General features: G+C 38.6%; 13 protein-coding genes and 4 long non-coding RNA genes across 47 annotated transcripts; 8 read left to right on the top strand and 9 right to left on the bottom strand.

Moving 5' to 3' along the window:
* Window positions 1-31550: 31550 nt before the first annotated feature.
* LOC130156725 (vitellogenin-1-like) lies at window positions 31551-74845 on the top strand. The gene is made up of 36 exons (XM_056355448.1): window positions 31551-31590; window positions 31908-31928; window positions 32154-32305; window positions 34775-35026; window positions 37179-37340; window positions 38029-38180; window positions 40932-41082; window positions 41178-41335; window positions 41449-41614; window positions 42695-42817; window positions 44391-44609; window positions 46692-46909; window positions 46987-47084; window positions 51223-51347; window positions 51434-51535; window positions 51622-51741; window positions 52000-52189; window positions 52291-52384; window positions 52495-52680; window positions 57703-57847; window positions 59440-59659; window positions 60542-60711; window positions 61338-61779; window positions 61972-62234; window positions 62318-62374; window positions 63233-63457; window positions 64511-64717; window positions 65756-65898; window positions 66408-66546; window positions 67749-67884; window positions 68578-68764; window positions 69199-69296; window positions 69879-69973; window positions 70079-70238; window positions 71434-71595; window positions 74536-74845. The coding sequence occupies exons 1-36, from the start codon at window positions 31551-31553 to the stop codon at window positions 74652-74654; spliced, it is 5697 nt and encodes a 1898-aa protein (XP_056211423.1). The 3' UTR covers window positions 74655-74845.
* On the bottom strand, window positions 44949-147546 carry LOC130156726 (uncharacterized). Its single transcript, XR_008824575.1, has 6 exons — window positions 147298-147546; window positions 88236-88379; window positions 79814-79962; window positions 77320-77566; window positions 46866-46933; window positions 44949-46092 (listed from the first exon to the last, which is right to left on the bottom strand). It is a non-coding gene; the product is annotated as an uncharacterized LOC130156726 (long non-coding RNA).
* Window positions 147547-149987: 2441 nt separating this feature from the next.
* Window positions 149988-172102, bottom strand: PTGFR (prostaglandin F receptor). Of its 3 annotated transcripts, none has more exons than XM_056355442.1 (3): window positions 171995-172102; window positions 170065-170912; window positions 149988-152211 (listed from the first exon to the last, which is right to left on the bottom strand). In XM_056355442.1, exons 2-3 carry the CDS (start codon window positions 170851-170853, stop codon window positions 151906-151908), a joined length of 1095 nt encoding a protein of 364 aa, XP_056211417.1. In that variant the 5' UTR covers window positions 170854-170912; window positions 171995-172102; the 3' UTR covers window positions 149988-151905. The 3 variants fall into 3 exon arrangements, with proteins under 3 accessions (XP_056211417.1, XP_056211416.1, XP_056211418.1); XM_056355441.1 differs by lacking the exon at window positions 171995-172102 and adding an exon at window positions 171558-171732; XM_056355443.1 differs by lacking the exon at window positions 171995-172102 and adding an exon at window positions 171558-171732 and having other exon boundaries at window positions 170386-170912.
* Window positions 172103-276013: 103911 nt separating this feature from the next.
* Window positions 276014-303599, bottom strand: GIPC2 (GIPC PDZ domain containing family member 2). The gene is made up of 6 exons (XM_056355447.1): window positions 303245-303599; window positions 295273-295458; window positions 291464-291644; window positions 286685-286794; window positions 285859-285940; window positions 276014-277496 (listed from the first exon to the last, which is right to left on the bottom strand). Exons 1-6 carry the CDS (start codon window positions 303479-303481, stop codon window positions 277342-277344), a joined length of 951 nt encoding a protein of 316 aa, XP_056211422.1. The 5' UTR covers window positions 303482-303599; the 3' UTR covers window positions 276014-277341.
* Window positions 303600-305851: 2252 nt separating this feature from the next.
* Window positions 305852-337942, bottom strand: DNAJB4 (DnaJ heat shock protein family (Hsp40) member B4). 2 transcript variants are annotated; one of them, XM_056355445.1, is made up of 4 exons: window positions 337782-337942; window positions 319500-319787; window positions 316056-316630; window positions 305852-314462 (listed from the first exon to the last, which is right to left on the bottom strand). In XM_056355445.1, the coding sequence occupies exons 2-4, from the start codon at window positions 319708-319710 to the stop codon at window positions 314229-314231; spliced, it is 1020 nt and encodes a 339-aa protein (XP_056211420.1). In that variant the 5' UTR covers window positions 319711-319787; window positions 337782-337942; the 3' UTR covers window positions 305852-314228. The 2 variants fall into 2 exon arrangements, with proteins under 2 accessions (XP_056211420.1, XP_056211421.1); XM_056355446.1 differs by lacking the exon at window positions 337782-337942 and adding an exon at window positions 319865-320089.
* Window positions 337943-338173: 231 nt separating this feature from the next.
* FUBP1 (far upstream element binding protein 1) lies at window positions 338174-378023 on the top strand. 6 transcript variants are annotated; one of them, XM_056355437.1, is made up of 21 exons: window positions 338187-338395; window positions 339569-339659; window positions 340611-340673; window positions 341513-341551; window positions 341894-341933; window positions 342755-342804; window positions 342897-342968; window positions 343251-343308; window positions 344991-345153; window positions 345233-345331; window positions 345414-345467; window positions 346156-346258; window positions 346343-346443; window positions 347036-347177; window positions 348332-348492; window positions 349306-349460; window positions 349548-349627; window positions 352538-352666; window positions 353347-353421; window positions 358698-358843; window positions 373864-378023. In XM_056355437.1, the coding sequence occupies exons 1-21, from the start codon at window positions 338282-338284 to the stop codon at window positions 373879-373881; spliced, it is 1953 nt and encodes a 650-aa protein (XP_056211412.1). In that variant the 5' UTR covers window positions 338187-338281; the 3' UTR covers window positions 373882-378023. The 6 variants fall into 6 exon arrangements, with proteins under 6 accessions (XP_056211414.1, XP_056211413.1, XP_056211415.1 ...); XM_056355435.1 differs by having other exon boundaries at window positions 345414-345515; XM_056355436.1 differs by lacking the exon at window positions 373864-378023 and adding an exon at window positions 359224-359576 and having other exon boundaries at window positions 338188-338395; window positions 345414-345515.
* On the bottom strand, window positions 363467-387517 carry NEXN (nexilin F-actin binding protein). 13 transcript variants are annotated; one of them, XM_056355424.1, is made up of 14 exons: window positions 387340-387517; window positions 380237-380318; window positions 379007-379198; window positions 378785-378866; window positions 378550-378698; window positions 377150-377191; window positions 375841-376035; window positions 375586-375759; window positions 373159-373344; window positions 368897-369097; window positions 367446-367667; window positions 366164-366349; window positions 365358-365718; window positions 363467-365252 (listed from the first exon to the last, which is right to left on the bottom strand). In XM_056355424.1, exons 2-14 carry the CDS (start codon window positions 380261-380263, stop codon window positions 365239-365241), a joined length of 2031 nt encoding a protein of 676 aa, XP_056211399.1. In that variant the 5' UTR covers window positions 380264-380318; window positions 387340-387517; the 3' UTR covers window positions 363467-365238. The 13 variants fall into 13 exon arrangements, with proteins under 13 accessions (XP_056211399.1, XP_056211400.1, XP_056211401.1 ...); XM_056355425.1 differs by lacking the exon at window positions 387340-387517 and adding an exon at window positions 386665-386749; XM_056355426.1 differs by lacking the exon at window positions 387340-387517 and adding an exon at window positions 381795-382033.
* Window positions 387518-389158: 1641 nt separating this feature from the next.
* On the bottom strand, window positions 389159-429986 carry MIGA1 (mitoguardin 1). Of its 2 annotated transcripts, XM_056355900.1 has the most exons (17): window positions 429811-429986; window positions 428768-428938; window positions 425831-426008; window positions 425173-425309; window positions 424784-424910; window positions 424149-424285; window positions 423258-423381; window positions 405329-405429; window positions 396398-396516; window positions 396145-396217; window positions 395728-395814; window positions 395506-395604; window positions 395052-395186; window positions 393557-393610; window positions 392793-392909; window positions 392302-392463; window positions 389159-391334 (listed from the first exon to the last, which is right to left on the bottom strand). In XM_056355900.1, exons 2-17 carry the CDS (start codon window positions 428864-428866, stop codon window positions 391275-391277), a joined length of 1809 nt encoding a protein of 602 aa, XP_056211875.1. In that variant the 5' UTR covers window positions 428867-428938; window positions 429811-429986; the 3' UTR covers window positions 389159-391274. The 2 variants fall into 2 exon arrangements, with proteins under 2 accessions (XP_056211875.1, XP_056211874.1); XM_056355899.1 differs by having other exon boundaries at window positions 389159-392463; window positions 429811-429982.
* Window positions 429987-430206: 220 nt separating this feature from the next.
* Window positions 430207-472450, top strand: USP33 (ubiquitin specific peptidase 33). 3 transcript variants are annotated; one of them, XM_056355892.1, is made up of 25 exons: window positions 430209-430424; window positions 435452-435515; window positions 436048-436185; window positions 437232-437285; window positions 439326-439388; window positions 441905-442057; window positions 444285-444384; window positions 446889-446958; window positions 448271-448384; window positions 449083-449161; window positions 451324-451744; window positions 452170-452310; window positions 455139-455251; window positions 456355-456527; window positions 456639-456733; window positions 457318-457351; window positions 458175-458220; window positions 458958-459138; window positions 460405-460531; window positions 462514-462683; window positions 464115-464196; window positions 466585-466693; window positions 468592-468694; window positions 469460-469528; window positions 471504-472450. In XM_056355892.1, exons 3-25 carry the CDS (start codon window positions 436105-436107, stop codon window positions 471659-471661), a joined length of 2736 nt encoding a protein of 911 aa, XP_056211867.1. In that variant the 5' UTR covers window positions 430209-430424; window positions 435452-435515; window positions 436048-436104; the 3' UTR covers window positions 471662-472450. The 3 variants fall into 3 exon arrangements, 2 of the variants coding, with proteins under 2 accessions (XP_056211867.1, XP_056211868.1); XM_056355893.1 differs by having other exon boundaries at window positions 430210-430424; window positions 456663-456733; XR_008824638.1 differs by lacking the exons at window positions 469460-469528; window positions 471504-472450 and having other exon boundaries at window positions 430207-430424; window positions 456663-456733; window positions 466585-466779; window positions 468592-468687.
* Window positions 472451-485021: 12571 nt separating this feature from the next.
* On the top strand, window positions 485022-549120 carry ZZZ3 (zinc finger ZZ-type containing 3). Of its 3 annotated transcripts, none has more exons than XM_056355898.1 (13): window positions 485022-485164; window positions 513190-513346; window positions 515739-517300; window positions 532571-532709; window positions 534143-534290; window positions 534376-534491; window positions 534797-534868; window positions 535055-535156; window positions 536490-536585; window positions 540979-541131; window positions 544589-544723; window positions 547316-547416; window positions 547788-549120. In XM_056355898.1, exons 3-13 carry the CDS (start codon window positions 515790-515792, stop codon window positions 547930-547932), a joined length of 2718 nt encoding a protein of 905 aa, XP_056211873.1. In that variant the 5' UTR covers window positions 485022-485164; window positions 513190-513346; window positions 515739-515789; the 3' UTR covers window positions 547933-549120. The 3 variants fall into 3 exon arrangements, with proteins under 3 accessions (XP_056211873.1, XP_056211871.1, XP_056211872.1); XM_056355896.1 differs by having other exon boundaries at window positions 485023-485164; window positions 534373-534491; XM_056355897.1 differs by lacking the exon at window positions 485022-485164 and adding an exon at window positions 485544-485669 and having other exon boundaries at window positions 534373-534491.
* An 878-nt stretch (window positions 549121-549998) lies between these two features.
* AK5 (adenylate kinase 5) lies at window positions 549999-649976 on the bottom strand. Its single transcript, XM_056355901.1, has 14 exons — window positions 649490-649976; window positions 647504-647690; window positions 646357-646524; window positions 639802-639971; window positions 639571-639684; window positions 625080-625271; window positions 598175-598265; window positions 591579-591655; window positions 577555-577597; window positions 576420-576464; window positions 566974-567137; window positions 565816-565932; window positions 561667-561855; window positions 549999-552421 (listed from the first exon to the last, which is right to left on the bottom strand). The coding sequence occupies exons 1-14, from the start codon at window positions 649547-649549 to the stop codon at window positions 552311-552313; spliced, it is 1728 nt and encodes a 575-aa protein (XP_056211876.1). The 5' UTR covers window positions 649550-649976; the 3' UTR covers window positions 549999-552310.
* A 16347-nt stretch (window positions 649977-666323) lies between these two features.
* Window positions 666324-734625, top strand: PIGK (phosphatidylinositol glycan anchor biosynthesis class K). Its single transcript, XM_056355917.1, has 11 exons — window positions 666324-666453; window positions 668104-668157; window positions 670394-670485; window positions 673217-673352; window positions 674616-674727; window positions 675085-675181; window positions 675523-675640; window positions 676418-676528; window positions 681278-681450; window positions 711620-711695; window positions 734013-734625. Exons 1-11 carry the CDS (start codon window positions 666364-666366, stop codon window positions 734127-734129), a joined length of 1176 nt encoding a protein of 391 aa, XP_056211892.1. The 5' UTR covers window positions 666324-666363; the 3' UTR covers window positions 734130-734625.
* Window positions 734626-737755: 3130 nt separating this feature from the next.
* Window positions 737756-750251, top strand: LOC130156911 (uncharacterized). Its single transcript, XR_008824642.1, has 3 exons — window positions 737756-738992; window positions 739404-740317; window positions 748681-750251. It is a non-coding gene; the product is annotated as an uncharacterized LOC130156911 (long non-coding RNA).
* ST6GALNAC5 (ST6 N-acetylgalactosaminide alpha-2,6-sialyltransferase 5) lies at window positions 740348-814576 on the bottom strand. 3 transcript variants are annotated; one of them, XM_056355918.1, is made up of 5 exons: window positions 814280-814576; window positions 813417-813638; window positions 755768-756177; window positions 750262-750369; window positions 740350-742879 (listed from the first exon to the last, which is right to left on the bottom strand). In XM_056355918.1, exons 1-5 carry the CDS (start codon window positions 814343-814345, stop codon window positions 742648-742650), a joined length of 1038 nt encoding a protein of 345 aa, XP_056211893.1. In that variant the 5' UTR covers window positions 814346-814576; the 3' UTR covers window positions 740350-742647. The 3 variants fall into 3 exon arrangements, with proteins under 3 accessions (XP_056211894.1, XP_056211893.1, XP_056211895.1); XM_056355919.1 differs by lacking the exon at window positions 750262-750369 and having other exon boundaries at window positions 740348-742879; XM_056355920.1 differs by lacking the exon at window positions 813417-813638.
* LOC130156912 (uncharacterized) lies at window positions 750368-755385 on the top strand. Its single transcript, XR_008824643.1, has 2 exons — window positions 750368-754648; window positions 754860-755385. It is a non-coding gene; the product is annotated as an uncharacterized LOC130156912 (long non-coding RNA).
* Window positions 764373-772835, top strand: LOC130156910 (uncharacterized). 3 transcript variants are annotated; one of them, XR_008824641.1, is made up of 4 exons: window positions 764373-764633; window positions 766063-766199; window positions 771056-771388; window positions 771559-772835. It is a non-coding gene; the product is annotated as an uncharacterized LOC130156910 (long non-coding RNA). The 3 variants fall into 3 exon arrangements; XR_008824639.1 differs by having other exon boundaries at window positions 764375-764633; window positions 766089-766199; XR_008824640.1 differs by lacking the exon at window positions 766063-766199 and having other exon boundaries at window positions 764381-764633.
* A 61594-nt stretch (window positions 814577-876170) lies between the features above and the next one.
* ST6GALNAC3 (ST6 N-acetylgalactosaminide alpha-2,6-sialyltransferase 3) lies at window positions 876171-1104630 on the bottom strand. Of its 2 annotated transcripts, none has more exons than XM_056356408.1 (5): window positions 1104385-1104630; window positions 1000018-1000212; window positions 955181-955590; window positions 885436-885543; window positions 876171-883805 (listed from the first exon to the last, which is right to left on the bottom strand). In XM_056356408.1, exons 1-5 carry the CDS (start codon window positions 1104400-1104402, stop codon window positions 883619-883621), a joined length of 918 nt encoding a protein of 305 aa, XP_056212383.1. In that variant the 5' UTR covers window positions 1104403-1104630; the 3' UTR covers window positions 876171-883618. The 2 variants fall into 2 exon arrangements, with proteins under 2 accessions (XP_056212383.1, XP_056212384.1); XM_056356409.1 differs by lacking the exon at window positions 1104385-1104630 and adding an exon at window positions 1032201-1032338.
* Between the last annotated feature and the right edge of the window lie 24142 nt (window positions 1104631-1128772).

The raw sequence follows: 1128772 nt of genomic DNA, 5'->3' as shown, positions 1-1128772 counted from the left end.
TTCATCAGGTTTCATAACATAAGAGAGCTATTCTCTTTTCTGAAGCATTGCTGAATATTCTAATTAAAAGTAGCTGTAAGACTAGCCATCAGTCCTCACTGCAGAGCAATAGGCGCCTCCCTCCAATGTAAGCCTTTGTATTTATTGCAGCTATTTATATAAATGCTGCAGTCAGCTCTGAATCTACGTAAACCTAACACCATTTAAATTAATTTTGTAAGACTTTTTGAGATACTGCTGAATAATTTAGTCAAGCCCAAGCTGATTATAAACTAAGTTTGAAATCTGTATTTCTAAGAGGCAATCCAGTTTATCTTGCAAAATATGATGGGAAATACTATGTCTCCACTACCCATAATCAGTTATATTCTAAGCTGGGCAGTGTTGTTTTCCATCTGCGTTTGGCCCACTGTTATCGGGCCTAATGGACTGACTTAAAGGCAGCAATCTGCAAAATGCCACTCCTCTCTCTCTTTGAATGTGTCTGCACTAAACAGACTTCTGGCACCACCTTGGCTTCTGATGGGTTTCAGAAATAATTGTTGATGATACAGTAAATTTGTTTTCTAACCCTTGTGTTTAAATCCCAGTCTTACAAAAATTCATGCATTTGTTCAGTTTTACGCACGACTAAGTCTTTGGCGTTAATGAGACTGCTCATGTGCACAAAGTTAAGCATATGTGCAAGTGTTGTATGATCAAGGTCTTAGGATGCCAATTTGCAGTAATAACAGATTTACATAAACTCATGATCCCAAGCACTGGGTTCCCTGCTCATTATCAATAGTGAAACTCATTTAGCTGGTTTTCGTTTAGTGACCTTATGAGCCTTTTCCTTTTGTTAAGGTGCTGTTAAAGTTGCTTTCTTGCCACCCCTGAGCCATTGTTAATTTAATTTCTGTCTTTCTTAACATACATGGGATTTTTCCCTCCTGTTGACACACTTATAAATGCCCACCTTAACCATGTTAGTATCAGCTCATTTTGTTAGCAATGAAAGTTCAGGTCACACTCCTTGAGCTGAAAATATTTTCCTTGTTGTGTAGGAGAGCTGCAGAAATACCATGTGCAAATACCCAGCTAGGACTCATCAAACTCCTGTGCACAAGTCATGGCTTCTGTCATCATGGGGTTAGGCCCTAAATTAGTAGCAGCTGTAACCCATTTAGCAAAGATGCCAGCTAAGGGAGAGACAGCTTATACACCTCTTCAGCAGGTGGGTCACATGAAAGCAAAGCAAAGCACGTCCTCACTGAAATTACAGTGCACGTCATAGTGAAGGATAATCTTCCTTCTTATGCTGAGCTCTGGTTTGTCTTTGTTACGATCGGCACTTAATCCCTATAACATAACTCCTAAAGACTGGGGTTTGGTTTCTTGTTCTCAGAAGTAGTGTTCCATACGGTCCCTCTCTAAGTGGATGGGCCAAGGCCATGTATCCACCCTCCTCTGGCAGGTACTAACGCAGGTGTACCCATTCAAAGACCCTCCCCTCTGCAGCATACCCAGTACCCGCAGCCCACCTGCAGTTGCTTTCCAGCCCCCAGTCTCACTGCATGACTGAGGAGGCTGGAGTGCAACATTTGGCTTTGCAGTAAGGGATCTACAGGTGCAGCAACAGGAGGCAGAAAGAGAGAGAACTGAGATGCAAAGGTCAAAGCAGTGATACTTGGTGAGTAACAAACAAAGGCATGAGTGTGTGCTAACCCAAGTATGTAAAGTTTTCAAAGGGGGTGGGGAGAATAAATGCTAGGATGAAATGGATGGTTGAGAGCTATTGTCTAGAGCATCACAAGCTTCCCTGTCTGAATAACTGTACTTGACAAAAGAAAAGGGTAATAGCAATGGGGAAGAGGATGAGTAGCATTTAAAGGAGAGGCGGAGGGGGGGACGGGGACACGGGCACAACCAGATTTATGGATTATTGGGAAAATGAGAGATGTATCAAATGGTAACAGTTTGCAAGGATGTCTCCTCTGAAGCTAAATGAAAGTGGAAAAAAAACCAACTGAATCTTAAAGCAACTCCCAATGATATCCTATATGCTACCTTTTTAATGAATGATTTGTATGCAACATTTCTAGGCTAAAAATATTACAGGCTAGTGAATCAGACAGCATAATCCTGCAGAAACAGTAGAAAAAGTTTACAGTAAGAGAAGGAAAAGGGAAAGATCCTGTGGTTCTGATCAGCTTCCATGAAACCATGGAAGCCTATGAGATCTGCTTACACTTGGCTGGAAGTCTTGCTTGTTTGGCTTTTATCATTTAAAACTATTGCTTTCTTCAGAAAGATATTGTGTGCATGGAATACAGATGCTGTAAGCTGCAATTAAGTTGAGGTCCTTCTGGATCTGACAGCCTTAGGGTGCATCCATCTCGGAGATGCTCTGCACATGTTGCATGTCTATGCTGAGAAGGATGAACAGAAATATACTCTGTACTTATACATAGTGTACAACTGTTACATAAAACCATTTTTTGAAGTAAGCTGTCCTTCCAAGTGGTCAATGTTATCTTAACTACCTGTATGACCAAAAAGTTAGACTCTCTTTACTAGGTACCATTGACTTGGAGCCCATTCAGAAATGATCACGTGTTGCACGGCTGTTTTAGGCCTCCTCCCCCAGATCAAAATTCAAGCAACTCTAATGGAGGATGTTACAAGTGACAGTTACACCGTGTGTCTTCTGCATACAAGAGCTGCTGTGAAGGGCTGTATGTAATGACAATGAAGCAACAGTATCTCCTCCGGGCCTTGTACAGTGCCAATGCAAGCTGACCTTGGAGGCTTTACCTGTCAGGTTCTGCAGATGAGTGTTATGGGCTGGTTGCCAAAGCAAACATCCTCTCCGGGAGTGCAGCCACATTTCGGATCTCCCCTTTCTATAGCAGAAAGAAAGGAAGGGAATTTGTAATGAAAGCATGTGGTTCTCCAGCACGCTGCATGGAGGTAATGAAAAAATCTGTCTGCTTTCGTGACAAAAGCAGTAGTTGAGATGGGTTCTGGTTCAGGTTACTTTAGGTGCTGGTTGAAATAAATGTACAGAAATACAGGCTGATACAGTACGGAACTAGTGCGTGGCTCTGGCTGTATAAGGAAGCGAGCACCGGAGGCAGGAGGCTAATGCTCTGCCCTCGGGGATGGTGGCAGGCGTGCAAGACTGGGCGCAGGAGAAAGCTCTGCCAGGCCCCTTACTGGTGTGGTGTGCCCACTGTGGCGAGCCCCCGAGCTGTGAGACTCTGGGGGCTGCCGCTTTAAGCGAGCAGCAAAAAGCCAAGCAGGAGGCTCCCAGGGAAGGCTGCACTGGAAGTGTGAGATAAAGTGGAAGGAGGAAAAGGAAAGTGATGTTGTTGGTAATAAAGTCTCTTGTTCAGCCTTACGTGAGAGCACGTCTTCTGTGATCTGTACCACTGGCGCATTTTAAGAGTTTCTGTGGGTTCCTGGGATTTCACAATGCTTTACTTTAGTGAACCTAAATTTCAAATTATAACTCCCACATCTGTCACTAATGAGGGCAGCAAAACTTTAGTTTTCTGAAAGCCATCTGGAGCCACAGAGAGCAAAATCTCTGGAGGGTAGTCCAGGAGGAAGGTATTAACCCTCTCGGTGCTGATGGAAAAGCAGGAAAGCCAGTTAATATTACTAAATAAATGAGCCTGTATTTCAAAGCCTTACTGCAATTATTTTCAGCACAGCACGCTTTCTTTGCCAGCCCAGGGTCCTTGAAAGCATAATCATAAGAGGAGCGCACAAAGAGGCTTCATTGCCTCTTTGCACGTGTTGCGGACTGGAGCCACCTGAGGGTATCAAGTACAGGTCTGCAAGGGGTGGGGATGGCAGCAGGGAGCATCCCACTGTGTCCCGCCTTTTGAAAGGCAGGAGCTCCCTATCCTTAAACAGCTCTGTTCCCCTACCAGGGGCTGCTCTTGAAAGCTGCATCCACTTATAACTTCCAAGCTCTGGCTCGGTTCTTGTGGACGATATTCCTGTGACAGACAAGCTGCTCCTCTGCCACTTATTTGTTTAAATGGGTTCAAAAGTTCTCGGCTTCCTGACAACTTTTTTCCCCCTTTTGTTTTATACCAATCGGTTAATTTGCTAACATCACTTTCCCTATCTTCTGATCTTAGGCAAGCTGGCTGGGTTTACTGGTGCCTTTATCACCACATTACAGCCAGCAGTGAGGAATGCAGGTCAGAAGGGAAATAAGGAGGGACGGCTCTTTTGAAATGGGGAGGAACAAGGTCAGGGCCATGGGGCAGACAGGAGAGGGTAGAAGTGCAGAAAAGGGATGTACTTTAAAAACAAACTCATGCTGCACTAATCCAACTGCTATTCAGCTTTATCCCGCTTTACTTATACATTGCTAGAAATCTCTCTTTATCTTCCTTTGTTGCTTTTTCTCTTTCTTATTCTGCCTGTTATAAAGTCTTCAGGACACAACCCTGGTTTTCTTACATGTTTTATGAAGTGCTCTGTGTATTTCATATGATATGTTTCTATTAACTTCTGATCAAGGAATCAGTTTCAAATGGAAACATTAGAACTGATCAGAAATGGGAACATTTTTCACAAAAGGTGATGGCTGTTGCTTTACTTTTTAGTCAGAATTCCTGTCCTAACCAACAACAGAGCTTTTTTAGCTCTCTTCCAGTTACTCCAGATTTATGGGAGTGTGAGTGAAAACAGACTGTAACTTTTGTCTTCATTACAAAAGGGACAGAGATTTAGAAGCAAAAGATTTACTGAGCAGTTTTATTAGAATAAAATGATGCTGTTTGGCTTTGGTAGCTTTGTGCTTGTTTAAATCAATAGAATGATCAGAGATGCTCATATTTATTTTTTCCACTGGTCTGCATGTCCTAGGTGAACAGGGTAGTCCTGCTTTATCTCTCACAATGTTCTTCCAGATCATGGTTGAGTACAGAGGCATGACCATGGGAAACTTGCCTTTACTTCTGCCAGCTGTATACCAGTCGATAAAGAGAAATACATTTTCTTTCTACCTAGCACTAGAGTGGAAGAAGAAAGGGTGTCTCTACTTTTTTTTGTGTGTATGTGTGTGCACACAGCAAAGCAAACAAAAGTTTAAAGTAAACTTTTTCAAATAACTCTTTTTCCTGGCAGAACTTTCTCTGCCTTCTGCTGGCTGAAGGGCATTGTAATTCATGCAATAAAAAGGGAGAAGATCTGCTGGTAGAGACTGTTTACTTTAAACTTTGTTTGTTTTGCCTCCACTCTAGGAAAGAACGCAATATTTCTGTGAAGCTTCCTTAATTTATTATTTTTTTCTCTCTTTGACTGACTTGAGCACTGGTGAAGGCACCCAATCAACAAGCAGCAAACCAAAGTCGTTTCAGTCCCTGTAGGACAGAGATAGCATGAACTGTTGCACTGCAGGCTTCTTTTAACTGATCCTTTTTGTGAGTGAATAGCTGTTACCTGGTAATAACCCATGTACTTGGGCCAAAATTTTCAAACCAGTCTCCTAAGCTCAAACACTGGCACTGAAATCAATGCTGCAGTTACCAAACCACTTCAGATTAATTTTAAAATAGAATAAGGTCTACAAGTGCCAAACTATGGGTTTAATCAGTTGGTTAACTGTATGTGGAAATACTGCCACTTTGAAGAACTGTATTACAGATCCAGTTTCCAGACCGACAGACCAGACATGCTGATCTGGGAGGTGGTCTCTGCAGGGGGATTCAGGTCCCTGGGAGGTGAAAGCCCTGCAGCTGTTGCAAGCCAGTAGCATCTGTTTGTGGTGCCTCATCACTTTATGGGCAGAAGTTCATGAATTTTCCACCCTAAAGTGGCTGGAAACTGAGTTTCCAATACGGTTTTCCTTGTCACCTGCTCTGGGTCATGTGTATGGCTGAGTGTGTGTGTGTGCGCGCTTTTCTCCTTACTGAAAGAGGCTGAAGACGAGAACATACAAAGGGTCATATGGATAAAATGCTCAGTCCAGAGTGCTGTCTTTCAGGGTGGTGTGGGTTCTGACATCTGGTACTATTTTCTCATATAGAAGAACAAGGTTGACAAAGGAGGAGCATGGGGATATTCTGTCCTCTCAGTGCAGAGATGATTGCTAGGAAGGCAACTGCTGTCATACGTGCTGGTTCCGGCGTTTCTGGGAGATGTTGCCTAACAACAGAGCAAGGGTTGTTTTTTCCCCTCTTAATTCATAGCCAACAGCAATGCTGACACTGATCCACTTACACCTAAGTGCCTAGTAGCTGGGAACAGTGGATCTGGGTAGGGTATGCTCCAGCTCCTCTGCATCTCTTACTTGTTGGGAGCATCTGCCAGACACCCACCCAGGAGCTGGGTTTTGGCAGACTAGAAGCACGTTTTCCTGACAGATCTTGTTTAGTGAAAAAATCCTGGGGCCAAGAGAGACCTGAATGTCTCTCTCCCTGTGGAAGTGCACTGAGCCAGGAGGTGGAAGCCTGTGCTCTGAAAGCCCCTTCCAAGACTTCCCTCCACACCCCACACACACACCCTTTACATTGTCCAGCTGCCAGGTATGAACAGGAAAAGAGCAGGAAGAGCAAGAGAACAGAAATAGCCCTGAGACTAGAGACCAGAAATCAGGACTCCTCCCTGCCACTGTCTCAGCTGTGTGGCTTTACTGCCAGAGTCAAGTGCTCCAGATTTCTTATCCGCAAAGATGTGTCAGGAAAGGGAGAAGCAACTGTTCTCTTTCCCTCTCTCATTATGTCAGGAGAGCAAAGTTGACACTATGGTGGTTTTGAGGCACTCTGCCTTGATGGTCATAGGTATTCACTGGCCTCCCCCACACAGAGCTGGCTTGGGTGCCCCTCAGGCACTATATCACCACAAATCCCCATGTACTTGCTACACGCTGCAAAAGCACGGGCAGAGCTGGAGGTGCCTGCACAGCTTGGAGTCAGGCAGGGAGATATGGGGGTTGCAGGAGAGATGCTGAGAGCAGATGTGGGGGTCCTGATTTTGGCAGCTGGCCTTTAAAAAGCTTCTTGATGTTCCTTGAGCTTCTATAAGATCTGACCCTAAATATTGATCTAGAAAGTGTTAAGATTTATTTTGGCAATATGAGCTCTGTTCCCAGGATGTTCAGGAACATAGATCTTCAGAGCCAGAAGGGATTAAAAACTTCACCTCCTGTGTAACAAAAAACTAAGAACCTTATCCGAAAATGTCTGCCTCGAGCTCATAGCTTGTGATGAGATATTGCAAGACTTAAAATTCCAGGATCTCAAGAATTCTTGCCCATTCAGCCCCTTTTCCTTTCTTGAGTCTGCCGCAGTTCTTGAATAAAAAGCTCCTGAAAATATGTATGTAAATGCACAGCATTTTACAACATGCTTGCAAGGCAGGCAAATGGGTTAGGCCTTTGAGGAAGTATGAATAGGTTAGGATTATAATTCATTGTAATGTCATGGCAGGCTGCAATTTCAAAGGCATAAGTCCTCCATTTTGTAGCAAATAAAAAATTTAAAGGGACAAAAACCCGATTTGCTTTATAATTGATAAAATGTACAATTTCTTTATCTTATTAGAAGAGGCTGTCGGTTGCAGTCAACCATTGTCAACAGGCCATTTGATCTATCAGTGAAACAAATCATTACAAGGAACACAGTGCTGCTGCTGTGGCTTTTGCGGTGTTTTTAATGAGGGCTGGCAATACTTCTATTCCATTACAAGATTCGAAAGTGAATTTGTTGGAATCACACCCAGGCTTCAAGTAGGAGACTGGGGTTTAAAAATAATTAACTGCACTATTCCAAATAACTCAATAGATTTAAGGAATCATTCAGAATAAAGGAACTCCCCTCTGTCTCTGAATGGTATTTAAATCTAGGGTCGCCTTATGTGCTGGTCTGCTTCAGCCTAACCTCGGGACTGCACAGGATTAAAGGGTACACATGGCTGCTCTCAAGCAGGCTAATCAAGGGGAACGAAGAGTCTGGGCACTGGTATGGGAAGAGTCAGGAAGGAGGAGAAAATACTCCCACTCGGTTGTAAGTGAGGGGCTGTTTGGCAGGTGTTCCCCACCACGCTTGTGGCAGTCCGTGTACACCGTGGCCCTAAAGTTCATGCTGGCACCCAGCACCATTGCACCCCTGCAGTGGGTTAAGTTGGACACCTCTGGAAAGGGGACCCCTCTGTGCCATGCACATACTGCTGCCTTAGGCCCTACACACCGGCCATCTAATCTTTCATGTCCCCTTAGGCGCTGGGCCACATAATAAGGTGATGAAGGTGGCACAGGGCAGGCTGAAGCCATGGTCATGGCTTCTCCAGACCTGTTTCCCCACTAGGAAACCCCAACCCCACAGCTTCCCCCTGCAGCACCGTGGCTATTCACTCAATGCAGCTGCTGCCACAAGCGGATCAAGACAGGGTTTCATTCTGCCAGTCTTGAGGGAAAATGTGCAGCCTTGAGAGGCGGGATACCCTGGGATTAAGTCTGATCTGAGGCTGAGATTATAAATGTGGGACAAAAGCTCCCCTGAAAGGCACCTTCCTAATTCAAAGGTGATGCTAATAGAAGACGTGTTCTTAGGTCACATAATTCCTGAAATAAACTACAGAGTAGGCCAGTAAGTCTGAGCGAGCTGATTTGCAGCTCCTCCTCCACCTCAGCCTGTGTCTTAGGCACTTAGCTCATATGAAAAAATCTCATCCACCTGGCAAAATACAGGGGGCTGGGAACAGCAGCACCTCTGCTGAGTCTCGCCCGTCACTTTTGCTTTAGGGTGAGGGTGTGCTGGGCAGAACAGGTAACTGCCCCTGGGACAGTGTGGCCCTGGGAAGTGGCCGGGGACAGTCAGCCTTGCCCTGGCCACATCTCCCTGAAAAGCTGGGCTTGCTGTCCCCTCTGTGGCCTTTGGGGCCGCGTCAGAAGCTGCTTGAAGCTGGATAGGACCCAGAATTGTCAACAAGCTGAGTAGCCTCTCGCAGTCCTGCTGCGAACTGATTATCACATCTAACAAAATAATTTGCTGGAACAAGTAACACTTCAGGCTCTGTTGTTTCAGGTGAAACTTGGTCCTAGTAAGTATAAATTTACAGTAACAGCCACAGCATTATGAGTTTCCCAACAGTCGGGCTTAATTCAAACGCGGATTTCATACTGTTATAGGGACACGCTCATCTTTGTATGCTGGAATTTGGGGATTGACACACATAACTCCCATTAATGCTAACAGGAGTTACAGTATGCACATATATTCCCCTCCTGACGCAGAGATTTCCCCCTGAGGATAACAGCTACGTTTTGAATTCCCCTTCTGAGACGTCTGCTGTGATATATGCTCAGCCGGCCCCTCAGGTGCACACCCGCCTCAGGCCGGCCCTGGCAGCAGCTTCCCCTCACGACACGAACGCCGCCCAGCCCCCCCTGCGCGGGAAGGGCCGCCGGCCGCCGCCCCAGCGACGGAGCAGGCGCCCACAGAGCCGCGGGGCACCCGCCCCTCTCGGCTCGCTGCTGCCTGCAGGCCCGGCCGGGATGGCGGCGCTGGCGGCGGAGCCCGAGTGCCACCTGCCGGGGGCCGCCCGGGCCCGCCGCCGCGGCTGGGAACGGCGGGGTGCAGCGCTCCCGGCGGAACGGCCCCGCCCGCGGTGAAGGGGCGGTGGGAAAAGCTGAGCCAGCGCATGGCGGGACGTGTCGCTTGGCGGGAAAGGGAAATACTTTCCTCTAAGTGCACACAGGATTCATGTCTGAAGAAAAAGAGGGAGGGTTCATAGGGTGGTCTGCTGAAAAAGAAAGAAAATGAGAACTGACTTCTTTCTGTTTCCTGTCATATTTATTTTTTTTATTTTTTTTTTTTTTTTTTAGCCATTAAGAGCACTGCTGAAAAACTTCTGTAAGGCACTTCACTTAAACAGGGTTTGACCTGATGTTTAAATGAGCTGCCCAGTCAAGGTCTGGAGGGTGCTAGAATATCCTCTCTGGAAGTGCACTCATTAGACTTCGTTGCATTTGTAATGTTTTGCAAATGCCTGCTTGCCTAACGAGGTCTACTTACATAAAATGCATTTGCAGCATAACTGTAGTGGGGGGAAAAAAGCTAATAAATATTGTATCGTGCCTGACCAAAACCTACTCGTTGTGTCCCGTTCCCTTTTTAGTGAGTCTGAAGTTGACCCTGTTGAAATTAATGGGCTGATGCTTTTACAAGGCTTGTGTGACAGGTAGATCCGATTATATAGAGGTTGACAGGGCGGTCACTTTTGAGAGAGATTTTTGGGTTTGGAATTTTGATGCCGATACTCAATGCACTCAATACTTGCAGTGATATTGAGTGATATTCAAATTGAGTGATTCTCAATGCACTGGCAGCTGCGGTGCTGCCCTGACAGACTCGCTATGTCGTTAGAATCGGAGTAGGCTGTACTCAGCTTGCACAGCACAGCAGAGCTGAAGGCTGAGTGTCACTGGTCCAGACAGCCCCACATTGCACTGGAGCTGAGATATACCTCCCATATTCCTCTGATTGCTGAACTAGTCCTAGCCATAATTCTTCCACAAACTCAGAACTAAATCTGTTTTATTCATTTCATAAGAATTTATTCCTTTGTTTATTTAATAAGAATTTGCTGTCATGCTGTATGTAGAAGGCAGGACCCAAATTTATCTAGCAAACGAATGTGGAATGCCCAAATCGCCTTTTTTTAACAGCTGTGTTTCAGCCTAAACTGGAATGTAAAGCCACAACCATTTTGTCAGGTTTTTCCAGTTCATTCACTGATCTGTCCTCTTAAAACTACCAAGAGGTGCATGGAAACAGTGTGTTCCCGTGCGCATGCACACACGAGAGTCCATCCCTTCTTCATACATTAACTTCACTGCCTCATGGAAGCTAAGAATTTGGCCTTCTGCATATTTCTGTATCTGCAAACAGAAAATCTTTGTTAATAAATCTCTTCTATGTGCTGTGAAATGCTGGAGGATCTCCCAGCTCTTTGCAATTATGTGTATTTTAGATCAGAGAGGTGATGGCTTATACTTGGAGGCTCTGCAGAGAGTGTTGCATGTTATGCTAGCGACACAGCTTTGGCTGCAGGCCCTGATCCAAAGCCAGTTGCAATCAAATAGTCATAGGTCATGTCTACACAGCATAAAGAAATTGTAATTGTAGCTTGTCCTAGAATTACCCTTGGTAGTTTAAGCCAGCTTGCATGAGAAATAATAATACAAGCAAATGTATAGTTGAGAGCTACCAGAGTACAGAGGTCTCTAATATTGGTTGGTGGGGCCTCCTGGAACCCATACACATGCAGAAACAGACCAAGTCTGTGTCACGTTTGTGGCCAGCACTGGGCCATCAGCGTGCCCTGACACCTCCATTGCCCATGTGGCAGCCCTGGTCAGAGGGGCCACAGGCCCTCCAGCCACCACCCTGATGCTGGGATGCTGTGACCAGCTCTGATGTTGGGACACTGTGGCCAGGACCTGCCTCCTCCCTGCCCCAGCTCCTGCTGCAATCCCCTGTGAATCACACGAGGCCACGAGTGCCAGAACAGGTTCCCAACTGCCCCTTGTCCCCTGATCAGGATAAGGCAGTCCACATACCAGCTAAAAAAGGCCAGCTGCTGGAAAGCAATGATTGCAGCATGGCGCCAGCTGCCATTAGAGGGGAGAAAAGTCTAATCTTCATAGGCTGGGGGAGGGCAAAAGCTTGAGTACATGAATGAATTTTCAGGAAGAGACAGGAGGTACTTAAAAAGAATAAAAGGAATGTATTATTAATTTAAAGAGATATATGTCATAAATTTAGATGTCTCTATAAGTATTTTGCAGTGTTTGCATGATTTTTTTTAAGCTACACTCCATATTTTACTGCTCTGGGGTATGTCTTCAAAGCGTGTACCTTGTTTTAGCAGCATGGGATCTCTTCATGCAATAGTGAGAAGCAGAAAGTTGGTGAACTGGACTCCTCCCATTCCAGTGTCCAACCTTTTTGTCTTAGTGGAAAGTTACTCATTGCCACATCTCTAAGAAGTTGCCGTTCAGTGTGTATTTTATTGTAATTTTCAATACAGTGGCTATGGCTTTTTATATCATTATGCAAAAGCAAGGGGATCTCATACTACTACATAAAAAGATACAGAAAGGATCATATATTTCTGCAACACCTGCCTTAAAGATGAAGGGGTTTGCCATGAACAAAGTCATTGGTTATTTTATCTCAATATCTGTGAATGCTGTTGGGTCACCCTGAGATTTAGGCGGGTAGAAGAAAAGAAAGGAGAAAGAAGCTTTACGTTGCTGACCTTTCTTGAAGGCAGACTTTCAGCAGATCACTCTGACCTGTCTCCTGTCTACCTCTCAAAACGATTATTTGTTCTTTCACAGTGCCTAGATCAATTGCAGAGTAAGGGTTTGTTTACCCCTTTACATCATATTGAAATAATTTACTTTTATAATTGTGAACAGCTGGAAAAGAAGTTAGGGAATAAGATAGGAGCAAAAATTAAGAGAACTGGAGAGAAGGTGAAGGATTTTAAGACAGGGCACCAACCGGTTTTAATGCTTGAGATCACATAACAGTCTCTTATTGAACACCAAAGGCTACCATATAACTTCTGTAGCTGAAAAGTAAATCCCTGTTTTAATCAAATGCCATTCTCTCACTAAAACAGTAATAAACATGAACAGATATGTTTATCTTTTTCCACACTTCTATCAGAATCAAAAACTTGGAGGAGGGAAGGAGTTACTATCATCTGTCCCTGATGTAAGACACGTATCTATTTAGTAAACATCTGAATAGCTCTATCAAAATGCCCTGGTCTCTGCTGTTAGCTATTTTGTGTGTTCAGTCCCATGTAAACTTGCAAAGCAAAACATAATACCCTGCCAGATTTTCAAAATGAACAAGAGCTCTTTTGCAAAATGTCCTCTCCATTTCCCAGAGCTGTTTTTTTTTAAAGCCAGTTTTTTACCTCTGTGTATACTACCATTGTTTTTATCTTGTTGCATTGTTTTTTAGCAGAAGAATATTTTAAGAACAATAACATAACATTTAGGAATAATGACCCTACTGCTTTCATGTTGGCACCGCTACTCTTACTCACAAAGCTACACGTCCTGTCTGTGAGAATAGCTTAAAGACAATACCTACAAATGAGCTTCAGAAAATAACAAATAATAGGATATGTTCTCAGTGTTGCCACGGGGCACTGGGTCTTTTTTGGTCCAAGCGTGATAGCTCTGTATTTGTTTCAGAAGATTTTCAATTAGTCATGTAAATTTTTCAATAGCCAGGGCACTTTGTGCTTAATGATACATTCAGTAAAGAAGAATCTCCTTTTATTTTCAGACTGCTGCTTGCACTTTTGTTTGATTTGCCCCAGTTTTCTTATTAGAATACAAAGTGAGAAATTGTTTCCACTTGCTACCTAATCTTTTCATAATTAAAAAGTAATCAGACCAGTTTATGGTTTTACTTTTTATAGGAAAACCAAAATCGCCCCATAATATACTTACGAATATTTTACCCAGAGAACTTTTTCACAAATTCCTTTGCAAATATAGGTATAGCTGGGATATATACTTATATTTGAACACCTGTCTATAATGCCTCTTTAATTTAATCAGAATTACATCCTCACTAAGGTCCAGCACCAGAGAGTGCAACACTAACATGTGCCAAACTAATCTGTCGAGATTTTTTTCTAAGTGTTCATTCCTATTTGAGTTGATTTTCCTTTTCCTCCACCCAGAGGAGAGGACATTGCAGTTTTTCTGCATGCAGTGCTGCTTGTCAGTAGTCCCTTCCTTCTAGCTCCCAACACGTTCCAATTTCTGGTCAGGCCCTTCAAAACATATCATAAAAGTCTCTGCAAAAATTTCATTTTATTCACAGAGCAGGTGTATGAGAACACTAAAGCTATGTGCCCTTATTGATTGGGTTTTAGTGAAATCAGAGTAGAAATTCATGTACCAGATGATTTTCAGACAGCCACTACCACAGAACATTTCACTGATGGATGTCACCAAACAGGAGGTCACACCACAGCATATGCACTCAATTGTGCTGTGGAGTGACTTCATTTGTATGCAGCAAGGACGGTGGAGCGTGGGGCTGCCTCTGGAGGGAACAGCCAACCCCGCAAACATTTATGACACTGCAAACTGATCTGGGGAAGCTTACCTTGCCCTTGTCCGTGTGAAATGTTTTGTCAATCAAGGTTATCTGGTCAGAGCTTTCCTGGAATCTCAGCACTACTAGTTCATGGAGCAAAGGGGTAGAAGGACATGACTGTTTATAGCGTGTCTTGTGGAATATTTTTAAGAAAAGACACTGGAGCAGGGATTGGGATTTCTGACCTCAGTTTCCAGGGGTTTAAACATGAAACCTTTAGCCTTTCCGTGTAATGCCACAGCTTAAGAACAAGATGCAGATCTTCTCTCTCCATTATGAAGTAAGGTCATCTCTTTAACGCTGTTTGGTGTACACGGCACCCCGATTTCACCTCGCCTCTATAGGCATTATTTTGTAACATGTTGGATACTGAACATCTAATCAAAATCTTACTGAATTTGTTTTGTCTGAATAAATTACATGAGGATAGGAAAGGAGAGCTAGATTAATGTCTGTACTGCGGCTTTGGTAGAGATGAAATCTGAGCCAGGTTTTCCACATCCCAGACCTTGTTCCTGTTCCATTTTGTGAAAGGCACCATCACTACTTGTTCTCTTTCTTCAATTTTAGCAGTGTTGCTTGTCTCTTTGTTTTCAAGTTATTCTTATTTTATTCTTTTGCAGTCTCAGAAAAGACCTCAAATCAAAGTTGAAAAACAATTCAGATGAAATTAAACATTTTTCTTTAGCCCCAAGCAATTTTTATTTCAATTGTGGATAATTGGGGGGTGGGGGTAGGGGGGATATAAGATCAGGTGGGCATCAAATTACTTGGGGATTTTTAAGAAATGTCAGTGGTGAATCAGAAAATCAATTGTTTCCACAGGTCTTTTCTTAGCTCTTTATTCATACAACCTGCATGCCTGTCATTCCCTTCTTTGCCTCTCTTTTTTTTTTTTTTTTTCTTTTTTTGTGCCTGTTCCTCTTCTCCCAAGATCATTTGTAAGAAAAGTCATCTCAGGTTTGTATTTTCAGATGTACTGTTTGTTATCTTACAATCTGCAAACAAATAAAAATCTTTTGTATTTCCTGTATCCCAAGGAGGTCAAAACTGAAGCCACAGCTCCTTCTCTTAAATATACTTTCAGTGTCAAGGGTGGACTACTTATTTGTGTCTTCATTTGTTGTTTTTCTGAGGAAACAAAGTAAAAGTTAATTAAGTTTTATTGGGTTTTGGTCACAAAAAAAGTGTTTTTTCTAATGAAAGATATTCAGATATTTATCTTTATCTTTTTGTAACCCAGCAGTATATTTTTTTGCTGTACAGACATAACGAGCCATACCAAGTACCATGGTGAAACTGAGCTAGAAGTAAGTCTCTGATGAGAAGAGTTAACAGCATGTATAGGGAAATACAGAAAAACAGTGAAAATTATTATGAAAAATTATAAATAGGTTGTGTGTGTGTATATATGTGTGTCCCTTTTTAAAGACACACACTAATTCAGAGTCTACTACAAACCTCGTAGAAATGAGCTGAAAATCAGCCCCACGTTTTAGAAGCAACCTCTAGCGATGTTTTGCCTAGTATGTAGATGTGCTTAGGTGTCCATAAAGTCGAAGGGGTTACTGCTGGGTGAAGCCTGCTTTAGCACGACCTGGGGTGTGCAGACCAGCAATGTCCCAGTGCAGGAGCTGTAGGTGGGTCTGTGGGGGTGAGTCGCAGCATGCAGAGACAACAGATTTGGCTGGAGAGGAGCCACAACAGAAAAAACATACAACATGCACATGCTTATGTGGAGACTGAGCCAAAAAAAAAACTGGTAAAGGAGAAAAATGTGCTTAAGGACAGATGGCTTTCAAGAGAGGAGTCAGCAGCAACAAGGAGAGGGACATGCCAGAGCTAAATTTTACCACAGTGACTCAAAGCTGGCCATTACACCACACTTTGATTAGTTTACCTCCACAACAGCTCTGTCTTCACAAGTTAGGCTGAGGTCCACATTCACAGCTTCCATTTTCTACATAGGAGTTTTGTAGGCACATGGTTGCACTAAGTCTGGGCATTTGGATGTCTGCCTGCCCAACATCATGTGTTTATTTCTCTTTTGGGAATAGAAGCACTGGGTTTGCTCATGGAAAGAAGTGAATGAACTCATTTGCAGGTGCAGTCTTAATGTATTCTTAAACTGCTGGCCTCTTTGCCTTTTGCAATCCAGTTTTATAGTGCCATTTTGAAGCTAGGTTTTTTGTGTTTGGTTGTTGGGTTTTTTTTAAATTAGTCCAAAATGTCTCTTAACTGCAATCTCTTTAATCTCCCAGAATCCTCTTAACTGGGCTTGCCCAACACTTACCAATGGCAGGGAGAGGGAGAGAGCAGTGAAGAAACATGCACAAGGATTATTTGACCGTCGCATTTGCTTCCGAGCCTCAGAGTAAATGCCTGTATTCTTTGTTCTTTCTAGTAATGTAACTTTCCAATCATGTAAAGTACAGCATGCCAGGAAACTTTGTAACAGTTAATTCATTTTTGTGCAGTTCCCAACTGCCAGAAGTCAAGGGAGCAAACGAGAACACAGTGTAAGCCACAGTTCACATGGCTATGCTACAGACCACGAAGACCGTTGATTGATGCAGTGTGAGTTTACCCTCCAGGATACAGCTGAGGTTATTGGTGGGACAAGGAACTGAAGATTGTGTTGCAGCTATTGGCTTCATTCATGAATTGTTAATGCAGAAGAATAAAAGAATTCACTCAAGGCAATCAATTTCCCTTTAAAAATACAACAATTCACCCCAAAAGAGTGAAAGAAGGCTTAAGTGATAAATTGCAGGAATATTGCTTTCACATTTGGCACCCATTAGCCCTGTTTTATATTGGGAAAATAGTATCATTAAGCAAAGTAGACGGTGCTTTACAAGTATTAGCTTATGAAAAGATTCAGCTACTACATAAAGATAACTTATTAAATAGGAACATTTTGCAAAGCCTTTAAAGGATAAGAAGCAAAAAAAAGTTGTCTTTGCTAGTGTAGGTCTTTTTCAACATGCTTTCACAAAAAAAGCACGTCTCTCATCTTTAAGACAGAACAATCGGAGCTATTTGAGTTGAGAGGCACTTAATGGGAAGCTAGATTCCCTTAGCAATAAATGCGTATGCCTGTATAAACAGAAGGAAGTTGCTGTCCTCCTCCGAAAGCACAAGTGAAGTGATTACTGTGTACTGAATTCCCACGGTGAAATGGTAGCAACTATTGATCTGTCCCAGGAGAAGCCGTGGAACAGATGTAGGGTGGTCAGTGTCCAGTTCTCCAGGGTTAACGGCCAGGCTAGATAGTGCCTTCTTCATCCTTGCCAGCCTTTTCAGACATAAACTGAAATCACTTTCACCAGCAACTTTCATCCCACAGTCCTTTCCCAATACAGGCCATAAACACTCACTTAATCTTATAATACACTATCTTGTAAGCTGTTGAACAAAAAATATGTGGCTGAGTTTCAAAACTCCTGCCAAACAAACCTTCCTCCTAATCTCCAGAAACTGCTGTCTTTTCTATCTCCATGTCTTATTTGAGGCAGATAAAACCAATTTCTCACCATGCTTTACCCATCTGTAACGTGTCTTCCCACCACATTATACCCAAAATGTCCCTTAGAAAAGGAAGGGTATAAGGCTGATAGAAAGGGGGCAGTTCATGTTCTAACCTATGCCCTCTGCGCTCTGAGCAAAAAGCATATGTGCCTATTGAAACCATTAGCCCTCATCCCATGTGCCAGGGCATGTCCTAAAGCAAGGCGCAGCAGTATGGCAGATGCAGGGATTTGTGAAAGGGAAGGATGAGAGAAGTAGGATGGTGAGGACTGCATGAAGCATCAAACACAGGAACAAAGGGAAGAGAATTCAGATCAAGGGTTAGTTTTTACACTGAGCACTGGCTAGAAAAAAAAATTATATCCTTGCTGCTTCTTATACTTTGTACATGCTTTCTGAACTGTGAATACGTGACTGTATAATCAGGTTTTTTTCCTTTTAATCATTACGCCTATGTTTGGTTTATTTTGGAGGTGAAAACAACATTTTCTAACTTGCTGAGAACTTTCTGTTCTAGCTAGTGCCAGACTATGTAGTGGAAATCACTTGGGATAAGCTCTGTTCCTTACTGACACAAAGCAAAAAAGACCTGGAAAGCCCTTGTTACTAGCTTGTAAATGTGTCGACAAGGAAATGCCTTTTATACAACATATGTGATTCACATGAGCCTTTGTTTCTGTTTTGCCTGCACCCTGTCTTCTGTTTCAACAGCATTAGTTCAACCATCACTTGCCCAAAGATCTTCCCTGGTCTCAACAGTGGTCTTCAGGAGCAACTGCTTTTCACCAACTGCCAACAAGAATATCTTCTTCAGTTCATTTTCTTACATCAGTTCCTCCTTTTTCCTGTTTTCCCTCACGTCTCTGGTCCGTTTTCTTCTTTGCCAGCCTTCCTGATCATCAGCAAAGGCCGCCTGCCTACAGCATCACAACAAAGCTAAGTGCAAAAGAAAATCTGTGTACCCAATCTCACATCTGAGATAAACTCCAGCAACCAGGAGAGGCTGGGAAAAGACAGCAATATTTGTTTTTGTTATTGATCAGTATTTCTAATACAGGAATACTTCAGCCTCTTAGTCAAGATAGATATTTCTATGCCGAGTCTTCACCTAGTGAGAGATTCTCCCTGCCTTAAAACTTTTATAGTCCAATAGGCATGACATACTGCCCACATTTTGTATTAAACATGATTTGCTCCAAGAGCAACATGGAACCATAAATTGAAAACAGTTCTTCTCAGGCTGTATCCACTGCCTCAACCACAAAACCAAGTTTTCTGATTCCTGCAGGCTATAGCAATTGGAACTCAGAAATATTTCAGAGTCTCTTTTTCTTAGTACCTGTAAATTGGGTCTTACTGAAGCCAAAAGGGTTGTTTCATTCTAGTGATGTCTGTAACTTTGCTGTGTTTTGTCATGTTTGAATTCAAGCTTATATACTGCCACAGCTTTCCTGTGCTAGATAAGAATGCCCTTTTTCCTCAATGCTAAACTGTTAAAAATGTTTTAAAGATCGGGTCCAGAAGTAAGTGTGCTCTTCCTTAAAGTGTACTGCACCAATTAACTCAAACATACTTTGCTTGCCTCCTCTTCTTCATACCTGCATCAGAAAAGTTAGTGCATCGTACATTATGATTGCTGACAGGTATTCTCAAGCATATCATTGTTTTGTACGAAGCTTTGTACTAGAGCTTCCTGGTAATCAGGAAAGGTGCTACCGGGACTTTCAGATACCTGCTATATGCATATCTAAGTGACCCAAATCCTATCTCTGTATATTACAGTTATGCTCAATGTCATTATTCTACTCCACATATTTCACTCTGGCTACTTATCAAGTGAATGAACAGCATGTTTTCTCCAGCCAGGCATTCATACAGTTGTGCTCTAAATTCAGACTCATGTCATTTCCTCCTACATCTCACCCAAGTTTCATTCAAGTTATCTACAGATCATTCTATTCTTCCCAGATCAAGAGCATATATTGTATTTGCAGTTGCAATTTGATTGGCAGCAAGGTTACTATTAGGTGTTAAACAATCTGAAAAAGTAGGTTACATAAATTTGTAAAGTGTAGTTTGCTGAATACCTGTGGAGATCTACATGTAGCAGATTGTATGGATTTCTTCTGAGCATCTTTTGCCCATGTTGTGCTTTAGAATGATGTGGTGGATGGGAATGTTCTTCTAGAAAAGCATTCTCCACACTTTTTATAGGACTATCCTGATGCTGGAGCTACTGCTTCTTGAAATTTGAGCATGAGCTGAGAACTGAGGGTAAATGGAAGGAAGTGACCTGAGGGCCAAGAATATCATAAAAATTATGGAAACAGATACAGAAAAAGAAATTATTTCAGACATAATTTATGCAGCTTTTTGTCAAATATAGTTAAGTGGAAGCCAGGAGAAATGCTTTCATCTCATCCTCTAAATTCTTCCATAGTCCTCACAGTGCATTGATGTGAGCAGAGGGCCAAACTAAGCCCCAGCCCAACACCACTGATGTAACTCCAAATTACCAGGTTAGATAGAGGCCACATTGTGGAAAAAATCTATAGCCTGGTTTACTGAAGCCCCTAGTTTAGGTAACATAATGCTCTCTTTTGGCCTGTGAACCTTTGAAATGATCATTATCCTTTTTAAATAAGACTCTTAAGCATCTTGAGGTATTGCATTGGATTACAATTGCAGCTACAAAAATGACCAGTAACAAACCAAATACATTTCTCTTTTCTGAAGCATGCTTCTTATGTTGCAGACACTGCTTCTCTCACTCATTATAGTGAGATCCCTTATTGCCCAGTATTGTACTAACTCTGTCTGGTCTATTGTATTGTGGTAACACTCCTTTGCCCATTGTATCAGGTTAGCACCTCCTTGGCTATAATAAGTATGAAAAAAATTCAAGGTTTAACTTGTCAAATGGAACTTTTCAGTGACTTATTAAAAGAACCCCTGCGGTATTACAAAATGCAGGTTTTCTGTCATCTAACTAAAAGATCCCTTTAGAAACCTTCATTTTTTATGTGTATAAAGACAATTTCTTCTAGTGAAACTGTTTGATTCTTGCCTGAATGAAATCAAGTGTTTTAAAACTTTTTGAGGTGCCCCAAAGGCTCACTTCTATACTATGGAACGTGAAAGACTATGAACCTCTCACATAGTCGTCACATACACTTTGCAGTGTGCTCCTGGCAGCGATCGTTCATTCCATACTACAGGCTTTCATAAAAAAAAAAAACCAAAAAACAAAACAACTCCAAAACAAAACCCAAACCTGTATAAAATCGGGGAAAAGAAAACTGAACTGTGCCTTTCTTGATCGTGAAGGCTGGAGAGAAAGTTGTTGTCAGAGATGGTTAATGAGGTTAAGATAAACTGTCGCTGGAGAGGTCTTATCTAATGAAATAGAGTAAGAAACAGAAATTAGAGATGGAATTCTTGTTAACCTCCTTCAAGCAGATATACCTTAAGTGTTGTTGTCTCCTGTACTTCACAAGCAAACAGTAACATACATTTGCATGAGTGGAGCTCGTAAGTCAGCATTCTCTTCTCTCGCCTTACATCCCTGCTTGGAGCACCTTTTTCCCACCACAGCACATGAACTAATGTCAACAAAGTAATTTTCTGCAAGTGAATCAGGTCCTTAGACTGACTTCTTACATATTTTCTGTTTCTCCCTTTCTCTTTATTCCTTGTACTGAGATGCTGAGGTGAAGCTGGGCTTTTTTCCCTTTTAGCATCCCTATGGCAGCCATTAACAGACATGCTAATCAGCGTAGCATACACACAAGGAAGGCAGAGAACATTTTGCACAAATAACTCTGTTTTGATCTTTTTAGGTTGCGTGGCTGGGGTTTGGGGGGAGAGGGGGGTGTTGTGTGTTATTTGTTTATTATCAGTGCCTGTGGTAAACACAAGACCGGTTTTGTGAGTTCTTTGGGAAGACAGTGCCTCCCACATCTTTGTGTGGGTGCACAAAGGAGGGATGGGAGGGGGCAAGGTCAGTGTCTAACTTGCTGTCCCTACGGTGGCATAGTCAGGGCACCACAGGAGGAGGCAGCAGCACCTAAGGGATGGTTTAAGTGGAGCTCCCCTTCCATTCTCTGGACAGTTAAGAGAAGTACTCATATCTCCCCGGTTTTATTCAGTCTTCTTTGTAGTTAGTACAATTTAAGTCCCTGTGAAGCAATGTAAATTGGTGAGAGGTTTAGAGAACTGCAGCATGGGCTGTTTAAGAGATCAAGGACCCATCTGAGGGGTATTGTTGCACTGTGCTTCTCATTCAGCTTTGAGTTTGGGACAGTCACTGTGTCTGTAGCGCCGCGAAGCAAGAGACAGGCTGAAAATGGGGCGAGATGTTAGAGTAACTTTTCTAGAGAAGAAAGAAAAGCCAGCTGGGGAAAACAGAATATATGAAATTCGGGGGTCTTCCAGAAGTGCATGACTAAGAAAAAGAAACTACCTGAAGCTCTCACATTGTTCTGAAGGATCCAGGGAGGGATCAAAGAGAAAAAAAAAAAAATCCAACTTACTTTTTGGTACTTTTTTCTGCATTGTACATTTGCTCCTGGCTTCAGATAAGAGACTGAAGTAGACACCTTTTTCCAGCCTTCTCATCTGAAGAATTTTAAATGGGCTTCAAAATAGAAAAGTAGAATTTTGTATTTTATATATATATATTTTTTTTTTTTATTGTGTAACTTCAAATTATTTTCATTTGTTTCCAGAGTAGTTTCTAATGTGTATTTATTTAAACTCTTTAAAACCTCTCTGTCTTCTTTTGTTTACAAGGGCAAACCAAATCTTTTTTCCCCAAGACAGAGAGCTCCTTATTGGTGAGGTAATAAAATGGACAAAATGCCACCTGTGTTTTTCAGTTTAAATCCCTTTTTCCCTCATGTTATTTCAATCTGCCTATTGAGGAGACCTAAGAGTTTCTCTGTAAAAACAATAGGTTTCCAATTATGTATCATTAGTGGTACAAAACCACATGTTTTGGGTCAAAGATCTTACAAGGCTCCAGAGCAAAATGAGTGACAGTGAGGGCAAAGTGCTATGATGAGAAATTGAACGGCTCCCTCCCTGGATGTCCAGCATCTCTTCCCGCTCTCCAGATCAATCTGAAGCTGTTGTCGGCTTCTTGCATGCCTCATGCTCTTTAACAAAATACACTCTCCTTATCTCTCAGCAGCGGGGAATACCCTCATGAAAAACCTGGCTGGTTCCCTGAACCTGCCCTTTCATGCAGTTGCTAGAAGTCTTCTCCTCACCCTTTGTAGCATCTTTCATTACAGGCAGCTCAAGCCCATTCAGTGATGATTCCTCCCACTGTTTCTGAAGAAGCACACTGCCTCATTTGTTTTTGGCTGTGCTCCTTGGCATCTTATTCTCACAGCCGGAGGTCCACGGGCTCAGTCCAGGACCATTTTGAACATCTTTCCACAGGTCTCACTCTTCCCATGAGGAAGAGGCAGTTTACTCGTTAAATGGCAACAATCTCCTGTTTGCTGTAGCTTTAGGATGAAAAGGCAGACTGTTTCAAGCTCATCACTAAACTGCACCATGGAGTCAGAGGAATGTCTCTAGACATACCTTTAATGGTCTTCATTTCAACATACTTTGAACCTGCTGCTTCAGTAATTACCTTCTTCAGTGCCAAGGTTGGCTCACATTCCTGTGGTTCCGTGTGTAGTGTAGCAGTTAGATAATTCTAGAGCCTATTAACCACTAACTTACAAGGCTATGGTAGTTTTACTGAATGTTTTGTGAGGCTTGAGCTGATAGCCTATTTGCTTGGTTTTCTTTTCCTGTTTTCCAGGTGACTGGCCTGGCTTTTCAAAGTGTACTGTGAGATTGGTTTCTTCTCCATGCTTCATTAAGACAGAGCATTTGTTACCCTCTCCTCAGACATTGCCTAAGTCTTGGTACATGCACTGCTGTCATTCCCTTTTATCTTTTTCTATACATTTCCCAACATGTTGGGTGAGTAGAAATTTACAGATGGAGCTGCTGATGTGCTTTCATGTAGAGCATATTTTCTTTTACAGCTGTATGTCTCATATTTTAATTTCCCTTTGTTGTTACCAGCAGTTACTTTTATGCCTGGAAGACGAGCTGTTCCCACACTCCTCCATAGCTTCTCCTAGCAACATTTCTTTGTAGATTGGTTGGTGAGGAGAACTGAAAGGTTATAGGGCTGCTACCTTCCAGAAAGGCACTGAATTATTTAGTATCAACACTTCTATCAAAAATGATAGCGTCTTTTCACTCCCAAGTTCAACAATGGCACTGCCATCATCTATTAGAACAATGACTAGAGCACGCTGCTGCTACAGAAAGCTCAGGAGGTGTCTGAAGAGCCTAAACATGGACACATTTCAAAAAATCTTTAATTCTTACGAGTAATAATTACACTGAGAAAGATTTGAGCTTTATGAACACAAAAATCTTTTGTTAAAGAGTCTTGGCTGTGTTAATAGGCAATTCTACTGTAACTCTGCATGAGACGGCAGCCACAGGAACCTGCTCTGAGAAGTAGATGCCTGTGGTGGCTAGACCAAGAGTGCAAGAGGTAGAGAATGTTTGTATAACTAGTTTGGAGGTAAAATAAATATATATGTGTTTAAATATATTTATTGTAGCTTATAGGGTTATATGCTGCATGTGTTTATAAGTGCAAAGTACAGAAATGGAGCGGCAAAGGTGACGTTCACCTCGGAAAACTCATAGAGGTATGAATCCTAATAGTTTTATTGGCTGTGGGAAAGGTCTTAAATTAATCTTTAAATGAAGAGGATGCCAAATTTCCATTAACTTTTACTTCTTCCACTCTTCATTTTAAGTGTCACAGTGGCCAGAAATTCTGGAAAATTCATAAGAATGTTTGAATTGTGTGCTAGATAATACTTACGTTTTCTTGGCGTTCTGCAGCGTAAGTACACAGTTGTGCTGTTCATGCACTAATAAGTAGTTCAAAGGAATTTAGTTGTTGTTAGAAAGCCTCTAGAAAAATTAAGAAGGTAGCATCAGCTAACAGGTTCCTATGTTCAAAATTTTAAAATACTGGGTTTCATACCCAGCTGGGGTAAACTGACCCAATTCCATGTAATTTGACCGAGCTATGTAAGTTTACCCCAGAAGAAATTTAGCTTGTGAATGTATCACAACTAAATTGTTAGAGGAGAAAGAAGAGACAACAAGACACAACTGTAGAAAATGTCCATGGAATCTCTCTGGCTTCAATCCATTGCCTTCCCTGAAGAGTTAAAGAAATGGATAATTATGCCCAATTTCAGTTTTGAGACCTACATTATTCGTTGATCACTGCAGGAATTCCTTGAAAATTAAATTCAGAAGTTGTTTTCCCAGTCATTTGCCTTTGAACACCAAGAAAATAACAATCTTCCTAGTGTTTTCTCCAGAGATAAGCAAAATGAAATGAATTTAGATATTACTATAAAAAAAAAGAAATAAAGAAATTGTTAAGAAACTGTATTGTTTCTGAAATAAAGTCTTAAAGAACTTCTTAAAATGTTCTGAGAGGTACTCATGATAGAGCAGATTTTCAAGCCCTATTCATATTGAGAACTGTTTTATTCCTTGAGTGCACTGAAGTTACAGTGATTACTCAAAGAGCAAATTAGTGTCAGTATATGCTAGATACAGCTCCAGTTAAACGCCATGAACAGATACCAGTAACTTCAGTACAGGGTAGACAGTGCAGTGAGCCAGTCTGCCTTTAACTTTTGCCTGTATTTATACTAAAAAGCCTTGAAAGTAATATTGGACCATTTAAACATTAAGGCTGCATGTGCCATGCTGTTGAGTGGGATTTGTAGTGTTCTGGCCATGTTAAAGTCTTCCTGCAGCAACAGACTTTATCATAAGACTGCTAGAATTTTTCCCAGTCAAATGGTAGGAAATTTTCTGCAAGGTGAGAAAAAATGCAATTGTGTAAGACATCAGTCAGCTGAAAATTGCAGGCCTGGATCTGCATCCAGGTCTTACATCTGCTGGATATAAGAATTTGTTCAGCCTTCATTCTTTATATTAGGGCGAAGAAATTAATTTTTCATAGTCTCAGCCAAAGGTGTGTTCAAGAGGTTGTTGTCTGATGTTTATGGGCAATTTGGAATCATAGCATTATAGTCGTTGATAAGCAGAAGCAGATATGAACATCAGTGCTCCATTTAATATTTTAAACTGTAATTGTCTTATATAGAAAATGGGATTATGATTAATACATGCTGTAGTGGGAATAATCATGTAGCAACTTTCTTTCAAAGTAATGAAACATATGGTGCTCAATTTGTTACTATTTGAACTAACTTTCACAGTAACTTAACAAAATTGTGTTCTTCTTTTTATATGATTAGACCTTTTAATCTTTGGAAGTCATTGTCATTGGGTAAATACTGGTAGTGATTTTGATTTTGCTTTGTGGGTTTTTTGTTGGGGTTTTTTTTTTTGGAGGATAAAGTCAATGCCTGTTGTTTGAACTGGCAGAGTATTATCTGCTTCTGCCTTAGGAATAATACACTGCTTATCTTATCTGACCCATGACCTAATGTCACAGTGACCCAGGGCTGTGAAGCTAAGGTATCACATACCTCATATATTCTGTACCAAGAGTAAGTTCATACTGAGCTTCCTCCTGATACCATAAACTTATTTGATACTCTGCCACTAGAAAGTGAGGATCCAGATCCATCATGTTCTTGCAGTGGTTCTGTGATAGAAGCAAATAAATCAGTAAGGTGAAGGTCTATGAAACAGAAGAATAATCATCAATATACCTGAGAATATTAGCTTCTAGGGAAAAAAGTCAGTGCTTTCCCTTTCATAAAGAATCTTACACATTCTGGGCATAACCACAAAATAAGTAGCAATTTTAAGAATTCATTATATATTTGTACAAATCCACACTTAAAAAAAAAAAATAATAAGCCAAATTTCTTTCTTAGTAGGGACTGAAGTTTTGCAGCCCTAATACACTCAGCCTGGTATAAAGAAAAAGATAGACCTGAGAATATTATTCTTTCTAAGATTCTCCCACCAATGGCTCAGGTCTTGTTCCTCCAAGAACAGAAAAGTATCCTCATGCAGGACTGCAGAGGATCGTAGGTCTTTTTCTAAAGTGGAAACTTTTTTATGTGCTCACGGAGCCTCCTGCAAAAGAGTTGTTGAAGCAGACTGCTAAACTGGGTATGCTGCCTCTTCCTGCTGTCCATCCTAAGGCACATGGGATAGTCCTCACCTCCCTGCGGCAGTGCCCACATTTATACAGTCTGAATACATCAGAATAAACATTACACGGGTATTTTTCCCTCTGGAGAAGTTACTAGCCATAGCTCTAAGCAAGCGTGCAATTACAAGCAGTACGTCAGCCCACAGAACAGCGTTCAATGCAGTGCACAGAGCTCTCCGATGTTCTATATTTTTGCAGTCACCAATTCATCCCCAAACTGACTGAGGTCGAGACATGACAAGGCTAAATTTCAGGGCTACCTGAATTCCCATCTGCACCAAAGCCACAGCAGTTAATCACACTGTGACCATGAAGTCTAAGTTAGGGTTAAGATAAACTTGGAGAAGTTATCTTTTGGTGCAATAGAATTACATAGCAAACACCAGTCCTCAAATATGACATGACTTCAAATCTCAGATGGCAAGTTGTCTAACATTTAACCCTACTGAATGACTTAGGAAATAGCATATACTGGAAGGTGGGGGGGGTGGGGGATGGGGGGTGTGTTGGGGGTGGATCCTCAAGCCACTTAATCAGTATGCTAGGTGCTGAGCCAGTGATGATAGGGACGACAGTGAACTGTTAGGCTTCAGAATGTGTTTTCTGTATTTTGTGAAAACAAACCCCTTTGAGCATCTCAGTAAAGCTAAGTTGTATCAAAACAATCTGTTTTCAGATTGAGAATGTCAAAGTTTGATTACACACTCTTCTTTTTCTTACCTTCATTCCTTTTTCTGCAAATTATAGGCAAATCCATGCTAAGCATCAGGAACAGTCCCACGGACAACTTCACTGAAGTACACAAAGACGTGGCTTTGGTTTAAGAGCATATGTTAATGAAAAACAAATCTATCAAAACAAAATTCTGCAACTATACTGTAAATCTAGACCAGCAGCATCTTGCAAACCATGCACACACCAAAAGCATGACAAAATATAAATGGGATTTCTACCTCTTTCATTTTACAAACCTTGCATCCAGTCCTCATAGTTATCACTCCATTGGTCGTGTGCCAGCATCCAACTGGGGAACAGCAGGGAATTGGGCCTGTTGGTTTCTTTATAGTAAAAGGAATGGAAGTAAAAAAAAAAAAAAAAAAAAAAAGCAAGTTAATGTAACAAAATCCCTTTGTGCATGTACTAGAACCAGCATATGGCAATGTAGCCCAACCCAGAACACATTCTTACTCATTAGACATTGACCAGAGTCTCTGGAGAAAATACCAAACATTATCTTGGAGGCTATGTTACAACAGCAAATGCTGAATATTTTGACAAAAAAAAATCAAGGAGTCAATGTTAAATATGAAACAACTGTGGGGTTTTTTTTAATATTTTTTTAAGTAAGTTTTCTTCATCTTTAGAAACGAGGAAAACTGAAGGCTAAAAATCACTTCGCTTAGCCAACTGTTTATATCTATTTTAACCTGCTAAGGTTGCTTGGGAGTTGTTTTGCTAATCCCTGCTATGTTGTTAGGCTATATATTAGCAGGATGGAAATGGCATCACTGCACCGTAATTCAGCAATGTGAATACAGAACAAGGAGAGTGCAGAGCTATCGGCAGCAGTACAACAGCAGATAATAAGACTCTGTTACTCAGGCAGAATGTGTTATGTAAAGACAATTGCAGTGTAGAAGCAATAGCTCTAATCAGGTTAATTAGGCTGTATTCATGTTTCATTTATGGTGCAAGTGCCCTGTAAATTCAAAGCAGTCTACCTCATCTTACTGCACTCCTTATACAGCCATCATGCTCTCTGTAACACTCAACACCATATATTTTCTTCCTTAAAAAAAAAAAAAATAATAATCCCAAGATATTTCCCATTGCTTTCCAATAATTCCTTTTCTTCATTGCATATGGCTAAAAAAAATGAAAAAGGAAAAGATCCAAGCTGTATATAAGGCCCATGCCCATATTAAAGTTCCTTCCTCCACAACCACATTAAGCACTTGGAAGTTGTTTGTGGGCACCTGTTTAATTGCATTTTATTTATTTTTCATGTATTTTCTTTTTCACTAACATGGCATGTTGAATGTTCAAGAAATATCATATTGGCTTGAAAAAGTGTGGCTCTCACCTTTCCTCCTTTTATCCATTTCCTTAAAGTGATAGATTGCCTGTTTATTCCCTCAGAGCTAGCTGGAAGGATGTGTCTGCTTTGCAGAAAGGATTATAGCCCAGTGCTGTGACCCTCAAACCCTAGCCATGTCTCCTCTCCACTTACCAAATTTATTAGGTTGTCCCTTTAAAGTAACAATGGGTACAACAATTCTGAGATCACTTTCTCCTCACCCCTAAGACAACAAGCCTGGGTAGAGAGGAGCTATTAAAAAGAGAAGGTATGCTGCAGATGAAGAGAACATGGCAGCCTGCACAATCTTAATTATTTTAGCTAACTGTCTAGCAGTCAGGTGTCTACATGCTGATTGTAAGTTTAGACTCAGTGTTCCCCATTAAAAAAAAAACAAAACACAAATGCAGTAATGTCACTCTCCAGTTAGAACAAATCTATTCATGTTACAACTTAATTATAAAGCCTTTTATTAAACTTGAAAAATGTTATTGCTCCATTTTGATATGTACATGTATCATAGACATCATTTCAATATGCTGTTAATAACAATGTTGAAATTAATAGTCTCGCTTATATAGTTCTGTATATAATATGTATATTGTCTTACCTTTTCTGCCCTGTGGAAATGTGGCTAGTTGAGCACAATAACCCAACATCACTGCAGAGGTCAGGCTGTGGCACTGATGAGCAGGGTGACCGAAGCAGGAGAGTGTTGCATGTTCCCACTTAGAGTATTACACTGCTGCTGTGCATTTACTTCCATTCTGGCTGCAAAAAGTGTGACTATTTGTAAGGCATTTCTAACTACATTTGACAGTGCATATGTGCCAGGCAAGGTATGCCACTGAATTTCACAGGGCCCACTAATGTGGTGCATCTTGTCATATCTCACAAGTTAGCACCCTGGAAGAAGACATCAGGGAAAATCCGTGCGCACTTAACTTTTCACCAGCTGAACCCACACCGAGCAAACAGCCCAGTTACTCGTGTTCTGTAACAGTTCATATGTGCATCCTATATTTGAAAATACTTTACTAGACACATTTCATTTTGAGGAAGGTCTGACCACTCATCCAATTCCATATCTTTCCCTTTGTGAAAGAAAGCTGCGATTTTAAAATCTCCAGCATTTCTGGAGGTATCAGTAGCGAAGGTCTCCTAACGTGACAGCTCTCGTTGGATTTCTGGCTCTCCCTGGAGTGGGGGCAGCACCGTGGGGCTGCACAGCTACAGCCCCCACTGCAGCTCAGGTGCACTAGCACCACTATAATGAACTTCATTATTTCTCAGGCAGGTGGCATCACTCCAAGTAAATGAAGTAATCGTGTAAAGGGACTGTTTGATGGGGCCTGCAGTAAATATATTCTCAGGCCCGGTGGTAGAGACCTCAGGACCTGTGCTCAGGTTTCACCTTTTTCCTCCCTAATGGATAGCAACGGCCGAGAAAACCTTGTTCTCTTCCTGGAGGACAGAGTTTTGCTGCCTGTTTGCATTACTTGCAAGTACGTTGTACCTTTCACAGCCTCAAAGAAACAGCAGATAGACATTCCTGAGCTCTCCTTCCTCCCCCCCTCAGCAACTCTTGTACCCAGGTGGGGTTTTTTACATGATCTTTAATTTACCATTTGGCCAAAAGACAAGATTAAATTCAAAGTAAATGTTAAATGCTTGCAGAAAACTTATGCAATTGATGTTATGGAGCAAGCTCCCTCCTGACTTAGTTTTGCTAGGGATTGGTCTTAATATTATTACTACAAGTGGAAAATTCTGGATTAATTTTCCCAAGAGTGGCAGCAGTCAAAGCCCCATGAGAACCCACTGAGAAGGACCTGATGCTCCCAAGTCACTGCGGTCTTTCTGGAAATTTAACTCTGTTTTATAAACAAAGAAATTAATTTCCCTCCTGTGTTCACAGTATAAACTTTGACCATTAACCATAAGATAATGTGAAGGTCATGCTGACAAGATTTGCCTTCACAGGTAACAAGATAGGCTTGCAAAGACAGCCATGGTAGATGGCCACATGGAAAGACAGTTTCTCATTGCATGTCTATGAGCTCTAAAGTATCTCAATCCTAGATCTATGAAATCAATCACCAGTTCTTCTCTAAAAGTGGAGTTGCAGAGAGACAGAGCAAGGTATGTCTCCAAAGCTGTGGCCCTCAGCAAGAGCAAATTATCAGGAGATTGAAGACATGATTGTAGAAAAGCTAAATTATTTAAAATATGATTGAGGAACTATTTATATTTAAGTTTAAATTTAAGTTTAAATTATTGTTTTACTATATAACTACTATATGGAGAAATGGGGAAAATTAGCAAGGTATATATTTTGAAAGTCAAATCTCTGTCACATAAAAAGCAAGGTAATTGAAATCAGTTGATTTGAAGTTGTCAGCATTCATGACTGCAGAAATGTTTATTTTTTGATTGATCAATACGTATTCTAAAATACACTTATTTGTCAAACTAACATGCCAAAAGAAACATGTGATATCACATGCCTTTATAAAAGAGAACCCAGCATGTTCACCTTTACTTCATCCCCATCATGAAGGGCTTGATATTAGCCCTGGTTTTAACCCTGGTGGGTAAGTAAGTAACCTATCTGCTTTGATGAATTTAAAATAATAGCTTCAGGTAAAGGTTTCAGAATCTAAATATATATCACTTACAAACATGAACTTTAACATTTTATAGAAAAAAATATTTTATGACAATTTGCTTGTTGTTTAGGGAAAAAAGCTTTTTGGCTATGTGCTGAACTAGAAGTTAATTAGAAAGAGTTATGCCATACGTGCAAGATGAGTTATAGCCTTTCATACTAAAGTCCATTAACATTTGGGGGGGGGGGGGGGGGTTTGCTTTGTCATTTCATTTTTATTAATTTTTTTTCCTTCTTTTTCAGGGAGCCAGCATCTTAATTACCGTAAGTAATTTTCCTATCAGCTAATATAATTATAATGAGTGAAATTCAAAATAGAATCTGAAAAGTATATCAATGTTTAATATAATTTTACAACAGCTAATTTTGTTCAAGTGCAATACAAAAATAAACAAATTCATCTTTTTTTCTTCCATGCATTCTAATACAAGTACTTGAAAATGTTCTGTACAGTCTCTATGATGTTTTATGGGAACCATTTCTTTGCAGAACCCGATTTCAGTGAAAACAAGGTTTATACATTTAATTATGAAAGCATGCTTCTCAGTGGACTTCCGGAGAAAGGACTTGCAAGAGCTGGAATAAGAATAAAAAGTAAAGTGGAAGTTAGTGGTATTGGGCCAAAACTTTGCCTTATTAGGGTAAGAAAATGTATTCAATTTGAAAGGTAAAATTCTCTTCATACTTTACTTCTTTTTTAAGCTTTTTGGAAGTAATTAAGTTTCATCATGTGTTATGCTTACTCAGGGAGAATGTAACTAACACTATTATTTTTTATGCAGTGCCCTAAATTCTATTTGCACTTTGCCAGGTAATTCTCAGCTCAAGCCAACCTTGGGCTTGAAGGATTTCTTCTGCTTTCTGGTCAGGGAGACAATGGAATATAATTTGAAATGCACAACAATTTATTACTGGATCAATCCAATTGTTCCAAACTGTATAACCTAGGATTATTTAATCAACTGATTTTGTAACCAGCAAACGAAGGGCAATAAAACATGCAACATTAGCTGGATGTGATTCAATATTTAGCATAATTAATGTCATCTGGTAGCTTCTTTTTCTGCAGGGTCCCAAATGACATTCTTTGTCATCCTCAACTGTATATTTTTACTGCATGCTGAGTAATTACTGAGAGTTTTGATTACGTGGAAAACACTTCTGTCTTTAACAGAAGCCTATACATGCTTCTAATGAGTATTAAAATGCACCCCTCAATTGCTTTACACAAGCTCCACTTAGTCTTCTGTATACGTGGAAGAAAAATGATCTTTTTAAAAGCTTTTATTTGGCAAATTGAAAGCTGCAGATTAAAAACACTGGTGACTGTCTGATAAATGCTTACAAATGCTGTAGCCTTCCAGCCTGAATTAGCCTTTTCTTACTAGGTATCTTGGTAAGTTCACGTTTTAATAGATCTAGATGGGAAATATTGCTTTTCCATGACCCTTTGCAAATGGCTGGATTTTTTGGAAAAAAAAACCCAAAACATAAGGAAATAAGAGCCACACATCTGCACAGGCGAGTAGAAGGCTTCCCCGGCAGAGGGGAGGCAGAAGCAGTCTTGTTCTTACCCCATGTCCTTTCCCATTCCTCCTGAAACAGCCCTTGGTGTGTCACGGTGAGTCTTCACCAAGAATTGACTCCTGTTCCTTAAAACCTTCCAAAACCATTTCACCTGCCTTAGTGCATTTGGCAGAAAGTTTCCATTTCAAAAATAAATACAGAAATAATTTCAGGCAAGGAAAAAAAAAAAAAGGAGAAAAGAAAAAATATCACAAGATTCTGGGGCAAGTTTTAAGTTAAAGGTAACAACACATTTATTCCCTTCTGCTCTGGGAAAGTTTATTTTGCTGCTGTTATATTTAAATTAGTTTGGAGGGATGGTTCAGGGAATTGATCTTTCATCTGTAGCCTACTAGTTCACATTCAGCCCAAGCAAAAAGCTGTGTTCCCTGGGCAGTTTCCAGCTGACAATTTTTTCATCGCAAACCCACAAGTAAGAATTGCCAGCTGTGTTCAAAACCTAGCAGACAGCGCAAGTCCTGAGTGGGCCCCGAGGGCTGGGGAAAAGTACCTCACCCTGACCCTGCAGAGCAGTCCCCAGCCTGCCCATGTGCAATGTGCCAGAAGCATGTCCAAGAGGCAGCATGAGGGATTTGCTCCGTAAGAGCCTCCTCTGTAAGCTTCACTTACTGAGGTTGGCAGTGATCTCCACCAACAATAACAAAAATAAATATGAAAGCGCGGTCTCCAGTGATTTGCTGTATGAGCATTTAGTCTGTGTGGCTTTTTGAGAAATTAATCCGCATCGTGCATCACATTGCCAGCCTGAGGTGTCAGAGAAAAGTCTCTTTAAATTGTCAGACTATACAGAAGGGAAGGGTTCTTTGAGAAACTAAGCTAAACATGTCCCATTCCCATGGGGGCAGGAATCATCCCAGTTTTTTGTACTTTAGCACAACTTTCTACTTGCTCGGCTGTGCCCCAGGTTGAGACAGGAGTGCAGAGTAGAAAGCGGGGCTGGGGCCATGCCTGAGCTGTCTCTTCTGCAGCAAAACGTGTAGGGAAGGACAATTTTTGTAATCTGCTCTCCACTGCTCCAACTAATTATGACTATCTGGCTGGCCCAGCAGCCATGTTGTTATTAGTTTCTGACGGCTGCCTGTGCTCTGTGACCCCAGCAAGGGAGACGGCAGAGTTCACGGTGGGAGTTAATGATGCTTTATGCAACATTAACTTTCTCCTGCAAATTCCAGCAGATCTGCCATGCTACTTCTGGGTAGCAACCCGCTTCATGCGGCTCCTCTCTGGCTCATTTCTTCATACCAGTCAACCTTCGGCAATATGGATTATCTATGACACAGAACAGAGTGCAATGACTGTGGAAATATCGCAGTCATTTGCATGCCTCTCTTTCCTTTTACATATGGAAATATGTATATGGATACTAGCCATGTTAAATGACAGCTTTTACGTTTTTCCTTTGAAGAGGCTTCGTGTAACTTAAAAGTGTATTTTTGATGCAAGTAAAGCTCTAGATGCTTATGTGCATTGCAATAAGTTAACTGAAAAAATTAAAGAGGAATTATATTCCCCCTTTGTTCTAGGTTCACTCAATCGAAGCAGCGGAGTACAATGGTGTCTGGCCCACAAGCTCGTTCTCGCGATCGCTCAAACTGACCCAGGTACTAACTGGGCAACTTAGTAATCCCATCAAGTTTGAGTATAGCAATGGCCATGTTGGAAACCTTATGGCTCCTGATTCTGTCTCGGATGATGGTCTGAACATCTACAGAGGGATTCTGAATGTGCTGGAGCTAAATATAAAGAAGATGCAGCATTCATACAGCTTACAAGAGGTGAGCTTTTTGTTTTGGCTGTTGTGGTCACTTTGTAAATACATAAGCTTTCTCTTCAGATTCTTCTACTGCATTTTCTACATTCCCTCTTGACATAAACTTCACTAACCAGAAACACCTAAGATTGGGAAATCACGATTAAGTTTTTCTTATGGGACAACATTTGATGGAGCTGTAGCTCAACAGGACAACAGAATAGCAGATTTTTAATGGGGCTGATCAAGATATTTCAGAAGATGCATTTGCAGCATTAGACCCTTAGAAAATCTGGCTTGTGGCTTTAGAGAAAGTAAACTGTGAAAGCTGAAGCCTACATAAAATTTGAATAGTGTATTAGAGCAAACTTACACAGCACAAGATTAAAGCTAAAATAACAGTCATTTGACTTTTTTACCAATCATATATACTTTAATCTTTTCTAGCTCCTTTTTTAGGAAGAAAATAGTATATATGCCATGACATTACTGTAATAGCTTTGACAGTTGCAGTTGATGCTCTGTTGGAATTTCCACTGTTTTTCAGATTTTAATATCTCAGTCAACATAAATCATCTGATATTACTATTCACCACAGAAATTGCAATGTTTAGTTTTTGTGAAACCATATTTACATTGATTAGACTACATTCAATTCAGAGATCAGCAAAAACCTTGAAATTATTATACTTTCATGTTACTCTTATTGAAAATGCAGACCAGAGTAACTTTAATTTTTTTAAAATTTATTTTTATGTAAGTAGAGTTGTTTCTGGAAAGGAACTACTTGATTTAATACTTTCACGCTGTTTGTTGCACATAAAAATCCGGGTAGTAGTGTCGCATATTCTGCAGCCCTGTTTTCTCATATCTAGTTTTACATCATCATTCTTTCTAATTCAGTTAGCAATATGTCCTACCCTCGCTGCTGAGCAATATATGTGACTTCACCTCCTAGAATTGTTTCCAAGTTTTCTCTGCTTTTCTCAGACAACAACTGATTAATGAGCATTGGCACCCTTGCTTGAGAATCCCAAGTCACTCTGTAAAGGAAGATAAACGTTACTAGTTGCAAAATCTGAGCTGCAGAGAGGTTTAAAGGACTAACCTGGGAAAGTCTATATCACGTCTTGCAGGGTGTAGGGTAAGGGAATCTGAGCTAGCTGTGAACTGCACACAGCTAGAAAGTCCAGCTAGGCAGAAGGCTGTTTCACCCCACGGAGCCCAGTGGGCTGGACATTCCCATTTAAAGTCTAGATGTTTGCAGAGGAGACCCACGCCTGTATTCGCAGAGTACAGGTCTTTCAGAAAGCTTAGGCAATTCTTATTTCTAGTCCTTACCGAAGCAGCAGTGTCTTCAGGAATACCATTAAGCTAAAGATGAAGTGGGTACGTCTTGCTCCTAATCACCACATGACCATTTTGCTGTTCTGACATAGCCCAGAGCTGCTCTCTGGAGTGGCTATGCTATCAATAACAATAAAAAATCATGGAAATATCCCTTCCTTCTAAAATGCAATCAAATATTTTCCTCTCCAAAAATGTCCTTACTGACTGAGGAGATTTAAGAGCTCTTATAAATATATATGCTTGAAATATTATTGAAGATCTGAGCTAAAACTGCAAACTTGAGAAAACCCACAATCAAAACTCTGCTATCCTGAAATTCTTTTTAATTATTGCTGTTCGTATTGTGACAGATCATCTGATATTGCAAGGTCTGTTCCATGGACATTTATAAGCTGTCTATAAAAGCAAATTTTAAGGGCAGAATGTCATCTCCAAGCTTAAAATACTTTTCTGTTGAGATTTTATTCTGACTGATCAAGGGGTTTTTGCACTTTTTATTAATATTCCTCAAATCATATTTCATAATAAACAGCTCCAACTTTAAATTGTTACTTACCTTTTCTGAGGCTCCAAATCTTTTCTCAGTGAAATGAGATTTTTTTTCTCTCAGTGAAACTCTGATTTGGCTTACTGGAAACGTGTACACGTGAAAAAGCGATGAAAGTAGCGGTCATCCTGAATTTGCTTCTGGAGAGTAGCATGATTTAAAAAGCATCCATTTCTATCAAGAATTTTCAAAATACAGAATTAAACAGGAACACCCATGTGGAGAATTAATGAAGCTTGCATAAGAGTGAATTTCTCTTGACCATTTCTCATTTTTCCAGGCTGGGATTGGAGGTATTTGTAACACAACATATGCAATTCAGGAAAACAAGAGAGCAAGCCTACTCTATGTGACCAAATCTAAGGACCTGAACAGCTGTGAAGAGAAAGTTCAGATGGTCACAGGTTCGGCATACACCTATCCTTGCCAGACCTGCCAGCAGGTAAATTTGAGTGCTATTATGTATGCATACTTTATATTCTTATACAGAGAACCATTTGGCAACCATGCCATCTCTTGCATTGTAGCGCTTAAAATGATACGGCAGATCCAACTCTTCTCTCTAGTTATCCACGTTTTCTTTCTGTATGAAAATTAGACCCACAGAGCAGCAGTGGTCTGTGCTGCCGACTGTTAGGTACTGTAGGTGCACTTCAACTAGCTCAAACTAGCTGGCTTGGAAACTGTTAATTATCAGCATGAGTTAATTCACCTACTCTCTTGAGTAAAAAAGATAGTTACAGTGTCCAGTTTCTGCTATTCTGGATAGGTACTGCTGCATCTTATTATAATGCTGTCTTTGAAATCAGAAATCATGTGGCTTATACTGCTGGTCTCCTCAGAATATGTGTCTCCTTCCCAAGGAAGTAACCAATTAGTTCTACTTGGGAAAGGGAAAAACCAGCTAATACTTCTTAACAGTAAAAGTGACAGAACCAGGCAGCGTGCCTGACCTCTCCCATGGAAGTGTGTGCTCAGAATTCACACAGACCGCCCCTATGGCCAGTGAACAGGACAGCCCTGGAAAATAAGTGGGTTGAAGTGGGTGATGCAATAGCTTCTAGCTGCAGAATTTAGAAATTCAGTGACTTTCTATTTTCTTTGTTTCTTTGCTTTTTTGTATTGTAAAGAGAAACAAGAATTCCCAGGCAACTGCTACTTACAATTACAAAATTAAATATACACGTAATGAAGCTGTAATTACACAAGCTGATGTTGAGGAAGTCCACCAGTTTGCACCCTTCAACGAGATAACAGGAGGAAATGCTATAGTAGAAGCAAGGTACTGTACATACACCTTTAATTCAGCAACTAACTCAGCATCTCTGTAATCTGGTCAGACTCCATAACTTGAAATAAACCCTTTACTTCCACAGCTTATTGTTTGCCAGTCTTTAATTACATAAAATCCCAAACAGTTCATAAAAAACAATCTTCGCTGTTAGTTGTAAATCTGAAACGTGCACATCGCTATCCAAATTCTGTTAGCTAAACTTGGCAGGTTTTGACTATTTTATTTCTCAGGGATATTTGATTTATGTCATAAAAGCCAAAACAAATGTAATTCCACCTGAAAAATCGTGAACTAATATATTTGCAGTAAAATACTTTGAAAGACAGTTACTCACTGAAAGAGAGTTCCCTAGAAAATAATAATAGAGTAAGAGACCCTGGAGACTAGTTCATAAGAAACATAGATAGGACTTAGGATTCCAATGTGCTTCCTAAGTAGAGTGGGCTGCTTGCAAATCTCCCATCAAAACTGTTTCTTGATAGGAAATCGGGGTTTATTGCAAAAAGATTGAGCACATGGCATGTAAAATATATTTGCTTCTCCACAGCAAATTTTGCATATTTCTTAAATAAATTTGAGCAAAATAAAAATATGTTTGTCTGAGAAATTATACCCCTGCTCATTTTTAGCTCAAGCCCTCAAACTTTTAGTGTTCAAAATCTTTTTCATCTGCATCAAAATCATGTATTGAAGACATTTTTAATTACCTGCCTTAGTGATGGACTCTGCAGACAGGAGTGCCCTACTGAAGAGGGAGGTTTTTTGCAGAAAGGTCCCTGTACAGAATATATAACTCAGTCCCACTCTTCAGCTGCTGTAATTTTGTATTGCTCCATCAGCTTCTTCAGGAATCTATTGGTATAATATACAGTTGTGGAAACTGCAACATCTGAAAGTTCATGTCAATAAATCACTGATCAACTTCATTAACATGATGAACACGTTCAGTTTGGTTAATCAAAAAAAAAAAACGCCCAAAGTAAAGTTGAAAGTAGCTTCATGCAATCATGGTGAAGATAGATACAACTGTAGTGCTTTTAGCAAATTATAGGTTGTTGTGAGTATTAGTCTGGAGCCAATGGACTTTTGCTGATTTAAACTGTCCTTCTGCAAACCTGCATAGACTGCCTTCCTTACCGTTCTTCCTCAGGTATTGAGCCCCCAAAAAACTTTTCCTGTTGTGTCTGGATCTTTTGCATTGCCCAGCAGAAGGGGCCAAATACAAGGGAGCTGGGAAGATGTGGGTATGTCACCCAAGTGTTCAGAAGTTATATCTACAATGCATTTTCTGTGTTAAAAAAAAAAAAAAAAGAAAAAAAAAAAAAAGAAAAAGGTAATCTCATAACAAGGACTTAAAACATTTGAAGCTGTGTTTTCAGACCTGTTCAGCATAAGCCTCTTGTAGCACCTTTCAAAACCAAGAGAGGTTTTACTATTGTTTCACCATTTTAATCCTGTCTTTAGTATTCATTTGCTCTTCTCCTCAGAGTATAACATTTTTCCATCTATTCTAGGCAGATACATCACAAAATGATGAAGATGAAGACATAATAGATTCATCATGTTCTGGAAGGGGGAGTTAAATCTGTCCAAGTGTACCTGATGTTATACTTTCTGACCCAAATGCCCTTTCAATAATATTGTCTAAAATTTCAAGAGAGAAAAAATCTCTGCTGATTCTGTAGCGATTTCTATTCAAATTCCAGTGGCTTGTCTGTAAAGCAGTTATATGCTATTTTCTGCAGCAGTTCTCTGCAATCCATATGGAAGGAGGGGATAGAAATGATACAGAAGATCATCGTAGAGATTCCAAAATAAACACGCCAATTTTCTACAGAGATTTTGAGATACTGTGTAGTACAGCAATATTGCTTTTGGAATGTTTTCTGTTGTTCAATACAAATGCCTAACTTTATTATAGAGTCCTAAATGACCTATTTCAAACATAATTGGTGGGATAGGATGCATCCCTTTAGCTGAAAATGTAGCAAAGATAGCAAATATTTACAAAGACAGTCTCTCATTGGTATTATTCTTAATAACAAAGGCTGAAGGTTTGGTGCTCCTTGAAAAGTTTCCAAAAACTTGAGTACTTTTCCAAAGACTAATCCTGAATTTATATGTTTCCCTTTTTGTTTGGGAAACCCAATTTGAAACTTTGTGAGAACCTTTTATCTTCTGCAGTCCCCAAGACATTCAGCTTGTCAGGCAAAATGGGGAGGGAATTATAACAGTGTAAGTAACAAGACTGTTGCATTTCTTATTGTATCTAACGATTTTCAACTCCTTTCAAAGCTTCCAGGAGGCACAGATACTTAAGAGCTTTTATGAACTTCTTAAAAGGTTTAAATTAAGTGATAATTTCTGTAAAAGTTCCCCATCAGTTATTTTTTTATAATCCTTAATTTACTCCTTAAGGCACAACACACAGTTCCTGTGATCTCCTTCAGGCCATAGCTTCTCACCTCCCTCCTCTTCCTTAAACTCTCAAGCCAGGTTATTCCCAAAGGAAGGCAAAGGCTGACTGATCTAAGCCCTGCTGTGTAAGTGCATACCAGAGTATGGTTCTGAGCATCATGTCCAAATGTATCTGTACAAAATATCATTGCCCCTCAATAACAAAAACCTTTTGAAACAACTGTAGTTGCATTGCAATGCAGGAGGCAGAATTATTGTTTTCTTTTCCATTTGTACCCTGCATCCTATGATGTTCTCTCTGCCTGGGTTTCTCCATTCCAGGCAGAAACTTACTTTGACTGATGTGCAGAAGGACATGGCAGAAGTCCCACCGAAAGAATTCCAGAATCGTGGGTCACTTCAGTACCAGTTTGGCAGTGAATTGCTTCAGCTTCCTGTCCACTTATTCAGAATAAAAAATGTGGAGAGCCAGGTAAAGCTTAGCCACCGGGCAGAGTCTGTTGGAGGTTGGAATCTGTGCATGTGGGAAACTGCGTGTGAGCTTCCTGCATTTTAACCTTCCTGCAGATCGAGGAAAGCCTGCAAGACCTAGTAGAGACCACGTCTGAACAGCTTCCCAGCGATGCACCAGCAAAAGCCCTCAAGCTTATGCACCTCTTCCGTGCAGCGAGTGAGGAGAATTATGAGTCGGTGTGGAAGCAGTTCTCCAGTCGGCCAGCATACAGGTAAAATCAATACAAGTGGTGATGCTTCTGCTGATAAACTCTGTTGGAGACCAGCTGGAATGACTATGTTCAAATGTGGATCTGGAAAATGGTCCTTGCTTTTCCTATTACAGGCGCTATATTTTGGATATAATTCCTGCAGTCGCCAGTCACCATGCACTCAGATTCTTGAGGTATAAGATGGAAAGGCAAGAACTCACCACCTGGGAAGCAGCTCAGACAGTGCTCGTGGCTCTGCACTCAAGCACGCCAACTCAAGATGTGATGGAAGAAGCAACGGTAGGATTCTCTAAACACTCTCAAATTGCTCTTTACTGATTTTAGCATCTGTTGTATTTATTCCTTTGATAGGATGGCAAATGCTTTGAAAATACAAAGGTTTTACATCCTCTAGTGAGGTTGAAAGGAGTTTGTTTCCTGACTGTCTTAAGGGGAGGAGAATGCAAATCAAAAGGGCAAAAATGAATCCAGAGTGAAACAGAAAATAAAGAGTAAAATACCCCTCAGAGACAGAGGTTATTGCTGAAAACAGTGGTTTCTAGTCTCCCTTTGTCCACATGTACTTTATAGTTACATCAGATTAGATCTCTAACTGAGTGTCTACAAAGACTAGGGAGGAAGAAATATATATTTGTTATATCCATGTTTTCATCTTGATTGACCTAGCAGGATGGGTATAAATCAGAGCAGATCTATCAAAATCAAGAGAATTGTGCCAACATGGAGCCCATGTAGGAGAAAGCCTAATGGTTTTTACAATTTTTTCCCCTTCTGCAGGTTAGTTCTAGCCTCAGATGCAGGAACTTATCTCTGCCTACCCTAGGCAGAGACCACAAATCTCAGGCTAAAGTTTTGCCCTCCGTAAAACCCGTGACAGCCTGGCTGTTACTGTGCAGTAATGCTCTGCTTCCCACTCAAGGAAACAGTGGGCTGGTGCCTCCTGTCAGCTCCTGTGTTTATACGAAATATTCCTGTCTGCCCAAAGTACTGAGGTCCATTCACAATGTATCTGCAGTTATTTTGTACCTATGGCTAAAGCAATTATTGAACAATGATGAATGTTTCTTGAATAATGCGTGGGTTTCCATTCCATAAGTGGGTGATTTCCTCCATGCGGATTGTAGCCTATACCAAATTTAAATCTGAACCACTATAAAAGCAACAGATCTGCCTTCCAGATGTTGCCTGGAATTAGTTTATGCCTGCACTGTCCAATACAGTAATATCCACTGATTAACTATAAAACCATCAATACAAAAATATCAAAAGCCTGGTTTTGCCTTGCATTTGGCAGAAACATATTCTTTAATATTGTTGCTCTTCATTAGTGGTGGTAACAACCAACTGCTTTCTCCCCAGCTCATTGTGAAAAAACATTGTCCACGCTCAAGTACTGTGCTCGGAAAGGTTTGCCATCTCAGCTACGCGTCACTGTGCCACAAACAGTGCTCTTCATCAGACTCCTGTTCTGAATGTCTCCAGGTAATCACATTGTTATTTATCGTTTAAAAGAAAAATTAATCCTTGAGTTCTTTCTTCATTATTCAGAAACCTGTATTTCACTTCCCTACAGTGTTTCCTTTGGGACAAGGAACCCCAGTTGGTTAAATACAGCATTTTTATCTTTAGATTAACACACGAAAGAGAGTGAGAGGAAGAAGCATATAATTCATAGCACTTTCTATCTGAGTATCTCTGAGTGCTTTATTGCCAATTATTAATGAAGTCCCATGGCACTGCTCTGGAATACTTTAAATATAGGTACTTATATATACTTATAAATAAACTAAGTGACACAAAAGCCCAGGTTTTTTGCCCAAAGTCATGTAGCCCATCCATTTGTCAGCCAGAAGCAGAGCCCAGTCCTCTACATAGACTATAAGCTTTTGATAATAGTAATGCCCTCCCTGTTCTGCACCGCTTTTAATCAGTGGGCCTGCAAGCAATTTAAATAGGCAGTAGATAGCATTTCCTAGCTCTAGAGATGCATGTCATGTTTTACAGGGATCAGCCACTCAGCCAGAGTAATAGAGAGAGAAAAAGAAATAGGTGTTTGCAGTCTTCAACACTGGTCAGTCTGCCACCTCCAGTAAGAGCAGGATGTTCCCAATACATTGTGTGCCCGGCATGATTTTTTTTCATGTGGTATACAGGCATGGCCAATATTCCTTCATGCATCTCTTGTTACGATTGCCACCAATGCTCTTGAGCTAATTAAATCGGAGAAGCCCAGTGCCAGGGAATGGAAATTCTTTCCCAAAGCAAATGATTGTATAGGCTTATTCAATGCATTTCAAATGTCCATTCACTTAATTAGTAATAGCAAATGGAATGTTTCTGTACCATCAATGTATCTCAAATATAATATTTTAAAGCATGTGAACTGTATTGAAATTATTCTATAACATCTCAGTTTCTTTTTTAGAGGCTTTTGTTAGCACTAAAACCAGTTATCTGCTAGGATTTAGTTCTTTTCTCATATTCAGCCTTCAGACAACTACTTCTAATCTTGCCATGTGAATGTACTGTGATCCAGTTGCTTACAATAAGGGCTGTAAAATGACCTGATGATCTCATTGTCCGTTATTAATCTGCACTAAAATGTGGCTGTCATCACTGAAGTTAAGGGCACCACCACTAGCCATACCTTCAGGAATCTGATTTAAGGGTCTCAAGAATTTAACTGTATCTGCATTTTTGCACCTGTCTTCAACCACGAGAAAGAGATAGTCAACCAGTGTTGTTACAGGGTTTCCAACTCACCCTGAAAAGCAGTGGGAACTAGCTCTTAGCCACTATTTTTTTCCTTTAAAAATTTTACTTGATAGCTTTAAGGCATAGTGATGAAGAAGCTGTTCATTGCAGCTTTCTTGGCTATGCTTGTCCTATGAATAAAATGTCGTATTCATGAGGACAAAAAGAATTTGAAAATATTTAAAATAAGTGAATTGAACAAACTGAAATTATCAAAGTCAAACCTCAGAATATGCTGGAGGATGGGATATAGATAAGACCTGGAATTGAACTCAACGGAAGATTTATTTTCTTTTTTCAGTTGCTGCATGGCTTTGCAGGAGAGGCATTGAGCGAGTCTAACACTGAAGAAATTTCGCTGGCTTTGAAAGCCCTTGGGAATGTAGGACATCCAGCCAGCATCAAGCACATCAAGAAATTTTTGCCAGGCTATGCAGCTAGCGCCTCAGATTTGCCACTCAAGGTACACGCGACTGCTGTGATGGCCCTGAAAAACATAGGCATGAAAGATCCAAAAATGGTAAGGAAACAAAGCTGCCTCCTTTGCACTTACCATAACCCAGCACAAGGCTGCTAATCGATGATGGGTGATGAGGGGAAAGCAGACCTTTTTTTTCAAACATAACTGTAAGATCTTTTTTTTTCTTTTTAGATACTTAACCATTCCTCACTTGGCATGTCTTATTCGTTTTGACATTAACCTCTTGTAACTGCAACAAAAATCCCATTAAAAGCATACATACATTACCCTGTTGTTGAAGACAAATCAGTATTTCCATTGCAAACGTTTATTTTCCAAGGACATGAGACAGAAAGCTAAATTATTGACCAAAATATGTTTAGTGCTACTTCAACTTTGGTATGTGAGAGAACCACAAAACAAGGTTTTCAGAGAATTGACATTTAATACTGAGTGTCACATCTAATCGTAATTCAAGACCAGATCTTATTGTAAATAGATACTAGAGGTTTGCATCCTAATTACAAATTTACAGACATTGTGTGGGTTTGTCATAAGCAGAACATTTACTAAATGTGACTTTTGTCCCTGAACAAGATAATGATTATATATCACATACAATGGTTACACAGGCATACTCTCATCCGCCACAGACATCACTTTACAATCATTTTCACCTTAAAGCAACCTGCTTCTAAAAGAAAACCTTGTATTTTCAAGATTTTTTTTTCTGATATTGAGGTTTTTTGTTTTATATGTCTATTCTTAATATAAAAAGTAAAAAGCTTTCATTAACTATTCTCCTACTAATCTGTATCAGTTTTTCCATTATACTCATTTTTTTGCATATGACTCCCAGTTTGAGTGCACATATTGATCCACAGACAATAGTGTGCCAGGGTACGCTTTTAAGCAAAAGAATAAAGAAACAATTTACTAGAGTGCAGGAGCTAGATGGGGAAAAGCAGGGGGGGGAGGAAAGAATAGCAAGGGTAGGAGTTAGAGTATTTGCTGGGGAAGAAAAAAAGTCAATTTGCTGTTTGAAAACAGTGCTGTGTCTCTGATTGCCCTTTGGTCTGGCTTCGCACATGTGACCCAGACCACTGTTTAGTTATATTTTCTATGCATTTTCTTTGGAGAAAATTGATCTGGAGCAAGTTAATGACTGTGACCGGATTTTTCATTATTCAAAAACCAGTTTAATGCCTGGTTTGCAGCTAGCTACCCACCCATATTTACATTAAACAGACTTAATATATGGTCTGTCATTTTTATTGCTTAATTTGAAAAGCTAGTTACATTTAAAAAGAGCCCACTTCATCCTTGTCACCATTTTTACCTTGGTATTTGATAATCAACATATTCAAATAAAACCAATTATGGTGTTTCCAAAGCTTGTTGAAGTTTTCTGAATCAGACTTTTCATTAGAGAGCATGGATGTGTGCTGTCCCAGGCAGGACAGGACTGTGCAGGGGGATGCTGTTACACCATCCACATCCAAGTTGAAGTTGGGGCCAAAAGCTTCAGTGCAGGTCATGGAAACTGCAAAGATCCCAATACAAAATTAGGTTTTGATACTGAATATTGCTGAGGTCAAACACATTAGTCAGAAGTAGTACTGTGGAAATTACATTTGTTGCATAAACTTTCAGTTTTAAGCTGCCTGTATAGCATAGAGATTTCTGGTAGTAAACTGGGTTTTATTAATTTCATATTTAATCTATTATTTAGCAGAAAGGGACCCAGGAGATAAAATTATTAGAAATAAGGCATACCTTTATGGGCAGGGATAAGTGATCACTGAAACCACTTCTCAGGTATGTAATGGATCCATGAAATCTCTTTTACCTGGAGTGGTTATGCTATAGATATATTTTGCTATAGCTCAAAAAGGGATAAAGACTTGATGTAAAAGTTATCCAGCAAAGTTCCTTGGCTGTGATTGTGTAGGAAGTCAGGCTACATTACCATAATTCCTCTTCCAGCCCTCAGACTATGAAACCAGGTACACTGTTGTCATAATAATTAAATAATACAAATATTTACTGTACTAGTGATGAAGAGATTATACACCAGTGATGACTGATTATTTGCAGAATGTTCAAACATACTGTAAATTTGAATGTATCTATTATTTTCAGGTCCAGGCTATTACCCTTGAGATTTTCTTGAATTACAAAATTCATCCTCGGGTCCGAATGTTAGCTGCAGTGGTTTTACTTGAAACGAAGCCAGGTCTTCCAATACTGATGACAATAGCCAATGCTGTGCTGAAGGAACCTAGCATGCAAGTGGCAAGTTTCATCTATTCTTACCTGAGGGCCCTGGGCAGAAGCACAGCTCCAGATCTTCAAGTGATGTAAGGAAAATCTGGATCCCTTCCCTAGATGAAATAAAACAAACTGAGGTGTTAATGTGCTCACCGAATTTTTTCAGGGCTTCTGCCTGCAGAATGGCTATCAGAGTATTAAGTCCCAAATTCGACAGATCTGGCTATCAGTTCAGCAAGGTTTTCCGCTTCAGTATGTTTAAAGGTAAGGTTCAGAAGGTTTTGTAAAGAAATATATACATGTTAATGTGTGAAAAAAATTATGGAGTATGAGAACTCAATTCTCCTAGCCAGCTGGTTAGCTGCATGTTGTTCCTCCATATATTCTCCTATGTTCAGTGGAAAAAAAAGTATTAAAATCTCAGGCTCTCCATTTGGAGAGTGTTTAGGTCCCTGTGTGTTTTGCATTCTACACTGCCAGCATGAAATTACCAGAGGGCTTGTGGGGCTCTAACCCTCCATTTTCATTAGCCAGTGAAGCACATGCTCCTGTATCAAATGCCATAGTCTCAGTGGTGCTTAACAATTTCATACCATTGTTCAGCACCAAACAAACAGAAGGGACCTAAATTACTGCTGAAGTGGATTAATTTCTACCAGTGCTGAACGCCTACAACTCTTGCTGAATTCAAATGTGATGCTAAATACTCCTCACCCCAACAGTAGTGCCCAGTGAAACAGCAAACTGAAAACATTCAGGTGTGGCAGTTCATCGCACCCATAAACAACTAAGGCTTAGTGCCTAAAGATTTTTCTTGCACCTTCCTACCAGGATTCTTCGCCGGAATGAGACATCCACATCTGGGATCTAGAGGCTAACCAGTTACATCACTGGGAGTTGCACATAAAAATCTAGTCAAAGCAGGGAGGACCAGATTAGAAGACAGGTCTTGCTGACCAAGTTATATCTACTTCTATTTTCCATGTATGTTATTTTTCTCAGCAGAGATTTTTTAAGCAACTCCTCTATGTAAATGACCGTGACAGCCTCAGTGATTTGGCATATGTAGCTGGCAGACTGGGGAGATTATATCTACAAACACAGTCTCCTTACACATGCTGTTTATCTAGGAGGACTTGGATGTTTTTAGCATTTTTGTTATTCACTGGTACATGTAAAGATTCTTTTCAAAGTAATCAACAGAAAAAGAGACTCTGAAACATATGAAAACCACAGTGCTAAGTGTACAAGTACTTTTGCCGCCTTCTTGGGGGCTGGGGGAGTGGTTTGAAAGACTTTTGTTGCCCTGACCCTGTTTTTTGGTTTTTACATGACCATTTAATCTGCTCTATCATAAAAATATATATAATGCGTATCACAACAACCACAGTAATATACGATACACATGCTTGCTGCCTCAGAGATGGAGACAGAGATTGCCCAAAGAAATACAGTCACTAATATGCACTGTGTGAACTTTTGTACCATTTAAAATGCATTTAGGGAGAGAGACATTTTCCAGAAAGAGGCAGATACCGGTTTCTAGTTTTAGGTATTCATTTCCTCCTCTTATTTTTGCTTTTAAAAGGAAGCTATCTGAATTTTTGTACAGTGAGAAAGAAGGGTGCAGTATGCATGAGGGTAGCTGGCAGAGGACTATGTCAAATGGATTACTGTGTTCTGGCTGTCGCCTGGAAATGCAGTGCATCAGTGAATTGCTGTTACTTCTTGGTGAAGACCAGTGTCAGAAATTTGGTTACCATGCATATGTGATATTTAAACCTCTCATCCTGAAGAATAAGGATCAAAATCCTTTTCTCACACATGCTAATCTTAGTCTTGGATAACTCAGTTTGCTAAATGAAGTCAGTCCTCTATTACAGTGGTGTGGGAGGAGGATCCATCCTCCAGCTTTCTGATTTGATTTGTCACTACTAGCCACAGGTGAAATGTGTTTCACTGAGTCCATTCTGGAAGAGTTACCATAGTGACGGCTGTAATGCAGTACCTATTTCCTCGCTAAAAACAAAAATCTGCCCTCAGCATCACAGATCTTTGTGGTGCTAGATGCTGAATTTTTAATGACAGGCAATAATGCCAGCTGAATCTGTCTCTAATCTGGAATCCGTCACACACGGCCACCACAAATAGCGCTTCATGCTCTACACACTGCCAGTGAAATCAAAGGGATGACCCAGGTTCTGCTCAGTGTTAGGACTGACAGAATCTGACTCTCAGTATGCACAGATTTATATAATTACATCTGTACTAATGTTTATAGGTATGAAAGACTGCTTTCTTTGATCACCAGTTTTTCTTTCCCTCTTCCCTGGGGCAAGGCATTTAGTCAGATATATGCAGGTGCCATCGTACCCTCATAGTGAAGTGGCTACAGTGCATCATCTGACTGTGTCAGTAGGATTTTCCATTGGTAAATATTTTCTTAGAACATTAGTGCTATGCAGTGCCTGAGGTATGGAAAATATCCCTGCGCTTTTCAAGTCAATGAATTCTGTATAATCACTTAATCATTTATGAGCAACACTTATTATCAAGTATCAGTAAGTACCGTGGGGTTTTTTAACTGTTTTAGTGGGTTAAGATACAAAAAAAGAGCTTTATCAAATTTACTAAAAGTACCATGCCTCATTCTAGTGTCCAGTCTACATAATACCTAGGTCTGCTCTGGCTAAGCTCATCCCGAGAAAAACTAGTCTTCACGTTTCCAAGTCTCAAGTCATCTTATTAGTAGTGTCCCGGTGTGGCATCACATTGCTTTTTGTTTTCTATAGGATGAGCATTGAAATTTGAGCTTTTGTCATGTCTCCTTGCTATCTGCTAAAGGTTCTCCACTGATTCCTCTGCCATCAACAGGGTGACATAAATACCTGTATTTTGACTGTAGGAGCTGTTCTTGAACCACACGTATGTTGTAGGTAGGCAGTGTCTAGCACTTTGGGTAGCACAGGAGCTTCATACAGCAGAACAGTGGAGGTAATGAAGTGAAATAATGGTTCATGCATATTTAGTAGACTAAGTGGATTGCTTTTCCAACAAACTGTTTCTCAAATATATTAAAAGTTGAAATCTGTCCTGAGAAATTAGGAATCAAAATTAGTCCAAGCAATCTGATACAAAACAACTTAGCGTGAGGAGTAAACGAGGGTAAAGGACCATCCAGATCCCTGTCTGCATACACAGATTTAGAAGAGCATGGAAAATGTTGATTTACAAGTGACATGTTGGTTGAAACACAGAGAGTGGCACTAAAGTAATATGGGCATGAGTATTCATAACACCCCACATTTCTGAACCAAGCAATATTTTCCTTAACTGTAGGCTAAATAATTTTTGAGAATTTAGGCACTCCTGTTCTGGAAAGAGGTCAAAGACTCACTCCCTCTCATAATGTTTGAAAATATATTTCCTACAATTCATCAATAGTTTCTGTACAGGGACTGAAATTATTGCTCTGGGTCTTCCAGGGCGTTACAATTATCCTGGCTGTACTGGATTTTCAAAGCTGATTTCTGGTGGTGCTGGGATGCAATCAATGTATAATGCCATTGTCTAACATAAGGATAGCAGAAATTTAACACAGGGGCTCCTAAAATACTTCCCTGTCCTCCAGCTAGTGTGGGAAGAGAAGACAGATGAGGACTGGAGGAAAGGAAACATGTCAGCCTTGTTCTTTTTGAAACATAAGGAAACTTAGAAAAACCTTGGGATAACTTTAACTTAGGTAAGGGGACCGTGCCAAGAGTGGGAAGAATACATGACTCTGCTCTGCAGTGATTATCTGTATCTAAGAACATTATGGATGATAAAACAGAAGTAGAGACAATGAATAGACACAAATTATGTTCACTCAATAGTTAACAATTACTTATCAATTAATGCATTTCATGTAAGGAGTTAGAGCATTTGGAAGTAGATGTATTAAAATGCCTCTGAGTCATTTGAGAGACAAATCTAAACCTCACCATCTGTCCTGATAGGACGTATATATCACTTTCCCTAAACTATTAGTAAAGGATGGCAAATCTGTTTTCATTTCTGATCCCCTTTGTCAAGTTGCCCTAAATGACGTCTCGTAAAAGCATTTCATAAGCTGACGTTACGGAATCCAACCGGATGTAAATGATATAGCAGAAGCAATTGGAAAAATAACATAACCACCATGCAATGAGCAGGAGGCTTGTAATTTTGCCCATTAATAGTTTAAAAATGCAGAATATTCTGTTTATGACTGTTTTATAACACGAGTTTTATAGCTTGGTTTTCTGGCCTTTCTCATATCATGCTTTATCAGTTGAACTACACAATTAGTAAATTGATACGATCTGCACGCTGTGGCTTTAAAAACTAACTGTGCTGTGTTTTACTGCCCACTTCTGTTCAGAGGTCCTTATGAGTGGACTTGCAGCTAAATATTTGGTATTGAATAATGCGGGGAGCTTAATTCCAATGATGGCGATGTCCCAGCTACGGACGCATTTCCTTGGAAGAGTGGCTGATCCTTTGGAGGTAATTGGGTCTACCCACAGTTTGCCCTCACATCCCTTCTTATGACCATCATCCAATTGGTATTTACACCTTACTTCTTTCCACAGGTGGGAATAATGGTGGAAGGGCTGCAGGAGATGTTTGCTAAAGGTTACTCTCCTGATGGGGAATGGGAGACTGACTATAACTTCAAGGATATCCTGAAAATGGTAAATTCTCGATGAAAAGAAAATCTCTAAGGTATTGCTTCCCCAAATGTTATGCAGAATCAGACTTTCTTCCTCTTCTCACACAGCTGTCTGACTGGAAGGCATTCTCCAGTGACAAACCTTTTGCATCAGGCTACTTGAAATTGTTTGGCCAAGAGCTGTTCTTTGGTGGACTTGATAAAGACGCCATCCAAAATGCACTGCAGGTATCATTTCGAAAACACCACCACCTAAGCATCAAAAGCTTTAAAATACTGTTTCTTTCAGACATTGTCTCCCTTTTTTTAACTTTTAATTCAAAAGGGGGTTTTGTCTTTAGTATTAATCAAGGCAAATAAGGTCAAACTTTGATCAGGATTAGCTATAATAGTTTCTGGCAGAGTTTCCCCTGAGGCATAGTTAATGACATGGATCATGATATTAAAGTTCTGCTTATTTAGACAAGTTGAACTCTATAATTGCAGGCATGGTATGGACCTGATGAAAAAAACCCTTCGATAAGAAGAATAATCAGTAGCCTTCAAAGTGGGGTGGGGAGGCAGTGGACCAAGGCTTTACTGTCTTCCGAGATCCGTCGTATCGTGCCCACCTGCACTGGGTTCCCGACAGAGACCAGCTTCTATTACTCTTCTGTTACAAAAGTGGCAGGAAATGGTAATGTATTTCAATACCTAAGCGATATAAGCATGCTTGTTAGAATTGGAGGGGATTTAAAACGCTTTTTTTTTTTTTTTTTTTTGCTTTCTTTGTAATAGTTCAAGCACAGGTTGCACCTTCTCCAAAGTCTGATTTCAGATTGACTGAGTTACTAAATGCCAACATCAAGCTGCGATCCAAAATGAGTCTAAGGTAAATATTTACTATAAAATAAAAGAATAATATTTCCAAGTGACAGACCATAAAAATTTAACAGCTGTTTGCTTTCTGAAAATAATTTTATCCTCATTCTACCTTTTCAGCATGGCTAAGGAGATGACCTTTGTAATGGGGATCAACACACGCACTATCCAGGCAGGGCTGGAAGCACACACTAAAATGAATGCTCATGTACCTGTGAATGTTGTTGCTACTGTCTATATGAAGGACAAAAACATCAAAATTGAAATACCACCATGTAAAGATGAGACTAACATAATTACTGTAAGGTAAGACAAAGCACTTATTATCTTTCCATGTAGCAATGCAGTCTTTCCAGATGAAACTGAGCATTTGCTTAGAGATCTTGTCTTTGACTGTCAGCTTGGGTAACTGCCAACAATTGGTGTAGTTTATTTATTTTAATTGAAGTGACATAAATCAAAGTTTTGCTTGAAAACATGCATTGCTTCCTGTGATCTTCACCTGAAAATCCTCTTTAGGACCATTTCTCAGCTGTTGAGACCCATAAGCTATATGAATCACAAATGGCATAAAATTTCTATCTAATAACTATAATCGGACTGGAGATACTAGGTAAAATGTAAGCCAGCTGAATCTTATCTGTTATAACAGATAATCCATCTATATTTTGCATGTGATGCCTTGAAGCATAGAGGATTTGGGGTTTCTTGTGTTTTTACCTTGTTTCCTTGTGGTTGCCGTTTGGTTTTCTTACCTGTTAGGTCTACTTGATTTATTATCAGTGCATGCAATTACAATGCACTCTGGAAAACTGTTGTAGCCAGATGCCAAAAAATGAAAACAGATGGAAATACAAGCACAAAGAGAGGGAGGAAACAGAAAGAGTATGTCCAAGGAATCAAAGCAGTAGACCAAAGCCTAGAAAACCTTCACACACACACACACACATGAAAAAACACTGAGAAAGACAAGCCAAAAATTCATCACAAAGGAAAAAGCATCACTGACAACAGAAACCAGCTATTATACAATCCGCAGAAATGTTAACAAGTTTCTGCTCTAGGAATACAGCCGCAACAAAAGAGCTCAGTTACTTGATCCAGCTGCAATTAGCATTCATGGCTGCTGGCCCAGAGAAGCTCTGCAGGTCTCCTCCATTTAGGGCAATCATTATTCTCCCTTGTCCTTCAATGGTCACAGACCATCCTAGTAGGCATTTGACATCATGTCCTACTCCCTGTGATGATTCCTCCATTCCATCAAATGTGATCCTAATCAGGTTCTCCATGCAGAGGAGGGAGGGTTTCAGCAGTTCACAGAGCAAAAGTTAGCTGCATGTTTTGTTTTGTTCAGTTTCTTGTGGAGACCAGGACACTCTGCTCCCAAGGTCACCAAGGACAGCAGGCACCTGCTCTCACTAGCTGTCACTGTTGGAGAGGCTGAGGATATTAATGAACTCAATAAGGATGCTGAACTGAAATGAGAATATTGGACACTGATACAGAGTTTAGAGCCTTAAGCAGAGCTGCAAATGTTAGCAGAAGGATCCTCCCTGCAAAGTAATTTTCCTCCTTTGACCTAAGGGGAAATCAAATCAGACACCGAAAGGGTTAAATGCATTGCCAGAAAGCATAAAGCAAGCCAGTATCAGACACGAGGGATTACAGCGGAGTCCATGAGTTCCAGCCCAAGCTCTGCTCTAGACCCTGCAGCATTATCATTTATACAGTGCAGTAGTCTCTCAGAAATAGCTCTATAATGCCAAGTATATGAGAAAGCTAGTACTCACTAGCTAACTTTTAGCACCATCAATTTTTCTCCAAAAAGCATTCCTGTTCACTGTTACAAAACAAATGGTCAGTGGAAACCACACAGAGAAATGAAGCGGCAATGAGTACAAGTGAAGGCAAAGCAATAAGTAGAGAATGTAGCATTGAACAACGTCACTGAGGTCGAAAATCAAGCAAAGTAAAATCTTAAAGGTATGAAGAGAAACAAGCAGGATGATAGAAAGAGAAAGGATACATATCTATTCTATATAGAATAAGTCAAAAATTTTAGTTTAACATAGACTTTCTCTTCCTTTTGCACAGATCCACCAAAGAATATAGAACCTATTGAATTCAATATTTTAGAGATATTCTGACACCTTCCCTTGTTAGTTTAAAATCCCCCATTTAAAGAAATGGTTCTGGAAAGCTATTGCGCTTTTATTTGTTTGTGAGCTCGGTTCAAAATATCTTAGTATTGGGCACTTTGTCTTGATGGTCAGTAGATTACCTTTTATAGTACCATGTCATTAAAGCTAGTCGGGATGTGATATTATTTTCCCCTTCATCTTTCACATTCAGACACAGGAACCAAACAGTCTTCAGTAGCATTAAGTTCAGTTATATCCTGCACACCATATAGGTTATAACCTGTCACAGCTGTGGGATTCATATAAATTTTCAGGAGGTGTAGAGAAACTCAGGTGAACAATCACAGACTCTAAAGAAAAAAAAAATAATGAAAACTTTGGTGATGGAGAGATTGCATTCCCAAGACAAATCAGTGCATTACAGACTCAACTTTCTTTATAGCAAAAATCAGAGCAAAATAATTAATCACACCACGGAGAGAATATGTAGCATGTGTTTCAATTCAATCCTATCAAAGTTAAATTTAATTAAAAATAATAGTTATTTTTAAGGCTCTTTTAACATAATTATTTAGTATACTACAGATGGCTACTTAAACATACTTTCAAATGAAATTTACAGGAAGAAGTAAAAATCAAATAAATTTCAGGGAAAATTAGAGCCCTGTGATTAAAGTATATGGAGAACTGCCAGAGAATGCACTTTGCAAATATATCACATATTCATAATGACAGGCTACTGAAGTATATACATAATCTTGAATAGAGCTTGTATCATAGGGCTTTTTTGCCTCTTTTAACTGTAGGTTAAGCAGAAATGCTTCACATAGGCATCTTATTTATAAGATTAATTACGAAATTACAGCACTGTGTACAATATGTACACAGCGTGTGTAGCAGCAAATGCAGAAGCAGCAGCGTACGCTGCAAGCTCGCAAGGCAGCGCAGTGTGCTTGGGGGCAGAGAAGGGAAATAAGTGACTGATGCCCTGAGTCCCCATTTTTCTAACACCTTTGCACCAAGGTCAGAAGGTTGATGTGTAGGAAAGGCAGAAATTTTCATTTCACCATAGCAGAAAGACAGCTAAAATCTGGTTGGAGGATTGTCTCTTGCTTCTCATTTCTTTAGATACGATGTCATGCTGTGTTATAAAACCTGGGAAAATATTTTTTGTTGATTTTGTTGTTGTTGTTTTAAACAGATGTTGAGCTCTTCTGTCCCCGTGTTAGGACTGTATGTAAGGGCACACTCACTGAAACATCAGTGGACCCAACAGAGCTGAATTGCTTGTCCCTTACCCCTGCAGTGAATTTGGCTTATACTATAGCACAGCTTCTTGTCTCATCCAAAAAATACACTAATACATATTGGAAAATCTCCTTTTTAGGTTTTTTTTTTTTCTGTTGTGTGGGATCAGAGAGAACAGATTCTTTCATACCATAGCTTTAGGCCTTCTTTGTGACTGTTTTTCTTGTTAAAGCACCAGAGCTGACTCTTGTAGCCTATTTTTACTGTGCCGTGTGATTCTGCAGACATTGACATGTGTCACCTGTGATGCAGCTACATTTGTCGGCTCTCTGTGCTCAACAGGGAGGAATCGATCCTCTACTTTCATTAGGTGGCAGGAGTAGACTATTGGCATAAAAAAATGCTAAAAAAAATTGGAAAGAAACCCCAGGGCTTTCTGCTTGGAGACCCAGCCTGCAGTTCAGTGGTCATTTGAATTATTGAATGGGATTAAAATAAAAACCATTTCCCTTTTTGTCTCTTTACTCAGATGAGCCATCTGAAATGCAAGTTGATTTCTATTTTCTTTTATCCCCTCAGCTTGTTAGGGAGAATATTTTATTTCAGATTCCATTCTTCAAGGTTCTCCTATCACCCAGCGTGGAGCGTTGCTGTCATGTCCTTATCTAAAAAAAGAGAGAAATGGGAAAGAAAACAAAGCCCACAGGTGACACACGTTTTATTGAGGTGTTCCACATGAAGAGCAATTGTGTGCTTTACAGTGCACACAGCATGGTAGGAGCATTCAAGAGGAAGACAGGGCTATCAAATGAATATAAATTCATCTTTCAGATAGGTGAGATTGGAATTTCTCAGGCTAGTACAGTGTGGGCCATACTAAAATAGAGACCATTTTGCAGACCACCTTTCCATTCACCATCACAAAGGCTACCACAAAAGCCCCAGGACTAGTAGATCAACTTCATACCTGAGAAACAGCACATGGGGAATTTTAAGCTGAGTGTTAGCATGAATAAACGGCTAATAAGGTAGAGTTAGCATAATGCTAATAGCTGAGGGAAATAGGTTTTCATCTCTCAAAAGTGTTCAGCATTCAAGATATTTCTCTGACCCAAAATGAAACTCATAGTTGCCACAGTACTATAACAGCTTCCATGAAAACGTGGGGTATGGAGCCAGAGGGTCAGGATATTTAGCCATGAGAGTCTCAGTCTCATGCTGCACTTGATATCAGTCATTCTGGATCCTTACGAGTACTCTTAGAGTCCACAACACTGGAAATAATGTACTAAAGACATTTACTTGAACAGGCTCTTAACCTTCCTACACATCTCTCTGTGATGTCTGGCCGAGCCATAAGTACCAGTGAAAGTAGATCAAACTAGAAACACTTACTTTGATGATTCCAGGGTCCTTTAATTCTGCTCTAACAAAAGTTGCACGGGATATAGCATTCAGTAGCCACCAGTGCCCAGGTTGTTTTTTGAAGTTATGCCAGTATTTCCCCAAATACGATGTCAAAGGAAATGAGAACTAAGTTTGGCAGTGAGCACAGAGAAGATGAGTTGAAAACTTTAAAAGTCCAGAAAATCAAAATAGGAGACTCAAAAATTTAATAGTGTAATACGCAGCCAGGCTTCTAAGTAAGTTGGCTGTTCTTCAAGGTATTAGGCATACGGAGAGCCCATCAACTGCAATGCTTTTAACCTGTACACATGATTCTAAAAGACTAACTGAGCTATCTGCCCTGAGATTGGTCCGTGCTTGTATTCACTCTTAGCAGTCCTTGAAAATACAACAGAAAAGATGCTGTAAATATCTGCTAAGCAATTTGCAGGGTACGGTACTTGTTGCAGCATACCTGCTAGAAGGCATTATTCAGGGCTTTTCCTCAGCAGTCCTTCATCGATACTGGTTTCCTCTAATGTTTATTCTGCAGGTCTAAGACATTTGCTGTAACACGGAATATTGGGGATTTGGCTGCTAGTAAGATGACTCCAGTTCTTCTAGCTGAAGCAGTGCCTGATATAATGAAGATGTCCTTCGATTCAGATTCTACATCAGGCGAGACTGATAACATCAGGGTAAGCAATGTAGTGTCTGACTACTCTTTTTTAGGCTTTTAATCAGTGGGAGACCATTTCTTTTTTCCATAGGAAAATGTACAATTCATCTCCGACCAATGCTATTTCACTCAAATCAAGTCAGGTTCAACCTAGTAACATGAATGGACCTACAGTAACATTATTTTAAAATCTGGAGTGTAATACATCAGACTTGAACACTTTTTCAAAAGCAAAAGCATTTTCTTTGGTAATTAATTTTACACTGCCATCTACAGGACAGCCCACAATCTTTAAAATACTTTGCAACCATTGTGCAAGCATCACACTCCTGGGGCAGCCACAAATGTTCCATAAGTTGCTCCATTGCTCAACTTGTAGAGCCAAATGTAATACTTATAAGCATCTTGATTCAAGGATGGATGGCCATTTGTGTGTCAAGTCAAATGACTTCCCAAGCTCCAGTTTTCCATAAAAATCAGTACAGGCTTTCTATGATGGGCAGCATTGTGAAGGCATCACTGTGCAATTTGTTCAGTGAAAGACTGACAGAGGTGAGGAATACACTGTCCTGTTTTGGTTTCATTGTTGTCCTGCAACTCTGAAGGGTTTTCAGATAATATAAAAGATGAACAGAGGATGAGTACAGCACTTTCCTGTGGAGAAGTCAATAGGCAAACATACCATCAGTGAGAGCAGTTTCCAATGTCCTGGAACAAGCAAAGTTGTTCTGCTTTGTGCCTCTGTGCTGCCCTTCCTGAAAATTCAGTATTCTGCAGTTATTCTTAAATGAACAGCAACTGAAAAGTGGCAGTAACTGGAGCATTTCCCAGTTTCATTAGAGTTTCCTTTGGAAAGAAAATATTACTATTAAAATTCCAGTTTTTCAGTGGGGTTCACACAAGTTTGGAATCTTGTGAAACATGATAAACTGAGTAAAAAATTAATTGCAGACCTGTATTACATGTGAAATGAAAGCTTATGATTACGTGTCTTTAGCTATTTGCTTCGTTGCTCTGGGAAATCGTACTTTTCATTTCATGGATTTGATTCCAATTTTAATTAATTTTAATTTGTTCTTCTGCAAGCGTTGCTTAGCACATGTAAATTACATAGTTTTGAGTGGAAATTTCTACCATCTGATATGCTTTGACCATCTAGTCTATATAGTCTCACATTCATGTCAGACCTCAACAGAGACAGAATTTTCATGGACATAGACGAAGGGGCTGTTGTTCGACCCAATGAAAAATCAAAGGAAAGAACTCTAGCCAGTCTAGAGCATATTCAGATTTATCAAGAACATGTTAACACTGTTTAATACTCCAAGAAAACAAAGTTAATTATTCAGAATTAATTTGTGATATAATTTTCCATTCTTATAGCCTGAAGCTCTTTTTACCCTGGATAGTCTAATCAAGCCATTTAGCTGATAATTTTGTCCAATTGAAAACTAAGTTGTCCTATGTCATGCCCTTGTCTTGCTATTTCAAATAAACTGTTTGATTTTTTCCTGCAGAATACATATAACTGTTGCCAAAACAGGACTCATAACATGCAAGTATTCCTCTTACTGTTGGCCATTTTAACTTGACACGTGTATTATCTAATAGGGCAGACAGGCTGCAGATGACGTTTCATCAGGAAATGCCTTTTCCTTTGGACAGTCTTCTTCCCAAAAAGAGCCATTTGTTCAGTCCATGTGCTCCAATGCAAGTACATTCGGGGTTCAAGTGTGCGTTGAGAGGAAAAGCATACATGCAGCATTTATCAAAAATGTGCCTCTTTATTACCTAGTTGGAGAGCACACCCTAAGAGTGAGCTTCAAGCCAGGTAAATACAACTGTGCACAAAAAAGAAAGTAATTGGCGGGTGGGTAGGGGCGTGTGTATATACATGTATATATTTGTATATGTTCATATATATCTTTTGTATCTTAAGTACCACTAAAACTACCATTAGACCTACCAGCCCTGCCAGTACCAGCAACAGACTATGCTTGTAGCAGGAATCCGTTTCTCCCACACTCATCCGAGCAGCGATTTCCCAGCTCTCCCAGCAATGCCACTCGGCATGGTCAGCGTCACGCGGAGCTGATCTGTGCCGGCAGAGCATGTCTGATGCATCCTGAATCATTGGATTTGGGATGCAAGCACAGAGCAATTGGACATGGGCAACAGATCTGATGCAGTGTCCTGTAGCTACACTCTAAAAACCCAGACTCTTAAAGGGAATTATGGATTAACCCTGCTAGGATCTAGTCCTTAATGTCTTAATCCATGATCATAGGAAGTAAAAGCACAGCAGGCCACCGAGTCTAGGTCTCCTAAGTGTCAGACTAATGGCCTAACCATCGGGCCATTCTTTACAATTCAGGAGTTGAGCCTCAGTTCACTCTCTGATGCCTAATTCACTATCCCACAGTGTTATCTAGTTAAGCAATCCAATTCATGTGACTTAAATCTGCTGATCATTCTGTTTATTGACTTGAAAAGAATCTAGTATCATGCTAATATTTTAGAATTTGGTTATTGCCAGTATGTGCTTTAGCTGTTACAGAATTTTTTTAGCGCAGTTGCTCAATACCAAAATAATCAATAAGCATTTTTATTTTCATTTGGGGAGGAATGGCTAAATAAATCACAGGAAAAATTGGCTTATTCTGTCATTCAGTTGCTAATAATAACAGTAATACTAATTGTCATGCAATTTCAGTTTACACAGAGGCACCTATTGAAAAAATACAAGTCACAATTCAAGCAGGAGACCAAGCTCCTATGAAAGTGGTACGTTTAGTAACATTTGAAGATCCAGAGGCACAAGTGTCTTCCAACAAAGGAGTAGTTAAAAGAGTGAAGAAAATCCTTGATGATACTGATGGCCAGGTACTGCTGCAAAAATCCATTTCTCAATTTGTGGGAGACGTTGCACAAAGCTTAATTATTTATATTTCTCTTACTAAGTACCTTCCTTTGTTTAGATAGTATATAAAATAGGATGATAAAGACAGGCTTTTGGGTACACAAGTCTTTCTGTGTGTCTTTGGTTTGCATTCATCTCTTCTCCAGCTCAAGGACATGAGAAAGAGCAGATTTTGCAGGTTTTTCTGAAAATGTCTCGTAAGACACAAAATAGCTGTTGTGTGCCCAAAAGATAGTCTGTTCTTTCTGGCTATTACAACTGTAGCAAAAAAGTATGACACCTACCTACACAACTTGCCCTGAGATAGCCACAGCACTATTACCAACATTACATTTAATTGTATGATCAACAATTTCTACACATGTTCAATATCACAAAAGTGTTCGGGGTATTGTTCTACATATGTGTGGGTTTAATACAATTTTATTAATTTGCCTTATTGTGATGTATTGCAAGAATGCTATCAGGCCTGCAGCTTGTCTTCTAAGGCAGCACAGAGATTCATAGCTCTCTGTATCTGATTTTACTTACAGCCTTCTGCAGGAACACAGAAAAATAATTTTGTTTTTCCAATGGTACCATTGACTAGGGGACGAGAAAATCCAGAAGTTCATCCTCCAGTGCCAGCAGCACCAGTGGAACTTCCGAAAGTACAACGAGCAGCACCTCCAGCAGCGACTCTGACAACAGAGCATCAGAGGGAGGCACCAAGATAAATCTGAAAGCAAGACTGACCAAAGCCAAAGGAAAGAAATTCTACCCCTTTGGGGACAGCAGTGGTAGCAGCAGCAGTGGTAGCAGCAAAAGCAGCAGTAGTAGCAGCAAAAGCAGCAGTAGTAGCAGCAAAAGCAGCAGTAGCAGCGGTAGTAGCGGTAGTAGCAGCAGTAGCAGCGGTAGTAGCAGCAAAAGCAGCAGTAGCAGCAGTAGTAGCAGCAAAAGCAGCAGTAGCAGCGGTAGTAGCAGCAAAAGCAGCGGTAGTAGCAGCGGTAGTAGCAGCAAAAGCAGCGGTAGTAGCAGCAAAAGCAGCAGTAGTAGCAGCAAAAGCAGCAGTAGCAGCGGTAGTAGCAGCAAAAGCAGCAGTAGCAGCAAAAGCAGCAGTAGCAGCGGTAGTAGCAGCAAAAGCAGCAGTAGCAGCGGTAGTAGTAGTGATAGTAGTAGTCCTAAGAGCAGCAGTGGCAGCACAGGGAACAGCAACAGCAGCAGCAGCAACAGCAGTAGCAAAGCATCTGGTATAAAGCATAAGGCTAAGAAGCAGTCCAAGACCACACAATTTCCACATGCCAGTGCTGCTGAAGGAAAGACAAGTGGCCGTGAGCAGAAGCCTAAAACACAGAGTAGCAGCAGAAGTACCAGCAGTGGCACCAGCAGCAGCAGTGAAAGCACTGGTGCTTCCCATCGCCACAGCAAATATGACAAACAAGCTGAGACAAAACACGTTAAGTCCCAGTTTAACAGTCATGGTAGTTACGACGTTTCTACAAAATGGGTAAAATTTTCTAATGCTTTGACTTCTGCTAGGATGTGATCCTTACTGAGCTGTAGGTAACAACTTATTTTGGAATTTTGCAGGAATATCACCTTCCAAAAGTATATCGGCTCCGCTTCAGGTCTGCTCGCATCCGTTGGGTAGGTCCCTAATTCAAGTGCACATTCCCATGGTGGCTACAGTTGATATGATCAGGCATATTACTGAAGGGCTTGCTTTGGTTCCTTTCACTTGAGCATTCCATACTGTCTGCTGTCAACACTGACGATGGCCAAAATAACCAGATTTTTTATGAAGATACTGACTGTTACACTACATCCTTCTGTTGTTGCAGCACTTGGAATCCTCAGATTTGGGTCAGAACTCCTTTGGGCTAGGTGCTGTACAATGCAGCTAAAGCTAAGTTAACAAAGACCGTGGGGGAATTACAAAACAGCAGGATCTTCCAATGGGAATAGCTGTGTCCACATTTTTTAGGCAATCATGGCAAAATCATCAGGTATGTAGATTGTATCAGAAACCAGGTTCAGCATGCATTATGGCACAGTGGTGTTTTAAGTAGCTATCAGAAGGATGATAATATAGTGGCTTTTGTAGGTGCTACTTGTAAAGCTGTTATGCATCCTGCCTGTAAAAGAGGAAGATGATATACAGGGGTTTTAATTACATTGCAATCTCTTTTTTTTTTTTTATTTTCCCCTAAAAAAATGGACATGTTTGACCACTTCTTAAGTGTCATTTTCCCTAACATTAGAGCTGGACAATATGATGTTGCCATTTGCAATCACTGTCTACACAAGCCTTCCTATCAGCAGAGAGGTCCAGGTGGATCCGAGGCACGTTCCTACCCAACATGTTTCATGTCTGCACATGATAACTAAAATAACGGTAGATATGTCTAAGTCTGTGCATTCCCTATAGAGGGAGGCAGACAGCTCTACGCTGTAAAACTAGAGGTCACTTCTTGGCTAGCTTTTTAACTTATTTTTGTTTCATAGCATCCAGATCGGGAGATATCAAGCACCTCATCGTCATCTTCCTCTGAACTGGGAAGCAGCCACAGCAACAGCAGCAGCAGTGGCAGCAGGAGCAGTCGCCCGAGTGGCAGCAGCAGCAGCAGCAGCCACCGCCATGGAGAAGATGCTGGCCGCAGCTCAAGGAGAAGCCACACGAGCGGAGAGGTCAGCGTCCACCACAGCCATGGTTCCAGCCTCACGCGTGAGGTACGACTGCGTGGCACGAAGGAGCAGCCGGGCTTTGCGTGCCGCTGGGCAGGAGCTGTAGAGGCGCTGGCGCTCGGACCAGCTGAGGGGCCGGGCTCAGTGAGCACGCTGCCAGTCACATCTGTACATTGAAAGTCAAAGTCTGTTGAGACATTTTCCCCCCGTGAAAACATTTTTTCCAAACTCCCTTGGTTTTGAGGTTTTTGTTTGCAGGTTTCTTGGGTTATATTTTCCTTCATTTCCAAAGGCGTTTGCAATAAGTGAAAGCCTGGATTTGGAAATTATAAAAATGGAAGGGAATGGAGTTGTAAGTTAAAGGGGAAAGAATTTTCTTTTTCCTATGAAAGCCCAAAATGCAAAATAAATTGCATTAAGATAAAAATGGGGAGGAAACAAGTAAGTTTTATTTAAAGATTTTTTTTAACTTAAGTCTGATTATTTTTAGATGTAGACCTGAGGTTATGACTGCATGCAGCGTCTAACTAAAATCAGAGTCTGCATGGTCATAACTGATTGCTAAATGTAAAGTCCCATTAAGCACATATCATCTTTATCTTTATTACACACTTAGCATTCTATAATTGTACTAAGTACAATTCTATAAAATAGAATAAATAGCTCTGCAAATGTAGGTAATGTCTATGGGAACTCTGCCACTAAGAAGGATTTGAAAATAATCAATTGGTTTGAAGGAGCTGTAGCATAGTAAAATATGTTGTGAAGGAAGCTATCTAGTGTATATTGTAGGCAGCTATTTAAAAGATTTTAAAAATGAACAAAATCTTACTACTTCCATAAAGATAGTTTGGAAGAGTCTTGGAATCCCTCCTGTCAAAACAATCGTGTCTTTGAAAATTCCTGGTGGTAATGAAATAATCAAGATTCCAGCCAGATTTATCATTAAATATTGGGGATATAGAAATACGATCTGCAAACTAAACTGATGAAGGACGAGGGCTGCTTCCTACTATCAGTGCACATACACCGGACTGTAGGCTCTCCAGTGAACACACAGAAGTACTTAAGCACAGATGGTTGGGGGTTGTTTTTCAGCGCAACTTCCTGGGAGATGTAATTCCACCTGGCATTACGATTGTGGCACAGGCAGTAAGGAGTGACAACAGAAATCAAGGTTATCAAGCTACAGCATATGTTCGTTCTGATGCTGCCAAAGTTGATGTGCAACTAGTTGTGGTTCAGCTGGCTGAAACCAATTGGAAAGCGTGTGCTGATGCTGTAGTACTGCCTCTGAAAGCACAGGTAAGCTTCGCCCCCAGAGACATCTAAAAAGCCCGGAGTTTTTTGAATAAGCACAGAGCACCTGCTGACTGGGAGAACTAAACAGGAAAACATACATATTTTGAAATGTTTCATGAAGTTTGTGAAATTTCAGAAAATGTTCCTATCTTTCACTATTCTTCTGAATGAAACAAATAAAAATAAAAATCAGCCACTTCAAAATCTGGCAAAAAAAGATATTGACTTTCAAGATACATCAAAATATGACCAGCAGAAGTATAACAAATGTTTGAAAAATTGACTTCTTCATTACTACCTATTTATAATTTGCTGTACTGTCAGTTTGCTTGTCTGGTAATCTGGCTGTTTTTCTCTATATAATTCTTTTCAGAAGACTCGTAACCCAAATGCATTTGAAATGTTTTATTTCTTAGGAATTATATGAAAAGAAAAGGTGGGTAATGGGTTGATGCCTGAGAGAGCATCGTAAATGACAGAACAGGTCTTGTCTTTTTTTTTCACATCTCCCTGTGCTGCACTTTTAATGCAAGATATCTTTGTGTAACAATTTACAAACCTCTGCTTTTCAGAGCTGCAATTAACAAAATCAGCATGATATTTCAGTATTGGAAGGGGGAGGGGGTGTTCAAGCCAAGAGGTATTGGTGAAGGCTAAAAACAATTATTGTGCAGTCATCTTCTAGGAAAAAAATACATATAGATTATGAAGTTACCAAGTCTAACGAAATCTCAGGAAATTATGACAAACCTGATGTTTCAGGGGCTGCTTTGAGACAGGAACATGTACCAGTAGTTCTGTACAGCCTAGCAAGCTTTTTTTCTATTATGCCTCAGATTTTTCCGGATGTAGTCAAAATTTCTCTGTGAGCATTATTGATAGAAGAAAAAAAAAAAAAAAAAAAAGAAAGAAAAAGACTAGGAAACATTAAAAATCAATGTGAAGTTTCAGGAAAGAAGAAAAACTTGCATTTTTAAATGGTCAAGTGTGTTTCTATGATTCTTTCCTGAAATTTGGGTGACTGTTTCCCTGTTTGTAAAGGCCAGGCTAAGGTGGGGCAAGGAGTGCCGGGACTACAGGATAGCAGCTGTGGCTACCACAGGCCAACTGGCAAGGAAGCCGGCCGTGCAGCTGAAGGTGCAATGGGGAAGTCTTCCATCCTGGATAAAAAAGACAAGCACAGCGTATGTTATTTGTTCTTTCCAAAGTTGTTCTTTTGCCTTTCTTATAGAATCACTGAAAGGAATGGATGAGATTTTTCAATCCAAATATGTTTGTGGGTTTTTTGGATGCAAAATACAAGTTCAGTGGCGTGAAAGTATTTTGTAAATGTGTTCTACTTTCTCCACATATTTCATAATAAAAGATATCCCCCAAATATTTAAAAAACTTTACATGTTTCATTTCACTTTCCATATTAAATGATTTGGTATTTCAGTTCAAAATACCTCCTTTTCGTTTTGAAATATTCTTCTATTCGGTCCCAAAAAATATCCAGTTCAAATGAGAAAAATAAAGCAAATGTGTTTCCTCTGGGTAAAATCAACCCTTTAATTTGACCCAAAGTATTATTTCTTTGACTTTTCAGTTCTTCCATTGTTTCCCTGATTTTTTCAGTACTGCCAGTAGTCCTCATCCTCCCATGTCTGCTTTTGCTCATGTACCCGATTTTGTCACATCTTGTTATCTCTAGACTCATGCAATACGTTCCTGGTGCAGCACTCGTATTGGGCTTCTCAGAAGCACATCAGAGAAATCCATCTCATGAATTTATAGTAAGGGCAGCTGCAACATCTCCACGAACAATTGATACAGTAATTAAAGCTCCTGGGGTATGTGTCAATTTTTATTTTCTTTTTCCTTACCTTGAATGGAATTTCAACTAATAACATTTTGATACTTAATGTAAAAAAAAAAAAAAAAAAAAAAAAGCAAAACATTATTCCCTTTTAGAGAAGCTGCTTTATTCCTGACTGTATTATATGGATCTTGAAATAAATACAGGAGTACTTTTGATTTTGTGCTGCTTTGGTGCAATGCAGCAGTAAGTTGAAAATCAGACTCGGTAGTCAAATGCTGCCTTTCCACGCTGAGAACAGCAGTTAGGCCCAAATTGTCTGAAGTATGACTGCTCCTCACTCACAACTTTGTTCATTTTTCCCAGCGTGACTAGTTCTGTGGGACGTATACGGGTCTCAGAGCAGGTAATGGAGGCCTTGAGACCACCTTGCACTCTATTGCAACCACGTACAGCATCTATCTGCGCTGGCGCATGGGTGTCACATCTGCAGTAACTGTGCTTGATGAGATAGGTGCGAGCAAGTTAGGACAGCCACAAATACAACGCTGCTTTAACCAAACTGGAGCGGTTAGTTACACTCTCAGAGCAGTCTGCACAGGCTGGATCTGCAGAATCCCACTGATTAATTGGTCCTTGTCCAACAAATCCCTATGCACCGCTTTGAAAAATTTCCCCTATGGTTCTCTGGCAAATTAATAACAGCTAGCTTTTCATACACAGAGAAATTAGTGTGTCTTTAACCTTCTGTGGTGTTTCAGCATTGCAGGATCTTTAATATATGATAATGAAGAAGTAGGCACACTAGGCATTAATTTGATTCTCTTGGTAAATGTAATTTGTAGCTACAGTGAGGGATCCTACCCCAATGCTCATCATGCCAGTTTTCAGCCTGTAATGGATGCTGTTCAATTTTCCAAACGCATCCATCAACTTAGTTACTTGCTACTTTATTTTTTAAGAAGTCACTTAATTATCACTTCATATATGTCATTTACTTTCCAATGTCCTTAATTTCTCAAAAAGTCAGTAAGTATGACTAGAAGAGAAGACAATGATTCCTCAAAAAAGCTTAAGGTTTTGGTGCATCCTGGAGAGACAAATACAACTGCAATTGTATAAATGCATCTTCAAGGTATTATTTTTTTTAAGATAAGAGTCTTTTTTTGTTTGCAGTCACATATTGAGCAATATAGTTCAATTTATCATAATGTATTTTCATTTCTGCTTTTTCAGGTAACACTTTACTATCAGGCACTCCGAATGCCATTCACTCTGCCCTTAGGCCCATCTCCACCTTACGAGACTCGAGATATCACTGCCTGGAACTTATTTCCTGAAATAGCTTCACAAATAGCACAAGAAGATCAATGTAAATATTACTTATATGCTTTTCTCATGAATAAGCAATGTTTGTAGATCCGTTCTCTGCCATGACTGGGACTTGCCTTTCCTTGTAGTGGTCTTACAGGGAGGCATAGCGTCTCTAACCCTGCTTTCTCAACAGCTTGTTCCTTCACTTAGAAGCATATTTGTTGGCAGGTGAATGAAGAGACTTCAAACTGATGTAAATATTCAGAGTTCAGGAATTGCTCCTGTCTGCAGGGACTAGAGGTTGTCTTTTGACCCCCACATAAAGATGCCATCTCTGCATTGAGAGGCATCAGAGAATGGGTACAAGACAGATCATGTATTTTCTGGCCAGTTAATTTTCTTCAAAAAGGATTCATGCGAGTCTTAGATGGTTGGTGTCTAGCATTTCTGTGGGAAATGTGAACTACTTCTTATCATGGTCAGTTACTGGTTTTAGTTTCTCAAGAATATGGTACATTTTAGTTCCTGTTTGCTCGACTGTGTAAGCAAAACCAATACAAGTATGGTCTATATCTGGTAGTTACTCTGTAGTGCTATCCTGTCCTTACAGACTCTGGCAGCATTGAAAGCTTCTGCCAAGGAGATGATAAGTTTCTTTCCTGTTTGTGGGGTAGTTCAATCTTTCAAAACTTTGCAGGAACAGGTATGCCATTGTCACATCTACCATTTCTTTTCTGGTTTTGTTTTGCAGCCACATGTGAAGTCAGAGAGGGAGATTTCAAAACATTTGATCGTGTGAGCCATACATATTCTTTCAATAAAAGCTGCAACCTGATAGTGGTCCAGGACTGTACTGAACACCCAAAATTCATCATTACTACAAGAAAGGTTGATTCTCAGTCTTTCTCAAGAGAGGTTCACATAAATACCACTTCAGCGTAAGTGTGGTTCATCCTGAGGGCTCAGGAATTATGTATAAAGTTTCAGGGAGTTAGTCTGGGGATGGGAGATGTCTAACTCCTAGGTGAAAGTGGTTTTCAATTGGATATTTGAGGCAAAACAGGGTTTCCAGAAGGAATCTTCATCTGAGACTCTTTGGTTTAGTTACTCATGTCTTCAGTTTCACAGCCAGTATTTTCTGATAAGATGCTCATTAAGTCCCCACACTGTCTTTTCTTTAAAGGTTGGCTCTCAAAATTCAAAGTTCCAATTAATTTTGCACTTCAGAAAGAAAACAGCTCATTCATTCATTCAAAAATCAGATATTCAGATTGGTTCTCTGTTAGATTTAGTCACAAATATCTTTACTTTTCACACTTTAAATTAACCACTAGTTTCTTCCTTTTTTTTTTTTTTTTTTTTTTTTCTGAAGGAACATTGCAATCTCTCCTGCCAGAAATTCATCTCCCCTTGTGACGTGCAATGAAGAACCAGTTCTATCACAAAGTGGAGTTTCTGAGTATGAGAAAGGTAAGCTGAGATACCCACTTTTCAAGGGCTAACGTGGAAACTAAATATCTTTAAGATTTTTCTATAAATTCCACAGAAAAATCTCAATGTAAAGAAACCACGAGTGGGATTAATGCAAAGAAAAAAACAGAGACTTTACTTTCTTCAGATTTGTATTGACTTAACTCCTGTTTTTGTACAGTGTATGTATATACCCTTATTTCCTCCAGTATAACTGACAGGTTATATATATATATATATATATACACAGAATGTCGAGGTTGGTGATTGTTTAGAAAAAAAAGTTCTTGTAGTCACAGTTAGATGCTTTGGTTCAGACACTTAGCTGGAGCCCCACCAACGTCATAATATTTTCAAGATTTAGCAGACTGGATACAAAATTCAGTTTCAACTATAGGGAACAGAAATAGAGTATTTTCACAAATAAAGAGATAATTTCTTCTATTTTTGCTTTCTCTCTCCACAAAAAAAAAAAAATAATCAACTGTAGCAGCAAAATTACTGTGAAGGAAAATTTGTTACGGTTGCATTATGGTGTATTTTGTGCTACTCATCACCTTACAATTCATCATCTTTTTACAGACAATGTTAAAATTTCCAAAAGTGGAACAACAGTTGTTGTGGAAGTTCCAACACACGGACTGAAGAATGTGACCTTTGATGGTGTGGTCCTTAAGGTATTGGGCTGGCTTTCAAGGTTACTGCTTTCTTTCTGTTTAGTACCTTGGCAATGTAACAGACCAACACTTCAGTATTCACCACAAATACGTGCTATTTTACAGGTTACTGTTGCTTCATGGATGAGAGGAAAGACCTGTGGAGTTTGTGGAAATAATGACAGAGAAAAGCACAATGAACTCCTAATGCCAAATCATAAGCTGGCACAGAGCTGTTCTGCTTTTGTTCATTCATGGGTACTGCTAGAAGAAACCTGCTCTGGTGGTGAGTAGATCTGAAAACACTTTATGCTGGGGGAAAATACAATTTCACTTTTCCTCTGCCAATAGCTAGAAAACATTTTTATTTTTTTTAAATCAGCCAATATCTTTTATTTAGAAAAGACAATAACAATATATACCCATTTTAACTTCATTAACCACTGACTGTTTAAAACACTGCCTGCGAAAATAGAGAGTACATGCTATGGCAAAAGTCTTTGCCTTATGTGTAGTTCAATGTTAAATAATTGATTCTACTATAATTTGTTACACTGTGTAGCTTGTTAGGCAAAATCAGGCCTAATCTTGCTCCTGCTGAAAGAAGTGTGATTTTCACCACTGAATCAAAGAAGTTTCAGCTGTTGTCTGCAGACTCGATTGATTAAAATAAGTTGCAGACTATGAATGCAGTGTCAGGTCTTAAGTTTATGTAAGTTTTCAGAGTACACAAAATTTTGTTTTTGTTCTGTGCAATCTAAGGGTGCAATCTCAAGGAAATATTTAGAAATCCTGCTACAGTAAAAGAGCTTCCTCTCACACAGAGCTGGAAAAATAATGATGGTCTCCCATAATATCAATACAGTTTTGTTCTGTAGGTCTCCATTTACCTTGGACCTGAGATAACTTTTCTGAAGTTAATGGTTCTTTTCTCCTTGACTTCAGTGGTAGCAGAATTGTACTTATCTGTGTGTCAGGAAACGGAGTCATAGCTGGGATCCTGTTAAGTTTCATTATACCTTTCTAGTGAGATAATTGCAGCATTATAAAAATCATCCAATACAAAAATTATCCTTGATGTTATTATATAAATGCTGCCTTTTTTTTTTATCCATTCACTACAGTTGACATTTTTCCTAATGCAATGAAGTAGCCATTGTGCTTGCCATATCTATTCTTAATAGCTTTCAGACATGAGAGGTTATTTTCTGTGTATTATGTAGTTCTAAAAAACTGGGTATACATTATTCCATTTGGGTTATATTGTGCAATTAGATTTTAAAAACAGCTCCCCTTTCAGACTCTTTCCTCTATCCCCCAACTTATTATCATCCTATCTCGATAACCTTGCTACTGCGAAAATGGTTTGTCAGGCAACTCTGTTTTAATAAAAGCTGAAGAGAAAATATAGACCTTTATTATTGCAAGGATCGATTGGGATTTATTTCTACAATTTTAACTACCTTTCCTTTTCCTCTTAGGGTGCAAACTGCAGCGCAGTTACGTGAAGCTGAATCGAAATCCTACTGTTGATGGAGAGGAATCTACGTGCTACTCTGTTGACCCAGTACTGAAATGTATGAAAGAGTGTACTCCAATCGAAAAAACTTCGGTTAAGGTTGGCTTCCACTGTTTCCCAAAAGGTACGATATTTTTCTCTCTCTGTGTCACGTACTGTAGGAGTTCTGTCAGAGCACTTGAAAGAACAAAACACAGCACAGCCACGCGCAGACCTGTATTCCTCTGGCTCCTCTCTGAGCTGCTGTTTTTAATCCCCTTAGTATTTGCTCTAACCACTGACAGTACTGGCCAGCTAAAAGCTAGTTTAGACGATGGCAGGTAGCATCATCTGAGGAAAAAATTTGAGGTGGTAAAAGGGGCAGCAGTGATCAATAAATTTTTTTTCACATTTTCAGGATCTTCATAAATTTGAGATAAGCAACACTGAGTCCTTTTATGCTCATTACAGCCTGCAATTTTGTGTGGACCAGGGCAAGCAAGGCAATTGAAAGTCAGTCAAGTAGTGTGACATGACTGCTGTGATTAGGCTGCCACACTATGCCACTGTGCAATACATCAGCAAAAAACACACTGCTGAAATGTTCTCTAGATTATTCCAAACATGGTTTTGTTTTGAAGGTACTTTTACACACACACACTCATGCCCCAGATGCCAGGCCTTCTTCTCCTTTCCCTTACACTAATTTGTCATGGATGCGATGCGTTGTCTAACACAGGTCCAGGCTGAAGTTGTATAAGCAAGGGAGTATAATCCAGCGTGGAACCTACAGATATTTCTGGTGCATTCCTTCCTAAATCTTTTAATGAATTACACAGTACATATACACCTTAGAGGGAAACCTACCATTAGGGAGTATCTACTGAAGTGGTCTCTTCTCAGTGTTAACCATTGTTGGCCAAATGCATTGTTAGCTGGGATAATCCAGAGTAGTTTCACTGAAGACAACGGACCCCTGTGTTGAGTAATACTGGAGAGGAACAGAGTCTTTTATGTCCAATTTTGAACAACATCTGTGTAGAACTTTGCACTTTGCTCATGTTATTAATATCTGCAATGTGCTGAATCAGCCCATAAAAGCAATGAGTATCTCTGTAATAGTCAACTATCTACAATAGCCTATTCAACAAGTAGCACAAAGAGAGTGCTAATAGTTTTCTGACAGCTCCCTGAGATGTGAATAGATGCATCCTTTTATGAAAAGAAAAACCCACCCTCAACAAAAAAAAACTTCCCAAATCTTGTCATATCCATGTTTCACAGATTTCTTTTGTGTGTCCAAGTCTCTGTCTCTGAAATGTCATCACCCCAGGCCACTCACTGCCTCAGAATATTAAGCTATAATAAAGCTGTCTCATTCTCTCACAAAAATGTGTGAGAAAAGAGGAAAATCATAAAAAAAGATATGTTAGTTGTCGCAGCTAGTGCTGCTTTTACAGCAACTGCAGGCTTCTCTGGTTCATTTACTGAACCAGAGACTGAGAAGTCTGCTAGCAGCACTCCTAATCAAGGACTTTTTTTTATTTCTTTATCCTGAGGAGGAGGAGGAAGGAAAAGGTTGCCACGTGTGGTTTTTTAGCAAGACAATTGCTTTTCCTCAGGCTAAGGATCAATAGAAATATAAGGCCAGCCTTTAAAAACTATTCTTTTTCTTTCTTTGTTCGATAACTTGGAGAAGCAATAGAAACAAAATCCTCATCTTTCTCAGGCTGAGAACCTGTATTTGCATATACCAGACAAAGACCTTTTCTCCCCTCTTTGTATGAGAGCTCAGACCTGATAGCCTGCTGTTTCAAAAGAGAGGGACCCCATCCCTGTCACCAATGTAGCAAGGATAAAATGAAGTACAAGGAAGGAGAATTTCCCCTGTTGTCCTCAAATCAGTGAGACTGTAGTCTTAGGAACTTGACTAAGGCAGACATCACTCCAAGTTTAAGTCCACATATTGGTTTACATTTCAAACACGCCACAAGCCCTGACCACCGGGATCGCAGTTACTCAGCGACAACCCAGTTTGCCTAAGGAACTACCACCTACATGTGATCAGGCCCACAGTGTGTCCGAGGGTAAAGAGACATAACAAAAATTAATGTATTTCAAAAACAGACCTCAAACATTTTATAACATTTCTCATTTTGCAGTCTGAAAATACATATTTTTTAAAAGCATCTCCAGCATCTTTCTGGGAAATATTTATTAACCAGTTTATTATGCAAAACATGTGCTTCAGGTTGGACAGTAATATAGCCAAGGAGAGTGTTAGCATTTCAGGAGATAAGTGACTGATACAACCTGAACCCACACAGCAGTCTCCAGCTTTCCCTGTGATGAGAGATGGCAGGTTATAAATGTATTGTCCAACTCGGGGATAAAACAAATGGAGGTAAAATTATGAAAGCTTTACCCATTCTCATTATACAAACTTAATCTAAACGGATATCCTAATATTCTTGCAGATGCAATAATAAACCTCCAACTAGCTAAGAATATTTATTGGGAAGATGAATATCATTATTCCGTTTAGATTATTTCAGCATTAAGGGATATGGCTTATTCAAGCTGCTGTTGATAAAGCAGTGTGGTAAGGTTAATAGTGCAACTGACAATGCTCTGCCAGATTTCACAATATATGGGAAACTTTAATTAGAAGTTTATGAACCTCTGAAAATTCTCCAAAGGGCTTATCCTTCTGAATGAACTTCGGCAAATAGTCAGCTGAAATACGCAGTGATATAGAGCGCTAACATAAAAAGAGATTGCCGATGTGTATTGGTACGTGGTGGTCTTACACTGGTGGTGGCTACCTCCAGCACTTTTACAGCCTCCTGCCTGTTGTCTTTGTGCTTCATGAAATGTTACTCATTTTGGTTTTAGGGAAGTATTATAGTAATTATACCATGGATGAAAATCCTGCTCCAAGTCAGTGAGTCAGTTAGATGTCAGTTGTGGGGGCAGGATTTCATTCTTTACTTGATGAGGGAGTTGGCAGCCATCAAAACAGTATTTCCTTGAAATGTGTTAATTTGCTTGATGCTAGTTAACAATGGCTTCACTCTTCTGACAGATACTGCTGCAAGCCTGCTGGAATGGCAGAGGAGCAGGGATAAGAGATCTGCATCTGAGGATGTTGTGGAGTCTGTGGATGCTGACATTGATTGTACCTGCACTGGTGACTGTAGTTAAGCTAAATGCTTTAGTGTTGTGCTATAGACATACTATACAAATAATTGAATAGCTGGACAGATAAGAAGGGAACATAATAGCTGTAGCAAAATATTAAGAAAGGTGCTTGAAGAAAATAAGCCTACTGCATTGCATCCAAAGTCAAATGCGTTATGTACAGTCTGCACTGCTTAATAAATATGTTGTGCATTAAATAAGTATTCATGTGCTCTCTCTCTTTATTTTTCCCAATCAACAAAACAGTCAGACCAACTGTAATATTATCCAGATATGCTGCTTCCTTTTATCTGAAATATAATTACAACAGTCCTCTCTTAAAATTATGTTCACTAGGTGATGAAAGGAAAACATGATTACGGCTACTGCTAACATTCCATTGTGCAAAGAAGTTCATATTTAGCATACTAAAGAAACAGTAAACATTTGTTTTCTTTCATGTTTTCTGGTAAAGAGCAAAGTCTGTTCTTGGAACCATTCTGCAAAAAAATACATTTTACTCCCAGCAAGACCATTAGCCTTAGTACATTCTACAAAAGAATGAATTGGACTGCTAGACTCCCACTGTAGCTTTCCAGAGAGCTATAGTGTGTGACACAGTCCCCATTTTCATTTGAATTTCAATGGATCTGCTGTTGCATCATAAACTAAAAGTATGAATAGGAACTTTCTCTTTTTGGTTTACCATCTCCTATTGTGTATCTATGAAAATGACGGCTTCAAAAACTTCAGGGAACAGTAATACATCAGGTAGCATTCCAAATACTCCAAAAAAAGTAATATAGAAAAACATTTAAGATCCAATGTAAGCATTGGGAAGCTAAAATACAGCACAAGCAGGACAGTTAGACTGTGTTTAACCAGCGGAGTGTCAGTCAGCTGGCTTTCACTAGGCCTATGCAGAAAGGCAATTCCCTCCTACCCCAGGGGGGACCAGGGATAGGTGACACCTTCAAACTCAGAGCAACAACACAGTATCTCTTCACCTTGTGCACAAATCAGCCAGGCAGTGAGCCACGATATATTTTCCATAACAAGCAATAGCAGCCAGCATGCCCTTCCAGGAGAAGCCTTAGCATGGACAAGGTGCTGTCAGGAAACTGTCATTAAAGAAAATACTTTTCTTTCTAACTAAAAACTGAGCTATCAGAAAGACAATTGAAGACTAAATAGCTGAACAATTACAATTACAGAACAGCATTTCTCAGTGCTCTTCCTTCAAGAGCAGACACGAATAATGTATAGTACTCCTCTCGCTCTCTCAAGCTGCAGCTTGCCACCTTGAACTTGAAATTAGAAAAGACCCAGCTTTTCTCAGTGTACTGCACTTCCTTACTTCATTACTTCCAGAAGAAGGTAAGCCATTATGAGTTTGCTCACACCAGGGCTCGGTAGACTGAGCCCTGCTACCTGCCTCTCTCCTGAAGATAACCTACAGACGGAAAAAGGGAGGTACCTGCCTCTTTCCCTTCCCCCAGCCTTAATTTAGTCTGTAACACTGTGTTTGAGAACCTTCATGTGTACTGGGTGTATATACAGATAGCCAGCACTTTATTCAACAGCTTTTCTTTACGCAAGTACGTTCAAACTAAGACCAGTAACATGAGTTCTCGCACTGTTTCTATTTGTAATAAAGCAGTCACAAATCCCCTCTACAAATGCCGTGTTTTGCTAACTCATGAGAAGTGCTACACTGCAAAAAGAGTAACCCCAAACAAGAGGGGAAATGAAGAATACTGCATCCGCTTTCCTTAAAAAGCACACTAATATTACACCTGGAGAGCCCTTTTCTTCCTGCTATTGTTTTCACTGTGGCTTATGGGAGGTTTGCCATTGACTTTCGTAGGATCAGACTGTCATCTTTAATCCAACACCTTTCCTTTTTAATCCACTTGTTTACAAAAGAGAAACTTTTGACAGTCAACCACTTCAGATAAGACAAGGGTAGTGAAGAGGTGTAGTGAGAGAAGAAAAATGAGCTTTCATGCTCAACTACTATAGCAGGAATTCAGTAACAGCAAAAAGCCATTAGTAAGAGAAGTAATTCTGCTCGCAGTAAAACACAGTCATCTACACGGAAGCATGACACTAATTAACAATGATCAAGCTGGGATGTACAGTACCAAAAAAATACAAGCAGCTCATAAAGGCAAACGCCTTCTCCCAGAAACAATTTACAGACTGTTAAAGTCATTGGAAAAAAACTGGAAGGCAAAGACTGATCAGCAATCCTATATTAGTTTATCCTACAATGATGATACATAATAATACACACTGTACGGTGGTAAAAAGTAATAAGCATGCCAGGCCAGGCCTGTCCCTGCTAAAGCCCAGCTTTGGATCCTGCACCAGCATCTCTGGCTCCCCAGTTAAAGGGAGCCCCAGAACAGAACGTCTCTTTCTGCTAAACTGTTGTGGCTAGGAAAAAGTATCCTGCCAGTCCTGAAATCACACGTGTGCCTTTCCGCTAGCAAAAGCTCCTCTGTTGGCACTTTCCACTGGTTGTGGCGGTCATGGGCAATAACGCTCCCAACAGCAAGATGCTGCGTGTAACGGCTTGAGCCCAAAAGTCCTAAAGAGCCTCCTAGCTCATGCACTGTTCCGGACACAAGGAAAGAAAGGTGGAAATGCCCCACAACATCAGACAGCGGCCAAGGAATCCACTTACCATTCCTCTACCACTGCCGCAGCCTGGGCTGGGGCGCAGGCACGGGCAGCGGGGAAGGCAGGCGCCAGCAAAACCCAGGGATGCTCCTTTCACTGGTCTGTGGAGGGCACGGGTGAGGCACAGTGCTTATTGTTTCCATTTCAAAGGGGCAGCTTTCATTCCTGTCCAGTCCCTGTTTGTCAGTGCCCTCTTGCTGAGACAGCTGAATGCCTTCGACTGACTGAAAGACTCCACTGATGTTGCAGCTCTAAAATCCAAATATAATGAAAGTTAGTAAAGCCTGGGGCTGGCAGTGGGCACAGCAAAGCGAAAGACATAGAACCAGCTCATTTTGCCAAAAGAATTAAAAGCATTAGCAGTACAAGTGTGAAAAAGCCCTTCTGGAGTTTCTAATGCACCACACAGACATTTCCAACCCATCTGGGAGGATATCTGCAGTCCAGATTTAAACTTCATTTGGAAATCACGCCTGTCCTACCTTACAAAGCAAAGCGAAGTTATATCACCTACCAAGTATTAAAATGCATACTTCGCAGTCTGAGCTTTTATGCACTCTACTTTTCATTCCTAGTGCTTCTCAATGATATGAATTAATGAACTCTGGACTCTACAGTAGTAATCAAGGAATATGACCTTGCAATTACAGTACTCCAGTATTGTTTAAAACAATGCACCAGAAAAAAAGACGCAGGCCTAAGTATCGAGTCCTAATCCTGTCTTTGCACTTCTGTAATGCAGTTTTGCACGAGGCCAGGGATTTCTGTGCCTCATTTTCTGCATCTGAAGGATATGACTACTTGCCTACTTGATGGAGTCAGAAATGCTTATGAATTTATAGTCCCGTATGTCTTTTGCAAGTTCTTCAGTGATTCTAGAGATGAAAAGTAAATTTTTCCACTAGATCGCCTAACCACATGAGTATATTTTATTGTTAAGGAAGTTGAAGGTTTTCATTTTCAGATTCATCCAACTGTAAAATAACTATACATTTGGAAAAAATCAAAACAAGGTACTTAATTTGTTCCCGGTCAGCTTTGGTTAAACCCTAGCGGATTATTCGTAAAAGCCTAGAATTGGATCCTGCTATTACAGTGAGATAGGCAAAAGGCTGTTGGAGCCACAGTCTTTTGTATCCTAGACAAAGACAACAAACCTCTTGTCCATCAGACCTGGCTCTTTTGATTCACTAATTTTAAATGACACAGTGACTCTCGGGAAAGCATGGTCATTCTGCTCCAGAGAAAGGAGCTGCAGCATGATAGGAAAGGACAAAACTGTTAATATCAGATCCCTCCTGGAAATGAAATGCCTGCTCCACAGCATGAGCATTAAAAAAAGTAACGTGTGCAATTCTAACCCCACTGAAGTCAATGGTTAAACTCAACAGAGCTAGGCTTTTACTCAGCATGTTTGAATGAGTTATTAAACAAACTTTAGTAGTCCCTAAAAATAAATGTACTGTGTGGATCTAAGTGCAGCTGATGAATACGAAACCTCAGGAATCTAGCAAATACAGTAGTTAAGGCTAAAACCAGAGACAGCACAGAAGGTTGCAGGGAAGTAGCTATTAGTGGCCATCTGAGCTTTATGTAGAATCTCAAGGTCTCTCGTGCCATCTACTGGCTTTTTTGTTTACTAACAATGGTCTAAATCTTTTTCCACCAGATTTATTTAAAGGTCTGATACATTCCAGGCAGTTTTATATAAATTCCAATCAAAGTTTGGTGTGGGGGTTTTTTTCCCTCTAACCTCCACACTGATTACTATTGTGGGTTTTTTTTTTCCTGTAAGTACATTACAATTCCGTACCTTTCTGAACACCATTTCACATTGTCTCCGGAGGAAAAAGACATTGCCTAAGACATTCTCATTTCTGTTATTGCTGGATAGGCAGTAATTACATTGCAAGCGGGGCTGGGAGAACAGTTTACTAAGAAACTCCAAAGCTGTTCAAAAATAGCACTTAAGGTTCTTCCTCTATCAGTGTGAGAAGGTTGTTATTTTGGTACCTGAAAATGCTTTAATGTGCTAAAAAAAATAAAAGATGGTTTTCCCTCTTTTTCCCCGTGCAGCTCACTTAGCTGTAATTCACAGTGAACACTTATATGTCCTAATATTGTTAAATTCACTATCAATCAGATGGGGTTTGGGAAGCAGGAATTATCTCTAGATAGTTCTGATCACAGCCCTTCCCTTCATTATGTGTAGCCTGTTCCTGATGTCCCAGTTTCCCTTCCCTATTTACCTGCGTCCACTGACATGTTCAGCTTCGCTCTGCAAAACCAAGGTGGCACCTCAGCGTGCCCTGGCCCCGCTCCTGGGGAGCAGGCAGCCCCGCCGCTGTGCACCCTGCCCCTCCAGAAACTATTCAGGCACAGTCAAAATTCACATTGTAGCCCACGTTAAAACATCAGCCTGCCGAAGCTTTTGGAGCTTTACAAACTTGCTCTCTCTCTCCTCTCTGTGCTTTCCTTCTCCAGTATCTTTCACTCACCTATGACTGCAAACAGGCTAAGGGCCAGAGACCTGTGTGACACAGCAGGTGGTGTAAAGCTGGGTTGCTGATGTTAGGCAAGGTTGTCCCAGAAGGAGTTTGAACATCCAAGACCTCCACGGATTATTCTGGACTACTCCAATTGCCATCTGCAGAATAGAGGCAAAGTTAAATCAAAACCTTTACAGCAGCAGCAAAGTGGGCTTCATCAGGTTGTGCATACATTTAGTCCAAGTAAACCTGGGTCCTGATATTGGGTAGCCACATTCTCCACCATCTTTGATGCATTTTGCCTCTAGGTAAATTGTGAGTGCGTTGGAGACAAATACCAACTTGGAGACTTGCACCATCAAACCGCAAGTCCTGCATGAAGTCTGCAAGGGTCACTATAACAAATATAGTCCTAAACTAAGGTGCTGAAATAACAGTCCTCAGGCTTTTGCCACATCTTTGGTTTGTCTCACTGGGAAAATGGATCACAGCCCCTTTTGGTTCTGAAGCTTCAGGGCACTTTCATGACTCTTAAAACCTTCTCAGTAATGAAATTAATTTCAAAACACTGTAAGTGGCGACAAACACATGAAATGTTGGGACTAGCTCCCCTCGAACCTATCTCCATTATTTTTTTACACTGTTTCCTCCATGTATCATCTTAACCTTCACAAAGAGAAGTAACACAGCATTCTTTATAGACATTACGTGAAACAATATTTAATTGTCTTGTTTAATAGTGGTCATAGCTGCCTCTCATGCAGTCGAGAATTTACTCTATCTAGAGCTGCTTTGATGCTTTGTTTCCTTGCCAGCTGATAAAGAGATAATTATAGCAAAAGAAAGAGAGCCAAGAATTTGGGCCGAATAAGCTAATATGATAGAATTCTACTTATATGGAATCCTGCTTATGTGGTCAAAACAGAACTATTAATATTCAAGAGCTGTTCGCGACCGTGAGACTCGGGGCACGATACACAGATTAGATTCACTATGGGCATAAGAGACTGACACAGGCTCAGGCTGGGGCTAGAACTGGCAGACAGATCTGTGTCTCACTGTGACCCTAACCTGCCTACATTACTTCAGGCTCAGCGCAGATACCTTGGGATCTCCGCGTGGTGTTTCACCTCTGTGAAATGTGGCTATACCACTTCCACTTGGTGCTAACTTGGACATCTCTGCACCGTGAGCCAGTGTCCCCATTGCCTCGGATATTACAAGACCTGACTTTCACGTGTCTGAAACCAGAGCACAATCTTCTCGCCAGAGCAATGTACTAAATTCCGTACAAAGGAGAGTTAAGCACTTTAAGGTGGGATCTGAGGTATCTTCCCCCTCCGGCCTGACAGCTACCTAGACTACTCCCCAGGAAATGCTGAAGAGGTGGTTATACGCACCCCATTTCCCAGGGCCCTGAGCTCCCTGGGAACAGTTTTCCATACGTGAAATCATCTTCTAGGTTCTGGCAGCTACGTTGCCCCTTCTGAAACACAGCTGGCAGGTGGTGGGGAGGGGAAGAAGACTTACATCTCCAGTGGCTGTCCAACGCATTAAGTCACTGCATGAAAATAGTTGGAAACCGCAGTTCTATCATCGAATGAGCATAATCACAGATACCATGCTGTTGTGGGGCTTACTGATAGAGATTAAGGGGTGTAGAGGGAAGAAGACCTTGTGTGAGGCTTTTCACGCCCTACGTGTGAGAAGGGGCTGCGTCTCATGGGTTTCCCAGCACTTCTGAGCAAAGGCTGTTCTTTAGAGTGCTGGAGAGCTGCACAGATTGTGAAAATTAGGCATCAATAGACTTTGTTATTTGAGGGTATAAGAGGGAGTATTAAGGATTTCAGTCCTGTATATAAGCACCTACATCGTATCTAAGTCTTTTACTTTTCTCCGTGAAGCTGGGCATCAGTCTCTACCATGCTGCAGCTTCACATTGGAAAATCCTGATGCGACCAAGCTGAAATGCTCCAGAGGAACTAATTGGTGACCTTGCCTGACAGACCAAAATAAATCTGGCAGGCAGGTTGCCCGCTTTGCCAAGTCCTCAGATCCCCAGCTGCAGCCGTGCGGATTACACAGCTTCCTGGGCTGGGTAAGGTTGCCAGCTCCAAGTTCAGCAACCAGCCAGCTCCCCCACGCTGCCTCCTGCCTTCGGCTTGGCTCTGCAGGCTCCCAAGCTTGCCCAGGGCCAGCTGGTTAGCACCAGGCAGACAGGGAACCTGGCACTCTCCCCACCTTTTGGCCAGCTGGTGGATCAACAAAATGGATTGCTCCACTCATGAGAAATGCTGGGATGCCGACGCCTGCCTCCTGCGCAGAGCGAGACGCGATGTGACAGCCTGGCACTCCCCGGCCTCGCAGCTCCGTCCCGCAGCGCTCTGCCTCCCCTCCTCGCCCATGCAGGGGGCAGAGGAGCTTTTCGGGTATGGTGTGATGAGGTTATTTCATTTACATTTCTGAAAGGTTCTGAAGCCAAAACACTAATTTTTTTGTACATTGTTCAGCAGCCCAAAGCACTAATTTTTTGTTCAGCATCCCATTCCAGCTTTCTCTTGATGGGTAGTCCCAGGTCAGCTGAATTAAAGGTCAAAATTTAGGTTACTGGCACAGGCAAAGCTTGTGCTTTGTGTGCTGCTCAGTCTTACCAAACCTGCAGCTTTACAAAAGCACCTACAGGGAGAACCCTGAACTGGCCAAGGCAGAGGCATAGCTCAGAATATAGTATTGATTTATATGATGTCAATATAAATATAAGTGTAATTAAGAAGGATTTCTCATTTCTTTCAAAGCTTCTAACACTAATTCTAAGGCTAAATCCTTTATGGTACAAACATTTGAATTGTCACCTTCACTCACTTGCTGCACGTTTTCAAGATGGCACTGAAGAGCAGTTAGTTGTAATAAGTTTTTGCTCCTCTTGAACTCCTGCCTTATCACTAGCATCCTTTTGGACAACAGTCCTTCCTTAAATGTCTCTGATCACCATTTATGTATGTAACCGGTTTGTTTTGAGATTAGGTGATGAGGACTGTATGCCTGAACTGCCTTATATATAGCAGCAATATGAATATTTTCTGTAATAGTCTCCACCACTGTTCCAGACATCAAGTCCCCTTCGAACTGCAGCTCCATACGAAGCATGAGACGAGCATTACACTGCCACAGCAGCTTACATTTGCATAATCTCTGATAACCTCTGTGCTGTAGACAATGCGAGATTTTCACTACTGCTAGCTGTAGATATACTTGCTTATCCAAGCTGCCCAAAACTCATCTTTTAGCTCAAGAAGTCCTCCATCCACTAAGGCTCTCATTACACTTCTACTGTTCTACAAGCACTTCATCCTAAGGCAATCAAGATGGTAAAAAATAGTACTTTTTAAAAAACCAATGGCCTTGAGTGAGGGGGTGTTTGGAATACAGATGAAGGGGGATCACCCAGGGTCGGCCCCTCAGGAAGACACCTGATAATTTGCACATTACATAATTCTTGAATTTTAATAATTTCCTCAATAGTTGCACTAATAGCACTGAAACCTTTGAACCTCACCATTTTCCTCCACATCAACACGCAATCTACAGGGGAAAAAAAAAAGTTTCTTCTGCTGCAAAAATTTTGGTCAATCTTTATAAACACTGTATGAGAAATAAAATATGTGGCATAGTCTGCCATACTATTTCAATGCCTCAAGTCTGAAACCTGCAATAATTTTTCTGAATGACAGGTGGAGAGGTTGCTTACTTGGTTATCACACAGCAATTTCACAGCTACTGGGTTTCATTACCCCCTTCCCTCCCCAAAAGATTTCCTTTTTATGAAAAGACCTTTCCTACTTTAGGTTGTTCTCTTTGCCCGAATTCTTCATTATGCTGTTCGTAGGGCTTATTTTTCCCTTGTTAGGCAGAAAACAGAGTCATAATGAAAGCGCTACATAATCAAGTGTGCCTCAACAAGCTGAACAGATTCCTGCAGCAAAGCCCCAGGAAACCTCGCTGCAGCCCCCCTCTGCTCCTACCAGCTGCTGCTGCCCTGATCTTCTAGATAAGAGACTTTGTGATCCCTGCTATGGCCTTGCCTTTGAGGGAACGGAGCAGCAGGAAAGCAGGCTTACTCACACTTCACTCTACCTCTAGGTGAGAAGAAGCCTCCTCTGAACCGATACATGCTCACATCAGAAGCCGATAAATAGGCCCAAACAGTAAATCAAACAACAGAGTTAAATAAGATCCATTAGCCGTGTTCCCTGCAGCGCGCCCTTCTTCTCTGGCTCCCAGGGGTCCATCGTTTGCAAACTCACTGCCACTAGCGAGCAAACATGGCCAAGCCATTTAACAAAAGAAATCTCTACATTGATATGCAATCGTTTTTAATTATGGCTTCCTGTGTGAGAAGGAGCCTATTCTATATCTAACTGTACTGTCAGGAAAGATGCAGTAGTATCTTTTAACAGCCACACGAATATCAGCCACACTAAAAGTGTTCACAGTTGCAGCTGTGAGAAACCACATTGCCACTTCATTACATGTGTCCCTAAATACTTTATAAATATGCAAGTCAAACACTCTTCTCAAATATTCGGGTAGAAATCTGGTATACACCGATATGATTCAAACAAGTGCAAGTGAAAAACAAACTAGATACTTTCACCCTGTGGAAAAGAATTATTTTGAAAAATGTATTCACAGTCATCAGTCGAAAGGTTTACCAGAAAACCATTGAGATCCCACTCTGGGAATCTCCTATTAAAGGAGGCGGCGATACAATGAAACATCCAGACTGACTCCCTCTACAAGGCACTTGCCTGGCTTTCATCTCATTCTGAATGAGCACGTTGGCAGTTCAAGTCTCATTCAATAGCTCTTTATAATGGCTTCAGGTCTGTTTCTGGAGTTAGTCGTTATCACATAATATGGGCATTTAGCTGTTCAGCAGTAGGGTACAGAAGGTAGTTTCTAGTGTAACAAAGTGAAATGAAGAAAGTAAAGAACACACACAATGCATAAGGAATAACTCAAGATGCAATTTAAACTATGAGGAGGAAATTTTTTATTTTTTTTTTTTATAATTCCTTGAAACCTTTGTGGAGGTGATTTCCCTACTGGAAAGAAATGATAGGCTTGGAAAGATCCTGCAGTCATACAAGCCTGCGGAATTGGTATCAAAGCTCAGAAGCTGATGAGAGTCTGTTCTCCCCTTAATGTAAGCATAGTGATATTTTTCTTCAAAGGGAGGTCCAGCTTCATAACTGCAATGAGATACAATTCCACTGATGTCTCTGGAGTTGCATCTGCTTCTGGTAGCAGTAAGTGTGACAACCCCCAGCATCAGGATTTTCTAAAGATTAGCCCAGCAAGCACATAAAATATCAAAAGCTACAGGAAATTTTCAGCATTTTCCTTCAGCTCCTCAGAAGGGAAGTTGTCAAAGTAGCTGTCTGCTAAACATATCATCTGCCTTACTATAGAAAGAAGGATGTCAACACTGCATGTCAAATCCAACCCTGAGATATATTTTTTAACGGGCAGGATCTGACTTAGACAGATCCCAAATCTCTCTGCAATTACCTGCATCTGTAGGAAAGGCACAAAAGGATTTATCTTAAAGAGCTCTCAAACTATTTTCCAGTCTTGCTTTTTGTGACAGAAGCAAAGTAAAAATCTTAGGAAAATATTTTCAAAGGTATTGTTTGAGGAGATTGTATGTTTTAGTTGCTCCCAAGCCTTCACACCAGCAATAGTGGCACCCAGGTGGCCAGTGACAGTTTGCTCTCAGTCACCACCTCTCCTGGGGCTCTGGTGACCCTTCCATTAACTCCAGCCCTCTGTCAGCACCCAGACACCATGATACATGATGGCTTCCAGGGAAGAGCCTCCTCAGAACTGGGCTGGTGCCACCAGAACTATTCATCTACTACTACAGCCTCTTACCTTCAGAAAAAGTGTTTGGAATGATGCAACGTCAATTGCGATGACTATCTATCTGAAAACCTTTCCTAAGCCAATGACCCTTCAACCACAGGAAGGAAGAGCACAGAAACACAAGCATATTAAGAGAAAGATAGACATTTACAAGATTTTTCAGCTTGACCAGTATAATGCATCGAGTATTCTGGCAGTCCCCTGACACGGCCATCAGGGGACATGCCATGGCCGTGGGAACTGACACCGCTTCCTGAAGGCAGTGCTCACACGGGCACAAGAGGCAAATTAATTCATTCCTGACAACACGGACTATCACCTTTTCCCTGCTAGTCTTTCTTCCCACTCAAAGCATATTTCAAACACAGGCAGCAATGTGACCTACAGCCCAAACTCTGCTACAAAATCTCTAGCTTCCAGCAGCACTTCCCACAGGTGAAGGGAAGTCACGTCAGCCAGTTGTGAGAGTCACCACTGGTTTCCCAGGTTTGTTTTTCACATCCCACTGCAGATGGTCACTTCAGAGCTGTATCCAACTATTATAACTAACTACTTACACTGTATTAGCCCAAGAACAAGTCTACAGATGCAAATTAGTAATGATGACACTTCAGAATCATGACATCTGATCCTTCGCATCCTTTTGTGTGTGTGTGTGTGTCATTTTTGTACCTACACAAGGTATGTACAGCACCCTAATGTGTCTTTTCACAAAAAAAATCATGAACGTTCACAGAGTGGGGGAAAAAAAAGAAGCAAGTCTTTATGGTTAAAGGAATTTTTTTTGCCTTTGTAACTAACCTTTGTTCTCTAGAGCCTCAACATTAAGCATACAAAAATGTGCTTCGGTGGGCCAGGGAAGTAAATCTCTGGACAGGTTTTGCAAGTGCCCCTACGGATTCATTCCTAAGCAGAGCACTGAGGAGCTGTTCATCATTAAGCCAGCAGTGTGCAAGTATTAAGGAATGAGACAGCACATCAGCTGCCTAGCCAGCACACCTCAGTTCCTTCCTTTCTCCTTCTTCCCCTATCTAGACATGTGAATACAAAACGAAAGAAAATAAACGTGAGTGCTGTAGAAGGTGATTGTCTGAAACTGTCTGAACAAGTTTTTCTCCCTTCTAGGGGAACTCTCAGCTGGGTGGGTAAACTCCTGCCATTCTGGATTGGGCTGGATGCAGCAAGTCATCCACGTTTCCTAAGTTTCTGGTATCTTTCTCTGTTACCATCAGCCAATTTATTCTTTAAAGGATATGTATAATTACAGCATGTCTTAAATTTTTAGAATGGGAAAAAAGACTCTGAAGTGTAACATGAAATACGTTTTCAGAGTGTGGTGGTCCCTAAGTATGGCAGACAAAAATATGGCAGAAATGGAGCACCACTGCCTTCCGCTTCTCAGCTGATGTGCCTGCATGCCTGGCCTGAGCACCTTCCTCAAAAGAAGGAAGCGTTTTCTTCGTTCTAGAGGAAAGGATGTTCCAGTGCCAGACAAATGGGCAACCCTCTAGGAACTGCTCCCCAAGCAGCCTTTCTGCAATTGCTTCTGGTTGAAGACAGCAGAAGAATTCAGTTTTTCACAAAGGCATTAGGTAGAAAAGCTTTAATTATTAAAAGAGTGTGAATTAAGCAGATACTGTGCTGCACCTACAGTGCCTTGGTGAGAAGGCGCTCTGTAAACAGAATTATTATTTCATCAACGCAGTAGACTCCTCACTTAATGGCTCACTAACTGGGCCAGAGATGAGATTCAATGTGAAGAAATCAATGACTCAAAGCAAGAGATTCAGCAAATATGAAACACCTAGCGCTTAGCTCTTAGGATTGCATATTGTCTCCTGTGGAAGTGACTCGTATCATGCAGGGAGAAAATAACACTCCTGCTGCTGCGTCCAACTGTATCCGTAGGAGATAAGACTGAACTGGTGCTTGCTAACACTAGACTCCCATACTTTAGGGGTTTTTTTATTTGCTTTTTGGCTTTCTCCTTCTGTGCTATAGCTGCTAAATAAATAAGCATTGCTACTTCATATTTCCAAAATGGTCTTAGTGCCCTTTTTTTTTTCTTTTGTAATTCATTATATCAAAGCCAGTATTTCTCAGTAGTGATAGCCTTATTTTGGTGTCCACTAGATGCATACATCAATCAGGATGACTCTGCTCTACCACAGAGCAAAAGCACCAAAGGGCATCCTGCAAAATTAAATGGTGAGAATAATAAAGTCCTTCACAATTCCTCTCTGTTCTAACCATTGCAACAACTCGAGAGAGCAGAGAAGATATTTTCAACGTGTGGCTATAGGTGCATGACTCTTCTTCAGACAGCTGGCTAGAGGGTAAATGGCAAGAGCAATAAGTATCTATCTTTCCTCCCCGGGAGTGAGCATGATTCATGGATGAAGAATACTTTATTTTCCTACTCACCAGCATACTGAGGCTTTACTGTGAAATTACTTCTTAAGTTTTCCCCTTCTCTTCAGTGCTAATTTAGAGATAGAAAACTCACCGAGCTGGCTCACTTTTCACTGAAGTGATTTCAGCTTCTCTTCCAGATTCTCATGGAAAATCTCAGCTTTACATTCATCAGCTCCTAATGCAAAACAGCAGATCTGACTCTGCAGCGAAAGGTTCCTGATGTAGTCGGGAGTATCTGCACAAAGCAGGAGAGGCAAGATAAATTGCAGAGGAAATCCTTCATTAATAGTGCCAAAGGACTGTACAAAACCTAACTAACTCTCTGAAAGAAGGAAGGATTAATATCCCATTTTACAGGGAGGAAAGTGAGATAACAGAGCAAACACCCAGGAAAATTAACAGCCAGCATCACTGTGGCTTCAGTTCCACATCCATTCCCACGGGTGGAGAGCCAAATTTGGGCAGAATCTCTTCCATCAGTGTGGTAGTTCATTAATTTGCTGCTATAGAAGGAAGAGCCCAGCAAAATTTCTCTCAAGCGATTTCCTTCAAAACATCCTGTTGCTTCTTATTTGGATTTTTTTTTCCTATCAACATGCATCTTTACCAAATCAGACAGTTTACAGTCAACGTGATGGAAAACAATTATAAATTACACAGAACTGTGTTGAAACCAGACTGCTGCTTTTCATGCATTTTTGAAGATCATCTGTCTTTCTGACACACCTTTCTGGCTGCTTTTCGTCAGGGGGAATAATACAGCACAGAAATACACTGCTGAAAAATGGCAGCTTCCAATGCCTTCCCCCAAAAAAGCAATAACCTCTTTCTACATGTAATTGCACTAAATTCACCAAAAGCACATAATGGACAGGAATACAAAATGAATCACAGCATTTCTATATGAAACAGCTGTTCCATGAACTGGCCGTGATGATTTTTGACTATATGACTGCATTTGTAGTTTGGAAACAATTAGTCAGAAGCAATTATTTATCTTGAGTTGTCACACTTGTTTTATCAGCTCTTTAGGGGGTTCTCGTGTAATCACAGAACTTGCAGAGCTGAAAAAGCAGGATTTTCCTGCTCCAGTTGGACCAAGAAATAAAATGCAAATCAATGACAGTGTGTTTAAATAAAATTTGTACGATCCAATTTCATCCATCATTTTCTTCCTTTCCTTGTTAAGACAAAAATATTACATGCTCTCAAAGACTCAGGAGACCTCAAAATGTATTTAGTAGTCACACCAGTATACTGGAATCGGGAGAATGCAAATAAATCCCATCCTTCATTGCCTCATACTTTCCACTCCTCTAATTTGCAGTGGTAAATTTGAAATCTGAATAGTCTCATTTTTCAGAAAGCACTGAGCACTCCCCAGTGCCTTTCGGAGCCGCTGGGACACGCAGCTGTGACATTCAACACCTATGCAAATCTGGGCCGAGTTATCTGCAGTGAGACAACTAACGCAGCTACGAGAAAGAGTTGCTTGGCTATCTCACAAGGGAACAAAATCTCTGTAGTGAGCTGCCGGCTGTGTTAGAGGTAACTCTACAACATTACAGTAATGTAAGCAGCCTTAGTAATAGGCTAAAAGTCATTAGGAGGTTGGTTTTCAGAGCATATCAGGAGACGATATATGGCACTGTCATGCATTCAGGAAATCATGTTCAGGTTTTATAAACCACAAATGCAAATAAGGCCTGGCAAGCTTTATACTGTGAGCACATAAATAGATTTAGCATATGTAAGCCATTGTGTAGCTCAACCAGAGAGCTGATACTGTCCAGGAAAAGGTATGCCAGCGTAGTAAGAAGTTTCTGCGTAGCATGAGGTAAACACTACCCAGAACAGACATGTCAAGCTTTCTAATTCCACATTTCTGAAACAAGAACCAAGACACAAACGTCTCACCTATGCTGTTGACATTAGACATCGTTTCCCAGGACATGCTGAGCAGTCAGCCAAGTGCAGCACAGCCGCACTAAAAACTTGCTTTTGCTTGTTGTTAGGTTATCTGGCTGCTCAGGTACGGGCCACAGCCCCCAGACAGTGACTCTGAGCACTCCGCTTGCAAGCAATAAGCATCGCTTGTGGGGAAACTGGTAAGGTTCAAACGTTAACTGCTCCATTATGTATGAAACGGCTATTTCCTAGCCAGTTCTTTTTTAAATTAACGTCTTTATTTCGCCTACAAACTTTTCCTCCTTGTCTCTCAGAAGCAGCGTTTGAACACTCCAGCGGACTGGGGATCTGCGTGGATCCCTGGGTCCTGCGCACTGCCAGGCTCTTGCCCTGCGCCAGCACCGCTCGGCTGGCACTGCGCTCCTGCTTCCCCAGCACAAACCCTTTCACAGCAGAGGGGCGCTGGGCCCGGCTGCGATAGGTGCACAGGACAGGCACAGAGCTGAAACGCGCCTCATCCGGAATGCCGAACACGAACGCTCTGCCTCACAGCTCTGGGGGTAATGAAAACTGAAGACACAAAGGGATTTTGCACTAGATTTCTGAAAAATCCAAGCTGAGCTGACAATCTAAGCACTTCTCTGTCAACAAAGGCTGCTTGGGATTTACAAACTAGCTGTCCCTCCTGAAGAGTCTGATTTATTTGGTAGGCTTTGAACAATCTTAATGCATGCCAAGTTTTTATTCACAGCCATGGCGTTTTGCATAATGCCCAAGTAGAGTATTTGCTTAGGAAGTGGTAGACCTGGATTCCAGGCTTTTCCCTGCTGAGGAGGGCTGAAAGTACAGCTTCCACCTCCTGTGGGAAAACACAGGAGGGACTGGCCAGGCAGAGCCTACAAAGCAGCACAAACCCGGAGCCGAGTGGAAGAGACCTGGGACCCAGTTTCTGCTCCCTGGGATGTTCAAACATCTAACATTAGATGGCAACTGGGTGAAAAAACAAATACAAGCCAGAAATAATCAAGGACATAGAGACAGGGACCAAGAATACATCATTCTTGGCCAAGCTCCATGATCACTACGTTAGCTAACGATGCCAGTTCTCTTGGCAGGCTTTATCTGCAGCGTGCTGATGCAGCTATATTATTTCAGTTCTGCAGCAGCCTGAATGCCACAAGGTGTCTGTCTCTGTAGTGCCCCTCCATGGCACAGTGCAGACATAATTTCTGCTCTGTTATTGGAGCAGTTTGGTACAAACTACCTTGCCATTCCCTGGGGCAGAGAGAAGCTGTGTGTAGTAGTCAGTATCATTAATGTAACTACTACTGCTTCACTGTTATCATGCATTTCTAAATTGTGGCTGTACATATCCTTGGTATCCATGGTACCACCTGCACCTGGAGCAGAAGTCTTTCCCATTTAATTTAAAAGATGTTCCATGATTACAGCAGTCATCCATTTAATTGGGCCATCGCTCCCCTGTTTCAAGTAAGATTTAGTTAGGTTGCAGAAAAAGAAAAGCAAAATCAAGAATCCCACACCCAGGGATGAATACCATAAAGGATTTTAGAATAAATATCCTTGAGGATTTTAGAGTTAAGATGACTTGAAAAGGAGTAGTAAGATGTTCTAATTCATCTGCCCTTGTCTTTATTAACACGGCTCACCCTCCCACAACAGGGATGGGATTTGCTGGACAGCTGCATTTCCAGGTCAGCACCCTAAGATGAAGGAGCGTTCACAAAGCCTTCTGCCTGCAGCCCGGAGTGAAGTGCCTGTTGGATGGAAAGGGCCTTTCCCCCGGCCTGCTGAAATGGCCCCAAGCATAGCAGCTTTCCTGGATCCCACCCTTTAGCCCTATTGATCCTACGGGGTATGAGGGCACCCAAAAGTTAGTCCTTGACTCCAAGCATAAAATGTACTGTACCTCCTTAGATAATCAGCCCTCAGTTTCACTCTGTGCAATTTCCTATCTAACTGAAGCAGTTTGGGCCTAGGTGCATTCAAACCTGCAAGGCATTCAGATTTCATAGGGATGGAGAAAAACCTGAGATTCAAGAATCAAAGACAACTAGATGACCTCCTAGGAGAACATGAGTCTACTTTAGCTAGTTCTCAAGATGAGCCACTCGCTCAACAATAGTCATGGGTAGTTGTTGCAAGGGTTAACTCCCATGTAATTTGTCTCAGTAGAAATGTCAGACATTTGCAAATAACCAGGAGATATAGTAGTGCAATATTAGAAGTAGGTCACCACAGTTTCCACAATAAACACATCTTTTTTTGACATTAACCTGCCTTTTGTCTCACAGTCCACAGAAGTTAGATCATTTCCAAGTAAGTCTGCCACACTGAATGTGCAGTTTTTAAAACCTGATGTCATGGCTGTGCTATTATTGTGCAGCATGCGTTGCTTGCACAGCAAGATTAGAGATCCATTTCCAAAATTAGGGTCAAATTTATAAACCCACACACAGTGCATTGTCTCTTATTGTAATGGGATTTTTTTTTCTTCATACTCTTTCCTGTTTAATGCAAAGTGAAATTCCATTTCATCTTTAGTAAACCTTTCAGCTGAAATATAATTTTGACTGATAAAACCTCCATAAACACAATCACTTTTATTATTTATGATTGCAACAGTCAGACCTTGATAATAACACTTGGCACTGGCAGCAATGTAACCATGGACACTGCTTTTCTAAAGAAGAGATAAAAAATTATATCCCAGTAATTTGGAGACACTTTTTTTCTCTTGAAAGGGAAAATGAAAAAAAATATATATTTACAGATATATTCCGTTGTCAGATGCCATGTTTATTAGCAGTAACATTAATATTGTTATAAATTTAACTGTGGTGCTTGGAAACACCAGCCTGAGGTCAGAGAGCTGCCTGAACAGAAATGATGGTCCTCTGCCGTCGAGGCTCAGAGTCAGAAGAAACAAGACAAGCAAAAGTAGAAGAAAATGCCTTTTACCTTCATTTTTCAGATAAAGAAAAATAAGCATAAGAAGATAAATTTTTAACTAGTATAAATCAGTACAGATTCATGGACTTTGCCATCCTTGGAGTGACTGTTTTTCTGTATCTATTCAGCATAGTAAAGGCCATCAAAAAGCATTGGACTAGGCACTCCCATGCAAGCAAAACTCTATCCACACCCCCACCAATCTTTTGCATTGCTTATAAATTTTTTATAAATATATTTTGGATATCAGTTTCTATAAACACCGATCATAAGGCAGACCATTTTTCTGACATTTTTATTGTCTACAAAAACCTCTCGAGCTCTCAAATTCCAGCAAATTGCATCACTGCAAAGAGCACATCCATTTTATCTATGCATTTTCCTAGCCAACGTCACTTCTCCTCTTTTTGTATAGGTGTCATAAACTGGTATTTGGATTGACCCAACTCAAACCAGCTGTTGGTTTTCTTGTTTGAATTATTTTTCTCTCACACCCTGCTTGGGCCCTTTGGCTTTCTCCACACTGACAGCTTTGCCAGACTAAATCTTTGCTGTTCAGCCAGATGCGAAAACAGCCTGCCAACAAGGTCGGTGCCCTTTTTTGGTTAGGTATGCTGAGCCCAGGCTGCGGCATCCTGGGTGGTGTCAGACCGTTTTCACATTTCCTACTCTGTGTTACCAAAAGGTGGCTTTGAATCATCAGGTCGCCTACCCGTAAATAAGCCAAAATTTTGATAATGACGATAAAAAAATAAATCTGCATGTGGCACGATGTGTATATTTTGCCTCAAGTATGTACAACATTATCTCCTCTCATTCCCAGATAATTTAGAAGAACGTTTTCTAGATTTCCTGGGTAATCTGAATCCAGGCAGATTCAAAATGGTACAAGAGATATAAAAAGCAATAAATCTGTAGATCACCATAGCCCGTGGAGCATTCCCTAACGCTTGTTTTGTAACTACTTCTGTTGCAGCGGCGAGCGAGTGTCTGCACTTTCAACAAAGTCTGAATTATCACCTCTGCTGTCAAGGGGATGTTTTAATTTCTTGCATTATAGTCACTTGGAAGTTCATCACCTAGCCTGCAGATGGAGAGAGAGGGCTTTGGTTAACTCGCTCACTGGCATTCCCCACATACATACATGCCTGAACTTTATCTGAAACTCAGCACTGCAGCTCTCACAGATAAAGCAGGACGGGACTAGCAGTGTGGCATACACATAACTGAACCAGTATTTCCAAAGGGGTATTCTCGTTTCAGCCCTACAGTTGTAACTTGGGAATATAGAATTGATTTTCTCAAATTATTCTTGCTAGAAGAGCGTGAGACCAGGAACTTCTTACCTGATGAGAACTGAGTGTTGATGCCATTGAATGAAGGAATTTGGAAAAGGAAGTTATTTTCTTTTGGTTAGTGACTGATAGCACCCCAATGTTTTTACAGCACTGAAAGCCTGCTCACTATCTCTGACACTTTTGTCATTTCTAAGGCCTTAGTCAGGTGGCCAAGACATGCATGTTAAAAAAAGAACTTAATTTTACTTTCAATTTTCTGATCACTTATAATGTTGAACATAAATATTGATCCAACAAAGCTATCATCAGAAGAAAGGAAAGAGGTTTTTTACACACAATTAGAAAGGATTTATACACTAGGCCTTCAAATGATTTTTTTCCAAAGAATTAAGTGATAAAATGTGTATCTGTATATAGGAAGAGGGATAACGAGCTTTAAGTATCGGTTTATTACTCTTACTTCAAAAGTGCTTTTATAGAGAATGATTATTCTGTAAGAAAGAGAAACAAGTGAACTCAATGCATTGACAGAATAATGTAAGAGGTAAGTAGCATGCCCTGGCTTGTTGAAGTTTTCTTCATGTTACGCTCGGAGAAAAAAAATTGGAAAGCACTGCTCTGAACTGAAGACATTGGCTCCACTGACGTTCTCCTACTGGTAGCAGAAATTCATCCTGCAAATACCAACGAGTGCATCTTTACCCGGCCCCAGTCCTGTTACCACCCAACACCCCTCAGTGCCTTTGGCACGACACTGAATTGCTCAATTAGGGATGTATTCAAAGTCTCATTGCCTTAGCTTTAATTTGAGTAACTTCCTAAGCAATTTTATAGCATTTTTTCCACCTTGCTGAGATTTTAACGAAAGAAACGAACATATTCCTATCTTAGGGATGCTTTGACACAACGACCAGACCACCATCACTGGTGCAGTCCTGCCCTGCGCTTGACAAGCGACACCCACAAGTTCTTCGGGACATGGCACACTATTTAAAATGAGGGGATTATAAACTTTTCCTTCAAAAAACAAGGAAATCATTTTCAAAGTTCTTTAGGCATGTTTGCTATTCCGTCCTTGTCACTAAACCGATACATACAAACGTTTAGTTATATTACTGTGGAAGACCAACTGATCAACAAAACCAAAAAACACTAGGAAAAAAAATTACGAGAAACTATTCTTTTGTTTTCTGTAAACAGCTGCTGTGCAGAATAAGTAGCTTTCTGTGTACTTATGCATTTGGTAGCACTGCTACAATCCTATAGAAAGAGAAGTATTTTGAATTAAGAAGGCGGCAGTAACTGCTCAGAATGAAAAACATCAGGCTTATCACAGATGCTGTAAATACCTTCTACAAACATGATTTCATAAATACAATACTATTCAATGATAAACCTCACTGTGTGTTTCTTGATAATGTTCCTTTTAAGGGGTATTTCTTTGGAAAATTATGTTTTTTCATGCAATATTTGCATCTGATGCAATAATGCAATACATCATACAATATTTTTCCACTCTGAGTAAACTGGGGTCATTATGTCCCTTCTTAAAACTATCACTGGAGAAAGGATGGGATTTCAATAAGACTGTAGCTGATCAGAGAATGGGTTGTAGAAAAACCCTCTGTGAGACAACTGAAAGGGTCTAGCAGTAATGTTAAGGATCCAGTCACAAGTTCTATGCATATATGTACACATTAAAACATAGAAGTAGGTTTTGAACCAACAGAAGTCAAGGGTTCAGAGCCCATTGTTGTGTATTTTTAACAGCATTTAACCAGTATGAAATTTAAACCCAACCTTTTCCACATCTATATGGTATCTATATAGACATGGCTCATCCTTTCAGTTTTTAGGGACATGAGATTTGCTGAGACTCACTTGGTTTTCCTCTTACATACACCTTACAGTTCCTATTTCATTTAGCGTATCCTCTTCAGAAAGAGTTATATGAAGTTTCTCTGGACACCACTTGCTTTATTCCATCTCTGTGTCAAAAAACATGTACACCTCTAAGGATGCTTCCTTCCCCATCTGAGCTGCATCTCTGGACTGTGAGGCAATCAGGGTTTTATATTTTTGTCACGGGGTAGTTTTCCCCCTGCAGGGGCTTACATTTCCTTAAACCCCAAATCTACAGCATTATAGCATTTACCTATACCTTTGAAAGAGCAGGAGTGAGTTTGGGAGTGCTGGGGTCTAGTATGGACTTCCCTATGGTCTGTAACTTTTGTTTCAACAGGGAAATAAAAATGCCAGCAGCTTGAAGGGGCAGAGAACAGCAGAATGAATAACGGATTCCCAAAACGAGATGGCTTTCACTGTTAGCAGTTGCAAAGAAAGAACACCTGGTTCAGCAGTTTGGTAGCTGGGTGATACATACTGGTTTACATACAGCCCAATCCGGATGGGTAACATGATAAATGTTATAGAGGGCAACATCTTATTTCAGTAGCTCAGACCTGTAAGAATGTACCTTCACAGTATATGCAGGCTTCACAAACATAACAGCGTGACTGAATGTTTGTACCGATTCTTTTACTGGCACAGTGCTACTGTGTACCTTGGGTTCTTTAAATAGATATTAGTATTATTTGTCCAGTCATTTCATAATAAACCATGTGCCATAGCAAATCTTCTCAGGTTGTGTAAGAAAACATTAAATTACATCACCAAGCATACCTGGTACTAAGAAACGTCTGGTTTCTTCTTAGCAATATAATTAAATATATACAGAATGCAGGTATTTCCTTTACACGTTAATTAACACCTCACTTACAAATATGTAACTATATGAGCATAGGTAGCACAGTACTAACACTTCCAAAGTCAAGAGGCCCTCAGGAGGATGGAGAGAGAAGCCCCATCCATTCAGACTGCATCTCTCCCACCAAAGGGGACAGACAGTATCTGGATAACAACAGATCAGCAAATGGGCAAATTAAACACTGATGTGACATTCAAACTGCTCACAGTTCTTGATGTTTTGCTGCAGTTGTGGGCTCACCAACAAATACATCCTTGTCCTTGTCCTCTGCTAGTGCTTTGTTCCCATAAAACAACTCTTGTTGCAACAGGGCTCAGGGATCAGAGATCACAATCTTTTGTCTTCCCAAACTAACATTCAAGGCGGTGAAAAAAAAAAAACCAAAAAAAAAACCAACACACCAAAAATCCCACTTTATGCCAATGCAGTCTGTGGAATTCAATGCCACAGGACATCAACAAACCGAAATACTGCATATAGGCCCACTGCTTACAGTGTGCAAGCAAAAGCTAATTAGAATTTGTGCCTCACAATGTAAAACCTCAGGGATGAGAAAATGAGCTTTCTTTGTTTTCTGTAGTGTGGTGATAAGTGCAGTGCTTGGCACAAGAAAGCTGCTTACCCCGAAGTGCACTGCAGCAGTCACCTTCCAAAGATGTTACCAGGTCAGTGGTTTGAATAGGCACAGTAGCTCCTGCTTCTGTGCTCTACCAGCTCTCCAAAACCAGACACATTAGTGATATAAATTTTAAGTTACAAATACTCGTTCCTAAAAATTTGCTTTAGTTTCCACTATGTTCCATTCAAGTATTTTACATTAAGGATTGTACTGCACGTCGCTAATTTTTATATTTTTTTTCTTTTTTGGAGTATGTCTTTTACCCAAAATACATGAAAGAAACATTGCCATTAATAGATTGTGAACCACTAATGCACTTAATTTAAGCAGCAGCAAAAAATAGAATCAATTCTTTTTAAAGCTACACTGATGCACTCGTATGTACTACTAGAAAGAATAGCATTGCTTCCTGCATCTTTTAACAAAATGACTTAGAACTTCACTTTTCTAATTCTTACTAATTTAAAGGGGGGGGGGGAACCCTAGCAGATTCAAAATGCTGAAAATTATGCTTTACAATATTTTCATTGTCTTCAAGGCACTACAATTCTAGTTTAGGTAATGTTATTCTCCTAAACTTTAGGTTGTGCTAATTTTTTCTCTCTCCACTTCCGTATTATTTCCCCAGGTACAGATCATGCATCTCCCCCTTCTTTTGCTTCTACTTCAAGTCTGATTTTTCCTAGGGACAGCTTTGTTCAGCAGCAAGCAGGTAATCATTTTAGCTTCTTTATTCCCCTTACCCCCCATTCTCAGTTATATTCTGTATTTTGTGGATATAAAGGATGCACCTAGGGTGAGTTGAGATGCTATTCGTAAGATCTCTCTGCCCACCCCCACCCCAATAGCAATAATCAGAGACAAGGTGTCCTTGTGCTTTCCTTGCTACCGGAACATTCAGGATTGACAACTCTATACCAGGTTGCTCAGTTAATCATACATGTTCTGGTGAAAATTATTACCTTTATTACAAAGCTGTGTATAGATAGAACTAAATGCTCATCTTTGCAATAAAGAATGTGCTCTTCTGTAAAATAATTACTCCATTATCAGGTGTGCTTTAAGTATTGTGAAGTTGCTAGTAATTTTTCCTGTTCTGTGAGGATTATAAAAAAGAACTTGAATTTCCACAGTACAGGATTTAAGACTATCAATTATTTCCTTCATGGGTCCCTCCCTTTCCAAAAGAAAACAATCTCCTCTGAAGAAGGTGTCATTCTTATGACAACAGAAAGAGTGCAATATCACACATTCAGTGAGAACATTAGACCTGATTCAAAGTCCAAAAATTCGAAGTACATGGAAAATATCCTATTAACATCAGCAAGCTGTTCATCAGCTCACCGAACAAAGGTCCTGCCGATAGCCATCAGGCCCTCGAAAGTTTTGACATCCTGGTTCTAGTTACATCAGCTCCCAGAGTAAGATTTATACAGCTTTTCTGCTTGTCATTACTCCTTAGTATGTTCAAGCCCTCCTTCCTTGCTTCAGAAGCATGTTTTATATAGCTTAACTCTTAGATATTCACTTCAGCTTGTTAAAATGACAAGCATTATAGGGACCACGCCAGCAACAATAACCAAACGAAATCACATCCCCTTTAAGACACATAGATTTTTGAAACCTGAGAGTTTCCCCCATGCCTTGCGATCCATGCGAGACTGAAACTTGAAAGAAACGGCTGTTGTGTAATTATCATTTTCTGCAAAAGACAACCACTAAAATAACTTACAGCTCTGATTCTTAGATGTAGCTGAACTCATTCATGCTTTCAGAAACATCAGGAAGTTTTTTGAGTTGATAAATACTCTCGAGAACCAATGGGCTAAACAAGGCTTCCCTGCCAGGTGTCCTCTTTTATAAAATAAAGCATCACAGGAGCATGTCAGAAAGAAACAAAATTAAGACACTTACAAGCACCAGGTGTAGTCAGAAGAGAAATAAATACCCCAGCACAAGAACACAAAACAGGAAATCCAGCCAGGAAAATGACACCTATGTAACAGGCCTTGCAAGCACAGCAGATAAAGAAAATGAGATATATAGGTTGTCAAGGAAGGTGCCTTACATCCAATCCCCCTCAATCCAACCCAACTACTTCATTTTATTATTTTTTTTTGCATTCAGAATCATCGTTGTAGAGGTTTTTGGTTTAGAAAAGGAAGCTAAATGGAAATCAGAGCTGAACACAGAACTGCACTAGAAAACATCCCAGTCCGAGTATTGAATATTTATCCCCCAGAGGGGAAAAAAGGCCTTAATCAAGACTAGTCCCAAACCCACAAACTTTCAATCCTCTCTGCTCAAAGGCAGCAAAGAGCAATAGCTCAGCCTGTGTGAACCAAAGCTGAAATACTTTCTCTGCCTGTGTCCAAAAAGAAGAATCATGGTGAGAGATAACCCAGCATTTTCACTAGGGACTGATTTTTGTTTTACTAGATCTGTAAGCAACGCTTCCCTCCGCAACCCTCACACCTGCGGCAGCACTACAGAAACACAATCAGAGTGAGGATCCAGTGGGTAGTGTCAGGTGAGCCCAGGAAAGCCATTTCCTTGCCCAAGCAGCAACAGCTGCAGCATCCTTCCCCGAATCCCTACTCCCCAAACAGGCCTGCTGCCCTCGCCAGTGCAATGGGTTAGCCCGTGCCATCACGGTGAGACCACTCCCAGCTTTTGTGTTCCCTGGCATTGCACAGAGGAGCAATGTAGTATGTTGGCATGACATTGCAGTCAGCAGGAAACAACCCCATGACGTGGCGCAAGGGGTCTTTCCGGACGCGTTGGCTATAGCATTTTCTGGATAGTCACCGTTAGTTGAAGGACACACAGATACGTTGATCCCAGATGAATGCATTCTGCTCCTCCAGCTCATTAATGCTAATCTCTTCTACAATAAATAAGCTCAGTAGCTGGTCTTCACTGGCCTCTCCTGGATGATTTATGTCATCAGCTTGCAGTAAGTCATGCTGAAGTTTCCCTGCCCTAGATTCACTCCAACATTGTGACTAGTTTGGTGACTTCTTTCCAGTCTTTCAAATCCATTATTCAGCAAGCCAGTGCTGATGATGCACTTTCAGCCAGGTTGTTTTTATCTTTCATTTTATTAAATGCAAATTGGATTTGAAAATGAAGGTGGACACTGCTGTAATCATACCGGCAGGTAACAGTGTTATTCAGCTGTCAACAGAATTCAGCCTAAATAGATCACGGCACAAGAAAGAAATCGTATCAATGACTTTGTTTTGCTTGTATTTAAATATTACATCAAACCTACACTGTCACAGGGGACAAAAAGTGAGCACAAGTTGCAAACATAGCATTCTTATTGTACATCCTTTCTCTTTTCCCTTTCTCTTGCTCCTTAGTAAGTCCAATGGGAGTTCTTACAGCTCAAAATTGCCAAAAAAGGTAGCAGGATGATAATAAACCAGATAGCACCAGTGCCACAGGGTCTCACTTTATATTACTGGTTTAGATAAACTAATTAATTAAAATGTTAAGGGCATGCTTTACACATGAATACCTTTTAGTTCCAGAGAGCTAAAAGTAAATTAATAGAAAACACTAGATACAGATAAATACCATTGACAATTACTTGCTGGTTTGTTTGTTACCAGTAATAAACATCATGATGGTCTCCTTTCATCAAACTATTAGTAATTAGTCAATTGTATTAACCATTTCTGAACTATATGTGATTATGTCCTTATGTAAAATATGAGCCAGCAGCAGTGCAGTCAAAAATACCAATGAGTATTAACCAGATTTTAACAATTACTTTGATGAGGCCCTGTTCATGAAAAGGACAGTGCTAATTTTTCCTATTTTTGCTAACATTTTAATACTAAGGAACATGTCAGTGCTTAGTGTTCTTTATTTTTAATATGAAAATATGCCAAGGTTTTCATTAGAGTGTGTAGTAGAGAAATGTTTGTATTTTTTTGCAAAGGGGCAATTACTCCCTGCAAGGAGGAAGGCAATGCAGCTACTATCCCTCCAAAGAGCAGACTAAACTCCCTGAGACATCTCGCCACAGGAAACAGCATTTAGCAAGTCACAAATGCAAAAAAACCTTGTTTTTTCTTTAAGTGGTGACATTTTATTAACAAGTGCTAATGCCGTAAGAAGATGGGTGGGTTAAACATCTGGCCTGAGGTCTGCCAAGATGCATCCAACTCTGGCTACAGCATCAGAATCATTCCTGACATGTCTTATTTATTCTGTTCTTCTGTGCAAGCACCAAAGTCTGCTGTCAGGTGTCTAATTGTCTCATCTCGATTACAGCAAGCAGCTTTCTCAGCCCCTAAAGAGCTATAATTTTGTGCACTCGCCACTTACTACAAATGCTGTCAGAAATGGAAATAAACAAGTGTGAGAAATACTTAAATCCTGCCACCCTTCCAGCAAAAGGAAAAAGCAGAAGGGAGTAGCTAGTCCTGTTGGTGCAGTCAGAAAAGGGGGCTCGGCCTCTTGCCTTGCCTCTCTCCTAGCCCAAACAGAAAACTCAGCAGCACAGCCCATGGACAGCAGGGTCCCTCCACACCCAAAGGGTTTCAGGGGTGGCTGCTGCCCTAAGCCAGGCCACTGATTTCTCCATTCCTCTGCACAGGTTCCCTGAGAAAACTGAAATCAGGTTTCTTCCGTGTGCCCGAGAGAAGTCCAACTAGATAGACAAAAGTCAAAGTCAGCATGAACCCAAGTCCTGCAAACAGACATGGGACACAAGTATCTCTACCCCTCCAAAAGCTGCAGAAGGATGTCAAAATGCCCCTTCAGGTTCTCACACACACCTATACTGACAGTCCCAAGCAAGTTTGGACCCAGGTGTTTTGCAGTTCAAGGATCTTTATTGTTTCAGGTGGAAAGCAAAGAATTGATAGCACTTTGCATATATGCATACATATATATATGTGTGTGCTTTCATTTGAAAAGGTTTATTAGAAGCAATTCTAATCTTATTTTCTTAAGGGTTTATTTTATTTTTATTTCTTACTGGACCATTTAAGAACATAAGAAAGTGTGCTGTGTACACTAATTATGTATGTGTATCTGGTGTGCTTTCTGCCAGACCGTGTTCCATCTCTAACGGAGCGCCTCTGTGTTCCAGTGTCGCAGGAAAACTCACCGATATCTCTATTAAGGATTCTAATACTTGTATAGTCTGACAGATGGGGGTAAGAACATTTTTTTAAAATACAGATTCTTAAATATGCTTCAATGCCACAACTCACTCAGCTCACAATCCCTTTACTGTGTTAGGGATTCCTTTGTGCATAGGCATACTTCAGTGTTGGGGACCGACCTGTGGAGGAATACCTACCTTCCCAACTGACGCACAGCAGCAGATGGAGAGCTCTGCTGTGATTTAAACCATGAGCCTTCAGCAGAGGGCACTGTGAAAGCACCATATGCCACAGCCCTGCACAGAAAGAGCTGGAAAGAAGTTACATCACCCCCCCAGGGGGACACGTGTGCGTCTTTTCCTGATGCATCTCTCATTTCCCTTCCTGGAAAGGTGGCAGCGGTTCGCTGTCTGAGCAGGTATCCAGGAGGCAGGCTGCTCTATCACACCATGCTCCTAACAACAAGGCCAACTGAGTGTTTACTGAATAGCTGCTGGCACTCGGAAGGGTGAGGGAAACCTCTCATGGGCTGCTTCATGGCTGGTGTAGGCAGCCCATCTCTCCAGACCCTGCAGCTGGTAGCAGTGCTGAGAAGGTGGACGGAGAGCTGTAAAAGCGTAAGTCTGGGAATCAGTACACACACACCAGTGTATATGCCTGGTCCATAAAGTCTGCTCGCGACTTTGCTGGCTTAACTTCAAAAGGTCCCTGGGAGAGACAATGTCATTAAAATATGTGTTTTATAATCAGTCATTTTCATTTGGAAGCTGAAGGCAACTCACCCCGGCTCTACTTTTATATGCTGCACTATCAGATATTCCCAAACACCCTACAATGAGCCTAAGCCTGCAGAGCTGAGATAGTGAATATTTACAGCAGTGCTCAGCAGCCTGCATCTCTGAATCTATCAACAGCTCCTTGCAGGAGGGATCAACCCTGTCTTTCTCCATCTGCACAAGTACTTTATAGAATAATTTTAGAAAGCAAATGAACCATTGCAGAGCCATTAAAAGAATTAAATAATCCATAAGTAGCAGTAAAATGGCACAATAAGGAACACTTAATGATATTAGAAAAGTCAGTTGTGTGTGGACAAAGGCTGGTTGACAAATGAGAACAGTATTTGTTCACTGTGACTGATCTACAGCAGACCTACAGCCAACGGTGCCAGATGGTAGGGCTGCTTTTTTGTAAACACACCTCTTCTAGAACCAAAAAACCCAGTTAATCGACCATGGATCATGGTCCTATAAACTAAGCAAAGCTGTGCCTGCCCAACACTGTTGGCTGATGGTTCCTATTAGGGAAGCAGTAAAGAAAAGTTCCTTGTTCTTCGGGAGGCATCTGGATTCGTTGGAAAGCACACACACACACAAAAAAAAAAAAAAAAAGGGAAATAGAGTAATTCTGGCTGTGGGTCAGATGATACAGAAGAATATTGTATTCAACTTCCCATGTCTGTGACGGAGACTATATTTGATTTGAATGGGCAGGCTTCACTTTTAAGTCAGTATTTTTAGTCTTTCCCCCAGAACACAGAGGTATGGAGCTAAAGAGCTGTGCAGCTGAGAACCTATCTCACAGATAGTGGTTTCGTTGGATGATAACCGTGGAAAGGATGTTGATTCTTGGTTTGAACTGTTACTTGGCAATAGCTAATAGTTTTCTTAACTCTGTTGGTATTTAATCCATGGATTTCAAAGAGCTTTTCTGCCATATAGAGATTTTGAAAGAAATTTCCAAAGCAAATAGGCACAAAATATTAATTAGGGGAAAACTCTGACTCTGGTTATTAGTCTGCAACAGCCTTCCCAACTCGTGGAGCACATTGTTTTATTCACTGGTGCAGCATCACAGCTAACCCTGGTGTCAGCCACATGAGGATTAATAACCCGCAGCAGAGCAGGTCTATTCTGTACAACAGGTCAAAATCAATTTCTAATTTTGACATGCTGGATGGAAGGAATGCCATCCAGAGGGACTTTGACAGGCCTGAGAGGTAGACTCATGCGAACCTCATGAAGTTCAACAAGGCCAAACGCACAAATGCAGGGTGGGCAGAGAATGGATTGAGACCAGCCCTGAGAAGGACTTGGAGGTGTTGGTGGATGAGAAGCTCAACATGACCCAGCAATGTGTTCTTGCAGCCCAGAAAATCAACTGTATCCTGGGCTGCATCAAAAGAAGTGTGGCCAGCAGGCTGAAGGAAGCGATTCTCCCCCTCTACTCCATTCTTGTGGGACTCCACCTGGAGTACTGCGTCCAGCTCTGGAGCCCCCAGCATAAGGACGTGGACCTGTTGGAGCAAGTCCAGAGGAGGCCCATGAAGATGGTGGGCTGGAGCACCTCTCTTATGAAAACAGGCTGAGAGAGTTGAGATTGCTCAGCCTGGAGAAGAGAAGGCTCCAGGAGACCTTATAGTGTCCTTCCAGTACCTAAAGGGGCCTACAGGAAAGCTGGAGAAGGACTTTTTACAAGGGCATGTAGTGATAGGATAAGGGGGAATGGCTTTAAATTGAAAGAGGGTAGATTAGATATATGGAAGAAATTCTATACTGTGAGGGCAGTGAGACCCTGGCACAGGTTTCCCGGAGAAGCTGTGGCTGCCCCATCCCTGGCAGTGCTCAAGGCCAGGCTGGATGGGGCTTGGAGCAGCCTGGTCTAGTGGAAGGCGTCCCTGCCCATGGCAGGGGGCTTGGACCTACATGATCTTTAAGGTTCCTTTCAACCCAAACTATATTATGATTATAAGAATTACAGTCTAGCTGACAGGATCTTCAGGTATAGAATAAATTTCCGGGGATATTTTCTTTTCCTATGCCGACAGAGAATAAACTTTCTCTGACCACAAGATGGCCCTCATAGTATATTGTCTGGCTATGGTATACATATATATATATCCTTGCCTTGTTTATGACACACAGCTTGTAATATAATGCCTTCAGTTTTCTTTACATATATATATACAAAGTCTATTTCTCCTCTGTTACTCTTTGTTAGCGGAAGACAAAGCAAAAATCCTGAATCTGTCAGATTAATTCACAGGTTCTCGGGGAGTCATGTTGCCTCAGGCTGAGTTTGTGGCTTTGTTGTCCTGGGGCACAGGACCTTGCACACTGGCCCCAGCATCTCCACAAGCACCCATTGTAGCTGCCCATTACAACCTCTGCACGACCACAGATCCCGCAGTACAAACTGCACACCTATGGCCACTGTGAAAGAGTCGGCTGTGTGTATCTGCAGAAAGGTCTTTTCCCCATCACAAGGACTGGCTGCCACCAGGTCAGATGTTGGGCAAGCAGAGCTCCTCCTTGCTCTCCCATCAGGATGTTTTGCATCTCCTGCTTGTCATTGTTTTCTCAAGGATTCTTGGTATTGCTCCTGCAGGCGTATTCAACCTGGCGTTGTTTCATTTCCTGTGTTTTCCCCCCCAGTAGCCTTATGATCATGCACAGTGACATCAAGCAAGAAAACTAAATTGTTTCTTTCAGTCTCTGGCTTATGCTGGAGCCTTTAGCTGCAGTGACAGGGCTCAGTGTCTCGTTTTTAAGGCTCATGCCAGTCTAGAATTGGGGAATGTCATGAAAGCACTTCCTAAAAGTTTAGCTCAAGATGATTCAAAGCAGACCAAGGAATTAAAGACCTATATAGTATTCTGCCTAGAAATCTAGTTTCCTGCCTGAATGTCTTCACAATTTTAAAATGGAAGGGCTACAACAAGGAGTGCCAGCAGGAGGAAGGACAACCCTGTCTCAGCCAAAATAATGAAAACTTGGGATCATTTCATGACAATGTGATGCTGGTTGTAAAACGTGGGGCTATGCCAGAACAGCACAGGGTACCAATCACACTCCAAATGTGTCTCTGGAATAAAAGAACAGCAATAATTTATGCTCAAAATATTAGCCAGGTATGCCTGTTTCCTGTGGACTTCCAATGCTCCAAAATGGTGACAATGAAAATAAAATTAAAATAAAAAATAATAGTAAAAAAATCACAAATTTCAGTGGAGAATGTTTTGTAGTTTCTAATTCCACACTGTGAGGGCAAACTTTAGGACTTCTCTGTTTCCCATGGCAAGAAAAGAAGCTGAAGGCCTTTCCATCCTTTCTAGATGTGTAGGGCTTAATAGGGGAAATGAATGTGAGCACTGATGGTTTGGAGACACCAAACTTGCCAGCTTCACCCTTTCCAACTTCAGTCTGTCACATCTAATCTGTGCTTGCAAGCTGAAAAGAAGATCATTCAGCCAGCAATGCTAACCTTAAGCAATATATTTATTCACAACTTCTGTGTAGCTGGTTACTGATCATATATTATTCAGTACAAAGAAAAGCTTATACGAGGTATTAGAAAAGGCCCAATAACAAGGCAGTTCTTGAAAGGATGAATGATGCACCCTTGAACAGTTCCAGAAAACTTAGAGAAAGCATTGAACACACACTGAAACAATTATTTCTTGATTATCACCCCAACACATTATTTGAATACAAAAGGAAAGCACTGTATTCTATTAAAGAGCAATAAATCTTGGATCTGTAAAACCAGAAATAATTCTTTGTAGATAGATAACCTGCCAAAACCAGTTAATAGCACAGTTATCATTTAATGCAATCAGTGTGTTTTATATCCCCTTTAAACTGCTGAAGATGTTGACTAATGCTTTAATGCAAATTAAGAGTTCCCCATAAGGAATGAAATCCAATTCTCTCCTTCCCTAAGAAAAAAAAAAAGATATTATTTGTACAGCTTTGAGGAACAAACCCATGATATTTTCATGGCTTATCATTTCCTAAATTTCTGACCTATAGAAGAGTTTGGGATATGAAAACACAAGAATTAAACAATGGCCATATATCAGACCAAAGTGAGTTTAGCACTGTATTATCCCTTGATTTAGTCACTATGCAGCAAAGGCTAGCAAGAAGAGAGGGCATCCTCTCCTGCAGTTCTCTCCCACCATTATTATGGCTGCTACTGGACCTATGGAACTCTGCCAGTACTGAATTCAAAACCAAAGGCTGCGCATTTCTATTAGCATAATTAACTAACACACACACACCAGTAGTAGGCTTCCACAGCCCTAAGCAGAGGATGGTCATTGACTTATAAAGTGCAAAATCCCCTAGGAAATCTAGATCTAAAAGAAATTTCCCTGGATTTCTTGACAAATAGGAAATGAATCTTGGGTTTTCTCATTCATTTTCATTTAATAAAAAAGTTCTTGAAGCTCTTGCATGGATTTTTAAGTCACAATGAACCAAGCTGTGTGAGTATTTGAGCAAACTCAAATGCAGCACCTTCACACACTTACAGGCAGTAACCTGGCTTCACGTCTGTTTGACCTTTTAGGTCTGTCTGAATGCAAACCACAGAGAGGGCAAAATTCAGAACAAAACAAAGAAAATCAGCAAATCCCTACAGAAGCTGTGCTTCACTGGTTCATTCCAGTGTCAGCAAGATATTTCTGGTTCTAGACCTGAACTGGGCTTATTCACTATTGCAAAGACAATTTATCGATTACACTCTCTCACTGCCCCCTGTGCAGTGGATACACTCGACCCCTTAGCCAAACTAGCGACAGTTGGGTACAGGCTCCAAAGGAGGTGAAGGCCTGAGCCGCAGCTGGGCCAAGAACTCCTTTAGGAAACCCACAAAGGAGCAGAGTGACACAGCGAGCACTGATGCGTGCGAGCTTGGAACACCCATCACGCGACCAACACATGAATAGTGGGTGGCTTTTCCAAGACTCATTTATCCAGGAAGAAAGTTGTGGGTACAAGGAGTCTCATGCGTACCTTTCCCATTGTATGCCATTTGACCACAAGCCAAACCCTTTATCCCATAAATACGACAGCCTGAGCGAGCCTTCTCCGAGCTCTCCCTGCGAGGCAGCATGGCTGCACGGCGGTGACCTCCCCTTGAGCCGGGATGCCTCTCACGGCTGCTCCTTGAGCAGAGAAAGGCCTTCTGCTAACGACAGATCTTTGGATGAGCCTGCTTTGAGTTCTCCGTAAGTTGCAGCTGGACTGTTCACCAGGTGACTCTCCCCTTGGGCAGGGACACCTCTCAAGGTTTTAGATTCCTTATCTGAGACTAAGGGGTCCTTCCTTACCAAGGGTGGAGAGACCCCTTACAACAAATCCTTGGAAAGTGTCTGATAGCACGCTAAATCAATACTAATGAAATCCATGTAACTAATTCCATTAGATATAAACCACTTCCAAGTCTGAGACTAAGATTGGACTTAACCACAGCCAGGTTCCATAAGTAGTTTAGAAGGCAAGTAGATCCACTCTGAACCTCCTGACTCAATTGGAGGGTCCTTCTTTACCCTTTGTATTTCTTCCATTAGACATAAAGCATTGCCCAGCTCTGTGACTAAGACTGGACCTAGGTGCATCTAAGCTCCATGAGCAGTCTAGAAAGCAAGGGGGTCCACTCTGAACCTCATGACTTAACGGGACGGGCTTCCTTACCCTTTTGTGTCTCCAGTCTCTGTGTAAATCATTCTGGCTCGATTCTAACTCAATTTACCTTTCTATGTTTCTTCTACGTAGAAAGTAAGAGAGTAAACATTGCTGTTGAACTTTGTTAAGTTGTGCTTTTACACCACCATATTAAAACCACTTTTGCTAATACTTTTGACAGTGATTATTTAGGTGATCTAAATCTCTCATTTGCAACAAATTGGCATAGTTGGCAGGACCCTAAATCAGGATACGTGATATCGCACACACATTCTGTTCTTCCTCTCTAAATAATTTTTTTCTTTTAAATTGGCTCCCTATTTACCCTTCCTTCATCCTCTTGAGGGGGAATCCCCTTGAATGAAGTTTGCTTTACTGTGAAGTTCTATGGGCTTTATGTATTTGCAGTTGTGGACATATAAAACAATATTTTTAGCATTGCTGTCTATATGATTTCTCTAAAACTAACTGTTAAGCAAACTCTTTGGTGTTAGACTTCATGTAAGCTTGAAAACAGGTATCACAGAGGAAAAAGCTTTAGGTGTGAACCACAAGAAAAGCCCTCGCACAGTAACATATCAAAGGCTATGAAGCAGCTGGGCAGATGTGCCCTTACTGCTTCTGGCAACCCAAGTGGGGTAGGAGGAGAAAGGAGGAAAAGGGTGTCCAGCAGCTTTAAGGAGCATATCAATTTTTTCTTTCTCCTGGGAGAAATGAATACTTAGAAGTTTTTCCAAGGAACCATCCATCATGCTGCAAAATTTGGTTGAAAGATCTTTTGTGAAAGAAAAAAAAACAACCAACAAACCAAAACAAAAAAACTCAAACTACTTTTATCAGATTGTTTATCTTCTGCCCAGAATGGGACCAAAGAAATAAGACTGAAAAGCATGAGACTGTTAGTGGGAAGAGATTTCCACTCTTCAAACCATTGATACACTAGATGCAGAAATCAGGATTGTTGGGGTTTTTTTTATTTTGATGTCCATTAAGCAACATTGCAGTCTCCATAATGCAAAAGAGGAGCCTGGGTGTCACTGAAAAAAACTTGTTGACTGAAAAAAACTGCTCTTATGCACAGTAAGTCCCTGTGAAATACATCCAGACCAATTTATGTCACTGGGCTGCCTCTGCTGCTTGGCTGCAGAGGCAGGTGTGTTAAAGATAGAACTTTGGCTTTATCTGCTCTTCATTATTTCCCAGCCATCTGCTAAGAGGCAAAATAAATGGGCTCAGTTTCTGCATGCAGAATCAAGCAGTAAAGGTGGGAAAATAATTTTATAGAAAATAATTTTATAGAAAAGTACTTAACTAAAATTAATATGAGTGTGTCTGACTGTCTCTGGGAATCACAGTGCCCAAACCAGACAATAAACCAAAGGAGGCCAAGGACAAGTGTAACATTGAGGGAAAATAGAAACTGGTGCCACATAATTTTTACCTGGCTTTAGAAAGAAAAGATGCAATTAAATCACTTCAGACTTTTTTGAGACTGATATCCATAAAGGTACCAGTTACAGGAAATAAACACCTGTACTTTAAAATGCATTATTTTTTCTTTAAAATGCATTATTTTTTCTGTAAAAGAAAAAGATACTTTCAAACTTCAATTTAACACAAGGTAAGATTCGGTTTTCAATGGCAAAGTAGGATGATCTGAAAGAACAACTTGTTTAGGGAACCTATTACATTATTTCCAACCTGTTTAAGATGTGAGTTTCAGACATAAAATAAATTTACTTCCCAGGAACTTTGATTTTTTAAAAAATAAAATCCCAGAAATCTTTAGGACAGCCTGTGCCATTGCTAACAGCTTTCAGTACCCCAGCTCCCACAGCTTTCTTCTGCTGTTGAAATCAGACCATGAGTTATTCAAGATGTTTGCTTTGCACTGGCAGCCAGACCTAACATTTCCTTTAAGCTACTGAAGCTAAAACCTTTTCATGATGACTTGAATGATACAAGACAGTGTATCATATTGCACAAATCAATATTTTGAAGATTTTTTCTCTTAATGCTGATGGTTTTATCACAGGTCTTCTACTGAGAAGAATAAATACCAACACAGCATCTCTCTATACCAACAGAGAATCACAGCACAGTACAAGGCAGAAGCAGAGAGGAAGGAGCTGGAGAATGTCCCGAATGTACATCCTGCCCCAGAGTACAGGTCAACAGGGAGAAACAAGAGTATAGCAGAATACCCTTTCATCCTTGATTAACGTTAAATGAAAACATTTTTTGATCCATTATTCATAATACACTATCTCTCCTTACACTTACGATAATACAAGTTGAGAGTAATGCCACGAAAATTAATAAAAGTACACAAAAACTAGCATAAGTTGGTGAAAATCAGAATGAAAACTAAATTGGCTGAATCTTCAGTGAAGTTGAGCCCATCTGAATATTATGACATCAATTACTATTGTCTTGTTCTGCTGTAATTATTTTATTTTCCTGAGAAAAATATCACAGCTTTTCATAAACACTGGAATGTGTTGAAATTATAGTCTGCCTTTTAAGAATCCACATCTTCACAATTTTACTCATCCAACTGGCCAGTTTGAAACAATACTTCTTTGTGAACGTCTTTAAGCTATTCAGGGTATTCTCCTTGAAATGTATTTGCACTGTTGTTACCATATTCACTTCTTTTGGGAAATGCTATATATATATATACACTCACATGCATGTGTATATATATTTATACACACATCCCCATACTCTGGCTTTGTACCATGGTCCTTTGTGGCTTGTGTCCATGGAAATGAACAGTTGCATTTTTTTCTGCAACACCCATCACAGAAGTCCTTCTTGATGCTGTGAACAAGTAAACAGCACCAGCTCTCAGCTACTCTGCCCTGGCACGTGGCACAGGTGTGGGAAGACAGCTGACAGTAGCAGCTACACAATTTATACTCTCCCTGTACACGGGCCATAAGAGCCTCCTTAAAACCTGTACCACAAGCAAGCAAAGCTTAGGCACTGCTGGTGTTCTTTAGGCTCAGGTCTGAGGGTTTCAAACAAAACTGGGGACAAATTTTGTTGTTTGTTGGAACAGTTTGATCCACCAAGCCCCAGAAAGGTGGTGCTCAGGGAAAGGCAGGAGGAAACATGCCATGGTAGGAAGGTACAGGTCTAGAGCACATAGAGCATCCTCCTGCAGAAATGTCCTTCTCACCCAGAGGAAATGTCCTCTTGAGACCAGCCACCCCTCAGAGCTGCCAGTCACGAGCCCTCGACTATCGCATATTAACAATGATAGTGCAAAAAAGCCTGCACCAAGCATGAGCTTAGGTCAAAATTTAAAATTTGGAGATATATGCATTTCTCCATTAAAAATACCCTCTTTTTCAATATTCCGTCAGTGCATATACTTATCCGTTATTTCCCTAATCTGTGCCTTAAAAACACAGCCATACAGCTTCTCTGTAGCCCTAACACCATTTTCCATTTCACTGAGCATCAGCTTTTTGCTGCGCTGGTGAATCTATCATTCTGCAGTGCTATCAGAGATGCTGCCTGGTGACAGACCAGTTTTGTTCCTGCTTTGATGCTACCAGGCCATCAGAGCAGATCACACACTTCCCTGGGAGCATAACTTCACCTGCTGACCACATATAATTGGTAATGAAATAGAAGAACATGATTCAACTTCCAGGGCCAAAAATGAACTCGCTGGGCTGTCAGTTATAGGAAAAAAAACCCACAGAATTTTCATTGATATACTGAAGATGTTTATCCTTAGTTCCTGGCACATAATTTGAATAGACATCTGAAACACATTTGAGATTGAAAACAGTCTTTAATGTAGATCAAATATGGGAGACAGGGAACCCTCCGGCTTCAATATTTCAAAGATATCCCTCCTAAAATGCAATACATGTCCCTGCTGTCTTTCCAGACAGGGTTCTTACACTAACCTATTTAGCCTCTCCCCTCAGACAGTGATTAGATAAAAGGCATCATTTTTTTTGTGAATGTTTGATTTCAACAAACTTTTCGGGCAATCTCCTTTGCCAAGCACTTCAGGAAAGGTGAGAGTAAAACCCTGTAGAGCTCAAAGTCCAAGGACTCACAGCAGGTCTTCCCAGGGCATGCTAAGCATTTCTTCCTTGCGGTTGAGGGAATCAAAGAAAATCCCTGCACATCACCATGCAGTTTTGATTGTTAGTATTGAGAAGTGAGAATATGAACCAGACCAGTTTCAACAGTGGAGAAAACATGCCAAAAGTGGGCTCAGGATGACTTCTTGGGTAGTCTGAATTAGTGGGGCTAAAAGAGTAAGACTGTGGCCACGATGCTTGAAACTCATTTCTAGTGTTACATCTGTTTAATGTGTGAGGTCCCTGAGACCTATCTATATAAAAGGCCGCTATCTGCTCATCTTCGAAGACTGAAGGCAAAGATTAACTGACAGGAATCAGGGAAAAGATTAAGGGAAAAATTATTCCCCTTGCCAAACACAAGGTTCAATTTCAAACTGCTTTTTACACTGTACAATAAATTCATAGTCAGGAAGACTGAAAGACATTGAACTTGAACAAGACATCAGAGTCACAGCATACTAAAAATAATAATAAAAAAAATAAAAAGGGTATAACATTATTAATTGTGTTAGGAACGTTTAGTGGAAACCCCAGTGTTGCCATGTTTTATTTTGCTGGTTCCAATATTCATAGTACAACGTACAGCACCTCCCTGTATTTTTACACTTACATCATATTTTTAGAAAGTAAGCTTCTCACTGGAGAAAAATGACTTAATTACACCAGAAAACAAAAAGGATTTTGAAGATCCAATAGCATGAACCATGCAGCTGCTGTTTCCAGTTCTGACTTCCTTACAGTTAGAGACCAGAATTTTGAAGAGAAATGTTTTGGGGTCAATATTTGGAGAAGCACATACCTCTACTCCTGGCTCACTTTTCAAGTATATCCTGTACCATTCCTCACAGCTAAACAGCTGCCTAAGAAGAATCAACATTACATCTGTTTAAGCACTGCTTGCAAAAACATATACTTTCCAGATAACTTATGGAACAAAGAATTTCAGAACAAGTTCTCAAAGTCTCTTCTCTAACTGTCAATTCCATAGATTTCTTCCTGAACTTTCCAAACTACCTAATAGCAAATCTTTTTATAAATGATAGTCTAACTAGGCTGCAGCCTTGTACCCAGTTCCTCCTCACCTCCTCAAGGATTTGTGGATTTTCTAGTGACAGAAAACAGACATCTTCAGAACAGCAGCAGAGTTTTTAGGGCATTTCCCTACAGGGACCGCACAGGAACTTTGAACAAGAGACTCATTCTATTGTCTATTACCTCAAACAAGAGGCAACTGTACAGACCTATTTAAACAGAGAGACCTTAAGCCTTTAAACTGAACTGTGTGACCTACACATTTACCCAGAGCAGTGCTGGATACCAGAGCAATCGAGTTTGCATTTTGCTTCCAGTGCCAACGTTGTTTTTACCACCTGGCACTGAAACTGCCTAAAGAGGCAGCAACCTGTTCCGCAGAGGCTATCCGTTTTCTGGACACATGGGCAATTCAGCAGTTTAATTTAAAGCATAAAATCTCAGGGCTTAAAATGGAACTGCGTCTAATTTGGTTTTAGTTTTATTTCCCTTTTGAATTATTTCTATGCAGAACAGTAATTTGAAATTTTGATGAAACCATTTGCTTTTGCCCTAAGCCCTCACAGAAGCTATCTTTTGGAAGAGTGCTCAAGCGGAGCAGCAATTCCACACTTGCATAGGGTGTTTTAGGCATTACTTTTCCTTTGTGTACTGACCAGTAAGTGTTACAATGCCAGTCCCAGCAAGCTGGTTTTCCTCTTTACCTTCATTTTCCTAGTTCTACTTTTTTTGTGATGTTCCCTGATATCGACCAATGTGTTGCCCACCACATGCACAGGGAAATCATCCCTCTTCCCTGCTCAGCATACATTTTAGTACTATATTAAATTCTATTAGTTTCTCTCTCAGAGATAATACAAAGAGCCCATTCACCCTTTCTCCTTAAGGTGCAGAGAGGAACTGCTTCATGAGCACATCTCAGCCCCAAACATTTTGAAGATGACAGGGGAGTTTATGGTTTCTTTTTTCTTATTTAAACATTTTAAGAAGGGCCATAGGTTACATTGGCATTAAGGTCTCTTTGGAAACACTCTGGTTCTTACAGGAAGCACAATGGCTCCCATGACTTAATCCTGCCTCAAAAACTATCTAGTAAATGATCACAGAATACCTGAATAGCTTTTCAGTGATCAAACTGAGTCTCTTACCAGACAGGGCCTAACTTATGCAGCTTTCTTTTGTGTGTGAAAAATCCTATTTTTCTTTGTTCATTTAACAGTAAAAGTCACCAGTCCCAGCTTGTTACCGAGGCTGTTATTACATGCTTTAGATTTAGAGCAGTGCTTTTAATACTGAAAAACTGACCTACCTCAAAAAGCTTTCCCATTTTCCTAAGAAGGGCCAAAGAAATTGTGTGTGTGTGTGTGGGGGGGGGGGGGGGGGGGCGGAGGGAAGAGAAGAGAAGAGAAAACAACTACAGCTGGCCAGTGACAAGCATATAATTCACTGTGGATTTAAGGTATTGATATTTTGATGTCAAACCCCTTTTCATAAGAGAAATTCCTTATAAAGCAGATTTATATAATCCACGTGGTAATTTGTCCACATAGAGTGAAAGAGATCCACATTTAAGAGCCTACCCTGCTCTTTAGGACTGGAATCTCATTCCTGCATAAATTACATAGCTGTCCCCTTAGAGGGACTTTGGCATCTCTCTCTGCTCTCTAAAAATTATGGACTATCCCCATCAAGCCTTTCCATGGAACATATTTTCATCTATTTATGTGTGTACACATAAAATCAGGCTATATAAGTACAACAACATTCCAAATAACAGAAACTTAATTAAAAGGAGGAGGGGGCAAAGAGTAGAGGCAGGTTACTTGGCTTGCTGAATACTTCTAATTGAAAATTTGGCAAAAACAAGAACAAAAAAAAAGCACATTTCCAGATGAATCCGCTCTTCCTAAATCTTGTTTGGGAGTGAGCCAGCCAGAAAGAGAAATTAGGAAAGCAATATGACTACACATTTCCCACAATACAGGTCACAATAAAATCGAATGAGCTTCCTGATATTAGATGCTCATTCCCATTCGTCACTGCACTCTGATGATATAAAGCCCTCCCAGGAGGAAAAATGTGGAGAAAGACTGTTTCCACAGAACCCTGCCCACTGTTAAAAAGATATGAGAAAATAAAATTGATTTGGTTTACCTTTGAAACTCACATCTTTTTTTCCTCAGATATATCATATGAGTTTGAAAGAATAGAGATATCACAATATATATATTATTTTTTTAAATTAAATTCTGTGTCTGAAGTTGTTCTGTCATCTTTTCCTTTATAGCAACATAGAAGTGCTGTATCAACATTTCCAAGGTGTAATCATTTACCCTAATTCTTCTATAAGAGGTATATAATCATAGCTTAGTTTTGCATTAATACAAATCTACAGTAACTTAACAAAAATAGACATATTTAATCCAAATACACTATACGTGACTTCCATATACACTAGTACTCATATAGTTAAAATGTGTGTTAAAGCAATTTTAGATGTGTAAATTTAATCAGCAGAAATAATCTCTGAATAGACCATTCAGCTGTGTTAGACTTTTTTTTTTTTTCAGGACGTAGAATAACTGCACTGAAATCTGTACAGACATGTGCACAACTAGTATACATTATAAAACAAAACATCCCAGTGGGTTTTACTTTTAAATTATTCTATGCCAGTGTCCTACTATTCCATCCATTTAACCTTATTTATGAGGTTAATTTCTGACTGTGAAAAAGGCAGACATATTAGGATGCTCTCCAACAAATCAAAGTTATAACAAGATCCCACTGAAACTGAAGTCACCAAAGTTCAAACATAAAATAGAATGCACAGTTGTATTGAGAAGTACTTAAAACTGAATTCTCACAATAATCTGGTATCAGTGGACGACACAGCCGCAACACTGGTGAACTCTTAGTGATGAACTGATTCAATACTGATTGTTCCTTTACAGGAAAACATCCCTCATTTGAGCCCTGAGCAACACTTTGTCATGCCTTTCAAGGTTGCACAGCTATGAAAATCCGGCTCTTTTCTGAGGGCTGTCCCAAGCCAAAGGTTTATTACATAAATCTCAGTTCTAGGGACCATCTGAAAGTTGGGCCTAATGTATTTTAGCTTAAACACTTTCATGCTTAAGTCCTGCATCACAGAAATCAAGCAGCTTTTTACCAGTGGTGTTAAAATTTCCATCCTTAAGGATAATCAGAATTTGACTGTGCAAAGCTCTGAGCAACCTGATCTGAAGTTAGAGCTACTTAGACTGGTGGTTTGTATCAAATGACCTCCTGAGGTCTCTTCCCACCTGAATTATTCTGTGATTCTCTAGGAAAAAAATCAGTAGGTAAAATGAAAAACTGCAGAAGCAGAACATGAGAGGTTTTTCACAGTGACTACAACAGAATTGTTCCCTAATAACGCTAGAAACAAGATTTTGAAGCGGTGACAGAAATAACAGCTGAAAAATATTTTGTTGAAGAGTTACTCAAGAGTTACTTAAAATAGTCAAGCGAGCCCTTCAACACACATGATAGCACAGTGTTTATGTACATCAATGCTCCACCTTCCCCAGCATTTTAAAACAGCTGTTTGAACATTCTGCTTTTTCCTTTTCCACAGATAAGGGGGAAAGGATTGCTTAGAAGTTAACCCACTCAGATAATCTTTTTGGGGTTTTTTTTTGTTTGGGGTTTTTTTTTTTGCTTTAATCAAACAGCAAAACATTTGAAGGGTACATCACAAATACTTTGAACTCAGGTAGAGTTGAAAGCACCAGGAGACACTAAGTACATCTCATGCTTAGCTGAGCACTAGGATGTGCGCAACAATTTAAGAGCTGAACTGAAAATTCAGAGTTTACCAGGGTATGGTAAGGAAAGTACAAGGAAACTTCTGGTTTAAGTATGTCAGACTCAGCACTTCCACTGACAAGTACAACAAACAGCAATACCATAAAACACACTTCCACACAGAGCAGCACCTGCAAGCCTCAAAACAGAAAACATTAAAATGTTTACCTGCATGGCATATTAAGCTCTAAAGCACATAGTTAAGGATAATTTTACCTGTCAGTATAAGAGCAATATATTTTCAGGATCTGCCAGTGAGAATTTTTACTTATGGGGGGGAAAAGAAAAAAACTCTGTTGAAGACTTAGGTGTGAACCGAAAGAAAACAGCTAGCAGTAATTGGGAAATTAAATTGCATTGTAGAAGTTCTGATTACAGAGACAGGCTGAAAATTGTATGCTTTCTACAGAAATCCAGCTCTTCTGGAACAAAAAAGCTGAACTGAGAATGTAAGATGAAAGGGATAAGAACTTCCTTTTCACCTTTCATTTTTGGCAAGCTACTTTTGCTCTTTTGTGTCAGAGTAGTTTCCTGGCTCATTAGAAGATTTAAACTGGTTGATTTTTTCATGCTCCATTCTGTGCCACGGAGATTTTGTGTTCAGACGTTATCGTGATGCAGAATCCAATTGGCAAGGGAAGCAAGGGCTAAAACACTTGAGATGTATGAAAGTTGGATTGACCCTTCAAAAGTTTTTTCGTTGGCAGCTATATGCACCATTTACTGAACTGTGGGTGTTTACTGTTGATTTACTGGTGGGAAATGTTTTCAAACTTTTGATCCCTAGTGAGGCTAAGGGCAGCAGATCACTTTGCTTCTATAGTACAGTGCAAGGGAAGACGACTTTGTGGTGAAAAAAGGTGAAAAGCTGGAAATAGTACTGCAGCAACTGTCTGAACTATCTTCTCTACCATCTATCTGACTTGTACCTGGGAAACCACTAGGGCTGGACCAGCAAAGAGAATATTGCAAACATCTCTCAAAAGCAAGTCCACTAAACACAGCTCTTTTACCTCTCTATTAGTTTGCCCAAACAAGAGCTTTCTTTTTCTGTTTTCTGAGAAAGAAGCCTTTCCCAAGGCATGTCAGTTTATCTAGAGTCGCAGCTCCCAATATATTTGGGCTAACATCCCTTTACCACCACTCCTCCTTGCAAATGCTGCCAGCTCAGGAACAGTATGAGGGAACGGGATTATGAACAGGACTCACACCACTTGCAAGACCAAATCTTGCCATCTGTTAGATGTGCACCACCAATGTTTAAGAAGGAGGAAAAAAAAGAATACATTGATTTTAAGAACATGCATTGAAGGACAGGCCAAAGAAAAAGCCCAACTTGTTTTAGATGTAAACTACTGTCACTAAAAAAAAAAAAATCAATAAATATAGATGTTTCTTGACCTCTTTGCATTGGTTTTCTGTACTGTACTACATTTCTGAAGTACCAGCCTGAGCCTAAGACCAGTCACAGAAATCAGTTAGACTGACACTTCTGGGTAAAAAAATAAACCATTGCATAAGGAACTAGGAAGTTGAAAAAATTTAACAGATGTATCCACTTGAAATGTTCTTTGAGATAAATTACTACTCTGGAAATATCCCTTCTTAAAAGTGTGGTTCCAAAGTAGTAAAATCAAATAACACTAGTCATAAAAAAAAAAAAAAAAGAAAACCACACAAAACAAAAACCAAAAATAACCACCAAACAAAAAATATTAAAATCAGTTATACAGCAATAAGGATTCATAGTAACACTATTATTGCAATCAAAGAAAGCAGGTGGTTAATGGGTTCAGTAACTGGAGCATCCTGTGGTTTGGAAATGCTCACAGACACGTTTAGAAGCTGATCACACAGTGCTGCCAAAGCAAAGTCCGCTGCCAAAGCAGCACCTTGCTCTCTCAGGCTCCAGAAACCCCCCAGCAAACACCTGAGCAGCACAACCAGAAACAGTAAAAGTCTCGGCTATACTCAAATTTAAGTAGACGCAACCACAGGCAAAAGGGAGATAGAGCAATGCCATGACTTTGACTTTTGGTTACAGTGACAATCTTAACCAGAATGGAAAATGAAACACACAGAAACAAGGACAAGATCTATGCCTTGGATATTCCCCACGAGGCAGAATGGAGTCTCGCAGCAGATCCTTACTGACTTGTGTGAGGGGGCTGGGTGCTCCCCACTCATGCAGCCCCCCCGCACACACCTCTGACTTCAGAGTCAGCCAAACAAACCCCTCTCTCCCTTCACTCCCAGCCACCTTATTAGCTGAAATTCCTGATCTAGAATTGCCCTTGGATGGCAGATTGTAGCCCAGAGCTCAGATACATTCTCTGCTTGCTTGCTTGCTTGGAGGAAGGAACAGTAACATCTCAAGACACACCACCTATTTGCCCAGTGAATACGAAGTCCTTACACCTGCTCAAATATAACAAGTTACAGTCATCCTTTAGGACTTTGACATGACTTTAGAGCCTTTCAGAATGAAAAAAAAAACCTAATACAGAAGAAAACCCAAAGGGCCTTCCTTTGACAAAAATAAAAACATCACTATGAAATTAAACAATCAACTGATACTACCATGCCACTACTTTTAATCATGTACTTCAAGCAGGTTTCTAAAAATATTTTCAGGTTAAAAGGGAATTCCCTACCCAAGTAACAAAAAACACTGCACTGGCTTATGAGTTCACTAAACATTCATATATTAGAAAGCAGAAAAATGACATATTCCATTTCCAAAGATCAAGCCTAGCAGCAATATCACCTGAAAGAGAGCATGCCCCCACAGCAAATACAAATCAAACATGTTCCACCAAGATCTTCAGGCCAGAGTTCATGGCAATACGTTTGTTTACTCTTAGACCCTTATACCTTTTGCCACATCTTACTATCAGCTCCTGAACACAACATAGGAACTACACCACCCCCCTGGTTCCTTTGCAGGAAGTATCCCAAACCCTTCCACACTATAACAAGCAATCCAAATACCACACTGGTTATTTTTTCCACCTTACCTCTAAAGGATTTTACAAAAACAGAGAGATGGAATCTGTAGGCACCATCTTTGGCCTTACCTACAGCTGAATCTGTATGTACAGGTTGATACTCCTTGTGAAATACACAGACTCAGCTCTCTGAAAAATATCATGTTAGCCACTGGGGCCAGTTACTGAACAGAGGATGTAAATAAATCACCAAGAAAGCAGGACAGAAGTGATCTGTGCCTGTCCATACTATGTGACTCATAAATGAGGTTATTTTAACAGCTTTTCCTTAAAAATTGTGCATGCATTCAAACATATTTATAAACAACACATTCCCAAATTTATAAAATAAACATCACATATCTTGTTTAAATTAAGCAGTCAGAACAGAACAATGCAAATCCTTTATAATCATGTTTTTTTCAGATTAACAGTCACAGTAGAACAGGGGAGAGCTCACCATGCCCTGTTTCCACAATGGCTCAAGCTGACTTCAGAAGAACTGAGAGCCCTTACAATACACAGCCTATCCTCCAAGGAAGTTTTCTGCTTCAGATCCTGTGTAGACCATTACCCCAATGTAGAGGAATGAGGGCAGTGGGTTGATTAGCATTGATAACATGCAGCTGTGGCCTTGCTAGGAAGGCAGTGGGTTGATTGACATGGATGATGTGCAGCTGTAGCTCATTCCAATAAGTAGTTAAATAGCACTGAGGAGTATGGGGGAGGTGGTTGGGTAGAGTAGTGTGGTCTGACCTCTGGAGGAAAAAGAAACAGCACTGACAGTGGAATCTGACCAATAGTAAAGCCTTGTTGCAGCACGGTAGCTTGTTTGTGCTGCAACACCCCAGCTACCACCATAGCTGAAGGTTTAAAGGTCTCCTCTGCACCTGTGTGGAAATCCTACCATGTTCCTTGCTTAGTGTGGCATGCAAGTATGTCATAGCATGTATAGTTGGGTAAAAGAAAAAACAAACTTTTTAAAAGACATCTTTGCAGAAATTAAAGTTAAGATTTCTTTATTGCATTTTGATAAGCTGCATTTGCAGTGTATTTAAGAAAGGATAAGGAAAACACAAATTATCAGATTTACTGTGAGAGGTTTGATAGATGATTTAATAGCTGATGAAGATGTTAGAGTTGTGGGGATTATTAGTTTTCTTTGGATTCCTTCAAGATTTTCCTAAGGCTCTGCACAGGTGCCCAGAAACCATTCCTGCTCCATCTTCTTATGCAAATGACAGCACAGCAGAGAACTGGGGAACATTCTGTAGTCCTCCTTCCTGAGGATGCACATGAAACAAGACAGCTTTCCTGTTCAAAATCTGTGTCTCAGTTTTCAGAATTAAAGACATCTGGGTTTCCTATGTCAACTCATGACATTTTGAAACTATTCTGAAATAAATGAAAGATCATTTTTCCACAGGTGAATATTCTGAACAAAGCTATAGAGTAATTTTACAGCAATTGGAAAAAAACCCCAACATTATTGATCTTAAAAAAAGAATTCAAAAGGGAATTTTTTATGAATTCAAAACGTTTTTCAGCAGCGATACATGACATTAGTTTCAGTAATCTTTCCAGAAAAGGTCAGACATCTCAGCGTAATTGGGCTATTTCTGCCCAGAGAACAGGACTGGGCCTCAGCAGAACCATGTCCTATTGCACATTTACTGTTACTGACCTTCAGCACATCAGTCTCTCTCTGTGGACCAGGGATGGCTTGCAAAGGGCTTTGTGATATGCAGGTGGAAAGCACTTTATGAACTCTTAGTGTAATCCTTACTAATTAATGACAGAATAATTGGTTTGATCTTATTGCTTGTTAGGTTTTGATGTGTTAAATTGGTTTATTCTAATAGCTTTATTGAATAGACCACTTCCATGAGATGAATTTCCAGGCAATGATTAATACAAAAAAGTGTTTTCTTACAACCATTTAAAGCATGTAAAGGCTATATAACACAGGCTTCACGAGTATAGTCTGAAGTTCCAGAAAGCCTAAATTAATCTGCATCTAGTTAGCTCTTTCAGAGACCAGATGTGTGAACCTCGTTATCTCAATTCATTGACAGAGGTGTCTCCAGCCATAACAAAAGCTATCTTCCATTTCTTGAGCAAGTAATAAAGCAGCGAATTCAGTAAATGAGCCTAGTTTCTTTACCATGAGTTCTTTGAATCCTGCTTGAAACTCTGTTGTAAAATTTTCCTCTTGTATAACTGATCTTAAACAAATGTTATGCAAAGATGTAGGAATTTGCTTCCCAACTTGTAACAGAAAAAAAAAAATGTGTCAGCTACAGAAACTGTTATTTTACTAATAAATTAATAGCTTTTTTCAAAATTATTTAAAAATAATTATTTTTTGTCCTGCTCTGATCCTGAGGAACAGAATATAAACAGTGAAAAATGATATATCCTCCAGGTGAATCCCCTTTCTGAAATGATTCACTATTCACTGTTTTTAAAGGGGCATCAGATATGACTCAAGGTGTTAAGATACACTCTTTGTCAGAGACTTTAAGGAACAAGAGATACAATCTAATTTCTATTCAGCTTGAGATTATGCAGACAGATTTGTGTATGAGAAATAGGCTGCTCCTTTGGTCCTAAGTAAGCAAATGATGGTACAGTAGACAGGGCTGAGAAGAGTAATTTTTCAATTCCAAACGAATGCTGTTCTTCCTTCGAACGATTGTGCTTTGTCCGTCTCCCCGCATCAGTCAGCACACAGTCAGTGTCGAAGCCAAAGCACCAGAGCTCCCTCAATCCTTGCCCTCCCACCACAGCCCTGGCACGACTTTCTTCGCTTCCCTATAGTCCTTCCCCAGCCTCAGCTCATAACGGGTAAGGACAGAATTAGCTGTCACGGTGAAAGCACATGGTTATATTTATACTGGATCCTTTGATGCCCTCTGATTCTCAGCAATACATACGTTTCTCTCTCATATTCTACTCTATTTTTCATTACTACAACAGTTAGACACCAGAATCTCATAAATTAATTTTTTTGTGTTTGCTCCCTACTTGCCTTACTAGCAGTTCAAGTAGACTGGTGTCAGTTCTGGAAGATTTCTCCAAACAATTTTTTTTTTGCCTGTGTAATCCTGAATGTCTTCCAATTCCTTTTAATTCATAGGAAAGAGAAAAGATCACTCCATGTTCTTGGAGACATTTTGAAGCAACTTTCATTCATTTTAGAAGTTATCTACCATAACATATTGAATCACTGCCAGGCCAGAGCATCAAAATCAGAGATTAAAAACCAAAATTACTCATGCTTTTTCCTCATAATTCGAAGGAAGCATTTATATTGCCCCATATTATCTATTACAGCATTACCATAAACACTGTTAGAAGTAACAAACACACCAGTAACTAGTTAATTATAGTAAATGTATTATTAATTATAAGACATAATGCATAGGAATTATGCCCAAATAGCATGAAGAAATGAAAGCCATATACCACTAAAGAAAAAAGCAACTTGTTGTAAACACTAAGACCCAGAGTGTGTACTAAGACCCAGGGAAACACGTGAACCTGGATCAAAGCAGAGCGAGAGCGAGAACCAACCATCAATCTCCCTCCTTTATACTGAGGAAGAGTATCTGACTAGTGAGTGCACATATTAAACGTAAATATGTGGTATCAAACTGTTGAAAGCCCACTCTGTCTTCTGTATTTATGTAATATGGATATTATTTTTTCTTACTCCTGCTCTGATCCTGAGAAAGAGAATATACAAAGTGAAAAATTAAACATGTATATATAAAAAAGAGTTATACCATCTTTTTCCTCCTTCTGTGGCTGTCCTTTGGTCCTGAAGCACAATACCTTCATACCTTTTACTATAACACCTAAGAAGGGGAAATGAAGATGAAGCAGGGAAGAGGTGAGAGAGAGACTTGAAGAGGAGAAAAGGGATAATAAGAGGAGAAATGAAGTTAAACAAAGAGAAGAAAAATAATTTGTCTTGATGTGTTTGTCAGTGCACTTTCATTCTGGTCCCTAGCATGAGACAGTTGCTAGCTGTGGAGAGAAGAGAGAGGCTAGTGTGTTCACAGCTGATTGGCATAAGGATTAGCTAGGTTTAGTTTACAAAGAGGATCAAATATGCTTACTGAACCAGCCACAACAAACGTGAAATTTGCTATTGAAAAAAGTCACATAGTGGAACTACTGGCATAGAGAAGCTCTCAAGAGAGATCTATGAAACTACTTGCACAAAATACAAATCCTATCACCACAACAAAGCAAGAAAAGGGCAATTGTTCCAAACACCTGCATTCTGCTCATCAGTTCTCTGATCGCTCACTTGTGATTCAATTTTGTTAGAAACCTGATGAGCTCCATGACAGCCATTCATTAAGCAGTAAAACCTCCACACCCAAATGTGTTAAGGTGTTATATTCATGCATTAGAAAGCATATGGCATAAATTTGTAATTTGAGTTTCATGCCTTTGCTATTGCTATTAGAGGCCACCTTACGCCTCTAACCTCAAAAGAAGAAGTAAATACAGACTCAGTAATTTCCTGTTGGGCTTGCCTTGTTATGGTTTTACTAATTTATTTTGCCAAGTAAACACTTTCACAGACGTGTCTAATGACCTCCTCTATTTTCATCATACGCCTTTTCCCAACAGCAGATTACTTGTGCTGAGGATGGCTTGCTTGAGGTGAACGTCTGTTCCTTTTTGCATGGAGCACTCACAAATGTTGAGGTTATAAATTTCTGTCTAAAAGGTCAAGTTTTCTCCCTGTCAACCCATGTCACCCTATCTCCTCTGCACATTAAACAAAACCAAAATCACAAGCAGAAAACAAAACAGAAGACCAAAGCAGCAGAATATCAAGACAGCAATGATAAAGGGCCATCATTCACAGAGCAGCAGAAGTTCAATGAAGTGAAAGTGAATTTGTAAGCTCATTTCTTAGATGGGACAGCTATTTGGAATCAGGGACAGGACTAAACTCCACCTTCTGTCCCTGCTAGACCACTAGGCAAATGGATCTCACTACATCATGACCTGAACAAACATGGCAAAACAGCATTACCTATTTTCTTACAGTTTAAACTGCTTATTTATTCTTAAAAATAAAGGACAGCTTGTGATCCATCTGATCAAGTTGCCATACACTATGAATTGGTTATCAGAGATTGCAACTAGAATGCAGTATTTTATTTAATTCTTCTACATAAAGCTTCTGAAAGAAGGGAAAATGAGAGCTAGCTTTACCTCCAGAATGACCATTATCATTTATTTAGATAAATATTGGCAAATTAATATAATCAAATGACTATGTCTGCATCAGGCACCATTCAATAGATTTGAGAATGGCATGTGCATCTTCCAAAAGGGGTGAGCCAGATGTTCAGCTTCTCTGTTCATAGAACTTACTAAATAAAGATTGATAAGAGAAAATGGCATGAGGCAGCTGGGACCAGTTATGAAGATGACAGTTGCTCAAGTGATACAGGAACTTAAAGAAGTTGAAGCAACCTCCATCAGACCTGTGTGAAACAATGGGAAAACATATCGCAGTAGGCAAAAGCAAGCTGAGACTTTTCTTTAAAAAAGTCCCAGCAGCATTCATGTACCAGTAAATCTGGGGACAGCAAAATCAGAGATTGTACCAGCAAGCAATGGGAGTGAGCAAGAAGGAAGACAAGTACAAGGGAGTTTTATTTCTGGATATTTCTAGTTCTGGAACAGTTTTCACTAGGCATTGGTCTAGTTAGACAAGTAACTACAGTACTGTATACTGACATATGACATCTACTCAAAATTACAAGAGAATTTTGGACAAAGTATGGAAAGGAAGTAGAGTTTGTAAATATTTAAAAAGGAAAGGCTTAGTCTTCTGGAGCTGAGCTCTTTCATATTGTATTACAGTTTGTGTCTACAATAGCACATTCAAAAGGACTCGAAAACTTCAAGATTACTTGTTGGCAAGCAAAAGTTAGTCAAGTTTGAAGGCTGAGTGGTATCCTGACACCAAGAACAAGAAAAAATTCATAATAATGTGGGAGATAAAGGCAGAAATGTGAACTTCAATCTTCAAGACTTTAAAACAGAAGTGTAACGTCACTAAAAAAATTCCTATATTTGGGGAAAGATGGAAAAACTTCAAAGGATTCTAGTGCCTTGCAAGAATTTGGGAATATCAACAGAGTTTTCACAGCATAAACAGAGAGGATAACGAAGAGTAACAGCACCTCCAAGGAATTTTTTAAAGAACTGGTGAATAATATTACAGCAGAAGATAAATGGACTACATCTGAAAGGCATACATTCTTGGCTTCACATTAAGTGAACTCAAATGCCCAAGCCAAAGGAATATTACAGTGCTAAAAAGTTTCCTTATCATGGCTGACCTTTGCACATCTCTATCACCTCTGGTTATCTGGAATTCATAATATTGTTCCTGCACAATAAATATAAACAATTAAGTTGTCCACCAATACATTCTAGCAGATGTTTATTTAAATCACTTTACAGCCTCAGTTAAAAACAGATTCAAACCTGGAAGACGCTACAACAAAGTACTTGCCAGATCTGGTAGCACACCATCATTTAACAGGATGAATTTAAGCAGTTTTCAGCAAAGTATGATCTGAGACACATTACTCCAGTCCTCTGACTGAATTAGTTGAACTGTCTTTATCAACCTGCTAAAGCACACAGCTTTACAAACTGCAAAAGCTACAAAGCTTTGTCCTAAAGCAAACAGTGTCATTGGCTAAAGTCTTATTTAACTACAAACTTAAACCAGGAATGTACTGTTTGAGAAGTCTAGTCACATTACGGAGAAAATGCAAATACAGAGGAAAAGGAATGCACAAATAAAATCCAAATGATGGAAGTCTGCACTTTAAGCTAATAATACTGTATTGGATCTACAATAGCAAACACTTTTGAATGCAGACAGTAGCATAAGGTCCAGATAGACACAAGAAGCTCAAAATTAGTTTTATACCCAGAACTGAGAAGGAGGAAGGAATTGTTACTGATTTGGAGGTGGTGATCTCGAATGAGAACACACAGCACACTTAAACAACTGAGCAGGAAAACTAGTGTATTTATCTTCTTCTGACAGCTCTGAGGCTGTTTTAGGGACATCACAGTTCCTCCCACAAGACAAGGCATCATAGACCGTAACAGTACATTAGCTGGTAATCTAGGTAATGGAGTGATTATAGAAATTCAGAATTGTGCCTTTAACTCTTGCTAGCATCATGCATACCTAGAAAACAAAAGAGGTGAAGAAACCCCTCCTTGAAAGAACTGCTGGTGGGGAGCTGTGGGGCTGGCTATGGTGGGAGAACGTGCATGCTAGCAAAGCACTAAAACACTGTGTAAGCGCATACTGTTTCTGAGTTACTACTGAACACCATCCATCAGTATAACTCATTAGAAAAGTGGAAAATAAACAAGATTTTTAAAACATTTACTTCTATGAATAATTTTTACTCATAACACATGTAAGGAAAATAAATAACACTTCAAAAAGAAACAGAAGCCCCTGAAAATATCCCTTCGAATGCCATAGAGCTTCTTTAAATTACAAATGCTTTAGAAGGGTAGAAGTACACTCAGGTGTTCCAAGTGAGGCATTTTGTCAAATGTTTCATATTCTTCAAACTAGAAAATGTGATGCCTTTGCTTGTGGTAAACTATTGGCTTTACAAACATATATTGCATGTCTCACCTACTTATGGACCTCGTTATCCCTAAAAGAGGAAAAAGTATTGAAAGTCAGTAACACTACATGGTCTTCCTTAACTCCTAATGCCAATAGGCAGAAATATCAGACCCCACAGCACATGAATTATACAGGAATCCATGGAAATCATAATTCTATGCTTTGTTTCATGTATACTTTTCATTCTGGTTCTTCATTGTCCTTAAGTAATAAAGCTACTATATGTGAAACTTGATCATGAGAAGGTATTTGGGTTAAGGTAGAAATTATTTTTAATCACAGAATCACAGTTTTTATTGTCTCTTCTTTGCTAGTAAAAAATTCAAACTTATTCTCTCTCTTCTCCTTTCTTACAATCTTATGTTAAAAACCCACAATAAAACTGTTTCTTTTCAGAACATCAACAATTAAAGTTGCTCATTTATAGATATATAATAAGATACAAAATTAAAAGCTATTTGTACAGCATACAGACAGATCAATGTAATGGACCACATTGGCCCAATATTTTCTAATACACCTAACATTATATTCCTTGACTTTTAAACTCACATTTAAAAATTTAAACTACCTAGTCTGTGAACAAAATCAAGCAGTTATTTCCCAGATGGTAAAACTTCCATGTGGTGTTGCATGTGCAATTATTAGGGTATAATATATACCCGAGAACACTTCAAAGACGAACCTTTTATACTTTATTTCACAAAATATTATAGAGATTACACTGAAATTCAGCTGCAGAGTATTTCCAAATGCCTAACTTTTGCACCAACACACCTGTACTTCACATACCACAGAGAACATCCACATTCAAGAAATCAGAGAGAGAAAGAGAGAAACAAGAAAAGGCATGTGACATTTGCCAATCAGATTTGCTCAGTAATATTTGCGACTGGAATAACCCTCTAAAATGTCAAATTTGAAGAGATACACATTCAGCAAAGTTTTAGGTATTACACCCTACTCTTTTTGGTATTTGTCAGGAACATTGTTATACAGATATTATACAAAGGCTACATTGTGTTGGATACATAGTTTCCAGACTACACAAAAATGGGAAAATAAAACTAGGTCAAAGCAATTTCCCATCGGATTTTCCCAATCTCTTTCAAAAGGGAAGTATTTCCTTATAGCTGCCGTGGCACAACTCTGTTCACATCTTATGTCAAGTTTCCAAACCTCACTTAATTTGATTTGTTGACACAATGTCCAGTAAAATATTCTGGATCATTAGCCAGGCCTAAATATTATTTTCTTTTTTGTTTTACATAAACATGTAGCGGGTTGGGGTTTTTTAATACAGAACTTTTCAGTCATCCTACAAATGATATGATGTGCTTAAGGAACACTTGAGGATAATTTAGTGAAGGGGGATTTTCCTATTTTACACAATAAAACCGTGGATCAGATGGAAAGTATGACCAACAGCTTGTTTTATTGTTTTGCTCTAGACCCTTTCAGGATTTTGGAAAAAGAAGATGATTTTCTCTTTTTAGCTATCTGAAACAGAGAGCACATCCCCATCTGTTCCAGGCATCACCCAGGCAGGCTGCGGCTGCTCCTCTCCACATCAGGAATTTTACCACTGAAGCAAAACAAACAAGATGGCCCCGCAAGACCGGCAATTTGTGATTCCATCTTTCTTCATGGGTAACAGCTTTCCACCCCCTCTCTACAGTTACCCACTGGGCTCTGGCTTCATAAGCCCTTGTGTCTTCCTTGCACAGAGCTGGGCTCTAAGCACCCTGTCATAATCTCAAAATCTAACAGATGTAGTGGTAGTTTGTACTCACTCCATCTGTTCAGCTATTAACTTCTTCCTGCCGGGACTGTAAATACAGATGGGAAAGTATATTACACTTAATTGTTTTGGGTTTTGAATGGGTTTTTTTCAGCCATACAATCTCCTGGAAGCTGAAATACAAAACAACAAAAAAACTCCAAAAGACAAAACCCCAAAGCAAACAGACAGCAAAATTATTGCCGTCTAGGTCAAATAAATCTAAGGAGATAATGCACTTATGATAGTCTTGTGATGTAGAATTTCAAAGGGAAAATACTGGAAACCATTAGTGGATGAAAGCTATAACAAATGTGTAGTAAGTAAAATAGATCAACCAAAAGATGTCATCTGCCATAAACATATGCACCAAGTAGTTTTTTTCTGTGCTTCTTCATGTCTTTAGACAAAATCCTTTAGATTTCATAAACAAAGTTCTGACATCGATGAAAGAAAAGTAATTATTACTATGACAAGTCCATTACTAAGACAGCTCAGTTAATGTCTAGCTCATAGGAATTCCACCCCCACTTTCTCACTCAGCCAGAAATTTAAAATGTGTTAATAAATCTGACTGAACCCCTTAAATAACTGATCGAGTCTTATAATTATAGAAGCTCTAATAACAGCACTACTGAAAATTATTACTACTTCTATACCCTTACAAGCATAAACCAATTTCAGTCACAGCATGAAGTACGTTTCAGGAATGTACTTTGTAATACATTTGTCAGCGTAACACTAAAGACTTGTGCAGCTCATCATATAAGCAAAAGCGTCTGAAGCAAAGGGTCCTGTCTGGTGACCTTGGTTATACACCAAGCCCCAAAAGCCCCAGGTACCTGCTGAGCAAAAGAAGAGCAGCAGCTTGGATTTAAAGCTCTTCTCCACAGAGTAAATTGTGTGGGAGTAGGGATCAGTTTACTGGAGCAGGACAGAAACGAAACCCAGCACACAGGCTCTCTGCAGAGTACTTGCATAATTTTGAGAAGCATTTTACTCTGCCCTGTGGGCAGACTGAATATTGGCCTGTGTAGCATCAATACAGCCCATGAATTTAATGATGCAGGCAGGAAATAGAGTGCTATTTGCCAATAGTTTTATACACCTCTGCTTTCTGTTGCTAAGCTGGGTGCAATCCTGGCCAAGAATTGCATCTGTCTGTTCTCGGAAATTGTCATATTTGTCCTTACAGAAGGGCAAAGACTTTCAGGAGTCCCTTTGAACGACTACATAGAGATCCAGAAATGGATTTCTGTCATACAAATACAATGTCACAATCCTCAAAACCCCTTCACAAGCATCTTATTACTCCAAGGACACCCACAAGCATCTCAGCTTTGGAAGAAAGATCTCTTTGGCCTGCAGCTGGTGAATAAAGCTGATCAAGTTTCAAAGCCCAGGCATTTTGCTACTCATGTCCCTCTCTGATCCCCTATGCAGTTTTACAGTATGCTTAATACAGAGGGACAGGATCAAACACCATGTGGGTATCAGTGGCTGTTTCAACTTTCTTGATACAACTCGAAGGAAAAGCTTCTTCTTCGCTTAGCCCATATTCCATTATACAATCACCTCCATAGTGCAGCCGTCACCTAAGGTGGGGGAAACCCATCTTCATTCCCTTCTCTGCCTGAGCAGACCCAAGTACGTTTCCTGGTGATATGGATTCTCCTCAGGAAGGTGGAGGCATTAAGTTGGGAGCCTCTCAATCAAAGCACTTGAGGACAAGCTTTGACCTTGGCAGGTGAACTCCCTTCAAGGTCCTTCGGGATCCCTCAGCAGAGAGCTGGACACACCAGTGCCCTGCTAGTTGGTCCTAAAGTTCTCAAAACTTTAATGGCAAACCAATGCCATCTGATTAGAGGAAGCTACAAATTTATCAAATTAAAAAATATTGATTCAGAAAGAAAAAGAAAAAATAATAATTTTAATAAAATCTTTTTCAGGAAAAAAGAATGATTGTGAAATGATGATCCCTCCTGTCAGAAAATAGGCAACACATATTAAAACACAGCTCCAAGGGCAAGTTATTTATATACAGAATTACCTGTAAAAGAACAATAATCTGAAGGACTTACACAGTTACACACAATGATTCAAAACTAATCAAAATTCCTATAAGACAAAGGCTTGGTGTTAGCTGCAGCATTTTAAGGTTGTTTGGTAGGGGTTTTTTTCTGATAGTAAACAGCAAAATGGAAGACAAACAACATCCTTTAGAAATAACAATAACAAAATTAATAAAGATCAGATTGAAGAAAAGAATAAACATATTATCATGTTTTCGTGTTTTAAAACTGACAGACCACTATAATGCCTTGCAACGTGATGGGTAATGATTTTAATGTGGTAGTAAGAAATGTAAAGCATCACATTTTCCCATGTGGTTTCCTAATTTTAGCTGAGTAGTATGATGATCAATATTGCACACAGTTAAATGATGAATTAGGTGAATTAAAATCAGTGCAGAGTTAAAGCAATCTTCCAAGATGAACTTACAACATCAGTAATAAAAGTATTTCAGATGAGCATAATAATATGTCAAGCTAAAATCATGAAAATAATGATCCTTTTTACAGAGGATAGAAATTCATTGTTCTTCTACAATAAGAGTACCAGTGTGACTTTTATATTGAATAGTTGTACTTTATTTACACAGATTATTTTCACACAATTAACTACTGCACAAAGAATTTCTTCCTTCTCTTGATATACAAGCCATTTAAATAATTATAAAGGGAAGTAGAAGGCTTGGAGCTTTCTTCAGTTCTTATAAATTAAAACCTTTATGCTGTGCTATACATACGTATGCACATCTGTTTATGTACAGCCACACTCCCAGCAGAAAAATAACATTTAAATAATTCGACTACTTCAATATTGCAGTTATGTTTTCACATTGCGTATTCATTATTATTTGGTACATGATCCCAAGCAACCATCTATTTCTGTGACAAAAATATGGACATCCACAAATAGTTAAACAGATAGAACTAGCTTATTGCTAGCAGTTGCAAGACTAGCAGTACCTTTTGTGAAAGCAGATAACGTTATGAGTTTCTTTTTAGTTTGAAACAATGTTGTTGTTTCTAAAATTGAAGATTTCTATATATTCTTAGATTTTTATATATATAATCTGGCTAAACAAGTTCAGTAAAAGTAGAAAATGGAGGAATCAGGAAATCTGAATTATTTTTTAAAAGCTGATAAATCTTTCCTCTCCAACAAAAAATGTTAGAAGTTTTATGAGGTTTTCTTAGCCTTTTGTGCTCAAAAGTAAGTCTTATTTCCAAAAAAACAAATTTTATTTTTGTCTTAATTTTTTTTTTCCCCTAAAAGTTAGAAACCAGTTTAACCCTTCATCATAACTGCTCCAGTAGAACAACTCAGTGATGGAGGTTCTCCTGTTAGCTGCTATCATTCTTCAGTGTTGTAAGAAAAGGTATTTTTCCACCACAGTCAGGAAGTTCAGGCTTCCAGCAAGCAGCACTCCAAGGACCAGGATCTGGATGCAGCTCTTTAACCTCTGCTCCACACCACCTCATTCCCACATGACACCTTCATGCTTTCTCCCACAACCTGTCCATTTCACAGGACCTTCATATACCGTTCCCTTCTTCAAAGATACAAATGTGTTGCAATTCCAGAGAAATTCAGAATGGATACAGCCCAAAGAAAGACTATCTACTTTCTGGCTGGTAGAACACCTTCTCAATTTATTTCTGATGGGGTTTTATACTAATCAAGGTTCTTATAAGGCAAGATTCTCTATCACATATACAACTAATAAAAATTTCCATTAAAGTTATGAAGGTTTCAAAGTACTCAGAAGTTAGAAAATGCCTAAATTAGCGTTCACTTTGCAGCCAGAGTTTACACTGCACTTACATATGCACCACAAAACAATCCTTTCCCACCGGCTGTGAGCCAAATAACATATCATTCCCCAGAACCATATCCACAGATAGCTGAACTGCTTGAATTGTTCCCAAAAAGACTCCCTTCAGGAAGACATCCAACATGACTTTTCCAAGCAAAAGGTTAATGTTTCAAACTTCAGCAAAAGCAACCAGTGTTCTCATGCAGTCTCACAGATGGTCCCATAGACAAGGCTGCTACTTCTTTGCAAACATGTATATAGACAACAAACATCCTTCTTGAGGATTCAGGGATACAGAATTCATCAGAAGAGAAAAGGGTCCAGCTGTTGCCCAACTCACCCATCCTCTCCTGCCATACAAGCAGGAAAGGGATTATGAACATTACACTTGGACCGCAAAGTTATTTCAGGAATGAGATCACATTGCATGAACCTGATCCATGCAGCTGCTCATGACACCACTTTGAATGACTGTCACCCTACCTGCCCATTCGGAGATCTGACTCAGACACTACGAATGCCCATTCAGTTGTGCCAACCTGTCCTGCTGTGTCCTGTTTCCCACCTGATCTCAGAACAGAATGCATGTATCTGCACAGCAAGCCTGGCTGCCACTATTTTATAACCTGTATTTCTGCTTGCTCTTTCCTTCCAGGTCGAGCATTCAACATTTTACTACTTTTCATATTTATAGCAAACTAATAACCAAAGACAGGCAGGTTTCTTCAGCCATTTAATCTAGGAACATGACCTAAATTCCTGCCCCACGTAACACAGCCTAACAAGAGGTCTATATTAGATTACATGAAAAGGACTTGCAAGCAAATCTTATCTCTCTTGCAATTATTAAATATACTACTAAGTAATATGATTGTGTATCATTTGTATGACATGACTTTGATGTGTGATTACATATAACTCCAGCTTTTTAATTCCACTAGAATATAGAACCAAATTGGCCAATTTCACTGTATACTTCTTTCTTTCATGTTCATTTGAACCATGTGCATTTATTATGAGCCAATTTCCTGAATGAATGCAAGGCCATCTCTTGGATTCCATTACAACATGTGTGCCTGCTTTGCAAAGCTTCACACTGTACTGACACTGTTTCTGATATTCCTGCAACATTATTGGAATTTAGATAAGGTATCACTCCACTGCACACTAAAACATGAAGTGTTTGCATATCCTTAATTTTTTTGGGGTGGTTTTCTTTTTCTATTAGATGCTTTCTATTTCCATCACTGTGAGAACAGAACCAAATCCAAGACTGAAATCTTTCTGCAGATTTAATCACACTTCCCTTGTTTTGACTGCAATTTAAAAGCATATTAATACCTATCTACATACCTATCTTTATTGTACCAGCTCAAATTAAGTGATTTCTTGCCTTCAACAAATTATTTCAAAGCAGATAAAAAAAGTGTAAGTCAATGCTTTAGAAAGCACAGCTGTGGCTGATGTGTATGTACACTGCTGGCAAGTCAGACAGCATTTTGCTAATGACATCCAGATAAGGGATTCTCTTTTAGCACCGTATAGTTTTCACTATTTGGACTCTGAACTTTTACAGACTGCTGTTACACAAACTGGGCTCTCCCTCCCAAGAAACCACAGCTTAAGGAATGGAGATACAGGTCTAAAATATATTCAACAGTTTTACCTTCAAGGCACAAACGTTACTCTACTCCCCATGCGTGCTTGCTGTGTAGCACACAATTGCCACAGCTTGTGACAGTAAGGAGACGGCTAGCTTACTTTGATGGAAATTGGATGTCAAAAGAGTTATCTCACCTTTGGAGCCTTAAAAATACAGTCCTCCATTCTCTGAGGGCTTTCGCATTTCAGCTATAAAAGCTCATTGGGCTTTTTGTGACTGAGTTTGAATCATATGTAAAAAATGAAAAACACGTGAGCCTCTTTGTCTATTTTTACTGCTGTACCATTAAACATCTGTAGATTGTCCTAAGTGGGTTTACTGATATATGATTGAAACCTTATCTTCTCACCAAGAATCATGACATTAAGCTGAGATGATCATCATTAAAAATTATCTCCATGGCTTCAGTGCCCAAATATATTCCTGAGCATTCAAGAGAATCAAAAATCCTGTTCCTTTGCACAATTAAAAAAAAAAAAAAAAAGGGAAGAAAAAAAAAAGGGGGGGAAGGGGGGAGTGGAAAAAAACAAAACCATGGTAGCAACACAAGGGACAGTACTTGAATTTCCATACCAAATAAGTGGAAAAATAAAATAAACTTTCTTCCAGCCATCTTCGACTCCTGAATTGTAATGGGAATTCGGACTTCACATAAATCTTTATCACATCTTTCAGGTTATTTCAAGAAACTTTTTTCTATATAATTCTATATAAAATATAATACAAGTAAATGAGAACTAGGTGTTAGTAAAATGAAATCATTCAAAGGAATTCTCACTAGTACCTGGTGTCTTCTGAACTCTGTCTCATTCTACTTCTACCGAGAATCCCATAAGGAAAAAATGTGGGTAGTTAGGGAACATCCTGCACTTGGCATTTTACCCTGAGAGCTACACTGCTGCAATGAACAAGTTCTATAACCACTAAAACCAGTAATAAATAGAAGGTTTTCAGCTTCCAGTGAACACAGACACTTATGTACTACTCAATTGCGACTGATTAATTTATGCTCATTACTAATATTTCAAAAATAACCAAAGTTTGGTTTTCAATAAAAACGTTAACTTTCATTATATTTCAAATTCTGTTAGGCTGCCCAAAAAAATCCTCGTTCTGCCTTGATTTTTCTAACCAGTCTGCAATCCCAGCTTTTCCATTCTGCTTAGAGTGCCATGAAACTTTTAACTGGAATAATTAAAGTCCGTTATGTTTATCACACAAAGAGTTTTGAATAAATTGGAAAGATATGCAGTCTGGAGAAATGGAGCTGGCTGGAAGCTTTGCATGTTGGCATAACAACATCTAGTTTTGACACTAGAGAAGGCATCTGTGTTTCTCTGTTGTGTGAAAGATAATACAGCCTTCTGATGGGCTAATTTATAGCCTTGGGATATTTTTAAAGAACCAAGTAGCTATTTTTATGTTTTGTCGTGTCTCAAGAAGACATTTGTCAGGTTAGCCCTTTAATGCATCAGGAATTTTGTTTACATATTAATAAGTTTAGAGTAACTGCAAAGATTTTGATAAACATTTGTCAAGTGTCTGTGGCTATAGGGAATTTTAAAATATAAACATTACATAAATATAAATAAATTAAGTTTTATCCAGTCAGACAAACTGGGCAGAGTCAAACAAAAAGGGCAGAGCTTCAAACTGCAAATGTACAATTTAATGGCACACAAAGGAAAAACCAGAAAAGCATGGAGCCTGTGCACTGTGGCAACATTTTTTCCTGAAACCCCCTTATCATTTCAGTACAGTTTGTTAAAAGGAGGCATATTGCCTCACGTATGTTGCCTCACACACAGTTATTAGCTGACAGTGAACAAGTTTTGCACAAAATAATATACCTGGAGGGGTAGGGGGGAATTTACTTGTTCATCTTCCATAGCTGGAATAGATTCCCAACTAGCAAAAATGAGGGTCTCTTGGGCAAGAAGAATTAACCTGAACACTCCTTTCCTCTTTATGGTAGAATTTGAACATACTGTTTTCAGCATAAAAGGCATTACTGAGTGCCATTGTTTTAATCCTACTCACACATCTATTTTTATCTTAGGTGGGCTGTGTGTTTGTGGACTGTCACGTTTACTTGAGGCATTAGGGTAGGACTAGAGGACACACTGCACTCATGAAAAACTGCAACATGAATCACCACTGCTTAGTAGCCGTGGAATCATCCACCGCAGCTCACAGTACGTATAACTCATCTCCAAATCAGAACAAGCCACTCTAAACTGGCAGAAGAGTTTATGGCCATTTGAAAAGACATTGGAGAACCAAAATCTAGAGAGTGACCACTATAATTTCTTATTTTCTTTGCAAGCAGTACAAAACATTTGTTAATACTGGAGGGTGTGTGTGTGGGTGTGGGTGTGGGTGTGGGTGTGTGTGCGAGAACTGGCAAGCACAGTGCATAAAAGTCATTAAATCAGCACAGTTCTAGGTTCCCCTCATGTTCTTGCTGTTGTTCCTTGCAGAGAAAGATGGTAAGACGCAGCAAAGCTGGTTGATTCCCTTGGCCAAGCAGACCCTCCTAGTGAGACGATGGGCACTGCAGACATTGTTCATGTCCCCCCAGCACAGTCAATTCTGTTCAGCACGTGCCCTCCAATCAGAAATTTTCTCAAAAAGGTGACAGTTACACCACCTGTCCTTATACTTGATTTGCACAGCAGACAGGCTGAGAGGATGGCGACTGTGGATCTGCAGTATGAAGAGCACAGTGTATTGCACTATACTTAGTCCTCTGCCACATTTACTGATAGGACTTCTCACTTTGTTTATTCTGTTGGAACTCAATATTTTTGCATCACTTCTTATTCTGAAAGATATTGTACATTGATTTTGCTGATAACTACTTATGAACAAAACAGTGGAGGAGATGAGCATTTTGCAGTCCTGAAGATAAGCAGCAGAGATGGACAGCTGAGGGAAAGAACTATGATATAAAAGCATACCAGAATTGTAACAGTGTAAGATCTCATTACATCTACCATGAATCCCCACCAACAACATAGAAAATACAAAGCAATTAGAAAGGGGAAGAAAAAGGCAGAAAAACTAGAGGAAAAAATGAAAAATAAACATTACAAGAGAGTTTGGCAATAAGAATGCTGATTAAAGTGCCGGGGTACCTTACCCTCTCTCAATTGGTTTGTTTTCCTAAGTTTTTTCTGTAGTAGGCTAGGACTACACGTTAGGTTGTTTTTCCATGTGTGTAAAAATAATTCATTCAGTCTCAATGTGGACACTGTTTAAATTTAATAAATCTGAATCTGAAGGGCCACTGTTACTATATTGGGATTTATAGAACCCAGACCTGGGGTCTTCTCAGCAGAGTCCCACTTTCACACCAAATGAAATGAAAAAGTTTCTCCCATATTCATAGCAGAACATAACAACAGAAATACCAGCAAAATAAATCACCTAGCCCTGCTTTCGTCTTCCAATTCACAAAAGTAGCAATACTGCTTGCCACAGAAAATGCTAACGTCCCTTGAACTTCTTTGGACTTCTTACTCCTCTGTCCTCACCTCCTTCTGAGACTGCTACACACTAGGTGCACCCCTTGACACAGAATCACTGACAACATTGCAAGTTGATTTTATTAAGTCAGCCAGGGCAGGAAACTCAAGTGTCTCAAGCAAACAAGGAATCCCTGTTCTGTTCCTGAGCGCTGTACCCGCCTTCCACACAGGCTTGTTCGAGAGATTTCCTTGCTCTGACTACACATCGTCAGTAAGGCCTGAGGTAAGTGGGAAAATTTATAATTAGTTATTGCTCAGGTGACCTCAATCTCCTTGAGGAATAAAGGTCCCAGGAACAGTGCCTTATTAGAGCTGCCCTCTGGGTAGCATGTTCTCACAGAACTGTATTTCAGGTGAAATGTTTTAATACTAAAAATATAATCTACTGCGGGATTGATTATTTTTTTTTTTACCTTTTACACAATGAAAAGAATCCATATTCATTTCACCATCCCAACTTCAGATCAACCTTTCTTGTACTGGCCAGAATAGAAATAACAGATTTCATCTACCCCAGAGATTCCCAGTGGATTTGCTGGTTCTGGAGGCTTGCAGGGCTTTCGGCCACTCCACCCAGCCTCCTTGGGGACGCCTGCACGTCACAAGCAGCTGGGCTCAGCAATGTCCCCACCGCCCCAGGGCTTCCACGGGTCAGCTGCTGCCACTGCTGAAGCATCACCTCCAAACCACAGAAGCGTCACCCAGAAGAACACGGGGTGTGTTGACAAGTGGGATTTATCCGGGGTCTTTCTGGAGCATCCTGCAGCATAAAACAGATGGGGAAACATTGCGGCATTGTCTTGTCTCCTGGCAAGAGCACGATTGCGAGTGACTCCTCTGGCTGGAATTCCACTGGCATGTGTATGACACTATCATTTAACCCACTTCATACACTTTTCCTTGTCTCCAGCCAAGTTTATTCTTTGTTTGGAGATATGGATTAAGATATGGAGATATGGACTAAGCTTACCCATTCAGGTCATGGCACTGGTCTCTGTCAAAAGCTATTTTGAAATCCAAGGCTACATCTGTAACTTCTCCCATCTGTTCTTTGCATAATTTCTCTGAAAATAAGTATACCAGACAACATCTCACTTGAGATTTTTACCTTTTATGAAGTTATATTGGCTTGGTTTTGTCATCCAGGATTTTTCCAGATGTTCTGTGATCTCACTTATAATTAACATATCCAGCACACTAGCACTGAGACCAGACTCACACACGTACTTACAATAGTCTAACATCATTCTTGAATTAATTTTATTTACATCTCCCAAGCTTTTTCGATGGAAGAAAATAAAAAATACATGCAAGTAACAACTCTGAATATCATCAGCAATTCCTCATAATCTATTTTGTATTACTGCTTTATTATATTTCAGTGCTGAACATTCACACTGCAAAATGATTGTAATTCTGTATTTCTATGGAAAACATGCGGTGCACAGATGCGTACACCCTGGCCCCTGTTATTCACTTCACAGCTCTGAAATTAAAGTGGCATTTCAAATTTTCTTAGCTGAGAAAGCAAAATGAATGAAGCAAAATGTGGCAGCATGTATGACCATACAACACTAATTACTACACTGCAAGGAGCCACCAGCACTCACATATAACCTTAACAAGGCTTTGACTCAGAATGGGGTTTTTTGATGTTTTTGTTTGGGTTTTTTTAGCACATTACCACCCTAAACTCTATCCACTTTCATGAACTGCTGACATTTTAGTGCAAGCAGGACTACACACAGCACAAACCACTGACCAAAGATGAACGTATAGTTTATTGACGTAGTAGGTGATATTCCATTTTTGGGATATCAGTATTGCAATAATTCATTTGAGCCTTTTTTTTCCCCCTTTATCGAAATATCATATTTTTAAATTAGTTACAGTGAGTTGGATAATTATTAATAAAGAAGAGGTACGCAAGTTGGAAGAATCATCCCGGCTCTATTACAGCAAAAAGCATAGTTTCTGATTGATGACCTGAAGTGCTTTAAAAAGGAAAGTAACTTTTTCTATATGAATGATGCTAACTTTCACTTGGCAATTGCTTTTCCTTTGTTTGAAAACAGAAATATTTGAAATAGTTTGCAAAAGTTTAGAGGAGAAACCTGGTTCTATATGCATTTGCAAATCATCCAGTGCATTCCTTGCACATCACTGAGAGCATATAAACTATTTCTTAGGCAATAAACTATTTCCCAAGAAGACACTCAAGTGAGCAGAAATATACCATGGTGAAATGTGAACAGTTATTTGGGAGTGAAATGAAGCAGTGAGTTATATTTCGTGGGATTAACTCGTGTCAAGTTGCGAGTTATTTGGTAGAAGGAAGTAATTTAAAAATATATCAGTATTCCTTCAAGTACTGAATTATTTACTCTAGCTCTGTCAAATCTTCTAGAACTGAAAACTGTTCCATCAAAGGCAATGTGTCTGCCAGTGAATTCAAGAGGAACAGGCTTGCAGCAAGCATACCAAATAAAATGCAATATTAAACACTGCAAATACTTTAAAAATCATTTTACTGGTTCTGTCATACTGAACCAACAAAACACCACAGCAACAATTATAGTCTCCCACTAAAGTGGATTAACGATTTCTTGGGAGAGGAGATTACTGAAAAGATAAGTACAATGACTGACATTTCTGTATAAAAATGTATACATTTCCCAAGAATCCTTGCCATTTGTGCAACACGAGCCCTTGCATGACGGTTACATAAAAGCAGGAGGCGGAAGATCACTGAAGTGGTAAGTTGTCATTTATATCATCAGATTGAGGCACCTTAGACTTCTTAACTAAAGTGGCAGAGGAATTTTTTTGTGGTTATTTTCTAAAGCTCTCAGTAAGAAGAAAATGTGGAGGTTTTTATTCCAGCATTTTCCCCAAAAAAAATTTTTACTGTTGCCCTTCCCTGCACTATTAGTCTGTGAGTTTCTGATTCTATGGACTGTAGCACAGCAGTAAAAATTATCTCCTGGTTAAATGTATTCACAGAGAATCATATAACAAGTTAGTACATTTGGAAGAGAAAAATCTGAATGAGATATTTTATTTTATGTGACATAAAATTTTATACTACCATCACATTCCCTTAAAAATCATCACTTTCTCTTCTAGAAAATGATGTAAAACCATAAAGGAGCAATTTTAATGTCCTCTGTTAAATTTTAAGAGCCAGGATGTGCCATCAAAGAGAGTATCTGTTTTGTATTGCTTAAAGCTGAAATTAAAGAGTATCACTGCTGCTCTCCCACAGTATCGGGCAACATGAGCTGGAAGAGGGGTAATTACAAGAACTTCAGATATCAGTAGCGTTCACCAAAGATTTTGTCAGAAGGCACAAGTCTGTTGACAGAGTAAGCCCAGAGATACTGTTTCATCAGCCACAAATACTGATACACAAAGATGAGAGAATCAATTGCACTGATGATAAGCCTGACTTGGGACACATGGCTGAGAAATTGTGCAAGAAACATGAAATAATTGAGGTTGGAAGTGATCCTGGAGGTCATGTCCAACGACCTGTTCAGAACTAGACAAGATTTGAAGGTGGGTATCACCTTAGGCTTTTGGAACTTGATGGTACAGCTTCCTGGAGTCTGTCACCATGGCGATCATAGAATCACTTAAGTTGGAAAACATATCGTCAAGTCCAACCATTAATCCAGGACTGCCAAGTGCCATCACTAAACTATGTCCTTAAGCACCATGTATACATGTTTTTAAAATACCTCCAGGAATGGTGATTCCACCACCTCCCTGGACAGCCTGTTCCAATGCTTCACCATCTTCCCAGTGGAAAACATTTTCCTAGTATCCAATCTAAACCTCTCCTGGCATAACTTGAGCCCATTTCCTCTTATACTGTGGCTAGTTATCTGGTAGAAGAGACCTACCCCCACCTGCCTACAGCTTCCTTTCAGGGAGCTGTAAAGAGCGATAAGATTCCCCCTGAGCCTCCTCCACTTGAGACTAAACACCCCCAGTTCCATCAGTTGCTCCTCACAAGACTTGTGCTTTAGATCCTTCACCAGCTTCATTGCCCTTCTCTGGACACACTCCAGCACCTCAGTGTCCCTCTTACAGTGAGGGGCCCAAAACTGAAAACAGGATTCAAAGTGCAGCCTCACCAGTGCCAAGTACAAGGGGACAATCACTGCCCTTGTCCTGCTGGTCACGCTGTTTCAGATACAAGCCAGGATGCTGTTGGCTGCCTTGGCCACCTGGGCACACTGCTGGCTCATGTTCAGTCAGCTGTCAACCAACACTCCCATTACATCTTTTTCCACCCACTCTTCACCAGGCCTGTAGCGTTGCAAAATAGGGTTGCTGTGACCCAAGTGCAGGACTCAGCACTTCTCCTCGAACCTCATACAGTTGGCCTTGGCCCATCAGTCCAGTCTGCCCAGATCCCCCTGCAGAACCTTTCTGCCCTTAAGTGGATAAACATACCTGCCCAACTTGGTGTCATCTGCAAACTTACTGAGGGTGCACTCAATCCCCTCGCCCAGACCATCAGTAAAGACATTAAACTGGACTGGCCCCAACACTGGGCCCTGGGGAACACCACTTGTGACCAGTCACCAGCTGGATGTAACTCCACTCACCACCACTCTTTGGGCTCAGCCACCCAGCCAGATTTTTACCCAGTATAGAGTACACCCATCCAAGCCATGAGCAGCCAGTTTCCTCACAAGAATGCTGTGGGGGAAGATGTTAAAGGCTTTACTAAGGTCCAGGTAGACAACATCTGGTTGTATACCACCACCCCGCCGCCTGGACTGTGGAGACTTCATTCTGCTCCTCCTTATCCCCGTCTCCCAGCTCAGGGGGCTGGGTACCCTGAGGGTAGCTGGCCTTGCTATTAGACTGAGGCAAAGAAAGTATTAAGCACCTGGGCCTTTTCCTCAGCCTTTGTGGCAATGTTCCCTGTTGCATCCAATAAAGGATGAAGATTATCCTTGGTACACCTTTTGTTTCTAATGTATTTGAAAAAACATTTTTTTTTATCTTTTACAGTAGTGGCCAGCCTGAGTTCTAGCTGGGCTTTCACCTCTCTGATCTTCGCCCTGCATAACCTTGTGACATCTTTATAGTCCTCCAGAGCTGCCTGCTCCTTCTTCCAAAGGTGGTAAACTCCTTTTTGCCACGTTCCAGCCAAAGCTCTCTGTTTGGCCAGGCTGGTCTTCTCCCCCACCAGCTCATCTTTTGGCGCATGGTGACAGCCTCCCCCTGCACCTTTCAGACTTCCTTTCTGAAGAAATGTCCCGCCTTCCTGGACCCTTGGCCCTTCAGAACTGCCTCCCAAGGGACTCTGTCAACCAGGTGCTTCAACAGGTCAAAGGCTGCCCTCCAGAAGTCCAAGGCAGCTGTTCTGCTGACCCCCTCTTCTTCTCTGAGAATCAAAAACTCTAACATCTCATGATCACTCTGCCTAAGACATCCTCCGGCCACTACATCACCCACCAGTCCTTCCCTGTTTGTAAACAGCAAAACCAGAAATCTTGCCCACCACAAAGGGGCTGATAACAGCCAAGGGCTTTAGATATTGTCACCACTGCACTGGAAAAGTACCAGAGAAAGGAAAGGGAAAACAACAGAGAGGGTCACATCACCCACATACCAGACGCATGCATCAAATTCAAAGCCTCATGCTCACAAAGGGACTTGGTTGTCATGAGTTAAGCAATAATTGGTCCTCAGGGCTCAGCAGTTTTCTGTTGAGGGGTGAACACTCCAAACACATGTTGCAGAGTCATGGTCCTTCCCTGCTGGGGGGTCAGTCACGCTGGTTTTTGCAAACCAGAATATCTTCAACATAGTCAATGGATGTCAAATTACTGTTTTAGGAAGCAGGGGGTTAATTGCTTCAAGCTATCATGGATTAAAATTCTATCTCCTTCATCTCCTTCTTCATGACTGTGTTATGTAGACCAGAAGGAGCTGCAGATAGCATGATAGTGTTTTAGGCATCTGGAGAGTTTAATGGATGAAGATTAAGGCACCTTAGAAATTACCAGAAGTCACTGCTCGTGAGGGATTATAAAAAAAAAATAATCTGAATCCTGAAATGTAATTTAGACTTTATCACTTGTCCAAGTGGCATTGCAAAAGTTTCACTCTAGGCTACCAGGCTGCTTTGGCATGGACTGTTTTAAGTTTTCCTGCTACAGCCCTCACTTCCACACAGCTCTGCCTCCAGTGTGTCTGAAGCAAAAATAGGGCTGAAACATGCAATCCAATGAAGAAATTGCTTCAGACTACAAATATCTAAATTTATAACTGATAAGTGCTATGTAAAGTATTTTTCTTCAGCTGGCTTCAGATGAAAGCAAATACACATACACAAACTTTTGCTGGGAATGGTAGCTACTTGGTAGCAATGTTTTACTGAGAACAATTTTTTTCCTCAAGTATTCTAACTTGTCAACCTCCTCCTGGCAGTAGATTTAAAAAAAAAAAAATTACATGGATTTATCTTTGCAAACTCCTGTAGAAGTATTTATTTTGCAACCATGGTGCTGAAATTAAACAGATAGATAGATAGATGTTTATATTCCTGCAGCCACAGGACTATTTTTTAAAGACTCCATGAATATGTTGCTAAGAAACGAAGTCTTTAGTATATCTATGTCACTCTTTAACTTATACTAATTATAAACAATTTTTTTTAAATTGCATCTGAAATTATATTTTTAATATTTAGTCATTTTCCAATCACTATAGATGTCATCTTCTTTACAGGAGGCAGTAGAAAAAAAAGGAAAAGTGAGATAAATAGGTTTGTTCTTAAAGTATCATTTGGAGGTGCTGAAATGTTCACAGGAAGCTTTTTTCCCCACAGAAGGAGAGCCAGATGTATTACAGCAAACAGTTGTCATTGACTAGCTGTCTGGTATTTTTGTGTTATTAATTCCTCCTGTAACTTGCAAATTTTCAGGATCTCTGAACAAATCTCTAGGTTTCCACCAATAGATATATTCCTCAACTGCACTGCCTCCTCCTTCTAAATATGTCACCTCTGAAAAGTAATCAGACTACTACGTTTCTCATTTCTCTAGAGCTGGGTGGGACTTTTTCCTATGGTATTTCTCTAAAAAGAAGTCGACAGTTAGATGGAAAAAGGAAGACCTTTCTTTTGGTACTGGCAGGAGCATGGAGAACAGTCGGAAATACTCATAGACGCCTGTGTTCTGCTGTGCTGCTAGGGCTGGATGCTTTCTGCACACTGCCTCGCTCAGATCTCGGAAGGGGAAGCCTGCTCATCAGAACTTGTACTCAGCTGTAGCATTTCAGGTCACTTGAGCCAGAAACTGTGGGTCACAGATGTATCTATCTGCATAACAGCAGAGCATGAGCTACATGTGTCAGACTGCAAATCTGTTTTGATTTGTCAGACACTATTGAAGTGAAAACAAGAAAAAGTATGGATTACTACTTACCAGAGAAGAACAGATGACAGAGAAAAACCTGCAACAGCCACTGCCTTTTTCAGCCTTCACCAAAAAAGCCTGTGACCTAATAAATTTAAATAACTGGGAAAGCTTGGAAAATCCTGAAAAAAGTATGAGTTAATGAATTTGTGAGGTACACTTCAGAATCCTGTAACAAGAAGCAAGTCTAGGTCCTGCTCACGAGCCTGATCTCCTCCCGCCAAGGGCATGGGTTCAAAAAACAGCTGAATAAAATTAATAGTTCCTGTGTGAGGGAGGTCTCATTGCCCTTCCCTCTGCTGATGCACTTCCCCTGATGCTCCCTTTGCTTCATCCTTGCAAAATTTCTGGCACTGCAACATAATTTGTTGCATTATGCCTGTAAACAGCCACTCCCTTTTTCACTGCAATTTTTTTTTTTTTTCGCAAGTTCAGTCAACTCACAATGCATTCAAATGCCAAAACCAGTGCAAAGGAAGCAGGAAGACCACATGGACAAACACGTCATCCTCCCAGCTGTGGTTCAGCGAGCTTGCTTCAAAAGCACCCCAGCAGCCGATGTAACAGCAGCTGGCAAACACTTTGGTACAGAGGGGATCATTTGCTTGACAGTCTGAATTGTATTTACAACAGAAAAAGGTCTCCTTCCAAAGCATTCAACAGGATGTACTAATGGTCACAAGAAAGTGAGCTGTGATAGTGGTTGTTCCATGTAAAGAATCAAATACGGTATTTTTCCCCTTCTTTGCCCAGCTCCAGCGTCTGAGACAAGCAGCTGCGAGACACACAATACCTGTCACCACCGCTTCCCACATTGCTGCATCCACTGGTAAGGAGCAACCTACCTTTCAGAAGTCATTTATATGAGAATAAAAAGCATGTTTTTACTGAACCAATCAACACAGCACTAAATATTTTCTATCTGAGAAACACACCTGATACTATCTGATGGCCAATACATACTGGAACTCATAACTTTTTCTTTTCCTTGGTGCTATTCCTCATCACAAAGTAGTAAACCCAGGGATATCTCAAGAAAGCAAAACACAGCTACTTATATTAACTAGCCCCTCTTTTATCTGACCTTTGAAACAGCATTACACTCTTAGTACTTAAGATTTCCCAGTAAGTATTAAAATTAACTCACATTCAACAGAAAAACCTTGGCTGTTCAAGGTGTAAATACCTTTCTCAATATAATGCAGTAAGACTGAATTGAAAGTCATTGACCATTGTTTGGTTACTGAAATCAAAGACCAGTTTTGCCATTTTTAATGGTGGCAGAAGTTTAAATTGAAAAGCATCTGGGGTTTTTTTTAGGAAGCAAAAAGCATCACAATAGGTGATGTAAATTCCCTTAGGATTTGAGTGCTTTTCCCAGGACCCAAGTGTTGAGAATTAAATCTCATGTCAATCTATGCAATTAATCAGCAGTGTGTTGTGTTACCAGTTAAATCCTGGAGGAATGTATCAGCAAGCAAGGCACATCTGAAAGGTCTCAACATCTTGTCCTAAAGGATCACCATGGCTACAGAACTGGTACATACTGTTGCTCCTGAAATTGTTCCTAAACATCAGACCAATAAAAACACTTATGTACAAATATCAGAAATAAACACAGAAGGTGGACACTTTGCCTCAAGATTTAAATCAAAAGACCTTGAACCTTGCTCTCCATCTTTGTATCTAGGTAAGAAACCACAAATATTTTCCTAATCCCCATGATGAATGACTCGCTAGGGAGGCTTTCCTTGCTTCAGGAGGTTGATTCAGGCTGGGCTAGAACCTTGGTTTAAGATAATGTGCTTCCTTACATAGCCTGCCACTGTTTAAGATCCCAATTAGATTAAATATTCTCCCATCCTGAGGATTCCTTGGTTATTAGTCAGAAATGAGATTCACTTTCTTCCCACCAGAACACTTACTGCCCCTGCCTGCTCTGGAGACACTAATTACTGCCTAGTAGTAAATAGGCAGCTCATGACTGCTCACATCATTAGCCAACCTCTAAAAAGATCATCAGCCCATTGCTAAGCAGACTGCCCTTTTTTCCTTGCCTGGGCAATACTCAGATCCTAGTGTGAAGCTGTCCCATTTTTTATTATTATTATTATTATTATTATCTCATATTCCATAAAACCTATCATTCGCTAATCATACAACACAGCCTGTTGCTGGCTCTCCTGTGAGATGAAACACAGTGATAATCGAGTCAGTTTCAGCGGTAACAGATCCTTGGGTGACTATCCTGAGCTGCCTCTGCAGGCTACCACATCCCTAGACAAACCAAAACATTAACAGCAAAACTCACATTTTTTCCAGGATTCATAGTGTAGGTGAGACTAATCAGAGTCTGTGTAACATGTTGGCAGATATTTGGATAAAAACACTTTGATCCCAAACACCATCCTCCCCCAGTTCCACTTTTATTTACATTTTCTAAGCATGGATCATCAGGACTTGACCTTGTCTGCATTAGACCTCCGGCTGTACTGGGCTGCTCATGTGACAATGAAGTGCACGAACACTGGCACCTCCTATCTGAATTCTCCCTGTCCTGCTCTCTGCCTTCACAACTGATAACACACGTGTGAATGGCAGTGGCTGGCTTGAGTCCAGCATGAGGTTTTTTGTCATAAGGGTTATTTTTAACAACTTCAAGTAGCTTTTGTTACACAGAAATATCATAGCACTCAAGATACAGTTTGATAACTTTAATAAGGCTTTGCAATTTACAGTCAATATGTATTAGTACACAAAATATAAGAAATCACATATACATATAAACTTCTGTCTGTTTGTTTTACAAGTCAACCAGTACGAACTACACAAGCTACATTTATTCACATAACAAAATAGAACATTGATGAGCTTCACTCACGATCAAATTTCTCAACAATTTACAGACAAATATTTTTGCAGCTGCAGAAACAACAATCTTCCATAAAGAACGAATAATTTATGTCAACAGATACACTGGCATTGTATTCCATGAAATGAAAGACCCAAACTGAGCACTGACTGAAAGCTTCCAGATTTCAGCAGAACCCACCTGAAGCAACAGTGCGGAGCTTATACCAGCCTCAACTCTGTCCACGGTTTATCAGCTTTCTGACTGAGAAAATAAATCACACACAGAAATTCTTTAGGGTAAATGAAGCCATTTCATTTCATTACAGGGTTATTTAACCCATTTATTTTTCAACCTTTTTAAAACAAAAAGGAAATAGCTTTTAAAACAATAAAACCAAAGATTTAAACCTTTGGGGGTTTTATTTTCTGACTTAAACTATTCTCACATACAACGTGAACTTGCAGCTTGTGAATAGTTTTGGTCCCTCAGACTATCTTCTTGGTGAATCAGTTTTTAACTACTTTGACCAAATATACCAACAATTCACTAATGTAGTTATTTGAAGTAGGTAAAAATAACATAGACATTTCTATCTTACAACGATCCCTTTGCTACAAAGTCTGTGATACCCTCCTTCTTGCTTCTGAACAGTATACAGTCACAAAAAACAAAGTTTCTTTTAGCAGCATTAAAGGGGCTCTGTAGAGTCCTGGAAAATTTCTGATACCATCAAATATACTGAATGTCCTCAGCTTTTCAGACATGGACCCTGCAAAAACCAAGGGGCAGTTTGCTTTCAGAAATAAAACCACACTGCCAGTGCAGCTCCCTGCAGAGATGCTCAGTTGGTCACACACATTTTTCATGAGACATGTATGACCTTTAACAAATGAAGCAGATGTACCCCATGAGCATTTCAGTATATGCATCAGTGGAATGATTCAGATTTCCTTCGATCTAGGGGCAAAAAAACCCCAAACTATTCCTCTTAGAGACTCACCACAGATTTATGCCTGTTAGCTGCAACAAAATTTGTTGAAAGGACTAGAAACTCACCAATAGATCTGAAAATGTAACCGAAAGCAAGCTGAACTGATCTGCTTCTGTGTTTTTACAGGAAACCTCATGTTTTGTCAGTGATTTGAAAGGAACGCTTACACTGATGAAGTTTCAGCTCTCCCAAAAATTCATGGAACAGTAAATGATTAAGAGGTCAAGTCAATGAACCAAGCAAACTGGATCACTTCATAAGCTGGGCACAAGCAAAATGTCTTTTATATACCCAACTGGAAAAATCAGTGCCTAGAAGCAAGGAATACCCTTATGGAAAGGATGGTGGACCTTATTCTAGGAAGCAGTGACTCTGCAAAGGATCTGGGGTTATCACTAGTACAGAAAATCTACCCCTTTTAAAAATCACCTTGGAGATCACTTTTGCACTTGTACGTGTTCTTAAGAAGCCTGCTAAGGTAAAGGATTTGGTGGGGACTATTACAAAGAACCCTGTTCACTTTATTACCTGGAAGGGAGAAATACAGGATGATTTGTCATCATACTACCAGTTTTGGAGGGGATGTATTCCAAAGGGAATTAAAACATTCAAGTGCATCTTTTGGAGTAGCAATATCAAACTGGTAGGCAATAAGAACAAACCACTCACAATTTAAAACAAATGCCAAACCACTGAGCCTTGGAATTAATTTCAAGGTACTGCCCGTGTATGAGCGTTGCCTCCATCATCTCTTCATACACTGTGTTTAACTTTATTGCCCTGTAGAGCTGAGCGGCTGTAGGTTTATTTGTTTGGAACTTACTGGTGACTCAGATATTGCTGCAACCTTCAAAGAATTCTTGATGGAGCTGAGTTCCCACATGTGTAAGTTTACGATGTGCATGCCACAACATCCCCTTGTGATCTTGTACAGGTTTTTAAGTACAGCTTTCCGGAGAAGGATGTACACCCAGGGATCTAAAATCTGATTCCATGTTGCCATTCGGAGAGCAAAAAGTATTGTTTCACAGGTCTCCTTTGAACGACTCTCATTTATCCCAATTCTGGCCATTGTCAACTGAAAATGGAAGATTTTAAAATTATACATTGAAAAAATACACCAAGAGAGCATGTAAATGAGTGAAATCATTTCAACATTATCTCTAATCTCTATACCTTCACAGCATCAATGTATCCTAATTGAAAAGTAAATAATTTCAGGCATATAACATTTATAATCCTAGGAATCCTCTAAAGTGTTACATAGGACATACATGTGTCTCTGCTGAATTACGGAACAAGCAGAGGATGGCAACCAGGCAGAGAATACCCTCTGAAACCAGGGACTGATTTGAGCAAGGAATAAAAACTTACACAGAATTTGAGCTAATAAAACATGCCAAGACTGTTCCAGGGATGGATTCTTTCAAGGATAGAGGCCAGAACACTTTTATAAAAGGTATTTATTTTTTCACGTTTTCCAAATTAAAGTCTGTATAACAAATACAGCACCTTGATTTCATCAAGAAGCTTCACATGTTTTAAGCTGCAACAGAACACAATTTATTGACACTAGAAGTTTAGAAGTTTCTAGGAAAATTTAAGCCATGATGACATAGGACACAGATACCCTTCTTCTTGCCAGTGGAGACACAGAGAGTTTCATTCACCTGTGGAGGTGCTACACATGGAGAGAACTCCACCAGCAACAACACTGCCAGAGCTATGGTTTCACATGGGTGGAGGCATTAGTCTTCCAGTCTAGCTCAGAGCAGGACTGCTTCTGGCAGAGGATACCCAAGAGCTACACAGCCCAGAAAGTTGTGGCAGCCCCCTGCCAGCTTTGCAGAGCTCCAACCTAGGCTCAGAAACACCAGCCCTAGTGAAACACACTGCTGGGGCTCCTGCCCTGCAGAGCGCTCCTTTACAGGCTTTCTGCCACTGATGTTTTGTAACCTGCGTTCCTGTGTGAAGAAAGCCTGACTTGGCAAAGCCAGGAATCTGCCAGAGGACAGTAAATTCTCTCTCTCTATTATTAATGTTACAAGTACATGAAGACTTTTTTGGTAGAAAGATGAAACACTGTAAGGCTTTCATTTCCAAAGCCTTTGAAGCAATACAGTTATTTAACTAGAAAACGGGATATTTTACAACTGATGCTATGAGCACACTGATTTATTGGGCAATGACCCTACCTCTCATTGCCCAATAAATCAGTGTGCTCATAGTACCAGTTTGTCTGAGTGCAGAGGGTTGTATTTTCACAAAGATGCAGTGTAAAAAAATCATTATTTAGTTTAGGTAAAAACCTAAACTAAATAATAATAATGAATGAAGAGCGAAAACTACCACTCAAGATTCCAGAAAACCTATTTTACTCCTTTTAAAATGCTTCTCTGTATTCATAGGCCCTATCTATAGTTTGCAGGTCACCACATCTGAGTATAAACTTGAGTGGAACAGAGTGAATGCATAAAAGGAGACTCTACTGGCTTGATCAAGCATTTGATCACTTGATATGGGAGCAGCGAAGAGAGCCCCTAGGAACATTCCTAAGGATGCTGGTAAGACTGGCAGAAGCACAGCTGGGAACCGGTGCAAGGAGGAGGAATGTCTGAGCATGGAGCCAACACAAACACTTATAAGTCAGTTCCCTGAATCTGCTTTTCACCCTATAACCACTGGGCACATTCCTCTTCGACATCAGCAGCCCACCCAAACTTGGACAATTCCTTTGGGTCCTGCACGGGATGTTTTCTCAGGACAGTCTTATATTTCATTTATTAGAGGTCCAATACCACAAGCCAAATTCTGACCGATTAATCCTTACTCATGCAAGTAGGACCGAGCAGTAAATGACAGCACAACAGAGCTCACAGAGCAATGTCCTTTTCCAATATACTGTATGCTTGACCTAATACAGATATATAGCTTCCCAATCTGCTTCTTAATGTACTTCAAAATACTGTTCATTGTTCTTCTCTCCCACTCTGCAAAGTTAATAAATGCCAAATCCAATGCAACTTCGTGCCCAGAAGAGGAAGCAGTAGATGTCTTCTAGGAAAAGTAGCTCCATCCAGATTTGTAAAACTATTATTTTCTCACGTTACCTAGCAAACTTGTGCAAGTCCCTTCCATTTAGTAGTAATCACCTCTAAGTGAATCCATTTGTTTGCTGTTCAACTTGCTGGCTCAACATAAAGTACCTCTGATTTGATTATGGATTTACATAAAGTAAATCAGGACAACAAAGAAATTTGATGCATAATTTTATGGATTCTGATACTTGGAGAAGCTGCAACTGGAACACTTAAGTTACCTCTTCTGAATACTAGATGCATAAAAAATAATATATCTGAACTCACAAGTAGCAAGTAGAGCTTATGTACATAGCTAAATGCTTAAGCAACTCAGCTGTGAATCCCTGTATTGGAAATAATGAAGATAAAATCTACATTATCTACAAATTTTGTTTCATAAAATGAGAATCTTCTAGACATATGACATATTACTTGGGAGTGTTATGCATAAATTAAAAAATGTTTCCTCTCTTGTGTCCCTAAAACCAACATAAAATGATATCTCAACTTTCTGAAGTTCTGAGTGGCTGAGATTTCTGAAGCTCAGTCCAACTCCAAGCACGAGCATTTTTATGCTAAAACGCCTGTGGCAGAGCATTGGGAGTGACAGACATGTTACCTACCATTGCATTGCCTCTCAGTATGAAGTGAGAGAGCTTCTCACTCCTCTAAAGAGCCTGCACTGTACTGGGAGCTCTTCCACGTCTGAGAAAACACGTAAGAAAACTGCACGTAACTGAAGCCAACTGCATACAAAGACAGGACAAAAAGTAGGCCATATCCTGGCTACTGGAGCCTTTCCAAAGTCATTTGATGATTTCTAGAACAAGACCCTAAATCCCAGCTGAAGAGGGGTAGAATGGAGTGAGACCAATATAAATTATTATTTCTATCACACGTTCATGGTCATTTTTTTTTTAAAATTAGTATTTTTAAAATACTAATCAAAAGTCAGGTTGAAATCGTATATGACAAAGAGGCCTAATATGCTACCAGCTGTTTAATAAAGGATTCTATTGAAGCAAAACATGCAGCTAGTCTGTATTTTCTGCCTAGGTGTGAGAAAGTCTTATCACTGAACTGGCACCAGCTCAGAAACTCCAGCCAGAGCTTACTGCAGCACTAAGCTGATTTCTGAGAGCAGGACCTCCTCTGCAGATGCAGAAAGGACACTTCTTTTCCTCTTATTTGACTAATACTGTTCAATAATTAGTTCAAAGTCAAGAAACTAATTCAAAGACTGACTTTTCCTTCCTTGTAGGTCTATCAGATTAGTATGACGAAGGAATTCTGTCCTCTGTAGCCAGCAGTACATGGGGAAGCAGGAAGAGGCAATAACATTGCCTCACTATCTAGTTGCTTTTGATCCCCACAACTGAATGTAATATTTGTGCAGATTCAGCAATATGACTCAAAAAATTAACCCCCAGCTGGTAAATAAACATAACTCATGACTAACATATTTAGAAGTGTAAAAATTAGGTAGCATTTTGCTGAGTTATACAATGTTTATGGGGACACAGTTGTACGTCTCCCTGGTTTGTAAAAAAATGGAAGTATCACATTATGTAACCAATACAATTCAAACTTCCTTTAGGAAAGTAATTAAAAAAACATAACTAAGTTACTTTTTAAACCAAGGCTTCCTTCTTCTGAGATAAAAAGCTATTCTGACTCATATTAGCCTTTGATAGTTTAAGGAAAGACCTGAGAATTCCCTGTCCCTAAGAATAAATACAGAGGAAACAAATCTGTGTCACATAAGGACTTGACCCAATACGTAAAACTTCTCCATCCTTTTTATTCCATCAATTTTAGGCTTCCCTAAAACCAAAGCTCACTTCGCAACATCCAGAAAGTCTGACAGAAAAGTTTTAAAATAATTTTGAAATCGTCGACTTTACAATTCTGCATCTAGCTGATAGCTTCAGAGAATTGCCATTTCCCTTAGGGACAAAGCTCAGTGCAACGAACTGAAAAAAATTGCTCCAAAGCTTCACACCACTCTCCAAATATAAACAGCATGACTGTAATTTCCATTCCAATTGGATCTCAATTATATGAGAACAATTAATAAGCTAAATGGCAGTGCTGCTTGGTCACATTCCTGTTAGTACTCAAGGACAGCCAGTCAAAACAAGCAGCAGGCTTTACAGCTAGTTAGGAAATAAGACAAACTGTAATGCTACTTTGATGCATTTCAGCACACAGGCTTTAAATCTGGGTTCTATCCTTGACTTCAGGAAACTGGATAAAAACTAGTCACCAAGAGACTGATATGGAAAGCAGAGCAGACAAATATCAGAAATTCTCTTCCTCTGTAGCTCAGCCTTCAGGCTACACTTTGCTGTGGGAACCTTGCAGACCCTCCCAAACCTCATCCTCTTCCTTTTGATTTCATTACAAGCAGTTCTGAGAACCTCCATTAATGGAAGAAAGTCCATGATTGCTTCGGTATTTGCAGAGTACTTCTATTCTGCCACTGATGCTTATGTCAAGTCCAGAGGTGCATATCCCCTTCTCCTAAACCACACAGGACTCAAGGTCGTATTCTACTGATTATGTCCCACTCCATGGAAATAAAAAATACATAATTATTTTGAATCTCCAGAAGGTTTTGGAACTTCCATTATACATCCTACAAAGAAGCTGCAGTCTGTTGTAGGCAAGAGCTGATAGAAGATGATACTTTGTAGTGCTCTATAAACAAAACTTTAAGAAAAAAGTCAACAAAAGAGAGGGAGAGAGAAATCAAAATACATCTTCAAATTTTATGTACCATTTTATATCTCCTAAGAACACATTAGAAAAGAAACACTGACAGCAAATAGCCTGTATCATTGCTATATAGATACTGCGGTATATAAACCAAGCATTCATTGCAACAAAGCTGAGCATGCTTCATTTAATTTTTTTATGTGGTTCTATATAAGTCAATTTAAAAGCAAGGGCTTCCAAGAAAAATGTGCAGTGCACAGTGCACCACTTCTGCCATTAAAATGTTAGTACACACACTGTACTACTTATGCCACATAACGCTTTTTATGTTATAGATCTGCAACACGTTTTTCCCCCGTTTTCCTTTCCCTTTTTAAAAGAAAAACATGAACCATACCTTCAACTTTTATACACCAGATGATCATTTGGCCTAGCAAGTAAATTTTAACTGAGCATAGGGTTTTATAAAAAATGTGTATTTAAAAAGGAATTGGAGGAGACAAAATGCATTTCCTCCACATTACAGTCCACAGAGTATTTCTAAGGGGATGCATAATACTTCCACGTGTGAAGTTTTGCAGATCAGCTAGACAAGTAGCAGCAAAATAAGGGAATCCTCTTTTCTCTCATGTATAATTCTGTGAAAAAAAATAATAATGCCACTAAAAAGTAACAATGGATCCACTGGCTCACTATTCAGTTAGGGGGAAATCTGTGTCTACCTCCCAAAATCAAGTTCTAGTCCAAAAAAGGTATCAAAGGGTGGTAACTACTGCCTGCCATGATATGCATCCTTAAACATGCAAGTTTACTTACTACCCTGTTGAAAGCAGCTACTCTGAGAAAGACCTTTCCACTATCAGAGTTGCAGTCTCTCTTAGGAAACATAGAACCCAAATGAGAAACAGCTCCTTAAAATGAAACTGTATAAACCTTTCAGAGGTATTGTAAAGCTAAAGGCACTCAGAGCTCAGAGGCGTTCCCAAAGCACTACTGCTGTGATAATAGTCAAAAAGGTACAGACAAAACAGGAAAACACAACATTTTCCACAAAGCAAAGCAGAACAGTTTCCAGTATTCCTTTCTCAGACATAGCTGATTTTGTGACCAGGCAATTTCTTGCCAGCTGATGATGCTGTTTCATGAACATGGTACCATTCAGGACACCCGCCTTTCCTCAGGCTGGCAAGATCAAAGCTGTGAAACAGTATGTCCCAGTACCCTTCCGAACTGGTAGGGCAGATGTCACACCAACTGAATGCCAAAGAAAGGAGTGCAGCGTAGCAGCAAATATACGTCACTGCAGTCATGACATCAAATTAAGGCTCTGTGGGTTTTTGGCACTCACAGCTCAGCTCTGTCTGACCTCACCACGTGATCCCTCCTCGCTGGGGCTGTTCAGTTCTTCTGAGCTTTCCTCACTCCTCGTGCAGGCTCAGGTCTGCAGAGGACTCAGTCTATTGCACTCCATTACCGTGCCATCAGAGTCAACTGTGACGTTTTCACCATCTGTGTTTTTACAGCTTTATGCAAAATATTTACGGATGGCAACACACTTTCTAAACAAACATTTGGAAATGTCATTTGAAATGAGGCTTTAATGTATGCAAGAATTTGTCAAAATTACTGAAAAAAAATGTAAAGTGCCACAACATTATGCTATTTATATTTTATTAACTGCCTTTGGCATTATCATGCTTTATATAAGGCAGCAAAGCAATTATGAAGCAAGCCTCATAAACAGAAGGATTTTTTTGTGCACATAAACTCACAAATATTGACTGAAAGTGAAGTTTTATTTTCCGTGAGCTTTCCCCTTAGACACTACCTATTTGCATCTCCTTTGCAGTAACATAAATTCAGGTTGGGCTTGAATGAAGCATTCCAGGTCACCTCTGTTTCACTGACTGAATCCTGGTATTTCTATCTTGGATTGACAAGTCTTTTTTTGCTCTCTCCTTTCCTCCCCCTCAAAATTAGAAATAATTTGTTTCAACTAGCTGGCAATGTAATTACTCTCACAGGTTAATTAACTCATTTGAAAGGAAAGCAGAACGGATATGGACAGAGAAGATTTTAGCATTGAAAACAGTAGATGAATCACTTCATAATGAAAAGACATAGTGTCCATACCAAAGTCAAATAAACAACCTGTTTCCTGAGCTACGTGTTTTAAAGTTACAAGAAAGCCTGCTTCCATGGAGCGAGGAATGTATTGCTACCTAACAACAAAGCCTGTAAAAAAAATCTCTTGCACAAAAAAAATAATTTTACAGATAGAATTAAATTATTATTTACTCAGCAAATGCTGAGATAAACTTTACAGGACAACTGCTAGACTTCTTCGGACCAGAAAACCATAGAGGATTTCTAATAGTGCATAACAAGGACCATCCTGAGAAACACAAACACATCAAGTAAGTATTTAGAAATGTAAGTACTATATGTATGCAGGATCCATTTAATCTCTTCCATTAGGGTCAGTTGGGTAAAGCTTCAAAACCTGGAAATGGCCTATTTACTTCTCTTATTGCTTTGCTTTTTCAGGTTTTCACCCTCATCTGGAAAACAATTACATTTTTATTGGTTAAATAAATGTTCTCATTGATTTAGGAGCAACAGAACTTCTCTCACTAACACCCTACAAATACCAAAGAAAGAATCACAAACACATAATATCGGGGAAGAAGAGAAATGTCTGAATATGGGGGAGGGGGGGGGGGGGGATGCCGGAAAGAAAGAAACAATATACAGACCATCTGGAGGAAAATGGAGCTGCAAAGGTCCATAATTACAGAATGAATTCAGCATTTACTGTTATGCACAGGATCAAATCAAAAGCTTAGATGTGAACTGTCTTTCCAAACATCACCACGTTCATGCTGCTTCATTACTAAAGTCATCCTCCACTGTATTTACATGTCCGAGGAGAGATAGAATATAGATTCAGCAACCAGAGGCAAATCTTCCACTTAATCTTTGACAGCAAGAAAACGCTCTTCTACAGGGCATGCAGGATCTGTCAGTTCTTACCTGGTCATTTTTTTAATTCTCAGATTTTTCACTTCTGTCTAAGAATCCAAGAATTAGGCTGAATTCTCTAATGGTTCCTTGGACAGGTCACTCCCTGATTTCAGAGGAATGGCACATACATGCAGGGTTTCAGGGCAAATACCACCAAATCCAGAGATATCCATACAAGATATCATAACAAGCATTAAAAGAAGGGAGGAAAATTTCACAGAGAGTCAGTCATGATATACAGTTGCCTTTTCACCTCTTCTAGAGTTCAGGAAAGCAGATGGCTTTGATGTGTGACCAAGTCTGCAAGACCTCAGCTAACAACAGGCCTAAAAAAAGTAAGGAGCCTACTCTACTGTCTATCAATGGAGTCAGACCTTCAGTTTAATTATCTGAGAAATCATTGTGTTTATTACTTGGGTGTAGGGGAAAATAAGGAGGGGGGGGAAAATATATATATTCATTTGTAGTTATATTTTACATATGTTTACTATGTACAGAACACAGACACTAGAGGGAAATACATCTTTTCAAAGATAGATTGGAGTCACAGTCACCTAATGACTTGGTGCTATCTGATTTGCAGTATTTATAATCTGGCTGAGGCAAAGAAAGATGTGATGTGTTCCTTTACAAAAAAAACAAGACACCTTTATTTTATATATCGTTCTGGAGAAATACCAAGGCTAATGAGTTAGCAATGTATTTACCAAGTTGGAATATATAATTTGCAATTACTTTTTTCTTTAATGTTGGCAAATGAATTAAAATGGATGGCTGTGCACCTGGATCACTTTTTAGGTCGAGGAGGGAAGAGAAAAATAAAACTCCCTTTAAGAGTGATGTATTTCTCAACTTCTGCAAATGCAGGGTCCTGGTAAAAAGTGTATTCAGTTTTATTTCCAACTCACTAATGAACTGTAATTCCTAAACCAAATTGCTACCACTTACATGGATCATCTTCTTCCTGCATCACCTTGTTTTAACACCTTTCCATGCAGTGAGGCTGACGGGAACACAGCTGGCCAGATCCTCCAGCCAGCACAAGTCTTCCTCCCCCATGTCCTGATGTTGGCCATAACATGGGTGACAAGGTTGCTCATGAGCAGACTCACTACATCCTTTACATCCTCCCTCGCTCCTATAACTTCGGGGTGGCTGTGCAGCCCATGCCCAGCTTACGCTGGTTTCAAGCCACCTGAGGCAGCTGGCAGCACACAGGTCCAGGACAGCAAGTAGGGGACCAGCCGGAGATCAGTCGTTAACTTCTGCTTCTCCAATGACAAAGTAATCTTTGGTTTCTGTGAGTTTAGTATTGAGGTTTAGTTGCCTTTAAAATGTCAGTTCATGACATCCCTTACACAAAGACTCATTTTCAGCCTTCTTTGGGAAATCATGCAGAAATACAACTCCAAAGCCATTCAAACCCTCCCTTTCACACATGTCCTCAAATGTCTTCACACAACTTATTAAAAAGAGGACCTTAGAGCAAGCTTACGAGCTCCTCTCCACTCCCTTCTCTCTCTGGAATAGGTAAGAGCAATCCTTCATCAAGAGACAGTATATTCCTATAACGCGGCTCTGGTTCATTCAGCTACTCAGCTATTTCATCTCATCCAACACGAGAATGGATCCGAGGAATGAGTGGCAGTTACTAAAACTTTACTGTAACTCCTGGTGTAAAACCTTTCTATTTCTAAAAGCACATTCTCAGAACCCACAACGGGCTCATACTCCTGTTCTGCTGGGCACTGCACATGCACACAGCAAACAGGCACCTTTCTTCCTCAGGGAGCTTGTAACCCGAATTGCAATTGAGCAATTTCTGAACACTTTAATCTAACATTTAAAATGTAAAATTTAAGCCTTAAAAGCACATGAAATAAGAATTATTGCTCTGTTTTAAATCTAAACAGCATTTTTCCCCAGAAGAGGAACCCAATATTGCACTCTTTCAGACATGAACTGATCCTACACTACTACTGAGACACGTAACTTCTACTAGAAAGCATTTACAATCACCATGCAAAACTTAAGATTGTAAATCAACACCATAATAAATATCTCACAGGACATATGAATGTATATCACACCCTGATGTCTGTCATGTTAAACCTGGTGAGGATGAAGAACTTCTTAAGAGCTATTCCAAGTGAAACTTTCAGCAACAAGTTTACTATTTAAAGTCTTTAGATAGTCAGGAAAGAGAGCTTTCCTAAAATAACCATCCAAAAATGGCTATGCCATGTATAACACTTTCCAGAAATGGTTATGCAGTGTACGATATTTTCAAGCAAGAAAGGCCTGGATAAGGGTAATATCTAAGAAACTGGAAAAATTCTCTTCTATCAAACAAAACTGGAATACATGTCAAATTGAATTACTTTTTAATATCAGGCACAAAATCCAAAAACTTTATCAATTAAATAAATAAGGGGAGGTTATGAATGGCAAATTTACTAGGCTGAAGTTTTCCGAACTTGATTTTTTGAGATAGCAACTTCAAAATTGAAATCAAAATTTTCTGTGAAAGTCGCTGACATCTATTTGGAACAAAATATTGTGTTTCAATTTATAGATATTTATGGTAATGTACATTTTTAAAATATATTAATAGTTATTAAGAATAATTATTATATTAATATATTATCAGTTTTGTGTGGTATCTATCATTAATGTATTGATATTATAAATATTAGCATATTAATATATACTAATTATTATAGTTAATTATAATAAGCAGTAAGCAGTTCTAAAAGAAAAACAGGATGACATTGTTTTGAAAATTTCCTCACGTGACTGGAAACCTGCCTTCCCTACTTTTACTCTCCAAAACAAACCAATCTCATTGCATTCTGATGGCACTGCATTTTCAGAAAAAGGCTTTACGTAAGTTTTTCCAAACAGTACAAGTAAATATAGAGAACAAAAACTATAATTATGCTTCCCCAAAAGCCTCCAGTAAAGGACAATCTGTCAATCTCAGCTCTTCTTCCTTCCCTGGTTCACATTGTTACTGCAGGGAAATATGCTGACCACTGTTCATCTCTTCTCCAGAACTTCTTTCTTGCTGAGGGACTACCTCAGCTGCTCAGCTCCCTGACTTCTGTGAGAGGGTGGTAAACACTTAAATTACAAATACAGCCACAATCAACAGTGTTTCTAAGCACTCTATGATAAACTACACCCTGGCCAACACTTAAAAACATTTTTTTAAAATGATTCATATTTCTCAGAAAGGCTAAGGCCTGTAAGATCTCCACAAACTGTAAAAGATGAAAATAGGAACAGACCAATTCTGAACATTGAAACAGTACCTTTGAAATTCAGTATCATTTTAGGTGGGTATACTCTACAGTGAAGCTCATTCCATTTCCCATCTAACCCAGCAGAAATTTGCCACCTGTGCCTCTTAAGAATCCAAAAGAAAAGAAAGATGTCTACAGCCAATACTAAAAAAAAAAAAAAAAAAAAAAAAAAAAAAAAGGCATGAACATCTTACCCTTATTCCACAGGAAACTAGGCTAAAAAGACACTGCTGTCTTGAGACTAACAAAAACTTCAGACGAAATGAGTGTTCTCTTTCCTCTTAATCCCTAAAATCAGCTGTTGATTCCAAAATATCTTTTGGGCCATAATATTAGGAACAACACTAACGCTTCAGCAATTTAACCTTGAAGATCAGAAGCTCATTCAGAGGAACCCAAGCAACAACAGTAATTGCATTTGCACAGTGCTAACAGATATATTGAGGAACTCGGCACACAACTAAAAGGCCATGATACAACGGAAAGGGAGAGCCCTCTTTGTAGTGTAGCTTTAAAGACAAGCCAACCCATAGGAGGTGGGTTTTTTCTCTTTCCAGAGGAACTCAGGGAGCATTTTATTCTGTCAAACAACCACTCCTGATCTGACCCCTGCCAGGCCTCGCTGTGTCAGAAGAGAAATAACCACCCGCAGTCAACAACAACTGTTACAGCACTGACGCCTCAGACTAGAGATAGAGATATCTATGTGGCAGGCTTTCCACTAGCAAAAAGCTTTTTCCTTTCCCTGTAAAACTGGTTCCTTTATTAACACATGGCAGAAGTGGGCTCCTGAGAGGGGTTTGCATCCACCTGGCCCGAGAGGCAGTGGCAGCATGCCGTGGGTGCTGCCGGGGGCCCTGCAGCAGACTGCCTCCCCCAGGCCCCACCACCCAGGCCCAGCTCAAACTTGTCTTTACGTGTCAACAGACAACCCTTCTAGCAAAACAAGGCAGGAATCCAATGACCAAAGCCAGCAGAAGCATAGTGATTATCCTTGATTATCTTTAAAATCTGCATCTTGAAAGACAGTGTGTTTTTCCCTTGTGCAAGTAACTTTTCCAACAGCACTGAAAGCTGCAAGGTTAGCTAAACGTGTTTATAAGAGTATCTCTTTCAGGCTTTGGAAACAGATGACTGAAAATTGAAAGCCTGCTTTATACTTTTTCAAAAGGAAAGATCACTCTCGCTGTTGACAGTGCCTACGCAGGCACAACACGCTGCGGAGCTCACGGAGGCCACAGCTGTGGCCAGCACTGTAGTTTGCGGGTGTGAGAGAACAGGCTCTGCCCGGCAGCCACCCCTGACAGACACGGCCACCACGGCCTCACCGGGAAAGCGTGGACCTGCGTCTCAGGATGTCTGGTGCCTGTTTCTTCTCAGCTGTGTTTTCTGGTTATGAAATCACCAGTCACGAGAGCACAAGAGAAGGGACAAATCTGTAAGTAGCTATTGAGTTGCAGGGACAATACAGCCAGTAGTATTTGAAGGCATACAAACAGCACTAATAAAGCAACAAGCTCATATACATGATTCTCGTTGCACATATAAGATAGTATAAAAGAAATTTAAGCTGCCAGCTAATTAAAGAATACAGACAACAGGAACGGAGGGAGATGCTTCAAGGGTAACATGAGTATGAACACCTGGCAAGGTGTCACTGCACATGTATGTACATAACTACATATACAAAACCACTAAAATGAGATGCATAGAGGATTGCCTTGCACAGCAAAATACCTTATGTTGTATGCGACTACATGGCCTAGAATTTCGTTTAGTGTAAAACCCACAACCCACTGACCTCGTTCAGCATAGCCTTTGGAAACAGATGACTGAAAATTGAATTGTGAGCCTGTCTCAGCACCTGCATACCTGGTGGAGCAACCAGGGCGGGCTGGGCTAAGGCTATTCCACCGAGAGCCTCCCTGATAGTGCACTGCTGCTCCCCTCACCTCCTCCGGCAGCATATTCACTGAAAGGACCACTCAGACCAGCTCCAGCAGCTTCTAGGTTGCATTGATTCAGCAAACGGTAAGCTAAATGCTGCCCTGGGTGCACGAAAACCAACCATCAAGCCTCGCTGCATGAGATAATCTGAGGACAAGAACAAGTCAGAACGAGTTCAGAGAGACACAATTAGCATAACAAATTGGAACAGGAAGAAGTGACATGAGAAGAGACTGCTAGAAATTAATCTAGCCAGTAAAAAGGCAACTGAATAAGAGCTGATTTAATGACATGAAATAAACAGCTGAGATCTTTCAGGAGTGGCTATTTTCTGCAGTAGAGGGGAGGTAAAACTGGAAGGAAAGTAATCAGATAACTGCATGGAAAAAGATCTTAACAAGAATAATTTGAATGTAAAAATATTTTTCTCAGGCTAAGACTGTATTCCACAAATGAAAAAGATTAGATGTTTCTTCATATCATAATTTGTTCCCATAGATAAATTCACTCTGAAATAAACCCCTCCTGTCCATAACTACCAGGAGTTCACTTTGCTACTCCAAAACAAACTAAAATATGTTTATCGCTTGAGCCCTGCAGAATTTGACATACTGAAGTCAGAACCCACTCATACGAACAAAGTTCCAAAACCATGCCATTTCATGACAGGCCAGATGCCAAGTCACAGCCAAAAAACAGCTTTATATAACAATCTTATTTCTTCAGACATGCTTGTCACAAAATGCTCCAGCCCAATTATTTGCTTTGGGAATTCAACCCCTAGGGACCAAATTTATCCAACAAAACTTGCATATCCCTAGCAAAGAGCTAAGTCTCCAGCAAGGATGAAAAAAGATGACTTGATGTTACTATCTTCAGAACGTATTTTCCTGGAATTACCCATCACAAAGCAAAATTATTTGGACTGCCAGAACAAATGTGCCCCTGCAAATCATTGACTACACAGATTACCGGAAAACCCATTAATTTCACTTGTTGCTTTTTTTGCAGATTCCCTCCTCTCAGCTCCTCAAAAGGAGATAAATGTTCCCCCATAAGGGAAGATGCAGGGATCACCCCTCATTCTGGTAATTTATTAAGGAAAGATACTCACACAATGGCAGAAAATTTGAAAAAGCTGTTCATTTCTGACAAAGAGATGAAATGGAGCTTCAGGAAAGAAATCAGAAGGAAGCAAAGAAAATCAGAAGGAAGCAAAGAAAATCAGAAGGAAGCAAAGAAAATCAGAAGGAAGCAAAGAAAATCAGAAGGAAGCAAAGAAAATCAGAAGGAAGCAAAGAAAATCAGAAGGAAGCAAAGAAAATCAGAAGGAAGCAAAGAAAATCAGAAGGAAGCAAAGAAAATCAGAAGGAAGCAAAGAAAATCAGAAGGAAGCAAAGAAAATCAGAAGGAAGCAAAGAAAATCAGAAGGAAGCAAAGAAAATCAGAAGGAAGTTCCTGTCCAACAGCCCCAGGCAGAGCTCCACATGAGCCAGGCATGGGCTCTGCTTCTGAAAAAAATCCAGGAGTCTTAAAATAGAGGTGGTGATGGATTATAATATTATATATTATTATATGTAATATTAAATGTTAGAGATATATATACATTTACACACATATATAAAGGCACCAAAACAAGTTCACTACCACTGAGCAGGTGCAGAAGTCAAGTTCAGTTCCACACTAGACACCATAAAGGACGACCCAGGGTCTTGTGCCTCTAATGTCATCTAAAGGGGATTTTGCACAGGACAGTGACTGAATATAACTCCACTTGGAAAAAAAAACAGAAATAAGTAAAACTTAATAGTGAAATAAATCTGCGGTTGGATTACAGTATTGGGTAGACTTGATTTTGGTAGCCATGTATATATGACAACTGAGGTAACACAAGACTAGATTAAAAAACAGAAGAAAAATAAAGAAAGTAATCCCCCCATCAGATGGAGAAACACAGCAAATAAATCCAAATTCTTGTATCTGCAAACCACATGTGGCATAAATGGCATCGCTTTCCTCTGCTTTCTTTTGCAAAGGTTTGTTTGGTTTCTAATTAGTTTGGTTTATATCAAGGCAATTCCCTCTTGCACAACATTTTGGTTTGTGTACTCTTTGGGACAGAGAACATGGGTGAAACTCACAATTCAAAGACAGACACTGACTACTAGTTTTAGCTTTGCGACAAAATTAAACAAGCACATGATTGCAAAACAACCATGTATTTAGCTACTTTGCCAAATAATTTCACCTATGAACATCTGCTCGCGTATTTCAGGAAATACTTGGTGTTTTGGTGTATGCTGATATGTTATAGAATGTAAACGATTCGTTCCACAAATTAAAAGCCCTGAGCTTTCAGCTAAATTGGACAAGTAGATTTGGATTGGCACTTCATTATAAATCATACACCTTGATAAACTCTGGATGTCTTTACTGTAACAGTCTAGCAGTACGTTCCTCACAAAGCTTTATTCCACTGCGTCTGCATGCTTCACGGCAGTCCAACAAAGCTTGCTAAATTAACACTGCACTCATAATTCTGTTTGTATTCATTGAACAGATGTGATCAAAACAAAGATTGGGTAACTCAGAGAATTAACTTTGATGTAAACTCTATTATCCTAATAGCTAAGAAAGGTAATACTAATATCTACCAAGGACCCCATCCTATTGCATTTCCCAGACTATCAAACTCTCTGGCTAAAGGACTAATTGTTCACTTCGTTGAAACAATGTTTCAAGAACTAAATCCTACCTTACACTAAACTTTTTTTTTTTTAACTTCTTGTTTATAATATAAATTTATCCGTATTGCAGAACTATTTTCCATACTGCCAGGCTAATTTTGGTGATAGCTTGGCTCATGTAATTTCAAAAGAGATCCATAAGTTAAGTGTCCTAAGCCCAGAACACACAGAGAGCACAGGCAGATTTGCCACCCAATGAATCGGAATTGTTTGTGTATCACCTTCCTCTGCAACACAGTCCCAAAAACTGTCAAATACAAAATTAAGCAAGAATTCACTGGTTTGTATCACCAGCTGATGGAGATGCCAAACTCTGAAAAGGCTCTGAAAAAAAGAAATTGCTGCTGGAATAATAATTTATCATCAATTACAACTTAGATGAAGTTTAATGAAACCAGAGTGCTACTTTTGTATTTAAGATTGTCAATTTTTAAGATTATGTTCTCATAATTAATGAAAATTGAAAGGCACAACAAAACTACCAACACTGAAAACAGTTGCAGTTGCAATTTTGTGTTCCTTTGTATGTTGAATATATGAAGTGTCTTTCGAATTAAAAAAGTCTATAGCTATTTTTAACACTTAAAGGCTTTTTAAAAATCAGATTAATTCCAACCTTTAAGGACAGTTGTTTTATCTGAAAATAAATGTCACCATAGGACAACATACTGTTTTTCATTAAAAGCAAAACCATCATTTGGGTGGCTTTTCTTGAAAACCATTCCGTGGCTTGCCCCAGACAACTTTCAGAAGGTGTCTGAAAGCAACTGGAAGTTGACTACGGAAGCTTGCTATATTGTTCTGATGACTTTGTTTATGCTCTGTGCACTACAGCCGTGACACTTGACAAAAGCCAACATGAATTTATGCTATGCTGCAGAGCAAGCCTAGAAAAATTCTCTGCATGTTGAACAAAAGTGCAAGATGTTTTGTGCATTTCAGTGATGCAGAGATTTATATCCAGACTCTCTCCTTGAAGTCTGCGGTACTAGATTAATTACATGCTACCTGCCAGATACATCCAACGCTGCAGCTAGGCGAATATTAGTATCTAATGTAGAACTACTTCAGGTAACTCCATATGCCTATACCATAGGCAGTGAGTTGATGAGCTATAGCTGGATTTGAATCAGATCTCAGAATTAAACTTCTATATTTGCAAGCCTAAACCAAAATTGCTCCTCATTCACATCAGCGAAAAACTACAGGACCTTGTTTCTAGGAAGCAAATTAAGATTTCATATTATTTGTGACTTAAGCTCTCTCACCCTAGTAAAAAAATAATTTCTCTTCAGTAAGGTTTATTACAGTAAAGAGTCACAGCATCCACTTTATAATGCCATCATACAACAGGAGCCATCAAATTCTTTTCCATATCACAATCCCGCTTCCTTTGACGCTGCCCACTGCCAGAGCACACACCAACATGAGCTACACTTACCGCTTTGGAAGTCACAGCGGTTTCCAGCAGGCAGTCCTAAGTTAGAGCTGGCACAGCTGAGAAAGGGAGCTGATTGCACAGGGCAGCTTTGCTAGTCATCTGTCCAGATTACAAACCGAGCTTGTCTAGGTCTAAACCAAATTTTTATTTTAATCCACTGCCGACCACTGTTTTTTAACACAAGGATTTTTATGTTCCTAACTGTCACCTTAAGTAACACAGTTCACAAGCAGCAGTAAACTGTAATAAATAACAAGAAACAAACTACCATAAATGAAAAATTGTATGAACCACAGTACAGACTAAACAGACTTGCCCCTCCGAGATTTCACTGAATTTTTGGACAAGCTCAATATTTGCTCTGATTCATTCTAGCCACCATTCTGCTACCAGTGTCTGCTTCACATCATGGGAAATACAGTCCTCACAGTCCCTATATCTTTAGCTTACTCAATGTATTTTGCTTAGGCTCAGAAATAGAGAATAATTACCATTTTTGTTACAGATGCATAGGTACATACATTATGGGCTTTATGCTGTGAAATTAGTACACTGAAGAGTGGATACAGCTGTTATAACAACTAAAGCACCTTAAAACCTGGAGATAAAAAAGTATAACTTTTATACAGTGATGTGCATTAAAAATTGGCAAACACATTAGGCTCTTACCAGGAATGGACTCCAGCAAATGCAAGAAACACACATTATAGCCAAGAGCTGAATGATCATTTCAAAATGATGAGATCTGCCTTGTCTTTGTTGACTTTTAAATTTGACTCTTAAGAGCGTAATTCCTGTGACAGCATTGCACAAGAATGAAATAGCAAGGGCCAGTAACCCAAGGCAAGAAAAAAGTAAGAGATAAAATCTGTCTTCCCAGTCCTCAACATGTTCTGTTTTATAGAAGCACCAGGTCCTTGATGCTTGAATTTGATAGGCTCTAAACCTAAGAACAGGCAGCAAAGCTATAAGAACAGCAAACAGACATACCATAGTCAACATCATTTTCACATGTTTAGAAGTCATTTTTGTAGAGTGAAATATTGGCTTAGTGACTCCAATGCAGCGTTCAACAGCCATCACGCTGCCCAGGAAGAGTGGGCACAAACCAAAGAAAACCATGCAGATGCCAAAAACACTGCAAAGAATGTTGGACTGGTTAAATCGAATCCAGTCTTTGTCCGATGCATACACAAACACTGCAATGGCTCCATTGATGAGGTGGCCGAAGAGATCTGTGACAACCAAACCACTAGCAAGAAGCAAAAAGGAGGCTTTTGATTTCTGCCTAAATCTCTGATACGCCTTCAGGAGAATCACTATTGCAAGACTGTTGGACAAAATTCCCACTGTCATGAAGATTATTGAAAAGAAAACCGAAATCTTCTTCTCCGTGTGGCAGGTAGTGTTTTTCAAGATTTCAAATCCAGCCAGCCCCGGTGATTTTGAACTGTTCATGGTTAGGAAAGGAGAGGCAGCCCTCAAAACATTTCAGCAGTCTTGCAATCAAAAGGCATCTGCAGTATTAAAAACACACATACACACACTGTAAAAGGCATACAACTGTTCAAATGGCATTTGAAGCAGAAATTCCATAATATTAGTCTGTGGCACAAATCTAATTTTCCGGTTTTCTGAGTGATACGATATGGCATCATATTTTAAGTGCATCAGTCACAGGATAAAACAATTATCCGCATGCATTATACAGTGCAAATATAGCATACAGCATCTTTATAATCTCTGCACACGTAAGATATACGAAATAACGCATAAAATATATAACGCTCACGTACATACCATCAGAGAAACCATACAAAACACTCCAATGGTTAAACTATGTATGTAATCAAATGTTTTTGCAACATGCTCCTAGAATGAAAGTATTTATCAGCCCAGCCACAGGCAAAAGTCAAATACTCAAGCTGGAATATTTTGAGAGGATAATTACACTCTACCTCCCCTCCCACTGTTAAGCGTTATTTTCAAAACAATGTCCTAACATCTTCCAAGTAATTCTCCTCTCACAACTCAATGTTTTAAAGCTTTAACCTAACCAGCACTGAAGCCTCCAGCTCCCCAGCTCCCTCACTGAAGCACAAACTCGTATTCAGACACTCCCTTGCCCCGAAGCCCACCCCGCCAGCGGCTCCACGCGTTACCCCCGACTCTGCTCCCGGGACATTCCTGCCGGCAAAACTTCGCGAGCAGCGAAAGGCGCCGGCGGCCGCGGCGCACGCTACACCGCGGCGCTCCGGTCCTTGCGTTACTGAGCCAGAGCCGAAACCGGGCACGCCGGGGCCAGGGCTCTCCCCGCCGCTCAGGACCGCTAACCGGGAGCGCACTGCCGCCCGACGGCGTCCCCGCTCCGGGACCGGGCCAGCGCGCCCGCACGTGGGCAGCGCCCCGCAGCCCCCGGTGCCGCCGGCAGCGCCCTTATGTGCGCGTGGTGCCGCCGCCGGGGGCGGGGCGAGCCCGCCGCGCCGGGCACAAGTGCCACCCGCCGCCGGTAGCGGCCCCGGCCCGCCCGGCGTCCCTGTGCCGTCGCGCCCCGCAGCGCTCCCGCCGCTCGGCCCCGCCGTCGCGCCCCGCTCCTTACCGGCCTGGGTGCCGGCCGCCGCCGCCCACCTCCGCCTCGCTCCGCGGCGCCGGGATGAGGCGCGGCGGCGCAGCGCGGTGCCCCGCCGCCCGCCACCGCCGCCCGCCCAGAGCCGCCCGCCTCCTGACCGCCCTCCGCCTTCCCGACCGCCCTCCCTCGCCGACCGCCACCCCCGGCCCGGGCCCGGCCACCCCGCGGCCCCGTCTGCCCGGGAGCGCCGCGCCGTGCCGTGCCGTGCCGTGCCGTGCCGTGCCGTCGCGGCGCGGGGGTGGCTGCTGACCCCCGGCGGGGGACGGGGCGGGTGCGCCCGGGCTGCGGTACCTGCGCCCCCAGCGCCCCCAGCCCCAGAGCCCCTTCGCCCGGCCCTTCTGGAGGGGGCTGCGGGCAGCCCCGGGGGTGCCCCCGAGCTCGGGCCGCCCCCGCCGCAGGAGCTCGTCCCTCGCACACCGGCGTGGAGCCTCCTGCCGTGCCGTGCCGGGGCGCCAGGCTGCCGTGTCACTTCACAGCCCCAGGCGACAGCGGCACCCCAGCCAGGCAGGGTGAGCTCACGCCCACGGTGCTGCAGCCACAGCAGCGGCAAGTCACAGGGCAACCAAGAGCCCACACCTGTCCTCAGGTGCAGGCAACCAAGAGCCCCTTCCCCTCTGCCCAGCCACCCTCTCCACCAGCAGCGGGGAGCTCGGGGGGAGGCAGCCCCCAAAAACACTGCCATGGGGCACACACCCCATGCGCCTACCAGACCGTGCCGAGGTGACTGTGCTCCTTGAACCGTTTCTCCATGGGAGCAATATAACGAGAACTCGGCCTGACGAGGAGTTAATGATACTACACTTAAGAGTGGGGATCCAAAGGTTCTTCATCTCCTATCCCATGCTCAGGCTGCTACAACTTGAAGCTACAGATAACTTTTAAGTTCTGTCATCCATCACTGTCCAGGACTACCAAGCAGGCCTGAATGGGAATTTTTGTCAAATACTCTTACTACAGAAATAAGCCAAAATATAAAATCAAACTGTAAAATATCACAGGATCTGTCATGGGCAAGGACAGTGGAGAACTTGTATTTGTTCCCATTGACACACAGCCTTGAGCTGTACTACTTCTAGCTCTCCAAGGTAGTTACTTAGAAACTAAAATCCTCAAACTTGTTACAGTTTTTGCTTGCCTTAGTATCTTGTATACTGTGGATACAATTTGCCCCTCCCTAATCCATCACTGAGGTAATACAGGCCGGCTAAATCCATTCTTTCAAAGAGTAGCTCAAGTCACACACGTAAACAGCTAAAAGCACTGTGCAATGTCCTTCTTCCTCAAAAAGCTTGTTCAATTTTGGCATCTTATCATATGAGCAGAAATGGTCAATTTGGTCTGATTGAGACCTATAAATTCCCAGAAATCCTTTTTTTAAGACAACAATAAAATACAAAAGCATCTCAAAATACATTATTGCCAATTAAAGTTCAGAAGGAAAGAGTTTATGTTTCCCTGCCCAGAAATAAATTGAGATCTCAAACTACAAAGAGCTTGCACCGTTTTGTCCTTTCCTAGCCAGATTTCTTCACCCATGCCTTCTGAAATGGGGGCCAATTCTGTTTGAAAAGAAGCAATGGCATTGGTACTTCAAGACTGCAGTGTGGGAGGTTGAAGCTAACACACCATTATCAGGTAGATCGAGCCAAAGAGAAGAACAGAAAAATCCCAAGACAGATGTTTATGTGTGCTTGTAAAAATGTGGTTAGAGTAAGGAAGGAAAACACAGGCTCATAGAGTGCCTCCTGGGAAAAGCAGTGGTCTGCCAAAAGGAGGGAGAGTGACGTTGCAATTGCTACAGAGATGGGGAAAGGAGAGGAAGGAATAGTGTTAGGAAAGCAAATATATAAATTTGCATCTCTCTTTTCAGACAACAGGTATAGAAGAGTGCTCCTGTAGGTGTACAGCTTGAAGAGCACAAATTTAGCAAAACAGCAGGCACGTTAAGAGTCGACATTAGCAGGACAGATATGTCTGCAGCTCAGCCCTGTACACATTTGTGTGCTCCTGATACAAGAATAACTGAGGAATAGGGTGATTTTGTGGGGTTATGGCTAAGTAGGATGGTGACTTCAGAAGGTGTTGGAGGAGTGAAAACTGGCAGTGACACCAGCAGCACTGTTTTTCATACTGGGGAGTATGAAAAAGCCACTGCTTTTGCATATGTAAAAATATGTTTAAAAAGTATGAAAGCCACAGCAGGGAGCCATCTCTTCACAGGTCATACACCTGAGCCGGAGCTGTAGGAAGGGAGAGGAAGGACTAATGTCATCTTCATCAGGGCAGTGGCTTTTCCTCTCATCAATGGTTTGCCAATCAACAATATGGAGCTGGGCTTGATGGAGTCCCTTATATGACAGAAAACAAAAGCTGTAGGTGCAGGAGTCACATGGGAGTGTTTCTTAGAGGCTCTGTTGCTCTGGCAGTTCAAAGGCTGCAAAGGACTGAAGAACTGAAGTAGTGCCATTGGCTTGGCTCACTGACCAGCATTTCTAAACGTGTTTTGGAGCCTGTGTGTGTTGTGAAACCCTGGACTCCTGGATACTCTGAGAATCATGAAGATAAATACTCTTTTGGCCTCAGGTTTCAACCTCAATGACGGAATTGGCATTCCCCACTCATGTTCAATGGGTTTAAATTCAGAAGCACTGGTACAATACATATGCAGATAAAAAGACAGTCTCCACTTCCATGTGATATAATTTCAATCCACCCATTGATTACCAAACTCCAAACAGTGGGAGGAAAATGTAAAAAAACCTCTGCTGGATGGGGAAGCATGTTGCTGGTTGGCAAATGAAGTGTACAGTAACCAAATCCTCAAAGCCTCCTGCGACAAATCCACAAGCAAACTCAAGTGTTGCACTGATTTTTCACTAAAGACCAACTCCAGACAACCTTTCTGTAAATAAATAGGTAGGCATTTCAGTAGCAGCATCAAAGGTGGTAGAATGCAAATGAAAACAGTATCTCTTCCTCTTTTGTCATCTTTTCTTAAATTACTTGTGCAGCCTTCAGTGACAGTTCCTATATATTTTTGTTCCTTTTTTCACAATTCTTGCTGTGAAACATTGGGAAACTTTTTTTTCTTTGTAAGTGACAACAGTAAATGTCATCTTTCCAGCTAATCACATGTAGTGAAATATCAATGATATAAAAGTCTTTATATTTAGAAGACGAAAGTAGTAAATCAAAATAACTATAGGTGGAAATGGATAAAACAGGATCAGATTTGGGGCACCTCAGTAAAATAAAACTGTCAGTGAAAATCCTTCTGTTAAATGCCACGTTGTGTGGCCCGTAATCATTTGAGACAAAAAAGGCTTCTAAGGTCACAAGACATTGACAGTGAGCCCTACAGCACCCGTTTTCATGAAAGGTTAGAGTTACTGTCTTTCATTTCTTTGAAATTAGTAGTCCCTCAGGACCTCCTCCTCTGGAATTAGTGTTATCTCTGCCACCCCCAAGAAGCAACTTCTATCAAAGATCCAACTACACAAGATGAATGAGCTGTTCAATTGAAAAAGCAGATGAACAGGTTAAGGTAAGAAAGGAGATTTAGAGCAGAAGGGCAAAATTGTACTTATATCAGGCAATATTGTACTTTTTTTTATGCATACATACTACTCTAAATATTATATGGCTGAGGAAAAAAAATGAAATGAAGGCAAGTGATGAGTTTCAAGAGGCCAGTAAACAATACTGACAGGTGAGTTGAGCAGAGACGTGCTCTGTTCTGAAGCTAATGATAGGTAGACAGCAGAAACATGGAGATGAAAAACTGCGGTCTTGGAAGTGAGTCACCCCCTAAGAACACCAGCATTACTAATTCTTCATGTATTTTTAGTGGCATTATACAGTATTCTCATTATTAGGAAAATGAGGAATAATTTACATGTCTGTTTGGAGGTTGTTCACCTGGTTTTACAGCAGGTTTTCAAAGAGATGGTGATTTTAAGTCACATATAAGTGAAGGACAATTCTCAATATCATTTCATGAAACACTTAAGACTGACCAGGCAGATTTTACTTTATAAGTTAATTATACCTCATGTCTGGAACATAGAGGCGGAAAATGAGGTCAGTAATATGGAAGGTGATTATATACACAGTAAAATGGTAGTAAGTGCTCAATAAAGGATACCACCAATTCTTAAGTGTTTGAAGGCTCATATAAATTTAACAAATAAAGTTTTCTTAAAAGCATTATGTGACTGTTGTGTCCCCTTTCAGAATCAGGTATAGTTTCTGATTTAGCCAAGTCTTGGATTCATAGTGTTAAGATACAGCTGTAAATTCCTACCCTAGCTAAAAACCAGATGTTTTATAAGAATACATGCGCTATCATATTGGTGTGCAGTTAGATAACGTAGGTACCTGAAGGTTTGCTTGATTCTTGAGGCAAGTGGATAAAATACATAATTCCAGTATCCTGGCATATTCAAAACACTCATTTTAAAATACGTTGAAACACTTGTCCAAGTAAAAAAAGTATGGTTCAGCAGAATGTGCTGAACAGCTCATCCATGGCTTTGTCATTCAGAGAAGTGCCACTCTGACCTTCATGCCTCACCATAATAAAGCAGTCACAAATTCTGGCGTACACACTGCCTCAGCTGGGACACTGGCCAATGCAGTGAAAGGAGGAAATTCCTAGGTAGTTAAATATAAATAACTGCTGTTTTGTAACAATCCCCACATCAGCTCAGGAGGTTAAAAACATCAAGATGCCAGTAGGCATTCACTATCAAAGTGCAATAAAACCAAGAAAGGTCATAAGAAATCATAACAACAAACACGCATCCTTCTGCTGGGATTTCCACTGGGATGGCTAAAAAGGGACCGTTTGCTCTGTGGGTAATGGGGGTTTATTTCCTAAGCATCTCTGTCAGCAAGAAAGTTCGATTCTGTGTTTCTTGATAGTGAGACATGCCTCCTGGCAGATGAGGTAAGAGTTGCTGTAGACAGAACAAAGGTGAAATATTTAGTTTCCCTGGTGAAGCTGAGGCGGGGGTGGGCAGGGGGATTGACACCTGGAGGTTTGCTATAATTTGTGACATTCATATTTGCATTGCAGTTCTTTTCACTAGAAAGAGCAAAGACAGATTTTCTGTTTTAATGTAGGTCTTGATCCTGTCACAAGAAGAGTCCAAGAGGAGGGCCACAAAGGTGCTCAGAGGGCTGGAGCACCTCTCTTATGAAAACAGGCTGAGAGAGTTGGGGTTGTTCAGCCTGGAGAAGAGAAGGCTCCAGGGAGACGTTATAGCGACCTTCCAGTACCTGACAGGGACTTATACAAAAGCTGGAGAAGGACTTTTTACAAGGGCATGTAATGATAGGACAAGGGGGGATGGCTTTAAACTGCAAGAGGGTAGGTTTAGATTAGGTATAGGGAAGAAACTCTTTCCTGTGAGGGCAGTGAGACCCTGGCACAGGTTGCCCAGAGCAGCTGTGACTGCCCCATCCCTGGCAGTGTTCAAGGCCAGGCTGGATGGGGCTTGGAGAAACCTGGTCTAGTGGAAGGTGTCCCTGCCCATGGCAGGAGGCTTGGACCTACACGATCTTTAAGGTTCCTTTCAACCCAACCTTTTTATGATTCCAAGTCCATTCAGGGGCATTCCTTTAGCCAAGGAATCTGGTCATCAAATGGCTGATGGGCCTACTGGTACCAAATAAATAGATTGTTTCTGAGATGCCAGCAGACCTGCAAAGCAGTTCCTTGATAAGCAGGCCAAGAACATAAGCTAAACTTCTGAAACAGCTGAATTTGACCTAGTCACCAAACCATGTTAGCAGAGAAAGAGAGAGCTCAAGCATCCATCATCCATCTATCAAACACACAGACAGAACTTGAAGCAGAAAAAATGACTAAACAAAGAAGTTTCCAGTCTAAGTCAGAATATCTGCAGTACACCAGGATATGCAATACAACACACACACAAAATTATTTTTTACTGTCTTACTCACATTTTTTCTTAGCCGTGTTTTCATAAACATAAAAATGAAGATGCTGCTTATTGGTCAAAAGACTCACTAACAGATCACGCCAATCAATGCTAAATATTAGAAGTGGCTACTGAAACCTTTCATTACATCAGTTTATTGATTTGCATTTGTCTCTACTTAGAGATACTCTTTCATCTTAATCACATACTGTCACTCTAAAATTATTTGATTACTACAAACAGTGCCTAACTTGATTATAACAGAAAGAACTGGAGGCAGTAATTTCCCTTCTTTTTTCTTCATTTGCAAACTTTGTGTATCTGGTACTTTCTTTATACCTTTTTTTTTCTGTTATGTCACTACAAAGCATACATGGAAGATGGTTAGAATCCTTCTGTGTGTAATTTGATTCTTATATACAGTTTTATGCAGTACTTTATACAAGTATGCCCCTTAGAAAGGAGGAAAGAGGAACAATATAATAGCAAGGTGATTATATAGCAGGTGTGTCACTGAAACATCTTTTAACTACTTTTTAAATCTTGACTATGAAATAATCGGAGGATGTTCTTCCTATAAACCCACAAATTTGCAAGTATTCCCTTCAAGAATTTCTAGGAATCTTCATGTAGAAAATCTGTACCCATTTGACTGGCTGTAATGGATGGTAGATTTAACAGTCAGAAATACATTTTTTGTAGTTCAGTGTGAGGTTTCAGAATCAAGGGTTGTCTCCTTTACAATTACATAAAGTATACATTTTTTGTGCTACCATAGACCCAAATCTTTAAATGGCCAGTAGAGACATGTATTGCCACTACTGACATGATTCTTGCCTGTTCAGGCTGGGGTAATTTGTACTGAGTGGGCTTAATCAAGACTCGAAGTCCTGTTCTACCCATAACAATAACAGTATAATTTTCTTTTGTTCATTTTAAATATGTGGGACAAAATGTTCTCTCTTATGACTCACCTCTTCAATATTCTGAAACATAAGAACAAACAATCTACAAAGTGATACTAAACACTGAGCTGTATTAACTCCTTTTCTCTTCTTCCCTTCTCTAGAATGGAGACACTGCAAAGCCAAGTCAAAAGAAATCTTTCATCAGGTATTCTTTTCAATCATTCTGCTCAGGTCAAATGAAATAAAGAAATCATATCCTTCAAACTCTCCTAACCTATTATATTATGCCATGTGACATAATGGCCAAAATAAGTCCATTACATGAATAAATTTCATTAAGAGTATGCCTGCTGTATGCCTTCAAGTTACATGGTATTATTCATTTGGTTTATTTGCCTGTACATGTTTAAGGATTTAATATATGAAGGTTTGATAGATTAAACACTGCTAAAGTATATTTTTAAACTAAAGGGTCATATTGTTCTATTGGTTGCGAACAGAAATTCCACAGTGACTTCAAACAAATAAATTACTCAAAATCAAGTTCACTGCATTCGTTAGAAGTTCTAGTAATTACCTCATGACTTAGTTTCTGGTCTAGATGACAGGGAGAGAACTACCTCTTCGGACTTTATCAGTTTCACAAACAATAAAAAAACCACATTCTCTCAATACTTCAATAAATAGTTAAAGAATTAAACCCCCAAACAATAAATGCAGTAGTTATGATCAGCAGTTTTAGAGAGACATTCTTCATTTCTCTTTTTATGGAAGGTATGGTTTATGTATTGCTTTGAATTGTGGCTCAAGAAGTGTGAAATGCTGTTGAATGTAACAACTTCATTTAATGAATATGGTAAAGGGTGATGATATTGATAAAAGTAACTTATCAAATTAGTGACTAATCCAGGAGACTTATAATTTAAAAGTTCATTAAGAAGAGAGGCAAATCAAATTTAAAGTACTACTTTATGATTTTATGTATTTTTCTTTAAAAGGGGGAATTCTAAACCATTTTTGTGCTGATTAACTTTGGCAGAAGAGTGGAAGGAAAACCTATTTATTGCTAGGCAGGTTCTGTGGCCTGTAGCACTTTCAACAGAGGTTTTAGCAGCCTCAGCCCTACAGAAGGCGCAGCTGAAGGTCATGAAAGGACTGTATGACTCCTCAAGAGCTATGATCATGCCCCACACCTACTTGCATGTGAAGTAGTCTGCATATTAGAACCTATGTAATGCTCCATCTGAAGTTCATTACTCACCGCTACCGCAGAGAGGCTGAAGGATATGGGGGAGGAGGCAGAGGATGGATGCAGGTAACAGGAGGAAGCTCCACAGCATTGCCATGATCCTATTTCACAGCCAGGGCATAGTCAGGATGGTATGGACAGCCACAGGATTGACTTTGCTCCCTTGAAGGGTTTGTAATCTACATAAATAAACAGAAACATAAAAGCTACCCTTGCCAAGTGTCATCTTCCAGTATGCTGTGCTGGGCCCTGACGAGCATTTCTTTCAGGCAATTAAGATGAAAGATGATGCTTTCAGTTTCAGATGCATCTATTCCAATTCATGCAAGAATAAAAGTATATTTGAAACCGATAACAGTGAAGAAAAGAAAAATGTGATCTGTTGTTTCCTATGAGCAGATAGATACTGATAGGATAATCAAAGCTGTGGCCAAGTGAAATTCTTTCTTTCTGTTTAATAACCTGTAATTAATGCTGCTGTTTGCAAAACATACGTGCTTTTCCAGACTCCAGTTCTCTTTCAAAATCACAATCAGATTAATATTTGTTTCTCCTGATTATCAAAAGTATCGGGAAACAGAACACAGCTGCATTTAAGGACAAAACCAAAAGTATCTTTAATGTAGAACCCTTTTGCATTTGCAGATGTGAAGGGGAACAAACTAATGGAGCTCTGTGGGTTAATAATTTCATCACTTATCCTATGAGCTTTTTAATCATGCATTTTGTAGTCTATGAAGATTTTCCAACTTTTCCACCTGCTATCTGCGATCCTGAAATCCTGTATCCTCTATTCAAAGGCTTTGCCTTTGAATTTATGCTCTAGAAATATGTTACCATTTCTTCCACATCAAAGAAGGCAAACATTCCATTTAATACATCAAATGTGGAAGAGAATTAAAGGATACTTGTAATTGTGAATCCATGAATTAATAAGTTTTCATTTCTGAGACATAATTGAAAGCTGACAGTTGCAAATGTAACATTGCCAATTAAATATGCTTTTCTTTTATAATTGTTTGGGGAGTAATATAATGGGTTAAAATAAAGTAGTGTGAAACAAGCATGTCTGAAAAAGGTCATCCCATTGTAAAGTCATTTTCCAGATAGAGAAAATAAAATTGTGGTCATAACTGGAAAATTCCTATAAAAGCCTGCAAAAATGATGGAATTAATCAGCATTATAATCTTTACATTTTTATACCATTATCTAAACTATTTTATCCTCTTACTTCCAAAATTCAAATTTAACAAATATTTGGAATGGTGAAAGAATTATTTACATTTTAATAATGGGAAAAAAAGGGTTCTATCAAAGTAAGTATTACTCATCTGTTTTATAGTGCACAACACTGAGCTTCCTGGCAGCAGGTAATTGGCAACATCTGCAGCTTCTGCAAACCTTAGTGAAAGAGACTTCAACAACTTTACTTTCCTTAAGAAAATGGGAAGGTGGTAACAACCCAAAAATATGACTTCTTAACCGATGTAAGTTCTCACCAAGACAATTTTCATTGAACTACAAAGCAGTACTTTTATATTATTATTTTTATAAAAGATATTAACATAATCCCTTCAATTTTAAAATAAACTCAGTAAAGTCAGGATGCTGTTATTTAACATTATCCATGTAGTGGCATATTCAGAACCCTTTTTCTCTGTTGTAACAGTGAAGAATGCATTTCACTATAAATGACAAAATCTTTCAAAAGAGCTTCTAATTATCAATGAAAATGTCCCAAATAAGAATAGGAAGCATTTCTTTACCATGAGGGTGGTCAAACACTGGGACAGGCTTCCTGGAGAGGTGGTCGATGCCCCAAGCCTGTCAGTGTTTAAGAGGTATTTGGACAGTGCCAGTAATAACGTGCTTTGACTCGGTCAGCCCTGAAGTGGTCCAGCAGTTGGATTAGGTGATCATCGTAGGTCCCTTCCAACTGAAATTATCTACTCTGTTCTATTGTATTCTACTCTAATATATACTAGCAAGTAGGCAAGTACATTTTGATTTTCTGGGGGTTTTTCCTCTGATTCTCCTCCTACCATTTTTCATATTTTGAGGTAAAAATACTTCAGTGTTATTTTTAAGTATATCATATTTACAAATCCAAAGTCCATTGAAAAGCAATAGGAAGACTTCAGTTAACATCAGAGGGCTTTGGGTTACAAACAACATAAATGCCAGCTGATTAGCAGAAAAAGGAACCCTAGAATATTACATTCCAGAAACACAGTTCCCTCCCTGAGCCATCCCACCATAGCTAGAGATCAACAGAGACACAGGAATACAGGACTGATGCAGATAAAAAGTTATGTCTATATCTTATGTAAAAGTAAGTAGAAATATATTCTTTTTTACTATACACCAAAGTAAACTAAATGAAATTAGAATAAGGCAACAGCTTAGGCAAGCAAATCTCATTTTAGAAAAAGCTTCATGTTTTCACAACTTTCTTTTTCTAGAATCACTAGTATGTTAAAGCAAAGTGTGGTCTTTAGACTTTAGACTCAACAGCAAACCACAACCAGAAGTGGGAACTCAGCCTCGAGGCTTCTGACTAAATGAAAGTGTTTGGGTTTCCTGGCAGAAGATGATTTTTGATGAAGAAATAAATTCATGTTAATGAAAAAAAAAAAAGAAAAAGCATTTATGATGTGGAGAGGTCTCTCTGTGGAGCTATTTAATTAAGAATGATCTAATTGTTTTTGTGAGTAATTCTCACAGTATTGGCTTACCTCAGGTAATATCTCTGGTAAAAAAAGGTAGTAAACAAGTTTATATCCTTAATTTGAACAAATTTCATTTTCAGTGTGATAGGCAGCCAGGTAACCATTCGGCTCTTACTAGATCAATACAATCTGTATAGATACAGCCTTAAACCAAATAGACAATACATCTCTGAAATCTCAATAAACCAGTTGCTCTTGATAAACAGTACGATATGATAAACAGTGGGTCAATGAAATATAATAATTTCAGTAACAGCATTAGTGGAGTTTCACTGGAGAGAAGAGAAAAGAACAAGAAGGTGTTTGGAGAGGAACTAGGCCATCAAAGCCTGACAGCATATTATAAAGGAAGAGAGCAAGAGAAATTCACATCTAATACATGTCAACACACTGGTTTTCTTTGGCTTTGTTTTCTGAAGTGTAGAGGATTGGATTTCTAGGACAAAGGAAGTATTCAAGTTTGGTAACAGACCTCTGCATGACCAGATTGACCAAGCAAATCTCAGATGCAAGGATTTAGTAACCAGATGGGGCCATGTGCATCTAAAGACACAGCAGCAGAGGCAAAGCATCTGTGAATTGCAGTTTTACAACCACACTGCCCAGGTACTGGTGCTTGATCAGAAAGTCTAGCTTTACATAATCTAAACAGAACCATGTCCAGAAGCGTCATAAAGGTTCTTAGAGGCCAGCCACACGCATTAACATAAATATATTAGATCACCTATGTGAGTGCAAGCACAGAAATAGTGAGTCTGATTTCTGATGTTTAAAGGACTAAAAACTCCGGACTTTCTTCAGCAGCTTGTGAGTCCATTCATAATGCTACAGGTTGTAAAAACATAAGGATATTTTTTTTAAATCTTTAATTAGTAACAAAGCAATTAGTAGCATTTTAACATTCTGATTATCTGAGGTCAAAGCTAGTTAATATTAACTCCAGAAATTGTGTATCAGACATCTACTTTCCAGCTTGGGAAACTGGAGTAGGCACAGAGCTGTTTATTTAGTAGAAGCAAAACAGATGAAAAATAAGGAAAAATTAAGGAAACAGAAAAAAAAGGCACAAAACTAATCCATAATACTAGCACTATGTAGCACTGCAGTGAAAACAAGACAGCCTTTGGGTAGCCCAATTTAGGTTAGGAAAGTGCTAAACAGGGATGAGTCTGTAAGGCTGCTGGAGAAGGACCATTTCTGTTGAAACTTGACTAACTAATCAAATATCAGGACATTTATAAGAGGATATTTATAAGAGGACATTTAATCTCATCCTGAGTAACAGCTTTGACTCTTCTACTTTCACTTTTAACATTAAGTAATTGGTCAGTATGAGGTCGGATTTATTTCCTTCTGAGAATTACTTAGTCTTTAGGATGAAGCACAAATAGGTTCTTATCTCTTCAGGTCCTAGTGTACTTGAGCTGTACTAAGGAGTAAAAAATGCCAGTGAATTTCCATGTTTCCATTCTGGATGGCTTCTAGCCCTTTGATTTATTTTTCAAGAGGATCAGTCTTTCCTACTATTTTTTCTTAGATTTCATAGCTAATTATCCACTCTCTTCTGAGGTCCTCAAGATCTTCCATGATGTCTGATAAAAGCTGACTGGCAGAAGAACTAACCAGGAAAGTATGTTAATGTTTCCTCATAGTTAGAAAACATTTAGATTGCTCTATTCTGCTACCATAGATGACCAAGAGTTTGGAATTAATTAAATAAGTGGAAGGATTAAAGGGTTGGAATGACAAATGTAAGCTTTGCGGAAATACTGTAAATAAATCACAGGCTGGCTAAACAGAAATTAAGTGGAAAAAGTGATTATGTTCTACATAAGCATAAATACCAAAGACAAAAAAGAGGAAAAGGAACTGTTTAGGGCAAAGCCCAAGGAGACAAAATTAGTACTAACCAGGCTAGATTGGGCAATGGAAAATATCAGGAGAATGTACTAAAGGTGAGAGGTGGGTGTTTGTGAAGTGTTCAGGTAAGGGCACAGGTGCAACCCTGAACAGGATAGCCAAACCTGACAGCCTGGTTCAACCACATAATTTTATTCATTGGGATTTAAACTTATTTATTTATAAAATTTTTACATTTTAAGAGGGTTTGGGGTTTTTTTCATTTTTCTTTGTTTTGCCTTTATATGATTATTTTTATCTTAAAGGACAGAAAAGACGCAAATTATTGCAGGCAAGATTAGCATGAGTAGATTTTTTTCATACGAGAACAGAAAGCTAATATTCATAGAAAGGCAGCATGGTTCATGGTGATAACACAGGCCACTGGGTCTTTTGGAAAGATACTAACAAGCTATGAAAGGCAAGAGAATAAATTCCAATGTGTGAAAAAAGAAAAGATTTTTACTTAATGTTTCCCATTTTCTAATAGTAAACACTATCAGTTTTTTAAAGATTTATATCCTAAATAGTAATAGCTACATCCTAAGTGTGAAATACAGTGTGCAGAAACATAGACCTCAATTAGGAATATAGAAATCACCGATATTTATACTACATTTTTAGACTGATTACAGAACTTGTATTTTTCTCTAGGAGTATCAATGTAAGATTGGCTATTTATGGCTTATTAAGTGTCCTATGGGTAATATTTTTCCTTTGCAGCTGTACTTTTCAGATGTATTGATTGATCAGCATGAATGAAATTATGGTTTTTTATTTTTACCGCACTATTAAGTTCTGACTTAATCAGGGACTGTACATCCCATGATAACATCATACTTCATACAGATAAATGTTCAATAATTACTTTTGAAAATTCCATACCTGAATGAAAAAAAAAAAAATTTGGAACTTGTGGCTGCATGGAATTGCTGCCTTTTCCACGACACCTTCAGAGTTAGAAGGCCAGAAAAAGTAACTGTTTTAAAACCTCAAGTTTCCATGTTTCACTTTAAAAATATTTTTCTTCATAATTAGAATGTGGAAACAGCATATTCCAGCTACCCCAGTAACCTCAGTAAATGCCACAGGCAGAGGAGCACGTATCACAGGCAATATATGGTATTAAAAAACAATAGGTCAAAGTGACTCAAAGGTTTGTAAGAGTACAGAGCACAGCATCCTCTCTTTGCCAGAATCTACTCTTTGACAAAATTCAGTGTGATCGGATATTTTTCATAAGCTGTGAACAGCAAGTAACATTTAATGTTTTGCTTAAGTTGTCTGTCCTCACATTTGCTGAGGTACATTGACAACTGGAGATAAATTGCTGATGCCCTAATTAGCTATGTAGCGATTAGCTATGTTCAGAGTTACCTGTGGATGGAAGGATGGAATGCATCAATATCCATGAGTTTTTAATATCTCTGTATTATGTATGTTATCTTTCTGGGGAATATATAAACTTTAGATGAATACAAAAAGAGAAAAGTGTTTCTAAATGACCCAACATTAAAAGAAAAAAAAAGAAAAAAAAAGCCTAAAACCCCCCTAAAACAACAACAAAAAACCTAATAGTACCAGGTTATGGGACAATCTTCTTTTTACAAATTCAGATAGAAAAAAGTTAAAGTTAAGAAAGAACTAATGACCCAAAACATAGTTGTCATGCTATTGCTTCCTCACCTTGAGCAAACAGCAAAGTCTGCACTTCCTATCAGCAGTGCCTACTGAGGTCTTTGGAGGTCCAAGCAGTGACAAGCTTCTTTTGTGCATGGCACAACCCTCTTGTTTACAAACTGTCACACTGTCATGCTGCTGACTCAGGTTTTCAGGTTAAGCACAGCAGTTTTAAACATGCTAATAGGGAAAAATAGGAGAAATATTAAAAATGTTAAAAATCTGTTAAAGAATTGTTTTCCTTAGAATTAGTGGCTTTCTGATTCAAAAGGAAAATTAGTTACAGCTTGGAACATGGAATATAACCACACATGGTCCCATTACAGACCCCTGAGGAACCACATGCTCTTATGATGTACCTAAAGGGAATCTCCAAGGAAGCTGGAGAGGGACTTTTTACAAGGGCGTGTAGTGATAGGATAAGGGGGAATGGTTTTAAATTGAAAGAGGGCAGATTTAGATTAGATATATGGGGAGAAATTCTTTCCTGTGAGGGTGGTGAGGCACTGGAACAGGTTGCCCATCAAACCAGGGCTTCCCCATCCCTGGCAGTGCTCAAGGCCAGGCTGGATGGGGCTTGGAGCAACCTGGTCTGGTCGAAGGTGTCCCTGCCCAGGGCAAGGGGGGGTTTGAACTACATGATCTTTAAGGTTCCTTCCAACCCAAACCATTCTTTGATTCTGTGATCTAGAATGGCTAGTTGAATCAGGGAAATTAAACCATTGCTTTAAAATAATAAAAAATTGATTGCCCCTCCAAATCTAAAAATGTTCTTCTTTTTAATGAAACCTATATAGTTTTTTTGGATGATCAGAGAAATGGTACAGTTTAAGAGCTACTGTAGCCTTTTTTAGAATTCAGTTCATTCTGCTATTAACTTTTCTGTCTCCCTAAGTGGTAACCTAATTCTGCTAAGAGTTGATGTTTATCTTCTGTAAAATTATTTCTGATCAGGAAAAGTTCTTTAAAAAAAATGGGAGACGATAACGAAATATTTAACAACAGCCTCAGTGGAGCCTCTGTTCCCATGAAGGTTCTTTAAAGTCCAAAAGAATACACAACTACTGAGACATCACCTTCAAACTGCCTGTCCTATGGTGCAGATTCCTTGTGACTTTCTTTGGCAATCATTTCTAGATTCCTGATGTGTTAACATAGGTCTTCCAGGAGGACATAATCCAAAATGACTACTCACTGTCTACCTGAAACCTGTGCACCGGGAGATTTTGAAAGATTAGCCATGAGCTCAGCCTATCTTATATTATACCTCAGCAGAATGCCCATTTCTCCATCAGCATCACAGGACCAAGGAAAAGACACAAAATCTCCAAACCAGTCTTACCAGAAAAATTGAAAGAAAGCTCATTTTCAAAAGTGGTCAAGTAAAACAAAAACCTTATTTTCATTATAATTTATAGCAATAAAGCAGTGAAATAATTTAAACACTTCTACTATTTTACGGTCCCCATTCTAGAGAGCTCAATCATATCTATTTATCAAAACAGCTTTCAATATGTGCCCACATTCCCTCTATTCCTAATTCTGAGAAGTCAAATTGCAATACATTGTATGGGAACCCACTGAGCTAAAGAGCACATGGGGTGGGATAAAGATACTTTGCTACCCAAGAAAAATTGTAGTTTTCCAATTCCAGCCCAAACTGTTTGCAGCCAGCGTTGCTTTACAGGTTTTCCTGCCATGCAGCAGGACTCTTGTATGAGCTGAGGTTTCCTGTCACAACTGAAAACAGATTACGCATTACAACGTCAGCATCTTGGTTGATAATTAATCTTTGCAATGAGCATCGGTTTTGCCTGTATCAGCAAATTAGAGAAAGATCTGATGTAAGAAAAGGATGGAGACTGGACTTAGTTTTGGGTTGGCTGGGTTTTTTTCCACTGACAAAGGCACACTATTTTCACCCAGACATTAGAATTATCACCTTTAAACACAGCAGAAGACTCATCTTGACAGATGCAGCAACACTGTAAATTGAGACATTTATTGGGAAGATTTATATAAAACAAGATGATGGATAAAATTGAGAAATAATGTTCAGGTATTGGAGCCTATTTTAGTCTTGGAGATGGATGATACATGTCCAGAATTATTATTCTTTGTTGAAGGGCTGAGAGAGAGAGAAATTGTGCAAGTACCAAAGCTGTAGATAAGGAAACAGGGAAAACAGCCGACCCAGAATAATCACTGCTTACCTGCCAGAAGACAAAACAGTACATTCCTTGGCCCAATACATCATGCTGCCTTCCCCAGGATTTGTAGCAAAAGCTTTAGGATACTGTTCTCCTGTGATATGTTCTGTTGAAATAAATAAATAAATAAAATTATATGGGGCCAAAAGCCTGGCAAAGAAAAAAAATTTGCCCAACAAAACAGAAGAGGCTGTTAAGAGTAAGTGGATACACTAATAGGATAGGAGGGAAGTGTGTGGTATTTAATTGAAGAGTAACAGACCATACAGAAATATTTTGGTGAGAGGAATGTGAGGGCAGTAACTAAACAGCACACCCAATACAGCATATGTTGTGGGGGGAAAAGTTAAAGAAAGCAGATTTCTTCTTCAGGAAATGCAGGTATCAGCCCATGGTGCTGCAAAACAAAATGGATTAGAAACAACTGGGCTAATGAGGAGAAGACAAGACAATCTACACATATTTTTATGCTAATAACTTTATATGAGTTACTGAGCAACGGGAAGCAAACAAAAATCTTCAGGTAAACTCTAAAAAACAGTATGCCTACAGAGCAGCTGGGAATCCAGCTACAGTCTGGTTAGCACAGGCACCAGCGGGCCAACATTAGTGTGGTCCTGGCTTTGCCAGGGGGAGCACAGGAAAGCAGACTGTTGTGGGGGCCTTACTACAGAGCTGTTTGCTCATTCCCCCTCCCCACCCCCAGCAGGATGGGGACTAGAATCAAAGCAAAAAAGGTAAAGCTCAAAGGTTGAGATAAGAACAATTTAATAATTGAAATAAAATCTAATAATAATAATAATGAAGAAGAGAGAAGGAGAGACGAATAAAAGCCAAATGGAAGGGAAATACAAATCAAGTGATGCACAAATCAACTGCTCACCATCTGCTGACTGATGCCCAGCCAGTCCCCGAGCAGGGATCAGCTGGCCCTGGCCAACTCCCCCTGGTTTATATACTCAGCATGATGCTCTGTGGTATGGAATGTCCCTCTGGCTGGTTTGGGTCAGCTGTTCCGACTATGTCCCCTCCCAATTTCTTGTGCCCCTCCAGGCTTCTCACTGGCAGGGCCTGAGAAACTGAAAAGTCCTTGACTTAGTATAAACATTACCCAGCAACAAGTAAAAACATCAGTGTGTTATCAACATTACTCTCACACCAAATCCAAAACACAGCACTGCACCAGCTACTACGAAGAAAATTATCTCTATCCCAGCTAAAACCAGGACAACTGCTCAAGCTCTCTAGCCCTAAAGATGCTTACAGGCATCATATCTCCCCTTCCTAATATAGACTTATGGCAAGTTCCAGCATTGGGTAGAAAGGAATGTGTGCATGAGTAGAATAAGTTTTATATCTGTAATTTCCTGATAGACATTAAACAAGCATTTAATGTTCTTCTGGGAAGCAAGAGAAATTCATACATTTATTTTATAAAAGACACATGTTTTCATGACAATAAGATAGCAGAAAAGGCCATGGTGAAGTACTTTCACCCATTTCTCTATACCTGGATTTTGGCTGCTGAATATTAGTCCTAAATAATACAAAAAAGTTGAACAAGAAAACCTGTAAAATGTTTAAATGAAGAGTATTACCTTCCATTGTTGCCAAGTTATGAACAAATCCTGCGTTTGGCCACATGTATGTGACTACCATTGACATCCACAAGACACATTCCCCTGTCTCGTCACATCAGCCGATCTGACTGTATTACCAGTGGCACCAGCTTTGCAAACACATTTAGCCAAATCCTTAGGCTTTAGCTGTGGTCACTGGGAGCTTTCTGACAGTCATCTGAGGCACAGGCTGAGAGTCAAATTTCCTGGAAGTCAAAGACAGAACCCAGATCGATTCCAGCAGGGCCAGGACTGCACTAAGCCAAGCTCAGTCAAAGAAATGAATGGCTGTTCACTCACAGTCGGAATACAGACCAGACTGTCTGTCTGTCATTAGAGCAAGAGCCATGGAAGGAATAATACGGTCAATATGCAGACCTAAATCTAGTGCAGCTAGAAAAACCTTCATTAAAAAATGAGGAAAAACCCCAAAATATTTTGAAAGGTATGATAACTGGAGTATATAAGTACCTAAGAAAAAAAGAAGACAGAAGTGCAGTTACCATACCAAAACCATAATGTGACTTAGGTCCAGCAACAATAATAGACACACAAACACAGAGCTGTTTGTCCTGGAGCTGAGATGCAGAATGCACTGTCTCCCCAAAAACGAAGAGCATCACTACAATGTATTCAAGGTGTTAAGCGATACTTATAATCTAGTAAGGATCCATAGTGCTCAGCCAAAACAGTTTTGTTTCCTTTGTTTCTCAAGCACAGTTATTTTCCATTGATGACTTAAGCATCCTTTGTGGAGGATAGCTGCTAAGCGACAGATGGCTCTTGCAACAGTATGATCTCCATAAGTTTAAGAGCATTGCACAAAAGGGTTTTTTTTCTTTTTCCTTTTTCTTTTTTTATTTCTTCTATTTTTTTTAAGAAAGAACTGGAAAATTAGTCAATTTTTTAACACTGGCAGATTGTTTTCCTTTATGTAAACAGCCTCAGGGGATTTGTTGAGACAGAGCAGTCAAACAGGCAGATTTTATTTCATAATAAATAAGCTTTAAAATTATTCTGGCATATTCAATCACACAAACAAGTTTTCCCAACTCAGAAAAACTTCTCAGAGTTTTTTCAGTTCTTTTTCATTACATCAGCAAATAACCTTGCTTTTCTCCTCAGATAACTCTTACTTGGGTTTTTTTCCCTGAATCTTGCAACCTCGTTTTCATTTACATCACCAGCCAATCCTATCATTAGGATTTAGAGATTTACTAAACATTTCATGGTAATCTTGATAATGTATTTGTGATGTATTGAATCCAATCCTAATAAAGGTTTGTTTTAGAGAAATGTAAACAAGAGGGACTCGTTCTCATCTAACGCAATTTGGCAGCAGAAACTCCCGTAAGGAGGAAATGAGCTGTCCCATGGTTAGCGTACTGGTCTGGAACTCAGAAATTCCTGGTTTAGTTCCCTGTTCTGCCATAGACTTCCTGGATGGCCTTAAATAAATCTCTCTCTGCCTCTGATCCCCATGTGTAAAATGAAATACCTGTTTCCTGGTTAACAGACGAAGGAAAATGAAACACAGCTGAGAAGAGCTCAATGCCTGTCAGCTGAGTTGAGCCACTCTTACTCAGATTGTGGATTTGCTGTTGCTGCTACCTTAGTTCTATCTGCAGTTTTCTTGTATGAACAGACCTTTAACCGTTCAACAAATGCCTTTTCTGTCCTTTTTTCACCCCAGTGTTCTTTTCCTGTCTTTCCTCTATTCTCTGTACATCCTTGATTGCCTTGTCCCTGCCTGTTGCATGTGTCTTCTTTCACCCTTGAAGCAGCCCCCATTATTGACACCTGTTTTCAGGTACAAACACAGGTAATCTTATAGTCTAATACAGGCAAAAGATTCCTCTTCATAAGCTTCTGGGAACTATAACATGTATAAAATAAAATTAAACTCTTTAAACCACCCTCATAAATTCTACCTAACCTAATGCACTTTTCATCCTGGATGCTAGAACTGGGCTGTTCTTTCAGAGGCAGCCCCAGACAGAGTACTTAGAAATCTGCAGCTGATAATGTGCCATGATTAAATGTAAACTACAGAACTTTTGCGCTTTAGAGTGATGTTTTTCAAACACCATTAATCATATGTGTTCTACTAATAAATATAGGACATTCTGTAACATAAAAAGAAATCATATAAAATGTCAACACTGAGAAAAAATGGAAGAAATATCTGGGCTAATTAGCACTTTCAAAAGTATTCTTTGAAAGAAATCAAAGGAGCTTTGATAGTTCAAACTACTGAAAACCAGACTGTTGATTTAAACAAAAAATAATAATATGTACCATTATAACCAGATGTAAAGCTGTTCTTTATAAACCTGGCTACTTTCATTCTGAGATTACTAGGGAAATAAACCACAGATTCTCCAATACCTATTTTGTAACAAACAAACGGAAATCTAGACTCAGGAGACAGGTATTTTGTTCTAATCTAGACTTTGATCCATGTCCACGTATAACTAGGTTTTGGGGTGTTTTTTACACTCCTAATCCCAGCTTCAAAGTCACTGTGTCTGCTAGATCTGTTAGCCAAGTATGTACCAAAGATCGTACGTATAGTTACTGCCAATGGAGTTCAGAATTATAGTGGAAAGTGACAACTCAGACCAATGGTTAAAATTTCTAACAATCCTACTGTACTACGTTAATATATTCCAATTTTTTATCTCATCATTTAGACTTATATATATAACATCATTTTTACAATATATTCTTGATGAGAAAAATCCATCTTTTTTCTTTTTTTAAGTGAAAGCTTAAAGATAATACTTGCCAGAGTTTCAACAGTTACATTTAGAAGTGTGAATATAAAGAAACATAGCTTACCAAGAGTCTGTTACAATCTTACTGTTCTTATTTGCCTGCATTGTAAGGGCACATTAAGTTTTCATGTTGCATTTTCCATAAGACTTACATATGTAATAATTCTGTATGTCCATTTTGAAGTCATAGTCGTACTAATCTATTGGACATCATCACCCACCTTTTTTTGATAAATGTGGTTCAGCACGGAGTGTCATCCAGAAAACTTCCAAGGACCCTATATCAAGTCTTCATTGAATCAGTATGAAAAAGAACAACTTCAGCTGCCTTATCTGGAGTGATTAAACACACAAAAAAAGTCTCTGATCATTCCCTGTGCAAAAAGACATCAATTCTATTCTTAATCTCTCAATTTCCTGACCAAAATCCCACTGTGCATATTTTGCATAGCTCACTATAGTAGGCAGGAAGCTTATATTTGGATCCACACTATTCTTCTCAAAGCAACACTTATCATTAGTTTCTATTTTAGCATAGGAATAAAAGTTTGCTTCAGGAGGCAAAGTTTTTAAAGGAAACTATCCACAGTCAATTAAAACTATTAGATAATTATTTATATTGCTTGCCCTTTAAGATATTACCTGGTTTAGACAGGTTGGAAATTGGAAATTGGATTAATTATGAAGCTAGAAATTTATTCTGTTTTCTGTTCTATACACTAAGATTAAAATCCTCTCACAAGATGGAAAAGTTTTGACAGAATAGTCAAATTATTGTCTTGACTTTTTGTGAAGAAGAATATTGAAACTTAAAGAAAAGATACTGCAAGTATACTGAAAAATAAAATCCCATATATTTATTCCCAGTACATCATGCTTGGCCTCTTAATCATGACTTCACTGTTGTTTAACAGTGAAAATAGGAAATAAAGCAGAAACTGACAGACATCGTTGAGTTACAGTAGCATGACTGTAGGGGAAAAAAAATTGCAAACTAATCATGTAATTTACTTTGAGGGTAGACAGTTTGGGAATTAGGACTGGGTAAATCATAACCAAGTAAAAGGTGAGGAGCTGCCCCACTGCCCTGCTAGTGTATTCTAATTCTGATCTGATCAGCTGCAGAGATGGGAGCTCAGTCCCATCCTTGCTATCTTTTGTAAAAATAACAGTAAAGGTGTTAGTTACAATACTAGTGAAGATTATTGGCTGTTGAAAACCACAATAATCAAATGGAGGCCAGTATGTTACATTCATATCCCAACTGTTGTTGGCTTTACCATTATAAAATCAAACGAAGTATTGCCAGGAGGGGGAAAACTTCACAACTTCACAAATAACTGATTCAACTTTTTCCCAACAATTTCTTTTTTTTTAGTTCTCTTTACATAGTGATTTCTCATCTACTAAGCACTAGAGAAATTAATCTATATAGTACATATAGAAAGAGTTATGTGACATTTGGTGAGCTAGCCTTTCTTTTTTTTTCTTTTCTTTTTTAATAAAACTGTTTTCAGAGGAGAGTCTAACAGAAAAACTTTGAGAAAAATCATCAAATCAAGCTCTTAAGACAACTTTTTCTCTGTAATAAATAGCTTACAGTATAAATCTTCAGTGGGGATTAATCTGCAGGCAGTTTCAGAGAAGAAAAAGAAGTTGCAGCTTCCTCTCCCCATGTCTTCAAGTATCACTGTTGCAGCATCAATTTGTATCAAAAGTATGGGAATGGGAAGGCGGATGGAAGCGGATAATGTGTCAGGACCTCATATCTTTGAGACTAAGAAATATATACAAAGTTGGAATTAAGGCTGCGAAACCGAACTTTGCAAAAGTTTCAGCTCTGTACCCAGAGAGCAAACCCATCAGGGACAGCCAGCGCAGAGCGATGGGACACAGCCCCGCACTCAGAGCAAATGTTGGCCTCTAGCAGTACCTTCAAGCATTTCACTATGGTCATCAAATCAGCACCACAAAGACCCACTTGTTAGAGAAATTTCATTTCTCTACAGTATAAGATTCTCTTAGCTGACTAATTTCGCCCTTTTTTTTTTTTTTTATGAAAGGTTTCCCAGAAAACGTGGCTACTGACTCACTCACTGTTTTCCACAGCCATTGTGTATCAGGTTTTGGTTTCTTTCAATTACATTCCAAGCCCTCCTTGCTGTTTAGAAAACCTGAATGTGATCTGACACTGGACTTGGAGGCGGACATAAGTGGGTCTGATGGGAAGCCTATATTATATCTTGCAGTGCTTAAAAAGTGGAATTCAGACTCAGATTTTTCAGTCTGTCCTTTTCAAAGATATGCAGCATCCAGTTATGACTTTTGGCTGCAATTCCTGTATACTAAAAAAAAAAAAAAAAAAAAATCTATAAAGATAGTAATATACAATATTGATCATCCATCAAAAATGAGCCCTGGACTGACCCTAATGACATATCTAGCCTACCCAAAACATCACCTTATAACTTTACTTCACATTCTTTAGCACATTATTCTTCATATGAGCTAGTCTTGGCAGGTATGTTCCTACTAACCCGAACTGAATTTACTGGGTAACCACTTACACATTGTTCCTGTGACTACCATGCGAAATAACAGTATTTGTATGCATTTATTTCAGTTGCCAACATATCAAGTGATACCTTGAGATAGTGGAGGGCTTGAAAAGGAGGAGAAAGAAGAGAGGATGAATGCATCCGTAACCAGCACCTAAGCAAGCTATTTCCATCTCTCCAATGCCACAGCAGATAAAGCAAATTGCAGTTATTTAATTTGTGCTTGGACAAAGCAGAATGGATATTTTTTTTAATTTCTGTTTTCCAGATGGGAATCACCCACTTCAGAAGTAAATGCACCATAAAGGGCAGAAGAAACCGCAGCCTCTGCTTGGCTCCACAGGAGAGGCGACATGGGTTTTCCATCACGCGTCTGACTCCTTTCTGCAACAAGATACAGCCAAAGCTCTCATTCATCTCCCTAAATCATGTTTGTGTTGGATAGTTTCTAACAGTGTTATATCCATTCCTGTTCTCTACTACATTATTGTAGGACAAGCATGAAAAATTATTTGTGTCTTTCATCCTGTCTCCTTCTCTACATTATGTTTTACCTTCACTAGAGGTGTACCTGATCTGGAAATCCCAGTTGAAGACAGAGAAGCTCACACTGGCTGGAAGTTGTAACTGATGCCAACTAAAAAATATGAAGCTCTGGTCCAAAAAACTGCTGCCTCTCAACAAGTTTAAAATGTGTCACAATGTTCTTATCTAAACTTGCTGCTCATAGTATTTAATGACAAACGAACACTATCCTGAACCAGAATGTGTGCATCACCTAAAACCAGACTAGGTTTGATATCCAGAACTGGCCTTCCAGCTTTAATTCTGCCCTCAATCACAGAAAACCCTCAGTCCCAAGTAGTGTCAACTTTTAAGAGACTCTGATATGAATTCAGGTTGAACACAAATTTATTAGAAAGGAAGAAATACATATAACCCAGCAAAATACCTTTTCTATCTCGGTTGCTTCTCTGAGCTTGTTTAAATTTTGATCCATAGCATCACATTTCACACTGATTTTCAGATTCAAACAAAGGTCTAATCCTCCCAAGTTCCTCTGAAGCTGATGTTAGAACAGAAACCATGTAAATAATTGAATTTTTTTGGTTCAGTAGCCAGCAGGGAAAAAAAAAGTTAGCAGTTATTGTTTTGGATTCATCCCAAACTGAAATGTTTCCACATACTCAGCCAATTAAGACAGATCATTTGAGATTAAACAAAACATTTCATTCAAGCAGAAACAAATCAGGCACACTTAACAATGCCAGCAAGCCAGAGTCAGAAAGAAACCAAGACAAAAACCCAAAAGCACTTGGTGCCCCCGACCCTGTGTACTAGAGGTGTTGATGCTGTTGCTCTTGGTTCACGGATGCCACACCGTCCTGAATTCGGCTTAGCAGCCAGCTGGGGCTGAACTGCGGCACACGCAGGCGGTCCCCACACCACACCGCTCCTGTGCCAGACCTGGTACTGAGGGAGCTGGGCTGGCTTTTGTGGGACAGCCGGCTGTGCCCCCTGGACCCTTCTTTAGGAGAAGAAAGGAACCAGCTGTGGCCAGCACTGCTTGCCTGGATCAGTGACAAGTGACATGTTCGGCCGCAGGGAACTGCTGTCAGCTCCTGCCTGTGAACTTCTTTCAGAATTTCCTCTCCTTGGCTTCTGAGTTACAGCATTTTGCTCCTTCATTATGTGAAACAAGGAACACAGCTCACAATGAAACTTTTCACCTTCTCCTTTTGGAAAATCATCCAAAATATGAGTGACTTGAGCATTAATACTGCCCTGCTCACTCCAAGAAGAAATGGCACTGTAGGTCTTCATCCCACAGGTAAGAGCAAAGTGGACCAGGACATCATAAGACCAAATCCTGTTCCGCAGACTTTGGTCTTACAAATGTCATCCAAATCTCTTCATTAATCAAATTCAGATATCATACATATTTTTGGAATATTACAATAGTTTCCTGTAACATATTTTTCTCCATCTCATATTGTCTCAAATTAGTACATTTTGAGAAGCAAATTGTTCACCAAAAAAACAGTGTTAGTCAAAGCGATTTCTAAAAAAATCACATCTGCTCCTAATTCTGACGGGGTTTAATGTAAACTAGTGTGATAGTCCAGGTTTTGTCAAATGTTTTCAGAAGATATTTAAATTTCTAAATAAATTCATGGGTTTGGGGTTTTTTGGAAAAAAAAAAAAATTGAATGATTGTGTTGAAACACCTCCTGAAAAAATAGAGTAAAAAAATCTTTAAGCTGAAGTATGAGACTGACCCTTTTCCTATACAACTTTTTCTTTGAGAAGAAAAGCCTTTAATCTTAGCATATAAATTCATGACCACAAAGACAAAAAGTAAATGCAGTCAGTAAGACTGGTAATGGAATCACCAGCCACACGAAGTATACATAAAAAAAGAAAAAGGTTAGTACGCTGCATTTTCAATATAATAAAAGACACCATTTCTTATTGGTCACTCGTTTTAGAAGTACTGCTGATGGCCAAGCTTTGTCAAGCTGTTGAATTTAATGAACACACGGGAAATTGCAAGTTCACTTAACGCAAACTCACCACAAATATAAAAATTTTGTTTATTTAACAAAGAGCTTGAGGAGTTCATGTGCCTTGCCTGGAGTCACGCTGAATGCTCCTTTCTGAAACTACTTCAACTCATGTCAAACTCTCCTGGCTTGTAAATTTGGCTTGACACCGACTGCACTGCACTGATGGAGAGGATGACTGTGGGGCTGCAGGGCTGCGACTGAACCAAGGTACTCCTTCACATCCACAGGCAGCAGCTGCCTGAAAAATAACAGCAGTGAGATGAAGGAAAGAACTAGAATTTCTGCAGGAGGTTAAACCTTCTTTAGCTGGTACAAAGAGTAAATTCATTTTCCCCTTTCTGAAATAAAAGTCAGTAGAGACTCAAAGTCCTATAATTAGAAATATTTAATGTCAGGGTAAGGTAAAAGGCACAAAAAAAGGTGACAGCTGTAAAAAAAGCAGGCAAACTTTCCATGGTGTTTCACTTACTGGAGCCTTTATGGCCCTTTTCTCCTGTAGCTTTTCTCTTAAAACCTTATGTAGGAAAAAGCCAGTCCTACCCACCCTGCTTCCTTTGCATAAACTGCTTCTGTTCTGAAGCCAAAAGTATACAAATTGCACATTGCGCTTGTTTATTTACTCCCCATGTCTATCTTCAGCCTGGAAGCTTGAGCTACCAAAAATAAACACCAAGTCAGAGGAAAATACAAGTGGGATTTTCATTATTTAAAATAAATGAATAAATGGTCCTTGATCAGGACAGCCTTCACCTACCCAAAGTGTTTCTGCAGTGTGTACCACACGGGTTGAATATCAGGCCTCAGACCTGCTGAAATAGATTAAAAACATTAACAAGGTGATAATGCCACTTCACAGCTGTGAAGATCAGTTACCAGGATCCTGTTCCTAATTCATATTCACCTTGCAAAGCAGTAGCCTTACCCAGTTACAGCAGCAAGTGAATGCACACTGGAGCACTGCAAGCTTTTGGTTTTGCTTTGCACATAATGGAAATGTTGCTTAAGAGTTGTTGAGCAATCTCCTGTAAGGAAGTCTGTGATTATGAGAAACCTGTTCCTAAGGGATTTTCTATGTTTTGGAAGATGTTATGTGCGTTGATTTGTGAGGTGTTTGAACTTGAAAATGCTTGGGGGTGGGGGTAAAGGCTTTTTTTGATTGAGCGCTTGGTTATTTTCGGTTTGTTGTTTGGGAATTTTTCTGTACTATAAGCCAGATAAACAGTTATTTCTCTACATTTTTCTTATCCCCAAAGAGAGTTAGCTTCTGCTTTGTTATTGCCTCCTTGATTGCACTGATAATCCAAAACCCAGCATAAGGTGCATTTTTGTACATTGCACAATTGCAGGCACTTTTGGGATGCCACCAGACTGCAGCTGATTCAGAAACAGACGAAGTCACCAGAAACCTGTTCCCTGACCTCACAGGGCTTTGGGAAGGCCTGTGAAGATCATTTCACTAATATAGTGGTTTCCCTTGTGAACATCACCAGGAAAGTTGAAGATATTAAGATCACACTACTAGAGATAATGACAACTTCACTGTTAAAGGATAAGGAAACATGTCTCAGATGTGTTTGGTCCCCTCTTCAGTTCCTCACGTTCTGGGAAGCTAATTCTCTTTATTGAGGGTTGATTGGGTCTTTTTGTCACTATAGGGTGAAGTCCCATCTGGGAGTTGTCCAGCATTAAAGTGTTTAAAACAACACACTCCTACTTGGTCTCCAAGTGCCTCCTCGCAGTGTGTTTTATCCTCTGCTGGCTGCACCCTAGAGACAGGGTCCAATTAATAGCAGTTCAATAAACATAAGATTGCAGTTATGTTTACACAAAAACTGCAAGGCGTTTTTTGTCTTTCAAATGGTTTTAATTACTTCCTTTCCAATAGAAAATAGCATCCATACCATTCTTCCTTTGCAATAGCACAGCAGAGCCCATGAAACGGTAAATGAACTCAGTCTCTTGTCTACTTGGTAGAAAAAAATATTGGACTGCCACCTTCCAGTTACACTCTATAATAATTGGCATCAATTAGAGGTTGTTTTCCAAACTAAACACAGGAATAAAGTATTCTCAAGATGTTTATGAGTCTGTTGTAATAAAGGTAATTTTCTAGATAAATACAAATCCAGGAACATTTTCTCTGTAGTACCTAAACTTTCAGAAGCAACTTCAGTGTATTTGTGCAAGGATCTACAGGATGGTCTGCTAGAGGCAACAGAATTTCAGGACGCTAGTAGAGTAGATTTTGGATTTTTAGTTTAATTACAGATACATAACTAGATAATTTTGATCCTTCTCTTTGCATTTCATTCTTTGTTTTGCGACACTATTTTATATTTCACCACTTCCATGAATACATAACTGTATTTTGTGAAGTCTTTACCAATCTGTCCTTAAGATGTGTGGGACTTAATATGGCCCCTTATGGATCTGAATTATCAGAAGCCTTGCATGCTCACTTCTCTGATCTATCCAAGTTAAATGGCAGCACGTGGGCAGAGTTAGAGACTATAGGGAGAGTAAGCACATGCACCCCATTGGTTTTGCCTTTACGTTAGCTGATGAGCAATGACTAAAACTGCAAGCTTTTATCACTAGTGCAGCTTTCTTCAACTGTAAATACATCCACAGCTGTTTCATTTAGGAGACCAGAACACAACTGATGCAAGGAATACAGTTTACAAATAATTTAGCAGCTGAATGAGTATAGCTCACAAATTATCATGCCAGCTGGAGTGTTTCAGAAAGTGTTCAGGAAGATGTACACAAAACTACTTCTCTTGATTTCAGTGAGAAATCAGGATGAGAGCCCCCTAATTCTTGGCAGCCCTTTGAGAAACAGCAGAAGAGATAAAAAAAAAAAAGACATTACTGCAAAAAGTTGTGGTTTCTTGAGATTCTGTGATAATTCCTCTAGTCCACACTATCTGCAGCTGGAATTTCACAATGTAGGGATAGAACATATCTTTTCATGCTCAAGGTGCACAATATTTTCCACATAGCCTTTAGCAATATATAGCCCACCATGCACCCAGCAGATAGCTCTGATTCACCTAGAAAGATATGTGTATGTGGTACGTAGTATATCCCAGTTAGCTAGCTAAGATGGTCTTGACTCCAGTTAAACGTAGGCACACATTTACACGTGATACATCTTTTGCACGCAAAATCAGCAGGAGGACAAGTAAGTTAACACCATTCAATGCATAAAACCATTTATAACATTATGGGGCAGTTCAAAAGAACTGATCAATGCCAAAAGCATTTCAAATCTACTTTTTTAGTGTGCCTGGAATATGATGCAATTAGTTTTATTACTGTTATTAAATATAGATGTTAAGTTAGTGCCCAAAGTACTAATCTAATCAGTAGTGGAGATGCTTGGGTTTGGTAGTGCATAAACACAGGTTACCTCTATCCTGGCAGGCTTACAGTCCATTTGATCAGGACATTATTATTTCATTCATGAAGCTATAAAATGCGATGTATTAACCAAACCCTTATATCACTGATGGGGAACCTGTGGCACACAGGTCAGAAATTACAAACAGTGCTACAGTCAATGGTATGCAAGCACAAAAGAAATGGCCATTCAAAAAATGTTGAATAACTTCTGGACACCAAAAGGAACAAAGGTAAAGAGGGTGACCTAGACTAGGGTAAAAGGCAGGGGAATGTTTTGCATGGACATAAAAAGTCTTCTCCATCAGCGACTAATTCTCTTCCATCTATCTGGAAGCTTTCCCAAAACTGACATTTAATTTCAAGGCTCAGAAAATGTGTTCCTTTTTAGGCAATTACTTTCCCTAGTAATAAATTTAGTAGTAATAAAGTTAAATACAGCAAAAGATCTTTAAATATGCCAAAAAGTAGGAAGCAGGCTTTCATATATGGTTCTAGATACAAAGCACTGCATGGAGGCACAGAACTCACTCAAAGATAGGTGTTGCACAGAAAATGTCAGCATGTCTTTTGGAAAACATAAATTGAAAATATTTGCAATATATATTATGTTATATATAATATGTTAGTTGTACTTATTCCAGTGTATATAAACTCAGATATTTAAAATAGATACGCTACCTGGCCTATTTGGTGGCTGCACCGAGCACACACGCAACATGCCTCAGTCGGACCAAGGTGGTGCTGGTGACACACAAACAGGAGCGAACGCCAGACCCAGATGTCCCGGCTCAGTGGTGACACCAGCTGATAGAAAATAATGTCTTTACCCTTATGAACTGGGCAAAATACGTTGTATAATGATCAAGGACATGAAATAAAGACATTTGCAGTGGAGTTTTCAGTGTCGCTTCTCAGGATATAACTGTGCTTTATATAGTTGAAAATAGTTCTACCAGGGAAAGAACAGAAGTCTAGTATAGCAGCTTGTGACTCTACAAAGGAATGAACAGTTTGCGCTCGCTGTCAGGCTGTGGTGTGTTGTTACAGCACACCACACACGCAGAGCTGAAAGCAGGTTCGCTGGTAAATTCAAACTTAAAAGAAAGACGAGCTGAGTTTCCCTTAACAGGGAATGAAAGTTATAATGATGATTTTCCTCTTTTATTTCAAGGTCCTGGGAGAGACTTCTATGAATTTTCATAGAAAACAGAAGAGGCCTTCAAAGCATTATTTAATTTAAATTATCCTCATTTATATTATAAAATATAGCATTATAAATAGCCAGCCAGCATTGCAGAGATTTCATTTGCTTTAATGTGTGTATGAATTTACCAGATTGTACTGCGTGTTCCCTCATAGTGCACACCCGCAAGCCTCACGATGGCCACAGCCGATGCAATGGACTGTGCCTTCAGCATGGAAATGAGCTTGATGTATGATGAATACTAGAAATTGGACAGTTTGTAATACAATTTACACTACTTCAGACTGTTCAAGTATTGCCTATGACATCTCCATAGGTCTATAATCGGTCACTGAACTGACAAAACAAAATGGTTCTGTGGCACATCTCCAAACACAGCAGGCTTAACCCTTTGTTACTGCTGAGGAAAAGCCACCCCGGTGCACAGCTGCAGGAAATGCTGGACAGAGCTTAGGGTAAAATGGGGAAAACAAACGAGCTGTTTGCAGGTCTTAAATCTTTAATGTGGTCTACAGCCTGATTTGGAGTAGGGGGCACATTCCTCTCCTCTGCCTTACCCACAGATCCCAGCCCGAGATGAGGAGATAGATGGTTTAGGGCAAATTACTTTTGTTATTATTGTGTTAACTACCTGTTACCCCAGCTGAGAGGACCTGCCAACTTTCCAGACCTTAGTGGTACAAAAGGATTGGCTGGGGCTCCCAAGCACACATCAGGAATTCATAAAACAAACAAAAGCAAAGGAAAACATACAAATAGACAGCATTATCCTTCTCAGTATCTCCTATATTCATACCAGCTTGACCAAAAATGGAGATCTAGACATACATGCACTGCTGCAAATAGTGATTTTTGGTGTACTACTAACCCACGGTTTTCCTGCCAGTGACTGATCTAGTATAATCTGCTTGGCTTAGCTGACACATAAGCACTAGTTCAGCTCCTTCCCCACCTCACTTTCCTCCCTCTACATCTAGACTTCACAGAAGCCCTTGAGGATTTTGGCTCATTTCCCTACATTTATAACAGAGCAAATAGAAACGGGCACCAGTTACATGTATTTCAAATGAGAAATTCTCTTGCAAAGGGCATTTGAACCTGTAAAGTCTGAGTTCCTGGTAGAAACTCTCTTCTCAAATAAAGGAAGTTCAAAGTAAGAGCAAGGCTTGCCTCTTTGTAGGCTGGGATATTGGAGGTGGTTTCTTTCAGTTTTACTCTTTTGCACTGACCTGAAACAAGTAAGAAGCAGCTTCAGAATCTAACCCAGCCTGCAGCAGTGTACAGCCGCAGAGCATAACTGCTCCTGTTGGTTGGTGGCCAAGAATACAAATGAAAATGGGAATTACTCCACCTATGTCCCTCAGAGTACTTAGGCTTTGTGGAAACCTTTCCTGTATGAGATGCCTTTTTCTGTTTTACTGAGAGTAACGACGTGCATCAGCAAAGTGATTTGTGTCATGCTATGAAATCATAGCAATATACAATGGTGTAGGAACAAAAAACTGTCTAGGAACAAAACCCTAGAGCTTCAGAGCTCTTTCTGACCACAAGTGAAAACCTACATCTTTTACTGGCGACAGCAGTGTTGTGCACCTGTACCTACAGAAATGTGTAACAAACGACCGTCAAACTTGACTGACATTGAAGCAAACACCTCCAAATATAGGGGGTGGGAGGGAAGAGAGGGCAGGAAAAATCAAAACATCTTTAACTGTTGAAAGTACCGAAAAAAATGCAGTTCTACATCCTCCTGAAATATATATCTCAGTTAACAGAAAAAAAGACAGGGAACGGAACTTAGGAGGACCACAAGCAGTTGCCTAGACCTTCACCCTGTGCACCAGCTCCATGGTGACTTTTAGTGGTGTGTCTCATCTAGCAACATTTTCTAGCACATCCTGGAAGAGACAGCTACTTCCTAAAGATATCCCAGTGATACCCTAATCAGTTCTGAGCTTGCTAATTCTAAGATATTTTTGACTGAATTATTGAGCTATAAAAAGTAGAAATGCAGCCATGAGCTGAATTATACCTACCTCCACCAGGCAATTCACTTTTTTTCAATCTTCTATCTTATAAAAGGTGAGGGCTTGCCAAGCTCTGGAAACCAGTTATGTCAGAAAAAATAGGAATGAAACCCCAAGAGTGCTAGTGAGCACAGCATGCAGCCCTTTCACAGAGCCAGGGTTGTTTCTTGTACAACCTGAGTGAATGACAGGGAGGTTTAACATAATCCTGTAATATACTGACAAATTCAAAATATCACAGAGAATGCCACTGTATCTAAAGGATGTCATTAATATGGCACTACAAGAGTAAAAGAAAAGAAAGAAATGAAGAAATAAAACTGCAAAGCAAAACCCAAAGGCATATGGAAGAAAATTACTGTCAGAGGATGAAGCATTCTTATTAGTAGATCATGTTCATTTCCACTTGCTTCTCAGCGAAGCAAAATCTCCTGTGCTCTTTTCCAGCAGCATCTCCAGAACAGCAGTGCATTTGCCAGAGCCAGGCTCCTTGGAGCTGTTCAATGTTTTGGGTGGGAACAGAACGCAACAGAAGGCAAAGGTGGGGATCACGGGAGATGACCAAGCACCCTGCACCACGGCAGATGAAGACCTCTGAGCAACCCCAGGCTAAGCTTTCAGGTAACTCAGACCAAAGGCTGCAGCAGCCTCTGGAGCAGAATACAGGCAGTCAGAAACACCATGATTTTATTGTTGTAGTAAAGAATTATCCCACGTCTTCCAAAAGCATATTTGGGGCTACTGCTCCCTCGTACGAACTCTCTCTCAGCACTGTGTAACAGACCTTCACTGGTAATGCACCAAGAAAGGAAACTGCTCCAAAGACAGAACGTTGCCCAACAACACTCCACTTATGTGGTACCGATAAGATGCCAATGACGTATTATTGAGTATTGTGTTTGGATAGTAAATCGGCCAGACTCAGCTAAAATAACACAGCTTGTTTTACTAAGTCTTTATGTAAATAAAACTATTGTACTATTCCTATTCTATACTTAGTGCTTCTCCCTATGGGCCAGATTCTGCCTCTCCTCTAGTCAGTAGAAACCAATTTCATACATTTTTCATTAGTTTCACAATGTACATTTCACAACATACAATAGTCACAAATTTGACCTTTCCCCAGCCAATTTCTGCAAAAGTTCTCTCATTCTTTGTGAGATAGAATCATTTCTTCATCACTTTCCCTGAAGGCAGAATAAAAAAGACACAGATCATATGTCATTTACTTCTGGATATACAAAATGTTTCCCCAACTTCTAAATGCAATGCCATGGAACATCAAGGATCCAGAACGACTAGCAATGCTGTTGTGGTCTATCAAAGTGCAAATTAGAGCCCGAAGTCAGTGTATAGATACATAACATACCAACCTACTTTGTAACTAAACAATAAACACCAATGGAAAACAAAATCCAAATAAATTTAGGAAGTCACTCACTGGGAGCTATTACCAAGCCAATAAGGTTCTCATACATTCCCAAAAAAATAAACAGGCATGTACTAATCATTTTCTCCAAATCTTGACTGAAAAATTAGCATAGCTGGCTTTTTGGAGGGGCTGCCTTTATTTACACAGGTCAATAGTTTGGATCAGCACAGAACATATCTTTTGACCAGGAGACTTGCCTGTGCAGACGTCAGTACCCACAGCCAGTTAAGAAAGCATGCATTATCTTTGCAGAACTATGAAAGTATTCAAGGAACACAGTGTAAAGAAATCTTAACATCAACTAACTGCAACACCGTAACTCAAATCACATAGTCTGCACACCCCATAACTGTAAGGATTTTGCAAGTACAAATATTTTAAAAATATGGGTTGAAGAGACATAGGAGAAATAAATAGACATTGGAGAAACTGTTTGCATTTGTCTTGCAGCATACGGAGCGTTACTGAACATGTACCTACCTAGTGACTTTGATAACTTTTCATTTGTGTACACCGTTGTGGCAATAGACAGTTGGTTTCTCACTGTGTGGGCACTGCTTTCCAAAGTGAAAGTTTCCTTTAAAGTGTCTGATGATGGAAATGCAGGAGATTGATCACAAAACATACAGCAAAATCCATCAGCATAGGCATAAACTCGAAACTGTGAACCAAGTGACCACTAGGAAGTGAGTGGGACTTGGCAAGAGTGATATTTACAGCTGTGATGTCAAATTAGACCTCAGGCAGACTCTGCTTCATATCAAGAATCATTTGTCCCAATTTTCCACTGACAAAATTTGGAACATAAGAATCGCATTAGGCTCACAGTCTACTTGTAAATCTCATGATATATGAAAAATTGAAACAATCATATTTAGTCAAAATACTTGCCATTTGAGAGGTATATTAGAGTGTCTCTAATACACCCTTGGAGGTACTCTTCAAACAGAAACATGGCTATACATCCTGCATAAATATTGTTAGTGAACAGTAGTGGAATCGCCCCCAAAACAGTCAATACACAAAGCTAGTCAGACATTGGAGAGGTGTGCAGAAAAGGAAGAGATGAAGAAAACAAATGCCCGTATGCTTTAAAATACCCATTTCCAGATCATCGTGCATCAGTTCAGATTGACCATTACTAGATGAAATGTTACTTTAATGCCTATTCCTTTAATGTCTCTGCCTCAAACACTTCCCCCTTTCCCGACCACCAAGTCTCCAGTTAGTTCACTTTCAAACTCCTCCATATAATCACTTTTCAATTCATTTTCCATATCATTATTTTTTACTTCTATTCACCAGCCTTTGATTTCTTTTTTCCATGCTCCTCTTGTATTTTGTCTTGCATTACAAAAAATTACAGTATGCCACTTGTAAGACAGTAAACACATCATTCAAATGCAACTTGGAATAAACAATTTTCAGCATGTTTTAGAATTAACCTTTTAGAAAAACAAACTTCCCTGAGAATGCTTTGCATTATGAGACAGATCTTTAGGTCCCAGGCAAAGACCTTAAATGTGTGACTCTCTTCAAGTCCAATTTATATCAAGCTAGGATCTTGCATTATACTCAGGTGCACTTTGCTACAGCTTTTGTATATACAGCAATACTGACAGAGAAAGCATAATGATTCTCCATTTCACTCATGCTATGACAGGTAAAGAGACTGTCTTCTGTAGAGCTGCTCGCAGTCCTAGAGCAATTACAGCAGTTCAAAATGAGCAATAATTGATGTATTTTAAACTGTTCTTAGTGCCATTTGGCACTTAAGAATGATTTCCAGGTCATCTCAGGGATTTCAGATAGACCCATTTAATTCTGGGTTGCTGCTAGAGATTTCAGTGTATCCCATACTCAGATGTAGTATTTCTAGCAAAGATGATGAAACATTCCATTTTAAAATATGATATTTCTGCATTTTGGATATTACTTGGTAATCTGAACCACATTAAAGCAGAATATATGTTTTATAGAGAATTGACATGCTTGTCTCAAGAAGTGTAAATACTCATACATCTTTTGAAGTCTTTCAATGGACAATGAAGAGAATGGTTGTTCCAAACTTCAGAATGAAAAATGAGAAAAAATGATAAAACAAAGTAACAGAAAGGTCAAATTTAAATGTATCTAAAGAGAAGTCAAAAGAAACCTTTAACAGCCATTTATGGCTACTGGATGTAAGTGATTAAAATGGCAAAGCACAGGATACATTGGTAGATGCTAGGGAATAATTTCTCCCTGTAAATACTCACTCACCGCTACGCAACTGGAATTACACTTGTTTCCTGACACAGCATCCTGAGTAGATACAGCAAATAGCTTCTATCTGAAGTTTAATCAAAACTGTGCTACATATTACAGAGGCTTAAGCATCTGGAAATATCTGCTGTCTCCTGTATGCTGTATCAAAAGTCTTATTCCAGAAGCCTACAGAGCACTGGATAAGTCAACTGAGAGTGGAGTCAACATTTGCTGCAGGCAGCTACAGCATGGACCTCAGTGGGCACCACATCTACTACATTGCTCAGAAACCTGGTGGCCAAGACTTTCTGGAGGTGGAAACAGGGGTGAAGAAATAATGTTTGTAGCTTCAACTGGTACACACTGAGACCACCTGTGAAGGATCTTGTGAAGAGACATTGGCTGATGGTAGCGAAAGGGTTGAACTGGAAGGCAGTAAAATAGCACAGGGCACTACTGTATTGCCCAACTTCCAGACAGTTTTACTAAGCTTCTGCAGTGATTAGAAACTCATATTGTAGACCTAGGCAAAGAATTCCATTAGTGTTTGGAAAGGATATCTGTCCTTTAAATATGTTTTCATTTTGTTTGACAAATGTAATCCTCCTGCGCTGTTTTGTTGTAATGCACAAATGAAACTGGTGAAGCAGAAGGAGGATCTTTTCATTAGGAAACATGGAAAAAATTTCACTTGGGGAAAAAAAAAAAAAAAGTCATTCAGACAGCATAGTGAACAGAGTGGCTGTGTGGTACTTAGTTGCTAGCTGGGGTTAAACCACGACAAATCAAGAAACAGAAAAGGTTAAATGGTGTTAAAACCAAGCAGGAAAATTCAGCATCTCTACCTTTAGGATGTGTATTAAATATATAGATATTCAAATACATTTTTAATGGATTATAATAATTGTATATGGGGACATTTATTGAAATTTTTTTAGAGTAGAAGCATTTGTAAACAAAATTCCAGACTCAGCAAAAAATCCATCTGGATCCCATGCTCCGCAAAGCTGGAGCTAGATGTTCATGGTTGTGTAGGTTTGCACAGAACAGAAGACACTGCCAGACAGCAGTTATATTCCTCAATTGACCTTCTCAAATTAGACATTTGCTTTTAATCACAACTGTCAAGCTGTAATAAAAGGAGAAAAATAAGACCTTTTAAACAATGCAGTGCAGCCATGTAAAAATTTTTTTTTACTTACAGAGCCTTGCCCTCAAATCCTCCCAGGTAAGGAAAAGGAACTAGGACATCTGGAGTTTCTAGGCGTCTCTCAGAATAACCAGTTGTGCAATTTTTCTGCCATGCAAGTAATTTTTTTATTTGTGCCTCTGTTCCCCAAGCTGTAACATCCTCCCATAACATTTGTAACAGATCCGATGGGTTTCATTAGCTTTGTGTTCCTGTGTGCTGAAAAGTTTAGAGAGTTGGATTTGAACAATGGAGAAGAGGCACAAGAGCAACAAGTTCTATCCATACCCAGCAAGAGCAGGATGCAGCAGTAAATGGAGCGCTTTCATGGCCATGAAGAAGTACAGACCAATTAAAAGGAAACTATAACTTCAAACTGAGCTATGCTTTTTCTTTGCACATCTCTTGCGATGAAAACAAGTGTAGCTTGGGACCTTGCCATTCTGTCACCCTCTAAGAAGAAAGAAAACAAAGCACAAAATTATGTAAAGGTAATTCAAATATCAGGTGCAGAACTGAGAAAAAGCATAGTGAGATTTCTTCAGAAAGACACTTGTAGCAGAGGAGAAGCCAGACTGCAGTCCATTTGCTTTGCCTTGTGCTGCTCACTTTCGTGGCTTATAATGGTAGAAGAATTCATTCCACCAGGTACACATCCTAGTACATGCAACTTCTCACAATATCCTCACTGCAGCCACCTGAGGAATAAATAACAACTTACTTGAACATGGAACAATTGTAAATTAACATATAGTAGCCAAGCACGGCAGTAACACACTAATAACTCTCTGTTTCCTTGTCCCAGTTACTGAATTCCTGAGGGCAAGCAAAATAGCTTACAGCTGATGGAGGTCTGAAAGCTGTATGTGAATCATTCCCTGTCTCTTGAGCATCCTGAGTCATCTTCATTGTGAACAAAACAATGTTATTTATTTATTGGCCATCACTGTAGCGTCTGGGTGCCATGCAGAGTTTAAAATCAATATGCTGGCAGGCAGAGCAGTACAGCACAGGCTCTAGACTATGTCAGATGGTTGTTAGATGTCATTGTTGTTAGCACCAGCTTTTTTTGCTTTGCTTTGTCTTTTTCTTCTGCTGCTGTCGCTCTGGCAGTGGCAGTAAGTTGCTGAATTTGTCCTTCCTTTCCCATTGTCTGAGATTCTGGACGAACACAGCGACTATGCAGAGCTGAGAGCTCAGCCTTGCAGATAAGCAGAAAGCAAGAGCTGTGGAAAATGGTATGGGATATGTTGGTAACATAGCTTCAAATGGTCATATTATTTGCTACCATTTTTATATCATCAAAGCCAGTTTCTAGTTTCTTTTGTTTCTAGGTGTATCATTCATATGTATTTTAATGAGAACTGAGTTTTCAGGCAGTGATTTCCAATGCATTTACCTTTCACCAGATAATCCTGTTATGCACTTAGTCTTTCACATGATTATGTGAGTAGTTAAGAGAGCTGCTTCTTCTCTAAACAAATCCTTCTGCATTTCCTTTGGCAATGCTTCTCTCCTACGTAAACAAAGAAAACCACGCAAAGAACATTTTACTTACTAAAAAAATGCAACACACCATACTAAGAATGGATTTCAGGGCATTTGCCCAGTTTGACATCTTATTAAGTTTTGTTTGTTGGATGTAAGCTTTGCAACCTTCAGATTTCAAGTCAGTTAAGATATATTCTTCAAGGTAGAGATGTCTTTAAAAAACCATGCTAAGTATCTGCAAAAAACAAAACAGGCAGCAAAGAACAATAGGAATCATAGAATCATTTAAGTTGGAAAAGACCTTTAGGATCATTGAGTCCAACTGTTAACCTAGCACTGCCAAGTCCGCCACTAAACCATGTCCCTGAGCACCACATCTACGCATTGTTTAAATGCCTCCAGGCGTGGTGACTCAACCACTTCCCTCAGCAGCCAGGACCCTGTTCCAATGCTTGATAAACCTTTTGGTGATTTTTTTTTTTTTACTAATATCCAATCTAAACCTCCCATGGCATAACTTGTGGACATTTCCTCTATCCTATTGCTTGTTATTGGGGAGAAGAGACAGACCCCCACATGACTACAACCTCCTTTCAGGTAGTTGCAGAGAGCAATAAGGTCTCCCCTCAGCCTCCTCTTCCCCAGGCTTAACAACCCCAGCTCCCTCAACTGCTCCTCACAAGACCTGTGCTCCAGACCCTTCACCAGTTTCGTTGCCCTTCTCTGGACATGCTCCAGTGTCCCTCTTGCAGTAAGGGGCCCAAAACCGAACACAGTATTTGAGGTACAGCCTCACCAGTGCCCAGTGCAGGGGGACAATCACTGCCCTGGTCCTAATGGCCACACTGTTTCAGATACAAGCCAGGATGCTGCTGGCCTTCTCGGCCACCTGGGCACACTGCTGGTTCATGTTTAGCCGGCTGCTGACCACCACCTCCAGGTCCTTTCCCACCGGGCAGTTTCCAGCCGCTCTTCCCCAGGCCTGTAGCGCTGGTGGGGCTGGTGTGACCCCAGTGCAGGACCCGGCACTTCTCCTTGTGGAACCTCATACAGTTGGCCTCGGCCCATCAGTCCGGCCTGTCCAGATCCCTCTGCAGAGCCTTCCTACCCTGCAGCAGATCAACATTCCCACTCAACTTGTGTCATCTGCAAACTTACTGAGGGTGCACTCAATCCCCTCACGCAGATGGTAACCTGTACAGCATTTCGAATAGTTCTAGCAAGTCTGAAAAGTAATAATCTCACCAACTTTCAGTAGCTCACATACTTGGTGTGTCTGAATTTTTAAGTGCTCTACATGAATATTTATTACTTGTTTCTAGAACTGCTCAGTCCTGCTGAGTTCAATGGAAGCCCAGAAGAATTACATTCAGATATGTCAACACATATCCCAGTTATTCAAACATATACACATTAAAAATCTCAGTACACTCCAGACCAGAGGATATTCAAAAAATTTGGATGTAAAGTCATCGAGTCCTCAGAAGAGACACTGACAACCCACAAATATGAGACCATTGGAAATGCTGTATGTGCAAGTAACGATGCCCCACATAGAAGATGCAAGAAATCTTACTGACTATTCTCTGTGATTTTGAAGCCTGGAAATCAAACAACTATTTAAAACTGTTGAGCAAAACCAAAATTTCAACAACAAAAGAAAGAATCCTGTGAGATTCACAACAGGAATTTTTTGCATTTTTTTTCTTTTAATTTTCTTTTCTCCTTACTTCCTTGCTTTAAACAGCATGGCCCCCATTCTCATACGATTTATTACAAAAAATTAAGAGCCAAAAGGTTATTCTGGTTATCTTGGTTAAGAGATTTGAAAGGGCACCCAGAAAAATCACAGCTGGAGGAGCCCTGAAATTCCTGTGGAGAAATGGCAGCAATTTGGAAAGGGACTACATTGGCAGATAGCTCCATTAAATTTCAGATTTCTGTTCCCCCATGAACACATCATTGTTTAATCTCTCCCACAGAGGGGAGTACAGGGCCCTAGTTGTAGGATTTGTTTTAACAATGGCTTCTGTCTGCATTTCATTATGTTGGCACACAAAATACACTATCACCTGAAGAAAACTGTCACCATATCTGTTGGTCCTAAAAGCAATGTAGGAATAACCAGTTGGAAATTAGTTTTTTGTAACAAGCTATTAGGCAGGGACATGAGAAATAGAGATTTCTCAAGAGTACTGTTACATTATACAGTTTCTTCCATCCTTTCATCAATGTGTCTCACACGAAGGTAAAACAATACATGCAGAGCACATCAAATGCGTATAATTTCAGAAGAGCCTTCCGACTTGCAGCCAGCCGTTTCACACAGTGAGTTCTCACTTATTGTCAGGCACCAAAGCAAGGGATACCACTGTGACCCTAATGCCAGATGAGTAATGTCAGCAAGAAAAACATTGTCAGTATGTTAAAAAATTAAGTCATTCAAACTTCCATCAAGGGACATGGAGAGAGTGGAACTCTCTGATCTCTGTACTTAACATACAACCATTCCATGTTCCCTCGCTCCAAAGGTTGCCTAAGGAACTGAGGGCACTGGACGAGTTAGAAAGCACGGTAACATAATATGTAAGTAAAGAAAGAATAAGCTACATTTTCCTTAATGATTCCACCAACCCTGTCGGCATTCCCTTTCTACACACAGCACAGTGTTGTTCCTTTGCACATCTCCATCCACCAACTCCTTCCCTCCTATCCAGGTGCTTGCAGCTTGGACCAACAGCGACCAACACAGTTCAAGGGCTTCTTTGCAGCTGGGATCCAGTTCACAAGGGGCTGTATGGATCAGTGCTACCACATCATCCAGTTTCAAAGTTCATTAAGGAGCTGTGCAGACACAAAATCTCTAGAATATCCTCATTTGTGCTGCTCTCTCATCCATTATCTCTCAGGCTGGAGTGGGTCTAAACCACTCCTCCCCCAGTCCAAAACAAAAACAAAACCAAAGGAATCGAACATGCTTAGGGCCCTTCTGCAGAATCTGACCATTTCAAAAAGACCACTTCATCACTTCCTTCAGCCTCTGTAGTGCTCCAAGGGAACACTATCCTCGAAATCCGAGTCCATTAGATGCTCCCACCAGAGGACTGTGCCTAGGCACGTGCAGCTCACCATGGCTGTGCCGGGCTGTCAGCCGTTCATGCTGGTAACCCACACAACACAGGTTTCAGGTCAGTCCTTGAAATCTACCATGAAGATGGGATCCAAAAAGAGCCAGCCACCTTTGGCCAACTTCAGCTTCTCACATGTGGTGGGTGGATTAACAGAGACAGAGAAAAACCTCAGAATGAACACCTAACATCTGAGCAGCAGTAAGAAATTACTGCCTGGAAGATCTCTCATCCAGACCTCTCTCTGCAAGGGCTGCTCTCTGTGCCCCTGCAAAGTCAACCATCACCCACAACTCAAGCCAGAAGCGAGAATTTACACAGCCAATTTCTTTGCAGCCTTTCAGCTATGAATCAATGCCCCTAACTCAGACATATGCCCAATATATGCCTGACGCTTTGGACCAAACAACAACTGGCCGGGAAGATTTCTGACCACAATTCATGGTCCCACTTCACAATTCAATTTAAAGGCAAACTTGCAATGGAAGTTGAACCTGTAGCTATGCTTTGTACTTTTCAGTAGGAGGAAGACTGAATCCCCTCCCATTCAAGTCACTAGCAAAATTCAGAAGAAATCTGACAAATTATTATGTTATTTGCTGGAGTGTCATTTTTCTTCTCTTAATATACCTTGAATTTTTTCTTGACTATTTGTACATCATATTTTGAGTATAAAAACATTACAGTGCACAGAATTAAAAAAAAAAATCATAGGTACCACAATTTAAATATAACCATTAAGTCACTATAGTTTCAGAGCTATATCACATTCTATTATATATACAGTAGCAGATAAAACTTGAACCCCGTGATTCTGTGTAGTCATCAGCCACCTAAAAAAAATAGTAGGTGGCTCAAACCAATAATTCAAAATTTGTTTTCCATCAGGTTCAGGTTTCCATCAGGTTTCATAAGGAAACGTCTATTAGGTTTCACTATTAGGGACATCACAAAGTAAATTTTATTCTTGCTGAGGAAAGAACTTCCTGCACATGTTAAAATATGCCAGACCTCTAGTAACTCATATATCCTGTTCCTGCAGTTTGGGGAAATTTTTTCTTGCTGTCATTTAGGAATGTATTTTCTTTCAATTGTTTAATTATATCCAGAGTAACCACATTTTAGCAATTTTAATTCCCTGGTTCCTGGAGTAGTTTCTTATAGGGCATACCAAAGGAGAGGAAAATATTAAAATTTTTAAAAACACAAAACGCACCATTACCTGATGGAAGTTAATGCATAGAAAAGGGAAATAATTGCTGCTGTGTGTGCATATAAGTTAACTCAACCAAAGACACAGACAGGGAAGTTAATGAGACATTATTAAAAAGGGTAAATGGTCCTTGAGAGCTTAAAAATAGTTGGCTGCTCTTGCTGAGCTGAAGTGAATCTTCAACTGAAGCTTTATTGAGCAGTTTCTCAGTGAAATTTTTCCAATGGCCAGCTAGAGAAGGTACAGCTTTTATGCTGATTTCTGAAGATAAACCAATGATTGTCCAGAATAGTAATTTTCCAATCATGTGAAACATGCTAAAGTATCCCTAGAAGATACAAAGATGCAAAACAATTGTATTATTTCACAGAACAATATTTTAAAGTTTTCAGTTTCATTTTCATCTATTTTTATGTGGTAATAAATTCTATTCCTCTTAACTAACAAAAACAAATCTAGAATTTCCATTTCAGAAATGTTAAAAAGGTGGCAAGCAGCTACATTTCAAACTGTGAGTGACACAGGATTTTTAATTGCATGTAAATAAATGCAAAAATACCTCATTATCTGCACCTCTGAATAAAGTGCGCAGTTTCAGGGGTTACATATGTGTGGTAACCACAACAGAAATGATCAAAGAGCTTAAGAGCTCTAGGGTAGGGTGCTCAGTTACTCACCGAGTAAGTGTGATGTAAATTGGGCTGTGTGAGCCAAATGTACCAAGAGCTTGGCTCAGAGCACATCTCCTGTTCAGGCACTGTTTGTATGGAAACAGAATTAGTTTGTTATACCATTCATCTTCTAAACATTGTGTGACTGTTCCAGTTATGACCTCTTCACTCAGTGTTCTCTCATCTGTTGTGCTCTTGTTCTTTATTACCAAGTCCTGAGCACTCTATTTCACCTGTCAACACCAAGTATTATTTGTGTTATGCAAACCATAAAGGCAGGTTCAGTCCTTTCTGCATTCACTGTCTGTATTCACCTCATGATCTATGGATCTACTCAGAAGTAAATTACTATTGAATAGGTTAGTGGTTTGTGCTATAGCTCCAACGTTATCTTTCAGGGTATCTGGATGGATATGTCGGTATGTAATTTGCAAACATATATTATGATAAATTATATAAGATAAACACTTTTTTTAAAAAAAGGAATTTAAAGGAAGGTTATTCAAATTAAAAGAAAGTATATAAACAGGCTATTTATATTTTAGCCACTAATGGACAAATAAAAAAATTTAAGCATATGGTGCTAGAAATGTTTTATACATAGAATTTCAGTATTTTCTGTAAAATGTCATGTTATTATAGGATGTCACTTCAAGTCCCTTAGAAAGTTTAAATCTTTTTCTAAAAAATAAAAATCAAAATTATTGTCATTTCCTTTGCTTTCATATGAAGAAAACAAAGTCTGACATAGTAACACATTAAAAACTTGATGGAAGACTTAGTAATGTGAAAGAAAGCAGGCTCAGGAGTCTGTAATTCTTCTTTATCTTTAATACTATAGATATGAAGGCACCAAATCACTTAAAACAAAACCTCAGCAAACAAAATAGAGTAGTAGGTATAGAAAAAAAAGTAATTCAAGGTCACATTTCCACTTGATTTATTCAGACCATCTTTAAAGTCACTTGACTTTCAGTTAATGAGAGTAGGCAGGGTACGCTCACTTGATCGCACAGTAGCTAAGTAGATTAGCATTAGCAGTATTTGATTGTGAAATCAAGTCATGAAATAGCATTTGGCCTTGTTATGTGTTCTTAAAGAAGAACAGTGGATAAACAGGTAGTTTAGCAACAATGCAAATGCTGCCAGACAGAACCCAGACAAAAATTTCCATAGTTCATCATCAGCCATTATAATACAAGGACTGTGCTATCAGGGAAGAGTAGCTAGTAATGACAACAAACAGTAAGTAAAAGTATATATTCCTACACAAAACTGTTCTGCAGCATCTGTTTAGACATCTGCAAATAAAAGTCAAAAAGTCATGAATAGTTGCTGCAAGGATATTTATCAAGTTTGCCTGGAGCTGGTGCCTCAGTAGTTGAGGTGGCAAAGGCAACCAAGAAAGCAATGAAAAAGGCAATGCATGCATTTAGAAAGTGTATTAAAATTAAAATGATTAATTAAAAACCTGAGGCTTCTCTATACATTTCCCAATTCAGTCAGAATTTATAATAAAGGGCCATCTTCTGTATTACTATCTCCTGGTAGTTAAAGGTTGCAAATAACACTGATACTGTTGTCCATCCTCTGCTTCATTTTTCATTATTATTTCAGTTTGAATACACAAGTTATTACCATATGCAGTAATACTAAAAAGATGCCTCTAAACTGTAAGGTAAGTTTCCCTTTAATAGAAAAATTCCACCTTCAACTCTAGCAAACCACACGATAAAGGCAGCTGCCCTGCAGCACCCTCTCCAGCCAGTTAGCACATCTTGCTCTTACTCATGCTTGCTGGTAATTGATTAAGCTTTTTTATCTGATGCAAAGACTGCTCCAGCACTCGGCAGGCATTCCTGCAAACCCGCTTCTGTTATAGGAAAGGGAGCAAGCCTTGCTTTTTGTGCTGATCTTCTACCACTCCAGGCTGCTCTAAGATCAGTGTGCACAGCTCTCCCACTGGTGACTCCCACGTGCTGCTACACAGCACCCCCAAGCCCTTCCTCAGGGCTGGTTCCCCAAATTCTGGCACTACCTTGGTGCAGGCGAGTACAGCAAACCAGTGCTGAATGCTGCAGTGGCCAGAGAATTAGACACAGTCAAGCTGAATACACCTGCAAAGACAGCTGCATGCAGAAAAGAATAAATCTACAGCTGAGGATCCAGATGAGGACCTGTACCAACTATGACCCAGCTCCCAGTACGATTAGGACCAGTATGGTATAGCTGATAGGATGCCTACAGAACCTATGAGGATTTCTCCCTCACGAGTACCAACCCACAGCCAAACATTTGAATATGGACAAACTTCAGAAAGGAATTAAATCCAGAGACTATGAAGGATGAACAATTACAGATTTGTTGGCTATTCGCAGTATTCTGCATCCAGGAATTCTCTGCAGGAATAGATAATTTAAAACAGTGTTTTCATGAGTAACACTGAACACAAGGAAAGCAAAACAAAACCACAAGATGGATAGAAATCCTTTGCTAGCTTAAAATTGTACGTGTCCCTGACTGATTGGTTAAAGCTTCTTATTCTTAGCTTCTGGTGTCTTTTCAAATGACAACACATCAGTCTTTTTGTGTTATAAGCAGGGCTGTCAGCAGGAGAAGCCAACCTCAGATTCATTCTTACAATCAGTTTTGGACAGAGTACATTTCTGTAGCATGTTCTAACAGCATTGAGTAAAGCTGGGTAAATGCCAAGATGCTTGCTAATGAAAATTAATTTCATACTGTATTCTGTACTCATAGCATCATTTCACTTAGGGAAAATATTTTCAATGAAGATACCAACTTCTACAGAGTCTTTTTGAACATAATTTCAGCAACTGCATTTCAGTGGTCTGTTGTAGGCTTTTTTCTTTCTTAACTTGAGGAGGTATGATCTCTCCTAGCTTACAGTGCTCGACTATGGACCTGCCATGTTTCTCCAAGTGCTCAGACCACTTTTTCCAGAAAGACATACCTTCAACCCAAGTGGGCTAAGCAAATCTTGGACATAAATTTCTTCACTTGCACCAACTCATGCAGCACCCACTCTTAATCATGCCAGAGGAGGAAAGCAGTGCAAATGCAGAGAGCTGAGCAGCTTAGCTGGGGCTGCATCAAACCATTAGAGAATCAGCCCAGTGAAGAAGCTAAAGGTGGGCTTGTACTTTATTTCCAATCCAACGAGGGTGGTATGAGAGATAACTGCTCCAGCTGCCTGTTGGAGCAGTGGGTTCTGCAGTGGGGGAGAAGCTTGCCTCCAGGTCCTCCACGATTAGTGTCAAGCAGAATCAGTAGTGGTAACAGTTACCTTGTCGTGTTTGCTTTAATAAGATAAGACAACAATTACATCACCAGCTCAACTAGCAGAGTTGAATCAAGAATGAAGAGCTAGGGGCCAGCGAGTTCTTTCATTGACACAGCTGGATCAAGAAAAGAAGATTGTCTTATGCAGGTGTAGAGATGCCTTTGATGCCTTCAGCGTTGCTTCTTTTGTGTTAGACGGATCATAAATCTCATTTAAACTTAACAACTTTACCACTATTCAAACTGAAGTCTGAAATCCACTGTCTGAAAGCAAGTAGTAGGTTGCAGATGTATCACAAGGCAAACTAGGATTCAGCAAGTAGATGAGGCTCTGTCAGCCCTGGAAACTACCTTTGTTCTACCTGTGACAAACATGCAATTAGTGAATTAGCAATGGACAACTCAACCCTATATAAATGTATGTATAATATATGTAATCTATTACAGATATTTATGTGTGTGCAGTTATTATTTTGATAACACTTTATCATCAAGATCCTTTTTAAAAACGCCTTCTTGGCCAGCTTTCAAATACTGTTGTATGGTAAATAATTCATCATTTCTTATCAACCATATTAATTTTAATTTATTTTTATAAATAGCTCTCTAATATATTACTAACCTACTACTTAGCTACTAATAAAGGAACACTGTGTTCTATAGCTCTGCCCCACAGCGTAAAATGAAATTTAAATAACGCAAAAAATAGTTGAAAATAGTGAATCTGAGCCAAGAAAAGTATTGCTGCTATGGAGACAAATAGAGACTTATCATTTTGCTTTTTAAAATCCTTTTTCTCAAAATATATTGGAAAAAGGAATATGCTAAACTAATGTAGAATTCACAGTGAGAGACCAAATGAAAGAAGTAATTCTTTCTATTCTCAGAAGGGACAGCGTATGAGACAAAACCAGATACAGAAAGACATTTAGGTGGGACTTACAGCAGGAGAATTGATATGCATTTAAAATGAAGTTTCGGGGGTGGACTTTATTTTCAGAAGGAGGAAGAATAATTCATCTTCTCATTTATTCTTTGCTAAGAATTAGGGTAATCAGAGTAATAATGACACATTTTTAGTAGAAGCAAAGAATAGGTATTGTGTGCAAAAGGGACAGCGTCCTGGAGACTTTTGTACCATGAGTGACAGCATTAAAAAAAAACCAACTGCCTAAGCCTGTGGTTGCAAAGTAAACTTCCAAAATGCAAATAATAACGTGGACTTGAAACAATGATTCAGGACCAGTTCCTCATAGCAGTGTCCACAGAGAAATTGTTTCTTTCTTTACTGAGTAAAACATACACAAAAGGAGAGGAACAACCCCTTTGTGTTGGTCTGTCCTGCCTGCTGTGATTAGAATCCCACAATGGTGTCAAGAGCAAACAGAGCTCAGTTTATTTAGAACAGGAAAGTACAGTTTGTTTTATTATTTCAAAGTTGGTCCATGGTCAGAGCAGTAGAAAATTGCGGTGTCCCTACCTGTCATGTTTATAGTGAGACTAGGACTAGGGATCAGGTGGTTCTTGGCCTTATACTTCAGATCACAAAAGCATAACCCTTTGAATTCAGTTGGTGACCTGGTACCTTTTATCATGGCAAGTGAGTGCCTGTCTTTGCTTGAAACTTTAAACAATTAAAGTAGTTTTAAGCATATTTCAAAATGGCACATACAAGATGGAATGCTACAATGATTATGGAAAAAAGCCACTGACTGGATTTTCAACCACACATATAGCAAAAATTGGCATCACAGAATCGTTCCAAAATATTAGCATAAAACCCACACAGCAATGAATATAATTCAAGCCATGTGAAATCACAGGAGTAAACCACAAGAGATCATACACCATATAAAAAATTTCAAAGCATTCTATTGGCTTCATCACTACTCAGGAAAACATCGCTGACTTTCTTAGAATTGCTTAATCTGTCACATCCCTGAAGATGTAGCCACTGACATCAACATGTGCCAGCAATTCTTAGACAATATAAGCTCTCCAAGTGTATTGAATCCATAACCTCAGTACTGACAAGTGGCAACACATGGGTAACCACCTCTCTGCTCGTACTTTGTAAGCCATGCTAATTAGATGAAACTACTTTGTGTACACAAAGCCTATTTACCTCACAGCATTGTTTTACTGGGTAGACTCAGACTGATTATCCGTGGTCACACTGCCTGAAACAGTCACACCACTGGCCACTCCTTCCTTATTGCCTGTAACAGATCCCAGATATACTCCTGGTATTATTAACATTGTCCCTACTAACAGCAACAAGGAGGACAGGGTTTGCAGGATGAGCAAGGACAGTGGAAAATGACCAAGCTGTTTGCTATTGTATCTCAACAAGGATTTGTTGGCTCTGTTCGCATTGTAAAAAAAGAGAATTGCCTGATCCACACATGAGATGTCACTATTTTGTTTTATGCACAAGCTGCGGATGCCAGCGAATCAAAGAGGTTTGCAGACCCCAACCAGAACCACCATCTGATCAGAGCAGTTCAGTCCTTCTGGACAACTTCACAATGCTTGGCACCAAGACAACAAAAGTTAAAGATTTTACATGCCACATTTTGGTCACATTAACAAGTCTTTAAAGTGACAGATTCAGCTTTACCTGCAAATGACAGTCTGGAAATGGAACAGGTGTAGTTTTACCACTTTATAATGTGTCTGGGAGAAGGATGATAACAGAGACATTTGCACTGCACAGTTGCCACCTCCTGTAACAGAAGGACAATGATGGGATGGTAATCACTAGGCTAATACGGGTTCCATGAAGTCCATTAACAGATAACAGCTACCAGTGCAGGCACCTTTAGGAGGGACTGCACTGGTTTCTGGAAGAGCTACGTATAAACTGTGGGGTGAATTCAACTGTCCTCAGAGTAATATGAAATTTCATACGCATCAGTTTTCCAGCAATATCATTCAGTATTTCTTATTCTTTTCTCACCTTTGTAGATGATTCTTTTGAAGTCTGGACACTTTGCCTGTCTAGGTACAAATCAGATTACATCTCACTTCCACATTAAGTTCCCATCCCCTACCCAAAGGAAATAATAATTTGTAATTTGACAACACAAATGTTTAAAACTCTTAGAGAAACATCTGTCTTTGATGCCTGAAAATTCATGTCATAGAACAGCACCCACCTTTTCTGGACAAAGACAAGGTGGTTGTCTGAAAAGAAATCCTGCAAACATGACACTTAGAAAATACAAAATAATAATTTGTAATTTGACAACACAAATATTTAAAACTCTTAGAGAAACATCTGTCTTTGATGCCTGAAAATTCATGTCATAGAACAGCACCCACCTTTTCTGGACAAAGACAAGGTGGCTGTCTGAAAAGAAATCCTGCAAACATGACACTTAGAAAATACAAAATAATATTAACTTCTGCAGCTGCTGGATCAATGAGTTGCAGAAAAATAATGCTTGCTTAAGGTCATAAACTTCAGCATGATCCCAGCAATCACCCCGGGAGGCACTATGACTCAGAGATGCTCCTATGACTCAAATCACCTCCTTGGCTTCCTTTTGCTCAGGCATATGGTCATTTACTTTTAGCCCATCACCATCATCCTGCATTTTCTTAGGTCTTTGGTCAGTGAATTGAAAGACAGGGGTCATCTCAGCTCACATCCTTGAAAAACAGCGGTGTTCTTTAGCACATACATCATCACCTTATTAAAGATTTAATACCATAAATACTAAGTCTTATCAAGGGCCTGCTGAATTTTATAGGACTGTAGCTATTGGCCTATCTGGATCTTGGGTGCAACTCCAGGGTCTGTGCAGCTCCCCAATACAATAACTCAGTACTACATGTGGGAGAATATAAAGTCAATGCAATTATTGTAAGGTCCAGAAATCAATGAGTAAGTCTTTCCAGGAGGGAACAACGCTATGAGAGCTGTTCCACAAGCCAGAGTGTGATAGGATCTGTAAGGCTGATAGCGGTTAAACACACTAAAAGCATCACTTGCTCATTGAAATAAGCATCTGTGACTGGGAATGCTCACAGCAAATAGAAAAACCATGCAGCCTTTCACAGACACTTTTCAGAGCAGATGAAAAATTATGGAGTCCATACTCTATCTACTTCTACTCTTACACAGCAGTATCCTACATGTCTGGGAAAATCCACAACTACTATAGCAATAGAGACATATCTTGTGATTCTTGCTATCCTCAGATTTTCTTTCTCTTGCCTCTGACAAAAGGCTTTTTTTGACCAATGTGAATAATGACTTAAATTGGCCAGTCAGCTGACTTGCCACTATTCAAACTTCTTTCCTTATGCCAGTGAATGAAAACTGGTGTTGTTCCTTTTCAGAGATTCACACAACTTTTCTGCTTCCCGGTGTAAGTTAGGCAGTACAAATTCACGTTTCAGCAGTGCAACTTTCAATACAGTCAGAGATTTGAAATGGCAAGATAAGGACACCACATCAAACTGTAACTAACTACACAGCCTCAGTGAGCCGTACACAGTTTAGATCTAGTACACAGCAAACCCTAAGCAATTAAAAACTAGGTCCAGATTAATTTCCCTATTTTGTAAGCCTAGAAGTTCTTTTCAACAATTGTGATCTGACTCTGGAAATCATTTCAAAAAGCCCACCTTCTTGTTTCCTTAAACACACTTTGACACAGTTCATTCTAATGGCATTCTCATGGCATATTAGACATTCAAACCAGCATTAAAGTCTCCAACCGAAATCTCTGCATTCCAAACGGATTAAACTACATGGCACTACATGTAACTACTAAAGTTACAGAGTCTTTGTAATGAAATTATATTGAATAATTCTACTGTTTGTCAGTTATCAGCATTTCTTATAATGTCTGTTGTTTGTGCCTTCTGAAACTCCCTCAGTGCAGAGCACATCCTGTAGCCAGGCTTCTCCACCTGAAATTCCAATTAGGAAAAATAAAGTAAAATTTAAAAAGAGTTTACAGATCTGGATTCTGACAGACTGAGGACAGAATCTGTAGGGACTCTATAGGAGTTTTTCAACCAGCTCCTTGCTGCCTCAGACCAGGGAAGCTCCGAATCCCCATTTCCTCTTGCCAGTGGATCACTCCTGCCATTACTTCGACGAACATATCCTGCACGGCTATCGGAAATACCGCGTGCCAGGTTTCCTAAGGAATTCCTGAAGCCGCATTTCTTCCTCAGTCCCTCCCTTTTCTTCACATAGCAAGGGAAGTGCTTAGCCTCTTTGGGGTTATGATTCGTATTTAAATTATCGCATATTGCGATAACTTTTTTTTTCCCTGAAGCCATAATCAAAATATACCTCATTACTGGCTGTCCTGGTTTCAGCTGGGATAATTTTCTTCCTGGTGGCTAGTGCGGGGCTGTGTTTGGATTTGGAGTGGGAACAGTGTGGTTGGGGACTTCTTGGTTTCTCAGGCCTTGCCGGTGGGAGGGCTGGATGGGCACAGGAGACTGGGAGGGGACACAGCTGGGACAGCTGACCTGAACTAGCCAAAGGGGTATTCCATACCACGGGATGGCATGCTCGGTATATAAACTGGGGGGAGGGGGGCTGTGGCCTGGGCTGTTGATCATTGCTCTGGGACCTGGGCATCGATCAGCAGGTGGTGAACGGTTGTATCAGTGCATCACTAGTTTTCTTTTCTCCCTTCCCTTTGGATTTCATTCCTCTCCTTCTTCCCTTTCATTATAACTGTTATTGGCTTTTTGGTTTTATTTCAATTATTAAATTGTTTTTATCTCAACCCTCAGGTTTTACATTCTTTTCTGGAATTCCCTGGCTGAGAGGGGTTGAGCGAGCGGCTGCATGGCATGTCATTACCAGCTAGGGTTAAACCATGATGCTAGTCTACAACATTCCCCACAAAAGCTGTGCGGTCTCTTGTGGTCTCTCTCAACTTCCTACTACTTCATTTTGCCATCAGGTTCATTAACGATTCAACAATGATTTCTGTGGCACACCTTGAATTGCATCCTCTCCCCTCTTCTTCAAAATGTCTCATGCTATGCAAATTTTAGAGACTGTACATTTCCCCCTCCTTGAACAGCTGTGATGCCTTGGACAATGGAAAAAATCCTTTATGGAAGATTTGTCACCACCTGTATTTCATAGCTTGATCTTCTGTTTCTGCTCTTCTTTTTTTCCCATCAATTCCTCTTTCTGTATATCTTTCTTATTACAGACCCCTTTGATTTGAGATCTTGGCAAATCACTCACACTCCAAGCTGGTATCTCCTCCTCCCACCTCCTGGCCTGCCACCACCCCAGCTCTGCACTAACAGTAACAGGAGCATGAAACAACTAGGTAACATACTAATGTTAAGAATATAATGAAAAGCTATGAAGAAGTTTCAGTTGGCTTCCTTCCCAGTTTTTAACAGCAAATCAGTACATTTTAGTTATGAAAATAATATATTGCCTGTTCTTAAGAGAGAGAAGTGCTTAGCTAAAATAAAACCATAGCCACAAGGATATTAACACAACCATTTGACCATGCACAACACATTTGTTATTCACAAAATTGTCATGCCGTGAAGAAATGCAGTGGATGAAAAATAGATGAAATTCTAATATCTTCTGTATGGTAACACAGGTAACTAAGAATTATTTGATCATTATGTAAAATGAAAGCATGATATACTACACACCTTTATTTTTCTTTCTAAAGATTATTATTTTTTCTGTGAACTGTTGAAAACTGACTTAGGCTAGAAAATGAAGACCAGCATCATATTAAGATGAAAGCGTAGAGCCTTCTTAGCTGTACTAATACTTATCACGTTAACAACGGTGCTTTGAAATTTCAATTTTGGCAGAGGTCTCCGACTACTTTGATACCAATAAATAAAAGAGGCCAGAGATGAGAACTGAGCCCCTACCCACAATCACTCGCACTATTGAATTCCTAGTATGCCCCCAACAGAGTTTTGATCTTCACAGATTAGCAACTTCCTAGACAGTACAAGAGTGCAAGACCAGCCAAAGCCCGTGTCAGGGTCCACTTCCAGTTTCTGCATCCCAGGTGGATGCTGCCACCCTGTTCTGAGATGGAAGTCAAATTAAACGCGACGTGATCTGTGCCGTGCCAGCGGGTCTCAAAGAATGGTTGAATTTTCCCTCTTAGAAAGAGAGTTTGCTGTGTTAGGTAAGATACATGCACAGACCAAGAGATCACTAGGAGAGCTGACAACTTAAATGCAGAAACCTCAGAATTAATTAGAAAGAAGTATAAACTGCCTGATTTCTGGCCCAGTGTTTTAATGGTGGAACAATCATCTTTGATTTGTCTCATGCTTTCCATTGCTTGCAACTCTGTCAATGTACCAGATTTTCCAATTTCTGTGTTTGACTTGGGCTTTTATATTTTTTATGTATATCTACACGCCTATACACACACAAACGCATATATTTCCTTTCTATGTAATATATTTGTGGTTGATCCTACCAATCACAAATCAAAAACACAATCCATGAAATCAAGGTTATCACAAAACACCACTGAAATAAATAGAGGTACAATACCTAGAACTAAGTCACATACTTGGTGTGAAGTAGACTCAGCTGCAAGGGTTTTATTTTGTTTTCTGTGCTACTGAAATACAAAATACAGCACTGGAAAAAATTTCATCTCATTTGGTTGTAGCTGTCATTAACACATTATTTAACACCTTTCAATGTTAATGAGGACATCTTAGGTAAAAAAGACAGGGAATACATAATCAGAAGGCACAACAGCTCCCCTCATAAGAGATAAGCTGTAATTAAAGACTGGTTTATATTAAATTAAACTAAATTTAAAAAGCCATATTCCATTGCCAAGACTTTGATATACAAAGGATGGCTCTGAATTTGCAATCAGCCATTAGCTTGCCTATCTGCACAAGGAAAAACTTCCACATTGAGACCTATTTGATTTATTTTTGTAGGAAATTATTAAAACATGAATTTCATTGTTTTTTAATCCACTCTAGGATATACCATTCTTTAGGTATGGCCCAGTTACTACCATGTGAGGTGGGCCTCACAGCATTTCTTTGTATGCAATTTTTTTAGGGTCGCCAACCATATATCATAGAATTATTCCAACATGTGGTATTATTGTGGAAATTTTGCTAGGAAAAATAACTATGATAGGACTGCCTTCCTCTATAGCAGCAGAGGGAAATATATTTAGCAGAAGCTATGACTTTCAAATAGAAATGCATAGCAATGGCCATTTAACAATGTTAATTACTAATTATTTAGCAACACAGAACTATCAAACTGAATATATAAATTTAAATTATACTAATATAGAATTATCAATGTTTGAAATTTAGCAAAATTTAAAAAAATGAAGTTATGAAAATGACTGATTTGTGGTTCACTGGCTAAAGCAAAGAGAAAAAAGCTATTTTTCAGAATCAGTCTGACGAGAAAAACATTTTTTTGAGGTTAATCAAATTTAATTCTGTTCAAATTCTTTCTTTTTCTTGTGTTTAAGCCACTATTAAGCTTTGCAATTTTTCAAATAGTATGCCGTTTCAAAACTATTAAATACAGAAACATTTTGACACATCTTAGCTAGGGTTTCTTCCCACACATACTCTGAAGAAAACTATTCATAACATTCAACCTCAAACCGTAAATAACTGTATCTTAGAAAACCATGACAATTCAAAGAATTTAGGAAACTCCTTATAGGGCTGAAAAGTTAAATGATGACATGGGTTTATTAACAGTGAAGAGTTTCAGAGAGAAACTTCTAAATTGAAGGAAGTAAAGAAATTTTGAGGAGCACTGACCTTTGCCCATGTCTCCCACTACCAGGTTGTACCTTAACCACTAATCTATATCTATGCTTCTTTGCTACATTAATATTTATACACACATATTTTTTGTTCCCCCCAAAAAGCAGCTCACCTTTGTAGAAAAACTAACTTTCTTACAACCTTTTCCTGGGAAGCTGTTGGTTCAGTTCCCTTCAGTCAAGAGAAAGAACTAAATCTATCACTTTTTTTTTTTTTTTTATTAGCTGTTTGGCACTGTACTAAAGTACATTTTCAGTATCAGCAGCAGCTGGATGCACTATAAATACTCAGAAGAAGCAAGTCAGTCATTCAAATAGCACTTGCACACTGTTTTTAAGTAGCTGGCATTACAGTACAGCACTTTGTTGCAATCCTGCACAATCTTATCATGCAGGATATTTTCAAAGACTGTTAGTAAGAAAGCCTCAGAAATTATGCTACTTTTCATCAGTTGACAACTTCACCTACATAGCTAGTTAATCTTGCATGGTGTAATAATAAGTCTTAAATTTTCAGAAACAGGTTAAAGTGAAATATCAGACTGTATATGGAATATCAACAGAATATATTTATTATCACAGACTGGAAGTCTAGACAGCAGTAAAGATAGATTGAAATAGTACCTCTCAAAGAATAAAAATAGCAGTGTGCTCATAAAACCTATGCAAGCAAGGAACAAGAGTCTCTGAGTTACAAAAGGTAGCAACCCATGAATTTCACAGGAACTGCAAAAAAGAACAAGATTCAAACCACTATAATCACTAAAATTAACAAGATAAAGAATTGCAACTGTAGTCTCTTCTCAAGGAAAATTGCCACTTAAATCAGTGGAAACTTTCTCTAGGGAAAAACTTCAAGTACTGGAACAAATTGAGTACATATTTTTGAAAAGCTCATTGAGAAAGCAAGAAGAAATTATTTGGTATTTTCAAGGTACCAACAGAATTGTTTTGAAAGCTTCAAATTACTTTTTTGTTCTCTCTCCTCTTTGCAGAGTTTGCATAAGTACTTAGCAAAATGAAGGCCATAATGACTAATTAAGCGAAGATGGAAGAATAAAAACAGGCTGCAAAAACCTTCTATTTTAAAATAAGGACTCATCCCTGAATTCAACTGTTGTTAAGGTAAAGTGAGGGCATTCCCCTGAAGCTTTAAAATAAATTTGGCCCTGAAGAAGAGTTGTGAAAGTAAATTGAGTATTTCTGTGGAATCCAGGCTGCTGGAGCAGGAGCGCAGGAACAGCGGGCGGCCAGTACTGGGACGCTTCTCCAGCTCTATGCCCGTCAGCCCCACGGCTCAGTAACCTCAGCTAACCCATCTCGTCGTTACTAGGTGGAGGCAAGGCAAAGGTTTCCGTCTGTTTTGAGGAAAGTGGCTGTTTACCAAATGTGCCAGAAGCAGGGAACTAAAGGCAGTTACATAGTCATCCCTGCTGGAAGCCGCTGCCCCAGCTACGCCTGCAGCAGGAGATCCTGTCTCGCCCCCAGAGTCGCCAGCTGCACCTCTTTCAGTCTCCAAGCTGGAAATTTCAAGCGTTTAAGCTGCACAAGCTATAAAAAGCAAAACATTTGCCATACATGGCTAAAGGAGCCTACAGAAAGGGGCACTCTCCTCACTCCTTTTATTTTCTTGATTCACAGGAACTCCAGTGATGACCGTTACTTGGATTTTGTTTGAAAGAGTAGTTACTCACGGTGCTCTTTATCCACTCACTCCAACAACAGTCGTGGTAGAATTCCCACTTTAACACAGACAAACAATTGCCCTGCATATTGAGTCTATTTTTCCTTTATGGTTTGGCCTTCAAGACTGCAAAAGGACAGGCCAGCACAATAAAAATTGTTAATAATTTTGTTCCAAATTCCTATTCTTGACACAAAGCAACAAAATGAAATCTAGATGCCTGGCATTAATTTTCTATTGAATACCCAGGAAACCTAACAAAGAAAAACGTAATTCTCTGATATCTTACTGACCTCTCCATGTGTCTTCACCAAGACTGAACCATTGCCACAAACCCAGGTAAATCCAAAGCTAAATAACTGCAACCAATAATAAATTCAAGCACTGAAAGTGGACCATTCCCTCTCAATTCAACACATTTAGATATGAAAATAGGAGATTTATGTTCATGTGTATGTTACAGAAAAGCAAAAGAGAAAATCTTGCAGGAGCAAAACAAAGTGATGAGGATATGAAATGCAGAGAATCCACCTCTAACTTGCTGGTAATCATAGCCTAACCACAAAATAAGCTCCAACTTTTATTTTACACATGGCACAATTTTCTTGTGTAACTAACCTCTGTAAGGCATCCTAAAGAGATAAATAAGGCACATCAGTACTTTAGTAAGGTACATGAAGTGAAAGCATCAAGAACAGCCACTGCTAAAGAGAATAAAAAGATTACAAAGTCATCCTTAAGTCTTTGAGACATACCTTGAATGAAATGTCCCATGTGCAGCACTTGACTCATGGGATGTCAGTGTGATGAAACCATGATTTTTTATCTGCTTCAGTAAGTTATTTTTTTAATTGAAGTCTTTCCTATTTTTCTATTAAAATCCCCATGGAAACAAGAACTGTAAGTGTTTACAAAGTTGCTTATCTTCAAGCTATTAAAATCAGTTCCTTATATGCCCAAGGTTAAACATATACAAACATGTACAAAATATTTGCAGGATTAGGGATTTATAGAATCACTGCACAGCTTTAAAGATTGTTTTAGCACTTAGAGAAAAATTAACTTAACAACAAGGTGAAAAGGAATATTCGAGATAAGGGCTTGCTTTTTTCAAATAAGAGATGATAATTCCCACTATAATTTTATGAGACAATGATCTGATTTTTGCGAGCATGGCTTGACATTCTAAATCTGTATCATAAAGTCTCACTGCTACAGCTGAGAATTTGCTTTCACTTTTGTTCCATTCCCATGGTTTTTTTAAAGAGAAAAGATTCTTACTTTACCAAAATGGCTACAATATAAACCCAAAAATGTTTAGCTACTAGACCATTACCAGCAAGTAATTTTTTATCTTTTAATTTTTCCATGGAGCTGCAGTTTGATGGATGCAGATTTTTTCTCCTGGGACATTTCAGAAGTATCAGTGGAAAGAATTACTGAATTCTTCAAGAACTTAATAAATACTTTGTGAATTCCGTTTTTAAATAGTGACCTATCCAGACCATCTGCTCCAGCTGAGACAAATAACATCTTCTCGGGTCTAGTTATGAACATTCAAAATTACATTTTAACTACATTATAATCACCCAGTATTTGAGCTGTAAAATTCATATTCTTATTCTCATTACTTACCATGAACAAATATTTCATCAGTCCATTACAATAAATGGATATAGTTCACACGTGGAGACATTTTAATCACAAAGTTATGAAACAATATAAACAGTACATAAGTCCATAAATGAAAAAAGGTATTTGTACCAATTTTAAAAATAGATATCCGATACATACATTACACAAGTATAGCTATAATTAAAACATACTTCCATAGTCAATACTAAAAAAAAACCCCAACCCCCACAAACAACAAACCACAAAACAAAACCCAGAAGTCAAGTATCTGTCTATGAAGCTAATTAAAGCAATTGAGGATATTGCCCCAAGCTAGACTCCCACCTAGCACCTCCCGAGCTACAATAGCAGACTGGGTGAGCACTTTTTATCTGCTTCCCTGCAAAGACACCAGAGCTTAAACAACTACCAGCTGAACTCTAAAGGCTGATGAAGAGAAATTTAAGCAAATCCAACTAAATTTCCACAGTAACAGGTGAGAAGCTTTCACACAATCCCCTTGCTGAGGTCCCCTTAATAAGTGTGGTGATCTCCATCTGGCCATTTTATACCATGACAGATGCATGTAAGCAATTGCTTTTTCTAGTTCCCTTTTACAAGCTTACACCAAAATACTGTAACTACAGCAGTTATAATTTATACATTCTGTTTTCCCAGTGCAAGTCTGCAGATAAACATTTAGTTCAGATTAACCTTTTCCAGTCCTTGTCCAGTATAGTTGAGCATATTCAAAAACTAAATCATTACAGAATCAGATAGTATACACAAACTTAGCCCAAAATAAGAAAATGTATGAATAATAACTGAATACATTAATCTAGTACAAGTTTTTAAGGAGGACAATTACAAACTTGTAAGACAGTGATGCTGGGAACAGTAAAAACCAGCAACAGCTTCAAGATACCACTCTACCCCTTCTTCAGACATTGATCTGCTTCTCTTTGAGTTCATCATCACGGCTGAAGATCTGCTAGACAAGGAGTGCGCACACAAAGCATCCTTCTTCAGCACAGACAGTGAAATTAGATAGTTTAGGCTGATCATCTATTCCATACTCAGCTATTGCTGCAGCAATCATGTTTTCCCAGGTCACTTGGACAAATTTTAAGCTTTGCATAACATTCTTGCAAAAAGTCATTCTACAGTGTAATGGTAAAAAGCAGCACAAAAAAAAAAATGTACGCATTGATTAATTTAACTGAATCCATAGCTAGCAGTAAATAGATACAAAGCTAAGTATCAATACATGTTAATATGTTCACTATCCCAGATAAGACACATACTAGGATCGTTGCCTGGCTAGCAAACACTGCCAGGTGGGGAAGGACATGACACTGACTTTCCTTTGGACAGGGTGGTCCTCCTGGTTGCAGAATCATTGATCTCACTCTCTGCTTTCTTCCCAAAAAGGAAGAAAGCAGAGAAATCTTCCTTTCTTCTTAAAAATGAGTTTTATTGCATTTTCATGTCAGATCTTCTCCTCTTGAATCCTTGACCTGTTATCTATGATAGCTCCAAAATTACACTTACAAATTCTTGTTTTTCTTACTTTGTGTGACTTTTTCTCACTCCTTAACAAGAATTTTCCCGTTGTTACTGATCTGGGTTCACACGGCTGAGCTGGACTAAAAAGCTTTGAATCCCATCAGAACCCCAAGGCTGAGGGTGGAGGAGCTGGGAAGCGGACCCAAAAACCTTTCTAGGAGGAGACCTAAAAGCTAATTCAGATCGCTGAAATATTTATGTCCCTTGCTGGTATCACCTGTGACTTTAGGAAGACATATTCAGTTCCCCTAGCCTCTGCATCACAATGAATCAGAGTAACGATATTTAAGATCTCAAGCTGGAAAACACAGCTGAAGCCCTGCTACTGATCCGTGCCATTCCTCACAATGTGAATTCAAAATTTCCTTGAGTAGCTTCATCTTCAAATATTTGGGTTTATACACACTAGTGAAAAAACAATTATATTACTGAAACTGAAAGCTTTGATGAACAAAGGCATCACTAATCATCTCTGAGCTTTTTCAAGATCAAATGAACTTTTACTAGAAAAAAGCTCACTCTCAGAACTGAAAAGTGCAATTACATCTGTAGGAAACTGAGTTGGTCCAGCGTCATTCCCCTCCTCCTATCTGTTTGCAATACCAGATGGAGATTTATTAGAGATGAAGGGATAGGGAGGGTGGTGGACAAGCTAAGGAGAAAGCAGGTAAAATTCAGTACATTTTTTAATACTGATAACATAGCTGCAGGCTGAACAGCTTATATGAAACAACAGTAAAAGCAGAATACAGTAGAAAAATAGGCAACATGCATTTCTCCACATAACAGTTTTGTTGTTGAAAAGAAACTACATGTTTCAGAAGAGTGTTTCCCCTCAGTGGAATTGAATTCAAACTTCCAGAACACACAGACCAAACTGCAGGCCTGATCTAGCCAGAAGTGTGCAATTAATCATTGTGGTAATAACTATATCATTGAATCTCCTTTGCAGAGTTTGTTAAGTTCCAAAAACTGAGGTCTGATAATATTATAAATAATGCTAGTAATGAAACTTCTGCTTCTTTTGTATTAACCATAGGCCAACTCTTTTCCTTATCCAACTGTATAGCCATAATTCATGTTTCCCAGTCTCTCAATTATTTCATAAATAAAAGACAACAACTAATAGTCTCACTGGCCACAGTTGTACCTCTGACGTCTCCTCTGACATCTTGCTGCCCCATCCCAGCGTTGTGGGGCTCTCATTATTTCACGCTCAGCACCTGTGGTACCCAAGCTGTCTTTCCGTGGCTACAGAGGCATAGGAGGGCAGGGGATGGATGGCTTGATGTGGGTGCAGAACGTTCCTCAACACAAGAGCAGAGACAGCAAAACAGTGGCCACCCAAGCCCAGAAGATAAACACATCAAATGGGGGGACCACTACACTTCTTGTCAGAGCTAATATGTGTTTTCATGGGTCTTTCTCCATCAAAAAGCATCAAGTATGTATTCAAGACAGTCAAGAGTAATTATGATGAATTAAATTTATAACACATAAAACAAGACTTTGGGACACTGCACCCCAAGTTATCTTTCAAAGCTCCTTCCACAATCATGGAAAGAATTAGGCCCATCAGAGTAGATCCAAAACAACCAACAAACTGTGGAACTGGCTTCTTGTGTAGCCAGGAGGCATTCCAGGAAAGCGCCTCCAGACAAACTCCCCACACATGGGCTGGATAATAAAATCCATTAGAAGGAAAGGAATTCCTAGGAACTGATAGTATTAAGAGCTCCAAGACTCAGACTTTCGGAAAACAGCATAAGGAGGTGCAGACAGATCCATCTGCTTTCAGAACACCCCTATCTCTCCTCCGACGCCGTCACTGAAGACAAGGTGCAACCAGGAGGGCTGTGCCAGGGCACGGTGCAGGCAGTGACTGAGAAGGAATAAATTGTGCTGAGAAAGCAGTGGCTGTCACCCACTGAGGAGGACAAGAGGAAGAGGAGGTGCAGCAGGGGAAGGCAGAGGTGGCTGCTGGTCTGAGGAGAACAGCAGCACACAAGGAGCATGGTCCTTTCGCACCCTCAGTTTTCTGTCAGACAGACATCAGCTTTGGTAAATTCTCCCAGAAGCTGGCCCAAATCAAATTCCAGGACATATCAGTAATGTCCTGCACTTGGTGCAGCCAGAGTCCCTTGGAACCATGCCCTGAAGTTACTCCACATGCTATCTAACAAGTTTCATATCCTGGAGGAGAAAGTGCTACTTTATCTGTGGCTAATCAAAGAAATCGGTTCCAGAAATGACAGTCACCAGAAATGGATCTAATGCAGAGTGGCTGATACCTCCTGTCTGATCAACAAACCTGTGAAAGGAAGACATTTAAAAATGCAGGTTTAAACATCTGCAGGGCTCTGAAGTAGGCACATAGATTCCACCCCCATCGCATTTTAGGAAGACACACCTCTGTGGGGACTCATCTGCATTCCCTAACAGATCATACAATATATGTGGTATTTCCCAGCACCAACTGAATCAGTAGGAATGTTCAGTCAAGCTTCTCCCAGCCAAAAGTGAGTCATCTTGATTTGGTGGCATGAAAACACTGAACACATTTGTGCAGAGAGTCTTCCCTCCAAATCAGTACACTGCAGACCCAGGTAGAACATCAGCGTTGTCCAGATGTGTGAAAATATTAGGTATTTGACACGAAATCATCATATTTCTGTATCCTAAACAGTGCTTTACAAAAACAGTGGGTTTATACATTTTCTTTCAGCAGAGCTTGGATATAAGCTGTACTGCAGCAGGACAACATGCATACTAACTTGGGACTGGTTTCCAATCAGCCATGAAATTACCAGAAATATAGTTCATCTCAAAGAAAGTTGAATCATGATTATAAAACACTATTTTAAACTAAAAGGCTCGAGGGGAAAACTTTCCAGAAATGCTTTACTGAACCTGAAAGTTTTCATGTGCAAACATACACAGTAGATGTAACAGGGGCCGGTTACAGGTCCCAGGAGCTAAACCCCAGGCTCTCGGCAGCGCTCTCCCTCTCCCCATAGCTCTTGGACTAGATTAAGTTCCAGCAGCACTCAGATTACAACATGGTGGCTAAGCAAATGCCTCACTATACCTTCTTCCAGGAGGTCAGGGATTGCCCCATTTAATTACTCAACATTTTGGCTAAACATCTCTTCACCAGACAACTGTAATCTTCCCCTACCACTCAGATGTATTTGTCATCTAAGACAGCATCTAGGTTTTACAGCACAACGTCACTGAGGTCATAGCTGATAGAAACCCCTGCTAGCTCCTTTAAGTTCTCCATGCTGGCTTCAAACAGAATGTAAGTCCAGAAATGTATTTTAATCATTAATACAAAATCATTTTTGAAATGCAGAGGTTATTCTGGAATAGCTACATCTCAGAATAATTTGCCTACCTTCATTCAGCAATGTATTTTCTTTCTGAAACAAACCTCAAGAATAAAGAAGCAATGCAGCAAAAACCAGCTTGGGGTGGGGTGTGGGGGCGGAGAGAACAGGTTTTACTAAGTCATTTTGCTAAGATCTGAAATAAAAGGAATAATTATCACCACATTAATTTTAATAATTTACCTTGCTCAGAGGTACTGACAGGGACCAGACCCCTCTCTTGTAACTCCTTTACTGTGTGAAGCTTACTGCTCAGTGATATGAAAATGGTTTTCAACAGCTGTTCTGGTAATGCAGTGACAGAGAGCCACTTTAATTAACTCTGTTCTTTAATTAACTTTGTTGTCCAAGGATTTTGCTTTCTTTATCTGAGCCAAAACAACAGGATCTCAAGCAGTCCTGCACTTCCTAATACTCTTCTGCTATAGCAACCAACCCGTATGCAGTAAATGCAGGACCATTCTTCAAAGCATTTCGTTTCACCCCAAGACCATTTAATTTGTGAGCTTTGGCTCAATCTTCATGGCAAAAGGATAAACAATAAATCCTGAAAAAAAAACTAAAGTCCTGAAGGAGCAGTAGATGCTTTGTAGATTTGTAAACACTCTGTTCAAAATCAGCTGATTAGGTAAATGTAGATTCACATGGACACCAGAAGAGAAGTCATTTAAGTGATGTACTGTTCTTTCCATCCTATTTGAGGAAAAAAGCACTCCACCATGTTTGGCAGCATCAATCCAAAGAAATTCAACCTGTCAAACCACAGAGGGCTGGCACTTACAAAAACAGATGGACATCCAAATACGTGTTTTGCCGAGCAGCTTTGCAGCACTAACCACTCACTAAGGGCTGAACAAGTCTTGCTCACTTCTCCCTCTGAAATGCAAACATTTTCTTCTGCTTATAGAGACATGCCAAAACAACACAACCTCCATTAATATTTTTTTTTAAAAGTCCCTTTCTTATTAGTGGTATGTCAGCACTAGTTAGCTTTTGGCAGCTGCCATTGGCTACCTTTGAAATAGGTACCTCCTCCCATGATGATCTGGAAATGTCAAAACAGAATCCTAAATGTAAAACCCAACAAGAATATATAGAAAACCAGAGATAGCAGAATAGTTGCTTTTCTACTGTATTTTTCTTCAAGAAAATATTTTTTTTCCCATGATTAGGAAAATAGAAGAGCTCTATCTATCTTCCAGTGTTCACTAAACAGATAGGAAGTCTCTTCCCTACAGAGATACCGGAGAATGAAAGGAATGACACACCTGTGAAGCTGCAGCACTGACTTTACCATAGCCCTTAGTTCTGCTGATCCCTTCTCCAGCTCCTGCCAGCTAACCCACAGCCACAGGGAGGACATTTCTGAAGTGCTGGGCTCTGGCACACCTGAGCATGAATACCAGAACCCTTTATCTCTCCTCTCTCTTACCTGTCTCTGTCCTAGAAGGGACTTAGTTCTCGGATGCAGACTAGGTCCCCAGAGGATGAGGGGAAAGATTTTCCCTTGGGATTACCCTTCCTGCAAGTCGTTATCTTGCTGAAAATTTTGAAGCTGAAACCATGCACCTTTCTTCATTCCCAGATGCCTCACATACACAATTTAATGAAAGAACCAACAATCTACCACATTGCACATTTCTGATCTGCTTTTTCTTAAAAGAAAGTAAAAGGCACATACTGCGGCTTTCAGGAACAAAGGAAGCTGTCAGTAACAGCCATGCATGGTGTTATATCCAAGGATTAGACCATCTGAGGCTTTATCAGGAAACTACACAGTAATTAATTGGCCACAACACTGAGTTTTGAAACAGAGGTTGGGTCATGTTACAAGAAGGGAAGCAGAATTAGTTACTGCTCCAGAGAGCTCTTAAGTCAGTAGGAGACTTTAGATCCTTATTCCTTTAACATAAAACTGATTTCCCACAAGTTGTATATAAAGACTGTCCCGTGAAATTAGTGGTCAGACAGTATTTATATGTCACACTGATGTTTTCCAGATGTAGACTTTGATATTCCCAAGGAAAAAGAAAAAAAAAAACCAACAGCTAATTCAGGGGATCCTCAAAGTAAACCTCAGTGCTGTTTATTTTCTAATGTTGTATTCCCTTTGGCAATCTAACTTAAACTCATAAACAATAGGTTTGTATCCCAAAGAATGCAGCATGCCCTCAACCACAACTGAAAGCAATAGGAGCGGGGCATGCTGAGCACCTGGCAGGAAAAGTCCTTAATTAGCTCCATTTGGAAAGCCATAATATGAGATCACTCACTCTTGGCTCCTAAGAAAGAATATGAGGTAGTCCAGAACGGAAAATGTACCCAAATCAAACACATGTGTTGACATATACCATTATCCTGCTGATTTTAATAAAAAGGGTAGGAATTTATTCTTAAAACCATTCCAGAATTGTCCTGTATTTTAGCTATAGTTCATGTTTACCTATTAGCACAGATCCTGTGCAAACTAATCATGTTTGGTTGTATGGATTAGAACTGTGACAAAAATCAATAACGGTCTCATTCTAAAAAAGCCATACTTAATTTGACATGACTGTCCTTTTAAAGTTAATGGCACTGTTTACACTCTTATGCAAATAAGAGCAAGAAATACAGAATCATTTGCAGAGTCACTCTTTGCATAAATGAAATTACCCTTTCATGTTAAAAAAAGAAAAACAATTTGAAAGGAAGAAACAATTTGAGGTAAACCATAAACAGACAACATCTAGAATTTAATTCTTGTCATCAGTTTATAATCAAAAACTTCATAAACGTGACAGGCTGCCTCTGTTCTGAAGAAACCTCCTTCTCCTCTCTAGTACATGGTATATAATTCAGTGACAGCAAATACCTTTGACAGGCTCAGACCCTCTCTTCTGCCACTTCTTTGCATTTTGTTTGCCTTGAGTAACCACTTTCCATCCTTTTGCTGAGACTTGTTTATCTCTCCTTTTAGTCAGAGCTCAACTTCTTCCCCAGGAAAGCGGCAGAGCACAGCACAGAAGTTACATGCAAGCACTCACCATGCCAGTTTACGTGTCCAGTGTTCAGTTCTAGTCCAGAAATTCATTTTCATTCTATTGGTTAATGCATGCATGTTGTATGAAAAATTATTAATATTTCTTCAAGGCTAGGAAAACTTAAGTGATTCCAAAATCATGGAACAGAAATAAAACATGCTGTGATTACCTACGGCTTTAAAAAAGAATAATTAATTTGCAGTACTTGTAATTAATAACATCTCTCACTGACATAAAAAAGGAAGGGTTTATTTAGAAAAAAATTTCATAGAGTTTTTTTATCAAATTATGTATTCTAAAAGGAATAGAGGACAAAACAAAGTGAGTCTAGTGGCAACTTTGTCTTCCTTAAACCTTCCACACAACCATTCTACTGTGCCATGTTCATGATTTCTACTATGACCACCACCATCATGTGAATACTAAAATAATTTTACTTGAAGTAATGTCATAATCTTTTCAGTATTTTTGATCACAGACTGCAGTAGAGCCAGTTCCTCTGTAGGCTACATGATGGCTGGTTTTGTGCAACGATTCACTGGGTCTCTCTTCCTGAAGCAGTTAAATAAAAAAAAAATTCATTTGTCAAAATAGCTTTTTCTACGCCATGTATGATGTTTCATATTACCATGTTAAGATTATAAATCTGGCAAAGGGCATTGGCCATCTTGTCTAGATGCAGCCAATTCTCCTGCTTAGAAATGTTGTCTTGCAGCTTCACACACCGCAACAGAATCAGCAGATCCAACCTCACACTTAAGTTTTTCTCAGCTTTTCTAACTCGCATTGCCCAATGTCCATTTTGTTGCTAATACTATGAAAAGACAATGTGAACACACACAGGGTCATCTTTCAAAATAAAAATGCAAGTACAGGTAAGTCAGTTCAGCAAACCATCATTTCAAAGTATAAAATGTAACAATCCTAACAAGAAGCCTGCTCCTGTAAAACCCTCAGTTTATTCAGTCTCCAGGACACCACCACTAAAAAATGCCTTGTTAAGGATGCCAGCAAGAGGGTCCACTCTCCTATTGGGGGGGAGTTTCTTTATGTCACTTAGGGTTTTTTTTTAAAAAAAAACAACTTGTCAATAACCAAACATAACATGATTCCAATTCCAGTCAAAATACTGTTCTCATTGAATCCAGTCTGGGAATGTACTTTTCATAAAAATACTTTCAACCTTATTTATCATTGCCTTATTCACTAAGTCCATGGACATCTACTGCATCAACTAACGCAAAAACAGGATTAAATGGCACTTCTAACATCATCATCTTGGAAATCTCCATACTGCTTCATTGACTTACTACCATGAACTAGTCACAGACCTATCTAAGACTCAGCAAAATACTGAACGTCCTAGGACACAGCAGTAACAAACTAGACTTAATTCTGAAGACCATGTAAGGATGAGGAAAAGGGGGAGAATGGTACACATCAAAACTTACATAATGAAAGAAAACAGTTACCAGATCTATAAAGTGATCTTATTGGAGTAGCAAGGATATGCTGTGTTTACTTGATCTCTTCCACAGGAAGAGTATGATGAATGGAAATAGAGTAAATAACTGGTTGACAAGAATTTTTCTCATTACTCTTGAAGTTAAAAAATACTAAAAATGCAGATAGTGGAAGAGCTGTGAATGGTAGAGAACTTTTGGGTATTACAGTTATGCATGACTTATCCAGGATTCTCCAGGCTATTTACTGAGCAATCCATTAACTGCTTCTAATTTTCATCTTGCAACTAAATTATTTTCTTATATAAAACAGAGAGGCAGTTGTGCTTAGCACTGGAAAGACTAACACACACACACACATTCCAGTTGGCTCTGTTAGTTTTTTAATTACGTGACCTACATGATCCTGACATTACTGTCACGGCATTCCCCCACATGAGGACCTCCCCAGACTGTTTCCACCCTCATACTCGGTATTCCACTCTCAGTCATCGCACTGGGGCCTTTCCCAGTATGAGAAGGGAGAATTATCACGCCATGAGATCATGGTAACACAGCCACAAAGCAATGCCAGCACTCCTCCACTGTTAAGACATCTTAGGCTAGGATGGATGTTTCAGATTTCAGAACTATGGGCACTCAAGTCAACTGGCCAGATGTTTCGTGATTCCTTTTGGATAAACTCCCAGATCAAACCTAAGCAGCCTAAAAGAAGAAAACTTTTTTTTTCCCCCCGCTTTTTTTAAGTGGAATGCCTGTTACCAGTGTATCCCCTTTCATAATTGGCTTTCTAATTATAAAAGTATCTGATCATAGTGTATACAAACTCTGATTTAAAACATCCCAGCTATTTTAACCAAGTTGAACTTTATGAGAACTCTGCAAAGTTGACAAAATAAACCAAAAAAATTGTATTTTTATTGACAAGGTAGTTATTGATCAGCCTTGTGTGGCAGAACGTATATATTATGCTAAAATTTGAAACACTTGGAGCTCTAGCAAGAATGAAAAGATGCCGCTGCACAACCACATTGTTGTAAAATAAAACAGGCCACAAAGCCACAAGGAAAGTGGAAGTATGTAAGGATATGGAACCAAAAACATCAGAAAATTCAATATAAGAAAAACCCTTCAGAGCTTGCTTTTGCTGAATGCAAAGACAAAACTCTAAAACACAACTAGAAGGGTCATAAGAGAGAATACCTCAGGTAGCACAGGATGGGCTTTTCTCTCAGCCAAGCGCAGACACAAAATACAGTGCGCTGGAACCTGTAGGTAGATGTAGATCAGGCAGCTCTTGTCTTCAAAGCAAAAAGCAAGAAGAAAGGAACTAAAAACCTTTGCAGAGTTTTACTCAAAAGGCAGTAGGGCCAAATCTTGATTTTCTGCTTCATTTGAAAGATCTTGTATTTAGTTTGAGAGAAAACACACGAGAGATTTAACAGGAATGAACAGAATACTATTGCATGAAAGCTAGAGGAGAGCACAAGTTAAAATTAAATTAACTAGCAAGCATTATCATCTTCAAACCTTCTTTCCCTTAGTTCTTGATTCCGTAAGTAAGTTTCTTCACTTGATTACAAATAGACAAAGTTGTTATAGAGGTAGAAATCAAGTGAATGCATCTTTTAGCACAGTTATAACACTTTGAAAACCACATGCTTCAAAACGAGGAAATTTTTGTCAGGAGCTGCCAGGTAAGCCAGAAGTTACAGCAAACAGCATTGGTACAAAAAAAAAAAAAAAAATCCATAAAACTAAGTGGAAAAGAAATAATGTTTTTAGTTGCTAGAGTGTGAAATAATTCTGTGATTTCATATTTAATTTCCATCTACTGACCTTTTCCTACGAAGGGAGCACAATCCAGTTTCTCTTTATCTATGAAACATCTTCAGACACTTTATATTTAGCACCTGTCTTGTAGAGATCTTTTCCGATTGGAATAATTTCATTAAAGAGAACATTCAGCTTATAGCCAGGAAACCCAGACACTATGCCTTAACTTCAGTTTGCTCTTTGGCAAATAATGAAAACTTGACAGCTTCAGCTATCCAGCTGTAAAAAAGATTTTTTTTGAGGCCTTAGAGAAGCACAAGATGTTGATTGTGTATATTGATTTTTATCAGCTAAAAATTGGAGTAGAATCCCTCCATTGAGCAAAACAGCTTGTTTCCCCTACCTATCGAAAGGACTATTACCTTCTCTCCACCAATTCCCTCTTTCCATCCTGTACCTCTTCAACATCTGGAGGATTCATCCATTCTCATTTGCTCATTCTTCTGCCCTCCTTTCTATAACAGTGAACAGTGATTACGACATTTGCATCTTTAAATGAGGACCAATGGAAGGTGCCTGCTGGGAATAATCTAGTCCATATCTGCATGCATAGTATTTCTGTCCTCGGTTTTCACCCAAAAATCATTTTTTCCGAAAACTCAGTCATCTTCCACAGGTGCCACTGAATTTGTGCCTTCCTCCAGAGCAGAAATCTCTCTTTTCAATATATTCAGACAATCTCATGCAACAACTTGGAACCTGTCATGTTTCATAACACAAGGCAAATGTATTTTCACTAACTTTATGGGAATCTCTGCTAAAGGTGCTCGGAGTGAGCCTTCCTAGGGCAAATAGAAAGCTTTGTGGAAAATTAACAAGTTGACCTTTAAAACCATATATAGAAAGCAAGACAGCTTTTGAAATAAATTTGGTCTAATTACACTGTGATTTATTTAGCGGTATAACCTTGCAGCACTGAACTGTATCCACTAGAATTGTCTACATCTTTTCAGATGTAATTGATAGGACTTTTCCTTCACTTTGCTGATGAATGTCCACTTCACGGCAGCTTTGCACTAACACCTTAATGATGTAAGTCAGGTCTTCATTTTTTTTATTTCTTAATAAAATTTTCTAATTCCAGACCACTTTTCTGTAAAAAATAGATGCAAAACAAAGCAACTCCTCATATACAAGTCATCTAACATGACTCAGGCTCTCTTAAGTATCTTCAGGTCACCTTCCACAATCCCTAAGTCTGTTTGGCGTCATCCATTGTTTTTGCTGTGTCTGGAAATACACACCGAAAAAAAGCAGTGGGCGGAAGCACAACAATGAAGCCCCCTCAATGGCACAGTGTAAGAATTTGCACTTTGGTATTTGCTGTTGACGCAGGTTTGCTGCTGTCATTGTAAAGATGAGCAGGTGTCAATCAAGAGAACAGGAGAAGAAAGGATGGAGCCTCAGAGAAGTGATATTTTTCCCTTAAACCAAAGCTGCTAGGGAAATCCTCAGGATCCATTTCTTTCTGCTACTTGAGAATTAAATTGGAGATGCTGTGGCAGAAACTAGTTGTTCCAGATTTCACCCCTCTGCAAAGTATATGGCACTGAAACACCTTCGCAAGTAGTGAAACAAAGCAAATTATACAAAGAGAGAATTAAAATGCACCATTTGAAAAAATGTTGTGCCTTTGTTGCTGTAGTTTTAATGCCTTAATACTGATGAACACTCAACTTCCCTAGTAACAGACTTGCCATTGCGTATAGTACAGCACTTCTATTTGTGAGTGTGGACCCCCGGATTCCCCCACGATAGACGTGATTTCCATACAAGAGCTGGAGCTGCTGCCTGGCCTGTGCTGCGGATGCGATGGGCAGGATGTGCGGGGCTGGGCTGACCCCACCCTGGCTGGGTGCAGGTGCCCACCAGAGCCGCTCTGTCACCCCCCTCAACCGGGCAGGGGAGAGAAAAGATAGCAAAAGGCTCGTGGGCGAGATAAGGATGGGGAGATCACTCAGCAGTTACTGTCATGGGCAAAACAGACTCGACTCGGGGAAAATTAGTTTAATTTATTGCCCTTCAAATCAGAAAAAAACACCTTCCCCCACCCCTCCCTTCTTCCCAGGCTTCACTTAATTCCCGATTTCTCTCCCTTCTCCCCCTGAGCAGCGCAGGGGGACGGGGAAGGGGGTTACGGCCAGTCCATCACGCGCCGTCTCTGCCGCTCCTTCCCCCTCACACTGTCCCCCTGCCCCAGCCAGGGTCCCCCCCAGGGGTGCCGTCCCTCAGGCACAGGCCGCTCCAGCCGGGGTCCCCCCCGGGGCCACAGGCCCTGCCAGGACCCTGCCCCAGCGCGGGCTGCCCACGGGGTCACAGCCTCCTTCGGGCACCCCCTGCTCCAGCGTGGGGTCCCCCCCGGCTGCAGTGGGGATCTGCCCCACCGTGAAGCACAGAAGCCACCTCTGAAGCTCCCCCACCCCCCCGCACCCTTACCAAAACCTTACCACGCAAACGCATTATATGTGAAAGCAAAACATTCTTCCTAGGCATTCAACCACCCTGTCAACTCTTCCAAACTCATTGCATTAAACTCTCCACGGTTTTTGACCTGGACAAGACCGTCTATAAAACTTGTGCATATATGAAGAGCAGAAAAACAACCCAATGACTTCAGAAACATTTGCATTGATTTTAGAGAGCAAGAGACTGTGCATGTGAGACGGAATAAGCACATAACAATATGTTATAATACAAGGTGTATTTCAGAATAGGACTAAAAATACAGATCAGACAATAAGTTGCACCACAGACAGAAGAAATTCTCTAAAAGGCAGAATTAATAATAATTGTAATACCTGGTATTATAAGACTTTCCTTAAGATGTGAGAGCATTTTAAAATAAGAATCTTGTTTCATTTTTTATTGTTATTGCTAAGTGGCAGAGAAATAGGCACTGTACAGATTATGAAATCGAATAGAATTGGCAGTTCCATGCCTCAAAAACAAGCTCAGTGGAAACAGTTCATATAAAATTAAGTTTCTTCCCATAATCAAAAATACATTTTACTTCTCATAAGAAAGTTAAGTTTACTCCTGGGCAATTTTCATTTTCTTCAGCCCTACCAACAGAGCCTCTGTGGTACCTGCTATAAACAGATAACCACATAACATAAACCTATCCATAAATTCAACCTCTGTCTCCACAGCTGGCCCACATATTCCTGCTCATATTCTCCCACCACCCCTGTGCCCAGGAGGAGGTTTCAGCCATCTCTTCCTGCATGGATCTTTTCTATTCTGTTTCAGCTGTTCTGCCATCCTGGAACTGCGACTGTTCCAAAACACTTGAACAGAGCAGTCATACCCCCACTTCACCCTCACTTGCTATCCAAACAGCTTGAAGGCTTTTAGTACAGTTCATCAAATAGTGACTCTTTTCCTGTAATCCAGTCCCAGTTTGAATGAATCTTTCTTAAGCAACAGCTATAAAAGCAGCAGATACCATTGTTATGTATTAACTGACATGTACAACAACTTGCATATTTCCTTGCCTTCACCAGTAATACTTCTCTTGATATTTCCAAGAAAGACTTTTGCTTTTTCATGGCTCTATTACATCCTTGGTTGAGTAACTTTGTGAGTGAGGAACAGTCAGGTTTTCCTTTTCCTCTGCCACAAGTGTGTCCGGCTATTCTCACTTTATAGAGGACAATCAAGTACAGAAACTTTTGCTTTGCTCTCTTAGATTTCTTCCTGTCTTTATTATCCTCATGCTAAATGACAATCAGCTCTTTCATAATATTAATGCTTTCATACATCTATCTCCTTCTGACTTCTCTTGGCTTTCAAAACTAATTTTAAAACATGCACCAAAATAACAGAAATGTGTCAGTAGTTGTCTTAGGTACCTTCTGTCCTTATAAACCGTAGGTCATATCTCTGCTATATTTTAGCTCTAGTTTAGCAGATTTATTTGAGAACCAGCAGATGTGCATCATGACATGCCAGTTTTCCCCTTGTGCTCAGGAAGAGCTGGGATCACTATGCCTTTCCTATAGATGAGCCTAAGGTTAGGGTTAGGAGAAAGAGAGTATGTAGTTAGAAAGTAAAACTCTAAGCAAACCAAGGGATGATGTTTATGCTTCCTCTGACCAGTATTTAATCTCTCAGCAGAATGTGGTCCCTGGCCTGTAAATCAGCTTAGAGCTCACAGGCTGAAAAAAAATAAGTGAAAGTCCAGAGCTACATTTGTAATTGCGGATGGGAATGTGCTGCAAAATGAAACTGAGCTGCAGAAGTTATTCTGTGAAGAGAGACTGCCTGTTTCCTTTGAAGACACTAACTCTGTATATTAAATTTATACCTTGCTTACAGCTGCAGTAGCATCTATACTCTTTATTTTTGTCTTTTTCAACAACGGCATTCACTCTTTCGGCAGAGCTAATGTAACTATCCCATCTTTATGATTTATGACCACGCTTGAGTATTAAGTCCCTTAGTCACATCCTAAGTGGATTCAACCAATGCAGTTTACTTGGGCATAAAGCCATCACTCGTAGCAAACCTTAGCTGGCAGAGGACACTGCTCAGCTGGTCTCCTCAACAACTGAAGCAATAGCAGCCTATTCTTCACAACCTGCACTCATTTGTCATAGAACAGAGGGACAAATTCAAGACTTGAGCTCTTCTATTCCAGGCACTTGGTTTTCAAAAATAGCACAACTAAAATCTTACTGAACATCTTTGAAAAGATGTTTGAAAACTGTTACTCCAGCTCCTCATTTGAAGATACTACTTAGAAATAAATGGCCCTTTCCTGAGGCCAGTCCATACCTGGAACCAAAAGCTGTCACAACCCTCACTATTCCTTACTCCAGTGCAAAGTATATGTCTCCAACTGACAGTCTCTAAAAAATACTCAGCAAAGTTATATTAAAAAACTACAGATATTATCCCTCAAAGAGGTGGCAGGAGAGAAAGAAAAAAAACCCTTTGCAACAGCTTAGCCATGTCATTTAACAGGCTGCTATAGAAATATTTTGTTACAGTGGTAGTCACTTGATTAGTTACACAGCTAAAAAAGAATCATTGTTCTTCCTTAAAAGAATGTAGCCAAATTTAAGTGTATATGCACAAAATCACCTTCATCTTTTTGACTACAGTGGTCCATACCAAATCCTTCAAAGCCAGTGGGAAGACACCCGCTTTAATCAGTTTAACTTTTCCCTGGACTTTTCTTCCACAGTTTGTAAGTGCATGGAAAACAGATGAATACAAATCACATGGTTGTACTAAGTACTAAGTAAGCTTCCAAGTCAAAATAAAAAGCTGTCTGTAATTAAATAAAAGCAACAGATAAACTGGAATTTTTTTGGAGTCTGGAGGCTCCAAAATAGCAAGGCAAAGATGCCTGGGGCATTAGAGAAAGCAGCCTAAACAGATTTAAAACTGTTCTTTCTGGACCAAGAATGCTAGGCAGAGCTTATAAACCTCTCCAAGTCATTTTCTCACAGGACTGCCAATGCAGGCTAGGAGTTTGGGTTCTTTTTTTCTTCTTTTTTTTTTTTTTCCCCAACTGTAGGCAGATTAAGAAAAAGATTTCTCTCAGTGTATTTTATTGAAGAAAAACAAACAATTCTTCTTAATATACTAACTTTTGGTATTTGAGTAACAAATCAGTAATTTTAGAAAAATTAAGTAAGAAATCTTATTTCATAGTACAAAAGTGCAGAGTAATGAAACTGTGCAGAACTCCTGGGATAGGAAGCCACTTGCTTTCAGAAGCAACTCAACCACAGTGCTGTGCTGAATGGATTTTTGTCTCTGGAAACAATCTTGCATGACACAAGTTAACCCTTGCCCTAGACCATTTCTCCTTCTCGTACTTCCGTGTAGGACATTACTAATACAGCTACCAAACAACTCGAGCATGGCAGCGCCCAGAAGTTTTGTTTGGATTAGGCAATGGTAAGGTCTGAAAGTTTCAGATATCATGCAGGTTCTCCGCTGGCATGCACATAAATCTTAACTCAAAAATGGACACACAGCAATTTTTTCCAACTGAGAATTCAAAAAACAAATGTTAGTTTGCATTTAATCTTCAGAACATGTTTGTTAACAGAAGCATCACGACAGAAATTAGCTGAGAGCATTGGATGCAAGTCAGTAAACACAAGGTATAGAAGTGAAAAAGGACAATGTAGACACAAGCATTTTATGCTGGATGTTATTGTAATTTAGCTCCTCTTTACTGCAGTTGGATTTACTGGAAAGAACCCTGATCTTCATTCAGGATAAACATCCTTTGTACCATAGTTATCTTCCTTGCTAGGTGACAAAAGTAGATGAGCTACACACAGAGAAGAAACATTACTGAGGTTGCAAGGCCAAACTCCCAAAAGTTAAGAAATGCCAGATTTAAGGTTGCCTAATGCAGCTTCGGTATTATGATACAAGCTTTAACTATGCAAATACATTTTTCCCCAGACCTCACGCACTGCACAGGATGGGTAGTTCCTCTGTCAGAATGTCTTCGATATTATGTTTTATACATTTTTTCAAATGTCTTACCTTACAACTTTACTCGGTTATAAGGCCTTCAAATGTTTCATGAAATAAGCTTTACTGCACTCTAAAAAGAGAGATGTCATTTTATGATGACAGACACATTGAGAAAGGAAAGCAGAAAGGTTGAACAGCAAGAGCTAGACCTGCAAAGTGATTTTACTCCTTTAAATAGATGGGAATTTAAGCAAGGAAAGTAAGCAACTCAAAATTTAATTAAGAAATTATTTATAAAAATAAATTAAAAAAAAACCACAAAAAAAAAAGAGTATTTGGAGACAAAAATTAAATTTGAGATCTATGCTGTTACTTAAGGTGATTTATTTTAGCACATTTCTGGAAGAGAAGCCATGTTATCTTGCTTTTAAGAGAGATGTATAAGAGCTGCCTTCCCAGCACAATTCAGTGCACAGGAGTAACATCATTAGTTTTGTCTCTGGCCTGCTTCTGAGGGCTGCTTCCCCTCTGTTTTGTCAGAAAAGTGACAGGTCTGAAGTATGAGGCAAGTTTAACGTGTGTTTTTCAGGCAGACCAAATGGCCCAGCGGCAGAATAGAAACCACATGGCTTTTTAGGTGAGATTTTGAATTTCCTTTCTTTTTTTTTTTTCCAATAGTCAAATGTAGCCATATCTTGAACACTGCTTTGCACCTTCAGCATTTAAATCTCTGTAGCCTTTAAAGACAAAGCCCGATGGGGCAGGCAGGAAGCCACTATGAGCCATTTGTTGATCTAGTGCTTCTGGCTGAGACAGCCCAGCTGATCAAACGCTGCACAAGTGGAGCCAGAGCGAGTGGGATGAGGCAGCAACGCATTTGTCTCCTGAATAAGCACATTAGACCCTGTCTCCATCCATCATTTTGAGATCCATCTTACTTTTCACTTTAAAAAGCTTAGCAGAAGCGATTAAATACTATTATGTCAAGTATTTACAGTGAAAAAATAAGCCTTCAGAAAGTTATGCCACCTGCCAAGTTCTGATCTTTTCACTGGTTGTGCAAGGTGAAGCAATGACAGAAGCTGGTGTTCTTGCGAAGGTAAATGGCTCATTCGCCTGTTGCAGTAGAGGCTCCCAAGGTAACCATGTCTGAAGTTTTGCTTTCAGTTCTAAAGGCTTTATATCTTATCAACAAATCAAGGAAATGGAATAAAACAAGAAAACGTAACTGGGAAATTTATAATTTGGAAGCATATCAGATGATAATTTGTGGGTATGCTCTGCTCTTGCAGGAATAAAAACAGAGATAGTTCTGCCATTGCAGTACTGTATGCATGGGGGGAAAATGAGAAAAATGGCTTCTGTTTGAAACAGTCAGCAGCTCTACTGGTTACTGATCCGACACTGGCTGATCAGTCTGTTGCCTGTAAATGAGAGCCAGCCTGGGCCAGAAGGATGCTGCAGCACTGAGCATGCACCCAGCAAGCAATGTACTCTTCAGCCCAGAGGTCACAGGGCAGGACAGCAGGCTGTCGACAGCTTTTTCCAGGGTCTGAAGTGTGGTGGGTTGCAATGACCACAGCTCCAGAGAGCAGGAAAACACCCACTAAGGCTGGAGGATATTAAACAGCTGTTATACAAAGCATTCTCCAAGCAGTCAGGTCCCACCATTTCTACCAAGCTATTGAGATTTTTTTGATCTGGAATATGACCAGCCTGGATGGCAGAGGTCACTCTCTCAAGAGCGCCACATATAAGCAATAGTAAAGTAAGATCTTTTTCTTCAATCCAATATTAACTCTACTACTAAGCACCACAGCAAAAAGTTATCCTTGCCTTACTGTGTAGAGCTCCTGCCCATTGACGCAAGCACACTCTGCATCTTCTTGAGTTCAGCAGCAACAAATTCTGCAATGTCTCACAACTGCCTTACGCTGAAGAACTGGAAGAGAATTTCCCGAGGGTAATGCACCTCCTTAGCAGTTCTACCTGGGCCCCCACACAGCCTCCTGAAGAGGGGGACAGTCCGGACGGGGAGCTGGCAGGGCAAGTGCGCGCGGGGAGCTCCTCCAGGATGCTGCTGCAGGAGTGAAACACAGAAGTATCATGAAGATAGCCTAACGGGCAACCTGGCTCTTCCAAGTTAATGGGTTAATGTCTCAATAATGATTTCTTACTGTATCTGTATGGATAAAGACAGATATGAAAAAACAGCCTGCCAAGTCATGGTTACAGTGTTGCTTGTCAGTTCACACTGTTTAGCTAAATGTGACAGCCATTTAGCCTGACTAATTAGCAATGAGATCCTACCTGAGTACCAAATTGGGCATTTACACGACCTTGTGCTTCCTTGGAAAAGTTTCAAAACCGTATCTACATAAAATGAGATAATAACCACCAGTGCAAAGATGGTGCAGGGCTTTTTTTTCTGGTAGCAAATACAATTTAAAACCACTGAAACAATGAACAAAAATAACGTGGCTTTGCCAGGTCTTAGCTAAAAAATAAGAAACCCACTAATAAAAATCCTTTTGAATTAAAGCCCATCCAGTGAGGGCAAGAGGGCCTCACAGACCTATAAAATAGAAATTTATATCCCTCCGTTTAGCAATCTCTTCCTGCTAATTGTAGTGAGTCAGCCCATCCACCTCTCTGTGTCACTTTAATTATTTATATTATAAATAATCCTCTTCTTTGCTCTTCAGATAAGAAAAGTATATTTGCACACCTAACTAAAAACGAAGGTCTGATTTATTGACTTTGTTGCTACATGAACATGTAGCACCGTTAGAAGAGGGAACTGAGAAAGTTAAGAAAAGAAGAGCTATAATAAGAACAAGGAAGTTTCAGAGATATAAGCAAGGCCATTTTCTCTATACTAGCAAATTTTGTGCTGTATTTAAAGGATGTGACATTGTGATTCAATATCATTGCCAAACTGGGATGATTATGCCTGTGAATCACCCATTTCAAAACATAATCCCTACTTACCTTGAAATGGAAAGAATGGAAAAACTAAACAAATAAGGGTATGTGGTTTCCTGGTATTTTTCCATAACATGCAATGCATTGGCAATCAAAGACATGACAAAGCACAGGGACACAGAATTTAACAGTGCCTAAGAGAAACAGATTTCAAACAGGCATGGAGGGTGCAAAATCTGCCAGTTATAACCCCTTAGGAGAACAAACGACCTTAGCACAAAACCTCTGAGACCCAGATATAACGGAGAACAGCAAAGTGTAAGAAAACTCTCCTGCTCTGCAAAAGAATAGGCTGCTGTTAAGAGGGAAGGAAAGGCTGTTTGTTGTGTCACTCAGAAGAGATGGACTAACAGCTGGCAGAGGACTGTTTTAAGACAACACCTCTACAGATTACAGATCATCCGAATTGTGGAAGGCACCCTGAGACTCAGGAGAGCAAAAAATGTTGCTCACCCTGGCATCAAAAAAAAAAAAAAACATCTGCACTGCAGGAGTGGCTGATTCATCATATATTTCCTCTGAATCTGCTTGGATGTTTTTTAATTATTATTTTATCTACTGGATGTCCAATTTGAAATTTATAGTCCTAGGAGTTAAGCCAGGATTCCTGCTTTTCCCTTGTCAACATCCCTAATCGCTAGTGAACTAAACTCTCTTTTCCTTAAAGGTTGAGAAAAAAAAACTAATTCAACAATTTGTTCTTCATAAAAAAAGTCATCTTTAACATAAAAAAAAGTCTTCAGAAAAAAGAATCCACTCAAAAAATACACTGAGAGTAACTTTAAGAGGCTCTACTTCATTTTTTAAAGACTAATTTCTGCATCTCCTTGATGCACCAGGATCAGTATTTCATTCTTTTCCAAGTTTCTTTTTTTCCCAGTTAACTTTCCATCATTTAACCTTATATCCACTTGAAAATTCATTTTCAACGCCTTCGTGTAATTGAACATCAAAGTTGCAGTGGGTTGTTTTCTTAATAAAACAAAAATAAAATAAAAAGAGAACTGAAACAGACTGTCCAGAGAGCCTGTGGAGTCTCCTCTGGAGATATTAAAAACCTGCCCAGACATGATCCTGTGTGAATCTGCTTTAGCAGGGGGTTGGACTAGATGATCTCCAGAGGTCCTCTCCATCCCCAATCATTCTGTGATTCTGTGACCATACTGAAATTAAAAAATGGCATGAAAATTATTTCTGCTAAATCTAAGCACAGCTGAATAGAAGGGCAACACGAAGACAAATGAAAGCCAGTAATGGTAAATGCAAAGAGCTGTAGGTGAGGAAGAATTCTCCCAATTACTTCTGCATGTTGTCAAGTTCTACACCGATCATAAGTGCATAGGCAGAAGATGAGGTAAATCACTGTGCACAGATTAAAGTATCTGCTCAGCTTGTACCAGGTATAGAATGCAAAAAAAAATTAGGGTTCATAAGAAATGAGATAGCAATTACTATTTTTAATATTGTAGCACTGTTCCATAAACTCTTTATATTAATTATATACACCACTATGCGAAATATTAGGATGCATTGTCATCTAGCACCTAAGCTGGGTTGCTCGAATTGGAAGATCAGGTTCTCTAAGTGAGTTCTCTGTTTGAAATGAGCCTTAATAAGGTTCAGAAAGAATAGATGTTTACCACGAGCACAGGAACAGAGTAATATAAGGCACGGCAGAAAACAGAAGAAATAACAAACCCTCACATCTTGTTCAAATTGCAGTGAAAGTAATGAACAAAGTTCTTTCCTTTCAGTGACATTAGGACCAAGATGCAAAGCATAAATGAGTCACCACTAACTGACAGAGGACAGGAAGAACATCCCTGACTTCCCCCCCGCCCTGTCCCACACCAAAGACACCTGTTGTTCATTACTGGTTTCTTGTACAAAAGTGATGCATAGCTTTTAAAAAACAAACACAGGGCAAATTAGGGCATTCGCCTGATCCACTAAATCAATACTGTGTTTCATATGACTGATTCTGTCTACTAATAATAAAAACTTCAACCCATATTCAAGACTAATACTTTTATTTGAGCTTGTGGTTGACCAACCACGTTGTTCAGTGTTTCTCTGTGTCCTGGGTCTAGCCAGAAATAATCTGCAGAAACGCAGAACCTTAATAAAGGTTATTCCCATCGATTATCTTTAAATCTAGTTGATGGAAAATGCAATGTCCCAAGGGGAAAAAAAAGCCTCTAGGGAATGTTATTTAAAGAATTTCAGTCAAATGTTGACTGCTGCTCCACAGAAGAAAGAACATACCCAGGACACATTCACACAGCAGAGCCTCTGCATAGTTTGGTCCTGTCAGAAAGTTCCCTGGGAAAGACAGAGCATACATGGTCATACCACCTCCCCCAGTCAGCCAAAAATAAAAATCTGAATAACTGCAGCTCCAGTTCAAACTGATCTTTTTAGTTCTGGACATTATCTGATTGCAGATTGAAAAAATTTTTAGCACCTTATAAATCGGCAATTTCTTTAAATTTGTGTTTTATCAGAGGTATGAAGTCTGAAAAGGATCAATATGCAGAACTTAAATATTGTCACTGTCTGGCCTGCTCCACCTAGAAAAAACAAACAAGCCCCAAATTTCATAAACTAAATCTCTGCTCCATTTAGGAAAAAAATTATAATCTGTAAGAAATATAAATTAAATCCAACATCCCTTGACAATGTGTGAACAAATTTAGTGGGAACAATACTACCGAACTCTTTCATCTTCCCATGTTTACTTTTGTTTGTTTTAACATCTAACAGCTTTTATTAAATTCACCTCTAACTGCTGTGCTTTTCATGATAGCATTTGTTTTCACTTGGAGTTAGCATAATAGAAATCAGCAAATATTAGGTATTTCTAACCAAACCACGTGCGTGACAATCACACTTACCAAGCAAAGGGCCAAGTGGCAGATCCTACAGTCTGGTGCCACTAAAACAGTGACTTGGACATGCTGATCCAGTCTAATTCCACAACATTTGGCTTTCTAGAATTAGTGATGTTCAATTCACGTTTCAGATAGCCTCAACTCACTAAGGAGGCATAAAGTCATTTTTATTGACTATAAAACTTGCTAAAAGGGGTCAGGAATTGCTCTTTCCTTCTTATTGCCACATAATTGCCTTAAGATGTATGTGCAACATTAAAAAACATTACTATCCATTGGATTTATTAACTAATTCACATAGACCACAATTAAAATAAATCGAATATATTTCTAGAAACCTAGGTTTCCTGCTGCTTTTCTTTATGAAAACTAGAGTCATAGTTTGAAGAATGTTCAAAAGATCCATATTGAAACTTATATACCTTATGTCTGGTAAATAAACTAATTCATAAGAACTACCAGAGAACAGTTGCAAAGCAATCTCTATAAAGGGACAAGGAGATGTCCCTGCACTTATTCTTCTTTCACGCAGAATATTTCTTTTAAAACATTGGTTTTAAATTCCAGTCTGGATTTTAAAATGTAGAAGGGAGAATCAACCAATGACTTTTTATGCTCTAAGTGGTTAATTAACCTCAAAACCACCAAGATATATTTTTCTTTGACTCTGAATTGACTTTGATTAACTTCATTCTTCCCTCATTAAAAATTTTTATGTATGTTTTATCAAATCTAGACTAGCAAATCTTTGTTTTCTTTGTGATCAAATTAAAGGGTCTTCACTTCCTCTTTGATCTGAGGAGTAGCAGTTCCTAAACCTTTTAAACAGAATATTGGAAGACAGACACTGCTCTCAGGTATTTGCCAATCTAATGTATTGAGAAAAGTAAACATATAGTCCATGAATAATTTAACATTTCTTTTCAAAAGGAGCTAAAGATTACCTAAACAGAAATAAATTATTCAATGAAAAATTTCTTCTTGCCAGCAATTGCAAATACTGCAAACCTAGAGCATGTACATGCATTTAGTTCTCAGGAAACCTGTCAATTTATGGTAACATGAACAGTTAGATCCAACTGGCAGCATTTTAATAAACTCATAAAAAACACCTCTTCAGGCTCTCACACTTTGTAGTCTTTATAGGTCATGGATTTACAAGCAACTAGTATAACAACAATCTAAAATCTCTTTGCATATCATACCAGATAAAATGCAAATAACTGGATCAATATCATATTTTGTGTGACTCCAATATACACAGAAATCGCTCCTGCTGCTTCATTAGGACAAAGTTTAAGGAGCAGGTGGGTACTCCAGCACGCATAGAGGACATCCAGAGGACCTAGGCAGTTTCAGTCTTAGACTGGACCTGACTTCACTGAACACCGTAGGACTGATCTTTCAACTCAGTTCAACACAACATAACAAAGAGTACCGTCACACAACCTGCTGTAGAGATGTCAGCACCTGGGGTTAGCGGTCTGCTTTATTTAGGGAGTACAGGCTTTGAGCTTTGCTGTGTACCAAAATTAGCCATGTAAAGCTGGACCATCAAACCAATGACCCCATAAGGAACAGGCATGGAATAGCTGGACTGATATACCATCTGTCACATCTGAGATTATTCGTATATTCTTTATAAGAAGCTTATGTTTAGGTCTAAATAAATGTTACAAAAGGGGCAGGTAAGGAACGTACCTAATCAAGGACAAAGCCTGTAGTCAGGAATAAAGAAACAGGGCATCTAGTTGCAATAAAACAGAAAGCAGCAGCATCTCCAGCAGCTGCAGAAAAAGGTAACCTTCATCTGAAAAAATTCAAGGGTGCAGAGAAGACATGAAGAAAGAGACACAGAGAAGACCGAAGAAACGGCCTTCTGGTACTACAACCGCAAAAATGTGAGCAGGGAGGAAACTGTTTTCTTGGGGGAGAAATTAAGAGAATTCCCTCTAGCTGTGAAATGCCTGGCAGCAATGTCTCCTACACGCTGAAACATCTCATTCAGAAAGTCTGGGAATATGCAAATGAGAGTCAATAAGATTAAATAGTCGTTCTTAAGGCAACACAGGATAATGCTAATCTTTAGGAATTGCACTATACTGTGCTTGGAGTATCAAATGGAAGATATTTCAAGTAACTAAATTATGTGTATCTTTAACCATTAACCTGTTCTAAATTAAATTTCTCCAATTAAATTGTTTTTAACATTTATTTAGCATAATCATCTCTTTCCCAAATTTGCCACGGTTTTCTCAGTTTTGAGGAAGTTTCTCATAATATCATCTTTATTCGAACTCTGAGATAGAACAGCTTTTTTCTAATGGCAATCTGGTTCTTATTTTCCAATAGAGCAGAGAAACCAAGCAGAGAGGAGCAGCAATGCATTAACAAAGGGTGAAATACCATGAACTTTTGCATTCTGCTAGATAACCCGCAGCAGCGACCTGTGCTTTCCCTATTACTTAGCAGTATCTGGAGGTAGCTTGCGCAGGAAAAGCATACAGACCATCAGTTACCAATACTCAGAAATCAGCTGTATGAAGCCACGTTTGTATTGCCTCAAGTCAAAAGCACAATAAACCCACTGACGTGGACTTTTAAAATTGCAAAATGAATCTAGTAATTGCCTTTTTCATTATTGCCTCATACTGGCTCATGATATACGAGCAACTTTAAACACAGTATCAGCTCTTAGCCTTATTAACCAATTCAATACAATAAAAACAAAAGAGTTAGAGCCACCATTCCTTTCAGTACAAAAGCTAGAATCACAAAAGAGGACTTGAGAGCTCTTTGTTAAATTGATATACTTTGGGTCTGCTGAAGAAATAATCTTTTCACACGACAAAAGTGCACAGACCAACCACTGAGCAATTTTTTGCACAATAGAACGATAGAATGGATTGTTATAATCTTGCAGACTGACCTCCTGAATAAATTGAGCCATAAGACTTTTATGTATTCATCTTGTCTGAATTGGAGCATTTCCTTCAGAAAAGCACCCAGTTCAGATTTTAAGATGTCCAATAAGGGAGAATTTATTACAATCTTTATTAAATCACTCCACTGGCAAATCACTCACAGTGTTTAAGATGTGCCTGCTTGGAATCTAAATCACCTGAACTTAAATTTAATTGCGCAGATCTCATTATACCTCTGCCAGCCAGACAGGAGAGCTGCTGTTACCCAATCTCTGCTTCACATATGGTCAAGCTGCTCCTTTATCTTCTCGTTAATAAACATTGCTGGATCGCATTGCAAAGAAAGGCTTCTAAATCTCAGCGTTCCTCTCTTAGAGCTCCCTGATTAATAAACTTCCAGACCTGCACGTGATATTCCAGTAACCGTTGTACTGTGGGTAATTACAGGTTGAACAATTTCCTATTCCTCTGTTCAGACAGGGGAGGGGAAAAAACCCAACCTCAAGCAAAAAAAAACCCTTTATAATGTTGCACTGGGAGCTGCCTCTCCCCAGAGTCCTCTTCTGAGTCATTGCTTCCCAAGACAGCCTTCTCTCATAGAAAAACTGCCCTGTTTTGTTTCCAGCAGCACAGGTTTAGCCCTAACCACATTAACACACATATTGTTTGGTTATACCCCGGGCAAAATGCAATTGTTACTTGACCGTGAGGAGCAACAGGCCTGGCTGTACAGCCACACGCACATTAACCTGTATCTGGGAGCACACATCACACTGAGTGGTGGAGAAGCTTCTCAGAAAAGCCATGCAAGGATAACGCCGCATCACCAAATAGCCCACATCATCCCAAACACCCACCTCTCCTGTACTCACCGTACTTTCAAGCTTTGTGTAACCTCTGTTCATTATTTGTGATGTTTTCTACCTAATCACTCACGAAACACTAGAACCGAGGACTAAGAAGCATCTTTGGACTCCCACAGGCAGTCTCTGGCAGCAGCCCGCTACCAGGCACATGCCGAGAGCAACCAGCCAGCTCTTTATCCTCCTAGCCTGTGCTGGGCTGAGCTTACCTTTGGCTCCTGCGGAAGGGGTGACTATATTGCATCAAGTAATTTCCCTTGATCAGATTTAGAGATGAAAATCTGCTGCACAAGAAAAGCAAGGGATACACCAAAAATGACGTGAGGAGCATGTCTTCTGTTGGCTGGTCCCACACCACATCAGACCTGAAGCTTCATAACCCTGCACCCAGGGACCCAGCAGCCTGCGCGGGAGAAGAGGGGGGCTCCGGGGGAGTGGGGCAGGCAGAGGGCTGTAACATCACACCTGTGGGAAATATGCTTCTCCCAAGCCTTTCCCTAATGCTTTGGTGTAACCCCAGCAGAAGGGAAAGTTCAGAGGGCTGGAAAATTCTGTCGAGTATAATGAGCCCACGAGTGTAATTCATGACTGGAAACAGTATCTCATACAATTGGTGTATCTTATACAGTGCTTCCCGAGCGGAATTGATGGTCCTGACAATGCTGTACTGATACAAGATGATTTAGAAACAGCTGAAAAGCATTTACTAAACATAAAGCCAAAACAAATAATTAACTAAAGCATGAGCTCACCAAGCTTTGTCTTCACAATTACAATCTTTAAAATGTAGTCAACCGAAATGTGTTTCTGAAAATATGAGAAAATTGGGGGGTGGGGGGTGGTATGGGGGGTGTGTGAGAGGAAGAATTTGAAAAGAAATCGACGTATCTGCAGTACATACTGGCTGGCATTTCTGTTGATTACTTACTAAATCTCAACTTAAGATACTGATTCCAGAGATTCAAATGTGTTCCGATTAATGAATTAACACAAAGAACATAGTCTTGATGTATTTATGAAATAGCCAAATACCCAGTCTTTCCATTTAATTAATGGGCAGTATACTTGCTGTTAAATGTAAAGCTACACTGCATGTTAATGTATTTATATGTAGTTTTCCCTGTTAACATATCATTAAAAAAGAAGAGAAAAAAAAAGATTTAAAATATTGTATTGAAACATAAAGCAGGGATATATAAAATGGGCTTGAGAAGTAATCAGAAATCTCTGCAGATTGAAATGCCCGGAAGACGAAAAGACTCTCGATCTCCACCACCATTAAAATTAGCTTTTGTACGTATTCATTGTGTTGTAGATATCCACAACATAATTTTAAAGCCTGACAAATACTGAGACCTAAAACACTCTTCGTAAGTAATAGAAATCATTCTGTGGAACAGAAACACAGCTCTAATAATATTTTTAATGTTCTTTAAATTTTTTAAGTGTTGATTCTGATAGAAAGTGTTTAAAATATGTAGTCTTGGGAAAAAAATAACAGGGATATGCATATCTGCGAGTATCTCTTGTGAGGCCAGAGACGGGGGGGTCATATCCATGGTAAAGAGAACAGCTGTGGCCTTGAAATGATCACATGAAAATGTACACTGGGACATACCTCCTCCAGCAGAAGTCTCCAGGTGGCAAGGAGGCTGTGGATAGCTAAGCAGCACTGTATTCAAGCACGCTGCTCTCCAGTCTCTCCCAGTACACATCCTTCAGATGCAGAGCATTGTTTTGGCCCTCCTGTTTTCCTCAGTGCCAGGAGGAATAATGGGGAACACTCAGAACGAGGATCAGTCATTTTTCCCAAATATAATCTCGCAGCTAGAAAAAAAAAAATTATGAGATCAATTCACTTTAACTCTTCAGAGACATAAACCCCGTTTTGCCAAAGAAATGTACTGACTAATGACTATAAACAAAGAGGATCTGAATGCATCCAAGGGAAACTGCTGTTCAGCAGCCATGCCTGAATCAAGAGCTTCCTCTAAGCATCACTTGGCTGTTTTCCTTCTGATTTTTTATTTAAGTTTGGATTGTTTGGATTATTTAAACAGGGCCAAGAAGAACGGCATAATATAACCATCAGATACAGTTAGAAATGTTTAGTACACATGTCTGTTGAAAGCAGTTGTAGTTATACTTCTGGGATACAGGAACAGGTGTACGTAAGGGTAAGGCACCAAAATAGAAGCATTATCCCCTGTAAATCATGGGACTTACACCAGCTTATGTAGGACAATCAGACTGGGGAAGACATTTCTCATACCTGAAAGAGCCACAAGGAAGTTTACGGTTAGGTCTAGAAATGGCACTCTTGTTTAAGGTACTTTTTTAACTGAAGAGAACTGACCCATTAAAGCGTATTGCCTGGCAACATAGTAGATCCTTCATCTCCTGAAGCCCTTTATATCACTATCCAAACATTTCAGAGACATGCTACGAGCTCAGACAGAAATTATGAGATGGCTGTAGGAATTAGCAGATCAGTACAAAGATGTTATGCAAGAGGCTAGAATTACCCAACTTCCAAAAATGACTGAAAGTCATTTTATTGCTTTGACTGGATCATTGGTAGTATTTCTGTTAAGCTGGCACATTCAACGAACCAAACTGGAAAAAATAGACTTGTTTTCCATTTCTTTTTTCTTTACATTTTGGCAGGCTCTCTGCTGTAATAAAAAACACACCTTTATACAAACATTTCTCTCACAGAAGTTAATACAGATTATTCTGTATGGCAACTGCTCAACTTACCCAGCCCCATCATTAAATTTGTATGTGGTTCACTTTTATGCACTTGGCAGATTGTCTTTTTCCAGGCCATATTTTTCTAATCATCCTTTATGCTTTTGATGCTTCATATCTTTCTAATCTTTCTCCTATTTTCCTTTTCCTTATTCAATGGTTTGGGTCCTAGCCTCTGGTTGCAGCATGTTCCCAAAGCTGTTTCTCGGAAGATATCCTGACATACTCCTGGGCTTTTGCCCACACAGTCCGCTCACACGGCTTTATAATAAGAGCTGGGTACGAAACTGTGTCCAAAAAAAGAGAAATCAAAATTTTAATATTATTTCTACTCTAAATAAAAATAAAAATTTAAAAAAAAACAAAACCAAAAACAAGATGTTACAAGGGAGACAATCACATTTTCTACCAATTGCTGGGGGGTATTTACCAGGATTATGACCAACCTGCCCCCAGGCCCTCTTTTCCCCAGTTATCGTTACGGAACTGAATCTCATTTTTCCACTTTGGTTAAGCGCACATCTTAAATCATTAGGTCTCCTAAGTAGATCAAGCTATCCTGCTTTTTACAAGTAATAAAGTATTTATTTCATCAGCTTGACTGTGCCCCTTGCAATGAAGTGCTTGGCTATTCCCTGCCGGAAGGAGTGCATAATTCCCTGTACAAATAGATTATCTTCAGCTATCAAACTGAATCAAATGGTTTTAGAAAAAGTTTTGATTTTGACAAATCATATTTTTCAGCTTAAAAAAAAAAAGTATCAGATCAGATTTACTAAAAGAGTAAATCTAGCTTACTTGTAACCACCTCAACCATTACCAGTTCAGATAGGGTATACTGCAGCACTTAAGCATGTTTCAGATATCTTTCTAACTATGTATTGCCATTTAAGAATATGGGGAATTTCACTTACAGTACACAGTAGTTATCTGCTTGCATTTGAAATATTCTGCTGCCTTCACATTCATAATCCATTTCTATCTCATTTTGTTTTCCTATTTCTACCAGTATATTAACAATTTGGCAATAAAAATGCATGTTTTACCTGCAAAGTGGCTTTGCCTCTGATTCACTTCGATTGCCTCTGTGAGATCGTTAGCAGGCCATTTACTCCACCGCTGCCTCAGCTGCATGATGTGTAGAATAACAATAGTGTATAGCAGGCTTTACTACAGAAAAGGACTTTAAAATTTAAAAGCAAAAACATTATAGAGGGCAAATTGTATGGGGTATGAATTTACATAACCCAGCATTAAACGATGCATTTGTATACAGCATGTAAAATATTTGGTTGATACTGCATTCATTCAGTGATATGAGAGACAGACGAGAAAGCATTCCCTGCCACATCAAAAAATGCTATTTTAAATTTCATGTGAAAAATCCTGTTGATCTACAGCCACAAGGCACTGCCAGAGAGCAGACCACACCAGAAAAGACTGACACAAAGAGGACGGGGAGCACCTCAGCCTTTCTCACACCCTCCATCAGCAGGCACTGCCCGCAGCCCTGCCCTCCCTCAGGAGCAAGGGCAAGGTCTGCAAGCCAGTCACTCCAGCGCCACAAGGTACCACCTTCTGGAGCCCACCATCATCGCCTTCTGGAGCCCACCATCACCATCTTCTGGAGCTCGCCATCACCATCTTCTGGAGCTCGCCATCACCACTGCATGGAGACGATGGGTCCCCAGCGGTGCCCCAGGCTCCCAGCCTGCCTTTTCACATCAACTGCTGCATTAGCTGCCCAGCCCCTGCTTGCACACCCCGTGCACAGCTCTCTGGTGCAGGTGGTGGTGAACAGTAAGCGGGACACAAACCTCCTCTCTACCCGTCCCGCACTCCGATCACCTTCCCAGCTGGCTCTCGGTTCCCAGAGGCAACAGACTCGCTGCAAGCACGGTGACGTGGCGGCACGCTCCTTTCTCCAGCACCATGCAGGAGCAAGGCAAAAGCCCCACATTCACCCTGGTTTTGCCACATTAATATTTACCCTCAAAACCATCACAGAGAATCAAACACATTACGTATTTTTATCAGAAGCTGCCCCTCCTCACCACTGCTCTAAGACCCTCACACCTGCATGACAGCACCTTCCCCCAGGCAAGGCATTATAATGCTACCTCATGCTTATCAGGCCACCCGAGAGCTGGAACCACATCAGTTGGGAGTTTCCTTGTGAAAAAAGTACTCCAAAAGGTCTCTATTGTGCACATCAACCTAGTATAGAAGACTTGAGATTATTTTTTTTGCCTCCAGAAACACAGATGCCATTGGCTTTTTGGTTTCATCAGCCATATTTAAAATACATTCTGGCAAAGAGGTAAAAAGGCTTTACTCTTCCGAGAACGAACCCTTAAAGAAATAAGTAAATCCACAGAGAAACTAGAAGTAGGACTGGTCTCTAGGAAAGGCAAGTAAGTGCAAATCAGGACACTGTGGAAGACACTGATGCCTCTTGCACTGAGGCTAAAGCTCAGAGGAAGCGCTCATACAGCAGCGTACCTTGTTTTAACTATCTGAGTACTTTGTCATACCGGCTGGTTGAAAAAAAAAAAAAAAGCCTGCTTTTTTTCTTTCTTATTTGCATTTAATAATGTTGTTTTACTCCTTTACTCTGCCCGGAAGCAAGACAGATATTTCACTGTGAAAAACAGGACATTAAAAAAAAAAAAAGAGGCAAGAAACCAGATGGAGGTTAAAATAAATGAGGCCCAGCAACATCAGTGGAGACACTAGCCAAGTGATAACTGCAAATCAGCTCTAATGAACTATTTTTTCCTGCAGGGTATGAGTTACTCTGTGAGTCAAAGGAATATTTTTAAGTGACAAATAAAATGCCACAGAGGAATTAATTGTTGCATTGTTAACTACTGATTACTCATACATATCACAATATGTGGTTGAGTGATGTCATCTTTTAAACTCCCACCCCACAGGAACATAATGAGGATGTAATTACAAGAAGCTGGCTGGAAGTAATCTGAGGGAAGAGGCACGAAGCAGTAACCGCTGAAAAGGTTGCATTCATCTTGACAGAGGAGGAAATGTCATTTCACATTTTCCAGGAAAAATTATCTTACCTGTATCTCCGTGAACTTTGGCAAAGCAGAGCTCATTTCATTATTCCCCTATGTTTGTAAGCAAATACAACAGTTTTTTTCTTGTACATCATACTAAGAGTTGATCATACAGAACTGAGGGAAAACAGCCTAGGGGATCTCAGGGTGAAGGCAGATCTGAGTTGTGCAGCTCACTCTGTCCGACATGTCCTGGGACACATGGGAAAATGTTCAAAATTCTCATTCCCTGAGGCATTTGAAAAAAATCCCCTGTTAATTTCTAGTTTTCAGTTCCCTAGATATTTTGCATTATGCCTTTGTCTATACATAGCTAGCCTCAGCATAGATTACATGCTTTTCAGGACAGATGCTTGAGAGCAGATCTATGTATTTCCTCAGACAATGGAAACCTGATATGAAAATCCAGGTCTACTATCCTATAAACGATAAAGAAAAATTCTTTTGCCAGATAAAGTAAATACGCTCCTGTTCCATAAATTGAAGGGTTTGAATATAAATATTTTTTTCTGCTTACTTAACACTATCATCACCCATCACCCCCTTATAAATAATTTATGGTGACGGACTGTAGAAAATAAACTTCTCAAGTTCATAAAATCTCATCGTCTGTCCACTTAAATGTATCACAGGACGTGTTTTCTACCTGCACAGTGACGGTATCAGGTATAAAGAACTTGTTTGGGTTTTGATGCTTTTGAGCCAGTTGCCATGGATTCTAAGGTACATTCTGTGACAATTTTTGAGGCTAATGTTTTGAGAACTATTTATGACAGATGAGGATCTCTTGCAACAATTCAACACACCAGTTCTTCTAAATTTTTTGGCAATTTTTTCTACATGATTTAAGAAGATAACGATTTTAGAAGATGCATAAAGCAACAGTACAAAATCCTAACTGACTGTAATAACCAAATTTCTGTTATCCACCTCTGTTACTATGTCAACTAGCAAACACCAGTGTAGTGGGTTTGCATGGCAAGGGTTTGGGGCAGGGGGGGGTCTGCAGGGGTGGCTTCTGTGAGAAGGTGCCAGAAGCTTCCCCCGTGCCCGATGGAGCCGACGCCAGCCGCTCCGAGATGGACCCGCCGCTGGCCGAGGCCGAGCCCACCAGCAACAGTGGCGGCGCCTCGGGGACAGCGCGGTGAGGAGGGGGGAAACGTGCAACAACGGCAGCCGGAGAGAGGAGCGAGGCTGTGTGAGACACCAGCCCTGCAGACACCAGGGCCAGCGCAGGGGGCCGGGGGGGCTCCAGTGGAGCAGAGATTCCCCCCGGCCCGTGGTGCAGCCCCCGGCCAGGCCGGCTGTGCCCCTCGGCGGTTCACGGTGGGGCAGATCCCCACTGCAGCCGGGGGGGACCCCACGCCGGAGCAGGGGGTGCCCGAAGGAGGCTGTGACCCCGCGGGCAGCCCGCGCCGGGGCAGGGTCCTGGCAGGGCCTGTGGCCCCGGGGGGGACCCCGGCTGGAGCGGCCTGTGCCTGAGGGACGGCACCCCTGGGGGGGACCCTGGCTGGGGCAGGGGGACAGTGTGAGGGGGAAGGAGCGGCAGAGACGGCGCGTGATGGACTGGCCGTAACCCCCTTCCCCGTCCCCCTGCGCTGCTCAGGGGGAGAAGGGAGAGAAATCGGGAATTAAGTGAAGCCTGGGAAGAAGGGAGGGGTGGGGGAAGGTGTTTTTTTCTGATTTGAAGGGCAATAAATTAAACTAATTTTCCCCGAGTCGAGTCTGTTTTGCCCATGACAGTAACTGCTGAGTGATCTCCCCATCCTTATCTCGCCCACGAGCCTTTTGCTATCTTTTCTCTCCCCTGCCCGGTTGAGGGGGGTGACAGAGCGGCTCTGGTGGGCACCTGCACCCAGCCAGGTTCAAACCACCACAACCAGTTTGGTAAACAGGAAAGCCAAGAAGGGATCTTGGATGTGAGATCATGGGAGATGGAGTGTCACTGGGAAGAAGACTGCAATCCTACTATGAAGTTCACCATTGAAATGGTTCAAGGTTATTCATTATTTTATTCATTCATTTATTCAAGTGTTTCATGTATTCTCAGTAACAGAAAATTCAATTCTTTCTGCAGTAAACCAACTCAATAAAAGGAATTTAGTGCTAAGAGTAAAATGAAGGAATTACACACATAATACTACATGTCTCATGCTAATCCTAGCTAGCTTTTTTGCTATTAGGCTTTATTACTTACTGTGGATATTGGCATGAAGATTTAATAAAACTTCCCAAACTCCTACTTCCCTTAGAGCTGAAGCAGATAATACAGCTGGATAGTAATTAGTATGTTTTTAATCAGCCAACTTCCATGCTGCAATATAGAGATGACTTTTCCCATGGCGTTTGTTATGGTGCAAATATTAATAGATACTAGGCAGCCTATCGTTCACGTGCAAGTAACAGCATCTGTAAAAATAGTGTGATAAGACCATTCTTTCAGACTCGTTGGCAGGAACAGTGAGAACCCAAGTACAAGATATGGCTGGAAAGAATAGAAAAATGAGGTGCAGTGCAAAATCTGACAAAAGCTAAGCTGGGTGGACAAAGCAATTCCCCTATTGTTCAGTGGGTTTGGGCAAGCTTAGAGGCACAAAGGAGAAGAATGAAAGCTGTAACCAAATGAAACTGTCAAAGGCATAATTCTGACATGGAGCAAAGATGAAGAAAATAAAGCATGTTAGAGAAAGCAGCTTGAAAACAATGAGCAAAACAACTACTCCCACCCTCAAACCATCGAAATAAACCAGGAATTTACACACACCACTCATGCCATCAGCATGTCTTTTAAAAACAATGCAACAAAGCTGTAAATATGCATTCAGGCCCTTCACTGAACATTAACCACCTTCTTACTAAAACCAGTACTGACTACAGGCTTGTTCATCAAGCTTATAAAGCCATATTTTTATGCAATGAAAATTATCATCATTAAGAAATATTGCAAAATGGTCAGGTTGATTATCACACATTCCACCTGCAAGCAATAAAGCAGCATGCCTACAACTCCACTCTCACATTTCCAAATGCCGTATAAACAAGACATAATAATGATTTGCAACAAATATTGAAAAATATCCTCTTCCCTGTAAATACTATTGAGACAGGCTATTTTCTTGCTTATGTATTAATGTATTTAATTGAAAACCTAAGGCAGCTGCTACACTGCTATTCATTTTATTATAGCCATAAAAATAATGGATGTTCAACACACAGCTGAATACAGATTACAGCCAAAACTATTAATTCCTTTTCTCCCGATCGTTCAAGTGACTACCCGCAAATCTGAAAGGCCAGAAATACAGGGGAAGAGCATACTGTAGTGAGTTTAGCAGGACACATTCTTGTATTTACTAAGGACTAGACATCTAGACAATGAAGAAAATAGCGTCCCAAGCAACAGTCTGCAGCATAACCACAGAAAACTATGCTGTCCTCACCCTTTCTTCATTCAGCCATAGCCAGAAGCTAAAAGAAATTAGCTCTTCCCCCTCACATGAGCTGAGCAATTCAGTGCCTACACCTGAGTATTGCACTGAAGACCAGAATTTCTCTCAGCTGTTCCTGGGGATAGGATGAAACCTTGACAGACAACTCCTCTGCACTCAAAAGTTGTAGAGCTGGCTTTAAGCATAGGTCTAGGACAGCAAAACAACTGTACTACACCAAATCCATACAAAAATGGAGATCCAGCCACTAACACCAAAGGAAACGTCAGTAGGACTAGTAGCTATTGGTGGAAGTGATTCATCCTGAGCCCCAGCAGGATTAGCAAGCTCAACATTCCAGAGGCATGTCCTTCCCCTTCCCTGACACTGCTCCCCATCTTTTGGCACACAGTGGGAAAGCCTTGGCTTAGCTATCTCCCTCCACCCCTTTGGAGCAGCAAAAATCACCTATCCTGCCGAGAGACCTCAAACAGACTTTGGCCCTGCACTTCAGTCAAAAAGGCAAGGTACTTCAGTCTTAAAAGATTCTATATAATCCTACCTGCTTTTTTCAGATCTGTCCATGTTATAATAAACCTGGGAAAGTTCGAAACACCTGGTAATCCAACTACAGCCAAAACTATTCTTGGGACTGGAAAGACCCTACTGGGGGAATCACATCTTGCTTGCTGGTACTCCAGCAACTGTATCATATAACCTCCCTTCACAGGGGTTAAAGTTCTGCCCTAAAACCAGCCTGGGTTTTGTCCCCATACTACTCCATTGCGCTGCTTCATTTTTGATTAAAAATCCTCCTTAGCGTTTCCAGACTGAAAACAGTTCATGGCCACATAATACACACCCATGGTTTTGGCAGTGCAGTTGGTTAGCTTGACAAACTTCTCTCCAAGATTTTTGCCATCCTAACACACTTTTTTGTTGTTTCTACAGTGCCAAAGAATGCAGGTTCTTCACGATCACCTTATCAGGTCTTTTTTCTAAATCTGTCCAATGTTTAAACAGAGGAAGCCTGCATTGGGCACATTGTGGCAGATAAAAATCTCACCATTGCCCTCCAAAACACTACTTCCCAGCTTCTCCTGGTTTTCCTCCCCGTGATGCACTCCACAGTCATTTTTTAACCCAGATGCAGCCCCCTGGTGGGTTACAGTCCTTCCATGAATAACTAGTGCATCAAGGTAGTTTTCATCTATTGTCTGAAATGAAGAACTTCCTTCAGTTACTAGTCCCCGAAGTTATGAACTTTCATTTTAAACTATTAAAACCCTATTAGTCAAGTTTTAAAGGTCATCTTCTTGGATAATACTCCGCTATTCTTTTTAGTCATGTCATCTTTCCCAGTTTGTGTCATCAGCAATCTCATTAACCTAAGCCTATTCTTTGTGCCAAGGACTTCTTTTTTATTTCTTTTAAAAAATTAGTCCCAAGATCAATTCTTGAGAAAGTCTTCTGGTAAACTCTTTAGCTCAATAGTTTGATGATTAGCACAACTCAAGAGGAGTTGTATCGCTCTCGGGCAATGCTTTAGCTGTCTTGGACCTTAAGGAACCAAACAACAATCTGAACTGAGTGACATGAATCTTTCCTTGGTGGCAATTCACTACAGCCAAGAACTTTGCCAAAAACATTGCACATTCAATAGATAGTACACAGTTCACTATATTTGAACAGATAAGTAACATTAAAATTATATTCACTTATCTGTTACACCGAAAGGTAAGTATCACCTTACTCTTTACCAAACGAAAAAGCATTTGTACTGGTACCATGTTTATCTAGAGCTTCATCTCAATTCATAATGCTTCTGGTCCTGGAAAGAGGTCGTACCTGTAACTTTGGAACATCTCTTTCCATCATAGTTGTTCCCTTTCTTTCCTGGTTCACTTTACAGCTAACGAAAACATACCAACCACAAAACAACATGCTATTTTGTTTTGTTAACATAGAAAGGATAAAGTTAACCTCTACTTTTGTAGTCCTACAATTAGAATTTGTTTACTACCAAGTTTTTTTCATACTAATGACAAACATCCATTAGGCATTTCAGGTATTTTTACCAACAGAACTGAAATTTATGTCATTCTGTTGATCAGTTTCTGTATCTGATAATTTAAAAATTAGCTTACCTAGAGATACTTCAAAAAAGGCTTACTGGTTTCAAACCTTAAGTTCAGCAATTGAAATTATCTGTAAAAATACTCATTGGAAACAAAGTCTGGATTCTGAAAATAAAGAAGTTTGGAAAGGATTTGACAGAGATTTCAGTATTATCAACGCCTGGAGGATATGACTAGCAATGAATTTACCATGCTTTCTTTCCCATTTCAAGCCAGAGAGAGTTTATATGTATGAAGAACAAGTTGGTGCCTTTACAGGAAGATTTGTCAAGTGAAAGGATTAGACAAATTGTTCATAGATCATCTGTTACAAGCAGAATTTGTAACCCTAAGTCTGTCATTAAAAGCTTTTTCCACTAAGCTAAAATTTTTCCTCCCTGGCCCTTTACCATTCTGTAAGCTTATTTCCTTATTAAAAGGACAAAGATTTGGGAATACTTAATAAAACAATCTTTTTAGTAAGCAGAAACTTGCATTCTTAGATATTGACAAGTATTGTGGTGCAATATGCTTCTCCAATTAGAGCTGATCTACAATTCAAATACCTTATGCCTTTTACGTAGTTAATTAATGCAGTTCATGCTCCAAAAAGAAACATTAATAATAAAATATTTAACTATTCATCTTAAAAGATGACAGGAAAAAACGAGTCAATATAAAGCATATCTAGTAATCAAAAATGCGATTATTATAGTGAATCTTGTTTTCATTCTTTCTGCCTCTGTGAAAAGTTCAGGCATGCAATGGCTAAAGAAATACAACAGAAAAGCTTTGAGGACCGTTTTTTGTAACCTTTAGGTTCACACCTCCAGAGAAAAAAAATTTCAGCTAATTTCCAAGATAGAACACCCAGGCTTAAAAGCTCATTAGGCATTAATTCATACGCTACATTCATGAGCCCACAAGCCTAGTAAACATTAACGTGGCAGGACAGTGGGCGCAGTGCACCTTGGCAAGGAGTCAAGAAGAGGTCTGCGACCACAACTGTTGGGGCTGAGTACCCAACAGCCACACTACACCTGTGTCAGGGATCTACTTTGAACTAACTCCAGTCTGATCCAGAGTCACCCCCCCTTAGCAGATGGAAAGATGGAAACTGAAGTATCTCCAGCCAGTGCTCTCTCATCTTTACTCATTCATTTATACCCCAGCCAGCCTGCTGCGTACTTTAGGAAACTGGGGAGAAGGAAGACAGGACCAGTTCCTCACATGTACCAACAAGTTATTATCCTCATAACTGCCATGGCACAGCACTTCATCCAAGGTGGCGAAGCTCTTTCCTCTCCTGAGCCACTACCCTGTCTCCCCTGCTGTGAGCTCCTGTGCTTTGCACATGGTTTTATGTATCAGTCTCCAGGGATCATACTCAGCAAACACGACTAGGATAGCAAGCTCAAGGGAAGTGAGATGAAAATTTGGGAAGAAAGGTTTGGATTTGCTCCTGTGGTCAGTCACGTTATCCATCTGAGCTCTTGGAAAACTACCTTATGCCACAAGCTGGAGTTACCTGTTGAGCTTCTGAATAGCAGTTACTCTCTTTTCCACAGTAATGATTTCCTAACAATTTAGAAAGCATTCTTACTATGCGGTGATTGTTTTGACATAATTTTCAAACAAAAGATGTTACTAGGTATCACCTTCCCGGTTACTCTTCAGCACCCTACACAGAGGTCACTGCGACAGCAATGCTGGTGTAACGACTCTAGAAAGTGGAACTGCCAGACACCCCTTCATTTCAAAGAGAAGCAGACATTTATTTCTCCCTGATTTTTTTCTCTTTTAAATACTATATGGTAAAATCAAGTTTGTAGCAACTTGAAAATCTGCATTAGTTCTCAGGGAACTGGGAGAACCCCACAGACTAACGATTCAGCTACAAAACCAACAGCTACGTTTTTCTGAAAGAGCTCTGACATAGCAAGAGAGATACAGGTAAGGGCTGCCCTTATTTAAAGAAAACCGAAAAAGCTGTTCACGACCTCTCTGTTAACAAGCGACGGGAGCTGAGAGATAGGGCAGCCTAAACACACCAGGAGATTGCTCCTCTTCAATCTATGGACCCTGCGTTGTTCTATTTAAAGCCAGGGCACGTGTTTCAACAAAGAGATACTTTCTGTAAATTTATGCTGTCTCAATCTTTTTCTTCTTTCTAACTGTCATTGCCTGAATCTCACACATTGAATACACCTTTGCTGAGGACAAAGTCTGTACTGCAGGCTCATATTTTTTAACCAAAAAGCCTTACTATTTACAAGTATCTTCAAGAAATGTTGAGGATTTTCCTCGTCTTTGACTTCCGAGCCTGTAAATTTGTTCATATTCTCATAAACTAAATCACAGATCTTTCAAAGTATAACAGCATCTAAAGGCAAAATGGCCTCACGAATGTAAGTCAGAGAACTGGAAAAGAAAACAATACTGAATATAAATTTCAGTTTAAGCTCTCATTGCTAGAGTGAAGTTCTGAAGTATGTGGCAAATATGCATTTGATTTCAAAAGGGCAAATAGTCAACACCCTGACTTCTAATTGTTCTGAAACATCTCCTGGCAGAAAGAAAACTAAGAGTAATATATCATTTTACTGCAATATTCAGAGTTTGGAATAGAAATTCTCAGAGCTGTTCTCATGAAAAACAGTATAAAATTTGAAAAGTAGCAGAAGTTCACATTAAAAAGCAGACAAAAAATCTTCAATTTGCTTTTTTGTCATCACAGACAACACTTTAAAAGTTTTATACTCAGCTTTACATCTTGTCTGATAGCTTTTCCTTAACAAAATATTATATTAGCTTAACTTTAAGAAAAAATATTTTGCTCCCAAATACAAAGAAAAAAGATTTTCAGCTTGATATTACATTTGTCTGAAAAAACGGGAAATAAACAAGTTGTGAAGAAAATCATATACAGAAATAAGAATATATGCATTATTCAAATCAAGGTGCAAATCTGAATAGCAGATGAGATTTTCCCAAATACACTGATTATATTAATAGCTATTTGAATAACTGTATTATGAATAGGGTTGCATAAAATCAAGTTTAACTGAAGCAGCATCTGGCACATTAAAGGTGTCGTAAAAGACAGATCTGTAATTTGCAAAATTAATTCCTTTAAAAGTGTGAAATATTCATCACTCATCATATCTTTAAGATTATGAGCTCAGAACTTTATGAACACCAGATTTCATTAAATCCCCTTGTTGCATCTAAAGACTATTGCTTACAGAAAAAAAACAGTGGTGTATCCATCATCTTGAATATAGCAGTAAGTCTGGAAGTAATGGCACAAAAAATTGCATTAAACTGCCAGCTCCCTGCAAACTGTGTACAAAATTATAACAATAAGGAATCAGTTACTTTTAGAATAGGATTCAGGCTGAGTTACTACTACCTTGTCTCATTCCACCTCAGATTTTGAGAGGGCTGTTCACCAACATTCACCTCCACCTGCAACACACACTAACAAGATGTTTAAAGTCCTACTCTGATCAGGACTTACCTGTGAATTTGGGAGATTTTTGTAGTGACATTTAATGACATTTTCACCCTACAAAGCATGCAAAGGCTTTAGTGTTGTTATTGACTAGGCTTTAAAGGGATTTGCAGGCTGTATTTCATTAGTAAAACGTTAATTTACCACATAAATCATTACAAAGAGCAAGAAGTATTTATCAGACTTCGTAAGGCAGTGTGACTTTCACGAGACAACTTACTCATGCATAACTGCAAAATGCAAATAATCTACTAAATTGGACAGTGGTACCATTATGTCTTATGTGCTGAAAATAGCGTATGTGTAAATGAGAACTCAGAAAAATCATTAAGATATATTGACATACTTTAATTGCTGTAAATGCTAGTAAAACTGCAATCACTATTTAAATCTTAGTTCTGAGATAAACGCCACAAAGACAAGCCACTATTAAGAGACAGCTCTGCAGAATTAGAGCTTCAGAGGTGATTTTTACCACACTATTTTATCAGTGTAATGAGACAAATTATCCTCTGAGCGTAAATCGATTGAAAAATACTAATTTCTCAAAATAAAATGAACAGCCAAAATGTTTTCCCCAAATCAGGGTTCTTCATCCAGTGTGCAAAACCTGACCAACACACAGAGTCGAGATATCTGTTTATTTCATGTCTGTGCAGAGATGGGTGCTAGATGGTAAATCCACAAAGCTAGCACAGCTTTTCCTGCCTGTAGGAGGTTTATATACCGTTCAACAACAAACCGGGAATGTAGCCATCGTACAGCATGATTGGATGAAACTCTTTACATAATATTATATACAATATGCATACGTCGGGCGGAGGGGGGGAGGCTACCTTTTCAAAGTTTCTGCTTCAAGCAAAGTTACTTTTACTATTATAACTACATTACAATGAGGATAGGTTAACTTTGAGTAGTTTGTCTTAGCAACAAGTGGGTCTGCAAATGTTTTCTTTACCTTAATTCCATAACACTGACTCTTCAGGGTCACTATATCTGCCTTCTGTCTGCATTCTGTTTGCCTTATCAGTTCCTTGGATTATTTCACATTCCTCCTTCAGCCATTTGGCACCAAAACCACGAGGGGTTATCTGCTACAGGCAACATTTCATGTATTATTTTATAATATGACTCTTCCATAGTACTTTATTTTCACTGTTTAAGAAGGAATTCTTCACTTTGATTTTATAATCAATGGCATGTTGGTTACTAACATTAGCATACATGAACATTTCCACAACCTTTGATATTTGACTTTGACAAAAAACAATTTAAAACCAACAGGGAATTCCTGACATTTCATTTTTTCCTTTTTTTCTAAAAGAAGTTTAAAAAATAAATTATATGGCCCACAATAGTTCAACTCTTCGTTACCAAGACTACATTAGTTAAAGTAGCCCTGTGCAAGACAGACAGCGTGCTCAACTGCAAGGGAAGATTGTGGGCTCAGGATTGCAATTTTAAATACAGAGAAACGCTATCTATCTTGTTCTCTCCGTCATAAAACTACACTCCTTTCTCAAAATAATACATCCTCAAGACCTTAGTTGAGCAATGGGATGTATAAAATTTAACCACTTCCTTACAAAGTGTCTTTAATTTTCAAGTTTTACTAAAATTTAAGTTTCCTTGTAGAATTACATATTTTCACTTTCCATAACTTGCGAATAGCCTAAATTTATCTATATGTGTTTCTACATATAGAAATTTATAATGATCACACCTGTTTTGAAGATGCATATAGATTTTGACCCACACTGGTGATGACGTACTGGTACGATCAAGCAAAATTTTGACACCTTTGAACTTCTTAACTGCAAGAAAACATATAACCTCCATACTGCTCTGTACTACTCATTTCATAAAAGGAGTATATCATGTGAAAGATTGTCCTTAAATCAGAGATACAAAAGCAAAATATTCACAGCAGCATTTATAAAATTGGAGATTATCCCCAATGAAAGCACTAAACAGTATTTACATGACTTCATGCAATACATTTCATAACTAGATAAAATATTTGCTTATTATGAGATGTGCAAACCACTGAAGTGGAGTTTAGGAGCCTTCCTAAATAACATAGTAAAGAGAATCAGGACCTGTTCTTTCAATGATACTTCACAGTGTCATGATTTTAGACCTAAAAAAATCAACATAGAACATGTAAAATTACTGGCATAGTCTTTATTTTAAAGAGATCTCTGCAAGACAGTTAAAGACATTAACCTCAGAAGAAAAGTAACTACACAGTAGATACAGAAAAAACTTTTCTAATACCTATTATTTTATATGCTTATGCAAATATAAAAATCTAAAAAACTATGACACCTTCCCAGGTGAGGTCCCACATGTTTAATTTCATTTTCAATTATCTGAGATTTATTAGTAAAATACTATCAGTTATAAACTATGTTTATGTATGATATAATTGGAAATCCTTAACGCCTAAAATTATTTTAATCTATTATTTCAGGCTTTAGGCATACATTTTCAATCAAACTGTGATTGCGACTTTACAATAGTATCTTCCAGGTCTGAACACCTTCAATGTTTCTCCTATGTTGCCATGTAAAAAAAAACCCCAACCAACCAACCAACCAAAAAGAAAAACCCAAAAAAGCAGACAAGAGGGGAACTCCATAGGACCTCAGCAAATCATTTAGCATATGCAAAGATCAATTAAGCACTTAGTCATACACTAGTCTCCAGTGCCAGATCACAAATATTATTCAAATACATGACCAGTAGTCAAAATTAACATTTGTTTCTTTCTATGCAGTTCCTACTGCAATAATATGGCATCTGAATAAAGCAGCAGCTTCCTGGTTTAAGTGTTTCTGCTGTACTTACTCATTTCAGTAATACCCATGACTCAAATGAAAGCAAGTATTTTTCATTCAAAGAGTTCTCATGTTTCCGAGGAATATGTTTTTTCCTGAACTCAGGTTCTTGAGAAAAAGGGTAGCTTCTTCCCAGCTCTGTCTACAAAGAAGACTATGTCCCGGCCAAACTGTAAGAAAGGTTTTCTACAGCTCTTTGTGTACACACATGAATACATAAAGGACAATAGAAGACCAGGGAACTGCAATGGGTAGCTAGGTAGTTTTTCAACAAGTTTATAAACCTTTCTGAAGAAGAGATAAAATAATCCAAACTCTTGGTTACATATGTCTAACACTCTTCAGACTATTGATATCAAAGTGTACGTACAATAAAAAATATCTAAATTTCATAAAATCTGTATAAATATATCTCCTTGACACACTCCTCACAGTGATTTCTATATGTAAATTAAATGTTTGTTTTAAATATGCAGTTGTCAGAACTTTGGGTTTACCTTCATCTTCATATTTCTATTAGAAACCTTCCTTTGCAAAAGGAAGTCTAGATAAGAATACTTATACAGAGCACCCTAGATTCATATCAATAAAAGTATTAAAATTCTGATGTACGCATTTGAAAATCATTTTGTATTTTTTAACTGCACAATCCTCATTCCAGTCGTCCTTGCTTAGCATCACCTATTGCTCCCCATACATCAAAGACAAATTCATCTGGAAATGCAAAGTCTCCAAGAGTTTCATCCAATGCCACTGCAAATTCATCTGGATTTTTCTTGTCTCTCCCAGCTTCCACCATTGTTGCAGCTAAAAAGCAACAAAACAAAATAATGTAATTATCATGAAAGTGACAGCTAACGTATATGGTCAAGATAGTTTTTGAAGGTCTGCTTTCCAAACCAGGTAAGGTCAGTTTAGGGACATGTAAAGCTTACCTACTGAATTTAGGAATCAATAGGAATTATGTACTTAAATCCCCACACAGCAGTTACATTCTGCTCTGATAAACAGGAGAACTCCCTTGGAGTGCTTGTTATATATTCTTCTGTTTGTTTGGCAGAGGTTTAATTTTTGATTCAATGAACCTTCATTTTAAATTATTAAATTAATTATTAATTTAATAATGTAATTGCATTATTAGTTTAATTATTAAATTAACTATAAATTGCTAAATTATATTCTGAATTCCTTACTGAAGGCACAGGAAGCATGGGTCTAAAAACAAGGTTAAGCACAACTCTTCTGCAGTAACAGGACCCCTGCCAGTTCACCACCAGCTTCACTGAGTTTGCTATGAGCTTACTGATCTAAACCAGAAGATCAAAATGCAAACCTGAATGCTTTTTTCCTCTAAACAAAAAGAAAAGATCTCAGCAAGTCAGAGTTTAAAGAGGCCAAGTTGTTCACAGAAAACCATAAGGCATAGGGTTTGAACATGGAAAACGACATCCAGCCTCCATCACAGGTACATGCAACCACGCTAGTGTGGGTTTGCTAGCAACAACCTGGTTTAGGAGTTCAAATGTTGAGTATGACCTGCATTTGAAAAGGAATAATGATAAATAGGCCTAGAGAAAGCACTCAAATACCCTATTTTAGGAAGATTTCAAATACTAGGGTCAACTACTGTGTTGTATAAAACACAGAGAAAATTAAAATCTGATTTGTTAGGTATTGGACACAGTAGGTTTGCAACTGCCTGAAAGAAGTTGTCCTCTCAAGAAACTGCCATATGACCTCAAACAGATTTGCTTAATTTTTCAGCTTAATTATATTTAATTTTGATTAACTTTAGTGCATTTTTTTAACACCAAACACACCTCCAGGCAGTAAACAGACAGAGGAATTTATTGTGAGCCACATTATTCTTCTGCTTGGATCTACATTTTTTTCCATACCACCCGAACTACACAAGTAACTAATTTCAGTGCATGGGTTTGCTTTGGTTACTATTAACTCCAGCTCTGAAAAGCAAATCTTTAATTTACAGCACCCTCAAGGCTGGGAAAGGTTGCGTTTATGCCACTAGGAAGTGATGAAGAAGACAAAAGTTATTTCTGGAAGTGTCAGCCACGTGGTTCAAACTGTGCAAGAGCAAGGGAAAGGCCTTGCTGTGCACAACAAACTGGAGCCACCAAAGACTAGGAACGTCTTGGTACTCAGGAGAGTTGAAGCAGAGAGCTCTGATACAAAAGAGGTAGACTATGCTATCTTATACATCCATGCTGTCCAGCGTTTTCTTATTTAACACCCAAGTATCAGAATTTATCAAGTTTTAGACTTTAGTTTGGAAACAGCTACACTGGGGTTGCTGCTCAGTCCTTAGCTGCCGTGCATATCCCTCACCTTCAGCCACTGCACAGTTTTGCAGATTCTAACAAATTCCAAGTCTATTCCAAACACTGGATGTTGGCAACCCATGGATTATTGGAGCAAATGAAAACTGTGAGGGCTCAAACCTGTCTCGGCCATGGCACCTGCACCTCCCTGAAGGATGAGAAGTGTCAGCACAGGAGTTGCTCCCAGTTAAGCCAGGCCAGCAGAACTACTGGCACCAGGCTATCATGGTTTGAGGGATGCACAAGATTCTGTAAAACAGACTCAGCACAAACAGCACTGCTGAATGCAGTTTATTTTCTGCATTGTATCTCTGCTCCACAGCCTCTGTTCATAATCACAAGAAATGGTACTGTACAATAGATGAAGCCCTCAGTCTCCTTCATTTCGCTATCACTTTACACACCTGCCTTAAACTGCAAGATGTCTTCCATCTTTTATTACACTTTTGATATATTTTCTTGATGATCATATCAAATTCAAGCATCACACTGAAGGACTTGATTGCTTTTAGCCTTTTCTCAGAGGGATAGCTGAGTGGGAAACATGTGCCCAAGAAAGGGAAGGAAGCTCCGAAGCCACGGAAGACCAGCTTCGCTGGGACAGTGCTGCCCACGACATGGCAAAATCTCTCTGATAAAAAGGAAAATAAAATTCCCCTGCTTTGAAGTTTTATTAAATGTATTTAATATTACTTCGTTGACCTGAAACTTGGCTCAAGTTTATTGACAGTTATGAACTCTGGCAAACAGTGTTTGCTGTTACGCAAACTTGTAACAAGCTGTGAGCAAACTTGAGCCATATTCCACACTGCAGACGTCAGCAACAGTACTTCTGAAGAAATTTGACGTTTTGGTTTTAACTGTGTTCAGACATGAGGCTCTGAACAGGATCGCAGTGTGCCAAACTACACAAAGCAGTCCAAGGAAAAATGATGTAAATTTTGACAAACAAACTGCTGCGATCCAGAGAGACAGTTCAAGTGTAACCCAGCTACCCGGGCACCACTGGGGGGTTCTCCAGAACTCTCAAGACCGGCTTCCCTGCCAGAAGAACCCTACCCCTGATGCTTTTGTGTCCCCTGGGAAGTTCCTGGGACACTGACTCAGAGGAGTCTGGATGGGAAATAGGCATTAAACAGGGGACCTTTCTTTGTTCCTGACAAGCAGAAGACAAATATTTGCCTGATCAACACCACTCTATATCCCCTCACACTGTGGCATAAGAAGGTGCTTACAGAGGAGCAACCCTGGAGGTAACGAGGTAAAGGGTGTAATTTAAGCCACCGATTTCTGGATATGAGCCAGGATATGAAGTTATTCTGTATGGACACTGGGAAGGGGCTGGAGGGAGAAGAGTTGTGCAAGGTGAGACAAGAGCAAACATGTCTAGACATAGTTAAGATATTTTTTAAAATTTGCTATCAGAGCAAGGATCTACACAAGTGTTCCAGCAGAAAGAGTGGGAATACCAGGAATTTAGCCAGTTTTAAGACAAATTGGTCAAGATACATGGAAGAGCCATACACAGACAGCAGAGATGAAAAACAAAACAACACATCACTATAGCACAGTCCAGCCGCCCTAGTTGAAACCTCAGAATTACACAGCAATGAACTCTGTCATTAACAGAAAATATTACTACACATGCCATTTTCTTTAAAGATTGGGCCTCCCAAATTTTGAAACAGAACCCTAAAAATAATTATAGATTTACCAAATTTGAAAACAAAATCCACTAAACTTAGATAATCAAGACAATTTGCAAGCCAGTCAAGCAGGACTCAGCACATCACCACCGTGCTCAAGCAGCAGCCTCAGATAAAAGTGTTTTCATCCGCATTGAGCAACTGCAGTCAGCGCTGCCAGGGTGCACTTCACGTGTACACTGCATTTGCTAAAGCACATTCCCCTTCCCATTCACCTGGTGTAAGGAAACGGGCTCCCGGGGGAGCTGGCGGGGTGCCCAGGGCCGGGGCAGGGCTTTCGGCAGCTGCCTGCTGCCCCCTGGCGCCGGCCGGGCTGTACTGCCGCACCACCGCGCCCCGCGCCACCCGGCGCTCACGCCGATGCGGTGCCCCCGCGGCACAGGGCCCGGCAGAGCGCAGCCCTGCTCCCCGGGTCTCACCCCTACAGACACCCCGCAGGCCTCCTCTGTCGCCCCCCGCACGTATCCTCATCCCCCAGGCAGCCTGCGCCCGCAGCGCTGGGATGGCATCCCCTGGGCAGCACAGCTGGGCGAAACACAAGCGGTGACAAAAGGACACCTGCCACGCGTAATTCCCGAGGCAAATCAAAACCTACAGATCGCCAAGGCATCCAGCAGATACCTGCCAGCTTAAAGCAAACTTTTCTCCGAGGGCGACAGCTCCGTGCCGAATCACCTCCACTCCCCCTCCCTTTCCCCCACTGCTTCTTGTAACTGCTGCACAGTGAGTGATCACAGGAATTTTATTCCAATAAAATACTTCTCCACATTCCAGATAGCCCTGTTTTCAGATTATCATTTTTTTTTAATCTCACTTCAGGCAATGCTCATACCTGAGGGATTTTTACATAAAATGTGAAAAGTTCAGCAAATTTAAGAGTGATGAAAGGAATTAGAATTCTTCTCAACTTTAACAGAGAAGCTCGATATCAGGCTTCCCAGAACACTAACAAAGACGTATGCTGGCTTCTTAAACACAGTCCCTTTAAAATAACGTCAAAAGATCTTTCACAAAACTCTTATTTTCCCTTTTGACAGACACAAGCCGCACAAGCCATGAAAGCTACAATCTGCCTGCCATTACCTACCTTACATAGTGGTTTTGCTACCTATACCCTATCCTGTAATTTCTAAAAAAAAACTTTTTCAGAAGACTTAACAGAAGCTTCAGTATTTACTTAGCTGTAATGCTATCAGAAGCTTTGCCTTCATCAAAAGGTAACAAATATTATTATTCTGGCCTGATAATTTAAGACAGCTAAAATTCACTTTCAGCTTCCTTACGACATGACAGAAAATGAAGTGTGTTGTTGCAGTTTCCAGCATTTAACATTACTTGGTTACAGTTTCATGTTGAACATCGTCAGATCTGGCACTCAACGAACCATTAGAAATTATTATTATTATTAAGAAACCTTACTCAGTACTAGCTCTTCTTGAAGTGGAGAAGTTTTCTTGTTTAACCAGACTTGCCACCTTTCCCTTTTTCACAGAGGTCCCATTATTGTTTCAGAGTAAATAAACGGTACAGTCATAAACAATATACGCCAGCATGTATACAATAAAATCCTTGGGGAAAGGAAGACTGGTAACAAAAGGAGCAGAAAACAACAGATTCAAGGAGAGTATCACTTTAGTCTAAGCATTTCAAGATAAAAACATCTATCCAATATTGCTGGGTTGGATTTGTGAGCCAAGAGAAGAGGCTTGGGTGACAAAAAGTTTAAACCTGTTAGGACATTTTGACTAGGCAGTGAGTTTGAAAAATAAAGTGTGGAGAAGTAGATTTGAAATTCTTCTAAAAAGAGATGGAGAATATGCAAAAAGATATCATGTCTGACATTATCATAGGGAACAACAAAAAGGAAATAATGAAGTGTAAAAATAGAACAAAATAGGACAAAATATCAGCAGATGAAGAGCTAGCCAAAAGATGCTGAAAGACAAAATTTGGACAGGAAGACCTTTTAGCCATCATTTATCCATTGGTAGCATTCTGGGGTTGGATCCCATAGATCCAAGCTTCCCCCACCCAGAATCTTTGGGAACAAATACAGTAAATAACAATTTAAGCCTCACTGATTTAAAAAAATAAATGTCACCAGTATTTTTCATTACTACTGCTTCCTGACTCCCTCCTATTAATCAGCTGTGCAAGTTCCTTTACCAGAAGGCACTGACAGGATTTAAAATAACTTGAATTATCTCTCAATTGTGCATTTACCTTTTAAAGAAGGCTGAAGTCAAGCCTTGGCCTAATTTCTAATGTACCCATAAAATGGCTGAGGAATACATTTCCAGAGCCAAGTGTCCCTTCTGCAGATTAAGTGCAGCTTTCAGTAAAATAAAGAGGTGAAAAGGTAAAAGTGCATTCAAAAGGCAGGTACGTAAATCTCAAGAGCATTTAGATCTCTGAAAATAACTAACTGTGCCAAAGAAAAAAAGGTACATGTACACATTTTCATTAAATTATTTCCAAGCATTTTGCTCCAACTTAGGGATTTGTGTGCAGATTTAGTCAGCCATTCTTGAAACTGTCAAGATACTTAACTATGCAAAAATTAAGGGCTTTATCTCATCTTTAATTCTGTCTGTAATTTTATATTCTTTCCTTTCTTTCTAACTTTTGGCTTAAAACTGGGGCACTGTTTTAGAATTCAATCACACCATGCAAGTGTCACTTGAATGGAGATGAAAGAGCAGTATTAACTGACATCCAAAGCTTCTGACAAACAGAACTGCACGGGAGTGAGCAATGATTGAGATCTTAATCACTTGTCGGTTGTCACATTGTGATGACTTGCATTTTCAACTAATCTGGCTTGAGTAATGAGTGAAATTTCTAGCTGAGTGGTGATTGGCATTCTCTGAATGAATCCTTTCCTCATATTTCATTTTCATGGGTGACTGATCACATCCAGTATATGAAAAACTGACATGTGTTAATTGAACAGATTTGTGACAGGTGATTAGCTCTCCTTTCCTAAAGAGTCCTAGAGCTGTTTAATTGTTTAAAAAGGATAAAACTTTTTTTTTTTTCTTTTGTCATCACCATTGGCCCTTGACTTCAAGATCTGAACTTTAGGAAATGGTTTCAAAGGTGTAAACTAAAGCTACATGAACCCTGTAGTATCCTGTTCCTGACAGTTTCTCTGCCTTTTTAGGAGGAAGAGAATGAAGAGGTGAAGAGCAAAACAACAACCCAGTTGGGAAGAAAAGAGTATCTGAAGACAAAGAACACTTCCTTTTTTGAGAGTTCTTTTAAGACATTCTTTGACACTTTCCAAACTACATACTGAAGAAAGATGAAGGACATTAGATCAAGAAATTAATGGGAAAACCACCAGGTGCTTGGCTATCAGCTCAGCCATACGTGCTGAAAGCAGAACTCCTCAGTCTACTGCACAAGAGCCATCCCGTTACAGTACGGAGAGCCCACAGGGAACACCACTTCCCACAGGAACTTGCTTCCCTGTCCCAGAGCAGAGCATAGCACACCTCAAAATCCCAAGAAACCATGCTCTAGCCTAGGACCTCAGGGTTGCGGGCTATGGACACCAAAACCAGAGCACCTACAGCCACCTAATTCCTGTAAGGCCAGGTGCCTGAGGACCTCGGAGGTAACCTGCAAGGACAGGAACCCACGGGGGCCCGGCTTGAGCTGGGACTGCAACAGCTGCAGGACAAAAGCAGCTCCCAGAGAGGTGGCTGGCACAAGGCTAGGAGCTTTGGAGCTTGAGCCAGAGACAGACAGCAGCAGGGGCTGCAGGAGAGCAACAGAACATGGGATCTTCCCTAACCTAAAGAGAGGGTCAGCACCACACAGGGCTCCCAGGAGCATATTACAGGGCAGGGGCATCATATATTGGAGTTGTTGGGAAGGGAATTTTTGAGAATTTTTAGTTTTCTGGGAACTGGGAAGTTTAGGTATTAGCTACAAAACAGAATTCACAAGTTCCGTTCTCTCTTCTATGCCAGGAAGCCCACCTCTACCTTAGGCTGGGGGACAAATAATACTTTACCTACAATTTTTCCTGTGAGAAAACTAGTAGAAGCTGCCAGTCAGACGCTTGCTGGTAGGAGCAGCCAACAAAGGACTTCTGGGTATTCGGATAATCTCCTGTTGTTCTCATTCCTTTGTGCTAACTGCTGCCTGTCCAACCCTCCTCCTCTACCCTTAGCTTCATGCCAGACCTATTTTCTCTTCTGCTTTGCCTCTTCCACTTCTCTCTCATAAAAGCTTTCTTTTCAAGATTGCTTTCTATTTAGCTTATCCTTTCCTAATTCTTGGCTGATTTTTTTTTAGCTACTACCATAACAATAAATACCTTCCTTTTTGTTTCGGTATTAGCAGATCCACAAGACTGTATGAGGACTAGGCCAGTCACAGCCAGCTACACAGCGGCACTTCTTGCTCAGCTACACTGCAGCTTCTTCCCATACAAACAGAAGCTCCTATTTAGTTGTCAGATTAACAGAGAAGTTTGGTGCAGTTTTAAGGAACTTTTGTAACTAGGATTGAATGGTTTCTTTCATTATTTATTTATAATTCAATTATAAATTGATTATTGTGATAGCTAGTAAATATCCTGGGAAATTTCCCATGCTCTTCAGAACCCAGGTCTTAGAGGATTCATTAAATTTGTGCAATTACCTTGTCAGATTCCTTTGCTAAATAGTTGCCCTTTCACTGATGAAGGTCTCACATTCAAACTTTAGTGATCAACTTGGATGTGTCTAAGCCAAGAGGCAAAAGAGCAAAAAACCAAATAGACGTGCTTATCCTTAATGACTCTTAAATGTGGTACACACAAGCTCCACTAGAAAACATATGCCAGAAAGAATACAGTGATGACAGTTAATGGCAAACTACTAAATAATTCATGCAATATTGTACAGATAACATGCAGGAAGAATAGAGGATTAATTAATTACATCAAAAGAATCTCTTAGCACAAGCCTTATATCAGACACACACATTTGCAGAAATACAGGCAAGTTTTTTAGACTGCATGTTGGACAAATTTTGCTTTACTTACATCCAGAGACTAAAGTACTTACATTTTAGACTACAGAAAATGAGAAATTATTTAATCTTGTAGTAATGTATGTGTTAAAAACTCACCTAATTCAATATCTCTTATCCCCATGTACGTTTCAAGAAGCTCATCCACTTTTTTAATTGCTTTTTCTTCAACTTCAGTTGGCTTTGTTGAAAAAGGGAGAAAAAAAGCAGAATTACAACTATATCCACACACATTTCAAAATAACAAGCAATTTGCCACTGATTGTCCTTACTCCTTTCTGGACCACCTGGACTTACAAACCTACAAGTAAAACACATTATGCCACACTGTCTCCCTTATCACAAACCTGAGCCTATCTCCTAACATCAAGCTACACAGCTCACATCCAAACTGAACAGGTGCTTTACATCTCCTGATGGCAGATCTCCATCAAATCCTCATCAGCTTTAGAGGAAACCAGTATAAATAACATTACTTTTTCCAAACCTTAATCCAGGTTTTAGACACATTCATGTCAATGTATGTTATTAGCCTCTCCTCACAACAACCCTTACACCAGTCAGTGCACTTTGCAGGGTGAGAAACAAACCCAGCTCTTCAACTATCCTCCCCTTCAAAAAAGAAGAAAAAATCTCCTTCCCTCTTTTCAACACTTCATGGTCTAATCTACCTTAAAGTCATCCATGTAACCCATGACATCTAAACATAGGCTCTCTCTTTCCAGATTCCTCAGCCCCATCCTATCCCTGCTAGCCTTCAACTTTAACGTAAGCATTTCTCCATACAGAAGGCAGTCATCGTCATAAGTCCTGCAAACTTTGTAACATCCACATTTTTCCTTCCTACTTTACATTATCAGCTTTGGGGAAGAATAAATCAGCTGCTAGATGATTAAACTATTGACGGGCCCTAAAATAACCATACCATTTCCTCCACAGTAGCAGGGCCTTTGGTTCTCAGCCGAAGTGTTTCTCTCCCTCTGGAGATTTTAGCCTCTGGCAGACTTCCAGCTTTGGACCTTGGTTCCAGCTTTTCTGAAAACAAAACAAGCAACAACAAGAACTGCATGGGTAATGGTTTTTAACTAAAAAAGGGTAGATTTGGATTAGGTATTAGGAAGAAATTCTTTACTGTGAGAATGGTGAGGCACTAACTAGCACAGTTGCCCAGAGAAGCTGTGGCTGCCCCATCCCTGGCAGTGCTCAAGGCCAGGCTGGATGGGGCTTGGAACAACCTAGTGTGGTGGAAGGTGTCCCTGCCCAGGGCAGGGGGCTTGGAACTACATGATCTTTAAGGTCCCTTCCAACCCAAACTATTCTATAAAAAATCTTACAAAAAGAAAAAAGTACCAAACAAAAGTAAGTATATAGTAGGTTAGAATACGACATATCTGCTGTAGTTATTACATTACTTTCACTTTTTATTCTAATCAAGATCTGAACATATGTAAAATTATAAATTAACTGTATTCTAAGCATAGTTTCACTGACAATTTCTTGTCTTCAGACTTTGATAATCTGCTTGACTGCGCCGAAGCTAGGACTTCCATTGACCGATACATCTATGCAGGCCTACTGCACTCAACTTCATATATGCACATTGTATAATCTTAGTTCCCTATTCCACAGAAAAGTAAAAGTATTTATTACTAATATTAGATAATGGATGAAGTCACCAGTAAAATGCTGATTTACCCCCATCTTTAGAGGCAGGCTGTGTAGCAGCTTTAGCATTGCAACATTTCCGTCTTTCACTGATGCAATGGTACAAACACTACAGCTGAACAACTCATGATGAGCCACACTGCGCTAACAATTTGATTGCTAGCAGTCACATAGGTGAAATGTCCACAAGATCTTCAGGAGTTTATCTGCAGGTAAGATCCCCTCTCAGTCTTCTCTTCTGCAGGCTAAACAGGCCCAGCTCTCTCAGCCTTTCCTCAGAAGGGAGATGCTGCAGTCCTCTAGTCATCTTCATAGCCCTCCACTGGACCCTCTTCAGTAGTTCCCTGTTTCTCTCAAACTGGGGAGCCCAGAACTGGGCACAGAAGAAGGGCAGACCAGAAGGGGAGGACAGCCTCCCTCGACCTGCTGGCCACGCTCCTCCTGATGCACCCCAGGGTCCCACTGGCTGCCTTGGCCACCAGGACACACTGCTGGCCCATGGGCAACTTGCTGTCCACCAGCACTCCCAGGGCCTTCTCCGCAGAGCTGCCCCCCAGCAGGTCAGCCCCAGCATGTACTGGTGCTTGGGGCTGTTCCTCCCTGGTGCAGGACCTTACACTTGCCTTTGTTGAACCTCATGAGGTTCCTCTCCGCCCAGCTCTCCAGCCTGTCCAGGTCTTGCTGAAGGGCAGCACAGCCTCTGGTGTATCAGCCACTCCTCCCAGTTTGGTATCGTCAGCAATCCTGCTGAGGGTACTCTCTGTGCCTTCATCCAGGTCATTGATGGAAAAGCTGAGCAGGACCGGGCCCAGCACTGACCCCTGGGAACACCGCTCGCTGCAGGCCTGTGGCGAGACTGCGCCATTGATCACAGCCCTCTGAGCTCTGCCATCCAGCCAGTTCTCAATCCACATCACTGCCCGCTCATCTAACCCACGCTGTCTGAGCTTGCCCATGAGGATGTTGTGTGAGACAGTGTCAAAAGCCTCTCTAAAATCAAGGTAGACAACATCCACTGCTCTCCCCTCATCTACCCAGGCAGTTGTTCCATCACAGATGGCTATCAGTTGGTCAGGCATGATTTCCTCTTGATGAATCCATGTTGACTACTCCTGATAACCTTCTTTTCCTCCACATGCTTAGAGATGTCCTCCAGGATGAGCTGTTCCATCACCTTTCCAGGGATGGAGGTGAGGCAGAGCGGCCTCTAGTTTCCTGGGTGGAGAATGGCTTAGCAATAACATCTACCAGCTCCCTCAGCACTCGGGCGTGCATCCCATCAGGGCCCATGGATTTGTGGATGTCAGGTTTGCTTAAGTGATCTCTAATGTGATCCTCCTTGACCAGGGGAAAGCTGTCCTTTCTCCAGACTTCCTCTCTTGCCTCTGGGGTCTGGGAAACCTGAGGGGTGGCCTTGGCAGTGAAGACTGAAGTACAGAATGCATACAGTAACTCCACCTTCTCCGTGTCCTTCATCACCAGGGCAGCCACCTCATTCAGGAGCAGGCCCACACTTTCCCTAGTCATCTTTTTTCCTGCTGATGTACTTGAAGCCCTTTTTGTTGTCCTTGACATCCCCCACCAATTTAAATCCAAACAGACTTTAGCCTTCCCCATCGCCTCCCTGCATGTTCTGACCACATTCCTATATTCCTCCTATATTCCTGTCCCTTTTCCCACAACCTGTAAACATCCTTCTTCTGAGTTTTGCCAGAAGCTTCTTGCTCATCCATGCAGCTCTCCTGCCCCATTTGCTTGACTGCTTACTCATAGGGATGCACCTGTCTTGAGCTTGGAGGAAGTGATGCTTGAATGTCAGCCAGCTCTCTTGGAGCCTGCTACCTTCTAGAGCCCAAATCCATGGGATTCCTCCAAGTAGGTCCCTGAAGAGGCCAAAGTTAGCTCTCCTGAAGTCCAGGGTTGCAATCCTATTTACTGCTTATTTCTGCTAGACTTGTTTCAAAAATTCATTCCTGACAAAACATACAACTTTTTCTGGTTCTGTCACCATTAGCACCTTGAATCTCCTGATTTGGCCTAACCTTTATTTGCAATACTTCAGACCAAATCTCCCTGGCCATCACATAAACTATTTTTCATATTCACATAATTTAAATGTAGAGTTTGTGTTATGCTGCCTTTACTTTGTTTCTATTTTTTCACCAGTTCACAGAGGGCCAGCTTGTGACTTGTAAGGACCAATCTTAATAAGACAAGTCTTCAATTCTGTGCTACAAGCCTTGCCTAGAGTAGCTGAAGCAGCCTGTATGCACATGGCAGAAAGAGATCCAACCAGCAAATTATCCTTATTTCACATTCAGCTGAGAGGAAATAAAATAAAAGTTAGTAATTGCACACAGTCTTGTCTCTTATTTCTATACCCTTACAAATTTGTGTTGAAACCAACAGGAATTCAGCACCTACTTGTCCAGCAGGATCTAGATCTTGTTTGTCATTTCCTCTGGGGCTACTCTCAGCATGCTGCAGCTTAAACACTACCTTGAATAAAACCGTGTTTGAAGCCCAACTGTACCGAAGGCTAGAGGTGGGACCTTCTAACCTATTAGGCACTGCAACTTGTGAATTAATTTATGTAGGTTAAAAAATAATGTGCATCTTCCAAAAATCTGTCCAAAAAGCTCTGATTGCCTCTTAATTCAGTGTCAGATAAAAGGTATTGCTGTGGAATTAGCAGGTTCCGTTCTCCACATCACAGGCAGACTAAAAGGTATCTTAAATCACCTGACTAAAGTAATTACTATTAAACAATGGCTGAAGTCAATCAAATGCTGATTTACCCTGGTCTTTACAAACAATGTAATGCATTTTGCACTGAATACAAATTACAGACCCATATTAAACAGGTATTGCAGTATTACCAATAGCAATACTATACATATGTAATACTACTTTAGTGTAATGTATAACATACACATTTACTTAACTGGAGTATCAACTTATATCCAAATGCCTTCGAGATTAACTCATAATCTTCATTCTTCACAGAAGCACCAAAAGCAAAAAGAAATCTTCACATTTCTCTCATTTTCAATTTCTGCTGCTATTCTGACACCAAGTGTCAAGATTGGTGTATGACAGCAGTTGTAAACTACTAACAGGTAAAAAAAGATTTGAAAAATAAAAATTTCAAACTTCTGCTGCTGTGATGAAGATGGTGATTTTGAACTTGCTGTCAGTGCGGGTATGCACAAGGAAGGACTCATATACACTTAAAATTTAGCAGTATTTTGAAGTTTTTATTACAGAAAAATGCTACATAGTTAGGAAGGCAGGGATATAAAGAAATCAAGAATAAAACTCAGTCTCTGTTTTGACTCTCTGAACTAAACCTACTTTTTTGTTGTTGTTTACCACATTGATAAAATTAATATGCATAAGGATTAGCAGTAGGTATGCATTCCTCTTATATAAGTATCACTTTGTCAGAGCATGCAAGCGGTAGGTAGAGACAGAGCTTTGCCATACTGCTTTCTTCCATTTCTGAGTACCTGCTGTATGATTAGAAATCCACAAAAAAAGTTGAGGAGAGGGAAAGCAGGCAGGCATGCAGCAAAAGAGGTGCTCTAGGGAATCCCAGACAGTGTTTTCTGCAGCATCCTTCTGCATTAGAGAGTGCAGTCCCCAGTAAAGGGTACAGAAATAGAAAAATCTCACACACAGGTGAACAGGGATTACGTATCAATACAGAAAGAGGAGAGGTTCGAGGATCAGCATGTTAGTGAAGTGATCCATGCTTTAAAACTATCTATGAAACAATTCCTCTGCTTCTTTTGCATCATCATGTAGTGGCAAAAGAATTGAGCAACAGACTTAGGCTGAGCCAAGATGACTGCTAGAGAAAGCAAGATGGAAGAAAATCCATTAAATTTCCCCACTTCAAAGAAAAAAACAAAGGTACTTTCTTGCAGCAGTTCTATTACCTTAGGTGGACACCTGGCTGCAACCTGAAAAAAAAACCTTACAATGCAAGGCTGAATTTCAATATCTACTGAACAAGGTGGACAGTCAGGTCACTCACCAAATGCTTTCATGGGCTCTATCAACTGCAGCTTAAACATCTGACCTTTCTCCAGATCTTTTAGCATTTTGGCAACTTCATAATGCCGACAATCTGACACATTTTTTCCATTTATAGTTTCTATGTGATCTCCCACGCAGATAGTTTTCATTTGGTCCATAAGGCTACCTTCTTTGATTCGCTGTTGATTAAAAGAAAAGAGAGAGAGGGAGACAGAATTAGAAACACTTCTTTAAAAGGTGAAGAGGTGACACCACAGAGTTTCAAGAATGACAGTTAACAACATTAATGCTACTGAGCTTATTATACCAGCATCATGCTTTGTCTGCAAGATTTTCGTAAAACATACTTTGGAAACCATTATTTTTCAAATAAAGTGTTTTAATAAGCATTTAATATAAAATCAACCGCAGAAAAAAAAGAATGCAATCACACTTTAGAAATTAAGGCTTCTGAATAGGCTAATGTTTCTGTGCCTTAAAACTGAACCTAAACATGTCAGTAATGTTACTGTTTAATTGAGTTTTGGGGGTTTATTTTGATAGCTAGACAAGCATAGGAACAGAATTTTTCTCAAGTATGGTCTAGGGGCATTAAAAAAAAAAGTGTGTGATACACTAAAAAAATAACTAATATAAAGGGCTAGTCTTATATAAGACCTATTTATGGTGATAAAACTTCTACCATTTTCCTCATCAAGCTATATAGCTGCATATTAAAGTATTTCCTCTGAAATAACAATAAAGAATAAGAAATTCCTCTAAATGTCATCTCATGGAATACAAATGCAAATGGTCTAAAGGTCATAAAATGTAACAGAAATTAGTATTTATAGTTTCTGCGAAGTGGAATGTAAAAAGCAAGGAAAAAAAAATCTTTAAAAGACCTCTATGTTTTAGCAAGTCAATTAAAGGACACAACATTTCAGTGATTCTGTTTATTGTTTTTATATGCTGTCATATTTGTTTATCATGCACCTAAGTCATGCAAGCCATTATACTATGGCTATTTAATAGAAAAACTATGACATAGTAGAGTATCTTGTATTTTGTAGAGATACTAGTTTAATTCTAATAGTTTCCTACTTTTTAATAAAGATTGATGTTCAGACTAACTTTGAGTGAGATACCAGTGAGGCATAAACATATTTCCACCTACTACCATGACACCTAGCCTAGCTGTATAACTATCTCAGAAACCTGCTTCTAGTTTCTGTGCGCATGTCTGAGCCCACATATGTGCCTCCATCTGAGAGAGTCAGTGGGAAGTGTGATAGTGCTCAGTGTCCTATAACATACTGCAATAATTTTTACCTTCAGGCTGAGTTTAACTCTTTCTAGCACCTTTTTCTTTAACCTAGACTAAAACCAAAAAGAAACCTCATGGTGAATGAAGGGGGGGGGGGGGGGGGGGAGGGTATCATAAACACACCAGAAACCAGGTCCCAAATGCACTTCTGTTACCAGGGACCAGGATTCAAAAGCATGCTTACCAGACTTCAATTAACATTTAGTCTATGTGTTGAATTAATTTTCTCCTTCACTGGGATCCTAACACCAAAACTGCTTAAGCAATATTCACTGGCTATGTTACTTGTGTCACACCAAACTTCTTTTTTTCATATGACTCAGTTTTTATCATCATTCCAAATTAACTGACCAGAGACAGTCAAACTACATTGTCACAGTGATTAAGATGCAATTGATGTGCCTGTATTTCAAGTGCTCTACAGTCCCTTTAGAACCTAGGATCTTGTATTTCCTATGCAATGCCTAAAATTAATTGCATCACCCATTTTATAATGTCTCCTTATGCACCAGTCAGTCATGCTTCAAGTTCTACTGTTATTCTTTGAATGGTGAATTTAATTCCATAATGTATCTTCTCAGCTGGCTATGTACCCAGAAAACAAATTCGTTACAGCAGAATGACACAAAGTTTTGTTCTTAGTAAGGCAAAACAACATTAGCTTTCATAGAAAAAGAACCCGCAGTTCGGAACATCAGGTTTAAAAACTGGCCAGGCTGTATATCAAACTTAGAAACTGCCCTATAATTCAAAATACAATAAAATTACAACAGCCCATAACAGCCCATACAATAAAATTACAACAAAATTTTCAACAACCCACAGATAGGTAAATTTAACATTAAATTATAATTAATAATAGAACATAGTAACAATTTCTCAAGGAAAGGAAATATAAAACCAAAACGGAATCTATCAAACTTTAAAGTCTCCACGTATCTTCCTAGACAACCAAGTATAAAAAAGATACAGCTTTTACTTTTGCATATGTATTTTCTATGCTGTTTTCAAAACTCCATCAGCTAAGTATGCAAGAGCTACAAAGCAAGGTCCTAGAAACTCCTTTAAATTGATGCATCCCCCTGAAGACCGCACCATTTTCAGAATAATGCTGATTATTAGACTAGTACAAGGACAATGATGTATTCGTTCAGACAAGTTTTATACAATTACATTTCGTGATTTTGGAAATTACAGCTTGTCTTGCTAATGTGGTGAGGGTTTTCCAACCTGCCCCAATTATGCAGTAGTCTACATGATGGCTGTTCTCTCTCTCTGTATTACCAACCAAGCACAGAGAGAGTAACGCTCTGTACAGTGCTGCACACGTGAACTTTAATCACTGAAGCACTGCTTTCAATGCCTTCTTTTAAAATGCCACATAAGCAGCAGTGTGACAATGTCACAGGCTGCATGGATGCTGCCACTAGAAAGAAATTCAGAGTTCTGTGTCTATAAACACAAAACCAAGGCTATGACTTTACCAAAATGCTTACTGAAACCTCTGCCTCATCTCGACTTTCTCAAGTGCGATCTCAATCACGTTTTTCCACAACAAAGACAAGCAAAGCTGTTTCTAAACCACATCTTATTTTATATCCATGGTAGCTAAGGAATGAATAAAGAATACAGCCTCTCTATACAAGAAGCTCTGTTTGCAATAGCAATGAGGATAGCGACTGGGAAAGCAGTAATTGAACATAATTGCCAATGCCTCACTAATAATGGATAATTGGAGTAGATTAGAGCAAAGCATCTAAAAAAAGGCAGAAAATGTGTTTAAGGTTCCTAATACGTAGTCTAGCAAGAAGGACAGCATCATTTCCTCAGCCTCTACTTGTCTCAAAACACAGTATTCTGGAGGTCAAATAGAAGATGAGGAGGAAAGCAGTTATGATTAATATATTGTACATGTTACTGCCCATAGTTGCTACTCAAGTTAATTGTGGTTAATTGTGTTAATCCATATCCTTAGCACCTCTTAATTCACCCTATCTATCTTCTACAGCAACAATATTGGAAAGCTGAAAAATCACTGCACTTGCACCTATTCTTATACAGCACAAAGGTTTCTGCCCTGTGAACAGTCATGAAGACTGAAAGAACATGATCTCATCATCACATGAGTGACTCAAGTTCTATAAGCACCTAATCAATGACATCAGAAATTCACTTGAAAAAATGCAGGGGGCAGATATAAGCAGTATCTAACACCTACCACCTCAGGGTAGGTCAGAAAATACAATGTTCACATTGTAAAGCTGATAGGCATTACAGAAGCAATGAATCTATGAACTACTTTTGAATGACATGCAGTACAGAAATAGCTGAACTAATTTTGAATGAGGTATCTAAAGAAAAGCAACTGTATTTTTTACTTACCATATATATAAGATAATAAAATATTGTATAGTTCTAAAGGATCATTAAACCAATAATTAACCTGTTATAGTAACAGAAGCTTCTACAGAACAAAGTATTTCACTGGTAATTAAATTTACCTTTATAAATGCACAGCCAGTTCCATTGTCTGTAATGGTCAGCCCAAGCACGTCATCAGTTTTAATAACTTCTACTTCTTTTCGTTGTCCTTTTACATGGGCAAATATGAAATCTTCGAGGCCAATTTGTGCACCTAAGAGTTTGTCCATATCAGCTTTGTGAGTGTTCAAAGTGCAAAACATGATCTGTGCAGGAGGAAAGCAAACTCATTAAGTTTAACAGTGTATTAGGTTTGGTGAACTTCATAGGACGACAAAAGGAGAGCATAGTTCTGGCCTCTCTGACAGATCCATAGGTGAAATGATGATAACTCTCCTTCTCCAGCTGCCCTGGGAGAGGTGACAGTCTCTATCCACGCACATAACATGAAGCATCAACAGCTCAAACTCTGCAGATAAGAGCTGACAGAGAGCAAGGGAGAGAGACACATCTGTGTGAGCAGCCTCTCACGGCCTGCCTCAGCACACCAACTCTGACACAGGCATCCTGAGCTAGAACAGCTTGTTCCAGAGGTTAAAGCAAGCAAACTGAAGAGGCACCACCGCCTTTTGTTTCATCGTGCACCCACCTCAAATTCCACAGGATTGTGACTGCTTCAAAACATAACTGCTTGAAAGCGGTTTTGGGCCCGGGGCGGGGGAAGAGTTTATCAAAACAGAAGCATCATGAGACAGCATGAAATGTTTTACATTGCTCCACGTGTTCCCCCACTAGCTCAGAGCACACTGCCTCCGATGGGTTTGCTTAGTTTCCCAGCCCCCCTCCAGCACGAGCAGGGGTCATCTCTGTTCCAGCTTAGTAGAAGCAAGGCTTAAGAGAAAGGCCAAATTAATTCAGCCTTTCTGAGGGATTTCCCTTCAGCACTGGGTATTAGGCACTCCTTTTTCTCCCTACATTTTTGCTAGTGGTGCTCTAACAGGGAGGTTTATCGTCCCGGCCATAGGCAGGACCAGCTGCACTGCCCGGGGACAGAGACGATGCTTTTGCCCACCATGGTGCTGCACAGGTGAATGTGGTTGGTCCAGGCAGGCTTTGGCCTTTCTGTTCTTTGAGTATAGGCTATATTGAACAGCCTAGCCAAAAGAGAAAAAAAATAAACCCAACACTCCCCCTCACACCTGGAGTAACCACACCAGCCCGACTCCTGGCCAAGCTGCCGCTGGAGGGGAGCGAGGGCTGAGGCAGGCCCCGCACCGCCTCCCGGGCAGCAGCCAAGACAGACAAAGTCAAAGCTCCATGAGAAACTTGGAGAATCCCTAAAATCTACTTCACTGAGGCAAAGAGCACCCCTAAAGACCATCTTTCATTTGCAGCTGGAAGCAGGGAAGGAGGAGGCTTGCCACCCCATGTTGCCCTCCAGCACAGGTGGCAAAGCACCATGCCGGGGCTCTGCTGCCAGCAGCACGCCCGGGGCTCTGACAGGGCAAGGACAGAAGCAGATACTTTTCTACCCCCTGACTACACCTGCTGGGTATTATTTTCCTTCAGAGCACACCTCAGACCCCCTCACAGCCCACTGCCCACACCAGCTCCCAACTGGGTAGGGGAAAAAGCAGTGCCAACAAGTACCCCAGGAGCCAGCCCAGCCTCCAAGAGAAGCAGCAGCAGGATCCTGCTGTGCCCTTCAGCCTTGCCGTGGTGGCAGCCCCCGGGAGGCAGCGGGCCGGCCAGCTGCCCCACAGCCCAGGCACAGACCCCTGCCCGCGGCCCGCCGAACCCTCCGGTGCTTCACCACGGCTGGAGGGTCTCCTGCCTTCGCCACACTTCCCAGAGCGACAGGGTTTTCTGCAGCAGAACCTTTCAAACACCTTTTCTTTCCTTCTGGCATCACTGGATGACAGCAGAAAAACTGAAACGAAAGGAACCAACCTCCTCATATCTATTCCAGGTCAAATGAGGGGTGAATACTTTTCCTAACGTATTTCACAGAGGGCATTTAAGTTTCTGAAGCTATCTAGAACTTAAGATTCTTTAACTATGGGAGTTTTGGTTTTAAAAAACCTGAAAGTTTAGTAGCAGGATGGCATTTCTTGATGAGGGAGTCTTGTTTAGTTGATTTTTTTTAAAAAAAACCAAACAAACAGAAAACTAAACAGCCCTACTGCAAAGGCCAATTGCTTATCTCCTATAATCCATCAAACACCCACTGCAATCTAACACCCACTTCAACAATGAGAGTCGTAACAGCACACCCTTAACAGACATCAGTTTTATTCTCTCAGGTAATGCAAAGGTTTTCAGTTAACCAATACTCAAGCTGTAACATCACCTAGAGAAATTCAGCTGGTTTTAAGTAGAAAATTAGATTTTATTACACGAATGATCAACATCTCTAATCATCAACATTTTTTTAACCAAGATGGTTTAATCCAAACAGACTACATACAGTTCACGCACACATTTTCACTCTCTCAGGCTAGTAACTTAGCCAGTTTACAACTGCAGCTCAGTTCTTGTTCCCACAATGAACGACAAGCACTATGTCTTTACATTTTAGACATTAGCATCCTTCATCTGACCTTGTCAAACAGACAATCATCTAGTGACTACTGTCACACCTTTGAATAGATAAAATTGGCAACAGAACAGAAATGTGATATTTAGAAACTCGATCTAGAGCTTCCCTTTTTAGACCTTCGTCTGGATGGCATTCCTACTACAGCCTATAAGTCTGTAGAATTTTCTGTGAGTCAGTTCTGTGCTAACCACAAGGCTGAGAGCATCAGCCAGTCAAAAATAAAACTTAAATCATTCTTTATCCTCTTTAGTGAACAACTGCTTTTTCTCAGAACAGTTATATGCAGACTAATGTACTAAAGATGTATCTACTCAGGATAATATACCATTACACCATCTATCAGGTACAGTACAGCTCTATTGTACATGACTGAAACCTAAGAATTCAAAAATTATATTTTTTTTGTAGATTTTATGTAAATTTAATATAGGTACCTCACAACGACTTATATACTTGAAAAACAGCTACTCTAGTCCACCTTCCACTCACTCAGAGTTCGGTATATCTTTGATAGAAATTTTCTTACTCAGAAATCAAGCAAGAAAAAAATTAAATGTGCAATTTTCATTGTTGTCTTTTCTCTCTCTTCTTACCCTCAACCTTCATATGCATTTGATCTTTAACTCAGCATACCATTGTTGCGACACTTCATGCCAACTTTAGCAAGATATTATAAATCATAACTGTTACATCAGTCACGAAGTATCTAGGATACCTCCCTTCACTGAGAGATTTATCTTGTGCGGCACACATAACAAGGAAATTCCATTCAGCTGGCAGGGACTGGGGGCTTATGCATAACCTTATAAAATAGATGTTTTCAGATAAGATTACTAAGAGATTATTCCCTGCCTCAGTATTTTCAAGAGAGACTACATTAGCTAATAAAAACAGAGTTACACGGGGTGTTCTATAAAGAAAACTGTATGAGCTAAGATAAAAAGGGTTACACTATGTGTTATATAAAGTATACTGCAATACTACATTGCATAACCTATATACTAATTACATTCTCAACTTCCATATTAAGCCTACACCTTGAGAAGAACTCAAAAATAAAGTTGACTGATAGATGACATATTCAGAAGCTATTAAAAGTGCTTTTAAAATCAGTAGATCTGAGATAACTTTACAGAGGAGATCATAATCATTTTCTCTCTCTAAGAGGTAGGGAAACGAGAGTTCTACTTCTGAGCAAGACATAACACCCACTGACGTATTTCCCTATATATGTACTGATCATTACACCAGGAAATCATCAACACATTTTCTAGGTACCTCCCTTTATTCTCCCTGGGGAAAATGTCGTAGCCTTGACTAGCTGCAGCAACAGGAAGAGTAATCATGTCCTCCAAGTTCTAGTAGAGCTTTTGATACTCTATCAGGTATGCAAGTTTGCCTCCCCAAATACATTCAAAGTACTATAAAATAAGCATTCAGTTTTGGGTTTTGTTTTGTTTTTTAACCCAGAGCACACAAGAACTACAGTGTAAGTTCTTCCATACAGTTTAAAAGTATTTGGTCATTAACACAGCAAACATCACACCTAGGGGAACAGCAAGCAAACAATTGTTGCCATAGGGTTGGAAGGAGGTGGTTTGTTGGGAGTGTTGACTTTTTTCATTTGAAGTCTTCAATCTGTAGGCAAGATTGTGAACAATTTGTGTCAGCAGATAAGCATATAATCTTAAGACTTCGAACAATTTGGTGAAGGTGATAAGGATTTCACAAGCTGACCCTTTTCTCTAACCTCCTAAAATATGCCTCCGATTTTTTCTTGTTATAAGGTCACTTTTACTCAGAAGCCTAAGTTTCAGCAGTGGCTTATTTTTCAGTATTCTTTCATAAAAGTCCAAACTGAACAGGCTTACATCAAATATGTCTACGAAAGCCTAATGTGGCACAGCCTCACAGTATACTTAACTGTTTAGCAGAGGCAAGGCCCACGGAACAACAGCCCAGGCAAGCTCAGCAGCTGAATTCTTATTTACTGAAGAGATGGAGGGAGCTGCATTTTACCTGGCCTTGGTGCTATCAGTAAGGTCTCCCTTTTCCTGTATTCCCCTTAATGAAGTTAAATTCCTTTTGCTGTGAAAGAAACCCCAACCTCCATGGGCTTTTTGCAGACACACCCTCTGAGCACGCAACTTACCTCACCAGCCCCACCATACTTCACCTTCTAAATCAAATAAAATAATCAAAAGTGCAAATTATGAGTACACAAACCAAAAGTCCATATAGCTTCTGTTGTTTACTGTTCCATTCTCATCTGATCAAGAAATAGCCCTGCTACAGTCGGACTTTAATATCCACATTCCCAGTGCCCGATTAGCTACTTTGAATACTTTAAAGCCCTACCATGTGCTCTCACAGGAGCACACCACCACCAAATGCTTTAACAGACTCACATTGTCCTTTGGTCAGTGCTCATTTATTCATCATATAGGCTGTACATAGCACTTTCACCCTTATGAGGAACCTAACATTCCCTGCTACATCTCCCAACAGTCACAGAGGAATCGCAAACGTAAATGGCCAAGACCATACAGAAACACTTTTTCCAACTTCATCCTCTATAGAAAAAAATGGGGCAGATATTTGTATTATTTATCCAACTAGAAACATACACATAACTGTGGATGGGTTGTTGTTAAGTATTGCATATATTTATATGGGGTTTTAGTTCTGTTGAAACCCTGTTGAAAAAATCAAGTTAAAAGTCAAGAACAATGCAATCTACCTCAAAAAGCAAGTACTTGTACTAATAATATAGGCAACCCATTGCTAGAAGCCATCTTCACTCCTCTTCCCTGTGGAAAGAACATCCTAGAACAGGAAAACAAGAAATGCTGGTCATGGTAAAAGTCAGAGAGGTAGGCAGAAATGCAGGCTGGAAGTCAGGTTCAAAAGGGATAACTGAGATACATATTCACGGAGGAAGATGGATGAAGAATAGAAGACCTAGCTACAGAAGGATGAGTACAGGAAAAGCCTCAGAAAGCTGCTGTTACAGCTCACTCCTTTGTAGATGCCCGGCAAACATCATAGGAGTGAAGGAGTGTCCCCTTTGAAGCTATACCTGTCTTGTTGTGTCCCAGTCCTACCCCTACTCAGGATCCAGGTCTGTACAGAAGTTTTTGTCAGTGTCTGTCCAACAAATACTGTGTTTTATACAAGCTTCTCTTTATCACTATTAGCAGTAAATCACAGATCCTGGTCAGGATTCTCCAGCAGAAGCTAAACTCAGCTGGTCCTGCAAGATACCATACAAAAAGGAAATGAGGTGCTGGAACCATGAGGAGTCAAAAGGAGAAGTGACAGATCACAAGTACAGCTCATCCTGAACTCCACTAAAACACCCCAGTAGGAACTTACCCAGCAATCCATACCCTTGCCTACGCTGCAGTAAACTCACATATCATACTAAACACATTCACTACTGCAACAGTTATCCAAATGCTCTCTACACTGAGCTCTTCCCCTCACCCCCCCCCCCATTTTCCACCCCAGTCACTACGGTGCAGAGATCTCTGTGGTGATAGCACCTGTTTCCGAAGGCATTCAGGTATCACGCTGCCTGTAGGCTTCAGCATCGCTGGGTCACGCAGAAACTTTCCTAGACAGATAACAGCCACAAATGGCATCTGAGCACCTCAGTGTCTTTCAGTTTGATGAGGTGCAGGTTCCGGCATTATTCTTTACACCAGACTGTCTGTCCAACAGCAGCTTTAATTAACAGAAAATACCATTTAAATTGTCCAGTCTTTCCTTACTTCCAGCAAGCTCACCAGTTCTTAATAAATTCACATTCATGGCACCCCTTGCTATTCTCTGATCCATCCTTTTTTATCTTGTGCATCTAAAATTTTGTTAAGAGTCTCTCGTCTTGGTTCTTCACTTTGCTATACCACTTTTACACCAGGAAATATTTCTGATCACTACTTTCATTTCATACAACTTAGTTTCTTAAAGCAAATGGAATTTCTTGAGCAAAAGATTCTAAGTTCAGTGCCTCCAGCATTTTTACCAATAATGTCCGTTAAACAAAAAAATGGCCTCAAAACTAAATATGAATGGCATAGTAGAGAGAGAAAAGAAGCAGCTCATCTAGTGTAGCACAAGGCTGGCAATAGATGGCCATGAAACATGCAGTGCTTCCTCCAAAACCTTTGGGCGTGTCAGGTTATACAACTAGCAGGAGAAATGGGGGAGCACCATTCATTCAAAATTGCATTTCCCGATGAACGCTGTTCTTTCCCAAGTCAGTAGAGCCAAAAGATCAGTAACAAAAGTTCAACAGTGAAAGGAAGAAAACTAAAATAGAGAATCATCTGGCAATTACGGGAACTTGAGAGTAAAAGATACAACTGGAGACGGAACAGAACAAAAGGGGAACAGCAGCTCAGCACGGAAAGAAAACAGAGAAGCAGAAGGTCAGAAAGTAGCTGGAAAGGTCTAGGACATAGGTGCACTGGCTGGCAACGGCACTGGTACTTAATTACTTAATGCAACAGTGACTGGTTAAACCGTACTCACTGCTCCTGCCACTCTTCTTTTACAATTTACTGTGTGAAACGCTGCTAGGTCAGGCCACAGCAGACTCTCGGAACAAAGTCTGTAGTAGCCTCTGCTGCTTTAAAAGAGCCAGCTACAAATAAGAAAATAAGTCAAGCCGCATGGCTATGGGCAAGCACAGCGACATGGGCAGGCACAGCGACATGTCGGTGCTTCTCGGTGTCAACTTGCCACTCAGAGGTTAAGGTTCACAGAACCAGTAGGAAGAACTCGATATGGCCGCTACCTTTTAACCAGGGGAAAACAATGCATTTACAAACACAAACGAATCATTATCCAAACAAACGTTTCAGACTTGGCTCAGAAGAAAAGATCAAAGAGGCAGCACAGTTTAAAAAAAAAAATATCCTGTTAACAGATTTATATAACCTAACTTAAAAGAGTAGGCCTTTTAAAAGTAATCAGCTAGCAAAGCGGAAAACTTCCGAAACACCACACGTTCAGTTGGAGGTTTTTAAGATGCAGTCAAGATTTAAAGCATTTACATGTGCCATCCCCTTCATTCTGGGTATTTACCCTCACGGACACACTTATTTATTTATTTATGGACCCATTTAATAGGTTATTTATTTATGGAGCCGTTTATTTATGGACCCATTTATTTGTTTATTTATTTAACCGGAACGAATCGCTACAGTCAGTAATCCCTGCACTGGAAATGTACCAGGGGCCGGCCCCAACGCCCAGAGCCGCGCTGAGCGGTGGCCGGCACCAGGTCACCGGGCCCTGGGGACATTCCGCGCCAGGGCACCGGCGTCCTCCCGTGCAGCACTTCAACGCGGCCCCGCCGCGCCGCTCCCCGCACGGCGCCCCCCGCACGGCAGGCGGCACCTCTCGCCCCGAAAGGCGGGAACCCCCGCGGCCCGGCCCGGCCCTACCTCGGCGGGGTCGATGCGGAAGGCGGCGCCGATCTTGGCGTAGAGCTCGCGGGCGCTGCCGAAGCCCTCCACGCGGCCCGTGGGGCTGCCGTGCGCCAGCTGCGTGTGGAACTGCAGCCGCGCCGGGGCCGCCGCCGCGGGGACCGGGACCGGGACCGGGGCCGCCGCCTCGCTCTCCACCAGCTTGTGGGTCTCCTTGGGCCTCTCCTTCTTCTTGCTCCTCAGCCCCAGCGGCATCTTCCGCGCCTGCAACGGGCTCCTGCCGCAGCCGCCCGCCCGCGCTGGACTCTGCCCCCGGCGCCGCCCCGGCCCCGCTCGGCCATGCCGCCAGGTGAGGCCCGAGCCCGCCGGCCGCCCCGCCCCGCCCCGGCTGCGCCGAGCCCCGGCCGCCCGCCCCGCAGCCGCCCCGAGCCTGCGGGAGGCGCTGGGTGCGGGAGGGCCCGGCCGCGCCGCGCCGCCCCCCGGGCCGCTCCCTCCTCCGCTGCCCCGGGAGGGGACCGGCGCTCTGCCCCGCCGTGCCCACAGCCCCGCAGCCTGGGCCGCCGCGGGGCCGGGCACCGAGGCCCCCTGCCGCTGCCCGCCGTAGCAGCCGTAACTCAAGCAAGGGAGCGCGGAGCTGGGCCAGGAGCTACTCACAGCCACCGGTAACCCCTCCCGCCCGCGGGTCCGGGCCGGCAGCGTCCGGGGGCTCCTCTCGATGGCAGCCAGGGACACCTGGAGCTGGGCCCGCCGGGGGCCGGGGCCCGCCGCTCGCTGCCTGTTGCGAGGGCATCGCTGCTGCTTTCTCCGTAACGGTGCATTAGAGACGGTGTGTAGCGTAGAGTGTGCTCACCTCACCTGAAGGTCTCCCAACATCATACGCAAATCTGGACTGTAAAAAGTTTACCATCTTTCCACTCGCTGGTTCAGGAATTTCTACTAATAACAAAGTACTGAATGTTATTCAGAATAGGTTTATATTCAGGATATAGAAGAAAACATTAAGTATACAAGGACTTCAGCCAACTCTTGCTTATTTACCACAATCATACTTCGTGTACCTATAAACCCCTCTAACGATTCATAAAGAAATAGCTGTATAAGCAAAGTTTCAGAGGCTTCCTATTGAACTGGACAACAGCTTCAAAACACTGAGATGTAACATATAGATACTTGAAAAGTATTTTCCAACATTTAGTAGATTTAACATGTTCCTTTCTCCATCATGGAATAGAGAAATGTACTCTACAGAACGAGTTAGATGATCATGTGTTGTAAGAGACATACATCATCTGTGCTCCTGTGGAACTACACTCACCTGAGCGCAAGTTGCTCCATTTCCACTGGTGTTCTGAATCCACTCAAGGTGTGAAGAGCGGAAATTTCACAAGGCAACACCCAGCACTCCTAAAGGAATTTTCTCTAAAGCTGCAAAGAAGCAGCATTGCCTTACTGCATCTTCTGACTCAGAATAAAAAAGACAAATCACTGGGGAGGGGGGGAAGGGAAAAAAAAGGGGGGGGGGGGGGCAATTCTGGCACACAGGAGTCAGACTAGGTAGGCACAGAAAAGTGAATTAGTAGGAGCCAGCCTGGAGTCAAAAGTTCTTAGCATAGCAAATCAGAAAGTCCGCAGAACATCTCAGAAAAGACATGTAACTTTTAAACTGCTCATGTTGTGGGGAAAAAAAAAGTGAAGCCAGCCAGATTTCAGTCATTCCAGATGGCTTGTGGTAGATTTAACTGAACACTCAAAAATACTTCACTTTTATCCAATTCTAATCGAAGACAATTCAATTCAAGATTGTTATGAATTTTCTAGTCATTTCCACCAATTAAAAGAAACCCACAGAACAAACTTGCCATCATACTTTAATAGGTGACTTTTCAGTCTAGTTTAAAACCAGGAAACTTACCATTTCTCTGAACTTGGAGAACTCTGTGTATTTTTTTCCCCCGTTACTGCAATGCATTTCAGACAAGATGTTGGCATAAATTGGATGAGATTGCAGTGAGATGAAAGAGATGGATTAAATAACAGTGCCAAACTGTTCACATTCGTTCTGATATTTAGGGGGGTTTGCTGTTTTGCAATTTTAAATGGGCGGTTTCTTTTAAGACGTGCCCTTTCCATTTACTAAAATGTATTACAAAGGAATTGGTGACATTCACAAGTATTTACGTCCTGTCTCTACCAATCTTGATCTCCACCAACTCATTCCTTATCTTCTGAAAAGATAATTAAATCAATGAATTTAAAAAATTCATTTTTTTATGAAGTGAATGTGAAATGAAATGAAATATGCAAAAGTGAATACTGTTTGCAGTCATTATTTAATTATTGATGTTAATAATTTAATGTAAATTAAACCAGCCAAGTTTCTATACAGTGACATACAGAGGTTGTGAAGATTTATTTTAAAAACTCATGGATGTTGACAGCCCTAATTTAGGTATTCATTGCAAATCTTTCTTCAGTGAAAGTGTTAATGTTTCCACATTTCATATGGGGAGATGGAAAAAGACAGCTGAAGTTGTGCAAGAACTACACTGACCCTACTTACAGCTTCAAGCAGCAGCAGCAGCAGCTTTTAAGTACTGAAAGAAGAGACCAACAGAGCTGACCAAATAAACTGAAGATCATATTGTACTGTTTAATACAAACAGTATGAAGCATATATATGCTATCATAATTTATACAGTGTAACAGGTGACATTGTTGTCATTTAAATCTGAGGAAGGTAACGTTGCACATATGCTAAATTAGTCTCAAAAGGCAAACCTAGAAGAGCATCTACATGAAATTGGCACAGCAAGAAACTGCAAAGAAGCATTCAACACTCACTTTCACCTGTCCATTATTGCTACACGTGCTTATTTTTTGCTAAGCTGCAAATTCTATTTATTAATATTGCTCTGATCATGTATTAGCAGTTCCAACCACTTGGATTTAATCAGCATAACAGTGTTGACTGAGTGATCTGTAGAGCTAGAAATGAGTCAGACTGCTGAGAAGCTTAAAGAATAAAAGCCTGTAATGGGTACACGGCATTTTCTCCATTTACAACCAGTCCTGGTCTCAGGCTTCCTTGAACATGTATCCACACTAGGGAAATATCTGGCAACATTAACTAACGCACATCAAAACTAGGTCATGAATTCAAACAAGCCTCAAGCAATTCAGGATAGCTGGGATCCAAAAGTTACTTAGATTTCACTTCTTGTAAATTATATTGTTGGAGAGTTAACCATTTAAATAGAAGTTAATAATCCATTATTAGCCTTAGCTTTAGAAGAAAAAATAAGCTATTTACTAAGAGAAAAAAAAAAGGAAAAATGGGTTTCAGTTCTTTTATTCTATATCTCACACTGCAGTTTATTACATTTTTCAGTTTCTCAGCTACAGCACTTAAGATGCCAGAATTGTGGCATGCAACAGGCATAAAGTTTGTGGATAAAGTATCTGGAATAGAACAGTGATGTTACTGGATATGAAATGCACAGTGCTATACTGAAAACTGTCAGTACATAAAGTTGTTTCACTACACATAAAATCTCTATATATATTGATATCCACCTATATGTGACTTAGGCAGTTCTTACCTGCAGCATATTATATCTTTCTGGTTATCCATGTTCCAAACAAAGCAACTGCTTAAAAGAATTACTAGTATGGCAAGAGAACAAAGAGTTTCTTGTAAGGTATTTTAGGACCTTATCTTGTTTAGTCTAATTAAAATAAGACCGAGAAGAAACATACCTGGTGTTTGTAAGTATCTGTGATAGCATTAAGTGGATATAAACTATCTAAATAAAAGAATATTGATAAAAATAGAACCGAAATCTCCTACTCATAAATAATGTTCACAACTATTTTTAAACCATCAGAGGATACTGCAAAACAAGGCTTTAAGATTTTATTTCCTCCTCAATTTTAAGACAGGAGTTCAAATAGGACTGCCTGTGAGAGGAGGGGACCAAACTCCATTACCAAAACTTAATGATCTTCTGAGAGTTTGTCCATATTACATTAAGTATTGATGTTTTCCGTGTGTCAAAGGCAAAATATGAACTAGCAAAACCATCCTCTGAAAGTTTGTGCAGCAGCAATGAACTCAGTTTGCACACCAGCTTCAGTTTTGGAATTGTGACTTGATAGGGAGCACAAGGGGATCCTAGGAATTTTTATCCTGCTTCCTACTACTTTTAAAATCAGTTTGTTGGTATATGAGGAAAATAAAAATATGTGGTTTTCCTGGATTGCTCTCAGAAGTGTTTTTAGGTCCTTACTACACTTAGCCATAGCTTTTGTGGCAAGGTCTGCTTCTCGTTGAACCCAGTTTATCCACCTTTCTTTGGATACAAATACAAGCAGTTGAGACATTTCTGCGGAGCATGCCATAAAGTACTAATCAGAGAAGTGCTATATGGTATTTCAGGAACTGGCTGGGTAGGGATTTTGTTTTTTTAATTATGTAAGGCAACAGGAATGTGAAGATGATAATTTGCCCTTGATACAGCAATCAGGCATGACTAACAAGATTGTCAAAGCTCCTCCCTTGGGTAACCAGTAATTCCAGGGGAACAAAACAAGCACAGGACAGTTATACATTCTAGATCTAAGGGGAGGAACAGCAGACATCTACTTTCACTTTTTAAATAATAGAACAATTAACTGGAGGAGTCTGAAGGAAACAACTCATGCTACCTGATAGTCTGTTGCTGAGCATTTTGACAAATGAAGAGCTGAGATTCTGTACTTGCTGAGATTGGTACTGCCATCTGCCCACTTTGCATGCCAAACAGTAAGTGATTATATGAATACCCTGGTTCTATGGGATTTGTTCAGTAAGCAACGTAGTAAAAACTATTAATGTCAGCTGCAAATGAGGACTAGCATTTACTGACTGGAAAATTGTCTCTTAATGATATTTACAGTAATACGTCCACATATTCTTTAGCTCTAGCATATGAATTCAAGCACATAGAATTTCACCCTGAGTCATAGCAAATTTCACTGGTGGAGTAAAATCTATTCTACCCCCAAAGTATGTTACCAGCGAGTCAGACTAGCACATAAAATGCACACACCAGAAAGGAATAGAGGGCATTTAGTTTGTCAGTTGTCTAGTCACCTCAAGGCTTTTCTTAGAAGCTTCATCAACTATCTGTCAGCATGAGAGCTGCCATACCCACTATGACTTAGAGCTCTCTAAGTGGATCCCTATGGGATTGATGCTGTTGAAGTCAAGGGAAGTGACTCCGGATCTGGCAGGGAGTGCTCCTCATATGCAAGACTGACCAGATCTTCACAAACATACTTCTGTTCTCCACAATCATCTGAGTTTACTGTCTTTCCCTTCCATTGATAGTACAGATGGCATTCAGTCACACACATCATTCTCTCAAACCCCTGTCTATGAAGCACTTGCTTCTGGATAGTTCTGTCAGCCAGACATACAGGTCACCATCAAGTATGCAAGTGCCTAAAGCAGTGAAATAACACAGTTTGGCATGACAGGATAAGAGACATGATTAACAAGCCTTGCACTATTTAAAATCAGTCAGTTGTCCATGAACAGAGTAAAGCCCTTACAAAGGCTACAGACTTCACTCCTTTAGCTCAGTAGCACCCCAGATACACAGCTCCTAGAACCACATTTGAAGACCGCGTCATCACATTAGTGAGGCCAAATCGTCCAAGATTGGCAAAAGCATCTTAAGGGCTTAAGGGTTTGGGAGTTTTCTAGGGTTAAATATTTTGAGAGACTCAAGGGTTATAAGGTAAGAATAATAATAATAAAAAAAAGATGTATGTCTAGGCTCATACAGCTTTAACTAAAGGCCAAGGAAGAACCACAATTATTTTCCTCTCTCAACAAAAACTAAATGCCAGCCAGTTGCACCCAGTATGTCTAAAAAGAAAAAAAAAAACCAAAAAAAACCCCAAACACCAAAAAACCCACCACAAAGCATGACTCATTAATAGGGAAAGTTTAGTTCATGCAAGCATAGGGCTAGTGGCACTTACCAAGAAGTAGAACTGATTCTTGGCCAAATACAACTCCCTTTCCAGAATGTTGATTTATTTTGGAATGGGCCCTTCAAAAAAAAAAAATAAAAATCCAGAACTCATAGCAGATTATCCAAACAGGACAATGGTCTTCTCCAGTCTCTCAGCAAAACTATGCAAAGTCAAGAATTTCATGGTGTACTGATGCCTGTGTACAGTTCAACCAGGGTCTTTAAAACCAAGCCAGCTACAGACATGACCTTCACCTATGCTTTGGCTCTGCATCAGTCCGATGGACATCTCCTCCTGCTTGGATTTTTGAGAATCAGACATGGATACCATTTTGAGTGTTTACTAAAAATACTAGGACTATCACATCTGAGAATTAGAACACCGGTAATCTCATTTGACTGATCATCATAATACTTATTGCTCATCTTCAGCACTGTTTGTGAGGTTTGGACCAAAGGTCATATTGAAAATAGGGATGAATACTAGAAGAGGACTTACAAATGAAGAGGAGCTCTCACCTCATGAAAGGCACATGGAAGTGAGAACACACAAAGTTACAAGACGAAGGTGGTAAGAACAACAGTGGAGACCCAACCACAGTCCGAAAGTCTGCTACTTCCATAACAAAGTAAACAGGTTGGGACTCAAAACCAATCCAAATCTGCATCATCTGTTCAAGACACCACAAAAAGGCTTCAACAAGTTTTCACCATTGATAATACAAAAGAGTGGAAGAGTAAAATACTAATATCCTCATGACATCAGAAAGCCTGCTCTAGAGCAATCACAGAGTGATACTGCATGGCAGAATGGAGAAATGGTTGTAATGTAGCATGCCCTACTCTTGCAACAGCTTGATGTTGGGGAGATTAAAAAAGGTTAGAAGTAGAGGTTTTCATAGACTTGTTGAATGAACTCCTCTGAAGTAACCAAATGACTTCTACTTTCTATGGCACCTAAGCAAGCTTCAGGAAATCAAAATATCCTTCTTGCCCCAACTTCACGAATGTCCATGTTATTTCCATGTATTTCAGCAGTTAAGAGATAACACTAGGTGACTGTATTTGACTCCTTCTCCCAAGTAGCCTTTATTAAATAATCAAGTGTTTTTTAAAACATAGCTTTTAAGCACATTTTTTGATTAGAAAAGTATTAATTTTTGAGAATCCTGGATTAGATAGATATTAATGTTCCCTCTCTTATTTTGAAGTAATTCCACATGCTATTTTCTGAAACATATGCTTTGTTACTTCTCCGTAAGAAAAGAAATACAAGCATTTCATACCAGTCCTATAGTTCTGTATTTTGAGCATGAAAACAGTTGGAAAAATTTAGTTTGCTATACATATATATCTCTAAATACACAAGATACTGCAATTCCTCAATTTAACACTACTCCTCTTACCCAAGGATGGTTACAAAAAATAATTCTAGTTGCTGTAACCTTTTTTTTTACAAGTTGGACTATAGTTACAAGATCCTGAATTACAAAATGCTCAATTCCATTAGCTTTTCAACCAACAAACAGGTATTTTAGGATGATATGCTTTTAAAGTTGTGTAGCTTACAGCATCTGCCATCATAACAAAAGATAAAAGTAAGTTAAAAACCAACTTTATACTTTTTACTTAAAAACCATATAAGAAATGCAATACGGAACATACTGAAATGGGAATTTTTTGAACAAATATATAGTGTTAACAATAAGCGTAAAGCACTAAGCAGCAAATTTTTCCCTTTGTGATACTGCTCCAATAATTGTTTAGTTCCTTGTAGATTCAGGACTACAGCTAACTGACACTGTATGAAGAGATCTGAAGTTGAAAAATTGACTTGAACAGTATCTCCCAGAAGTTCTATTCCTTTGAGTAACAGAAATGGGATTATTCTTGTGCTCATTAAAAAGTTACTGTAAATTAAATTCCACTTCCACATGACTTACTCTCCAGCAGAAAATCGCATACATGAAGATAACACTGCTATTTCTTAAGCCACCTAGCAGAGCAGGTAACTACTACATTTCCACAGGCAAAAGGCTGACAGCAAATCTTACATATTTTCTTATGAAGAAAAAAAAAACCCCAAAAAACAAAAAAAAAAAAACCTTAGAAAGTGTTGTTAAAGCACTGTATTACGGTTTTAAACTCAAGTAATAAAGCACACCTGCAAGGTATTTCTTTCAATAAAATCATGCTGCAATCAAGGGAACCAGCCCTATTACTGTGTTATAAAACTATAGACTATTACAGAAGGCTCTCCATTTCCCTATGCACCTTCTAACTCTAAAGACAAGTAACTCATATTTCTATTCAAACAAGACTCAAGCATATGAAAGCTTATTGGCAACCCCTATTCCACCTTGTATCTTAAGCAAACTTTCCTTTAGCTAGGACCTGGGCTTTTCCTTCTTCACGGGAGTAAAGCTCAGCCTTTGAAAATAATGAATACTTGAGATCAGCATGATCTTTAAATACCTGCACTAGCCAAATGCTTTTACAGTGTTCTTTGTGCATCTTTCTACGCAGATACAGACCTGCTCCCTAGGGATTCAAGCTGTCACATCAATACCACCCATCTTTGGGCTACACCTCATTTGCAGAGCACAGCCCATATCTCTGTCTAGTGAAAAGTGCTAAATCCAAGTTCACAGAATCATTCAGGTTGGAAGGAACATCTTGGGATCATGTAGTCCAACATCCCTGCTCAAGCATGGTCAGCTACAGCAGGTTGCCCAGGACCATGCCCAGTCAGGTTCTGTGTATCTCTAGGGATGGTGACTCCTCAGCCTCTCGGGGCAACCTGTTCCAGTGTCTGACGACCCTCACAGTAAAAAGGTGTTTCCTTATGTTCAGATGGAATCCCCTGTGTTTTAACTTGTGTCCACTGCCTCTTAGTCCTACCACTGAGAGCTAGTGAGAAAAGCCTGGCTCCCCCCATCTCCATTCCCTCCCATTAGGTATTTATATTTAAAAGATCCCCCCCAACGCCTTTTCTTCTACATGCTGAAGAGCTCCAGCTCTCTCAGCCGCTCCTACATGGCCCTGTGCTAGTTCTGTTCCAGTAAGTTTGTATCCTCGTTGTACTGGGGAGCCCAGAACTGGACACGGTACTCCAGATGCATCCTCATCAGTGCTGAGTAGAGAAAGGATTGTCTCCCTCAGCCTGCCAGCAAAGCTTTGGCCTGTGTCACCACAAGGGTGCATTGTGGGCTCATGGTCAGTTTGTTATCCGCCCAGACCCCAAGGTCCTTCTCAGCAAAACTGCTTTCCAGCCACTCAGCTCCCAGGGTGTACTACTACTGCCTTGGGTTATTCCTCAGGGAGCAAGACTTCACATTCCCCCTTGTTGAACTCTGTGAGAGTCCAGTTCTCCAACCCACTTAGGTCCCTTTCAAAGGTGGTACATCATCTAGGGTTACCAGCCACTCCTCCCAGTTTCGTGATTTGCAAACTGACTGAGGATGCACCCCACCCCATCCCATAATCCAGGTCATTAATGAAGATTCTGAATAGTATTGGCCCCAGTATTGAGCCATAGGGTACACCACTACTGCCTTGCCTCCTACTGGACTTTGTGCCACTGACTACACCCACCCTGTGCCCACTCATTTGGCCAGGTTTTACTCCACCTCACTTTCCACTTATCTAACCTGTACTTTATCAGTCTGTTTACTAAGGTCAAAGGTAAACAACATGGACTGTTCTCTGGTCATCCACAAAGCTAGTCACCTCACTGTAGAGGGCAACGAGGTTGGTCAAGCACAACTTCCCTTTTGTAAAGCTATGCTAACTACTCCTGATCACCTTGTCCTTCTGTTTGGAAATGCTTTCCAGGAAGATTTTCTCCATCACCTTCCCAAGGACTGAGGTGAATGAAGCTGACTGGCCTGTAGCTCCCCAAATCTTCCTTCCTGCTTTTCTTGAAGACAGGAGTGATATTTGCTCTTTTCCAGTCTACCAGAACATCTCCCAATCTCCACGACCATTCAAAGATAACTGAGTGGCCTTGCAATGGCATTAGCCAGCTCCCTCAGCACTTAGACATGCCACCTGTCAGGCTCATGGACTTCCAGTTTAGGTGCACCCTAATCTGCTCTTCCATCACTGAGGTTCCAGAATTCCCCTCTGGTCTCAGGGGTCTGGAATTCCTGAAGGCTTGTTTTACTGGTAGAGACTGATGCAAAGAAGGCACCGAGTACCTCAGCCTTCTCCATGTCATTTGTCATCAAGCTTGCCTGCTCCGTTTGACAGAAGGCCCACCATTTTCTGTTTATGTACTTGTTGAAACCCTTCTTGCTGTTCTGCCTGAAGGCTGAGGAACTATCCCATAGCAAATGGCTACTCTTGCTCCTCAAGCCACATGCCCTTTGCTAGACTCACAATGCAGTCCTCACACATTCTCTGAGGCAATAAAGAAAATGCTTTCATTCCACTGGGGGATGGTTCAGGAGTCTAAGCCAATTTTCCCAGCCTATGCTTTGTGCAGTGGAAGGCAACATACCAGAATGATATCTTTCATGTTTTGCTCTTTATATTATTTATACATTTGCATATTTCTACTACTATGTCCAATTTCTGTACAAATGGGTAATGTTATAGATAGGGTAGGGATATAAGAAATAAAGTACTTGGAGGCTCAAATACTGTATCAGAAATATGTACTGACTTTGTAAAAACCGACTACATTTTACATTAGGCAAAATAATGAATAACTTTTTTTGATTAGGAAGATCTAAAATAAAATGAGTGGTTTTCCTGTAAATTTTACTGCAAAAGTCACCTGTATGACTTATATTTAACCTTTTTCTTCTCATGCAGCATTACAGTATTTCCCCCCCATCCCACAAAACAAAAAAAAAACAAAAAAAAAAAACCCAAATATTCCACTAGTTGTTACAGATTGCACTTTTAAAAGCACAGACTTGCCAGTCTTCTGCATTTCCAGTGTCCTGTTTAAACTGTTAACATACACAGTCTTCATTTTATGAAACTGGAAGATTTCGCCTAAGTACTTCTTTTGATGCTGGAGAAATGTTATCTGGGAAAATTACTTCAAACTCTATAATTAAGTCTCCACGTTGGTCAGGATTTTTGGGAAATGGCAAACCATATCCTATAATTCTTCTTCTCATTCCAGGCTTTACAACTTCATTTACTGTCATGGGTATGGTTCTTCCTTCTATCGTTGGCACGTTGATAGAGCTGCCACACAAAGCCTAAAGAAAGATTGTATCATGAGAAAAAGAAATTGGTCAGAACTTTATCTGTACCTGTAACTGAATTTGGATTATTTAGAAAAGACTAGCATTCTGAACAGTATTTCCACTGTGCACTATTGAGATGTCAAAATTCAAATACAGTGTTCCTCTCTTAAAAACGGAAGACTTCAATTTTTCATTGAGTATCATGGAATTTGCCAATCTTACACAATGGCCACTGGAGGGTAATTGAGCTTATATATCCTTCAGAGCCTTTATCAAATAATGAGCTAGGTGGGCACAGAGTGAACTCTTCACTCGTACTTCTCTAGAGATGTCTAGCTTCTCTGTTTCCATTGGAAATTTAGAGTCCTGTTCCACTTTTTATTTACATTGTACAGGCGTTTACTCCAATATACTATCAACCTATACTATACCAAACTGCAAAACAACATTTAAGTGTCTGTAAGCAAAGGCATATCAAATTTCACAGCCATCTTGGGTAAGCATTCATGATGCTCAAAGAAAAGGAAACAACTGTTTTGGTGCACCAAAATTAGAAGATCACAGACCGCCTCCTGCTTTATCCAATAGTTTGTTTTCATTACTAGGATCTCAGATAACAACATTTTGATTCCTCCAACTTCACCTGATTCAGCACACTTAGTCTATACTGATTATGTCCAACTTACATAACAATGCGTCTAAACAGGCTTTTATCTATGATGGAACTAAATTACTCACATCAACATTAAATGTTGTCTTTTCTCCCTCCCTCATCTTATTTTAGGTGTTTTACCTCACTTCCCATGTATTTTTAGTTAAGAATCCTTTAAGAAGGGAGCTCATAATGTACACAAAGAGCTTTAACACAAGCAAGAGTTTATTGCTCCACCTCATGCTAATTAAGGAGAAAAAAACCAACATACACGCTCATCTACATTATCATTTAAATTATGACCCTGTCGAGGCTTCAGACCCTTCAGAACTCTGCTGAGGTGTTTTTCTGATATTTCTTTTTGAAAGCCAATGTGTTTTGACCTGGAACAGAATTTTAAAAAGCTATACCATTTTTGTTGTTATATATAGCTTCTGTAACACCTGTTCACAATAATTTATAATCATGAAATCAATCTCTACGTACTTTGAAATCACACTCAAATAAGTTAGGACATAAAAAGGCAGACTTAGAATTTGTTCGCAGTGAAAGTATTTAAAACATTTCTACTTTGTCCTACAGAAGTAGCAATCACATCACAGCAGTAAGGAGCATACTATATTGGATGTATTCTTTAACTGTTTGTGTTTGTTACTTCAGCCTAATATATATTTATCTAGAAAGTTAAAGTACAAAGATTTAAGACATACCAACTTTTACTCTCACCCTCATACTCTTCCACCTCTAATAGTAAACAGCTTAAAATAATACTCCATTTTTATCAAAATGGCTATTGCTACCGCTATAAATAACTGTGCTTTGCAGCCACATATTGACTTTACAAGAGTGAAACTTAACTAAAAAACAAAATCAAAAACTTTACTGCTGCCATAGAGCTTGTGCAGCAGAGCCACTGTATCATACTGTAATGTTCTACCAAAAGAGAAACTTACCTCCCTTAAGCTGATCTTAACAGGATAGATAATATTTGATCCATCTCTCTTGAAGTGAGCGTGAGGTTTATCTTTAATGATAAAAACAATATCAGCTGGAATTGTGTTGGGTGTTTCATCACCTTCTTTTGGAAAAGTGATTTTGGTGCCTTCTTTCCATCCTCTTTTTATCTCAATAGTAAGAATTTTGTCCTCTGTTCGGACACTTCTACCATCTGGGTTAAGCCTTTTACGTGAAATCCTCATCCTTTTTGTGCAGCCATGATAAATCTCTTCCAATGACACTTTAAGTTCATGGATTACAGGGGGATCTTGTTTACGACGTAATTGGCTACCAACTGTATTCCTTTCCCTTGGAAAACCATTCATACTAAAACTAGTGAAGGACCCAAATGGATCACCATCCACTTCCATGTCTTCAGTGTCTCTGCCACCAGGCATCCTCCTTCCAAAGAAGATCTCAAAAGGATTTGTGCCACCAAAGAAAGCTGCAAATGTAGCATGTGGGTCGCCATGGAATGAGTACCGGAAGGTACCACCCTGTCCGTCTGGTCCTCCAGCTCCTCCTTTCAGACCTAAATAATACAAATAAGCAAAGTTAAAAACAAATTCAGTATTAGTATAAGATTCCCTATTGTAGAATGTAATGATATCAGAACTGATGAGTCAAAAAGGTCTTTGCAGTAGAGTGAAAGGTCTCCTTTACAAAGAGGACTCAACATCAGACTATGCAGTACCAACTAGTAATTCAATAGCCACAAAGTTTCTGAAGCTCTGGAATGAATTCTACTTCAGAAGAGCATGTATTCTGACAGTGCCAATTTTATTTCATGTGATTGAAGCCAGTTATTCAAAGAACTCGTATCTTAAAACAGAAGACAGGTCTACTTGACTTGATCTTTTCTTGTTCTGCAAAATCTGTTGGGAGTTGCACCCCTCTACAAGATCACTTGTGGGGAAAATTATGCAGTATCATATGCAACATTTTCCATGGTTTCTGTAGCTCAGCTTTAACTGAGTGTTAATTAGTTTTACCTCTGTTTTCCTGCAATTCAGTCTGAGTAAAAGGTAACACGCCAATAGTCAAGCAGCCATATGCTTCCTTAATGTTCAATTTATAATCCCAAACCTATCAGAGTTTGTGTTCCTATGATACAAAATAGGTAAGAAACCTGGGAACCCTTTTTCAATGCAGCCACAAATAAAAATAGCATGGAAGTTCCTAAGATCCATTTGGGTTCAAAAATCTTGTATATAACGTCACAGTCTCCGTGCAAAAAATCAGAATGTTCTCAAACAGAATGTTCTTTCTTTTCTATATGCCAGGAGGAGAGACCTACATCTAATTTCTTCCCGATAAGTCTTCCCTCAGTTCTCACTGGACAGTCCCTTGTACTTCCTGCTCTCTCATTCCAAATCCAGCTAAAATCACTTTCCTTAAATGCCTCTGTCCCAATAGGTGATCTCTAAGTATTTCCTCGTAATAGTGCTCTCCTGCACTGACTATTTTAGGATATCTTCTCAAATCTTTAAGATGAAAGACTGAAAGTCTTCTTAAGAAACTTTTATTTCTAAACTTGTAATGTATCTCACAGCAGCTCAGCACTACGGCTGCTATTCTACTTTCATAGCCATAAAAGTGTGAAGACTTACGTTAGTAAAGTATGCATTCCCTAAATCTGAAAGAGGGGGTTGGTGGGGTTTTTTGGATCACTCTTTTAGACCTTCTGTGCATAAGCTTAATACTGGTTATCAACAGTAACCAAGCAAGACATTAGAATGAGAATGCTTTCCCCATCTCAATACCAGAACATATTAAAAGTACTTAGCAACATGTACTAGTACACCCTTCTGTCACAGAACTGTTAATGTCAAGCAAGCAGATCAGTGGATTCAGTCTGTGGTAGTAGAAGAACACCTTCTGAAACAGCAAGCCAAAAGTTACTGAAGGTCCATCCAGTTCCTGGCTGTAAAAACACTGAGGTTTCCTCCTTCCATCCTCCCACCCCACCCACTGCCTTTCCTTCACAACTAGTTACACTCACAGATGCAACTGAAGAGCTTAAGAGCAACTGAGGCATCGGGAGGTATTTCCAGCTTCACCGTTATAAAAATTATACTTTGGTTTAATATTATGCCTCAAATAAACAGAAATTATGTTTTGAACCTCTGGCTTCAAGTATGCAATACCAGAATGCCAAAGGCTTTATATGCTTTACTTTAAACTCTTTGGTAAAAGTGACTAAAATGATATTTTGGGAAAGTAGATAGGCATGAGTTGCTGCACAGGAATCTAAAATGCAAATGAATCCACAGAGTAAACAGGTTTACAATGACATACAGAAAGAAGGCAGGGGGTAAGAAGGAAGAAGTGCAAGAAGGCAAAAGACCCAAGAGGCAACAAAGGCCCCTGGTATCTACATAAACACTTTTTTCCTAGAATGTTCCAGTAACAGCACTAAAGCTTTGAATACATGCAATGTAACAAAAGACAAAAAAACCCTACATCCTCTGTAGAAGCTGAAGGTCTTCTACATGAATTTATGGATGTTAACAATTGTATTAAGTCCTACAGATGACAGAGGATCAAATTTTATTATGTATTCATAAGAACCCAAAATTTCCCCAAAGTACTGCTATTTAAGTGTCCTCCTTCATATCAGCAAAAACCATGGCCCTAAGTGAATAGCAATAAGTGAGTGACCTACTGGTCATAATGGAAGTAATTATTTCATGTAGAATTTTGATACCATACAGTTAAGGGGAGGGATGTTAATGACTTCCTCTGTTGCTCAATCAAAAGACTGAAAGCCATATTGGTCAAAAATAAATAAAAAGTCATTCTCTCCAGATAACCATTTTAGGATAAATATGACATTTCTGAGGCCTCATTCTCTTGGCATGTTATCACTGTTTACAATTAAAGCTAAAAAAATTGTTCTGGTATTTCATGACATCAGCCAAATTCTTTCCTCTCCAGGCAAGAAGCCAAGGACAACTACAGACTGGACACCTGGGCTTCTGCTCAGAAGGACTGCCCTGTTTAGATCAAGCAGACAACCCTTTAGCAAAAATTTAAGAAAAGAATACATCTATTTTCAACTGCACCTCAAAAAGTGCTATAGCAAGGGAAGACAGCAGTAAAAGATCCCAGAAAGTTATTTATGGGTCACAGAAATTTTTTCAGTTCAGTAACTTTTTGCCTGTCAAGTATCTGGGATTCAAAAAACCCCATAAAAATACATTAAAACAAGAAATAAAAACTAGATCAGCATTAAAGCTCTGCATTACATTTTACATTAAAAAGCTCATGAGTGAAACTTCAAGCAGTACAAATACGTTGCCTAAAAATCAACACATACCGTGACTTTTTCTGTCATCTATGTTTATTTTGCTTCAACTTAATGAGAGTGACTGATCAGAGTGTAACAGACACATACATACCTTCCTCCCCAAACTGATCATAAATGTCTCTCTTTTTGGGATCACTCAGCACTTCGTAAGCTTCTGCAACCTCCTTGAATTTTTCCTCTGCGTGAGGGGATTTGTTCTTATCTGGATGCCATTTAAGCGCTTGTTTTCTGTAAGCCTTTTTGATGTCTTCTTCAGAAGCCCCTTTTTCAATTCCCAGGATAGAATAATAATCTTTCCCCATCCCGAGTGTTGGAGGAATTCAGATTTTTATCTTGCTATAAGGAAAGCAGTGTCCAGTGTCTTAGCAACGTCGAGGCGCTAGAGAAGGAAAAATAAAAATCAAATATGGAATTGAAACAAACAGAACTGTTATAAATCAACAAACTCTCAAATACATTGAAGAAACACTAGACAGCTGCTCCGTATTTCATTCCTTCCCCCGTTGCTCATTTGTAAATAATTATACACACTGGACAAGACACAGCCCTCTTTAGAGTCCTCCCATCTACAGTACGTGTCTCCGCTCTTTCTAGAACGACAAATAATACAGGACGTCACTTCCCTGACTGCCCCAGCTGAACAGTCTGCACAGCTTTCACTCTCATACACACGCATGCGCACGCACACACACACATACAGAGAAAATGCTAAACTTCTATTTTTCTTCCCTTCTGAAGCAACTAGAAAGTTTAAAGGTTTAGCAGTGTGATACAGTGCCTTTCACCGCCAGGGCTGAATCCAGTCAGCTCTAAAGAGAGAGCTGTCCCAACAGAAATGCAGTAGAGCCCATATAAAGTAATTATAGCATTTTACTTCACAGTTTCTATAGAGACAGCTGTACATATAACTGTTTTCCAAATATTTCAGCATGGATTTGTACCCTTTCCAGCAAAGGCTACAGAAGTATTTTACACCTAAGTTAACTACAAATCTTCAGAAAGCATAACTTCATTTCTTTAAAAATAAAATTAAGCCACCCTCAATCACAGTTGCCTGCAGCCACGTACTACTATCAAGCAGTAAGAAATCGATCCTGAGCAAAAAGTACCACTCAGTTTACCGCAACTAAAGGCACTTGGTTAAAACGGACCAAAACTGTTACCCCTCAGTCCCAGCCTCATTCTACACTAAAGGCAATATCAAGACTATTATACAAGTACGGCGATATATCAAGCCAATCGATTTCATCTGATATTTCTGTTAATAGACAGAAATGTGGTTCCTACACATCTGTTTTACAATATATAGTGGAAATTTTACTACTGCTGTATTTCTCATGCTCTCTAGAAAGAATGGTATGAAGTTTCAACCTGCAAGATTTCTTTTGGATCTTAGTTAATTAAGAGCTATAGGGCAAGAAATTATCCCTACTTGCCAGAATGGCAATAAACTTCAAGTCTGATTGGCATAGCTTGAAAAACAGCTCCTCCCTGGAACAAAGTATTGAAATACAGCAGTTTTGGTCCTACCTAGAAGTTATCGGTATGAAAACATTTCTAGGCTCAATTATGAAGTTACTTGTATGAAGACAACTAGGCTCAACTGCCTTCCTTTCAATGATGAAAAAGTTTAAGAAAGGTAGCATATAGCAGTCAAGGAACCATGCAAATATGACAAATCACCATCCAAACCCAACAGCTACGATACTCTGAACTTCAGCAAACAAACTTCATCACTATTGACAGAATAAGATTTAAAGCAGCCTTGAATTCTCTTGCAAAACTAGCAGTATAAGGAGTTGTTATGCTCAGCTGTGCTTCCATGGTATGGTTTGAGCAACGTCTGGTGGGGACATAACTTACATCACTTGAAGTACTCCCACCAGTGAGTGTCAGAGAAGGACTCCATGATGTTTGTGTCACTGTATTGTCATATAATAAAACTGTCAAAACAGCAATAGCTCAGACTAGTTTTAGGACTGTATTTTTCACTACGTTTTCACAACTTCTAGTTGAGCAAAGTAGCAGTGGGTGCATATGCTAGTTTAAAAAATAAAGTATGTGTAAGAATTAACACTTATAACGTCTCCTCTTAAATATTAAAATAATAGTACAGGAGCTGCAATTAGCAAGGCTTAGTGCTTCCTTCCCCTCCCCTCCCTTTTGTAAAATATAGCAATTCATTTCTCAAGCTTCTTTAAAAGACCCAATCATCAGGATTTCCTCTTAAATCAGAATTTTCTTCCCCTTGAATGTCAAAACTTACAGGAATAAATCTGGTAACAACAAAACTTACAATGTGACTTTTTGTTACAATCACAGTGAGTAACTGTTCAGGCATCCTTTCTCTCCCTACAGAGGAGAACATGCTATTCTGGCATAACTGCCAAATTATACCCTAATTAGGTAAAATACTCCCTAAAAACAAAATTATTCAAGATTCTGAGCGAGATATACAGCCATAACTACATTACTTCTACTTCCTGCCCTGCATGAGATCTTCATGTCAGAGTAAAATTTACAATCTGAAATCTATCTTCTAAGACCTGATAGATAACTGGAGCACCTCCTTCCAGAAAGCACATTCCTCCTCCTTCTCCATGCAGAGACCTTCCTTTTATCATATGACCTGAGATCTTTTTGAAATACTAGTAGACTGCAGTTTCTCTCACATGCTTATCAAGTTCTTTAAACAATTTGTAACAGATTGAGAGATATGACTCCCTTACAATTAGTGATTTTTTTATTTTTATAATTATTGTTGTTGTTATTATTATTAAAAGACTAGCGTGCACAAGAATAACACCTAGTGATCATGCTAATGATCATTTGGGTACATGCAATCATACCAGTACTTCAGACAGTGAACTCCATCTGGTAATGTGGCAAGTTTTTATACCTTCCAATCTTCTAGTGTTAGTGCAGTTTCAAGGACAGATAATTAATCACAGCTACTAGATTTTTAGAACTCTGAATATCTGATCTTTGCACCTCTTTTATTGTTCATTCTGTTGTTTTATCCCATATTCCTCTTCAGAATTATTAAGAAAAGAAAATAAAGGAAACATCTTCATGTACTCACCACAAGGACTTCTGGCATTGCAGTCCCTTCAAATAAGCACAAATAGACAGAAAGCAAAACAGCTTTTTTGGTAAAAAAAAAAAAACTAAATATTACTTTTACTGCTATAGTCCTATCTTCCTTATTACCATATACACCTAGAAGTGGAAGTATTTTTAAAAAAGCACTTTTCTATACCGTGAAAAGATACCACTTCCAATATGTTTAAATAAGGTTTTTATTTTTTGTTTAAATGCTTGAATAAGTGTCCCCTACAAAAACAGGCAAGGTCATCACTAGTGTGCAACAGATGAACTCATTTATGGGATTTTGTTCTTTACAAGTTTCTGTATTCCTACCTTAAGGCCTTCCCCTTTTGTAGTAGAACTTAGTAACATCACAGGGCATTCTGTCAGTAAACCCATTTCCCAGAGTCCTTGTATTTCAGCCACCTCTTCAGAGGTTAACACCTTGTGTCCAAGTACCAAAAGGCACCTGCAATATACGCACACTTCCTCATGCACAGTTTTAATTGGGGCATACAGGGATGCATGCTCACCCCCCATTGGGACTTCCACCTTTTACTTAAAGGAGGGGTGGTTGCTCTTAACTGGATTTGCTTATGGAGCATTAACAGGGCAAAACAGGTAGCCAGGGCTGGCCTCAGCTGTGACAAACCAGCAGCAGTGCATCTTGCAACTTACTCAAGCCTCCCAGGAGCAAGCCACTAAACTACTTATCTATAAAATTACTAAGGCTATAATCTAAGACTTTGATTAAGAGTACTCCTGAATGAGTGCAATTTCTCAGACACACAAATCCAGTAATGCACTTGGATGTGACACCACCTCAAAACCATAATAGATAAATTGACACCAATTAGCTACATCTCTTCCTCATTCTACCACATCACTATTTTCTGACTGATACATCACACTATGAATCAATTAACCATCTATATCATCGGTTCTTGGCTTACACAGTCTTCAAATACAACAGCTGCGTTCCGTTTCAGGCATACAGAGAAAAAACTTTTTATCATCACTGTAGTATCAAACGGTATCTAAGAAGCTTTTGCTTATAGTCAATTCTATAAACCAATTTTCTGTCAAACTAGGCAGTCTCAGACATGTCCCCCTGTTCTTATAAGTTACTTTAGAGTACTCTTATTATGCACTGTGAAAATCAGCAGACTGTGTTTGTTCACCGCTTCCTTATATCAGCGGTATTTGTTACAGTCCAAATCACAAAACAAATACATAAAATGGCAATTTCAGCTCAAACTTTTTCAAAGTTGACTGGCTGAAAAAAAAATGGTGTCTTGAACTGTAACAAATTACTAAAGAGCAGGATACACAATTTATTTTAAAAATGTATTAATTCTCATGAATACTTAATACAATTTTGAAACCATACAGAACTTTCCTAATACAAACACACTCTAATCTACAGGATTTCCTGTGTTCTTTGGTCACAACCGAGAAAGTGACATTCACTTTTGTAACACAAGATTTTGTTTAATCTAAAAATATTTATGAAATACACACTAAGAAACTGATAATAGTTCCTTCGGCAGTTCACCTTCACTTCTGAGACAGTTTGACTACTCTTATTCAGTACTCAAGTAAGTATTTCAGTGAAATAATTATTGCTTTAAAATATCTTTCCCATTATTCTCTCTGAACAACCACAGTTTAAATCACATACACATGGACAAATGTTACACATCATAAATTTAGCAGAACAGTGGCTGCAAGGTCACACTTCCAGCTCTTAGAAAAGCTGCATTAATAATATTAACCTTGAATTAGTTGCTTTCTTTAAAGAAGCCTTCATAAGAACAACAGAAATCAAGGAAATATTCACAATAATAGTTACCCTGAACTCAAATTCTAGATTAATCATAAATTAGCACCAATATAAGGTTATTTTAAGGAAAAGCTTCTAAGCAGAACAGTGTCATTATTCCCGGAAGTATCTGAAGGTGAGTAAGAATGCTTATTATTTCCTTTAAATTAAGTCATTTCTTCTGTATTCCTCACCTATTAAAAACCTCAGAAACAAAACTGAAAAAGACAGGACTAGATCACAGAACAAGTTAAAGAGCAAACAAAACCACAGAGGCAAATTCCAGACAGATCACATCTATAAATATACATGTGCACGTAAATGTCAAGGCAGAGGAGCCAAATCCCTCCCCAGATTAAGCTCTTTCACAATTAAGTATTATGATATTTGCAAACGCACATTAATTAATGGAATAAATTGTCATTTGTCCACAATGGTTTGAAGAAAGCACATCCATACACAATAGTAAAATTTCCTGTAAGATCATCCATTATTTTCCCAGAGAAAAAAAAATTGGACAATTACTTGTCTCCTCCTCATCTTTTAACTGTATGTAGTTGACTGAGCTACATTTACACTTTTGGACTATGAATAAGACCTGTGTACAGGTAAACCCATTCATGATTTCATTAAATAGTTTCACTACTCAGTAGATCTCATATACATAAATAAATTCTAGAATTCACAACAGAAGCAACATATACTTGAATTTTTTCTTATATATCTAACACAAAATACAAAGCGAGTGCAACAGTTCTTTCTGATCACACAGTGGCCTAAAAGAAAAGCTTCATCTATTAGTCAAGTACTTCATACCAAACTAACTACCCAAATTTATCAAATTTTTAGTTCAGATCTCTGCAGAAACATGTTACTGCGATGGAAGTAAAAAGGTCATTGTCCATAATGATTCTAGGGCTGATTTTAAGTCTAAATAAATAACCATAAAAGAAAGTGAAACACACATAAAAGCTTTCAAAAATGAATAAATACAGTGACATTTAATTTGTAAAAAAGCATACTTACTTTATACTTTCATATTACACATTGCCTTTGAGAGATTTTACTTGTAAGATTCAAACTGAAAAGCACCCTGAAGTATTTACCAGTTTGCATACTACATACATCATAATTTCTTCCTGAAGCAAATGCAACAGTGCAATTTAATGCAATTCACTGACAATTGAAGCTTACATTAAAAGCTGTTGACTTTTGATCTCACAGATGAAAAAGGAAGAAATGTAGTGGGATAGGTATAGTCATGCTTTACAAATATATCTGGCTTCCATTAGAGATATCTCCAAGTCACTGTGAAACAGTACTTCACAGGACACAAATTTAGTATACTTTCTATATTTACAAAGTCCATAGTATTGCCTGGAAAAATCTCGTCTGATTATTTTTGGTTCAAGAGGAGATATTTAAAAACCCTGCAGCATACAAAGTTAGCCAAGACAATTAAATCCATTATATTCAAGTTACACCAGCCCTAGCATCAACAAAAATATCTTCCATTTTATACTGGCAGTACCTGCTTCAAAATAATGTTTATAATGTTACTGGAATATACGGAAATTATGCTCCTGCCAACAGGCCAAAGGACATGTTTTTAAGATCTTCTGTGGGAAAATTTACTTTCAATATACATCCCAGAGTCAACATGAATTTACAGCTCAAGTGCAAATGTTAAATCTCAAAACGCACACTGCTATCACCCAGAGATATACTTTTACCACTTCTGAGCTTTCAAAATCAATTTTTAAGCCTGTGATTCATGCACCCTTCAATTGTATTCAGAAAATCTACATGACAGCAGGCACTGTCAGTAGATTTTTTTAATTAGTTTTATTGTTCTTGTTACTTTTGCAACAGTAGAGCAAAAGCTAGAAATGCTATACACAACTGAAAATGGCCATCATGTTTATTAATCACATTAAATCTTACTACTGTTTATTTAGTTATGGGGTTGGGTTCTTCAGAAAATTATGATCCCCCCTATATATATTAGGACCTATGTAGAAGTACACACATTAATAGAAAAAGAAACAAAACTTAGATCTAAGTCTGAAGTTGATTTTATTTTAAAGACTATTACAACCGTCACCAAAATCCGGGAATAAAGCTCCCTAACCCCAATGCAGTATTAAGAAGCAGGCATTTATTGTGGTGCAGGGTGCATGAGGGATCGTTCCACCTAACATGCATGCAGAACTATTTTGCCGGTCCCACTTTATGTTGTCAGTTATACATACTCATTACATTTCTCAGAATTATTTGCATATGTATGAGTCTTCATGCCAGGGCAGTTATGCCCCTTCACCCCGCTGTTTGCCTCGTGACTCCACCTAAGTTCTTGCACATATCCCTTACTTTGCACTGCTTCACAAACTCCAGAGCCAGCTTGGGCTGCTTTTTCTGCTGCAGACCCCCTCTTACCATTAGCTGTTCTTTGTTTCACGAAAATTGACTCCCCTGACTAGAAGTCCTTTCAGTCATCCGGTTTGACGACTTGAGAAGGTGGGTACTAGAGCATTAACGACTGGAGAGGGTGGGTCGGCTTGACCTAAACTTTGTGCACATTCTTGTTTAACTAAATCAGAATTTGGTAACTGGGGAGTTTAAGCAACGCAACTATCTTCAAAAACATGACTAAGACACTAGTAACACATGCACACTGATGCCACATCACAACATAGCAAACTTATATGTCATTAACATAAAGAATTGCTTTCTCATACCTGATTCCTGTCTACTAAGTCACAACCTCTACGATAGCTGAAGAACAAAAATACACTTGGAAGAATTTTCCACATTTAACTTTCCGCACCGAGTGGTAATGAAACATCTTCTTGCAAGTAGGCAGACTTCTTAGGACTCAGCTATGATGTATTACATGGATGAAAACACAACTAACCACACACCCACCCACTCCCCACCCCCTTACTTCAGAAGAGTGTAACTACTTCAATCAAAAAAACGAACGGAAACAAAAAGAAAACCAAAAGGAAGCATCCGAAGTATGGTCACACGAAGTAACGCACAAAGTAACTCAAGAAGTTTTGCATCTACAGTGACGTGCGGAATCGAGCTCTACAACTCGAGGAGAGTTACAAAGCAGGTATGTTTACTGCGGCGCCAGGTGCAAGGGGGATCGCTCCTCCCGACTTGCACACCGTTTCAACAAGCGGTCCGATATTTATTATACAAATTCATAATCTCCTCCCTCTGGCGCCTCTTCCAGATATACTTTTCATCTGCTTGGGCAGTTACCTGAAGTTCTTGTTTATCTTTGCATATATTAGAAGTCTTTGTTATTTAGTTTCTGTTATCTTAAAACACCTGCTAGCTAACGATTAGTCCTTCCTTATTGCCCACTCTAACGTGTCAACCTAATACGTGCCCACCCGGCTGGTTTTAATCTGTATCAGCATGACCCCCGGGCGGAGGATCCACCTTCTTTGGGGTGGGGGCCATTTGAGTAGGAAGTCGCTGATCTATTACTATCACAATTATTTTACCCTAGTTTGTTTTCTTTTAGCAGTTAGCACGTCCACATCAGAAGGCTCGCTATTTACATTCTTGTTGAGCTCATCTACATCGGTACTACCTATCCCTTCTCCAAATGCTAAGCGCTAAGCTCCCGCCCTTCCTTCTTTCTCGGGTGTTAATGTTTCTGTTATCTATGCAGTTTCGGTCTGCAGCAGAGTTTTAGGTTTTTTACACTATATCAAGAGGTTAAGCCTTCCCTCTTCTGAAAGAACAGATTCCACAAGTGCTTTTCAATTCCTGACTTAGATTCAACCACTGCTTCAGTTTCCACCCACACAAATTCCTGCCAAAGGACCCTTTTTCAAAACAAGTTGATTGGTCAACCGGGAAAAATACCAATAATGCAAAACACTGAACAGGTTCCCTCACATCACTGACTAGCCTTCAAGTAGTTAATGACATTGATGCCATACATACTTTTGTAAACATATATATGAAAACGTGTATTGTGTTGGTAAAAAGAAATAGCTTCTCACTGTTGCCACAAAAAAATCAAATTCATAAGGAAGCTGAAGTTGTGTTTCCTCCCAGAAAATGTTCTGTTTTGACACGTTCTGCACAATTTACTCATTAAGTTACCAGCTCGGAGCAAAGAAAGAAAAAAAAAAAACCAAACCCAAAACAGTAGTCAAAGTTCCTACTTTCAATTTTACATATACTAAGCCTGGGGTTTTGTCCAAAGGACTGCTGACCCTGCTATCACTCAGGAAATTATTCAGGCCTCAAGGAATTCTGTACTGAAACAGCCCATATACAAATTAAGTTAGACTTAAATCACACATTTATTACACTGTACCAGTCAGGTTTGTGACTCCATGCCATCAACCTTCCCGTGTTGGTTATATAACAAAATATTAAATATAATGAACAGTTTAATACTTTGTAATTGTTCAGTGCTTCTTCCCTCCAATACTAGTTGTTTCTTAAAGCAGTTAGTGGAAAGGATGTAAAAGTTAATCAAATAAAAAGCATCACACTCCTGCAATACAAGTCTTTCAGATCCTCAAGTGCTAACATACTCAGACCCTGAATACATATTCAATATTGTCACATAGGAGTATTTTATTCGTTATACATATGCTTCATATGTATGCCACAGACTTCCATGCTAGTTTTCTCAGCATAAATATTACACCACATAACAAAATGCATACTGTTTATAAAAGGTAAAAACCCACTACTGATTAATTCTGATCAGTGTCAACAAAAATATAATATCGCTAGATAGCCAGGAAAAAAAGCAAATAAAGTCTTACGAGGTGCTAGGAAAGGAACAGAGAAAAAAACCCAGAAAAACCTATTATTGTATCATATGAACAATATAGTACCAATAGTACCTCTACACCATAACACTGTGCAGTTCTGTTCCCCTCAACTCCCCAAAACCAAGTATAATGTTCTTTTTGTAAAAAAATGTTCAGAAAAGGATCATGAAAGACGATCAAAGATATAGTAATGATTCCATGTGAGAAACAATTGAGGCAACATGAGTTCTTCAGTCTAAAAAAAAAAAATTCAATCACAGAGGCCTACAAATGATGGCTAAAGGAGGAGGCAGAGGAGGCATGGACTGTTCATGGACTACTCCTACCTAAGCCAGAGCCACCATGTGAAACTAGCAGAAGCCAGTTTCTACCATAAAATTAAGAAGTTCTACAAGCCATAGAATTCTCTGCCAAAGGACACTGGAAACTCAAAAGTTGTTTCAGCGGGACATTGAAAAAATACTATATAAGAGATCCACTGCACGTTTCTTGACAGAGCAGGAATTCTAGGAAGGTAGAAAAGAGGATCAAGTGTTTGCTTTATTCTAACTTTCCCTGAAGCATCTACTTATGGCCACTTTTGAATGCAAATTACTGAGCTAAACAGAACACTTACTGGACATAAGCACCCTCATTAAAGTAATTAGAATCTCAATATAATGCAACTCAGCCACTTTCACCTTCTAAAGAATGAACACTCTTTAAAAAACACAGAAGCTTAAAATGCAACCATTGGCACTATGCAATCAACCTCAGTGACACAAAGATGTTGCCCAAACTCAGCCAACTCAGAACTCAAGTTCAGCCAACTGCTAGAGGTCTGCTCCAACTAACATGTTAGTTCTAGCATGCTTCCTTGTCATACAACTGCAGTATCGTTTTTGTGTGTTTCCAAAAAAACATTGAACATACTGATTAGCACTTACAAGAACGGTTGGTGGGAGCTTTTTTGGTTTGTGTTTATTGGAGGTTAATGTTTTGTTGGTATGTTTTTTGTGTTGGTTTGTTGGTTTTTTTAAGTGTACCTACACTAGAGGCATGTTACTTAAAATTGACTTGAAAGTACAAGCTATGGTACCACTTGCAACCATGCTCTCTCTCTCGTACCACCTCTTCATCTGTTCCTATGACACAAACTATCAGTTGCTTGTATGCTCTCGCACAATTCACACACACCAAAAAAAAACCCTGAAAAGATGCGTCGACATCTACCCTCATTTCCCTACCTGCAGATTTATAATACAAAACTTGGAAAATAAGCAATGAATATTAAGTTCATCTGTACTGTTTTCCACATAAGTCAAATTAAGAGGGGTGCTGTTTATAATAAACAGACTTTTTAAAAACAGCTATTTAGTAACACTTGTAAAGATGTTTCTAATATTCCTGTTTTCAGTAAAAGTGATGCTTAACAATAACATTCAATGGATTCAGCCCCAATCTTGCAGCAAAGAAGGGGCAAAAATCTCCCTAAAACTATAGAGAAAGAATAGCCAGCTCATATGCTACTCCTCCTGCATCCAGCATTCACCCCACGGACCCGGGCCAGCTGGCACAAACCAAAGTAACATTTGCTCTGGGCTCCCTGAGAGCGGACACAAGGCCAGCTCAGACTCTGGGAACCATGACTGGCTCCCTGCCATTCTTCCACCAAATGAATTCTGGTGTTAAAGAACTTCTGTGACCTAATAGTAGTGCTATGTACTGATTAACAGGAAAAGGACAATGGAAAAATAGTGCTAGTTTCCACAATAACCCTTGCTGACTTTCCTTCAAGAAATTGAAACGAAAAAAAAATTTTTAAAAGGCTTTTTAAACGCATTTATTTCAATACCTTATATAAAGTTAGTTATCACAACTGCCTATCACCCAGGAAACATTAGGATGTGCAGACTATTTGTTTCAACAGAAGCAGCATACAACAGCTCCTCTTTTAGCCTTTCACCTGTAGAAAAGGGAGGGTATCCACCACCTATGACAATTTACTGGCATTTACCTTAAGTATGGTAGTAATTCCTTCACTCAAATTCCTTCACACACACAGCAAAGGAATTTTAAGGAGTTTCTTCCACCAAATAATATAATTAACAACCTGCTGTCTCAGCAAAGAGACAGCAGCCGAGAACTCAGGGCTCCTGTAGAACAAAGATAGTCCTTACAGGTTAGCTCTTGCTAAAAACCTCTGGGAAGCTGGCACTGGCATGACTCATGTAACCTATCTAAACCTGAAGTCTTTCTTTTCAATGATCCTCAGCATATCACTATGTATTTGGATCCATTCTATTTAAAAAAAAAAAAGTCCCCAACACACTGCCAGTTTGGAACATTCATCAGTGGAACATAACACATTATAGAAATATTTTGCTAAAGGTGAAGATTATACAGGTTTATACTGAAGACTGATAGGCTTATGTAGAGTTGTAGCACTACTTCAGTCATGTTCCATAATTAAGAAAAAGACACAAGTCATGTTTGTACATTATATTTTCTTCTTGCAAAAGTATTAGTGGTTTTTTTCCCCCCTGACATAATTAAAAAGCTATCGGTAAACAGAACAGTTGAGAGAAAAAAAACTGAATAAACATGATCATGGTTATGGGCCACATGTAAGAGGAGGAAAAGTGAAGGGTAGGTGGAAGATGCCTGCACAATCCCTATCAATGCTCTACTTTTTTCCTGTAATAATGAGAAAAATTAATAGTTTCCAGTAGAAAATAAACTATTTTCTCAGTCTTGATGCAAAGAAAAAATGCAAAATAAATAAATCTACTTGGAAAAGTGACTCAGCTACATTATATTGTGTTTAATTGCTGTTGTACTCAAACAAGATGAAGGTTATTGATGCATTACTAAATAAGGAACTGCACACATTTTTGCTATGAACATGTGATCACACTGTTCTTACATAAGCAAAAGGAGATGGTCACACTAGATGCTTTTTCCAGAGTGTACTCGTCAAAATCCCACCCAACTGCTCTGATTCACGCAGATAGTTTTACTTGCAAGGCTGAAAACACAAGCTGAACTGTTGGACAAAGACATTTGAAAAGGAGATGTTAGAACAACTCTAACCTGAAAGAACACATGTCAATAAGAACGTACTTCTGTTCACCTACAGAAGACAAAAACAGGCAGCCCTAGCTATATTTACAAGAGTCAGCTGTAACAGAAGTCAAAAATAGTTGCTCATTAGTCTTTCAAATGTTTCAACCATATCCCATAGCTCAAATCAGGTTTCTTATGTGTTGTTAGTTACCCCCGAGTCAACCTGTGAGAGTTTTGGGAAAAGAAGAGGGAAGTGGGCAGTTTAGTAGACCTATTTTGCAGTTCATCACTTAAATTACTTTATTCCTCTAGATTAAATGATGCATGCCTAATTAAAAGGTAAAGAAGGTACAACAAGGAAAGATGAACAATTAAGCAGAAAATGTCTAGGTTTTCTAAAGTGGTAATATTTTTTAAAGCAATAGCAAATTTCAGCAGCTACTGTACTAACAGACTATAGAAATTCTAGTTTCATGAAAAATTTCACTCAAACTCATAACAAAAGTTCAACCTTTGCATGGCAGCATGTTCTAGAAAGACATTTCACTGTACAAAGCAACATTTTCAACCTTCTCCTTGCCCCTCCTGAAAAAATGCAGTACAAAGAACAGCGATGAAGTAGAGGCCACCTGCAAATAAAAATTGCCATTTCCGTGACTATTTAATGAAAACATTACACAGCATCAGTTCACTGACAGGATTCCTAACAGGTAACAATCTGTACAAACAAAGTAAAAGACCTCCTCTTCACATTCTCTACAGAAAATACCGATATACCAATCCATAGGTTTACAGGTGTATTTTTTTTTTGTTTAAACTTCCAGAACCTCCTGTTTTCTTGCTCTTCACATCAAGCCATATCATGACGTCCACATCAATGATTTTTTTTTTAAGTGATATCTGAGATTAAGCCAGCAACATTCATCTCTTTCCAAGTCTATGCAGCGCTGTTGAGAGCTCATTTTTCAACACAGCTGGGCTTTTGATGGTTACACCAAGATACTTTTAACCACAAATAGATACGGAAAGAACAGTTAGACTAGAGCTTTCTCTAAGGTGCCTTTGGATACTGATTTCTTAAAGAGAAAAATACCCTTACACATTCATAAACTTCACTGCAAACTTTTATTTTTCCCAAAACATGCATGGAACCCCTACAATAAAGTTTAGATTAGCTTGTCATAATCATGGGTTTGTGGAATGAAGGGATTAGTCATTTGGAGCTTTTAACCCATCTCTTCCATTTTTCATTACTCACCCTCACAAAAGATTTATCTTTTATGCTTGTCTTCTTAATTGACACTATAATATAGGCACAATCTGGTTTAAAAAAAAGGTGCTCTGAGTCACAAAGTAACAAATATAGTTGTTAGCTGCAATTAAACAGTATCAGAAAGAATACTACCAGGAATTGGGCCTACATAATAGGGAAATACACCGATTTCTTGAAACTAATCAGTCTTTTCCCACTTCCAAGATGAAAATTTTGAACATCACTGCCTTAATTCAACAAGCTATGTAATTTACACACTTATTAACAGGACCTGAATGCACATTGTTCAGTGCTTTGCTGACAGACTGATACATTAAGCACTTCTAGCCTCTACAGCTACTGCATTAATTATTTGTTCTCTCTTTCAAAGTCCCTCAGTCCCCATCTCTGCCTTTCTTAATCCCTATTCACATCAACTTCCATGCCTAGCTCCACTAAACCACTTATTTCAAGCAAGGCTTTTCACACTTTTTCTCCCCCTCATTCTCCCCCATCTTTGAGGTGTTTTGCAGATGTTAACAGCAAACAAACTATCTGCACTCTCAAAGCCTTCCTTCCCATGACATCCACACAAAAACATCCAACCCCCTTGAACAACTCTGACACTGAAGACTGATGACCACATTATCACGCTGACTAATATTATCCAGCTGCCTTTTTGCACTACATTCTTTCTATATGGTGATCTGTGCTGCCTCACTGCATACTGCGGCTGTATTTAAGGAAGAAGTGCATGTTCTGATTTATCCTTCTGTACCTGTGACACACCTAATGCAATGGTGGCCTAATGCAATTTGATAGCCTTCTTTAAGCTAGTCAAAATTCTAGAGGCTAGGTCGTAATAATCTTTTATTGCTCAACTGCCCCCAAGCCCAAAATCAAATTTGCTGGTAGACCTCAACAGAAACCTTGGGGCTAAGACCCCTTCTTCCCTTTTAAGTTTTACTATTAAATTTCCTTTCAGCAGCTCCATCCCACTTCTAACTTTAAATCAAATCCATTTGAAATAAGATTCACAAGAGTAAAATGTGCAAGACAGGTATTCTAAAGAATCTACAATAGCTACACAGCTTTTCTTCAAATACTTGATACAGTAAAACTTTTTTGCTAAGAAAAGCAGCACAACTAAATGCAAGCCAAAACTCCCCACAGATCTGCATTTTTTGGAAACTTAATATATAAAAGTTGGTTCACAAGGGCCTAGCTATGGGCTTAGGGAGCAAATTCACTCCTGCCCTTCCCCCAAAAGCCAAGACGAAAGCTGCATTAGCATCACCGAAGGAAAGGCAGATGTGACAGCAGCTGCAGCAGAGCAGACTGCTGTTCCTCTCCCACACTCTCATCCTCTCCCACAAATAAGTTTTCTTAACCCCTCTAATTTCTCTGTAGCAACCTATGCTTCTGCATTTGTCTGGAACGAAGCATAATAGGAGTATGTGTTGGCTAGGAAGACACAGCTATCACTTGGATCATCTTAGGCTGGTGAATTCTACACAGTAATCTTACTGTTTCAGTACTAAAAACTGTTCCCCTTGACCTCATCTCTCTCATAAGAAAACTTAATTATGAGCATTGTATAGATTGTAGACAGTTTAAGTTATGCTTTAGTATTATGATTTCCCCACCAGCATGTTCTCTTTCAGATCCAAATTGTGGATCTGAAATTATTAATTTTTACTTCAGTGCACATGTAGTAAATATGAAAGCTCATAAAAAACCAGCATATACAGAGCACATGATTAATCTTCTCTTCAGTAGTTAGTTAAGGGAATTTTTTACTGATAATATTGCAGATCCTGGACACTCTTTGCCAGTGCAGGAGCACCAGCTGACAGTTAGGATCTGAATCAGTTGACCTCTATCTCCCAAAGTGATGAAATCATCAGAAACCAATTGCAAATTGCCCATTTCCCCACACCAGCAATGACTTGCAGAAAGCATAGCAGGCAGATTTAAAAAGATCACAATGGTTATTCTTCTCTGATAGTTAAAAGACTGTAATCAGTTTTCCTGTACAGGTATTTAGACACTAAGGCAAAGCTAAACAAAACACACTACCCAGAGAGTTGCAGAATCAACTTTACAAGAAATGTAATCCTTTATAACCCTGTACAAGGTCCTTACTTGTAATAGCTAACCACTTCCTTCACAACTGCCTTATTCTTTGCTCTGGTCACCACAGACCAAAGTTGGAGTCAATTATTAAAGGGAAAGAAACAACTGAAAAGAAAATGCAAGCATGTACTGAAGTGCCTCAGCTTAGACAGAGTCAGTTCCACACTTTTACATCTATGTTTTCGCAATACCCTAAACTAGCTTATATTTAGAAGTACCCTGAATACCTTTTGGCAGAAGAACAAACTCCCTCGTAAACACAGTATCTGATTAAAAAAAAATATTAAAAATATAACTGTGGTTTGTTTGTGCGTCCACGGCATTATAACTGCTTTAAAATATCATCAGTGTTATACAGCTACCGGCTTGTCTCACAGAACTTAGCAAAGAATCATTAGCCCATTTTGTAACAATAAAAAGCAAAGTACATAGATGCTCCACATCTTTAGTAAGTGAAGAGCCATAAAAGACATAGCCAGTAGCCAGCATTAGCATAGATGCATCATAGTCAACTACTGTTGCGTAACAAGCCTGGTATACATAGCCAAATTCTCAGCAACAAAGGAAATGAAAAAAAATAGTTCAAGGTCAAATTATTGTTTAGAAATAGCACAGTCAAGCATAAAAATTAAGTTTCCACTTTCCAAACCTATTTTTGCTTCCCCCTCCACCACTAATACAGCTACATTAATGGAAAGTATATGCTAGTTCTTCTGAACAGGCTTTTTCAGCAGAAGTATCACAGCAGCAAGTTTCACCTACCTCTAATTATACACTGCAATCTGCCTAGAAGCATGGAGGAATTTTAATGTTCTGGAATATATTAATCTTAAAACTCTTTTGAGCTATACTACTTCAAAAGTTTTATAGAAGGGAAAAAAAATCTAGCACACGTTTTCAGCCTCCTTTGCTAGCGTTATCTGGACTGGAGGTGCAGGGTAACCCGACCTCAGCAGCAGCACTGTGTCTTAAGGTCTGCTGGAATGATCCCATTTATAAACAGCCAGAACTGAAGGGACTAAGGAGAAACCAGGAACTCCTTAAGGCAGCATGGAACTACAGGGCTCGCCAAGGCACATTTTCTTCTACAACTTCAACAGTTTCTCACTTACTGCGCGTAGTCCAAAAGTAGGCAAAGTCCAAAACAACCGTCCCTTAATTAAAAGTACTGACAACAGAGAAACAGAGACTCATTTAGGTTGGAAAAGACCTCCTACACTTCATTTAAAAAACAAGTATATTTAAAAAAAAAATATGGAAGAGCCCACAAAGAAGCTACAGATCGACACGTATAAATAAACTCTTAAAAATCTGCAAAGCCTGCCCTCAAAGCAATACAGAAAGTAGTCGTAGTGCTTAGCTCCCCTTCAGTATTATCTAGTCCGTACTGCTATGACAGCTAAGTAGATATTCTATGACCTTATCTAGATGCAAAGCCTTTGCAACAGTTATCCATATTCAGCATGACAGTTCATCCCCACCAGGTCACAGGACCTAAACAGGGCCTAGATTAAAGCATTACTAGCTCCAATTGTTCGTTAAAGCTTGTGCTTGCGCAGCGAAGAAAAAAATCCCCGCAACTGTAAAAACTGTACAGGAACAGCGCCCATTTTCAACTAAGAAATAAACAATCGCGGACGCTGCAGGAAGAGACCAGCGAAGCTCCCCGAAAGGTGCAACGAAAAGGCAGGCCCCGTCCCGCGGGGCGGTGCAGGGCCGAAAAGCCGTTCCGAACGGGCGCCCGAGGGGACGCGGCGGTGACAGGCCAGCCCGGGGCGGGGAGGCGCGGCGCCCGCTCTGCCCCCCGGCTCCGCGGCTCTGCCTCTCCGCGGGGCTCGGCAACAAGCCCGACCAGGCGGCCCTGGGCTCTCCCGCTCCCGTTAAGCCTCCAGCACTAGGCGCCAAGGCTGCTCCCCCGGAAATGGAGCCTGGTTATTTTCCATAGCGGGGACACTGGCAGCGCCAGGCGGCCGCACAACGCCAGGCGCCACGGCACGGCGTTACGGGGAGCCCCTCCACAGGGCACCGCCGCGCTGAGGCGGGAAACAGCCCGGCTGTCTGCTCCGCTCGGGGCTCAGGGCAGTATCCCACCAGCCCAGGAACCAGCCGGGAAGGCACAGAGCCTCCCCAGGCGCAGCCTAGCGCGGGCAGGCGGCCAAGCCGCAGCAGCGCCGGTCGCCCTGGGGCCCCCTCCCATTACCTCCCTCACGCACTCACCCAACTGTCACCGCCTCAGACGCCCCCCGGGCCAAGCTCGCTCCCGGCAGCCTCCGCGCCCCAGGCACAGCTCCCACTCGCGCACCCACGGTCCGAAACCAAGTCACGCGAGATCCGCCCGCAGCGCCGCGAGCAGGGCGCAGCGCTCCCCCGCCCCCGCCTTCCCCTCGTACCACGTGACGCCCCGAGCCCTATCACCGGGCTTCTCTAACCACTCGTACCGCTACGGAAACATCGCGAGCTCGCCGCCCCCTTCCCCACCCCGCCGCAGGGCACGCCCCGGCGCTCGGCCGAAACGCCGCGAGGTTTCTCCGCTGTTCTCCGGCTCCCCGATGAAATCTCGCCCGACATCTCGCGAGGTCACGCCGCTTTCCCTCCCCCCCCCCCCCCCCCCCCCCGAGCACGATGCCGCGCAGGAATGTGAAAGGCTCCCGCCCGCCGCCATTTTCTTTCTTTCTTGGCAGGCAGCGAGTGGGGCAGGAAGCGGTGGCTGAGCGAGTATGGCGGACTATTCCACGGTGCCCCCTCCTGCTTCGGGCGCTCCCGGGGGAGGCGGCGGTGGAGGTGGAGGAGTGAACGATGCCTTTAAAGATGCGCTGCAGAGGGCTAGGCAGGTGTGTGCGTAACGTGGCTCTGTCAAATCAATGGGCGCTCGACTCCGGGGGCCTGGAGGCGGCCGCTGACCAGGCCGCCGTGCCTGAGCCGCGGGAGGAGTCAGCGGGCGGCGCCCTGAGCACGCTGGGCCCCGGGGAGACCTGAGGAGGGGTCCCCTCCGCCAAGATGTGTCTGCCGAGTGGGTGGGGGGGGAGCTTTGTCCCGGCCCCTCGCCCCCCTCCGCGCACGCCGCGGCGAGCGCCCCCGCCGCCCGCTTTCCTTGCGCCGTGAAGGGTTTTTCCGGCCAGTTCCCGGCCGCCTGCGCTCCGCCATCGCCGGCTGGCAGGGCTGGCAGGCCGGGCGGCCGCAGCGCCCCGGCTCGGCCTGCAGCCACTCGCGTCTTCGCGGGGCGGCATGGTGAGGGGAGCGGCGCTGTGGGGCCCCCGGCTGCCGGCCTGCGCGGAGGTGAAATCTCAGCCGGCGGCCAGCGGCGGCTGCCGGGGGCGCGGCGCCTTGCTGGGCCGCTCGGGCGGCCGGGGGGCAAGAGGGCGGGCGGCCCCGCCCGCGGCCCGTATTGTGTTCCCCGAGGCGCCCGCCGTGGCCGCCAGCCTGCTCAGACCGGTTGGGAAGTGCCGCGGCCTGCGGAGTGAAGGCGGCGAGGGCTGGCTTTTAGCGTGTTCTTTAACCCGGAGTTTTATTTGTAGCGTTTGCACCACGGGCGATGTTTTCATTATTTCTCAGGGGGAGTTTTTGCTTTGTCCGGTAATAGCCAGTCGCGGTTATAGCAGTATTTGAAGACCCGGTGTTTTCGGGACTGCAAGGGTTTGGAATAGTTTTAGCGGTCAGGCTGCCTGGGAGATACCGCAGTGTTTCGTGAAGAATGGGTAGAAAAGGAAAAGCCCGTTTCGTACAAAAGTTTTTTGTTGCTTGACGGGTAGTCAAGTGGTTTTTTTCAACCCATGAAGAAATCATAGGAAGCTTTGCTGTTGAAGCATAAGCACAGGTCTCCTTTAAGACGTGAAAATAAAATTCTGTGAGCCGAACTGTTTCTAGCAGCAGTCTCCTATTTACTTGTTTGGGATCGTTTTAATACGCGTTTTGTCTAAATGGCTCAAAACTGTTCAGAAGACCTGCACTATATGAGGCCTGCCTGGATTATTTTTTTCCCCTCACAATTTCTGCCTTTTGTTTAGATTGCAGCAAAAATTGGAGGAGATGCTGGCACATCAATGAATTCAAACGACTACGGTTATGGAGGACAAAAAAGACCTCTTGAGGATGGAGGTATGCATTCGTTGCTGCTGCCTTTATTTTTGTTTGGTATGGCCACGGTGCCAGAAAGATACAGGTGGTTTTTTTTGTTTGTGAGGTTTTTTCCCATAGTATAGCATAAAAACATTTTGTTCCCTTTATAGATCATGACATGCTTTTTCATTTTCAGTTTAATGGGGAAATTTGTTTTAAACCATTGTGCTCTAACCTGAAGTGAATGTAAGCCTGTTCTAAAAAATCTTAAACCTGGTTTAAATGCTCTAAAAGGGAAAATATATGTGGGGGGGGTGGGCAGATAAATCAATGGTTGAGAAACACACAGGTATGTCATTTAAGTCTTATGTTGTTGTGTAGGACTGATTAGTTTGTAAACTACAAGCAGATAAGGAAGTGCTCACTCCTTAAATTTGATGTTTCAAGTAAAAGTATTAATGCATTTCATTGTAAAAGCATAGGACTTTAAAAAAAGACAGGAAAGAAAATTTTCTACCTTGTAGACACTTGCCTAGTCTAATATTTAAGCCAATAGCATGTGTGAACCCTGATAAGATCATACTTGAATCTTCGAACTTGTTGCAGCTTTTTGGATTTGTCTTACACTGCAGTAAAGTTTTCTTCTGAGATGTGTGTGTGTCATCTTCTGTCTCTTACTAAGTAGCCAGTTTGAACTTAACAGGGTTTGATATGGTTAATATACACGAAAAATCCTGGCTAAATTGTGGAAAAAAATCTCTGAGCTTGTTGAAATGTTTTCATAGGTCTCACAAAAGAGCAATGCCTTTTTTTCCTTTAAGAGGATTGAAACTCAGTCTACAGAATGTAACTAAGGCTTTATATCAGGAGTTCTTGTGTCCTGTAATAAAAGGGTTTTTTTCTATTAAAGGTGAGGTTTTTAATATACAAAAATGAGCTAATGATGCTTCAGATGATATATGTAATGTATTCTTTTTATTTTATGTGTAGATGGCTCTTGGACAAGTCCGAGCAGTACAACACACTGGGAGGGAATGCCCTCTCCTTTTAAAGGCAGGAATTTTTATTTATTACCTGTGTTTAGTATGTAAACATGACATAAACTAGTGGATCTTTCTGGATTGACACAAATATTTCTTGGAATATGTGTCTGAGTTTTTGCTGCACATAAATTATGGTGGTTCATATAACCTTTATTTTGGGGTGGGAAGGAAGCATCTGAAGTCTTATCTTTTCAGATACAGGTTGATTATGCCTTTTGTTCCTTTACTGTACAGAAAGGATTTGGATGATAGTGATGTAGTTGCTTTGAATCTGCTTTTTTTTGAAGTTTTATGCTATGAAATGCTTGATATTTGGATAGGAATTTCATATTCGACATCCAGAATTAGATTGCATTGCCATGTGATACTGTTGTATTTTCAGATGTTTGATCTAGATTTGTGGTCATTGTCAGAATTTTTTTTTCTTTAAATCATTGTTGATTTTTGTATGGATTTGGTTTTCTTTTTCTTTTTTTACAATAGAAGCATCATTAGCTTGAGCAATCAACAGAGCTAAACTTTGTTCCTTGTCTTAGTTAAGTTTCAGTGGCTGGGTATCTGAGCAACCTACAGTGTGTTCTGAAAACTGCCTTTTGTTAAACTACTGAATAGATACATGGAAAAACCTAACATCTTTTCAGCTATACTAACCAAGTGCTGAGTGTTCGTGAGACTCTCTTCTTTTATTCAGATGGTCAACTCCCTGAAATTGGAGGAAAAAAAAGAAAGAAAAAGGAAAAAAAAGGAAAGGGGGACTAAAATACACTGGAAAGTTACAATTCACACTAAAAGGTGTAAACATTTCTTGAATTTCTTGGCAGAAAAATTAAAAAAATCTTAATTTTGCAGATCAACCAGATGCTAAGAAAGTTGCTCCTCAGAATGACTGTAAGTAATTTTTACTTTGTTGCCAAAAAAAAACTAAACAAGTGTAACATTGTCAGAACAAGAAACAGTGTTCTGGTAGGTGATAACTTGAATCAGTAAGATCAAAGTAATGGCTGGGGGTTTATGTCTTACTTTCTTGAAGCAGTGTGAGTCTGCTTTGTAAAACTGACAAAGTTGTTAGGAACAGTTGAGAGTCTTTTTAGCTGTTTCTAAATCTCTTGATAACTTCTTAAAAAGTCCACTGAGACAAAAGTTCATACAGTTAAGTTTTATTATCAAAGGAGAAGTTTAGCTGTAAATTAAACCACTTGTTTGAATTTAATTTTAACTATTTATTTATAGCTTTTGGGAATCAGCTACCACCGATGCATCAGCAGCAAAGGTAAGAATTACACAGCCTCTTAAATAGTTTTCCTTTTTACTGAAAGAAAGTAGTTTCAAGAAATTTTTCTGAAAAGGGGGTATCGATGCATAAAGCAATTACTCTGTCTGTGTGATATGTTGAAATTTTAGCTTCACATCCAAAGCCAAACACTTAGAATGCATCTATATTGCTGTCTCAATTCTTTTTCTTCGCAGCCTAGGCTGTGCATCAAGCTTAGTAAAAGGAAAATGTGTTGTTGGTTTTTAGTACCTGAGTGTAGGTAGCATTACCAAAGTTGGAAGGAAGTCTGAAGGGGAAAAGGTTGATGCTATTTTGTAAACAGAAAGGAAAGCTACTGACTTTTGAAAAACCAACCAACAGACTTAGCACAACATATTACAACGTAGCTACATTTGCTACTACTTAGTAGTTTTCTCTGCTTATTTCTTTAAACAACACATCCAACTATCATTCTTATGCATTGGCTGGTTTTGATAGATGAGATGTGAAATTGGTGTATCTTCAGCACACTTTGGATATACAGATGAAACTGAAAATGCTACAGTGGCCTCTGTACGCCACATCTGGTAGTGGAGAGGACTAAGGAAAACTTTGATTCCTATTATACTTGAACATTTTGTGGTTACTTTTGTGTTTCACCAGTTTACTTAGTACTGCGCTTGCATGACTACGTGGTAAAGTTAATGGGATGCAAGTAAGCCAAGGTGATAGAGGGAGCAGTAGCATTCTTTAGTTTAATGGGAGGATATATCTAAATTCAATGCCAGTATGGTCTCTGAATGGCAGTTGTCTTTTGTTTGATTTAACATTCTCTGTAGATCTGTGATGACAGAGGAGTACAAAGTTCCAGATGGAATGGTTGGATTCAGTAAGTAGTATGGATGTGGTGTTGTAGTATAGTGAGGGATGTTAGCAGAAGCTGTTAATATAAATAATTTTTCTGTATTTTCTTTCTTCAAGTAATTGGCAGAGGTGGAGAGCAGATCTCACGCATACAGCAGGAGTCTGGCTGTAAAATACAGATTGCACCTGGTAACTATGTGTGGGGTTTTTTTTCTTTGTTTATTTTGGTGGGGGGTTTTGGTAGAAAGTTCAGAAGGCTGATAACTTGCTTCTAATTGGTTGCATCATTATTTAAGGTATATTTTAATGCTTTGTACTAATTGCAATTGCCACAGTCTAAAGAAACACGTGTTGTGATGCACTGATTTTTCTACTTCAGTGAAGTTCCAGTAGTTTGCATATTATGTTTAATTTAATGATCTCTTTCTGACTTAACACTGCTGATAAATTGGTTTTATTTTATGATTGTAGATAGTGGAGGCCTGCCTGAAAGGTCATGTATGCTAACTGGAACACCAGAGTCTGTTCAGTAAGTAAACCAAATTTTGCGTGTTCGTATGTAACAGCAACACACTTAATTTCTTAGATCTAAATACAGTATCTGGATAGTATGCTTATAATATTATGCATTTTATTCTATTGAAGAGGCAGTCTGGTGACAATTATATGTATATATGAAAAAAAGCCCTGAACCTGCAGTCAGATCTCTCGGCATACCGGAGTTTTAAGACAAAAATATGGAACTTCAACTTTGTCAAGTCCAAATCTTGTTGTAGATAGATGTTAACCATGTGCTGTTATCAGCTTGAGAATGAAATATGTGAATATATACTAAAAAGAAATGTATGCTGAAAAGAAACTCATTATTAACCAGAAATCGGAAGATAACAGGGAAAATGTGGGAAATCAGTAATATGTAACAATAGGAGTTACTATAAAGCCCAGCCCATCAGAGTTCTTAAATGTCTTTGATATAATGAATGTATAAAACAAGGTAACCAAAAGTTACAAAAATTATGTCTATGTAATACCTATCAGCAAAGTAACTTTTCCCTTCCCATGTTTAGGGAAGAGGATGATAGCAATCAAAATGTTTGGGTGGGCTTTTTTTTTAAAAAAAAAAATATTTTGCTGGCACAGAGGTGTTGTAACCACCTGAAGATCAGCTTACCCTGGCTTTGCTAGGAAAGAGCTTAGGTGTAGTGTATTTGTATTACATTACCTCATTTGTGTTAGCTGCTCCCACTTCATGTTTGCAGGTAAGGCCTGCAGCTACATTTTTTCCTTTGGGAAAGTAACGTGGCATTCTCCTCTTATGTTGCAGCCAAGCAGGCTGCTGTTCATGAAGTCATCCCTTTATGGGAATTTTCTAATTATAGTTTATTCTGCTTACATATTAGAGGGAAGAGTTTTTAACTGGTGTTAGTGCTGTAATCATGATTTAACTCACGGCAACTTATTTACATGTGTGGTGAATATATATATACTTGCTTTTGTCCACTGTTGTAACAGTTACAAGTACAAATGTCATTACTTTGCATGCTGAATCAAGCAGCAGCTATCATGGTACGTGGTGTTAAAGCTATAGGTTTATTTTACAGTCTGGGTTGTGTTGCCTTTTTATAAAACTTAACATAAAATAGATCTGCCTTAAGATTGGCTGTTAGTAAAGAAAAATTACTGTCGAATGAGAGGTTACATGAATTACTACTGAAATTAAGCAAAGTTAGAAAAAGCTTTCTGTCTGGTGATTTTTTTTTTTAATATTTTTTTGTTAATACACAAAAAAGGTACATTTTAATGATTCCAAATCTTCTCACTAATGTGGATTTTTTATATATATATATATATTATTTTAAAGGACCAGGTTTCCATCTTCTGTTCTGGATGAAGGTTTAATCAATGTAACAATTCAGGGATGATGGTCATGATTGAGGAGGTAGCTTTTACTTAACACGTGTTTGGTAAAGAACCACCTTTTGTATTCTGACATGGGGGTGTTTTTAGGTTTACTACATTATCTTGCAGTTAGTCCCTTGAGTTACTGTTACAGATTTACTGAGTTTGCCTCATATTTCTTAGTGATAGTAATTATATTTCTTCTGCAGAAACTTTTGAAATCAAAAAGATAAAAATTTCCAAGCAGAAAAGATTGGGCAAGTGATACTTGTGGCAATAAGTGTGTTTATAAATGTATATATTCCTTCACAGATCAGCAAAAAGATTACTTGATCAGATAGTTGAAAAGGGAAGACCTGCACCTGGCTTTCATCATGGTGATGGACCTGGAAATGCAGTCCAAGAAATTATGATTCCAGCAAGTAAAGCAGGATTAGTTATTGGAAAAGGTGGAGAGACAATTAAACAGTTACAGGTATATATGTATCTTCTTTTAAATGTGGCAATACCAAATTTGGATTTGAGTGGGTATTAACCTCCCTTCTGTCAAACAGGAGCGGGCAGGTGTCAAAATGGTCATGATTCAAGACGGTCCACAGAACACTGGTGCAGACAAGCCCCTTAGGATAACTGGAGATCCTTATAAAGTTCAAGTAAGGAGTCTGTCAGAACTCGGAGCATTTTTAATCTATTCTGATGTTGCAGTACCTAAATGAACTTTCCTTTTTCTTTTAGCAAGCCAAGGAAATGGTGCTGGAGTTAATTCGTGATCAAGGTGGCTTTAGAGAGGTGCGCAACGAATATGGGTCAAGAATAGGAGGAAATGAAGGGATAGACGTAAGCATGGTTGAAAAACTTGTTCACTGTATTTTGAGATGTTAACATTAAAATGTTAAGCTGGGTAATACCACTGAGAGCTCTTAACCAGATTCCAAAAGTGATTGTGGCATGTAAGTATTACTTGGTCATTACTGAAATCACGGCTAAATGGTGTGCCGTATTCACTTTACATTACCAGCTGTTCTGAACAGTTTCAGCTAGCTGGGAGTTTTTTATCAAATAAGAAATAAACTTTATGACTAAGTATATAATGTTGTTATAGAAATTGGAGTTTGGCCGTTACAGAAGGATATTTAAGTCCACTTACTATGCAAGTCATGAGCTCTTAACTGTTCATCAGAGGTGAGGCTGAATGTTTCATCTGCTGGAATCCACATTTTAGCCATTTTTGATTGTGAGAAGCATAATATCCACTGGAATTGCTGCCGCTATGAGAACTTGCAGTGCACTGGATCTCTGGTTCTGTTGCTTTCCAGTATTTGCTAGGCTTGTGACTTGATACTAAAAAATTCACGCTTCAAAAAGCCTGAAGTGGCATAGGGCTGTCCCTGGTTTGCCATTCTAATGTGATCCTTTAATTGTGTGAATTTGGTAGGAATATTTGCATCATTGACATCTTGAAATGTTTTTTTTTAAGGTTCCAATACCAAGATTTGCTGTAGGTATTGTTATTGGAAGAAATGGAGAGATGATAAAAAAGATACAGAATGATGCTGGTGTTAGGATCCAATTTAAGCCAGGTTGGTAATATGTCCATAAGTTTCTGTGAATTGAGTGTAAATGTACTGGATTACATATACTGGAATAGTTCATTTTTATTCCAGATGATGGAACAACTCCAGATAGAATAGCCCAAATCACAGGGCCTCCTGACAGATGTCAGCATGCTGCAGAAATTATTACAGATCTCCTTCGAAGTGTTCAGGTTGGGTAATATGTTGTTTACCATCTAACATTAAATCTAAGAATGAATGTGTAACTAAACTTCATGGTTCTATTTGAATCTATTTCAATGTTCAGTCTGGAATATGAATGTTTCCTTTTACAGTTACGGTTTTGCAAGTGTCAAGACAATAATGATAATACTGATTCGAAGTCATGGCAGTTCTTGATCTGGCTGGTTTTAGAGCTGCTTATTCTGTGGTCTTATATTAGTAGCTGATAACGCTGTTACTTTTGGTTGTAATCGGTGTTTAAGAGATGGGTTAAATGCTCTGTTGTGAGATGAGCACCACTGCTGCATTTACACAAGGCAGACAAATTATCTTTGTATGTGTGAAACTTCCTGCTTTTTTTCTATATTCTTCATCTTTCACATGCAGAGCTGTACAGAAGATCTTTTAAAATGTAATTTTGGTCTTCTGGAAGAAAGACTACTTTAACTATCAGAACTATCTGAGTAGTGATTAATTTTTTAATTTTTTTCCTAACAAATGATGTGATGTAACCACTTGGCATTAATAATTTGTTTGCAATAATTTTTATAGAACATGCTGATTTGTTGCTTTTTTTTTTAGGCTGGTAACCCTGGTGGGCCAGGACCTGGTGGTCGAGGAAGGGGTAGAGGCCAAGGCAACTGGAACATGGGGCCTCCGGGTGGATTACAGGAATTCAATTTTATTGTTCCCACGGGCAAAACTGGATTAATCATTGGCAAAGGCAATATATCTTACATATATGTATCTATATGTAGTTTCAGCTTTTCTGTTTGTACAAATAGCTACACTAGAGAGATGTTTCAAGAGAAGGCTTTGCAAATAGTTTCATGTATGGTAGGGCATAGTACGGCTAAATCGTAATACTCCTAATACTCTTTTCAGAATTTCCTCACCAAAACACATACACTGGTAGCTAAAAGTCAAGAACCAAATAACTTGTCTAACCCATTTTTAAAAATAAGTACTGAGTTACATTGGTAGTGTGTGTTAGGTTCTTGGGTGATGTATCTTCTCATTAACTTCCGGTTGACAGTACTTGATTATCCTAGTGTTATTGCATCTGTAACTCACTTTTAAAACAGTTTTCACATACTCCAGTGAAGATCTTTTACTGTGGAATCCTGTAACAATTTCTTGTGTGTGTGTTAAAATAATTCTCAAAGAATTTTTTTTTTCCAAAAAAATAACTAAATGAAACATTTGAGTTATTTTAATCTTTTGTTTGTAGTGTGTTTTCCAGACACAACAAATAGGCTGATGTAGTACAGTTCTTGACCTGGGAAACGGATTTTATTGTTTGGGGTGTTTTTTAAATGTCAAATGATTGTTGTTTTGCAAATTTTGTGCCTACTAATGATACACGTAACTTCTCAGGATACTATAAGAGGAGGAACTAGTTTAGGGAATTTAACTTTCTGGTTTTAGTGCACTACAAAAAATGTGGACTTCACCATCTGGTCAGCTTCTGGGGTTTTTTATCATGTTTGCCTACTACTTTATAGGGAGGTTAGGCTTTAAGGTTGCATTCACGGATAACTGTGGATATCAGTTGTTGTTCATGGCTAATTTTATGTCTTTACATGAATGGAAAAAAAACAGACAACACTGTAGGAATTCTCTGTTCTTTCTGAGTAGCAATACTGTGGTCTTGAATTTAAAAAATAATTTATTTTTACTAGTTCACTGCAATCAAAGCTCTATACTGCAAAGAGGAGGAGGTTTGGTTTTTTTAACTGGTGTTAGAATGTTCTTGTGTGGCTCGTAAGAATAGGTGTCTTTCCACTTTTTTATCTTCAGCATCCGTGACTTTCTCTGATTTGGATCTTGGTATTTTCACTTTAATGCATGTCACAAAAGCTATTTGTTGCATTGTAGGTGGTGAAACTATTAAAAGTATAAGCCAGCAATCTGGTGCTAGAATAGAACTTCAGAGAAATCCTCCACCTAATGCGGATCCAAACATGAAGATGTTTACTATCCGTGGAACACCCCAGCAAATAGATTATGCACGACAACTTATAGAAGAAAAGATTGGAGTGAGTGTATAACTGTATTTTGGTTTACTATGATAATTAAACAGAATAGGAAGCAAGTCTCCTTTGTGGAGACTTTTCTTGCATTTCACTTCCAAATTACTTAATCAGGTAACAAATTGATAATAAATAGTAATCTAGGTTTAAAGTAATGTAAACATAATTTGATATGTACCAAAAGAAGCAGAAACCTGAAACAGAAAGAAACAGTTGCTATCTTCAATGTAATACAGTCTGTTTTTTAATGATGTGTTGTTGAACATGCCCACTTTGTGCGTAATGAAAAATTTGAAAACTTCGAAGATATCCTTGATATTCTTAAAGCTATGAAACTGTTGCTTGGTTTTTCGGTTTCAGTATGTTTTTAGGTGGAGTTCTAATGCAAGTTTATACCCTTTAATTCACTGCACTTTTGTTTGCATGCATATGCATGTAACAAAATTTACTACCCATTTCTTCTACCTGATCTTATACACAGGTTTTTATTTTGAAATACTGATAGTCTTGGTTTAGTTTGTGGTTTTTATTGCGACTTGTGGAAGAAATTCATGTGTATTCGTAAAATTCTTTATTTTCTCAAGAAAGAACTGAAATGCAGCTTTTTAGTTGTTGCTACTACCATGGATGTTTTTAAATCTCTTCTTTAACCAGCCAAAAGCCTAATTAATCTTCAAAAAGACTGTTTTCTCCAGGGAAATGTCTGTATTAAAACAATCAAACCTTTTAGGTTATATTCTAAAGTGTTTATGCTTCTAAACTGCTAAAAAGTACAGAACTTAAAGGATTATTTTCATCTGTGTGCTGCTCTTGTTACAGGGTCCAGTAAATCCATTGGGTCCACCTGTTCCCCATGGACCCCATGGTGTTGTTCCTGGCCCACATGGACCTCCTGGGCCACCAGGTCCTGGTGCTCCCATGGGACCATATAATCCAGCTCCTTATAACCCAGGGCCTCCTGGCCCTGCACCTCAGTAAGTATTGCTTCATCTAACTTCCTTTTTTGTAAGGTGAATCTGGGACTGGCTTTCATTGTGTGTGTACAACATGATCTTTTGTAGTGGTCCCCCAGCTCCATATGCTCCACAAGGATGGGGAAATGCTTATCCACACTGGCAGCCACCAAATCCACCAGATCCAGGTAAGAAATGTCACCTTTGTACTGTAGTGTGTGTATACTTGAGTAGATCAATTTTGTCCTTACCAAGTATATACGCTTCACAGTGTGTTTGTGTTAACACTGGTAAATCTGAAAAAGCTGTTCTTCAGGCTTCTCTTCACTGATTGTCAGTTTATGTATGTTTTACCCTTCCCACATGCTGCTTGTGAGATGCTGAAATTCCGTTACAGTTGGAATATGCTTCTTACTAAACGTTACTGATACTGCATCCCAATTTGATACTTTTTGCAAGATTCTCGGTTAACTGATCTTGTGCAAATCGGTTAATTTTTCTTGCAGTGCATGTTTTTACATTAAGTTCTTTACTGAGGATGTGTTTTAAGTCAATGACCTTGTATTTTGTTCTAGATGATACCCCTTTAAAATCTCAGTGATTCTGACTTTGCAGGTTTTATGCTATTTTATATATTTTTAGCTTTTTTTGACCTATATGAGCATTGCTTTTCATAGTTTGAAACAAACACATTTTGTTTAGTCCTTCTTGAGGGATAAAGCTTCGGTTGAACTGTTTTTTACAGTAAAACTAGTTAGGATTGTGTATTTTGAGCTTTTGCTTACTATAGTTTTGTATTTTCTTCTGAAACCCATCTTTGTAGAATATGTTTCTTCTGTTTGTTTATCTTTGTCAAGACTGGGAGTTTTTGCTTAACTACAACTTCCCAAAGTTGTAGTATCCTGCTTTTCTTTAAGTTACATCCTTTGGTTGGACTAGAGCATATGGGGAAGCAGAACTGCAGTCACAAAAAGCATGGTAAGGCTAGATGCTCGGGTCAGTTCTGCCTCATTTGTTTGAGGTAGACTTTCTTCAGAATTTCAGCCAAAAGATCTCAATTTCATTCTTGTTATAAATGGAATAAATATTTTCTGATAGTGACTGGTCCTGACACAAGCTTTATTAGTGAAAAAAGGGAGGGCTTTGGAGGATGTTAAAAAAACCTACAGAGAATTCTATTCATGTTCAGCTCTTCTATATATCCTTTCTTGGCAAAGAACCATCTCTGGTTTCATTTCCCAGACTTGTATAAAAGGTAGCTCTGCATGCATTCAGTTAATTACTTAAAAATGCTTATTGTCATTATTTATAAATACAGTGATTCAAAGTGACTTGACTTGAAATCTCATCATACCAGAAGTGTCATTTAATCCAAAACCACTGCCAAAATGTTGCAGCCTCTTTCATGCCACCTTTTTTTTTTTTTTTTTTTTTTTTTAATAAAAGTGACTTACCTGCCTAGAGATCTGTAAGGAAAGTGGCACTCATCTTGATGTCATCTTGGTGATGATTTTATAAGCATTTTTCAAATAAGTGTTCCTTTTTAAAACCTGATTACGTTTCCCTATGTGCAGTTGAAGTTGGGTATTTCTTTTGATTAACATTTATTTGATGCATTTTGTGCAGTTTTCCGCTTAGTTGCTCATTTCAGTGTTAATAAATGGGTTATTTTAGTATTTTTTTCAGAGGTGCTTTCTCCAGAACCATGCTTGCCTCTTGTCACGTGAAAGTGGAGCTAGTTACTACAGTCAGATTTCTTTGGAAATTTAATGAATCCTGCTGTGTGCTCTTCTATTCTAAAGAAGTAGCTTCTAAGGGGAAGGAGGGGGGGAACCAAGCAATGGCTTATTTGGTATTTGAAGGTAACCTTAGAATATAGTACGTGCTAGTTTAAATCCACTGTTGTTGATGGAAGTAGTGTAATTTAAAAAGGGAACAGTGTGTTAAAATCGATTTCTGTATGCTGGTACTACTGTGTGCATTTTAAATGGCTACATCCAACTTTAATGCTAGATGAAATACTGCAAGAAATTTGTGGTGGTGTGCATTTCTTCTCCCTGACTGCCTTTTTCAGGGGATTTCATTTTTCTCTTCCATTAGTCACTGCCTTACCTATTTTGGGGAGAGAGGTGGGAATATACTTCCATTCCCGTGTATAATTATTCTAAAGTATCAGTTTTGTCTGTCCTTAACTGAAGTTTTCTTCCGAGTTGGCTGTATTTATTTGCAGATGTTTTTATTCTTAAAGGATGCAAATAATATTAAGGGATGCTGGTTGTGGTATAGAACATTATGTTCTCCAATAGTAGATGTGCAGTTTTTGTGTGTTGCTGATCTGGTAATATAATCAATCTCTGTTATCCAGCAAGAATAAGCCATTCCTAAAGGCTATGTGTGGAAAAACAGATAAATGAGGCTCTAGGAAGCAGCATTGCTGGCCTTCCTAGATGTAGTTAAAAATAAGGAAAGCATGGAAATAGCTGCAGAAGATGCAAATGTTGCTGCTATTTGTTATACTAAAAAATTGTAAGTAAACAGTGATGCTTTGTAGCCATGTATGGGGATTCAGGTTCTTTAAAATACATGTGTTTCTGTATTCTACCGTTACCTTAAAGTTTAACTGACAAGCGTTGCAAGTACATAGTAAGATATTTATTCTTCTATTTCAGAAATACGTATTTGGCATGCCTCCTTCACCTGTACCAGTGTCACTAGTGTGAGGTTATAACAAAAGTAAAACCACTGAAATTGTTTGGTGCTAGAATGATTCATTGTTGCTACTGTTTAGTAACGTGACTGTTTAAGTAAACTTGAAAATCTGTTTCTTTTTGTCACATTTAAAAATTGGTAAATGGCATTGTGGTAAGGGTTCTAGAATGATATTCTCATCAGCTCAATGGAAGTATACTTTGTACAGTGCACTTGTCTGAAACCTGATTGAAAGTTTGTGCTGGGAAGGAAAGATACTTAGAGGGTGTACATGGTTATTTGCTTTAGATTTTTCCTTGGAGAAAAATATAAGTGCTTAGAACACAGTTAATTGAGGACAGCATTCTGTTCATAGTACTTCTATAAACACTTCTGTTTTGTTTCTATAGGTAAGCCAGGAACAGATCCCAATTCAGCAGCGTGGGCAGCTTATTATGCTCACTACTATCAGCAGCAAGCACAGCCACCACCTGCAGCCCCTCCTGGTGGACCAGCTACAACCCAAACTAATGGACAAGGTAGCTATCCAATAAAAATTCAAAGTAAAACTTAACAAAGAAAAAGTTATAAATTTCTCATTGCTGGTGGTGGGGATGCCCCATTTTTTTGTTGTTGTTGTTGTCTTCATATATTGGGTAAATTTTTAAAGCAGCTAGTTTTCTTGGTAAAATATTGCTTACAGCCTTTAACATTGCTTTTCCTAATTTCAGTAGTAATAAGGGTAAATTATTTGTCATATACACCACAGAGAATTTTGCTTCAATGTGGGCTGATTTAATTAACATCTACATAGTGCAGTCATAAGTAAAAATAAAATGAGCCAAATTGTTGACTGTCGTTTGCTTAAACAGTTGCATCACTGCTAGTGGTTTTAGGGCAATTGTAGTTGTATTTGTATAATTGTTGTGCCTGGATCATGCTTACCACTTAAATTTAGGTAGTATTTTGTACTGTGAGTGGTAGTGGTGTGCATTTATAGGATCTTGAAAACATGATAAACATTTATTTGTTTCTTCATGGTGTCTTTTAGTAATAGTTTATATTTGTAGTACCTTCTACCACAGAGGTTTATAGTGTCAGATTGAGTGATGTCATTTGGGATTGTTGCTGAAAAATTAATTTGATTTTTTGTAAATTGTTCTGTGTATGAAACTAAAAAACCTGTAGTTATATTTTGACTATTTTTAATACAATTCAGGAGATCAGCCAAATCCAGCACCAGCAGGGCAGGTTGACTATACCAAGGCCTGGGAGGAGTACTACAAAAAAATGGGTACGTGTGTAGGCTTTTCTGTTGTTCCATAGTAGAATGTTTTAGGAGACTTGGCATATCTCAATATCTCATTTGGTGAGATGGGGTTTTTACCCCCCAAAAAATAAAAATGCATAATCTATGTGTCTTCTGAACCATTTACTGCTAAAGGCCCTGAACTCTGCAGAAAAACAAACTTTAAAAATTGTGTATAAGGCATTTACTTGTACTCATGCTAGTAATCAGCTTTGCAAAAATACCTCATACTCAATATATCTGGTCATCGGGAAACAACATCTTCTAAATATTTTAGTCTGAGTATTTCTGAAGTATATTTTTAAAGTATCTTTAGTAAGTTCTAGAGTTCAGCTTCGATCTGCTTTACGAAGCTGTGTTGTTCAATATTTGTTTCATAATGCTCTTAAGATTACTTTTTTTTCTTACAACTTGCTTTTGGTGTTCCAAGTTATTAAAGCATCGTAACTAGCTTTCAGTTATACCACACCCTTTTTTAAATAGTATTTGCTTTGCAGCACTTAAGAACTGTGTTTAAACTGCAGGTTATACGTTGTTGCTAGCTTTTTCAAAATACTTTGCTTGAGCTGACTTACCAAACTGAAATGTATTTGCTTGTTAAGTTGATGGCTTCATCCTTTCCTGAATAAGGAGAGAATATGTTGTCTTGACACACTGGCAGAAGGTGCCTGTATCTTTTAAATCACAGTAATGTCTTGCCAGGACAGTGTTTTGTCCACAGTGTTCTCCCATGGATATTATAGTTGATTTAAATGAGTATACTGAGGACTAGTGGGCTTCTTGCTTTCTCTGGTATCTGTTTGACCAGACATATAGCAGCATCCAGTTTGTATTTTTTGTTGGTTGGTGTGGGTGGGAGTGTTTGGTCAGGTTTTTTCCCCTCTTCCAACTGCATCCTGTTTTCTTCATGGAATATTAAAAAGCATTTGGAGTTAAGATGAATAGCATATTTAATTTCTTAATCTTATCAGCCTTCTACCAGGTTGATCTCAAATTATTTGCCAAGACATCATTACCTTTACTCTTCTTCATTTTGGCACAGCATAAGTGATGAAATGAAACAGAAAATATATAATAATGATTTACTTCAAGGATTGTGTATCAGACTAAGAAAATTGCAACAGCATGTCAAACACACGATTTTTAAGATGCTGATAGGCCTTCCAATTTATCCTCTTCATGTTTCATGTAACTACTTGTTTTCAGTTTACTGTCTCTGTTAGTTCAGCTACCATTCTTCAGTGCAAAATTGTAGAGGGTTTTCACTGCCTTTTTAAGAATAATGCAATTTGTTTGCAGGGACTTTGCTGTCTTTCTAATTTTCTGTCTCTGGGAAGCAAAGTCTGGCTTGCACTACTTTTTGTATTTGCTCTGACTAAATAATAGCTATTTATAAGGTGTCAGGATAGAGTTTCTGGGAGCAAGTTCAAGAGTGTGAACCCAAAAAAAAAAAACATTGGGAGATGTCAGGATTGCTCTTAAAATGCAAAATTACAAAAAAAAAAAAAAGATAAAAATCAAGTAAGAAGAAAAAGAAAAGGGAAGTTCTGATATTCATTCCTTTTTCTAGTTCAAATCCAGTTCTTCGCCTGCAGGAGAACTGTTGATGTCTGGACCTGTATAATTTGACTGTGTAAATCACGAGAACTTTTTGCTTCTACAGAAGATCCACTTAGAAAAGAACTGACCAAGTGAGGCTGAAGAGCAGAGAATTCACTTGGAGTTGATTTAGTGCTAAATGAGGTGGTTTTTCCCAACCTCCTTAACAACATTAGAAAGTAGTAGAAGATCAGATGAATACTAAGGCTGTCCATCAACAAGTTATTGTGGTCTCCAGGTGTTCAAATACAGCTACTACTGTTCATGCTTCGTACAGTAATGTAATGCTTCTGTTCCCATTAACTTGTGCAAAAGGGGAAAGGTAGGAATTGCAAGTCACTCATTCTGACTTTTTTTCAGATTTTTCACAGCACAGATGATTGCACAAACAGCTGTGTTACAGAGCTGAACTGAAACTTGGGACTTGCTGAGCCCAAGCAGTTTTATTTTTACTGCTGAAGAAAACTACTTTGATAATCTGTGGCAAGCTTACAAGGGTGACAGTACTGAGCTGAATAAATGTGATACTGCAGTTGGTGCTCTGGATTTTCTCACACATTGTTAACTATGAGTGCACTGAAAAATTGCGTGGTCTGAAAACTAAAGGACAATCCTCAGTATTCCCATCAAAACCATAATACTGTATTCCAAACTGGCTTCCTACTGGTGCGATATGACTTGGCATATTATCACAGAGAACATTTCCCGATTTTTTTTTTATTATTTTTTTTTTTCAGTGTATAGAACAGTCACTTGAAAATAACGTGTTTTCCAACTTGCAAATAATAGTGGCAAAGTCAGTCTCCCTTTTCAGACTTGTTTTGGTCAGGGGCTGTGGCTTTAAGTAGCAAATACCATTAAAAATAAGACCAAAAAGCTAGTAAAATACTCCTGCACACTGGTACGTTACTGTACATGGATCTTGTAGGTGACCAGACCATCTTATTTGCTGGGTACCCTACTTTGTAAAGACAGAAAACTTGTTTTAAATGTCCCTTGAATATTACCAGTTAACAAGACAGTTTAGCTTTTGAAGACATATAGATGCTGTTATCTTGCATTGGCAACAGAGTCTTTTTATGTTTATTTTTACCAACAAGAGCTGAAATAAAGATTTGCATAACTGGGCCCTAAAAATCTCCCAAGGGTAGGGGTTCCTTCTAAACATGAAGTCATATCTTAGTAAATTATTTTTACGTAACCATAGGAGTTTGTAAATTGATAATTTGAAATCAGGTAATATATTGCGGTCTTGATTTATACGTAAGGAATTCCATAATAAATATTGGAACTGTTCTTTAAGGATTCCTCAGCTTTGTAATGAGAAAAAGGACAAAGAACAGTTTTCTCTTACTAGAATCACCATTGATAATTTGAGTAGTGGAAGAACTGTATAAAAATATGGCGTTCTCTTTCTTAGCCTTCCTGAATGAGGAGGTATTCTGTGTTTCTTGTATTTCCTTTGTTTATACGTAGTTTATCAATCTTGTTAGTGTTCCAGTTGAATCTGGATATCGATGAGCATGTAGCGTTTCATGCAGTTCTGTACACTGAAAGGAAGTTTTGACTAAACTGCTGAATTCCATGTGTAGGTTCAGAATTACTTGCAGTACTTAGTAAGGGAATGACGCAGCTGAAATACTTTGAATTTTTACTAACATGTTTCAGGACAGAAGTCCAGTTTGACATCTTTCAGTAGATGTTAAACTTCCTATATTTGATTTATCATTTGAATTTCAACACTGCCTTGGGATAGCTGGCTGAATGTCAGAATAATCTTGGGTTATAATGCACAAAAAAATGCCCTAGCTCTTCCACTCAGCTGTACTGACAGCTATAATACAGCTAAATAATTTGGAAGTAGAATTAGTATCTCATAAATTAATAGCAAACTTGCAAAAAGTGTATCCTGGGATAATTTGTAACCATACTAAAAGTCATTTTGGTTAAACTAATTGATCAGAAGTGTAAATTCAGCTTTTAAGATTAGAAGACATTTAAGTAAGTTTATCTAGGAAAAACAATTGCTTTACTGTATAACACAAAAAGCGATGGAGAGGTTCTTTTTAATGTATCTCCAGTGTAAGTGGAAAAACTATCTAAGTTGTATAGAGGGTTGGAAGGTGAACGATTGTATTTTGAAGAAGTCTAGGATAGTGCTTTGCCAAATGTTCAGATTCTCTGCTCACACTTAATGTTTTTGAGAGCATTGGGAGATTATGTACGTAAGAGGAGTGTGGATAGCTAATACTCTTTGTGTGGATTTTCTGTGTTAAATAAAGTATTTGACAAACAAAACCAACCTTCCATCTGATCCCCTAGACAGTTCATTAGAATCTTTAATACTCATGTTCCCCAGAAGGTTGTGCAGTGGTCTTGTATCCAAATAAAAGGTGAGGTGGTTTCAAGTAGGATTGAAAGCTTTTAAGCCCTCACCGTGTAGAAGCTGCCCCTTTTTTGTGATAGCAGAACAGAAAATCAGGCGCATGTGGAATTGTACAGGGCGTAGGCTTGTATTTTGCTTGGATTTTTTTGGTATGGTATGATTGGATGTGCTGGTTTGTTTTGGTTTTTTTTCTCTAGGATACTAGAATCTTGGAAGAGTGATAGTTTTTTGATAGTGTTATAATTCTGACTGTAAAACTTTAATTTGAGAAAATAACTCTTAATGTAGATCATAATGTATCACAGTAGTATTGTTTCTGTTTTGGAAGTTCAAGAAACTTGAAGCACTTCATATAAAACTCTTCTGTCTGGATGCATGCAGGTATGAGGACAGATGACTGGATAGAGGATAGAGTGTTGTTCTGCTGTGATAGGAACATTCTGCTGTGATAACTGCAAAAATACCTTTCACATAAGATTGTGAAGATGATAGTGATAATAAGTGGAGTGTTTGTTTCTGAAATAAGAGAAGGGGAAAAAGAAGCTGTCTGTCACAAACCTTTGGAAGAACAGCATGACTGAGGTCCTACAAAGTTGGCTGTAATTATTTTTTTTTATATACACTAAAGATTCCTTGTGTGTTAGTCTATCACCTTTCTAGAGTTTTTAAGCTGCAAGTTGATTTTCTTGGAAAGACTGGTTGTTCCCGGCTGTAAATCTGGGAGTGTGTGTACACACATGTATATACATGCTGTTTTTTCTAGAGGAGTGGAACTTAAGCAGAAGTTGAAAGGAGAGGTTTCAGCACTCTGTTCTGTGGTGGAGTAAATGTTGACAGAAATCATGCTGGTTTTGAAAAATGTAATCTGCAGTAGCCTAGCAACTATATTAAGGAGGCCAGAACTGGGAGAGAGATAAAGTCAGTCAGTCTAGGTGGAGTACAAGAAGTAATCTTGCTTGTTGACCTGTGTTTTAAATTTAAGTGATACCGGTTGTTAGGTCAGTTTAGGTCAGCAGGCTTTGAAGACTTTTGCTCTGGAACATAATTCAAGAGGTGGAAAAAACATTCTTTGTGGTTCCTCAGTTTTGTGTTACATGGGAATTATTACATTAAAATAATAGTATAAGTGGTTAGGTAAAAAAAGCAGCCACAAGATTATTCAACAGCTTTGTTAGGGATACTGCAAGAAGCTAGGTGAGTTTCTTAGGCAGTGCGATTTTGAAATTTTCTCATTTCTATTGCAACAACAAAGCTGTGTAATTCTAATTACTTGTAGGTCAAGCAGTTCCTGCCCCTGCTGGGGCTCCGCCAGGTGGTCAGCCGGATTACAGTGCAGCATGGGCTGAGTACTACAGGCAGCAGGCAGCATATTATGCCCAGACAAGTCCACAGGGAATGCCACAACATCCTCCGGCACCACAGGTATAAAGTTTAAGTGATTTTTGGCTGGCTTCCATTTCAGTGGTTACAGATAGTTTTTTTGCATGTCTCCTGCCTTCTTACCTTTGGAGTATGCATCTTTTTTCTAGCGAAATAACTATCACAATAATTAATAGATGACTTTGTTTACCTGATAACTTGAGTTCTGTTATCTATCCATATGTTTGGTGATTATGGTTTTTTTAAAAAAAAAAACAAAAACAAAAAACTTTCTCCTCCCAGGGTTTTGAAAACCATGCAAGAAGCCACCACCATTTACATTAACCAATTTTTCTTTCTTAAAGGCTTCACTCCTGAGTTAGCTCGGTTTAAAGGATTTTCTTTAACTTTTTGTGTATCTCTTATGTATCTCTTCTGCACAGGGCCAATAATAAGAAGTGGACAATACAGTATTTGCTTCATTGTGTGGGGGAAAAAACCTTTGTTAAATGTATGGATGCAGACGCCTTGATGAAGATCTTAATTTTGTTTGGTTAAAAAAAATAGTGTTTTTGAAAATGTACAAAATATCTATCACTACTGATAGGAGGTAATATTTCTGTGTAGAAATGAAAAATGGTTTGTTTTTAGTATTAGTGTAGATGTACACATTCCAGCAAATGTATTTGCAATTATGTGGTCAATGCTTTGTGATATAAATGTACTTTTTCAATGTATACTTTATCACTTTTAAAATGCTTGTTTTGTGCTTTACAATAAATAATATGAAACCTCCTGTGTCGGTAAGTTGGATATGTGGGTATGTAAAGAATTATAGGAATGATTTACAACGCTGAATCAAGGTACCTGTACACAAATGAGACTTTTTTTTTTTTCCCCCATGAAACCTTGTTGAGTTTAAAAACTTGTCGTTAGCATGTTTTTCCCCTCTTGCAGAATAGTTGTAGATGGAGGATCTCTTTCATTCATTGTATTTTGCTGCCTAGCACCAGTAATCTTGATACCTTAATTTTCTTTCTATTTGATTAAAACTGCATGTGTTTAAGAAGGTGATCTTTTGGCATACTTCCATTGCATTAACAGTGAAATTTCCTTTTACGTGACCACTGTTTCAGACCTGTGCAGCTGCTATAACAGATAACTTTTGTTCTTAATTGAGTACTTCAAAACTGTTCCTGTGTAACTTCTTTATGGATTTTTTCAGACTAGTCCTAAGACTTATTTTAAGTGTAATGTGCTTAAGCCTTCAGTTTAAAGTAGTCCACTTCAAAATTTAGTGTAGAAAAGTTTGATGTGGTATGCATAGTAGTTACAAAAATTGCATCTGTCCTTAAAACGCTGTTTTGTTTGAGTGGTGGGGAGTGGTTGAGAACTTCCTGTAGAGCAGATAACTTCTGGTTTTGTAAATACTCAAGTATTTGAATCAATTGATTATTTTTTTATATATATACTTGAAACTTCTTATTGCTCTAATGCTCATACTAAAAATCTGATTCTCTTGAAATCCTGTGTTTGCTCTTTGCATATTTATTGGCTCTTTGCATATATTAGACTACATGCAATACAGTCTGTCTTGCCATTGTCTGTTGAAGTGCAGGTTTGATCCAGCCAGTATAGAACTAGCTCTATAGGGGTGAGGAGGACTGTGCTGTGTATCATCCTTGATTGTTCCTTCAAGGAGCATTGCACTGTAAGTACATCAGAATGACAAATTGATGAACTGCAACAGTATCTTTTTGTCAATGTTCCACATAATGAAAATGCCGTACTTGTGTGACTATTATGTTGGAATACAGTGCTGGTATCTTAGGAAATCATAATTGCTTCTTAATTCAGAAACATAGGTTTGCATATACTTATACATACACATAATATGATTTTTTCGGTAAGTATTCCTGAAACGTTTAGCAATAGCTAAAGAAAATCATGTTTCTGTTTATCTGAGTAATAGTTCTTTTCATTAGTACTCCTGAGACAGCTGTATCAGTGTTTTAAAGTGTGCATATCGTAACATTGAAGTCTTTGGAACCACTTGTTAGACAGAAGTTGTCTTTGTCTTCAGATAGTTTGCAGTTATGTAGTGATGTAGGTATGTTTTAAATAATTCTATAACTGTTATTTGCTTTATCTTTTGGGACACCGTATTGTTGCTTTGAGAATAAATTTTTTAGGGTGGCTGCACAGAGGAGTAAAAGGTTAAGGCTTGAAAACTGAAGTAGTTTATTCAGGTAATTAGCAATGTATGTTATTGTGCTGTAGAAATAGAAGGAATTATTTTTATCCCTTTTAAAATTAGGAATTATTCTGGTAGCTTAAAGGCTAGGACAGTGTTTGCTGTCTTTAGTGTAGGGTATGAAGTTTAATAGTTCAGATATTTTGCATGGTATTTGTAGATAACCTTATAGAATGGTGCATTTATTATGTACTAAACTGAGCAAAATTAAAGTCACTGGATTCTTTATCATTCACAAAATGGAGGCTGTTGATTTTGATTCATTTAAAGTATAAAATCTTTATTAATTGCAAACAGTGCAATTATTTATACTTCACAGTGCCTTCCCAGACCTTCCACCTTAGGTTCTGCTGCAAAAAAGCAACAGGTAAGCACAACCTAAGGAAGTATATAAATTAATATATTTCAGTACATTAATGTTGTCCCTGTGAGATCTTTGTGGTTGTGTATTGAAAAGCAATCTGCTGCTTCCCCAAATGCATTGTTATTCACGGTTCCATTTCAGTGGAAAGTCTTTAAGTTTTTAAACAACTGTTTATATTTCTAGGTAAACATGTATTTTCTTTCTTTTTTCTTTTTTTTTTTAAGAACAGATGAGTAGATTGCAGTAATTACACTTGATCAGAATAAGTGATTTTTATTATTTTTCTTCATAGCTAATTGTTGCAATTTAAAGAATCAAAACCTTTTAAATATGCAGGAATTACTTTGGTTAGAAACGTCAACAGCCTTCACAAATGTTTTTTTATAATAGGGCACTATTCCTACTTAAACCCATGAGACCTAAATATAAAGAATATGACTTCTTGTTGTTATCACTGAACTTGATAACTTGTCTTACAGTTACAGTCTGTTAGTGGAATTTTTAGATAACTAACTTTGCTGATTCCTACTTGACCTGGTAGGAAGAAATTCTGGAATTTCAGAGATTAGTATGTTTTAACTGAAAAAGCATGTGCACCAATTAAATGTTAACAGTACAGCAAATAATATTTTATCTATATAGCAGTCAGTGTATCCTGTTTTCTTGATACTTTAACTGAATTGCTGTATATTTTGATAGTTTAAAATGTTTGTATGTCTTATAGATGGTCTGGTACAGGTTTTTGTTTCAGGTTTTTGTTGGGGTTTTTTTGCTTAACATAAAGCAGCATCTATTTGATTTTTGTTGATTATTCTGTTTCTAAAATGTGCTGCTCCTCTTTCAAAAGTCCTGCTTATCTGTACATCAAAGAAAAATATTCAAAAATACTGCCTTCATTTTCACACACAGTGCTGAAGATGCTGCAAGCACCAAATCATAGCTCATAGAATCAGGTCCTGAGATAGTTACTACCAGTAAAGAGGAATCCTTTGAGTGTATGCCATTGGTGAGCCGATGAGCATGGACCATAGAAGGGCTCCATGTAGAAGGTAAAATTGGCAAAAACATAACAGATTTGAAATGTATCCCATACATGATGGTGTAGGGTATGATTTTTGTTTTGATCACTTTTCATTCTTTAAAGTATAATTTGTTTGACCATAAATGTTCCATAATCTGTTAAGTTTTTTAAACTGTGATTTAATAATATAAACCATCTAAGTTATATTCTAAACAGTCAAGCTTAGATATATTGAATTTTTGAACTAAATTAGCAGTTGTGCTTCAGTTTCTCAAGGCGCTTAATATTTCATCTGTAGTGTATTATGTAACTTCATTTTTGATGTGAGAAAAGGTTAGGTGTGTACCATTTGGATTTTGATACTGTGAATTTAGTGTTGGGCAAGTCATTTGTTCAATTCCTTTTACCTGACTCTTCTTCTTCAACTGTTGTTCCTAAAATGTCTTGAGTAGTCTTTCAGTAAATTTAGCCAGTGGGAGGAGATAGAAGCCAGTTTATTGGAATGTTGCTAGAGTGTGGACGATGAGATGTTCTTGTGTGTAGCATTTGAGGTGTATTGACTTCCAGCTTTCTCACTGCTGGGTTTACAGGCATGCTGTTTTGTGCTAAGCATAGTGTTTATTTGTCAACCCTGTCTCCAAAGTCATAGTTCTTGGGAGAAGAGAAAATAGACTATTGGAGTTACCCTGATGCAAAATGATAACTGGACTGCCTTAGAAATGTAATGCACTTGTCCAAAAGGTGTCTTCCTGTTTCCTGCTTTTTCTTTTCCCCTCCCCTTAGAGTCCATTCAAATTAAGCAGAATGTGAAGAGTATGAGAAGTGTAAAAAGGAAGCATAATGTTCAAAGTAGGAAAAGCATTTTCATATCTCTCTCTGCAGCCTATTCTTTAATAGGACACAAAATAAAATGTCAGGTGGATAATCTTCAGTCTACCTTGATCAAAAGTCATCTATTTAAGTTGTCTGGGCAGACAGGATCATTATTCACTTGCACAGCCTGTCTTGAAGTATTTAATCTTTTTACTAGTAGTATTTTATTGGATGATGGAAACTGTTTCTTCCCTGTTCTCTTCCAAAGTAATGTTTAAGTTTCCCATTGCATGCTAAAAACTTCTTATTTTGCTTTTTTTTCTGGAAGTGGGGGGAGGAAGGGAGGACTGGGCTTTTTCAGCAAGCATACAGTTGACAGGATTCCCTCTTCCCTAGTAATAGCTTATAAAACTCCTATGTATGCACAAATATTTCTCTTACGTGCATGTGAAATGCCTTTTCGTCCTGAGAAAAGTGTTCTCTGCAGAAACTACCCGTGTGTAAAAAGAAGATTGGCTTTAAAAGGCAACTGTGATGGGAACAGTGTCTTAGGGAGATGCAGCTTGGACTTGAGGTAAATTGAATGCTTTACAAAAATGTGGTTTTGAGCTTGCATTGACATTGTATGTAATATGGGTACACGTTAACTGTATAATGTTTTTTGTATGGTTTTTCTCAATAAATGTAAACTGATGGATAATAATAGCAATGTTTTTGTCTTTTTTTATGCTTCTATCCCTGCCTTCGTTAGTTTGAAATAACAGCTTCAGAGGAAAGATACTGCAGCAACTAGTACTTCTGTGAATGAACATCACCCACATGAAATGAAGCAGAATATATCGTTATTAGGATAGATAATAATTCAAAACATCAGGCAGCCTATTACCATTCTTTTCAAGAGGTTTCTGAATTTCTAACTTTTATTGAGGCAAAAGTGACTTTCAATAGATAACTGTACAAGGAGCAGTCAGCAGATTAAACCACAGGAAATTTTTTTAAGTGCATCAATTCATTTGCTGCAGCTTACCTTATCTTTATATTAAGACTTAAGATTAAGTGTTCTATAAAATGTGACTCTTGTAAAATTACTCCTGCTGAAGCTAAACAGTTCAGATGGTGTTAGCACAATGGCATTGGTGTTGATGTCAAGAGGTCTTAGAGAAAAATAGTACAGTAGCATTAAGAAGACAGATGTTTAGAGGTGCAGTAATAAATTTATTGCATTGAGAGAACAAAGGTTGAGAAGTTAGGCACTTCCTGAAAATACTTTTCTTAAAGCTTGCTTCCTGTCAACTCAAAATAAGAGCCTATTGTAGCTGTCACCAGCTGTTCTGATTTTTTCATTGCTTAAGCGATACAGGAAGCTTTACAAGCAAATGTTGGTACTCTAAAGGCTACTACAAGCCTTAATGAGGTTGTTCTACTTTTGGGTTATCAACTGCATAGGTTGGTAAGAGCATAACAGTTTAAATGCAAGCCCATTTAAAACAAAAGAACTAATGCTCTTTGAAACAAAACAACAGAAGTGAGCAGTTATGTCATCTTTTATTCTTTAAAAATAGTACACTGGGGGTTTTGAAAGTCATCAGTAAGTATTACCTTTTGCCAGTTTAGTGCCTCTGGGATAAAGTAAAACAGCTTAAATATTCAGTGTTCATGCAAAATATACTGATAGATTTACACTACTACACAAGTTTCCAGATTGTGTATTTAGCTTTATACTATTACACAACAGTTGGTCTTCAAATGTGGGAGCCAGTAATTATAATTCAGTGTTTTCTTTGAGCTGATCTTTCATACATTGATTCCTTTTTTTAGCCTTTTAACACTAATTTTTTATTTGATCAAGGAACTCGGGACACTCACAATTTGAAGGTTACTCTTATCTGATGCAGGAATGATAAATCAATGCATATCCTTGCTTTCTTTAGTTGGCCCCATCAGAGAAAGAGATGATGTAATAAGAAAGTTTGGAGGGGAAGAAAGATTCCAGCTAAAGTAGAGCATTAGTAGTCATCAGCTAGAAAATAAAAGGGTTAAGAGAAACAGATAATTAGATTTTCATAATAGGAAAGATGCAAGAAGAGTATTTGAGAATCAAGCGAATTAAAATGCTAACTCTTACTTTCAATGGTGAGAATACAGGTGCTAGCAGACGTGCCTCTGTTGTTGACTGCTTTACACATATATTCCCCTTCATCTTCTGGGAAGGTTTCTGGCAAGTAAAGGCAGTAGGTTTCTCCTCTTTCAATGTATTGATAGTCCTCAGAGTCCTGCAACATTTCCCCCTCAAACCACCATGTAACTTCAGGTTTTGGTTCTCCAGTAATTTTAACTGTAAATCTCACTGGCTCGCCATCAACAACTGATGTGTTTTTCAGTGATTTCTTGAACCAGGGAGCTCCAGATCGAGCCTGATCCTCCTCATCTTCGCAAGTAGAACCGTTGATAATACTTCCCTCCTCTTCTTCTTCATCTTCCCTTTTCTGTTAAAATAAGTCCATTTAGAGCACTTGAAAAGGCATTAGCAGTGTGACTGCTAAGGATACGTATTTGATCACAGAAGAACTGCCGCATTCCTGAGAAGGGGGAACGTAACGCCTGCCCTCACTAGATTAACATAACGCACTGAATCTGGATATGGAACAGGCAGTAAAATGGACTTTAATGAGGCTGAAATCTTGGGGTAGAACATAGTTATGAACATAGATTCCATTGCCAGACTAATCAAAGGATTTGATGAACTTTCATACTCTTCAAGAATATGTGAGAACCCCAAAGGCAGTTTTACATTCCTGCAGCAATTGACAGCAGCTGTTAAAACAAGTATAATGTTCCTTTTATACCTCTGGCGGTGTCGCCATCAGTGGTAATCAGAAGCTAGGTTAAATGACACTTAGGACTCAGGAAAAGGTACTTTGTAATTTATACCTTCTGTAATGCCGCATCAATTTCTTTTTGTTCAAACTGCATGCGTAGTAATTTTTGTTCTTCAATTCTCCTCTGCTCCTCTTCTTCCCTGGCTCTTGCCATTTGTTCAAAACGAGCCTTCATGTTTACTTTATGAGTAAATGGAGCCTCAGATTTCTTGGCTGGTCTCACATCTACCTCATCGTCCTCGGGGGGGGGGAAATTAAAAAATAGGACTTAATGCATTTATTACCTTTTAAATGTGTATGACGATAAAAGCAGTTTGGTAGAACTGTAGTTTTTAATTGAGCAAAGCCACAAGTCCTGTTTTTCTTAGAGGTTTGTTTAACGCTGGGTTTAAGATTGTCTTGTAATAGTTTATCCCAGGGATAGGGTGAAATACTTGCAAAAGTCATTTCAAAAATGTTAAATATAAAATAACTCCTCAAGATATATTTTCATATGGAAGTAGAACACTGTCTTGTGGCAATAGTAAATCCTTAGTGACTTGACTTCTATGCCATGTTAGGGTAGCTGCAGCACCTACCACAGGTTGACCTTACAGAAACAACTAGAGTGACAGTTACTAAGTTAAAAGCTCAAAAATAAGGCTTTTGAGCTGATACTGAAGTGACTAACTACTGTGGATAGGAACCTCAACAAGGCTCAGATGAGGCTGACCACTGTTAAAAAAGGTTTCATGCATTGCCACGTGTTTATGTCATGGAAGCTCACGTCTGTGTTTTGGATGACAGAGCACAGTGTTGATTTATTGGTTAGACTGATAGCTTCACTTCTTATTTCTGCCCCCTGAAAAAATGCGATAGTTTCCAGCCTGAAGCATAGTTAATTAGGTATCTTTTTCTGCTCTACCCTGAGAAATGAGTAAAGATGATAAAAAGACTTGGTCTTAAAATGGTATTGTTTGGGTTTGTGTTGGTTTGTTGTGGTGTGGTTTTTTTAATACCAATTAAAAGCAATTCATGTGGTGATCTAATAAATTCTCAAATATGAATGTTTCAGACCTTCAGGCTGGCAGGTTTCACATTAAAATGCTGAATTGAGGACCTTGAGCAGAAAAAAAGATCTCTGCTTGGCCAGATAACTCATTAATAAACTGGTGCCGTTTAAGAAAACGGGGATGCTGAGGCAAGACTTCCTCGTGCATCCAAAGAAGGGAACAGGAAAGAAGGGAGAAAATATTTTTGGAAATACAGCAAGCTTTGAATGCAGCAGCACTGTCCGCTCCTGGGTCATTAGTGTGCTAGTCAAGTATAGCATTAACATACAGAACGTAACTTACCTCTTGAAATTTTTCAGCTTCCCTTTCTCTTATTTCTTCATCCATTGCTCTTCTCTTTGCTCGCTCTTCTTCAATCTTCTTCTGTATTTCTTCTTGAGACAATTGTCCTATTTTTTCAAACTTGCTTTTTAAGCTCTTTGCCTGAATAGAGCCACTTCTTTTTAGCTTTATTAATTCTTCATATTCTTTGCTTAGCTCAAAAGTTTCGGACTCTTCTTCCAGCTGTTCAGAAATCACAGAATGTGTAAAGATGGAAAATGCCTTAGTTATTTTTACTACCTGTTTTCCCCACAGATAGGTGTAACTTACTACACCTAATTACTGCATTTGTATCATGTCTAAACTAGATACAGATTTTAAAAATACTTTGCTTGAATATACCCTTTGTTATTGCTGTCAATAAACCACCCTTCACAGACTCGGAGAACCAGACACCTAGCAATACAAAAAAATGATACTGGATCCTTAATTTACCTATCTGACTTAATTGTAATATGGTAAGAAATAATTTCCTGGAATACAGCTAATTTGTTAAGATTACTTTTGCTTTTAATTCAGCAAATGAGATTTCAGAATGTCATGACTGGAAAAGAAATAGCATTTCTAGATCCTGTAATCAAAACTTGTCTGAAGCTGCAATTGTTGTTATTTTACTCCTTCCTTTTATGACCCCTGACTGACAGTAAAGATGTATATGCATTTTAGTTGGATGTCCCTGTCTCTTCTTTCCCAGGATGTAATACAAAATTTACTTGAAAGTTTCGCAAGCTAGAGCCTTTATTACTCGCTCTAGCTTTGCTTAACAAAAATAAATAACTAAATGTAGTCCATTTGACATTCAAAAAGGAATAGTAAAGAACTGGCACCCACAACGAAATCAAACTGAAGTGTAAAGTTCATGAACAATGTTTTATACATTTGGTATGCAAAGCGAATTTTGTGTGTGATTTTTAAAATCAGCTGTGACTGTCTTCAAAGCATTGATATGCTGAAGTTCAGGCCACTAATTCTTTCCTAATTAGTTATCACGGCATTCCCTTGAGGAAAAGCAAGAACTTTGCTCTTACCTACTTTAATTTTTGTATTTTCATTTGGGAACTAGGTGTTTCTGTTCTCCCAACATTGTAAATACTACATAATCATTTTAGCAATACTGTAGATTTTTCAGAAGTGAGTGTAAAATATAATTAACAAACTTGAAAATAGGTTTTTAGTTTAAGGGTGGCAAGGGATAAAAGCATTTTCCTGTGATTGGTGATAAAAAATTGTGTTGTACAATGTTTTAAAAATACTTTTATCTATTTTTCATTCTTTTCACAGAATACGCTATATACAATTCCTTTTAAAGGAATTTTCAGTTAGTTTCAAAGTTTGAGATTTTAGTAATTAACTTAAATGATCCATCTTATTTTTATTCAGAGCATGCTTAATATATCTTTGGATATACAAACCTCTCCCATTTCTTGTCTTAACTGTTGAAATTCTTGCTTTTCCATTTCCAACTTTTGCCTACGCTCTTCTTCTGTGCGCCTCTTTTCTTCTTCCATCTTTTGCCTCAGCAACTCCTCAAAATTAATTTCCAGTTTACCAGGTATGAGAGATTCTTGAGAAACTGTTTTAAACATTTCTGGTGAGTCGTCATCCAGCACCTGCTGAAAATTCAGAGCATTAATGATATCTGTGATGAAATGACACCGTTGCTCAGACACTTCTAGTACATGAAGATAACAAAGTACTTTGCAGTATCTGCCACAGTACAGTAAGATGCAATATGACAACGTTCCTCTGATGTTTTGGGATGGGGGAGCGTGTTTGCCTTTAGCTCTTTATTATTGCAACGCTAAACTTTTATGATGAAGGTGCTTATTAAAATGTAGTCTTTTTTGCAAGATGATGGAGATGTCAGAGTGCAGCTTTGGGACCTGAAACAATTAATTCCTATTTATTTCATAGACTATAATTAGGCAGAGTGCTTGTGTGTAAATGTCATTGCTCTTAATGCTGAAGTACGTTTACCTGTAATCTTTTTCTAAGCAAACTGAATTATATTCCTGTTCTTAAGCAATATTAGTATTTCCAGTAAGGAAAACTGAACAGAATTTTCTACAAGAAATTCTTCTTGTGCGGGAATTGGTTATACTAAGTTACTTTGCCAGTTCACTGGTTTGTACAACCCAACAGCAAGGGTTTCCTCCTCCCCTTGTCCTTTTCTGAGACTTCAGAGTAGGGTTAGGCTTCAGTGGTCATTCACGAGCAGGTTGCTGATTTTGTAGACTTAATTAATAAGAAGATGACAGGGCCTAGGAAAGGTGATTTTCATTACTGCCGGAATTGGGAAGTGTAAAAACAAGTATTTGTTATCAGACTGAATTTCTTGAAGCAAAGCATTGCTAAAGTGTGAAGCTGTATACTACAAAAATGGCCAGTGACTTATGCAGGAAGATTTTTTAAATAACTTATCGATAAAACCTATATAAATGTATATTTGTGCATTTAACTATGTAAACTTATTAACAGAGATTGTCTCGACATGAATGTTCTGTGGATAAATGTGAGATGAGGTCAAGTACTGATCCAGAACTGTGTGGCGATGTGGCTTTTGGCACTAATTAATTGGCACGATTTGAAAAGCCTTGTGGCAAACGTGGAAGAGCCCAACGTGCCCAAACTGTAGACAGTCCCAACAGTAGTAATCAGGCAAATGCTAGAAAGAGCTAAAGGAGCAAAATTTCCATTTCAGAAAGTGTTTTGACTAGTTTTGTAAAGAAACAGAAAATAACCATTTTTCAAAAGGGAGTGCCAAACAATCTTTTCTCTTTATTGATATTTACTGCCATTGAAACTTAGACCTTTCACTGCTGTTTGTGCCTCTTAGTTTGTACCACTGCCTTGACCTGCTCTGCCCCTATCCTTTTTATTTTTCACAGCTTGCTCAGTAGTTTTTTAGCCTAAACCCACTCAAATACTGCTCTTTGCTATAGATGTCCTTTAGATTTTCCATCTGAGCAAGCTTGCGGTTGGACTTCAGCCCCACCATTCCTTCCATTCTTGATTTGTTTTGCATAATACGAGCATATTTGTGGAAATTTTGTTACAGAGAAGCGGAGTCAAAAAACAAAGCTGTAAACTATTTCCTTTAATGAAAACAATGCATAGCCACATCGTTTTCAGAGGCTAACCACAGCTAAATTAGCAAAGAAATGAGTCTCTTGCTTGTGATGCATTAGTTCATATGCTCATCACTTCAGAAAATACAGAACCTAAGTGAATAGAAGCATTAATTCAAAATTTACCAACACGTGTACGTATAAACTTTTGAAAGCTGTGCATGTGAGCAAACACTAGCAGCTGTCTGCTCTGTGTTTGCAAGTCCTAATTTATGAAAAGACAGTAAGCTGGCAATCCTGGTTAAAAAAACACAGGAAAAAAAAATCAGCTGAATTGTGTGATGTACAAAACTTGTGGTTAGTTCAGTAAATATCTTAGCCATATTTTGTAATGTGAGACCATACTTTTTTTTTCCTGCAGAGTGGGAACAGATGGCCGTAAGAAACAGAAACAGTCCTGTAAGAACCATAATTTGCAGCACAGTCAACCTATTTTCAATGGGCAAACAGTGACTGATGGAACTTTTTTTTCGTTCATGTTAAGACAGGTTCTTTATGCGGTCTCTAATAAAAAGAGTGGGATAGGGGTGAAAGATGAATGCTTCAGTCTGAACATGAGCGTGCTGATGGTGGGAAACACGGAAGTATAAATGTAGCACAAGTAAATGTGAAATAGGGAGAACCTTCCAAAAGGAGGTGGCGTTTGTGTTTTCCAGCAACAATATTACTACTACTCTGTGTGTATACTTTCAAAACAAAGTGAACATGAATAAATATGAAAGAGGTTCTAAAATAACTACTTAATTTAAATGCTTAAATAAAAATCGAATGTGAAGTTTTACTACTTGGGAAAGAGATGACCGATAGGTTCTTAAAATGTTTAAAAGCATGCCTGCGTTGCTGCTACAGTGTGTAGCTATGGAAGACAGGGAAAGCATGGGCATGTATCTTCTAAGTAACAGGAAATGTGGTGTTCATATTCTGGATGCTAATTAACAGAAAACTTGCAAATATGTGTAGGCTGAAAATACACTTCCAGTAATTTTTTATTATTTTTTTTTTTAAAATACTGAATGTCTTCACTGTCTGCAGTTACAGCGCAGTCAGACTCTGTGCTGTTTAATGGATTAAACTCTGTTTGATCAACGAGATTTTTCTTGCCTGGACACATATCTTAGGTTCTTACTACGCTGAGGCAGAAAAAAGATTCTCAAGAAAGCAGGAAAAAACAGAAGACAGTACATAATTTCTTTGCCTTCCTTTTGTTGTCTGCTTGCTTTTCATAAAAATTGGAATGACAGAAGTCCAATACCACTCATTTATTTCTTTTCTAGTGGCTTTAGTTTGTTTGCTCTCTTTGGAGGTATGGACCGACACTGTTTTCCGTAATTGCTTACCAATACAACATCAAATATAAATTTACGTTGTAGTTTCTCTAGGTAGTCTTTCGGCATATAGGTCTTGTCTTTGGCCCAATTTCCAGGCAGAGGGAGCACTGCTTGCAGTATTAGTAGTCATACAAAGCGTTGCCTCACAAGCATTGCTTTGAATGATGAGGAACATTTAATTAGGCATGCAGTTGGTCTTTCCCAATAAAACCACAGAAGGGAATGTAGGTAAGTGGGTTGTTCCACAGTTCTATATGGCAAGTCTTGTCCTTCCTTTTGAAACAAACAATGCTTGGTTTTAGTTGGTATTTGTGTTATTTAATACTTTATTTGCTAACATCCACCAATAAGTAACTGGCTTATACTCAACAGCCTGCTGAAATGTGAAGTTGTTGGAGTAAGTGTTAAGAATACAGTGAAAAGCACTATGCTAGTTATTTTTTATAAAAAATGTTGTTGCCACCCTCTGGAATTGGGTGTCTTTCTCTGCTTTCAGGTAGTGTCAGTATGTCAATCCTAGGTCTCTGAAAGCTTGTCTTCAATATAGCCTTAATTCAAATTTCAGAAGTCATGGCATATCAGATTAATTGTAATATAAAACTTGCTTAGACAAATAGAAGTTGTTCTAATGGTAAATGTCACAAGTTACTTTTTCTGTTTCTCTGAACAAGCAATTAAATACAATAAAAATACCAGTTAGCTGAGTTCAGCCTTCTTAATTTTTCCTTGCTGAACAGCCACAGATGACTTGTACTTACAGTGAGCATTTCTCTAGTGTGCTCTTAGTTGCGGTTTGGCTAGTAAGAACTGATGGTGGACAGCCTGTAAGGGCAGAGATAAACCTGGAGAAGTAAAAGGAACTGCTCTTCCTCCCGCAAGAGACTATCAAACCCTCTTTGTGAAAAGATTTTGCTTTCCAAGTCTGTTGTGTCTAGCATAATAATGTCCGTTGGACACAACATCTCGTTTGGACTAAATTACTGGAAACCCTTTCTAGGCTTGCTGTGATGAGGGCTTGTTCCGTGGTGATTTTTGGTATTGAACTTGATTAGTTTATCCCACTACCTTCTGTAAGTAGCGAGGTGAACTAATTAATGATGTAGTTGAAGTATGCATTCCTTAACTGTATTTAAAGCTTTTTTTTTCCCCAGAGCTCCTTTCCAGTTCATTTGAGACTTAAGTAAAAATTAAACTATATACTAAACAAAAATGCCATACCATGTTCTTCCTTGCTTCAGCAAATGCTCTTTTCTCTTCTTCTATGCGTCGTCTTGCATCCTCTTCAGCTTTCCTCTTTTCCTCTTCTCTCCTCTGTCTCTCTATCTCCTCAAAACTGAGTCTCAGTTTACCAGGACGGAATTCTTTAACGGAACTTTCAGATTCTTCATCGCCACCTTCATTTATCTTCAGAGAAGAGGGAGAGGAAAAAATAGAAAAGAGTTATCCAAACATACTCCACTTATTCCTTTCTGATCTTTTATAAATGTGTTGGGGTTTTTTTCTCCTTGGGGGAAAAAATACATCAGGAGTTGGGTTTATGTAAGAAATGTTCTAGGCTTGGTTTTAGCCAGGGAGGGAGAGAAAAGAAACATATTGCACTATCGAATATGTAGGTTGTATAATTTCTATAAATCTCAGTGTGTAATTCAAAGAACAACGTGTTATCAGGAAAAGGCTGAACAATTAAGTACATATTTTATGGTCTCAGGGTTGGATCATTTACTGTAAACCACTCCCTATTCACCTTCTTTACGTCATTTTCATAGACCTTTATACCATCAAGTCTTTTTGTTTGCATATAAATTGTTTTTAACGATACACTGACTAGTTAAAAAAATGCTGTAGAGTTTTATAGCAAAACTAAATCAATTAACATTTTGTTACTACTCCAGACTGAGATTTTTGTTTTTCTTTTCTTTTTAGACATTTAATCATCACTGAAGAAAGGGAATTGAGATACTCTGATCTCTTCACTATTGCTTGTCTCCAGTGAGCACTTACCTGCTAAGAGAAGCCTGTGGTTTGCAAACTGCAATCAAGAACAAAAGAATGAGCCATCTTCAGAAGGCACCTCTGAGTACTTTATTTGTTAATGGAGGAAATGGACTGGTAACTCTCAGAGTACTGATAATCCAGGTTTCTGTATACTGCAGGCAGCCCTGGGACTGTTACGCAGGGTAGCCAGTTAAGGGAATTACAGAAATCTTTTACTTGAAATTCATAAGGGAAGAAAGAAAGAATTGAAGGAAATTAACTGCTGAACTCTTTTAAGAAAACTTTGGACGTCAGATTTCAACAATCACTGATACCAGATGAAAGTGCGTGTTAGAAAGCGTCTTTTGAAGTAGAGAATTTGTAAATTACTGTATATTACTGGGTTAATAAATGCATATATGTAAGGGTGGGAAATGTTAACAAAACTTCAGTTAGAACGGCTAATGACTTTGTGAAGTCCTCTCTCCATTTTCTTCCCTCTTCTCCTTCACTAGTAGCCCCTGCCCAAATAAATACCAAATGTTACTGTGTGGAAAGGTTAAGTGGTTTATTGGAGGTGCAGGTGGAGGAGTAAACTACGGTTTGGGTAACTGCCTAAACCTAGAACCCTCACAATCTGGATCAGTTGGTAATTTCAGTGTTTCAGTTTTCTGGAGATTCTATGGGTTTTTTTCCTGGAGAATGTAAGTTTCTTGAATGGTTTTGAAATATAGTCATCTTGAGCTGTTTATCCAAGAATGTTCATTCGTAATTATACTCTTAAGTTAGCAAATTCCTAGAAATAATGTTTTAAGATATTTCATGAAAGATTAAAACCTCATTTCTCGTTAATCATCTTTGTATGTGAATTAGCAAGTCCTAATGATCATGATTGTACAGGGAAAAGATATTTAAATGCAGAACTTAAAAAATGCTTTTGCAAACGGAGTATGGTAAAGTAAGGAAATGTAGAACTATGTGAATACGAAGCATATAATTCCTTTATTATGACCAAAGAACAAACTATAGTGAGGTCTGTTTATGGTTAATCTGTCTGGTTTATGATAAAGAACGCATATGGAGGCAGTTTTGCGAGTAATGTAAAGCAGGAATTGTGAGCTATATTACTCACAATTTGGTGCTTAATCTAATAATTTCTAGTGTATTGTTGTCTTATGCCAGTACATACAAGAGAGCTGACCTGTCTTTTTTTCCCTTTCTTCTTAAGAGGAAAGTTCTAATTGATGTATTTATCTATCATATGTATAAGTAAATACAGGAATAAGAAATAGCATTCTAATACTACAGAATGTTTTCATCAAAAACTGGTTACTGAAACATCTGAAGCACTACTTAAGAACAAAACAAGACAACTAATTATCTTCTTGACAACGTAGAGCTTAAGTTACTACAAAGTGTAGATATAAAATCTGCTAAGATTGCTGGCAAATTTAAAAAACATACATTTCCTGGTTTTACCGAAAGAATGTCTAAAGCATTATGCCAGTGTGGTTACTAAGTTTGAGGTAAGATCAAAAATAAATATTTCAAAAGTAATTTTCAGACTTTTAACAGCTTGAAAATATACTTAAGGATTAAGAGAAGAATCAGATACAGGGAAGACTAGAAAAGTATATCCTATGTTAAAATATGAACAGAACATGTATTTACCATTTGCTGTCTAGCTTCTTCGAAGGCACGCTTTTCCTCTTCTAAACGCTGCCTTGCTTCTTCCTCTGCTTGCCGCCTTTGATTTTCCTGTCTTTGTCTTTCAAGTTCTTCAAATGTAACTTTCAGCTTACCAGGAGACAGAGGCTCTTGGGTTTCCTTGTCTTCATTTTCACCCTGTGTAAGAGAAGTGAAATACTTACATCTTAAATAATAGGTACTTATTTCTTAGGTATTTTTAGATTTACCTTGGTTTACCTTGACAAATGAAAGGCCCTTGGTTTCCTTAAGGAATTGGTTTTGTTTCTCATATTTTAGCTTCATTTCTTCATCCTGTCTCTGTCTTTGTTCAGCTCTCTCCTTTCCTGTGTTCTCAAAGTTTATTTTCATCTTCCCAGGTGTTTTGGTGGGTTTTACAGGCACTACTGTAACTAGCAGAGAATCATCCCCTTCCTGTCCAAAAATAATTTATTATATTTTCATAATACAAATTGAAAATACAGAGTTCTACATTAAACTAATTTCTTAATGAAATTTTTGTTTTACCTGTGTGCACCAAAGCTTCCAAAAAAATTACTTGTATTGAGTATTAACCACAAGAATAAACCTGTGGCAGTCAAAATTTTTCTTCTAGTATCTGAAGAGCATCAAGACTGAATGATATTTTAAACATAACTACTGGCAAACTCCTTAATTCCTTTACATATTTTCATTAACTGTTAATAGTAAATATTCATGGTTTGGAGAAGAGCAGGTGAAATTTTCAACACATAGCAATTGTAGCCACACTCTACTTCCAGTCTTATATTTATTACATAAAGGATATACTGTTGCTGGAGTAAGCTAGTAGTTCTAGACAGCAATATGTAATTTGTCAGGCAGAGTAATTTTTTTGAAGGATGTTGCTGCTTCAAAGCACACTTTGCTTGCCAAAATATCTTCTACCTGAGTTTCTTCACAACATACCATGATTATCAGGGATACTTTCAAAGAACTTAAAACTAATGGTTTTTGGGGTGGGTAGGGTTTTTTTTCCTTTCCAAAACAGTACTAAGAATGTGATTTTCTTGTGTTAGTGAAAGACAATAGGACCTTTGGGTCTAGCTTTTTGAAATTAAACATTTATTTGCAAGACTTAAAATCCAAACCCGTATGGTAAATTAGTCAAAAAAAATTTAACTGAGTAAGGAGTTCAAACATCTGTATATTCATAGAATCGCCTTTTAATTTCAACTTTAAGGCAAAGAGCTTTTAAGATGATGCTTTCCAAAGCCAGAAGACTTAAGAGTATCATTGCCAGTATACCTCAAATCATTCTGGTGGCTTTCGATATTTATATTTTAGGTGTTTTTAACTAACCACAAAGTATTCACAGTGCAGACTATTTCAAACTTACATAAATTGACTTCAAGTACAGACATACAGTTCTGTATACCTTAAAAATGTGTTAGCTCCTTGGTTGAATTTTAATTGTGCATTTGTGTGCCATTTTCCCAGCCCAAATTACAACCATAAAACAAAGTGAATAAAAGTGTAGGTGAACATTTCTTTAAAAAAATCTGATTACCTCAGCTGCTGATTCAGTTCCCGTATTGTTAAAGTCATCAATCTATTAAATGAGAATTTCATATGATTACATTACTTTAGCTCTTTGCCTTAGATTTGCAAACATAGAACTGGAAATTCTTTTTGTATCGGTGATATGTACGTAGCACTTAAATTCATGGAGATGATAATGATTGAGCCTTTGTTGTAATACTTCAGATAGGTTACCTTGTTGAGGAAGAGGGAATGTAACATAAAACATCATACAAAAAGTATGCTAAAGCATTCTTAACATTTCAGTGATGAACTGAGTACTTAAGATGTCCATTCTTCATTTAAGTATTCCAGAACTGTGTAAAAAGGAAAAAGCTAAAGCAAGCTCATCGGTTATTTCTGATTCAAGTGACATAGTCTTCCCCGCAACTACTGCAAAAAGCCCATTACTGTATTTGCTTCATATGGTGTCTTTATATGTTACTGTCTAAAACAAACATACTTTCAAAAATTCTACATCATACGTACTTCTGCCTTTCAGAGTACATTAAATATTACTAGATACATTCCCAGAAAAGTACAGTTTTAACAATGTTAAGAGTCTTAGTAGAAAATAGTATCCTAGTCATTGTTGAAAACTGACTCCTATTGCACCGGGTGTTTTTTTCTTATAACAAAAACAAACCTAAAGTAATTACTACTATCTTTTGGTTAAATAAAATTTCGCATGTTGTTCTGTCTATCGTTTAGATGTTCACTCTCACTGCAGTATTTGCAGCACTGATGAAAACTCAGAAAGGGAATTAAATGTGATACCTCAATGTAAAATTCTATGAAAGACAATTTGCTTTACTGGCATCAACAAAAGTTGGAGTCTGTTTGTTTATATATATATATATATATGTAATAAAAGAGTCACAAAGTGGCAAAGGAATAAAACGTGATCTGTAGCTTCATGATTTATGATTTTTACTGCATTAGTATCTAGTTAATTTTGCCTGCCAATGGCATTTTCTTAATTGCTTTTGCTTGACTTAGTTCATGTATCACTGAACTGTATTTACTAACGTGTAGGCAAAAATTGTCTAAAATAAAGGTTGGTAAAATATAACAAACATTTTCAAATTATTTTAGTAAATTCTGTGAACTCTTGCATGCATATGACACCACAGTTTGTGCCAGATTCATATTCCTACCAGCTTTATGCCTGCCTGGTTTCATCTGTAACTCAAGTTTAGTGCTTGAAAAAAATTGTTACTGAAAAGAACTGAAGACAAACATTCTCTGAATATTATTCCCCACTTCCACCGATTGCACATCTCATGTAAATCACTACCATCAGAAATCTTAAGATTGAATCTTTTCTGATCAATGCAAAACTTTTTTCTTGTGTTGTTTATAACTGTATCCTGATTGTTGTGAACATACCTCCTGTGCTTTTTTTGCTAATTCCCTTTGAATTTTTCTTTTCTCAATCATATCTTGTTCAATTCTGCGCTTTCTTTCTTCTTCCATTCTTTTTCTTTCTTCTTCTTGCCTTTGCTTCTCCATTTCTGCAAACTTGCCTTTAACGGTTCCTGTGGAGATGAAACACACGGTTCAGTAGGTACATCTAATACTTACCTAGTGAATTATGTGGACTTTAAAATCAGGGCCCTCTTACCTATTAGCTTTGGAACATAACCTTTTTCTATTTTAGATAATTTTGCATCATCATCTTCATCAGATCCAAGGAGTTCTTTCATCTAGTTGATGAAACACAGAAAGTAAACAGTCTTTATAACTTAAATAAAATTGCAATATTACTGTCTTAAAATAATGTGAAAAGGTTTTCACATACAATATTGAATATTAAATAACACAAAATATTTGCAAAGAAAATAACCTCCTGCTTTCTCCTGTTCCATTCTCTCTCTCTAACATATTGTTCTTTTCTTCTTTGCTTTTCATCTCTAGATCTCCTTTGATTTCTTTCTTCCCTTGCTTTCTGCATAGCTTCAAATTTATCCTTTACATCGCCCTTGTGAAGCTTGGGCACATAGGATTTTTGGACGGGTTTAGATGAAGAAAGCAGAATCTTGGTGAAGATATAGAAGAAATGAAGATAAGAAAAAGAAAGTTGAAACAGGTGGACAGAAACATTCTGATGGATTAGAAAGAATGCAAGAACATAAAAGAGAAATGCATTTAAGATTATGAACTTTGTGTCACTAACCATCATCAATTAAGCGTCATTGTATTTGTTAACAACTAATAACAAATAATCAACTAATAATAAATAATATATCTAACAACATTTAGCATTGTATTAAACATAGGCTATAAGCAATTGTAATGAATAGCTACATAACTAAGTATATGAACTATGTGAATATACATTTTCAATTATTAGGGCTTTAAAAATTAGGCACAGATTTATATCGTTGCTTTCAATCATAAGCAGTCACCAAAGAGCCTCTCTAACATAGCCCCTAACATTTAAAATAGATATAAAGACATAGACCTATAACACAATAGGTATGCTTTCCTCTGCAACCTTCTACAGCCATGTATGTTTTTTTAAATAAAAAATAGTATTATTTGTTCATTTAAAACTTCCAATGCACTGTATACTACTTTAGTGTTTAGAGAAACTCAGAAGTCCAGTGATTTTATGTTGTAAAACGTGAAGATCACAGACACTTTGCCGATGCCTGACCCTGCGTGGGTCTGAACTAATAAAAGTTCCCACTTTTCAGAACTACTGTGAAGTTCTCTCTCTTTTTACTGTAATGACTAGAGGAATGCTCCCAGTACAGTAATGCTAAAAACTGGCTGAAAACATCGCATGTTTCACATTTCCCACCTAAACCAATAGGGTTTGTTCCTGCTTTTGTTCTTGTGCCAAGTGAATCTATGTAGAAGAAATATTTGAAGTAGCCCAGTGTTTACATTTGAGAATTAGAAGTGAATGTTGCCCTGAGTTTCCCCACACACACACTTTCGTTGCCTTAAAACAACAGCAATACCAGCAGACTTCCGATATAATTTTTTGTCTCTTGCAATTGTTTGTAATTACTTTTTGCAAGCATCAGTTGTAAATTACTACATTAATTACTTTAAAATTGGTACATACCTCAGTTTTCTGTGCAATGTCATTCATGGCTTACTGTATTGTGCTCTGCACCTGGTATGTTAAGATTGCTTTCAGTTTCTACCTGAAAGAAACAGTTGTAGTTATATTCCTTTCTTTTCCTTTTAAATGATGCTTTAACCATCGTCCCGTAAATAAGTTTGCAACAGCTGAAATTGATATATCACATTTTCATTTGGTCCTTTGAGGCTTTTGAAGACATGAATAGGTTCTAAGTATGCAACAGTAATTAAAAGAACAAGCTTATGATTCACTATTCATGCTCATAACTTCTCTATATAGTCCGAGATATTGGGTTTTAATTTCCATTTGAAAAAAAAAAAAAACAAAAACCAAAAAACAACAAACCAACACCCACCCTTGGAGCCAAGCTCGGGCTGCCCTGGCGGGTGCGTTGTGAAGCTGCTCTCCTCCACGCTCAGGACAGCAGAAGGCCAAGTGCCCTCTGCCGCCCCAGCCCCAGGTGGGAGCCATCAGCTCAGGTTCCATGAAGTTTGCCCAGCCCCCCACAGACACCGCTTCGCCTTCGTGCGGCTGGCAGGGGAGCAGCCCCATGGCGGGGGGACCCACCTGCCTGTCCCCAGACCCCCTCCCTGGGCGAATGTCCCCCCCAGCCTCAGCCGGGCCGGCAGCTCCCTCAGCTCCTCAGCCAAGACAGGAATAAAAAATAACGCCTTCCTTTCTCCATGGGCTATTCTAGGAAAAACTAGTGCTAAAACCTATGAAATGAGTCAGGTAAGCCACATACACCTTGGAGAAAGTATTTATATCATTTAATTTTGTGCTGGAAATTGCACCGCATTTTTCCAGGGAAAAATGTTACAGATTTTATATTACACTGTCCTTATTAGGAACCTAATGGAAAAAGCGCTTCAAGTTCAGGGCAAGCCTTTTCCTCCCCCCACCCCACCTATTTTTTTTAAATCATCAGGTCTGTCCGAGCTTGTGGGAGGAAGGAAACCGTGACACAGCTCCAGCGCCACGGCTGCGGGGACCGTACCAGTGCCGAGCCCCAGGCAAGCCTAAGACATCAGTGTGCCAAACGCGGTGCGAACACATGGACTCGCAGGCTCAAAGCAAAACGGCTGGGAAGGCAGCGTACTGCTGGGGGGGACTTCTCACTCCCGGTTTAAAGGAACTGAAGCCAGAGCATTTCCTGACATGGGAAGTTAAGTTCTCCAATTCTTAATTGCAAACAGATTACACAGGAATTTTTGTGTGGCATTAAAAATAATGAACATTATGAGTTGTTTTCATATAAGCCCTTCAAAAACACACCAATGTCATCAGCGCTCACTGGTGCTGCCATAGCTACACAGATTGAATGAGGTTCTGAGGTATCTTGGGATGTTCTTCTGAATGAAAACAGCCACAACACACAAAAACAGCATTTAGCTACTGATCCCTGTCCCAATTGACAAAACCCAAACTCTTCAAATTCAGATTTCAACAGAGATGTTCTGAGGAACACTTGGGTGTTCCTTTTCAACAAATGAGTATGGAAAGCCATCCCACCCCTCCAGTCAGAGTTCACAAATACCTCATTTGTAGACTGACGGGAATCCAAGGCACTGCAGTTTCTCACTTGTGAATACACGAACATAAAATTACCAAGTGTTGGTTCCTATTTAGACTGTTCCAGATTAGCATGTTAAAATTCTGTTGTGTCTAGAAAGGCAGATAACTCCACGAGCGTTCTTGTGGTCTCACGGTCCTTATACACTTTAATACGCATCTGTGTGTTGTGTAGTCGGGTTTGCACGTCTTTGTAAGCTTTAGCTGATGTCACACATGTAAGTAAAATCCCTGCTGCGGTTGGTATAACCTTTAAACTAGTCAAAATCTTTTGACTTCCTCATTTTTCTAAGTGGGGCCTTAGAGAAGTTCTTCTCTGGCATCTGATGATGAAGCATACTCTGCTTTTTCAATTACTTCTTCCCTACTTGTGGCTGATAGCCTTTAGCCTTGTGCTTAAAATACGGAAGCTAAATAAAAGGTTTACTGCATGAACCCATCAGAAAACAAAGGAACGTTCGTGCATTGGTACGATCCATGCAGTGAAGCAGCCTGGGACACACAGACCTTCTAGCCTTTATACAGGGCTGGAGCAGAAAAGTAAGTCCCAAAGATAATCTTTCACAAGGAATTCCACTTCACCTGAACACCTCAAGTGAAGGTTACTGCAAAGCTTCACTACAGCAACATACCCTATTGATACAGCTTCATCTAAACGTCACTTGAAAACAGAGTATTCCAAAGTCTGAATTGCTTATTATGCACAATTAATTGAAGAAGATTATGTTCACAAGTCTGAGAAACACAATGTAGCTTTCGAGCTCTTGGGTCAACTTCATCTTGAACCTTTCTAATCGCTCCAACTACCTGAGCCCCTTGACAGTGTCACTAAGATTGCTGACAGCAGCGAGACCTACCCTCACGTACCAAACCTGAAATTTTCTTCAAAAGTAGAAATGTTGGAAGAAATTTTCTTTGCAAATTCCTCCTGTCTGAACTTCCAAAAATGTGCCAGTCCATCAGGCTGTGGGCCTTCAAGATGGCAGATATATTTCCGCCATTTGGAATACTGCCAGATGTGCTATTAGGTGTAGGCTACTTTCCAGTTACTTGGCATCACCAGCTCTTAGTATGCTTGAAGGTTAGCCAGCTGGCTGTAAGACATTTTGCATCTGCAAGTCATCCTACCTCCACCTTTGATGCTAAGAGATATGGCTATAAAGTGGTAGGGCATTACTAAACACGATACCACCCATGTTTGCACCTTCTTCCCTCTCTTAAACCTTGAGCAGGAACAGCAGCAGGACTCTGCCTCAGGCACTCCCTAAGGCAGATAAGTCATTTCCAATACAGACAGCCAGAATCTTTAAGACAAAAAAAAAAAGAAAAAAAAAAAAGATGTACTCCTTGAGTTCTGGCTCGGCTCTGTGAGGCAGTGACCACTGCTTCAGCAACGGCGAAGCAGACTGAAGCTCCTTTCTGTCTACCTTATTATTAGGAGAGGACCCATGCAGTTAATGCATTGTTGCTGAGACAACCAAAGTGGCAAAGTCAAGAAGTCCCGACACCTACAAATCATGGACGAACAGTGCCTTCATTATCTGCTGACAGCTTTGCACAAAGTATGTGGTAATCAATTCATCAACCCAAGAAACCTCGACCTACTAATTCCCTTTTGAGATGAACTAGCTGTATTTTTAAGTTCTGCGTGTGTATATTTTTTTTCTTGCTTTGTAGTAAGAATTTCCCCACAGAGTGTATCTAATACAAGCAATGCTTACTCTTTGAGGCCACAGGAGTCTACCTGTGTTTGTACTTCATAAGAGATTTGTCCTCCTATTATGAAGCTGTCCAATCGTAAGATTCAGTCTCATCTTTTATTTCCTGAGACCAACATATCTCAGGAAAAGCTGTAAGAGCTCCCCATTGAAGCCTCCTACCCAGAAAAATCACAGATTATATTTTGAACATAACCATGATCAGAAAAGGAGTTCAGCTTGTCCCTAGGCTTTCCTTTGCCTACCCAGTCTCGTCACTCTAACATTCACCTGACAACACAAGCTAGGGTTTTTTGTTGGGTTTTTTTTTTTCCCCCCACATTTTATCTTTCCTATGATTAAATGAAATATCTCAGGAAATGTTAGTCTGGTGTTATTATGTTTATATTGACAATACTAGACAGCAGTTCCCCTTTCAAAGGAGGTCTTCACTGAGATTTTGCCTAGTAGAGAAAATTAACCTCCATCCTTTGATCATTGTCCTATCTCTGTAATTGAATGGAAGAGAAAATGCTGTTACTGCAGTGTGACTTGACCTGCTCTAAAACAGAAACTCAGAAGTTTCAAGTGAAATTTTAATACAAAACCAATAATGCGCAGACAACTAGGCAATAGATTAGAAATACTCTGTAAAGAAAAAAAAAAAGCAACTGTTTTCAAGCCTCTTATTTGTTCGCTGTAAATGGGAAAGCTATCACCTCTGATATTTCTTGATCTGTTACAATCACAGCACTTTTTCTACTTCTCATGCAGACTCCCTAAAACCTTACTTTAGGCAAAATAATCAAAGTGAACAAAAAAAGCCATCAAGGGGACACAGGTGGTTTGATGGCTCACAAGTCCCCAAATCCACTCCCTTAAATATAATTAATTTCCATTTCTGAAAGGAGGTCAGAGTCCTCAACTGATCAAAAAATGTTGTACAGCTTTAACCAAATTTAAAAAAAAACAAAACAAAACACAAAAAACCCAACCTCCCATAAATAAAAATCCCCTTCATTAGAAAACACAGAAGTTTTTGATCTTCAGCGGCGTGATTAACATCCAGACACCGAAAAGCACCAGCATTTTCCTGAACTGAATCCCACTCTTTACAACAGGAGTACGAAGCCAGGACTTTAAACAAGAGCCTAGTTCCCCTGCAATTGCTCCTTTTGGGAGGCCCCCCTGCTGTCCTGCGGCTACTGTGAGTTATAAATAAGCCCTTGACGGCACAGTCTAAGTTACGTTTACCATCTGTCTCCTCTTTGTGATGTACTCGCAGGAAAGACTCCATTATATAAGAAAACCATATTGAGAGGGCTGGAAAGTCACTACTCGCAGCCAAAGCACTTAGGAGCGAAAAACGCCATCCACAGCGTTGAAGTATTTAGCAAAATATTAAACAGAACTGGAAAGAGGAGAGGAAAGAGAGCGATGTTCTTAATTTATGTCTTTACTGTAACTCGTCTGGAATGACACTGCCAGTTGTTGTACTAAATTACAGATACTGAAGTAGCTACTAAAATTATCGTGCATAGGGGAGATCCTGAACTGGCATAAACCACCAGCTCCACTGAAGCTAATGAGCTATGACAGCTAACACCAGCTGTCTAAACTTCACGTTTTGTAAAATAAAAAATAAAAACCCTAATTCTACCCACTTGTATTTCTTTCATTAAGTCTTTATAATTAAAGACTAGAATGCTTACTGACAATTGACCCAGACAACTCGATTTCATATACAATCTTTTCCTCAATCTTTGATTTACTGCACTTCAGCACTTACTGAGTCTCACATTACGGCAGGATAGTCCTTGCAGATATGATGTTATTTATAAAAACATACTTATTATAAAGGATTTTGTCCATGTCTGGTTTTATAACTATGAATACTCTTAACACAACTGTGCCATGCAGTCCGGCTGCTGTGTTAAAAAAATACAATCACCTTTCTCTGTAGAAAACGTCTGTTTGTTAATTCCTTCCTCCCTTCAGGTAGTTATAGGGTACCTGGGCTCCAAAGCAAACGTAGGGGGGGCTGAGAGACTGCTCAGTGATGGGGGAAGCCCCGCTGAGATCTTCTGGCCCATGATTTCATGTTCCAAGATACATGCCGATTCTAATCATGGGTGGCAGTAAATTGTGAACCGAGGTCCCCAAGAGAAAAACCAGTGGATTTTGCTCCATGCCATAGTTCCTCCATCCTCCGCTGCATCACAGCGGCTGAAGAGGAACGGTATGATTTGAGCTCAGCTCTTGTTGACTTCACTGAGAAGGATTCAGAGCTCAGGGTGCTGAAAAGTGGGATTACTGGACATGAAGCACTACCACAATTTGTTTCTTCCCTTCCCCGATGACAGGACACAGCCTATCTGCCTCTCCTCTGACATCCTCATGGTCAATTCAAGCTGGACACAGCGGTGGTCACCGTGCCCGTGCCATGCCTCTGCCACAGAGGAGCGGTGTCCCGGCTTCCCCAAGACAAGCTGCTGCTTCCACTTGACCAACCCTACTCTGCTGGCAGTGCTGCTGCCTATGAAAACCAGATCCGCATGCGACACCTTCACCCGAGCAGGTATGGCAGCCTTCGGCGCACAGCAAGGGGTCACTCCTGCTGCTTCCCGAGCCCTCACCCACCACGGCGAGCCTTCTCCTGCCTTTGCCCACAGGTGCCTTCCCCAGGGCTCGCCGCGGCGCTGCGCCTTCCTAAAGGAGTTTCAAAGCTGAATATCCAAGTACGGTAAACAACAGGTTGCCTGACCTCTTTCACTGAGGAAACCACTCATTTAAAATATTCCAAAAGCAATGGGAGAAGGCACTTAATGCCTCAAACCACCGGCCCAGCGCTTCCATGTCACCAGACCGAGCTCCTGCACGCACCAGGCATGCCCTCACACTTCTGTACCTTCCTTAACACACTCGGCCCTCGTGTAAGGCTAGTCATTATCGCACAATTTCATTTCATCGGACATTTTTCTGAGAAGGCCAAGAGATCTCTCAAGACCTGAGATCTACGGTTAAGAGCGCCGTGTTTTCCAGCACGCCGCTACTTGCCGATGGATTTTGACACAGCAATGCCTTCCACCGAACCCGCGTTTCCCGCAGGCGCTCGGTGCGTTAGCAGCTCTGATTTACCTACAGCAAACGCGGCCACACGCGGTCCGTAAGCCGCCACGGAGCCCCGGGGTCTCCCCCGGCCACGCCGCCTGACAGCCGCCCCCGCAGGGCGGAGCGGAGCCGTAACGCGCCCCGACACGCCGGGCTCGGGGCGCGGGTGGTTCCGAGCCGGGGGGATCCGCAAGGAACTTTCACCACCCGCCCACCACGGCGGGTGCGGGGGCAGCGACCCCACGGCCCCGCACACGCCGCGCCCCGGCCCCGGCGCTGCCCGCGGGGGTCCCACCGGGCCCTGACACGGGCGGCAGCCGCGGCCCGGGCGGTGAGAGGCTCCCGCCCCGCCGCCCCCGGGGCGGCCCCGGCCGGCGGCCGCTGCCAGCCTCGCTCGCCCCCTCCGCGGGGCTGCGGGCAGCCCCTCCAGGCGCTGCCCCGCCGGCTGCCGCCCCCCAGCCGAGGGGGAGCCTGGGCGGCCGCCCACCGCCTCCCCGCCGGCGGGGGCTGCTCCTCCCGACGGACCCGCGGGCTGCCGCTCGGCCCGGCCACCCCCGGGGGGAAGCGGCTGCGAGGGGGCGGCTCCGCGGCGGGAGGAGCGGGTGGGCAGCGGGCCGGCGGCCGGGGGAGCGGGCGGCCGGGGCGGGCCGTGGGCGGCAGGGGAGCCCGCCCGAGCGCCTCTCCCGGCGCGGCCGCTCTTACCTGCGAGCGCTGCCCCGCCGCTGCGGCTCGGCGCGGTCCCCGGGCGGGCTGGCGGCTGCGGAGCGCCCCTTGGCTGCGGCCGCCGCTCCGGCGTTGCAAGTTTCCATAAAAGTCGCGACGCGCGGCCGGCGCCCGCATTCCAGGCGAGCCCCGCGCCGCGGCAGCTGGCCCGGCCCGGCCCCGCGGCTCGGCACAGCCCGGCCCGGCACAGCCCAGCACAGCCGTGCCATGCCCGGCCCCTCGCCGCGGCGGGGGGCGCAGCCCGACCGCGCCGCCGGCCCCCCCGCGGGCAGCCGCTCGGCTTATTTTGGGCTGGAGGCACCGCGGAGTTATAAATAACCCGGGAAGGGCGGCCGCCCCCCGGCTAGCGGGCTGCCGGCCGCGCCGGCCCTGCCGCAGGGAGCGGGCGGGCGGCGGGCCGGGGCCGTGCGGGCGGCGGGCCGGGGCCCCGCACCCCCGCCGCTGCGGGCTGCCCGCCGTGAGGCCGCGGCCCCAGGCCCACCGGCCCCGTACTCACCCGTCGGAGCTGCCCCCGGTGCGCCCTGGCCGCGGGGAGCTTTATACCGGCAGCGTCCCGGTCCCGGGGCGCTCGATGGCACGTGCGGAGCAGTCAGCTAATTATAGCGCTGTGACAGCTCGCTGAGGAGCGGGGAGGAATGCGGGTAGCGCCAGACCTGCGGGACGGGGCGCGCTCGGTGCACGCAGCGCCTTTCCCTGGGAACCTCGCAAAGCGGGGGCTGAAACATGTTTTTATTACACCTGCACACATTCCCGTTCCTGCCTAAAGCGGGATTCTTTCCCGCACCTTCCGCTGCAGGGGCTCTGGCACACAGCCGGCCTCTGCCCATCTCACCTGTAGCATGCCTGCCACGCTGGAGCCAAACTTCCAGCCGACCTCAGGCTTTGCAAATCTGTACGACAGCCGTGGAACCTAAAGCACAAAACGTGTCTGTCTTTTGAAGAGCAGCGCAGGAACCTTCCCCCAGTGCCACCCTCAAAATAGCTGCACTCGTACTTCTGAAGCAAAGGCGTGAGATGTCAGATAAGGGAGGGCTTGCGACTCTTAGTAAGAAACCAGTTTTCAGCAGGCGAACACACCAAACAAACTCGGGCACATCATCCTTACTTCTGCAGCAGTGAGGATTAGATGCCATGTTCTCCATTTCATTATTTACATTACTCCACAAAGAAAGTCCCGTTCCATGACTGCAGCTCACTATAGCAGTTTGGTTTGGAAATAATCCTGAAAAAACTCATCTCCTAAAACCGAGAAAAGAGACAACAGCTTGGCATAGAGAGATGAATGCAATGGAATCGCTCTGGTTAGTGCCACAGGCGGGGATCTCGCCAGCTCACCGAGCACTGCCTGCGTCATACCACTTGCATGTGCCCGCATCATGACCGCAAGCCACGCCAGCCACCCTTAGCTTGGGGGGTTCTGCATTTATCCAGGTGTCTGGCTGAATCACTTTTAGACTTCCAAGACTAGAAACACCAATATTTGGCTTTTTGGTGGATCACTGGCCTATGTGTTGAAAACTTATTGATGCTGTGAACCATTCAACGGAGGCAAAGTTAATGAGGTTGACAAAATCTGTTTAAATTGGACAGCTCTAAAGCTGTTCCCATGCCTTTTTTTAAATGTATATAATAAATTTTGTAAGAGTTGTTTTTCGCTGGATTTCAGGGAGCAAATGCCGATTTCAAGGTGACTAACTGGTATCAAAACTCCTGCTATATTAATTGCTAATGCTAATGTTGCATTAGATTTCAAGAATTAAGCAAATGCGAGTTTTAGATAGAGTTATACGAGCAACAGTTGTTTCACTGAAGTATTTTATTTAATATACACAGCTGCAGTTCATTTAGGCAACAGAAAGTTCACAATTACACTTACTCTGACACTTGATTTGACACATTTAGTTTGATATAAACCAGAGACTACAAAAGTGAAGTATAATAATCATTTAGAACACATTAAAAGTGAGAATATTATTACAACTAAATTACAAATGATATAAATATTTGATTCTCATGTAATCCCTACACATTCAACATTTCTGATCTTAGTACAGTTACGGCAGAAGAAGATGGCTTTTAAATTCAGCTTGTTCTTATTAGCATGGTAAGTGGCATTCAAAACTACTTGAAAATTTAGAGGTTATAAACTAAATTCTGGTTTTCATTATGAATTCACTAAAGCAGAATTGCATTATCCTGTCACTGCTTTGGTGCAGCTCTGGCACTTGTGTAAAGGTGGTGGACTTTTGAGATTCTTAAGCCATCTGGCTGGTTACCCACCTTCTAGCTGATGTGTATAAAACTTCAGTTATAAGAGAACTGATTCCAGTTCCGTGTTAAAGGGAGACAGCTATCTCCTATTCAAATTCGTAGCTGTGCCTCTAGAGTTAGGAAGGACAGAATATATGAATGCTTTTTAGGAAAGGTTCCAGAAAGACCCAGAGGAGATCAAAAGCCTACCCACACCTACCTGCACTTTTCCCTCTTCCTCTCTCTTTTCCCCTCCCTTTCCCTCTCTATTTCTTTCTTCCTTCTTAACTGTTTCTGAATCAAATGGTTTTTAGTGGTATCTTACAGCAGCCAGATACTGTAATTCTTGTTTCGGATGAGAAATACATCAGTTCAGTTTCCTGCCTGTCTCTATGGGCTTTCGAGAGCTCCATGAGTGCTCCTGTTTTAAAGAGATACATTTGTTTAAGACTGGTATTATCAGGTTCTTACCCATTTTCTAAATATTTCAGTGTTTCATTAGACCTTTTTCATTCTTCTGTTTAAAAAAACACACCCTTTCAGTTTCAACAGAAGACTGACTTTTAAATGATCCAGAAACATTATAATCTCATGTGTAAATGCTGTTGCACTTTCTTCAAGAGCTTTTTATAAATAATATGAAAATTGCTCACTTAAATAACCATCTACTTCTGTGAAAAAGTGCATTTCTTATTTTCTGTGATCAATGTTAAGGTACAATTTTCTTCACATCATTTTATGAGACCAGACAAACCACAGCAGTTTCTTTTGACACATTGCACCCTCCGGGTAGTACATTCGCTGTGGAATGTGCCATTTACTCTGTTACCTCTATTTCCAGCTATTCCTATTGATTCTGAACCCAACGAGACACCTTACTGTACCATATAATTTCATTCATAGACTTGCAAAAAGCTGCCAAAATACAGATACTTTTGAGCAGATGAGTATGTTTAAGCTAAGTCAGATGGGTGAAAAAAACTTCACATTCCAGTATTGAAGACATACTTTACAGAGAAAAAAAAAAAAATATAGCATGGAGCACGGTGCCAAGTTCAGCAACATGAATGGTGGAAATAGACCAACAGCAGCGTTTGGAATTTCTGTTTTATTACACATAGAAGTATACTTTTTTTATTTTTTTTAAATAAACTATAATCAGTTGGCATTTCACACAAGTCACATGACACATTTTCATCATTTTCGTATTTATCAGATGAGTACAACAAAGGAGCAAAATGTCAGCTTCAGTAAAGTCTACGGAATTACACAGGCCTTCCTTTTCAAATATCGTTATTTTGGGTTGCGTTTGCAGCAAAGGTTGGAATGTTTCTAATCAAAGTTTATTTCAATATGCCAGATTTTAACAACATGCTTCTCAAGTACCTGAATAATTAGAATTACTCTGTAATTACTTATCCTGTATTACTTGACCCAGGATTCCTGTGGGCTGGCTTTATGTGGCAAAGCATATATGAGTAGTTTAAGAGCCTAAGCTAACTATGAAACATTGTTTCAGTTTACAGAAATTCAAAGATTACAGATCACCATTATCTATTACCTCTATCACAGGAAAAGACATTACTGCAAGTTCCCTTATGCCTTCTTACTGTGCTGTGCGCTCCTACCTAAAGTTCCGGGTGCCATACCCTGAGCCACAGTTTTCAATTGCACATACATGGCCACAATTGCTTAGATTTCCTCTTAAATAGACACCTAACTTCCTACAAGGAAGGGAGGAAGACTGAAATGCTTTTCATTATAAAACACAGCTTTTGATTCTGTTTCATGATCGACAAATCCCATCATACACCCTTATTTAAAAATATATTTTCAAATGCTACATATGAACTGAGAATGGTATTAGTATATCTACTACCACCATATAAAGTAGTAACAGTTTAAAAAAAATAATAAAAGTTTTAAATTAATTGGTGAAGCTACCATAGCTTTTTGAATATAAATAAGTGCTCTCAAACACCTTCACGATGTTTAGATGTTTTAAAACAAAATAAAGTAAAAACTGCATACTGCAAGTCATTCCTGCCCAAATGGTGGCTGCATTTCCTCCATCGCTCTATTACACTGTAGTACAAAATGACTGCTTACACCCACGCAACTGTAATTTCAGGGCAGTGGCAACAAGTTCATTTTGTGAGTGCGATTACTTTACTGCATGTGTGTCACATGAATCAGAGACTGCATATACCCCAGTCAAAACACCTTCTAGATCTAGACACACAATGATTTGGAGACTCCGTAATGAACATTTTGTACTATAAGCCTTTAAAGGAAACAACTCCATCAGCTTCACTTACAAATTATCTGTGCAAAAGTACAGTATTGCATAAATAAACTTTACCCAAATGTTACAGAAAAAAGCTTTGGGATACATTAAGTATAAATACAGTGACAACTGAGCTGCAAATTTAATTTAGGTATATACAATAATACGCTCACCTGTTCTTTTCATAGATGTACATTTAACCTCCCTGAGTCCTTTTCCATACTTAGCAATATAATACATTTTCAGATGCTTGCTTGGTAACAGCGATGATAGCTTCGGCATTAAAGAGAAAGGTGGGAAGGAGTATGTCAAAGTGCACTCCATTTTATTTGTCATGGATTTTAAGCTTACTGTACTTTTGCTTCTAAGAGCCCACTGGTCATGACATGCCCGTGGCCACTTACGCAAGCACTGACATGTCTTAGTGAATCTGCTCCAAGATAGGCCATTAAAAGTTCAATGTGTCTGATTAATAATTGCATAAGATCTTCAGCCAAACTCTCAATAGTTGAGTATCTCACCTTTTCAAAATCAAAAATGTCTTTGAGGAAGAAAAGCACTTGATCCTAGTGGGGGAAAAAAAGGAAAAATTTGTATTCACTTACAAGAAGAAAAAAAGGTATGCAATGCTAGCTATTCCTTTTACACATTTCCTAAAAACATCCATTTATGTATTCTTTTGGTGCTAAGATAGAAGTGCACTAAAATAGACTTTGTAAAACAGTTCTAGGCTTAACATTTTTAATATGAAAACATTTATTTTCATGGTTTCTTACTGCTAGTCTAAATCTTAGGAAGTGTATGTTTATAAATAAAACCCTCATTTCTGTTAACATGGAAGATTTTTTTTTTTTTTTTAAATAAGGTAAGTGGTAATTAAAAAAAAGTTGCAAACCTTGAAGAAGCAGCATAGGTCATAATGGGAATTTCTGGGGCCTAAAAAGCCCCATGCCAAAACAGGGCTGATATGTTCACATATAGCATAGAAATGTGCAAAAAATCCATCAGGCACCTAGTGATGTAAAAAACGTAGACAAATATTACACAAGAAATTTAGTATAAATCTCTATTATATAAAATGAAATCTTTAGAAAAGTCTGAAACACCTACTACTGCAGGGCTGTGGTAACTTGAACTTCTTTAAGTCACAGCTCAACTGTACCAAACAAGCGTAATGATTTTTTTAGAAAAGGTTTTTACTTCAGCGGTACTTTGCATTTTAAATATTTTAAGATTAATAGGCATAAGTCCAGAAAGATCATGAACAATCTATTTTGACTCTCGTATGACAGATCAGATTACTTCATTCAGTTATTCCTGTTTGAGTCCCTATACACTACGTATAGCTGAAACTTGCAAAAAAGTAAGCAAACTGCACAGTTTTGAATGGAAAAAACCGCTGGCCATAAGTCAGAGAAATTAGTCACCACTTTTAACTGGACGTCACTAGGTTGAAAATCTTTCAGCTAACACATTTTGCTAAAAAACCTGGTATTATGGCCCTATGAGCTACACTTCCGCAGTTGGCAGCCTCTTGTCTAACTAACATGTCTACAGGATTAAGAGTCTCTTTGTAACTTATTTGCCACAGTTACAGAACTTCTAATTCTTAGGAACCCATCAGTAACTTTGGTCCACATAATTTGGAAGGCAACTTACCTTCATTTGCTGTCTTTTCTGCTTCAGTACTGACCAACAGCTTGAAGCAACAGCCTACATGTAAAAAAAAAAAAAGCCCCAAATCCTGTGTAACTTCACTGTAGGAGAAATTATATTTCATCTCAAAAGAAGTGATCTGAAAAATACTGTATTTCTATGTTTTGGGGATTTGTATTTTTTCAGTTTCAATCTTGTGATAACACTCTATGTAAAACTATAAAATCTGATACAAGTAACTAATTTTATACATAGTTCATATTTGTTGTTTTCAGATCTTTGTAACATTTTCTTCAGTTTGATTCAAATGTCATTTCGCATCCTTGACTGATTTTACAGTTTCAACAGTTAGCAACGTTCCCTGGGTTTAACTGAGGACCAGGTCTCTTGTATACCAAAGTGTGTGCTCAGACATAAGTAACTATTTTGGGTATTAAATAGCATGTGAACACATTGAGATGTCCTTTTTCATTTTAGCAAAAACATTCTTGCAATAGCTTTAGATTCAGCTAAGGAGTTTTGTCCAAATATGGACCCGTGAAATACAATATACTGATATCAGTATTAGGCTTTTTCTTTTCATAGCTTGTAAGTATCCTCATCTGACCCCTCCTTCAGTACTGCAAGATAATTTACTGCTTGCAAAACACAGTGTTATCACATAACTACAAAAATAAATATATGCATGTTACCTTTTTTTCCTGTAGAAGGAATATTTAAATTGTGGCAAAAATAAAAGGAAAAATGGCAGTTTATAGATATAAATGGATGAAGTGACAGTAGGACCTCTACCAGCTGACCCTGGCAGTAGCCGCTATGTCTATAACAGAGATGAGATCTCATTTGACAAATAAAGAGACACATACAAAAAAGCATGAAATATTATCAGTATCTGAATGCCTGTATTGTATTAATTTACTTGTGTTTGCTTGCAACTTTGTGCCTTATTGCTAAACCTCTGGTGTACGAGCAAAACCCTGTATCTAGTATGTACGATGTGGCTAACAGAATCTTCCCTTCTAGAATTCTACTTCCTCAAAAAACCCTTCATTTTTCCAGTATAAGTTACAGTATTTTCTCCAATACATTCAATCATTCTATATATTTTGGGCCCAGACTTGTAGCTTTTAAACTGTTATTATGAAAAACCTGATAATAAAACATGCTTATTTTTTCTTAGGAATATTTCAGGTACATATTCAGTTACATTGGAAGCTGAATTGGATACTACAGTGAAGGATGGTATAGTTTCTTTGCTTCAAAATTAATGCTATTATCAAGACAATATACACAGTCTTTATACTGCACTTGTTGGGATTTATTCTGATTTTTAAATTGTGCTTTAAGTACATAAAGCACAGATTGCTGGAAGAACAGTTTTGACATATACAGAAATTTTATATCAGAATGCTCACACCAATGCTGTATTGATCATACCATCTACTTATTGTAACATAGTACAGAATAATGATTATCCAATATATACATAAATACTTACAGTTTCTTTAAAAGAGGAATTTAGCCAGCGGTTATTTACTACATTCTGTATGGATATTGGTGGGTTTTCTAAATCTTCAAATGAATCCACTAATATGAAGTCCAGAACGACATCATAAAAATTCAGGTGTTTCACCTATATTAAATCAGAACATGATCTAAGTAACCTAGTTGCTCTTTCAGCAGTGGAATTCAACACACACCATATTCTAACTCTGTATTAACATGTGGATTTATAAATGGTTTTAACTATTATTAAAGATACTTTGTCAGTAAAGGAGAAGTTAAAAAAATATGATGCACTTTCTGGTACTAAACTGCAGTGGTGGATGCCATTTCCCTAAATCAGCAATGTAAACAAAAAAAAGTTGCCTTTCCCACAATTCAGAACTGTAAAAATTTATTTTTAGATGCTATAGTTTGCATAAAAGCACTTTTCAGAAATTCAGACTCACTCCTCTAGCAGCAAGTTCCATTTCAGTATTATCCCAGTGATCTGTTTGTTCCAAAAAATATATCATTTCATCAAAGACATCTTCAAATTTCTTTGGATTCTGTAAAGTAAAAGCAATGAGTATCAAGCAAACTTAATAAAAGAGATGATTTATTTACATTGGAAAGAGAATTCTGGTAGAAGTTACATTAAAAATAAAACATTAGTTAAAAAAGGCTTTTACCTTTCGTGCTCTCGCAATTATAGCAGACAAAATTTTTCTTCCACTTTCAGCAAGAAATATTCTGTTTGCTGTTTCTGAAAGAACTATCTAGAAAAGGTTTCAGAAAACAGACATAGTCATTTACAGGTTATATTAAGTGACCCTAAACATTTCTATCAAATTTAGTATAATTATAACCACTGCTACAGTAGGCAAGTTCCTACTAAGCCTTTGGTGTAAAGGTTCCAAAGCTAATCACAGAATTGGGACTCCTCTGCAAACACATCCCATTTTAAAATTATAGACATGTAAAAGCAACAAGAACATATTTAATTACAGAGTATGTTAGAAATACACTTGCACAGGTAGTACATTGAAAGTTTCAAAGCCAGGTACTTTAGGCTTAACAAGACAGACAGACAAATCACTACTATGTACCTGAAAAGCTTGTCGAATACAATGAAGCTTAGCAAGGAAGTCACTGTCTCCTAGACATTCAAACATTTCAGTCCTATATAAAATAGAAAAGTTTTCAAAGACCATTAAAAAAGAAGCACAAGAAAATTCACTAAGTCTAATTCCTAGAAAAAATACTTAGTACAAGTAACTTCTAAAAGATTAGTTCTATATAGAACATTTAACTTTAATTCTTGCTTTTCTTGGAAATAATTAAGTAGACATAAATCAATACCTTAACACTCGTGAATAAATTTTGCCTTCCTCTGCTAAGTGCATAGCTTCTTCATACAGTGGGCAATGGCAAAGGGAACCTAGGCCATACGTATTACGAATCTCTCTGTGCTCTGTAAGCTGAAAAAAAAGATTTTTTTGAAGTTCAATAAAGAGCTTGCTAACATAATTTTTGTAAAGATAAAACAAATTAGATGTTTTCCTGACATTTTACTGAAAGATGTATCCTTTCCTGCATCTGCTTAAAAAAAAAAGGGGCACCACTCAACTCATAAACAGAAGAGAAACACCACATTATTAGCAAGACTGTTACTGTGTAACTTTTAAAATCAGAAAGCTACAGTTTCAGGTTTCAAGTTTCAGAAGTTTAATTAATAAAATGGCGGCATCTTGGTTTTAATTTGCCTAGTTAATTCTAATGGGTCTCAAAGCTGTTTAAAAAAAGTCATTGTCAGGACACAAAGTACAGAATGCTTGCATCAAGCAAATCTTTAGGAAGCTGGAAATAGCAGCGTCCTCCCACCCTTGTTTTTGTTTTGATGGTAAATGTGTCTGCTAGTCACCAAAGCAAATCGTATGAAGCATGACCATCCAGCATTTTACTACAGGCTCCCCCAAAAGGTTTTAATTATCAGCACTTTTAATTCTGTGGTTATCATATAAATTAATGTGAACTCAGGGACAGTTTTAGAGCAAGAAAAGCCCAAAACAGATTAAGAAATCAAAGCACATAAATAATACGGAGAACTTCTGTTTACAGGGTATCACATGCAATCCACAAGACAATAGCTAGCTACAATTTCTACTACAAACAATACATAATATTATTAATGATCCAATAAAATTAAAAAAATAAAAATCAGAGGCTTACACATCTTTCAGTGTAGCTAATAACCAGAAAATTAATTATTTTTTAATTTTTTTTCTTTTTTTTTTTTTATATCCTGCATGGGGGAAACAAACATGTGCTTCTAGGCTATAAAAACGGAGCCTAGAAACATCTTTAAAAATAATTCTCACAGTAATCGAACTATATAAAAATAGTTACCCTGGATTTTAGAAAGATTTTTAAAAAAAACCAGATTAAAATATAACTTTTATTTTAAACTTTCATTAATATTTTCAAACAAATATATGCTGAAAAGTTTTCCCCCTGACTGAGGAGATACAGGTAAGTGCATAAGGATAGTCCGTGTGCTTCCAGTGGGTCTTCTCCACAGACTGTAGTTGAGCCAACCACAGCAACAAGTTTGGCCAAGTAGCCTTGCCTGATGAAGGTAAGAATATAAGCACGTGCTGATATATGTTTACATGGACCAAAACAGGTAAGTACACGAGTAAGTTATAGAGACGTCAGTACAGAGCTGGTGTTCTGACAAGCATCGCGTGTTGTTAGATGATATGGATTTGTAGGAACTTACACTGACGTTTTCAATCACTCAAACCACTATTCTTTTACTGTAAGCAATACATACAATACCTTTCGTAAAATTATCATGTTGAATTTTAGATTTCATTGTTTGGGTAAATATATATACACACACACATATATATACTGCTATAGTTAGAACAGGTATAAACACGAAAAAGTGAAAAATCTTTACTCCAGAATTTGTTTTTCTACATTAGGGTTAAGAAAATAGTAACTGGGGAAAAAACAAACATATTTTCTGAAATAAAGACCAAAACAGAACGCAAGTAATATACTAATTTTTTTCTGTCTCGATTAAGCTATTACTGAAGCCATAAAACATTCTATATACTTCATTTAATTTGCAAAGCATGAGAAGAAATAGGTTGTGAACATACGTGCACTTTATAAACAGCTGTCCTTCTCTTAGAGGTTACAACTTCTGTGGTAAAAGGGATTATATTAGTTTTCTCTCATGAACTTCAGGCAAATCATCTTCTTCAGATATTTAGGCAAACTGCCTGACAGTGACTGAAGTGTCACTTGTGTGATTTTCAGTTCGACGCAGGTAATCTCCACCCGCTGCCAGCAAGCCTGAGATGGTAACATTTTTCGCACGTGAAGATGCTTCATCATAGCCTTTGTGATTACAGATCAGCACAGAATCTGATACCCGGGAGTGGGGCTAGCCCCTTGATTATATTCAGCTGCTTTTTTTGTTTTCTTTTACACTTCCTCTTATGCTCAGATGAAATAAAATAGCTGTGTTACTGTTGTAATGCATATTATTGAGCTCAAACAAAGAGAGAGGTTAAGTAACTGGCTACTAAACAGAAGGAAAAGGTAACTATTCTTCTACTGAGAAGATGATTTTGATTACAGGTTGAAGTTTGTTCCAACCAGTAACATTTGGAAAGTGGGTGCAAATTCCTCTATCGCTGACTTCTCTTACTCTTAGCATGCATAAAGAGAAGAGGAGGAAAAACAAACCGAAAACCAGAAACCAAAATGACCTCTAAGTTTAACTAGAAAAGGTGATTTCCAGACAAGCTCTGAAGCTGCACTGTAATGGTCCTGAAGTCATCATGGATTTTCTTTTGATGCTTTCTAGTATTTAAAAATAAATCTATATACAAATATTTTATATGTAAATATAAACACACATATATATATGTATGTAACATATAGTATTACATTTTAAATGGTCTTGCAAACATTCAGTAATGGCCATTCTTTTTGAGATGAAATAAGGTGAAAGCTTGCCTATATAAACATCCTGGTTTAAAGTAAAATTAGTTGAAGATGCTCTGAACATGCATCCACGTTTCTAACATAGCACAGTCCAGCTATTAGAAGAATAGGCAAATCATTACAATGTTTAACAACACGCAGAGCATACAACATTTTCTAGATAAAAACTTCTCAAGCTGACATCAAAAGGTAAATTAACTCTTTGTTGTAAAGTCTCCAAGGACTTGTTACCTTTGAGGAAAAAGATGGAGAGAAAGGTTAGTTTTGTATGAGATGGCTCACTATATCTACTTTATATGAATCGGTGTATACATTCATGATATGTACTCAGGTACCTGCTTTTTACCCTATCCACTGTGTAACTTTCCTCAACAGTGGTTCAGTATTTACCAGAAGTTCGCAGAAAGCCCCAGCATCCCGCATCTTGCCATTACAGGTAAGCTGGACTCTCGGAAGCCTCTTGAGTCCCTTCTTGCCATTCCACAGCAAACACTTCTTTGTACAGCCACTGCCATTTTGAAACTCTTTAAGACACCACTAAGGATGAAAAAGTGCTCCATGCACAGCTAACGAAAGTGCTGGTAGCTGCAAGTAACACAGAGCCTTGTGATGATGGACCTGACATGTCAGCCTCTAGGTGTCTGCTATTTCATCAGTATCATGTGGGGTTACATGAGGAAGAATATGAAAATGCACACAAAGAGCTGAAAAGATGAATCACCCTATAGCAGCAACCTAATCTTGTAATGCTCTACTTCTACCTGTTCAAGGCTCAAGAAAGAGATAGTAGTTGTTGCACATTTATGATGATGTGCAGTGAATACCGAACTTCGTTTTGTTGAAATAAGCATGTGCCTTCAACACTCCAAAGCTTGTAGTGGTAACTTGTGCCTCTCCACACAGTGCTGCGAAGCAGCCTCTGAAGATTACAACATGGATTGGTTTTGTTCAGATGATCATCAGCTTCCTCTGGGCAGTTCAGCTTTAAGGCAGCACCTGCTAGTAGAGATGCTGAAACCATTGTTGTAGAGCATCAAACCTCTGCAACTTGCAATAGTTTTTAAGCCTGGGATTCCCTGACTGCTTTGGCCTAATAGAACAGTCAGTATTCTTATTTGACACCCGCAAGCTGTTTCTTAATAAACAGAAAAAATTCTCAGCTGTGCATCAAGACCTTGTTGACTACCAAAATAACCACCTACACGAATGTAACAAAAATAAACCATGCTAGACCATTTAGGAATTCTTCCTTGCTCCCCCTAATAAAAAGGTCCATTTACTGGCACAGTCAGCATTCCTTACATCCCGAGAAACTAAGCTTATCCTATATTAAAAAGGCTGATGATCTCTTTCTCTGGATATCTGTATCTTTTAAACATTTTCTTATTTTATTTTTAAACATAAGTAGTTGCAGGATGAGTGTGAAACATGTTTTGGGAGTTGGAAGATGTGATGGTGATTACTAAGTAAAACGTTTGAGATGGTACTTTATTAAAATGGTGCATTCTTCCTAATATCTAGAAGAAAACAGGAAGGAGTTAATGTATTTTCAGGAACTCCTTCTATACTTACTTAAAGAAAATACGTCGCGTATTATAATTTATACAAGGAAAGCACACATTCAGAACATGATTTTATCTGAATTACTGCTGCAACTTTCTTAATTTTAAGTATAATGAAGAATGTGAATTCACTCTATTGTGTGCATCAGTGGTATTACTACTCCTTGCTGGGCAGAATGATCCTGGGCTACGTGCTGTGTCTGGTACATAGGCTTTTGCCTACGTAACACCTGCATGGAGGCATTATGGTACAAAAATTAGTTCAGTGCTAATATATGGGATTTGTTACAAATGTTACATGTATTTCCTAAGAATTAGAAACTGTATAGTATAAGCAGTCAGCATATAGGAACACACTAGCTATTTAAGTCCCTGACCTAGAAATGAAAACATTTAATATACTATGAAAATACCATACATAGCTAAGGTTTCTGCTAGAGGACAAGGATCAACTCCAGATATATTTTTTTAGTATTATTTTTAAAGCCTTCAGAGCCCTATTTAATGACTTGTTGGTCTAAGTTTTCTTATTCATAACCATACAGCAAGCAACCACAGTTGTCCTTGAAGGGGATCAAAAGGAATCTGGTTCCTGTTCTCTTGATTGCCACATGGAAAACTTTTCCCCACAATAGAATATTTTTAACTGGGGCTATATCTATTGGGATGCAGAAGACAAATAACAAAAAACAACACAAAAAACCCCAACACAAATGTAGCGTGAAGTTTGAGGAATTTGTTAGAAAGGACATAGGAATGGGAAGTGTTTCTCTAAGTGAAACAGAACTGTTCTGTTGCCTACAACAGCAGCAACATTTATTGGGAGGTAGAAAGCTTCTGATGATGATATAAATAGACAAGCTTTATTACTGGATATCACACTTCACTGGCCAGCATGAAATCTTTTCAGCTTGCCCAACATAGTAGGTAGCGGTTAGTGGCACTTTAGGTACAGGTTCTTAGAAGAAACAGTATTACTGTTAGCAGAATGAAAGACTTCAGGGATTAATTTTCCCTTCTCTCTCTCTCCACATGTTTTAAAACTGTAATTATGAGGCGCCTCTGTACCTCATTGAAGTTTTAGAATAGGAAGCTACTTATGATTTGCTACCCCGGGCATGCTAGACTACAGGACTGCTGTACATTTGTTTTTGAGGTAAGACAATAATCCATGTCAAATTGGACAGGTGATATGAGCAGTTCAGTCACTCTTCATTCAGTTTCAGTCATTTTGAAGGTTTTGGTGCAAATAATTACAGGCATATGGAAACTGGCATTCTTTCCCTCTTATCAAAGCCTGCTCCTTCCCGCACTGTTTTGTTTTACTACATTTGAACTGAGAAAATGACAACTTTAGTAAAGGAACTACCGCTAAAAAAAAAAAAAAAAGAGCAGCTAAGTGTTTATTCCTGAGTCTGAAAAATCTCGCAAGCTTTGGATTCAGTTAACATTTTAATAAAGAAAGCAGAGTTTATTTGATAATAGAACTACAGATTCAGTTCTAGCCAAGATACGAAAATAAGACATGATAAATGCACGTGCACTGACAAGGGAGAGGCAGCAATAAAGCTCACTGTCAAGGAAAGCAGGAAAGTGCTTCTACTGGAAAGAAGAAAAACAAGCCAGGAAAGAGAGGGTGGAGACCTTTATCTGGCACATTCACTGCTGCATTCTTGCCAAAGGTGGTAGCTATTTTGATCACACAGTAGGTAAGACAGCAAGAATATGAAAAGGATACTAACCCTCATAAACACAAGCTGATGGCAGATGGTCTCAAATGGCTAATACCATTATTTAGCACATTATATAGTATCAACAACTTAATTAGGGCAAACGGTTGTGTTTACCGCCCTTTCTGCAGCGCTTCTGAGAGCCTATGTGTGTTTAAGAACAGAAGTCTGTCTGGGCTTGGGGATAGCAACTGCCTGCCTAAATCATCTCTGTAGGATTCAGATACCTGTGTGTTGTAGGTGTCCAGACTGGCACAATTCTGTATGAGAAGTCATCAAATGCATGATCCTCAGCATCCTCTTGATTATCAGCCATAGCCAAGATGAAGTTTTGGCACACCCTACTGCTATCCTGTAGAGCTCATCAAAAGGGCATGTGACTTAAACTCTGCCAGCCGTCCCAGTTTTGCACAGTTCTTTTCTAGAAAGCCATCTTCCTATGTTTTGTCCTAATATAACACAGCACAACATTCCTGTTGCCTCCCCAAGCAGTATCCCTATCAATTCTCATCGAAACATCTATCTATGTTTTAGGATTCCGTGTATCTTTGCTGTTATGCCTCCTGAGGACCGTGAGCTAAATTTGACTTGACTGTATTTCAGCACTGAAACATGAAAACAGCTTCTAGTCTCTAAAACCAGTCACACAAAATACTTAGTTCTGCTCCTTGGGACAGGATGCAATGTAGAAGGAAGATGAATAACTGTCAATGTACAGCGTGTAGCATGACATGATCACAAAAAATACTGCTACTTGGAAGGTGAAATTATTAATCACTCCAGTAGGGCAAAAATCACACAGCAGTATACATACGTATATGAAATCCAGATTCAAAAACTTTACTAAACATTTCTATCAGCATACAGAGTTAAAAATTGTAACTGCGATCATGGAGCACAGGATGAAAGAACAACTGCCTATTTGCCCATTAGCTGAGACAAATCCAAAGCTGGAAAAGCCTCAGTCAGACCTGTGAGCCTAAAGCATTCCACTTTTTCGCCAGTGCAAGAATAAAAAAATGGAAGAAGTAGATAAGGAAGAAACAGCTACCTGACATCACCATGTCTAGAATAAAAAAGTCTGGTATGTTGATTCTAATCCAGTTACATCAAAGTGATTACCATTCTCTACTAATAGCTGAGATATACTAGGAAGTAGTTATTACTCCTCATTGCCATAGTTATTTGCAGGACTAATTCAAAGCATTTCTCCCCCCAGAGGACTGACAAAACTTTACATCAAGGTAGCACTATATTCATAAAAGAAGACCAATTTACAGCTTTATTATACCTGCACCACACAATGATGCCCCAGTAACTATTACTAGAGAGGCTAACCAGCCTTGTAGTTTAAGATTAGTAGTTCATATTTTGATAGTGTTCTCGTTTGAACACAAAACCTCAAGTTGGTTTTGGCTTTGTTAGTTTTCAGTACTCCTATCAGCTGAGATTTTTTATAGATTCTTCAATAAAATCTGAGAAAGGAGATCAGAGAGCTTTTTCTATTGGCAAAGGCTAGAACAGCTGGAAAGGAAGAGAAAATCTTCATAACTTTGTTCTGGAAGAAGGAGTTGACAGAAGTGGCTTTGAGGTATCAAAATGTGGAGAATATTTTCAGAATATGTAAAGACAATTCTGTTGCCAATTTTGACTCAAAGATTTCTTTAGCAAATACTGAGACAATTTAGTTTCAGGATAAGATGCCAATTCCACTGAGGTGATGCATCCCATTTTTCTTTTTTTGGTGTTCTATGTTTTGGTTGGTTTTTTGGTTGTTTTTATTTTTGTTTGTTTGTGGTTTTTTTTTAAGCCAAGCAACACAAATGAGGATAATGGCTTGTTCCCATTTTCACATACCTGCAACAAACACTAGGAAAGTTCAGGGCAGAGCAGGGTGGGGTGAGGAGAGCTACAAAAGTGTACCGACTATAATGGTTTACTGCTCCTCTCAAGGGCTTGTAAAGAGATGACACAAGCTTGAATTGTGATCTTGTCCAAATTACAGGGAAGAGTAACCAGTCTCTGAAGTCATAATCTTTGTTAGGAATGAATGTTAGGCATACCCATCGCAACTTAATTTGAATTACTGAACTGGTTGTAGGAAAACAAACCGTACAACAGACAGTCAAAACAATAATTGCAAAAAATGTGTATGCAATTCTCTCTCTTTTTACAACTGTCTGAGTTTAGTATCTTAGTTATAGTACATATACGAAAGCGGTATCTAACACAGAATGTATCTATTGAGACCAATTGCTTTTCCTGTAATTTGGAGAAGAGTGCTATTCAAGATCACTTTAGCTCCTGAGAGAATATAAAAGGAGATATTCCTCATTCAAATAAGTGTTTCTCTGTATAAAAACTCTTCCAAATACTTCAAGGGAGCTGCAGCAGATTTCAGCTAACAGCCAGTGTCCTGTTATCCAAAGATTATTTCTTTATGGTGGTCTTTGAGGTATTTTCTTTGTGGTCTTATCCAAGATTAGGGAAAGTTAGATGAGGTATATTGTATTGTGCATGGAACATACTAAAATAGATAGCTGTCAATTTCTAATAATTTCCTCTCCAAAAAAGACAAAGCCTTCTTCATATTACGGTAAGGGAATAGGAAAAAAAAAAAAAAAAAAAAAAAAAAAAAAGAGAAAAATGCAGCTCATGGTGAAAGGAACTACTATAGCCTCAACTGATTGTGCTTATTCACATACAAAAATCTGGTATATTTTTTAAAACCAACTTCTTTTCAGAAGGAGCTGGGGAAACATTCTTCCAGTGCACCAAAAAAAAAGCAAATTGATCTCAACTTCATTACTACTTGAACTGCTAGGAAGCTGGTTACAAGTAAGCAAGGAAAGATTCTTGTTTTTCCCTATAAGAAAAACATATTTTGCTTACAATAACGAGCAACAAATTGAGATCCTTCTGCTCACTGTTCAAATAGATCAATGAATCTTTAAAGAAGCAATCTTTCAGAGTCTTACCTCAGCTGTGGAAACAAAGGAGTCTGTTGATGCAATGCTTAATGTATCTCGAAGGCAGAAATCATCCGTATTATCCTTCACAGTAATGTCTGTATTTTTATCTTTCAAATTAAAAAAAGAAACAACAAACAAACACCTGATTATTAGACTATCAAGAAAATTCCATTTAAGCCTTGAAAGTGTGTTTCATATATAATTTAATGTAGTATAGTACTTCATTTGGAAGGCACAACATTGTAGTACTATGACAGTAAATTCTTGTATGACCCTCTGACATATATAAAGGTGACTGTATTTTTCTGTCTGTAAAGTGGACTTACAAATATCATCTGCAATGAACAGAGAGAAGAAAAAATATTTCCCCAGAGGTTTTGCCTTTCCTTTAACAGGCTTCTGAAGATCTCACTATCTAAAGATAGTACTTTGCTATATTGATCTAAACCCTCTGTTGAGTTTTTAACTTGGCTGTATTATATAACAAATGCTCAATGTTTTAGTAACCGAGAAATACTGTTTTAAATAAAAGTCCATTAATAAAAACCAGGTTTCAGCTTGCCTTGAACTCATTTCATTTTCTCATGTCTTTTTTCACTCGCTGGTTCTTCAAGAGAGCAAGTGAAGTTTTTAATCTTCACTGTATCCTCTTTCCTCAAAAAGCTTTTCCACTGAAATAACACATCCAGAAGCATTTACTATAATCCTACAGCTCTTAAAGCCTTTATAATAACTGATACTTCTGGCTTAAAACAATCTGCAATACAGTTTCTCTCAGTTTTCCTTTTTTTTTATTCTTGGATTTCAACTGTTGCACATATTACTAGCATACATGGTTTCATTTTCACCATACAGGAACACTTTCACAGAAGGATTATATTCATAAGTCAGACTTTGGCTTGATGTACCCCATACTACACTCTTGGTAGAGCATAGGCATTTATTTTGGGTTGCTCTACCTTCAGACATTACACATGTGTTGCTAAAAGTCTGTTTTATTTCCAACAGTCAGCAGCAACCAGCTACCCAATGTCATCCAGATCTGTTGCTACAGCAATACTTCATAAAAACCAGTATTACATAGCAAAGTGGCCAAATGCCAATATACTGGAATGGTTTACTCATCAATTGAAATGCTACACATACACATAACTATTATTTCGATGGTTGTTATGGTTTTATTAGTTACAGACTTGGAATGATAGCTCAAAAATTGCACATAACAATAAATATCTGTCTTTGAGACTATTCACTGAGGGGAAAAAATATTAAAAGTCTGGACAAAGATTTTACTAGATTGAGTTAGGCAGATTCCTACTTGTAATCACAACTTCACCAATATGCATATGAAAGTATTGGATTTTTTTCAGATGATTCTTAATTTGTTCTTTCTTTTGACCTCTTAAAACCAAGACGGAAAGTACAGTAGCATCCAGGTTGGTTGAGAAACAATCACATGCTGGAATCTAAAGAGCTGGAACAAAAAATCAAGCTGGTTTGTGAAGCATTTGCTTGTGAAGCATTTGCTTGAGGTCTGGTAAGAGCATATGTGTAACATGACGTCTCCTTCTTATTTCTAGCTCATAATTTGCATTAATCCCCTTCTAATACTACATTAAATGCTTTTCTAATATCACTTTTTCACACAAGCAATCGCTGAAACTGCAATAATACTGTTAAACATAGGGTAGTCCAGGGATATACAGCCTTGTTGCAGATTTTTCCAACCTCTCCTTTTGGCTGTTTTCCATAATAAATTTGCAATTAAAACAAATTCTTCTACATCTCACAGTTAGAAAAGCCCTCTAGCACCTGCTTCAAGTGCAATCCAAAGAAAGTATTTTCCTGATCCTCCCAGTCTTTAGGCAACATCCAACACTAACTGTGAGAAATAAACTGCTATGTTCACAAGCAGCAATGCAAATTACAAACTCCTCAGAGAGTAAAGCATGGGCCACACTTCCAAAGATCTTACTGATGGCTTTAATGGAGATGTTAAGGTAGGGACCCAACTCTTACGTACACAGAGTGCAACTGTGAAGTAGTCTCATGTATCAACTTATTCACAATCCAAGAACATCTCAACCACCCTCACAGGGAACTCCCAACTATACCACGGACTAAAGACTCAAAGCCTTCAGACGCTGTCTGATAACTACTGTGTTGTTGCTGTTACATATGAGTTTATAGCTCGGCAACAATAATATATCTGCAAACTGATGCTGAAGTATTTAACACTGACTTGATTACATACAAATGGAAATAATGCTATTTAATTAAAATTTATTATGTATATATATATATATATAAACTATTGGTGTAAATGAAGGAACCGCAGAGTTTCCAGCCCAGAATACCAAAGAATCAGGGGTTCTTCTGTAGTTTGCATTCAGCCTGCTACAGGCTACATGAAGCTCTAGAGATAATAAGATTTTTAATACATCTGTATTTGCTGAAGAAGTTGTAATTCCAGGTTTTCTAATATGGGCCTAAAACCTGTGACTGAGCCAGTATGCTTTTAATGTGTTAGTTGAATATGGAATATCTATATTTTCACCCAAAGAAAATTCTCACTACTATAAAAAAAGGCACAAAATTTGCACTTTATGACCAAAAAAAAAAATATTAAAAAAAGGTTGGTAATGATGACTGAATTAATACCCTTGGCAAGTGATACGCGCATGCAAAGTGCAGCCTCCCCAAAGAAAACACAGAACAGCCTTGTCAGCTATTTCTGACTTTCTGGCTACCACCACCCTAAATACTTTAAATACCCTTAGCCAAGCAGGTGCTTATCAATACTGACACTGTGCAGAGAGCACACTATTATGAAAACATTAGGGTGAAAGTTATATTACAGCTGCACTACATACCATGCAAGTACCAAGCGAACATTCTTAGACACAAGAATATGAAAAAAAAAAAAAGGGACAAAAAAAAAAAAAAAAAAGGCAGCACCACAATGAGACTCCTGGAATGAACAGCTGCGAGAGGAACTGACCCACCAGCGGCTGCAACTGCTCATACAGTCATCCCTAGTTCTTATGTACTCTAATACCTTCAGGCAAGTATGTGAGCTTCAAATATACTTTACTTATTTCAGGAGCTAAGGAGTTATTTTGGGTTCATTTATATCTGTGAAAAGGATGAAGCAGAGTTTCAGATGTGATATTGACAACAGTAATTGCCATCAAGACTCTTGGTTGTAGCGCCTTAAAATGCATATGTGGTTCTAAGGGTATGAAAAAATAAAGAATATGGGGTATTGCTAGAACTTGTGAAATTATCCCCATCTTTATAAGATTTTGCAAACAACTATTTATTTGAAACTAAGCAAGCTAAAAAACCCAAAATCGAACCTCACATCTATTACCCTCACATCTATTCGCAAAATACTGATCTGGAATATATATTTGTCTTTGCTCTGATAGGTTTGTGTGGTGAGACAGACCACAAAACTAACCCTCTAAACCCCCAGAGAAAAATCTGACCTTAGAGATGGAATGGCACACCAATTAACTTTTTAGGCATTTGCCTGGGAAGTATTCACCTTCACACAATGTTTTAGAATTCTGAAAACTGTTTATAATGTTATCTTCCCTCCAACCCTGAATGAAACACGGCATGAGTTCACATGTGAGCTTGGCACTTACATTCAGTAGTTAAAAATGGAAAGCACTTACCAGCTGGCAAAGGACTCACTGGGAGTTAAGAAAATTATGTCCAAGTGCCACCTTTAAAGCCATGGTTTCCTATTCTCAGCTCTCCCGCTTCAGTAGAACATCAATGCAGTAACACATCACGAGCAAGAAAGCAAGATGAGAAAGGAGAGACTTGCTAGACTCCAAAGAAGAGAGAACCTTGCAAAGGAATCCACTTATGAAAAGTCAGGGTACCCCAAGAGCAGCAGGGTCCCAGTATTCTGCCAGGCGGCCACACAGGTGGCCACTGTGTTGTCTGCTAGTCAGGCCCCTTAGACAAGGGGATTACAACAATCAAGTTCAGAGAGCGCAGAAGCACGAATTACTACATAATTCAATTTCAAGACAACGTGTCACAGTCTTCTAGCTAGTCACAAGTGGCACAGTGCTTTGTCACCACTGTTGCTGAAGCATCCAAAAGCAGCTTTATTTATGTTCATAAATAGTCATAACTCTGAGAGTGCTGACTGAATATTCATTTAAAATTATCAGTCCTACCAAGTAGCTACTAATGTATTACATGAAGTCTTACAGGATGTACCTAGAAAGCAGTGAATTTTAGTTTATGTCACATTTATAAAAAGAAAACAATGCCAGCCTTCAGATGGCACCTTCTGATAGCTATGTCATATAGCTACAGGTTAAAAAAGCCATGCCAAGAATGGAACGGAGCGTCCACACAGACCATTCTGCATTTAACAGTTACTGTTAAATTACGTGCTTACATTCTGCATTAACACAAGTGCCTGAGTTCAAGAAAGTGCCCATAGCTGGAGGCATCTCACCTCCCCTATATAAAAACAAAGCTGTTAATGACTCCAGCATAAAAATATATTTCAGGTCCAGGTCTTTTAAAAACACCTAACCAAATACTGTACTCTACCAGTACATCAGCATGTATCACAAGTTAAACGTGTCCCGTGGGTCTTTGTTGGGACTGCTCTGATGCAAACTGAAGTGACAGATTCCTTTTAAAAAACAAAACAAAAAACCCCAACCAAAACCATCACTCCTCCCACCCTCACCAAACCCACAAAAAGATACTCCAGTGCTGTACGATCATCCAGCGGTCAGTATGTGCTCCCACTTCCAGTAGGCTCTAGTTGCGAACACATGCTGCTCACCAGTATTTGACTAGGAAATCAGCAACAAAGCAGTCTAATGTAAAGGAATAACGGGGGGAAACTGAGTATAAGACAGCACCAAGGGCTTAGTCTTTGCAATTTCACCTTCCTCCTGGTATTCACAAAACTTTTGAAGGTAAGCTGTGGTTGAGCTAACTGCTGAGCCTTCCAATTATGTCCTTTAAAAATACCTAGTAGTTTTCATGCAGAGAATAATTTTCTGGTTTTGCGCAAATATAAGGCCAAGTCTTACTTCCCCAGCAAAAGTTGACTCAACAGAACTCTCATAATTGTTTCCAAGTACAGCTATAATCTTCAAGGTCCACATAAAAGCCTTCCACTAGAATACTCTCACATAGGTATAAAAAAGGCCCATTTTCCAAGGCACTGGATGCTTGCCTAATTATCATTATGCAAAACACAAGACGTTCTTCACTCACACTGTGTTCTGCATTTATTACTTTGATGTTATTCTTAAGATAAAAGGAGTCCAGCTGATTAAAAGCCGAATTAAAAGCATGTGTACAGATGACAGTAATAGATTCTTTATGCTTATATATAAATAAGCAGAGAACGTATATAAAAATTGAATAGTACAATCCATTAAGTTTACATATATAAGCAATAAAATGCACCTAAAAACCAAGATGTAGTGATTTGCAATATTTGTCATCTGGGGAAAGATGCAACTTGCCTAAAATAACCTTCTAATCTTCAAGAGATTTTCCACATACTTCAGAAAGAAATAGCAGCAATTTCTGGGATGTTTATAATAATTTGGTTATTTTCAGACCTTCAGGATACTGACTTTGTCCATAAAGTTGTATTAGCTGCTCCGCACCACATGTTTAATGATGCATAAAATAATACAACATGATTACTGCTCTTATATTCTTAAATAGTGAAATCAAGCACTTTGAATGCTTTCATCTAGCAAAGGTAGAGACAGCACAAAATACTTCATTTTCATCTCTCCAAGAAAAAAATCAGATATGCCTAACAAAGGAATTTAAGCACAATTTATTTCCTGTAATCCACAGACAAAGGTACATTAAATAATCCAAGAGTATTAGGAACTATGATATAGCTTTGACATTCTGGATATCAATATGGATATCAAATAATTCTTTCAAGATTTAAGTCTGCTAAACAACTCTTCCAAAATTTTGATAACTGAATTGGAATATTTTCTGATAGTTGCAAATTTTTTTAAGCAAAGAAATTATTAAAAGGCTAGAAATACAATTTTGTTATAGAGAATGTGACCTGTGAAAGCTGTCCCTGAATCATCATGGCATGCTTTATCGTAAAACGAAAACCTCAAAATAGAAAGACCTCACCATGAGGAACTCTGCAATTCAAACCCCAAGGAAGAGGCAGAGTAAGCACAAGTCATCCTAGATTGCCAAAATCTGAATTTTAAGAAAATAAATGCATATTTTATAGCCTGAAATAACACATCATATGTGTTGACAGCTGAGAAATCAGCTTAGTAAACACAAAATAAATGTACACATGTGTTCACTTCTCTGGTTTACTGCTCTGACTCTCTGCTTGACATCAACGTATCCCGAAACAGATTTGAGATGGGTATCCTGTGTAAACTAGATGTCACCGTTAGGTCTCTCCCTATCATGCAGCTTTTTGTTTCTTTTGTTATTTGTAACTGCACATAAGATCCTACATTTATAGAGGGTTACAATTTTCTGCAACTTCTTTTCTTTACCCTGAAGCTAAAAATTAGGGGATCTTCCCTCATTTTAAGGTTTAAATCCCTGTCCTTTACAGAACAATTTCATTTCTGACCACCCTCCTGTTTTCAAGTCTAACAGTTGAGGTAACAGTCTCTGTGCTTGTATTTGATTTCAGAGAGAGGATCTGGCAATCAAGTTTGCTCAGCCATCTAATCTGGACGGAGTCTATTTAGATGGATGTGCAACACAAAATTGACAGTTTCCTCTTCATAGGGGTACTCCCGTAGTTCAGAAATCACCACATCTATTTTGTTCACAACAAAGTCTAGTTTGAATTCCAGTGCTGCTTATTTTAAAACTTAGGCTGTCCACCAGGGATTTACAGCACAGCACTGTGAAGACTGCCAGATACCTTAGTCATCAGATTTGAACGTCACTGCCTTTTCTTAGTTCTTCACTTCCTTAGTTCTTCACATCCTAAAAACAAGCGCAACCTACTGCTATTTTTGTACAGACATTTTCTAGTGGCAATGGAATGGTCTGTTCAAGCACATTCAGTGTGATACTACATTAACTCATTGTGATGCAGAGCAGATTCAAAATGCAATGTCATGTTTACGAGAGAAGAGAGTACGAGGTTAACTTGGAGGTTTACATATTATCTAGAACTAGCTCCTTTAATACTTTCCCTATGCTACAGGCCTCTATAAGCAGCTTGGGTAAAAAAAAAAAAATCTTCTCACCAGATTTGAAAGAGAAGTCTCAAAAGTAAGTGAATTTGTCCCTTTGGTCTCACTTCTACTACAGCTGTGTAAATCTATTGAAATCAGTAAGTACTTAAAGCAAGACATTTACAAGAGCGCATTACTAACAGTATCCCTTGCTTCTTTCTAAGGCAGTTCATTGCCACCTTGGCTTTCCCACCACGCACCCTTCATAGAAGACAGTAGGAAGCACAGTGATAAGAAAGGACAAGAATAACAAAGAACAAACTGTTGCTCAGCTCCTGAAACTTGTTGCTTTACAAAGTTTCCAAACTTGCTGTATAAAAAAAGGAAACAGTAAACAGTTTAGTATGCTAGCACAGAGACTATTTTGCTGGACACAGCACAAGGGTATGGGACCATCCAACATGTTCTCTTCAAAGTGAGGCTTTAAACACAAGATTGCTGGAAAGGTTTTTTGCCAGCACATTATGCTTCAGGGATGTCAAGATTTCAAGGTGAGACAGACTGACAAAAGGAACCCACATATTCATTTGTTCTTCCATTAAAAGAAAAACACACTGTGTAGCAGTTGGCAATTCCACTTACATGTATGAAGACAGACTCAGAAAAGAAAGATCAATACCATTCTATCCCCAAAATTAACAGAAAGACAAAACCAACAGTGTAACTAATGACCCTCAGTGCAATAAACATTAAAAGATACAAATATATACATAAATATTTGATTCAGACTAACATTTGGATTCTGTACTGAGAATGGAGACTAGCATATATGACACAGTCAAACTCTTCAGAGGCAGCATAATAATCCTAATGTTCATTTGAATTTCAGGGCAGAACCGTTTTACAGAATTCTGCAGCCTCCAGTGAAACTGCTCATGAACGTGGCTTCTGCAAACCCAGCTGCACACAGACCACGGTTTAGGGACTTAAATTAGCAAGACACACATTTAACTTTAAACAATAAGACTTAAAGAATATCTTAAGTGCCCTACTGATTGGGGCCTGCTTGCATTCCACTTGCCCCAGCGAGTAGGAAAGAATGAGATAAGAGTCCTTAAAAAGTTGTACTGAATGAAGAGTTCTTCCTCCGGACCTTTAGTTTACTCAGTAACACCAGATTCCAAACAAATTAAAAAACAAATTAATAACATATAAGGTTGCTAAATGCATTAGTAACAACATATTATATGAATTATAATGTAAGTAATGATTAGTGCAACCTGACTCTGGAAGGTAGCTTGACACTGATTAGCAGCTACTCTAACAGATAGTTAAAGCTGCTATCTAGTCAACATATTAATTATCTGTGACAAAGTAAAATAAAGCAAAGTTTGAATAATAACATACATAATTTATGCTACCTGGAAATATGTATATGTTTACCTTTAAAAACTTGCAGCATAGTTGCATGTAGAACAAGGGCAGCTTTAAATAGCAGTAAGAGAAAATAAAGAATGATGTGATTGACATATGCTCTTTCATCAGCTACACTACAGCACTTCGCAACAAACAGGTTTATTAGGCAAGATGAGACATAGCGTGCAGATCAGATATACCACAAAATCAGAAAATTGACTGTAATTTATTAAAAAAGGTTTAGTTTGAGTCATCAAAAGGGAAATAAAACATCCTCAAACCCAGTTAAGTTTTTGTTACAATTTCGGTAATTAACTGCATAAATACATGCATGATTTGACACAGAAATAATAAATTTTCTCCCTCTGTTACTATTGTTCACAGAGCCTTTTGCTATAACTGGCCATAGAAGCAGATTTACTTCCACACAGAGGTTCAACTTTGAAACATTTCAAGCTGAAACAAGTTTAGGAAAATTACAAGATACAAAAAGGCCTTTAGGAAATAAATGCTTACCAAAGCTACTTGAGCCTCCTAGCTATAGAGTAAACAATTAAAAAAAACCCTCACAAACTCTATGTGTGGTAAATAGATGTGTATGTATTTATAGCTAGGGCTAAAAACCAAGCCCAGTAAACAGCAATTGCTGAAGACTGTGCTATGTGGATATGCTACAACCATTTCTGCCAGGCTGATGGGTCAGAGCCTTTGACTTAAATGGCAGCAAGATTTAAAGAGAGTAAACACATCAGTTAAGAGAAGTTACTTTTGCATGTGTCCACACAGACACAATGTGTTCATTTTAAGCCCTTGACAATAAATTGCAGGCAGAAGTTTATCTAGCTTAGTCCTAACTGAATGAATGAATAAAGGAACTTCGCGCAGAAAGTGACATTTGCCGATTTTGTATGATTCTGTCAGTATTCCCTTCAGATATTGTGCTCAAAAAGCGATTGTAAAAGCTTAAGATGTTGTTTCTGCAATTTCAAGATTAAGCTACCAAGCTAAAGAGAGCTGGTGACCTTTGAAGTCTTTTCAAACTCTAAACTATCACTGTCTGTATCTCCCCCATCCCATTCTGGCTCTCCTTCCTCCACATTACCCAAGAATGTTTCAGACAAGCCTCTCTTAAAAATAGACTTTATTGCAAGAAAAAATTGTTTTAATACAAGTTCTAAAACAGGAATTAGCCCTGTGGGCCAAAGCATGTTCTTGATCATCAGTTTATATAACCTCACACTGTGCTACTCCAGCCAGAAAAATAAACACTTATCCCACCCTCACTACTTGCCATCTGTCTGGTATATTTCTGACCTTTGGAATGTTTATACTTACAATGTATATAAATACATAGAAGTTAAGTATATATACATCCTTTTTAGTAAGAAAAAGAATTTGTAAACTATAACTTGTTAAAATATACACAAGAACATGCAAGGGGTGGGGGGAAGCAAAGAAAGCAACTTCTTGCCTTTGGAAGGCTGTTTCCACTTATTCCATACATCACTTCTGGAAAGTGTTCCAAATGAAGGCAAGTGGTTATTAAATCAAGCCTGATGTGTGGGGAAAAGAATCACTTTTCTTTACACAAAAAGAAGGTAAAATGTGATTATTTTTTTTTTAAATGGAGAAACTATCGACTAAGCACTAAAACAACCAAGAAAAAAAGATGTAAAAGGAACACTCAAATATATGCCTTTAAAGTAGTGTTAGTCATATGTGCTTGCTGTCGTGGGGTAAGTGATAAACACGCAGATAATACAGCATGAGTTAACTAGTCCTAGTTGAGTAGTATCATGGGGCACTAACTAGCATAAATTGCTGTACAAACGTTCCTTACTCCTGTAAGGAACAGGAGCAGCTTCATTATATTCCCCCCTTTTTCTCAGGGATTTAAAATTGATGGATAGAGAAGAACGAAAAAGACTGAGAATGGTAGTTAGAGCGTGCCCAGGTAACTATGTGGAACCAAGAAGATCGCGGTAAGGAGAGATCTGGGGGAGGAGACTATTGCAGTTGCTCACATGTTGTAAGGGATGAGCAGAAACAGCTGAGAGAGAGGTGGACTTTGTGTTAGGAGGGCTGAGGAGGGAAGCACCGTAACAGCTAACTGAACAAACTTGGGGAAATTAGATCAGGTAGATGGGTTGTGGCTCAATTATGAGCAGCCTTTAGCGTTAAAAGGAGAAATAGATTGTATTTCATTTGAAGAGATGCTCCTGAAAGAGAGAGAGCTCAAGGGAGAGCAATAATCTGGTCAGAAAAATGAGCAAAGGTAAGTTTTATAAACAAGTTAAGTCCCTGTGAGAGAAGCACGTTTTAAATGGACAAGGCAAGACAAGAGAACACACCAGGAGCCAAGAAGTGAGAAAGACAAAGGCTTTAACAGGAGTTTTGGTGTGGACAGAAAGAAGACAGGTTTCAGGGATGCCATTTAAGGAAAAGCAACAAGGTGTATAAATAGCCTACACAGTTGCACATAAGAGCAAAGCTGTTGGGCAGATGGTAACAAGGGTAGTCAGAAATCAGAAACTGACTCTCTTTCTGGTCTTATTGGAAGCGTTTTCAGAAATTTCTACCCTTATCACCCCCCAAGCTAACATACAGTAAGTGACCTTGAGCTCTCCAATGCTGGTTCAGTGTACAGTAAAACAGATTAGTTTGAGCCACTGCTGAAAAGACTTCAACTAATCTGTTTCACTGTGCAATGAAATGGCATCTAAACTTCAGCTTTTAAGATAAACGCAAACATACACTCCAGGTTATCAAATACCAACAAAGATACAGATCATCAAACACTGATCTTTTCCAGTACCAGCAATATCACTGCAGGTCCATGCAAAGCTATTTTGCGTTTTTAGTATAGTACTGCCAAAATTAAGAGTATTGCTGAGAAAGCCAAGCATTATAATCTTTTCATAGAAACGTTTGCAGAAATATTTTTGTTTACAGTTGTAAATTGAACTTTTAAACTACCAATCTTTACTATTCAACAATGTGCTTAGGTGCTTTTTGATAAAGAATTTTGCTGAAACCATTTAGAAAATGTTATTAATATTGGACAAATATACCTTTAAAGGAAAGCCTTAAATTTTATTGAGAGCAGAAGAAATACTACAATTCAAACACCTGCCCTTTGAAAATCTATTGTGAATCAGAAACATGGAGTTACAGCAATAAGTTGCAATACAAGAGACCTCACAGTAAAATGCAGTAAACTTCAGCAGTTTCTGAACTTCCACAAACTGTAATAGCTAAATTGTGTTCAAAATATGCATTTTTTAATAGGATTGGAATAACTTTTCTGGGCTTTTCCTCAGACTTAGTAATATTGTTTTCTTTCCTTTATAAAAGCATTTCTTGGGATGAATATCCTTTCACACTTAAAAAAGAAAAAGCTATTGTTTTCCTTTGTTTTGATTTCAGTTCTTTTCAGCCACTAGAAAAATGTTTTGTCCTTCTCCAAGAAATGAAGAAATTTAATGTAAATTTATCTTCAAGGAACACAAAGCAAGCAAGAGTTTTCAGGTTATCATAAAAAATATGCTACTTTGAAATTATTTTATAGTATGTACTACTAGAACAAACCCAAGTGAATTGCTACAAATTGCTCACCTCCTCAGTAGAGCCTTAGAATTATAAACAGAAACATTTCTTCTGCACAACCAAATAAAACATAATACTTCCAAACTAAATTTTTTCCATTAACATTTCAGAGGCAGGAAGGAAAATACAGGCCCTAGATATTAATTCATGGACAGTAAAACATTATAGAGGCCTGTGTTAATAAAATGGATAAACGTGAGCTTTCAACAGCTTCATTGATCATGCAAAGATTTTTGGTTTGTTTTAAGAGCAGTTGGAGAAAAGGTTTCAGATATGTAAATAAGGTCCCTGAAGAGTTTTGCCACTAGGTTAAAGGCTGTGCTTATTCTCTCCAAAATGCCAGGCATATCTTTGAGTGTGAGAAGAAAATTAAAAAAAGAAACAGACAAACCTTCCAACAAAACCATCCAACAGCACAGACCTACCTACTGCAGTAGTTCAAACAATTCACTTATTTTAAATTGTATAATTAATACAAAATAAAATGTAAATATTTTTAAATTGAAAATGTAATATAGATTTTAATATTATTATAAAAAACTTTAAGGGCCAGTGTACACAAGTCACCATTAGTTTGTGTGCCAGCATTCCTTTTTTCAGCAGAAATCAAAATAATAATATGAACTATTAGGAATTCAGTACTGACAAGGAGCCCTACAATTTGAGAATTTTCCCCTCTGACCTGCAATTCTGCTTGTAAGTAAAGCTATTGTTTCTCTCCTAACTCTTTGCATTCCTCCCAAGCTAGCTCTACTAACATTTCAGTCTGCTAGAAAAGATCTAAAAAGAAAAAAAAAAAAAAAAAAAAGGCAGGCGGAAAAAAAGAAAGAACTTTCTTCAAGGACACAGTAAAAGTATTGGAAGTTTTTAACCCTCTACTCTATCACATTCGCCACTCAGAAATAACAAGATGAATGTTTTCTTTCACAGTTTTCTGCCAGCTGCCTCCTTCCTGATTCAGTGGGGTTTATACCTGCCTCAGGAAAGCCTGTTTCTAGGCTCCCCATGTTGCTTCACAGTCCTAAGAGCATCAGCATAAAACCAGCAGCAGTTTAGCCCTACATATTCGGTTTAGTTTCATGTCCAGAAATATTTCTGCTACAGAAATCCTATTTTACCTTGTGGTTTATATGATAATTCTGAAAGTCCAGTGGAGAATGCAACAAACATAATTGCATTCCATTATTTCATCTGTTTAATATGCATGTCTTTTCCAGGGCTGTATTCATTGTTTATCACTTAACAATAGTTCACAGAGTTTAAAGTTATTATTTTTATTATTACTATTAATAGAATTCTACCCACAGGGAGAAAAGTTATTTATTTATACCTGCTGCATTGTTAAAAGTTGAATATTTAGATACATCACTTAACAATAGTTCACAGAGTTTAAAGTTATTATTTTTATTATTACTATTAATAGAATTCTACCCACAGGGAGAAAAGTTATTTATTTATACCTGCTGCATTGTTAAAAGTTGAATATTTAGATACATCTGGAAGAGAAAATATTTAATTTACATATAACTAGGAAAAAAAAAAAGAAGCATTAGGAGGGGCTCATTTACACAAAAATCAAAAGCCATCTAGACTACAGCAAACAATCACTTCAAGTGATGATTGCTTGCTCTGACAAGTCACCTTTTACCTGTCATAGTAGAGAGGAACAAAGCACCTCAGGCCACCTCATGAAAGTGTCATGAAAGACACTTGGAGCAACAAGCTATTGCATTCCAGCAGGGTCCCAGATCACTCACTGCTGACTCTCCAACGCGCTATGTTACCACAGTCTCCTCCAGAAGGCTGTTTCTCAAACCTGGTTTGCAAATTATTTATCCTGCCAACCAACTTCAACTAGTAAGTGAGATCACAAAATGAAAAATCAAGGCTGTGGTATCAATGGCAGCAGTAATTTCTTAATTTGATTAGGTAGAGGGAAATGATGATCTGGGAAGAACAACATTTAAAGCTATGGGGAAGGTGCAACATCTGTGACTAGCAGACAAGTAGGGGAGAGAGTGGTTTCACAGTAGCCCCAGACGTTTGACAGAAGTTTTTACAGAGAAAGCTGAAAACCAAAAACTGATGGAAAATTTTACCTTTGTAAGTTTCCTTCCTGACCAAATTTGGAGCGGATTATAACCCAGGGTTTCTGAATAAGAAGTGCTAGTCAGACATTTATGAACCAATCCTTTTGATAACACTTGATAGCACTTGTCTTAACTGCCAGAGCCCTGTCTCCAGCTGTGGCTAATCACAAGTGCTTCAGATGGAGAAAAGGGAAGAAAAATCCACAAACTGTAGCTAACCATCACATGTATCAGCAAAACATTTTCTGATTACTGTTGTGGGTCAACAGTTGAAACCCTGAAGGATAAGAGCTGGTTATAAGCATTCTAACAATAAGCTCCCAGTGTTATGAACCTACTAAAGACACAAAGGCTTTTTCTTGTTTGCTCCAAGGCCCATGAAAGAAGGAAAAAAACAGCAGTAGCAAGGGGAAACACTTAAATGACAGAAAGACTGCCATGACCATTTACCCCCAAATCCATCTCTTTCTCTCAAAGAGGAATAAAAGCATCCTTCAAAATAACATTCTTTTATATATATATATACACACATATATATATATATAATCTTTGTCCAAAACACTGAAATACCCTCAACACACTTCAGAGGCAACTTCAGAAACTTGGTTCACTTGAACCAGAAACTGGATCTTACGACTTTGACAACAAGGTCTACAAATCCCCCAGCACCACATACCTTTTCTATGTGTAAGTAGCTATTCAGAACAAGTAAAGCCACCTCTCAGTATTTTCTTCAATAAGAAGCTGGGCATACACAACTTAAACCACACGTTAGCTTATTTTTCCAAAACATGGATCATTTTTATGGCATGTTTTGTGCTGTCTAGTATTTCCCTATCTTCTGAAATATGAACAACAGAACTGGACAAAGTATTGTAAAACCATACAAAATCAAGATCTCACCTCTGCTTCTATGCTGACACTGTCTTTTTCACATAGCTGAAGAATAGCAATTTTTTTTCCTACAGCACTGTGCTGAGAGCTTACACTGACTATGATGCAAAATTTTCTTAATGCATTCCAAGAGTGTTTCTTTCTTATTTTTCTTCTAAAGCCTCTGGTCTATATGTAGGATCCATACTTGCCTGGATGCAAATGTAATTTGTTAGATTGTAAGTATTTAAACAGCTCTACAAATTATTTTATCATCAACTACATAGCTGCTAAATTACAGCGTTTGACCAAACATCTTCCCTAGAAAGCAAACTTTTCCCTCAATACTGGACAGAAGTCTAAACAAATGTTCACGTCAGTGAGCTAATTATCATCTATGCTATAGTTACGAACTGGCACTAATTACAGCTTTTATTATGTTGTCTGTGGTAACAAATACAAATTAGAACTCTGGGTGTCGGAGTTTTGGGGTTAGTTGGTTGTTTTTTAAGATTTAGAAGTAAATTGGCAATTTCCCAATCGTTTGGAACATTTTCTACTTTCCAAGATTAGTGAATAGTAAATGATGGATTAGGGTGCTTTCTTTATCCAGCTTCTTTAAGAAGTTTTGGGTATAAATCATCCAGGACTACTGATTCTGATTTAACAGATGCTGCTTTTTTCGCCACAAATACACATTCCTGCAGAGCAGAGGTACCTTTACTTCTGTTTTTGTTCAGAACTGTCATTTGCATTTTGCAGTAGGATATTATTCTTGTTCTTAGCAGTCTAAAGAATGCTGTACGATATTTCTTTTGGCCATCAGGATTTCATAATTTTCTCGGACTTGCTTATTCCTTTGACACTTGTAATACATGCTCATGTGTGTACACATGCACACACAAAAACAGGGAAAAAGTGATCAATGTTTATAATAGCATACTTCCTAAAAGAGTAATGCAAAGCTTTGAGCAGAAATGAAACAAAGTAAGCATTACACGTACATTTTGGGGTAGTAAAGGAAAGTCTGTTGACAGCAGCTTTCATTTTATTTCACTAGATTACCAAATACAAAAACAAAGGAAAAAAAAAAAAAGATGGTGTGTGTGAATCTGTAAGACACCCTCTAGAATTATCTCAAACATACTTTTCTGTCTCTCCCAGGAAAGTTACCAAAAAGCTCTCAACAACATCCTACTTCAAACTTTCATACACTACACTCAGTGTCATATCCTACAGGAAAGTAAATTATCCGAGAGATTTTGAGTGGTGAAATGGTTTTATATCAAATATTGAACGAAAACATCCTCTGTATTAAATCTTCCAAGCACCACAGTGCTTGGTACCAGATGATGCTCTCCTGTTTTTGTTCTAAAACATTCTGCAAAAGTGAAGCATTCTTTAATATATTACTTGCTGTTCAAGCCACAAATTCAAGGTAATGATGAAAAAGCTCCATATCCTGAACAGTGAAAACACTACTCACTAAACCATTTCACTACTTGTTTTCCTCACTCATCTGGGCCAGCACAAATAAAATTCATAATAAAGTAACAGACATCTACTCAAGAGATCACAGATGACTCCTACAAAAAACATCTGAAAGAAATTAAATTCCCAGAACATTCTTGGTAAACAAGAATCTGGTTATCACATCTAAGAAAAACAAAATACCAATTTAAAATACGTCCAGGGTAACCAAGCAAAAAAATAACTAAACACAATAAACATTACATTGAGTTCTTTGAACACCATTTTATTAATTTTGCCTAAAGACAGAAATTATAAAAACCCTAATTCAATAATTTATATACAATGCAACAATTTTATTTAGGGCTTATGGCTTCAGACATCAAAATGAACCATCAAACGCTTTTCTGCTTTAAGAATTACATTAACAGGTGTATGAGATATGTCAGAAAGCCAACTCTGACCTAAATATAATTCCCACCTTACTCAGAGCTGTATTTAGTAGTTCCAGGAGAATATGAAGGCTAAGAGATGAGAGTACTGCCACCTCGTGCCAGTCAAGCTGAAGCCTAACAAACAAGATTACTGACTAAAACGAATCCCAGAACATGTTCTGCCTTTAGAGCCTGACAGTTGAGATCAGAAGCTTGATCTTGAATTATGAAAGAGTGTAATAGTTTAAGAACATCTTAAACCAATTCTTTAAATAAAAATAATCAAACTACCTGTACTTAATCAGCATGCCTGGCAGCAACTACTCATATATGCCATTTTAACATCCTGGGTTTAGTCACTCATAACTGTGATAAATTTCAATCACCCCAGATAAGAGCTTTGGTAACGGGTATCTGTTTCAGACTAAATCTTTCTGATTTTGTTTTGTTTTTTTTTGTAAAAAATCATAACAAACCAAAGAAAAAGTACATGCATACACAGTTTGACAGTTCAAAAGACTTTTGAAACTCTCTAATATACCCATGGTATAAAGTGTCTATATTCTTACGGCATAAATATCTAAATAACCAAAGCAACATAAACTTTAGAGACTTAAGAAATATTATGAAAATTCTCAAGTATACTGACAAGCCACAAAGAAGAACATTTCCTCTCAGTCCATGCTTATCTAAAATATAAGGGTTATATCAAGCATTACCCAATAATGTAAAGAACATGAACTTTTTTCTGCTTATTTACTGATAAATATAATTCTGCTTAGTGGATATTTCACCATCCCCACCCATCCCCGAGGCATTATTACAAGCAATAAAAATGTAGAACAGGAGTACTCACCAATATCATTAGCTAGAGAACCAGGATCAGAGGCCCCAAGGGTAGCTTCAAACTCCTCCTGAAGACGATAAGCTCTTTGAAGAAGAGATTCAAGCTTATGAATGAATTCAGCACTAATGATATCCTGCAAGAAGACAGACATTAGAAGATTTTCTATTTGTTTAAATTCTGTAAGATTCCTTTATAAAATCTAAGAATATTAAGCTTTCAAAGAACAAATTGTGCCACATTAATTTCCTACAAACTGTACAAGTACACTGTCAGATGACTACTTCAACATCCAGAATACACACACTTTTCTAAACGTACATATATTTAGTGTAATAAAAATGAAATCTAATTTTTAAATGCTTTAAAATTGTATGTATGTTTACTACACTAGAAATAATGAAAGCTACACAGGTGTATGTTTATTTAAAAATATTTTTAGCTTTTAGTTCATAAAAACGAAGGAATACAAATAAAGTTCAAGCACATTATTTGTGAATATTCAGAAATTTATCATCTTGCTCAAATGTTTATCTTTGCTAAGCAGATATCCTCTCACATAGTTGTAAAAGAAAGAGATGACCCAAGGTATTTTGTGCAGAGAACCAGTATGCTTGGTAGCTTGATAACATCACACAGAAGCAAACACTGATGCAACAGCAATTGCCAAAAAATAAGTAACGCCAATTTCCTCTTCCCATCCTCCTCCAAATAACCAACCAAAAAAAATAAAAATCAAAAGGAACAAAAAGTTAGGTGTCCTTTAAATGCAATACCACTAAATTGGAAATTAGAATTCATTCTCAGATTTGGTAATCAAATTAGAAGTTGAAAAGATTCAGGTAACAAAATGCAATGCATTGTCAGGGCAGCAACAGTAGAGTACAGATTGCATATACTCACTTCTACACTTTCTTCTGCAATTGCGTCTCCTGCTCCCAGCTTAATGGAGCCACAACTTGCTTCGTCTTCAACTTGCCTGTTACGGAAAGTTAGTGCCTGCTCCCATCGACGCAGCGCTTCTTCGAAAAGTTCCATACCTAGGGGAGAACACGAATACCTCCACTTCATCAAATACGCAGCTTCCATATGTATTCACATTTCAGAGTTGCAGAAAACTATGTAGCTAATAAGCTTGAGAGCGCACTAATAGCAGAGATGTAAGTTTTTAAAACAGCAATTCCCAGTCTTAAAAAAAATTAAAAAAATATAAAAGATACCTGCCTTTGTAATGAGATAAGAAAGTTCACAATATTATTAAAGCAACAGTGCTCAATGTATTCTTTCCTATTTAATTTATAAAATAATTTTATGGATTACTACTACATATATAGAAATTAAGAAAAAGCTCATTTTGAAAAACTAACTCTAGATCAAGTAAGATTTCACTGTCCTATGGAAATGTTCTGAGACATATGCCAACAGGGCACTGTGAAAGAACACCACAATAATACTGTGTAAGCGTCACTTTGCAGTAAAATCAAGAAATTGTTCACATTCATTGTTGGTAGATGCTGAATATTCTTATGACGACTTACCCATCAAATACAAATTTTCAGGTGTGGTCACTGGAATATTGACAAGCTTAATATCGTCTTCATCTGCTTTATCCCAGGAATTAGAATTGGCACAAGCACAACTGTGACAAGAGGTGGCACTCTGAACCTTAAAAAAAAAACCCACACACCCAAGTTTTGAAGGGCTGTTATACAGAGTATCCTTAAATCTACATTCCTGCCAAAGTACATTACATCCAAGCTATCAGTCTACAAATTGTTTTCACTATGTAGTAAGTACAATGGCCTTGTCAGCATCTCTAGCCTTCTTGCGCTTGTTTAGGAAAGTTGTTTCAGCTCAGTGAAACCATTAGGTATATGTTCAGTGCAAGTTAACAGACATTCAGAAGTCTTAAACCAGTTCTACTTACCGAGGCCAGGCTTTGAACTGAACCAGAGTATTTACTGAAAAGTCCTCCATTTGCATAGATACAAGACTGAGATCCTTTTTCCTTAGCAGAGCTCAGAGAAAGAGTCAAGTTTTGCCGGCTACTGGAACAACTAGAACCTAAGAAATACACTGACTTTAAAGCTGCTGCCATCTCAAAACATTGTACCTTTCATTAGCAAGATCTATCAAGAATTGCATTTACTTTTTTCACTAAAATCCAGTTTAAAAGCAAACAACAATTACTCTTATATTTACAGTTCTACATGGGAAACTACAAATTACAACAGTCAATATCTGTAACAATAACCATGCATTTCAGCATAATTATTTTCCCATCCTATAAAAAAATCACATCTGCTTTCCTTAATATTGAGGTATGTCGACAAGAATGGCAAACATCACCATTAATATTTTACTTAATTGATATGTTACCTTTGAAAACAAGACCAGCTTATTTAGAAGACACTAATTTTATTCCTAATTTGCACAATTTCTACTTAAACAATTTGAAACTAATCAGTATTAAAGGAAAATTGTTTTACTACTGAGCAGTTATGCACACCCATCCCCTCAAACCCCTTTTCTTCTTCTCCAAGAAAACACAGAAAAAAAACAACCTTAGGGGCTCCTTCATGTACCTTTTTCTGATGCAGCTGCTTTGGTACACTCTAATACCAAATGACTTGGTTCCCATAGTGGCACTTTCTTGTTCTTCTTTCCACGTCTTCTTTTAAAGTGATGGGCCAGAAAAATAACGGATATTGCACTCACTGCTGTTACCGTGAAAAGCTTCTTTAACCCAGGGGAAAGCTTTATCTGAAAATAAAAGTGTGTGACATCACTGGAAATATATGCTTCTTAACTCCCACCTTTCCTCCTACCCTCCTTTTGGCGTGTTCAATCTAGGCTATAGCTTGCCTGAGGGTGATAAGAGAAGCTGCTCTCACGTAGCCTGAGAAACAACCAACTCTGAGTAAGGACAGACTAACTGCTTCTCAAAATTTGCAAGGACCAATAGGTGACAGAGTTTACAAAGGGTTGGTGCGACAGAGTGGGTGGCTGCAGAGAGACATACTGCAGCGCCCAGAACTACATGAATGGTAGGAATCTAAGTAAATTACTTTAAAACCTCTTTTTTTGTTTATTTCCTTCTAATGCCAGGACAAGACAGGGCTTCAATTAATCCTCCACTGAAGAGAAACTCACCCTTCACAACAAGACTATTTCTTGCACTGTTAAAGACTGGAGGATCCTAAAGCTAACATTTACATGGTATTTCAGTTTGGGAAGAACATGTATTATAAGATATTTCTCTAAATAAACCATTCTTTTTTAATTGTTACCTTTTATTTTGGACATAGATCAGTCATAAGTTTACAGACATTTAAATTAGCAAATAAGAACCACATATACCAGCAACTGGAATTAAAAACCATTAACAAAGTTTATGAAATTCCAAGTGACAAGATACACAAAGAAGAAAAGAGCCACTTAACTGGAAGCTAGAGTCCATATTCACAAAATCTTTGTGAAATCTATGCTGCTTGAGAAAGACTGCTGGGAGACAACCAGATCTGCAGTCCTTGGAGCTAACATGGTGTTTCTGTAACATGTTTCCTCACACGAGAAAGAGCTGGCCACACAGAGTACCACCGCAGTCTGGCAGTCCCTGGTTGCTGTGCAATTTGTTAATACCATCAGAGTTTTATTTAATTTAAAGAAGCGTTGAAAGCTTTCTCTGCACTACTGAGTTTGCAATCAGCAAGTCAAACACCTTTGACTTGAGAACCCTGTCCTTAGTGGTACTGTATCTTGACCAAGGCTGAAAACCTAGCACTGCACTCTGCGAGGAAAAGGAAATCCCTGAAACCTAGCACAAACACATACTTACATAAGGCTACTGTGTTTCACAGAGAAGAGTTAATAATCAAATAACTGAGATTAAAACCTTGAAGCTTACAGAATTAAATGCTAGAACTAAAGTTTCCAAGAACTGTAAGTGGATTATCTTTTTTGTATGTCTGTGCCTACAAACAGGATCATAACTAAATTAACAGTGAAATGAAAACCTCTAAGTAGAGGAAAGTTAATAGCTGCACATAATGGAGTTGCACATGGTATTTAAAAAAAAATATGAACATGCTACAACATAAAAAAAAGTGATCTTGCAGTGAAAATTTTAAATTATTCCAAATACAGAAAAAATGTGAAAATAAACAGATGTAGGTAAGACTCAGAAAACCTCATTCTTTTATATGCAATAAAACTCTGAAAAGCATTTAAATGCAAATGTGACAAATTACATAGCTTTTGCTTACAAGCACCTAATTCAATAAGAATAAAATACAGTCATATCAAAGACATCGGGTTTAAAAGCAGAGCTTTATTAGGATTCGCTAACATATATTTTGTAAAGACACTTATTGGCAATCCTAATGATAAACATTTTTTTCTTTTTTAGTTATCCTTGTCAATGATTGAGCATACACAGAACGGGAAAAAAAGTAATCTATTGGACCATATTTTGTACAGCAAACTAGAAACTTTTTTTTCTTCTCCTGTGTATTGTGGCATCAGCACATGGCTCACACCTCAAGAAATATATTCTCTGAGGGATACAACTGACGTCTTAACATTTTCTCAAGTAATTCTGACTTGTTTCACTCTATCATTTATCACAAACATAGTTACTGGCAACTGACATCTCTCCTCTCTGAATCTCTACAACACAATTACAGCTCCTCCTCCCTGCCTTTGAAGTGAAGATGCTCTAGGGACAAATTGTGTGATTCCCTGCAGACAAGGAGTATCAGCTTGACCATACTTTCAGCTTTTGTCAAACTGAAAATTAAGACCATAATGCACTCTTTGCTCAGATTGAAGTGGCTGTTAACCACGTTGCTAATATCAATGAAAGAAAATAAATCTGTAAAAAGAAATACTGTGATTAACAGAGCCTTAAGGTTTTTTTTGAAGATGATCTTTCCTTAAGTAAACCAAACAAAATCAGTAAAAGACCTGAATGGGTTTTAAAAAGTCTGCTTTTAAAGAATCACTGCCTTGTTTTAGTCACGTGCCACTTATTTAATCAAACAGAAGTGACTCGAAAAGTAGAACAAGGATTTTTAATTTACATTAATGAATTATCATTCAGATAAATTCAGTGAGTGGTACTAGCAATCTAGAAAGTATTTCAGACCACACTCAAAATTCAATGACAGCTATGTTTAGATTTTAAATACCTAATAACATTCTGCCAAAAAAAAAAAAAAGACAACTTGAGGATTTTAATGTTTGATTTAATAAGAATCAATATGCTGTTGCAAAATTAAGACATACAGACATTGCAGATAAAGCAATCTCTTCAGTCCGATGTATGATGATGCACTAAGTGTTTATTAGCAGAAAAAGACAAAAACCCCACTTACTTAAGTTCAATGTTCTAAACAAACTAAAAATGAAGGTATTTGGTACAGAGTTAATCCCTATTAAGGTCAGAAAACCAAGTACAATGCTGCAATTAAACTTCTAAACACATAATGGAAGTGACAATATTTAGATAATGTATACATTACCTGGTTAAGAGAATAATACCATGAAAGGGGAAGATGAAACACCCGTAAAGCTACTGTCTTCAGAGAAAATCGCGCTTCAGTAACAGTTTCTTCTGACATGGCTCCTTCACTCCCATAACCTCATTAAATGGAACTACCTTGAAAGCAGTCACAGATGGTCTCTGGAATACTCTGTCAAATGAAGGATACATACTAAATTATGCCACCGAAGTCCAGGACATTCTTCTGCAAGCCTGAATCCCTTACACAACAGGTACATGACTTGTTCAATTGACAGTGCTGACTAGAGACAAGACTTGCATTTAAGGAGAAGACAGCAACCTTGCTGGCTCAGTTTAGGCCCCATTCCTCCCACCTGCTCTGTGCAGAGTCGTGGATATGAACAACCAGGATCTACAGAGCACTCAGTTTGCTCTTACTAGCTGGCATCCCACCCACCATACCCCCTCAGCCACACACTGCGACAGCCCTGTTTCTAAGACCACTACTGTAGGAATAACGTAGGTGCCAGCTAAGAGTTAAAAGCTTTGAGAGCAGCCTGGAAAAGTTTATCTCGTTCAGAGCTTCAGTTCTTTTGCAGACACCCTGCATAATAAACACCACACCCTGACGTCATCCCCCCCACGAGGAGGCACGGGCTCCCTTACTCCCCGGTGCCAAACACGAGGCGAAGCCCCTGAGGTGTGACATCCAGGCCGCCAGCACGGCACGGGGCGAGGGGAAGGCAAAGGGCGGGCCCGGCGGGCCGGCTCCCCCCGCCGCCGGACACGGAGCGGGGCCCGCCCGGCCTCAGAGGGGCAGCGACCCCGGCCCCGGGCTGCGGCCACCTCCGCCCGGCACTGCCGAGCCCTCCCCAGGCAAGGCAGCCCCGGCACCACCGCCGGGAGAGCCCGAAACCTGCGGCGCCTCGGGTGGGCGACGGACAGAGCCGAGGTGCTGGCCCCTCGCACCCCGCAGCCCCCCAGGCAAAGGCAGCGCGCCTCTCCCTGGGCCCGGGCCGGGCCCTGCCGCCCGGCAGCCCCATGGCTGCCACCCCGGGTTACCTGCCGAGCACCGGGCAGCAGCCCCGGCCCCTCGCGGGCGGCTCCCTCCCCGCTCCGGCGCTGCTAGGAGACCGGCAGCACAGCTTCTTCCGGGCCAGCGAGAAGCGGCCGAGGTCGGCAGGAGACAGCCCCTGTCGTCACGTGAGAGTGACCCGCTCCGTTAGGAGTCCGCGTCGGCCATCTTTACGCAGGGCAGCCTTCTCCTGCGGGCGGCGGGGCAGGGAGGGAGAGAGCCTGGCGCCGTCATCTTTGTGCAGGGCGGCGCTCACGTGAGCCGCGGAGAGGCTCGGCGCGGCCATCTTTGTGCGGGGCGCGTCCCGCGACCGGTGCTGCCCCAGCTGCGGCCGGTGGGCGTCTGTCTGCGTGAGGAGGCGCCGGTGGAGCTGCGGCCGCGGCCTGGGCGCGCCTGCTCCGCTGCGGCAGCCTCCTGCACCGCTCCGTCCTGGGCCGCGGAGCGCCGCCCGCCCACCAGGGCCGCTGTCCCCGGAGGCTGCCATTCGCCATCCGTGTAAGCCGCGGGGCTGGCCGCGGCCCGCCTTAGCTCCGGGCTCGGCGCACGGTGCATCTTCTCGGCCGTTTCGGTGACGGGGGGGGTTCCGCCGACGGCGGGGAAGGTGGGTCGGGTGCGGTGCCTGTGAGGGACAGTGGGCGGTGGCCGCGGCCGGTCTCCCCGAACCGTGCGGCTCGGCCCGCTGGGCGTGTTGGCACGGGCATGGCCGCCGCCGGCGGAGCCGTACCGGGGGCCGGGGCGCCGCGCTCCCGCGGGGCTGGGCGGGGGGCGGGGGCCGTGCGCGGCCTGTCTTCCGGGCCGGGCTGGGCCGGGCCGGGCTGGGCAGGGCAACCGAGCGGGGCGGCGGGGCCCGGGCCGGCCGCTCCCAGCCCGCGGGGCGCCGTGCGGGGCGGGCGCTGCTGCCCGCCGGGACCGGCCGCGGGGCGGCCCCCGCAAATACCGGCCGCAGCTGAAGCCGCGCAGCGATGGTGGTGCAGATGTGACGCGATTCCTAAAAATAATTTGGTTCTAAGTTACTCTGTTCGTTCCCTGAAGCGTGTATATGTTTTATCGCCGTGTACGGGGGATGGAGCAAAAAAGGCCGGTGTAGCACCTGGTGGAAAATCACCGCAGGCTTCTCCTGCGTCCAGGCAAAGCCTGAGTCGGGGAAATCCTCTTAGGAACATAAAGGTCAGCTGCTGGGTTTCCGAGTTAGTTTTTAACGTGGTGGAAGGAATGAATGGATGGTCTGCACACTGAAAAGCAATATAAAATGAAAAATGTTTAACCTGTGAGAGGCTATACCCTCAACTCAAACATTTTTTTTATGTTCTCTCTCTTTGGAAACAATACATCATGACAGAAAAAAAAAATCTAATGGAAGTGACTTAAAAAAATTGTGTCTTGCTTGAGCAGATAGCTCTTCGTGCCTGAAGAGAGAGACCAGGTGTCTTTCATAAGCTTACTGAACGAGCTTTTGTCATTTATGGGGAAAATACCAGGGTTTACTATAAACAGAAGTTTTTTACCAGAGTTAGCGCTAGTTGTTGTCATTTTTTTTCAAGAAAATGGGATACACTTGTGTATAGAATTGATAGATTAAAAAAGGTAGAAATAGGGAGGGATGGGAGATGAAAATCAAAACCACCTACTGATTAACAGAATATAAAGGAACGTAGGGTGTGCAATTAAGGTTAGCCTCCCTGTTTCTTGACCCAAGAAATCTATTCTCAAGTTTGGTAGCAATATTATTCACATACATTGTTATGCTGAAGTAATTTCTGTAATAAATTGTGAAAGAGTCCAGTAAAGTTTTTGAAGAATAACACAGTTCTTTAAAAAACTGATAGGATGACATACATCTTAAAAACCTTAATGCATGTGTCTAAGGCTTCAGTGGTCACTTGTGGTCAGAGTAAAGGTGGGTTTTTTCTAAAGTGCGAAGAATATCCATATAACAAGTAATTACTAAAGTTCTAGAGCTCTTTCCCATTGTAAGTAATGTTCAGATACAAAATTGCACCCCTGTCTCATTCTCACTTTTGTTGCCATAAAGTAAAAATGAATGTTAAATGCAGTAGTTCAGTGCATCACTAGTAAAATAACTATGAGTGCAAGTAAGAAGCCTGAACTTAGACCTTGCTAGTTTGATATGCTGCTACTCAGAGTTGCACAGGCAAAATAATAACAGCTGGTAATGGAGATATGATTACTGCTTCAGGTGATTGCTGTCTTCAGAATACTTCCTTTATTCTTAAAATCTTCTACCAGCATTCCTTTAGTAAACTCTGAAAAATTATCTGACAGAATGGCTGATGTATTTAGGGACATCAATGGGATGAAGATATGTAGTTGTTTATTTCAACATCTATTGAAGTGTTAACTACTGTTACTAGACAGATCAAAGCATTGAATTTAATTCAAAAAAACTTTGAGAGAATTTTAAATCCGTTATGTTTCTTTAGGAAATATTAGGCTCCCTGCATGAGCCTAAGATCATTTGCAAGATCAGTTGAATTATCTTAGTGTCTCATGGGATCTTTCTGTGTGTGCAATAGGTCTTCCATGGTAGTCACCACACAAGTCTAATGCCATGGAATTCTGCTGAATAATACATAGGTTCAAGATAAGTGTTACAAGCTTTTGTGCTTTTTTTTCCCCTTTGAACATTAAACAGTTCACTTAGTTGAATGATGTAACATGATGCATTGAAATAGGTGGGCTGAAACAAACCTTTCAGTGGAAACAATGGGGAGAGCTAGCAACAGACTGCAAAGTTCTCTCCCAAATACATGAGAAGCTTATTGTATGAATGTGATCGTAAACAGTTAGGGTGAAAGCTTGAGTTATGTTGCAGTTCACTTTTAGTTCATTCTTAACCTCATAGTGAAACAAATGTGCTTCTTGTATCCTGTGTATGTATGTCCATGGTTTTCAGCTTGGGATTTTTGTAAGGCTGCCGTGAGACCATGGAATACTTCTGAAGGGTCCCTGCAAGGTGACAGAAATAGTTTTGTTGCCATGGGACATGTGATTGCTGTCTAAGTATTCCCATCTCAATAATTTTTTAGAGTTCTGCAGCATGAGGAAAGCTGAAATTACTGATACAGATCCTTTCCAGAGGCTTTCTGTGTCTTTCTAATATATAAACTTTTGGCTCAGGAAGCCCCAGAGCTTGAAAGGATTTAGGGAAGCTATATATTCTTGTTGAAATTTTATTCTTCTGGAGTTGTCTTCTTTCGGTCAGTGGTGGAAACAAGATACTGGGCTAAACGGACCCATCATTTGATGCAGTAGAGCTGTTTATATGAGAGTTCTAGATATTTTCCCACTACAAACTATCACATATCACCAGGGATGTGGAGATACGCTCAGGCTTCAGAACAGGAGTATAAAATGGATCATAAGAGAAACCACAAAGGTAGATACTTATTTTTTTTTATTACTGAAAATGCAAAGAAGTGACTTTTGGATGAGGTCAATGCAATGCAGAAGCTTGTGAAAAACAAATGTGATAATGAGATATATCAGTAGAGGAATATAAGCAGTCTTTTCAGATAGCGTAGGAAGTGGTGAAATAGAGGAAGGACAGGGAGGGAGGGAGGGAGGGAGGGAGGGGCTACCCTGGGCTTGCTAGGACTTGGGAAAGATGAAGGGTGAATCATGGTTTTGAAATTAATTTTGCAGTTTTAGGCTTTAATCTAAAACTTTACAAGTGTCTTCCCGCAGCTAGGTATACTAAGCTACCAAGGTTATGGCAGTACAGTGAGTTAGCACGGTTGCTAAGCATGGAAGGTGGTGTATGAGAATTTTGTTAAGAAAAGGTGAAAAAAAGGCCATTCAGTTTTGCCCATGTAATAACATGTAGAGAATCTATAACATTAAGTAGACGTCTGCTGGGGGTGCTCTCCATATGGATAGGAATAGGGACCACATCCATGTGGACATGACTTCCAACATGCTTTTGGTCTTTCTGATGGTTATTATGAGAAGAGAGATGCAGACTCCATCAAGAAACAGAATCTGGCATGAGCAGAACTTCTGGGATTGGATTTGTTCAGGACTGCAGGTTTGGATTTATATAGTTCCAGATCTGAAAAGTAGCTAATAAATACAAGTTGGGTAGCATGAGGTGAAGTCAGCACTTCATTCATTGCTTTGAATTACTTGGAATAATGCATTCAGGAAGCTGCAAGCTGCTTTCAAAAAAAAACAAAAACCAAAGCCTAAAGCTTTACTAATCTATTCTACCAGTTCTAAAGTATTTGTGTGTAATCAGCATTAAGTCACACTGGATTTTTTTTAAGGTTGTCAGGGCTTTACAGGGCTTTATTTGAAACTCACTTGCCCATTTTTAATGTTTTAACAGACCTTGTAAAACGTGCAAAATGAAATACATCATCTTGTTTCCATTTCTCTTCTGAAAAGGAACTTTACAGATCAAAGCAGAATCTGAAGTTGAGGAGGTTTGATCTGAAACAATACCGTTTTCATATTTGAAGTGTCTTTAAGCAGTATTGCATACAAACAGACAGTGAACTGAGGGAATACTTCTCCGTCTGCAGATTATATTTGAGAGTAATGATTTTTAAATGTAAGCCATAGGTCCAGGAAGAGAATTTAGACCTAATCTTGAAAAAAAATTCCCAAATTATGAATTTACTGTAGTATTTCCAATCTTGTGAGATAAGTTCTTAAATATTTATTGAACAGCTGTTAACATGACATTCAAAAAGACCAAAAGGTAGAACACATACTTGAGTATAGGTACAGGTTATATAGATATATAAATATATCTTGTGTATTATATATTAAAAATAGTTTATCTACTTAAATATATTTTATTTATATATAAATGCAGATACATACATGTATGCATATAACAAATTATATGAAGTATTAGATATTATTCTTATAAAAATAATATGTAATACTGTAATAACATTATTTGTATAGGAATGTTTATAGGAATAATGTAGACTATTTATGCACATTCACACACGCTTATATTAAAAACCCCTTTAATGACCAAAGGGAACTGAAATGACTTTTGATTCAAAGAGTTCTTATTGCAACGCAATTGAAGTAAAGACCAAGTCACAGATAACATACTGAAAGTTTACTAGGGAGGTTTTCCGAGATGCCTACTAGGCAAGGTTTGTTTTCCACCACACTGTCAAAGCCCTAGGTTACTTAATATTCAAAGGAGTGATTGGTCGTATAGCAGAAGGAACAAACCTAAAGCTGCCAAAACCAAAGAGGAAAGAGGTGTTGATAACAGTGCTAAAGACTGCAAACAGATCAACGAATGTGCATCACTGAGTTAGGGTGAAAGTTTAGTTGCAAATCTTGATAAAGGAACACTAGATTGTACAGATCATATTTGGGCAAAGAAATTTTAAGATTTCTTGAGCTTTAGATAGATTGAGGCATCAGTAGTAATTAAGTGACAAAACTGGAACAAAGTTCTTGGATGGTTCTTATTTGCATGAGTCAGTTGGAGTATTCATATAAAAGGAACATTACTGAGTTAATTTTTTAATTTTCTTTCTGTAAAACATCATAGATTTCTCTGCAACCATCAAAATAACAATGACAAAGTGATTGCATTTAACATTCTCTATTTCTGAGAAGTTTCTGTGTCTGCATCAGGGACCGTGGATGGACAGAGAGGACTCAAACAAGAGAAAAACTTGCTGAGTGTTCAGTACTACATGTAAGTTACAAGTTTCAGTTTGCTTTTGATAAATAATATTCTTGAATCTAGAATGTGTCTTTGTAAATAAATAAAACCAAGATAAAGTTTCCTTCTCCTTTGACAAGCAGGTCATGTGCTCCTGCATTTTTAACCTTCACAGCTTCAGCACACTTCAGCGCTGTTGCAAAAGATCCCTTTCCAGAATGTACAGTCAAAGCTACCATCAGTTCTGGGTAGGCTTGAGAACTGTAATTTTTATGTTGTTGGAATGCCATGATAGAGGCCAGAAAGTTTAATAAGTGATCCAAACCAGCTCTGCTCCACTCAGAATTCTGTTAGTTTAAGCCCTAAAAGTTAGAGGATTTGGTTTTAGAAGTCAGCTGTGTTGAACTTGGGCTATTGAGTTCTCTTACTGTAAAGTTATTTATACTAATGTACTTCAAAAAGCCACATTCATTTAAAAGTTATGTACACACTGAATATTAGATATCTGATATTGATGCTTACTGTAAGGAATTGGATTTTACTCATTCTTTTTTCTGTTGACAAGTGATTCCCTGGTCTTGAAGATCCCAGCTACAGGATCTCAGAAAATACAGCTTCTGAAATGTCATCGCCCGGCAGCAATTGCCCACACTTGGAATCAGTTGGTGAGATAACAAAAGAGGAATTGATACAAAAATCCCATGTGAGTTGTAGCAGTTTGCTTTCTTCCTATTGTAGTTAACTCTGGTCGCTTATTTCAGCTATGTGTGTTGTTGTGTGTTATTAGTTATAAGATGCATAAGTGTTAAACATGGGTAAAATCTTCTGTAGTGGAACAGTAAGGTTTACACGAAGTACAGGAAGACTTAAGGACTTGATAAAACTGAAAAACTATCTTTCAGTGCTTAACACTGAAATCAGAGTACCTTTCCCAGCAGTGTTTTCCAAAGCAAGTGCTGTTTGAGTGGAAATAGAAGAGTTAGCATAGCACCAAGCTGAACTGTAGCAGTTAGTTATTTGGAATGTTTATGTGATACAGTATAACTGACTTGACTTCAAGAAGAAACTGTAACAAAGAAATCTATGCTTAATTTTTTTCTTGGATAACACTTCACTTGTTGGTGGAGGAGCCACAGTCTGAGAAACTGCCCCTACCCAACTCATGGTTTCCAGCTGTTAGTAATAACTGGAACAAAGAATGATCTTGTAACCCATTTTAGCAGCTGGGAGGTGATGAAAAGCCAAACCTTTTCTGTCCATTGTGCTAAACTTCCTATCTGAAAAGTGTTAACAGGTAATTTGCCGCTGAGGGGTATAGCATTTCTGTAATGTTGCTTTTTTTTTTTTGTAAACCTTTGCAGGTAGTGTTGACTATCTGCAAATAGGAATATGCAGTTATTACAAGTTCTATCACTTTAAATTCGTTTTATGTTAAATTTATAGGAAAGACCAATTTTGAGGATTTTAATAATAATTTGATATGATAATGTTTATGCTTTATTGAGAAGAAAAATTTTTGGTTTAAGATGAAAACTCAGAGAGATCCAAGGTTTTACTAGAAAAATATGCTAATCTTATGTGAAGCAAACCAAAAATTGGGTTGGTTATAAACACATTTCTTTTTTGATCTTAAAATTATTCAGCTGATACTGATATTTACAGTATTTTTTTCTCATTTTGTCTCAAAGTTGTGGTTTGCTGGTGAAAGCAAATGAAATAATGCTTTTCTTGTGTGTTTAACTTCAATAGGGCACTTGTCAGGACTGTAAAGTCAGAGGACCCAATCTTTGGGCATGCTTAGAGGTAAGTCGTTCTGTTGTTCCGTAGTAGGGTCGTCTTCTAGTAATCTGTAGATAAAGTTGGTAGTGTTCTTTTTAAGAAACAACTATAATGAACTTCTTTAGTTTCTTTAAATTGTTGTTTAAAAGTATAACCTATTGTGCAGTTTTCTGTTTTTAAAATTATTTACCTTCTATCAGGTACATACTTCTTGCAATTTAAGAATAGTGTGTTTAAAATGATTTTTTTTTATAAGAAGGTAGCACATTAAGGTTTCGTCTTGAGTTATGATATTTTTTAGGTCTTAAGATATTATATTATTCCTGAATTAAGTTACTTTTAATAAGCACCTCTTGGCATTTGTAGTAATAACATCCAGCAGTGAGTGCTGACTTTTTACAGCATAGAAATACATACTCTGTTGGGTTTTTTTTTTATTCTTAAGTAAAATAAAGAAAAAACCCCTTATTTTGAAACTTGTAGAAGTTTGTATAAACATTCTTCAGACTTTGTAAGAATTTTGCATGGTCTCTACCCTGGATATAGTTATTTCTTAAATATGCTTGCTGTCTACAAAATCAATGATTTTCAGTGTGTTAAAAAAAAAAAAAAGCTCAAAGTGTTGCTTCTCATTGGTCTATGATACCAACAGGAAAGTATGTAGCTAATTTAGTTTTTAAAATGTCTTGGGAGTTCTTCAGACATTCAGCTGTTTCCAGAGATTGAAATTTTACTATATAGGCTTGTTTTCATTTTTTGGCAACTTTTGTCTAAGTCTTGTCAGGAATATAGTCTAGGCTGAGATGCCAAACTTTAGGTGTATGTATGAGTATTTTAAAAAAACCTGCTTCAGTAGTTTCCTTTCAAGTGGTTTATGGTAACAGTTAAGAGATCAGATTATTTTGCTCCTTCTATCAATAAGAGATAGAAAAGAAGAGAGAAATAAACAGTGTTTAATGACTTCTTGTTAGATGTCTGGAAGTTTAATTACATATAAAAACCCTCTTGGGAGTAGGAAGAGGTGTTCAGGGATGCATCAGCCTGGCAGGTGGGGAAATGCTGTCACAGCTTAAAACATGTTTTTTATTTCTCACTCAGTGCTCTTAAACTGTTACTGAAAAACTCGATTTCATACCAACATTTCCGTAGGAGAGTTTTGTAATTGCAGTAGGACACTTACTGTCATGCTGTGATGTATCTCCTCTTGGATGAATTGGCATCTTGCCTTCACCTTTTTCAGTAGAAAAACGTGGTGAGATACCAGCATGTTAACTATCTGTAATTTAACAAGTATCTGTGATAATTTAATATAGAAAATTGACTGTGTTCAGCTGCTATTTGATTGTATAAATTAACATGCTTGGAGCGTTATACAGATAATATGCTGTACCCTCTTATGTGGTTGTCTTGACTCATGCAAATGAGGAATTAATGAAAGTTGCTTGAAGATTGGCAGCTGCAAGATTCCACACTCAACTCAGCCAAATGTGTTTTGCAATTGGCACAATTAAAATCAACAGTTATTTTGCAAGTTATAACTGGAATGTAGTAAGTACTTAACCATGTAGTGCTGGAAACTCTTATGTAAAAGTGAAAAAACAACGAATTGTGAAGTAACACTGATAAGTAGGCACTGCAGATAGGCGCATAGGGGCAGTTTTGTATAAATGTGTCATGTTCCAAGGCTGTTGCAATTCAGTCTTTCAGACACTGGGCTAACTTCATATTTTCTGTAACAATCTACTAAATCAGGAATTGTAAAAAATAAATGTTGACCTTAACCTGAATAAATACATCAAAATGGCCAAACAATTATATTCCAAACAACTAAATATCTTACACCGCCCACCAGTGAAAAGAGTTGAGTTAAATCTTGCAGCATTCTTATTTGCTTTAGGTGATACTTATTTTAATACTTAACTGTGCATGTCTCTTGTTTGTGTAGGACTCTGCAAGTTTGAAATCTGAGTGAATTTTAAAGGGACTGGCAGTATGTTCCTATTCTGTAAACCTGTTTGACACCATTTTTTAATTCTGTATACTTCTTCATATCTTGCTCAACAGAACAGGTGTACGTATGTTGGCTGTGGTGAATCCCATGTTGATCACAGTACCACCCATTCCCAGGTATGTGTATTTGCTAGTCATACAGTTACTTGAAGCAGTGGAGTAGAGTTGGAGAACTTTTTAGACTAATTTTAGTGAAGTCAATAACTTGTGTTAGCATAATTGGAAATTTGATTAGCTATGATTGTTTTTCATCTATAGAAGCAGGTCTTACTAATTTAGGGGTATATGAGTTTACAGTCTTTGTGCAGCTGCATAATTGTTTATGTAATTCTGGCATTATTGCACTCCTTAAAAGAACATGGTGAAAATTAAAAAAGGAACAATTACTGATGATTTTGAAGATGCATGGACAAAAGGCTTCTTGAGTACTTCAGCTGGTATGTAGTACTTCACTGCTTCAGTCTAACTTTTGAAGACTGTGGCTGCCTGGTGGGTGAGAGGAGGGAAGTTGGATTAATGAAGATGGGAGCTGAACAGCTGTAAAATAGCAAGTATAAATTACTGGGAAAAGGTGCTTTATTTCTGCATTATGCTCCCTGTTCCAGTAGCTACAGATAAAGAAGTGACTGAGCTGAGCGTATCCTTTCATGCAGTGTCCTGATTTTGGGTCCGGCTTGGTAGGAGCAGTGGAGTATGTGCATTGTGTTCCCAGCATGCCAAGTTCTGGCAAGATTGGACAGCTTGAGTGCATCTGTTCCAGTCTTAAATTCATTGTATGTTCTGTGCATACACGTGTGCCAGTGGAACACTTGCCAAAACAAAACAAATAAGATATATTCTCTCTTAGCAAATATACTGGGGACAGATGGGATGGCAGTTTTATGAACATGTCATTTCAGAATTGCTGACTTTACAAAATTAAATGAAATTCTTGCCACCAATTTACTGTTTGTCTGTCAGAAAATACATCTAAGATTCCTCCCTGAGCACTTTTTGGTCTCTGAAAATACTAAAAAACCCACCCCTGGTAAATATTGAAACAAACAAATAGTATTTACCAGGGTTTTACAAGAAGTAAGCTTTGACTGCATTTTACCACGACTCCTCATTTTTTATTCTTTTTTGAAGCAGGGCCTTGAAAGGAGTGCATATTTAAACAAATCAATAATGTATTAATATAAATCTTTATAAATGTGGTATTTTTTGACAGCTATTTAAGCTGAATCACAGTTCTACAGCCTTTACAATAGATTAATAAGCTGATTGTAGTGCATTTGGGGAACAGATGGCCTCTGAATTTCTTACCTACAATTTTGTACCTCTTGGCTTTCTATAGTGGTTTATTCTTGCTTTACGTGCTGTTTTAGCAATGATATGTACTTGCCAGGTAAGAGAAAGACAATGGGTAGTTTGGTTGCTGTCGGTGACATCTTTGTCTTGTTACTTAATTTTAACTTCTGGATAGTAAGTCCTCTTCTGGATATTTTTTTTTTTTTTTTTTTTATCCCAGTAAAAACCTCATTACAGTCAGTAAAATGGGAGAAACAAGGCTGACGTGAATCAGTTTATTTGTGCTTACTCCAGTCCACTCTCCTGTAGTGGACACTGCCTCAAGGCTGACGGTGCCACAAATCATGTTCATTGTCCCCACTTCAAGAAAACTAGTAAGCTGTTGCTCTAGAGACTTGTAATTATTTATGCAGCTGAAGCTGCAGAATCAAGCATATTCTCATGATTAAAATTGTCCAAGATATTGACATAATCTGATGTTTCTGATGTTTTTTTAGCAGGGGGAGGGCTACTTAATGAAATTGTAGCCCACACTTTATATTAAAAGCCTTGTTCTTGTACCAGGCCTTATTAAATGAGAGGAGGAGGAACTTGGGCATCCTGCAGAAATTGTAGTATTTTCCTAATTTCTAGCAAATCCCTCATTGCTTATAAACCTGGATGGTGCTGACATATAAGGAAGAAATACAGGAAGGATTGGTGGAAATACATGGAAGATGAAAGCAACTGTATGCACAATCTTATAGTAAGCAAAGAGGTTAAAGAAAGAAAGATTAGAACTGTAAAATATTCTTGATCTGTCAAATTTTTATATTGCTTCGCAGGATAAAGTTGTCAGCAAGAGAACTAATAGTCTAGAATATTTATTTTCCTATGAGCACCTCTTGCTGTAACTGAACTAAAAGTCTTACCTTACTCTTCTGATTGTTAAATAGCTTGAATTTCCTACAGCAAACCAACAGAAATAAATGCTGCCTTTAATGTAGAGCAGTCAGCTGCCATTATGAGCAGTAGCAGACATTCCTGGAAAATTGGTTTGTTGTACATTGTAATGCTTCTGGCAATAGGCTTTCTTCTTATTTTTGTAATTACACAGAGTAATTGTCATATATCAGATATGACAACAGCTTAGATTCTGATTGTACCTTGTTGCTATTTTGAGTGACTTGTACTAAAACTGAGTGTTGGATAGTTCGTGCTTAATTTCAGTAATTTAATTGGTATTTTTTTAATATTCTACCATATTTGTTTCATTGTTGAAAGATCTTGGAGCTTGCATCATGTAGCAATATTTATTTATTCCAAATTTCTGAATCACAGTTTTGGCTTTTGTTCTGTTTTAGGAGACGAAACACTGCCTAACTGTCAACCTGACTACGCTCCGTGTTTGGTGTTATGCCTGTAGTAAGGAAGTATTCCTGGATAGAAAATTAGGATCTCATTCTCCGTTACCAAATGCAAGACTGTCTCACCAAGCACAAGAAAATAGTGTGCAGGTATTTTTTAACCCAATGAAACAAAGGCAGCTGCAGCCTTGTGGTAAACACTGTGTCTTCTCTCAAGTGAGAGACGGCCTTTTCCTCCTTTCTTGTGGCTGAACTATTTTCTCTATTTTTATAAAATTTCTTTTAAAAGATGGTGTCTAGCTTCTGTGTTCTGTTTCTGTGTACTGCATGCTTCCTAAGAATGCTTTTTTAATCTTATTGTCTAATTGTTTGTAATCTGCAATAAAATGTAAGGTACAGAAAAAGCACGGTAAAATTTAAGGTTACAGGATTGGAATAGTTCATCTGTACTTCCCCATTCTGTCAGTTTTTGAAAATGTTGTTTACAGAACTCATTGCAGTAATTGCTGACGAACTTTCAGGAAGTGGCAGAATGCCTTTAGTATGTGTTTTTGGATACTTACCCGAGATACAAATTCATTCATACAACCGCAGTACTTTTAGAGAAATATATGCTAATCATTAACCTCATTCAGCTAGTAATATAAGACGCTTAAATGGATTCCTGTAACAGTTTCTGAGGTTTAAACATATCTAGTTTTCAGTGTTGATAAATGACCAAAAAGGTCTTGATTTCTGTGTATGTATATGTGGGTGGGAAAATTTTCCCAGTGGAGTGGTATACACACAAACACTCCTGAGTAGTTACAAATTTAGCTACTATGCAAGAATTTACTAAGAAAGCAGTAGTAACCTGGGTATGTTCTGTATATGTGTGTGATTTTGTTTTAGATTCACAAATACATTGTGTTAGATTCATGTGGAAAAATATGTATCAAACTAGAAATCAGGAGAATGCTATTAGTACGCAATGGCTGTTAAGATTGCCAAGGAGTATAAATATGCCCAGGAGAAAAATATGGCCAGTATCTGGGAAGTTTATATTAGTTGAGTAAGTCACAGGCTTAAGATTGTAGTGTTCTACATGATTATGTTGTCAAAGACAAGACTTTATAAAATGTGCTTAGCTGTGCCTAACTTCACATTTATTAACAATTAACATAGTAACTGAAGAGTAAGATGATGAATAAAGCATTAACTAGTGTTGGAGACAGCTTAGAGGAAAAAAAATGAGAACAGAGGTTAAACAGAATTTTTAAATACACTATTTGCTTCTGCAGTTTTAACAAGGTTTGTTTAGGTTTGGTTTGTTGTTTCATTATCTTCTCCTTGTTACTGGCATCAGTACTGTTCTCTAATATCTTTTATAGATAAGTGTTGTCTTGGAGAAAGTTATGCTGCGATTTCTTAAGTATAATTGTTTGGCATAATGCATGTATATGAAAAAAGGTGTTGCTTCTATCTTGCCTATTTAATGTACTTGTATAAAAATTACAGTAACTCAGTTAAAACTGATATAAATTCAAGTACAGTAATTCTAAAATGGTTTTGCTTGAGTCATAGAGTGGAAGAGATACTGTGTTGCACAGAAAGATGGGTAGTTTTTCAAAGTATGTGGAGAGGAAATATCCTTTAATATTTTCACTTCAAGGCGTAGTATTTAATATGAAGAAAATCTGATAGTTTTCTCATAAAATGCCAACAACTCAATTGGAATAGTACCATGGGAGTATTTTTTTCTTTGTTGTTCAGAAATTCTGATGGCTTGATGTACAGCTGGGATCAGACTTCTGAACTTAAACTGTTTTAATCTTCCAAGTAAATGGGTATAATATACAGAAAAATCAGTAGAACTTAGAAAGTCTGTGAACATTTTGTTTAGAATTTTTATTTATGTGCACAAAAAGATCTTGTAATGTGGTAAATGTCTGCCTGCCTAATACTTTGTTACTCTCTTTGTACGTTTTGCTTCCAGCAGTTTGTGTTCGTCCAATGTAGTGAGCCATCTGGTGGCATATCAAAAATGCGTACACTAACTTTTATGTGATGACTACTGTGTTAGCTTTTCAGTGCTGGCTTACTGTTTGTTATCCAAGGGAAGGAAATACTATAACTTGCTTTGTTTTGATTCTTCAGCTGTTGTCATAAAATCACCGGATGTTGTCACTGCTAATCTGAAAACAAAAACATGGGGCTTTTCTTAGTAAGCCTTGGGGGTAGCTGTGGAATCCTAGTCTCACTTTGTGCAGTGAGATTTCAAAATGCATTCAAATAATTCTTAGTTTGTGGATTTGTTGGTGAGATTATACGTAAACTTAATTAAGGGGAAAATCAATAAATACAAGTAAATATACTTTTTTCTTTTTTTCCTTATAAGGATTTTAAAATACCTAGTAATCCCACGCTGAAGATTCCGCTAGCAGCTGTATTTGATGACTTAGATATAGAAGTGGAAGAAGATGAGTTAAAGACTAGAGGTAATAAAAGCAAAATCCAGTGCTTTATTGCCCATTTATTACATGTGTATGTCTCTACATCTGTTCTCCAGCTATATGCTAGTTCTCTTCTAAGTGGAACCGTTTCCTATTCTGCTCCCAATACAATCTTTAGTTTCAGTTTTATTGCAGCAATCTTTATTTCCCCTCAGAGGAGAGGCTGCAGTGATAAATGTGCACCCATGCAAGCAGCAACAAAAATAAGAAAGCATGTTCCTGTTACATGTGGCAGGTGTTCTAGACACTCTGGTAAAAGTAATTTTTTATAAATCTGTTCTAATGTTTTCTCCTGTCCTATAAGGTTTCTGATTTGAATGCTTTCCTGCATTTTGGGTAACCCTTTTCTGAGCCTGTAGTATCCTAGTGTGGGTTTTTGGGTTTTTGTGGTCGCCTTCTCAGTAATGGATTTCATGCACTGCCAACTTTCTGGTATAAAAGGTTACCCACCTTTAGTAACCCCCCAAGGTTACTAATATTAAACTATTGTAAAGATGAGAGTAGATGAAACCCCAAACAGTGAAGCCTTAATCTCTCATTCCATGAGAACATAATTATTATTCCTTACAAATCTCAAATTGGTATTGATAATTTTAAAAAGGTTATGTGTGTGTGTTAGTAAAGAAAATATTTCTAACTACCATTTTCTCTGAAAATCTGACCAGCAGATTGTTGAGCTATCGTTTTTGAGATACTGATGCATATGTCAAGGCAGTTTGTTTTCCATCAGTGAAGATAAAAGAGTTATTCTAATTTATGGATCTCATTTCTCCTTTACTCATCTACTACCAGCTTTCTTTCTCTTAAGTCTGCTGGCATTGGCCAAAATAACTGCTTTCCCCCTTCTGTTGTCTGGCACAGTCTTTCTGGATATGTCACCACCCCACTAATTTGCCATCTGCCCTTAAATCATTAAACTGTGTGTTTTATTCAGAGTTAGTTTCTCCTACCAATACGTGTAGATGTGTATCTTGTCGTATTAATATTTTTGGGAGTGGAATTTGTATAGAAGTAATATACAAGTAGAATTGCAATAAAGTTCCCAGTGATATGACTGTGTTAATACATTTCTCAAATTTAAAGGAAAAAGCTACTTTAGCTCCATTTTAACTTTGTTAAAATTTCTTTTGAAATATCTTTGCAAGAAAAGAAGTTTATTCAAAAACTTTACTTGCAACACTGCAGGCCAGAAAACTGCAGTAGGAGTATCTTTCTGTTATGTATTCTGCTGCTAAAAAAAAAAAAATAAAAATCCTATGACTTTTCTTACCTTCCAATTTCCGTAAGAAGGATTGTTCTTTTTTTGTAACAGAAATTGGAAGGGCAGAATGCAGGTTCAGATGCGAGAAGCTGGACTATATTTCCATTCAGACAGATAAAGAACCTTGTAAAACTTAAAGATGGATTTCTGTGTATTAGAAAATTCAACTGAAGCAATTCATACAGTTTTTTAGATGTAAAAGCATTTTCTTCATAAGTTTTATTTTTCTGCCACAGACTAAGACGATCAGGGTAGTTCCTATATTTCAAGGATTGCATAGAGCCCATGATGCTGATTGCTGAATAATTTAATTTTTCCAGTCTTACTGATTCTTTGCTTATAAATTGTTAGTTGTTTTCTCATACAAAACCAATTTTATTTTGAAATTAATTACTTCATTAATTTAATACTCTAGTAGCTATGAATAGCAATTGTTTCAGATTAGTTTTTTAAAATTGAGATCATACAATAGTTATGATTTGTTTAAGTAGCCTCTCCTCAAATGTTTAAAGGGTGTTTCTCATGACTCCATAATCACTGAAAGAATATATGTTAATTGTAACTTTTATGTGTGTGGAAAAACTATATGTGGATATCAGTAAAGAAAGTAAACAATCTGGGCTTGAAAATAAATTCTGTTGGGAAATCTAAACTGAGCAGTCTGTGTATAAAAACTAAGGGTATACAATTGACATAGAAAAAGACTGGTTGTAGCAAATTATAATTCTGATTCTGGAGTAATCACATGCTGAGTAGATTTTGAACGTTTGGTGCAAACGTTTGCTGACTACTAGCATGAACTTGAGACAAAAGAATGAAATCTTCCTTGAGAAGCTTTTGGTGATAATGCTTAACAGTTACAAATGCAGCGTGGCAACAATTTAACTGGGCAGGTAAATCATTAAGTTCAAGTAAAACTTAAATATTGAAAAACATATTTTAAATTACAATCTGCAGCTGTCATAAAACATCAAAAGTTATAAGATAAATACAGTCTAATTGTCTGAAGTGTTTTAGTCAGCCAAGATCAAAACACTTAATTACTACTTCTAGTGATTAGTATTCCTTTAGGAGTCCTCTGTTTCTTCTAGTTACACCTCTGCATCATAATTGGCATCAGAAGTGTTACATGAGTATTTGAATTAGTACATATTTTCTAGGAAGTATTTTCCTTAATATGTCTTGTATTGGATTAACAGACTCACTGAATATTTATGGTGTTTTTCAGGTCTAACAGGATTAAAAAATATTGGAAACACTTGTTACATGAATGCAGCTTTACAAGCTCTTTCCAACTGGTAAGGAAAATGATTGTAAATGTAACTTTATATTTGCTTATACATGCAGTTTCTGAAGACAGACTTAATGATTTTGAAGGGCTGCACTACCATGGAATAAGACATGTATTTGTTTAATCTCAGTTTTACGTACTACAAACAGTTGTGTCACTGATAGGAAAAACAAGTATTGTGGTATATGGGCTACTCAGCTTTTTCTCTGTTTCTTTCTAATTCCTCACTGTTCTAAGTGAAAATATATGCAGTTCTAGAAACTGGAAGAAAATCTGATAAAAGCTATTAAATTTGTGGGTTGTTTATTTTTCCTGCTACAGAAGAAGTCAAAGGAAATGCATAAGAATAAATCCTAATTAAAAAAAGAGACACGTTAAGATCAAAAGGTCCAAATTCAGTCCTTACAAACAATGCATCTGGGACAGTCTATGCTAAATCATCCTAGGCAAAACTAGAATACAAACTCTTATTATCCCATGGGGATACCAGACAAGTTCATGAAGGAGAAATCTACAAACTCTGGAGAGATAAAAATACTATCCAACTCTAAAGATTCTTGCACTAGAAATGGTTAGGCAGGGACAGTACTTGAGCATATGCCATATATGCTTACTGTATGCATCTGCTTTCGGCTGCAGTCCAAGGCAGGATACAGGGCTAAGCAGACCTCACTGAGATCCTTTGTTGAGGTGGAGGAGTACTGAGGCAAAGCTCTCTGGAAGGTAAAGAAGTGGACAAGGCATCTAATCATGAGGAAATGGTTCTGTTGAGAAATGCCAGATTTTGCAAGTACGCTGGGCTATCTCCTTTCCTGGATAAAAATAGGTCCAATCTTTATGAGGGATTGTGACTTCAAAAGGGGGCTTGAAGGGGAGTATGTGAGTTGGCAACACTGCATGAAGTATACAGATAATAATAATTTAAGTATAAATTACTTACCTACAAACATCATGCGTCACTATTGGATTCTAGAGAAAAGATGTGTTTAAGATGCTATTTATGCACTGGGCTTATGGTGAATGTTGCTGTAGTGGTATGTATGTACTTCTGTGATGGCTAGAAGGAATAGCTTTGAATTTGAATCCCATTACACATTTATAGTGCTTTAACAAAGTCAGAATGTATTTGAGGAACAGTGTTGCTGTACTGCTGAAGTTATTCTACTAGGAAAGGTTTGGTTGCAGCATTTAAGGATGTAGGAAATGGAATTGTTCAATGATGTAATAGTATTACTTTTTAATAATTTTGTATGAAATGCAGATTTTGTCTTGTATTTTAACAACCTGAAAAAAATCAATACTTTCTTCTTTTTAATCAGCCCACCTTTGACACACTTTTTTCTTGATTGTGGAGGCTTAGCCCGAACAGATAAGAAACCAGCAATTTGTAAGAGTTACCTCAAGCTGATGACAGAGCTCTGGCACAAAAGCAGGTATTGCATCATTTTAGTGATGAAATGGTTGCAAATGAACTCCAGAGTCATGAAGGAGGCATTAATCTCTAAATGAAGGAAGGAAAGACTAACTTGCAGGATTTAAACACTCCTTATAACATGCTCTTTTCCACGTCTACCAAAGATAGGACAAATAATTGATGTAAGTTGCGGTAAGAAAGATCTGACAAGAATTAAATGATTAACACTATACAAAGTAGCATTAAGCTTTTAAAAATAAGTTTATATCTGCCAGAAATACATTTAAAATGCTGAACTACTTTATCCTTTCTGTGTCAATCATTCTGTATCGATGTTCTATCAGTTTATTTCCTTGTATGGAAATTGTTATTTCTGTCCAAGAAAGTACTTCAAAATATAAGTACAAAAATAAAGAAACAGTAATTGTGCATAGTGCCAAGTATATGTCTGAATTGTTGTCTGATTTTCTGGCAAGAAATATGGCATAAAAGGCCTGATACAGTCTCTGTTTCTGTTGGATGACAGATGTTAAAAAAACTGTATAGTTAATAATTCAATACCAGTATTACGTTTGGTTAAGATCAATATTATTGGTGTTAGATGTGTTACAGTTCAGTTGCAGGGAAAATTATGATCCCAGTGATTATAGAAAATTCCATTTAAATGCTTCCTTTTTAATGTATATTTATATATTTAAAACTTTTCTTTTTATTTAGGCCTGGTTCTGTTGTTCCTACTGGTTTATTTCAAGGAATTAAAACCGTTAATCCAACGTTTCGAGGCTACTCTCAACAGGTAAAACTTTCTGATGTCTTTTAAATCTGCCTAAGCCATAAAGTTATCTCTTATTTTTAACACGAATGCTTAAGATACCATGCTTTCTGTATTTGTTTAAAGCAAATTCACCATAAACTTTAGTTCATGTTTCAAATGTAGATCAGCTGAAGTGAAACCATCAACAGAAGCCAGGTTTTATGTTCATTTGTATCAAATACTTGAAAGGCCTGCGACTTCTGAGAATAATTCCTTTTCCATTTTTTCAAGAAAATTAAAATAATGTGTATCTGAAACTTTTCCTTTGTGTGAAAGAATGCTGCTAATATTTGCTAACTCCTAGAAAACAAGATAAATGTGTTCGAAAATAAAAAAGAATATAATAGATCTTTTTATTCTTCTACCAGTTACATTTTAAAAATAAATTAAATACACAGTATCCAATTTTCATTTAGTATTTTTGAAAGAAAAAAAAAAAAACAACCACAAAACAAAACCACCATCCGCTGCTGTGTGTTTTGTAAGCAGTATTGTGGGAACTGTAAATTGGTAACTCAATAATCTATGCCTATTTAATATATAGTAAAGGCATTCTTCAGTTGATTCTTTATACAGTATCTTGCTGCATTCATACAGTTTGCAGTACGTCATTAAAAGCTTTTGGACTAGTGGAAAAATTGAAACCTTGTAATTAGAAAAGCTTACTAATATCTTCCAAGAATCTGCTGTTACTCAAAGGAAGAATTTTGCTGTTTCAGTTACCATGTTTCGTATTTGTGGAGTGGAGTTTTAGAACATGTTTTAATGTTGAAACACTGCATGTAGCTGTAAAGTAAATGTTTAAATAGTAATTTGATTTTTTTAATTTACTCATTAATTTCTTATGAGCCATATGTGTTTCTGGAAAAGTAGAAAATTGATCTTGATAATCAAAAACTGTATGACAACTTCGTTCTCAGAGCTTTGGACAGTGATGAGAATGCCTTTTTCCATGCAGAGCAACACTTAATGAGAACCTTTTTAGCTTCTGCCTGGATCACACTTCAGTTGCATGTTCAGTAGATTTCACGGCAGCAATTAAAACAAAGCAGTTCTTTCGTGACCAACACTCTCCTGTTGCCCAGCCTTGCAAGCTGGGCAGCCATGTCCAATCTCCAGGGAGAAAAAGGAATTATTTTGCTCAGTGAAGAATGGTTATCAGTTAATGTGTCTCGAGGTTTGAGTCACAGGGTTTTTTTTGTGTGTGTGAAAGGATTACCAGGAAATAGACATATTAATGACTTTTTTTTTTCATTACCCAAACGTGATAGTTGTAGCCTTTAAGAAAAAGAATGTTTTCTAGTCAGCAGTTGTGAGCCTTAATAAGTAATTGCTATGATGGATGGGAATGTTAAGCAGCAAAAATCATTACTATGAACAACCAAAATACAAAAAGGAAAATAAAAGAAGCAGTAGTAGTTGCCAAGAAGTGGCTATTGTTTTCTCCCATGCTTGCTTTATTAGATACTCTCTGTTGCCAGGAATCAAGCTGCTGCGTGGATTGTTGAAATTTAGTGGCTTTTAAGATTATTTCCAAACACAGATTAGAGTAGTAGTAATAATCAACAGCTCTTTGTGGAAACACTGATAGTTGAGGAATCTTGTCCAGGCTTGAGAAGAAGAATTAAAATCTTATTATGACAGTATGATGCAATTGGAAAGACAAGCTAAGTACACCATAATACTTTTTAATGAAGTACTTCGGTGTCCAATGAAAGCAAGGCTGTGGTTGCTTTGCTGTAGATGCTGTGTGAAGTTTTAAAAAACTGTCTCTAAAATGTTCCATTAGCAGCAAAGCTGCAGTCTGACCACACTGTTGGTAGTTGCTTCAGTTACATTTATCATTCATCTAAGCTATGGCAGTATTTTGTAGAAGTAAACTTTTTGGGAATTGAAGCATTTCTGGGAGAAACTTGTATGACAAGGTTACTTGTGACATGCAAGAAACAGATGCAGGAAACAAGTGTGTGGCCTGGAAATGAAATTTCTTTTGAACATTAGACTTGGGACAGAGGAATTTACCTTCTCGTTCTTTAACAGCCAGCTATAGCTTTCATTTTAGTTATCTGTATCTTTTCCTGATATGACTTTAATATCTTGCAAATATAATGGAATAATATTGTAAAACTTGTTTAAAATCCTAGGATGCACAAGAATTTTTGCGTTGTCTAATGGATTTGCTTCACGAAGAACTTAAAGAACCAGTTGTGGAACTGGAAGATGCCCAGCCTATGAGTGTAGACGAGGGTATGGAAGAAGACAAGAGCCAGTCAGATGTAGGCTTTCAGCCCCGTGAATCTTGTGGTACCTATGATAAAACTGAAAATGATGCTATTTTCAAACCTGTCCTAGAGGATCCCGCAGAGACAACCATGTTAATTCAGGATGATGATAACAACTCAGTCACATCCAAAGACTGGCAGAAAGAAAAAATACCAAGCAACAAGCTTAAACGAGCAAATTCTATGGAAGACTTGGAAAAAGAAACAAACACTGCTTCAGAGACCACTGAATTTTTAAATAATCAGGGAACTGTCAAAGTACAGATACACAGTAGATTCTCAGGTAATACATTACTAATATGTGATTGAAATAATCAAATTCTTAGCCAGAATATCTCTGTGAGTGGAAATGAGTTGTAGAATACAGTAGAGAGGTCAAATAGCATAGGCGGATTTACTTGTAAACAATGCACCTTTTTAATTTGTTTTTTCAGTATAGATGTTCTGAATTCAATTTGAATTCCTTTGAAAAGCTAAAGACCTTTAAAAAGCTTAGCCTTATTGGGTAAGGTTTCAGATAACCCAGAGGAGTGGGGGGTTTTGATTTTGTTCTTAACGTAAAAGGTATGTGAATTGAAATTGTCCTTCATTTCTAAATGGCCAGTGACCTGACAGTATTGTTAAATAAATTGCATGACCATTGTGTCTGTTCATCCTGCAGTAAATATTTTTGTGGAATATATGAAATAATGCAAATGTTAATTGCAGAGTACATCAGTGATGTCCACATGAATGATATATCTGCAGCCCAAACCCCATCATCGAATGAAGGGATGAACACACGCTTATCAAACAGTCCTCCAAAATCATTCTCATCGTGCTCTTCACTGGCACCAGTCCACAAAAAAGGTATAGGCCCTTTATTTTCTCCTTCTTGGTACTGAATTTCTCAGTATTAGTTTTCGTTTTGTTGTTTGTTGTGTCTTGTGTAGCAATGCAATGTTGTTCCTAAGGATTTATTTTTATTTTTAATCTCCTATCACTAGTGGTGAGAGGAAGCATTATCTAAGCTGGACATATGATAAGACTCCTTTTACTTCTGTAAAGTCCTGATTCTTTTGAAGCATGGATTGTATTTGCCTCTGCTTTGGGAGAGTGGAATAATATTTTTTGACAGCTTTCTCAATTGCACTGGTTTGTAGAGAGGGGTAATGTGAAAAGTTAATACCCTCAGAAAGGCGATGCTTTACCAGAAAACAAGCACATTGGTTCATCAGCAGAAGGTTCAGTAAGTCAATGTTTTTAGTCTATTAAGATCTAAGGAGCCATGTGTACCTATACTCTAGATAGATTGTAAATGCTAGCTGCTTTCTGGTTGTTACTGTCTCTGCAATGTAGAGTATTTCCTTTGGTGCGTTCCACAGTACAATATATTTATCAGCATCCAGAATGTTTAGACTTTTGCTGCCTTTAAATACAAGACAGTGCAGCTTTAGGGCACAAGGAACAATATATAATTTCTTTTTTCCCCTCATTTGTCTAAGAGTAGACTATTTTAATAAAAGCTTGTCTTTTGGAACATGCTTTTAAGGCTAGCATTAAACCAAACTAAACAACTCCAGCAACTTTAATAGTGTGATGCTTTTTCATTCAAGAGGCTGTCCAGGATAAGTTCTGAAAATGTTCATGTTATCCTTCTAGTGCTCTAGCATTGGTGCTGAATGACAATGATTTAATGGGCTTAAATCGTTGATCTCCTTGGTTCATTTGTTCAGCAGTTTTGACGCTACATCTGTCATGCACTACTGTCTCCACCATTACAGGAAGGTTTTAGACAAACTGAAGTGAGTCTGCCAGAAGAGGTACTAGGTGGCTGGAGCCTGTCGTGTACAAGGAGAGGCTGAGAGAGTGGCGTTTGTTCAGCCTGGAGAAGGACAGGCTAAAGGGGAACTGTTGCTGTCATCAGCATTATAAGTATAGAGAAGGCAGAGCCAGGCTTTCCTTGAAGCCATGCAGCAAATAGAAATTTTCCCTTCTGCAGCTTGCTTCCATTTCTATTAGGTGGAAGGAAAAAAAATCTTTCCAATGAATGGTTGAATACTGGAACAGAGGCAGGAACCCAGAGATACCCCAAGGTTCTTGGATATTCCAGAGTTCAACTAAAGCTGCTTTGAACAGTGTGTGTTCAAAGAAGACTGTGCCAGGTGATATCCAAAGGTCTCTTCCAATCTTCGACTATTGATTTTTGCCACTTCCTAATAATGTAACTCCTGGTCATCTTTATTGAGTACTGAGGGAACAGATATGTATGCAATAGAATGGACTAGGGGAGTACCGCAGCAGCCATTTGAAAGCTCAGAAATTGTTGGGGTTTTAATTCCCCATAATACTAGAGGAATTCCCTAGTGTGCCTGGGGCTTGTGTCTGGGGGCTGACACCTAGTTACAATGCACCTGTTCCCTTCTTCTCTTCCATTTCCCCCTTGCTTAAAGCACATGGTATCTGTGGGGTGCCACAATTCTAAGATGGCATTTCTTCCTGCTGTTTGTCAGTGTGGATAAATACAGCACATCTTCCACATTACTGATAAATAAAGACTTTAGAACCATCTTAAAGCAGTTCAGTGACAAAATAAGTGATTGAAAGGAACCTTACATAATTCTGGGCAAAAGGCTTTATGAGGCAGTTTGTGTCCATAATAAATAAAATATGTATGATGCACTGTGAAAAAGAGGGGTTTTCTGATGACTTCTAGCAGCCGTTCTTTCTGCTGGAAGTACTTCTGAATTCAGACTCTTTTTATTATTTTGGACAGACTTCTTGGTATGGGATGATACAGAGACAATATATAATGCTGGACAGTGAAGAGAAAAGAGTACTTGCTTACGGGCAAACTCTTTATGTACAAAGGAGCCTTGGGAGGATGTGTTTTATGTGAAAGATTTATTGGAGTAATTCAGTTTCCTTCTCACTGTAATTATTTCCATGTTTCACTGCCTGGCTTGTTACTGGCTGTCAGCATTTTGGCAGAGTTTGCCTTTGACTCCTACGAGACTTTTGAGTGGTCTTTTGGGTAATACACTGACTCCAGAAGAGGTTTTGTGGTCTTCATTTCAGCCTACCATTCCAGTAATCTATAGAGCCCAAGAGACTGCTCTGCTGTGTTTACCTAATTAGTAGTGGATTTGAGTGGGGAGCTTGGAGTTTTACTTTATCTTTTTTTTTTTTTGTAGGCTGCTCTTAGGCTGGACTCTAGTACTACATTTACTTCAACCCACTGTCATCAGTGTTGTGATACAATAAGCTTGTGTATGAGCTCTTCGGCCCAGCATGCTTAAAACTTCCTGGAAAGATGCGATCAAATTAAATATCAGATAGAATGCGTCTTTTTAAGTTTCAGTCCTGGGGAATTCTTGCCAAAACAAATCATGTAGCAGTAAGCTATAGTTTTCAAGACCGGCAGTTTGAGTTTTACTTAAATAGAGGCAAAATTTTGTGGTCTTTGTACCCTACAAACTACTTGAGGAACCTCCATGAATTGCCTGGTATTAGTAGTATTTCTAAGAAATATTTAGTTAATAGAAAACAGGGCTTGGCTTTTTTTATTTTTGGCTATATTTGGCTATAATTTAACCCTAAATATGTGTGGTGTCTAATTATATTATGCAAAGTTATGGGAAATCAGAATCTGCTATATCTTAGTTTACTTTCAGCATTTTATTTTTGTAATTTTACAGTTTCAGCTGTATCATCACCAAAAAGGAAGAAGCGCAAGAAGTACAGGAGTGTTATCTCTGATATATTTGATGGGACTATAATAAGCTCAGTACAGTGCTTGACTTGTGATCGGGTGAGTAAGGAGGGGAAGTTCTAGCTCTTAATGTTTTGTTTTGGTGGGTTTTTTTGAGAATTGGCTTACAACAAGAATGGAGAAAGAGGCTTGCTCTTCAACTTCACTTGGGTATAACCTAATGCATACCTGCTACTGTCATAAGTTTTTAGGTACATAATGGTACAAAGAAACGTAAAAGTTTGTAGTCTAATTGGGCTGCTGTAACAGTCTCATCAGGTAGACTGAGACTAAGAAAATTCATGTCTTTCAAAAAATCCAAGTAAAGACACAGATGATACGAATCATTAATTGCTTTCTGAAGTTGTCCTCTACTGCGAGATGTAGTGCAACATAAGAACAGTTTCTTTCTTTCTGTACTATTTGCTCATAGAATTACTTAGAACAACATACATGATCGTTTTAGAAAAGTCAGTTACTTAAATATGTCTAGTGGACCACTTCCGTTTCAAAGCAATAGTATCAAATATTGGATAACCAAATCTTTGGACTGGGGACAAGTTTCTCAACATAAGGTTTAAACGTAAGCCTGATGCAGTTAAATGCCCTTACTGCTTCCCTTGTTTTAGATCTAAGAATACCAAGACCTCAGGGTAACCTGGTGAGCAAGTTCAAAAAAACAAATAAGTTTGCTTGATGTTTTACTCTGTGACTGTGATCATTAAACCCAGCATGGAAGCAGGAAAATGCACAGCTGGGTCTCTCTTGCAGCGGTTCCCGTTACATCAGGTCAAGCTAACGTCAAAGTGAAATACTGTCAAAACAGTGGACTGAAGCTTTCTGAAACTAGCTTGCGTAACCGGAGCCTGAGGCAAAAATCGTAGTGCTTTGTATGACTAGTAGGTAGACAAATAATTAATAATGACTGGAAAAGAAAAAGTTTGTTATAACAATGTGCAGTTCACTCTCAAATGGTTTTTTTTTCTTCCTCTGTTTTAGAAAATGAATTCTTACGTCTCCTTATTTTATACTTAATTTGCTACCTAGTGGAATTTTCAGCTATGTGGTGACTTAATAGTTACTGGTGAACTTCACAGAATTCAATTTAATTGCTGTTTCTCTTCAAGCTTAACTTTATTTTGTTTCATTTGTTTCTTCTTTAGCTTTCTGTAACTCTGGAGACCTTTCAGGATTTGTCCTTGCCTATTCCAGGTAAGGAAGATCTTGCTAAACTCCATTCTGCAAGTCATCAGACATCTCTAGTCAAGACAGGATCATGTGGAGAAGCGTATGCCCCCCAGGGATGGATAGCTTTTTTTATGGAATATTTCAAAAGGTAAATAATATTTACCCTGTTTTATTTATTTATCTACTTTGAAATTCCAGTTTCTGCTCTTCTGGCAGAACATTTGTTGGTTTTCTTTCTTTTCTGTCAATGATGTTTCAGGTTTGTTGTCTCATGTGTTCCTAGCTGGTTTTGGGGTCCAGTTGTAACCTTACAAGATTGTCTTGCTGCCTTTTTCGCCAGAGATGAGCTCAAGGGTAAGAGGTTAATTACATAAACATGTTTCTTCTGGTTTTTTTCCTCCTATCACAATAAGCTGATTAATATCTCCTTAGCTTCATGCAATTAAGCAAAGGCCACCTGTTAGACTGTAATACAGTCATTCCTTGCTCTTATGGGATCATTCATTTCAAAAAGGTAAGCTTCTCACTCAACTGAATATTCGAGGCGAGAAATGCCCATGAAAACTGCTTTAGAAATGTCAAGTAAATCTGAATTTGGTTGAATGAAATGGTATCAGCTGAAGGTTAATAAAAATTTCAAACCCCACTATTTTAATGCTCATTCTCATAACCTTCATTTAGACCTAGTAAATTATTTCCCTTTTAAATTATTCACCATTGTCTCTTCGGATTATGCTGTACTGCTTCATAGTTGAAAGCATAAAACCTGAGACCCTTTCTGTTTAGTTGCTACGGTCGACTCTTACAACTGTTAAATATTGAATGCACCCTAAAGATAAGTTCCCTTGAAACTGTTACATATCGAATGTATGTGCTTGAAGGATAAGTATTTGTATTTAGAGAGTAATGGCTGGTTTTCTTCTTCCTGATGTTGGCAGGTGATAACATGTACAGCTGTGGAAGGTGTAAAAAGTAAGCTGGCTCTTACCTTGTTTGTTTTAACTTGTCTTCATTTGAGTGCTTTAATGCCTCTGTTAGTCAAGAGGCATTTATTTCTTTTGGATGTGTTGGAGTACTATTAATCTTTTGCTACATCCTTGTGTTCTGGCTGTCAGGAATTTAGTGTAGGGAAGGTGCAGCTGTCAGGGAGCACTGACTTGTCATTCCATATTGCAAACCAAACGTGCTTAATTCTTTTTCATTTCCCTTACAATTTTAGAGCTTTCTAAATTGTTTTTGATTGATAAAAATAAAAGCTTTTACCCCTCTGTATTACCAGCAGGTTTAATTGATGTGCAGCAGGTCACTTAGTTGTGTTAAAAATAAATAAATGTGCTATGGCTTCAAATACTAAAGAACCAAGAAACAGAAGTGTTCTGAAGACTGCTCAAAGCCTTAATGTTATTCTTTGCTATATCACTGGTGATCTGCTGTAGGTAATTTCTTAAAAATAAACCTGGTTGGTTTCTTTTTTGCTGAACGATCAGCTTTCATGAAGCTTAAAATTCTTTATGCTAAGAAAAACTGTTAGCTAGATAGAACTAGATTATCTGTACTTACTGCTTTGAATTTTTCAGCAGTACAGATTGTCTTTTCTTCCCAAGTGTGACTGTTTGTATCATTTTGGCTACTCCACGTCTAGTCTACATTCCAGAAATATTTTGGGTTTACTACAGTGATGTTCAGCTTAGACTTTTGCTGATGTAGCACAATAAAGTAAAACCTTTTCAGAACTAAGTGTTGCTTGTTTTGATTTGGGTTTTTTTTATTTATTTTTATTTCTTTCTTTGCTTAGGTTAAGAAATGGAGTGAAATTCTGCAAAGTGCAGAAATTTCCTGAGGTACTGTTACTACATGCACTTTAAAGCACTTTTTCTGCATGATTAGGAATGTGGTAAGACTAATGAGTTGCATGAAGTAAACTGTGTTTATAGTGTTATATGATGAAAGCTTATCTTCATATTGGCATTTAAGAATGTGAGCAACATTTGGTTATTCACCCTGTAGGAAAGTGAACCTTGTACATGAAAAGTAAGTTAGAATAATGGGGGTTTTCTATGTTGTTACTGTCAGTCTGCAGAGCTTGTTTATACTGTAGATTGTAGAATTAAATAACACAGCCATACTGGAAATCTTTTCTATAAGTAATGCTTGTAACTTTACATTTTAAAAGTAATCCATTCTTACACTTCAAAACATGAGTTGGACTGCAATAATCATGAAGAATTAATGTTCCTCTTGACAAGATTGTGCAATAGGTGCATTGAGGAAGAAAAAAGGTATGTTTTTTACCACTGCATCAGTGTTAGTAACTGTTCAGGACTGTTTTGTTTTTTATACTGTCAGTAAGATAAGGCTTCAGTAATTACAAATTCATTTCTAACTTCTTGAGCTGCAATTGATTTAAAAAAACCCAACAACCTGTGGAACATCGAGCTTGTGATCATTGCCTCAGGCTGTAGAGAAAAGTCATCCTTTTGGGATGATAAAAGGAAAAGATGGCATACACAGTGTAGTTATTAAACATCAAATAGTACCATGTACAGTTCTTGAGTGAATCTGTCGATCCTTCTTACAGATATTGTGCATTCATCTCAAAAGATTTAGACATGAACTTATGTTTTCTACAAAAATTGGGACCCATGTGTCCTTTCCCTTGGAAGGCCTTGATCTTCAGCCCTTCCTTGCAAAGGACAGTCCAGCTCAAATCATGACTTATGATCTTCTATCTGTCATCTGCCATCATGGAACTGCCAGCAGTAAGTATGAAATTGTTTTGTCTTTGCAGTTGATTTGCAGTTGATATTCATATTGGCACTTCTGTTCAAGGATGTTACCCGTGCAGTGAAAGGTAGATGGAAGAGCATTGTTAATTAAGTGAAAGATAAATGCTGTGATTTTTACCTTGAACTGTAAGATGGCTTGTTCCTAGAGTTGACACATTTTTGAAATTGTATGGCATACCTAAATAAAATTGTAGGCGGAAAAAAAATTAACAGATCCTGGAATATCAAGTAAAAAACCCTATATGCACTGTTGAATGTGAACAGCATAAATGTACAAATAATGTTACCTGCCATCAGATGACCAGTTGATCAGCTGTTCTACACAGCTGCTGTTTGTCTAGAGTTTGGATGGTTTGTATGCCTTACTGTTTTGGAAAGAGTTCATAAAGCGCCACAAAGACACAAGTAACTTTTTTTTGAAGATGTGCTCTTGGATGATCACTGCCGATTAACCCCAAAACAGGCAATAACTGTTATTTATGGGTAGTGATGAGTAGCTGAATAAACATCTTTTTGCTATATGTCAAGCTTGTTTCTGTGTAGGTGCTTTCAGTATTTATAAGATTTGGAAAATAGGAGAAAGAAAAGTTTAAAGCTAGAAACTTGATAGAATTTTATAGAAGTTACCCACACCCTCATACTCACCAAACTCAAGGTATTCATTGTTTAGAAGAAGTTGTTTCCATTTTTTCAGGATGCTTTTTCATCTTCCATTTAGTGCTTGCTGAATGATGTTTCTTGTAATCAGTTTAGTAGATATTTTTTTTAATTTAATTACCAGCCATTTAATTTGTTTGAAAATAGTAATAATTTAAAATATATTATGAATAGTCTTCAAAACATAGTTAAGTATGGTCTTGATATCATGGAGCTGTTACACATCTATAAAGCACTCAAAGATTTAAAAAGAGTTCGTTGTGGAAACTGATTGAGGTAAGTTGTTCAGACAGTTCTTACTCTTGATTTGAATATTGTGGTTCAGGAGTGCATTAGACAACAAGCTGCTTGAAGAATTCAAGAATATGCTGAAAGTGGTGTCCCTAATTTCCACGAGCTGATAGAAATTCAGAAAAAAAAGCTGATCCTGAGTTTGAGAGAAGTTAATGTGCAGGTCATGTCTGCTAATGATACGATGTTTCTCCCATTTTAGACTTGCATTTTTTTTTCCTTTTCATGTATTGCAGAGTAAAATAGGCAACTCTGAATACTTTCTAATAGCTTTTGCTTCTAACGCTTTAGGTGGGCATTATATAGCTTATTGTCGCAACAATTTAAATAATTTGTGGTATGAATTTGATGACCAGAGCGTCACAGAAGTATCAGAATCCACAGTGCAAAATGCAGAAGCCTATGTTCTCTTCTACAGGTAAGAAATTATAAGTTCAATCATACTCATGTAAGTCAGGTATGTAAATACCTTTTTAAGCGGTTGGGTAGCTTTCAGAAATTAGCTGCCACACAAGAATTATAATGGAAGAATTTGACCAACCAGAAAAGCCTGTGCTGGAGAGAGACTTTTAATTGTTCAGTTATGTCCTTAACACTTGCTCTGTCACTGCTAAAACATGTATGGAACTTAAAATGAAAATTAAATCTGCATAAATAAAGTGTATTGAGATGACTAGAAAGAGAACTTCAAGCAGCTGTTAGAACTAGCCATCAATTACCTTGTTTTTAATTAGAGGAAAGGAATTCTGCACAAGGGGAGGTTTTGCACACAGACTCTTAACTGTTAGAGCTCTAAAGGGAATTGTGGAAAGTCTTTAGCAGATGGGATGTGGAACAACAGAGGTTTTACTGTCTTGTAATTTAATTTCAGGGAATTTATAGGCTGGTCTTTTCCTGGAAGTGGAAATGAAAGGCGAGAAGTCATGCTATTATCTTCAGTCTAAGGAATTTTTGTACTTTAAATAAGAGCAACTTAACTCAATTTTAAAATTCTAGATTTCTGGTGTTGAGATCAAATTTCCACTAAAAGTTGACTCTGAAATAGATTGTATCAGAGTTGCACAAGAAGGGAGATGTTCTGTGGATGTTTTAACTTTCATTAGGAGCACTCACACCTGCCACTGTCCCAGCTAAGCCTGTGAGCCTGATCCAGTAGGGCTTTTATAAGCCGTGTGGAAGCCATGCTGTATGGCCAAGAAAGAACTCTGTACCTGATCGTGGGCAAACACATTAAAATGAATAATAGAATAGCATTCATAAAATTTGGTATTAAAAAAGAATATATGCACAAAATACATCTTTCAGTGTGTTTCAGAAAGAGATTTATGTATCTTAAAGGAGATATGTATACATTTTTAAATTACAGCTGGAAAGCAAACTTACCTACTTGAGTTTCATTTTCAGACTTTTAAAGTTTTTGTTAAATAATTTTGATCTGAATTTAAACAGGTAATGTATTTTTAATCGGGTTCATAGCATATGCTTTTTCGTACTCTTTTAACCTTGTTGTTTTAGCCATTAGATCTGTCTGAAGCTTTTCTATTTGAAGCTATTTGAGTCAGCTTTGACCCCATAAATTAACAGAGGTGGTCCAGCTTTGTGTGATGCTAAGTGAAGTTTCAGATCAGAATTTTGGAGGATTTCACTGGTTCAAATATGCTTTTGGAGAAGAGACCTGCTATTCAATTAAAAACAGGAGAGCAGAGATACTTCCAGTTGGACAGCAGCAACAGGCTCAGTGAGAAGAGTAGGGGGATACAGGAAAAGTAAGGGAATTACCTGATCCACTTACTGTTCAGTCTTACTTCTGAAGGTAAGTAAGGAACATTTGCCCAAGGAGTACTGCTTGCAAAGCTTTATTTAGCTCACAAGATGCACAGAGCAGGTGGGCAGAGCCACATCCCCTCCTGCGGGCAGTAAGCACTCTGCAGTATAGTCTGCTCTCTGTGTTGTAGTCCCAGCTATTTGCTTTCCCAGGCTGGTAGTAGGTTGAATGGGAACTGTCGGGGGTCTCTGAGTCGTTGAACTGAGCAGGCAAAAGTTTTCTTGTAAGCATGGAACACCTGTGCCGTGGGTTGTTGGAGTTAAGGGCAAGCATAGGTTTGACACAGCCAGCGTTCTTTGCTGCCCTTCCTGCTCTGTACCGAATCCTGTGACACATGGGTCTGTAACGTGACAGTCTGGTTTCCTGCCACACATTTAGATGGTGGCTCTGACTGTGCATAAAAGGTGCAAGTTTTCTCACATGCTGAGTCAACTACTTCATGCTAGTAGAACTGTGAAGTATAGATTTGGCACGGGTAATTTACTTGAAAGTACAGTTTTCTTTTCACAAAGTGAATTATTTTGCACTGTATAAAAGGATGTATGTTTGTTTAATGGTTTCTACTTCGGTAATAGAAAGAGCAGTGAAGAAGCACAGAGAGAGAGACGGAGGATATCAGGTCTACTGAATATGATGGAACCAAGTCTTCTGCAGTTCTATGTTTCCAGACAGTGGCTAAATAAATTCAAGACTTTTGCAGAGCCAGGACCAATTTCAAATAATGACTTTCTCTGTGTGCATGGAGGTGAGACTGTAACTGAGTATCATTTTAAAAGAATTTGTTACCCTGTAGCTATACAGAGTTCTACACTTGTTTCAGTATACTAAGTTCATATATATATTTGAATATCCTAAGTTCATATTATAACTTTCTATAACTTCTTAGCTAAAGTAGAACTATAACTTCTAAGTAAATTACTTCTCTCATTTTAGTATCCGACTGGCTGGAAATGATAGTTTGAAGTTCTCCTGTTTTCTTTTCTCCACACGTTTGATTTTGTTTATAAACGTTCTTGATTCTTAAAGAGGAACAGTTTGGCATACCTGCTTGCTTCCTGAACATGTATATTCCCATTTCTAAAAATCCTGCCAGTTTGTCATCATCCTTAATGCTCTGGTATACCAATCTAAATCTTCTCAGCTGTGTGCTAGAAGCAACAAGAATGTTTGAAAGCTGTGGAACAAGAAATTGGTCTGATGCAGAGTGTTCACTGCATAGCAGTGTGAAAATAGAGTAGTAACTCTGTATATTTGGTATAGGAGCATAAAAATTTTACTTTATGCTAAATGTTAATAAAAATGAGAGAATTAGATTAAAGCAAAATTTATTTGGGAAAATACCTGTATTTGAGTGCTGACATTCCAAGAAGTCACTGCTATGTGGTATTCTTACACCTATTTTTCTAATGAAAAATACAGCTGTATTAGATTAGCAGCTATAGGTGCTGCCCCAGTTGCTGAACTGAACTTTTAACATAGGAATACTGTGCCTCTATAGCAATTTGCCGAGTGTGCAGGTGAGCTCTTGTGGTTGTGGCCTTTTGCAGAGTTACAGCAGATGACTCTTGTTGTACAAGTGCCCGAACTACTAAATTTTCCCTATTCAAAAGAATTCCTGCATAACACATTGCTGCTTATCATGCAGTTCAACTCAGTGCTTCTAATTCTGCAAACACCTCTGTTTCTACCTCCCTCAAGATTTCACTCCTTTCAAGCATTCATGTTGTTTGAAGTAATTCAAAAAGGTCTACAGCAAATAAGTTAATATTTGAATAAACATTTTGCTAACCTGTTTACATGCATAAAAAAACATTAGTCACTCTTTAACATTTTAATTGTATACCTTAAGAAGCACTGAATTGGTATCTAGAAAGGATTGTAGTGCTTTAATTGTAATCTTTCATTACAGAAGCAGTTTGCTTCTGCTTTTTACAAACTTTTCAGCCTAATAAGACTAAAATTAGAGTGGTCTCTTTAAATACAGTAATAGATTATACTGTGATAAAACTTTTCACATGATTTCTCTGAATTCATTGAAAGATTGTATTTTTAATTTATTTAGAGACTTCTAACATAGTTTCCTCCCTTCTAACCCCCCAATAAAATCTGCAATTCTCTTTTTTTTTTTTTTTTTTTTTTGTGTGTTGATGTTGGGGTTTTTTTGTTGCTACTGCAGGTGTTCCTCCACACAAAGCTAACTTCATAGAGGACCTAGTTGTAATGCTACCTCAAAATATATGGGATAATCTGTATAGCAGGTAAGTTTTGTACTGTAACTGGAAAAAAAACAGTGATATGGTTTGAGAGCAAATACATGCCAAGCAGACACATCAGACTTTAGAACTAGTGGCTCAGAAAAATACATATATACACTAGGCGCAAAGCTAAGTGAAGGTATTGCAAATGGCTGATTTATATAATTTGCTTGTGCAAAGTAATGCTAAAAGCCTACTTAAAGTAGTGTGTTACTGGGCTAATACTCGAGTATTAAACCAATAAACGTGTATGGTATGTACAAAATGACACAAAGTAGGTCAGCAAAGTATACTTTGCAAGTGGTATTTTGAAAGAGCTCTCTGTATCAGCTTCCTGTTCTCTGTTGGCTGGAGACAGCTTTTCTTTTATGTTGGCTTTGAATCCATAGCCTCAGCTGCCAGTACTGCTTCAAAATAACTTCTATCTAAGCATTCCGTGTAACTGCTCCACACTTTCTAATGTAGGTCAGGCTTAAGTGCTTGCTTATAAAGAAGGGATTCTTGCAAGGCGTGTCTCCTTTTAAAGTAACAAAAAGCTGCAGAAGAGCTTTGCTGATGACCTTAAGGACTCTGTATTGCACTTGCATTAAATATTTTTAGCTCTAAGTTCCTGCCACCTAAGCACTATACCTAAAGGGCTGGTTTTTTTTTTTGTTTTAAAGTTTCAATGGACACAAGTGAAAAATAGAAACAATACTATTTCCAGTTTATTTCCATTTTCCTAGATGTACCAAATTTTTATTTGAACTGACAAAGGCATTATCTGTTTTCTATATGCAGAAATATTTGCTAAATCTGAAGGAAAATGTTTTTAAATGTCTCATTAATTCCTCTTTTCTATAAACTTGTTTTAACATGACAAATGTCAATTGTTTGATAGAAAGGCAGAAGCCTCAGAGATGATAGGGTCCTCCAGATTATGAGGTATTCCAGAAGAGAGGTATGAACTGTAATTGCTAAACATTTATCTGTTCTGTGTGGCTTCCCGACTGGCGCACGCACCCTTCAACAACACAGAGTAGCTCTGAAGCAACTGTGTTTTGCTTTTTGTCTTCCTGCTATCTGGGAATTATGGGAGAGTACCTTTGCTGCGGAGGGTGAGAATTCAGGGTGAAGAAGCCATTTTGGGTGGAAGCTGACTTTTACTGAAAGAGTATTAAGGAAAAGGAGATTTGTCTAGGTTGCCAGTTGCCAATCCATGTCCCAAACACACGTATTTTGCTGCTCACGTGGCATTACTTCAATTCCAAATACTCTAGTTGCTTTGAGATAATGTATATAATCCATACTTGACCTATTTCAGTTAAAAACTTGTGAACTTATCAGTGCAGTCTAAAGACAAAGTTTCATTTTCAGAGGTGCAATGTAGGTGGTATGTGACTGATGAAACGTATGTCTTTGTTAAGTTGGGATGATTGAGTATATACCAAAAAACTTGTATGTATGAGTGCTGTCGTACTGAAATAATGCTTTGATTTTCAGTTAAAATACAACACTTATGTATTTTGGGGGTAAAAATACTATCTCAAATAATTTTTTTTATGGACCGACAAACATACAAGTCTAAAAGGGAAGAAAAACCAACACCTTCCGTTGCAGATTTTTGTTTAATTTTTTCCACTCTTGTTTAAGAATTTTCATGTTTTGCACTTTAATTCATGCCTTGAACTTTCATGTTGCTATACTTAAGAGCACTGTCTTTTATCTCATTTAATGTAAGATTTTTGGAATAAAATCTAAAGTTTTAGAAAAGAAACAAAATTGGAAGAGAACACTGCTCTGACAAAAATATTCAACTAGGAAGTAGAACCTGCAGTGTCCTTATTATAATGTGTATTTTAATCTGACGTTTCTGTTGTACTAAATGTATCTCTTATGACTGCTACTCATTCAAGAATACTCTCTTTATCAGGCTTGTGGTTTCCAGGCTTAGCAAATGCTGCCCGTGTTCATAATGATACACACATACGCATCTGTATCTCCTGTGCCTCTCAGTAACAGTACCTCTGCAGACTTCCATGTATGTTGTTTCATCCATAAGCTGTTTCTTAGAGGCCTTTAATAAAATCACACATGATGTATATTTAACAGAATACTTGTTCACTGACATGTTCTTCCCATAGTAATGTCCTTTGAAGTATGTGATACAGCAGAATTTGAGATGGTTTGTACTGGCTTTAGGCAGTCAGAACTTGGAAGACGGTTATGATCTAGGATGGAGAACAGAATATCACTAGGAAAATAGATGATGGTATTTGTGGATCAGTGTGACTGGCATGTATCAGATTTCTGTTATGTATTATAAGAAGCTGACACGATGTCTATAGGTGCATGATCTTTTTACATGGTATTTTCCACAAAGTTAATGATGGTTTTTTACTTTTACTGCAGGTATGGAGGAGGACCAGCTGTTAACCATCTGTATGTTTGTCACACCTGCCAAATAGAGTCTGAAAGAATTGAAAAAAGAAGGAAAAATGAATTGGAAATGTTTATTCGGGTAAAAAAGTAAACACTTATTCATTCTGCTTTTTGACATCACCTGACACTCATGACTTGACCCAAGGGGTTACCAGAAGTGCATAGGTGATTCCTTTGACAAATGGATTTTATTAAATATCTGTATACCTATATAGAATCCCTTCTTTCCTGTTGGCAACAGTAATGTTCTTGGGATATCCCAGATAACTGTTTATATGGAAACATACTTAGAGAAAATATTTAATGTTTCTTAAACTGCATTTTTATAGTATGGAAACAGTGCAGCCACATGAGCAGTTGTTCTTTATACACTGTCAGTGATCTGTTCTGTGCAATCCAATAAGGTTTAAGTGCAGTAATACCGTGCAAGCAAAAAGTTAATCATGACCTTTAATTCTAATTTTAACAACGTCGTTAAAGATATTAAAAACCATAAATAATTCAGCATGAAGTAAACACCTTAGTATTGTAATGGATCTGTAAAATTAATATCAAGCAGCTACTATATTTTCCATGAGTTAAAGATTATGTGCATGAGTCTGCATGGTAAAATAACTAGTAGTAATGATTTTGTAATTCTTAAAGCAAAAATGAGTTTTGAAGTTTTCAGTGAAAATAAATGCAGAGATATTGGAGTCCCATTTCTGCTATCTTAATTCATGGGAGAGAGAAAAACAGAATTGTAGCTTTTCTCTTGGTTCTCTTTGTGCTTTAATCACACTTCAGAGATTGTGTCAGCTTTTCCATGTTTTAGCTGGTATTTCAACTTCTTGGTAATAGATTTTTCTTTAGTCTGGGTTACCACTGGATAGTGATTATTATTAACAACATTGAGTCAACCTCATTTGCTTTAGCAATCGGTATCTTCCCAGTGTAAACAATGATTGTATGTGCACAATTGTGCAAGTATTGTAATGGGTTAGCAGAGAAAATTCTGTTATAGTCTATAAAGAATGCTTTAGTGAATGATTGCAAAACTTACTTTATATGGAACCCTAAGAAGTTTTGTTGATGCTTGAGGTTTATGGTTTCAAGGGGGAAGTACAGCTGTATTATTACAGAGCTAAAAGATTAAGGTATTAAAAGTTTACATGACCCTTTACATGTTTCTTAATAACATTGCAAAAAGATCTGTAGTGTCTGAAAAGGAATAAAATGTTAAACTTCCTAAAATCTTAATTTAAAAAATATATATATATTTTAATAAATATAGAAACAAATTTAGTGAAATGCAACTGAAACTCTTTACCCAGCTGTTTTTTGTAATGTATACAGTCACTTACATTGCCTTGCAACAGAAACTTGGAGAACTAGGATGTGATTATTTTTTTTTTTTTTTAATTAAAATAGTAGGAACAAAAAGTATCTTGTGTGTTTTAAACTGAATCAAAGAAAAGTCATGAAAAGTCCTAGTGCATTAGTTCTCTGTGTCTTGCTTGGAATCGTATTGGCATCTGTTCAAAGTATTTGGGGAAAAGCAAACAGTTCATCACACAAAGAACCTTCTATAAAATTATGGACCAAATCTTTCAAAGCACTCTTCTATTTTATAAAAATAAGTTTTCTCCTTTCTTTTGTTACTTCAAACTTCAGCCTTCACAGCAATTACCCAGTAGTGTTTGATGGGTAAGCACTTGTGCTTTAGAAGAAATTGTTGCTGTTTTCAGGAAAAAATAAATAAATTCTCAAGTAAAGAATAAATCATCTTTTAATATGAAGGTTTCGACTACATCAAAATCTCACCTTGTGAATTCACCAGGTGTTTACTGTTCTGATGGTCAGTAGTTCTTAAAAATGTTCTGTAACAGTGTAATATTATGCTGTTAATAATTACAGTGGTTAAAAGAGCTCAGTAGTTTAAAGGAAAAAAACCACAAAAAACCACAACTGAAAAACATGGATTCTTTGTCGTTTCAGCTTAATAGAGCATTCCAAGAAGAAGAATCTCCATCAACGTTTTACTGCATAAGTATGCAATGGTTCAGAGAATGGGAAGGATTTGTAAAGGGTAAAGACAGTGGTAAGTTGTGCTCCATTTCAAAATATGGGTGATCTTTTTTTGTTGTCATATAGTGGTACTGTTTAAGTAAATTGTTTCTGCTTTTGTAGAAGGCCATAGGAAGAACAGACAGAGAAGGCAACAAAAGTTCTTAAAGCAAACATCTAAGACACAGGTTTTGTAGGTTACTAATATATCCAGGAACCAAATTACAGAATATAGTCGAATAATTCACAAGAATGGATAATGGGATAGTTGTGGAAAGAATGTTTCTTGTTTGCAGGGGGTTCGCTGTTAGCAGCAGGAAAATTGGATCGAAATACAAGGAGGGGGTGGATTTTGCTGTGCAAACTGATAGATAATGCTACAGCTTCTGGAGGAAATATGACCTCACTGTCACAACCTAAACTCATAGATAACTGAGTAACAACTATAGTTATACCACTGTAGCCTACTTTAGGTTCCTCTAACGTTTTGAAATGGAAACACTGATAGAATGTTCTACGAACTTGTCTGAGTCTGCTCTAGGACAACTTTGCTAGGGGTAAGAATTAGGATTAATTTGTGGTTTACATTGCTTGAAGACTTACCGTAATAACGAATGCTTTGAAAAACTTGCTCTTAACTGGAATTCTGATTAGCTTTTAACAACTTTGAATGTACTGTTAAGCAGTACAAGAACAAGCAGTAAGCAAATGAGCTATTTCTCCTTCTGTTTGAAAATAGAACTTCCAACCTGCACTTTTTGCAGCTCTTCCAATTTTAATTATCTTTCTGTCACACTAGATCCCCCTGGTCCAATTGATAACGCGAAGATTGCAGTAACAAAATGTGGAAATGCTGTGCTAAAACAAGGTAGGTGTCCAGTACTGCTGCAGCTTTGGGCTCCATATGATGTGTTTGCTGAATTTTGGAACATACATTATGAATTCTTTTTTTGAACTGTTATTGTAAAATGGCAATTCCTAATGAATCTATGTAATGTCTGTTTTGAGACCAGTTTATTCTTAAAATAACGAATTTGTATCTGTAATTGACTAATCCAAGTGCAGAAAAGTGTAGAAGGAGCTGCAGAGTAACTTTAAAATGGCAAAAGCGTGCTTTGGCTTTGTATCACTTGGCTTGATTTGGGTTTTCTTAACATAAATTGGGAGGTGCTTGGCTTGTAGACTGTCATGCATCTGTACATAGTTAATTGAATCTTAAAACCTCATTTGAATTGAAAGCTACTTCTCACAGAAGGAAATAAACCACAGTAAGTAAATGCTGTTGCTCCTTTTTCTGCAAGTTATTTTTTCCCACTATACATTGCAAAAACTTCTCTAGCATGCAAAGATACAGATTTCTTTGTTCATCTTTACAGTCAGATGCTCGATACTATTAATTCGAAATGTGTAGGTACAGAGAAAAAAATTCTAATATGGCCTGATTTATAAAGAGTTTTTGCTTCCTGTGAATATTTAGTTCATTCTAGCTCAGCTTAACCAAAAAAAAAAATTGCAGCACTAAGATTAACATTTATTTTACTGAATTTTTTCCCAATTTAACTTAATGCCTCAGCGTGCAGTGGACCTACCAATGGCAGTTTGCCAGAGGCCACTAGACCCTGCATAAACCTCACCAGTTGTAGAATGTCAAGAGTGTGTTTAAAAAAGGAGTTCTTCAACTCTTGAGTTCTGCAGTGCGTTATAATGGTTTAAGTGCTTGTGCAGAATTCAGATACAAGGTATGAAGTGTCTGATGTGTAGCAAAAAAACCCCCCACCAAACAATAAAAATAAACAAACATGCAGCTCTTGGTACCCTTCCTCTTTAGAAACTTTTTATACGTATAGTATAGTAGTAGGCCTGAGGGAGCAGGTGGTGTGGACAGAAAAGTATAAGAGGTAGGGGGAGAAGCCTCCTTGTTATGGCACTGCCTCCTTTGGGGTTTTGGGCTTTTTTTGTTTGTTTTTGAAGTAGGAGGGTGCTGAAATTAGGCTTAACAAGACAGATTAATAGTATCTGATAAGTATATTGGGGGAAACTTGCTGCAGGGCAGGTTTTTGATGAGTGGCTTAAAGAAGAGGGGGTTTATTCTGGTAGGATAGAAATTTGTCCTCTCTGCCTAGGTTAGTGTGAAGAAATTACTTCAACTCTATCAAACAGAATCCTTGTGTTAAAACCTAAAGGGGCAACGTGCTGATGCTCCCTTGCCCTTTGCCACTATAAAAGGTTGTGTAAAATCAGAAACGGTTGTTGGATGCTGACTTGAGACAGGAGAGAGCCAGAGGAATGGAATCATAAACAAAGACTAATCAGTGAACAAAAAGAAGTCAGGCTGACCCTACGTACAAGGAGCATTAGTGGGGCTGTTAATGTGCTAATAGTGTTTTCTTTTTGGGGTTCTGAGAAATTCACTGTGGCTCTCACACTTTAATTCTTTACTACCAATATTAATTTATTTGATGATACAAGAATCTTGAGTCCTTGAACTTTACTGTGTAATTGATGGGACTGCACGTTCTTATATTAATATGTGAATCATTGTTTCCTGTATACAAAGAGCTACCAGATAAGATATCAGATGTTTATCATAGAACCTTCATGTGTTTTATGCTTGAGGTATGTTAAGTTCTGGATAACTTAGAGCAGGTAGTTGTAAGAATCAAGAAGTATAAAATTAACAAAATACATCATTGGGTTTGGCAGTTGGTACAAGATAAAGCACAAATTTAGCGTAGGGTTTATAATTTGAATCTATATTATATTTTCCTTTTTGTATCTCCTGTGGACTTCAAAGAAATAATGAAAGAATTATTCTAAATAGTAATTTTTTAAAATGTTTTCAGGTGCAGATTCTGGACAAATATCTGAAGAAACATGGAATTTTCTTCAGTCAATCTATGGTGGAGGTCCAGAGATTATACTCAGACCACCTGTTCCTCCAGTAGAACCTGGTATCTTGCAAACAGAGGAGAAGATTGAATTAGAAACTCATGGTCTGTAGCTATTGAGAAAAAGATGAACGTGTAAGGAATCCAGCTTCCTTACAAAATTCCCACAATACATTCCTAAAAGTTTTATTCTCTTACATCTACTGGAGGCACAGCTCACTGAGCATTACATTAACTACAGAATAGTAAGTTGAAATACGTATTACAGTTTGTTTAAATAGAGGCTGTTTCTCTGTTTTGGAAGGCATGTGGTTTGTACATTTGGAGTGTTCGGTCAATGGAAAAAAAAATGTAATTTCTGAACTTTTTGGTATAAGTGAAAATCCTGTTACATCCTTAGACTTGAAAAAAAGGGGACAAATTTTAGGGATGTTCAATAACCCTTCTGATTCCTGATGGGGCTTCTGATATCTACAGACTTTTGCCTGTCTTAATTGTACAGTCTTGACAAGCCTAGGTGTATGAGTAGTATATTTTAAATGGATTGCAATCGATGATAAAGAAAAAGGATTTTAATTTCCTAAATGCTCAGGAAAAAAAATCTTACTTATTTTGCACTGTAAGTATATGAAATGGGTAGTATATAACATCCAAATACTTACTGTATTTGAATGGATCAAACAGTGTAGACTGAATATTGTTTTAGTCAGCAAATGTCATAATTTATTACCTACTAAATTTTACATCTTCTTATAGTGTTCTGTAACTCTATAAACTGGCTAGTGTCTTTAATAGTATATGTGACAAAAAGATTTAGTCTTCTCTAGGGTAATGTTTGAGAGCATGAAGTGTGAAATGTAAAGCGATTATGGACATGAGTGATATAAATTTCAGAAATTAAATTGTCTGGTCTCTTGAATTAAATTCATAAACAGTTCCATTTGCAGGATTTTATTGTATTGTTAAAAATTTTCATTGGCATGATGACCTATAATGTCAGAAGCTGGATAAAATGTATATATTGCAGAACTTAACTGAATGATTCATATTGGAATGCAGAATGGCACTTGCTCTTGTTTTTGCCTGATACTGTTACCAAATAAGCAGCATTATTCAAGGCTGGATCAATAATAATAATAAAAAAGATTAAACTGTGGAAGAAGGGGGGGAAACCTTTCTTAAATGTTTTTCGTTTATTATATCAATACAAAAACTTTTGAAGTAATGCTGCAGTACTGCTCTCACACCCATTTAACTATATTTCTTGAACTATATTTCTTGACCACTTTGTCTAGGCAATGATGTTGACAGTTCTAGCTCCAAAGTACGAAAATGCTGACATAATATTCTTTGGGATGATTTTATATCTAGTATAAAATCAAACTGCTTTTGAACTTTGTAAAGCACTTGAAGCCATTGTGGTTAAAAAGCCACCTGTAAGAGTCCTAAAGAAAATGTCCTCTAAACTTAAGTACTTGCTGTGTAGGAGGCATCAATTCTGTATGAATGTAAATCTCAGTATTTTCCTCAGCCTACCCGAGAAGAACTAAAGCTAAAAACAGCAGTGCAAACGAGGGGTGAATGGACAGCAATATGAAGCGAATGATTGTATGGCTGGTACAAAGGAAAAACATGTTTCAATTTCATACTGCTTTGTAGGTAACTCTTGACCAGCCTGTTAAATTTCTGAATTTCTGCTGAAAGGTTCTTTAAATTTCAGAGGAGGTTATGAGACGACAGCAGCTGAGAAGCCTTGCATGTACCTGGATTTAAATATAAAGAAACACTGAGCAGACAATGTCTGACAATGCATTTGGACAATTTTATATTAGTAAATAAGGCAACTCGAAGTTAATATCGTGTTACCCCTGTATGTAAGGTAAACACAGCAGTTAAAACAACAGACTTGGCTTACTGTTAAGGTAAAGGTAACTTGCTTATGAGCAGTCAATAGTAACTTGCTGACCTTGGCTTCTGAAAGGCTGTTCTAACTCCCCACCTCCATTTTTTGTCCTTTTTTTCTCATGTGGGGGTTTCTAAACTAAACCTGGTTTTATACTGTCATATTTTAACTCTTCTCTTTTTTTTTTTTTTTTTTTAGCTAAGGTTTTATTTCATTGAAGCTATGCTTAAAGTTCTCTAACAAACTAAAGCTAAGCAAAATGAATAGGTCTGTGTACTTTAAGAATAATTTTTCCTACATGGTGTTCTTCATTGGAGACTTGTGAAATGTTTTCTTAAAGTACTGTATGGTGATCAGGTTTACAGGTGTATTCAGTGTTTTCATTAATAATCTGGATGGTGGAACAGACTGCCCCTGTAAAACTTGCAAGAGAAAAATGGATTGAGTGTTAGGGACTATCAGCTTGTTGGGGGAATGAAGCAGTTCTGTGTTAACTCTTAGTCTGATGCTACAATACCCAGAATACTTAAAATACAGCGATACCAAAACAAAACCTGTTCTGGGTAATAGTAACAAAAGCATCAGATGTGAGGCACAGGAGGTAATTATTCTGCTCTACTTGGTGCTGTGCTTGTTGTGAGATCTCATCTGTACTGTTCCCAATTTTGGATGCTATATGATGATAAATACAAGTTGAGAGGTTACCTCAGAGAAGAGCAACAAGACTTAGTGTTGAAAATGAAGTTGTTCTCTTGCTTAAAAGAATGCTGAAGGTGCAAGACTTCCAGTGTGAAAATAGTTGCTGGATAATAGTGAACATTTTTTCCTAGATGAGTATGGATATCTGTCTCTGCTTTAGCAATGCTGACTTGTGCTGGGTGTAGGTAGCCTATTAGAAATCTAGATGTCTTCTAGCAGTTTTGTCAGTCTTCTGTCACCTCTGTGACCCTGGTAAATGGCATCTTCACACTACACCTGTCACGCTTTAAAAAAAATAGTCCTGAGTTTGCAGACATGAAGTAGATGTGTTTGTGTTTAAGACAGTTCCAAAGGGATAACCGTCTTGTTTTTAGCCCTTTGAGAGTTCTAGAAGGGATTTTGTGCCACAGAAATGTAAGTAGCATTTTAAAGTAAGACAGTGTGGGAGAAATCCAGATGGATAGCTTGTGTATGCTGGAGGGAAGGCAACAATTCAGAGAATAGGTTAAAGAGAAGCCTTTACTGTGAAGAGCTGTCTGATTCACAGCATAGAAAGAATGCATCTCAGGAAGGGGCTGTGGAAATTATTTTTTTCCATAAGCCTTTCACCAGACTATTTGGATTCTTTGTTCATTTGTTTCCAGTTGAGGAAACACAGCAATGTGTTTGAGTGCCAGGGAAGCTGTCATTTCAAGAAGGGAAAAATCCAGTGGAGTCCTTGTTTTAGGCCTGGGAATCTGGATTTGAGCTGTTAAAAAAAGCCTGTTGTTCGGTCTGGTGCCTTTAATCCGCTCTTCTGGAGCAAACTGCATGGGGGGTGTGGGGAGCTCACCAGCTCAAAGCTTGATTTCTCTAAATTTTTGAAGGTTTTTTTTTCAAGTAGTATAGCTAAGTGTTCATCTAAACCCCCAACATCGAGGAGAGTTCTTCAGAGACCGTGTGATGTAGCTGAAAAGTATAATTGGAGGGGAAAAGAAGTAGCAGAAGAGCTACTGAACTATTCAGTAGTAAAATAAGGCACTTCTATAATATGCTTCAGAGGTGAGAGCCAAGTAGTCCATCTGCTTAATAAAGCAAATAAAAATGTCCTGCTTTGTAGCTGTAAAATTATCCCATGTAATAATTCTACTGACTTGAAGGCCAGTCTTGTCCTTTCCTGTGACTGGAATATTAAGAAATGAAGGAAGTTCTGAAGACAATTCTGTGATGCAAAGTCATTGTTTAACTTGGGTAGTCCAGAAAGCTGTTTCTGTGAGTATAACCTTAAATTAGTCCTGTGTCTAGGGATATATATATATGTATGTGCGTGTGTGTGTATATATAATGAGAGAGAGATAAATGCACATAATCTATTTCTCCAGTCTCTTGAACTGTGGATGGAGGCACTACAATAATTATTTTGGGTTCTATATTGTAATAGTGATCTTAAAACCCAACCTTTATCAGATGTATCTACTCGTTTTCAAATTGACTGCTCTAATGGGTGTCAACCTTCCCGTCAGTAATGGCCTGAAAGTTTGCTAGGCAATTTGGAGACTCCATACACTGTACAAAAGCTTTATCAAGATTAGATGAGCAAGGGAAAAAGCTCTATTTATTAATTCGTATCAGAAAAACTCAGAATCATTTGGATAACTCTAATATTTTATTTGAATACTATTGTCACTGTCAGCTGTTGAGCTGCCTGAATGCAGCAAAAAAATGTTTTAAGGTATCCTCTAGTATGTATTTGACAAAACTGCTTTGGGTGGCGAGATGCTAGAAGACTGCCAAATCTGAATTCAAGGGAAAACCACCACACCCAGTGTTGCTACATGTCCCTGACAGTGGTAAAGAGATCTTGCATTTGAATTTTATTGTCTAGATACCGTGCTATGACTTGCAAACCTACTATTTGCAGCTGGGTCAATGGAAGCTAATTTATTTAGGGGTTTTTACTTAATATGTTTCTTCTCCCCAGCGATACCATATTTGATGTGGAAGTTCTAGTCTGTGTAGCTTAGGTTGGGAGTTACATAGTCATGTGGGAATGCTTACCATTCAGTTGGCAGAGCTGTACTGATAGGAGTTAACTTCTGACCAACCTATCTAAGTAGAGATGTTAGAAGACTGAAGTTAACAAGGAGTAGTGCATTAGTCCCTACTCTGGAGGCTAGATGATAATATACTCTTAGAAATCTGTCCTTTCAGTAGAGTGCAATGCTCAGTGACTTCTGAAATAATTTATATTTAAAGCCTTTTGTAAATTCGTATGGTCCTGTATTTTGGTAAAAAGAGCCCCAGGGCAAGGTAGTTTTCATATAAGTAATCTGTTGAGTTAGTGGTATGTCCCACTGCCAGTGGGATATCAGCATAAAGTATTAGATACATGTTTGGCTATAAAATGCATTCTGTGGATGAAGCAGTTTCCATTTGTGGAGCAAAAGTTAAGTGTCCCCATCTAAGGCATACGATATCTGGTGTCATTTGATGTGCTGTACTAAGGATCCTGCTTCTCAGACTCGAAACCTATATAGTGATTGGCTTTTTCCTCACATAAGATATCCTAGGTTTTCTTAAAAGGACTAAAGCTGACAAGTTTCTTTCAAGTTAGTATTATAGGTATTAAAAATAAATGCCTATAATACTATATGCTAAAATTTGATTTCTTTTATTGATAGATTATCCTGTTATACTTAATCTAAACTAATTTGGAAAATTTACAGGAAAACTCAGAGATTATCTGCTTAAAGGGGCAAGTGGTTTCTTCATATTTGCCATACAACTATTTTATACTGAACTAAGAAAATTCTGTTCCATTTATTCCTTTTGAATTCCCTATATACATCTGGCTTAGTGCAGTCTAAGCAATTTTCTCACTGAAAACCTTTCAGCTCTTCATTTTGCCCAGGAAATGAGTAAAACAACTAGGCTTTTTCATTCTTCCAAACAGATGGCTTCTCTGGCTTCCCTCTATACTTAAGCCATCTAGAGCTGACAATTAGCAGGAAGCAAAAGAAGAGTTGCATATTTCTGAAGTGTCACAAAGACAGACAAATCACTTTCAGCGTTATTTCACAAAAAAATATCTGGTTGCAAACAAACTTGGTTTATATTAGCCTTCAAAATCTTAGCAGATTAGAAAATAGCCTTGTTCAGTAAAAATTTTTGAAAGCACTGGTCTCACAGTGAAAAGTATAACTTGTTTCCTTGAATATATTTTATATGTAGCCGTTTAAAACATGTGACTTGAGCGTAGCTTCAGCCTAGCTTTCAATTGTTCAACAAGGTGAGAAGGCTGTTTCTCCGTAAAAACCAGTGTGAACACTGCCACACAATAAAACAAAATGTCATCTGTTCATAGTACATTTAATATTACAGATGTTTGCTTACAATAGCAGAGTCGTGTTTTTCATAGAAAGCTGGTATTATTCACTCTATCACAAAACTTTGCTCCTTTCTGAATGTGTGTGTCAGCTGAGACATGCAGCTAGAAAAAGGTCTATTTCTGAGAAAAATATCACTCTGATAGGTTTTATGAATTGTTAGTGATACTACATGACAAGTTTCCTTACAAGGGTCATAGATGGATATATGGGCAGACCTAAGAAAATGCAGTAGGAACTTGATCACTCAGATAGGGTTTTTATAAGATGAATAAGCAAGAAATTTAATTTTCTGACTTGTTCAAGATTGAGTTGATTAGCTAAAAGGGTAAAATACAAGTTCTGGTTTTTAAAATGAGCAGACATGAGGAAACACAATTGACACTTGACTTACTGAATATATACCATTATGAAATGAACTGTCAGTAAAAAAGTAAAGTTGGAGTAATAGGAATATGCTGGTTATTTATGTAGTTTTGATATGCCATTATGCAATGCTAGTGAAACTCAAATAATTTATTTTTCTTACTAGTCATTTGTTAGCAGCATGGGAGGTGCAAAAATAGAGCAGTCACCATCCACAAAATGTTTTCATAATATAAATGAAGTTAGAAGATTTCATTTCCAGATATGTTCCTCCCTTTTCACTTGGAACTCACAAACTTACTCTATTTAAGAACTTCAGTAAGATCCATTTTTGAAATGACTTACAACATGAGAAAGTAAATCTTAAAGTACTTTGTTAGGAAGAATAAAGAGGGTAGAGGGGCATTTGATTCTTACAAGTAAAAAAACTTAGCTCAAAATAAATTCTCAGCTGTCAAAAATAAAATACAGCCATTTTTGTCTCTTACCTCACAGGACAATGCTAAGACCTTTTCATTTTCATTGTTTGAATAGGTTTGCCCAGAAATGAATATTTTTCCAGGTGACTAATTTTGTTCTGCCCAGTGTGTTTTTTAATGTAGATGTTCAAACAAGATGTCCTGGTTACCATGGTGATACATTGCCCACCGCCCCCCCTTCCCCCCCCCCCCCTCGGTTTTCCACTGAAGTGCCAAACCCAAATGACCAGAGATGCAGCACTTGCTCATGCTGTGAATGCACGTTTGTTTCCACCAAGGCACACACCTTCTCTTTAGGACCAGATGCAAGATTAGTTTGAGATGTTAAGCTGTAACAAAAGAAATGCACTCAGTCATGCCAAAAGGTTAATTGACCAGCAGCTATCAATTCAGTTAAACAATAGTTTCAATTAAACTTCTAGTCCAGTACTGAGGTTTTTATATTTAGACTCACTTTACAATTTAACTGTAAAAGCAAGAAGACGTTTATTTAGCTATGAACTCTTCCTTGGTGTCTCATCTTCTGAGTAATTTTTAGTAAGGGAAATGTACTCGCTCTTACCTTGTTTCTTTGTAGTATAATTAATTTGCTTTCCAACCAAGCAGGGTAGTGGAGATCATTTGTCTCTTTTAACTATCTCAGTAGCAATCTGAACTTCATGTGTGACCCTGACTTTGCACACTTGAGTGCAGAGGCTAGTGTTCCTGGGCTCTTTCTGCAGATAAAAGGAAAAGGTAACGGAGGCACTTTCTAGGCTTCTGCTCTGCAAGCCTCCTCCAGAAGATGTTAAAGTTTACTGAGAGCACTGTTAACCTAAATCTGAAAAGTGCCGACCCTCCACTCTGGATCTGAACCCTGAACAGGGATCTCCCCTTAAACTGTCAGTGGTGCTGGTGTCCACTCCTGTGTGATGGCAGTTAGGATGTGAAAGATTTGAGTTTTTATTTAAACCTGTATGAGAGGGCCCTAATCACAAACTAGGCTTGTCTTTAAAAAACTGTTATGTTTGGCAGGGGAAAAAGTGCCTAAATGCTAGGCAGCAATGTGCCAGGTCTTTTTTTTTTTTTTTTTTTTTAATTAAACACATCTTAGTTGAAAACTTATAACCTGTGTTTTTCAGGTTTACACTGAGCATACTACATGTTGTTCAGTTTGAGTAACAATAGAGCCCTTTATTGTGGTGTAGGACCTGAAGGAATATGCAAGGTAGTCAAAAGAGTAACAAGGATACTCCATGACCTGGCATATCTTTATGTAGGTTGTACATAATTCAGAGTATTAATGCAGAACCTCTAATACCTGAGAGTGCTCTATATGTATAACAAAGGGAAGTTCCTAAAGGAAACGGGGAAAAATAAAAGCAAATGTTTGGATAGGAGTGTGTAACTTCTGTAAGGAGTAAGACTCCTACAGGAAGCCAACTAACTTTTAAAGTCAGTGCTGATGTGAACACTCCAGTAAAATAACTGTTAATATGGGCTACAATTTTTCAGTAGCCTTAGGCAAAAACACCTGTGCCCATATAGGTCCAGCTCCCATTCTAATCCCATTTAGTCAAAACTTCCCTGTCTCACATACATGAAATCTTCCAAACCTGGAAGTCTCTGGACTCTTGTTTTCTTGAAGCCCAAGTCAAAGTCTATATCCTAGAATAGTAACATGCTCAAAGCCACTGAAATAAATTTTAAAAATAGTTGATTGAAATATTTTAGACGCCAATAAAAGCTCACTCTTCAGCATTAAAAACTAAGAAGTAGAATATATTCTGAAAAACAAGGAGCTTCCTTTTTGGTGTACTGCTTTTATGTTTAGTTAAAGTTCCAATCTGGAATTTTTAGTGTGTTTTTTTTTTTTTTTTTTAATGCACTAGTCTAGCAACCATTTCATATCTACCTGACTTTGAAGCCTCTACTGGAATTAGAAAAAGCCCTTTAAATAGGAATACCCTATGTACAAGGAGTGGTTATACATTGTACTAAGTGTAGTCAAATTAATTATTAAAAATAAGTATCAAATCTACTTAACTGTGACTTTTTAGACTGATTTGGATTAGATTGCCCTACTTTAAATATACAGACATAAAATGGAAATAAATTAATAACTTCCTAAATGTGATTAACTTTTATAAATTGACAACTTGCTTTTTCAACATGGAATGTGACATTTTTCAGTAACTGAAGTCAACTCTGCAGTAGTCTGTATGGGTTGTAAGACTTCTAAATTGTCTAATGTATGTGTCCTTTATCAATGACTGGAGATCATTTTGTTTAATGAAGAGCTAAACCTTTGATTTTCTCCTTCCTTCTTCCAAAAAAAAATTAAAAAAAAAGTGCCATAAAACCAGGCATTATAAATTTATGGCTGGAGTGGATTTATTTTGAATAGATATTAGTCCAGATGACCACTTATAATTGTGTGCTACTTACCACATTTGCGTAATTTTTCCCAATTATGATTTTAGTATTTTTTTAATATTTTTGACATGCTGGCTTGCATAACTACTGTAAAACCTTTGCCCAAGTAATATTTGATATAGTGGAAATATTAAAATCATTCATTTTGTTACTGTGTTACTTAATTGATAGTATTGTAAATTTTAACAAAAGTTGTGGCAAAAAGCCTGTATAGTCTCTGATGTAAACTGGCTACTGAAGCCACACCTAAATGAGTCAGTAGGGTATGTCTTCAGACATCAACCAATTTTGTTTAGATAAACCATTTTGCTTCAGGTAAAACCACTGAAAGTGCTTTGTTGTTGATGACGACCTTAAGGGAAATCTAGCCTTTCTCATATTTGTTCTTTACATACGGTAGAATGAACAGGGGGAAAAAAAAAAATTAGCATTTAGGGCTCTCCAGGGAATACAGGAGGCAGAACTGAGCAGCAAAACAGAGGACCTATAACAAAACATGAAGTGATTCTGTGTAACAATGCATATTTAAACAGAAAATGGTCTTAATGCTGTTAAAATGTTTTTTTCTTGTTTTATCTCAACAAAAACTTCCCTTTTATAACTTTAAAATATTTTCTGTAACTATCTGTTGTTGGAATTTTTCTTCTCAAGAATGCCATTTTTTTTTTAATTTCAGCAGTATATAAATACAAGATTCAAAATGCCACCTGTAAAGTACCTAACAAACAAAATTACTGCGATGGTGAAGTAATTAGTGCAGAGACTTCTAAGTGTTGTGCTGAGCCAACCTGCATCCCGTCCAGGATGGTTTATTAGATTTGGGCTGTATTGTGGAAGCTGACCCTACTGAACCTAAGCTGGCTTTAGGAAAATTCTCTCTGCAGTTGTCCAGGGCTTATGGTGCAGCCACCCAAGTAGTTCCACACAACCAGCCAGTCCAATGTGGCTTCCCTTCAGCCAGAACAAATAAGCCTGAGCTGAAGTCTGGAGGTGAATTCGGCTATCATCTTCCCCATCCTGCATGCCCTTTTTAAGAGGCAGCGTAAATCTAGAACTGTAGCAAGAACATAAGCCCTGTTTTACTTGCAGCGTTGGGCGGCAAGCAGCAAGAGCTTGCTAATGCTGTTCTTGGGGCATGGTGTGAAGATACTAGAGTAGCTGTCACAGAACTAACTTAGATGTCCTTAGGACCAACTTCTCAATTGTGCTGACTTGTAAAGAGTGAACTTTGTTAATCTTTTGTCAGAAAAAAAATCACATGTAATTTGCTGTAAAAATAGGAGATGCAATTAAGCTATTTCATGGATTGAGATGGGTAGAAGCAGCGATGCTGCCGCTGAAGGCGTGAACTATATAACAGCTTCATGAAAGCTGGACCTTGTGATCTTAGGCAGTGCTTTATACACAGACATGAGCTGAGGTTTCATTGACGTGGAGGGATATAAAGTATCTCAGCTCCCCATTTTGTAGAACATACTAACTTGGGAGAGGAGGGCTGATCTAGTGTATTTTAGCTTGCCCCATTGTAACATGCTGAAAAGCTGTCACACTGTTTTCCCTTGATCAGAATAGTGTGTTGTTTGGTGTATTTTTTTTTCCCCACTACCACCAATGCTGATGAGGCCAGAGAAGTTGTTATTGCCCTATAAATAAGTAATACTCAAGGCTGCCCATAACAAATACAACTACCCATTACTGGTACAAGATAGATGCTATGGCATGGAGGAAACAAGACTTAGGAATGTGACGTAGTTTGGGTAGGGTGTATGAGGAGCAAAGGAGGCTGACTGGAAGTGAAAAAGTATTGGAAGAAGCAATGTGGTGCTGCTAGGCAGGAGCATAATCCTTTATACCTGTGAATTATTTAAAAGCTGCTATAGGATACTGTGGAGAAGGGGCTGCAGGATATAGCATCAGTGAATGACAAAGAGATTTTTGAACTGTGGGGACAACAGAGTAGATGTAGCGCCCCAGCCAGCTTCAAACAAACCAGGTTTCTCCAGATTTAAATGTAAATCCGCTGGGACAGAGGTCTTAATAAACCTGTTTGATCTCAGTCCTTGCTACACATGGACTGCTTTTTTTCTTCTTTGCATGTTAATTTTCCTCTGGAGGGTTAGCGGAGCTGAACAAACTACCCTGTAGATACACAATGGCTGGATTCAATCCAGGGGAAAGCAAGGGGCATGCAGAAGTTGGGCAAGAGCCTCAGGACTATCCCTTTCATTAGCAGGAACCACTACCTGAAACATCACACCATTGGCAACAGTTGGTCTTTGTTACCATCCCATCACCAGACATTACTGCTTCTTAGGTTCTGCCATCTTGCCTAAGTATTTAAGTTCTCCTCAGCAAATTAAAGGCAAATCCTGGTGTAGGGTGTGGTTAGACAATATAGTTGGACTGGTTTAATCCTGTTGCCAAAAAGTTACTGCTGCCAAAAGAGGATTGTCTTGTTCCTCCCCTCTGCTGGCAACACTCCCTCACCTCGTCTCAAACGCTGGCTCTTGTCAGTCTCTGCCGTGAGCCAATGCAGCTTATTTTCTAGCTGAAAACTGCCACAGCAGGAACAGGAACGGTTTCGTGGTGGTTTAGGAAGTCCGGCTGGTTTACCATGTGTGTAGGTGGGCACTGGGCAGCGGGACAGAGTGCAGGGCAGGGGAGAGGGGAGGGAAAGAGTGCTGCCGCCTGTGTCAGCAGGCCATGGATTAGCTCAGCTCCGCTGCTCGGCTGCACCCATAAACGGCCGTAGGAATCTCAAAGGAAGACATCAAAACCCACAATCGATTTAGCACTGCAGCAGCTGAGAAGAACCCTCAGTCCTACGTCAAAGCACTAATGCTTGTCCGAAATCCAATAATATCTTTAGCCACTGCGACTGCTTAGCTAAATGAATGTATTTCTAAAAGGACTGCAGTTCTGGCGCTTACAGGTGCTCCTGCAATAATGCAGAAAAGCACCCTTCCTCTTTCAGATTCGGCCACGCAGACAGAAGACGGACTGTGTGACAACAGTGGTGTAGAGGCAAGGAAAAAAAAAATAATTTTTTCCCTCTCTTGCGGGATTTCAGTTGGTCTGAATCTGATCACAGGAGAAGACCTCCAAGTCAGCAAGATGCAGGGAAAAGTGAAAACTGCTTGGGAAAGTGGAAGGGCTACTGAGTTTTTTCTACAGACTCTGGCCTTGCAGAATGAGTGTCTATATGACTACAATTAGTAGTCTAACTAACAATTTGGGCGATTAGGATTTACTAAATATGCTTTTTTTACAAAAATATCAGTCAGTCGAATTACTGTACAGCCAGTGATGATTTTTGGAAGCAATTGAAAATATTCTTCAGTATTTAGTCACCTGTTACAGTAAAACTGTTTTGGCTTAAGATCTTTTAGCAATTTAGGAAGTTACTGATTGTTCTTAATGGAAAGGTTCTTTAATTTCACGATTACTTAACAGAGAACTTGGATCTGTTGCGTTTCTGGGCTTATACGAAGGTCTCCCAGATACGTTGTAACCGTGGTGTATCGGGAAAACCACAGTGAGAGGTTACAAGGCCAGTAAGATACACGCAGTAGTTCCCCTCCCTCTGCAGGAGCAGGGAGGTAAGGAAGCTGCGGGAGCAGGCTGCGCGCATTCGGTCGGAACTGCCGGTGATCACGTACGCGTTAGCGGAGAGCCCGGCACCACCAGCACTAAGAGATTTGAAAGCGCGACTGGCCCGGACTTGGCCGTGCTCCAGAGGGCTGGAGCACCCCGCGGCGCCTGTTCCCGGGGCACCGCCTGACGCGGGGCGGGCGGGAGAGCGGCGGTGAGCCCCGAGCGAGAGCTCCGCGGGGGCAGCCCGGCCGTGGGGCAGCGCCCGCCGCCGCGGCCGACCTGCGAGTCACCCGGCGCTGCCCGGCACGGCGGGAGCACCCACCGCCGCCGGGCGCCGCTCCGGGCCGCGCCGCCCTCCTCCTCCTCCTCCTCGGTCCGTCGCAGCCGCCCGCCCTCCGTCCCCGTCCCTCGGGGCGCCCCGCCAGGCACCTGCCCCCAGCGAGCGGCGGCACGTCCCGTCCCCGGCGGCACGCGGGCCGGCCCTCCCCTCGGGGCATGCCGCAGCGGGGCGCCCGCCCGGCCCCCACCCCGCCCGGGGGCAGCGGGCCGCCCCCCGCCCGCGCCGGGCCGGCCGCCTCCGCCCTCTGCCAGCAGGCGGAGCTGCAGGGAGCGGGTCCCCGCCGCAGCGGCTGGAGGGGGAGGGGAAGGAAGCGGAAGGAGCCGCCGCCGCGCTGAGGGGAGCAGGCGCTGTGCGGAGCCGCCGCCGCTGCCTGGTGCGGGCGGCACGGAGGGAGCGAGCCGCGCGGGGGGCTGCGCGGGCCGGCCGCGCCCGCCGCGCCGAGGAGCGGCCGCCAGGTGAGGGCGCGGGCCCGGCCCCGGGGGAAGGGGGACCCGGATGGTGCCGAGTTCGGAACCCGCGAGGGGAGGGGGAAGGAGGAGGAGGAGGAGGGAATGAGAGGGGGGAAGCCCCCACGTGACCAGCGCGTGCGGGGAGGAGGTGGCGGCTCGCGCGCCCCGTTCGAATCAGCTGGCCCGCAGCGGCGCCTCGTGCGCATGCGCGACGGCCCCGCCCCCCCCTTCGCCCCCCCGTTCCCCCTCCTCCCCCCCCCCCCCCCCCCGCAGCGTTACGTGTGCGTACGTGTGTCCATGCGCGCGCCCGGCGCGGCACGGCGGGGCCGGGGACACGTGCACGGCGCCGCGGCCGCCATGTTGGGTCTGAGCTGAGTGCGGGCGGCGCGCGCGCGGGGCCGGGCCGGGTCGCGGGGCGGGCGCGTGGGAGGAGAGGAAATCTCGCGAGGTCGCGCGGTCCCTGCGGGAGCGGGCCGGCTGCGGGATGGCGGCGCAGCGCTGGGCGTGCTGGGTAATGGTAACGGGGGCCCGGGGGGCGGGGACCCTGGGACCAGCCTCCTCCCCGCCATCGTGCCCCGGGCCACACGGGGAGCGGGGCGGGGTTGGGCGCCCCGGGGAAGCGCGACTGGCTCCGCGTCGCTCCCTCCTCCCTCTCGCCCCGGCCCTGCCCCGCCTCACCTCAGATCACCTCACGCTGCCCCTCGCAGCGCCCGGGCCGCGCCGCGGCGGCCCCCCTGCGGCGGCTCGCCAGAGGAGCGCAGGCTGCCGCGTCGGTGCCCGTGCCGTGTCCCGTTGCTCGCTCCGCCCTTCGCCGCCTCTGCCCTTGCGTCGGGGCCCTCCGGCCAGTGCCGGGCTTGCGGGCAGCGCTGCCGGTGCCGTCCCGGGGCGGGCGGCGTGCCCCGCAGAGCCCCTTGGCTGCCCCCCGCTGTCCCGCCGTGTCACCTGCCGGGCAGGGCGCCCGACGCCGCGGCGCGGGCTTGACTGTGCGTCTGGCTGCTCCCGGCTGCCCTCACGGCTTCCAGCCTGGCTGCACGGCCCGAGGGCCTCTGCCCTTCCTCGGCCAACCTGCAGCCTTGGGCCGTACCCCCCCCCCTCAGCACTTCGTGGTGTTTGTTGTCTCGGCTGCTTTTCCCACCTGCCCATGCTGCTGCTTCTGTACTCGTTCAGGTTTCTGCTGCTGAACCCAAACTGCTCCTACCCTGTAGGAACACTGATGTTTTAAGGACGTGGGGGTCCAAAAAGAGAGATACTTAACATCACAAATCAGATCTCTCTTGAGGTTATGATGTATGTCCCGTTTTGTCCCAAACTTGTAAAATAGATTTCTGTTTTCTCTTGTATTTGAAAAAATAATTCCAGTAACATCCAAGTGTCCCAGCTCAGCAGTATCCCCTTTGTCTCCTAGTCCTGATCTCTCTTTTAAGGGAGAGCATATGGTTCTGCTTCTTCCTTATGGTGTCTTGTATTCTGTCCCTGACTAGACAGGAACGGTGGCAGTTTTTGTAGTCTTGGAGTGTAACTCTGCATTTTACTGATCTGGTTTTAGGCTGCACATAGCTGATACTAATTTTCTCTAAGAGAATATGTTCTTTAGGCTTTGAAGTTCCAAGCTTTATTTTGGGAATATCCTTGCGGTAATCATTAGTAAATAAATTGTAGTAGCTCTTCAGTGGTTGTCCAGATATTTGCCTGTTTTCCATTGATATTGTCATTATTGCTGTACTAATAGCATAGTGATCATTTACTGAGGCTTTTAGGGTGAAGCTCTAATTGTACTCTGTATTTCATATTAAATACTAAGTTGTGCAGCCTTCTGAGAATACGCTTTTTGGGTGTATTTCTGTCCTGCGGTTAGATACTATGCTTACCCCCTGCCTCCTAGCTGCTGCAAGGACTGGTGATCTAGTAGGGACCGGTAGGTTTGGGGTTAGCAAAACTTGATTCTTTTCATAAGCAAGTATAACTTTTCAGAAAATAAGCTGACAAATTACTGTTGCAGTTTGTTTTCAAGTATTTTTTAATCTTACTGTACTGTTTCAGAGTAATAATACTTGTTTAATCAGAAGGGGAAAAAAGTTTCTTCAAGGAAAAAAAGATGGCATGTGTTAAACAGTAGGGGAGAAAAATGCAGTTCTTTTAAAGTGAAGAGTATGTGATAAAATGTACAACAAGATAGCTATCAGGTGAAATTTTCACCCAGTTGAAGTCACTCATGAAACTCCCATTGCTCTAGAAGGAGTTAGCAGTTGGTGATTTATTGTGTGACTTCTAGCAAGCCATTCAGAACCTGAACAACTTTGCTTGCAGCCTTTCTCCAACATTGTCATGCTTATTTCACAAAAGCGTTCTGTCTCAGATTTACAGTAAGGGACTTTGTGAAGAACTGTTGCATGCTACAACCGTGTCTGTCTGTAAGGACCTTAAATTGAAACACTGCTGATAATTTATGTGTCTAGTTATTTACTCCAATATAAGTAGTTGTTGTAATTCTCAGTTGTACCACTATTAACTGAAATTATTTTTTCTTTCGCGTTGCATGCTCCAAGTGTATAATTACCAAGAGACAGGCTGTATTAAATAGCTTAGTTACTAAGCTATTTAGTCAGGAAGTTCAATCGTATGTTTTGTCTCATAATTTTTAACATTTCTGGAAGAAGAGAAAGAGCAAATAGAACTTTTTAGCTCAGTGTTGTTACGGATTTAATGTGCAAAAATAACTAGATATCTATTTCACAAAATTTGGGAATGTATCCTAGTATGGGCTTCTGTTCTACAGCTGGACAGCATGTGACTGCTTTGATATTTATCAGTGTTTCTAACATACTTATGTAGTGAGATTCCAGTCTGCTGTCCATAGTCTCACACAGAATGAAGGCTTTACTCTCTCAATATTTCCAAAAGACTTATAGGTGTTTTTGTTTCTGGTTCTTCCAGATCATTCTATGTACTTTGGTTAGGTTGACTTCTGGTCAGTCAGAGTTGTCTGATTGATACAAGGTGGAAAGACTTTCACTCTGGCCTTTCACCACTTTGTTGGGTAAGGGAAATAAGAAATGTTTTCTTAATGTTTCTAAAAGTACTTGGGAAGTTGGAACAGAAGTCTTTGCAGTCTGCCCTGCTTCCAATTGTGGTTCTTTTCTTGTTGTGAAATGAGTCTTTCACGTTTGAAAAGCTCTCTTTAAAGTCTTCAGAGGTTATCTGTTGGGGTTTGCTTTGTTTTGGTGTTCCCAAAAATGGAAGTCTTTGCATTGTGTGGGAACTGATGATACAGGTCTCTCCCATCATAAAGAACCAGATTTGCAAGAGATAACTTATTTTTTCAAGTATTCAGCGCTTGCTTATATCCATAGATTTACATTGCACTCACAGTTCTAGAAATACAGTACAGTAAGACCTGTTGTTTCCTTTCTTTAGGGTTGGTTTAAACGTACTTAGATTATTTCAGACAGATATTTGTAGAACTTGTCCTTAAAAACCTTGAGCAAGAAAAATTCTGCCACTCTGTAGGCGGGAGTGAAGTTGCAGAAAGTGAGAAACTCTCACCTCTGTAGTGATGAAGATTTTTTGGGGTTTTTTTTTGAGAGGTTTTTTTTTCCCTTCAGTTTCCAAATTAAGTGTTCTTTGCTGGAAATCAAGCTACTGATGATAAGAACTTGCTTCTGGTAAACTTTACACTCTTTAACACTCAAGGGTATATTGTTCTAGTTTTAAAAACCTTGTAAATATGTTTTCTGCTTCAAAAACTGGTTTGGTTTGGAACAACCATCATGAGAGTTTATTTTAGTTTTGTGAAAACCTTTCTGTTGGAGTAACTTGTAAAACACACTTAAGAAATGCAGAGCTCAACATTAAATAGTGTGTTCTTTTATTGGACACTGCTTTTCAAACAAAAAGACTTATAAGAAGATTCTCTGATTAAGTGCAGCTTTGTAATAAAAATACTTGAGTTTGGTTTTGTGGCATAGTAGATTGATAATTTGTACAGTTTGTATTCAAAATTCTTGTATTAGTTTGCATTTAACTGCTTTTCCTTATACAGGCAATTTCATACAAGAGTTATTTGTATCTTCAAACAAAAAGCTTAGTAGCTTAACTTACAATAACTGTTCTTTAAAGTTACTTTGATGTTTTGATGCTTACAATGAATTTGGTTAAATGTAGAAATACAGAAAGGTCAGCTAGTCCAGTCCTCTGGCCTTTGGAAATATACCGAGATCATTCCCTCCGATGACAAAGCTCCTCTTTGTGTTACTTGTTTCAGCAGCTCATCGCCCCATAGTTAAAGTTTGCCTGATACTCAATTTAAATATTTTTGCTTTTCATTAAGGTGATTGCTACAAGGGAAATCAACTGTTTTCTGAAGCAACAAGACAGAAAGCAATGTTTTATCTATTAGACTGCCATTAGCTGCTTTCCATTCTTTCTAGTTTTTTGAACTTCTTCGGACATAGGAATATGAATGTTGGCAAGATAGCCAATTTGGTTGTCCAGAATTTTAGAGATTTTTTTCACTAGTTGAGATTTACATGCAGTACTTTAACACAAATATTTGTTTTGGTTAGTGGTGAGTGTGTATGTGCCAGACAAACTAATGGTAAGAAGGGTAAAAATTTCCCTTTCAGAGAATATGACAGTAGTAGAGCAGTGGGATCTTGTCGGTCTCTTACAGCTTTGTCATGAGAAATACCTAATTTGTGTGCCTAAAATGGAGTGACTTGAACTTTAAATAAAACAATTAGTTAGAAAATGTAAAAGTCAAGAAGGAAATGAGTGTTCTTGAGAGTTTGTCTGTTGGTACATAAATGGTAACATCCTGCTTTTTGTGGTGGTTTTTGTTTTATTGGTGTATGTGTATATATAGGTATGTAAGATCTGGATTTGTCAGGGCTCGTGATTTTTTTGTGAATTGAAGTGTTTCTGTAGTATCTCTGCTACAGGAAAGAAACACAGGTGTATAAGCCCAAATTGAGAACTGGAGGAGCTAAGCAACTAGGTTACTGTGCCACATACAAATACATTAAAGGGGGATGAGAGTAGTAGAGCCTCCCCTGTATATTTGTGTTTGAAAGATACTTTGCCTGTACAGTAGTGTTGAAGTTAGGGATTTTATCTCCACAGCTAAAGAATCTAGAAGCACCAAAAATAGATACTGTCAGGGAAGATTTGCCTTGCTGGTTAGTTACTTATTAATTAAATGCTTTAAGGACAGTTCAAATTAAAGACATGCATTGAGTAGAATTGTGCAGGTATATTTTCTGAAACTAATCCTGTTTAGTCTTTCAGTTTGTGACCTGAATGCTAGACCAAAGCAGATTTGCTAGACTGCCGGGACAGTACAAGTCTGAGAGGGAATACAAGTCTTTGAGTGTGAAATGGTCTTGACAAATTGCATGAATGACCTGAACTATATGGGATGCAGTTCAGTAAAGAGAAACACAAAATAATATGTTTGGATAGCAATAATAAACTTAAATATGAGAAACAACTGCCTGGCTGGGCAACAATTCTGCAAATAAGCAGCTGTATCACAAAAACGAACACGAAGGAGTCACGGCAGTTACATAAAAACCCGAGTCATACTGGGATATATGAACAAGATTGTTGTTGCATGTAAGATAAAGAAAATCTTCTGCACTGCCCAGTGTAAGGCCTCGCATGTTGTGTTGTCCTCATTTTTGTTACTCCAAACAGATTTGGACCAATTGAAGAGTAGAGAAGAGTTGCAATAATGGCCTTTAAGGAAGGACTAAAAGAATTGCCCTTGCTTAGGCAGTGGCAGGGATGGGGAGACTTAATAATAGGCTGCAAATATGGTAAAGATGGCTGCAGAGAAGAATGTAACAAATTGTTCTGGCTACATATGATAAAAAATAATGGTCCTAAAGAGCACAAAAGGAGATTTTGATGTTAGGAAAAACTTTCCAGCTCTACAGATAGGTAATCACGAGGTTAAATACCTGAGAGAGGTGATGGGATATCTATTGCTGAAAGTGCTCTATAAGAGGTTAAGTAACCTCTTTTTAGAGGTGATTTAGGTATCATTGTTCTGTCCTTGGAACAAGAGGTAGGATGACTTGTCAGTGTTATATCTCCATGTTTTTATGTTTTTTGTAATTTTGCTGGCCATGATTTCAAAAAACAAAACAGAACTTCATGTTGGAGCAAAAAAAACCCCACAAACCAAACCTGTAAGATTTAGTTATAAAAAAATCATCAAATATCTTGATTAAAGGGTTTTTTTATAAAATGTTAAAGCCTTCTGTGATGTAATATTGAAAATAACTTTAATAGAGTCTTCATTGTAGATTTAAGATCTTTGACTTACCTTTGTGGTTTTTATGATCCAGTAGAAAGAAACTGAACTAGTCAAAGTCTTTCAGAAGTTTGTTGAAGAGAAGCAAAGTTTAAAAGATTAAGTCTAGGGAGCCAGGGAATGAAGTGCATTCCAGGCTCTGAAATCATGCCTCTTCACCTTCTTCCTGTAAAATAGTTAACACTTATTATCTGAGAGATGTATTTTGAAGGGATAATTGTCACTTATAAAGTACCTTCAGGTTCCTGCAGAGTTTGTTATATAAATATGATATCTTTTAGAATTGGTTTGTGTTCTGTGAGTTAGAAATAGATTTCGGTCTTTCATGCCCATTGCTATATAATAGTCACAATATGGAAGAGTCTGAATAGAAATGTATCTGTTCTACTATATACTAGTTTTGAAAAAAAATTCTCCTTTGAGATTATTTTTTTAGGTGATTTAAAAATATTTGATTAAACTGGAAGAACTAACCTTGCCACAAATCAATTGTTAAATCTTTTTAGGATTAAAAGTACTGGACAACTTGATAAAACTTTGTTTTCAACCAGATTTCATTTAATGAATTATTCTGCACTTTTTCTATTCAAAATCATCTGCTTACACTCTATGTGACCTTGTTCAAGCTTTTCTGATTTTTGAAATGTGACAAAGCTGCCTTGGGCTTGATGATGAATGAAGGGTAGGCTCAGCTTCACATATGTATGTGCTCTGTAATTAGGAAAAGGCTAAAGTGACACAAATTCTGTCACATTCTCAACATCTACAGTGTAGAGGATTTAGATAAAATAATGCTTTCAGTCTATTACTGTCTTATTGTAATTAGGCTTTTAGGGCGTTTTTCCATCTCACCAGTGGTATGGGTTAAACTATATATACTTTTAACTTCTCAGGGTGTCATCATTCTGTTTGTTTTAATTGATGGGAAATTGGTCACTAAACCATTGAGAAACAAAAGTTTTGGTAACTGATATGGCACTGGTTTTAGATCCTGATGCAGTGTTTGCTTACATAGAAATGCAGTAGGACATGTAAATGCAGTAGGACATGGTGGAAGTTAATTCTAGTGGGTTTGTATACTTTATTTCAGTTAAATGAATGTGATCTCAAAGCTGTTAATGAGAATCTTATTTCCAAAAATCAATAAAGAAAGAATGCAAATACTGTTCGTTGTATTAGTATGATGTCAGAAAAGGGACTTGTTCCTTTCCTCAAATATTTTAAGTCTTCCAGGAATTTTCCCTGTATGTATCACTGCAGGACAGAGGCTTTTTTGTAGAGTATTATAAAGGGGTCACAGTATCTCATGCAGTAAGGGCACAAAGGCTTAAGTCTTAGGCAGAGACAGATCACCTGTTCCCTAAGCTCCACCTGAAGAGCTGAACTGAGAAGAAATTGTCAGACAGAACTGTCTGAAAAAGACTGTTTTAACCTGGAGTTTGGAGAAGCGTTTCTTGCAGAGTGTACTAGGGGAGTGTATAGGCAGTGACTGACTGAAAAAAGTGGAGTGGAAATCTATCAGCATTTCAACAGATGCTGGGGTTTGTTTGCTTGGGTTTTTTTCTGCTTCCAAGTGTATAAAATTTCTTCAGCAACTTTAGAAATTGTATTTTATTAATAGTTCTAAAGTTAGAATATATTGTTATGTTTTCTTTTCCACCCACTACCTTCTTTTCATTTACTTATGCTTTCTCTGTACATGTCTGAAAGTCAGAGTATAACTAGCACTGAGTTTTACTGGTTAGGTATGCATGATTATATTGCTTTTGTTAGTAACTGCTCTGTCTAAATTGTCACTTGAAAAGATTTAACAATGTTTCTGTACTTTGCTATGCTGCCAGCACTGTTCTTTGAATATTTCCTCAAAAGCTAGGCTTCAGGAAAAAGGAAGCTAACCAGATGTTCCAAGTTCTTTTAAATTCTCAGTCTGCAACTTTTCTGTATTTTTTTACAAATTATTTTGCCCTGGAAAAAATAGACAAAATAGAAAGCCACTACAGCTTATAATTTTTATTTTTTTTTTATACTAGTTTTCTATTTTTAGCAGAATCATGGTGTTTATTGTGTCAGTATTCTGGAGATTCTGCTACATCCAGTGCATTATAAAAAAGCAGAAAGGCTGAAAAAAGTCATTATTTACAGTAGCATTGTGGAAACTGCAGTTATACAATTACTTTTCATATATGCTTGCATAGTTCTAAATCCATCTGTGAGGAAGTGGTTTCTAACAGAACTAAGTGTAGTTATGTCATTTCTCTACAGTTAGGTCAGCTGAGACTTCTCTGGATCATACAATTGGGAATCCACTGATCCTTTTGTTAAGAAGGCTCCTAAGATACTTCAGATGGAAAAGGTTCTTACATAGCTGCTGTCTCACAGCCAGTGCTGAAAAGAAGAATGAGAAACATTTGCTCTTTGTATGATGTCCTAGTGCAAATAAAGCTTCCCCCCCCGCCCCGCCCCAAAGTGAAGCCTGTGTTTTTCAGATTTCTCTTCCTACTTTACAGTTAATTTCGAGACTTTTTAGATTTTAAGTCTTATCTCAGTGTGGTTTTTGACATGTAGTTTGATGGTCTTAGTTTTTTTGAACCAAAGAGAATTCTGCAAATCCTCAAGAATCCTCTGTATTTTATTCTCATAAATGGATTGCATTATGGAGTACAGTTTCCTGTCCGGACCATTCAAATTATCCAAGTGTGTAAGTGTAAAGGAATAGATTCCTTGATGTTAAGATCTAGATGGGGGTTTTTTGTTGTTGTTTTATGACTGTCGAAAAAATCCCACACCAACAATACAGGTAATTAATTTCTTGTTAGTATTTGTGAATTTCAGTTATGTCACTCATAATCAGAAAATATTCCTGGTTAATTTCAGCCCAGAAGTGGTTTTATTGAAACTTCCTGTGTTGTCTGAAGGGTTGTGTTTTTTTTTTTTTTCTTCTATCGAAATTCTGAATGTGGAAAGGGAATCTTTTGCAGGGATATGGAGGTAAAGGCAGGCCAGTTAATGTAATTTTATCCAGTGTGACTCATGTCTCATTGATTTTCCACTTGGGAGGTAACTCTGGTTATCAGACCTTTGTGTCCTGCTTTTACAGTATAGCTCATAATTTAATTTAGTTGCAGTTAGATCAACTGCCTTTTAAAAATCCCTCTTGTTAGACTGTTGTATGTCTGTATTTACTTGGCCCAAGAAATTTCTCAAAAGAAACCATCTGAAAAAGGCAGGAGGTTCTCCATGAGAAACAGGAGAGCTCTGGAGAGGCTTCCCGTGTAATAATCTCAGTACCGTTTTCCGTTTTGATTCATGTCTCACTATAGCTTTGTTATATGATTTGTACCAAATAATCATGTGGCTGTTTCTTCTCATCCTATCTGTTCTGTCAGTAGGCCTGGTATGCAGAATTGGCATGAGTTAGAATTTAAGTTCTGTTTGCTTATCCTCCCTCAAATTTGTCACTTTACTATGTGTGGGCTATAGTTACAGCTTCCCTAGTTGGTTAGCTCTTGCTACTGCTTTTAAACAAAAGTGTACTTTTTTTGTACTTATAACTTAACTTCTGTTGAAGTTTGGACAACTGTTTTTCCATAATGATAAGATGGCAAAAAGAGCCCCAAGGGTTTGAATAGGTAACACATGAGAATATAGGTGGTCTACTTTTTTTTTCCCCCTCTGATGCTTTTTTATGCCTCAGGTTCTGTTAGTGAAGACTTGCATCAGCTGGATTTCAGTTAAATTTTCAGTAGAATTTTTAACAGTTTTATATTTGAGTGAACAGTAAAACAATGAAAATAAAGTAAAACAGATGATGCTATGACCCCTGCTTTGCAGAAGCATACATGAAGAATATTTCCCTCACAGAGTTTACAATTCCAGTATAATATAGGTTATAGCTGGGTAATACAGGTAGATGGAAACAGTGGGATGGTTGAATTATTTCCTGTGCATCCGTTATAAAATATTTTTGTCCTCATCATGGAAGATTAGAGTTCCACGTTAAAAGAAGTAACCGTGGTTCTTACACTCACAAAGCATCAGGGAGAGCCTGAAAGTAAGGCTTCACATTACAGCTAACCTGATCCAACGGCTGTCTGTCACCAAAATACATAGTTGTGACTCCTGCCTTCCACTGGCACCTGTGCTCATTTGATTATTACAGTAAGCCTGTTTGGGGAGCTAAACCAGCAGAAAAATAATGGCTCTCTTGTAGGGATTTGTATTTTCTAAATCAGCTCATTGTGAGATTGGATTGAATACTAAAGCAAATGCATGGGAAAAATCAGGATGATGCGCCTGAGAGTTACAGCGGGGTGGGATTGCTCCTTTTTGTAGATAAATCACTTAACAGTAAAACGAAACCTCACCTGGGAAGTCTTGTTGCAAAATTAAAGAGAGAATGATTGAAGGCTTACCAGAGTGTGAATGGACCCTGTTGATAAGGAGTGAGATGATGGACAGGTGTGGCTTTGCTGTGTTAGACAGATACAGGGAAAGTGGTGCCTTGGACAAAAGGAGTAAAGTAAGGAAATGCTCTTTGGAGAAGTATCTAAATGGATATAAGTGGAGCAGGGTTAGAGAAGAGAGCATTGCAGTTATTAGGATGCAAAATGGTGAGATCCTCATGAGAGTTACCTGCTTGGGGTAACAGTGGAAACCTTTTTAAATCAAGCCAACTGCTGAAAGGAAAAAACCCCTTTGCCATTGGACCTTTGTAACCTTCATTGTCAATGAATGTGCATCCTTCAACATAGGCTACTGGACTGGCGCAACACACTTTTAATTATGGTTCTGTTAACTCACATAGAGATTTACAATTTTACTTCCTTAAAGGCTGTTCAAGTACATGGATGTTGTAGAGTTGTTCTTTCTTATCAGTAAGAGTGAATAAAAAAATGTTTTTAACATTTTCCTCAGCTGTGTGAGGATAATCCAAACTGCATGCATGTAGAACTCCAGAAAGGAAGCAGTGCCCACCTTAGTTGGCACGTGATTTTTAAGGAGGGCTTTTCAGTCAAAATAGGCAGGTGTTTTCAATGTTAGAGGATGGTCACAGTTGTTAATTTCAGTCAAATACTTGTGGAGGAGTGATATTTTAATAAAATTATTTCAGTGATTGCAGAAAAAACCCCCTCTACTCTGGTAATACTCTACAGGTGATACATATCTGATGACTATTTCACTACTGTCTTGAGTGAGAGTTGTAGAAGGATCTGACAAAACTGAGTGAATGGGTGATAAAATAGAAACAGAAACTCATTGTCAGATATGTGAAGTAATGCATAAGAATAAAATAACTTTATGCAAAAAACGCCAACCCTGACTTTAAATCAGCTATTACTGCTCAGGAAAGTATTCTGATAGAGATTTCTGTGAAAGCATCAACTCTGTTTTTGCTAGTTGTCAAAAATAAAAAATAGGGTTGAGTATTCTTAGAAAGGGGTCATAATGTTAAATGTTAGTATTTTGTGGTAAAAATCCATTACATACATAGGTCATGCTTTGAATATGATTATCCCGCACTGATCTGTCTGCTAGACTTAGTCCATAGAAAGGCAACAAGAACGATCAAAAGATTTGGGATAGCTTCTCTATGCGGAACACCAAGGAGAAAAGCCAAATAAAACATCCATTAATTCTGGGGGTGTACAACAAAGGTATGTCCTCACATCTGCCATGCCATACGTGGTCACTGTATTTCAGAACTTTCTTTGTAGATACAGTGAAACTAATTTTTAAAGGTACAGGGGGTTTACGTATTTGTTTTTCCCCTGCTATCAAGAAAGGAATGTGTTTAATTGCTTATTGTTCTGGGAGAGATAATATATCATTGAGTTATAAGGGCTTTGTATATTCAAGATATAATGAAGGCTGCTTAGGGGCTATATTCTTACTGTATTTATTTTTCTTTTTTATGGCTACAGTATTACGCTGTGGGTAATACAGTTATTCATTTTTTTATACAGAAATTTTAGGTGTTCTCCAAGAGAACTGACAATCAGTTATTTTTTTATAATATTTTAAAAATGTTTAAGCAATTTTATGGGTGGCATGGAAATTACATTTGTCAAGTTAATCCTTACTTAATACTTGATTTCAGCTCTTCGGAGGTACTAAGTAAGTAATAAGCATAGCACTTGGCTTGACATAGCACTCACTGTTAAATTCCTTAGAATAATTCTGAAAAAACTGTGCCTTCAAAATGGTCAGTAAGACTTTTTTAGGACATCACTGGCAAATGGTAAGTGATTTATTACTAATAAAAAGCTCTGTAGAGTCTCCTGCTTGATTTACTCTGTAAATGCAAACGTGCATATGACTGTCAAAGTGAATGAATGAGATTTCTAACTTTGTAACTGCTTTTATTGATTATTTTCAAATTTATACTGTGAAAATTCCAAACTCTATCTATGGCAGACTGAGAAAGCTGCTGGTCAGACCGGTTTTGGTCTTGTAAGATAGAAACATTTGGAACACTCAGATCTCTGTAACTGAATACTTGAGAGGGATAAAAATCAGAAAAAATACACATTTTACATTATATTTGTATAAGTCAATATGTAAGTCCATAGTAAATAACTTAGCCATTTAGTCTATGCTTTATCTACTTTCCTCAAATTGGGTATTTTAAAGTGTGTTGGCATTTGATACAGTGTGTGGGCAATCTGTGTGCATTTTGGAGGCAAAGCCCTTGCCAGTGGAGAGCAAGAACTTAACTGCAAGTGCAGATTTTGTACTGCTGTGATGGGTTAGCCATTTAGGAAATGCTGAGCTCTGGCAATCTGCTCATGTTTGCTTAGGATAGGTATGGTAGCTATATAATTCAAGCTCTCTGACCCAGCTTCTGGCAGCCCCTTCCTGTTGCCTGAATCTGAGGTAAAAAAAATATGCTGAAGGTAGCTCTCTTTTCCTTTGTTCTTATGCTTTGAGAAATTCTCTAGTGGCTGAACCTGGAACTTGAATAGCCGTTTAATGTTTCTCCAGTCCTTTTACCTGCTGTTACAGGGTAATTGCAAGGAACAGTAGGATGAGCATCTCTTTTTATTTCTGGAAATAGATATTATTAAGCATTTTAGATACCATAGCCAGATGTATATTTTTGTATAAAGTGTTAAATGCTCTCATTGTTATTTTAGTAAATTGTGGTCATAGTTTACACTGTTACTGGATTAATAACTGATGCAGTATGACATCAGTGAAACATAACTGTAGTCGCGTCCTATCGTCTTGAGACAAAGCGTGAAAGTCAAAACTGTCAGAAATTACTTCAGTTCCAGAAAACTAAAGTTACAAAAGGCGAGGTTTTTGTATTAAATATTAAAAATTTTGAAGTCTCATATGTTCCATTAGGGTGGATACAACTGCAAACATATACCTAGTTTACTGGTACTGAGTGTATCCATTTGAAAAGTCTCTGACATTGAAGTTGGAAAGGCATAAGTTGTTTATGCAGTAGCTTTCCATCATTGATAATACCATGGATATTTTTTTTCTTTATTCCTGGAGCAATGTATGTAGGCAAATTCATAAAAAGTGAAGCAGAAGGGGGAGCTCCAAGTAAAACACAAAAATTTTACTCTGCCAATGAAAAAAATTGAAAGCAGTAAGGAGAAAGGGTTAAAATGAGTTGCTGTAAGAGTTGCATTGGGTATCTAACTTCAAAGCCTTTCCTTTTTGCCAAGGTATTGATATTTATACCCATTTGTAAAAATGAAAAATTAGAATTCTGTTTTACAAACACATCCGTGGGATAGCTTGAATGCTAAAAACACATGGGAGCGCTAGGGAAGGCAGGGGCAATTCATGGAAGAGAAATACACTGAAGTTTAGTAAATAGAAGTGACATATGACTTAAGATAATCCTGAGGTAAAAATAGTTGGAAGCTGGAAAAGTATTGTATACGGCAGCTCTTCCCTAGCCATCTGCTTATGGCTGCTGTCAAAGTACTGACTGGATAGACCTTTGGTCTGGCTGGATGTGAGAAAAGAAGTTTGAAGTTAATAAAGTTTGAAATAATTGATTTGCTTTTAAATTTAACAAGGAAGAAGTTTTGGAAATGGATAGTCATTAACATGCAAAGGGAACTGAATGTGTATGTGCATAGGTGACAGGTATGTTCAGGTGATCAGGTGGTAATTGGTGAGTCCCTTTTGCTCTGTAAATGTAGTGCAACATCTCAATATCTGGAGCATGGAACGTGTTCAGTGCTTAATAAAGTATTTGGCAAGTGGGAAGGGATAATAGAATTGGAATTAAATTTTTCACTTTGTAGGCAGTCATTCATTTTATGCTTGAACAGTGAGCATAGTTTTGAAAGTAAATTGTCTCATATCAGTGCAGGAAATCATAAACAGAGTATTGCAAAACAAAACAATGCAGAATACCTGGGTATTTATATCACAAAGTTGAGTAAAGGAATCAAAAAGAAAAGCATACAGAGAGTAAACTGTAGTTGTATTTCAGCAATGTGTTGACAGGTTAATGGTGGGTTTAGAGTAACAGTGTAAAATCTCCGAAATGGTTCAAAATGAATTTTTAATCTATAAAATACATATGTTCATCAAGTTAATAAGATACCAGGAGAAGAAACAGCTGATGTGTAGTTGTATGGGTGTGAAAAAATTCTCTTCTGACTGAATCTTTCAAGATCATTAATTTATGACTGAAAGATTAAGAAAGTATGAATCAGACTGGTCTGTGTTTTTACTGTGTGAAGGGCTGATGAGCAAAACTGATGAGCAAGCCTGCATCTAGATGAAAAATGTAAGTTGAGCAAGCCTAAAGATTATTTATCAGTGGTCACAAGAAAAGCAAAGACCTGTAGTTATGGTAGAAAAAAACACCGCCTCTTACTCTGCTGTTTGTTTGTTTGGGTTTTTTTTAGAGTGGTAATATCATTTTATGCCTGAGTGTTCAAACAAGAAAAATGTTTGTGTTGAGAAAGTAAGCAGTAACTAAAAGGCTGAGATTTTAAATGTAAATGCACTCTGAACAGAACTTTTTGTATTTTCCATCAGTCCTGTAAGCATAGGCAAGATAGAACACAGAAAACCCAGGAATTAAAATGCAGCATGTTGTTTTGCAGCGAATGTACTGGCCTGTGAAGACTTTCTGAGCAAAGCAAGAGAAGAAAGCAAAATAGCAATCAAGCGAAACCAAATTGCACATGATGCAATCTTAGTCCTATTTGAATTACTATAAAGTATAATAAAAAAGGGAAATAACCTACCATTGTACTGGTAAATCGAAGAAATTCTGGCCAGCTATCTGATCTGGAAGTAGTTGGATGTGTAGACAAAAGCAGTGAGAAAAAGGAATGTACTAGTTAAACTGGAACCATTCTTAAAATAAAGTTTTGTGGGGTTTTTTTTGTTTTTTAAATCAAAGCCTCTATTACCAGTAGGTATGTGGTAACTAAAAGGAAAAGGTATGCAATAATGTTCATACTGGAAGTTTTGGTTTCTGTGCCCAGAGACAGGACAGCAATCATACATAAATTGGCTGGTCACTGTTACTTTGAGAGCTTTTAAAAAATGCAGTTCCTAGTGCACTTAAAACACCTTCAGTACTTGCCAGTTGAAACTTTAGGAATCCGGGTAAACTGAAATATGCATAATGGTTGTCTTATTCGGAACACTTAAAATACAGACTGAACAAAGAGTGAGAACATCAAACTGCAGAGGGTTATGAAACCTCTCTGCTTAACACGCTCAGTGTCAGTTGCAAAGCGAAATTTGGAAAGAATCTAAGAATAAACAGTAAAACATGGTGAGTGCTGATATTTGTGGTTCTGTCAGGATGCCTAAGCCCTGGGAGAAAATTTCTGTCTGCCTTCAAGTACTTCTGGGGAGACAGGCTCATTCATGGTGTAGATGATGCTGACATCCAGCTCACAGAGGCAGGAACGTGTTCAAAACTGCTTCGAAAGGCTATCTGCAATGTCAAAACTATCATGTGTGGCTAAATGTAGCTAGCAGTTGTGCTGTGTATTAGACCAAAGGCCAAAAAGAGACAATGAATGTAAACAATATCCTGGATGGAAGGCTGAAACAAAAAAGGGATGGGTGTTTTTGCTACCAATTGGTATTTTGACAACTGCAACAGTGTTGTGGTTCTAGCATAGAGGTATAACAGCGAAGCTTTTCAGTAGCTCTATCTCAGACCGTTTCCGCAGAAAATAGATGGTTCTCTGCTGGCTGTGTGCCAGAGACTTGACTTGGTATAACAGTCAGTTGCATTATACAATTTTATGAATATATCAGAGTCAGTCATAACACAGCCACATGAGCATTTAAAAGAGCTAGGGCTCTTAAAAATAACTGCCAATCAAAAAGCAACATAAGGCAAGTCATTTATGGTTGGACTCAATTATCTTTAAAGAGCCTTTTTCCAACCTAAATGATTCTGTGATAGCAGGCTACTACAGTATTTAAACTCAAGGTTAAAGCATAGTTTGTCTTACAAGCTACTTTGTTACTTTCCAGAGCCCCTATCATGTGAGAATGTATCTGTTTGGTTACGCTGTGAGGGGTGCTACAGTTGTATGCGCACCATATGTATGTATCAGTTTATGCAGCAAGAGATGCCTGTAATTGTGGGACCATGAAAATGCACCTTGGTAGAAGACACAGCAGGGCCACAGCATAGCTGTGGCAAGCTTTATTTCTTTTGTTCATAGATGCCAGGATAGTTCTGGATTCTCTCCCCACCCCCAGTCTGTCGAGAATGTGTTTTAAGCATTTAGAGTCATAATTTACATCAACCCTTTAGCTTAGGCCAGAAGATGTCCCTATATTTGTTTACCATTATTGAGTAACATTTGGACCCTTTGACCAACTGAGCAATCCCCCTAAATTTTGCTGGGAATGAAGATCTCATGTGTAAAAAGTTTGGAGCTTTCATGGGAGTTGAAGTCCCCTTTTTAAGAAGGGTTGCAGTTTGAGCCCTGAAGTTACCTGCTATGTGTGGTTTGCTAGCAGTCTAGTTAGTGCACGTGTAGATTGGAATTGGCCACACCATCCTTGAGTTTTGGAGATGACCAGAGGGAGCAACATGAATTTTTTCAAAATGTTGGAGGTGAGGTGAGGTGTCTGGCAGAACTGTGTTGCATTTAGGACTGCAAAGAACCAGCCCATGGGATAGCAGTTTTGCCAGTCTGCTTATAGAATAATATGCTGACCTCCCAGATAGAGTCAAAAGTATTACCAGATGGAAAATAAGTGGTTAAAACATTCTTCATGAATGGAGATAACTGGAAAAACATCCTTCCTTCTTGCCTTTTTTTTTTTTTCTTCTTTTTCTTTGGGTACAGTGGGCGTATTTTAAATTTTGAGGGCAAAACTGAGTACAAAAACATTTTAATTCTGATACAACCCTCAAAATACTTTACAGGAACCATTGCATGCCTCATGCTCCCATTTTCTAAACTCTCTGGTATGCTACTTGCTTTAGTATCCATGCAACAGGATTTCTAAGCACAACCCATGCAGAGTACCTGGTTGTGTATATGTAGTGCTGCTCTGTTTTGTATGTCAGTGTTTGTCTGAGGCTTATATAGCTGATGCTGTAATTTTGCATATTAAAAAGTATATTAATTGGTGTATTTGAAATGCGTGCCCTTGACAGAAAGTCATCTGGGATAAAAATATATTCTGCACAGTATTTCATACAATATACACATTACAGTGTACTTCATAGGGTAGCATGTTTGCAGTCACTTCTGAAAGTAAATCAGAGTAGATATTTCTGGTGCAGTGTTCTACAGAAATGAACAGACTGGTTTATCTTGGAGCTTTTAAGAAATTAAGGAGCACTGGTTTTCTTCATCAACTTCCTTTTCACCTTTAAGCTGTTAGGGTTATAAAGTAAATGATGACCCCTTACAATTGCAGCCTACCTGTAGGAAAAAAAGAAATGTCTTTTTGTGCTTGATGTTTTCTGCATATTGCAATAACAACTTCATTAGGAAATAAGTAATATTTTTCCTAGTTATTGGTATAAAACTATGTTCTAGCTGTGTTTAAGAGGTCAAATATTATTGGAGTCTATTTTGCTAGAATAACATTCTGAGAAATGGTTACTGTAATCAAGTTAGTGTAATTAATTTTATAATGAGCTTTTTAAGAACCTCTTTAATTTAACGTATCTCAAAGATGTTAGTCACATGTTTTGGTAATCCTGCACTGGAGATGTTCTTGGGATAAGAGCAAAGCTATTTAGCAGCTGAATGGTTTCACATGAAAATACAATGTAGTGGGACTTTTACCGAGGATGATGTAGTGGTGTGGATAGGTGGAGTGAGAAGGATGTAGACTGATGGCCAATAAGTGAGGTTTAAGTGTGATTTTTTGAAATGGGACGTAGAAGTTATTTGTGTAATCTGTTTTTTAGTTTTCTTGGTAAGTTAGTTGCATCAGAAAACAGTCACTTTATTGACTGATCAGTAAGTTCAGTAAGGGTGTTTAGTTAACACTACTGTCTTCATTCATGCTAAATGCAATTTGTATTAAATGATATCAAGGTGATTGATCATTTTTTTTTTTTGCATTTTCTAATAAGTTAAGATGAAGGAGCACACCGGTGTTGAAGTGTGGAATGTAGTTTGCTGTTCTAGGGCTGTGGTACCACCTTACAAAGTTCACGTATTCACCTTTGGTTCTGGCCATATGATACCACTTGTGCTGCAGCACATTGTCCTCTAATATGGCCCACAGGAAAATTGATCCACCTGGACCCAGATGAAAAGAAAAAAAGAAAAGGTGTTATTTTCATCTAAGACCTACTTGTAGTTTCATTTCGTAGTTCCATGAATATTTGTGTTGACAGAGTTGTCGTAAGTATTTGTGACAGATAATTGGGATGGGTACTGCGGTGATGTGTATAGATTAGTTGTGACTAGGTAAGATTCCAGATTCTGCCGGTCTGCGTCTTCCAGTTACTTCTGCTTCCAGTTTCCCTCTTTCACAGTTGTGATCTTTCTGTCTCATAGCAGTTCTTCAGGATTCCCAGTCTGTGCCTTTCTCCAGTCAGCATCCACTCATTTTGCTAATGTAGCCACTCTCCTTACCTATCCATTCATGTTTGGCATTCGCCTTAGTCTGCCTTCATCACAGCTCCGCCAGGACTTTTGTTCTCAAGCAGACGCTTCTGTGCGTCAAATTCCAATTTCTTACTCCAAAACACTGAGGTAGAAAAACTTACTGAAGAAGTCAGATGTGCCATAAGCACTAAGAGGGTTTAAAAAATGTCCCTATTTGTGCACAGAAATGACTAATTATTTTGACTGAGAATTGAGAGGAGAGGCAGCAGGGTGGGAATATCAGTTTGAGGCAGATGCTTCAATGTATGATTTCAGTGCAAACTAATTTGGCCAAGATACAAGAAACTGAAAGCAATTTAGGGTTTGTCCGTAAGGAGAAGAAATTTGATAGAGTGGTTACTTTTCTAGAGTTCTGCTGTACAGTTACACTGGTATAATTCATATTTAGCTTTATATGAAGTAACCTTACAACCTTATCTTGGAATGTTTGACTGGAAAGGGGGTGACACCTCTGTTGTACCCATCCTCCCAGTAAATTTCCTCATGTTGGTAGCCCAAAAGAGAAAAAAAATGCTGTGAGCCATTTTCATGACTTGCTTCTGACTGGAAGGGATACAAAGGAACAAATGTGCATTGCTAGTCATTGTCATATAACTTGTTGGTTTGACCATTTTCTTTATTTTGTATTTCTAGAGAAAGAGAAGTCAATGTAAGAGTGTTGGAGAGGGGGAGGGTAAGCTTTTGTTTGTTTTCACACATCCTATTATTTAAGTACCAGAATCAGCTTACCCTTACTTCTTCCCCTCCCCTGGAAGAACTGGAAACAACTTTTTCTGTAAGAAGGTTCTCTCTAAAGATTCCACCCCACCCCCCCCGCCCCCTGCCCCTTATGTAAGAATAAGTTGTGTGGATTGGTGAACCCATCTATTTTCAGGAAGAAAATGAGTATACTGAACTACCTCTTCTGGTTCTTTGCCAGTTTTAGTTTTTGGTAAAGCGTGTCCCTTGCTAGTTTGCTGGCTTATAAAACCTGTTGATACTTTTTTCTTACTCTTCTTAATTTTTCTTTTTTTCCTTATTTACTCCTGCTATCCTTATATATAAAATAAAGTAAATATAAGTAGTCCCATTCTGACAAACTGTAACTTGACTATATGTAATATAATCTTACTGTGTCATAGATGGCTGAAATCTCAGAGTAATTCCAGACCATGGAGCCTCGTAATATATATTTATTTTTACTTCTATTGCATTTAAACTTCCATTATAGCTTTAAGCTGCTTATTGTTATGTATTATTTCACGTAAGATCTTTGTAATGTCTTTTGGTGGAGGTTATTTCTATCACTTGAAAGTATTGCTTATTTTGATGTCATGTAAAATGAGAAAAATGTAGTGCCTTCTCCAGAAAACTAATTTCTTGCTACTGTAGTTCTGCTAAGCTCAGTATGTGTGGGAAGAGATGCTGGCGTACTCTAGATGTGATAGACTGGTGAATATAATTTGTTAAATGGAATTCATACCTAATTTAGTAATACTACTTTGCTGGGAAGTGATGTGCTTTGTATGTGGAGATAAACCAAAGTCCCGATAACCTGATGTCTGTGCAAGTTCTCTTCTGTTCGAAGATGCAAATTGTTTGTCTTGGGCAAATGTTTCTCTAAGGGATTAGATTCTGTTTACATAAATAGCTTCAGCAGTCTTCATTTTATACAATCACCATTCCATTTTTTAAAATGTACTGTTTTAAATAACTTACTACTGCTCTGCAGAGAGTTTAAGAATCGCTATTTTATACCACAGAGATACAGTGGTTTCATTTTTAGCTTGTCACCTATCAGTATTCTTTTCTTTTGAGATACACACTTAAGTAGTACTATGCATGCTTAAAATGTATAAAGTCTAGGGTTTTTTTTCTGAATCACTGAAATAATGTGGTCTGGAATGTATAGCTGATAAGAAGAAAGATAATGGTGTAAAGATCAGGATGTCTGTAGGCAATCTGAACACAAAAGCTTATTCAAGATACCTTTGGTGTAATTCTCTGTGGAAAATGCAAAGATGTAGTTTTTTATTCCCCCACCCCTCAAGGGCAGTATCAAGAAGCTTATATGGGGTCCTGCTAATGAGTAAAGATTGTGTGCATGCATGGTTAGTGTATGGATGCAGTAATTGGTTAAAAATCTATGACATGCTCACAACAGAAGGTAATGGCAAACAGGAGATCCGTGATAAATGTTATGTTTTTTCTTTGTTAAACCCCTTTAATGTAGAAGACCGAGTAAGAGATACAGGGTCAGGTCAGACTCAGGTTTTGTTTACTGTGATTGAGTCTTGGGAGAGTAGAATCTTGAGACTCTCAAGAAACTTGAGAGAAGCCAGTTTTGGCCATCAGTTTCATATCTGCACTAAGATAGACCAGTAGCAAGTTCCTAGTGAATTACTGTTTTCCAAAATGTAAATAGTGGCCAGTGGCTCAGAGTGGTTTCTGAGAGGTTCTGAGGTCTCAGAAATATGACAGACTTGACTATATTCTTATGTAAAAGTCACAGTTATTTTAATAGAGTTATGTTATGTGCATTATAACAGAGGTCTAGAAAATCATTAGGTCAATGGAAGCAGGATTTCTAAATTAAATAGTTTGGGATAAGATACAGAATGAGTGTACATTGTTTCAAACTAGCTAAATTATGCACAGTCTTACATTCTCAAATCACACCGTATTATTGTCATTGGTGCAGATTTGTCTTGATTTTTTTATTTCCCAGACAATGTTCTGCTTTTTGGTATTAGAAAGGTGTATGTAAAAGTGGTGTTTCTTCTGAGGTCTTACAATTTGAAAAAGATAATGTGAAATGTGACACATTTTTAAAACAATAAAATACAACGTTTTGAAAAAGGAATATATATTAAGGACTCCCAAGTTCTGATGACAGAAATAAGTACGATCAAAGAGTCTTATGCCTGAAATAAAACATTCTGCAATATTACTTTCAGCCAGAGACAGGCAAGGTCCCACAGATCTAAAGCAGAAAGAAAATGAAACAGGAGAGGGCAATTATGTATGCATCCTGTTTGCTCTTGTAAATGGTAACTACACCGATAACAGATAATGTTTCTGAAGTAATTTTGGGATTTACTGCAGTATGGGACTGGAATGCTAGTGCTATCAGGTATCCACAATTGCAATAACTGAACACTGGAAAAAGTTTTAATCTTTATTCCCATGTAGTATTATCTGAGGATGAATGGAAACTGATTGTTAGATGAGACTCAGAAGAACCGGAAGAGAACGGATCATTCTTTTCAGTAAGATGATGATTCACTAGATGAGGTGAACAAACTATTCTGTTTTCTAGAGCAGAGTTGTGGTGGAAGGCTGTAACTGTTGTCCATTTTCGTAAAATGGTGACATCAAATTGTTGGAGACTTTTTCCTGTTGCAAGAGTCTGCATGTGTCCCCTGCCCCAAATACATGATTTTTTTTTTTTAGTTTGTTAAATGTTGTATGTAATGATAATACATCCATCATAAGTACCAAATATATAAGAAGTACCATCACACAATTATAGTAGAGGCTTCTTCCATTGCTTTGCAGCTTTCAGGTCCTGTGTGCTGATAGACCCAGTATGTTCATATATTAACTTCTTTTCTAGCTTAGGGCCACATTGAACATACTTTTAACTGCCTATGTGTTTTATAATTCTTGGGGTTCCTTTAAACAATCGACTTGTAGTTGGTTCCCAGATAGCCAGTACTGGTTTAACCCAGTGAAGAATTTGGTTATTCTGTGTATTTAGGAAGGAGTTTACTCATTGTTGTCTTTAACTGTTGGTTTCCATCTCTACGTACGTTTGTTTCCTCTGTTGCTAACAGTTTTCACACACGCAGTTCATCATTCACTAGCTCTGCTAAGTGGGCTTTTGGTTAAGTTAAATAAAAATTCTAGTGTAATTATATGACTACGGTGTGTATCAGTAGAGTCCGCCTAAAGCTATGTAACACTTTTAAGAGTTCTCAAATGCTAAAATGCATACCCTGAAACTCCATCCTGTGCTGTCATCAAATTCTTGATTGTATATGGGATGTATGGTCAATTTCTGTAAGCAGTCGAACTTCAGTCTCGCTCTGAAGAAGTTCCATACTGATTAATGTATGACGGTTCCCTATAAGGTTTCAGCATCATCACTCACTGGCTGACTTCTTACGCAGGTCCTTCCTCACCAGAGACAAATTCAGAGTTTCTTTCTTACTTCAAAGCTTTGTCTCTGCATTATATTCTGCTTTCATTTGTAACTTCTTCATTTATAGTGGGCTTTGCAAACCAGACCATTTTGTTTCTTAGCTGATTCTTCTCTAGACTTTGAGTCTTTGTTATAATATTTTTTTTCCTAAATGTTAATGTGGCTCCTAGGGTCACAGGCTGGTTTGCATTGGAAAGGACCTTAAAGATAATCTAGTTCCAGCTGCACTGTCATGGGCAGGGACACTTTCCAATAGACCAGGTTGCTCAAAGGCCCCTCCATCCTGGCCTTGAACACTTCCAGGGATGGGGCATTCACAGCTTCTCTGGGCAACCTGTGCCAGTGTCTCGCCACCCTCACAGGAAAGAATTTCTTCCTAATATCTAATCTAAATTACCTTCTTCTAGTTTAAAACAATTACCCCTTGTCCTGTTGCTACAGGCTCTACTAAAAATTCTGTCTCCATCTTTCTTATAAGCCCCCTTTAAGTATTGATAGGCCACTGATAAGGTCTCCCTGGAGCCTGCTGTTCTCCAGGCTGAGCAACGCTGACTCTCTCAGCCTGTTTTCATAGGAGAGGTGCTCCAGCCCTCTGATCATCTTCCTGGCCCTCCTCTGGACTTGCTTCAACAGGTCCATGTCCTCTTATTTTGGGGGCCCCAGACCTGGACACGGTACTCCAGGTGGGCTCTCACAGGAGCAGAGCAGAAAGGGGTGCTGGCCACGCTTGTTGTGATACGGCCCAGGTTACAGTTGGCTTTCTGGGCCATGGGTGCACATTGTTGGGCCATGTTGAGCTTCTTGTCCACCAGCACCCCCAAGTCCTTCTCCTCAAGGCAGCTCCCAATCCATTCTCTGCCCAGCCTGTATTGATAATGGTGGTTGCCCTGACCCAGATGCAGGACCTTGCACTTGGCCTTGTTGACTTCATGAGGTTCACAGGGGCCCACTTCTCAAGCCTGTCAAGTTTCCTCTGGATGGCATCCCTTCCCTCTGGCATGTCAGGTGCATGATTCAACTTGGTGTCATTGGCAAACTTGCTGAGGGTGCATCAGTCCTACTGCCCACATGCCAACAAAGTTGTTGAACAGTACTGGTCCCAGTGCGAACCCCTGAGAAATGCCACTCGTCACCAGTCCTCACTTGGACATTGAGCTGTTGCCCACAGCTCTTTTCAGTACGACTATCCAGCCAATTCCTTATCCATTAAGTAGTCCACCCATGAAATCCATGTCTCTCCACTTTAAAGACAAGGGTATCATGTGGCACAGTGTCAGAAGCTTTGTACAAGTCCAGGTAGATGGCATCAGTCGCTCTTCCCTCATCCATCAATGCTGTAACCCTGTCATAGAAGGCCATCAAATTTGTCAGGCATGGCTTGCCCTGATCTTCTCCTATAGCAGGTGCTTCTTCATTCGCACAGTCCCTGCCTTTGCCTCCTGCGACTTGGGCAGTGTGGCTGGGTTGTGCTTTAACCCCAGCCAGTAACTAAGTGCCACGCAGGGACTCGCTCCCTCCCTCCTTCCCCACCCCAGGGAGCTGGGAGGAAAATCGGAAAGGAATGCGAAACTCAAGGGTTGAGATAAGAACAGTTGAACAATTGACATAAAATAAAAGCAAAAGAACAACAACAATAATAATAATAACAGTTATAATGAAAAGGAGGGAGAAGAGAAGAGGAATGAAATCCAAAGGGAAGGAAGAAAAGTAGGGACACGCAATACAGCTGCTCACCACCTGCTGACCGATGCCCAGCCAGTCCCAGAGCAAGGATCAGCAGCCCTGCCCCCCCCCCCCCCCCCCCCCGCAGTTTATATACCGAGCATGCCATCCCGTGGTATGGAATACCCCTTTGGCTAGTTCAGGTCAGCTGTCCCAGCTGTGTCCCCTCCCAGTCTCCTGTGTCCCTCCAGCCCTCCCACCGGCAAGGCCTGAGAAACCAAAAAGTCCCTGATCCAGTACAAACACTACCCAGCAACAACCAAAAATATCAGCGTGTTATCAACGCTGTTCCCATATCAAATCCAAAACACAGCACTGCCCTAGCCACCAAAAAGAAAATTAACTCTATCCTAGCCCAAACCAGGACATGCTGGAACACTTGCTGGTGAAGACCAAGACAAAAAAGTAGTTGAATATGAAGAATGGCTTAGATGTAAAAGCCATTCCCTTGCACTCCATATTCCAGCTCATAAATATCTCCTAAAATGAGTGGTTTATGAAACATTAAATTAACTCTTCCATTGAATTTCTTTGCCGTGGAAGATGTGGTTATGTCTAGATGAAAAAAAGTGATTCTAATTGGTTATGAAAAGTAAAGAAATAATAGTTTAATTTCAAGACAGTTTTTCCAAGGAAACTTCTGGGAGAATTTATGTAGTTGTTTACTTAGTAAGCTCTTGTGAATGTTGTTTTTTAGTTTTTAAGCAGTAGTTAAGGTGCAGTCAATTCAGTGTATCCTGATTAAAGTCCACCATCCCATACCCTGACCCAAAACAAAACAAAAAAATCTATCGAGGTGGAACTTTTTCCCCCTGACCTTCATTTCTCCTTTTGTGATATTTACTTTTTTTTTTTTCTGTTTCTAAAATGCTCTTGCTCTCCCCGAAGGTCACTAGGCACAGCAGGGGTTGTGTCTTTCCTGCTGTGAGTAAAACAGGGTTTTTTGGGGGGCAAGAAAATTAGGGGAGATAATGCGTACAAATCTGAGGAAAGTCTGACATTACTATCTTAGGTGTTCCTGAGGCTGTTCTTACTGACTGGCTTGCTTCTGTTTGACTCACTGTGATACATTGTTTCAGGCTTTTTTATTTATTTTGTGTTTTACCAGATACGGAACTGTGGGATTTTTGTTGGGCTACGTTTTTGGGATTTTGCAAAAAACTGTCAAAATCTCTCTTTACTTTTGGTATCTGCATGTGTCTTTCCTGTCAGTTAAAGGGATCTATAGGGAAGGTAACAATGCAAGTTTAAGTAACTAAGAGCATACCAGAATAGTAAAAACAGAAGGAACTTGATGGCAGGGGATGACAGGCTGAACTCACTTGATACTGGAGCTCTTTATGGAGTTCATCTCTCACTGTTTCTGGTTCCATTCCTGGTACAGCTAAATTTCAACTGTTCCTTTTTGCTCATTCCTTTTGGTTATTTACCTCTTGCATTTTCAAGTCTTTTTCCTTGCCTTCTTATTTTTCCATTCTTTTTTCTTTATGACAGTTCTCTGCTGTTTGTTAAATTAAGAAATTCCACTGAATAATTGAAATCTAATTTAATAATGATTTAGTTATCCATGTAATAGAATTTATGTTACTTCATGTAACATGATTGTAGAAATACCTTTTGTTATTGAATTTCACTATAACTAGACATAATTTATCTCTTCTCTCTTACTTGGCTAAGTTTATACTTGGATTTGTTAACTTCATGGGGAATTCATTTTCTGTTCTTACCAATATGAAATCATAAGTAGGTTGAAAGTAAAGAAGACAATTTCCAAAGGCTTTGGACATACATATTCTGAATATAATAACTGTGTAGAAAGAAAAATGTGGAGAAACTTGTCAGCTTGTGTTATGCATCATGAAGTTTCTGAATGGTCAATATGAAAATAAATTTGCTTATGTAGTTACAGAATATGAAGAAAGATTCAGTAATCACTATTCTCTAGTGATTTATGGTGCCTTCATAATACTGGATGTCCTTAAATGAAATGCGATTCCTGGTATGTTTTTTCAAGTAATAGCTGTTGGGCATTGGCACTAATGCCCAAGCTCTGGAGACAACTGAAAGCCTTGTCTGGCTTTTGGATCCATATATTTATTTGCCTTTCAGTATCAAAATTGGTTCACTTCCACTATAAACAAAGTAGTATACATTGTTTTCCTTGGGTGAAGAATAGGTTTAATGTGAACTCTGGAAAGCATTTCACTCCTGTTTATGTAGATAAAGGTTGTTCAGGGATTTGGAGCCAATGTAAGTTTTGAGTTCTGCTTAGTTGATTAAAATTAAATAGCAGAAATAATTTTTTTTTACTGTGTAACTAATTATAACATATATTTGACAATGCGTTTCATAATTCATTAGTGGTAATATCTTTCACTACTTGTTTTCCTGTGTCTCTTCAGATATCTTCTGAGGTTTGAACACCCTAATGCATGGCGCTCTATTTGAACAGAATTCATTTGCTTGCACATCTTTAGTTGTGATATGCTGAATCACTTAAAGATAACCAAGAAAGATATTTTACATTTGAAACCCAAATTAGCATTTCACATTCTTAATTACTTTATAGCAGACTGTTCTTTATGTAGGACACTTGTAAAATTGATAATTGCTGCTTTAAAATGCTGTTACTCTTTATGTGTCCTGTTGCATTCTTCTTAATTTTTAATGGAATAATTTCAATGTTTTATTGATGCCTTTGTCTTTTTCTCAACAGTTTTCAAAATCTTGTTAATGTGATGACATAAACTAGTAAAAAGGCATGTGGATTACATCATGGAAATCAGCAATGGTGATTGATATTATTCGAGTGGCACAGTAAGGGTCTACTGTATGAAATGTCAGAAGTTTATATTTCTTCTGGTTTTGCAGTGGTAAGTTTGTTCATTTTGTACTAAGTAAATAATAACTTTTTAACTTGTTATATAAGCTATATTTCTTTAGAAAGTAACATACCAGTAAATCAATGAAGATTTCTATCTTGCATATTATTTCTAATGTCTCTCAAGTTCAGAATTACTTACCAAAGTGTATATTGGAATCTGGTTTATTTTATTGGTATCCATTTGAAATGTAAGTTACTCGTCCTTAACATGTGCTAGCCTTTAATTAAACCATCTAGGTGAAATGGAATATCTAAATGACCCTGCTTTTCATCTTTGGGTTCATCCCCAAATGAGATCACTCCAGAAGGTGTTGAGCTTGTGTATAAAAGGGGAGAACATACAGACAAGTTTATCCATGTAGAAAATAGGTATAAACAATCATTATAGACAACACAGTGACATGGTTTTTTTCTGTCTTTAACTCAACTACTGATGCTTTGCCTGTTCACTCCTTACTGTATTATTTATATTTTCTCTTAAGACAGAGTTCATTGGACATCTCACACTTTGTCCTGCCTTGTTACTTTTAAACAAGCAGAACGGAAGTTAGTACAGTAGCAGTACACACAGTGTACCTTTCCAGGCATTCATGTAAGGCAGTGGGAATAGCTAACAAGCAGGAGGGTTGTAGCAGCACACATACAATGCAGTTTTCCAGAATGTTTGAAATTTCCACTTTGTAATTGTCTTTTCTTCATTACAGAAAATGATGTGCTGTCTTATACAGTTGTTTCTGGAACTATACCAAGCAATACTTCTATACTTCTAGGATGCATTAACTTTCATTAAGAAATACTACTTGCATTTTGGATTCCTAAACAGACAATATAGTAATTGTTGTCAATCATCAAAAATATTTGTACTGCTGAAGAACTGTACTGGCCTTGTCCCATTCTCTTTTTTGCTCTAGGACCATCTGACACCCAAACAGTAGATTTGTGAGAATTCATGCTTTTTTTTTTTTTTTTTTTTCCTTCCCTCACCTTTGCTGAATATGAGAAACACCTGTTGAAACAATTTTCTTCTGTTTGTCATTTTCAGCCTTTCTAAATAACACATAAAAGGTTTGATACTCTGTATTTGAAATTTGAAGTCTTCACATATGTCACTTGAACAGATTTTGTATAATCTGGAATTTGGTAGATGGAAAAGGAAAGGCATGCCATTATGTACAAATGTGAATCTGTTCATTGTCATGGATATTATGACAGGTTTGTGGTGGTATGCAGTTTGACAGATTGAATTTTTAAAGGTGAAATTAATAGAAGGATAAGACTGAACTGATTTCTATTAAAAATGTTATTTTGAGATTGGGCAACTTGAGTACTCCTACATCTCGCCCTGAAATCTGAAATACAGACACTCTCAAACTGGATGTTTTAAACTTTACTTTGAGTCTGAATTTACTTAAATCCAATGTATGTGATGATTCATTTCACCAACTGTATGAAAAGTTTAAAAATGGAAAAGGCTTGGGAAACAGCCTTTTAGTACCTCAGAGAAGATTACTGAGAAGATAGAGCCAGGCTTTTTATTGACATAAATGATGCAAAAATAGGGGAGGCCCCGCCTGGGTATTAGAAAAAATTATTTTCACTACAAGGACAAGGTTGCCCAGAGAAGTTGTGGAGTATCTGTACTTGGAGTTTTTTAAGACTCAGCTGGACAAATCTGAGCTTAGTCTATATGTTCATTCGAGCAGGAGGTTGGACTAGATTGCCCCCCCAAAGTCCTTTTCAACTTGAATGATTTTATAATTCTGATTCAGGCATTTTGTTTTATTTCAGTTTTACTATTAATGACTGTAACTATTTTTTTTAACTGGTGTGAATTATTTTTTTTTTAATCCACTGTTAATTTAAATTGCAATTCTGTTTTGTTATTTTTGAGCAATTTGGTTTTTTTCTAAGCAACAAGTGAGTAAACATATGATTTTAATGGTTTCCTTCTTAGTATGTCAAACCATGTAACTGGAAACTGGGATATTAAGACCGTGATATGATACCTCTCATTTGACCAGACAAACTTAAATAATAATAGATTATATCATATGTACAGTGCATAAAGTAGTGTATTTTAGTAACTGGAGCCTAACTGGAACATTCCAGCCTTATATAAGCCATAAGTATGAACAACATTCACAAACAAGCGTTAAAGCTAGAACGACCACAGTAACCGAGTCAGCTACTTTGGAGCTTAGGTGGAAAACTTTTTTAATGCCATAAAGAAATACCACAGAAAGAAGGGGTATTAATACATTGCATAGACATATTAAGTTTTACATTAGGTACATTTCTGACAATGTATTCTTCAGATTTGCTATGTCTGTAGGTGTTTTTTAAATATTTTTTCTGATTGTTTTGTTTACCTTTTTTTGAAGGTTTCCCAATGAGTGGATCATGATGAACATACTTTAGGGACTTGCCATAGTATGGCTGCTTCTCGATCTACTCGTGTTACAAGATCTACAGTGGGTTTAAATGGGTTGGATGAAAACTTTTGTGGTAGAACATTAAGAAACCGTAGTATTGCTCATCCAGAGGAAGTTTCACCCCATCCTCAAATACGGTCAAGGTCACCAAAGAAGAGGCCGGAGTCTGTGCAAACTCAGAAGAGCAGTAATGGTGGAAGAACTACTGATTTGAAACAACAGAGTGCTCGGGAATCATGGGTGAGCCCTAGAAAGAGAGGGCTGTCTACTTCGGAAAAAGATAATGTTGATAAACAAACTGTGGAAAATTGTGAAAAAAAACAAGCAGAATCTGTTTCACCAGTTTTGAAAAGAATTAAGCGCTGTCTACGTTCAGAGGCACCCAACAGTTCAGAAGAGGACTTGCCTACTAAAACAGAGAAGGAGTCATTGGAGCATAAAAGCTTAGTGTCGGACAATGATGCAGTCTCCACAGGGACTAAGCGAGCTTGTCGATGTCTTATATTGGATGATTGTGACAAAAGGGAAGTTAAAAAGGTGAATGTCTGTGCAGAAGGATTTAATAATTCTGCAATAGTTGATGAGATCGCAGGCTATCAGACTGTCAATGGAGTTGGTGAGAGAGACTCAAATTCTCTTAACTGTGATGACTGTCAGCTTGATGGGAACACTAAGCAAAACAGTGCGGGTTCCTGTACACCCAAGGACAAAACAGTAGCAGAAAACGGAAACTCATTTGCCCATTCTTCATTGTTGCTTAATAGCAGCAAGGAGGACAGTGTTGTAGACCATTATGTGCCTTGCACAAACTCTCAAGAACAGGTAAAGTTAGAGGACCACAAAACAATAAATGACTGCTTGCCTGAGGACCATGCTCATCAGGCATACGAGCCAGCCACAGGGTCCTTTTCTGAAATCCAGTCATCTTTGTTAAGGGATTCGGAGGAGGAGGTAGATGTTGTAGGAGATACTAGTGCCTCTAAGGAACAGTGTGCTGAAAACACCAATAGCAACCCGAATACTCATCATGACAGTGCATCAATCTCAGGTGAACCTGAACCACATTCTTCAGTGCTGGACTGTGTTTCAGCTCAAGTGACATCTATGTCAGAACTTCAAGAACACAGATACACATTGAGAACTTCACCACGAAGGGCTGCCCCTGCCAGAAGTAGCCCTACTAAAAATAACTCTCCTTGTAGAGAAAACGGACAGGTTGAAGAAAATAATCTCAGTCCCACTGAAAAGAATGTACCTGTAGGTATTAATAATATCAATGGATCTCCCAAAAAGTCTGAAGAAATTAAACAGAATGAAAAAGAGAGAAATTGTAATACGGGAGATCATGGGAGTGATGGACTAAGAAAGCCACTTTCTGAGGCTAGGCTTGTTGCTGGATATGTACCATCTGCCAAAGAGAGTGCCAACATCCACACTGCAGAGGATGATGAGGAAGAGCCTGATGTGTATTACTTTGAATCAGATCATGTGGCATTGAAACACAACAAAGAGTATGTGTAACTATGGTAACCATGAATTCTGCTTTTGTTTCTTACCAGAAATATATAAATTAATATGTATTTGAAGTACATTCACAAAAAATTAAGGGCTTTATAGTTTTCGTACTCTCTGGTCTTCATTTTACTTCCTTGTTTCTACCTCAAACAAAATTAAACTATTTAATATGCAGTATGGTACAGCAATGTGGTTTATACATTCTAATTATGAGTTCTTTAGCCAGAACTTGGTTTTTGTTTTTGTTTTTTTTTTTTTAAAAACACATCTCGTCTCTTTTTTCTAAAAAACTAGCTGGAAACAAAACCGAAGGAATTATAACCCTTAATTAGAGTTGAGTTATTTATCAGCATATCCAATAGGCACAGCACATACAGCCTATGAAATTGTCATTCCGTTGTACACAGAATTTAAGGCTAGATACCTGTTTTCAGAGTGTCATGGGAAAGACTTACCATTATTATATTAAGGAAGATAAACTGATCAAATGCAGCAGTTTGAGAACTTTCTACAGAGTAAAATATGTTTGTACTGCTGTTCATATTCATTAAGTGTAAATACATAACATGTATTTAATGTATGAGATTTAATTTCTAATTATTATTAGAAACAATCACTATCTTGGTTTTATGTCTGAATGTCTATCAGTAGAACTGTGGTAATAATACATTTGTGGTAACTGTGAAGGAGACTCTTGAAACAAAAGGGCAATTTTCTCAGTGAAGAAAGTTTACATGGAGAAAATTTGTCTTTAGATGATAAATCAGGCCACAGTTTTTATTGCACAGTCTTTGTTTTGCTGTTTTGACTTCCATGTTTTGTTGTTTAGTAGATATTCTATTTGTTGTGAGTATAGAAAGGCCAAATAGAGATGATCTTCAGTTTGATTCATATGAAGAGTTAAACCACTGCTAACAGTTTCTGTAAATCATCACAGCACAATTATTTTGAATGGGCAAGGCACAGATGATTGATTAATCCAGCAGAAGTTTGACTATTATTTTTTGTATTAGAGTTGCATTATTTCTATAATGAAATTTTGTTCAGTATTGGATATGCATAAATTATTTTAATCAGATAAAATTGTGAATTGGAGCATGGTTCAGGTAAACTATGATTTCAGAGTAACAATGAAATATCTGCAGTTTCAGCCATCCGCCCAAAGTGTATGGACACTTTCCCTGGTAGATAGATTTCTGTTTCCTAAATTGTAAATGGGGAAAAATGGACTGTTGTGTTTTGACAGTTTTTGGATGTCTCTGTATCTGTATGTAGGATGACTTTAATAATTAGGTTAGTACAAAGATACATTAGTAATGTGTCTCTTTTTTTTGTTATTTATTAGGAAAAGAATGATAAAGATCATACCAGACTTTTAGATGTAGCCACAATTTTTACTTCTTTCAAATTAATCATGTCTGAAATACACAGCTTTTAAAAATCAAAACATGCAATTGCATTTAAATGCTGTAAAAATAGCAGTAATTTTTTCTGTTCTTACAAGTAAACACAGATCTAAATTGTTCTTGAAAAATTTCAGGAACGTGCCCTAGTGTTAGCTTTTGAATATACACAATTGCTCTGAAGATACAACTAGTTGTTTATAGAGTTGCCAACCTGGTTGTGAGAGCTAGTTAGGGAGCTTTTGAAATTGCAGCTGCCTGAATGCAGAATTCCGAAAGCAATGCTATTATTTTTACCCTGTCTTAAATTTTACTGATTTTTGGTGACAATAGTGAAAACTAGAATTTTCTTCTAGATAAGAAAAAAATAATACCTATTTTTCAGAAGGGAAGCATGCTATTGAAGGTAGTGTTAGCTGGTTGGGTTTTTTTTTCCCTTTAAAGTTGTTGATATAATTGGAAAATTAGGGACAATCTTTTTTTCTTGTTGTTTATATTTGCAAGAAAATACATGTAGTATTCTAATGATTCCACATGGTAATAGGGTCCTTCTAAAGAACTTAAGTTTATATTTTGATATTTGAGTGCAGTTGTCCTTTATCCAGAACTCCATAGTTCAGGAGTTAAATACAGTGCACTACGTCTTTTTTCAAATTTTAAAAAGACCAAAGTTCATTAGAGGATAGTTCACGTGTTACAGTTCTTGAATTAATTATACCCTTGTTTAATCTCATTTGGTGCTTATTTTCTAAAATGTTAAACTTAAAAAAAAAAAAAAAAGTTTTTAGCACAAATGTGTTCCCTGATTAGTCAGATGCAAAGAATTCCAGGGTTCCTGCTGTGAGATAAAGGCTATTAACTTTGCCTACGATTTTTCTGACTAAGTAAAGTATGACAGTCTTCTGCTTATCAGATCTCCGAATGGTACACAGCCTTGTTTTTCTGTCCTTTGTCAGTTTGTGATTAAACTTTTAGTTATGGATGATTTTTTTCCCTGGTTTCTATTTCTGTTCTCTTTTAAAAGCAAATTCAGAGAGACCTTAGCATCTTGGCTAGGTTGAGGAGGCAGATCTCTCCAAGAAGGCATTAGTATCATTCTTTGGATGTACCGCAGAGGGGAGAAAAAGGCTATATTCCTCTGTGTTGTAGAAGCAATTTGGTATGTCTGTAAAGTTATGTTATTGTTACATTGCATAGCTTGACCACATACACATTCATACAGCTGATTTTTCAAACTTCATGAAGTCATTACAACATTGATAAAATATGAACATACTGAAACCTTCAGCAGCTGTTGATAAGACTTGCTATAAGAAAAACAATTACATGTATATTGTGGCATTTTTGTATGAATTTTGTTGCTTTTTGAATGTTGTCATGTTTAAACAACATTCTTATATTAATATTTCTGAGAAAGATGGATGATATAATTGGAAAAATAATCAGCACAGAAAGCGAATTATGGTATTCAGAGAGAAGGCTGAAATGATGAATGTTCCACAACCTCTAAGAAAATGGATCACTCCTACAAAGACAGATTGGAGATCTGTTAACAGAAATTTTATTGCAACGTAGACATTCACATAGATATAACAGTGTGATCTAGGGGGTCGTTTAACTTAAAGTATTGTTAATGTTAATTTTTCTGTTATTATGCACACAATTTGAAATTTTGTGTATTATGATTCCTCTCACAAAAATATGGTTTGCTGCATATTTGAGAAAGTTGCTTGTATGTTCTAGCTCAGAAACCTTTGCATTTTCTCTTGAGATATTTTCATCAAAACTAACTTGTTGGTTTAAATTTTTTACACTGCTTAGTTTTATATGCTGTACTTAGTGTTTTCCATGTCTTTCTTCAGGAGTTTCTTTTATCTCTTTGCTGTATCTTTTTATGGTTTAATTCTTTCTTACAGTGCAGTAGCTTACTTTAATTTTCTTTCTTGTGTAATATTTTATTCTCAGTACGTTTTACCCATTGCCCAGTGTTTCATTTAGGGCCCTTTTTTTCTTCTTCTTCTCTACTTACTCTGGAGAATTGCAGTGTTTGGCAGGTATTGGATTGCATGAGGGAAAGTTTTTGTTTTAACATTTAGCTCAGAGTTCTAGGTGAAAATGTAATTGAGGAATTGAGTTCTCATGTGCATATTATGCATTACACAGTTTATTTCTAGGATCCTGTAAACTGTGGTTGGGTATATGGGAACCACTTAGGCCTGTAGTAAGCCCACTGAAATATAAAAATTATGCTTGGGCCCTTGCCTACAGGCATATTCTGTTGCAAGAGTTAGGACCTTGCCCTTGTCCAGTAAATAGATACTTTCATATATCTTTTGTTTCATTTATTACTTCATAAAGTTGTACGGAGATTTAAACTGAAGACAGATTAAAATGAAATATTGTAATACATCTCTGAAAACCCAGTCTTGGAAATTCTTACATGCAATGACTTGTATTGTTGCAGAGGCCTTAGGAAGTCAGAGAACCATACAATCAAATTTAATATATAATTGACAATTTAATATATAATATATAATTGACAATTCATAGTAGTAATGTTAATGTCTTTGGATGCACTTTTAATATTATATGAACCTGAGAAAGAAAATAAACATCTGTGGCATTTCCTGTGGTACAGGTTTTATATTTTATTTAGTCACAAATGTTTCTGCCTAATGAATCAGGCTAAAACAGTTCTCTATAAAATTAATCTTACTGCACTTGTTAGAATAGAGTCTGGTGCACTTGTCATACAATTATTTGAGACCTGCCTTAAACAGCGTCTTTTTAAAGTGTAATTGCAATGTAATCCTGTAGCAGTCTTTTTTGCTAAGGTGAACTTCTGATTTTACCTGCACCATGTTTTTTCCCTAAGTGGATGACAAGTAGTATTAAAAATTAAAGTACTTTTCATTAATATATTTAAAGATAAAATCTCATATATGTCTCAGAATTAAGGTCAAATTTATCACACAGTATGGATTTATTTTAATATACAGATAAGTTAGATAATCTAAAATCCCTTTGTAGTGACGTCATGTAGCTATGAGTAGTTAATACTACAGAATAAATTATCCTCCTATATTATTTTTAAGGACACCTTTGTCTTTGTCTCATTTTCCTATGAGACACATGGTTTTAGTCTGAGGAGACTGGTTCTTAGAGTGTTCAATCTTAAGGAACAAAGGGGAACTGGTATAAATCAAGTAAATAAGCTACTTTTTGTTGTAGCAGTTTTAATCCATACTGGAGTCAAGAATGTTATGAGATGGCATCTATTTTGTAAACATATAACCTCCAAGTACTTTATAGAATATATCATCAGCATAGAAGGATTGATGAAGTATAAATCTTTAGTGTTGAAGCATAATGTAAGTTAATCATGTAAAAATACATATATGGCATAAATATTATATTACAATGTGTTTTGATTCATCCTTTGTTTCATATGAGTAATGTGGCACACAGTGATATTTTTCTTAAATTACCATTAATGTAATACTTAAACATATGGAAAATTGGTACCCTTTTCAGAGAGAGGTTTCTACTGTCTAGTAGATTGTTCTGTGTTGTTAATAACAAAAAATTAAATCAGCTTTAAGTAAAAAAAAATTCTCATTTCAGGTAGAAGTTGAATGCTGTGACAAGTTCATCTGCAAAATAGAAATATAATGGAAATCAATTAAAAACTTCTAATACAAATTTCTGTTGGACTGCAGTTTGGTATTGCAGATAATTTTGTTATTAAAACATGTTGTGATAGTGTAATGGGCATACAATCGCATTTATTAATGAAAACCTTGTTATATTCTACACCAACTTAAAATATTAAGTATTTCAAGAAATTTTTACTGCCAGCATTATTATGTTGTCATGTTTTATAAGGCCATTTCTATCTATAAATACATAAAAGTGACACAGGATTATTGCAAGACTGAAGATTAAGGTTTAGTTAAGAGTATTTTTGTACTCATAGAATCGTTTTTTATAATTACATAAGCCATTTAATAAACACTAGAGTTTTTAATTTGCAAGAGAATAATGCCTTGGGCATGTGCTGCATCTGCTTTTCTCTCTCTAGTAGTAGGCTTACTCTAGGAGCCATTAATGTCAAGTCATTTGTCAGATTCATTTTTCTTCCTCTGAACATGGTTATCTTGCTGTCAACCATAGCAAAATCCTACTCTACAGCACTATCAAACACAGTGCAATCCTCATTTAAATAATGCATCCTGTGGAAAGCAGAGCTTGATTTCTTTTGGATTTGTGTCCTTTGCTCCTTGAATTCTCTTGTGATTTGCCTAATACCTGCTTTTCATTTCTGGCTCTGCTCTCACCTCCAAGAGTCCTCTATTGCAGCATCTTGTACTGGAAGGGAGCACGTGAGCTCGCCAGGTCAGAGCTGCTTCCCTGCTGGCTGGCTTGGTAGTACATGTGGATGTGTGTGCTGATGGATTGACTGGAAAATTTGGAGAGTTAACAGCTGAATTCTGCTTGCCTTTCTCTTGGAGACAGTAGTTACGGTGTCTTCCCCTTTCCAAACTGCCAATTTTTATATAACATGTAGAAACTCGTCTTCCCAACTTCTTTGATTAACATGGATCAAAAATCATGGGGAAGGGAATGCACAATTTAAAAAATATTAAATGCAAACTTACTATTTTAATGCAGAAAAGGATGGAAACTTACTTTCCCACCTGGTCATTTGGAAACGCTTACCATTTCTAAGTATCCTGATTAGTAAAGTCATCTAAACTGGAAAATTAAGTATTAGTGAACAGTAAAAATGGTTTTGAGGTGTAGGAATTATCAGTTGAAAAAAACCCCAAATGTTGTAGGAAGTTCATGGTCCTGATTTAAAAAAAGAGAAAGGAAAAGTTGGGGTAGCAATGTATTTACCCAGCACAGCTGAGTGGAGAGTAAGGCTGTGGTTTTTGGCTATTTACACAAGGGACACTTAACAAAAGCAGATGTGGTAAAGTGTGGTTATACCAGTTATACCAATGTAAACAGGTGGGACAGGAATAAATTATATTACCAAAGTTGTCTACTTGGTAGGGGTGTACAATTATTTCACTAATATGTTAGTAAGCATAATGATGCCACCAAGAAAACAAGAACACAGTGACTGGCGTATGCTGTGAGACTGCGGGTATCTTTACTTATCAAGTTTAAGTAACCTAGCTTGAAATAACTCAGTTACTAGTCGTAAGTAAGTATTTGTTCTGGTCATACATGAAGTTTTGATAACTACAAAACTGACTGGCAGAATCTTTAAGAAAGGAATTGTATGAGCAGTATATATTAATGCTTGGTTTAGCCTCAGCAGTTGAGTTCTAATCAGGATAGGTGTTTCTTTGGTACTAGAAAGTATTCACGTGCTATTTTGAGAGGAGGAAAGATCCTACTTTTTCCTTTACATTTTGTTCTTGGTAGGAATAGCCAGCTAACTTTTAGGTTTTCGTTTTGCACATCTTTAGTTCAAGGCAAAGATATGCTGTTGTTTTGTATAACAGCCTTTGAAAGTTTTATGCGTCCTAAGTCAAGGTCCAACTGTGTTTGTCCCTGGTTTATTGAGTACTAATAAAAATACACATTTTACTGATTTTCTTCCATATTTCTAACTTTTTTCCCCCTTCATTAGCCAAAAAAGATTGAGTAAATCTTTGTATTACTGTTAAAACATTCAGCTTCTGATGATCGCTTATCATGTTCTTCTAATCAGATTATAGTCTTCAGATATTACTGTAACAGAATACTTGAGGAAATATGTTAATTTGTTCCTATGGCAAGAAAAATCAGAGTGGTTCTTCCTTGGGTTTTCGTGAATGCCTACCTGTATGAGCTAACGTAGAGTGAGTTGAAGGAGTTCAGTCATCAGTGTTGTCAACTTTCTCAAATTTTTTTTTGTTCAGAGGATTTCTGTACAGTGGGGTCAGTTTCATAGTAATATGGTAGTAATTGCTCCTATTTTATCTTTGGAAGAAAGCCCCTTCTGAATGATTACTTTCTGGGACATCTTTTTAGAGAAGAATATCTAAGTGGCAGTACTGGATTTCTGTGGTATTTTCTCTCAGTAAATGAATTGGGACCATTCTCATTAGAGATGATAAGAAGGGAGGAGGAGTTAGGGATGTGCTGTCAGTCTGCCTTTGTGCCCCTTATGAAGAACACAAATTTTACTGCCATTTCCTCATGTCACTCCAAGCCTTGAAAATAGAGGAGTGACAGGGACTTCTATCTTCTTCCCTACTAAATGTCACTGTCCTGCAGGCAAATACTTTAGAAACTGCTGTTAAAGGAAGATCAAAAGGCTATATTAGAATGTGTTAACTGTGGGAGGACTGATGTATGATGTTTTAACCTTTCATGTTGACAAGACTGAAACAAGTTATGTGTTTATTTAGGGACACAGAGACGTAATTGGTGCTGAAAATTATGAAAACTTGCTGGAAATGCGGATATTTGATAAAGGTTCTTTTGTGCTAATGTTAAATCCTGCCAAGTGTGGTGGACAGCTCTTGACAAGAATGAAGCCTATAGAAATATATGACTGGGCATTCTGTTTCTGGGGCAGAGCTGAGGATTTAAGAAAGAAAGGGACATCACAAGATCATAACCAATAAAATACTGTTCAGATGCTTGAAATGCAGAATCTGGAGCTGTGAAAGTTAGAAGGAAGTTGAAATTAGGGTGGAAAATGGCTCTTTTGCATCCAGGTTAAAGACCACAGTAAACAGGGCTTTCTGTTTTGGTTTAGAGTTTGTTACTATTTTTAAAATACCCTTTAAAAAAAATGAATAAGCTTTTGGCTTAGTTCTGTTTCTTTTTAAATAGGTGTGTATTATAGCCTGCGGCTGGCATTCAGAAATAGCGATTTTTGTTCTGTTACTAGCACGGTAGACTTGGAGAAACCACTTAATGTATGCTTTAGTTGTGTCATGTATAAAATGGGGATGGAGTTTAATTATTTACTTATCTTGGAAGTCTTTTAAAAGGTCTGAAGTACAAATATTAAATATGGATAGAGAAAGTACAGTAAATGACAGTACATGTAAAAAGGTTAAGCTAGATTGGAAAACAGTTTCATCATGAGTTGCAGAATTGGCTATAAGTAGATTACCTTGGTTATAGTACCTAAGCATTAGATAAGTAAAAACCTACCATATGCTGCTTTCTTCAGGCAAAGGTGCTTTCATAAGTCCTGACAGGAGTTGATACGTGCTCTTATTGATTATGCCCTTAAACTCTTTCTGTTTTTGAAGGGACATCAAAGAAGGGCCAGTCTTCATTAGTCTCTTCTGCTTCCTCATTGCTGTCTTGTGTGTTCTATAAATGTAACATTGAATCCCAGCACTATGCCCCAGTGCAGCAGCAGATTTTTTTTGAATCTCAGATTCAGATCAGATTAATTTGCAAGAAACTCAGCAGCGTCAAAATTACTGTATCATGCAAGTGGCAAACGTTTCAGGCCTAGCTTAAAAGCTGGGAGCATTATCTGGTATTTCTGAAATGAAACAAACAGATAAACAAAAAACCTAAACAAAACAAAGCATTCACTTGTTTGAAATGAGACGATTGTGTTTGATCTGACTTAAAGAATTCTCTAGGAAGCCAATCTCTTCCTACAACACCCTTGGGTTAAATTGGAAATTCTGAGTGCAATTAATGGCTCTTGTTTTCCTACAGTAATTTGTAGTCTGCAAATATAACATGTTTAATATGCAGTACTTTCTTAGCTTAGCATTTAATAAGGGAATTTTTCTGAATCGCTGTTAGTAGACCAAAGTCCAGAGTGATAAATGGCTCGAGTATGGGAGAGCTGGCTGGTTTTAATCTGTACTTTGCTAGAGTGCCAGTAGATGGCAATAAAAGAAAGATTTGCTCAAATCTGCCTGATTACTGATAGGTACCGATTTTGTGTCACAGCTCTTGGAAATATGAAAACCAGATTTGTTTTAAAGTAGATATGTTTTCTACATATATTTTAGCCAAGTTTTATTATGGGAAGTATATACTCCTTCACTTAAACCAGATCCTACCTGCACAAGAAATAATCAGGATTTCTGATATAAATTTTAAATTATGGTACCCATGTTTTTACCTTCTAATCCCCAAAACTGATGTTGTTATACTTTTTATCATATTGTGAACTGTAGAACTGTAGAAGTGCAGTTAGTTTTGGGAGTTGAAAGTGATGACCACCAGTGGCACAGCATTTTATCAGCTGAGAGGATAAGGCACTTCTTTTTAATTAGGCATCAAAATACAGATCTTTGCAAGGTACTAAGTTGTAGGGCAAGTACAGTTGACAAAGTAACTTCTTTTATTTCAAATAATTTCTCTGAGCATACAGATAACAAATTGCAAGGAACTCTGTATGCTGATTTTATTATATAAATTACAAAAAATGTATTGCTACAGTCTTGCATTGTTAATAAGTGTCACCTTCATCACCTGCTAGCTTTATAAAACTTTTATATATTGTTAACTTAAAAGTACCACACTGAATAGAGTGGCATTAGTGATCTAAAATGATAAATGTTTTAATAAGGGGAAAGAATTACCATTTTGATAACAATACAAGTGTTTTATATCCATATGTGGCTAGAAGCAAGTAATGAACATTTAGCTATGTTTATAAGTTTGTCTGAATGCTATGTAAAAATCTGAGGTGGTCAGAGTTGCATGAGCTTATAAGTAAATGTGAGAATGTTCATTATATCATTACTTCAGAAGTGATTGTGTAAGGTTGAAAGAGATGAAATAAGGACTGAACTTTAGAGTGGCAAGGACATCTTTCCATCTGTTTTAATTTGAGGGAAAAGTGGAAGTAATACTGCTCATTTCCAAATCTGTAGCTTCACAGGTGAGAAAATACATTTTAATTATGTTGGAATATTAGATAAGAAAGTCCAACAAATATTGCATGGTAGAGTTTTGAGATACTTATTGCTAATTTCAAGTTTGTGTGTAAGTTTACTTTGGATAGACACTTAAGATGAAAACTATTCTTCTTCATGGATAAGACCACTGGCAGAAAATTTTCTCGTGTTCTTAAATGTTTGAGCATTCAGACTTTGTAGGGGGATTGTTTCTAGAGGAGGCTTGGCATTTTTGTGGTGTTTGGTGAATCTTGCCAACAGCCACTTTTATGTCTGCTCCTTACATTGTTCAACAGGACAAAACTTGCTTCACATTTATTTACTGCAATTTAACTGAAAAGCTTCACTTCTTCATTTTATTCCATCCACTAATCTGAATTAGCTACCTAAAAGTTACAACCTTCATTTTATAGTATCAGGTTCTCACATCAGTCATTCACTGAAGGTTTAAAGTTTACAGTATGTTCTTCTCTTGAAGGGAGAAGAAACTTTCAGAAACCACGGAGGGACTAGCCTCTATGACTTTAATGACTGTTATTGTGATACTGAAATGAATTTATTTAAAAATGCTGAATGATGTGGCCTCTTGTACAGGGTAGTGTTGAATCATTTAGTGTAAAAATAAGAGTAAACTTAAGAAACATGCTATTCTTAAGGCAGATTGACTCCATATATATATATATCTATCTATATATATATATCTATATCTATATCTATCTCTAAAGCTCATTGTTGTTCCTGATGCAAAGAAAATAAAATCTGCATTGTAACTCTGGATGCTTAGATCTGGAAAGATAAACAGTGTTATCACAAGATGGAAAGAAAGGGGGTAAAAAAGCATCTTTAAAGTAGATCTCAGGAAACTGGGTCAAAATGGAAATGGGTCATCAAGGTACAGCTATGCTATTTTCAAGCTTAATCACAGACAAGAGAGGAGGCTGCTGTTTCCCTAATCATTGTTACAACAAGGTTAATGGGGATGAATAGTGCAATAACTAATTGCTTGTGGCAGGACTTCCAGAAATATGGCTCTGCTATATGATAATTATTTTACAGAGCAATTCAAAAGAGTGGAGTAGTTATCACTGCAGCAGAACAACTGAATCAGCAGGAATCCCTGCTGATCAGTATCAATCTTTAAGAAGTGGCTTTCCTTTCTTAAATACTGATCCCTCAAACACCCATGTTAATCAATGTTTTTCAGCATAGAGATACTGAGACTGTTTCTGTACTATACTGAATTATTCAAGTGTTCATATGGAAGATTCCTGGCAGTTAACATGATTTAAGAAATTATGGGAGTGTTTTGATACTGGGATTGTGGAAACATAGAATTACATTCTGTAGAATGAAAGTTTTCCAGCAAAGACGACTGCTTTGGGTTTTGTATGTGCTAACGATTTAGTAATTAGAACTGAGAAAAGTGTAACTTCAGTGTAGGGGATATGACTGACTGTGTGTTTACTGAAATTATGTACTTTTAGTTGTATGAGTTTGTTTTGTTTTGGCAGAGGATGTGAGATTATTTTCCTTGGTAATTCCTCACAGATCTTTCAGAGAAAACCATGTAACTGTAGCTGGATAATTTAGAGATGGTTGCTCTTTGATTGCCTCATTGAAGAACAAAGCCAGTTTTGGAGCAGACTAGCGAGCAGAGTTCCAGTTACTTTCTCTTTACCTTCATTAGGCTGTTTCAGTTTTGGAGAATGTGAGTGCAACTGCAGGAGGTAGTTTGAATCATAATCGTTGTGCTTATTTATGAAGAACCTTGAAAGATTGACAGTAAAATTGCTAGACACTTTTTTTTAAATAGTCTTGGAAGTTATGGACATCGTGTCTTATGCTTAATGTGGCAGAAGTATTTATGTTGCTGTTTGAAACTTAAGAAGCCAGAACAGGGTGAGACTTTGAGAAAGTGCTCAATGCATGTTGTTATTTGGCTTACTGCTTTTTCAGAGAAATACTTGGCTTTATTACAGTCATGCAGAGCCAGAGAACTAAAAGCTTGTACAAACCTGTGAAAACAGCAATGGTTCAAAACTTGAAAGAATATATGCAGACTTAATATAATACAGTCGGTTAAAAAGTCATGTTGGAATTCAAAAGGATGTGCAGTGGCTCGGGGAGAATGCAGTACTGCAGCAAATCGGAAGTACTTGATTATGGACTATGCAAACTGTATTTCAGGATTAGTATTCTCAGTTTTTTCTTGGCAATGAAAGACTTCCAAAATACACGCTTTCATGCACTGCAATATTTCTGATATTCACTTGATGAAATTGCAGTCTTTATTTCTAGGTTTCAGAATGTATTAGTTCATAAAAATTGAATATGGACATTAAATAGCTCCAAGTTAATACGTTTTTGTAGTGGAGGTACAAAAAAGTGCTGGGAAATCTTTTTGTCTGAACAGTTTTCTCAAAAAAACCCTTTTTCTCTCTTGAATTATTTCACTTTAGTGCTGTGTAGCTACAGATCAACATCACATGAAATGTTCTCAAATGATCCTGACATTCTTGTAATATTTTATGTATTCCCATGAAGACCAGAGGTATCGTTTCTGAACCATTTATCTTCAAGTCCATGATCACTTCAGTGAGGTCACATGAATGTTTTAATGAGTGAAGTAATTGGAGTTCAATATCTTTTCTTGTTTGTTATTTCTCCCCAAATATAATTTCTTTTCTTTTCGTTCAGACTTAATTAAGACCACCTCATTAAGGTGATTTTTTCCCTCACTTTACACATGTGAATCATCATTAAATTAGCATTTCATCTAAATAGCCAGCATTTGTTGCTTTTTTGTTCTATGTGTGTAAATGTTTTAAGTTAAATTACTAATTTCTTTGAATTTTATTTGGAAAAGCTGCCACAAATATAATTCAAATAAATGAGGTAAAATGGCTCATAAAAAGAAAGGCGGGTATTTAGTTAACAGCTTCTTAGATGCAAAGTTTTATGCACACTACTGAGCTTCTGTTGTTGTGACTAGATTTAGCTCCAGAGTATTGTATGGAAGTTTTGGCACCTGCTGTTAGAAAAAGGCTTTCTGCTGTCCGGGTTAAGTCATCTCCCCCAGATATCATTAAGCTCTTCTGTGCTGTTACATCTACATCGAACACGTTTGCAGCCTGCCTGTGTTTCATTTCTCTGGAGTGTGCAAGGCAGGCTTCTGCATAAGAAGTGCTGTCAGTCCACCCGAGCACGGACAGAGGTTGCCCAGCACAAAGCTAGGCAAAAATCGGATGCTATTTGTAAAGAACTTGAGTAAAGATCTCAGTTCCACTTATGACGATTGCTCTAAGCCTGTAACAATCTGGATTGTGGAATTGTCTCAGGCCAATTTTGATGTGCCATTAACTACTTTTGTAAGTTATTTCTGAAGTTCATTTTTCACCTGTTGAAAACTAAACCCATTAATTATCTTGGTTTATGAGAAGTTATTTTGTTTAGAGGAAGTTGGACCCTTTTTCCAGTAGGGAAAATATTCCACGACTGTTGCAATATTAATGGCCTATTTAACAAGTATTTTAGTTGCATATAAGCCTCAATGTGTGCAGGCAAATTTAAATAATAATAAATTCGTAACAGAATTGTATCCTACTGTTTTTGAACAAGCTCAGTATTTTAGTTTCAAACTTCAGAATGTATGGCTATATTTTATGTTTTCAAATATTACATTTGAGTGGAAAGAAAATTACCCTTTTTCATGGGGAGGCAGCAGTTTAATATCTAGGTAGAAACTTAAAATATTTGATGGTACAAAGCCTTTATTTTGCCTTGAGGCTGTTTACTTCTCTCCACTTAAAGTCTTACCCGATTACCAGTGAAGGCAATTGAAAAACTTGCATTAGCTCAGTAACCTCTGGATCTTTTATGTACTAAATGTGGAATTCATCATGTTAGGCTTGTCTTTTTTTTAGCAATAAGGGAATAGAAAGAAAATTTACTGAAATACTATAGTAGCAAATAGATCTTACCCGATTTTAATAGGTTAGGTTGCATTTTGTGCTGAACTGAAATACAGTTGTAATATTAAATGCCAGAAAACATTTTCATGAAAAGAGTTGATACATGATAATTTGCAACAACAGGAGACATGGGTCACTATGTGATTCAGAAACTGAATTGGACAACAACATTAAAGCTAATAAAAGCTATTAAATATAGTTACCCATTTTTTTAAAGGCTGTGTTACAATATTGTATGATTTCCTGACTCTGAGTTAGCTTTATGGAAAACAGTTTGGGAAGCATACATTATTGGGTACAAGTATGATAGTCAACACCAGTGACTCTCAAATGTATCTGTTAAATAGACAATAAAAATTCTGTGTGAATCTGGGACAGCACATCTGAGGGAATGCTGACTTTTTCATTCAACTTCTGTATTCTTAGAGGAATCTGTTTTGTATGTATTTATTTTGCAAATTACTTATTCCTTGGCTAATTGTTAATTTCATAAATGACTCTCATATTCTGCTCTATGGTGAGGCTTTTATGAAAAGCTCAGATACAGTTTCTAAGCCATTCTTGTCCATCCTGTGGGTGGATGAGTGAACTGGTAAAATTCTGTGGTAGTCGTTTGTGTTGGGGTAGAAGGAAGCTGGTTTTGAAGTGGAAGAGAAATGAGGCAATTTTCTTTGTGTTTTTTTAACTTCATAAGCAAAGCTTATTGGTCCTAGCTGTTGAGCATATGAATAGGTTGTCCCTGATACCATATTGTTTTAGCTAGTATAGCACTTACATTTAAAGGAAGTCAGTAGGGTGTTTAATTTAATGGGTTTATATAAATTCATCTACTACTTAAAATAGATGTGATACAGTTTTTTTATGTAATTCAGTTAAAATGTCTATGAACTGTTTCAGATAAAGTATGACATCGTGTAGATACTAGTGGATAATCATGGCCAGTATTTAGTTGGGGGGTGTCACTTTTAAAGACAAATTTAGTGAGTTGTTTTCCTTTGTCTCTGTAGTTATCAGAGACTGTTACAGACGATTGCTGTACTCGAGGCTCAACGTACTCAAGCAGTTCAAGACCTTGAAAGTTTAGGCAGACACCAGAGAGAAGCACTGAAAGATCCTATTGGATTTGTGGAAAGACTCCAGAAGAAGGTATTTCAATGGGCTTTTCTTAAGTCTTACTCGGATATTTTTTTTTAATAGCTAGTAATTCCTCTGTAAAAATCAGAGAATTCTGTATATACTTGTGTAAACATCGTGAGTTTAAAATCCTTTACCTGCTGAGCAGAAATGGCCCTTTCTTTTCTTATTAAATCTGTAAGATGTAGGTCTTCAATGATTATATTAGATATGTTTTCTTTCCTTTTTTTTTTTTTTTGTATATAGAAATGTAATCTTTAAATTTTTAATTGTAATGCAGGTATTTTAAGACAACCTGAAATCTACAGGTGACTGGAAGTAATGCATAGTAAGGCATTAGATCAAGAATTACTAACTTTTCTCATTAGAGAATTTAAATGCTGTGCTATGAGTGAATTTGGTAGGGTGCTTTTTAAAAGAGCAGGAAATGTGGTTCATAGCCTGAAACCAAACACTAGAAATATACCTTGAGTTCTTGTCAACGTAATAGAATATTTCTGATGGAGGAGAATTAATTTTGATAAGGAAACATTTTCTTTTCAAACTTAAAAAAAAACAACAACCAAAACACAAAACTGAAAAAAATGTTTAAAGCTTGAACACTTTCTTGCTGATTTCTACCAGTGACAAACACGATAGACCTTTTAGCCTTGTAGCAACACCTTCTCTTTCAGTGAAGAATGAAGTAGGTATTTCATGGTGCTCTTTTCCTAGGTCTGTAGAGACCTAGGTTTAAGGAGAGGTCTGATGTAAGCCCATTGATTTCAGTAGATGTTTTTCCATTAAATTTTGAGATTAGTTAATAGCATGCGTGATATAATAGTGTTGCACTTGATAGTAATTTTATGGGGAAATACTAATGATAGTTGAAAGTATCTGGTGCATTTTTGTCTCCAGATCAAAGGAATGATACTCTTAAGGTTGAGCTTTAAATAAAGTGGTGAGCTTTGCAACAGCTGTGTTCCAGGCAGAAGATAGCAACATCAGTGTAAAATACACATTGATTTCTTTGGTGGGAGAAGTTTAAGTTTATCAGATGATAAAACTCCAAATCTTATAGTTTCCCATGTTAAGAAAGGTACAGATCTTGGGCAGACAGTATGCTTAAACAAGATGAAAGACAGATAGACAGTAACAGGATATTGAAGTTAGAAACACCTGATTTCAGCTGTGAAATACATGCTATAAAGTTTTATGCTCAATAAGCCAACATTGACCGTGCCGCTGCATATTTTATATTCACTGTTGTGTATTATTCTTGAAAGATATCTTCTCCTTAAAAAGACTGTGCTGCATGGTACTTTAAACATTCTGATTTTGAATTCTGCTGTTATCTAAAAAGCAGTATCAGGTTTTCTTAAGTTTTTGGCATTCATAGTTTTTTGTTTGGATATACAGCAATTGTGTTAAATACTGCTTTTCACTTTTCGTTCTTGTTTTTTCAGGTCGATATGGGTCTTCCATATCCTCAGAGAGTTGTTCAACTCCCTGAGATTGCCTGGGACCAATACACCACTAGCCTTGGAAACTTTGAGAGAGAATTCAAAAACCGAAAACGTAACAGTAGGAGAGTGAAGCTGATTTTTGACAAAGGTAAAAGGAAAGAGAGCATACGTTACAAGAAAGAAATGACCAGTGTGGAGGTTTAATAATTCCTTTTTTGTGCTGTTTACAGTAGGCATACCTGCAAGACCAAAAAGTCCTTTGGATCCCAAGAAGGATGGAGAGTCTGTTTCATACTCTGTCTTGCCTTTAAGTGATGGTCCAGAAGGTTCTACAAACAGTCGTCCACAGGTAGTTACAAAAAGAAGGATAAAATTTTATAAAATCTTAATTTTTGGGTTTGTTTTTTTTTTTTCTTTTTTAACATGGGTATGTGGATAATCTTAACTGTTACTTCTGATGTTAATGTTGATGTCATTCATGTGCTCAAATCGGAGAACTTTTTTTTTGGTTTAGGCAAATTCTAGTTCAAATTTTCATGCATTTAGTCTGTTTGGTTTTGATTTATTTAGGTAGGAAAAGGGTTAAAATCAAGTTATCCTAGCTGTACTTAGTTTCTAAACATGTATTCCATTTTATATACTATATTTGAGCAGATGATAAGAGGACGACTTTGTGATGAGACCAAACCCGAAACTTTTAACCAGCTGTGGACTGTAGAGGAACAGGTAGGTATTAGGAAATTCTTCCATTTTGGAGCTGTGGTAATGTACTTGAGAATAAAAGCAAATTGTGTAATAATGTTTAAAGCACTTAGAAGTTCAGTGTCACATGTATGTAGATACTCATCTTTTGACAACTCATACCTCTGCTAGGAAAGATGTTTTTTGGTTTTTTCTCCCCTGTTGATTTAGAAAAAACTTGAGCAATTGCTTTTGAAGTATCCACCAGAGGAAGTAGAGTCCCGACGGTGGCAGAAGATAGCTGATGAACTGGGAAACAGAACAGCTAAGCAGGTAAGAAGCAAAACACTTTAGAGATGTGAGCACTCTCCTTGACTTTTTTTGATTTTATTTTTTTAAGCTTTTTAGGAAGCACTGCTAAGAGATGACATCCGGATTTCTCTTCAACACTTAAGTCATTTATTTCTAATTTGAGGTGTTTTTTCTGTCAAAACTCCGACAATTCATTAACTGAGGGAATAAAAAAATATGGTTTATTTTTTATAATGTTCATAATTAAACCAATAAAATTTATTTTTCTAGAAAAAAAATTTGACTGCTTGGGCATTGTTTTTGAATACTTGCTCTGTGGTAGTAGTGATGTCAGTCACTGCATCCTAGCAGTTGATACAGATTCACAGATTTATTTGAGGATGTCTTTTTTTTTTTTTTTAATAGCTATAAATAATTTTCTTAAAAATGTAACAGCAGGGCCTGCATTTCACTAATAACAATGAAACTCTAATTCTTCATCTCAAATACAGAATTTTAAATATGCCCCAAAGCCCATGACAAACCTGCCAGACCGAGCATGCATTTAATTCTGTATAGTAAGTATAATGATACCAACCGTTCTCAGACTGAGTTACATTGGAGTGCTGAATTTTGTGCACCTCAGTACTGCAGAATGGGCAGATGTGAATATTCACAGATTTAATTCTGTACTGAAGCCAAGATCCACAAAAGGACACAGATGTGGAGACATTGAGTATTTCTGCATCTGAATTGTTGGCATTTTCCCCCTAAAATGACATTATTTCTCCCTTTTGTGGATTAAAAAATGCTGATGTTCTGTCTTGACAGTATTTTAATTTCTCCTATTTAAGCTGTGTGTTTTCAGGTAAAAGTATACTTCAGTATTATTGAATATAGCAAGTACACAAGATTTACCTCATCTCTGATCATATCTATACTTATGGATATATTTCTCCATACCTGAAAAATTAAAATGTAGAAGTACTTTTTGTATGCTAACTATACATAATTTATCTGTCATTCTTAAGAATAAGAAAAATATAGAAATATATAAATAATAAGAAATAAGAATAAACTTAAGAGTAAGTTTAGCTTCAGCAGGTATCAAACTAAAATTCTTTCTTTTCTATCACAATTTTTGCTAGATTTCTGTTGTACTTCCAGCGGTAGTTCTGAAAGCCTTCAAAGTGTCTGGAAATACCAAAATGCACCACTGCAAGATAAATAATGGTTATAGTAATTGTTGCAAAGTCGAAAATTAGGATTTCCTGTTCTTATGTTCTGAACCAATGTAGCAATGCTGGCAAAACTTCGAAGTGAAGGCCTGTTACATTTCATTTGACATTTAATTGTTGCATGTTGTTTTTTCTAGGTTGCCAGTAGAGTGCAAAAATATTTTATTAAACTGACTAAAGCTGGTATTCCAGTTCCAGGAAGAACTCCAAACTTATATTTATATTCCAAAAAGGTGAGAGAATATTACAGCAGAAAATCCATACTTCTGTTTGTATTTACATGCAAACTGAGTTTAAATCATTAATATTCTCAACAGATTCAGGTCTGAATTAGTGCTTTCTTACTAACTAGTTCCACCTTGCATGTATTTCTTTTATTAAGTAATTAAGTAGTCTTTCTTTTGCCATTAGCACTGTAGAGTGAGTTGGGTGTTATTCTAGTTTCACATCAACATCTGTTAATTACATGTCTGTCAGATAATCTCAGGGATGTGAAGTGTCAGAAATGTAGCGGAATGTAGTGTCAGAATGTAGCAGTCAGTTTTCAGGCTGAACTAACAGGGCTGAATGATTGATCTTGGGGTACTTTTTCCTCATTTGTTAAGTTTACTCTAATTGGTCTAGAAGAGGATAATGAGAACACTGTTGGAAGAGGGTAAGGAGCCCTATAATTCACACTGTACAGTCATCTTCTAATTAACAAAAATTTAGAAAATTATGTATAACTGAGCATACTGAACTAGCCCAGGCTTAGTCTTAAGGCTGAAATGTCATGTTTTAGATTTGTAACATATATGACCATAAAAATAGAATGGTCATATAAATGACCATTAAAATGCAATGCTCTTCCAGATCTTGGAATGGATGAGAAAATAATATGGTCCTGAAGATTCTTTTTAATTTGCAAAAGAAAAGACTAGATTTCTGTGCAGACCGGTGATGTATTTTGATTTAAATAATGTGGTACTCTTGGGTACTAATGAGGACCCTAGACATTTGAAGAGGGCAGTCTCAGGTTTTGCGGGCGTTTTGTTTGTTGTGTTTGGGGTTTTTTTTTTATTAGCATTGTGTGTACAAAAGTTCTTTAAAACCTGTTACAATGGCATTTTGTAGAGTAACATTGCTTTTTTGCATCCAGGTGTCCGTGATGTTTGCTGATTAAGAGTAGAGTAAGCCTTACACTGATTGTGCAAGAAGGCAGATTTGCAGATTTTAGTCCCTTGAAAGGTTGAGAACAAAAGTTGCTGCCAGAGGGGCCTGATAGAAAGATCCACCACAGCTCATCTCTAATGATTTAAAATGTTACACACCCCCAGTTGTCTCCTAGTATTCTCTGAAGTTACTGCAAACAATAAGTGCTCATGTCACAGGCATTCCAGTTTGCCATCCACCATGGTAATACCATTTTACTTTTACCAGGATTTTTACTCTACTGTTCTGCTCTATAAAGAGAGGCAGGGAAGGTGCAGACATGACTCTGCTGCATTTTCTATTGGAAAAGCACTTTCTGACAGAAGAACCAAAAAAACACCTGGAAACATTGAAATGTTAAATACTGTTGTGAGATTCATCTGTCAGAACTCTAAATTACTTGTACAATTTGCTATACTGTGGCGCTCATTTCAAAAGGGGTTGAAATTTTAGTTCTGAAAATTATAATCTCTTGAGTTCTTTATGTCACCTTACCATTTTAAATGGCCTTAGTCACATATCTTTTCTTCTTTCCTCCTAGTTCTATTTGGAAAGACTGTTATTACAGAATGTAAGCAATGCTGCCAGGCAGCAGATCACTGCATTTGATAAACAGTGGGAATACTTAATCAGTACATGACATTGTAACCATTTTTCACTAATTTGAACAGCAATCCATAAGTTCTTTAACGCCACTTCTTTGTGTATAACCAAGAGTGAAACATTTTTTAATAAAATTTTTCGTATTCTTACACTACAGCACTAGTGCTACTATCCTACCGATTTTTCTTGAGCTTGTATGTAGAACAAATCTACTACTAATGTCTTTTTTTCACAGTATGATTCATATCCTTATTACCAGGTCATAGGAGTAAAGTCATTATGCCCTGGTTTGTATTAAGGCAGTGTCTCCATTTTCTATTTGTATCCTACATAAGAAATACAGCAGATAAAAAATCACACAGTGTATGTGGGGAATAGAGCTCTCAGTCTGCTAAGATATAGCTGTCTACTTAGAGCACAGATTGACAGCACTGTACCAGGCTGTAGTTATTCCCAGGTCTCCAGTGGAGATATCATAATGTGGCAGAAAGGAAATGCAAGGGGTGTTGGAAGCCTGGGTCATGCTTATGCTGTCCTTATTTCGATATTGAGTATGCACATATGGTGTAAACAGCGATATCTGCTTTATTGCCAGTAATAGAAGTATGGAATTCAGATGCTGATACTTAAAGCAAGTATCTATGAGAGAATAAAAACCACAGACATGTTTAATGTAGATAACTGTCAAAAGGAATGCTTCTCAAGAAGGTACTTGAATTTCTCCATGGGGATGGCCCGGGATGCTTATTTTAAATGGTTACTGGGGAGGTGAAAAGCCTACTCAGTTCTTGAACATCTTGTGGAAGTTACTGTGTGTATTTCCTTGTATGACATAGTGTCTCATCTGATAAGTGATACAGGAAATTGAACAGGATGCATTAATTTGTTGTCCTGTATAACAGTTATCTACTAGTGGTGAAAATAAAACTGAATCAAAGATTTAGGACTCTAGTATTCAGTTCTTCAATTATGGCTTATCGTTTTCAATGTAATGCTTATATAATATCATTTCTGCACGTGCTTTTAAGCTTAAGCCAGAAAATATATTTCCCACAGGAAAAATGATTTTTTTTTCAAACTGTCTTCTTTTATGTAGTATTTTAGTTCATTCCTCACCAGAAGTAGTATCATGTTAAAAAGTGAATTCAAATTCTCAGTTAAATTCCTAGGTCATAACTGTATGTGTAATAGTGCTACTATTCAAGCATAGACAGTTTTCTTTTCTTGGTTCCCAGATCTATCATTGAATGCAGATCTGTTTTCTATCTGTTTCTATTAAGAGAAAATTTAAATGACTGTGTCAGCTCAAGATGAGATACCATCTAATCTTGTAAATAGAGGTATTTTGCCGGGGGTGAAATCTTAAAGGAAACCAGAACAGCAGCAAAACACGGGAAGTCAGTGATCATAAGACAGAAGGTGAAGAAATTCAACACAATGAATAATACATTAGTGTTAGAACAAAATGTTCATTTTTATTTTGTGCACTGTAGTTCTGCAGATCTGAGGTACCAGCTTCCAATCGTTCCTACAGTCTTCATCTCTTCCCTTAAGAGTGAATGGAGCTAATCTCAATTCCTTGTTATATTTCTATCTGCGTAGATACATTCCATCAGAGAGGATCTGTGTGATCTTTGCCTTTACTATTTAAGCTATGCACAACTGTAAAATAACGCTAGATCCCTCTTTAGAGGTTGAATCCCTCTTTAGAGATAAGTGGTTGTATTATATTATTACGAGTTTGTAACTGATATAGGAGCCTTTGGGATAAAAAGTCTTGCAGAAAAAGAGAAAGTATTAACTGTTGTAAATATTCCTTATGCTTTATCTGCATGACAGAAGCTAGACACAGTGTAAGACAATCTTCTTTTATGATTATTAAAAAAACACTTTTCATACTTCTGGGTTTTGATTCACACTGTTTTCTTTAAATTGAGGAATATAAGATTTGATATTTAGGATGTCAAAATGCTGGTCTGGAAAGTAGCTAGGTAAAAAGTTGAGTCAGTTTCATTAACCCTAAATTCTTCTTTTTTGATATTTAACATCCTTCCATGGGGAATAAGTAATAGAATCTGAGTGCCTTTAAGTAATCTATTTTAACACTGCCATGCATTCTACACCTTCAGACAGCATTAAAGTTGAAAGGTTTTAGATACATACTAATGGAGTAATTTATCTCATCTAACGTTTTTTAGGTTCCTTTTCCAGTCAGTGACAATGAAAAAGAACCCTCAGAGGACAATTCTTTCTAAGTCTTAGAAACCTCTTTTGTGGTGGGATGAATTGCCTTTTCTCTCCCTGGACTAGGAAAGAAATCTGGACAATTAGCCTAGATTAGATTTTCTAAGGCACAAATTAATATAAGAAGTTGATAATACATGTCAAGTATGGACTGGTCTCTTGGCTCTTGGACCTGTGCAAAACTACTTCTTTGTTTAGTCTCATGCTCATACCATTCATGACGCTTGGAAATCTTTAAATCTCTTTGCACTTTGGTTCTCAGTCTTCAAAATCAGAAGACCTTTATTTTCTGTTTTTCTATTGTTGTCGATTTAATCTATTTAGATGGTAGGGGTTTTATGGTAAGGGCTCTTTCTTACTGCATTCTTACCAAAGAAGCGTTGCACTGTTCATCTGATTTCACTTGTTACAGGGAAGAAAAACTCCACCTGTATGAGGCTTTGGTGTAGAGGTTTAAGTAAAAATAATTGGAAAGATGATAGACTGTTTAGTGCAAAAGAGCAAATTTCTGGCAAGTTTTTATCGATGGGGATTACTTAAATAATAGCCAAGGAATGTTTTTTAAAATATATCATTTTTTCACTGTAGTCATCAAGTAGACGGCAGCATCCTTTAAATAAACATCTTTTCAAACCTTCAACTTTTATGACATCTCATGAACCTCCAGTTTATATGGATGAAGATGATGACAGATCCAGTTTTCACAGCCATATGGATACTGCAGCAGAAGAGGAAGTATCGGTACGTCTTTTAAATAAGTCCAAGAATTTCTTGCTTACTGTCATTTTAACCTTACTGTATGAATACTATAAGGATTAAGCATCTTTGCTATAAAATGAATATCATCAACTAAGTATTAAATTGTGGCAAGAAACATGAGCCATTTTGAATTACAAACACATCTTTAATATAAAGGTCTCCAGCTGCAGAAAACTTAGACCAAATCAGAAAGGAAGTTCATAAAAGAAGTAATAAACGGTTTTCTCCTGAAACAGCTCTAGAAAGTTTCAGTTGCATATTTCCAAAAAGTGATCTGACATGTTTGAAAGTCATATAAACTATATAGTTATGATTCTGTTCAAAGATTAATTTTTAGAAGAGTTACATAGAGCTCTGGTAAAGTTTAAAAGCTATTGGCATCATTGGTTTTTGTCTTCCTTCACTGTCTAATTTAATTATGGATTTTTAAAAAATCTGCTTCAGAGTGTGAACTAACAGACTGTGTTGTCGGTCAACAAGCGAATGTATGTTCTTAGAAGCAATTCTAGCAGAAATCCTAACCCAATATATTATTACATCATGTAGTGTTCCACTTCCCTAATTTATTACATGCAGTGCTATAAGAATTTAGGCATACGTCTTTCCCACTTCCATATAGAATCTTAGAGGGACTATATCCTACCACTGGGATGCTGGGCAAGTTTCACAGTTTGTGTGAATCACTGTGGCTTTACTGGAGGAACCTGACTTGTTATTTTTTTTTCTTTTTCTTTTTTGTGAGACTAGTGACATCTTGTGTGTGAAAAGCCTGTTGCATAACAGAAGTATTAAGGCCACCCAGCAGAAGTCCATTCGTTTTCTTTATTGACTTTTTCGCATGCACTGCATAGTCTTCCTTAAATTACTAAAGTTGCTTGTATATTACTCAGCCTTCATTGGTGTTCTGTATTCTCTCGCTGATGGTCTTTATGGTCATTCGGTTCATCTACAGATGTTCCTGGTAACTTCGTATATTCTAATAATAACCTTAAAAGAAACTGGAAAGAAAAATGCATATTAGAAGAGATGCAGATTACTATTACGTCAGTTGAACTGGTTCTGAGCAAGCATTCTTTTGTTCTGTATTGGTTTTAAATACATACTTTCTAACTTCTGAATATTTTCCTAAAACATTTTGGTTTTGCCATGGTGTCCTAACACTAATAAATACGGGCACCATAAATCAACTGGGATTTATTTTAATTTGGATAGAAGTTGCTCTTTTACGGTTTTGCAGTGATAATGGTGGACTTGTGGGGGTCCCCCCATTTTTTTTAAAATCTGGCTTCATCTTTTCTTTTTTTCAATAGTGCAGCATTTCCAGATGGATATATTTCGGGCTTGCAGTAATGTAGAAAGACACAGGTGACCAAAAAGATCCCTATTATCAGTGCAAAATAGAACCAGTTTGAAAGAAAAGACATCATGAATTACATTCGAAATGAATGTACAGGATTCTGTTCTAATGTTAAAAGTCAGATCTCAGTGACTGTCACTGTCTTGGAGAAAAACACTTTGCATCAGCATGGTGGGGAATAGATTCAGTGTAGCAAGAAAATCATAGGAAGGGTTTTCTTTGACTTCTTTACAATGGAAGTACCAGGTTCCCTTCTGAAGACAAAAGATTTTGCCTCGATATTACCAGTCAGCTTGACTGGCATAACCATTCCTGAAAAATGGTTTTAATATAAATGAGTTATTCCCAAGTGAAGACCTTCTATTCCCAACAGAGTGAACTTACTTTTCAGTGATGATTACTTCATTTTATGAGTAGTCTAATTATTCTAGAATACAACTACTTACTATTCCAGAATGAAGTGTCCACACAGGGAGCTATTACAGCACAGTTTTTTCAATATACAGTTATTTTGTGCCAGACAGTTTTTCCTCAGAAAAACTTTAGAGATTTGCGTGGAAGGTGATTTCCTGTTTTATATTAAGAAATGTAGCTTATTAACGCACAATTTGATCATGTCATTTAACTTCGATTTTTCTGAATGTTTACAGCCTATTCCTTTATTATAGGTTCATAATTACAATTAATTAATTGATAAGGCCTTTAGAAATTTAACACTAAAGAGCAAACCTCTTTCCCTCACTTTAAGAAACTTACTAAATAATACAGATTCTTTAATCTTCACAGATTCATAAAAAGAAATTGAAATTATGTGTGTAGGCTACATTAGAAGAATTTTGATTACTATCTTGTAGTTGTTTCCCATAACTGAACATTGCTATCAGTATAGGATCTGAAAACTGCTCTGCATCAATAGACTTGCCATCTTTGAAAACAGCTGATATCTACCAAATACAGCTGCTACAATTAAATAGCCATCTTGAAATGGGCACCTGAATTAGAATGAGAGCTCCTGTCTTCTCATGACATAGAAGTCTTCAACCTTTGTTGAAGAAAATTAGATGAGAAAAACCAGAAACGGTGTGTTTCTTTAAAAAGAGAGAACCATTTGTTGTAAGTCTCTGGCAAAATTGTATGCACCAGCCTGTAGGGAGACAAAATTTTTTGTAATTTAGGAAAAAAAGCAATGTTTTTCCTGAGCTGTTAAGAGACTGCACAAAGTAAAAGGATTAAGAGGTTGGATAACTGAGATTTCTACTTTTCCAGTCATGGAATGATGCTTCTCATCACTTCTTATTCTTACAGATAAAGGTGAGAAGTTAACACTGTTAGGATTGACTGTCTTCAAATAAAAAATACATATAGTAGAAACTTGGTACTGGCTTTATTTATGGGTCTTTTAAAAACCTGAGCTTGAGCAAACAAACTGTAAAATGTTTTTGGGTATTATTTGTTCTCATTATTTTCAGAGCTTTGAAAGTACTTAATTACAAACCCTGTTCTGATCTTTAGAATAGTAATATTCTATACCATTCCACAGAATAGTAGAGAGAAAGATCAATTAACTTGATAAAACTGACCTGAAATGTCAGTTCGCAAGTATAATATCTGTTGCTAAGTATTTCAAACTAAAATAAACTTTGTCTTGAACAAAAGCTAAGTCTTCTACTGCAGCTGCCAATGTATGGACAAGTGGATTGTCTGCAAATTGCAGTTAGGTATCTAAAAGGAGAGAAAAACCTTAGGAATTTAGGTTACTTGACACTTCTCTCTCCTTTATACTACAACTGAGCTCTTCACCAGAAGACACTTGTTTGTAGGATAATGTGCGTTTTGTTTTAATACAAATAATAAAGTAGAAATAATATCGAATAAAATGTAAGTTAGCTGTATGTGCTGTTTTGTGTGGGTTTTAGAAGTAATTTCCCAGTATGTTTCTTAGTTAGAATATATTGCCAGCATTTTCTCAAAGATTATTAATCACAGAGAGTGATTTATGGAATATACGTCTTACTAGTTATTATATTACTAAAGAATATTTTTTGGTTTTGTTTGTTCGTTGTTCTTTTAAAACCATAACAGGATGAAGAGAGTATTCCAATAACATATCGAGAGTTACCTGAATACAAAGAACTGTTAGAGTTTAAAAAATTGAAGAAACAGAAACTCCAGCAGATGCATGCAGAAAGTGGGTTTGTGCAGCATGTGGGATTCAAGGTGAGTTTAAGAGATGTTCTTCTGTTACTCAGTGGATTGTAGAAGTTTTCAAATAGAACATGGTTTGGATTTCCTAAAAAGGCTTTGTTTAATATACCAAGTTTGGTTCCGTAGTTCTTGGTCACTGGGCCTACTTTCCCTCATCTTTAATAAAAACAACCCAAGTAATTCAGTCTTTCCAATAGCTCACGTTTCACTGAATACTGATACTGTATGAAAATTCATATGCATACTGTCTTTTCCTCATTCATATCATGAAAATAAAGCTCTAGAGCCTTGTTAAATCATTATAGAATTCCATTTGACACCACACCGTGCATTGACAATGATTCATTGATGATAATTCTCTGATTATGAGTTTGCAGTAATTTTTCCTCCACCTGAGGCCAAAGAAGGGACAAAGTTGTTGAATAAGAACAGTAATAGGTGGATGATCTTTTTGTTTTGTAGCACCTTTGCAATCCTATCAAGTAATAACTCACAGAAGTTGAAGCAAGGACACCAAACAATGGTTACATGAAATTACAAAAATGAATGTTAAGTTAATGTGTTGTTCCAGTATCAACCATTAATAGGTGACCAGAAAGAAAGGGCATTCTCTAAATTATATTTTATGGTTTGCAAGGGATTTTCTGTGTGACCAGTTGCTACCTTAGAACAGTTTCTTCAGTTTGTTTACTGTTATGCAGCTAGATTTATTTTGTAATACCCATTTATATAAGAATGCAAAGATACTCAGTTTATAGTTCAGTTCAAAATGACTAGAAAATTAAGACAGCCTCATCAGTTGACACTGACAGACTTAATCATGTTGTTAGACCACCAAGGTGCTTTCTATTTTTGCTATTTTTTTTCAAAGTTAGTGTGGTGCGTTTGTTTTTCTGGTTTTATCTTTTGTTTTTTAACTTAGTGTTTTCTTCCCCGAAAAATCAAAGCTGATCAGGCAGACCAGACTTCTAGGTAACAAACTAGTTGCTTTTTCTACATAATATTACTCTGAAAAGTAAAATGGCATTCTGCAGTGTCAAGAAGTTTGAAAGTTTCTTTGCAATCTGAATTTCGTTTTATTATACATTATAGTAAACTAGGAAATGACATGATTAGATGCTGTTTTCCCTCAGGAGTGCTGCTGCCTTGTTCAGTGCATGGGCTGGACAGAGCTCACCCCGTAACACTTGGTTCTGCATGGCCTTCAGCCTCATTTACTACACATTATTCAAACTCTGAATATTGAATTATTGAATCTCTTGTGGGCTTTTATGGCTTTCATTGCTGTAATATCAGAGCACTTTGCAAACATTTTTTTTTCCCCTTAGGAAATCAAGGGCATGGTATTTCTGTTTCACAGGGGAGAGGGAAGCTGGAGCACGGAAATTAAGGTCAAGGGTTTCCACTGTCTTGGTTCTCAAAGTGAGATAACTAGAACCAATTATTATTATTTTTTTTAAGGATTTAGCATTATTCTGAATTTGGTATTTTCAGAGAACAGCTGAGAGTATGCTTAGTCCCTCCTCATTATCAGCCCTCAAATTCTGAAAGCCATCTGTGGAAGGAAGGGATTCAGCCGTGCCAAATCTGTTTGTAAGGTGTTAGTAACCTTGAGTGGGTTAGTTGTGGCCAGGAACAAGCTGCTGTGCAAGTGGCTTTCACAGATGCTGTGAGAGAACGTCAGGTTCTGAAGGAGGAGGAGCTATGGGAGCACAGGCTTGTTTCCCACATTTCTTCTTCCTTGTCAATCCTGTCTCTGCAGCACACTTCATAGTTTAGATTTTTGAAAAGTTCTCCTTGCCTCCAAGTCCCATTTTCCAGGGTTTTTTTTTATCAAATATTTCTGCGTTTCTGCCTCTGTTCTCTACCATCATGAATTTTTCATCCAGTCTTGATGTTTCGTCGTAGTTTCCTCCTCTTCATGCCAGACTCTTCTTGCACTTAGCTGCTGTTGAGTTGTCCCTGATTCTCCTTAGGGGATTCTTGCTCAGCTTTAGTTTTAGACTTCTGTTTACTTCCCTGAACATGTTGTCCTACTTCCTTCCCAGCCACCTAGCTTTTAGTTCCAGCCCACCTGTAATGTGTTACTGTATTTCCCGAGTGTGAAAGTACATCAGTCTGACCTCTCCTGTCCTGATCTGCAGCCTCCCGACAAGCTCTGCTGGTCTGGTCTTACTGCTTGCTTCTGGCATGGAAAGTGGGTCTATATTTAGCCATTTTATATGGTTGGACTTAAACTATAGAAACATCACATTGATGTGTTGTGTCACAGCAGTTCTTACAGCCATGTGAGGGTAAGCAGTGACTGCAGGCAGGACCAGGTCTGCTTTGGTTGAGCAGGAGGGTAGTGACAACATGGAGCGTTCGGGGAGCGGGAAGCAAAGACTGGTCAATCCTCAGGGCTCTGGAGGGCCTCCCCTAGAGTGTGGAGACTTTTTTTATCCGTGAATACATTCTGGTCTGTGGTGAGAAGGGTTGAACCGTGTGGGCTAGCAGTAATCGACCTGCGTACATGCCTTTCTGTGTGGTATATTGGTGTATACTCTTAGTAACGTAAGTGGTTGCAGCTGCTGTTTTTTCAGTGCTCTTCCATCTGCCTCACAGTGTGATAACTGCGGAATTGAACCTATCCAGGGTGTTCGGTGGCACTGCCAAGACTGCCCTCAAGAAATGTCCTTGGATTTCTGTGATGCTTGTTCTGACTGGTGAGCAGCATATGCTTCTACTTGTTATTTGTAATTAGCTTGAATGTCTCTATGTGGATTAATTGCTGTCTATGTTGGAATTCTTTGCTGCAGCATAGGACGCGTATCCTGTATTGGGTAAAGTGGAAGATACTTTAGCATGTATTTGTGGGACATATATTTTGTAAGCATGTTCTGGATGTATACATTTTTTTTTTTCTTAAAAGTGGACAGATAGGTTTGCCACTGTTAAATAGTGGGGGAAATTACACTTTATGAAGTAATTGGTATCAAATGTGGTGTGAATTTGTTAATGTGATCGCTGTTTCTGGAAGTTAAAGATATGAAAAATATTTAACTTTTAAACTGTTATCTTTTTCTTTCCCTTGCAGTCTGCATGAAACAGAGATTCATAAGGAAGATCATCAGTTAGAACCTATTTACAGAGCAGAGACATTTTTAGACAGAGACTACTGCATGTCCCAGGGCACCAGTTACAATTACCTTGACCCAAACTACTTTCCAGCAAATAGATGACATGGGAAGCAGATCTACCATCTTGGGCCTACTATCCTCTTTGAAAAATAACAATGGCACCATTGTTAATTCTGTGCACATTTTGGAAAGACTCTGCTTTCCCTGAAATGTCGCTCACAGCATGACAGCTTCCTGGGTGTACTTGTCAAACTACAGCTTTGAGCTGTCATGGTTCTAGATCACTGAACAGCAGCTGAACATTCCTAGTGTGCAGAAGGTTTCACTGGGAGACTTTTTTTCACCACGTTAGTCATTTTTAGGTGGTGAATCTAAACACAAAAGAAAAACATATAAAAGGGTGAGCCAGAAATGAGAGCACACATTAAAGATAGAGTAAATTCCAAAGGCTTTGAAGAACTTGGTTATAATGAGATCCAGAGGAGATGAAGTATTTATATAAAAACAGTTTAGTAGCTTGCAGTTTTGTTGTGAAATAGTTTTCAGCACAGTAACTGACTTCCTTAGGCAAGGTTTTAACCAATGACAGTGTTTGCTTCTAGGATGTACTCTAAAAAATACTCACTGTCTCAGCGGTGGTTGGTTACAGGCCTTTATTAAATCGGAGCTGCTTAATCACATTGACTTTCAATTTAATTTTTTTTTTTTTTTTTGTAAACCACGATGAACTCTATTTACCAACAGTGAAGCACTACAGGGGGCAACTGTGGCATTGCTTCCTTAACCAGCTCATGGTGTGTGAATGTTATAAAATTGTCACTCAGATATATTTTTTAAATGTAATGTTATATAAGATGATCATGTGATGTGTACAAAATATGGTGAAAAGTGCCAGTGGTAGTAACTGTGTAAACTCTCTAATACTCAACATTAACTCCTTTAAAATAAAATACACAGCCTTCTGCCTCTGTATTTGGAGTTGTTAGTGCAACTCATCAAAGAAAACTGCCTAATATAAATCATATATATGGTAATAATTTTTCCTCTTTTGTAGTCTGCACAAGATCCATGAAAGATTGTATTTTTATTACTATTTAAACAGTGATTAAATTTAGCCTGAGCAGTGAGCAAGGGTTCACATGCATTCTTTTATACTGCTGGATTTTGTTGTGCATCATTTAAAACATTTTGTATGTTTCTTCTTATCTGTGTATACAGTATGTTCTTAAATAATGTTCAATTGTCAGGAGAACTGTGAGAAATAAACTATGTGGATACAGTCTGTTTATATATAGAATGCTTGCTGTGACTTCCTTTCTGTGTAGTTCTGACTTTTTAATCAAGACGGAAAACATTAAAAGGACATTTTAATACGTCATACAAATATGCACTATGCAGACCTGCAGGATGCCCAGCGCCTTCCTCTGCTGTTCATTTCAATGGGAACTGATGGTGCTCTGCGCCTACTAAAACATGCTTTGCTTTTTGCAGGATTAGCATTTTAGTTTTCTCATATCTTACTTGCAGACTGTTCTTTTCCAGATCGCATAAAATTCAGATTTTAGTACCCTTGGTACACTGTATACCATTGTCTGAGAAGCTCTGTAATTATTGTGACATATTTTAGTTAATATATTTTCTATTGAAATATGTGTAGCTTGTGATTCAGAAACACTTGATATTTCATAACTGTAATAGACTTCCAGTTGCTTTGAAACTTGAATACTCAGAGTAATTAGCTAGAAGAGTAACTAATCTGTCTTTAAAAGATGGCAATAAGAAAGATCGTTGGCTGGCTGCACCTAATAACTTTAATTATAAACTGCTGAGTATTAAGTTCTGCAATAACTTTAGGTGTAGTTATTTTTTGCTTCAGAAAACAAAAAAATTTAAGCATTTAATCTATTTAGAAGGTAATACAGTGCAGTTACTAAAACACTGAGCAAGTATCATATGTAAACATATCTCGCATATCTAGTACACTTAGATAATTTAATAAACTTTAAAAAAATACAACACAAATTCACATGTTGTATTTTAGTTCTTAATTGGAAAAGATACTGCTCTGAGGGGCTCTCTAATACCATTAAAAAACAAAAAGAGCTTTCCACATTATTCCTGCTGTTTATAGGAAGCTAGAGTTGTTGAAGGTGTATTATCAGGGAGAGAATCTGCAGTAATACTTGTTTTCTGTGGATAGCCTGAAAAAATAGTGGAAGAAAATAATGGAAGTACATTAGTGAAAATATCTAGTCACCAATTTAGCATAGCTTGGGAAGAACGAAAAGCCACGGTGTAATGTGAATGAGTTTGGAAGCAGAAGGAGAATTTCAAGTCTGAATCGCCTGAGAAAGAAGTGTCTTGGATAAGTCCTCTTTTTTATTGAATATGTATAAATATTTATATTTCCATATGCATGCATATACAGCTATTTCTCCTGCATACATTATGAACATACGCAAATAGATACTTAATGCACATACACCCAGTCGAGCATGGGATTTTTTTTGTTTTTTTTCCACAAAAAAGACCAGAAAAAGCAGGAAGAAAAATTAAACTGAAACTATATGTTAAATAATTTTCGTAATTTGAATTAAAAAAAAAAAAGGCAGCTGATTGTTGTCTTTTTCCCCATTGTGCACAAGTATGATACTCCACACTTTTAAACTTACATTGTAATTAGAAGTAATAATAAATACTCCAGAAAACCTACCCAGATGAATTTGCAGCTTCATGGTAGCTCCAGAGTATTTTATGTTTTTTTTGGAAAAAATACTACACCAGCCAGCTGCTAGTGCTTCCAGGCTCGGTTTAGAAAAACCTGCCTTCGCATGCTGGTGCATTCTGCAAGTCTCTTCCTTAAAGCTGTTGTACTGCAGGCGTTACTGGTCACTTAACAGCACGGGTCTGGAGCTGGAGAAGCACCTCCTAGAGCATCAGAGGTAAAATGTAGGCTATAAAAGGACCCAGGAAAGAAGGAACATCCAGGATATGAAGGATAAGAATGTATCTTAAAACAGTCCCTTAAAAATAATTGAATTAGCATTTACAGGGCAAATGCTGAGGAAGAAAAAGAAAACAGAAGAATCTGCCCTGAATGGAAAAAGGACATACTCTGTAAGCATGCTGATCTGAGCTATATTTTCAAGTCATGTACTGTGCTTTGAAAAGGATTAAACCCACATATACTGTAACAGAAATCATTACTCCTCATTTTTTTATGTTTTATTTGTACTATGTCTTCATTACAAGAAAGGTAACTTCAAAAATACAAATCTGCCGCATACAGTACAACTTTGACAGCACGAGCAATCATGCAGCCCACTTCAACTGGGAATTCATCCAGTAGTTCCAGTAAGAGGATGCAGTTACTTCACAGGAATGTCAAACACACTTTTATTTAGCTATCAGTATACCAAAGACACTCCACGACATTTTGGTTAACCTAACAGAAATACGGTACGACTTTTACAGACTTTTTTTGCAGATTATTATGGAAAAATGGCTTGCTAAAGATGCAAGCAATATGGAGCAATCCCTGACAGTATCCTTTTTTGTTTTGGTTTGGTGACAACCGGCCCCTTCCCCCAAAATAGTTTTGGCCATGTCAGTACAACACAACAGATGATCTGAATTTTGCTTTTGAAATACTCCCAAAGTATGATTTAAAGACATCTCCATACCTTCTGGCTTATAGTCATCTTTATATGTACACTTTAATAATACAATAAACCTGCTGTTAATACGAATAATTATGGGATTGCACACTTAGCTCACAAAACTGAGAAGTTGTCATAATAGCCTACAATTCCCAGCAGAAGACAAGGCTATCTCAGAAGTGGTGTCTGTTCCACAATAACGGCTTGACAGCCTTCCACAATATTCAATTGTATCTTCACCTTGAATTAATTTCTCTGCTTCTTGTTGTAATAGTGTTCTGGGGATGTGTGGAAAGTTTATTTTAACTTCTAGCTTGACTAATTCCAGCTGTCTCACAGCTGCATGTAATGGAGAACAGATTTTAGTCACTGAAGCCCAAGAACAAGCTAAATGGCACCACAAAAATCAATACTGTTAATCCAAAGAAAATAACAACCAATGGGAAACTTGTACGCGGTGATCTTAAAGTTAAATATGCTAAATGGTGAATGATGTGGTGGAAGAGCTCGCTGCTGGCCAGGCACTGTGATTTCCAATCAAATGTATGAGACCATGAAATACAAACCGGAGCTGCTGTTCACCATGCTGCTTGTAACCCGTGAAGAGCAAACAACCAATATGTACAATTCTTAGTGTAGAGTTAGCATACAGACCACTTTCTATTGAGTGTATTATCAGAACAGAGAAAAAAGATTTCATCTAAAGTAACAACGTACCACATGCACAAATTCCAGATACCTCTCAAGAAAGCAGTATTGCTTTGAACAGCATTTTAATCGTGACTGTCAAGTGCCCGTGAGGTGAGGCTGTGTACATGCCGCTACGGCGTTTCTGCTGGAAAAGAAAATGCTGCTTCTTCCTTTTTCAGAAAAGAGTCAATTGTCTTGCAGACTTCCAGAAAAACATCCTCCTGTGTTCCTTCTGCATCCACCTGTGAAGCAGACAAAAACCATTGTTTTGACTAAGTTACAAAGAATTATCTCAGCACCCAAACACTGGCACAAAAAAATAGTCCCATATAAAATAAAAGATGTTCTGTTTCATGTTATGAGCATTATAATGTAGAGAGGCAGCTTCCATAAACCAAATTATTCACCATTTCCACAGATTTATGTGAGAAGTTTCTGTAGGCTCTGTTGTCTGGAGCAAAGTACATTAATCAAATGAGGGAGCTTAAGTTCTTTCTCCTGAGTACTCATGTTTTAAAGTAAAATTACACCTTTGGTGTATACAGAACAGTTTTGAAAGGTTTTTAGAAACTATTTTTAACATTTAATACTCTCCAAAAGAAACCTAACAGAGTAACTTGGATATCATACCAGTAATGAGAAGAATTGCACTGACTTGTTTCTTGCCATCTAAAGTGTCACAGTATGTAACGCTGTGACTGACCTAAAAGCTTTCACATGGCACTGACTTTGCAAGGTTGTGTGTTTCTGTGCATTTCTATTTGCAAGCTTGGTGAATTGGTTCTGGTGTTACGATGACCTTTGGCCAACGCATGTTTCATAGCGGCACTGGTTATGTTGTACGAGAACTCACTTTCATTGAAGAATTTTTTTTTCTTTTAACACGTCAAAGATTCGGTTTTGGCCAGCAGTTGTCCAGGTTGTTCAGGTTATTTTTCACAATTGAACCTCAACAAAACCAAGACCAATTTGTGCTCCTAGAGAAACAGAGCACTGCATTTTAGCATAGAGGAATGATGTTGGTAGCCAGTAATGCTGCTGTGTGTTCCCTAGAAAACGTAATGTAGCACCAGGATTTCCGAGCAGTGAGTTCCTTGTCCATCCCATGCAGTGAGTGTCATGCAGGTCATTACTTGAGGAAGGAGAGATGTCTTTTGTCTTCACGGTAGTGACAGAAGAAGCTGTCACGCTGGCTGTGCACACCACACGGATTGCATCTGCTAATTATTCAGTTCCTCTCAAATGCCTGGTGAAAGCTTTGATTCTCAACTCAAGTAAGCTTCCCCTTGGCTTCTCCATGCTTACTCTTCATGCATGTGTGCCATGAAGCACGCACACATTTAAATGGACCCCTGATAACTTCGCTAAAGCCTTTTTTTCTGAATATGTGCTGCATTTTCATCTCCAAGTTGCTGTCTAGGATGCCAGACAAATTGTAATGTTTGAAGGGGACACTCCTGACCATCATACTTTCTGCCAGCTCTTTGTTCTGCAGGAGAATAAAAGGAGTTTCAAACTAAAACAAAATGTATTTTTGAAATAGGCTATGAAATTCTTCTCGGATACGCCGTTGGCTTGCAGCCCACTCCTGTACAGTCTGAGTGCACTTAATGTACGTTTAAGTCCCTCGGTACCAAGTCTCATGTGGGAGTCAGCAGCTGCTCCTTGCAGAGATCCAGCAAGGGACTGCACTCACGCTCTGCAGCTTCGTTTTGCTCTTGGTGGCATCTGCAGGTGCTGCAAAGTTTGGTCCCTTGTTGCATCCTGTCAGAAGTGCTGGCACATCCAGCCACAATACCTCCACACACGGCAGCTCCAGCACTGGAAACGCCCAGCCTGGCCAGCCTTTTACGGAGCCATGCCTGCCTGGGTCCAGTCTCCTTGGACTCACTGCAAGAGTGTCTCACGCTCCGAGCAGGACTACCCTCTCCCCTCCTGGCAAGCTCTCGGAAGCACAGTTCTCTTGCTCCCCTTGTTCTCTGTCATGTTGGTGTTCACCGACGTTGTTGCTTTATGTCATGCTGAAGTACGCGTGGGCTGGAGCAGTCTGTGAAGCAGCAGGCGGTGCCCGGGAAAGGGCAGCTCTCAAACAAGGGCTGCGTGTCTCTCAAGAGCCCTCTAAGCCACAGAAGCAAAGGGTTTAGGAGGGGGTTACTGAAGAGCAGCCAAGAGAAAAGGGGTACGGTGAACCATTCTGGACCAAACGCCTGCCTCCTTCAGTTACAAGGAAACTAGCAACTGCCACCTCGGCTGCTATAAAGCCACTGGTTTTGTCTGTCTCACCTGCCAAGACACCTCTTTTCACATAGCTATCCCACAGGAAATCTACTTCACACAGGGTGAAGACCACAGCCACTTCAAAGCTCTCTTATCTTCATGTGTATTTTTATTATCACTTTATTCCATCAATATATCTGCACTGGCTAACTGATCTAACTAATCAGCACAGCTGATTGCCACTGGCTTTTCAGTGACCTCTTCTAGAACTGGGACCAATACTCAGGTCTACATGGAGGCAGCTGTGATGAAGAAATAGGTTTGTAAGCGTGGAAACCGCCACCATTTATGACTGGCTGGAACACTGACTTCCCAACAGGCACAGTAAAATATGGATGAGTGCGACTAATGACAGCCCCAGTGCGTCCCATGCCTGCCTCCTAAATAACAAAGGTCCAATTCATAAAACTAACTTAAAGTCGTGGCACAAAACTAACTTAATGTGACAATAATTCACAGCTAGTACCACAGTAATTCAATGACACTTGCTGCAGCTCCAGGAGAGAAAACTGTGTACTTCTCTTTCTTAGATTCTAACCTCATAAATTAGGACTGTTTCCAAGGTTATTCAAGGCTACTGTCTTCTCGTAAAAGCAAGAACCAGATACAGTTTTCCATAGTGCTTCCAGTATTGAAACACCACTGTGGCTTTAGGTAACCTCAAATACTGAGAAGTTTAATGAACTTATATGAAAAATGACTGGAGTAATCATCTCCATAGTACAGTGTTGCTCCTTATGGCATTAATAGCAGCCATTAAATTTTCTGTCATCAAATCTCTGTTTGTTGTAGGTTTTGGGATTTAGAAGCCTAAATGTACACTGCCACTGAGAAAACCCCAGCTGGCTGTAGAAAGGCTAGCTGAAGACCACCATTTCTGGAAAGATAGGCAGAGACTCTGGAATAAACTTACTACTTAGAAGCCTCTTAGTGAAGGTCAGTCAAGTTCAGCTGCGTTGTCACTAACATTTTTATCTTTGTCATTAAAAAGAGTGTTAAAAACCTCTCTGAGACAGCGCAGTACCTGCTTCTCAGAGCAATGGATCAAGCTGTCTGGAAAACCAGGTGAAACATGCTGCCCTGATACCTGCTGGCATTTGGTATGAATTTGCCACTGTGTTTTATCTGTAATCCCCTGATAATGTTTCTGACGTATACATCTAGAGTGTCTCATCTAATAGGTCACAAGGCACCAAGGGGGATGACATGGAAATGCTTGTTCCTTTGTTCCTCGCCTACTTACCGACCAGGGTTAATGATTCTCTGACAACCTTTCAAAAGATGGAAATACATTTCATACCTGCTATCACTATTACCATTGATTATCCCTTCTCTAAAGGGAAAAGTACACATTTACCCTTCCCCGGAGACACTTCAAGCAGGGGATCAGCTTGAGAAGGCTTAGAAGTGGAAGACGGTGAGAGGCTGGATGGTCACTTGCTCTTTCATAATGGTTATGGGAAATGTTTGTGCTAAGAATCTCGTAACTACCGCTTGCCCAGCATGTCACTGCAACTGATTTTAGAAAGCAACAGTAGAACAGCATTGTGAAAAAAGAAGAAAGAAAAAGAGAAATGCATTTTGGTTGAACTTTGTAGGCTAAGCTTCCATAGCCTGTGATCTGAAACAGTGAAGGTTTTTGGACATCCTTGAAAATCCTCTGCTCGGGACCACTCACCTTCCTGGTTACACTCGTGCCCCTTTTCCTCAGATGACTTTGAATAGGCAACTTGTATGTCAGACACCTACCAGGTGTCTTAAGTTAGCTAGGTAGGATCAGTTTTGTCTTGCTTGAATACCAGTGCATTGCTCTTCTCTATTAGTTATTACCCTCCCACATACTGTCACTTGAAAAAAGCTTTAAAGGATGAGTCAGATGCTAAAACCAATCAGGTTTTTGTCTCTCTTTCTTCTCAATTGACAGAGGGACATATATTCAGAGGTATTTACATTTAGCCACTTTAAAACACAAGCAGGTGCCGACTAAATTTTCAGATGCACTTTTCTGGCCAGCGACCTTGGAAATCACTGAGAAATAAATCTAAACACAACAGTATCTACCTGTTTACTACAGCTACCATAGTGTATTTTGTTTAATTTCATTAATCTGAAACATCTGATTCCCACAGAATCAGGCAGCTTGCAACTGTTGTTTTTGTGAGGAGTGCTTTCAGTCCTTGCATTTCCAGCACAAGGTCTTTGTTAAAAAACCCCCGCTTGCTGTCCTTGGGGGCAAGTGGGTGTTCTGTAACTGAATATGAAAGAAATTATGGAATATTAAACTATATTCCCCAAACATGATTTTTAAAAAAATTGGAAAATTTCTAATTTACTGTTACAACTACTTTACATTCCAGAACACAATTCAGCAACTTAATGCCTTAGCAGAAAAGTGAGCAGAGGACACTGTCATTCTTTGCCCTTCATTCTTCAGTCAGTTTATCTTCCCTTGTAAATAATTCCCCGTGAATTATATCACAGTTCTTAATCTCAGCTGGATGGCTGGAAGGATCACTATTATTTATTCCTGTCAGGTTCACAGATGTTTCATCTGCACCCAAAGTCTCCAGCCTTTGTGTATTCGTCACACTTCCACTGCTGAGCAGAAACACGGACAGGTAATCTTGGTCAAAGGGAAATTTCAAACAGAGTCCTGATCTTTTGGCAGCTTCATCAGGTCACTGTTCGTGTTCAGAGATCAGCAGAACGGAAAAATATTCCATTTCCAAACATCATATTAGTTATTTATGAATGCATCTATGCACAACAACTCTAGGTTTAGACAAGGCCATTGGTTAAAATGGGAATGTTCTTACAATCATATACCTTTGTCTCTTCTGTACAAGTAAAGCAATGAGAGAATTCCTAATGACTGCAGAGGAAGCTTGGCCAGACTTGAGTTTTTCTGTCTCTGCTGTGTTTATTAGGCTCCTTCCATCCATGCTGTAACACCCATGGCAATGCAGAGAATAAGAAAGCTAATTTGACAATGTATTCTCAAGGCACACCTTGACATGGAGCAAAGGATCAGTTTCTTCTCCACTGAGCGCTCATCCAACACCTAATTCCCACACCAGACTTTTCACTGGCCTTATGCCCAGGACTGGATTTTACATTTCCATATTTAATCTGCCTGGTTCAGGACTGGAAGCTTTTAGCTGGATAGGACAAGTTAAACACATACCGCCATCGCTATGTGCTGTTCCTAACCTGTGGAAAACTTCGCCCAGCCCTAAATACGCTTAAAATGGAGAAATCAAGTAATACCAATATGCCAACCCTATTTTCTTGTTAAACAAGTCTATTTAATAATTTTATTTTTCTTTTCTGTGGCAAAGCAGGGACTGGGTGCTACAGTTAAGCCCCACAAAACATGATCATTTACACACTATTTCACCTACAATTATTAGTGGTGCTTAGTCGCACATTGCAGTAAGCTGGTAGAAAAGGTTAATGCTGAATCTTCATGGCAGTTAGGTGGGATTTAGACTCTAATATTCCTCTTAAAACCTTAAGATACACTCCTCTGAATTCTTAAAAAAGTGCACGGCTGGAATCTCAAGGGGTATAAAGCTCATATGGGCCTTTCACTGAAGAGCTGCTTCTGTTGAAAAAACAAGCTCGGGAAGGAATAACTTTCCAGAAGGCGGCAACTGAAGATTCTTTTAGATCCTGCTTCTCTTCCTCTCTTAAATAGCTTCTCTTCAGATGCTTCGGCCGTCACTTATTCTGGGATCACAGACTGATCCGGATCTGCAAACACCACCTTCAGGTAAGACATCACTTCCCTGAAGCTATTGGATCCCACCAGCTTTGCCTGAGAAAGAGGGCACAAGCCTCTGGTCTGTATTTACATGAAGGTCCATGGATTATTTTAAAAAATCCATCAATGTAGATGAGATAATTTATTTTAAGGGGTCTTCGAATCAAATAAAAGCTTGTAAATTAACTTTGGTGGCTTTTCCTGAAATGGGTTAGGAAGCATATACACAGTTCTTTCCGTGAGCAGAATTACAGAGGCAGGAACATCTTAACAGAAGCATTAACATCTTCAGCCAGCACTGGTCAATGCTGGAGAGTAATAAAACCCACTTAGGAATGAACAGATCCCCAAAGCTGAAAACGTGTGCTGTTATAATTAAAACTAGGAAGAAAAATATTAAATATGTTAGACTGCCTGAAGTCGCAGCCTTCTGTGTATGCACATGATATTATAAATAACAAAACCCAAGGACTATTTTAGCCTAGCCTACACCAAAAAAAAATGCAGTCAGAAGTAATACTGATAGTTTTTCTGCTTTCCACCTGAATTTCCTTTCTTCATTCAGAGAACATCAGAGTGGCTGTTAATGTCAGTGCTTAGCACTTTGTAAAATATATTGCCATAAATAAGAAACTAACCCTGTGTCCTGGGTATTGCAGATTTCCCCCTTTCTCTCAGCTTTTTTCAACACATGCAGCTTAAACATATTCACTGCTAAAATAGTTTTAAAACTGTAAACCTAAATGTCTATTTTCTCTTAATTTCCCACATAGCTAACATTTACACATTTTGCATTATATACCCCTTCTTGTTTCAAAACAGCTGTTGACCAAATCTCAGCTGTTTCTTCTTTGTCTTTAGTTTTCAAATTGTTGAGCCAAATAATGTATAGGTTTATAAGATGTGTGCTTACGTGATAATACAGGTTGGAAAGAACCTCAGTGGGTCATCTAGTCCAACCTCCTGCTCAAAGCAGGGCCGGGCACTGGAAGGATGCCACTATGCCAGGTACTATGTTTGAGTTGTGTCATTGACTAAATCAGACTATGAATAAACCTTTTGAGTTCACTAATCCAGGAAAATTGTCTAGAAAAATTTCCTAATCAAGCATTACTTCCAGAAAAGAAATCACTTTGTTTCACAGTATTTAGTGTATTTCCAAAACTGAACGTTTTTTTCATTCCAGCACTGTCCACTGCAGAACTGAGGGAGTATTTGGGTCAGAATAGCTATTGAAGTCAACCGCCCTGTGCAAGGGGGTGCTCAGACCTACTTCTCCACTTCTACTGTATGTGCAAAGTAAACTTTAACATAGATTCCCACAAATGTCCAACAACACTTTTTAAAAAAAAAATCACTTCTCTCATCCATGAACAATAAAATGTTAACATGCTTCTTGTATGGAAACCACATTTTCTTCTGCTCTTTGCTGTACAGGCACCAGGGCTGCACGTTTGTACCTGAGGCTGGCTGGGGGTGACAAGGACAGCCTTGGAAGGATTAATTTTAAAAGTCTACCTCTGCTGACTTTTGGCAGTGTTCTCTAAATACTGATAAATAACTGAGCATGTACTTCTCTACCTCATGAGGGCTGAGTGGGGGAGAAGGCATCTCCCTACTTTAAATCCATAATGGAATCACACCTTTGATAGCAGATGTGCATTTTATCAGTTTAGTAAAAAGCAGATGAGGCACACGTTTCAATACAGAGTACCTGTGTTCAAGAAAAATAGAACATATTTTTCAACCTTAAAAGGTCATTTTACATGATAATGTTTATGAAGCTGATTTTACAGAGCTTTCATGCCCAGCAGTTCTGCCCAGAAGATGTAAGTACATTGAACACCTACATTCACCAGAAGCAAGTACAATGTACACACACTGTAACAAAACAGTGTAAGCACTGTTCAAGCAATACACAAATATTTTCTACCGTGCAATGTCAGTTGCCCCCAAAAGTAATGATAAAAGACTACAAAGCACGTATCCAGTTCTGACTCATAGACTAGGCAAGTCCATTAAGGAGCTAATGAGCTATAAGCTTTCCAGAAAAGACTGCATGTTTTGCCATTGCACAGGTTGCATAGGAGATGGAGCAGAAACTTGCAGCAGAAGTATTAAAGAAGGGCAAGAAGGGTCCAGGTCAAGTGAAATAAGGCAGACCATGAATACAAAATCTGTGTGAAAGCATTTAATGTAGTTTCATTCTCTTTAGGACTGTCACTTCCCTGATGCTTCAAAAACAGAAACACTGTGGTAGGCACGGGTCACTGGAAAAAGATCTTTGCCATACAGAGAGCTCAGTTTTCCTTTGCATCGCAGTATTGGTGTATTGTGTATTGTACTGAATTCACATCCTTGCCATGTTGTCAAGGTAGCTTGCCAAAGAAAATAGAAATAAAACCAGACAATTGTTCTTAAGCTTAAAAAAGAAAAGTAATTGGGGATTTTTTTCCTGCCACTTTAGAGTTAAGTTCTATGCACTTATTGTGGGGTTAGCAAAGGACACCAAACAGGACTCTCCTGTGGTGTATCATTTTTCTCAGGACTATGTCATTTACTCTGTTCTCAGGTCAGGATATGGGTGCATAAATTAGCTGCATGTTTCTCTTTTAGGAACTTTGCAGAGGGGAAATGTTTTGGGTATGTGATTTCCATGTTTGCTACAGACTCTAGAAAAAAGCTCCCATAATATTTCCAGAAACTATTATTGGATTCTTTCGATTTAGGACAAGAAGGACCAGTATGAGTAGATCTTTCTGTAGCTGAAGGGACAGTTGCCATGAAGGAGCAGAGAAAGATATAAAAAGAAATATAAACATCCCATGTAAATGAGTTTACAGATGGGCCAGCATGTACATCAGTTAATTGCACTGATGGAATTTGTCTGGCTTCTCTGTGAAGCATCTATCAGAGTATAATAAGAATGCTTTAAACATCACATCCTGAGCAGGTGTAAACTGAGGTATTTCACTGAAATTAAAGTAACTATGTCACTTATTCCAGCAGAAAGATCTTTCTTGTTTGCAAGTCTGTTTTATTTCAGGATATACACTGTCAATTTTTAAAATTTAACTAAAGGGCTTTGGATTAACATAATCTTTCATCCTAATTCTGAAAGCCCTTATAGAGAAATAAATCCTAATACTTAAAGAAAAGCTTTCCAGCATTAATGTTCAACAAGAGATTCTGTACAGATGAGGTAGTGATTCAGTGTATGTTCTCAGGCTCAGGATAAATCTGTGTTTTTATTCTTTCAAATTGTACTGTGGAACTCAGAAGCTTGTAAAAGTTGCAAACAAACCAGGGAAGCATAAGATGAGAACGAACTGGAAAGTGCAGAAACTAATACAGTTCATAAATGGTGGTGTGTCAGTATTTTCCAAATATTGCTCACATAATGGAAGTAACAAACAGTAATTTAATTAAAAAGGTCAAGCAATTTACCTTGCATAACTGTGTCTTCCTTTCATAGTATGCAATCATAGGTTTTGATGCTTGGTAATAGCTTTCGATTCCTTCCTTGATGGTTTCAGCACTATCAGACTGCTGACTGCTCTGATTTCTGATCAGAAGGCGACTGCTCATGGCTTCTGCAGAGCAGTCCAGGCAGAACACAAGCTTTGGTTCTCCAATCTAGAGACAGAATAAAACTGTAAGCATCCAAACCACTGGCCTGGTAAACTGGTTTTGTTTGGATAATTTTAAAAAGAAATGCTACCGCAAGAGTAATCAAGGAATTTATTACCAAATGACTTTTCATATTTGTCTATGCATAGATTATGCTTATTATCAAACACCTCTTATTGTAGCAGCACTTAGATATCCCCGTATTCAGGATCAAGGCTGTGCTTGATTGGGCTTTACACATACAGAGAGAAAGAGTTATGATCTGAAAAATTCTGGCTACCTGGACTGACAAGCATAAGTTTGTTCATTATTTGCAACTGTTTGATAAAAGTTTCACGCAAACAACACTGGCCTCATGGAATGCTTGACACAGTTGTTTTTCTGGCCTTTGCTTTGTTTGATCTGTGAAAAGTGTGTTTTCATTCAGGGAGTGGTAAACTATAGCTTAGAATTTCAAGAGGCAATAGAAAGAAATGTCCAAATTTAAGTGTGCCCACTTGAAACAGAAATGAGTAGCAACAGACAGGCTCAGGGACACCATCAAGTGCCTGTTATTGGACGTATTCACAGGAATACATCCTGTGAATTACTTTATGTTAGACACTATTTTATATCAATATTTGTAGTGTAACTCTACATCATTACTACCTGTGCCATAAAGGCATGATGTGATATATTTCTCTGCATTTTCCAATTGGTGAGTTATTTCCAAATTCTATGAGAATTCTATAAGCACCGTTTAATGCTTTTTGGCTAGTGCCAAACTAGTCGTAAGGGAGCATCTTTCCCTTCTATAAAGAAAATAAATATGGATTTATTTATTTTTTATTCCCAGGCCTTGGCAAGGTTCATAAATAAATGTCACTATCTACATTTCATTGTAGATATTGCAGTACTTTATGGGCAAAAAAGAACTGGCAAGAAAGAGCAGAATGTTCCTTATAATATTTTAGGAGAGAGCCAGAAGTTCTAAACACAAATCCCCATCATTCTTTCCCCTATATGCTGAAAAATACGCACGTCATTTAGCATAAATCTTGCAATATACTCTGTCATCCACGCTCAGGCAGAGCCTTCTCTGACACAAGGTTTTGTCTGATCAACAACTGTTGGGCTGAGTCTAAAGGGATAAACTCTACTCTGTCAAGTAAAATAGAGGTGTTAGAGGATCAGAGAAAAGTAATGCGATAATTTTTCCATACAGTTATGTATTAAATCCTTCAATGACGCTCTCAGGCTTTTTCTCATTCCTTCCCTTTCTTGCAGGGATGTGTGGAGAACACCTTTTAGGGAAGAGTGAGAAGTCTTGAGAAAAGACGACTGTTCTTCACACTAGTGACCATTAGAAACTCATGCTTTTACCATGGCTGCAGCAAGGTCTAAATGACTGACATATAGAAATTGCCATTGCTACCTTTGTTGACAGCCATTGAAGGAAGAAATATTCTAAAGGTAAATATTTCATGTTAGGCCTTCTTCATTTGACTGAGGATGTCTGGGTTACGGTGACCTATCTACTACCTTAATGACTTTCTAAGAGACAGCTGAAGACAAGGGATTATGTCAGACAGCTCAATGACAGGCTTTTATGCATCCATTTTTTCCACACAGCTCAGAAAACATTAATGCTATTAGCAGCAGCAGTATTGGGTTTGGGGATTTAAAAAGCCAACAAGGCGGTTTTAACAGTGCAAGAGACTTAGATTGAGAAGTAAAAAAAAAAGATGTGAGCTTAATCAATGATTTAAACAAAAGTCCTTTTTGTATAATTGGACTAGAATGGTGAGAAGTTACTTCCTCACAGCTCCACGTGAGGAATTCCATGGTCTGTTCTAAATTATAATAGAATAAATAAGCAACAATTCCATTCATCAGTTATGGCCATATCATCACCTTACAATGAGGATATGAAGCACTCTACTGACTAGTAGGATCAGATAATAGTATCCTGTTCGACAGGGTGGGTCTCATTTACTTTTGAAAAATCTATATGGTTCTCTTAAAAGTTTCAATGTTGCTATTCCCTGGAATTCAAAATGTTACAGATCTGTAATTCTTCCAAGTAATGTAATGCCCCTATCGGACATTACAGCATTTTTTACTTGTTTTCTTTTTTAAATTACTGTTTTCCTGACACAATTTAGCTTAAATAGTGCATGCTGTGGAGACATCTGCAAGAAGCCAAACAACTCTAATGTACTGGGTCTTTACTCCGTCTTAGTGAATATCTTCCACCTGGTGATGTGGAGCTTAAAATGTTTTCTACTTATGTAGCAGAAAGACCAATGAGGGGACGGAGACATGCTTCCCTAGAATTATGGCTAGATAAAAGTACAGTTATATTATAGAAAGGAATTGGGCAAAACTGGCTGAAGAATTAACTGTTTCTACATAGCTAATTCTATTTAGGGCTGTCAAGCTGTTAAGTATAAGCACTACTCCTGATGTCTTCTAAATAAAACAGCTTTTTGTTAACAATTATAATGCTTTTTACACATTATGTAGATATGTAGCATTATTCATTTGCACTTTGCTGCCATTAATTAATAAAGCCTGATGTCCATCTCTTTTCATTCAGTTATAATGTAGGAATAATTTCTCATCACCCTTTAGAAAGAATTGCAAAGCATTATCTCAGTAATGTCTCGTTTTAAAAAAATTCACTAACTTAACCAAGCAGCTTATAGCCTGCCAAGTTCACCCTGCGAAAACTTAAGTGGATACATGGTTACAACAGGGATGACTTAGCACATTCAAAATTACCACTTGGGGTCCTTGTATTTTTACTCTAAAAGTCAAAAGCAGCTCAGGACTACAGGATCTTTTGCTGCTACTGTGCCTACGGAAACTGAAAGGGACTCTGCTTTTGCATTGGATGCATCAAGACTTGTTTTCCTGGCAATGCCTCAGCCCACGACACTGGAATCTCTAAGGCTTACTTTATAGTATATACCAGCGTTCACAGGACATGACATGCACGCCTGCCAGAAAAGCAGCACTGCTGAAATAGTTCCTCCTTCTACACAAAATGAAAGAATTCTCCAATGTCTTTCTAATAGTCTGTGGTGGCATTTTAGTAGAGGAACTAAGAGATCAACTTCCATGTATGGCTTCAATAGCAAATCCTATTGCCCATTATTGTGTTCATCTTCTGATGCCTAAATCTTGCTAGGCTTTTGTCGTAATCAAATAAAGCAACTAAAGGTTCAGGGAGAAAAGAGATGATTCATTAAAGTTCTGTTACCTTTCAAACTTCTACAGGACATCTGTGGAGTGTAATATGATAGAATATATACTTAACTATTTCTCCTAGTTCCCTGCTGCTTTTCTCCTAAACACAGGCAAATTCATTCATAGGGCTTATATAGAGTGTTTTCTGCAGGCTGAGAAATGTACAGCCGAGACTTCTCGCAGGTCTTAGCACATACTGAGGGAATTGATAACTCTCTGAACTGCCACACAGTCACTTGCAAAACTCTTTTTATGGCTATGCCACCTGTTACTCATCACAAAAATTAGATCTGTGTTTTGCTGTTTCAAAGTGGCAGCAAGTTTTAGCAGAGCTGGCTCGATGGTAAAGAGATCGCTGTGAAGATACATGCTTTTTATGAACCTACATCAAGCAGTGCTTGATGAGATTTTAATGAGAAATACAGCAGCCATCCACCAGAATGAGAAAACTAATAGTGCTTTCCACTAAATGTGAATTGTTCCTGATTTATATAAAATTTGGGTAAAATCAGCCTTTACTTATCCTGGTATTACAGAGTCTGTGTAGGTGAGGGCAAAAGCTGGACTTGCTATATTAACGGGGTGCCAAAGTTTCAGTGATGAGCTGCACAGTGCTGTTGGTTTGGCTCTTTACACGTTCCTGCTGCAATCAGCTAAAGATGGGGACCCATGCAGCATCAGAAGTACAGTTGTATCTTAATGGTAGTTATAACAGCATTACGATTATATAGTCACCTTGCTCTCAAACTCTTCTGCTTCTTTCAGGTCCCGGGGATACCCATCAATCAGGAATCCTTTTGTGTCCCCTAACTTGGAAACCATGGCTTCCTTCAGTAACTCTAGGACAATACCCTGAATTGGAAAGAAAGGGACTTGGTTAATTAATAAGAAAGATTGATACCTTTGTTTGTTACGCTGACTTTAGTCCTATGCCCTTGAGAACTGTGTTGTTCTGCTAAAAGCAGGTCCTGTGAATGCAGGTGTTTTTCTTGTCCTGCAGGTAGCAGGGCACTCTACTTTTTCTCCTCTCAGGACCAGCTATGCTACACAAATCCAGTGTTGCAACCCATCCAAGGGTTCCCAAAGTGCCTTCTGGATACCTGGGAATATTTTGTGGTGTCCAAATTAATGTTAATACTTGTGAAACTTTGGAGTACTGCGGCAGCATTTTGCAATCTGATTGGAATTTGATTGCATTTTGCTATGTCACTGATGTAATTATAGTACATGGAAAGTGGTAAGAGACTCCATCTGACCAAACACACTGAAGAGCAAAGCAATCAAAATCAAGCCTCAGCACACCTTTCAGGTTCCCCTGAGCAGCACTTCCCGGTATGTTTCATTAACAAACACATCCTATGATCTAGCTACACTCGCCGAAGACCCACCAAGAGTTTGGGCTGTGGACCTGCCGTGTACAAGTCAAGTCCAGCTGAGAACAATGCTCTGTCTTCATAGTCTCCAGTAAACTGCAGGCCAGCTGCTCTGGGATGTCAGCCAGCTCTGCAGGGAACTGCCACAGGTATTGTAAATTAGAATAGCTGCCAGGAAGACCAGCTCTGAATCTGAAATGTGAAGCTATAAAATGGACATACAGCTTCTGTTTCATGTACTTGTTCTTAAATTTTGCAATGCATAGCACAGCATCTGTCTCACTGTATTTCATGACTAATTCGTTGCCTCTGTGAGTCTGAAATTAAAGAAATATTGGCATAAATAGGGGAAAGAAGTGTCATAGATCTGGCAATGAGGAAACTTCTCCCTCAAGTTGCAGACTGATTTTACTTAAATGGAAATCATCAGCTCTAGTCTCTTTATTTCCACCCTTTTAGACAATCTACCTCCCACTGCCTTTGTTTAACCATTAGGGCCCCAAACAAAACTGTCACTTACACCAGGCACAGGTTCACCACATTCCATGATGTCTTTGATCAATTTACTTCTCTCTGAAAATGACAATGACTCATTTTGGAGAAGGTCACCAGTGGACAGGTGAGTAAATCCGTATTTCTTGGCTAACTGCTCGCATTGGCTACCTTTGCCAGAGCCAGGCCCACCTTTGTGAGGGAAAAATATCTAGAATTAGAAAATAATAAATATCTGCCTTTTGTCAAATGGGAGAAAATAGATAAGAGAGCCTATTTTGCTATTTTTTTTCCGCAAAGTCACCCTGTGCAGTAGAATAAGTCACATAATTCCCTTCTGATACACTACACTGCTGACTCAAAAATGCATACCGAAGTCAGAGGAGCCACAACAGTGTGAAATCTCTTGCAGAAGAGAAACTGTTCCCCAAGCACCATTGCAGTGCAAAGGAAAAACATGAAACAGCCAGCCAGCGAGGAGTGGTATTCGACTCAGTATACGTTCAGCTTAATAGCTGCAACAAATATTAGCAAACTGCGTCCTTGCGAGGGAAGTGTTTTGCCCCCATTTATGGAACAGAAAGATATAGGTGAAGAGATAGTGAGACCTGCCTCTGTTATGTGGGATGCACATAGGTGTACAGTCACTAAGTCCCTTTGCACTGTGGTAAACGCTAACAGCAAAATTTAAAATTTCACTGTGCTTGCACCCTTTCCCTTCGAGCTGGATAGCTGCCCTGTGCTAGCGTGTCTGCCGCTGCCCCAGAGCCCGCCGCCAGCTCGGCCACGCCGCTCCCTGCGGCTGCAGTGCCGGCTGGTGCTTTGTGCCGCAGGGAAGTGTAAGAGCAAAGCGCTCAGCTGCAGCGGGCACGCGGACACCTTATCACCAGCCACTCTCCACCACCCACAGCTGCACGCAGCTGGAAAGCCACCTCCGAACCTGGCCCAGGCCCAACCGTCAGCGGGCAGGCCGCTCAGGTGAAGCTGCTCATGTGATTATTCCACTCACTGAAGGGAAAGCACCTGCAGCCGGGCCAGGCCTCTGGGGCCTGTGGAGAGAGTGGAGAGGGAAGGGCTGAACACTGCAGCTGTCCTCCCAACAGAAATGGTGTCTCAAGCCTCCTTCAACAGGAGAGCCGCCGCCACCACCACCACCTAGAGTCCCCAAACTCTGTTTCTCTGGGATGCCTCTCTGCAAGTGCCCTTTTCCCAGGGCTGCCTCAGAGGCTCTGGACACCTCCTTGCTCTGCAGGTGCTGGTGTTGCCCTGTCCTGCGTCCCCAGTGGAGGTGGTTGCTTTTCCTTCCTCACCTTGACGGCTGACCCTGTGAAATGCCAAATGCCCTTTCAGCTGCTTACTGAGCAGCAAGCCACCACCATGACCTGGCTGGAGAGGTGGGCAGTCCATGGAAAATGATGGAAATTCCTTCTCGGGGATCCCGCAGCTGTGGCCTCCAGAGCTGAGGTGAGCGCCCTGTGAGGGGTGAACAGGGCAGGGCGGGCTGAGGGGCCATGTTGGTGTGGGGCTGGCGGGGGGCTGGGACAGCAGATTTCTGTTATGACAATATCAGGCTCTGGGGAGAAATTAAAGGTGTGTAGCAGCGTTTTTACAATCTCTGATAGATCTATTCAGAAAACCTACTGTAGCAGGAGGTAATTATACCCTTGCAGGGAGACAGTGCTCAAAAATCAAGAGAGGCAAGACCAAGATAACTTCTCTATTAAATTTTTTAAGCATGTGTCTTGTATGTGTATCAAACTGTTGTACTTGCAAGTATGACTACACAGCTCTACTATGTGGGTTTAAGATTCTAGAAAATACATGATTTTCCTTTTTGTTCATTTTTTCATGAACAAATATAGGAGTGACGTGTTCACAATGGAGTGAATTTGGCGCCATCTCCTCCTGACTTGAACTTTCTTCTAACTTTTGTATTCAATTTAAGAAATAATTGCTCTGAGCATGTAATTTTCAGAAAAGTTACAGTACCGTAGCTGAGAATAAAAATCAGGTCATGAGGCAGTAGCATCAAAAGAATGGTTTTGTCTACCATAACCTGGAGTTTTTTACTTCAGCTTCACAAAGACAATTATCCAACTGTGGCGTGAGAATCACACTTGTGCTACAATTTTAGCTAGAAATATCTTTGTCACCATCTCGTTTTCTTGCCAATGTAGGTTGCACGTTATTTTTCTGTTGCTTTAATAAGAGCGTTATTCTTTTGTAAAAGCACCAATTGAAAGAAAACAAGGAATAAATGAGTGGCTAGAGAAACGGATATAGAGAAATTATAGGCAAATTATCTGAAATAAGACCATTAAATATCTCTAGTGGCAATTAATTTTATTTCTGGTCTGTTTTGAGTTTTTTAGATTAGTTTTGTGTATGCATATGCTTGCTTACACATTCTATCTCCTAGCCTCAAATATACTAGCAGTGCAGTAATTTCATCCTATCTAGTTGGTGTATATGCACAGTATTAGGAAAAAAACAGCTATAAAGATTACTTTATTCTGTTTCTTATACAACTGTTTCTCTTCTGAATGTAGATACAAACCAGAATTTTCATAATGTCCCTTCATATACTAAATAAACTGGATCTCTTTTTAGAAATAACAATACAAGGACAATTTTTGGTTGTTTAGCAGGTAAATACTTGGAAAAGTTGATGTGCTTTTATAATACCTCTATCTATTAGTATTGTAAAAGTGTATGCTGCCAGAATGACACAACATGCAGGGCATACACCATAATGAGAATTACTGTGCCTCCAAAATATTAATTAAAATTGACCATGTTTGTTTTCTACAGAAGAGTTCCAACAAAGCTGAGATGAAAATGCTGAGCTCTTTAAAGAGGAAAAGACATAATTAAATAATGGTTATATGCTGAAATTGGTAATTCTTATGGCCACTGCTATTAATTTAGTATCATCTGATGAGTAGCAAAGCATCCTGCTGCTTGACAAATGTATATGACCCACTTTGTAAAGTCTTGTGCTTTCTTATCAACAAATGAGACCACAGTTCTTGCTTGGCTTGATTTGAAAAAAGGCTGAATGCCCCCAGGGATTTCAGCACTGAGAGCCGAACGCATACTTGGCATTTATGCCAGTATTACTTTAGGTGCTTGAAGTTAAAGTATTAATTAATGTCTTGTCTCCCTCTGAAGGCTAATACTTAATGTGACTGAAAACAAGCTATTTAAGTGGGAAAGAATGTGAAAGTACATTTCCTTACTCATTAGATACTTCCTTCCTGCTCAGAGTATATACTTATAGGACTGCTACATAAGCACCTTTAACACCAAATTAACCCTGAAGTCATGAGGCTTACTATCAATTTGTAGTGTATTTTTGTATTTTTTATTTTAGAGGGTGGCTTTATTAAATCTATGCTTTTTCCTAAAAAAAATAAAATAAAAAAAATAATTTACTTGAAGAAAGTTTGTAAGAAACAACAGCTGCATATAAAATGTAACAAAAGCTAACACAAAGATCTTTCAGTCAAGAAGGCCTCACTGCAACTTGTTATGCTGTTTTTCGAACAGAAGAAACTTGAGGCATTGAAAGCGGCAGTGAAGTTTTCCCAATAGCTCAGTTGTTAGGAGGAGGAAAATATACCCCTGCTTTTGTTGTGAAGGAGTAAGATTCTTTGTGAATACTCTTGTTTTTTAATGTGTGCTGTCATCTTTCACTCTGCCTGTGTATATTTTGGGGAAAAAAATTATGCTAACCAGTGACAGACTGATTCATGGTAACTTGCTATTCAGATTAATAGTGTTGTCTTCCAATTTTCATGTACGACTTGAAGATAAAGAGTTAAAGTCTAGAAAATGGCCAGAGGACTTACAAGTGTGCTGTGACCTGCAGGAGAATGTAAAAGAACTACCAGCAGTTCTCCAATGTTAGCATGCTTTTGTATTATGCTAGTATTGCTAAGGGTAGTACATCTTGCTTTAAAGCTCATTCATTAACTTCATAAAAAGAAAAAATTGCAGATTAAAAAATTAAGGACATTGTGTCAGTCAGTGAAGTTATTCTTGCAAACTGAGTCCTTTTTGTGTCCCTTTGCGCTTTGATACAAATAGTAAGCAAGAATTTGGAACCAGGGTACTAGACAGAGCGTAGAAATTAGATGCAGTTCTGTATATTGCTTTTCTGTAGACAAGGCTGGATTAAAAGGTCTAAGCACTCCCTTAGCATGGTTTTTCCTTCCATTATGCTGATTCAGCTGCCTGTGCAACTGTGTGAGGGGATCTTCTGGTAAGTAACTTTCTGGCAGTACTGCTGACTTAGGTGGTCACCTTTCCCCATTTAATTATTGGCTACAGAAATGCTTCACAGACAGCACTTCAAGGGGAGAAAAAGGGTGGTCTCAGTGGGTAGGGAAAGTGACAACTGCCCAAGCAGCACTTCTGAATGTTCAGCTGCAGCCTGCCTCAGATCAGTGAAAGATCTCAGTTTAAGAAACTGAGTCTCTTAACACCTGCTCTCCCTCATGCCCCAATCCCCCTCAGACTATGAAAGACCCCAAGCCTAGGCACGTGATTCAAATGTACCTGTCTGGCCTAGAGCACAACATCACAAGCAGATGAATTAATGATGCTAGAGGGGGCTGGGACTGCTGCTGCGAGTGAGCAGGGACAGGAACAAGCAATATGAGCAGTTTGTGAACCAGCTGCTAGAAATATTAATAAAGCATAAGTGCCATACAGACAGACCGGGATGTCTCTATTTTAAACTTGCCAAATCTTGAGTTTATCATATACCAAAATAATATGAACATTTACATAAAATGCCAGCAGCAGGATTTATAAGAGAGTCCCACCATTCATTTTAAAATGTTTCAATTTCTAGAACTTATTTTCATAATGAGTATCATCCCTGTATCATGGGAAAGTGCTTGCAGGGAAAATCTAGCTGCACAATGGAGCCTCAGTAAAAAGTGAAATAAAAATAACAGTCAAGTTATCCTTATATTCAAGCTATGATTTTGGAGGACTTTATCAGTTTGGTAATTCTATCAGTGCTACTTAGATTGTTTATACAAATAATATCAGTGCTACTTAGATTGTTTATACAAATAAAAGCAAGCTTTAGCTTCGAATATGGCATTTGAAGGCTTCTCAACAGCACCTCGCTTTTGTTCACGTATGATTTTAGTCCAAGTGAAACCATATGGGAATGATGCTGTTATTTAAAAATAGCAACACAAAACACTCAACTTTTTCTTCTTTCTTTTCTGAAAGATGATTTTAATCAGAAAACAACCTGATGCACAAGTTGGCAGAGTGATACGGTGTCCTGGGATATCACTGAGCCTTCACCCCTCTTAAAAGAAAAACATGGAGTTCATTTCATGGAAAGTCAGCGAAAGCAGCCTTCATTAGCTTCTACATTTAGCATTTGGATTGCCTGGGGTTTTATTTATCAGCACTGCTCATCCTATGCCTATCTGATTGTAGAAAGAGCTCTAGGTACTGTAGCTGTAGCTACAGGTACTGTAGCATAATTTAGGTTGGAAAGGACTGCATCTGGTAATACCCTCTACTCAAAGCAGGGTTAAATTCAAAGTTAGATCAAGTTGTTAAAGATATGACATACCTTGGACAAATGAAGAAGTTTGGGGTTTGTGAGGTTTGTTTTGTTTTGTTTTTCTTGCATGTACAAGAAGCTAGTCTCTGCAGCTGATAATGTTCTACCTGTAAGTATAGGTGGTGACAGTATCTTCAGAGTGTCAGCTGAAATTACTTACGCTGAGCTTAAACCATTATCAGCTTTGGTTCATCAGCAAGAATATGACAAGGATTCTGCAGAGGAAATTGGTCACACTGACTGATTTTTAAACACCACATTTAAGAGTATACGGGGAGTTTGTCTCTGATCCAAAGGGCAGAAAGATTCCTGAAAACTCTTAGTTTCAGCCTCAGCCAAAGCCAAATATGGCTTTTTTATGAAACTCCCATAGAGGAAAAGGAGGAGTAATGCTCCCAGTAACTTTGTAACACATGACAATTTTTTGGATGCAATAGAGAGTACTGCATTAGTTAAGAATGATAAAATCATACATTGTTCGTTGTGGTTAAGATTTTATTTTCATGTTGCTCTGATGAAGAAGGGTGGGGGTTTTTGTGGCTTTTTAAGTGACTTGCAATAATTACATAAGTTTTGAATATTACAGCATCCCCCAAATTCATTTTTACACCTGTTTTTTTTCTTGAATTTTAATTTACAGGCCAAATTTAACTTGTTGTTACCTCTCTTATTACCCTGCTCTTATCTCCCATATTTTTGACATTCTGGTTCTATGTCTCTGCTTTGCTGTCTGGATAAAAGACATTGACGTTGTTGCTTAATTAACCCCAGCTGACTGTTATTCCAGTTAATTCCTACATTAGATCTAATGTAAATCTTTGCTAATTAGATCTTTTTATTTCCCTTTTTGGACAATTTTCAAGGGAAATTAGTAGGGGATGGAATTATCTCCTTTTTTTCCCCCTTGCCTTATAAACAGTATCTCAATTTGTCAGCAGTGGCAGATGGTGTGTGTATTTCAATTAGTTTGTAAACTACTTCAAATGTACATCTTTTGAACTCCAGTTTTAAAACATCTTTATAAGCACCTTGTTTTCCTTATGAACATATCCATGTAATGTATAAACATTCCTAATGACATCTGAGACCAAGACAGCTTTTCCCAATCAGGTATCTACAGCAGCATGCTCCAACGATCATCTTTGCTTTCTTGCTAGTCAAGGCATCATGGGCTGAACACTTCTAGCACTGTCTGCTGCAATGGAGTACTCAATCACGAGGAATCTGTGGTGCTTACTGCCCCCCCGCCTCCCCACCCTTTACAGTCTTCTGCTCATGTGAGGCTTCTTCAAAGTTTTCTTTTGTCCTCATACAATTTACAGTGATCAGACTTCAGCTCCTGAGTGACATGTAAGGTAACCTTACTGCTGAGGCAAATGGTTTGCATTTGGCTAGTGTGTGTAATGATAAACCTGCAGTGCACGTGGGTTAACAAATGATTTGGGCAGACTGACCTGCCCAAAAAGGCCATAAGGAAAAAGAACTTGTGGCCACTCCAACCTAGCAGCAGCAAGAAATTTGTCTCTGAGAAATATCAGTTACCCTAACTACCCAGATGGAGTAAAGCCAAGATTTTGCAGCCAAGTGAGCAACCACGAAGATCTCATATTAGTCACAAAAAAACCCAACAAACCCAACAACACCAAAGCACCCCCCACCCCTCAAAAAGAACAAAACCTCACCAGAAGAAAAATAACCTCACTCTTTACATCAGATTTCAGGAAGCTTTTTCAGGGGTGGAAGGACATGGGGTGGGAATGGGGATCTTTTGGGAAAAAGTATAAAATGCTCTGCATAATTTGATGAGAAGTAACACATGTTTAGACTTAGTAAAACTTTTCATTATAAAATTTTCAGCAAAGAAAACTTAGAATTTTGATTAAGCAGAATTTTCCTCTGTTCTTAGGAAACATTTACTAGAAAGTCTGAGACAGACTTAAGAGCAGGAATAAATAGGGAAAAGGTGTGTTTTCAGTTTTAAGCTGGAAGATGGCTAGTAGATGACCGATAAAAAATTAAAAGTGAAAATTAAAAACCACTATTTGAAAAAGAAAAAGCAGTCCAGAGGTAAATTAAAAATGAGCCTTCCTATGGACAATTTCAGAGGCACAATTCCTAGAGCATCTTCACTTTTTTTTAAAAAAAAATGTGTTTGTACAAACCCAAACTTAATTTTCCAATAAGATGTGCGAGGCAGAGAGAATGAAAATTTCTTGCTGTAGTGAACAGCAGGAAGATGTACTTCAGTAAGCATGGAATTAGTTTGCTTAAAGACTGAAAATCAAGTGTTATGCATCTCTCCCTCAAGAAAAGTCTCCAGTGAACTCTTCAATAACCCAATTTTACTTTTTCAAGCACATAATATCCACCATAGCTTTGCAATAAATTCAGTAAACTTGTATTTTGTATAAGATAGGGTGAGATAAAAGTACAACACATAAACATGCTTTCTTTTCACAGAATCCTTTAGGTTGGAAGGAACTTCTCAGGATCATTTAGTCCAATAACCCTGTTACACCAGGGTCAGCAAGAGCAGGTTGTTCAGGACTGCATCCAGTTGGGTTCTGAAAATCTCTAGGGGTGAAATTTATAGTCTCTCTGGCCAACCTGTTCCAATATTTGACTACACTCACACTAAAAAAGTGTTGTCTTGTACTCAGATGGAATGTCGTGTATTTTAAATCGCCCCCATTTTGTTCTGTCTTGTCACTGGGCACTATTGAGAAGATTCTGGCTCCATCATCTTCATTCCTTCCCATCAGTTATTTATACATATTGATTAAGATCCCATAGGGCCTTCTATTCTCCAGGTTGAAGCGCCCCAGCTCTCTCACCTCTCCTCATTCGAAAGACAGTCCTGTTCCTCAAACACCTTTATGGTCCTTCACCAGGCTTGTTCCAGTTAGTCATTATCTCACTTGTTCTGGGGAGCCCAGACTGGAAACAGCACTCCAGATGCAGCTTTGCCAGTGCTGAATAGGGAGGAAGGATCACCTACCTCAGCCTGCTGGTACTAGGATGGTTTTTTTGATGTCTCCTGAATTCCAAATGAAACTTCCATTCATTTATGTCTAATTTAAGAATTCACTTTTTTTTCATTAGGAAAAAGAATGCATGAAGTGACTGACTTTTAAATAAAATCACCCATATTTAGGTATCTATACTTAGATCTTGTGAGGCAGTTGTGAAAAACTCTGCTTGATACAAAAGCAATTATTCTTTCCAAGTAATTAGTACCAAGCTTTAAGCTGAACCTTACAAATCTTACTGGTTATAATTTGTTTTAAAATGCTGTTCAAAGTTTATATAAATGTGACAAATTTAATTAGCATAATAATGGGCATTAACATGGTCCTTTTCCTCTGTGGACTTCCAGAAAGCAATATAAAGTAAACCTTGAATGCGCAAAGCATCATGCATGGCAATGAGTCCATTGACTTGAACAGCATGTTGAGCACATGCAGAATTGTAACCTGTATTTAGAAAAGTTGTTTCATAAAGAGGTGAAAAGACCTGATTTTTTTTTTTTCACCTAAACCTCAAAATTCCGAGTTATAAATCCAGTTTATTAACATTTTAAGTAATGCTGGTGAGGCAGCTTTGCTGTAGGAGATCACACAGCACTACTGTAACTGCACAAGACCTAAGGTAATTTTGAATATGGTCACACGTAAACATACTTTCCTGTTCCAAGCTTTACACAACTCTTGTTAGCATGGTCAGACTGAGGTTGATAACATGATAGGAAATCCTAGCTCCCTTTCAAAAAACTAAACCAACATTGTACATAACTCTTAACCAAACAAGGAATCTTTCAATCAAAGCTAAATAACATGGTAATTTTCAAATGTAGCAATTAAATTAGGAATTCTACTTACCAACAACAAAAATGATGTTTGATTTCCTCAGATCTTCTGAAAAATCTAAAATGAAAACAAAATTTCTTTAGTTGGCAAGAGCTACTAATTTTAATCTTGGCTACTTCCCACACTGAATTGTGTAACACTTACGCAAGGTGATCTGATTTCACCAGATTCAATTTCTGTTATAATGTTATGCATTCCAAAAGGAACTATCATCCACAAGCCTATTTATCCTTCAAGTTTGTAGTTCTCACCGCAGATATGATAAAAATATTTTACCTGAAAATTAGACCTTGCATATACACATCAGCTCTTTGAAAAAGAGAAGCAAATGCGTCTTGATGTAATAATGTGCCTCCTGAGCCATTGCATATTTCTCTGAATGTGTTGTTACATTAGAATTGCAATAGCAGTTTGTCCACGTGCCATTCAGATTTTGTATTTGGTGCACTACATTTGAGTTGTAGTCTTAAGTTTACCTGAGCCTCAGATTCAGCCAAATAATAATCACCATAACTTAAATCCAGGTATTACTGTCATTTCAGCACCAAAACTACTGTATGTACTGCAGCTTTGCCTTTTACTGACATTGTATTTTTTAAAAAAGCAGCTCCTTCTAGTCTGAGTGCCAGTCATTAGCCTGATTATACCAGTACAGAAGGCAATCTTGCACCATCTAAGCCTGCTGGAATTTGATTATGTCTTTGACTTAATCACTTAGAAGATGCATAAATTTACCACATCCAATTTTCTTTTTTATTATGTGGCATGTACATCTCTTATTACATAATAACATTAGCCATGAAACGTTTTGATTAATCCTTTCATTCCTCTTATACTCTTAGCGGTTCATACTTTCCAACAAGCTCTTTATAACTGCCAATTTCTGAAAACACCTACAAGAACTGATACTGGTTAACAGCAATATTTTCTAATAATTTTGGATCTACTGGCCTAAAGAGTGTTGAAACGTATTTTACAAGCTTTAACTTGCATTTAAAGAGAATTCACATGATAAAATCCTTTGATGCATAACTTTGACAATATAAATAACATGAATTCACTTTACTTTCTAAGTAACTATTTAAATACAAGAGAAAATCAAAGGTTTCAAAATTAAATGGCAAATGACAGTGAAAAAGAAACTCACCTCCTGTGCTCTCATAACCAGAAAAACTTGATTGATCCTCCTCCTGTTAATTAATTGACAAATTGAAATTAACATTCTGCATAGCTTGCATTTCTTCTTATATCTGCTTATCTGTGTATTTTAATATCTTCTTCATATTCTAACCACTCAGTTTTAATCTATGTTGAGATACAGTTAACAGCGTCACAGAAATGCTGTTGGTACTGTTTCAGCTGGTAGAACATGAGCATGGAGAACCCAAGATAACTCTGAGATGATTAACTGGCCCATGTTATTTTTGCATGGAACACCTTTTTCAGTGTCCAACTGCACAGTTCCAGCACAATAAATAAGCAACCAGTGTGCATGCTGAATTGCTTCTGAAGTAAATACGGTATGATAAGCTGTTAGTAGTGGAAAAGCAACACCAGAATAAATTCTAGAAGTGTGCTCCAATATAAAGATGAAATTAGTCTTCGGTCTAAAACAAGTTGAATGTGTTTACCTTGAGAATGCACCACCAGCTACAAGTTGTTACAAAGGCTGCTGAACTACAGATAGGGATTACACCAGGGAAATGGGGAAACTGGAATGTTTTTTTTCCTGATACACGGCCCCTTAGAATTATTTTGTCATGTATGGTATAGTACAACAATAAGGAATTGCAAATACTGGCCGGCAAGAGTGTCAGAGTGGGAATTCTTTGTTGCTCTTATAAATCAGAGTTATATATATGCTGGACATAGTCTAGGTTATGTAGTGTCAATATACTCACACCATCAATACTTTAGTCTATAAAACATCAATAATAGCATTGACAGTAACATGCCCATTTGCACAGAACACATTATACTAGTCCTCTCAAAATACCATAGGGTTATCAAGCTGTAGTTTCTTACAGTTCTGCTTCAGTATGCTGTCAGAAATAGCCACTGCTAGAAACTTGTATATTTGCGTGAATAGATAAAAGTGAAACAAACAGCACAGTGAATAGAATGGGTAAGCTGCTGGCCACTGTAACTTGCAAAGCTCTTGCACTACCCTTCCAAGTTTCTCCTTGTGTTCCCATTATCGTTGAAACAGAAGTACTCTTCATTAAGCTGAAGAACCATTACGCTGGCTACATAGAACATTTTAATTTTTTGATTCTCAGTAATTCTCAGCCTATTACACTGCAGCAGGAGAACTGACATCTTGAAGAAAAAAAGAAAAAAAAAAAAAAGCAGTGCTAAAATTAAAGCAGCGACTGGATCTACAAAGTTTGCAGGAAAGTATTTCAGAAAGAAAAAAACATTTTCAAATGAGTGATCAATCTCTTTCCTACAATTCAAGTGATAGTATTAACCCTCCATGCTTTTTCTTTGATGTAATAATACAATAGAATATTTGACCCTGCAATGGATATATGACACATAAAAGGCCTGGTTTTAGATTCAGCTTCTTATCAAGCCTTTGAAAGTTTATGGATCAAAATCATTTCAGACAAAAAGTTTAAGAGTAAAGTTTCTTTAAAAATCAAGATCACAGTCTCAAGTTTACAATCAAATGAAAGAGGCATTACTTCTTTTAAGTATTGCTCCTTGCTCTCCTCTGTAATTGCAGAATGAAACTGCTTCCGTAATCCTGGTGGGCTGCTCAGAGCAGCAGGTGATAATAAAGTTCAGTTTAAGTCAGGAACAGCTCTAATTTGTAAGAGCTGAAATATGCAAAAACTACAGACAGAAATGAAGCTAAATAATCCAGCAGCTGCTTTTATTTGACCATGACCATATCTGCTTTAACAGAACAATAAGTTAGCTAACCAACAAGCTATGTTTGGATAAGGAACAAGTGCTATGCAAAGCCATTAAAGTGAATTTTAATTACAACTCAAAAGTAGGTAAACAGGAAGTGTGACAGTGAGATCAGAACCCAGAACATCAAAATAATGAGTTCTGTTTATATCTGTAACTTCTCACTCTTCAGGTGCAGAAATAGTTTTCAAAAGAATTGCTTTTTTTTCCACAGGGCGTCTGTATCGTAATTCTGTAAGCCAACTCAGTACACAGCTTGATGTGAGTGAGACCACCAGCTCTGCTGAACTTCCATGACAAAATAAGCTTCCCCCTGTTTCAGAGAGGTTATTCCATACAAAACATTTTCTCAGACAGAATTGAACAGCACCCAGCTGGGGTAGAAAAAGGTCCTGAAAGCCTGGTCTCTAGGGAAGCTGTAAGATAAAGTCAGGAGGAACAAATTAGAACAGTTGGGCTACAATTAATTTGGCTTTGATTACAAGGTATTCCTACCCAGTTTCACTATTATATACCTAAACTTGATTTAGAACCATTTTCCTTCACCCCTTTCCTCTCTATCTCCTCAAAGGTACAACCAGTTTTTCTGCTGGTGTGGGTGAGAGGAGCTAGGTTTGCTGTTTGGTTTGCAGTTCCTCGTAGAGAGTGGCAGCGATTGGCATCCTGGTTAATGCCACCCTCCTCATATTTACATGTGACAATACTTATTTCTGTGTCTTGCCAGCAAGTAGGTCTCTAAACTGTGAATGGCGTAACCCACATAGGCCTGAAAGCACTGTTTTGCCTGGTTACCAAAGTACTTTGGAAAGGAACTTGGATTTAGCAAGCGATCACATAAGGAAAAGTCCCACCAATTACTAGATTGCTAATGCTATTTCACACCATGTCACCATTAGGAATACAGTGATTTAGCAGCAGAATGGTCTCTGTATTGCTGATACAGCTGTTTCCACTTAGCTGAAAGCAAGGTGAGGAAGATTATAATCTTATATGTAATAAGCTCTGAAAAAAGGTAGGTAGTCTATAATTTCAGATGTCTTTAGAGTCAGGTTATATCTGCAAATATTATCTGGAAACTTACCAATTAGTGGGGCATATCTGACTGTGTAATTGCTTAAACAATATCAACAGTACATTAAAATGATTGCTAAATAGAGAATTTTGCTACCTGTAAAGAATCTTTTATCTGAAATTTCCTTTAGAGTTGGAAAATGCGGGCTTCTAACTGTACTCTGAATTCTTGTCATTTAGCTCGTTATTAGTAAATATCTGACTAGTAGTAGGTAATTCATAGGTTAGTGAGCTTAACTTAATGTCTGCCACTGCTAGGTTGTGAAGTACTTTCCATAATAAAAAAAACCCCTACCAGTAAGTCACAGTAAAAAATCATATAATTTAAAGGAAGTCATATCACTTCGAAGTCATATCACTTTAAACAAAACAATAAAATGTGTTTCATCTTTTTATCCAGTAATAGCACTTTTTCTTCATTAGGATTTAGTGATAACTGCTGTGAATGTTTGTTACCTGACAAAATGTGAGAGCCTTTCTGTTACCCGTTAATAACCCCTGTTCCAGTCCTTGGTATTTTTTGGGGTTTTTTAGTGTGGTGTTGTTTTTTTTTTGTAACATGGAAAAGAAAAGAGTTCTCTCTTATCACCTTGTTGCTTGAATGCTTGTTGAAAATAGTGGTGAAAAGTGCCTGATACATTTTATTCAGATTTATGACAGATATAACAAGAGTTCCCCCTAGAAATTTACTGAAGAGGATAAGTAAGCATGGATTAAAGACTAAAAGAGGCAGTCAAGTGAGACTGGATTTAAAATACAGCATGATTGTTGCCTAAAATTATACTTGATTTTCAAGATTGAATTTGAAAATGTAAACATTCAAAGGAACATGTCAGGTACAAATTATTTAAACAAATAAAAACTACATGTTTCTCTGCCTAAAAATATTTGTTGAAAATTAAACTTAATGTGTGATCAAAAAACCAACCAACAACCCCAAACCCAGCATAGACAAAAATAACTTTAAAACAGAATGAAATAACGTATACAGTAGAAAGCACAGGCAAGAACAGACTATGTAGTTTCATCGTGGTGACCTCATCAGCATCCCTTTGATGGGAATGCAGGTACACAACCACTGATTTCTCAGCACACTGTAGCTGTATAATGCTCCCCTTGCTGTTGTTAGATACACAAAACACTTGTACTCCTGTAGCACTTTATTTCTTCAAAGAACACTACAGTTCCACGTAAATCTTCCCTGTAATTCCTTTGGGAATAAAGGCAAGGGCATTATTCCTGTTTTAGCAGAGATATTAGGTGACTTGTCAATGTAAACAGAGTAATATATGGAAGCCAAACTAGATTTAGGACTTAGGTTTCCACTTTCACCTCTTTAGCTTGTAGTATATTTACCTTGAATTCTTAGTCCTTAATAAAGTAATATTAAATGCAAACTCAAATGTTTGCAGATGATACTTCTATATCTAGTACCCTTAAAATCAGCCTTAGCTCTCAATTAAATAAACTCACTGATTAAGAATAGTTTAGAGAATCAGAAAGCAGTATGAGATGTCTGCTGAGCACCATCTGGATATACAATTTGTCTGCTTCAGCACAGTCTGTCACAGTCTGCGTGGTTTTAGAGTTTGAAGTGTTTGCAACTGGATTTAATAGGCATATTCCCAATCACAGAGGATGGTCTTTCAGATTAGATACATGCAGCTTCTATTTATAAAAATGTACTTATCACTGAGCTCTGTCCTTACATATATTGTAAAATGTAAAGACCCTACACAACCTGTAGCTAGGCACAGTTAAGTATCAGAGGAAATTGGGGCTAGTCAGAGCTCAGCTGCGGAATTTGACTTCTAAATTCCATTTTCTTCCTGTAAGAGCAAATATTTGGTTTTTATGAGATATGCTGGGTTAGCTGCAGGTTTTATGTATGGGCAATGGTCCCTGGGAACTGATTTTATGAGCCATACAGTTGCTAGCCATTAAATTTGATTTATGATTCAAATCACTTTTTGAGACTGAGCTGCTTTCTGTGAGCTGAGTGTCCAAGTATGCCTCTGGAAAGCAGGGGTGGCTGTGCTCTGACCTCCTCAGGTCCAGAGCTGATGAGTATGTGTAAATAAGGTAAGATACAGTATGAATACATTCAGACTTCAAAGTTGTTTGGTTTTTTTTTCCCCAAAAGGCCTATCTTCTTGTACAGTTCGTACTGCTCAGCACAGTAAATTGTGTCAAAAGGGACTAATAGTAATTAAGATGAGAGAACAGTGCTAAAGTTATTTGAGGTGATTTTTGTTTGTTTGGAATGCAAACGACTAAAATGCAATAACAACAAAAAAATAGCCGTGTTTGTAATACATCTACAAAATGCTGAAAAATTATGAGATCACTATCATTCCCTTTTATTTCTCTGTTTCTAGCAAATACCAGAATCTCTATGCAATTATTCTTTTAAAATAAACCTTATTATCAGTTCTGAAAATAAGACAAATTTATACCTACACAGAGGTAGAGAGTAACTAATTTTTAACACTTGTAAACCAATGTAGAGTTATCTGGCTTTTAAAGATTGCAAGATTTTTTTTCAGATTTTTCATTCTTGTTCTTCAATAGCATAAAGAATAGCTATCAGTAGTTTAGAGGGGGGAAATCACAATCTGTTTGCTATACTGTGTGGGGGTTAGGTTTTTGTTAACTTCTGTAGGGGGTTTTTTTAATGACAAAAAATAAATGTGATTATTAAACATGAAAATGAAAACAAAGTTTATTTAGTTTCATATTGATTTCCAGACACTGGGAAACTGGAAAAAAATTTCAAAGAAATTAACTTTTAAGGGCAAACTTACCAACAAGGTATGCACAAAAAACACTCCTCCCAGCAGGGCAGCAGCATTTTAGTAACCCAAATACTTCATTTGCAATTTTTATATTAAGTTTAAAAGGCTGAACTAGAGGGGACAGCACCACATCTAACTTGAAGAAGAACTGGGGCTTGATTTTTGAATATCTTTGTGTTTTGAAGACACTTGAGATGCTCAACATCTGTATTATCTGTGCATAGTTATTATCTATTGCTCATTCTAAAATACTTCTGACAGTATTCAGTTACTTCTCAGTAGATCTATATTTATAGAAAGTTGCCAGTACAAATTCTACAAAATTCTTCCCAGAACTTAGCACTATTTTTTCTCTGGCATTCTTCTTTTCTGTAAATCACCATGACTCCTTAAATGATTCTTCTCTATGTGAAGTATTTATGCTGCTTGGTATAAATCCTGTTACATCAAACCACTGCAGCAAAGAAGTGCAGCAGGGGACCTTCCAGCACATTCGAACTGCAAACTCAGCGGTGCTTAGCAGCTTTTTTAGACGGCTAATGACAATCCTAATGAATGGATCCCTTAGATCATACACCATCGGCACCATATGCAGTTTTTCTGCCCTGAACTGCACTGCCTTCTGAGAGCTGGATTTCAGTGGTTTGGGGTTTTTTGGTTTGGTGGGGGTTTTCTGTGGTTTTTTTATTTGGTTGTTTTTTTAACCTTCAGATGAAAAAGACTTTTCTGCAGGCTACTCTCAATTCAATTTCCAAAAAGAAAAAGATCTTGGCACAGAGAAGGACAAGAATAGGGTATTGTAAAAATAAGACCAGCATGTGGCCTCAGATCCTATGATTTGCTGCTATTAAGATAAAAGTTGACAGCTATGCTCAGATTTTACCTCTCAAAGATATTCTCTGCTTAACGTTTGACCATGCATATTCTAGGTTTACTAGAACACCTATTTATGCTTTATTAGGTAGTTTTATAACTTTCAATAAGGGACTTTTACAGTATTTATAAACTACTCTGTTAGGAATTTAACTATGGGAAGAAAAAATAGTCCACTGATCTGAGATCCACTAGTGTGAACAAATTCTAAAACTAGTCCACTTTTCACTCCTAATGACTGGTATTTAAGCCCAAATTGACTAAAGTTGACTGCACAACCACGGGATACTTAAGGAGTAAAAAGACACCAAGCAGGAAATGCATGGTTTCCTGAAAATACATAGAGGTGTTTGTTTGGGTTTTTTCAGGTGTTTCCAATGTTCCCAGAGAAGCCACTCTTCTGCTTCAGTGTACTAAAAACAAGTTATTTAAAGAGCAGTTTTGCATCTCATATAGTAAAATAGCATTCTTGCAATCACCAGTTTAATATGTAAATATAAAAATCTATAGTATGTACTTTGACAGTGATTAAGAAATATTAGTATGTTTTATAAAAGGCTGTTTCTTCAGTGCTTCAAAATATAGGAATTGCTGCTACAAATATTTTTAAGATCTTTTGGTAGTTATCTTTACGGATGCTAGGCTACAGAACTTGACCACAGCCCTGAGTAAGGTGTCTAAATCTAGGAGGTAGAGATTTAAAATACACCTTTGCATTTCTTTATCAGCTTTAGATGCAATAAGAAATGTTCTGATGTGGATCCTATTTCCATCAGCTGTGTGGGATGCCTGATATTCCCCAAGAATTATGCAGGTTCTCCAGGCTGTAAAGACAGACATGTAAAAAGAAGAACTCGTAAATTTAGCTGTAGTTATACTTTGTGCATGAAAGGATAAGGCCTCAGTTTGCCAGCAGAAGGGTGAGCTGGTGTGAGGAAAGGAGGTCCACTATCCTAGTGCTATGGCCCAGAAAACTGAGATACTGTAAATTGTAATGCTTTTTTTTTCTACAGACACCTTCCACAGCTACAGAGAGGAGGGTTCCTAAGTTGCTGCAAAAGTATTCATTAGAGCATAAATGCAGCACACCTTGAAGAGTGATGTTGTCACTGTTGTTCAAATCTCCAGTAACTTGTGTGAGCTCACCATCCTTGTAACTGAGTCCTCGTGCCCTGTAATGCTGACCAGAGCTGCAGGCAGCAACTTTTCAAAATCAGAAAAGAAATGGGGATTCAAACCTTGGCGGTTCAGTTCCCCCTTACTATCTGTATCACCAGAAAGTAAATCCAAGTAATGTCTGTGAAAGTAGGAGCAAACAACTGTTTCTGGCATTCCAAAGAAAAAATGCAGACTGAGTCTACAGCAATTTTTCTTGCCCGTTTCGCCATGGTTTGCATGGGGGGAAATAAAGCAGTAGCCTTTCTTTCATGTGCCTTTACTACAGTTTACAATGGTGATTTTGAAAGAGAAAAATTTTTTCAACCTTACGAAATTATATAGAAGCACCAAATACACTTGGTTTGAGCTTATTGAGGGAGCACTTTGTAACAGGCAAACTGTAGTACTTTGTTTCTAGAACTGATTTTTTAAAAGCATTTAATAGGATAGTTTCCATGGCAACTTGAACTGAACAGATTGTTCATTGACTTCAGTACATTTCTATTAAACATCTTTTCTCTGTAGCTAGGCCTGCCTCTCCAGCTCTTTCATCTCTTTGGATGCTTATTCATTATCTCTTTTTGCAGATATCCTTAAACCAGATTGGACTCCGCCTTTCTGTGCCTGTTAACAAAAACAAAGGTTGAGGGAACAGAGTTTCACAATCATTCTCTGAGTTCCCTAGAGTTTATTTTCTATTGAGTACCCCTGTTTTAATCAGTTTCCCTGTAGACCCAGAATCTGTTATTCACATTGATACCACTGCCAATCAGCAAAAGAGAAATGGACACCATGGAAGTGTTCACCATTAAAAGCCAAAATGGCTTCTGGATACTCCTGGTCATTTTACTAAGACCGGTACGATTAATGCTGCACAGCATATATGAATAAAACTGCTGTTATACCAGAAGTTCTTTATGTTCTCAAGTAAAGAAAAAGCATTAATATAGTACATTGTAGATCTGACCCCTTAAATAATTTAATCAATGTTTATCTAATTTTGAGAGGTAGCTTTAGAAATCCCAATGAAAATTTCTTCTTCTAATGGAGATATGCAGTTTGCTCTTTGTTGTATTGTAATGTCAACTGTCTGGATGGTCTGAAGGGTTAAACAAATGACTTTAATCTTCAATGTAGAGAAAAAGGAGTCAAAACATGGTGACAACTGACATGAAACATAGTAAATGGAGAAATATGGTCTTTGGTTTAATCCACAGAGCTTTAGTTAAACAAGGCTTTCTATTTGCTGTTGCCAGCAAACTGATGTTTTAGGAATATTTGCATTCTGCTTCTGCATTGAAAAGATTTTTAGGACCTTTTCATTATCTCTCTTGAATATTTAAGTTTCAAGCTATGGTAATCAGTCAGGCCAGAAATGTTGTTATAGTCTTGGTAGCAGTGGAGCCTGTTTTTCATCAGTTCACTTAAAGCTTTCCTCCTGTTCCCCTGAAGCCCAGATTTGTATGTACTCTGGGTGGGAAATGACACCAAGCTGAAGGAAGAATTGTCACCACATGGCAACAACTTTTAATCAAGTGCTTGTTTCCCCGTTAGAATGAGACTAAGTCTTTTTGAGGGCTTTTTTCCTCCACTTCATTTTGGTTTTGCTTGTTGCTTTTCAAGTGAGCTGTCACATTTTCTAATTATAAAACATCCTGCAATTGCAGCAAGGATTGGGTTATGCAATTTTCTTAATTCAATAGATTGCTGCCACTGCTGAACAGAAAACCTTTTATTATATTTCAGACTGTTTTACATCTACTTTTCCTAGGTCTTTGACACATTTGGGGGGAAAAAAAAGGGCAGTCTCTCCTTTTCATATGCCACTGCATTTACCTAAATGCATAAGTAAATTCAGTCTGTACACTGGAAGGACATCGAAATGCCTCAGTTATGACTGGTAGCTTCCTCTGAGGCACAAAAACGCATTACCATGTTTTGTAGCTGTGAAATGTATTTCCCACCCACCCACTACACCCCAAATATTAGAAGAGGATAAGTATATTTTTGAAGTTTTTACTTGAAGTTTACTTGATTTTCATGTTTCCCAAATTTCAAAGTTATCAATTCTATAAGCACTTGTTCAAGAGTATATTCACTTTACAGTCGTCTGACTGTGTGTTTTAACTTTCTCTCTAATTAGTCTAAATATTCCTCAGACTAGCTAAGGTTTTCTTGAAAGCCTTGTTTTCACAAGAAAATAATTGGGTGCTCTTTTCTTCTGGAACTCTTTGACAGGATTCACTGATGCCAATTTTTCAGTACTCTCTTTGGGCCTGAATGCTCTTGAAATAAGCCAAATGGTAGATTTCTAATTAAAAATCCAATTCTTAAAGATAAAACTTGTCTGATCTCTGGAAATAAGTGGCATCATATTGACAGCCTCCCTGGCAAAGTTGAGAAATTGAATGGCAGGTATAAATGAACACAGTGCACAGTGAAAACCTGTATCACACTTGAGAGCATTCCAGCAGCAAAAGACAATCCTTATTAAACCAGACACTAGTCATGACAGCCAGTTCTGCAAACTGAGAATATTCTATAAAGCACAAGCTTTCCCTCATTAGAAGCTATGCTGTTGCACCCAAAAATGAGTGGCTGGAAACGTATTCCTGGTATCTTCCTGCGGGTAAAAGCATTTGAAACTTCTCAATTTACTGTGCTTTCATGTTGTTCAATCAGGTTATGTGTAGTGTAATCATTACTCTATAAAAGGCTATAGAGATTGCTACCACACAAAACTTCGGCTGATTCTTCCACAAGGCGTTCTCAATGAGAGGTACTGTCTGCTTTTATTTTTACTTTTTTGAAGAATGTATTTTGGGCAGTAATTCTAAAAACCTAGATTATTCCTTCTGTAATACAGAATCTGACAGCTACAGATCTGAGAAAGAACAGAAAAGTAGTTTTTAGTGATTTAGAGAAAAAAAATTGTTTGTTTGGGGTTTTTTGTTGTGGTGTTTTGAGGGGTTTTTGTTGTTTATTTTTTAAAGTGAGTTTTTCCCTCCTGCCTTTCAATGCTGTAGGGACTTAATGATTACAAGTGTTCCAAGTTCTTGAAGCATTCATGCATAGCCAGCAGAAAACAATCAACTTGCTTTTAATTTAGTTAAAAGAACATTTAATTAAATTCATGTATAAAATGTACAATACAAAGCTCAAGCTTTTTCTGAATTGTTTTTAATTCAACTTTCCCTGTGCACTCCTCCAGAAAAGCCAGATCTTAGCCTGTGTTAGTGTTTCTTTGGACTGTTTCCACAACAGGTACCAAGTGTTTCTTAAAGCACTTTGCTGTATTTTGGAGCGCTGCTAGATGAGCTGATGGCTACATTGGTAGTTGGAACCACATCACTCATTTCTCACTCCTGCCTGCCAGTAAGAGAGGTTCTTCTGGAAAAAGCAGCACACATCTGAAGAACCCAGATACTTCTTTGTTGGCATAGTTTACGCTGGAGATTTTCCTGGCTTATTCCAAGAATAAGAAAATGCAAAGGTATCTGTTTATGTCCATTTCAGCTATGCCAAGTGATACTCATCCCCAGCTGCAGCTTTGTCTTCAGTACAGGTTGTGTACTGCTCTAATCCCCAGCTCTTCTTGCTCAGTGACTACCAAGATGTTCTGCTAAAATTCAGCCATTTTTAGCATATCAGCTGTGTAAGGTTGCTTAGAAACCAGCTTTCTCATCCCCCACATTTCATGACAGATTTCCTATGCAATAACATCACTTCATGACACATTTGTATCCAGACACACATTCCTTTTCCACTTGAGATTTTCCGAGTAAAGGTTGGTGGTGGTTCATGCAATTCGTAAACAGCGCGTGGTAAATCACTGAAGTATTAAATCACTGCCACAGCCAAAATGAGCTCAGGTTTTGAATGTGAGCTCACTCCTGAATTTAGTTATTGATCTTTTCTTCCTGAGAGTAATTTCTAATGTTTTCAGACTGGGTAGCTAGATGGTATTATGACTTTATGGTAATCTCCACTCCCTTCTTTGCTTCTGTATACAATATTTTCTTGTGCAATTTCAAAATTTAGATCGTAAGGGCTTCTAGTTGCAATTGCTTTCTTCTTTATATTTTTATATTTGTACAGGGCTTCTCATATGAACTCAGTATGAAAATATTTATTAGTAATAGAATTTTTTTAAATGTCATTAATAAGTATCAAAGATATCAACTTGCAGTTGAAAAGAGTGATTTGTTAGCCACATTTTAATTGTGTACTTCTCTTTGAGGGGTATTTAGCACTGTTTTTACTTTTCCTTCTCTGTTTGGTAACAGTATTGCACTCTTGCCAGAATGGCAATGTGTTGGTCTGGCAAAATAATGAGAAAAGCTAACCGCCACATCCAGCAGAAAGATTATTTTCAATTGACAAAGACAATAATGTCCCATTGTCGTTGTCTTGCTTGATCTCATGTAAGAACGACATGCAACTTCATTCAAAACTACCATCAGTGCTTTTATAGGCTGTGCAATGTATCATCAGTGAACCGTATAGTTTGAAATTATAAATTAGTATAATTTCTGTGTATTTCTTTCTGTTTATTTAATTTTGTAACTGTAAAACTTGTGCTTATTATTTGAACAGGATTTCAAACATTATGAATCAAGAGTATAATTTCTTTAGTGTTCATACTCTGCTAAAAGAATGTATTTAAAATTTCATTAAAATGCAAAATTTAATATCAGTATAATCCAAATATGATTCAAATATACATTCTGCTTTATAGGGCATAAAGGCCTAAACCCTGCAATAAAGAAGTAGTACAGTCAAACAAAAATGATGATGAAAAATTTCAGAGAGTTTCCTGGGGCAGAGAATATTTTAAGAGGGATTTATGAAATAATAGGATTTAAAATGGGATTTGGAGACAGAGGCAAGCTGTCTGCTTGAAAAAAGCCAAACTGAAATAACTAAGCCAAACTGAAATAACTGAGCCAAAACCAGCAAAACGATCAGAAATTAACAGAAATTAATAGGGCTAAAATATATGTTGCAGGTGAGGGTAAAGCATTGCATTGAATACTGTGAAAGAACACCAACAAATGGATGATACTGAATGAATATTCAGTTTTGTTGGTCCTGAGTTTGTCACTAGCTTTAAAATTTCACAAGAATAGATATCTTCTGTGAATAATGAGGAAAGACGTGAGAAAATTCACAACTGCATTTAGTTGAATGATAACAGAAACACAAAATAACATTCTTTGCCAAGCTGCTCACAAATCTAGAGAAGTGTTTGTGGTATTCATGAAGAAAGTGCAAGCTGAGTCGTGCAAAAGTGAAAGGCAGAAAGCAAAACATACAAAACACCCTTAGGTATGGGGGTGTGATAGGCAGATAGCTTTAGAAATATTTTTTTTTAATTATGTCATTCTTTTAATGCTTATCCACAGCACAGTAACAAGAAAAATAACGCTTATCTTTAGCACAGTATCCAAGCCACATGAACCTCCCGTGCTTCAGTTTGTGCCAAGTGCCTCTTGTCCTGTCCCTGGGCACCACTGAAAAGAGCCTGGCTCCACCTTCTTTGCACCCTCCCTTCAGATTCCTGTACACATTGATGAGATCCCCCCCTGAGCCTTCTCTCTTCCAGGCTGGACATTCCCAGCTCTCACCCTTTCCTCATAGGAGAGATGGCCCTGTCCATCATCTTAGTGGCCCTTTGCTGGACTCTCTCGAGTATCTCCATACGTTGTATCGATAAACCCAGAACTGGACACAGTACTCCAGATGTGGCTTTACCAGTGCTGAGGTGAAGATTAGAGGGGAAAGATGTATACAACTCTTTGCACGCGCCCCCCCCCCCAAGCCTTTTTATTTCCTTTGTACAAGGAAAACACTATCAACTTTTAGTTTTTACATATGGATAGAATGGGATCAGTAAAAAGGCTGGTTTCAACACACTGTAAGCATTTGTTGTTGTTGTTTTATTCGTCAGAAGACTTCTTTTTCAAGGGGAGAATGATTTGGTTTTAGTTACATGTCACATTTCTTGTACTTTCATGCCCCTCTTTTGAAAAATATTTTACTCCCTCTTCTTAAATATACAGGAGACTGACAGTGCATTCCAACAATTCCATTTGCCACATTGCCAACATTTTAAAATTTGTGGAGGAAACTCAGCAATGTACAGTAATGGAAGATATGGGCTCTTAATAACACAATAATATTAACTTTTTTGTCATAACCAGAAAGCAACCTCTGTGCATCATGAATTGATGTATATTGCACTTAAAAACCCCTTTGGCTTAGTTCCATCATCTTGTTCAGACAAATTGTATAGCATGGTATGTACGTAAACTAGGAAACTGTCTGAAGAGAGGCCATATACACATAAAATTACCTGGTCTTCAAAGTCAAATTCTGTATAAATAGTATCTCCTGAATCCATAATCAGACTGCAATCCAGTTCATTTGGCCCTAAAATAGGAAAGAAAATTAGACTTCAGAAATGGATTGAAATTTTCATTTTATCTGATGGAACACCGTAAGATTTCCAATTGTCTGCATATATGCAAAAACTGTGATCCAAGGAACAATTCAGATGTGCTAGAATACCCAGGTGAATGGTATTCCATTAACAAAGCCTCCAAAGCATCCATAAAAGCTACCACAAATCTTAATAAGGAACGGTTATACTAAATGGTGAATTGTTTTAGCTAGATTGTGAATTTATTGGGCAGAGTGTTTTGTGTGCCATGACTTGCAACTGTAAAATTGCCAGAGGGATCTTGGCTTAGGGGAGAATACAAACTGTGTTTAGGAAAGAAAAAGGAAATACTGACTAATTGGTGATTAGCAGATAAGGATGGTGGAGTGATGTTGATGGGGAACCAAAGCAGCATGCTTCCAGCAGCAACAGTCCCCATTCCTATCCTACCCTACCCCTTTCCAAGGCAACGGTGTAGCTCTGCCTCTTCTCCCCATCATGTTTTTGTCACAGGATGAGCAAGTTATGCAGCCTCTTGCACCTGGGATGACAAAATTCAGTTGCCGAGAAGCCTTGACCTGGCTGAGCTTTACAGTTTAGCTCCAGATGAACTGCTGAAGGTGCAGGATAACAGAATTGGGCTTGGTATTTCAAGAAGTCATGTAGGGGGGTAGTCATTGCTAAACTAGAATGTGAGGGTAAACCACTTATCATCTTTATATAGAAACATAGGAATGATGTGGCATGGACATGATACTCAGAGGCTGGCACTATCACCCCATTCTGGTTCTCACTCCTGAGCAATGAGGAAGGAAACAGTCTCCTGTGCCCTCCAGATGGTGCAGCCCTAAACCAAATCCTGCACGTATTCAACACATGTTAAAATGTCAATAGGCATGTGGCTACAGGAGTACTCTTCACAGCATTATTAAAATGAGAATAACAAAAATACTGTAATGACACACAGATCTAAAAATTGTAAATAGCCAGTAGCCACACAGAAGTCCAATCAATGTCTTTATGTGAGAAGTAACAGGTAACACCACGGGAAGTATAAGATGTGCTTTGTTTTGTGCCTCCATGTCCCCAGTCAAACAAGACCACTGATGAGGAAAAGAATACAACTCCTTCCCTCCTGGGTTACAGGTTACCTGGTATGATGTTCCTGCAAGCACTGGCATTGAGGATACACAGTTTTAAGACTACTGCTGACCTGGAGTGGTTTTCTTACCATTAGAGATGCTTGTATGGGTGGCGCTCTGTAAGAAGCACTATCAATAACAGATTTTGCAGTTCAGTTTGTGCCAGAAGCAATTATGTATTATCTGCTTTTGTTTTCTTTTAAAGTTTACACAGTAGTAAACTACGTAGATGGTGAACTAAGAAGGAGAACAGAGGAGAGGAACTGGATGTCATGATGACTAAAACCATAACTGCTTGGTAGAGATGATGATTCCAGGGTGTTTGCAATCCATATTACAATTGCTGCCAAATTCATCTTTGACGCAACTCTTTGGACTATGTAAGAGATACCAGGGAAAGACTAGGGTCTACCATCTGGTGGTGGTTTGTTTTGTTTTTCCCCCTAATGTTCATGTGTGCTTTATCAGATTGCTATTAAAAAATAACAGAAAGGGATTATACTCTTGCTACTGTACAATTTCATATGTATATATGCATCATGTTCTCTGGCTTTATGGTCTTTTAAAAATACCTGTCTTTGAAAGATAGATGCAACCAAATACATCTATAACTGCTGAGAGAATCTAAATTTTTTGATTTATTTTGCAAAGCTGGTATCTCACTCTTAACATTGTGTCATTGTTGATAACATAATTTAACTAAGATTCTGTTGTCACCAGCACTGGCCTACCTTGACACATCAATCACTTTTAAAGGCACTTGTGTGCAAGTATTTGATTAACTGTCACTTAACTACCAACAGCAGTACGTATCCTTAGCTAGAAATGTTAATATGAAATATGGTGCCATAGACTTCAATGTAAAGGTCAGTCTGAAAATGAATACTCATGTATAATGTATCTTAAGTGACAAAAGCTATAGTGGTTATACAATTTTAATATGTTCAAGCACCTTTAGGCCTTTTTTCTTCAACTAGAAAACCAGTCTCCCTGGGGAAGTATAGCTCCTTTCTAGGGTATATTCAAGGAAGGTCAGCAAAATTGAAAATATGCTTGCTTTCTTTCATGGTTCTGTGAAAATTAACAAACCCCAAAACCACCTATCACTGAACAGTCTACAGAGTTCTCTACCCTTCTCAAATTGCCTCAAGACAAACCTACCAGAAATTACTTGAAGCAAAGGCTACTCCCAGGACAAGATAAAGTAATGAGGGGACATGTAAGAGCACTTGTGACATCCCTGGTGTAGTATGAATAAGCATTAGTAGTTTGCTACCCTACAGCTCAGTTTGTTGTTGGACTAAACCTTGCTAAAACAAGTCTTCTAGGGGAGGACAACAGGCTTGCTAATTGCTAGTCCACGTGGCAGCAGAGGTGTACCAGATAGCCACTTTGTGAGGTACTAGGAGTCAGTAATCCTGGAGCCAGGCAAAGCTACTGACAAGGCTAAAGCCAAGGGGAGTGTTAAAGTGGATAATTCAGAACTCAGCTCAGGTTTTCTAAGCACAAGTTTCAATCAGATATTTTACATTTTATGTCAAACTTGTGGCAATGTTTCAAAGAAGAAATTAAAAATGTTGGCTAAGGAAAAGAGGAGGATTGGTTAAAGCGTTTGGAAGCAAACATGTCCTGCTGCTCTCAATGTGTCTGCAGACTGCACATCTCATGCTCTGAAAACAAAAGACCTGATTCTAAGTTTCTTTGCCTTTTCTTAGTAAATGGCATTGTTTTTCCTTTGATAAGTTGGTACACTGAGAACTAGGCCATTAAAAAAATGTAATACTGCTTTACCATTAGGAGGAAAGTCTTACAGCCTGAATTGTCTTAATTTCTTTCGAAGGGATGCCCCATTCCACCAGATAATCTCATCTTTCAGTTAAGTCAGCCTCAGAGGGTTATCTTAGAGCCTTCCTGTGCTTGTATGAACCTCTTGCAAATAATCTGAGTAACAGTATCAATTTCAAAAGGGGAAACTTAACAGTTTAAAAAATAAAATAAAAATGAAGAAAATGCATGAAAGCTCTACTGCTGTGGAGAAATACCTTGCAGGCACCTGACCTGAAAAGGTACTCTTAAAACTTAAAATATGCTTCCTCAACTTCAGTGCATGCATAAAGTTGAGGTAAGGGAAACCCGGTCATTTTCATGTGCTTAGGGAAAAAACAGATAGGATTTTATTAGGTACAGTACTGCACAATTAAAAAATCAGTTGGAAATTTTTATTAAACCCCCGTTAATTGAATAATCAGCTCTCCAGGGAGGAGCAGGCTGCTTAAAAAAGGAACAGCAGATCAGCTAGAATTGCATCCTCTTTTTTTTCCTAGGCTTTGTATCTTGACACTTAAGGCATCTTCACAAGATTTGTCTTGCTAGGAACCCAAGAGACTGCAATGACACAGCACTGAGGGACAAGTTGAATTAATGGGTGGCTGCAGTTGTACAAGGGTGCGCTGACAGGAGCTACCCCTGCCAGGTCTGACAGTCAGGGAGAATGACTTCCCTGCTCCTGGAGGGGTGCAGGGCTGTGCTCAGTTGTTTCCTTCACCATGAAGCTGTACTTTGGAATTTTATGCTGTATTTTACATATTGTTTCTTGCTTCTAAGCTGAATTGCTCGGGATTGGTCATGGAAAGCTGAGAAGGTATAGCTGTTACAGGCAGGTGTGTAATTCCTACCACAGAAATGCACCCCAGAACCCAGTGGCATCTTGGCCATAAATGCCCCTGGTCCTATAAAACTTTGTGTTCTGAGCCTGGGTGCGTGTCACTTTCCCTGGCAGTGTGTTCATCCTTAAGTTTTCATAAATGCAAATGCCAAGCATTGCTTTTTCACAGTTCACTAAATCCATTTATACAACGAAACTGAATTGCACTGATCTGTCTAGATTTATTTGCAGCTGATTTAACTTCTCATTACAGAGTAGCTGTACCCCAGCATGTGAGTTACATCTGCACCTTGGTGTTCTGGCAAATCAGCTAACTTCTTCCCAATCCTTGTTTAAATCTGTTACTTCGAATCCTGGTAGCAATTCTATTCAGTATGGTTCATTGGATCAAATATCCCCATACCCTTATTTTAACAACTATAATATTTACACTGTTCAATACTGTCATAAAAGTAATCTAAGACTACTCTGTGAAACTTGTTGCTTCTCTTAGTAGCATGTTTAAGCTCAATAGAATAAAAATGTCTCTTTATGTTATGGAACATGCTCTGAAGCACTGTCTAATAACTCAGTTAATACACGGTGCATATAAGCACTTGGACAAGACAAATGCTTAGAAGATAAATTTCAAGTGGAATATAATAGAAATAATTTACTGAAGGACTGATTATCATTAGAATGATTACGTTATAATTTTGCTCTCAGAAGATGCAAATACAAATTTTATTGCAACCTTACACTGTTGAGTTCAATGACAGGTTGCTCTTAGCAACAGTCTTAATACATTGTAGAAGACTACAATGAGAAAAATGTATTTTAATCTATAAAAATACTCAGTTTTCTTTCAGCATATATTGTTACAGCTGATTACAACTGGATTTTACAGGTATAACATATGAATTTGATGTAAAGGCATGAAAACATTAGAAATACTGTGTTTACGTCAGCCACCAGGAACCAAAATATATTGCAGTATCACTAATAAGATTAAAAGACAAAAGTGAGATCAAGGCAATGCTGGAATTGTGACCTCTAGAAATTAAGTATCTAGTCTGATAGGATCTCTAGAAATCCTACTTTGAATCTCCTTACTGTTATTAGTGCTCAGGTTAGGCACCAATTAGATGACTGTGGCGTGGCGTCTGATAAACCTCATAGCTCTCCGGTTATTTTGGTGAGCGATTTATTAAGTAGATCAGACTTTCAAGGAACTGACTGGAACTCATCCAGAATCATAACCAATTTGTGCAAATAGATTAGCTTTTGTAAATCTGTTTGTCAGAGCTAGGACCTTTATGCCACTTCTTTCTTCTTCTTGCTAGTCAGTACTTAGCTCATTTAATTAGGGAATCCAAAGGCAATTATCAAAATAATGCTATACAGTGGGAATGCCATCTTAGGTTTGGAATCGATCTCTTCCCTCTAGGAATAAGGCTAAGTACAAAAGAGGTAAGTGTGCCACTTGACGAAGAAAGCTAGCAGTCTTTATTCTTGTGTGTGTCTTACCTCGAAGCTGAGCACTAGAATCCTGTTCTTTTAGCTAATGCACTTCATATCATTCTCAGTCCCCATCCCCTTCGATAATTCATCTTTATCTCATTTTGAACATTATCAAAAATAGACTTATGGGCTTTGTTGGCTAGCTAGCTTGGAACCCCCTTTCAAATCTCCAGAATATCGCCTAATTTTTCTGTCTGAACCACTATCTTTGCAAATGTCTTGCTAGTAGAAAAAACCAATCCCCCCTTTGTCAAAAAGAGATAATACATGTATTGCTATTACTAGACTTCACTGTGCTTCATCAGTTCCTTGGCAGCCCCCAGATGATTGTTCACGATTACAACCCTGTCTGCCAGTTTATGACATATGAATTTTCACTTAAACAGAGGAGAGATCAGATACACTATTTTTTTTTCTACTATACTTATCTAATCTTTGTTTTAATATAGCTAGTAAATTTTACAGGAAAGTATTTCACCTAGAATTTTCTTTTTCTGTGCTGTTTCATAAGACGTTTATAACCTCATCTACCTATATAACCCTCAGGGTCTATGTGGTAGGTAGCCAGGGATGCAATCTCTAAAAAGAAAAAGTTGTGAAGTTACCAAGGAACATTTTCCTGTTTCCCTCAAACAAAATATTTCTGACAGATGTTACAGATTTTCAGTGCTTTGATTTTTACCTTCAATTCTTTTTCAGTCCTTTGTCCCTCAAAAGCTTTTTCTTTGAAGACGTTCAAGCCTCAGTAAGCACAAATAATGAATATATAAATAAATAAACCCTGCAAATGCCTGGCTTATATTCACACACTGTTTCACAATTAGTACCAATTATTAGGGAGGAAGTATGATCATTAATCTCATAGGACTGGTTTTCTGGTGAACACTGAGGTATCATCTGGTACTGAAACAGACAACTGGAATCAATCAGTTTATTAAGTTTTTTGTATTAATACTATAGTTTTCTAGCGGACTATCCATAGTCTTTTAAGGTGAGCTTGCAGATAACTAAGATGTTAGGTGGGTTGTATGAAGTTTCTAAGTGTAAAGAGATAGTTTTGGCTTTGGTTGTGCAAATGTTTAAGGTCAGTCAAGACTTTGCTATAGTACATAAATCCATACTTGAGGAATATCAAAAAGGCATTCCACCAATGTCAAATGCAGTACAAAAAATGTGGGTTTTTAAATCTTACATTAACTCACCTGCTGCAGCGCCTTTGTTTGCAAATAGTTTACTGTCAACAGCCGAACTTATATCAAAGAACACTTCTTCTTCATCTCTGTCTGCATCAAACTATTAAAAAAAAAATGGCAATCAGATGCTGCTTACTATTTGGCTGAATCAACATGTAGCATGACTTCTCACCCCAAGACTTCTTGATAGGAACCTTTCTATTTTTCTGTGTGCTGTCCATTTCTGTAGGTAGGAATCATTTTAATTTTGTCTGAAAACTAGACTAATTTTTTAAACCATTTTGCGTGGTTTTAATAGCTTGTCAGAAACAGAAGCTACAGTAAAACTGACTAGCTCCCAAAGAATGAAGTTTCAAAGCAGAAAGTAGAACTAATAATGTATATTACTATTCCAGCCACTGGATGGTTGAAAAAAAAATTGACAGAGGAGAAACCAGAAATGTAATTACTTTATTGTCAGCTCTTTTCAGAGATTAACATAATTAACTATTCAATTTGCAAATGAAAATTTTTCAGCAACTTCTGAATTGTCTGAAACCAATTTTTGTAATGTGTGTATGATTTCTGCAAATAGTTGAGCAAAATTCTTAGGAAAAAATAAATACTTTTGCAAGTCCCCTATTATATAGAAAAGAAATCTTTCCTTGCTCTCACACTAGCAGAAAGTGTATTGGATCAGTGATAAATTAATAAAATCAGGAAAGCAAAGCTCCTTTAAAATGCCAAATAATTAATTTCATACCATTTAAACTATTTTCATTAATTTTATCTTTTGTTTGAATTCTGAAACTGATTCTCCCAAAATTGCTCAGCTCTGTCTGACAAGTTCTTTTTATGCCCAGGTGACATGCTTGACAGTGAGTTTGTGTTTTTTCTTGCCATATTTACTAAACTTCACTGATTTAATCATCACTTATCGAGGTTTTCTGTGAAAAAACTGGTCATTTTATTACGGTTGCTCTGGATTTTTTTTATTTGATTTATTTCTTGAATTGAGGCCAGGTACATTACTGTGGAAAAGGGGAACACTCTAACTTCAAGTTACAGAAGCAAGCAAATAACGGTCACACCAGATGGCTGTCATTCAGTGTGTGCCCTGCTATACAAGTCACTATTTTTCAATCATTCAGTATCTTCAGCGTGATATGTTTTAGGAAGCAGAATGAACCCCAGGGTGGAAAGCATTACACTAGCAATTCCAAGCTCATGAACTTCACTGGGTTTTTTCTTCCAAGTCCACGGCTACTGAGCAAGTTTTCAGTTGTCTTGCCAAAGCTGTGGATCTCATGGTAAAAATAATAGGTAAGGAAAAGCTGTGGAGAGAGAAGTTCAAACCCCACCAGGAACTTTGCTGCAGAAGCTAACATTTATATATATGAAGTTATTTTCCAAATATCTATTTCAGAATATAACATGGTACTTAATAAGTTACCTTTAGAAAGATACTGAATTGCTTGTCTAACACCCCCCACTGCAGGATCAGTATCACTCCTTCCGTTATGCCTTATGATGACATATATTACCTATAATACTGAGGCTGTTTTGTCACTGGTAATGCAATTTGCTTTCTTATGGAATTATACATCACCTCAATTTAAACTCAGAGGCAAATATCAGCCCAAGAATAATTATTTAGAGGGGCAGATGTCAGAAATAGTTCAAAAATAGGGAAAGAACATGAAGGAGACAAAGAACAACTCTACAAACTGGGTCTGTGTGAACAAAAGAAACTGGAAGCTTGTGGGAGGCCAGAGTATACTAGAGAGAGGCAGCTATTGTAGAAAGCTTGCTGCCAACAAGCTTAACTCTCAGCACCTGTCCAAGTACTCAAATCTTAACTGTTATTAGTCTCCATTTAAATCTTTACCATATTAATATTGAGCTTTATGCTTAGCTTAGCCCTAGAGTTAATTTCCATCGTAGATGAGTGTACTATAAGTATCAACACATGGAGTTTTCTGACTGGTTCTTGAAATGGAGTTTCTGGCTCTGACCCCGAGAACCACTGAGAAGTTCATCCTGTGATACAGCACAGTTGTCGATCTGTCTGGGCAGACATTTATTCTTTTGCCATTCAGTGTTAATCAACACTAAATGCATTATTTTTTATTTATAAAGCACAAATTTGTTTGTGTTTACCTACTAGAAGGATTACATCTTAACTTGTGTCAAAACTGAGGCTTGTGGAAGAACAGGTCTTAAATGAAGTTTTTGGGCTGCTGTTTGGGCAATTTATTATCCATGCACAAAGAGCAGCTTTGGAATTTCCCTGTTGATAAGAACAAGGTTGATCTTGTTGATTGATCTCTGAATTCTTCTGTGCTGGTCTGTATCATAGGAAGTTGTGGGGATATGCTTTTCTTCTGTTGCTTCTCAGAAAAAAAAAATGTGCTTCATTAGATATGCTAGGGAAGATACATAATATGATGTTTGTGGGTATGTGTACCCATAAAAACCAGTCAACTGTAATCAGGTTGTGTCTGATCATTACTGTGTAGGTCACACCACACTTGGAAAGATGACAGTCTTGCTTTCTCATTAGTGACATTCCTTTGAATAATCCAGTTTAACATGAAAAAACATATGATCAATTTTGAAGTGTTCTGAAGGTTCCGAGAATTTGAAACATCAACTTCCCCCATTTCAAGGAACACCAGCTGTGCTTCAGTACTCTGAAAAATCTGGGCTTTGTAATGAAAGCCTATATTGTCACCCAAAGAAAACCAATTATCTGAAGCTTGCACATAGACTCAGTTTTCCCCTCACAAAATGAGAATTAATAACCTGAGCCACAGGAAGGCAAGGTAGTTGTCACAGAGAAATTATTTTTGAAAGAAACTAAGTAACCGTGTGAGTTCTGCACTTCACTGAATTGCTAAACATTTTAAAATTAAATCCTTTGATAATTATTGGAAGCTTGAATAAAACATAAAAGGTACTCAAACAACCCTATTCACAAAGAACAAACAGCAGTAAAACTCTCATTTTTAGCAGAACCTGTCTAAATCAATAGGTTGCTTTCCCCACTGAAAACAAATCCCTACTAGCTTCAAAACACAGCTCTTTGCAACTAAATTATCTACTGGTGTCTTTATGGATGGCTCAGTTCAATAATAGTCAAGGGCTATGTTTTATAGAAATACAATTTTATTAAACATGCCACTGAAAGCATTTGCAATACACAAGACATATTAACTGCATTGTTATCTGAATTGATACAGTCTTTATCAGTGATACAGGAAGAAGCGAAGTATCTCTTCCCTGTGAGGGCAATGGGGTTTGAGGTCTGAACTCACTCTACAGCGTATCCCTCAATGACGCATTAATGGGGGTTTTTGTACTTTGCTATCTCTGCTTTCTGGGGGCAGGAAAAGATGACGGAAGACTTCAGAGGACAAGAGAATCTCATTTCTTCATGAAATCAGCCTAAATCTCTGAGCCAAAAAAGGTTTCACAAACCTTTCTGAAATACGTTTTGGGGGCTATGTTTGGTAAGAATCCAGAAACGTCCTTCCCTTGCCCAACACATAGAAGCTGTGGGGCAGCAATGTCCACATCACTTCCATGATTGGTCCTGCTTCTAAGATCTATCTCCCTGAGACAAAGGAAAGTACAAGAGGCTTGTTCTACCTTCTCTCTCCTCAGTCTGTTCAATAATGCTGCTTCTGTGGGAAGAAGAGGTAACACAGCATCATTTAGGAGGATATGAATTTAACACACACACACACACTGTAGTTACACCACACACCGTTCTGCTCCCAACTGGTTTGGGGGAACACATCCCAAGGATTAAAGTAGGAACTTTAAAGATCTCTGAAGTCTCCAAGGCTTCCTTTTAGCTCAGTTTCAGGTAGTTTTGTTTTGCTCTGACATCATGATTTAGTAAAGAAATGACTAATTGAAGTCATGTACCTCTATATATATTGATTTTTTTATTTTGTATTTTTCTTAATAAATGATGACTGGCATAGTGAATTTTCTGGAAAGTTTATCCTAGTTTCACGTGAACATTGTTGAATTGGAGGATTTGATGCTGGCATAGTGTTATATATAAAAATAATGGAAAATATTTTCTACATTGTAATCTGCATTGTAAATAATTGCTCAAGAGAAAGCAGGTTGTACTTGCTGTTCTGAGAGAGAAAATGATTAGTATTTCTAAATAGGCACCCAACAAATCATAGACAACAGAAAGAGCTTCAAAGAAAAATTGTCTGAGTTGTTGAACATTGTGAATCTCACCGGTCAATGACAAGAAATGGAGGTTTGGTAATACCATGTAAAGAGTTAAAGAAAAAAGTGCACAGGTTTTTCCTCACATCTGTCAGGAGGGTAAGCATCAAGCGAACTGCAGTTAACCAGGCTTTTGGGTGAGGGTGAAGTCATTCGGCCTGGCAGCCCTACAGACTGATTCACCCCTAATGACACTGCTGATCTTTGCAGGTGGTTTATCCAAAATGACAGCCCCGAGATCTTAAATAGCCTTTCAAACTGGAGTACAGGAAGACTAGAAAGAAATCTGGCTGCAGCATACTTGCAGGGAATTCTTGCTTGTGCACTTCTAAATAACGTTAGAAATGGAGAAAGCATTAAAAAAACCCCAAGCAAACAGGTATAGTTAAATAGCATTTGCAACAGTAGATGAAAATATCCTCTATTTTAGAACATGATCGAAGTCAATGAAAATAAGCAATGTCCAAATTAAAATAAAAACATTGGGCTAACTGCTCTATGGCAATATTCCCATCCACCTCAAAATCAAATAGGATTACAGGAACCGGATGATGAACGTTCTATTTGCTCTCTTTGCAGGCAAAGACTCCAACAATAACTGCATGTCTGAGTGTTTTCTCAGTCAATGAAACATATGTCACTTGAAGAAATGCCCCAAATACTGTACATTTAAAGGTACAGGTGATCTGATTATCATACCACACAGTATTCATATATGCTCTTTTGACCTCTTGCCTCAGTAGGAAGTTATTTGTTGCTGATCTTCAAAGCAGGAGTGAGTACAGAGTGCTAAGCCTCCAACCATTGTAGTCAAGGGAAAAAAAAATCACAGAGTTGCTTTGAGTTGTTCTTTTAGGTCACATCATCAGGTACAGGTCTTTCTGTGGCGTTTGACTGTGGAAAGTAGGCCGTCAGACCTCCAGTCATATAAATAGGATAAGGGATTTTTTTTTCTCAGACAGAGCAACTTCTGAAGGGAGTTTTATAGTGAACAATAAAGTGAACAGGAGTTGGGTTGTGCTGCTTAGTCAGAGGATCTAATTAAATGTATGAACAGGACTGCTGAATATAAACCAGGTAATAACACTGTGGTGTTTGGTGCAGCGGTGATAGCTCCTGGATGCTCAATGCAGTGCCAGTATTCACAGCTGATAAACTGGAGGGACTTCCAGACGCGCTATGAGAATGATTACTTGACTACCATGTCTAATAAGGGAAGAACGGGGCTGAGATCAGAGAAGGCTGAAAAATAAATCTGTTTCCTGTACCCTTTCATGGGAAAGAGAAACTTGAGAAGTTATTATATCTGGCAGACAACACTGTAAAACACAAGGATGAAGAGCAAGTGAGACAAATTCAAATCTGAAGCAAGCAGCAAGTTATTCTGATGCCAGTTTCTTTACTGCTTAGTTAATGATAATTGGCAATGGATTGTCCATGAATTAGAAATTTTTAAGGCTGTTCCTAAAAAGAAAAATAGTACTACATTCAAATTCAAATAGGAATTAATTCAGGAAAGTCCGCAGTCTAAAAATCGTTCTACATAGCTGTCACATCTGGCCTTATAATCCATTAACCAGCTATATGTGGAAATGAAACACAATCATTGTTTAGGAAGTAGACATGCATCCACATATTATCACCTGCAAAGTGGAAAAATTTCTTTTTAAATAAAAAAAATAAAAGAGGCTAACCCACAAAAAACAGAGCATGTCTTCTTGTATCACAGTTATCCCATGCTTTTAAAAGACATATCTGGTTTCTAAGTCAGATTGTACCACTGTCCTTGAAGTGTTGGTATTTTTTAGTTGGACGTTGGTAATTCTTTAGCTAGTAACATAAAGAGATTCATAAGATTGAGAAAGTTATAATGATTTTCAGGTGGCGGTGGCTACAGCTGTTCAAAGAACAACTCACTATTTTTATTCAGATTGGTTTAGACAGGGGTCTGCCTCTGAAGGAGTGAAAACAAATAAGAACTAGTTTTATTTTACACTTGGTAATCCTAAAAGATGAAATGAGACACACAAGTGTATAGGTGCTGCTTCATGATTTTCAGACACCCACACAAAAATCCCTTTATTATTGTTATATTATCTACTTTGGTTCTCTTAATAATTACAAGCTATTTGACTTAGCAGTTACTTCTAGAGAACGTTGGAAAAAGTAGAAGAAAAAAAAATCTGCAACATGGGAAAACAGTAAAGAAATATGTGAGAAAAAATATATAAGGTAGGATAAGAACTATTGGGAAAGGAGGCCAGGAAAAGAGTTGAAGCCTTGTATAGGAAAAATAATAAGCAAAGGAACTGAGGAATGAAGCTAAAATGTGCAGACTGGGAGCTCAGGAACATTCCCCTATTATAAAGTATTTTTAATGATACTCTTTTAAAAAAAACTTTCAAAACACCACAAAATGGAGGGGGGGAGTACATAGGGGAGAAATATTTCTTTGTAATCCATTCTCTAGTTCTAATATTTTCTATCTTGTATATAAAATACTCTGAAATCTCAGATTAATTTTTTATATGTTATTGTACCATGTACAGAAGAAAAACTACAACTGAAATTACGCTAGACCTCACCAGTGATTTATAAAAAAATATGCAATTAGCAGAGGTCATAAATGGGCATCAGACAGAAATTTAGAAAAGAAACTGAATTGGGAAGTCTATCACTATTACTGAAATCCTAAGCAATACTCTGAGTTATCTAAAATAAACCACTTAATACCTTATTTTTTACCACAGGAGTTCCACAGAGGATTCATAAATCACTGCAGAGTAATGATACCTCTATTGTTAGACTTTTTTAAGTTCCACTTGATCTGAGTGTCTATTGGCTATGAGTGCTACTTGTAAACAAGCGTGACGGTGAATGCTCACCAGCCCTGAGCAGAGCTGACAGTTTTGTAGGGGCTGTTGCTAGCTTTTGTATATGCCAAACCCATTTACTCAAAATAGGTAGTCTGAAACTACTAACTCGCATAATTTTTGAACACATTAGGTGCATTGACAGAATCTAGTATGGCAAGAAAATATTAAAATTAAACCATCAAATAACATCTTCCAGTAACATTAGTGAGAAATTAAATGAACCCCCAAAAGAGTAAATACACAGTTACATCAGAAACTATCGGCTAATTTAATTGCTTTATACCACAAAATGTGAAAATACAAACATGCACAGCCATGCACACGGACAGGTCAAACCTGCTCTGCTCCTCTAGAAACAGAGATGGACTCTGAATAGGTTTAGAGATTTGTTACAGCTAATATGAAATGCAAAAATTATGTCAGATTCTGGCCCATTCCCACATTAGTACAAAAAAGGATATCTTGTGTCACCTGTAGTTTGATTGCTTATCATCTCCTTTCTCTTTTAATTTGGTAGTACATAAACAATGAAATTTCTACAAAAGAGAGGGTTAGGATTTTTTTGTTCTTAAACTGATTTTCCATTATTTCAAGTTAAACTCAAGTACTTAGTGTCATGGCACACAGATGCGGAGATATTCAGATGGTTTAATTCCCTTCACGGTAAAACTCTGTTAAGCCAGCATTCATACTTGTAATATGGAAGTATGACACCAAGCAAATGGTATGTCTTATCTGAAGAAACAATTAACAGTAAGCAGTAGTAACAGCCTGTCTTTGTAGGTTTATGTGGAGTAATAACTTCGTGCAGGCAGAAAGAGGAAGAAGTTCTATCTTTATGCTGTGATCATGTTGAGCAATACCCTGACTTATATCAGTTTTCAGCTGTTAAAAATGAGTGCCTCGGGCAAAGCAGTGGTGAGAGTTGATGGGAAAGACACCATGCAATTATGGGCCCTTGTAGAGCAGAAAATGGGCAAATTGAAGGAGAGCTAGACTTGATTGGTGGTGAGGGGAGAAATCAATAATTTGGTGGCATGGTAGGTAGAAAATGAACTGGGGGGAAAGCAATTGCTTGTTTGGTAGGGAAGCTGATGGAGGCAGAGAGTGGTGCCACAGAGTGGTTTTGGAACATAGACGCTTTTCGTAATACTAAGATGCAAAGTCTTTCTGTCTGAGCAGATAAAGAGCACTGGCTGGTTAATTTTTTTTTTCCCAGTGAGGATATTCATCTGGATGGCTGGTGACTATTACTATGCAGAAAGCAAATATATTGTTATTTTATTTCTGAAAGCATTTTTGCATCACGTTTTCAGTTTCCTCAGTGGGGCTCTGAGCTTCCAATAGACATTGTCCTGCACTGTATTTGCATCTCTCTAACTTTTTTAAGCTGAAGTCAATTTAACATAGTAATGAACAGTTCAAAATGTTTCAGTCATTTCTCTACACTTCTATGACCCTAAAATAAATACCCTATTTCTATATGAAGTTGTCATTAGGAATCAGAACTGAATTAGGCAGCATATGCATTAGTTCACATAGTCTTTAAGGGACACAATTTGCGTGTTTGTTCTGGGTTATCTGACTTGTCAACCTCTACAAGTAATTTTTCAAACTATAAATACAGCCAACATCTCTACATATAAACTCTCTATGATATTCACTTTGCAAATGATTGAAAACTTGAACCTTGACATGCATTACATCTGTCCAGCAGCTTCTATACCAACACGTTAATTCTTTTTGAAGATTAATTAAAAACAAAGAGATGCTTTAGCACATGTACATACAGAGATGTTTTCTACCTTGAAAGCATAAGCACTTTTTCTTATTTTAAATTACATGCATTCCACCATTGGAGTAATTTTCACTATGCATTTACTTTTTAAAGGAAATTGCCTTTAAAGAGGCAAATGGTATTACAAAAAAACCCCAGAACAGTCAAGCATCAAGACAGATCACTACTGAAGAACTTAAATGGAAAACTGAATTACAGTCTGAGCTAGGAGATGCTCCATGATATATTTGTTACTCTGTTCCTGTAGAACCCAGGAAAACATAAAGCCTGAGGGAGAGATCATCTTACTCTCACCTCTGCTGGGTCTAGAATAAATTGTTCGATTTTTGCTTTAACGCAGCTAACCCTAAAGGAAAGGAAAAGACATTACTGATTACAGAGTCAGGTATCATTGGATGCTGTCCAAATCCTCATACAGCTTTAACAGCCCTCTGTGTCTTAGCTTGCAATATCCTTTCTTTCCTTTTACGTTATTGGAGCTCACTGTGATACTGCAATTATGAAACATCAATGTAAAATTCAGTATCCTGAAACCTAGACAAAGGGCAGAACAGTACAAACAAGTTGCATGAAGCTCAGTCAGTAACGGTCATAGTTCTCAGTTTGTTACATACTAGTCAGTGATGTTTCAGGAAGACCTAGAATTACCCAACTCTTCCCCAAATGCCTTTGCTTTTCATCCCTCAGCAATAATGCTTGTCCTCCAGTAGTTTTTCTTCCCCCTTTATCTAGGAAGACTTCTGATAGGACTTGGAAGTGTCCTTGTTCTTCAGAAGTTCCTGGGAGTTCACCCTATTTCATATAAACCAAGAGACTCTTTGGGAATAAACCAGTTAAGGACCAGTTGCTACAGCATAATTCCCCTATTCCCTCCAGTACCACATGAGAAAAGTACTGGAATGTTCCCATCCCCAGAGCTTCCAGTTCAGTGAAACAGCTTTGATTACTAATGTGTTCAAATAAATTCTTTCCTCAATACCTTTCATTTATAATATTGAGTGCAACAGTACCTTCTCAGAGGGAATGAGTTACAGTAACCAATATCTTTGTGTGTAGAAAGATTTTTCCTGAATGAGGTGTAAAAAATATGTTTTCCCCTGCCTGCCCTGCTCTTGGAGCTCCCATGTCACTGTCCTTTTGTTTGAAACAAAACCAAATTGTTTTCTAGCATCAGCTCCCACAGCATGTATGGATTGCAGACAGGCACTCCAAATAAATATATAGTAGCACTGGTTTCCCAGAAAAGGTCCCTCCAAGCAACAACTGTAATTCAAATATGGCAACTAAAACAAATCTTAGAAAAACTCAGAAATAAAATAAGTTTCTTCCTATAAATACTGTTTTCTTCCAGTGATAGTTTGCACTTTGCTTCAATGAAAAGCATTGATACTGCTGCCAAATACACCAACTATTTCCCTTTCAAGATCAATAGCATTTCTCCTGTTGGCTCTTGTGGCAGAGATTTTAAATGAAAAAATATGAAAATATTCTAGGCATGTCTTTTACCATTAGATGATGTCCTAATGACTATTACCAAAAATACAGTTTTTGCCTATGTATCATCACGGTTTTCTAAGGAAGAATGCTACCAACTGAAAGCTAACAAGAAAAGTGCTGTGTTAATTTCAACTGCAAATCTAACTAGTTAATAAAGCATGAGAACTAATGACTCGGGTGCAAGTACAAGCATAATGTATACCACAGGCTTAAACGTTAGCTGCTGGGGGGGGGGGGGGGGGGGGGTGTCTTTGCAAAATTTGCATTTACTTCAGGACGTAATGTGACATTTGCAGGTGTCTAAAATCTTAGCAATATAGATAATTTCATCTGCAATAGCTGTAGTTATTTGAGGTGGAATTTCAGACTGTAATAAGCAGAACATTTGAAAAATCATTAGCTTTTCTGTCGTCCTTGGAAGACAAAAATTTACTTCCCAGCTAAACAGTTCCTGTATATTTAAATAAATTCTGACCCGGGATACGCAGTGTTTCCAGTGGTGGTCTCTGTATTAACAAACTTTGTAAATGCAATTGGAATCCTTGCTAATAAGCCCTCCCTTGGCCATCTTGAGCTGGAGAGTGCTAAATTTTGATGAAATAAATTATTTATCTCTGGAAGCATAAGTCATGCCAGACTTAGGATAATATTCAGCAACTGTCAGTTTGAGTTCAGGATGGGCTCATAAAAACAACTTCCAATTGTGCTGCCTCAGGAAGGACAAGAATTTTTTTCCTGCAGCAAGAAGTGAGCCACTGCTATTTTAACTTCTGCACCAGAAAGTTCTGTTTCGCTGTCTAAATTATTGGAGCATGTTGTTTCAGAGCACAAAGGAGACTATTTGATTTATAAATGAAAGCTGGCAAGTTGAGGAGATACTGACAGAAACTATTGCTTTAGTCATCACGGAATATGACATTCTTGCATCTAGTATGTATTTTTTGGAAACAAATGTAGGAGAAAATCCCATGTGATTAAGTAGGCTGAAAGCATTTTTTAAATATCATAAAAAAGTGGATGAGGTGGAATAGATTGACATAATTTAACTTTTCAAAAGCTTTTGACAGTATTTCTACCCAGAAGCTATTAAATGAAACATAATTTTAGGGAAGCACTAAGTAACATAATGGATTTATTAAAAAAAAAAAGCATGAGAAATGTCCAAGGGATGTGTTGTCAACAAGCTGTACAGAGACCGGCCACTATATTGATTGAGGAAACAGAAAGTACAAATCAGAAGACTGGAGCAGCTCACTTACCCTGACTAGGGAAATGAGGTCTAAGAAGGGACAGGGATATTGCCAAGAAAAGCATGTAATCATACTATCATAGAATGGTTTGGGTTGAAGCAGACCTTAAAGATCACCTAGTTCCAAGCCCTCTCCCCTGGGCAAGGACACCTTCCACCAGACCAGGCTGCTCCAAGCCCCATCCAGCCTGGCCTTGAGCACTGCCATGGATGGGGCAGCCACAGCTTCTCCGGGAAACCTGTGCCAAGTCTCACCACCCTCACAGGAAAGAATTTCTTCCTAATATCTAGTTTAAAGCCATTACCCTTTGTCCTATCGCTACATGCCCTTATAGAAAGTCCCTCTCCAGCTTTCCTGTAGACCCTCGTTAGGTACTGGAAGGCTGTTAGAAGGTCTCCCTGGAGCCTTCTCCAGGCTAAACAACCCCAGCTCTCTCAGTCTGTCTTCATAGGAGAGGTGCTCCAGCCCTCTGATCACCTTCATGGCCCTCCTCTGGACTCACTCCAACAGGTCCATGTCCTCCTTATGTTGGGGGCCCCAGACCTGAATCACTCCAGGTGGAGTCTCACAAGAGCCGAGCAGAGTGGAGTGGAGAATCACTTCCTTCAACCTGCTGGCCACACTTCTTGCGATGCAGCCGAGGATACAGTTGGCTTTCTGGGCTGCCAGAAAGCAGAAAGACGTTGCCAGGTCATGTTGAGCCTCTTGTCCACCAACATTCCCAAGTCCTTCTCCTCAGGGCTGCTCTCAGTCCACCCAACAAAGGTGCTTTATTTGTGCTTGGGATTGTCCCAACCCCCCAAACGGAAAAATGTCTTAAACTGTAGTGTGTATTGCTGGAGAAAGATGAAAAAAACACCCCAAAGATGAAAAAAACACCCAAAAAAAGACCAAAATGAAGTCTCCATAACCTTGCTTTTAACATAATTTTATAACTTTACCTTTCGCTGTCCACTACCTGTTTGTTTGAAGTTACGGACTAAGTGAGTTACAGAATACTTGAAACACCAACACTTGAGGTGTAATACCATGGTATTAATACATTGTTGAGGTATCAATTGAAAAAGCAAACCAAACACCCTATATTGAGTATTTATACAACATTATCTATAAAAACTGTTATAATTGACCATTGCTTCAATTTACACAGAAAATTCAAACTTTTGATATACTAAAGAAGAATATGCCCCTTTACACTTACTAAATGGTAATTATTTTACGAACTGGGTTGTTTTTTCTGTATTAAAGTAGCTTCTGGCTAGTGTTCTCCATTACTGCAGTTCCTTCACCACTGTTCTGTTTTTCTGTTGGATGAGACTACATCATGGCACTTCTAACACTATGGTTGTTTTCAGTGTCACCTTGTGAAAGAGCAGACAAATATCTGTGAAGCTTCTACCTTTCCATTTCCTGTGTAGTGCTAGTATGGGTTTTTTTCTGACTGTTTCAACCCTTGATTATTTTAGCAAAATAATCTGTCTTACAGCTGTGCAGTTATACTGATTTCTACTAGGATTCTGGCAAAATATGGGCAGCAAATTACAAACTTGTTTTCAAAGTATCTGCTTGCATAATACAAGTCAGCTTAAAGTGTACAGAAGTTGTACCTCTTTCAACTGTCACCAGTGTTGTCGTACTGACTAGAACTCAAATGGTGACTAGAATACATATTTAGAACATCTAGCAATTATCCATTGTTTTTTATTTACCTTCGTATAACAAATGTTTCATTTATATTTGCCTTTTATTCTTAAAATTTTACTGTTGATAAAAGTATTATCAAAACCATTCATGTTATCCAGACAGAGTGAATGGCATAGGTTCTGACACACTTATGGACCCTGGAAAAGAGGTGTGGTTTGGATTCAGGATAGGCTTTAGGAGAAAACACTGATTTGATTATATTTTCTGCTTCTGAACAGTTAAGGAACAGCTATACAATTATGACTAAGAATTAATGCATGTTTATGTTAGTGGTTAAAAACTACTTCAGTACAAGCTTATGGAAGCACTGTTAAAAGTAATTCAAATTGTAAACGGGTATTCTTGCATGCTGCCAAGTCATGAAAATATAAATATATATATATATGAAAAATTCTAAAATTATCTATAGTTCATATCGGCCAAGATATTCTAAAAAAGTTGCAATGTGAATGCATATAAGCAATTTAGTCTTTATTTTTAATATATTCAGTAAATGAAGGAAGTGTCAAGATTCCACTTATAGGGGTAGAACAAATTTATTAATAAGTTTTAACTGATTCCCTGATGTGAACTCAATCCGCTCTTACCTTACATAATGAAGATCCTGGGCACTTGCTTGTGATTTAATTTGTAAAAGGTTTCCTACATACTCTTCTCTAAGCTGTACAACTTCTGTAAACACATAAATAGTCACTGAGGTAGAGAGTGACTCTTTCTACATAGTTATGTCCCATCCTTACTCCAGTGAATAAACTATTGCAACTTCCTATCCCTGTTTAAGACATTTTTATTTGTTCTTTTTCATCCTCAAGCTAAATCATGCGCTTGAAAAAGGTTAGATTTAGGTCTTGATTTATGAGTCAAATGTCAGTCATTTTCCAGTAAATCTTTTTTCAGGGCTTTTTTTTTTTTAAAAAAAAACAAACAAGCCACAACAAAACCCACAAAGTTTACCATGCTTGTGCAATTCACAGGGAAAAAGGAATTTTGCAATTTTGTTTGAACTTTGCTCAATGCAAAAAGAGCAACTGTAACCTTTAACTTAAAGAATAATTAAAATTTATAAGGTATGATATCAGAACGGGCTTATAACAAATTGTTGTGCAGCCTGAATAAGAAGCTATCAAATAAACTCTGTTTAAAGTTCTCTCTAACACAACTGGTTGTTAAGCTAAGGGTTTTAGTAGAGACATCCTTCCAAGAAACACTGACATGGTCTCTGTTACCAAGTCCCCACCTAACCTATAAGAGAATATCCAGATATGTTTAACTTATTCTGTATTACACTCACCCTGCTAAATTCAGTGATTTTTCTGAGGAGTGGTCTCTAGGCTGTAGTTCAAGTATATAATTGTGGCAGTGTATTCCCCCTCCCCTCCTGACCTTTGTTTCTATGGCAATGCTCAAGTGATAGCCACCTGTGGTGGTCAAAATGGATGTGTTTGGTCAGGATGGCTGTATCTGACTCAGAGTGAATTTGGGGGAGACAGATAATAACACAATAGACAAGGGCTAATTTGAACAATGTGCCCACCTAACAGTGCTGGTCAAGGTCTGACTCAAGCCAAGTTTGAAAAAAGCTAACTTCTGTAGTCGGTATGCAAAAATGACTGAGTCAATTAATAGTGGACAGCCCAGAGCCCACTGAGCTTTCCTGCATGGCAGCAGGCTGCGTGCCAGGATCTCCCCTAGAGTAGGGATGCCTCTGAAGGTTACTTCTTCAGGCTGAGAGACTCCTTGCTGCAATAGATTCTTGGTAAGTGATTCATAGCATGCTAAACTTCAAAATGTTAGCCAAGTGGTATAAAGGATTGATTGTGCACATATAATCCTTTAGATCTAAACCACTGACCAAGTCTGAGACTAAGTCTGGATCTAGTTGCACCTAATCTTCCCTCTGAGGAGGAGTTTAGAATGCAAGAGGGTCTTTTCTGAACCACATGACTCAATGGGAGGGTCTCCCATACAGTTCCGTCTGGCCCTGTCCTCTGTGCAGTAAATATCAAGGGTACCTTGCCATCAAATCTTGTTAAACCACTGTCACATTTACTATCAAACTTTGGTAAATTGCTGTTTCATACCAATAAACATATTGGTACTTTTCCCTTACAAGCGAAGTGTGTCACTCCATCCACGACAATAATGAACAGTTCTTCAAACCAAACTCGTTTCAGAATTCACATGGCTCCTGACCTTCTTTCTAAAGTTCAAGAGATACGAGAGAACGTGAATTGCATAAATTAAGAAAAGCCTTTATTCACAGTACTGAAATTGAGCTCATTTGTGTCTTGCACCCCATGAACAGGGTCAGAGATGAAAGCTAAAGTACCCACAAAAACTTTAATGGCCATTACAGCAGACTGAGGCGACATACAGCCTGAAGGACAGCAGAAATAATGTTCTCATAAAAGAAACAGAAATGAGCTGCCTTGGGTTTGTGTGAATCTATATTATATAGAATCTACATAGTAAAATTCTTGCAATAAGGTGCAGACACAAAAATGATTACTGGATTATTTTTTTTTTCAGTATATTAAGGACTGATAAATTTAATAAGCAACTTGACTAAAAACTGTATGTCCCACATTCTAGGTTCCCTTTAGTAAGGACTCTACAGTTACACAGAAGTCTGTTCTTTTTAGTGGAGCAGACCAAAAAAGCACAGAAGGCAGGACACAGTAGGCAACTAGAGGAAAGTATATTTTTAAATTGCCTAATTGGCACCTTGCAGTGGTAGGAGAGGTAGATGACTTCGGCATTACAAAAACTGTATTATTACCAAAACACTATGGATGGTAGAATGCAAGAAAAGACAAGACTTTACATGCCGGACAGAGCAAAAAATTTTGAAGTACTGGTACTGAAAACTTGAATGTGAAGCTTCAATTTGACATTTTGGTTAAAGACAGGAGGAGAAATCTAGCGGAAGATATAAATGAAAAAATGCAAAGATCTGCCTAAATCCAATATAATTTAAGAAATATTTTTAACAAAATGGATCAAGGGGTAACATATGTATGAACAATCCTAGATACATAAATAACTGATCAGAGCATGTTACATTGAAAAGATGCCACATTTTACACATTAAGTCCTCTGTTTGCTATGCCGTGACTGGCACGAATGACTGAAAAGAGATTAACGACTGAGAATGGTGACAACAGTTCTTACTTCACAGAAAATTACAATGATAACTGTGATTGCAGTATTATGGTCATGTCTTGTGAGGCCTCTTTTTGCATTTTATTATTTAAGTAGACTACTGAATTGCAGTATATGATATAGTGACAACGAAGTGGACAGATTAGCTATATTCACTGGCCATTAATGAAATAAACTGCATCCTGTATCAGATGGAAAGGTACAGGTGTTACCCCTGGGAGTAGGAAAGATGATAACTGTGCAAAAGGACAAAGGAAACATGCTTAGTTATAGCAAAGACAAAGTGCAGAAGATTCACAGGAGATTCTTTGCCAAGAATTTTAGGTTATGTCTACATGATATAAGGAAACGCTGTGCAGAGATGTTTGTGCTAACACTAAATGATGTACCACAGTCACAAGAACAAAATAGCCATTCTTAGTGACTACCTGATGTGTAAATATCAGTGAATTTAAGAAGCAAGGATATATTGCTTCAGTGAAGTGCTAAGTTAACACAATAGCAGTGTTTCCTAATTCTGAAGTATTTCACACAGTTCTTCAAAGCACTTCAATGCTTGGTGGATATTCTTTAATTCTATTAGAAATAAAATAATTCCTCCAAAGAGCTATGAGAAATATTCAAAAGGATATTATGCAAAGGAGATACGTGATATGTTCCCTGAGTCACACAATGGATGAGTAGCTTTTCAGCTTTCTCAGTTCTTCACCAACACTGTAGCTGCAGGTCTTGGTGAGCCTAAATGCTAAAATAAGACTCCAGAACACTAGAGAAAAATGCCACAACAGGTCCAGAAGATTAACTACATCAGACTTTCTGCTGACAGTCTGAGCATCTCTTCTTCATTTTGATACTTAAATGGCTTCCATCATTACAATACCTAAGCATTCCCAAATGTGAATAAATTTATCTTTATGATGCATTAAAAAATAAGAAAGTGTAATTTTTTAATAAGTCTCCCCTCTCTTTCATGTACTACTACTACTATAGGAAAGGAGGAACAGGAGCAAATGCTTGAATAAGTTCAGAATGATACTAGATTGTATGACTAGAGGTTAGTTCACTCAGTCTTGTTTCACCCATTTGAATCAATGGCTGATATCAGAACAAATATTCAGTTGGTATGTGCATAAGGGAACAGAAATATTTAACAATAGATAATGATACCAACTTCAGATTCAGGAAATAAGGATGTTTAATACTGAAATTGTAGGGCACAAGCCACCAGATGTAATAATATTTTATTAGGACTGTGAGAGTGAGAGCTGAAACACTGTCCTGATTCTACTGATGTGGCAACTTGCATGAGTTGATATCCAAAATGTTTCATCAAATGGCAGCAAAATGATTTTGCCATAAAATTGGGAAGTCACTGACTATAAATTTTCACAGGTAAGATCCACCAGTGGTAATCAAAGCTGGAAATCACTAATGGAACTTTTGGTAAGAAAGTGGTATCTCAACATTTACAGCAAAGCATGGCTGAAATGCAGCTTTGGTGTTTCTGCTGGATGTTCACAAAATCAGGTGTGGTATAGGAAAGGAAAGTTTGCTTAAGGATGCCAAGTATTCCTTATTCAATACAAAAGGACTTCCCAGAGACAAGGTATTTTTTCCAAGCTGGTTTCTTAACATGTCTCCTCTAAGTAAGAAAAATAATCTTTAAGGCTCACTTTAACTACAAAAACGAAATCAGAAGCCAGTATTCACCCAAAGGACACAGCTTAATTACCTTAAGATGAACTGTTTAAAAAAGCTTGAAGAATAAGTAGGGTATGTTATTTTAAATATCTCTTACAGTTCATTTCTCTGCATGATAACTTGGCTTAATTACTTATCTCAGCTTTAGCTTCAGATCTGTAAAAACTCTCGCTGTTAATTTTAAATATTTATCAGCTTTCACAGTGCCACAAATGTATAAAATCTGGGATAGTATGGCTGTCCAAAACAGCATTCCCTCTTTCTTTTTGGAGGTCCTAAACCAGCTTGGCCCGTGCACTCATCAATGGCTAATTCTATTGCCAGACTTGTCAAAGTCTATTTCTTTTTTCAAAGTCTGCTTTTCATTCAAGCTACTGGGTGTACAAGGGGCAGGGCAGATTTTAAAAAGCTGGTATTTACTTAAGTCATCCTGCTTCCAAAGTTAGAAAAGAACATAGTATTGCACCAATGCTGTTCACCTCAGCAAAGAATTCCCACCCTCAGGGTTTCTCTGTACATGGTTGCATGTACACGGATGGCAAGTTTCCAAGCTTGGTCATTCTCTGGCAGACATTATATTTCTGATATACTTAACTTGTTGACATAAATCATATAAACAGAGACTGAAAATATTTTGAAGCTTGTAAAGTGTATATTGTGCACATGCTTCCACCTATGCACAAATTACTCATCTATCCTTCCCTTATAAAATGTGTGTATATTTACAAAGGTTGTTTAGACACATTTGTACATAAATTTCATGTATATACCTTCTTTTGCGTGTTCTTCAAAATATATCAAAAAATAGTAACACTTAATTAGTGTTGAGATACAGCCTAAAACTTAGCAGCAGTGAGAGCATGCATAAACTTTCTCTAGTTCAGCAGTTCCACAGGAAGAAGTTCCAGGTTCTTTCTCATATCCCAGTTTTTCTGCAGGAGAGATAGAGACCCTTAATTTGCAATGACAGCCGGCTGACTTTCTGTGTTTGCAGAGATCTGGTTACCTGTTCTAGGCTTCAACTTAGCTTTCATGCTTTGAATCATTCACCAAAACACAAAAAAAGTGATAGTGATTATCTCGTATCCCACATCTCATTTTATCAATGTTTAGATTTTTTTTTTTAATATTGTATAAGCATATACATTCATGAAGCCAGATAAAGACTTAGGAACCATGAAGCAAAAGAGGAAGACTCCTGAACCCCAAACAAAACCTCTGGTCTTGAGGTTCCTACAAATAGCTGCCTACATTCCTTGTTTGATTTGAAAAATTCTTAAAACATTGCAGTTTTGCTCCAGCTGACATTCAAACCTACCTGGGTTCCTCTCTACACCCCAACCAGAAGTACCCTGAAGAGCCAGTGTAGTATTATGTTAAAAGCATATCTAACACGCTCCTACAAGACTGTGCTCATGACTGCTCTGTTTTTAAAACTGAGAGGCACTTAAAAATACATTGATGGCATTGGGCCTATCAATGGGAAATCTCAGTTCAGTACCCTCTAAAAAGCAAAGCAAGTTCAAACCCACATCTGTGACTTGTAGGGAAAAAGGCTATGCCCAGATACAGATAAGGTTAGGTTCAAGTCAAACTATTCCTGCAGAGTCTGTATCACTTTGCAGCCAAAAATGCAAGATCCAAGGCATCAGATGGCACGTAAATGAGATCCTGAGCCTGCAAGAGAGAAGTGAGAGCATGCGGGGGAGGTGGTGGCTAACAGTCTCTATTCCTAGCATTACTTCAGGGAAGGGGGTGTGGGATTTTTTAAATTTTCTTTTTAAGGATTGTTTAATGCAAAACTGCATGGATGAGAGCAAATATCACCACCATAAAAACAAGAGCAGCTACTCATTCTGCATTCTGCCAATCCAGATGCACATTCCTCCACTGAGGAAATGATTCTTGCAGCTGGATTCTGGTTTGGGAGAGATGCCTGGCAGTGGCCGCCATCAGGACCTGGAAGCATCATAGAGGTTCAGATCATGCCTTTGCATAATGGGTGCTATCGATAAGATCTGGACTGACCTTGAGAACTGCTGAAAAGATGCAGGACCCACATTCTCTGGGGAGGATCACAATCAGAATCAAAGGAGGAACAAGTAACTGAAAGTACTTTGGAATCAGCATTCACACTAAATAAATAAATAAATAAAAAGCCCAAAGCAAACCCTCAAGTTGGACAGCTATATGATAGCACAGAAACTTTAGAAATTTATTATAACTGATATTTTTGTCAGTGTATTGGTAAGTCTAATAGCTAAAGTTCACATCAGTGTGCAATGCTACAGCAAAACCCCTTTTTTAACCAAATCAAGATAAAATTTATGTAACACAGTTCCGTGGGGAATTTTTCTGTGACAGTTGACAGCCACTAGGCTTGTTTGATGCTAATGAGGGCAGACAGCTATATAAGCTATTTCCCTCACCCACAACTATTTAACTTCTAAATTTGTGCTCAAAATCCATTTCCAGCTTCAGCTCCTTCTGGGTTCTCTTTACTTCTCTGACTAATCTGAATGTCATTCTAATGTTTTGCACAGGCATGGTAAATTCCCTAAAAGGACAAGTGAGATAATGAAGATATCAGTGAAATCAGCATTTTATGTCACAGGATGCTGTCCCGTTCTGGCTGTTTAAATAAGGTCCAGAGCCTTCTTTTGATGTTTAGCATTTCTGTCTCATGAAAGGCAGTCATTTTTAGGTTTGTTTTTTTTTTTTAAATACGCACAGACTTATTAACATAATGACGTTGACACTGAAGTATTGTGCTTACACAGAATTATTATAAATAAGGCAGACCAGGTCTACCCCTGTCTCCAGTGAGAGAAACTTCCGCTGCTAGGGCAATGAGCTCTAATTTTTTCTTCCGTCTAGACCAATGGATATGTTCTACAAAGAACAGCTAAGCTCTCCGAGAACAGCTTTAATAACTGAGACTGAAAGACTTTTGTAACCCAATGATCTCCGCTCCAATGACTATCCCAATATCTATGCCAGATTAGAGTCCAGATAAAGTGGAGATTTAGAGACCCTTTTCAAAATAACCAATAGCTGGGTGATGGGTATCACTGGGGTGGGAACAGCAGAGATTTAAAATCCATATGAACAAGGAGGAGTAGAGACTTGGAAGTTTAATTGCCTTTTCTTTTCTACGCAACTTCTCCTCTATCCTACCATCTTCCCACAATTAGTTTTGGTTTGATCCAAATAACTAGTTTCTGAAATACAGATTATCTGGAGATACAAGTCCTGCATGTTGTCTTTGTCTTCTCACCTCTGGCTATTTTTTCCTCAGATAAAAATGTAACAGCAATAACCACAGCATGGTCAAAATTTTTACTTTACCGAATATGGCTGATTGATACCAATGGCTTACTTTATAAAAATATGTAGCTGTGTTTTTTTCCTTGCATTTTCCTCAGTAAATTAGCAGTAAAAGAAGTACAACTCTAGTATTTTTCACTGTGTGGGCACCATGTACTATCCTCTGAATTCTCATTCCATTCTCTCCAGAATATAGCTCATCCCTGTGACTGAGAACAAATTAACGAATCAGTTGAGTGGAAAAAAACACATTTCTTGTAGGCAAAAAGGCTGCTTTCTGTGGGAGATTTTGTTTATAACTTCCAGTTAGGGACATTATGATACAAGTGCTACAATGGTTTGTTCATTATGGTCTACCATGCTGTATTGTGTTCTCTAAACTTCCCTGCAGTAGGATGAATTACATCTGATGGGATGTAAATGAAGAGGTTTTCTAGTTATAATATTTTTACATTGTAGTTAATTCAAAGGTCAGTAAATATGATTTCCTTGAGCTTTATCCTGCAGTTCTTCAGGGCTAGGTAGTTCACAGCAGCAGGTCTAATAATGATGAAATATATGTCCAGAAGAGAAATATATCTTGAAATTAACAAAACAATAAAACAATTTTCAGTTGAATTTTCCAGCTGATTCTTAAAGAACTCTTCTAATAGTAATCTTTCACAGCAAGTTCTCACCAGAAAACAAAGATGTGCTGGACTAGACCTTCAGCTAACACAAACGAGTTTTCTCCTGAAAAATAGTTTATCCAGGGGTAAGGAGGATTAACTTTTTTATTATTTTAACTCACAGCACAATTTTTAGAGCAAGCTAGCACTCTCTCAGGGCAGTAACCACACTAAAAACATTAAAGCACATTAGTTACACAGGGATTAGGCCTTTTTTCTTTCTTTACCCTACTTTTTCACAATTATATCATTAAAAAAACCAAGAGAAACTCTTGAAAATAAGTGTTAGAAAGTGAAATGATACTCCATCTCCAGGAGTACTATAGCCAAAACAACAAAATACCTAACAATGATTCTCATAGGTGAATGATTTCTTAATGCTTTTAAATTTTAATCCTTTTAATCATTTTAAACACCTCAGTATTTTTAATCAAATAGCAAGCACTGTCTAGAAGTTCGCATGCACAAACCCTTTTATTTTGGAGTTCTCTACTCATGGCCACACCTCAATAGTAGCCTTGGATTATTGGGCATGGTTGTGTATACATACCAATTGTCATGTCAGCACCTGAGACCAAATATAGAATATTCTAATAATACTAATCTAAATAATTGCTAGATGGCAGGAGGGATATGGGAATGGATTAAACTATTCAGAACTGAAGTCCTCTGCTAAACATTAGAGTACCTGCAGATCATCTAGGCATTTACATTTTTTACCTTCTATAATTTCATCTAATTAATATCTTCTCCACTCTGGTAATTTGTGGCTTAGTTATTATCTAGATAAACAATATATAATGTTCTAAGATTTAAAAGTTACTGATAAAATAAATGCAAGCATATGCATCTATTTATATACTCCATGTCCAACATTGTGATACCTATTACTATTGTCTTGATACCTTCTGAAATCAAATTCACCTCATGTAAAGTCAGGTTTTGATTTATTAGACCTACTGACAAGATTGCTAAAGAGAATCTTAAACACAGACTGTGTGTTCACAAAAATATCAGATATTTACTTCTCTTTCTTAATTATAATGAAGTTTACAGGTCTGTTCAATTTGAACAACAATTCAAAATCTTGGATAGTCCAACTTCATTATTCCAAAGAAGGAGTTTTCCAGAAAGGACAGAGTTATATCTTCCTGACTCTTAGATGTACTGTAGATGGGGCCCTCATTTCTTTCCTTGAAAACAGAAACCAGGATCAGACTCTGAGGGCAGACATACCATGCACATACTGAAAACATAAGGCATACAGAGCAGCAAACAAGTACAAGCTACGTATTGTATAAAATTATCAAAGACCAAGTGAAAAAAAAAATGAAGGACAAGAAACACACCTAAAGCAACCTAACCAGTAAGATCTGAAATTAAGAATGTGGGTTTTAATTCTATTAACAAAAATATGTCAAAATCAGTATGGAACAACTGCTGGAGCAGGAAAATTAATATTCTTTGGGAATTTAGATTTATCACTCATACGGTGTCTAACAGTAGACTATACATATAATGTCTCCTCATCAATCTTATCTAGTTAGATTTCAGTGAATTTTTCTTTTTTGGTCTGTTCATTGATGAAGAACAACATATTTAAGTAGATGTGTAAAACTGAGTTGTGGTTCTAAAATTGTAACTCCTCCTAAGACAAATGGTTCTGTTTCTTTTCCCTGAGTAGAATCATGATGCTGGATAGAAGAAGTGTCTGAGATTTAGAGATTTGAATAGCAGTGACAAGGTGCAGATAGGGATTTCAGAAAAATGCAGATATGGGGTTTTTCTTCCTAGTCAACACTGACCTTGCCTCAAGGATTCAGTCCTCTAGGAATTAAGCTAGTGTAATTCTACTTTATGCTGTTCTATTTCTTACACTGCTCTCATCCACATAATATTTCAGTGCCTTCCAAGTTCAACATTATGATCAGCAGGGTGCATGGGATTTTCTTTCTTGCTTCCTCCTTCTGTAGGGAAATAGCATGCACAAGTGCATCAAACGTATGTAGAAGTGTTAATACTACATGTGTATTATACAGATACACACTAGTAAAGGCAAGCTGAAGATAAAAGGCTTCCATCCAGAGAAGGTGGTGATGAAGACTGCAATGGTTCTTAGATCATATGGCTTTCTAAGAAAACTGTCTTATCCAGTGATGGAAGGCTATGAAAAATTGTAAGATTTTTTTTTTTTTCAAAAAAAAAAAAGAAAGCTCAAGTTCACCAGTGAAGAAGACAATGGGATCAAAGCCATTTGGAGTAAGAAAACAGACGTCTGTTATCTCCATTGATGTTTGCTTAAAGGAATAGGACAGGAAGTTGGCAGAGACATACTTAAATTTGCCATTGGAAGAGTGAATTTCCAACAGAATGAACATGTGAAAAATTACCTTGTCAGAACAATGTCAAAACTCTATAAATAAGCTGAACTATAAACTGAGCACTAAGAGAAGGAACAAATGGTGACAAAGTAACCATTTTTAAAAAACATTACTTTTAAATTTACAACTCACTCTAGTAGTTTGTAGTTTTCTATGTGGATTTATCCTAAGTTTCCTCTGTTTCAAGATCACGTGATTTTTAAAAATGTCCTTTTGTAGACATTTTCAGTTGCTGACTTGCTCTGGAGCATGCATGCCTTATCTCTTTTTCTCACTCTTTTCCCAGCTACTCCTTTTTCTCACTTATCCCCCACCAATTTAGCTGCTTTGGGCAACTGCAAAACGTATCTTCCATATGCAGTGAAATCCTTTGGAAACTAGGTCTGCCATACATCATCTTCATCATTTACAGAAACGGATCATTTTATCACTGGCTGTGAAATTACTTATGCATCTAACCCTCAGGGCTTGGCTATACTAATGCATCCTGGTTTTGCACCAAGCGAAATGCTACGACACTGTAGCAGCTGTAATGACAGGTGAACAACAGAGTCTGCCTTCCAAAGTCTAATTCTCTACACTGATGTAGAACTAGAGTAATTTCTAGATCACTATGAAATTATATTAACATACTTTGAGTAGACACCATATACTTAAGGAGAAAATTCAAATCTTACAGATTTTTTATATTAGAGACTTTTTGACATGTTGACAAGTCAGTATTTTCTGCATATGCTGTTTCCTTGTCTTGTAATCGATAGTAATATAATGTTCACATAGCATGTTACCATTTCCATACCCATCACAAACATCTGCTTTCTTCAAAAAGAAAAGAGATATCTAAAGTAAACATTGCAATTTAAATTATCTTTAGAACTCTCAAGAAACAGAGCTAAAAAGTAAAAGATAAATCCTCAACAGGAAAAACATCTGGTTTACAGGTCTTATCAGAGAGAAGTAATTCTATCCAATGTCCCATATGCTTTACCTACAAAGGTACATTTTCCCTGAAGAGCTAAGTACACTTTCTATACGAGGAGCACTTGTAGAGGGTATAGAAATGTCACAAAATACGCAGTTCTTCAATAATTAAGAACGACTTCCAAGAATTCAGTCCCTTCCTCCTTGTGAACAGAGTTAATCAAAATCCTCAACCAGAACAGGTACTCTCTGGAGAAAACAACACAATAATTTGCAGGGATTTGTATTCTGAAATTCAGAAAGGTGTTGAACTGCATTATTAGGGTTACCAACATCATTAGATGACTTTGCAATTAAGGATGCTTTGGCCTGTCATGAATCTGATCAGCACATAGAATGAGTCTTATTTGCCATGAGGAGAACATACAATCTGAACTACCTAGGTTATTTAGGCTATCAAAAAAAATAGGCCATCTGCCATCTGTGCTCTCATGGTACCATATGTGGTACCAAGTTCTGTGAGCTATTACAACCATTACAAGACAAGTCTGTAATGTAGAACATGTCAATACTGCAACCATTATCAACTGTTCGTTGAATTTGTCATCATTAAGCACTTAAATACTTCAGCAGTACTTGCAAGCCCTACTTCCATAACATACTTCTGGCTTTATTAATGAATGCAGCTTTTGGTATCTTCTGTGTTTAGAGATAATTTCTCATGTCCCAAATATTGCAGAAATAACTATTCTTGCTGATATCCAAGTGGTCAATTTACATTGCCATTTTCTTGTCATCAAAATTTTTAACTGAAACATTAAAGCTTGTAGGAGACCACACTATATGGCATATTTAAACCATGATAAGATAACCTAAGGATTTATTATTTACTGGAGTCAGTCAACAGCCAGATCTATCTATTTCTTTGAAGAATCTGTATTGATTAAATCCAAGACAAGATGCACTTTCTGTTGGAATGTAATTGTTTTCTGCTTTCCTCCCCTCTCAAGACAACCATCCAAAAAGTACATTACTATTTGCTAGGGATGAAACTGCTGGCACCGGAATAGCAACCAGTGTTCCAAAGCAAGCTCTTCCTTCACACAAGTAATTTCTGAGCAAAGGGTTTGCAACTAGTTGGTGAAGCAATTCATGCTTGCAGCAAAGAATTGACATAGTGCTTACCGTGTCATCTACATGCACATTAATTCTGCTTGTTACTGCATTTTGCAGAAAATACTCTCTCAGCAAACTGGAAGTTTGCATTCAATAACCATGCTGTATACCTAAAACATAATTTGACTTGTCTAGCCTATCTTAAAGCAAAAGGTCCAAGAAGCCAAGTACAACCACAACAATTCCGGTTTCAGAGGTGTATATATACTAAAGGACTTACTGTGATGATTAGTCCTTTTTCCTGGAAATATTTAACCAACGGGACAGCATTCTGCTTGAAATTCATTAGTCTTCTTTGAGTGGCTTTCAGGTTATCATCAGGTCTGCCTTGCTGTTCAGCACGCTTCAGTAACCTTTCTTTCAGCCTTTGATTGGAACATGCCAGAAACACCACCAAATCTGGGGTACAAATCTGTGGAAAGAGCAATTCAAGAAGTCTGTGATTAAGCTGACTACCCAGCACAACAGGACTGAGCAATTCCATTATTAGGTGAAGCTCAGATACACTACTTCTGCGTAAGTTGGAACCTGATTGTCAAGTCATTCATTTTCTGTCATTCTTTTTAAGGGAAATAGGAAGACTCAAGGAGGGGCTTGTTTATGTTATGTGAAGGTTAGTCAATTTGTTTCACCTGAGATGTTAAGGAAAAAGTTTAATGAAAAAATTTTACCTCACCCCAGAAACCTTCTTTAGACTACGTTCACCATTTGCATTACCAGAAAGTTCCTCTAGCTAAAATTAAAAATCTTTAAAACAAGCTAAATATAAATGTTTCATATTGTGCAGGAAAGTGGTTGTGTGGTTACCACCTAAAAAGCCTTTAAGTAAGGTGGTATTTAAAATCCAGTGGCCACTATGAAGCTAACTGATGCCTAGGACCAGGTGAAAATACACCTGGTTTCAAGATCCACAGTTTCTTGTAATTCTTTCTCCGTTTCTCTGAATCTTGTCCCAGTGTACTTTTCACGGGGTTAGGTGTGTTAGGCAAGAGGATTTTATTTTCTCCTATCCTTTTTGGTCTGTGTGGTGAGCAGTTTTATGTCACAGCCATGCCTGCACTTAAAAGTTCAAGAATTACATCCTTACAGCAACAAGAAAAGAATTTTGTGGAAGTTTAGCTCTTTCCCAGTTAAATTCAAGTTGCCTTCATGGCTTTCAGTGTTCATAAATTTTGGTTACTCATGCTATCAAACAGTTACAGAAGAGATACCTCTGGTGCCTGAAGGGGGAAAAGCAATGATAGGCCTGCTCTCTTAGAAATCCTGCTAAATGTTCACATGCAATCTTCAGAGGTCACCACTATTTAGTACATGTGGTGGAAAAACCACAACTCATAGGATCATTTAGGCTGGAAAAGATCTTTAAGTTCAGCAAGTCCAACCACAAACCTAATACTGCCACGTCCAGCGCAAAACCATGTTTCTTAAGTGCCACATCTACCCATCTTGTAAAGATCTCCAGGGACGGTGAGACAACCACTTCTCTGGGCAGCCTCTTCCAATGCTTGACAACCCTTTCTGTGAAGAAATTTTTCCTAATATTCAATCTAAACCTCCCCTGGCACAACTTGAGGTCATCTCCTCTTGTTGTAAAGTCACTCAGACACCTGAATTCACAGGATTTAAAAAATGGGTTTACAAGTATATATTAACCATATTCGTAAGATCGTAAGATTTTTTTCTTTCCTCTACCCAGTTGCTATAAAGAAATCTACCTCTCTTTAAAAACTCATCTAAAAAACTTTTTTCTCGCTAGCTTAGTTTTGCCTTTTAAGACATATTAGAATTCTCTGTAAGAAGCATCTGAGATAAAAACAAACTCTGTTGTACTGAGCAAGTTTTTATCTGATTACAGATTAGAAATGGGTTTATTTGTTCTCACATACAAGCACAAAGTAATTTCTGCTCATTTTACTTACCTAAAAAAAAGTTCATACTTTAACTAATATCAGTAAAAAAAATAGCTTACTATTCTAGAAATTACAGAATCTAGTTACATTACAAATGACGGCAGATGCCCAAGAATACTAAATAGCCATTTTTCTCATGTTTCCTATCTACAGAATAATTTTGTCTTTGTTCAGCTTGATACTATGTAAATTGGATAGTCAAATTTGAGCTAAACAAAAGAATCAGCAAAACATCTACTTGGATTCTAACTACCACTGCATAAAGAAGGAACTGATGTATATCTTTATGCTCATTATACAGTTGTTATTATTACATTGTTTTTGAGGGCCAGAACAAACCAATTATGCTTCTGAATACTCTTTATATCTAGGTCCCTCTACCCAAGGATGTTGAATTGCCTAAAGACAACCATATACTAGAGTGAATAGTCAAGACTTCACAGGTGGAAAATCTGAAAAATTAATAACCAAGTTTAATAAAAAAATTCCCATCTAGCTGGGCTTCTGTCATTTGAGGGAACATAACCTGAAGCACAGTCTGGACTTTTCTCCTGGCAGTCTGAACACAAAAAGGTTCTTCTAAAGCCAAACAAAACAACTTTTCAAAACTGGGGTGATGGTCATTAGCCTTTACAAAGGAGGTCACTGACAGAGTACAATACAGAGATTAGGAAGCAGAAAGTGGCTAAAAAGCTAAGCCATTTTCAGACAATAAAGGACAGTTTGACAAGCAGCACTAGCAAGCAGGATGGTGGCCTCTATCATTACAGATAATTAAATAGGGCTTTAAAGAAAACCAAATCATTTTTGCACACTTTGTAGATGATCGCAGATATGAGGACACAAACTAAAACCCCCAAAATACTAATTCTGGTTATTTTTAATGAGTATCTATTAGATTTTGAAACAATTAACCTTGAAATTATTTTTTTTAAATAACTGACAGAGGGACAGAAGCTCTCTCCTACTTCTAACACATGTACCTCTAGGTCAACAAAACCAGAGTATATTTCCTCCCCTTTTCAGACTACTCTAAATACATAATTGATAGAGTTATTCTGTCCTTTCACGGGATGAATTAATTATGACTATTTTACTATTACATAAGAACTTTAAGGCACATAGTTATTCACATGGAAGACTATGAAAGTAAGTTTCTATGTAAGGCTTTCATGCAATATGGGCATTATTAAAAGTAGCTCTGTTAAATTAAGGTTGCTTCATTAATAGTAGAAGCATAATGAGGAATTTGGGAACGTAAAGAGCATACAGTAGTAAAGAAATCCAACTTATGACACAGGTAGATTCTGAAAGAAAATGCTACAGATTTCAAAGCCTTTTAGGTCACGGAACACTATCTCATGAAAGGGAATGGCTGATGCACATTGCAGCAGACTGAGGACGGAGGCATCTTAAGTCCCAGAGTGGGTATTCAGCTTATTGGAGCTTCCTAACACACATTACACAGGGACTCAGAGATTATAACTGCAAATCAGGGATCTAGTAAAGTGAAGGACAAAAGGAGTTTATACAAGTGAGTAATTTTATTTAGCATTTCCATTTCCATGGATCCTAATAACAGTGAAGAAATTAAGAAATCTTTAGATGCTTCAAGCTGTAGCCAGCCTTCTCACTTTCAACATTCACTCCCAAATGTCTTCAGGACTAGCATCTACCACGTTGTGAGGTCTGTGCAGTCATACCAGACCTCCCCAAGCATAGAACTTAAGCTTTTGCATATTAAATAACTTCACATACAGCATCAAACCTTAGAGAAATTAGAATAAATAGATCATTTATGAAATTATTAACCCAAAAGGAAAAAGAGGAAGGAGACAAAGGGAAGGTCTCCTGTTTCACACAAACATGACAGTGCAGCTTTCCACAGTCAGTCTCAGGTCTTTAAAGAAACTGTGGCTGAGTAAGTGCAGCCCCACAGCAGGGAAAGGATCTGAATGCCACCATGACACCACCAGGTGTGCAGGTCCTCATCTGCTTAGTTCCCACAAACTGCACCAGCTTCAAAGGTCAGTTCCTTTTTAAGAAAATAGGAAAGCACGACCTGCGCCTAATTTTTCTTTTTTCTCTAATTCTAAAATAAGGATAATAATGAGGTACAGCACAGTAATTACGGGTGAAATAAATAAGGTTTTAATTATTTCCTATTGCTTTTTAAAATGGAAAATTCTCTACAGGAGCTGAGTACTGTTGTTCTTAATTTTTTGACTAGTAATGGCAACAATACCAAAATATAGTATCAAAACCCAAGAAACTAAAACTATTTTTTCCACTCTGGCTTTTGTAATTTGAAATACATTTCACTCACAGAAATAAAATGTCAATGAAAACAATGGTTTAAAATCCTTAGTTCAAGAAGTCTAGTTTCAAATGCAGTGTTGTCTGAAAGGTTTTCTGAAGTGGAAAAAAAAAGTAATTCAAGCATGTTTCTGGTAGGAATATGAAGCAGATTCTGATTATGTGATGAATTCATCCTTTACCTGCAGAATATGCAACTTTATCATCAGAAAGTAGTTGAAAACCATTTAATAAATAGAAGCCTTTGCTTGGTTTTAGATGCATAAAAGTGTAACATCTCTTCTATATCCATAGGCATACAGACCTTACATCACTTAAATATATTTCTCCTACATGTATTTACAGCCTTCAGGGTAAACCCTTGAAATGCTATTGATGTTTCACTCCTGTTCTCATGAACCACCCTGCTTCCACTTACCTCAATTGCACCTGCCTGCAAGGCATGCTTATAAATACTTTAAACTGGAATGTAACAGGCTAGCGTGAACATATGGACATCTGGGATTACTTCTCCAGAAACATATCTAGTTCTTCTACGTAAATATAAGTACAATCTGCTTTTTCCTAACAAAGGAAAGGTTTTTTTCATTACTCATTTGGAAACAAACCTATTTTTTAAACTCAGAACTAACTGTTGTTGAGTTTTATGACTAGGGAATCAGTTTTATTCCCAGACTCAGCTTGTAGAAAAGGTGTACAGAACCAGCACAGACAGAAGAACTGGATTCCCTCATGCTGATTTCCCATAGCACGCTCATCTTGTGCTGAAGGCACAAGGTCTTATTCATGTCCAGAAATGCAGGTGAGGAAGGACTGTGGGGCTCAGGGAAGTGAATTTGACTACTTAATAACTGGAACTCAGCAGAAGGGAGAATCTTTGCCTGTGTGAGCAGACAGCTTTCTGGTTATTCACAACCTTCTGAATTTTAAATGCGACAAAGAGCATATGGCGTACAACTCAGAATAAAACTGGTCGGTACATCCTCTCATTTTTTAGAACAGTAAATTCTATTCTCTTTGGGTCTAGATCTCCTTCCTAAACTGGAACTAGGAGTAAATTGAGAGTAATTCCATGCAAGTCAGTGGTGTTATTGACATAAGGCAGTATAAGTGGAAAGATGCTCTCTTCTCTCTGGGGACATCTTCTACATCTTCTCTTGTTAGTGACAGTAGTGTGGCTGTTTGCTAGAAATTAGATGATTACACTCTCTCTCATTATGCCTCATTAGGCAAAAGACAAAATTGCTCTGTTTCTTAATTCCTGGTATGTTCTACTAGATACTCTAGAGAAAACTTAACTGACAGCTCATGAACAATTGTCATTAATTTAACTGCATTTTATTCTAATTGGTAAAGGTTACTAGCAAGCTAGTTTATGTCCATTGCATGGGTGCTCTCCCTTGTGATTACTGATTTGCTTTTTATAGTTCCATCTCTGCTGGGTTACTAGACTGTTTGCATAAGTTTTTCTTGTTTTAGTAAAACAAAATCATTAATCATGTTGTCAAAGAATGAATCCTGCTGACAGATTTTTTTCTGCTAACTGCTTTTGAACTATATTTACACTGCTCAAGAGATAAACTTCCAGCAAACTGCTCAGACTACATAATTAGGTAAGAGAGGCATGTGTCTTTAGGGACAACTGGTTCAGATTTTCACCTGTGTAGGACAGCTAGTCAATAGGCCCTATCTGTAAACACTAAGGCTAAGGCTATAAACAAAGGTCTAAGCAGACCTCTGGTTCAGAACTGCTCACCAAGCACCTCCATCTGCTCTCAAGAACATCAGGCCCTCTCCTGAGGGTTAAAGAACAGCAATGGATGAGCTCTCCTTTGGCTAGTTTGGCTAACAGAGAAGAGCCCTTGTCCAGAAAAATAAGAGACCTGAGGTCTAGGATCTCTTACCCAGCAGCAAACTGAACTACTGCTTGCTTTTCTGAGGAGACTGTGTAGCTTCCAGGGGAGGAGAGAAACAATTTTAAGACCATTCCACAGGCTTCCTGCTCAGTCTTGGCTTTAAGAAAGCAATGTAAAACTCACAGGGCCAAAGAGAACGAATGAGAGGAACCACAGCAATGCAGCCTGCTGATGTGCTAGCCCTCCCACTCCCCATACAGATGACTGAGTACATCTATCCAGTGGAGAGGACTGTACCTGAGGCTTATCAGCCTGGAACAATAAAGTGGAGATTTGGGAAAAGGGAGATAAAGTTTAGCAGGGAATGAAATGGAGAAGACACACAGACCATAATGCAGAAGAAACACCTCTACCAGAACAAAAACCTGTTGCAAAGGTTTCCCCTTTCCCCTTAAGAAGACTCACAGAAAGGTTGCACTCATTTTCCTAGCTGTTCCAGAGCACACACTCTTGGCCAGTGACAGAGCAGTTTCCTATGAGCTCTCAGCAGAGCTTAAGCTTGGCAGCTGGACTGCCATAGGTCAGGCAGCCACAAACACCTATATCAAACTTTGAGGGGACTGCAGACATCATTTCTGCTTGGAGGTTTAAGTATCAGACTTGGAGTACTGCTGTCCTTAGCCTGTGAGGCTGTGAGAGGACAAGTCAGTTTTTCCCAGCATCCTGTACTGTGCCGTCTACATAGTTCTACTTTAGCACAATTAATTCCCATAATAATTTTCATAGGGAATATATTTGGGAGTTAAAAAATTAACTTGAATCACAGCCAAGATGAACTAGTTATTCTTTGTGGGTGTAGTGCATTTATGAATATTCTTAAGGACATTTTACATAAAGAATGAGATAAAATTTACTGCCTCTGTTTATCATTTAAATTAAGATTTTACTTCTTCAAATATAGTCTTGTCAGTCAGACCACATAATACAAAAATATTTTTAGGATCATTTTTAAAAAACAGTATCTTTTATCCGGGAATTAAATTATATTCATTAATGAATAGTCATTAATTCTAATACCTGTTACACATTTCCTTTCACTAGTAACAAAATTTACAATTAATATTTTTTAAGCAAACTTAATCGGTACTTAACTCTATTGAAACTAACAAGGTTAACGTTGGTGAAGGAATTACTGAAAGTTATACTATGAATGACTGAAAGTGGGAAAAAAAACCAACTAAACCAAAGCAGTAATTGAAATTAACTGTAAAATACTGAAGTGAAAAAATTGTTTCTCCTGGGAATAGTAAAAACTTATTGCCATGTGAGAGATTACGCAGAAAGTCAAACTGAAGTTTCTTCTTTACAAGTCATTTGAGTTCAACACACAGAGGCATTTCATTACAGTCTTACTGGAGAGGAAGATATTTAGCATGCTCGAGCATGCTGGTACTGTAGGTGACTCGCTGAATTTCAAGCTGACAGGTTAATGGTAAATAAACCATTTTCTCCTTGGCATTTTCAAGTGTGCTTGGAATCTAAACACCTTACTACTATTTGCACTCAGCAGAGATCATGGACACACTAGAAATTTGTGATTTAGGATAGCTTTATGCCTAGGCTCAAATTGAAAGGCTAAATAAATTAATACTAAATCTGTACTACTAGGCAAAAGGATTTTGAAATTATCAAAATCCAGAAATTAACATATATTTAAAACAAATACATAAAATGGAAGTTCTGTTTGCTTTTAAGACATTTAAATTCATGTTTTCATTTTTTCTTCACAACCATGACTGCTTGGAACTTTGTTTTAAAGAGAGAACTGAGATTCTCACAGTCACATGACTTCAGGGCTTTATTAAAAGTACCCCTATTGGAAGCGTTGGCAGTATTGACTCTGCTTTCTGGAATTAAGGAATGGGAAGAGTCAGGAATTGGCAACAATCCAAGACTTCCAATGACAGAACTTATGTGTCATGTATTTAGTTTTCAAAGAGAAAAATACAGGCTGTATTTGAAATAATAATTAAAAATCATTACTGTTAGATTTATTATTACTTTATTACAATTAATAATAATTAAAATATTTTTTTTATTTTAAAGCCATTTATTTTAACTTAGATAACAACTTCAAGAAAACTGAAACTGAGAGAAAAATGCAGTGCTCATGGCTATGGGTTCTCACAGGCAGCAATGAGTCTGCAACGAGTAGCTGACCATTAAGGAATGAAGCTGGTGTAAGTGACCAGAATGGCAGAGTTGCTGTTGATTGGCAAGCACTGCTGAAAATCTGAAAACATCACTGAATACATCTTAAAGGCTTCTTTCCTGCTCAAAAGATGTGGATGATATGAACAGTGATATTAACAAAACTCAGTGAAAGATAGGGAAGAAAAGCTTGTAATTCAAATGTAAAATTCCTCAGATACGTAAAGTGCTTTTTAATCCACTTATTCCAGAGTGATATTATTGCTTGGAAGCAGTGTTTGTTACTTCTGGTTCCTAGATCTGAGCAGAAAGAGAAATACTGTGAGTGTTTCAAATGATACATTACGTTATCTTAGGGACTTTAGTCACTGAGATGCGATGCGTCTTAATGCAATTCTGCCTAGCAACACGTTGAGAACTTACTGTCCACATGAGAGTTTGGCAACATAATAAGGAAGAAATTGTCATTTTTTATCTATACCTATGTTTGGGAATGTTAGCATAGGTTGGTTTGCTTTGACTCGTTTACTAAAAATAACATTTTTTCCCAGAGAAAAGTTCAGCTTCTGGATTAGTCAAAGGGATAAAAATGTGCTGGTAGTACCAAGAGCAATTGCAAGCAAAGTTCAACAAGAATTCATTATCATTGAGTATTTCTATACTAGAACATTATACACGACACGTACTGTAACTAGAGTTCAGACACATACGTTATCCATTTGATATTTTCACAAAATAAAGAGATTATGAAAGCTCAAATAGTGTCAAGTCTCACTAACAGCTATGTGAGCCATAAACCGGAAGAAATTATTTTAGCAGAAAGTTTGTCACATTAGAGATGTCTGCAAACACAGCCCAGTTAGATTTTGCATGGGCCTGCGAAAGAAACCAGGCACCTTAGCTGACCTTCTCCTTTTCCACTACTGTCATGGTTTAACCCCGGCTGGTAACCAAGTACCACGCAGCCACTCGCTTACTGCCCCCTCTCCCCCAGGGATGGGAGGAGAGTTGGAAAGGAATGTAAAACCCAAGGGTTGAGATAAGAACAATTTAATAATTGAAACAGAATAAAAATGAAAGAACAATAATAACGATGACAGTAACAGTTATAATGAGAAGGGGAAGGTAAAGAATAAAATCCAGAAGGAAAGGAAGAAAGAAACACATGGTACACAACAGCCAGTTCCTGAGCAATGACCTGCCCACCCCAGCCAACCCCCCAGGCACATACACCAGGCACGCGCCCCGTGGTATGGAATACCGCTTTGGCTAGTTCGGGTCCGCTGACCTGGCGGTGTCCCCTCCCAATTCCTTGTGCCCCTCCAGCCTTTTCGCTGACAAGGCCTGAGGAACTGAAAAGTCTCACATCAAAGCCAAAACACAGCACCACACTAGCTCCTATGAAGATAATTAACTCCTTCCCAGCTGAAACCAGGACAGCCACTACTATGGTGGACTATTTCCAATATAAATTAGTTTGTCTTTCGAATAACTCAGCACAGTTCTTGCTGGTGAAAGCCATGTAGTAATATATCCAAAAAGTTTCATTAAGTAGCGTTCAGGAACTACAGTGTTAATGTTTGGGACCCAGACAGACTTCATGTCCTTTGTGCCTTGTCCTTCCATTGTTCATCACCTGCTTTCCACAACACGCACTGGTGGAGAAAGGGGATGTGACATGGCTTAGATGAAAAAATGTACAGGCTCTCTCCTGGTCCACCTTTCTCTGACCACTGCGGCCAGCTCACATCTAGTCCAAGTTTTGACCTTTTGGCTCTTTATGGGTCCAGATACTTTCTTGACCCCAACTGCATCATGCCTCACAAAACAGGAACAACAACAAAGACCAGACATGCTTTCTTGAACTACAATGATAGGGTTCTGTAGCCTGTTTTGTTTATAGGCCTCCTTTTTTCCTCACATTTGTTAAGTTTCTGTTCCAGCATTACCTACTCTCTCAATATCTTGTATTACTCATCTCAGTTTCCATTCAGTTTAATAACTTGTCCTTCACATTTTCCCCACACAGTTTATTTTTGGTATTACTACATATATTCTTGGAGTTTGTTTCTGTCTGTGTAAACAAAGGCAAAGGAGAAAGGCAATACAGTGGGAAACACGACTTTTAAAATGAATGCTGCTTTGCTTATTTCAAACTTCCATGGGATTACAGATGATGAATATGCATCCCAACATATGACAAAGGATAAATCAACAGTCACCCTTGTCCCTGCTGCTCATTCCTCCCACTGGCACCTGCTCTATATCCTATATGGCTGAAAGAACTGAGAAAGCCAGCATATTCTGTTTACCCTTATACAAACTTACCATCATTATTTTAAGTTACATCATAAAATAAAGCATAAAATGGACCTGCTGGGACAAGTCCAGAGGAGGGCCAGGAAGATGATCAGAGGGCTGGAGCACCTCTCCTATGAAGACAGGCTGAGAGACTTGGGGTTGTTCAGCGTGGAGAAGAGAAGGCTCCTTATAGCGACCTTCCAGTACCTGATGGGGGCTTGTAAGAAAGATGGGGACAAACTTTTTAGTACGGACTGTAATGACGGGACAAGGGTTAATGGTTTTAAACTAAAAGAGGGCAGATTTAGATTGAATATTGGGAAGAAATTCTTTCCTGTGAGGGTGGTGAGGCACTGGAACAGGTTTCCCGTCAAGCCGGGGCTGCCCCATCCCTGGCAGTGCTCAAGGCCAGCCTGGATGGGGCTTGGAGCAACCTGGTCTGGTCGAAGGTGTCCCTGCCCAGGGCAGGGGGGGGTTTGAACTACATGATCTTTAAGGCCCCTTCCAGCCCAAACCATTCTTTGATTCTATGGTTCTGTGAAAAGCCGAAAGTGTTCTAGCTGCTTTATGGAATGAGTAATAATGTAAAGTCACTGTTCAAAAGCACACAATGGCATTTTAGAACCCTTTTAATCAAAACAATTAACAGCTGGTGAAGGCATCATGAATGAGGGAAAACAGTTAAATAAATAGTTAACCCCTACTTCATGGATCTTTTGGCAGTTGCCCTAAATGTAGCCTTGAAATGGCTTGTGTCATACAACCTTTTCTGCTGTTTTAAGGCACATAAGCATGCAGCGGTCTCAAAGGGAACATCTGTAAGAATAAGTTTTCACCCATGACAAAATGAGTGACAACAATAACAGTTCTTATTCAGAACTCTTTATCAACAGATCCCAAGTTTTCTACAGGGGATATCTTTGTAAGAATAAGGCATGTGTATTACTGTGCTGGTTTTAGCTGGGACAGAGTTAATTTTCTTCATAGTAGCTAGGATGAGGCGATGTTTTACATTTGTGCTGAAAACAGTGTTGATAACACAGAGACGTTTTAGCCACTGCTGAGCGGTGCTCACACAGCATCAAGGCCTTTTCAGCTTCTCACCCCACCCCACCAGCGAGCAGGCTGGGGGGGCACAACAAGCTGGGAGGGGACACAGCTGGGACAGCCGACCCCACCTGACAAAAGGGATATTCCATACCATATGATGTCGTACTCAGCATATAAAGCTGGGGGGAAAAGAAGGAAGGGGGGGACGTTCAGAGTAATGGCATTTGTCTTCCCAAGTAACCACTGAACACCTTCCTGCTGCTGGGAAGCAGGGAATGAATTCCTTATTTTGCTTTGCTTGTGTGCACAGCTTTTGCTTTACTTAGTAAACTCTCTTTATCCCATCCCACAAGTTTTCTCACTTTCACTCTTTTGATTCTCTTCCCCATCCCACCAGGGAGGAGTGAGTGAGCAGCTGTGTGGTGCTTAGTTGCTAGCTGGGGTTAAACCACAACAATTACAGATTAATGTGATTTAACTATTTGCATTTTGTCAGATTTCACCGTTTTCTTCAGAAGGATGTTCCATTGCTTAATAGATCTTCTAATTATAAAGTGTCTTACTATTTAATCAAAACTTACTTTGCTGAAATTTCAACTCATTATTTCTCCTCCTCTCACTTCTGGCTAATGAGAACAATTCCGTTCTGTTCTCCTACACACTGCTAGCAAGAAAGCTGTAACATTTATAAGCTGTGGAAAACACCCGCAGCATCTTTAATTGCAGACCTGGACAAATTATCATAACAGTTAATTACTGAATTCTCCACAACTCAACTGCACTTCCCATTAAGGGTTCCCTGAATGCCTTAAAAATGTTAGCATGTTAATGTAAATAACCTGACATGCCACGGATTACTGTCAGCCTCATCCTGTGAAGATGGGTGCCATGTCTGCTGATAGACCCCTTTCCTTACCACAAGACCTTTTTACTTTTGTTTGTAGCATTACGGCTTACTAAACAGAGAATTTTAAAGAAACAAGTGTATTTTATTGTCTTAAGATTTCAACCCAAGATAAAACACTTCATTTATCCCACAGGATTAAATAGATGTTGTCTGTTGCAATATGTACATCTTTGTAATTTATTTCCATGGCCTTAGATATATGCTCATGTAAGAGTTTACTGCAAACATAGGTGAAAAATGACGAGCTTAAACATACCAAATTTTCTTTCCCACGCTCCTACAAAAACTCTATGGTTCCTTCTTTCCTTTTCCTTATTTATTTTAGAACAGGTAAGATTGAAATGTGGCCCTATACGAAGTGTTCTGGGATTTCTTTAGAGATCGTATAGTCATACATCTTTCAGGCAGAATCAGGTTTTGATGAGTATGATTTAGTAAATCCCATTAGACTGAAAATGAAGGAATATATGAAGGAATATATGTAGTCAGGTCTCAAATGACTAAATCCATCCTCTCATTTCTCTAAAAAAAAATAAGACCAGTCTTCAGCATCCCTGAAGCAACAGCAGATACTAAGAAGGAGCCAAATTTCGGATTTCTATGATCTGTCATTGTATCAATCTTTTTTCCATGTAGTTTTCTACAGGAGCTAACCTGGCTGGCAGAGGGGAATATTTCAAGTTAAATAGTTCAAGTTAAAAGATAAAAAGAAAATAAAACCATATTAAATCGGTGCAAAGGGAGGGTTCAAACACACATGAAACAGTGTCCATCTTTCTCCCCTTCTACGGCACAGTACTTACCGCCTGAGCTTTTTCTATTACCTCCTGGACTCCACTTCTGAGTGGTGTTACTAATGGACCCTATGATGGGTGCTCAAGCGTTAACTGGGTTTTCTTTGTAGAAGGAGATTCTGACTCTAGCATAACACAAAGCACTCAATGTAACTCCTGTCAGTTCTTCCAGTTCCACATCCCCCATTCTTTCATCAAACACAACATCAGCACGAAATTGTAACACCAAGAAATGCACTTGGGTCACTATATATACTGGACCAAAAACATAAGGCAAGGAAATGACCATTAAGCCTAAATTTCTGCTGTTTCATTTATAAAATAGTCAATTTTCTCTTTTGTTAATTATAAGGAGATATAGCTGGCAGTCACTGCTATTTTCTGTAATAACTGTTTTGTCTGTTTCCTTTAATTTCCTCAATTCAGTCTTCTAAATTTTGCCCAGAATAATACCTCATAAAAGCACACTAATGAAATGCCTCATTAGCTGCTTTCTTTCGTTACTTCTGTCTTGGCAATGCCACTTAGAATTCAAAGTACAGAAATGGCAGCACACCAGCAATTGTGAAGGACTTTGAAATGCTCTGCATGAAGGCACTCTAAAAATTCAGCACTGAAACTGCAACCTTTACTTGTGACCGTAACTGTTATGTTAACAGCACTTGATCAGAAAATGACATAAGCTGTTTGTTTTTCCACTGCATTTAAGTATTTTTAGATTAGTTTAAAATACACACATGAAAAACAACATGTGAATAGAACTTGGGAATGCAGCTTTAGCTGACTAAACCTTAGAACTGTAGTTTAGAATAAACAAAATGATCTAAATTTCTAAAAAAAGAGCATCATTTCTGGTACAAAAACTTGCAAAACACAGGCAGTTTTATCCCTTACTTTATTCCAGCCTTTTCAATGCACTGTAATAAATGTGAGATTAAAAGCATTGTGAAGATATAAATCGATTTAGGTATGTTTCTCTTAATGTAGATTAAATTGAACAAATAGATATGGAAATGTAATGTCTTCTTCCTTCCTAAATCACTAAGAGAAAAAAATATGGTTAGATTTGTTGTTATTTTCTTCTTCATGAGAGAATTTTCAATACTGAGAAGAGAGGCCTGGATTATTGGTTTTATTATCACATTGTCTTTTTACAAAATACTCTGCCTTCAGACAGGATGTAATATAACATAAACCAAAAGAATAACCTTTTGTCAACCTGTAATTATGGATCTGCAAAGATTTAAAGAGCAATGCTCATTTAGAAATAACATCTAGTCTTTCTTGGAATCTGACTGATGATTTCAAGAAGCTTAACTGTTGTAGAGATGTGTAAGTTATTTTAAGAATAAAAACAATCTCTTACTTGGTCCTCAAAGGAGATTGCCTGGGCAACATCTCTAGGAAATCCATCAATCACTATACCATCTTCATCAGGGATCTGCATTAATCTCTGCTTTATCTCAGTTATGGTTGTTTCCTTTCACAGAGAAAAGAAATTATTTATTTAATATTGTAAAGGAGGTTTTCTTGGTGCACATTAATACAGCATGTACAATTCCTTCAAAAGTAAACACTAACACAGGATACACTGTACCTGAGGGGCCAGTTCTCCAGTAGTAATTATTTTGGCAATTAGGCTCCATTTTCTATTGCTGCTTGTGCTGTGGATCTTCTTCCTTAACAATTCACCAACTGATATGTAGTTAAATCCGTAACGTTCTGCTATTTTCAAACTCTGTGTTCCTTTACCACTTCCTGGGCCACCTATTGTTAATGATAAGCAAAACATTAAATTAACCTTTCATCAGAAGTACCCAATCACACCTGAAATCTTTGCTATCAGCACCAGTTTTCCAACCATTATTAGACCAAATCTTGCAGTTGCATGACTTTTTACCAGCCATTAGAAATAGGTTTCATCTACCTGATCTTAAAGGTAACAGTTTGTATAATGAAGTAAAAAACCCAAAAGAATACAAATCTACTTGTGAATTAAAAATAAAACACTCTTTTAGGCTTGACTTCATTCTAAAGCTTCCTGGAAAGGAATTTTTCTTCATTGCTAGTAGAGGAGCAGACAAATGAACTGGTCCCTTCTTGAAATCTGTTAATCCAAAGATAGTCAGATACTCTGAAGTGTACTCATATCAGAAAGAATCACGCTTGGTTAGATAAGCCAATTAAATCAATGGAGTAGTCATGAAATGGAACTAATAAAATCTGCTTCTAAATATGCTTGCATGAGTTTCTGAGGTTTTCTAATTTTAAAATACAAAAAAAAAATAAAATTAAATAATCAGCTGAGACGTTTCCATAGTGATTTGGTACAAGGACTTTTATTGAACCACACATACTTCTGGTATTGATGCTTGAAGCATCTGATAGAGAAGCAATTTGTTAGGTTCACCTTTCTGGACAACTTGAAGAATAAAGAGACCCTTCAATATAGCACAGACAGAATAGGTGTCAAAATCACAGAAAACAGCTCCATTACATAGCAGGGAATGCTTCTGGACAGCAGAAGCAAGCACACATGTTAAAAAAGTCAGACTACACCTCAACCGAAAGGACACATTATGATGTGAAGAACAGAGAAACTGGAATCCAGTATGTAGAAGTAGGGAATTGTTTTGAAAAAAATAAATGTTTTATGTGGAAAAGTGTACGTTATTGAATAGCACAACAAAGCAAAATCAAAACAAATGTTTTTATATTAATTCCCAACACTAAGTAGCTATATTTTGGAGAATTGTGTGTGAGAACATTGAATTTTATTTCAACAGATAAAGAATTAAGATTTATTAAAAATAAAATTACATTTTCTATGAACTTTAAAAAATACAGCAATGTAATGAAAGTAAATATGAATAGAATGAGCTTCTTGTTAGTAATCATGGAACTCTTTCTCATATTATCTGTATTACTCCCCTAAATAGCTTTTAGACATTTATATAATTAATACAGACTTGACTGCAGGATATTTCTTCAATAAGGTTATGACACTGTCTGTGTAACCAGGTTCAAACCTGTGTCCCAATATTACATTTCAGAGAGCTTTCAGTGTCACCATTAGTCACCAGGAACTGTTCTGTACCCTTGATGCTGTGATGGTAACTCCACTTGGCCTCTGTAACTCAGATCGGGAACCATTTGAACAGAATGCCCAGGGAAACTTGTGTATTGTTAAGGTGTTCCCATACCCTGCCCACAGTTTAGTTATACTCTTGGGGAAAAAAGGTTTTTTAAGTTTAAATAATGCTTAAATCAAGCCAGGTTAAGACAGATGCAAATACAAGCATTTATCCGTAACAATCAATACAGCTACAGATGTTCACAAAACACAAATGAAAGAAAAACTATACATTATCTCTGCACAGTAAGGTTAGAACTGAAAAATATTTTTCCCTCATTCAGCTTGCTGCTACTCTCCTAAAAAGGCATGTGCTTTCTCTCTTCTGTTGGCAGATTATATTAGGTTTTGCAAGTGTTCTTCCATTTCAGTTCTTCTAGGTGATCTAGATAGGCTCAGATTGTTCAGTTTGAACTCTTTCTCTCACAGACAGTTCACCTATCCTCTTTGTTAGAATAAAGGATGTTTCCCTTTTGCAGATACACAAGCATCTGATATACTAGGAATCATCTCCTCCGCTAAAGTGGCTACAAAGCAATTCTGCTTCAGCTGTCCTCGCTCCCTTTGGCAGGACGCTTAGCCTTCCCCACGACAAACTGCATTTCACCAAACCTTACGTTGTGTTTCACTCCTGTATCAAACACACACCTGATACAAATGTTCAAAAAAGATAATTCCATGTAGTTTACAGTTTATTACAGGCTCTTGGTAATCTAGAATGACAGCAGAATTGGAGTAACTGATTCCCAGTGTCGTTTTTCTTACGTTGATGAAAACAACAGCACAAAGAAGTACAGCTAATTGTTCAGTGATTGCTGACAGTTTGTATGGAGCAGAGTTTGCCAGATGAATGAATAGGATTATTAGTCATTACTGGAACATCTATTCACTCCGTGTAAAGATTTCCATAAGCAACCTCTTACTATATATAGAGCCACATATTGCAATCTAATAAGCATAACATATACATAATATACCTCATATATGTGTGTTTAAACATATGTGTAACATTTATTACTATGAATTTATGTGGCTTTATTTACAGTCAATAATCCTAGCTACAAGGAAAAAAGGGGCAGCAGGTTGTGACTGTGCTTCAGAGCAAAGGGTTTATAAAACATACTGAAGCCAATGCTGTGCTTAATTCCTGCAGATATAAAACTTCCAAGGAAGGAAATTCAGCTTATTTCACTGGAGACTCCAGAAAAGTTTGAAAAAGTCTATGTTGCACCCCAGAAACAATAAAGATTCAAAATATATATATAGGTAACATATAGCACATTAGAAACTTAAAATTTGACAAGGAAAATGGTATCTGCATTCCAGCAGAGATACAAAAGATGCCAGAACATCAGGCTCTGTAAAACCATACAATAGCCAAAAAAAAAAAAAGGTTTTGAAACCAGTTACGTAGACTTCACACTTCTGTTAGGGAGAGCTTTGCTTTGCCATTAAAGAGGGGGGGGGGGGGGGGGGGCAGGGTTTGTGGCGCAGAAGTGGTGTAGTTTGGCACTTCTGTTCTTTCAATTTGAATTTGAATTGCAAGCAGAAAAAAACCCTAGTAAGTATTTACTTTAATGTTCACAAACTTCTCATACATTTTGTTTTTCCCAATCCAAAAACATCCCTTCATAGTAAAATGGGATTATCCATTTACAATCTAGGGGAAAACATTCAGGTAATAAAATAAGTGAAAAGTGATAACACAAAATTACTTCCCACAGCAAACCATTATAATTTATTGAACAATGTATCCATTCCCGCTTCTTTGATAAATCATACTGACAAACTGTTCACAAGAAAGGAAAATCAAATCACTTTTGGTTTTTATTCTTTTCACCTATTCTGAGATTATACATTATTCAAGAAAAGAGTGATTATTTTACATATTTCTTAGAAGATGTCTAGGCTAGAGAACACTTGTTGCATCTAAAATTATGTTTGCTAACTGGTTTCAAGGGAAGATTTGTATTCCCAAAAAGTTTTACTAAAGCAGTTGTTTGAATCTAGTTTTGTCAATGGAAGTATAAAATTTCTATTTTGCTTATACTGTTGTAAAATCAAACCAAATTCACATAATAATAAAATTTATGAAAAGACTTATGATTTTAAAATCTAGCTGTGGGCTGGATATGATGAACCAAGGGACCAGCCACCTGCTGACAGCACTATCCTAGGTGTATCCTTTAAACTTTGACTATAAAAGGAAAATGTATTCTTCTAATATAACTAATATTTTTAATTAAGTGCAGTTTAAAAACATACCGAACTGAGGCTAATGACACAAGGTAATTAATTTTTTAACATCTTTGTACTCAGGCTGTACCAGTAGTAAAAATGTGTTTGTCAAAATATGTTAGGAAACACATTTTTAGACACAATCTAGTTTCCTAGTGTTATAATGCCTTAGAAACTTAATTTTCCAGTGATTCAGATGTGTGCCATCTTGGCTGGTTCCACCTGACTTTCTGAAGTCCAGTCATATACTCACTTTGCAGCTTTATAGCTTTACATGCCACCAGAAGCCTTTTCTGCAAACACAGAAAAGAACAAAAACCCCCAGCTTAATAAGTGGCCTCTCTTTTGCCTTGGAGCTACCTGGTTCATTATAAGGATGACAGATTTCATAAAGCAAAGAAGTTATAAAAACCTTTATGGGAGCATTAAAAAGGTCTTGGGCTAATGCATTATTAAAGAAAAGTTCACCTAATAGGCAAAGCAGAAGACAGGTCTTTAACTTCTGTTAATTTCAGTCCCCAACAATGAATGGGACCAGGACCACCTGAGTCAGGCAGTACGGTTAGTTATCACTGAACATAAATACCTTTTTTAACTGACGTTTTCTCTGGCATTTTATGCAAACAGAAAAATATGCAACACACTGTTTATGTAGAACATTTATCTATTGAAATAATAGTACACTTTTTTTCATATTCTCTCTTTCATTCAATGTATTAGCCATTCTTTTATTCTTGCCGGTGTGTGTTTTTACATGCATTCTCAACAGGAAGTTGAATTTGGGAGAAATTGTCTTGATACCGTACAAAACTGGACAATAGCTGCTAAGCTACATATAGTACTGTGTTTCTATCAGATCACACTGTAATGGACAGATTCAAAGGAACTTAGTTGGAAAATAAACGTGAAATAGCCTTTATGGAATGTTTACAATGTTCCCTATATAAATGGGGGCAAAGAAAAGCTCTATAAAATCCATAGTCTGTTCACTACATGCTGGCGTTCAAGGATTTCACTTCAAACACCCCTGCACTCCGTTCCAGAGGTGAAAGCCAATCCCTCTTCATCCCACCTAGATCAAACTTTCATTCATCACTCTGTTGCAACAGAGCTACATGGATTTCAATGCATTAAGTCTTCTGTGGTCACTGTAAAGGAGCCAGGTTTTTTTCCTTATGAAAAAGAAGGCTAGCTAATTAATTAAGATGAAAGACAGACGTGTTATTTCTCCATCTAATGCAAGCTTTATAGTTCAATGGTGCATGGAGAGATTTTCATGCTCAGATTTGTAATTCCGAAACAAAAGATTAAGAAAATTCAAATGCCCAGGCAATTCTTGTGGTATACCACAAATATCTAGAAAAATGTCTGCTTTCTGTTTTCAGTATATTCCAGTATCACATTTTGGATAATTGCTGGATGCAGAGCATAGAGGACATGCTGTTCTTGTTGATCATAGAATCATAGAAAGGTCTGGGTTGGAAGGGACCTTAAAGACCATCTAGTTCCAAGCCCTCTCCCCTGGGCAAGGACACCTTCCACCAGACCAGGCTGCTCCAAGCCCCATCCAGCCTGGCCTTGAGCACTGCCAGGGATGGGGCAGCCACAGCTTCTCCGGGAAACCTGTGCCAGTGCCTCACCACCCTCACAGGAAAGAATTTCTTTCCAATATTCAATCTAAATCTGCCCTCTTTTAGGTTAAAACCATTACCCCTTGTCCTATCACTACATACTCTTGTAAAGGGAGATTCCACTCTACATCACAGTGAAGACATTTCTATTCTCTTTTACTATACTACATACTATGTTACGGAAGCAGTATCTCCCTTTAATATGAATAATGCTTTATAGACTAAAAATGTGACTCTCCATCACCTGGCACCTGTGCTGTAACTATTTAAACAGTCCAGAGAGTCAGAGAATTAGGCCTGGTGGTAAAATTTTGAAAGACAAACATCCCAGATGACAAGGAAACTATTTCAAAGAAATTAAATTCAGAAACAAAATAAAACATTGACTTAGACTTAAACTGCAGCTATTTCTTAATAAACAGTATGCTGCTTTGAGGTGGAAAGCACAAGTTGCTTAGAAAGGACACTAAACGTGACGCAAGAGAGAACCGGGGGAGACAGAAGAATCAACTGATGCTGATCGCTTACTCTCCATGAAGTTGGCACAGGATTAATTCACCAAATAGATCTATGGATTAATTAATCAGTGCAATGGACCAGTGACGATGTATGCTTACTCCAGCTGGACATATCGATCAGTTTTCAAGGTTCTAAATATAAAGGACAACTGTTCCCTATAACCTTTTTGAGGTGCCTCATGCATTATTTTTAAATATTCTTTTTTGTGAGCAGCTTTGAGTACATCTACGATAGTGTTTTAATTCAGATCTGCAGCACACTTTAGAAGAGCTCTTTGGTTCACATGGTGGAGTTGTCTCGAAATTCATGAGCCAGGTTTGGTTTTGATTAAAACAAACTGGCAGATGTGCTCCATAAGCAAACCATGAGCTCTCCAGCTGCTAACAGGCATCCAGTCTACAGAACATGACCGCAGGTGCTCACTGCAACCCCTAAAATGCTTACAGTTGGAATGTTATATCCTCAGCACTAACAATTTCATCTGATACACTCTTAACTGGGCTGCACCACTTGCTACAGCAGATGGGAAAATTGTATTTAAATACATATAGGCATTCCATGTATTTGCAGAAAAAATAAAAAGGCAAAGTAACAAAGATAAGATCTTGTCAAAATGACTCTGCCTTCATACCTATGACAAGAATAATTTTTGGTCGAGGTCTTGCAGGATCAAACACATCGTACTCCTCAATTAACTCAGCAGTTTCAGAGAGGTCTGTGTCACTTTCTATGGAAAACTGTTGGATTGGAGGGAGTCGGTCATACCGTCGGTATGGGAAGTTAGAATTATCAGGCATCACTGTAAAATAGTAAGACAAACTGGGAATTATGAAAATACACAGAAAACTCAAAATTTACTGTGTACACAAATTTAAATCAGTATAATCAATAAACATAAAGTATAAATATCTCCTAATTTTACAATGTGCTTGCTGTTACTATATTAAATGTTTCTTCCTTCTGTTTAGCCCAGTTATTAAATTGGAACCACTAGGAGTCAAGTTTTCTTTGGTGTTTCTTTACAAGCACATCAGCTTTCCTGTGAAAATCTGCCCATAACACCCACAGTTCGGCGGTGTCCTCTGCAACTAAAAGCCTTGTATTGTGCCGATAACCTGTACTGTTAAGCTGAACTCTTTTGGTGATACATGTTGTCCAGAGAGACAGAGACAGTATTCTTGCTAATTAGTTTAATGAAATGCTGGATGGCAAGGAACAATAACTATGGCAACTGAAAGATGAGCTAATTACTCTTTGTTACCGTTACAAATAAAATAATTACAGGTATTGGTATGACATCTGCTTAGATTTTATGAGATGTGCATTTTTCAAAGAGTTTATCGTTTACATTGTATTTAGCATAGAGCTCCAATATAAACTAGAAACACAGTCTAGTGTAACTGCATTGAAGTTAGTATGTACATCATCCATACGGACCAACTAAAAATAGAAGCCAAGTGCACTGGATCAACTCTGCCCTTATCTTTGCAAATGTTTTAAGTAGGAGACAATAAATCTTTCCACTGATGTGTTAAACATTTACACAGCAAATACCCATCATTAGGCTGCAAAATGGTCACAAATTCCTCTCCTGCACAGCATCCATTATGGGAGGAGAAAAATGCCAAAATGCAAGGAAACAGAATCCTAGAGTCCTTTGCCTAAGGAAAATCAGCATGAGGCATGATCTGCTATAGAAGTATAAAATAATTCAGCAGTGGATGTAAAACCACCCACATGATAAGAAATACAAACATTTTTATACTTTAATACATTACCATTCCTGAAAAAAGACCTCCTGGATTGTCCTCCATTGAGTGGAGGCAGGGTCTTCTTTTCTGGGCTGACAAAAGTGTCCCATTTCACTTTTTCTGACCCTCCAAGCTCTTTCACTTTCTGCAAACAGTTTTCCAAATATTCAATTGGGTCATCGGGTTTATAACACATTAATCCATTCAACAGACTCTGCAACGTAAGATCAGAAATACACACTATGACAGATGCCAGGAAAAACAAGCACTTTTACTCTGCATTTTACTTTACACTGAGAGACATCATATTCCTTGTATATTCAGACTCTTACTTCAAGCCAATGCATGAGCGTGAGGCCTGCAAAAATTGTAGGATTTTGGTTTGCCAATGTCACAAAATGGATTCAGAACTGGAAGCTTGTGGCTATGTCTTTGTATTTTTCTGTTCACACTGTAATAAAAACTGAAAATAGTAAAAAAGTTCCCTACATTTTTCTTAGAACTACCACTGGCAACTATACGCAGACCAATGCATAAACTAGAGAGCCCCAGAAGTTATATATTCTGTGTAGCCTATCAGACCACTAAAATGTACCTTTTCCTTAAAGAGCAATGCACACACAAGTATCTTCTCCATATTCTTGAGTCAACGCTTACACGAATAATGAAAAAAAGATTTTTAAAAGATCACGAGAAATAGAGGAATACTCAAATTACCTTCTTGATTGGATATTGGAAAAAAACCCCAAACCCCAAGTTCATAGGTTCCTCCAGATTTCATTGACTGGCATTTCCCAGCTATTAGAAAATCCCTGCCTGCGGTATTTAATTCTGTACCCATTGTACCTATGAGCATTATGGGGAGGAATGTCAGGCCCTCCTCTGACGCATGGTAATTGATTTTCCTTAACAAAGTGATACATAAGTCATCATCTTCTCCACAAGGCAACTGCATCCAACCTTCTCTTAACAATAAATGTCTTTCAGGATGATCTCTGTTCCTTTCTGGTCATCTGAATTTTTGTGCAAATTAACTTGAGAGTCACAGTTGTTATTAGTAATAAACATAAATAGCTCCGATTCAGGATTTGCTCAGTTACTTGTTGTCTACATTTATACAGTAACTGTTGTTTACACCCATTTGAATTTATAAAATCGGTTATTGTTTGTATGCACCTATGCCCTTATTATACTACTTAAATGATCACAGCAACTGCCTATGTATTTTCACAGAAGATACGCATCAATTCTTAAAAATTGTTAGTTCAGGCTTCGAGCCTCTACAGAAAAACTGTTTTGTCCGCATCTCTTGTGAAACCATTCACATTCTAAACGTGTTAGTAAAACATCAGCGTGGTCTATGTCCTGTAATTTCCAATTACATTAAAAAAACCGCCTGGCTCCAGAACAGACCAGGGAAAACACCTATGTGTCCCGGTGTGTGTGTCTTTTATGTAGATGGCAGGATGTCTGATTTGGGAGAACGGGGGAAGAAAAATAATCCACATTGCACAGAGAAGTGATTATCAACCATTAGCAGCGGGTAACTCGCAGGAAGCCAAACAAACCCCCACTAAACAGTTGCGGGTTTTTCCTTCTCCCCGACCGACGAAAATCTGGAGAAAACCTGGCAGCCAGCCCCCGCCGGAACGCCGCGGCGGCCCGTTGCCCTGCGGACACCCAACTTCGCTCCCTCCCAGGCGGCTGAGGGACGGCAGCCGCGGCCGCCCGCAGCGCCGCGGAGGGGCGCGGCCGCCTGCGCGCCCGCGGAGGCTCGGGGCAGGCGGGGCCCCGCGGCCGGCGGCTCCGAGCCCGGCGGCGCCCAGCCCGGCGGCTCCCAGCCCGGCGGAGCCCCTCGGGCCGCGCTGGGGCCGGCTCCCCGCGGCGCCGCTCCCCGCCCCGCAGCCGCTGGCGGCTCCGTCCTTCCAGCCACCTTCAGCCCCGCCGCTCGCCGCGGGGTCCCAGCGCGGAGCGCCCCCCCGACGGGGCGCCAAACGCGCCCCCCGCCCCTACCTCGAAAAGCTGCGGGATCTCCCTGCGGGCCAGATACTCCTTCGCCTCGCCGGCGCTCATACCGCCAGCCGGGGACGGGGGCGCCGGCGGGGCGCGGGTGGGCAGCGCCGAGCCCCGCGCACGGCACGGCACGGCACGGCACGGAGCGGCGGTGCAATGCGGGAGCCTCGGCGAGGCTTCCGCGGGCGGGCGGGCGAGCCGGGGCGGGGGGGGGGAGGAGGGAGGCAGGCTGCCCGCCTCCCCGTCCTCGCTGCACGGAGGCAGCGAGAGCACGTTTTCCCCGGGCGGGGAGGACGAGCGTGCGCAGGCTGCCGGGCAAAGTTTCAGGGGGTGCCTGCGGTGAGGCACCCGAGCGGAGGCGGTGGCGTTGTGCCTGGCTGCGGGCCGCGGGCGGGGCTGCCCCGGGGGACAGCGGCCCCGGCTCCCCGGGAGGCGCCGTCTGTCCGTGCGGTCCCGAGGCGCGCCCCGCGCTGGGGGGGCCGCGGCTGCGGGGGGCTGTGCGCGAGGGCAGCGCGGAGGCGGTGGCGCCTCCCAGGGCACGGCGGGCTCTGCCCTCGGCATCGTCTGTCGGCGTTCTGGAGAGCGAGGCATTTCGTGTGCTATGGCTGGTAAAAGGCCACGAACTGTGATAGCTCATGAGCTTCTGTGGTCAGCGATGGTCGGGTCACAGGAGGAGACCTGAAGACAATCTCTGGTCCAGTCTCCTGCTCAGAGCAAGGACAGCTCCTGCCTGAGGTCAGACCAGGTTGCTCAGGGCTTCATCTAGTATCATCTTGCAAAACCTCCAAGGATGGAGACTGCACAGTCTCTCAGGGCAACCAGCGCTTGGCTGGCCTCATGCAGAAAAAACGTTTTCTTCTGTTCAGTTGGCACCTCCCTTGTCTCAATTTGTCTCTTGCCCACCACCGCACCGTTGTGAAGAGCCTGGCTCCATCTTCATGATAACCTCCTCACCAGCACTGGAGAGCTGTTATGATGTCCCCTCAGCCTGCCACAGGCTGAACAAGCCCAGTTCCCTGAGCCCTCTCCTCAAGGGCAGTGGCTCTCATCCCTGACCATCTTGGTCCAGTCGAGCCGCGGCAGTTTATCAACATCTCTTTTACTGGGGAGCCCAACATGGGACGCGTTATTCTAGATGTGCTCCAAGAAGTGCCACATGAGAGGTATCTTCTGTCATACTTGGTAGCATACTGGAAGTCAGGGTTAATTATTTCAGTTGCTTAATTGTCCTGTATCAAGTCTGATGTTCCAATTAGATTTTAACTTTGTTGCTGATCTTTTGTAACACAACATCCACGTAGTCTCACGCATAGCCTAACAGAAATAGGTTACCTAAGTTGCAAGCTTACGAACAAACAGCGAGCAACAGCTTTCTGTATCTCAGTATTCTTCAGACATAGGACAGGTCTTCTCAGGAGTCTTTTTAGAAGCTTCTCCCCCTTGTGTGTTATTTGTGGATCAATACCAGTCTGACGAGCTTCTCCCTCTCAGCTGCAGCCGTCTTCCTTGTTTTGCTGCTTCTGTAGTTAAGCTGCCCTCTTTTTCCTCTGCCCTGCCTCCAGCTTTTTATATAAGACCATTTCCTTTCTCCTGGAGAGGCTTCCAGTCCTTGTCCATTCCCCAAACTGCTAACACTGCCCCAGGGGTAGTGCCGTGATCTTACTCTGATAAATTGGACTGAAAGGTTTTGCAAGGCATCCAGTCTCTCCCAGCAGGTTCCACCTGAAGGGCAGCCACTAACGTCCCTTTGCAGCAGTCAACTGATGGACGGCCTGGTCTCCACTTCAGCTGAAGTATCTCTGGAAAGTAGTTGGGATTAGTCAGCTTAAGACCTTTCCAGTTCCATTTTCTCTGAATACAGCAGTGTCCGCTTAGGGAAGCTGCAGTAATGTCACTGAATTGGCACTGCTTATATGTTTAAGGAAGATTTTAGTCTTTGCTGGAGAACTTAATCAGCATTCATCTGCAGTCTTTCTGATCCTCCCATGAACTCTGGATGTGGCTTTAACCCTACTTTCTCTTGCTAAGATTTTAAAACATCCAAATGTAAATTCATTGTAAAAGTACAGTATCTTCATTTTGATTGAGTAAAAACTAGGGTAGGCTCCAAAGTCCTAATCAAAAGATCTGAGAGACAATTGGTTTTAAAAGACCTTAAATGAAGTTTGACAAGAGGAAGACTGAATTAAATTAAAGAGATATTTTCTTGAAATAAGATCTTACCTAAGGACGGCTAATGGAAGATGCCATTATATTCAGGAAGACAGAGCTGTGGTTTTGGTTTTGTGGGGTTTTTTTGTGTGTTTCTTTTTTTTTTTTTTTTTTTTTTTTTTTTTTTGGTTTATCCAGAAAAATTCATCTGTATTATCATTGTTTCAGAGAAATTCCGTGTATAGGCTTTCAGCATGTGTATTTTTATATAATCAATTTTACGGGTAAATTAGTATCTCATCCAATGTCCTGGAGTGATAAGAGAAAAATACTTCCTTTCACATGCTTTCCATAGCATCCTCCTCAGGAATTTGAAAAATTTTTGTGTAAAGTCTTGTCTGACATGTTTGGTTTTTACAGTAGGCTTCCAGGCATTTTGCTCAGTTAGATAATGCTAACAGAAAATAAAAATTCTGACTGTTCTGTCATAAAACTATTATCATTATGCACATCTAAATTATTGTTCGAAAAAAGAGTGATTTCAAGCTAATATGATTCTTGTTGCACAAAATCAAATTCTATGTCGCAGAAACTACTGCCTCAGACAAAAATATGTCCATTTAGGAAATCTGTCAGACTGAATGTGTGAAATGTATCTGGAAAGGATATTTTTGGATCTAATAATATGGTACCTCCTTCTAGAAGTGATCTGTTATGTGTTTGCCTTTGGCAAAATCCCTGTGTTGAAACAGGGTCACAGGTGGACGCTTCACAAAGGCTCTGAAGAACATTGGCAGCAAAGGATTAAGAATATATTAGCTGAACGGGCATACAAAGCTGGGGTATTTGTCATTTCAGGTGTGTAGGTAACGTAAAGGCAGCTGTTAGAAGGTTAACTGTCATTTGACAGTGTCTGATCAAGAGTGTGGCTGGAAATGAAGTGGTTTTACTGCCTTGGAAAAGAACACGGGATGCAAAGGAAGTTCACAGAAATGAGAACATGGATTTGAGTTCCAGAGCACTGCCAGTTCCTGAAGGTACAGGCAGCTCTTCATGGTACTGGGGTGAGGCTGAAGGATCACTTTGGTTATACTTCTGCCACCTCCTATCTCTTTTGGAGGGGAAGAAACTACAGCAGAAAGAGCAAAATTTTGCTATCAAAATGATAATATTTCAGGAAATTCATCTTGAAAACTTACATGAATCCTATCCCATTGCGCTGATTCCATTCTCATTGGTTCCTCCAGTAACGACATGAATCTGAACTAATATGAAATTATATGGGATCAGCTGGAATATGCTGTTCTGGGCCTTCTCTTCTTGGTAAAATCAATTACCTAACACCCATAGCCTTCAGTCAAAGCTTAATTAGGTTCTATGTTTTCAAAAATCACTTCAGAATCCCCCAGTATTTTATGCATCTTCTAGTCTTTTGTCTAGCATCTGTTCAAGCAGTAGTGCCTGGCATTTTTCACACAAGCTCTGCTGAATGTCTTTATTAAATCAGAACCGATGCCCTTGTACTGATGTGCTTACACAGGCTGGTGTGAGATATGTGGACAGTTTGAATGTGTAGATTCTGTAAGTAAAACAATTATGTGCAGCCTTTTTAATAGAATATGCTGAATTACATCCTTATGATCCAGAAATAATATGCATTGTAATGTAAATGCAGAACTTAGTTGCAGCCCCATATTTGAGCCTAGTGTGGTGTAAATTAATCCAGGATTGCTAAAACAAACTTTTCATTTTAAGTCTTCTGCTACAGTGGTGTTAACATTTTTTTAAACCTGCTATTTTCCTTCCCCTTTCTTTTCCATTTTGCTAAATCTTTTTATCTTTTCTACTGATACCTAAACATGTGACTTAAGTGAATTAAATCACTAATTGAAAGATAGTGAAAAATCTACCTAGAAAAATCCAACCTCTGGATCTAATTTTCACTGTGCCCTAGAACTGCCATTTTATGTAAGTTTATGTAAGTTCTGAGGACACCAGCATGAATAAAACCTGGAAGAAAGACAATTGTGCTGCTTAAAAGTGTGAGGATGCAGACTGCAATCTGCTGAAGAAAAAAATAATGCTGTGATCAAGTCCCTTTAACCTTTGTTTGGATAAGCTACATAGCTGTAGCTTTTATTTTCCAGTTACAGTGTAATCTTTCTTATGACCCCTCCCTGAACTCTTTCCAATTTATCAACAGGCATCTTCAGTGAAGGCATCAAACAGGACACACTGTTCCAGAAATGGTCACACCAGTGCCAGGTGCTGACGTGATTCAGCCTGCCTATAACATCCTCACAGTCCTCATTCTGTTGTTTTCACACCGATGGACTGAATTTGTGCACTGGCCTTGGTGTTGCAATGGGGTTCACCTTTAGCTGGTTATCTAGCAGGCTCCCAGCAGCTCTGCTTTCCACGGTTTTCTCACACAGATGCCTCGACTCTAAGATCAACACCTGCTCTTTATTCTTTGATGCATGACTTCATATATTTGCTTGCAGCCAATTTACTAAGAGATCAGCATGCTCAGCACCCTTTGTGAGTTACCACTTTCCTAGTCTTTGTTATCTGCCAAGTATCACTGGTACCAGTGATTTTCTTTTTTTTTTTGTATTATTATTTGGTAATCAATAAAACTGTTACACAGCACATGGCCAAAACACAGTTCCCATGGGACCAAACCAGAAACTTAATATTTCTCATTTATACTTCACTTTTGAGACCAATTACTCATTAAATACATGTGCATGAATTCTGATTCATTCAGGTTTCCTGAACAAGATATCCCGCAGTGCTAAATAAATACCATCAGATCATCACTTTTTTCTTCATCAGCCAAAACAAACCTTCTTGAACAATTGTGTAGGGATAAATCTGAGAGGATCTAATTTTCAAAAACTGGCATTAACTAGCATTATTTAAATTCCATATAAACTACATTCCGGTATGTTCTTACCAGTTCTGATTTTTTCACTGCTACATTTTAGATGGACAGGCCTGTAATTCCCTATGACACCACTCTTTTAAAGTACTGGTCTAACGTATTACCAGAAAGCAAATATTTCAAGGGTTGTTAGAGGCCCAAGATGTCCTTTCCAGCTAAATAAACCTCTGATAAAACTTACCCAAATACGCAGATTTATTCAGTTGGTTTTAGCGGCTACTATTTATAAAGGTTAGCTGACTACAGTTGTAATGGAGAATGTTTCATCATCATCCTATGGTATAATTACATCATCTGATTATTTCCGTATATACAGAACAGAAATACTTAGTGAAGTCTTCCAATTGCTGTTGTTGCATCCATGCAAGCATATTCCAATAATGCTGTTAGGACCCTTTTCTTTCTTCTGTTCAGAAAACCAGCTCTTTTAAATTCTGTTCCACCAGTCTGACTATTGGGTTTTATGTAATTTTGTTTCCTTGCTTGGTTTTTTTTTTTACAGTTCTTAAATCTCTTGCATGTATTTCTTGCAGCTTCTAGTATTTGTTATAGATGTTTTTCTTATGTATCTTTATTTTCAAGCCAAATCACTTTTTAATCAGTGCTTTTTCAGTCATAGGTTGTTAGTGTTTTGGCTGTTTTGTTAGCATTTCTTAAATAATTCCCAGTTATCATGCATATTGAAGTCCTTATCATTGATCTGGCTCATCGTAATTAGATAGTATGAGGATATTGTACAGGTATTATGTAACTTAATAAATTCAAGGTTACCACCTCAGAAAGTCTTTAAGCTTCTGTGAGATGGAAGGCAGGAGATCCTGCAGGGGTTTTCCTTGTTCTTAACTCAGTCACTTAGAAGACTGGTCACTACTGGTGAGAACACAGACCGGGGGCTTACACAGACTTTCAGTCTGATCTGTCACAGCTTCCTCATCCTTTTGGCTTTTATTTTATGGCAGTTAAACTGAAATTCCCTCCCTCCTCTCCCCAATGTTACAGAAATTGCTCTTTGGGAGGATTACTTTCTTTTCCTCAGTTGCCATTTTTCAGTAACTGATTAATAAACGCTCCAAATAATTTGATACTGAATTTTCAATGACTTAGAAATGCTGTGCTATTTTTTCCAATGAAGTCTTAATTTCCTTGCCTTTTCATCCTAGGGATCCAACCACAGATTTTAAGGTTCTAATCTATGAATTGTCCCCAGATAGATACTGATAATAAAGAAATTTCAGTTCATTGTGTTTATTCTTTATGAACTAAGAAAATGCAGGTAGCTGTAGAAAAAAAAAAATCCACAAAGAAACACAGCAAAATTCAGTTAATAAAATAGGCCTGACCTGAATAATGACTTGTGCGTGGTGGTGGGAATAGAAAAGAATTCAAGCACAGCATTTAGACTTTGTCTTGGGAATGCTACAAGGCGTAAGACTCTTAGAAAGTATGAGCCCCTGCTACTTATCATTTGGGTTTTATTTCAGTGGCATAATGGACTAGTGCCTTACAACATTATTTCTATAACCTGTTATTCAGTCATACAGTGAAAATCTTCCCTACTTGAAAATCACCTTGATACAAAGTACAGCTCTTGAAAAAATAAGCCTCTTGATGATTTTTTCTTTAATAGAAACCTAAATGAATTGAAAGTAACGTCAGCTTCCTATATGCAGGGCTTACAAGAGTCATATCATGATTTCAAGGATTGTTCACACTGAGAAACCTTCAACATTTTTTGATACTTCTGTCTTTACAGAGGTGCCAGTTAGTTTGATATCACGTTGGTTTTTTTACCTAGGGTCAAGAAGTGCTCCCGACTGGGCCTTTTTCAGGCAGAAAAGGGCCCAGAGGACATTTACAAATACAGACTTTTGTTTCACTTAGTCAAACAAAATTACTATTAATTTTGGTCAGGTTGCACATGTATGCCAAAGAATAAGCGAACTGTTAAGAAAAAAATCGTGGTTTGTGATATAGCCTTTTTTTTATTATTAGGATTCACAATGGAATAATGTTGGCATGTGCTCTTGTTGAGAGCGAACATGGCCGTAACTGTAGCGTTCTGGTAAAAAGTGAAGAGTCACCTATTTCCATATTCAGTGTGTATTCAGTATTCACCACAAAGCAGTAGCTGTCAAAATGTCAGCCAGCCGCTAGTATTTGTTGTTTTGTTGTTAAAGATTTTAGTTTCTTTAGAGCTAAACCTCTGTTTGTTTTTTTTATTTCATATTAAACTGGGAAATGACTGTCCAAACCCTCTTTTTTAAATCCAGGAAGACTGTAACTTAGGCAGGTATTGGCTCACAACTCTGAATTCTATTGTGAGGAACAATTTTTTCTGTGGGAGTAATTTTAATTTTGATTGACAGAAGCAATTTTTCAACGATCTAAAGTTCTTGAACTCATTCATTTAACTTTTTGTTCTTGCATTGCCATGAATAACAGGCAATATATAGAGATTAAAGTATGCATATTACATAATAATTATATAAAAATCAGAATACAGAAGAAGGACAAGATAAAGAAATTGCATCTTCAGACACAATGGGATTAGTTGAGAGACATGAGAGAAACTGGCAAATGTTTTAACCATGGAAATGTTTTAATGTTAATTCGAAATTCAACCTGACTTTCTGCTGACGTGCAAGAACACTGCCTGAATTTAGTCACTAACTTCAGTGAATGCTTTCTTGACAGTATAACAAATGAGAATTGGATCAAACACCTGTTTTCAGTAGAAGACGACACCCTGCCAGATGGCTTATTAGCAAAGATAACAGAACAGTTGATGAAACTGTCGTAAGATGGTTGAACTTGAACTCAGATTCAACAAAGCATGGGCTGAAAACTTTTGGCTGAATGGAAGAGTTTGGCCTGATATCGGATAATTTGATACCAAATAGTTTTTAACACTTGACATTATTAATAATCATCAGCACTTCTTGAATGACAAAGACATTTTTTTTCCTGCCATGCTATCCAATAAAAACTAAGTCATCGTTCAACTGCAGAGCTGAACGGGACCCTTGGCCCTGTCTTACCGCTGTCCCTTAAGAGGTGAGGCAATTGTGTTCTGGGAAGCAAATACACCCCAGCTGGGTGTTGAGGCCATGGCACAAGGCAGGGGTCAGGAGAAGGTTGTTATGGATAGTTGTTTTCAGGAGAACTCCTTACAAAGTTCTGCTCCTGTGTGAACTCGTTGTATCAAGAGGCAAGTTACTAGAAAATGACACAGCTGTACAAGCGACAAACTCTGAGGCTGCAGCTTTAATATTTATCCACAAATGTTCAGGATTTTTTTAAAATATTATTTTGACTCATGTATTTGAAAAATGATCACTTGATTCAAGTGTTTTTCCTTGTATATGCTGGACCTTGGCGGGTTCCCAATGCAAGCCTTGACAGTTTCTTTTGTTTCCTTTTATTGAAATTATCTTATAAAAATGGAACCACTAATATATTCCTTGTCCTGATTTATTACAAAATTTGAAAGTATGGCTGTCTTGAAGTCTGCAGTCTTTAAAATGGCTTTTACAGCTCTTATACTACACTGAGACACTGAGAAACTACGATGTTATGTTTACCACGTTTGAATATTTTGTTACTGATAAATCAGAAATCACTTTATTATCAATAACAACAAGAAAGTAATCCTTTCTTGGGTTTGCTTTTCCTTTGACGTTTTGTTTTCATTGTTTTTTATACAGAATGAACCCACTACAGGATAACAAATGGATCAGCTTCAGGTATTTTGCTACAGTCTTCGCTGTTTCTTTTGTTGCTGGCTTACAGCTGAGTTGGTACTATTTGGAAAAGATTTGAATATTCAAAGATCTCTTAAATTACTTCTTTATCTACATTATACAGCTAAATCACCTCCACGTCAGTTTTGGACAGAATTTTTAAAATTACCCTGTAGCGTAGCTGACATTTTATTGTTCTATGTAAGTTGATTGACAATTAATGATATTCTACTGCATTTTCCTGGCTTTCTGCTGAAACTTTATTCCCTCAGCCTCTGGGCTAGGGAAAAGAGAATCATGACTTGTAGAGGTAGACTGTTCAGCTTTCCTAGCTGACTTCTTTTATGGAAACGGCATTATGAACAATTTCTGGGAAAAAGACTGATTTTACCATTCAATACTACTAATACACACACAGACTATTCCCTTTCCAAAACAAATTTTTCATTTATGAACCTAGGAAGATACCCTCTGAGAGAGAAAATACATTTGGGTTCTAGAATTCTGAGCAGATAAATAGCCTAATGGATGAATTTATTTCACAAAAGGATCTGAAAACCAATATGGCAATTTTAGATCATAACTAGATAAAGAATTACTGAAGGAAATGGTAAAGATGGCTTATATTGTTCTGGTTCCTAGCTGATGATATAAGGCAGGCAAAATATGTTCAGCCTCCTTAATTTTAAATACTCTTTCAGAATCTTGTGATAAAAATCCATCCATGGAAAAGAATCTGTATTAAAAATGCTTCTCATAACATGATAATATGTAACAAGCAAAAAAATTTGAAATTGTTTTCCTTATCTTGCAGAAATATGCAGGCAAACAGAATCAGATGAGAGAAAAATGAATACATAGTAGCCACACCCCAAATTTTCGAATAGTGTTCGAAGTATCCTGGTTTCAAGATAACGTGAAATTAACACTGAATGCTTTGAGATCCTTCAGTGAGAGGTGCTGTAAACATGCAAAGCATTTATTATTTTTATATTTTAAAAAGTTGATTATTATAATTTTTATTCCAAAGTTAAGTGGCAAGTAACGTTATGTACACTTCACCTTGTATCATGATTTTGATTTCATTATTCTGAAAAGGATAATCTTAATTTGCTCTTTTTAAGGTACTGTTTGTGAAACTTCAATCTGGAATTCTTACAGTCTACAAATGGAGCACACATTTTTGTACCTGGTAAATATATATAGTTAATTTCCTTGAGATATATATTTAATATGAATGTGCAGCTAAAGTGCAAGATTTTTTTCCCCAGCACTTACATAATGTTATAATAAGAGGAATTTTGTTTAAGGAAATCTGTGGTAACTATCAGAGTTAAAAGTGCAGGAAGGTGATTTTCGCTGAGATAATACTTTTGCAAATGCATCCATTAAGGCACTATTTATTGAAACTGATTGACTCATTGGTGTCTTTTCTCCCTATAAAAATCAATCACCTTGAATGAACATGTAAATTCAAATGCCTATCTTAAAATGTAAAAGGTCATTAACTGCAGTAAATGTAGCTTTTACAATTTCATGTAATATATATTTAGCAGCTAAAACAATTAGTTCAGGTCATAGAGCAGGACAAATTCATAGAAATGACAGGCACATATTTATGTATTGGTAATTGCTGTTATGTAGGACTGTTTCTTGACAGTCTCTTTCCGTTAGAAAAATCTCATCAGGATATACTCCTTAACACAAAGATAAAGACAGGTAAAAAGAAAGTGTTTGGATTTTTTTATTCATGAAAGTGTTGCAAAACAATGTAGAAAAACTTTCATAGATTTTGTAACTGAATGCCTTCTTGTGTGGGCAGTTCTTAGTTTGCACAATATACTGATCAGCTTAGGCCATGCAATTTGGCTTTTAAGAAAGAAAGTATTTGGGGGATTGCTTAGTCACCAGTTAACTTTCTTGCTGAATGTGTTATTTGGTTTCATCCAGACTTTCTGCTTAGCAAAAGTCCATTTAATTTTTTAAGTAAAATTCCACCTTGCACCGAGTGCCAGCACTGTAATGGTGAAAAGGCCCTTTACGGAGCTTTTGCACAGGAATTTCAGCAAGACTGCATTTCTATAAATCATAGCAAAATCTGGCTCCCAAGCGTGATTTCAATTTATGAAGCTATTCTGGCATTTCTACTTGGGAACAGTTTCCAGTAAATGTGCTTGAAGAAATAGGTTAAAAGTAAAATTTCAAAGAGCATGGAGTCAGATTTTATAGTATGTCGAAGGATAGATACTCCATGCTTAGTTCAGCATTAAGTACTTTCCACCTGATCCAGAGCAGCTTTTACAGTGTCCTGCTAACTGAAGCCAAAGAGGGAACCAGATGCTCTGCTTTATACGGTTTGAGTAGTCAGGGAAATCATTAAGGTTTGCTGATCCACTGCCACTTTTCTTCATAGCCTAGCAGCTGCTCTAAAAAGTACAACTGAGCTTTTGTCTAAAAATATTTCGGGCTGTTTTGATTTACTCAACACCATAACTCCTGGAAAAACAGAAATAATTGTGCATATTTAAATTTTTAAAAATTAAATTATTCCTTCCCCTGAGAATATTTCTTTAAATTTCTTAATGGCCTATTTTTGGACTTGTCTTAAATTTTGCATCTCAAGTGCAATCTTCCACTAATCAGTTCTAGTAACATTTCAGTATTCATCACACAGTGATCTACATAACCGTTTCTGGCAAGTTACTACATTCAGTTTTAGTCACTATTCAAATATTTAATGTTAATCAGTGTTATTGTACTTGGTGTATGAGTAACCTTTTTTAAAGTTGATTCAGTGTTCACTGTAGATCTTATTTCTAATAAAATTTTCATAATATTAAATCTAGTATTTTTTCAGCTAAAGCTGATGTGCGTTCATTCAGCCTTTAATTTTCAAAACTTAGGTGTTTGTTTTCTCATACAGCTGATGACTAGTCCTCAATGGAGTAAAAATCGCTTGCTTGCGAATAAAGAAAATTACTTGGAAGACAAAAGGATATATTTAGATTGCAGGCTGTAGAGCAGTCTGAGAATACACACAGTAGCTTTAAGTAACGGTTTGGGAGCTAAAATGAGTTCATCAGCAACACGGCCCTTTACCTGAGTTAATTTAAACAGCAGAGCTGGGACTGCTTCAGCTCAGTCACCACAGGGAGGACTTTCCTGAGACATTCAGATACTTGGTGTGTCTGCAACACGACAGATCTATCATAGAGATGTCAGAACTAGTAGTGAAATAAAAATTAGGAGTTCTTAATGTTTCTAAGGCAAAATGTGTTATATCCACTGCTTGAAATCAAGAGTAAAACTACGGTTATAAACTTAGCTTTATTTAGGGCAATTTAATGAAGATTCCTACCTTGTTCCTAATCAAGAAGCCCATGAATTTCCTATTTGAGAATGAACCCATTTTAAATATTAGTGGAAAAATACAATGGAGAGGGTAATTTTAAAAAGATACAAGGTTTTGGAGGTGTTTTTTTACTGCTGTTTTCCCCCATATTTTGTTATTTTAACAAATGAGAATGCTTTGACAGCAGTTTTCAGCATTGTTTTCTGTTGAGAAAAATATTGATGCACTGAGACCAAATGTGATGTGCATTCATATTTCATGACTGACATTGTACCTAACAAACTATGTAAACAAGCTGCCACTGTTTTTTCATGTTTTGTTTTCTCATGTTTTACTGATTTTACCAACAGTATAAGCTGTTGGAATAGTTTGTAACCTCACGTCTTCTTTAGATGAAATACTGGATTATTACACAATTCAACATTACATAAACTCCGTGCCTGGTGGTATTTGTGTTATTAATGACAGAACAGAACCAATGACAAGGTAGATGGTTAATTCATTAAGAACAAATGTCAACTGAATTTCATTGTAAGTTTCCAGGTTTTTGCCTGTGTTCTGGTCTCAAAAGGCACTGTAAACAAGGATGGCTATAATCTCACTTTGTAAATAACAGTAAAAAATATTGTCTAGTTTGATTCTGATGTAGAGGTAAGCAACTTGATGCTATGGAGGAACAAAATTGTGGGTTCCAATGTGTTTAGCGAGTGTTCAAAAAGAATCTATTGATAAACACAATTCAATGCAATTGTTTCAGCTCAATAATATTAGAAGCAGGACTTCATGGTTTTTTCCTTTGGAAGTTCTGCATCTATTACTCTCACCATAGTCTTTTTGCATATTTTTTGTCAGTATTACTTTGCTATTCCAAATCTTTTCAAGGTACAAACATTTAGTAGTCAAGCCAGTCCTCCCCTAACAAGGGGATGGACAAGAAATGGAAAAAATCCCAAATGAATACAATCAATCATTAATTTGATTACTGTGGTTTCATTCAGGTTCCATATTTGAAGACAGCCATTTTATCAGCTCAGATACCAAACCGTGGTAGACTTGTTTGGTCAGTACAGATTTGTTAATCTATTGTATTGACAGTCAAAATGAAGAAAGTAATAAATCTGCATTTTTTTAGTGAGGTAAATACAGTTGAGCTATTATTGATGTTTCCTTAAGAATCAGTCTTGTTGATGTGCTTCATTGCAAGAGTTCCTTTTCATTTTTCTTTTGGAAGCATAATAAATACAGAGAAGATGCATTCCTTTATCTTCTACAGTAGAAAATTATCAACCAGTACATGCAAGTCTGATAAAAACAAGAAAAGAAACACAGAGTGAGGATCGAGAATATAGAAGGAAGAAGACATACACTATGATACATATAGGTAACATAATCAAGGCTAATACCAACAAAATTAGAGATACTTAATTGGTATTTTTGGTATAGAAAAAAACCCTTTGTGGTCAAAAAGTGTCAGGTAAACTCTAGTAGGCACAAATCCCTGTTGTAGGAGCTTACGGGTTTACATTTGGGACTGCTGCCCCACCCTCAGAGGAAGGCTAGGTTCATTTGCTCCATGATGGACAGGAACAAGTTGGCAGATGGCTCTTAGAGGGCCATTGTTAGAGGGTATAGAGGATTAGGGCCCGAGCAACCTGCTGGAGGAGGAAAGAATCTGGAAGGGCACCAATATGTGCACCAATGTCAATACCAGTTGCAGTTACAGCAGGTTTTTAAACAGTTGTTTTAATTACAAATCATTTCAGGATATATGTTTGGTGCCCTTTCTAATTACTCAGCATGAGGTACAAGAAAACATTGTGTCAAAGGTCAAGCTAAAGAGACTCAAGAGCATGAAAATACTGTGATTAGCATGAAAACAAAGCAGAACGAAGAAACAGAAGCAGGCAGCATACAGCTTAATTTCTAGACCAAAAAAATCCTGTACAGGCATGGAAGCGAGGTCTGTATTGAGAGCTGCCTAAGGGAATAAAGATGGAAAAAAAAGAAGGCAAAGCTTTTGGTACTCTCTTACCAGGGGGGGAAAAAAAAAAAAGGAAGTGATACCACCTCCAGGAATAATTTCTGAAGCCCTGGCACACTCATGCATGTCTGATGAATACTAACACCTGTGAAAGACTGTGACGCTAAGGAAAGAAAAGCCAGAAGTAGAAGAAGAAATAGATTTGTTACAAAATACACTTAAGCAGGCTAAAGGAATCCAGAAGGCAAACCAGAGACAGATCAAAGAAAGTGAACTATGCACTGTATTACACAGCAAATAAGTCAGAGGGAATAATGGCCATTCTTTTGGACTATTCCAATGAGCTTGTGATAACTGAGTATGCCCTGACTCAGTGCTGTCTCTGCCTTGAGATGGAAAGGCAGCAATATGACCTGAACACCAACAGCTGAAGAGTAACAGTAACACCCTGCAGTGTGACTGTAGTTGATCCAAACATTGCTCACACATTGCAGCAGACAGCATGTGACACAAGACTGACGAGTCTGTAGCTATGCTTTTACATCAAGAGCCAGCTAAACCTTCCTGTAGATTGAACCAACTACATACAACCCATGAGAAATAGCGGCAATACTGACAGGACAAGTGTGCTTTAACTATTCTGATAATTGGTGAAACCTAGTATTTTAAATGTCTCATCCACTACAAATGATCTTTCATGTAAGGAAAATTTGCTACAGTTCTTAATTGCTCAGGAGAAGTAGTAGATGTCTGCTTGGACAGTCTGTAAGTGATAATGTATGTTTACATCATTCCAATGCTACATGACAGAAAATTTTTAAATTTTTTTTCCATTACCTTTTTTCTTACGTAGCAAATCATAGGCAGTGACCTTAAAAGAATGTTACTGAAACTACAAAGTCTAGTATTCCAGAGAATGACAAAATTAAGGTCACCTGTGACACAAATTACAGAACATTCAGGAGTTAAGTGAATAGAATGCTTTGAAGTTTTATTCACAGTAAAGATGATCGTTACGTCTCATGTCAGGAATGTTTCTTGGTAAGCTGAAGTTACATCTTTGTAACATTTGACCTAAGTTTTCGTTCAGTACAACATCACAACTTATCCCTGGTTCAAAGATGCATCATCAGCACACAGCTGATGATGTTATTTCTACCAGAAAAGCTGCTGACCAAAATGCATGATATAAAGGATGAATATCTGCACTAAATGCAAAGAGCAAAGAAGCTTACCAGAAAGAATTTCAGTCAAAGGTTGAGACCTTCTGTCCCATGTTACCTGACCAACTCCACATGGGAGCTGAAAGGTAATGAGGAGCTAACCAAGTCAAAGTACATGAGATCAACACACCAGTTTATAAAACTGCTTTGAGTACACACTGTGAAAGACAGCTGCCTATCCTTTAGAATTACTCACACACCTTAAACACATCCGAGAATGATCAGAGCCCAAAGTGGAGGCATTTGAAAGGGCAAGGAAAAAGCTTAAGCTTGGCCCTAATCTTAAATACATTTAGTTTTCTGGAGCAAGATAAACAGTGCAGTTTAGAAACAGGCACCAAGTGACACAGACGCCTGTTATGTTTCTCAGTAGGTTCATAAAAGGCTCACACAGGAGATGTGTTCAGACGCAACAGAGGCTGGTGGCTATAGTCTTCGGAAGGGATTAAGTTCATTAGCTTTAGGCACAAAAAGAAAAGGCAATCTAATTACAAGCGATGATTTTTATCGAGGAAACCAGTGATGCTTTCAAACAGCAAACATGATGTTACTGAAATTCCAACATCAATACGAAGAAATATGCTCCTGTCTGAGAAAGTCATTACTGATGACAAGTACACAGAGTAGGAAACAGCTTCCATGGTTTGGGGCAGATTCTGAATCTTCACTAATGGAAGACGTCAGGCAATTGAACTAAGGTGGCAACAAGATGAGTTGGTGGGAGTAAAAGAATCATACAAAGAGGTTCAACAGATTGAAATAGAAACCTGAAGATTCATCGGCTGAGGGATGTATGTACCAAAGGCAAGGCTACAGCAAGGCATCTTGAAAAAAGATCTACTTCCAGATCCCTCTCTCCTCCCCACCAAAGACGGCCCCTTTCCCCAGTACTCTGCTTTGCTCCGAGACAGCTCTGCCTTGCAGCCACCAAAGCCTGAGGCCACCCTCATCCCACACCTCAGCATGCCCTGCCCTTGTGGTGACAAGGCCCAGTGATTTCAGCACGTTTTTGTGAAGCGGCTGGAACGGCTGTTGTTACACCCCCAGGGGCCTGCCAAACCGATGGTGAGATGCGAGGTCCCGTCATGGTGTTTTCTTATGCCAACCGGGCCCATCCGAGGGATGGACAAGGGCTGGGCAGGGCTGCATTGCACCTCACCACAGAGACACAACCAACAGAAATGTTCAGGGCAGTGGTGAGGTCTGCTAATGTTATTGCCTCAGCTCTTTAAAAATCGAATGTGAAGCAGGCTCTCCAGGGGCTGGCAAGCTCGAGAGAGCACTGGCAGGCGGCGAGGCGCCTGGCGTGGCTCAGCTCGGCAGCACCGCTCCCCTCAGCGCCGAGAAGCTTCTCGGAGGCGCGAACGCTGGGCGCGGGAAGCGCGCGGGGGCGGTGCCGGGCATGCGCAGCGGCCACGCCCCCCTTCCGGCAGCTCCGGCAGCTGCGGCGGCCGCGGCCCCGCGGAGCAGGCGGGGTAAGATGGCGGCCGCCGTGCCCGCCGTCCGCTGGCTCCGCGCCGCCGCCCTGCTCCTGGGGTGCTGCGGCGCAGCGCTCGCTAGCGGCATCCAGGTACGAAAGCTGGTGGGAGCGGCGGCGGGGAGAGAGGGCGGGCGGCGCTGAACCGCGCCACGCCGCAGGCTCTGTGCTGCTGGTTCCCCCCCATCTCCCCTCCGCAGGCAAAGCCCATTCCGCCGCCGCTCTCGGGGCCGCGCCGGTGGGGCTGCCCCGAGGCACTTGCGGTGCCCGGGGAGGAGCCGCGTTGGCTTCGGCGGGCGCGGCCCGCGAGCGGCTGTCCCGGGCGGGCAAGCGGCCGGTGCCCGGCGCCGCGCTGCCTCCCCCGGGCGGGCGGTGCCTGCCCTGCCCCGGCCCGGCCCGGCTCGCTGCGCGCTGCCCCGCGGGCGCCAGGCGCGGGCTGCGCGTCCCCCGCGCGGGCCCTGGGGCGGCACGTGCCCGCGGCGCGGCCGGAGGCTGGCCTGCTGACACCGCCTCGAGTTTGAAAAAAGCCCAGGCTCTTAGGGCGATTGCGGGTGCCTGAAACTCGGCTCCTCGTCGGCTGCGCAGTGCGGCTGTCAGTAGCCGGTGTTTTGTGTGCCGTGGCCGGGCACTGTGCGCACGGGCAGCCGCCGGTGCAAGGCCAGGGTGGTGCTGGGCGCTCGCCCGCGCTCCTGGGGCGTCGCTGCCCTGAGCTGCTCGCAGCTGTGAGGCGTGCAGGAGGAGGAGGAGGAGCTCACGATATTTTTTTAGGCGGGATAATTTAATATTTAAGTAATTACGCTTTTTTGCACAGTACCCACACTGCATCTGGAGTGTTGTTTGCCTTTGTATTCTGCTTTATTAACAAATGGTTATACTTGAAATAAACTACAAATAGGACAAAAAATAGCCAATATAAATATTTGTAGGGTCTTTGGATTACTAATTAAACTGCAAATTGTTACTTGAAGTACACCATGCTTTACATATATTTTAAGAAACACTTTTTCTGTTACTCTTTTTTTGTGTAAGACCACAAGCATCATCTGCCCAGTGCCCCTCAGAGTTAAGAGAGTCTGATTAAGAATCAGTAAGTCTGAATTCTTGTGCTGTGACAAGAGTTGTTGCTTTACTTCTGGGAAGTCTTACCCTCTTTCTGTGTCCCGATTTATGCTATCTGTTAAAGACAAAGGGCCCGCTCCTTTACAAAGCACAGTGGGGACTATGAAGAACACATTATAGAGAAGGTTATTATAGTTATGGCTCCTGATTTTTGAAGGTAAATGTGCCCATCTTAGATTTAAAATGGGTTAAAATTGCAGGTTCACTTACCTGCTCTTGAAAAGATGAGAGGAACAATGAAAATAGAAAGTAATCCAAGCCCCTTTTCTTATTAAGGAGGAAACTGTAGGTTGATAAATCACTTTATCTTGTTCCTTGAGCGTACTTTGAAATAGGCAGGTGTGGGCTTTTTGTTTTTTGTTTTGACAAAGGTGCAAGTGACTAATAGGTTTTTTCCACTTTGTTATTTAGCAAGTTTCAGGGAAAGATCTGGAGTCGTTAACTGCATGAAATGTGCAAAACGGAATAAGAAAAACTACCTCTTGAAGCTTTTGTAAGGTTTATTCAGTGTTAAGGTGTGGTAAACATATACATTGAATACTGATTTGTGCAAACAACAAAAAGTACAAGCGGTCATTTCTTTCTTATTGCTGAAAAACATATAATATTGTCTCCATCTTTCAGGATCAAGCAGAACAATTCTTCAGAAGCGGACATACAAATAACTGGGCAGTTTTGGTAAGCATGGTCCAGGTTGTTCTCTTCCAATAAAGTTGGCAATTTTTCATCAAGAGCCATAATTGCAACAGTCACTCAGAATTCTGTTAATTTGAAAGAAGTGGAAAGATAAAGACTTGGAAATAAATATATTTGAAATGGTGCCTCCAGACCTATTACACTATAATAAAATCATCTTTTCAGTATGACTGCATTTCAGGCACTCAAAACATCTAGCTGCATGACAGGATTCATAAAACAAAAGTTCTGATGGCATTAAAACAATTAAATTACCATACTGCATATTGAACAAAAGTGTAGTTCTGATACCAGAGAAGTGTATTTCTTTGACCAGACAGGTACAGTTTATTTCTGATTTTTGTTCTTACTCAGTCGGTTAACTGGTGATTACAGGTTTAGAATAGAATAAATTTAGGCAACATAATGTTTCTATCAGCTGTTCTTATTTTTTTTTTCTCTGCCACGAATCTTTTATTACCTTTGAATCATCCTGCACAATTGGTTCTTAATCACAATTCAGGTCTTATGAATAATTTGTCTCAGAACACTATTGTAAGTGCTCAGCAGCTGTTTGTTTTACACCTACAAAAATTGAGCAACATAAAAGGAAAGATAATAGTAATTAGTTGAATTAGGAGGAATAATTTCTATATTCTACAGTGTGGAAACTTGAAACTATTAAAATACCAAGTACTACTTCAATGCTATTAACAAAAAGGTGCTTTTATTAGTACCCATAAAACACACCAAGAAGATGGAAAAGTAGGTCCAGGGACCTGTGCTTTCTGTCCTCAACAGATTCTTTGCTGGTTATATTTTTTCAGTAGTTCATGATTAATCGTTTTAACAATTGCTGCTAATTTTTAATGCCAGTAAAATAAGGAGCATTTTTCTGCTATTAGGCACCTCAAGCCTGGGATCGTACTGCAATCCCACCTCATACAGTACTTTGAATTAATACACTGCAGTGTGAATAGCTATATTTAGAGCATAGATGCATTTTTTCACCGTGCTGTAAGGGAGGTAATGGAGGAAAGGGGCAGATGATAATACTTTGAAATGTCACAGCTAGATTGGCCACGGTTCGTTTTCAGAGCTTTAAATCTTGCTGAAGAGTGAATGTTCTCATGGAGCGATTCCCGCGGGCTTTTTTGGAATTCCTAACTGATGGAATGATCAAGACACAAGGGGATCATTTCAGGATGAATTTTTGTTATTGCTTAATCTACTACTAATTTCTTTTTATGAAAAGGCTAGAGAGAAAGACGTTACATAGCGTAACTTAAAGATGTTTGTATTTTCATTAGAACTGTACGTTTAAAGCTGAACAAGTAAAAAAACTGTCTTAAATGCTTGTTCCGGCTTCTCTACTTTTGTGGTTTTAAAGTAACTTCTAAAATGCTTCTTCCTTTGTTTGAGAGACATGTAAAAGCAAAGGAAATTTGTCTCCAAAGGAGAATTGCTGTCCTTGGTGTGGAACAAACAAAACAGCAAACTGAAATTGAACTCAGGACAATGATAAGATGCTGCAGTAAGGAGCTACAGCACATTGCCTCTGAAGGTTTTTGAAATCTCATTGGTTTGAGGCTTTTGAGGTTGGATGAAATAGTATCTGACCTAGGCAATACTTTTAAGTACAAGAGTGGCTGATTCCCCAGCCCTTCACCTGTTAGAACAGTAGAACCTGAACTCCTTTGAGATTTTTGAGAATTTGCATTCAGGTTTTGGTTAGAGCTCACTTAGCTGCTTTATTGTATTTGATTCCTCAAATGCAAATGTCCTCAGTGTATTTTCCCATGTGTGTGACTTCTGCATGAATTCGCTTATGCCGTTGTGCAAGGATGCTCCCAGAATGGGTTTGCTATTGTGAGAACTCTTTCTTTGATTTTTCCTCCATTTGATGTGGGGAAAGCAAATGAAAAAAATTATATTATCCACTTACTATTGCTGAATTATTCCCTGAAGTGCCGCTTTCTGTAGTTAGTTGGGGTTTATGATAAATTTTTCATGAGTCACTATATTAAGATTTTTTAAAAAAACTTTATTTCATTTATATTTGTTGCTTTGGTGCAACAAAGATTTATATAGCTTATGTCATGTTTCTTGGTGTTGCTATGTTTTTTCTGATTTGTTACTAGTTTGTTGATACTCCTTTAATCACGGTCTTCTGATGCAATGTGCCAGGCCAATTTGTATCTTTTACTCTATTTAATATGCTTTTTTTTCCCCCCCCAAGGTGTGTACATCTCGATTCTGGTTTAATTACCGTCATGTGGCAAATACGCTTTCAGTATACAGAAGTGTCAAGAGACTGGGCATTCCTGATAGGTGAGGGAATACTGGTGAAAACAGTTCCTTGGAGATGTGCTATTGAAGTGTTCTTGCTGTTTGAAGCAATATAAAAATAAATTTCTCTTCTCAGTTTAACTGGGTAAAAGTAAAAAGGAAGGATGTTATCACATCAGTATGTTGAAAAGTGCAGCACTAGTGTTGAAAAGGAAAAGCAACAAGTTAGATGATAAAACTTCCAGTTGGAATAGGCTAATTAGAATCAAAACATGAGGCGCTATCTGCCCACTAACATGTGCCATTTAGTAAATCAGTGAAAGCATAATGTGAAAATTGTTGAATGTATTCAGCAATGACTATACTACTCTGAGATATGGCTTCTGCTGTACTTTAATTTCCTCTCAGTGTGGAGATGTTAGTGACTGTAACTGTAGTAAAATGTAAGACTTCCACATCTGCAACTACATGGACAGTCTCTAAAGGCCCTGAACAAAGCAGCTCCTACACACTGAGAGTAGCCTTGAAAAATCCATTTTGCCTGATGTTCTTTGAGAAATCAGAAGCTTTGTCCGTACAAATTGTGCTTCTCTATAGCAACAGCGCAAAATAGTTGTTATGTTTTAACTATGGTTAAAATAGTATCCCTTCTTTGGCAACAGGATTAGGAAGGTGATTAAACTGTTCAGCAGTGTCTTTTGGTTGTGGTCTTCCTGGAAGTTGTAGGGGTATTGGCACAGTTCCATCCAGCGGTTGGATGCATTGGAGTGCAATTTACTTGTAACAACTGTGGAAGTGAATTTCAGGCACCAAGATCCATTGAACAGCAGGCTATATGTATCCATAGCCTTCTATGGGAATCCTGGTGGTCCTGCTTTTTAATGTTAGTTTCTCCAGCATGTCTGGTTAAAGAAACATGGCCCGCTTCATCATTGCCAAGCGCATGTTCTGCCCGATTAAATTTGTATGGCAATTTTTTGTCCAAGTCCAGAACCATAGTATTGAGTCCCCAATCAGCTTCCACTCAACTGTGAATGCAAAGGCAGTATAATCCTGTTCCCTATGTTTATTTTTAAAAAGAAGAGAGTGAGTGATTTCTTGGTTGTTTAAAGGGGGTGTTGAAACCCAATTTTTGGAAGCGTGTGAGGGGCTATAAATCTAAGGGAATGTACTGCTTAAGCACTGTGGGGCTGAAAGCTGCAGAAATATGGCAGGGTTTTTGCACATCTCATTCAGAAGCATCTGTCTTGTCTCCTGTATGGCCTTTGAAGCATAGGCGCCCTAGGCACTACCTTAGAAATTCTTTCACTAGTTCTGCCCTTGCCAGAGAACTTATATCTTCTCTGCATCCATCTGTCATCACTATTAAGGTCAAAATAGGTGACACTTTTAGAAATACTGCAAAAACTGCAGCATGGCTGGAGATTTCTGTTGTTCAGTAGCCTAATTCATTTCTTATCCATACCCAAGAGTTTGGAAATGAATCTCAAAAAGCCAGCAATGTTTTAGGCTGAGGTAAAGAGTAAGATGTTGGAGAAAACCTAGAGAGAGCACGTATTTTTTCCTGTTTGCAGCAATTTTTCTTGGATTTGAGTGTTTCTCTCTTTCCTCCTCTACCTGTTTTTCTTTCTTTGCTGTAAAACTTCATTCGAAATATTGATGACTTAAAAAAAATAATCCACCAAACCAACCTAAAAATCATATCTTAAAAATGAACAGAATCATTTAGGTTGGAAAGGACCTTTAAGGTAGAGTCCAACCATTGACCTCACACTGCCAAGTCCGCCTATGCCTAAGCGCCATATCCACGTGTTTTTAAATTCCTTTTTAAATAGCAGTACAGTTTAATTTATAACTCTGTGCCTGGGTCTCTGAGTTAGCAGCATTCTTTACAGGATATGGAGCTTTCCTTTTGTAGCATTGTTTGGAAGAACACAAAGATCACAGTCAAGGAGAAACTGTGTCTAAGACAGGGTTATCCAAGGAAAGAACTAACTTCACTTTGTTCCAGACATCTCTGGCACATTCTTCCTAGTGCTTACAGTCTCTAGTGACTACTTGTTATTCTATATTTTGACCCAAACCTGACCGTGGCAGGTGAAATACAGATCTTCGGCTGCATGCAAGTTGGAACAGCTTTATAATGTGCTGGCATTTTTTTCTTGGTACTATAAAATGCTGGGTGTTGTGGGTTTTTTTTTTTTTGCTTGGTACTATGAAAAAGACAATGTCTGGTGTCAACCCACTTGTGTTCTTCATGAAAATTCCATTAACATGTATTCATACAGTAGTGTATCAGATGTGTAATGGTTTAAAAAATGTTCAGGAGCTCCTCAAATTTAATTAAAAATTGTCATAATGTTTTTAATTTATCTGTCTGACAACGTGCAAACAGGCTGGAATTTCTTCTGTGGAGCTGCATGAAATGATTTAGTGCCCCATAAAAATCTCCAGGTGTTTTATGAAGAGGTCTGCCAGCCTATGTCCAGGCAAGCCTGTATGCTCAAGTCAACTACTATCATGCTCATCTTTGGCCTCACTTAATCCTGTAGATAAATAACAGCTAGCTGCATTTCTGTGTGTGGTATCTTTGTAATAGTGAGGATGTACATAAGGAAATAGGGTATAACCAAGCAAAGTTTCACTTACAATTCCAGGAATTTTCTTAATGTTAGAAGCTATTGTTGTAATTGTGGGATGTGTTGTTTGGGATTCTGTTTGACTGTTATGTGAAAGTAGAATGGCTGAAATGTTTTTGTCTTACTTTTCATAGTCACATTGTCCTGATGCTGGCGGATGATATGGCATGTAATCCCAGAAATCCCAAACCAGCTACTGTGTTTAGTCATAAGAACATGGAGCTGAATGTCTATGGAGATGATGTGGAAGTGGATTACAGAAGCTACGAGGTGACTGGCACTTTAATGAAATTACCGTGTCTTTGTTTTTAGTGTTCATTTAAAGATCTATGCAACATCTGTGAAGTTGTGGTTTTGGGCTGGGCTTTTGTTATCAACTGATAGGTTTAAAACATACACCCTTTCTCTCCCTTGATACTTGGTTTTGTATTTGAAGTTTACTATAACAAAAATATGTTGTGTGTTGGCTATTTTATATAATGGCATTTCCACGGTTAAAAGAATATATGGAACTCCTTGTATGTCTTAGGAATACAGACATATTACTGAAATTTCTCTTCTTTGGACATGGCTGTTCAGTGTCTCATCTTCCAAACATTTAACACCATTGTGAAAAGTTTGGCATTTAACTGAAATGTTTATTAGGAAGACCTACTTAAATTTCTAACCTTAAACGTATGCTTTTATCAAAACAAAACAAAAGCCATAACCTAATCATTACTGAAATTACTATATAGAAATCTGTATCACCTTTTCATTTTTGTGTAGTATTCCTTCAAAAAGACAGGGTCTTTACCAGTTGGTCTTAAATTGGGCATCAATTGCATGTTTTAATAGTGCTATATAATCATTAATAAAAGTTTATAGGAGCATATTTAAGTATATGGAAAATGTTTTATTTCTCTGAATCTTTGCATAAAGAAGTGAAGATACAACACTGAAATAGAGGAACATTCCTTTTATCACGTTTTTTCCTGAGTATGGATTTGTTGTTAATGTTTGAGCTGTGTACATGTGCATGAAGAGGAAGTGGTGTTTCATAGGATGTTTTACAGTTACCATCCAGATGGGTCTTACCTGATTACTCAGACTTACGTAACCAAAATTGATCTTGTTTTTCCTTTCCTGAGTTGCAAAGGAAATTTAAACTTTTATTTTTCCATGGTAACACACACTAATGTTGGAGCATTTTGTGAGTACGTGAGCAGCTTTGTCAGAATAAAGCTATACACTGACAGGTTTTCAGATCAATGACAATGTGTTTAGAAATTGTAACGGTAGTAGACTTACTGGCTTTAATAAAGCAACAGGGTGATGTTAATGGAATAAAGTAAAAGGTAGCATGCGATCGTGAACCTGCACTAAAACCTTAAGCAGAAAATGTCCGTTTGTGCAGTTTATACCTTGTAATATTACATCTGGTTAGATACACCACGTATTTTAGTGTTCCATTATTTAATGTATGTAACCCAGACTGTAGTTGTTAATCACTGTTTTTCTCTTTAGAAAACTACTTTATGTTTCTGTTCTTAGGTTACTGTTGAAAATTTCTTGCGTGTGTTAACAGGAAGAATCCCACCAAGCACACCGCGATCTAAACGTCTTCTTTCTGATGACAGAAGCAATATTCTGATATATATGACGGGTAATTACAGGTTTCTGTGTACAATTTACTGATGTTTGTAGTTCAGTGGGGTGGGCCTGTTTGAAAGCATGATCCCATCAGGAGTCCAAACAAACAAAAAGATCAACAAAAGGAATTAATATTTTTTTTTCAGCATGTCATACTAATTAAGAAAAAACCTGTAAGGCAGTACTTAGCAAGTATAGTTTCTGTTTTAAATTATGTACATGTACTGTTCTTACTGTACTAATATTTTGTTTTGCTGGAGTCTGTTTGGAGAAAGAGAATTGTGTTTGCCTTTTTTTAGCAAAATGGTCAACTGGGCTAAATATCTTTCTTTAATCTACATGCTTGCCTAACTTGTGATTTTTCTGTCAGGCCATGGTGGAAATGGTTTCCTAAAATTTCAAGATTCTGAAGAAATAACAAATGTAGAACTTGCTGATGCCTTTGAACAAATGTGGCAGAAAAGAAGGTAAGAAAAAAAGCATTATTTTGAGATTAAATGCTGTATTTCTCAAGCTTACCTGAAGCCTTACTGGTAGGTCTTGCTTACCTTCAGCAGTGATACTGTCTGTTGTCCATAAAATTGTGTACAAGTTTGCATTCAGAAGTAAGAGGTTTAGTTTTTTTCAGCTTCCTGCAGTTACAGCTGCTCAAATATATTGCTTTGACTAAACTTGCATCTTACAATCAATCAGGGTGAAAGCTTCTGTTCCTTAGGTTCCTAGCAGCTGTCCTGGTAACTAAAAAAACATGTATGTGTATATGTTGGTTAAAGAGAGACGGTTAAGTAGGCTGTTTTATTTCTTTCAGGTACAATGAATTGTTGTTTATTATTGATACTTGTCAAGGAGCATCCATGTATGAACGATTTTATTCACCTAATATAATGGCCTTGGCTAGCAGCCAAGTAGGAGAGGATTCTTTATCGGTAAGTAGATTTCTGTGATCCTGAAGACAGTTTTCAGAATGCCAGAGTTAAAAGCACAGGTTCTATTGACTTTTAGCTAAAAATTTCCCTTCTGATTGCTGAATGTGTAAGGTATTTAGTTACAAAGTATGGTTTTGACAAAACCTGTAAGTGTACTTTTCTGGATTGTTTTTGCGCGCTGTCCCAAAGAACCAGGCTAATGATGGATTTCTGTGCTTGCTGGCCAAAATATACATTGCTTAGGATAGGAAGAAATTTTATGGGAAGACTGCTTAGAGATATGTGTGGTGAATACTGAATCTAGGACTTCTTACACTTGATACACCAAAAAAAAAAAAACCCCACTAGCTTTTACCTGCTGTAATTATATCCCAGCTGAATTACAGAAGGAGTGATAGGAGAGAGATCCTAGCCAGATCAAAACCAGCAGGTCAGGATTACTTGAACCTGTGCAGTACTGTAAGATAAGCTGTCTCTCCCAGCCCTGTTTTTCAAGCCCTAAAAAGCCCAGGGCAGCCCACAAATCTGTACTGGAGTGGTAAGAAGGAGGAGTTCCTTCTGGCAAACATAATTACCAGGATATAGTCTAGAAAAATGAAGATACTGAATTATTCAGCTTGTCAACAGTATGTTTCTTCATGGCTGGTTATTTTCTTTGCATAGTTTGCCTAAGAACAAAACCCCATTATGCTTAAGTTTTGTAACGTTCTATTCCCTTTCCTAAATACTGAGTTCTGTCCTGCAAATGCCCAATAACTGCTGTGTGTTGTTTTTAAGCATCAACCTGATCTTGGGATTGGAGTTCATCTTATGGACAGATACACATTCTATGTGCTAGAGTTCTTGGAAGAAATTCATCCAGCCAGTCAGACAAATATGAATGACCTAGTAAGTAGAATACTCAGCATTCATGAATATGCTAATGACTTAACAGTTTGAAAACTAATTTATTTTGTCTGTAGGGTTCTCCAAATGCTTTTTGTTCTCCTGCGGTTTCTTTTGGAAGCAGCTTTGGGGGGAAGGGTCTTTTTGCCATTATTAAATTTGTCATAGTGTAACGCTTCAAGGATTGTCCTCAGTGTGAAAGTGGTTTGCTGGCTACAGAAAAAATTAATCAAAATTAGCCAGATTTTTTTTTAATTCATTGAAAAATGGATAAAGTACTCATTAAACGTTGCATTTCAATAGAATGAAATATTTGTATGTGAAAAATTATAGGAAGTTTCTAAAATCAGCTTCATGGATAACAGCTGCTTTGCAGATATGGAAAGGCAGCTATTGATACTGTGTTGCAAAGGTGATTAAACAGTTAAAATTCTAGCTATGCACTCGCAAATGCCTGCAGAGAGTAATTTCTCTGTATATCTGCATAGATTGCAGAGCAAGATATGTCCGAATCCATCAGTGTTTGGTGTTAATTATATCTTAGGTAAATATTAATTGTAGCTTTCAGGTATGAGACAGGAGAAAAAACCCCACAAACCAACCGTATAACCTATGACAAAATTTATGAAAATGCCTCTGTAACTGTTAGATGTATACACTGGTGACATGACATTAAAAATAACCATATTTTATTTACTCTGTTAACCCTTTATACCTGTCCCAGTACTAGTTTCATTGTAGTAATACATTATGCTTTGGTGCCTTGTAGCTGTAAATCCTGACATGCTGTGTCAGTGGTCTAAGAGCCACCACTTACAAAACACATTGTCTTTGATTCATTTCTGTAAAAGGAGCAGCTGCTCAAAAGTTTTATGCCACCCTCTGTCTACAGAGGATGGTGTTAGCCTGGCTGCTAGATGTGTAGTAGCATTCCCTCTTAACAGCCCACACTTGACAGATTTTATGTTGATACAGAATTGATTCAGTGACTAAGATTCAAGATTCTTCTGCTACCATGAGAATGAAATTCTGTCCTTTAATACCTTCTGATCATGGGATACAGATAACTTTAAAACAGCACTTAAGAGCTCTATTCTGTACATCAGAAAATGAATACATGTTTAAAAAGAAGTCATAAAAAATAAACAGTAGTTTCTACTGTATAAGACACCATCTGGGAAGTGGTATAACTGGTCTAGCCAGCTAGATCCTAATCCAATTGTTGTGGAAAGTGTAGAAAACTTGTTAGCTGGCTAGGTGCTTTACCTTTTGAGCTCTTTGGAGAAGGTATCTAAACACTCCTTTGCGTTTTTTTTTTTTTGCTTATGTGCCAAATACTCAGGAGGATCCGTGGGAAGTTCTCATACTGGTAAATTCCTTACATCATATAAGTCATTTTGTTGTGCATCCATCTGCTTATTGTTGCTCTGGGAAGGGAATGGACTCAAATATATCATGATTTGTGATGGTCACGTACTGACTCATAATATGCACATACTTCAGCAAATGTGACCACTTGATCTTGAGTTGGTGCTTTTCAGGGCCTCATCTAAGAGTTCCAAAATGATGTATGGTTAGTCCATGGTAAGGTTATAAGCCCATTTATTTGCCAACAGTTACAGGGGATACTTTGGCACTGGAAAGGCACTGTTTTGTGCTGGTTTAAGAACAAAGACCTACTGCTTGTCCAAGTCCAATATTTGTAAAATTAATGCTTTCCAAACTCAAGATAACATATTAAGTGGCTCACTAACTAGCTTTAAAATTATTAGGTAATCTTTGGGTTTCTTTTTTAATTTATCTTCTGATGCGTCAGATGTCTGCTCTTTTGGAAGTACTCTGTATTTTTTACACTGCTTCTATCCCATCACCTCTGTACTATTCTCCAATCACTCTTAAAACAGCTTCTTTTCACATGCACCTAAGATTTGGATATTGCATTCCTGCAAAGAATGAGACATCTTTTTTTCATAATCCACTCCACCTACTCCCCAAGTGCTCCATCTGTGTTGCTAAGGGATAGCATAAAGCTGTGCAAATGTCTGACTTCCAGTCTGATCACAATTCCAAAAAAGTAAAGACTAAATTGAAACGTTGAATTGAATTTGAACTTTTTAAATAAGATTCAAATAGATTTCTAAATGAGATATCATTTGTCATAAAATAGCTAAAAATGTTATTACAAAAGTTGAAAAAAGTTCCCATTTTGGGGAACTGTTTACCTTTATTTAAATAGTATATTATTGTAAACAAATTTTGAAAAATCAGCACATGAACAAATGTGTTTCATTTAGCCAGCATTTGCCTTTTTTTGCCAAAAGACCTCAGGTATTGGTGTTAGTGTGCTGTGGTGTTATTGCTTTGTAGTCCTTCCTTTCTTACACTGGTACTGGATAGGTAGATTTTTAATACTGAGGTCTTCTAAGTGCCATTGCGCACTTCTGTCCAAGATTCATGGTAACATCTTATGGTAGTAAATTGTTGTGGGACAGGTTAGAAATAACTGGGTGCAGTATCAATTTCCCACTTCTAGTGCTGATGCAGTTGTTTTGGGACATTCGTGCTCTCCTGGAAGCTTGGAAGAGACTTAACTGTATAACTGCAGCATAGGTTTATGTACCAAATAGCAGGATTAAAATAAATACTTAGCTATTACAGCTTACTTCAGAGAGTTAGTTTTTATGTTTGTGCCCTTAGTTGGAGTAGAGTTGAAGAAAATTGATTGCATTTTGGTGAAACTGAAACTTAAGCACTGACAAGTGGCTTTGTATGGGAAGCATGATGCTGATGAGTCTAATTCGTTTTCACTTCACAGGGAGGATAACAGAAAGATTTGTTATGCCCCTATCATTTCTTTAGCAGCTGTGTGATACTCTTGCCAACAAGGAAGTTGGGAATCATTAAAAAGAGCTCCGTGGTTCTGTGTGCTTGTGTGCTTCAGTTAAGGTAAAGGTGAAAGTGAGCTGAACCAGCAGCTTAATGCTATATGCTTAGACAAAAAAGACAAACATGAAAGGGAAACTGTAATGGAGCAGAAGGGAGGAACGGGGAGATAGAGTCTGTCCTCTAAGAAGAAAAGCCAGGGAAACTTTTTGAATGTAGGGTTCTGTTGTCCTAAGAGAAGGAGCCACACAACCCATGCATTTCATGTCAAGACGGAGCACAGAATTTCTGCTTGGAAGTGTGGACTGAAACTTGCAGATTTTGTTAGTCGTAATCTGGGATAATTGAGGTTGCATCTGCTTGGAGCTAGTTAGGACCAAACCACAGGTCCTAAGAATGCAGCCTTCTAAGAGCTGACCCATGATGTGATTAGGTATATGAGCTCTAGATCCAGTGACTGATGGATCTGCTTGTGAAAATCACTTGGACAATTTAAGATTAAGGAAGATAAGCACCCATGTGGAGAGCTTCCTTCGTAGTCTTATGTATTAATCTGTTCTGTTAAATGTTCTATGTTGCTGCAATATACCCGGACTTGCGTAACCTACGCTGTTACGAAGTGGTCTGTGGCTGCCTGTGAGACAGTTGAATGAACAGCAACATTTGCTTACGGAACTGTCCCGAGCACTGTAGAGCTAGCTGCACTATGTTGCAGGGTTGTGTGTCTAGCTGCTGTGTTTAGTAGGGTTGAGTATTGGGTTCTGAAGTGCCTTCTAATGATCAAGACATGAACTCACTTTTCAGGCTCATCAAGGAGGCTAGAGAGGATGAGGCCTTGGGCTGCATTTCGTGGCACTTTAAGCTATGTAGCATTATTAATAAAAATACAGACAAATTATTATTTATTATATTACATTGTGTCATACAAGATCCCTTGAAATAAGGAATCTCTTCATATGGGAAGTTAATTAGAGACTTCTGTGGCAAGTGTGGTAGGACTTGTGCAAAATAGCATTGTGTCCAAAATGCATTGGTTTTGCCTTGAGTATCTGCTGGTTACAGGACAATATTGTTATTTAATAGGCATGCTGTCTTGTCAGATACTTTAAATGCTACAACGAATTTGTCACTGTTACATTGTCTTATTCTCTGCAAATGTACCTTTATACAGAATTGAGTCAGTTGAAAACAGTTTGTTAGTATTGTTGCAGGCATTGCAGTGTATGCTGGACATAGGGGATCCGATATGTACACAAAATACATGGATAAAATAAATAATACAGTATATAGCTAATTTTTAGGTTTTACAGGATGTCTCTGTGAACTTAATGTACATAAAACACCTTTGATATTTGAAGATCCTAATTCTGCATTGATTTGCAGGCTATAAACTGGAAATAAGGCTAAGATGTTTTTCTTTTTGATCAAAATGTTAGTTCTTGCGTTCTTGTGAAGCCTTTAATATTACCTGTTTATCAAGGCTTGTTTAATCTTTAATGCCTCCCTTTGGTAAATACGAAGAATTTATACCCACTTCTGCTTTTTGGAAGGTTATAGCAGCATTGCTGCATCTATATTCAGAAATACATTTGTGCATTTAATCAGATGTAACTGATGGTTGGTTTTCACAGAAGCATTTCTGAACTCAAATGGCATAATTGTGAAATAAAGGTTTTCTGAAAAGCATAATTAAGATGTTTATGCCTTTTAATGTTTTGTTCAATCATTTGTTTCAGCTGTGGAGCTTGTACTGAATTTAATGCAAGTTCTGCGTGGTATTTAGTTTTATAGTGATTTCATTCTGGAAGGTGTATGTAGGGACTGTTGATGGATGTGGGACAGGATATGATTATCCATCTTGGTTTCTAGTTTCAGGTCTGTCCAAAAAGTTTGTGCGTTTCCACGCCTGGGCACCGAACTGATCTGTTTCAGCGAGACCCTCAAAATGTTCTGATAACAGACTTCTTTGGCAGTGTGAGGAAGGTGGAAATTACGACAGAGACAATTTCTTTGGACCGTGACTTAGCTGGTTTTGAAAGCAAGTAAGTAGTCATTATTTAGACTTGATTTGTATAGCTCTGTGCCACAGAAACAAAATAGTCCATAACTGTCAAGGAAAGAAGAAATCTGATTTCCTGTAATTTTTTACAGAGAATCAGGGAGTTAGTTAGCAGGGACCTGCTACTGTGTTTGAAGTTGGGGTTTGTCAGCTGAAAACTTTGTTTAAATATGCTCACCCCTTTATTCAGGCTTGTAAACAAATGCTGCTAAAGACCAAGGTGTGGATGTCAACAACAACAAAAAAATTAGTCTAAAATTTACTTTCTTACTTAACATTTCTTCTTCAATGTGCAGAAACATTTTGTTACTGTAAATTCCTGCTTGTAATAGTTTACTCCCTCAGATAAGCTTAGAGTATAAGCCATCAGTTAGTTGTTTCATAACAACTAGCCTTTTAATAAATGCTTTGTTTCTGTTCTGTGAATTCTCTGGCTTTTGCCATTTAACTGTCCGGAGAATTTCTGTTGCTGAGATGCAGCGATTCATTTGAGTAAAATTGCTGGTGCAGGTTCATCAATAGAAGTTGTAACAGTTTCCATTACTTTGTGGTTGAAGAAAGAATTACAAACTTCTTTATATTTTTGGTATTCTGTTGCCACCTATTGGGAACATGTAAAGGAAGATGTGCTTGTTCTGTAGAATTTATTTGTCATTGTACTTCCATTTCTGTTGCATCTTTTATGTTTCGTGATACTGTCCTCTGGCGGGGGGATGGAAGATTGAAATAGTCTGCTATACCAGGGATGAAATATTTTTCAATCCATACATTTATTTAAATTATTGTCTACCTTGTTTCCTGTTGCTAAAACCAAAGAACAAGTTAGTGGATAGCAGTTTTATTAATTTTAAAAATAACAGTAACTCTGGTTCTCATAATTATCCTACATGGTTTAGTGTATTTCATGTATTTTATTTTCATACTGTATTTTTATCTGCATCGTGCACGTTAGTACTAACCATATATAGCTTAAGCTAATTTTGTGAATCCTTAGTTTAGAACAGTATTTAGTGACACTAAATGTGTTTTTTCTCTGAAGAATAAAAAAAGCCTTTGGCAAATAACAGATGTTTTACCAGTCAAAAACTATGATGAAAACTGACCTATGTGGGATTTAATTTGTGGATGATAAAAAGGAGAACTGGACTTCGGATGACTTCACTGTTCTGAAACAGGAAATGACCGGTTGGGATTTTTAGCTTTTATTTTTGAGTTACTTTGGTGTCAATCCGATATATGAAGGTTTTTTAGATATCTGACACCCTACTGAATTTGACACATGGAAGCAGTGTTGAGAAACGGGCATTCGTGCACAGAGAGGAGTATTATCCTGGTGAAATGTTCTGATATTTAATGAAAGCTGCATTGCATTATAACGGCAATTCCCGTTAAGTCTGTGAAATTGGAAGGGATGGGAACATGCTGGTTTAATAGCTAAATCCAATTCTTCTTTAGCTTGAGAGAGTTTGAGAATGTGTATGCCTAGGAACAGAAGGACACAGCAGCAGCTTATGGAGCACTGCCTCGTGTCTGTAAACATGTGTGATCGTTTTCAAATGGTCTTGTGTAAAAAGAGTAAGTTACTCATTGCACTATATTCAGATACAATTTTCCAACAAAGTACTTCATTTCTCAGTTCTTTGTTAGCACTTTGGAAGAGTTTATAGAGAATGTGTTCTTAATGGAGAAGAAGTATGGACTTTGTAAGAGTGCTGGAAAATTGTAGCATAGCAGTATGGATAGTGACGTGGAGTGCTTAATAAATTCCTTAAACAGAATTCTGAAGTCAGTACCTCTTGCTATGACAGATCTGTTTCACTACAACAAATTTAAGGATTATAGCTTGAAGCAAATTTATTAATTAAAAATGTTAACGATTTTTAAAAATGCAGTTTTGGAGGGTCTGCTCTGCAAGAACTCGTTACTCTGATTTTATTTAAAGAATATTATAAATGTTACACACGTCTTTTCTGAGGGTGTTAAGAAGTCAGAACACTTCACAAATTATGTGGTTTTTGAATAGATACTACCCAAATTGTTCCATATTAATGTAAGAATGACCCTTGAATGAAAGCATGTAAGTGCGTATTGTTAACCTGCTCAGTTAAACCATTCTGTGCCTTTTGGCAGTGTGACGGCCGTTGACACCCCAGATTGCACTCCATGTAAAACTGCTAGGGAAGATGGGCTAGCACAGCCTGGTTTATTTTTTTTGGCATCATTGGGAGAGATCTAAACCAAGCTGCTTATTTGTGACTAATTTGTCAGGATTTTTAATAATTTCTATTTTTGTTCATGCCTAATACTGTTTTAAAAGCCTTTGTGAAGAGGAAAAAACTCATGTAGAATTGTACTTGTGCCTCCTAAGGGCTCGCAAGAAGTGTTTACCAGGAAGTATCTGATAGATCACAAGTATATACCACTGATACAAATTTTGATGTATGATATTGGTCACTGAGTGTGGAGATCTTTTTTTATTCTGACAAAATCTGTGCAGAATCTTAAGTCTTTTCCTTTTTTTCTGTATTATCTTCCAGTTACTTTCTTTTCCTAAAAGCTAATACGCAGAGGTTTTATTGGTTTAATATTTGATATGGTCTCTTGGCTTCATTCCTTTATCAATCATTTTTTCTTTGTTTTATTCTTCCTTCAGTGTTGACTTGATCCCTTTTTTTCCCCCCTTTTACATACTGGTGGCAGTAGAATGCTTCAGAATCATGTTACGGAGCATAACCAGAAAATGAAATACAGACCTCAACTCTTGCGATGCAGTCTTAAGTAGCCCACATTAGATCTGATTTGTTTGTTTTAAAGTTACAGGTGTCATATGTGCAGATAGGGGCATTAAAAAACAGATTAACGAGGCAATAAGCCACCGAATACACAGATAATGGGTAAAGAAGATGCTATCATATGAGATGTGAACAAATGTTGGGATCTGAACATGTATTGGGATAGTACTGCTGCTGGCAGACTGTTAAAGTTTTCATCTAACCCACTGCTGTGACTTTGCCAAATCTTTTCAATAGAAGTTTGTTCTTTTGTTACACAATTGCTTAGCAATTACTTTATAATATGGATCCACTCCCAAGCTCAGCATGAGCTGTAGCTGTGCCACCAGATCAGAACTGGCAGTTTCACGTTGAGCACAAGCCATGCTTGATGAGTGAGGCCTTTGAAGTTACCTTTGGCTTGGGCTGAGACTCCTGCAAACAACAACTACTAATTAACCAAAAGAAAAGGTTTTCTTTCTATCCACATAGTGGTAGGTGAATAATTGTGAGTAAAAGGCTTAAAAAATAAAAAGAATCTTCTGCTGTTTCCTGTCTTCATAGCAGTTTCAATCTAAGCTATATTCACTTCAGAGGGCTCATTCTGAAGCTACTGCAGCTGTGACTGGCTTTGTAGCTGCCAATTTTAGCAGAAAATCTGACAGTCTAGGGGTTCTGGGGCATCACCTGATTATATTTTGTCTAAATCCCAGTGCAACAGCAAAAAGTACAGATTCAGGAGTAGAAGAAATCGTGCATCTTTGGAGAAGGAGCCTTGCACATCTAACAAATGAGGAGTGTGTCTCTTAAAGTTGGATTCTAACTCTACAGCCAGTTGGAACACTCTCTCCTTTTCAGCTCCTTTCATGAGAGAAAGATGTGTGTCAGCAGAAAGGGTTGGTAAAAATGGAGATGAATATTTCTCTTGAGGGTAGTAAGAAGTGAATTAAAGACAATGTCATATAAAACCATCCTAGTTTCATTGCTTTTGAGAGTTGGGCTTCATATTTCGTACTTCTGTTAAGAATTGTAGTACTACTGGCAGTGACCGTTTTCCTAAAAATAAATAAATTGGCCACTTGTGTTAGGAAGGATGTTTGTGTAACAGTGTAATTGTAATTGATTCGTTATGTTAATAGCTAATATTCTCTCAATCTTTCTGTGTTAGTGTCTCTTTTCCATCTCTTTCCTGTCCTTTCTTCTTTTCCACCAGTTATTTTCAGTTTGATGTACTTAATAAGTAAAGCTGCTGTTGTGTGTTCCTGAATCCATGGGGATCGAGTTTGTGAATCAATAGGTAACTTTTGGCTAGTAGATGCTGTTCAGCACAGTGGGCTTTTCTTAAAATAAAAAGGCTGGGTTTGTTGCAAGACCACCGTTCATTTCTTGACCAAATGCCTCTAGCTTTGTAATTGTTGTAAGTTTTATAAATAATTTTTAGGGCCACTTCTGAAAGCTCTTGTTCTCCAAGAAATTCCCAGTTGTCGTTTGCATCCCTGTTTGCTGTTACGTCAGCGGTAAATTCACATTGGCTTCACACACACACACACGCTTTGTATTTTACACCTATTCTTTATGCGCAGACTGTGACAGATGACGGTTGCTGGGTTCTGGTGGCAGCACCTGCGCTGCCTTGCGGAAAGCGGCTTCGGCTGCCGGTGCGGCACCGCGGGGCCGGGCGGGCGCCGGGGGGGGAGGCTGCGGCGCTGCCCCGCGGCGCTTCCCGGCCGCCGCCGGCAGGTGGCAGCATCGGCACGGGCGAGCGCCGCCGCCGGCTCGGGGCTGTCGGGGGGGGAGTGCGGAGGGGGGCTTGGCCGTGGGGGGTCCTGGGGCTCCCCGCCCGTGACCGGTTTGAACTTGCTTCGGATGGGGATGGAAAGGAGGAGCTCAACTTTTCTTGTTTGGTATAAATTTGAGGGGATAATGTGAGATTTTTATTTTTTTCCCCACTTTTCCCACTTGACAGCATCCTTGTGGAGATGTAACGTGTAGAAATAGAAAAAGTACTTACAAATTAGCATGCCTCTACTAATCTGCATTGAATTATCAGTGGGATTATGAAGCCATTAATTCCAGGTAGCATTGTTTTTCCAGAAACATCTTCAGATGGATTTCATCATTCATTTATTATTTTTCTTTAGTAAACATAGTAATGTTACACATATAGTGTGTTTTCCTCTTTTTTTTTTTTTTTTTTGTCTTACCGTTAAAACAATGAATTTCTAAATGTGGATTGGATTTTTTGAGTGTATTTTAATAGTCTACAAGAAATTAAAAAAGATGGGTGAACTAATACTTGCTGTTAAATGTTACTGCTATATTTCTTCAAGTGTTTTGTAAATATATTTGGCTTTTCTTTGCTTGCCTAAAGCTAGATCAATATATACATATGCTGTAATACCTGTTAGTGTAGAAGAACTTTTCAAAGCAATGCAAGTAAAATTAAAATGAAGGCTATAGTAGGGAAAAAAATATATAGGGGAGTACAAGTTCACTAACATAATATCAGTATAAAATAGACAAGGATGATTGACAGCATCAAAAGAAACTGCAGGTACAAATTGTGTTGGGAAGCCTTTAAATACACTAAAGTGTTACGGTTAGTAATCCTAGTCCCTGTTTAACAAGATATTTTAAAAAGCAGCTTTGAACAAGATATTGTTTGTTCACTGGAAAGGTTTTTTTTGACCATACTTTTTGCCAGATTTTGATTTTTTTTTGGGAAAAAAAACCCTCAAAAAATCCCACCAACCCCATAAAACACATCCCCCCCCCCCCCCCCCCCCCAAATAAACAACAACCCACCAAACTGAAAAAACAAAACCCCAATGAGTTTTGTTGCAAAACTGTGGCTCTTGTGTCAGGTTTTCTTTGGTCTTGGCGGTTTATTTTTTCCCCCTTCTTCCTCCACTTGCAGTGAAGTTTTGTGTGACATCCTGCATTTCTTCTACTAGTTCTATGAGAAACCTTCAACTATTAGTACCATGTTGTGCTTCTATTATTTCACATTGTTTTCAGTAGAACAGTACTTTGCTGAATCTGTGTATAGTTATTCCTATGTATAACTTTAATAGGCATTGATACCAAAAGAAATCCCTTGGTCTGTAGAGGCGTTGTGAAGCACATGCAAGTCAGTGGCGGTATTTTTATCAACTTCAGCTTTGAATCAAGTCCAAAAGCCGCATGTTCTTCGTAAATGACTTGCATATGCCAATTGACTTGTGCACTTCATAGTGGTAGGTAATGGACAGGTAATGTCTAAAACTGTTGCATGGCAGATTTAGAACGAGGTCTTAAGTAAATCTTGTAGATTTTAATGTCATCTAGATAGCTGAGAATTTAAGGAAATCATAGGATGATCAATCTAGGTTTTTTATCTCATTTTCCTTTAACCACTACTTTTTATACCTTTCCTATGTAGCACTCTCATTTTGCCTTGTTTCTTCTTCACCCCTTTTCCCTTGTGTGATCTTTACATGCTGTTTTTGCAGTTGAATGGGCTGCTCTGTAATTCTAGGCTTCTGAAGTGCTCGTTAGTCTTTCTAGTGCTCTTTATATGGAGGTCCTGGCTTGATCTTGCTTTGCTGTCCAGGTACTAAATACAAGTTAATGTCTGTTCTTAGAGGTACTTCTGTAGTTGTGTACTGTATGTTACTGCTCAAGAAGACCATGCAGACAGCTGTAGTATTTGTCATAAGTCTGACCAGGAAATATTTTAATGTAATTTTAGTATGTTTTCAGCACTTAGAGATAGTAATAGAATTGTATTGAAATTATCATGCTATTATTTACTTCCTGTAGAGAACTACTGGAACTGCTGTTGATGTTAGGATACACTTTCTGTGTGATTAAGAAGAAAATTTCTAGGAGGTAGAAAAACTGGTGGTGAAGAGCAAACAGGCAGCTTGAAGTAGTGATTATGGGACTGTTAGGTCTTTGAAATTTAGTGGCCAAGCACACATTAGCATTCCTTATGTGCCAGAAAATAATGTGGGCACACTAAGTATCTGGGACTCAAGCAACATTAACGTGTGGGGTTTTTTTTTTTAATATGGTATTAAGGCATATGCAAATGCTCTTAAGTCTTGCCCTGTTTTGATACCATAGGAAAGCTTACACTTGTTTTTGAGTACCTGAGGGATTACCTTATGGATGGTCAGAGTTTTCTGCCACTGAAGATTCATGTCTGGTGCAAAGCTGTGGGGGAGAAAGGGGTGTTCTGCCCTCACAACGCATTTATATAACTGATGGCTAAAAGACCGTAACATGATCTCTGTCTGCATTTCACAGCCCTTCCAATAGGAGAGACTTGAGAAATTCTCAAGTCTGGTGTTTGGTGGACCACAGCTCTTGTCATATAGCTATTAAATCTATTACTTAAATAAAAGTCCTTGAAGCCCTGTTGTTGATTTTGGTAATGCATGATGGTCTGGAAGGTAGTAAGATGTCTTTCTGCACTGCTTACTTCTGAAGGCTTTACTAAGAGAAGTTACGCTTCATAGTGAGCATGCTAAGGGCCCTAGTTCTTTAGCAAAAAAAAGATAAATGTGAGTTGTGAGAGGAGAAAAGCTGAACTCCAAAAAAAGCATTGCGTAATTGCTAGGTATCTCTTTTCTATTCAGCTAGCTGTTTGAATGAAGTAGTGCAAATTTCTGGCAACAGAAGAGCAAGGAAGCCACAACTGCATCAAAAGAGGAGAGAAAACTAGAGGTGATTACAGAAGGTGATTCTGATCACATAAGGAAATGGTGTTTACAGATGGCTTGCTGAACACTTTAATATTAAACTTCATAAAATGAGATTGTTTTATGTGCTTGGTCAAAGGTATCAGAAATCTATAGAAACTGTAGGAAGGAAAACAACAGATGCTGAATATGTCTACCAAAGTGCCTGAGCTACTGCAAAGATTATTGTATGAAATCTGTAGGACAACAAAACATTATCTGCGTGGTAAGATTGATCTTTCAGGAAAAGAAAGTTATTCTGTAAACAAAGATCTTAGTGCAAAATGGGTTTTATTCAGCATTTTTGCAGGCAGGAAACCATGATTGCACCAAAGGTTTGTATTGATAAATAACAGGAGCAACAAACAAGAAGTAATGAAGTACAACATTTTGCATCTCCTGATGTGGAAAAAGAGAAAAGTAGGATACAAAGGGGAGTTAGAGGAATAGGTATTCAGGGGCTGGATGTGTTGTAGTGTCTTTTGAATCCTAGTAAGCTTAAGGCAGTGTAGTTAGTATTTAGGGGTTCCTGGGGCTGCAAGGGAATATAGTGGCAACTGTGGATGTTCAGCTTTCATAGAACGGTGACAGCCCATCTCTGTTGTGCCAGTTACTGTGAAAAGCAAAACTCATTGGCCACAACTTTACGTAATATTGAAAAAAGAACGAAAAAGCATGAAAACCCCTGAGTTGTTGGCGTAGAGGTCAGGTCTAACTTGGAACATGAAGACAGGCAGGGTTTCTGTTTTACGAAATTAACTGAAAGTTCCTGCTGTGCATGTGTAGAGACGTGTTCATATTTTGTAATACAACACCAGAATTTATTGCCACTAAAAGCAGTATATTCTTATATCATAAATGGAACATGTTTTCATTGCAAAATGAAATTACTAGGTTTTTATATAACCAAACTATATTTATGTTTCTTATGACTTAGTTCAAGTCATTGGACCTCCAAAAAAATATAGATTGAAACCACCAGTATTGTTTAGGGAATTCCACTTTCACTTTGTACATAGTATATGGAATTAGTGAGAGCACAGCATTACCTGAATAGCATTCTGGTGACTGGTAGGAGTGAGAATTTAGAAGCAGATTTGTAGAGGGAGGGTGTTTCGTGTTGTGGCATGAGTAGTTCAATCCAGTAGTTCCCAAGAGAAGGCAAGACGACAGTGAAGACTAGGATTTCCTTTCCTGTGGTGAAGGGAAGAATAAATGTTGAGTATTGGTATTTGTAGTTGCTTTAGCATAAATTCCTTGAATTATATGATAGCTATTTTAAGTTTCTATTCCTGCTGGTTAAAAAGAAATTGTTGCTGAAGTCTAGCTGACATAGAAATCTGTTCCACTGCGAAGGGAATGGTTGATCAGAAACTGAAACAGTTAACAGTGTTGCACCTTCCTCCTGCCTCTTGTTGCTGCATTTTTGATATTACAGTGATATTTTCTGTGTAATTCTCTGTGTAATTGCTACGTAAAAACCCACAAAAAATCAATTCTGTAGGGACCAGATGCAGAGGAAAAGACTCAATGACATTGGCCGTGTATTGGTACGTTTGTAGACACTGTTTGAGGGATAAGGAAAAATGCTGCTAACCTTTCAGAATAATCTTCAACAGATTATAATCTTTAAATTGATGGTATGCTTTCACTGTTATGTTTCTTATCTCAATATTAAAAAAAATGTTAGATTTTTCAGTGATGAATGATAAATGACAGATGTTCGGATTCAGCTTCAGAAAGTGTGTGGAAGGGTACTTTGTAGCAGTGGGCTGCATCTTGTCCTTGCTCTGCAGAATGTTTGAATTCACATTGAACATGAGGAATCTGAGCAACCCCATCAATTTAACTGTTACTGAAAGTAGGTTTGCTGGCCTGGGACTTGGCATGTTCTTAAGCCAAAGCTGGGCTTGTTTATTCTGCTTAGAAAATCCAAATTGGCTATCAGAGTAAGCCACTAAAATGCATATCCCACATAACATATCCATACCGTAGCTGGTATACGGTATATAGCTGGCCCCATTTGTTAGTTTAACTTGCACTCCACTGGCATAGCAAAGACTGCTGCCCTCACTGGGAGGGAGATTAACTGCAAGGAGAGAACAGATGGTCTTTCTGCTCCTCACCGAGGACGCTGTATCATGGAGGGGGCAGAGTTAATCTGTGGCTGGGACGTTGTAGCCAGAGTGGCTGGAGGTGTCCTGCTGGGTGGCAGGACTCACTTTTCAGTTTGTGCAGAGCCCATATGGGCTCTTAGAAGGACAGGAGGGCAGGGGCTGCTTGGTGCCAATATGTTTTCCTCATGGCTGCCTTCCTGGAACTGCAGCCCAGGGTGATGGTTCTGCTGGCAGAAGCTTTCCTAAACTAGGGACAAATCTGGCTTGCAGATTATACATCTGAATTTCCTCCTGAGCAGCGTGGCGTTCTGAAAGATAGGAATGGTTAGATTTTCTATGCAATCGGGAAGATTACTTCAGTGTAAACTGTGTGAAAGAAGCAGATAACAGTGTGTTTTTCCTGTAGTTCCACAGGATGTATTTAAATTTGACAGGTGGGGTAGTGAATATGGTATTGTAATTGTATGAAATAATTCAAATGAGATAAAAATCAGAAAGGGTTACTTGTATTCCTGGATGATTTCTGGTCCTGTGTTACCTGCAAGTGAGACATGTTGCCATAGGCATGTTTCAGCTGCTTTAAAATCTCTGTAATATTTTCTGTTTGAAATAGTAGGGCAAAACTTACATCTCTACATATTTAGCAATTTATGGCTCATTTTAGTTTGTGAGAATATAATGAACCCTGTAGTTACTGTAAGGTTTATCTCAATTTAACTGTAACATAATATTTAAACTTCATAGTTCCCTGCTGACTAGTATTTTTTTTCTATTGGTTACTTAAGAGTCTGAACCATGACTTCCCACTAGAATAAAATAGGAATGAAGACTTCTTGCTGTAGGTCTAAATTTTATCTGGGGAATTGGAGCAGAACAGCCACTAAGTGAAACTGCTCTAAATCTCAGCCATAGAGGACGTAACCTCTGTTTCTTCCTTAGCTGTCAAATATTGAATGCCCTAGTTCCTTTTCCCTTTGTGTGTGGTTTCCCTCTGATACAGTTTTTACTAATAGGTACTTTATTACAAAATATTCTGAGCTGACTTCTATCTTATTAGATGTTTAGGAGCTTTTACAAATGTCTCCATAAAAATATATGGTGTATCTGTAAAATGAATAAATCTGGACTCTGCTGTAATGTTTTAAAACTGGAAACTGTGTATGTGCACAGAAAATGTGGTTAGGTGGAAAATTGTCCTTAAAACAGAATATTTCTATGTGGTTTGCAAATCTAATGGCACTACTGAAAAATATTAGACTACATATTAATCTGTGGGTTTATAAAGTAATTTAGGATTGGAGAAAGTATTATTCTAGCTGTGGTAGGTGTTTTACATCAGTGGTTGTTCCAAGTATTTTATAGTGATAATTGTATTTAAGTGATGTGTGTTTGTCTGTTCGGTTACTAATGAGCAAACGTCTAAGCAGCACCATTAAAACAGGTTCCCCAGTTGCTATTCTTGGGGATGCTTCCAGCAGCTGTTGAAAGGTTATGGAGGGGGATGTCCTTCCAGTTTAGTGATGGAATATGGGACAGAAAAAATATATACTGGTGGTGTATGTATTCTGCAAACAGGCGGCTTCTGTTACTGGTCACAAATTTCTTGTTACATTGCACTATCAGGGCTTTATGCAAACAATTTCTTTAACACCATGAGAGAGTATACATGAGTTGTTTGGTAATTATGTGCCAAATGATGACTCTTCTTAAGTTCAGCTAATAGTAAATATAAACCATTTAGAATTACAGTGCAGTTCTTAAAAGATTATCATTGTCACTATATTGAATTTTGTGTACACTTATGTGAGTTTTATGGCTGTTAATAATAGATGGAAGAGATGACTTAGAATAATAGTGATTAATAGTGTGAGATGGAATTTATTTATGGTAGTACAATCGAGTTTTTAGATATCCTAGATAATTGTTTCTAATTGTTTCTTTCCACTTTCTCTGGATGTAAAATGAAGTTCTTTACAAGACGTATTGAGACTGGGGAAAAAAGCTGGGGGGAAGCTCATTTTACATGTCAGTGATTATATCATAAAATGCAGCTATGGAACAGACCTAATCACTATGCAACTGTTGCCTATATCTGGCTGTGAGCATAACAGAAAGCTGTAGTAACTATGGTAAAGATATTAGAAAGGAAATACCACCTACTGAGGAAATCTCAGGATCTTTTAATGTGCCAAGCGAATATGCAACCTGTATGTGGTAACAAACTGAAGTCTCAGTAAAGATAGTGTAATATAAATTGAAACAGGGAATAATTAATGTATTAACGCATTTTGTGCCTACTGTGCTCATCTAGTAATCAGATTATTTTGCTAAATGTAATCAGAATTGTACAAAAGAATAATTACATAATAAAGCTAACTTCACCAGAAATTTGAAAAGAAACAAAATTGCTGAAATGAAGCAAATTGTAGATTATTTATTCTCATTGGTAGTTGTCCTTGTAAAATAAGAGTAGTTTTAAGGTGTGCTTCTTTTCAAACTGAACTGAAGGGGGAAAAAAGCTAATAGGAGGAGAGGGAATCAGGAAATCAGTATAATCGGAAATAACAGCAATACACGTTAGCCATCTACCCAAGTCAAAAATCATAATATGCGTCTGGTTATAAAACCTGAAATTAAGAAAAATTTCCATATCCATAATACATGACAAAAAGGTGAATTATTATTGTTGAGGCAAATGGATATTGAATGCAATACATCCCCAAAGAAAGTAATGCAAAATCATTCTCAGGGTTGAATAATACGAAATAGTAATTTTCTTAGTTTGTAAAGCTTTTCTATTTTTTTTTTGCTCATATTATTGATATTGCTTAAGAGGACAACAGTATTAAAGGGGAATTAATTTTACCAGAGGTTGTTTCAATAACCTACTCTACTGAACTGGACCAAACTGCCTCCAGCATGGCCTTGCCTGTATACATTACGGAGTATAAAGTTAGGGGCCAGATCTGAATTGTAATCAAGTAAAACTTTAGTCCAGAAATGCTACATTTGGACCTTATTTAGTATGTGAAGTTGCCAGTGTGTTTGTTGCTTATGGCTTGGTGTGGTTTTATGTTTTTGATGCTCGGTCCTGTATGTTGGTTGAATTTTGTGTAATTTTTTTATCAGCGTGGTCTGACTGAATCCCTGTGTTTGAGTAAGGTGCTAAGTACTCCTGAGAGGTGTTTCCCATCTGGAGCAGAAAAAGATGACATTATCCTGTAGAAAGTATGAAGAGAGCATCTCCTGTGCATTAATTCCAGGAAAAGCAAAACTTGAAGAATAAATCTGCATTGAAGAATTTAGCCCTAAAATATTCTTGGAAAAATAATTTGAAGTAGGATCTTAGTGAAGAGTGTTTGGAAATGGCTCAAGCCTTTGTACCTACTTCATTTGTTTGTTGGCATATGCGGTTTGTTTCCTTTAGGTTGTAGACCAACTTGAAAACAGACTATGTGCTTGAGAAGCACATATACTTGAATGTATATGTAATTGAAAGAACTGAATGTAATTGAAAGAATAAATACTTGAGAAGTATTTTATTAATTGACCAGAGGTAGTTGGTTTTTTTCTGTGACAGAGAGATTTGAACTGATGTTAATCTGGAGTGGTAGTGTAGAGGATGACTCAGTTGTCGTTTTGTTTAGGTGTGTCCTGTTTAGTCTACATGAAACAACTGTGATCAATTTTCTTTCAAAAAGTTACCACACAAGGCCCTTTGTTCTTAAGTGTTATTGTTTTTACAAATTGCTGCAACTTGCACTCACTGATGTGTTAACTAGTATATTTTACCTGAATAGTACCCAGGTTGAAAGAAAGGAATGTACCCAGACATTTTAAAAAAAAAATGAACCCGCTAAAAAAAAGTACCCCACTTCAATTGCTAGTTTTCAGAATTTAGCAAAACTCATCATTTTTCCAGTTGCTACTGTGAAATACCAGGATTCACATCTGGTACAGTATACAGCACCTTAGTAAAGAAACTATTGTTACAGAGCAGATAAGATGAAAAAAAGTCATTGGGTTTGATGAAAACCTGCATGAACAGTGGAGGAAAAAAGCCAAAGTTACCATAGTAACCACCAGTGCTTTAGACAGAAACTAAGTAAAAAGAGGAGAAATGTAACAGAAAATATGAGGGCCATTTCATAAAGCATTAAAAATAAAAATGAAATCTTAAGGCAAGTATGATTAATACTCAGCTTTTGTCACTTGGAAATCCCTGATTGTCTTTAAACTAAAAATATGAGGACCACTATTAATAAAAAAGTTTTAGTGTTGGAGTCTGTTGGACCCTGTTAAGGAGATACTTCTGTGAATTTGGTGAAAAATGGATGAAAGTTTTATAAGTTGGGTTTTTTCTTTTCTTTTTCCTTTTTTTTTAAATTTTATTCTCTGCAGACTGTTTTCTGAGTAACTGCAGTCTTAACCTGTGTGGTGGAATAGACTCTGAAAACACCTTTCATGGTATAAACACGACCAAAAGTCATCTTACTAAACATAGTTCCACAGCGGGGGTACTGTGAGTTCTTCGTGGGATGGTACCTTGAGTCAACTGACCACATAGCACACTCTTCAGTACAGGAGTGGCAAAGGCAGCTTTAAAATTCTTGACATCAGCGTTTCAAGAAAGAGCAGTGTTGGTTAAATTTAGGGGTGCAAGCTGCCCGTACATGGCAAGTTTACGTAAAATAACCTCTATAGCCAGTTGCCTGTGTCCTTGTGTCTGAACCGATGTTCCAGTATCAGTGACCGATTTAAAGGCTGAGCTTTGATGCTTTTGGGTTTTTTTGCCGTCTTCGTCTTTCTGAGTGGAGGTACCATTCTGCAGTGATTTGATACTGGGTATGAAGTCTAGTGTTTTCCTACGTATCGCTTCACAGTTGTGCAGACTTAGATAGGCGATCATCAGATGTACGTGGGCTAAAATTGCAAGCATAATATCATTTCTACTTCCTATGCAGCTATTAAGTCTTAAATTTTACCTTAGTCCTCATGGAGCAAAATGGTCCATGTTGGAACTTAAGGCAAATAAGAAAATTATGAAAAATGCACTTTAATGTTCTGTCCTGAAAGAGTACTTTGAATGATTATTGAAACAATACAAAAGTTTGAGTACTCAGAGAAACAAAAAGCACTTTATCTTTTCTTTAAAATACAGTCCACCTCACTTGTCTTCTCTTCAAAGGACTATGTTAGTGTCTGCTTGGCTGTGGCACAGTTACCCTCTGATACTGTGTCCCTAGTTTCGGCCAGGGTAGAGTTAATTTTCTTCTCAGTAGCTGGTGCAGTGCTGTGTTTTGGATTTGGTATGAGAATAATGTTGATAACTCACTAGTGTTTTAGCTGTTGCTAAGTAGGGCTTACTCTAAATCAAGGACTTCTGAAGTTTGCCACGCTCTGCTGAAATACTGAATGTAGAAAAGAATTAAGGTCCCTACTCTGGAAACTTGAGGTAGAAGATCTAGAAGACCTTTGGTACTGATCTCGTTTTTTTAATTGCCCCATCTAAAAAACATTCTGTAGTGCCTCTTATAGCATGATTTCTGCTCCAGATTAAATTCAACAGATTCCTTACTAGAGTATATGAATTTTTGCTTAGGAATAGTTATGAGAAAAATGTATTCTGGATCATGTCAGTGTTTAAATACAAGTCCTAAATGGTGTGTTTAATCAATTCTTAGACAAGAATTATCAAGTTGGGTTTTGACCTGAGAAAAGAACTGTTCCAGTGGGCTGGACTTCACGTAGTACAGTTTTGTGCTGGGGCAGTGCGTTATAAACAGCCAGCTTGTGAGTGCAAACTGGAGTGTAAAGCCAGGAAGCGTTATGACAAAGGCAGTGTAGGTGCTTGTTCCTGCTGCAGTTGGACTTCATCAGGGGTAGCTGCTGCTCTCTGATGAGCCCTCCTTTCTGCACACAGCGGCCTTTGTGCTGTGCGCCTGCCTCTGCCAGAGGTTTGATCAGTTTTTTACAGTCCTGTAGAAATCTTCCAAATCTCAATGTGCAGCCTTTTTATCACGTAACACAACTTCTTACGACTCTGAAGATTATGAATGGTACGCTCTGACAAGGTACTGTTGACACGTACTTCAAATTAGAAACTCATTACACTGTGAAACAGTTTTCTGTGACGTCTCTGTTAAGTTCCTGCAGAATTAATACCAGCAAAGTAGGTATTGTTTTCTAGCATTCTATTTATGCTATGTTTTTATAGATTTGTGGAAACTTGGAAGTGTAGTGTTGTTAGTGGGTCACGCAGGCTTGAAGTATTAAGCATGTTGTGAGAAAATGTGGTCTGTCACTACTAATGCCACAAGGCAGGAACGTGACTGAGCCAGGACTATTCTGGTAGGTTAAACTAAACCCCACTAGGTGGTGCAAGCAAATAAATCACCTTGCAAAGTACTTCTCTCCAGATTAAATGTGGGGAAAGGCTGTCTCACTAAATTGAAATACAATCTTTGTTTTTTCATCTGTGATTATGTACAATAGTTATTAAAATTTAACATTTAACTCTTGTGTTAGACTGCACTTTCTGCATAGAAGAAAGAAGCGTGTTCTGGTTTTGGCTTAGGCTTGACTTGCATGCCTGCCTTTCTTATGGTGTAGGCTGGTGTCACAATGCAGAGGACTTCTACTGTGTTTTGCTGTGCTATCGGAAGTGGCTGCTGTGAAATACACTTCCTAGGGGCTTACAGAGGCATTTTCAGACTTAGCATCTGCTTGGAGAATTCTCTGTCAGGGTTTCTCTTGTTGCGGTTTATCCTCTGCCAGTTTCACTTTGAGTTTGTTTATTTTTACAGCAGTATTGTGTACATAGGACTCAAACTATGTGTTTCCGAGGAACAGATTTTAAATAGGAAGTTACAATAGTGTACTGTCAATTTACTGTCCTGATAGAAGTGGAGTGAATAAGGTTCTGGTAGAAAATATATTTTTTAAATACAATGTATGTGGTTTGTCTGTAAGGGTTAATGTGGTATGTCTAATAGATCAGTGGTTCTATTATGTTTTGTTTAAAAAGCCAAGCAAACAAACCAGAAAACCACAAAACAAACCCCCAAACCTGGAAAAACTCCTTCCTTGTACTCCTGCAGGAGATTATATTATAAACATTGTCAGTTTATGTTGCATTTGCTATACCATTGTCTTGAATTCAGACTATATAATCTCAGCAGCTGAATTTATAATTGTTATTGTTGTTCCCCCCCAAAAAGACCTCTTGTGTAATGGTGGTTTTACTAAGTTGCACTGACTGATAGTTGGTCAACATCTGTTTATAGCCTTGAGATAAGTAGCAAAAGTATTTGAATAAGGAACAAACCCACATTCTTGAGATAAGCAGAAATTCCTGGGGTCTTCCACTGACAGAGAGCCATCAGCAGTGTCGTTTTCTTGTCATAAATCGTATTTTACCAGGTTTTGTATGGCTTCCCAGCAGACCCCAGACTGCCAACTCTTCTGAGAAGGCAGTGGCACCAAGGTTCTGCTGTGATACTGAGGAAACACCTGCCTGTGCTGAAGGGTGAGTGCTGCAGTGAAAATGTTGTTGGCTGCATAGCAGTCGGCCTGAGATAGCAGATGTTCTTCTTGGTGCTGTGTTCCCCACTGTATCTTTCAGGCCTTTCTATCTCAATGAATATAGTGCATCAGTAAATACTATATTATCACGTTTCAGTCCAGGACTCTGTAATAAGACAATAACTGCAGCCACTAGCAGCTCTGTAGTGACTTTACAGTGCAGTATATTCAGTGAAATGGAAATTTTTCATTTCAAAGTGACATATATTCATCAGTGGGGATGAGTGTGTTTGCATCCATCCTAGTCTCGATAAATGCAGCAGAAGCAGATTTTTGGATTTTGGGGTTTTTTTTTGTAGGAAATAAGGCAGGGAGACATTAAAGTATAAAAAGCCTGTGCCATGAAATTTCAATTGTCTAGCAGCCATAAAGAATACATATACTAGCCACAAATAGTCAACACATACTCTGAGTTTTACAGTAAGATTTTGTTAAAGTGTATAGCCTCTATAGGGTAGGCATAGAAATACTGTTGCAGAGGTATTAGACTTAAAAAGTAGAAATAAAATATTTTTTTCTTGGTTCCCTTGGGTAGAAGACCAGCATACTCAATTGCCATCATAAACTTTTGATTATCATTAACTGCAAAACCAGAGTGGAATTATATGATGATGCAAGTAGAAGGGCTTCATCATATGTATATTAAAATGCTTCGATATTCCTGATGAAAAAAAATCAGTGCCTATTGTTTTGGTTACTTATATTGCAATAGGGTGTGGGAGTCCCACTCATAATTGAGGATCCACTGTAGGTAAGCAAGGAACGTATATGAGAAAGATACATACCTGCTACCATGGTGCTTACATTCAAAGTACTCTGACAGTTTTGGTGACAGATCCGTTGAACAGTCAGGAAAGTATGAGAGAATACAGATGATTTACAAATCAAGTTTGTGTCCCACAAAACGTTTAAAATATGAAGTCAAAAGGTACAGGACAGAATGCAAACTCTTTACTAGACTTCATATATTGAATAAAATGTAGCATGCAGAATTTTGTAGAAGGATGTCTTTCAGCTATTGCTTGTGTTTGTGCTTCCCTCACTTTGGATTTTTTTTCTTGAGTATATTACTGTGCAATTAGAACTGTTCAGTTGTTTCTGTGTTAGTTATTCCATGTGCAGGTGGCCTCATTATCTGTACTAAATGAACCAAGGAACTTTGGCTTCTTTTCTTTGTTTTGTAAGTGCCTTTTATATTGTATGTGTATGCACATACACAGACACATATGTATTTTATATATAGGATTGTGAATGACCTTAGCAGCATTGGAGATTTTCTTCTTTTTATATGAGGTGTATTGACAGCCTGAAGTTCTAAAAGCTGAGTGACAGATCGACGTTGTGATGTTTTCTGCTTTACACAGTCTCTTGCTGGTAGTATCTACTGATAATGATACTTAACGTTCAGAGTAACTGATAGAATGTTCTGTAGAAGGTAAACATTTGCAGGGAATTACTTAAATAATGGAAGAACCTACCACTGGAATGACATAAAGGCGGAGATTAGGTTAATAATACTAGAACATCAATTTTAGTTAAAATTGCAAATCACTTTTATGTAAACCCTTACATCTGTTAAAAAAGAAGAACCAAACCCACAACAAAAAACCATGAATAATCCTCCGAAAAGAGTGTGAAGTGGATTTTTTCTGTCTTTTGTTTTTGAAAGTAAAAACAAATCAACCCATTTAATGTATATACTCTGCTGCAAGACAGTCTTAAGAAGTCATGGTCAACATAAGTTTGGGCATGTTATGACTGAATACTGAAGGTTTAATTTTAGAAGTTAGTCCCATTTTCAAAGATAGCTATTTAATACTAGTCTTCATTAGACATTTTTGTTATCATAATAATTCTCCTAACTCATAAATTAGTTTTACTGTGGGCAAAGTCCAACCTAAATAGGTGTTCTTGAAAAAGGCACTTATTAATATTTTAGGAACTTAATATTTCATAGAAGTAGCTTTTGCTTTATTACATTGTAAAGAAGATTTCTGATGGCTTAAACATTGCTTAGCATTTATGTTGAGGATTAAGATGTTGCAGAATTCATATCAGTATAGTATGGAAATACGCTGAAACTTCTGTAAAACAGCTTTTTTCGTATTAAATGATTTTATCTCTTCATTCTTGCAGTAAGACAAATAAAACACTGCAGAGAATTTAATGTAACTGAGAAGGAAAGATGGGAGAGGGACATGCCTGTAGCCCTCGGAACTGCTTCCGTTCTTGCTTGAGCCTTGTCCCTTGGAGACTGCAGAGAGAAAGGGAGCTGATAGCTTCTTCAATCTACTGCATCTGTCCCTTCCCAGCAAGGAGGGGGTGAGGTAATCAGAAATCTGGATTTGGCAGGTGTCCGAGATGCTGGATTTCATGTCAAGTATTTGGATTAGAAATCATCGTGGAACATTGGAGAACTGGCTTGTCCAGCCTACTGTTTGGCTTTGCAACCAGGAATCTCAGATCCAGGCATGTTTCTTGTAGAGGTATAGCTGGTTTATGCTGGAACTGCTAAAGCATCCAATTGAGTGGAAGGAGATAGTTTGCCTTTCTGTCCCACAGACTCATACTGTGGCTTACCTGGCTAAGCAGGGGAATTCTCAGTTTTGTAGGCTTGCTAGGATATTGGCAAGTGGTGTGCCGTGTACTTGATGCAGGAAAAGTATGACTTCCTGCTGTTGCTTTTGTTCCTGGGAACAGACCACTAAAATCATTCAGGCTTAAAGGCTATAAAATTTGTAAAGTCACTGAACTTCATATAGGACACTCTGGTTAATATGCAGTGGTCTGCAGTGGACAGGACATGAGTCTTTTCTAGTCCTAATGCTATGAAATAAGTGAGGACCCATAAAAAACCAATTTGAAGAAAAAGGGTGACTGCTTTACAGGGTCAAACATTAATAGAGTCATTGTTCAACATCAGCAGACTCGGTAACCTGCAGTACCTTGACCTCAGAGAATATTATCTAGCTAAGTGTTTGTATTTGAACTTGAGGTTTCATCTGCCATTATCAAGAACAGAACCAGAATCCTGACCTAAAAAGTGCACAAAGTCATCTCATCTCTAAATAACAGAAAATCATGGTCCAGAGGATAAGACTGATGAAACACTTAAGAGCTGCATACATGCTGTGCGGCTTTCTGTCAGGAAAAGACCTCCTCATATGTTTAGTAATATATTACCTAGGTACATGTGTTGACAGGAGATCTAAAGCATTTACTGCTAGCTGATTGAAATGCTGCTCATTTTGTCTGCTGTGGCCACTCTTTGGACTGTTGGAGTCGGCTACGGAGAGGAACAGTACTGTGAAAGAAGGGAAGACAGTTGGTTAAGTTTTGTAGTATTGTGTTTTGCAATTCTTGGTGTATCTTGGTTGTCTGCTTTATGGAAGTTTGTTACTGATCATGTTGTATCCAAAAACTTCAAAAACAACATCTAGTGTTCAGGGGAACTGCACAGTAAACCATTTCTCAAAATCCCAGAACTGTAGTTATTATTATTAATTTTCTAAGTGCCCAGTGTATAGCATGTTTCTTCCAAGAAAACCTGGGTCTGTTATTGGTACCAGTATGTGCTCTTTTGTACACTTGTGGAAAGAAGTTCAATGGATGTCTTTTCTTCTTATTTCTATCGGTAGGGGCAGGAAGCTGAGAGGCTGTTCAGCAGCCCTTGCTGTAAAGGATCTGGAGGCGGTGGTGGGCACTATGTTCAATGTGAGCCAACAGGGAGTGCCATCGTCATCACTAAGGCAAGCTGCCTACAGAGCTACATGAGGGGGAGTAGGATTAGCAGGTTAACAGTATTGCTCGTTATTTCTCTTTGATGCTAGCGAAGTCCCACCTGAAATGGGACTTGTGGCCTTCCCCTTCAAGGAGGGAGCTGACACAGTGGAGAGAGATTGACAAGGTGGTTGGGGCGTAGAGCACACAACCTGTGAGAGGTGATGGAGAGATCTGGGTTTGCTTAGCCTTGAAAAGGTGGGAAATGTAATAGCAGGCTGCAACTTTACAGTTACACAGATAGTTAAACTCCTTTAGTAACAAGGGCATTGTCTGTAGGTTGTGGTTGGGAGGTTCAGGCTGTACATCAGGAGGAATATTTTTGCAAAGAGGGTAAAGTAGCACTAGAGCGTGTTACACAGAGAGGTTGTGGAGATTTTGGAGACTGAACTAGGCAAAGCCATGGCTGACCTGATCTGGCATTGGGAGGATGAACCTGATGATCTCTGAAAGTCCCTTTGAAACAACATTTCTGTGATCCTGTGTAGTTAAATACGTTGATTAATTAAAGTGGCAGAAAAGTAAAGTAGGAAGCTTGAAATGGAGGGGGTCATGTAGAAGTTCTGAGGATGGAGTTGGGCAGAACATGTTGCCAGTGCTGCTTGGACAGATTCTTGTAGTGAACTAAGCAGTCTCGTGAGAAATTATAGCTGGATGGTACATTACATGACTCATGAACTGAAAAAATAGAAATATGTACTGTAGGTGTAAAAATACTGGGACTTAAAATGTGTGTATTGCAGGGTTTTTAGAAGGTGCTTGTTGAAAAGTGTAACAATATAAACAAATGCAGATACATTGTTTCATTTCAACATAAGCAGGAAGGAGCAGTGGTAATAAACAAAACATGAACTTTGCTATAAAGACTAATTGTGGTCTCTAAATAATGGAACTGCTATCCTGGCACATTCCCATGTTAATTCTGCTTTTTAAAATGTCTTCCTGCTGATTTTTCTGACTTTCTGTGCACTGGCAGGTGGTGTTGAATTAGTCTAAGTAAAGATTAGGCACTGCTGGTAAAATTTCAGTTATGAAAAATGAACAAGCTTGTCTTATCCAGCTGAAAGTATAGTTCTGACATGTCCTGGTAGTAATATTTGAACTGATGTGTGATGTGGTGGCAGGGGAGAGTTTGCTTTTATTTTCTTTGAAATTTCTGTGAAATGCAGTCACAGGTTTCCAAACTACTAGTCATAGAGTAGTAATAATCTGTAGGGTTTTTTTTAAACACTTGTAAACGTTTTCCCTTGCAATTAGGAAGGTCTGGGGCCAAGGGGGAAATCTTTCAGCATCAGTTACTAGACACAGCACATATGCACTTCAAATGAGATTGAATGTTTGCTCAGCGAGGTGAGCGATGTTCTTTTCTGACTGGTTTGGACCATCAGTGCACCGATATTGCTGGGCTTCTGGTTTTGGCTGGGGTAGAGTTAATTTTCTTCTTAGTAGCTGAGACAGTGCTGTGTTTTGGGTTTATTATGAGAATAATGTTGATAACACACTGATGTTTTAGCTGTTGCTAAGTAGGGCTTACTTTAAATCAAGGATTTCTGAAGTTTGCCGTGCTCTGCCAGTGAGCAGGCAGCACAAGAAGCTGGGAGGGAGCAGAGCCAGGACAGCTGACCTGAACTAGCCGAAGGGATATTCTATACCATAGAAGATCATGCTCAATATATAAACTGGGGGGAGTTGGCCGGGAGAGACTGCTGCTTGGGGACTGGCTGGCCATCAGTTGGTGGTGAGCAGTTGTACTGTGTATCACTTCCCCATCCCACCCTCTTGGATTTTTATTCCTCTCTCTCCCTCACCTCTTCATTACAATTATTGTTGTTGCTGTTATTATTTTTACTTTATTTCACTTATTAAACTGTTTTTATCTCAACCCAAAGGTTTTACCTTTTTCCAACTCTCCTCCCTGTCCCACCAGGGACTGGGGGCAAGCAAGCAAGCAGCTGTGTGGTATTTAGTTGCTGGCTGGGGTTAAACCACAGCAATAAACATGCCCCAAGTTTGGGAAATTTGATGGAGACATTTCCCCTCCCCCCCCGGCTCTGCCTGCTGTGAGAATGAATTAACATTAAGCAATGAGTACCAACTTAGCTGTAGACTCAAATGGTGATTTTCAGTGATAGAGGAGAGACTTAGCTGGTCTTTTTATCTCAAATTTTTGATTAGCATTTTGTGCTTCAGCAACATCATCATGTTGAAGCTTAAATTAATTCAAAAGAGGTTTTCTAATTTACCTAGAATGTGGAATATTTGAGATAACAAAATGAAGCCCTACAGGTCATGTGTTTTCCAGTAGCAGCAAAGTCAGTTCTGCTTACTTAAGCTAATATTCTTTTTAATTCCTTTCCTGTGTCTTGCCTGAGTGTAAAAATAGGAGCAGGAAGAACAGAGAGTCCCTTCAGCGATTAAACATATTTTGACAAAAGTCATTGGCTTGAAAAGAACAGAGAGACAATATTGGTTAAAACACTGTAGACTTCTATTACCTCTTTTTAGGATCTTGGCATGGCTAAGAATATGTGGCTTGACAAAGGTTAATCACCTGGAATTTTTTAGATAAGAAGTTATGTGTGGATCACAGAAAGGCAGAGGAAACACTTGTTACAGTCTGGTTTTATCCAGTTTGAAGCAACAGATTTTAGCTCAATGTGTCTGGCAGAGTCTGGGAACATCAGCAGACCCATTTATGATCAGGTCTAACAGAAATCACTGTGCATTCAGAGACTTAAGATATTTCTTTAAACTCTTAAGAATAAATCTGTACAACTAGTTTGGGTCAAAATCCATCACAATTATTTGAAAATAAATGCAGATTACAGAAAGTATTTTGCATTTCTAAACCATAAGATGCTTTGCTGTTTTATTCTACAGGACTGTTTCTCTGTAAAGACCAGCACACTGAAGTAATACTTTTTTTCTTTTCAATGCATGTCAGTAGCTTCCTTCTTCAGGTAATTATAAATCTGATTGTGTCTAACACTGATTTAGGTTTTCATTGCATCAAAGATAATTTTTGCCTTCAATTTATTTTTTTCTTTATCTTCATATTGTATTGTTCATTTTTGTACAATCTTCTTTTTAAGCCATCTTTGATAGTATGCCGCCTGCTGTATTATGCTCTCCAAGCATCATGAAGCAGAGGCCACAGCTTTTGTGGACCAAAGAATCTTGGTGTGCTTAGCTGTATTTGTGAAATGCCTGTGTGTTTCTACTGTAGACATAACTCCCTCCTCATCTTTGAACATGCACTAATCGCTTACCCATTCAAAGACATGACTTCCAGACTCCACAGCAATGAACTGCAAAAGATGCACATTAGTGTTCTGCTAGACAGTCCTGCAAGGTCTCCCAAGGTAAGCTGCCAGCTGTCCAGCTTACCAAAGCTCAGTACTGTGGTACTGAGTGAAGTTGTTTGCATTATTAGGTATAACAGGGTTTTAGAGGGGGGCATCCACACTCATCTGAGCAAAGGTTGCAGCAACAAAGTGTATGCTGAATGGCTTCTTAAGTAGCCAAAAGACTTGTTTTGATCCTTAGAAGAAACTGATGCCATGAAAGAGATGTGAGGAAGTTCCCTGGAATGATTATGCTCTCGAGTGTTTGCTTCTTTTCTTTGTGACTATCCACTTGGTAAACATGCTTATAGGCAAATCTTGCATGCCCTTAAAATACAAGAAAAGGATTGATTAGCATGCTTTTTGGAGAAGAGCAGAGTTAACCATGATCTCATCTGTTTCAAGCACTGGTGTTTTCCACATACATTAGTGTTTCTGTTGTTTAAACATACTCTGGTCTTAAATATGTGTGAAGGTAGGATTTAGATGATAGATCAAGTACCTGGCATTAATCCAAGGTCTAATTCTAAATCTTCTGTAGTATGGATATGGTAGATAAATTTCTCAATGGCCAATTTTAAAAACTGTTCACTCAAACCTGATATAGCCCATTCAGCCTCTCCTTAATAGGAAACCTAATAACTTTTTCTGATGTGGTGCATAAAGTTCTGGTATTTTGTTTTCTCTTTATTGCCAGATGCAAGCATGTTCATGTATTTACAGTCAATAAAATTATCAGTGCTATACACAGATTTAGATTATAATTTCAACCTTTCTGTCTGGGGTGTCTGATTTAGGCCACTGCTGTGTTTTTGCATCCTTTGGTCACATACTGACTGTGATCAGTTGCAGTATTTCTGCTTTCAAGCCACTTCTAAGAAGTAGGACGCTCTGTTTGTTCATACTTTTTCATTCATACTATGTAGAATTTGTGTCAAACTAGGCTGCACTTTAGGAGCAGTGTGAGTCATGTACATCCACAGGATATACAGAAGGTAATCCCCAAACCCCTTTTTCCATAATGCATTTTTGTCTCTGATACCCTGTTCACGCTCTTTGTTTTTGTGTAAATTCCAAGAGAGGTGGTTATGTATTAGGATTTATCATCAAGGACCAGTAGTTTCAAAGAGGTGTGGTATTACCTGTGCATGAAAGAATGTGACCTGTCCAAACCATCAAATCTAGAGACTCTGTAGGAAGAAAGAAGTATTTGCCTTAGTCCTGTTGCCACATATGATTACTGAATGTTTGTATTTGCCCAGAGTGCCAGGTTTTATGGCTTGTCCTGTTATCTAGACTTTTCTCTTTCTTGAAGTGTCTTTAACAGCCCGTTTCTGCCATGAGCAAACCAGTTAGTGATCACGTGTTGGTATTTTTTCCCCTGTATTTTTGTAATACTTGCATGAGATAAAATACGTCTCTGCCCTAGAGCCACTGCAGCTATTCTGTGTAGCAGACTGTAGGCTAGATTAGCACTTGTGGCAAAATGTGCCACCTATTGATGCTAGGGATTTATTTTTCTTTAGCACACGTTGATTCTCTCAGAATTTTTCCCATAAGAGCGAACATGCAAATATAAAGAATAAATAAGATTTTTCACTAAATATCTTGACACATTTTACTGGATTTAGATTTCACTTTCCACAGTTTCTGTTTCATGCTTACTTTCCATCATCTAAGAGCAATCACAGTGGCAGTATAAAAATAACTTCTAAATTGAATTTTTCAAGATCCTCCTCTTCTATCTCTTACTGCTTCCCACTTCTCTTCTGATTTTATGTTTCCTTCTAGTTTTCTCCCTGAAAATCAAGATCTCCTGACGTTTTACGTTACCAGCTGTCAGGCGTGGTGCCATATATGCTGATATGCCACTGTGTTAGCTTGCTTTGGCACTGTTGGCAGCACTCTGCTATCATGCTCAATTGAGACAGAAAGGACCATTTCTTACTGGAAGATTAATTGATGAAAAATGACTTTTTTGTAATAAATAGGATTGTTTTGAAAGAAATTAAATATACAAAGGATTTTGTGTTACAACAAATTAGCCCTTAATTTTATAAAGGTTTAAGTGTCAAATATAAATGAACTAAACAGTGAGACCAACTAATTTTGTGAAATTACAGCCTCAAATTGCCACACATGATTTGAGCACAAATTCGATCAATTGAGAATTTTTTAAAATTGTTTCCCCCCCCCCCGACATCACTGGTTTTGAACAAAAGTGAATGACAGCTCAGGCATCTGTAAACTATCTCTGGAAGGCGAGTAGTAACCAAATTACTTGCATCCCTCTGTGAAAAGGAGGGGCAAAGTCAGGATGATTGTAATGGAGTCTTTTTCCTGACCCGTTCTCTTCTTCCACCCTGGAAAAGAGGAGGAAGCAGAACATCTTCTGTGCTGACCTATGGAGCCTTCATAGTAAAACAGTTCTCTTCAGAAGAATTTATATTGCTTATATCTGTTAAAATGAGTACTGAAAGTGGTATGCCTAACTGATGTATTATACTGGTAGAACTTAGCATGCTGGACATTTTGAAGCATTTTGCAAACTGACTGTATATAAGTACTTGAAAACTGAGGCCTGGAAGACACTCTGTCATGGAGTTCAATTTCTGACATCGGTATCATCACTTGATAGGAAAATGAGAAAGATAAATCAGCAAAAAGTGTGGATTTCTCATGGAAGTTTTACTTCTATTTGATTAAAATACAACATAACTTCTCAGGGTAATTCTGTTTTTTTTAGCTAAAAAGACTCACTAGTATTAGATACTTTTAATTTTCCAATGTATAAATAGCTATGAACAGCTAATAGAAAAACAGTTCAGATAAGACTCTTGGTCAGAACCGTGAGTAGCAGATGAGACTAACCCTAGGAAAATGGGTTGAAATACTCTGAGAGCTGATCAGAGAAAGAGTTGGGAACAAAGCATTTAGAAAAAACTTTGTGAAGCCATATGTATGCTTAGGAATTCAGGCAAAAAAAAAAAAATGATCAAAGTCAGTAAGGCCATTGCAGTATCATGATTATGAAGACTATGCTATTATTGTCAAATTTGCAGAGGTACTGTGAGTTATTCTTGCTCTTTATTTAGAAAACTTAAATGTACAAAGTTTATTGATACACTTTTATTACACCTGCTGGCTCAAGTTTATGACTTGCTCCAGGTAAAGCGTACAGTTGGGCAACACTTCATGCATCTTTTTTGTCAAGAGTTTTGAGTTTCCATGCTTTAATTTTTGTAGTTTGATATAAAAGACTGAGATACGTGCTCATCCAGTTGAGGAGGTTTATATGCAGGAGAGAAGAATCAAAACTCTCTTTTGTAGACTTTGTTCATAGCACTGAAGCAAAAGTTTTGAGAGAACAGTTTTGAACTCTTAATTTAAAATACCTGTGTGTGCATGTATGCATATTGTGGTGTGTATATATATGTTGACATGTGTATGTATATATATTATAATGTGCAGCTATGTATTCTATAACTTATAATTTATATACAAAATGTAGTGTAGTTCAGTGGACTTGATTTTTTTTTCGGAAAGTAAATTAGAAAAAACTAAAAAAATCTTTCTTGATGTTGAAAGGCTCCTGTCAGCCTAATTTCAATTTAAATCTAATCAGTTTAAAATACATGTTTATTCTGTTTTCCCCTTCTTATTCTTTTAGTAAACGTTCCTAAGGCTCAAAATTATTTTGATAATTTTTCTTACCTTTTTTTAATTGTTTGATATTTGGAAAGGTCTTTTTTCTGCAATCGACAAGGAGAGTGTTTGGGTATGCAAGGGAATGCTGATGCTGTCTAGACAGAAAACATTTTCAAATATGCACAGTCCTTGATAGAACAGACAAGCCTTTTTTTTTTCTTTTTTTTTTTTTTCCCTCTTCTGCAAACTTTCAGTTTATAATAATTGTAGCTGTTACTTGCAGCTTCGAGTATTTAATTTTGGGATTTGAGATACTGGGTGGTTGGGTTTTTTTAAAGATTTGCAGCATCCCTGTGAAGAGATAAGTGTTCAAGATACTGATGAGTATTTTGTTCTGTGTACAGTGGTTTCATATCTAGAACTACGGCTAAGAAACCCCTTTACGTAGGTGGTATCCATAAATCAAGGTGTTGTGTCAGCTAACAGGCTCCCAGAAGAGCAGAAGCCATCCCAGATTCACACAGACCGTGGCTAGCTATACAGGGTATGTTTGCCAGTCAGGACCCCGCAAATGGTAGAAAGCAGAAAGGAAACGAGTGGAAAGGTTCCTTCTGCACACTGTGGTGGAGTTGCTGAGCCCACCCTAAGCTCTAATGGTTGCATTGGACTATAATGGCAGTATATTTCATGTTTTCAGTACAAATTCGTCATTGCCATAATGGTCCAAAACCTCTAAAAATCATATAAGTAAATGAGCTTTTCCAGTATACCAGCTTCAGTAATTAAGAGCTTGCTGACTTAATTTTTCTTAAGTACGTTAAACAGTTCTAGATGGGCTGTCACTGTGGTCTTTTGAAGTACTGCCATGTTTCTTTCATTCTCTGCTTTTAGATTTCTTATACAGTAAGATTTTCATTACTTCCTCATACTCTGTTCGTTACAAATTTCTGGGTATTCAGGCTCTTATTTGGAGATTAAAAGCATTTCAAACTGCAACAAATTCAGAAATGGAGAAAGGAAGAGATGTGCATTTATTGTCCTCTCCCTTACGACAGCCTGTTGACTCCCAGTGCAGTGACTGAGCATGTAGTTTTTGGCTGTTACCTGACAGTCGGTCTGCAGGTAAATTAACCCAGCAAGCATTAATCATTTTTTACTAGAATGGGTATAAGGTAGTGATTTGAACCTGGAAAATAATGTCTTGGACACAGTTTTTATCTAAAGTTATTCTGCTTTAACTTTAGAGAAAGGCCTTGTTTTTGTAGGGGCTTCCCCCCCCCCCCCCCCCCCCCCCCTTCTTGTCTTGTCATATTACTCAAATTCCTATATTCAGAACTCTTCAAAAAGACTGAGGAATGGCTGATGGAACCTTGAATGATACTTTGAAAATGTAGCACATGCTGTGCAGTTCCAGTAGATGAAAGCACTATGGTTGAAGGGTTTAAAACATGCTTTCATATTAATTTACTATCATTTAAATATCCTTTTAAGAGACTGCTTATGGATTCTGATATGGATTCAGTTGCAACTACAGTTTATTCAAAGTTTAAAGGGATGTGATGCATTTTCTTTGTGAAGTATTCTCTTTTTGTTCACACTAGTTCTTTGGCTTTTTTGAAACCAGTAGTACACACCACTGTGCTGGCAAATGCACAAATGTTTGTGATGTTGAACTTCTACCGCAGCTAACACTGATCTGCACTTGCAGCAAAAATGGGAAATGCTGAATAATACCTCTTGGCCTTTTGCAATGGTCATGTTTGAATTATGTTGGCAGGATTTAGTAAAGAAGCTTGTATTGTTAGCAGCGCTGAACCTGCTCTGTAAATGCATAAGACTTCTTTTCCGTGGGGATTTCAATCCAGCTTTCACCAGCACTTTGTTTGCCTGAAACTAAATTTAAAGGTTTTCTTAGGTTTCTGCTGCTAAATTTGTGTTTTGGTCGAGGAAGAAAATTCACAACGTTACACTGATTTCTGTTTTCTATGAATTTACTCTGTCAGTCAACTTTGTAAGAAATATATTCAATTAAAGTCTTAAAATGCACTTTTTCTTCATCTTAAGCAAAATAACCTCCTAGATATGATACTTTTAAAAGTAACGTACCTGAAACTTACATTCCAGCAATTTAACTTGGTAAATGTTGTACTAACTTTGATAAATGTTAACTTCCTTTCTTCCCAGGCTTCCAAAGGATGAGTTGGAAACGGAACCACTAAAATATGCCGAACAACTTCCTGTAGCTCAGATAATACACCAGGTATGTCTTTCTGATGTAAATATTTTCTTTGAGAATAAACAAGGTCTGTAATACTTAAACTGCTTTTCTAGGTGACACAGAATCAATGTCCTCATGCTGGAAGTATGTAAAAGCAACATATTCTTGTTCAGATGACAACTATTAAATTATAAAAGTCTTATTCAGAGCATGGCAAGGAAAGATGCTTGCTGTATGACACAGTTAACACTTCGGAGGTTGCTGTTAAAATTGTTGTGTCTGTTGATATAAAAGTAAAAAAAGTACATTAACTACTTCAAATTTGCATCTTGACCTAAATCATATTCCCTTTCCTGAAAAAGCAGCCAAAGTATAGAATCATTATTGTGGAATAATTGTCGTGGTGAGTTGAGTTGGGAAAACAATCTCCCCTCCTAATTCGGTTCTGAATTATCACTGTTTCTATTTGTAACTATAGCAGTGTCATCATACTTTCTGCTTTGCACAGGGTTTTTTGTTTCCTTTTTGTTTTGCACAATAAAAAAACCCAGAGGTCGAGATTTCACCTAGATTGTGCTTTCTGACTGTGTCCTTATTTATAATCAATACTCTTCCATTGATTTAGGTAAACAAATGAGGGATGATGTGGACATCTGAGCTGAGATTGAATAGAAGGCTACACTTTTTATTATAGCGTGCCCCTCCCCCCCCTTTTTTTTTTCCCCTTCCAATTTATGGCAAGGAGGAGGAAGAAATCTTTCCTGTGCAGAAGATTCTGTACTCCCTTCTTGCTCGTTTTTAAAAGTTCAAGGTCTGATTCTCAGTCTGACCTGCTGGTAGATTAGATGCCCAGTCTATATTCATGTGCCGCCTTATTCTTTGCCGTTAGCCACAGTGGCTCTGCCTATTTCATGGAAACACTCGTGGCCAAATAATATACATAAAACTTGTGATATACTGTAAAAAATGAGTATTGAGACTTAGCATCTCCCTGCTTGGTGATGATTTAGAGAAAGCACAAACACCTACTCTGTTGCAGTCATTTGGAATTTTCTATTAAAAAAAATATTTTTAAACTTTGTAGACATGAGACTTGCTTCAGGGAGAAGTAACTACATTTTTCCTAAGTCATGACTGAATAGATCAGATAACTCTTTTCCTAATGGTACCTTGCCAGTATGGAATCTTCCAGGTAATCAGGTATGGTCTGAAAAATTGACCTGAAATTTGGGGAAGATAACAACATTTCATCACGGAAGATAAAATGGTACAGTCCATTCACTGCCTTGAGATAAAGCTTACAGCCTGAAAACTGAGACTTTTTGTGTTGATCAGAGTAGCAATGAGCCAGATAGACAACGCTAGATAAAGCTGTGGTATCGGACTCTTTTTGAATGCTTAAAGATCAACAAGAACAAATTAAAGTCCACTTCATGTCAAAGTGGCTTACAAAATCCTATTAGTATTAATTATTACTGTAGATCTTTCTGAATACCTTTGTCAATCAGTGTTTTTAAGCAGTTCGTTTGCACGCTGCAGGCAGAGCTGGTTTTACCTTAAAGGAAACATAAGCTTTATTTTAGAACTTTAAAGTGTACAAGTCTTTTCTGCAAGATGTAAACACAAGGGATTTTAAAACTTTTGGTTGAAATCTGCACCTCCAGGAAGAATCTCTGATGTGTTCAGAACACGGAAGATTGGAAATCAGGACCAGTTTGTATGTCAGGAGCTCCCTGGTGTTGTCAGAGCTTCAAATGACCCAACAGCCTGCAAATGTCACATTTAAAATTCTGTCTTCATGCCTGCCTCTCAGCATAAATGAATTAAACAGCAGAGCAGGCAGCCAGTCAATATGTTCTTAACAGTGAGAGTGAGCAATGAAACAGTTTGGGGGTTGTTTGGAATCAGTAAATAGAAAGTGCATGGAATGGCTCACCTAGAGGAAAATCTCAAATAGGAAACGGAATTAACCTTTAAGATGGTCGACCAGACGAAATGTCATAGTAGTATTTTTACAACATTAGGTGGGTAATAACCACAGAGGGTTCATTTGGCTACTGTATGTTATACTGCAATAGAATCTTGCACTGTGGAAAGGCAAGAATCTGTTTTTATGTGCTCTTATCTGTTTGCTAAACATATTTACCAGTAGTATAGAGCTGTGGTCTGCACAAGGCAGCAAACCAGACCCAACAGAACTGCAAATGTTTTTGCTGTAAAGAAACAGAATAAAATGACCACTGTAGCTGTAGTGTCAGGGAGTCGGGCGTTATGCCCTGGTGATGTATGATGGCGATGCCCTTTTATAGCCTTTAGGAGCTGTTGCCGGTTAAGTGTTCTCTGCATCAGTGTCCTGGTGAATGAGTACTGCAGAGATCATAATGTATCATTTCTGAGGGACCTGTGACAACTGGGACACAGTGCAAGGGCCATAGTAAGTTTTACGAGCAAGTGTTTTTTGCGTTAAGAAAAAAGAAAGAAATTACAAGAAATAAAAAATGAGTAAAACTAGTGAATAGTATTTGTGGTGTTACGATCCTCTATCCAAACGGGTAATCCCTGTGGTTTAGCGTGGGCCTTTGTTGTTGGTTCTGTATCATACGCAAGATTTCTTTCGTGTTAACCCATGTTTTGTTTACCTCTAGGCAGAAATAAAGGCATCAGTATTTTATATTTATAGCATGAATATACATCAAAATTTCACAATCATAGACAGGTGTCCTAAATCAGTATAATGCCAAAGTACATTTTAATTACAGTTAGCAACCAACATGGCCACTAATTCTATCCAAATTTCACTGTAAATTTATTCTCCTGAACACTACTAAAAGTTTGCAAGCTTTCCTTGGGCATTTATATGTGATTTCTAATGTTCTCTTGAGTGCTTAATCTCTGGTACTTTAGAAAATATTATACTAATGACCAGAAATAACCTTTTGATTTCTAATCTGATTATTCCACAAGAAAATTTCAGATTTGGTACATCTAAACTGTTTAATGAAAGGAGACGCAGAATCTGATTTTGGGATTGATCTTAAACTTTATAGCACTAGGAACTATTTATTATTATAGTAGTATAAAAACAAAAGCGTAACAACCCTATAAAGTTCACAGTTCTAACTCTCAGAAATGTGTTACATCTAATGCATTAGACCATGGTTAATTAAAAAGACAAATGTGAAGAAATTAAATAGCAGAATGAAAACAAATGCTATCATTTAAGCCACTAGTTTTTAGACACAAATTAAAATCAGACATTTGTAAGTAAAGTAGCTTTCTCAGTTTTCAAAAACAAAAAGGAAAAATGGGTGCTTTTAATTGAAATAAACTGTTACTGCTTGGTAAAAGAATGCATTTCATAATATAAACTTGGGGAAAAATTGGCAAAAGTTAAGCTTTCAGAGGAACACCCACATAAGACAGCTTTTCTAATGAGGTTCTTTGTGCACAGCCATGCATACAATGCAGCTATTTGGAATCAAGTTTATGAATAGTAAGGCCAAAAAAAGGGAAGGGGGCAGAAAAAGGAAAAACTACTTTAATTCTGCACTTATCTTTAGTTGAAACAGGTCTGGTGAAAGAACAGGGGAAACTGCGTTTGAGAAGATTGTTTTCTTTTATCATAAAGGATATTCATTGCTGGCCTTCCAATTCAGCAAGGTATTTTAATAAAAGTACCTTAGTGCCATTGCTTATGTTCTGAATGTCATGATGCGTTAACGTATTTTAACTAACTGGGATTTAGGATACTGAAGAGATTTAAGTTGTTACAGCTGTTTTACTGATGGAAGAATGTTTTATGGACGAGAGGCACATTTCAGTGGATAAATGCCAAATCTCCTGGTGTTGTTATAATTGAAAACAAAATGAAACAGCAAATTCAGACCACAGTGAAGTTGCATACTTACTTTAGTCCATTGTAAAATATTAAGCAGATAAATTAATATGCTATTAAAACAGGATGGTATTGCAGGAAACTAAGATCCAGCCCATAGTGGCGATTGCACGCACAATTGACTTAAAATTTGACATGAATTACAGATGCACATTTACTTATAAATAAGAGTTCCTAGGTATTTTCTCCTGTAGAGGAATGTATGAGGGGATGGGATGTTAGATGTAATTTCTAATTAAATTAGATTGCGTTTCCTTTTGGAGGTGTGTGTGTTAAGTTGTTGGGGTTTTTTTTAGAGTTTTTAACCAGTGCCTTTCTGTAGCCTCCCTGTAGATCCCTCAGTGGAAAATACCTTCTGTAATCACAGGAGATTACTGGGCAGATCATGCTAACCCTGTTGACTAATATGTGTGTTTATTCCTGATTCTAGTTGAGCAACCCGCGTGAGCACCGTTAGCTTTGCTGAGTCTCTTCAGAGGATGTTAGGGGGTTGCCACATCCAGTCTAGTTTGAGGCTGTTGACTGCAGTCCACATTAAGGGAAATTAAGTAAGAAATTTAAGAAAGATGATGAGAGGGGGATCTCCAGAGTTATAACATGACTGTAGAGCTGCAATTCTGTATTAAGTCTTGCAAGAGGCTTTTTGTTTCCATAACTTCTGTGCTTCTGTAACAAGTTTGCCCTCCTCATCCCCCCCTCACCCCCCCCCCCCCAAAAAAAAAAAAAAAGATATCCTTTTGGTTAGAGGATTAGTTTTTGTTCATTCTTGGGGCCTCATTCTCATATAATAGAGGGGTGTTAGTTTATTGCATTTGTTGATGTTATTCCTGTTTCACACTGATTTAATTGAGAGAGGTTTTCTTCAGCAGCGTGTGGCAGAAATTGTTGAAACAGTATTAAGAAAATAGAACACTATGTTGTATAGATTTTTTTGAAGTATTATTTGATTATCTATAATACAACAGTTTTAGCTCTCAGACTTAAATGTTTTCACAAACGTTAAATTAAAGTGATTTTATGTGGCTTGTGATCTGTGAATTGCTCGATATGAAAATTAACCCATCACATGCTGATACAGTCTTGAAAGTATAACTTGAACATTCAGGGATCACAGTGGTGCCTTGCCCATTGGCCTGTAGCTGCCCTTTGGCAGTTATGTTTCAGGAGGTCCTCTCATGCTGGCTACACCTGTGCTGGTGGTGGAGTCTTGGTTCCTATTTATGTTTTATAAAAACTAGTAGTGGTGTTCAGAACTTCGGCCAAGTATGTGGGGTGTTTAATAGCACAGCAGTTACCCAGATTTTGATATTTTTGATGCAGACAGTAATTTTGGTTTATGGATAATAACTTATTAAAAGTTTTTAAAGTGCTTTGATACTTGATACGCTTTACTGTGTCTTTACAGGCTAAGAGGTTCAAACCCAACTTGTGATACTTAGACGTGTCAGGTTGGATGTGTAAAGTTTTAGACACAGCTATTTATACATTCCATGAAAATCCATTCCTGTAGCTGTGTTTGAAAATAACTTTAAAGCATAGCTTGCTTTTTAAAACTCTGATCATGGTATTCAGCTAGATGATGTCAGAGATAAAATATGACCTTTCATCAAAAGGTCCAAATTTTGCTGTACCTGTTAGCCCAGACACACATCTTTTCTGGATTGTTTTTCTTTGTCAGAACTGATTTTTTTCAGGGTGATTAAAAATTGAAATATTTGTACCAAAGATTAGAAAGTACTCTCATTTTGTAATTTAGTTTTATTTTAACAAAATACATTATGTGGCTACTCAACAAAAAGCTTTGTGTCATGTTCACCTTGCACTAGGACCCCTGCCTGGTCAGGCTTTACTTTTGCAATTCTGATCAAAATACTGAAGACAGTGTCGTCCCCTTACCATTGTCACTTTTTGTGGCCACTTTGGGGTATATGGAGAACAGCAGCCCGTTCTGGCAGAGTTCATGTCTGTCTGTTCCAGACTAGAGGTGAGAAAAGCTGTTTCTGGTGCGTGCCATGGGAATCTGTCGACATCCTCTTCCTCACAAGCTGACCTGAAGTCCTTTCTGGGGCTCAGGCATTCTGACTATTTTCATGTGCAGAACTAAATCCAGGTGTGCTTTACGCATTTTGCTGGTCTGGGTTTTCTTCGTCTAGGGCACTTGGGATCTATAGTAGTTAGAAATTAATATGTTTTACTAAGATTATTTTTTTCAATTCCTTTTCTGTATTAAAAATAGGTTTGTGAATTGTGTAACCTAGAGGTGGTTTGCTTGCATTTTAGCACTCTTAATGAAGTGGGCTCAAGTGGAATCATGACTGGATGTTATCCAGGAAATAAGAACTTGCTTCTTTCCTTAAATTATATACAGCATGTGGGTTTAATTTCTCTTACTGTTGCAAGAGGTTATTTAATTTTATTTTTTTTTTACTTCATTTAAATTGAATGCTACCTAGCAGAAAACTCAGTGCTCAAGCTATTACTGCACGGTTTTGCCAGCCACCAAATATGTCATAGAGCAGCAGAGATATTCCTGCCAGCGCTCTGCCATTTGGTGCATATAGGTGCTTTGAAGTTCATTCTATAGTATTACTTCTAAAATTAAGGTTGATTTAAAAAATTGCGAGTAGCAGAGTCTGGCTGTGTGAGTCACGTAATGTATGTAATGTGTACTTTTAAATCTGGAGAATTAATGTTTAATTATTTTGATAGTACTGTTTTCTATAAATAATAAATTAAGACTGGAATAGTTGCCTGTTTCTCTGACTAACTCCCAAGAAATCACCAAACATAATCTTGACCTGGTTTTAGACGGTACTTATCTTTTGGTGGCAAAACATTAAACCAGAAACATTTTCAGGCATTTTTTCATCTAGTGAGCTACTGCAGAGTCAGTGGTGGTGTTCAGGGTGTTCATATGTAAGCCAGTAGTCTGCACAATATTGTGTCTCTCTCTCTTTTTTTTTTTTTTTTTTCTTATTCAGAAATGAAGTAGCGTGTTAGCCTAATGAAAACTAATAAGCAAAGGTTTAGCATTCCTGAATAGCATGTATTTCTGTGTGTAGCATAAAGTATTTTTGTAAAAGATTTAAACTGTAATTTTTTTGATTTGCTGTTGTTTTTCTCATTAGTTCTTTCCAATCACAGAATACAATGATGTGGAGTTAGTGTAAATTACTGATGATCTGTTTTTACAGACAAGGCACAGCTGCTTTTGTTTTGCTGTGGTTTTCATCTGAGCATGAGGGAAACCCTCTGGAAGCAGAGACCTAGTAAAGCAGTCTTTGTTCTTCCATCTTCTCATTAAAGGACTGTTGTGGGTGATCACTTTCTGCTTATCTAGGGTCATTATTTTACTGTTTCTCAACCACAGGGAAAGTTCTGCTTCTTTATCTCTTTGTTAAGATGAAATATTAGATGAAAGCTCTTCTCTTAGTCTTCAAGGCACAGTAAGTACCTTAGAATTATTTTTCTTTCAAATGTTGCCTCCCAAATCTTAAAAAATTTAGCAGTAGTTATGAGAAAATTCATTTCTGTAAGGATAGACCACCAAAATATTCATGCATAGGGAGCTCCTTCGTCTGCACGCAACACTGCTCAGCAGAGCCAGAAAAGAAGTGCAAGTGTTTTTGTTGCTGACCAAGCATTACAGGGGAACTGAATGTGGTATTAAATTCTTCACATTACAGCTGAATACAATGGATTGAATAACTAAAAGCATTGAAAGGTATCTTGCATGAGGAACCTGAACAGTCAGCTGTAGGGTTCTTGTTTTTAACGATTTCCTACTAGAAATACCACACTGAACATCTTCTGTAAGCCAAGAAGGGGAACCTTTGCCTGTTCCAGCTGCCCTGAGACATTGGAGATGGGTGGTAGCTTTTTGTTGCCACAAATGTTGCGGGCATGGTCCATCATTTCTTCACTGTTCTTGCTTGAAAAAATATAACTTTACCTCCTTCCTTGCGTTTTTTAAAAAAATGAAACCAAAGTATATTTTAAAAACAATAAAATTATCTCCTCTTTTTTTCCTATTACACAGCTCTGTTAAGAACAGATAGTTGAGCAGTTACTGTCAAAATGTTCTGTTTGGCGTGCGTGCACATTATTAGCTTGTCTGGGCATCCATAGGGTCCAGTCTCTGCTGTCATGTCTTGGAATGTAAATTTACTGCTTCTTCACAGAAGTGGCACCCAGCAAGATGATAGTAACCCCTAGATCATACTCTCCTTCAAAAATAATAACTTCTTCAGAGAGATGCAATAGCAGAAACGGATGCAACTGGTGTAGTGTTTTCAGAATGACTATTCTAGGCTGTACAGGTCCTGCAGTTTGGACAAAGGAGTATAGCACCAAACTTCAGGTTTTCTGAGGTCGTGTCTCTTTTCTCTTTCCCTGACCTATGAAAACCCTCATATTTAAAGATTGGCATTGTATCTTCCTTATTCTTCGGCACAGGATGGGAGATCAGTTTTGACAGGCAGCTTGGAGTAATTTAACTAGGGGCTGCCCCTCAAGTGGCCACACTCTGCTCTCACCCATTCCTGTTAAGAGTCCTGTGCTCATTAAGCGCAGCAATGAGCTGAAAAATACTGCTTTAGAAAAAAAAAAAAAAAAGGCATTTTTCAGCCTGGCTGGGTGCATGACTACAGAATTTCTGAAGCCAGCTAGAACAGGTAGTATCAGCCAAAATTGATAAAGTGTATGTATAGTCCCAGAAAATGTTTGTTTATCTTTCTCATGAGCACGTAAGAGTATAAATACTTGTTACTCTGGAAGGTTGAAATGGAAATAAATTTAAGGCTTTTGTGCATATCATGGGACTGTCCAGTTTGCCCTTGAGCATACTGGTAATACGAGGCATTATATGTGAATGTAGTGTCATCCATTTCGTGGATTATGAGACATCAGTTTCATACCCACCAGCATATAGCAGCTGTACTGTTACAAAATCCATGAAAAGGTACCCTGGCTCTGTAGTAGCTATCATTGTTACAGGTGCCAGGTTGAATCTACAGCATCTTTGAGAGGTAATCCCTGTAATCGTTTCTTTTTAATAAACACTATCTAAAATGTAAAATGAAGGAAGAGGTCCAGGAAGTGACTGTAACATGTCAAGCTTTGTTGAGTGCTGTAGATCTTTGTGGTTTACTCATCTGAACTTCAAATAACTGCATTTGGAGGGTTGGTAGTAGCTATCTGAACATGAACTCTAAAAATTATTAGATTTCTTATATTAAAAAAAAAAAAAAGTGTTTTTTTCAGCTGAATCATCCCTGTGTTTGAAGATCCTGTATGCCCAAACCTTTCAATATGCCGTACTGATCTTTCTGTGTCTCTGTTTTGGCTTTGGACAGATTGTGCCATGATTCCTTTTTGTTGTGCTTTACAACCTGCTCACAACTGTGATTTTGTAGTTACTGTTTCTGTTGTGCTGTAGCTGTGTTCAGAGCTTTATAGAGAGATGAGTTCAAAAATGTTTACAGCTTAAAGTAAACCACGTACTGTGCTGGCAAAAAGCAAAACGAGGTTAACAGTAAGAGATTCTGATTTGTAGACTAAGACCATAAAGGACTGTTACATTAATCTCTTCTGACTTTCTGCACAAAGTACCTAAGATACTTTATTTATAATTTTGCCTTCTTTGTGGCTATATTGAAAATTAGGAAGGATAACTAGAAAAGAGAGTGAGTAGAGCTGGTAAATGTTTAATCAAAATATTGTAATTACGGGGGGAATATAAATGAGGAGGACAATTATGGCATATTAGTACCTATATGTGATTACAGAAAGTATGCACGATATTGCAGCTGTTCCTGAAGCAGCAATATGTACGTGTCCCTTGGGTCTCAGTTGCTAATGTCACGTGAACTGTTGCACAGTGCCATAGATAAAATATCAATAGCTGTCTCACTTTGTTTTGGGCAGCTGATACTAGAACTGCTGCTGCCACTGCAAATGTAAGGAGGTTATTTTAAAGTGAATTCTGTGATTTGAGACTCTTCGCTGTCCTTTGTGGTCATAATAAGCTTGGCTAATGTCAGAGCTTTTTTGCTAAAATTATCTCTCCAGCCATTTTCACTCTCAACATTCCAGCCCTCTATTAAGCTTATAATTCACTTTTTTCATTATTCTTTGCTTCCGTGAGATTTTTTTGTGATACACTGCTCTGCATTCATTTGCATTTGTCATTTATAAGCCTGGATTCTTACATGTTCTGAGTCTTTTTGGATTTGTCTGCACTGGGTCCCATTTATTTGCTGTTCCCTCAGATACTGGAACAGCGAATAGTATTTAGGTCACTGTGGTGAGTTGTCTCCAGTGGGGATAATTGAATAGGTTTTTCAGTGCATAATGGTATGCAAATAATATACCTTTGCCACACATGGGAATAGACTAAATATATGCACAAGCTTTCTGTGACCTTAATAGGTTTGTAGGCATCATAATACACCATGTGCTACTGTATTATAGTAGCTGATGTACGAATACTTTAAATGTGGTTCAGGGCAAAGAAATGTATGAAATAACTCATGAATTTCGTATGTGATCCACACACCTTATTGCGTATGGAAGTGTGTACAAGCAATATAGCTGATTTACTTCTGTAACATAAGCAGTAGGTTCTAATAATAGTCACCATTAATAAAGCAGAAGATTCTTAATGTCTTACACTTAGAATATACTAATTCATTACATTGGTAGAGTGTCTTCGTGCATGATGCGAGATGAAACTGAAAACTGGTAAAATGATTAATCCATTAGACTGTTTTTATGTTTATAATGTGTCACACATGAAATTAGCATTTACAAAATTTTGCTTCTTTTTAGTTCATTTTTATTACAGGTTCTAGAGCAATTCAGGAAACAGATGCTGCATTTTAAAAAAAACTTTGCTTTAGTCAAGCTTTCTGTGCAAAAGAACACATTCTTCCTAAAACTTCATTTTACTTAAATTAACTTGTATTTCCACCGAGGATGGCTTAAATTAAGCACAAAGGGAGGCTTAGCGGTTTAGACTTCCATCAAATAAACTGCATAACTAAAAAGAGAAGATGCCAAGCCTTACACTCTTGTACTTGAAAGTATTGTTTCCCTGTCATGGGAACTTGAGATTAGAGAAATTATAAAGGCTTTGCATAAAAACAGGGAGTTAGAATTAATTTTTGCTTAAGCAGGGAAGTGTCAAAAGCCTATTATGGTAATTTTTCAATTTTGTCTTAACTGTTCACACATTTTAAAATAGTTGTACAGTTGAGTGGAGGCGTAATTGATGTGTTGTGGTTTCTTTTCTTATTTCCTTGGGCCATCATAAAACATAGCTTAGGTGCACTTCGGCTTGGAAGAAGTAGGTGTGCTAATTAAGTAGATGAAAATTTTCATATCATAGTGAGAAAATTTGCCTAATGGATTGGAATAGTATTCTGAGAATGGTTCCCCTATTCTTAATTACATCCAAGTACCAAATATCAATATTAGATGAAGACAACTAAACCACAGAAACCTTAGTGAGAAAGCGTAATTCCTAGCAGTAGAATTTTGGGTTGTGGAGACTATCATGTTCATTATTATTATAGTAAACAGTAGCAGTAAAAGTCCACATAAAAAAATATGTTACTTAATAATTTTATTCATTGTCTTTTAATGTAAATTAAAAGCTGAAAATATCATGGAATGAAAAGCTACTGCTACGTTTATTTTGTTAATCTTTATTGAATTAAAAAATTATAAATCTTGTCAATATCATAACAGCCTGTAAAGTGCTAGGGCAGTAATTTAAAATTTATGCTTGACCTAGAATAAATTTTTAAGACTTCCCTGATTAAAGGAACACTGATATAGCAAAACCTTTTAATGGTAAATTAAATCACTTTTTCTTTTAGTAAATACAGTATTTAACAGAAGAAATACTGTTCCAGAGTGGCATTCATTTTAGTGATCAGTTTTGCAGTTCCATAGGAGTCGTCTTTGATGGAACAAGCTTTGCATTTGGAATGAGGCTTACTAGCAAATGTGAAAGTAAGCAATACTCCTAAAGTGGTCGTTGATTAGTAAGACTTCTGTTTTTATATGCAGAGGAAGGGCTTCTTTCCTAGCTTGCAGCTATTTTTTCTGTAGAAGTCTCTTTGGGGCTATGAAGGAGCTGCCTTTGGCATCCCCCAATTATGCCTAACTTGTTTGGAATTTTTCTGGCTTTGTCTGCAGTAGAAACTAGTGAAAAGACAGGTCTGCTGTATTACAAGGATGAGGTGTATTCTGCTTTATCAGTTTTCCTGACACTGCTGAATGGCTTCTGTCAAGATCCACTTTCAGTTTCTCTTAACGTGTACTTTAGAGTGGCCTGATTCTTCCTTAGCTGCTCTTTCCCCAAAAGCTGTGAACAGGAACTATCTCACTGAAAGTACAATAGTGTCATGCAGTTTTTGTGAGATGAGGCCTGGATAGGAGGGTCAGCATCCATTCTGGCTGTTAAATTAGTTTTCCAGTTTACAGGTTTCTGATGTTTTGTATTTGTGTCCCTGGAATAATAATGCCAGGAGTAAGAAAGCCAAGTGTGTGATGGATGTGCATGTGGAGTGGAGAGGAAAGGCGGGGTTGCTGTTAGATCCTTAGGTGAAGGGCAAAGTATTTCTTAGTTTTTATTCTTTATTTTATTGCTTGTTTCTGTGCTCACTGCAATCAGTATTAACATCAGTGTGTGTGTAAGCACGTGTAATTTGAGTGTAAGACTAAATGCTTGGCTTAGTTTGTGTTACCTGTCACTAAATATATGCAGGAGCAGGACCTTTCTATATAAAGCAGATTACTGAAGTATGTTATAGTAGGTTGTCCAAGATGAAAGATTTAATTCCATTTTCTGGTGTCAGTTCAGTGTTCTGTAACGTTTTCATTTCTCACATAACCTTGAACAGTTTTTATTAATCATTACTTTTTTATTGTTTACACATGAAAGCTTCTCTGATAGACAGTATTTATTTAAATGTTTTTTCAGTCACTAGTAAAATTAGCAGTAACAGTTTTGCTAGGTTTTTTCTTCCATCTACTATATTTTTTCTGAGTTTATGCAGCATAAAAAGTAGCTGTTACCAATAAGCTCACATTGATAAGGAAAAAACATAAATGTTATCAGTTTTAGCTTGACGGATTTTGCAATACTGTGATGGCAGATACCTTCCTGAACACTTTTCCTCAAGTGAAGGCAATGTTAGCTCTACATATATTCAAACATTTATCCCACTTAACCGTGTAAACTTAGTGAGGTGTTATTGGTGGTTTTTTTGTGTTAATTATGTTTTGTTTACTCTTCAATAGCATGCTGTGTGGAGCATGGCAGTGTAACTCACAAGCTCTTGACAGGACTGATGAATGGCCAGAGATAGAGATATTGGCAGGCTGCTCTCTAGTGCTCTGTCTGGAATTGTTTTCCTAAATAATTCAGAGGGTTGAAATTTGATGAAATCATTTCCATTTGAAGAATGAATGGAAGGGGTAAATGAATGAAGACTCCAGTAATGGAGCAGTTGTGTTGGACAGACAAGACAGCATTCCGCATTGTCATTCCTGCTCACATTCTCTGTATGAGGTTGTGATTCGACTTTGTGCAAGTGATTACTTCTGTAATGACTGCTTTCTTACTCGGCTGTGGAGCCCTGCTGTAGCCAGCTCTGTCCTCCCCTCGGCATCCCTCCGGGGTGAGAGGCCCTGGATGTTGACAGCTGTCTCCTCTGGCTCAGTGTTTCTTGAGAAGTGTGACTCCAGTGGTGGGGCTCTTTGAACTAGTGAGTGTTTGCATATTTTCAGCAGGGAGTGCTTCACACGAAAGACTGTCTACAAATACCTGACTGACAAACAGATGATGAGCAGTACTTACAGGGGACTGAGTGACACCGTGACATCACTAGGGCAGTAACCTGTGGATAGTTTAGATGGTAGGCAGGAAAGGTGCAACTGGTTTGCCACAAGGTAAGACCATCTGTGGTTTTATCTTTTTTAAAGACTTACCTTTTCGGAAAGATGTTGATACTGTACCTATTGCATGTGGTAGTCTGGGAGGGTGTGTATTCAGCTACGCTCATTCCTTCTTCCAGAAAGATGGTCTTTGTTGAGCCCCACATGGTATTTGACTGATGAACCTAGTGTCATGCAGATATCATGCAGGAACAGTGAACATTTACGATACCATAAATTTGCTTTTTTTTCCTTAATGGCAGCTGCCTACAAAAACTTTGCAGGAATGGATCTGCTGTCTGGGACTCCTTGTTCTTTGACGTACCAAGCACAAATGAAACAGCTTTCTGCTCTAGGTGTAATTACATGCAACCACTAAATAAGTGTCTGTGTTACTGCTGTGTCCATGTTTTAGGATTTGTTTCTGAGGTTGTATAGCAGCTAGAGTAGCCAAAAGTATTAGGTTGATGTTTCAGAATAGTTTTTTCCTTTTACTTTTTCTCTGCTCACACAGAGTGTACGTACAATGTAAACTTGAGTCTGGCATACCAGTGCAAAACTACTGAATACAAAATTGCCTTTAAAAGCTGGGTGGTAGTGGGGAACAAACCAATCTATCACCAGCTGTAACACACTGATTTCTCACTGAAAATGAAAATGTTTTGCAATAAACAGCCATATTTGATCTTGCTCATATAAATGTGCAGGCAGCTTTTGCCTCAGCCCTGATTCTCCCTCCATCCATTTTTTCATGCCTGCCTCTTAAATCTAATGCTGTTTTGAGTTTTGCAAGCTGGAGCTAGAAAATGTGGAGCTCTGCTGCACACACGTATAATGTAGCACACAGCTCAGGGCAAAGGAGAACTTTTAAAATTATAGTTGTAGAGATTTAAGAAACGAGCAGTAAAAACTGTGTGAATAAGGAATATTTATTTGGATTTCAGTTTCTTAAAATGTTGCTGTTGAGAGATTTTATTAGGTCTTTTACTCAATATGGCATATTGAATGTAAGATCTAATGTTGTCTAACATCTGTTGTTAATACAGCCTGTCACCTGGAAATAAATTAATAGATACACATGGGATATCCAGAAAAAAAATGTGTGGTTAGAAGCGTTACTACTACCTTGAAAGGAATAGCATAATAATTTATGAACATCATGGTTACTCCATATAAACAGGAACAACTTCATTTGAATTCGAATGGTCAAAATTATACTTCATAATGGAAGTTCTAAGGCATACAGTTAATTTTATAAGATTAAGAAAAAAAACCTGCCTCAAAGCATATTGATTTAAAAGCATTTGAATGGACTCACCTTGTGGTGAGAGTTGTTCCAGAGAGACGCTATGGGAAATCCAAGTTAGATTTCCACGGAGGAGGTGGGAGTGCTGTGCTCCTTCGAAAGACTGGGTGTCGTGCTTAAAAGAACAGTACTCTGAGAATAGCTTGGCCCTATTTACAGTTGTATTTTTGTGACTATGAAATATTTTTCTCCCTCTAGTAGCTCCTACACACCCTTTTAGTCTCCTTTGTTCTTTGCAGCTGCTGTTTCTGTCTGTTTCACCCAAAGTTTTGGTAGCAGAGAGTGAGTTGCTTTTACATCTGGTCATTTTTAGATGCTCCTCTCCACTGAGGTCTGCCTCGCTAGTGCATGTTTTTGCCGTTGTCTGATCCCCTCCAGCGTAAGGACCTTGCAGTTTATCTTTCTGTCTGTGGCATGGCACTGTGCACTGAATGCCTTTAGTCTTGTTTTTGCTAATGTTCCTTTTCTTGTTTAAGTTAATTAAATGTAAACATATTAAAAAAGAAGGATGCCTCTCAAAGTAAGGGTGGCCAAGTTTTGAATGCTGAGTCTGCTTAAGCTGCTCATCTTCTATTTTTGCATGCTTCAGCTGGCACGAAGCTTTGTATTTGCAAATGTAATTCATACATTTGCTGTGGTCTTACGTGCCATTCTGTGAAAAATCATGATCATACAATATATTCATGTAATAGTATGAATTTGATTAAAATACAAAAAACCCCAGTCTGCTTAATATACCTTAAATAGATGTAGTTGAGTGTTTTCCTAAATACGAGTTTATATTGTGACTTTTTTCATCTCTACCCTAAAGCATACATGAGTTACATTATGGAACTCACTGGTACCTGAGCAGGTAAGAGCTCAGCTCTTGTACCTCAGCAGAGGCAAGACCTGTGCTGTGCCACTCTGTCGAAGATGGATGCAAATGGTTACTGCTGCCGTACGGAGCTGTGTGTGTTAGCTTTGGATGTAGCACATCACACGCCTTGGTTTGGAGGCCCCCTGGTACAATCCCTATTGTATTTGCCAGGCGGGAATCATTCGTCTGAGCACTGGCTTGTCTGGGATTTAAACTGCGCTGGGTCCCAGGTGCTGGGAAAGCTCCCTTTGATTAGAAGTAGTATATTGTGTGTTGTGTCACAGGTTGGGAAATCAATGAATAATTGTTAAACCTCTAAAAGCACTTTAAAGTGCTATGAAATGCTGAGAGATAACACTGGAAGTAGAGAATAATAACTAGTAGTTAATTTCTTAAAAGGACTTATAGATTACATATTTTAGAAGGAAATTAAAAACTATCATAACAGTATTGTAGTTTATATTACAGTGATTACACAGTTTTCAAATTAAATACTTTTAATACAGTTGTTGGCATTGATATGTTAATTTAGTTTAACTGCTGTCCTTTCCCATATCTTTCGTGAGTTTTTGTTGTTGGCGAGTGACCTTTATTCATTATTTTATTAATATTGAACATATCAGTAATCATGGCGCTGCGGTTAATAAATACAGACTGGGAGATTAGACAAAAGTGCTTTAAATTGTTTTGCAGATTAACAGGCACTGTTTCTGTCAGAGTTTTCTTATGACTTTAATCTGCTGTGGGCACAAAAGAGGATTAAACTATTACTAGATGGCTGGAGGTATTTGATTTCGCCCACCCCCTTGTGAGGACCCCAAATCCAAACTGTAACTGACAAGTTAGAAGTGCATACGTCCACTAAAAGCTTTGAGGACCTACCTTGTGCTGTGATTTGCTTGTGATACATATAAATTCATTCCGCAATTAAAACTTTGTTGTGTGCTTTGTCATAAGAATTGAGAGGATTGCCCAGTTTGAGATTTTAAATTGCAGGTAAACCTGAATTGTTATGGAGTGCCTCTAGGAAATACATAGTGTGCACGGTGCACTGCAGAGCAGAATTTGGCTTTTCCAAGGAGTTTCCTTGTCCTTCGGTTTGAGCTCAGTGGGGATTTTTTCTGAGAGGAGAAGCAGGCAGGTCGTTTCAGTCTTGGATCTGAGTTTGGCCTTGGAGTTCAAAGACCTGTTTTGAAATGCGGATTTTTCTTTTTCCAGATTTCAGTACTGGTCTTTAACACATACTCTAACATAAAATCAGGTATTTTGAGAAACAAGAAAGAAAACCTTTAGTGTTGCAATGGAAGAAATACAAACATTCATTTAAATGGAGAATGACCAAGAAGAAAACCTAGAAATTTATACCCCAAAATACATAAAATTCACCCCAGTGGCAAGCACTGCACAGACAAGCACGCTTCACTTCCCTGAGAGTGCTTGCTGACTCCCAGGACTAGTAGAGGTGGAGAAACTCCACAGAGGAGCGTGCACAGGGTTTCCCCCCAGTGCCGCAGCTGCTGCTGTGTGCCAGGCAGCCCCAGAATGCTGGGTGACATCGCCTACCACGTGTGCTGCAATAAATAGGCCAAAACTGGGTCTAGGGCACTCTGCACTGAAACTCCAGAGAATTAAGCAGGGATTAATTTGTAATACAATAGCTGCCACTTTAATGGACTCGTTGGAACACAGCTCTTCTAATGGTTTATTTTTGTGCAGTTACATACGGATATTTTGCACTCGTGGTACACATACACACCATCTGCCTCAGGTTGGGGAGGACGTCCCCCATACCGGGCATAATATGCACATCAATTTTTAAGGTTTTGCCCACTTTCTTAAAGCTCTGTTTGGAATAAGATACTGGAGGAGACTGAAGAATTTGCGTATCCCTTTTCCATTTGGGAATTACTACATTACTACACTGCTTTCTCTACTGCTACCACCCAAATGTGGTTTCTGAGTTTAACCCAAAGTTTTCTGTACTGATATTTTTGTCCTTACTGAGGACACCAATGCAAAGGGTGTTCTCTTGGAAAAGGACTGTAGGGTTGCATTATAATGATATTTAACGTGTTTTCCACATGCAATGTTAATATAGGATGTATTAAATCTTATTTCTGTTCTTATGTAACATTTTAAAATTAAACCGTTCTCAATCTAATTAGCACTTCAGCTTTAATACTATATTATTTTTTGCATAAAACTCATTTTAATTGGAGTAACAAGTATTGCATGTTTCATGAAACACGTTCATTGAAAGTCTTGGATACTTTCCATTCGGGTCCCTACAGACCTATCCAGTTTGAAAATACACTGTTTTATCCTCTTCTTAATTACAGTACTTGAAGCGACTCTCTGTTAACTGTTTTTAAGTTCCACAGGATAATGAGTCTACCAGAACTAGAGAGCGTACAACAGAATACTGTTCACAGGAGGAAGCTTGCTGTTGCTTAGCTACCTATCTTTTTAATTTGGAATCTCCAGCAATTCGATAATGACTAGCCCTTAAGCTGTGAAATGTATTTGTTCATGACACATTGTACTGTTTTGTATGTGCCTTTCACCTGTGTGTTACTGCTATTATTGTAGGGATAAACAGGGCATTTATAATGGGGTTGCATTGTGATATAACTCACAAAACCTGAGTACGTTAGTTACATAAGCGGTACATGGTATACCAAGTTCTTAGGTGGGAACAACAACAATGAAATTGAGAATAATGTAGCCAAAAGAGCTACTGCTTTTGCTCCTCCACATCAGTCCCAAATATGAGAAAGCTTGCATGATTTGTAAGTACTACAGCCATTCTGTAGTCTTTTAATAGTACACGTTCTCACATCAATTTAGGCATAATAGAGATACATAATTAATTGCAAATTAAAATACTTCAACACAACTTTTTTTTTTTGTCCATTTAGCATTTTCTCGCAAGTGAGAAAATGAATGACTTCTAAAAATCGCCTGACTTGCACAGAAACTTGCTGAAATAAGACTCTGTATGAGGCATTGTTTATCAGATAAATATCGGATTTTTTTTTTTTAGGAATCTGGGAAAAACTTGTATTCATTAATGCTTTCTGATCAATCCTAAAATTGTTATAAAGGGACAGTTTATGTAGGGATTGCTTATAGCCACAGAACTGGTATAAGTGTAGAAAGAAATTCTGTCTTTTCTAAATCTTTTTCCAGTATGTGGATCTAAAAAGGAAACTTTTTTCATTTGCTATTAGAGTGCTGCTTTATTACTTCAATAATTTTTCCCATTAGGAGAGATCTCTGTGACTCTTCCCTGCCTGCCCACGCAAAGTGGTCAAAGCAACTTCTGCAGCGATACGCTTGAGGCTGACATATGTTTACGGAGAGGCATCCTGCCTGGGCCACCGTTCCTTGTGCGGCACTGCTGGCATAGCGGTGGCGGTGCCGCGTCATGCCGCGCTTCCTTGCTGACGTGGCTACACTGGCAGTGCTTTTGGCAGTGGCACAATTGTAGCAAGAAGAAAGAAATGTTGGGTCTGGTGTTACAATGGTGCCAGCTGAAAGCTCTCTGCCAGCCTATGTTATACGTAAAAGTTGCTGACATAATTCATGGAAGCAACAACTCAAGTCTTGCATGTAGATGGGTGTGATTCACCGGTGCAAAATACAGCTTTTTGTAAAGGAACTCCAGTGCTGTTAGCTGCTTAGCTGACGTGCCCAGCTGGACAAAGATTTGTTTTTGAAGTTTTCTGTGTTATATAGGTTACAATTTTAGAAGGATTAACTTGTCAATTCAGCACTAATTACATTTTTTAATTCAGTGATGAACTTTCTTGGGAATCTATGATCAAGTTAATTTAAAGAAAATGACATATTTCAGCTCTTAACAGGTATACTTTGTAGGTTTAAACAGGAATCTGTGTAATCCCATTTTAGGTATTCATAAGGTTTTGATGTCTGTATGTCCCTGGTGGAAGATACTGGCATATTTCAGTATAATTTTGTGCTCAATTAACCTCGCTATTGACTTACAGATGTACAATAGAGTTGCATGTCTTTGCCCTTTTATTATGGTTTAATATTTCTATGTAGATCTCAGTTTCTGGGCCTGTAAATCTTTCTCATTGAGATTATTTTTAAGATTACTAAGTATGTAGCCCTTTAATAGCCTCATATGTATTTTTTTGTCATATCTTCATGTTTTTAATCCTTTACATTTTAACACTGTGTCCCATGGCTTTAAACCAACTATATGTGTCCTTGATTTCCCAGCACAGAGCCATTGCTGCACTCACCTCTGTTTCTTTGTGGAATTCCATGGAGGCATCAGTACAAGGCATGACAAAATGTAAAACCATACTCATAGATCACCTTATAAATATTTATTGATATAAATTCTTTAAAGAAATTAAATTACGTGTTCTATACAAAATAGGAGAGAGAGGCTTTTAATGTCACTGCCTGCAAATTGAAGTCATTTGTCTAGAAGGGTCAGGTGCCACTTTGTCGTAAAGAATTTGTCTGAGATCCAAGAAAGGAAAGATTGATAGTACAAAGAGATTGATGAAACAGGCACTGCAATATGCATGCGAAGTTAGGGGTTAATTAGGAGGATTTAAACAAGAAAGTTCCTTTGTGTGAGAAGTGTCGTGTGCTGTTACTTTCAGAAGCGAGGTGTGCTGGCAGCCTTTTTGAACATGCAGAGCTGATTTTCTGAGATGTTTATACAGAGATGTGTGGTTGTGAGCATCTGTGAGGTGGCAGATTACCAACAGCACATACACTGCAGCTGATGAGTGCTCCTTAGGAAATGGAGTGGTTTGCATATATAGACACCATTGTCGCTCGTATCTTTGGTTTTGTTGTTGATATAAATCGTAAGGCTGGTTCTGTGATTCCTGTATCAGAGTAAAATCATTAATATTTGACTGCCAAGTTCTTTGGGTGTCTCAGGTGATGTGGCTATTTGTTACAGTTTTTAATTACAAGCATGGTACCTAAAGAAAAATCCTAAAGCTAAAACTATGTCGCTTAGAAAATAGGAGCTGAGCAATCAACAAACATTGTTTTCTTGTTGATAGGAAAGCTGTTTTGAAAGAACAGATGCTGCAAACTGTTCCTTATTGCATTAAAGTTCACCAGCCACCTGGTACATTTAGTGGAGAACGACAAGCTTCCATATGCAGATTCATGCAGAAATCGAACACAGTACCTTTTTTTGTAATAGTTATTCACATGGTAGAAATTTTAAATTTGACTTAAATGCAACAAAACCAAAATACTCTGTGCCCCTTGTTTCTCATTCTGTGCAAGGACAAAATAGTGCAAATCTTTCAGCAAGGCAGGAATAAAAAGCTCAGCCAGCACTTCAGTATTTATTATTGTAATAGTAAATCATCTGTCTGTGTAGAAGATCTGTAAAACATACCTGCTGAGGTACGAGGGACTGAGTTATACTTCTAAATATTGTAATTCTGATATTTTTGTTATGATATTCTTAACTAAAATTTTATATTCATATAGCTTCACCTTATTTTTAGCCCTGGAGACAGATCTTGGGACACATAGCAGCTCTTATCTTCTGCAATCCATTTCTCACTGAATATGGAGTGTCTGAAATTTTAAGTAAGAGGAGGAGGAAGAGGACAGATAGGTTTTATCTTGCCTTGCCGCTAAGTGTGAGACAGAAAAGGCCTTAACAAATTTCAGTGTATTGCTTTTTACCAAAGATGAAAAAATTGTTGAAGAGACAGGTATTTGAATTGCAGAATATATTTCTACATTAAGGAAAGGCAGTTAGACTCAATGAGGCCCCTGGGAAACGTGATTGACATTAAAAACAATCCTATTTTGTTTTATGGTATTCCTGTTACAGCGAATCTTAACTTATGTGGTTTGATATCTGTTTATTCACATAATTCTGAGTACAAAAGAAACTGTAGCAAACACTCTAGGTAGTGGAAAAACAACGCTATTTTCTCTTTCACATTTTCACTTGTAGCAACTGTTTTTCATACTCACAGCATTTTTTTCTCTTGTATTAACATGAGACCAGATATGAAAAATTCTGTCCAAACAAATGAGTGTGAACATGTCCCACAACACTGACACTCACCGTCAAAGTGGTGTCACAGGCACAGCTCTAGTGGCCTTTCTGTGGTACTTAACCTCCCTGCTTGAGTGACAGCTTCACCCCTCATCAGCCTTTCCACCACATCGAGAAGATGCTTCTACTTCACGAAGACATACAGTTTACTGGAATTTTTCTGTACTGCAAGGATTAACTTCCTTGTTGGACTTGATAAAGACAGTGCCTGTTTATTGTGAAAACCAAGTATAAATTCTTCGTATTTCTCTGGTTTTTTCTTTTTTTTTCAGAAACCAAAACAAAAGGACTGGCATCCTCCTGGAGGATTTATTTTAGGACTCTGGGCATTGATCATCATGGTTTTCTTCAAAACATACGGAATAAAGCACATGAAACACATCTTCTGAATTCAAGCAAGCAAGAACTTTGGATTTGTTGGTGTCATCGGAGTTCTGTGTATGTGTTATTATGGCTGCAGTGAAGAACAGTGTTGAGATCTCTCTACTAAAGGTTCTTTTGAAGTCACCTCTTCTGCCCCTTTTTTGTAAAGAGTCTAACAGATGATTTTATTGTTAGACTTTTTTTCCTTACTTTGTCTTGTTTTAAATGTATTTTAATGTTTTTCTGAGCAATTTTTCTTTCCAGCTAAATTTGAAAAAGAGGAGGGACCTAAACATAGTAACAGAATTTCTGAGGTTGATTGCGTATGGTAAATAGGCAAATTCTTTCTCCCGTACTTCAAAGTAAATCTTAGAAGTAGTCAACCTATCACTAAAGAACTAGACATTGTGCAGAACATTATTTAAGATGTCATTTTATCAATAAAAACTTAAGCCACTTTGCAGACTTTGGCATGATGTATTGAAAGCTTTCTTCACAAAAATAAAAATACTCTAGAATATATTGATTTTTTTTTTTTCTCCTTCTTTCTTCCTTGTTAAATACAACCCTTAGATCAGTCATTTCACCTTAGGCAGTTTTGAGTCTAGGATTCTATGAGTTGGCAAAAGTGAAACAAAAATATATGACCTCACAGAATCTACTTAAAAAAATGCCAGAAAAAGTCAAACTGACTTCACCATATCCATTACAGACCCTTCACAGGCGTTGTATTTTCACTCCGTACAATATGGAATTGGATATTTTCAGGATTTTCAGTGCACTGGATTTTTGCACAGAAGAAATTAGATTCTGGCATGAGGATGAAAAATGTTATAAATTGCACTGTTGTTTTCTGTAGTTTCTGAGCCCTTGGAAAATAAGCTTTATCACCTAGGTCTTGTAAATTCTGTTTTGGCATATTGATTTGTTCTTCTTGGATATTTACTGATGAGCGTATGCTAAAAGGGTTTTGTGTGTAAATAGACTGATACTAGCGAAGAGAAGAGCAACTCTGTGCATGTATAGAAACGAGTCTGTCAGCAGGGAGAAGATTTTGCAGTATGCTTTTGGAACCTGTTCTCTAGCTTAATCATAATAAAGCTTACATGATGCATACTTGATGTAAATGCTAGATTTGTATCTCTGGAAGTTATTAGGAATTACTTGTAATCACATAGTATCAGAGCAAATATATTTTTCTAAGAGTATGGTATTGAGCATTTTCGTATTGCACAGAACAGAAATCTGAGTGCATAAACATTTCTGTTGTCCTTTTTTCTTCTCTTTCAGATTGATTGTGGCATTGTAGCCTCGGGTTAGGGGTAGCGAACTTGTCAGAGCTGTGTGTATACACTGACTGGGAGGGCTGCAGAGAAGGCAGCCATTGAGGCTTCCAGCTGTTTCTAAGGGCTGATGTCAGAAAATAATAGAAACAGCAGTGTAGTACATCTCTTGAGTATTAAAACCTTATTATTTTTTTCCTACATACATCTTCTAGGCTTGGAGAAGATAAAGGTACAAAATGATCCATTATCAGGAGGTAAGCACTTGCTTGCTGCACCTCTTGTGCTTTCTGGTGAACAGCAGGAATTGTTTTCAGTAGCATGTGCTAAGCATCAGGAATAGGAATTAATCTGTACTTAAAACAAGCATTCCTACACCACTGTCCCTATAGCTGTGTAAACTGATATTCTGTGATAAATAATAACAGAGATTTCTTCCCAGTCTGCTGATGAGAAGTTTTGGTATAACTGCTGCACAAACGACAACGGTGCGACGTGATGTGAAGGATGAAGGCTCTGCTTGCTGGAAGTGCCTCCTTCAGAGAGGAGGAGTTGAACAGGTCTGAGCAGCATTCCTAGTGCTGGATCTCTGGGTCTCTTCACAAGGTGTTGGTGTGTTGGGTTTGGGGGTTTTCTGGGTAGCACCCTTCAAAAGCAATGACTTCATATCCAAAATCTGATACAACGGTGACTTTTCTTAAAATCAGACACCCCCTCCACCCCAGCTATTCCTAATGCAACAGTGAACTAAGATCTGTTGTAGACAGACTGTACAGAAATGCAGACACACTATAGATATGTGTAAACATGATACAGAAATGAATCCTGCAGAATTTCTTAGACTATTTGCTTAGCTTTCAGGTTTTAATCCAGCTTTTGATTCTCTTTTTAAATTGTAATGAATATTTTTCATCAATTTTACAATTTTATAGGCATGTATTTTCATCCTTTAAAAAGTGGCTAAAGTGAAGTTGATGGAGCTTTTCAGTTGCAATTACACTTAATTGTACTCCTCAGCCCTTACTCAGTTTTTCTCTTTCCCTCCTTCAGCCAGCCATCTTTTGCAGGAAGTGGTAGATAGAAGCATCTACAGAACTCAATGGAATTTTGCAAGTAGCAGAAGGTACCAAAGATGCTGCTTTTTCAAAAGCTTACCTGCTTGGGGATAAGGAGGCACTTAGGTGGGTTATTAAAATGCAATTTATGAATAGAAGCACTCAGTAAGTGTGCCAGTGAAGGTGATTAAACTGAAGTGAGAACAACAATTTGACTGGGATGCAGCAAACTATGCTTCGGGCATTTCTAACATTTTTACATGCACAAAGTGAGCAGCTGAAATAGATTGTTCTCAGAGTCACTGTACAGCACCCTGTGCTACACTTAGGAAACAGTATTTTCTATACTATGATAACTTATTTTTTGAATAGTTACAGTCTGAAATCCAGCATAGAAATCTCACAGAATTGCCTGTAAATGTGTTTTGTATATTTATTTACTTATTTAAAGTTAGTAAGCTTTTCGTTTTCCCTGAAGGCCCTTCAGACAAACTCAGTTTGGGATCTGGGCTCTGGGGACCAGCCAGGTTATTCTTACTCACAGACCCTTGGTGTTTTACAGGCCAAGCAGTGTGCTTGTGCAGTATAGATATTTCCTCCATTGTGCACAGAGAGAAAACAAGCCAGATGGCAGTTTCTTGATGTTTCTTTGCATAGAAATTTCTAGAGCAGAATTAAATTGGGGGGATTTTGTGAGTCTACATAACTAGATCTGTGAACCAAGCATGCCCATGTTTTCAAAATTTTGTACATTCATGTCTGCACCCTGTACTATGTAACTGCATTGACTGGTCTTGCAATGAGTTTCATAAACACTGTTTAGAATACTCCTGGATGATAAAAACCTAAGTTGTTTCATTTCAGTTTTACAGCTCTCTTTCAGGATCACCTATTGAAATGTATTACTATTGAACTGAAGTAGTTGTAAGTTAACAGTAGGGTTATACTCACATGTTCTCTCACGTCTCTGCTTTTCATTTGATTTCTGAGCAGTCTATGAAGTGCTGTATACACTTGAGAACGCTGTTTTGTATGATTGTGCTCAAACGCTTACACAAATATATGATTCTAAGCTACACTTGTGTAACAGACTGAAAGGTGGCCCTGAGCAGTGAGGAGACAATTGGCATTTCACTGGGCTATGCCAGGTGAATATTTTTGCATTTATGTGACTATCACCATGAAATGCTGTTGTCTTAGCATAAGCAAAGATCACAGACTGTTCCAAAGTATCTTTACAGGTAGCATTAGTGATAGTCTATCTCTTCTAGAGTGGACTCTTCTTTTTTTTTTTTTTTTTTTTTGTGGTTTTTTTCCCCCCTGGAAGTTGGTGTCCATTATTGATTAGAGGAAAACAAATGTAATCTGTTTCTAAATCTGTAATGAGTGTCTGCAAATTGATCCCATTTCCATCTCACTTCAGCAGTCTGATTTCTGTTCTCTGCTACCACATCCACAAAACCTACTGAAGTGAATGGATCTCGTGGTCTCGTGTGCCTTCCGATGGGTATAATGGTGTGCTAAAGCAGCGCTGACTTTCACATAGTACTAAATCAGTGATTTGTGAAGGAACAAAGACCAGTTTCAGCTGTGAATTTACCATGGGCGGAGAGGATCTGCAAAGTGGCCCGGGCAGGGAGGCGCTGCACTGTATTCCTGTAAGGGAGATTTGCAAGAGTAACTGTCCCACTGAGGCAGACAAGCGACGTCTGCAGCCCTGGCAATCCTGACACCAACAGCACGGCATTCGTGTTATTCTTAATCTTGAGAGCTGCTTCTTTCTCTTCTCTGATGGGTGCTTAGAGGGAAGGAAGAAAAAGTTTCTGAAGACTTTCAAAAATTGAGCTAATTCCCCCTTCAGTATAGATGGGGAAATGAGATGCTGCCAGTTGCTGGTAAATGGCTAACTTGATCCAGTACTTTGTTGTGTTGTGAACTGAAAGGCTTCTACAAGTTCAGGATTATTTGGACTTGATAAAAACAGATGAGGTGGAAGGCAGTTCACAAAGTGGGAATGCATATTTCGTGGAGCCTGTGGCATTTGGAGAGAAGGCACCTTTGTATATGGTACAATCTGGGGACAGAGATTGGGGACAGCAGAAAACTTGATTGAAAACAAATGGATGATATGCCACAAAAACATACATATTTTTTTATTCGCCTTTCACCACTTAAAAAATGCAAAAACTGTTAATGCTTATTATTGTACAGAAGTGTTGGAGGGATGGTTGAGTAGAGTTCTTGTGGCACACGATTGATTTCTAGAATACTGAAAAGAAACTTCTGCAGGACAGCCATTGCTGTTGAGCCACAACTTTCTACTTGTCGGCTCCAGCCTGACTTTGGTCCTCATATTCCAGGGGAATACAGCTAGACAGCACAAACCACGTTGTATTCCTTACTCTTTAGATTCCCCTCACCCCATGCCCCAGTGTTTTTCTCTCGCTATTTTTGGATTACTGTTGTCCTTGTCTCCTTAGAGCTCTTCTGGGTAACAATCACTTGGTTTCCTATGAAGTTCGGCTGAGAAATACTGCAGGACAAGACCCAGGTAAGCACGTCCTGCAGAATTTTACCAGTTTACACTCCCGTTCATGTGTATGTACATGCAATAGATGAAACTGCCATGGTGTGTCCTACTGGCTAGAGCCAGAGGTGGCTGTCAGCAGACCTGAATCTCACTAAAATCTAGTTCTAAGGCTGTACCTTGGTCTTAATAAGTTTCTTCACCTCCCCTTTCCTTAGCTTCCTTACCCAGGAAGAAACAGTATTAACTTGTCTTTCTGAGGTGCTTGAACGTTTTGGATGCGAATTTTTCTCAAAGTGCAGCGTGGTTTTGCCTTGTATCATGACGCTGCTCACTGACAATCTTGCAGCCATTGTGCCAAAATAACAGAAAGCAGCAGTTCTGTTTTTCTGTTTTTAGTTGCAGAGGTATTTTCTTTATCATTCTCAATTCCAGTTGCACCTATCATGGCAAAAGAGCTATGGTTCTTCAAGATGAAAAATAGCTGCTCTGATGAAGCCAAGCATAAAAGCATAACGTATGCAAGGAGTTAGAACTAAACATAGATCTTAAAATTGCTGATGTCTGTAAACACTGTTCTGCAACAGTTTTTAATGTGTGGAGTGATGCGTGCTGAAGATCATGAATTGATCAAATTATGGCAAAGAGTGCAAGATGACAGCACAAACCAGAGAATGGCAGGAGTGCCTAGTTTGTACTAGTTATCTCTGGTCTGACAGCGCTTTCTATCATAAATCTGTTTGTTTTATAACTAGGCCATAAAACCTTACTTCAGGCTGAAATGTAGCACGATATGCTGTAGTTCAAAAATTGTGCTTTTATAGAAGAACACATCAGTAATTTGTAAATTAAAATTGCAGCACTCTGAAATTATTTCTTTTGCACTCTTACAACTTGTGCTTTTTGGACTGGATTTATGTTCCATATAAATCCGTGTGATCGATCCTATTTAAAACTTGTTCTCCCCTTGGTTTCATCAAATTCCTTTTGCAGTGAGTTTTATATGTACAAGTGTGACTTACTCTTTGCGATACTCCCTCCTACCTTTTGCAATTAGATGGGGGAACTTGCTGAAACTTCACAGGAGGTTAATGAGACTCAAGTGAGTTTGGGGTGTGTTTTGTTTAAAAAACTGGATGTGTGTAAGGGTCAGAACACCACAATAGTTGTTACTAACAGAAACTGAAGAAGAAATATTTTCAGTCCTTAGCAACTCTGTTGGAAGCTAGGAGATTCAGTGTCAGCTTACCCCGTGGTTCTTCTTCACATTCTTAACGCTTCATCTGATCTACTTGGTATCGACCAGTCTTGCAGACTGGAAACGAGCACGGGGAGCACAACAGAGTCTGGTGAGTCCCATGTTTCTGCTGAATACTAAAATAGATCAGTGTAAGCTATTTTTAAATGATCTGGTTTTAATAATAACTAAATCTATTTTTTATATTTAGTTATATATAACTAAATCTATATTTTAGTTATGTTTAATAATAACATAACTAAATATTTAGCATTCACATCCTGCAGCCCTTGATTAATGGAAAAACTTAAGAGCTGTATTTTAGAATGACAAGATCTTTTTATTATTATATCACTAATAAAATAACAAAAGCATGGTGGCATCAGAGGACCTACTGTGATCTGTACCATCTCTTGCAGTCACATTAGAAAAGATCTGTAAGTCAATTTGACAGAGTTCATCAATTTGAGCAATATCTGCTGGATACACGCCCCAGTACACATGCTGAAAAGGATGTTCAAATTCCCATTAGCTCAAAATCCATTCTGTTTTTTGTAGAATGTTGTGAAATCAAGTGAAAGAAAAAAAGCACAATCAGTGAAAGGGGGGAGTGGAACACCAGCTGACAAGAGACAGGTTATAAGGAACTGGCACTAGTGGAGTTTTGCCTTCAGTTTGTGTTCTGAGTGGTGTGTGCCAGGAAGAACACCAAAAGAAAGCTTTTAAGGCAAAAATAAGTTATAGTTTCTTGCTCTTTGATAGTGGGGAGGGCTGCAGCAAGTAGAGTGGCTCTTGGAAGCCTGCTCTTCAGGTCCAGGCAGTGTTACAGGGGTAACACTGTTTTGCCCCCGATAGGGCAGTTCCCTTTGTCCCCAGAGAATCGGGGTATCTGTAGGGCAGCTGCAGCTATTGCTGTCCACCTTTGGAAAGAGGAAGGCCGTAGGTTGTGAGTTGGTTTAAATTATAGTGACGTTGGTCCCAGTTCTACGTATTGTGTTTGAGGTTCAGCTTCTTGGATTTAGACATCTTTAAGGTAGTATCTTTGTTCTAGCTTTAGTATTTGTCTAATGAGAGACACCTTTTGTCCCGAGGTATAATGTTTCATGCAATAGTTACTGCTATCGATACTTCAAAGAAATTAAGATACTCAATATTTGTGAGGCAAAAGAAAAAATACTGCTGAAACGGAAATCTCCTTTATTCACAAGCCAAACGTAACCTAGTCATTCACACTGTGAGGTTCCATATACAGCACTAGCATTGTCCATCCCTTGGCTTGCAGGGACTCACCATGCACATGTAGTTCACGAGAAAGCTACCAAACTTTGCTCTTTTCAAGGGGACAATTTTGTACTCGGGGGACTCTTCCCAGGTCCCAGCTGGTGCAACCCAGGATCTCTGAGATCAGTGATGATCTTGGGACAGTGGAAGGCAGAGATTTTTGCAGGTGCAGTGTTGTAATCTTTTTGGCTAGTATGGCTGGTATGGTAGTACCTGGTAGTTTTAACTTCATTTCAGAAATCTGGTCGTGTTTCAAGCAGTTGTTGCCTGGTTTGTCGTCTGTTGCCTCAGCAGGGTCGCTCCCTCAGCCTCCTGCAAGACTACAAGAGGCAAAACAGAAGAAAACCCCTCCAGCCTTAGCCTCTCCACTGAAAAGCATGCTGGTATAGCCAGTGGTTTTTTTAGGTAGACTTTGCTCTCCCTCCTCCCACCCGTAATTAAAAACCAGCAGCTTGATAGCACAGCAGCAAATGCACATTAATATCAAACAGAATTTTCACTACCGTTTTCATATTAACATCAGATGTCAGAATGTAAAGTTAGCTAGATCTGCACATGGGACCATTCTTGCTGTTAAAGGCTTTAGGCTGGAACGGAGCCCAAAATTTTTAAAAGAAATGCAACATTTCCAGATCAAATATTAATTACATGCTATATAGAATTCTATTTTTCAAACAAATTTTATAAATAAAAAGCTAGGCCTTTCAAACCATCAGCGATACTAATTTTGAATTTGAAAGATTATGAAAGATAAACAACCACATAACTGTGAATTAGAAAAATGCTGGCCTAGGTTGCATAAAGACCTCCATTAAATAAATACTGTTAAGTTTTCACTATGAAAATTCAGTGGCATTATACTTTAAAAATCCATGATGAGTTAACCATCCGCTAATGAGACTCAAGTTGTTTTTCACGAATCACATACACATAGAGGAAGTCAGATGGCCAAAGGCGGCTATATACTGGATTAATGCACAGTTCGGCAGGAAGTACTCGCGATACGCATTGCTCCTCCATCGTAACTTCCTGACTGTTGCAGTTACCAGCTGCAAGTGCTGTTAACCCTTTCCTCTGGGCTGCTTTGCTGTCCCAGAAGATCCGACACCCCGAAGGCTGATACGGTGGGTGACTGTGATTGCAGTCATGTGCGTTCATCCCTCAGACCACCGGTTTAACCTCAGGGTGATTTACAGTGAGTGGTTCTGGTTTCCAGTCTGGTTGGAAAAAGTGAATGTTGAATGTCCGTGCCCAGTTCTCAAACACTCGTTTCTCTGTGATGAAACGATGATGACTGCCCTTTCGTCCCCGCTCGTGTGAAATGTACATTGTGCATTCATCAGGTCCCAAAGGTTCGTAATAATGATAAGGTACTGAAAGATGATTAGGATCCCTGTGAAAGAGAGAAAATAGATGGAAGCCCAAGATGTTCTTTTTTACTGATTGAAGAGATGCTATCTTTAATAAACGGATGGCCTCAAATGTGCTTTTCATGCCAGTTAAACCGAATTTCTAGGTAGCTGTATTTTTCTTGCATATTTAATACAACAGAATGGGGCAAAGGTGGGTTTTTTGCTTTTTCTATTGCTTTCCTTTAATCCCCTCCTCCCAGTTAAATAAAGGACAGCAGCAGCTCAAAAACAAGGGAGAGTGCTGCAGGGCTGTGTTACTACTATGAAATTCAAAGCAGACTGCTTAAAAGAGATTTATATCTAGACTGTGATTTGTAAAAAGCCTCGCAGAGGTATTTACTGAACTGGGGGAAGATGGAGGGAAGGTGGCTGGTTATCTGTGTCACATCAGCTCAGTTGAATATTCCCAGCATGGTGCACAAGGTTCTGATTGTACAACTTCAATGAGAGTATTTGCATGGCAGGTCAGTGATGGTCTGCTGTTGCAGGGTTTATAATCAAACATCTGACGCACAGATAAGTTCTTTTTGATTTTACAATGGCAACTTTCATGTATCTAAGCTAAAAATTAAAACCGGTCACTCACAGTATCCTTCTGACCTTGTGAGCCTGTCAGCATTAACCAGCAGGAGACGAGTACTCGTGAGGTGACACACAGGATATGCCAAAGACCAATTAGATATTCAGGATAAAGTTCATTTTAGCAGTTTTAACCTTAATGTTTTGATGTTACTTTCTGTAAAAGGCACGCTTGTATTGTAATAAGCCAGAGTGACTGACTAATTTTCCTTTTGTTTTGTTCTCTACGTTAAACTTTACCCATTACGTTTTCACATTGGGCACAGGCATTTTGGGCTGACAACCTTCTCTTTGAATTTATCCCAGAGAGTGGGCCATCCCAGACAGAATAACCCAACTGTACCAAGCTCCCCAGTTGCTACCAACAAATTATTTTGTAATGGCAGAAAAGTTAATCCAAATATTACCATTTAGTGAAGCCTTGGAACTGCTCTGTGTTAAAGCCTGAGCTGAACAGGACCGTAGTATGCAGCAAGAAATCTTATGCAGATTCAGGGCTGTCAGCTCTAATATAGCCTTGATTATTTTCATTTTGAAGAGCTAATATTTAAGCTCACTTTCAATTGAATGCGTCCACAATCTGTCAGTATTCTGATCTGGTCATTATTTTTACTGTGTAATTCTGTCACCTACGCAGTTCTCTTAATTTTTCTTATTTTACCATTTTCCATATTGTATATGCAGTGGTAATGTATGATATTGCTGCTGCTTTCCATTTGTACCTTAGATTAACGTTTTAATTCAGTCAGTCTAGCTTCCTGGTAACACAACACGGTGATCAATCTTACACGGCCAGAACAACAATAAAATTACATTTCTAGAATATGATGGATTCTAAATTTGCTGTATATATTCTCGCTGGAATACCTAAGAGTGAAAAGAAATCCTTCAATATCTTACCTACAGAAAACATATTTGTAAGGTAAGAAATACCCTTCATATAGAAACTTGTTTTTTTTAAAGTTGCAACTATTAGATCTCAATTTTCAGCTAATTTTTCACATAATTTTGTTATACATTGGACCTTTTATTATAATCTCTTCAATGAAGCAGTTGCATGGTTACTGTAAATCTAATAGGATACATTTCAATGTGATTTATTCTTTCTTAAGAACTACTGAACAAACAGGCCTTTGCCTCTCATTTAAACTGCTCTTCCCTTCTGCACTGAAGCCAGATGTTACTCTTGCGTTCTCGAGGTAAACCTCTGTTACTCAGTGTAAATTTACTGCTTTAAAGTTAGGATTAATAAAGTTGAAATTGTATCTCCCAACAGACTTTGAACAAATGCAGTCACAGGAAAGACGCTAACTCCCCAGTACCGCAGCCCGGTACCTCCTGGTGGATTTGGTTGGGATCCTCCCTCCGCTGCCCCACCCCAGCCCTTTCTGAAGGCCTGCGTTGGGTTTGCAGAACATGAACTGGCAGAGCAAAAAGCAGGTTGGTCACTGTATGTCTGTTCCCTGTTCCTCTGCTGTGCCCTGAAATTAGCAGTGGGTGATGGTGGTAAGCGGAATCGGATTTCTCATGGAGGTTCTGTAGGAATGCTGGTTGGTTGGTTGGTTGTTTTCCTCCACACAAAACCCAAAGTATACAGGTACAAGGGGGTAGGTGGATCAGATGGAGAGAGGTTCCAACCTAAACGATTCCATGATTCTACAGTGGTCCTCCTTCTTCACTCTGGTAACTTGGTATTTACCTAGGGTTACATCTTCTGTTGCCTCTTTGAAGCAACATTTTGAGGCCGGTTCCTCCCAGAAAGTGCTTTATCTCTTAGGTTATCAATATTCTACTAGTGGATAGTCTAGAAATGCACTTCCCTTTTGAAGACAGAGATTCCACGTTACATCAAAAGCTCTGAAGCTAACACCAGCGTATCCTATGTGGATGCCCTTAGCTCCAGGCTGTAACGGATCACTGGTTTTGTGCAGCATCCTCTCAGAAATGCTCCAGAAACACCTGGCGCACGGGGCCTGGCGGATGATAGAGGCAGAGGAGCACGGTCTCAGCACCCTGTTGGGTTCAGGCATCGCCTGATGGGTGCTGTCAAGGCTTCTGTGTAGGTCTACCGGCTGAGCTGGTGGTGAATTCAAGGCAAAACAGCTGGTGGCTTTAGACCTCTCCAAGACTACTCTGCAGCTGACTTGAGGCTTTCAGGCTACATTCCAAATGTTCCATTTTGGATTTAGGAACTCTGCAAGGCAGTTAGATACCTAGGACTTTTTGTCTGAAGTCTTTCTCCTTTTGTGGGAGTTCTGGATTCCCCTAGATTGCATGCTAGTAAGGTTTGACTTGAACTCTGGCTTGAGTAACTACACCGTAACCCAAATTAACGGTACTGTGTTATCTTCTAACTCTGCAATTAGCTTGTGTCACCAGCAAATGAAATTCATGAGTAATTTCTATACGGAAATTGCTTGCCACCTCATTTATTAACATTAAAACAGATGCTGTTTTATCACTGGCTGATACTGGACATTAATCAGTATTTTGTCAGACTCTGCATGCATGTTAATATCACAGCTGGGGGGAACCTAGGGAAGCTCCTCTGGAAAATACACTATACTTCCTGCCTAATAGCCTGCCAGCACAGCAACCGGGTGAGCACTTCTACCCAACGTCAGTCATCTACTGTTTGCCTCTTCAGTGCACATTTTCCCACAGATGGTATCCACCCACAGCAAAAGCTGAAAATACAGCAGTGTTTGCCTCAAAAGAAACAAGGCAGAAAAACAAGGCCACCCCGTATCACGTTCTGGTCAACCTCTCCCTCTACAAATGAAGAGCCATCATAAATCAACCCACTAAAACTACGTGTACTCACACGCTTTGTAAAATAATTTATATTTTGAAGGGTGAATGAAGTGTCATTAATACATTGAGTGATGGGCAAGGTGCTGTGCCAGGACTATGAAGACTTCTGGATCATTTTTTGCCTTCTATTCCCAGGATTCCATTTCCTTGACCTCCACACTAGCCCTGTTTTCCAAACCATTTATGCATTTTGTTACTGAGTTATTAAGGTAATGAGGTGAGATTCTGGCATATGGGCCACAGCACATGACTGTCTCCGCGTTTACAATCCTGTCAGCCACCCCTTCTTCCGTCAAGCCCCTCATAAGCCCCAGGAAATGTAACTAGCAACAACTGCTCCTTTGCATTTGATTTAAAGCAATTGAGAGTGGAGAGAGGGAGGTAAGAAAACACTAGATTTAAAAGCTGTACCCAAAGGAATAAATTAAAGGATTTCAGATGCCAATTTTCAGGCAAATTATCGCAGATGGGAAATGGCCTGGCAGTCAAATGAGGATTCTTATAGGAAAATGATCTGTCTCTGTAATTGGAGCAAAACTTATTCATATTAGTTAAAATAAGGCTCGGAATTAAGCTTTAAGTTTCTGTGAGTTCCAGAAGGCCCATAAAGAGGAGAGGGGTTAAAAGAGGGCTCTTCTCACTAGCACCTTCAGTTTTCCTTTTGTGCATGTGTACCCAGAGGCAGCTGCAAGGAACCAAACTCACACTGCTGCCGATAAGCCTGTGGATGGGGATTTGAGTTACTACAAACTGCACTAAGGCTTGTCTGTGTCCTTCCCACCAACGCTGCTGAGCAGCCACAAAGGAAAGCAGCAGCACTGCAGTGCCTTCAGGACGTGTGGTGCTATCTGTGCCCTGCCATCTGGCTGCTGGTGTGGGGAGGCAAGAGGAAAATCCTCCATGTCCCAGTTTAGGAGTGAGTGTTGTGCATACAGCAGGCTGCCAAAGGGAGCGCAGAGAGGGAAACGCTTCCCATCTGGGGTGCTAGTGCTCAGCACAGGCTAGGATTGGATCCCGGGGCAAGACGGCTTGTCTTTCCTGTGACAAAAGAGAGGGAGGCACGCACACGCTCCAAAATCTTTGCAGCGTGCACGGAAGCACAAGCTTTTATCTTATTCTAAAATGTGCAAGTCAGATGTGTTTAACAGTGTAAGGGCAATATCAAAGGCATTAACCCTTACAGCGTAGATCTCTAGCAAAATAACAGGATTCAATACTAGATACAGCGTTGATGTAAAGTACTAGAAATTAATAATAATCAGGTCACCAATTCCAGTTCGGCTCTAAAAATCAATGTCCAGTGAAAGTAAATAAAAATGAATCTAAAACTCGTTGTTGCAAATAATAGAGACAAATCTTTTAGTCTGTACTCTGGGCTCCTTCATTAGACTATTTTTCCTGCACGGGTGGGAAGCAATTTGGTTAATGATCTTAAGGTAATAATTTGTAGCAGAATCAACAGTATGATATTCACAGTACCTTTGAGATGTCCTTCACATTTGCAGATGTGATACTAATTTAGTTCCATGACAGTGATCACCCACACTCATTACTTACTCCACAAATTAATACTTAAAAAATAATGGATATCTGCTGAAGTTGTACATTTGGTGATAAATCTGAATAGAAGTAAGAGTATTATTTTTTTTAATCTTGATGATTCTTTAGTTGCATAGCAACTATACCTATACTATATATATATATATCTATATATATAGTACCTATACCATTCTTGCACACTCAAGAGGTAGGGTGGGTGGTTTTGGTGGTGGGTTTTTTTGGTGGTTTTTTGTTTGGTTTTTTTTTAATGGTAGATTTGTATTTTCTCTGACTGAAACCCAGGAAATACAGCTTAAAATCACAGAATATTTTTCTTTCTGCTATTCTGTTTTGTGGCCTTATTTCTTTGAAAGGAGACACTGTGTAACTTATTAAGAAGTGGCTGAAGAGCAAACTAAGGAAGTTAACTGCATTTAAGACAAAAGGCTTCTTTCATAGATTTTCATTGATAGCTTCTTCCAGGCATGGCAACTAGAGTTTTCCCCTTCATCATCTGGGGAATAAACCTGAAGTAAAGACACTTTATATTCTTTAGATTAAGAAATGACCTTTTCCATTTTTATGACCAGGTGAGTTTACCTTTATGTTAAGATTTTTTTTTTTTAATGCAAGCTGCAAGCATTATAACATCTATCAATGGTGGGATTGATTACAGCCTTTCTTTTGTTATAATTTAATTTCATATGGTCTCAGGGACAACTTCAGCCTCTCTTAAAACAGTTTGGTTTTCTTTTAAATTAAGTATATTAATCTAAACTAATCTGACTTTGCCTGAAAAGTCAGGATTGAGCATAGCTTTTCAGTGGATTGCTGTCTTCTGCATTTTTAGATCAGCAGTTTATTTAAGAATTACTTCCATGTACCACTGGAATGCCACCACTTCTGGAGTAAGACAGACCAGCAACGTACAGAACCTGAAGAAGTGTGTCTTGGCCAACTGAAACGACAGGGGAACTGAAATGGTGTGCTGTGGAAGGTATTTATGTTGTCTGGAATATTTGATTTGGTTTGTTATTTTCCTGGGAGAATTCATGATGAAATCTGGCAGTACATCACGGCATTTATCATCAGTGTTTTGTTATAATTTGTAGAAATTCTCACAAATTGGAATTTAGTGTTGACATTTTATACTGTAATTTGTTCAGGGAATTCTACGTGCCCAGGACAAATGCAGATTCCTGAATGATCCTTGTCAGTATTCAGGAGAAAATCAAAGCAGTCCTGTTCTTTGATAGATGAGCTAACCTGTCACTTCAGCCTTGCTTCCCTTGCCCCTGAAAGGCATCTTGAATTAGTCAGTGAACCAGACTTAAGTAAGATCACTATATTTGAAACAGAAAATTCAAGCAAATACTTCTTAGTGAACGGGATTCGTGAAAAGATGATGAAATGTTACACGGATGCCATAGTTCCAGACTGCCAGTACCAGCTCCGTGCGTTGCTGGGTCACCTAACAGTGCCAGTGCCATCAGGACTAGGTGTGGGCACATAACCACATTTTTCTGAAAGGCCAGAGTGCTAGGCCTAGTAATGGACAGACAGGTGATACTTAAGTCAGCATAAAGATTGCTGATGTAAGACAAATATGCATGAATTTCTACAGGATCAGAACTTCGCAGTGTGTGGCTAACATGAGTTTAGTCCAGTACCAGAAGTCCTGAAAACTGTTTCCCTGTATCACTGATCCATGAGGGGAAACCTTAACCAGCACCTTGGCTCTGAGTCCCGAGTACGGCTGGAGGCACAGCACAGCCGTAAGAGGTACACGAGTTGCTGCTTTATGAAACAGCGTGAAGGGGTCACACAGCTTCCACTGACAGAATCTGTGTGCTGCTTCTACACCTTGGAGCCCACACCCATGCCCAACATGGACAATGATAGGTCTGATCATCTATTCTGTGGGTTCAGGTTCTGGGTGGGTTTTTTTGGTGGGGATTATTTAGGAAGTTAGTTACTGGAAGATTGGGATTCATGTGACAGAGATACAACAATCTGAATTTGAGTTGTGTAGAAAGCTCATTTTAGAAACTAGTCACTGTGTGAATTCCATCCCTCTATTAACTGGGGGGAAACTTTAAAAACAAATTAAAAGTAATGTTTTCCAGCACTCCTTTTTTTCAGATTAATTTCATGCCAATTATTGCATTACTTTTAGCTGATAAATATTCGGAGACTAAAAGAAACCAACAAGATGGATTAATTCTCCCACACTACAAACAAAATTTTTAAATATTTTATATAATGTAATTAAATGCTGTTTGTTGTTTTTGGAATCAGATCCTGGGACTTGTTAATTAATTGCTTTAAGAGGACTGAAGACATGTTGCAGAGAAAAAAATTTAAAAGATTCAGATATTTATCTGTAACGTTCAACCTTGTTGGCTAATAATGGTTCCAAAATAAATCCTACCTGCAGAAATCCGGTGGCACCATGCCATAAACATTTATCCTGTCACAGAGCTCTAATGCGATAGTCATTGTGAACCAGCCCGTGCTAAGCCAAGTGTTGGATATCTTCCTGAAAGCAAAAACATAATTAAGTTTCCAGGCTGACAAATAATTCTTGAGATACTTGAAGCAGTTTCTGGGCATTTTTTTCATTCTTGTGAAAGGTTATGAAAATTGGGCAACGAAGACTACTTTGCTTGTTTATCTTTTAATAATTTTGCTAGTGCCTTCTGTCAGTGAACTAATCTATGCAGGAACTGCCCTCATTGTAATTAATTTTGGGAACAACAATGCTAACGTTTAGCTGACCTTTTGGTAAGTTTACTTTAAGTGACTGAACTTCATCTCTTATATTTATATTCTCCTGCTAGTAATCTGTACACATCTATAATCACTTAATGGAGCTTACACGCTAAGTGCTCAGGAAGACGCATCGGGGTGATGAGGAGGGCTGCTTAAAATGCCGTCTCCTGCAGCATCCAGAGGAGCCTGTCTGCTGGAGCAAGATCTGGCTTCCAGTGCCTGGTCTGACCATCTTTCCTCCCACCCCGTCCATGATTTGGTTTCTAGAAGCTCACAGCCACTCGGTGTGACTGTTGGCAGGAAGCATAGTCAGCTGCAGCTAAGCCTGGCCCTTAGCCAGCCTGGGAAGCCTTCACTCTCGGTGCTACCCCTCTGCCAGCCCCGAGTCCCCTCCCTGCCTGGTGGCACCTCTGAATAGGACGGGTGGTGCTGCAAGGGAGCTCTCCAGGGCAGCTCCTTTCCTGGACCCCTCTGCGGGCTGGGAGAAATCTTTAAAAGCGGCACAACTGATCCCAGCGTGATTTGTGTGAAATAGGAGATATCTCCATGTAACTGCTCACAGATGTAAGAGATTTACAAGCAGTACTTATGTTTTGCTGTATTACACAGGTTCTTATCTGCAAAATGGCAACAGTAACATCTCCTCTTCCTAGCATTTGCTTGTTGTTGTTTTTTCATCTGTAAGGGCTGGGTGCTGTCATGGTTACTGGTTGCCCAGCATATGCACCAGAAGTCCCAGTCCTGTCTTCAGTTCCAGCACTGTCCCGGGGGAGAACTGGCAGTCTTGGAATGGGAGAGTCAAGGAAATGCATGCCAGCGAGGTGTCATAGAGGCACGTTTAGGGGCAGCCTCACAGGACCAAGTCAGGCACCTCAGAAATGCACATGAAGTCAGGTGTTTGCTCCAGAGAAAACTCACTCACTCAAAGGCGTCCTTTCAAATACTGTTAAAGAAGGAGACAGCAGGTCTCCCTAATGGCTCCTCACTCAGCTAGAGAAGTCCCACAGGAAGAAGTTCAAGCTTGTGTCATCTGCGACCCAAAAAGGCCTCAGATTCCTGATGACAGCCTGTCACAGTGACTGGCTTTCCTTTCATCTCTTACTAAAGCGGAGGCACTGCGAGAGCCAGTGCAGGCTCTCGGATGGCTTGTGCGCGGTCAGACTGTACTAATATGGAACCAGCATTAACCCCATTCCAGCACACTTGTATCCGCCTGACACCTGCAAAATTTTGTGACCCCAACCCCCCAAAAGCACGGCAGAGAACATTAGGTTCTCACCAGAGCAGTCACCAGGGAATCCCAGATCCTGACCCCAGTTCCGAGGCCGTCTTTTAGAGTTTACCCAGTGACAGCAGGATGCGCAACAGTCCTGGAAGCAGGGATGGACCTGAAACTACACCAGCCACTGCAAGCAAGTGCCAGCGATCACTAATATGTAATTCAGCAGGCAAGAGCCCACCATGCAGCTTCCCAAGGTAATGCTAAACAGGTTGGTTCCAGGTAGGTCACCTACAGGGCAGTACATGGAGATGTTCTGAGCTGTGAGACTGAGGAATGCCTTGTACCAAGGCGTCCCGTTTCCTCAGTGAATTAGACTATTGCAAAGAAAAAAAAAAAAGAAAAAAAAAAGGTGGTATCAGGGCTGGCTGCTTAAAAGGCACTTCTAAATGTGATTCTAAATGTGAGGGAATTCTTTAACCAAAAATGCCTAAAGGATGCTGGGGAGCCTAGGGAATTTGTCCTGTCTTTGTGGGTCACCTGGTAATGTATGAATTCCTGAAATGTACATTTTTACTGCTCCTGCCATACAGATTTGCAGGCTAAGCTAGCATTTGGAGAATAACAGGATTTAAGCATCTCATTAGTTCCAATTATGGGGCCTTATTTATTTTCTGTTTGCACTTAAGCTTTAGGGGTGTGGGGGTGTGTGCAATTTGTCACAGTGTCATAGCTGGGTCATAAGCCCAGCAGGCCTTCAGGCACTGCAGCAATACAAAACAGTAAATAATAATTTTTGGCTCAAAATTATTAGGAAAGAGAAAGGTTGGGAAAAGCCTAAAAAATTTGCTTTCATGCCACTTTGAGAGTTTCTGAGCCTATAAATGGCTAGGTAATTCAGGAACATGTTCAGACTAAGAGTACTTTGGAGCTTGCGCAAGGCCACTGTTTTAGATGCCTAAGATGTCCTTAGAATCCAAAACCATAGCAGCAATTATATCTCGACCATGACTGAAGTGACTGGGCTTTGCACAGGTCAGGCAACCCAGCTAGGCTGTCTGCTGGACTAGTTTTCTTTTTGCTTACACTTACGCAAAAATAAGAAACACTTATTGTGTTTTCAATAAATAGGAGAATAACTGAACTTAAATAAACTAGCTTAAAAGCTAAACAATGAAATAAAGATTTAAAAACTTATCAAGTACCACTTTGGCCTTTTTAAATACCATGTCTGTAGGTCAGCAGTATAGAACCAGGGTTACAGTGTCTTGCCTTTTCATAAAAGATCTGAATGAGAGTCCAACAAAAAATACTGGTTTTATACCTAATCAGTTGTAATGAAAAAATATGAAGAACTGTCGTGTGCTTATTAGGGGAAATCATCAGATACTCTTTTATATGATGAACTAACACACTGTGCTGATAATTCTGTAGTGCACACTAAATTACAATTAAAGGCCTTTCTGCTCCACCAAAATCTCATTTATAATCTCTATGGAAATACTCTTCCTGCAGTTATTTCATTTATGCTTCCTTTATCTAATTACTATAATATTGGTTCTGAATCATATTTTCTTAATGTACCCTTATTCAATTATAAAGTTATTTTCAAGTAGTTACTTTATAATACCAAGTATATTGCTCTACAGCCTTTGTCATTCACCATACTATTTAACTGGCAATGTTTTCTGAAGGTTTCTCTTCATTTCAGAATCAGCTTTTTTTTTTTTTTCCAAAAGCACACTACATGTAATTACCTTTTTTCTCATCATTTTCAAGACAGAAATGTACAGTTTGATTATTCCAACCTTGCAATCAGGCTTCTCTCTCCCTACTTTGTTTTTTTGCTAATGTCAAAAGCTCGGCAGAAACCTTCCAGGGAACAGCAACATTCTGGGCTGTACAATGTTCTGCTCCTGCCCCCACAGCTATATAAATTTTCTTCCCTTACAAATTCCTTCCTACCCATGTTTCTTTTCATCTTTCCTCTGTTCTGTGCTGTCTCTTCATTTATTTTCATCTCCCATTTTAATCTTCTTAGTCCTTCAAGTATGCTGTATGTGCCCTCTAAAGGAGCGGTTCATACACAGCAGAGCCTGCAATTTCTTAGAAGCAACAGGACCTGTTCATGAGGCTGAATTTTGCTGGCATCCAAGTGCCCTTGATTCACACAGGGAGTTCAGGGTACCCATGACTAGAGTCCACCGTAAACTTGTTATAATGTCATCAAACTGTCTCAGATGCCTTATTTCAGGAGCCAAGACTGAGCCTGATGCCAGTGCAGAAAAAGGAATGCTTTCATCACACGCACAGCTCTGGGCCTCTTGCTCTGGATGGGTGAGGCAGAGCCATAAAGAGAAGCTGGCCTGAAGATGCACATCAAGTGTCGGGAGAGGAGTGGGACCCTGCCTACCCATGGCAGAACTGGCCAGGCCGAAGCAGAGGAGGGAAAGTGTTCCTCAAAACTGGGGACTGCCTGTAGTCTTACACTGAAAGGAGGTGGCAGTGGGTACTCCTTGCGTGCAGGGTCTGACCCTTAGGGCTGACGGTGGCCCATGTTACAGGGCAGCTACAGCTCTGTTAACTTTCATGCCTTTGTAAATACTGGGCATACTGATAATCCTTTGCACTTTTCTTGAAGGATTCAAATGCACAATTCACCTTCTCACTTTGCTCTGGGTAAAAAACCGTGGAAAAGACCGTAACACATCCAAAGCGGCAGGGTATCTCCCCTTGTTATCCTTCCTTTTCTTCCTGGCAGGGGCAGAGCCTCTGGCAAAGACTCACAAGCACTGACTTGAGGGTGAAAAGAAAAGGACCTTTAATGGTAAGAAACTGACCATGTTACTGTGTGCTCTTGTGTTAGAGTCAGTCAAGAACTTAGATGTGTAGTTTGATCCGCTATAACTGAACAGAGCTCTGCAAGCAAACCATGCGGGGTATGACAAAAGCAGCAAATGCCAAGCAAAGAAACAGTCACTGTCAGCTAAGGGGATGCAGTGGTTTCCTCTAACACTGGTTCTGCTTTTGTTGTGCAGCCCAGAAAACAAAGTCCATGCTCTTGAGTACTCCATATCCACAAGAAGATCGAGCCCAGTTCCAGGACTTGGTGTGTATGTTATAGTGTTTGTGAAGCCAGAAAATCTCACCATGAGTTACTGTACAATAAACCTACTTCTTCATTTATACCTAAGTGGGGACCCTGTTCCATTCTTACAGCAGCATATTTAATAAGTAATAAAATAGGAGTTTGTTAAAAAGAAACTTATTTCTTGCTAGGAAGTCTTTGGTTTAAATGCCCATTTTCAGACATTATACGTGAAAATGGGCAAGTCCTGCAGTAGGTCACTTACTAAAAATTTGATTTGACGATCAGCCTACAAGTCATAACCACTCTCATAAAGATGTAACTATCATAATAACTTTCCTTTTCCCAGTTGGAAGTACAAGATGAACTGTTCTGAAGCACCTAATGTATAACTAATGTTTATTTGTTTTACAAGTAGCTTTACAGCTGCAATGTTCCAAGAATGCTTAAATTCAATAAACAGCTATTATAATTCACTGAATGGTGGCATTTCCTCTATAAGAAAACATAACCTATCCATTCTGATTTTTCAGAATCAGTAAAAAAACCTGCCAGGTATATTACCCCACAGTGAGATTTAAAGTGCTTCTGCCTCCTTGGCTATATAAACAGTACATCCAGATTGTAGGATTCTAACTTGATGAGGCAATACTCTGTAGGAATTATTTTGATGCATGTTTTTTTACTTATGTTACAAGGGGTGTTACTTGGCATGTCATACCATATTACAAGTCATGAGGCAGAGGATGTAATGGGTGGTGCGATGGCCCCTCTGAGCAGACCTGAAATTGGTATATATAAACTAGAGTATTTTACTACTGCATGACATCCCCCAAATGTATCCACATAAGTTCTCACCTGTCTTTCCCAGTTTCCCGTTTAAAAAGGTCATCAAATTGAAGCATCTTGTGGCGAGAAATCATATATGCTTTTAACTGAGGCAGTATCTGATTCATCAGCTGCAGGTTATTATATACCAAGCCTTTACCATCTCTCCTCATGTAGCTGCTAGGACCCCAGAAGATAAACACAGCACCGTGACTCATATTTAAGAGTTCGTTGCGATTTCGCAAAATCCTCTGAATACTGGAGTGTGCAATGACTCGAAGGCTCGTTTTGTTTCCGACATCTTTTCCATAACCTCGAGTAGGTGCATCATTCATTCGTATTACGCATTCTGTCTCATCGATTCTGTCACCTTGTTTACTTCCCAGAAGGTGTCCAGAGCTGGTTACCAATGCACAACTCTTGCAGTGCATTTTTAAAGGCTGCAAAGACATATATACTTCAAAATTAGCTGTAGACATCTTCCCATTCACTACATGATAATTATATTTTACATATATGTGGCATATTTTACAGCAAAAATATCAGAGGACTTTACATAAATCTCTCCCAGCAGTTTTCTCAAGTAAGTGGGGACACGTTACCTGTACATCTTGTAGATGGGGGAAACGTGGTATAGATGTATAGCCCTCAAAGTTCCTCTGTGGAGTAAAGTCCACTGTGTTTAAATCCTTTCCGCTGCTGCTTCATATACAGTAATCACAACAGCTTCTATAGCGTTCCCAGCTGCTTAGGATTGTACTTCTTCCACTTGCCATAAATGAGCTATAATTAGAGTATTTTTGATTCTTTCTCTTCCATTTTTTTTCCAGAAATAATCTTAAGTCTTCAGAAGCACAGGTGCGAACAGCTTTTCAACCCTGGGGTCAGGACATTTTGCTAAGGGAAGAGTGTTACACTATTTCAAAGCTGGTGCTATAACCACTGCAGTGATCGCATACCTCCTGTGTGGTTCAACCGTCTGAGCTGGTCAGTGATGTCTGGACATATTTTACATGACAGGGAGTTGGTGCACTGAACTTTTTCTAGCTTGTCAGGGTCATGTTTAAAAGTTACACAGTAAAACAGAACAGGAGGTGCCTATTCAGGGAGTGGCTGACCTAATGGAATTAAAAGAGTAAAAAAAGCGTTTATGAAAACAAAAATGTATGATAAATTGTATTCCTGAAGTATGCCACCAATACAGGTATCAGTAAGAGGATATGTAGATGTGTCTGCTGCTCAGCATGAGAACGAAAGAGGGTTAACAGTGTCCCCAAAGCGCTACTTTATAACAAGACTACAATAAACTCGAGGTAAAGACTGTTTGAAGGTGTGCCTTGGTGGCCCTCCAGGAAACAGTATCTTGCAGCATTTAAGCCCAGTAACACCAGATTACAGAACATACTTTGTATCTTAATTGTTTCTTTGCAATAAAAAGGCTGACAAACGGAACTGTGGTGGCTCACCCGTCTGAAGTTCTTTGGAAGGCCATTTTGATTCATCATCATTTTGATCTATTGATCATCTCTCCCCTAAGGACGTCCATCAGAATTTTATTCTCATTGTTAACCATAAAGAATGGAATTCCAATACCTTCCTGGTGAGTTAACAGGCTTGTTTAATTCCAGAGGCTCCGAATCAGGCACATAACATGCTGAGAGCAGTTGTCTCCTGCGCTGGGGCACTGGCCTGACCCTGTCGTATACCGAGGAGGTGACAGTATTCATTGGCTCTGAAGAGCGCTAGCAATCTAAACCCATCTTTGACAGAGAGGGCCTCAGCTCCTCGAGATCAAATGCTGTGGCTCTCCATGACGGCTCGTTGTTCACACCGTTACAAACATAGCTAGCATGTCTCCAACTGTAAACGTGGGTTTATTAGCAGTGAGGAGAAGTTATAGTGACATATAATTACACTCAGTATCAACCACATGTATATAAGCATCAAATGACTAAATCAGTGTGCAGTGAGGCATAGCCGAAAACTTAAAGCTGAAAAAAAAAAAAAAAAAGATACAACCTAGGTCTGAGAGAATCTCAGTTCCCCATTTGAAAATGCTTTGGCCCCTAGTATTTGAAGGGGGTATTTTACTTAAGTAACTTGGTTTTAATTTTGAAGGTAACGAGTGGTTGCAGGCTGAGCTTTTTTCCTGTGAGAATAGCTAATGAACAATGAAGTGCTTTTTAATTAAAGACAAAATAACTAACTGTACAATTTGTACTATGATACAACCAGTAAGCTTTGTATTGCCATCCTCCCCAAACAACAAAGTCCCTTTTTCTTCACATATATGGATTGTAATCCAGAGCTAATGATATGGGTAGAAATGTTCATGCCTTTGTGAGCCAAGGTTCCTAATGTGGTATTTACATGCATTTTCCTTTAAGCTTTCATCTGCCACTTTGATGAATTACCTAGCAAAAAGCTCTAAGGTGAGCTAGCTGCTCCAGCATCATGCTTGGGAAAGCAAGATGAAGTGCTAATGAGGTTAAAGGAAATGTAGTCAGCACCAATGTTAAACTCCCATGGGTTTGAATATCCACATAGCAAGACATTTTCACCTAAACAATCTCTGCTGGTTTCTGGCCTACTGAGCTACAACTTACTTGTTTCTTTTAAAAGTCTGCCAGAGAATTCATCAATTGTTAGGAAACAAGGGCAATGATCAGTAGAGCCATGGAAACTTGGGGAGGGGAGGGAGGGGATGTCAACATTTGCTAGATTTATAAACATTAATAAACCCCAAAACATCTGTCCTAGATCTTGTTTGAAAACTGTTCCTTCTGGGAAAAAGTCTTTAGCCTGAAACACTCGGGCATTGCCTAGCCTCTTCTTGAACGATGCATGGGGGCTGAGAGCATGTAGCTGCTCTGGGCAAGTCATTTTCAGTCACCTCACTCAGATTCTTTCAAAGTCTACAACACACCTAAAAATTGTCAGAGGAATTCACAGCCAACAGCCACAACATTCTCATACCAGCTGTTTATAATGCTTTGACAATATTGAAAGGAAGGGGGGAAAAAGGTATTGGCTGTAATACCATCTCATTGGGAGGCAGCAGTTGCACCAGAAATGTCATCTACTTAAGCCGTAATAATGAAGGCACAAGGGAGTTCTTTGGGTTTGATGACCAGCTGGGAGAAGTTGATGGCCTGAGAACAACCAGGGGCCATTAAGCCAGGAGAACATTAACTCCAAAGCAAGCTCTCTGTTACAGTAATTATTACAGCCACATTGGGGGGGGAAAAAGCAAACCCATGACATTTAAGATATATCTTAGGGTGGCGATGCAACCTTTACTTCATGAACCTTGCTTCAAAATGCTCAGAAGAGGGATAGGGTGAGAGGTAGGTAATTTTATGGCATCTGTGTTAATAACCTGGAAATGCAACCTATCGTGCATGTAAGAGCTGCTGACGTTTATTGTACCCACTGTCAATAAGCAGCCACAGTTTCACATGTATCTGAACAATATGTACAGCAGCACCCTGCATGACACGGCAGAGCATGTGGCTACTTCTGCAATGCAAGTCAGTCACACCAGTACTCAGGGCACTTCATATGTGTCAGCCAAACAAACTGCCTAAATTACCTCTCAGCTTCCAGGCACCTAAAAATGCATGGGGGGGCAGGGGAGGGAGAATAGAGGTTACAAGACAGCAAGCTCACAGTGCTAGAACCCCAGAAGATGGCAAAATCAGCAGGTACTTTTCCAGGATAGATGGACTATCCCAAGGGAATCGAGGAACCAGGTGAACCTTCCTAGGTTCTGGTAAACCCCGTAACAGCACCTTAGTGGCTGTAACAGATGAGTGCAACCTTGCGCTGCTGTAGGTATCACAGGCCAAACTGACTCCTGGCAACTTTCACTCACATAGATTATAGCCCATCCAGTAAGTGCTGTTGCTAGATCACATGGATCTGGTTTGTTTAATACCAGCCAACAGCCAAACAGAAACAAAAAACAATGCCACAGTTGTTCCTGTATTTTCCAATTTGAGGCAATCTGCTCTGTTATTGACTTTAAAATCTATGTTGTCCAATGATAGAAAAATGTTATTTTCAGCCACTTCGTTGCTAAAGAAAAAAAAAAAAAAATCAATGGGAAAATGTTATTCCTAATTCAAAATATGTTACTCTTAGATATAATTATGTTCTTTGTGATGAAATCAAATGATCAATTTTTTTTTCTTTGCTTAAAGAAGTCTTTAGGTTTTAAAGCCAAGATTTAGAAAACAAGACAATTCCCTCCAGTAAAATCAGGAATGCTAGAAAACACACTTTTTGCTAAACTGAGTACTTAATGACCTATTTTCAAGACCCCTGGGTTCAGATCACTCCATTATCAGTAGTATAAAAGTTTCCCTTCTATAAATAGAAAATAGAATATTTTATCTTGGCAATGATGATCTAGCCAACAAAAGTGAAAAGATTATGATCATCTTCTGGAGTGAAGAACAGCTCATTACTGAGAAAAAGACCACCTGTCAATTCATGAACACCAGCGTTCCTCATAGATAGATCTGGAAATACTACAGATTAATTCAAAGTGTATTGGGAGAGAGCAAGAGAGACCGAGAAAGGTTAAAGAATATCCACATTCTTTTTGGATGAATGACCTTTAACTAAGCATTTGAGACAAAGTGCAAAATATCAATAAGGTACTTGACAGCTATGTTTTCCTCTTGCACTGCAACGCCTCTACAGCATTTTGTTAGCCAGCACCACCGTGCTTGTCTTCTGTCTGATCTGGAGTGAAAAGCTATAGGGCTTCTTCACTCTGTATTAACTACCTGAACCGTATTACTGAACCAACAACCTCCTCTGCAAGAGCTCCCAAACTGGCTGCTGAAGTAAAAGCAGTGGTAGAAATAAGATGACCGATGCACAGGAAGGCAAAACTGTTCCAATTTTCAATTGAATTAATTTCGTATAGGGCTACATCAATGAGAAAACACAGATAAACACTACAAGAATGAGTCTTACTGGTTAAGGAGAAAGTGAGCTTATTCCAAGGCAGTCTAGCTTTCTCTTTTTGTTATAAAGCAGATAATTTCATCGGCAGGAGTTTCACATCTCCCCTGCCTGGTGCCCGTTGTGCCTGGCCTAAGCACAGCAGCTAGCTTTTGACACTCACTGTGTGTTACCTCAATATTTGCTTTTTATGTTCCTTGCCTTGTGTACAGAACTTAATCAGCATTTCATATGTGATGTTAATGAACCCTGTTTCACCCCATGTTCAATGTAGTTTATTATTTGTGGCTTGTTCCTGATTGCTGGGTCATCAGCCACTGGCAACAACATCGAGTAATTAGTGCATTGCCAGTAATAAATATTTTGTTGTGGCAGCTTCAGTTCTAACTTTTTACATTCTTGTAGCTTTGAGGTTTGTCACAAGCTGCTGGCTCAGGACCACTGCTCCGCTAGGGCTAGCTGCTCCTTCCCAGTTCTCCTCTCCCAGAGGCTTCAAGGACAATCCTGTCACAACAGGCACCCCAACCTCTGCAGGAGCTGCGGACACCCCCAGCTCATTGCTGGCCCATCATAAATGGCTGCTCGAGCTCCTGTGAGCCCCTGTCACTTAGCACCGCTCCAGATGTAAAGCTTCTCTTGCTGTTATGCCCAACCCTCATGAGAAAGCTGTATTGTTTCTATTGGTGTGCCTCTTTCCTTCCTATTTTCCCCTAGAACCCTGACAACTGTAAGGCCAAATTTGCTTTTTTGGGGGAAATTTCCAACAATCACCTTAAAGTAGAACAGAAACCCTGACACTTCTGTAAGTCAATGCAGCAAGCCGTGGGGCTCAAGCTGTCTCATTAGTGAAGTACAGCTGTGCACTTCGGAAGTGATTTCCACAATACAAGTACTCTAGGAGACATGATCCTGTGAAAATAATGCAAGTTCCCTGATTATTTTTGCTTTGTAATATACTGATGTTGGAACAGTTTTCATAATAATATGAAAAGAACCAAAAATGAAAAGACATAGCAGCACAAGCAAGTATCTACCTGACATACTACGTTTAGGTAACGCTTCTGTGTACAAAAAGCTGGAACAAAACCCCAGACAAACACTTAAAAGCACGAAGAGAGTTTTGAACCTCAACTAACTTCAGCTTGCTGTGGCACACACCCTTTTGAAGTCTCTGGGACTTTTGATTTTGTGGTGCAAAGTTCTCATCTAAGAGATGATTTTGCTTTGACCATGACATTTTCACATGTAGGTTCAGACAGGGAGTGTAGCTTAATTGCTATACTCTGCACGCCATCTCAGATTTTCCCCTCAAGTTTCATAAATTTTCATTCTTTAACCCTTATGCTAGCAGGTACAGAGAGCTCTTAAAGAGGGGAGCAAAAATCCTTTCAGCAAATATATTTATAATTTTTGTTGAACTAGACTTTTGGAACATTAGAGAATCTGACGTGAAAACAAACTGCACTAGCCACTGAACTAAAAGCAGTGATTGCCTTGAAAACTGTATCCCAATGACTGTTATCACACAAGTAAACAGAAAGGGTTAGGAGATACCACTTGCCCAACATTGTTAATCCTTATGCAAATTCAAATAACAAACATTTGCAGCAAAACTCTGCAATTCAAAAAAGGCTTGGCAAGTCTGTTCCTAAAGATAAATGCATGTCTGTTTAAAAAGATAAAAGATAAATTAATTTCTTACTACTTCTCTTTGTTTCTTGCGCTGTGGAGCTTGAATATGCAAATGTGGAAACATTAGCATTTTCATTTCTCATTGATTCTTTGGAGTTAATTATATAACTGGACCCTGCCTTCAGATATTTGGTAAGCAGAAACAGTGAAATAGCCAGACTTCAGCAACTCCGATCATCACACTAGCGATCACAGCACCCTAGGTTTTATTTCTCCAAGGAACGGAATATTTTTGTTTTCCATGACACTATACTGATGGGCATCTGCAAAACCTGTAGTAAAAATATAATACTTCCATTTTCAAAATGTCCTTAGACATATCTAATTTGATTTCAAAATATGAAGCTATAATATGAGAAGAAAAACAAAAAACAAGTGCACTCCATAAAGCTTTCACTGGGATAATTTTCTTAGAAAAAGTACCGTTAAGCACATTAGTCAACCAAGAGTCTTCTGCTTGTGTGAAGTGTTTTCCGGCACATTAACTCTTTTTCAGGGGACTGCCTGCTATTCAAAGCTTCCATCAGATTAATTAAAATATGTCTCCTCTCACTGGAAAGAAAAGGCATGAGTTTGGTTACAGGACATTGATCACCTATAGAAACCATGCCTTTTCTAGTTACATGAAATACAAGCAGAAGCAGCACAGGAGACTCAACAACAAGATAACCTTTAGTATGTGGAGCACAATTCTTTTCTTATTTGGAAGCATGATTACCAGGTGCTGATGTTTTCCCCTAAGCCACCTGAAGTAAATATAAGGTGCAACCTTGCAAACTGTCAGCACATATAAAGCTAAGATTTAAAGAGTAGTTTCCATCCTGCATCCTATAAATGCGTCCCATGAGGAAGATTAGTATCAATCATAGGCTTATTGGAGAGGGAGATCGGATACAATGATAACCTGAAGCTATCAGCTAGAGTAATGGCCTAAGAAGAAAAAGCAATCAGAGAAAGAAAAGAGTATCCTCAATGAAAGACAGAACTGGAAAATCAGGCAGGAATGTATCATGTTGATGAACATGAGCTGTTATACAAGAGAGCGAATCATATGAACAATATACAGGCTCTAAAGAAATGGTTATTGCCTAATGTTTATCTTAAAAGGAGTGCAAATAGACATCCATATTACATCAAACCGCTGTACTTTTGTTCTGCAGCTAAAGTTCTTGCACTAAAAAGCAATAAAGCCACAAGCGTGGTATCTTAACTATGCAAACTGTTAGCACTGAAGTGTCAGAAAAACGGGAATTATTTCAACAGTCTATCAAAAAGGTATTGGACAGTTTGGATTTTTGCTTCGGAAAGTTTTCACATCAACTTCTCTCATCTGCTTCGGTATGTTTTGGCAATTCGTTCCAGTTTAAATGCTTCATGGAAATACGCCCTCAGCTGCCATCGCTGCACCTGTCATGTCTGTGCAAGATTTTTTTTGAACTTCAAGTTTTACAGGGTCACTTTTATTATCTTTAAAGCCAGGCATCACTGATCCTTAAAGTCTGTGCCTAAGTTTTCAAATTCAAGCACTTGTTTCTGTGACATGATTTGGCTCCTCCAAATGCATCTGAACTCCCACTGACTTAATATCGCTACAAAGAAATAATGTGATAGGAATTACAAGGTCACAGGCAAGTCTTCCCAATGGCATCCAGTACTGAGGTAACTTCAGCACAGCACGCAGAGTCCCTAGAACAGGCCAGATGAAATTTAAGATCAAACGTCTGATTAGAAAGTTACAGACCCCATAGAGGATTTTCTCTAAAATATATTTTGTCTTCTATTTCTCCATCTTGCTGAAGTCGACTGAAATAAAGTAAGGCTCCACATTGCTTTGAAAGATCTTTGTTAAAAATTTTCTTCAAAGGTCTTTGTTTCAAAAACTGTCAAAAATGTTCAGCCTCACAGTGTTCTCTACGGCCTTGCAATTGTCATGTGGCTAGCTCCATGTAATCTTCATCATCTTACTTTATATTAACCCAGACTGCTCTATATGCTTTTACTTTTGTCCCTCTTGAGTTAACACCACATCAGAAATTAGGCAATGAAAACAGATTTAAAAAAAAACTTTTTTTTTTTTCCCCCAGAAGATACTGCATCTGAGTTTAAAATGTTTTCCTGAGGGTGTATGAGATTCAGCAGTACACAAAGCTGTACCATCTCCACAGGAGGATCCCAAGGTAGCCTCCATAATCACTGGCATATCGACCCTACAGACAGATGCTGGAAACAGGTACTGGCAGCAAAACTGGTCAAAACATCCATTTCATTCAATAGCTATAGGATGCAGAAAGTCACTGAGAATTTCTGCCATACACATACATAGAGAAGAAAAAGAGAGTGTGTTTTGGGCTAAAAATATTTGTATATTCGGTTTTGGACTAAAACCAGATGAAAACATTTTGAAGATAGGTGTTTAAAAATCTGTATCTCTATCTGCAGCTACGTATTGCTATAATTGTAACTGGTTTTGGACTACAACTAAATTTGAAAAATAATCCTTTGAATTCAGAGGTCAGCTTTTTGAGGTTTTAGGGGTTTTTTTAAAGGGTCTCAAGCATTCCAAACAGCCTCTCCAATTGTTTACTGTTATCACAGTCCTGATCAGGAGAAAAAAAATAAACAAATAAAAATGTTTATCTGATCAGGATGTAAACACTTGGTGGATGGAAACATTTAGCACTGAAATGCACCTGGCAACATGGCATTGCTTCTCAAAAAGATGCTCTTCAGTTTATAGCAGGACACTTAAACTATCTTCTGAGTAAGTTAGGGGGTAAATAAGTTTGGGTGAAAAGGATGAAGGTAACTGGGATCTCTGGAGGAACCAGAGAAAAAGGAAGCTCTCTCTCAGAGGAAGGTACCCTGAGCCACAGGGCAAATTGGAAGAGAGAGTCCTTGAAAAACGGAGCCAGGGAAGAGCTGATAGCAAGTCAGCTAGTTACAGGGAGAGAAGGGTTTTGACCTTGCTAGAAGTAGAGTTAAGTCTATTTCCATACCTGTGTATTTCACAGACATTTTTAACTGTGCCATCTCTTGTGGCTGTGGCACATAAATGCTTTTATTTGTGTTTTACCATTGGCTGACATGAGTGAGGTACGATTCCCAGGCACCTGGCTAACACTCTTCAGTAATATTCCTTGCGTAAAGATGTAGCTTATCTGTAACTGGGGAAATGACATAACTCAAACCCACAGTTGCCCAATGCATTTGGTCAAGGAATTGAAAGTGTAGAAGGGTGTGCCACAGAGAGGATGCAAGAGGTAGGTTTAAGAATGAGATACCACAGAAATCAGGAAAAGGGGGATCACCTTTTAGTAAGCAGGAACAGAGACAAAAGTTTTCTGCAAAGAGTGAAATGCAGAGTACTAGAGTTCAGGGGATTTGTGCGTATTTACTTTATACACTATCTGCTTTTTGGTTTACATTACTGGTCCTAAATTGTACCCCAGGGATGTGATGTGTGTCTCATTTGAAGTGCATTTTACATGTTAGTGACACTGAACAATACCCGCACACTTCTTCCTGGGTGGGGGGACAGTATATTTCACTGGCTTACTCCTTTGCATTCCACAATGGGAACAGGAAGCAAAGAGAAGTAAAAACAAGGCAGCGGGGGAAAAAAAAAAAAATAAATAGGTGGATGCCATTGTTTTCTTTAGTGACACTGAATGTACACAAAATACAGCCCAAAATGCTACAGTAAGATGGATGGTGGTGGTGGTGGTGGTAGTAATGGAAGAATGAAAAGAAGATGGCAGCATGACCAAGAAGTGCTAGGCTGCAGAAGTTTTCCAAGGTATCTCTTCATCTTTCATTGTTTCAAATCACCATTACATAATGCCTTGACATCTAACTGATACCTGTCAGCAGGAAATTTTCACTTCTTTAACCAGTGTTTGCTTTTCAGGTCTCTGTGCAATGCCTGGCTGCAACCCATGGTTCCCATTTCATGGGAACAAACCTTTTAGTTTTAGAAAACTAAAACTAGAAAACTTCTTTTTAGAAAAGAAGCCAGTTTCTTCAGAGCAATAGGCATATTCTAAAGTAGTTTTTCTACACTAGACATGCAAGTCATCTTTCCAGCTTTACTGCCCCAAATAATGCCTGTCCACCTAAACAGCATTTTTGACAAACCTAGACCTCTCTAGAACCACAGTTTCAACTGTAGGAAGAGCGACAGAGTATTATCTTGTAGGGGAGAAACACTGAAGTGCCAACAGTTTTTTAAATGCTAGTCTTTCAGCAAAGAATTAAAAAAAGACCAGCTACTCATCGGGTGTAACTGCTTCACTCCACTGAAAAAAGATGTGACCAGGTGGTTCATCCCATCTTTACTGCAGCACTTGTGTTGCCCTTGGGGGCTGCTTCACCCTGCAGCAGAACGGGCCAGGAGACTGCCTGCAGCTGCCCAGAGCCCGCCGCGCGGCTGGCAGGGCGAGCTGGTACCAGCCTTCCTGCTGCCCACGCACCCACACAGATCCGGTGGCTCTCGGGAGCTGCCTGATGTTCACCACTCCTGGCACACCCTTAGAGCCCAGCAGTCTGTTCACCTTACCACGTGCACCCTGCGCAGGTGTAACGTCTGACCCCTGCAGCATTCGCACCAGGGCTCTGAGCAGCGTCCCCATACCTGCGCTGTCCTCTCCAGTCCCCCACCATGTCCACACAAGGCCACCTGCAGCCCCACTGGCCTTCACGCTGATCTCACAAGGCCGGCGTGCTGTAACAAACACATCTGTGGAGGGCAGGGCAGGGCAGAAGGGACACTGGGTGCAGGAGAGGCAAACATGGTGACAATCTGCCAGGACATGGCATGAAAGCATAATCCTGACTCGGCCTGCCCGATCACAGGCACAGTGAGACCCCGAGGGTCCAAACTGCTTGCAAGTGAGAGCCCTTGAGGGCAGCTAGCATCCTGACATCCTAAAAAAGAGTGTGAATGAAGTGGGAATTTCACCTTCAGCATGGCAGTGTCTGCACTGTGTCAGGCCTGCCTACTTCCCAGATTTGCACATCTAAGGAGAAAATAGCACATCCTCCCAGGAGGAACCATTGCTCCCGTTAGCACAGTACAGCCAGGAGGAGCCTCCTTCAAACCCACATTTGAAGAAACAAGTGGCCAAACTCCACTGATGTGTCAGCATTTAATTACAGCTGGAGTGTGGTTCAGCTTTTTCCCTGTCATGTGTTCTGCTTCCCAAAACACAAAAAGTAGCAACAGTGCAAGATTCCTACCCTTCAAAAATAATGACACTACAACCCTACTATTATAATGAAACAGAAATTAATCACATTTGGTAGAACAGGACAGGTTCTGAAGACTTAGCTGGTTTCCTTTTTAATTATTGTGTAACATTGTGAATACAGCAAAAATCTTCTTTTTAACATGCTAAACACACTGGGTTGTTTTTTTTTTGCTTTAACAGACTGCAATGCATTCATTCAATTAAAAAACCAGTTATTAAAATAGCTTTTTTTGGTCCAATATGTATTTGTTTAGCATGTGGATGGTTTCACATCAGAAATGAGATATTTTTTTTTTCAATCAGTATTGAGCAATAGACACCTGGGAAAGCAATAAAAAGAACAGATCGATGTATTTTCAAAAGAAAGCTTGTTAATGCAAAAACAGTCCTGTCACAACTACATTATTTTTGAATATTCACCATTTCCAAGGGAATCAATCCCTATCCCCAAAGCTAAAGAGTACATTACCTTTTTTGACAAGAACAAAATAACACAACCACAGAAACTGGAATGCATGCAGAAAACTCACAGCAAGTATGAACTACCCTCTAGCCAACAGTGATATGAAGAAACAACTCCTGTGGGGCGGTGGCACCATCCCCTCCAGCTGTGTGCCTAGGGGCATGGCTGGCCCTGTGAGTGGAGGGTGGGTCTGCCCAACCAGGCAGAGCACTGGGGAGAAAGAACTTGTAATTTCCAGCTCCTGAGCAGCCTTATACAGGAATCAGGCAAAGATTTTGGCAGATGCAGAAAAAGAAGTGTAGGCATCCACTTGAAATTCAAATGAGGAAACAACGAGTTGGTTTATGTGCTTTCAGGGTTATGCAGCAGCTAAGCAAAGATTTTTTTAAACTGCAATTTTACATTTAGGTTTAAGAGTAGAGCTTTTAATTGGGTTAAGTCCCGCTTTACACGGCAAAGCTCTTCATGGGATCTAACTCTGTGTTCCTGTATTAAATGAAAGTCCTAGGGAACCTCTTCTTCGTAGCCACGTACCTGATTCATCGCTCTTTGGAAGGCTACAATAAATCTGTCATGGAAGCCTGCTAATTGCTAGTAAATCACCAGAGTTGGAAGTGTCACGAGCATATCCAAAAAGAGTAAAAGTGAAGACCCAAACACTGAAGGAGCTCTGGGGTGAAATTCTGTCACTTTACACATGATCCTGTAATCTATGTGAAAATAAATGACGTATAATGATTACTAAATTTGAAATCAAATCTTCACATGGGGACAATTCAATAAGGTTAGGTGATTATAGGACTATGCAGCAGCATCAATTATGGAGCCAGAAACAGTCTCACGCCCCTCAGAGGCTACAAAAACTCTGCACTGCTTTATTCACCAACATCAGAGGGCATTCACTTTCATCAAATAGTCTGGGGGGTTCTCGTTTGGAAGAAAAAAAAAAAAGAAAAAATGGAGGGCATGAGCCCAAGAATTACTGGCAACGATCCTAACCTATCATCTGAGCTACCATTTACTCTGCCAATTGATGGGAAATGAAGTGTGATCAATTCTAGTCCACTGTCATTGTTCCCATTGACTGATCTACCAAATCCTCGATTGAATAGTTAAGATATCAGTATTTGCCATTTTGCACAATGCTCACAAGACAAAGCCCTAAAGTTTTCATAAAATGGACAATTACCATGCTATCAGTAACTTTACATTTTTTTTCACATATATGACTAAGCCTTGATATTGCCAAAATATGGAATAAAAACATAACGGTACATAAGAAGTAGTCAAATCCAGAAGCATGAAATCTAGAGGTCAGTGCAACCCCTGAAGTAATACAACATACATTTTTAATGTTACAGGTGGATAACAAACCATATCAGAAAGGATTAAACCTGTGCTCCTCAATTTACAATAGTTCACTTTAAGTAGCAACCTGTCCATTTTCCATTCTTAGTATCAGTGGAAACAGTGCTAACTCAGGTACTCGGTGGTGACCGACAGCAATGCTGACATTTTAATAGCAGCTGCTGTTTAAGAGCACTATCACCGTCCTATGAGTCTTAAATAAAGATTTAATCTACTTTTCATGCAGTAGAGCTCTGCAGACCAGGTAATCTGCTGTTAGGGCACATGAAAAGGTGGGGGGTTCTTTTTACTCCCATCACCCAGTCCCATACTGGGTGTTTAACAAGCAGTTCCAAAACCATAACTTAAACTAGGTGAGGCACTGCCCGACATGATACTTTACATCACAGTCCTAAGTCTGAACTGCTAGCAAACAGGGACACTACATTTACTTTTCTATCTCAGACGGAAAATGGTGTTAACTGAAAATACAAGTAAAATTCAGTGCAAAAATGACACAACTTGTAAATCGGGCCCTTTATAAACTACCTTGGCACTTCTACGTTTAGTTCACACACATGGATGTAGTTCCCAAATATTCAGGTGCCATAGTAGTATCTAAAGACACCCCTTCTCCCAAACCATTCTTGCCATGGCTTTGGGTGCACTCACCACCTTTCCCCTTAATTCTCCTATCTATTCCCCTATTATCTGCCAATGATGAGTAAAACCAGAAAGGGAAATGTACACACTGAAAATGCAAATGCATCATCTAAAATGCAGGAGAGTGCTAGTGGCTTACAAGGCAGAAACGACAAACCATGTGAAAGAGAAAATAACCTACTCCACATCATGGATGACTAATTCCTTCCCATGCTACATTGTAATAAATCCTAGCCTAGCACAAGAACTGGAAAGCTCTTTCCCAGAGCTAAAATGTATGCCCTGCTTAGTGCTCACTTTAGTGTGCGTAAATGGAAGACATTTGTGGCTTGCCAGGTAGTGGCACCTCTGATAATCCAGAGAAAACAGATCCATCTTTCCTTCTGGGCTCGCAGCAGGTTAAAAGCATAATGCCATCGCTTGGTATCCACAAAGGGCTTCCTTTGAACACCACACCAATGCTATCCTAGGTCTTTATTTTTCAATTGGCAGAAAAAATCATACAATCATACCAGTCCGATTGTAGTGCTGGCTGGCTGATTGTTTTTTCGATCCCTGTGCTCGACAGGTGTGTGTAATAGCTGGGACATGCTGCAGTATGTCTAATGGCTGCTGCTGTAGTGCAGTAGTTTGCATAACACTTTGAAGTGAATGTTTCTTAAGAGAGGAAATCTGCATTACAGAGGCAGCACTTGTATCACAGACAAACTATATATTCAAGTTCAATGCGTATCTTTTTATGTCAAACCAGCTTTCTTGTGCAACTCTCCATCAATGGGATTTTCAAATTAGGGAAATGACACCGGTTGGACTGATCGCCACCTTGAATTGCTTCAATAGTATTTGCCTATGAAGTATAAGCTATGCAAGCTCTGTGCAGTGTGCAGACTCTTACTATGGAATGTGAATTACATATATATTTACTATTTGCAGATGAATATAGTCTGAAGCAATCTGGTTCAGTGCATTTTGCACAGTGGAGCAGCTTTCTCTCCTGTGTTCTGTGTGATGCCTTTTAACCTATTTGAAGACCAGCTACCCAACATTACCTCACAATATTTTACAACATGCTTGTCCCTTCTGAGTGAAAGACCAGAATGACCAACCCAAGCCCACGGACAGACAAAACATTAACACACCATCTCCATCAGAAATAACTGCATACGTCCTGCGTTACCTATGGCAATTTGGATCTTAGTAGTTTGTCGGCCTCTCTCTTCAAAAACATAAAACCTTACCTGTGGTTTTCTACAGGGCTCAGCTCTGGTGAGTATTAATTAAGTATCATGAGTATCACAGGAGAAAAATGCCTCCTTTCTCCCTGCTAGCAAGACCAGTAGCAGGGGATATAAAATATAAAATAAAATATTCTACCCTTTCCAGATTAGCCCAAAGCACAAACAAGTACTAGCATTCTCTTTGTTCTTCTTACCCAGAGCAAATGCTACATCAAGTTCAAGACAGACAGTTGCATCTTGAGCAAATTGGCTCCAGGAATCAATCAGCTTAATCTCATCCAAGAAGAGGTGGGATGTCTAGACTTTTACATTTGTGGAAATGGTTACTAGGCATTCAGTAATAATGACAACATGATGGGCTGACAAGACTTTGTTTTCCTCTGAGACTGGAAAATTCTGATTCTGCTTGGCAATAAACATAAGTTATTTACAGTATAAAGATTTGGTAGATACCATGCAGTCTACTGCACATGGGTATACCATAATTGTGCACTATATATGCATTGATAAAATTAATAGAACTGCAGACAGAATATTTCTATCTTGAATAATTTTCCACATATTAACCATTCATCTTAGTACCATGCCTTTTCTTATCTGATTATTTTGTTAAGCATTGGTAGGGGGTTTTATTCACCTAAAGCTTACTGAATGAAGGAAAACTTGCAGCTGTTTAGCAGGTTAGTTAAAAAGTCGATAAAGAAGCCTCAGTATTGCATAAGATGCCAACACCCTCTAAAATAGCATTTACTAAATGGATTTTCACAAGCAGTAATTTCTATTTACTAAAGCTGTAAATGCAGTCTTGCAATATCTGAAAGAATTAAACGTTCTCTGTGAAAATTAGCCATACACCATCACAGGAGGCTCCCCTTTATCCAGCATCAGTTAAATTTTGCTGTCTCCTAAGTAAGAGATTAAATTACCCCTTTACAACTCTGTTTCCAACTGCCTAACACACTTCAGCAAGCTTTCAAAGGCAGGCTGGCATCACTGAGTTCTCTCTTAAGTCCAGGCTGCTTCCTTTGCACCAAGCTTCTCCACTCACTATTTTTTCCATGATTTTCCTTTCTTTCATAGTTGCTTACTCCCCAGTATATCTTTATTTTCTAGGCTAAAATCTTTATGCCACCTATGTGTCACTGCAGTAACACAGCATAAATGAAGCACGTATCGTAAATTAAGAATGCATTTGAAACATCCCTGAAATTCATTTTGAAGGATGAAGGGAGCACATCAAAAAACAAGGATGTCAATGTGAATTTTAGGATGTTACAGGCACACTAGAGATTTCAATTTTTTTTCTATTTCTTTTGTATTTGCTATTGGCATAAGGTTACCAGAGATTTTGTATGGACAAACTGCAGCCTATGGACTGTTTATAATGTTTTCTGTATGTATTCATCACTTGTTAAAAGCATATAGCTGTTACTTTAATAAAGCATATTTTGGTAACTTCAATATATTTACAAGTACAGGGTCTACATCCTGGTTTGTTGTTGTTGTTGTTGTCCGTGTCGTCCCCCCCACCCCCCACCCCGGGGTCTTGGGAATATAGTGACAGTTGCTTTAACTTAAACCTGCAAATCTGTGGACCTTAGTAGACAACCTTCCATCTAGTGACCACTTAAAGCTTTTCTTGACTCAGGCATCACCAACTGAGAAGGATGAATTACTGCATACAGTAGTCTTAGACTGATGATCTGTTTACTCTTCTTACCATACTGCCAATAGTTACGATTTCATTATATATGTCACAATATTGCATATTTTTTCTTAAATCTCCAGCTCCTGGAGTGATGGGATTAGAAGAGAATAAATTTCTCAGAGTCACTGAGAAACTGGAAAGTATAATGTTAAGTACACAACGAAACTTCAAAAGCAAGGGAAAAAATAAACTACAAATATAATATCAGTATTTATAGCGTACATTTTTTAAACCAATACATTAATTGGACATACTTTCTGATTGTTTGACTGATTGTCCACAGCTATGATATCTAGGGAATGCGTGAGGAATGGTCACATATGCTCACTTCAGACTTCTGTAGTTATCACGTTGAGATACTGCTGCTTAATCTGTATCTACTCCCTACCGAGAAGTTCTGAGTAGTCCTAACTGGGATGTGTAGTATCATATTCTCCTCTATAATCCTGTTAGTGTCAGGATTCCCACCAGGGGTTTGAAGAACAGCGCTTCAGGTGCTCTGCCTCCAGCTAATGAAGCCCAACATTTCCTCTGCCTCAGTTTAATACATCCTCCCCAAAATCAATTCTGCAGCAAAACCTGAGAAGTTCCTGTATACACAAAGCTTCTGCAGGGTAACATGCCTTCATCATCACAGCAATTCCTCTCCGCATGGCCACCCCGCTGCTGGCTCCATCCCTGTACTGCAGGACATGCCACGTGTTTCACTGAGTCGATTCCTGCTCCCTCCCTCTCAAACAGGTGCACTGGAACCTCTATTTACTTTACTCTTCCCACTTCATCAAAAGACTTTATTGTGCTGCTTCCCCTCTGCTTCCCCTTCTGAAGAGCACGTCCTGCTGAAAACAGTAAGGTCATTTGGACCACTTTTGTCCTCTCTACTGCCTTCCACCCAAGGAAAACCCAATGACTCTTCAACTCATTCTTGCAGGCAAAAGTTCTCCTCACTCTGGGAGAGCTAATTAATTGCATCTCAGTCTCTGTCCAGTTCTTGGCACTCACATAGAATGCTGAGCAACAATGTGAATGAAAGCAAATTTTTAAAAGAATATTTTTAGGGAGATTGTAACTGTCTCATTGAAACACTTGGCAAAATCCTTCATGCCAGGTGAGAGAGATGTTACAAGCTGCCTTAAAAATTTTTCCCGAATGAATGAGTCACCTTCTTAGTAAGTAAGACTTGGCAGGATTGATTTGCATCACAAAGCCACCACTGCCTTCTGGCATCTTGAAGGCATTGTCAGTAAAAAAGCCAAAGACTGAGTGGATATAGATGCAGATGAGAATGACTTACTCCTAGTGCAGGCTTTAGCTACAGAGCTAGGCTGAACTTTTAACTACTGCTCCCTACCACTTTCTTACCCACAACGGAAAGCTTACGATCTGTCTCATAAGCTTTCAGCTTGTGTTATCACAGTGAGGAAAGCACAGGCTTGAGCCCTGACGCTGGCTCTCTCCAGGCTGGCAAGCTACCTACTTACATGCCGCACAGGGGCACATCAATCATGCGTGCTATTATTTCCCAAACGTTAGTGGACAGTTCAACCAGGATGTTGTTCAGCACAAATCCCAAATCTTCTGCAGTGAAGTATGATCATCAAGAGTGGCTGAAACAAACATATGCCATGAGAGGACACCATGGCTTTCATCCATGTAACTTCATTTTGGCATAAAAGAATGAGCATAGTCTAAAAAGCTGTTCTTTGGTTAGCAGTAAATATGTAATATTGTAATTTATCACCAAGAATGCCATTATTACACTGAAACTAACTCCACTTAAAGAACTTTCAGCCCCTAAGGAGTTTCAAGCAATTCCCAGTAAATTTCCATGTCTAGATATGTCAATAAATTCAGTCTCTTAAGTAGCAAGAATAATCCACCATGGGAATAATACTGCATTTACCAAATGCATGCGACTAAATTTGACTAACAAAAAATACCAGTTAAAAAAAAAAAAAGACAAATACTATTTGTATTTATCTGTATTAAGCACAATTTTGCCCCATTTCCTTTGTTTTGTACCAGACAAACTGCAGAAGTGTGATTCCTTCACAGCCAATAATCCTGCTGAGCTTCACCTTTTACCCCAGTCTCTTCATGAAATTCGTTCCAGCTGCCAAGTGTGACAGGTATGCAGCAATATACGCTTGGTGATGAGCATTTGTGACAGCATTTAAGTTGACCCAGTTTCCAAGGTGGTTCATACATCTTAGTGAAAAAAAACAATCCATATCAATGAATAAATAGGAATGCTATTACTACATTATTGTCTCTACTGACACCTCCCAAAGAGAAGGAGATGCTCTGTATTCAGCCTTTCCCATTCTTAGGTCATTTTTATTCTAGAGGCACATTATTGTTATAGCAAAACAAGTATATTACGCTGAAAAATCAGTCCTAGCAGAGATACAGCTATATGGTAAAGAAGTACTTTGTTCTAGGCAAGTTGCATCACCCTCTCACAATCAAGCCAAATTCTGCCAGATTTATGGGTACAAATGCTATTACATTACTGTCTCCTCCAAAACAACTGTGCCAGTCTGTGATCACACCTTTTCTCCTCTCTCAACACCTACAGGGCTCCTTGGCATAGGTCTGGTGTTTGATTTTCTCCCTTCTCCATCATCAGTAGCACAAAGTTATTCCCATTATCTACATATTCAAGAAGACAACAACCTCCACTGCCACTTCAATAATGCATTCCCCTCAGAAGCTCTAGAAATTCCTTTTTCTTTAGCTTTTCTTTTTGAATTCTTTTGTGATAACAAACAACTACACCTGGTCCTCCCATTAACCAACTACAAAATCAGACTGATCAGTAGTGCTTTGAAAGCTTCCTTTGTTCACTTCTCTGCTTAGTTGTCACATGCGCACAGCCTTGCTTGCTTATTATTAAATAGGAATCTTTTCTTACTATTTGCAGTCCTACTTCTTAAGTGCTTTTTGCAAGCAAGAATAATGGTAGTTTATTGCTCTTGAGCCAAGTATTCTCTGGTCAAAACCAAAAAAGCAAATATAAAATTCCTCCTCCCTCTCTTCCACATCAGACTTGTTTAATAAAAAGGCTGTTTTGTTTTTCTCCCATATATCTCTTAGCACCTGGGATCCAAATGTCAAGCTAGGTTCTTTCTTATATCAGAGAGTAATTAGGATTCTGCAGTCTCTGCCAGTTGGCAACTTGGTTGATGAGTAATAAAGCAGAAAACGAATTCAAAGTTCCATACTCCTTTCCATCACTTAATGCAGAAATCAGCCAAAGAAAAAGAAAATCTAATGTGAATAATGAGAAGAAACAGTGAACAGAGACTGTACAACATGCTTGCCTGAAGGCTAAAGAAGCTAGTCGATGTTCTGAGGACTTCCACGAGTTCTGTGTAAAATGGTCACTGGATAATATGCAGAAAAAGGAGCAGGGGTTGAACCAAGCTCTTCCCAGCATTTGGCTCCTACTTGCTCAGTTCCTTGTGCCTAGAGGCACAGGTCCAACAAGAAGTACAAAGTACTCCAAACCCCACATTAGTTTGTCATTTGGAGATTAGGGTTGGATCCTTAGAGAAGGAACTGTAAATCACCTCTGACCAAGGGAGGCATGAAGGTTTTGCCTTCTGCATTCTAGATAAGCATTCTAACCACCAGGCTACTCTTCAGGGCAAAGCAGAGGACATTCTTGTTTAATTGAGGATTAGATGGTTTCTTGCAAAGGTGACCTTGATTTCTGATTTTTGAGAAAAGGGCAGAGGAACTTATTTCAGGACCAGAGTTTAGGACAGCGTGAAGGGAAGTGTGTCTTCAGAGCCACGAATAAGCATGAAGATAGGATATTTAAGATATAACTCCTCACTCGTTGTTTCCTGTTATCTCTTGGTTTGTATATTCTTTTCGCCCAGATAATTGTATATGGTCTTAAACATATGTTAATGGACATATATTTACTAAATACTGCATAACCCAAGGAGATTTAACATTTTATGTGCGTACACACTTATACCTACAAGGCTAAAACAGCATTTGCAGGAATACTTCGTGTAAAACACAATAATATATTTGAAGATCCATTTGATTCACAGACTTTTCTAAACAGAATACAAACTCTTCTTTTCAATGGAGAGGAGATGTTATTTCCTGAAATGCAAGTCCAGTGCAAAGCAAGGCTGTGGTTATGTAACATGTTTTTGTTTCTTCAATGCATCTTTATCTCCATCACTAATTTTGCAATTTCAAGTAAATCCCAATATATATCTCCTGTGAGAATACAAAACATTGCATTCCCTTCACATTTAAAGGGAAGCATAGATATCACACTGTTTTTCTTGAACACAGATTTGAATGTGTTCTTCACAGAAGTGCCCACCTTACTGAACCAAACAATATCCGAGAGACATCAAAACTGCAGCAGTAGTATCGCTGCTAACATGAATCACAAACTCTTTTTCAGCACATTTGAACTGGGATCTTATTGCCCTGACTGATACATAAATACAGTTATGTGACATAATGTAATTTCAGAGCAAAATCACATCAGTGCATTGACTAATACCAGGTTCTATATAGGAGTCGCATATTCTTGGCTGATTACTTAGAAAGTGCAGCCTAAACAGCCCTGCACAAGGGAAAAATATCTAACCTTAGAAAATAAGATGAATAACCTTACTGGACACATGCACTCTGAGATTTTAATTCTGCTTCAATTCCTGTTTAGCAGAAGTTCATTAAACTCCTACATCATGCGTCTGACCTAGAAAAGTAAATAAGTACTCTGTTATTCCCTTTAGAGCCCTGAGTTACTAATAAGGAATTATAAATCTCCAGTCACTTTGTCAAGCAGCCAAATACATCCCAAGTGAAACACAACTGCAAAGTTCATAAAAATGAGACCGATTGAAATGCAAGACTAAAAATGTGATTTTGTTTTATAGACCATGAATTAATACCACATTGTTTCCGCTTTTGTGAACTACAAATATGACAAGTAGGAATGCAGAGAATACAGCCACCTTCATACACCTAAGTCAACTCTTTCACTGGCCCCTGTTTGTCTCCTTGAAAACATCAAGTTATTGCACTTATATAGCACTATTCATCATAGATATTTAAGTTTTTTATGAAGACAGATAGCTAGTTTAGATGTGGGGACAGTCAGGAGGTAATAACCATAAACATTCACATGTGCCTCAGCCAAAGGCACCATGCAAGCCAGTGATGGATTTGGTAACAGGACCATAGTATCCTGGATCAACTTCCAGCTCTAAAACCCACAGCGTACCATGGGCACTGCTCCAGAAAAATAATAAGCATACACATTACCAGAAATCTATGAATAATCACACTGAAGATGTTTTCCAAAACAAAGCCACAGTCCTCACAGTCCTTCTATGCATAGGGTGAAACCTGGGCTCTGCTGGAAAACCTGACTCACTATAAAAGTCCTCTTGGCTTCAGCAAATCTAAGGCTTTGCATTCCTTTCTAAACGTTTCTTGAAAATCTGCTTTGGATTTGTTGATTCATCATTGTTGGATGACCTCAGCTGTACTATCCAGGCTGTGTTAAATATAGTAGCTTGAATTGTCATTACCTACAGCAATTAAGCCTATAATTAGATCCCCTTCAATGTCTTCTTGACTTGCAAATACATCCCTCTAACCTTCCCTGATACTGTTTTACCATTTGACCCTGGAATACCTCCGGTTGCTTTCCTGGTGCAATAGCTCCAGAATCCTCTTTGAAGTAATTCTGCCAAAAAGCTGAATGCTAGTTTTAATAGTATAGTGAGAATTATTTCTAATCAAGTTTCCTCCACCTAACTACAAAAGACCTAAGGCTCATTTACAAATCATCCTACTGCAGTTTATCCCACTGCTTTTGCAGCTGTCTGTCAGAGTGCAGTATTGCCTGTAGAGCATTCTGAATGCTGCTGAAACTTCAAAATATGCAAGTGTACATGTAAACAGTGGTTTTGGTAGGAATTTGGCTATATTAAATAAGACTGGTGAGCTGAACTCTTCCCCTTGCAAGGCTCACCCAGTTCACCACAAGGAAACCCTCCTAATGAGGCCACGAAAGCCCAAGTCCTGCCTACTCCTGGTAATGAAGATGGCATGTCTTACAAAAGTCATGTTCTGGCCATGACTAAACCTTCCCAAGTCAGATACTGTCCACTTGGCTGCTGCCTTCTGAGGACAGAATGGTCTGTAGTATGTATATTCTGCATACACTCCATAAAGCAGTTCAGGACTCTGTGGTATGAAAATAATTTAAGATAAGTTATAACACGGCTTCACAATTTGAATTATACCAGATGTGTTTGTCATGATTTTTAATTCTCTATCCACCTCTGAAGCTGAGATGGCACCATTAATTACATAGCTGGAACACTGTACCTGTATAAAAATGTGAATGAAATCACTAAATTAAGACTGCCTCCAAGAAACTGTTGCTTAGTCTCATTAGTAATACAAAAGTGCAATAATTGAAACGCATGCAAGAAGCCGTTCACTCAACTGGCCAAGAAACCTGACAGTTACTAAAGGAAATCTCAATCTACACAAAGAGAGGGTTCATTAGAGATAGGCAGATAGTTTTTCCTGTGTTTTAAGCTAGAAAATACCTAGTGTCTCATTTAAATAGGTGATAAGAAGACAATAGATTCTCTGGAAGATCACAATGAGATATGAAATATGTTGTACGAAACGTGTTAAAAAATCATGTGCTAAGATACAGTGTATTAGGAAAACGGAAATTAAACTCTTGTACACTTGGCCCAATTTGCATGTTTTTTAGCATCCCACTGGGAAAATAAACATGCTTTATACCTGCTGAACACCTTCACATCAAATTCAGCGACCAAGTCACTGAGAGGGTTTTCCAGCTGCACACAGTAATTCAAAGACAGCACGTCACAGTCTTTCCAGCTCTGACAGAAAAAGACAGACGTGGCTTTGGGCTGTGGGAGAGCCAACGTTCTACTGTTACATGGTTAACACCAGCTAAAAATCCACCAATTATTCTGTAAACGCAAAAGTAATGCTAGCAACTGGACAGTCTGTCTCCCCACTTCAGGCAGTTTAATATCTCCTTTATTTTCCTTTTCTCTCTATTCCATAAAATGCCAATAAATCCTCCTTTTCTTTAATCTAAGCTTAATTGGGTTTTTGGCTGTTATCTGGGGAAATTACTTTTTCGCATTCCTGAGGGAAACAGACAGTGTCCTCAGGAGAGCTGAACACAACAGTCAGCCTGCTGGTCAAGGTCAGGGGAAAAACCGTTATCTCCTTTCAGGGAACTGCCTCAGAGGGGTCAGTGGTATCATTATGAACAGAAAAAGGGCTAAATGACTTGAGGATACAATGTACCAACAGGGACTTAGGTACACGTAATAGACTACTGGTAGTGAGAGGTAGGATTATACACATGCACGCTAGGTATATGATGGATATCTTAAAAATATTTCAAAAGCAATGTGTTCACTGAAATATAGTGCACATGCAGAAGTCGTATCATTTTAATTACAAAAGTATAATTAAAGCAGAACAATGTCTTAATGCAGATGCAGACTTAGAGGTATAAAGGTGTTTGTTCCATGATAAGCTGTTCTTGGAAAACAAGAGTAAAAGGCATTTCTGGGATAAGGCATCTTGACACTATATGTCTATGCCCATGCCAGAAAACAACTATTTCCATTAGGGATGTGAACATAATAGCATAAAAACTGCACATAGACAAGTCCCAACAAAAGAGGGAACATTTTAACCGAAATGGGGAAAACAGGGTTCTTGATTAAAAAAAAGCATAAAAAAGCAGTTATCTTTTGTTTGTACATCAAAGGCATACCACTATCAACACAAAGAAAACTTTGCTTCTCATTGATGCCCTCCTCCAGGTTTGCACACACAGACTTCCTGTTAATAGTACTCTGCATTGTGTAATTATACAAAATGGAAATAGACCCATAGTTATGAGGTGCTTTCAATGCAGTTATCACTTTAAAAGTCTGAGCCCAGCATATTTATTATTTTTGGTGCTTTCTATCACTGTGTTGCTTGGAATCTTTATTCAGAGCGTTTGTGTTCCAAATATTTCCATTTTCAGAATACAATTTAATGTATAGACAGAGCAGCAGACTGTCTGCTTCCTGACAGGGTTGATAAGAGCCAAAATGTTTACAATGTAAAACTGTCTGAGAAGCAAAGCAAGACACCTCTGCAGGACAGGTGCTCAGAGAGAAATATCTACTAGTAAATCTGAAATGTCTCAGGCTGACAGAACCATCCTGTTATCCAGAAACATTCCTCTCAAATACCAAAGAAACTTAGGAGTAAAACCAAAACTATTTTCTGTAAAAATACTACATCTTCCTTTACTGCAGCCAGATATATTCTGGACACCAACACACTTGAAACATTTTGCTGTGACACCAATATACACGTAGCTTTTTTTCCTCCTAGCTGAAACAGTATGCGTCCGAACAATCTGTGATGTGCTAGGACAAACATGCATACTGTCCTACCCTGCTTGGATTTCTTCAACAACTCCAGAGAGCATGGAAACTTATGTTAACCTTTGTGTTGTCCCTAGCACTGAGCACTGTCATCTCCAGCTGCATTCTTAGGCAATGCCTCCTGCAATCCTAATTTGCACCCACAATCTATTAAATCAGTGTCCAGTATCAAGTTGCCCTCCTGGGGCAACTGTACAAGTAATTCATAAAAAAAAAAAAAAAAAATCACAATACCCATAATTCTACTATGGCTACTTTCTGAGAGGGCTTGGGAGGAAATAAATAGCCCTGAAACAAACTCTGCTTTATGAATTATTCTGATGCAAATTCATACTCTAAAGCATTCCTCTTGCGCTAGAAGAAAGGAATATAAACAACTGAGAATGTATTTTTATGTTTGGATTTACAGGGGTTGTTACAGAAAACTGATTAACTGTAACAAACCTCCAAACAAATACTAATTTAAAGAGTTAGGTGAGAACCACAATAGTGATGAGCAGCTAACCAATACATTCACCTAAGACTGAGTCACAGTCAAAAGATGTTAATTTCCATTATTCCTATTTAACGTTGCGGATTTAAGAACACTTTGGCCTAGATCTTTAAAACACATAGACAGGTAAAGCTGGTTGAAATGAATGAGAATTTTCATCAAACTACTTTTCAACAGCTGGCCCTCTGGATTTCTCAGGGTATTATCATCACAGTTAATGTATTCACACGGAAAGAAATTGGCTTAGTCACACAATCCATCAGCTAAGGTTTGCAGCACCCTCCTCACTGGAGAAAATAATCTCATATTAAAATATTGAACATTTTCAAACTGTTTTAAACACTAATATTGTTCTGTGCAGCCTGATCTCTTCCTACCGCAATGGCTAATATGCCGATATTGCTGTAAAATCAGGGTTATAAATTCACAAAGTACTGAATTACTCTAAAACTACTAGGTGCTGATCCTACCATGCTGTCGTAGTATCTGTGTGCCAGTGAGGTCCAGTAGCTCCCTGGGTTGCAGGAGCAGTGGGAGCTCCCCAGGGAGCCAGCAGGGCAGAGCCTCACCATTCCAGTCTGGGAGCAGGATAGCTCGGGGGCAGCCCCAGCCCTGGGCATCAAGCACCTCCATGGGGATGGGGATGTGCCGAGGCCAAGCCAGGATGTCAGCCCACAGGTTGGGCCTGGCTTGGCAGGGCTGGGCTGGAGCAGAGCTGGAGGCTGGCATTCCTGCTGTGCTGGTGTTGCTGTTGCTGGGACAGGGACTGATGGCCTCAGGCTGGGCTGAAATGGAGCTCCTGGGCCCAGAGGAGTGGTGGGTAGAGCTGTTCACATCCTTCTCCAAAGCAAACACAGAGCAGCTGTGCAGTGCATGCCAAAAGTATAGATTTTGAGAACACAGATGAAGAAAATGGCTGTGCAGCAAAAGGAGCCTGATGTGAAGAAAAGGTTGGGCAGGAAGGTCCCACCATTCATTTGTGCTGCAGAATCCAGTCCACAGCAACATCAGTTTCAGATCTAATGACCTGAAATTAGTCATCAGAGAAAGGACAGATAGCTCAAACAGTATATATAGTATTTATAATATTTATGTGAACCAGGCAAAACATTTAGACCGCATTGCCCATCCCAATGACTCCATGACAGCACAGCTAGACCAAGCCACACTAACCAAGACATCATTCACAATTTTACCAGTCTAAGGCACGTCAAGGTAAGACACTAGGCTATGATCTTTGTCCCATATGTTATCATTCTGAAGAGTTTTAAAAAATGCCGTATTATAAACCTGGTGTCATTATTTCATAATAAGACACGAGATCTTTACATTTAAGAGCCCTAAATGTAAGATAGCAACTTCAACACCAGAGGCAGTCAACCAGTATCAATTTGGGGCAGCTTGCGTCCATCCAACCAACATACAGTTAATTGCAAACAGCCCTCCTTTAACTTCTAAAAACAACTTGTGACCAGTCTTTCAAAAAACTCACTATGAAATTCACTTTGGAGAATATTTTTTTTTCATCTTTTCCTAATGCAGCTTTAAATTAACACATTCAATAAAGCAAGCAATACTCCAGCTCTAATAGCCAGAATCAGCCTTGACCCTCATTTTATCTTAGCTGGAGATAATTACTAGATACTAATGTAGAGTACCAAAGACATTCCTGAATTTCACTAAATTATTACTAGGCAGATTTTGATTCAAATCACTCTAACACTGCACAGCTATGTATGTCAGTTTATTTTATAGTATTCTTGCTTGCTTGCAGATAGTCACAAACCTTGTCAGTACTTTCAAGTAAATCCACAGACTTCAGGACCAATCCCATAATCTGATACATGTGAGTAATCACATCAATTGGTTTGTATAAATCCTTCTCAAATAGAAAAGTGCATACTTGTTTCCCTGAACCACGTTAAGTGCATTTATTACCGGTGTAATGCATGGAATATTATATTCCGAATAGCGTATCGTACATGTCATACATCAGCTATGTAGCAAGTAGTCACTGCTTTTTGTGGAGGTGTGTCACATGAGCTGTCAATAAAGTTTGTCAAGCAATACCCTGAAATTCAGTTATATCTCAATGGATGACTGGTTAATTTCATGGAGTCTAGACGGAAAGTCTGAAAATTAACATGCATAAATTTGAATCAATCATTCCTGTGCATTTAGCAGTCACTGCACTACTGGTATCTATGGAAAAATGACCAGAGCTGTCTGGAATATCAATAAGAAACCCCACAACAGGTGATTACCTGCCAACAAATACTGAAGTATCTGCCTAATCACAATTCTACCATGTTTGAAAGGATATACAATCTCTCTAAATGAGGCGATCGTGCCCTTAGCAGCTATTAGCATTAAATAGTGGTCAGTCACGATGGAAAATCTCGGTGATTCAGCCTTAGTATATACAGCACAGTGTTATGTGTCACATGAGCAAAGACCAGCTAGATTTTCACTAATCAGTTCTGAGAGTGCCAAAGGCTCACTGATTGTTTCATCAACTCAGGTTTATTCCAAGTACAGCTCATCAGATTACAAGTCTGACAGATGCTGAAGTACCTTAGTGTTATACAGCTGATGAGCAGTGTCACAACAGCAAACCGAAATGAGGCAGAATCTTTCTTTCAAAATATATTCTACCAAATAGCAAGCCCTATCCTTCAGAATATGCTTCAAAAATTAACCGTATCATGCCAAAAATCTTTAATATTAAGACGCCACTACTTAACTGCATACTCCCATATATCCAACTTCCACTGTGTGTCTGCAGTAATGCTTCTACACACGTTGGAGTAGTATGAAAAATGTGGCCTTTTGTATTCTTAATGGATCAGAACCAATACAAGGACATAGGACAGGTGATCTGAGAAAGCAACAGGCACACAGACATTAATTGAACAACTTCGCTGATGTATGAGGTAATCCCCACAGTGGATGTTTCACATGCATCAGGTATGTTGCTTCAATATACCAATGCTTTAAAGAAATATTTCAACCTTCCTCTGCAGCCTAGTAAGTAGTTAATAATCTTAATCTCATCTAGTATACTTTTAAATACTCTAAAACATTTTGTTCTGTTTGATCTACCATACACATTCTGCCTAATCAGAAGTGACACACACACAGGTATATATCCTCACACTTATACTGAGAACCTCATTTCTACTAACAGATCACTTCAGATCACAGGGGTTTAGAGCCTTCAAACCATTTTGCAGTACTGTAGGAATCTTCCACTGCAGTGGCACTTGCAAGAAGCACAGATATTTGTGGGTAATTCCTCTACTTATTTTATCCTGTGATGCTTCTACTTTCTTGATTTTTTTTTCTGGTGTTTGATACAGTTATATTATTTATTTAGACTACTATATAACTGTACCAATATGACATAAACAGTATCTGTAACACTACTAGCCCATACAAAAACTTCTCATAGTTCAGATGCAAGTGTACTGTAACAGTCACCTGATTGTTACTTTATGCTTTACCTTGCAACTCTTGCCTTACCTACTGTCCTTCATGGTATTCAGTCCTCAAATTCTTTTAAGTCTGGGAACTGATCTATTTATTACACACTTGTAGAGTTGCTGGCACATTTAGGCTTGGTTCCCTGCCTGTGCCTTAAAATACACAGTAGAAGAAAAGGTTCTCTACTGCAATTCCCTAGGGACACTACTTGCCAACAACACCTCAGTCCTCATTTCTTTCTAGTTCTCTGGCCAAACCAATGCAAATTTGTACGTTCTGCTCACAGCCAACTACTGAATCTGAAGGGCAGTTCAGCCCAGCTTGACGCATACAGCCAAATGTGGTAAGTGGAATTTAACAATCCTTAAAAAAAATGTCATGGAATGTGTGCCGATTTACACAAAGTAACAATTGATCTCTCTGGTAGAGCCAACAGATGTTGTCCTTTATTCTGAAATTTTTCAAAGAGACTCTGACCATAAATGCACAAAAATCATGCATTTTCGTATCGTTACGGTAAAACATTAAACTGAAAGTGGGCATAAAAAGGGATCCTTCTCCCCAAAGGCATCAGTTCTGGATACAAAAGCACTAATGCCACTTTTATGGATTACATGATGTTGATAGTAACCAATAAAAGCTACCCACATGCAGATTTGAGTAGCTACCTATTCCTAAAGATACCAGATCACTTCATGAGAGGCCGTCATCACCTCCTGAACCCATGGACAACTTTTACATGCACATGAGGAAGCCAATGCCATTTTGGAATCAGACTAGGATAAGCATGTCTCCAGCACTGATTACCAGAGCCTTCACTAGCACTACAGTTAAGCATGTGCTTAAATGTTTAATTATTCTTACTCAAGTAACAGACAAACTCACATGCTTAAGTACCTCACTGAAATAAAGCTGTAACTATGGTCTACGCTTCCTGCCAGTATCTTTCTGTCTTACTAAATAAAGATTCTGCAAAGTGTGTTGACATTTCTGGAGTAAGAACAGGGGCTGAGAGGAGGGGTTCTCAATAGCAAAGTCATTTAATAGTTTGTCAGCATCATCTGAGTTAGTACTCACATGCTGCTCTAACCCGTACATGAGAGATCCGTAAGTATTCAGGTAGCCAATGCAGTGATGCTTCCAAAATACAGTAGCATACATTATTTGACTAAACATTATGCCTCCCCAAGGGGCCTGTGAAGCAACAGAAAGCCAAAGTGAGTTAGGCATTAAATCAGATTCTGAAGTCCCCTTTCCTAAAATCTTCTATAATGAGCCAAAAAAATTGAATAAAATCTTCATCCTAGTAAATAATTAATGATAAACACAATCTTCAGAATTTGAACACATAATTAAATGCTGCCATCATTAAACATTTATAAAGTTTGAAAAGTACAGTACAGTTGAAAATACCAAATTTGTTAGTTACAGAGAAATGCCACTTGCCCTGATTATTCACTGAAACCCTGACATGCTGTAATAGACTGCACCAATGTTGGAACTTGAGACCTGAATTACTGCATTCAATGTTTGTTTGTAACAGAATGTTACAGACTAAAAAGGAAGTCTTGGGGTTTTGGGCATTTGTTTTCTTCCAAGAATCTGAAGTTGTACAGTGAAGACACTAACTGAAAGAGAAGGAGAATTGCTTAGAGGGACCTAGATGAGGTCCAGTCCAGGTTTCAGACCAGGACCTGGCCTGAAAAATTTACAGACATAGGTAAATATTTCAGTTATATATTTATATATATATATGCCAAACTTACAACCTTATAACAGCATTGTGAAAGGCAATGAATGATTCGGCAGTAAAAATACAAGTTCTCAACGGCTTATCTTTACCTCTCAAACTAATATGCCATTATAACTATTACTAACTGATTCCTTTAGAAGAAAAGCAAAATACTTCTGATGCTCACAATTTGAACACAGATTGTCTTCACAGAAAACCTTTCAGAACACTTCTGTTTTTAAAGTTGTTAATTTTTTTCAAAAAAAACCCAAACACCTAAGCTTTCTGAAAAGCATTCTTCCCTCAGTATTAGGTTTACAGGGAGATACACTGCATATTAAAGTATTTTTTTATAGTCAATATCATTAATTCCTGAACAAACCAGAGTCACCAAACCACAACCTCATCTTAGGATGGCATATAGCAACACTCAGAAGGATTACCTCTCCCCCACAGGTTATTTATGAATACCCATTTAAACATGCAAAGGTGCAGGCTATTAATTTATCCAATAAATAGCTAAAATAACATTTGTTATATCCTACAATATTCCTGACACCCAATATCATTAGGTTTTTAGAAGGCAAGTTTTGTTCTCCATGCAGTCACCTACATAGGGAAAAATGAGTGTTCACAGCTATTAGAACGTATCTACAACTGTATTCAAACAAATAAGCTATCAATAAAAACACCTGATACATAATAACAAACAATATTTACAGCTGCAAATAACTGACTTTCAAGGATAGCTTTTATTTAGTAACTAATATAAAAATCTGGGTGCCTAGCATCAAATTTAACTTCACTTTTAATACAGTGTAGTTTGGGGAGGTAATTAACCATAAATTTGTTCAATGCTTAAATTTAAACCACCTTTTTTTTACGATTAAGGCTTTCTATGACAAAAGAAATGCACCTGCAGAAACACAATTTAAAGATAGACCTGTGTAATTAAGTATGACTGAGAAAATCTGCAGAGCTTCAGGCTGGATGCCTGTCTGGATTTACTCCAGAGAGGCATGACTTTTTTATGAACTCTGAGTATCAGGAAATTTGAGAGTGGTCGCAGAGGACCTACAGCCCTCCAAATCCCCACCTGTTTCTGAACAGGTAAGCTGTCTGCAGTGGTTTGACTGTGGACATAATGTCTAGTATTAGCTGGAGTTATGGGGTGCTCAAACCTAATTCCTGCTTAAAGACATGGAAGTCTGAGGTGGAAACAAACTGAGGTATTGATCCTTATTATATGTATTAGGCAGACCAACCACAGTAAGCCCTGATGAGTACCATAAGCCTCAAAGATGTACTTAGCGCAAGGATACACTGAAGTCTGGGAAAACTGAAAGGCAGAAGTAAAACAAAACATGAAGTGGGATTAACTAGGCAAGCAGGAAGCATCAAGTAGAAAGCAAAGAAGCTAAAGGTGTGGCTAAAGGCAAGAAAATGTGACATTTCATAACAGGCATTACATTGTAATATGAAAGAAGAAAGCTACGCTTATGAAGCAGGCAAAAGTCCAAAGTCTCAAAGAAATTACTAGAAAATATAATGGATAATGACATGGGACAATTACTAAAGCAAATTTCTTCAGGAAGTGGTAATACAACTCATCGCCCTTCAAACACATCTCACAATTCTAACTGGTATTCAGAGAGGATCAGAAAAATTAACACTCGTCGACTTTCTTCCTGACGTCAAAACCTGGTTAAGAAAGGAAGATGGTCAAAAGCACACCCACCTACCAGCCAGCCATGAGTGAGGGGCTCTTGGGAGAGGAAGCACCTGAGAGAGCGGGGCTGGGTCACACCCCACACAGGACAGCTCCACGGTGAACTGCAAGCACGACAGTCCCCGGTGTTATGACAAGCACAGGGGTCTTCTTAATGGGATGACCTGCTGCACTGACTTTCAACCTATAGCTATAGGGAGGAAAATTTCAGTCTCAATCTCCTCTAACACAAACCCATCAGTGGGTAAATGAGCTATTAGAGGTAATGAAACTACAATTGTGGATTAAAAAGTGCATGGATTATGTTCTATTCCTCAAACCTCTGCATAAAAACAGACCCTGTATCACACTTCTGTGTGGTGAGTTAAAATGTCAAAAACTAAGTTAGCACAAGGGCATGCCACCTCTTCAGAGGCACACTTGCATAACAACAATGAAATCTTGCAGAAAATACGTAAGGACATTGAAAAGGCCATTTCTTACACCTGAAGTGAAACACCTACCTTATGGAGAAATAAGTGGGAACTGTGTTAGTTCCAGCCACAGGCAGACAATAGGAATCATTTGACCAATGCTGTAGAAGTGTTTAAAAGACTGGATGATACTAGACTGTGTTCAGACCAGCTGAGAACTTAAACTGAAGTCTTGGAGGGCAGGGATCGTAGAGTTTTCTTCCAAAAGGAAGAAAAATCACAAAACCTCAAAGAGTTTCTGGTTTCAAAAAAACAGAGGTTATGCTAATGATTGTATAGGGTGGGAGACCGGCAATGAATTTTGCATTTAACCAATTCACTTTAAATGCTGTGAGTGTATGGTATATGAACAAGTCAAGTTTCTAATTCAAGGACCCCTACACTACAGCATTAAGATTCATGACACAAGTTCCTCCGTATTTCGGGATTTCTCTTATTCCAGAAACCAAAGCAGTTTTCAGTGTGAAAATTACTATTATGTATTACATGATCACATAGAACATGTATATCCCCATATAGCTCTCCAGTGAAAATACTTTCTACCATAGATAGCAGTCTGTTACAGCTCAAGCTAGAGCTATTACAGCATCCTTTGGTTGTAAAACTGAGGGTCGGCAGTACAAGCTCTGCTGTCTGTCACCTACATTACTAAATAAAATACTGATACAACTATCAGAACAGCTCAACATCTGAACTTATGCATATATGCTGGCAGGACTGTGGCTTTTAATTCTATGTTAACTGGAAGTTCTTGGAAAATGAAGCAAAAAGAAATGTATCTCCTAGCTTCCTTGAGACAAGAGATGGCTTGTCCCAAAGTAAAGAATGATATTAGTGTGTGTGTGTGTATGAATAACAAAAGAATAGAAAACCATCACAGAATATATTTCAGTATTTATTACTATCCCTTAAGATGCCCCACAGAAGTAACTGAAGAATTTGGTATTGACTCCAGGACATCAGAATCCAACACAAGACATTTTCATTTAATAAATTCTGACCAAGTACAAGATGAAAGTGCTGTCTACATTCCTGGAATGCCTAATATAGAGTTCACCAAATCAGGCTACCTGACATTCAGGATGAAAGCCAAGATAATCCTAAAGAAGAAATAGTCATTAAGATTCCAGAAGACACAATGGCTACTGAAGGATATGCTACCAAAGGATGCATTTGAGCAGCTAGTTTGGAAAAGCACTAAATTTCAGACGACTATCTCACAGAAGGTGGAGCAAGGGGCCAGAATATGGCTCCATATGCATTCCTATCAAAAGAGATTATTAACTAAGGTACCTACAGGCCAACAATTTTTCAGAGTGACAAGATAAAGCTTTGGAAAAGGGCAAGGAGAAAGAGCAGGTTTAAGATTGTAACTCTCTAAGAAATGATATAGTTCTCTATAACTCAATGGACATGTTAAATAAGCATCTGTCTTTCTGGAGAGGAGTGTACACTCAATAACTATTTAAATTCAAGGTGATGGTACTATAACCCTAGGATTACTGATTGTCCTTCCTCTTGTTTCTTAATATGGCTCATCTTCTACCATAAATCTCTTAGATGACATATGTATAGCAAGTCTTCACACTGATTGCCATGAAACTCTGAAGATGGTTGCTTCACTACCTACAGAACAATCGAGGAGTTCTCTGCAGCAAGACTCCAAATCAGACTTACATTAATACAGGTGTAACCCCCTCATCATCACCACCACTCTCTAAATGCATATGTGTGCATAAAAAAATATTTATGTGACAGGACAAGCGGAACAGGAAGGAGAGGAAAGACAAGACATGACACATCTATCAGAAATGCTGCTACAGCAAATTATTCCATTTTGAGCAGTAATTTACCTGGTAAATTTTCAGGGTAACTGCGGTACACACAAAAATATACTTTTGCTAATAATAAACCCTTAGCAGCCCTAAATAACCAAAACATTACAATAAATGAGCATGCTGAATAGTCACATATCCATTTCTCTCTGATTTCAATGGGATGCAATGTACCATATCTGATAAATTATACTGCGCAGCTGATAAAACAAATACAGCATTACATGAATAATAATGGGAAATTCTCTTTTTTAACTCATAATTCTATAAATAGTACTTTGTATTTCACATTGATTTTAGGGCACATGTATTACATTATGTCCCATTAGAATCAATGAGGAGTAAAAATACAATTACTGAAAATAATCTGGATTAAGATAAATGTGTTTGACCTTTTAGCCTTTTTCCATGTTTTCAACAAAACAAGCCGACAAACAAACTTAGGATGACATTTACATTTAAGAGTAGCACAAAGGAACAAGAGACTTGTGACATCCAGAAGCATAGGAAGGACCTACAAACCAGACAGTAAAATCGCTCAGGTGAGTAACAAATACACGAAGAGCTGATTTGACATTTATTTTCTTACCACTTGCTTCTTGTCTATCCCTTATCAAGCTTAATTTTCTATCTAAATCAAACACTGAAATCATCAGCACTTTTCTCTCAAAACCTGGAATTTAGATTCTATAGCATATGCTTAATCTTCTGGAAAATAGCATTAACACAAACACAGGCAATTATATCAGAATATCAAATAAATGCATTTAACAGACTTTTGCAAAAACCATATAGATGTACTCATCAGTCAAATTGAAATGCTTGAGTAAAACAATAATGCTACTTACTAACATGTCTATGAAGAGCTGATAGCTTCTGTAATTGCCAAGAGTAGCAACACACACCTGAGAATAATCATAAACACTGCAGCTAAAACCAAGAATGGAGTTGCCAACTCCTCTCATTGAGGGTGGGAAGATAAACAGCATAAAGAACAGACAGTAAGAAGAATTACAAATAGTAAAAAATATCAACATGCTATTTTCTAGTTGTATCACAAACATACTAATGCAAAATACTAAGTTTTTCTTATGCAGGACACAGGCAAATTAACTTCAGAATCAAAGACTCTTCCACTGTCTTCCAGAACATTAATACTGAACTAGTGTAAGTGTATTGTTACCTCAAAAGAAACATTTTCTTTCCAGTTTCTACAAACTTAATCATCTCTTTTCTACTGCTTGCTTTTTTAAAGCACCCAAGCGCTATGGGGTGGTTCTTTAGAACTAATGAGATTAGAGACTTACATTATCGCTATCTACTAGTAAAAGAGAAAATGTGTCTCATTGGACTTTAGAATGGAGGCTTTCAGTGTTATGTATCTTAATGGTATATTTCATTTGAATACACAGCAGCAGACTGCACTGAGATGCAACAAGATAAGGAACTAACAACCAGGAAAAAAAATTTTTAAAAAAGTCACACTGAGATGAGATATATAAAGAACAACTGGCATTTTTAAGACTACGATTCTTCCAATACAGAATTTAACCTTTACTGAAAGAAGACCCAGGAGCTGCTTCTCTGACTTGAGAACAAATGTTTCACTATGTTCCACTTCAGCACTGGCATCACAAAATAATTTGAGGTACAGATAGCTACGATATAGCTAAAAGCTAATTTATATTGTCATCATTGGGCTTCAAAGCACAAACAGTTTCTTTTTTTAAACCAAATCCACCATGTATCACAAATTTGCTACAGGTGAGTTATATCCCATATCCCAACACTACATACCCCATCCATATCCTCACTTCTAGTGCAAGTGAGATTAAACATTCTGAAATGCAAATCTGAACTGGCACAATGGAGCCATTTCAATAGCTGGAATCACCTTTCCAAAAGCTTTATCAGTAAGAAAATACAGAATCTGGTGTACCCTCCCCCATATCTTCAAAACCAGTGAAGGCACACAAACCACTGGATTAAACGGCAAAGGTGAAAAAGAATGCCTGCTACTTTTGCAGTTGGATATACCACACAGGGTGAAAAAAAAATTAACACCATCAAATTGTTCCACAAAAAAAGAACATGACAATCACATACAAAATACACATACTTGGTTGTGATGCTTTCTGTAAAGTTTTCCAAGGATGAGGATGTTTCACCTGCACTCAGCACCTAATGACTTACCAATTTTGTAAGGCAAATGCTTAACACAAAAGTGAAAACACCTGTGGTGGGCTGACCCTGGCTGGATGCCAGGTGCCCACCAAAGCTGCTCTATCACTCCACTCCTCAGCTGGACAGGGGAGAGAAAAGATAATGATCTCTCCCAATGAGCCTTTCATTCACTAATTACCATCATCGGCAAAACAGACTCAACTTGGGGAAATTAGTTTAATTTATTACCGATCAAATCAGAGTAGGGCAATGAGAAATAAAACTAAATCTTAAAACACCTTTCCATCAGCCCTCCCTTCTTCCTGGGTTCAACCTCACTCCACATTCTCTACCTTCTCCTCGCCAGCGGCACAGGGGGACGGGAATGGGGGCCACGGTCAGTTCATCACTGTCTCTGCCACTCCTTCCTCCTCAGGGGGAAGCTCCTCACACTCTGCCCCTGCCCCAGTCTGGGTTCCCTCCCACAGGAGACAGTCCTCCACGAACTTCAACGTCGGTCCTTCCCACGGGCTGCGGTTCACGCATTGCCCCAGCCAACGGGCTCCAGTCCTGCCAGCAAACCTGCTCCAGCCTGGGCTCCTTTCTCCACCGGGGCCACAGGCCCTGCCAGGACCCTGCCCCGGCGCGGGCTGCCCACGGGGTCACAGCCTCCTTCGGGCACCCCCTGCTCCGGCGTGGGGTCCCCCCCGGCTGCAGTGGGGATCTGCCCCACCGTGAACCGCCGAGGGGCACAGCCGGCCTGGCCGGGGGCTGCACCACGGGCCGGGGGGAATCTCTGCTCCACTGGAGCACCTCCTGCCCCTCCTTCTTTCCCAGCCTGGGTGTCTGCAGAGTTGTGGCTCTCCTATATCCTCACTCCTCTGGCTGCAGGTTGTTGGGCAGTTTTTTGCCCTTCTTAAATAAGTTATCCAGAGTTCAATCACTGTCACTGATGGACTCAGCCTTGGCCAGGAGCAGGTCTGTCTTGGAGCCAGATGGCATGGGCTCTGTTGGACACATGGGAAGCCTCTAACAGCTTCTCACAGAAGCCACCCACCCACCCACCCACCCACCCACACCTTGTCACACAAACCCTACTGATTTCACTCTCTATCCCATTTCATGGCTGCAAGTCAGCCCCATTACACAAATAAGAATTTGCTGCCTTTCGTCAAATAATCACAGCAGACATGCAGTAGGTACAGCAAGTGTGGGTACAGATGTGAACTGAGTAAGTCTTACTCTGGCTACCCAGGCTGTACCTCTCAATCACCTGTCAGGATCCTTCTGGTCTGCCACTGGCCAGGAAACAGTCCCCAAGCAAACAACGCAGGCTGCCTTTCAGTCTAAGAAGCAGCCCTGTACAATACTTCAAACCCATAGGCTGCCTAGTTTATAGTGAAATTATCACTTTGCATTTCATCTTTAAAATGAGTCATAATACTGATCCACTCTTCACCCTAAGGGCTCAAAGTACTTTAGCAATAGCTATGCAAGTGCTAGGTTTATCATGTTAAAAGAACAATCAACAGAACGGGACTGTCTCCTTGCCCTGTGTTTGAAAGCACCAGGCACCTCAGAGCCTGCTCTGCAAGAAGGCTTAAAGAAATAATGTTAACATAAATAAACACCTTATTCTGTAACTCTGTCCTGTTTGCACTGCCCTCAGAGCCAGTTAGTCCATTGCCGGGAACAACAGCAAGGTCTGTTTGTAGCAGTCTACTTCTTGTACGGCTTTGAATAAATGTATTTCTCACATAATGTCATACTATTTTCATTTCTATATTAAGCAAGCAAATGAACTGCCAAACATCACTCACTAAAGCCAATTGTAATTTGCCTTCTTTAGATGCTGCTCTCAATACAAAGCATTAGGTAAGCACCGTTTCACAGGAGGTGCTGTAGAAAACATCACTCCTAGAAGAATATATCTGCCATGAGTGTTTAGAGAAATGTTTGAACAATTTGCTTTGCACTCCTCGGGGTTCTTGAATTTGTGGCCAGATGAGGGTGCTGACAGCATTTGTTCTACATCTTCACTGTTTCTCAATAGCCTCTGTAGGAATGAGAGCTGAGTGTTGAAAAGCAGCTAGAGCCAAGGTTAGGAGACATGGAGCTTTCATCACCGCTTTTTCAGCCCTCACCTGAAATACACTGCTGATGCCTTCTACAAAGTTACCAACCACATGCCTTACTGATGGAAAGACTGTAACATCTCAGGATGTGGAGCCTCAATTTTCTTGGGAGGGGGCACTCTGAAACCTGGGGCACATCCAGACACATTCATCTTGAAATGCAAAGGTTTCAGTATCCAGAGGTTTCAAACTAAGACTAGTTAGCCTGGTTCTATTTTACACTAAGCCATTGCATACTTCTAAAATATTATATAGGAGCGTTCAAGTAGGCAGACATTGTGAAGTGTCCAAGGATGGCTTCACACCAACCCTTCCCTTAGCCATTAGTATAGGCTGCAGCAAACTGTACAGAATTGAACTATTCTGTTTATCATAACAAAGGATAATACCAAAAGGAGAGAATAAATTTAAAGAGAGCATGGAGCTGCTCTAACTCCCACCAGGGGCCGAAAGTGATACAGACCAGTTCCAGAAATATTTTGGTGTTTTAATTTTTCTTTCAGTCTCAACTACAGAACCAAAACAGAAGTCAGTTGCGGTCTAGTAATATTTACAAGCAAGATTTATATTTAAAGTAGCTAAGTCTCCCCAAAAAGCAGACAAAAGTCTAATAAGGCATTGTATTTCTGCATTCATAAAGAGTTTCTGTACCTGAATCTCCAGTTCCAAGTTCCGTGACACATCCTTTAACCTCATCAGATGGGGGTTTTGTTTGTTTTCCTAGCCGTTTTAATACATACAAATGCTCTTCTCTATTTTCTCAGGTTTAGAATAACATATTTAAAAGGCATTCAGGACTCATATTAACATCTAACCAGCAGCAAAACCTGTCACTTCTACTTTATCCCTCTTAGCTGCCTGATTACAAAGTTCTATTAACTGAAAGATGGCACCAGTTCACAAAGATAATCAAGAAGAAAGGTCAGTGGTTTATGAAAAGCAGTTCTGGCCTTTCAGGGCACCACTGGGACTTGAGCTCAGGGCTAGTTTCAAGAATGAAAAGGCAGACATTCAGTGTCCCTCAATTGTGTAACGCTGGCATCACTCATAAAACCATACAGATTTCCTCAGATGTGAGGATGACCATGAAACATCAACCCTCAAATAGGAATTCCTCACAAATAGTCATTGCACAGACACTATCAGAGTAACATGTTACAATAAGCATCGTCAAAGTCTGTATTTTATTAAAACCTAGACCTGTTGATAGAAAAACAACTGTCACTTCCTATGGCTGTCATCCTTTAACACAGAGAATCCAAAAAATATATTTGAAAATAATATAGTTATTTCCCCTATCCCAATTCTGTATTAACACCATGGCTCCGATTTCTTCTGCAGTATTCTAAGTTCTTGTGCTTCTTTAACAATGAGACTCATATACAAAGATTTTTAAAAATGTCCAGTGTAGGAAGTATTTGGGACCTAAAAATTATTTGCCCTGGACTGCAGCCTCCCACTCTTTTCCCTAATCTGTATGAATCTGACAGAGAGGGCCTGACCTTGCATGCTGCTTGCCCCTTCCGTCTTCAAATGTTATTGATCTATAGACTTCAACACTTCAAAGCAGAACCAGGAAATATCTATGTGCCAACGTAAGAGAGGTGCTCTATTAGGTGATCAGCAGCTGATGCTTAACATCTTGCAAGCCTGTGCCCGCAGCATTGACAGCCTCTGCTAATAACAATTGATTGGGCTGCAGACCTGGGTACTAATCCTGCTTCTGCTGATTTTCAGGGGAGGATTCCACAGAGTTTTAGCAGAAGCAAGACTGGGCTTTTCGAATAGCAGTATTTCATTTGTAGTGCTTCCTGACCTTGTGCGCCTCTTCCTAGCTCTGCAAAGCAGCAGGTGGCAATGGCCTTAGTTACCCAATGCTACGCTTTTGCTCTCCCAAGAAATACAAAGAGAGAGAAAGTCAGAAGAATGTCTGCCAGTACAAGACCGATAGTAGATGCACAAGAACTGATGGATTACAATAAAGGAGGGGAAAAAAAGGTTGTTTGAGGCTGCCTTCCCTGACAGAGTCTCAACATCACTTGATGGATTATTTGTCAGGGTTCACCATTTGTGAGTCATGTATCTAGCTTAAGCTACAATGTTATGGCAGGAATATGTGTATTTCAGTGCCTGATCAGAATGGTTCAGAGTGAAAGCTGTGCAGTGCAGCTTTTATTGCAGTTTTGTTATCCATGATAACAGGATTCACTACTTGCAATTCTCTTTTCCAACTTTCCCAATTAAATGAGAAGAACAGAATTGTCTTATCTTTGTTTTTACCCTTTGAAAGGGAAGAGAAAAATATTTACTCCTAATCCACAGAAAGCAAAAAAACTTGAGGTCATTAAGACTTCAGTTGTACACAACTGTTAACAAAAGTTAAGCCTGAAAGATGACCTTCATTTTTTTCAAAGATGATACTCCATAAATCCTATATTTCTGTACCCAGTTGCTTGTATGTCACTACTGCTATACAGAAAATAACTGAATTTTTTTGTATCTGCATCTTTGTGTTTATAATTTTTGTACTTCCTCTTCAGACTTTGCAAATTTAAGGCAGAAAAGCCCAAGGGCTATCTAAACACTAAGCATATGGTGGATGCCCTTACAGTCTACAGAATTTCAGCAGACCTACTGTTTTCATCTACTAGATCAAATATAGTCACACCTCAAGAGATTTTGCCACAACTCAATGTCCAGGGAATCTCTGGATCAGCATTGATAGACAGGTTAAGGACTGAGCTGGCAGTCTGAAGACTTCTCCTACCTTTGTTCTTAAAGATGATCTTTCCAGGTATATGGAAAGATCTTTTCCTACTCTTACCAAACTGTTCTCATGATTGTGATAGACTTCTCACTCCAAAACTATCAGTCAGGTACTCTATACAAGCACATCTATATTCAAATACATTTTAAGTCATCCTATTTGTTAGTTGTCTTCTGCAGTCAGGCAAGGATTTTAATTTTTCTTTACACTAAAATATGATGGGATTACTTGAATATGCAAAGAGAAATCCGAGCCGTGCTATCATGATTCTTCTCCCTATCAATGAAATTCATGTATTTCATTTTTAAACCAAATATATATTTTAATATAATGCCACATAATAGATTTCAAATGCACAATACAACACGAAATATATACCAAATATTTTAAAGGCATAATAAATCAATGAACTTAAGTAGTTGGTGCCAGTATGATGAATACACAGTTTCCCCAAGGACCCAAGGGTGCCTACTTAATGCTGTTCAGTGGCTGTATGTGCACGCCCCACTGAAGTTTATTAGAGCCCAAAATAGTGCGCACGCATATCAGATACCATGCTTAAAGAGTTAACCTGCCCAAAATCACCAGAGTTGTTGCAAAGTGCATGTGGCTCAACATGCTCTGAAAATCAGGTTATTTATTTAAGTGCTGTGTACTAATTCAGAGTGAGATCTCAGTGTCTCAGACATAATTAATGACACTTGGACAGAACCAGAAAGCCAAAACGAGCAGTGTGGTCTTCAAAAGCCTCCTTCAGGCACCAACTAGATCTGCGGTTAAGGACTGCTGTTCCTGTGTGTCTGACTACAACCTGACAGGGGCTAAATCTGGCAGCCTCGCACGACATCTAACATTGCCACATGTGATGAAGTTGGGGGACTTACACAATTTGGTAAAACAGACTAGAAAGCTCTTTGGAAAGTTACAAGGTAAGGCTGTAACCTCCAATTTATATGCTTCTCAAAATATGTGCTTTAACAGCTTCCGGAGCAGGAACTCAAATGCTTTATGCACCGTTTCCATGTAAAACCCCTAACTCAAGACCACAAATTGCGTTCTTTTTTGTTATCTTTATCCAGGTTAAACCATTCTCCACCATGATCCTGCTCAAGCAGAAGGGCTGGACTGAAAGTGCACTTAAGTATTTTTCTGTTGGGCAGCTCTACACAGCAGAATAGGTAGCTCAAATCCATTTCAGGTGCATAACTCTCCCAATACACCGTATATAGTAGCTTCAGTGTTATATAGGACAAGGTCTGAAATTTCATTTCCAAGCCATGCATGGAAGTCAGGTATCTCAAGTGATTACTCGTGCACCTATCCCAAGGTTGAGTCCTCTCGGTTTTCAACACTTCAGCACTTTTCAAACTCCTACCTGAAATTCCTTGCTGGACACTCAAGGTGAAAACTATGGCTTCAACTTTTTTGTTTCACTATCCTCCTATGTATCGGAATTAATGCTCCTGTACTTTAAGACAGGAGTCTCCATTTAATGCTTCTACAGCACTTGCAGATCCTCAGAAACAAGGTGACATGTAAGTACAAAGTATTTAATGAGCTGAGGGAAGGAATCTCGTTTCAGAAAATGGGAAAATTATGTGTGTGTAAAATATAAAAAAAGCCACTTGAAACTATATTTGACAGAGAATCCAAAATAAAATCATTACTTGTTGAGGGTTTCCTTTCCTATTATTTCAAAAAAATATAGTCTGATTAGAAAAGTATAATTTAGGTATCTACCACACCCAAAAGCTTACTGCTTCAACATACAACCTGTATCACTTCATTGGATGAGCACATTACCACTCTGAATGAATATCTGCACAAATTGCACTAGTTGGCTATTATCAAATAATTATTTAAAAATTCCTCTTTACAAGTTTTAGCTAGGACAACATTAATTAAACAGTACAGACATCCACAGTGAAACGTTAGCCTTTGCTACGTATGGCACAGTACTGTGGTTCCTTACTACCAGTTTCATACCCTGTGGGTCTAAAATATTAGCTTTAATCTTTCACAATTAAATTAACTTTGCCTCCCAGCTTTACCATTCTTTTCATACAGTTTTGTTTCAAGTCTTGCCTTGTCTAAATATGCTGCAACTATAGCACATTTCTTCTTTTGTGACTTAATGTTGAAATTTGAAAGGAAAATGTAACAGTAATTACTGATGTAATAAAACATGAACATACTGTAGACAACGCTGCAGAATTTTAATTAGGAAATGTAGGTTTACAAAGTTTCCCCTGTCCTCCTTTCAATGAGCTGTCACCCACTGCATGTCTTATTTTCATGATTTTAATATTTTGAACACCTTCTGTCAACTTTGTCTTCATATTTCACAAGCATAAACATAAAGCAAATTATGATGCTGCTAAATAAGAGCTTGAAATGCAATCTTCTTATAGAAATATGTATGTCTAACACAGCTTTTCTTTTTATTGATTGCTCTGTGCAATAATATGAAGGCGTAAATACTAGGAGAGTTGATTCATTTTAATTTCTTTGCACTTAGACATGGCCTCAGTCTAAAGAAGGATCTAACTAGACTCTGACAGTTAAAGATTAACAGTCCTGCCATACCAACAGGCTTGACAAAGGAGCTTAACTTAATCCTTAAGGCAGTATAAGATGTCTTACGTGTATTACTGCACAGAAGCACAACTCTAATAAACACAATGTAATGTAATTTTCAGTAGTTTTACTGACGTAAAGTACAGGATATGAAAGAAAAAAAATAATTGACAGATCTATTTGTTTTCCAAGGGAAACAAAAAGAAACTATAAAGCTTACTATTTTTTTACAGATTAGTTTTCTTTTGAATTTCAAAGTGTCAGTGCTTTGTGCAGACTGGTACACAAAAAAGCGATTCCAATAAAACAAAAAGACAAGCAGATGCAACCTCATCATCCACAGTCAAGAGGCAATGGGACTACAATTTCAGCTAAACTGGCTTACACAGTGCTCTGTTATAGCTGGGTTTACCTCTGATCTCAGTCACAAGGTTTAATGCACTTCTGTGAGCAATGCCCTCAATTTTAAAGTCTGGAGAACTTAAATAACTGTTGGTCCTTGGATTTAGTATGGCATGGCTGAGATCATTTCTTGCACCTTCCAGTAGAATTATTCTTTTTTTTATTTGCTATAGAGCATGAAAATTACAATCACACCTGAAAGTTCAAATGTTAGGACACTAATTGTCATGTTAAAACCATTTTTTTCACATTATGCACTACAAATAGGATATGTCATCTTCATAACACACTGAAAAATATCCCTAGGAACTGGTATAATTATAAAAAATCATTTCTGAGAAACTTTAATAAAGCTGATGCATCTTATCATCAATCAATTTATTCTACATGTGTCTGAGAGCACCGATATAAGCATAATGGCTCTGTCTGGTTTTAGCATAAACTCTATTTCTAACTCAGCCATTTCACTGTACTCCGTATCAATATGAAACCTCAAAGACAGATTTTCAGGTCCTGTGAATTGTCTCAAATCTAGGTTTGATCTGAAGATATGTGCTATTACAGGTTATATGTATATGTACATATAGGATATGTTGCTATTCCATCTTGAGAGCAATGAGAGCTCTGACAGAAAAACTGAGAGCCGGCTGCACCTTCTACCGAAGCCCAGGCTGCTGCACATTCAGTGCCTTTCATGAGAGCAGAAACATGATCGCTACACTTACAGGTGGGTAACAAGCTGTGCAAAGTTTCAAATCAGCACAGCTGGGAGTGAAAGGTGATGCTAAAGCCTCATTTCACTTTCCAGGCCAAAATGTCCACAGGCATAATTAAAGATACCCTGAAAGCTGTTCTGTATTGCACAAATTGCTGCAGATCAAAAGGGATCACTGTGCTGGAAGAAATCAGACACATTAATACCAGAGATACCCTCCTGGCCCTGATATCCCTCCTCCACATCTGCCAGCTGCACAAAGTACCTCATTTATGCCCTTAAACCATCAGGGATACACCAACACTACTCCTGAGAAAGAATATTCAATTTATCTATAACTAGGTTCATCACTTCCTTGCGCTGCTACAAAGACATAAAGCAGATACAGAGAAAGTGAAGAATCAGCTCTGGTTTAGATTCTACTTGTAAAAAAACAGAGCTTTTGGCTATTCATAAAAATTAAAAAAGATAAATCAAAATTAAATCTATTAATATGATAATTACATACGGAAAGAGTAACATTAAGGCTCAGCACTCTTACATTAGTGAAGATATTACTAAATAACTTATCAGCAAAAATTCTTCTTGACCAAAATAAAGACAGTTGTCAACATTTCCAAAGAAATATACATGGTAAGAATACCAGAAAACACAAATGAAAACACAAACATTATAAATGAAATAACGTATGTATATAGAAATAGCCATGTTACAAGCAAAAAACCTCTTAGTTTCATTCTCAAACATGATTTTCTAAAGCAAAGCAATTAAATATTTTTCTTTGATAAGTATATGCCCAATGAAAACAGCAGATTTTATCATAAATGGTGACTTAGATGACTAAATCATGCTCTGTGAACTTAGTTTAGGGTCTCATTTCAGATTTTGAAAACCTGATCCACAACAGCATCTATCGTATTAGGCTGCTGTACAAAAGAGAAATGCTGAAAAAAAAGTCTTTTTTTGTTAAGTGTACTAAGCATGTGGCAATCTAACAATCAAAATTTAAGCAACAAGAGTACTGTGAGGTATATAAGTAAGACTTCTGACTGAACACTGAGAAGTGTGCAATAGTACAATAAATCTGTAGGCTGTGTTATATTCTGCAATCGTATTAGGTAGGAATTTCTTGGTGGTGTGGCACAGGACTGAATATATTCCTCTGGAGCAGGGTTAGGAAACCATTAGGATATGAATTAGCAGGTTTTTGCAGGGAGATGCAAGCAAATACTGACCATGCTCCATACAACCAACCACAAGCAAGCTCTGCCTGTGTGTCAAGATTGTAGGATGCAGAGAAGCTCTGTGGTGTAAGCTATATAACCACACCAAATATACTGCTGAGCCCAAGATAATAAACCCTGCCTCTCAGTCAAGCTTATTAGTTCTGGCTTAGCAACATGCTAACTGCAGCTACTCAGCTGCCAGAGCGAAGCTGGTGCATCTCCGACCAGCTCAAAGGGAGGGCAGCGCACACTCCTGTCTGCTGGCAAAATCCCATATAGACATATGCTTAGACATCATGTCAGCTGGCGCTCGGCAAGAGGGGAAAACCCTTACTGAAGTGCTGGTTATTATGTATAGTGCCATTCATGTCCGAGGTAGTTCTCATGGATAATGGGAGCAATATTATAACAAACTGTCTCAGTCTTCGTAGGGCTCATGAATCACTATTAAAAACAGAAGGAAATCTGGAGCAGTGTTACAAAGAGAATACATAAGTAGATGAACAAACAGAAACAGCGGTGACTTTGCCATAGGTTTTCAATTTGTAAAATGTATTTTGGATAATCATCAATAATAACCATTTTATTGAATATAAGTGTTAAGTGTTGAGACAGAAATTGTCTAAACAAAATACTAAGGATATTGTTATGTTTCATTCTTAGAAAGGAGTTCATCTACAATTATCCTGGCCCAGGTAGCTGAGAAAGTACATTAACTGCTTCACCCTGGCAGCTGCAGTCAGACCACTGGCTGTATTTTGAGGCTTTATGCTCCTATTACAGAGTCAACCAGTATGCTGTGTGAAACGAACCCTTTCACCACAGCATCAGGAACAATGGACAGCAACAAAATTTTGAAGCACATTTGTTGTTATTCTAATTTCCAAGGATAAAATTTAGCCAAGTGTCTGAAAGACTGACACAAAGATGCCATACCGAAAGCTAGGGCAGAGCAGGAAAGGGACAGCACCAGTTGTACAACAGTACATACTTACTCCCTGTGAGCCTCTGCACTCTGGATAAAGACTGAGGCTAAGCCTGGGAGAGCACTGCTGCTGTGCATTTGGCCAAAAGCTTTCTCATAAGGAATACAGACAAGTCTTGGAAATCATAATGTTTTCTAAGCATATCTTTGCTGTGGCTGAATGTTCAATCTCTGCAAATACATGGTGTATATAGTTTGGATGGCTAAAGTTAAAGAACAGCTAATATTTCAGATGCAGTTTCAGTCCTTGGCACCACACTTGAGAATCATCCAGAAATGTTTAGGGCATGTCTCTACCACCATTCCCTAGGCACCATGCGTAGCTTCAGCCTGTCTTGACCCCCAATGCCAAGGAAAACACAGTGCAGAGCCAGCCCAGCTCCACAAGAAATGTACCTGCCAAAGGTCTGGGTCACTTGCTCAGACACAGTGTGACTATTCTGCTTTCAAACTCAGGCTAACAAGCCTGTCTCGAACTACACTACCCAGACTTACTGACCCAGCCTCCACTAGCATTGGGATCGCTGTGTCACATTTTATTAGCCCGTAACCACATGCTACCTTCCTGCTACCTCAGTTATAAGCTTCCTCAGATGCTTATGTTTCATACGAGTCACAAGGATGAATTTCATTGAAACAGAAGAAAAAAGGTCCATCCACAGAGAATGCCATACAAGTGTGAAAGTTTAGAAGGTGAAGAGCCTGAATGTAATTCACGTCACTATCTACGAAACAGCCTGGTGTCTCAAAATGGGAGAAAAGGTTTTAACCTTAAGAGGCCAGACTGGTAAGTACCATGTGCTTGGTGATGAATGCAGTCTCTAGAAGCCTATTTCTCAGTGAGCCATATCTTAAGCATAACAATAGTCCTTTAACTTTCCTGTGCACATAGCTTGATACAGATGTACATTTGCACAAACTTGCACTGTTGAATTTTTCTTTTCCTTAGAGATAACTCTTAGACTGATGCTCTGCTGAGTGTTATTACATCTACTTTTATGACCTGCTATAGCTGAGGGCAAGATACAGACTAATTTAATACTGGTCCAACAGTACAAAGATTACAGAATATTTTGTTTCTGTAATATTAACATCTTGCCCATATCTGAGGATGCTAATAACATACTAAAATTAAAACACAGTATTTGCTAAACAAAAATGCATATTCTAAATGTGTTGACTGTTCACTGAGAAACATTCTCCTCTTCCAGGTTATTTCTTACTAAGCCATCCACTCTGCAATGGGTATTTTTCTACAGCTGCAATAAATCCTTAACATGTTGTATTTGACAGTGAAGTAAACATTTATATATTTTTGTTCCATGTTAATTACAACTGCCCGGATTATTATATCTGAATTAAGAAAACCTAACCTATACTGCCTGTATACCATATAAATTCATTACTGCTTCCTCTTCTTGGACAATGAACATTTCATAGTATTCACTGTCGTCATGAAAAAATACACTAGTGATCTATTAAGTGTATCAGTTTGCTCTCTCTGTGTTTTAAAATAACCCAATCTTGTTCTGAAGTTTTCTCACAAGGTTCCAGTAAGAATCTAGGTATTCCTAATTGCAGTTAATGTACACATAGTGTTTCCCTGACATTGTATGCCTCTCTGAATACAGTCCAGGCACTAACAGCATTACCAGATTTGTCTAAGGTCAGTTCACATGTGGTATAGTCTCTACAGGAATATGTACGTGTTCCTCAGTGCCCAACTCTGTCTTTCATATCATCATCAAGGGGCACCTCAGAGCTCCACTTCTCCCGACTCTCTGAATGCAGAAGGGTTCAGCTTTGACTTGTCCCCTCATTTGCTATGTGACTCTTACTCTTAACTGTATTTGGATATTTTCAGAATGAGAACAGAGAACAATTAATAGCAGTTTCTGAACTGCTTGCTTTTACAGCTGATAGCAAACTTCAGTAATTGACCTGGTCTTAACGCTTTAAGCTTTAACTATCAGAGCAAAAGAGTAATGACTAATGGAGATTGCTTAGGGATGAGGTGAAACAACGAGGTGAAGCGTCATGGTGTCTCACCTCTCCTTCAAAGCAGCTTTTGTGCTGTCACATCTGCTTATATCAGCACCAAATGACTGCTGATTTGATCATAATTGCCCTAATTAGAAGTTCAATTAATACACTGAGTTCTTTCTATCAATGCCACCTCAGCATCAAGGATGTGCATACAGAGCGTTACTGAGCAATACAGGTTAAACTAATAAGGAAGGTCACCAGGAAACGGAAACTACCTGCAGTCTGTTGTGCTGAGGATATCACATAGTTAGGATGACACTCAATATCCACTTATGCCCCAGGACAAGCAGAAAGGGAGAACTTAAGGAATTCTATTGAGAGATATCCATCAGCTGTGAACAAAAATTACATTTCCTGTCATTGAAAATCTCATTTAGTTCAGACTTGCTTCCACTAAGGATTAAAACCCTTCAAAGGAACACTTTGTCTTCACAGGAAGATGAAAATAGCCTAAAATGCTCACAGTGAAAGACTGTTGGAAAAAAGTGCACAATATGGTAACTTTAAATGGTTATCAAATATAATATACCTCAGCAAATACTAGAAATATAAATGTGGTCATTTAAACTAATGATGAAAATGAAAAGAAAAAAAATTAAAGGGCTTTGCATGAGAGAGAGGCAAATTTCACTAGCAAAGTGTCACCAATTCCCTGCCTGGAAGTACTTTGCATATCCATCAAATGAAGAATTTTGCACGTTCAGAAAAGAAGATAGGGAAGCAGACAAGGGAAACAGACAGCACCCACTTATTAAAATGGGTTGTATAGGATATTCATAAAATGGGAAAGAGCATATTTACTTGTTCTTCACAATTCAGGATAAAGGCTATAATCCAGAACCAATCAAAAAACAGAAGCGCAAAATAAATAAAAACATCTTCATGCTTCTGCAATTTTTCTTCTATGAAGAAAAAAAAAGAAAAAGTACTTTGTCTCAGTCAGTTGTAAAAACAAGATAACTTATTATGACCAATTTATGGTATCAGATATTCCTGTGAGATACGACTTTTTTAAAATGTGAGAAAATTAAACCACAATTCTGCACTGTCTTGACCTAACCATCTACCAACTATTTACATTTGTACTGAAATCAATCATCAAGTTTTTATGATACAGTCTCTGAAATAACCCTTCTTTCTTCAGTTTCTACGAAAGAATAAAGCTACACCACAAAACGTCACAAATTACATGGGGCAAGATCTTCAACTGGTATAAGCTCCAATACTCTCTCTGTTTTCCATATAATGACTATGATTTACTCACCTTTATCTTCTCAATAACCAGAAAATGATCAGAACAGAGATAGTTTGTAGTTGGGTAGGGTTTTATGGATCGTGTTGTATGAATGAATGTAATAACACCATGTATTACCAAACACCATGCATACCAAACATCTTTCAATTTTCAGGGGCATCTGAATATTTAATAGTACCTGTACTCTTTTTAGACAATTATTTCAAGCAACAGGTCCTGATCTCTGCCTGCAGTCACTACCTCTACTAGTTAACATTTCTTCTTTAACAGCACTTATTTTAGAAAGAATTAGGCCACAGTGGTAACTAAAATATTACTTGTTTTTGTTAGCCTGATAGCTAATATTTGTGTTTTTTCTCATGTAGACACTGGAATCAGAATTCTACAAAAAATATGTTCAACTACAGAACATGGCCTTTTTCAAAAAATAAATGCATAAACTGAACAGCTAACTGATACTTCTATGTAAACATTTGAAAATATCTCAAGATATTCTAAGTAGGAACAGTGCCAGGCTAGGACTACTGGTTCTTTGTAGAGGAGCCAAGCAACCTGGAAAACAGAAAACTGTACCTTCTTTCCTATCATTGTTGTGTGCTCACTCTGTACCTCACACTAAGTATTATCAACTAGTGCACACAGAAGCTGCTACAAATTTTAGACAAGGGTCATAAAAATGAATTAATCCTGTATTACAATTTGTTAGGCTGAAAAAGCACACTACTACAATAGCTCAAAAGCAAGAATATATAAAGCACAAGATAGTCATTATTCAAATGTTGGGTAAATCTGGTAAAACAATTGTCTGGCTATTCAGTTACATTCTCTGACTCATGGTACTAACATTTGGGGCTTTTTTACTCTGTCAACTTTATAAGGGTGTTAATAAACCTATAGCTTATCAGCATAAAAGGTAACTACACTACCTCAAAATAAAAAAAAAGCCAAGAAGCCAACACAACACTGAGCAAGGGGCTTTTTGGACTCCCATCTTGCCTAGATCTCTGAGGGATGGAAGCGTCCCCCCACAAGGTTATTCTAGAATAAAGTCTCCCCCTTGTGGATCTCTCACACAACAAAAGCTCCATCAAATACTTAATTGTGTAATGAAGTTTATGCTCCTTCCTTTGCAGGTAAGAATTTCAGAGGCAAATAGGAACATGTAATGAAATCATGGTACGAGGTTTACTTCAATTCAGTGGGATCAATCCCACCACAGGCAAGACAAGCTGTTTTGTTGTAATATACCTTATGATTTTGTGATAAATTCATTTGAAAGACACTAAAACCCTCAAATTAATTTAATTCCTTCCCACGTCCATTTAAGTTAGATATGAAGGCTCGTTTAGTGACACCCCCCCGCCAACTATTCAGCCCAAAAATGTCAACGGTTTAACAATTTAGGTAAAAATTCAAATTCCAAACTCTTTCTATCTAATACTTATGAAAAAGAATACAAAACATGGCAAGGTTCCCATTCCCCCCCCTCCCCCCCCCATTTGAAGTGCACAAATTTTACTATCCTCAAAAAAAATAGTTTCATCCCAGAACAACTTACTGTGTTTCAGAGATCCAGGAGCTATAGCACTCTTTGCAGAATAAGTCTTCCTCAAACACTTCATCAACTACACTATTCTCTGATCTGTATTAATGTAAAGGGATCACAAAGATTTCTTTGCACATGATAATTTACATTATCATAAATTAAGAAATCATTGTGATCAATTATCATGTTGATCTCAATGCTCTCTTAAGGTATTTAAATGTAGTTCTAATAAATCATACATTTTGACTGCAAGATTGATTTTGATAATTTTTTTCATTTTCTAAGAAACAAAATCCTTGATGGCTTGAAATATTATTCAATTACATACATGAAAACCTCATATATTATTCACAGTACCAACTGTTGAGTCAATACTGGGTAAAAAGCTTTTTAACTATCCAGAGACATGTTCTCACATTCATTTCAGAATAGTAATATAATGGTGAAATATTTATTTCTTGCAAGTTCTGGAATAGTGCTAGGTTTCCCACTTTCATTAACAGTCTCTTATTTGTATGCAGTAATTGCTTTAAAAATATTAGCATTGTAATTTCTTGCTAGCACTATGATAAATCAACAGAAAGTCTTATCCCCATGCCTCCCCATGGAACAGCATAATTTTGCTTCTCTCAATGCCAGTGACAAAACCTCTGTAATTTCAGGATTACACTCAAAGAACGGATGAAAGATGTTCGTTTGACAGTCTGGGACTCTTGTCCTTTGTAACTGCAGAACAGATGCAATAGCTAAACTCTGCCAATGTGCTTCTGCAGGAAGCAACAGCTCGTTGAAGTAGAAGGGCAGCTGCTACTTCACTTCGTTTCGGTCCTTGACCTCTCAATAGCAACAACTATCAGCAAACCATGTTTTCTGTTCCAAATGAGAGTTTTTAGGACATAAACATCTGGCTATTGGGAACAAAAAAAGATACCATTCATTCATTTCAAACATCCATCAAAAATGACTGTCAACTGCTGTTGCTCTGGGACATGCAGAGGTGAAATGCCAAGCACCAATCTCTGAATACACTGCATTTCTGAATTTTCTTTTTTTAAGAGTTCAACAAAAATGAAGTTTGCACTGCTAAAATGGTGAAAGGCTGCTAAAGCTAAGAACATGGGTTCTGATCTGTGCTGCTTGATTCAGGGAAAAAATGGGCTTGCAGAAACCATGAAAGCAAAGTATTAAAAAAACAAAATGTCACAAATCTAATCAAGTGACAATGGATTCCTGCAAAAAGACTCTTCAACCCAGTAAAACAAGTATTATGTATTTTAGCTGTATTCTCAGAGACTGCCTGCTTATCTTGACAGGATGGACAAGGAACTACAATTCTTCCTGAATAGAAAATAAAAAATGGAAAATAATTGGTGATTACAATAGCGCAAGCTGTATTTCAAAATCATTGGTACTTTACTAAGTGCCTTGATTTTCTGGTAAAGAGTGTCCATACACGATCACCCACCACGACTAAATGAGCTGCACTGCTAGTAGTGACAGACATTTGTAATACGTGATATTTCACAATGTGGATAATTTTTAAATTTTATCCCTGAAAAGAAATGTCTATAGGACCATGTAACACAGCTTCTGTATGTTTCAATACTCATACTGTCATTATGGATTAATAATAACTTCAGTACTTATCATATAGCTTCTACATATATGTGCATACTTACTCTCAGTAACTGCGTCAGAATAGGTACACCACCACAAATATGAAACTAGGTTTTCCTATTAAAGCAAACTATGCGATCTAGAAAAGTCTTTCTAAAGTTAAGAACGTTTCAGCTCCTAAATCTGAATGATCTAGACATTTAGTCTACTGTTAACTGCCATTCATGCATGAACACATACCACAGATTAATTTTGTATAACGGTCCTTCAGCTTCAGGTCATTCAACCTGACAGATAATCCCAAGATTCTGTATGAGAAACTAAGGAAGCTGTATTGTGAAAAATCTACCATCCACTCTTACTTTGCACTGTCACCTCTGTGCCACCAAAATAACACGTACCATTGCTGAAGTCATTCCTCCCTCACCTTTCCAAGCCTGTTGTCCTCAAACAACATGCACTTTTCATCTCCTTCCAGACCTCCCCGTCTCTTCAAGTATCATGTCCTCACAGCTACACAATTTTATCTTGCTCTCTTGCAGCTCTCCTAGTACTCCTTAACACCCCCCGATTCCTTCATTTCCTCTCTTTGGGCTGGACTTCCATGCTGCTTGCTATTCAAGCTGTCTTCCCTGCACTCATCAGTGTCCCACCCAAAAAACGGGTTCTCCATTTTCACCATTTCTCAGTTCTTGCAGTCTTTCTCCCTATTCTCACCATCACCGATGCTGCATCCTTCTTTTCCCAAACCATTAATGCCTGCAATCTTTTGCATTCTCTGTTTTTTATTCTGCAGGAAACATATGTATTCTGGGGTTGTAAATCCATGTTAAATATATGGGTTTGTTACATTACTAAAACAAATGCACTATTAAGAGTCAAAGACCTTCTCTCCCCCATCATCTCCTTATGGTAATACAGTGTCCTCACTGCTCTGCATACCACTGTGGCACAGCTCTCTGCATGATCTCATGTGCATTAAAATAAAACAAAGCAAGCTGGGAACACAGCAAGGACTGCACAATCTTCTTTTTGACCCACAGAAGTTACGTGGACAACTTACTAGACCTTCAGCAGATTATTACTGTAAAGCATGAGCTATGTGAAATGAAATTCAGAAATGGAGTGTTTGTGGATTTTGGGCCATATTACAATATAGTAAAAAGCCAGAGGATCAGTTTTCTCCAAAATACAGGGAAACATTAAAATTACTCTGGAAAATAATGAACACAGAACAGTCATTTTAAGTTCTATTAACAAGGGGTGCTTGGGAGTCAGGAGAAACCAATGGTAAGGGGTTACCAGTGTCAGAGGGCTACTCACATATACACCCTAAAAAAGCCATAGATGCTCTTTCAGTTACTACTGCTACAAAAACTGTATGCATATATATCTACAACTCATCATCACTAGTCATGTTCAAGACGAACAAAAGAATTGCAAGAGAACACCTCACACAGTAGGAAGCCCCATGGCCAAACCTGCTTTTTCTATACAGACATTACATTTGAAATTTCCAGGAGAACCATGTAAGAAAGCAAATAAAGCCTACAAGGGACCATCACAAGCTATTTTTCTGTGTTAAGAGCCCTACAGATAACTCTTGCATAGAAAGTGAAGCCAGAAGGAACAATAAAAATCTCCGTATATCAAAGTCAGTACTCTTCACACAGTACCTCTAAACTGAGCCCGGTAACTTATTTGACAACGTATCTTTCAGAAAGATGTCAGCCTGGATGTGAAAACATGAGAAAGCTGAGAATCCTCACTTTCCTTGCTTATTTTTTAGAGAAAATTTTTACTGCAAGAAGTGTGTGTACAAAACATTATCTGGGGTTTTGACAGAGGGGGTCCTTGGAGCTTCTAGGTAAATGCAACAAACAGACCACTGTGTAAGTAGTACAGGAATCTGCCTTCTGAGAAAATTACTGAAGCTCGAGTATCTCTTCAGCATGGATATGCCACCTCGCTTACTTTATGTCATTACGTCTGTCCTGTGATATACAAAAGCTTAGCCTGCCGATCTCTGGTGAAAGGGTATTACAGTCCGACAATCCAGCCTGGTAATTCCTGTGTCAAGGGGAGTGACATCATTTTATTCACCATTAAAGAGCTGCCCCCCATTTCTAGAATGGAGACTATGACAACTTCAGCTTCCCAGGAGGAGGATGAAAAGGTCATTTGTGCAAGAGATAGAGTTCTTTTCAGTTTCCCAAAACACAATGAGCTAAGAATAAACACCTACCTACTGAAGCTACCTTTCACTTCCTCTAACTAAACTTCTTCCTTTAACCCTTCCTAACATCATCATAAACACACAATTGTAGTGTACCTCTAGCATCCAACAGCGGAAACAAAACACCCTCCATCTTCTACTGGGCAAGGGAAGAGATAACCAACGCTCCACAAAGGCCTGACCTCAAGCTGGACGCTGGGTCCCGACCCCGTTAATCCATGCACCCGGGGCCAGGTGCGACGGCACCCGAAGGCTGCAGATGCCAGCCCCGACGGCGCGGCCGCCCGGGCACCGGGCCACCGCCGCGGGGGCCGGGCCACCTGGCAGAGGACATGGAGGAGAGCTCTGCAAGGCCCCCTTGGGAGGACGGGGCAGCGCGGGGTCCCCGGCTGCCCCGAGAGCCGGGTGAGAGGGGCGGCCCCGCGGGAGGAGGCTCACCTTGTGCTCCAGGACGCTGATGTAGCCCTCCAGGAGGCCAGCCCCGACGGGGAGCGCCGGCTGATGCTGACCGCGTCCCGGCGGGCGGCTGGGCACCGCCGCCACCTGCTGCCGCCGCCCCGGTGGCTCCGGGTGGCCCCCGCCGCCGCCGATGCCGCCGTACATGAGCAACAAGCTGGTGCACATGGTGGTGAGCGCCAAGCAGACGGCCAGCCCGTGGCGCTGCGGGGGGCAGAGAGAGAGGCGGCTCAGCGCCGGGGCCAGCGGGCTCCTCCCGCCCTGGGGGCCAGCGGGGCGCCCGCGGCACCCGCAAGTTTCACGCCGCCAGAGACACGGCAAAAGTGCGAGAAGTGGGGAACCCCCTCCTTCCTCCTCCTGCCCCTGGCCGGCCCGCTCCCTGCCTCCCGCCCTGTCCCCCAGCCCTGCTTCCTTGCCTCTTCTCCGCTCTGGGTACCCGGCTCCGCCGCGCCTCCCGTTCCCATGCAGCCGTCCCCCTTCGGGCATCTCATTCGTGCATTTTAACGAGTGTTGGGGATTCTAGCGCTCCCCCAACCCTCCCCCGCGCAGCTACCTCCAGCCTCGTCCTCTAAGCAGATTGGTTTTCTATACGCTCCTTCAATCGCACACAGACACAAAACCCCCAAAACACGAGCAACACGAATAAAAGAAAGCAGGCGGAAAGTTCTTCGCCGCCGCCGCCGGGGTTTTGTCCGCCTTCGCGTGATCCCGAAGAGCCGCGGGGATGCAGCCCGGGGAAGGCTGGGGCGTGCGCAGGGTGCCCGGGGCAGCCCCGCTCCGCTCCGCGCCGCTCCTCTCCTCCCCGCCGCCGGAGCTGGGATGAGCAGTGCCAACAATGCACTTACCATCAGGGTCTTCATTTTGTGCGCCTCCCGGCCGCCAGTCCTCCCGCTCCCCGCTAGGCTCGGCATGGCGGGGAAGCCGCAGACATGGCTCGGCCAGGGAAGCGCCGCCGTAGCGGGGATTAGGGGGGAATTACAGCCGGCCGGACCCTCGGAGCCTGCCTGAGCCGGGTCCTCGGCTGCCCCGCCTGCCTCCGCCTCCGCCCCCGCCTCCTGCCGCCGGCGCAGCGGCGGGTGCCGGGCAGGTGGAAGTTAACTTCTGCCTGCCCCTCGGCCGCGCTGCTCCGCCGGCGAGCCAGCCCCGGGCGGCGGGGGGAGCGGCGGGGAGCGTCGCGGCGGCACCGCGCCCCCGGCGGGCGGGCAGGGGCTCCCCCTCGGCCTAGGCTTCTGCCCTGCTCGTAGCACCGGCGAGCGACCCTCACGTTGCATTAGTTGTATTTTTCCCTAGCGGAAAATTCGCCATTCTCGCACCGCTAGCTGGGCTCCTGGAGCTGGCAGCATTCAGGCAACACTTGAAACTCACGGTGGTAAAAAAATCGACGGCCTCAACTCCTTGTGCGGCGCTAACACGCTCTCACACAATCGTTCCCAAGCCCTAAAAACCTGTTCCAAAACCTCCTGACAGGACAGAAGCTTTCTTGTTTTTTGAAGTAAATCTCACAGGTTTGCTCCCCATGCATCCCCACTTTTTGGTGATGGATGTTTTCCCACGCTCCTTTCATAAGCAGCCTTCCAAAGTTTTTTATAATTTCGTTCTTTGTGCTAATAGCATACAATTCAACCATGAAAACTTTATTAAGAGACCTCATACTACATACATTTCTTGCTCTGGGAGTTCCACGTTTATAAACGTGCCCCTTCAAAATAAGGCATTTTGAGGTTGAGGTCTTATGGCATTATTAAACTGACAGCATAGCATTTAAAAAAAAAATCTATGTCCTAATCATGAAGACACTTCTTTTGAAACTACTCGTGGAAATGATAGTTCTAATATATGGCTTCACATCTAACCTACAGCTATATAACATTAAAAATTACATTAAGGAGGAAGCGATCAGCAGGCTAACTCAACCATGGTCACAATAGCAGCTTTCTCAAGGCTGGAATTGTCATTGAAATCCATTTTGTATCTTTACTAATTCATTGGCGGACTAACAGTGAAACAAATGCCATCTCTAGCATTGGTACAGCTTGCAGCACTTCATGCTTTTTAAGAAAGTAAAAGGAAATAAGAATGTATGGTACATCCGCGGATAGCGCAGTAAACATGCTTTATCATTTCAAAGAAGAATGCCATATTGCATGCATGCTTGCTATTTATTCAGTTTGTGGGTTTGGTTTCAATAGTACCAGTTGTTAAGACAAACGAAGCAATATAAGAAGAATCTTATCAGGTCTTGGTAATTCTTTATTGTGTGGTTGCACTTGACACTCAAATTAGTGAAACAAAGGGCCAACTTGATGAATCATTGAAAGCAAATTATCTGTGGCTCTCCAAGGCTTCCTGCAAGAAACTACAAAAGGCAGCTCATGCATTTTACAGTGCTGTTTCTCAACTACCAGCAAGCAGGTTGCTCATGATTGACCTTTCTAAGCCTTTATAATATATTTTGCCACACCAAACTGAAGCATCATATTTATTATTTAGGCTCATGGCTGTCTGTTAGACATCCGTTACACGGTATGTCTGACCAAATTCATTAAACTTACGGGTTTTGGTAGAATAGGCTGATTTAAAAATCTACTGGTAAAGGAGACAAACTAAATTTTCTAATTTAATGCTTGACTTGAATAATGTCCAGCTTTCTGCTCGTCAAATATTTAATTAGATTGCCATGATGGTCATACACAGTATTCTTGGCAGTCAAATGCTCACTGAAACAAATACAGTAGTGTAATGTAAATCCTACGGAGGTTTTTATGTCTAAGCATGGGAACTTTAGAAATCATCTGGAAAACAGCCCAGCTATTTAATTTAATTTTATATCTAGCTATCTGGAGGTTTGTTTTTAAACACTATTGGAATCTACGTACATGTAGATACACATCTGTATACCCGATAGTTAGAAATGCAAAGAGAAGAGGCATAAGCTGAACTCATAAACATTTAATCAAATTGGAAACAAGTCAATACAGAAAACATCTTAAAGTCCATCTGACTTCCTGCTTCAACCAATTTATTCTCAATATGCAAGGGATACTGAACTGTCCATGCATTTCTATTTCTCCTTAAAGCTTGGGGTAAACAGAGATTAAAGCATAAACAGCTGCTTTCCCTAGCCCGGGAGAAAGAGTGGCAGAGCAGTGGTTAGGTTTTTCAACAAAGTCTGACTGAGGAGAGCTTTTAATCTGCATGGAAGGGACAGGGTTGTCCCGGCTTCCAATTTACTGACCTCACTTTCATCCTTCTGGTAGGTACAGGCTGACAAAACAGTCACAAGAAATAAAAATCTGCTTGTGGCAGCTTCAGGAAGACCTAAGATGCAAATGGCAAAAATCCATGTAGAGTGAGAAAGCCATGTAAGTAGTAGTTCGCAAAACTGACAATGGACTTGGAGCAACAGAGTTCTTTCACTGATTCCTAAATAAAACTGCTCAAACAGCAACTTCCCCTGAGCTGTTTGGATAAGTGAAATAACTATCTTTTTATAACGCATGTTAACCCAGGTTGTCTTTCAGAGATTTCCTTGTATGCCTATAAAGCACCTTTTCAAACTATGGTTGCTATCTCATGAAGTTCATACAGAGAAACTAACATCATCTGCATCTTAATATAATGAACAATTATAAACATACTTTCCACATTGTGGTTGGCCTGGAATGAGTTCTTGAGCGGAGGAGACTCTTATACTTCATCTACGCCAGCGTATCTCAGCAACTGTAGGCATAATATTCAGCACAAGTTAGGATGGCTAGTATTTCTGCTGATGACCCAGATGTTTTCCAGGACATTTTCCTTGAGCGCACTGGCTACTATCTGTGTGACTCCAGCAAACCCTGCTCTGGATCTTGCTGTCCCTCTCCTTTCCACCATAACCAGAGGTAGGATGTTTGTGCAGACAGGCAGTACACAGAATGCTTCCAAACTGCAAGCTGCAGTGACACTTCAGCCCTGTCACCTCACCAGAGTAAAAGCCCAGACAGTCTTAAATATTTAATTATTTTGTGACTCATTGATGGCAGTGTGGCTCCTTTGCTGCAAAAAAGAGAATATTTTACAGAACTGATTTAGATCTGTGCCCAGTTTCAAAGAGAGTAAGAAAATAAAGTTTTTTATCTACTACCCTTCACAAAAGAGTGAGAAGAAAAGGGATCTGGTGTGATATAGGTAGTTAAACTCTAGGTGAGTTCTGCATGTTACTCTGCAGGAGTGCTGAAAGCACTTACATTCCCATCACACTATTTGTATGAAGTTGTTTTTCAGAAAACTATTGATGATAGAAGTGCTTAAAATAGATTGGAGGGGGGAGGTTAATTATATCAGGACCACTTTGATATCCATATGCCTTTGAAATGAGTAATCTGAGTTACTAAGATTCTATAGGTGGCTAAGCATAAGAAAATATTTGTTGAAAATGTAAAATTAATTTAAAACTCACTCAAAGTTGCATAATTTTGTCATTTCCATCATATTCTGTGGTCTATGAAGCCTTATATCTGTCTCCTCAACAGTAAAATCCTGACCCCACTGAAATTAACTCCCATAGATCTTTTATCCCTCTTTGCTTGCTGGGGCAAGGAGTTCACTAGCAAGTATAAAGCTCTCACTTCTAGCCCTGCAGCCTCATGAGGTATGGGCTTAAACCATGATCACTAGTGTAGAACAGAATATTGCTTGTCCTGGGCCTCTAGCCAGTGACATTTGGGAGGATGGCTGGGAGTGCCACATTTCAGGAGGGAGAAGTAAGCATTTTTTGACTGACTAGCTAGGAAAATGAGACTAAAGGTTCTAAGGAGGTTGGAATATGATTAAAGTTTGTGTGGATTAATGGACAGAGGGGCAGTCAAAGTTATATATGTCACACTGACACTAAACAACACTCCACGTGCTGTTATTTATACATGAAATTTAAAACTTTTTCCTGAGAGAAAGGGCTGCATTTCTGCATCGCAAACACAACCAATGGAAAACATTCAGCAGCCAGCAAAGTAATGAGCTTACACTATAGATTTTTCAAACTGCCCAGTGATTCATGAAATGCTTTTCAAAACTGGAAATATGCATTGAGGATTGGTCAAAAAAGGTAGAAACAATATTATAGATCAGTCAATACTGTACTTTATGAAAGCAGTCTGCCTTTGAACTTCTGACAGAAGCAAACAGTGATAGATGCATAAAAAAATGAAATATTGCATGGAAATGGAAGTGCAAATGAAAACAGAAGGGGGAAAATAGTGAGATAAGATCTGCTGAATCGGCTGGCTTTTTCTTTTCTATTTCTTATTTTTCTCCTCCATCTAGGAAGCATAAATAATGGTATTGGAAGTTTCAGAAACAATCTGTTGAGCTCAACTGAATGGACTCATCTGCTTTAAGACCGCATGTGAAACACTCATTCTAATCACTTCTCTGGGGGAAGAAAGTTAAACAAAGCACATCCTGGAATATAGAGCATACTCAAAATTCAAAAGTGTCAGAAACTTCGAAGGTTAAGAAATTAGCACAGAAGGCTGCAGATGACTAGCACTAGAAGCCAATGGGTATGACCAGAAACGGTCCTTCATGGCCTTTTGTTCTACCGTTCACCACCAAAACAAAAGAAGGGAGCCATACATAATCTCTATAAACAGAGCACAGATTTAACATATGAACTAAAGCAACTGAGGACATAATTAGTACAATTTGGTAAGAGACTGGATACATTTGAATATTCTGGAGGTACCTTTGCTGTAATAGATGAGATCTTAACAGGATCCTGAATAGCTCAGCTTTCAGTGTACATATGCCTGTTCATTTTCAGAGGAAAACTACACCAACAGGAAGTCGAAGTGTTAAATGGAACAGAATTTCTAAGCTTTAAAAAAATTACGAAGCAAATATCAGAAATGAAGCATTAGAGCAAAAAAAGGAAGCAAAGAAGGATAAGTGCTCATTATGGATTGGTTTGCAGTTCTTTATGTGTTATTAGAGAGTCAATAGAAAACTCTCCTGCTATTACTAACACAAACACAAACATCACTTATGATGACAGGCTGAACAACTATGGCAACAAGGACATCCATTACCATCAAACTGAAAAGGCACAGTCACAGAATCAAGTAAAGTCCTTCTGTGGTCAAGCTATATATATCTTATTTTGGTATTAGCTACTGTTCTTATCTACAGGTTTATAGAAACTATCTTTACTATTCACATAGTATATCACTATATAAGCATATATGCAAATTCAGAGTAATAAATCAGTTAATACAGTGTGAGAATAGCTGCCAATGACTGCTGTCATAGCTCAGCAATTTCATGCTCATGCCCTGTGCGCTTCTGAAATTATGTAGTGGCCACCTTTCTTATGTACAATTTTCTTCCATTTATCCAGCATACTCCAGGACACAGCTACCTAAATGAGGTCTTGGGGATTTGAACTTACTGCTGAGAGGTCCTGAGTACTCTTGTTTCCCAGGGAAGTTGACAGGAACTGAAGGAGGGTCTCTGCATTCAAGCAAGCTGCCTGTTAAAAATAGTACTGGTTCTAGCCATTTGCACATTCAGATGGGGATAGATTTCTACTAGGAGATACCAGGTCATAGGCTCAAGGTGCAGTCATTTTAAAGGTATGGAGATAGCGACCACGTTTATGTAGCTTGCTTAGTTAGTTGCAATTGAACGTGGAATCTGGACATACAAGACAGTACAGAATGTGTCATGATTTAACCCCAGCCAGGGACTGAGCCCCACGCAGCCACTCGCTCACTCCACCCACAGTGGGATAGGGGAGAGGATCAGAAGAGTAAAAGTGAGAAAACTTGTGAGTTGAGATTGACAGTTTAATAGGTAAAGCAAAAGCCGCGTATGTGAGCAAAGCAAAACAAGGAATTCATTGATTAGTTCCCACTGGCAGACAGGTGTTCAGCCATCTCCGGGAAAGCAGGGCTCCATCACGTGTAACATTTACTTGGGAAAACAAATGCCATAATGCTGAATGTGTCCCCCGCTTCGTTCTTCTTCCCCCAGCTTATATACTCAGCATGTCTGTCATATGTATGGAATATCCTTTTGGCTAGTCTGGGTCAGCTGTCCTGGCTGTGTCCCCTCCCAATTTCCCGTGCCTCTCCAGCCTTCTCACTGGCAGGGTCTGAGAAACTGAAAAGTCCTTGACTTAGTATAAACATTACACAGCAACAACCAAACCCATCAGTGTGCTATCAACGTTGTTCTTACGTGAAATCCAAAACACAGCACTGCACCAGCTACTAAGAAAATGAACTCTATCCCAGCTGAGAGCAGGACAGAAGGGATATAAAATTATTTCCTATGTCCAAATCTGGTACGGCAAAACACCGTCTCTTCTAGGCAAGATGAGTAAGCATTGTAGAAACTATCCTGAAACAGTGGGAGAGTTTCTTCACTGCAATAGATACCTAACTGATTGCTCCAAACCAGCTGCTAAAACAGATGGATTGTCTTCCTTTGCGATGTGCTATGTCCTTGTTTAAACATTTCTGCTGTATTATTGATATTTGTCACTCTTACACAAATACAGAAAACAAGTCTCTGTTTCATATAGGATAGATAACGTGAGTGTCTACTGGCATCCTTAAATCATGGATTAGAGCAAATCCATGGCTATATACAGTCATTTTTCTTTCTTACACTTCAGGGCATAGGACCAAGTTCAGCTCAGCTGCAGAGCTGGATCCAACATTTCCTGCAGCAGCTGTACCCTCCTTTCTTTGAACTGCTATTAATACTTGTTATAACATTCCTTAGCCTTTGTCACCACCACCTGCCTCGTGCTTTTGATTCAAGTGACAGAACTTTAAAAAACTTGTACTTTTCCCAATCATGGTAAATATTTTATTCAAGGTGATGATTATATATCTATTCTCTCCTATAAACCACAGTGCCAGGAACACAGTGACTTGAGTTTTGCTGCAGTGATTTTACTTCTTTTTGATGATTTCCTTGGTGGGAATCACATTTGACCTTTTATTTTGCTGAATTTCTCCAGAGACCAAAGCATTCTGATCAAACACTCATATTTACCAAATTGCTTTATTTCTCCTTTTTGTTTACGATTTATTTCAGTTTAGGAGGGGTTATTCTGATGCCTTCTTTCTCTACAATAGTTTTTGTTTATACAGTATCTAATTTTATTTGTTACCAGAAGCCCCCAAATTCTGGAAGGTTTGCTCCGTTTTTCTTGTGATCAGTACTTGAAATGTGAAGCTAAGCTCTGTAGGGCATGTGCTGTTTCTGTCCCGAGTTCAAACAAATGAAGCCTTAGGCCATTTATGGTTTAGACCATAAATTCAGATGTCAAAGAAACAGGTGGTAACGTGACACAAGCTGTTCTTGCTCATTGTATGAGTTTCCTCTGCTCAGTCTCCTACTGCTTCATCTCTGTCACAATCCCGAATCACTCTCCAACAATAGTTACTCCATTTTGGCATGTTCAGCTTCTGTCCATTGATAAATGAGAGCTTTTCTGCTTCTAAGCAATATCAGTCTGGAAAATGTGGAGCTTGGAATCCAAAAGCGTGTCTATACTGGCACATTAACTCAAGCACAGAACCACATTACTGTGACTAAAGCCTTCTGGGATGAAGCTGGCTCTCACTGCCCAGCTTGGAGCCTGTGCAGAGAAGCTCGGGTCCATCTGCATGTCAGCTCTGACTCACTAGCAGTCTGCTAGGTTGAAGCACTGTGGGTTGTGGTTCAAGAACTTGCAAATAGTAAAGAAGAGCAAAAGCGTACCAGAGAAGTGAAAACAATGGGTGTCATGCATTAGTATAAAATAATAAGAGTTGCTCAATGTTTTTTCAGTCACTGATTCTGGAGATGTTTTTTGTATATAATTTGATACCCTGCTGGTGAGGAGAGAAGGAATTATATGCCAGGGTTGTTTCTGTAAGTGGCTCACACATTTTGATCAAAGAAACTACTGACTTTGTCAACTGCTTTAGGATCCTTAGAAAATTCTGTCCTAAACACTATTCATGTTCAAGCATTGTCTACACACTAAATAGTCCTCGCAAAACCCATGTGGCTACATCCCTATTTACAGAAGATGTGTGGTTAAGGTAAGGAATTCTGTTCACTCAACTCCAGCTGTCACCTTATAGCTATGAATATTTAGTACCTTGGGTATTGAAGCCCACAAAGTCTAAAGTTGGGCACTGAGAATCAGAAATCTGAACTTTCTTGAAAAACCCAAGAGTTTTTACTTCTCAGCATCACCTGAGGATTACTGCAATAGCAACACCTCCCACCTGAGCTTATAGTTAAAAAAATAAGTCAAACAGAATTGGGTGAAAGGTGACTTCATACAAATGCTGGCTTGGAACATTAGTTGACTCTGATTCTTCACATTTCTAGCTACTATAAGTTACGAAACCTCACAGTCTCTCCTGAATTACCACCAGCAGTTACCAAAAGCTGATGAGATACATTACAGACTAACGGGTCATTGGAAAAAAAACATGTTTTCTTCACTCTTCTCTGAAGAGTGGACTGTGCACAGGCTCATTTCATGAGAAACTAGGCTAGCATCTATTAGCATATGTGCTAGATGTATGGTCCAACTCTAGTTTTCAGTTTCCTTCTCAGCTTCTGCAGGGATTTAGCTCAGCCCTTTTTGCTTTGCATCACCTCTGCAGCCAGCAAGGCACAAGGACCTACAAGAAACTATGAAGAGCTGAATAAGAAATTTCCAGGAGCTCACAATCACTGCAATATTTTCAAATTACCTTGTATTGATTGTCCCAACACATTACACTTGCACTAGTTTTCTTCCCTTTTTTTTTTTTTTTTCCTCGTCCCTTGTCCATCGTTGAGTATTTGGACTGGTTTCTCCCTGGCTACCCTCTCTTGTCCGTCATTGACTAGCTGGACTAGGTTTTCTGTGGCTACTCTTTCCTACCACCTACTCCACTATGTAATTACTCAATCCATGCAGAGTTCCATGATGTAACTAGCTAATTATGGGTCTGCTTGGCAAGTTGCTTTTCAGCACAACACTGTGTGATTGCTAGAACAGCTACTTATCTGTAGCTATATTATTACAGTTTGTCTTTCTGATTAATTAGAAATGCAGCACTTTAAGTTTTAGTTTCACAGTCTGATTATTATTAACTAATACGCAGAAGAAAGGGTGCCCTATTCACAGCTTTACATATTCGAAGGTGAGACAGGAAGGGGAAGGGATCAGAGTGGGGCAGAAAGAGCATATGCAGCAAATACGAATTCAGTGCAGGGTGAGAAGCACTTTGAGGTATATGTCAGGGATAAACAAGGTCTTAGACATCATCACAGACAGTCAAGAAGTCAAAAGAGATGTTAAGAAAAGTATTAAGTCTGATCTACACAGTTTCACTCACACAAACAGAAAAAGCAAGCTTTGGGGCCTAAAGGCTGCCCTGGGCTGCTGACATTTCAAGCTAGCTAATTAGGATTTAGCAAAAGAAGTACAAGACAGTACACAGAGAAAGCATGGTATGCAATGGCTGCTCTCTGACCATACCAAATACAAGGGAAATATAATTTCTACATCTTAATAAAGAAGTGGTGTAAAGGGAAATAACATTTCTACCTTACCCTGCTTGGAGCTCAAGATCTATCAAGAGGAGACTGTATTCAGATCTGGATGATTAAAGTATATTCCCAAACTCAAACCTAAATATTTCTGTATAAGGATGTCACTTCTCAGCACTCTGTGCTGCCTTAAAAATACAACTCTGGGTCTAAGCTGGATCTTCATTTTATCTTTTATCTCACCCAAAGCTGCTTAGTCTTTGTGTACATGTGGACTGACCTTTCACTTTTCTAGTCTACTGCTATTAAATTTTTCATAAATCTTGCAATCATCAGACAAGGTTAGCCTTCACATTTCAGAAAGGGAACATTGCAAGCTGATGGTGGTTGTTTTTTGTGTCTTTGTAAATACTAGATTATGCAAACCAGGTGCTGACCAGCAGATAGTTTGTAGACTGCAGGGTGCTGATTGTGGCAACATTGAAACAGACTAAACCACACAGGAATATGGGTTACATAGATCCATTTTATTCCTAAATGCAGGTATTAGCAAATTGGCAAAGTTATTGGCCAATTGACTCAAAGTATAAGCATTAAAATAATTCATCCTGAACAATGCGTGGTTTTATTTTATGTTTAGTACAGTAGGCTCACCTGCACGAATTTGCTGTGCTTATTTAATATCCTCTTTAAGATGAAAAATGATGCCAGTCCCGTGGTAATAGCATCTTTTGACGCTGAGAAAGCATTTTGCTGGATTGAATGGCAGTTTCTCTTTACTATGATGGAAATTTCAAAATTTGCTGTAAATGTATTGCATCAGTTACACTGTTCTGAGCAAGGATGCATACTAATGTCACAATACTATCTCAGTTTTGACTTTTGAGGGAGCCTAGTTAAGGATGCCCACTTTCAGCACTATTTTTGCTAATAGAAGCAAACCAATCTTTAAAAAACCTAGGGAGACTGGGTGGAGACCCTAAAATAGAATGCATTAGAGCTGAGAGCTTATATTTGCAGAACTGCCCTTAGAATGGTGTCCCATTTTGTCATACTTTAGTAACCCTTTGGAGACTCTAAAACAGATTCTGCAGGGAGTTACAGTTCCTAAAGAACTTCACAGTTATGCAGTGGATTAGTATTCAGCCAAAGATTTTGGAGCTGAAGTGATGATAGCTGTGGAATCACTGAGAGTCCCTCACTACTCATTAAACTGAAAATTCACAAGTCTAAGGACCTTCACAGTGGCCTGCATGGGGTACAGTGGGGCTTCATGTGAAAAAATACTTTACTCCAGGCTTGGATTTTCACACGATTTTATGAAGGAAGAATTCTTTAGAAGCATTATGGACTGTTCTCCCATGCTGTGATCACTGGGTTGGTGTGAGGAAGAAGCATCTCCTCTCCTTGCAGCAAAACATATCACCATGAAGAAAAAGGGAAAATCCTTATTAATTCTCAAAAGGCTATACAATTTTTTTATTACTTTTCCTCAGTGTTCTGAAAGAGTCAGACAGAAGTATGCCAGTGATATTAGAATGAATAGGTCTTTAACTCCACAAACAGAAAGAAAATACCTTCAGTCAAACCAGGCATCAAGAACAACTGTGGTACAAGCTCTTCCTGCCATTTCCTGGCTTCATACTTCCTCCACGTTAAAGAGGGTCAGAACCCTCTTCTATTATATTTTAGACTTTTCTTGTACTGCTTTCCTGCATTATGTTCCCATTAATAATGCTAAGAGAACATCCTCCCACACTAGTGCTCTCCAGTACACATCAAGCCTTAACGGAGTCTTTCCCATCCCTAGTTTTTGTTGCTGTTCTCTCATGCAGAAGATGAGCTTGGAGCTTCTTGCAGATAGGTGTTGGCAAAGATCCTCCCACTGCCAGCTCACTTAGAGCTGTAACCTCCACACCAGTCTCAATCGTACAGATTTGGGAAGCTACAATTAGTCCCTATGGCAACAGAGAAATCAGCAAAGTACAGGTGAAATGCTGAGAGGTACCTGATGAAACTAATTAAACAGCTGATTCCAATTTATCACAGGCTTCTGCAATTAAGAGTAGATCATCATTCCTACTATGAAAAAGATTGCAGATAGCACTGCATAGCCAAGGAAATACATTTCTTGGGTGGAATGTGACCCTTACAGTAGGACACAGTAGAACCAGGGAAGATAACTCATTTAGTCAGCCCTGAAATCAGTAATGTCTGACTGTCACTAGTTTTTGGCAACCCTTGCCTTTCAGTAACATGGTAAATCTACAGAGCAAAACCTAATCTAAAATCCTTTAAATACTAATTTTCCATTCTCACACCAGAAAGAATGTTGCAACTGAAGGAACTTTTTGAAAATTCATTACTTGTATTCTCCTCTTAAGTTATTTGTATTTATGGAGTTGTGACAGGTTTAAATATATGGTGATGTAAATTAAATACACATCAAATCAAACACTTAGGAATAAAGCCCTCTAGTTACAAAAATTGAGATTTCACTAAGTGCTTAGAAGTTAAATACAAAATCAGTAAATAAAGTTTAACAAATGTAAATTGAAAGTCAAAATGAACTCACTCTGATGAGTTAATGTAATTCCCTTATGGAATGCTAGTTTCCCTACTATAATTAATTTTAAACACTAAACCAGTATGTCTGTTTTTTGATAATTATAAAAATGCATTCATCCGTGTCCTTGCAAATTATTAATATTTATCATAAGGAGTATCCTGTAGACATTAAGAATCAAGGGAGACAGAGTTTTCTGCAACTTCTGGCACAGTTTTACTAAAACCATAATGGAGTTTTTTAGTACCTGTGAGTCCAAATCAAAGAGACATATAGGGCTAAATCCTCAAGCCTCCTTCCTAGCATCTACCTCACAAATCACTCAATCAGAACTTGCACTGAACCTCAAAATCAAAGATTTCGGGACTGCAAGTGTGTACTGCCAAGTTTCCTATGTGCTCACCTCATTCGTGTTTCACTCCTGGGAGCCAAGAGTATCAAGTGTTCTAAAGAGATGAGGCCATAATGATGTTATAAAAAGATTATGAAAGCTCCTGTAGTTCTCTTCCATTTCAGGGATAACTTCAGTGATAAGGAAACTGCATCATGACACTTTTGAGTTACTTCTCTGACATTTCAGCAACACTGATTATCAGTAGTTCTGTTCATGGATATTTTTAAGCCTCTCAGCACATTTGGACCTAAAGCTTCACACTTGTAGGAGCTCAAACTCATCATCAGTAGCAATAAGAAGCCTCCCTTAAGTCAGCAGGAGTCAACGGGGGTTTTGCTTGCATAGAAGCTGCTGGATCAGATGCACGCGATCTAGTTATATATTGGCTTACTGGTTATGATAAACCTGAAAAGCAGGCAATGAAACCCAATATGAGGCACAGCATTTTGCAGTTTCAAAAACTTAGGTTGCATCTAAGTTTCTTTTCCACTACAAAACCCCAAACCCCACATATCTAATTTCTGGAATGAAATTTGACCAGAATATGCTTTCTTTCAAAATACACCCCAGTCCAGAGGCAGGAGACAGGGAAATTCCACAGAATAGCTGATTCTAACATACATGCTAATATATGTATGTGTGTATGTCTATATAGCTACATATATATACATATGTGAGTATACACATTAAAACCTCCTTAACTTAAACTTTAGATAATTTGAGCGAGGAAGCAGAAACTCACCCACAGAAGCAGAAGGGATTACAATAACGATGATCAATAAAACCCATCGTCCCTTTCCAAAATTATAGGCAAACATCAGTCTACATGTTCATGAATTAGTGGACAACGAGTGTCATCTCTACAGATTAGGAAAAGGGAGCTGAAGGTTGGTGGGAACATCAGCAAATCTTTCAAACCTTTTTGTGGCTAGTTCCTGCAAAGACTGAAGGATCTGGGTTTTCAGAAGATACCCTGAGTTTTTCTTTTTTCATTTTGCTGAAGCAAAGCAACTCAGCTCTGTTTGTGATGGGGACTGTGAAAACACAAAGGAGCAGACGAGACAGAGCAAGATAGGAAAAGACATGTATTCCTTGTCCTATCTCTACTCAATAACTAAAGAAGGCAGGAGCCCCAGCATGTCAGTACAGGCAGATGTGCATTACTTCCTGCATAGAGTGACGATGTGGTAACCTTCATTCCTACAATACAAATTAACTTACTGCTGTTTCATGTACCAATGGAAAGACTTAAACCAGCAAATTAAATAACATATTATATATACCTATATGCTGACAAAAGAAACTATTAGATTTAGACTAATCTGTAAGTGGCAGAGGTATACAGGACAACCATCATTGTGTAAGACTATGTGAAACATCTAATGATGTTTTAAGGATGAATAGTTCTTGCCTCTGAAAGTGAAGAGTTTTAACTGGTTTGTGCTTTCTTGCTCTAATCTGACATTTCCAATTTTGTTTACCTTGCTGACCACTGAGAGAGGAGTGAAGAGACTTAGAGTGTGTGATTGTAGGGTGCTATGTTTTATGACAGCATTCTTCATTACTGAATTGGCTGTTTATACTGCTGATGTGTAATGTTGTGAAGCAGATGAGCTGGTAAAGTATGAAGGGTATTCTATAACCTTTGCTGTACTTTCAATTACCTTACAGTAACTTAGAATTCAGAAAGGCTGATCTGAGCAAAATAAAAATACAATAAGATAAACTCCATTAGGAACTGAAGCACTAGGACTGTTGTTGAAGAAGGGCAAAATGGTCTAATTAATAGTTATTGCATCAAACACACAGCAGTTGCAGTAATGACACTGATGATATTGATGGCATTGAAGATGGGAGTTTAGTTCAGAATTGAAATGAGCAGAGACTTCACCTTCTACTGCATACTGCTGTAGGCAGTGGAAGGCCTCAGAGCTTCTTTGTTTTCTTGTTCAGCTGGTTTTCTTTGGTAGCGCAGCTCTAAGCGGTTAATATATATATTAGACAAGATGGAGCACGTTCATTTCACTGGAGCCCCACGGCTGACACTTGGCCATACTGAAGAATAATCAGTGACAGCTACATAGAAGTAGATAGTTATCTAAGGGGGTCTCCCAAATTCTTTATACTTTTTATAAAACATTTCTTTCTTCTTCAGTTTGTGAAAGCTGTTGGCAGCAGGGAATACCAACTCCTGCAGCCTGAGATAAGGTTTCACTCTCATCAGTATTTGGGTTTTGTTCAGATTCCTGTTGATATGTTTTATTTCTTTCACTTTACTGATGTGTCTGTTTGGCTTCTGTTATTGTTCAGAAGTATACACAATATAAAGTCTTCCAGCAACCAAGTTGAATTATATAGTTAGATGAGGTCTTCATTAAACATCAGGAAAGCTCCTATCCACTCTGATATTAATGCCCACTGTCTCACAAATACCATTTATTAATATGAAGTGTCAAATCCCAGAACAGGACTGAAAGCTAACAAGGGAGTCCAGAGCTTGGAATATACTTGGGGAATTCATCAAAATAACTGATGCCCATAACAGTACCACCTTGATTCTGAATGGATCACGCCATAAAACTAAACTCAAGAGAGCCCTGTGGGCATAAGAAAAGAGTCAGTCACAGATACTGGATAAGATGTTTTTCCAGTACCATTGAATTTGATGGCAAAATTCTTCCTGACTTCACAGAAAGATTTATTTCCTTACCTCTATCCAGACTTCACTCACCTGCCACATAAACTTCAAGGTTACAAGTGCAATCCCAAGTGGGACAGAGGTGCAACCAAGTGTCCTAGGAGTTTACTCAGGTAAGTAATTCTCAAATGCCCAAACGGACAAAAGTTTACCACACAAAGAGCATGCCAAGCCTCCAGATACATTGTACAAAACAGCTATAGCACTTGTTGGCTAGATACCTGCAGATTCTGCTAATTAAATTATAGTGCTCTGGTGAAGATCTGGTATAACAGCTCTGAACTACCCACTTCAGAAGAACCTGTTAAGAAAATGATACCCATTCTAAAGACCTTCCTGGCTTCAGCAATGGCCACTTGTGATAGAGGCCAGCCTTTGGCTGTGTACCTGACTTTCTGCCTGCCTCAGCAGCAGTAAAATGCTGGGTCACTTGGTTTTGAAACTTTTCCAAGTGAGTCTTTTCTGCATCAGGAGCAGACTTACTACTTGCTTTCTTTATGTTTTCATTTACTTTCCCTAAAGATAACACTTCAAAGCAGCAACTACTGCTCTGTAACCTCTTTACTGGTCCATCTTAACACCTGTCCATCCATTTACAAAGATAAACTGTCTGTGCAGGAGGAAGAATGCAAATATAGGTGTATATATAAGTATATTATATAAGTATTGTAGGGGCCTTGACATATTTCCAGGCTTTACTTGTATGTTTACTATTAGGAACAATTTAGTATAAGGAACAATTGTAGGTTTCAGTCATTCTAAGTTGTGAATTTGTACAACGCCTTAAACAAGTTATGCAACTGGTTCTTGATGCTGCACATCATAAAACCCTCAATCTTTTAGTCCAGATCTGCTGATAGCACAGCTAACTGCTCCATTTCACCAGGTATACATGCCACAGAGTCTGAAAAGTCACCTTTCCCACTCCCTGGCTACTGTCATGAAAAGCTTTTCATGCATTTGCAAGGCTTTTCCAGCCATTGGCATAGATCTAAAGCAGTAATGACTGTTGCTGAGAACGTAACACAGCCGCAGAAGCAGAGGTGCTGGAAACTTTAATTTCCAAATAGCCATGATTTACGTGCTTGTCTTGGTTTGTAACCTCCAGACCCAGGAGAACCTCTATCCCAGACTCTCAGCAAATGTCAATCCACATAAGGCCACCGACTCCAGAGCAGCTACCAAAGCAAACCTTGCAGAGGATTCTGTTCATTGCATTTCCTAGAATACAGAAGGCTTGTTTTTCATCAGCATTTCTGTCAGTACCTCATCTCACTGGGTATAATTTTACACTGACATGCTAGTATGTGGTAATTTTTACATGATTTGGATTAGCAGTGGCTGGCAGGTGTTCAGTCTGGATTCCCCCATTCCTACTGAGAAAAAGTTATCAGGTTTGTTGTTCCACTAGATGTATAGGATTACAGCTGAACTCAGACCTGGATCCAGGGAGTTCTATGGTCTCTGGTGGATAAGTAATGAGCAGGGCTAATACTGTTCATGTAATATGGGTACAATATGTCCATAGGGTATGGGAACAGCATTGAAACGCGGAGTCTCAAACCCAGTTTGCTGGAAAATATCATTTACTAAGGGAACACTGAACCAGGACTCAAGAGATTGCTGTTCATCTCAACTGTTCAGCTCAACTAAACACCTAGATCTGAGCAGGGACAAATCCTCTCACCTGCCTTATATAAATGGGAATAATATTTTTCTTGGTACAGGATTTATAGAATAATACTACCTTATGCTGGCTAAGAAAGTTTATGAAAGCCAAAGTAGTATTTAATAGATAACGTCAGACCTTTAAAAGATCTACATTCTCCCTTAAGACATGTGCAGAAAAGGTGCTGAAATTTGGCCTCCTAACATGCTAAGACTGAAGTAACCTTCAAACTCTCCAAAGCTTCCTCTTATGTGGGACTCAGCAGAAGAGAAATATTCTTGCCTTTTTAACAGAAAGCTTCATTACACCGATTTTGTTAATTTGTTACTAAATAGCTTACCCTAACCCTTCCTTTCAAGTCTACATCTGCTCTCATCTACCACAATTTCTTAGTATTTTATACAGTATTTACATTCTATTATTTTTTAGTGGGTATCCAATGCACCTAAGGCTACTGTTTTTTACCTTTATGTGAACTACAGAACATTTGTTTGCAGGATAAGCTTCATGGGTGAGTTGCTGCATTGAACAATATTTTTCCTCTCTCTTCTGCTACCACATGCAGGGTGGCCATTCTGTCTGGCCAAAGTAAACACAGCAAAGCCAAGGCTGCCAGCTAGCAATTTGTGTTTCATTTGGCATTGCTGGAGTAAGTGGTGATGTGTGTTATCTACATATTAAGAGCATCCTTCAGGGTCAAAACCTGGCCATTAGAAAGCAAGGATGGGTATGAATGCACAAAAGTTATCACAAAGTCAAATGCTTTCTAAAACTGCATCAGCTTTAATAAAAAATGTCAGTTCCAGGCACCACACACAGCTTTTTATACTGTCAAACATAAATGCACAGGAATGTATAGTACATGATTAGCAAGTAGAACCACCAGATCTGCCAAGAAATTTATGCACCTTGCCAAATAAATGCCAGTCAGGTTAGGCAGTACAGACACTAACTCTGGCCTTGGCACTTCTAAGCAGGAAACCTTTGCCCTCCTAATAAATGGTAAAGCACAATGGCATTTTGGTTTACCAACATATAGGGTCAGAAACAGCAATATCTCAGTACTTGAGAAAACAACTCACTCTTCTTTTTAATTCTCCATTCTTCTCCAATATTTCCCTCAGTTTTTAGAACAATAATTTCATGTTCTCCTCCCTATCCAGCTAGTAGTATGCTCCTCTGTTACCAGTCAGGAGAGATACTCTGTGCGCTGAAGTGCACAACCCATTTTAATGAGCTCTGGCAGAACACCAGATTCATTCCCCCTCCCCCTGTCTAATTACAGTGTGCCATTTGTGTCATTCTGATTTGGGATCTATCAGCAGATCTATAAGAAACATCTATTTCTAGGGATTTATAAACAAGCAATAACAATGAGCTTAAAGACTGAAGAATGGCATGCAGCTGCAACATTTTTGGATCCTTTTTACACTGTTTACCCAGTTGGTTTAAGATGTTTTTGAGGTCTTACAGCCCTGTGCAAAGAGCAAGGTTTCCTGCAATTAACATATGCTGTAAATTAACTCATTTTGATACTTGAAGGTGTTTCATAAACTCCTGTAAAGCAATACAGTGACAAAACAATTTGTGAAGTTTCACCCATGGTTCAGACCCTCATACTGCAAGGGCAAATGCACATATTTTACTTTCTGTAATTTAGCAGACTTGTTTATATCTAAAGTATGACTGATGTGCTTAAAGTCAAGCCTGGTGAAAGTCTTCAGCAGACCTAGATTTGCAGTAACAGGCTGAAGCTACTTTAGGCCCCTAAATATTGATAAATTACTTTAAAGCAAAGCATTTGAAAATTACTTTTAGTTTTACTGATTTGCCAACCTTGGTTTTCTCAGGACTCAGATCCTGGTGGAAAGATAAAGGATTTAAGTACGACTTCTGCACACAGACCAGCCAGGGACATAAATTACTACAGTGAAATGTATGCTAATCTAATGATTAGGGACAGGACTTTGCCATCCTTCCCCAATTTTTCTGAACCAAGCAAGAATTTTGCTTGAATAAAATCTGCATAGGAGCAGATGCATGGTGCTCAAGCTACTTTTGAATTTTCTTAATTTTTATGGGCTGAAATACATACACAGACACACATATGTGTGTACAAAAAAGTTGCTGGTTTGATTTTCTAAGCTGTCAGTCATTCTCTAGTAACTGTAGACTGTAATTCAGGACAAAGTCAAAACATATCCCTCCCATTTATAGAGATGGGTCGTAAAGTTTTTTTAGGGTTATAAAGCCATCAGCTTATGCACTAATCAGGTTTTACAATAGCTATTGTCTGCTTAGTAGGATGGACTTAAGGTCCACTCAAGAGATTTGGAAAACAAAGTTATCTTCACAGTTATTAACTTGCTTAAATACAGGAATGAGCAATCTACTCTGCTTCTTCCTGTAGTAGGACACATGTCCAACTTTCCTATAAATCAGTCTCAACTTCACCTAGTGACTAAGCAGTCAAGTGCAGTATCTTTTTTTATTAGCCCACTTTCTTAGCAATTCTGGAATCTGAGCCCCAATTTGGAGCTCTAGTCAGGCCCCAGGAGGAAGTCCTGCGGTGAAGTATGAAATGTAGCCTGACTCCTTAGAAGCAAGTCACTGAGTGTTCTACAGACCTCACAAGCTGTAGATCTGGAAATAACAGGTCAAAGGTAGCTGTGAGAATGGCCAGAAAAGTGTCCCTCCCCAATCAGTTCCTTCACCCCATTTTACGACTCAGCTAAATGCAAGTTAATGTTTTCACAAATATTTTTTTTCTGTCTGGTATGTCCTAGTGCGTAGAACTTGAGAGTTGAGACTACAGAAAAGATTATAGCTAAAATGAATGGCATGGATGGCCAAGACAGAGTGCTATAATAGAGACAGAGGCCAAAGGGTTAGGGAACAGTAAGACAAGAACAGAAAAAAAGGAATTCTTTCAATCCAGATGTATAGGACTCCCTGAAAAAATCCACATGCTCCAGTGTTCCTGTGTAGCAACCTCAGCATCTGAAAGACTCCATGGAAAGTGACTCTATATCCCTTTACCCTTCCAATCCAAAACTCAGAGTGATCTCTGCACGAGCTCCCCATGTCACTGTACATGAGATAATTTAAATTTAAAAATAACAGAAAACCATGAAATCTATGTTTAGCCTTAGATGATTCTGACTTCGTAATGTACTAAGAATCAGTTCTCATCTCCAGACATCTGATATTTCAGTCATACATATGACTGAGCAAAAAAACATGTAAAAGCTAATGCAGATCTGTAATTCCCACTACTCACTCATGTCTGGCTTGACTGAATGGTCTGTGTCATTGCAACACAAAGAAAAATAAATACAATAGTTCATTTAAACATACCTGTTATTTCCTTCCTGTTACACTAAGAGTATACAATGAAGACAGTAGTTTCTCCTTTTCCTTTCTATATACAGAATTATCAATACAGCAAAGCTGGTAATCTGAATAAAGAGGTTCTTTATAGGAGGGCACAAATGCACAGCAATTTTTATTATTGCAAGTCCACCTTAGTCCATACAATTATTAACATGCTTTTTGCTTTGTTTCTTTATTGCATTTTCCAGCCTCAGCTTTGTTCTCTGAGCACTCAATGTCATGGCTCATGAGCTGACTTTGTCAGCCTCTTCCCACTGTCTCCTGCTTTCATCTACATAGCTCTTTCTTGACTGCATTATCTGTAAAAAGAGCTAGTTTAAAAGGGAATGATGGGGTATTACTTCCCTTAGCGAACACATAGATTTTCCCATAAGACAATGCACAGGCAGTATCTGTCCTTTATGCCAGTCTTCCTTTGCTTTCGTAAACCAAGAACATAATACAGCTCATAGTTTTCCTCTTGTGTGATTATTTACATTTCTACAGCTTAATAACTTTCATAAATCAAAAGGTTCAAGGGGCATTTTTAAGGCTTACAAGTTCTGTGTGGCTACCGTGCTACACATGAACGCTGCAACAGCTGTAAAATCCCAATTTCCAGAAGCACTACATGTTTTAAGTTTGCAGACAATGGTATAATGGTAAACACAAATGTGGTAAGAAGTGCATAAAAAGCTCAGTTATTAAGTCATTCTAAATTAGAAGTAGAGCAGCTCCATTTACCTACATCTGCCGATGACTGCATCAATGCCTGATGACATACACCTCTGCATGTTATGATTTCACCTCTCTTGCTGCCTGCCTTTTCATGAATCCCTAGGGCAAGTAAAAACTTTATTCTCTAAGCCACTCAGTCATGAACTTCTATATCTACAGTCCCAACAAATTCCAGGTTTTATTAGCTGGGACTGCTGTGCCCTGTTTTTTTGCAGAACTGACTGACATTGTTTCATTAAAGGGGCTGCAGGTGCTAAGAAGGTGGTGTTTCAAAAAGTTGAGGAGGACATTCAGAATCTGCTGATTTTGTCAACCTTCATTTTTCAGTTTCATTACAATTACCAGTAGAAGTCACTTGCTGTTTCTTGTGCGAACAGCAGTAGGACCCACGGTGGCCACATCCAATTAAATTTTTGTGTTGCATGTAAAAGTAATTTAATTCCATCTTCAGGTATTTCAACTCTCAATAATCTGAAGTAAAAATAAGACCTATTGGGTATGTCATTGCTTTATGACTGTCAGTTAGGGTTCCTGTAGACCTGGGATTTGCCACAAACCTTTATGACTTTAAGCACGACATTTACCTGGCACTCAATTTTCCTATTTAGAAAGCAATAACAGTGGCTTCATGGGAATGGTGTTGTGGATAGACAAACTTACTGGCTGTGAGACACTCCAGTACTGTTGAGAGGTGGCCACAGAAGAATTCAGGTGAAATCCGTAATACTAATGGAGTGAACCCAATGAGGGCTATATATGCATATATACATAAACACTTTAAACTGGCCAAATGCTTCTGGATGACCAGTACAAATTAATGACCAGCCTTGGTTCTCCATTTGGTTCTCTGGTTTCTGATCATTTGAGAAAGAATGTGCAAAATGCAAAGAGAGTTTCACAGTTATCCTCTTTGGTAGCTGGCTGAGGACTATTTCTTCATACTGCTTTAACCTGAATCCTATTACCCATCTCAACCAAATAGTGACAGTCCAAACAAGCTGCAGTGTGATTTTGGAATATCTCTCTCCTGACTTTCTCTATATACAAGTAATATCTTCTAGGGCTTGGTTATAGTTCCTCAATATATATATAGCACCTGCATATAGCTCCTTTGTAAGGTGGCAAAAATAATGAAAAAACTGGCCTCATGGAGTTTAAATCTGAAAATTAAATTATACAAAAGAATTTCATGAGTCATAAAAGTAAAGATTCTAGACAAAGAATGTTCATCATGGATCTAACTTTCATTACTACAATTTTTTCATGCTATGAACTGATTTTAAATAATAGGCATGCTCCCTGGTAATGCCCATTAGTCCTTTGCTGCATACTGAAGAATGGATTCACAGAGTGGTAGATATTGAAGTTCAAGGATGCTTTCTGACACAAAAATGCAAGAAGTCCCCAGACTCCTGAAAGGTATCAGAACATAATATAATCCTGCTGATAAAGGAAAATGCCAAGCAGGCAGTACAACTTCCCAAAAGTCTAATCAAAGCAGGGAGGGCAGTGAGAATGTTCTGGAAATTGAGAGAATTATATATAAATGAGTAGAGCTGGGAAAAGATAAACCAAACGTGCACTGAGGTAATTTGAGTTGAAGAAACAACAAATAAAAGAATATTTGAAGACATAAAGAAGAAAAAAATATACTACTGAGGAATTAGGCCAGGTAATAAATGATCAGGAGGCTTACCTTACTAATGATGTAAAAAGTGACTGAGCTTACTGCACTGTGTTTTGTTTGTTGGGGTTTTTTTTTGTTTGTTTTGGTTTGGTTTGGTTTTGAAGTTTGGACTATAAAAAAGAGAAATAAGAAAAGGTAGTATGAATAGTTAAGTAGCAAATAAAACTTATCTCCGTATGGCTGGCTCAAGAGCTCAGTTTTCACCACCTGTAAACACTCACCTGGAGGCAGATATGTTTTCCCCAGATCTTTACATTCACTTCAGGGAAAGTTTGCTGTACCAAAATATTTCAATAAACTGTCGGTATTAGTGAGATTTGACTTCACTGTATTTCTACAGCATGCTACACTAACACTTGCAAGAGGATCCTGAGCCTGGCTGGGGCATAAAATAAGAAGTTTGTATCAAGTCAGACCTCTCTGACACTTTGTATTGCTTTAATTTTGGGAAGCGGAAACAGCACTGAGCATAGAGAAATGCAGAGTTCTCCCTCCTCTGAGATAGAATCAGGAGTAGTTAGCCTATTTTCCTTTTCCCAGAATCCTCTGGGAAAAGCTTGCATAACTTCCAGAACTAGCCTGCTCCCAACCTTTCATCCTATAAATTGAAAGGTTTTCCTAACATCAGACCAATACTATGTGTTTCAAGGAGATTCATTACTTCCTTTTTATTGTAAGTAGACACAGGGAAATTTTTAAAAAAATGTCCCTGTCCTCTTCACTACAACGTTTTTCACAGGTGATTATTACATTCAGTTGCCTTTAGCAATCAACTCTATCAATCTTTCATTTCTAAACCTTGTATTGTTCTCACTGGCATTCTCTCAGCTTTCTCATAATTGTCCACATGTTTAAGTGTGAGGTTACAAATAGAGTATGGTGGTCCTGAAGAGCCAGAATAGTACTAAAAATCATGGCATAATTAGATGACACTCCTGTTACACTTCAGAATAGCATTTGCTGTTTTCACCCAGCATCATGTTTGTGCAGTGATTCCTATTCAGTTTAAGGCCAGATAATTATCTGCAGTGATTTTGCATAGCTAATCACTTCACAGTGTGTTGGTGTTCCTACTTACATACCTGTCTGTATTAGATGTCACCTTACTGATTTCAGGGTTTTTTTCCCAATTTATCATCACCATTTTCAATTCTAATCTTCCTCTTGCAGGCTCTCCCAACCTTTTAGCCTTATCTACTTTTTTTTTTTCACCCTCTGTTTCAAAATCTGAATCAACAGTGAAATGCTTATACAACCAGACATCGGAAAAAATCCTTGTGAGGTTCCATTTGTTATGTCTTCAGAGTTTGATGTACCAACAGACTTAACAAATTGTGCCTCAGAAAATCTTATTAAAAATGTATTGAAATTATCTTGGATATGATCACTGTCTTAGCAACAGGATGCAAGCAAAAATTGCTGTGAACAAGGAGGCTAGCATGCTTTATCTAAAACAGTGATAATCTGAAGGAAGTAGAAAATACATATATCTGCATATCATTTCAAAATAAATTTGGCACTTTTATATTCTAGTTGAAGACACAGAAATCATACAGAAAACCCTCTTAAATGTTAGAAATAAGAGTAAATATAATAAAAATTAAATCCTTCCTCCAAAAATCTAAGTCATCCTTTGTTATACCTTGAAGCACTGCAATTCTGTAGAAAGAACATACTGGAAAGCCCAAAGAGACAGCCAAGCATGGCAAATTAAAGCTTACAGTGAAGAGCTGAAACAGCCAAAACAGCAGCTGACTTTGGGTTGTAAAGATACATATCACAGCCCAATGAGGTGATCACCTTCCTCCTTGCAGCTTTGGTGAGACTGCACATAGAATTCTGTACATAGCTTTTGACACTCTAATACCAGAAAGATGTCTGTGAACTAAACATAACTGCAGGAAAAAAAACCCCTGAGATATTACGCGTAGATTAGAGAGGATGCTTTTGAAGAAGGATTAAAATAACTAAGTCAAGATTTGCTAAGGAATGACCATAGGGAATATTATAATATGTAAAAATATTTGACAAGGAAGAAGTGCAATTTTTCAGAGTTATACAATGGATCATAATAACGAGTTACAAAATGAAGGCAAAAAAGCAAACAACCAGAATACTAGGAGAAGGTTCCTAACTCCATGGCCAAGGTACTCATCTGCCAGGAATTAATGAAACCTTCTTTATCAGCAGTAACAGAACTTGCTTGGAAAACTCAATGAAAGCCAGGAAATGGATGTCACTTTCACCAGCTTTCTGAGCGTATGACAGAGGGTGATCTAACTTCCATCTAACTTTCTATCTCACTTAACCATATCAGAAACTAGATTGCAAATTCAGTTTGGAGTATGGAGTTTGAAACATAGGATCTCTTAGTAAAGCATTCCAGAAGACAGTGAAGATGACCAAGTCGGCGCAACTGCTATTAAAGATGTCTCTCAGACTTAATGAATAATCATTGCTCACTACTGTTAAGGGGCAAATGGAATATTTAGTTCTGTTATTGTCTGAGCAGCTGACCAGCAAGGGGAGGAAGCTACTAAAGGAAAAAAAAAAAAAAAAAAAAAAAAAGGAGTGTTCTGGTCACATGGATGACAAGATTAGATTAGATTCATTTGGATTACTGGGATTTATAGAAAGATCAGGGCCCTTCTCATAGATGACTTCCACAGCTGCTTTCATAGTCATGATCCTGATATTCTGACTTCACTGAGAACATCTCTGAACTCCATCCTTCTTTAGGAGATATTCTGTTTTCAAAGTATCTTATCTGGATCTATGTTTCTTACTGTTAATAAGCACTTTGCTGGAACTACTGGAACTAAAACCTGCTGGAATTTTTCATACAGAATTGTACATTTAGCTTGTGAAAAATATTCCACTATTTTGAGGCAAAAGCTGCAAATGGTACTTTCATTGGAAGAGAACCAACTTCATACTCACATCAGGTGAGCTCAGTTACTTCAACTTGATATAAAGAACATCCTACCAAATAAATGAGAAATGGAATTTTAAATCTATGCATGATACCCCTTTCCTTCCTCCATAAGTGATTCTGCCTTATAAGTGAGATGTAGGTTAACTAGTGTATGGCATGTATTTTGATATCCATCATGTCTTTAATTAATCACTCTAGGAGAATCAGGCGCTTTGTAAACAAGTAATGGGACAAGGCCTAAGGAACTGACAATCTGAATAGGTTACAAGTGTTAAGGTGATCCCTAGAAAAGCATCCTGAGGTGCTAACTAGAGAAACTGGCTACAGCTGGTACAACACAACAGAGCCCAGTTTCTGCCACAGTGATTTTCAGAAAAGACAGAATGGATGTTACATGATTATGCAAATATTGGGTACCACTGTCATTTCAGTCTGGGTAACAGGGTGCACCCTGTTGGGCCACTCTCACTGAGAGTAAAACATTTGCAAATATTCCTTGCCTTCAAGATTTGGCCTTTTGTAAAAGCAGCAATGACTTAAGTAACCAATGCAGGACTTAAATGGAGGCATGGAGAATGTATATCAAATGATTAACAAGAGAAAAGTACCGCCCTTTTAATTAATGCACATTAATCCTTTTATTTTCTATGAAAGAAATAACTTCCCAGTATTTCCATTGTTTCTACCACAACATGTTGTTTCAAAAATACTGAATCTGAAACCTAAATCAGACTATGAAAACATGTATAAGTACTTTGCTGAACTGCAGTCCATGTATTTATAGATTTTTTGAAAACTGTCCTGTGATTTTTTTTAAATAACCAGCTTAAATCATAGTTCTATAGAAGCTCACACAACTTACTGGTGGATATTTTTCTGAAAAAGCTAAACACGGAGAAAGATTAGGTACGTATCTCTTTCTGCACTTCAACAACCACTGCTAATACAGAAAAAAAGTGGAAACAAAACAACAATGAAGAATGGGAACCGTGTGTTTTGGCAGACAGTTCTGCATTACCTTATACATTATTATTAATATTCATATTGTGCCCTGGGGTAGTCACACAATACATCAAGAACATTTTAAAAGGCATAACTTATCAGAGTCTTTTAATCTGTTTAAGATATTTCATTGTGTTATATTAAATTGGCAATGTCAAAATCCAGAGAACGCTACCCATCTCTAACGAAGTTATCAAAATCAGATGAAAGAAAACTGTGCTACAATTGTTAGGCAGGAAGCCTACTCAGGTTTTCTGCCATGCTTGCTGATGAAACAAAAGCTATAGGTTGTAGAGAACAACTGAATATTACTGTGCGTTGTGCCAGTAATAGCTTCATCTGTAGAGAAGTGTCTCTTGCTTCCAGCTAACAGCAGTGCTAGCTACCCAAAATATGACAAATAGACTGTGTTCAAAGTTGGCTAATTGGAATCTCAACAGTGTGGACGTGACTTTTGTCTCTGAAAGCTATGACAATTCATCTGTTCTCAATGGTAACTTAGCACAGGCTATACTTTTGTCATCCATTGCTATATAGTCACAGGTGCTTACTGTCACAATTATCAATATACTTAAAACAGAATTATTGTGAAAATAGTTTCTATGCATTCTTAAAGAAATTGAGCTGATTCAAAAAAGCCTTTCAAACACAAAGATAAAATAGTATGCTAAAACAGCTTCTGTAATATCATTCCTGAAGCCTAAAAACAAGATAAAATTGAATCTATTTTTGGAAAGTTTAGGATTTGAGATTGTCAGAAGTATGCAGTGATTTCAATTTATTTTTTGTTCTTAAAATAAATACCTTTCTGCAAAAGTACAAGTTATAAGATATGGAGAAGCCACACTCAATTACTCCATTTGATACCATATTTTCTCCTAAAATACGTGGTAAATGTTGTCACTGACTATTCACAGCAATTTTAGACTAGGCTGAATGTTCACACCCTTGACTTCTTTCAGATGAGAACATATATAGTGGGAAATTAGCAGACGGTACACTCATCTGGATTATACCTGTTGCACATGACAAGGAATCCTCATTGACATTTGGGAAAAGCATATTCACAGTCTTTACAGCCTAATAAACACTGAAAAAACATCCCAGTAAGCTTAATTCTGTTCTCACTCTTACTTCAATTAAGCAGTGAACTTGGATAGTACAGTTTAAACCAGTGAGCAACATCCTTAAGGGCTCCATTTGAATGCCTGCAGTTTGTTATTTGCTTACATCAGGCTTAAAGCAAGAAAATCTAGAAAACAGCTGTAGGAGTCACACAGACAATATTTGGACTTCAGATAGTCTGATCAGTAATAAACTAACGAATGAGATCATGGGTATGTATGTTTTCAGGGTCAACATCTTTCTATTGGTTAACTCCACTGAAGTCAATAGAGTTGAAGCAACCAAAGTGAAAATGTGAACTGGTATTTTCTTCTTGTAGCTTAAATGGGTTTCTTCAGTAAAACTCAGATGCCAGTCCATTAAATTCAGAGTGTTCAGAAAATGGAGAAAAAAACTCCGACTTTTTTTAAAATGTAATTTTTACAACCATTTTAAGTATTCAACAAATTAGCTACAGCAGATTTCCCCAAAACTTTGGAAGAAAAGATTGGAGAAACATGGCAAGAGACTCTTTACTGTCTATTAAAACTGAGCTCCCACTCAGAGACCTTACAAGTCTTTTCCATAAATACATTTTTATCCAATACTGTGGCAAATCATTGCTGAATGTATTAACAATTCCAGTAACCACTTACATATGCAAGATCTTTTTCATATGACTCATCACTATCAATATATCTCAAAAATGAAACAGAATAAAAAAGATTGAGTTAATTTGTAATTTATAAGTTAGTCAGAAATAACTTTTTAAAAACAGACGACAAATTCTACTGTTTCACGGTCTCAAACCCCAAAGCCTTTACCTCATTCTAAAAAGGGTAAGCCAAATAAAAAAATAAAAATGTCATATTTTAGAAGAGAATCTTGGCAAACATTGACTGAATAAAATAACCTTATTTTACTAAGCCTCTACTATTTTGAGGCAGTAATTTCCACTCTACGTTCAGCCACCTCTGCAAGACTAGTCAAAAACAAATCAATCCAGGGATTTGACAAATAGGGTACAGCAGTAATTCCTCCACTTTCTCTGAGCTGGCTTGCAGTAGTATGAACTACTATTAGGTCTGAATGTGATGCGATACACAGCAAGGCGGATCTATCTTTATCATATCTCCTTGCACATCCAGATGAAACCAAGACTAAAGACTAGATTAACTTCTAGAGTGGTCCAGCCTCCCTCAGCATCTGTCAAGAAGCCAAACCACTGGAGCTAAAAAGGCTATGTGAGGCAAAGCGCTATATCTAGGCTGTCTGTGAGTGTGTTTAAGTCACATGCTTGAGGAGTATTGCAAGAGTGAGCTGACAAAGTCCTGAGAATTATCATAATCCTTGTGCATCTATGCTGATTATATTCTGAGAGGCGCTCATGCAGAAAGCTCCGTCCTGTATGTACATGTGTGTGTGTGCATACATAGGGATTCATTCCCGAGATAAACTTGTATTTTATATGCCAGTTATATTAACTGTCCACTCTCACATAACATGCGTGCACATTTACACCTGCAATGCCAGGATCTAAAATAGAGTTTCATGAAAATACTAGGTCTGATTCTAATTTGCACTAAAGAAACTTTACCTACTTTTCACCAGGTTATGGGGCAGTAAATGGGAAATAGGTCTCAGCTAAGATCTTTTTAATGATTCCTTTTCATGGCTCAACAGGTATCCAATACTTCATGTAAATTAGAGTCAGACCCCACTAAAACCAGGCCACTACATATTCAGGTGACTAATAACCACAGTTTCAGTGCATGTCAACATCCATATAGAGATAAATTCATAATGTAATTAAAACAATTCAAAAATTCAGTAAGTGAAATGTTATATTTGCAGTTTGATTCACAGTAAGCTGCAGATTAAATAGTGTTATTTTTCCCATCTTATAGAAAACCTTATTTATTTTTTGAAGAACTGTCTACATAAGCATCTTTTTTGTATAGTTCATGAAAATAACAGAGGAGTAAGGCCATTTATTAACTGGAGACTGGAAGAATGTACACATGTGGTCTTCTTTGCATAACAATGCAATTTAACTTCTGTGGAACTACAGACATGAGCAAGCGGCTCATGTCTTTATAACTTCCAAAAATAAACATAGGTCTGTTCTCCTCCAGTGTAACTATATGAGTACTGTGCTGCATAAGTATAAATGAAAGGCTGATGCTCCTTCACATACTGATTTATATTGTAAAATAATCTTTACTATTAAAAAATCAACAAAGCATGACCCTAGACATGATATTTTCATTACATTAAAAATCTAACAAAAAAGAAACAAGACAATTTTAAAAGAAATTAAGAATATGTACACTCAGTCAAATGTCACCATAATGATTTGGTAAGGTAACAGAAAAAGCAGTGCTTCTGTTTGTAGAGGTTATTATTCTGCAAGCAATTGCTGCTATTATTTTGCTATTTATCCTCTAGAATTCAGATTAGAAAATTTGCAATTTTATTCTTTTACACTGACCTAAAGAAAATCAGACATGTCTCTTCTTCAATGGAAATATACACAACGTACAGGACTTCCATTTTTGCTTTTTTTTATTTAATGTTATCACAGAAATTTTTAGCTTTGGATGAAAAAAATCACATCTCAATACCTTTATAGAATATCAAGAACTGTTAGATTAATGTAACAGATTTTTAGCTGCTTTTTTTTATCCTCCTGTGTATAGTTCTCACTATCCCTATTTTCCTTCATTTGATCATAGCACTGGTAATAAAACTTCACTTCACCTTAATAAAATGGAGTCAAAGCATCTCATTTCATATATTTTTATTTTATTTTAAATAGACAATGATTACTGATATGAAAACACACCATCCTATACTGTTGTACCTTTCTGCCTCATTTTTCCATTTATATCCACTGTTGACTGTGATGGAATTATACTAGCAAAACAATATGATCCCAGCCTTGAGAAGATGTGTTTCTGCTAGGTCAAACAATTTGCCATAATGAAAATTGCAAAAAGAAAATAAGTGCATTCACTAAACAGTCAAGATCACTGGCCTTTCTTCTGCATGCCTCATGATAACAGATTGGCCTTGCCAACTTCAGTCACAAAAACATTTTCATCTGCAGAAGATCTTATAATTCTTCTTTTGAGTGATTGCTTTTAGATGACACATAGCAATAAATACGAACTTTATTTTATTTAGTGACCAGTTCTTCTGAGAGACTGCAAGCCAACAAGAGCAGCAGAATATTGAATGCATAAAACTGTTATTAAAGAAGGTTAAGGCTGTGTCATAGACTATCTAAAATATTATTATTTCAAGCTCAAGCTGATATGTTGGTGTACTGTTGGGAGAAAAGGATACAATAGCAGGAGCGAAAGCACAGTCTCTGCCAGAAAAAGTCACTGTAATAATGACTTTGGGATGACTTCAATACAAACAAGAGCAGATCCACTGTGCATTACACAGTTCACACCAACCATACCATATCAAAGTTATCTAACTCTCAAGACACAGGAGGGTGGGTGGGTTTGTTTGGGTTTGCTTTTTGTTTTGGCTTTTTTTTTTTTTTTCAACTAACAGTCTGGAAGATGCAAGGATTGGCCTCATTTGCAAGGAATACAATGTGAACAAGAGCTGTAATTTCAGAACTGAAAGTTAAACTACATTTTTTATGTCTGTACTGTCTCCATTACTAATGATTTTACAGCTGGAATGTAGCTGATGGTGTTCATGCAGAACAGAAAGCAGAAAGGCCCTATTAAGTCCACAGATACATAACTCAACTGTATTAACAAGTACAAATTGTTATAACTTCACTATTCAACTAACATAATGCCTATATACACATGCACTCCTCTCCCAGTCCCCAGCAGCATGCTAAAGCACAGCTGTTTCAGGGTTCTTTGGCTCTTAAAGCTTTAAAAATGGAATTGGGCAACCATCAGTGTCACAGAAGAGTGTTCCCAGACCACTGCTGTGTGTATCATCTTTCACGTCCATTAAAGTAGGCTTATATCTGCCTTTCAGTACTGACTTCACCACTAGCTGGTAGGAAAATATATGTATTGTTTACCTCTTCCACAAAGTTGAGAAGTCTTTTCCACAAACAGAAGCCTTCATACTTTCCCAGAGCTTGACCAGAATAGAGTCCACCCCAGAGATTTTTTCTAGAGCATTTTAAAGATCATGATATTCCAAATCCCCATTCAAGACTCAGACTCAGCACTCTGGTCCTCACCTTAGGTAGCACTTTGCCTTCACGTTTAGCTTGTGAATGGTCCTACTCTTTGAGTGAAATTTGACCTATGAACTGTACACTCAAGCCTTAAACAGGAGTTTTTTAATTTATGTGTGAAAAAAACAGTGCAAAAGCCTTGCCATACTTTTCAGATTATGCTACAAACTAATCCCCCAACCTCATTAGTCTACATTATGGGCTGTACAGCCAGCTAGGAGTTTCAGGGTGTGCAATCTCTTCATGATAGCACTCCTAAGTTCAACATACATCTGAGTCTGTTGAAAGTTTAAAAAAAGTAGGTAATTACTTGCAGAACTGGAAAAGTGCTATCCTTTTTTTGGAGCACTCATAGCTATTACCTGATGGATAACATGGCAAGTTTGCTATTCTCAAAGGACATCAACAAGGGTTAAACACTTTCTAGGCTTTCAGCAGAGACGAGACACCATTCAGGGGTGGGTATTTGGAGGAAAGAAGCCTCAGATTTCACCTTTACATAGAGTCAGATATGCCTGCACCCAGCTTTCTCGACCAGGAACCATTTTCTCAGCTTGTTTACATTTTGTCTTTGCTCCAGATTTTTAGTTCAATTCCATTCTCTGTCACTAGTAAGGGTATTTGACAGTGAAACACAGCAAAAGTAAAGCTGAGTTTTCCAAAACAGATTATAAAAGAAAAGCTGAGTTTTCCACAACAGATTATACTTGTAAAAAATCCAAAAGGCATTGATCAGGTGACTGCAGTTAATATTACATAATTAATGAGCAATGAAGGCCTTGTGTACAAAGTTCTATATCCACTTTATGAAACTTTATGCTCACAGGGAGAAAAAAATGTCTCCTTTTCCTTAGTTGGCTTTCATCATTAAAGTAGCTTAAAACACTCTCATGAGCTTTATTTAGTCACTCATCAGCCTCTGGAGTCCAAGCTGAGTGAAGGCATTGCACTCAGAATTCCCAGATGTACCCTGATGAGGTAGCTACTATTTCTAGAAACCTCTCTACACAGCCAGAATCATAGCTGAACTCCTTGTCCACTGAACTTGGTAATGACCCTTCAAGAGCATTAGTGATTTAATCAGCCTTTTCCAGAAATCTTCATTGAAAGATGTCCACTCATCCAGTTTACAGAAAATTTACATGGTAAATATAACTCAAAAAGATTGTAAAGCACTTCTGAAACCGTTGTCTCTTTAATTTAACAGGATAAGATGTGCTCAGATTAATGCTAAAAAATAATGTTGTATGCATGTCACTCTCTTCGTTTTCTCACCACTGGCTGGGATAAAGTCCGTTGGAGCAACCCATGGTCTTTTCTATAACCGTGGAGCTTTTTCAGCCCGCCTTGCTTAGTAGCCTTAGCTGGCACTGCAGCTAAATCAGGCATCTCTGTTCTTCATCTCTCCAGACACCATTTCCTGGAACTTCTTTTTAGATGAGTCTTCAAATTAGTAATTTATTCAGACTTTCTGTTTGGCAAATTTCCATTGCTCCAAACTCAAAATGCTTCCTAGCAATCTATCCCTACCAAACAACATTGTCAGCTATCTTGTTCCCAACATCTTTCCACCTTAATAAGATTCTCATTAAGGATTAACTGACATCATCTACATGTGTTAAGGGAAAAATATGCTAAAAAAAAATGCTATTTTAGCAATTTGGTTTACTCATTCATACTGCCAAATAAAATATAGCAATTTTATACCTTCACTGTATCTTTGAAACTACATGATTCTCCAGCCAGTCATAGATAGAAGTTTCTCAGTTAATGTTGATGGGCATTGGCTCAAACACAAAGATCACTGAAAGACTCAAACTACTGAACAGATGATTTCTGCACAATAGTGCTGTTATACCCACAAACCACTGCAGCTACAAAAGAGATGATGATGATACTTGTAACTACTGTAATGAAAAATATAAATAGGAATTATTTCTAGCTGGTATGAAATACAACATATATTTATTAACTAAGTTATATGGCTTGCAGAATAACATGATTTATATGGGAATCATACATCTGGTTGAAATATTTGAAATTCACAATCTGATAATTATCTAACTGTGAAATTCTGTTTTGGCTTGAATTGTGAACAAAGAATGTGTTTGTGGGTTGGTTTTTTTTTCTTTTACCTAGTGCCCCAAAGAGCTGAAAATAGGATAAAATTAAGTAAATGTTTTCTGCTACTTACTTGCTTACATTAACACCAATCACATAGTAAAATTGTTTTTTTCTTCCAGTTTACTAGCTGGTGGGGTTTTTTTCTCTCCACTTTTGTATATCCTTGAGTTTTATAACCCAGGGATGCTGGAAAGTGAAGCCTGTTCTGTAGCTGTAAAACTGACATTTACAGTAGAAATTTGCTACATCTACTTTGCTCAAAAAGAACTCCCCCACAAGAGAACAGAACATCTGAATTGCATCTTCAACACCTTGGCATATCTAGTATAACTGTAATCTAGTGCCAGACACTGAAAGAATTAATTACCCAGTACCTCAGTACTGAAAACATCATTATAACAAGCAGATAAATGTCAGGTACAGAGACATGATATGGTAACAACTTTCTACTTTGATAATGATGTAGATTCAAACCGCAATCTAGAAGTAGAGATCACAAGGATTTTTCTTGGTCTTTCTCTGTGGAAAGTCTACCTTCATACAGTAAAAAACAAGATGCTTTTCCCCGCCCCCCGCCCCCCCCCCCAACCCCCCATTCTTTTTTCTTTCTTTTTCTACCTTCAGTATAAGTTCTACAATATGGGCAGGAATTTGGATGAAAAAAATTTTCTCTTTAAAAGTACTTAAATAAAAACTTATTTTCTGTAATTCATATATCTTTATCACTATACCATATTACTTTTGTTATGTATGAGATATGTAGAAGATATGAAATACTACATATACTGATAAGAAATGCTGCAATTTTAGGTTAATCACTGAAAAACGTTATAGCTCAGTAATGAGGTTAAGAATGAAAATGCGGTATATAAAAAACCCTTATGTGATATACATTTCAAATGCAGGTTTCATCAACCCTTTATGGAGGAGTGTGAAATCTAAGTAATAAAAATGACATACTGTCTATGAGAGTTTTAAAGTGACATGAAGTTATATCCCAAAAAGAGGCTGGATAACCTCACAAATAGTGTTATTGGGTATGGGGTATCAACTTTCCCAGGAAACTGATCGGGGCTTATAATTATTGGTACCAGCAATTTCCAGAACAGCTCCTCCATGCATTGCAGCAACATAAACTAATGCAAGTGTTAGCATAGTTGTCTCAAAATTTTTCAGTGTCATTATAAAAAGACTAATTGATACCAGATAACACACACAAACTGTATAGAACATGAGTGTCTTAGAAAAGAAAGGTTACTAATGATTATAGACAGAGTGATAATTGTAAGGGCTTTTGCTTATTTTAATAAAGCTTACGTATCAGCTCCAAACGTAACATTTCAGACCAAGTCCCTCTCACACAAATAAGAAGTAAACCCTAGCATACTTATTAACTTATCTAGAAATGTCAAGTAATGAAGCAAGGAGCATTAAATAGATAATTTTATTACCATGACTGTAGCTAACACTAGGAGCAAGGCTTCTTTTACAACAAAGAAAATGCCCAACAAATTTAACATGACAAAAGATAAATCAGTGCTCTGGAAAAGCTATTAAGCCGTAAGTGTTAATTTCCCTTAGTTAAATCTTTGCTCCATCACCTTGTTATATATGAATCATTTCATAAAAGTGAAAAAATGGTGCTTTAGAAATATTAAAGTCAGAGCTTTATGTCTTCTTGAATAGGTCAGGTTCTAAAACTTTCAGTAAAGGGTAGCTAAATGCAGCTATCTTTGAAAAAGCTAAAAAAAGACGACACACATAGTGCAGTGGAGAGAATCTGTGAAAAATCAAGAATACAGACATATCTCAAATAGATCTCATTGACTTTTAGAAACACTTTGAACAACAGCTGTAGCCACTGGGGTGCTGTAATGACATACCCCATTATAAAATGTAACACTAAGTAAATGTAGGAGTGGAAATTTAACAATTGGACGTTTAATGGCTGCAATTATGGCAAAAGAATAATGAACCTATTAGACAGAAGAACTGGCAATTACTCTAAGGCTTATTGTAATACAGCTGTGAAAAACGTAATACAGAAGCATGCTTAAAAATGGTTATTAAAGGGGGATAATGCATTCTGTTTACCTTGACAGAAGCAATTTTTCTTCTGAAATGAAATGGAGCTTTTTGGCTATCAGACATGGGAGCTCAGATGTGATGGATCCTGCTATTTAAAGGTAATGTATTTTCAGATATGCTTTTCTAGGTATAAATGATGTCTACACTAAGACTATAATGGCTAGATTTATCAGCCAAGAAACAGACAGAGGAAGATGTTTAAGAACACACATAAATGAAAAATAAATAGCATGCAAAAATTTAAGGTACCTTCTAAGCAGTCTAAGTAGCTACTCTTCATGAATGGAAATTTTAAATGTTAGTTGTCTCCTATCAAGACAGATTAAATGCCGGACCCATTAGGCAGCTTACAAAATTCCCACACTGGAATTCAGATATAATTTATTTGGTTTGCTTAATTTCCAGCTCTACACATCCCAGTGAGGGTACAAGTGAATGGAAAGAAATGTGGTACAGATGAAACAAGGAAGACTGTAGAAGAAAGCCTCAATTGTCTTGTAAGGAAGTGTAATATTTGATTAAAGCAATATATAATTTTAAAAATTTCAGTTTCCTTTAGATAGCCAGAGTCAACAACTAAGCGTAGAAAGTCCATGAAATTGTTAGTAAATTGTACAGGATGTGTTGCTTTTCCACATAATTAGCAATCTGACAAATTCAGAGGATAGCTGTGTCAACCTTGCCCAGGTTGATGATTTAACTGGTGACTCTTGTGTTGGGCATCGTGGAAAGTTAAACGTTCCACACCAAGTCACGGCAGTATTTCTAAAACAAGCCCGACTAATAATCAATCTGTGTTCATCAGCTTTCTACTTCATTCAATGTTTCATAAGGGATTTATTAAACACACTGCAGCTGTCAACCATACATTCCCACAAAAGAGCTCAAAACTTAAATATGGATCTAAATTTGGACGGCAGCAAGTGCAACTAAAGAATGGGCCTCAGGGCCCTTATCTTATCATTTGGTGCAGACTGTTAGAAAGAAATGAAGTCTTGCCCTTAAAAGGCAACGAAAATAGGATCAACTAATTGAGAACTAGTCTCTTAGAAGACACAAAACACAGAGCCTTATGAATAGCTTCATAAGGACTAAGGACAGGAACAAAAGTAATCAAAAAGTTATGCACTAGCAGAATTTTCATGAAGGGCATTGCCCTAAGCTTGCTTACACCACAGAAATAAGTATGTACAAAAATAGGTTTACTCTTGCCTTAAACAGCACGACTAGCAATCTGTGTGTATTTGGTTCAGGTTCTGGGATTGGCTTTGGCTGTTTTATACAGCTGTGGCTGCTCAAAGCAGTTGGAAAACTGCTATAAGGGGCCATAAAAATGTTCCAGTTTGCTCAGAATCATTCAATAGGTCATTTAGGCCCAAGGCCAGTATGTGAACATGGGTACAGAAAAGTGGTTTTGAGCCAATCCGATCAGTTTTCCAGTATGGAAATTCATTTTGAGGATGAAAGGGATTATGTTTGTTGAAATTTGACCTACTGATTAAAAAGGTTTCTGTTTAAGAGCAACATGAAATCAAAATCAAGCTATTCATAATATGTATCAAACATCCATCTTGCACTGTGGTACTTTTTTGTTACCTACTTTGGCTACTCCATAGAACTAACTCATTAGTATACATATGTCCTGCATACTTTCCTCTGAAAGTATCAGTTACTGAAAGTAAGTCCCCAGATCACTGTGAGAGCAAGAGGGCTACAGTCTAGAAGAAACAGCTTTTTGAAGCTTAGGAGTGGGACCACATAGGCTATGGAGAAGCATGTTACAGAGACAGGAGCAGAGAAGACCACTGCAAAGTTCTGAGGTAACCATAACCTTGGATTACTTGTCCAGAGTCCGAACTCCATTTCTTTGAAATGCAGGCTGTTCATTTATTCTTAAAAGATACAAATACATATATTTACAGATGACTTGCGGGTGCTATAGTGTGAAGATGAAGTATAATAATTCCCCTGAAAAAGATCTCTTTTTGCTTTAAAGTATACCCTGAAGTTAGTGACACATACCATCACTCCTTAAGCATGCCTGCCAGACAAAATGTCATGCTTCTATAAATTATGTCTCTTTTCCCACATATACGTCCTCCTTGTTTCCCTCATCTTTGCCCAAGACACTGCTGTAGAGGTTTTAGACCGTACTTATATACCAGTGTATTGCATCAGCATGCAAATTATACTTACACATTTTGATGTGCAAGTGGCTCTTTTATCAGTGTCCAAATTATTAGACTTCTCTTTAGACTGCAATGTATCAGTGGTGTCTCTGGCTGGACAGGTAGTGTTTTCAACCCAGACATGACTAAGAATGTAACTTTAAAAGCGTTGCCTGTTTGAGTAGTGTTGATGCATGCATCAGAAAGTAGTAACAAACAGAAAATCCAGGAAGGCAAATGTGGAGGAAAGTGGAAAAAACCATGCCATGAAAAACTGCTGTTAAAGCAGGATGTTATCCTCAGTTGTCATCTGCTGAGAATATATTTGTTCACCAAGTAATAAATAAACAGATCCTCAGGTTCTCTGCTTTGAAATGATGCTACAGAAAAGCACATTGCTAGTATAATCAAGTTTAGGCTATCATTTGGTTTATGGCAAATAGATAGTATTAGTTAACTATCTCTGGAAGGAATGATTCATTGCAGGAGGAGGAGCAGTATTGCAAAGACCTCCCTTCAAACTTCTCAGCTGCCAGGAGATGATGCGTATTACACAAGATGAGAAGAATAGAGACTGTCTTTGAAGAAGCATTAACATGCAGTGCCACATTTAAAATGTTTTAATTGCTGATATTCAGCATTTGTATGAGTAAGTCTGTTTATATCAAATCTCTCTTTCTTGTTAACTTCCTTGCTCATCAGAAATTGCTTAGAGTTGTTCATGCTTTTTCCCTGCGAGTTGTATATATTCATTTGGGTGCCCCTGCACTCATTTTCCTTCAGAGACAAAGCCCTTGTTATACTTTCTGAAAGTTCTTACCATACATGTGCTTTTTTGCAACACAGTTTTCTCTTTCAAATATTACAGAAAGTCACAATTTTAAAAATATAGGTACTACACAGAAAGATAAAACCACACTGGTTAATTTTGAATCTTCTCCAATGTGGTAATGTAGTTGATTTCCTGAATTCTAAAACTTACCATTCAGGTAGTCAATACAGTAGGGACAGACAGGATAATGATTATCCTATAAAGCTTCCATTTTATTTTTGTTTTTTTTTCTTTTTAAAGTTTGTTCTGGTTTGGGGTTTTTTGTTTTATTCTCATGCTACATCAGACCTTTTAAAATGAACTGGAGGTTTTTCTGGTTCATTTAGCTCCATCTGTCTGCTTCAAATATGGTTTTATTATGTGGTAGACTGTCACAAGCATCTTCTTTCTAGAGGAACCTTTTAAGTTAAATATGTTAACAGTTTATGAGAGCTTGCTAACCATGGATTTGCCCTATTTTCCTGAGAGATTCCTCTCAAAGAAAATTCCTCTTTTCACAAAAAAAAAAAAAAAAAATTGCGGAAGTTCTGCTTACTGCCTTGGGGCATGTCAACTGTGTGGTGAAATACAGGACAGGTCTCCATATTAGCAGCAATCCAAGGCTGGTAGCAGCACCACACAGACATAGTAGCTTGGATAAGCAAGCAGAATAGTGTTGATCAAGTGGTCCTGTGACCAAACTAAGAATCCCTGCTGTGATACTGAGGGGGTGAGATGTTCTGGATTCAACCTCCTTCGCGTAGACACCTATGTAGGTGTTTCTAAGCTGTAGGAAACTCTACAATGTAAAATACCTCTGTCAACATAGCTAAAAATACATCCAAACTTGTATCTGAAGACCACAGTGCATAGTGAAGAAATGCTTTAAATGGGATAAGTGGAATATCCACAGAATTCTTACCGTTAACTACTCAGGTAAGATGAGTGGAAACATTAGCTCAAACGGCATTGACTGTGTGACAGACACTCTCAGGTCTGGCCCACAAGAATTTAAACATTCTCTGACACCAGACTATGGCATCTAATTCCTAACTAGAACAACTTATAAACCTCTGAATTCTGACTACTTGGGGGAAATAAATAGGAAAAAAAATAGTCATTTTTAATGACTATTTTTTTCAGACAGTAAAAGGTTTTTATGCACTTACATTTCTTGAGAGTGCAACTATGTTGCATTATTTGCAAGACAAGGACATTCCTTGCTTAGCTTTTGGAAATCTTCTATGCTTTAGAACTGAACTGGCATTTTCATAGTTAGCACTGAGATGTTGTTGTTCAAAAGAAAAAACAAATCATACCTCCCAAAGACTTATAAACTTGAAGTACATCTGCAAACATCAGAAAATGTTTAAAAAGTTTGGGTAAACTCAAATTTCAGGAGAATTGTTTATACCTAATTTGCATTCATGAGTCATGTAATTGTCAATGAGTGATGAAATAGGGAAGCAGGTGGTAATGTCTGCACATTGGGTTATGAGTGGAGCGTTCTGAGGCAGGATGTGTTTCAGTCTGTAGGAGAGTTACTGGGAAATGTGACAGACTGAGTTCTTTTGGTTACTGGACAAACAGAATAGATCTGAAAATGCAGTTTAACAGGCTAGGAAGATAAATGCTCTGGCTATGTTAGAAAGTCTGTTATAAGAAAAGAAGGATGATTTCTCAGATGACAGATGTGAAAATATTGCAGGCTCAAAAAATAAAAAGCACTCTGAGGGCTCCTATTATAACTAGCTCATGCAAAGATAAAAGAATAAGGAAGATCAGAGAGTTACATTTGCAATGGGGGGGTGGGGGGGTGGGAATTGCACCCTTTTTATTCTGCCCAATTGCCTCGTTAAAAAAAGCAAACCAGCTTGTTATAAAATTGAGATCCACTCTCTGTTCTTCCACTCTAGCACAGGCTGTCATATTGCATGACATTTGCATATCCCCCGTCAAATTTATATTGCTTGCAGATCTTTCTAAGCAGCATTATACCACAAAAAGTAATGCAGTAAATATCCAGTAATACAGCATCCTTTGGACTAAAGACAAAAGGGGAAAAAGAGATAAAAACAGGTACCTGTTCTTCCAAAATATTGTTTTGGAATCTGTTAAACTATGCAAGTATATTGTACTTCTGGAATGTTTCTAACTACTGGTTTTTATATCCTGCTATTTTGGCTGCTAAAAGAACAACAACAAACAAAAACAACACCCAAACCCTGAGACCAATGATATAGAACTTCAGCTTCTCTGGTTCAGCTCAGGATCTGTTCAGAAATTAACAGCAGCATGATAACCAGACATGGCTACACATACGATGCGTTGTAAATCCTGGGAAAGCACTGCATCATATTTACATTGTAAAATTCTCCACCTGTCATAAACCAAGCAATCCTGTAGGCTTGCTGACAACCACACCACATTTCAAATTACAGTGGACAGAATTACACTTCTGTTAATTGCTGGTCACTAAAGGAGACTAACAAAACTTAGTAGAAACATTACTAACTGCAAAAAACATACAGAAGTACTCTGACATTGAGATCAGCATTTCTGACTTGTCCATTTTGAAAGATGATAGCTCTGTACTGAAGCTAAAGGCAAATGTTTTGTCACTGGCTTGTTGCATTACAAGCTCCATTTAGGACTAAACCATCCATACTGTGCCAGGAGATAGAAACCATGTAAACCATACAAATTTGAGAGTCACTGTGGGATCTCAACTGTATATGTCTCTTCCTCACTGAAATACAGTTTCCTAGTAGCAAAGTCTTTGAATGGACTCTGGACAGAAACCTGCATGGGAAAGAAGTGAAATTCTCCAGTGGTTTTCTCTGAAAGCTGCAGTTTGTCTACGTGAACACTTGGCTTAAGGACCTGTCTGGAAAGTGAAAGCTATTTTATTGCAATGAGTGAGCAGAAGCAGCTGGAAGAAGAAAAGGCAGGAGGTATCTATTTGGACCAAGGGTGCTAAGCAGAATGAGAATCAAAGGTGAAGCAAGATCCATCAAAGAGGATTTTCTTGTTTTCAGAATTTCAGTGCTCTAAGCTCTTTGAGAGAAATCATCCCTAGGATTAAGAAATGCTTTGCCAAGCGTGTTCTTGTCATTACTGCCTCACTACCAACCCACGAACGTATTGAAGTTGCCAGGCTCTCTGGTTTTGTCATGTCTTCCAGTACATTAGCAGAATGGTGCAAAGCAAATTAATTAAGTCCTGTTCTTTGCTTTATGTGTTATGTCTGTTAACATAGGTTAACAGGTTAACAAAACCAATTCATATCCAACAAAGAACAGCCTAACAAATTCTAGCATTTGTGAAATGTCAAGTAAATTTGCATGCTCACAGAATCCAGAATGTATTTCCAGACACTGTAATTCCTCCAGGCTTGGAAAATAAGTAGGGTCACAACAGCAATAAGCTTTAGGCAAACAGAAAAGCCACATTCCCATGGTGGTTATAAATCTCCAGTACCATACCTGCCAACCTAAACCCAGCATTTTTCTGTTACCGTTTGCTTAATTTATGCATACATTCATCTAGGAAGTATAAGCCTGACCCACAAAATAGTCTGGATGGAATGAGAATTCATACAGAACACTAAATTACTAAGCATTAATGTTCAATCACCTGCTTTGTTCCTTTATTTCTGATTTCTTCACAGCTAGACTTCTGTGACCAACAAGTGTAACTAAAAGTCATTGTAACTGTCTGCAGGAAGAGCAGTACTTGGCAAATAAAACATTCCTTGAGACAAGGCGGTTGTAAATTTGTATACAGGTCTATAGTTTTCTGCTCTTCACTACTGCTTAGAAATAGTTCTTTTTGGCCATGTTAATTTCTTAGTGACAATCGATTATGATACTTGTTGCTGGTTTATGTTACACTTTGCAGATTTCCACTTTAGTCAGAGATGTAAACTTCCTGACCTTCAATGCATTAAGCTAATGTACTACCACATTAATGTAACCAGATGATCACAGCGCTTCCCAACCATCTGCGATTTACTTTTATAATGATCAATGCAGAAGCCATCACATTTCAGTTGTTGCCCACTATAATAACAATCTCCTTGTTACATAGATTTTAGTTCATTATTATAGTGCAGTCACACTTCCCACAAAAAAAGCTAGTGGCTATGAAAAATGAGGAGTTCCCCCCCCAACAACAACAATTATAATAGCTGTTGTAATAATGTATATGGCTTTTTCTTGAAAAACCTTGCTTACCTGTATTCTTAGACCATCATAGCAACAACATTTTTTGCTGTATGTGTATACAAAACTGAAACCCTGGGGATCTCAAAATTATTTATATTTTTTTCTGTATGTTGTAGTGTTTATGCACCTTTAAACCATAAACAGCTCCTGCACAGAGACATGGGTGTGCAACCCTGACATTTCATCACAAATATTTGATGCAGGAAATCAAGAAGGAAATTAAGAAGTGTCCCTTGTTAGAACAAGCAGAAAGAATTAGGTTAGAATGCAATGATTACAAGAATCGAAAACTGTATTTTTCAAAACTATGCATGAGGTCACACAGGACAAGAAATCCTAAAGAGGGCTTGCAGCAGTGTAACAGAATCAAGTACTAGCCCCAAGAGTCTTTAGGCATCATCTTGGTTTGGAGGCATGTGCTCCCTGCAGTAAAGGAGGTGGCAGAGCAATGCAAACAGGAAATGTGTAATAAATCTGCATACTTTCTAAAACTCATAAGCCTATCTTACAAGCTAGTTGCATGATATATTCTCTATGAAAATGTTATAGATAAACTTGTGCCAGCCACAGTCCATCAATTTTATGAAATGATATTTAATGAATGCAGCAGATTCCCATAGCATAGGATAACTACAGAACTATCATGAATAATGAACGCAATGAAAGAAATATACCTCCAAGCACAAACTACTGACTGCATCATCAGATTTTTTTTTAAAAAGGCGATTTAAATAGTTATTTGCAAATATCATTCTGTAAACAAATTTGAATATAAAAGCCACACAGAGTTTGTTATTCTTCAAATTTGTAAAAAGGCTTTGTAATCTCTGAAATGACAATTCATTCAAAGTACAAAGGCAAATGCACTGAAGGTGCCAGTATGATTTACCTGAAATACCAGGAAATAGGGCAGAATACAGCTCAGCATAAATTCCTGCCAAAAGTTACCCTCAACTGAATGATCCCCAGGGAGTAAAATGCTTGTGCCTTCACTTCACAGAGATATCAAGGAACAATGGTGCACTTATCACTAATCAGTACCATTGCCACTATACTCTAGAAAATTGTATTTACAGAGGTTTATGGCTTCCTTTATTTTACTGCCCCCAAATATAAGACAGTATATGGATTAAAAATGGCCCTCATCTTTCCCCAAGCAGAAAAAAATACACAAAAAAAATCCCCACATCACTTGCCTTCCCATTCAGAAAACATTTTGGAAAAAATACTTTTTTAAAAAAGGAAATTCCTGTGTTTTCCAGTTTACATACCATATTCAAGCCAGTATCACATATTAAAAGATTAGACAGGTGATAGAGTGTGATTGCCTGACAGAGTTGGCTCAAAAACAACTTTAAACCCTGTATTTGCTACCCAGCTCAGGTTGTCTCCCTTTAGCTGTGTTCAATCTGAGCCTAAGAAAGGGAGGGTCTGCGACTGAACCTGCCAATGTTCAGCCGCCTTGGCAAAATGTAGATTTCTCTATCATCTTTCTGCATTTAGCATCTCTCAGCTTGCCTGCATGGCTCCTCATTAAAAGGGAAAGTGGGCTCACAGCAAGGAGAAGGGAGAAACAAACATCCCAAACAGGATGACAGCTTTCAAAATGCTTACAGGGGAGAGGCAGCTTCCACAGCAGGCACTGGGTGAGAGCAACCCTTAAACTCCATTCTGAAAAACCTCTGTAGCCCCACCTTAGTGTCAATGTAAATGACCACGGGGACAGGACAGGCGAAAAGAATCTGGACTGATCTCCTCCATCTTCTGAAATAAACAGCAGCTGTCGTTCAGTGGGAATCTGGAAGTTTCTCCCTGCTGCATTAAAGCACCATAAATAGTGGCTTTTGTTATGTAAAAAATGGTGAACAAAACAGTGAAGATTTATCCTAAAAATGCTGAATCTATCTGTACTGCTGAAGATAATTAGTAAAAACTTGGCAAAAGCAGAAAAGGCACATGTATGGTCCTGTGTCTGGTATGAAGTTTAGACATCCAAAATTTTAGAGTGTGGTTCCATCTCAGTTAATGAATCTCTTGACTCAACTGATGCATGTATGCTCCGTAGTGCCAAAAGTACATGTACTCTGGACAGTGTAGTGTTACTTCTACTACAGACAGAAATGTTTTCAGTTGGTTACAGACATAGTAAAGGAAAAGAATCTGCTTTTATTGATTTGGAAGCTACTATGTCCTCTGCGCAAGAATTATCGAAGAGAAGGTATGAACTTATGAGTGACACCAAGACAGAATGGAAAAATTGGCAGAGAAGTCAAAGGAATATAAAGAGGAAAGTCAGAGGCAAAGAACTACTAAACGAGTGATGTGGATGTTAATTTGATTGCGGAAATGTTTACATTTTTACAGTGACTAAGATGTGTTTTAAGGCATCTCAGAATTAATCAGAGGCTTATTCATGCAAAGCAGTGGTATGCATGGGGCCTAGTATCAGGAACTGTGCTTCTCACTTTTTTTTTAATGTTTCAGGAAGCCAATTAAAAAAACACAATTATAAGCAATCTGGTTATGTCATTGCATTTCCTGGATGGTAAGTCTGTAAAATTATGCTTGGACTTCATATAATTGGGCCCACAGATGTCTCTCAGAGGAATTGAAATGTTCGTAGAAAAGATACATGGGGTTTTGTTTGGGTTCATTTGGAATGAAAAGGCACAGCCCTACTACAAAGCATATTTGTGAAGCTGGGAAAAAAATAAATGTGTTTGTTGCCATCTGGCTCTTTCAAACTGATCCCTATAGAGATCTGTCTCTGTCTATTTATACCATATCCATTGTCATCATATCTGACCATCATGTGAGATGGTACTCTGGGCAAGAAACATATAGGATGATACTGTCAAAATTATGGAGATTATTCTCCGTAAAAAACAGCATAGCAAAATTAATGAGTGAAGTACATAGTTTACACCAAATGAGAATCTACCCTTATGAATGAATTGCCCGTTGTTAAAAAGATTTTAGAAATACACTTGTCATGGCTGTTCTTAGTGTGCTCATCCTGCCTCAGAGACCAGGGATAAGGTAAAATAGCTTTTTGCTTTCCTCTTCTGATGAGCATTTCTATATATGTACAAACATAGTCTCATTCACGCTAGTATTCATAGACCCTCTCTTAAGTGTATTCACACACGAATTATATCAGAAAAGCTTATTTATCCATCTATGACATTCCCTCTAAGAAGTGAGAGAAACTTGGAGGGGCACTGAAGAGAGAACAATTAAAGATAAATATCTCTAAATTAAATACAACTACTACCTAGCTAACAACAAGGGTAGGTAGGCAGCTTGGTATTTCACATCTAATATACAGGAATACAAACAGAATATCGTGATCCTCTGAAAGCTCGTCCATTTGTAGCTTTTGCCTGTGTATTTCCAGCTGCTCTTCCTCTTTATCCAGCTGTTTCTCCTTTTTTAAAACCCCCTAACAGGCCCTACCAAGGCTCACTTTCTAATTAAAAGAATTATGGACATCCGCTGAGGAACAGGGACAATACCATTTGATTTAGGCATCCATTCACATGTTAATTATCCACAGTAAAAACACCATGAGGAAGCCACTGGAAAACATGTTAACATTTAACAACAGATGCACTAACAAAATGTACCTACCTGATTTGTGGGAGGGAGCTGGTTTCAACAATTAAAAGGGACCACATTCAGCCAATCAGTTTCTCCTTTCCTAATTTCATATCCCACCCAAATGATAAAACTGTTCAAAATATTTGACCAGCCAAGGGGCAAACCTACATGAACTCCACTGAAGATATGTTGTAAACATCATTTATAAGTAGTGTTCTATCAGTCTTTGTAAACTGTACCACAGACTCTAAAATAAAATCCCAACAACCCAACCTCAGCCCCCCTCCCCAACATAATCTTCAAAACTAAAAAAGGGTTCTGAAATTGTTTTTCTTATCAAATCCACTCTAATCCAAGGCAGGGGGCACAGACAGCCTTACACAGAGCATACTTTCTTGATCCTACCCTCCAAAAAGGTGTCACATCTTTTAAACGACTTATGAAAATGTTCAGAATTGTTTTCCATCTCATATTACATATCTAGCATTACTGCTAGTTAGGCATGTAAAAAGAGCATGAAAATTGCAAGGTGTTCAAATACTAAGGAGCATCTACAGGCATTCAACACCGAATGGCTTCAGTAAGCTCCTATTCAACTCAACTGAGAGCAGTAAGAGGTTTAAGCAGTGCTGGTTTAAGTTTCCACAATGTGCCCTAACCCCCTACTCACTGTTGGCCCAGAACCAGTGCTAGCCGTTTTGGCAAAACACTGCTATAGAAGTCCTTGCTAAGATACAGGAACTTGCACTGGGGTAAAAGACCGGTGGAAATGCAAACACCTTCATGTAGTGTTCTCACTGAACCCTTCGTGGGCTCCTCCTCACAGCAAATGGTCTGATTCTGATGCACTAAGGGTAAAAGGGTATGAATTTTAAATCAAAATCAGTCATAAGATTTTCTCCTAGTGGCAAATACACTCAACTGTATTTGAAGTAGGAGATATTCCTAACTCATCTGCCAGGATTTTCACCTTAATCACAGCTGCCAATTAAAAAAAAACGACCTAGTTCAGGGAGTCTGAAATAAGACAACAGTGATAGCTGATACAGGTGAACACCAGGTTAGTGTAAAAATCTTCACAGGACCTACTCTTGGAAAGGCTGTGAAGCGTGAAATTTATCAGAGCCTGAATACATACTACATAGCAAGTCTCTAGTATATTCATTTTTCTTCAGATTTTGCTATGAATAACTCCTCTAGAGAAGCCTGGTAGCTGATTCTTTCCCTACCTTTCAGCCACCTCTTAAAAAGCTTCTTCTGCTTTCCACTCTTTAGGGATCACTTTTATATCTTTTCTTCTAATCACATATAGCTCCTTTGCTGGAGGTTGAATTCTCTTTCATAGTTTTCTCTTCAAAAGAAATATCATTTTTCCAACTACAGCCTTTTGTTCCTTTCTCCTGAAGTCACACAACTATCATTCTGCAGCTCCCTCTAAGAAAACCTTCTATTTTATATAATTACTCACAGATCAAAATAGCAGAGAATGCCTTTCCTACTACAGTTTTTTTAGAGTGTTTCTGATAACTATATAATGAGAAAAGGCTTTGCACTATACTTCTCTTGTATCCTGGCTGGATATTACTTGTATTTAGATCTTGACATAATAAGAACTTTAAATTAATTTTCATGTGTATTTGTTGTAAAAAGAGGACACATTTGAAATGATAATATTTAGATTCTCTTAAGGTGCAATTGACCAGCTTGCAGAGAGCAGAAAAGAGGCTCAGGAAGAAATTACCTAAGATCCCTGCAGGACTTCAACGTTCAGGGCCAGATCCTCCGTTTGGCTTCAATGGAGCAATGCTGATGTACTCCCACACACAATCTGGCCTTGCTCTCTGCAGTGCTATTGCACCCAATACTTTTTTTTTTTTTAACAGGTTTCTGTTTGTCTGATGCAAAGATATACGTTTTTGTTTTTTTTTTTTTAATTCAAGCAACTTTATTGGAAAAAAAAAATCTCCTGTGTTTAAAAGCTCTAAACTGCAACCAATGATCCCTGTGTCAGCCTCTTGCCTTGATAATTTTTGATTTGGTCTCCACGTGAAAACTCAAAGACCTTCAATACCCGTTTCCTTTCTGATGTATCTCCCACAGATGCATAATATTCCCTGGAAACTCTTCCAGAGATGAATGTGCTGAAATTTCACTGTGTAGGGGTAAAATATTATATTACATAATATTGAATTTTAGTCTCATATCAGAGATTTTCATCTGGAGATATTATAGACCCAAAATGTAATATTCCAGCTTCACTATTCAAGAGTCAAGTATTTAACTACCAAATAAATGTTCTGCCAGCTGGACCCCTTGGGAACTCTAGTGATATCTGGAGCTCATCAGACAATTCTCAGATTATTTTTTTTCCCCAAGGAATTTCTTGGGGAAGTATCTTAAGCTAGACTGCACCTATGTAAAAGCAGCAGTCCCAAAGAAAAGCAGTGTTTGCATCCCACGTACCTAGATAAAACATCTTCATGGGTTTATTGCCTAACATTCTGCTGTAACAGATATGAACAGCAGAAACCCCCCAGAAATTAAAAAGATCCTTTCATGCATGTGTCTACAGGGAGTCTTCATTAACATTAAAGCTGAACCTCTAAAGAGATGGCTAGACATTTTGCATGGCACTTCTCCTGGCCCTTTACTTGAAGTATTTTATTAGCATCGACACCAAGATATTACTTATGTAATAAGAGTTTATGACAGCACAAGTGCTTGTATGAGAGGACTGCACTTCATTAGAACATATTTTCTGACATCGTGTATTCTTCATTAACTTTTAAACATTTTACTAATTAGATTTCACTTTGTGAAATGGACACTAAGTAGGATGGCTTTTATCTTGGCTCCTATTCAATGAAAAATTATGGGATTGTGGGCAGCAAATGTTAATTGAATATACAGCAGTAGCTGGGTTCTGCTGCTGCCCTTCTCTTCCTGCTGCCCTTATCGAGACTGAAGGCTGCCATTATTGTTTCATTCCTTTGACCTCTTATAAGGGCAGCGCAGAAAGGTCAGGCTGCTCTTTTTTTTCCTCTCCTCCAGATCAACTGCAGTCCAGACCTCTCCAAATCTCTTCTAGTAGTTTTCTATTTCACAACATCTCCCTGCACACTTTACATCTATTCTTACATCTGATTTATTGTTCTAGTACTAATACATTAAAAAATCAGGCATCTCCAGCTCTCCAGTTATCTAGACAACCTCTTAAAAACAAATTACTAACCCTTGCCATATGATCAGGTAGGAGCAAGAAAGATACCTAAAGCAAAATGTGACACAACCCTCCAACAGTTTCACCAAATTTCTCTTACTGCCTCCTCTCAGCCCACCTATCTCTTTGTCCAAAGGGGAAACAAGCAATTTGCCTCACAACTGGTCCTGCAAGTTAACAAAGATGTCCATATGAATGGTGACTCGCTGCCTCCGTCTTCCCACTTAATTTTGTTCAGACCTAGTGTTCCAATGCAATCAAAGCTTATGCGATCACAGATAGTTGGCTTGTTCACAAGTCTATCTGCCTCTGCCTAGTAACTTTGCATTTCACTGGATAACTTAAAACTAGTTTCACAGAAAAACAAAAGTCTCAAATATAGATGCGAGTTTCATGAAGCTCAGAAGCCAGCTAATAGGAGAGAGCCCCTACTAGCACTTTGAATGAAGGAAAGGCAGGAGCAGTTTCAATTGTCTCTCTTGTTCAGTTTGCCCAGAAGCTGGGAGGAAGTAACAAACAGGTGAGTCAGTACACATTTCTTAACTGGACCAGAAGTCTACACACAACTTTAAACCAGCAAAAGTATGTTTTCTTTTGACCACCAAACAAGCCAGAGGTTGGTAGAGAATATGAGGAGCTCTGAAGCCAGCTTAACTTCAGGAGTTACTGTAGTAGACAGTGTAGCTGGGGACACAAGAAGAAGATACAGGTAGTGTGGAAAAGGATAAGAGGACATAGAGGTATCAGAGACTATGGGGATTTTTAAGGGGCATGGGGGAACCTGGAGTTCAATCACTAGAAATGCAGACTATTAAGGACAAATCCATTGCTAACCAGACTTTCATTACAGAAATAGTAATAGGGCTATGGCTTACGTCCCTTTACTGGCAATAAGTACAGCAGCCGTATCAGACAGAGCTTCTTCTAAGGATTCAGTCTGATTATTTAGCTTTCTAGATCAAAGACAACAGCTTCAAATGAATCTGGAAGACAATGGCATGAATGGCCTTGTGGTGTAACAAGAAACTTCAGCTTTTATTGATATCAGTGAAATGAGATCAATAAATGCAGTCACATAACCTTCAAAAGCTCAGGCAAGTCTAGTTAATTCATTATAAATGAGTGTATCAGCACTTGCTCTGCTCAGGTGTCAACATTTTTAGGTTGAGATAATATACTGAATTTACTGGTAACATTTTTACTGTATTATCCCTCCAAATAGCCTGACTACAGTATTTATGCTGTTCCCTGAAAATGTAGGGCTTCCAGGAGACCCTTGCCCAGGCCTAATAAAGTAATTTATAAATTTGTAAAACTGTCCATAGAAATCTCTGCATATGGAATCAGGCTGATCCTGGACAGTAATGGCCATGTCTTCATTAATTCAAACATTTTCTTATTAAGAGATTTTAGTACTCTCATTAACATTAATAGCACGAGAGCAATATCTTGTTAAAAGGAAATACAGTAGTGGAATGCTCCAGAGAGGAAGGTTTCCATGGGGCCTAAAGATCCTTGGCACAGGGTACAAATAAGAGTGACTTGTCTCTAGGAAAAGTTACCTGGCTTTGCCCACAGAAGAAACAAGGCTTACTCTGAGTCCATTAAATATTGCCCTTAGGCTTGATTCCTATAGCCAACGACTTTGATGTTAAACTATTCCTCACGCATTACAAGTTATAAATGTACCGATTTTGTATAACTTGGATGTAAGGACCACTGTTTTGGAAAATCCAAAGCAAACTTGTTGTGTGGATTTCTCAAGTATCTGAATACAATTTGAAAACTTTTTCAATAGAAACAGATAAAGCCGGAATAAAATTCAGGAAAAGCTATAGACTGCTTGCTTGTTCACCTCCCAATTCACATGCATTTTCAGGCAAAACATTAATGAGTTAAATTATGCAAGTAAATTTGGCTCACCAAGTAAGAAGAGAAGAAGAGAAGTCCTGAATCATCTTTTTGTTTCCAGATGTTTAAAACCTTTAATATTGGGAAAAAAGTATATCCAGCAACAGGCATACTGGGGCCTGCTGACATCTAATCTAGTGCCTATTCTGTCCATATCAAAAGTGACTCCAAACGTACTCAAAGGTGTGGCATGGGAAGAATTGAACTGATTCTTTCATGTCTTCATAGCTAATGCCTTTTAACTAGTCAGCACGTAGACTGATCACAGGAAGAGAGTTTAAATACTTGGTGACTTGTTGCACTGTGGCCTTCAGCTGTTTGAAATAATAGATTATTTTCAGACAGCTGCTGCTGTTCAGTGATGCATTTTGTTCTGTGATGCATATAATCAGTCACCATATTCACAAATTCAAGATTTCCCAGGGGAAAAGTTTTAAAGATAGGACTTCTATTGCTTTCAGGCCTTGTTAAAATGGAGGCAAGCAAGCAATACATGTTTTCAGCAACAAATGTCTTAGGAAATATTGGGCTCGATCCTGCCATTCTCAGAAATTTTAGGATTTACTGCTACTGATAGAATGGTTAAGGCTGTATGCTAAGCCTTAATCTTCTGCTTTCCAGACAGCAAACTGTTTTGAGGAAAAAACAGGGAAGCTATCAAATTCCAGACCATAACAGTAATACATGTGAAAAGAATTACTCAAAAGAATGAATGTTAGTATCTTTGGTTCACGCATTATCAAGCATTTTTGTGACTAAACAGGAACAAAAACCTGTAACCAGGGCTAAACACTCTCTTCCCAAGCACTAAAAGCATGTCTTCCCAGTCAAGAGGAGCATACTGTTTTGCAGCTGTCCTTTACAGCACCAGCACCTGCATATCCAAGCCTGTGACACTGCCCACCAGCACTAGCTGCAGACCGACAAAATGGTGGCAGACCTCTGGGAAACAGCTGACCTTGGTGCCTGCACACATCTTTTGCCCCCGACAAATTTTTTGCATTTTATATGAAGTAAAAAGGAGACTGTACAGGAAGTCCATGTAGATTTGCCCCATGCATTCCATCAAGATCTTAGATACTTTCAATATATTTAAACCAATAATGCATGAAGTCACTGACAGACTGAAACATAATCCTTGCTATGCAGGTGTACAATAATGTAACATCACTGAGGTCCAGACCGTTTTGAAGTGTGAGTACAAATCATAGGCCTCTTAGCCTTCTGGGTGCAGTCAAAACAGCATCTAAGATTTCAAACTTTACAAAATGTAAGAGAGAAGAATACCACAATACAGACCTGAGCTTTCTCCAGTACAACCACCTCTATTAATATTGTGTGGAAATATTCCCACAGGACAAGGAGCACGTCAAAGATAAGCCAACTTTGCTTTATGCATCATTGCCCAGAAGAAAGGTATCACCACAGCTTTTACATTTCAAATCTTTGTTTTGCTTAACATCAAAGTTATTTCCAGAGCGCTCCTGTGAGAATCAAAGCACCATTACTCTGGGTGCTGAACAGTTAGTGCAAAGCCCGATTCTGGCCTTAAGATTTTTCGTTTCCTGGGCAAGATATATGTAGCCAACTTTGACAATAACATATCACGTAATTCTTTTTGATTAGAAATGTGCTCAGGAAACAGTCCATTAAAACTGAATGAAAGGTCAAGTCTCCATTTGGGTAATTATGTTGTTTTCAAGAGCGATCAGAGAGAACTATGGCAACATATTGTGGATTAGTATCTGCCACCATATGGCACTTCAAAATGACAAATAGAAACAATGCATATACTTTGGTAAAGAAGCAAATTGTAAGCAATTTTCAAAACTGTTTTACAAAATCAACCCTTGCTATTAAAATATAGGAAACTTGTAGGAAATTTTGTGTGCGGGTTGCCATTCAGGTTTAGAAATAGCCCAGAGCATCAAGTCCCAAGCAATTATCTCTTCTGATTATTTTATATGTTTTCATTTGTACTACCTAAGAAATTTATAAGGTACCTCTAGCCCTAAGGAAACATTTAAGTTGCTTAAATACATGCTGAAAAGGCAAACCAAAGACACACAAATACAAAGGATGAATACTTAGTCCTATTAAACAGAAAACAAAAATTACTAGAAATTTAAATGGGACAGAGTTTTCATACCATAACTACTGATAAAAAAACACTCCAAATAGCTCCTTTTCTCCACTGCTTCCCTTTTCTGCAAATCACAAAATGTGCTTAAAAACTAAGAATACAAAAAGAAAAAAAGAAATATTTTTTTTTTACCTCATTCTCCTTTCAGACCACTGGAATGTACACAGATCATTTCTGAAGGTTTTCTGTAAGATGTACTTCAGGGTTTCTGTATGTAGGTGCTTTTTTGGTTTTGGGTTGGTTTTTTTGTTTGTTTTTTTGTTGTTTTTTTTAAGAGTTCTCTTACAAACCAAGTCTTCAGGCAAAAAAAACCCCAAAAGATCTCAAAATCTGGTGAAATAAGTTGTCTTCAAGAGCTCAGAGCTGTGGGCAGTGGTGAGACATGGCAGGACTGGACAATACCCACCTGGGAACGCTGAGCTGCTGCTGCTGAGAGCTGTTGAGCAGAGATGGCAGTGCTTTGGTACACAAGATTGAAGAATGAGTTTTACAAGGGTACCACCATTCTTACTAGCTCTGTCCAGGCCAGAAAAGCTCTGCCAGGGCAACACGGTGGCCCCTGGTCTGTAGCCACTCCACATGGGGCTATGGAGTGTAAATGGCTGGCTAGAACTCTCCAGAACAGCCTCTGCTTCCCGGTGGCTGTAAACACACATACAGCAGCTCCTGGGCACCACCCAGCCCACTTCAGCTGGCACAGCTGGGTCAGAGCTCAGTCACCACAACCTCCATCATGTCCACCCTCTCCTGAGGAACTGGCCTACCTCCCCCTTTAGAACCGCTTCCTCCAATGAGAGACTGGTGACAGACAGCCAATCCTTTGCCTTCCTTGGAGAGTGACACTCCTTTTCTCCAATGAAAGCCCATCTCTCTGTCAGGTGTGGAGTGCCAGGTGGTGGGGCTGGGGGCGGGAAGGGCTGAGGGCGGGAAGGGCTGAGGCAGCTGCCTCACACCTCTGGCCTTTTGGCAGGAACATGCCTCCCTGTTTCGTGCTTCAGCTCTTCAGGCTGGGATGAAGTAATGGAGGCAGACAGAAACTTCCCCCAAACAGAACAAACAGCTGTTTCGATCAAAACTCTGCAGAAACAAATCGTGCGAACAATCACATGGAAATCATGCAGTCTCTCTCCTACCTTATCATTCCAATTACATTCTCCTAATCTACAAAATTGAAAGGTAATGAGCAGTATTTCCTTAAACCACATTAAATAACACTGTCAAAATGCAAATTTATTCATTAAGTATAAATGAGTGTGTTAAATATTCATGAATTGTTGCTTGCAGTATATAATTAATCCCATGGTCTGTGTGTCCAAAAGCATTTAGAAGATAAAGAGTTGAGAAGACAGTGGTGTAGAATGATAACATTTAAAGCATGTTTTTAAAAGCAAAGGTCGCTAGCCCTTTGGATCCTGAACTATTACCAGTGCTTGTAATTCATTGTAATACCTCTTCAGCACGTACACATGCTTTCATCATTCAAGGTTTGTATCCTCAACATTTGCTGTCTAATAATCTATTCAAGGAAAGAGATACTTGAGAGCGGAAGGTGCTATTAAATTATCCCATTCACTACTGATGCACTCAAATTAATATGGTACTTTTCACATTTTAAAATTCCCAAGGATTGAAAAGCCACCCTTGAAAAATGATGCAGTTTGACTCCCTGGCACTCCTTTTTCTGAAAAAAGGTGCATTCTGACACTTACTTGAACCATCACTAAGGATGGTTGCCATTTCAAGTATCATGAAAGATAAAACAAAGGCTTCAGCACCAGAATAATACTGACCTCTTTTTTTCTGTGCTTTATAGCCATTTGTGGATACAGAAGAAAAACCCCAAGTCCTGTACTAAGCTTTAAGTAGGTGCTCCCATTGATGCCAATGAGAAGTATGGCACATAAAGCACTGGGATGTTACAGCTAAATGTCCTTAGCTCAAATATTCACTTTTTTCTCTGCCTTTCCTAAATTCCTGCAGCTTCCTTTCATGTAATCAAAACCGCTTTCAGAAACTCTTTGTCAGTCTGGTTCATACTTCTTTTGGAAAAATCTTTGAGGTGGTGATGAAAAGAACTGATTTTTTCAAGATAGCATGAAGAAATAACAAAAAACAAAATCACTGTAGTGTTCATAGTAATCCCCTCCACAAGCACTTGATGATCTCAAGTTGCTTACTGTATACAGCTTCCAGCTAGCTGTGCAAGTATAAACTCTGCAGTCTCTCCTTCCTTCCACAACACTTTCAGAGAAAAAAAGTACATGGCAGTGACTAGATCTATGATGGTTTAGTGCATGAGATTTTTACCATGTCACTTTGTGTGTGCATGTGAGTGTGTGGATTAATCCACACAATACCAAAAGTAATTCACAACACCAAGTAACTCAACCTGTTGTTCACATTGCAGGCTATAGAAACTAGGTATTTAAGAAGAGCTGTGAGGTTGTGCTTTGTCAATTTTTTTTTCCACATTTTTCCTTGCAAAAATGTAACAAATGGTATGTCATTTGTGTGCAGACATGCTTTGTTCATTCAGAGCCAGCAAGACTAGCTCTGCATGGCAGGGACTTGTGATGTACCATGTAGTCATATCCTGCAAAGTTAGGTGCTGGAGGATTTTCAGTTTCTATACAGTATCTTCAGGGGACACATTTGCACAAGTCTCTTCCTAGCTCTGCAGAACTTATACGTAGCACAAGGAAGCAGTCAGACTTTTTGCTAAGTGACACCACCATACGTCAAGTGTCTTTCATAAATCAAATCACTAAGATGATGAAGCAGTGCAACTTATAGTGTGTCAGAACGATAAACTGAGTAACTCTTCTGAAGTGCTGACCAAAAAAAGGCAATGTGAGACAAAATGTATTTGATTAGCCTTATTTCAAGGACTGAGCAGTAGCACCTGATGAACTACAGGCACTATAAAATAAGTTGAAGGCAAAGCTGGTCACAGAATGCAGGATAACGTTTTATCCTATCTATTAAACAGGTAAGTCATCAAACCCCATGGTGAGGCAGCTGCAATCCAAACACTGTTGACACTCAGTTTACAAGACATTTGTGATAAGTGCTTATGTTGTAATTAAAAAGCTGTGGAAGTCTACCCAGATGTGTCGTAACCAGTACCTTATCTCCTCTACGAAGATGAGGACAGACCTCACCTGTCAAAGACAATTAATTTAGATAGCTCTCCTCTGGACAGGAGAAGAGTTAATCAGAAATTCTCTGGTAGACTGCTTTGCTTTTTCCCCGCGAAGAATGCTAGCTGATTGTCATTTAAATCTCCCATAGAAAGATGCAGATATCGATCAATCTTCTGACAAAACAAGCCAGTTCTTAATCTGTTTCATTTTTTTGACAGCTCCTCTGCTCACTTTACATACTGTCTCAGAACCTAGACACTGTTGTTCCCAAATTCTGCCTATTCAAAGGACAGATGGGAGCTGCTAGCCCAGGGACTGGGCTGCCCACAGAGTTCTGGCTTCTTTGTGAGACAATAGAAAGGGCCCAAGCAGATGTGTTACGACAGCCTATATTTTCATTTGAAAACAGACAGCTTTCCCCCATCTCCAATTCACTCTCATCCTAATTTCAGAATCCTCCAGAGGCAGAATTATTTTTCAAACAAGGACAGTTAGGGACCATATGTAGCCAAACCAATCTGGGGAAAAGGCTGGAAATACAAAGATGATGGGAAAGACTATTTTTGCAAAGGAAGAGTAGATAACAGTACGATGTTCCTGCACAGCCTGGACTCAAGGTATGTCTTTAAGACTGAACAGACATCCAGTGTCAGAGAGCAAGGATCATCAGTGATTATACATTAAGCATCAGTGATTCTGTTTCGTAGAGGGTTGTCTCACAGATATCAGACAAGTTCAGGGAGCCCTGAATGTTGCTGAAGGAGAAGAATGCCTGCATGATCCTCTAGGATATTATCCTTGGCTGGAAAATGAAAGAAGACAGGAAATAAAAAGGTTCTGAACATGGAGCATCTATCTTTTGATGCAGGTGAAAGGATGAACAGTTTGGGTGTTCTTCTGTTCAGCAGAAAGGCAAACAGCTTGCTAGGGAAGAGGCTGAAAATGAGTCCTAAAAGGGGAATTGAAAAAAAATCCAAACCCGACCAAACAAAAAGACAAATGAGTCCTCATTCAGGATGAAGTCATAATTACAAAACCAAAACTAATCAAGAATGTAGAAGTAGTCAATTTTCTATAAACAATACTAAAGGGTCTGAGCAAAAAGGAAAGGAGTCAGAACTGCCTATTTATAAATTCAGTATAGCTGGTGTTACTGACACTAGATGGAAAGAACTGCATAACTGGAACATTAAAATCAATGGTTATAACTTATTTTGGAAAGATCAAGTAAGGAGAAGAGGAAGAAGAGTGGAACTCTATGGTAAAAAAGACATAGTCTGTTTTCAGGACACTGGCAACTCAGAAGCAAATGATCTCAAATGTAATGGATCAATACTCTAACAGATAAAATACTAGATGGGATAGCAGCTGCTGTCTGCAAATCACCAAATCACAGAAGAGAGAAGGATAACTGGATGCCGTTGCACCTTCTGCAATATGTAGGAGCAAAAAATGTTGCGCTATCATCTGAGATTTCAGTTTGCTTGACATATGCCTAAAGTTTCATGATGCTGGTGCTAAAATGTCTGCAGAATTTTTGAACATTATATATGAAAATTTCTTAAACCCAAAAGGGAAACTCTCAAAAAATTGGAACTTTATGTGATATCTCATCTCACAAATAATGAAAAGAGATCAGATAACTTGAAAAGATAATGAATTATTAGTAGCTATAATGATAGCTTGATTGCTTTTTATGAACATAAAGAGAATGAAGCCCAAACAGTAATACGGATGGTGCAGCTTTTACCCAACTTAAAATTATTGTAAGGGAGAATCAGCTTGGAGAGAGAACAGATCAGTAATTGGAAAATACAAATATTTTATTTAATAGCTGCAAAATTAGGAAAGAAAGCTTTATGTGTTTAAAAAACACCTAGCTCAGAGTTAATGAAAGTCTCTTCATAATTTTAAATCAATGAAATCAAGAAAGAAAGTTGATAACACTGAATATAGAGTAGAAGTAAGGAATTACATAAATAATTCCTCCAATAAGTGTAGCCAAGTTGTAAGGAGAAATTTATGGCCAGAGAATTCAGGACAATATTTTTCAAATACATTAGGAATCCTGACAATGGTACCAGTTCTTTATCAGATTGAAGTGGAAGATTTTCTAAGAGTAATGAATACAAGAAAGAAGTGTTCAATAAGTATTTGTGTTTGGTATTTAAGGAAAAGATAGACAACTGGTGATGCTCTATGAGGATGATGAACTACCAGGCAACAAAAAAAAAACCCCAAAAACAACCTACCCAAAAAACATTGAATGGAAGCCACTGAAGTAAGAAATATTTGCAAAGATAAGTCCGGATAACTTGTATCCAAGAGTTTTTAAAGAGTTGACAGAGGAATCTCTATTGTTATTACTGTTTTTTGCTAAATCCTGGAACAATTGGGGAAGCTCCAGAAAGCTGGAATAAAACTTATGTTGTGCTAATATTTAAGAAGGATAAACTTAATGACCTAGATAATTACAGTCCTGTCAGTCTGAAATTGATCTGGAGCAAAGTAATGGAATGCCTGACAGGGGACTCAATTACTGACTAATTAAAGAGCAGAAATATGGTAAATGCCAATCTAAGTGCAATATGGAAAACAGATACTGTCAAACACAATTGCTGTCTTTTTTTCCAATTGTGACTACAAGCAAAACACAACTCTGTTGATATACTTTGATTCTATATGACATGTGATGTGGTATTCACGACATTTGTGTTGAGAAACCATGATAATACAAAATTGACCTGTCACACATTAAATGAATGGAAAACAGGTTAACTGACATTTCAAAATGTGAATTTAAATGGGGAATGATCACAGAACAGGTATTCTGCTGGGATAGCTTCCTGGGCATACTCTAGTTAACATTTTTATAAACAATTTGGAAGAAAACCCAACAGTTTGTAGAAGACTCAGTCATTAAGGAAGAAGTTGGTAATGAAAAGATCACTGAGACTAGTTGACAAGGATTACGGGGTGATCTGGTGCAAGCTAATAAAATAAGATGCAAATGTAAATCCACAAGAACGAAAATTTCAGGGGGATAGGCTGGCTATTCTACAAGGGTTTGAAAAGGTCTAAGGGGGGATAGATCAACAATTAAACTATTTTTTTTACCTGAGTATCTGGTTCTATGACAAATAATCAAATAAATTCATATTCATATCCCATGCCATTAGTATTAAGTATGAATGTACTCCAAGACTAATACACAAACCCAACTGTCCTGCATGGAAAAAGGATGAAATAAATCCATATTACATCATGCTATTAATATGCATTCACAGCTCACTCTGTAATGGTTCTGAAAGGAACATTATGGTAAATTCAGAGTATGTCTGAAAAATAACACACAAATTCTTAACAAGCCCCGTGGCAGCATATCAGATTTGAAGGACCCTCAAAGCTGAGCATGTGAATGGCATTTCTTTCCTTCATTTAGTTTTAGTCTTACCACAGAAATTCTTTTTCCTTCCCCTCATTGTGGTGGCTGACAAAATAGCCCAGATCGTAAGGAAACAAAACTCTGTGCCATGAGCACCTGAGCAGCAGACTCTGGCCCAGAATTAGATGGTAATGGTCACTGCAGTATAAATGTCAGTACTGACAAACACACCTGGAATCTGCAGTCCTTTCACAAAGCCAGTTAGTCTTTATGTGTTTAATTCAGCACATACAGACCAAGTTGAAATGTATACATTGAAGCCTGTTGCTTTTTAAGCATGTTCTTAGCTGGACAATAAAACAGGAAAACTAGAGGCTAGTTAGAGGCTAAAGGAGTCTTAGTTCCTTTCCTTTCTTAGCATCATAGGGTCCACTGCATGATGGAAGAGAAGTTCTGTAGGTCCTCCCAATACCCTTGTAAGCATCGTACCTGCAGGTAGAGGTTTGCACCTCCTCAGGAAATGTGATCTTTCCCACAGCCCTTCAGTCTTACACAGCGCTCTCAAGCATGTGCTGAATGTCCACTCCTGGGGGTTCCAGTGACTTGACTTCTGAGAGTGCTATGCTCTGAGACTGCTTGGAGGATCTACCCTTTTGGATATGACCCAATGTACCTTTCCTACAAATCTCTGTTTCTGTGTGCATGTGTGCATGCAATGCATGTTTTAACATGCAGAAATTAAAACATGAGCTATCATAAGTGTAGGTTTTGTGGCTGAGTTTAGCCAACATTACTTTTAGGATAGATGCCTTAAAATGTCTTTAAAGTCAATTAAGAAATAATTTAGGCATAGTTTATGTTTGTGTGCAGCAGATTATAATACTTCCTAGAACATAGATCTTTGAGTTCAGTGAACTGTCAGGTATTAATATAGTGGCATATACATAAATAAGAATAAAGTTTTTTTACCACAAAATCTTGTATAAATTATGTCAGACAATTGGCAAATCTTACACATTTATTCATATTTTAAAATAACCCAGGCACAATTTTTCAAGTACATAGAAGCACATTCTCCAAATGGGAGCAAAAACTAAGTAGCACATAGCAAGAAAACACATGGCAGAACATCTAAAATAAGTATAAATAGTATGAAAGTTTTCTAAGTCTACAGTGATATCTATTATGAATACACTTGTCAGCATTACAAAAAGGCAACCAAAGAATACGTGTAATAAGTAGCGTAACATGAACTTTCTAAGTAAGTTTATGTTAGCAGCATATAGTAGCAACTGTCTAAGAACAGAAGAATGCTTGGACACTGTATGTACATGCACACAAGCATATGTACACACATACATCTGGAAGGCCACGAGAACAAAAATAACCTGGGAAAGTGATGAAGGGATTTTTTATATGTGATTTGGTATATAAAAAACCATCCAACATGTTAATGATAAAATCACATCCAAAAGTGGAATTAACTCTTCATCAAACTAAGCACTTTCCACGCTGTACCCGTGATGCATTACTCCATTTTATACCACATTCCTGATCTATGGAGCATCTTTGGATGCTAATTTTAGAAGGATTTAGGAGCCCTTGATTCCCATGATCTGACAGAAGGAATCAGATCTCAGTTTTGAAGGAAAAATGCCTATGCAAAAAGTACCCATGCAAAGCCTGAGACGGGAAAAAAAAAAAAAAAAAACAACAAGAAAATGCTTCTATCTAGCCAAAAGATGGGCTAGCAGAAATTTCACTTTCCTGTGGGGCAGTCCAATACAGTGGCCTCACTTAACAAGCTTTAATTTGAATGACGGAGTGGTCCTAAGGATGTGAACTAGATTCCCTTTGGATGAAACTAAAAGATGTGCTCCAGTCACTAGTGGCATTCAACCCACGGGACCAAACTAGAGATGGTGCAGGGTGTGGAGATCAGGTCCTTAGCACCAACAGTGTCAGGCTACAGAGCTGACCCAGCTGAGCTACTGCCTCACTAATGTAATCATAAGCTTTGGAAATACACAGAATAAACATGAATCAAAAAGTACTATAACCTATATTTACCATGTAGAATAGTCTTATTTGTTCTTACTTGCCACTATCTGGAAAAAAAGACTTTACCTATAGACACTTTTTGTGTTTGCATATGTGTTTGAGGGGATAGATGAATAGCCAAAAAAGCAGTGAGTACATAATTATTTTTTTTTTCCTCTGGCCATCCTCAGAAATACTATTTTCAGCAGCAACAATATGAAAAAACTACAGGCATCTCAACCAATCTTCTACATGTGCAGTTCCCGTTAAGAAGATACTCCTATAAATGTCAAAAATTTGTGATCACTGCCCTGCTAACATCTTAACACTATGTGTCAATAAAGTAATTCGCAGTGTTACACTTAGATGTGAGATTTCTTTATATCGGAACATAGAATTGTGATTTTGAGCATTAGAGTAGGTTCACAAAAGCAAGTTTAACTATTTCTGATATTCCAGTGAAAAGATGTCAAATTTAGTAAACATTTCCTGACTGGTTTCGACAATTTATTTGCTGCCAGCTGCTAATGTCACTTACAGAGGTCCAGGAAAGTGCTCTGGGCAACACATGATAAGAGAGAAAGAAAAAGCACTACTTCCGCTGCTTAAACTAAGTTTACACTCAATTTACATTATTTTAGTGCGAGAATAAATTGTGTAACATGCCATCATGCATAATACATGGTAAGAACATGCATTAGTTCAAGTTTATGGTCTCTTTATGGCCAGTAAATCAGAACAGCAGTGGCAAATGCTGACAGCTGCATATCTTGAGGAATTCCCAGAAACAGCAGCAAGCAATGCAAAAAAGACACAAAACCAGCTGTTTAACACACTCATAAAATGGTGACTCTTTGTGAGTTAATCACAAAACCAATAAAAAAACCCAGTGATATCTTTCCCACCACATTCAAAGAAAATGAGTTCAGCACCTGAGGTGAAACCATGCCTGAAGCAAGATCATTCTGCTACCTAGAGAGCATCCCTGCTCTGACACCTGTCACTCCTCACGCCTAGGTTAGCATCACTGCTCCCCTGGCCCCACAGAAGGGGAGGACGGGGCAGACTTTGTGCACATCACAGGCTGCATAAATCAGCTGGAGAATATGCTTCATCCAATGGAGCTGGAAAGGGCTGTGGCTGGGTGGGGAGCCTACAAAAGCTGAAGCAGCAAGCCCAGGTATGCCATGCAGGTTATTATGGCTTCCACAGAAGCCCTTTCTTTCAATGGAGAGAGGCCTCTTTCTTCTTCAGCCCCTTTCTGGAGGGTTTGCCTAGGAAACTCTAATCCAGAATAGACACATGAAGCTTCTGTAGATTATGCAATACAAGGTGTACAAAACCCTTGCTTTTCTCTGTGTCATTAGCTATACATCACAGTAATAGCCAGAAAAATAGATGTGAATCTGGTGGTTGATTATTTACCATATCATTCTTCACTCCCCCATGGTTAAGTCACATCCCTGTGTGTCCTCTCAGGAAAGAGGGAACAGAATGAGACACATCTGCTGAAAATGAAACACTTTGTCATCAAAATAACTACACCTAGTCAGGAAAAACAGGACTTTTTAAGTAAATATATGACTCTCTGTTGTATGCAGTACATCACAATGCCCACAGACAGCTCCCGTGTGATTCTTTGACATTAACATAGAGTTTCAGTCTTGTGGGTACCCTATGGTTCATCATAAACAAACCCCAAACTTGCTCAAGTCCAACTAAAAACATATACTATTTCTGAGATACATGCAGAAAAAATATGTCAGCAAAATATAAGTATCAATAAGCAGAGTGCTTCTGATTTTCTACCTACTAAGGATACCATCCAGTTATAATTAATGAGCGATTACTTATTTAATTCTTACTTACTAGACATGTCCTCTGGTTGAGCATCTGTACTCTGCTGCCAGCTGTCTTTGCATGGGGTCCTACTTTTGTTCAGCCCATGAGCAGATAAACAAAGACCATCTGCATCAGCCATCCAAGTGTTGGATGAGCTCCTCTTTATTAACTATGTAATGCGTTACGTGCACATGGTACTTCTCAGACAAACCACTGCTTACCTTAGTGCCCAAGAGTGCAAAGATTTACTGGGATGGGTGCTGTGTTCATGAACTGGCCAAAGTGATTTCCATTAATTTTGAATTGAGTCCTCAGAGATTCCTAAATCAGTGAGTCTTCAGATAATTTGTGTCAGGCTGACTTCTTCATCCCTGGTGCTGTTTACACAGAAATCTTTAGCAACACGAATTTTCCTCTATTTTTTTCCTGTAAAGGGCATATTTTCCCATTGCTGGTAATTCCTACTGGAGAGAGGACAATAGTTTTACACAGGAGCTAAACACATTTGAAGAAATTAGATACTTCAGTGAAGTATTTCCAGAAGAGATTAATGGGTACTCCTCTCCTGGAGCCCTTTAGGGGCATTTTTTAGAAGTTGGAACACCATCTGCTCCTAAGTAGAGCTCTTCCTCAGTCCTTCCTGCTTACTGATGTAACTGATACAAACAGTCTGCAGATGGAGCCTCCCAGCCCAGATGGAAAGGGAATTTGGCTGGATACATAGACTATTTTTTTTTTTTTTTTTCCTGTGAAGGGGCCTTGTTATAAGCAGAGGCATGCGCTCTGGACATGTAGTGGGGATGAAAAAGTTGGGATTATGTCTGCTGTGTCTGTTTGGAAAAACAAAACCCATTTTTTATGTTACTTAGTTAATTACCTGTGAATTAGTAATTAGCCAGTCAAAAAGATTTGGTTTTTTCCTTAGGAAAATTTCTGCTCCTATTTAATTTTTTTTCCTTGAAAAAAAATATCAGATGGTAATGCACCATAAAACATAAAGTGTATTAAAATTTAAACATTTATTAGTACCAAGCCTACAGCAACCCAAACAATATATGCTTTCCCCCCCCCCCCTTCAAAATGGGTATTTTAAAAGAAATAACTACATTATAAAAGAAAAACATTGGTGACTACTTAGCTGGATGATGGATAAAAATGCCAAATGATTCGTGAGTTTTCTTCTGTTAGCAGTAATATGCAGATCTATTTTGAAAACCTCAGGTAAACTCCCTGCCTGTTTTATAAATGAGTAGTTGATTTAACTAGGACTGTTTGAATGAATAAGCAGTTAGGATCTGATTACATTCAGGTGAACTGTAGCAGGGTTTATTTTAAAGAATAAATGATTCTCAGCTGATGTCTTAACTGATGTCAGAGGTGAATCATCAAGGTCTCTTACTACACAACCAAGTACTGAGATTCTTTCTTCAGTACCACAGTGCTGATCTTTAACAGATTTCAGCAGTTATTTCTTTGTAGAATCATCTTTAACACAGTGGTCACAGTTCCTTACTCATATAATAAAAATCATGCAAATATGTGTTTAGTTTATACTAAAGACGGGCTCATTTAAATAAGGGAACTGATGTTCATTTACTCAAGTGTGAATGAAGTCTGCTGCAATGTTTCTAAAAGTGGATCTGCTCTTACTGTGGATCCAAGCAGAGAGCAACACTTTTATTTTGCTCTGTGACAACTGCACTCTAATGATGTTCTCAATTTTGCTGCACATTTAGCTGTTCTTAGAGCTGTATTTTTCTTAGCTACCCTTTGCATGAGATATTGTTTCATACAGCATGTAAGCAGCTCTACAAGAAGCTTCAGTATGAAGCACAGATTTTACAACAGATTTATGGTGATTTGGCAAGTCTTAATTATCTTAAAAACTTTCTCAGACTTAAAAGCTGCCTTGCATGTGAACACAATTTGGGCAGAATCCTTATGCTGTGTTTGTTGGGTAGAAAGACTCTGCTTCATGAGGCCACCTCTCATGTAAGCCTGTCCAGCCCAACTGCACTTTCATGTGCAGCACTTTTACAGTACCCTTCTATTAACCCAAAGACCTTCTAAATAGGGGTTCAATTTGACTGATGTTCTTTTCAGCTCCTCTTCCCACAAGGGAGCCATAGGTTTTCCCAGGGTGCCCTGTACAACGTGTGTGGAACATTCTCCCTATTTCTGCATGTTCTGCATTCTTCAAATCCTGCATTAGAATTTTTTTTTTTATTAGCTTTCCATCTATCCAGCCATCCATCTTAGCTGAAGAGATGCATATGCATATGGCGATAAATCTAGCTCACTGTATTTTGCTATTACAACTCTTCATCCATCCATGACCCTTCCCCTTCTTGATTTCATTCTATGCTATATTAGCCTACGATTGATTTTAAACTCCAGGGACAAGAAGCAGCCACTTCAAATTATGTGTATATTATAGCATAGCCTGTAGCCTTCAGAAACTTTGGGCACCTCTTCAGCAAGGCATTATACAAATAGATTGCAAATGAGAGCATCCATCTCAAGAGCTTACACGAAAGTCAGTCAAGACAGGGAGTAGGAAAATATTATTGTTCTCCTTTACCAAACAGGGAGGTGAGATATCAAGTCACACCAGAAGTCTGGGAAAGAGCTTGTATATGAATATAGACGTTTATCCAGGATCATAAGCATAGCTCCAGCCTTTGTCTGACAACCAGCATGAACACTTACAGCCCTAAAGTAAGCAGTGAAAGCTGAGCTATATTAAAAATAAAACCAGAAAGCTGCATTTACAGTAGAAAATAGAAGAGGCAAGAGAGATGATACCCTGGAATTATCTACCAACAGGAACAAGAAACCAATGATCAGGAGATGGAACCCTAAGAGTTGCAGCTGCTAATGAGAGAATATATATGCCATGAACATATAAAATATAAATTTATATATACAAATTTACAATAGGAAATAGTCAGTATACAAATACTTACATGTAAAAATAGCTTTTTCCTTTCCCTTTTTCATGATTTACAAAAGCATACAAAGTTTCCTGTTAGTTAATGTTTAAGTAGTGTGAGTAAACCCTGTGTGTCATGTTCCACACGTAATTCTTTCAAGTGTTCACAGTATTGGCTATTACAGTGTTGAATCTGACATTCTAGATATTAAAATATTTGTAGGACACATTCTAAACTTAAAGCATTAATTTAAATACAGTTTAAATAAAACTCACATGTGTAGTTGAATTATGATCATATTACAAATGAGTCTGCTGCAGTTGAAAACTTTCTGTGAGAGTAAGCTTGGAAATCTGTATTTCAACTAGAGATGAGTATATTTTATAATTCTTGAACTGCCCCTTGATGTGCAGATAATACTGTGAGGTGGTGATTTCTTTCAACTCCATCTAAAGCAATACAAGCTGAGAGAGCTCAATATTACATGTTATCCTCAGCAGGAATGTGGATGCCACCAGAACAATTTGCCACCAGATTTTGGACACTTTCTTCAAATACCCAACAGACAAGAATAAATGACAAGCACCACTGTTCCTGTGTTAAGAATAAATGCTCTGTAGCATTCTTCCTCAGGGAAGTGCTTTATGGACTTAAATTAATCCTCACAACTCCCTTGTGAGGTAGATAGATACTGTCCTGCTTTTAAAGATGGAGAAAGTGGAGATTTAAAATTAAAAAGTTAGGATGGTTGCATGGGAAATGCTGTCAAAGTACTGGGATTTGGATGTTGGAGCAGCTCAAAGGCACAACTGGAGTAAATGGAGATGTTTGTGAGACAGATCTACAGTAACCAGCTTGGGTACTGATAGCAGGCTTGGTTCAGCATAGGCTGCAAAACAGTCTTTGCCAAGTGCCATGCTGCTGGAGCTAAACTGTGGTATAACAGCCTCAAAAAGTACAAAACACATCGTTCAAGATGATGCAGCCTGAACAGGGTGGAAGGGAGCTGCATTTCAGAAGTTATCAATTAATCAGGAGCCTTGAGTAAATAATATCTTCTCATGCAGAAGTTATGTGCAGTTCAAGAACCATGTCTAGCTCATCTCTAATTTTACCATATATGCAAGTGCTCACATGTATCAATGTATTCAGATGGTTTTTAAAATTTACTCACTCACAGACCTTGGAGGTCTGTATTTTTCCTTGTATATCTTGTGGAAAATTTCTACTAATACTGCAAATGGAACTAGTGCTGCAGTACTGCAAATGAGCTACAAATACTAATTTTAATTAATTAAGATGATGGACAAGTTTTAAAGGACCACCATGTTCTCTGTGTGCACCTGTATATACAGGAAATCTCATCTGTCTTTAACTGCTACTGCATTGAAGTAAAATCCAGTTAAAGTATAAAGTGCATTGTGTGGAGTAAAACCCTAAGAAATAACAATGTATCTACTTTCCACAGATGATTAATTTTGCTTAACAGCTGAACCATCACCATCTTTGTCTTCTTTTAGTTTTTAGTTTAGTGTTACCTAGGCTGAGAAAGGCCAGCCGGGTGTAAGCAAAATTACTGTAAACTGAGACATTTTTGTAATATGCTGTTAAGGGAGCGTTAAGAAAACCAGTATCAGGACACTGTCCAGTTGGGGTGTGTAAATATTATTGTATGCTTCTTGGACCATTTAGCAAACACTTTCTTTTCTGTGATAAACCTGTGGCCTCCATACGGAGCATTTTCATGCAGAAAGTATTCTTCACACTCATCTCTTCCTGGCTCGTAATAGTGGTAGGGAACTTTACGAAAGCCTTCTGACCTGGGGGAAAAAAAAAGATACACTTCAGTATTATTTCCAAGAAAAACATGAATATATACTGCACCTGAATTATCTGTAATCCTTTCCACGTGTCAGCATGTGAGCTCCTTTGCTAAATTATATATGGGCTTTCATTACTGCATGATTTCTATGAATTTTCCTGCAGAAAATGAAGTTAAGAGTATCTCAACATACACTGATCTTATCAGTCAGTAAGAAGCTGATGGGCTGGCTCTTATGGGGACTGCACATTTTGTTTAACCTGGGAGAACTCAGTCCATGAGGCTCCATCCTCAAGCAGTCTTCTCATTGGATAGTCCCAGCTGTTGGAACTGGTTCTTGAACTGGCTGAACAAGGCACTTAAAAGAATAATACACATTATAAGTAGGTAATGCAGCCAGTACTGCAGCTTTCAGGAAGCCCATCCTTCTCTGTTGCCAACAGACCGAAGTGCTATCATGCTGTTCACTGGTTTTACATCAGGGCTATGCAATGCCAGCCTGACTGAACTCTGTGAGGACAACTTTAGTCCTGTCACCCCTCATCTCAGGGCGTCTACTGTGTTTTCATAAACAAAGAACAGCATATGTTCGTTCCATCTGGATGACTCAATCAGTGAGATTGCAAGTTCTAAAAAATCAGCCTTTAATGTTAAGATACCCTAATTAAACAGCTGTGACTCAAATTCCTTTTCTTTTTTTTTTTTTTCTTTTTTTTCTTTTTTTTTTTTTCTCTTTTGTTTAGGGTCTTCCAGTAATGAGTCCCACACTGAAGTAACACAGAATGTGTAGTGAGGGTCTGCACAAAGGCTTTACTCCAGGATCTGAGGACCCACTTGGACTGGTTATATGCAGGACTTGAAACAACCAAGGTACAGAAGAATAGGTTTGCACTAGCATCATACATTGTTTATGACATTTCCTGCTTTTCTGAATGAGAAATAGTTACATTTTATATTTTTCTACCATACACTGCAGATTAAAGCATTTAATTTGGACTTTCAAAAATCGTGTTTAGAGTTATACTTCGGACAATAGGATTAATTCATTGTCACTGTAAGTTCACTAACAGTAGTTGCTTGGAATTTATGTCAGTTTACTGTGATAAAGCTCACAGAACTTGTTTTATTATCTAATTAGAAACCCCTTACCACTCAAAGCAAGCCATATATAACCTAGAAAGTTCCAGTAGGTTGCTCCATCGTGGTGAAATGTAATTTTGAGTAACTACCCTGGGCTAATCAGTTTCTTTCATTTCCAGGTATATTTGGTATTCAGAGAACCTGTATATTTGTATTTCTTCTCTAGATTTGTTTTAACAGTAGAAGTAAGTATATTTTGTCAGAAAAGTATGAACATACCTTGTTTCCAGCTAATTCAGAAATTGCAAAAGAACTTGGATCAAAAAAAGTTCCTTATGACATCTGATGTTAGATTTTTGTAATTTTTTTTATCAACAGCAAATGCCATATTAGGACTAAATATGCAGACAATAGTGTCACATCAACGTAAAACACTGGGAAATGACCTCGTGATCCATTTTTTGAATTTATGATGTTGAAATCAATTGTGAAATTTTGGCAAGACATCAGAGTTGTAGATGCATGAAAATAATTTCCTGTGATCTTACTTGCAGTAGGTGTCATTTATCATCCCATAGACGTGAATTCCATAGCAGGCATCCATAGCCAAAATTAAGGTAAACCAACCCGTACTCAGATACGAACCTGACTGGACTCTGTAAAAATACAACACACACAAAACAAATTGCAATGAGAAATTATCAACATTTTATCAAAGAAATATAAACTATTACCTGGGACAAAAGGCATTAAGCAACTTGACAATCTGTCAAAAACCATACAATTATTTTGAATTATAGATACCCTCTCATTCTTCCCAGCTGGGGGCCTCAAGCTATTGTCCACAGAATAAATACCACATTAAATATCTGAATCAAACAATGCATCTCCCATTAGACAGAAAATAATCTGGTTTTACATCCAAAAGATAGTGATTGGTGAAGTGTGTAAAATGAATTCACCAAAAAGCAAACTACTGGCACAGTTTGTGCTGTGTGCATGTGAGTACGCACTATCATCTTCTGTGGGAAAAATCTTAATCTGTACTGGGCTATCTTCAGCTTGAAAATTCACACAGTAAGGAAACCTTTAAGGACATTTTGGCAGAAAACCATCTAATTCAAGGCTTTGAAAACCAAAATTCTGTGCATATCTCTTTACATAAGTCTGTGTTATCATTCCTTAAGATAACATAACAGAGAGAAAAACACAAGAGGACAGTGCCCAGATTGATAACCTTTCCTCAAATAGCCAGCTGCATTAAATCAGTCCAAAAGTATTACCTATATGAGTGAGAACAAATGACACATGTAAGGATTTGGCTCACACATTGGCTATGTGAGCAAATGCATGCTTTGTTATACAGACCAAATCCTGTTCACTCTACTAATGCAAGTGTTACCAGTGGGGGACTAGGAGTCAACAGAGCTACCCATGTAATCTGGACAAGCAAGACTTACTGCTTTAAAGCCTCCTAAGTAATAAGACCAGACCTAGCCCTCACTACTTACAAACTGGTTGAAGTCCAGCTTTGTGCATGTATTGGTTTCAGTTTGGCTGAAACCAATGAAAATAATGACTTTAAAATTAAAAATAACGTGTCCAATTTTGAAAGAAAGATATCACAAAAGTAATAAAACCATCTTAATAGAGCCTCAACTTTAGCTCAGTTTGAGAGAGTCAGGTGTGAAGGAGAGGAGGGGATAATTTAGCTTGATGCCACATATTTTAGCTCTTAGCTTTTGGGTACAGCAGGGAGCAGTTTGTTCTCCATCATAAGTTAAATTAGCCTACGTTTTGCACACAATTATGTTTTGCTGCAAAAGAACTCCCAAGTAGGCCTATGTGTGAATCAGTTATCCTCATCACCAAAATCTTCTTAAACATTTTCATCTTAGGGTAGGAATAAAGCTTTCATGTGGGAAAAAACAAATCGTACAGCAACATATCCAGCCTATAACCCCCAAATTTGCTACGAGACAGAACCAACCCCAGGTGTTTCTTCTTGGTTCAGAGCGAGAACATACTCCTGCCTCCTAGGTAAATCTGCCAATCAGTGGCTTTTGGCTCAGATTCTGTGTTACTTCCTTGTTCTTTCTTGTTGAAGTTTGACTAAATACTATGCTAATTAAGATGATGGGTGAAAAAGTAGTTGTACAACCTTTATAATGACATTTACCTGACACATACAGGACTGAGATTCAAATTCCTTCTCTGATGAATACTTTTTATTTTGGATAGTAGAAAAGCTCCAAGATCTTTACATTCCTAAAGAAACTCCAGTACACTTCAGTTTAAACAAATCTCTCTTTTTTTTTTTTTTTTCCAGTGAAAAACAATTACTTCAACTCTCAGAGAGTTTTATTGTACTCAAGAACACTGAAAGTAGTTTGAACTACATCATCTTTTCCTTGCCCATGTCTATCATCTTTCATGGGTTAGCTGGTGTGAACTTCTATACCTATCTTTCCTTTTCCTTGGAGAAACTCCTAGTTATCTGTTTAGCTGCTTTTGTAAAGGACCATTCTGGAAACAATAAATAAAGAGTTCACTTAACACCGAAGAATAACAAGTGGGAGCAAAAGGCAGAGTGTCAAATACTTGTGTTTCATTAGGTGGACACCAACTATAATTGTGCTTCTTTACTTGACACCTTTATGGCCATGAAACTGTACACCTGTTCATCTGACCCGTTAGGATCGTTTCTTCAAACAGAATGTTCTGCTACTGTCTAGCAAAGAGAATTCCCAATCTGATTCATGTTATTTCAGAGTAACATTCTGCGATGATAAAAAGCTGCACTGCTTCTAACTTGCTTTCTGCTCTTGCACCAGAAGAACACTAGCCTTGAGCTTTAAAAGCCATTTAGAATCATAATAACCATTTATAAGAACACTATGAAGATCAGGACCCTTCCGATAATGAAGGTTTATTGGAGAGTACTATATTGACAGTAGCATCTGAAATTTGTTATACTCAGGAGGAAAAAGGAATTTAAAAAAAAGAATTAATCAATATTTCATGTCTTGTTTTAATACCATTGGACCTTAGTCCTCTCATCTATATACTACACTGGCAGGATAAATAAAAACAGCAGACTGAGTTCCCAGATACCTTCCCTGGGAGATGAAGTACATGACAGAATACAGATTATATACTTTAAAACAAAGCACTTACATTCTTCCCATTTTTTCCTCTGAAGATACGTAAGAATACAAGGGAATATACTTAAACTGTAGGGATTCTGGATGATTTGGTAACACCTTAGAACTCAATCTGATACTGTAAACATACTTTCAACATTCTAATGAAAGCAGTATTAGAAATGTGAAAACAATTTTAGCTGTCCCTAAAAAGTCATAAATCTCTGAATACGTTTTAAAATATCATCCCATAAAACTGTAGAGCAAAGCAATGTCTCGGCCCTTGTTATTATGCTAACACTGTGCACTCAATTTCGTTCTCTACAGGAGAGTTTTACATGTTTTTTGGCCAAGGCTTTTTTGAGACAGAGTTCTTGTTGCTGCAATTGCATTCAAATTTCAAATTTTACACACTGAAAAGAATCCTCCCTTTATGTGTAGCATAAGACTGTGTTACTAAACAAATCTGAGTAAAGGAGGACATTAATGCCAAAATAGGGAAAACAGGGGTTTGTTAAACATCATCCCTAGAACTGCTATAGGCAAATCTATTGCAATATACATGTGTGCAGCAAATCCAGAATTGTTCCTTATGGCTCCCAGTGACTTTTCCTGATACTCTAAAATTAATGGGGCACCAGATCTAGGCAGGAAACAACTCAGGAGAAAATAATGCAGTATTTATCAAAAAATGCATTTAAAAAGATGGTTTTGCTTTCAAACCATGATTTAACAGCTGGATGCAGCAATAAAAAGGCAATGCTCACAAAAAAGTTACTTTGTTTATCTTGAAAATGTAAGCTTATTTTGCATACTTCCTACATTATTAGGATACTTAAAGCAATGTTAGTTATTGGGATATAATTCCTTCTGCTAAATACCATCCAACGTTTCAGAAAATTACGTAGGCATACACAACACTAAACACATGAAAAGACCAATGGAATCAATTAAGATGCTTGAAACAAAGTGCATGCTTGCCTGTCTTCCTCTTAGTGAAGGTTTAAGTGCTTAAAATGTCATTATTTAATCTCAGAATATAAAAGTAAGCTCCAAGATTAATAGTTATTTGCAACTTGTAAGTCTCAGACCACAGAATTTGCATTTTCAGTAATGCTTTCCATAAACTCCAGTAGAAAGAACTGACTACAGTTTCTCACACCACCTTAAAAAGGAGACTTGCCTTATATATTTTAGAACAAAATAGTAAAAAACACATTTAGGATTTTTAGAATTATGATGTGTGATACCTAAAGCCTTAATTAAAACTTAGTTAAAGATAAAAGCAATTAGACAAGGTTCTTTAGCCCTAACTTTCCAATATACTACAAAACCTGTAAGAAATTGATATAAAGAAGATGGAATAGAAAGTGCCCCATAAAAATATTAGCAACTCAATTTCATCTTCTTTGACATCTCTAACCATGTTTTGATAATACCTAAATGAAGGAAAAACCTCTCATTGGGAAAAACAGGAGCATAAAATATTTTCTTAATGATCAAGGGCAGGTAAGTTCAAATTGGGTAAAAGTCTTGTTGTCACTTGAGTTCTGATTTTACCATAGAATTCCAGGAAGTTCTTTTCTTTTTTCAATTGCTCCAGTATTTTTTATGTGCACAATCAATTCTGGCTCTGTGGTTCAATGGGCTGTAATTTCCAGCGGGGACTTTAGTGGTAAAAAAACAAAAACGAAAAAAAAAAAAAATTAAGGCGGAAATGATCCATAGACAAGCAATTTCATGTCAATCTGATTGCAGAACAGAATTTAGAAGCCTATTTTTTAATTATTTACTGGGAGAAATTAAAGAGCACAGAAGGTCAATTAAGAGTGTTAATTAAGATGAAAAATGAAGAAATTTAGGACTTCAAGAAGCTATTAAGTAACAAAGAGCTTGCCAAAAGCATTAACTAGACACTTTTCCTTTTTTGCTTCATTTCAAAATATTGCAGTAAAATAAAATTCAACAATGACAGATTGAAATGACAAGATTCTCCAGGCCAATTAAGTGACAAAAAAAATTATCTTTTCATAAAGGCTGTTTATAGACTCTAATCCTCAGATGACCCTCCTACCAAACTACTGAATCAGCAGCAGCTTGATTTGCAGCAGCTCATCAAGCGCCTTGATTAATAAATAAGTATAAATAAGGGTATTGGTCTAAACAAACTAAGAGACCTGTAATCCACAGAGTGGAGACTTCATAATGTGAAATGTCCTTCCAACATGGTAAAAGATTTGTCAAAGTGATTCAAAATGAATAGAAATATTTTCAAGAAAGGTGTCAAGATTAGCTTAGATTGTGTTCAGGTAGACATGTCTCTGGTACTTATTTGTATCAACAGTGCATCAAGATACTGTTAATCTTTTGGGAGGGGGTCAGTACACTCTGGTTTTGCCTGTCTCTCTGCCACTTGTCCTGTGTCAGCCTTGTCTGTGGCTGACCCTTGGGAACGAGGGAAGAAGGTGTGTGTCCCCTCTGCACTCCTTTGTTAAAGGCAATCAGCTCTTTTCCTCTTGGGTCTCTGTAGGGTTTTGCATTTCTGAATAATGGTATGTTTCCTAACAACTAAAAATATGGAAAAATCATCTACAAGCACAAACAGGTGATCCATTACTTAATTCTATACTAACCAAATTAATGGTACCATTGTACCTGAGATTTCTCTTTTTTTCCTGAGGAAGCATCTCTGAATATAGCTGCTGAACAACTCTTCTTTGCCAAATTAAACACACACATTCCCCAAGTCACAGGTTTGGTCTATGTCTTCCTCTTCATATCAAAAGCAGATTTGTAAATGACAGATCAGAATAGGCTGACAGAAAAATGCCCCCACCTCTGAGAGAATGGCAAGGCTCATTTTCCTAGCACATCTCCTTTGAGGACCACATATATTGCTCATGCCAGGAAGCTGTTTTCTTGAGGGGAAAAAAGGAAGTACATTCAGTACAAGAGAAGAGTAAGTAAAGTTCACCAAGGAAATGGTGAAGAGTATTAGCACTATCCTAGATTTAATTCTGTTTTCTGTAAGACTCGGTGCTTTGCTGCTAATAATTTAATTATAAACCTTCTGCAGAAAAAATAGCACAAGAAAAGCAATGAAGACACAAGCACAGAGAATTTATTTCACCTGGTAAAAATGGTTGCTATCTCTGCATTACAAAAATACCTGTTAGGCAGTTGTTTATCATAATTATTCATTCTTTTGTACGTGTATGTGTGCACGCCTGTGCTTGCCTTGCATTCCATAATGATGCAGGACATCTATTAATAAACACCCATGCCCCTCCAGCAGTGAGCAGACTGTCTCACACATTCAAAAGCCCACACCATGCTTCAGGTCATTCTGAAATGTGAAACATTTATATATGGACAGATGTTTTATTACCCACCATGTACAGTTTTATGCAAAGATTAAACAAGCGGAATGCATTGTGAACAGCACAGACCACATTCCAGATCAGACCACATTCCAGATTCAGATAGTGGCTGTGCCCAGCAAGTTGTACCTGGGAACGGAGAAGTGATGCATTTCTGCTAGCCCAGACTCTTGGTAGATCATCCTTACTGTGTATTCTGAAAACAAACTGCAGTCAGGTGGTGTATTGTCCAATTAATCTCCAGAAATATAGGTTTTCTATCTGTATTACTACTGCATCAGCGGAACACAGAGGCTAAGAGTCCATTTCAGCTGAACTTGCTACAAACCTGCAGTAAAGGCTACTCCTAGGTCACAAACTAGCCTATGAGAATGTCCCTTCATGATTTGATTTAAAAAGAGATATAACAATTCATAAATCCTATGTCAAAATGGCCTTGAGAAAAAGACAGAACACTTCTGAACGATCACCAAAGGGAACAGAGAAATGATAGCTTTGTATTCAACAGCATCTAATTTAAAAAAAACACACTCATAAGTATTCAACTTACTATTTACAATTTTTGGCAAGACAGGCAAAACCAATATTAGAAATAAGAATCTGTTACTGCAATTACTAAAACCCATGTGGCATCTGCTTGGGTAGGTAATTTATGCATATAGTTCCAATCTTTGTGTTGTGTACATATTTTTTTTTTATTTCTTTCCTCTCTTTCTCTGCTCTTTTCAATATATGCATGGAAACCTGAAACAAAGTGTGTGTGGGGGGGGGAGAGCAGCTTAGAGAAATTGACTTCTGCTGCCCAGCGTTCTGTAGTTGCCTTATTTCTGATTCCTTGACCTGACTTTGATGCATCTCAGCTCAGTCATGAACTCAGGGAACTCAGGCAACAAGAGAAGGAAGTTATTTCATCCAGTCAGAGAGGGCTCCTTCAGACGCCTGTGCTGCTGAGCTCAGAGAAGAAAAGGAGAATTCCTGTTTATAAAGAATAATCATAGAGGTCCAGCTTGTTGCAGAGCACATGGAAAAGAAACAAGACTAAAAAACTGTAATTGTAAACCCTGCCTTCCAGCCAATATAAGTATGTATGTATGTATGTATTATTCTGAGGAGATTCTCGTGCAGGAAAATCTGTGCTAATCTTTTCAAGTTGAATGGCATCCCCTGTAGAGAACAAAAGCTGCTAGCTAAATTTCCTACAGCTATTGGGCTTCTGCAGCTCACATCTACTCTTCATATACAAATTGTGCTCTGTGCAAACAGACAAGTAAATCCCAATCCCAATCTTTTTTTCTTTCCCACTCTCTTCCCTAATCCTCCTGTTCCCAGAAATACGTATTGTCTTGATTTCTCTTGAATCAAGAATTCTTTATTTCCCTTTCTTCAGTACAAACTGTGGTCTGAGGCATCGCCCATGCTATTGCATGCGCTCAAGTTATTAGTAAAAGATGCCTTTTATAAGTGCCCTAGTTGCAGTTGCCACCTGGGATCTGAAGTCAAGCAGTTTATGCATGATTACCAATAACCTTGACCCACTGGGGGTGTATTGTGAAGAAAGAGATGTGTATGGCTTCAGACATCTCCATTTGCACTTGGATTTCATTGATGAGCGAAGGGATGTTTAAATCAGAAGAGGATCCACAGAGTTGTCGACCATTACAACCATGTGATTATATTTGAAATGAAAGGAAACTAAATTCACATAAGTAGATTTGAGGGCTCAGCTGTTGGCATCTTATACAGCCATTTTTCTCTTCAAAAATCACCTGAGCAGAATTAACTCCACCCTTAAGAAGACTGACCTTGTCAGGAAATGCAACTCTTCTGGTCTATGCCAGCATAGCACTTGCTCCACAGTACAACTACGTATGCTTGCAGTGGCTGAAGCAAACAGGAGGTAATGACAAATCTGCTTTCCCTGGGCAGCACTCAAGCCTGCAGGTTAATTGTGACACCGTGGTGTACTCCTGTCCCACCATTCTCCATTTTCCTTTGTCCTATGCTAGGTCAAAGACTTACTGCAATCCCTGATGGCTGTGACAAAGTTGAGTGACAGCTGAAACCTTAACCCAGGTTTCATGATTTGTGCCATGGGTCTCTGTAGGGTGGCTTTATGGGCTCTTCTCTTCACCAGTAGCTGCATCCAGTTTGCAGAGCACTGGTTCAACATATTCCCACAGTGTAAAAGGGAGCACAGAAGGATTTAGATTTTAATCCTTTGTAACCAAAAATTAATCAAAACTCAGAATTGATGCCAAGTAGAAGAAAAAAAGACAACAGTGACTTTTTCCTGCATCTACATTTAAATCAATACTTGCTGTCTTGGGTCTGCACAATTTTCTCCAGAGAGGAAGTAAACTAAACAGAGCTGCAGCTAACCCATGATCCCCGAAGAAATTTAATTAAGCAGGCTTTCCCACCCTTTTCTTTTGGTATTAAACTGCACTTCCTACTCCTAGCTGCATATTTTAGTGAAATCTATTGTGGGTGAATACAGAAGAAATTTCTTGATTAGCTCTTACCTTGTCAAGGCAAGGTACTGAAGAGAGTTCACCTAACTTTGGCTGAAAGCAGCTTAAATTTTTCATGAAAACATATATTTTTTTTTTTAATGTTTAAAGCGAAAAAATATGAGACAACTTTCTAAAAGTGCACATTGTATGTCTGTGATTTTGGGATGGGAGCAGAGGCTTTTATAAAGGTATTTTGTTTTGCTGCTATGGTGAAAATGAAAGAACAGCCAGCAGGAGATTGTATCCTGACTGTTCACTTGAGTGGGGACAACACTGGACCAGATACTCAGCTGGCAGAAACCACACTAACGTACATGAGCTGATACCCTTTTAAATTTTCTAAAATGGGCAGTCATTGTGTTAATTCAATCACTACCTCTGATGCTAACATGGAAGGGAAGGCAATGTTACAGTTTTTCTCCCTACATTTCACATTTATTAGAGAACTTTGCTTTTCACTGGGATGGATGTTCATCCAAAACCAGCTTATGGAAGGCCAGCTGTAAAAGTAGTGGGAAGCTGCATTTCTGAAAGGCAAATAGCAAATATTCACCGATAAAAGAGAACCCAAACCCCACACATAAGGCCTTCATTGGTGCATATCCCTCTGTCAACAACTTGTCTCCTCCCCAGCAGTGGTATTCATAACAGTGTTTCCAGGTATTTTAAAATTAATTCCTAATTTGCTGCTAAATTACCCACTGATTATTTACATTAGTAGCACTGCAAATCCTTGCTGTGCAAGGCACTATACAGTCACATGTGACAGTCCTTGACCCAAAGAGTTTAACTGTCAAATAATCAAGAGAAACAGATTATTTGGAGAACATACATATCCTTATCCCTAGTTCTCACAGAGAATGATGCTTACTGAGATTTCTTCTTTTACATTTAAGGCATGTATATAAGTAGTGATTTAATATACACGCAAAAGTCTCTCCACCAAGCATACCAGGTAGAGTGGAATGAAAATAAATTCAACACCTACTAGTACCGTTCCATAGAAACTTTCTACAATACTGCATTGTGTTACAAAGCCACATTCTCTGAAATTGAATGCGGAGCCACAGTGCTCTTGTCTACACTGCTTATTTGCACAAACCAAAAGTTCATTTTAGATTATGGAACATCAATATTTTTACCAAAAATGAAATCTTAAATCCAGACAGATTATTCTGAAGTGGAAAAAAAGGAGGTAAAAATAGACCTTGTGTGGGTCTGAATTTTAATTCAAACGCAAGAGGCCATAATGTAACCCATCAGTCAAGCTTTGAAGATGAACTGCTAATTACCACAGCTGTTGCCTTCTCTTTTACTACTGTAACTTTCTCCAGATTAACTTTTCCCTGAAGTAAAAAAGGAACAAAATATTTATCTTTCCTTTTCTTTTCTTTTTTTCTATTTTTACATAAAATTTAATGCAACACACACATATATAGGTATTATATTACTGTTTAGTATCAATATTAGGGTCTCACTTTCTCTATTCCATCCAAATGTCTCTAGTCTTTCACTGCTTTCTTAATCAACTCACCTCTGTCTAACTATGTAGAAAGAAGCAAATAATCTCAACCTCTGAGCTGTTGAAACTTTCCCTACCTTCTCCATTGCTCTGTTTACGTAGTAGCTGGCTTTCTGATGGGCACCTCTTGATGTACATTGTGGACAGAAGAAGCTGAGGTCTAATTAAAGTCCCACTTGAAATAGAGGGTCTCAGATCCTCAGGACATGCAACATTAGCTTTTGTCTTTCCCCTTCTGTTCAGCAAGATGCAACTACATGCAGCAGGGTCTTCTGAAGGCCAGATACCTGCAGCCACTGACATAAATATTTACATTGAAGGCAGCATCTTGATTGCGGACAGATATATTCAGCAAAACAGGCAAAGAACGGTGCATTTTTTTTCTCTTAGATCACAGCCTTTAGAAAAAAGCACGGTACAGTGAACAATTTAGAAAAGTAGAAGACAGCCACAGAGAAGCTCGTAGGAAGAGGAATTATTGGATCACAGTAGATTCCCTTCTAGCCCACTGCAGTTTCTTCAACACTGGACAATTTCAGAGTATTTTCTTCCCATAGTCATTGAATAGACTGCAGGAGGGTAATTGCACAAATGGAAGCTGGGAGAAAAATCTCCATACTTATTGGAATGGGAATGAAATGTTCTAAAAGATTTTTTATCTCTTCCTTCATATCAACTGAAGTAGCAAATTAGTGAATTTTCCCAGCCTTTCACAATATAGCTTCCTGAGAACAGCAAACCCAGTATTGTCAGACTAACCATCTAGCTGGCTCACTGTCACTGTAAGCTAACCCCTAGTTATCAAATAAGGTGAAGAATTCAATTAGCCCCAGGGATTTGATATTTTCAGTGAACCGAAGTTATTAGAACACATTCATGAAGCAGGACTGTGGTCCTTTCCTTTGTAAATAAATTCTCTGATTTCTCCTCAACATATTATATTGCTCTTAGTCATCATCTTTTCAGTGATTCCCAGTATTAGCTAGTTAAGACTTGGATATGTTGCCAATGAAACTCTTCAGGCAAGCAGCTCTTTAGAAGGCCACACAGCTGACAGCATACTGTCAGAGGCGGCTGTTGCTGCTCCTGAGGCATCAATGTTCAGAACATCACAGTTAACTGAATTCTTATCTGTAAGATTTGCTTAACAAACATTAAAACAAGCTAATTCATTACAACTAGAAACTACAGCCCACTTGTTACAATGCAGATGACTCAAGACTACATCTTTTTGGCACCAAATTGTAAAATTTAAAACTGCCAAAAATCTTTCATGTAGTTACATTACAGAGAACCTCAGGTAACATTAGTAGCTACATTACTGGAAAGAATATCAGATTAAAAATTAAGACTTCCATCACACATGACAACACATCCGAGATAGCGTCACAATTAGCTTTACAAAACACCACCATTCTTTATGAGGCTTTTTCTTTGCATCTTCATGCTACTTGTCTGATAAGTCCTTGCCAACAAAGACATTATACTAATTACAATTAGTTATACCAAGTGTAGGACAACTGAAATGATTTATTGATTTTTCCTCACAAAATAAAACTTATTTTGCATTCCAAATATGCAGTAGAGAAAAATAAAACAGAAGCCCCAGATGGCATGTTTACTCCAGACATATATGAATGTGAATGTACTTATAGAGACACTCAATCCATTTAAAACTTTAATCTTACCATAGCTGTTTGGAAAAATCACTGCAGAGCAGTTTTTATGCAATTAAATTCCTTGTCCCCTGAGCAGAGACATTTAAGGTACAAAGCAAAGAGCTGAGTTGTTTTCAAAAAAACTTTAAACTAAAAGGATCTTCCAACAACAGCAGAAAGAAACAAAAAAAGCATCCAGGCCAACAAGTAAAAATACGCACATTTGTCATGCAATATTAATGTGGCACTATATTTGCATTTGATGTAATCTATTATCTACATGAAATCTGAAGAGATGAAAGAATATGAAGCTGTGTTACATGTCTTTCTGTATTAAATATCAGTCTGTGGTAACTACCACTTGTATCTAGTTATGGAAATAATGAAGGAATCTTTTTGCTTTGGTTCTTTGGGAACTTATTCTAAACATATCTACAAGACCTTCCTTTGTCCTCCATTCTGTAACACCATGATTGCTCCTCAAATCATACTGAGAATTTGCTCATCTTGTGGATATCCCCAGTGTTCAAATGTATTTCCATGAAGGATGTACATAGACTGAGATTCTGAGCAGAATACAATGCTTGATTTTTCATGGGGACTCTCCTCACAAGTCTGTATCTTAAATTCCTTTGAAGTTCAAAAAAATACTACCTATACTCACCGAAAAATGAATAGCTGATCCAGTTTGATGTTCTCCCAGTCCTTTCTATATGCCCCATCTCCAGAACTCCAACTCATTCAAGCACTTAGATATAAACCTTCCATAATACAGACAATGAATATATACAAGCAAATAGGCTTAGATGCAACAGCCACACTCACAAACCAGCAGGTTTACTCCTTGATCTCTACAGTGCCTTTTGCCACTAGACTAGCCATTTTGTCCTCAGTCTTGACAAGAGAAGGCACAGCACTTAGGCAAAATACATTTCTTCTTTTTTCTGGTCTGCAAGTCAGCATTATCTGAATAGGTCTACTTCCTACAGCTTGTTCAGTCTTGCTTATCAGACACACCGGAAAATATTTCCAATAATAAGCCACTGGAAATCTGCCTTCATATCTGGTGTCAGGCTACATATAACAGAAATCTTTTCATTTTAGTTTTAAAGTATTGCTTCATTCAACAAGCTGACTGCTGGCTGACACACAATCTAACCTAAAGGCTATGGATCAGCAGGTAAATGCAGAAATTCTATTAGTTTTCAGACCTGAGGTTTACGCCTTTCATTTCAAATGAAATCAAAATCCTACACATGAATAGGTAAAGCACAGAGTAAAGATCCTTTCTTAAAACCATCCATTACCTATTACATGAGTGTGAGGAAGAAAGCAGTTTCTGTACCTTGTAGATACTGAATTTCTTGTGTTCAATGACTCTGGCAAGGATGGTAAATAGCAGACATAAAAGAGATCCATTTTGAGGAAAAATTAAAACCATGACCAACATTATATGAGGCAATGTGAAATCCTGCAAAGGTACAAAGACAGGTGTACTCAGATGTGCTTGGTATTAACAAAACCTCTCCAAGCTTGTATAAATTGGACTTCCTTACATAAATGTGAATTTAAAAGTCATAGGCAAACTTGCCTAGGCTTTAGAGGTTTTGGAAATGAGCATTCTCATTTCACACCAGAGGAAGGAAATAGTGCGAAAGTGCATATTACAAAGTATCCGGAATGTTTATAAAAATATTTCTTTTTCAAAACTGAAAGAAAAAAACATTAACAAAGAGAGGTTACATTCCTTTGTTCCTTCTATGAGTGTACATACTTTTGATACGTAACCAGGTTTCCTACTCAGCTTTATATATAAATGTAAAAGGAAAAATTTACACAGAGGTGGGTACCACTAACTTTGCTTTAATCACAACTCAAGAGTTGGGCCACCACCTCAGCGAGCGGCAGAGAACAAAGGGATATAGCACAGTTTATATACACTTATCAAATCATTAGTCAATGTCTGAAGTTTTAAGAAGTTTCCTTGGTTTTGTCAGTTCTATGAATCCATCATCTGACTCTGTCCTAGCTGATTCAGCTACTTGGTTCCAGTCTCTGCCTTGGTTCCAAGCTCCTCCTCAGATCATGATCTTCTCTCTGCCTGCCTTAACTCACACAATCCTTCAAGCACACTTAGCCTTTGAACAAGCAATTACTATTCACATATACTAATTTTTCTAAAAACACTTGCATTTCTGAGAGCACCTGTGTATGCAAATTGATCATCTATTGTTTTTCTATTCTTCTACTGATTAACTTGACTGGGTTTTAAACCAGCTGTACAAGGGCTGAGGCCTGGTTAAGCCAGTTAGCAGCTTAGCACTTAAAATTTCTTAATTCAAAATACATTTTATTTAACAATAAATATAAGAGATTATGAGTGATTGCCACCTGACTCCATTTTACTGTTTGCTCTGAAGAGACATATTCACTGTAAGCTCTCAGAGCACATGTGTCGGCATTTTGACACAGTATATAAACTGAATCCCCAAATTAATACCAAAGAGTATAATATAACTGGTGCAGTTAGGCAGAGCTTCACCGAAGTCACTGGAACCACTTCAGCCAGAGCTGAATTCCTCTGTGAGACTGCTCTATTGCCTGGTATACAGGCAGAACTACCTTTTGGAAATAAGGCCCCCTAATATGGGGCCCACCCTAAACATGTGGAAAGAACACATCTGGATTCTAGCTTTGTGGCTCAGAGATTTCTTTATTATATAAACAGTTCCTCTATAATTATGTCACACACTGCTTTCCTTCAAAACAGTGGACAATGATTGTCTTAGAGCAAGAAAATAAGTTGTGGTTACTGAATCATAATTATGATCACACTAATACTGTTTTTTTGTTGCATGTCTAGTTCCTTAAATGCATTCATTTAAAGAAATTGTTCCATGATTTTGCTATTTATTCAGAAAAAAATACAAAAGAAAAGTATGACTTTTTCTTCTTTGAAAAATTAGCTGTGATAGTTGTCTTTGGAGTATGGCATTAAACAGTAAAGAAGCTATTCAGTTTGTTGGATGTCCTCTTTCTCATTATACAAGGCTACTCACATGTTCCATTTATATTTTGTGTTTATTTGTATTTAATCTGTATTTTCCTCTGGCAATGGGTTTGATAGCCTCTTGTTTCATTTTGCCCTGACGTCATCTTATAGCTTATTTGGATGATTAAAAAGCATACAAATATTTGATGATGACAAGCGAGCTGGTATTCTTTATCATAGCTCTTAGCCATTACAATATTCAGTCCTCATGTACAGATTTCGCACACATCTTCTCCAAGAGAGGTAAAATTATAACCGTTACACAAAACCGAGGAGCAACAGAAGTCTACACAGCGTGAGATTTCACCTTACGTGTTCAGTCAGATCAAGAAAAGTTATGTCAACTGGCTTAGAGTAAAAGCAAACGGAAACATCAAAATGCAATGTCCGGCTCCAGGTCTTAGTTAAGTCCAATAAGCCAATTAAATCACAGCTTAAAAAGGAATAAAAATAGCCATGATCATTCTGTTACATCTCACAGAGGATGATAATAGAAACACTGGTTTATCTTGCCCTTCTGGCAGGTATATGCCAGCATTTCTACTGATTCTGCGCTCTGCATTCTAAGAACTTTTCTAAGAATTCTGAGACAAGGAAACAGTGCTCTGAGTCTCCAGTCAAAGGCTGACCTAAATGGCTCTTCAAAATTAACATTCAGTTGGGTTATACTAAAATCAGGACTGCAGAAAGCTAATATAAAATACAGTATCTGAGCTGGCACCATTGCTTATGTAGCACCTTTCAGCTCAAAAAGTTCTTGGTAGACTCCATACACACTGACAAATGCAGCCCTTTGTGGGGGAATGTGGAAGGTGTTTAACAGCATGACAATTATAAAGGATAATTTAGGATGAGGATGAAGAACCATGTATTAAGTAAACTCCCCAACAGCACGGGAGATTCTTGTTTGGTGCTGGCAAGAGAGGAATACTGATATGGAGCAGTTTGCTAATGCATTTTTGAATTGCCTTGGAAATTGCTCATCTAAGTATTGACCGGATCTGACTACATTTAACTTGTTTGATCTGATGAGATCAGGTTGTATGGCTGCAAGTTTGTGATAAGAAGCCGGTGTTAGAAAGAAACTGCAGATCCCAGACAAAGCAAGCAAGAAAACCCACAACCCTAAACCATTCATACAGAAGTTATTCAATATAAAAGGTAATTTCTTCTTGAACTGCTCATACAATAGTCTATATCCATCTATCATTATGAAAACTACATGCATACACAAATTATTACAATATGAAACAATGCAGACATCTTATGTCTCCTCATAGGTTTACTAGCATTGCTCAGGGCTTTCCTATTCTAGAGTAATGCCATTATCCTTTATCTTTATGCTGTGTAGTATTGTCCTCCATTGTATAGTATTCATTATTACACACTTTGTCATGCCCTACCTCTGCAGATGTATATAATATGCACAGATTAGGCTAACTGATTTACTGATATCATAGACATACATCACACCTAGATCTATCACAGGTATTCCTTGTGCTTACAAGATAAAGCAAATGAGTTATCTTTTTACATACTATAGGATCACTCTTTGTAAATGTTGAATTATTTTAGTAGTGACATTATGACTTTGTTTTCCTTCAATTTGTTCCTAAGAGGGTATAAGAAATGAAAATTTACTGGTAGGGGGAAGGAATATAAATTCAACTATTTTATGAGGACCTTTTGTTAAAATGACTCAGACAATAAATTTCAGCAATTTTTCAAGAGCAAAAGCTTTTGTAAGTACCTGAGTACAACAATACAGGTGGAGGAAGAAGAAGAAAGAACATCTTCAATTGAGATCATTCAGGTTTTCCATTTACTTGTACAAGCCTAACCAGAAAGTTGCTCTTCAAAGAGGGAACTGTGACTCTGAGCCTTGAGTGATGCTTTGCTCTTGTTTTACCTTTGTAACAATTAGTTTGATATAAAGCTTGTTTTCACGCACTGTGGAATGAGTTGCCCGTTTCTAACTTGCAAACTACAACATAGACTAGACAGCCTCCATAACATTTAAACAGAGTTTATAGAGGCTGTAAGAAGCAGCTGGAGTGGAAGTGTTTTGTACAGAGCAGTGTTTGAAAAGATGCTAGATATTGTCTCCCTCAGTCCTCAAATACCACAGTAAATGAACACATAAGACAAACCTCATTTCTCCCAGAGAGGGTTTCTTTAACTTACTTTCCTAGAGATTTCTGGAGTTTCTCTCTAAGAAGAGAGTCTGGGATGAAAGCATAACAAATGCAATATCATCTCCTCTTGACAAATTGTTTCACTAGTGCATAAATTGCATTAAGTGCAATTCTGTATTGCATGAATGCATGGAAATTGGCCATGGGAAAAGTGCATTTTACACTGCAATCCAGAACTTTGGATTTTTTTGCAATGCAAAATATATATTGTCACCATGCTCCTTTCTAAGCAGTTTAATACTGCAAGTAAATGAGACCTCATGGTGTTATACAAGGTACTCAAGGACAAATATTACCAACAAGCAGAAAAGCTAAGACTCAGATGGACAAAGCTAAGTCTGTACAGCTCAGTTAAATCTATGGTGAGCTTATGCACCATCCTCACTCATGCTCAGCAGCCTGTCAGACACCGCCTGAATCAAGCTGTGTGGTAGGTGATGTTACAGCCTGTCAGACACTGCCTGAATCAAGCTGTGTGGTAGATAATGTTACTGCTCCAACTGTTTATCACCACCAAACAACTGGAAGTTACTGATCCCACAGTCCTGGCAGCACATGATGCAGGTCTCTAAACCTGCTTCAAGCAAAATAACCAGACTAAACTAACTCACATTTGCTGGAAGCACAACAGCAGATAGCTGACTTTGCACTGGGCAGTTAGGAAGTAGCTGTGTCTTAAAGCAGTCCAGCCAGGAATATGTGTCTTGACCCTCTGGGAATGTGCATTCATGAGCCTTGATAGAGCAGCTTCTTAGAATATTAGATTAATGGGAAAATGGGGAAATTAACACATCTGAGGAGAGCAAAATATCTGATATTTTGATTACGGACAAGTAATCAAACCCCAATCTAGGTGAGCCTGCTTTAGCAGGGGGTTGAACTAGGTGATATGCAGAGGTTCCTTCCAACACTGATCATTCTGTGATTCTGTGAAATAGTTTCAAAAAGACCTTGTGCCTATAAAGACAATTATTTGAACCACATCTCTTTCAAACCTGGATTGAAGCATGCTTAGTATCCACATTCAAAGATCATCGTTGTGACAGTAATTGCTTTGCCACTCCAGGAGTCCACTCCAGAAGCCTAAGTACCAGACATAGCTATGATTAAATATAATTCAATTCACCTCTTTGTATCTTTTACCTGGGACCACATTGTTATTTACCTAAACAGTGGTTATAAACCCCCACAATTCAAATATTATACAACGTAACAGAACATTGCCAACTTGAGACAAGACCACTAGTAAAGCACTCCTTCCTAAGCAAATAATGCTGAGAGCTTTTCAGTACTTTGCTATAGGTACTTAACTTCATTCAAAAAAAATCATGAGGAGAGGCAAAAAAGATATTTGACAGAGTGGTTAGGTGGAAGCTTACATTACTATGAATTTTCATTCAGTAGCATCTGGTAGATGAGTTCAACGTACCTTCTAGAAAATGATCTATCCTTTTCTTTCCCCCTCTTTGTTAAAAACAAAAGTCTCAATCCAGATTATTTTTTTCCAAAATTCCATAAAAATAAAGGTGTAAAATTATCTATATTCTTTGTGATCTCTTTTGGGGTTTGATCTGACATTACGCTGTACTGTGCTCGTGTTCAAATAACTGTGGATAGAGGTCAGCTACCCATGTGCTAAGAATTAGTATTTGCACAAAGTTGTACTGAATTATTAAGTTACCCTTACATTTTGGAGCACTCCAAAATAAACAGCAATCTGTTGGTTTCTATTCAAAGTACTTCCTGAAAGCAAAATTAATTAACCTATTAGCACACCTGTATATTAAGCAGGCATACTGACTTAGTAACTGAAGCACACAGAAGCTGTGTAAGATATCCAAATGGCTTGCTCTTGCTCCTATTTAAATACCAGCAGTACTGTCATTGTCTTCAGAGTCATAGAATCAAGTCCAGAGTAAGCAGCAAACTGACAAAAGATAAATCTAATTCTCAATCAATTGCATTAACAATGCATAGTTTAGGCTGTAGGACAACAGGAAGACAATGTGCTTGGCAAACACAAGTTGCACAGAGCAATGCTAATATGGCATATCCTACAAGGGGCATGCAGGCATTCACAACATGACTACCTGTACACAATTTGTCCCAACAGTTCTTGAATGTCTCCCTCACAGGTGGACAATGTGCCAGTAATCATGCAATCATGACAGAAAAGCAGTTGGAGGCCCATTTAAAAAGTGAAAATCCCTGTCTGATTCTGCCCCTGAATCTCAAGTAGACCTGATAAACCTGATTACTCCCTATTAGGAAAAACAAATACCACAGATCATCACAAATAAGTAAGTGGGGTGTACGCTTAGTTTTCACATGACAAGAAAAACCTTCATCCTGGCTTGAATGCATGGAGAACTTTTCAAAGTACAGAATTTCAAAAAAGATTAAACGCAAGTAAATCCTCTTTCACTGTGCTTTACTGTACAGACCACCCTTTCACCGAACACAGGTTTGAAGTATGGGGAGGCTGATTTCCCAGAGTGCCATCCTTCACTGGCTCAAATTCCCACAGACGTTTGTTTTCTCAGCCAACCCTGCACATTTCTCGAACTAACAAGTACAACTGTACTACAAAACTGACATCAAAATGACTGCAAAACCACGGAATCCAGGGTCCTTCAAAGAGGAAATAGAAAAGAGCCAGATATTGTTCAACTCCATCTCCCAAAATGGTGCAAAATTCTTGTCAATGAATTGACCTGATGTTCCTGGTCGTTTTGCCTTTCCTGTTCTCCATCTTTTCCAAAATGTTCTTTTCAATGAAGTTTGGATACATTTTAACTCTTCAAAAAGTTAAATGAACTGCACTGGAAAGGGCAGGCAATCAACTTTGAATCCAAAGAAAAACAGCCTTTTCTTTACAGGATTTATATATAATTCAAAACCAGTATCTTAATTTTAGCCTATATGGCATCCACAGATGAGCGTGAACATCACCTGAAATAAACAAAATCTTGCTGAAAGAAAAAATGTACCAATAGCCTTTTTCCAAGTTCTAACAAAAGACAGCAGTTATTTAAAAGGAGAACATTACAAGTGTTGTAAATATTGCAAATATTTCTTTGGTATGAAGCAGAAATTATTTTATAGCTTTCCTGTGAGGAACTGTGAAATCCATTTCCTTTTCTTGCAAAGAGAAGTAAAAATCTGAGTGTCTGTAACTATTACACTCTAAAATATGTATTAGGCAAGAAAGAAACTCTCCTAAGAAAACAGTAAGAAAAAAACTGGTCAGAAGTTTCTAATCATGAAACTGTGCAGCATTACCCTTCTGGTTTCTTCTGGAATAAAAAATCAGTATCACAGTGATTAAAAGGACAAAACCCAGAAATTAATTAATTAATTTGTAAGGGCAGAGGAGTAACATCCTTAACATTCCAGATGTATTCCCATGGGTTTTGCTGAGCCATTTTATAGCTTCTGAGACATCTGCCAAGAAAAGGTCAGTGGAACTAATCCGTGCTTACACCTTGGCATCTCCATTGATACATGTCATCTCTCCACTGTAGAGTTATTACTGGCTGCATATGATACTGAGTCTCAGAAACAGGCTAGACTTGATCCTGAATGGAGGTGTGACTGATGGGTCTTTCATAAACCAGAGAAATCTATATACTGGGTGTCTCAGGAGACTAATAGTCCAACTTCCTTTGGAGCATTTCCCTCGTCTGTCTGGCTTTCAGAACACTCCTTTTCCTGATATAGTAACTACAGAGCGGAAAAGGAACCAGCAGTAAAAATTCACCATCAAACAATTAACTTTGTGGAACAAAACTTAAAGGAAAGTCAAATGTATTTGCTTATGTTCATTTCCCTGAAAACCGGGGCTTAAACGTTCACTACTAGTTGTGAATTCATCTTCTCTAACTGTGAAACCACAGCTTCCCTGGTTGGTCTCACAGGCTTTTCCCACACAAAGCCATCTCTTCATAAATTGGGAATCCTAAAATCTCACAGTGAATGCCTGGCAGCAAACAAACAAATGAAACAACACATCACAGAATAAAAGCAGCCATAAAAAAAACCCCAAACCCTCATGTATAAAAATTAGTTGTCAGATAGCTGACAACTCCATTCTGTCTTTTTGTAGCTTGTAATACCCAGGAAACAACCCCTTCACATTTATCACTATTTACCAATACCACTCTCCCAAGTCTCAGAGCTTGGACCAGCTACAATTGCCACCCACTCCATATTCATGAAATCCATCTCTTTCTCATGCCATCTGTTCTTTGTCCTGGACTAATCATGATATATAGGGTAATATGATTGCTACCTGCTCTGAACGCTGCTTCTACTATCTTACTACAGGTTTCAGCAGAATCACAACTGTGAGGCTATGTGTATTGTCTCTAAACCCCTGGTGTAAAAACCACTGGAGCAGACAGGCAAGTTTTAGGACTAGTGCTGCTTCTTATGCTGTTATCGCTCCTTGTTCAGCACTGGGGGAGAGATTCTCGCTGATTTCTTACCACTACTACTCTTCGAATCTACATTTAGTGCAAACAAATCTAGTTGATAATGGCCTCTGTTGGATAACACAGGATCATATTTTGGAATTGAACTTTGAAAGGGCTCTGAGGTGTACCTCTGAAAATTAGGCTTTGATTGATCTATGTGGGAGTGAGGTTGGTTATCAGTGATAACACATGCATCTAGTCTCTTAAAGAAACCTGGCAGGTACCAGACATAAGAAATTATCATTTTCCCCTGTGAGTCTGGCTCCATTACACACATGTTCAGATTCCATTTTTGTTAGTCAAAGCCCTGTTTAAAAAAATAATTTTACAGGTTTTAAGAAGCCTGTAGTCATTTATTCAGAATTCTTCCTTTTTATTGCAGTCAGATATTAATAGAACTGCAAAGAAAAATGTTCTCATGGTTTAAAGAAAACTTTTTCCTCTGTATCTGCCTCTGCTTACATGTGAGGGGTAAAAGGCTCTGATAATCTACAGTACAAGCAGTAAAGGTGACAGGGGAAAATTTACCTTTTAAAATGCTTTCCTGCTTTACTTAGGGTGAAACAGGCAGTTAATATGCTAGAGGCTGTTTTCTGTTTAGCCTAGAACACCAAGGAGAAACGGCCTGTAAACCTCACATATAGAGCCTGCAACATAACTGAGCAGTTTGGTTGCTATAGGAAAATCTGTGACAACTTGAGATGGATGGACAGGAATAAAAGTTTAACCAGTTTTGAAGTAAAAAGTTAAATACCAGTGAGAATGTTTCTTATGATCTGCCTAATTTTAAGAACACTAAATAATTTGAAAAACTACAGTGAGGTAATGTATGCAGCAAACCACACAAGACTTTACCCTGGCAAACAAAGTTCTGGAGCATTTTTGCTCACGGGAAAAGCTTCTTAGTTTGAATTTGTATGATAAGTAAATATTCCCACTTCTCTGCTGGTTTGGAAGAGAGGTTAATAGAGGTGAAACATTCAACCAACATCTCTAACATACACATTTTTCTGTGCAAGAAATCATTATTATTCCTGCTTCATGATTTTATCAACCTGGATGTAAGATCTTCAAAATGGAGAAAGGTTTAAAAAATGAAAAAATTACTTTTAAAGCAAAATAGAATTTTATATATATATATATGTATGTATGTATGTATGTATTTATGTATGTATGTATATATGTATGTATATAGCCAGTCAGAAAGTAAGCTAGGGCAGTCATTTCACTGAATAAACAAAGACCAAGTTGTTCATCTCTCTGTTTGCTATGGTCAAAGTCAGGATTTGCAGATCTCATCCACCAAAACTTGGATCTTCAGACCTATCCAGGCTGGTAAGGTTCAATCCAAGCAGTAGTAACATTTAAGTGGATTCTATTTCTGTTCTGCTTGAATTAACTGTCTGAAAGATTCATTACTTACATTGTTCAAGGCTCTGAACAAATCTGAATCAACTTCAGTGGTTCATTTTCATAGGACAGAGTTTGTATACAAGGGCCATCTGAATTTTATCAGTGACATAGGCTGGCTTGATATGCATAGGAAAAAAAAACCCTAAGGTGCTTGACCATGTTAGAAACTGATTTCCTTAATTCACATTTAAAACAAATGTATAGATATTGTAGTTTAAAAAATCTTTGATGTTAATAGCACAAGTGATAAAATATGGGTCTAATCAAAATGACTTAGTACTGCACATTAAACCCTGCAGTACCCAATTACTCATTGCTGTTTCTGGTGAGAAATGTGGTATTCAAGGGTATAACCTAACCTGTAGCCATAAATAACACATATTTTAAAAAGAACAGGTTGATGGCAGGGCTACTAAATGCTGTTCTTTTACTGCATGATCTTAGCTTTGAATCCATTGGTAGTAGTAGCATTACAGTAGTTACACAGTACAATTTTATTTAAAAGCAATCAGGTCCGCAGACTCAGCAAAATTATAATATGGTTGGGATTGTCAGAAAGCAACATTAATAAGCTTGAACTTGGTATGGGAATGATCCTCCTTTAAAAACAGGACTCATGTTTTGTTTTGAACGTGTCATTTTGATTTGTCTGGGAGTCTCTTTTTTATTTGCCTTGAAAAACCTTATAAGGGACAGAGAGACCTTTTTGGGATGTCTTGTCACATGAAAAGGCTTTATCTTACTGTCCACCCAGTTTGCTAAATAAGCAACCTGTCATGCTTGTATTAATTCATTCAGGCCAAAGCTGAAATTCATTTTGAAACTCATATTTCAGCACTTCTTGAATCTATTGAGCTTGTTGTGTACAAACACAAAGTTGTCTGTCGTAGAAAGGGAGAACAACTGGAAAAAGACACCCCACCCCACCACATGCTTTGGGTTGGCTTTTTTCCCCCTTTTCAGTTCAAACAAGTGTGTGTTTTGTACTGCAGAAGCTGGTACACCACCTCATCCATTTCAAAAGAGAGACTGCTTTATGAACTCATGAAAAACGGTTATTTTATACAGCAACTTGCAGATATGATCCTCTGACAAGTAGCGCTCATTAAAAGAGCATCAGCTGGCTCCAGCAGTAGTCTCAGTCGTTATTGAAGTAAGTCAGACCCTTGGGGATTTTAACACCATTTGTTCAACAAACAGTCTCATTCTGTCCAGCTGTAAAAAAAAAATCCAATTTAAAAATAAATCTTTTGTAATGGGCTCAAGGAAATGCATGGTATGGGAGGATTGAGAGGCTATCTATTATACAGGCATTCTGTTCACATCCAGGATGATTCTGCCTTGATAAACGAACAGTGACACTATTGGCAAACATGGGATTTGAAGTAATGGTTCATTAATGCAACTGCACACTAAGTAATGTACTTGGGTATCAGCGTTCTGCTGGTTTTCTTCCTCATTGTAATGCTCTTTTTCCTCTTGGATATGCTTAAAAAGTATCCTGGCACTCCTGTCAATATATTTAGTTTGAAAAATGTCACCATGGGCCTGAACTGTTGTGTGTATATGTAACTGTGCGTTGACACATGCATCGGCTTGATGCATTCTGGTGATGCGAGTTCAGTCTCCTGTAGAGATCCAAATTGTGATACGATTGCACTGAGTTTACAGACTTCTCTCATGCTGGGATGGAGATGGTGTGAGGAACTAAACTCACAAAACAGCAACGTGCTCATACTGCATGGTCTGAATAGCTCTTCCAGCTGCACAGAGTGCACATCTTGCTTTTCTTTAGAGGACTGCTGAGATTAGATATGGCTGAGCTGGAGATGTGAGGTATTCAGCTCTTCCCCTTCACTAACACAATCCTTCTCCTGATCTGAGCTTTCTTCCCTCTTCTATTTTTTTAATCATATTCAACAGTTCTCACATCTACCTGTCAGGGACCCAATGTCTAATACAATGGTTTGTATAGATCCTGGTTCTGTTCCAACAGGGTGAGTGTTCAAAGGCCCTGGCAACAATATTTTCATTTAGGATCTATTTGAATAAGACAACTGGAATCAGTACTGTTGGTAAGGCAAGGTTTTAAAGTACACGTAGAGTAGGGAAGGATTCAATGTCAAGCGAAATGACATCCAAAAGGGACAGACCTAGTAATTCCTTCCATCTGTCACCTATAGATGACAGAAAGTTGATCAAGCCACCTTTGTGTGACCAGAGGGGAAAAAAACATTTTTAGCACAATTATATAGCATCATGTTTAACTGTTATCATATTTGTCAGCAAGACTTGGTAGTCATTGGATAGTTTATATAAATTTATTGTATGAAGAACTCAGAAGAGGTGTGTGTAATTGTTTGAAACATGTTTCATTAGACTTTAATTTGTACACTGATATGACTGGTGCAGAATAAAGTGACCTCATGCTTCCTGCCCCAGGAAATTCATGGAAATTAGGTATTTCAACTCAGTGGGATTCACATTGCAATGTATTTTAAATTACAAGAACTGAGTCTTTTGCTTGCTGTTGTCCATCTGCATTATATTCTTTGATTTGCTCCTATCCACAGAACGTATAGATTGTTTCTCCTCTACATAGCTTAGTGCATCTTACACAGAAAAATCAGGAAGGAAATCTCAAAGGCAATTATGCTGGAATTAAACAGCTGCAAGGAATTGTCAAATGCATTCTGGCCAGACCCAGTGGGAGTGTTTGAAATAGTTTGAGTTCATGTGAAAACTCACCTCACGTGGACTTTTTGAAGATACAAGTCTCTGGTCAGGATTTTTTGAAATTTTACAGAATTGCTCAGTTTTCCCCAGTCCTGCAAAGACATTACTAACAGTCAGCAGAGCTCTCCTTTGCTAGTGGCTACTGATTGTAATCCCTTTCCCCTGCCCCCACAGGTAGGGAATGTGAACAAATATCCACTGCAGTTAATGGGATCATCTTAAATCCTTCAGAGGCAACTATCCAACTCCATTAACCCACCGGGGACTGGTTGTAACAGAGGCCAGAGTGTGGTTCAATTCCTAACCTATCTCAGTTGCCACAATATTTCTTAGGGCGCCATTTACCAATGCATCTTTGCACACAAATGAGGCCGAATGCACTGAACCAATGAAGATTACCTACTGTTCAAACTGTAAAGCACATCAAGGAGCATGCCTAACTAATTCCACCACTGGGCTAAGATCATGCTGTATATTTGACAGTAAGCACAGTCTTTCCAGCTTGCCCAGGGGAACCTCCACTCTTATCATTTTGGCTTTTGATGTGCAGCACCTACGGAACAAAAATACTTAGCAAGTTGCAAACATTACAGGTGCGCTTGAAAACTTCTTGTTCCAAGCCTAGATATCTGATATTGAACATGCCCGTTGGCATATTCCAAGCAAAAGCAATTTTAAAAACTAAACTGAACATACCAGTATTGATCTGGTTTTGTCTGCTGTGCAAGGTGCAGCCTTTCCCCCTGAGGTACCTGTGCAGTTCACATGGCTGAAGGCCACTGAACTAAAGAACAAGCTGATTGATTTCCTATTTGCGTCCAACAGCACTTTAGTGGCATTAAATATTATTTAACGGCACTGATTATATTTTAAAGAAATCACAAAAAAAAAAATCATCAACCCAAAATAACAACAACCACCTCTCCCCTAACTAGTAGCGTTGCTCTGTCTCTGAAGCAAGCACGCTGTCTGGTTGCACTGGAGGGTCACATCTTGATTAAGCAGAGTGTCAAGAGTATTGATAGCATCTTTTCAGTATTCGGGGGAGCAGCCATCAATAAAACCCTAAGAGAGTACAATGACTTCTACTCTCTTTTTATTAATCATGAAAATATATTTACAGTTGGAGCAGAAGTGCATTGTATAGAAGCATCGGTCCTCTGTTCACATCCATGTTGCAATCCCCTTTCATTTTATAGGAATTGAAGTCTAAAATGGAAGTCAGTTCACATGAATCTTCCTGTTGCAAACAATTATTGTTACCAGAAATCTTCAAGGAAAATCAAAACAAAGCTCACAGGCAAATCAAAATGACAAGTTCAAAACAAAAACACATTAAAGCTTAAAGAAAAAAAATAGATCTATATCCTTCACCAACTCCAACTTAATAAAGAAGATTCTGACAAGCATAGTGCTGTTATATATGCAGCTGCCTGAGTCCACATTCCTGATTGTTTTCTACGAAATGGTGTCAAGAAACTACCCTTTCAATAGTACTAGAAGGAAAACACCTCAAGTGCATTTACTTTAAAAATCAAATGCAGGTGATCTGGACACTAGCTTAATTTATTTTTTATTGCAAAATTCCCCTTCCATTTCTGGGCTGCAGCTGCCAGTTTGTTTGAGGATTGTTTGACTTGTCCAGAGGATGCAGAATGTGGACAGAATCTCAAATTTGCAGGGCAGGGCAGAGCAGAGGGAGAAGTTTTCTCCTGCAGATCAGCAGTATGCGGTGTGGGTCAGATAGGCAAGTTTGCCTGCTCATGGAAAACACGCAAATACAAATCTTTCCCCTCACTACATAAAAATCTTTCTGGAAAGAATTCACTGCAACCACTCACCGCCTTATCTCTGAGTTACTTGTTTTACCAGTCCCAAGAGGTGCAAACCATCTCCTGGGATATGTCAAACTGCTCACGTCCTGCTAGGGTATGCAGCTCCTCATGGGAGATAATCAGCATCTCACGTGATTTGGCCCTTAACACATGGAGGCAAAACCAGAAGAAGAATAAAACTAAAATACTTGCATGGTTCATGTGCAGGACAAGAAATCCTCCTGAACACATACTGCAGAGGGTGAGCAGCTAGTGAGGTGGAGCTCCTACCTAGAAAGGGAAAAAATGTTCTATTTCCTTTATCAATCCCATGGCAAATATTTGCAAGGACTAAGCAAGCATACTTAATTGGCTACTCTTTTTGTAAGCAGAAGCCACAGAAGATGTTTATCTTCAAATCTGATTTCATACCTTAGCTGTCACTGAGGAAATTAAACATTCAGCAAGTCACTCTCTCTGTCAAATATGGAGACAGTTGGCAAACGAGGCCATAAAGCCAGAGATTAATTACTGGCTGTATGAATTGTTGCTGTTTTCCTCTGTCAATTGCATCACGGTTAATCATGGAGTGAACTCCTGAGAGTTTGGTATCATTCCTCCCTGCATTTTTCACAAATATAAAGTAAACAAAAGTAACCAGAGGTCATTTGAAGCTCTCTCTATCCACTGGCACGAAAAAGTTCTGGAAGTCACAGCATATCTCTCTGTGAAGATTAATTTAACATTTTAATTTCGTAAGATCATTTAAAACTAACAGATCAAGACACGTCATGATTCATTTTAAGAATTAGAGTAATATTTATGCACACATTTACTTCTGGTAAAACATTTTCTGGTTAATATTTGTAGGTATTTCTTGCTCTTTTGGACTCAGTATTGTTTGTATTGGGCTACATAAGACTTGTCAGAAATGGTCCAGAGCAGAGAGTGAAGTAAAAGAGAAGAATGGAAGGAATGTATATAGTGTAGGTCAGTTATCTTAGTCATAATTAACTGAGCTAAACATTTCTCCCAGTGAGGCCACTCTGGACTATGTTTCCACCAGAAGGATCAGCTATATCACATAAAAGCTAAATTTAATGAAAAGGTAGAAATATGATTTATTATTAAAAAAGGCAATATATCTACCTATGTTGGGCAGCCAGCAGCATATCAGTATTTCTCTGGCGCTTCAGAAAAGACAAGCATCCCAGTTTGCTCCACAGGTGTTTTTCAGAAAATGTGCTATTACAGTTGAATTCGTTAAATAAACCTAGATCTCAACATTAACCAATATCTACACAGAATTTCCCGCAGGAGACTCGATGAAAAGAATATTGTAAAAATGTCATTAAGGTATGCGATGGGTGAGGGAATGAAATCTTCACAAATACTAACGTAGGACACTAGAAGCACAATTTGAGGTAAGTTTGCCTTGGATCACAAGAATCATCTAATTGAATTCCCATGTGAGTTAAGGAGTCTTCTTCCATCAACTCTGACACACAGGACTAAATCCACCATAAGAAGACAGAGAAGGAAACCATTCACATCTGCTAGTGTTACCCATCAGTTGCTTCCTCCCTAAAGATAGTTAAGGTCACACTGTAATTAGCACAATGTCTATCAATACTCCTGAAAGGAGTTTGGAAGAGCAAGCATTATTCTCACGTCTACCTTACATATCCACAAATACATTTACAGAAGTATTTTCTTCCCTTCATCTGACACTAAGGAATAGTAACATAAAAAACCTGCTCTGGATCAAATGACAAGTCTTGCTAACAAAACCAAAGACCTCAATAATCTTGACTGCAAATACAGGAAAGTCCTATGTACTACACTTCACTTTAAAAATTCTGAAGACTGTGCATTAACTAAGAAAAAGCATATGAACAATTGCATCTGATTACATGACAAAATTATCTGTAAATGGGGTAGGTGGTTATGGTTTGCACTTGGCACTGCTCAGTGATATAGCATGGGTATAAGATGGCAGTCTTCACACTGTTCTGTGTCAGAACAAGCCAAATAATTTGAATTGACTAAGATAACAGCATCTCAGTCTTATACTGGAAAGACTGGCAACGTGTGAGATAAACAAGACATGCTGCTCAGATAAAGAATAAAACCTAGCAGTTACTGGTAGGTTGTCATTTGAGTTTGTTAGACATAAAACTGATTAAGAGCATCACCATCTTTCTTTTCTGCATTATGGAAGCTGACTCATGTAAGATGTCTCTTGTTTCTTGCCTACTGATACAGGGATATTGTATTTCCAAACAGTTGTGAAAATAGAGGTCAGCAAATACATTTACCTTCATCTGGAAGGTGAATGTACTGGCATATGTTAAACATGTAAGGCTGTTACAGAGGTTATGCCAGTTCTGCTGGGGGGAGGAAGATGTTATAGGAAAGAGGGACTTTCTTTGTGCAGACATATAGAAGAAAGAGGTTCCAAAAGTAAAATATTTTTCAAGTTTAGACACAGATTTATTGTAGTACACAAAACCCATGAGTTTTGCTACCTGTGTTTTAGTTCAGCTCCTTCTCATCCGGTTAGCAAGCTCTACTGCCCGGTGTGGGGCTCAGTGGATTATGGTTCTGGTGCTTGTTTTCACTGAAGGGAATCATGATCTGACATGAACCTCCTCTTCATACGTACTTACTTTATGTGATTATAATTAGATCTAAACCTCCCTGCAGCTGTTTTAGAAATTCAAACCTCAGCATAGATATTCAAAACCTATACACAATCTTTTGCTACTGACTGTAATTCCTGCCTACATAGAGATTGATAACCTCAGTTTATAGATACATACATTTTAAAGAACATAATTGATGTAATTCTTCACTGAAGTTACTGAAAACTAAATAGATAATGAGTAATAGTGCATTTAGAGTAAGGAGGTCATATTCTGGGCTGTGAGGGATATCGTGACATCCAGCCACTCCTGTGAATCACATATCCCTGATTTTGGCATGGCAAGGAAGTATGTGTCATTCAGGCTACAACCAAATGAAGATTGGAGTATTCCCGTGCATGCTGTTATGAGCGTAAAAATAATTAATTGCTTATTAACCTACACGGGATTATATTGAACCAGTAAGATTCAGCTAGTTGGACTTGAGCCATTTGATTACTTACTACTTCTGTTTACTGGGAATTGGGGACTATTGCTACTCACTTTTTCAGTTACTACGAGAAAATGACTTTTTCCAATCAAGCTATCATGGTTACATGGTTTTACCTTTTCTATTTCGTGATAATATGAATTACTATGACAGTGGCATAAATAGACAATTTTTTTGTGTGTGTCTTAAACAATCGGGCAGCTTTCAGGTTTGGCCACAGGGCTGTTAAAATTAACTGCAATCTGAGAATAGATGGCATGGAATGGCAGGACAAGACCAATAGCAAAACATGGCAATATCAGGTAATAACTCTGAATTATTGTACTGGTAAATTTATATCATATATAATCTGAAACTGATACCTGGCTGGTTACATTCCTGACAGGCTTATGCATAACAAATCTTCACTCCATGGTGGAGAAAGGTACATTGGTTATTTCTAATTAATTTCTAATTCTGAACTAGATTCATGCAATTCTTTGAAAATTGTGTCTACAATAAGCTGTTTCAGCACCTATTTCTTATACAGTAAAAAAAAAAAAAGGGGGGGGGGTGAAAAAAGGGAAAAAAGAAACAATATAGAAGTGACAACTTGATGGGGTTGCAAGCTTACTCAGCTATCACTGGGATGCCTGAAAGGCTAGGCACTTAGCTTTCCTTGGTACAGATTAATTAGCCAGCTGTGACTCCTAGATGTCTTTTTTTAAATAACGACTTGCATAAATCTCTGAAGACAAGAATTTACCACTGCTACATTAGACACAACCATGGCTGCAAGATATTACTACCAGTGGAAATTCAAATTTGCAGGAAACTGATGTAATGTTTTTCCACGAAGAGTAAGAAAATTAACCCTGACACCTATAGAATTCTACTTGGGTTCACCTCGATTTCTGATATAACACTACAGAAAATTGCATCCCCATACTTCTTATACAATCATGGAATTGGTAATATTAAAATATCTGGCAAGGTGCCTATATTTTAGCTGGAATTAATACTTGTGAAAAGGGAAAAGCTTGGGAAACATTGCAGTAAGCAATAGCAGGTGAATTTGTCCCAAGGCTCATGAAAACTACATTACACACATTTATACATGGATACTTATACCTTCAATGAAGGTAAGCAGAACTATTTTTCCATTTTTCAGACTGTTTTTGTTTACTTATTACCATTAGGCTCACAACTCTCATTCTGAGCAGATGCACTGAAGTAGGTTCAACTACCTGCAGGTTTCAGATAAGAGTTGTTCCTTTTTCCAACTCAGGTTTGAATTCCCTCAATTCATGTAAAATTTCCGTCTGCAGTCATGGTAAAGACAAAGTGCAGGATGAAAGGAATAGCTTCCTGCAGAGTAATCCTTTATAACTGCATACCACAGGATATTGTCGCCAGCTGGAGTAGCATTTGGGATTCGGGTGTCATTCATAAACATGATTTTTAACAACATGATAGTCAACAGAATTGCCATAATATTACAGTGGGAAGATGCAGAAGATATGTAACACTCCAGAGCTGTTCTATGCTGCAATATGAAGTGTCTTACCAACATTTTGCAGTAGGTTTGTCTCAAGGAATACGAAAATAACTCCGCTTTGAAACATCCCAGTAGTTATTTAATAGGCGCAAAAGATCAACAGATAATTGCAGTGTATTTTGGTAATTACAGTGGATATGATTTATGGTATATTTTAATTACCACAGAGAGCGTAGCATGAAGGATGAACGCTTAAAAGTCAAGATAAATATATGAATACATCGCCTATAAAAATAAATCCATTAAGTAACATGTACTTCACTGATATTTGCAAGAAACTGCAAAGCTGCATAAGAATAGCCCTTTTCTACTTGTTATGTAAATGGCTGATGAGTTACAGGACCTTCTCTTACTATTTGCCCGATTCAGCAAGACAAGTTATGTTCTTCACCATGAGCACCTGTTATGTACCTTTAAGAAGTCCAAGGGAAAGAAAACACCTAGTGCTTCAGTTTAAATAGCTTTCATCAAATGCTATTTTCTTAGCATTATTTCAGCCTTATGCTAATGAATTCCAACACTGTTGTAGGTGAGTCTCTCCTCAATTATGCAAACTTTGGTCTTTAGTATAGAGGTCATTATGTGACACACAAAAATTGTATAGTAATGAGGTTATTCACATTCTGTTACAGTGCATAAGAATTGAAAACCAAAAGTTAAATTAACTTTCTTCCTGGTCTTTTTTGTGTTCATAGATTTAGGCTAATAACACAGTGATATGGTATGACTGGGTTACGAATATTTTAGAACACAGAATCATACCAATATCACAAAGCAAATATCGTGGTGGGGAGTATTGCGTTAACACCCCACTTCTGAGCTCTAGGAGATGAATTTAATATATAATACAGTGTGATGTTTACCAATTCATTACAATGACCTGGCTTGCTACTTCCTCAGAAAACTGCAAAAATGAAAATGTCACACATATTTGCATTCAGCAGGTTACTGTGTACCACTGCACGCTTCTCATGCTGTCTAAACAAAAGTCTGTTTTCTGCTGTCAGTCTAATGGCTCAGCTGCTACCCCAATCTGAACTACCTTTGGGAGGCATCAGGGGACTCTAGACACTGGTAGCTTGAGGCGTGAAGACGAGGCACTTTGTTCCCTAAAGAAAGAGAAAAGCTACTGTCAGGACAGCCCATATCGCACAGCAACTTCTGGAAGTTATTGGAATTGTGACTACAACCAAGGAGAGGTGGCGGAGCACAGCTGGTGTGGGAAGCTGGAACCAACTTGTGCATAGGAAAGGGGTTTGAATTGATGAGAACAGGATTTCAGATTAGGAAGTTGCCTTAGCTCAAGATGATGCAGAACACATCTTCAAGGACAAAAGACCTAATTGGTACATGCATGGATAAGGACATCCACATGCTGGTATCTCACCTTAAACTCACTGTTTCAACTCACTATTTTGTTGGATCTTTTTATACCTAAAAAAATAACTTAATAAAATGTGTGTATAACATACTGTTCTGGTGTCTTTAAAACACATGTTGCTCTTTAGCTACCAGAGTAGCTGGATTAAGAGAAAAAGAGGTCTGGGTCTTTCCCCCCCCTAAACATCCATTAAAAATCTGCTGAAATCTACAAAGCCAAGCAAAGATCATAACTCTCCTTCAGAGTGACATTCCAGTCTGGACAAGACAAACTGCCCAACACCCTAATTTTGTGGAATATCAACAGTGATGTAGAACACTTAGTTCCCAGGAGAAAGTAAAGAGCTATGGTCAGGACAGCTCATACCCACGAGGTGTCTTTCTGGGAGTGACGAGGATGTGCTGGAACAAAAAGACAGGGCCAGAATCTGATTTCCATTTTACGTGAATTTTTGACAGTCCATAATTCAATTTCAGTACAAACCAATATATTTTCCAAAGCAGAAATTGTATTTTCTACAAGCTGTGTCATCAGCAATTTTTTATTCTTATATTTCCATTTCAAAATGAGTTTTGAATTTTCATGTATTATTTTTCCAATAAAACAGTAGTAATCTATGTTATGCACTATTTTGAGGGTACTGCACATATGACCTGTAAGAATCATGCTGCATTCAGAGAGTGGATATGGCTGACTAATATTCAGTATTCCTCTGTTCTTCTGAATGAAGGATACACCTGCGTAGCACAAAGCAGCGCAATGAAAACTACAGATATTCAACTTTAGCTAGAGGACTGAAGTGCAAACAAGTTCCATGTGTCCTGTCTGCATAGTAATAAAACAATGCAAGAAACGTCTGTGCAAGTGGCCTGACCCTCTAAAGTAATGAATACCCAGCAGCTACCAGTGAAGCTGCTGTACCTTAGAATTCATTTAAACTAAAGCTCTTTGTAAAGGGGAAGGTTTTCACAAGGAAAACATGCAGTTATGGGAACAGAAATGCCAGTGTACCTTGGGAAATCTTGTCACTGACAAACTCTTGAGTGAACATCAAACTTTTGGTACCTAAGTATGCATATCTTAATTATATTTTCCGTGTGTTTTATACACAACGGCTGACAACTGAAAAGTAATTATGATTTGTGGTGACACTTAGTAACTCTTCTGGATGATGCTGAAGTTAAGACTCCTAATCCAGTGTTCATTCTCTCCCCAGTTCTCCCTCTCTTCCTCTTGCAGGAGATCTGTGGACTTGTCAGTATGTGCAAAAAACATCATGACATAATCCTGTTACATGAAGTGTTCTTTAAAAATTAGTTCTTCCAAAACAATCTCTTTTGTGACTTTCTGGGAGTCACAAGGGGAAGAATCCCATCATGTCTTAATGCACCTTCCAGAATTTCTCAGCTTTGGGGAGATAATAAATGTTCTCTGACTCCTTTGTGTGAAACGTCAACATATTTATGTTGAGATCCAGGGTCTGAGGTTGAAGCATTATTACAAAAGCAGCGAAGTAGCAACAAGTTCTAAATGCAATTTTCTGTGAGGCAGAAGTACATTCTGTTCCACATTTACATTTAATGGTCTTTACATGCTGAATGTAATACCATTATCACATCTATTTGATTTTTTTTTCTGCTATGGCACAAAAGAAATACTTCTCAATCATGCAGCCAACTTAGACTTGCAAGTCATTAGGAGACCAATGTTTCCTTCCACGCTGAAAGGGCTGCATCAGGAGAGACGGGGAGGTGAAGGAGAACTATTGTTTAGCTGCAGGGCAAATGCTGTACTTTACACACTGCAGATTGGCAGAGTGCCCAGCACTGGGCTGCTCTGCTCACACAATCAGTTCAATGCAGCTTCAACCTGAAATAATGACTCTGGATCCAGGAAAAAAACCTTCTTGTTAAGACTGTGCCAATTGTTTAGCATCTTGCCGATGGTGCTGAACGTGCCACTAGTGAGTACTTGAGGTCTGGCGTAACAATGTATGAATGAGGATTCAACAAAATTAGTTGTCTCACTTGACTGTGTCATTCACCTTTACTTGGCCCAGGCAGGTTAGAGGAGGAGTCTACCTGTTGCATTTGCAAGAAAGGATCAGTTTCCATTAAGAAATAATGTCTGAGATTGGCAAGCCTGTTTACTCAAGTGCAGGTGCAGCTGAAATTTGGAAATGAGAGAATGTGTTGTAATTGCATCCAACACTGAGGGAGGATCTTCCAAGGAAACCTCTGCCTGTGTTCTTCCTTCCGGGACAGGAAGCAGCAGAGATTACAGCCAGTGATTTTCATTGCTCTCATCCCTGAGGATATTTGTGCAGGAGTCTGAGAAGCGATAGGGTCTCTGCTCCACACAAAGAAGCAAGCATAGCTTCACTAGGACAAAATCCTGGTATAAATATTCTTTGCTCTAAAAAGTAACTTGGATCAATGTGGCTTTCTGTACTGTCAAATATCAGCAGTACTGCATTGCACCATTTTCTCTAGGTGATCCAGCACAGGCCAGATGCTATTTCAGTACTACTAGAGTCAGAACTAAAGATAATGGCCCATATTGGGATTGTGGAGGAAGGTAAAACAGTGGGGACAGGGAGGTCCCATAATGAGTGGCTTCAGAGCTTCTGGACTTAAATAATCATTTCCCTGAATCCATGGGACTGGGAGGTGCGAACCTCATCTGTTCAGAAATTAAGGTACCTTCCTCATCACAGAACTGAGTTGTGTATTATCTATTCAGTGACTTGTCTGCTGCCTGTACCTAATGCTAAAGCTTCAGCCTTAAGTTTTCCTTAATATCTTTAAAGACAGTTTTTGGGTGAATGGGTTTAGTAACTCCTGAGCCTAAAAAATTCTTGATTCAAACTATGTCCCAAATTTTCTTAATTGTTCACTTTGTCATTCAAATACATATAAACATATATATGTATATGTAATCTGAAACATTTCTTCTGCAAATGACTGTGATGACATTTGCAGTATCTTCATTACAATTAAAGAAGCATTAATTTATTCCATCACACAAGAAGGAAAGGACTTTAGACTCCAAACATGCACCCTCTTTTTTTCAAGATCATGCTTGTAGGGCAGTTTCGCTACATGGTTGTAAGACTGCAATCTTGAAGCCTCTGAGATGAACTCTTTCCCATCAGTTCTGAATTCTACCCCACCAGTGGCATTAACATGCGAAAAATCTGCTGGAACATGCAATTTTTATCACAACTATTAACAAAATGCAATATCATAAACAATAAAGATTAATTAGTAACTAAAGTGTCTATGGCAATTAAATAAGAAAAAAGTGTTCTGGAACACAGCAGGATGGATTATACGTGGAGTCATTTACATTGCAAATGATTTTAAAGATGTTATTGATGGAAGTTTGAGGGAAATTAAGATTTTTAGAAAATCAGACATTGACTCTATGACACTCAAATGTGTAACTTGGCTTAACGTGAACTTGGTAACTGGAACTGCAGGTGGAACTAATGGGAGCAGCTAATAATATGAAGTGCGCTGAAGAAACATTAGAAAAAAAGGTTAAGAGAATCTAGTGCAATGACATGACTCATTAGTGTCAGGCCAAAGTGTCATTTAAAATCAAAGAATACATTATAGAAAGTTATACAGTAAGGAAAAAATGTTAATGTGCTCCCTGCCCGAGTATTTGAAACTGAACACAGCTGCTTACTATAAAGTCATAACTCTACCTGAAACACTGTAATCATTTAAGATTCAGAGCAAAGGTCCTGTTTCAAGACAATTTGTGAATAACTTAAGTGGACAAGTGGTGGAACACTGTCTACTTGTTTCAGCTCACAGTTCATTCCACCTGAATTATTCAACCTACAACAGCAAAGCTGGATAATTGTTAGAAGAATGCTGGGTAAGAACAAAAATAAAGAGGAAAAGAGCCAGGTGGCTGTGACCTGAGGCCGAGATTTCTCCTCTGTGACAGGAAGGTAAAGAAAGCATTAGTGTTTTCTCGCCTGCAGAAAAAGTCAATGAACACTAGATGGGGAAAGAATTATCACTGGCTGATTCACTAGGAAAATGAGTTTTGAGCTTTGCACAGGCTGCACTGAAAGCAAGCGAATCCTCCTGGGTTTGCAAGAGGACAGGTCACCTTCAAATCAGGCTTGTCCTAATGCACCTCACTACCCAGTCTTCAACAAGACTCTGTGATCCCCGTGGGAGTGGGCACTCAAGCATGCTGGTCCTGGTACAGTGACTGACTGTACAAACTGCACCTGAGAGCCTCACAGGCACTGTCCAGCTTTTCAGCTACCCATGAGGGTTTATTTAGGAAGAGAGACTTTTGGGTTCTTCATCTGCAGGGTACAGGAATTTGAATTGTTTCCACTAAGAGTAACTCTAATATGGGTAGTTGAAGATTCATTTTTATGATAGTAAGAATGGGAAAATATTGGCTTTAGACTCTTTCATTTCACAGGTTTCCATGGTCTTGGTGTTTTTCTTTCAGACCAGTCTAATCTTTAAAACGCTGTCTGCCATCTCTAATTGCCCTGGTGTTCAGAGTTTTTTTCTGTTGTTTTCTCCTGTCTCCTCCACTATCCGATGCTCAGCATATCAAGCTTAGTGAAATTTAACTGATAGAATTCTGGGCTTTGGTGCTATATTAGAATTTCAGTTGGTTTCATAAAGATCCTTGACATTATCTACTTTCATCTTAAGGGAAGAGGTGAGTAAACAGAGCAAAAGGTATTTGTCAATAGCTTCATAAATAAAATTCCTTGACACTCCTGCTCCTATTCTCATCTGTCTTTGTTTGCATATTTACAAACAGTCCAGTATCAAAAGATGGGATTTTCAAAAGCATTCAGGTGATTGTTTACTTCACTGCTAGTGCAACAGGAGGTAGAAGTGCCCTTTGCCTAACGGGAGCCCTGATAAGCCTTTGCTGACAGTAAATCCCACCTCCAATGTTTTTCTTCCCGAGAATGTTTGTGGAACAAGCTCCATAAGAAGCTCATATCTTAGCCATGGGGATGTCTGCTCTGCAGAATTCTTCGTGGAATATTTGCTGCTCTCCAGTGAACCACAGAGTGGGTTGGTTCTGCTACATAGCCTTGGTGAGTGACAAACTTCTCTTTTGCTCCTCAGTATTACAAGGAGACACTGCCAGTAGCTTTCTTCTGTTCGGAGGTACAGTGGGCAAAGTGAATAGGCACATAGACTTCCGAGTGCTTCTCTGCACTCCAACACTCTCATCTGTGCAACATGAAAGCAATGCAGAGGCATAAAAATAGTAAAAGCAAAAAATCCAAATGGGTTATTCAAAGACTTGAAGTTTTTGCTTTATGTTCTTATAATAACTCTGAAATGAAATGACACTAGATCTTTTTAACTGTGCAGAAAATCTGATCTTGCAAGTGTTTGCTGCTCCCCTCGTGGTGCTGAGCACTCCTCCTGTTGCTTTAGAACTCTGGTGCTCAACGCACGTGCTTTGTGCCTGTGGGATCAATCTCATCATTTATATTTTTACTACTGCAAGGAGAGTTTGTATTGTTAATGCATGGAGCGGCCACGGAGCTGACTTTTGGAGTGAAGCTTACCAAGTGGAGGGTACATGCAAATGTCTGCATACTAAGTGGCTGAGAGATTGTTTTTCCTTGAACTCAAACTTCAGTCAAATGACATGACATATGCAAATGACTCCTTCAGGACTGGCTCATGAGGGCTTTTAAGACCTCTGGTTCACCTACCATTTTAAACGCAAAAACTTCCACAAGTTTTGTAAATATTAACAAAATAATGCCATGCACACAAATGCATGGGCAGGTTTTCAAACTGCTTGGGAAAAAAACACTGTGTGGTTGTTTCCACAAAAAGGTACTTTTTTTCCTCTGTGAATGTCAGCTTGTTATGGGTGGTCATGAATTCTGACACTCAGAGACCAGTACGTGCTTATTCAGCCCTATGTGTATGAGGAAAGACAGCAACGTAAGAGATCTAAACCAGGAAATGTTCACATTTTGCGAAGGGTCTTGGATCTTTAAAATGAACTAAATCTAAATCCTGAGTCTGAAAAACGTTTGCCTTTGAGATATTTGTTAACAGGTAGGCTCAGATCAGAGGTCTAGAGTTTGAATTTTTTTTGTTCCTTGATACCTGTGTTTCTTCTCTATGCATAACAATGTAACAAACAGGGAAGAAAGGCTGCCTTATAATTAGAGCACATGGCACAGCATGGGGAGAGAGGATATTCACACAGCCTAATTGAGACACTTTTCCCCAGGCTTCCTACAGCCATTGAAGAGAGAGAACTTCACAAGGCAACTCAGAGTCCCTAACTAGGCTTCTATTTTTAATCACCTCTCTCTCCAATGACTCTCAAAAGGACTCCAGTAGCCATGAAAAGAGGCTTTCTCTCCAATGAATACAGAAGGAGCAAGAAAGCCAAATCTACTAATGTACATTTCTGATTAGGAGTTTAAATCTCTTCAGCTCTGTTTTTGCTCATTCCACAAGATTCTGTGCCTGACAAAAAGCAGGTCCCTCAGTTTTCTCATCTGCAAAACAGAGCACTGATGCCCCTTCCATCCCCGGGCTCCAGGGCTGTGAGGCTAATGCTGAAGCCTGTAAAGCACTGCGGCTGTGCAACGGGAGCACAAAAGGCAGAACAGACAGGATGTGGTGGTTCACATAGCAGCACACTGGATTCCATCAGATCTCCACAGACAACCCAACTAGAAGGAAGGTGACACTACCAGTCCTTAGCTGCTAGGTACAGAAACTGGAATATGAAGAGAGGTGCTGATACAAATGCTGTGCATTGTATTCAAAGGCAATTTTCCTGACAGTAGTGCTATCCCGGATGTAGCATAGCTATTTTAAAATGTTTTATGATTTTAAAGCATCATAAAGGTCAAAGTTTAATAACTGTGGCATATAATTCCCTCTACCTTTAGCTCTACTTCTAGTGTTATTAACTTATCCACAGTCTAGACATAATATGCAGTGCAGCAGTTCAAGCAATACTCTGCCAAGCTGACAGGATCAGCTTCTCAAGGGACGTAAGGGTAATTCACCCTCCAACTTTATTGAATCCTCTTTGGACCAAAACCTGCTAGTTGAACAAAAGTTGCCACAATGTGTCATATGCTATAGCATGTAAGAGATGTGAGATGTGGTGAACGTTTGTAATTGAAAACACACAGCTGAGTGCAAGAGGAAGCTAGCTGTTATTTCAGAAAATGAATGGGATGGTTCCACATGTATAAATAGCAGTTTTCACTAACGTTACGGGCTCCTAAGAATAAAAGACTTGTTTTTGATTCCACTGGAAGCAGATTCAGGGTCTAAATTGATTAGGGTAGCCACTTTCCTTGGATTACTGTAAGAGCAAAACACAGCCCAAGTCAATGTGTCACTGTGGAGGAATCCACATTCTCATAGCATGAACACAATCAGTCCCCCATATTCAATTAAAATAAAAATTTATTCCATTAACTAGGTCTTTTTTCCTAGCTCTGGATTTTCCTAACTGCATCCATGAGGAGACTGATCTAAAACACACCCAAGCCAACAAATGACTACCACTGACCTCAATAGTTTTAGATCAGCACTTGTCTAAATGAACTTGGATAGCCCTTTGCTCTAAGAATTGATCACAAATATTTAGTAATAAAAAGCTCAGCATTTTTAAGTTGTTGTGTAACAAAAGTGATTTTTCACATAGCTCAGAGAAACTTGTGTCCAGCCCACAACTAGCTGAGCATTAAAATGAATTTTTGCACATTCACAATTAAAACTCCATTCCTACAAAAACTCATGCACGAAATATTGAAATTTACTTTCTACAGACGTTTATACCAGATGTGATTTCTTGACTGTTTGCAGAGTTAATGTGAGAGTGTGAAGTAAATTAATTTTAAAATTAAAATGAATATTCATAGAACCTTTTAGTTCACATTATTCATCCAGCTTTGTTTAATACAGAGGACAAGGAACAAACATGCATGGAGGCAAGAACATAATACCAGTCTCCTTTCTTTAGCCCCAGTCTTTTACACTTTCTGGGCACAGCCTGCTGCTCTCCAGTTCTGGCAGTCAGAAAACCTTCATTAGTAATAACATTTATATCAAAAAAGAAAGGAAATAACTTCATTTTTCTCATCCCAAGCTACAGATGTGGGAAAAAATGTGGTATTTCTTAGCCATAGAAGCATTGTACTGGGGACAACCTCCTTTCCTGTGCTTGAGTCTATCTTCAGAATTAGTATTAATGCCATGACACCATGCAATAGACATATGGAAGTGTTATTTGTTTCTCATTTACCAAACAGATAAGAATATGGAAACAGTTTCAGTCCATTTGTTTGATGAGCTTCCTAAGCCAGTAATAAACAAATCAATACAATTAGTTTTGGCTCATCATCATTAGAAACCTTCACTACTGGGATACAATTTAATTATACCTCTTGTTCCACAGCAAAGGAAAGCCTTTGAAAATGGACTACTTTGCCAACTATCGAACAGGGAGGGAGGAGCGAGTGGATACATCAGTGATGGAGGAGTTATTATCTAAGCAGGGTGTACAACATATAAAGCATATTGTGCAATACAATTTCCCTGATTGCAAGTCTAAAATATTCCTGCCATTAAGTGCTTATGAGCAACCCAAAGTGAAATCCAGCTGTAAAATGACTGTGTATATGACACGCTTCATGTGAATGTTGCAATTAATATGGCATGCATCAATCACTCTTGGACTTGATTACAAACTGCAGTAATCCTAATTGATTAATTAAGCTGCAAAGTTACATACAGTAATGCAGGTTAAAAAATCTTCACCATATGTGCGCTAATGTCCAAAAATACATTTTCATTGTGGAGATCAATGCTGTTACTTTACTCTCAACAGTGCATCTAGAGTCTAACAAGAAGGGCTGCACATGGATATCCCAGAAATCAGACATTCTTCAGTATAGGAAGGCAGCGAGCTATAATGGAGGTAAGGGAAATAAACATTTACATTCAAACCCTCAGGAAGGCTTTTGGGAGGAAAGGAGGAAAAGGCTGAAATCTAAACTTTACTTTCCTGAAGAACTCCTGAACCACAATTTTGCTGTGGCAATGCCTGCTGCAGAACAGTCCTCATCTCAGGGGGATAACAGAAAATCCCGAGTTTTTGGTGCATGGAATTCACACATAGAGTGGCAACTCTCCAACACTGTCAATCAATACCTCAAGATTTTAACTGGTATTTGCATACCATCTCTTTGCGTCACAGTTGCAGTCACTCTTCTCTAAACCACGTGTGACAGACTTGAAAGCAAAGATTACCCCGGAGAGGGGGCAGATGGGGTAGAACTGTGCCAACTTGCATAGGGAGAGGGGACCAGAAAACCTGTAGCTGGAGATGAAAGAGCTACATGGGAGAGGAAGGAAATCTCCAGCAGTCTCCCCATCATGTCACCTTATCAAAGGCTAGGTTTGCCAGGCTTTTATTTGCCATGGTTTCAGTCCTCCAGGGAAAAGATCTTTGTGAAATCTAAGGTGACTTGCTACATAAATAATGCAGTTGGGATCACTCAAAAAACATTACATTCACTGCACATCCAGTGCAAATCTCACTATTGTATTTCTAACAATACATCTTTAGATGACACGTTTTAGATCAACTTGTAGGAACTTTTTACACAATCAATAAATGTTATCTCAAAATTAATTGCTTGGATGTTTAAAAGCGTATTTCTGCTCCGTACACAGCACCAGGCACTGGTAATCAATGCATTCTACTGTATAATTATCATCCTAATTTTCATCTTATTTTTGAATGACAATAAAAGAAAAAAAAGTCATGTTTTAAAACTACAGTAACTGCTGCATGTATACTTTGACAAACTGGAGTATATTTTAGGTTTCTATATGGAGACTTAGGATGCTAATTTCAGACAGCCTTTTTTTTAGGTATCTGCTGTAAACAGACACATAAAAATTACAGTAAGTTGTCTTAGCTGAAATGCAAGTAAGTGTCATAATAACAACACAAGCACTGTAAGTCACTGAGAGGTAGTCCATCTAAGGCTCTGCTTTTGAAGTTTGTGAGGTTGGTTTTCAGATTCGGCTGGTTTCCAGTGTCATCACAAAGGACCAATTCATCCTAGAAGGTAGCTATGAAAGGAAAATTACCCTAAGGTTCCCCAGCAATGCCAAAATGACACTGCCAATTCAATATCTCAGCAGTACAGTTCCAGAGTGAGAATCTGAAGATTTCCAGAAAATGATAGGACTTCTTAAAAGCCTTTTATACAGACCTCTACATTTTGGTTGGCAAAGGCTGTGAAAAATAATATGGTCTGTTTCATGTTTGTTTATGATTACTTTTGCCACCAGGATGTGATGCAGTAACATATTTTTGACTGCATATATGTATGCACTTACCCTTCCTAAGGTTTAACACTTTAGCTTCTCTTTCATCAGGTCCCTGGATTGTAATCCAAAAGTAATGGTCTAGTATCACTTAAATTGTTGTCTGAGTACAAAGCTACTAAATACAGCTGAATTGATAAAAGGAAAGAAGCTACTACCGGTGAAATGTATTGATGGCTGTGTTCTGTAACAAATTTATCAGTCTCTTTATAATGTATTATCAGTAACAACTGGTGTGGCAGAGTAGAGAGGGCACCGTGTTGTTGGAGCTATTAAAAGCACATTTTTTTCTGAAGAAGTTTGCACCGTTTGAAGTGTTCCACTTTGCTGTATTGTCTTTGTAACACCTTCCTCAGCCTCACAGGACATGACACTGGCTGCAAGCCAATGAAGCAAATCGTACAAGAGGCTACAGTTAAGATGAAAGGGATGCGAGCTCGGGGGAGGAAATGCAAATTTATTAGCATAGTCATGCCTGAAGAGCATGGGGAGTTGAACTTTTGGCACAGTTCAAGGATTTCTCAAGAGGCCTATGCCTGCCTCATTCATTCCCTCTGCTGAGAGTCTAGGGGAAAAGGCAGCAGCAACCTTGACTCAAATGACCCTACAGTGAAAAAGGGAAAGTTAATCAAATACGGGCTGCTACATGAAAAATGTAGCAAGACCATTTTCCAGGATGTCTTATCCTCTACAGCAAAGTAAACCATCCACATAAATATAGGAAAACTTGATCCAAGCATTTTTTTATTTCAATGGCAAGACCCTAGGGCTGTGAGATTTCACAATTTTATTGTAAGTTTTACAGTATCTACCATTCTTTGAATTGGAATGGAATCAATTAACTAGATGGGAGGTGCCACTTCTGCTAAAACAGAACACATTTTCTAGCCATCATGATTTCAGAGAACAGCTGGAAAACATAAACTCTGAAAGACCAAGAACAAGAACATAAATTAATAGAATTCCATGTTTATCCTTCTGAAACTTCCTCATCTTGGGAGGCTCAGCTCCAGCCCTGAACACCTGGGAACGATGGCATAAAGACACTTACACTTCAAACAAGCTCCTATTCCTGGCCCAGAATCTGCATAAGGACTCAGAGGAGAAGCTCCACATTATGTGTCAATGCAGATGTGATGACAAGAACATGTGCTGTGTCCAAAGAGATACCTTCTTGCAGTGTCTGGTGTTTTTTCCAACAGTACTGTTTCACTGCACCGAAGAAACAAAGTTCAAAGGCCAATAAAACCAACATACTTTGGGACTTGAAGGTAAGACAGCTGACTGAAGCTGTGACCCTGCATGCCAGTGAAAAAATGTAAGGCTTGTTACTACATGTCTAGAAACCCTTTCTGAAAAGAAAACACAAGTGCATTTATTTCAGTGGGCATTCATTCAAAACAGTGCACACATTTTGTGCTTTTATCTCAACATCTGATTATATATATGCAAAACAATATTTTCTTCTGTCATCAAGTGGGCAATTTGGTTGTTTTATTGTTTCTTTTAAAACACATAATAGCTGCAAACAGTGCACAGTGCAAAAACAGGCTAAAAGCCTTAAATGCACAAAAGCTTACCTATGCATTTTCTATGGTGCATCACTATCTGACAGCTCTTCACTGACTGAGTCATTCGGATCCAAAGTTACAACGTCCATTAGGATCTTGCAGTGAATTCTGCTATCTGATTGTCCTAACCGTTCTGAGAGGATAAAGCAGTATGGCCAAATTCTCTATTTCTGGAACACAATTATAATAATAGGCCCATAACTCCTACAGCAACCACTTAGCAATATTCAAATGCTGTAAAATACCATAGCTGTGAAATCTAACTTTAAGACCCCTCAAAATTGCTCTGCTTTCCAAGATTTAGTTAAGCTTATCTGAGAAATCTGTGCCAATGGGAATCGTACATGTTCATCTCCAGATGCTAGTTCAAAGGACAAGTCTTACAATTTCAGAATATATTCTTTCTTATTAATTGAACCCAGGATGCTGTAAAACTCAGTCCTCTTCCAGTGCCATTATTTCCTCCAAAACTGAGTGGTTGAGTGGTTGATTGTTATGGAAATGAATGAAAAATGTCAAGAGATTCTGAATTTTGAGTGTTCTGCTCCTGATATCAGATAAGACTGTATTGTAATATGTAATTAATGGTGTATCCGCCCAGTGTACTCCATTACACTGCTTTTATAAACTGAAATAAATATTTCTTGTATGTATACACCCAGATGGTTGACTTACATTAGCTGTATGACCTATAACTTTGAATATCTTTATATGCAGTTAAAATCTCAAGCACACGGTTCCATTGCCATGGTTTCTTGAATTTAATATGATATTAATTCAGCAAGTCACTTAAAAAGTATTTGAGATGAGATAAAACAAACAGTAAGAATTTCACCTAATCTAAAGATCCAGTAACAAGGGAAAGCTGTGGTTTTATAGTCTTGCTTCAGAGGAGAAAATCTTCCACATAATCACTGAAAATTTTAATTTCTCTGTACAGAATGAAATTCCAAATGGTTTTTGACAGTCATAAGTCTTATGCAAACCAACTTCATTTTAGTAGCTGAACATCAATTCATATCCATAATGAAAAGCAAATCTTCAAAGTTGTCTCTCTCTCTCTCAGCCCCGCAGCATTTAGTACAAATCGATGACACAATGTGACCGCCATCATGTCTCTCCTTGCAGATTATATTCTTAGTTAGTGTCACACATTTAGTCAATGATGCTAAGATACCAAAATCACTTTGCTGCCTTTTTCCAATTTATCAAGACTCAGTCTTCCTCTGGCTTTCAGTCAGCATGTAAGTTGTATAGTACTGGTTGAATGTGGATTGATTTGAGAGTAATAGTTATATATGAAATAGCATATATTGTATTTAAATATAGTGATCTACTTAAGCAGAGGAATTTTTGAGTACGGATATCACAGATGCTGCGGTAGTTTATCCTTCAATAGATGTCCTGTTATAAAATTCACTCAACAAGCTCTGTAAAACATTTTATAAATATAAAACTGACTTCTAATTGTGCGCTGACATTTGTAATAGTGCAACATTCCCACAGATCTTTCTATTTTATTTGGCAACGTGCTCTTTATAATATCATTCACTCTATTTCTCTCTTGAGATATACAAAGGTTTAACTGGAGCTCCAGGATACACTGCACACAGAACTCATCAACAGCCAGCCAACCTCTTTGTTACTCCTTCATTCCCTGGGTTCATGAAGAGTGCTGAGGATTCAGTAGGCAGCACTCTTACCTTTGTCCCGGTGCTGCTGGACTGATGGCCCCGATTCCTCCTGCACTTGTAGTGTTCTAAGTCCGCAATAACTTCAGTGAAATCATCAGTAAAGCTCATCTTTGTGAAAAGAAAATGAAGCCCTTTATCTTTCAGAGAGTAAGTGTTCTTTCTTACTGTAAAGTAAGGTCTTTTTTCTGTATTGAAGCTATTAAAAATGTCAGAGCGCATCTTGCAAGGCCAGAGATATTTTACTTTTATGACCAAATTCCAGTTTGAATAATTACAAGAGCCAGTTAAAAATACATTTTCAACAAAAAAGGGGCAATATTTTCATGAAAACATTCTCCTTCCGTGCTGCATTTTCCCCACTGTGTCAAATGCACACTTGTTCATTCCCTTCACTCTTAAACATCTATATGCTGTTTAGCAGCCATTGCATTTCATCCTAGAGGTGGCTGCATTTCACAGCAGATAAAAAAGACTTTTATAAATAGTAAAGTTAATTATTCCATCTTATTTCTTAATTTCCATGAAGATTAGCTGTTATAAATAAATACATTTACAGTCATCAAATACTACTGCCTAATTTCCCATTAGAATCATTCTCTGCACTTCTTTTCCATAAAATCAGACTCAGCTTTTTCATACAAAGAGGGCACACGATTTTTAATTCCACTAGGATTATGTCTTTGGGTCAAAGCATAATTGCCTACAATAAATAGAAGCATAAAAGAATGACTTGGAAATGGAGAGACAATATGCTGGACCTGTTTAAAAGACATCTGATGCCCCAATTCACTGATAGCAATGCTGAAAGGCATTTGTTTTCCTCTGCTATGTGAAAATTCAATTTCCTTTGAACTAGGGGGAAATCATATTTTTATCGATTAAAGGGAATGAAAAAAAGCAGAGAGATACCCAGTTTTTCGGGTATCACACAGAGCATCTCTGGCCTTGCATATGGTATACTACTGTTTGAAACAAAATACTGTTGGTCTTAATTTCTTTAGACAGTGGCCAGATCTAGGGAGCCAAGTGTGCATCTGTGGGAAGACCAATGAAGAAACAATTCCAAATCTTTACATTCAGAGTTAGCCTCAGGGTCTAACAATTACTCAGTAGAGCAGCTTGGCAGGGATGGCATATAATATTTTGTAAGGTAAGAAAGGGTCTCTGTTCCCCACCCTGGCACCAGATGGAACTAATGAACTACAATTAAAATAACATTTGCTCCATTCACAGCTGAACTGACAGACTAAAAAGTACAGGGGATGTATGCTCAGTATTGCTCTGGAAAGGAGGTGCAGGCAGAGCTTTTAAAATCCTAATGGTTGTGTGCTAGGTAATCTCTGCACCCCTCTCGCCAACTCCAAATTCTCCTGAGTTGCTGCAGCTACCTGCCAGTCCCTAAAACACCACTAAGAAGCTCTTCTCAGTGTCAACATCCTTGCAGAGGCTCGTGGACACACATCTGGTGCTGCCTATGTGTGCTTTCCGCAATTGACTTTCTGATCCCTCAAGGTTATTCACACGAGGGGAGTAAATGCCTTTTCAATCAGCTATAGAGCAGCTGTGAACAGCTGGAACAATGAAAAAGAGCCTGCTAGAGCTGGATCCCCTCCATTCAACCATCCTACCGCTGTGGCAACACCTGAAGCTCCCAAAAGCATGGGAAGGTGATGGAGATTCACGTATCCACGGCTACCATGGGGCAGCTGCCATCTGCCGGGCTGCCACAACCCAGCGATGGCTCTATGCTGTGAGGGGGTGGGCAGCAGGGGATCCGGGGCCCACGCACAGACAAGGCTGCAATGTCATGAGGATTTACTGCAAGCCTTTCTGGAGGCCCCAGCTTGGCCAGTGGGCACACTCTTGTTAACAGCTTTAGCACTGGTGAGCAGCAGGAAACATTTGGAATAGTAACATTCAGAGCTGAAATCTGCTCACGACAGATGGGAAAGTTAATTCACTCCTGGACGACAGACGCCACAAAAGGTTAGTCACGGAGACATAGGTCTGAACAGACACTGTAAATACAATCTAGCTTCAGCTTAAGGTACCTTACTCCTTTGCCAAGAGTTTCGTTTCTATCATTCCTTCCAGTGGGTTCACTGCTCAGTCCTTGACCCCACCTCCCGTGAGGGAACAGGTAACAATGTTAGGCGTTAGGTAGAGTCACATGAGAGTCCACAGGCAAGTCTGACTCAGCTACAGCTCTGTGGGTCCCACAGGGTGAGATTACAAGGTCAGGAGAGAATGTGCTACACAGAAAGCAAGCTCTGTCCACACTCACGTTGCCAAATTATCAACCTACTGATATACTAAAGGCTTACAACACGAATTCCTAAACAAACACGTGCCTCTCAGTGCAGATACTTCAGTCTACCTGTTAAAAAAAAAAAAAAAAAGGCGTTCCCCCAAACACTTTCTCCCTTCTCTTAAAAAAGAAAATGTAAATATAGCGAAAAATACTCTGCGTCCAACCAATGCTCTAAGAACTGAGAAGACCAAATGTTATTGCACCAATGGGAGAATGAATTTCAGAAGAAAAGGCAGTCAACTAAAACTGCCAACCATACCCACATACTTAAGTCCACAGAACAGCTTGAACATCCCAGCTGAGTTCAGTCACTACAGAACTAGAACAAAGCAATTTCAGTCATTTCTAAACTCAATTTTTGCCCTGGAAGGATTCCAGATATCCAGGTTTCCAGATACTTTGGGCAGTAATCTCACTGCAGTAAGATATGTCAAGACTTTTCTATATCCAAGTGAACTCGAATGCATCTAGGATGTTTGTACGACTTCTGTATAACAATTACAAGCTTCCCAATATTGTTCACTATAACCATTTCCATGGAAAAATACTTCATGGTTATTATTCTTACACTTGGAAAAGGCACTCCAGCTATCTGGCCAAATGTCTATGTTTTTTTTAGTACCTCTCTCATTCACTTTTCTATGTAATTTTTTTCCTCTGTCCCAGGGTGGAATTCATCTTCAGACCCAGCTTTATGTTGCCAGAAATAAGTTATTCTTAAGAACCAGGATGGCAACCCGACCGAAAAGGGTATGATGTAGCAGATGAATTTCCTGCTGTACTAAGAACGTGAAAGACACCACCTCTGCCGTGCCTTTACCAAAACCTTGAACTAAGTACAACAGCATGCTAAATAACTGTGCATACCTATTAGAAGGTATAACACATAACCAGAACACACTTAACCACTATTTACCTCACCTTCTTTTGCTAATGAAGAGTTAAGTGTCTAGAGAAGGCATCTAGGCCCTCTTTAGTCAACAGAGAAGGGGCAGAAAATTTGCTTCACCCATCTTTAGACAGCTGTCCTGGTTTCAGCTGGGAAGGAGTTAATTATCTTCATAGGAGCTAGTGTGGTGCTGTGTTTTGGCTTTGATGTGAGACTTTTCAGTTCCTCAGGCCTTGTCAGCGAAAAGGCTGGAGGGGCACAAGGAATTGGGAGGGGACACCGCCAGGTCAGCGGACCCGAACTAGCCAAAGCGGTATTCCATACCACGGGGCGCGTGCCTGGTGTATGTGCCTGGGGGGTTGGCTGGGGTGGGCAGGTCATTGCTCAGGAACTGGCTGGGCATCGGTCGGTGGGCACGTTGTGCACTATGTGGTTTTTCTTCCTTTCCCTCTGGATTTTATTCTTTCCCTTCCCCTTCTCATTGTAACTGTTATTGTCATCATTGTTATTATTGTTCTTTCATTTTTATTCTATGTTGATTTATTAAATTGTTTATATCTCAAGTTTTACATTCCTTTCCAACTCTCCTCCCTATCCCTCTGGCTGAGGGGGGAGTGAGCAAGCAGCTGCATGGTACTTAATTACCAGCCGGGGTTAAACCATGACAACTTTTTAAGAAAAATAATTTTCAGAGTTGCTTACAGAACACTGCCTGAAGGGAGGTGACGGAACTACCTAAACCAAATGCCTATCCTTCAAATGGCCAAAGCGACCCACTGAAAGTCTGCCTGCATTAGGGATTTTACATCTCAACCTTATGTAATTTCAATGAAGTTCTCTATATTTTATATTTAATATGTTAAGAATATGCATTCAGCCAATTAACTATGTTTAATGCAAGCTTTTGTTTTCACTGGGTTGGAAGTTCTTGCCTGCAGTGGCTGTCTCCTTTTACGTTAGCATTCTGCGTCAAGAAGCTGCACTCTATGATATTAAGGGTCTAAAAGTTTTATGACTGTATTCTGTGGCACTAAAATCACAGAATCCAAATCAATGCTACAGATCACAGAATGCATCACTGGGAGTTTCTTACCATTAAAAAAACATGTTTCATGATCTATGTTGTAAATATACACTCAATCAAATTTTAAAACATATATTGCTCTGAGTGTGTAGTGATGGTAATGGGAATGGCAAGGATGTCACTGAGATATTCCTGCACAAATGTGTCCCCTGAGTGGAAGATGTTTTATTGAACTGATATGTGAAACTATCAAGATAGTCATTACAAATATAGATGCACACAGTTTGTTAGTTATAGTGAGACTCTTGCAGAACTGACGACTAAAGTTATGGCCACTAATAATGCTAAAACCTGATTCTGTAAGGCCAATGCTTCTATAATCCATAACGGTAAGGATCACATGATGAGATACAATTTATCTTCATGTAATATTCCACATAGAGGCTTATAAATACATTTTCCTCTGATAGATAAGGTAATGGTCCAGCAAAATTCTACCTTTTTCCTGAAAATTTATTCAAAGATGAAAATCAGGCTATTGTATTAGCCTTGGTATTACATGAGTAATTATAGATTACTTTTTAGGAACCAGAAAAGAAAGCAGAAAAGAAAACCCAACCCATAAGCCAGTCTTAATGAAGGCAAAACCTACTGTTTTGAATTGCCCTGCTCTGCTGCCATGCACAGGAACATAAGAAATGAAAACATTTATTAAGTAAAAAATGGGAAAGGCTGCTGATCAGACTACTCAGCATCCAAAGGGCATGAAACAAAGAAGTGAAATGGGTCTAAACTCTCTGTGTGCGTCTGCAGCCCACTCAGCACCGCTCAGTGCTATGCTGATACAACTTCTTAAACTGTAACACTGTAAGGTAATTTGGAGTTCAGTTGTACTTTAAATGGAGAGGGCTCCTCTAGGAATTAGAAGAATCAATTACTACATATTAGACACAGTAGACATAACATTTGTGTGAGCCTTTAATTTGAAACCAGTAGGTTTGGTCCTCGGTAGAAAAAAAGCATGCACTTTGTCCCTTTGACTTTAAACAGTATTTTCTCAGAAGTTTTTCAACTGAGATTATCATGTTGCCTTCCTACCCACTCCTTTCAATTCATTGCTTTTGCACATCAGAGACCGAGTGACACTTTGGAGTCTGACTTTTAAAACTAAGACAGAACTGTATACATTGCTACTGCAGATTTCTTCAAAATGTTTAAAAATATTACTAAACAAGAAACCTCTACACTGGTTTATTATACCGGATTTTTAACCCAGAGACTTAAGACCAAATCCAGATTAGACAAACTGGTGTAACCTCATAGTTTCACCAGTCTGTGGCAGTGCTTCATGTATATGGTGAAAGATCAATTTACATTAGCTGGACCAGCAACCTTGCTCAGGAGAGAAGCCAAAGCCTGGGACAGCAGCGTTACAGCAAACTCAAAGAACTGGAAAGTTTTTACCAGGTTCTGGTGTATGATGGTCTGTCCCTTTTATGGGCACTCAAATTATTCAATCTATTTACACATAAACAAAGATTTTCAGAAAGTAAGAAGGATACCGCTTGGCAAAGCAGATCAGGAATCTAATCACAGTTTACAAGGACAGAAAGTCATTATTACTAGATGGCTGACTGCATACAAGATGAATTGTCTGTAGTTGCAAAAAACAGGGAATGTTCATATCACAAAATTATCATGTCTCCCAAAGTACACTGTGATAGTCTGAAAAGGAATGCATTGGCAGAGACCAAGACATTAGAAACAATGTTTTCTGCTTAAAATATAGTATCTAGATATTTAAATGCATCATTCTGCTGTGATATTGGAGTACATTTTAGACATGGACAGGATACACTGCAAAATCTCAATCTTCAGTATATTCCCAGAATATCCATCTTTCATTTACTACTACTAACATTTTATAATACTAAGGTACTTGCAACACCAGCAAGCATGCAGAACTTCATAATCATATTTAGGAAAAACAGCACAAGAGATTTAGACGAATGTTACCAGAAAATCTCTGCTTCTTCAACTAATGAAAACATCCTATAGTAGTGTTCCTAATCCTGCTTTCTAGCTATTTAATGAGAATTTCAGATACTTCATTAGGAAAAAAAAAAATCAAGATGCCTAAATTACTCAGGGAACTGTTTCATTTTCATATATAACACAGGCTATTTGGTCAAGGAGGTGCTTTGGAAGATATTTTTCCCTATATTTGTGCCACATCCACTGATAATAAACAATAGTTACTGATGATCAAGAAATGTAAACAGGAATAAAACACTGGAAAAACTTAGCTGCTAGCTCTCAAGTTTCCTAGAACTAATTGAAACACCTTCCTCACTTTGAAGAGAGAAACCAGCTCCTGATGCAGCATCCCATATAGCAATCCTGTCTGGGAACAAAAGTGCAACACAATGTCTGACCTCCTGACTTTGGTGGGGGATGTGTATGTTGAAAAACACCTTAAAGATCTGCTGCTCAGACCAGGCTTGGATTTACAGGGATTTGGTGGCACTGAGGAGAGGGGAAGAAGGTGGTAATGGCTGGCTGAGAGCTGTAACACTTCAGTTCACGGTGCAGGTGAAGGGAAATCTGCAGCGCACAGCAAGTATGGCTTTCCCACCCTTCCTGAAATGAAAGTTTGCATCAGGTTCTATTAATGCTATCTGAATACCACTGCAGAGACATCTGAGCTCACAGTTTACCATGTTGAGTAAGAAGAATAGTAGCATATTGTGGACTATTTTAATCGGGTTTTATTCAGCTAATTTAATTCCTCTCATGCTATAAGATCACTCATAGCAGCTCAGAAACGCCTAATGAAAAGAGAAATAGTGTATCTGATTCCAGTCATGCTGTTCTAAGGGAATTAATCGGAGTCATCATTACCTTAAACACTTCCATTCAGAGTGGGTTTTATGATGAGCTCAAGAAAAGTAAATGCTGTTTCAAATAGGTACCTCTATATATTAAATCAAATAAATGAATGATAAAGTGCTGGCACTTTTTGGCTGTAATCCTGTTATTGCTTAGAGCCATTTCTAATGCAAATGAAGAATGATGTAGCAGAGCTATTTAGCAATTTTCTTTGATGGGCAGTGCTGACTGCTGGAAAGTGGCAGGAATGCAACTGCTCAGATGTGCGAGTGCTCCATGTCTTGTAAGATTCCTTCCCAAATCTAATGATCACCACTCCCTCCGGGAAAGTGCGATCTTTAAACAAGACTCAGCTTGAGCAATACAAGCCTATTTTTGCACACAGGCCAAGGCACAAGAGATGGGTCTAGTCATACAGAATTATAGGAAATGTGCAATTTATAGCAAATTCACTTAGGAAGTCCCATTTCTGCTTGTTTATAAAAATGCATTTGATATGGATTTGATCATCACTTAGTCATCCAGGGCTCCTTCCTATGTAAGCATGAACTCACATAGGCAAGAATACAGTCTCGTGATTTCTGAAAGTGCATCAGGGGCTATCTGGGGACACTGACTGAAGGATATCTTCATAGCCCTGCCATAGACTTGCAGGATGATACCTATGCACAACTTGACAAATGAATCCCTGCATGAGTTTTACAATCAGGAAAATGGTCAAATTAAAGCTGATTTAACAACCTGTGGTGCTGTAGGGTCTGTGGATGATATGTATTATGAAATGTTAAATATTATTAATGAAATATAACTGGGGGAAGAACACTGACTTCAATCTTGAGAAGGAAGATGGGCTTTGGAACTGTCCCTCTGTTTAATAAAACATTGCATAAGGCCAGTAGGAGGTTGTTATCAAATAAGAGCATACATACAAAATGTGGTAATTATATGTCTACTGTAAATTCACACACAGAAAACTTCTTCAGAGAATGAAAACTGTCTGGACAATATGAAATGGTGCATAAACATCAGCTTTACAATGGAATAGCATGGGCTGTCTTCATGATATATAGAGAAAAAGAATAAGACACAGCTAACATCAATTTCTTCAGCTTATTTAATGTTTGTGTCTCATGAATGTGGGATGTGGCTCTGATGGAATCCCCAGCCTTCCCAGATGCAACACACCTGGCTGGTGCAGCCCAGATACAAGACCTTCAGACCCAATAACACAACATCAGAAGAGGCAAAGTGTTAGAGAGGTAGTGAGGAAGAAAGACCAGACCCACATGTCTGCACTAGCCACCCCCAAAACACAGAACAGCTGTCCTCCGAACAATATCACCGAGCAGATGTAGTTGTTTGTAGAGTATGTAGCTGGGGGCAATCTGAGGGAAACCCAAAATTATCTTCCCCAGCCCTTAGTGTACGTGACTACACACTTAGAGGGAGCAAAGCTATTTATACTGCTGCATCCTAGGGAGAAGTGAGACATGGTATTCTGAATTAAAACATCAATAAAACCACTTCCACTAAGATAACAGAAGGTATGGAAAACTGGGCAGACCTTACTAAAGAAAATGGCCAGGGAAAAAAAAAAAAAAAACCCAAAAAAACAAAAACCCAAACCCTCAGAAAGTTGCTTTCTAGTCAAACTAACCAGGTTTGAAGGATGCTAACCAGCATTTTTACGACAGTATTTCACCACATTTTTGCTCAGACTTTTCCACCTAAGGAATGACTTCAGAAATGGAGAAGCAGGGCTTGCTGAGATACATATGTTGTGGTGAGAAGAGATGTAACTGAGCTTTTTCCACAAGACTGGGCAAGGTAATCTGTCCTTAAAGGGCATATTTACAGGAAATCGTCAAAGATAAATTTGTGGTTTCTACTTCCCTGAATGGGGCGGATGGTACTATATGATTGCTATTCCAGGTCCTCAGGTTTCCTGCTGTTTTCAATACTTTGCACTTTAAACTGTCCTACAACTGACTTTGGGTTAGGCTTTTTTTATTTATTATAAAATAACTTCCATCCATTTAACTAGTTAATGCTTTCACAGCCCTTTGAAGTTGTAAAGCACGGCAAATTTAGAAACTGTTCTTAATTATAATTTGGACAAATGGATCCAGAAGATTGCATATTGATGGAAGGAGTTTATGTTCTCTGCAGTCAAATATTTCCTCACTCATTTCATGCAGAGTTGCTTGGCCAAACAGATTTTCCCAGGGTTCTCTGTATAATGAATGTAACTTTCTTTTGTTTCTGGCTCTTCTCTGAACCCATCAGGAAAGGGTAAAACATAATGACATAGGTCTGTTTTCTCCTGTAACCCTCTGGGACTGTTTTCTCTAATGTGATTGTTTGAAAATCAGCAGTTTTCTGCCAGGAAATAAAACAAGCCATTTTCCTTCCAAGTAACACTGAAAAAATCTGAATGCCACGAAGCCTGCTCACTCATGCAACATTAATTTTTAAAAGAATCAATTTTGTAATCTTTTCAATTATGGTTTATTATAATGATAATAATCACTGAGAAATCAGGCTTTTTTCCACTGCTAGTGCTGGTGGCTGTCATCAAACCATTTTCAGCAATGCTGAAAACACCTGACTAATAAACCAGGCATTATTTATTTATACTTTAGTTTTACTTATTTAGAAACATATTAAACATCAATTCCCTTAGCAGTTGGTGATGTTACAAAAACTAAAAGCAAATAAATTACATCTATAGCACATAAAGACCTAAAATTCACTGCCAGTCTGGCTATCTTGTACTGTCATAATTAAAAAGTACTTACAAAAAGCCAAATTAAACCACATGGACCTCGCTCACGGCTACCACTACAGAGCACATGAAGTGAGTCTCTTGTGCTGGAAGCTCACAGAAAGGCTGTCCTAGCCCCAGCCAGGCAGCCGCATAGCAGATCCCTTTGGTTTTCACACTGAAATCACACTGTGCTGGGTGTTTGGTACACTTGAGCACTGGCATGAAGCTTTTGTGATAACTTGTATATATGCATATATATAAATTCTGTATAACAGCTCCAAGCCTTAATCAATGTTTGCATATACACAGCTACATACTCGTGCTACGGGGAACACGCATTGTTCATACAGCAGGTCATGCCAGAGCTTAGCATTTAACAGCATGAGCACAATGAGTTTATGTTATGTTCATATTTTACGATAAATAGTGTACAGAAAAATCACTTGGTTTCTGATCAAAATCTGAGCTCCCTGCTGTTTTAATTCCTGTAACCAACAATCATCAATAAATAATCATGCACAGCTTCTGCATTCCACTGTGATATTTTGGTTTTAAGACCTGGATGTACTGAGTTGGGATCTGCAATTCCAGATCAGACTTTTGGGTGTTCTGCTCCAGGATTCAAGTAAAAGAGCAAGCACAAGGGCAAGGGCAAGGGCACAGAGGGGAGCGCTGCTCTTCATCAGATACCTTGCAGGTCTGTGAGCCGTTTTAAAAGAGATTGTGGTGAAAACAGGAGGTGTGTGTGAGGTAATGTGTTTTGCAATAAAAGGACAACATGCCGAAAGAAGGAAGCTATATAGATGACACAGTTACAAACAATGAGGTGGGAAATCAAAAAGAAAAAAATGTGGAAAACAGCAGTAAATTAATGATAGAGAAGGAAAAAAATATATGAAGGAAAGCAAGAAACATGCCAAATGGAAACAAGTATCCCATTAAAGAGAAACATGAACAAGGAAGAACCTTCCTTGTGACAAAAGTACAGTGACAACATTATAGACTTGAGTTAGCTAATCCAAATGGAAGAGCCTGAGATGGGTGTAAGGACAAGGCACAAAAGCTGAAATGCTTCAGGAATTGCTCAGGCCAGGCCTCAGGCCTCACAGACAACATATGCCCTAGTACGTACTGATCCCTCCTGGCGTCTGAAGAAAGACTCAGGCAGTAACCAGGCTCTGGACACCACCATGCAACCACGTATGTAGCTGTGGTTACATACATCACCACTCCAACCACCATTTAGCTCACTGGAACAGGAAATTAAACTCTCCCTTTGCAAAGACACAAGAACTGTCACCTCCAAGGAGACAAACCTGTAGGTGGATGCACTAGGTAACTCAGCTGGCCTCCGGGCTTACTCCCTCCTGTTGCACTGCCACCCTGGCAGCCTGGAGATGCCTTAGCCTTCCTGTCAGCTATGGGCAAGAGCAGGGAATGTGGCAGAATGGTGATCGTCCACCAGCCCTCCCCTCGATGGGAAAGGTTTCTCTGCCTCCTTAGTGGTGAGGCCAGGCTGCCATGGACTTCTGGCAGCGGTGAGGCTGCCAGCTGTATCTGTGGCTCTCCTCACCGCCTCCTGTCACCATCTGCACCTCCCAGTCAGGTCTAGAGCACTCCCTGGGGGTAGAGGGGATAGAACGCCGGGCAGCAGAGGAATGGCAGAAGGCCAAGTCATTCATTTGTTCATCGAATAAAGAAAACAAGCCATTTGTTTCTGCAATGTAGGCAATTAACATAAACTAATTAAGTATCGCAGTGTTAGACCAAAGGTATTTTCTATTGATGTCATTTGGTATAATACCTAGAAAAATCAACGCAATTATATTTTTAATGCCTAGTTCATAACTGCTTAATTCATATCTCTTAATTCTGTTCTGGAGGGAAATGGATTAGATGATATAATTCCCACTTCCATGAGTTTGGTATTTAAAGGTAACATTCAACCACGACATTATGTTCAAAAAATATGCAAAGTATTGAAAACTGGAGGACAATATTACTGCCTCTTTAAAAAACAGTGTAGTCTGATCTAGATATACAAATACTAAAATGTCTTAATTCTAATTAATGTTCTTGCCATTAAGATAATTTGGGAGCTTTATCTATGCATTCCTGAGCTAAGCACTTCTAACTTTGACAACACACAATGGGAGGCTTTGCTGTCTGTGCCAAAGCACTGTTTTTCTATTTGTTCTTGCACGTTCCACTTCTGGATACAACAGAACTGGAACTTGCTCATGTGCCTGACAATACTACTCAGTTGTAGAAAATACTAAAACAAAATTGCCACAGATGATAAAGCGTACATTTAACGTTTCTCATTCATCTAAAGAGACGGTATACTACTGACTGACTCGGTGTCAGGCTATCTTCATTTTTCTAACACATCAAACCTGAAGGAGCTAAAATTATTTTTAAAGTTTTGTTCAGTGCAGTCATGTTGCAAGATTTGACTGCCTCTGATAACTTAATTTCAAAAATGTTACTTGTGAAGACTGTATGTACCATTTGATAAAAAAGAACTTGTAACCATTGGTTTTAAAATAGTCGTATTATGAAGTACGTAGAGTAGACACAAACTTTACTGAAGCATGCAAATCTACAATTCTGTGAAAAATGTTGTCTTTACAGAAAGTGCAATGGCACTGTAAAATGTAATTAGATATCATCTTCTGTTTTCACTAGCTATTAACATTATGTAAAGATAAACTAAAGCATAATGAGTCTTCATTATCACATAATTGTTATTTTAATGGTTACATTACAAGCTATGTAATACTATACATACTTCCACCTCTCATATTAGTAGGCAATTATTTTTAAACTTTCTATTATAATCTACCCACAGAGACGAAACCGATGTATTAATGCCACCATTTTAGCGTAATGATGACCATGATTTTGAAATCAATATGATAGCCTCAGGGAAAACTGTAATAATGAAGAAAATATATATATTATATGCCACTCTTAGTCCTGGTACACAGACAGAAGTTTAAGGAAAACACGTGGAGCTGCTCTTGCTACTGCTATCTGAAACTGGTCACATACATATGAAAATACTGGTTACCATTTCAAAAACAGAGAAGAACATTTTAGTGATCCAAATTAAAAGCTTGGAAGTGAAACTGGAATAACCCCTCCCTGATTATTGTCATCCCCAAGTATCATCCTAAACCATATCCAGAAATAGTGCCTGAAATACTCTGTTACCCACTGATAAACAATGAACTGGCCTTAGTTACTCATCCATTCATTGCCTTTCTCTTAACTGAGCAAAGCAGTGTAGCTTGGCAGGAAGCCAGTGGTGCTTAGACAGGTTAAGCAGTACATAAAGCTTGAGGATATCCTATATAAAGTTAAATGAAGTTTCACATCCACAAGGCACTCTATGAGCAAGGCCTGAAATACCTCTAGGAGCGAGAGGGCTCCAGGATGCCCCTGCAGCTGAGACTCTCTGGCAGGATCTGCACAGTGGAGCTGAAATCCAACTCTGTTGAACACTGTGCTTTCTCGGAAGAGGAGGTAAAGGCAATTTAAGACCATGAAATAAACTCAGAGGAGTTAAGGACCACAGCTTTATTTTTCTCCAAATACAAAACATCCAAGAATTGGAACAGGCTGATCAGGGAGTTGGTGGCATCACCGTCCCTGGAGGTGTTTAAAAAATGCATAGAAGGAGTGCTTAACAACATGGATTAGTAATGGACTTGGCAGTTGTGGATTGTTGGTTGGACTTGATGATCTCAAAGGCCTTTTCCAACCTAAATGATTCTATAATTCTATGAAAACATTTCAATAGTATCACCACTAATATAAAGTCAGAGCAGCACAAAGAGAGAGAGCAAAAATCACAACCACTACGTTCCAGGAAAGACACAACTCTCCCTTGCTAAAAGAAAAAGCTACACATGACAAAAGCTAGTCACATTTCTTATATGGACTGGAGGAAGCTGTGGAAAGAACACTAAGGTGGTTGGACATAGGATAGGAAAACAAATGATACTTGAAAAATTGAAACTGAAATTCCTTTTTTAGAGGAATACTGCTTTGCAGATACTCTTCAGATGGTTTTCTTTTCCTAATATTTTGATTAATTGTAAAATGTCAAGAGACTACTGCTAATTTCACATAGAAGGAAATGCTTGAACATTACTGTGTTTGGCTGAAAACAGGTTATAGAACAGCAGAAATTGGTTCTGCTTTGCAGTTCCAGACCACACAACATTCAAAAAGCCTTATGGGCAAGAATTTCTGCACAGCAATAGCTCCAGCTTTCCCCCAGTGTCCTTTTCTCAGGGAATTCAAGTTGTAAAAAGGGGATAAATATTCCTTGCTTCACAAAGGCATTCTGAGGCTTAAGTGATATCTGCAATATTTTCAGAAATGCTCTCATAGAAAATGTTCGGGATGCTCTTTGGAGACAGCAGCACTGGCATCTCTAATGAATGTACTTCAAGGAAACCTCTGAAACAACATATGCAGAGCAAACTGAACACAGAGCACATACTTCTGACATTTATCTTTGGGTTTATTGTTAATATAAAAGCATGCTGTTTGTTTCTTAGGATTTCATCTGCTGTCACTTTCTTTCCTTTCTCTGTATCTCATTCTACACTAGTGACATAATCTGCAGCAATTTTAGAGTTTTGCAACAAGTCCTGTTCTTTGGAAGTTTTAATGAGTCATGTAGAGAATGTTATTAGACAGGGAGTTTATGCCTCCTTTCTGTAACCAGTACAACTACAGCACAGAGGATATGCTTACTGGGATGACTGACTTTTAAAAAATAAAAACAAAGAAAAAGAAGTCTCCAAAGATCAGGATGGGAGAGTAACAGCAAACTTGCAAAGAACAAATATGGGCATTTAGAAGCCTTTTCTTCTATTGCAGTTGCATGTTTACTGAATACTAATGTACCGGATAGGGTTGATCAGCTTCTGAGATGAGTGGTATCTCTTGTATGTGGTCTCAACTGTACTGAATGCTACTACAAACAAGAATTGCTTACAAAATCTTTGAAGTAGAATAGCTGAATCTTTAAACAGCTGTGTAAAAAAATATTCTGCTTCACACCCAAAATAAGCTACATGCTGATCAACACCCAAAACATCAGGCAAACTATTTGAGGACACTTCTTAAGATTCATAGTAAGTCCTCATAGTTGTAGCTATCTTTTTTCCAAACTGTTACAGCTTCCTAAATCTGCTGAAGATGTGAATGGCTGAGAAAAATTGTACATGCTGCTCTTGTGTATGTTACTTTTTAGATGCATAGCTGCCTCACTGTTAAAAGCTCAGAGAATTTGAGTATCATAGGAACTGTACAGAATGTATCAGCGATTGTTTTCTAAACGCAGGTTGTAGCATGTCCCAATAGCACATCAAGTTCTCTGAGAAGCATGGTTGTGAATCCTGAGTTACCTTCAAAGACATGTGCTATAAATCCATGTCTCCACATCTCTCTCTCTCTCTCTCCAGTTTCACTGTTCTGAAATTGCAGGCTGAATTCTTTATATGGGATATATGATAACAGACATATAAATAAAACAGTGTAGAACGTGTTTTGTTTTTATATGGTTAAAAATACATATTGAAGATGGGCATAAGCAAGTGCCTAGTTAACACTGAGTTCTAAATTAGTTTAATGAGACACAAGATGTCACCATCTTCTCCCAGTTCTCCTCCCACCTATGTGTATGAGGTCCCACACAGGCTTGATTGCTTACCAATTAAATTTTCAGTGCGGTATTTGTTTACTAACATCAGTTCAGGCTAAACAGTTTCTACTTTCAGTTTTTCTTTTGGTATGCTGCCTGCTTGTTCCAAGCTTTGAGAACAACCTTTTCTAGACATCATTCAGTGAGATATTTGAAATTAGTTCTCATACACCTTTTCTTATGGAAGTCTTTTCTAGTAAGTTTTACTAGCTAGTGGGTGGACAGATGTGCACAAACTCTTCTCTATCTGAAGCAACAAATCACTGTAATGTTTTATGCCCTACCTCCTGAAGTTGGTATCGTCATTTGAGCAGCAACTCTATAACACAAAATCTCCCAGTGCATCTCATGCAGTTTGACTGCAGTATGTTGTCTTTTGCTAAACACTGTAAATACAGCTCAGTGCACTTTAGGGAGCTTCCATTAGAAAACCCATAGTTATCAGTAGCCAACAGGTATCATACTAAAGTAATAGCAACATTGCATTTATTTTCTAATCTATTTAATATACCTTAGAAAAGCACTTCTGTGTGACAACTGGTGATAAGTATAGACTTCAATGGTAATCACTCTGTTTCTAAAGACAACCATTTCAGCTGGCAGCAAGGCTAAGTTAAAAATAGATTAATTTCTTGATTTTTTTTCAAAAATTAGTTCTGTTCCTTTAAACTTTTAAGTCCCTTTAGGAAAATCAAGGTCCATTTTCAACCCTGTGATCTGAAAAATCAAAACTGTTGAACTATTCAAAACGGTCCAGTGAAGTTTCTATGAATACCAAAAGCTTCATGCAAAATCCGTGCCCCTGTTAATTTTCCCTCCAAGACTTCTGCCTTTGCAACCACAAACTATCTTCACCACCAGCAGCAAAACTGGAACCAGTGATCCACAGTGCTACCAGGATTGCTAGCATGTGAATCACTGACTTACATAATCCTTTCCTGTTTGTGTATGTTTGAGGGATGTAAGAAGCTGAAGCAATCCCAGTGTTGCTCATGAGCAATATCAGCAATATTCTCATGATCATAAAAGCTCCAGAATATTTGAAAGACAGAATGGAAAAGGTATGCATGTGATTAGGACAAAAACAAACACTGTGTAAATATTTAACATACGGCTCATCAGAAGCAGAAAACATACAGTGGCACTTAAAGAAGATGTGATAAATGAAAAGCAAGAGATGCTGGATTAATTCAAACATGTGAAAATGCACAAAGATAAAGTAGATCCTGATTATGTATTTCTTAAATCATTAGATAAAGAGAAATAACTCCATGGCTAAATTCAGCAACTACCACAGATCAATAGGTCTCTGAGCCCACACCCATCTATATGCAGTCACAGTTTTGTCAAAAAATATTACCTAATATTGATATTTTCAATACAGTTTCACTTTACTATGTAATTAGCATAATGCAGTAGGAGCTGTGTTTCTTAACAAGTGCTGGTGCTTTGCACGGCATTTGGTGTCATGTTAATAAAAAATGGACTTCTATTGAGTTCCATCTGCCTAATAGAGAAAAATGTTCATCTTAATTAGGAAAATCTTCATAAAGAAATATAAATGCAGTTACTAATAGGCTGCAGGGAATAAACCTAGAACACTCAGGAAAAACTGGTGTTTTACCAGGAAATGGAAGAGTCAATATAAACCCCAAAACAGTTGTTAGTTATTCAGTGATTGACTGCAAATAGCAATAGATGTTGAGGTTTTAAGTGTTTTATAATGAAAAATCTATTTATTTCATTAAGGTTTCATGCTTTAGACTCTTGTTTTTTCAGGTAATAAAGCAGTCTTAACTGACAACAAAACTATTTAAACCCTCTGTGAATTAAAATGGACAAATCCATTAGCATTTTTTGAAGGAGTTACTTTATAAAAAGAAAGAATGGAAGTGCCAAGCAATGGTTCAAGAAAGATCCACTGTCAAGCACTTGAGAAAAGGTCGCTATATCAAACACATATTTTGGGGTTTGTTGTGATCTTAACAGGCAGTTGAGAACTTTCTGCTGACTTTATTGGTGCAGCAGCAGACACTACATCACTATGATAAAGACTATATCAAAATGTAAACTACAATTCATTTTTGTCCTTAAAAGTGTTTCAACAGGCATTATACATTTCCTCTGTCAGTCTGAATCAGTTTTTTCCATCATTTCCTTCCAAGAGTTCCATAATTTAAAGGCATTGATATTCCCTAACTCTGCTCATTTTCCTTTCAAAATGAAATGAACTTTTATTCACCTTCCAGAATTTAATTTATTTTTTTTAATAAGCATGTTAATGCAAAGCACTGATGGGAAGTACTTCCCAGGTCCCAAAATCGAACTCTCTGAGCCAGATTCAGTGCCAATGTTCACAGCTTCCTAATGAAAAACTGCAAATACTACCTAACGCTAGCTAAGATTGTGTATTTTCTCTGAACGGCCTTGAGAGAGAAACCAATATGTATATGTAAGCAAGTGCAGAAGTGAAAATAGCATTACAATAATATTTCATTTAAGCCAAGAACCATAAATACAGCATAAAAGTCTGATGTTCTGGCCACTGACAGCTTTACTACCTCAATTCACAGAGAATTTCACCAAACAATAGAAACTGCAGGTACCTGAATCTCAGAGAACATAATTTCATTTATCCATTTCAATGACAGTTTTACTAGACTACAGCTTCATGTATATTAGTCAGGCACATCAAAAACCACATATTAGCTGAGGTGAAGCTGTGATGACTGTAGTTGTCTAACACTGTCAATCTGAACTTTAAATTAATATAATTTGCTAGCTCTAAATGGCAGAGATATAATATAGATCTCATATATCACCAAAGTAATAAATAATTAGTGAACAGGACTGAGTAAAACATCAGGTTGTGCACGCCCCCAAATTTTGAATCTTGATCCAGAAGTCAGTGATCAGAATGATCCGTCTTTCTGCCTCAAATGACAAAACAGCTTCCTCACAACCTAACACATCATACCATCTGGCATGAACAGAGGTAATTAAGAACTTGTGGAAGAGAAGCACAAAAGCAATCTTGTTTATTTGGCATTGTCCAAGATATTAACAAAAATCCTTCAGAAACAGCCATCTGACTGCAAATGTAGCTCAGTGAACCAGCCTCCTGTAGACATGCTTGTGTAGTTTATAATCTCAATGAAATGTTGTTAAATTGAACTAAATTGTTCAGTTATGGGACGGTTGTTGTCAGAGTTAAGACAGTGTGTGTGGAAAGACAATTGTCTACCAAACTGACTGGGTTTCAGAACATTATCTCAAGTCTGTGACAGGAATTATAGGAGCTCAGAATACATCTCAGCAAAGCTCAGCAGGCTCTTTCCAGTAGTTATTTATCAGAGTGATTACAAACATCAAGTAAAGCTGTGCTTTGAGCAGTATCAGCACATGCGTTACTGGCTGTTTGCTGGGGCTCAATGTCCTCTATGTGCGGTGGGACAGGAGCAGTCTGAGCACACCACCAGCCCCGAGAGGGGCCGTGGAGCTGTGCCAGCAGACGCTCTACTCAGACATACAGTGCTGAGTGGTTTGCCTGAGACTTTATAGTATAAACACAAATGGAGTCTGCAGTCTGGATGATATTAGACTGTTTCACTGATATTAGCACAGATTTATTTTATCATTGCTTTTTGAAAGTGACTTTTAACGCAGACTGTTTTCTAAATGAACGTTAAAAGACACTCCTTTCTTCCTCATCACCTTCACCTAAGGCAATAACATCTAGTAGCATCGATCTATTTGCTGCTAGTTTTCATTAATTTTACCCTCCCTAAGGGTGGTGCAGCTTTGGTGCCAGCTAATTAAAACCTATTTAGGGCTGTTCAGTGCACTTTATCAGACCAGAATTAGTTCTGCTGCTTTAATGAAGACTACAGTTTTTCTTTGTTATTAACAATTAAATGTTGTTATATCATATTGCATTATATTTCTAATGCATGGCAAAGATGTAGATGGCTTTAGAACCACTTATCTGGATTGAGGTACATACAAAGATGCCGCATTTAGTAATTACCTAATGTTTCTTTAAGTCCTTTCACTTGACTCAACACACATAATACACAAAAACATTAGTGAAGTAATGGAAGAAGCTGCCAGCTTTATGCTCCCTCTAGGAAAGTACCAAGTAAAATTCATTAATGAAAATTTGTGAATGTCTGGTAATGAATATTATTTATGTACAACAATTATTTAAAGTGGATGAGCATTCACCACCTTGAACTCCAATGTTTCACTGAGGAAGAAAGAACATGTCCCCCAGATTTATAACATCACACGCAAGTTAGTTCTCTAATAGGGACAGCCCATCTCAGAGGGTATTTTGTACTACTGTGGAATTAAAAAACTGCTTCATTAAAAAATAAATGAACTAGTTTGTGGGAAGTTATTTAGAGGCAATTCCTGTTTCTTCCATGAACCAATAATAAATAATTTGTCAATGATTTGTCAACCAAAGCTACGGGTTTTGAACCTGCACTTGGTGAAGTCAGGGGTGAAGCTCCCACGTCAGTGGTGCAGGACCAGAACTTCTCTGCAGCAGAGAAGTGACTGCAGCACATACCTGTTAGCTGCTTCTCATAACATCCTTTACAACTTGAGCACCACTAGGAGGAAAATACGGAAAAATCCCACTAATTACCTAAAAAGATGGTACATCAAAGAGTAGATATTGAAAGCTCATTAAAGACTTGACAGACTAGAAATCTGTTACAAACTTACTATGCTTTAGTAGCATACACTGTACATAAGGACAGTATTTTAGGATTAAACTAAAATAGATGTGGTTACAATCTATCTACTCAGAACATTTTAAAATATGAGTTGAACTTGGTTTCCTTCCAGAATTTTTGCTGGGAACATGTTGAAACAGACCTCTGTTCAAACTAATATTGCAAGCAAGAGTTGATGTTTCTCTGAGGAACTGAAGGAATATTTGGCTGAGGAACCTGAGCCTTTTTCAGCATCATAACAGCCTGGCACAACATGGGAAACTATTTTCATCACCCACAAATCTCTTGTGCTTTCCTTTTGCTGCTTCTACAAATGCCACACGCTTCTAGCAGCCTTGTGACCTTCCCTAGAAACAGCAGAGGGGTCCTGTGAATTGAAGATGTTACAGAAAATGAAATAGTTTCAAACTGAGGTCCCCTGATTAGCAAGGAACTGCAGGATATTTTCTTGTGACACAGAGGGTGTTGGCTGGTGACATGTTGACTGTTTCCTTTGTTTCTGGCTGACAAGTGCACTAAATGATGTTAAAAACACTGCTTAGTATTTGATGTGGAAAAGTAGGACTAAAAATGAAAGTTGCAGTAGATACAAGGATGTCATCTGATTACCACTGTGAGAAGTGGTGGGGGGTTTTTTCTCAGTGTTAAAGGGAGGCACATGGAAATGCAATGTGATGTGGGTCATGAGGCAGGCTCTTTACAATCTGCCGCTGTTCACAACATGAAACTTTTAGTCATTGTAATGACTTAAGGAGAAAGAACTTGGGCCACTTTGACATTAGGCTGCTTAAGAACACTTTGTTCATAAGCACTGGGAGAGCAGAAGTTTGATCTGCCTTAGACATGAAAAGAAGCATTTTCATTGTGTTAATTGTGTAATAATAAAAACTTTGAGGTGTGTTAATTTGTTGGAGAGGAATGGATTAGACTGGGGATTAGGATACTTTGACAATGGATGGTGAGATTTTTTTGATGGGATATACTAAGGTCTGGTCTCACAATAAGGATTTTGATAAAGTATTGTAAAGTCACTGTGACCTGACTGTTAACAAAGAGTCACAAACAAATTTATGTTTAGCAATGTAATAATATACCCATGATCATATTTATCTCAAGTAATATGTAAACCAGATGAACTGGATTATTAGAGGACATTTTTAAGAACGGATCTTGTGTATTTTCCCTATTAGCCTCTGTTCATCAGCTTGTTCAGTTAAACTAAAGAAGCCATTGAAACCTTGGCACCTTTATGACATGTAGGAGCTCACTCCAACTGCAGAATCATAGCAGCAACATGTGCACATGGTGAACAAGCTGAGGGACAATTTCTTCCCTATGTTTCAATAGTTTAAAAAAAAGGGAAAAATCTTCAAAAGTTTTGACTATTTAATAGCAAAGTGAGTCAAGGAAGTTTGAGAGAGCAAGGTCTTCTACTTCAAAAGAAAATTTTAGACTAAGTTGAACTGTGAATATCTGGTGGTTTTTTTTTAATTTGGTCAGAATAGCTACAGTCCTTCACAACTGCAAATTCATGATGTGCAAATTAAAAAATTACATCTAAGGCACAGCAGACATCTGGAAACTCCTTCCTAGTTAGCTCCAGTTGGTATGCACGACAGGTGCTCTTCCATGCCAAAACACAGATGATCAGAATTTTTGCAGGTCAGTTAAAAAATCCTGCAATTTGTCTGTCTTAATTCCACAAATCCAATTTCTTCTCTGATCATGCTAACCAAAACAGTGGCCCTCACACTTCCATCTCCTTACAGTCCCTACTTGAGCAGCACAAATATGCATTCTCAGGCATGGAAAATAGAATTTCAGCATAATTCTGGTAAAAACCTAAATCTATTACAGTATCACTGATAATCCATTTTCACCAAGAAATAGAACTAATGCATAACCCTGAGGTTTGTGTTTGCAGAAAAGCTGCCTTGAATCTCAACAGAGAAGAAAATACAATATACAGAGTTATCCTGAGGTTGTGCATTTGGAAATGTTGTTTGTGTAGGATTATCCCCTTCAAATAAAATGTCAATTTAATCAATAGTAAATTGAGCTGAAAACAACACTCAGCTTTGAAAACATTTCAGGAAGACATCCAATATTTTTGGGACTCAAGCCAACAGAAATGGAAAGAACAGAAGGTAGCGTAGGTGGGGTAAATGGGGCCTAGCTGCTGCCTCATCAAGTGCTTATAACAGTCAAAACCATATAACAATCCATTAAAAACTTATCTGGGGACTCATTTAGTAGCTGGCATCCAGCATGGACTTCTCTCATGTATCTTTTGTCAAACACTGTAATTGTTTTTCACATTTAGGACTTACCGGTCTTTCCCTGTCTCCTTCTTAAATACTGAATCACAGTAACTCATGCGCTTTTCTGTTGTCACATAGATTTTGGCCATTGGGTAGCTGTCAACAGTTTTCTTCAGCATGTTGTACACAATGCCATTTCCATCCTTCCTCATGTTTCGAAAAGGTCCCCAGATCACGTAAACAGTGTTGTTGGTTTCTTTGAAAAAGTACTCGGGATTTTTGAGTAGGAGAGGCACACTTGTGTGAGAGACCACTCTTATGGTTGTCCTCTTCCCCACATCCTGCTCATAGCCCTTTGTGGGAGCATTGTTCATCCTCCATATGCAGGAGGACTTGTCTATCTCAGCTCCTACATTCTGGCCAGCCATCTGTCCCGAGTTTGAAACAATGGCACAGAGGTCACAGTCAAGTTGTAGAGGCTGGAAGAAAGAAAACAAATATACATAGCAACTCTTTCTTTGCAAAACATAAAGACTGAAAATTCAATTAAAAGGAAGATGGGCACAATCCAACAAACTGAGAACAATGCTTCTGTTTAAAAAAAGCTAACAATCCCCATGTGGTAGAGCTGGTAGAAAACCCTACCCCTACAAAGCTCTGAATGCAATCCTTTTTTGTGAAGTAGGCAGTTCCAATTTTTTCCTTTGTTCCCCACCTTGCAAAGTCAACTAGAAAAATAGTAATTCCTTTTTCCTTTAAATGTTACACTTTCCACTAGAAAACAATGAAAGTAAGAAGCAGCAGAAAACAATGTTTAGATCAATGCCTTCTCCTCTTCTAACAAGGTGTTGTCAGCAATAGAGAAAAAAGTACAGAAAAAGTAATGCTGGAAATTTAACTATACACTGACTGTGTTTATGTGTCTGAATGAATAGTTCCCAAATTTGTGATAGAAGTCAAACATGAGATGTAACTCTAAAACACAATCTAGTAGTATGAAAATCCTGCAGTAGACAGAGGAGTATGTTCTCCCCAGAGAATGGTTATGACCCGTGAAAAATGAGAAGCAAATGGAATGGTGATACGTGAACTAGAACTTAATCTTGGGCAAACTGAAGTCAAAGATGGCATTTCTTTAGCAGAAGAACAGTTATCTGTCTAGCAGAGATATAGAGACTTATCAGATGTTCTGTTTGTCAGTATAAATAGCAAGTGTCTTTTCCTTCTTTTGTACCAACAGACTAAAAGGAAAAACCCTGTATTTAAGTTGGATTGTATGAAAAGTTTGGTTAGAAATCTAAATCAAATGAAAAATAGATGCATCAAAAAAATCTACAGAAGATGGTCCAGGCAACAGATCATCTACAATTTTTGTATGACTTGACCTTCTGTCATGTCCCCAGCTGGGAGCCAGTGACTTCAGGTTAATGTTTGTTAGGAATAATTCCTTTCACGTTCTTCAGTTAGCCTGACAGGATGCTAGGTACTTTTCTGATCTGACTTGTGGTTATTTCCCTTCGAAATCACACCTCTATTAGCTGATGTGGATGAATATCGTAGCAACATTTGAGCACTATAACCTTAGGACTTGGCTGACAAAATATCAAATTTCTTTCATAAAGGTGGATAATATAAAGACAAGGGATAAACATCTGAAGGGAAGCAAATTATAACAGCTAAAATATCTCATCTTTGGGTGACAAATTCTGTACTGAGTTAAGGTACATCCTACAAGACTTCTGCAATAAAACTCAGAATTGCAAAGGTTTGATTTCTCTATGTGAGTGGTTCACAAAAACATTCTTTCCTCATTTCATCAGGAGTTAAAGATGCCTGACTGCATGCAAAAGCATTGGCAATATTTCCTTTACAGAACACTCTGTATTTTTTATAGCTGTTGTAGTTTTTGAGAGTTGTCCTGCATAGCTCTCTGACAGCAGGGATGAAATCCCAGGAGATGCAGCTGAACACAACAGTCTTTCTGTTTACCGCTTAGTTACAGAAATCCTTTCTAAGATACATTATGAGGACATGGCTGGGTGACCTAAACAAATCCATAAGCATAACTCACATCCTAACATGAAGTGAATTGCTGAAGTCCCTGTAGATTCATTTATAGCTTCCAGGGTGAACTTTCAAACTAACAAATGCTGAATATGAAAATGCTAGATAGGAAAAGCCAATTTGGTCAAGAATCTGGTCCCATTTAAATTTTTCTCAACCTCAGTGTTGCTTGATTTTTATTCCCCCCCCCCCCCAATATTCTTCCTTCTCCATTAAAATGGAGCTGCTCTCTTAAATTTGGAATTGTTTGATTTTTTTGACCTTAGTTAGAAATGCATTTCACATTTTCTATTCACTAAGTGTAACTGTTCTGCTCGAATAAACTGAGTACACTCACTCCTGCAATTGTGTCCCCTGGTTTTTCTAGCTCTTTTGTTGTGATTCATTTATCTTGTTCCAATTTATAAAGCACTTTCATAATATTGAATGCCTGCACTAGGTCAACATATAATCTGCTCTCTTTCAATAGAGACAGAGGCTTAACCCCTCCCAGCTCTATCTCAGAGTAAATATTTTTTACAATGTAGAAAAATTTTACGTGTCCTAATAAGCATATTTCCCAACAGAGGTCCCAGACAGAGTTAGGACACTGGCTGACACCCACGACAGATATTCCACTGTCTCCAGAATCATCCACTGACTTCAGTATCTTTTTGCATCATATCTTCCTCAACGTATGAGAAAACTCACATCAATATTCATTCACTGAACCCCCACATAGAGACAGGCCGGCACCTTGCGGTGTTGGTTTGTAAGTGTGACAGGCAAAAGGGGTAGCTTCAGTAATCCACACCAATAGCTTTCTCATTTCCATCATCTAACACAACGTTCCTGTTTGTTATTACACCCTAGCTCAGGTGTGGCTGTCCCATCACTTTAAGACTCCAAAGCTATCCAAAGGCGGCCCCTCTGCCAGTGGCTCCCACAGGAGCTATTCAGGCACAGGGCTTTGGGTGCCTAAGGGGCTGGAACTGGGAAGCACCTGGGTAGTTGTGGCTGCTACTTCTGCTACTGAACTAGAACACAGCTGACAGCTCCCTATGACCCCTGAGGAGTTGGAGTGATGTGCTGTTGTCCGCCTTCACCCCATACTCTGGGGTCCTACATCCCTCACACCCTTTTCCCATATGCAGATTTTTGGCTGCAAGGTTGGCCATGATAGCCTTAACCTGTACGAGAAACCATCACTTTTCCATTTAACTTGCTGTATTGTTTGTATTAAGGATGAATAAAAGCAGAGAGACAAATCTTACATACAGAAACTGCAATACAGAGAGATGAAAACTGGAAAATAAAAGAAAATGTGCCTTTTTAGTGATCTGCTTCGCAATTAACAGTAACTGTTTACAGGGGTCCACATCACAAACACCAGGATAGCAATTAAACACTAACTCAGCAGCAGCCTTGTCAGAGAAACCAAAAATGGGTCTGGCAGGCAGTCCATTCTGCCCTCTCATCTGTAGAGGTGGTCCAGCAGCAGTGGGTTTGGTGCAGATTGGCAGGACCATATGGAAACCTATGCTGTTACTGATTATGCTCTCTGTACGTCAGTTAAGGGTTTACCTGTACCTTTCACAAGATCTTCATTCACTTGCATTGTAGATACATAAGCTAAAGAAAAAAAAAAACAACAACAAAAAAACCCAACCACCTTAAAGAAGCTTTCACCTTTTCTTCTCTTTTCATGTACGTGGGCACATATTTCACCTCTACACACCACGGGGGCTGAGCTATTATTGCTGCTAGAAAATTATTCATTTTGTTGCTGACCAGAAAGATGTAGAAACCCTCAGCAGAGCAGCTGGGCATGATTCTGACAAATTGTCCCATCTTTTTCCTGAATGATACATTGTAACTGTTGAGGAGCACTTATATTTTAATCAGTAAAGAAAATGAAATGTCTGACCTTTCCATTTCCTGTGCAAGCTTACAGACAATAGAAAAGATAATTAAAACTGTGAATTAGAACTTGCAAAACAGTGCCGTTTCTCTAGCAAAGAGAAATAGCTGTGTAATAAAGGTCACTTATCAAACAGTTCTAGTTATTAAATCTCTGTATTTAGCATTGAAGTGGCTTCACAGAATCAAAGGTCAAATCATTAAATAACAAAAACAGCCAGAATTAGAAAAGGTCACAAGCAAATCTAACTAGAAGTAGGTCACAAAACATGATTCTCTTCCACAGAGTTTTTTGATATTTGGAAAATTGGTTACTTTCCAATTTGAAACAACTCCCCTACCATTTCAAATGTCTCCACCGAGAGACTGACATTCCAGCTACAGGACCATTTGTATGGGTGGGTTTCACAATGGCACAGAACCTAGATCACCGGCTTTCCCAAGCAGGAATGATCTCAGGCCAGGTCTCTTAGCCTCTTGGCCAAGACTTCAGCACAAGTCAGTGGAGTCCCACAAAATGATGTCCTGACAGACCAGTCACATGCCAAGCTCCCGTCTTAGCAAAGGCTGCCAGATTCCCTCTTCACTTGGACCAAATCTAGCTCAGGAGCTATGCAGATGTAATTTACACTAACAAAAAGCTGAATTTCTCTTGTGATTTCTTAGCACTGTAGGCTGGTGGTGCACTGGAGAGCTCACTCCAACCACAATTCACTCAGTGAATACCCACAACTAATCATATAGATAGTTAGGAAATTCAGATTAAACTTTCCCAATTGTTACTTCAACAATATGATTGTAATTTTGTAAATTGGACGCAATGCCCATTCACTACATAATGAGGCAATTATTAGCAGCTTGCCACATATTAATTTGTTCCTTTAATGTTGAAACAAATGAGATCTTTTCTTATAATCATCCTATTTGAGTGAATTCTAACAAAGCCGATTGAACAAAGCTCCAGAGAGACTTTCTTTATTTCAATGCCATTTAGTCTTCTACTCTTCTTGGATGTCTTTAGAGTTTTAGAGGATACAACATTTATAATTATGCCAATAGGGAATAGATTTTTGCCTTTATTCTTCTTGATGTTCTTTTGAGGTCTTTGAAAGGAAAGGTACAAGAGAGGCATTAACGGTCTGGCATTGTTTTTACTGCTTTCTTCCACTTTACAAGCAAGAAATGCATTTTAATTTTTCTTGTGTTTCAGTGATGATTAACCAAGCTGGTTTTATCTATGCTTACTCACTTTCTTCAGACCTCTGACTGTGAGGAAAAACTTGCCAGGCTTCTCTAAGACAACATTCAGCACATTTAACAAAAAGAAAGATAGTACTTGTGTGTTCACTCATCAAGAGCTGCAATTTTATAGAGCACTCAGAAGCACTGTATATAAATCACATTATATAACCAACATCAAGTAATACAAACAAAAATTATAAAAAACCACAGGTCTGATTACCCCAAGTTTGTGGGGTTTCCCCTTTCCCTCCTGTGGTAGCATTATGGTTTTTTAATCTTCAGCAGTTGATTTTGGTCCTAACCCTGGGCACCACACCCCAGCAAATTTCTCTGTCTTCATAAAATTTAACATTAAGATTTCATAAAGATTTTAACATTTTGACATTATTTTAAAATAAGCACTAAGTCAACATGCATCCCATTTCCAAATACATAGAATACGATCTGCCTCTTCATAAGACTATTCCTGAGACTCAAGTGCCTGGGATATTTTATTTAGATGACTGTCACTGATATGTACATAAGTGCCAGCAGGAAGGTTTTTTTAAAATTGAATGAATTGGAAGGGAATGCATAGGAGCCACATAATGGGACTAATCTTACAGTAAGAGACTGAATAAATAACCATCACTGATATTTTTTCTATATATAAGGACCTAGTTGTTACAGAACTGCTATTCTTTGATTTGCAGCTCATGGTGCAGCTCCTTAAAAGGACTGTATCTTCCCTCTGCTTGAACAAGTATCTCGTGGATTCCTGATGTCAGTGGTAGGAAAAGGAAGGAAGCTTGGACTTTGGGCAGAGGTTGAAATTTGCATGCCAGAGTCTCCAACACCATCTAAACTTTCATTTGTGTATTTTTGAAACATTTTAGCTTGCTTTCTCATGGAAAGGAAAAAAAAACATACCCACAAACCCAAAACTTCTAAACATGAACCACAGTGCAAAGTGATGCAGTGTCATCTTTCTCACTTTCAAGGCAGCTCCAGTTACTCCATGCCAGCTCATACCTCTTTCAAGATACAGCAGAGCAAATGCTCACCAGAATGCTGCTGATTTTGCTGCTGCTATTGGAAACAATACAGGCAGCTTTGAAACAAGGCAAGAATCAAGTACATCTCATGATACTGAGAGCTGAAAAATAAACATTTCAAATATATGTGAGAAAACTCTGAATAGCAACAGTCAAGTATACGATCTATAAAGAAGTAAAACATGTCTTTTAATGTATTTTCCTCTATTTTAATAAAGCATTGAAAAGTCAAAGATAATACCCTTCTCCATAATCTCATAAAACAAAATTTGAGTAAAACCAGGTCCAGCTTGATCAAAATATTTTAACTTCCTATTTTTAAAAAATCACATTTAAATAATTTTCTAAAATGGAATTAAAATATTCCTTCAATTGAACATTTTTCTGTATTACGAAAGGTTAAAGCATGATAGTTCACATGAAAAGAACAGTCTCTTTCATTTTTTCTTTTTTTCCTGATTTCCAGCTCAGACTTCATTGAAACTGACACCTTTTAAATAAGCCTACTCTAGTATTTTCTTCTGGAATAATAAACTATTGAAAGATTCCTGATAGCTGTATTGGTAAAAAAAGACTCAAAAATAGAAAGGTGGCAGAGAGTAAATAAAGAACAGGAGAAATTGTTCTGTCTCTACATGGAGGGTTAATGAAGGAAGGAAGCTGCCAGATTCAGTGTTTGAAGTACAACAGAAAGACCCAGCAGAGGCAGAGTGCTGGACCACTGATGGTCAACAACACTGTAGGACTTTGAGCACTGAGAGAGTGGCAGGTGAAGCAAGTTTTGCCCTAAGGCATTGCCTGAAGGATGTGAGGACCTGTCCTGTGTGTGCATTCTTTCAGTAAAAGCTGCATTTTAGTTTGCATCTCAGGCAGCTGGTAAACTCTCCTCTCCCAAGGTAGAACGGCAGAAGGGACATGCTCTTATTAACATGAATGAATATGTCTCAAAAGGGGAAGGAAAGAAATGGGAGTAGGGTACTAAAAGAGAAGAGAGGACAGAAAAAAAATCAGAGAAGAACTGGAAGAGGCTATGAAAAGGTAGAATACATTTTAGAGTTTAAAAGAGAAACATGTAAGGGGAAAGAGGATTTGAGAAAAAGTAAAATACTGATATAAAGCCAGTAAGATAAACCATAATGTTTGGGAATGAAATCTTGCAAAAGAGAAGAACCACAACACCTAAAGGTATTTGTTAAGGTATAAACTAACTGTTGTTGTGAAGAAAGCTTTATCAGGCATGTCAATCAAATAACTCAGCATTAGGCAGAGGAAATAGCTTTTTTCCCTTAAACTGCAACTGCCCAAGCAGAAAACAGATGAAAACAGATCCATACACTCCAGCATATAGTGCTGTAGATACTATATGCTTGTAGATTATCAGAAACTCTGACATCTGTAGACATACAGATGTCTATAGTTCCAGATCCACATAATTAATGCCTCTGAACTGGAGGGTGGGAAGGCAGAATCTTCTTTGGCATACAAAATATCAGGATAAAAATAAAAATATGCCCAAGAATATATGTGGAAATGTTCATGTCAAACACAGTTGAGGATTGAATGCCTTGTTGTTATAGGAAGGAGACAAACTTCATCATGCACACCCTACACAGCCGGTTTACAAGGTTGGCACTAAACTAACATTCACTCTTAAAACGTCTATGAAAAAGTTAATTTAGCAGTTGTTCAAAATGAAAAAACAAACCACATTAGTTCTAGATTACTTCTAACTTCATCCCAGTGGTTTAGTTGATGACCATAAATAACCAGAATGTTTGTGATACTCCATCTATCACTCATTTGTAAAAATATACAGGCCTTGAAATATCATGGCTTTGTAATGTTTCAAAAGCCGGGAATTATTCCAACCAATGCTGCTTGCTGAATGCTGAACCCAATGAGTCATCTGCCACATTGCTCACTTGCCCTCATTAGCATGTGATGACTTGAATTTTGTGCAAAAGTTACCAGAGAAACACAGCTTTAACCAGACACTGCCCATCAAACTTCATAAACATCTCCAAACACAACACCACCAGCTGATCTTAACTATGGCACCCCTTTTGTCACTCTACTGCAAAACTGCATTTTCAACAGTATATTTGCTACCAGCAAAAAATGTCATCACTTGATCCAGCAAGTTATCAGTATCATAATATTTAGGTTTACTTTATCTTCTGCAATTCTCTGTTTATATTGCATTTCTTTTCTGTTTTTTGTATGTAGCAATAAGAAAGATAAAATTTGTTTCTTCTCTATATGGGCATATTTACTCAGCAAACACCACAAAACATAAGGAGGTAAAATGTCACTTACAAGTCAATGAGACATAAAAGGGGGGAACATACTGTTAGCACCTGGACTGAATATCAAATGAATCACAGTATGAAAGGACAAAACAATTTCTCACATCGAAAACCATGTATGGTGGAAGAGTACAGGTAACGTATAACACATAATCCTTCCTTGTAGAATGGACTTTAGAATGACATCCTTGAAAGCAACCAAGGCCAAAAGGACTCTCTCCCCAAAAGCTGGTTTTAATTTGCAAATAAAAACGAATATCTGTGAAAAAAAATTGAGAATTCTTCACTTTGAAGTTGCCTACTATAAGACTATGTCTAAGGATTTATTTGTCACATATGCAAAACATTGGTTATTCTGTAACTGCTGACTTTAATTTGTGTTTATTATCAATACCCACAGATGGCGGTAAAGTATATAATGTATACAGCAGATTTGTTCCAAGTTTGCTTTCTCTAATAACCTCCTATTATCAGCACTCACCATTAATCATGGACCATTATCTAGGAACTTACTTGGCTGAATCACAGATGCAAGAATGCCTGTTAGGCCTCTAATTTAAATACATTTGAAAAAAATTACACTCACTAATAAATTATGGGACTTCTAAGATGAAGTTCACATCTTATTTCAGGTCAGTTTATTTGGAATGTGATATGGGGAAATGATATTGAAGTAAGCTGCAAAAGCTTTCAGAAAAACTACCTTGTATTCCCTTTTTTTTGGTTTTGTTCCTCCCCACCACCCCACCACCACCCTGAAAATCCACCTAACAGGCTGGAAGCCTAATCTCTAATTTATTTTGGTTCCATGCTGTCTAGTCCTATTATTTAATTTTGTCTCTCTTGGTGGTCTATCTGTCAAATTATTTGTATGCATGGAATGAAAGTGATAAGCTAAAATGCTAATTATCCATTTTTCTGAAATTAAAAAAAATAATATCCATGCCTGGAATAACAAGAAGTTTTAATACAATAGCATTAAAATCAGTAGCATTTTTCATTTGACAAAATAAGCTTTAAGAAGCTTTCCAAGTCCAGTGTTTTTTAATTGTAGGATGCCTTATCTAAAAGAGAATACATACTTGCTTCTGGCCACATTAATTTCTTTTCCCCTCATTGGTATATTTGGAATATTTGCAGTACCACTTTATGACTGTCAGCTTTACAAATGTTTTAAATCTTCTGTAAAAATGTCATTTCACATTAAATCTTTGCTTACAAAATCCTAGTGCAAAAATTAAATTGTTTTAAATATATTTTAAGATATTCAAATCATTTCAGTTACAGAAAGATACAAGGCTAAATCACCATTTTTCAGATTCAAATACTATGGCACTGGGTACTAGGTCAGAAATTTAAACTGGATAGAGAGTTCTGCTTAAATAATTAGAGATTTATTTTAAGGTCTTTTAAGTCATTAATGGAAGCTGTTGAATCATAGCTGCATATTTTTGAACTCTGAAGTTAAAGGTCTGTTTCAAATGAAAAAAATGTTCTATATATACTCTGTTCTGATTGCTTTTACATCATTGTCTCAGTGCATACGTCCACTAATTAAATTTTAATCAATGCAGATTTCGCTGCAGGCACTAGTTTGTATTGTGGACTAACGCTTCCTGCAATAACTTTGTATAAGCACTCTCAAGTGGGAACTATCGGGTTAAATGATTTGTAAATAATTCAGAGATCATTCTGTATTTGTTCTCCTTCCTCATGGAGCTTGACTGTGTAGCTTTTGGTACTACCATACCCCACACAAGATCGATTTTCCCCTCACTTAAAAGCCTTTGCTGAAGAAAAGCCCCTGAGCACAGTGGCCTCTGCCAAATCTCACTGAAGTCAGCAGGGGTTTGTGCAGGTCCGTGCATCAGCACCACGGAGCTCAGAACAAGATCAAGGCCTAAGGAGGTGCTGCATAACACACACACAAATGAGATGGTAAGTTATGAGGTGAAGCATGCTAGCAGCGATTGCAAAACAAAATCTTATTAAAAAATGAAAATAATAAACCCTATCAATCTTTTCTCCACTATATAGCCTAGCCTGACAACGATATACTTGCAAGATATAAACAATACTACCTCCAAAATAGGTAGTTATAATCATATAGCTCTTCTACCCATAATTTAATTTTTTAAGAGAGAAATTAATTTTTAGTCCTTTACACATCTTAAGGAGAAAGGTATCACTGTAATGTACCTATATGCTGACTTTCTAGGAAAATCAATGGCACGTTCATAGCCTCCATTACAGTCAAAAGCAAAATTCCTACTGACATCACTGGAGCTATGAGTTCACGTAATGTCTGAATTTTAGAAAGAGAAATTTGGATTCTCAGTTCATAGATGGAAAAGCTTACCACCTGTAAACAGACTCAGCTCAGTGGCAAGAGGAACAGCAAAGAAACTTCTTGTGTGACATGTCCAGCTTGGAGTGAGAATCTGTGCAGGGCTGGGCTCCAACTCTACTTCCAAGAAGAAATTTAGACATGGGACCATCCAATGAAATAGCTCAGAAAAAAAGTTCTGTGCAATTACACGATGACGGTGCTGCTCCTTTGCCTTGGCAGCAGCAGGGGCCTCAGCTATGATTCTGCTTCAACCTGTGAAAAGGATGCAGGGTATTTTCTTCATGTAAGCTATCTACTCACAAAGCCAGATGAAAGTCTTCCTTCTTAACACGAGCATGTGTACTGATGTTTGTGCTATCTGGACTTAACTGGTGACTATTGAAACTATTTCCACTCCGAGTCTGTTTCTGGGATGGAAACCTAGGAGGTCATGTTAGCTTCCTTCTCTTGTTGGCATCAAATGGGTCAAGACAGAATATACATTTGAACCCTGCTTGTCAAAGCACAGGGGTTTTGTAGATTTTTTGGTTCTTTTTTTTAAACCCGTTGACTTTAATGAAGCTCGTTTATCCTTATGTTTCTAAGGACTGTAATGACAGCAAGATCTTCATTGTTTGATAATTTGAAAAGCAATTTTAAAGGTCAACACCAAAGCTCATCAGCTGCTCTGTAACTCAAATGATGTAACAATGACTACCATGGTTCTAATGAAAGAGGCTATTGAGGACAACAATGAGGCACAAAACTTGAGCATCTGCCTGCTGACCACTTTGGCTTGCCAGCATTATGAATATGACAAAATACATTTCAACTGATGGCCTAGCAAGGGAAGACTGACAACTGTCTTCCACAGCAACCAGGTTGTGACTCTTTTTCCTCCTCCTTCCAGAGCAATGCTGCTTCATGCCACAGGCTCTGTTGCACCTCAAGCTATCAAAAGCTCACAACTGCACACTGGGAACTGAAGAGGCTAAATCCCACCCCACTGCCACAAAGAAGGTCCAAGGGACTATAGTACGGAGCTAAGTGGGGGGGGAAAAAAGGAAAGAAACAAACAAAAAAAACCCACAAAACAAACTTGCACTGAAGTTATCAGCTATTCTAAAATAATCATCTAAAAGAAATGCCCATCATGTTACAGCTGATGTTGAGGGAAAAGCCCAGAGGACAGCAATGAACCTTGGCTTGCACAGAAGTAACATTTCTTCATTTCCATGAACAGTATGCATTAGAAAACTTCCCTATAGTCATGTTAGTTCTATGTTCTCTTGTCTGCTTAGTGACTTTAAAAAAAGCATATATGTATCTGTATTAAAATTAAAACCAGCAAGAAATATATATATGGAGAGTTTAGATGATGTATTAATTTCATTATAAGAAAATATTTACAAAGAAAATGTGAAAACTTTGGCATCTCCTCTCCCTGAGTCATACTGCTGCAGAATTATAGATGCAGTATGAAGAAAAATGTATCTGTGTTCAGCTACCCCATCCTACATGGTCTCAGACACGCACAGTGGTAAAAAAAGACCAAGGGAGATGAGCTGAGGAATGAATACAGGACGGGCTACACATGTCCCATAGAAAAAGATCTCTTTTTTCAGGGAATGCACCTTGGTACAGAGAGCAATTAAGCTTTGGAACAGGTGCCCAGAAGATTCTGGAGTCTCCATCCCCAGACATTTCTAAAGCTTGATGAGGCACAGACCTGACCTAACCTTCTTGTTAGTCCTACTTATAGATGATGTTGGACAAGATGGACTCCAAACATTCTTTCCAACATATTTTTTTTCAATAACTCTGTAATTCTATCACTTTATGAGCCATGGAGAAGTTGGATTAATTTTAATGAAAAGCACAACACACATTTTTAAGTGAGGACTATTCATCACTGGGGGCTGGGGGATGGATACAAGACCAAAACCAAAAAAAACAACAAAAGCTTGAAAGTTGAATAATTAGTGAAATATTAGTCTCTTTTTCCTTGTCTGTTCTTGGTTCTTTCCACTGCCTGTCACACAAAAATATCACATATAAAATACAGCAGGAGAATCATTCCTAAAATGAAAATGCAATGATAAAATCTGATCTGCATGTCATATCACAATCCTCCACAGAACATACACCTAATAAATCTTATTCCTGATAAAACATTATTAGGCACAGTTACAAGACTGGAATCCAGATTGACCTAAGATCATAACCACAAGTGCACTCCAGCCAGTGTAGCACAGGGTTGGGAAGGCAACCCAGTGTAATTTCCTTCCTGGCATATGTGAACTAGCTCCAGGACTGCTAAACTGGCTGCTTCAGTTTAGGTTCATTACTTCACAGGATATTTGTAGAGACTGTAAATTTTGGTTGAGCGCTTCTCATAGGTCTTCTTCCTAATGCCTGTTAGCAACGAATACAAGCTGATATATATCACGTCATGCCTGGAGACTGATGCTCTAAGTTCTTGTGACCATTTTTAGTGCTACTAACAATGGTGCCTCCACCAGTACTGGAACATGGCCAAGAGGCAGAAGTGGTAGCTCTAATGGACTCTGGAGTTAGGACAGGGGTAAAGAGAAAGAAAAACACCCATTGATCCAAAATGAATAAATACTTTCCAAAACAGAAGTCAAGACTACTATCATGTGCTAGTGACCACTGAGGAGTAAGCTGTAGCTTCACTGGCTAGGACAGAGGGGAGGAGGAGAAGACGTATGTTGCAAGCAGTCAAATGCACATTGCTTCCTAGAAAAATGGGGGGAAACCCCATACAATCAAACCTGCAAAGCACCAACTATAATACAGCAGAATTACAGTGGCTGTGAAATGGAGGGTGATTTTGAATAAATTCTGAATAAGTATGTCACAAGTGAATATTGTACTTATCCTCTCCCCCTGGAATAATCCCACTGTAGCAGCAAAACTGTTGCTAGTTCTGTCACAAGATCCCTGCAAAAATCCTGCAGACCCTGTTTTTCAAAAGAGCAATAATGAAAAAATAAAGTCCTGTGGTGCTTTTCCTCTATCGGCCCTGTTTATGAATTCATAGCACAGCATGAAGGTTATTAAAATCCCATATGTGAGAACCACACACAGCACAAGGAGATATGAATTGGCATTCCACAGAGATAATGCTATCTAATGGGCAAAACAAGTAGCATGGTTTCATTCTTATGCAGAGTACATTTGGAAAGGGCAAAGCATCTGGCTGCTGCTCATGGATAGCTGACCAGACACAAACCATTTCTTCTTCTTACTTGTTGATTAAGAAGTTAAATGTACAGAGCATGGCTATTATCTTGCCGGGCCTTGATATTCCCAGGACACCCTTTTACCCACAAGCCATTTGACGTGGGGTGGATTAAATGCTATTTGGGTGATCCAGATACAGTAACCATTAAACACATTGCTGTTTACTTCCACATACACACATTTCAAATCCAAATGTAATTAACTGTGGAGATAACCAATACACCTCATGAATTAATTTCAGAGTCCTGCCTATTCGATAACTGAATTATTTTCCAAAATTATTCATTTATTTCCCATCTTATTGTTGAAACAAAACAGTTAATGCTGTACTTTATTTTGCTGTCAAAAATGTTTTGATCCCAAGTAACACAGAGCTATTTTGAACACCATCAGCAGCTGGAAAAAACGTCAAGAAAAAACTAAAACCAACTGTTTTGGAAAAAAGGTTTATGAAACACCCCCCCCACCCCCCCACCCCCAAACTAACAAAGCATAGACATGCACAAAAAATTTCCGGAGTTTTCAAATACTTTGTTAGAAAGAAAGCAACCCTCATTCCGTGATCCTAAACACCCTGAGTTAAATTTAATGTCTAAAACATACTCTACTTAAGGACAATGATCGAAGGTTTGCAAGGCTGTTTCTGTCTTGCATGCATGATCAATCAGCCATCACAGCAAGACCACAGGTGTGTGATGGTAGTCATCGATACTGACAGAGACAGAAAGCACTCCAAAACAGGAAAAGCAGGATCTACCATGAAGCAACATGAGACAAAACCTCTAGCAGGATTAAAATCTATGTGCTTGCTTGGTACTCTGCAATATTGCTGAGGAAAGGTTTCCTTCCTACCCATATCTCTATCACAAACTGCTGCTCAGTCTCCCCCACTTGAACAATCATTGCTGTAATTCAGAACTTGTATGATGCTGTGAAGTTTGTGTTCAGATCTGAACTTTCTCTAATTTTGGGAGTGTTCAGACTCAAGATTCTCATTTATACCAAATTATACCCTCTTTCAGCTGCACCTTCCAATCTTGTCACTATGTGACAGGCCCCATCACATTATTACACCATCTGTTTCAGCTGTTGGATACTACTTACATGCTACAATCAACATCACTGTCAGAAATTATAAACTATATCAATATTTTACAGAGGCAAAGGAAGGAAGACAGTGAAAAGAAATTAAGTTTCATAACTAAAATGAAAAATCATTTCCCTCTAATGACTCATGCCTTCTAAACTACCTTTCTTTATGCATGAGACAATTTGACTTGGGATTTGCTACCTGACTAGGATTAGCTACATACTTTGGAACAGGACCCCCACAATGAGAAATACATAAAACATAACAACAATTTTCTGTAGCATACCATTCCAAATAGAGACAGTTATCCTTCCTATCACCCTCACGACTAAAGCTACAGTCTGGTACTTAATATCGTTTCACAAACAAGAGCTCTCTGGCTTACATTCAGAATGCAAACATGAGACTACTGCCTATATATTTCAGGGTCTTTGTTAGTAGCCAATTCCCTCTGGTGTTTTGGGAGGGTTAATTGGTTGTTTGTTTGTTTTTTTTCAAAAAGAATGGTGAATAACCGATCTCAGGCAAGAGCTGGATAACATTTTGGTTTGCACTTGAATGCCAGGATGAGCTTTATAGATGCCTCCATGATCTCACGAGCATCGCCTCATCATCTCACAAATGTTGACATATATAAGGCCAAACCTGAAAAGAAATTCAGGTGATCTTTAGATGGCAAATCAAAAAATGCAAACCCTTATGAACCCCACTACATAGCACACATTCAGCTTTAGACTTGTAACGTGTCTTCCTTTTTAGACTGAAATGTTTCTTTGGTAGATGAAGTTCTACGTGATGCCCAGGCTAGGATCTTCCTGTGCACCAGCCCATAACCTCCATCCCACTGACATCCAGCAATGAGACTGGCTGGTAAAAAAAATGAATCCAGCACATGAGACCAGAGATCCTTTTGGATCTTATTTCTGCCTTCCTACCGTCAAGTAAAATTGACCATTTGTCCTTAGTTTTTATTTCCTATTACATTACCAGCTAACTGGCAAGATAAACTTTCTTGTGATGCTGAGACATTCCCTTTTCCTCAGAATCTTTAATATTCTTAAATCAAAAATCTTCTGATAGTGGTGAATATTTATTTTTAATTCATTAGTTTGTTTTAAATGCCCTCTGATATTGCTTTCTTTGGAGGGTTGTTTTTTGGGGGGGTTTATTGGTAGAACAGGTTATGACTCTTCTGAGTCTCTGATGTGGATACTGATTTCTATTTAGAGCACTGTCTGAAGAATAACAGCTGACAAACGCGAACACAGGAGACCTACTGATATTAGAGCTCAGGAACACAGTTCCATAGGCATTTCCAAATCTTACAGATGCATTCAAGATGCAAAGTGGACTCCTTGCCATGTCACATGATGAACGAGACATCTAGTTTGACCTTGGTGTCAAAGGAAAACATGTTTATATCTGTAAATATGTCAAGCTCAATTGTAGTCTCGCTGCATTTTTAACGTGGACACCAGAACTTCACCACTCAGCACAGAAACTTACCTACACTTGCACCTTTAGGACATGCTTCTTTATTTCATTATTTTTACTACTCCCACCTTATAACAGGCTAAATCTTTTTCTTACCAAGAAGTATTCTGTGTTTTCTCCTCTGACAGCTCATCAGCTATGATAAAGGGGAATTGAAAGCCCAAATGCTGGGAATTTGGATTCTTACAAAGTAGTCAGGAACACAGCTAAATCTCCAGCTGTCTTGAAGGGAGATGCAAAGGGGGGGAAACCAACTACTCCTACTCCTGGATGCAGCTAAAGAATGGTCCAGCTTCACTTGGGAATTCTAAGAGCTCAACAGAAGCTTAATTTTTGAAGATTTCTGGTGGGGAAACCAACTAATGATGGCTGCCTGAAGTGCTTGGCCTAGGAATCTACATGCAATGTATTTATTTCATAGGGATGCCGAAATTTTATTGCCTGGACACGAAGTGAAAAGGCTGGTAATAGTAAGTAATTTTTTTCCAGATTCATGAAGGCACAGCTACAGTGTAATTGCATTACACAAATGTCAGCCCCTGCACATTGGAGGAGGTGGAAGATTATATCACCTTCTAGAACAGTGCAAACAACTCTTTTTAAGGAAGTAGATGAAGAAACATGTTCTTCAGGGCTAGGAAGATTCTCTATATGCAGTTACCTCCAGGTTTGAGTTCAGCTCTGAGGATACTCTGCCTCTGCACAATACTTTTGGGTGATCCTGCAGCAAGCCATGTCAGTTTAAGGTTCTGATGCTGCAAAATACTTAAGGCCAGCTGATCTTTTTCTCATACTATTGGATTATTTTTGCTTTAATCACAAGCTCACAGAGTTTTGGTTTATGCTGAAAATAAGAGCTCACCCTTGTATTTTTCTCACTGCCACTACCATTACAAAACATGAGGTAAATACTCCATTTTACTTTTACCTTAGCTCCTCAAAAGAAGCCTTACTGCATCTTTATCAAATCAGAAGAAAAAAAAAAACCTCAAAAAATGAGGAGAAAAACCAACTTGTTCTCCTGACCTTGGGAAATAAAAATTCACTAGAGCTTCCCTTCATCTTCCCACTTTATTTCTGCCAAGTCACAGAACAAAATAAATACCCAACAACAAAAAAAATATCTTCTATCAGTCTTTTGAATACTTTGGGGACAGAAATCACTTAGAAGTGATGTGTCAGGGCACCTTGTCTTTTTCTTCCTCTACCTTTCTCAGTCTGAGGATGGTATTGAAAAAGCAAAAGCACTTATAAGTGCTGTTTGGGGCATAAAATCCCCTGCCATCCATCTCTCACTAGGATAAATTTTGAAAAGAAAAGCACTTAGAAGTCTCTTTTTGTCTCCATCTACATTATTCCTTCTCTCAGATGTGTTTTGAAATAAAAATAGAAATGAAATGCTATTTTCACTGTTTTGATGTTCAAATCAGGCATGTCTCCTCTAATTTCTTCCTTTTGCATTTGCTCTGTAACAAATATCAGTTTTGGTGTATACTTCATTCCATTTCTCTCTCTTTAATCTCAACATCCCCCTCCCAATTCAAGTAATGAGATTATGATGCTATAATCTTATTCTGAGCATGACCTTTGATTTCTATGGATTTATATTCCAAAAAAGATACATCAGTTCTGCTGGCCAGATGACAGTAATATAAACATTTAGCTAATTTAATTGATGCATTAACTTTCTAAAGTGGGGCAACCTTCACTGACAATAGCAGTCATCTCCTGAGCTGCAAGTCACAAATGTGCGCTCCGTGGCAGAAAATCATCAATACAGTTTTTAATAACTAAAAAGGAAAACATAATCCTGAGACATGCATAAAGGTTTTAGAAAGTCTCTTTTCACTCTATTCAGCAGCAACGATAGTATATTCAGTCTGGGCATTTGATTTCAGCGCAGATTTGGATCAGCTACTGAAAGGCCAGAAAATAAAAAAGAATAATCCATTCCCTAGAAAACTTAACTAGCAATGGAAGAACTGGGTTAGTGCAAAGAGGAGAAGAGAAAATGGAGATGATGTGATTAATGTTTCCAAATATGTAAAACATGTTGCAAAGGATTCTCCATGTTTGTTCTACATGAGCAGGGCAGTAGCAAGAGAGATTTGGGTTAGACTTTAAGCAGCTTTCTAGCAAGTGATACACTAAAACATAGCTATAAACAAGCTTGTCAGGGGCACAATTACAAACTAGATAACTCCTGAGGGCCTTCCTTATCCTGTTTTGTGTGATTCAGTGAGTTTTTATATATATATATATATATATATATATATATACACACACCACTTCACAACTGAGCTTCTCGGGTGACACTAAATAAAGAAGGTGATACTCTGTACAGTATAGTAACAATCTGTAGCTCAGCATTGTGCTCTGCACTGCATGGAGAAGTAGCTATCCAGGTATCTTCTAGCAAAAAGGTAACTGGGTAGATGTGTGTGTATACGTGTACGTGCATGAGTTTAACTCATGTACTAGTAAAGCAACCTGCAATTTGACAAACCCTAATCCCCAGACAGAGGAATGAGTAAAATAAGAACAAATCTAGTTCTCCATAATGTAGTAGTGGTAATCAGAACAACTTCCAACTTTTTAGGAAGTCAAGAATGTTTTGCTAAATATTAATGGTTGTTTTATAACAAATCGTGTACTTCCCACTTTCAAGTTCAAGCTAAAGCAAAATGAAACTGAAATAGAGGTATTCACTAGCCCACCACCTTTTAAGATTTATGTTGAAGTCCTGCTTAAATGCAACAGAAGAGTTGCAGTCAACCTTTCTTTCCTCTAAATCTATTCAAACGTTACCTGAAGTACTCCTAGCAAACCCCTGCTTCTTGACAACAGTAGATATAAAGGTATCTTTGACTAAAAGCTGTATTTCTTCATAGTTTATGATAGCTTTAGACTTCTTATCCTTTTTTTTTTCTTTCAGTAGAAAGAATAGGAGTAATTGTGGGATAAAGTACTGCTCATTGTGAGTAAGAATGTCAAATTCTGTTCTATTGTAAGTTCTGTCAAATGATAAGCAATTAGACCCTGCTTTCAAGGTCGTTTAAATAAATAACACTTTGTACGAGTTACTTTTAAAAAACTGCCTAACCTACGTACCACAGTCTGGAACAGTGATATGTCTACACTGACTGTGGTGTTAAATGCATATTTCAAGTATAAGAATTTCTATCTGTGCAAAAAAACCCTGTTGTTTTTAAAGTCAATCTGAGGGTGTGCTTTTTCACATGTTTCTGATCAGCTCTTCATTGCCTTTTCCAAAATCTTTGCCACATTTTCAGCATCGTCTTCGTATATAGCTGCCAGTGGAAAATGGATCAGACGCTAGAAATTGCTCAAGGGCAATGAAGCCTTCTGCAGAAAGTTTCTGAACAGAGAGCCTAAGCCTACGTGGTAGGATTCTCCCATGAAAGCAAAAATGCATTTGTTTACTGCAGAGGCAGCAACACATCCTTATGGTAAAGAAATGCTAGTTTGTGGCTACTACATTCAAGAATTTATTCAAGAAAAACATATGTTGCTTGGTTCCAAGCTCTTGCAACCTTATATGCTAAGGAACTGTTTCGCGTGAAAAAAAAACAGATAATAGGGTTCCAATGGCAATAACCCTTGATAAATTATGAGTGTATTGTGTGTAACCTCTGATGCTCCCTGCATCAGAGAGGTATTGTGAATCACTGACATTAAGTTTACCATCAAAGAAAACCCATCACTTGTGGAAACACACATGTAGAGATTTTGTTGCAGTAGATTTCCACATCCATCACTACAGCTGAACTTGTCCAGTGAACTACAGACCGGCCTCAATATATGCAAATCATTTTAAGTACTGAACAGCTCTCTCTGACAGAGATCAGTCTGCCTACTCCATTTCCCATACGGGAAGCAAATACTGCAGTCACACAAAGCTCGCTGGAAACAGAACCACTTACACACTGGTACACAGCAGAGGGGCTAAACAGGAAGAAAAGGTTATAAGGGAAAATAAAAACTACAAGCTTGGGAAAGAGAGAATGTAAACGCTGATGTACTTTAATTATTGGCACTGGGATGTGAGAGCCAGATTCCTAAGATTTTTTGGTGCTGTCTTTGACTTTACACTTGTTAATATTAAATGTAATAGCACAACAAGGTCACTCTGTTCAGCACAATGTTGCTGAAATTGTCTCTAAGATGCAACCTTTGGCCCACTATTCTATTTATTTACTTATTGCTTTAGCAGAATTACTCATCTGGCCAGAAAAAGCTAGATTTATACCACTGGTAATTTAAAAAAAAAAAATCCCAACTTTGTATGAGTCTGCTAATGCACCCAATTTGATTGCAGGGAAAAGGAAGAGAGGACTGCACTCTCACACTAACAACCTGAACTAACCTAAACCTGAAATCCTAGATAAGCCATTTATGCCAGTGATGGAAATAAGAAACCTGCCCTGTGAATTGTAAACCACTATAGAGAGATCTAAACAAAGGAAGGTAAAGAGACTGCACAAATTTCTGCCGAAAAACTGCTGTGCTGAGGGAAGATACTGCTTCTGGTTTATAACTGTACTTGTTACAGTTGTGCTTGTTGCTGAGCACAAAAAATACAAATTCTGTTCCCCAACAGCATGATAAATGAGAAATGATAATGAATACAGATATCCTTTAAATCAAGATTGACTTGTTTAAAAGACCTTTGTTATAAATAGGTGGTATTGTTAAAGGGATATGAGAGAGTACAGATGAATGGTAGTTAGGGGGGTAATGAAACAACTTCTGTGAAGAAGCAATAAACAGTATGAAGTGGAAAAGTTTGAGTCTGTCTGTGGGTGCATTTTCACATTTCCAAGTCTGAACTTTGGCAGCCATATACATTTCTGATCTTCTAAATTGGCTGAGTGGCCATCGTGCTACTTCTGATATCAAGTTGTTTCTCAAATACAATTTTTTCTACTCTTGCAGTAAATGCATAACAAATGGTGTATAACTCACACTGCCTTGGACTTTAAGCCTGATAGTGTCACCTTAAGTAGCACTTCCTTCTGAAAAGGCCTTCTACAAATAATAACATTATTCCTGGAGTGAGCTATCACTTATGCTCACAAGATCCCAAAATATTGCAGTTTGAGACAGCATTCGTTTTTTTATGCAGTTTTCTTTGTGCTGTGTAACATTTGTTCTCTCGTGTTAGGAGACTTCACAGACACAGGGAGGAAGAAATGGGAACAAAATTTTAACAAGGCAGAAGGTAGGCAGGGATAGCATAGCCCATATGGAGCCAAAATCTAAAAGGCAGTTAATAATATATATTACCTTGTGGATCCTGGCCCAGGGGAGAAAATCTGAACTTACAACTTTCAATGGCAAGACCAAGACTTTGTCCTGTTCAGGGATATGGTATAAATACCTGAATGGGGTGAGTGACACTTAAGAAGGTGGAACCAGACTCTTCTCAGTGGTGCCCAGTGACAGGACAAGATACGATGGGCATGAACAGAAATATAGGGAATTCTCATCAAACATGTAAAAAACCTTTTATATTGTGAGGGTGGTTGAACACTGGAGTAGGTTGCACACAGATGCTGTGGAGTTGCCAGCCATGGAGATATTCAAACACAATTGGACAAAGGCTTGAGCAACCTGCTTTAGCTGGCTGTGCTTTGTGGAGTAAGGTTGGACTAGACAACCTCCAGAGTTTCCAAACCCAGAGAAAAATATCTTGATCAGCTCCAACTGAGCTATGTTTACAGGGAAGATCAGTCACAAGACTTGTTAGCTTCTTTTTTTTAAAAAAAAAGGAAAGCTGTGTGTAAAAAAACCTGCTTAAAATCCTCTCACTGTTCAGCAAAGAAAAAGGTGTAAGTCTGGATATATTTTTTCTGGATCTTGAAAAATGATTTGATACTGCTTCATCCAACAGATTGATTTCTAAAGTGGAAAAGCATGGCATTGAGAAAGACAGAAAACAGAGCAGGTTATAAATCTTTCCATAGAGAAGAAAACAAGGATGTCTATAAAAGGAACATTTCAAGGTTTTAGTGTAGAGAATGTGTAGTGCCATACGGGTACCTACTAGAACCACTTACGCTTTTTAATACCATTTTTCACCATTAAAAAGAAAATTAATCAGGGCATCTAACGTAAGTCAAACATAAAAATAGAAAAGGATAGTAAAAAATTTCTGCTAAGGAGAAATAAATGAAGTGCAAACTGCTATGCTAGCCAGTGAGCCTTCCTTAGACACAGTAGGTAATTTCCACTCTAACATGTAGTTTCTGTCAATGATCAGCAACATGTAGCTTAGGTATGCAAATAGCACATAGATATTTTTTTTTAAGAAAAGATCTTCACTACATATTACAGGTCCTGCTAGTTTTATTTTATTGCTTTTTATTGTTTGCATGGAACTGGCAATAAACTGTGTCTGAACAGAAAGTTGGGAAGAAAGATTCAGGTCCACAGGAGCTGATCTGAGTTGGCTGCTTTTAAATGCAAGACTACAGAGAGCTGAAATCCTACTTGTGGGACAAAATATCAGTAAGCTCTATGCAATCACTAGGCAACACCATCGAAGTATTGTAGTGCCAAAACCCAAATAGCATTGTCTTCTCTGTATCCACAGCACAGATAATTACACGAAAATAACGAATGAGGGATAGCAGTTCGTACAGATTGACTTCTATTAATTTGCTCAGTTGGGTGTGAGTTTTTTGTAATTTACAGTTATGTATAAGTATTGGCCCATGTTCTGAGGAACTAATCCAGGAATCAAAATCTGTAAAGACCACACATATTCAGGTTCATTTTGACTGATTACACCCATGTTTCACAAGGGAGTTCAGAAAGAATGGTATGGTGAAGTGTGAGCACCTGAGATGGAATGGTAGTAAAAATCATATAGACTAAATCACAAAAGTAAGCAATGAACAGTACAACACTTGGAACAAGGAAAGGGTTTAGAGGTGATGCTAAATTATACACTAAGACACCTGTGCAGTATATTTTCAATTGATGTCACTTTCTGAAACCATCAGAGTAGGACCATATTAGAAATACTTTTGCAAGCATCCTGAGCTCTGTTATTTTCAAGAAGGAAGTTTAATGTGGATGAAAAATACAGCAGGAAATCAACCAAAATCATGGGTTTCTGTGGTAGAAGCAAGCCTTTATATATAAATTAAAATAAGGAAAAGAAAGAATTGAGGGAATATCCTCATGTAGTATAAATGTCTCTTAGCTTCGCTGCCTTCACTGTACACCCATTGGCTATCTCCTTTTAAAATTTTATCTATTACAAATTGGAGGTAATTCAGCCAATACAGAATTTAGCAAGTGCTTTAATGCTTTGGGACCCATTCCAAGACACATGAAAAATCAGTGTCTTTATCTGATGTTGGATGAAGACCCTGTTAAATATATCTGGTGCTAAGCATGAGCTGAAGTGTTTTGCTAAACAGGAATCAGAGAGAAAGATCTCACAGAGGTCATTCCTGTCTGTATATAAGCACTTAAATGTTACTAGTCTATCTGAGATACCAAGTTTTAAACAATGTAAGGGGAAAGCATTTGGACACTTCAAGAACAGCTTCTTGAAGAAGCCTAAATGTAGCAGCAGAAGATATTATAAGTTCTGGATAAGTACTGAGCTTTACATGTCCTTTGGCTTGACCTACCACCTTATTTGTTATCATCTGATCACCTATGTTCTCCATGTTTCTAATTTTAATTCATGTGAACAAGGTGTTATAGGAAAAATTGACTCTACAAATCCTTAATTAGCAAATTAAAAAAAGTGGCACTAAATTCGGGTGTGGAGCTCAAAATAACAAAGGGTCAGAAAAGCTTCTGTACTTTACATATATGCCAAGACTGTCAGAGCTTATACCAACCTAAGTCTTAAAAAAAGATTCCAAAGGACTTCACAATATGAGATAAAACAATAATTTTAGGCTATGCTATAGCATAATTCATTGCTAAATGACTTCCATACAGTTTCTAAAAGAGAGAGCTTCATAAGAACAAAAAGCTTTGTAAAAGTCTGGTAAAATTGATATAAAAACTGCAATAAAAGAGTCAATATAATTTCAGCGTTAGCCGTCTATTTTCACTACTACTTTAGGTATTTTGTGAAAGGCTTTCACAGTCTTAGAGATTTTTTTAATGTACCATTTCTGAATGCTAAACAATCAAAAGAAAAAGATGCAACTAAAAAAAAATCCATTGGAAAACTAAAATAAATATTAAGTACTAAGTGAAAGTAAAAGGTCACTTGCAGCTTATTTTTTGTCATTAAAAAAGTTACACTGTTTCTTTTGTTCCATTACTCTACTAAACTTCATTTCCTTAAAGGAGAAAATAATTCCTTCATTCCTGTGAATCAGTGTTTAATTATAGCACATTTGACTCTAAGTGCAAGAACTATTGGTTCTAGAAAAAAAAACACAAATAGTGTTTTAAAGATGATGTATCTGCGTGACTTGATACATAACGTAGACACCTCCATTCATGATTTCCTGTCCCCATGATGAGAGCTATTTATTTCAGGTAAAATCTTAAAAAAGGAAGGGAAATGTTTGTAGAGAAGGCAAGATGGAAAAAGGCTGAGTTTTTCAGGCTAATCCTGAACCTATCCCCTGGGTTTGTATTTTGACACTAATGCTGAAGGTTCCCTAACAACGCAAGCTGTCCCTTTAGTATGAAGATAGTTTCAGCATGAGTAAGAATATAAGAATGTAGTTTTATGAGGAAATGAGACTGCTTTAACTCTGCAAGCACTTAGGGACAGACTGTGAGGTTGGACATGTACTGGAACAAAGGAGGTGCCTTTTGGAATGTTGGCAAAGGTGGCTCTAACTCAGACGTTGCTACATTCCAATATCCCCCTTTTCGCTTCTTTTCTCCTTCAGGTAAGAAAGGGGAGCTGGCATCTGACAACAGCAATTTAGACATCCAGGCATCTCACCTCAACCAGGAAGCACAGGTAACAAAGCCCTTGCTCAGCCTTGGCCATATTCATTTTCAAGTGAGGGCATATTTCAGAATAATGGCATCCTACTTCAAGTAGACCACTTACAGTGCGATTGCAGAGACACAACTCAGGAGAGAAGCATCAATGAAGCATTGAAATAACTTCTTTGCATGCACAAGAAAAAAAGTCTGGAAAAACCTTCTTTACTTCCCTGTCCATCATTCTCCTATCCCAGTCTCCATTTTTCTGATTTTATGTTTATTGTTCTTCACTAATATTTCTAAAAGTTCCAAATCACACAAGCAGTTAATGCCAATTAGAAAGCTGTACTTTAGAACCAAAATATCTGGCTCCAGATAATATTTTTGCAAAACGATAAATGGATTAAATAAAATTATCTTCTCAAATGAGGGCCATAGCTAAAGACTGCTCGCACTCAAGGGAGAAGAGTCTTAGGAATACAATTTTCGTTAAAAAAATGTTTCATCCACATCACCATCAATAAGCCATGAAGAATAAATGTAGAAGGAGAATAAGAAATAATGTAGGGTGTAAGAAAAAAAGATTGCACTGAAAACATAACTAACTTCTTAAAAATAATTAAGCAAAGAAAACAAATTCATCACCACTGATGTAGACCCTTCAAAGCTCTGACAGCCTGATGTTTCCTGCTCTGCAGCACGATATCCAAGGTTCATTGCAAACCCCTGTTTATCCAACTAACTGCATTTCTCAGTAGTTCTACCTAATTAACAGCTTGGCAATGAAAGAGGCAATGGGGAGCGTATATATGTAAATACACCAAAAATATGCTAGGGAGCATTAAATGTGTAAAATCAAGCATTGAAAATTTAGGGATGTGTCAGAATTAAGGTTGCTGTGCAGCCCTAATTGGGCAACCTTGTGTGCACACGTTATGATACTGTCTTTAATTACCCAACCACCTACTATTTTTTCCACTGGACCCCTGCCTGCACTGAGTGACATAATGAGCAGCTACTCAATGCCTTTGTTTTCCTGTTATTAGTCAATGTGTCCCCATGCCTCATTTATTGAGCACTATTCACACCCTGCTCTGAGACACTAATTTCTGCCTGGACTGTCATACGGTATTTATATTATAGCCTCGCCTCACTTCTCAAATACCATTCTAAAGAAAGGAAAAGATTGTATTAGCCCTCTTCAGCAGAAGGGATTTCAGAAATTAAGGTGAAAGTTATAAATTAAATTAAGAAGCATACATTCACTGATACACAGAACCTGAAGCAATTAGAATTCTTCGGTAATTTGTATATTTACATAATTTTCATTGACTTGAGCTATCCCTTTGAAAGACCAACCCTTCATAAATCAGACCCAAGGGTCTCAAACTAAGCATTCAGAAAGTAAACAACACACAATTACTAAAAACATGGCTTGATTAGATTGGAAACACACAAATTCTGTAACAGAGGCAAGAACAGAATGTAGCAGTTAGCATTAATGCATAACCATGACAGCCTTGCCTTCCATTCCCATAACATCCTGACTCCTTCACACCTTGCCATTTCTTCAGAAATGAGGCAGCAGTCCTAGAAACCTTCTTTATACATTCCCAGCTGGCACCAGAAATGGTAAAATCTGGACAATGAATGAGGATTAAGTTTTCCCACTATGCACAGCCATGAATACATCAAAGAAGTTTGAATCAAAAATGGACAGGTGATTTCAATTATGGCATTTCCCAGTTCTTGATCCTTGACTTTTCAACCCTACTAGTGTTATGTCTGCTTGAAAGGCAGATAAGCATAGCAAAAAAACCCAAGAAATCTGCCCAGAGCACAAGAGTGACATCTATGTTGTCCATGGCAGGGTCAGAACCTTCCTATCTACCACACAGATTTCAGTCAGCTGAACTGACACAGTAGCAGTGGCAGCAGTAGAATACCACCCTTCAGTAGCCACCTTATTTTTCTTTTTTTAAGTATGACATCATGATTGTTATTGGGAAAATAATTTTTCAACCAGCTCTAGTGAAAATAATATATTTTCCCCTGATCCAACAAATATGCCTTTAAGAAATAAAATATTCATATTAAAGAAGCATCCAAAATTTTTAGTCTAACAGGCAACCATATTTCAAAATTCATTACATAAAACAATTAAGACGTATTTAACAAGACTTTTCTAAATTGCTTTTTGTGTTTTTCATCTACCAGTTCTTTCGGGAATACAAATTATTAACTGGGCATACAAGCCCACTGCCCCACAAGCATAGCAAAATAGAAGTCTAGAATGACCTTGAACTGGGGAAGCCCGAGCTGTGGTCTGGCCTGCTACTGACCTGCTTTGTGATGTCCGGTAAACGACAACATCAAGGTCTCACTTTCCCAATCTGCAAAACAAGGCTGCTATTTGATCTCAAAAATAACTGCATGGACCTGTTATACTACTGTTTCTGAAAAAACATCTGCCCGCCTCAAACCTCTCCACATGTAAAACTGTGTGTGAAGGCAAAGTATTTAGCATGGTCCATTTTAGTTAGAGAATTACCGTGTGTCCTGCAACAGCCCCATTTGCTCCCTGTGCACGGAGATCAGTGGAGTTACACCTCTGACCTTCGAGGTGTCACCCTGCAGAGACTGGAGAACAGACAGGCAGATCACTTCCAGGGAAGCACAATGGGGGAGCAGGGGGGGAACCTGAGGCACTAGTATGTGCTCCATCAGTCAAATTTAAAATGAGTTAAAATTCCTTTTTCCAAAGTCCTCTTAACTTGATGTGGATTTCGCCATCAGTCAGCTCTAGACACAATGCAAGTCCATGTAAGGATCCAACGATGGAATGATGGATAAAGCCTTTCTCAGATGCTCAACTCATGTGCACAGCAGGTGCTCAGATATTGGAACTGAATATTTTAAATAGTAAAATCTAAAAATCTATGTAAATAAATGTTCTAGTGAAATGTTTTCAACTGACTATTCAAAAATATAAAGAGGTCATCTCACTATTAGTAAAACATAATCAGTAGTGACATAACTTTTACTTATTATCTATATCTCTTTTGTACCAACACTACAGAAACTGTAGCCAAAAAAAATTATAATCAGCAAAAATCTTTTCTGATGACACTTTTTTTCTCCTATTAGTTCTGCAAAACATTAATCCTGAAAGAATGATATTTCCTTCCATTTCAGTTTTGCATAGCAGTGTGTACAAATAAAAATGTTAACTGCCAGGACATAATTTTCAGTATGCTTGTCTTACTTCAGATGTGTGTTTTCTGTTTGGAGCACAGCTGTTCATATTTCCCAACATGAGCTTCAGTGCTGTAAATATCTTCTCTGTTGAGGGCTACATTCCCAAAGTACTGCACAGGGGCCACATGTACAAATTGTGTTAGTGCTAATGAAAACTGTGTGCATACAAATCCATGTACAGCACTTAGAAAATGTGGACCACAGACCCTGGCCCCACCACTTTGCCACTGAACCAGAATTGCTCTATTTAATGCTGTGACTATGACATAAATCAGGTTTCTCAAAAGGTTTTTATTCAGCTAAAGGAACTCGTTCTGGGATGAAATTTAAATAGATTGTTCTGTAGAACTGCATTAATAAAGCAAATTACTTTCAGCAACCTGGAAAGCAAAACAATCTGGAAACTGAAGGTAAGATTGTCTGAGGTTTATTGCCACATTTTTTTTTAACAGTAGAAGTCTGTGCTGTGTTTAGCTCAGTTTCCCTACTTCTTGATTTCAAAAACAAGTCCTTTGCCTGTCAGCATAACACAGCTGGCAGCACTATTGCCTCTACACTAGAAGGTCAGAGATGCACATCTCTGACTGAGACATGGGCTCGTATCCAATGCTAACACTGCAACAGAGCATTTGGGGGGTGTCGTTGCACAGTTAGAGCTGCCTGCCTTCAGATCAGACACTAAATCAAGGTCATTTCTGCCCATCAGTGGGGACCACCTGGGTGAAAGGTAACAATCCCATGGCAATTTTCACAACAGTAGGATATAAGCATGATGGTATTTGCTCCTAACAAATAGCTTTTGGTATCTGCGATTTTTTGGAAGTAATTGTTAAGCAAAATAATAGAAATCCATGGGACTATCCAAACCATATCAATGATACTGTCCTCCTTACTTTTTAAAGCTTTCTCTGTTTAGGAGGAAAGGTAGCCTGCTTCTAAGCACAATGAGAGTACTGTCCAAGTACAAGTACATGTTAACACATTTTGTATAGATGTAGCATGTATTTGTAAGTTTTTAGAAACATGGACTCATGAATTTGCAGTTTCCTTGTGGCATATTTGCAATAATTATCAAATTAGGTTAGTATCATTCAGCCTATCTTCTGCCTTAGGAAGACAGAAAAATGCAAGAAACACAAGAGTATGGGAAGTAAAAGCTATTTCTGCACCATTTTGCTCGGAGCCCATCAGTTAAGTTTATTCTACAGTTGGTTATAAAAATGGTGGCTGGTGGACATCAACCCACTCTGTGCTCCATCTTTGTGACTACAGAGAGAGAATCTGATGAACAGATGTGGGCATTGTTTAACTTTCATAGGATCAATCTATATTGTAAGATCAAAAGCAGAAAGAAAAAATGGTGCAACTGCTGATGGACGTCAGGTTGTTGCTTTCGAAGTGATGAAATATCACATCTTTGGATAAGAACTGGAACAATACAAACATAACGTAACAGCACGTCATGGAAGCATGGTGTACTGCACTTGGGGAACTTGGGCAGTTGCAGAAATCTCCCATTCTGATCAAGGATTTCACTTGTTCTTCATGGACTATAATCAAGTAAACAATGCCTTTTTTTTTTTTTTTTTTTTTAAATCAGATGCTGTCTGAACCAAAGATGAGGGGGAATCACAAGGCTATACAGAAATCTTTGGGTACAGCATGACATTTGATGAAAAAATGTAACAGGAATATGAACTGATTTGCAGGCAAGAAATTATAAAGCATGCTTTTCTTTCCAAGGAAGGCCTCAAAAGGAAATTGAGAGGACTTGCATCATTTCATGTATTGATAAAATAGGGCTCTTCATTGTGTTAATCTGAGCAATCCTAGGTAGGTCTCAAGGAAGGAAATATGTTGCTTTATTCATACATGTGACAAGGGAAATAAGAACAGTAGAATATCAGATAAAATGCAAACTGGACTAAAATTATCTTTGACCATAAGTGAAAATGAGAAGCAAAACTTAATATATACCTAGTAGATAGTGTAATAAAATTAAGCATACAAATAAAATGCTGCTTCTATAAAAATAAGAAATACGCATATACTTAACATCCATCATGGGAAAAATTCCAGTGAAGTTACAATTAGATTTTGAGAGTAGTTTCAGTAGCAACCTATTTCAGTTCTATAACACTATAATGATTTCATCAGTAATAATTCTCTAGGTAGTATCACACTGGAAAGTTTAAGGATGGCACCATTAAATAGCATCCATAATTGTTACAATCAACTGCATATTACACAAAAGGGTGCATTTGTAGATGACTGTTAAATGTACCAATTTGCCAGATTAGCATTTTGCTGAAATGAGCCTTCTCAGAAAAGGCTTTTCTGAGCCTTCAAGAACCTATTACATATGGACCAAAGTTCATGTCAAGTCCACTTTCTACTGCAAAATGAAACTGGACATCTTTTCACAGTAGAACTTATACCACAGACACAGATACTACCAATGACCAGAAATAGGTTGGTTACAATGGGGCAAAACATGGGGGTTTAAAATGCCACTGAGCATAGGGCTGAATATAACAGCTGCCAGTATGTGGATGTTTCCTCACCTTGCTTCAGTCTCCGTTGGTGTTAAACTGTTACAGGAAGCTGTGACCAGTGCTTTGCAAAGGGTGACAGAATTTGGGCTGGGCACTTGACAAAACACCAAATCTAACAGGAAGGGAGTCTTGCAGGCATACACACAGGTTCCACAAAGCATGAGAACACGAGTTTTCATTTGCAGTGATAATGGGAGCAAACTTAAGCAATCCAGAAACACAGTTTCCCTCCCAAATCACTTAGATCATTAAATAATAGACACTAACTCTGTGTAGAACACTTTTTAAAGGTTGTCCTATCTCAAATACAAAAAAGTGGTAGAAATCTAGGACATCCTTAGGTAGGCAAATAAATACTTCATTGCATTCAGAAAGAATTGATGGTTATATATAGAGATACTCATACCGGAAAGAAACAAAAGTGCTACATTCATGAATCCTTTAGCAACTTAAAAATTCAAACAGATTTGAAGAAGTATTATGCAATATCTACTCACTTGCATATAACGTAGAAATGCCTGTTAGTGATCTGTAGTTGCTAAAATTATATTTATGTTTATAAAGATCTTGCCAGACAAACTAAATTTTTCAAAGAAAAATTTCATGCTTAGTGAGTGAAGAGAAATTACTAGAGGCATTTTTGCATTTAGTAAAGACTGATAAAAAGACTGATTTTCAGGAATTCAGAATACAACTTCCTAGATAATCAGACAATTAATCTGAATGTACAAGAACTACAAACGTATATACAAGTCAGGTACTTTGAACATAAAATAATCTGCTGATTTCTTAACAGATTTGGCACATTCCATTATGAAAGCTGTTCCTCTAATGAACAAACATATTTAAACTGCAAGAACACTACTGCAGACTAAATGGAAAAAAATTATGGCCAAAAATCCTATTTCGAAGAATAACTCAAGCCACTACGATTTCTCATGTGGACTGAAACAACAAAAAAACAAAACCACAACCCAAAAACCAACCAATCAAACAAAAAAATCACCTTGCCTTTTAGTTCTAACCCTTTTTTAATTGGTCTTAGACAACACACATTTTTTCCTCATTAAATCAGCCTTATCTTCAGAAACTATCTTCAGGAGAAAATAAATGGTATTTGCAGAAAGAATGGAAAAGCATGTGGAAAGTAACAAGCTGAGCATCATCTTGGGAAACCATGAAATGATTCATCTCATGAAAACACATCCAAGACATTTTAGGAAAAATAAATCCCAGGTAATTTGATATCTGAAAGCAGAGGTAACATGCTGTGTCATTTCCTCTCTTCCATTACACTCGAATCCCACGTCAAGTTCTAGGAAACTGAGACAGCGAGAACTGAGGAAGGGGTGGGCTTTTGCTATAGATTAATTAGGAAAAATAAGGAAGAGTTTAACTTGATTACATGGTGATAAAGGTGGAACTGCGAGTGTCTGTATATGCTAGAAGAAAGAAGATAATAAGTGGAAACACTTAAGATCTTTAAAGATGCAGGAATAAAGAGGTATAAACAGCTGTAATATTTACCATATCTCATTCTGAGGAAAAACTGAAATGGTGAACTATTAGTCCACTGCATCATCTTCCAAGGGATGGGGGCAAAGGCCCAAGAATTTTAAATATAAAAGCAGACAGGTTAAAACCTGAGTTAATGTGGAATATGGGTCAATCACATACTAGCAGGGCGATGAGCAGCCAATTGGTTTTTTTCAGCTCTAGATCTTATTTTTTGTATATGCACACTGAAACTAGCAGAAAAATATATGCATTATTCATGCTATTCATGGGAGACATGCACCGTAGTTTCACTGATGAGGACTGGAAGTAATACCAGAGAAAATAGAGGCCTTAAAGGAAGACACTAATCTCAGAGACCTCAGAGTGTCACTATTTTTATTTTTATTTTTTTTCAGAATTCTGTTATGATAATTGTTAGGTTTGCAGAAAATTATTTCTGCGCTATTCAGATAAATGACCTCACATAAGGCCATTTCTTCCCCAGGAAATGAAGAGCAGGTAACACCCACCAGAATGGAACCAAGCCATTTAAGAGCAAGTGGAGGGCGGTCCACAATGCTGGTTCCTATGTGATTATCAACAGCCTGTACCTAACAAATGTTTCAGATTTCATGACAGAATTTACCTTGCATTGTGGCCAGCAGAAGTGGCAACTCATTTCAAACAGGAAACATTATTACCCTCATCCCTTGCTTGAAAATGACTTCTCATCTACAATTACCTGTCAGTTTTGCCTTCTCATTTTTAGCTATCACCAGGCTCCATACCTACAGAAGTCCATTTCTCCTTGATTCTTGTGCTCACCTCCAAAATAATTTATTAGGAGTTACACATGCTTATCAAAGACAGACAGAATTCATGCAGAAATTAATGGCAGTCTGTGGAAACTACTATATATCATTATATAATACTTGCCTACACTGCTGTCACAGTACCTAGATTGCCTCATCCTTTGTCAATCAGAATAAAGCATTAGTGTAGTGCAAAGATTATTTTTGTTGTTGCTCTGACAATAAAGTTCTGGCTGTAATACAATGGTAATAAGTGATAATCTATCAGGGATAGTAGATTCCCAATCCTTTTATGACAGTCAATCTGACAAAAAGCCCCCATTTTACATTCTGAACATAACCAAGTGACTTGGTCCAAAAATACTACTTGCTCTTTATAAACATGAGTTTTACAAACATGATGACCCTGAAGCAGTGAAGAGTATTTTGGTCCATGCCAGCAGCAGATCAGAAATTGAGGCTAGCTTGTAAGAGTTCCAGCCTGATCCTCTGCCTGTTCTCCTCCGAGTAAAAGATCAACCCTAATTAACATTGATTGTGTTACAGAAATGTCATCAGCTCCATCAGTTGTCACTGATACTGGTGATGACAAGGCACAATCAAAACCAAGGACCAAGTGGAGCAGAAATTAATATGGCAGCTCCAGAGTGGACTCATCTGAATGGGGGAACCCACAAGATGGTCTCTCTACCTCCAAGACACTCTCTTGTGGGACTCCCTGAAGGTCTGCCATTGAGAGGATTAATGAAGGAACACCATGTGTTTGAGAAATTCTGTTTCTCTGCTTTGTAACTAGAGAGCCTGTTTAGCCTCAGAAACACTGAAAAGTGACTGTATTTATCCTTTGGGAGACACTGGCATGGCTGCAAATAAACTTTTGGGGACTCACTCCATTTGAGAAATAAGTTATGCTTGTAAAGACATCAGAAAGAAACTTTAAAATGTACATGAGGTGTGACACAAGACATAATTTTGCCATAGCTTCTTCTGATTTGAAATCTATTCCCAGTTGCTTTTCCAAAGCCTGTCACCAGAAGACTGGATTAATATAACACATTCACATCTTGGGGCTAACTCTTGAACTCTTTCACGAACCAAACCCTTGTGCAGAATGCATCGGTAGCTGGCTTAAGAACAGCCTGTCATCTCCTAGATCTCCAAGCTATGCCTTCAAAGCTGTCCTAAACAGGAATAAATTTTCAGAGAAAAAGTAATCTGATGACCTAGTGAAAGAAATTTTGAGCAGTGAAGGGCAAGCCAAATTGGAGAGGAGGTGAAGAAAGAAATGAGCAGTTTTGGACAACATGCACTGGATCTACAAAAGACGAGCCAACAGGAAATAGGATCAACATTACAAATCTTTTACATTCTAGAAATAAGAGGACATGAGAAAGTTTATTATAAACTAGAAAATGTTAATACATCAGTAAAATTAATTACACAAAAACCACAAGAACAAAATTATTAGTCATTGATCAATTCCATAATATACTGTATGTCATCAAGTATAGGGTTATTGGTTTTGCCTAAAGGCCAAACTTTATCCTTCACCTTGTGTTTCATTTCTGTTGTAGGATATTTGCCAGTGCTGATCTAAGCTTTCAGTGTGCTGCCCTGGAACTGCTTTGGGGTGACTCCTGTGCATGCACTCAGTCATTGCATAGGAGTCTGTATGCATCAGGAAAAAAAGCTTAGAAAAATACTTTTTCAACTTGACACACTCCAGAAATCATATTTTCTCTTTACAAACATGAATCCTAGGCACCAATACTCAAAAGGCAGAAGGGAGGGAGGGTGATATCATCACTGAACTGGAACCAGAGAAATCAACCCAAACTAACTTGCACTTGGGCTGGTGTAATATTAATACAAGGCCCCTGAACATTCTTTGCAGTCTCTAACTGCAAGCAGGTTCTATCCCCTGGAGCAGTATTGATCTAAGACCTGTGGCACTTCCATCAATTTCAAATCCAAAACTCTGGGTCCTAACTACAAAAGACTCTTAAAGACAAATTCAAGAAGCTGTACTTCAAAAAATGATGCTATGATTTGTGGGAAAGAGGACCTGACTGGTATGAACAAGGTAAAGGCAGTGATGTGCACCCCTGGGGTTGGGGATAAAAATGGAGGATGTCTTGGTGTTATTAGGTGGACAATCCCAAAATTACTCTAGTAACTTCTCATTTTTGGAATTTCATTTAACAATGTATTTATTCATCTAATGGGCATGGGAACTGCTTTTCTGAGTGACAGGAAACAACAGATTACTGTAATCTCTGACTAGCTGAATTATGAAAAGTATATCAAATGGAGAGAAGGAAAAATAAACATGGAAGAAAGAAATACTGTAAATAACACAAACCAACACTTTCTTCCCACCCCTCCCCAGACTGAACTGGTTTTTATTTTTAGGGTGCAGCCCCATGGACACAATTTACCATGACGTTTTCAACATTGGTGGTAATATGTGGTAATATATGATATTCTTGATTTAGTTGTAGTTCAAAAATTAGTTATGATGAGTAGAGAAAATTTACAGCCACACCCACAAAAAAATGTAGCTTCTTGTTACAGATACCGTAACTCTATCAAGCTCTAAGATGCACACACTGCCAGCACAGTAATGCCTGCAAGGGGCATGAGGGTTTTGGTACAACAGTCATACAGGCTTTTTACAGACTAAACATCATATATTTGATAGTATGGATTAATGTATTCAGTCAGACAAGACAGACTACCCCAAGAAAAGCAATTATTGCTGGTGCAGTCTGCACCTGCTCTAAGAGGGTCTCTGAGATCATTTCTTTCTATCCAGCAGTTACACCAGTCCACCTGTTCCAGCCCAGCCTGAGAGCAGATAGCAGAGATTAACAGCTCAAAAATGCATTTAAGGTTCACATTTTAATCTAACAAAAAGCCTAAGAGAAAAGGCTCACATGGTAGAAATCTCCACCAACTCAGAGAACAATAAAAAAGACAAAACTATGTATTCAACCCACAGAGCCTTGCAACAGAACCTGAAGCTGCCAAACACAGGCTATGACAGATGGCCATGGGAGCAAACTTGGAAAGCAAAGGCTTTCAAGAAGGATGGCTGTGGCTTCAAAACTAACTAGTAATTGGCATGATTGTCAGTGTTAGGAGTCTGTCTCTTGAGCTGTGTGTTTCTGTGTGCACCCATGCACGTGTGTGTGTGTGTGTGTGTGTGTGTGTGTGGCTGGCATGCTGCTTCCATGCAGGGAAGTATTCCATGCAGGGAAGTATTAATAGCCTCGGGTTAGCTCCGCACTGAGCATCTCTGCCAGAGTAGCTATGCTGGGCAAGAGCTCAAAGAGCTAAAATTGCTGATTGCCATAGCCAGCAGAAACCCCTTGTGTAGGAACAATTATATGAGCAAAATTCCATTTTCACTGGCTCTTTTTACTCTGTGGTGTATTTTAGCCTTAGGTTGCAATATAGCCTTAGGTTGCAACTTGTAACTGCACCATGTTTAAGGCAAAATCATCCTGCATTTGAAAGGACTGAATGCTTTACGTTCTTACCTAAAGATCATGAGGGACACATACAGGTACTGCACAAGAAAATACATTCTAACCATAGGCTTTAGTTTAACACACACATTAACATGGCATTAGATTAGGAAAGAAAGTTCATAGAGAATTAGAACTGATCACTAGGGAACAGCTATCTCCTGTCATTTATAGAACTATATTAACTAGCTTTTAATTTGTGTTGCAGGTTAAACCATCAGTGGATCAGCATCGTCACTATGGTGTGACAGCATGATCTGGAAATGTCCATAGTCTGTTGTGGAGCAATGAACAGAACAGTCATGAAACATCACACTTAAGTGTACCTTAGCCATCGTCACTGCATCCAAAACTAGCAACACTTTTCTGCAAAGGATACCTTGAATCTCTGTGAGAAATAGACTCCAGGTAGAAACTCAGGAGGGTGACACTGAACTTATTATGATGGAGGCATCTTGATTTTTAAACAGCAGTAGAGGATGGATATTTAGTGAGTAAATATAGGGCTCTGCTCTCCCAATTGATGAAATGAAACACCAAGAAGACATCTTGCTTGCTATTTAATGCAAACCAGCCTGTCCTTCATTTAGCAACTATTATTGACAAAATCTGAAATCATGTCATGGTAACAGAATTCAGCTCTCATCCAGAGTAAAAGCAGTAAGTTCCTCCTTCCTCCCTTTAACTACAAGCCTCACTCTTCTCTGCTCATTACACTAGCAAGAGCTCATTTGCTATCTTCCCCAGTGGTTTGGTCTCATTCAAGAAGCTATTACATCAAAGCTCTCCGCCTTCTTCTTTACCAGTCCAAAGAATACTCCATTCACTTTGTCTGGTCCATCTACCATTTAACTAAAATGAAATTTTACTGATGGAAGTTTGTCTGTCAGGCTGTTTTGTCTCTGTTTTCCAAATGGTCTCAAGTCAGTTTTCATGGTGCCATGTCTCTCATTTGGAGAGCCATTGTTCACACTTCTCACATGGAAAACACAACTGGCACCTTCTCATAGGGAGTCTAACATTATTTAATATAAACCTCCTCTTTGCTAGCGGTGAAAAAATGCTCAAGAAGGTGGGAGAAATCTCTGGAAATTACATATAACCAAGGTGAATGACAAATCTATGACACCAGGCACCTTTTCCATATAACTTGTAAGCTCCATTCAACAGATCAATCCAGCCCATGACTGTGCATCATAGGCATTTATTTCTACCAGTCCAGATTCTTTAGGGATTGACTTTTGATGGCACAGCTCACTGGCTGATAGTAATCTCTTCTCAAGTTTCTTAGTCCCTGCTCTGAAAAAGCAGAGCTGCCACACAGGCAGCACTGCTTGACTCATCACATTCAGGCTCTGTGTGAAGTAGATTTAATTCTTTTGTATAGAATACTTGATATATTTATCCTGGCACTTGACTTTTTCCTCATAAGACACCATCAGAGTTGTGGCAGCTTTAAAAACCTAAGCTAATTTGATATATACAGAAGGAAAAAGGCTGAGCTGGCAGGATTTACTTTACTGAGGACACATATCATCTGTGCACCCTTCTCTCCTGTAGGTTCATAACAGCCTGAGTGGTTTCGACTGGACCTTGCAGCTTATTCTGATGGTTCTCTCTTCTCACAGGCAAAAGGGGGGTTGGAAAGAGAAAGATGGCAGTGGGGACTCTGGTGATAATTTTTTTAGTGACGTCTATTTCTGTAATACAGGGTGTGATGCTGGGGTTGCTCATTTGGTGGTTAAACTCTTCCGCAGAAATTCTGTTTTCAAGTGTGTGTCTGTGGCTCCCAGAGCCAGGAATGGGAGCTCTGGTATAGTTACCAAACACAGAGGGCTGGGGGGATGGGAACCAACAACCCACCATACAAATCTCTCTCAGAAATGTAACAAGCAATGTGATCGTCATTAAAAATGTTAGTAGCCTATCCTTCTGTAATAATTCCAAGAAAAGTTATTCCTGAAATTTATATAGCAGAAGGATAAAAATATCCAGAGGAATATATGGCATGTTTAGTTTTACTTCCACTGTTATTACTATTATTACTATTATGTGATTACTAAGGCTGAAATGGTGTAACTGAACAACTGACATAAAATTGTCTTAGAAGGGATATAAATGATAAATGACTACGAAACAGATGACCTTTTCTTAACAAAATATCGTATGAATTCTTAAGCTATAACAATGAATAAGATCCCAAAGGAAAAGACAGGATGGAAGTCATGAATGTATCAGAAATTAAATACTAAAGCAACTTCCTGTCACAGTGAGTTACAGTTGATGTAGCTTTTTAGTCTCTCTAGGACCCAGTTCTTCCCAGCAGAGTATGAAACAAACATCTCTGGAGTTAGCTGAATACACCATGCAAGTTCACAGTCTGGTACCTTCTGTTTTGACATGAAGGCCAGTGCTGTTCTCCAAGTTTCTCTGCATAGTAAGTGTCATTCTACAGCCATCACTAATAGGCAAAACGTAAACCTTCCCAGGTTGATCACTAGCTTTACTTATTTTTAGCATTTCATATAAAAATGTCAGTCCTTTTTTAATTTTATCTTTACTTCCCATATCTGGAAAGAAACTAATATTAAAACATTCATCACATTCTTTACTTTCTTTGTGCATTCTTTAATTTAGTTATTCAAGTTTTATAAAGACATGGTCTCTCATGATTGGTAGGGGTCCTTCCTACCTAACTCCTAACACATTTCACAACTATGCTTTTGCTGTTGTTGACATGGTATGTGCCTTAACTTACAGTCAGATAGCACATTACATAGCCTATATTTCTGCATGTTAAGTTAGTTTCCCTCTGTACTGCAGGTGCTTTTGTTTTTTAATACAATTACTTTATTCTCAAAAAAAAAGAAAAAAAAAAAGACTACACAAATATGTGTAAGGTCTGTAACCTCCTCCTATTTTTATTCATATCTGGGATATTTCATTTTTGGAAACCTCCACTCATTTCAGTCAAGTTCCACCACAGAACTTCTAGCAAAAAGGAAAAAAGAAAAAAAGAAAACTAGACAGGCTGTATGTTCACACCTAGACAGGCTGTATGTTCACACATATATATGGCTGTGTGTGCCACAACTGGCAAACAATTAACATCTGTACACTAGTTTGTTCAGGTTACGGGACAAAATGTTATGTGATAATATGATCCAATTTTTTTTCTTCAATAACAGCACAGTACTGGAGAGGTTTTCAGTTACGAAAGTTATTTTTAAAAAAATATTTAACTGCTACAATGCCTGTTCCTTTTATCTAGTGCTCATCACTATACTGTGAGATTTCTCAATGTTCATGACACAAAGGCTCTCCTCTCCCTCGGAATTCATTTTACATGAAGCCATTAGATCTCACAGTTGCAGTTTAATGTAGGAATTTTAGGTCATCTCAGAACTTACCCTTTTCCAAGAACAGTTTTAATCTTTGTATAGTACTTGAATATACTTCTTATAATTATATTGCAAGTGTTATTGCAGCTATATTTCAGATTTTACGTATGTAAGAAAATGCTGTATTATTTTAATGCTGATGGCAGAGTAAAAATGTATTCAATATTCACCTTTCAGGAAGCACAATGAAATATCCAAGAACACTATTAGACTTGCCTAGCATAAAGTTTCAAGCTGCTAATGGGTTTTAAATTGATGTCATAATGCTGCAATTTAAATACATGATGTTCATTAATTTTGCCAGACTCTTTGTAGAGTAGGAGTGGTACAAAAGAAGGAGGAAGGTTATATTTGCTGTACTTGCTTCTTTTTATCTGCTTGTCCATTTTTGATACACAAGAAAAATCATTACATCAGCTTGGGGTGGGGGGTGAATTTTGCTCAGATGACAGTAGATTTCAACTAGGTAACCACTCTGGAGTTGTATCAAAGTAATATTTTCTATATAAAATACAAGGAATAGGATAGAAGTAGCTAACATTATAGGGGTGACATTTCTTAAAGGACTTCATGGGACCTATCACCAAAAATCTATAGGTACAAAGTGAAGGAAATAAGGGACAGAAATGTCATCTTGCCCATACACCTTGTTGCAGAAGGGTCAAAATTCATGTACTTAGGCAAGAGAGATAATCCAAAACAGGCAGCCACGTTCTCTTGCAAATCTCATGGAATCCCCTCAGATGTGGGCATTGAAAAGGGAAAGGAGATCCCATTGTGGAGGACTACTAAGGGATCCTCTTTTCTTGAAGGGAGGCAGAGCAGGCGCTGGATGCAAATTTTCTAGGTGAAGAACCATCTACTAGAGAAATATCCCAAAAGTCAATCTAAAATGTGTCTAGACAGAATGGGCCTGTACTATAGTATAGTACAACACTTCACATCTATTTATATTTCAAATATAGTATGTTTACTGTACATAAAGTCAGTTTTTCCAAAGCTGTTGCTATAGCTACAAATTAAGGAAACCATAGCAACAACCCTGTATTATGTACAGCCTTAATTAGGGATTAAGTTATGTCTCTCTTTGCATTTTATATTAAATACTCTCATATAATCTAGTTATAGTAAACTTAGATTTTTTTTTCAGGCTTTTTAATAATAAAAATTCTGTAGCATTATACTGTCAAATCAAATAAACAACACCCTTGAAATACGTCTTTATGGTGTTATTCTGATCATACCTAATAACATACATGTCACTATTTTTTACTTGAGATAAACACAAATGTTCATCTCACCATATTTCCTGATCTTCTTTAATACAAATCATTAATCACTTCAGCATTAACGAGCAAGTAACTGGTTTTCCACCATCTCATGAGGTTTCCAAGTCTCATTCCACTCAGCCTTACCCGAAAAGAAATCAGCTTTTCCTAACTTCAACTTTTTTTCAAATGGATTCAAGTCTTGGGTTCTTTTTTTCCTTTGTCCTCAGAAAGTAAGTATGCAAGGGAGGGACAGGAAAGGTAGACTAGTAGTTCATCTAGATTTTCTAGCTTCCCTGTCATGTCAGGTGACTGAGTGGGTTGGTGGTAAATCAATCATTTTGTTTTGTTGACTTTGCATATGTACTATTTAAGCACCCTGAGAAACTGGGACTAGAGAGCCCTGGCATGCTGCATGCAGCCAAGCCTCTGAGTGGAGCCTGAAAGGAACAGGTAAAGGAGAACAGAGAACAAATGTGAAGAAAAGGAGAAGGATGTCAGAAATGGTTGAGGAACAGGAGGGAGTGCTGCTGGACAGCAGGAGACATGTAGGACCCAGTTGGGATGACAGGCTTCAAGGGACACTCTAGAAGACTATGAACCCATTCAACAGGTCTGCAAAGGTACTCTCAACAAAAAAAAGAAAAGAGAAAGCCAAAATTCATGTTTTTAAAAGCCTTCTCTCCTATCTTCCCTTCCATCACATAATTTTCTGATCATTCATTATGGTGTAGTTTTCTCATCTTTTGGTGCTTGCCCATTGATGAGATGGCATGTCTCCCATTTTGCAAAAACCTTGGCCACATTTGTTTAGGGCATTTGCTGTACTCACAGACTGGACCTTCTGCTTATCTTACATATCATAGCAGTATAAAAATTTTGAACAACATATCTTAATTATACATAATGAGCAGAAATTCAATGTATTCGGTATTTACACAGAAATGAGAGATCTGTGATTTTAATCTCTATGAACAGTTGAGAATTGCTGGCCATTTTAATATGAACAGTAAACAAACACTTACTTTATAAAGCTATCTGTGTTATAAAAATTGCAGTCTGAGAAAGCTATGAGTGTGAGTTAGGAACATGAGCTGTGTAAAAGCTTTTTACATGGGCAGCACAATAAAAATACCCTCGCATGGGAAGTAATTAAGTCAGAAGATAGTACATTCACAATTAGCAAGGCATGTTCAGTTTCTTCATTATCATTTTAATTATCAAATATTAATGTAATCTGAAAATACAAGGGGGGGAACAATTAAAATTACTAAGTTTAAGGAGTCCTTCATGACCTAAGCCAAACTGAGTCCAACGTCTTACTAATTGATACTGGTCACCAACTTTCAGGACATTCATTTCCATTTACTGTTAGAATTTCCAAGTGTGTTATCAAATTTAAGAATGAATTGAGGCTCCCACAAGCTACATCTAACCTCTTATGAAGGCAATGGTGAATAAAAATGGATTAGTATGCTCCTCTCCTCTCTAGTTATCAGTTGAGACTGATAGTGATCAAGTGACCATGGCAGCTCCTCATTCAGATTCCATGCCTGCTGCTGTGGCAATAACCCAGGGACATGCAGAACACACTGCCCTCTCATTTTCAGTGGGTTCCTGGTCCTTTTGTATTTAAGATATGCTGGATGGAGCCTTAGCCCTTTTGAACTCAACAGTAGCTCCCATTCATTTCACTGAGACTAGGATTCACATACTGACTCAAACAGATTTCCTTTCTGGTGCTCATCTTTTTTCTGCTTTGTAGATAATGTACTTTGGCCTCCAATATACTCAGTGCTGCATCTTACATGAACAAGAATTAGAAGCTACAGAATTTTAGAAGAAGCTGCCCCCTGAAAACTATAACCCTCTCTCATTCTGATTTTCATATTTAACACTCTAAAGGTAAAATAATAACTAGCTCGTCCAATACATTATAAGACTGAATGTCATGAAGTGGTATTTTCATCCTCTATAAAAGCTTTTATAAGAATAAATTTCATTCATGAATATAGTAATTGCTTGTTTGTAAGACAAAGTAGCAGTAAGTGCAAGTATTTCTCATGACTGACAGTGCTATAACTGATCAGAAACAACTTTTAGAAAGAGTTAATTGTTTATGTTACCTTACTTTGTAAGTTTACATCTGTTATAAATAGTACACAGAGAAAGAGAGAGAAGCATCTGGGGGAAAAGCACCACCAGCACCAAACCCCAACAATGTCATTAGATATTTTGCCAACTAGGGCAGTTTAAAGGAGTCGTCCTTGTAAAATCTAATTTTGCCACACACATATTTCTATCATACAGAAAAGTATTTTGCAAAGCAGATACGGGCCAAAGCATTTTAAAATACAGACTGGAAAATATATAACTGGCTTTCACATAGCTACCAAGTATTAATGTAATAGTTCCAGAAAAATCTAGTAAAACTCTAGCTTTATAAATTTTGTAGACTCACATATGTTCATTTCACAAATCATTCCCTTTACCTCTTCCATGCACACCCAAACACAAAAAAAATACTTCATCCTTGGGTATCCCAGGAAAAATTAAACATTTTTAGGACTTTATTGTAAACACACACACACAAAGATTTCCTATTGAGTTAAAGGGACTGAAGTTTTGAAATTAACCTAACAAATTCTCTTTCTTAGATAAACATGAGTTTTCACTGCAACCAAGCACAATTCTGAGGCCAACTCACTGCTCTCTCCACCACAGACACAACAGAAATAAAATAAAAAAATAATCAATGGTGATTTAAATGGTAGCACATTTTCAATAAAAACACTTTGTTCAGAAACATTGCTTGCTTTAGTTTTTACTCTGGGCAGGTTGGTTGCAAAGTTACATGGGATAAAAGAAAGAGAAGTCTACTGGTCCATTTTGCTGTGCTCTTGATACCGTGTCTTACCTCTTGTGTTTTCACATTTATATATCCATAGTGAGTTCTCAGAGGCTGCCTTTGACCATTAGAAAATGGCATCCATTTGACACTGGTTTGTCCAAAGCAGTTTAGGATCAAAGGGAAAGTAACTTCATTTGTGAGACGAATGATGATCAGACAGAGGAATGCTGCAATGAAACTCACAGCAACAATGGATTTTCTCTGTAATGAAAAGAAGAAAATCAATTATTAAAATTAAGAATTGGTTTTAATAAAAAATACACATCTTCTATTGTAGGATGAAGGAAAAACACTTCAGAAAGCTTTATGTGAAATTATTTTTATGGCAGTCACCTTGCTGCAGGAGCACAAGGAGACAGGTGACTGGATCATATTATTTCAATAAATTTGCATTTCAGAGGTTTTGAGAGTTTCTTTTAGAACTGGTTGGAAATGAATCAATTTTGTTCAGAAAAAAACTCAGCTTTTTTGTTTGTTTCAAAAATCATTTATTAGTTTTAAATTTTATGTAAACATCCACACCGGAATACACAAAGTGAAAATCCCATCTATGAAAATGTCCTCTGAAGCCATACCCTGCAAAGTTTACTGTGAAGATGTTCACTACAGATTGTATTTACTGTGCAGTAATTTTAAATCATTCCTGTGCAATAAACCTCATACTCTAACCTTAAATATTTTAGAATAGATGGTCAGCGAAGTCAGCACAACATTCTGCCTTATTCAAGGCTCACGAATTTACAAAGTGAGGCACTGTTGTCTTGGACAAGATGACCTCTATTGTTAATAATGTAACAGATCTGAAGCCTGTATCTAATTAGCCTTTGCTTTCCACCTCTAACCTACCCAGTTGGCTGGACTGGTGAATGTATCCACAGAAAGATACCACCTTTTCTGTGGGTAACACCCCAGTCTGCAGGAGAAAAACTTACAAGAATTATGGTGTTCTCCTCATTTTTAGCTATTTTTAAATATTGCAATCAATTACTTCTAGACAAAGTACTTAAGGACAAAACACCTTAGTTGGCATGTGTAAAGATTCAAGGCATGATACTTTATTGTAAAGGTTATTTTTAAATTTTCCCTGAGGGACTGGGACAATGATCATTTACAGGTGTTTTTACTGTACTTTAATTACATTCCAGCTTTACCTAATTTGCCACAGTTTAATCACCCTATGGAGTGTAATTCTATCCCTCTAAACAGTAATATATACAGAAAATCGAAGGGGGGAAATTTATTTGTCTAAGGGCCTATGTAAGTATATAGTAACACTTAATGCTGGATTACAGAACCTGATCACCCCAATTTCTGTCTACAAATACCACCGACTAACAGGAACCAGCAGAGTACACATTTAAGACCCCTTTTATATACGATGGCAAGATCACATGTGCTGCGATGGCAACAGAGGAATGAAAGGTGAGATCTGATTGCAATCATGTAAGTTGGATCTATTCTTTTCTGGAAGGTCATTTGACAGTCTGCAGAACCTATTTAAAATATTGAGCAGAAGAAACAACAACATTTACACAGCAAACCTACGTGCCCATGCACAAGGCCCGTTGGCACTGCTTCCATGCTTTGGTTCAGTTTCTGGACACAGAAAACAGCAAGAATCACAGAGAGCACACAGCAAATATGGAGGGTGTATTACTGTATTCCCCCACACAAGAATGACCAAAATAGTACATTATGGGGTTCTGTCATGTGAAAGGGGCAGGGGGGATTTTCTCAACCCCTGGTGTTTGATCTGTCTTCCAGCCTACCCTGGAAAGCCGAGACCCTTGTGCACAACCTGTCTGTCAGTGCCCCATTACAGGGACCCTTCACGGAACAGCCTTGCTGGATGAGAGGGTGATTTGACTGACTTGTTCAGGGAAACGTGCCAACAGCATAAGCAGGACCCCTCAGCGGGTCTTCCACCTTGTTCAAGTATGTTACCTGCTGCCAGTGACTGCTAGCACCCATGAAGGATGAACACTAACAGTTTATGGAATAACACTCTTTATTAATATAAAATCATGACAAATAAAGGTTCGTGATTGCCAGTGATAGGGACTGTCTGCAAAAACAAGCTTGAAGTGATATACAACCAAACTATAATCACTAATAATAATCACAGATAGCATAAGTTAGTTTAGTGCGCATAAGATAAAGTTCTTACCCAATAGGCATCCCTGTGGGGAAGAAGACAGGTTCAGCCTGTTGACTGATCCCAGAAGTTACAATGGAGTCTTCCCTAACTTCTTCCCTCATTTGTTCACTTTTTATACTTCATAATACATTGCATATTCATTTATAATACACAGAATTGGTTACAAGTTTCTTGCTTCTAATGCAAATTAGTAAGCATCCTCAGATAGCACTACTGAAGCTCTTTACTAGCTACGCATGCTCCTCGAGTGGGGCTCTGCCCTCTTTTGGAGGGGCTATTTGAGCTGGAGGTCACGATTTCCCACTACCACAATTATCTTTGTCCTACTTTCAACTAATTTCCTGTTGCTGTCAGTGGATTGCAACACTTTATCAAACTGTGTCTTCTCATAACCAGAACTATCCTCACTGAAAGGCTTCCTTCTACATAAACTAGATAATGGTGTTCTTTTTACTATCTGTTCTTTGTTTCTCATCCCTCCCAAGGCTGACTCCCTTGATTAGAAGTCCCCTCATTCATAACAACTTAGAGAGCGGGTCAGCCTGACCTAACTTTGTGAACGCCAAATCAGGGCTGGGTAATCTGGGAGTTTAGGCAACAATTCCCCTGCTTTGGGCTTATTTCAGTCCAGGACTACTCCATTTCCTTCGCATTTAGGTGGAACTTAAGTGAGTCTAGTTGTTACTGACTGTTATCATGTGCCCAGTGAGGTGTGATAGTACCTTGGAGGCAGGTGACTTTGAGATGGAGGTGTGCATTAATATTACAATGAAATCATTTCATCTGAAGGAAGTCATTTCACCACAATGGTTGGCTCAGCCACGGACATATCATACATTCTTCATGTGACAACTGGTATGAAGCTTATCAGCTGTGTGATGCCATCAAGTTCCCATTCCTGCAGGGAGCACAACAGAGCATGGCCACGGTGTCTCCGCTCCATCCTCCGTTACTGTTACTCCTATCGGCATGTGCTGAGCTGGCAGGATGTGTTGCTTAGGGAATTGTAGTAACGTTGATTCTATGCATGCCAACCATCCTGAAAGCGATAGCTGGTTTTTACCCTAAAAAAGCTTTCTGTAATACTATGCCTCTATTAGGTCCCAGTTTTCTCTAATTCCCCCCACAAAGTAATTTTCCCACGGGGTCAATTGCATGGTTCTATCTGTTTTGATTTATTAGGAGGCTGCAATTTATAAGATAAAAGCAACAAAAGACTGAGATGGAAAACTTGGGTGAATAAGGTCACTGTGAGAAGAAAGGGAAGAGGATGATGAAGAGTAGTATCTGGCAATGCAATTCAGTGAGGAATCTTAGTCAGCTAATGGCTGTGCAATGTAAAATTAAGCCCAGCAAATCTTCAGAGGGCAGCACAGCAGCCACAACCCAATCACAGCTTTCAGAATTCATGGAAGCCACTGCACTTTTCATCAGCTGCATTACAACAGATTTACATTAAATTGCAATAAACTGGCTGGGGAGCATTTCTGTGTCACTTCTCTTTGTACCAGATGGAGTCAGAAATGTTTAGCTATATATCAGGTCTTGTAAGTGTTAAGAGCAGCCAAGATGTGCAGTGCAAGTGATAATCATAAAGCAATGAGAGGGCATGTGGATTAGTTGTATTATTTATTGCAAATATTTAAAGGGGAATCTAGAGTCTTATTCCACTACAAGAGCGTGCTGCAACCAAAACGTCCAGTGCAGGAAGCAGCAATACTGCCCTGTGTGATGCCAGTACCTGACTTCCACACATTCCATCCTCCTGGTTTGTTGAATACAATTTTTTGCTTCCTTTACTTTGTGCAGATGTGTTCTGAACTTGAAAACATTGCAATCAGTTTTGTGTGCTGCTCACGGGGAGCTGTTCTAAAGAGCCTCTGCCTCGAAAAGAGTTCAGATTGTTTAGCCAGATTTCTTGGCCTTCATTAGGATGCCATCTGATTTTATATTTCTTTGCTTTAAATATATTGTACTGTAGGAGGAAAGGAAAAGGCATGGCTTTCTTTTATTCTCTTCTGAAATAAAATATTGTTTAAAAAGCAAAGAGTTTTCTGTGTGTGTTTCTTAGCCAGAAAGAACCTGCACTAACTGTAACAGTGCAATGAGAGAAAGGAACTTTTACAACAAAAAGGAATCAAGGCATCTGTTTTAGCTATTTTGGGGAAAGAAATCTAGCCATACACAAACATAATGTCTACTTATCAAGCTGAACACAAGAAGCTTGCTTTTATTATTCAGTTCCACTTTAATTTTTATGGAAGGCATGAGATCCAACAATATCCATTCTCTGAGGGAAGACTATTGCAAATTGGAATTTCAGTGGCTCTATAAATTTCACTGTAAAAATATTGAAAAACAGCAAACCATCTACTTATCATAATTTTAGCCTTCTTAAGCATCAAGTAAGGCAGTATGCACAGTGACTAAGAGTATTCTAAAGAGCACCTCTAAAAATAATTTGTTCCCTTTAAATTCCTCCCTTTTTACCTGCTCAAGAAAAAAAATATACAGGCACTATTTTTCAGTAAGTACTTCTTGTAATATCTCCCTTTCTGCAGATAAATGGATTTTGTTATCTTTCCTCTGACAAAACTTAAAATTTAGCATTGGAAACTCCAGGAATTTTACATGATGTTAGGATATGACAGAGAAGTATGAAGCTATAAAGAGGGATGAATACCAGACTGTAATTAGTTTCAAAATTTGTCTGCATCAACATTTTAAATACTTACACATTCTACCATTTGGGAGAGCTAAACCAACATTAATTAGCAAGCCTGCACAGAAACAAATCTTATTCCTTCTTAATTTTCAGTTCTCATGAATGCAAATAGTCTTTTAACAAAAGAAATGTTTCTCTAACATGGAAACATCCCCTGTGTAAATCTCAATCCATCTTTATATTTTTCTAAGATAAATTAGTGTAGATAGTTTGGTGTTGCAACATTTAAATAAAAATGTCTATATTCAATTTTAAACTTTTTTTATACATATTCAGTGACAACTACACAAAAAAATAAGATATATTTTAGAGTTTCTTAGCTGTGTGACTTGCATGGTATATTAGCTTTTGTAACATTTTATTTCATTCACTATAGTACATGTCTAGTCTAGATGACAGTTGCAAGAAGAACATTACCATATTTATGAATACAGGATCCTATAGCAGAAGAGTGATGGAGTTTTTGTTAATGACACTAAATCAAATTATCTGCTCATTCACAGTTTAAAAAAAAAAAAAAAAAAAAAAGATATAAAAGTGGATGCGCTCCAGGTCAGAGTACCTGTACTGAAATACCTAGGATTCCACTGTGCAGAAAGCACACACTAGAACTAAACAGTTTCTTCTCAAGTCTTTATTCAGTCTTCACAAAAATATAATCCTAGTTTCAGTTTCAGTTCTTTCTCAGGCCAACAGGCTCATTCTGACTACTGTGCATACCAAAATCAATAAGCAGGCCATGAGTCACAGTTCTAAGGCTTCAATTTATATTTATTTTGTTAAAATAAGAACTGAAATAAAAACAGGAGTGTCATACTACTATGCTGGTTGGGATTTCATGAAAAACTTCATGGAAACAAAACAATATCAACAGTACTTTTATGGGTGTATATGTGTGTATATTGGTCACCATAGTCCCTGAAACTATTTATATCCTTCATATTATCTGGTTTTGGATATTTACCAGCACCCAGGGTGATTCATTAGCTTCAGTTTGGCAAGAACTTGACAGTCTGAACAAGTTTCAGTCATTTTTCTTTCATAATCTATTAAGTGTGAGATGACAAGACTATATTTTATAGTTCAACAATGCCTGATAGTATAATAAGACCAAAACATCTTTTGTGTTGTATACAGTTGCCTAGCAGGGGGGAAGAAAGGAAATATTTTCAGCATAAGAAGGGAATTTCATAGGTTGTAAATTTTACTGAAGTATGTACTAAGAATCTTTATTCTACTTTCTAGGCCAAGAGCAACACCTTGCCACTTAGGATGTATTGTATAGCAGAGAGTATCAAACCATTTTACAAGCAGTAATAAATCCCCATCTTAGTGAGATTAACAGTAAAAACCCATTTCACAGATGCATAAACTGAGGCTGAAACCAACTTCCCTAAGATCACAAATAAATCAACAGAAGCTACTCCTAAACTTTTATCCTAAAACTATGTTGTTTCTCAAGTTTATTGTTTCTGTTATAACTAACTGCCTGAATTTGTTAAGTGCCAAAGTTGAATATGATATTATGGAACACTCTAGTGAACAACCCTTAGAACTCATGCAGTTCCATTCACCAAAGAGTAATTGTAAATAAACCTTTTTTCAGAAATTGATTTTTTACAGTATTCATTTTTTCTGTTATTTTCATGGATACATGATAATACTGCACTTGGAAGGACAAATCAAAGGCAAAGACTTACATGAGAGCTTTAAGTCTCTTAGATGACACGATATGCAGTAATACTGTATTAGTTTCACAATACCTACCTTTACGAGCATACTGAATAACTCAATCACTTTTTTAATACCTCTGCACATTATACTACTTTTATTGTAGGACTGATGCAGGGTTTCTGGCTTTTTACTCAAGTATAATACCAACTGAAAACAATAATGGCTACACTTACTGAATTTGTTTCATTTTGTAGACCCCTATATGTAAAAAATATTTTTATTTAATTTTCTCTTTTATAGTCTTGAGCATCCTCTTAAATACTGCTTTCTGTTACAACAAAGCATAAAATGAAATTCTTTCAGCACACTATTTCAGTATACCTTACTGATTTCACTGGTATTGGAAATAAATATACCTTCCGGCTCTTTCTTTTGTTCTGAACCTCCCTTTAACAGGGCTGCTGGAGGGACACTCAGGCAGGGGTCCTAGAAGTTTTCAAAGAGGGAACAAGACTATATAGCAAAGATTCTTTTAGAAAGATACATGTGTCAAACAACATTTGCATAAAATCGGTAGCTGAAGATTTACTTTCTTCTCTTCCAGAAGTGAAAGTTAACCTGAATATGTTCAAAGGCTCCACAGGAGATGGCTGTCAACGTTTCTCTCTCAGGAGAAGAGAACAAAGCTGGTAAGGGGCTATATCAGAAGATGTGGTTTGGGTTCAAAAAAAAGTAAAATTAAGATTAAAGGAAAAAAAATGGGGTTTTTTTCCCCTGGAAAAAGGCACCTTTGCTAAACTGGAGCATAAGCAGCCAGGAGGCTAAGGTGTAAGAGCAGAAATAAAGTTCAGCAATGGAGAAGCAAGGCAAGAAATGCAGCATACACAAAACCACATAGAAATACAATGAAAGAAACGTGTGACTTTTAGCCTTCCTTCTGTATGGCCTGGAAAGCATTTCTTTGGAGAATGTACCTTGAATCAGGACTGTGTTCATAGCTTACGACGTTTGAGAAGACATGAATAGAAGACATTACTTCTTGCCTGCCTCCTCTGTAGAAGCCCTGGCCTTTTTTGTAGTTATGGCAGCTGAAGAGCTCTTAAGAATATGTCTCATTGTACCTCTTTTACTGTTAGCATTTATTGAAAACTTGTTAGATAATTCAGTTTTAACCATGATCTGCAATGTAGTCCTGTATGAATGGTGGTGTATCTAGGTTCATAATAGCTCGACATAGCATTTTGCAAAGCAAAATAAAACGTATTCAAACATTTCTTTCATGAAAGTCAGAAATCTGCACATTACTCAGGCTCACTGGGGTAAGATCTGAGCAATGAACAAAACCAGGAATCAGCACACTATTGTCCAAACAATTGACATAGCAGCAGCAGTAGTCTATATTAAAAGCCTTCACTGTTTACATATAGGAGGATTATCACTATTGACATTTAATCTCAGGTAACTGCATAACTTTATTACATACAGCATTCCCATCACAAACAACACAGTATTTGGATAATAATATGAATTTATGTAAGATGATGAACTTCAAACTTTCAAGTAGTAACAAAGTATTCTGAAGGTCTCCCATATGCTATCATACATAAGTTACTACATTTGAAAAGTCCTAGTCACTCTGAGCCCTTCAAATTGCAAAGCATTGCCAGATTTCAGGAATTAATATCTGGACTATTCCCTCTTGCCCTAAATCAAAGCCTGATAAGAAGGAGTACTTTTTGCTCTGGAGACATTCTTATCCTTTAAAGTGATTTCAGGCTTTCCAGCACTTTGAGTTCTCTGTATCCTATAGTCATTGTTTCTCACACTCCTTTCCTGCTTAATGTAAGCTGAACTTACATTTCTTTCAGCAGTCTACTTCTGGCCTACGGTTCCATATGCAAACAACCTCTACTCCCAACAAGGCACAAACACATCATTAACACAGCTTCCATCTTCCCAAACCACAAAGTTACAGTACCACCAAGGCAACTTAAACTTCTGAGCAAGGCACACCTTTGGACAGTCTGCTACTTCATTTTATACTGCAAATTAAAGTTATCCAGTAGCTTAAAAGATCTGGCCTGTTAAAATGTCCATGGCAGAGAAGCACACTTTAAAAAAGGTTGTTGATGATTCATTCTATAATATCTGTTAAGAATATTTAATCTAAAACTGCTTTTACTGATTGATCAATGTCCTCCACAACTACAGTGAACTTCATCAGTAGCTGTAGATGCATATTATATAAATGCTAAAGTAGTCTCTGCATGATAAAGTACTATTAAAAAGGGGGGAAAAAACCCTCTGCAGCACAGCTCTCAAATGGCACTTTTTCTTTCTTACTCTGGATTATTGCCCAGCTCTTCTTATCAATAGCTTGGCAAACTTTCAGACACACACAGAGGCTGACGTACACTTGCCTATAATAGAACTGCTGGTACAAGAATTTGTGATCTTTCAACCTGGCAGTTGGTTGTTACTACTTATTGAACTACCACCTGATTGTAGCTATTTTTCACCTGCTGAGAAAAAGTTCAAAGAAAAAACCACCCATATGTGATTATTAACTCTTACCCTGCTAGATATACCTCACATAGATGACCTCTCTTTCTTCTCTGTAGAAATATATAAAGATTCATGACAGGCAACATCATAGAATGAATCCTTAACTGAGTGTTTTTCACAAGCACTCTGAAAGGCACCCTATAGCTGCCAACATTTTCATGAAAAATCCCTTTCAAAAAGTTGATTCTTTCAACCAGAAATAGACTCAAAATGCATAAACCAGAAGAAAAGCAACAACAAAAAGCCCACAGTTGCATCAAAAAAGGTTCTTAGAAAACAATAAAATACCAGCAGACCTCTGGTCTGTGGATCTCTCTATATGAAAAAACATGTAGTTATTAAAAGCCTATCATTTCTTTGTTATTTTATCCAAAATATCAGAAATATTCAATTTCTTGTTTCAAAAACTCACAGGAATGGGAAAGTGAGGGCTTCTAAAGTTAAAATGAAATAAATGCAATTTCTGTTCCTAGCAGTAAAATCATCAGTGCATTCGGTACACAGCAGGAGGAATGGATATTAAACACATACCTATATGTTTAGCAAACACTACACTGGGATGTAACCTTTGGAAATCCTAACTTCTAGATTAAAAAAAAAAAAATCAGATAAAATTACACATATGACATCAGCAGGGACAGAAGAAATTAAAGTAAATAAAATGTTGTAACAACCCCATATTCTATGGATTTTCAGGCTGCACATCTGTGAAGAAAATGCCTTATGCTGGAAACCTTCACTTGCCTGCAGCTCACTTCTACCTGCAGGGGAAAGTTGATTCTAAAGAGCAAAAACTGCATAACTAGAAATTCATACAAGTGAAATGTAATTGCCTACCACCATCTGGACAAGCCCAAACTTCCTCCATTGAATTTTCCACTATAAAGATCCCTGAATGTCATACTGGACATGAAGCTGACAAAAATTGGCCCCACCTGTCAATTTTCTTCTAAAGGCCAGATAATATTGGAAGACAAAAGAGATCTTTCCCAGTCTGTCACTTGGCAGGACTCTTGCTCTGGCCCTTCACACCAGCTTCATCTCATACTGTTCTTTGGGATGTCAGCACTTTTGGGAAGTTGCTCTGGATGCTCTCTCTGCCACAGTGTATGCAGCATACCTGCTATTTGGAAGCATGAAAAGGAAAATAGAAGCAAGTGGTCATTATTCATTTTTATCTTGAGTTAGGCACCCTCAGATAGCCAGTGCACCATAACACAATGCAGATTAATGTCTTGTTGCAGTGTCAGGGATAAAAGCACTGTCTAGTGTGAGAAGGCATATGGGCTCTTTCAAGGTCTGGCTGAATAGTTGGCTCTGCTCTGAAATATAAGATACAAGTACTGAATATAAGGGCTAGAAACCTCCTCCACAGCCACCAGGCAAAGGTCTAAATTCAGATAGTAGAAAGACAAGATTTTTCAAACTGGTCTTCCCCAAAAATTTGAGGACCATCATGAATTAGAAAGCTCTTCTTAAGCGGAGGTGATGTTCTTTGGCCAGCCTGCAGGAGGTCTTTTCTTCCTCAAGTTGTGTAATTTCTTTCTTTGTATTTTTTTTTCTTTTCTTTTTCATTTTCTCTTGTTTTGTGTGTCTGTGTGTGTTTGACCAAGAGACTCTCCAGCTGTAACCTTGATGTCCTGGGTTGGCAGGAGGGAACAGCAGCCTCCATGGACAGCCTTTTACATAAACCAAGTAACCTGGGCTCTAAATTTTTTTGGCAAGGTCCTTAGGCCCTTTCCCTTCATCAGACTCAGAAATCTCCCTGTTTTCTTTGGATAAACCTGCTCTAGCCTAACTCATCCATACATAGTTGCAATGTATGCCATTAGAAAAGTAAAATGCATTATTTGATGCCTCGAAGCATTGTCTGCTTCTGGAACATTTCAATAGGCATAATCATTTATAGCCAATGAAAAGCAAGACCTAATTACCAAGAAGTCTAGGCTGAGACCAGCTGTTTCATAACGGGAAATTTAAATTTGCTGCCATATAGCTGGGAACATACTACTTTTAGTGAGGAAAACACACTTTCCCTGCTTAATTCTTGTTCTTTTCTTTATGCTGTTTTCTCTATCGGAGGCTTGGAAGAAGGGATTCGAAGAAAAAAATATTCTAAAAAGATTGATAAAGAAGCTAGACACCAGCATGGCAGTGACATCTCTGAAGAGATCTTCAAAGCCAAGATTTAGATGTAGATACTAAACTATTTCTGTGGCACAGAACCCTTTGGGGCAGCAAACTTTTGACCAAATGGAGGCATGTGAAGGATGTGTTATTTGCTGGGATGGTCACATTAGGGTTCATTCTACCTTTTTCCAGTGCAAGAGCAACATGCCATCTGTAGGATATACACTGAATTCATTTCTAGGGTGGGTTTTTAGTTTGGTTATGGATGAAGGTATGCGGAATTCAGCAAGGCACTTTTTATAGTATACCTTAACAGTCATATTATTATCACAGCACTACAGCATAGAGCTTTCCATCTAGGATGCAATTCAGCTGTGTTAAACACTCTACACTCATAGAAGCAGATCCAACAATATTATGATCCAAATGAAAAAAAGAAGGCAGGCCTACACTTTGTCTGTACTGACACAGAGGGGCAAACGGTCTGTACATTTTTGGCAGAGACTTTCCTTTCAAGTACTGGCATGATCTGACCCTGCTTTACTCGCTTCTACTGATACAATCACAGGAAAATGTTGCAGACCAGCAGAAATTTAAACAAAATTTCTCGCCCACTGAGTACAATTGTATTCCTTCTACATGTAGGAGTCTGTTCATTATTCATCCTTGGATAACATGAGCAAGAGGTTATCAGAAGTTGCCACAAGGGAGACTCCACATAGCAAAGAATATGCAGCATTATAGTTACAGAACATAATGACTGCTCATACACTGCTTAAGAAGTTGATGACATATCCCTCAGTTGACTAGGGAGCTCCTTAAATCAGGGCACTGAAACTCAATAAAAGCACTGATCAAGGCAGTGGCCTCAATTTAATTAGGAGCTTTATTGATCAAATCTTCTCTTAATAAAGGAGAAAAAAAAAAAAAAGGAAAAAAGAGAAAAAAAACCCAAAAAAGATATCCACAAAACACTGAGCTTATGGCAAGGCCTGGTGGGACACTGCAGAACAGACTCCTTGGCTGTTCCAACAAATCCACTGTGGACAATCTTTGCCTTTTGTGCTGACCTCACACGTCTAGGAATTAGGAAAATAATTTCATGTGAACTAGTTTTCATCAGAAGGAAGCAAAATTCAATTTCACATTTATAATAAAATCCATGATCTGAGACCTATTTTGCGAATACACACAGCTGAATGGTGTACCTGCAGAATAGCACCCAAAAGCCACAATCGGGAGCCAATCTCCATTGTGTTAAAAGCTGTAAATTCTTTGGATTCATTATTTCTGCAAAGCGTCTCAATAGGAGCTAGAGGAAATCATAAAAACTGATAGTTTTTCAAAAGAAATTCTTCCAAGCAGTAAAGTTTAATCTCTCACTGATCTGTTATCCTGATAGAATAGTACAGGGACAGTAACGTATATATCCTACCCAAACACACATTCTATCATCATATCACACTCCTCTCATGCTGGGTGAGCTAACTGAATTGAACTTGACCTTCAAAGCCCTTGGAATGCAACAAAATATCTCTGTTTTGTGACATTTATGGGTGGCTTTTCTGCATGGCTGCCTTTATTGCCTAGAAAATAATGGTGAAAGCTGTGTGTACAAACCTACTATAAACACTGACAAATCACTTAAAAGGAAGGCAGATTTATTCAGTGTAGATTACTCCAGAACTAATCTAATCAAATCCAAGATTTACATTTTTAAAGCCGATCAAAAATTCATAGAGTTAGCATCTTGATACTATATATATATACGTATTTTACAGTTTTATTTTAATCTGCAAGTGTAATTGAACTGATTTGGATTTTTGTGCTTTTATTTTTGCTTAAAAAGGATTTATGTGTTTCATATGAAAATGCATCATTGAACTAGCACATGCACAGGGAAAACCCTATGAACAATTCATACAGAAGATTAACAATCTCTGTCTAATAGAGCTTAGATAAAAATACACTTGGACATGAATCTATATTAAAAACTAGAAGTGCTAGATGTGAAAAGGCAAATGTGTCCTATTTGTGGCTATCTTAAACTTAAAAGAAACCGCTCCTAGCCACTCTACCAGAGCTGATTTGGAATATTTTGATGGGAGAAATGTGACACAAATGTGCACCTGGTACAGTTTTCCATTCTTTAGTCCATGAAATATAAAGGGACTCTCAGGTGCCAGAAATTATTCCAAACTCCTGTTCTTTTCATGCACATTTTACTTATTTGCATGCAAAGTAGTAAAAAAAAACCAAACCCATAAATTTTTGTATGGTGGTAAATGAAAATTACAGTGGCAACACTACCTCATACAGTCTGTGGACTGTTCTCTGGAAGGCGCAATGGACTCACAATACGAAGGATGAACCTCTACTATGGGACGGACACAGATGGCTCTTGTTCTGCCACCTGACCTTGGACTTGGACAAGTACTACTCTGTTCTTCATTTTCATTGTCTGTAAAAGTATCCTAACATCTACCAGATTGTTTTCAAACAACAGCAAAGCTTGGCCCAATTATAAACAATTATTTTCATCAAGTATTTTAGTAAAAGACATAATCTACAGTCTGGCTGCTTGGATCTATGCTAGCATATCTAGCCACTTGCACTGAACAAAACCAACTGTTGAATCCTGTTCCTCCTTCATTTAAAGATATCTCTAACTGATTTAAAGGAGAGCAAGAGAAAGCCAGAAGCAGAATTAAGTTTGAAAAGGAACAGTAAGAAAAATATTTTTATAAAATTTTATTTTATTCCTTTCCAGTGCCTTTGTGTATCAGTTACTCAATTTGCAAACTTGGGATCCCTCAACTCCCCCTTGAGTCAAGGCTGGCATCACCAAACCCAGCTTCTGAATGCTCTTGTTGAGGTCTGTGGGACCAAATACTGTGGGTTTGTAGCTTACAGCCATAAGGAATCTTCCTTAATCGCCAACTATGCCAGCCTTGACCTGGATATGAAAAACAAGTTGTCATCTTCAGTTTTTCTGCTGATGCAGGAAGCAGGTTCTGCCCATAAGCTTTATGTAGGATATAAATTTCTCCCACAGACTAACTATCCCAGAAGCCATTTATTTTCAATTCTCTTTTAACACCACCCTGGTCTAAAGCAGTAGAATTAGGCCACTCAAACCCTAATAAACTCATTGCAATGTCCCAGAAGTTACAAAAGGGTGGTTTCCTTTCCATAAGGAAAGCTCCAGAGACACCTATGAGATTAAATAATATGCCCCAAGACCCTGTGGAAGTACTAGGCATAGCTAAGTATTCCTAAAGTTCATTTAGAACCAGAATCATACTGTTATTTCTAAAAAAGAAGAATTATTTTTAATGTTGGAATGTCTAGGATCTGTGATACTCAAAAAGCATGTATAATGAATGCAGTAACGTTACTCTTATATTTACTGTTTTGTCTGTTTTCAATATTTTCCATTATGTTTCTCAAAGATCTTAAGTTTTAGGTAAGAGTTAGCAGTTTTTATCTCTAGCTTTACCCCAGTGCTGCTTGAACAGTGGTTATACCAATTAAAGAATGAATCTGGACAGGACAGAGTACCCCACTGTCCTATGTCCACATGTGTCTGGCCACCTTTCATGGTGCCCACATTCTCTGTCAGAATATCTGAGTTTGTAGTAGTTTCTAGTCATTACAATTTATGAGAGTTTATGATCTGTTCCAATCACTACAAGTCATAAAAATTAGCCCAGTGCTCTGAAAAAAAGCAGCACAAGATTTTCTCAGTGAACCTCTGAGACTTTTAGCCATAAATCACAACAAATAATGCTGTTTAATTTAAGACTGCTACACAGATTAATGAGACAAGTTGTCCACTAGTCAGGGGACGAACACAAGGATCCATCCTAACTTATTTCATTTCCAGGTTTATTCATTGTAATAGTTATATAATGTGACATGCACACATTACTGAAGAAGTTAAAAGAACATAATGCACACCACTAATCAGCTGATCTTTTTTCATTTGATTTTAGATGCCAAAATTAATGATGCCCTTCCTTTTTCATTAGATTTCTTTTTCTATACATTGTTTCATTAAACTGAGTATGCGAGCAAGCAGAACATTTGTCTGTAATTTCCTTGCTTCTTCACAGTAAGTAACCCCACAGTACTAGAAAATAGAATTAATTGGTTTAAACCTAGGTCTGTTGGGACTCCAACAACTTTTTTGGCTAGAAGATCCAACTTCAGATGTTAATGATCCAAGACATTAAATCCTGATATTTTCAATTTCTCATTTTTAGTTATTCAGCATTCACCACAAATGTCACCAGTCAAGTTTCAGCTGGTCCTACTCCATTTCCTCTTGCCTGAAAGTTTATTCCCTCATTGAGTGCTGCAACATCTAATTTCATACCCTCTGACCATTCTCAGATACTCTAATTCTCCAAAAAGTCACACAGTACTCCCCATTTTGCTGTGCTGGGTAGTGCCTCTGCTTCAGCAAATTTTTGCTGCCCAATGATACTGTTTTCAAAGCCTTCTCTTTTATTGACCTTAAGGAATTGCCATCTTTAATTCTTTAATCCCGCAGCTTTTCTGCAGTTATGCCCCAGCTTCCTGTTTAAGTCTTAAACCTCCCTGCCAGTTTCTCCTTGCATAAATGTTTTTAAGAACCTTGTAATTAACTATTCTTCATTTACATACACTCCTCTGTCTAGTTGACTTGCTCCATCCTAAATTCCCTCTCAGATCACCTTTCATCTCATATGAATTTTTCTTTTTTACCATGTTAAATATCCTTTCTCTTTCTGGAAACAGTGTCGCTTTCTCTCTTCAAACAGTACATGTGCCCCTTTCTCCTGTAGTTCTTTAGCTTTTGGTTTTCTGTTATGACACCACTTCTGTGTTTGCTGTGATGGTGAAGAGCTGCTGTATATCAGCCCTGTGAATATTTTTAAGCCATTGTTAATGAGATGCAGGTGTTTTGATTGGTGCTGTATTAAGATAAAGGTGCTGTATTAAGAAAAAGAAAGTACTGTTCCACTTAGGCCCTGCAAAGTGCCCTCTACGGCAAGGAGTACACAGTTGGAAATATATATAAAGCTATAGGGAAACAATGTGCTTTGGGGGATTACTGTGGGCACCACTTTTTCATTATGTATTTGCCTAGAAAGTATTAATCGAAATGTAATGCCAGGAGACTAGAAGCAGTTTTCTCAGCCACAGGCTGCCTTTAATCTAATTGGTCCCAGCCAGTCTCAGAAATTTACCTTTGACTTATCTCCACTCAACTAGTTTTAGCAAGCTAACTGAACCAAATTCATCTTGTATCTTCCAATAAGCAAGTCTTCTATTCTCCTGATACACTAGCTTCTCAATCCCTGTTCTTGTGCTTTCAGGTCATCTTCGTTGATGATAGGTATTGCACTCAGCCTTTCAATAGGGATCTCACCAGTGTGTGTGTTTCAGCTATAAAACTTCCCTGAACTAAGGTATTTCATAGTTCAATTTTATTTAATTTCTGATCGTCTTGTGGTGATCAGCGTACCCATAATAAGTCCTATGTCATTTGTTTCCAGCTGCTGAGCTGTCAGTATATCAAGCACAGTGGCTGCTTCATTCCTTTGTTTTTCTAGGACTTGTCTAATTAATAATATTTTTTTATTATTTTTTTTTTTTTTTACATTACAGAACATCCCTGGAATCTTCTGTAAGTACAGCCTTGGTATTAACAGGAGGAGTCAAATGACCTCCAGAAAGCTTTTACAAAAAGACTCAGAAAAGCTCAGGTTACAGTAATGCCAGGCAGGACAGAAGAGGCTACAGCAGCTAGAATAATAGGAGCTACTGGGTTTAGGGTCAGATTTTTTGAAAGTGTTCTCCCTTTTCTGACAAAGAAGTTAAGAAATGGGACTTGAAGACAGCATTTCAATCTATTTTTCAGTCTTTAGACACTGCTTCAAAAACAGTCTGCAATGACCAGCCTGCACTCACATTACTTAGAAAGCACCTCAAGGAAACACATTGTGCACAGGCTGTACCATGATAGAAAACCTGCCACGGCCAGGTCACTTTACATAAGGATATTCACAATATGTTTTTAAACAGAGTTAAGAGGAATTTTCACACTAATGATTTAGTGTCTCAGATTTTGAACAAGATTGTATGAAATAATTGTTTGTTGTCCACTGAAGGATAAAAGTGTACAAAGCATTAGAGGATGAAGTAAACCACCAGGGTTACACATATTTTATTTCATCCTTCCACCTTTTTTTTTTTTTTTTTATTGAGCACCAGAGCTGTCATCTCCTAAAAGTCTTATACTGTCACCTCAAAGAGACTGCAGCTGACATGTCCCTTCAAAGTGAAAGGAAGAAGAGATCTCATGACATCATAAACTGAGGATGATAACATCCATTTAAATAACAGTAACCACAGAAACGCATTTTCTGCTCGTCTTTCACTTTTGACTCTCCTTGTTATTGGATGCTCACAGAAATGGAGAAGTAACGCAGCTTCCTCTCTGACACCCAAAGTATTTCCCTTTGGTGATCTAAAGACCACTGAAATACACAGGAAAGAACTGCATTTGTTAAAAACCTGTTTTCTCTGTCTTCTCTCCCCACAGGATAGATCGCCTACATGATATTGATATACATAGAAAAACCATGGATAAATTACTGGACTATTCTACTGCACAGAGACCTAGGGGAAAGGACAATCAGAGAGGTTTTGACAAATAAACTATGCAGCAAAAAAAAAAACCCAAAACCAGCAATTAATCACTCACTCCTGGTACACAAGCTCATTTAAACATCCTCCTCTGCACCTTGAAAAAAATTAAGGCCTTGAAAGACACCCTTCACCACCTGCAGCAAATCATGCCACAGCAGGCTAGGCTGCTGACTAGGGTGAAATGTTGTTATTCTATAATAGGGGTAAATGGTTTGCTCTTGTTTTAACCACATTGTAAACCCAATACAAGTGCAAAAAAACCTGCTTTTAAGAATCAGTAAGGTCAATAAGCTGAACTAAAAGCCAATAAGAATCGCATCAGAGTGAAAGAAATGATACAATAATAGTCCACTAAGGCACAAATTCACAAAAAATCTGATCCAAATGCAAAGCAGTTCAAAATTTGTCAGTTACTCAAACTAAGATTCAAACCAGGTACGGTAATCACATCACTAATAAAGCAAAATTTGATTTTCTTTAATTACGCTACTGTCTAGTAATGAATAAATTAGGTTTGATTCATTTTATTCTCTCCTCCTGTGCAGCACAATTACAACAGTATTGGAATGAGATTTTTTTTTAAATTACCATTTCATCAAAGGTTTTTAATAACCATCTATGATTTAATTTGATCACCAAATTTGATCTATAATGATACTAATAGATAGAAAAATCCATAGTAGAGTCCATTATTGTTGAACTTTATCATCTTCTCAGAAAGTACAATAGTAAAATTATCTATTAATTAGATTAATTTCAAGGAAGTGTAAATCATCCTGACCCATGATACTTGCTTGCAAAGCTATTGTGAGAGAATAATTAATAGGCAATAGTCCAGGAATATTATTCTGAGCAGATGCGAACCTTGAACTTCCAGTCACTAGACTTAAATTCTAGCTAAGAATACATCATCTTATAGAAACTCCAACATCCTGGAGCACTGCAAGAAGGAGAAGGAAAAAAAAAATCTAAGTAGATTGTTGTTGTTATATATAGGCCGTATTATTGCTTAACATGACTGCAAATTAGAAGTGGATATAAGTACAAAACTCTAAATTCTAGATCTTCAAGGTGAGGAGGACTACACCACTCACGTAAGGGAGCACCATATAAAGAACAGGTCTTACAAGTCATTTAATTTGTAACCTATTCTGCTGGCAAGCTATATGGCCTTGAGCAAGTATTTAACCCTAAACAGTAGCTAGCAGTAAATACACACAGTAAGGAGGACAAATAAAACACCCAAGCATAGGTTTGCAGTTTTCCCTTATATTTTCATCACATAAAATCAATTTCTACACATTCTGGATTAGATCTGTCCCAAATGTATATCTGATTCCTATGTCCTAGGTTTAAAAATCTAATTGTAAGGTCCTTGTGGCAGCAATAGCATCCACTAAACAATGAATGGGAAGCAATTGAGACTAGAATCTTGTATTCACATGTAAATTTTCAGCAGAAATTAGTCACTGTGTTTTCTAATGAGTTATACGTCACATTGCACTATCTGTCTAATAAATTGTAAAATATTTTCAGTTGTGATGGATGGAGCTCTTATCTGTAAAACCTCTTTATAATATACTGAGAGGCTACCAAAATGTCCTGTTTCAAGGACTGAAGAGAGGACAGAATTGTTTTCATGAACATACAGACTCCCAGAAACACCCTGTAAGCACGGACAATGGAAAGCATTATCCCGCTCCATGATGGCGTTCCCCCCCATGATGATTCCTGTACTGTGTTTTATATCATCTAGGCTTTTAGCACAGACACTGTGCAGAATAAAAGCAGATCACTGAACTGAAAAACCTATAATCATGCACCCCAAGACTTCGGTAAAGATCAAACTGAATGGATGTACATTTATAATATTGTGACCAAATAAGGAAAGGGTGGACAGAAGACAGGGAAAGAACCTTCCTCCCATTCCTTGAATCCCCAGTTAATTTTAACTCTTATGTGGTGCGACTATTCAGCAACAGAACATGATAAACACCATTGCTTTAGCTATAATTATATGACAGCTTATAGCACCAAGCAAGAACCCTTTTTCTTGAGAAAATACTGCATGTTTCTGACAGACTATTTAGCAGATGTTAAATGAGCTGAATTCAAATGAAATGTGTGCACCAGAGGGTCAGTGGAAGAAGGACCTTGCAGTGTGGCCCTTGATCCCCCAGTCAGAAGTATTTGGTGTGGCATTCAGTGAGGCCTGGAGTTCTTTTATAACAAAGCTTCAAGAAAAAACTCCACCAAAACCACCACCCGTAGTTCTGCTATCTCTCTGGGAAATATAGTGAAGTGAAATTGATTTTCCTTTTTTTGTTAGCAAGGCTGTTAAGCATTAGGCACCAAAAGACGAATGGAGTACAAGCCACATAAAGAGACCGAAGCATCTGAAAACGCCTTTTATTTGTTGCACAGCTGCTTTTTGAGAAGAAATGCTTGCATGGGTGGAAGATCAATCTCTGTCCAGCCTCTGCTAGCAAACACACAGTGACTCTAGGAGCCTGCATGCACCTAGAAATGTGCAGGTGCTATAAGTGGCCACTACAGAATGTGATCTTAAATTTGTCAAAAGAACAAGAACATTTCTCCTGACTTCTGAAAGACATCCTAGCTCACTAGAGACTGTTCCAGTAAAAGCAACATATTGCTGACAGCCCGCTTTGACTGTTCAGTATAAAGAAATTTGAAACTGTGGCTTGCAGCTGAGGTTAAGAAACTCATTATCCACACCTCCCCCTTTCCATCCTTTTCTTTTAAACTCACATCCTCATTGCTTTTTCTTTGATTTTCTCCTGCTTTGATCATCCAGCGCTGACCATACAGATTTGTTCCCCAAGTCATCTTTCAGCAGAAGCAGAAGTGGTAGGAGAGCTGGAAACGAGACCTAAAAGGTGTTGGATAGCAGCACACTGCTGCTGCAAAACAACAGGCCCTTATTCTGATCTTGTTTCTTCCTGATGCACTGGTTTCCTGGCCGGTCTTTTAGTGTGATAAAAGTATTGTAGGCATAATGTTTCATTTTCTGGTAGTAGAACGGTTTGGCACACTGTGACAGAGAACAAAGGAGGATAGCCCCCCCCCCGCAACACATCACAGTTTAAGCTGCACTTACGGTCCTATGAGAGCAGAACGAATTCCTATGAGCAGAATTAATAGGATACCTTATTCTTTAACGTCTGAAGGAGGCAGAAGTAAAAGAAAAATGAAACTTAAAGTGTCTTTTATTTCAAACAAAAGGAGGATATTTAAACAGGAGAGTCTCATGGGAAAGATCTTGTATTACTACAAACAGTGCCCTTGTTCAGAATATAACTGCAATGATAACATTACTAATGGAAGTAAGATGTCCTCTCAATTTTCATGCGGATTGTAAATTAGAGAAACAACTACCAGAGCTAAGATATCCATGTATGCATGTGCACGTGTGTGCACACATATACCACCCACCCTTTGCAATTACTTAATTGTAATGTCAGACCAAAGATAGTCAGAGTACAGATGGATGATTTCTCATCTGCATCTAGCTGTGGACATTCTGTTTGTCATTGGGCCTGGGCAATAGCATGAAGCAATATTACACTCATTAGTCCCCGGGGGTTTCTGCAGTTTATGATCAAACAGAGATGGGTTTTCTCTCTTCCCACTGCTTGTATATCATTTAGCATTACAAGATGTTCCATGAATAATGGAAACACTGAAACTATGTCCTCTAAGAAACTCTCCCCAGGCCAGAGACAGCATACACCGTAGTTATTAACAAATTATATATGTGTGACTAGCTGGCAGCTGCTGCCAAGCAGAGTGTGTATTACAGCTCGGCTTTGCCTGCCTTTTCCTCACCTGGGACCTTACTATGGATCCTCCTCTTCTATATGGTCACTAAGGTTCACAGAACTTTTAGGAACATAAGTAGCTCTGAGATGATCAGGAAGTGCAGAAGTTACTTGAAGAAGAGGACTGGACAGACAGGTGAACAGGCAGATAAGTACCATGGCTGTATAAGCGTTATTTCCAATAAAACTCAGAAAGTGACTGTTCTAGTTACTTCCTTGTGGTTCTTGCACATCACAATTTTAAAATAAATTATAAGTAAAGACAGACTGAACAACATTTCAAGTATGGATTTTTCTCATTTATCTACAAACTTGAGGACAAGAAAGTATGTCAATGCACTACCTGTTCTTCACAAGCCTTTATGAGCATTTCTTGGCAGTCTTCATTTCTTAGGAACGGTAAGACAGGATCCAATTTACTGCATGTTGAATAACTTTTTTTGTATTGCTTAAGTACATTGTAACAGCAAAAGCCCTTAGAAACTTACATATTAAAGTAGGTTGGAATACTCTAATTCTAGATCCATGCTGGCTTTAGTACATTCTATAACAAATTCAGGGCCATGCAGGAATTCATGCTTGTAACTATACTAAGAATGGACAGAAAAACACTTTAAAGCAATGAAGATGGAATTTAATCCTTCCAAGCCGAAAAGGATTTTTTCTTGAATTGCTGAAAAAAATGAGTTCATGTTAAACAATTTTAATTCCATTTGTTGGAAGTATATAAACATTAACTATTTCACTGTTACATGAAAAGTAAGATCTACAGGAAATAAACACCTTTAATATAAGAACTCACTACTGAAAACATGCTAACTTTGAGGGTTTGGGTGATTATTTTTTTTCGGTTGGTTTTGGGGTGGGTATTTTTTGGTTAATAACTTGCATTTGATTTATATGTCTCATATCCCTTCTTTCTGCCCCTAGTACCTTAGGTATGCATTTGCGATTTTTGACAAAATCGGAGTGTGTTAGGCTGATTTCTTATCTCAGACGTAACTATAAAATCCCAAGAGAAAAACCAGCAGCTGGGTCAGATCAGCACCCACACTTGAGGTCATATAGGCACAACTCAGTTATTCAACATTTTGCTTGACATTTTGCTGGCTGACCAGCGTATGCACGCATCTCCAGACTTGACAGATAGTTTGCCATCTTGCATGCCATGAGTACAGCGAGAGAGAAGGTGAGCAGGAGTGTACAAGAGGGATAAGGGGCACATTAGATCATCACTCATGGAGTAAAACTTGCTTAATCAAATATCATCTATCTTGCAAAGGAATTCTAAAACTCTCTCAGTATCTCATCAGACACAATTAGCCGAAGTTAGAAGAACCCTACTTTCCATTATACATGCATACCTCGAATCTACTTCAGAAGGTGCTTTAACGCCACAAAGTTGGAAAATGCAAATATTTGTTAAGTCAAGTAAGACAAATAGTTCCACAACCACACTGCACTGACAGAGCCCGATTTTCTCTTCATACACACCAGCTAACTTGATGTATTACAATTCATGTCAAATGAACTATTTCTGATTTTCATAAGGGTAAAAAGAATGCTGTTCAAGATTAAGCAAGAATTAAGTTTCAAAAATCCCATTAACTAAATGAGAGGCAGAAAGATGCATATACTAGATCATTAATAAGTCACTGATCTTTATTGGACTGTGTTATCTTTTATATAAATTGTAAAAGTTATAAACTGATAAATAGACAAAAATACATCATTAGACAATCATGCTATTCTGGCATCTCACTAGAGATGAAGGGCAAAATACATTACATGAGATTTGGGTGCATGGGAGGCGTGTACAAAAAGCCAGGGACAGGGTGGAGGTGAACAAAAGAAAAAAGAAGAGTCCTGAAATCTGGGGATATACAATGCATGTGCATAGATGTACACAGCTTCTATTCCCAGGGATATGCTTAAATACATCCTCAAGGCAGCAATGTGATTACAATGAATTGATGCATTGAAATGTTCTGAGAATGGAAGCTGATCCAGTTCAAACAAGTGAGAAATGAGGATGCTACAATGTTGAATATTTAATTAACGAAAGAAAAACAGAGAAGATTCACTAGAGACAACTGTTCTGCATTCCAAGGCTTTGGCTAGCTGACTTGAGAAACATTTCCATTGTTCAGTAATAAGAAAGGAAAAGAGATAGAGGCATGCAAGAATCTGATATTGTTCAATTAATGTTTTGGTTTAAGATTTTAACAATAACGTCTTGAAAAAGTCCATTTAATATGTAGGAAAATTTCTGCTCCCAGTTGATTTGGCATGTTCTGGAAATGCTGTCTGATTATACCTCAGTGCAGAAGACTGAGAAAGCTGTCTTAAAGGATTGCAAGCTACAGACTTACATTTCTGATTTGTACAACTGCTGGAAGGCATCACTGAGTGAAAGTATTTTGTGAGAGTATGGTACAGAATGTGCACCTCAAGTGTTTTACACACATGAATTTAGCAAACCTGCCTTCCTGGACAGCAGTAAATCAAGGACCCAAGTATCTTAGGAATGAAAAGGGGAGAGTAATAAATTATATAATTTTTGTCTATTTGTCCTGTAAACACAGTCTTCTGATAGTGCAGAGGTCTGCTTGACAACACAGTTTGATTGGTAGCAACTGTGCCATTCCTCTGAAGAGCCCACATGAGTATCACAGATGGTGAGATAACATGCTGTAATTTTCTCACCAAAGAACACTGAATCAGGCTTTCAGCCTACATAGCAGTCAATAATTTCCAATAAAATTCACTAAAAGAGATTTATTGTGGGGGGGGGTTTGGTTGGGGTTTTTTTTGAGGTAGAGAAAGAATTCTGTACTCGCACTTCAACTTCAATTATTCCAGCATCCATGCCTCTGCTGTGATGCTGAAATGTGTTCTACACTCAGCTTGTTGAATATTTCTGCCCTGGTGATTCTGAGTGTACATGTAAGCAAATGTCAGATTTTGACAGTGATAAAAAACTGAAAATATGGGAAAGCAAAAGGGGAAAAACCAGGCAGAAATAATACTGAACTACAAGTGATTTAACTGAGATGCCTGGAAGGCTATAGAACTGAGGGTCTAGTCTAGTAATCACTTTGCAATATCTTTACATTATGCTGTTGTATCAGGTTTGCATGGCAAGGTTTTGGTAGTGGAGAGGCTATAGGGGTGGCATCTGTGAGAAGCTGCTAGAAACTTCCCCCGCGTTCAATGGAGCCAATGCCAGCTGGCTCCAAGGTGGACCTGACGCTGGCCAAGGCCAAGCCGATCAGCAACAGTGGTAGCACTCTGGGATAACTTATTTAAGAAAGGGAAAAAACTGCAAACAACCTGCAGCCAGAGAGAGGACTGAGAATATATGAGAGCAAGACAGCAGTCAGGGAAGAAGGAGGGGTAGGAGGTGCTCCAGGCACAAGAGCAGAGATTCCCTGGCAGTCCATGGTGAAGCCCACGGTGAGGCAGGCTGTGCCCCTCAGCCCATGGAGATTCACGGTGGGGCAGATCCCACCATGACCCCAAGGGGGATCCACACTGCCCCAGTCCATTCCTGAAGAACTGCACTCTGTGAAAGGGACCCTTGCTGGAGCAGTGCATGAAGAACTGCAGCCCATGGGAAGGACTTATGCTGGAGAAGCCCATGGAGGACTGTCTCCAATGGGAGGGACCCCACGCTGAAGGAGGGGAAAAGTGTGAAGAGTCCTTACCCTAAGGAAGAAGAACTGGCAGAGACAACGTGATAAACTGACCACAGCTCCCATTCCCTGCCACCCTGCACAACTGTGGGGCGAGGAGGTGAAGAAAATCAGGAGTAAAGTTAAGCCCGGGAAAAAGGGAGGGGTCAGGGAAAGGTGTTTTAAGATTTGCTTTTATTTTTCATTATCTTGCTCTGATTTGAATGGTAATAAATTAAACCAATTTCCCCAAGCTGAGTCTGCCCGTGACGGTAATTGGTGAGTGCTATCCCTGTCCTTATCTCAATTCACGAGCTTTTCATTAAATTTTCTCTCCCTTGTCCTGCTGAAGGCAGTGATGGAGTGACTTCGGTGGACACCTGGCATCCCGCCAAGGTCAACCCACCACAATTGTACTAGCTGGGTAATGCAGTGTCATTGTGGTCATTGCATCCTGCTGTTCAGAGCCTAACTAGAATAACTGGACTCAGTTACATTTAGAGTGGATTCAAGGGGTGAGGCATCTAAATCTACAAATAAGCCAATGGTATTTCACTATACCAAAGGAATTCATAAACAGAAAAAAAATCAAGTATAGCATTTCCATGATCCAAGCTACTCAGCTGCAGCTATCCCTTAATATTTTGAAGAGTTTTTACCAAATACACTGACCACAGAATGGACAAACACAGAGGAGACTGTCAATTTGCAGGCGCACTGTGGACTTGTAAAGATGTACAGGGGTATCTTGTAACATCTAACTAGAAACACTGACAATTACATGCCTTCAAAATATGTACCACTCTGGACCTCAGACAGCCTTCTGCAAACTGAAAAAATAAGTCTTCTGCTTTAAGATTTTATTCCTAGTTAATAAGCAGCCCTTCCTGTTTCATCAATAATATCCAACACAAGGCAAGGTTAGCAAGCCAACATTCTATTTCCAGTGACTCCACGTTTTCGAAACTATCAACAGGCAAAATCACTGCCTAGCCACCGACTCAAGAAACAGCACATCTGGATTCTAACATCTCACTGCACTTGGGTATTTACTGTGGTGAGGGAACGTTATGCCAACATGCATAGCTAGTTTGGGTTTATCACTTGAGAGGTAAATAAGAAACATAACTCAGAGTATAACTCAGTTACCACTGCTGTAGTAACTTTGCTTCCATGAATTTTCCAGTTTCGCTGGATAGCACATAACTTGGGAGTGCTGGAGTTTGCCTGCCAGTGTTTGTCTCAGGTGTATCCCTCCGCTGTCTTTTCAGGTTTCCCACACGCTCCCTCTTCACACAGAACCCTAAAAACATTTCCACTGGCAGCATTCTTGGAATATGCATAAAACTGGTTGTCTGCAATCCTCCTTTTTCTGCCATTGCATCAGCTATCTGTCTGAAGAGCCTACTTTAATTCCAACTCTCACACCTCTCATTTAACTAGCGTTTAGTTTCATTCTCAATGGCTTGTCTCTGGAGAGTTCTTTCCCTCGGGAAGAAATGCAACAGCTTCATCGATCGGCCCATGCTCTGTATATAGCAATTTCACAGGAGTAGACTATAATGCTTGAACTCGGTGGCACACTTTCCATTGTTTAGCAACAGCTTTAAGGCTCTAAAAATGGTCTCATCGGCAACATCATTATCTGTTTAAAAGGCTGCACTGATCTTTGAGTGCTGTCGTTCAGTAAGCCTACCTTCACTGAATGGAATAGCAACCTTGTTGCAAGTCTAGATCTTCTTTTGGGTCTTGAAAAATCAAAAAATGCTTCAACTCAAATACAGAGCTCCAATGAAACCACTAACCACCAAGGCATCTTTTTAGCCTTTGCTGCTTTTGATTGTAGATGATAAAATACCAGCTACATACTTTTCCCAGCAATACAGCCCGGGAGTTTGCTTCTGTTTTGGCAAGTTCAAAATAGTTTCTGCTACAACTAACTTCTGCACAGAATCCTATTCAAACTAAGATGACTAGCTTTTATTTTTTATTTTCTTTTTATAGTCAAATAGCGTATTGCTATGAAGTGCCTAGAATTTGTCCCTCAGCTTTTCTACCATTATCACTCTTCAGATAGAACAGAAAACCTTCTCTCACCAAATGAAAGCCATTAGTCCTTCCATAACCATAGCACTTGCAAAACTGAATATTCCACAGCAGCTGCAGTCAGCTATACCCTATAGGTCAATTTTTGAAAGGTCAGATCTTTGTGGTTTAGCCTTTTCTGTCTATTGTTTTTTGGTTTGTAGTACATCGTGTTATAAGAACCAGGAGATAAATATATTTAAGTTGGTACCCAAAATAACCAAACAGCTATAATAACTGTTCACAAAGAAATGCAAAAGGTAAACGAGTTTGTATTTCAACAGAAATGACACTTACCAATTTGACATTATCTAAATGAGCAACACACAGTAGGCCACTCCCAACATTTCTGTTGTTTCCCTTACAGCAAATTTCAATGACAGAAAAAAATGTATTAACATTAGTAGAAAATTGGCCAGCTGTGCTTTGAACCTTTTCAACAAATGAAAAGCATTTTTAGAACGCTTTTAGGTCAGAGCATTTTTAGAGAGTCACAAAGAGTTAAACTTTGACCTTTTGACGATAAAATACACAAGCAAGTAACATTAACTGTTAACTGGATCATCATCAGCATTTAACCATAACTGTATTCACTGTATGAGACGTAACTGTATGTGAACAGTGAAACTATAGCCTCACTGGAGCAGCAACACAAGTGATCTGCAGCCTTGCCTCTATGTCCAGTCATTTGTGTGTTACCCAAAACCACAAACGCACACCCCCGAAGGATCAGAGGGATCCATCTGCCTCAGGTCCCTGGCATGGCAGAATGGTCTCCTTCCTATGCAGCATGTGTTAAAGGTAGACTGAAAGAACAGACTTTGATAGGAACGTACCCATGAATTGAGTGAATTGCAGATTTTAGCAAGCACTTTGTCCATTCTACGGAGCAGACAGAACCTTGCTCAACACTATGCTAGTACAGCCCCAGTGTGTCTTATGAGAATCTTGAGGACCTTTCAGAGAGAACAGCATTGCACCACCACTGAAACACACCAACACTCTGTTTTCTGCTTGCAGACAGTTATGTTTTGTCACATCAGCCTGGGAAGAGACGCCATTCAGCAACTTCAATCTGGTTAACATTTTCTCTCATTACAATTGTGTGATTTTTCTTTCTAAGACAAAATATTTCTCCTAACAGTTAGCAACCATGCATGCAGCTGTGCTGAGGAGGTAGTTAATTGACCACCTGTTCATGCATCCCCCATCCCAAACAAAGTGGTTTGGTACACTTGTAGCATGCCTTTTTAAGTCCTGCACAGAAGTACAGGGCTTCCCCAGAGGCTTGCCCACATGATGACAGATAAAAGACCTTATGTCCCCTGAGAAGCGCACTGACTAGAGTCAGACACCAGGGAAGGGGTGTCTGGCTTCTACATTCCTATAAGTGCCTGTCTCCTGATGCTACCTACACAATGACCCAGTTTGTTACAGTGTTTTCTAAACCCTAGCCAACAGTTTTATCTCTGCAGATACAGAGTAAAGGGGTTCTTAAGAAATGTACTTATTAAAAAGTCAGAAACTGTGCTACCAAAGCCTCTGTGTGTGAGTGGGGAAATATCACCCATCATGCAAGCTCAAATTTTTCCCAGGTTACTCATTAGGAACACAAAATAATTCTATTTTGTATTTCTACATAGAAGCTCCAGGCTTTGAGCCCAGTTCTTGTTGCTAACAGTAATGGCTTACAGGTAGACAGAGGTTATAATGGCTCCATTATAAAGGAAGCCCAAAAAGCTAGAGGGTTAAAGGTTTCACAGCTCACCAGCTTGGTCACTGCTTGATGTTTTGGCTTTAGAATTCCTGTCTTTGCACCTTTCTTTTAACATTTTTATAGGCCTTTCTAGCTGGACTACTTATTAAAGCATCTGTGTTATTTGCTGCATAAAAATCTAATAAAACAGCTCCCTCCTTAAAACAAATAAAAACTAAATGCAACAAATGTGTAGTTCTACTCTTGCCCTATTGAATTCAAATCCCATGTGAGTTTCACTATTATGTTATCATTTACATGATAAATTAGGGTAGAAATTGTTCAGTGAAATGCACTGAGGTTCATCTGACCCTGGTAGGGTTCCATCCTCCCGCATTTTCATTTTGCCTTCAAGTTGAGTATTCATTTTTAAACTGCACCAAAGTGTACATATGGCCCACGATAAAATTCTCAAGAGGAGGCCACCTAGTTTTAGGAACAACAGTGGAAAGAATATGAACAGAGCAGTGTGAAAAGCAGTCTCAGCAAGGCTCTGCCCGACTGAAGTCTCTTCTGCATTCAGCATTTGAATTTTCTACATTATTTATTGCCACCATCAAAAGTTTAAACCTTAAGGCATCATTCTGCATGCAGTTGCCTTATAAGCACATGAAACCCTAGGTAGCTTAATTCCAATACAGTTATATAAATTATTAACCTCATCTCCAAATATGACGTGCATTTCATCTGAGGAATTTTCTAAGATACAGACCTTTAGTGTGGAAACCAAATTTCTCATTTTCAAGCTCATTTTCAAGAGCTGTTAAACAAACTTTCACTTGAAGACTATACTGTAGACAAACATCATTTGTAACTGCAAGTAGGACCAAGAAAATATTTCCAAACCCAATCATTTACCTAATGGAATCATATTTTCAACCTGTATTTCTGAATTTTTCTCTCCAGCTGTCTGAACAAATATTCTGAACACTCCCTCTCCCTTCTTCCACCTCCCCCCCACAAAAAAAAAAACAAACAAACAAAAAAAAAAACCCACAAAAACAACAACCCTCCAGGCAAAGTAATTTACAATTGTGGCTAATTTTAAGGTACCTTGAGGTAACTTAGTACTTTAAGTGCATCGAACACAGTAAGTAAGAACATGACAAATCTCACAAAACTCTCTGCAAGCACCACTTCTATTATTCATTCCCTACTGTCACCCTGAGCGTTCTCCAAAGACTTCTCCAAATGTCACCTTCCTAGTAACTTCCACATAGCTATATAGTGTAACTAGAAATACTGTTTCAAGCATGTCCCAGTGTAAACATTCAGTATCCACATACACAGAAAATGCATTAGTTTCTTCTAAAGAAAAAAAAAATAGGAAAAGAAGAAGAAAAAAATAAATCAAGTTATGTCCACAGAGCCAGTACATCCTTCTATGTTATCCTCAAAACTAGAAGTAGATAAAATGAATAAACTTATTTTTAACATCACTAGAACCCTAAAGAGCTTCCTTTAAGAGTCGCTGAAGTACCCGGGAAAGCATGGGTTGAGTTCTTTCTGCAGCAGTCTTGACCTCACATTCAGTCCATGACTGCCTGCTCAGTTTGTTTATATTAGTGATTCAGGTTTTATTTCTGATATTTCCCTCCAAAATTCATATCTGAGAAATAGCAATCCTTTATGCAAATATCTATATTCTTGCACATGAGGAAATATGTATATTCTTTGTTAATATTCATTTTTATTTCTACTTGAGAAGTTTTAGCCTTAGAGCTAAGAAAAAGGAACAAGATAATAAGCAGTTGTCATGTGAAACACTACACATCAAGGAAGGGACTGTTTGGCTAAAGTGCTGGTAAGTACCACTGACAAATCAGCACAGACCAGAATTAATGTTTGCCCAAAATGGGAAGAAAAAGCTTTGTATTTTGTACAAACAAAAGAAACTACAATGTATAAGTATCTTCTGTAAATATCCTCAGATTCTTGAGTGGAGAGAAAGCACTCTAAGATTCAAGAATGAAAATGCTGATAACATCTCAGCTCAATCCATTTTAGGATCTGATCCAAAACTCATTAAGTAAAGACGTGGTGAGTTTCCACAGCCATTAAGCTGTTCCTTCCACAGGCAATCACCAATAACATTGCTGCTAGTAAGTAAGGAGTGGTTGTGAAGCAGGCAGTACATATCCAGAAACTGCACGTCCAATACATGCATTTAGTTTTTTATTGTATAATACCCTTTGGACATAAGGAGTTTTGAGAATCCCAACATTACAAACATTTTAAGTGGACTTCTGGGCTCCTTGAGCTAGCCTATTAAAACAGCAGTCTGTCCTTCAAATCCTAGATCCCTTGAAGTCAATGAGTTTTTTCTGCCTGTGTAAAATGGTCCACTTCATCCACTGATTTCTCTTCACCTTTCTCTTTAGAGAAAAGCTCAGATTCTTTCAGTAGCTTCCACTGTCAAGATCTTAACTACATTTCAAACTATTTATACTGTTTGGCAAGGTAAAAAATGCTTCCTGCAACCAAAGCCTTTACGAATGTTTTTAATTCTGTTCCATTCCAGTCTTAGGGATGTGCATATATAAGTTTTAGAAAAAAAAAAATAAATCTGTATTTTGAAATGAGGGAAACTAATGCAGATATTTAAGTAATCCAGGTAAGGGTGGATGTCTGAGCACACCCAATTCAGCACACAAACCACAAGATCTATTACAGTTTATTAGTTTAACTGTTTTCAGCACAGCCGTAGCTACAAAACTGTCGTGTTGTAAAAATAATACAAACACCACTGATTTGTCTTGCATACTTTCTTACTAAAAAAACCCCAAACCACCTCTTTCCTTAGAGCATAAAAAACCCCATACTTCTTAGAGTTTGCTTTTCATTAGAAATCAGGAGTAGTATCAACTTTTCTTCAAATTACCTTTGGAGGCCACATCTGGTTAGTTTAATTCTTCAAAGATTGCCTTGCTCTGTCTCCTTGGCTCTTTCTTCTCTGTCATACAGTGGCTCGTTTTATACTTGACAGTTCTTTTATTACCAGATTTCATTTTGAATCCGATTTCCCCCCTGTCTCATTACTTCTGTCTTGCTCTCTGTTTGTTCTCTTTTTCTTTTCCTGTCTGACAATTCTCTTATTAGTGGATTTGGTTTTGCTTTTGTTTCATGCTTTCTGGATTTATTCTCTTGTGTCTTATTTTTGCTTTTTTACTTATTTTTCTCCTGTCAAGGCCTTTTTTTCTTTCTGCCTATTCTCTCAAAAGGTATATACTTAGCTTTTGTTTAAGGTTACTGAATTTCAGAATATTGTAGAGTTGGTTTATTGTTAGATATTGCCATGCAGAAGGAACCAGGTTTAAATCTTAGTTCCTTCAGCTGTTTGGTCTAAAAACACAGTTACTAAGTGAAGTATCAACCTATTTATAGTCACTAGCTCTGCTTCTCAGCTACTACAACATGTCCTAGATCTAAACTTACTGGCTTAAGAGCAAAGACACTGCTTTTACATTCCCAGCATTCTCCATAAGCCATCAGGTTCCCTCCAGTTAGTCCAGAGAAAAGGTGACACAAAAGCCATGCCTTTGCCCTGCTCCTCACACATTCTCCTAACGTGATCGTTTCAGTAAATAAATACTCTTGTGAAGCACATTAACAGATACAACCAACATTACTTGCAGCCCCTTGTGTCTCACGTCCTCCCTAGGGAAACAGTTGTGTGTGCACATCATGCAGTCTTGCTGTAAGACATTTCAGAGGGAAAATGAGCGCATTTGTGTGCTTCACTGGGTAAAAGGTGGAAATGCTGCTGTTACTGAGCTTCATCCAACTGGTCTCCTAATCCTTTCAAGAACTCACTGTATCACCAGGACTGCATGTGTCCTAGGGGCTAGCAAGTGCCCACCGGAGTAGAATGACCATTTCCAAGCAGTCAGGACCTGAGTGAAAGTGAAGGAGACCTCACTTATTTGCCACCTGTATCACTAATTTGCTTCAGGTGCCAGAACTTGAGGCAAGAGCAAGAAAGCCTTACTGGGACAGGTGGCTGATCTGACGGAGATGCTTGGCCTGTACTGGATATTTGGGGATCCACTTATCAGTGGGATATTTCTTTCTAAAGGAATAGAAAACACAGTTGGATGAACTTGCTGCTACTGACTTCAAGGAAGAGGAGAATATTGTCTCACTGCCCTTTATATTGTTGTTCAGGCGTTTTTGAAATTAAAAGGCATGTATTGCAGTCATAAATTTTCTTCTCCATGCTTATGAATGGGGAATTTCTGCTTCCAAAGGCACCAAGGAAAGGAGCTTTACTAGACTTCTGGGTGAGACCTCAAACTGATTTATTATTTGTCAAGAGACACATTAAATAAACTTGGCCTTTTTTGCTGTCATCAGCTGTCTGAAAGACAAGCTACAAGCATTAGAGTTTCTTTTAATGCCACAGCACTTAACGATAGCCAAAGCACAGTTGAAGCATCTTATATCTGGCAGGAAGGTGTGATGTCAGGCATGAGTATTACTTGCTGGGATTGTTTGTTCCTCAGTGGGGGACTAGTTCCTATGCAGTGTCTCCTGTGCATGCTTACGCTGGGCGTGAACAAAGTACTGAATTGTCTTTGGTAAATTAAAATGTGTTGAATCAAGATGAGGATGAATTGCCATGTCATTTTCATAGCCTATAAAGAGGATCTCTATAAAGTGACTCAGCATTCCTTTAAAGGTCATTACTACCCAAGTACAAGGATCGTACTTCCATTCTGTTATTTTCAGAACACAGCCTCTATTGCCACCAAAGAAATTTTCAGGTCATTTTTTTTGTTGATGGGTCACGGGATTTTCTCAGTTTCCAGTTCTGGAGATACTCTATAGAAACAGCAGTTCAGACCATCAAGACAATGATTTCTGCCTAAGCTTCTGAAAACTAAAGAAAACTAAAAAAAAAAGCAAATTGTGTGTCATGCACTATGGGCTAGGCATACTAGCACCCTGTTTCATTTGCTAGTGAAAGCTAAAAAATCAAGAGAATATGATGCATATGTGGCAGTACAACATAAAGGCATGCAGCCATGCAGCACCATTTGTTGTATTTAAAATCCTGTAGACATACTGAAAACTGCAGCTGTTTGAACCCTCCCTTGCTATGCACAGATTTTGTATTCTTGGACCAGCATCAGATTCACCAGACTGAGTCCAGGATGAGAAAAGGAAAGAAAAAAATAATAATAATAAAAAAAGCTGAGAAACACACTGTTGGTGGAACAACCTTTTTTTTTTTTTCTTTAAACAGACATATCTGCACCGACTTCTCATACTAAATGGTATTAATGACACTATCATAGTAAATCCCACAGATGACTCATCTGATCTGCTGATAAGGAAGGCCATCTCTGTTCCTGCAAACCCTACTCTTCTCCACATCACTAAGTTTCCTATCTTGTGATTTAAATAGAATTGGGACTAGATTGCACACCTTTGATACAGAAGTCCCACTAACATGTCAGTAACTGTTCACCACTATGCCTAAAAGCTCCTGTTAGCGGTCTTTGGGTGTTGCTGAACCTGACATAGCACTAAACTGCAGCAAGCAGACTGGGATTAGAAATTTCAAAGCCATTGAGATACCTTAAAGATGCACTGTCATAAGCTGCCCTCATAGCAAAAGCTAGTATGTTATCAACATACTCCAATTTGCACAGGCTCTCCTACAGCCTAGTTATAGCTTCCATAAGCCCTGTTTCAGCATTCTGCACTGTCTATGCTGGATTTATTCACAATAATCATTCCCATGCACCCTTCCCAGGACAGCCAGAATCAGTATTTGTAGACACATGATTCTTTTAAACTGAAACTATATAGCAGAGGTTACCTTTTTTCCAGCATCTCAGGAAATGGAGCAGCCAAAAGACAAGTAATAAATTTCCTAAAGTTAAACCGCGTAAAAATTAGAAACTGATCTGCATTTAAATGCAAGATAAACTCTGTAGGCCAGCCCATAGCTCTACTCTACCTGCTAGTCTCATACTCCACACTGAGAATGGCAAGAAACACGAGTATCTGCCCCTGCACTGCTATTATTAGCAGAATCCAAACAATCCCAAATGGAAGATGCATAAGGGATCCTGGGTCCCCAGTTTCTCAACCTCTGTGGCTTGAATTCAGACCAAAGCAGTGACTGTTTGAATCTGAATGCTAATCTGGAATCATGAACTGCTCCTAAGTTTCTGCATGGAGCCCATCTATACCACATTCAGAGTAACTGCACACACCAGAACCATCATGGACCCTGCACACTTCTGCCAAAACTCTATCCACTTCACTGGAACTTAATTTGGCCCAGAGTCTGAAATAACTGAATTCAAACAGTGTCTTTTTATAAATTTGCTTGGAACTATCACCCAGTTGTTTATCAGCAGGAAGACAAAAATTTAAAATACCGTTTATATTTTCCAAGGCCAAGAATTGCTGGCTTTATAGTAACACTATTGACTTGTAAATAAACAGTAAAAAGGAGGGTAAAAATCTATCATGCAGGATAATTTGCATCTCATAAATACTCAAATTATACCTACCTAGCAAATAGAGAGCAAGAAAGACTTCTGAACCACTTAACACTTCAACTGTTCAGAGAAACCGTTGGATATCGTTAGAACATAAAAGATAACAAGTTGTGAAATGAATATCCTTTCATTTCCCTTTCACTTACTTCACATTGCTTGAGATAAGAGTAAATTACTTCAAATGCATCCCTTATTGAAAAAACAAGGATATGTTTCCATACCCTTAAAACATATATATTTTCAGTTTACATTTCTTCCCTTCAACCTTTGTCAAGGATGCACACAGTGCAAGTATTTTCCCTTCTGTTTCTTGTCTTCAATAAAAGCCTATTGGAGAAGGGAAGTATCAAACAAGGACAGGGTTTGAGCCAAATCTATGTACCTTGATTTTTCACCATCCACTTGATCATATTTTCCACAGAGTTCTGAAGTATTTAGATGCAAGTGTCAAGTTAATGCACATAAACAGAGTAATTCAAGCAAAAGGTAAAACACGGTATTAAAATGTGCACATATTTCAGACCATACCTAGCAAAGCTCTTCCTCACAAAGGCTTGAGTTTGTCATTAAGAAAAGGCATCTAGCAAGTAAGCAAACTCAACTATTTCAGAAGCCAAAGACCAACTCACTGCCAGTTTTGTAGCCTTGCAACTCCCAACCAGGAACTCTCATGGCTGAATTACTTTATCAATTGATAGTGAGTATTTTTCTTCTATGGAAGCACTTCATCTACACAAACGTGAAGTGAGCACAGGAAACTGACTCTGAAGATGTCACCGTTAAATGAGTTGACTCAGGTAAGTGTCCCTTCCAACTTTACAACACTGCTTTTCTTCATTGTTGTTTTAAAACTAAGAGACAGAAACTTCAAGGAAGTGGGAAAGGCTATACTATTCCTATAAGGCAAGATAAATTGAAGAAAAAACTATGTTTCAGCTGTTTTTTGTATTCTTACTATTTTCAAACAGAAATATCAGTCTTTTGTGGAAGATAACATCTGATCAATTGGTTGTAATCAATTGTTTCAAAACCAGTTACTGAATTTTGTACAAACCACATGAAGAATGCCAGTGAAGTCTACAGTAAGTAGAGTGAAGTAAGGCTGTTTTATGAGCTGTCATATTGTGCAAATCTCATCTAAAACCAAGCTCTGCCTCTGAACTATTTAACAATTAGATGAAATGTTTTGCTACAGTTTCACCGTAATTGAACTGAGATGAGAGTTTAAGTGAAACAAAACTTAAAAATGCCACTCTATTTATACTCAACCTTATATTGCTTAAAATACTCGAGAGCACTTCCAGCAAAGATTTCAATTGCTGCAAAAACTTAATGGGCCTTAACATTTCATATACCACAGAGCCAAACACGGACAGGCAAACTACAGGTTGCTGTTGTTTAGAATGCTGTGGGACACCAAAAGAGCACTCCAGGGTAAAAAGCTCCCTGCTGCTAATAGTCTGTGTTTGAGTTGACAGCAGTGACATACGTGTAGAGGGTGAGAATTCCTTGAGGCAAAGTCATGATACAAAGGAAACAGTCTTCAGAAGGGGGAGGCACAGATTCACTGGTAATGCCTATTGTGAATTTGCACACACACATGCAAATAATAATAATTAAAAAAAAAAGTTAAAAAGCAAACTAGGTTGGAAGTTAGCTTGAGGAGCAAGGAAGCCAAAGTATGAATTTAGGATACCATCAGAAAACAGACAAGGAAATACATGCACGCAGAGGGAAGAAGGAAGGGATACTCAGAGAGGACAATAATTACTTGGCCAATTAGCAGATGTGTTTTTGTTTTCACATTTGACCTGGTTGCCTAAATACAAAGAAAACTGATGAGTCCTACCTAGCCCTGCCCTTTCTATGAAACTATCAGTTACAAAACCAGGTCTGTCACCACAGTCTTGACTAGTACAGAATGCACTTCATACTTGCATGAAACAAATAGGAACTGATTGAGTCCACACTAACACATGAAACTCAGCTGATGAGCCACTAGAAGTGGTGAGCAGCATCCCATTATTTTTCCAGCATCTTCACTCTCCTTTGTTATTTTTAGCTTGCTGTTCTAAGAAAAGAAGTCACAGATTACTATAACCTGCCTGTCCATTCACCATGTACAATAATCACAATTCCTTACAAGTTTGGTGAAAATCTGCTTCACAGTGTATACTCAAAAGTTATCCACACTTACTGCACTCTGGTCTGTACCAATACATACAGACTAGCCAGCTACCTGGGGCTCCTGTAGCTCAGAATCTGTCATAGCTCTGATTTGAGAGAGCCCTGCTATGAAGGAAAAGAGACAACGAAAAGGAAAAAAAAATCAGAGGTACTGCAAGAAGATGCCATTTCATAAAGGCTGAGGAGAAGCAGCCAGAAAAAAAAAGATATTGTGAGGTGGAAGGAGGGAGGGAAGCACACAATGACATAAATGACAGGGCTTTAGGGGGATCTGGGCAGGCTGGACTGATGGGCCAGGTCCAATTGTATAAGGTTCAAGGAGAAGTGCCGGGTCCTGCACTGGGGTCACGCCAGCCCCACCAGCGCTACAGGCCTGGGGAAGAGCAGCTGGAAACTGCCCGGTGGGAAAGGACCTGGAGGTGGTGGTCAGCAGCCGGCTAAACATGAACCAGCAGTGTGCCCAGGTGGCTGAGAAGGCCAGATAGCATCCTGGCTTCTATCAGAAACAGTGTGGCCAGCAGAACTAGGGAAGTGATCATCCACCTGCACTGCACACTGGTGAGGCTGCACCTCGAATACTGTGTTCAGTTTTGGGTCTGTTATTACAAGAAGGACGCTGAGGTGCTGGAGCGTGTCCAGAGAAGGGCAACAGCTGGTTAAGGATCTGGAGCACAAGTCTTGTGAGGAGCAGCTCAGGGAACTGGGGTTGTTTGGCCTGGAGAGGAGGAAGCTCACAGGGGACCTTACTGCTCTCTACAGCTCCCTGAAAGGAGGTTGTGGGCAGGTGAGGGTCAGTCTCTTCTCCCAGATTGTTATCTGGGATTGTTATCAGTGATATGACAAAAGGAAACAGCCTCAAGTTACACCAGGGAGGTTTACATTGGACACCAGGAAAAATTTCTTCACTGAAAGAGTGGTCAAGCATTGGAACAGGTTGCCCAGGGAGGTGGTGGAATCACCATCCCTCAAAGTGTTTAAAACACACATAGATGCACTGCTTAAAGACATGGTTTAGCGGACTGGGCAGTGCTAGGTTAATGGTTGGACTCAATGATCTTAAAGGTCTTTTCCAACCTAAATGATTCTGTGATTCTGTAAGATCCCTATCCAGAGGTAACCAGGTTGTATGAATTCCACTACTGATAGAATGACTTTTTACTCATTAAGAAACTCACTTCAGATAGTCTGTTGGTGTCTGTTCTGATTGTTTCTAGGACAAAGAGATTCATTAAGAGGCTTAGATAACAATATGTCCATAAGACAAATGAGTCAACGCAAAGGTGTTTTAATGTCTGCATAAGGTCAAAAGCAAAGCGCTCAGACTTCCATTAGCGGGGCAGTAGCTGTTCAACATTGGCCACCATAAAGCAATGTCCAGTGGCACCCGGTGCATACAGCAGCCAAGTTCAGGGCTTATCATGGCCCAGCACAAGTCAGAGGAGACTACTAGGGCTTTTACATAAATACATTACTGACTACAAGGAAACAAAATGCTTCCATGGAGAAAGTGTAAGATTTTTGCTTACAGCAACCCTGAGACATCAGAGCAAATTCACAGAACTCATATTTTTTATAATCCTTTTTGACAGAATTAATTAGCCAACTCAAGAGTCCTGCAATTTATTTTTATTAGGCTATATTAGGTTTGTTTTAATATATAGCTTTATTTTTATTAGGATATTTATGATAGAACCAAGCATCTCATGCAATTTTCTGCTAACAAAAAGAAGGGAAAAAAAGAAAACCAAAACAACAACAACAAAAAAACCAATCTGTCTTGAATGCAACAGAAATTAAGGTAAAATGAGGTATTTTTCTTTCCTTACACAGTGCCAAACTTCTTTCTAGCTGACATTCAATCCAGAAGGATTTTTTGGCTTTTCCTCTGCACTAGACTGCCAAGGATTTTGTGACTCCATCCGATGCTTTAAATACAACCCTCTCAATGCTGTAATACTCTCTGTACCTTCTCTTGCCCATATATTCAAGTCTTCATAAAATCATATGCAATGAAACCTTCTGCCCACATGCACCCTGTGCTTGCTCATGTTTGAAGTGGAAGCTGCTATCACTCTGCCATCTGTTCTGTAAAAGAGCATCTCTGTTTCGTAACCGTTTTCCTAGATGAAGGGCAACTATTGTTTCCCCATTGGTAATGATAGTTTTAGTCCAATTCAAAACAATATATAGCAGCAAAAATACAGGACAAAAATACTACATTAAAACTTAAAAAAATTAATATTTGAATAAAGTTGCCTGGAGAGCAACCTGAAAGACTCTGAAGAAGCTAAGGAGAGACAGTAACATTACCCTTGAGTGTGTGGGTCTGCCCTGTTTTAAACCTTTTAAATGGAACCTTTCTGATGCTAAAGAAAAGCGATAGCATAGAAGCGTTTATGGCAAAAGCCAGCTTAAAATGTCCTTGGCTCAAAGGCCATCCAAGGCCACCTGTCTTCACCTTTTTCAAAGATAAGTCTCAAAACTTTGTTCATTTATTTTCAAAGCATAACTGGAAATGTAACCCAGTTGTGGTAATCTAGGAATAAATTTAATTTTAAGGAAGTGTTTCAATTCTGAGTGTCTGATCCTTTAACTTTATTCCTATATCAAACAAACAGTTAAGAAGGCCCCTCTATTTTCCCTGCAAAACAATTGTTCTTCATTGTAGTGTTGTGGTGTTTCACGCCCATATGACCATTTTTCTCTTTTGTTCAAGATGATATCTCTGTTTAGCCTCAGTGGCTTTCACCTCTGATCCATGAGAAGATATTATGGATTCCTTGCACTGTGTACTTGTATTCTTTGGTCCCTAGCTGTAGACATTGGAATTTTTCTTTTTAAAATTTTCTTTGAAAAATTCTCATTTGCTGTCCGTTTTTAAGGTCAGGCTTACAAAGCATGCATAGCTTACCTGTGCTTGATATAGCTTGTTAAATATTTTATTTTATTTGTGGGTTTATTAGCTGTATACAGCCCTCTGGGGCATTTTTATGAAGGATGCTTTTGAAATGTAAACGTGATTGATTTGATATTACAGTTTAGATTATTATACTTGCACAGTGCCTTTGGGAACAAAAGAATAAAGTTTCCTTTTTTACTGATGAAAAGGTCCTATGGTAGGTATTTTCTTCTTTTCTACACACAAACACAAAGAGCCTAGTCATTTCTAAAAAAAGTTAGCAATGCTCATATGCTCATGCCTACCAACTTTTAGTGCTCTTTCGTTTTCTGAACTGTTTTGGATAATAACATTAAATTTGATACTGTCATTTAAGAGCAAGTTCAAATTTACTTATGATGCAGACAGAGTTCCACCTTTAACAGACTGAATAGTACAAACCAAACCATTCTTACACAGTTACTAGTGAAAAGTGCATAAAGCAGTACAGCTAAATGGTCTAGAACATGCCGCTGTTTGCCATTGCAAGAGAAAAGATGTAAGAGCAAAAGAAAGTTTCACAAAAGCTCATGATTCCTTACTTGTGTTGTAAGAATGATTTGACTACCTTTAAAAAGTAGTTAAATAAATGGTCAATTCCTTTATGTAACACCAAGTCCTTTAGGAAGAATGTATTCCAGGAGAACATTCAAACATCTGAAAATGATGGGCTAGCACACTCCCATTTGAAAGACTGTGTTCCACTACCTCCGGCCCCCAGGGGGGTGGAATGGACACACCAAATATATTTCACTGTAGTTCTGCAATAAACTCTTCCTCCAGTCTCAAAGGAAGCATATTTTTATAACATCTACAACCTATCAAATCACAACAATTTAGCAGACATACTTTTGACTGTAATAAACAATGGAAACCCTTTCAAAATAATGATGTATTGTCTGGGGAGATATTAAAAGTGAAGCAAGTAACTAAGAAGTTATCTGCATTTCACATGCACAGTACTAAAATACACCCACAAGAACAAAAGGCATTTGTGTAAAATTTAAGCAATACTAAGCGTGCAGTTTTTCCAGTGAATTGGTAAAGCTCAGAAGATGTAACTAATTAGAACAGAAGGCTGCAACAGTTAGACTATTTCAGAAAGAATAGTTAAGGTACGTTGCCATATGGTTCTGAAAACTCATTTAATGCAATCCAAATAGAAGAACATGTGCATATACCCCTGTGAGTTGCCCAAGCATTAATACCGCCTTTTAACTCAGCCATTTACTACAGGCACAACTGTTACTGAGCTGCATGAATTTAGACAGTGAAGGTAAAATTAAATTGAGAAAAGATTACAAAAGATGTGAAAACAGCATAAATCAAAACAAATTAAATGTTCACCTATGTGTTATATGACATATGATTTTGCCATTCTGCTGAAACAGATAGCAACGTATAACAACAAACTTTTTAACTTCAAAGGAGCAACCGTATCTTTGCACAAATTCACACAGTGGTTAAGACAGTGTGGTCAGGCAGCAGATCCTGAGGTAACAGATATAATCTATATAATATCAAAATTGCAAAGCTACATGCTCAAAACACAGAAGGAGCCACAGCTAAAAAGTTTGAAAGTATCAGGTGCCATCTGTTCCTATTCAAGTGTGCTCCTTGAAAAAAATCAAGAAGAAAACTTTTGACTTTAAGAAAGATTCATAAACGTCGTGCCAGCTTCTAAGAAAGAAGTAGATTTAGAAGTTGAGATAACATTTAAACCTTGACCAACAGAGTTTGGCTGACATTCACTTCCGCAAAAATGGAAACTTTTCTACTAATGAAGCAGCAGCATTGTTGAAAGTTAGTCTCTCTAACTAGGATGTTGCACTATTGATACTGAAATCACACCAAACTCAGAAATTTGGCTGTTCCTCTGTCAAATTTTGAGAGACTCTGGACCTCATTTAAATACCAAGGCTTAGTTCACCACCTAACAAATAAACTGTTCATCCTCCTACACTGGAGAAAAAAAAAATTAATACTACAACGAGTAGTTTGAAAACCTCATTCTCCTTCTCCTGGTGGAGCTATTCTTACCCACTGGGTCAAGCTCTATCATCGTATAAACTCTTTGACTGCTACTAGGTTTTAACTTTGCACATAGCATGATTTGGGCATCAAAAAATATACAGAATAAGTCCTTTATTGAATGAAAAAGAATGGAATACTATTTTTGCTATAGTTTAATGAATAGAACTGTCTCATATTCATAATCCCTGGCTCATCCCTTAGGAGGCAGAATATAATCCTGTGGGAGATTTCAGTAAAATGGAAAGGTACTCCAGCTTTGTAGCTGGTAATTTCCTTCCGCTAGCTCTGCGCTGACGCAAGGACACCATGCACAGGAATAGCTGTTCTGCTCACACTGCTGGTGATAGGATAATGGCCCTGCATTTGTACCTGTTCCAGTTCCTGAATCCTAATCACCTGGGGGCTGAAGACACTCCCTTAATTGTGTATATTTTACAACCATTCAATGCAAATTTAATTACTAACTCTCCCAGTCCTCCAAAAGACATTTTAAGACCTATACATTTTTTAAAAGTGTCCTCCATTGATCTATGTCTCTGCCATAGATCTGTGTGCTGCTTTCTGTTCTCTTCAATCTGGGTCTTGAAAACAAGGTACCTTTTCTGAATCCCAATGCCTAAATGTATTCACTGACATTTAGTAATATGTTTTACTACTCTGGCCTTTGAGTATGTTGTATTGCAACTGCCTGGTCATCCCATTGTTTCCCCACAGGTCAACGACACTTCTAAGGAGGGAATAAGCAAAATGCTATTTCAGCTGATGGTATCGCTTCCTTATTGCAACATCTTTGAATTAAAGGCTGTGAATAACGGTAACACCACAAGGCCACTCATTGCTTTTCGTGTCAGCCCCCTTCAGAAACTGCCTTATTGCTACCAGTGAGGCCTCACTCACAACAATGGGCTACAGAAGAAAGCTGCATTGCCATCACTTCTAAGGAGACAATAGATTTTGCAGAAAGTTAATTCTGAAAATAATGTGGTTATAAACAAGATTTTCTTAAAGGTGCAGCTCTTATTTTGCAGAAATCTATGTGAGACAGGATACACAGGGAAGCTGCAAAGAGCATTAGCTTAAGACTCATTCTTTTATGTCACTTCCCTGATTGGTAACATTTAGCTAGGGTAAAAAATAGATATTTAAAAATTAACATTTAAATGTGTAAGGCAGATATTCAGATATTCTCATAATCCTCAACACTGAAGATTCTTACTAGTAGAACTTTTCATCACTGAGCAGTCTTCCAAGAGAACAGGTATATTATATATGAATTTATGATTAATTTACCTCAATTGCTTTAGAGACTATATTCTATAGCACGTTGAAGTCCAGCCATCTCTGTAACAGAGAAACTAGCCATCCAGCACCTAAAATCAGCATGCTTTGGGAGAAAGCAGATGGAAAAGGTGCCAGAACAAACGTTATCTGAAAAAAAGGTGTCATAGAGATGTCAATTCTATAAAGTTATACTTATAAAGGTCTCATCTGAGAGATGAGAATTTTATGGGACAGATGCAATGAAAATACACCGTGAGGGCACACATTAGAGCAAGGGACAGTCTTCTAAATTCTAGGTAGGTAGTTTTTATATATATATATGTATGTATGTATGTATGTAGTGATTACAGTTTCTTCCTTGAAATCAGCAGGAGAATCCCTACTAATTTCCGTGGAGGACTGCATTTTCCTTCCCATAGCTATGTTTCAACAGGGGAGACCCTAAAAAACAGTGAATAAAAGAACCGCTTCTAAGAAGAAAATGCCTGTTTTGAAAATAATTATTAAAGGCCCTTCTTTATCCTTATACACTTTTCCTTCTCCCTCCACAGAAGAAATCAAAATCTGTTTTTCATCTTCTCAGATCAGCACTACCTGTTTTCACAATTCTGCCAAAGCTACCTGATTAGCTTTCATTTTTCAGTCAGCTATTTCCCATGAAGAGTCTATGATCTTTGTTCTGACAAATACTCTAGGCAAATTAGCTGGACATCAGCAACATAAACACCCTTGTCTACCACCATTTTACAAGCCTTGGCCTCAAGCTGGCTTTCCAGGAAGGCTGTGTCATACCTACCAACTGAGTGTCCATGTTTCTGTTGTCCCAGAACACATGGCATTAGACACCTATGCTGAAGCAACTGAATTCCATTGCTCAGTACAGACCTTCCCAAAGCAGGAAATATTATATAAGACCTATTCCAAATCCAGGATCTGGGTCAAGACAGATGAAGAGGAACCTCAGAGCTTTAGGTACTTTAGCACTCAGTTTTATTGCACACAGTTTAATTCCACTGTTGTCTTAAAGGACAAATTTCCCAAAGACCACATCGAGCTTATAGATTTAAGATTGGTATATCCAATAAATTCACTGTACACTTGGGTTTACATATTAGTCACTGCTATTTTATAACAGTAGATGGTTATAATAATAGTATTTCATGTAGTTTCACAGTTAGGGAAGATAAAATAATCATTTGGGAACCCACAGGGGGCCAGTGAAAGCAAGTAAATGTTTTGCTATTCAAATTGTGGTGTGAAAGCAAAATTTTTCCATCAAAAGTGCTAGTATAGATTTTTCAAAATCTCTTTAAACACCTTTCCTACAACCTCTGTCATAATACATAATGTTTTCTCCTGACTCCCACTCATGAAATTAACCACCAAATTACCTAATGATTTCTCAGAAATCTTTATGATGCTTAGTACATTCCTTCTACACCTGACTTGCCTTTGTGTTTTATAAGCAAGTAATTGCAAGGAAATATTTAAAAATATGCATTACTTAAGAAAACAACTTTGATAAGAATAACTAAATACCAAGGTGCAATTTGTCATGTGTGTTTTAGGACTAAAAAACTCCAGCAAATTCTTCTAGAAGAGAAATGTGTTAAATCATATTTCAAAATATTTCAAAACCTCTGTTCTCTTAGACCAGGGAGACCCTGGTGCTTTGTACTACTAGTTTTGGTGCAACTGATTTACTTCTACAGAAATCAGTCATCTATCAGCGTGGAAAACATAAATGTCAAAGCAGCTGTAATATATGTGCACCAATAGAGTCATCTGTTATGCTTTTCTTTTTTCTTTTTCTTTTTTTTAACATAGCAAACAGAAAAAAAGCCTTTCTTAACCTTCACTAGAATTAAACATGGATTTTTTTAAACAAAAGACTTCTACCCAGGAGTCCTTTGGAGGGGACAATGAGCCTAAGCTGCAGAACGCTGTCCAGAAACTGCCGATGCCTTTATTGGTCTTGGCAGTATCATTTAAACTTCCTTACCTCAGTTTCTTAACAGGGGATCATAAATAAGTGTCATAAGGCTGATGATCTATGAGGTCAACTTATTCCCATGGTTAATACTGTCAGTAAATTTATAGATAAAGTAGTTCAAAAGAAATTATATGTGTGAAGTAACACACATACACACACATATCCTGGGAGAACAGATGATCCACAGAGAAGCACAAGTCACTCACTCCATGTGTTCTAGCTGCTCCCAAATCACTTTATTCAAGTTGTTCAACCACCTCCAATTAATTTTCCTCTTTAGCTCGTTTGAGTAGATTAAAACAATCAAAGAAAAAAACAAAGCACCACACACCATACAAAGAAGTCTCTGCTCAAGGTTTTCGTGTCTCTGAAAACAAAAAAAAAAAAAACAAAAAAAACCCACAAAAAAAATAAAAAGGAAGAAAGGCAAAAAGTAAATAAAAAGAACATACCCCAAATAGAGTTACACTGTGTAATGCACTGATAGACAAAGTTAGAAAGCAATAAAAAAAAATCCATCTTCATTGACTACATCACAGGAATATGACACTAGCGAGGGCTCATCAACCATGCTCTACATCATTAGGTGTTCCAGCAAGAGTCACATGCTGAAAGGTAGGTAACTTGGAAAAGAAAAACAATACAATCTGACCACTTCTGAGACCAATGTGACTGAACAGTGCTTGAGAGCAATGGAAGTTCATGTTCCTTCAGGAGAGGCTCCATCCACCCACTCTTGTTCACAGACTGCATCCGTGAAGCACTGTCTTTGTTAGACTGTTAAGTGATACCACAGGTCTAGTGCAAGCCCACAGCAGAACCATCCCCTGAGGAAGGTCCCTAGGATTATGCCCTATGTTTAGTTTTAGGTCTTTTTCACCAAGTGAAAACAAAAGACAACAAAAGATAGGCCAAGAGATAAGGCACACAGTAGGAATGCAAGACTAATAATATTTTAGAAGTGATCTAGAGTTGAAAACTTCAGAGAAAATAAAAAAAAAATTAAAAATGTGGAGTGATGAACCTGTATCAACATTTGCTCTGACATTCAAAAGTAAAAAATTATAAAAATAGAAGTTAGACAGCAAGTGTATAGCAAACAAAAAGACCCCACTCCAGGAAAATATTTTAATATCAAAGTTCCATTTGTCTGAGTTAGACAACTTCATACATTTGGTCCAAAGTGTTTGCTGTTATACAATGTAGTAATCACAATTCAATTTACTCTAGGGTCAGGGGTGCTTGTAAAGTTCTTAGTTGGTGAGGATCTCAAATTTTGTAGTAGACATACATGCATGTGTAATACAACAGATGTTAAGAGAAAAAAAAAAAAAAAAAACACACAAAAATGTATAGCACAGGCCAGAATATTTATATGCTACAAAACAAAACAAATCCCTTTCTTTGCAGAAGAAGGTGCTAAGGTCAAGAAGTTGCATGCCCAGCCCAGGAGTCTGGGGACAGAACATGAAAATCCTGCTGCATGCTAGGGAGAAGGAACACAAAGGCATTAGAGATCTGCAGTATGAATATTAAATATCACAACAAGTTGTTACATGGAAGTTATTTGATGCTATGGTACTGTCTCTAATTTTCATTCCATTATGCCACCATGGCACCTTACTGTGGACAAAGAATGCCCAGGAGGTATTTTTGCCACTTTTGCAAAGCGTGGGTGGGGATAAGACCCCACTAACTCCAAGGTAAAAGCCACTCCTGTCTGGGACATTCAGTATAGAAGAAGGGTAAGTTTAAATACATCTTCCACAAGAGAAAATAGATTTTCAAATTAGTTTTACCAAATATGTCAAAATTCACTTTGGCTAATCCTGTTCCAACCTATTTAGCATTCAAAATCTACTTACATTAACAGTTTAAGAACTAGTGTCATTTTCAACACTGTCAGTTCTTTCTAGTATGCAACTTCAGGAAAGTTCTATTGCATCCCACAAGATCATACCGAAAAACTGACTTGATACATCACAGCCATATACACAAGAAAATGCAAGGCATAAATAACAAGGTATTTTAAATATCTGATTTTTTCTTCAAAGGATCAACTCAGAATACAGTTTCTGCTCTAGAAAACTATATAGCCAGTGCAACACATTAGGGGTGCCTGGGATTGATACAATATTGAGGCTTTCTTTCTTTCATTGTCTCAAACTAAATCCAACAAATGCTGGCAGGAATAGTCTGTGCTAGGGACCTCTTTATTGCTGACAAAGAAAACACGCCCAAGTCACTGTAAGGTTAATCTTTCTTCACAGCTATCTCTTATCCCTACAAAGGCTGCATTAAACACCTTCCAAGTGACAAAACAGGTAAAACGAAAACAACAAAAAAAAAGACAGACAAGAAAAATATGGATTCTTCCTTTAAAAGATCAAGAACACGAATTTGAATTTTGTATCTAATGCCTACACGTTGTGGCTTACAGAAACATTAAATATGTATAAATAGAATTTGAAACAGCTTGAAGAACCACAGAACACCACATTTGTTAACCAAATGGAAAGTATCTAAAAAATTAAAGAGGTTGTGGAAATTATTTGTTTTATTCTTCTGCATTGCACACAATCATTATGTGTTCTTCTCTTCTAATTGAGTCCTCTAAGCTATAGAGTTTAAATAAACACAAGTGTCCAGCCATAATGTCTGTTTATATCAGTCTTTGATCAAGCCTAACTGCAACAAAATAGGAAGAATCTTTAAGTAGTAATTAGCAGCACTATTACAAAAGAGCAACAAAATACTTGCATAGCATACTTCTCTCAGGCTAAAGCTACCAGCAGTAGTAAGGGAGGATAGTCTTAAACTGGTTTTGAAGACCTCACAGTATGTAAGAGCATGAATTGACTTAGGTAAGTACCAGGGTAAGAGAGGATATAAGATGTTAAGACTCACACTAAAACATTTTTGAAGATTAAGGCGTTCTTTACATAGCATTTCCCAAACTATTGTGAGGTGGAGAGAAGGACGGGCACGAGGTCAGAAAGAAAAGGAGATTGACTGAGTGTAACCACAAAGGGAGTATAGGAGAGGAATGTCTTCAGCATAAGTGGACTGCCTTTAATTTGCATTAATAACATACATAACACTACTGTCCTACCTTCCCATGGGGAAAACACCACCACCACCACACACAAAAAACCCAAAACCAAAAAACAAAAACCAAAACTCAACATACATTGCAAAGCACATTTTGCTGTTGCATAGGCTCCATTTTGAGGTTGTCAATACACTGAAAGAATACACAAGAAAATTAATGTGATATGGCAAACCAATAAGAAAGGTGAATTTTTCTTCTATGTCTTGTTCTACTTCATTAGCCAGCAGGAGTAAAGTCTTGGAGCGTGCAACTGAGCAATTTGTCTGTTGTCTCAGAAACATACCAAACATATTTGATATGCTGGAGGAAAAAAAAAAAACCTCTCTCCTTGACTTCCTTATTATTAATCTGCATCTGAGAAGTCACGCAGTTTTCTAGCATCTGTATACAAACAGCCAACAAAGGTGAGAAAACTAGATGTCTATGTCCCTTGGTGATAGAACCAAGTATTTCCATTATCAAAAAGAAAAAAAAATTAACCTAGAATCAGGGCCATGGATCAAGGAAATGATAACCAATCTTTTCTATAGCATATTACCATTTCACAACTAAGACTAAGAAAGACACTACCACTTCATAAAAGAGCAGATAATTACCACCAGAAATGCTCTTTCTAGAAAGAGATGTATTTTTACTTCTTCAATACCATTAAAATGTCTACAGCCAACGCTTACTCAGGGCTAAAGGCGGTTTTTAAATTACTAGTTATGATGTTAAGTCTTTGCTAACAAGATTTGTGATTTATATAGCAGTTTAATGTAACTATAATTTGCCCTCCTGCTGCTAATTGATGACAAAGCACTACATACTTTTTTAAACTTTAAAGAAAAATTAAACATAATTTTCTAGTGCATTATTGACCTTTATTGTACACAAATTGCTTGAAATAATAACATTATGATGATCTACAAACTAGTTCTAGATTACCTTTAACTTCCATACCTTGAATATCTCTGTTACATACCATCAACCAATTAATATAATCTCTTTCATTGCAATTTGAATATTAGTGGTGGAAAATGGAAATGTAATAAAATGTACAACCAGAATTATGTGGGCTTGAACACATTTTCTAACTTTGAGACTTTGTTATATTTAATTTTGGAAAAAATGGCACTGCTACATAGGCATATATAATAAATACAGAACAAGCTTTATATAAAAAAAAGAAGAATCTATTTCCTTTTACTTAGTTTACAGAGATTTCCACTTCCCTTAAAGCACTACCTTTTATTTTAGATAGCAGAAATGCTGGTAAAGGTAGCCAATATTTGTTCCCTGACATTGCTGCTGAGAAGAAAAACAAGGATTTGCTCATCTCACTCTCTGAATCCACAGCACATGTGTGAGAAACAATCAATAGATCTCAGTTCATACTGCAGAATATTTCTACAAATAATCACTGCAGTTGTAATACTTGGGCCCATAGTCAGGGGGTCATCACCCAAGAAACTTTTTCAGTGTCTCAAAGCTTCTTCCTATATGACAATGCCAAAGCACATTCTTGTGTTGTGTGCACACCAGTACAAAGTAATTTGGGTCCCTGTTATTTCAGTTATCACAATTTTTCCTTCCCACAACTGCTAAAAGTTTATTCATTTCAAATGCCCCAAAAAAAGCTGTGGGCAATTCTATCTTCTAGTTTCCCAAAGCTTTTATTGCTTTATTTCCATTGGATCCCCTTCCATCTAAATAAAAATTTAAAAAAAAAATATTGTTACACCCTGCAGAACTCAGCTTCATCCTCTCCTTGCAGTGTTAACCCCAGCTTTTCTTTCAGAAACCTGCTGGCAGCTAATTCTATTACTACTTTCAGTAAAGCTGACCATGACTTCATTCTCTTCGGGACTCCAAGCAGCTTTGACACCTACAAAGCCTTGTCTGATAGAAACGAAGTAAAACATCTTCTTTACCTTCCAATGCTCCCAATCTGCCACGCCTTGCTCTGCCTTTACACAGAGGACAAATATTGAAAAAAAATCACCTTCTAAATCCCCTCTACGTAATTAAGTTGGGCCAGATCTTTGCAGTTTTCAAGTGTAGCAAGATCATTTCAGTCACACTTGGTCTCCCTTTGGCTCTTCTGCTTTCTGTCAGAATTTCAGAGATTATCTTTATTCACAGAAATATTAATAGAAAACCACCCAAAACAGCAGTTTTCAAGGTTGCATACAACAGCATTTGTACAAACCAAAGTCTGTCTTTGCATGCATGCACTGAGATGCTCAAATTGTGATACAGAGAATGAAAGTGACAGCACGTAAACCTTCCGATGATATAAATGAGCTATAGATCAAATCTGAAAATAATGTTTTCAATATTAAATGCTTGTGCAGAACACTAGTGATCCAGTCCAGGGAATATTTTTTAGTAGGCATGAATTGATTTTTAGCAAAAAAAAACCCAACCAAACAGAGTAAATATATTGTGGATTTCCTCCTTTTCTGAAAGTATTTTTCACAGAAGCCCACCACTTGCATACCTGTGAAAAGAACTTTGCTAATTCATATTATGACTTTACATCAATTTTTTAATGGACATATGTATATAGTTTGCTGTTAAGCTCCCTGAAACATGCACTACACTCCTTGCTCTTTATTTGAAGACCAACTTGAACAAGAGGTTATTGTCTTTAATTAAACTTCTTAAGGTTTTAGAGTTAAACATCATTTTTACCACCACCTCAGTTTCAATGGATAAAGCCTTAGCATAATGAAATTAGCAGAAAACGTCACCCTACAATACAGAATATAAAGGTAATATCTTTAAAATCTCATACTTTGCATAGTACACATAGTGGGAGAAACCCAGAAAATTATGAATGACATTAACATGCTTGCAACTACGTGCACATTTTGTGGCCACAATCAATTAGGCTTTTTACATAAGTCATCTTTACAAAACACAGGTACTTACTTAAAAGGTAAGGTTAAAGCAAATTTCTTCAGCAAGAAAGAAGACAATCCTAGTTAATTTCTAACAAAATATTGAAGATATTTAAAATTAGGGGGACACCTATCTAGAAGCGCACTAAGTCATCATGCCCAGATCACTCACAGAATTCAGAGATTTTTATAAACAGGCCCAGGCTAAGGAAGACTCCTGGAGTTAGTGGCAAATGTAATTCTATCACACAAGCTCACATATATGCCCTAAGGAACCACAGAGTTTAGACAAACTTGAATTAAGGGAAAGTGTTCTCTTAAGATCAAAAATGGAAACAACAAAATTGAATTTGCTTGATTAAAACAAATTTGATCTATTTCCAGAAGGGAAAAAAACCTCGTCTTTAATCAAGTGAGATTCATTAAGGATACAGCCAAGATGAAAACACAGCATAACTCAACCTATTTGTTTTTAACAAAAAAAAAAAAGGGTGAAGAAAACACATCTCTAAGGTGAGACCCTAATTACAAGGGTAGGGAATTACCCTGAGGAATAACTAACTTTAAAATTTGAAGAACGGCCAGAGGCTACAAAGTAAACTTTTAATAAAAACAGCATCTCTTTCTTTTGCATTTCTGCCCACAACCACAAGTGGAAGAGGACCTATACAGACTCAGTCCTGCTGAGTGGGAAACAGTGGGGATCAGGCAGCCAAGAAAGGCTTAATATAGGAAAGTAGAGATACAGCGTCCTCTCCCTACCTGCTGCAATATGATCAGGACCTCTGCACATGGAACACACACTTTGGATCATATCCTTCAGCAAGAGCTCTATCTTCCATTGTATGTTCCAATTGGCATGGAAGATGTCTTGCTCTCATTCATCAGGGCACAAGAACCCTTGGAGAACAGCTGCTGTAATCCATAGGGTCACCTTGGCCTTCAATCCAAGGAAGAGCTGAAGCTGAAATCGGTGGTTGCTCTGGTGGAGCACAGAGAAAGGCATAGGGTCTGGCAAGTACTGATAAAAGGGAACAGGGCAGGGGACAGCCTACAGGCAAGCCTCTGCTAGGGATCCTGGGGCCCAGCCAAGAGAAGTGGATGCAGACACCGGAACAGACTTCAGCTTTACACTTGGACGAATCACTGGGGAAACCTTGGATCTTTCTGGAGATCAACCTACGCACAACACAATCCAGCAGTTCTATGGAATTAGGATTAATACTGTCAAGTGGGATATCAGCATTACATAGATAACAGGTAGGAGTAGGAGAAGATTTGACTTTTGAAATACTTAGTGATCATAAATAAGTGAGCACTGCAAATTGTATCACATGCAAAAGAAGGCAGATTATTTAAGAGCAGATGCACAGGCTAACAGCTAGTAAAGCAGTTCAATAGTGATAAGCTTCACCCAATATATCTTACAGCAAAAGGAGAATAAATTCTTGCAAAAATCTGTCCATAAACAGAAGATTAAGGAAAGAGGCAGGAATGTACTGCTAGCAACCCTGAGTCAGTGATGGTAGATGCTGGGGATTACAAGGGAGTGCTGCTACTATTGGAACAGAATGACGGGCTATGTGGGACCATTGGTCTAACTGAGTGAAGTATTTATGTTCTTTTAAAACATGCAAGTTGTTGAGACTGTTGTGTGCAGAGAAGAAAGTGCTCAAGAACAGGCGAGGAGGTGGAACAGCTCAATGTGCAGCTGGTAAAATAAAGCTGAGTGTGAACAAAGACAGCCATCACTAACACTAATTTTGCACTTCAATCAAGTTTTTCATTCACAAGACTCCAAGGGTTATACAAATGTTCATTAATGAGGTAACCAATCTCTTTCCAACTCATTTTCAGATGACTTAACCGAAGGAAAAAAAAAAAAAAAAAAAAAAAAGCTAGTTTCCCAAGCTTGCTGTTTTACGATTATACTGCTACCCAATAGGAGACTTTATGGCATATTCACATATAAGGCAACATATAGAGAGCTCTGCATTTAAAAAGTGCTTGATGAGATGGGATAATACACAAACAGAAAGGAAAAAAAGCTTAAATGTTAGATTCCTTGTCTCTATCTCCTTTTATTCTCCTGCATTGAACTTGGTGACAGAAGGGAATTAGCTCCTTCAGATACCTGATATCAGAAGCTAAGAATACTGAATCTTCCTCCTGCACACACACACAAAAAGCAAATAACGATCATGGCAATGTACCAGAGTCCTGTCCCTGAGCAGACAGACGTGAAAAGCATTTAGTTAGAAATTGGAAATCCTGATCGCAATGAAAAACTGCAGTGACACTAGAGAGAGCTAGAATAAGAGCAGCCACATTATCATCTGTAATGGGCAATGGCTGCCACAGGCTACAAACAGCATTTGGATTTTTCAGCACAAACCAGGAGGATCTATACAAAATTCTAGAAGGATTTTCAGTCCACAATGTCCCTCATACACCAACAAAGCATAATAATGAATTTGGAGAAAAAACAGATTGGTAGGTTGCCCATCTACATGAAACAGCCACGTCATGCTATTTTGAAATCTTAAAAAGATTAACTTATGTGCAATAGATCAATAAGGGGAATTAAAGTATTGGAAACAGATAAGAATATTCAGTAACTCTATTAAGACCTACAGATACATGCAAAGCTAGTGAGCAAGGCCACATCCAAACAGGAGATGATGTGTGGTACAGGCTTAGGGTCCATTCATCCAGTACCTCAGAAGGTAAGAAAGCAAGCAAAAGGCAAATGCACAACTACAAAACACAGATGAGCTTAACAGAAAGACATGTGGGAATTGGGAAGAAAAATACCCAAGATAGTAAAGCAATGTTTGGTATAATGGGTCATGCACACTAACTGTGGTAAAGGGAATAATTATGTCACAGCTTCCAGACAAGAAAATAATGTACCATATTGAAGTAGGGAGCAACAGGGATCAGTGGCTTGGAAGATAATATTTTGCACATTATTGCAGTGCCCTGTTCGCAAAGCAGACACAGCATTAGGTATAAAGAAAGAGACACACATACAAAAAGTCTAATTAAATGCAATATGAGCATTAGTCCATGTACTACACCACATGAATTTCCTCAGAAACATAAAGAAAATAAAGAAAAGTTACTGTCAGACAAATCAAATTAAATCATGATGAAATTGAACACAGGTTACAATTATATATACAATTATACAAATTGTATATATACATACAAATATACAAATATAATAAATATACAAATATATATACAATTACAAAAGTACCAAATAATAAATATACACACTGAAGTTTCAGAAAGTACAGATAACACAATCACTGCCTTCAGTTAAAAAAAGTGAATGGGTGCTCTTAGCAATGCTAAAACAAGCAAAGTATTCCTATGAGAAATGCAGCAGATGCAAAATAAAGATGCAGCCTGAATATGTCTCTTTCAACTTGATACAGCCATCAGAGGTAGCATGAACCTTATTACCAATCATCCCACCTTGAAGCACTACATGAATGAAAAGGCAATCACACAACTTAATGCCAATGAGATGGGGCTTGAAGGATCACTCCTATAAAAGGGACAGTCAGTATCTTGTGTGTGAAGGTCACTATCACCAGAGGAAAAATATACACCTGATTGAAAAGAAATGTCTTGCAGCAGTTTTTGCATGTGAAAAGTTTGGTTCAAGGACAGGAAATCCTTCTAGTGGAAAGATCATAAATCACCAGAGATCTGGGTTGGTTTTTTGTAATAAATAATAAAAAAAAAAAAAGTAATGACAAGAAAAAAGGACAGAGATATACATAACTGATTTCCCATCCAGTACAGTACAACCTTGCAGCATTAAAATATGGCAGCTCAACAGTAATATTAACTCTTCAGTTTGACAGACTCTGCTGAAACAACCTCCTCTAGGTAAACCTGCATTAGCAGGGAGTTGGACTAGATTGTCTCCAGACATCTCCCAGTCTTCCAATCCTGATCATTCCATGCTTCTGTGATTCTGTGAAACAGTTTTATGGTCATATCAAGGAAGATGCTAGAATGAACTGAAGAAATGATGAAGAACAAAAGTTTACTCAGTCTTACATAGAGCATCTTTTCAGGATGATGCTCCTTCCCAATAATAAAAGTTCCCAATAAATGAAAGACATTCCTTTCCTGCATACCAGAGCTATGAGGTACAGGTACAAGGAACAATCAGATGTGGTGGCAGCTGAATCTCAGTGAGAAAATAAATTCTCTAAGTATTAATTCACATATCTTTTGTAATATTAACAATGAATGCAACATAGACCTCAGGCATGACAAAAGATACCTGAGCCTGGTGAACAGCAATAACTCATATAATGGTTTCCAGTCTAAGCAGAACAGACATTAGCACAATGTAGGGAAAGCGCTACAGATTGCTGGCTAAATAGCCAGACATTGTACAATCACTCCATACTGGGGTAATCAGCAAAACCATAAGTCGAAAATTAGAACAAATACTTTTCTTTTTACATTCCTTTGTTTAAAGGCATTATGTTGAATGTCACATCCTAAACAAGGAGGCCTAACTTCCACTACCTTTGAAGACAGAGTCAGTCATTCAAGGAGAAATGCACAGCAGCAAAGTTACATCTGTTTAACAGACACTAACTTATTTGTAAACAATTTGCAGAGGACTGGGATATATTTCACAAAAAAGCAAGTAAATTTATTCATGACAAACCAAGTCATAACTGGGAATGGTGAAGAGGACGAAAATATGCTCTTGAGACTTGATCAGCAGACCATAAAAGAAAATGGCAAAGCTTTCTAAAATCCTATTCTATCAAGAATTTCTTCATGTCAGACTTGCTTAAAAAAATTAAAAAATAAGAAAATAGGGGTCACTAGCAGTTCCCAACACAAATTAAACTGTGAAAGATTAAAATCAAATAGGTTTGCAGCCATTAAAGCATCAATTTGTTTTGCCTTTCTTTGGCTTCCATTTATTATATAAATATACATATAATATATACAAAAATTTAAAGTGTAATTAAGGCAAAATGAATGATACATTTTTTTTCAGCACTGCCATTTCAGATGAAACAAAAGAGTAGGACAGGTTCCCAAGAGAGGGTGTTGTAGTAGGATAGTATGGCTGCACTCACAGTAGGGTACAAGGATCCATCTCCAGACAGCGCTCAGTAATGGGAAAGCATAAAACCTGACTAGTACACGGTCTTGCAAACTAGTGTATATATCACCATTGTAGATTGTGGACCATGGGTGCCACCACACCTCTCTTTGCAGCACAGGTCTTACAAAAGCAGTTCCATCCTCTGCTGTCGGCAGTTAGTGAAAACAGCTCACTACTGCTAGAGGAACTCCATTTTTGTTTGAATTACATAGATGATGCTTTGGGTGCTAAGAGGTCCCACTTCAGTCCCTTCTGACTCACATCATGCCTTTACTTTAAGCAGCTATGGTTCATTACTCATCAGTCTACAGGGTCCTCCTGTTCACATTTCTGACTAACTATAGAAGCACACTAATATGGAAGATTTACAAGAAAATGGACTCAACTGCCTTGGATAAAAACAGCATTAATCATGCATAGATCTGCTCTGTGCATTTGCAAATGTTGTGAGGAAATCAAGAAACCTGGCTGTATCCCAACAATGTGCTTATAGCACTAGAGCTATCTAGTTTTAAATCTCATTTTCTAAGTACTAGATTAAATAAATACTGCAGCCCACAAGTGGAGAAGTTTAAAGTCTTTCCCAAAGCTCTTTCATAATATTAAAATGTCATTTGTTGTGCAAGAAACCCTGAGTCTGTGGAAGGCCAAGTAAAGAAATAATAAAAAGAAAATTAAAAAATCACTTTGTCATATTTCCCAAAGATACCCAAATAGAACAGTTTAGGTAGAAGCATGAGTTGAAGCAGAAGTAGTTTCTAATAAGTCCTCCAGCTTCTGGATGTGGCATAACTGCAAGAAAGGACTAGGTTTGGGAGTTTTAACATAGCAGAAGCTGCAACTATCATGTTTCCTATCCCTTTAATATCATTAGTGTTAGAGGATCCTCCTCCTTTTGAAGCAAGTTGGTTCTCATCCATTCAAAACTGCTTCTGCAGAGCTGGAAGAAAGAAAAGTCCAACTTCAGAGGCAATGTGGAATGAGTTAGAAATGGTTTTCTATTTGTAAAAGTTAAATAGTTTTCTCAGCCTCTTTGGTTGCTAATTTAATCCCTCTGTTGGCAGATATTTTTGGTTAAGTTGCTAGAAGAGTTCTGCTTTACAGTCAGGTGGGAAACAATAATTCTTTGAAGATATCTCAGTCGGGAGAAAACGCAGGCCAAACATTAACTTTGTCCTTGGAATCAGAGACAAGAATTCTAATTTTAGCTACCTGAACACTGAAAGTCAGATTTGTTAAACGTTAAATTCTTTTTGCAGAGCAAGGCACAAATCTTAGCTGGCCAGGGCAGAGCAGATCCCTTCTGACCTCTGATCCTGTCTGACCTCTATGTCATATACAACTGTGTTTCACCCAACTAACTTGTATCAGGCTGAAAGACTTGAGTTACATGTTTTAATTGAGGAGTTAAATATTTAGCCTACTGTATGTACAGGAAAGAAAAAGCCAAAGCACCAGTGTTACACAAAGCCTTTGCAGTGGCCAGGAACTGATGAGCAGAAAGAAGTCCAGATAGTTCCAAAAGCCAAACCACACCTCTGCAGCACAAAGTTGAAACACTCCCAGAGCTCCTGCCAAGCCAAGCCAGAGGAAAAACCTGAATGATCACAGGCCTGCAAGCAAATCACTGCTGAGACACACGAGGGAATTCTCTGTACCAGCTTCCTGGAGATTATACTGACCTGACCTACTTATTATCCAGATGCCAGCTACGGCCTGGTTTTGATGCTCACAAGGAACCCTGCTTTCACCAAAGTAAAAATATATAAGGGGAATAGGCAGAGTGCAGAAGAGGAAAAGGAATTAATTCCTGGCAGGCAATTAGCAGAAACTCTGATGTATGAAATATAATCATAATATTAATGCAGAGTTCTATGTAATACAAGCTACCCCTAATTTCTTGCAGCGTTCACTGAAGAAAAGAAACAGGCCAAGGAACCGTTAATTCCATACCTCCAGTACATACAGATTAAAGAGCAGCTCCCCAAACTGGAGCAAAGTAGATATTTCAAGAGAAGCAGCCAATTTATCCTTACATATTCATGGTGATGCAAGTCCACTGTCTCCCTAGGGCACTGTTCCAACACTCCATACCTTGAGTGCAGTGAAAACTCACAGAAATCACTAATGACATGTTTGCTACAAAGGCTAGGTCTGTTCTTGATAATATTACTAGACTTATTAGCAGCATTTGTTACTGTTCAGTAGATCCTGCTGCATTGCTGAGTAGCACTGATCAGTTACATATGGATAGTTCTGTCCAAAATTGGCTGCGGTCTTGCTTTTAGTTGGTGAAAGGGAATTAATTCTCTCACTTTGCTGGGTTTATGCACGTAGCTCGCTTCTCTCAACGTTGATTTTAAGGCCTCAGGGCAGGACATATTTCTTTTATGACTTTTACTTGTTCCATGCTAGGTTAATGGTTGGACTCAATGATCTTAAAGGTCTTTTCCAACCTAAACGATTCTATGATTCTACATGAAATCATATGCAGGCTTGTAAAGTGGATCTGAGATGAATACTTAAACACGTTACCTAGTAAACTATGTGACTGCTAACAAACTATGAGCAGCCCAACTGAAAGGTGGCAGCTCTGACAAGTATCAGATACACATGACACAACTTTCCCAAAGTTGTGTCTCATTTAGTTTTCCATCTCTGCTTTCCTACTTTTATTCTGCCGCTGAATTGCCTCACTTCAGCTCCCACTCTCAAATCCTCTAGCTCTTTCTCTTCATCTCTCAGACCCAAGCACAGGGCCACCTACCTAACTCATGTAGTGGGCTCACAGCCTTATATTGCCTTTCATGTTTCTGCTGCATCAGTTATCACTTGATCCCCAGAAGGATGAACAGTGCCAAAAGCACCAGTGTGAAGAAACTAAAATGAGAAATGGGACACAAAAAAGAAAAAAAGGATGATATAATAGTCCCTGGTTTTACGTGAAACATAAGGCAGCTAAACTCAGCCCTGTGACGTAAAATAGTATTGACATCTGCACTTTCAGAATGTGTGGTCTAATCTCTGTTGGAATCCCTAGTGCTTAATCTGTCACTCACCACATGCTGATTTAGTATTTATTGCCAGGTATTAATTCTCAACTGTTTCAAGCATATGAATCATCAGGATTGGACAATACAGCTAAGAAAACATGTTTTTTATAACTCTTTTCACAGAGATGTCCTGCCTTGACTTAATAAAAAAAAGTCCTATTCACTAAAAATTTAATCTTACCCTAAGTATTTTGCCAGTGTGATCACGGAAATACCTCTTAACCAGAATCAAATGTAAAGTTAAATTCTCAATAAGAGCAAAACCAAAACAAACCTCACACAATGGCAGATTAGAACAAAATCTCCTTTACTGTGAGTGGCAGAGAACTTTGTCAAGGAAATTTCTGGGAAGGTTTTTCACCTCTGGACCATACCATCTTCTCTAGTTCAGAACAGACTTGAATTTTTACCCACTAGGTTCCTTTGATTACTCTGGATATAAATCATGAGTTATAACAAGAGAGTGCACTCCTTAGACACATCGTGTAGGTGTCCATCTGTTCATGCCAAATATTTGCAAAACAAAGGTTTCTCTTTCCTTCCTACTGTTCTTTTCCTTTTAGAAAGTGGAGAGTAAGTAAAATAGATAGCTATACAAAGAAAAAAGGAGGAGAAAATTACTCCCTTTAGGAAAGACAGGAAACAGTTAACTTGAAACAAATGTAAATAATTACTTGCAGTCTCCAGTTCCTACAAGTAAGATCTATATTGCGTACAGTTCAAAGGGTTTCTTTGCTTTACTGTTAACTAGTGCCATACAAATATTGGGCCAGAGGCACCATTCGTCCACCATGCTAACAAAGCATCAACTGTATTGAGAATGCGACATACTGAGCACAGCTCACTGGATCCCACTTGCAAGAACCCAAGATGAATACAGTAGCACTTTGGTAAAAATACTGGCAGCCCACAATTGTGTGACTGACAGTGAGAGAAATAAACTTTCAAATCCATCACCATTTTTGGGTCTACTAATTTCCAGGATAACTTTCCTTATTACTGTCTTGGACTACTCATAGCATATTTTGAATATACTATATGGCCTACACTTTACTGGCATTTCAGGACAAGGGTTCTGAAACTTCTGTGAAGTAACTCATAAAAGTAACTTTATTTTATGGCTGCATCCCTCCTTAGACAATTTAGCACTGATTGCCATTGGTCATCAAATTTCTTCCCCCTTCATTTGCATTTTCAAGGCAGAGGTGACAAAGAATTGCATCCCAGCATATGGCAGTTCCTTCATTAGGAACATAAGGCAGTCTCATAAATTTTATTCTACTAAAGCCAAATGTCTTCTCTACCTTCTCATTTCAAAAGATACAAAGACAAGCGTTTTCCAGCCAATTCTTGGCAGAGCTCCCTTAAACCCTACAAAGTCATTCTGCTCGCCAACTCATCTACCAAAAACTTTATTTTGAATTGCATTGACCCTCACCGCAGTAAATTTTTAAACCCGAAGGTAGTCAACAGACTGCCTCTATTTGCCAAACTTCAGAGCATTTATGAATACTTCTGTTCAAGTAAGCAGAGAATGCAAGTTTATTTTACTTTTATTGACAATAATGTTTCTGTCTGACAGAAGGCTAAAAGCTTAAATAAAAAGCTTCCTTGAAGTGAAGGTCAGCACAAGCAGATACTTAGAACTCAAGATTTAATTCACCATGTGAAGGTTAGTAAAGGAAACCTCAGAGACTACTTTGCATGATGTTACTAATGCGGAAGGGCTAGCATACTAATTGCAGCAACAGGTTTTTATATAGGGTTGCTGAAACATTTAGAATGCCAACACAGGATCAATTTAACTCTCCAACATCCAGACAATGATAAAGAGCAAGCCTGAGCAAGACTGCTTGCTAATTGTGAGCTAACACAGAACCTCAGCACTGGATCCAAGCAAACAGACCGTTATTATCACTAGAGAAACAAAAACTTACCAAGGAAATATTTTCCTTGTGGTGGACTGGTATTTAAAAACAAATGCACATGAAAAAAATATAAAATATAAATGAAATGCTTGTATAAGGACTACAAGCATGAGCTCAGTAAAAGCTATATTGAAAGGTTTCCTTCAAACACCCTGCACTTTCAAATCAAATTAAAAAGTTACGTGTTCAATTCTGCTCTGAAAATATTCCAAAATATTTGGAATTTGGAATCCAAAATTCCAAAAGCACCAACTATGCAAGCCAAATTTTCACAAACTCAGGCTAGTGCTGTACATGACCAGTGGACTTTTGCCTGGAATAGCAAAGATAAATAACAATGCTGTGCTTCAAGTTGTCCCAGGACTTAGTTACAAATTAAATAATACATCACCTTCTTCAAGGAGAAATCGTGTAGCTAGAACTCCATGAAATGTTTGATCTAGCTACAGACTAACTGCAGACAGACATCTCTACAGTGTTATTGTTATTGACAAAACTTCCACAACAGGGACACAACCTAATAAACCAGAAGGATCAATTATTTCTGCACTACATTCTTTACCAACTCAGTTCTCCAAGCCTTTTAAGTAATTTCCTCAGGGTTAATGCAAAGCAATGGCAAAGAGTCCTTGGAAAAGTGTGTTTAACTTTATCAGACTTCTGGAGACTTCTGTGAGCTAAGATCTGGCATTTATCAGCATATTCTGTAGTCTGTATAGTACATGCTTACATTAAGTACCAGTTTCTTTTCTCGGCAATTCTTCTATGAAAACACTTTTCTTTTGATGATGCGGGATCACTTAAGCATCCCAGAAGAACAGAATCCCCTTCTTACCCACATCCTCTCCTATGCTTACATCCTCAGAAGCTAGCTCCAGCAGAAACACAGCCCCAGTGCAGCCCATGCATCAAGGGGTAGGAACAATTGGTCCTGGATTCAACTGCTTCAGAAAGCCACTGTGTCTGCACCTATATGCAGATGCATTACCTCAGTGACAGCCCCTTCAAAAGGAAAGCACTGATAAAATACCAGCAGTATGTACTTAAATACCTGTCTTCACAAAGGCATCTGATCCTACATGTGTAAAACGCTGACATTTTGTCCCAGCATGTACTGGTTACTCTAAACACTTCATTAGAAATATGAAGATATTTGAAAAAAAAATCATTTACAAATCCTTTCTTGCACCATGGCCAATTAGGATCACAGTTCCCTTAAACATCATCTTTTATCACTGCACTAACTTTAAGCCTTTGTTTAACCAATAAAATATAGAAGCCCTCTAGACACCATGTCTTCACTGGCTCTCACAGAAGATAGTACAGTAGACTCAATTTTCTGGCTTATTTGCAGTTGATCTAAAATGAATGTGAATTTGGTCAACATAGCAATAAAAACAGGGCTGGCTTGGAGCAGACCACCTCCGACACTTCAGGTCTGATCACTGGGACACCCACCCAGCACATGCAGCAAAATAGCATAGCTGGAAAGACCAGAATCAGGAAGTTGACCACGTGCACAATGGATTCTTGCAGACACCCTCCTGGATGGTGTGAAACTGCAGCAATGCTGTTTCTGATCTTTGGAAACCCCGGAGGGAGAATCCCGTACCAATGCATATTAATTAAAACCTTAGTTGACCCTTTCTTTAACAGAGGCATCAAATTTGCATTTCCTTAACCAGTAAGCCAAAGTGAGTATCTAGTAATGAAAGTGTTAGGTATTTGATACTTCTCAGAATTACAAGCTTAGATCCTATCAGCGATCTTGTAAGTATGCTCAACTTCTTGATATTTACTACAAGAAATCTTTCAATAGAATAAAAAAATAAAAAAGGGAGGGACATCAAGAAGGTAGCTATAGAAGGTAGCAAAGTATGTTTGCCAGATTTTAGCCAGCTTAAGCCACAATTCTACTCACATTGATACATAAATGAATTAAATAATTGATCATCTTCCTAACAATGCCCAAGAATTATATTGATTGTGTCATTTAAAGAGGAAAAAAAAAAGCTATCTTAATTCTTACAGTGAACATAAAGAAAGAGTAATTACAGAACTACTGGATGGAAAACAATCACAGTATTTTAGTTAAAGATGCTGAGACTAAAGTAGTATAATGTACTCATCTGTTGTCTGTCATAATGAAGGCAGTAATTTGTTCCAATACCATTTAAGTATCTTAAATCATTTGGAATGCATGGTAAACTTCACAATGGCATTGCAAACATTTAAAAAGCTATAATTTTGTTGAGAATCTGAGTTCAGAATTAGGGTGGCAACAACAGGGTGTGATTAAAGTGTAACACTTCACTTTCAAAATTTCCAGTAGGGGTTTAGGGGCAGGGGAGGGTATGCTGTTTCCTTGGAAACTAGTCTACATGTATAGCTGCAGTGTTTAATATGGATTAGATGGCATAGTTACTATGAAGCAAATATAATTATTCTTCTTCAAACTGAACAAATCTAAAACAAAAATTTCCAATCTCTAAGAAACATAAAAGGTTGCTCAATATAAAAGCTCAAACAGCAAGAGTGCACAACCAGAGCAGAAGAGAACAGTAACCAGTGTTCAAGCTGCAAAAGTAATAAAGAGAATAAATTCCATCTGTGTCCTCCTTTGTGATGAATGACTGCCACAAGCACAGTTCAATCTTTTATTTGTTTGTTCTTCCTACAGTCATTATTGGTAGGATACGTTTCACTTGGCATAGGTCTTGGAAACAGCCTGCATTTCAGGAGAGCAAACTCATTTAAAGGCATTTTTGTTAAGAAATACATCTTTTATAAGGGCCACACACAAAATATTTACCAAGAAGCAAACTTTCAGGGCAAAAAAAAAAAAGTATTTATAAAATATTGGCCAATCATCATGCTTTAACACTTACGAGTGGTCTTGATTTTATGATCACTAGGGGTCTCTAATGTCAGGAGAAGTACTGCAGCAGTCACTTGCCCTGCAGACATCTGTGCACAAGGTTAAGTCTTTGAATATGAACTCAAACAAAATCTCCACCAAGAACACTAGTGGAAATCACCTGAAACTAAAGGCTATAGCTAAAGGCAAAAAAAAAAAAAAAAAAATCTCATAAAGGTTTACACTGAAGTCAACCATTAAAAAATAATAATGAAAAAAAAGTCTTCACAGTTTTCATCATTTTACCTGCACTGTTTAATTAGAGGAACCAACAAAAAGATTAGAACAAAGAGAATATTTAAATCACTGTGGTTTTTTTAAGCACTTGAAACTATTACACATCCATGAAAAAAAATTATAGAACGGTAAAGCTGTTTTAAGTTAGAGACAGATCAAAGTTGGCCCTGGATTGAAAGTCTATTTAAATCAGTTCCTGATATAATAAATTACATTTTCAGATACAGAATGCAAACGATCCAACAGAAACATTGATCCACAAAAACAGATCTGTTACGTGAAACTGATTATGAGTCACCTAAATAGCTATCAACCCTCCTAATAACTCTGTGTTAAAAGACACACGCTCATGACAGAACAAAACCACCACCATTAAGTTAAATCCAAGTTATAGACCCGTATGCAATTACTGCCTTGCCATTCCCCTTCCTTTTTTAAGAGACAGTTATTTAGTAGAAGTTGTTTTATAAGGAAATACCAATCAAGTGCTACAAACCAATTGTTGGTGAGAGTTTGTTCATAATTTAAAGTTAATTTAAATTTCAATGTGCAGTGCATTTTTTTGTTTTCACTGATCACCAAGGTACTGTATCTTAGTGCACTACATTAATAGTGCCAAATTTCATTAGACTGTGAAATTCAAAATCCACCTTTCCTTATGCAAGAGACTCCATGAAAGAACATAAGCAGTGTAACTTATGATTTGGAAAATATTCTCAATAGTCCATAAAAATATGAAGTTTCCTATCACAAGTTAAAAAAAGAAAAACAAAGTCAAACTACAATCATTTTAATAAAAGTGTGCCAACAGAAAAATAAATTACTAATTTAAAATTAGTTCTCTATAATCACAGGATTCATTCAGTAAACATTTAGATTTACTTTTAAAAATTTCTAGCTTTTAAGCATATTAAAGACTAAAATCTAAATGTAGCCAGGTAAATGTTACAGACTTACATAATATCAAGAAAATATTTTGCATCATTTAAAGTAGCTGTCTGGGAGCAGTAGCACATCAGTATGAAAACTACAATTTAAGCACAATCTATATAGGGTTATTGTCCAGTCTCTATTACTGTTACCATGATATACAGTAGCATGACGATTGTCCTAATCACAATGGAGTTGTGTCATACTACTAAAGAATAAATATATATATAATTTATAGTAACTACATATTTCTCATTTTTAGCAGTGATCTAGGACAAAGTCTTACAAGAGTATAATTCCTGCAAAATACAGCACTGTTGATGTCAAAATCTAATGCAAAAATTTCCAGTGATTTAAACTTAGCCTTAGAAGGCACCAAGTAAAGAGCTCTAAATCAACTGAACGCTCCTCTTAAATATCTATCATTTAAAGAACAAGATCACAAAGAGGAGGTAAAAACCTCAAGATTTATCAAAGGTAAATGGGCTTCAGATAGCTTCAACACCCTTTGTGCTAGAAAGATACCACCAAGTTGGAGATGTCGTATATAAAAACAGAGCTGTTATTTATAGTTGCACCTTCTCTAAATTAAATGCTCAGCCTTTCAGTGCAGAGTTGCTGTTTTTCCTCTTGTATGAAGAAAGGACAAAAAGCGAACATGCACTGAACACGTGCCTTTAATGATCCTGTTCCTTTGACAGGCCCATGCCCACTGGGGTTAAATCCTCTACCACCATCTGACATCTCTGCTGCTGGAACAGTAACTGCACTTAAACAGCAATTTATTTATTATCTAATATTTATTATATTATCTAATTACTGCTCAGAGTAATTAGCAAAATTCAAGAGGCATTTTTAAACATAAAGTCACAAAGCTGGTAAATACGAGCAAGATATCACTTGCTCACAGTGACAGTAATTTAGTAGAAAAGCCATTATTTCTGGCAATAAATGGCAAAGCTCTTCAAAAGAACCATGTAAACTCAACTTTCATTTCCTCCTTATTCTTTAAACATTTCTGTTTTCTGAGAACAAAGTGGAGAAGTTCGAACAGAAGTTACTAGAGATGTATGCAATGGATTTGTCAGCCACATTTAAAGCTTCATCATTTACATAGATGTAAAAACTCAAATCTATGAAATTGTTCTGTCTTAAGTTTCAAAACTTCTAGAAGTATTATTTCTTGTTATTTGGTTTAGCATCTTACCACACTTCTCTTTGTGTATCATCTGTAATAAAGTAGTTCTGCTGAGTCAAATTTAGTAGTAGTAAAATTTGTGCAAGAAATCTACTAAATTAAAGCAATTATTAAAAATAAAGGTAACTAAAACACTATAATTTATAGGTACAAACTTACTTACTACCTGCAAAAAACCAAACCAACCAACTAATCTATCAGTCAATAGCAATCAATCAGGTTTGTTCTCCAGGGTTTTTGGTACTGTCAAAAGCATTTAGGAATAAATTTAGTGATGAAGCCAGAGGAACTCTTCCAACTTGTCCCTCTAATGAACACATCTCAAGTAGCAGCAACCAAAAACTTGCACAGACAGTTTGAGTTCAAAAAGCACATAAAACTAATAGTCAAGCAATGGAGAGAGGATAACAAACAGAACAACAGCCACTCAGATGATATTCCTTATACCTTACTAGTTCAAGATGAAAAGAACAAGTTTTTCAGGCTGCCTAAATAAAGCCTAATAGAGATAGAAACCATATTTTTTGTTTGTAACTTTATATTTTCTTTAAATATCTCATCTCTAGTTCAAATGTTTACAGGATTTCACTTTATAAAATTGGGAAAAAATTTCTAAATGAGGACATCTAAAAAAAAAATTGTTCTAAAATTTTACTTTCTGTGGATACTTTTTAATGCCATCTCTCCTCCTACCCTCCATCTCACCATCCCACATCCTTCTGAGAAAATATAGAAAAGCTTATGAGTTATTTCACTGTCATTAAATCTGTAGTTTTCAATGAAAAGTCAGCTTTCAAAAAAACGTTCAGAAAAAAAAGGGAGCTACAATTGCAGGGAGTTCTGGATATGCAGAGAAATCCCTGCTCTTCCAATCTTTGTCCGTAAGAGAGGCAGGTTCCTCACTGGTGCCTGGGAATACAAAATGCTTCCCCTTATGATGCCTGGAGTAATATTTGAGGTCATGCCTCTGCTTATGCCGCCTTCTTTTCACTGTTCTTACTTCAGCAAACATCCCACTGGAGTCAATTAGAATTTTGCTTGAGTAAGCACTGCAGGGTATGGCCTGTTGGCATTAAATAAGTCATCATTTTTAATTGGCATTTTAAGTTCCATCAAACTACAGGCTATACCTCACACTGCCTTAGTAAATGTTTGCACAGGATAACAATTTGGATCATGTTAATATTCACAAGTGATCCAAATATACACTGTACAAATACTGAATTTAGGTGAGTTATTTCAAGACAAAAGATATCTAGATCTATTCTTCTTAAATCGTTATGTATTTTGGAAGTCATAAGACAACCCAAAGTTATTCATTTTAGGGCATGCACATATTCCTTTTACATCATTTGGCCCAGTGCCAATAAGTACTGTATATACTGAAGACCTTATAAAACCTTGTTTTACCAGTAAATTCATCCTAAGCCTCTTTTTATTTTACATTTACAACATTATACATCTTGAAAAGGCTGTAACAGCATGCTCACCACTTTTCATGATTACACTACCTGCTATCCTAACATCCCAAAATTTCTTCTTTATTGGGATTTCTTGTTGAGACTTCCTCCCCAATATCACTCCTCCTTCCTCTTCAAAAAGGGCATTAAAACAAGTTTTTGGTTGGTTGTGTTAGCTGTATTACATACACACTCAGAATACCTATTCTTCAAAGCACTTTGGGACTAGAATTTGTATGAACTTCAACAGATGTTGTAGAACATAACATCAAACTTTTGTGTTTGGGTTTTTTTGGTTGGGTTTTTTTTTTTTGGGGGGGGGGGGCAGTTCTTAGGATTCTAAACCACTTAGTATAATATTATTCTGGCTATGTCAAGGCTGAACTTCACACTAATGAACAGCCTGTCTTGCAATTCCTATTCACATTTGTGCTTCTTTTAGCTTCTATGGAAATATGTGTAGGACCCTAAGTTACTCTAACCTTCAAAATCTAGTTTTACCCTCAGTTTCTTCAAACAAGGAAACACAGAGACTTTACCAAACCTTATGACATATATTTCAATCCAGAAAGTGTTTCACTTTCCCTTGTCCTGTTAACCCTTTTGCAAGTCTAAATTATACTTCCCACACCTACCCCACCAAGGAAGTCCCCATTTCTTGGAGCATCAACCTATTTCAGATATCCTCATGCTCAATTCCTGATGCATCTTCAGGATTAATGACAGCTAAAAGACAGAAAATATTGAGCTTGTCGTGCTTACAGATAACGGGTAACTAGAAACTCAAAGGAACACATAAGCTGATGTACACTATGCTTATGTTCAGGCAGAACAAAAAGTGAAAACACTTTAAGAGCAAAATCAAGTGGATTGTTTCTGTAGCATCCTAGAGATAAAAGGAAAATTACAATCAGTCCCTCAGTAAAACTGAATTTGACACCTCTTTTCTATTGAGATTAGGAATTATCATCTTCCAAACCTTCACTTTGGAGCATCAGTGTCAACCTGTCTGAAATGTAATTTAGATTTTTCAGTAGCATAAAATGCCTCCTCTTCCATAGTCATTAGTGGCTGGCATAAACAGTCTGACAGTATTATAAATGAAGACCCCGACAGTTTGCAACACTAATCCAATGTTTTGCCAGTAGCTCTAGAGCTCTCTGAGATGAGGTAAAAAACTGCATCTCTTTAATCAGAATCCTTTTCTTTTATTCTTGTACTGATGGTTTGCAAGTCTTTTTGTGGGACCAACCTGGTTTTGGTTGAAGAGCTAGAAAACACGCAATTCAGTTAAGATTTACAAACATTTATGCACATGTTTTATGTTCTTATCATTAAAAAAAGATGTGATAATAGAGAGTAGCAGTTATTTCTTAGAGATTAATCCAAAGCTAATGAGGGGAAAAAATGTTTCTTTTGAAATGGAAACAGTCTGGGATCTCTCATCCCCTCTAGCGGCCGCTAGAGCTTAGACACCGGATTCAAGAACGTATGTGAACTGGATCCTTTCATTTGATCTATGTAACCAGACTGAGCTCTGCCGTGATGCTGCATTTTAAGTGGAACTCCCTGAAGAAATCAATGGGGAATTCTGCTTAAAAACCGGTGGCATATTATGGCCTATAGTTGCCTAAGGAAGATTTCTTCCCAGCAGGGACAAAAATGAAGGTCATTCTCTAGGAAAAGAGAGCACTAGGTCTGGGCTTAAAGTAATTTAAAATTACATTAACATATTGATTGTTTCTCATGTGCTGTGCTTGCCTGAGCCTCAGATCAGAAAATATAAAATAAATACTTCAGAAACTTGACACAAGAGAACTGGTGCAATTCATGATGAAAAGCAGGTGATGTAAACCAAATAGAAAAGGAAAGTTGTTTTTTAACAAGATCCACTTTGAAATGACAGATCAGGAAGCTGGAAAATCTTCTGTCTCCTCCTCCTCAAAAAAAAAAAATCTATGTTTTGTGCTTATTGCTGTGTTTAAAAATCCATTACAAGGGAAGAACACTACTCTAAGTAAAGAGTAGAGCAGCAACATGTGAATATAGCATCTAATTATTTAGGTTCAGCAAAGAAAATGGCTAGGTACTACACAAATTTCAATCACAAACTTAATACTCCCCATCAAGAAGAAAGGAAATTTTCAGGAGTGTAATAGATGCAGAAAAGAGTAATACAAACTATTACTGCTAATTTCCAGGTTAACTAAAAGCACTGAGGGCAAAACCCAAAACAAAATCCTGGATTTTACAGTTCCTGTTCACAGTGGATTAATGACTAGAGATAAATAAAACTATTGATTTACATTGTGCAAGGAGTGGCAACTATTGAAAGTATTAAGAGGCTATTAAACTGACAGCAAATGGTACAAAGTAAGTTCTGATATCCGCATTTTAAAACAAATAAAAGAATTGGATTTCTATGACTGGAGCACATGTAACAGATTGAGAAGTTTGGGATTAGCTGGTTTAGAAAGGAAACCTAAGACCGGACTCACCAGACTGGCAGTTTGATTAAGAGCATGAAAATAGCAATACAAAGATTATTTTGGAATTTAAAATGCCTCTATTTGCGGGGGGGGGAGAAAGTAAACATCATCTAGCATCTCTGTACAAAAGTATCCGCAAAATACTTTTGTTCCACTGTAAGGCTGTAAAAATATCAGTTAAAATATCATTCCCACTTCTGATCATCACATGTCAAAAAAATGGAAATTAAATGGGGAATACAGAGAATGATCAGCAATGAGGATGACTAGACCAGAGATTTTTAAAAAATACGAGGAAGGGCCAGGGTAAATACTTCAATTAGTTCAGAGGAGACATAACAATGTGATACGAAATCATATAATTGTTTAGGTTGGAAAAGACCTTTAAGACCATCGAGTCCAACCGTTAACCTGGCACTGCCAGCTCTACCACTAAACCATGTCCCCGAGTGCCACAGCTACACATCTTAAACACTTCCAGGGACAATGACTCAACAACTTCCCTGGGCAGCCTCTTCCAATGCTTGACAACCCTTTCAGTGAAGAATTTTTTCCTAATATCCATTCTAAATCTCCCCTGGCACAATTTGAGTCCATTTCCTCTTGTCCTATTATTACTTAGGAGAAGAGCCTGACACCCACCTTTCAGGTAGTTGTAGAGAGGGATTAAGGCCTCCCCTGAGTCCCCTTTTCCACAAACAGCCCCAGTTCCCTCAGCCGCTCCTCATAAGGCTTGTACTCCAGACCCTTTACCATCTTTGTTGCCCTTCTCTGGACATGCCTCAAATACATAAAAGGCTACTGTTCTTTGTGCCTGTTGGACAGTACAAGTAGTAAAGGGATTAAGTTTCAGCAAGACCGATACAGACAACATTTTCAAACAGTAATGAAATACAGTACTTTAGCCTTCAAGGTCTGCCTTCTTGAAGGTGTTAAGAGCTGGTTAGACAATCATCTGTCCAAAAGAACCAATATAGCTGATCTTGCCTTAGGGCAAGATAACAGAGGTGATCACAGAGGTCCTTTCTAGACCTCTAAGTCTACGAACAGGGGAAGAACAAGACCAGTCACTGAATCTGAAAGACAGAAGATAAGCAAAACAAGTGAATTAACAGCAAATACTCTTTAACACATTAGCTTACCAGGCCACAGAACTCATTACCAGGGAAAAATAGAGGTTGAATGTTAAATACCTTACTAAAAGCAATCATTCATTTTTATAGACACTGAAAAATATCCCCAAACTTACCAGGACTGTGTAACTATAGCACTAGTAATGTGATTATTTAGGCCGTTTATATGGTAATTTTGCAATACAAAGAATAGTTCACTCAAAAGGTAAATGAGAATGATTCCCTCCACAATTTCCTGTCCTAAAAGACAGAGCACCAATCTGCATGTCCAGACATTAAGAGAAAAATGCCTCCTGTCCCAATAGTCATAAGAGGCCCAGAATAATACTGCATTTCAGAACTAATGCATTAACATGTGTTTTACTATGGTTTGCACTCTGCTTAGCAAGTGTTCTCCCTTTAAAAACAGCGTAGGTAGGAGGTAAAAAACTCATGGGAAAGTGTTTGCATTTCTGAAGAAATGGAAGAACCTCCTCCATAAGATCCAAAAAGCCAGAATCAGATTTAACACATTCATCTTCCCAGAAAGTTGGTGTTCTCTCACCATTTAACATTTCTTACCATGGAAGCCAGATATCAGAGGACGAAGCTAATGACCTACACTGCCTTTCAGCTTCACGACATCCAGTTCAAATTGTAACCAAGCCAGTGAGCATTCAAAAATCGTCATACCTAAGTGACAACAGATGAGATGAACTCGGTAGGAAATGGAATTTCCACCTGCCACAAATGTATCACCATACTTTATTATTGCATTGCATGTTCTTCAACTACAGGCCAGATCTCCTACCCTGTTTTAACTATACCTGAGAGAGATCGCAGCTGAACGCACTTATCTTTAATGTGTACAAAAAAAAAAAGAAAAGAAAAGAATTCCAGAACCACCCTCTCTCTGTGAATTTCTGTGGAGATTCTGGTTTCTCATTGGGGTTTTTTCTATATTAGCCTAAAAGTAGATGCTCTTTTCCAGGTGCTAGAAGTGTAGTGATGCTTTCCCAATACAAGAATTTGCTTTGTCGTTAAATTAAAACTAGGTCATATTTCTGACTGGCATTATTCAAATATTGCACCTTACACAAGACCCACTATTTACACAGCTGTTATCAAAATCTGCACGGTTATGCTGTTCACATTTGTTGCCAATCATCCCTTCTCACTGAGTAGGTTTAGTGGTTAAAAGGTGTAATATGAATAGTTATTGGTATTAATCATTGTGAAGGTAAATATAGAAGGGAGACACCACTTTACAAGGTTCTGAGACGGACCCTTAGTAAATCCGATAGCTTTGAAAATGGCATATTAAAACATCCATGCATGTGAAAAAAGGCCCTTGATAGAGCCCAATTTCTTTTAAAATTCCAAGAGCGCCCTCTTGTGTAAAAACTGACACACGTTACACTGCATGCACTGCTGAAACACACAGGATATTTTAAAGTCTGCAACAACGTAATTACATTCCCTCTTACCGCCTCGTAACTTTGCCTGTTTCTGACATGTAATTTTTTTCTTCCAACCTGTTTCACTGGTTTTCTATTCTCATGGACACATGAGCAAGCAAAGTCAAAGCCATATGAGTGCAAAATAATCCATTCCTTATCTGGTCTCATAAATACATTTTCCTCCAGCGTTTCCCTACTCAGCTCTGCAGGAGTTATACCTCCTCCGGGCTGCAACACTGACACATACCAGACCCTAATAAAAATAATAAGAAAATATCAGCCAACATTTTCAAGCTGATAGGAGAAATCTGAAAAAAACATCACTATAATTGTGAGAGGTGAGTGAGCAGTGGACACAGCTTATTTTTCATTGTCCATCTTCAAATCAGTTTGCAATGGGAAATTTCCAGAATTATACTGACACCGGAGTGTCAGTAGGAAAGCATCATTTGGCACAGAGGAAGATGAAAACTGAAAGGCATCACGGACGCTTGCCTGGAGGTAACATATTGACTAATGCCACAGATTTCAGATTGATAGGTGCTCATTAAAAGCCACAAATGCAAGCAGCCAGAGTGAAGCCAGATTTACTAGGGAAAATGCACATGTTACCCGTTAAAGCTGCCATAATATCCAAAAGTAGTGCTGGCTTGGAGCTACTGAAGAAGAGTGAGTAAAAGCAAATAGGAAGACAGGCAGATGGGAAGACCTAAAACAAAGGTAGAAAGATGAAAGAAGAAAGAGAGAGAAAAGTAGTTTACAAGTTGAATCCACATAGAACATGAAACTCTCATCACTTGCATTACTCATTCTTTTAATTTTGTGCTTGCCTTCCCCTAGCAATTAAACTGAACATCCTTGACAGTCTGTCTTCTATAGCAGCACAGAACTGAAACTAAACATCAGCTTCATCCCTTTATGGTCCCTACAGTATTTTAATTTTCTAAATTGGAGATTTATGGAAATGCTGACATTCATCTCTGTTAAAATGCTAGCATGCTGCTTACAAACACAGACTCCTCCTTTTAGCTAGAAGGTTGACAAGAAAGGCTTAGATGCTTTCTAATCATTATCCTGCACATGATGGGCTGTGAATTTTATGAGCTTTATCATCTTATTGCTTACATCTCTAAAAGCATTTGGCCACAGACATGCTTTTGCTCTCTGTATTCTTTAAACAACAGTGGTAATAATTAGCAACTGTGAGCAGCCTGATTATCATATGAATGGAGAAAAAATTGAATATGCAGCAGAATTAGGACCCAGTAAACATCTCAGTCTTCAAAATTACAGAATCTTTAGCAACAGATGTCATTCAAAAGCTTACCTGCCACCACACCATTACATCAAATACTATTAACAGTAGGCTCTAAACTGTACCACGACTTCAGGTTTGATTCAAGAGACTTACAGTATTGACCTGTTTCCCTACGTAGACAGTTAATAAGGGGACCTGAAGTCAAGTTAGTATGTTTCCAGCAGACTTTTTTATTATTTATATGTGTCTATGCTTTTTACCTCTTAGCTAGCTTTTTTTTGTCTCTTCTCAGATATCAGAAAGTAAATCTTCATGTGATTAGTTCTGCATATATGTTGACAAAACAGCTAAAAAAAACCTTGATGTGATCGAGAATCTGCTGTTATCAGAAATGTTACCATCCACTAAAAGTGAAAGAGGAGTGACAATCATTCCTTGTATCTTAAAGAAAATTCTTAAGACATGAACTAGAATGCTAAGCTGTCCTACTGAATGACAACTACCTTTTTTTCTGCTTTGTGCTTCAAGTGGCTTCTACAGGAGGAAATTTTTAAAAAGGCAAAACTGTTCATAAAACCAAATATGAAACATCAGTCCTTCTAACTCAGCTCAGCAGAATTAAATGGGCTGTCATGCTGCAGAACACTGGTCAAGGGTTAAGAAAGGCTAAAAGAAAATGCAAGTTCTGTGATTGTCAACTGTCAACATTCACCGTTGTAAAAAGGCAGTGAAACCAGTTCAAGACACAAAATAACTGCACCTGCACCCTTTCATGCAAGAGGCTAAGCATAAAAATTATATGGAAGACAACTGCAACTGAGTATGGGCTCTCCTACATCAGAATGAACATGCAGAATAATGATCAGCTACAGCCAACAATGTACATGGACTGCGCCTAATGAATAATGCACAACTTCCCCAGAACGCGTCGTCATATGGGCATGTCTGTCACCAGTGGGATTCCCAGACAGAAAATACTATGTGTAAACACCAAGGTGCATTAAGAGCTAATTATTACAAAAGGTGTTATCTATTTTACAAGTGTCTCCATATCCCAGACCCACTCACTGTCTTTCCAGAGTCCTACTTTAATAACATGAAATTTCATTAAATCTTCAGATAACTGCTGGCACTGCTGGCCATGCGCCAAGGCACTAAGACATTCCTCTCATCCTGAAAAGGAACGTATCCTAATGGAGCATGTGTGCAATTGTTAACCCATCAACAGTCCTTCTTCTGTACCCCACATCCTCAGCACTGTAAGTAAACCAGAAGTGGGCTAGGATCACTCAAAGTATTTACATACCTTTCTCGCATACACACATCCTTCCTCCTTTGCTACATGCTTCTCCCCCAGACCATAGTAGTATTTACATTTAGTGTTCCTTACGTGAACAGTGAGAGGCAAATAATAGCATATGTAAATTCTTTCCGACAGAAACAGTGAAAATTCATTTTTTATTAGTGAATTTATCATCTTGCTTTTTTCCACAAGCCAGAAATTCAATCCACTTAACAAACTGTAAATCATGTCCTCAGAACTTTCAAATTTTATTTGCAGACAAATTTAGTCACCTGAGAGCTATAACAATATTTTAATATACCTCTGAAAATGGTTTTCTGCTTTTGCTTACAGCTTGAGACAAAAGATAACAAAACAAACAAAAAGTCGCTAAAAAAAAGAAAGGAAAAAAAGAAAGAAATATAATGGTTTCCCACATATGGTAGTGTGTGACTTTAAGTTTTAGCTCCTGAGTGTTCTCATTCCCCTCACAGCCTTACCAATAGGAAAAGGCGGCAGGGGGGAGGAGAAAAGGAAAAAATAGAAAAAAAACCACCTCTTCAACACACAGCACTTCTGGAATGTCTCCAAATCCACAATAACATTCCTCCAGGACTTCGGGGATTGACAGACAGCACACTGCAAGCAGCACCCATTGCTTTTTCCTCTAACGTTTTTAAAGCCCAGCAGTGCCACTGTCACCCGTCAACATCCCAATTGCCTGAAGAACAATCTCCCTGGCCTCTGGTCTCCTGCAGCACAAGGCACACAGCTGTCACATCTTTTGTTGGTTTGCTGCCTCTGCAAATTCAATTTACACTTTTGTCTATTTTCTAAGCAAAATCCAAACTGGATCACTTCCTCAGGAAGGAAAATTGATGTTAAAACCCACCTGAATTTGTTTCTCTTGACAATACTTTAAACAAGGAGTTAAGAAATAATTTTCCCATTATAAAAAGGCGAGAATTTCAGGCTTTAGTAGACAGCAGCTTAGATTATCCCAGCAATCAATCCCAACTAGCAAAATCTAGGTCATTGAAACTGAATGGAAGTCAGAAGGCTCCAAAGAATGAAACATTCAATTGTTAAGAATTACGGAAAAAGCTTAAGGTCTGGTAAGGACAAAGGTCATATTAAAGCTGCCAAGTGGAAATACAAAAGTTATCTGGAAAATAACCTACTTCAAATCCTACATGCAGCAAACCACTTAGAGAGTTTGTCTTGAAACAACAAAAAATGAGGTTTTGCAGAGAAAAAAAAAATGCAGCCATCTTGGAGCTATGAGTAAATACTTACTGTGGTGATCACAGGATTCACCAAGACCTTCTCTGACATCATCTCAAGATTAATAGAATTAGATCCAGTATTTTACAGAGTTATGAAATTTCTACTAGGACAGAAAATAGCTACTGTTACAGACAGGTCTCCCCTGGCCTTACAAATGGCTAGAAGCAAGGTAAGACTTACAAGTTAAGACACATTACAGTAAATGAAAGTAATATGCATCACTTCATTTTCCTTCTTACTGCAGCAGGAATGTAAAACCTTCCAATTCCATTTCACATAAAGGATTACAGACTGCTATGTGGGACTGCTCCTAACACTCTCTGCTCAACTGCTCTGAACACAAAGCTCCAGCTGACCTACAAATCCACATGGATATTGCATATCTCACACTGATCACAACTTCAGAAATCAGAGCTGCTAATAGAACTGCTGACAGAACATCAGCTACTGAAATTTTGTTAGTGCTCTGAATACTGAACTGAATGAAGTAATTGAAAATCCCAATAATTTGAAAGTGTCCTACCTGGTCCCTACAGCTTTTTAACAATTCTTAAGCACGATATGGAAGCAGTGCCACATCCACCACTCCCCCACTCCAAATTAAACCTACAGGTTGCTTATGCGTGCCTCTGTGGGGGACACCCACTTAACAACTATCTTTAAGGTTTTTTTGTGGAAAAATGATAACTCAAAAACCACTGCCTGCAACAAGAACAAAGAAAAGCTCTGAACTCCAAGCACAATACATACAAGGGCTCCTGGATTGCCAGCATGGAGCTTGTTTTGCTTCCCACATGACAGCAAAACAATAAAGCCTGTTGTGCTCATTGTTTTCTTTACAGTACAAAACAGAACCCTGCTGACTATTCCTCATCAGAAGACTGGTGACACCTTCAGAACTCCTCCAAAAGGGATCTGCATTGCAAGGACAGGTTAAAGGGCAGCTTTTCTTGAACCTTCATGTTACGATCCACGGAGAAAAGCCTTGGAGTAGGCAAGAAGTGAGAAAACTAGGTCATACCTTGAAATGGAGTTTATAGACATTTAAGTGATAGAAAGACTTTGATGTGTTCCATACTATTTTAAACCATGCCATTCTGTATGGACTGCTGTGGAAAAGATCTTAAGCCTGCTCACAAGCAAGATGGAAAGAAGCTATTACTTTGCACTGATCTTGTGCTATTCTCTGAAAACTTCTTGGACATTTGTTTGGGATTTGGGTTAGGGGTAGGTTTTATGGGGTTTTTTTGTGGGTTTGGGGTTTTTGTCAGTTCAGCGTTATCCCCCAGTAAGGACAGAAGATAAAAATTTTGAGACCAAGAATGGCCAAGCCAGTTGACCTCATCCACAGAGATGGGAGTGGAAGATGCAATGGTCTACAGCTATATTTTAATAAATCTAAATGTGCCATGTCATTAAAATAAATGGACAGCTATACAGTATTATCAAACTGGAATGGAGAACATTTGTTGTGGACAAGGGAACTTCAAAAAGTATATAGATGTATCTGTTCAGTTAACTACAGCCTTTCTGTATCATTTCAAAGACACCTGCATCATCCTTGTTTCTGGACTGTATTTTTCATCAACAAAATTATTCTGCCAGGGACATGATCCAATACTACTGGATAGAGTACTAAAGACTGATTTTACAGCAGAGTTTAATTTTCCTTATAGGCTCGATAACATCTATGTGCTGTCTGGAAAGCTTAAGGTTTTGGAATGCTTAGAAAAAGATCAGAAAGTCAGACTTTAAGGGGTGAAGAAAATTAAATATATTTTCTAGACAACAGGAGTTATGAAACAGTGCTCACAAGCAACAGATACTGGTGTTTATTTCTTTATTATGTCCAGCACTGAAGCATCTAACCATTAGATGCCACAATTTCATCTTCCTAACCAAAATGGGACTTGAAGAGACAGCTTGAAGGTTGCAGACACTGCTTGCAAAAATGTTCAACAGAATACTCTTTAAAGTATTCACTAATGCTTAAGTGTACTTAATAAGTGGTCTACTATTTACTACAAGGTCTTCTTAATGCAGGCAAATAGTTTAACATCAGCATTATAAAAAATACTAACGTTTAAAAATAAACAAAAAAGGCAATAGTAAAATTACTTATGGAATGCTTTTACATGTTTACAAAATGCTAGCTGGTTGATTCTCATGGTAAAAGAGAATATTATTCTTTAAACAGTATTTTAATTTTTTTAAAAGCAAGAGAAGTGAACACAGGCACACTGGCTCACATTTAAGAACACAACCTGAATAAGGATTAAAATGCAGAAATTCCCATCTCCCAGCCTAATGCTCAAGTAATTAGAATAGGGGTTACTAACACAGCAACAAAAAAACTACATGTCTCCAATGGCCACATTTGTGGCTTTAAAGAGCAACAACCTCTTTAAACATAACGGTTCTATTTAACACCTAGAGACATTGTTCAGTTGAGTGCCATATTTAATCATACAGAATGCTACATCACTATTTTCCACACTCAAAGTTTTCAAACTACTATGTCTTTTATCAAGAGAGATGCTTCCCTTCAGGTAATGGTAGGCACCTCTAGACTGTGCTGAGACTATGTTGAATATCTTCCTTCTCCAAGTAGCCAGGGAAATAGTATATGGTGTGGTACAGAGAGGCTACGAGGGGATAGATTTTCATTGACCCTTTCAAGAAAAGAAATACAGAGCATCAAGAGGTGTTTTCTGTGCATGTGGCTCATTTAAGCTGTGGCACCCATTGCCACAGTACACAATAAAGCTCTGTGGGTTCATGAGAAGATCGCACAAGTTCATGAAAGAAGCTTCTTAAGAGTTATGGAGCAAACAGAAAGCACTGTTGGCTCAGAAGGCCTGCCTTACAAAATTGTTGGGATGGGAGGGAGCAGGGGAAGCATTGTCTCATGCTTGCTTTGCTCTTTTACTTCTGCAAAGTAGGTCTTTGGTCTCACCTTTCACAGCCAATCTTCTATGTGTATTAGTATAATTTACATCCTTATCATTACAATGATATTCAAAAGTCCTTGCGAGGATTGGAGCATGACGCTGGGTAAGCACAGGACTAAAATTGCTTATGACATGAAAAGGATTCATACCTTGCTGGTACCTTAAAGCACCTGCACAGAAGTTGGGATGAGAGGGCTCAGATCTCCATGTCTCACTGCTCAGAACACCCCACACAGCAGCTGTAAAATGCTTCGTCATATATAGAAGTATACATTTAAACTATCTCCTTCAAAACAAACACCACTTCAGGTAAGATACTTGAAAAGCAACTCTGAGGTCTTGGGATCCTTATAAAATAACACACAGACTCCTACGACCCAAACTCTTAGTGATATCAAGGAAACAGAAACCAGGCACCAAGTATGTATCTTTTTGTATTCCCAAACGTTTAAACTGCTTTTCAAAAATAAGACTTGAGACCCAGCAATTCTGCAAATTTTTTTAAATGCCGAGCATGACGAGCTTTTGAAATGTTACCCTTTGGGCCAACATGACGCCACCTCCAACATTTTATGCCTAGCCTTATCAGTCCTGGCAGGGATCTGGCTTCACAGCTTGAAAATCTATGCATAGACAAACATCTGGCAGCAATCTGAATGTGGCTCCTCTTCAGCTGCCTGATTAACAGCCACACTGGGTTTGGATAGCCACTATCTCAGACACCTCCTTATGCCTCTCAGCAACTCCATGGGGGAGAACAGCAGCAAACCACAAAAAAGCATACCTGTAAAGCAGTCTCTGGAGCTGATTGGTCTTTTTGGTCTATAGTCTTCATTTGTAAGATTCATGGCCTGGATTCCAGTTCTTTTGACAGTAATGGACACAAGACTGGCAGAAATAGGTTCACAAAGAAGGAAAAAACTGAACCTGTTCCCTCTGCCCTCCCCACAGCTCCTTCCATCCATTATCTGGTATCAGACTCTCTGGCAAAAATGGCTGACAGATTACTTGGGGGGCGGGGAGGAAGGAAAAACAAAAAAAAAATATTGCAGTTTCTATGAGATGTGTCCTACATAACCCAGAAATACAGACACACTGCCAGCTGCCTTCTGGGCCATTCCATAGCAGAAGGGAAGCTTTTGTAACAGAAACACATCTACTAGAAACTGGACAGACAGGAAAACCACAGATTTTACCATTATACCGTATGAAATGGGACCCAAGAGTTTTTACACAATGGATGTCACCATGTTCCTGTGCAGTCTCTGCCATCAAGAATCAAAAAGCCTTTTCTCCAAGTCATCATCAACCTGGTTAATTCCCACATTGTAAAAAAGCAGGATTCACAGGGCTTTGGGGGGCAGGGGGTTTCGCTTGCCCGTTTTTGATAGAAACAAGCAATGGACAAACCAGATCCATAGAAAAGAGCAGGGTGGCTGAAAAATCAAATTCAAAGTGAGAACAGCTGCAAGAGAGGTCTGTAGCAAATAGGAATCTTATTGTAATGTCTGTCAATACACAGTCTTAAAAAGGGAAGAAAGCAAGGCAGGAGTGTAAAACAAATATCAGAGGCTTCTGAGATAGATGCAATGCAATGAATATAAGACACGGGCCAAATCTAACCCAAATAATGTCAACGCATTGAGAAGAATGCATACACACAGTAGTGTTGACACTGCTGATAACACAAGCTGAAACATATCCTATTAGATCCCAAAGATTTTTTCATGCAATATCAGACATGCATGACTTCTTATTCCATTGATTTCATTCCCTTTTCTGCTAGCAAGAGGATTGAGTTAGAGATCCAGTCCAGTCAATGACCTTCTTTCCAGTGACTTTTGTGGGCTCTGGCCCAAGCCCGTACTTGTCATGGCCAATGCACAGTTTACAGTATTTGTCTTGTCTGTTACTGTCCAAAAGGAAATTTCAATGTTTTGCATATCTATGTGTTGAATCGGAAAGAAAGCAGATTTTGCTAACAGCAGTAGAAAATAGCTTCAAGGAGAAGAGGCAAAATTAATTTTGGACCTTAACAAGCCAAATTAATGAGCTATTCAGTCAATAATTGACATATTGGAATATATTAAGGGGTCCTAATGACTCTGAATGCACCCAAGTCACCTACACAGCCTTTACAGCAGGAAGGGCAGGGGGAAGGAAGTACCGAACAAGCCAGCCTTGCACATGCACAACCACACTTGGTATCAGACTCTCTTTCAGGTTGAATGTTTTGTTTTAGTGTACCAGAAGTGAAACAGGACTTCATGGATTAATTCAAATTATAACTAATGCAAACAACAGGTCTAATAATTTCCCATGCACTTGCGGAGCTCCAAAGAGAGTGGGCATAGCGCAACTAAACTACAATTCAGAGGTCTGCACAGGAGATTTTTTTCTCCTCCATGCTCAAGCTAACTCATTAACTTAGAAGAGGAATTGAATCCAGTCTTTTACAATGTTATTGTACTTAAAGCACTTTTCTATATGTAGATTTCAGGACATCACAGTCTAGAGTCATTAGTTTAACACAGGCTGCAGAAAATTTGTACTAGCAACACTGTACAGCAACTGCTTACTTGTGGGAAATGCAAAAAAAGAAGGAAAATTAAAAGGAGAGGAAAAGCAACTGAAGAAGCCCCTACAAATACACAGTGATTAGTTGATGCAGTTATGAGGGGGTTGGTTTGGTTTTGGAACTTTTCAAGAAGCCACAGGACAGAGGCAAAAATCTCAATACCTCATTATTCAGCTTAAATTTATGGATTATAAACCACTTTTTGAGCACCCAACGATGTTTATAAATGAGTTTGTCTTGCCCCACCTATGCTTTGTATTCTAACATAACCTGCATCTTCATTTTTTTCTGAAAGAGTAAGCAATCAGTAATGATAACAGTGCAACACATGCAGCTTCCAACACTATCACCATCTCCTGCCTCTGTGTTCTTCCAGGGCACAGTGAAAGAGAAAATATTTCTCATGTTTACTCTTATTTCTTCTGTCATGCACACAGTATAGCATCTTAAACTTCCAATTTTTTATGCTCTCTCCAGATAGAGTTCTTGAGCAAATACTTTGACATTTGTTTATGCTTCCATACTACAAGTGTGAATGAATTTTCATCATATTTTGTTTCAAAAATACCCAACAAAATGAATAAACAAATCAAAAAATAACCAGGGGGACAATGCACATGCAGCTGCACGTTCTGAAGGTACTTTCAGCTAAGCTTTCCAATTACAAATTATTAATTTGTGATATACAACCATTTTGCACAACAACAATCAAAACAGAGGAGTGATTTTTTTTCTATTTTATAGGCTGCTTAAAAATGTTCGTCCTTAGCTCTGCAGTCCCTTATACTCGCCTCAGTCAAAGAGTTTCAGTGGGTTTTACAATGTCTACAAAAATGCTTTTTGCATCCACAGTATGCTTAAAAGCTTTATTTCAGATGCCAGCCCCACATACAAAATCCCATTCACAGACCTTTAATCAGACTCAGTTAGCCTCCGCAGTGAGTTAAGGGCACACTGACACAGTGATGAGACCAACTGGCTGAGAACCAACACAGTTTGAGGCTCAGCCAAGGAAAGTAAAAATTGAACACGTTAATTCATGACACTGCTGGAAAAGGAAATTTAAAACCAGGAGTGCTAGAAAGGAGCAAGGACCTTGGCCCAAAGCTGTCACCAGGCAGCCCCCAGTCCCATTTTCTATTTGTGTTTCAGTCTGTCTATAGGTAGTTTCTCTGCTCTGGGTTCTTGTCTCCCTCAGCAGTGTAACTCTGGCAGACAAACATGCTCTTTCAGATATTCACAGCCCAGCTACCAGTAATCTCAGCAACAACCATGAAGATCAGTGTTAATATGGGAATATGCCCTATTTATTCTTTCTCCAACTCAAGATTTTCCAGCCACTAAAGTGGAAAAACTTTGCTGACAGGCACATTATTAAAACAAAAAAAACCAAAAAACCACTGCAGGAAACGATCCTCAGAGAAAGGTAACGCACTTTCACCTTCTTATCTTAAAAAATATCAGAGCACCCATCTTAGGCTGGAATATAAGGCAGTATAATTTTCAAAACATCATAGAGCTTCATGCATTGTTTTCCTAGATGGATGGTTCCTATGAAGTAGGTTTTACAGTCATCTTTTCCACATGCAATGTTGAATTCGTTGTTGCTGCCTAAGAAAACAATACTATAGTATATGGGACAATTCCCCACAAACTGCTTTTACCAATAAGTGTGAAATACAGAAAGCACCGTATTCTACAGACAGAATGCAATGTTTTAAAAGTCGTCTACAATAACTTCTAAGGAGCTGTGCATAAATACGCATTTTCAGATGAAGTTTCAGTAACTTACTGTTCAAACAATTTACAAAGTGTTGGCAATACCAAGCCCTACTAGCAATGCATTCATTTTAAGAGACAGAACATAGCTTACTAAACTGGTTTACATATGATCAATAAATCATTTATAATGGACTGTGAAACCCACAGAAAAAAATAAATACAATAAATTAATTTCATTTGGTAAACGCAGATATTGACTAGCTATTTAATATAGCACTTAGACCATATGAAACACCTGTCTATAGCATGACATGCTTACTATTCACCACTGAAATAGGTAATCTTTAATAAAAAATACTAAATTTAATTCTAAAGATTATTGACCTGCTCTAGTTGTTAAATACATCATTCATAACACATTTAATGAAATATTTATTCAGAGTCATGCAATCCTTGAAACAAACACATTTTCACAGCTGTTGAAATAGCACCAGTCTTCTACGCAGTAACTACTTCATGACTTATGACGAACACATTAACAATTTATAGGCTAGCCTGAATTAAGGCAGAAAACATTAGGGAGGACATGCATTTGGGTATCTAGCAGAACTAAACAGCAGGGGCAGAGAAACACCAGGGGAGCACCATGCCCCTGGGGACTTCAAGAGTAAAATCCCTCCTTTCTTTGGTCCTAGAAGGGTCCTCTAAAACACTGGGCTTGTTCTTACATGTCTTCAAACTTTTGCAGCTACCTTAAGACTTGCTAGTCTTACTTGCAAATTTTCACAGCTTACCTTCTGTTTCTACAATGTATTTATGCCTTAGCAGTGTTTTGGACTCAGTGTGAGAAAAGCAGTTGGTACAATACCTTTAAATAGGACAGTGACATTACAGTTAAAAGTTTGAGATTCCAGCATTTTCAAGCAGCTGAAAAAGTTAACCAGCAAAACCATTTTTATCCATCAAGACAGAATTAAACACCTTTTTTCTGTTTACTAAAATCATGATTTGCATGTAATAAGTTGATTGTTTTTTATTCAAATATCATTCATGTCCCCAAATAAAAGAGGCAGGTGCAACCACTGCTCTATTTCCTGACTACTGACAACCACCCACCTTGGCCTTGGGACATAGCTTTCTCACTACATCTGATTTCAATTAAGCTACGCGCCTTTTTTTTTTTTTAATGCTGCAGAGACCATTAGCTTGTTACTTTGCAGCTTCAATAAGGGCAGAAGCTCTGCAGTATACCATGGAAATGTGCTCTGGCTTATAGAAGCACCCAAGCCTGTTTGCAACACCACTGTAGGGTGACCCAGTACTGCTCAAAATACATGCCATATTTATTTCTCTGTCCCAGCACCGTTATCTCCCTGTTATTTTACTATTTAAAAGAAAAATTTAACTCTTGTCTTCTGCAGAACACAGTTTACTTCAAAAGCAACACAACAACATAAAATGGCTTCATACTCCTGTGTGGCTAGTAAAATGCTTAAGGTAAACCAAATTCCCTACACCAGGACCGCCAGTAGTCTCATTACCGAAACTAAAGAATCCTTCATATATCTGTCCTGGAAAGTCATTGCTACAGTAAGACAGACAATCCTGATTCAACAATTTTGAATTGAGCACAATGTTTAAACTTTTAGGTTTGGTTTGTTGTTTTTCTTTTTAATTATAACATTGCTCTGTTACAACACTCCTGTAAAAAGCAGTGTTTAAGAAAGGAGTAAGATCCTTTCTTCTGGAAGTACAGGTTAAGACTCACAGAAAGCAGACTAATTAATCCCATCTGAGCAAGGTCAGAGCTGACCTTGCACGAGTTTCATAGAAATATGAAAAAGACTAAATAAGAAAAATTCAGATTACTAGGAGAGACTAAGACTTTAAATTCCTGTGGCTGATCAGAAGTTTTTGTTGTTATATCATTTGCAGTGAAAAATGTGTTCCATTAGGAAAAAAAGAAAAAAAGGAACAAAAATATCTGTTGTCTCCTATTTACCTAAATTCTAAGTTTAACTGTATGGCTACGAAAGCAGCAGATTATTCAAAAAGACCTTTCTGACATACTGTCCTTGACAGCCAAGTCAGACTTGCACTTAATATAACCACTTGGCAAATTACACGAAACTGTTGTTTAGACAAAACCAAAAGAGGGACGATAAACTGGATTTAAGACAGGATATTATTCTGACTTATGTCCAATCTCTGCTTATTATTTTGTCATATTTTTTTTAGTAATTATTCCCTAAAATACCAGAGGTGCTGAAAGAGACAACAGACATGTTCAATCCAGGTGTAAACTAATAAAGTCAAAAGACCTGTTTCAGTTGTCCTTTAGTTTATATCCTTTACTAAAAGGATACATTTAAAGATTCTGGAGAGAGGAAAAACACTGTTAAAATCTCTGGCTATAGCTGCAGAGGAGACATTCCCAACAGGGAGTTTTACCTTAATTTAAAACAGAAAAAGTCTGATCTGCTAAGCACAGTAACAGCAACTAAACCCACAAACTGACAGGACGGACTGTTTATTTACAGCTTCTTTAAGGTAGGACACAGACCCTTCAGTTGAAAACGCTGGAATAGTTTGCTGCTTTTTGATATGGAGGTCTGAACTGCTGAAAATGAAGCTTTATTCTAGTCATGCATAGTAACCTACTTATGCCCTCCGGTCTATCAAAGTCAGAAAATATTAAAAATATTGTGTCTGTATCAGACAACGTCTATGAAAGAAAGTTTAGGAACTGGTAAAAGTATTGAAAAGCCAGAAGCTACATCCAGAAAGACAAGAGGATATGAGTTACAGTCAGTAGTTACATTTGCCCTTAACCTTCATCCACCAGAATGTGGACATGCATGCAAACAGATTCTAGGCCAGTCTTGCAAACAGCAATCTATTTGAAATTGTGCATATTTGCCTCTGATTGGGCCTGCTATAATAGACCGTGTAATAAAACCAATTCTGGGGCTGTGGGATGCTTGTAATAATCCTCAAGAAAAACATAAGATGAGAACAAAGCAAAATATGTCTTTAACTCCTCTGAAACCTGTTAGACTAGGTTTGTGCATATCTAGCAGATGTTGTCCATTAAAAACATTGTACATTCTACCACTCCAGTAAAAATAACGTTGTGAGATGCAAATAGCACAGTCTTACCACGCACAGTTTGGGTGAGCAGAATTCAGAGTTTACTGTGCCAGCACTACAACCCTTGAGAAACAAGAAAAGTGTGGAGTTCAGCAGAAACAGCTGGAATAAATCACTCCTGTTCATCATACTCAGCTCTATTAAAGGCATATGTATCAAACATTCCCACACTTACCCTTAATACCGAAAAAAAAACCCCATAGAATTTTCATACCAGTAGTAAGCTATAAACCTCATTCCAGGTAGTCTCTCTTGTATAATTACTGAAAGCTTACTTTCCTGGTGAAAAAGTTAATAACTCTGAATCTAGGTTTTAAATAGGGCCTTTGGGAAAAAACAGGGCAAGGTGAGTCTGTGAACTGCAGAAAGTAGTGCTGAAAAGAGATGGACTGGGATTTGCACTCTCAATCTCACAAACCATCAAATTACTAGAAGCTTATTGGTTTACCTAGATTCCCTTGTTTAGCTGAACACAGGCAGAAAAAGAAGAGTTATACCCCACCACTTCAGAAAATTTTCAACTGAGTGCATTATGCATGAACAAATTAAATTTAGGGTCTAGGACAAAAAAACCCCTGCCACATTAAAGTTTGCTGCCAAATACAATCCTTCAAGCTTTCTTTAGAGTATTGCAAGCTGTAATTCTTTTCAAAGAAGCCTGCACTGAGTTGCAGACACCTTAACAAAGGATCAAGAATGCTACATTCAGGATAACCAGTCAGTAATTTATTCATGCCCTAAGCCAACTGATAAACAGTTCCTCACGTCATGGCTAAAGGACCACTATTTCCAGCCCTTCAATCTACCCCTCTACATGTAAAATCATTAAATTCCCGGTGTTTTTACCTTCTGGAGGTAACACTATGCCACCTCAGCAAGATTAAAGAAAGAACAAAAAATGCTTGACCTGCCCATAGGTGAGGATGATTCTGCTACCACAGCTATTAAGCATATTTCAATAAACCTGCTACATATGATGTACTACAATTAAGCAGCATTATAGGAATCATAAAATCATGGAATAATTAAGACTGGAGACCTCTAGAGATCACCTAGTCAAACCTCCTGCCTTAAAGTAGACCTAATTTCAAAGTCACATCAGGTTGCTCAGGACCTTGTCTTGTTGACTTTTGAATATTTTCAAGGCTGTTTATGACAGGCCACTGTGCCAATATTATTCCAGTTTTAGTGTAATTTTTTTCTCCTTGTATTTATTTGGAATTTGCCTTGTTGCAGCTTGTGGATGCTGACTCCACCATGCTCCTCTGAGAAAAGCCTGTCTCCATCTTCTCTAACCCTTCTGGAGATAGAAGACTCCTAGAAGCTACTCTTCAGTCTTTGCTTTTCCAGGCTGGGCAAACCCAGCTCCCTCAGACTCTTCTCATAAGATTTTTCTTTTCTAACAACTAGGACACTAGTGGGTGGGTGCTTATCTGCCTCCCACTCCTTGCAAAGGAGAAAACTCAGGCTTTGGGATTTTTTAATTTTAGTTCCTATAGAAAAAAAGCACACACACACACCATCTTCCCATACACACACAGGCATACTTGGTATTTGTTCTAGGGGATGAGGACAGGGCAAAAACTTGTCTAATGGTCGATCCAACAAGTCCTTTCCATCTCCCTTGTCACACTTCAGAATTACTTTTGGCCTGTGGCAGGAAAAGAACAGGGACAAGCCCCAATCTCTACTGGGTGCCTACATTTGCCAGGGAAGAGACAAGTTTTAAAAATCCATACAGTAGTTAAAGATCTCTTCTTTGAAGAAAGGCCTTAATTAAGCCAGATAACAGGCTGTCATTAAAAGAAATGCCATCAGGCACCTCACTTATTCAGGCAGCCCAGGTGCGAACTTTTGTTGGCTTTCAGAGAGGCAGCAATACCCCCATGGTCCTGTAAATGAGCACTACTGCACGCAGATGCCTTAGCATGTGCACAGCTTGGGAGGCAATCATTTGATGTCACATAACCAGCCCTCCCATGGCTGGTTTTCATGGACCAATGTTTCTCTCAGCAGAACAAGAAAAAAAATAATTGTTTGGATCCTTTTTTTTTTCAACCAACAGACATAAAAAGAACAAACAAATAAAATCTACTATCATAACCCAGAAAGGAGACGCCAATATTTCCTTCCTCTCACAGGAAAAAGATCAGAAACACCTGGTGATCCAGCCTATTGCATTATGCATACGTTGCTACACTTGTTTAGTGCTTCAATAGCAACAATGAAATTAAAACAGAAAAAAGCCTGGCCTACCATTCTGTTATTTCTTCCTAATGGTAGAAATCTTCTACTCTTTATATGGCTAATCACATTTCACCACTTCAGTGCTGGAAAAGTTCACCTCACCATCCATATGCAGCCAGGGACAGCCCCTGCTTCTCGGCTCCTACCACCGCACTCAGCCCATCAGCACTTGAAACATCAGCCAAATTAAGAGAGGGACAGTTGCCTTTCACAGCTTACTCCTACATTTTTCCCCCTTTGTGGGTCTGGGAAAGAACGGATGCACTCGCATCTAGCTGCTTTGGAGTCTGGCAAAGCAGTTAGTCAGTTGAGATATCTGACATGTTTTTTTTATTTAGAATCATTGTGTGGGTGGAAATAAATTAACAATTCTGAAGCACTAAAGAGTAAGAAAACAAAATTTCAGATTTATGTTTAAATTTCTCCTGTTTGCATTATTTCTGCAAAGAAATAAAAGTGCTGTAAAAACTAACTTTATCTTACCTGGGGTTTTACGCAAATTTCATATTCACCCCCCCAAACAACAGCAACCCACGTGTTGTCCTGTTTATTGTAGAAATAAGACTGATTTAGTAAAACCAACTGAACCTTTAAACCCATAAGAATATTACAGTACAAACATACAAGAAATCTTATACCTTCTCAAGTAACATTTCTAAATACAATGTAATTTGATTTCAGAACTATTAATGTAGTTTTTCCTGTAATTTCCAACTGAGGGCATCATAAAATACCTTCAGGGATAGCCCTGGCTAATTCCCAGTGCTATTGAAGTTGTTTGGCAATATGTGGACAGTACTTCTGGAATTTCATATCTGACTGGCAGAATGTAACAAATTAAGAAACAGAAAAGACATCCCTCATCAAAACTTAACCCAAGCGTCCATTACTAGACCTGATCTCCAGACTCAGGTTTCAGAAGACAGTTTCATATAACTTTATTTAAATAAATATACTATTTATATATTTGCAGGCTAGCACTTCAAAGCATGTATTGCCTAAATCTTCTTTGAATTAGTCCTTTGCATCTGCTATTATACTTCAAAGAAATTACTTCAATTAATTATGTCTTCCCACAGGTTTGGATACAGCCCTTAATATATTTCATTACCTTTCCTCATGGACTGCATGGCAAATAGATGATTAATAAAAGTACAAAAACAAAGAAATTATTAAGCAAGTACATTACAGATACATAACAATACTACATTTATTATGCTAATAAAATTATTATCAGTCTTCAATCACGTAAATGGAATATTAGGAGGGAACTTTTCACACAAGATCAGCAAAACTTGACTTATTCTCTGAAGTTATTAATACCTTTCTCACCTGATTTATAAATAGCTTTAAATTCCTGAAATGAAACAAGCCTATTAAAGCACAAAAATAGTTTATACTTTTTATTCAACAGTATATTAAAGAACATCATCTAGGCAGTGAGTTGATTACCAATTCCATTCCTCTGTGCTCTGCTTGTCTAGTAGTCACAGATGCATGTAACATAGCTCTATCCTTTCTAGTCATCTGGAATATCATACCCATGATTCAATACGGATCTTATAATCTCACTTTTTTTCCAACTACAGATGGTAGGAAAGATGAGGTAAAGCAGTGGCAGTCCTATGTAAGTAAAGCAATTCTTCTAATTTAATTTGGATGAGAAGGTCTCAAGTATTGACTTGAAAAATAAAGCATAACTCATTTACATAGAATTGTTAGTGAGTGTTTTGAACCGCGGTTAAAACAACCATATGTCCACTAGATCAATGTTATCATACCATTGCTAGTCCAAGCAATGAGATAACCTTTAAAGGTCCTTTCCAACCCAAATCATTCTACAAATCTATGAAAACAGCAATTTTTTGTTGTTAGTAATGAAATACTGATAAACTATATAATTACTTACAACTGATAAAGTGCACAGCTGTTTATGGAAAACTGTACTGAGTGAAGAAACATATGACTGGTCACCACACACCTCAGGCTGCTAGAGCCATAGACCTTGAAGACTGAAGAAAAATTTCAAAACTCAAAAATAAATGTTTCCTCCCAGTAAATATTTTTAAAATCAATTGGATATTCAGGTTTTTATTATACTTTAGTTACACACACACCCCCCAAGTAGAATTCCCACTGTTTTACGTAAACTACTAATGAGTTTTCCATTTTCCTTCTTACAGAGATGTTTATTTCCATAAATGGATTACATTTTCCCATAAATTGCTTTAGAACACTGTCATGCAATGCCTCACAAGACACTTTACAAATACAACAACAGCAGTTTAATGGTGCCATTAGCAAATCATGACAAGCCATGGTACCTTGCCTTGAAGCTCAAAATGAAATTCAACTTTCTGGTCTTATTCACAAAGGGCTGAGGACTTCGCTTTGAGAGCAAGATTTGGCAAACAGAAAAAAATAAAAAGGAGCAAGTCTGTAAAATTCAGTTTTCTTTTCAGTGTCACTGATAATGTTTTCCTGCAGATTTTGAAGCTAAAAAGCAGCTACAATCCATTTCCACACGTCTGTGATCTGCACGATACCTGCCTTTTGGGGGATGCACTTTTCACTGTGCAATTGTTCCTTATTGCAATGGCCGCAGGCAGATATGAAACTGATGATCAGAGGTAAAAGGTAAAATGGAAGTCTGTAGGTCTAACAGCTCTTGCAGTTTGCTTTCAGAACAAGTACACCAAAGTCAGATTCTCTCACTGGAATCAATGAATGGTGAGTAGCAATAAGGTCTTATGCAAGACCTCAGTGGGGAAAAAAGCACAGTCAATCTTCCGGCTAATTCGTAAGTGCCATCAAGCATAACATTGGTTTTAGCAAATACTGAAAGCTGAATTTTCAGAAACATTCATTTTCCAACCCTCACCTGAAATACGAGGCACACCAAGAGCCAAGAAAAGCTATGCAAGCAAAGCTTTAACAAAATGCCAGATGAGCTTTACCTCACATACCTCAAAAGCACAAACACCCCTAGGAGACAGCAGATGAACAGACACACCACATTCTAGAAGCACAGTCAAACTTGTTTTACTAAATACCATTGGTATTCCAACAGGAAACAAGATATCTTCAGAGGCCAGCAAGATGCAAGACCACAAGCAATTTTAATATCCTTTTTTCATTAGACATTCAGTACCACTCTTTCAATAAAGACCAATTACAGTGCAGTCACTGTTGTATCTTGCTCTCATAGGATCCAACAAGAGAAATTTTGGCCAGTCTTATTTGGCCACATTATACAACAAAGTAAAGTGGATTTTGAATGGCTTCTTCAAGATCTCTGATGTACAATTATGGGTAATCATTCTTTTAATTTAAAAAATTTGGCAGTAGGACAGAGTGACAGAATTCTATAATCTTCAGAAATAGGAAGCAAAAAAGAACCAAAAACATTTGAGGGATATAGGTGTATATACACTCATATAATGAATAAGACACCACACCTGAAGAAATAAAGGCCCTAAAAGCATAAATCAAACAGACACAGTCACTAACTGTCTATTGGCTGTTTGAGTGCAATTACTATCTAGAATGATAGCATTAGTGCTCTTAGAATACACTACTGCTTCCTAAATAATTCAGACTTACCTAGAGGCAAATGTAGAGCTTTAGCAATGCAAATATTTGGTGGTACCTGGAGTTTGTGCAGGACTGTGGGTGAGGAGGTAGTGTCATATACAGACAGGGAGATGGCCCCACCGTGTTGTTTAAAGGTTGCAAAGCTAGATAGCATGCAGCCAGCTCAGCTGGTCATAGCTGGGAAAGGTTATAGAGGTATCTACAAGGCCAGGACACACAATCTCTGTCAGGACTAGATGAAGCATTCTAGGCACACTAAAACTACATTCCAGTACTCAGAAGGCACCAATTTAATACGACTGGACAAAGGGACTTGTCACCTCTCTAATTCAGAGTCATCAGGCCTGCACATAACAAAGCTGCACTTGTGCTTCAGAACTTCCTATATAGCTTCTTTTTCCATTTAAACAGTGGCTAGATCCAGGCTAGGCTTATTGCCCATACATTGGCAAGCAGTCTCCTGCTGAAGGGCAAACAATTAACAGTATGGGCTGCTACTACTGCTGCAGGAAGTTTTTTGGTATTTAGTATCCACATAAAGATTTCCTGACTCCTTGTAAGTTATCCTTATGCCTGCACCACCTTCTCAGCTGGGCCCAATGCAATCTCTGCAATACTCAGGGAACTAATTAATCTTTAAAATAACCCTCTGGAAAGCAAAAAGAGTTATTCTAACCCAGTTCCATTTTCTGCTTATGTTACCACAGCCCCACGTACAGCTATGCTGGCACAACAGAGGGGAAAGTGAGTAGCTGTAGGTGGATCATCAGAGATGCCAGTCTCCGAAGCCAAAGCTACAGTAAGGAAAGGGCAAGAGGCTCTGCTCTCTGGGACAGTGACCACCCGTGGAGTATCTGGCCCTTGGATTACGCATTTGGCTCTGGGATCTGGGTCTATTCTTGTGGTTAAAGCAGTGGTTGCAGACAAGGAGACGGAGTCCCTATATTTAGTATTCTCAAGAGGAAGCGTGGTTAGATGGTGGAAGCTTCTATGGCATTTCCAGGTCCTTGGTTCTCTGGTTTCATCTGAAGTGACCTGGTAAAACCACTAAGATACCTTAACTGGTTTAATGAAATATGAGTGGGCAAGTGGCAGTGAACACAAAGGAAAAACCTAGTATGAATTGCATTTCATAATAAGAGTTGAGAACTGCACAGACAGACTGCCAGATTTCAATAACAGGTACAGTGCAGTTAGTGCTGGCTGAGAGAAAGTGCATACCAAGGTAAGGAAAAAGTATTCCTAAAGATGACATTTCTTATATCTTGTTTGGAATGTTCAGTGACTCTTTTCCCATTTCCCTACCCAAGAAAAACATTTAGTAGGGTAAAACTAATTTTTCTGTAAAAATACTTGTATGCCCTGTGGAAGGAAATGAAAAAAAGAAGAGGAATAAAGACACATGCAGAGACAGCTGTCTGAAATCCTCTCATTAATCATATGGAAAAAAAGTTACAAAAGTTTTTCTTTTGGCAAATCTTCCATATCCCAATTACAAAGGATGTGTCTTCAACCATTTTTTTTCCCCACATTACACATTCCACAGCTCCCAACAATCCCACAGGAGAATGAGTCAGTCTCATTCTCCATTCTGATTTTTTAAATGCAAAGGTGGGGTTTTTTTGTCTCTGCATAAGAAGCACTAATAGAAAGCTCTCTTCTGCTAATAGTTAATTATTACCTGACTAGCTTGCCACAGACAAATGCACACACAGGAAAATTACAATAGATCAACTGATGCACAGTAACTTGTAAATAACTTATTCATGTGGCTGAGAGGGCTAAGCTAGAAAAGTTTAGTAAAACTATAATGAATTTTAATAATTACATAAGCCCCTGTGTGGACACATGTAAACTGGAATTAAAATCTTTATGCTTCTGCTAAATTAGAACAAATGAAACTGTACAGGAACTTTATTCTAGTGTAACTACATCCAACAGCAGAGCTTAACACATTAGAACATGAAAGCCTTCCAGCCTTTTTGAGTTTATCCAAAAAATAAAGTTACTTCCACTCATGAAGAAGGGCCAGATCTTAGGAATTTAGAGGAGTACATACTTAAACCACAAGCACATAAGTTCGTAATCTAATGTAAAATAATAATAATTATTCAAAGTACACCACGTGGTGTTCTACTGGCCTCAATGGGTTTGTAATAATACCAATACGTATATTACAGAGCTAATAAATACATATTTCTATTTCTTAATTGTAGTATCATCCCATCATTCCAAGAAGAAAATTATGTTCAAATCTGAGTAAACAATACATTTGGAAGAAAGTGAAAACTGATGATTAACAAAAGGTTGTGAAACTTGCAATAAAAAAATAAAAAGAGGTGGTATTTTGTTTCTGGCTTTTCCTATTTAGAATTAAAACATCAAACCTCATGGAATGACATCTCACGTTGTTACATGCTTAGGATGGCATCCCCTTTGCCAAAGACATGGCAAACTTTGCTAATTTGCTAATAGTGAGATTATATATAATTTTAAGGAAAGTAATTTTAGAAAGAGACAGAAGATACCTAATCCTACACCAACCAACATGCAAGAAATGCATCATTAGAAGAGACAGGATCTATAAATAATTAATTCTGTATTTCTTCTGAACAAATTGTTATTCCCATGAAATAAAAATGTTTTTCTGATTACTTCCAACTGCTCCACACCTGCACCTTACCTGCCTAGGCTAGCATTCCACTACCTATTGTTAATGCAAATTGCTGCAAAATGTACCTTTCACAAAAAGTTTCTGCTTCATTTAATTGTTAGTAAGTGTGGTGCTTCCATGTTAATTTTGAAATGTCGCACATACTATACAGATACACAAGAACTGCTTAATAGGACTGTGTTCAGACAACACAAGCCATTGCTCCTGAACAGCATCGCTTCCAAGATTTCATGTCCCAAACTCTTTCATTTCAGTTCCTGCCTCACCTTTGTTCTTCTCAATAGTAAAGATGAAAAAGAATACCCAGCATTGTATTTTCTCCAATTTCAGATATATAAATTGAGATTTACCCTATCACAGGTGTTCCTGCTAAAATGATCAGAAGCAAAGTAACTGTCATTATTTTAAATCCAAACCCCATTTATATAAATTTTGTATTGAAAACATAATTCCAGTTGGTTGAGTGATTTTTAAAAAATAAAGGAGTATAGTATACCTGTAAAGCTCCTAAAAAGTATATCAACACACTGGTATATCTTACTTGATAAAACTTGTGACACTACTATCAAAAGCATGTTTGTAACGGTGTAAAGGCAATATTTGCATAAATATTGGGTATTCTTGAAGGGGAGGGGGAGTGCAGAGAATATTCAGTTTAGTATTTAACATTTTTTGAGATGGCATACAGCAATTCATACATCATCCAGCTATGTTTTATTCTGTCCTCAGACTCAGGAACACAACATACATTACAGTCATGCACTGTAATTTTTTCCAAGTTACTGTTCTGGAGAAACCAATGAACCCACTGGAAAAGAGGTGGTCTTTCTTATATCAAGCAGTGCATGGGTTATTTACAAGAACCACCACACAAAATGCAGTAGATGCAGTTTTTCCTTCAACAGGAATAGCAAATTCATCCCGCATGAGTATTTGACGCTGACAACAGTGAAACAACTGCTTCCTCGGCTTTAAGAGATGACAGGGCCCAAGGAAGAGTTTTGCCTTATTCCTTGGGAACACATCCAATAAATAGAGCTGTCTTTACCCACCTTGTTTAAAAACACCTAGAAAAATCAATACTTCCTAGCTCTTGGAGATCTCTCAGAGAGGTCTCAAATAGTGGCAAGATAAAATATACCTCTACATCTTCTTTGTTATGTATGTGCACACTTCTAACCTTCTGTGCTATGAATCAGACCATGGATGGAGAGCAACTGATAGGCAGAAGAAAGTGTTGGGAAAGTGTCATGAATAACTACAAAATCAATTATCAGTTCAACATCTAAAAGTCAAACTAAAAATGTAAAATAAATTTACAATCAATATTTTTTCTTGTATAAAATCGCTATATATTTTATGATAAAAGTCGTTCAGGGGAGGAGATTGGTCTAAAAATTATATTAATCCGATAACCACCAGGAAGACAAAGAAATTCACCTTCCATTCCATGTGTGAGCATTTGACCTTTCCTTTCCTAACAAATACATAGAAAACTTACTTTTTCCTCCTCCGTTAACCTACACACAAAAAATCCCTCCTAAAAAAAAGTCAGCCTGCTACATACATATTACTTCCCTGGGAAAAGATCAAAGAAGAAACCCTGGACAGATCACCATGTCCAGTACTACATTTCTGGAAGGTGCACAGATACCGCTGGAATGAAATATTGCAAAGGAACAGAAAAAGCGGTGAAAGCTCTGCCTTTTCAAATTAACTGTACAGATGCCGTGATAGTTGTGACTAAAACCTAAAACATAAAATACAAACCAAGATCTTTCAAGCTACATTTCAGATCCCCTTAAATTAATCACAAATGTTTAGTTACTGTCACAAAACAAGATATGTTTTCCTTTTGGCTGCTGTTTCACTAGAAATCAGTAAGAGCACATCTGTCCTATATCTCAAGGGGTTTGGTACATTACGTCAAAGTATAAGAATTTGCTGCTTCCTATGATGTTTTATGTCACACTAAGACATGCCAAGTTATCTGGCATTCATGACATGTCAAAAGGAAAACTGAAAAAATTAACAAGGCATAAACCACTGAAACTCTCACACAAGTGCTAATTTTTTAGAAGTTTAGCTTTAATATGCGATTCCATACCTGTGACAATGTGCACAACAATTTTGTATCCCTGAAGGGGAAGAGGGGAGCCTAAACATCTGGAAGACACATGTTTCATTGCTTAAAGATGTACTGCAGTACAAAAAGCTTTCCCCCATTACTGCTTTATCACATAACTACTTAAATGTAGAACTCTAAGTATGAGACAGGTCCTCCTAATTTCATGCTGGTTTTGCAGTTTTAGTTTTAACACCTCTAATGAATTCAGATAGGAAACTCCAGTTTTAAACTAACTGAAGTGTGCTTACACTGGAGATTGCCTCGGTTTAGCTATATGGGCATCAAAATCAAATTCATTCAACCAAAGCAAGTCCTCTTATAGGACTAGACTGACTAGGCTGCCACCTCCTTCTGCTTGGGAGGGGGCTAATGTATTATCTTTAAAGTATAATTAGTTTAAGATCGTTGCAAGTGAGAATGAAAAGTGTCTTTATACTTCTTAGAATTAGAAAAATCAACTGTAGCGAATAAAGATGGAGTGATCGAACAAGAAACCCTGCTTACTGCCTCAGTAATGCTGATTCTTCTCTGTAACTCCTTGTTGTATCCACCTATTACTTTCCAACTCATTTGTGCATACATCATAAGCGGTACCTTTGCATATTTACACCTTCCATCCCTAGAGATACAACCACATACTCCTAGGAATGATTCCAGTCACAATAGAAATACCACAGCCCACAAAACTGTTGATCATCAGGGTAGGACAGGCTGAGAAGACAGCTCGCATTACAGTGAACCTACAGCAAATTTAGATATTGCTGGGAAATGATCCATCACATGACATTCTCCCATGAGGAGGGGAGGTCACCTTTGTTCCTTTCCATAGGATCTCTCCATTTTTTGTCATGTCAAAGGAAAGAGTGCAGCATGAGAATCAAACAGGATCTAAGTACGTTTCTCAGCAAGGAAAACAGATGGATGCCATACATAAACATTGCTGCAGTCAATTTAACAGTCAAGGCAGTATGTGAATTATCTTGGACCTGATTCAAGCAGGATATAGAGGTCACCTCTGTGGAAGGCCCTGCATCCTGCAAATCCCTAGCAGTGAATGGAATTATGGTGAGACAAAGCCTACTCTGCAAAACAGAAATGGAACAAGTAATGTGCTTCTGATGGTGCAGAAACTTGGGAGGAAATATCTACAATCTTCATCATGTAAATAGGGGTTAAAAAATACATCTAATAATTAAATATCCAAAATTACAAACATCTGAACACCAGGACCAGATCCTTTTAGACCTTTTGCCTCTCCCCTCTGAACAGCTACTTGCCAGGCTGGAAAATTTAATATAATGAGATCAGCTTTGCTATTTTAGTCTCAAAAGTGCAGATGGAACATATGTCTGTAGATAGTAATGTTATCTGTATTACTGCAGTGTCTGAAGACCTCCATCAGACGCAGGCCATTGAACACTCAGAGAAAACTCTCAAAGAAAATTCCTACCAAAAACAGTTTACCATGTAAACTAAGGGGAAAACACAACCTATGAATTTAATTAAAACATTTGAGATAACCACAGGGAGGAAACATGCAAAACAATCATAAGTAAACATACAGGTATGGTCAACTTTGACTGCGTCCTGCAGAAAACTGTTACAAGCATGTGCTGAAGAGTTTTGTTTGGTTGAAACCTGTAAGTTACATTTTACAAAACAATATTTTCGATCTTTGAATTAAATAAAAAAAAAATATTAAAGAAACTACAATTTTGGTTGGCCACCTGCTTACTCTAAGGGAAGAACTCACAATCAGCTATGATAATAATAACATCGCCTCACATTGTACAAATACTATTTAAACCACAGAATTTCACTGAATGTTTCAACTCACTTGTGATCTCTGCTGGTAGAAGGTCATGTCCAGCCTATAGGCACATGAAATCTCTTTTGTTCACTGCACAGTAAATACACTGCACACAAGGTAGAAGGAAACCTCTTTCTAGATTCCACACTTAGCCCGCACTGTATAGGCCCATCACACATGGCGTTTTTTAATTACATTCTACCACATTAAGCCTACAAAATTAAAATTGTACTACGATAACAACATAGTCCACCTCCATCAGCTTCATCAAAACCTCCATTTAAAAAGAAGAGTTTGTAAACCAGGGAAGGCATAATCCCCTACAAACTGCAGCATGTGTGAACTAAGGTACCTGTCCTATTTGCTTTAAAATATCATGGTCCAGTCCTCCGTGGGGGACATCAATATGTTATGGAGTATCATTATCATTCATGTTGTATTTATTGTAAGATGACAGATACATTGCAGTATCATTTTTCAATTACGCGAAAAGTAGCGCTTCTTTGAAGTAATTTATTAAATAACATCTGTCATTATTTTAAAGTGTCAGTGGCTGATACAGTGGAAATTAGAGAGTTCAAAATCTTTATGGATAATAGTGACTACATAAATAGTAATCACTCTGTTAATCTAGTAATCAGCAAGGTGGTATGTAGCTACCATAGTAACAAGCATAAGAACAACTGTTTGCTTCCAAGAAATGCATACACTTCCCTCAGTTATTCTGCCACAATTTTTAAAGGCCCGATGGAAAAAATAAAAATATATCCTGCCTCTTAGAACTCGCCTCTTTCTCTGCATTTCCTCAACAGAAAAGACAATTCCTCAGAAGAAGTTTCACTGGTTTTAAAAAGAATGTCCCACTACTGACTGGGAAGCAAAGTTTCTGGTCCCATGATCAGTGACAGCTCTGCCAATGTTACCCAGGGAGAGCACACAACACCACAGAGACAGCATACACTCTAGTAAGAATCACCTTCCCAAGCATTTCTACAAGGGCTACACACAGAGATTATTTTGTCCAGTAGTCATAGTAAAAGAAGGTCTTGTTTTCTAAAGGTTATACACTTTTTCTAATATGCTCTTAAGCACTGTAACTCACTCCAGTTCATTATTAATAGCCACCTTTGTTCTCTGCACTTCATAGACACCTCTATCCAATCTCATTTATACTAAACTCTCACACATACAGAACTCCAACATTCAGCAAGTCTCAATATCAGGGGGGATATAATTTAAAAATCTAGGAATGGAGGCAGGGCAAGACACAAGGCAGAGCCACAGAGGCACTCAGGGCTGAATTTGCAAGGACACAGTGGTTCTGGCTTCCCATTCACTGTGCCGCCACTTAGTTAAAATCTATACCTATAGCTCAAATTATTTTTTCTTTAATTACATTTCCACACAGGTTACTGACTGAATAAATGAGAAAGCAGAGACAAACCTAAGAGAAAGAAGGAGTGTGTAGCTAACAGGCTTATATTTGCAGGATGAAATTAGCCTAGTGTCAAATCAAAAAATATATATTATTCTGAATTTCCTTGCTATGGTAAAAGCTTGAGGAGTATATGTAGGCATTACATTAAAAAACTTATACACCATTAAGTAGCTTGATCTAGAAATTTAAATTACTCCTATGGGATGTCTGTCTGAAAAAGTCCATTGTGCCTCATGGCAAAGCTAATCTTCACATACCTGTTTCAATTTTTATTCTTGCACCTGCCTGCATTAAAAAGATTAAGAATTAAGGTGGCAGAGGGCTGTCTGTCAGAGAATACCAATTTATCTATTGATTTAATCATCAGAATTACAACCAAATGGAGCTCTAGGCCTGGGCAAAGGGAAGGTGTCTATTGTGTTACGATTTGGACTCTAAAAGAAAGTCATACTTGTGTTGGGCTGTATCACCAGGCTGTGCAGAGGAAATTACCGGGAGGCGGAAAGAGACACTGGAGTTTTCTTGTAAAAGAATATTATTTAACTGTTAGGGCCAGAGGGAAGATTTTGCATGTGATCTTTCCACATAGTCAAAAAAAAAAGAAAGCAATTCTGTTTTCTGGTCACTTGCAGATCCAAACTAAGTCATTCAGGGAATGTTTAAAAAGGAATGCATGTGCTTATCTTTGTGAAGCCAGGCTCCATTCACAGAACTCATTTATCTTCATCCCAAGTCACAACTTCCAGCTGCACAGTGCTGTCTGCTTAAAGGAGTTTGCTACAATCTATCTCCAAGCAGAATCTGCTAGTTCAGGGAAGTTTCTGCACTTGAGGCAGGCTTTCCATATTTATTAATATAAACTGCCACAACCTACATGCTCACAAAAGAAAACTCAACAGCTGGGTACCACAGATCCGCTAGTGGGGAATGAATGAAAGGGGAAAACAGCACAGCAAAATAAGTTGTTTTTTAAATTGAACACCAAAAAAAAAAGTTATAAGAATTAGATACAAGGAAACACAGGAACGTTTATTATTTGAGGACCATTTTGAAGCTTTGCAATTTATCCATTTTGCTGATGTGCTGAAAGCAACTGCTATGAAAGGCCATCCCAAAGTTTGGGATAATCAAACCTTTGTTAGAAGATCAGACTGAAAATAACGAAGTGTTCACAGATCAGTTTTATTTACTGAAAGGAACAGAGTGCAAGTATTTCCAAAATACACACAGAAAGGAGCAAGGCAGATAGAAAATTAATCAGAAACAAGCCACTTTCAAGCCAGGCACAGGAGTTACTCCCTGCAAGTGACACACTGCAAGGAAACAAACGCTGTTTGTTCTCAACTGACTGCACTTCCGCCTCCTCCCCTTTCATTCAATACTTAGTGCTAGTGATGCTCCCTCCATCTCCGTGACAAGCTGGTTGCAAATACTTTTATCTCAGTGAGGAAAGCAGGCTGGAGAAAGCATATGATCAGATGGTAAGTTTATGCTTATATTTGCTGGTGTGAAGGGGAAAACCCTTTCTCAAATAGGTCACAATTAGCAAATGCAATTAAATATTAAGGATAATTGTGTGGAGCATGTGGATCTTGGATGAATTCAGCAGGGGAGCATGTGCTTAAGGAGCAAGTGGGACAGCTGTGTACATCTGCAACCTTTGCTTTAAAAGCAGTAAATGCTGCACGGTCAGAAAAAAGAGAACTTCCCCTGTTTTGTCCTTCATACTGGAAGTCCGTTGCTCAAATGCTATTGCTCCTGAAGGAATTCAGCTCCGACTAAGTCAGCTGAGACAAACCAGAGCCCCTCACCCCCCTCCTATTATTCGGTACACACTTCCCTTCCCGCTAGCTCACAGTTCTGACAATGCAGGGAAAGAGGAAAAGAATGGCTGAGGGAAGCAAAGCACAGCTGTACGTTGCAGAATCTCTCCATATTCATTTGCCAAACAAAGCCAGTATTCAAAAAGACAACGAAGATGCAATAGGACCATACCAAATCCATGCCTCTGAGCAGCAAGGGGCTCTCTAACAATGCATTCAAGCAACAGATAGAGATTTACCTTCAAAATGCAGGCCATGTTCTTTCTCTATCCTTCCTACCACAGAGCAGCAGGATTCTACTTTGTGAGCAGCAGTTCCAGTGTCAGGCAAAAGGCTGGTAGAGCTGCAGAACTGCTAGAGCCTACATTCCTGTAGATCCAAATAAGGGTACCACGCATCCAGGATCCGTTAGTCATATTAGTCTTTTTATGCCCCGTTTGTTCCACCCATCAGCTTCTACCACTGGCTGGGAGCCAGCCCAGTACCTCCCCTCTGTCACATGACCGAGTTTGATTCATGGCTCCAGCATGTATTTTTGTAAGCTCCAGGATGCTCTCGCGCAATACTATACGTACAAATGGCAATCTATACCTTGCAAATGTTTTGCAACGGTTGTAAATCAAGCTGCATGTTTATAATTAATCCCTGTGTGATTCTCCAAATGTTCTCAGGAGACAGTGGCTGACAGTTGGTTAGAAAAGTCCAAACTCTCTCTATTATTTGAACTCTAAAAAACCTTATGCTGCTTGCTAGTCTAAAGTATTGTTTTATGTTCAGCCCTTTTCATTGTTCAGCAGGCTTCCCTTTGTCTGAAGGCTGCAACTGCTTCCCTATGAGAGAGAATCATTATCAGCAGCCAACACAAATATCCCACCAGAGGTGCTTGCATTGTGCTGTGCATGCCGTTTTGTGTACAGGGCTGGCATACATCGCAGGGAGTGGAAAGCGTGGGTAGGTTAGTTTGTTGGGTTATTCATGCAAGTCTGATAAAGGCTTTCTGAACTTTCTTTGGGATTGCTTACACTGCAGTGGGATTAACTGCAGATTAATACATTCAGCTGTTGAAATATTTCACTCTACATCATCGCATCAAATTCAAGTTCTCTTACATATCATACTCAATATATTATAAAGGTTTCACTTCAGATTTGTCACTCTTCCTGCGGTCTTTTTCTCCCCCTTTTACACTTTCCCAGTACCTCTCATTACTACATCTTGGAACCCTTTGCATTTTCTGTACTTGGCACCTTCCCTGTATTCCTTGTGCGCTACATTGCTTCACTCCTGCTGCTTTAATACACACCAAAGCTCTCCCTCTGCCTTAACAAATTCCTTGTAGTGGATGTCTTCATCTGCTCTGCAGCAGCTCAGGGTACCTGCTCACATGTAGCCAATACGCTCCAGTTAATGTTATGAAACTACTTACCACAGAGCTCCTTAGTATGTGGAATCCAGAAGGGGTTAGAACTGTGCTGCACATTTAATAACCAATACTGTTCCCTGCCTGGCAAGCTTCTCTTATCCAGGTTCAACTCCTTAAGACAGTAAGTAGGTTGAAACTAAAGGAATTAGCTGTCCCCATTTCTACTGAGGGGCAAATCAACCCCAAAAGCAAAACAGAAGGGCACTGGGAAGGCTTTCTCCAGCTGCTTCCTGTGCACTTCCAAAGAAGATGCCAATCTGTGTTTGGCCTTTGTACCACCCTTCCAGAGTGCCATAGTTTTACACAGGTCCTGCAAACTCCTCAGCACCTCTCACCACTGGAAATATACCTCTTTGCTCAACTACAGCCACAATCCAAAGCTCTTGAGCTGAAAATTGTAGTAGTGTTTGGGGAGACAATGGAAAAAACTTACTGAAGTTTCTAAATATGAGTTGTCTAACATAAAATGTCTAAACAATGAATCAGTGGAAGAAGTTTCTAAGGGAGGGACTTATGATCTTCTTTCATTAGAAGCTACCACCAATCAGTGTTACATCATTCTGGATTGCAGTTTATGCCTCTCTAAGGACTAGTTATTCATAAGGAGTTCTGTAACAAAGCTCTGCTTTTTAATTAATAAGATACAGAAATTATTCCCTTTTTTTAAATTAAAAAAATAATTGCCTATTTTTCTCTCCAGCAGTCAAGCATCTAGTTTTTCTGGGACTGGAACTATTCCTTCCATCTGGGTAGTGGGCCTGTGAAAAGTTTCCATCTGAGACAAACGAAAAATATTCCATCCCTTTCCCACCCCCTGCCTTATGAACTCTGTAAAGAACAAAAGGAATGAGACTTGGAGAAAAACTGTCCTGAAAAGGTCAACCATTTCAATATGTCCAAAGCATTGAGGGATTTCCAGTGAATGATATTCCTTAAGGACAGGCAGAGATGAGGGTAGGTGTCTTGTTTTAAGCATTTCTCTGACATGCTTTAGTTCTAAACACCACATTAGACAAAATACAGTGACCTTTAACTTTTAGCCTTTTTGTAAACAGATATTTATCATAAATATACTTCATAATTTCTTCATTCCAGCAACAGCCATCCCTCCCTCTCTCCCTCTGTGACTCACCACAATCCAGCTACCTGATATTCGCCTGCTAGGATGCTTGTATGTCACCTTTTTAAAGGCATAGCAACAGTAATTTCTTAGATTGCCCAACAGGCAGCTACAGCCTCTAAATTTTCTTATTTCAGTGAAATACAGTCAGATAAATTTTCTGGACTACTAAGAGTGCTCTAAGTGCCCATGAGTTGCACACAGTGCAAAGAGGGTCCCACAGCTCATGTTGGCCATTCCTAGCCAACAGGGACCCCTGCAGCAGCAGCTGTTTCAGAAATGCTCTGCTGGTGCTTGTAAGCAAGCCGTGTGAAAGCCTGTGTATGTACATGCAGGCAAAGCTTGAATTTTTCTTCCAGAACTTAATTTAGAGAAAACCTAAACCCCTGCCTTTCAGACAAATACACACTTTTCTTTAAGGAGGGATATGAGATTCCACTTTATTTGCCCCTGGGGACAAGAACTGAAGTGTGACTCTGGCTGAGATCACCACAAAGAGCAGCAGAAAGCCTAGCCTTAGGATAATTTCACCACAGAGAAACTACATGAAGAAATGCATCTACCAATTGATAAAAGCAAACATGCATTGTAAGGACATCTTTTCTGTGAGCTACATGAAGTGTTTTACTTGAACTTCAAATGCTCTTGAAATCAGCTTTGGGTCAAACATAGCTCATGCAAATTTAAATTGCACCTGCAACTTTCCATACAAAATTATGGTTGTTGTTACCTGGTAGAGGTGTCAAAGGCAGTATGAAACTGCCTTTCACGTCTGAGCCATCATGACAGGCCACACAAAGTCACTACTTCTAGTTCCATGGACAAAGACCTTGCATATTTGCCCTCTAGTTCAAACCCTTCCCATACATTCCTATGGGGATGCAACCTTGGGGAAAATATGGTTGTTTGGGCAGCAACACAACAATTTTAGGTCTTACAAACTAAATCTGTCATAATAAATCAATCCTTTGTGAAGAAGGCTGGTAAAACCTTAATTTGCAAAGATTAATACAGCTACACAATACCAGCATTCAGGTGAGAGTTTCTCCGTACTGCCAATATGACCAGTTATGCTGGGCTAGGCCGTGCTGTGAATATTGTTCAATTGGTTTGTTATGTGAATAGGCATCATGTAGCTGATGAAGCTGTACCTTCCCCTGTGATATGAACTTCAAAGCCAAAACCTCACAAATAGGTAACAGACTTACATTAATTTGATTTGACAGTCCCATACTCTATTTTAAATGTGCATGCTTAGAGCAAGTCTGAAAACTATGATATGCTCACTGACTGTTGAAACTGGACACTGGGTCATCTAGTGAAAATGTGCCAGAAAGGAAGAAACTATTTTTACACTTGCTGTCACTACGAAGTTTTGTCAGACAGGGATGACACAAAGTGGCATTTTGCACCCTTCAGGTGGAACCTGAGTCAGCAGTGGAGTAACAGTTCTGCTCTACTGTTATCCAGACATCTCATCTTCCCAACCTTCTGTATCAATTTTTCCTTACCTTGTGTAACCACCATCAGAGGTAAGCAATATAAGTCACTTGGCATTCCAATGTCTTGACAGAGGCAGAAGATGAGATGGTAGAAACAGAGCAGGCTGTGATTTGAACAGAAAATCTTATCAGGTTATCCAAATATTACATGTAATTTATATTTAAACCTTTCCATAAGCCTGACTTTTTGGATAAGAAAAATGGCTAAATGGAGCTAGTGTGCTTCATTTCAGAGGTGAACTCCCACTATACTCTGTCTGGAGTCCAGAAGCTGAGAAGCCATGGAGCTTGATACAGCTTGAATTCTACCTTTACTTTTCAGAAAAGCCTTACAGCTTAAAACTACCATATACACATTAGTAAAAGAGCCCAGTCGGAAGTATGCATTGCCCTACCCAGCTTCCTTCTCCTTCCAGCAGAATTCATTTGTACCTTATTCAGCTGGCAGGACAGCCATGCTGTGTTTCGAAAAAAAAAAAAAAAAAAAAAAAAAAAACCAGAAAAGATGTAGTAAAGTTGTGGAACACTTCTGCATGTTTTTACCAGCAGGAGAGCAGGAGACAAGGACTGCTCAGCACCATTAATGCTATTAGAAATTCAGCTCACCACCTCACTATTATTCAGTGTCATGGTAACAATTTAGCATTGCCACACAGCACTTTCAGACCTTGCATGGTTTTGAGTTCCCCCCCAGCCCTTTTCTACTACACACATACAAACACACTCAAGTTCATGCCACCCAACTTTATTTCAGCTAAATACTCTTTTAAAAATAATAAAAAATTGAGTTATCAAGATCTAACAGTTTTAGCAAAAAATTTTCCCTTTATTCTCTAACACAAGACACATCTTTGAATAAGGTAAACGTTATGCTATTTTATATCCATAGGATATAAAGGATATAGTCTATCTGATATCAGTAGTATATGGCTTTTATACAAAGCACACAGCGTTGTCAATAAATATTTACAATTTAAAAGAAAATTAAAAAAAACACGAAATATTTTAAAGTGCGTGAATATTCAGAGATTAAAATGCAAAGGTCTGTAGAAGTACCTGGAAGCAGAACAAACCATATCCTACAAATCAGTAATCTTTTCCGAATGTTGTCATTTTATTTCAACCCAAACTCATCTGAGAACTTCAGGTTTCTGGTTTTCAAGTTGCTTATTAAACAGCAGTCATTTTATAGCAAACTACAGATTGTTCTAGATATATATTAATGAAAAAGTGTATGTCATATCTATTATTTGTAAATTTGTTGTAACAGACCAAATGGAATTTAAAATGCGGGGGGGGGGGGGGGGTGGGGGGGGGGTGGGGGGGGTGTAACTTGCTTAGAGAAGGACACTGTCTTCCCAGGCAGCTTTCTTCTAATTAAAACAGACTAAGCAACTCTGAGAAGTGCTGTGTCCACTTATGCCATCAGCTGTTTTGCCTGTATAAAAATAGTAAGATAAACAAATATATAACTAGCTTCTCCAGGAGAAGAAAGCCCACCAATAATATTCTGAAAGAGCATTCAAAAAGCTAAATGATATGTTTGAAAATGCACTGTCATTTAAAGGTAATGTTGCTGACTAAAGAACATGGTGGTTGATAGGCATTTCTTGCAGGTTCTTCAGCCAAGGATATATTTGGGTTTTCCACTATTAACTTTTTACATTCTTTGCCCCTATTATCATACCTTACACTTCCCACTATTTTTGTAACATATAATTCTAACATCACAAAAATATTAATGTTATTTCACACTTAGATATATCTGTGGCAATTTGCCCTCTAACAAGATTTTATCTTGGAGAATACAGCTGTTCACATAAAAGGAGCTTAGGAAAAGGAACCAGTAATGACTTCAGTGTCATGGTAATACTGCATTGAAGGCCCTAAATTGGAACAGAAAATTTAAATCCAGCATTTCAATTTAGAAGAATACCTTCTCCTGAACCGCAGAAACAGAGACTGTCCCCTGCCATGCTTCCTCCAAAGATCCAGTCAGCTACTGGTTTTATGGGCTAAGCTCTGTTGTTATCCAAACCATCTATCTTTTGGAAAAAAACCACTATGCCTATCCCTTCCTGAGGCTTTATCTGATACTTCTTTGCACTTGAAAGGAAAACCTTAAAAGCACAGCAGTAAAGACAGATCAATTTAATGCATGCATGAATTAATTGGGGGGGGGGGGGGGGGGGGGCGTGGACACAGAAGTGTGAGGATTTTTTGACCACTCTCATGTAACATATCTAGAGGGGCTCAGCCCCAGCACTGCCAGATCTGAGCCACCCTGCTCACTAACATCCTGCTACACACCATACCATCACAAAACTCTCTTATCTCAAAGCCAAATCTTGGTCTTGAATGAAGGATTGTCCTTCAGGGAAAATAAGTAAATAAATCAATCCATCTGTATTCTGGAAATTATATGGGAACTTGAGAATCATACTTTTGCTGGGAGCAGGTGAGGTTGTGAAGATCAGGAATCCATATCTATTTCACAGGCTGGAAAATAGGGAAATAGGGGAAATACAGTCCCTGGCACTTCCCTTGCCTGCTCTCTGTCCCATACATTATCCTTTTAGGCACTGTGTAGACTCCAGCACTGTCAGCATCCTCTGAGGGTTCTTGGAGGTAGGTGTTCGTTCCCCTGCTCTGGCTGGCAGCAACAGGGCCCTGAGTGGGGACAGCAGCAGCTGCTGCACAACAGGTTCTGCTCTGCCATGAACAGAAAGCCAGAGCAACTGCCATGCCACCTAGGGACAATAGATCCTCTTCCCACATGTTCTTAAGGGACGGGGGAGCAGCATGAAAGCCAGGATAGAGTCCAGGACAGGCTGCACATGGCTGGGGTCCAGAAAAACAAAATCCTGAAGGCAGATTTGGCCTATGATCCAGAACTTTCTATTTCTAGATAAAACCAGCACAACAGTAAGACAAAAGCAGTCAAAGGATTTTTTTCTAATCTCAGCCTCAGGTTTTAGAGTTCTTTGTAGTTAAAGGCTTTCAACAGAATAAATGGACAAGTGTAATCAGAAATGGGTCACATTCTGTGGCAATTTATCATCTGCACAGGCTCTACCAAAGCTAGGAGCATGCACAGGATATAAACAAGCACCAAGTGTCACTTGTGGTCTTGTTTCATCGAGCATTACGAATTAGTATTATTTTAGCATGCTATAAATTGATCTGTAACATGATGAAGGTAATTTTAGGAACAAAAAAAAAGTGTTTGACAGATTTTTTCTCTGTCGTGGACATATTTTATTCAGTCACAGCTCCAACGTTTAGACACACAAGAAAAAAATATGATTTATATACCAGAAAACTAAGCAACGTTTTGTTGTTAACAGAGGTGTCATATGGAGACATTTACAGAGACTGTCAGAAAGTCACTAGAACCCACATATTCTTGTTTTTAAATCTCATCTGTACTTGACTCCTGAGTTATGAAACCAATCAAGCTATCATTCTGAAATCCAACACTACTCCTTCCATTAAAATTCTCTCAATGAAATTCCATTCTTGACATTTGTAGTCTTACCTAGCCACAGCTTGAGAAACAGAAACAGTAAAATCTGTTTACAGATCTCGAATCACAAGCCTTACTCCTCTGAAACCAAATAAATTGATACTCTACCCCCCTATTAAATCCATACTCTTCTTGAAGCCTTTAGAGGCACTAGCCAGCCATCATGCTGTGTCCTAACATCAACAGACTTTGCTCCACTGGATCTAAAGAGAAAAAAATCTCTACCTTGTTGTTAAAGCCACTTTCACCCATGAAAATTGCCAGTAACAAAACTTTGCTGTATTTTGAACAGTCCATCTCAAACTATAAACATATATTCAAGAAAAAGGCCTTTCTATCTTCCAAAACATCTGATAGCTATCATACCAGACTTCTAACAACATATATTCTATGCAATGCTTTTAATTAACAGAAACAGCATTACAAGTTTATAACTGACACAGGCTTGCCTCTGACAGTTTTCTATACTGCTGTGTAATACTGAACTAGAAGATAAGAAGGTGCAGTTATAACGAGATTTAAGGTACTTAATGAATTAGCTTTTGGATATTGACTTATTGGAACAATCAGTAACCCTGACTTCAAAGATTTAGGGTTCTAAACGCAAAAATTTAATTACACACAAATGATATTATTGAAAACATGCAATTAATATCATAGAATTGAACACAAGAATAAAGAAACACAGGAATTCAACCTGGATATAGAGATGTCTCAATGTTTTAAATTACATGACTACACAATTCTTTCCCCAAAGGAAGTTCTGGGGTTGTGGGGGCTTTTTGTTTGCGGATGGGGTGGGGGGTTCTTTCGTGTTTTTCACTTTTTCCTCCCTTTTCTAGTTCAAAAGATGGAACTTGCAAAAGATGACAGTGAATCAGCATTACATAAATATGCTGTTTCCTACAGGATCACTGCTTCACTTACTGGAAAAAATTAAAAACTATATAGTGAAGGAGAAATGGTTTTAAGGAAAAACTGCAGTAGTGATCTGATTTAAACAATTGAAAACAGCTGTGGAGAGCTGGATTCTGAACTTGTCTCTAACAGAAATCCTCTACAATGCTCCCTGGATTAATAACTAGGTACTAGTATTGTTCCCTCATTTTCAGGGCTCCCAATTTGAAACAATAAGGGCTTATTTACTGATGTACTGGATACTTGCAACTCCAATTGAAGGTAATAGAAGTTATACTTTGAGCAGATTAATTGATACATAATGCTAATTACTCTGAAAAAAGAAATCTTAGGCATCCTGTACTGGACAGCAGTATAAATGGACACAAGCTATTTTTCCTGTGACTCTCTTTCCTATAAAACAGTAATAATTTTTAATGTGGATATGTCATATTACAGTGAACGGCATAAGTGTTTCCATTAGCAAATTAGGCATCCTGTCTTCAGGAAATGCTTTCACTGTCATAAAGTAACATGTGGCACAGGGCCACACTTGGGCAAGGAGGAGCAAACAGAATATTAAATAGCTGCCCTCCACCTACATCTGGCCAACCTGCGCACATAAACAAGTCAAGAACATTAGAACAAAAACCATATTATTGATCATGTTATTTACAACTATGCATAATGTTTAGGAGATAATTTGACCAAATTAAGACTGCAGAGGTAATCAGCTTGGCTGATTAAAACTTTTGAATGCCTAGTTTTGTTATTTAATACTATTTTTCTATCAGAGGCACAAATTCCAGCTCCTGCCATTACAGTGACACTCAACAGGGTTGCCAGTAAAGTTTTCCAACTTCCAGGACCATCCAAGACACCACTCCTCAGAAACCAACAACCCTCACAAATAGCAGTCACTTCTAGATCTAAAGTACAAGACTCCACCTTTCCCTAGCATGTGGTATCAGCAAAGGCAAGATCCTGGCCTGTGACAAACCCCAATCTAGTTAATACTGACTGCTGAATCTACCAACTTTGCCATGTAATGGGATACAACTCTAAGTCGCTGCTAATAATGTATCCTTTCTCAATTAGAAGCTACAGAAAGAATGTGTGTCATTGTTTTAAGAGTCCAAATAACTTAAGAAACAAGAAGTCTCAGAGTAAGTCCATTTAATGGTCCAAATACAGTCTATACAGTGGTCCCTGGACAATTAGAAAAGTCTGTTTGTTAATTTTGATGATTTATGACTTCTGGCGATCCTGATGTTTTGTTAAAAGTCATTTTAGAATTTTCAAAAAGGCATTAAGTTCTCTGTTAACAGTTTCTCCAGACTGAAAGTGGAAGATGCATATATCCATTATAGTGGTAAAACACAAAGATTTGGTGGTCTATTTTTGAAAAGCCAATTTTTTGAGCCATTTAATCCTGCCATACATCACTAAGCCAGTGAGGGACTTCATTAACTCAGTGGCCTTTGGTGTAAAACACCAGGTTTTGCAAAGATGATTAAATTTACAGTTTTCACTGAAAGTAAGCTTTATATCTCCAGGAGAAATTTACCATATCTTCAATCACACAATCATTTACAAAACTTCATAACTATCATTCCTCCCTCACTACAATTTAAAGATCTCTGTAAAAATATTCTCAGCAGTTTCAGTACATATTTATTAATATTGCCCTATAGTTACAACCTACATTCCAGTAGCAAAGGGATCAGAACTTGGAGTCAAAAACATTTGAGAATGTTGAAAAGAAACATGTTCGTAATGCAGATTTTTAACATTAATGTGCAAGACAAGAGTTTTCCTGCCCCTATATTTTCAAGACTATTATCAGCATATAATTTTCCTGTCTGTTCTTATTATTGATAGCTTAGCCATTCATGTTTGAAAATCACATAACACCCTGATTCTCTTGCAAAAAAAGTGTAAGCTATGTTGTATGTGAACACCAAGGAGGGAATAAGTATGAAGAGACATTTAAAATAGAAAACATTTCAGAAAGAAAATAATTTTAGTCATCCTCAGGTGGGTAATACTCATTTATTACTAGATTTATTACTAGAATTTATTACTAGAATTAGTGTTAATCTCAATAAAACTACAGTATTTTTGTTAATCCACTAGAAAGTATGAAAGTTAAAAATAGCTTGTTATTTATCATGCACACCATAATACAGTTTTATAACATTTTTATTATTTTCAAAGCCTTCTAGGATTTTCCTTATCAAGATGTGACAGAAGTCTTCCCATAGCTCAGTTGTCTCTTTAAAATGCTGCCACACATGATAAAGAAAAGGCTTTATAGTTGGAGATAAATTTACTATGTCTGGCTTTCCATTTTAATAAAATTTACAAAAGCATTTGGAGAAACTGCAGCACCAGATTTCATTGCCTCTGAAAAAAATACATACTAGGGGCTAAGATTGACTTTATGCCCATTTAGACATCTTGTATAGCAGTCGTGGAAACAAGGAGTTGTCAGGACAAGATAAATTAAGGATTTTAAGGACTGGTTCAATTTAAACTCTGGAGTTCACATGCAAGCAAGACAGCTGTTAACACCAGAAAGTATCAGAGTACATGAATAGCCTAGATTTTTTTTTCATGTGAGACTAAATGCAACTCCTATCTGCAAACACAGAGTTGCTCCATTTTATTCATCTGAAATAAAGTTATCTTTTGCAGTTAAAGGGTCCTAAAGTAGAAGTCAGGGGTAGAGGGAAATTTAATGGTATTGGACTAATCCTATCCTTTAATTCCGTTAATGAAGTATCATTCCAGAAGCGGATGCTATAGGAGAAATGAACAGATTCACTGGACTTTGCCCAGGACCATATTTATACCAAGAAGGACATAAATCACAATCTTTAGTTTTCCTTATATGGAAGACAAACCTGACTGTTAGGTGAGGTCATGAACTGAGAGGCAACCGGTTCAGAAATGCCAGGAAGGACAGCTTTTTGAGTCATGGCTCTGTCATATCCTTTGTATTCTTGGACAATTTGCTTTGCAAGTTAATATAGGTCCACCTTCTCCTGATAAGAATAAAGAGAACTACAGATCGCTGCAGTCCTGTAAGAATCTTAGCCTAATATAATAGCAATCAGTAAAGAGCTCCCCTTTTGGAAAAATCAAGGACGTCAAGCTCTGCAGTCACATTCCCCTTCTGCGAACCATGCAGTTGTGGTTATTGCTATAGTCTAAGGGCTGTAACATTAATGAGGTTTCAGTCAGGACTAAAGGTCTTGGGATAATATGGGGCAGGGGACTTAGAATACAGAAAAGTGGCCGTCAGACAGGTAATTACCCCTATTGCAACTTTGACAGCATTTCCTTCCTTCCCCTGGATACTATTTTTAAATCACACAAAATGAAGCATCAGCAATTCCTCCAAAGAGACAGTAGCTCTGTATTAGAAAGGTAAAGGCACAAGGCCACTGACTGGCATAGTTAAATAGACTGGCATTGGGGCTGGGTAAAGAGCTGAGAGATCTGGCGTTTAATTCTGTTTTCACAAGCAGAAATGGAAACTGTTTTTCTAAGGTGAAATTTTCTTCCTTTAACATAGTCTCCCAAACATAAGCCCTGGGTAAGTGGGAACAAATTTGTGGACTTTCAATACTTAAACCCGCTTGAGATTTTAGTGACATTTACATTTCTATAGTGTGCCCAGTTTATTTCTCTGGGTTTCAGAAGGCAGACATTACTTGCATTGCTTGAAGCTTTTCTTATACACAGTGAAAACAAACACTGTTACACAAAATAAATTCACTGGAGGGGCAGGAGAATATAGCTTTGAATACATTTCAGACAGTAGCTCTGCTTCGCTTTGAACAGAGCTTTTGGAATTTTATCATGCTATTCTTTCCCTCCTCAAGAATAGCTGCAGAGAGGGACATGGGATTCTTCCCCTGACTCCTGCTCTCCTTTGTCTACACTCCCCTCTCTGCAAACCAGCTCAAAGCATGACTGACCACAGCCAAACTAGAACAGCATTAGAGATTGCCCATGTAGTATCATATCAATGTACTCAGGTAAATAAGTGCTGGAAAATAGTAATTCTGATACAGTGAGAGGAGACTGCTTCTCAGAGGAAATTATTTCAGCTGGAAAGCAAGCAACAATCTCTAAAAGCCAACATTTCTGCTTTACTGTTTGCATGCTACAGTTCACAAAAATAGTGAAGAAACTTTGAACAGGCAAAACAAAACTGTATCAGGACTCTGCAAGTCTGAGAGGAAGAACCTGAGAGAGAGAAGACCAGGACACAAGATTGTTAACACCCAGATCTCACTATGACACAGATGGACATTTAAAGCTTTAAATCTTTTCTATATTCATTTATTTTCTATTTCCAGGAGGCATTTTTTCAAGTGTTTAGCATACATTTGTATACATTGCTCCTAAATACATTAGCATACATTGCTCCTAAAACCATTCAAGAATTTTCAATAATGTGTAAGAATCATTGGAAAATATTCTTAAACAAAACACAGGAACAGTGCAAATGCATCTATTCCAAGATTAGTCAGAAGGTTTCTTAATTGTCGCTGAAATGCAAGTAAACGCTATCATGATTAATTCCACTGAGAAAGAAAACACTGAGAACTGTTCAGCAAGTTGCTAAACATGCTACAAAGTGATGTGACTACTCACAGAACTCAGGACCTGCTGTCAGTTTAGGAACATAGGACACTAAATTTAGTGGCTGATCATACTGCATGCAATGAAATCACGAAAAAGGTCTCTTAGACCTCGGGTTTATATTGGCTCCTTCAGTTCTTGTTTCAGGCTGCAGCATGAGGATTGGAACATTGATTCCAAAAGCAGAGGCAAATTATCTACACATTGAAAAAATAAAACCCCCTAGGTGGTCACATCACCCAGCCCTTCTACAGTAAATACATGCATTTTTAGTGAGGTAAATGACAAATTAATTAGCAATTGGCACTGCTAGAACAGAATTCTCTCATAAGGAAAATTTATTTAACCATCTTCTATGCCAAACCTGTGTTGTTGCATGTTACTTGTGACTGACTATTCAAGACATGGCTCCAAAGCAGTACTGACTGCACTGCAAACTAATTACCTGCACAGCATCAGGAAGCAATTCAAGCAGTGGTGGCAACCACTTTCACAGACACTAGAGTATACTTTGTGTAAGGGTCAGTAGTTTTACTAAGCATAGAGCTGACAGGGTTGGTTACTACAAAAAGCTCTTAATTATATTACCATCAGGGGAGCCACTTGTCTTCAGCAGCAAATATCCCTATTAAGAGATTATTCTGCTTTAGCCTCAGTATACCAGAGTTTTCATGCAATACTCATGCGATTTCATGCGATTATCCTTGATACCCAGATACAACAGGATCCTTGTTTACTGTTTCTTGCAGATAGTACTACCCATAATTAGTTATAAATAGAACCATTAATTTTAAAGACAGGTGTATTTTAAAAAACAAAAGCCACCTGGGAAAACATGTTGCTAATCCAAGCCATCTCTACTTGTCATTATACCAAGAACTGCAAAGATGGACAGTGAAAGCAAACCACCACACTGCTCATCCTCTTCCTCTACAACACCAAGCTGGCTGCAGCCTGCTCTGGGATCCAGGCATGCCCTGGGCTGGGCTGATCAATGCCAGCCCTCCCAGAGAATAGTAGAGCTGTTCCCTTTGTTCTAGCAGACACCTTCACAACAGAAGACATCTTAATACACTTCTTAAGAGGACTCCTGAACTCAGGCCATCAATAAGAGCAGCAACAGCTGCTGTCTGCTTCAGCTGTTTGGGTGGCATTCATGCTGTACAGCGGTGTTTGGTAACCTCAGCAGGAGCCACAGAACTGTGCTGCTGGATACTGCCTGGGGAGGAACAATGGCGCAGGGCAAGCAGTAAAGGTGCAAACTCTCCTCTGTTTTCAAAAAGTGTCAGAAGGCAACTGTTCCTGTATACACACAAAATCAGAAACTGATAATTTGTTTTTTTTAATTGATAACAACAGGTATGGATTACAGTCCTGTTCCAGGCCTGTGGACACAACAGAGAAGCCTTTGGATGTTAATCTAAACACAGAACTGCAGAAAGGAAAGAGACAAGAAAAAGCAACTGCACCACGTACCACGTCCGACACATTTGAACAGGAAGATCTATGTTAGAAAAAAATAAATCAATTTTGTATCCAAAAGTTGTGTTTACTGTAAATACCTCTCTTCAGTCGCAGAGACAGTAGAATGGGAAACTGCATGAAGCTGTCTTCCAATACATACAAAACGAACCAAATTCATTACAGGCTTTTATAGGGATGATCAAACTCTGGCTCTGTTACAGCTTGAACTAATCTAAACTCTTTCCTCTTCAGGATTAATTTTCAGCAAGATCAGCTTCAGGAACCAGCACCTGGTTGCATGAGTACTACTGCTAGTGAAGGAAAAAGTGTGCGTGTGTGTGTGTGTGCATGCACACATGCATGTGTAAGGCAGAAACACAGACTAAAGGCTGTGGGGACAAGACAGTGACTCTAGATTTGCTTGAAGTGCCATGAATCCGTAGAATGACCACAAAAGTTTTTAATCAAGAAATAAGCAAAGCTCAAAGCTCACATCCAAAGTGAAGAGCATAAATAGAGCAGAAAATTAATTTACCGAATATAACAAGCCATAGAAAGAACAAAAATGAAGAGAAAAAAATGGACAGCAAATAGAATGTAGAATAGGAGGGAAACCTAAATGCAGGATAGCACTCATGGGAATTATGGAGAGAACTGTGTTCTGAGTACAAGATCACCTGAGCTACAGATTATAAGGGGAGTAAGAGTATCATATAAAGAAGTTGCACCATAATTCAATAGATGATGTTCTGCATGTTAGAGAAGAGCACACAGTGCAGGTCAGCAAAATGTATTTAATGCACAGATTAGGACCAAAACATGACCTTAGCAGATAGATAGAAAGTTGGATGTAAAATAGACACAAAGGCATCAGGGAACATGATATACAATAGTCACAAAGACTTTCCCAGCATCATGCAAAAAGAAGCAAAGTCATCCAACCAGGATAAATTCTGGCATGATTGTTAAAACCACTGGGACAATGTAAACTACAAAGGAAAAATTATACTGGCTTAAATGTCAGTTATTCTCAGTTCTAGTAGACTGTTACTTGCCAATATTGCTGGATAATATTGGTGCCTCCTTGTCTGCTTTCAGAAATAAGCAGAATACATTTTACTATTAAGATTATTGCAGGATCACAGTAACATGACAAAGATGGTGATCTGCCTCACAAGATCCAGCATCACGCAAAATAAAATTTTGATGTATGGATTTAAGAGAACAAGAAAGAAATTAACACAATCACAGTTTAAAACCCATCTGTCATATCAAAAGAGCCAGGAAAATAATTGTAAAATAAAAATGAAGTGGCATTATAATAGGTTTTTGATCTGCTATGAAATACTTGGGACACGGTGCAGGGACTCCTGACCAGAGACTGAACAGGCTGCTATATGGCTACATGGTGAACATAGTATACAGCAGATAAACTAAACAAAGCTCTGAAAGCTTGACGTCTGCATTTACAGAACACTGCAACCGGTGTTGTTCTGCAAACAAAAAGAAAACTATGGGAGAAAAGATGGTATAAACCTTTAATTTTTTTAAATGAGAAATATCTTGAAATTTTAAATACAGGTGAGAATAACATAACAGAAATATTACTAGGTTCATGTCATGACAAGCTAGAAGGGTTTCTTTCTTCACCTTGAACTGGCAAATTTCACATCGGATATCCCTATATGGATATTGCAACCCAGAAGTAGGGCAGGATCCAAAAGAGTCAAGCTTATTAAATGACCTACAACATAATTAGCCACCAGCACGGGTACATATATATGTGTTTGTGTGTGCCTGCATATGTGCACATGTTAGCTTCTCTTCTGTGGCTATGAACATACTTCAATTTCTTCATATTAGCCTTCAAAATTATTTTATGGTATTTGTCTCACAGTCTTTAATGGCTTAGTTATCTAATGATGAACTTAAATAGTGAACACTTAGATCTGTTTGTGTTGGGAAGTGTGAGAGAAAAAAACCTTCCTAGAAGTATAATAAATAGTTAGTAGTCAACCAACACTAACAATAACAGAGCACAAGAACAATACTGGACTCTGGCATTAATGACCTCCAAGGCAGATTATCTGTGAAGGGGTTATGCTGTGCTTTTAGACAGAGTGCTCTATCCCAAATTCCTATAGCCATGGCCTTCCTCCTGTGGGTTCAAAGGCAAACCACTGCCACAGAAAAAAAGCAGTACATTTTAGTCAAGATTTCAGCAAAGGGCAATGAAACATAAAATAACATTGGAGAATAAACTTGTTAGCATCAAGCTCTCCAATTCCCACTGAAGACTTTTGCTTAGAAGTATACATGCAGTAGTATTCAGAGAATGTACGCTTTCCAAGTGACAAATTCAAGAGGCACCCAAGCACATACACTGACCTCCCTTCCCCTTCATGGTATTTAGTTGGGTACAACAGCTCACTGCAGTTCTTAAATACCATTCAGAACTACAACAGCGCAATTCATAGCTTGTACTTAACAGACACAATCCAGGTGAGACTGAATTACATTTCTGAGTCAGAGCTTTCTAACTTGTCCTTTGCATCCTTACTGCTCTCCTTTCCTTTCTACTAGTCTCAAGTGCAGCATTCTGACAGCACAGATGATGTGAACTCAGACTGACTTTTCCAAACACTATGCATTTTTATATTTCCAAAAAGTTCGACAAATCTAAAGAATGATAATAATTAAATCAGACATTGCATTTGTATTCCTATATTACCTGTGGCCCAACCAAATTATTATTTTTATTGCAGGAATCAATGTGCTTCCATTGCACTTCCTAAACAAGTCCCTCTCTGCTAGCTAAAATAATGCCTTTCACTTGCTACAAAACTTCATAAGCCATGTCTCTGCTATAGATAGATATATAGAAAGAAGCACTTCCTATAGTCACAGAACATCTCTCCACCACTTCAAATTCAGCATCCCTCTGCCAAGAGTAGATACTTAAAACTTTTCTTCTAAAAATCTGTTTCATTAAAGGGGAGATATCACTGCCCACTTACTGCATAACAGCAGCTATAGAACACCTGCTAAGAAATAGCAGACCTTTGTTCAATTTCTTCCTCAGCCAGAGGTTATTCAAATCTTCAAAGAGGACATACAAGCAACCGTTGCTTTAAGATATTCTTCAGTGGGGGCATCCTCCATCTCACATGCTGAACTTGGCCACTGCGTGGCAAGGATATCAATGGAGACCAGTGAAGGTAGCCATCTGTTGGTGAGAGGTCCCTGTTCACGTTGACTGGCACCACAGGTAACATAGGAATGCAAATGCAAAATAATATTCATGTGTCTCAAGAACAGTGCAGGTCAAAAAAGTACCCTGGCCTAGCTCTACACTAACCACCAGAACACCAAAGGTCACTAGTTTTCACTAATGCAGCTACATTGTTGTCAGTTACGTGACCAACACCACATAGAGCCTGACAAGACACAGGCTGATAGCCACTCAGTGTACCCTCAAGCTCCCCATGACTCTCTACCAGTGTTTTCTGCTAAACCTCTAGAGCTGAAGGCTGATCATCTCTGAAGTCTATAAAAGCTGTTCCCAGCTTGATTTGACTTTTACCTTAATGCCTTCTTTTTAACTTAATGTCATCCATCACTGAAGCAATTTATAGAGTACCTCATACCAGGATTAGAAACAATTGCATTGAATTCCATATGGGTGTATACCTGTAACATTCTCCTTTATACTAAAGCCTCTCAGTTTCAAATCAAACCAAGGCTGGCTCCTGGTTGTCACTATTCATCAGTTCCCTTTTCCCTGTACAACCTAGGAGACAAGATGTTTTATTGCGAAATCCTTTTTCAGCCTTGCCATTAAACAACATCTCTTCTGTTGTATATATTTAACTCTCAAAGGTCTTCATCATACCAACCTTAATGTATCATTTTTTGACATATACCAGAAGCATTCGTACAAGTGAGCCTACAAACTGTGATGTGACTGTATACAGGGCTAATAATAAATGTATTAAAGTGAATTCAGAAAACTGATTCGTGTGTAACAATTTAATGGCACAATGTTGTCTGCTGGTCATGATACAACGTGCCGCTGGAAAGTAAACAACAATGGCTTGCATTGGAATAAGCAAATGAAGAGAAGAAATCAAATTTCACACCCTCTTCGTATATACTTTGCTTCTTTGTACCGTATTAAAGTGGTAAGGTGTTTCTGCAGAGTTTTTTGAATTATCAAGTGAGTTTGAAGCCTACCTGCTTTACTCTGAAAAGCTTGATTGAGGTGCATGTAAGTGACCCACGTGCACCAGTGAAGCTTGGACAGTGTTCTCTTCCTCCTCCATGTGCTTCCAATAGGAGCTTTTATTGTTAGTTCCAGCTGGCAAAGCAATTCATGTTGCATACAAGTCAATTCATGTTTGGGAAGCACTGAAATATTAAGGTAACCAATGTTAGGCAAGATCCTGGGCAAAAAAAACCAATTGCATTGTCACCCACAGTGGTACTCTCCTATCACTGGTCCAGACCGTGCCGCACCCACAGTTTCTGAATGCATTTCTTGGTATTAGATAAAAAGGACTCCTAACACTGACCACCTTTTCAAGATACCCCTTGCCAAAGCTTCATAAAGGGTGCACCTACCTACCAGATTCAGAGCACAGGAAGTTAGATCATCTATGTCAACTTGTAACTTCAAGCTGAAACCTTGCAGTGGAACTAAGAGGGAGTCTGAACCCCCAATTAGTAGGAAAAATATCTATCGTATTGTAAAGCTCAAAGATTAGCTTGCCAAGTACAGAACATGTACATGCTGTATATAGTTCTCCTTATTTTGATACCTGGCTTTGCCAGCCAACATGCTTTCTACCCAGTACTGCCATCCCTAGATGTTTTTATGCAGCACCATTCTTACCTCACATAAAAGTTCTCTGAATCCAGCACACTCTCAAGTGATGCATCTGTTTCTCTAGCTAATCAGCAAAAATAGTGCTTAAATTACACCTAGGTCTGCATTGAATAAAAAAAATTTAGATTTTCACTCCATTTCATGATTTAGAGTTCTCCAGAATAGAAAAGACATCATTACTGGCAGCTTCTGCACTATGACATCACGTTTTTGGCAAGATACAGGGATTCTGTTTCACAGTGCCGATATCTATATTCTATCAAAATATTTTGTAAAATCTCTTGAGAAAGGTAAAGGAAAAGGAGACTGAAACCCTAAACAAGTATTCATTGGCCTTTCATTCTCTTTAGAAGTTCTGGTCCCTTTGAGAACATATTTCTCCCTTTCTTTTAAAACATCCTTACAGCATCCTACTCAAAATGTGTTACAAAGATTATTCCATGTCAGCTGAAGTGTAGTAAACTACTGCTATGTGAAACAAAGCTTCTCGCTGAAACAAACAGAAAATAAATTTGCTTCCATCTTTAGTTGAGATAGTAAATGACATAATCAAAATGATATAAGCTATCACTTAGGTTGGCTGAGAACATGCCAGCACATCAGAGGAGTACTGTCTTCCTGACAATACAGAACAGCAGATTATACACGTTAAGACTAGGGCTATGCAAGTAATTGATTTTGCAGTTTGCTTTGTAAACACAAAAAATCATTTCAGATTAGTCTGAAATTTTGTTCCCCAAAAACTGAAAATACAAACAAAACAAAAAAAACACTCAGGTCAGAAGAAGGTATTTCATACTTGAAATTTTTAACCTTCTGAAACGTGTCTGCATAAGTAGCTAACAGAGGAAACATTTAAAATGTTTATTGCACATTCTGCAAAAGTGTCATCAATACTATTTTTCAGACAGACTTTGAAATGGTCGATTTTTAAAGAGGAAAAACTAGAAACACATTAATCCTTATGCACATATACTATTAAGCTTCCACTATAATTACTTATTAATGAAAGGAAATTTGCAGGATGGGTTTTATCTGCTGCATAGAATACAACACCAAAATCTATATATTTGTATTCCCCTCTGAAGAAAACTGGAATTAAATTGTGATGTTTTTCTGGAGCCTTGACAATATATTTAGCAGAATGCCTTAACCTATTCATATCTGTGCTATACAGAGCAGTATTTTGTTCAGAGGAAAAACTATCACCTTTCCATTTGAGGCCTGCCCACCTGTATTTATTTGTTTCCGGGCTGTTGGGCACACAGTAAAAGTTTTGTTTGTTTGTTCCATTTGTTTTGCATATACAGATCAAAATTTAAAACAAAAAAAAAAAAACCAAACTATCAAGCATCAATTATTCCTGGCATCAGCAGTGACACAAAAGATAGTCCCAGTCCAAATGGTGGGCTTTGACTGCCATTTGCATTACAACCCCTTATATATTCTGTATAGATCTACTAATCCATACTGATCTCTAAAGGTTTTTAAATATCCATGAAACAGAGGCATATTATTTTCTGCAAAATCATTAAGAAGTTTTCTCTATTGTTTATCTCTTAGAAGAGTTTTCTGTGGCTTTCATTTTACCTTTAAATAATAAGCTCAGTGTTACCTAACACACTGTCTCTGAAAATTCAATCAGCAGAACGTTCTTCACAGCCCATACTTAAATCTTAGCACCCAAATAGTATTCTACATCTTCAAAGCAAGCACTGTACAAATATTTGAACTAATCCTCATAACACTTCAAGGTCCAAATTACTTCAATAATTTAAAACAAAAAGAAAGGATTTCTACTGAGTACGAAGAAAAATATCATTCCAAAGTAAGAAATTAATACAGCATGTATCACTGTCCCAAACACGCAGGTATCGTGAAGCACTAGGTCTGCTTTAGATACAGCAAAACCCACACAAGTGAAGATATTCTGAAACATGTATTAGAATGCCAGCACTACACACACATTTTGAGAACAGAAACACTACTCACAACACCTTGTTAATACAGCTTCATTTGTGAACCATCCTTAACACTAGGAGCACTAGGCACATTCTACTTCTTTTACACTTCCCCAGCATCAAACTCTCAACTTCCTCTCTCCTAAGTGCAAACCCTGAGTGATAAATTGTCTATTTAGAAAGCAGCTCTCTCACCTGGGTTAAAACTAGATTGGCTATGGAAGTCAACCTGCTCATTAAGCATTTAGTTGAAAAGACCCCACTCCATCCTTTCCTGAGTAATCACAAGGCAGCTGTGACTAGTTTGGCCAGATCTTCTGCCCTGCAGCTATCTTGCCAAAGAATGTATTTGTCATGTCCTACCTGTTCACTTCTTTAGTAAATATGGAAGGTCTACAAATTCTACAATATTGTACACATTTAAGCATTTTAAGAACCAGGGTTTACAAGGTATTTAGGCATACAATTCATTTACTACAACCAGAGTCAGACATCTAACTATTTATGTGGCTCTGGACCTGAATTCTGTGCAGTCTGTCACCTCCCAATTCCAGTTGGAGTTAATCTGAGGATTTGGCACGAACAGCTCATTTTTGTTCAGTTCCTCCAGTCAGGATCTCTTTCCCTTCCCTGGCACTCTTTGTATGTATTGGCTTCTTCTTTCCATCGTGTTAGATTTACATAGTTCAAAACTATCCTCATTTATTGCTTACTGCTGGGACTCCATTTGGTATCTCATTTCACATTTAATTTTAAAGTAGATGCTAGAAAACCAAGATGGACAATTGGAATTTAATTTAGCTAATCAAACTATGCTGATGATGATCAGGTGACCACTTTCCTATAGATACTGTGAGAAACTAATTTCAAATTCAAGTTCAGAAACTGCTCAAGTTTAGCAAAGAGAATTTTGCTGTACGTGGCAAAGCCACCTCACTTCCTCACATACTACTCTGCAAAGATAACAGGATGTTAAAGGACTTTCAACCACATATGAGGAAAATGTCCTCTATACATGAGTCATTTAGGAGAGAATAAACAAGCCTACCCAGTTCCTGCCATAGAGAGGAAGGATCAGGTACTAGTCAGGGCTGGCACATGTGGGACTGCATTTGCAGTGCTGAATTCTGCTCTTAACCACAAAGCCACCCACAGAAAATCACTGCGGAGTAAGTCACACACCAAACTTACCTTACTTTGGTCTATTCAAAAGCCAAAATGTGAGTGGAAGAATTAACATAAAGACTTTTTTCACCCTCCCTGCCAGTTGTATCTGCTATAGAAAAGAAACTCTCCCAAATCCTTTCATACAAACCGTCTCCCAGATCTGCAGGGCTGAAAACTTGCTTGCAAACGGGAAAGATGTGGGAGGCAAAAGACACAGAGATGTTTTTCCTGGAGAAGCTTACTTAATTGTTTTTATTAATGACATTAATTGCTTTGGAAGTGCCAAGGTTATTTTTTTTACTACCACAAACAGTCATCAAAGACAAGAAATAGCCTCCACTGTTCTACCTGATGCATTGATTTTAGATTGTGACTTGAGTGTTCTGTAGCTTTTTCTTTCAATAGATAATCATGGACCGCATCATACTACAATAGGAAGCCCTTCTAGTGCAAATAAAGGATGTTTTGGGGGATTAAGAGGGGGGCAGAAATGGAGCACCTTTTTGTTGTTGTTGTTATGTTTCTATGGTGTTGGAACCTCAACCCCCCTTTTATGTATTCCCTTGAGTTCATGCTGGCTTTATTCCATGCTGAAATTACCTTGGTTCAGTTAGAAGGTACTACTCTCATCCAATATAGATAAATACAAAGGCTAAGAGAGCAATTAAAGGGTGTTTTTTTCCTAGATTCTACACAATCGGTTTGTCCTTACTGGCAGTCACAGCTAGAGGACTACAGTGCCATCTCTCTCTCTGAGCAATGTTTGCAACATCATTTAGCCTGCCTTCATCACAGAACAAAGTTGTTGTAAGGATGAATTATGTCAGTGTATGCTAAGCAGGCAATCGTTACAGCTATGGTGCATCCCAACATCTTTTATATAGCTACAGTTGCCCCACTGCCATTTCACTGTGGTCTTCCAGTTTCAGTAACACCTTACTGAAAGAATGTAAAATTCCATTAGTTTACATCCTCTGTGCTATGTGATTGAAATACTGCAGTTATGTAGCATGCCAAAACAACTAACTCCTGCAGAGCAGAAACAATGGTACTGGATTACAAGGGAATATAGCTGAGACAGGCAGACAAAAATGCTTAGCTGACATACCCCATGAGCAGCCTTTGCTCACAAGGTAACACACTTAGGCAGGTAACATACTGCTGTATTCTTGCCTTTTGAATTCTTAATTGTCAACTTATTTGAAAGCACAGATGAGGGAGAATTTTTGCCACAACAATGTACCACTGGGTATACAGCTTGCTCCAAAGGAAATAATCTGCTGGACAACTAGCTTGGTGCTGTATTAAAAAGATCTATTCAGAGACCAGCAAGTTGGTTTCTCCTGGGTCAGTTTCAGCAATATCTCTTGTGCGTCCCAGAAGGATGTTGTGGTAAAGCTGTACCCATTAATATTCCTCCTCATGCTGCATTCACAGCATTCCACGCATCCTTGTAAAATCATAATGCTTAAGTGCCCTTCTACTCTCATCAGCATCATCTTTAGACATTTGGTAGGATCCCTTTTCATCCCTTAGCACTTCTCACTGCATTGAATTTCCAGCTTTCTGAGATGTGCTGGCCTCTAGCTGTTCCTGGAGGAACAACTGCAGCACAGATAGCTGCAGCCGGCACCCTTGGCTACCTCTAGTTACCAGCCTGATCCATAAGCATAAGTTCAGTGTCTTAAATGGCAAAAAATAAATTTCTCAAAGTAAGCCAGTGGCTTTCCTGTGAATCTGGCATATCCAGCCCAGGAAGCTTAGACCTAGAGATAGTTTTCAGCTTATTTAACCTTGCTATGTGACAACAGAATTGCAGAGATCGTCTTGACACGTTAGGCCTGTCCACGGCAGACTGTCATTGATCTTCATTCACATAAGCAGTCACACATTTAAGCCAATAAGATTTAGAAAGCATCATGGTCAGCCTTAGGTTACAGGTCATATGTGGTGGTGATCTGGCTAACTGGACACATGTTAGGAAAACACAGGACAAAAATTTCAACCCCAGTTAGTCCTCTGAATT

Source organism: Falco biarmicus, chromosome 11, assembly GCF_023638135.1.
Source record: "Falco biarmicus isolate bFalBia1 chromosome 11, bFalBia1.pri, whole genome shotgun sequence".
Classification (NCBI taxonomy): domain Eukaryota; kingdom Metazoa; phylum Chordata; class Aves; order Falconiformes; family Falconidae; genus Falco; species Falco biarmicus.
This window is presented reverse-complemented; position numbering and strand designations above follow the sequence as displayed.

Coding starts and splice junctions, on each gene's coding strand:
- LOC130156725 (XM_056355448.1), top strand. CDS start 31,551: ATGAAGGGCTTGATATTAGCCCTGGTTTTAACCCTGGTGG. Junction 41,083..41,177: donor TAAAAAATGTGGAGAGCCAG/GTAAAGCTTAGC, acceptor ACCTTCCTGCAG/ATCGAGGAAAGCCTGCAAGA. Junction 65,899..66,407: donor ATAAAAAAGACAAGCACAGC/GTATGTTATTTG, acceptor TGTTATCTCTAG/ACTCATGCAATACGTTCCTG.
- PTGFR (XM_056355442.1), bottom strand. CDS start 170,853: ATGAACAGTTCAAAATCACCGGGGCTGGCTGGATTTGAAATCTTGAAA. Junction 152,212..170,064: donor TTTGCTGGAGTCCATTCCTG/GTAAGAGCCTAA, acceptor TTCCATTTTCAG/TTGACAATGGCCAGAATTGG.
- GIPC2 (XM_056355447.1), bottom strand. CDS start 303,481: ATGCCGCTGGGGCTGAGGAGCAAGAAGAAGGAGAGGCCCAAGGAGACC. Junction 295,459..303,244: donor TCCGCATCGACCCCGCCGAG/GTAGGGCCGGGC, acceptor CCTCCTGCACAG/ATCATGTTTTGCACTTTGAA. Junction 291,645..295,272: donor CTGGCTGTGCATTTATAAAG/GTAAATTTAATT, acceptor TTTAATCAACAG/CGAATCAAAGAAGGTAGCCT.
- DNAJB4 (XM_056355445.1), bottom strand. CDS start 319,710: ATGGGGAAAGATTATTATTCTATCCTGGGAATTGAAAAAGGGGCTTCT. Junction 316,631..319,499: donor TGATCAGTTTGGGGAGGAAG/GTATGTATGTGT, acceptor TGTATTATTTAG/GTCTGAAAGGAGGAGCTGGA. Junction 314,463..316,055: donor TTAAGATCAGCTTAAGGGAG/GTAAGTTTCTCT, acceptor ATCTTTCTTTAG/GCTTTGTGTGGCAGCTCTAT.
- FUBP1 (XM_056355435.1), top strand. CDS start 338,282: ATGGCGGACTATTCCACGGTGCCCCCTCCTGCTTCGGGCGCTCCCGGG. Junction 338,396..339,568: donor CGCTGCAGAGGGCTAGGCAG/GTGTGTGCGTAA, acceptor CCTTTTGTTTAG/ATTGCAGCAAAAATTGGAGG. Junction 349,628..352,537: donor ACCAAATCCACCAGATCCAG/GTAAGAAATGTC, acceptor TTGTTTCTATAG/GTAAGCCAGGAACAGATCCC.
- NEXN (XM_056355420.1), bottom strand. CDS start 379,342: ATGATGGTTAGTGACACAAAGTTCATAATCTTAAATGCATTTCTCTTT. Junction 369,098..373,158: donor CTGAAGCAAGGAAGAACATG/GTATGGCATTTT, acceptor CTGAATTTTCAG/CAGGTGCTGGATGACGACTC. Junction 365,719..366,163: donor TTGATGCGGCATTACAGAAG/GTATAAATTACA, acceptor TTATTTTAACAG/AAAAGGGAAGATGAAGAAGA.
- MIGA1 (XM_056355900.1), bottom strand. CDS start 428,866: ATGTCAGAAGAAACTGTTACTGAAGCGCGATTTTCTCTGAAGACAGTA. Junction 405,430..423,257: donor TTCTCTAGCTAATGATATTG/GTGAGTACTCCT, acceptor TTAATTTGAAAG/ATAAAAATACAGACATTACT. Junction 396,517..405,328: donor CCTTTGTTTCCACAGCTGAG/GTAAGACTCTGA, acceptor CTTTTTTTTCAG/CTTACAGAGCACAGAGAGAT.
- USP33 (XM_056355892.1), top strand. CDS start 436,105: ATGTCATCGCCCGGCAGCAATTGCCCACACTTGGAATCAGTTGGTGAG. Junction 437,286..439,325: donor ATCTTTGGGCATGCTTAGAG/GTAAGTCGTTCT, acceptor CTTGCTCAACAG/AACAGGTGTACGTATGTTGG. Junction 469,529..471,503: donor AAATGCTGTGCTAAAACAAG/GTAGGTGTCCAG, acceptor AAATGTTTTCAG/GTGCAGATTCTGGACAAATA.
- ZZZ3 (XM_056355896.1), top strand. CDS start 515,790: ATGGCTGCTTCTCGATCTACTCGTGTTACAAGATCTACAGTGGGTTTA. Junction 534,492..534,796: donor CTACAAACAGTCGTCCACAG/GTAGTTACAAAA, acceptor ATATTTGAGCAG/ATGATAAGAGGACGACTTTG. Junction 534,869..535,054: donor TGTGGACTGTAGAGGAACAG/GTAGGTATTAGG, acceptor CTGTTGATTTAG/AAAAAACTTGAGCAATTGCT.
- AK5 (XM_056355901.1), bottom strand. CDS start 649,549: ATGAGCGCCGGCGAGGCGAAGGAGTATCTGGCCCGCAGGGAGATCCCG. Junction 639,972..646,356: donor AAAAATTATTCTTGTCATAG/GTATGAAGGCAG, acceptor CATTAACAATAG/GTGGCCCAGGAAGTGGTAAA. Junction 565,933..566,973: donor GTGGTGAACCTGTGCCTGGT/GTAAGTGACAGT, acceptor TTTCCAATTCAG/GGTATTGTCCTAGAGTTACT.
- PIGK (XM_056355917.1), top strand. CDS start 666,364: ATGGCGGCCGCCGTGCCCGCCGTCCGCTGGCTCCGCGCCGCCGCCCTG. Junction 673,353..674,615: donor TGGATTACAGAAGCTACGAG/GTGACTGGCACT, acceptor TTCTGTTCTTAG/GTTACTGTTGAAAATTTCTT. Junction 711,696..734,012: donor TAGCTCAGATAATACACCAG/GTATGTCTTTCT, acceptor TTTTTTTTTCAG/AAACCAAAACAAAAGGACTG.
- ST6GALNAC5 (XM_056355918.1), bottom strand. CDS start 814,345: ATGCCGAGCCTAGCGGGGAGCGGGAGGACTGGCGGCCGGGAGGCGCAC. Junction 813,639..814,279: donor ACAAAATGAAGACCCTGATG/GTAAGTGCATTG, acceptor TGCCCCCCGCAG/CGCCACGGGCTGGCCGTCTG. Junction 742,880..750,261: donor GTGCCACCGGATTTCTGCAG/GTAGGATTTATT, acceptor TCTCTTTCACAG/GGATCCTAATCATCTTTCAG.
- ST6GALNAC3 (XM_056356408.1), bottom strand. Junction 955,591..1,000,017: donor TAAATGTGAAAACACAAGAG/GTAAGACACGGT, acceptor TCTTTCTTCCAG/CCTCTACAACTTGACTGTGA. Junction 885,544..955,180: donor AAGGAGACAGGGAAAGACCG/GTAAGTCCTAAA, acceptor GTATTTTTACAG/AGTCCAGTCAGGTTCGTATC.